This window comes from Cervus canadensis, chromosome 5 (genome assembly GCF_019320065.1).
Source record: "Cervus canadensis isolate Bull #8, Minnesota chromosome 5, ASM1932006v1, whole genome shotgun sequence".
NCBI classification, from domain to species: Eukaryota; Metazoa; Chordata; class Mammalia; order Artiodactyla; family Cervidae; genus Cervus; species Cervus canadensis.
The window spans coordinates 67,332,856-68,431,027 of record NC_057390.1 but is presented as its reverse complement, the minus strand read 5'-3'; the positions used below and the strand labels follow the sequence as shown (position 1 = coordinate 68,431,027).

The 1,098,172-nt window shown below is 42.6% G+C and overlaps 11 protein-coding genes, 8 long non-coding RNA genes, 2 other non-coding genes and 2 pseudogenes across 35 annotated transcripts; 14 read left to right on the top strand and 9 right to left on the bottom strand.

The window, feature by feature from the left end:
* The first annotated feature begins 8,373 nt into the window (after positions 1–8,373).
* Positions 8,374–47,318, top strand: C5H2orf16 (chromosome 5 C2orf16 homolog). The gene is made up of 15 exons (XM_043470355.1): positions 8,374–8,517; positions 27,607–27,703; positions 28,314–28,368; positions 28,581–28,676; positions 29,061–30,886; positions 31,895–32,633; positions 33,177–37,223; positions 37,302–37,374; positions 37,519–38,866; positions 39,032–39,205; positions 39,464–39,751; positions 40,328–40,699; positions 41,201–41,275; positions 41,387–46,722; positions 47,172–47,318. Exons 1-15 carry the CDS (start codon positions 8,374–8,376, stop codon positions 47,316–47,318), a joined length of 14,817 nt encoding a protein of 4,938 aa, XP_043326290.1.
* ZNF512 (zinc finger protein 512) lies at positions 47,134–75,746 on the top strand. 4 transcript variants are annotated; one of them, XM_043469064.1, is made up of 14 exons: positions 47,134–47,347; positions 47,868–47,926; positions 56,183–56,367; positions 57,311–57,406; positions 57,688–57,771; positions 58,430–58,554; positions 59,053–59,139; positions 59,539–59,637; positions 60,228–60,395; positions 63,178–63,372; positions 66,529–66,630; positions 67,507–67,569; positions 69,037–69,135; positions 73,786–75,746. In XM_043469064.1, the coding sequence occupies exons 1-14, from the start codon at positions 47,318–47,320 to the stop codon at positions 74,077–74,079; spliced, it is 1,686 nt and encodes a 561-aa protein (XP_043324999.1). In that variant the 5' UTR covers positions 47,134–47,317; the 3' UTR covers positions 74,080–75,746. The 4 variants fall into 4 exon arrangements, with proteins under 4 accessions (XP_043324999.1, XP_043324998.1, XP_043325000.1 ...); XM_043469063.1 differs by having other exon boundaries at positions 47,137–47,347; positions 56,180–56,367; XM_043469066.1 differs by having other exon boundaries at positions 47,264–47,347; positions 56,281–56,367.
* A 4,461-nt stretch (positions 75,747–80,207) lies between these two features.
* On the bottom strand, positions 80,208–83,501 carry CCDC121 (coiled-coil domain containing 121). The gene is made up of 2 exons (XM_043469057.1): positions 82,818–83,501; positions 80,208–82,004 (listed from the first exon to the last, which is right to left on the bottom strand). The coding sequence occupies exons 1-2, from the start codon at positions 83,459–83,461 to the stop codon at positions 81,050–81,052; spliced, it is 1,599 nt and encodes a 532-aa protein (XP_043324992.1). The 5' UTR covers positions 83,462–83,501; the 3' UTR covers positions 80,208–81,049.
* On the top strand, positions 83,500–109,698 carry GPN1 (GPN-loop GTPase 1). Of its 2 annotated transcripts, none has more exons than XM_043469061.1 (14): positions 83,500–83,648; positions 84,323–84,416; positions 92,235–92,274; positions 93,073–93,139; positions 94,015–94,052; positions 97,336–97,414; positions 97,625–97,719; positions 98,665–98,710; positions 99,567–99,713; positions 100,483–100,565; positions 101,804–101,843; positions 102,743–102,833; positions 106,093–106,200; positions 108,089–109,698. In XM_043469061.1, exons 1-14 carry the CDS (start codon positions 83,538–83,540, stop codon positions 108,172–108,174), a joined length of 1,125 nt encoding a protein of 374 aa, XP_043324996.1. In that variant the 5' UTR covers positions 83,500–83,537; the 3' UTR covers positions 108,175–109,698. The 2 variants fall into 2 exon arrangements, with proteins under 2 accessions (XP_043324996.1, XP_043324997.1); XM_043469062.1 differs by lacking the exon at positions 83,500–83,648 and adding an exon at positions 83,680–84,235.
* On the top strand, positions 94,889–94,995 carry LOC122442832. Its single transcript, XR_006269806.1, has one exon. It is a non-coding gene; the product is annotated as a U6 spliceosomal RNA (small nuclear RNA).
* Positions 109,699–111,159: 1,461 nt separating the features above from the next.
* Positions 111,160–122,512, bottom strand: SUPT7L (SPT7 like, STAGA complex subunit gamma). 3 transcript variants are annotated; one of them, XM_043469059.1, is made up of 6 exons: positions 122,376–122,512; positions 120,410–120,508; positions 119,639–120,256; positions 115,770–116,094; positions 114,582–114,819; positions 111,160–111,837 (listed from the first exon to the last, which is right to left on the bottom strand). In XM_043469059.1, exons 3-6 carry the CDS (start codon positions 120,049–120,051, stop codon positions 111,575–111,577), a joined length of 1,239 nt encoding a protein of 412 aa, XP_043324994.1. In that variant the 5' UTR covers positions 120,052–120,256; positions 120,410–120,508; positions 122,376–122,512; the 3' UTR covers positions 111,160–111,574. The 3 variants fall into 3 exon arrangements, with proteins under 3 accessions (XP_043324994.1, XP_043324993.1, XP_043324995.1); XM_043469058.1 differs by lacking the exon at positions 120,410–120,508; XM_043469060.1 differs by lacking the exon at positions 120,410–120,508 and having other exon boundaries at positions 122,359–122,487.
* A 339-nt stretch (positions 122,513–122,851) lies between these two features.
* On the top strand, positions 122,852–144,635 carry LOC122441927 (solute carrier family 4 member 1 adaptor protein). The gene is made up of 14 exons (XM_043469056.1): positions 122,852–123,555; positions 123,787–123,982; positions 125,777–125,899; positions 126,746–126,806; positions 127,138–127,277; positions 132,423–132,583; positions 133,671–133,740; positions 134,112–134,298; positions 137,494–137,605; positions 138,261–138,498; positions 140,284–140,370; positions 141,046–141,113; positions 142,648–142,717; positions 144,298–144,635. Exons 1-14 carry the CDS (start codon positions 122,896–122,898, stop codon positions 144,345–144,347), a joined length of 2,223 nt encoding a protein of 740 aa, XP_043324991.1. The 5' UTR covers positions 122,852–122,895; the 3' UTR covers positions 144,348–144,635.
* Positions 144,636–154,097: 9,462 nt separating this feature from the next.
* On the bottom strand, positions 154,098–160,152 carry LOC122441926. Its single transcript, XR_006269507.1, has 3 exons — positions 160,090–160,152; positions 159,640–159,852; positions 154,098–154,184 (listed from the first exon to the last, which is right to left on the bottom strand). It is a non-coding gene; the product is annotated as an uncharacterized LOC122441926 (long non-coding RNA).
* A 28,217-nt stretch (positions 160,153–188,369) lies between these two features.
* RBKS (ribokinase) lies at positions 188,370–316,715 on the bottom strand. 3 transcript variants are annotated; one of them, XM_043469054.1, is made up of 8 exons: positions 316,569–316,685; positions 286,057–286,189; positions 273,803–273,866; positions 272,799–272,861; positions 269,435–269,599; positions 261,786–261,877; positions 256,464–256,652; positions 188,370–188,577 (listed from the first exon to the last, which is right to left on the bottom strand). In XM_043469054.1, exons 1-8 carry the CDS (start codon positions 316,661–316,663, stop codon positions 188,557–188,559), a joined length of 822 nt encoding a protein of 273 aa, XP_043324989.1. In that variant the 5' UTR covers positions 316,664–316,685; the 3' UTR covers positions 188,370–188,556. The 3 variants fall into 3 exon arrangements, with proteins under 3 accessions (XP_043324989.1, XP_043324987.1, XP_043324988.1); XM_043469052.1 differs by lacking the exon at positions 188,370–188,577 and adding an exon at positions 221,372–221,673 and having other exon boundaries at positions 316,569–316,715; XM_043469053.1 differs by lacking the exon at positions 188,370–188,577 and adding an exon at positions 240,701–241,956.
* On the top strand, positions 192,906–196,532 carry LOC122441925. The gene is made up of 2 exons (XR_006269506.1): positions 192,906–193,101; positions 195,039–196,532. It is a non-coding gene; the product is annotated as an uncharacterized LOC122441925 (long non-coding RNA).
* On the top strand, positions 211,056–219,252 carry MRPL33 (mitochondrial ribosomal protein L33). Its single transcript, XM_043469055.1, has 4 exons — positions 211,056–211,184; positions 212,049–212,067; positions 213,706–213,812; positions 218,952–219,252. Exons 1-4 carry the CDS (start codon positions 211,163–211,165, stop codon positions 218,999–219,001), a joined length of 198 nt encoding a protein of 65 aa, XP_043324990.1. The 5' UTR covers positions 211,056–211,162; the 3' UTR covers positions 219,002–219,252.
* Positions 316,716–317,038: 323 nt separating the features above from the next.
* BABAM2 (BRISC and BRCA1 A complex member 2) lies at positions 317,039–716,518 on the top strand. 3 transcript variants are annotated; one of them, XM_043469049.1, is made up of 13 exons: positions 317,039–317,165; positions 320,506–320,657; positions 362,186–362,262; positions 399,082–399,176; positions 435,921–436,115; positions 452,849–452,923; positions 527,450–527,559; positions 618,232–618,331; positions 622,248–622,318; positions 625,043–625,125; positions 679,632–679,785; positions 713,309–713,364; positions 715,825–716,518. In XM_043469049.1, exons 2-13 carry the CDS (start codon positions 320,530–320,532, stop codon positions 715,902–715,904), a joined length of 1,224 nt encoding a protein of 407 aa, XP_043324984.1. In that variant the 5' UTR covers positions 317,039–317,165; positions 320,506–320,529; the 3' UTR covers positions 715,905–716,518. The 3 variants fall into 3 exon arrangements, with proteins under 3 accessions (XP_043324984.1, XP_043324986.1, XP_043324985.1); XM_043469050.1 differs by lacking the exon at positions 317,039–317,165 and adding an exon at positions 317,637–317,661; XM_043469051.1 differs by lacking the exon at positions 713,309–713,364.
* Positions 358,801–358,940, bottom strand: LOC122442774. The gene has a single exon (XR_006269762.1). It is a non-coding gene; the product is annotated as a small nucleolar RNA SNORA70 (small nucleolar RNA).
* LOC122441922 lies at positions 504,639–510,034 on the top strand (annotated as a pseudogene).
* LOC122441924 lies at positions 711,711–713,738 on the bottom strand. Of its 2 annotated transcripts, none has more exons than XR_006269505.1 (4): positions 713,612–713,738; positions 713,427–713,505; positions 712,314–712,471; positions 711,711–711,806 (listed from the first exon to the last, which is right to left on the bottom strand). It is a non-coding gene; the product is annotated as an uncharacterized LOC122441924 (long non-coding RNA). The 2 variants fall into 2 exon arrangements; XR_006269504.1 differs by having other exon boundaries at positions 712,314–712,468.
* A 23,139-nt stretch (positions 716,519–739,657) lies between the features above and the next one.
* Positions 739,658–745,284, top strand: LOC122442494 (annotated as a pseudogene). The gene is made up of 3 exons (XR_006269655.1): positions 739,658–739,756; positions 741,081–741,223; positions 744,325–745,284. The product of XR_006269655.1 is annotated as a 60S ribosomal protein L13-like (transcript).
* Positions 745,285–753,221: 7,937 nt separating this feature from the next.
* On the top strand, positions 753,222–757,069 carry LOC122441918. Its single transcript, XR_006269502.1, has 4 exons — positions 753,222–753,350; positions 753,911–754,021; positions 754,576–754,698; positions 756,708–757,069. It is a non-coding gene; the product is annotated as an uncharacterized LOC122441918 (long non-coding RNA).
* Positions 757,070–768,312: 11,243 nt separating this feature from the next.
* On the top strand, positions 768,313–791,923 carry FOSL2 (FOS like 2, AP-1 transcription factor subunit). The gene is made up of 4 exons (XM_043469048.1): positions 768,313–769,204; positions 778,959–779,210; positions 784,135–784,242; positions 786,590–791,923. The coding sequence occupies exons 1-4, from the start codon at positions 769,103–769,105 to the stop codon at positions 787,109–787,111; spliced, it is 984 nt and encodes a 327-aa protein (XP_043324983.1). The 5' UTR covers positions 768,313–769,102; the 3' UTR covers positions 787,112–791,923.
* Positions 791,924–866,271: 74,348 nt separating this feature from the next.
* On the top strand, positions 866,272–996,664 carry PLB1 (phospholipase B1). Of its 3 annotated transcripts, none has more exons than XM_043469045.1 (60): positions 866,272–866,401; positions 875,974–876,121; positions 877,063–877,248; positions 896,376–896,437; positions 897,709–897,790; positions 898,979–899,028; positions 902,620–902,660; positions 903,235–903,278; positions 907,237–907,327; positions 907,683–907,734; positions 908,061–908,147; positions 913,920–913,982; positions 914,725–914,804; positions 915,745–915,820; positions 916,769–916,873; positions 917,912–917,968; positions 922,999–923,070; positions 923,865–923,939; positions 926,186–926,249; positions 932,652–932,710; positions 934,236–934,309; positions 935,985–936,028; positions 939,460–939,568; positions 940,841–940,892; positions 941,214–941,294; positions 942,434–942,499; positions 942,833–942,933; positions 944,923–945,004; positions 947,874–947,978; positions 948,082–948,177; positions 948,406–948,477; positions 949,542–949,580; positions 950,155–950,215; positions 951,044–951,102; positions 952,054–952,127; positions 956,184–956,227; positions 956,670–956,778; positions 958,305–958,356; positions 958,743–958,823; positions 959,382–959,447; positions 960,395–960,495; positions 961,410–961,491; positions 962,124–962,228; positions 963,223–963,318; positions 963,869–963,940; positions 970,243–970,308; positions 973,902–973,962; positions 974,513–974,571; positions 976,377–976,444; positions 976,691–976,734; positions 976,951–977,050; positions 981,107–981,158; positions 982,291–982,371; positions 983,905–983,970; positions 984,528–984,622; positions 985,814–985,895; positions 986,752–986,850; positions 987,577–987,672; positions 994,700–994,774; positions 996,276–996,664. In XM_043469045.1, exons 3-60 carry the CDS (start codon positions 877,194–877,196, stop codon positions 996,477–996,479), a joined length of 4,386 nt encoding a protein of 1,461 aa, XP_043324980.1. In that variant the 5' UTR covers positions 866,272–866,401; positions 875,974–876,121; positions 877,063–877,193; the 3' UTR covers positions 996,480–996,664. The 3 variants fall into 3 exon arrangements, with proteins under 3 accessions (XP_043324980.1, XP_043324979.1, XP_043324981.1); XM_043469046.1 differs by lacking the exon at positions 866,272–866,401 and adding an exon at positions 869,915–869,986; XM_043469044.1 differs by lacking the exons at positions 866,272–866,401; positions 875,974–876,121 and adding an exon at positions 869,873–869,986.
* Positions 944,460–949,575, bottom strand: LOC122441914. The gene is made up of 5 exons (XR_006269499.1): positions 949,462–949,575; positions 948,368–948,412; positions 948,106–948,162; positions 947,068–947,277; positions 944,460–945,036 (listed from the first exon to the last, which is right to left on the bottom strand). It is a non-coding gene; the product is annotated as an uncharacterized LOC122441914 (long non-coding RNA).
* On the bottom strand, positions 968,773–977,329 carry LOC122441915. Its single transcript, XR_006269500.1, has 4 exons — positions 977,195–977,329; positions 976,921–977,091; positions 969,251–969,329; positions 968,773–968,840 (listed from the first exon to the last, which is right to left on the bottom strand). It is a non-coding gene; the product is annotated as an uncharacterized LOC122441915 (long non-coding RNA).
* Positions 987,862–1,024,631, bottom strand: LOC122441913. The gene is made up of 3 exons (XR_006269498.1): positions 1,023,942–1,024,631; positions 989,303–989,416; positions 987,862–988,149 (listed from the first exon to the last, which is right to left on the bottom strand). It is a non-coding gene; the product is annotated as an uncharacterized LOC122441913 (long non-coding RNA).
* On the top strand, positions 1,002,105–1,008,880 carry LOC122441916. The gene is made up of 3 exons (XR_006269501.1): positions 1,002,105–1,002,518; positions 1,004,767–1,004,934; positions 1,008,769–1,008,880. It is a non-coding gene; the product is annotated as an uncharacterized LOC122441916 (long non-coding RNA).
* Positions 1,024,632–1,098,172: the final 73,541 nt, after the last annotated feature.

Sequence of the window (1,098,172 nt, the reverse complement as noted above, 5' to 3'; positions counted from 1 at the left end):
ATGCTGGGTAAATACTTCTCTCCTCTTGGCCTCATGAGCAGGGTCAGGTCAGAGACGATACCCAGCTTTCCAGGACTGGAGGAGGCAAAGCCAACATGTGCAGTAGGTCTCCTCCCACATGTGGAATGGATAGAGTGCAGGGTCAGATTTCCCCAAGGCTGAATGCAGGACTACTCTGGAAGTCCAGAAAGTTTTCCTCTTTGTGTTTTTAGTTTACTTGCCAAGTACTTGGATGGTGCAAAGACAGCAAGTGAATTCATTACATGTGCAGTTGCATGTGACACGTGTTATGAACAAGGTGACCACAACTCACCTTGGGAAACTTTAGTGGCTTGGCTATGCTCTGGCATTGTAGAGCAGACAAAGATGACTAAGATCTGATCCCTACCCTGTAGGAACTCACAAGCATATATGAGCAATTCCAGTATAGGGCAGAGATCACTGAAGTGGATTAGAATACCGGGCTAGGTACAGAGAACTGCCGGAATTATTCTGAGGAGATTACAGAGTAGGGCAAGAGTCAGGGACAATTTTGAAAGAAGATTGGGGTGGGGTGAGGGAACATTCAGAGAAAACCTAGGAATGTCTGGAAACTTGCATGGGTGTGTGGATCCAGCATCAGAGAGTCAGGTCATTGCCAGTGGAACCTGAGTTCTAGGAAGAGCTAAAGAGATTCAAAGATCTTTCTTAGAACTATCCAGAAACAAAAGATAAGATGATAATTTTTACCACTGTATTTAGAAAAAGCAAATATCTGAGGTCATGAACAGCTGGAGAGTAATCTATAATAACACAAGGCAGTGATCTATCCTGAAATGACTAAAAAAGTCTATCCCAGAAGACTGGGTTGGATTGTGGAAGATGATGGAAACAATTTCCTGCTACATCCATTTGCTAGATCAAAAGTAAGAGGTGAAGAGGCAAAATATATCTGGACATTGCATATACTTCATATTTAATATATTTAAAAATAGAACTCATGCTTAACATATTTTAAGTCAACTATACCTCAATAAAACTAAATTTTTAAAAAAGAAACAAGAATGTAAACTATCAAAAAATAAAGTCCATCACAAGGCCAGAAGAGGTAAGGGGGACATGACAAGTTAATACAATATAATGCCTTGGTTGTACCCTGGGCAGAAAAGGGCCATTAGTGGAAAAACTGATGAAATTCAAATGATGTTTGGAGTTTAGTTTATAGTGAAGGTACCAAATCACATAGATTTTTTTAATGTACCAAAGTTCGATGAGATGTTAACATTCAATGAAACAGGATAAATGCCATATAAGAACTCACTGTGCTATCTTTGCAACTTTTCTGTAAATTTAAAATTTCCAAAATAAAGTGTTTTTTCTTTTAAGGTCAAATTTATTGTCATAAAATTATTTGTAATATATTATTATTCTTTTCTGTGTTGTTTATATGTTTTAAATATAGCAGGGGGTGTATACATGTCAATCCCAAACTCCCACTCCATCCCTCCTGTTCTCCCTCCCCCAGAAACCACAAGTCTGTTCTCTATATCTGTAAGTCTGTTTCTGTTTCATAGAAAGTCCATTTGTATCATATTTTATTAATAGATGCCACATATAAATGAAGTAACAAGTAACATATTCAGATTTTGGTTTATTTTATATTCAATATTACAACACGGGATATAGAAATGTTGAAAGTAAAAGAGTGGATGAAAATATACCATGCAAATATCAACCAAAATAAAATTACTATAGCAATATTATTACCAGACTCAATAACTTAAGGCAAAAAGCATTACTAGAAGTAGAGGGTCTTCATAGTGGTAAAATAATTCACCATGAATAAGTTACAATTTTAAATAACAATTAAAAAATATTTAAAGCAAAAACTATAGTACTCAAAAAAAGTACAGTACTCCAAAAAAGTACAGTACAACAGAGGATGAGATGGTTGGATGGCATCACCAACTCAATGGACGAGTTTGAGCAAGCTCCAGGAGTTGGTGATGGACAGGGAAACCTGGTGTGCTGCAGTCCATGGGGCCACAAAGAGTCAAACATGACTGAGCGACTGAACTGAACAGTACTCAAAGGAAAAATAGATTCACAGTCAAAACGAGAAATCGCACACATTTGTCTCAGTTGTTATTCACTCACTAAGTCGTGTCTGACCCTTTGCGACCCCATAGACTATAGCCCGCCAGGCTCCTCTGTCCATGAGATTTCCCAGGCAAGAATACTAGAGTGGGTTGCCATTCCCTTCTCCAGGGGATCTTGATGACCCAGAGACTAAACCCATGTCTCCTGCATTGGCGGGGTGATTTTTACCCCTAAGCCACGAGGGAAGCCCCTTGTTTCAGTAGGTGGTGGAAAATAGCAGCCAAAAGTTTAGGAATAATATGGATTTGAACATTAAGATTAGCAGAACTGACCAAATGGACATAGAGGGACACTGTCCTCACCACCTCCCACCCCCCACCTTGTCCCATATGCAGAAGAGGAAGCTCTAAAGAGACACTATTTTTAACACTTGAAGAATATATCTTATCTTTCAGCACACATAGAATTTTTAAAATTGACCATAAACTGGGAATAAAGTCTTAAAACATTTCAAAGGATTGCAATTAAAGTGCATATTCTGACCACAATGAGACTGTTAGATAACCAGAAAATTCCCCTTTGTTTAGAAATGTTTAAATGAACTACTAAATAGTCCATGGATGAAATAAGAAATCATGATGGAAATTAGAAAATAGTTAGAACAGGATGATAATAAAAATTCTATATATCATAACTTGTGGCATGAAGCTAAAGTAGTAAGTAGGAGGAAATTTATATCTTCAAATGCACAATTAGAGAAAAGGGGCTAAAAGTGAATGATCGAGTCATTTATCTTAAGAAGCAAGTTAGAAAAAAAAATCCAGCAAAATAAATTCAAGGAACAAAGAAGTAATTATGTCAGTTATATCTTAATAAGGCTGGGGGGGTGGCAGAAAGTAGAAGTAAGGAAATAATAATGACAAAAGCACAAAATACTGAAATAGAATACAAACATTCAGAAGAGTTGGTTCTTTGAAGAGATTACTTGACAAATTTCTAGCAAGATAGATACAGGAAAAGGAAGAGGGGGAGAGATAGGAGGTACAAATAACCAATATCAGAAACACAAAAGAAACAGTACTATATTTGAATAGCTGTATGTCAATACATTTGAAAGAGTAAATTAAATAGAAAAATCGCTAGAAAATACAGCTATGGTTTTTCCAGTAGTCATGTATGGATGTGAAAGTTGGACTATAAAGAAAGTTGAGCGCCAGATAATTGATGCTTCTGAACTGTGGTGTTGGAGAAGACTCTTGAGAGCCCCTTGGACTACAAGGAGATCCAACCTGTCAGTCCTAAAGAAAATCAGTCCTGAATATTCACTGGAAGGACTGATGCTGAAGCTGAAACTCCAATACTTTGGTCACCTGATGTGAAGAACTGACTCAATGGAAAAGAGCTTGATGCTGGGAAAGACTGAAGGCGGGAAGAGAAGGGGATGACAGAGGATGAGATGATTGGATGGCATCACCAACACATGGACATGAGTTTGAGTAGGTTCTGGGAGTTGGTGATGGACAGGGAAGCCTGGCATGCTGAAGTCCATGGGGTCGCAAAGAGTCGGACACAACTGGGCAACTGAACTGAACTGAACAGCTCTCCAAAGCTCAGTCAAAAAAAAAAAAATCCCCAAACAAATTCTCAGTTGTATTATAACCTTCAAATAAATTGAATCTGTGGTCAAAAATCCTCACCCACAGAAAACTCCAGGCTTGTATGGCTTTGCTGCCTAGTTGTACAATCACTGAAGTATCAAATAGTTCCATCTCATACAAACTCTTTCAGAGTGTAAAGAAAAAGGAAACATTTCCTAACTCATAAGTCTAGCATAACCTTGATATCAAAAGCCTGACAAAGACAGAACAAGAGAAGAAAATCACAGGCTGGCCTCATCCTTGTAAACAGGTCACAAAAATCCTAAACAAATTCAATTGGAATGTAGCAGTACATTTAATGACAATTCTCAATTTACTTAAGAAGACGTGTTTACAAATTAGTAATTATTAGTAATCAGAAAAATTTAAGTTATAACCACTATGAAATATCATTACCATATATACCTAAATGGCCAAAACTAAACAGTCTGACAGTTACAAAGAGTCAGACACGACTGAGCAACTGAACTGAGCTGAAACAGCCTGACTGACAATCCCATGGACAGAAAGCCTGGTGGGCTACAGTCCACAGTATCGCAAAGAGATGAACATGATTGAGCAGGAGACAAAACAAAACAAAAACAGCCTGACAATACCACATGTTGTCATGAAAAAGAAAGCAAGAAGAACTGCCACTCACCACTGGTGGAATTATTAATTTATATAACCACTTAGGAAAGACAGTTTGGCACTGTCTTCAAGGTTGAGTTATACCTACACTATAACCTAGCAATATCATTCCTAGATCGATACTTTGATCAGAGATCCTCAAAGTATAGTTCTTGGACCAACATCATCAATATCACCTGGAAACTTATTAGAAATGCCAAATTCCTGGGTTCCAGTCCAACTTAATCAGCAATCAGCATCCTGCAATCTGTGGTTTAACAAGCCCTCCAGATGACTCTGATACATGTTAAACCACTGCCATAGAGAAATAGAAATATATGTTCACTAAGACACATGGACCAGAGAAGGCAATGGCAACCACTCCAGTACTCTTGCCTGGAAAATCCCATGGACAGAGGAGCCTGGTAGGCTGCAGTCCATGGGGTCCCTAAGAGTTGGACATGACTGAGCAACTTCACTTTCATTTTTCACTTTCATGCATTGGAGAAGGAAATGGCAACCCACTCCAGTGTTCTTGCCTGGAAAATCCCAGGGACGGGGGAGCCTGGTGGGCTGCCGTCTATGGGGTCGCACAGAGTTGGACATGATTGAAGCGATTTAGCAGCAGCAGCAGCAAGACACATGGACAAGGATGTTTTTAATAGCATTGTTGATAATGGCCAAAATGGAAAACAAGCCAAATGTCCATCAACATTAAAATGGATTAAAAAATTATGGAATAGCTATATACTGCTACATATATTAGCTATATAATGCAATGCAATAATAATGTGAATGAATCTCAGCTTTACAAAATAGCATGAATGACTCAAAATGGTGAGTGAATATTTAAGACACAAAAATATATTTTAATAGAAATATATTTATATAGAAAAAGTTCTTGTTGAGATATACACATGTGTTAAGACCCCGAAACTGTACCTTCACCCCTAATCTTTTTTTTAGAAATGCAGTACCTGTCACGTAATGTGTGCTCTTATGACAGGCTTCATTCCTTATAATCTTTATGGTGACTGCAGAGTATTTCATAATACGGATATATCACATTTACTTAACCAGGTCCTTGTTGATGGGCTTTTCAAGAATATTATTTTGGCTGCCTCAATAGACTGAAAGTTCTATGAGGTGAGAGTCCATGTCTGTCTTCTTTTAAGACAGGGCCTACTATTCAACAGTTATTGCATTGTTTTTCCAAATGAATTTTCCTATAAGAAAAAAAATGCCCTGGCCAGTTTTATTTATCTTTGTTATCTACTAGACCATTCAGGTATGACCTAAATCAAATCCCTTATAATTATACAGTGGAAGTGAGAAATAGATTAAAGTGACTAGATCTGATAGACAGAGTGCCTGATGAACTTTGGATGGAGGTTCGTGACATTGTACAGGAGACAGGGATCAAGACCATCCCCAAGAAAAAGAAATGCAGAAAAGTAAAATGTCTGTCTGAGGAGGCCTTATAAATAGCTGTGAAAAGAAGAGAAGCGAAAAGCAAAGTGAAAAAGGAAAGGTATACCCATTTCAATGCAGAGTTCCAAAGAATAGCAAGGAGAGATAAGAAAGCCTTCCTCAGGGATCAATGCAAAGAAATAGAGGAAAACAATAGAATGGGAAAGACTGGAGATCTCTTCAAGAAAATTAGAGATACTAAGGGAACATTTCATGCAAAGATGGGTTCAATAAAGGACAGACATGGTATGGACCTAACAGAAGCAGAAGATATTAAGACAAGGTGGCAGGAATACACAGAACTACACAAAACAGATCTTCATGACCCAGATAATCATGATGGTGTGATCACTCACCTAGAGCCAGACATCCTGGAGTGTGAAGTCAAGTGGGCCTTAGGAAGCATCACTAGGAACAAAGCTAGTGGAGGTAATGGAATTCCCGTTGAGCTATTTCAAATCCTAAAAGATGATGCTGTGAAAGTGCTGCACTCAATATGTCAGCAAATTTGGAAAACTCAGCAGTGGCCACAGAACTGGAAAAGGTCAGTTTTCATTCAAATCCCAAAGAAAGACAATGCCAAAGAATGCTCAAACTACTGCACAATTGAACTCATTTCACATGCTAGTAAAGTAATGCTCAAAATTCTCCAAGCCAGGCTTCAGCAATACATGAACTGTGAACTTCCAGATGTTCAAGCTGGATTTGGAAAAGGCAGAAGAACCAGAGATCAAATTGCTAACATCCGCTGGATCATCGAAAAAGCAACGGAGTTCCAGAAGAACATCTATTTCTGCTTTATTGACTATGCCAAAGCCTTTGACTGTGTGGATCACAATAAACTGTGGAAAATTCTGAAACAGATGAGGATACCAGACCGCCTGACCTGCCTCTTGAGAAACCTGTATGCATGTCAGGAAGCAACAATTAGAATTGGACATAGAACAGCAGACTGGTTCCAAATAGGAAAAGGAGTACATCAAGGCTGTATATTATCACCCTGCTTATTTAACTTATATGCAGAGTACATCATGAGAAACACTGGGCTGGAGGAAGCACAAGCTGGAATCAAGACTGCTGGGAGAAATATCAATAACCTCAGATATGCAGATGACACCACCCTTATGGCAGAAAGTGAGGAAGAACTAAAGAGCCTCTTGATGAAAGTGCAAGAGGAGAGTGAAAAAGTTGGCTTAAAGCTCCACATTCAGAAAACTAAGACCATGGCATCCGGTCCCATCACTTCATGGCAAATAGATGGGGAAACAGTGGAAACAGTGGCTGACTTTATTTTTCTGGGCTCCAAAATCACTGCAGGTGATGACTGCAGCCATGAAATTAAAAGATGCTTACTCCTTGGAAGGAAAGTTATGACCAAATTAGACAGCATATTAAAAAGCAGAAACATTATTTTGTCAACAAAGGTCCATCTGGTCAAGGCTATGGTTTTTCCAGGGGTCATGTATGGATTTGAGAGTTGGATTATATAAAGAAAGCTGAGCACTGAAGAATCGATGCTTTTGAACTGTGGTGTTGGAGAAGACTCTTGAGAGTCCCTTGGACTGCAAGGAGATCCACCCAGTCCATCCTACAGGAGATCAGTCCTGGGTGTTCATTGGAAGGACTGATGTTGAAGGTGAAACTCCAATACTTTGGCCACCTGATGCAAAGATCTGACTCATTTGAAAAGACCCTGATGCTGGGAAAGATTGAGAGCGGGAGAAGAAGGGGATGACAGAGCATGAGATGACTGGATGGCATCACCGACTCAATGGACATGAGTTTGGGTAAACACCAGGAGTTGGTGACGGACAGGGAGACCTGGAGTGCTGCAGTTCATGCAAAGAGTCGGACACGACTGAGCGACTGAACTGAACTGAACTGAATAGCATGGGTTGATTCCTTGTAAATTTTGTTTTCAGTGAATTAGCTCTAGAAAATCCAGTCAGTTCTGGATGTGATGACAAAATGGAAGTTCTAGACTTGGAAAATGTTACAGACTTAGAGTAGAGTGATCCTCTAAGTTCATTTAATTTCTCTATGTGATATCTTTTCTCTGTCTCAATGCAATAACAACTAGGAAATGTGTCAAGCATCGGATTAGGAAACCATATATCACACATTTTCTGAGAGTACCTACTTAAAGTATTCTAGCTTTCTTAAATGTGCTTGACCCTGTATTCTAACGTCTGGTTTGAAACATTTGGCACCATACCTGGACTTCTAGGGAGTAACTGGCTCCAGAGAAGACACTTACAGGGAAGGGCATGCCATTTGGAAGGCTTGCTCTTTTGAAACCTTGCCACCATATTCTCTGGTCTATAACAAATGGTCCAGTCCAATTCTAGAAGAATCATAAAGGAGCTTCCTTGAGCACTGGCTGTCAGAGCAGGGCACAGAGGCAGCTGCAGAAAAGGGCAGCAGGTGTGTGACTCAGAGAAGGGACTCAAGCAGCAAGCACATTGGCTGGACTCTTGGGATGCCCATTGTGACGTCATATGGAGTTACAGCCTTGAAGGATAAAACTGTTTGGCTGATACGGGCATGGGGTTGAGTGATGGCTCCGATTTGGGGGCTCACCATCCCACTGCCACCATATGTCAGCCTTCTACTATTATTTGGTTCCCTTGTCTGGGGGCTTTGGATGCTGTTTTCTGGGAAACAGAATAGGGAACAGGTGGCAGCCAAGACATGCTCGGAGGTACGTGATGCAACAATCTCTTGAAACTATCTGCTCCTTGCCTCTGCTCCTGGAGACATAGAAATTCCTAATCTTGGCCTGTGGGAGGAACTGACAGTGGAAAGAGGGGAGTTGAGATAGTGCCTATGGATGTCTTCCTATAAGTCACTCTCAGTCCTTTTCCTTTCAATTCATTTCAACAAACCTTGAGCACCTATTATATATGGCAGCATACTGGGAATTGAAGAAGAATAAAACACCATCTCCACCTTTTCAAGGTGTAGTGGGGGAGACAGTCAGACATATATACATATAGCCCAAGGAAAGAGAAAGGGATGAGTTAATAGATGTATAAATATTGCTAAAGAGATGAGAGGTAAAGAGTATTGTAAGATCTATAAAATATCTTTGGGGGGAGCTTAGGTTTGAGTTGTGCTTCAGAGGAAGGATAGGATTTTAAAAGTGGGTAGGATGGGGAGAGGAGGGTAATGGATGGCTTTCTGGACAGAAGGAATTGATTGGGGGAAAGCAAGGGAAGCAGAAGAGTGTTGGCAGTGTTTTGAAGAGAGGTGAAGACACCTACCTGAATGGAGTGTAGAAGTGTAGAGAACGGTTTGGGGAAAACTGAGAAGAAAAGAGGTTAGAAAGAGGAAAGAGGTTAGAAGTCCCCTTGTAGAGGGATTCAAATGCCAGACGAATAGTTGGCATAAATACTACTCTGTCTGCAATTGAAAGATATTAAAGATTTTAAAGCCAGGTGAAAGTGTGCTTAGATCTGTGCCATCTAAAGATCTGTGCTATCTAAACAGAATTTAAACTTAAAAAAATTTAAGCTTTTTCCCTCAGACTTATCACCTGGGAGTCTAATTAAAAAGCAGATTCTGATTCAGTAGTCAGGGGAAGGGATCGACAGTCTGCAATTCTAAGGAGCTCCCAGGTGATGCTACTGCTGTTAAACTGAGCACCATACGTTGGGTTTTCTGTTCATATTTGTACTTGTTTGGTGTTTTGTTTTGTTTTGGTTTTTGGCCACGTTGCCTGGCAGAAATCTTAGTTCCATGAGCAGGGATTGAACCCTGGGCCGTGGCACCGAGTCCTAACCACTGGACTGCCAGAGAAGTCCCAAGTACCATACTTTGGATGTGAGGCTTTACATACCTCCAGGGAGTGCTTCCCTAGTGGCTCAGCTGATAAAGAATCCACCTGCAATGCGGGAGACCTGGGTTCGATTGCTGGGTTGGGAAGATCCCCTGGAGAAGGGAATGGCTACCCGCTCCAGTAGAATTGCCTGGAGAGTTCTAGGGACAGAGGAGCCTGGTGGGTTACGGTCCGGGGGGTCCCAAAGAGTTGGACAGACTGAAGTGACTTAGCACAGCACAGTGAGTGTCTACGGTAGTTCTCTGGCTTGGTTAAACCAATAGAGGCTACGTTAAAAATGTAGTGAGGAGAGAAAAGGAGGTGAAAGAGTCAGAGCAGCGAGATGGGAAACAGGACCTTGATTCACTCCCCCAGCGTTTATCACCTGCCACCAACACCATGTACAAGGCATTCCTCTGGGAACCACGGATGAAGTTAATGGAAGGAACGAAAATCTGCCCTCTGGGCTGTAAAAGGAAAAGGGCCTCGGGTGAAAATTTGGATGTAGGAAGCAAGGCAGAAAGAGTGAAGGGGGAAATTCCAATGGTTAGAACTCTGAGCTTCCACTGAAGGGAGCATGAGTTTGAGCCCTGGTTGAAGAACTAAGATCCTGTCACACTATGTGACCAAAAAAAGGACAAAGAAAGAAAGTAAAGAGACTGAGTCTTTTTTCCTGATTGGACCTTAAATACAAACAGTTGACTATAAACATTATCATCATTTTCCTATGAGGACTATATTCATCTTTGTATCCTCTATGCCTGGTATACTACCTTTCATGTAGTAAGCACTCCACGTAGGTTTGTGAAATGAAAGAATGGCTTCTCAGTTTTAACCCTGAATGATTGAAAAGATGGCATTTTAAACAACACAGGAAACATCTGACAAAAGTTACAAGTGTGGCAGGAGGCAGAAAATGTATGTAATGTGGAGATATTAATCAAGCTTCTCAAATTAATAGTCTAGACTTGGGCTATCCAGTCTAACATCTGTTGGCTACATGTGGCCATTTAAATTTAAATTGACCAAAATTAAATAAAATTTAAAATTTGGTTCCTTAATTGCACTACCTACATTCAAGTGTTCAGATAGGATGATTTCCATCATCATAGAATATTCTGTTGGGTGGCATTAACCTAAACTTTAAATCTTGGAGATAGATAGTGGCTGTCTATGTATTTGGACACAAAATCCTTTTATTTTTTTTTCCTCAGAAACATTTCTCAAGTGTGGCAATCCAGATTCAGTGTCAATGTTTTAACTACAATTCCTCTTGAACTGTTTTCAGTCTCTAAGTGGTTTCCTACAAATGTTTTCCAGCCTAAGAGCATAGACCCTGGCTCTACAAAACAACACGAGAGCACACACAAAACCTCCCAAAGCTGATTGTGCCACTCCACTAAAAGTAACTCAAGAAACTGATAGGGACTTCCCTGGCAGTCCAGAGGTTAAGACTGTGCACTTCTAGTGCAAGGGGTACATATTTGATCCCTGGTTGGGGAGCTAAGATCCCACATGTCTCCTGGCATGGCCAAAAACAAACAAAAAGAAACTAACAAAAATTTCTCAGCATCCCACTGCCTGCAGCAGCATTTCTTAAACTTTTTTACTTTCAAACTTCTTTGCCAAAATTTGTCAATCACCTTAAGAATTTAAAAATTGTTTCATCACTTTTTCATAATATTTAAGCGATTTGGGATAAATAATATTTCATTTTAAAACACTGTGTTTTCTTAAAATTGCAAAGTTCATTTTAATATCATCTGTTATAGATAAATGTTCACCTTTTCTCATGTAACAAGTGATGCATGACATTTAATTGACTTTAACTTAACAGATATGAACCCCCCCTCCACATTTAGGTATGAAAAATGGTAGATGTATTTCTTTGTCTACATCAAATATAATCCAGCTTAAACTTCCTATCACCTAGGTTGGCACAAAGTCTAGTATCTGTTTTTCTTCCCCAATCTGTGTGCCATATGAGAACCCTGGAGTGGGTGCAATTTATCCAAAATACCAGAGGGCAGGTCCTTAGCTATGGAAACAGCTGTTGCTTTTCTTCTTTGCCATCTTAAGGCAAAAATTGCAGTTGTGTGCCAAGCTTGATCACAGAGACCTTTGCCAAAGACCCCAGTCCACTATATCTGAGCTCTTAAGAGCAAGAGGAATAAATTGCATCAGGCTGAGGGCCTCACTGCCCAGCAAACCTGTAGTGTCCCTGTTGTTTCCCAGTTTCAGTGAGTCAGCTCATCTCTTCTTAACTCCAGAAGCACCAAACACTAGACCTCTGGCACAATTCAACTTAAAATCCTCCACAGACCTAGTTTTATATGAGGGTTATCTCACATATTGAGATATATCATACACTGGAAGTTCCAACCAATCTTTTCAGCACCCAAAAACTAGCTCCCTACTCTGGATTAGGAGAAACAAGACTGTAAGAACACATTCCTGGCTACCTTTTTCGGTGAGGGGAAACATTAGTTTCTCTCAACAGAAGAATGCAGCAATAAACACAAAGTGGAGTATAACTTATTCCATGCTGCTCTTCTACATAAAAAAAAATTCTCACTACGTATTTATGTAAGAAGAAGCTATTTTTTTCAACAATCCTACTTTTTATTCAGATACACAGGTTCCCCTTGACTTTTACCACAATAAAAAAATTAAAACAAAGAAAAGTAGAGTGAGTCTATGAAACCTTTTATAAGCCAAAATGACACAAAGAGAAGAGATTACCTTAGCACATATCTTTCTAATGGATACATAGAATAAATTGAGATAAAGCGCAGATGCTCACAGACACATTTCAAAGCTATGACGGCCTGATGATGAGATGCTGAGTGTAGTTCTCAGGGAAGCTGTGTGGCAGGGCCATTCTTGCTGCTGGAGTGCGTGCTGCTTCTACAATAACTCGCCACAAAATGAATGTTGAATGATTTTTGCCTTTGTTTCCCCTATAAAAATAAAAATCCTCTGTAGATTTCTTTCAGTTAGCAAAAACATACTAATAAAGGTCTTTCTTAAAATGGAAGCAGCATAAGACAAATTTTCAAAAAGTGGAGGATACTTGTAGTTACATGCAGTAAAATGCACAGATACTAAGTGTACCGCTTGATGAATTTTGATAAATTCATACACCCATTAACTAACACCCCAGTCAAGGTACAGCAAGCATTGCCATAATCCTGGAAAGTTCCCTCATGTTTCTTTTCTACTCAAAGGAAACATCATTTCTGATTTATATCATCATGGATTAGTTTTGCCTATTCTTGAAACATGTTTAAATACACAATGTTTTAATATACAATGTATATTCTTTACTATCTGGCTTCTTTTTGCTGAGCATATTTTTGAGGTTCATGTATGTTGTCAACAATAAATTCTGAAGTGCCATTATGTCATGCTTATTAGTTTGGGGACCTAGTGTATATTGAAATATAGAATGATATTTAACTACCTGTTGGCATAAAAAATAGACCAAAAAATTTCATTCCATGATCCAGTGGCTATAATTCTTGCATCTTGCATTTCAAAAAGCCAGTTGTTATTTTATACTTAAAAATTAATATCTATATGAGAAAGTGAGGTTTCAGGATGTTCATTGCAAATAACACATTGTTGATATGGAACCCCATTTCCAGTAGAAGACAAATTGCTTGGGCAAGTGGTAATATGTTTAATTTTAGTAGATGATGCTGAACAGTTTTCTAAAGTGATTATATCCATTTACACTCCCACAAGTAGGGTACGAGTGTTTCAGTTTCTCCACATTCTTGCCAGTACTTGTATCTAAGTTCAGTTACTCTAACGAGTGTGTTTGGTATTGCATTGTGGTTTAATGAGCATTTCCCTAATGATTAATGATATGGAACAACTTCTCAGGTTTTTTGGTCTTTTGGAAATCCTGTTGTGAACTGTCTGCTCAATTCCTTTGCCAATTTGTAAGGATTGGGTTGTCAGCCTTTTAAATCCTTATTGATTTTTAGGAATTCTTTAATTATGCATATGAGTCTTTTGTCAGTTATTGGTATTAAAAACAAATCCTCATTCTGTGGCTTACCTTTTCACTCACAGTGGTGTGTTAATAAACAGAAGTTCTTAATTTTAATGAAATCTAATTTATCAATTTTGGGTTTATGTTTAATGATTTTTCTGTTTTTTCCCAGTGTGAAAATATTTGCCTATTGCTAGGCTATGATGATACTCTTTTATGTTTCTTCTAAAAAGCTTTTTTATTCCTTTCACATTTAGATCTATGATCCATCTCAAATTACTTTTTCTGTATGATGTAAGGTAGCGATAAAAGTTCTTTTTTGTTCTACACAGATATCCAATTCCTCCAGTAGGGCAGGGACTCAGTGCAATTTAGTTGCTCAGTTGTGTCTGACTCTTTGTGACCCCATGGACTGCAGCATGCCAGGTTTCCCAGTCCATCACCAGCTCCTGGAGCTCACTCAAAGTAGGGCAGGGATGAGTGTGAAATAAATGAGGCACTCAACTTGGGGACAACATTTAAGGTCACCATAAAACTTTGTGATTAAGATAATATTTAATGCAATATTGTTTAAAAAAGACAAACTTAATGTGGAAAATCTATGATGAACAAAACATTAGAATTTTAAAACTGACTCTGCACTTACATGACCATACATCACCACCTCACTCTAAAATCCTGGGCCTTTCTTCCAACACCATTTATTGAAATAGCCATCATTTTCTCATTGACTTGCATTGGTGACCCTGTCATAAATTAGGTAATTACATATAAGTGTGGTTCTGTTTCAAGAGTCTCCTCTTTGTCACACTGGTTTATTTTCTATGCTTGCACTGACAACTGTTCTTAAATATATAATTATTTTGTAGATAGTCTTGAAATCTGGTCTAGTAAATATTCCAACTCTGACCTTCAAAATTGCCTTAGCTATTCTAGGTCATTGAACAAATTTTAAAATCATTCTGTTAATTGTCTCATAAAGACATTCAGGATTTTGATTGAAATTGCATTGGATTTGTAGTTCAGATTAAGGATAACTGACTTCCTAAAAATAATGAGTCATCTGACCTATGAATGTATTTGTGTCTCCATTCATTTAGGTCTTCTTATTTCTTCCAAAAATACTTAGTTTTCAATAAAGAGGGTTTTTAAAAATTACAGTAAGTGATTGTTTTTCATTTTTATTAGGAAACTTTTCAAACAAATCAACAGCATACAGAAGTATATAGTGAATCTTCATGAACCCATCACCCAGGTTCAATTCTCGTAATAATTTAATTATTAATAATTAACCACATAATTTTGTAGCAAATCTCAGATAATATAATTTCATTAATAATTAAATATGAGTATCTAAAAATTAAGTGTTCTCTGAAAATAATAATAATATCATTATTATGCCTAAAATTTTAATAACAACTCTTGAATACCACCAAATATCATCAGTATTCAAATTCCAATTGTCTCATAAATGATATAAATTATTGTTTACAGTCTGTTTAACTCAAGATCAAATAAGGTCCACATATTGAGATTGATTGGTGTGTTTCTTAAGTTCTTTCTAATTTGTATTAATAGATTCTCCACCTCTATATTTTTCTTTGCATTATTTTTTTTCTTTCCATTTTTGTATTAAAGAAAGATTGGTTGGTGGTTTCTTACATTCTTTCTAATTTGTAGATTCCCCACCTCCGTGATTTTCTTTCTTTCCATTTTTGTATTAAAGAAAGGGATTGTTTATCTTCTAGAGTTTTTCAAGCAGAATTTTGCTTATTAAATGCTCCAGTTGTCATTTATCATGTTTTTTTGTCTTCTGTGTTTCCTATAAATGAGGAAGTTGGATCTAAGTCTTATCAGAATTAGGTTTGTTTTTGGGGGGCAAGATTATTTCATAGACGATGGTGGTTATCAGGAGGTTCAGAGCGTTTGGTTTGGTATAGTATAACTGTCATCTTCTAAATGATGCCAATGCTTGGAAATAAGTAGATGTTTTTATATTGATCTTCTACTCAGTGAAGTGAAAGTCGCTCGCTCAATCGTGTCTGACTCTTTGCGACCCCATGGACTATACAGTCCACGGAACTCTCTAGGCCAGAATACTGGAGTGGGTAGCCTTTCCCTTCTCCAGGGGATCTTCCCAACCCACGGATTGAACCCAGGTCTCCCCCATTGGAGGTGGATTTTTTACCAGCTGAGCCACAAGGGAAGACCAAGAATACTGGAGTGGGTAGCCTATCCCTTCTCCAGGGCATCTTCCCGACCCAGGAATCGAACTGGGGTCTCCTGCATTGCAGGTGGATTCTTTACCAACTGAGCTATCAGGGAAGCCCCCTTATGCTCAGAGACTTTGCTAAATTTGCTTATCACTCCTTGAAACTTATCTATAGATTCTTGTTTGAAAAGTATATTGTGATATTCTACACAACCATATTGTTTGAGAGTGATAATTTTATTTCTTCCTTTTCAATCCTATGCCTTTTATTTCTTTTCCTTGCTCTTTTTGCACTGACTAGAACTTCAAGTACATTGTTCAACAGAAGTGATGCTAGTGGAAATCTTTATCTCCTTTTTATATATTTAAAAAATATATCTGCGTATCTATTTCTTTGGCTGCATCAACCAGAATCTTGGGCAGAATCTTCTGTTGCAGCACACTTAGTTGCTCTACGGCATATGGGATCTTCATTCCCTGACCAGGAATCAAACTCTCATCCCCCAAATTGCAAGGCAAATTTTTAATCACTGGAGCACCAGAGAAGTCCCTTCTTTTTTGTTTTTAATACAGAAGGAGGTTTTCCTTACCTCATCCTTCATGTATATTGTTTGCTATGTGATTTTTGCAAATGTTCTTCATTAGATTAAGAAAGCTTTCTTTTATTTCTAGTTTGCTAAGGATTTTAGCATGAATGGGTATTGAATTTTATCAGGGTTTTTTCTGCCTCTATTGAGATGCTCAGATGCCTTTTCTTGTTTATTCTACTAATGTGCTGCATTACAATTAATGTCTAAAATATTAAACTACCTGTGAATTCCTGGAATAAATATGACATGTTTGTGATGTTGTTCATGATCTTTTTTATGTATTAATAGTTTGCTGATATGTCATTTAGAGTTTTTACATCTGTATTTTTAAAAGTATCTTAGAAAACATTTGCATTTTTTTGCACTTGTAATGATGAAAATGATTGACCTATAATTTTCCTTTCTAGTACTATCTTTATCAGATTTTAGAATCAAGGTTATTCTAGGCCCCTACAATAAAGGGAGAAGTAATCCCTTTTTCTTTCTCATTAACATAGCCAAAGCATTTCTATCACTCAGGAAATTCCAAGGGTTTTTGGACCTTTGGGCCAGGAACCCAAGACAAACACCAAATATATTCTTTATTATTACACACGACACTGCTGTGTGCCGTGCTTAGTTGCTTAGTCGTGTCTGACTCTTTGCGATCCCATGGACTGTAGCCCACCAGGGTCTTCTGTCCATGGAGATTTTCCAGGCAAGTATACTGTAGTCGGTTGCCATGCCCTCCTTCAGGGGATCTTCCCAACCCAGGGATTGCAGGCAGATTCTTTACCATCTGAGCCACACACAACACATGCACACCTGAACACATATGTGAAAGCACGAGAGAGAACTGGCTTACATAATCATACAGGCTGACAAACCCAATATTCTTATGGCAGGTTGAAAACTCAGGGTTTCTATTTTTCAATCTTAAGGCAGAATTCCTTCCTCTTCAGGAAACATACCTCATTCTCTGCTCTAAGGCCATCAACTAATTGGATGATGCCCACCTGCATTATGTAGGGTAATTTCTTTTACTTAAAGTCGACTGATTTTAGATGTTAATCATATCTTAAAAATACTTCTCCAGCAACATCTAGACTAGTGTTTGGTTATAACCAGGGGCACCATTGCCTAGCATATAAAATTAACCATCACGACGTAAAATTAACATAAAACTAATCATCACAACCTTTTTTTTTTGAAGAATGTTATAGTTTTGGCTCTGCGATCTAAGTCTTTGACACATTTTTAGTTAATTTTTGTAAATAGAATAAAGGGTTCAACTTCATTCTTTTTATTTTTGTCTGTGCTGGATCTTCCTTGCTGTGTGGTCTTTTCTCTAGATGCAGTGAGCAGAGGCTACTCTCTAGTTGTGATGTGTGGGCTTCTCATTGTAGTGGTTTCTCTTGTTGCAGAGCCAGGCTTTAGGGCACGTAGGTTCAGAGTTGTGGTTCCCAGGCTCGAAAGGACAGGCTCAATAGTTGTGGTGCATGGGCTTAGTTGCTCCACGCCATGTGGGATCCTCCCACATCAAGGATTGAACTTGTGCCTTCTGCAATGGCAGGCAGATTCTTTACCACTAAGCCACCAGGGACGCTCCACCCACCCCCACAACTTCATTCTTTTCTATATGTTTATTCAGATGTCCCAGCACCATTTGTTGAAAGACTGGTCATTCCCTATTGAATGGTCTTGGTATCCTTATAGAAAATCAATTGGTTGCAAATATGAGAGTTTATTTCTAGACTCTCAGTTCTAGTCCATTAATCTATATATCCATCCTTATATTAGTACCAAACTGTTTTTGACTACTGTAGCTTTGTTGAAAGTTTTAAAATCAGGAAGTGAGAGTAGTTCAACTTGTTTTTCTTTTTCAGGATTGTCTTGGCTATTTAGGGTCCCTTGTAATTTCATATGGATTTTAGGATCAGCTTTGCCATTTCTGCCAAAATGAGAAATAAGAGGCATCAAAATTGGAAAGGAAAAAGTAACTGGGATTTTGATAGGATTATACTGAATCTGTAAATTGCTTAGGAGTATTGCCATCTTAACAAAATTAAATCTTCCCATCCATTATTAAGGCTGGACTGCAAGGAGATCCAACCAGTCCATCCTAAAGGAGATCAGTCCTGGTTGTTCATTGGAAGGACTGATGTTGAAGCTTAAACTCCAATACTTTGGCCACCTGATGCGAAGAGCTGACTCATTTGAAAAGACCCTGATGCTGGGAAAGATTGAGGGCAGGAGGAGAAGGGGATGACAGAGGATGAGATGTTTGGATGGCATCACTGACTGGATGGACATGGGTTTGGGTGAACTCCTGGAGTTGGTGATGGACAGGGAGGCCTGGCGTGCTGCGCGGTTCATGGGGTTGCAAAGAGTTGGACACAACTGAGCGACTGAACTGAACTTTCCATTTAAGTCTTCTTTAACGTCTTCAACAATGCTTTGTAGTTTTCAGTATGTAAAACTTACATCCCCTTGGTTAAATTCATTTCTACATAGACAAATACTGTATGATATCATTTATGTGGAATCTAAAAAATAATACAAACAAATGTATATATAAAACAGTGTCACAGATATAGAAAAAAACAGTCATTACCAAAGGGGAGAGGGAAGGGGGAACAAATTAGGGGTATGGGATTAAGAAATACAAATTACTATGTACAGAATAAGATATATATATATATCATATAGTAATATTTTATATTACTATGTATAGAATATATACATTGTGCATAAGGAATTATAACCATTATCTTGTAATAACTTTTAATGGAGTATAATCTGTAAAAATACTGAATCACTATATGCTGTACACCAGAAACTAATATTATATTACAAATCAACTATACTCCAGTAAAAAAAATTAAGTATTTTATTTTTTAATTAAAAAACTTTTATTCTTTATGATACTAAAAATGGAATTATATTCATTTTCTTTCCACATTGTTCACTGTATGTAGAAATACAACTTATTGTTGTGTGTCAGTGTTGTATCTTTTAACTTTTAGAGGTAAATTTATTTGTTAGCTCTAATAATTTTTTGTGTATATGTGTTCTTTAGGATTTTCTGTCAGTAAGGTTATATCATCTGTGGACAGAGATAATTTTACTTTTTCCTTTCCAATTTGGGTGTCTTTTATTTCTCTTTCTTACCTAATTGCTCTGGTTAGAACTTCCAGTACAATGTTATGAAGAAGTAGTGAAAGTGGGCATCCCTTTTTTAAATTGAATTATAATTGATTTACAATGTTGTGTTAGTTTGAGAATGTCTCTTTTTCATATTTAATTTTTAAAAATGTATTTGTTTTTTTATTTGAAGGATAATGCTTTACAGAATTTTGTTTTCTGCCAAATGGATAGTTTCATTGAGTAGAAAGGTCTGAGTAGTTATTTTCTTTTAGCATACTGAGGATGTCATTCCACTGTTTTCTGGATTCCATTATTTCTAAAAAGATATAAACTATTAATCTTATTGCTCCTTTGAATGTTATGAGTCCTTCATCTTTGGCTCTTTTAAAAATTCAGCAACTTTGGTTTTCAGCACTTTCTAATGTACTTAAGTTTGGCTTTTCTTTGTCGTTACATTGCTCATAACACTTCTTGCATTTATAGCTTGAATCTCAGGCTTTCTCAGTTTTGGAAAGTTCCCAGGGATAAACTTTCCCCCTAATACATGCTTTAGTTTTTAGAGCAGTTTTTAGGTTCACAGCAAAACTGAGCAGTAAGTACAGAGAATCCCCATATATCCACTACACTATTAAATTTCTCAAATATTTCTCTATTCTCTCTCTTTCTCTTCTGGAATGTCTATCACTTTGTCCTTCACATTTCTTGGTTCTTATATCTTTTTTCTCTTTTTTTCCTCACCATGCTTCAGTATGAATATTGCCTTCAGACTTCTCTTCAGTTAGTTGTGTCTAATCTGCTGTTACACCCATTTTAAGTTCTTTATTGTTGTTCTAGAATTTCCATCAGAATTATTAAAATAGATTCTAGTTCTTGGTTAAGATTCTCCATCTTGTCACTTAATTTCGTGAAGACATAAAGCATATGTATTTTAAACACCATGCCTTTTTAACAACATCTGGATTGCCTGAGAATTTGTTTGTAGTGCTTGTGTTTGTCTCTTAGTTTTCAATCATTCAGTCTTATCTTCAAGTATACATGGCAATTTTTAGTTGAATAATAGATATTTTAAAAGTAAAATTTAAGAGATAATTCAAAGCTCTGGATAAATTACTTTCCTCTAAACAGTAGAATTGTTTTTGCTTCTGGAAGTCATCTAGAGTAAGGAAAGATGATCTTAATCCAATCAAGGGTTAGATTCATTGAAGGCTGAGCTTCAGTTTTAGAGACTAGTTTATTTCAGGTTTATTATCAAGATATGGCCATTTGGAGATACCAACTAAAAGCCTGGAATTTCTATTAAGGCCCCTCCTTCTTGGTCCCTGAAGTCAGTTTTTGTCCATTAGCCATATAAAACTACTGAATGTTCTGCTTAGACTTTTATACATAATTTAAAAAATAATTTTATTTATTTATTTTTGGCTGTGCTGGATCTTTGTTGCTGCATGGGCTTTTCTGTAGTTGTGGTGAGTAGGGGCTACTCTCTAGTTGCAGTGCAAGGGCTTCTCACTGCCGTGGCTTCTCTTCTTGCAGACAGAGTATAGGCTCTAGGGCACTCCAGCTTCATAGTTGGGGCACATGGGCTCAGTAGTTGTGGCTCCCGGGCTCTAGAGCACAGGCTCAATAGTTGTGGCCCATGAGCTTAGTTGCTCTGTGGTTTGTGGATTCTTCCCAGAACAGGGATCAAACCTGTATCTCTTGTATTGACAGGTGGATTCTTTACCACTGAGCCACCAGGGAAGCCCTTGCTTAGAGTGAACATCAACATTTTAGGAGTCAGTGAACTAAAATGGACTGGAATGGGTGAATTTAATTCAGATGACCATTATACCTACTACTGTGGGCAAGAATCCCTTAGAAGAAATGGAATAGCCCTCATAGTCAAAGAGTCTGAAATGCAGTACTTGGGTGCAATCTCAAAAATGACAGAATGATCTCAGTTCATTTCCCAGGCAAACCATTCAATATCACAGTAATCCAAGTCTATGCCCCAACCACTAATGCTGAAGAAGCCAAAGTTGAATGGTTCTATGAAGACCTACAAGACCTTCTAGAACTAACACCAAAAAAAGACATCCTTTTCATCATAGGGGACTGGAATGCAAAAGTAGGAAGTCAAGAGATACCTGGAGTAACAGGCAAGTTTGTCCTTAGAGTACAAAATGAAGCAGGGCAAAGGCTAACAGAGTTTTGCCAAGAGAATGCACTGGTCATAGCAAACACACTCTTCCAACAACAAAAGAGACAACTCTAAATATGGACATCACAAGATGGTCAATACGGAAATCAGACTGGTTATATTCTTTGCAACCAAAGATGGAGAAGCTCTATACGGTCAATAAAAATAAGACCAGGAGCTGACTGTGATTCAGATCATGAACTCATTATTGCAAAATTCAGACTTAAATTGAAGAAAGTAGGGAAAAGCACTAGGCCATTCTGGTATGACCTAAATCAAATCCCTTACACTTACAGAGTGGAAGTGACAAATAGATTCAAGGAATTAGATCTGATAGAGTGGCAGAAGAACCATGGACAGAGGTGTGTAACATTGTACAGGAGGTGATAATCAAAACCATCCCCAAGAAAAAGAAATGCAAAAAGGCAAAATGGTTATCTGAGGAGGCCTTACAAATAACTAAGAAAAGAAGAGAAGCTAAAAGCAAAGGAGAAAAGGAAAGATATGCCCATCTGAATGCAGAGTTTCAAATAATAACAGGGAGAGATAAGAAAGCCTTCTTAAGTGAACAATGCAAAGAAACAGGAAAACAATATAATGGGAAAGACTAGATATCTCTTCAAGAAAATCAGAGATACCAAGGGAACATTTCATGCAAAGATGGACACAATAAAGGGCAAAAATGGTATGGACCTAACAGAAGCATAAGATATTAAGAAGACGTGTAAGAACACACAGAACTATACAAAAAAGATCTTCATGACCCAGATAACCACAATGGTGTCATCACTCACCTAGAGCCAGACATCCTGGAGTGTGAACTCAAGTGGGCCTTAGGAAGTAGCACTAGAAACAAACCTAGTGGAGGTGATGGAATCCCAGCTGAACTATTGAAAATCCTAAAAGATGATGGTTTTAGAGTGCTGCACTCAATATGCAAGCAAATTTGGAAAACTCAGCCACAAGAGGCCACAAGACTGGAAAAGGTCAGTTTTCATTCCAATCCTAAAGAAGGGCAAAGCCAAAGAATGTTCAAACTACTGCATAATGCTCTCATTTCTCATGCTAGTAAAGTAATGCTCAAAATTCTCCAAGCTAGGCTTCAACAGAATGTGAACTGAGAACTTCAAGGTGTACAAGCTGGATTTAGAAAAGGCAGAGGAACCAGAGATCAAATTGCCAACATCTGTTGGATCATCGAAAAAGCAAGAGTTCCAGAAATCTACTTCTGCTTCATTGACTATGCTAAAGCCTTTGACTAAGTGGATCACAAGAAACTGTGGGAAATTCTTCAAGAGATGGGAATACCACATCACCTTACCTGCCTCCTGAGAAACCTGTATGTAGGTCAAGAAGCAACAGTTAGAACTGACCATGGAACAATTGACTGGTTCCAAATTGGGAAAGGTGTATTTCAAGGATGTATTTTGTCACCCTGCTTATTTAACCTATATGTAGAGTAAGTATACCATGTAAAATGCCAGGCTGCATGAAACAAAACCTGAAATCATAACTGTGGGGAGAAATACCAATAACCTCAGATATGCAGATGACACCACCCTTATGGCAGAAAGCAAAGAGGAACTAAAGAGCCTCTTGATGAAGGTGAAAGAGGAGAGTAAAAAAAGCTGGTTTAAAACTTGATAGTAAAAAACTAATATCATGGCATCTGGTCCCATCACTTCATGGCAAATAGATGGGGAAACAATGGAAACAGTGACAGACTTTATTTTCTTGGGCTCCAAAATCACTGCAGATGCTGACTGCAGCCATGAAATTAAGAGACACTTGCTCCTTGGAAGAAAAGCTATGACAAACCTAAACAGCATATTAAAAAGCAGGCACATTACTTTACCAACAAATGTCTATCCAGTCAAAGCTATGGTTTCTTCAGTAGTCATGTATGGATAAGAGAGTTGGACCATAAAGAAGGCTGCGCACCGAAGAATTGATGCTTTTGAACTGTGGTGTTGGAGAAGACTCTTGAGAATCCCTTGGAATGCAGAGATCAAACCGGTCCATCCTAAAGGAAATCAGTCCTGAATAGTCATTGGAAGGACTGATGCTGAAGCTGAAGCTCCAATACTTGGCCACCTGATGCAAAAAGCTGACTTATTAGAAAAGACTCTGATGCTGGAAAAGATTGAAGGCAGGAAGAGAAGGGGATGACAGAGAACAAGATGGTTGGATGGCACCACCAACTCAATGGACATGGTGAGTTGGTGAAGGACTGGCATGCTGCAGTCTATGGGGTCGCAAAGAGTTGGACACGACTGAGTGACTCAACAACAACAACAACAATAGTCATGGTAGTTGTTTGAGGTTTAGGATGAAGATCTTTCTCAGAGAGTATCTCATCTGTTTTAGACTATGGTGCCATCAATCCAGGATGACTTCAAAATCATGGTTTGGGGACCATGCAGATGATGTGAACTTGAGCTGCAAATTACACAAAAGTTCATGACAGAGGATGAGATGGCTGGATGGCACCACCGACTCAATGGACATGGGTTTGCGTAGACTCCGGGAGTTGGTGATGGACAGTGAGGCCTGGCGTGCTGCGATTCATGGGGTCGCAAAGAGTCGGACATGACTGAGCAACTGAACTGAACTGAACAACCTGTAGTTACAACTTCTCAGATACTTCCTTCCAGTCCTCTTAACTTCTCAGGGTCAAGGCAACTTTCCCTTCAGGCCTCTGAGGTTAGAAGTGGCAGATTTGTCATTTTGTTGTCCCAGTTGGATATGGTAGTCTTCTATGGATTTTTCCCCCCCATTCTGGTATTTTCTTTAAGACGTTATTCTGTGCCCTAGGTCACAATGGTTTTCTCCAACATTTTTTTTTAAATTTTCTAGTCTACCTTTCACATTTTAGTTTTTAATACATTTAGAGTACATCTCTATATGCAGTATTAGAAAGTGATCCAATTTTATTTTTCTGTTTATATTGAGCCAATTTTCTCATCACTATCTGTTAAAGAATCTTTTTCCCATTCATTTGTAGAATTCCTTTTTTTCATATTAAGTAGCCATATATATAGGAGTCCCTTTTGAGTTCTCTATTCTGTTCTATTGGCTTACTTGTTCTTGTTTCTATTACTATATATTGTAGTGTGTCTTAGCTTTTGGTACAGCAAGTCCTTTCTTTGCTCTTCTTTTCAAGGTTGATTTAGCTGTAAATAGACCTTTATTTAGCCATACAAATTATAGATATTTTTTACAAGTCCTTGAAATAGTCCAACTGAAATTTGAATTGGGAATGTATTAAGTATAATTTAATTGGGGGAGTACTGACATCTTTATAATCTTAAATTATTCCAGCCAGAGCCTAGAATGTCTCTTCATTTATTCAGACTGTGCTCTATGTCCTTTAATAGAGCTCTAATAATCTTTTACATGATGCTGTTCTGTCTTTTTAGTTAATATCTTGGTATTGGTCATTTTATTGCTATTGTGAAAAATATCTCTCATTATTTAAAATTACATTTGTCTAGATTTTTTGCTACAGTAGAGAAATGCATTTATAAGACATTTATAAGTTGTGCTTGTATTCAGAAACCTTTGGTGAGTTCTTTCATTAGCTCTGATGGAGAATGTCTTTGATTATCATTTCAATTGCTTTCATGCTTACTGTCCTACTCGATCTATTTTTTCCCCAATTTTGATGTTATATTTTTTCTAAGAAGTTAACCATTTCACTAGGTGTTTCACATTTATTATTACAGTTATTCAAATTATTTTTCTTTTCTCTTTTCTTCTACTTCAATTTTCAAGGAGCTTTATATTTACTTTTGCCTTTTACCCAGGCCCACTTTTATTTTCAGTTTGAGGGCTCCTGACTACACAGGGCATATAAATTAGAATTTCAAATCAGTATGAGGGTAGATTCTTGGTTAAAAATTTCAAAGAAGGCTTTTTCCCCACCCAGAGTTCAAGCTTCCTTGTCTGGCAATATATATTTTTTTAATTTTCTTTTTTTGTCTGTACTGGGTTTCTGTTGCTGCTCGGGTTTTCTCTACTTGCAGTGAGTGGGGGCTACTCTCTAATTGTGGTGCAATGGCTTCTCAATGTGGTGCCTTCTCTTGTTGGGGGAGATGGAGTTCTAGGCATACAGGCTTCAGCAGTCGTGGCACTTGGGCCTAGTTTCCCTGAGGCATGTGGAATCTTTCCTTACCAAGGATTGAACTGCATTTTTTGAGGAAGGACTTCCTGCATTGCAAGGCAGATCCTTAACCACTGGACCACCAGGGAAGCCCTGGTGGCATTTTTTTCTAGCTACCTTTTTACCAAGTGTGTAGTAATTTGTGAATCCTGGCTTTTTTTCCCTGGGGTCTCATTTAAATACCACTTCACACAGGCCTTGTCTTTGTCCCCACCTTGCTGTTCCCTCAGTGGCTGACACTGCAAATGACCGAGAGCATTTAAGTATTAACAAGTTTCCATTCTTGTTTCTCAGTTTTCTCCTGATTTTTGGCCTGGAGATTTCCCTTACTTTCTTGTAAGGAGCTACATTCTGCATTTAAAAAGATGTTTGTTGTATTTTATTCAGCATTACCAAGTGTTTCATAATGGGAGATTATTTTAGGTCTATAATACATGGAGATCATTTTGAGATAAAAATAGAGAAAGGTTATATGTAAATATATCAACTTGTATTTCAACATTAATTTTCCTTTTGCTTATTTTTTAATCAACAGTCCATTATGGATGTAAATAACATATCATGAAGTATAAAATCAATTTTAAACTGTCTAAAAGTAAAAACTACCACTGCATCTAGGACTATTCTACTGAGTAATAAACTGAGTTTCTTCATTATCAGCATATTCATGAATTCCCAACTAATTGTTGTAGGCTCTTTTAATACACTTTCAGAGACTGATAACCTAATTTAAAGAAAAGAAAAAAAAATGTTTAGTTGAAATTGTAACAATGTCACTTCTGCCTTCAAAAGCACCTGGAACACCCTTGCAGAAATATTAGGAGTTTATTACCTACTGGATGGGAAATTCTGACCTGCAGGATGAAATGAAAATCCCATATAATCTGGCTTCCCACCTATTTTTTCAGCTTCATCTTTCACTACTTAGCAAAGATGCATCTGACAGGGACTTCCCTGGTGGTCCAGGAATTAAGAATCTGCCTGCCAATGCAGGGGACACAGGTTCGATCTCTGGTCAGGGAAGATACAATATGCCGTGGGGCAACTAAGCACATGTGCCACAACTCCTGAGCTCCTGCTCTAGAGCCAACGAGACACAACTAGAGAGAGAGGGTAGACCTCACTCTTCACAACTAGAGAAGGCCTGAGCACAGCAACAAACACCCACCACAGCCGAAAATTAACTTATTTAAAAAAAGTACCTGACAATTGTGATGCTCAGTGATAGTCCTGCTTGCCTGGATGGCTCTTTCTTCACCTAAAAACCTTCTGTTGATTCTTCAAACTCCAGTTCAAATGGTAACATCTTTGAGTAATTCTTCCTTTCTCTCCCAGGCAGTTAATCACTATCCTTTTTATGCCCTCACATTTCTATTTATGTTACAGCATTTACCCCATGGTATTGTAACTTACCTGTTTAGACTTCTCTTTTCCCTACTATAAGTTCCTATTGTAACTTACCTGTTTAGACTTCTCTTTTCCCTACTATAAGTTCCTAGAACACAGGAATCATATTTATCTCTACAGTTCCAGCACCCCACACATCACATTGAACATAGTAAGTACTCAATAAATGATTCAGTATTAAATGAATGAAGTAACTGTTGCTGTCTTTATGAATGCCAATTGTTTATATTTATGTCTATCAATAAAGTCTCTAACCTAGAGCATTACTTGATTTTATCTGTTCTTTTTGTGCCTTTCTAGGCTTCAAAGCAGCATATATTGAAAAAGATCCAGAAATTCACAGGTCAGAAAGATCTTTTATTCTTCAGTTCAAGACTAATGACAAATCAACTGCAGGGTCTGCTTTAAGACTTTAACCTGTAATAGCAGGTAGAAGGAAGAAGGTTGAAAAGATTGTGTTATTGGAAGAAATATGCCTACTCTTTCTAGCAACTACACTTCTGAAGAAATGTAAATGGCTTCATAATTCTTTTCATGAATGAAAAGAATCATGAATTCTTTCATCTCTATCCTCATACTTTCTTTCCTAATCTCCTTTTGTGCAAAGCTTATTTAAAGTATCAGGAAAGAAACTCTGTGAGAGGGGGTAACTGTGAAGAGTTTGGTCCAGGAAGTTTTGATACCTTTTTTCTCTACCATAGAGACTGGATAATACATATCTTTTCCTCCAAAGATATGTATTTCTCTGTTTTCCCCACTTCTCCTTACCATGATTATTCCTGCTGCTTCCAATGGCTTACAGTGACTACATGGTGAAGACAGCATACTGTAGCTTAAAAGAGAAACAAACAAAAGGAGACATTGGTTAAATCTGAGCTCTTCCACTAATTAGCCTTTTGATCTTAGGCATGGTTTTGTCTTTGTTTCCTTATTTGCAAAATGAGGGGATTGAACTAAGGTAAGGCCAAGAGTCATAATTCTAACAGATTCTTCACCTCTACTCCCAGATCCACAGTTGGAAAAAAATCTCAGGATGAGTTGCATTGAAGCTAACCTGAAACAGTGAGTAAAATCAATCTTCTCTGTGCCTATTTTTTCTCTCTTCAGCTTACCCTACTGATAAATCCTGTGACAGTCAGGAGTAAGATACCTGGGATTCTGTTTCACTTTCCTCACTATGATAGCTGTCTCCTTTCTAAGTCTCTTTTTTCATTGTTCTCTTACCAGTATATTAATATCACTTCAATTACACTAACACACTCTGCTGCACCCAGTTTTTCAGAACTCCCTGTGGGATGGACCCAGGAATATGTACTCTGGTCAATGGACAGGAGTCTTCAACAGATCTTCCAACACCTGGAAAGTACAAGGTCAGGTGGTTTCTGAGTGGAGGTTGAAAGTGGTAGAGCTTTTAAGAGGGAGGAAGGAAGGGAGTGAAGGAAGGAGGGAGGGAGGGAGAGAGGGAAGGAGGAAAAGAGAGGGGGAGGGAGAAGAAAGATGGTTAGTTTTCGTAGTGGGGCAAAGTTTAAGAACCACTGGTTTGTGAATCATTTCTGATTGGAATGGGGACAAATGCCTCCCTTTTTCCTGGTGGAGGAATTCTTTCCATAAATAAGCAATTAATGTTGGGGAAAGCCACCTTTTTTGTTTTCCCTCAGTCCAAAATATTTTGCATTCAAAATGGCCATTGTCTTTCCATTTTCCTACTTTTTCCTGTTTCAAAACAAATGGGAACTTTTCTCTTTATTTCTTAGATCAAGTCTTATGGAATTGGGTTTGCCTGAACCACAGGATATGATTTCTTCTTCCACCTCCTCTGTTTTTGTGGCTCAGGAGCCTGTTCTACCCTGTTGTGACTGTAAGAATGCAGAACATTCTACTGACAGTAGTATCTCCTCTGGATCATCCTACAGCTCGAGCCTGTCTCACCTTCCTGTCTTTTCTGAAGAAACAACTTGGCAATTCCGGAGCCGTAGTTTACCTATTTTACCCCAAAATCAACCTCCTGTGTTCAGGAACCAAGGCAGATCTCTGCCTTCTTTTAGGCTTTCAGAGCTTGGGAAATCAGAATTTTTTCAGAATTTGGAAACTCTTTCATCCTTAAGCCATCAAAGCACTTTTATCAACTCTCTTTTTGAATCCCCAGATCTCCACAGACAAGGAGAAAAAACAAAGGATAAGAGAAGGAGTGAGAGTGATTTGACATCAGATTATAAGCCAAATATTATCTTCAAAGAGAGACCACTATTGTCAGGGTCAACTCCAATCCAGCTCTCTCCTTTGGCTAGGTGGGAGTTAGAGGGACATATGGCTTGGAAGGTTTGTACTTTGCGGGAACAAACAGTGCCTCTGCCTGTGAGGGAATCATGGGCAATGCTGAATTATTTAATTGAGGTGCAAGGAGGAGTCCCTGAACCAGAGAAACCCCAAATCCAGCTATCTATGCCCATTCATCAAAGCACTGAGCAAAATATCAACAATGAATCCCCAGACCTTCCATCTCTTCAGCTCCAGGGGAACACTGGAGTGGAATCTGGATTAAATAGAACAGAAACAAGAATTTCTCAGACTCTTATCCCAGGTAAGCAGTCACAACCTGGATATGGCCCGCAAATCCTTGCATCCAGGCCATTAATGACATCAATAGATATTCTACCTCCCAAAAGCTTAGGAGCTGACATCACTCAAGAGGAAATGACTTTACTGAAGAAGGACCCAAAACATGTGCTAGAGCTTAATATAAAGCAGAGGGTCTTAGGTCTTCCAGAAAAAAGGATACAGCAGCAACAGACCCAGGTGCCTAATATGGAGCTGACCCCACAGCGACCATACCAAGTCACAGATAGTGTAAAAGTTACTCCACTGGCATTACTTCAAGTCATGGATTCAATGGGGATGATTCCAGATTCACATTCAGAAGTGATAGAATCTGTGGGTTTGTTCCAATGGCCATCAAATGAAGTTGTAAAACCAATGGAAGCCATGGAAACAGTGCATGTAAACCAAAAACCATCATATCAAGTCATTAAATCAGTGGAGGTAACCCCAAGACCTCAGCAGCAGGTTATGGAATCAAGAAAGATAACTTCAAGACCGCTGAATCAAGTCATAGATAATGTGAAGGTAACTCCGATAGCATTGCTTCAAGTCATGGATTCTATGGGGATGATTAAAAAATCACATCCACCTATCATACAGTCAATGGGAATGACCCCAACAATGCGATATCAAGTTGTGGAGTCAGTAAAAAGGAGTACATTGTTGGACCATCAAGTCATACAATCAGGAAAGATGAGTCCAAGACTACGACATGCAGTCATAGAAACTGTGGAAATAACCCCAAGGCCACATAAAGTTATGCAATTAGTTGATGTAACATCAAGGCCACAAAGTCAAGTCACAGAATCACTGAAGATTACTCCAGGGCCAGTATGTCAAAATATGAAATCACTTGAAATGATCCCCAGGCCACTGCATCAAGTGATGGATTACATGAAAGTGACTCCAGTAGCACTATTACAAGCTATGGACTTTATGGGGATAATTCCACCAACAAAGTCACATGTTATAGAATCTGGGGGTTTGATCCCAGATACACAGTCTCAAATTGCAAATATAACCCAAAGGGCAATTCAATCAGATGGTTTGACTTCAAGCTCTCTTACTACTATTGGTACACTTGGAGTGGTAGAATCTGTGGGCTTACCTCCAAAGCCACCACATAAAGTCATGGTATCAGGAGGAGTGATCCCAATATCTCAAGCCAACTCCAGGAGTCTGGAATTGACTCCTGGGTCATGTATTCAAATGCCAGACTTTAAGGGAATGACTCCACAACCGTATTATCGAGGCACAGAATCTATGGCATTAATACCAGGGCCATCTCATCAAGTCACGGAGTCTTCAAGGTTGACCCCATGGCATCAAATTCTGGAGTATTCCGAGATGAGTCCAAGGCAAAGTCATCATGTCATAGAAACTATGGAGTTGACCTCTGACTCCTGGCTAAAAATGGAGAAATCTGCAGAGGTGACACATTCACATCATCAAATGATGGAATCTTTAGGGACAATCCCAAGGTCACTGGGTAGAGGTACAAAATCTATGGGAAAGAGCCAAAAGCCACTGCCTCAAGTCACAGAATCTGCAGAAATGTCTACTACATCAGTTCAAGATGTGAACTATAGAGAGATGAAATCAATCCCACAACTTAAGGTTATGGGTTCTATGACATTATCCCCAAGATTGCAAAATTTGAAGTCTGGGAAACTGGTTTTAGCACCAGAGTCACAAAATATGAAATCTGTAGACATAACCACAGGTTCAGTCCCAGAATTGGGAAATTACAGACAGCCAGTCTCAACTGTGAACTCTATAGAATTGGCCACAGAACCACAACAGCAGAGTGTAAAACCTGAGGAGTTGGCCACCACACCACAGGGGCAAAATGAGAAATCTGTGCAGTCAGCCCCAGGGGCTCAGCTTCATGGTGCGAAATCTATCCAACTGATGCTGGGACCCCAACAACAAAGTAAAAAATCTACTGGGTTAGTTCCAGCACCACAGTTGCAAAGTAGGAAATCTATAGATTTGGTCCCCAGTTCACAGTTGCAATGTATGGAATGTGGTCATTTGGCTCTACCATCAGAGTTTCCAGGTATAAAAACTGTGGAATTGTCTCCAAGAATAGTACAAAAAGATGTGAAACCTATGGAGTTGGCCCCAAAGTCATGGTCACAAGATATAAGATCCGAGGAGACAGCCCCAATACCATTGCTTGAAGATGTAAAAACTCCTCAAATGGTAGAAAGCACAAGACTGACTCCTAAGACACAGGTAGAAAGTATGAAAAATGAGGAACTGATCCCAAGAGCACACATTCAAGCAGTAAACTCTGTAGAGGTAGACTCCAGACCAAATCATCAAGTCACAGAACCTGAAGGACTGATCTCATGGTATCAAGCTTCAGAATCTTTAGGGATGATCTCAGAACCAGGATATTCAGAAACAGAAGCAAAGCTAACCTCTGACACTGGTCACCATGCGAAAGAGTCTATGGGGTTGATACAATCATCTTTAGGAAGTACCCCCAGGTCATTGAGCCAAGCATCTATGCAGATGAACTCAATGTCATTCAGGGGCACTCTTGAGCCAATGTTCCAAAGTGTGAGAGCCATGGACGAAACTCCAGTGTCAGAGCACACTACACAAGAATCTCTGGAGTTGGTACCAGGATCAGAGATGCAAGGTATGAAATCAAAGATGTTGACCCCAGAGCCTCAAGATACGAAGTTTGTTCATCCGAATCTAGGACCATATTCAGAGGTTATGAACTATGAGGAACTTATCTCAGAACCACGATTTCAAAATGTGAAATCTGTGTCATTGACCTCAGAACCACAGTCCACAAGTATAAAACCTGAGGAGTTGACTCTAGGGCCATTAAGGCATGATGATAATTTTGTGGATTTACATATACCACTGGAAGAATCTAGTAGGTTAATTCCTGAGTCACAGTTACAACATGTTGAATCAAGGAAAGTGACTGTGGAACTGCATTTACAAGAACTGAAATCTGTGGGTCTACCTTCCAGACCAAGGCATCAAGACATAGCACTTACAGAGTTAGCTGCTGAGAGCTGGCCACAAGAGGAGGAATCTGTAGTCTTGAAACCTGGTGGTGTGATGCCCAGGCTGTGTTTTCAAAAATTTTCAGAGTTGACTCCAGGTCAAGATCGTGAAGACACAGAAACTGTAAGACTGATTTCTGAGGCTTTGCCCCAAGTTAATTTGCCCCAATTAGTGCAAAAACCAACAGATCAAGTTATAGAATCTGCAAGAATGACTCCTCTAAGGCCACATCTTCAAGATACAGAATCATCAGAGATATCCCTAAGGTCAGAATATGCAAACACAGAAAATGTGGGGTTAGCAGCATTTCCAGTTGAAAACATCCAGGAGGTAATACCAGTACAACCAAATTCAGAAAAAGAATCTCTGGAGTTGACTTTAGAACCAAGGATGCAATATGAGATATCACAGCCACTACTGCAAAATTTGAAATATGTGAAGTTAACCTCCGAGTCATCCCCATTAGTGGTGGAATCTAAACAGTTTGTTACAGGACCAAAACCACAAGTTACCGAGTTGACTCCAGAGCCACAGTTCCAGGAAGTAACATCCAGGCAGTTGGAATCAGAGCCAAAACTACAAGACATGAAATATGTTAATTTAATTCAACAGTCAACTACTACCAAAATGGTAGAATCAGAGAAGCCAATACAAGAGCCAGTGCTACAAAGTATGACACCAGAGGAACTGACTCAGGAGGTACAGCTCCAAGGTGTGTCCCTGGGACCAGAGTTGCATAGTGTAAGATTTTCAGAGTTATCTCCCGAGCCACCACTTCAAGGAGAAAGACTTTTAGATTTAATCTCAGGGTCTCCACATCACAGTGTGACATCTGATGAATTGACCCCAGGTTCCCCAATGCAAGAAATAAAATTGTCAGATTGTATCCCAGGACCAAAGCATCAAAGTGTTGTATCTATACAGTTGATGGCAAAACCACAAACTCAAAGTACAAAATTCGCGGAACTAAGCTCAGGACCATGCTTACAAGGTGTCAGATTTTCTGATTTGACTCCAGACCCACAGCATCAAGGTTTTGAACATGTGCAGTTAATGCCAGGAACACAGCTTCAAGATACAAAGCCTGTAGGATTTGTAACAGAGTCATCTTTGCAGTTAAGTCAAGGGCTCCCAGTTGAAAATATGAAATCTATTCTGTCTATTGATGGGTCACAGTTTCACAGCATGAAATCAGTGAAACTGACCTCAGAACTACAATTTCAAGATATGAAATCTGAGGAACTGAACCTAGGGTCAAGGCAGCAAGATGTCAAATTTTCTGAATTGACCTCAGGACCAAAGCTTCAAGGTGTCAAATTTGGGAAGCAAATCCCGGAATCACCGTTTCATAGTGTGACTTCCATGGAGACAACTCTAGAGTTAGGGCTTCAAGATTCTAAATCAGCAAAGATGTCTCCAGGGCTTCAAGGTGTGAAACAGGTGGGGCCATGGCTACAAGATGTCAAATTTTGTGACCTAACATCAGGAGTTCAGTCTCAAGGTGTGAAATCCTCTGAATTAAACTCAGGGCCACAACTACAATATGTGAAGATTTTTGAGTTAACTCCAGAACCAAAGGTGCAAGGAGAAAGATCTATGAAGTTGGCCTCAGGACCTGAACAGCAAGGGGTTAAGCCTGAGATGTTAGGACCAAAGCCACTGTTCCAAGGCATAAAATGTGAAGCAGCAGACCAAATGTCAAGCTTTGAAGGTGACATTTCTTATAAATTAGTTTCAGAGCCACAGAGACCAGATGTAAAATCTATGGAGGTGTCTCCTAGACTCCAGTTGCCAAGTGTAAACTATTCTGAGTTGGCAAGAAGACCACTGTTACAAGTTATGAAATCTTCTGGATTGACCCAAAGACCACAGATGCAAGATGTAAAACCTGCAGTGAGGACCCCAATCTCAAAGGTTGAAGGTTTACAATCTGAGGCACTAATGCCAGAGCCACAGCTGGAAGATACAAAATCTGTGAAGTTAACCCCAGGACCACATTTAGGAAGTATGAAATCCATTCAGTTAACATCAAAGCCACAACTGGGAAATGTTAAATCTATGGTGTTAACCCCTGGGTCAGAGGGGGAAGATGTGAAACCGGTAGAGGTGACCCCAGGCTCAAAACTTCATGGTTTAATATCTGAGTTGCTGTCCTCAGAGTTGGAGTTGAAAGATGTGAACTCTGCAGTCTTAACTCCAGGACAACATCCAAGAGGTATGAAATCTACATTGCTAACCCCAAGTCCACAGCTGGAAGATAAAAAATCTGTGGAGATAACCTCAGGACCACTGAGAGAAGATGTCAAATCTGTGAAACTCACCTCAGATTCCAAGCTTCAAGGTGTGAAATCTGATGTGTTGGCACTGTCCTTAAGAAATCAAGGATTAAAAACTGTGACGTTCATCCCAAGAACGCAACTGCAAGATGTGAAAGCTATGGAATTGAAACTTGGGCCAAGGATGCAAGATGAGAATTCTGTGTTTTTGGCACCATGGTCATTGCTCCAAGGGCCTCAACTGCAAGGTATGAAACCTCGGGAATTGACTGCAAAGCCCCAAATGCAAGATGTGGAAATTTTGCAGCTAACCCCATGTCCAAAGCTTCAAAGTTTAACACCTGTAGAGGAGATTCCAGATCAAGAGCTGCAATTTGCAAAACCTATGAAGTTGACCCCAAGGCTAAAGAAGCAGGTAGTAAAATCTGTGAATGCGAGCAGAAGACAAAAGTTTCAAGGAGTAAAATCTGTGGATTTAGCCCCAAAGCAACAGTTTCAAGAGACGGCACTTGTGAACTTAACTCCTGGGCCAAAACAGGTTAGTGAGATATCTGTAATCTCACCAGAGCAGCAATGTGTGAATTCAGAGTCACTGAAGAGAGGGTCTAAGTCAGAAGATGGGATGTCTTGGGAGTTAATTCCAGAGCTAAAATTTAAAGATGGAAAATTAGTAGATCTCAACTTTGAATTACAGTTGAAAGGTAGGGAATCATCTGAATTGACTCCAGAATCAAATATTCAAGGTGTAAAATCTAAAAAGTTAAAACTTGAACCACAGTTGCAAAGTATGAAGTCTTCCAAGCTGACCCCAGGACCACAGTTACACCAAGTAAAATCCTCAAAGTCAACTTCAGAGCCACAGCTTCAAGATGTGAAAACTGCTAAGTTTAAACAAGAGCCACAACCTGAGAGTATGAAACATATTCAGTGGATACCAGGATGTGAGTTCCAAGACGTGAAATCTGCAGGGTTAAGTCTTAAGTCACAACCTCAAGGAGGCAAATTTGTAGAGTTGAAATCTTCAACACAGTTAAGAGATGCGAAGTCATCTGAATTGCATCTGGGGCCAAAAATTCAAGGTACAGCATATTTGAAGTTCGACCTTGGGCCACAGTTGAGAAGGGTGAAAACTCCTGAGTTGTCCCCAGGACCACAGTTGCAAGAAGGAAAAGTTTTGGCATCAACCTCAGGGCCACAGTTTCAAGGTATGAAAATTGTGGAGTTAAACCAAAAGCCACAGTTTGGAAGTACGAAAACTGTTCAGTGGATGCCTGCACCAGTGTTTCAAGGTGTGAAATCTCTGCTAAATCTTGAGTTGCAACCTCAGTGTGTCAAACCGACAGAGTTGATACAGTTGAGAGATATGAAATCATCTGTATTGACCCCAAGGCCAAAGCTTCAAGATGTACAATCTTTGACATCACTCCAAGAGTCTCAGGCTCAAGGTCTCAATGTGAAACCCTGTCTACAGTTTAGCAGTATGAAATCATGTGACCTGACTCCCAAGTCAAAGCTCTGTGATATAAAATCTATGATGTTCAAATCTAGGCTTAATTTGCAAGATGGCAAATCTCCTATGTTGACCCCAGGACCATGGCTTCAAGAAGTGAAACCATTACAGGCAGCCCCAGGAACACAGCTTCAAGGTGTGAAGTCTCCACTGCTTACACAAGAGCCACAGTTTCCTGAGATGAAATCTGAGGTATTAAGCCAAGGGTCACAATTACAAAGTGATAAAACCATAGAGTTGAACTCCCCACTACACTTGAAAAGTATGAAGTCATCTGAGTTGACTCTTCAGCCAAAGCTTCAGGGTGTGAAATCTGAGGATTTCAACACTGGGCCACAGTGTCAAGGTCTAAAATCTTCTAAGCCACCGTTTGAGACAAAGTCCCAAGATAAGAAAGTTACTGAACTAATCCCTGGCTTACAGTTGCAAGGTACAATGTTTTCTAAACTGACTGTGGGAACAAAGACTCAAGGTGTCAAATATACAGATTTTGACCCTGGGTCATTGTTAAAAGGTGTAAACTCTTCTGGGTGGACCTCAAAGGCCAAACTTCAAGATGTAAAACATAAAGAATTTAGCCCCTGTCCCCAGTTGCAAGTTCTGAAATCTTCTGAGCTGATCCCGGCATCAAAGCTTCAAAATGTGAAATTGGTGGTCAACTCTGAGTCACAATTTCAAGGAGAGAAATCTTCTCAATTAATCTCAGACTCAAAGTTACAAGATGTGGAATCTGCAAAGTCCAAATCTGGGCCACCATCGCAAGGTGTGAAATCTGAGTTGACACTGGGGTCAAAGCTTCAAAAAGTGAAATCAGTGGAACTCAAGTCAGGTCCACAGTTGCAAGATATAAAATCTTCCAAGTGGATCACGGGTATAAAGCTTCAACGTGTAAAATCTATGAATTTCAGGTCTGGATCAAACTTGCAAGGTGTGAAATTGTCTGAAGATATCCCAAGGGAGAAGCTTCAAGGTGTGAAGTCTGTAGACCTGAAACCTAGTCCAAAGTTACAAGGTGCAAAACCTGATTTGACAAGGAAGATTCCAGTTGTGAGATCAGTAGAGTCAGACTCAGGCCAACACTTACAAGATATGAAATGTTCTGAACTGATCATGGGTATAAAGCTTCAACATGTAAAATCTAAAGGGTTAAGTTCTAGACCACACTTTCAAGGTATGAAATCTTCTGAAGCGGTCTTAGGGACAACGCTTCAGGAAGTGAAATCGATGTTCAACTCTGAACCACAGATACAAAGTAAAAAATGTTCTGAATTGACTCAAGGGACAAAGCTTCAAGATGAAAACTCCTTAGAGCTCAATCATGGACTGAAGTTACAATGTGGGAAATCTGATTTAACCCAGAAGAGGGAACTTCAAGGTGTGAAATCAGTGGAGTTCAACCCTCAACCACAGAGACAGGGTGATAAATCTGATTTGAGGCTAGGGTGGAGGCTTCAAGATTTGAAATCTGTTGTTCCACCTCTGCAAGGTATGACATCCTCAGAGTTAACACCAAAGACAAAGCCTCAAAGTGGAGAATCTATGGAATTCATCACCAGGCCAATGTGGCAAGATATGAAACCTTTTGAATTGACTCTTGGTACAAAGGTACAAGATGTGAAATCTTTGGGGTTCAACTCAGCTCCACAGTTACAAGATAGAAAATTATCTATGCTGACATCAAAGGCATACCTTCAAGGTGTGAAATCTATGGAATTCAACCCTGTGGCAGAGTTGCAAGGTGCAAAATCTTCTGGGCCTATAAAGCTTCAGTTGATGAACTCTACAGAAGTCAATCCTGGCCTAGAATTTCAGGTTGCAAAATCCTGTAAGTTGGCCTTGGAATCAAAGATTCACAGTGGGATATCGTCTAAGAGCAATGCTAGAAAGCAAAAGCAAGATGAGAAATCGTGTAAGTTGAATCCATGGCAAGAGCTTCAAAGTGTAAAAGTCATGGTGTTCAGTCCTAGGACACATTCACAACATATAAAATCTTCAGAATCATGCAAAGGGACTAAGTTTCAAAATGTGAAGTCTTTGGAATTCAATCCTGACCAACAACTGCAAGATATGAAATCTTCTGATTTGAGTCTGGGAACAAATCACCAAGGTATTCAATCTTTAGAGTTCAATCCTGGACCACAGCTGCAAGAGGTAAAATCTGAGTTGAGCTCAGAAATGAAGCTTCCAGATGAGAAATTGCTGGAATTTAACCATGAGCCTAAATTACAAGGTGGGAAATGCTCTGAACTGAAGCCAGGGCCACAACTTCAATGGGTGAATTACACACCATTCAACACTGGGTCACAAGTGCAAGATACAAAATCTTCAGAGTTGAATCCCAGTACGGAGCATCAAGGTAGAAAATCTAAGGTGCTCTGCGTTGGGCCAGATTTGCAAGGTGTGAATTCTTCTGCATTCATTTCAGAACCAAAACTTAAGTGTGTAAATCCACCTGGATGCCAGCCTGGGTCACATTTGCAAGGTACAAGCTCTTCTGAATTAACTTCAGTTTCAAAATTTCAAGGTATGGAGTCTTCTAAGTTAAATTCAGGGACAGAGCTTCAAAGTGAGGCATCTATGGTGTTCAACCCTGGACCACATTGCCAAGGTCTGAAAGGAGCAAAATCATCTACGTTGACTTCAGGGAAAAAATGTCAACATATGGGATCTGAGGTGAGACTAAGCACAGAGAATCAGTGTGAGACATTTATGGTGTTCAACCCTGGACCACACTGCCAAGGTTTGAAATCTGAATTGAGGCCAGAATCAAAGTTTCTAAGTGTAACACCCACAGAATGCAACCCTGGGCCACAGATGCAGTGTGCAAAGTCTTCTAAGTTGAATCCAGAGCCAAAATCACAATGTTTAAATTCTATGGGTTGCAAATGTGGGCCACCCTTGCAAGATATAAAATCCCTTGAGTTGACTTCAGGGGAAAAATGTCAATATATGGGAACTGAAGTGAATCCAGGCACAGAGAATCAATGTGAGACATCTATGGGGTTCAATCCTGGACCACACTGCCAAGGTCTGAAATCTGAATTGAGTCCAGAGTCAAAGTTTCTCAGTGTAGCACCCACAGAATGCAACCCTGGGCCATGGATGCAGTGTGCAAAGTCTTTTGAATTGAATCCAGTACCAAAATTACAATGTTTAAATTCTATGGGTTGCAAATGTGGGCCACCCTTGCAAGGTATAAAATCCCCTGAGTTGACTTCAGGGGAAAAATGTCAAAATATGGGGTCTGAAGTGAAACCATGTATAGGGAATCAATGTGAGACATCTATGGTGTTCAATCCTGGACCATACTGCCAAGGTTTGAAATCTAAATTGAGTCCAGAGTCAAAGTTTCTAAGTGTAACACCCACAGAATGCAACCCTGAGCCACAGATGCAGGGTGCAAAGTCTTCTAAGTTGAATCCAGAGCCAAAATCACAATGTTTAAATTCTATGGGTTGCAAACGTGGGGCATCTTTGCAAGGTATAGAATCCATTGAGTCAACTTCAAGGAAAAAATGTCAAAATATGGGATCTGAAGTGAAGTCATGTACAGGGAATCAATGTGAGACATCTACGGTGTTCAACCCTAGGCCACACTGCCTAGGTCTGAAATCCGAATTGATTTCAGGGTCAAAGTTTCTAAGTGTAACACCCACAGAATGCAACCTTGGCCCACAGACACAGTGTGAAAATTCTTCTGAGCTGAATCCAGAGCCAAAATTACAATGTGTAGATTCTATGAAGTGCAAATGTGGGCCACACTTGCAAGGTATAAAATCTCCTGAGTTAACTTCAGGGACAAAATGTAAAGGTAGGAAATCTTCTGATTTTAATCCGGGGCCAGAACTTCAAGGTATAAAATCTGTTATGTTCAACCCTGTGCACAATTTACAAGACATAAAATGTGAATTTACTCCAGGGACAAAGTCTCAAGGTAGAACCTCAACAAAGTTCAACTCTGACCCACAGCAGCAAGGTGTGAATTCTACTGGGTTGAATTCAGGGTTAGAACTTCAATACTTAAGTTCTGTAAAGTCTAATCCAGGGCCACAGATGCATGGTATGAAACCCTCTGAAATGAACCCTGGGCCAGAATCTCATGGTACAAAATCTATGTTGTTCAACCTGGAATCACACTTGCAAGAAGCAAAATCTCCTGAGTTAACTTCAGGGACAAAGTTTCCAAAAGTCCAATTTTTGGTTAACCATGCTGGGTCAGAGCAACAAGTTGTGCAGTCTGTGTTCACTTTGGGCCCTCAGTTAAATGTTATGAAACCTATGTTATTTTTACCAGAGCAACTGTTTGAAGATATAAAATCTATGAAGATGAACAAAGAGCCACTGCTTTGTGGTACCAATTCTACAAAACTGATTTCAGACTCTGAGCTGCAGAATTTGAAATGGAACGTGTTTGCTCTAGAGCCATGCTTTCAAAAAGTGAAATCTATGGAGTTAAACTCTGGGCCACATCCTCAAGGTATGAATTGTGAGGAGTTGCCCTCACACCTCAGGCAGCATAGTATAAGATCTGTGGTGTTTGCACCAGAGCCATGTTTTCAAGATGGGAAGCCTCTGGAGTTGAAACCAGAGATACAACCTCAAGATGTGAATTCTAATAAATTGATTTCTTGCTTCAGGCAGAAGTCTGTAGTATCTGTATCAGTGCCATGTTCTCAAGATGTGAAATCTATGAAGTCAAACCTACTGCCCCAATCTCAAAGTATGAACTTTTTAGGATCATCATCATGTCTCAGGTCACAATGTGTTAAATCTGAGATCTCTGCACCAGAACCATGTCTTCAAAATATGAAATCTGTAGAGTTGACACCAGGGTCTCAAGAGCAAGGCATGAATTGCCAAGAGCTCACTTTAGGATTGCAAGGTGTCAAATCAGGAATCTCGGCACCAGAGTCAACTAAGAACTTCATACCAGGACCAATGTTGACTAGTGTCAAATTTTCAAATTTGTCTCCAGAATCACAGCAACAAGGTGTGAAACATTTGGAGTTTACTCCAGAACCAAAGTTGCAAAGCACAAGGCATGCAAAATCATCTTCACTGTCTCTGCAACAAGCTATAAAATCTGTGGAGTTAGCATCAGAGTCACTGTTTCAAAGACCAAAATCTGAGGATCTAACTCCAAGAACAAGCTCTCAAATGACAGGCTCCTCTGAAATCATCCCTAGGCCAGGGCATCAGTTTGTAGAACATGCAGAGATGATTCCAAAGCCAATGCATCGAGTCCCTAAATCTGTTAGTTTGACTTCAATACCAATTTATCAAGTTATAGATTCTTCAAAAATGCCACAAAGTTTGGCACATCAAGACACAGAAACTGTAGAGAAATCTGTGAAGATGACCCAAAAACCAAAAGGAAAAGCCATGAAAGCTTCAGGAATGCCTCTGAAACTAAATCTTCAAGTACCAGAATTTGTTGATCTGACTCCAGTGCTAAGGAATCAAGGTTTAAAATCCTTAGAATTAACACCAAAGAAAAGCCACCAAATCCTGGAAACTCTGGAGTTGCTCTCTCAGTCAGGGTCCCAAGTTAAGGAGTCACATACAGGGCAGCTGCAGCAAGTTGTGGAATCTGAAGGGATGACTTCAGGACCCAAGAATCACATTACAGAAACTATGGGGTTGACCTTCAAGACAAAGCTGCAAGGGGAGGAATTTCTTGGAAGGAGTCCAAAACCAATAAGTAAAACCACTGATGCAGAGAGATATTCAAGGCCCTACCCTCAAGCCCAGGAATCTGTGGAGGTGATCTCCGAGCAAAAACTGCCAAGGGGAGAGTCTATAGCATTGATTACAAGGACATTTCAAGATGTCCCAGAATCTTCAGAGATGTCAGAAGGGATACAATATCAAGTTCCTGGGTCTATGGGTTTGACCTGTAAGCAATTCCTAAAGGCGAAGCAAATAGGTCAAGTTGCAGGACACACAGCATCTGCAGAGGTCACCACTGAGACATGGGAACAAGGGGAGGGAAAAATGAAGCTAACCCAGTCACAGAATCAAAGTATGAAATACTTAGAAACAGCCCCAGGACTACTGGGTCAAATTACAGAATTCATGAGGATTAGTCCAAAGCCATTAGAACAAGTCACAAACTCTACAAAGACACAGCTTCAAGTTGCTCAAGCAATAGGGGTAAAGCCAGTAGCTCCCATCAGAGTTGCTACACCTGTGAACGTGACTCCTGGGCCACCATATCAAGTTGTGAAGTCTGTAAAGTTAACATCATGGCCAAACTCTCAAATGGTAGACTGTGTTGAGTTGACTTCAAAACCACAAGATGTGAGACCTTCAACCTCAGGCCTAAGTTTGCAAAATGCAAAATTTAAGAAATTAAGCACAGAATCAAAGTACCAAACTTTGAAAAGAATGGATTTGACAGGGTTTCAAATTGTAAAGACTGTGGGGCCACCACTTCAAATTGTAAAATCTGAGGAATTAGCACCAGGGCCAATTCCCCAGATTGCAGAACCAATAGGAGTGGGGCTTAAGGCAACAAATTACTTGGATTTATTCCCAAGGCTACATCTTCAAGAACCAGTAGAATCTGTAGAATTAACATCAAGGCCAAATACTGAAGTGAAATCTGCAGAATTAACCACACAGCCAACATGTACACTCAAGACACCTACAGTGTTAAATCATAAACAAGGGCTTCGGGCTGTGAAATCTACAGGGGTAAAAACAGGACCTCCTCAAGTCATGGAATCTGAGGATTTGAATCTAAATGAGGTGTGTCAGAATAAGGACTTTGAGGAGGGATCATCAGAAGAAGATTTACAAATAGGGAATTATTTCTCTAGGTTTCTACACAACTCTTCAGACTCACTCAGCTCAAGTTCTGTCAGAACATCTGAATTAGATTTTTGGGATTCTAAGATGCCGCAAGTATCAAGTGTATTGGATATAAAAAACCTTGTGACAGATATTTTGCAACCTGAGGAGTCTTTTATAGACCTTGATATGATACAATCTTCAACTTTTTCCTTATCCCTTCATAACCAATCCCCTGATGAGACAGTTATTCCTGTAAAAAACTCAAATTCTGAGATGTCAGGAGTGGATGTCATACCTAATGAAAGGACTAAGAGGAAACATGTGGAGGAGTCAGAAAGCTCACTCCAGAGACCCTCACAACATTCACCACAAGACTGGATATCACCACCTAGGTTTTTCCAGGCAGAGTCAGGGGCTCAAAGAGCCCTTTCCTGGCCTGTCCTGGGCAGGCAACGGAATGTCTGGGAGAGTCGCTCCTCGAGGCCACGACTAGCTAGAAAATATCTCTCCAATATGCTAATGCTGGGGAATGTCTTGGGGACCACTATGGAAAGGAAGCTTTCTTCTCCAACATCTTTAACAGAAAGAGCCACTGAAGATACCTGTCAATCTATTCAGAATTTATTTGGGGTTCCAGCTGAATTGATGACATCTTCTGAGAGATTATTTGAAAAGGGTCAAGGTACTATTTCTCAGCCTTCAGTGGTCAAAAACTACATTCAGAGACATACTTCATGCCATGGTCATGGAAAAAAAACACCCTTAAGGATGTGGACACGTAGTTCCATGCCCTCCATAATACAGCACTACTCTGGGAGTAGAACGAGAATAAAGAAAACAAACTCAAAACCCTGCAATATATCCCAGGAAGTCATTCAGTACGTGCCTGTTTCATGCACAGGGAGTCAGCCTCCTGCCCCAGCAAAGTCAGAGTCTTCCCTCAACATATTTTTTGCCAGGAGAGATTCTGTTCCAATGGAAGAGACTGAGAACTCACAGAGTGATTCACAGACAAGGATTTTTGAGTCCCAACACTCCCTCAAGCCAAGTTATCTTTCCCAGGCCAAGACTGACTTCTCAGAACAGTTCCAGCTGCTACAAGATTTACAGCTAAAAATAGCAGCAAAACTGTTGAGGAGTCAAATACCCCCCAATGTACCTCCACCTTTAGCTTCAGGTCTGGTCCTAAAATATCCTATCTGCCTACAGTGTGGCCGATGTTCAGGATTTAATTGCTGTCATAAATTACAGGCTGCTTTTGGGCCTCACCTTCTTATCTATCCACAGCTTCACCTTGTAAGCACTCCTGAAGGCCATGGAGAGATTAGGTTACATCTTGGTTTTAGGTTGCGAACTGGTAAAAGACCCCAGCTCCCAAAGTATCACAGAAGAGACAGACCAGTCACGCCAAGGAGCCTTAGATCAACATCATTAAGGAAAGCCAAAGGTTACACACGAGCTTCCAAGAGTCCTACTTCTACAATAGATTTCCAGTCTGGGTCTTCCCAGTCTCCTTCTCCTATAGAAGTCCACATCAGGCGAAGGCAATATGACAGCTCTAGCCTAATAGAAAAGACAGAAATTAGAGAGCCTGGACACTATGAGTTCACTCAAGTTCACTCACTATCAGAGAGTGACTCTGAAAGCAATCAGGATGAAAAATGGGCTAAAGTGAGAACCAAAAAGACTCATGATTCAAAATATCCAATGAAAACAATCCCCAAGGGAGTTAGATCACAAAATACAAAGTTCTACACAAATGGTAGAGCTATAATACAGAGTTCCTCCAGGGAATTACCAAACCAGTTAAGAAGGAAGAGGAGTGGAGCATCTCAGACAACGACCGCCTCTTTAAAAAGACAACCTAAGAAATCCTCCCATCCAAAATTTATTCAACTGCTTTTTCAGGGCCTAAAGCAGGCAATTCAAACAGCCCACAGAATTATGGCTTTGGCTGGGCAGAAGCCTGAGGACACAGCAAGGTCAGACTATTTCTGGTCAAGCAAAACCTACCTTCCAAAACAAAAAGCCAGAGACTATTGCTTAACAAGAGACAGCAAAAGACACAGGATGCCAATTCTCAAGCTAAGGCAATCAGAGTCAGTCACCAAGCAGGAGAGCACACGGTGGGAAGAAACAGACCAATTCAGACCAGCTCAACAACCAAAAAGGGATAGCTCTTTCCAACTCAGACCTAAGCAATTACCCAAGCCCACAGTTTCCCAAAGAAGTACCACTCTCAAAAACACCTCAACTAGCCAGTGTTTGGGTCCTGTTCAAAATGACAGTAGTAGCAGAGCTAAGAAAAACTTTAACAGAAATGAAATCTCTAACCAGGAGTCCAAGAACTTCAAACCAGGAATCAGAGTTCATGCTGGAGGGAGACTCTTACAACCTGGTTCTCTTATGAAGAGGACCTCACACAGTCACCTTAAAGGGAAACCCACACACAAGGAACGAAACCATCAGAGCTTCGGCTTCAGTAGGGAAAGAACCCCATGTTACTCTTCTGGAAGGAGCCAATACAGTCCCTCTGAGAGGGGCCAGCACAGTATCTCTGAGAGGAGCCATAGAAGTGCCTCTGAGAGAAGCCACCGCAGTGCCTCTGAAAGGAGCCACCGAAGTGCCTCTGGGAGAAGCCATCGAAGTGCCTCTGAGAGGAGCCATCAAAGTCCTTCTCAGAGGAGCCATCAAAGTGCCTCTGAGAGAAGTCATCGCAGTGCCTCTGAGAGAAGCCATCGAAGCGCCTCAGAGAGAAGCCATCGCAGGGCCTCAGAGAGAAGCCATCGCAGCGCCTCTGAGAGGAGCCATCCAAGCCCTTCTCAGAGGAGCCATCACAGTCTCTCTGAGAGGAGCTATCGAGGTCCCTCTGAGAGGAGATGTCGCAGTCCCTCTGAGAGGAGATGTCGCAGTCCCTCTGAGAGAAGGTGTCGCAGTCCCTCTGAGAGGAGCAATCGCAGTCTCTTTGAGAAAATTCGTCGCAGTTCCTCTGAGAGGAGAGAACACAGTGCTTCTGAGAGAAGACAGCACAAGCCCTCTGACGGGAGCGGACAAAGTCCCTCTGAGAGGAGCCACAACAATCCCCTCAAGGAGAGACTCAAACACAGCTCCCCTAGGGAGAGGCCCAGACATGGTTTGAGTAAAGATTTCAAGAGTAACTCTAACACGTCTCCTGGAGACCACACCAAAAATCCCCAAAGGAGGGCAAGTTTGGAGGCCTGACGCTAGTAGATGGAAGAGACCCGCCCCCGTTATTCATTGCCTAGCTCAAGTCTCCCCTGAGCGGCCCTGGCTTCTTTCCTACTCGGCCAAGGCCTCCACTTCCTAAGCCCTCAGCAATGAAAGAGCTTCTTCGTCTCTCTACCTGGGGGGAGGGAGAGCGGGAATGGGTCTGTCATTTCCCTAAGATAAATAAAGGGCAATAATTGACCTTCCTGTGCATCAAGAAAGACCACTCTTCTCGCGGGGTGGAGCCTGGGGGCGCCGGAAGGGCAGGAGAGGTTGTGCAAACCGTGGGAACGAAAGGGAGGGGCTCACAGGCCAAAGTTGACGCTCCAAACCCCACCCCCAGTTTCCCGGGTCCCACCGCGCACTGCCGGGGCGGGGGTCTCAGAGGAAAGGGGGGCTAGTCACGTGACTCGCCCCTGCCGCAGCCCCCTCGGAAGCTGCTAGGCGGAAGTAGACGTTCGCCACCGGGCTCGCGGACCCGACTCTACATCCGGGAGCGGAGAGGAGAGCGGAAGTGGCGTTGGTCTGGCCGGAGCCCTTGGGTGAATTTGTTGGGCGTGGAGAGGGAGTGATGTCTTCCAGACTCGGTGCAGTGCCCGCTGTGAGTTTCTCGGTTTGACCGTTACGCTTTAGGGGTAGCGCTGTCGAGCGCGCCACACGCGGTGCCTCGCTTTTGTCCCCAGCTCAGAGTCGGTTTTCTCAGAGCTCAGCGTAGGCCCCACCCTTCTAGGTCAGATCTGTGAGCCCCCGTATTTCCCCCCCACTTTCTGCTGCCCGTTCCCCACCCCCTTGGACTAAGTTCCTCATCAGATTACCGTTAGTCTCTATTCCTTTTACATCCCTGATGTCTCCCATATCCTTTGTCCTGTCTTTCCGTCTCCCGTTTAGAGTCTTTCTTGGACCAGGGCTTTGAGAATGGAAGAGATGAAGGCTCTGGTGGTGTCACCTACCTTGACCCCGTAGGTAGAGCGGCGCACTTTCCCTAAAAAGTCTTGCCTTGTTCAGTGTTCAGTAGTAGCCCTGGGAGAGCTTCAGTTCTTGGCGCAGGGGGATTCATCTTTTTGTGGTCAAGTTTCAGAGGTCCCTAGCATACACTCACTCATGTGCTTACCATTTGCTAGACCCCGGGACCCACACCCTTTAAGCAGCAGAGGAGCACGAGGATCGTGGGAGCTAAGAAGTAAGTGAGGTTTTCTGCAGTCCATTTATAATTGTGTCACCAGTGTTGTCCAGTAGAACGTCCTGTGATGATAAAAATATTCTACGTCCACACTGTCAAGTGTGATAGCCACTAGCTACGTATCCTTTTTGAGCGCTGGAAATGTGAATAGTAGCAGTGAGGAACTGAATTTTAAATTGTATGTTGATTAACTTAAATTTAAATAGCCACCTGTGGCTAGTGGCCATCTGATTAGACAGTGCAGGTCTAATCTTGGTGTGGGGGAGGAAAACGTCCCTTGCAAAAAAAAAGTACGGATTATAATAAAAATGGAATGTGTGACTGTGTAGCCCTGCATTTCTTTAGACATCGTATAGGTACTCAAGAATACATTGATGAACTTGGGAAGGACTGATGAAAATGACTAAGAAGTACTTATATTTTCAAACTACTTGGCTTCAAGGCTGGTTTATTATATTGTATATTGAATGCGCTAAGCTTTTCCATATTCGTTAATACCAAAAAAAATTCTTGTTCAGGAGATATTCAGAAAGGATTAATTCCTTCATATAACATTTACTAGATACCTGCTTTATGTCAGTTGTGTGATAGGTTAGATATACAGACATGAAAAACACAAGATCAACACAATACTGAGTAATGAAATATTTTTATTTCAAGAATTATATATAGTCTTTTGGGAAGGGGAGTGATGTTTGGAAGGGAAGGGTTGCTGGTGCAAATCACTCCTAAACAGACTTGAAAGTCAGGGAATAATGCATTTAACCATAAGGAAAAGGATTTTTTTGTTTGTTTTTCAGAAGAAATAACAGAATGTGAATTTGTAAAAGGTTTTAATGGAATAGCAAATGGGTAATTGTTAGGAAATGTAAAGGCTTATGGGCTCTCATCCATTGATAATCAGAATCATTGGGCATCAGAATCCCTATTTTTAACTGGCCTAGGATATTGTGAAGTTTGAGAATCACTGGTGAGAATTGAGACTAGAAGAGTAAAGGATGAAAACGTGGAAAAGATCAGTGTTTAAGGTTTGGGTAGAATAAAAAAAGGCTGCAGATGATACTGAGATGAACTTAAAATATTTTTCTAATAAAATATAACTATTTTCACCTAGAGAATGAACTAGGGGCTCTTAAAAGTTCTTGGTAGATCAGAAAGGAGTTGAAAATAGGTTAAACTTCTCATCTTCATGATAAGAAGCCAAGACTAAACAACAAATTATTTTAAAGTCACTACCATTATGATAGTCATTGTTGAAGCCAAAAGCTATTTCTTGTCATATTTATGGAAAGAAAGAGAGTGAGTGAGTGAGTGAAAGTCACTCAGTTGTGTCCGACTCTTTGAGACCCCATGGACAGTAGCCTACCAGACTCCTCTGTCCATGGAATTCTTCATGCGAACACTGGACTGGCCTGGGTTGCCATTTCCTTCTCCAGGGGATCTTCCAGACCCAGGATCAAACCCGGGTCTCCTGCATTGTAGACAGATTATTTACTGACTGAGCCACCACAGAAGCCCCAGGATAAAGAAGTTTGATATTAATCTGGTTTTTAATAAATAATAAAAAAATAAATGAACCCTGAGTTGATAGGTACTGTAAAATACTTGAGAATTGTTTTTGTTGAGTGCTTTAAAAATAAGAAACCTGGAGAGAGAATTCCCTGTCCACAATGACTTAATCCTCAAGTTAATCATGCTGACATATAAACTAGTTGATTTTTCACTATACACATGCTTATTCATGAGCAGGGAGCTGGGTATGTCTGAGTCCAACATTGACTGTATAGAAATTCCTATGAGGATGTTACCTAAGAGGAGTCAATTGGGACTTGACTCTTTATAGCCTGTTGATACTATCAGGTCTTTCTGGTAGAGATTATTCCCATTGTTTGGTATGGTGGGTTTTGGCCCTAGAGGACTGCCTGTTCCCATTAAATTATTTTTATACCTTCACTGAGGTATAATTGAAGTGCAGTTGGCTGCATATATTGAAAGTATAGGGTACCTTCAGCTTTGACATAATGTAAGTACCCATGAAACTGTCACCACAATCAAGATAAGTTTCCCTGTCTCCCATAAGTTTTCTCATGTCCCTTTGCAATTCATTCCTCCCTTCACGCCTGTTGCCAGACACCCACTGACCTGTTTTCTGTCACTGTACAGTGGTTTGCATGTTCTAGGATTTTATATAAATGAAATCAGACACTATGTCCTCTTTTTGCATTCTTTCTTTCACTCAGAATAATGATTTTGAGTGAAAAATAGTTTTTATTGCTAAAAAGAATTCCATTATGGATATACCATAGTTTGTTTAGCCATCTACCTGAGAGATGTTTGCATTATTTTCAGTATGAGGGTGTTAGAATAAAACTGCCATGAACATTATGTGCAAGTTATCTGTGTGGAAAAATATTTTTGTTCTCTTGATAAATACTTAACACAATATATATTTATAAGATGGTACTTACCATCTTAGACTGATTAGCTCATATGTCAGGAGTATGTTTAAGTTTTTAAGAAATTATTTTGCAAGTCGGTGGTATGATTTTACATTCCTACCAGCAGTGTATGAAAGTAAGTCTCTAATTTTAGCAACTTTAATGGTGTGTAGTGGTGTTTCATTTTGGTTTTAATTAGCATTTTCCTGATGAATAATGATGTAAAACATCTGTTTATGTGTTTTATTGGTCATTCATATATCTTCTTTTGTCAAATGTGTGTTCATGTCTTTTGCCACCAAAAAAAAAAAGTTTTGTCTCACTATTAAATTTTTTTTGAATACAGTTCCTTTGTTACATATATCTTGACTATTTCCTCAAGTCAGTGGTTTGCATTTCATTTTCCTAATGGTATCTTTTGAAGAGCAAAAGTTTTAAATTTATCATTAAAAATAAAAAGAATTTTATCATTTTTTTCCTTTTATGTTTTGTGCTTTTTGTGTTTTATTTAAGGAAACTTTGCCATCTCTAATTGCAAAGATTTTTTTCCTGCGTTTTCTTCCAGATGTTTTATAGGTTTTGCATTCAGGTCTGTGGCTCATTTAGAGTTAATTTTTATGCATGGTGTGTTATAAAGATCAGTATTAATTCCTTATATATCTAGTTGTTGAAAAGACTTTCCTTTCCCTATTCAATTGCCTTTGCACCTTTGTCCAAAATCAGTTAAATGTACATAGGTGTGGGTTTCCTTGGTGCCTCAGTGGTAAAGAATCCACCTGCCCATGCAGGAGACATGAATTCCATCCCTAAGTCAGGAAGATCCCCTGGAGAAGGAAATGGCAACCCATTACAGTATTCTTGGCTGTAAAACACCATGGGCAGAGTTGCCTCGTGGGCTACAGTCCATGGGGTCACAAAAGGAGCCGGACACGACTTAGTGACTAAACAACAGCATATATAGGTGTGGGTCTGTTTCTGAACTCCTGTTATCCTATTCCATTGATGTATATGTTTGTCTTTTTGCTAATACTGAACTGTCTTGACACTGTGGCATTAGAGTAAGTCTTGAAATCAGTTGTCATGTACTTTCTTGTTTTTTCAAGATTGTTTCAGCTGTTATGTTTTCTTTGTTTTTTAATATAAATTCTACAGTTTGTCATCTCTATAAAAAGAAGCTAAAATAAAAATAAAAAAGGAAGCATGCTGGAGTATTGATTGGTACATATATTGAATCTGTAGGTAGATTTAGGGAGAACTGCCATTTTTAACAGTGTTGCATTTTCTGATTTATAAGCATATTTTCCATTTGTTTTGGTCTTCATTTTTTCTTACCATTGTGTTGTAGTGTTCATTGTAAAAGTCTTGGATGGCTTTTTTTAAAATTTTAATTCGAGGCTAATTATAATGTTGTGGTGGTCTTGGATGGCTTTTGTTAGATTTGTTTTTAGGTTCCTAGATTTGTTGTAGATTCCTGTGTTTTTTGTTATTGTCAATGCTATTATTTTTATAAGTCTATTTTCTAGTTGCTTGTTGCTAGCAGCTACGAATAAGTTGAACTTTTGTACTTTAACCTTGTATCCTGCCACTTGCTAAATTTGTTTTTAATTCTAGTAATTATTTCATATATTTCCTTAGATTGTCTTTGTAAACTGCGAAAAATCTGTTAAAAAAATCTGCAAATCAGTTCAGTTGCTCAGTCGTGTCAAGACTCTTTGTGACCTCATGGAATGTAGCGCACCAGGCCTCCCTGTCCATCACCAACTCCTGGAGTTTATTCAAACTCATGTCCATTAAGTTGGTGATGCCATCCAACCATCTCATCCTCTGTTGTCCCCTTCTCCTCCTGCCTTAAATCTTTCCCAGCGTCAGGGTCTTTTCAAATGAGTCAGTTCTCATCAGTTGGCTAAGATTTGTAGAATTGTCTGCTTTTCTTTTTCTGTCAGTTTTATTTTGTATACTCTGAGCCTCTGTTGTTAGACATGTGCAATGAGTAATTATGTCTTCCTGATGATATTTTTATTATGAAGTGTTTCTTTTTATATCTGGTAATACTCTTTGTCGTGAAGTCTATTTTATCTGATAGTAAAATAACTACTCCAGCCTTACGGTGTTTGCTAATGGCATAGTATAATTGTTTTATACCTTTACTTCCAATCCACATATGTCGTTTATGTTTAAAGTGTGCCTCTTGTGGACAGCCTATATTAAAATACTTTTTTATTTACTCTCTCAATGTCTGACTTTGACCTGGAGTAATTAGGCCATAAACATTTAAATTAATTATTGACATGATTGGATTTAAGTTTGCCATTTAATTATTTGTTCTCTCTACCTTGTTTTGTTTATTCCTATATACCTTCTTTTGGATTATTTAAATGTTTAGTGTTCTATTTTATTTTATTTAATTTTTACTCTCCCTCCCCCCTGCCTTTTTTTTGGTGGGGGAGAGGTTTGGTAATGGTTGCTTTCAGAATTAACAAATATACATACCTATCATTTCATCATCTACTTAAAGTTAATATCCAACCACTTTGCTTAAATGTAGAAGCCTTACAACCATATAAATTGCTTTAACTGCCTATTGCTGACTATTAAATTATAGCTGTTGTATATGTTATATCTACATTTACCTTACTAGATAATGTTAAAATTTTGCTTTAAACAGTTTTTAGTATTTATCCACCTATTTACCATTTCTCTTACTCTTTCTTCATTATTAAAAATCCAAATTTCCCTCTAGTGTCATTTTTTCCTTCAGTTGAAATTATTTCCCTTTGCATTTTTCACAGAGCAGTTCTGCTGGTGACAAATTTTCTTAGTTTTTGTTCTTCTTAAGGGTATTTTTCACTGAATGTGGAATTTCAGGTTGATAAATCTTTTCTCTCAGGATCTTAAAGATGATGTTGTGCTGTCTTCTGTCCTTGGTTTCTGTTGAGAAAATCATCATTTGAATCATTGTTCTCTGTATGTAATATGTCATTTTTTTTCTAGCTGCTTTCTGGATTTTTTAAATCTTCAGTTTTAAACAGTTTTATTAAGATATATCTAGGTGTTTTTTTTTTTTTTAATTTATCCTATTGAGTGTTTAATTTACAGCTCTGTGAATCTGTGAATTTTAAGTCTTTCATTAAATTTGGGGGATTTTTTCCACTGTTACCTTTTTAAAAATATTTTTTCTTAGTCTCTGTCTCTCTTTCCTCTTCTGTGATTACAACTATATCTAGGTTAGATCTTTTGATATGGATCCACAGGTTGTTGAGGCTCTGTGGACTGTTCTTCAGTCTTTTTCCCTCTTTCTTCTTCAGATTGGTTAATTTCTCCTGATCTGTCTTAAGTTCATAGATTCTTTCCTCTGTCATCTCCCTTTTGTTACTAGTCCATCCAGTGAGTTTTTTATTTTATTTGTTATTTTTCAGTTCTTAAATTTCATTTGGTTCTTTTTTATGATTTTTATTTTTCTGCTGATGATTCCTGCATTTTCCTTTATTTCAAGTGTGTTTTCCTTTCATGAAGTGTAGTTATAATAGCTGCTTTAAAGACTTTGATAGTTCCATCATCTGCATCATCGTGGAATTGACATCTGTTTATCTGTCCTTTAAGAATTGCTTGCATTTTACTGGTTCTTTGTATGCTGCATAATTTTGGATTTTTATTTTCAAGATTGTGAATGTTATTTGTGTAGACTGTGGGTCTTTTTAGAATCTTCCGGGGATCATTGCTGCTTTTATTTCTGTTTAGGTTCAGACCATAAATTCTGTTCTGCTTTCTGAAGGCATTGGTTCAGTCTTAGTTCCTTTCTTTGAGTCTTTTTTATGATGGTTTAGAGCTTAGGGGTTAGTTTTAGACGTTTTCAGGTTTTTCAAATCCTGTTTTCAGTTTTCCAATCTTCTAATACATTGGTTTGGATCTGTTTCACACTGATAACTTAGGGGTTAGTCTGAGACTTGTGTGCTTTGTTCAAATCTTATTACATTTTTCAAAGCCTTTGCTAAGCTGGTTTGACTATGTTCCATACATACATAACTCAGGTTAAGCAGTGATTTGTGTGGATTTGTACACAGAATTAGGAGATTACCTTCTTTGCCTGCTTCTACTCTGTGATTCACTCACGTTCTCTAGTATATAGAGACCCCTTTTCATGGATTCTAAGGCCAAAAAGTTTCTACTGGAATTTAAGCTGTCCTTGCTGGTCTGCACGTGGAGCCCATCATGTTGCAAAGCCACTTGTGAGAGGGGGAAAAAAACTAGAAAGCATACCCTGTGTAACTCACTTCTACCAGTTTTAACTCTACTGCACAATCCACCTACTTTTGTTTACTTTTTGAGGTCCAGAGTTTTTCGTTGTAATCAGCAGGAAGAATGGGCTATAGTGGGTGTATGCCACTATGCAAAAGCGGGACATTTCTATATTAAAGCTGTAATATTGGACCTCATGTACAGAGAGCTGAAAATCATTTTTCCCTTTTAGTAGCATACTGACATTGTAAGCCTCTGTTATTTTTCAATCTCCATGTCTGTCCCCTTCCTCCCAGAGACAGCCATACTAACAAGTTTGGTATTTGTCCTTAAATAGTTGAGTCCTTGTAAAATAGCTAGTGCTATTTGTGTATTTGTTAATTTACTGAGTTGACATTGTACTATAGATCTGTTCTGTTTCTTTTTTTTATTCCACAATATGCCTTTTAGTTATGTTCAAAGATGTGTAGAGATGGTTTATTGCTTCTAACAACTACATAGTATTCTGTAGTAAGCATGTATCACATTTTACTTTTTCCCCCCTAAGAATGGTCACCAGTGTTACTTCTAACTCCCTGCTACCACAGACCTCTATGTGTAATTCTTACCAACTCTGCCTCTAAAGTATTGTCTTGAGTTTTTTGGTTTGTCATCTCTACTGCGAAACTTTAGTTCAAGCTTAAGCTTTTGTCATCTCTTACCCATACTGTTGCAACAAACTGCTAACTCTTCTCTTTTCATTCACTCATCCTCTGTGGGTCATTTTTTGTACCATCCAGAGTGGCCTTTCTAAATCACACATCTAAGGTAGGTCTCACACAGTTGGTTGGAAAGGGGATGTCTCAGAGATCCTGGACTAGGCAGTTTGAGAACTGCTACTCTACCACACTTTGAGCCACCTAGAAGATACTGTGTTGCTACTCAGTAATGTTTGTTAACTGCATAAGTGACTGGTCTTAGATTTGGAAATTTGGATGTAGCTGTATACCAGATTTCTGGCCAGTGTAACTCAGATAAGATAGCACCCTTCCTTTAGCTATGAAATCTTAAGTATCATGTTGCTTAAGTAAGACAGGGTGTCCTGACATCAAGGTTTAGGGCTGAGGCTAAGGGAAAAGGAAGATGGATCAGACTAGAGCTTACAAACTGTTCTTTTCCTTCTTTATTCTAAGGGGTACTATTTGGTTACTGTCCCTCTGCCAGAGAAATAGAGAAGCCTGGATATACGTTCTTATAGATCAGGAGATCTTCTGAAGGGTCATCAAACACCCTGTTACTTTTACTACTTTCTTTTCTTTGATGAATTTAGGAAAGAATACCTATTTTGGCTATAAAGTGATGATTTATGGAGAGTGCTTATTCTTTCTGATTATAGCAAAGTGTAATAACAATTTTATGTATTGTATCAGGTCAACTATTTTAATTGTTAGAAAATTACAATCTAAATTGTTTTTATTATCAGGCTTCTTAGTTTTTTTGCACAGGTAACCAACTTGGTTATCTTCTTAGGATATAATATAGTTAATAGGAACTTTATCCCAGACCCTTCTTTGTGGTATTTCTCTTTGTGTCATGTTAGTAGCAGGACCCAATGCTCCATAAAGGATAATAGTTTCCAGTACACTATCCCTCACGATGACTCCTTAAGCGGCTCATCATCTGCTTCTTCATGTGAACCAGTGAGTGATTTTCCAGCATCTTTCCGAAAATCTACCTACTGGATGAAAAGGAGAAGGATCAAGTCAGCTGCTGCTTCCCATGTAGAAGGTATCAGTATTATTATTTTATTCTATCTTATTCCAAAGACAGAGAACTCTCTACTTAATATTTTGAGGTGGTGGTTTAGTCGCTAAGTCATGTCTGACTCTTTGTGACCCTATGGATTGTAGACCAGACTCCTCTGTCCATGGGATTTCCCAGGCAAGAATACTGGAGTGGATTGGCATGTCTTTCTCCAATATTTTGAGGTAGCTATTGTAAATGACTTTTAAAGTGTTAAGTACCACTTACGTGTTTCTTATTAGTGATTGAATTTTTTTTTTTTTTGGCTGTGCTAGGCAGCTTGTGGTATCTTAGTTCCCCAACACGGGATTAAACCTGGGACCCAGCAGTGAAAGCAGTCCTAACCACTGGACAGCCAGGGAACTCCCTTGAAATTTTTTAAGGTGTTAGGCTGTCACACACTATTAGTTTCATGAACTGTTCCTCTATTTTACTGAGTGAAAGTCTGCAGATCTTATTTCTCTAGGCTATACTGGTATTACCTTTCCTTTTCACATGAATTGAACTTTTTTTTCCATTGTTCTAGTTTCATCCTCTGTTGAAGGTTTAGGGACTGGTGGTAAAAGGGCTGTTCTAAGTAGAATTTTCTTAGTGGTTATAGCCTGAGGGGTTCTTAGGAGCCCTTTATCTTGGACAGTTAGCCTCAAATCAGGATCAAACAAATCACACTGCCTAAAGGACCTTATTAGTCATAGGGAACAATTAATCACTTGGAATGGAGAACAATACAGAAGGAAAAGGGGAGGTTGAGTCAATTAATAGAAGGTTATATCAACTTCCCTAAAAAACTTATGAACACTTCATGAGGCCTCGCTTGCTGATGATCTTTTTCCTTTCATGATCTTGTGATAGATGATTTAGAGGCAGGCCCAGATGTTCATATATAAACCATACTAAGATTTTGTTTTGTTTTCTTGTGTTATTTCAGGGTCAGGTGGAGTATCAACCAAAGGAAAAAGGAAACCGAGCCAGGAAGAAGATAAAGACTATCGAGAATTTCCTCAGAAGAAGCATAAGCTTTATGGTAAGGGAGTAACTTCGCTAATTCTTTTTCCCTGGGTGCCTAGGTTTTGTTTTTTGAAGGTGAAAGGAACCTTAGAAAGCACTTTTGAGCCCTTTGAATTTTTTGGCAAGGAATGGCCTCCAACCTGCCTTATTTTTTACCCTTTTCTTCTCTCCTGACTTAAGGGAGTCAGTTGGTTGAGGGAGTGGGGCACAGCGTGTTGAGGAGGGAAGAGATTTTTGGTGGTAGCGCAGGATCAGCAGAGGTGATGTGTCAGGCTTCAAGTTTCTGTTTTGCGTCAGGGAGGAAGCAGCGGCCTAAAGCTCAGCCTAATCCCAAAGCCCAGACTCGCCGTATTCGGAAGGAACCACCAGCTTATGCAGCAGGTATGCTTTCAGAAGCTTTGTGAGATCTAGTTCTCTCATTCTGTCTTTGTTGTTGTTGCTGTTGGTAAAGGAATGATGTACCAAAGCATTTCTTTAGGAGGCACTTATTAGGGACATAGGTTTGAAGATAAGTCATGTTTGTTCAAGTTTTGGCTCTTTGTTAGTTCTTTGACCTGCCTCTTAATTTCTGCAAACTTCAGTTTCCTAGTCTCTAAATAGGAATAATAAAGCAGTCAGAATTGTTGTGAAAATTAAATGGGATAAAAACATTCACCAATCTCTGGCACATACAACCACTTAGCAAACTGGTTGTTACATATCTCAGTTACATATCCCATTCTTACATGCTGCTATGAAAAATGTTACTCATTGTCACTTATATAGGTCAGTAAAACTGGGGAAAAAATTATTGTCCATTTCTATAAGCCACTGGGCTTGGGAGTGGTTCTTGGATGGTTTTTGTCATGGGAATTGAGTGGGAGTTTCAGAAACTCTTCACTGTCTGAAAAAATTTATTTCTAGAAGTTATATACAGCAAGAGTCTTTCCCCCAGGAAGAGAAAAAGCCACTTTATGATACTTTTCCTAAAGTCTGAGATTGTGCTTTTTGTATCTGGAGAATACCGCAAATTTTAAGTGTTCCTTTCTCTCCTTTGTAGGCAGTTTAGAGGAGCAGTGGTACTTAGAAATTGTGGATAAAGGCAGTGTCTCCTGTCCTACCTGCCAGGCAGTGGGGAGAAAGACCATAGAGGGCTTAAAGAAACACATGGAAAACTGCAAACAGGTTAGATAATTTGTGGCATTTCATAACTCTTATAAATTTTTACCCAAACTTGAGACCTCCGGCACTGTGTTGGATATGCTGATTATTGTGGAGAAGAGGCAGCATTGTGTCATAGAGAGTCTGACAGACTTGGGTTTGAATCGTCATTCAGCCACTTACTTGTTGGGTCATTTAGTTTTTCATTTGTGGACCTCAATTTTCACACTTACAAAGTAGCAATTATTACTACCTGTGTAACCCATGAGGATAAAAAAGTGCCTGTCCCATTTCTTGACAAATACTGGCACTCAGTAAATGGTAGTTCTTATTATTTTAAAAATGCGTAGCCTTTACCTCTTTGCCCTTGAGGACATGACAGTGAATTATGGGGGATTTTGAGATTCATTATTATTGTATAATTTGGGAAATGAAGATACAGATGAGAGCATTTTCATAGGACTTTGTGACATCCTATTTCTTTGTTGAACAGTTTGGCTGAGCAGCATTTTTCCCTTGTAGGAAAAGCTTACTTGTCGTCATTGTGGGAAACAGCTTCGTTCATTACCAGGGTTGAAGTATCACGTCATGGCAAATCATAATACCTTGGTAAGAGCATCTTCTGTCCCTCATGAGCGTGTGATATTTGAATATCTTTACTTGGATGAGTGTAGATACCTCAGTGGAGATGGCTAAAGCTCTGGGACTTCATAGGGATGTAAGGAAGAAGAGATCATTTTGATAGAAGAGTTACACACAATGAAATGTGGATACGGAAGTATTTGAGGTATTTGTGTGTTTAGGTTAGCCCAAAGGTTCATATCCTGAGAGGCAGAGACTTTGAACTCTTAGTTCCTTTACATTCACTTTACTGTTCAGGAGAAGATAAAGCCAGGAGTCAGATAACTTAGATTTCGTGATCATCAGCTTAGGTTCTAGTCCAGGCCTTGATTCTCATGGAATTTTTTTCTGTGAATCAGCTGGCTGTTTGTTTCTCTTGTTTTCAAGCCCATTTTAAAGGCTGGAGATGAAATAGATGAACCCAGTGAGAGGGAACGTCTCCGAACAGTTCTGAAGAGACTGGGAAAGCTGAGATGCATGCGTGAGGTAAGAGCCCAAAGACAGAAACTCCATTTGCCTAGAGCCTCAGGTCAATGTCTTTCTGTTACTTCCTCCCATCTCTCCTTCTCCCTTACAGACCTGGTTTTGTGTCATCTTCCAGCATCAGAGTAACTTCTGATTTTCAAGGTCTCCTGAACTCATTAACAGTTCTTTATTTTCTTTCTCATCTCCAGAAATGTGTGCTTCTCCCTTTTCCCTTTGTTTGAAGGAGTTTCTTTGTCATCCTTTCTTTTGTGTGATAAAGAGGATCATAGTAACCTCATATTGAGGAACTTTGATATTGCTGGGTATTTGGTGTTGGAATGGAGCTGATTCATAGATCAAGGAGGAAGCTCTGACACAGAGGAGGTATACAGTTCTAGTTTGTTGAATGCTGACTAAACTGGTTGAATTTCATGCTTGGTGGTAGAAAGGATAGCACTTGGGCCAGGGAAAAGGAAGGGTTGTGCCAATGGGAAATGTTGAAGAGGGTCTAGTAATATCAGAGTGTCTAGTTGTGTGATATGGCTCTTTAGAAATTAGAGGTTATATCAAAATATGTAAGATTAAAATATAGGCCTTTCTCCTGTGTTCAGAGTTGCTCTAGTAGCTTCACCAGCGTCATGGGATATCTGTACCATATGAGAAAATGTGGCAAAGGGGCTGCTGAGCTGGAGAAGATGACCCTGAAATGTAACCACTGTGGAAAGCCGTATAGATCGAAGACTGGACTTGCGTATCACCTGAGGTCAGAGCATGGTCCTGTGAGTACTGATTACTTTCCAGACCCTGTTTGGGGGTCTATTCTGTGGTGACTGCTTTGCGACTACATGTTCTGTACATCCTTGGTTCCTCATTTGTAGTTCCTTTTATTCTGAATGTTTTTGTTCTCTTTTTCCTTGTTTCTGTGCTCTTCTTTCTGCTGTTTGATCACTATTAGAGAAATCAAAGTTTATTGTGTAGTCTGGGTCTAAGTAAACTCAATACTTTATTTTTAAAGCATAAGGCATTCTCCCTTAGCTAGAAATTTTATGGGACTCTATCCAGCTGGTTCGGTCCCTCTATTCCAGTTTTCTTGTCCTGACTTTTTCTTTTCCTCATTACATTTCTAGGCTCTCCCACCTCATGTTTTTTTTTAGCACTAAGTTTCAAGGTATAGTTTAGATATGGTCATTAATATTCACCCTTTTTAGTGTATATTATAAGAGTTTGAGAAAAACATATGTAACTACTACCATAATCAAGATATAGAACAATTTAATCATTCCCCCCGAATTCTTTTGTGTCCCTTTGTAGTCAGTTGTTCTTCCCACTCCCAGCTGGCTCACCACTGATACATTTCATGTCCTTATAGTTTTGCCTTTTTTGGAATGTTATATAAATGAAGTTGTACAGTATGTACCTTTTTGAGTCTGACTTCTTCCACTAAGCATAATACATTTGAAACTTGTCCATGTCTTACATGTATCATTAGTTTATTCCTTTTTGTTTCTGTCTAGAATTCCATTCTGTCTAGGATGTTTCACAAGTTGTTTATCCATTCACCAGTTGAAGAGCATTTGAGTTGTTTCTAGTTTTTGGCAATCAGGAATAAGCTGCTGTAAATATTTACATAAAGGTTTTTGCATGAAAATAAGTTTTAATTTCTCTTGGGTAAATAAATACTTAGGAATGGGATTGCTAGGTCATGTGATAAATGTATGTTTACCTTTTTAAGAAACGGCCAAACTTTTCCAAAGCAGCTGAGCCATTTTCTCACCAGCAGAGGATGAGAATTTTAGTTGCTTTGCATGTTTATCAACTCCTGGCTATTGTCAGGTTCATTTTTGAAATCCATTCTAATAAATATATAGTGGTATTTTACTGCTGTTTTAAATTTGCACTTCCCTAATGACTAGTGATGTTGACTGTCTTTTCATGTGCTTATTGGGAATGTCAGTCTTTAGTGAAATTTCTTCTTTAGTGAAGAGTATTGAAATCCTTTGTTCATTTTATTGTTGGAGTATTTGTTGTTTTACTAATAAGTTTTAGGGCTTCCCTGGTGGCTCAGAAAGTAAAGAATGCACCTGCAATGTGGGAGTCCTGTGTTTGATCCCTGTGTTGGGAAGATCCCCTAGAGGAGGGCATGGCAACCCACTCCAGTATTCTTGCCTGGCTTCCCTGATAGCTCAGTTGGTAAAGAATGCACCTGCAATGCAGGAGACCCCAGTTCGATTCCTGGGTCAGGAAGATCTGCTGGAGAAGCGATAGGCTACCCACTCCAGTATTCTTGGGCTTCCCTTGTGGCTCAGCTGATAAAGAATCCACCTGCAATGGGGGAGACCTAACCTGGGTTCAATCCCTGGGTTGGGAAGAGCCCCTGGAGAAGGGAACAGCTTCCCACTCCAGTATTCTGGCCTGGAGATTTCTGTGGACTGTATAGTCCATGGGGTCACAAAGAGTCGAACAAAATTGAGTCACTTTCATTAAGTTTTAAATAATATTTTGAATTTTTTTTAATATATTCTGGACACAAGTCTTTAAGCAGATACATGTTTTACAAATATTTTCTTCTGGTCTTAGTTTGTCTTTGCATTTTTTTATAGTGTTTTTCAAAGGGAAGAATTCTTAATTTTCATAAAGTTCAGTTTGTCTTTTTTCTCCCTTCATGGATAATGCTTTTGTTTTTATAGCTATGATATTTTTGCTCAGTATGATGTATAATTTTCTTTTGCTGCATTAAAACAATCATCATAAAATTAATGGCTTAAACAACATAAATGTATTATCTCACAGTTTATTAGGCCAGAAGTTCAGGCTCAGCTGGTTCTCCTGCGTAGAACCTCGTCAGACTGGGCTCAGTGTTAGTAGGACTGTTCCTTTATGGAGGTTCGAGGGGCGGATCTGTTTGCAGGCTCATTAAGCCCAATCAAGAATTCAGTTCCATGCAGGTATAGGACCTTATTTCTTTGCTTGCTGGGAGATGTGCTCAGCTTCTGAAGGCCACCTGCAACCTTTGGCTCATGGACTCATTCGTGTTTGAGTCAGCAAGAGTATTGAGTCTCTCTCACCTTGGGAATCTTTCCTGTCTCTTTTTTTCTGTCACACCTGTCTTACTTAAAGTCAGCTGACTGTGGACACAAATTAGATTTACCTTAAAATTAAACCTAGGTTAATGTTTGATTGACTTAACTGATGACAGTAGCCTAACGAAGTGGACCCATCAGAACCCATCATGCCCAGGATCATAAGAATGTTCTCCCTAGGTTTCTCCTAGAATTTTTATACTTTTTATGGTTTATATCTAGGGCTATGATGCATGTTTATTTCTTTTTATATGGGTATGTCTTGACTTTTAACCACTTGTTACAATATAACAGATTTTATCCTGCTAAGAAGCTTTTTTACCAGTAAAATATGCAGTAATATGGTGGAGCTTGATACTAGTGGTTAGCAAGCTAGTAAAGAGCTATTTTGATTTTTAGGGCAGGAAGGACAGCCTTTAATCACTGGCTCTAATGGAAACCATTTCTCAGGCCTGTGTTTTACTATGTCTTATTCTTGCAGATATCCTTCTTTCCAGAGTCAGGACAGCCAGAGTGCTTGAAGGACATGAGCTTGGAGTCGAAGAGTGGAGGCCGAGTTCAAAGACGTTCTGCCAAGATAGCTGTATACCACCTGCAGGAACTGGCCTCTGCTGAACTGGCCAAGGAATGGCCTAAGAGAAAGGTGCTTCAGGATCTGGTACCTGATGATCGGAAGGTGAGGCAGAAACTTGTATCAGTTTTGAACTGTTAGGTCTGATATTGTGCTTACTACACGCAGAAAGGTAAACACATATGAAATTACATGACAAACAGTATTTTTCTCCTTTATCCTCGGAGATGGAGTACATATGATCCAGCTTCAGTGTTTGAATTCATGTAGGTCCTAGAGTGACAGTCTTTTTCAGAAGTTCTTTAAGGAGCCCTCTTAATTTTAGACTACTTCCAGGGGAACCTGAATTCCCAGATTTTTGTTTGGTCTTTGCCCAGTGTGTTTTTACTTTGTTAGTTCATATGTAGTAGTTTAATATTTAGTTTAGGTAAGAACTCCTCTTATTTGTTTCAATTTGTTTTTATAGCAGTAGACTTCCTCTTCCCACCTTCTTTCTTTTCCCAAATAAAAGCTTATGCAAAACACCATTTTATATACTAAAAAGGGAGTTGCACTGACTGGGGGTAGTGAGCCCAAAACTGAAAGAAAAAAAATCTTAAAAGCAGCAAAGCAACTGGATATGTACAAGAGAACTCCCACAGAACTATCAGTTGACTTTTCAGCAGAAACTTTGCAGGCCAGAACGGGGTGACATAATATATTTAAAACCATGAAAAAACCTACAACCAAGTACCCTACCCAGCAAGGCTGTCATTCAGCTTTGAAGGATAGAGAAAAGATTTTACAAGACAAGTAAAAGCTACAGGAGTTCAGCACCACTAAATCAGCTTTATAAGAAATGTTAAAGGGACTTATGGATATATGAAAGAAAAAGATATAGAATATGTCTAAAACATTTGATGGGGGTAGAATAAAAATGCAGGGTTGTTAGAAAGCCTTCATACTTAAGAGAACAGCAAGTATATATGTATATGTGGCTTGCTGTTGGGTTTTCTCTGGTGGCTCAGATGGTAAAGAATCTGCCTTGAGTGCAGGAGACCTGGGCTTGATCCCTGGATTGGGAATAGCCCCTGGTGAACAGAATGGCTACACACTCCAGTATTCTTTCCTGAAGAATTCCATGAACAGAGGATCCTGGCTTGCTATAGTCCATGGGGTCCCAAGAGTCAGACACGACTGAGCAACTAACACTTTCACTTCCAAGGGTTGCTGTATGTAAACCTCTTGGTAACCACAAACCAAAAATCTGCAATAGATAAACATGAAAAAAGAGAAATGAATCCAAAACTGTCACTAAAGATAGTCATCAAATCACAAGGGAAGAGAGGAAAAGAAGAAGAAGGAACAAAGAAGAATAGATAACCTGAGAACAGTTAACTAAACACAGGAAGCACATATCTGTCAATAATTACTTTAGATATACATGGACTAAATATTTCAATCAAAAGACAAGGTTACTGAAGAATGGATATGAAAATAAGATCTGTATATATGCTGTCTAAAAGAGACTCATTTCAGATCTGACTGGCTGAAAGTGAGGGGATGAAAAAAGGTATTCCATGCAAATGGAAACAGAAAGAAAGTTGTTCAATACTTATATCAGACAAAATAGAACTTAAAGACTATAACAAGAAACAAAGTACATGACATAATGATAAAGGAGTCAATCCAACAAGAAGACATAACAATCTCAAATATATATTCACTCAGGGTGCTCATGCTCGGTTGTATCCGACTCTTTGCAACCCTTTGGACTATAGCCCACCACACTCCTCTGTCCATGGGATTTTCCAGGCAGGAATACTGTAGTGGATTGCCGTTCCTCCTCCAGGGGATCTTCCTGACCCAGGGATCGAACCTGCATCTCCTGCACTGCAGGCAGGTCCTTTATCCGCTGGGCCAGCGGGGAAACCTATTAAACACATGAAATGTAAAAATAATGTGTCTTATGTGGCTTTAGGATGGAATATATATATTTACTATATAAAGTCCATGTGGTATAATGTGTCATTTAAGGCGAGTTTTCCTTATTGATTTTTTTGTCTGGATGATCTGTCTGTTGATGTAAATGGGGTGTTAAAATCCCGTGCTGGTATTGTGTTACTGTTCTCCATTTTTGTTTGTTAAATACATAAAGCAAATATTAACAACCAGTTCTGTACTCTGATTTATCAAAGTTTCTTTAGTTTACCTTCCTTACTTCCCCCATTACCTCTCCAGACTTGATTCTGTCTTTCTATCTCAGAGAATTAGCTTCCTTTCAGATACTTTCATTTTTCAAGTAGGAGGATTCTTTACTCACCAGAAATGCAACTGTCTGTTACCAGTGGTGAACTTTGTAAGAACTATCTCTGCAGATGTTAAAACTTTTTTCTGGAAACTAGTTAACAGGACTTCTCTGATGGTCCAGGGGTTAAAACTGTGTTCCCAATACAGGGGGTTTGAGTTCGATCCCTAGTTGGGGAAATAAGATTCCGCATGGCTGAAAGCATGGTCAAAAAAAAAAAGTCACTGGAAACCAATTACAGTTGTAAGAAAAGACCAACTGGTGTCAAAACGTGTGAAAGAAAGTTCTGGGAATAATTCTAATTTTGTAGTATAAGGAAATAATAGGTGTTCTATACTCTGAGTCTTCTCACATTCTTTCAGGTTGAACCTTAGTTTTTTGGTGTTAGAATTTTTTGAATATCAAAAATTAACATGATTTCATTGAAGAAAAATGATAAATGCAGATAAGCAGGAATAAAATGAAAACCACTCAAAATTCTAGCACCCAGATAATACTGCTGTTAACATTTTGATTTCTATCTTTTGACCTTTATACATCATATTTATATATATTTATATGTTATATATGTATAAATATATAATATTTATATATAATATTTCTTGAGTATAATGTATACATATATATAGAAAGGACATATCTGTATTGCTTTCTCTCTCTTTTGTAACAAATATTTTTACTGTGTAATGCTCTGTCACTAGCTTTTTTATTTTCAACTTTAGCTGAAATGTTATATCTGAAAGTCTCCTGTCTTCTGTTAAAAGTCAAACTGTTTTAAGACAAAACAGTAGGCAATGTTTTGAAACAAACAATATGTTTTAGGAACTTAAAAGGATCTTACATGTTTTTTGTGTATGAAAATATACTTCTGTAAATCCAGAATTACATGACCTGAAGAGTTCACATAATTCTCTTACATGGGATATTTTGGTTGACAGTTAAGTTCCTCCAATAAAATGTTTCCTGTCTTATAGTTAAAATATACTCGTCCTGGGCTCCCGACCTTCAGCCAAGAAGTACTACACAAATGGAAGTCAGATATCAAGAAGTATCATCGCATCCAGTGTCCTAACCAGGTGGTTCTTTCTCATTCATCTAGTCATTAAATGTTAATCAAGTATCTGCTGTTGTTTCAGTTATTTATTCCTTTGTGACAAAGCACGTGAATCTTAAAGAGTTAAAACATTGATTACTTTATTAACAGTTCTATAAATCACCAATTCTATCCACACTCAAAGTGCAGTTGTATTAATACATGGCATCAGCTGGAATCATTTATGGGTTGCTTTCAGCTGGAAGTTCTGAGTGTTGAATGGCTTCTAAGCAGCCACTTCAGCTGGGATATTGGCTGCCCATATGCACTCTCTATCTTGCATTGTAGTTGGATTACCAGCAGGATGCATGGTGACTGAATTCTCAAGAAGAGTATTCTAAGAACATAAAGCAAAAACTCAGATCTCTTAGGCCTAGCTTCAGAATTTGTTAAGCATCATTTTCATAGCATGCTGTTTGTCAAAGGAATCACAGGACTTACCCAGTTTCAAAGGGAGAGTGTATGACTCATTTCCTGATTGGAAAAGTGGCATAGACTTTCCCACCATCGTTAATCAACTGCAATTGTATATGCAGTGCTTTGGGGAGGAGTAGATATACAAGAGACATTTATACTAGAGAAAGTTGATTTTTGCAAAACCTGAGCATACAATTTCTTATGTTTTTCTAAGTATCGGAAAAGCACAGGGAAGAGAATGTTTTAAGCTTCATTAAGCAGCTTGCTTATCTCTTTTTCTTTTACCTCTTGTTCTCTGGCTTGCATATGTTTCTGTGTGGTTGTGATGCAATTTATTTGACCTCTTCCTCCCGGGGGCAGAGTGGGTTAATGTGAATGGCCAGATTGCTAAGAAAACGATGCTATTTGGTGTCATCTTCATATGCTTTCTTCTCTGTTACAGGGTTGTGAGGCTGTCTACAGTAGTGTATCTGGTCTTAAAGCTCACCTGGGCTCTTGTACATTGGTTTGTAACATTCTGAACTATTTATCTGAACATGACCTCTAAAATAGTCTGACATGGAAGAGAATTCAGATTGAGTGAACAGCTACTTATCCTGTTGTCTGTTATCTTCAAAGACTGGTTTAGTTTTTTTGTGTGTCCCAAAAATTCTTGGTTTGTTACTAGGTGGGATACCAAGGCATGCCAAAGATGCAGAATAGCCCAAAATAGCCATAAGTCATATCAGGGAAAAACATTTGGAGAAAAATACATAGTTCTCAGTGCCTGTCAGGGATTTAACTTTTTCTGCTTGAGCCTATGCTACACTGGGCCTGTCCTGCTTTACTGGATCTTCAGCTTCCTAGAATCAACTTAACATGTGTTTATCTAGATGGGTGACAATCTCCAGAGCCATCTGAACTATACCGTCTTCTGGGGATGGGAGATGGGATCCCTGGATGTCAGGTTCACAGCCATTCACCTCACTGAATCTTTTCCATGTTGACCCAAGGGCCCTATAGCCCACCAGCCCTGGGATTGCTGCCACTTTCTGTTCCTGTTCAGTATCTGCTCACACAAAATGAACACCATGGAAACCTGAAGCCTTAGGAGGGGAGAGAAGTCTTAATTCAAGGCAACAAGGGAGTGGTAGGCTCCCAAAACCGACCTGTGCAGGAATGCTTAGGGGTTTGTCATCTTGATCCTAGTTTGAGTCATTCAGCTAGGTCTTATTGAGGGTGATCTTCTAATTCTGAATTCCCAAGGCATTCTTTACAGCATTGGATGATTCTAGTGGGAAGAATTACATGTTGGTTCCTCATTGAACTTAAGGAGTTTGATCATTTAGGGGGAGAAACCTGGAAGGAAGTGGAAGACATAGGGAAGATAGAACAATGTGACATGTTACATAACAAAATTGGGGACCTTCAGATTGTGTTGGGGTCTTAGTGGGGGCAGTGTTTGGTATAGAATTACATTAGAATAGATGTATTATGGTGATAATATACCCAAATGAGTTTTCCTAAATATATTGCTGTGCTTCACTTTGCTGAAGTCATATTTCCTCTTTTCATCTCTAATAGTCCCTACCCATTGCCCAGGTAGCACATGTGGCTTGTTGGAAGGGTAGCATTAACTATTTAACATGTAATGGTGCACTTTAACTTTTACCTGGGATGTTGTCTTCTCCATACTTTGAGGCAGGGAGGGTCTCTGCTGGCACTAACTTACTTATCTGCTGAATTAGCAGTTTACTTGTGCTGTAACCATTATTTGTGGGTATGACTTAGGATAGGCTTAAAGTGCTGGGTGGTGATTTGCGTTCAAACAATAAATTGTATTTTTTCAATATTGTAAATATATGTATGTGTATATGGGTGTGTATACACACACACACACATAGATAACATAGATACATACATTACTGTTTGAGATTTTCCTAAATTTGCTCCTAAATTGACCAATCATGCTTTTTTTCTTTTTTGAAAATAGGGAACATTTGTGGCTGGAAAATACAAGTGTCTTCTCTGTCAGAAAGAATTTGTGTCAGAGAGTGGTGTCAAGTATCACATCAACTCTGTCCATGCTGAGGTGAGGTTCCTTCTTTCCCACAACTTCATAATCTTATGGACCCCATGACTGTGCCACAAGGGTACATGGATTTTGTGCTTCTTACTATGGGCTGGGACTGTCAAGAAAAACTAAAGGGTCTACTGGACTCATTAGAGTTAAACAACTTCCTTAAATCAGATGTAGACTAGTATTTTTCTGTGAAAGCATTTGGGCTTCCTTGGTAGCTCAGCTGGTAAAGAATCTGCCTGCAATGCAGGAGACCCTGGTTCAACTCCTGGGTTAGGAAGATCTCCTGGATAAGGGAGTGGCAACCCATCCCAGTATTTTTGGGCTTCCCTGGTGGCTGAGACAGTAAAGTATCTGTTTGCAATGTGGGAGACCTGGGTTTGATCCCTGGGTTGGAAAGATCCCTTGGAGAAGGGAATGGCTACTGACTCCAGTGTTCTAGCCTGGAGAATTTGATGGACAGAGCAGCCTGGCATGCTACAGTCCATGTGGTCACCAAGAGTTGGACATGACTGAGTGACTTTTACTCACTCATTCATGAAAGCATTTGAAATAACTGTGGCTATGAGCATCCCTGATTATTCTAATTAACTTGTATGCACGGGCTCAGTCATGTCTGACTCTGTTGTGAGCTCATGGAGTGAGGCCTACCAGGCTTCTCTGTCCATGGGATTTTCCAGGCAAGAATACTGGAGTGGTTGCCATTTCCTTCTCCAGGGGATCTACCCGACACAGGGATTGAACCCATGTCTCCTGTGTCTTCTGCTTTACCACTGAGCCACGTGGGAAGCCTTCTGATTTCCTGAAGTCTAGTTAAACTAGGCATTTGACAACCAGGTTGCATTTACACCTTTGGAATTCTTGTTTCACAGCAATGTCTATACTCCTGTTTTCTGGTATTCCAACATCTTTGAGCAACCTGTTTTGAATATTGTTGAAATACTGCATAGAAACAATGTAAAAGATGTTATTGAGAGAACTGAGGTAATTTGAATACTAACTACTACAAAGTGATAGTAATAAGTCAATGTTAATATTCCAAAATGTGATAACTGTATTGTAGTTATGCAGGGAATGCCCTTGTTCTTAGGCAGATACATGACGTTTTTAGGAATGAAGTACCATGTCGGTAACTAAACTGAAGATGGTTCAGAGGAGGGAACAAAGGGAGAGTTGGAGGGAGGGAAGGAAGGGAAGAGAGATTAACAGAGCTCAGTCTCGGTGTTCATTGAACTATTGTAACTTTTGTGGAAAGTTTGTAAATTTTCAAAATTAAAATATTAAAAGTTGAAAATGCTTTAAGTTCAGAAGATCAAGAGTTTTCTCTTGGGGAAGGTTTTTAGGAGTCCAGATGAACAGAGAATTTGTTTGCTGTAGAATTAAATCCCTTATTGCAAAAGCTCAGGGAGTAGAGTGTGCATTCTCTTGGCATATTTTACTGCAGAAACTGTTGTTGCCTGCTGGGGAAAAATAGCAAGCCCCTGCAGCAGTTCTCTGCCCTCAGATGTAATAGTTCTTAGCCATGTGAGGTTCAATTCAGTTCAGTTCAGTCGCTCAGTCGTGTCCGACTCTTTGCGACCCCATGAACCGCAGCATGCCAGGCCTCCTTGTCCATCACCAACTCCCAGAGTCCACCCAAACCCATGTCCATTGAGTCAGTGATGCCATCCAACCATCTTATCCTCTGTGGTCCCCTTCTCCTCCTGCTCTCAATCTTCCCCGGCATCAGGGTCTTTTCAAATGAGTCAGCTCTTCTCATCAGGTGTCCAAAATATTGGAGTTTCAGCTTCAAAATCAGTCCTTCCAGTGAACACCCAGGACTGATCTCTTGTAGGATGGACTGTTTGGATCTCCTCGCAGTCCAAGGGACTCTCAAGAGTCTTCTCCAGCACCACAGTTCAAAAGCATCAATTCTTCTGCACTCAGCTTTCTTTATAGTCCGACTCTCAGATCCATACATGACCACTGGAAAAACCATAGCCTTGACTAGACAGACCTTTGTTGGCAAAGTAATGTCTCTGCTTTTTAATATGCTGTCTAGGTTGGTTATAACTTTCCTTCCAAGGAGTAAGCGTCTTTTAATTTCATGGCTGCAATTATCATCTGCAGTGATTCTGGAGCCCAGAAAAATAAAGTCAGCCACTGTTTCCCCATCTATTTGCCATGAATAGTGATGGAACTGGATGCCATGATCTTAGTTTCCTGAATGTTGATCTTTAAGCCAACTTTTTCACTCTCCTCTTTCACTTTCATCAAGAGTCTCTTTAGTTCTTCTTCACTTTCTGCCATAAGGGTGGTGTTATCTGCATATCTGAGGTTATTGATATTTCTCCCAGCAGTCTTGATTCCAGCTTGTGCTTCCTCCAGCCCAGCATTTCTCATGATGTACTATTGCATATAAGTTAAATAAGCAGGGTGACAATATACAGCCTTGAGGTACTCCTTTCCCTATTTGGAACAAGTCTGTTGTTCCATGTCCAGTTCTAACTGTTGCTTCCTGACCTGCATACTGGTTTCTCATCTGTTATTCTCACTGGCATTCCCATCTGTTTCAGAATTTTCCACAGTTTATTGTGATCCACACAGTCAAAGGCTTTGGCCTAGTCAATAAAGCAGAAATAGATGTTTTTCTGGCTTCAGTTAGTGTCATCTGTTGTGGTTGCTGTTGCTTTACTGGTTGAAGCTTTGGGAATCCCTTTCCTCATCTGAGATTTCTTCAGGAAGGCCAGTCCTTATTTTCTTTTTTAATAATATTATAACTTTTTATGCTACAGGAAGTGTTTGAAAGATAATTATCTCCTAACAAAATATGGTTTTGTGTAGTTCACTTGTTTCTACAGTTTCTTCCTCAAAAGTTGGAACCAACAAATTTCACTTAGTCTTGGACTTGCTCCCAAGCATTTGTTCAATGATTTATGATGGTATTTATGAACTCTGTACTGTGGTAAACGTGTTTACCTTGTTCCTACCATTTTGCCTCACTTTCTTAGGCTACATTTTTTTAAACAGACATTCAGAAACAGTGTAAGTGGACAGAGTAGTGTAATGAACAGCTTTCACAGTCCTCTGTGTGGCCAATCTTGTGTCACTGATAATTGCATCCACTTTCCTTGTCCTTTTAAGGCTTATTTTAAAGCAAATTCCACATCACATATTAGCTGTCAATACTTCTTTCAACCTGTGTCTAGAAATATGAGGACTTTTAAAAATACATAACTGCAACCATCATCACACGTTAAAATTTAACAAAGGTTCCTTCATATCATCATATATGTACTCAATATTTATACTTCCCTGTCTCATCATTTTATTTCAGATTTGGTTTATTCCAATCAAAATCTAAAACCGGACTTCCCTGGTGGTCCAGTGGTTAAGACTCTGTGCTTCCACTGCAGGAGGAAAAAAAAAGGAAGTAAATGAATGAATTAATTAAAATAAAAAAGACAAATGCAATATATGGACCTTTGTTTTAGATTTTTTTTTTTTGCCTCACCACATGGCATGGGGAATCTTAGTTCTCCGAACAGGGAACCAGTGCCCTTTGCATTGTGAGTGCCGAGTCTTAACCACTGTACTGCTAGGGAAATCCTTCTGTTTGTTTTAATCTAGAGCAGTGCTATCTAATAAAAATATAATGTGAGCCACATGTGTAATCCCAAGTTTTCTACTAACTGCATTTTTAAAAAGTATAAAGAAAACTGGTGAAATTGACTTTTAATACTGTATTTTATTTAAACACAATATATCTAAAATACTATCTTTTTAACATGGTAGTCAATATGGAATTATTAATGAGATACTTTACATTTTTTTTCTTTTTTTTTTTTTTACATTTTTTTTCACAGAAAGTCTTTGAAATTTACTGTGTGTTTTACATAGAAAGCATATCTCAATTTGGATTAAGCACATTTCAAGAGCTTATTAATGACACATGGCTAGTGACAATCTCATCAGGCAATGCAGATGTTTCTTTTCCCCTATTATTTAAGAAACCAAGCCCTTGGTCACTTATGTTTACTCACGTTCTGGACTTGGCTGTTTGCATTCCTATAGCAGTGATTCTCTATTCTGCTATTTCCTATAAATTGGTAGTTAGAGCTAGAAGACTGAGCAGATTTCTTGATTTAAGTTGACATTTTTTTACTGAATTTATTTCTGTGTTTTGTTTTGTTTTTTTTCTTTTGGAGGAATACTTCTTCATTGGGTGCCAGTTCCTCCAGCCCTTAATTTTTTAAACTGAGACTCAGAGAGGTTAAGTAGTTTTCTGATGGTCACATGGTTCGAAACAGAGCTGAGATTTATACTTAGGTGGTCTGACTGCAAAATTAAAAATTGAAATAAAAATCTCCTATGGCCAAATGTTTTATGTTTCATGAGGAGATCTTCAAAAGGATAGGAATGGGTGGGATGATGCTAAGTAGTCAGACTTTGTAGATCCCTTACAGTAGTACCTGAAGTCATGTCTTATACAAGAAATGCTTGTAATGACTGCTTTGTACTGAATTTCTCCAGTTTATAAGACACAGTTCTAAGCTCTGGTTTCATATCTGTTGCCTCCTTACTGTGTTCTGCCCTAATCCTACCTTAAAAAACAAAGTCTTCCATACCGCTTCCTCGGGCACTGTATTTTGACTGGATGGTGTTTCTGTTTTGCCTCTGTAGGACTGGTTTGTTGTCACTCCGACAAGCAAAAGCTTTGAGAAGCTGATGAAGATGAAACAGCGACAGCAAGAAGAAGAGAAGCGGAGGCAGCAGCATGGGAGCCAATGGTCTCTAAGGCGGCGGCAGCAGCCTGGCATTGAGCTTCCTGAGACAGAGCCAAGTCTTAGAGTAGGGAAGGATCAGAGGAGGAATCATGAGGAACAGCTAGTGGCAACATCCGGTAAAGAACCAGAGCAGGAGCCAGTGCCATCACAGTTTCAGAAAGTCAAGTCCCCAAAGACAAATCACAAATGAGGAAAGAAATAGGCAGGCAGTGTGAAAGCACTCCTGGGAGAGTGGATGGGAGGCTGTGGTCACAGGGACCTGTGTGGAGAGGCCTGAGTCACGGGGGCTGAGTGAAGAGAAATCTACTCTTTCAGCTGTTTGTGTAATGCTGTGACACTCTCAGCTCCTTCCTCCTGTGTAAATTTCACTGTTTTCCCTACTGATTCTTGTGAACCCTCCACTACCCCCACCCCATCTCCTTTTTGGTAGATTTTCGTGCTATTCTCATTGGAGTCCCCCTGTTTTTCTCTCATCGTGCCCAAAGAGCTCCCCCTTAAGGTCCACTGTAGGCCCTCTTGCCCTGTACAAGACTAAGAAGTCTGTTTGATTATCCTTTCCATACTGGGGTATAGAATGTTCTTGGAAGCGCCATTGATTTCGTAGTTGCTCCATCATCTATCTTATAAAATGATTCCAAACGAACTTTTTAAAACCATACTGATTTGATGATTTTGTATTTGTGGTATAACAAGCCTAGAACCTAGAACTGTTGTCGCTCCTTTAATAAGGGTCCCCTGTCTGCTTGGGTGACAGAATATATGGAGGCTGTTTGTTGTCTCATTATGGTTTTAGGATTGAAAGTGAGAAAATACTTAGAATAATAAAACTAGACCCTCTGGATGCAGGTTTTCCTGGGAAATACTTCGTCCCAGGTGGCAGTAAGTAACTAGATGCACAGGCATTATATGCAACCTTAGGAGGAATATGTCTCACATAAAATGACTGGAAAGAAGAAGGCAGCAGAAATAAATACCACCTCAAATCAACTTTCCTGCAGTTTATTTTGTTCCTGCAGTTTTGAGGATTGAGAAGTAATACCCTTTTTCCTCTGATATTTGATACAGAACCCTAATATTGCTGGTACTGCCATGAAGATTGGTAGCCAGGGTGCACATTCCTTCTCCCCTGGACTTGACCTGATGGTTAGTCTGCACTCTGTTAAGTCCTCGTATCTCCCTTTAGCCAAAGTCTGTCTCTGAATTTTCTGAGAATGTTGTTCTCTACCCTTTTTTAGATGTTGTGTTCTGTCCTCTTTATAACCTGAGACTTTGACACCAAGTGTAGATACTTATCTGGAGTTGGAAAGAAAAGTTCTTTTTCTGATACTCATGCCTAGCTGATAGTATCTGTTAGACTGTTTCTCCTTGAGGCTGGCTTTCCCTGGAGCATTGATTAGAGCAGCTCTGTTATTGTATTTCTGAATTCTCTTCCCCTTTTCCATAAATATTGGTCTTCTATATTCTTGCCAGTTTTTGTGGCTTATGCCACATAAAAAGCCAGAGACCCTTAACCCTGATGTGGACCAATACTGCCTTTTCAAAATCTAAAAGGCTGTTACCACTATTAACTGTTCTCCATGCTCCTCCATATAGCCTTAAAATGTGGGCTTTTGTGAAGACCACTTTGACACATAGGAGCATTGAAACCTGGTTGGGATACTGCCAGAACAGGTAGTTTTGAAATGAAGGACGTGGTCTATCCACTCGACATTGTCATTGGCAGTTGCTCTCTTAAAGCCCTTTCCATTCATGAGGATTGTCAGGGAGGAAAATGGAGAAGCTCTGTTAATTTCTGGTGAGTAAGATTTGGGGAATGTTTGGCAATGGCAAGAAAAATAAATTACTGTGTTAGAATGATGTTTTCCATTGTTCATTGACTCCAATGTGCTACCTGTCTCTTTGCTGACACTCTATGTGAAAGGAGGGAAATGATGACTAGAGATGGGAATGAGTTTTGAAGAAGTAACATACAGTTGTCTCAGTAGTTGCTTGGGTCCAAAATTATGCTGGTTCAAATGAATCTACTCATACCTTGCTTTATTGCTCTTCCCTTTAGAGATACTGATTTTGATTTGAAGTACGTACAATTGTTGCTTTAGACACAGTGATATTGCACACTTTAAATCAACTACAATGTAGTGTAGTCTACATTGTATACCTTTTATATGCACTGTTCAGTTCAGTTGCTCAGTAGTGTCCGACTCTTTGCGACCCTGTGAACTGCAACACGGCAGGCCTCCCTGTCCATCACCGGCTCCCAGAGTCCACCCAAACCCACGTCCATTGAGTCGGTGATGCCATCCAGTCATCTCATCCTCTGTCGTCCCCTTCTCCTCCTGCCCTCAATCTTTCCCAGCATCAGGGTCTTTTCAAATGAGTCAGCTCTTTGCATGAGGTGGCCAAAGTATTGGAGTTTCAGCTTCAACATCAGTCCTTCCAGTGAACACCCAGGACTGATCTCCTATAGGATGGACTGGTTGGATCTCCTTGCAGTCCAAGGGACTCTCAAAAGTCTTCTCCAACACCACAGTTCAAAAGCATCAATTCTTCTGTGCTCAGCCTTCTTTATAGTCCAACTCTCACATCCGTACATGACCACTGGAAAAACCATAGCCTTGACTAGACAGACCTTTGTTGACAAAGTAATGTCTCTGCTTTTTAATATGCTGTCTAGGTTGGTTATAACTTTCCTTCCAAGGAGTAAGCGTCTTTTAATTTAATGGCTGCAATTATCTGCAGTGATTTTGGAGCCCAGAAAAATAAAGTCAGCCACTGTTTCCACTGTTTCCCCTTCTATTTGCCATGAAGTGATGGGACCAGATGCCATGATCTTAGTTTTCTGAATGTGGAGCTTTAACCCAACTTTTACACTCTCTTTCACTTTCATCAAGAGACTCTTTAGTTCTTCACTTTCTGCCATAGGATGGTGTCATCTGCATATCTGAGGTTATTGATATTTCTCCCAGCAATCTTGAGTCCAACTTGTGCTTCATCCAGCCCAGCGTTTCTCATGATGTACTCTGCGTATAAGTTAAATAAGTAGGGTGACAATATACAGCCTTGACATACTCCTTTTTCTATTTGGAACCAGTCTGTTGTTCCATGTCCAGTTCTAACTGTTGCTTCCTGACCTGCATACAGATTTCTCAGGAGGCAGGTCAGGTGGTCTGGTGTTCCCATCTGTTTCAGAATTTTCCACAGTTTATTGTGATCCACACAGTCAAAGGCTTTGGCATAGTCAATAAAGCAGAAGTAGATGTTTTTCTGGAACTCTCTTGCTTTTTCAATATGCACTGGGAAACTGGAAAATTCATGTGACTCGCTTTATTGTGAATTTCACATTGCAGTAGTATGTGCCCAAGCCCCCAATAATAGATGTGTGCCTGTAATTGGTTTGAGATTAAACTTGTCCAGTCTCATCCCGGGCCCTCACAGGGGATCCTTTTATTTTTGCTATCTGAGCCATGCATCAACAGGACACAATAGAGAGGATTCTAATCATTACTGAGTGTTTAAGTTTTTAAACCAAATTCATTAGAATACATTTTCCTGAAGTTGGACTGTATCAGGTCCAGCTAGATTTTGGAGTAGTGTGAACTCCCTGCACTTGGGAACAGACATCGGTACAATTAATTTATGAACAACTTGGCAAGATCTCTTAAAATTGAAGATCTGCCCTGCGACTCAGCACACCCTAGGGCTATATAGATTCCTCCTGCTCAGGGGTTCCAGTAGACATCTACAAGAATGATATTTCAGTCTAAAAATAATGATACTGCAATCTTATTCCCAATTTATATTGGAAGCATCCTTATACCAGACTACTGACTGTCCAGCAAAATTGGACAGGGTTGCAGAGTTACAGAGTTGTAGGACAAATGACTACACTTCCCAGGGCTCCACCCAATCCCCCTATAGTGATGGAGTAACCAGCTAACCTCTCCAGTGGAATGTGAGTAGAAATGTGTCAGTTCTGTGCCAGAACTTTTAAGAGGGTGAGTGTGCTTCCATGCTTACTTTCCCCTTCTGGTAGATGCGTATGATATGGCATCTCTAGGGCCTGGTAGAGCATAGCATGGAAGATGTTTGATTCCCTCAATCACCTCAAGAAAGACTATTTGCCCTTCAGGATGATCTCAGATGGGTAAAAAATAAGTGTTCTTTGAGACATGATACAGTCTGTTCTGTTAGTGAGCCTAGTCTCCTGTGTAACCTATCTGTCCCCTCCCACTAAGAGTCAGTTCCCCTCTATGCCTTCTGTTCACTCCCATGTTTGCCTTTCCATTCTGAACAGTCCTCATCTCTTGCCTTTTCAAGAGCTTCCTTACTGGATTCCTTCTTTTCACTGCCTTGGTATACTCCACATAGAACTGTGCTGAGTTTTTTATACTATAAATCAGACTTTATTCATTTGCTCAAAGCCTAATGATTTCCCAGTGCAAGTAGAATAAAATTCATCCCCCTTTGTCCTACAAGGCCTCCTTGCTCTCACCGTTAACCTTTTTAACCTCCTTGGTTTTTAACCTTTTTAACCTCCACTCTTTTTTTGTCCTGTCCCCAACTATACTTAGCCACATTGACTTTTGTTCCTTAATCCTCCCAAACTCCTTCCCATCTTGGGGCCTTTGCATTCTCTGTTCCCACTGTCTAGAATGTCTTTTTCCCTAGTTGTTGTACTGCAGGCTTCATTTTATCACTTAAGTCTTAACCTAAATATCACCTCTGATACTTTCTTTTATGGTCTTTTCTGTCTAACACACTTTCTGTAACATCATCCTCTTTCCTTTCCAGCATAGGGAAGCAGACAAAAAGTAGACTGAAATCCTAGTTGGCCAACCTACTGCTGGCTTGCTGCTAAGAATTTCTAAGGGCTTTTATCAGATGACCTACCCCTTAAAATTCTTCAAGTCCTCAGAGGCCTCACTCCCAACAGAGAAAGCCAGAAGTACTACACCAGACCAGATCCCGTTATCTGGGATGAGAGAAATTAAAAATAAACTGAGACAGGATGGAAATTATTCACTCCTGAATTAGATCATCAGGATAGCACTGGCAGGAGGGGGAATTAACAGAATAATAAGAGTCTCCATCCCTCCTGCATTCCAACTCATTATCCTTAGTTATATATTTTCCTGTTGTTTTTGCATCCATAGAGAATAAAGGTTTCAAATGTGTTTTGGATACCACGTTTTAAAACAAGCTCTATTTTCAGCTCCACTGACAAACTCTTTAGGTTTCTGTGTGCTACCTAACAATTTGTACACTAAAACTGCATTTTTATATACACTAGTATGAGGAAGACATTCAGAGTTGGTAAGAAGTGAGAAAAGATATGAAGTAGAAGGTATATTACATTGGAACAATAATAAAATCACTGGGTATTATAATCTTTTTTTATTTTCAATAAAAAATTAGGAACCAAGACATTACACATTTAACAGCAAGTTGTTAAAGCTAGAAGTAAAGGCACATGGAGGCAGAATCCTTTTCTGAATCTTAAGTACAAGAATTCATTTTACATATGAATGAAACAAAACTGGGAAAATCATTCTGAAGTTTTTCATCACTCACAGTTTCTTAAAAACATAAAGCTGATTCTATTTTTTCATCAGGGAGTGATATTAAAATATGAAGCTATATTTCTGTACCAGGATTCAGCATTCAAAGAAATCCCTGATTTGATCATTAGTATGTCCTAAGTGCCAAAAATGTAACTATCCTAAAAGTCTAGATTAATTTAAAATACTATTCCTAGTTCAATTGAAGGGGCGTAGATGTAGGATACACATGACCTAAAGCTAAAGTGCTCTTTCTATTGAAACTTCAGTCATCTTTGTAATCTTAGAATTAGGATGTTGCTAGGGAACAAGATGGCAAAAGATCTTCAAAAAGTTCTCCAGATATATGATCACTTTCTTTTGATACATTTTTCTAAAACAGGCAGAAGCATTCAGTCATCTCACTCAGGTTAGTGGTATTTCTCCACAGAAAACTTACTAGCTATACTGTGCCTTCTACCCTTCCTTCACAGAGTTTGAAAGTGTAAGTGTTAGTCGCTTAGTCCTGACTCTTTGTGACTCCATGGATTGTAGCCTGCCAGGCTCCTCTGTTCATGGAATACTCCAGGCAAGAATACTGGAGTGGGTTGCAATGCCCTTCTCCAGGGGATCTTCCCAACCCAGAAATTGAACCCGGGTCTCCCGCATTGCAGGCAGATTCTTTACCGTCTGAACCACCTTCATAAAGAATCTGCTTGCAATGCAGGAGACCCAGGTTCAATCCCTGGGTCAGGAAGATACCCTGGAGAAGGGAATGGCTACCCAATCCTTGCCTGGAGAATTTCATGGACAGAGGAGCCTGGTGGGCTACAGTCCATGGGGTCACAAAGTGTCAGACACGACTGGGCAACTAACATCACAGTTTACTCAAAATTGTATGGGCTGAGCATCAGATAGCAGGTCATCCTGTTTACACTTGCTGTTACTAATCTTTCAATCATGAGAAAACTACAGAAGCAGCTACTTGATCACCAGCACAGACTTTATAAAGAAGTTTGAAAACACTGCACATGTGTGCTAAGGTGGCCAAAGAAGGGAGGATACATGGACATTGGTTGTTTACAGAGCTTGATCACCAGCACAGACTTTATAAAGAAGTTTGAAAACACTGCACATGTGTGCTAAGGTGGCCAAAGAAGGGAGGATACATGGACATTGGTTGTTTACAGAGCACAAAGCAGAATCTAACAATCTGAAATGCTATTCCTCAGGAGTTTCTTTTTCTGTAAAGAAACCTAACTTAGCTAGGTGGAACACACCACACAACTGTTTTTCTGTCACTTTCTCAAGGTGTTTTCTTGAGGTGGTTTCACAGGTGAATTTTTGGCAAATGGTACTGGGTTATCTGGAGGTATGAGGAACAGCCCAGTTATTACCAGGAGCTAATTAAAAAAAAAAAAAAACACCTAACTTAATGGGAAGCCAGTGCTACCAATAATCTAGCAGTACTGGTTGAGAAAAACACCTACTCCTTCACATTAACACATTATAATGGGTATTTTATCATAGCAATCTGATATCTCAAAGCCTTCCTAACCAGGGTTATGTTATATAGCACCTAAGAACCCTTGCTCCAGTCTAGACTTAGTGTTATTTTAGAAATTACTTTGGATGCACCTTTGATTTGGTGCCTAGGGCAGGGTTCCTTGTGGCCTTCGGAGAACCCTGTCCATTTGGGCACCGATTACGCCTTTCTTGCAGCTGTTGCCTCCCTCGCCTTAAGCACTCCACGTACCAGTGCTCCTGTTGCAGCAGCTGCTGCTTCTTTTTTAATTGGCTGTGAGTACCCTCCAACTGATGGCATTTCTGAACTAACTCCGGCAGTTCCTTCTGTAACTGTTGGTGCTGTCTGTTGATGTTACTGTGGAACTCGGAAACGTGCTGCTTTGCTGCCTTCTCCAATGCCTGGTTCTTGCTTTTCAGCTCCTTTGTTAACTTCTTTCCCGACTCCCTTGCCTCTAGCTCACTCAGCTGTGCCTCCAGTAATGCTTTGTCCTGGAAGAACTGGACGAGCATCGCCTGTTTCTTTGCAGCTGTCTTAACGTGGGTCTTCTTTATCTCCTGCTGAAGTTTCTCAATTTCTCTGTCCTGTTTTTCCTTTATCACTGAAATGTCCCTCATTGCCTCCAACTGCTTATTCAAATTGGATAGGGTGTTTTCCTTCTCCAAGAGCTCTCTTTTAAGCGCTGAATTTTTGTTCGCATATTTGGAGGTTAATTCTTGTTTTCTTTGTTCAATCTTCACGCTTTGTTGTAGATAGTAGTTCCACAGCTTCTCGGTTCTCTGTCTAGACTCCTCCGTTTGCTTGGTCAGGTATTCCTGAAAGAACTGGTTTTCCTTCTGTATGTGATCTTTTTCCTCCAGTAGCTGCCGGGTTTCCACCACTAAGGGTTCTAGCCGAATTTGAGTTTCTTTGATTTCCTTGTCCAGCTTCATCATTTCCATTACTGCTCTTCCCTTAAACCTTTTCTCGACCTTTGTTAGTTTCTCTGGCTTGAGAAAAGTATGTATGAAATTAACATCTGGTTGAAGGGAGTTACTGGTGTCCTCAGCCAACCTGAAAGAAGAACAAGTGAGACATTTGCTCATGTTTTTCATGAGAAATTAGAAAATAATTTTAAAAATGCACACTTGTACTGTAATTCATATATCAAGTATTTGGGAGGACAAATCAATGTCCCTCACACAAGGTAAGGGGGTAGGAGTGGTGGGGGGAGAGTGGTAGAACTAGGGGTAAAGACAAGGGAGTGAAATTTACAAGTGACATGTCTTCGCTGCAACCCTGAGAGGTAGTATCTCCAGCTTAAAGAGGGGAAAACAGGTTCAGAGAATTGAAGTAACTTCACCACAATGTACACCCCCAGAAATTCCTAGTTTCTCCAAACTAGGCTCTATGTATCTCCGGGCGGCCCAGCAACTCTGGGGCTTGGATCCTTCCAGGGTCCGGAGTCCTGCAGTCCTAAGCCGCTTAACGTCCTCAGCTGATGGCCAAGCCTCAGTTCAGTTCAGTTCAGTCGCTCAGTCCTGTCGGACTCTTTGCGACCCCATGGACTGCAGCACGCCAGGCCTCCCTGTCCATCATCAACTCCAGGAGTTTACTGAAACTCATGTCGATTGGGTCGGTGATGCCATCCAACCTCTGTCGTCCCCTTCTCCTCCTGACTTCAGAAGTTAACTCCAGGAATGTACAATGTACAACAGAGCCTGGGTGTAAAACCCACATCTCACAGCTTACTGAACACTAGAGTCACTCCAAAGGGCCATTGGAGCCAACCGGGTGATTGGGAGGAGCACATGCCTCAGCTTTTAGCTTCAGCTTTCCGGGTGCCAAGGGCTCTAGGGTGGAGGGAGGTGCCCCTTCAGTACCTACTTGACAAACTCGTCAGCCGACTGTTTTTCCCCGATGTCACGGTTCTGTCCCTTTCGGGAGACCACCAGGGAGCGAGAGCTACTTTTGGGGGCTGGCAACACTCGGAAATAGCGTGTCATTACGGGGGTTATCCCCAGTTTCTCTGAACTAGGCTCTGCGGATCTCGGCGTGGCCCAGCAACTCTGGGTCTCGCATCCCGTCAGGGTTCCCTGTCGTGCAGTCCTAAGCCGCCTAACATCCTCGGCTGACGGAACAGCTCTGACGGCCGGTTCTCCAGAGGCTCGGTTCCCCGCTCCCCGGGGGCTGACAGGAAAACGCACTTTCTTCACTAACGTAGCGCGGGAATACCTGGTCGTCCCTGGGGTCCCCGGGGTCCCTGGTGGACCCTGGGGTCCCTGATCGTCCTGCCCGCCCGGGATCCAGAGCTTTGACCTTCCCAGGCCCTGCCCGACGACCGTGAGCAGCTCTTTGGTTGGCCTTTTCCAGCCGTCCTCCCAGTGCCTCCACTTCCCTGACGGGGTCCCTAGTTGGGCCCCCATCCGGATCACAACGGACAGAAAAAGGTGCACGTCTCGCCCCTTGGCCCTGCCCTTACTGGCCGGTTGGGTTGGATTCGATTTGGTTTTGTTCGGTTCTAGTCTCATTCAGAATCCGGAAAGTCGCGGGTGTCTCTCTGGCAAGTAGCATCTCTATGGTCTAGTGGGCGGAGCCAGGAGCAAGATGGCCGCGCCCGCAGCTGCCACGGAATCTCAAGCTTCAGGAGGTCCCCAGTCCCCAGCGTGTCTGTTGGTTTTGGGAATGGCGGGGTCTGGGAAAACCACCTTTGTACAGGTGACCTACATGGCGCGGGCGTAGTCGGGGCGCGCGACAAGTTGTCTGTGGTGGGAGTAAGGCCAGGGGAAAAAGTGAGGAGGTATCTCTGGGGAGTTGGAGGGAACCGGCGCCTGCTTTCAGGGACACACCGGCAACTCCGGTTCCTTTCTCCGCGAAGCCTTCTCAGATCCTAACCTGGGTTCATTTAGACTCTTCTACGCACCATCAGTGCCGATTTGGTACGACCGTAGTTGGTATAGAAGTTGTCATGTTGCCAACTCCACAAGGCAGAGGCTTAAAGGAATTCTGGCGGTTAATAGAGTGCTAGGTTTCTGAAGTGTAGATTTCTAAAGAATTCTTTCTGGGATGCCTGCCATGTTTCAGGCACTGGGGATACAGCAGAAATGACAAAGTTCCCGCTTAGGTGGAGCTAATATTTTGGCGGGGAGATAGAAACCCCGCCCCCGCGCCAAGTTAAGTGATGGAGAGTAGAGGAGACTCTTGGATGTGCGACGAAGAAAGGTAGCATTTCAGCTGAGAGTGAATGTTGTAGGTGGAGATCAGAGACGAATAAGGTAGAGGGAAATGGAAGTACAATTCTTCTGGTAAGTTGGATAAAGGGGAGGAAGTTCACTCTTGTCCCTGTGTCCTGCTCTTGGTCTCAGTCCATCCCTCTCTCCATGTCATTGCAGAGGCTCACAGGATATCTGCATAGTCAAGGGTGTCCACCTTATGTGATCAACTTGGACCCAGCTGTGCATGAAGTTCCCTTTCCTGCCAATATTGGTGAGTAAACTCTGCCAGAACTTGTGTAAAGTTTCCTAGAGAATGGGAAGCTGTCAACCTATCCTACCCGTCTTCAATACTTATATTTTTAATGTTTTCTAAACTGCCTGATTTCATTTCCCTTAGATTTGCTAGTATCCTGAAACAGCCTTCTTCCTATTTCCCATTTTTTTCTTTGTTTACTCCCTCCCCTTCCTTGTTATTGTTGTTCAGTCCTTCAGTTGCTCAGTCATGTCCAACTCTTTTAGACCCATAGACTGCAGCACGCCAGGCTTTCCTGTCCTTCACCGTCTACTGGAGTTTGCTCAAATTCATATCCGTTGAATTGGTGATGCCTTCCAACCATCTCACCCTCTGTTGTCCCCTTCTCCTCCTGCCTTCAATCTTTCCCAGCATCAGGGTCTTCTCAAATGAGTTGGCTCTTCCCATCAGGTGGCCAAAGTACTGGAGTTTCAGCTTCAGCATCAGTCCTTCCAGTGAATATTCAGGGTTGATTTCCTCTAGGGTTGACTGGTTTGATCTCCTTTCTGTCCAAGGGACTCTCAAGAATCTTCTCCAGCACCAGGTTTGAAAGCATCAATTCTTTGGTGCTTAGCCTTCTCTGTGGTCCAACTCTCACATCCGTACATGACTACTGGAAAAATCATAGCTTTGACTATACACACCTTTGTCTGCAAAGTAATGCCTCTGCTTTTCAATGTGTTGTCTAGGTTTATCATGGCTTTTCTTCCAGGGAGCAAGTGTCTTTTAATTTCATGACTGCAGCCATCATCTGCAGTGATTTTGGAGCCCAAGAAAATAAAGTTTGTCACTGTTTCTATTGTTTCCCCATGTATTTGCTGTGAAGTGATGGGACCAGATGCCATTAGTTTTTGAATGTTGAGTTTTAAGCCAGCCTTTTCATTGTCCTCTTTCACCTTCATCAAGAGACTCTTTAGTTCCTCTTTGCTTTCTGCCATTAGAGTGGTGTCATCTGCATATCTGAGGTTATTAATATTTCTTCCAGCAATCTTGATTCCAGCTTGAGCTTCATCCAGCCCAGCATTTCTCATGATGTACTCTGCATATAAGTTAAATAAGCAGGGTGACAATATACAGCCTTGATGTACTCCTTTCCCAATTTGAAACCAGTCTATTGTCCCATGTTCAGGGCTAACTGTTGCTTCTTGACCTGCATACAGGTTTCTCAGGAGGCAGGTAAAGTGGTCTGGTATTCCCATCTCTTTAAGAATTTTCCAGTTTGTTGTGATTCACACAGTCAAAGGTTTTAGCATAGTCAATGAAGCAGAAGTAGGTGTTTTTCTGGAGTTCCCTTACTTTTGCTATGATCCAATGGATGTTGGCAATTTGATTCTGGTTCCTCTGCCTTTTCTAAATCTAGCTTGTCCATCTTGAAGTTCTTGGTTCACATACTGTTGAAGCCTAGCTTGAAGCCTTGCTTGTGTGTGAAATCAGTGCAATTGTGTGGTAGTTTGAACATTCTTTGGCATTTCCCTTCTCTTTGGGATTGGAATGCACACTGACCTTTTCCAGTCCTGTGGCCACTGCTGAATTTTCCAAATTTGCTGGCATATTGAGTGCAGCACTTTAACAGCAACATCTTTTAGGGTTTTCAGTAGCTCAGCTGGAATTCCATCACCTCCACTAGCTTTGTTTGTAGTAATACTTCCTAAGGCCCACTTGACTTCACATTCCAGGATGTCTGGCTCTAGGTGAATGATCACACCATTGTGGTTATCCAGGTCAAAACTTTTTTGTACAGTTCTGTGTATTCTTGCCACCTCTTCTTAATATCTTCTGCTTCTGTTAGGCCCATGCTGTTTCTGTCCTTTATTGTGCCCATCTTTGCATGAAAAGTTCCTTTGGTATCTCTGATTTTCTTGAAGAGATCTCTGGTCTTTCCCATTCTATTATTTTCTTCTATTTCTTTGCATTGACTTAAGAAGGTTTTCTTATCTCTCCTTGTTATTATTTGGAACTTGCCCATTCAGATGGGCATATCTTTCCTTTTCTCCTTTGCCTTTTGTGTCTCTTCTTTTCTCAGCTATTTGTAAGGCCTCCTCAGACCACCATTTTGCCTTTTTGCATTTCTTGGGGATGGTTTTGATTACTGCCTCCTGTACAATGTCACAAACTTCTGTCCATAGTTCTTCTGGCACTCTATCAGATCTAATCCCTTGAATCTATTTGTCACTTCCACTGTATGAGTGTAAGGGATTTGATTTAGGTCATACCTGAATGGCCTAGTGCTTTTCCCTACTTTCTTTAAGTCTGAATTTTGCAATAAGGAGTTCATGATCTGAGCCACAGTTGGCTCCTGGTCTTGTTTTTATTGACTGTACAGAACTTCTCCATCTTTGCCATTATGTTTGTGAAGAACATAATCAATCTGATTTTGGTATTGACCATCTGGTGATGTCCGTGTTTACAGTTATCTCTTGTGTTGTTGGAAGAGTGTGTTTGCTATGACCAGTGCGTTCTCTTGGCAAAACTCTATTAGCCTTTGCCCTGCTTCATTTTGTACTCCAAGGTCAGGCTTGCCTGATACTCCAGGTATCTCTTGACTTCCTACTTTTGCATTCCAGTCCCCTATAATGAAAAGGACATTTGTGTGTGTGTGTGTGTGTGTGTGTTAGTTCTGGAAGGTCTTGTGTGTCTTCATAGAACCATTCAACTTGGACTTCTTCAACATTAGTGGTTGGGGCATAGACTTGGATTACTGTGATATTGAATGGTTTGCCTTGGAAATGAACAGAGATCATTCTGTCATTTTTGAGAATACATTCAAGTACTGCATTTTGTACTCTTGTTGACTATGAGGGCTACTCCACTTCTTTAAGGGATTCTTGCCCACAGTAGTAGATATAATGGTCATCTGAATTAAATTCGCCCATTCCGGTCCATTTTAGTTCACTGATTCCTAAAATATTGATGTTCACTCTTGCCATCTCATGTTTGACCACTTACTATTTACCTTGATTCATGGATCTAACATTCCAGGTTCCTGTGCAATATTGTTCTTTACAGCATTGGACTTTACTTTCACCACCAGACATATCCGTAGCTGGGTTTCGTTTCCTCTTTGACTCAGCCTCTTCATTCCTTCTAGAGCTGTTTCTTGACTCTTTTCCAGTAGCATATTGGAAGTTCATCTGACCTGGGAAGTTCATCTTTCAGTGTCATATCTTTTTGCCTTTTCACATTGTTCATGGGGTTCTCAAGGCAAGAATGCTGAAGTGGTTTGCCATTCCCTTGTCCAGTGGACCATGATTTGTCAGAACTTTCCACCATGACCCGTCCATATTGGGTGACCCTACACGGCATGACTGATAGATTCATTGAGTTAAAGAAGGCTGTGGCCTGTGTGATCATTTTGGTTACTTTTCTGTGACTGTGGTTTTCGTTCTGTCTGCCCTCTGATGGATGAGTATAAGAGGCCTGTGTAAGCTTCCTGATGGGAGGAACTGGCTGTGGGGAAAACTAGGTCTTGCTCTGGTGGGCAAGGCCATGCTCAATAAATCTTGAATCCAATTTTCTGCTGATGGATGGGGCTGTGCTCCTTCCCTGTAGTTTGGCCTGAGGCAGCCCAATCTTAGAGGCTACAGACTCTATGGTTCAGTTCAGTTCAGTTGCTCAGTCGTGTCTGACTCTTTGCGACCCCATGAATCGCAGCACTCCAGGCCTCCCTGTCCATCACAAACTCCCAGAGTTTACTCAAACTCATGCCTATTGAGTCGGTGATGCCATCCAGCCATCTTATCCTCTGTCGTCCCCTTCTCCTCCTTCCCCCAATCCCTCCCAGCATCAGGGTCTTTTCCAATGAGTCAGCTCTTCGCATGAGGTGGCCAAAGTATTGGAGTTTCAGCTTCAGCATCAGTCCTTCCAATGAACACCCACGACTGATCTCCTGTAGGATGGACTGGTTGGATCTCCTTGCAGTCCAAGGGACTCTCAAGAGTCTTCTCCAACACCATAGTTCAAAAACATCAATTTTTCGGCGCTCATCTTTCTTTCTTTCTTTTTTTTTTTTGCTCATCTTTCTTCACAGTCCAACTCTCACATCCATACATGACCACTGGAAAAACAATAGCCTTGACTAGACGGACCTTTGTTGGCAAAGTAATGTCTCTGCTTTTTAATATGCTGTCTAGGTTGGTTATAACTTTCCTTCCAAGGAGTAAGCATCTTTTAATTTCATGGCTGCAATCATCTGCAGTGATTTTGGAGCCCCCAAAAATAAAGTCTGACACTGTTTCCACTGTCTCCCCATCTATTTCCCATGAGGTAATGGGACCAGATGCCATGATCTTAGTTTTCTGAATGTTAAGCTTTAGGCCAACTTTTTCACTCTCCTCTTTCACTTTCATCAAGAGGCTCTTTAGCTCTTCTTCACTTTCTGCCATAAGGGTGGTGTCATCTGCATATCTGAGGTTATTGATATTTCTCCTGGCAATCCTGATTCCAGCTTGTGCTTCTTCCAGCCCAGCGTTTCTCATGATGTACTCTGCATAAAAGTTAAATAAGCAGGGTGACAATATACAGCCTTGATGTACTCCTTTTCATATTTGGAACCAGTCTGTTGTTCCATGTCCAGTTCTAACTGTTGCTTCCTGACCTGCATACAGGTTTCTCAAGAGGCAGGTCAGGTGGTCTGGTATTTCCATCTCTTTCAGAATTTTCCACAGTTTATTTTGATCCACAGAGTCAAAGGCTTTGGCGTAGTCAATAAAGCGGAAATAGATGTTTTTCTGGAACTCTCTAGCTTTTTCGATGATCCAGCGGATATTGGCAACTTAATCTCTGGTTCCTCTGCCTTTTCTAAAACCAGCTTGAACATCTGGAAGTTCTCGGTTCACATATTGCTGAAGCCTGGCTTGGAGAATTTTGAGCATTACTTTACTAGCGTGTGAGATGAGTGCAATTGTGCGGTAGTTTGAGCATTCTTTGGGATTGCCTTTCTTTGGGACTGGAATGAAAACTGACCTTTTCCAGTCCTGGGGCCACTGCTGAGTTTTCCAAATTTGCTGGCATATTGAGTGCAGCACTTTCACAGCATCATCTTTCTGGATTTGAAATAGCTCAACTGGAATTCCATCACATCCACTAGCTTTGTTCCTAGTGATGCTTTCTAAGGCCCACTTGACTTCACATTCCAGGATGTCTGGCTCTAGGTGAGTGATCACACCACTGTAATTATTTGATTCTATGACAGGGCTATAGATTTCCTTTTTTCCTTACCACTACTATTCTCTCTACCTCTTTTTGACCCGAGGGTGTCAGAGTATGGCTGTTTGGAAAAATGAAGTGACAGAAAGTCAATCCTCTGTCTTCTAAGACATAAACCCTTCAGCAGGCTCTGATACATAAACCTTGTGTATGTAGTTTCTTGTCTTCAAGTTTAGAGCATGAGGGTTTGGTGCATAGTCTGCTTACTGATCTGTAGCCATCTTGCAAAGTTACATGGGAAAATGTGTGTGTATATGCTGGTGTGCATTGTCATGGTAAGAGGTTCCCTCCCTGATCACACTCTGTGAGGATAAAAAAGATTAAGAATGGGTGAGAGCCAGTGTCCTGATACTTGATAGGATCTAGGCCTCCTGATTTTCAGACTATTCCTTGGTATTAGTCTTTTCTCCCCTGGTCTCTTTTTAATCTCATTAAGATTGTACTCCAAACATACTAATTAAGGAAGACCTGGTATTAAGAAGCAGAAATCATTATGGGAACAATTTTGGAGAAAAAATACTTCCATCTTTTCACTTAAAGACTCAGTTCAGTTCAGTCACTCAGTCATGTCCAACTCTTTGCGACCCCATGGACTGCAGCTTGCCAGGCTTCCCTGTCCGTCACTAACTCCCCGAGCTTGCTCAAACTCATGTCCATTGAGTCAGTGATGCCATCCAACCATCTCATCCTCTGTCGTCCCCTTCTCCTCCTGCCTTCAATCTTTCCCAGCATCAAGGTCTTTTCCAGTGAGTTGGCTCTTCCCATCAGGTGGCCAAAGTTTTGCCGTTTCAGCTTCAGCATCATTCCTTCCAGTGAACACCCAGGACTGATCTACTGTAGGATGGACTGGTTGGATCTCGTCGCAGTCCAAGGGACTCTCAAGAGGCTTCTCCAATACCACAGTTCAAAAGCATCAATCTTTGGCACTCAGCTTTCCTTATGGTCCAACTGTCACATCCATACATGACTACTGGGAAAACCATAGCTTTGACTAGATGGACCTTGTTGGCAAAGTAATGTCTCTGCTTTTTAATATGCTCTCTAGGTTGGTCATAGCTTTTCTTCCAAGGAGCAGTAGTTGATGGGGTAGGTCTACCAACTGCTGCTTAGGTTTAGTTAGATATTACTGGATAGATCAATTTCCTTTTTATTTTGAATTCCATCCAAATACATTTTTTTCTAGTTCTGTTGAGATATAATTGACATACATCATTGTATATGATTAAATTGTATAACATAATGGTTTGATTTAGAAATTCAGGAAGTGATTATCATAGTAAGTTTCAGTTCAGTTCAGTTGTTCAGTCATGTCCAACTCTTTGCGACCACATAAACTGCAGCACGCCAGGCCTCCCTGTCCATCACCAATTCCCGGAGGCTACTCAAAATCATGTCCATTGAGTCAGTGATGGCATCCAACCATCTCATCCTCTGTCGTCCCCTTCTCCTCCTGTCCTTAATCTTTCCCAGCATCAGGGTAGTGAACATCTATCATCTCATATGATATAAAATTAAAGGAATGCAAAATCTTTTTCCCCTTGTTATGAGAACTCTTAATAGCTTTCATATGTAACATATAGCAGTGCTCGTTATGATTATAATATTGTATATTACATCCCTAGTATTTATTGGTGTTGGCATTGGAAGTTAGTACCTTTTGCCTACCTTCGTCCAATTGTTGCCTCCCTCTGTACCCACTTCTGGTAACTACAGATCCAGTCTGCTTTTTCTGTGTGTTTATTTGTCTTGCAGTGTAAGTGACCTGCCAAAGTATTATCATTAGTTCCTGGTACACAACATACTAATTTGAAATATCTGTAAACATTTCAAAATGATCGCTGTGACAAATTGAGTTAATATCTGTCACCATACAACAGTATTATATTATTATTGACTATATTCCCCACACTGTACATTTCACCCCCATGACTCATTTGTTTTGTAACTGAAAGTTTGTACTTTTTAATCTTCATCACTTATTTCTCTCCCTGACATCCACTCCCCAAGTTAATGCCTTTATAAAAGTATTATCGGCTTTAACTTAGTTACTAGTAAGTGAGGAGTAAGAAATAAGCCTTTTTTCTTGATTTAACTCCCTTTTTCTATATATATGGTCACTGAGAAAGTATTTAAGTTGTATAGAACTTTTCTTTTCATCTCAGACCATCCCTACTGTAACTGGAGAACTCCTAGCCTAAACTTCTTCTTCGGTTACTTGGCAGTTATCCTTGGCCATAAGGAAGTAAACCAGTGTGAAACTGGAGAAATTATTAACAGACAGTGCTGAGCATAGAAGCTTCAAAAGCTGGTTTCAGTTTCTTGTCGGGAGGGAAGATACTTCCAGGGTACCTTTTCTCCTCCTAGTCTGTTCCTGAACTTGCTTCTTTTGCTGTCACAGTTCAGTGATCTTAGCTTGAAAATTTATGAAACAGATTTGAAAAGTGACTTGGATGCTAAGAGAGAAACTGATTTGTTTCCTCAGAGGAAGCAGAGATGACTTGAGAGGTCAATTGGCTTAGATATTATAGACAGTCTGAAATTGTATTGTTTCTTATGTGTTAAATTCTATTTCTTTTTTTTTTTCCCCTGCAGACATTCGTGACACTGTGAAGTATAAAGAAGTCATGAAACAGTATCCTTTTCCACATCTACTTTGTTTTTGGCTCATCCCTGGTTAGTTACTGTCTGTATTGTGTAGCTTTGAAAAAATATCTGTGCCTTTCCTTGTGAATTATACTAGCAAAAACATTTGATAGCTTTCAAGTGACTTTATAAAGAGGAGGGATGATGAATGTGAGGAGAGGCACTGTAGGTGATTAGACATCCTATTTCAGCTTGTGAGTTCCATTTTCTGCCTTTGTCCCAAAGTGCAGGATGTTGTGATTAGCACGGAGGATGAGAGGCTAGCTGGTGGTGTGCCTGGGTCCACAAGGTAGTATTACCTGGGTGGATAAAGCTATTGGTCACCATCTCTTTAGACTGGGAAACTCAAAGGTTAGTAAGATCAACTCTAAGTTTTGGGTTGGTCAACTCTTAGTACATTGCCCATAAAATGTGTACTTTCCCTTTAGGTCCTACTGAGTAGGAAGACTGACTCCAGTCCTCAGGTGACTTGATGAGTGAGAATCGGAGCAAGGAGTGGTACATAGATGATCTTCATGGCTAATGCTCTCAGGCTATCAATGCCTGAAATATCTGTCCATTCCATTTGGCCCCATTTTACGTGGCTGTTTTTAAACAATAAATGAATGAGGTAGATATAAATAATGAATGTTTCCCCATGAGGTTAAGATTGTATGGTACATTCTAGTCAATGGAACACTAATGTTATGCTGGGTTTTTGTGTGTGTGTGTGAGGGATTGTCAAGATAATAAACTTTATCATCTAAATTGATCTATAAGCAATTTAAATCCTTAACTTAATGTCTAGGTATGGACTTGGACCTAATGGTGGCATAGTGACCTCACTCAATCTCTTTGCTACCAGATTTGATCAGGTATATCTGTCTCTATTTACATAGACATGGCTGTGTTAAAACTTGTGACTCTTAAATGCCTTGGCTTGATCACATCGGGAAAGAAGGGCAATCCATCTGGATGTCCATATAGAACATAAGGAGGCATTTTGGTAGACAGAGAAGTAGGCAATGTGAGGATGATCAACACGGTGAGAGACTTCACACTGAATGTTTGTGGCAGCCAACACAGCAGACACCTAAGAGACTTGAGTTCTCTTGCTATCTCTCTTTTTTTTTTTTTTTTGGCCATGTGTCTTGCAGGATCTTAGTTCCCCAGCCAAGGATTGAATCCTGGGTCTTTGGCATTGAAAACACGAGAGTCCTAACCACTGGACCGCCATGGAATCCCCCCGGGTTCTATTCTTGATCTGTTGTTGGCATGCAGTTTTACTCTGAGGGTGGGTTGGAGGGATGGGGAGTGGGAAGGTCTGCCAGGCAGAGAATGGAATGATTATGGGGCTTTTCACTTCCAGTAGATAGTTGTCATCTATGAGGTTTTCTCTGTCACATTCCACTTCCTTAAGAGTTTTGCATCACTATTTTTTTTTTAACCCTGGTTTCACCCAGTGAGACAAGCTGTTAACATTTTACCAAAGCACCAAGAAAGAGACTTGGGAGCGACAGATCAAGTCTTCAGCTGCTTAGGCCCTTGCCCTGTGCTCCAGGGGGTTGTGCTGCTGCAGGTGTGGCTTTGCTTCTGTAGTTCCATGAGCATATTAGCTGGTGTCCTCAGATGGAGAACATAGAGATTCAGTTTTGAATGGTGCCTGTGAGGTGGGCCACTCTGGACAGGGCCCTGCAATTTTTTTTTGTTGAACCTGGATCCTGTTGTAATTGACATCTTTCCCTTTTAGGTGATGAAATTTATTGAGAAGGCCCAGAACATGTCTAAGTAAGTGATTTCAGTCTAATGCCTATTTATTACTCTGCAATAGACGTGTTTCTAGGTGTTTTGAAAGATTTTGGGATACTCTCAAGTTTTGAAAGAGTGAAGTTTGAGATGAAACCATGACAAGTGAAAAAATTGTGGGCAAGAAGACAAGTCATTGAGATGCTCCACAATGTGGAGCTCGGTTTAATAGAATCGCACCCCCAATCATTTTGGAATATGGTTCTGGCTTCTTAGGAGGTATCTTTAGAATTTGAGTCAACTCACTTGTTCAATTGCCTTCTCTTACTTATTGGCATTAAAGTCTCTGAGATACCTTTCTAATCCTTATTTAAAGTAATATAATTCACATGATTCAGAGAGACTATTTTTTAATTTAAAAAGTATTAAAACATAAAATAGAGTAATATTCTTATTATCATTGTCTATGATTAACTTGTTAAATTTTTAATAGGTTTGCTTTTTTAAAAGAAAGGAAGATAATTTATTGTTTTTGTAAAAAGTGTATAGACATTACTGTGAATATTTCCTACCATTCATAGATTTAAAATAGGAAGCTATCATCCTTCTTATCATTAGAAATAACAATCATTATTATCATTATTGCTACTATGAGGATATAGTAGCAGTGATTTATCATCCCAGGTGTTTCTGTTTATATGTACATAGATAGAAGGATGGCTGGATAAGGTGTTTTTACAAAAAAAGGATCATATAGGAGTAGTTTTTTATTTTTATTTTATTTACTTTTTTTTAGGAGTAGTTTTTTTAAAGTAACAGCTTTATTACAGTATGAATTCACAGACCGTAAAGTGCACTCTTTAAAAGTGTACAGCTTAGTGCTCGCTTCGGCAGCACATATACTAAAATTGGAACGATACAGAGAAGATTAGCATGGCCCCTGCGCAAGGATGACACGCAAATTCGTGAAGCGTTCCATATTTTTATAAATGTTAAAAAAAAAAGTGTACAGCTTAGTGGTTTTTGGTATATTCACACATTTGTGCATTGATCATAATCACCTGATTTCAGAACATTTTCATCTCCAAAAGAACCCCATTCTCATTAGCATTCATTCTATTCCCTGTTCCTCCAAGCTCCTGGTGGCTGCAGGCACCATTTTACAACATACATGCATTGAGGGTTCCATTTTCTATACATACTTATCAGTACTTATTACTGTTTTTGATTAGAGCCATCTTAGTGGGTACGAAGTGGTGTCACATTGTGTTTATGATATATATTTCCTAAATGATTAATGATGTTGAGCATCTTTTAGTGTACTTCTTAGCTATTGGTATATATTTGGAGAAATGTCTATTCGAATTTTTTGCTTTTGTTTTTTTAAATAAGTTTCCAGTATGCATTATAATTTAACATCTGTATACACTGCAGAGTGATCACCCCCAAAGGCCAGCTATCATCTGTCCCCATACAGTTGATCCCTTTCACCTCTGTGACCCACCCACAACTCCTTTCCCCTCTGGTAACCACTGATTTGTTCTCTGTATCTGTGAACTTGCTTTTGGTTGGTTTTCTTTTCTCTTTGTTTCATTCTCTTTTTCCCAGATTATTCCACCTATGAGTGAAATTGTACAGTACTTGTCTTTTTGCTTCTGATTTGTTTTACTTAGCGTCATCCATGTTGTCACAAATGGCAAGATTTCATTCTTTTTGTATGGCTAAATAGTTTTCTACTATGTGTATACCACGTCTTCTGTATCCATCCATCCATCGGTGAACACTTAAGTTGCTTCTGGGTGTTGGGTGTAGTACGTAGTGCTGCAATGAACATATGGGTGTGTATATTTTTTCTAATTAGTGTTTTTATATTCTTTGGGTAAATACCCAGAAGTGGAATCACTGAATCATATATGGTAGCTCTACCCTTCAATTTTTGAGGAATCTTCCTACTGTTTTTCATAGTGGCTGTACCAGTTTATACTCTCACTAACAGTGTACGAGTGTTTCTTTTTCTGTACATCTGCGTCAACACTTGTTATTTGTTATGTATTTGATAAGAGCCATTCTAACAAGTGTGAGGTGACATTTCACTGTGGTTTTGATTTGCATTTCCTTAGTAATTAGTGATGTTGAACATCTTTTCATGTGCCTATTGACCATCTGTGTAGCTTCTTTGGAGAAATGTCTACATATTATATCCTCTCTCATTTATAAATCATGTTGTTCGTGAATTGTATGTGTTCTTTATGTATTTTGGATACCAATCCCTAATCAGACATGATTTGCAAACATTTTCTGCTGTTCAGTAGGTTGCCTTTGGGTTTTTTTTTAGCCATGCCCAGTGACTTGTGGGATCTTAGTTCCCTAGCCAGGTATTGAACCCTGGGCCACCACAGTGAAAGCGCCAAGTCCTAACCACTGGACCACCAGGGAATCCCCACCTTTTAGTTTCGATGATGTTTTCCTTTGCTGTGCAGAAGCTTTTTCATTTGATGTAGTCTCATCTTTTATTTTTGCTTTTGATTTCCTTGCTTTTGGTGTCCGATCCCCATCACTAAGACAGATGGCACTGAGGCTACTTCCTCTGTTTTCTTTCAGGTGTTACATTCAAGTCTTTCATCCATTTTGAGTTCATTTTTGTATGTGGAGTCGTCTGGTTTCATTCTCTTGCATATGACTGATTTTCCCAGCACCATTTCTTGAAGAGACTTCCCTTTCTCCATTGTATGTTCTTGGCTCCTTTGTTGTCAGTTAATTGTCCATATATGAGTGAATCTTTGTTCTTTTTTATAAACAGCTTTGTTGAGATATAGTTCATGTGCCATACACTTTACCCATTTTAATTGTGCAATTCTGTGGCTTTTATGGTAGTTATAGAATTGTACAGCCATCACCACAAGTTTAGAACATTGCATCCCCTCAAGAGGAGACCCTCTTCTTTAGTTACCACCTTCTTCTTTTTCTCTTCCTCCCTTCCCTCCGTTTTCCTCCAACCCCACTGCTAAGTAAACAGGTTTCCCAAGAGATTTACATACTGGTTTTGGTTATCTCTCATTTTTAATGCAGTGTGTTTCTAAAACTGTCAGTTTCCTCTGTGACTGCAGCACTGATGTATTGCTGCTCCTGCCAATGAACCTGAATACTGGACACTGATCAAAGCCTGGGGGAATGTGGTCTTCACTTTAATGGCAATGGGAAGACGTGAGACTTGGCATGGGAGGTTATTTCTTGTCTTAAATGCCCAGATGTTAATGTTTTGTGGTCTGGAATATCTTTCAGAATGCACAAATAAAAACTTCTTTTATGATCTTTTTTGACACAGGTATGTCTTAATTGACACACCTGGACAGATTGAGGTATTCACATGGTCAGCTTCTGGGACAATTATCACTGAGGCCCTGGTAAGTATTTTAGGACTTGTTACTGAGGGTTAAGTAGAGAGCCAGACAAGAGAAACTTCATATTTCTGCCTGGGAACTTATGTGGGATAGAGTCATAGAGCTCTGCACACCCTCCTATAGTGGTTCTTCCTCTCCACAGAGGGTAGGAGAAGAGTTTGGGGACAGGTCAAGGACCTTTTGACTAAAGCTGTGATTATTCTGTGGCTTTAGGCATCCTCGTTTCCAACGATTGTCATTTATGTAATGGACACATCTCGAAGTACCAACCCAGTGACCTTCATGTCCAATATGCTCTATGCCTGCAGGTAATGCATTATTGTTGGGCATAGTATTGTGTCAAGAAGTGAAGTCTCCACTTGTTCTTTTCCTTCATTTTTGAGTCCTGAGTGCTTCCCTCTCAGTTTGTGCTGCCCACACCCTCTTTAGTGGCTCTGGATTGGTGAGGGAAGAAAAGCACATATGCCTTGGCATCAGCCCCTGGTGGTCTTTCCCCTTTGCTTATTACAGAATAGGTGATGAATGAAAATGCACCTTCTGGTAGATGCATTGCCCCAGTTGAATGAAATCCAATTCTGAATAGAATAGAGGCTCTGATCTAAATGCTTTTTCTTTTTCTTTTTTTTTTCATGCTAGGAAAAATGAGATGATAACATGAGGAGAGACTGAATTAAAGATTCATCCATGACTCTGCATGCACATATTTTCTCAAGTGTGGTGCTATTAGGAGAGGAAGGGCATCTCCTACTAGGCTATGTTAGTGTGTTAGACCTAGGAGCAAGGTGGGCCATTATTAACACTGAGTTTAATTTTAGGCATTTGCAAAAAGCAAGCACTCCAGTTTGTCTCTTCTGATGTGACCAGGGATGTTCCTTCCTGTTAAACACAAGAAATCCTGGTCCAAATAGAAATCTGATGTTTGATAGCATGATTTTGTCTTCATAGTAACTGTTTAATAAACAGTTAATTTGGTGAAAACACACACACACACACACACACACATAAACATACCCAGGATCAGTACCAAAGCATTATTACTCCAAGAATAGGAGAGAGTGTGTATGTGTGTTATTTGCTTAGTGGTAGTGGTTTCCTGCTTGGGATGGGAACACACGTGAGTGCTGTGTGAAAATGGATACCTGTATTTAGAGTCTGAACCCCTCTCCCTTTTAATTACTCAGTTCCATTGGATTAATAATGCAAGCAGGAGCTTAAGTGCTTTTACTAATAATGCCTTCATATTTGATTTTCAGCATCTTATACAAAACCAAGCTGCCTTTTATTGTGGTCATGAATAAAGTAAGTGGAGTCTTCTTCCTGTCTTGCCTGAATATTTCTTTTCATTAGAACCTTGTGTTAGAAGTTTGGTTAGGTGAGAGGGATGATTTCAGATGCTGGAGAGCAGATTTAAGCTAACTGAAAGCAAAGTTGTGAGCACTTCTCAGAAATGGACTCAATTAAATTGAATGAATATATGTCACTGATTCTTCTCCAAAGTTAATTTAGGCTAAATAGAGTAGCTCCTGGTCCACAGCATATGGGTTGTCCCTCAAGATCAGGACTGTGTAAATGGTGGAGGGCCTGCCAGTCTATGGGGAGTGGCAGTTAAAACAAAACCAAAACTTCTCTGTGGTTGGTTGTTGGCCAGAATGCAAGAGACTGTGTACTTGACTTTGGAGCCTGGAAAATGTTGGCCTCCACTGTGGCCATGGTCACTTGGCAGTGGATAGTGAAGGGTCTGTTTTAACCTGGAATATACAGATCTTCATTTAATTATTTATACTGCACAGCAGTCTTGGCTCTTTGTGGCTTGTTTCAGTGGAGGAGGAAATGGGGGAAGCAGAGAAGGAAAATATATGAATGATTGCTGTTTGTTGTCACCACTTAATTAAAAGAAATTGGGAGGAGGAACTTCCCTGATGGTCCAGTGGTTAAGACTCCACACTTCCACTGCAGGGGTCATGGGTTCAATCCCTGGTCAGGGAACTAAGATCCACATGCTGTGGGATGTGGCCAAAAGTTTTAAAATTGTTTAAATTAAAAATAAATAAATAAAAATTTTAATTAAAAAATTAGTTTAAAAAAATAAAAATTCCCATTGTTTGGGGTCTGACCTCATCTCTGGTTGCTGATAATTGTCTTCTCTCTGGTACAGACTGACATCATTGACCACAGCTTTGCAGTGGAATGGATGCAGGATTTTGAGGCTTTCCAAGATGCCTTGAATCAAGAGACTACATATGTCAGTAACCTGACTCGTTCAATGAGCCTGGTGTTAGATGAGTTTTACAGCTCACTCAGGGTAAACTTTCTCTCTTGCTTATGCTGTCCATCTCTCCAGTTAATCTATTAATCCAGAGGGCTGGCTTTGAACATATCTTTGGAGAGGAAGTTCATTCCTTTACGAAAAGTAATTTGTAAGGCATTACTTATTAAAAACTGGAGATTTAAAAGATAAATATGATAGAGACCCTACTTTCAGAGAGTTTATCATCTAGTTAGGAAAGAACGCTAAACACAGAGTTGAAATACAATGTATTGTAATTTATATTTTGATATATTAGGAAAGATTAAAAGTTGGCCTGATAGTGGTTAGGTGGTAGATCACTTTTGAAATGAGGGATTTTGGAGGATATAGCACATATAGGTGTGCTTTGAAGGAAGGGTAAGATTTGTGTAAGGAAAAGAGGGTGTGGGTAGCAAGGAGTATATTCACTGTCCAAGCAAAAACATTGAGATACTAATTTTTATAGAGAACAGACTGTGGTTTGATGTGATAGGGAACAGATGAAAAGAACTGCTGCTTGTTTGGTCCTCATTTTCTTTTTCACTTCTCTACTTTCCATGGACTTATTACCATGACTTTTAAACTTAAAAAATTAAAAAATTTTTATTTCCATGACTTTTGAGTAAGCATGCTGTTCTGTATTGTTTTAGCATCATTCTTTACCAGGGACTTCTTAACTTCCAAACTTCTTCTATGAAGATTTTATGAAATTTGAACCAAATAATGTACACTGTTTAAAAATATGCAGTTGTTTCCTCAGTGGCATTAATGATGCTTTTGGCAGGTGGTGGGTGTGTCTGCTGTTCTGGGTACAGGATTAGAAGAACTCTTCGTGCAAGTTTCCAGTGCCACAGAAGAATATGAAAGGTGAGGATAAAAGAACATTTTATTGATGACATTCTTAGTTACTCACAATTCTGATATGACAGCAGTTTTGTTAGGCAAAATGTTTCGGTTTTCATGTTTGTATTATATTTTCCATGTAGATGTGTACCGGGTCTCATCACATTTAGGGTTAACAAGTACCCATTAGTTTAAAAAAAAACAAAAAAACCCACAATAATATAAAATCTTCACTTTATTGAATGATGAAGAACAGGAGTCATCAGGTATTGTAAAAGTCAGATATTAAATATTTTTGGCTTTGTGGACTGTAATAACTCTTATCATTGTGGTGCAAAAGCACCTATACACAATTCCTAAACAATTGGGTGTGGCTGTGTTCCAATAAGACTTTATTTATAAAAATAGACAGTGGGCTGGATTTGGCCTGTTTGCTACATTTGTTGACCCCCGATTAAGAACATAGACTTTGGAGTCAGATAGACATGAGTTAGACTTCTTTTTCCTTTGTTTAATAAGTGAGTAACTGTAGCATTTATTGTTAAGGTTGGTCATTGTGAGGATTATTTGAGATTATTTGAGATGATATACCTAAAGCACGTAGCGTAATTGCTGACACAATGAAAGCATGTTTCTTTATAAATGATTGTTATAACTGTTGTTGTGGTTAATACTGGAGTTCCATTTATCTAAAGGAAAGTGGAGTCAGAGCACCCATACACTTCCCTTAGGTCCGATAGCTGGCTGCTTTCTAGCAAGCTTCATACTTAGTACGATCCTAGTAGCCACATTATTATTTTCAGACATTATTTTTTGTTCATCAGACAAGGATTGTGGGTTTTTTGTGGGTTTTTTTTGCGAGTGTTATCAAAGTCTCAGGATAGACTCTTTTCTGTATCCTTTGTTGCCCAGATGAATGACATAATTTATATACTGGGCTTCCTGAGTAGGCCTAGCTTCTTTTACTCATGATTTAAACATCTTTTATTCATGTTCATCCAAGTGTATGATGAACTCATCAGTCATGGTCTCTCCAGAGTTGATCTTCCCAGCTCAGCAGTCAGTCTTTTGTCTCTGCTGGTTTCAGGGTGGGGGGCATGTACCTTGCTTTTAATTCCTTAGGGATAGAGTCTTAGTGACTAAGATTTGTTACATCTGATGTTTGGTGACATAAGATCTTTTGTTATCATCAAAATACTAGGAAAATAGAAGTAACATGATAAATTATTAATCAAAGGGATTTAGAGTGTTTCTCTTTCCAGAGAGTATCGTCCCGAATATGAACGTCTGAAGAAATCACTGGTAAGATAAGAGGCTGTTTGTGTTTTAGGGCTACTAAAAAACAGTCTCAAACTATGTCCTAATCCTTCTATTGTAAGTTATTTTGTTTTGGTTTATCCTTTAGATACTTGTAATGGCTTTCCTTGTAGCTCAGCTGGTAAGGAATCCGCCTACAATGCAGGAGACTTGGGTTCGATCTCTGGGTTGGGAAGATCCCCTGGAGAAGGGAAAGGCTACCCACTCCAGTGTTGTGGCCTGGAGAATTCCATGGACTACAGTCCATGGGGTCGCAAAGAATCAGACAGGACTGAGCGACTTTCACTTTCACTTAGATACTTGTGAAGGATACATGTATCTTTTAGATATAATGTATCCTTTAGATACTTGTTAATTTGATCTATAAATTTGTATGTATGCTGTCTGGATGCAGAAAGACCTCTTTTTTTCTTCTCTAAATTTGAAGTAATAAAAATCAGGTTTATCCTGTTATATGTGCTGAGCCCTTCTAGTGCTACACCTCCACCCTGACTCCAAGGTCCATTTAAAGGCTGTTGTAGAATTTTGTTTAAGAACAGAGAGGCAGTTCATAACTCTTACCCCAAATGATCAGGTGTCCTGTCCCCATTGGCTCCATTGGACATCTTATGATTCAGCCTTCCTGCTATGTATACTTGAGGGTTCTTTTGAAGATTCTGTGTCTAGTTTCTGAAACCTCTAATACAGTCTGCAGAGCCCTTTGGAATGAATTTATGCTAATATGGGCCCACATTGATTAGTGTTTCTGTCATCATTCATCCCTTACCTCCCTCATTGTTTAAGTAGCCTCTAGTATTTGTATAATTTGTCATTTCCATTAGAAGTCTGGCATCTAACTTGGGCCTTCTTTTTTAATATAATGACATATTTTTCTATGTATATAGGCCAGTGCACAGAGCCAGCAGCAGAAAGAACAACTGGAACGCCTCCAGAAAGATATGGGCTCTGTAGCCTTGGACACAGGAATTGCCGCAGGTACTGGAGGGTCTTCTGGTGTTAGGAACTAAAAGAAGGGTACAGTTATCTCCCCTTAGTAGTTAGGTGTTTGGATTTAAGGGAGAGAAAGAGAAAAGGATAAAGTAAATGTGGTATTTTATATCTGTCAATCAATTTAGATAAATCCTAGATCCAACAAGTAATTGGCCACCCATGTTTCCCAACTGAGCTTTTTTAACCTTTTAGGCTCCTGAAGAGGGAGTGGTGGTGACATCCCATGGCCTTAGGTTACATGGCTTGATGTTAGGTTCTCCTAGAGACCATTCCCTAACAAGCTGAATCCTCTGCTCAGGACTCAAACCCACTTGATTAGACTTTCTCCTGATTATTGGAGCTCAGCCCTTACTTAGTTTCCCTGTGTAGGGAGCTTACTTCTATTAGTATATTCAGTTTTCCATTTTTTTCTCCTATTTTTCTTTTAAAATTAATTTATTTTAATTGGAGGCTAATTACTTTACAATATTGTAGTGGTTTTTGCCATACATTAACACGAATCAGCCATGGGCGCACATGTGTTCCCCATCCAGAACCCCCCCTCCCACTTCCTTCCCCATTCCATCCCCCAGGGTCATCCCAGTGCACCAGCCCTGAGCACCCTGTCTCATACATCGAACCTGGTCCAGTGATCCACTTCACATATGATAATATACATGTTTCAACCCTACTCTCTCAAATCATCCCATCCTCGTCTTCTCCCAGAGTCCAAAAGACTGTTCTTTACTCCTGTGTATCTTTTGCTGTCTCACATATAGGGTCATCATTACCATCTTTCTAAACTCCATATATATGCGTTAGTATACAGTGTTTGTGTTTTTCTTTCTGACTTACTTCACTCTGTATAGTAGGCTGCAGTTTCATCCACCTCATTAGAACTGATTCAAATGCATTCTTTTTAATGGCTGAGTAATATTCCATCATGTATATGTACCACAGCTTTGTTATCCATTCATCTGCTGATGTACATCTAGGTTGCTTCCATGTCCTGGCTATTGTAAACAGTGCTACGATGAACATTGGAGTACACGTCTCTCTTTTAATTCTGGTTTCCTTGGTGTGTATACCCAGAAGTAGGATTGTTGGGTCATATGGCAGTTCTATTTCCAGTTTTTTAAGGAATCTCCATACTGTTCTCCATAGTTGGCTGTACTAGTTTGCTTTCCCACCAACAGTGTAAGAGGGTTCCTTTTTCTCCACACCCTCTCCAGCATTTATTGCTTGTAGACTTTTTGATAGCAGCCATCCTGACTGGTGTGAGATGGTACCTCATTGTGGTTTTGATTTGCATTTCTCTGATAATGAGTGATGTTGAGCATCTTTTCAGTGTTTGTTAGCCATCTGTATGTCTTCTTTGGAGAAATGTCTGTTTAGTTCTTTGGCCCATTTTTTGATTGGGTCGTTTATTTTTCTGGAATTGAGCTGCAGGAGCTGCTTGTATATTTTTGAGATTAATTCTTTGTCAGTTGCTTCATTTGCTATTATTTTCTCCCATTTTGAAGGCTGTCTTTTCACCTTGCTTATAGTTTCCTTTGTTGTGCAAAAGCTTTTAAGTTTAATTAGGTCCCATTTGTTTTTCTTTGCTTTTATTTCCATTACTCTGGGAGGTGGGTCATAGATTTATGTGTGATTTATGTCAAAGAGTGTTTTGCCTATGTTTTCCTCTAGAAGTTTTATAGATTTATGGTCTTACGTTTAGATCTTTAATCCATTTTGAGTTTATTTTTGTGTATGGTGTTAGAAAGTGTTCTATTTTCATTCTTTTTCAAGTGGTTGACCAGTTTCCCCAGCACCACTTGTTAAAGAGATTGTCTTTTCTCCATTGTATATTCTTGCCTCCTTTGTCAAAGATAAGGTGTCCATAGGTGTGTGGATTTATCTCTGGGCTTTCTATTTTGTTCCATTGATCTATATTTCTGACTTTGTGCCAGTACCATACTCTCTTGATGACTTTAGCTTTGTAGTATAGTCTGAAGTCAGGCAGGTTGATTCCTCCAGTTCCATTCTTCTTTCTCAAGATTGCTTTGGCTATTCGAGGCTGTTTTTATTTCCATTACAAATTGTGAAATTATTCGTTCTAGTTCTGTGAAAAATACCGTTGGTAGCTTGATAGGGATTGCATTGAATCTATAGATTGCTTTGGGTAGTATACTCATTTTCACTGTATTGATTCTTCCTAGTCATGAACACAGTATTTTTCTCCATCTATTTGTGTCATCTTTGATTTCTTTCATCAGTGTTTTACAGTTTTCTCTATATAGGTCTTTTGTTTCTTTAGGTAGATTTATTCCTAAGTATTTTATTCCTTTTGTTGCAATGGTGATTGGAATTGTTTCCTTAATTTCTCTGTTTTCTCATTGTTAATGTATAGGAATGCAAGGGATTTCTGTATGTTAATTTAATATCCTGCAACTTTACTATATTCATTGATTAGCTCTAGTAATCTTCTGGTGGAGTCTTTAGGGTTTTCTATGTAGAGGATCATGTCATCTACAAACAGTGAGAATTTTACTTCTTCTTTTCCAATCTGGATTCCTTTTATTTCTTTTTCTTCTCTGATTGCTGTGGCTAAAACTTCCAAAACTATGTTAAATAGTAGTGGTGAGAGTGGGCACCTTTGTCTTGTTCCTGACTTTAGGGGAAATGCTTTCAATTTTTCACCATTGAGGATAATGTTTGCTGTGGGTTTATCATTCATACATGGCTTTTATTATGTTGAGGTATGTTCCTTCTATGCCTGCTTTCTGGAGGGTCTTTATCATAAATTCTCCTTTTCTTGAAAAATACTCAGCTCCTCTGTCATTTCACCCTCTATTCTCTTCAGACCCTCTCTGAACTTAAATTTCCATCAGGAAGTTTCCTGAACACTTCACACTTTTATGCTGGACTTACCAGCACACTGGGTCTGCTCACATGTCTTTAGCCTTCATAGGAAAAACCATAGCTGCTTTCAAGCTAAGAGCTAGTAAAAACAAATGACATTACTACTAAGACAAGCTTCTTGAGAGTTGAGTTTTTCCTCAACTTAAAAATGAGACCTCTTGGATTACTGGCACTTTGTGAAATAAACTAGTATAGAAATGTTTAATGGTGTGAATAGTACATTTAAAAGAGAGAAGATCCTGGATTTTATCATGATCACTTTATCCTGCCAATTTTTAATCATAGTTACTTACTGATTCAAAATTACCCTTTTGAGGAGGCCTGTGTTCCTGATATGCTGCTGATAGTATTTTACATGCAGGGAGCTCATCTCCTGTGCTGGACCCTTCTGATTTGATCCTGACTCGGGGAACCTTGGATGAAGAGGATGAGGAAGCAGACAGTGATACTGATGATATTGACCACAGAGGTGAGAGGTGGCTGAGGTGACTCATGAAAACAGAACAACTGCTTATCCTCTCATTGTTTGCCTGGGAGCTTTCTGTTATTGAGAGACTTTAACCATGCAGCCAGTAATAGGGGGGAGAAGAAATGGTAAAGGATATAGCACCAGGAAGGAGTTCCATACATTGAGAGTTCCTGGCCTTCCACAAGAATGGTTAGTACTGAGCTTGATTATGGCCTTTTCTTAGTCTTGTGTCTTCTCATCTTTAGGTCCTAAATCAATTTTGAGGAACCCAGGATTGTTTATTATAATTGTTTTAAGAATACAGGAGGCCTTAGTGAACCTAAACTAGTCAGAAGGGACTGTAACATTGAGGAGAGAATGGCTTTGGAAACCCTAAAGGGTTTTATGTGGCATAGTTTTATGGACTGTGGACAGAATCTATTTCTTGAAACAACCCTTTTAGGTCCTTGCTGTGCTCAAGGGTAAACCTCTATTTCAGTGTGCTGGATGCTAACATGTAAATTGCCTCATTTAATAATATTTATTGAGGTATAATTTACAAACAATAAATCCCACCCCTTTAAAGTGTATAGTTCAGTTCAGTTCAGTTCAGTCAGTTGTGTCCAACTCTTTGCAACCCCATGGACTGCAGCACGCCAGGCTTCCCTGTTCATCACTGCCAGAGCTTGCTCAAACTCATGTCCATTGAGTCAGTGATGCCATCCAACCATCTCATCCTCTGTTGTCCCCTTCTCCTCCTGCCTTCAGTCTTCCGCAGCATCAGGGTCTTTTCCAATGAGTCCATTCTTCGTATCAGATGGCCAAAGTATTGGAGCTTCAGCTTCAGCATCTGTCCTTCCAATGAATATTCAGGGTTGATTTCCTTTAGGATTGACTGGTTTGATCTCCTTGCAATCCAAGGGACTCTCAAGAGTCTTCTCTAACACCACAAGTGTATAGTTAGATGAATTTTAATACATATAGTCTTGCAGTAATTACCATCATAAGCAAGGAATAGAACACTTCCATCACCCTAAAATTTTGCTCATGCCCATTTTTATTTAGTTCCTTCCCCTACACCAGTTCCTGGCAACCACTTATCTGATTTTTGTGCCTATGATTTTGCTTTTTCCAGAATGTCATGTAAGTGGAATCACATATTTAACTTGACTTTTTTCATAGTGTAATGCTTTTGTGATCCTTCCATGTTATTGCATGTGTAATATGTTTTTTTAAAATTGCTTAGTAATATTCCATTATGTGAATGTGCCTTTGTTTATCCATTCACAAGCCAATTGACATTTGGGTTGTTGCCAGGTTTAAGCTGTGGTAAAATAAATTGCTATAAAGATTGGTTAATAGGTTTTTGTGTGGACACAGGTTTTCATTTCTCTCAGTTAAAAATATGTAGGAGTGGGACCTCATTTTAGTTACTTTATGAGGGAAGCATCTCCCCACCTACTGGTCAGAGAAATTGTACATTTTGGGCAACATGGTAAATAGAACCTGCTTCTAGGAAATACTTCCTTATTGGGAGAAGTGAACATGTAGTGTCTTAGAAAGCATACAGTTGACTCTTGAACAACTCAGGGACTGGGGTACCTATTATCCTTGGTACAGTTTTTTTTCCCCCCTTGGTACAGTTTTAACAGTCCTCATATAACCAACTTAGAGTTGGCCCTCTGATTCTGTGGTTCTGCATTTGTCGATTTCATCAACCATGGATTATATAATACTGTATGTTGTATTTACTACTGAAAAAAGTTAGTGTGTAAGGCGACTCACCCAGTTCAAGCCCATGTTGTTCAAGGTTACATGTACTATTTCTTATGGATGAGAGACAGTGGCTCTAATCCACCTGTCTAATGGGTAGAGTTTGAAAATAACTCAACTTCTTTTTTCCTTACAGTTACAGAGGAAAGCCGCGAAGAGCCAGCATTCCAGAACTTTATGCAAGAATCAATGGCACAGTACTGGAAGAAAAACAACAAATAGTTTCTAAAGTTCAAAATTTTGGAACTCTGTGTGAAGGACTATCTTTATCTCTGACTGGGGGCTACAATCTATAAAGGATGGTTTTGTTCAGAATAGCAGTTTGTCTTACTAGTGAAACTTTCTGACTCCGATGAAGCCAGGAATAGATTATTTGGACCTGCTGATTACCATTGGCCTTCCCCTTGGATTTATGCAAGGAAGCATATTCTGTTTTTGGACACTGATATCCCTTTGAGCCTAAAACCGTAAGTTGTTATCATTTGAGCTCACATACTTTTGCTACTGATGGATGAAACAGAGAACTTAGTAGGCTGTATCTCTAGCCTCTACTTCCCGAGCACTTGCCTTTGAACTTGCACCATGAGTTCCCTTCCTTTTTAGTAGAAAGGGCGAGAGGAAACAGGAGCTTGTCCAGAATAACAGTGGAGTCTCCTTGGCAACCAGTCAATGTTGGTATGAAATGTGCCTCCCACTGGGGAGCTCATTATAGAACATCAGGTTCACTGAAGAAAGTGGGCAACATGTAGTTATTAAGAATTCTACTTTAGATGCTGGCTTGGATAAAGAGTTTTTAATTTTCACTTTGTTGTAAGCCTGCTTGTCATCATTTCAAGTAAGAAAATCATCACAAATAGTCACTTCAGTTTAGAAGAGAGATTTAAAGCCACATGATGTTTATTAAAGTTCTGTGTACACACCACACCTAATAGCGAGGTATGAAGCCAGGCCCTGTTTGTATTGTACTTTAATGAAGTGTGTCCTTCCTTAGTGATTTACTCAAAGGACATGGATTTGGGTCAGGTGCACATTCTACGCATAATAGCCCTGGTAAGGGTTTGCTTTGCCTCCACATTCTTCACAGTATCTTAAAACATAATATTATTTCTCTTAAGAAATTTTATTCCTGCCTAACCTGTATTTCAGTTCAATGGTTCTCAAAGTGTGGTCTCTGGAACAGAAGCATCAGCATCATCTGGGAAGTTACCAGAAACGGGACATTCAAGACCAAAATCAGAAACTGGGGGTGGGGCGTGGGGCCTAGCAGTCTGTTTTAAAACGGCCTCCAGGGGATTCTGATGCATCCCAAGTTCAGAACAGTGCTCTAACTCAACAGCCTATGGCATAATTCCAGACCAGGTGAATCTCAGGTATCAATGCTCCTATGACTTGCTTTATCAGAGTACCCGAACCTTGGCCATCTAGTGCCTATTCTCCAATTTAAACCTTCTAAAAATAAAAATATTTTGTTTTACATGAAGTATTAATTTCAATACTGTGTAACTAATGGGAACCACTGGTCTAAAAACTTGAACTTGTTCTTTAAGAGGGAACCACTTGCACAGCAAACCTCTGCATACCTGTTTTTCTCCCTAGTGCCTTTGAATACTTTTTCATTAAAGAGGAAATCATCTGGCCTAAGCTATAAGCTCCATAATGGCAGAGACAGTCTTACTCATCTGTGTATCCTTTGCAAAGGACCCAGTACATAACGGGTACTCAATAAATGTTTGCTAAGTGAACCAACTAAATACTAAATGGCTACTTTCTGGAAACTGACCACCAGATGTATACTTTCATCAGTAAATAAGGGGAAGTGAAGTGAAGTAAAAGTTGCTCAGTCATGTCTGAGTCTTTGCGACCCCATGGACTACAGTCCATGGAGTTCTCCAGGTCAGAATACTGGAGTGGGTAGCCTTTCCCTTCTCCAGGGGATCCTCCCAACCCAGGGATTGAACCCAGGTCTCCCGCATTGCAGGCAGATTCTTTACCAGCTGAGCCACAAAGGAAGCAAATAAGGGGAAATGAAGCTAAACCTGGAACAGGAAAGGTTTAAACATGCCAAGGATGTCCAATTAGCAAACTTATAAATGCTTTGGCAACAGTTTAAATCATAACCTTATTTTGTTGCTGTTGCATTCATATTTATTCCCAATACCTGAGACATTTAAGGCACTCAGTGATATAGGCCTTGATTTCTAGTCTACTAAGAGTGTTCTAAATTTCACAAGACTTGTATTCTGCACCCCCAAACCAAACATCAGAAGTACTTAACTTGCACACATTTGGTAATTACTCCTGATTATTCCAGTGCTACATCAAGTACTTAATAAATAATGATTGACACTATCAGATGCCAAGTAGGGCAGATACTGTGATGGATGAGTAACAGCAGTCAAGTTGTTCAGGACATGATGTAAAGCAGAAAGGTGTATATTGTTAGCCTTTTAGAGGCTGCCCATCCAGTAGAAGCACAATGTGCAGGTGTAGAATTCTGGTAAAGGAATGGACCACTGTCCTCTGATGGCCAAGCAGATGCAACAAATGAAATAGGCACAAGTCTGTCTATGGACAGGTCCTGTTTGCTTCATTCACAAAGTGAAAGTGTTAGTCCCTCAGTCATGTCCCAACTTTTTGTGACCCCATGGACTGTAGCCTGCCAGTCTCCTCTGTCCATGGGATTTTCCAGGCAAGAATATTGGAGCAGGTTGCCATTCCCTTCTCCAGGGGATCTTCCTGACCCAGTGATCGAACCCAGGTCTCCTGCATTGCAGGCAGACTGATGAGCCATCAGTTAGTTTCATCATTCAAAGAGAAAATGAAAGGAGCAACTGAAAAATGTGCATGCTGAAAATACTGGGTTGCCCTCGTTTGGGTTTTTGTATAGAATATGGAAAAGCCTGAATGAACTTTTTTGGCCAACCCAATGTTAAAAATCTGACTGGAAATAAAGAGGATTGGAATACCTGGACTAAGTCTAGAGAAGGAAGAAGAAAAATATATGGTTGAGATAGGAGAGGGCTATTTAGATAAGCAAAAAGGCTGTTCACAGACTGTTCTGATTTCATAGGAGATTCTGTGGGCAGCAGAAACAGTTCGAAAAAAAAGACTACTGATAGATAAGCTGTGCAATGTTGAGCTATTTCCATTGGATTCCCAATGACTTGAACCAAAAATGAAGCAAGTTAAAAGAAAAAAATTGACATCTGATATCAGCATATATGTGAGTCTGTTCAAGCACAGCTGTGAAGCTTAATAACGTCTTCATCTTCATAATATCCCTGCAGTGTAGGCCAGACCCAGTGTGATTCTTAGTGTGCAAGAGAAACAGCTTGAGAGAAGCTAAGTCACTTGACACAAGGTAAAGACAAGTCAGGGACACTGTTTTGGTCTCTGGATCACCATCCCGGTATGATATCTGTGAAAGGTGGCTTGGTTGTGGAAAACAACAAAAACTGGATGCAAAAGGTAAAAGTAAACTTATTTGGTTAAATCCAGCTCCACTGATATCAGGAAAACCCATTGTGTTTAAGAGTTTAATCACTATTTGTGGAAACAAATAAGAATTCACCAGAGTTTCTGTTAGGTCTTTTAAGTCTGGAGAGGTCTCCCTCTTTGCCTTTTATATTTTCCTCATCCTCTTTTTGCAGCGTTGGTTGAAAACAGGGGAGGAGCCCATGAGGCTGTCAGTGGAATGGGAGCCGTAGCTGCTGTCTGAGTCATCAGGGCTTTGGGGGATCCCAGCTTCACTCATGCCTGACATCGGCTCCTCAAAAACATCACTGCCCAGCACGCCGTGCCCAGAGACGTTGCCTTCTTCACTTTCTTGAGGCTCCATTTTCACGTGGGCCAAGTTCCAAAAAGGGGAAGCATTTACCTCTGTACCTGGGGATGGAAAAGAACACAGAACTAACTAGCAGCAAGAAAGGCTGGAACAAAGCAGGTGGCATACACCACCCAGGGCTGGCTGATGGCCTTTGAACTCAGTTTTCATTCTGATTCACTACTTGCCTAGAGAATATGGTGGTTATTCTCTGCTCAAAAAGTTACCAACTCAAAATATCTTCTTTTCCACTTCCTCCCCTTCCTTTACCTCACCTCATCCATCTCCATTTCCCCTAAACCAGGGAAAGTAAAGCTATGCAGGTGGAAATAGTCACGGTTCAAAGGCAGGCACAACCATGGGTTCTTGGGCAAGTGTTACATTTGCCTGTCCTTTTATGGGGCTGTCTTGTTTTTCTGCCTTGTGTTTGGGTCCCTGGTTCTCTCTCACATTATGAAGTTAGTGATCACTACAAAACGGTGGCAGCAGTTCCCAGACTGCTGAAAAGAGACATGACCCTGATGTCTGAAAATTTCTTTCTGGCTCTCCTGCCTCTGTGTCTTCTAGCAAAGCTGTTCTGTGGTTATTACATCTTCCATAGTGAAAGGCTCTCTGCCCAGTACTTTGAAAATGTGCCCTAATTCTGTTTAGGCCACACTGGAGGACTGGCTGTTTGCATCATTAGTTCATTGATGACATAATTTATATTTCTAAAGAACTGGGACTTCCCTAGAAGTCCAGTGGTTAAGACTACCACTGCAGGGGGCTCAGGTTTGCTCCCTGATTGGGGAACTAAAATCCCACATGCTGTGTGGTGCAGCCAATAAATAAATAAATATATTGTAAAGAACTGAGCCTCTAGAATTATTTGCAGCCTTTTTGACTTAGGGATCATTGAGCCTTCTGGTTCTGAAGGGAATCACAGAGAAGAAGCAGCCAGCTGCCTATAATTGAGTTGCCCTATTTTAATCCTTTCAGGTTCAATTTTGTTGGTACTACTGTGGCCAAGGAACCCCAACTATTCAAACATCCTTGAGCAATTAACATTACTCCACCTGTCTGGAAGTTGCCTTAATTAACCCAGCACAAGCATTGGGAAAGACCAGAATACCGAGAACAGGAAGCCATCTGTCCACCTAGCTGGGTCGGCTGAATTAATTGTCATCAAGAGAGTAACAGCAAATTTGGAAAACTCAGCAGTAGCCACAAGACTGGAAAAGGTCAGTTTTCATCCCAATCTCAAAGAAAGGCAATTCCAAAGAATGTTCAAACTGCTGCACAATTGCACTCATCTTACATGCTAGCAAAGTAATGCTCAAAAATCTCCAAGCCAGGCTTCAACACTATGTGAACCATGAACTTCCAGATGTTCAAGCTAGATTTAGAAAAGGCAGAGGAACCAGAGATCAAATTGCCAACATTCGTTGGCTCACTGAAAAAACAAGAGAGTTCCAGAAAAACATCTACTTCTGCTTTATTGACTACACCAAAGCCTTTGACTGTGTAGATCACAACAAACTGTGGAAAATGCTTAGAGATGGGAATACCAGATTACCTGACCTGTCTCCTGAGAAATCTGTATGCCGGTCAGGAAGCAACAGTTAGAACTGAACATAGAACAACAGACTGGTTCCAAATTGGGATAGGAGTATGTCAGGGTTGTATATTGTCACCCTGCTTATTTAACTTACATGCAGAGTATATCATGAGAAATGCTGGGCTGGAGGAAGCACAAGCTGGAATCAAGACTGCCAGGAGAAATATCAATAACCTCAGATATGCAGATAACACCACCCTTATGGCAGAAAGCGAAGAAGAACTAAACAGCCTCTTGATGAAAGTGAAACACAGTGAAAAAGTTGGCTTAAAACTCAACATTCAGAAAACTAAGATCATGGCATCTGGTCCCATCACTTCATGGCAAATAGATGGGGAAACAGTGGAAATAGTGGCTGACTTTATTTTTTTGGGCTCCGAAATCACTGCAGATGGTGACTGCAGTCATGAAATTAAAAGACACTTGCTCTTTGGAAGGCAAGTTATGACCAACCTAGATAGCATATTAAAAAGCAGAGACATTACTTTGCTGACAAAGGTCCATCTAGTCAAAGCTATGGTTTTTTCAGTAGTCATGTATGGATGTGAGAATTGGACTATAAAGAAAGCTGAGCGCTGAAGAATTGATGCTTTTGAACTGTGGTACTGGAGAAGGCTCTTGACAGTCCCTTGGACTGCAAGGAGATCCAACCAGTCCATCCTGAAAGAAATCAGTCCTGAATATTCACTGGAAGGACTGATGCTGAAGCTGATACTCCAATACTTTGGCCACCTGATGTGAAGAATGGACTCATTGGAAAAGACCCTGATGCTGCAAAAGATTGAAGGCAGGAGGAGAAGGGGATGACAGAGGATGAGATGGTTGGATGGCCTCACTGACTCAATGGACATGAGTCTAAGCAACCTCCGGGAGTTGGTGATAGGGAAGCCTGGCATGCTGCAGTCCATGAGGTGCAAAGAGTTGGACACGACTGAGTGACTGAACTGAAGAGAGTAATATTGCATCTACATCCTAACTAGGAATAATTTCAAAGAATGTCTGTAAAGCTGTGTTAGTTCCCTCTTCACCAATTAGGAAGAGAATGTTGGTATCTCCAGATCAGTGAAGCTATATTTCTTTTTAGACTTTCCATTCCCCTGCCCATCCCTACTTTTGCTCTTCCATCTCCAGACTTTGAGTCTAAAATGCAAGAAGTACTGAGGCTGGCACATCTCTCAGAATCAAGATGGGTAGGTTGTTCTCTCTTACTTGAAGCCTGTGGTGAAGCCTCGACCTCCAGGTTAGATGGGAAGCGCTCGCTCTGAGCCCCAAGGACTCCCATGGGCAGCGACTGGTCTCCAGAAGCAAGGTCGGCCTCCAGTTCTTCACTGACAGGGAAGGTGATGTCGCTCACAGGTTCCTCCTTGATCTTGACAGGCTTCGTGTCCTCTGTGGCCTTCTCAGGATTGACGATCCTCTCATACTCTTCAGAGAGCTGCTTACTAATCTGTTGGCAACCAAGAGTCAATTTTCCAAAGGAATGTTAAAAGCAAGTTGGATAGTCAGCTTGTGGCATCCAGTGGAAACAGAATATGAATACAAATAAAGCATCACTGCTAATGGGAGGAATTTGAGTTTGAAATTTATAAATGACAGGGACATGTAAAGAAAATTTGTTTGGCAGAGAACGTGTATGTAATTAATTAAAAGGTACATAAAGGTAAAATATTTAGATGTATTATATTGGCAGAGAATGTGTATGTGATTGATTAAAAGGTACATAAAGGTAAAATATTTAGATGTATTATATCAGATCTGGGATGAAAGGTGACATTTTTGGCTATAAAAACTAACATTTGACATAAATACAATGGGTGGCTAATGAGCACTGTAGACATCTGGATCACTTAGCAAAGCCGATTGGGTGTTATGAATTCCTTATATTTCAGATTTGGGGAAACCAAAACAGTGAACAAAATGCTTAAGGCCACAAGGGAGGGAGAGATTAGATAGTTCTGGTTTTAACAAAAAACGGTGTCTCCCCCACCACACTCTACCTTTGAAGGCAGTGTCATCTCACTGTTTTGCTCCTGGTTCATAACACTTAATGCCATCTGAAATGATTCTGATCATTGTTTACCTGTTTTTGTCTCTCTCTCAACAAGAATGCAAGCTCAAGGAACTTGTCCTAATCAACTGCTGAATTCCACAATAGGCACTCCACAAATATGTGTTGAATAAAAGCAGGCTAGCCACCTGCTATAATTTCACTGCCTGAAGAAGAACCCTGGGTCTGACCAGGTCAGTGTGGGTCACAGCCGGGGCCAAGAGGAAAGCCAAGTTAAGCTCACTCTATTCCAGTCCCCGCTCTCTGCACCCTAGGGCAAGTGTTAGGGATCCTGCCTGAACATCCCCAGATCACACATCCTTGTGCATCCCTCCTCAGGATCCTCTCACCTGCAGCATGTAACTGTGATAGTCCTTGATGCGGTGCTGCCAGAATTTCTGGAGGGAGAGCACGCTGCCGATGCCCACTTCATGGAACACCTGCTCCATCACGTCGGGGAAGGGAGTCTGCCCCAGCCGGGCTTCCTGATCCACAGCAAAGCGCAGCAGCTTAGTGAACTTCAGGCAGTACTCGTGTGCCACATCAGTCAGGGTCTCCAGGACGCTCTCATTAGCACACTCAAAGCCCGCGTGGGCCAGGATTGTGGCCACTGCCTGGTAGAGGAGCTGTCGGCAGGAGTGCCAGCTGAGTTCAGTCACAGGCTCCCCTTTCCCCCTGAAAGTGGAGACATGATGAGTGTCATTGGTTCTCTTGCAAAGGGGTGACCTGTTCTGTCTTCCTAGGTGGTTTACAATCCTAATTAAACATCTGGCTCAGTTTTCCAGGAGAATTTTAGGCAGGTTACATAGCCTAGTTTTACCTTGCTGCCATTTCAGGGCATGTCTCAATGACCCACAGTCATATCCCTGAGCGGTTCCAATTACATAAAGCTTGCATAGGTTATATGTGTTTATAGTAAACATTATAAAAGGGTATCTACTGAAAAGTAAGTTCCCATCTTCTTCTATCAACTGCTGATTTTGATCACTTTTTCTGATTAAGAGCATAGCTCAATGGTGCACATTTTCAGCATAGTATAGGTTCCTCACATGCTGGGCAATATATGGACCTCTAGAATTTAACTACAACAAACCGTTTGTAAAATAGGAAAGCAATTCAATTTTATAAAAGCAGTTTAAAACATATATTGCAAAAAAAACCACATATATTGCTTACAACTGACAGAGGATGAGATGGTTGGATGGCATTACCGACTCAAAGGACATAAGTTTGAGCAAACTCCGGGAGATAGTGAAGGACAGGGAAGCATGGCTTACTGCAGCATGGGTCGCAAAGCGTCAGACATGACTGACAGACTGAACAACAATTGCTTACAAAGCATTTTTATCCTACTTTATGCTGTGAAATTGGTAGGGGTCCATATTATTATTCCTATTTGGCAGGTGAAGAAATTGAAGTTCAGAGGGGGTGGTTTGCCAAATGTTTTTTGGTAATATAAAGTAACAGAGCTTATGACTCTAGATCCTGTGTTCTTCATAATACTCTGTTTTGCACCTAATCATTGTGGCAAAAATCCTATCTTTCTAAAACAAAACAAAAAAACTTCAAAAGCTGTCTGATTTCCTAAAAGTAACTTTTAATGAGCTCCTAGTAATTTACCTGGTCTCCTGAAATTTCCTATCTTCTGCCTTCCCCTGACAAAGGAAGTAAATAGATAAAAATAAAATAGGGTATAGAAAATGACTCTTCCCTGTCCACACTTGACATTTGTCACCCCGTCCTTGCTGTAGAGAGTGCCTGAGGAACTATTCACCCACGCTGCTATTATCTGCTCATTAGCAACTACTGCAATTCACCTACTAATTGGAAAATAAGAAAACCAACTGTCAAGTAATTTTTCATTTACTGTTTATATCATCATTTCCCATGGCCAGTCTCTCTGGATCAAAAGCTAAAGACTTCAGATGTGCCTAATAAACAGAGCTAAATCAATTCTGTTTTACTTAATACATGGACCCATTTCAAAGGAAAATAATTCTTCCTGCAGCCCCAGAACTGATGCAAATTATTTTTGTTACAGTCTCTTAAATATATATAAAATAAACTATGTGTAAATATCTGATGTTCACAGAATCTTCCTAACAATTAAAATAATTAGAAAACTGACACAAAACTACAAATTCTAAATAACAGCATCAATTTAACATGAGGGACAGTATTATTTTGTTAAAGCTAAGTTGCTCTCAAAATGTAAAGTTGGTACTGATTGCTACAGAGTAAGTGTTCTGAAGTTGGGCACATCTATACCAATATGTGCCAAGCATGTAATGACACATTTCTCATTCCCTTTTTCACTATTCCAGTATCTTCAAAACTTCCAATTAGATAACGCACCATGATATCATCTCGCCTTAATATGGCCCAACTGCAAACCTTACATAATAAGTCTATTTTTCTTCTTTTTTCATTAGTTTGGGACAATTAAAATAGTAGCAACATCATCAACAGGCAGATGCAATAGGTGATGTACAACACAATTAGTTATGAAGCATTTTTATCAAACATTTAATCTGAATCTTATCTTGAGAAAATAATCAGCAAATCCAGTCTGATTTGGAACAGACAAATGACCTGAACTCTTAAAAAAGATTAATATCATGTATTATAAAAGGGGAAAGTTATTCTAGCTTAAGACACTAAAGAGGCAGAGAAAGACAAATACTGTATGATATCATTTATACAGAAAACAAACTAGTGAACACAACAAAAAATAAGTAGACTCACAGATATTGAGAACACACTAGTGGTTAACAGTGAGGAGAGGGAAGGATGGGGCAAGATGGGGTAGATTAAAAGGTACAAACTACTATGTATAAAATAAATAAGCTACAAGGATATATTGTACAGCACAGGAAATATACCCAATATTTTATAATAACTTTAAAAGGAGTATAATCTATACAAATATTGAATTACAGTGTTGTACACCTGAAACTAATATTGTAAATCAACTATACCTCAAAAAAAAAAAAAAAAGACACTAAAGAGGTATAACAAGGAAATGGAATACATGGTCTGTATTAGGTCCAAGACTAGGGAAAAACATACCTAATAAAAGATATTTCTGGGACAACTGGAAAAATCTGAATACAGATGTATTAAATGATAGTACTTAATTTGTGTTCACTTTGATGTGATACTAGTTATTGGGATTATGTAGAAAATTTATTTTTAGGCTAAGATGAAGAATTTAGGGGTGAAATATGTGATATCTACAACTCTAAAAGATATGGCAAAAAAAAAACCTGTATGTGTATATGTATACATAAATATTTGTATATTTGTGAGTAAATGTGTGCATACACACTTATACATATGTGAGAGAAAGTAAATGTAGTAAAATATTAACAATTGTTGCATTCAGGTGAAGGGTATTTGGGTTTTTGTCATTCTATTATTTAAAATTTTCTGTAGGTCTGACGAATTTCAAAATGAAAAGAAAAAAGTACTTATTTGGCATCAAATGCAAACTTTCATACTGAAATCCAGTAGTAGCACTAGCTTTTAAGGCAATCACTCAGTGGATCTGGAGCAGGGTTTCTCAAATTGAAATATATGTATGAATCTCTGGAGATCTTGTTAAAATGAAAATTCTGACTCAGGAGGTCTGGGTGAGTCTGAGACTCTGCATTTCTAACAACCTCCCAGGTGATATTGATGTTGCTGATCTCAGATCAGATTTTGAGCAGCAAGGATCAGGAACATTGTTACACTATTATTTCTTGAACTGTGTTATCAAAATGAAAATACACCATTAAAAAATTCTTGTATAGAACTCATGGATTCCTAATAGTAAGAGAATAAGTCCATAAACCTCATCTTGAGGACAATGAGCTAAACCCACAGTATGTCTTTTTTTTTTTTTGTATGTCTTTTAATTAACAAGAAAAACTAGATTTGGAGGACTATGAGACCACGGCCTGTTTTACAAACCAGTGTAGTACTCTGCTCCTGGTAAAGTGCTTGGCATATATTAGGGACTCAATAAATATTTGTTGCATCAGAAAATAAAAAAATACAGACTCTGGAATTGTAAGGACATGGTTAACTCTTAGACTTTCCACTAATTACCTGAACAACTCTGGCCCAGTCATTTACTCTCATCTTCAGTTTCCTCCTGGAAATGTGGTGACATGCTTAACAGGGCTGTTGGGATGATTTTTTGAGAAAAGTAACATAGAGCAAAGCCTTGCCTTACCGATAAAAGTCACTCTCTGGGTCACTGTGCCGGACCTGGAATGGTGCATTGGGATTCTTACAATCTAAAGGAAGGAGATCATCAGGAAGAGGAGGTGACCCAGGGCAGGATGGAAGAGGTTCACTCTCTTCAGTCTTTACACCTTCTGTCTGTTGCTGATTCTGGGCCTGTGCTGTGGCAATGAGGTTACGCAGACGTCGGTTGTGCTGGATCAGCTGAATGGTGTGGATGGTGAGGCTGCAGGGCTCTGAGGGGATGTCCAGCATAGTGGGGGGCTTGGGCTTGTTGGCTGAGGGTTGGTGCAGAGGCGGGTCATGGACTTCTACCAGTCGGAACTCCCGAGGGAGCAAGTCAAAAGAACTTCTGTTGGTCTGGCTTGATGAGATTGGTATCTCTCCCCAGTATCTCAACATTTTGGAATTACAAAGGAAGAGCTCCCAAGTTAAATGTGGATGGTATCCTAAAGGCAGTGTTTTAAAATCTCTAGCAACTGCAGGTTAAGGGCTTCTGTAGTGAAGAATACGAGGTCTAGCCAGGTATTGACATAAAAACTAGGCAGTTCAAGACCACTTAGAAAAAGTCAGTGTCAGCAACACTGTTGGACCAAGGACGTTCTTCCTGAAGAAATTAAGAGAAATATAACTGTTAATATCACAGTCATACACTGTGATAATTCCTACTGGACTGAACCACAAGGTAGAGTCTGGGTCTTTAGTAGACTAATAGCTGCAAGAGTATATAAGGCTATAGTGTCCATATTTTCCAACTCACCCCACTAACTTATTACCAATCCTGAATGATTTGCAAGGCAAGACACTTAAATGAGACTTGGGATATTTCTCAGAGTATCTTGACACATATCTCCTAGATCTGCAGGAGAAAAAGGAGTAGAGTTAAAGATAGGAAAAGGTTCTTCTTCTTTTTCTTCTTTTGCCATGCCATGCAGCCTGTGGGATCTTAGTGCCAAGTCCTAACCACTGGACTGCCAGGGAACTCCTGAGGTGGTTATTAATCTGTGAATGCTTCCCAGGTGGACTAGTGATAAAGAACCTGCCTGCCAATGCAGGAGTAAGAGACATGAGCTCAATTCCTGGGTCAGGAAGATCCCCTGGAGAAGGAAATGGCAACCCACTCCAGTATTCTTGCCTGAAGAATCCCATGGACAGAAGAGCCTGAGGGACTACCATCCAAAGGGTCGCAAAGAGTCAGACACCACTGAAGTGACTTAGCATGCATGCATACATGCCAAGCATGGGAACCTTTAACTAATCCTGGTGGGAAAATTTATGAACCGCTATCCTAAACAGTCTTATGCATTCAACTTCTGACACTCATAGGAAAGAATCTCAGCTATCTGCTATCTCTTAAATAATATCCCTTCCTTTAGTCTTTCCTTGTATCAAATCTACTCCCTACAGTGATGCTGTGCTGTGCTTAAATGCTCAGTCGTGTCCAATTCTTTGTGACCCCATGGACTGCAGCCTGCCAGGGTCCTCTGTCCTTGGGATTCTCCAGGCAAGAATACTGGAGTGGGTTGCCATGCCCTCCTCCACGGGATCTTCCCAACCCAGGGATTGAACCCAGGTCTCCCGCATTGCAGGCAAATTCTTTACCAACTGAGTCACCAGGGAAGCCCAAGAATACTGGAGTACCCTATCCCTTGGCCAGGGGATCTTCCCAACCTAGGAATTGAACCCTTGTCTCCTGCACTGCAGACAGATTCTTTACCACAGCTGAGCTACCAGGGAAGCCTCTATAGTGAGGCTAGACTTAATATTTTAGACTTAGACCTAATGACTTCCCATTGCCTACTGGAAAAACGTCAGTCAAAAATTTTTGATTTACCATTTAACACCAGTTACAGTCCAGCTTCAACTCACCTTTCCAGATTCATTGCCCATATGTCTCTTCAAATTCAATAAATATTTATCAAATGCCAAGTGTCATGTGAGGAGATGAAGACTAATTCAAGGTTCTTACCCTGAGGTGAGGGAGAAACACATGAAAAGAATGCTTCAACATTAAAGTGTGTGGTCAGTGCTGTTCTAGAGACACAGACCAAGTTCAGCGAGAAAACACAAAGGAGGAAATGCCATGCATTTCCACAGCTTAATGACGTGATCTCTGCAGGCAATGCCTTGCTACCCGCCACATCCCTGGCAGACTTGTGTTCATCCTTAAGTATGATTTAAGTCATCACCCTCTATCACCTCCCCAACACATCTCCCATTGTTAAGTCTCACAGCACTTCGTATGTCTCCATCACAGCATTTATCCCTGTATTTAAACTAGTACTTGTTTCAATTTTATTCTTCCATCTGTCTCTTACAGCTGTGATCTTGGAGTCTAAGATTTGAGTGTCTACTATACATGCCAGGCTTTGCCTCTACTGTTAATTCAATTCTCCCAACCTTTCTGTAAGTAGATATCATTTTTTTAAAAAAAGTAGATACTATTATTACCCCACACTTCAGACATGGAAGCTGAGACCTTCTGTCTTGCCTAATGTCAGAAACAGCTGAGAGGGAAGATGGAGATGGTCAGGCTCCAGGGTCTGCACACTTAATTACACTATGCTGCCTCAATTGGTTTCAAAAGAATAAAAGAACGAACGAATACATGAATGAACCAAGTGACAACAAAAATCGCCCTCTCCCCTAAATTGATCCAAAGGAGCAGGAAGGACAGGCATCAAGCACAAGCAATGCCCACATCCCTACCAGGGCTCCTCTCTCACCATCAGCAGACTCGGGCGCCAGTCACAGTGCCCTGGGGTCGTTTAATGCTGGGGCAGCCCAGACACAGGGAGATCTGGACCCGGACCGAGGCAAGGAGGCTCCACTATAGACTGCCACTTCGCAGGTACTGGACTGGGCGGCTCATCGTTTCCGAGAGGCCTGAGACAAAGTTCGTATCAGGTCCGGAAGGCTGGTGTGTTGACCGGCGGTTCAAGGCTGCCGGAAGCGCTTCTTCTCAATTAGGCTCTGCTGCAGGAAGTCATTACGACCCGGTTGCAACCTCTAAAGATGTCCCCATTCTGACAGTACCTGGACCGCCTTTTTCTGTTTTCCTCTTACTACAACTTCCAGGGATAACTCGATTCTTCATAAAGCTCTGGGTCGTAAAGGATCAACTCCACTATCGCTGCTAGAGAAGCGGCTGGGGGGCTGGAGAGAGGGAGACGTGGAGAGGAATGTAGAGACCCGAGGAGGGCGAGGTTTCCCAGGGACAGATTTTGAGGCTGCTCCCGATTGAGGATGGCTGATAGTCCCTCTCAGTCCGAGCCGCTGCCTTTGCCGGAACTCAATGACGACTTCAAGAAGCCAGCCCTGCCGGTGCCCCCGGTGGCGCAGAGTAAGGCCCAGGCCAACAATCCTCCAAACCCGGAGGAGGTGAAGGAAAGGCCCACGGCGCTGCCGGACTCTGATTCCGGGGAGCCTGATGTCCCGCCGGCCCTGCCGGACAGCGGGGAGACTAGGGGTCCAGCGGAGGAGCAGCCGCGGCCCCACACGGCGGCTCCTTCCCCTGGCGGCCCGGCCCGGGCGCCCCCTTACCGAGAGCCGCCGTGGGGCGGCCCCACCACGGCCCCCTACAGCCTCGAGACACTAAAAGGAGGCACCATCCTGGGCACCCGGAACTTGAAAGGACTGAGTTGCTGCCTTTTCGGGAGGCTGCCTAGCTGTGACGTGTGCCTGGAGCATCCTTCGGTGTCTCGCTACCACGCCGTGCTGCAGCACAGAGTGTCCGGCCTCGATGCAGAAGGCGACGGCCACGGGCCTGGCTTCTATCTCTACGATTTGGGAAGCACCCACGGCACTTTCCTTAACAAAACCCGCATCCCACCCCGCACCTATTGTCGGGTCCACGTCGGACATGTTCTTCGGTTTGGAGGCAGCACCCGGCTCTTTCTTCTTCAGGTAAGTAGAAAACCCTAGAATTGAAATCTCTAGAATTGAAAAAAACCCTACAATTGAAATCACCCGGCTGCGTTCCTGAGCTCCTTGTTTTCCCTGAGAAAGGAGATTGTCCTTTATGAAAGTGCGGGAATCTGGCTCCTCATCTCCAGACGTCTGTACGCATTGCTTTGTTTCTGAAAGTGACTTTAGCCATCCTAAACTCTAAAAGAATTCTTTCGCTTGATTCATCAGGGACCAGAGGAAGATCGAGAGGCAGAATCCGAGTTGACAGTAACGCAACTGAAGGAATTGCGCAAGCAGCAACAAATGATGTTGGAAAAGAAGATGCTGGGAGAAGACTCAGATGAAGAATTGGAAATGGATACCGCTGAAAGAAAGAGAAATACTAGTAGTCAGGACGATGAAATGGGCTGCACCTGGGGAATGGGTAAGGCATTAAAACTGCTGCCAGAGGTTAATAAATTCGTTTCTATTGGTACAGTTAATTTTTAAAAATCATACAGCTTTCGTGACTCTTTGAGAAAGATAGGGCAAATACAGTTTGCACATAGATTACCAAAACTTAGATTTATTAACTTTTCTGATGCCAAAAAACTGAATTATGGGCCCAATTGATTTATCTTCTTGTGTTTTACATTGCACTCCCTTGTTCAAAAGTCTTAGTGTATGGAGAAGGAAGTGGCAACCCACTCCAGTGTTCTTGCCTGGAGAATCCCAGGGACAGGGGAGTCTGGTGGGCTGCCGGCTATGGGGTCACACAGAGTCAGACACGACTGAAGTAACTTAGCAGCAGCAGCAGCTTTTGTTCTATCATGTACAGAAAACAGTAATGGCATCATTGAATATATTTTTTTCAGAACCATATGTCTGTAACATTAATACTTCCTTTTAAGACAAATATAAATTCAAAAGATTTTATTTAGAGAAACTGTTCTAACTAAAATTGTTTTCCTTCACGCTGAGTTAATATTTAGATTCATAATTGTTGAGAGAAAAGAATTCACTGTAAAATAATGCCAACCTATATAATGCTGTAATAAATTATTTTATACTTAAAAAAAAGTCTTAGCATATAGTTTAACAATTAAAATTTATTTCATTAATTAAGTACTGACTATCACTAGAGGGAGTGAAATAAAATGGAATATTATCTAATGTAGGAGTTCTGTCAAATTTTTTGTACTTTGTGTAAACACCCTGAAGTGTGAAATATCTAATCGGAGGGATAAATTGAATTTTCTGTAACACGAGACATTTTGGTGGATAGATATTCAGGGGTGGAGTCTGAAAAGCTGGATGACTTTAACTGTGTTGTGGGGAAGACAGATAAATCTTATGAAATTACTTGTGGTAAGTGCCAAACAAAAGCTGGAAACCACTAGTATGCTGGAGTGAGGGTTCAGAGAAGGGAGCAGCCCCTGACACCTAGACCTGCACTATCCAGTATGGTCATCATCAGCCACACTGGGCACTTACGGGGTGGCTAGTCCAAACTCACAAGTGCCGTAAAGGTAAAATACACACTGGGTTTCAAAGACTTAGCGTGAAAAAAGAATGTAAAATATCCATAATGCTTTTATTTTGATTACATGGTAATTTCACCTGTTTCTCTTACGTTTTTAATGCAGCTACTAGAAAATGTAAGATTGCATATATGGCTTTCATTATAATGCCTGTTGGGTAGCACTGACAGAACTTTGGGACAGTGTATTAGTTTATAAACAGAAGGGTTTTAAGCTGGAACTTGAAGGAAAGGAAAATAAGCCCTTAGGAAACTGAGCATTGGGACGGTGTCCAGGGCAGGGATTGATGATTTTTAAGGAAGTACTGAGTAGATCAGTCTGTTGGTGGACATGATAAGTATTGGGAAATTATATTGAAGACAAAGTATAAGACCTGGCTGTGAGAGAATGAGAATGTGGGACTGAGGAGTTTAGATTTTTCTTTTTTTACATAGAGAATGTGGTAGGCAGTCTTGCTTTTAAAATACATATAGTGATGGAGAAAAAAGTAAGGTGCCATGAAAACAAGTTTTAACTTGTCACCCAATGTAGAAACCCGAAGATGTTCAGACTGATGGTTTTGTGCTTGTTCTTCCCCACCCCCACCTTTCTTTTCATCGCTGGTAACTGTATCTTTGTGCAGCCTAAAAGGATAGTGAGTGCCATTCAGATAGTCTCTTATGTCTGATTGGCATTGCTTTCTTTCCTGTATCCTGTAGGAGAAGATGCTGTAGAGGATGAGGCTGAAGAGAACCCCATTGTCTTAGAGTTTCAACAGGAAAGAGAGGCTTTTTATATAAAGGATCCAAAAAAGGCTCTCCAAGGTTTTTTTGACCGAGAAGGTATGTATACAGATTCTGACCCTGCTGGTAAAAATGTATCCACAAGAGGGTGCTTTTCTAGATCTTCAAGTACTTAGAAATGCTGTATTTTATCTAATGTCCTCCTTGTTCAGTTCTTGCCTGTGTGGTCAGTTGCTTCAGGTTTGTTTTGGAAATTGTAAAAATTCTGTTAGTCTTTTTTCACATCTTGGAAAAAGGAAGTACTTTTTTCCAACTCATCTCATCCTTCTCAGAAGATACAGGATGGGGTGGTTGGGAGACTGACCCAATTTATTACAATTTCTTTGTTTCTAATTCCCCTGATCTTTGTCATTCTTAACATGGATTTACACTTTCTGTGATTTAAAGAATGTTTCCATTAAAAAAATAATTAAAGCTGGAATAAAGCATTTGAGATAATAATTACAAAAAGAATGTTTCTGCAGAGAATTGTTTCAGTGGATATGCTTTTAGAGAACATTTATATGTATGTGTGTGTATGAATATAAATATATACATATGAACTGTTGGCATTCTTCACTTAATAGTTACACTTCTAAAAACTAAGCAACTGTGACAAATTAACATCAAGTCTACAACTTACAAGTGTGAGAGCTTCTGTTTCGTGGACAAACCTGTGTGTGGAGACTCGATTGTTTTGAGTTTGTAGTTCTCTGTCTCAAGCTCGTCTTAATTATATTATCAGATAATAATTCCTAGTAATAGGAAGTGAAATGCTTTGAAATTTAGTGTTCAGTGTGGTTTGAGACTTTGTATTCTTATTCAACCTCTGCTCTCTTTTCCCTTTGTATCAACTTGTAATTTTCAGATGCTATTAAAATTGTTTTGCCTTTCTTCCTCCCACAGGAGAAGAATTAGAATATGAATTTGATGAACAGGGTCATAGCACTTGGCTCTGCAGGGTGAGGTATGTTCTTTTCTCAGTAACATCCATTTCTGGAAAGTGGCTAATTTCAAGTTTAATTTATGGTTACAAACAACAACCCAAAAGGCAATTTTAGTCTTTTTGAGACTATTCGTGAATTTGGGGATTGATAGTTTAGTAACACATTGGGGTTATAGAGGGATGGGTAAAAGGTGTAAGGAAAAGAATTGAAATTCACCCTTGGCAAGATAGAACAAAATGAACTGAGATTAAAAAGCTATCTCAAAAATATGACTGTTATCATAAAATATTAATGTTTTTCATGAGACTTGGAGCTTAGTTCTGTGCTTAAATCCCTCCCATACCAATGCAGATTACCTGTGGATGATTCAACTGGAAAACAGCTAGTGGCAGAGGCCATTCACTCAGGAAAGAAAAAAGAAGCAATGATTCAGTGCTCACTGGAAGCTTGTCGAATCCTCGATACTTTGGGATTGCTGCGGCAGGAGGCGGGTGAGTATGCGGGGACTCCTTTTCCCTTTTAAAAAAAAAGATGGATAGAAGGAAGGAAAATTTAACACATAAAGTAATAAAACCTCTTTTTAGGGGAAAAGTGTAAATTGTACAGAATTCTATGAAATGAGAAGAAAAACATTCTCTATGTCTTTAACCAAAGGTAACCTTTGTTTTGGAGAAGGAAGTGGCAACCCACTCCAGTACTCTTGCCTGGAGAATTCTGTGGAGAGAGGAGCCTGGTGGGCTGCTGTCTATGGGGTTGCACAGAGTCAGACACGACTGAAGCGACTTGGCGGCAGCAGCAACAGCAATCTTTTTTAATTTATATTCTCCCAGACATTACCTGTAGACGTGTTCAGAACTAAAACCTTTAACAAAATACAAACACTCATAGCAAATGCATTTATGTTTATATTCTTGTGACTTTAAAAAAATTTTATTTATTTTTGGCTGCACTGGGCCTTTGTTGCTATGTGTGGGCTTTCTCTAGTTGCAGAGAGTAGGGGCTACTCTCTGGTTACAGTGTGCGGGCGTCTCATTGCGGTGGCTTCTCTTTTTTGCGGAGCCCCGGCTGTAGACTGCTGGCTCAGTAGTTGTGGCACCTGGGCTTAGTTGCTCCATGGCATGTGGGATCTTCCAGGACCAGGGATCAAACCGGTGTCCCCTGCATTGCAAGGCGGATTCTTAACCACTGAACCCCCAGGGAAGCCCCTTTTGTGACTTTTTAACATAAGAATGTATCATGGATAGTTTTTATATTGTTGTGTTAAATTTACCTTATTTTGGTAATTTATCATTGCATTAAATTTACCTTATTTTTTAAAAAACTGGGTATGTAATTTTTTTTTATTCTGAAGTTACTTTTTATTATTGCAAAGTAATTACATATACTTTAAAACTACCAAAGTCTTATAGCAGAATATACCTGTTCTTGTCCTGCCCGTCTCCAGTCTTCGACTCTAGAAGGTCTTTAACTCTTTCAATTATTTTTTCTAGCATTTAAATATATCCATATGTCTAATCCAATATCTTATAATAACCTGTAAGGGAATATAACCTGCAAAACAAAAATGAATTACTATGCTGTATACCTAAAACTAATGCAGTATTATAAATCAGCTATACTTCAATTAAAAAAACATTTAAAAAATTTCATATTTCTAAAAAACATGAGCATGCTATTATATTTTTAGTCATGTAAACATTGACTATAACAAGTATTTAATGTTTACAAGGTTATGTTTATGCAAATATTAATCACAATTGAGCAGTTTTATTTTGTCGTTTTTCCTGGAGTTAATAATTGCGTTTGTGTGTCATGTGTTTGATTTTTTTGGTACCTCTTTCTCATTCTTCCCACACATTTCAATAACCTTCTAGTGTGTTTTTCCATATGGTCAATTACGTTAAGTAATTTATCAGTCCTGATTTTTGGGGAGACATTTCTCCTGAAGAGCACTCTTCTTTTAAGGATGCCTGCTGCAGAACAGTAATCTAGGGCTTCATTTGCTATCTTCTTTGAGATTTCCTTTCTTTTTCTCTAGGGTTGGATTTTCTGTTTCATGATTCTCATATTTCTTGGTTTATTCATTTGTTTTAGTGAAACACATCTTTCTGTAGTTTTGGCAGGTTAGGAAGCTGGTACCAACAATAAGGGCATGGATGGTAATAATCTTCAGTGGAGTTCACATCTTTCATTTTTCTTGCTCTATTGTTGTTTTGGTGGACATCCTCTAGTAGATTCCTAAGAAAGGACAGATAGCAAGTCAACTTTATTAAACTCTCCATTCTGAACATAAAATTATTCTGACTTTACTTTTGGTTAATAGTTTGGCTGGGAATAGAACTCTAAATTGGAAGTAATTTTCCTTTACAACTTGGAGGGCATTGCTCTTATATGACATCCAGCACTGCTGTTGAAGTCCTAAACTATTCAGGTTACTGATCTAATATATGTTATCTTTTTTCCCATCCTCTCACTAGAAGTTTGTAGGAGTTTCCCTTTGTTCTTAAAGTTCTGAAACTTAACTATGATGTACCTTTCTGTGGGTTTATTTTTATCCATTTCCCTGGGTACTTGTTGGATCTGTTTGACGTGGAAATCTGGACAGTTCAGGAACATTTTGGGAATTGTGCCATTCCCTCATTTTATCTTTCTGTTTTTTCTGTTCTCCGGAATTTTGTTTGTTAGATAGTGAACCTCTTGGGCTGGTTGTCTATGTTTCTTTTTTCCCTTCTCTATCCTGTTTCTGTGTCTCTTTTGTTCTTTCTGGGATATTTCTATAACTTTCTTTTTGTATTTTGCTATCAAGATTTCAATTTCCAAAGCTCATTTTGTTCTTTGGATATTCATTTTTAAAACGTAATAAGCCATTGTTGTTCATGGATTATTAACATATCATCTCTCTGCTAATCTCTTTTCTCCAGGTTGTTTTTTCTGTTTATTTGATGTCTATTCTGCATGGTAGAGGTCTTTCTCAGGTGTCATGTAGTTCTTAGTTGTAAAAACTACTCAGGGACAAAAAAGGTGATGAGCAGCTTGGAATATATAGATGGGGCTATTTAAGTTTGAGGAACACTATAGAAGGATGTGGGTGGGCATTTTGCAGGGGAGTTCCTCATGTAAGTATCTTTAGATTTTCCTTTTTCTGCTGGCAAGATTCCCCAAAGAGTACTCCTCAGTCTCCTGCATGAAGGGAGAGGACTGGCTGCCAGCATTCCTGGACCTATGTGGTAGAGATAGCTAAGAATGTTCTCAAATTTAGCCATTTTCAGGACAGTGCTAGTTTTTGAACACAGTACCCATGCCCTCAACTATACTAGTCAGTCCATAGTTCAAAGACTTTCTATCTTAAACGCTGGGTTTTTCCTGGGGATGGGAAGGAGGTGAGTAGGTGGGGTGGATGATCTGTTTCTCTGTCAGCTTTTACTCAGGCCTCTCTATTTTGTCACTGCTATCCAGCCCCAGTTCTAGATCCTTTTGAGGATTCTGTAGTATAATCAGATCAGTTCTGTTTCCCCCCCTGTTGGGTTAGGATCCTTTTTTTTTTTTTTTTTTTAGTTTTGCTAAGTTAGTTTCCACTCATCTGTCTGCTTTCTAATTTCCAAAAATTTGGTGTTGTTGCTGTCCCCATTCCTATTCGTCCTGTCTTTGTAGATTAGTGTTTTTTAAAAAAAGATCTCTTTGGTGCAGTCTTAGTGGGGTGTGGGGAGAGAATGAAGTTAGATATGTGTGTTCAGTATACCATCTCAACTTGGAAATTACCAGGTTTATTATTAATAAGGACTGTTTTGTTTGCAAATAATAGAAACCTAATGAAAACTCACATGGGGAAAAGGTTATTGGCTGCAGAAGCTGGAAAGAATAGCGCACAGGATTGAAGAAAGAACTGCATGAACCAGGACTGCAAGTTCTGGAAGCAAAACTTAGTGCTGTAAAACCAGAACTCGGTATCCTGAGGACACATGCAACCTGTATATGTGTATCTATATTTCTGTCTCATGAGTGCATGGTTTTATTTTGCAGAGATTCTAACCCCATAAGGAAAAGCTGGATGCTTACAGCCTGTCTGTAATAACTTCATTGGAAAGAGAGCCTCTTTTTCTCCTATATCTAAATATAACTCTGGGGGAAAGATTCTCGTGAATCTGGTGTGGTCACATGAATACCTAATCTAGATGGAATGGGAGAAGAATTTTCTAGAGAAAAGAGGGCACTTTTACCACACCCAGGGGAGTAAGATAGGATAGATAGAAACATAATGGCTACCATAGTTCCCTGCTGATGGACTTTCTAGATTTTCATTGTTACAATGTTGCATTGATAAATATGTTATAAATTCCTTATAAATAGAATTGCTGGATTAATTGCATCTTTAATGTTGATGGATGTTGTAAGATTGACCATCAAAAACATTGTGTCAGTGTGCATTCCCACCAACTGTTTGAGAGTCCTTTCCCCATATCCTTACCAAGTGAAAGTGTCAGTTGCTCAGTGGTGTTTGACTATTTGTGACCTGGTGGACTGTAGCCCACCAGGTTCCTCTGTCCATGGTATTCTCCAGGCAGGAATACTGGAGCAGGTTGCCATTTCCTTAGATATTATTAATCTTTGTATGTTCTTTCTAATCTAATATATGCTTCCCTTGTGGCTCAGCTGGTAAAGAGTCTGCCTGCAATGCGGGAGATCTGGGTTCAATCCCTGGGTTGGGAAGATCCCCTGGAGAAGGGAAAGGCTACCCACTCCAGTGTTCTGGCCTGGAGAATTCCATGGGCTGTATAGTCCATGGGCTTGTGAAGAGTTGGACACGACTGAGTGACTTTCACTTTCAGTCTAATATATATGAAGTGGTATCTCATTATTTTAGTTGGTGTTTTTTAATTATTAAAAAATGTTTGACATCTTTTTAAATGTTTGTTGGCCATTTGTATTTCTTTTCTGTGAACTGCTTTGATTATTTTTAAGATTTTCTTTTGGATTATTGGCCCTTTCCTCATTTATTTTTTTCCTTTATCACTAATTGATTTTTGAGAGCTTTTGCTCATTAAATAAATTAGCTCTTCCTTTGTTTTAACTTTTGTATTGTGGTAAAACATACACATCCTAAAATTTACCTTTGTAAGCATTTTTATGTATACAGTTCGGTGGCATTAAATGCATTCATGTTGTGTAACCATCACTACTATCCATCGCAGAACTTTTTCTTCATCTCATACTGAAACCTTGTGCCCATTAAATAGTAACTTCCTATTCTTCCTCCCTCCAGCACCTGGTAACCAGTGTTCCACTTTGTCTTTATGAATTTGACTAGTTTATGTACCTCGTGTAAGTGGAATCATGCAATATGTGCCCTTTTGTGTCTGGTTCATCTCGTTTTTAATAATGTCTCCAAGGTTTTCTAATTTAAATGTCGCTATGTCGTGTTGGATCTTTTGAGACCCCCATGGGCTGTAGCCCTCTAGGCTTCTCTGTCCATGGGATTTTCTGAGCATGAATACTGCCCTTTGTTTTTATATGTATTTTGGCAGCTTGTTGAGTCCTTTCTTTTAATAATTGGTGGTGGTGTTTTAAGCTGCTTGCCTACTTGCCTTCTTTCTTTTTATTTTATTTTTCTAATTTTATTGTATTTTATCTACCTCTAGTATCTCGGAAAAGGAAAGCCAAGAACTGGGAAGATGAAGACTTTTATGACAGTGATGATGACACGTTTCTTGATCGGACTGGCCTGGTTGAAAAGAAGCGTCTGAATCGAATGAAGAAGGCTGGGAAGATTGACGAGAAGCCAGAGACCTTTGAATCACTGGCAAGTTTTAGTTGTAGGAGTAGCTGTGGTAGTATTATAAATAATGTATTATTTATGTTTGTTTTTTAATTTTTAAAGCAGTAGCATTGAAATCTGGTAGTGAAGTATAATTTTTGTGATCTGTAAGTTTGATGGTAATAAACAACCATCTAGTCTTATCCAAGTTGGAAAAAAGTTTGGCTTGTTGCTAGAAGCTGCATCTACCTCTAGGTGGGTAGTGATCCATTAATGAGCATTCTTTGGATATGATCTTACCATATCTTTGGATATGATCTTTTGAAAAAGAAAAGGAAAAAGTTCCAAATAGTGACGTTCTGAGGTGCAATTGACCTTGGCTTTTGGTAGTCAAGAATTGTGAAAGGAATTTTTGAGGAGTATAGTTCCGGTAATATAGGCACACCTCAAAGACATTGTGGGTTCAATTCCAGACCACTGCAATAAAGTGAATATTGTAATAAAGTGAGTCACATGAATTTTTTGGTTTCCTGGTGCATATAAAAGGTATATTCACACTATACTGTAGTCTCTTAAGTGTGCAGTAGTACTATCTTTAAAAATATGTATATATTTTAAAAATACTTTATTGCTAAAAAATGCTAACCATCATTCTATCAATGCAGAGTTGTGACAAATCTCTAATTTACAATATCTGCAAGTTGCAAGTAAAGTGAAGCTCCATAAAATGAGCTATGCCTATAGTCTTAAACAGTGTGTCCTTCATGAAATTATCATAAGATGGCCTGCATTTTCACTATATTAATTAGTATTCAGTTTAAAACATTACTCAGTGTCTAGCTTTTTGATTGATCAATGAAAACAAATGCCTTGGGTTCTTTTGAGTAAAATAAAGTCTGTGTTTTGTACATTCTTTCTATTTAATTCTTGGTTCTTTAATTCAGAAATAAATTCAATTAGAATTAAATAAATGAAAAATGTTAACTCCATGAGGAGCAGATTTAAATGCACTTCTGAATTAATCCTCTTAAAACTTGTCACAATAATGAAAATAAGAGGAAGAAGAAAAGGAAAGCTACCATATTTTGAAAGATATAAAACATATGCTAACCCTGGTAATTTGGTGTTATAGGTTGCGAAGTTAAATGATGCTGAAAAGGAACTCTCTGAAATTTCTGAGAGACTGAAAGCCTCCAGTAAAGGTAAGGGAGTGACTCATTAAACAAATATTTATTGAGTGTCTACTGTGTGTAGTGCACTTTGCTAGGTACTAAAGCTGTATTGGTTAGTAAGATAGATATGGAGCCTTTCTAAGGAGCAACATATAATTTTAGAACTACAAAGAACATTATAAATTATTTGTTTCAACCTTTTTATTTAATAGATGAGGAGAATGAAGCCCGTTGAGGCACAGTGACATTCTAAGATCTGGTACAACCAGTTTCCTTATTCCTAATATCAGTATCTTCCTCTGTCCAGCTTCAAGTTAGTGACTTTTCTATGGAAACTTGGGCCGAATTTTAAAATATTTTCAGCCATCTTTCTGAATACGTATTATCCCTTTCTTGGACAGCTCTGTCAGAGTCACCATCTCAGGACTCTTTAGATGCATTCATGTCAGAAATGAAGTCAGGGAGTGCATTAGATGGTGTGTCCCGGAAGAAACTTCACCTGAGAACTTTTGAACTGAGAAAAGAACAGCAGAGACTTAAAGGGTTGATAAAGATTGTAAAGCCAGCAGAGATTCCAGAACTAAAAAAGTAAGTGAGTCTTAATTATACTTGTAAGTTTAAATAAGCATGTTTACATAGATAACATTCTGAATTATATCTTTGTTTCTTAGCTAATCACTTTGGACTAGAAATAGAATATAAGAAACTCTTTAAAGCACAAAAGGCAGTGGTTTTGAAATGGGTAAAAAAACATTTCATTTGTGAAATAGAAACTGCTAGAAGATTTTTAAAGAAAACATATTGATTCCTGTTTCATTGGAGGGCTCTAAATTTTTACTTAATCTTTTAGTGCAGAGTAAACTTCTTTAAAAAGCAGAGACATTACTTTGCCAACAAAGGTCCATCTAGTCAAGGCTATGGTTTTTCCAGTAGTCATGTATGGATGTAAGAGTTGGACTATAAAGAAAGCTGAGCACCGAAGAATTGATGCCTTTGAACTGTGGTGTTGGAGGAGACTCTTGAGAGTCCCTTGGACTGCAAGGAGATCCAACCAGTCCGTCCTAAAGGAGATCAGTCCTGGGTATTCATTGGAAGGACTGATACTGAATCTGAAAGTGCAATACTTTGGCCACCTGATGTGAAGAGCTGACTCATTGGAAAAGACCCTGATGCCTGGAAAGATTGAGGGCAGGAGGAGAAGAGGACGACAGAGGATGAGATGGTTGGATGGCATCACCGACTCAATGGACATGGGTTTGGATAAACTCCGGCAGTTGGTGATGGACAGGGAGGCCTGGCGTGCTGCGGTGTATGGGGTCGCAGAGTCGGACACGACTGAGCGACTGAACTGAACTGAACTGAAACTTCTTTAAAAAACAACATGCACAAAAGGCTAATTTCCCTAATATATAAGGACCTATCCACCAAAGAGATAAATGGGCAAAGGGTATCAACTGAAAGTCTACTGAAAAAGAAATACAGATAACTCTCAACTATATAAAAAGAGAAATAAAATTACTATACTTATAATAAGAAAAATACAAACACTACAATGTATTACCATTCTTATCTATGATTTTAAAACCAGAGATGAAAAGATATGAGTAGATTGTCATTTTAATGCCCATATCTGTCATTCTCAAGAACAAATTGATAACCCTTTAGTGTATTTAAATATTTTTAAAAAATGGAATCTGTTCCTTTAAAGGGGGGAAAAAGCACAATCCCCTGAAGTTGATTTTATTGTTAACTTTGGTTTCAGGGCAATTATTGGACACAAGTGATATTTGAATTACATTATTGATAGGTGGTAGATTAGCACTAGAGTTAGACTTTCTAGGTTTCATTCTCAACTCTGTCAAATACTTTTTGGGAATTTTTTTTTTTTTATACAAAGCATCATTTTGTTTATAAAGTAGATTTGGAGTCTATCAGTAGTTTAGCTTGACAGTCGGTCATAAATTGTACATAAATGTTCTTTTTTTAAAACTTTTTTATTTGGAGGATAATTGCTTTAGAGTATACTTTTTGGGAATTTTAAGGCAAGTTATATACCTTCTTTGATCCTTACTTTCCTCTTCTGTAAATTAGAAGAAATGATGTTGCAAAGATTAACTGAAAAGCACTTAACAATGTGCTGGCATATATATATTGTCATCTTGTCATAATTTTTACTGTCGCTGATATACTTAGCAACTATTTGTGGAATTGTTTTTGTGGAACAAAGGTAAAAACTCAGGAACCGTAGTCCAGAGCAAACAAATTAACAGTGAGTTTCAATTCCAATTCTGTAATCCTTTAATCTGCTAAGTCAGCTCTGCAAAGTAGTCCAAGCTAGAAGACACACATCAGCTTCCTCCAGAACCTCCCCTCCTGCTGTCTATGTGTCTTCAGAGTTTCTCCTCCCTTTCTTACTTTAGAAAGTAAAGTGAGAAAAAACTGCTTTAGAAAGCATCTGGCCTTCAGATGCTGTGTATCTTCTCCCTTCTATTCTCACTTGAGGGTTGAACTTCTAAACTTCCTACCTAATTCCATTCCTCCTCCACCCACAAGCAACTCTTGATTGTGGTCCCATCTTCTACTTTTTCATCTCCTTTGGGAGTCTTTGCATGTCCTCCAGGCCAGCCAGGCTATTTAATGGCGCTGAGAAATACCTATGTTGCTCTTGCCTTTGCTTTTCTGTGCTTCCTGACGCTTGTGGGGAGGGGATGTGAGGGATGTTTGACAAAGCATCTTTAAGGGCAGGCAGGCAGGATTTCCTCTGGTGGCCTTCTCAAGGCAGTGGGTCTGTCTCAGTAGAGAAAGGGGGAGAGTACCTCTGAGCGGGGAAGACTAGGTAAAAGAAGGCAGGATTGGAAGTGGGGCTTCAGTCGAGCAGAGTAATCAGTTTCTTGTATGAGTCCCTGTGAACCAAGGGTGCCAGTGCTGTCCTCATGTTCCAGAATGCAGGGTTGTTCTCTCGTCATGCAAAGAAAACATAGGGCTTTCTTCCCTCTGTCTCCTCATGCTATCTTATTTCTGCCTACTCTCTGAGTGACTTGTCAACTCAACTGCTATCCTTTTTGTTTTCCTTTGTTCTTTTTTCCTTGCATCTTTTCTAATTTTTACAGTCTCTTCTTTTTGCTCTTCCTTAGCTTTACCCTCAGGTGCTTAGCTTTTAAAACTATATTCAGCCAGTGATAACATTGACAGCTCACCAACTGTGGGGTCTCTCATTAAGTCTTTGTCAGGATATCCTGCCTCCCACCCCCTACACACATACTTTTTTTTTTTTTAAACTTCTGTGCTTAGAGCTGTTGTGTGTGGTTATGATAAGTGTGGCCTCCAGGTAAGTAAGGTATTGAGTACTTTTGAGAGGTTGGTGGAAAGTAGGGCTTTACACCATGGATCCATCTCCTGCCACTTAGTGGGAATGGGTCATGTCTATGTGTCCTGTCATGTTACGAATAAGTAACATACAGGCAGTACCCAGGTCAGTGTCGTTTGTCAGTACCTGTGTACTGTACGTATCGTTTTATGAATGTGAAGTCAGATGGCATGTTGTAAATTAAGCACCTTGTAAATGACTGGACTGCAGTAGCAGCCTCATCTGACCCTAAATAGCTCTGTGTCTGTGTTGTCCATTCAAATTCTGCTGGCCTGAATCCCTCTTCATTGGTGTATGCGTAACTGTTTACTTTATGGAAAGTTTTGTTTCACCAAAAGTTTCTTTCTCATGGTATTTTTAGATAAAACCTTGACCTCACTGGGATATATATATATTTAATTATTCTTTCTTCCTAGAACTGAAAGTCAGGCAACAGATGGAGAAAACAAAGCTAAAAAGCTCACATTGCCTCTCTTTGGTGCCATGAAAGGAGGAAGCAAATTCAAATTAAAAACGGGAACAGTAGGGGTAAGTTGTAGGTCAAGGTCTTAAACTTTTAGCTCTTGAGTTATCCTGAGTGAATTTTTCTCTTTTCTTTTCAAAACTCAGTGACTCATTGCACAGTAATGTAAAAAGAGGCTGTGGACTTGGTACAATCACATCTTTTCCAGGATGTGGTTCTTGGATTTTTCTCTTCAGCCTGGGGTTATCAAGAATTGATGAATCGGGAATTCCCTGGTGGTCCAGTGGTTAAGACTGCGCTTCCAGTGCAGGGGGTGTGGGTTCGATCCCTGGTTGTGATCTAATATCCTACAGGCTGCTCAGCTGAAAAGAAAAAAGAATTGATGAATTGATTCATGCCAGTTTGCATGTAGCTAATTTATGAATTAGAATACCAGTTTATTAATTTGTGATCAGTGTTGCATTTAAGAAAGGGTCTCCTGTGGTTTTTTTTTTTTCCCTGGTGGATAGATGTTAAAATATTCAGACTCAGCTAACACTTGTTAGTAACATAATCTATACACTTGGTTCTGCTATATGGTTTTTCTTCCTTCATTTAATCCTTCCATGACTTTATGAGACCTTCCCTGGTGGCTCATATGGTAGAGGATCCCCTGCTAATGCAGGAGACATGAGTCATACTGTAAAGCTGCTTGTTCATGGATTTTTTTCCCCCTCATAGAAGTTACCCCCTAAGCGTCCAGAACTCCCTCCAACTCTAATGAGAATGAAGGATGAGCCTGAAGTAGAGGAGGAGGAAGAGGAGGAGGAAGAGGAAGAGGAGAAAGAAAAGGAGGAGCATGAAAAGAAAACGGAGGCTGGGAGCAGTAGGCTGCAGCAGGAGACAGAGCCAGAAGAAGCAGCGCAGGAGACGAGTCCTCCCATAGACTTCACATGTTCTAAAGAAACAAAAAACCATGGTAATGTCTTCTCTCTCCTTCTTATGCTGTGCAGTGGGCATTCATCATGCATAGGTTTGAAAAAGCAAAGCCAGTTCTTGCTTATGCATTTTGACTTTGTGACACTTTGTGATAATGTGATACAACTGACTCAAACATACCTTCCTGGTCTTTCTTTGATTGCCAGTTATTATTTATTCTCACTGCAAAATAAGGGCAAGTATTTCCAGTGTGTTCCAGAATTACTGAAAGTTGAAAGCTGTGGAATCTGAAACCTCAACGGCTGTGGAACAGTCCTGAGCTGCTGCCTCTCTGTGACTGGAGGCCGGTGGAACAGGGTGGATGACGGGGCCTGACCAGATGGTCTCAGGGAAAGCCTTCCCTTAGTCATTTTTCCCCCACAGAGGCTAAACGTAATTGTATCTGCAGCTTGCACTTCTTAGGAAGCATCATACCTCATTCATCTTTTTGTCACAGTACCTGGCCGAGAACCTGGCATGTAGTTTTCACCTACCTCAGCAAAGGGCTAATGAAAAATGTAAAAGAGGAAATTGATTGGTTTTTAAATATTAAGTATAATTTCTTCTGCTTATAAAAGGAATTTATGTTCATTTTAGAAACTTTGGATCATACATTAAAGTCCAAAGAAGAAAAGAGGAATCTGCTACCCCTAGATATTATTATTTTTTTAGTAGCCCCTTAACCCTTGTCAGCTGCAGGGGTTATTTTCCTGCTGGTTTGTTGAACTGCTTTGCAAGATTAAGACTGTAGAGAAAATAGGGAACATTAGGAAAAACATAAAACATCGGCAGTAAGCATGTGTGGAAATGTGTGCATATGGACTTCCAAAACAAACCAGGCATGTCTATGTGAAAACACGGAGCCTGCCTGGTATTTTTAAGTTACTTTCAGCTGTTTTAGGCACAGAAAAGTTACTGTTTCCTCATCTATGAGAAGTAAATCTTTTGTTTTTGCATTTTTCGTTGTTACTGGCACAATGCTTAGCCTTTTCAAAAAAGGCAGTTATACATACTTTTTTTAGCATCTAGTCTTTGATGCATTCATTATAAGGATGATACATAAACAGCATTATAGGGGATCAGTAAGTATTGTGGTTTTTGTTTGATTGTTTGTCTAAGGGCCCAAAGCAAATGTGTGTTTCTAAAAATAGCCAATTAAAAAATTTGGCTTATAAGATACATTAATTAGTAAATGCAACTGATTAGGGGTTACTCCAGGCATTCATTTATTTTTAAATTTACTTATTTATAAAACAACATTGGGATCATATTGTACATGCTATTTTATAATCTGTTTTTTCCTATGCCTTAAAAAAATATTCTTTTAAGTGTGGTTTTAATAAGGGGCAAAGTGGTCTATCACATGAGTGTGCCATAATTCATTTAATCAACTCTATTTTATTATGCATGTATATTTTTATTAATTTTTGCTATTATAAACATGCTTGTATGTAATAAACCTTGGTGCTCATCTTTGATTATTTTATTTGAATATATTCCTTGAAGTAGAATTTTTGGTTAAGGAATATGTCCTTTTTTCAGGCTTTCAGTAAGTATTGCTAAAAAGTTTTACTTCAGAGATGGCCAGTTTTTGAAGTAGAAAATTGGTGGTTCTCTGTTAGACATCTGGAGGCACGTTTATCGAAAACCTAATTAAGCTTATTGAAGCTAATGATAGTAAAACTGGATGATTACGTATGTACTTAGCTTTTCTTGCCTTTTTTTTTCCTTGGGTCCCCACCGCAAATTAAGTTAATACAGTATGCTTTGGTTCTGCATTCTATAGAAAACATGTCTCAACTCAGCCAAGTGGAACAGAATAAAGATTACCAAGAGATTAGTGAAGCAGCTGCGTCGTGTGAGGAGCCCTCAGGCAAGTAGAACAGTGACTCCTCTGCTGCTTCTCACACAGGCAGCCAGCCGGTGTCAGAGAGGGGATGGGAGCTGAGCTGCGGGGTGCAGACCGGGGGTCGATGCTGCTGCCAGGGCCAGGGACAGAGTCGGAATATATGAGAGGTGTCTGTTTGGTGCCATCTCATTTGTCCTTCTTTTCCTCCTCTGCCTCCTGCGGGTCCCCCAGGAGGTTCCCCCCCAACCTCCAAAGCACCCTAATACCTTCGTTTTCCTCTGGCTCTGCAGAGCCCTCTACAATTTTACCTCTTCCAGAGTTGAGTATGTGCCTATCATGAGGGTAATTCCAACATTATTAAATTGGTTGAAAGATTGGCTTATTAAAAGGACTGTTTTTTTTTTTCCTGGTTTTTTACTGCTTTAACTATAATGATTAAATTGTAAAATAGTAGAGTCACCCCATTTTCCTTTACCTTTTCAAAAGATGTGATTAAATTCAAGCTTAGGATTTGAAAACTAAGGTTATTAATGAAGGGACAGCTCTCTCTTTATGTAGTCTTTACAGTAGTCAGAGATTTTGAGAATTAGATTGTGATGTTTTCTTCAATAATTAGAATACTGTTTAAGGAGGAATTTTTCTTTTTTATTTTTCTGACATAGCCATTGCCTCTTTTTTTTTTTCTTTCTCATAAATTAGCATCAAAGAATGAGAATGAGAAAAGCAGAGATGAATTCAAGAAAAAGAAAGCTCCTGGTCCAGGAAAAGTAAGTATTTTAGTCATAATCTTCACTTCTGAAAGTAAAAATGAATCCCTTTGTCATGAGCCATATCCAGAAGAGTGAATCCAGGGGCTGTCTTAGAAGAATTCCCAGATGTCTACTACTATCTCTTCTAGAAATCTGGGCTCTTTTATTTTTATTTTTGAATTTTTATTTTTTTAACCTGTGGTGGAAATCTTTGTATTAATATATTCAGTGCACTGAGAGCTTCCTACTGTGTGAAGTGAAGTGAAATAAAAGTTGCTCAGTCATGTCCGACTCTTTGTGACCCCATGGACTGTCTATGGACTTCTCCAGGCCAGAATACTGGAGTGGAAAGCATTTCCCTTCTCCAGGGGATCTTCCCAACCCAGGGATTGAACCCAGATCTCCCGCATTGCAGGTGGATTCTTTACCAGCTGAGCCACAAGGGAAACCCAGGAACACTGGAGTGGGTAGCCTATCCCTTCTCTGGGGATCTTCCCGACCCAGGAATTGAACCAGGGTCTCCTGCATTGCCGGTGGATTCTTTACCAACTGAGCTATCAGGGAAGCCCTCCTACTGTGTGGGTGTACTCTATTGAACCAGTTCCCTACTGATGGACACTTGGGTTCTTTCTAGTCTTTCATTATAACAGTGCTATAGTGAATAACCTTAATGTATATATAATTGTGTTAGGATAATGTAGGTTCCCAGAAGTGGAATTGCTAGGTTGTGTCGGGAGGTCCACCCTCAGGCTGGGTAACTTCACAAGAGGCCTCACATGACCCAGCATGTGATGGAACTTACAACTGTGGTGTATTACATCATTCACATGGATACTAAGCACAACCAGCAAAGAGAAGAGGCACGTGGAGTGAAGTCTGGGAACCAGGTACAAACTTCTCAGGGTCCTTTTCCAGTGCAGCCACATAGGCTGTGCTTGCTTCCCTTCACAACAAGTGACAACTTGTGAAACCAGAGAGGCTCATTAGAGACTTAGTCCCCGGGATTAGTACTGGAGACTGATCACATAGCAATCCTGCCTGGCATCTACCCAAATTCCATTGTCCTAGAAGGAAAGCAGGTGTTCAGCATAAACCACATTGTTTTTCTAGTTTTGGCTCAGTGGGCCACTCTTGTCAGGTAGGGTAGTGGGAACCCTCCTGAAATCCAAGTTCCCAGATGCCAGCCAACAAGTCTTTCACACAGGCCCTTCAAAGGGTAACAGTTAGGTTTCTTTGTGAACTTTTTTGCACCTGGATCAAAAGGCAGATGTCAAATTTTCCTCTCTGCGGTTATATCATTTAGAACTCACACCTGCAATGACTGCCTCTTTTAGAAAAAATGCCACTCTCACTGGCTGAAAATAAGCTTGTTGAAACTTTATGGGAAAAAAAAAATCAAGATTCAGAGAGAGAGTGATTCCCCATTTTTGGTTACTTATGTCAAGATCATTAGTGGAAACTGTTCTCTCAATTTTTGTTTGCTAACAAAGATAGGGACAGTGGTTCTTAGAGTTAAAATTCATTTGAATAAAATAACATCTTTTCTTTGCAGGTTCCACTGATACTTTCCTCCAAATATCCAGAAGATGACCCAGATTACTGTGTGTGGGTCCCACCTGAAGGTAGATGGTTTTTACTTTTCTTTTACTATAAGATTTATTTATTTAAGGTTTCAAATAGGTAATATGTACTGAAGTATAAGAACTTTTTACAAGAGTATATAGTAGAAAAGTCTCCCATCTGGAGGAATAGGTAGATATTTGATGATACTAGGAAATTATTGTTAATTTTTTTGAAAGTATGAGTGATATTGAGTTTTTTTTTTAGAGAAAGTCCTTATCTTCCAGGAATATTGTATTGTATAGAGGTGTTTGCAAATGAAATGATAGCTGGGACTTGCTTAAAATAATCCCGTGGTGGAGGATGAGGGAAGATAGAGGAGGGGCAATAGATAAAGCAGGATACCACATACTGATAATTGTTGAAGCTGAGTTCTGGGTACATGGAAGTTCATTATATTTTCTCTTTACTTTTACGTATGTTTTAAATTTTCTGTAAAGTGGCGCAAAAAAAAAAAGTTTTCTAGCTGTGCTTAAGCTACTCAGTTTTTTTTCTTTAAAGACAACCAAATATCAGTTTCTTATCACTTCTTATATGCATTATATAAAATGCCTTTGAAAGCAATAAAATTTCATTACTTTTTTTTTAATGTAAATGGAAATATACCCTATACCTTACTGTTTTGCACTTAATAGTATATGGAAATCCTTCCATAGCTGTTTACAGATTTCTTTTCTTTTTTTTATGGTAACATAGTTTTTTTTTTTTTTTACATAGTTCTTTTTTATGGTATGGATATATCTTTACGTATTTAACCAGTTCTCTCAATGTATATTTGCTGTGTTTCTAGTCTTGTGCCATTACAAACAAGTCTACAATAAGTAATTTCTAATAAGTATAATTTTGCAAGTGTAGATGTGCACTTGTAGAAAACAAATTCATAAAAGTCAACATATTGGAGCAGAGGCTATGAACATTTTTAAGATAGTATAAATTGCATTCTGTAGGGATTGTACTAGTTTATGTTCATACATACACCCTTAAGGCAATATAGGGCTTCCCTGATAGCTTAGTTGGTAAAGAATCCTGCAATAAAGGAGACCCCGGTTCGATTCCTGGGTTGGGAAGATCCTCTGGAGAAGGGATAGGCTACCCACTCCAGTATTCTTGGGCTTCCCTTGTGGCTCAGCTGGTAAAGAATCTGCCTGCAATGTGGGAGACCTGGATTCGATCCCTGGGTTGGGAAGATCCCTTGGAGAAAGAAAAGGCTACCCATTCAAGTATTCTGGCCTGGAGAATTCCATGGACTGTATGGAGTCCCAAAGAGTTGGACACGACTCAGTGACTTTCACTTAAGGCAATATATGAGATACTTGTTTCTCCATGTACTTACCACAAATTGCTTTTTCTGTGGATTGGGTTTCTAATATGTTAGCAGTTAATAGAAATGTAGGTACTAAAATGCTTGCTTTTTATTTGCTAGTAAATGTTAGAGTAGTGGTGAAAAGACTGTAGTTTGAAATTATATACAAAAGGTCATGTTTGTTTTACTTTTTGGCCCACTGATGACTGGATATCTTTTCCCTCCTGACTTGGAAATGTGAATGTCTATTTTTCTTTGTTTCTTTTTATGCTGATATAGGCCAAAGTGGAGATGGCAGGACCCATCTTAATGACAAGTATGGGTATTGATTGCTTCTGAATCTTGAAGGAAGACCTTGTGGACCATGTGACATGGGGTATTTAGGATAATATATCAAGTTGAATGTCCGGAGAAGGAATTCAGATGCTCATTTGTAAAATCTGGTGACTGGCATTTTCTTCTGTACTCATAGCTTCCTAAATTTACCTACCTATCTGATTCTCTTGAATTTGATATTTATGTTTAAAAGTGTTTGTGTATGTATGTAAAAAGGAACCATATATTTTGAGAATTAGTAAAGTGAGAGACATGAGTCTATTAAAGTAAGAAACTGAAAATGTCTCATGTTTATTTAAGGCCACAATGTCTTTCTTAAGCTTTAGGGACTATGGTTTTACTGAGCAATAGGGTACTTTTGTCAGGTGGGCTCTAGGATTCACTGATAATTGCCTCCTCAAGTAAGTGCCGTAATAGGAGGTCATGCCAGAGCATAACCCTGAGTTCTGTGTCATTCGTGGAACTAAGAATAGATACACAGTGGGGGTTTCCTACTCCCTCCCACTGTAAGCTTCCTGCCAAGTTTGAGGACAAACCCTGGCCTACCAGGACACAATTCAGGAACATATAACACACCTCATGCACTCAGGCACCAATGCTGATAGAAACTCAGCCCTTTGAATATCCTGGATTCTGACCAATTGGGTTAGTCACTCCTCCTGTGGAAAGGTGCAAATAAGGTCACAGAATGAAAAGCTGGATGTCTTCTGCCCACTGTGGGGCTTCTCACCTCTGTAATGAGGGGAATCAAAGTTCCTTCCTCTCTGCAAACATGAAGAAATGCAGGACTATGTCTATTTCCACTCCACTTCCCATGATTAGTGCCTCTTTTCCACAGGAAAGGAAAGCCTAAGAGTGGAAGCAAGGTGGAAAACCTGTGGATTAGGCTGGAGGCAGACATAGTAAGCAGGCAGGAGAAAGGCTGTGGCCCAGCGAGAGGGAGTGGATTCTACGGGATGATGAGGTGGGCAGGAAGCGGTAATGAGAAACTTCAGTTACCCTGACAGATGTCTGGCCTGCTAAAAATAAGTCTGACTTCTCAGAAAACAATACCAATATTGGCATTAAGAGAAACTACTATTTTGAACTTCATTTAGACGAACAGATAAGAACTTGATGTAAGGAGTGACTGGAATTTGGGGGCAGAGTGGCCATGCCACTGTAGATCTAAACAGTGGACTGATCCGGATCACTGATCTTCAAAGGTAAAACTCTTTATTTAAACAAAATTGCATGTGGAATCCTAATACTTGAACAGGTGAAAATATACCTAACTCTGGTTGAGTTGAAGGCATCAGGATTGGATGTACACACATACACACACCTGCATGCCTGTCTTCCCCTCCTCACTCTACTCTCGCAGTGACCTTAAGGAATCCTAGGTGCTGCACAGAGCACAGTCTGCTTTCGGAAGGCAGATTTCTAAATGTTCTGGGAATGGTAGGTATGGTCCTGTGTCTGGAGAGCATGAGAGCAAGTAGGACTCCACTGGCCAAAATAAAATATAAACATGTAACTTGTACAGTTAACATCAGTGTTCAAAAGACCTGCACATGGATCTTAGCTTCTTTTTACCAAATAGGAGGCTTTGAGGACATGACTTATATGCCTTGAGCCTCGGTTCTGTCATGTTTGAAGCCGGGACAGTAATGCTTTTAGCTCTTTGGATATTCGAGTTTATTCTAGGATCAAATGAGACCATGTAGACAGATGTGCTTTACACAGTTTTGAAGATACTAGTAGCTGTTAATCACCACAAAAAAGATCATAACATCTGGGCTGACTTATCTGTGAGAGAGACTGGGTCATATCAGTGATTCACCACTGTAGTTGTATATTAGAATTACCTAGGGATATTTTACCCCACTCCAGTACTCTTGCCTGGAAAATCCCATGGATGGAGGAGCCCGGTAGGCTGCGGTCCATGGGGTCACTAAGAGTCCGACATGACTGAGTGACTTTACTTTCACTTTTCACTTTCACACATTGGAGAAGGAAATGGCAACCCACTCCAGTGTTCTTGCCTGGAGAATCCCAGGGACGGGGAAGCCTGGTGGGCTGCCATCTATGGGATCACACAGAGTCAGACATGACTGAAGTGACTTAGCAGCAGCAGCAGGGATATTTTAAAAGTTTTTGATTCCAATACTTGGATTCCATGTCAGATCAATCTAATCAGAATCTTTGGGCTTCCCAGGTGGTCCAGTGACTAGGCCACTGCACTTCTGCTGCAGGGGACACGAGTTCAATCGGGAACTGAGATCCCACATGCTGTGTGGTGTGGCCACAAATAAACAAATCAGAATCTCTGGGTCAATCCCTTTTAAAAGCAGTCCAGGTGATTTTAATGTGCAACCATAGTGGAGAACCTCTGAAGCAGAGTTGGCAGACTTTTTTTTTTTTTAAATTAATGGCCAGGTATTTTAGACTTGCATGCCATACAATCTGTTGTGTACTCAGCTCTGCTGTTGGAGTGCAAATGGCATAGACAGTATACAATGAATGAGTGTGACTGTGTTCCAATAAATATTTACTCATAAAAACAGGTGGCAGGCCAGGCTCGGCCCAACCTCAGCTCTGGGCTAATTCACTTTTCAGGGTCTCATCATATTGAAGATGTTCCTTACAACTTCTTTAGGATATTTGAAAAGTTTCTAATCAAAAGGCTAATTACCCACTCCTGTACTATATGGGTTGTAGTTTTTTGGTTACCAGAAATCAAAGTGATCCAGTGTCCTTTTCACAAAAATGGAGAGCAAGGTTATTAGACAATACAAAAAATATTGTTAATACCAAGAATTCAACAGGTTATCTGTGAGCAGGGTGTCCCTGGTCTATTCTCTTGGCTTTCTCAGGAATTCTGCATTATATCTGCCTCTGAATTTAAAGAACAATGGGAAGCCACTGGGGTGTCAGTGATAGTGAAATGGTCAGATTTGGGTCTTTAAAAGAACACTCAAGCTACCGGTTGGAGGAAGGATGGAAGAGGAAAGAGAATACAGGAAGACCAGTCAGGAGTCTGCTGCAGAGATCCAGCTAAAAGACGATGGTAACTTGAATTAAGTGGAGATCAAGATGCAGAGACAGAAAGGGGTCCTTGCAACTATTTAACAAGTAAGATGGCTGAGACTGAGTGATGGATTGTCTGGGAGTGAAGGGGAAGGAGGCTGGAGGGTAATTCCTCAGTCACTGGCTTGTACATTTGAATGGCTGATGCTGTTTGCTGAGATGAGGGGACACTGGAGCAGGACCTGCTGGAGGTGGAGTATATCATAGATATCATCTGGACAAGTTGAACTTGATGTCCCTTTAAGACATCTAATTAAAGATGTCGAGAAAGCAGCTGGATAAAGAGGTCTGGATTTCAGAAGAGGGCTTGAGAACAATTTCAGTCTTCACCAGCTAAGCCTAAGATTCAGACCAGGTGGCAGGCAGAAATTTTGCAAGCAGACTCGAGTCTTGGACAACTGGTCTCCAAATCTTTGGTACTGGGAACAGTTTTTCTTGGCTACCGGTACTCATTTATTTGGGGAAAAAGTAAGTGCTACAGTGAGCAACATTCTGTAAAGAAAAGGTCAGTGGTGTGAATTTAAACAGAATCTCTGTCTGCTTTCAGACATTTCTAAGGATTTTGCAAAGTACCTGGTATATGCAATAAATTTTTGTTGAGTGCCTGCTCTCAAAATTTTCCCTGGAATTGTCCCAATCTAGGATAGGAAGTATGAAGTCCCATTATTTCCCTGTAGCCCATTATAAGCCTTTACCCATTACTGCTTCACTGGAACTGGAAGGGGTTAACTATGTGGGAAATAATGACACAATTCCTATCTATTGAACTTTGAAGTCATCACCACAGCCTGGGGATCTGTTGCTTTACCATTGAAATGCTGCCACCTCCCGGATAGGGTGTGACAAGTGACCAGCAGCTGTGGACGGCTTCCTGAGAACGGGAGCCAGGGGGAAGCCTGCCAGCCCTGTGGCAATCAAAAGCAGGAACCCAAACCCCTGTTGAGGCTGAGTTCCCATGCAAGGTTCGGTCCACCCCTGTTTGGACCCAGCAGGTTTGATGAACTGCTGGGAAATGATGTAAAACTCTCCTTGACCTTTTTGGAGGGTGGGTCACAGCATCAAGCTGGTATGGCGTCTTCTAGTGACAGGCTGCTCTTTGATCCTGAGATTCCTCACTTGATGTGGGCGTTGAGAACCATTTTTCAAGATTTCTTCTCAGCAATCTGAGAGGACTTTGTGCTGCTTTGTTTTAGAGGTTTGGCGCAAGCACAGTCCAGGATGGGACTGAGAGAGACTTCTATTATAGGGTAGACCAGAAGTTTTTACCCCCAAAGAGGACCCAGCATGGATGACAGGTTTGAGAGCTCAGCATGTGATGGGAACAGTGGTTCCCACTGAGTGTAACTCCACCTTCTTTGCCCCCCAAATCAATCTATTTCAAGTCTTCATAGAATTTGTTACTCATTTTAATGAGATATCAATAAAATTGATAGTATGACTTTGAACAGATTTCTATTTGGAAAATGTGAAAAGATTTAAGAATAACTCCTTTTAAACTTAGTCCACATCCTTGGTTCTGACTGTAGTAATTGCCAATTTGATATGGAATTTTAAGTGTAGCATTTAGAGTCCTCATTTATCCTTAAAAGTAAGAGTCTATTTACTTCCTGCAGAGGACAATTTTTCTTGCCATCTAACCTGTGAAAGAGCATCTTATAAATCAATGTGTATATCTTATATGTCTTGAGGAAGCATTTCCGCAGGCTTCGTAAACCTTTAGTTGAAAAGGATTCTATAACCATTGTGTCTCAATGTTTGTAGTAGGAGGTAGTATAACATGAAACATATATCTCTTGAGGTCTTTGTCTGAAACCAAATACTATGATTTTGTTTTGCTCAGCCATTTAAAGTACCTTCTTTTTTTCCCTTTTAGCATTAAAAAAAGATGGACCCCAGGTCAATCTTTTTTTTTTTTTTCCCAAGTCAATCTTAAAAATTTCTCCATGTAGGGCTTTTAGGATTCATTCCTCTGTATCGCCCACTGCCCTGACCCAAGCTTCACTTCCCTTATGATTCCTCCCAGATTTCCCTTCCTTTAGTCTGTGCCTCATCCAGCTCTTGTCCACACCTCTGAGCTCTCCTAAAGAGAGAAAAACCCCAAAGAACTTCTTGGGCAGTACATCACTGAGCAGAATCCTTGTCTCTGAAACCTCAAAAGCCTCTCCATTATCCAAATTCATTTGAGGCTTTAGAATCTGTATCATAGGGTTCCTGTAATTTTTTTTTTATCATAACTCATTCCCATATGCTCTTGTCCCTTCCCTTTCTGCCACCCAACCACCTGTAGTAACCATAGATTTGCCCTGAACAGAACTTTTCCTTTTACTTCTTCCCATATTGTCCATCAAGCCTGCTGTACATGGCCTTTAGCCTCAGTTTCCTTGTTTATTAAATAGAGAAAATATGAGCTACCTCAGAGTATTGTTGTGGAGATTAAATAACTGAGCTGTCTATAAAAACTTTAGCCAATCTTGATACATAATCAGCTCCCCAAAATGTGGTCCTCTTGGGCTTTCCAGGTGGCGCTAGTGGTAAAGAACCCGCCTGCCAGTGCAGGGGACGCTAGAGACTGGGGTTCCATCCCTGGGTCGGAAAGATCCCTTGGAGGAGGCCATGGCAACCCACTCCAGTATTCTTGCCTGGAGAATCCCATGGACAGAGGAGCCTGGTGGGCTACAGTCCATGAGGTCACAAAGAATTGGACATGACTGAAGCAACTGGGCATGCGGCATGCGTGGTCCTCCTGGCTTGTGTCCACTGGGTAAAGTCCTACTCATTTTTCAGAAGTTCAGCCTGAGTCTAACTGTCTTCAGGAAACCTTGATCATCCTGGTTGTCACTAAAGCCCCCTTTCCCCAGCAGCCCTGCAGCACTTTATTTCTGCTTCTGTGATGGCTCTTGCTTGGATGGCCTGACAGCTGTTAATTATGTGTGTGCTTGGGCATTCTTTGCTCACTCCTTCTAGTTTTCGTTTACGTTTGTAAGTGTTACAAGTTGAGGACAGGAACTATCTTATTTTGTACCCCACCTGCACCTCATGGAACTTACCAGTTCACAAAATAGGTGCTCAGCTAACTTGCTTTACATGACTGAGGGGTGGAGGGCAAGTTCAAGGCCTGGCCCTTCCTACCATTGGGTTTTCCAGGCAGAGAAGGGGCCTTAGAACTCTTTGTTTCCAGAACTTTTCCAGACAAGCTGGATAATCTCAGCACCTACCATTTTAGCAGCGTTAACGCAGGCAGAGGCCTGGATTCCTGTCCTACTTGGGGCAAAATCAGGCAGAACTACCCCTTCCCATCAAAGAGCTCTGGGTTACAACAGCTGGCTTTAATTTGGGCTCTAAGTCCTCTGCTGGCCCTGGAAAATCTTGATCTGGAGGGTTGGCTCTGGTTTCCTCTGGCTGTCACGCACAGCCCTTCAAAAGTCAATGCAGCTATGTCAGGGAGTGACCACAAGAGGGCAGTAAAGCTCCATCACTATACAGGAGTTGGATGCCAGAAGACAAACGTTTCTAAGCAGAAGAAAGAAGATCCTGAACTCTTTCACAATCAGGATTCTGAAAGACTTCAGGGCAGCAAGCTGGTTCAGGTCACCAGAGGCTTCCCAGGCCTAAGACCCAGAAGCAGCAAATTAGGGACACTGACAAGCTCCCCAAATCTCTTCCCAGCCTGTTGTTTCTGGTGCTTCGTTTCACCTGGAGAAAGTCATCCTCCAGTCTTAATGCAAATATTCTATGGAGGAGCTTGCTGCTGCTGCTGCTATCAGTCTTAGAGGTAAAAAGAGGAGATATTATCACCTTTTGTCTAAGGAAACTGAGGCTCAGAAAATGAAGCGACTTGCTCAAAGGCATGCCAAGTTCATGGTGGAACCATAATTCCAGATTCTTTGCTCATTCCTTCTAGTTTTCAGTTGTTTGTGTTTGTAAGGTTTGTGAGTTTCTCGAGCAAAGACTACAGCTCATTTGTCTTTTTGTCTCTGCATGCTGCTCCCTTAACCTTTAGGACTGTGAATGGGTGTGCTGTATAAGACTCTGTCCCTTATGAGTTGGATTCCATGACCTCTCTTATCCCCTCTGTTTTAGTAATTCTGTGATTTGGAGGCACAGCCCTAACAACGACAGTGGTGGCCCTGAGTGATCCTACTGGCTGAACATTTCAACAAGGGCAGCCACTTGGCTGCCAGCCTGTGACAATCCATCATTAGTAATGCAGGGAGGGCGGAGGACAGTTGGACAGTTTCTCGAAGTGTGCACCAGCATCGCTGGCATTATGAAAGTTGACTTTGGGGGAGGAGAATGAACATGTTTAATTTTAGCAGTTGTGAATATAAATACATGCATTATTACTTATACATACACACACGTATGTAATGTTGCATAGAATGAGGTCAACTTTTAAGGTGAGTTTATTTAAAGAAGGACATTAAGTAACAGTGTGGTGGAATGAAACAGGTATACCAATGAGTGAAGTTCAAGGAACTGTGGTGGGACTACCTGGTGGTCCAGTAGCTAAGACTGCGCTCCCAGTGCAGGGGGTCCAGGTTTGATCCCCGGTCAGGGAATCCAGACTACAACTAAGATCCCATATGCCGCAGCTAAAAGATTCTGCCTGCTGCAATGAAGACTGAAGATCCCACATGCTGCAACTAAGACCTGGCGCAGCCAAATAAATAAATACATTTTGAAAAAAGGGACTTTGATGAGGTGGGAAGATACTGTAATCACAAAATTATTTCACATTTGGCTCTGTGACCCTTAAGCCATGAAGCCCTAAGTTGCTGACCTTAAACAAGTCTTGGTTTTCTCATCCGTAAAGTCAGAGAAGAATTATTGCCCTCCTTAACTCAAATGAGAACAAATGAGAGCACAGTGAAGTCTGGAAAAGTGTCCAGTGGTGCTGTATCACGATTCCCGCTTCCACCCAGCTCTCCCTGGGACCTCCTCTTTACCACCACAGAGGGGGCCCCTCAACTAGCATCCGCTTCCCAGATCCCAAGGACCGAGTCCAGTTCTGCTTGTTGTTCACACCTGGGCCTGCCATTCTGAGGAGGAGGAGGAAGGAGGGGCTGGAGAAATCCTGGAATCAATCAGGGAACAAGTCCCAACACGTCACTGTTTGCTTTGTCATCCTGATTCAATGACCTCATACAAGGAAGGGAGGGAGCAGAAGGAGCTGTTCTCTCCCAGATACCTAAGGAGGCTTCTGACATCTCCTGTTTTCCTTGTCATGAGAAGAGCAGGCGCCAGGCTGCGATTTTTAAGGTCTGAGCTAATGCTGGAAGCAAAGGAGAACAGCACCTCCCATAAACTGGCCAGACTCTGCTTCTTGGGAGCTGCTTGGAGTAGAGGGGCAGAGGTGGCTGTGATGGGCATTGGAATCCAGGCTGTTGCCCCTGCTCCCCAGAGGGCTCAAGAATACACAGCCTTGTCCTCGGGTTCTGAGCAATCTCAGCGCTATTTGGGTGAACCCTAAGGATTTGCAGTTAGCTGTCCCTGAGGCTAGGGCAGCTCCTGGACTGGTTATTCATCTGGTCTCCAAGGGGCAGCCCCTAGAGTTGACAGAGGCTTCGGTGACCCCAGTGTCATCATTCTCATGTACCCTGCACCTTCACGTACAGTATCCAGTGAATACTTTCTGAGCATCTACCGTGTACCAGGCCTTTTGGGGAAATGAAACAGCCGTGTGCATCCAAAGGCTACATGGGACCTTAGACTCACCTTCTTACCATGGAGATTGCTGCTGTTGTCCTTACCGTCTTCTCTGGTGGCTCAGACAGTTAACAATTTGCCTGCAATGTAGGAGACCCGGGTTCAATCCCTGCATTAGGAAGACCTCTTGGAGAAGGGAAACGCAACTCACTCCAGTATTTTCGCCTGGAGAATTCCACAATGGAGGAGCCTGGTGGGCTATAGTCCATGGGGTCGAAAAGAATCAGACACGCCTGAGTGACTAACACACACACACCCCCATCTCTTCTGCTATCCTGAACTTAATTAATATTTAAATGAATTATCTTGTCAGCCAAACAAACTGCATTTGTAAGGTGTTTATTTCCAAGTTTTTTGTAATCAAACATTTATGTAACTGCAAATAAGTGCTTCTGATCAACACAAGATAACATTATGACACCGAGTATCTAGTCACACAAAAGCAAAGAAATTCAGCATTTTTGCTATCCTGTTTATCCTGGTTTGGCTTTTTAAAACTTGAAAGGTAGCTGGCAGTCCACCTGGGGAATCAGTTCAAGGTTTTTGAGGCAGTGACATCTCAGCTGGGTTTAGAAAAATAAGCATGCTTTCACAAGCAGGAAGAAAGAGGTCCCTGCAGGCAGAGGGCACAGAGCAATCCAGGTGCTGGGCCCAGCAGCTCCATCCCTGGGCTGGTCAAGGGGATCAAGCTGTGGCTTGAACTCAGTGGGGGGAAGCTGCAGTTTGGGATGGAGCTGATGAGGGTGGAGATGGGAACCAGGGATCTTACAGTTGAGTCTACTCATGTGATGGTCCTGGAGAAACCGAGGCAGGAAATCCTCGGTAGGATTTCCTGGCAGTTTTCCTAGGCAGGAGTCCCTTTGGTTCCCAAGGGCAGGAAGGAAAAAGACAGCAGAGGCCAAGCCAAAACTCTGCCCCAGAGCTGGCCGGAACCCCATCTCCCACCCTGGCTGCCCCGCCTCTTAACTCCCAGAGCAAACCATTTTTCTGTGATTTTTTGGCTCATCTCTTAAATGTTCCAGAGTCAGAACAGGCTGTGCCATGGTTGAACAAACCTGTTGAACAAATAAACAAGGCAGGCTGTGGTGCTGGGAAAGCACCAGACGTGGGCCCCCAACCAGACCCATGGGTTCCGGTAAGTCTGTCCCAAGCCTGGGCCTCAGCTTCTTCCTTCAACCATGAGAGGTAGGAGCCTGGCAGTTTGAGGGGGTCCCTCCTAGCTCTGTGATATAAGCAAGTTGCCCACAGAGAGGAAAACTCCAGAGCTGCCAGTTCAAAAGAAGCCTCCTTTCTTCTCACTACCCAATGCAGCTAAGGGCAGAGAGAGGGGAGATTACCTCATGGCAAATATTGAAACCAAAGGACATCCGTTCACTCATTCATTCATCAAACACTAACCGAGTGTCCAATCTGCTGGGTGCTGTGCTGCCCCTTCCCCCCAGGAACATACAAGGAGTTATAAATGCTCCAGCTGAGGAGACAGGGTCACAGTTCTTGTGTGTAACTAGTTCCCACCACCTCAGGGCCTTTGCTCCTGCTGTCCCCATCCCCTAGACCACCAACCCCTCCTTCCTCCTTCTCCAGGCTCAGCTTCAATGGCATTTCCACTGCCTACCCTCCCGGTGGTAGGGCTTCCCCATTTCTCCCTGTCTCTCCAGCCACACTGCATCACCCTCATAGAATCTATGGCAGTTTGTAATTGCATGTCTGCCCTTCATTTAGTCATTGATTTTTTTCACCTTTTTGACTTGAGTATGAGCTACCTGAGGGCAAGAATTCTGTTTGCATTTTTCACTTCTGGACACTTAGCAGCATATACTTGTAGAATTTGGCATGGGCTGGATTTTTTTACATGGACTACGCTATTTAGTCCTCTAGATAGCCCTAGGGGAGAGGCATTGCTATTCTCTATTTTGGAGTGAAGAGACAGATGTCCAGAGGATGTTAAGTATCTTGCAGTTGGCAGGGCTGAGTTTGGACCTTGTCTTTTAATTTTAATTCTATTTAATTGTTATATCTCTTTAGTTTTTTTATGATAAACATTTTAAGACTTTTTTGATGTGGACCATTTTTAAACTCTTTCTTGAATTTATCACAATATTGCTTCTTTTTTATGTTTTGTTTTTTGGCCTTGAGGCACATGGGATCTTAGCTCCCTGAGCAGGGATTGAACTCACACCCTAAGAAGGCAAAAGTCTTAACCACTGGACCACCAAGGAAATCCCTCAGTCATTTTGTAGAATGTCCTTTTGCTTGGGTTAATCTGATGTTTGTTAGTGATTGGATTAAAGGTAGGCATTTGTTGGCAGGAATCTCACAGAAGTGCTACTGTGCATCTCAGCGCATCATCTCAGGAGCCAGCGTGCTATCTGTGTGTCCCGGGAATGGTGATGTTAACTGCCGTCATTAGGGCCGGGAGGTGTTGGCTAGGTTTCTCTGTGGTAAAGTTACTATTTTTCGCTTTTTAATTAGTAAGTAATTTAAGAAGAGATACTTTAAGCCTGTGAATACTCTGCCCTCATCAAAATTTTCCATCTATTTTTTATTTATTTGGTTAGTTATTTGATTTTGGCTGTGCCGGGTCTTTGTTGCTAACGGGCTTTTCTCTAGATGCAGCGAGCGGTGGCTACTCTCTAGTTGCTGTGTGAGGGCTTCTCATTGCTGTGGCTTTTTGTGTTGCAGAGCACAGGTTTTAGGGAGCTCGGGCTTCAGTATTGTGGCATGTGGGCTCAGTAATTCCAGCTCCCTGGCTCTAAAGCACAAACACAGTAGTGGCACAGGGGCTTAGTTGCTCCACGGCATGTGGGATCTTCCCAGACCAAGGATCACACCCGTGTCTCCTGTATTGGCAGATGGATTTCTTCCCACTGAGCCACCGAGGAAGCCCCGAACTTTTCCACCTATTGATGATTGTTGACTGAATCAAGAATTAGTTGTAAAATCAAGATCCTGGCTCTGATTTTAAGGCTGCCTGTCTGTATTTCAGAATGATAGCATAGGATAGAAGGGAGGAGGAAGCAAGAGACAACATCTGACTCTGTAAACTGTTTCTGAGATGTCTGTCCTGGAAAATGGAAGGTGACTGAGAGTGACTTTCTAACCCTATTAAGAAAAAAACTGAGGGGGTGGAGGATTGGGAGCTTAGGATCAATACATGATCACTATTAATACTATGTATAAAATAGATAACTAATGAGAACCTACTGTATAGTGCAGGGAACTCTACTTAATGGTCTCTGGTGACTGGAACGGGAAGGAAGTCCAGAAGCGAGGGGGTGTATGTGGACGTACGGTTGATTCACTTTGCTCTACAGCAGAAAGTAACACAGCATTACAAAGCAACTATATTCTTATAAAAATTAATTTTAAAAAAAAGAAAAGGAAAAAAACGACCTGCAAAATCAGACTGGATTTTAAGCAATAAAAGCTTTTACTTCCTAATGGAATAAGAATTTCCCCTTATCTAGCACTAACTCCCAAACACCACACCAGCCATTTAGCAGACACAGTATTTTAGTGCTCGTAACCATTCTTCTTAAGAGTACTGTAATCTTCAATTTATAGTTGAAGAAACTGAGATCAGAAGGGAGGAGGTGTTTGCCTAAAGTTACACATCTAGGAGTGGAAGAGTGTGGATTCTGACTAAGATCCATTGGGCTTCACACTCTTACTCTTTTTAGAGGGAAGGAGCTTGGGGTCATGTCATGACTTTCAGCCTCAACACACATCCCGCCAGTGCCAGTTTTCAATGAATTCCCAGCTTAGGAGTGAGGTAATTCCCACTTTCCACGTGGATGTTAAGCCCTGGAGTCCTGCAAAGAGGCTGATGAGGTCCCAGTGCAGCGATCTGGCCCCAGCCAGCTGGTCCTTGACCCCCAGCAGTCCCCTGGCTGCAGTGTCCTGAGAGGACCTCCCTCAGCTCTGCTGCTGCCCCTGCGGCCCAGGTGGCAGGGCCATCCAGACATTGACTCAACAGTTCGCCTCGCCTGCCCAGCACGGCTGCATCTCCCGTGCTTAGAAAGGCAGGAAGCCGAACTCCGGTATTTTAGAAAGTCTTTTAACAATAAGCTTGATTAAAAGGGGATTTTCCAGTTAACCCTGGAGAATTTTAGCTAACCAATGACTTATTGTGTTCTAGTTCTTTGAAATGTGGTTATCTATGTTCATTGTGTATTTAGGGTAAATCTCATTTACCAGACGATTCAATTAAACAGGATTTCCCTCTTTAGGGAAATCCTAAAATTACTGTTTGGTATAAGCCACAGAACCAGAGAATAACCATGTTGAAAGGTTTTAGGGATCATTTAATAGGATTTTTTTTATTGTTCAGATGAGGAAACTGAGGCCCAGAGAGGACTATAACTTACCCAAGGTCACACGGTTTATTATTGACATAAGTATTAACTAGGAACCTCGCATCCAAAGTGCTTTCTGAAACATCAAAAATAATTACAAGGCAGGAAACCTTTATGTCTAGGGTTACCTGCAGGCTGAATTTATCTTGTAGCTGTGTCCTTTTTTTGTCCTGCACAGTGTGTTAAAAGTTGGGAAGCTTCCTGTAAAAATCCAAATTTGGTGTTTCTTTGGAAAAGCTGTACAATCTAGCCACACTGAGCCCAATGGTGATGAAGGGGGGCTGAGCTGCAGCAAGCCCTCTGGAGTGGGGTCATGGGATCTACATTCCTCCATACCCTGTCAGCTCACACCTGGGTAAGCTGACATTTCATGACCTGCTGGTCCCTCTAGGCATTGGGATTTGGGTTCTCTGCTTTCTGGTGGAAGGCACTCCTTAGTTAATTAAAATAAATAAATAAATAAATAAATAAAAGAGGGCTGGAGTGGCCAGACTGAAAAATAGGGGAGACAATGAGGAATCAGAAACACTTGTGTTACATGCCAGGGTGCAGTGCCAGGCATGGAGCTGGTCCCAGGCAAGCTCAGATCAGGGGCTAGAAAGAGCTCCAAGAGCTTCTCATTTAGGTGAAGAAGGTAAAAAGCTCAACAGCAATAGGAGGGACTTCCTTCAGGGTCCAGTGGCTAAGACTCTGTGCCTCCCAATGCAGGGGGCCCAGGTTCGATCTCTGGTTGAGGATCTAGGTCCCATATGCTGCAAAGGAGTTTGCATGCTGTAACTAAAGGTTTTGCACACTACAATGAAGATCGAAGATCCTGTGTGCCACAACTGAGACTCAGCACAACCCCCCCCCCAAAAAAAAATACATATATATATATATATATATATAGAAATAAACAGTAAAAGGAGATAAAGCACCTGGCAAGATAATATGTACTGGTAAAGTGAGTGGAACAGGAAAGATGTGCTAGAGTAGTTCAGATGGTCAGGGAAGTTCTAGTGGAGGTGGATCCTGACTCAGAAGTTGACTTATTTTAAAGAATGGAGACACTGTGGGCAGAACAACTAGCCAGGAAGCTGTTTCAGCCATCAGAGCCAAGAGCCAGGGTTAGGTGATTGGAGACAGAGAGGGAGGAAAGAGGTGGACGCCAGAGAGACACCAGCGGGGATGGACAGTATCGGATGCATGCATGGAGGAGAGGGAAAGAGAACAGTCAAAGCTGGTGGATCCTTTGTGCCTGTGTGACCAGGAGGAGGTCATGCCCCAAACAGAGAAGGGGAGCTGGGAGGAAAAGCTGGGTGGGAAATGATGACGAATTTATTTCTAGACATGTTGAGTTTGAGGTGATAATAGGGTCAGGCAGGTCCAGGTGAGGAATCAGAATGTAGACCCAGAACATGCCCCCAACCCCCAATAAGCACTTTACAATCCAGCCTCCCTTTGCCCATTTGGGAGTGAAATCCTTAAACATACAGATGCACTGATTAAATATAAGGAGGCCTACCATAGGGGAGGGGAACAGCAGAAGGGAGTGGTGAGCATGGTTGGGAGGAGATGAGTACTCAGGACCTCTGTGCTGGAGCTTTTAATCTGGGGTCTTGGGACACCTAGGGTCTCATGTATAGCCCTGTCCTTAGAGGCAGAACTGAAGTGTGTGTGTGTGTGTGTGTGTGTGTGTGTGTGTGTGTGTGTGTGTGTGTGTGTGTGTGTGTGTGTGTGTGTGTGTGTGTGTGTGTGTGTGTGTGTGTAGTGGAGGGGTGGGGGTGGGGGTTGCCTAAGGACATTTTTTGGAAAGAGGGTGCATAACTTTCATTAGATTCTCAAAGGGGACTTGTCTCTCTGGCAAAGTTGAAAACCACTGAAATGGAAGCCCCTGCAGTCCCCCTGGTGGATCTGGAACACAGTGGTGTCATTTATCCTGGTTCCTTGTCATTTTTTTCCCCCAGATCCTTGCCTAGAAGTATATTCTAGCTGGCCTCTCTCACCCGGAACAGGGGAAATGTCCCTCCTCCTTAAAGGCCTGTTTTTTGGGTTGGGCGTGGCTGAGTGAGTCCGCGAAGCCCCTGGGGTGCAGCGGAGAGGGGTCGAGGAGGCACAGCTTTCAGGGGACGGGAGGGGGAGGCTGCGGGGAGCCAGAGCGGATGTCACGGCTTACCTCAGAGCCCGAATTAGAAGGCTGAAAAAATCACAGCAGGAAATAACGTGGTGCCTAAAATAGAAGCATCAACTGGGAGAGAGGCCGGGAGTAGGTGGCATTTGAGGCTCCCGCCGCGTCCTCCCCAGCGGCTGCCTGACAAGCGCGTCGGAGGAGGAGGCGTGTGGATGAGCAATGGGGCCAGAAAAGGCCAGAAAGGCCGAGGCCGCGTTTCTGCTGGGGAGAAGGGAAGGAGGATCGGAAAACAGCCATAGTCTAAGGAGCAGAAGGGGCCCTGCTGTCCTGGTCATCTCCCCGGACCCCCCCCCCCCCCCCCCCCCCCCCCCCCCCCCCCCCCCCCCCCCCCCCCCCCCCCCCCCCCCCCCCCCCCCCCCCCCCCCCCCCCCCCCCCCCCCCCCCCCCCCCCCCCCCCCCCCCCCCCCCCCCCCCCCCCCCCAACCTTTCCAGTACCCTCTGTCCTTCCGCCAAAGTCCCCTCCAGGCTTGTCACCCACAGCAGCGCCTCCACTTCCACCCACTCCCACTGGCCCTGCCCCTCTGCTCCAAGCCTCTGGACTGCAAGGCCTTGGTCTCCAGACAGGAAGCTGCCCAGCGGTCCTCACTGCCTTCCTGGGCCATGTAATCAGAGGTCATTCTAGGAGCAGCAGCGCTCAAGGTCAGCCTCCCTCTGCCTGACTGTAGTAACCCCTCCACCACCCCCAGCCCAGCCCCTTCCCCTCCTCTATGAGACTGCCAGGGCCTGGTGCCTTGGGAAAGGCAGGGGTCCTTCACCTGGACTCTTGTCTCAGGAAGGATTGAGACCACACAAAACCTTTGCCTGCAGACCTGGGCTGTCCCTCCTTCCATGGCCATGTCTATAGAGAGGACTCTCAGAACTGTTCCCTGACTGTTGGTTCTCCCAGCTCATGCCTGCTCAGAGCAAACAGCCAGGAACAAAAACAGTAATGGCCACTACTTATAGAGCATTTATGTGTACATATTAACTCGCTTAATCCTCACAACTCCATGAAGTAGGTATTTTTATCGTTCCCATTTTAGGGATGATGAAACTGAGGTTAAGACTCTTTACTTCCACTGCAGGGGGCTTGGGTTTGATCCCTGGTCAGAGAAGTTCTACATGCTTTGAGGAATAGCCAAAGAAAAAAAAATTGTTTTAATTATGTAAAAAAAGAAAATGATGAATTAACTTGGCCATATTCACAGAGCTAGTCAGGGGAAGGGCCAGGCTTTGGGCCCAAGGGGTCTGACTGCAGGTCCTAACTGAATTTCACACAACATTGCCTCTCAGCTTAGTGCTGTTCTCTGCAGCTCTTTTTTCTAAAAAAGTAGATTTTGTTTTATTTTATTTTATTTTATTTTTTTTTCTGAAAATAAGCATAAGGTATTTGAGATTCTAAGCATGATGAGTGCTTGGAAATTTCAATTTTTAAAAAAATCAGATAGTTTTATTTTTACTTCTCTGGGTTGTTTTTCCCCCCAGCTGTTGCTCTTCTGAAAACAAGTGTTCTCATTTTTGCCAGTCTCGAGTGCTGAGCGTCCTCATCACCATCTGGAATGAAGGGGCATTCACTTGTGCTCAAGTGCACTGCCCACACACATACGTGCGCCACTCGCTCCCTCCCGAATCACGCCTTTGTGTTGCTCGGGGGTTAATGGCTGATGATTTGCCAAACAGAATTCTCAGGGAAGGTATGTGGCTAACGTGGCTTCACGCAGGCTTTGTTCCCTGGAGGCTGAGAGTTATTGGAATCGTGGTAAGAAACAGTGGCTAAGGTTGTGGGTAGGGGACTCAAAAAAATGTCAGAAGGAAATAATAATGTAGTTAACATTTATTCATGCTTACTAAATGCAAGGCTTTGTGCTAAACATTTTACAGGAATGATCTCATTTAAGTGACACAATAACCCTGTGACATTAGTAGTATCGTGACCATTTGACAGAAAATTTGAGGTCATGTAAGGCTTAAGGGCAGAGGTTCTGATGTACTGAACCAGCACTTACTGCCATGAAAACTTGCTGGTTTCTGCAAGGGTTTTTTTTTTTCTCTCTGATATGGAAATATCTTTGTCATCTGCTAATTATAAAAGTAATACATGCTCAGGACTTCCCTGGCAGTCCAGTGGTTAAGACTCTGTGCTTCCAATGCAAGGGGCAGGGATTTAATTCCTGTTGGGGAACTAACATCCCACATGCCATGTGGCTCAGCCAAGAAAATTTAAAAAAAAAGTAATACATGCTCATGGAAGAATTAAAACAACACAGAAGTGTATAAAGTAAAACAGTGAAGTCTTCCCCAATAATGCCCCTCTGTGTAGACTTTTAATGCACTTGCCCATTTTAAGATACCTGGTATCCCACCATTTTACTCCACAGTGGACAACTTTGCACAGTCAGTACACACTAGATGATTTCCTTAATTCTAGCAGGGGAATTGGTGAGTCAGAAGGTAGAAGCATTTACATTTTGGTCACTTGTTGAAATGGATGAAGTATTTTATTTTAAGCCATGGTATTAAATGGAGGGTAAAGAGGCAGTGAAAATAGGCCTTTGTTCTGCTGGCAATAGTTTAACTAGTACAATCTTTCTTTTTAAAGAAATTTTGTTTATTTATTTATTTGATTGTGCCAGGTCTTGGCCACACGTGGGATCTTTGATCTTTGTTGTGGCATGCAGACTCTTAGTTGTAGCATGTTGGGTCTAGTTCCCTGATTGACCCAGGGATTGAACTAAGGCCTGGGTCTTAGTTGAACTAGACCCTGGGTCTAGACTCAGGGATTGAACTAAGGCCCCCTTGTTGGGAGCATGGAGTCTTAGCTGTTGGACCACCAGGGAAGTCCCTAAGTAGTACAATCTTAAAGAAATTTGTTAACATATATTTAGAGACTTAAAAATGTTCACACTTTTTACTTTAGAGCAACTTATGGGAGTCTATTGAACTCAAGGAAATAAGTGAAAATAATATTTAGCATGATGATAGGCAAAATCTGGGTATGACTTAAATGTCCTTCAATAAAGGAATGGTTAAACAAGTCTTGAAAAGAATTATGACCATCTCCATGCTGGAATACTATATAGTCATTAAAAATGATGGTCTTGAAGACTCTCATAACATGGTGGAAATGCTGAGAAAGTAAAGTCAAGTGAAAAAGTAATATACAAAATTATATGCATGTATGGTTATAGTTGGAACCCCCCTTTAGCTCAGTTGTTAAAGAATCTGCCTGCAATACAGGAGACCTGGGTTTGATCCCTGGGTCAGGAAGGTCCCCTGGAAAAGGGAATGGCAACCCACTCCAGTATTCTTGCCTGGAGAATTCCATGGACAGACCATGGGGTTGCAAAGAGTTGGATGTGACTGAGCAACTTTCATTCATTCCATGGTTACAGTTGTACAAAAAGAAACAGTAAATAAATAGTAGCAAAATGATATCATTGGTATATTAGAGTGTTGGGATTAATGCGGTTTTTCTTTTTCATTCTTTTTGTAATACGGTTTATTTTTGTAGTAAATGTTATATTTGTTAAAAACTGCAGAATTGTTGGAAATTATCCAAAGACTTTGCTTCCTTTTTCCTCTATGGATTTGAGTTCTTATCTCTATAAATGAAGCAGTTAGACTGAAGTTGATGACTTCTAAGTCATCCCAGTCCTGTTATTGTATATTCTCTGATACAAGCAAGCAGTTCTTTCTGTTACAGATTCAAAGCCAAAAGTCAGTCTTCATACTGAAAGTGGACAGATCACACTGGAACCTATTTTGTGACCATGAGCTCAGGTTATGCTTACATGTGTCAAAGCCTCCTTATGAATTTGAAGAAGAAAACAGAATGTTGGTAAAATCTTCATAGATACATCTTTAGGCTCAGTGTTTCCCCCCAGAACATGGGGTGTTTGAGCAGTGACTGCCCAGCTTGTCCCAGTGTTGAGGGGCTGTGTCTTAGACCCGCTCTCTCCCTCATTCCCCCTGCTGTGGGTCTGTTACATTGGAGACCCAGTAGGATTTCACAGACCCTGGTAAACAATGGGAAATAAGTAAGGCTAGCAGTCAGGGGAGGCATGTTGAATTGAGCTGGAGAAATCCAGTTGATCTGGAGAAGTAAGTGTGTGTGTGTGTGTGTGTGTGTGTGGAGAAGTGTGTGTGTGTGTGTGTGTGTGAAGGGACAAGGCTGGAAGAATGCCACTCTGCTGGCACAGCCTTCGTCAGAGCCCTGAAAAGGGCTGAGTGGGCTCTGACTCAGCTCTGTGACTCACCCTCTGTACTGCGTCTCCATGCTCCATCCTCTAGACCATTTCAGCCCAGCCTCCAGTGGAGGAAGGTGAGATCTGGGCTGGCAGCTCCGGATGACTCATCCTGCTGAGCTGGAAGGAAGGGGCCACAGCCCCCTCTCCTACACCCCTCATCACCACCCTGCCTCCCCGGGGGTTCCCATGCAGGCCCAAACCCCATGTGTTATGGCTGCTCCACTAGAAGCCCCCATCGAGGCTCAACCCACCCACCCATTCACATACCTGCTCCCATACCATCATTTCCTTGGTCCCTTTCCCTAGTTGTCCCCTGTCCTTCCTGTGGGCATCTGAGGTCAGCTTATAGGGAGGCTTGTAAGCCTCTCTGGATTGCTTGTCATTCTGTTCTTTGCATCTCACAACTTCCCAGCTTACAAAATAGTTTTACATCCCTTTTCTCATTTGATTCTCTGAGACCCTAAGAAGCCTGGCAGGGCAGTAAATATCACCATTCTACAGGGAAGGACATGGAAGGTCACAGAAATGAAGGAAATATTTAAAGGAATTCATGAAGGGCATTGAGGTCTATGATGCAAGAGGCTTGCTGGGAAAGGGCAGAGCTGTTAGGGCAACTGCAAGGCTTTTGACTGGACAGTGAGCTGGGGAAGAGGGACAGTGCTGGCCACTATGTGACATGACAAGAAATGTGCCTGCCTGAGAGCAGAAAATGGGTGAGGTGTTTTGACTTTATCCCAAGACCAATGAGAGGTTCCAGTGAGAGGTTTTAAGTGGGGGGCCTGAGGGTGGCATGCCAAGGAGCCAGAAGGCTATTTCCATGGTTTAGATGAGAGTGGATGACCTACCTGTGAGCAGTGGCTCCTGGGATGATGTCAACCCTGAGAAAATTGTAATTTATTCCTGTAAAGAGGCCTGGAGCTCTCTGTAGGTGGTGACTGGATCCAAGCAGAGGGTGAGATGGCTGGGGAAGAGGGAGGGACACGGGGGACACCACACGTAAGAGCTGAGCCAGGGAAGGAGTGCTTTACCCTCTTTACCTGAACAAAGGCATGTGTGGCCCCTGCAACAACAACCTCTCTGGAAGAGGGCTCGTAATAAGTGAAAGTAGTGCCCACCATGACCTCCATCCATGTGGACAAGACCCTGTGAAGGAGACGGGCTAATGTCACCTCACAGAAGCAAGCATGAACACCTGAGGGAACCCCTTGCTCCCCCTACTGTCATGGTCCTTCTCCTCTTCTACCCAGCGCTGGGCTACGTGGGTCACCAACTGAGGACACAGTCTTGGCAGGCACCCAGCAAGTGGCCTCTCGGGAGAGTTCCTGGAACCTCCAGTGAGCTGTGGCTCCAGACTCTGGGAAGGGACTGGGCTTCCTGAGCCCTTTTACCCTCGGGCATTGGTGGAGGTGACAGGGTTTCCAGATAAAATAGGGAATGTCCAGTTAAATTTGCATTTCAGATCAACAACAACAACAAAAATTTATTTTTTAGCATAAGTATATCCCAAACATGAGATATACTTATATTTTTAAAGTATTTGATGTGTATCTGAAATTCAGGTCTGACTGGGTATCTGTCCTGTATTTTTATTTGCTAAATACAGGACAGACATCCATAGGGGTGCCTCACTGCCCCCTGCCTACCAGGGCCTCAGGGATTTTCCTTTGTCTGAGGTCACTAGAAGACCCAGCCTCTGCATCCCTCAGCCTGCCCTGGGACTTCATGTGGGGCTCAGGGTTGCCTGGGGAAACATGCCTGCCCTGATGGCCTCCCCCTTCTGGTTAACTAGCATCGAACCCAAGCTACTGTGACCTTCCACGTGTCCGTGGCTCCCCACCTGGATGGACAGCTTGCTGCCTCTGCTTGTGAGGCCTAACTAGTGAGGGGACCAGGGCTCTCCTCCGGCCATCAGCATCCCCCAAGGTGTTGGTCGCATCCAGGCCCAGTTGGTGGCCCCAGGAGCATGCCGCTCCCAGCCACCAGCAGCTTGCACAGTAGGGCCTGGGCTGAGGAATGGAGGAAAACGAAGGTGTAAGCTCTGCACTTGGGGGTAGTGTAGTGTGTGTTTGTTCAGAGGCCTACGTTAGAAAACAGCACAACCACACCTGGCCTGGCTTTACAGAGTTCAATGTGCTTTCCCATGTCTGAGCTCATTTGACCCTCACCAAGACACGGTCAGGGGAGCAGAGAGGGAGCTGCCTCCTCCTTTATGCATGAGTGACCTGGGGCTGGGAAAGGTTAGGTCTTTGCCCAGAGTCACCTATCCTAACACATGCGAGAGTGGCTGCTTCACCCTAGCACAGAGCAAAGTGCTACAGCTCAGAGGAGTTGGTGAGTTGGTGCTCTGGGCGAAGTTCCTTTGTTCCCACAGTAGGGGGCAGACCTGAGGCCTTGTATTGAGAACCAGGTGGACCAGGTGGACAAGTCCGCTGCCCTGCCCTGGCCGTAAGCAAAAAAGGCAGGCCTCCCCACCCCACACCCTGCCCTGCTCTCACTGGCAGAACTTGGAGAGCTTCCTCAGGATACATCTTATCTCCCTGCTTCTCCGACAGGAGAGGGGAACCGAGATCTTGGTGAGGACTTCCCTGGGACAGCAGGGCTGGGCGCTGAGTGCCCTGAGTGAGGATCTGACTCAGTCACAGCAGAGTCTTATTGAATGCTGAACAGACTTTGAAGGAGGAGGTCACAGTGAAGAGTGTGTACATGAGGAATTGTATATATCTACTCCACAGATATTTTCTGAGTATCCACTGTGTGCCAATCACCATTCTAGATATTGGAGATACTTAGTGAAAGTCACTCAATTGGGTCTAACTCTTTGCAGCCCCGTGGACTGTAGCCTGCTAGGCTCCTCTGTCCATGGGATTTCCCAGGCAAGAATACTGAAGTGGGTTGCCCCTGGAGAAGGATCTCCAGGGGATCTTCCCAACCCAGGGATCGAGCCCAGGTCTCTCACATTGCAGGCAGATTCTTTACCATTTCTTTACCAAGGAAGCCCTGGGGATGCTTAAGGATAGAACAAATATGCATACACTGATGCCTCACAGATTGCCCTCTCTTGCTTGTGAGCTATCTTGACCCCAGCTAACAGAATGTAAAATTCAGCCCCTTTACCAGTTTCTAGAAAAAAACTTTTTCCTCCAGATATGGGGGTGGGGTAGGGCATGTGTGTATGGGGTGGGGGTATTGTACTAAAGATTTATGGGGCCATGATGAGAGGTTGTCACCCCCTCACAGGCTCTCACTGTGAATTAATCCTCAGTGTAGGAGACCCTTCTCCCAAGTCCCCGTTTTGGCCCTGCAGCCATCCTGGGGGTGCACCTCCTTCCCTCTGCTCGGCCTCCCACCTCGATATCCCAGCCTAGCCCGGCTTTCTCCGGCAGTTTTCTCTTAGATGTCCACTCTTGGGAGGGAAGTCTTTTGAGTCATTCTGCTGTCACTGTTTGGTCTTAAAGGACACAGTCTCTTTCTGCAAGGTCCCTACTTTCTGACATGGGGATGCTGTCCCTATTCCATTTCTGCTTCTCAGAATTATTCCAGGGTGAAATGACCTTGTATCTGAAAAGAATTGTTCTCAGAACCCTCTAGCGCCGTAGGTCATGTCAACGAGAAACACATTTGACAGTGACTTGCTCTCAGTGTTAGGTCAGCCAACAGAAGAGCAAGCCCAGTGTGTTTACAGGAGGAAAGCGTGAGCTGAGCCCCTCTAGTCTGAATCGGATGTGATTCAGCATCTTATTCTCACACTTTTGTTAATAAAATAAAACAATAAACACACACTACCATCAAAAGAACATTGACAGCCTGTGTTTATGTGTTTATGTTGTGTCTGTCTCTAATGTAACCGCTATGTAGGTTTTTTAACAAAAACAGTGGGGGGGTATGTTAATTAAACCAAAGAGAGAGAGCCGTTCCTTTTACTGTGTCTTTCTTTCTTGCTCTTTCTCTTCCTTTTCTTTCTTTCTTATTTTTTTCTATCTACCTTGAAACAGAGATGTTGGCCCTTCCATTGATGTTGATTTTAGCCATCTCTGACAAGGCCAAAGCAGAGAAACTGGGTTCTGAGCATGTCTGTTTTCACTCTGCAAAGACTCCAACCAGAGTCAGGCAAATACTCTTTCCATCCGCTGTTCCCAGGGGCTTTCTTAGCTGCTCTACCCTCCCCTCCCTGGAAAGGACCTTCCTGTGAGATCTGGACACCTGAATATGGTGCCTAGGGCAAGAGATGTGTGAATGCGGAGAGCAAGGAGAGAGGAAAGGAATGGAAAAGAAGAGAAAAAAGGAACATTGAGAGAGACAAGAGAATTAGTGTAAGCTTTGTGAACTCAGTGACAAGAATGACAGACATGATGGCCATCTATCCCTTTTAATGAGAAGTTTGATCTTTTGGCTGAAAGTAATAGAAACACAGCTGTAATTAGCTTGGGCCCCAAAGGAGGAGGCGTTAGTTCACTTAAGCTGACTGTGGAGACTGTGGAGAGAGAAGAGTTGGGTTCATGGACGCCCTCAGGACTCACCCTCCTCTTTTGGGTGTTGGTTCCCCGAAGCTCTCAGGGCTGTGCCAGGGTAGAGAGAGCCCCTCCCACCAGCGCCAGCACTGACACAAACCCCTGAGACATCTTGGCAAACAGCAACATACCATTTTTCAGTCGTCAGATTTCAAAAATGTTCAACTCTGATACTCTCAACTATCAGTGAAGAACGGGGAAAATAGAGATGCTAACGCTCTGATATACTGCTGGAGGGGATGTAACTTGTTCCAGCCACTTTAGAGGGACAGTTGACCCTATTTATCCTCTTTTTTTTTTTTTTTTTTGGCCTTGCTCTGTGGCTTGTGGGATATTAGTTCCCTTACCAGGGATCAAACCCATACCCTAGGGTGGCGGGGTGGCGGGCAGTGAAAGTGCAGAGTCTTAACCACTGGAACACCAAGGAGCTCCCTCTGTTGTGATTTTAAAGGGCTTCCCTGGTGGTCCAGTGGTTATAAGACTCTGCTTCCACTGCAGGGGGCATGGGTTCAGTTCCTGGTTGGGGAAATTCGCATGCCTTGAAAGTGAAAGTTCCTCAGTCGAGTCCAAGTCTGAATCTTTGCAACCCTATGGACTGGGGCCTGCCAGGCTTCTCTGTCTGTGGAATTTTCCAGGCAAGAATACTGGAGTGGGTAGCCCTTCCCTTCTCCAGGGGATCTTCCTGACCCAGGAACTGAACCGGGGTCTCCTGCATTGCAGGCAGATTCTTTACCAGCAGAGCTACCACTGCAGCCAAAGGAAAAAAAAAAACAATTTGCAAACTATAAAAAAAATGTGAATATTATTACTCTGATGATGCCACTTCTCAAAATCCTGACCAGTAACTCTCACACGTGTACATAAGGAAATATAGGCAAGGGTGTTATTTGAAGTGTTGTGTGTAGCACAAAATTAGGAATAACTTAAAAGTCCATCTTTAAACTATAGTATCTTTTATACTCTGAAAACATGGAAATTTAAAAAGAATGAAATATACATTGACATAAACCCCTAAGATATCTTGGCAAATGAAGAAAATAATTTGCAGAATGATACATACAATATGGTGTCACTAAAGTATAAACAAAAACAAAAGTTTGAAGTAATAATAGGTATGTCTGTGTGTATGTTTATAATATATATTTCTAAATGTGCCCAAATGCATAGAGAAAGTTCTGGTGAGGGACTAAGATTAGGGGTGGGGGGGTCATAGGAGACTGTCAGGCTTGAATTTTTTCAGTGATAACAAATTATGTATTTAGACTTAATTTTTAAAACTTAAATGAAAAAGCTATGGAGGCATTCTGATTAGTTTAACTTTGGTCATATGACTATTTCTAGACCAAGCACTGTAGCTAGGGAGCCCCTAGGGTTCTATGACTAGCCCCAACTGGGTTACACACTCACCTCTGTGAACCTGGGAGCAACACATTTCATTGGCAGCTCTTTCCATAATTTCATGTTGGAATGGTGAAAGAGGAGTTCCCCTAAAGGAGGGAGGTGTTGTTCTAGACAGGCAACATAAGTCTCTATAGTGAAAGCTTTTGAGCCAGCATTGTTGTGGGTTTATGTAGGTGTCATCCAAGGCTGGTGGAGAAGGCAATGGCACCGCACTCCAGTACTCTTGCCTGGAGAATCCCATGAACGGAGGAGCCTGGGGGGCTGCAGTCCATGGGGTCACTAAGAGCCGGACACGACTGAGCAACTTCACTTTCACTTTTCACTTTCATGCATTGGAGAAGGAAATGGCAACCCACTCCAGTGTTCTTGCCTGGAGAATCCCAGGGATGGGAGAGCCTGGTGGGCTGCCGTCTATGGGATCTCACAGAGTCAGACACGACTGAATCAACTTAGCAGCAGCAGCAGCAGCATCCAAGGCTGAAATACTTCATCCAGTATATTTCTATGACAATACAGGATAAGGACTTGTTCTGCTCACTGGAAGTTCACCCATGGAAGTTCTGGGAATACAGTTGTTGTTCAGTTGCTTAGTTGTGTCTGACTCTTTGCGACCCCATGAACTGCAGCACACCAGGCTTCCTCGTCCTTCATTATCTCCTGGAGTTTGCTCAAACTCATGTCCATTGAATCGATGATGCCATCCAACCATCTTATCCTCTGTTGCTCCCTTCTCCTCCTGCCTTCAATCTTTCCCAGCATCAGGGTCTTTTCCAATAAGTTGGCTCTTTGTATCAGGTGGCCAAAGCATTTCTTGGTTTAGATATTAGTAGAATGGAGACAACACTACTATAGTCTATGATTATTTTCATAGTAATCTACAAATGGACAACTGCAAAGGCAGCTCCTCCCAATGCTCTCAGCAAGGGTAGAAGAGCAAAGGAAAAGGAAGACAAACCACCAGCTCGGGACTCCTCCCAAGGCCAGGGAGTTGCCGTGACACAGGCTGGGACAGTTTGACGATGATGTGGACTAGGTGTGGGGTTGTGCAGGGGGAATGTCTTCAACCCAGTTGCTCACACCCACTCATGACTAAGTGGCGATTTCTTTCCAGGCTACTAAGAGTTTGTAAATGCTTGTTTAGCCAGTATAATACCTCACAGTTCATCTATGGGAGATGGAGACACAGTGGAAGAGAAGGTGACAAAAAGGCCCAGGTCACCCAGGATGGGAGACCCTTGGAGGGGGAGTCACCTAACTCATCTAGATCCTTTCCTCCTCTGCAAAGTGACAGATCTCATAAACAGTCTCTCCGTGACCCCATGAACATGTTCCTTCACTATCCATTGCAAACATGGAGACATCAGCAACAACCATGATGAGGGTGTGGTTTTCGAAGAGAGCCCCCTGGAGAAGGAAGAGCAGAGTCCCAAGGATTGAACCCTGGCAGGTACCCCCAGCAGGAAGGGAGGCTCAATCCTGAGCCCCAGACCTGACTCTGGCCATTGTCACCCCCTCTGCAAGATAACTGGATCCTGCTGGGTCCTGCGCCCATCCCACCTCTCTACTCCCTGTGGGCTGAGGTCCTCCCTGGAAGGGCCCAACCAGCTGGAACCTCTCTTCCCAGGCCTGGCCTCCCAAGAGCATGATGGCGGAATGAGCTTCCTTTAGCCAGCTCCAGAGCATGCCTGCCCAGAACCTCGGTGTTCCAGACCATGTGGTTTTCCTGTTTATAGTCTCCCCTGCCAGGCATGCTGTTGAGTTCCCAGCATGCCTCTCACTTAAGCACACTTCCTGAATGGAGAAATAGGGGAGAAATAATATGGTCTTAAGACACAGCACTAAAGTATTATAATATTAGACATATACATAAATATATAAATCATATAACATTGTAATGTATATAGCATCCATATTCCTACTAATATCAGTTTATTTTAGGGGGTTGAGGCTTTACTATAGATACACAATTTGTATCTCTCTCTCTTTTTTTCTCACATAACACCAAATCACAAGCATTTTACCAGGCCATAAAAAAACTTGTGAAGGCATTTTAATTAAGGCCAGGAGAGGCCAACGTAGAAACGAGTATATAGTTGTAGGCAAAGGAGAAGGTGTGAGTGGAGAAAGAAAGCACAAAGATGCTACAAAATGAAGGAGTTCAGCCAGGGGTCCCAGTGGGGCCACGAGGGCGGAGGCTGAAGTGGCAAGGCTGGTGGTGTCCAGGATGAGGAGTTGGCTTGCCCCCAAGTTTGCTGACCGAAGTTTGATCCCAGGGTTGGGAAGACCCTCTGAAAAAGGGAATGATGGCAACCCCCTCCAGTATTCTTGCCTGGAGAATGCCATGAACAGAGAAGCCTAGTAGGCTATAGGCCACAGAGTCACAAAGAGTTGGACCCAACTGAAGTGACTTAGCACTTACTCACTGCTTTACTCTCACTCCTGTAGGTGCTCTAGTGACCCTCAGAGATCAGGCAGGAGTCTACACTGTTTAGGTTCTATGGATTTTTCTGGTTGGAGAAACTTGAGAATTTTAATTGTGGCAACCAAACCAATTTAGTTGCTGTACGTTGGGCTGAGTCTAGCTTGGCTCAGTTTTCCCTAAGGAACCAAGAGGAGCTAGAGCTGTGTATGTCTGGTAGAGATGAGAAACCCAAGCCAGATAGCCCACGGACTGTGCACATTCCAGGGTGGGTTTTCAGATACATTTCTTTCATTTCCCACCACCTTGTCCCCTCCCCAGCCTCGTCATCGCTGGCCACCTCAACTCACACAGCTGGGATTCTACCCTGGTGAACACCTCCATCTTTTGCTGTCATCTTTACCCAGCATTTCATTCTTTCATTGGAAATATTTAACAAGCATCTCCTTGGTGTCAGATATCATGTTATGCTGTTGTTATAAATCACACCCTTGTCCTCAAGAAGCTTCCATCTACCCAGCAGTCAGCTCAAGGGACCACAGAGATCACCAAACCTTTTGTCTGATTATCAGTCTTCTCCCCTCACCATGAACTGACGACAGTTTTGCACACTTCCCCAGAAAAATATGCACGTGCATAGATATGTGCATGCAACTGTGGGCAGCACCAACCTCCTGAGGCCCATTTATCATTTAAGGATCTATGTTCCCCAAGTTGCAAACAATTGATCTAATTTAACTGTCTCATTTTATAGATCAGGAAACTAAGACCTAGAGACAGAAATGACTTGTCCATAGTGGATTATGGGCTGAGTCAGCCCTGGAAGCCAAGTAACTGGCTCCCCAGACACTGCTCCACTGGGCTCCTCTGTCTTCCCTGTTGGCTGGAGGAACCAGGCTGGAGAGGGGACCTAGGCCAGTTCCCTTTTCAGCTGCCAAGACCAGGGTGTCCAGCCTACAGGCTCTGGCCTTCACCAGCCCTCTGACTCCTGGGGTATACGGGCTGGTGATCAGGAGCTCCCAGAACAGTCTCTCTAACCCTGACCACCCCAACAGGTTCCCCCAGACGTCAAGGGAAATGTGATAGAGGGAACAGGATGTGTTTTCCTGTAAAATCACTTGTCTCACAAGATGATTTGCATACTGGTGGGACACAAAAGTCAGTCCCTGCCCATTTCCTCCCTAGAGAAAAGTGTTCCCATCACAGCTTTCCCTTCAAGGGAGGAGACAGCTGTGTGGGCACAGCCCCAGGCCCCCGGGACGACTTCCTGATAGAAGGGAATCAGACATTAGTGAGGACTCCCGGAAGTAAGGAGGCGCCTTTATTTGACTTCTTCCCACTCCCAGGGCTTGGCTGGAAGGGGCTCATGGCTCCAACTCTGGGAATCAGCCTGCTTCTGTGATCCCTGGAGCACTGGGCATCCCACCTGGCTCTATATTTGTTGTTGTTGTTTAGTCGGTAAATTGTGGCCGACTGTTTGTGAGCCCATGGACTGTAACCCACCAGGCTCTTCTGTCCATGAGATTTCCCAGGCAATAATATGGATCTTTCCTCTTCCAGGGGGTCTTCCCCGCCCAGGGATCGAACCCATGTCTCTCGAGTCTCCTGCGTCTCCTACATTGGCAGGTGGACTCTTTACCACTGCACCACCTGGGAAGCCCTATATTATTATTGGAGTTAAATAACTGGAGGTTCCCTTGCTAAAAGAGAGGGTTGACGTGATGATAGGTGAAAAATAATAATAAATACTTAGTGTTTACTCTGTCAGACATTCCTCTAAGCATGTTACATGGACTGTAAATTCATTTAATCCTCACAAGGATCCATTGTCTGTATGAGAAATCAGAGTTCAGAGAGGTTAAGTACCTTGCACGCATTGCATTTAGTTGTCATATTCTCTTCCAGTTTGGAATAGTTTCTCAGCCCTTGTTTACCCTATAGTGGCTTTGTGAAATGCCCCTCAGTTCAGGTTTATCTGATGTCTGGCTGGCTGAGCTTGCGTGGTCCGTTTGGTGGGCGCTGAGGTCAGGTCCCGCAGCTGCAGAGGGGAGGAGCCCGGGCCGAGCACAACCTCCGGAAAGGGGCTCAGGGGAAGCTGGAGGAGGAACCTGGGCTGCTAGATTCCCCACTTGGCGGATTTACTGGGAAGTGCCCCGAGAACGGCAGAGGCTCTGTGGGGGCTTCTCCGTCACCCTTTCCCAGGAACAGCCAAGAGAGAACGCGAGGGTGTGTCTCGAGGCCAAGTGCTTCCCGTTGTGGCTTCACTGAGGGTTCCCGAGGCCTCGACCAGCCCGGCCCCGCCTGGGAAAGGCAGCAGAGAGAGACGTCGGGATGTCCGGGAAAGGGCAGGAGGGGGGAGACCAGCAGGCCCAGTGCTAGGAAGGAGCTGCCCCTTTCTGGGAAGGACTTTGATGCAAGAGCCCACCCCTTCACCCCTCCCTCCCCCGCGCCCTGCACTCCAGCTTCCGGCGGTCCCAGCCCGGTTCTCTGGAAGGCTTTGGGGGAGGAGGCTGCAGCCTGATTCTAATCAGAGGCTGGAAGTGGATATGGGAGGATGGAAGGCGGCTGGCTTCGCTTGGCCCTGAGCCTGTGTGTTCTTCAAGGACTCCCAGCGCAAGGCCCTGCCCACCTTTGCAAAAGGCCTTCTAGGAGCTCCATCAACAGGACTGAGGGGAGCAGAGTCTTTGATCCTGCCCCTCTGCTGCCCAGAAAAGTTCTGCCTCAGGCAGTAGTGGCTTGTTTGTTCCTTCATTCCTTCATTTTGTGGCTGAAGATCCGTGTTCCTCATCCTGACCTCACCCTCCTGGGGAAGAAGCTTGGTGGGCCTTCCAGGTGGCTGTCTGGGACTGGGCCTGCTTCTGTTGAGAACACAGGTCCTCGCTCAGCTACAGGGCCTTGGGTTCAGGCCACAGCCAGGGCTGAGCCAACCTCAGCTCAGTTTACAGTGTGGTAACAGTAACCCTGGGGAGGGCGGTGCCTTAGAGAGCCAACCAGAAGCAGAGCAGGGAGAGGAGGAAGGAAACTAATACAGAGTGAGCCCAGAGGCCAGCAGGCAAGTGGACATCACCTGAGTTCATGCATTGATCACCAGCAGGTATGTTCTGTTCTGCCCTCACCAGCTGTTGACAGTTGAACAAGTTCATGTGAAAAATCCAGACTTCTGATTTTTCTTGACAAATAGAAAGATCTGGCAACCCTGAGCCTGCCTTCTGCGTGGCAGCCATGGTAAATCAGGAAACTTGATTGCAGAAACTCTCTTCACTAGTCCCATTACCTGCCTGTTCCCCAAGGGCACCTGTGATCTCATTCGGCCCTTACCACCATCCTGGTGAGGCCAGAAGCATTAACTCCATTTTAAACATGAAGAAAGCGAGGGGAGACGTCGGTAGCCTCACCCGAGTCCTGGCCAGGGAGAGGCAGAGCTGGGCTTCTCATCCAGGTAATCCTCTCCAGGTCTGGGTTCTCTGCATGCCCCTCAGCTTTTCCCTGGTCAGAGAGCTGGTACTCCTAGTAGCAGCTGGGGAGACTGCAGATGCAGACAGCAAATGAAAACCCTCTGACTTTCCAGATCTGGGGCCTCCTAAGCCTCAGCAGAGTCCTGAGCTGGGTGAAGCAGCACTTAGCTGAGGCACTAGAGAGGCAACTCTTTACCCACACATGGAGCAGGAAGTGGCTGGTCATCGGTCCCACCTCCACAGACAGGCGAGAGGACCTGTGCACTTCTGGTCGGTCTAGGTGGTGTCTCCCTTCCTGGCTTCTCTCCCTTTGCTGGAAGCTGGCTCCTATGGCAGGATCTTGCTCCATTTAGCCTTTTTGCCACACATGGTGCAGGCCAGAACCATTGCTGGTTGCGAATCACAGCACAGTTCAGACCAGTAAGACTTCCTTGAGTGGAAGCCCTCTTTCTGGTCAGTTGTATATGCTCCTTCCTTCTGGAGAAGCTTGCTGACCCTTTTCCTGGAACGGTTTGTCCAGTGTTCCCTGGCAGTTTTTAGGAATGAATGGAGGAACAGTGCCTGAGGATGGCAGGGCATCGGAGGTGGAAGGGTAACTGCCTTATAAAAATAGCTCCACTGTGTATGGCACTCTATAAATCCATTCACATCCTTGTGTAGTATTTGGTTCTCACAACTTGGTGAGCGAGATAGAGTAACAATTGGCAAATAAGGCTCATCTAGGAAAGGGCACGGGATTCTGAGTTCCATTCTTAATCGTACAACTTACCTTGAGCAAGTTTATGCCTTCTCTTTCAGCTTTTATTTCCTCATTGACTAAAAAAGATAACAGTTTCTTTATAATGGGTGGTTTTTTGTTTTGTTTAATTAAAAAAGGTGATAATCTCTCCCAGCAAGGCTCCTCTGCTTTATAACTTCCGGGAGTATTGTTCACATGGACTACTATGGATCCCCTTGAAATTGTGCCACCCATGGAACGCCTCATGTGTGTGTCGTGATGTAATCTATGTGCTAGCACAAAGCCTGGGAGATAGTAGGTGACTAACAAATGCATGTTGAGTGGATGAACTAATTTACTCCATCAGAATGGATTTTGAGGGGAGCTCACAGGAAGAAGGAAGTAGTGCTGGCTCCCTGTGGCTGGTGTTGCATTTCCTGCCCATTTTTTCTGTGACTCTTGCCAAGTTGCCCTTTGTCCTAGGCCTCTGGGCTCTGAGCTGGCTCGAGGCACAGACTTATCTGTGGGGACTGGAGAGCTGGGTCTGGACTGGGTAATGACCAGCCTTCCGCTCACTTGAAGTTTCCGCTGGGGGGACTGGAAGCCACAGCATCCAGATGGCTAATTGCTTTGTGCCTGTTTCTGCAAATCACAGTGATTCACTGTCCCTGCTGAAAACACGCTCTCATTTCAAAGATTTAATGGTTTCCAAAATTAATTTAGCCTCATCTGTTATCCCCCTGCCCTTCTGCACTGTCCCCGCCCCCCCCCACCCCCCCCACCCAGTATCCTCCCCCATCCCAGGATGGAGTTTTCCGATCCAGAAAACCCGCTTTCACCCTGTAGGGCATAGTGGAGAGGGGTGGGGAAGGCAGGCCCCTTTCCAGGGTCACCTGAGCACATACTGAGTGCGGATTTTGGGGGGAAGAAGCCCTGGAGGGCAGGGCTAGTGTTAGGAACACACTTACCTCCCACCATCCTACATGCTTTTGACCACCCAGCTCACTGACTCTCCTAGATGAAGAACTCCAAGAAGCTCCCATTTGCACTGCTTTGCTTATAAGACTCCCAAAGATCATCTGTTTCTTTTTTTTTTCTTTCGCACGTGAGAGACATGGGCAGCTCTGTTTTAGGCAGCTCTTTATGGTTCCATGAGACCTTGGGGCCAGAGCTCTGGTTAAGAGGCCAGACTTTATGAAGTTTTCCTCCATCTGATTCTGAATTGTTTCTTGACCATCTTAAGACTTCTGTTCTTCCCTGTGATATAATCCTTCCCTCTGCACACTATTCATTTATTTAATAAACAGTTATTGAGCTTCTCTGTATATCAGGCATGTGCTAGGGATTGAGAACACAGTAACCAAAAACCTCCACAATCCTGGCCTTTCAGGATTAACTTCCAGTCTAGAGTAGAGAAAGGAAAGGCCTGAGGCCAGCAGGCTGATACATTCTGTGTTAGGGAACAGTGGTGGCTAAGTGAAGACCCCATCTGGAGGAGCCAGGAAAGACCACTGGATAAGGTCTTGCCTGAGCTGAGCCCTGAGTGATTAGAAGGAGTTATCCTGAAGAAGAAGGAGAAAAAGGGGAGGAGGAGAAGAGGATAGATGAGCAGTGTCCAGGTAGAGGAAATAGCATATGCAAAAGCCCAAGGCAGGAGAAACCGTGGTTCATTCTGAGGATCTGCACACCAGTGCAGCCTGACTGGTGGGAAGACAGGGAAAGCAGGAGTGGTGAGGAAGGTGGCTAGGACAAATGTGGAGCCAGAGCAACAAAGTCCTTTTAGCACTTTGTGGAGTCACTGTGGGGTTCTAAGCATGGTCCAGTGTGTGCTCTGGAGAAATCACTCTGGCTGCAGTGTGGAGAATGGATTGGATGGATAAGACTAGAAGTAGGAAGTCAGTCTGCAATGGCTGCATCTTCAAAGCATTCTGAGACCCCGGGTGAGATATTGCTAACCATATTTTATGATACATATCTAGAAAATATCTTTATGGATTTGTAAAATTCTCTCTGTAACTCTTTTGGATTTTGCTTCATATATTTCAAGACTGTGTTGTTGAAAACATTCAGATTCCCAGTTATTACATCTTCTTGGTAAATTGTTCCTTTTATCAGTATGAAATGTCCCACTTTTATCCTTATGATTTTTTTTACCTTAAATTCTATTCTGTTTCGTCTGTTAGTAAGAGAGTCATTGAATCAATCATGGTATACCTATGGCCAATAAAATCACAGAGAGAGGAATTCAGATATAACATGCCTCCTGATGAAAGTCTACAACACTGTCTATTAAGCATTCTGGCCAAAAGCTGAACCTGAATCAGATAAAAATTCTGTATCTTGTTACTGATTGACAGAAAGTACAGGGTACCAAAAAGATGTAAAGAATATACAAAAAGGCAATCAGCAAAATCCAGACCAAAATCCAGAAACTCTACAAAAAGGATACAATTCAATAGATATAATAGAGAAATAGAATTTTAAATGTATTTAACATATAATAAATATAATATTTAATATACATAATGTAAGTATATATGAAGAATAAAAAAGGAAGAACCTTACAAATTAAAAGAGACTTAAAAGATATATAGAACAAATACAACTTGAAAAAACTTGATAAAAACATTTTCAGTGTGCTAACAATAGCCAAGAAGTGGAAGCAACCCTAATACCCACTGACGGATGAATGAATAAACAAAATGTGGTATATACACAGAGTGGACTATGCACTGCCACAGCGTGGATGAACCTTGACGACATTAAGCTAAGTGAAGTAAGCCAGTCACAAATGGACAAATACTGTATGACTCCACTTATATGAAGTAATCAAAATAGTCAAATTCATAGAGACAGTAAGTAGACTGGTGGTTACCAGGGATTGGCTGTTGTATCATGGATACAGAATTTCAGTTTTGTGAGATGAAAGAGTTCTGGAAATCTGTTTATAATAAGGTGAATTTACTTGACGCTACTGAAATGTATGCTTAAAAATGACTAAGATAGTAAATTTTATGTTATGTATTTTTTTTAACCACCATTTTAAAAAAGAATAGGTTCAAGGCAAAAAAAAAAAATGTGTGATAACGACACTGGTTATTTTTAAAGAGAGTCTTTAGCTGTTCTGGACGTGTACTGAAATATTCACAGTGTAAATAATAAGGAATCTTGGACTTGCTTCAAAATAATCTAAGACAAAGACGGAGGAGTGAGTGGGGCTAGAGCTGAAATAACATTACTTACGTGCTGCTGATTATTGAAGCTTCTATAATGGGTATCGGGAGCATCATTATACTATTTTCTTTATTTTGCTTACGTTAGAACATTTCCATAATGTATTAGTCAGCTTTTCTGTGCTAACAATTCTTTAAATCTCATTAACAAAATTTAGGGAAGCACTAACTCTCTGGTGTGGACTCAAAGGACATTTTATATCCTAAACTGTCACAGTTTCTTTTTGTACAGGTTGGTAGTTCTTTTGATGATGCAATTTTCTCGAAAACTTTGCCTTTTTTTTTTTTTTTTAAAGAACTGTTTGATTTCAGTCAACTCTGTGTGTCCAACATTGTACCCATAATTCTTTTGGAGACTTGCCTATCTTTCTAGGCTTTGTTACAGATGATTTGAGTTAATCTGCTCCTGTGGAATGCTGTCCATACTCCCTTTTTTGATCCAACTGAAAGGATTTACTAGGGGCCATCTCATAATGGGCTTCCCTCATGGCTCAGATGGTAAAGAATCTGTCTGCAGGTTTGATCCCTGGATTGGGAAGATGCCCTGGAAAAGGGAATGGCTATCCACTCCAGTATTCTTGCCTCCACATGCCCAGGCTTTAGGTAATCAGTTCTTTTTGTCTCTTGACTTCAAAACTTGAAAATTTATTCTTGATATTCTCTTGATAATGTTTTTTGATGTTATCTCATTTCTGGAAAATTCTCACATATTCTTTGAAAAAAATTACTTTTTGTCACTCTTTTCACTTTCTTCCAGAATTCTTACTATTGGACTCTTGCCACTTCTTTCTTATCCCATCTTTTTATCTCTTTGATGTTTCTGGTTATGATCTAGAAAACAGTCCTTACTTACTTCTGTTTTCTAAATCACTGAAGTGTCACACCTCAGAATAGAGCTACAGAGTGTAAAACTGCTTAGCCACAGTCTAGAACTGGCCCCACAGTTAATGTGCATCCCACAGTTCATGTTTCAGTCATCTAACCCTCTTCGTTTCAGTTTGTCTGACTGTTTGGTGTATGGGACCAGGAGCACAGGGAACTGGCATCTTTGGCTTCTTCCTTTGCTGTCTATGTGAGTAAAACATTGTCTAAGTCTCAAGGTGGCTAATTACATCTTTACTGGTTAAATCAGTTAGGTCTTGACTTTGCTTTGCCTTGTATGCATGGACTTGACAGATACTATCTATTGATTTTCTCCATGATAATTGAGGTGTTAGTTCTCTTACATTTCCCCTTTCTCATATTCCCATATAAGTGTAGACATGATTTTAAAAATTAGTAGTCAAATGTGAAACCATACAACCATACAACCCTGGGACTTGACCCACATCCTGGGACACAGCAGAGCCTCCTTCATCCCTGTTGCAAATGCTTATCTTATGATTTTGTAAATATCATTTACTGCTGAAAAATAGTATTATATAATTATATTCCCTCTGACTTTGTGATTTTCTTGCAGTTAACACTTGTCACAGTTTTTATTTTGCTTAGTTTCTTTATAATAGCTATTGCTTATGTTCAAAATGTTCTTTCATTTCAGTTCAGTTCAGTCACTCAGTCATGTCCTACTCTTTGTGACCCCAAACACTGCAGCACGCCAGGCCTCCCTGCCCATCACCAACTCCCGGAGCTTGCTCAAACTCATTCCATTGAGTCGGTGAGGCCATCCAACCATCTCATCCTCTGTCATCCCCTTCTCCTCCCACCTTCAATCTTTCCCAGCATCAGGGTCTTTCAAATGACTTAATTCTTCCCATCAGGTGGCCAGAGTATTGGAGTTTCAGCTTCAGCATCAGTCCTTCCAGTGAATATTCAGGACTGATTTCCTTTAGGGTGGACTGGTTGGATCTCCTTGCTATCCAAGGGACTCTCAAGAGTCTTCTCCAACACCACAGTTCAAAAGCATCAATTCTTTGGCGCTCAACTTTTTTAGAGTCTAACTCTCACATCCATACATGACTACTGGAAAAACCATAGCTTTGACTAGATGGGCCTTTGTTGGCAAAGTACTGTCTCTGCTTTTTAATATGCTGTCTAGGTTGGTCATAACTTTCCTTCCAAGGAGCAAGCATCTTTTAATTTCATGGCTGCAGTCACCATCTGCAGTGATTTTGGAGCCCAAGAAAATAAAGTCTATCACTGTTTCCATGGTTTCCCCACCTATTTGCCGTGAAGTGATGGGACCAGATGTCATGATCTTAGTTTCCTGAATGTTGAATTTTAAACCAACTTTTTTACTCTCCTCTTTCACTTTCATCAAGAAGATCTTTAGCTCTTCCCTTTCTGCCATAAGGGTGGTGTCATCTGCATATCTGAGGTTATTGATATTTCTCCTGGCAGTCTTGATTCCAGCTTGTGCTTCCTCCAGCCCAGCGTTTCTCATGATGTACTCTGCATATAAGTTGAATAAACAGGGTGACAATATACAGCCTTGACCTACTCCTTTCCTAATTTGGAACCAGTCCGTTGTTCCATGTTCAGTTCTAACTGTTGCTTCCTGACCTGCATATAGATTTCTCAGGAGGCAGGTCAGGTGGTCTGGTATTCCCATCTCTTGAAGAATTTTCCACAGTTTGTTGTGATCCACAGTCAAAGGATTTGGCATAGTCACTAAGCAGAAGTAGATGTTTTTCTGGAACTCTCTTGCTTTTTTGATGACCCAACGTATGTTGGCAATTTGATCTCTGGTTCCTCAGTTCAGTTCAGTTCAGTCGCTCAGTCATGTCTGACTCTTTGCGACCCCATGAATTGCAGCACACCAGGCCTCCCTGTCCACCACCAGCTCCCGGAGTCTACCCAAACCCGTGTCAATCAAGTCAGTGATGGTATCCGGCCGTCTTATCCTCTGTTGTCCCCTTTTCCTCCTGCCCCCAATCCTTCCCAGTGTTAGGGTCTTTTCCATTGAGTCAACTCTTCACATGAGGTGGCCAAAGTATTGGAGTTTCAGCTTCAGCATCAATACTTCCAATGAATATTCAGGACTGATTTCCTTTAGGATGGACTGGTTGGATCTCCCTGCAGTCCAACGGACTCTCAAGAGTCTTCTCCAACACCACAGTTCAAAAGCATCAATTCTTTGGCGCTCAGCTTTCTTCACCATCCAACTTTCACATCCACACATGACTACTGGAAAAACCATAGCCTTGACTAGATGGACCTTTGTTGGCAAAGTAATGTCTCTGCTTTTAAATATGCTGTCTAGGTTGGTCATAACTTTCCTTCCAAGGAGTAAGCGTCTTTTAATTTCATGGTTGCAATCACCATCTGCAGTGATTTTGGAGCCCCAAAAAATAAAGTCTGAGACTGTTTCCACTGTTTCCCCATGTATTTCCCATGAAGTGATAGGACCAGATGCCATGATCTTAGTTTTCTGAATGTTAAGCTTTAAGCCAACTTTTTCACTCTCCTCCTTCACTTTCATCAAGAGGCTTTTTAGTTCCTCTTCACTTTCTGCCATAAGGGTGGTATCGTCTGCATATCTGAGGTTATTGACATTTCTCCCAGCAATCTTGATTCCAGCTTGTGCTTCATCCAGCCCAGAGTTTCTCATGATGTACTCTGGTTCCTCTGCCTTTACTAAATCTAGCTTGAACATCTGGAAGTTCACAGTTCACATACTGTTGAAGCCTGGCTTGTAGAATTTTGAGCATTATTTTGCTAGCATGTGAGATGAATGCAGTTGTGTGCTAGTTTGAGCATTCTTTGGCATTGCCTTTCTTTGGGATTGGAATGAAAACTGACCTTTTCCAGTCCTGTGGCCACTGCTGAGTTTTCCAAATTTGCTGGTATATTGAGTGCAGTACTTTCACAGCATCATCTTTTAGGATTTGAAATAACTCAACTGAAATTCCCTCACCTCCACTAGCTTTGTTTGTAGTGATGCTTCCTAAGCCCCACTTGACTTCTCATTCCAGGATGTCTGGCTCTAGGTGAGTGATGACTCCATCATGGTTATCTGGGTCATGAAGATCTTTTTTGTATAGTTCTTTTGTGTATTCTTGCCATCTCTTCTTAATATCTTCTGCTTCTATTAGGTCCATACCATTTCTGTCCTTTATTGTGCTCATCTTTGCATGAAATGTTCCCTTGGTATCTCTAATTTTCTTGAAGAGATCTCTAGTCTTTCCCAGTCTATTGTTTTCCTCTATTTCTTTGCATTGATTACTGAGGAAGGCTTTCTTATATCTCCATGCTGTTCTTTGGAACTCTGCATTCAAATGGGTATATCTTTCCTTTCCTCCTTTGCCTTTAGCTTCTCCTCTTATCTCAGCTATTTTAAGGTTTCCTCAGACAACCATTTTGCCTTTTTGCATTTCTTTTTCTTGGGGATTGTCTTGATCCCTGCCTCCTGTACAATGTCATGAACCTCAATCCATAGTTCTTCAGGCACTTTATCAGATCTAATCCCTTGAATCTATTTGTCATTTCCACTGTATAATCATAAGTGATTTGATTTAGGTCATACCTGAATAGTCTAGTGGTTTTCCCTACTTTCTTCAATTTAAGTCTGAATTTGGCAATAAGGAGTTCATGTTCTGAGCCACAGTCAGCTCCCAGTCTTGTTTTTGCTGACTGTATAGGGCTTCTCTATCTTTGGCTGCAAAGAATATAATCAGTCTGATTCAGTACTGAGGTGATGCCCCAGTGTAGAGTCTTCTTTTGTGTTGTTGGAAGAGGGTGTTTGCTGTGACCAGTGCGTTCTCTTGACAAAACTCTATTAACCTTTGCCCTGCTTCATTCTGTACTCCAAGGCCAAGTTTGCCCGTTACTCCAGGTATTTCTTGACTTCCTACTTTTGCATTCCAGTCCCCTATAATGAAAAGGACATCTTTTTTGGGTGTTAGTTCTAGAAGGTCTTGTAGGTCTTCATAGAACCATTCAACTTCAGCTCCTTCAGCATTACTGGTCAGGGCATAGACTTGGTTTACTGTGATATTGAATGGTTTGCCTTGGAAGTGAACAGAGATCATTCTGTCGTTTTTGAGATTGCATCCAAGTACTGCATTTCAGACTCTTTTGTTGACTATGATGGCTACTCCATTTCTTCTAAGGGATTCTTGCTGACAGTAGTAGATATAATGGTCATCTGAGTTAAATTCGCCCATTCCAGTCCATTTTAGTTCACTGATTCCTAAAATGTCAATGATCACTCTTGCCATCTCCTGTTTGACCACTTCCAATTTGCCTTGATTCATGTACCTAACATTCCAGGTTCCTATGTAATATTGCTCTTTACAGAATCAGACTTTACTTCCATTACCCGTGACATCTACAACTGGGTGTTGTTTTTGCTTTGGCTCCATCTCTTCATTCTTTCTGGAGTTATTTCTCCACTGATCTCCAGTAGCATATTGGGCACCTACCGACCTGGGGAGTTCATCTCTTAGTGTCCTATCTTTTTGCCTTTTCATACTGTCCACTGGAGAAGGGAATGGCAAACCACTTCAGTATTCTTGCCTTGAGAACCCCATGAACAGTATGAAAAAATGTTCTTTATGTATCTGTTAAATATCTAACAATGTTTTTCCCCTCAAATAATAAATGTATCAAATAATCTATCACTATTTTCTCTCCACTGCCCCACCCCTCAAATCCTCTGTTTTCCTGCTTCAGTTTGAATGGGTTTTTCTCTGTACCTGGGGCTCAGGTGTCATCTTAGGACTTCCTTTTATCAGTCTTCTCCTTTGAATTGTTCTTCTGTTTTCTGGAATTTCTTTGTTCCTCCTTCTTGGCTTAGTCTTGCATTTCACTGAATCACACCCTTCACTATCTTCCTAAGAAAAGGTATGTGGGAGGTAAAATTTTTGAGTTCTTACATATCTGAAAATATCCTTGTTCCACACTTACACATAGCCTTTATTTGGATAAGTATAGAATTCTAGGATTAAAATAGTTTTCACTCAGAACTTTGGGTTCCCAACACTACTGTCCTCCAGTATCTTGTACCACTGTTGAGGTATCTGATGCCCCAGCTCTTTACTCCTTCACATACGATGTGATTTTTCTCTCTAGAAGTTATGATTTCTTTCTTTTATCTGGGCATTCTGAAATTCAAGTTATTGCCTTGGTATTTTCCCTATATTCTACTGGACATTCAGTGGGTGTTTTCAATTTGGATGTTTATCTCTTTCACTAATGGGAAATTTTCTTACATTGTTATTATTTTTAAAATAACTTACTATTCTTTGCTTTCTCTTTCCTGAAACTGCATACAGATGTCAGAACTTGAATAATCCTCTAATACTCTTTCTCTCCTCATTTTCATCTGTCTTTCTATTCTACTTTCTAGGAGATATCTTCAAGTTTATTTTCCTACTCTTTTGTTTAATTTTTAGTTTTAGCTATCTGTTTAAAATTCCTAATTGCTCTTGCTCATTCTCTGATTATTCCTTTTTTTACACCATGGCTTTACCAGTGGCTCAGTGTTAAAGGATCTGTCTGCAGTGCAGGAGACCTGGAGACTTGGGTTTGATCCCTTGGAGGGGAAGATCCCCTGGAGGAGGAAATGGCAACTGATTCCAATATTTTTGCCTGGAAAATCCCATGGACAGAGGAGCCTGGCAGGCTACAGTTCATGGGGTCGCAAAAGAGTCGGCCACAACTGAACAACTCAACAATTCTTTTTCATGGATGTGTATCTTCTTTTAGCTGTCTGAGGTGACTAAATATATACATAAACTTTTATTTTTTATTTTTTTTATTAGTTGGAGGCTAATTACTTCACAACATTTCAGTGGGTTTTGTCATACATTGATATGAATCAGCCATAGATTTACACATATTCCCCATCCCAATCCCCCCTCCCACCTCCCTCTCACCCGATTCCTCTGGGTCTTCCAGTGCACCAGGCCCGAGCACTTGTCTCATGCATCCCACCTGGGCTGGTGATCTGTTTCACCATAGATAGTATACATGCTGTTCTTTTGAAATATCCCACCCTCACCTTCTCCCACAGAGTTCAAAAGTCTGTTCTGTATTTCTGTGTCTCTTTTTCTGTTTTGCATATAGGGTTATCGTTACCATCTTTCTAAATTCCATATATATGTGTTAGTATGCTGTAATGTTCTTTATCTTTCTGGCTTACTTCACTCTGTATAAGGGGCTCCAGTTTCATCCATCTCATTAGGACTGATTCAAATGAATTCTTTTTAACGGCTGAGTAATATTCCATGGTGTATATGTACCACAGCTTCCTTATCCATTCATCTGCTGATGGGCATCTAGGTTGCTTCCATGTCCTGGCTATTATAAACAGTGCTGCGATGAACATTGGGGTGCACGTGTCTCTTTCAGATCTGGTTTCCTCAGTGTGTATGCCCAGAAGTGGGATTGCTGGGTCGTATGGCAGTTCTATTTCCAGTTTTTTAAGAAATCTCCACACTGTTTTCCATAGCGGCTGTACTAGTTTGCATTCCCACCAACAGTGTAAGAGGGTTCCCTTTTCTCCACACCCTCTCCAGCATTTATTGCTTGTAGACTTTTGGATAGCAGCCATCCTGACTGGCGTGTAATGGTACCTCATTGTGGTTTTGATTTGCATTTCTCTAATAATGAGTGATGTTGAGCATCTTTTCATGTGTTTGTTAGCCATCTGTATGTCTTCTTTGGAGAAATGTCTGTTTAGTTCTTTGGCCCATTTTTTGATTGGGTCATTTATTTTTCTGGAGTTGAGCTGCAGGAGTTGCTTGTATATTTTTGAGATTAATCCTTTGTCTGTTTCTTCATTTGCTATTATTTTCTCCCATTCTGAGGGCTGTCTTTTCACCTTACTTATAGTTTCCTTTGTAGTGCAAAAGCTTTTAAGTTTCATTAGGTCCCATTTGTTTAGTTTTGCTTTTATTTCCAATATTCTGGGAGGTGAGTCATAGAGGATCCTGCTGTGATTCATGTCGGAGAGTGTTTTGCCTATGTTCTCCTCTAGGAGTTTTATAGTTTCTGGTCTTACATTTACATAAACTTTTAAAATTCAAAAATCATTTTCTTAAATTATCTCTATTTCTTCTGAGTTCCTTTTTTATTTTAATGTTTGTTTGCTTTAGTCTCTCTCATGTGGGATACTTTGTGTAGATTTCTGGTGATTTCAGGCTGTCCAGTCGTATGTAACAGTGAGCGTCAGTGTGATTGACAGCTGTGTGTGTGGGCAAGGATTTAACTGGTGGGCTTCATCCTCAGGCCATTTCATTGGGGAACCATGAAAAGCCAACACTTTGAGGATTTCTCTCGGGGGCAGATAAATTTTTTTCCGGTGAATCTTCTATCCCCGGGGACATATGCCTGAAAGTTCCTTTCGGGGAAGGAGTCTGGTGGAGGGCCCTACTATTATCATGTGAACTGACACTTAATCAGACATCTGCCCTTTTTCTTGCTGGAATCCCGGAATTTGGGGATGCTCTGATTCAATTTCTCTGGAGAAACCTCCACTCTCTGGTAGGGGCATGGTTCCTGACCGTGTGATGGAAGGGTATCTAGAGTTGTAATTTCTTCATAGATCTCTTCTAGCCAGTTCCCTAGAGTCTAATCCCATGATTCAAACTCGCTTCTTGCAGAACCTGCTGCCTCTAAGACCCCTACCTCTCTGGGGAGAGTCTGCTCACTCATCACCATCAGTTCCTCTCCAGGTCCTTTAAGTCTTAGTTTCCTCTATTCTGGCGACTCTGTTACCATTCTCCCAGCCACTTTTTTTCTTCTAAAAAATATTTATTTATTTGGCTGTCACGTGGCACACAAGATATTCTATCTTCATTTCAGCTGCAAGATCTTTAGTTAGGGCATATGGGATCTAATTCCCTGACCAGGGATCAAACCTGAGCCCCCCTGCATTGGAAGAGCAGAGTCCTAGCCATTGGACCAGCAGGGAAGTCCTTTCCAGCCCAAATTACTGAACTCAATCTTGTCCATCGATGTCCTCATTTCCACCCTCTGTATTCTCATGAGTCTTTACTTTAAAAAGAATTTTGTGGAGTCTGTGGAGGAAGAGGAGATAAAGATACATGATCAGTTTGTTATCTCTAACTGGAAGTTCATACCTACCTTAAAAAATGGTTTCAGATTATATAAATAGTACATACTTGGTAGAAAATTTGAAGCAAACTTGTATGATCCTACCATCCAGAAATAATCAATATTAACATTTTGGTGTATGGTACCTTTTTTTTTAAATAAACTTTTTGTTTTAAAATAGTTTTAGATTTACAGAAAAATTACGATGATGATACAGAGTTCTCATATACTCCTCACCCAGTTCCCTCTATTATTAACATCCTACATCAGTATGGCACATTTGTCATGATTAATGAATCAGTGTTGGTACACCATTATTGTTGTTCAGTCTCTCAGCTGTGTCTGACTCTTTGTGACCCCATGAATGACAGAGTCCAATCTTAATTCAGTTTTCTGTAGTTTTTCCTCCAATTTCCCTTTCCGGGATACTATGTTATCTAGTTGTCATGTCTCCTTAGGCTCCTCTCGACTGTGACAGTTTCTTGGAATTTTCTTGTTTTTGATGACTTTAACAGATTGACAGTCAGGTATTTTATAGAATGTCATTCAATTGGGATTTGTCTAATGTTTTTCTCATGATCTGACTGGGGTGTGGATTTTGGGGAGAGGAAGACCACTGTCATCATATCAAGAACACATATATCAACATGACTTCTCCATCTCCTTGAAGACAGAATATCTGTAATACACAAGTTATTTGGAATTCTTCTATATGGAGGTTCACCTTTTCTCCCTCATTTGTCTAATTATTCAATTTTTTATTTGTATTAGTGTACTCATGAATACTCATTTTATACTTTGGGTTATAATACAATAACACTTTATTTTCTTGTTCAAATTGTTACAGCTTTAGCCCTTAGGAGCTGTTTCAATTGGCTTCTGTATTCCTTTGTGTTCTCTAGCCACTCCAAACCCCATCATTGTGGAGTTTTGAGCTTTGTAAGATGCTCCTGGATCATTCTGTATATTTCCTGCCCCAATTCTAGATCAACCATTTCTTCAAGGTGACCTAGTCCGTTTATTGAAAAATGGTATTAGAAACCAAGTTCTGGGCAGTAGGTGTGCTTGTTGCTACTGGGATGTCATTGCTTCTCGATCCTCTAGACTAACACAGCAAGGAAATAGATGTGTGTGTACTAACCCATATATGTGTACATATATCTGTAAATATTTCCATATGTAACCATCTGTATTATATCAAGTTATACATGATTTCCCACTTATGTCTCTTAAGTCATTACCACATGGATCATTTTACCCTTCTCCTGTCTGTCTGTAAACACCTACTCCAACAATAAGAAACCTGGCTCTCACCATCTGCCATTCATTTACTTAATCATTCAATTCCAGTGTACAGGTGTTGTCAACCACCTGCTTTTTAAGTTAGGAACTTAATTATTCCCAAACTACTTATGTAACATGTCCAAGATTCCATAAAGGACTTTATGCACTCAGTCCTTGTAGTCCCTGATCTGCTGCCAGTCTTCAGTTTGCCAAACTAAAACGCCGATTCTCACACCAATGTACTCTCTAGGCTTGGGTTGACTGAGTTTTTTCTAGTCTCTCTCCAGCTGAAATGTCCTTCTGTAGGTCTGCTGACAGGAATGCATCATTTCAGACACTGCCTGAATAACAAACTTGTATTCTACCAGATCTATGCCTAAATGGTTGACCAGGTGGTATAAAAGGCAGAGCTTGCCTCTGCTGTGAGGAGAGGAGTACGTTCTCTACATTCTTCCTCACTGTAGACAAAGTTCTCAGAAGCCACTTGGGCCGCAATGAGAGATAGAAGTATCCCTTAAATGGTGTGTTCCCACATCACCACACACCACACTGCCTGAGGAAACACTGCTATAAATAGCACGTGGTCTCCTTACCAGTCGGCCACAGCCGGGTTAACCCAGACATGATGGAGACTTGGTAGGAAGAGGAAAAAGCAGAAAACTAGATAAAGCAAGAAGAGGGGAGGAAGAAGGATGATGTGGCAAGGGTGGTGATGATATTAATAATACATGTAATTAATGATTTTAGTAATCACTGATATTTGCAGAAATCTTCCATATGCATGGTCTCGTTTATTTAATTAAGTATAACAACTCGAGAAAGTAAATATTTAGTTCATTTTAAGCTATCTTATAGGCTAAATTGACTTTTGTGGGTTCTAAATTCAGAGTTCCTTGAGCCTGGAATCCAAGCTGGGCCAATGAGAGTTCGTCCTGGGACTGTTGCTATTAATAGAACTATTGGAAAATAACATGTTCTCTTTTCATTGGAATTATAAAATAAGCATGGGTGGGTGTTCAATATATCTAGTTATCTGTTTGTTTATTTATTTGTTTATATGCATAGAGGAAGATCTGAAGATAGTATCCCAAATGTTGACATCGATTCATTTTGAGGGGGTTAGGTAATTGGTGATATTTATGGTTTTTACATGTTCACGTATTATTTATATTTTCTATAAAGTAGCATATTACTTTATACTATCATAAATTTTTCTGTTGTAAATTATTGTTTTACATTTTATACTATATGTATGTTAAAATATATATCATAATATATTTATGTTTTCTTATTAATAGAGTAATTTTTATACTAATGTAAGACAGAAATCCTTTACCCCCATTTTTTAAGAATCATTTTGCACCTTCATAGCTGTTACTTTATTTTTTAAAAAAATGTTTATTTAGCTGCATCCAGTCTTATAGTTGTAGCATGTGGAATCTTTGTTGTGGCACATGGGCACTATAGTTGTGGTGCATAGGCAGGTTTAATTGCTCTGTTGCATGTGGAATGTGGGATGTTAGTTCCCAGACCTGGGATCGAAGCCGTGTCCCCTGCATTGCAAGGCAAATTCTTAACCACTGGACCACTAGGGAAGTCCCCATGTAACCTCTTGATGTCCATTGATTCCTTCCCTTGGTTACTGACTCAAGCCCAGTTCCCTATGCCTGGTAGGACATGCACCCTTAATCCCAGGATGATCCAGTTCCCTAGAATAACTTTTTCAAAATAAAGTTTTTTACCTTTTCAAAGTAAAGTATTTGTGAAAAATATTTTTCAAAATAAGAATATTTAGGAACTGGGAGGTTCTGTCGGTTTTGGCCACATTCCATCAGACACTGCTGCTGCTGCTGCGTCGCTTCAGTCGTGTCCAACTCTGTGCAAGCCCATAGACAGCAGCCCACCAGGCTCCCCCGTCCCTGGGGTTCTCCAGGCAAGAACACTGGAGTGGGTTGCCATTTCCTTCTCCAATGCATGAAAGTGAAAACTGAAAGTGAAGTCGCTCAGTCGTGTCTGACTCTTAGCGACCCCATAGACTGCAGCCTACCAGGCTCCTCCGTCCATGGGATTTTCCAGGCGAGAGTACTAGAGTGGGTTGCCATTGCCTTCTCCGCATCAGACACTAGGCTTCATCAAAGAGCAGAGTGGAAAGGTGGGTGAGGTTCTGGTGTCATGGAGGTGCTCCTGCTCCAAGCTGACAGTGGCAGGGGTGCCAGGGGTGGATGGGTCAGTTTCACTCGGTTTTGTAGTCATTTTAGAGGAAGCTCAGTTTTTTTTTATGTAGCCCTGCCAGAGGGAGGAACAAATCACAACCCCCAAACAAAAGAGAAGCAGCGCCAGTGGCCACGATCTTGCTGGGGTTCCCTCCTCCAGGTTTGTGAGAAATCTGGGAATTGTACGCAGACCTGCCCTCCCTGCCCATCACCCACTCAATCCAGCTCTCTCCCACTGTAGACACAGGCCCCACTCTCAAGTCCCCAAAGCACAGCTAAGGCCACTCTGCAATATTCAGAAAACTTCCCATAAACCCTGACGAGATGCCACTCATTCCATAAGAAAACCACCTTTTATAATTATGATGCAGAGCCTGTAGTTTCACATTGCTCTGCATTGCATTGTCTCTTTTCCAGAATAGGTTTACGTTTTATCCCTGCATAACCCAAAATCCTATTAAAATATTTGCCTAAAAACAAAAGGGATTATTCCCACAAGAACAGTTTGCTTCCCCCTCCACAGGAGATAGAGGAACTGGGATGAAAACCCAAACCCACACAGTTTAGACTAGCACTTTGTTCCCTTTTCTCATCATTGCAGTTTTCAAAAATACTAGAGACCACTTTCTTCTACACATTTCAGTATCTACCCATTTGGAAACAAAAGCCTGGGTCTAACAAGGGTCGGGGGCTTGGCTGGGGGGTGGGGTGGGTGTGGGTGGGGAGTGTGGATAAAGGGGTGAGGTGTGTGCTCTGGGATTGACTTTAGGAGGAGGGAGGGGGGTCAGGACACAGAAAGCGCCAGTTTCCCTTTGGCTTGGATTTTACATCTTGGCGTCAGAAGTAGGGAAAGAGAGATAGACAGCCATCACGGGCAGTTGACCTGACCACTGAGTGTTTATTTCGTCTTTAAAGGAGGCACCTGGAATAGATGACCTCTCAGGCTCCTTTCAGCTCCCGAGCTCTCTGGACCTCAGCCAGGTCAGTGAGGTAAGGGGCTTGCTACCCATGTGTAGGTCGCTACAGACCTTTTCCTGGATTGCAATCAGAGGCTGCCTGCCCACCTGCCAGAGAGCACTCATTCTCCTGATTCCAAGGGCGCCTACACCTCCCAGACTTCTTAGCTTGAGATAACAGCCTTTTGTCCTCTCAGTGACTCCACACCCATGGGGAGAGGGAATGAGGAAACCTTCGGGAGAGTGGGGGCTATCTGATGAAGGTAAGAGGTGGGAGGCTGCCCCGTTGCTTCTCGTGCCTTCCAGGTTCCCAAGGGCCCCCACCCAGCTCAGGAGGTGTTTCTGGGCTTGGCTTCCTGGCAGAGGAGGTTTGCAGGCACTGGGGGAACTGAGGAGGGTGGTGAAGGCCCTTGGCTCATAAATCTTCATCTTGGGGATTCATTAGGGATTTTTTCCAAGGACTCTTCCAGGGTGGAGGTGGGTGTCTTCTAATGGGTTCCCATCAGACTCAGGATCAGGTCCCAACTCCTCAGCCTGGCATCAGGATTCTGCAAAATCTTGCCTCAGCCTTCCTGCCAAACCCCTCTTCTGTTATTTTTCCCAGACCCACTGAGCTCTAGCAACATAGAACTACACTCTAGCAACATAGAACTACACTATTTCCCTGGACACATTATGCATGTTCACATCTCTGTGGCTACTTTGCATATTGTTTCCTCTGTCTGAAGTGCCCACTGACACTTCTCAAAGAACTCCTATTCATCCTTCAAGACCCTACTCATTGCTTCTTCAAAGCCTTACTTGACTCCTTACACAGGGTTGATTGCTCTGTGCTCCCAAGGGATAGGGTTCCTTTCCTGGCTCATCACCCAGTAGGGTAATTATTGGGATTTGCATGTTTATCTTCCTCCTAGTGGCTCCTCTAGGGCAGGGACCGTGTCATTTACTTTGGTAAACCAGTGCCAGGCTAATAATTCTTCAGGCAACATTTGTGTTAGAATGAACACCATTTCTGCTAGATTCATGGTATTTTGAGTAGCATTAAGAGAATGCTTCTGGGGACTTTCCTCATGGTCCAGCGGCTGGGACTCTGTCCTTCCAATGCAGGGGGCATAGGTTCAATTCCTGGTCAGGGAACCAGATCCTACATGTCGCAACTAAGATCTGGCGCAGCCAAATTAAATAAATAAACATAAAAAAAAAAAGAGAGAGAGAGAGCAAGAGAACACTTCTGTTACCATGGCCATTTCTTGGCCCACAATGCTATTTCTCCAGACAGAGGTCATATATCTGTGAGTCTATGTATTCACATAGCATCAGTACAGCACTCTTCAGGTAATTTTATATCTGATTTATTTATGCATTTACCTGATGGGTGGTTATTATAATTACCACCATAAGATGAAGAGACTGAGATGCCAAGAGATTAAGCAGCGTCATGTTCAATGTTACAGTCCGTGTATGGCAAAGCTGGAACTTGAACCCGGGTATTCTTACTGTAAGATCTCTGCCGACACCAGAGATTCTCAATAATCTTTGTATCAGCATCACCTGGGAACTGGTTAGACATGCCCATCATCGGGCCCCACCGCAGACCTACAGAATCAGAAACTTCTAGGGTGGGCTCAGCAATGCTTTAACCACCCGCAGGTGATTCTGTTCCGCACTCAGCTCCAAGAAACCAGGCCTACATCCTCAGAGCTACTCCAGTGGCTGCCCAGAGCCAGAGGAGGGCGCTCCAAGGCAAACTTTTACCCCTGAATAGTCATGGCTTCTGCCATAGAAACCCTGGGTAAAATGGAAGAAAACATGTCGACTGGGAGTTAGGAGCCAGAGTTCTAGTCCCACGGGTTCTGCAATTATTGACGGTGATTTTGAGCACCTCCCTGGGTCTCAGTTTTCACATCTGTAAAATGAGGATGTTGACTAAATGATCTCATCTCTAATTTCCCTTTACACTCTGTTATTCAGCTCTCCTTTGGACTATGCTGTCCATGGCAGGACTGGGATGAAGATGGAGTATGTGTGCTCATTTTTCATGAGTTTTCCCCGTACTTGGAAATTGATCATTTCCAAATTCCAGATCCTTGGGCCAGCTATCCTCTTATCATCTTCTTCTTTGGGGGCAGAAAATGGGAGCAAACATTTGAGTTGACTCATGAAACTTAATTAGGCAAAAGATAGAGAACTGTTTAATAATGTTGGATTGGACCCCCTCCGGTTGCCTGAGGCTCCTCATCTGAGCCTCTCCCCTGGTTCCTCTCCTGTTGCCTGCTTCCTCACTCTAACTGTGCCAGACGCTCTTGCTCACAGGACTGTCCCCTGTCCCTGTCCCCACTGTGAGCTCCTGTGTCCCCTGCCCCTCTCTGTGGGGTTGCCTGATTCAAGGCTCTTGATAAGTGCCCATCCTTCTGAGGAGGGGTGAAGGGTGATGTGTCAGGGTGACTCCCTAGGTGCACCAGCGAGGGGCTTGGTGACCAAATGGGGGAGCCCCATGAACACAATGAAGCCCTGTCCTCCTGTTTTTATGTAGACCCCATGGCTCTCCCAGGAGCACACCTGATAGTGGATGGTGTTGTGTTCATTGGTACCTGCTGGGGCCCAGCATTTAACCGGCAGCTGGAAAATCTCCTGTGTGCAGCAGGCTGAAAAGAAGGAAAAATGCCTCTTGCCCCTTTGAGATAATATAAGAAATTCAAGGTGAATAATTGCATAGTAAGAGTAGAGCCCTAAGGGACTTCCCTGGTGGTCCAGTGGTTAAGAATCTGCCATCCAACGCAAGGGACACGGCTTCGATCGAGGATGCCCCGGTGGAGGATGCCCTGGTCCCACATGCCTCAGGGCAACTAAGCCCACACACTGCAACTAAGACCCAACGCAACCAAAAAAAAAAAAAAAAAAGTAGAACCCCCCTGAATCAGAAAGGTGGATTGAAGAATTTTAATCTCTTAGGACCTGGGTGTCAGCAGGAAAACATGGCTGAGCTCTCAAGTCCTGAGGGGCTGTGAGTATGTGGGCCGTTCTAGAAGTCAGTTAAAGAAGATATTGCCTTCAGCAAAGTCACAGGTGCCAGATAAATAGCACAAGTGTCTGTTAAATCAGTGTCAGGCTCAGAGAGAGACTCAGCATGAGGTTTCCAGAGTCCAGGAAAAGCCTAAAAACTGCAGGACATCACGTGTTGCTGGCAGCCTTTGGGTTAAAAACCAAAAAAGGTGGTTCTTAAACAAGGTCCCAGAGAGAGCAGGAGCCAATATTGATCCTTCATCAGCTAAAGCTCAATGAGGCTGCCCTTCTCAGCTGCAAGTGACCCAGGAAGCTGGACTCCTCTTGGACTGAGCATCGGTGGAACTACACGTAAATAAAGAACATGTGTGTATTCCAAACTCATCAAATTGTGTACATTAAGTACCTTCAGCTTTTTGTGTGTCAGTCATACCTCAATAAAATGATTTTTTAAAAAGAATATGTATGTGGATTTGTGTGTAGTTCTAGCTTCTGTTGTTGTTCAGTCACTCAGCCTTGTCTGACTCTGCCACCCCATGGACTGCAGCACTCCAGGCTTCCCTATCCTTCACTGTCTCCCAGAGTTTGCTCAAACTCATGTCCATTGAGTCAATGATGCCATACAACCATCTCATCTGTCACCCCCTTCTCCTCCTGCCTTCAATATTTCCCAACATTAGGGTTTTTTCAAATGTTTTTTTGACTCTTCTAGGTTTTTTTTGACTCTTCTAGGGTTTTTTCGGCTCTTCGCATCAGATGGCCAAAGTATTGGAGCTTCAGCTTCAGCATCAGTCCTTCCAATGAGTATTCAGGGTTAATTTCCTTTAGGACTGACTGGTTTGATCACCTTTCTGTCCAAGGGACTCTCAAGAGTCTTCTCTAGCACCACAGTTCAGAAGCATCAATTTTCCAGTGCTCAGTTTTATGGTCCAAATCTCAATATACCCTTTAAATCAGCATACATTGTCAGTAGTTATTGATCTCCACTCAGTGCCCTGGAGTCCCATGTTCATAACTTCAGCTGATGGATGCTTTCTTTGTGCATCCTGGTCCCCCACAGTGGGCCTGGTAGTTGAGTTCAACCTGGAAACTGATGACCTGCCTTAGTGGACCTGAGACTTCTCAGTATTCCGGGGACTTGAAGGCTGGGGGAAGAGCCAGGCATTGGTTAGGCTTTCTGGGACTGCTCCAGAATGGGTCCCTCCCTTCCCCAGTCTGCTCCTGTCCAGCTCAGTCTAAAATTGGCCTGCTCTCCTGCAAGACTTGGATTAAGGGATTCTTCTGCACAGGTTCAGAATGGATTTCAACCTCACTCATTAGAATCTCCTAAGCATCCTACTCTCCATCTTAAATGACTTTACAGATCTCAGAGCACTCATTTCTGGTGTTGTCTTCCATTCAAATACTTCCCAAGTCCAAATACTTTGGTCCTTTGTTTCTGAGGTTGTGCAAGGAGAGAGGGGAGATGTGAGCTATAGACTGAGCAAGCTGATTCACTCTAGCTGTGGGCTCTTTGGCAAGTCATTTTGCTTCTCTGGGCCTCAATTTTATCATCTGTAAAATGGGAATGTTGATTCAGGTGCCCTCTGAGGTCTTCTGGCCCTAACATTCTGAGATTCTAGATCCCAGTTTGACCAAAAGAGAAGCTCAGAAGTCCTGTCCATCACCGCATGATGTCCAGGTGGAGGTAGAAAGGGCTGTGTGTAGTGTTAGGACAGCTGGGAGGACTCCGGGCCTGAAATGTGCTTTCCCTTCACGGACTTGGATTAGGAGTGCCTGTTGGGTGGGGCCTGGCTGGAAGGAGTGAGACAGTCTCTTCCAGACGTCCCTCTGCCTGAGTGGTTGCCTCACAGGCTGTTACGTAGCTCTCCCTACCACTTTCCAGGGTGGGGCGGGGAAGGGCAGCTGGGGAGCAACTGATGCAATAGGCAGGCTCAAGCCTGTGTTCTTCGACGACTAACTAAGCAAAAGTCGGCTGGCTGGGCTGGGCCGACCTGGGCAACAGCTTCAGGGCCCTACTCTTTGCAGAGTTTCAGCTTCCTCTTCTTTTCCTGAAATGGGGTTCATTCTCTGGTCACCAGAACCAGTAATTGACATTTTGTATTATACGTTTACTCGTGGACTCTTTAATCTTATAGCCTAAGAGAATATCCTTCCTTGCTAGGAATGGGGACATGCATGAGTACACATACACAGTGTAAGGACACACACACACGGTGTGGGGACATGTGTGAGTACACACACACACATATACAATGCGAGGACATGCATGAATATGCGCTTGCACACACACACAATGGGGTTCTCCAGAAGTAGGATAGCTGTTTTGAGAATCTGCTCCCACCAGACCATGCTTCCCACCAGCTCTTCCAGGAGGAAGAGGATCCAGTCAAAAGGATCAGAGAGCATCCGAAGATGGGGAAATTTCCTCTGTATAGCCAAAGCCTCCAAATATGCCCCAAGGGATGCCATTTCTATTCAAGGCCCATCTATCAAATATAAATGAGTCTCTGGGCTACTTTCCACCTCCCAGGGATCTGGATGCCCAGAACATAATAACTAATCTTTTAAGTTAGTGAGAGGGAAAAGAAAGGAAGTGCATCAAGTTCTCAACAAAAGGAAAATGGCTAAATATTGCACTCAAACTAGCTTGATAATGAGCAACTATGTCTCCATCATAAATTCCAAGGAACTTTGTCTTACTAAACCCATGCTTCAAGGCTCTGTATTCCTTGCAAAAGGCTCAAGAAGGAAAGTTGAAGTCCAGTTGGGCTCTACGTCCCTTGTAATTATCATAATTTACTTTGTACTTGCTGTGTTTCAGGTCCTACGCTAAATGATTTATGTGAATTATCACATTTCATTCTCACAAAAACCCTATGAGATAGGCTACTATAATCCCCATTTTACAGATGCAGAAACTGAGGCACAGAAGTTTAAGTAACTTGCCCAAGGACACAGGGCTAGTAAGTGGTAGAGTCAAGGTGTTAACCTGATTCTCCTGACTCCAGGGCCTAGGCTCATAACAGTCTGAAAAACCCACATGTACAAATAGAGAGTTTAAGTGGCATAGAATCCTTCAGATTACAAAAGGATTTGTCAGAATGTTCTCTAAATCACAAATTCCTCTATAGCTTTAGTCGATAAAGTCCATAATTTTATTTTCCAGAGTTTGTTTTATTTTTTTATCTGTCTTTATTTTTTTGGAAAGTTTGTTCCAAATTTTTAGGAATGTATTTTTTTCTTTTTTAAAAAGTTATTTTTATTTATGCTGGATCTTTGTTGCTGCACAGGCTTTTCTCTAGTTGCGGCAAGTGGGGGCTACTCTCTAATTGTGGTGTGCAGACTTCTCATTGCAGTGGCTTCTCTAGTTGTGCTCCCAGGCCCTAGAGTGCAGGCTCGGTAGTTGTGGTACATAGGTTTAGTTGCTCTGCAGCATGTGGAATCTTCCCAGATGGGGGATCGAATCCATGTTCCCTGCATTGGCAGGCAGATTCTTATCTACTGTACCACCAGGGGAGTCTAGGAACATATTTCTTAATCTAACACACAGACTTTTGCTCTTTGGGAAGTGTCACTCCTAGACTTTCATCAAATCAGTTCATTCTGTTAATAGTTAACAACTGACTTGCTGTCTTATTGGCACTGAATACATTTAGAAAGGAGCTTCGGGCAAGGTAGTTCTAATTTAAGTATGAATTGTATAATTATACATTTGTACATATTCACACATAATCAAATTTAATCAAAGGGACAGCCTGAAAGAGTGAAATTGGAGTGTTTTCATGGTAGAGCAGGAGTTGGGGGCTTTCTTCTTGATTCGGCCGTCATCTTGATTTATAGATGTTTTATCTCATTAACCTTAATGTCATGGAGCTAATTAGTAACTCTGAAAACTGCAAAACACACTTGAAGCACTCCTGTAGCTCTTTAACTTCACCATGCACCAGATTAAACTGGACTCAGTTATTCTGAATCACAGAAGACATCTTTCGAAAAGTTGTGCCTCCTTCATTTGGAATGGCTTACTGCCATGAAAATCAAGGTGGATGTGGATCCCAATTTTCCCTTTTGGCTGCACATCACGTTACATCAAAACTGTCTGAATCCATCAAATCTCTTGCCTCACAGAGAGACAGACACATGCAGATTGCTGTGATTACCTCTGTTTGGGTTAAGTAGTCCCAGGACCCTGTGGAGGGGCCTAAGGATCTCACTGCCTGCGTTCTGCCTGCTGGTGAGCATCAGGGCAGCCATGTGGGGACCCAGCGCTGTTCAGGAGGCTGCCATCTTCAGGATGCAGAAGGTCCCTTGGTCCTAAGAGTACTATGGGCATCCTTTTCCTTCTTTCCCTCTTCTCACCTCTGGACCAAGACCCCGATGCACAGGTAGTTACAGTCTTTCTTCCCTTCTGGCTTTCTATGGGAGGACTCTGGGCTGCTTGGCAAGTCCTCCCTGCCCACCCCCTCCCTTTTCTTATGGCTGAATTAGATGGTTGCTAGGATAGAGGATGGTAGACATCAAAGAGGCTAAATTAATCTACAAGATAAAGGGGAAAGCCATTCTCTGGAGAGAGAATGGGCTAGGTATGGCTGTTGAATGGGACTTTGGGTGAGAAAAATGGTCACTTCTCAGGAAACTTCTCAAAGGTTTCCATGATTTTTAAGGCATTTGGAGTTCAACTTATGTTTCTTTTGAATAGGATACCATGTAAAGATGGAACTACATAAGGAAGGAAGGGGGCTCAGGTTTATTCAAGTTACATTTCAAATAATTTTTTTTAAGAAAGGAAAGTGATTTTTCTAAGATGCTGACTTGCAGTGGGGTTTTCTGAATTTGCCTGGCCCTGGAACAGGACTGTGAATTGTAGGAGTAATAGAGAGCAACCTGTGATGACACATTATAAAGTGGGGAGCCTTGGATCTGTGCATGAAGCTGAGATTTCTCCTAGGAGGATTTCACATGAAGAATAAACTCCAATGCTGGAATAGGTGATAACAAGTGAATCTCTATTCTTGATTCAGTTTGAAAATGGACTAGATTGTTAACATACAGATGAATTTTTGTGTGGGCCCTTGTTCCTTAAGTGCCAAACTGATGTTCTAATGCCATTTGACATGTCTCCCAGCTGAGTGACTCAGCCCCGGCCTCATGGACCCTCCGCAGGCTCTCCCTCCCTCAGGGGTGCAGGTGTGTCCCCACCTCTGTCAGAGGCCAGGAAACTAACCACAATCTCCTGGCTAGAGACACAGGCTTCTGCCTTGGAGGCAAAACAGGGTGAAACACAGGCAGGCAGGATCCCAAACCACAGAAGCTCAAGTTAGGTCATCCTTGTGAACATGACAACTCGCTGTCTCTCTCGATCAACAAAAAAGAAACACAGACCCATTCAAAATGGCCCTAAAAGACTGAAAATTTGCATGACTATGGCAACTCGCCATTGAATGCTATTCCTAAACAACATGAAAAGTTAATTAGCCATTCTTTTCACTAGGCAAGAAAGGTGCAATGATACATTCACACAAGGACAGTGGAGTACAGGAGTTTAAATCACTTTTCTGGCAGCCAATGAGTACAGTGTCAGAGTTCATGATCCCTCCTTATATGCACCTGGCAACTTGGGGGATTGGGTGCTAGGCAGGGACCATCCTACCAGGAGATGCCAAGACATTCAGAGGATTGTTTTCCTCTGTGGGACCCGCCTCTCTGGAACACTTAGAAATTATGTTGAGGATTGGGTTGAAAGGGAGGAAGTCATGATGGAAAATTATTATTCTTTTGAAAACAGTTATTCATGGGGACTTCCCTGGTGGTCCAATGGCTAAGACTCCATGTTCCCAATGCAGGGGGGCCTGGGCTCGATCCCTGGTCAGGGAACTAGATCCCACATGCTGCAACTAAGACCCAGTGAAGCCAAATAAATAAATAAACTTTTTTTTAAAGAAAGGAAAATAGTTATTCATTGAAACTTTGCCATGACTAGTATGGCCATTACCGTAGTCATTTTACTTTACCTTAAACATGGACCCCAGTTCAAGACAGAGGTACATGAGCCCTAGGGAATGCACAGTTACTATTTACTCAATTCATTTGCAGGAATCAAGCAAATGAAATTGATGATTAAAATGACATTGCTTTAGAAGGCATTCTCTCATGTTCACGGTATATTTAAAATAATCATTAGGAAAAAGGTCATGGTGTTTTGAAGAATCTGTCAGAAATCTTCAGCCCAATTTGTTCCTAGGGCAGGTTGAGAATGGATTTCCTTTGGCTGGAATCCTAGCTTCTATTGTTAGGATGATACAGACATTTTGGATAATAGTACACATGGGAAAAACAAAGAGAAATACTTTCTCTTCTAGACTGACACCCTTGAAGACTACTTCAAATATGAATTATTGGTCTGTTCCTCTAAGGCTAGTTAATAACAAACACGTTTGTCCTTTGTAGGATCTACTATTTCCCCAACCCACAAAAGCCATACTGGTTGCCTTTGACTCTGGGGTAGGTCTTACTGACATCTATTTTAAACAGAGGAAAGAGGAGGTATACTAGAATTGTTGCTGAGTGTAATTAAATTCTACCCGCTATAAACATGTTGGAGTCAGCTTCATGGATTCCCTCCTCCAGACCAGAAGGTTATTTCTGGAGCTGGGGCTCCTTTGGCCACCCATACCCCACTAGTTGGCTCAGCCCCTGGTTCTTGTAGCAGACCTACTTGAGAAGACCAGTGTTATTTTTTGGCTGCAATTTCGTATAGCCTTTTCATCTTCACAGATGAGACAACTAAATACATTCTTGCCTCACATGGCCATGAGTTCTGCTCTGTGCCAGCATCAGGACCAATCTTGTCTTGGACAGAGGGCTAGAAAGACTTGGACCCTAGAAGTTGGCATCTAGTCATGGTGATTACTGGCTCCACTCTAGCCTCATACCTGGCCCCAGAGACTGGACTCTTAGCTCATCCACTCACTTGACAAATATTTATTGAGCTCTTATTATGTGCCAGGCTCACAAATATGGCAGTAACTGAAAGAAGTGAAAATCTCTGCCCTTCTCTAACTTAGACTCTGTTTTAAGGAGCCGAGCCTTGTCTTCCCATTCCTCTTTCAACCTTGATTCCCTAAGCAGTTAGTCACTTCTAGAACAATCTTTCTTGAACCTCAAGGTGCTTATGAATCACTTTGAGTTGCAGATTCTGATTCAGTGGGTCTAGGGTGGGGCCTGAGATTCTGAATTCCTCACAAGCTCCCAAATGATGCTGCTACAGCTGCTGGGGGTGTTGCCTGGATTACGCTATGAGTGGCATTGATGCACCATCGGTGAGTCTTTCAGAAACACAGAATCTAAAAAAAAAAAAATCTCAAGCCTTACTTTGGACCTCATGGCTGAGAATCTGCCTTTTGACAAGATCCCCAGGAGTTTCTCCCCACGGTCTAAAACAGTGATTCCCAAACCACATGAAACATCAGAAGCACCAGGTGAGAGTTACAAACCACCTGCAGGCCCCCATCCCCCACTGAGTTGTATTATTTGGTGCTGAACACCCCACATGATTCTGATGGATAGTAGGTTTGAAAACCTCAAAGAGCATTTTCGGAGGGCACTTTCCTATGCTCATGGGACCTCACAGCGAAAAAAGCCTTAGAGATGACCTGAGGATAATCATCTGAGATTGTGGTCTCCTCTGAAGTTACTGTCACACAAGTTCCAGGTAAGGAACTGAGGCCATGTCCTCGAGCAGGGCCCCTGGCTGGTACACGGTGGGGTCAGGCCTTACACCAAGTTCTCCTTCCACCGCAGCTGCCTCTCCTGCTGCTGTGATGCAAAACAGCTCCCACCACCCCCCCCACCAGATTGCTTCTCCTTGACCACACCCCAAATCTTCCTTTCCTCCCGCCAAGAGTTGCAGCCCATTACCTCCACACCCTCACACCCGCTTTATTTCAGCACCCACAGTTGCCACCCTCTCCCCACCTGTGTCACCAACCACGTATTTAACTGGTTGACTTTCCCCAAAGGCTGGTTCTGCCAGCCCTTTGATAACGTTGCAGCTCTTCTTGGGGAGGTGCAGTGTGTGGGTGGGAAGGGTGTTGTCTGCGGGCCTTCCATCCATCTCTCAGGAAGGCAATTAAGCTTCCTGCTCTTTGTCTTCAGTTCCAGCGCCTTTTTTGCTAAGTATTCTGCAACCTTCTGGAATGCAGGTGAGCACCTCCTCTCTCTACTGACAGCCCCAAGACTTCCTCATTCTTTCAAGCTGGCTATATTCTCCCCTCCCCTGCCTACACAGGTAGGTGCTGCTCACCGTCAAAGTTAAATGGACACACATGGACTTTATGGTCTACGCTAGGGGCCTTCACTTGGAGTCCACAAATCTACTTTAAAATTTTCAGTGTACACTAAAATCTCCTCAGTTCAGTTCAGTTCAGTTGCTCATTCGTGTCCGACTCTTTGCGACCCCATGAATCGCAGCATGCCAGGCCTCCCTGTCCATCACCAACTCCTGGAGTTCACTCAAACTCATGCCCATCGAGTCAGTGATGCCATCCAGCCATCTCATCCTCTGTCGCCCCCTTCTCCTCCTGCCCCCAATCCCTCCCAGCATCAGGGTCTTTTCCAATGAGTCAACTCTTCACATGAGGTGGCCAAAGTACTGGAGTTTCAGCTTCAGCATAAGTCCTTCCAATGGACACCCAGGACTGATCTCCTTTAAAATCTCCTAGAGAGTTTAAAATTCCAGACTGCACTGAGATCAATTAAATTAAAAACTCTGGGGGTGGGAGGCAGGCATCAGTTGCTGATAAATCTCCCCAGGCATTTCTAGTGTGCAGCCAAGGTTGAGAACTACTGGAAAGTCCAGGTAAAATTGTTTCTGGACAAGTATATGTCCATTTGGTGGAAAAACTAAGCCACAGCTTTTAGCAGATTCTTAAAGGCGCCAATGACACTCTTCTACTTCCCTTTCTCCCCTTTTCAAAAAAGGTGAGTTGACTGGAAGCAGGAAGAGCTTACCAGTTATTACAGAAACACCAAATACATGTGTTAACTAAATAAGCAGGTATTAACATGTAGGGCAGAGAAAGTGCCTATTGTTGCTTCACGAAGTGAAGGGGGCTTGCCAATGTTGTGTTTGGTGAGATGGGTTGGTCCCTGCCTCTCTCCCAGTTAACAGGAAAAAGGTGTGATTTCAGATGCTACCACTACAGAGATCTGATCACATCACTTAACTCCCCTGCTGCCCACAGAACCAAGGCCTCACCCCCACTACATCATCTTGGCTCCTTCCTTCCTGGTTACCTAGCCCCAGGGATCCCTTCTAGTCACCATGCTCATTTCTTCACACACTCTAGCCCCAGGAGGATGTGCACTGCTTATTTTATTTATTTATTTTTTTGACAAGCCTGTGCCTTTGCTTCTATTCCTCTCCTGGTTCCTCCCACTCTCCCTGTCTCAAGTGGACCTGGGAGGGGAAGTAGGATTGAAGAGACGGAGAATGGCTGAAGGCAGGGTTCCCTAGTACAGAAGATGCTCAGTTCATACTTGTCAAAGTTAGTGGGGCACCGCTTTGTGTTAAGAGCTCCTGCTGACAGGGAATGGAGGGTGCACAAGTGTGGGATTGGGAAGATATACAGAGACTCAGAAGCTCTGGCTCTCAAGGGACTTAGATGCCAGTAGGGAGGCAGACCAGTGATCCAAGGAGGGCAGAAAACATAACAAGTGCTCTTAGGGGAAACTGTGGAAGGTAGGATGGGAAATGGAGGGTCAGGAGAGACTTCCTTCAAAGAGTAACTGTTACTCTTCCAGGAAGGGCAGGCTCCATGGAAGAGAGATGGGGCTGAATTAGGAGAGTGAGGGCAGACTATAGAAGGCACTGAATGCCAACTTGAGGATATTCTCTGCACACAGATTGAACCTGGTTGGTGCCCCTAGGTCTTGCCAGCCTTTAGTCTTTCTCCCTCAAGAAGTTTTTGCTGTAATACTAAATTGTTGAGGTGGAGGACCCAATTTTGAAACTGTCCAATCTGCCAGGAGGTGCCTGAGTTGGTGAAGTGAAGGTGACTCACTCTCTGCTACCCCAGGGACTGTAGCCTGCCAGGCTCCTCTGTCCTTGGGATTTTCCAGGCAAGAATACTGGAGTGGGTAGCCATTTCCTTCTCCAGGGGATCTTCCCAACCTAGAGATCGAACCCAGGTCTCCCACATTGCAGATGGATTCTTTACCATCTGAGTCACTAGGGTAGTCCCTACAGATGTGAGAGCTGGACCATAAAGAAGGCTGAGTGCAGAAGAATTGATGCTTTAAAACTGGTGTTGGAGAAGCCTCTTGAGAGCCCCTTGGACTGCAAGGAGATCAAACCAGTCAATCCTAAAGGAAATCAGCCCAGAATATTCATTGGAAGGACTGATGCTGAAGCTGAAGCTCCAATACTTTGGCCACCTGATGTGAAGAGCTGACTCACTGGAAAAGACCCTGATGCTGGGAAGGATTGAGTTGGTGAGGGTAGAAACTATTTGCACCTTGTCCTGTAGTCTCCCTCCCTCAAATGCCCATGTGCCCAGGCCCCTGGGACAGCCAGGCAGCCAGGATTACTGACCCTGTAGACAAGAACAGTGGCTGTACTTCCCAACTGTAAGTCAGGCAGGATGTAGGTAGGACAGTGGGCTGAACAAATACGCAGTTAGGGACCTCTCAGCACAGCAGAGAGGGGAACAGCTGTGATCCTAGGTCCTCACGGCCGAATCCCAGTGCTAAGCAGTGTGGGGTTGACCAACACAATGCAGACACTGACTGAGGCCCTGCAAGAGCAGATATTCAATAGATGTTATTGTTTCCCTCCATCTATTTTTCTGGACTGAGAATCTAAGTTAAACAGCTCTACCTTCTCCCAGGTGCCAAAAGAGGATGAGTGCCCCTCCCCTAAGGATTATACGCTTTCCATTTGGGCTGCTAGGATGCTCTAATTGTTCTGCACTTTAATAAGGCACAGAGGGCTCATTATGTAAATTCAGACAAATATACACACACATCCCAGATCATAAATTACATCTATATTAATAAACATTTTAATTAACACTTACCAACTGCCAACAAAGTGTTAGGTGTAAATAACAGGTGGATGTAGGGTGAAGTAATAAGACTAGAAAGGCACTGCTTCTCTCTACTCCATACAAAAATTTCAACAAACTGTACATGCTCTTTTTAAAAGTAAGCTTATAAGTTTGCCTGAAGCCTGAAACAATCAACAGTATACAAATTCTTATCATTGTTTGCCATTTAAATGTAAGTATTAATAATTTAACATTTGTATGGTGTATCTCATTCCAGAGTCAATTCATTCATTCATTTATTCATTCATTCAACAGATATTTAATAGAGGCAGCAAGCATTGTTCCAGGCACCAGGATACAGAAGTGAGTAAAGAAGACAAAATTCCTGATCTTAAGATATTTACATTCTGGTGAACAAAGATAGACAATAAGGAAATTAACCAGTACACAAGTAATATTAAATGATAATAAGAACTATCAGAAAATATAAAAGTGGGTTAGAGTGAATAGGGAGTGTGTGCCTGTGTGTGCATGTGCTTGCCCATTGCTTTTTCACACAGAGTGGGCACAGAGGCCTCACAGATTAGGTGACATTTGAATGACAGGACTTGTTGATGGGCTGGATATAGGGTGTAATAGAAAGAGGTATCAAGTTGGCCGCCAGGGTTTCCATTTTAGCAACTGGAAAAGTGAAATTGCCACATACCGACATAGAGGAAGACTGTGGGGTGCAGTGCAATTTTGGGAATTTGATTTTGGATGTGTGATGTCAAGGAGGCAATTAAATGCACCAATCTGAAATTTGGAGAAAAGATTGGGACAGGAGACATAAATCTGAAAGTCTTCCGCTTGTAGATTTTTTAAAAAAAATATTTATTTGACTGTGTTGGGTCTTAGTTGCAGTATGCAGGATCTTTGTTGAATCATGTGGAATCTTTCATTATGGCCCACAGACTCTCTAGCTGTGGTGTGTGAGCTCAGTAGTTGCAGTACACAGGCTTAGTTACTCCACGGCATGTGGGATCTTAGTTCCCTGACCAGGGATCATACCCATGTCCCCTGAATGGCAAGGTAGATTCTTAACCACTGGACTGCCAGGTCCCAGCTTGTAGATTTTTAAAAACATAAGCCAGATGTGACCATCAAGGGAATTAGTGTGGACAGAGAAGAGATCCAAGAACTGGATCTGCCCTCATGACCTCATCACCTCCCAAAAGCCCCACTTGCAACCATCACGTTGGGGATTAGGTTTCAACATATGAATTTGGTGCAGGCGAGAGGATACACAAACATTCAGTCTTTGGCAGAAATTGTATAACTGTGGTCCTGATTTGATTCTGAAGTGCTGTTTCCTATCTCTGAGGAGGTGTAAGTTTTGAGTGGTCTTCTGCTGCATGCTGTTCCTGCTGCTGCCAATGTGCCCATAAAGCTCTCTCCTCCCTGGACCAGGCCTCTGCATGGTCAGACAGATTGGGAAGGAAGACAATGGAAGTATGACAAAAGACTGCAGGGCCTGTGGGTGGGATTTGAAACCTCAAACTGGAATCCAGAGCAATGGCACTGGAAGAGAATGTGGCCATTTCCATAATCCAGAGTTTCCATGACTTGTGGAGTCCAAGATTCTGAGGACATCCCTCAAGAGATGATGCTTCATTTTACACTGTGAGCTCTGAGACAGATTTCACTTAAATGAAAATTCTATGGCTTAAAATAAAACTTGAAATCCCCTAAAATCTAGTCCAGTGCTGTGCATCAAATGGTGACTTCCGTATATCACTTCCTTCCAAAAGAACTAGGGTACCTTGAAGAAATGGCTGATTCCATGTTTGGGCCAGGAAAAGTACAAGGTTAACCTGAGATAGTTGGTGACAGAAAGCAAGGAAGGAAATGCATTGAAAAAACACTGGACCAGCTTGAAGGAACTCCTAATGACCTCCTTTGGGAAACTTTGAACATCAAAAATAATAATAACCATGTTTGATTATAAAACAAGGAATAAAAATCCATTATAGTGATACTAAAAATTTAAAGAAAATTACACAAAGGGGAAAACGTCTTTGTCACCATTGGAAGTGATTCTTATGCTAATATCTTACTTGAATTTTAGTAATTAAAGAGAGAACAATTAGCATTTATCTTGCCTTTTTAGGAAGAATTATAATTCTGCCTCAATTGATTATAGAAAGCTTTTCTTTACAGAAGACAACTAACAAATGAATAAGGAATGAAATGTTAGAAAAATTACCACTGTGTACCCCAAAACATAATTCTTGAGTAAAAAAAAAGACCATCAATGAATGCTAAAACCATTGAGGAAAGGTTGATGGGGAGCAAGATATTTTCATATGCTGAAGTATCACCATACAGAAAACTGCAAAGAGAAACAAAATCTACTTTTACAATGAAAAGGAGGGAAAGGTTGTGATGTCTCCAATTTGCTTTTACACAGCTAGGCAAAAACTAACCAAATAATATATATATATATATAACATATATATATACACACATATATGACACCTATACATGTTATATATGCATATTAAAAATTCAATGTACATAGCAGAATCTTAGCATTTACTGCATTGGGTATACAGTTTGTTCATTATACTATCTTTTCTACTTTTTGATATATTCAAAATGGTTCTTCATAGAAAATTGGGGAAGGGGAAGAAATAGTGTATAGACTCTGGGCCTTACCTCTGGCATCCAGGCCTTTTAAAAGACCCAAGATGACTGATACACTCTCAGGAATGAGAATCACTGATTCAGTGTCCACATTGAGCCTGAAACTGAGGTCTGAAGAGTTGAAATGACTTTCCAAGGGACAGAATAAACACTAGAATTCATGTTCCTTGGCTTCCAGTCTTGTGTTTTTTCTTATAAATCTTCAAAAGGAATTTCCTAAATAAAAAAAATTATCCTCTTGAACACCTGAAGCTCTTGTTTGTCAGCAGCTGAACGACACAAGGTAAGGAAGGATTTGGTCACCTAGAGGGTGCTCATTTGTTGGAATCTAGTTATGGGAAAAAACCATCAGAGGTACCCAGGGCAAGGACAGTCCTAATTTTAAAAATTGAGTTGTATTGGATAACATTTTCTCTTTTTAATAATTTTATTACCTTCAGTGAGGATAATCCATGAGAATAAGTCTTTCACTTGTTTGTAATATTTAATATGTAGATAAAACCACAGATTAGAAAAAAAAAATCCTAAAATCCTGATTATTAGTTGGGAAATGAGGTTTTGGCTGAAGTACCTGGTGTTGCAGGTACTTGCAGGTTTCTTGCAGAGAGATGAAAATTGGAAGATGGTAAAGTGGTTAGGTCCCAATGTCTAGTGGGAAAGGCATGAGTCTTTGCAGTCAGACAAACTTTGGGTTCAGATTCTGACTTTGCTATTCACTAGTTTTGTGACATTAAGCAAACTATGTGACTGCTCTCAGTCTCAGTTATTTGCCCCCTATTGCCAGGTAGGTGCTTAGATACAGCAGTTAAGATGCTCAGGGCCCAGCCTTCCTAGAAATCCAACACATAATCAAGAATAGGGATATTCAGGTGGAGTTCTTAATTCTGGAGGGACTGAGAGTAGATGTTAACCAGATGGAGATGGAGTTGGGCTGGAGGGGGAAAACGAAGGCAACAATTGAAGGAAATAATGCAGAAGCCTGATAGCCTGGAGTGGGTGAGGAACATGCAGAGTTCCTGTAGCTTTAATGTAGTCGACTGCGATTATTTAGTGAAACATGTATGGAAAACATCTAACTCTGACCCAGAAGTAGGAGTTAGGGTCTGGGGCGCGAACCCCGAGCGATAACAAAGGTCTTCTCCCAAAATGAAAAGGACTCCACACCACAGCACCACATAAGAGACACCTGGACTGTAGAGACCACAAATAAGAGGCGGGCTCAGCCCTGAGGTTTATGTAGGGGGCGTGGCTGCGGAGAACTTCCGGACATCCTTTTCCGGAACAGGCCTGTGCCCCGGAAGCAGTTGTTTGTTGCGGGAACTTCGGGCCCGTTACCGAGTCTTCAGGGGTACTGTCGCCATGTTCCTGTCAGCGGTTACGTGTAAGTGGGGCTGGAGGCGGCGGCAGGGTCTGCAGCGCGGACGGGAGGTGGTGACAGGTGGGCCCTGGGACATTGCAGGGTGGAGTGCGCGCGCCGGTGGGGAAGCTGCCGCTGCGACTTCCCAGGCCTTCAGGACTACAGCACCCGGCATGCCCCGCGGCGCGCTCCCTGCGGGGTGAGTGGGTCTTGGGGGGTCTTCGGCGCAGATTTCGGGGCTGTTGCGGCTCATTCGGACGGTAGAGTCTGGCCGGCAGAAGTGGGGCTCTCCCTCGCCCTCTGTAGCGGTGTGTCAGCAGAATCGCTGGACGTTCTAACTGAGAAAACTTCAGAATTTTTAATTCACTCATTTCGAGTTCTCCAGGTGAGAAACAGTGATTGATCCTAGGTCGTACAGCGGGCTGGTAACGAAGCCCACTGGCTCCCAAGACTGTTCTGCGGTGCACCAGGCTGACTTCCCGGATGGATTTAATATTCTTTCTCCACCTGACGTGATGGTTGTTGAAGTTTGCATAGGTTAATTTACCAGAGAAAAGGCTTGTTCTAGTGCAAATATTTGCACCTTAGAAGAGGAGCAGATCTTACTTTGGGAAAATTTAAAAGGTAGTCAGTTCAACTGAAAAGAGATTGTGTAGAGCCTTCCGTCCAAAATTGTGGTGGTCCGATTGGATTTTTGAGAGGCTTCTATAAAATCCTAACGGGATCCCCAATAGCTTGGGAGTAGTTACTTGAGTGACAACTTATGACATATTTCATGATTTAAATATTTTTATTATAATCTTAAAATTTGAGCTTTATTTGAATTTTGCATAAACAAGATAATAGTTTTTTTTCTTTTCTATCCGACTTTTCCTGCCTATGAAAAAGTTGCCAAGAGCAAGTCAAAGTAAGTAGCAGTTTTTCTTTTTTTTTTTTAAAGCTTGTTTATGTTAGACTCATTAGTTCAGCTACTCTCAATGAATTCTTGTGTTAAATTAAGCATTTGGCTTCAGTTTTCTAAAGTCTGATTTGAGGATTACACTCGATGAATTGTTTTGGCCCCATGAACTGTTTCCGAAAATATTTTCCCTCCCTCCCAACTGATCTACTTAAGTGAGCTCTCAGTTAATTTACTTAAAAGTTGCTTTTGCTGTCTTGTTCCTAAAGAAATCATCAGGGTCCCCATGCTTTTTGGACTATGACTGCAGTTCTGTTTTCTCAAATTGAGGATCAGGGGCCATTTGTCTGGAGCTCACTACAGGAATATAGCAAAAAAAGCTGTGATTTGACTATCCACATAGTCAGTTTTGAGTTTTTTAATCTTTTGCATTCATGGTACAAGCATTTCAAAAATCTCAAAGGCTAAGGATTCCATGCTGTACCAGAGAGACTATTAATACCAAACTGGTATTTCAAAAATAAATTTTGTAGACAATAACTGAAGTAAGATTTTCTGTGTTAAAAATAGAAAAATTCTAAAACAGGCAGCATTTGGTTACAACCCAAGACACATAATCCTTAAAGCTAGGTTTTCTGGATTAAAGTTAATGAAAAACATGTATGTTAGTATTCTTCCCTCAATATCTTTTATTGCTTTATATATATCTTTTCACATAATCCAGTTACTTATTTTTTTTCTTCACATTCTGGGGGAATCTGCTGTGTCTTCAGTTTCTTTAGAGGTGCGCCCTACCTCTCATGTTCTTTGTGTCCTTCTGGTGCCATTTGTCACATGTCTTGCCTTACAGACCTTGTGTACACAACTCACCTTCCACACTGTTAGTGTTACTTCTCCAGGGTGCAGATGTAGACTTAGAGGGCCTTGCATATAGTGCTTTCCATAGGGCAAATACTTAATATTGTATCACTCTAATGCATGAAGCACTATGCTGAACATTGAAAGGGATGCAAAGATGTGTAATATATCTTAGGTGCTTCAAATTCTTTTTGGAATTAGAGGAGAACTCAAATAGCATGATCTACACAGGAAGATAAGACACCTGAAAAAGTAACAAATGTATGAGGTATTAAATGGTCCAGTGGGACAAAACGTGAACTTTGTGCTTTGGATGATTGTAACTTAAACTATGAAAGGAAACAAAGTTTTACACATTGTCAGTATGGAAGTTCCAATCCCTTTATTCTGTTGCTTCCTGATTTCACTCTTAACTGCTCATACATGAAAGATAAAGCTCTTCGGAGACAACTATCTTCCTGACTGGCCTACTAGGGTTACCAGTACTTGTGTATCTTCCTTGTCCTGATTTCTCCTCCTGAAATGTGGGGGTCTGAGTCTATTCCCACAATGCAGTTTGATTAGTCTTCTTGCTTTGGTTAGGTCATTTCCAAAGCACTCTGTGTATTGGAACAAATCCTGGGAATCAGAACCATTCTAAGACATAGACTGTCTTAGAACTGAACTTAAGGTTTAATTGATGTTCCCACAAGTAATACTACTGTATAGTGTTCTCAGAATGTGCCATCCCTCCTACGACTGATTTTAGTCTATTTCCTTAGCTTGTAACAACTTGCTTTTAAATCTTAGAACAATTCTGGTGAAAATGGTGAGCCAAGCTGGAACAGGTTTTTCCTTCAACACTAAGAGAAGCCGACTATGGGAGAAACTGACTCTACTGCATTATGATCCAGTAGGTAAGATTCCAGAAAAGTTGCTCCATAATAAATTCAAGGCCTGTTGCCCTTTTCAGATGACATTGAACAAAGGCAGTTTTGTGGCCCCTTTGTCACTATAGCATTCATTCCTAGTGTATATTGAAAGTTTACTTTGGTGCTAGTTACTATCCCAGGTGCTGGGATAGTCATGGACATAAGATAGACTCACTGCCTTCAGTCTTGGCGATCAAAGTCTGGTTTTGGAAGGGAGAGGAAGGAAGACGACAATTAATGCTCAGTGCCATGTGAGGAAACAAGCAGGATGCTGAGATACAGGATAGACTTGCAAGGAGGTAGATCCCATCTTTATTCTTTAGGTAGGATAGTTCAGGGAATGTCTCTCCAGTAAGAGATAACTGAAGATTTGAAGGTGAAAATCCAGATATGTAAATAGAATAGGCAATACTGTTTGGGAAACAGAAAGAGAAGTATGTCAAGGTTGAGTTGAATTATAAGACACTTGGTTGTTGATTAGAGTTGGAATTGGTGCTAGAATCTTATTTCTTCAAATTAATCCATTAAATAATGAAATATAGGCAGTTAATATCATAATCCCTCAGGGAGGAAATGGCAACCCACTCCAGTATTCTTGCCTGGAGAATCCCATGGACAGAGGAGCCTGGCAGGCTTTAGTCCCTGGGGTCGCAAAGAGTCAGACATGACTGAAGTGTCTTAGCATGCATGCAGCGTCGTAATCAGTTATTTCGTTACTTAAGAACAAGGCCTGATAGACTCACTTCTGGCCAAGATGGAGCAATGGGACTGAATTTACCTTCCCTCCTGAAACAACAACAGAAGGACAATATAGGCAACAGAAGGCAGTGACCCTTGAGAGAAAGGAAACGAGTACTTGTGAATAACCAGACAAAATGGAAAATTCTGTCTTCTTTGTTTACTTGCCTAAGTCTTCAGATATATGAATGCATCGCAACACAAGCACCCATACTCTTCAGGCAATCTGAACCCCATTTTATAGATGATGAGCTTGATGCCAAGGATTTTAGTTAAGGACACATAACTAAAATATGTGACAGAATAAAGATTTGAATTTAGGACTGTCTGACTCCAAAACCTAGGCCCTGAGGTCACTCTACGTATGACCCTCTAATGGAGAGAGGAGGCTAAAACTCACTTATTAGTGTGTGAGCTCTGGTTGGGCACTAGTACGAATCTGGCTGACAGCCACCTTAATAACTGCTTTCAGAATTTGCAAAGAAGATCTTACAAACTGTTCATTATGCTGAATTCATCAAAATAAAAAATAATATCACCTTCAAAAAAATCAGGGCTGTACCAGTGTAAAGAGGCATTTAAAGAGGGCTCTGAGAGGGACTTCCCTGCTAGTCCAGAGGTTGAGACTGTGCTTCCACTGCAGGAGTGAAAGTGAAAGTGAGAGTCGCTAAGTTGTGTCCGACTCTGCAACCCCATGTACTATATAGTCCATGGAATTCTCCAGGCCAGAATACTGGAGTAGGTAGCCTTTCCCTTCTTCAGGGGATCTTCTCAACCAGGGGTTGAACCCAGATCTCCCGCATTGCAGGTGGATTCTTTACCAGCTGAGCCACAATGGAAACCCAAGAATACTGGAGTGGCTAGCATGGGTTTAATTCCTAGTTGGGAAACTAAGATCCTGCATGCCATGTGGCCAAAAAAAAATGGTATGCGTTCCATTCTTTAACAGAAATAAAATTTCCTGCTGTTTTTATGATGTGAAACTTTCTGGTCATTCTTTAATAAAAAGGGAATTCTAGGTTTGTCCCTGATGATTAGGAGTCTGAATTTCAGGATGATATATCTCAAATGATGAAAAATTATTAGAATGATAAGGTATATGTCTTAGTCTGGGTTGATATAACGAAGTACCACAGACTAGATGACTTATAAACAACACAGTTTTATTTCTCACAGTTCTGGGACCTGGAAAATCCAAGATCAAGGTGCCAGCATGGTGACTTGCCGGTGAGGGCCCTCTTCCTGGTTTATAGGAGGGGGTTCTTGCTGTGTTCTCACTTGGTGGAGGGGCAGGCAACCTCTGTGGGGTATCTTTTATGAGGATTCATCCCATTCACAAAGGCTCCACCCTCGTGACCAAAACACCTCTTCAAGGCCCAACCTCCTAATACGATCATCTTTACGGGTTAGGATTTCAACATAAATTTGGGGTACACAAACTTTCAGACCAATAGCAATATGATATTAGATTGATGTGGTGGTTTTCTCTCTGATTTCTTTGTATCAGCTGGTGAAAACCCAGAGTGATGAACTTTACAATAAAGTGGTTTTCTAGCATTTTAGCTCCTTTAGAGCTTTTTTAGGAACTTGTACAACGTTAATAAATGTTGATTGAATAACCTTCTGTGAGATTTTAAGTGTGAAAATGTACTGGAATTTTCAGTCTTAGTATGGAGGTATTAGGAACTTTCTGTTAGATTGATTTTACAGTTTGAGATCGGGAAAGGATACAACCATAAACAGTTCTAACCATGAGTTGAAAGTGGAAGAAAATATTCATATATAAATTTCAGACAAACGATTAAAGCTTTTCTGAGAAGGGATTGTTGGTTCCTTGACAACACAACTTTGTCTCTTCTGAAGAAAAGAATGTTCTGGGATAGCTGACTGCTTGGCTTTCTGCCCACCTACTGAATGCCCTGTGGGCTTGCATGATGTTTGCCTTGCGGCCTGCCCCATCACCCAGGGTACCAAATAGCTTGGCAGTTGTCCTAGCATGTTTTACTGCAGTGAGAAAATGGTTTAAGGGTTTGGTTTAAGGGTAATGTTTTGCTTGTCTGCTTTACAAAGAAAATCAGGCAAGGAAACATGGAAAAATTCCCAACTATGTGAGTACTTCAGGGTATACTCTATGGCTAGAACCAGCCTGTGTCGTTTCAGACTTCTTTTCCTCATATGAAACTAGATGCAAATTTCCCAGGAGGAAGGATTAAAGGTTGAGGCATAAGTGTATTAAACTTTGTTAAATATATGAAGGTTTATTATAAAGAAAATGAAAACTTGTCAGTTTTAATTCCTTGGATGACTAAACAAGACAATATAGGCTTTAATTGAAGCAGAATAGGTTTAGGTTAGATGTAGGGCAAGAACTTGACAGATTCATTCTTCTGTGAATTAAGCAGCAAATATTTTGACAGAAAATTAATTTATGTTTATGACTGTGGATAGCAGCATGTCATTTGAACTCAGCTAACACATAGGGAGTGTTTGCTCTCTGGCAGCCCTGTGAGGGAGATGGAGTTATCCCTCTCATGGGGAAGAAAACTGAAGGAAGAGTATTTTGAGAAATTTGCCCAAGAACTTACAGTAGATAAATGGTGGAGGCAAGGCTTGAACCCAGTCTTTCTGATTCCAGGCCCCCTATTTTTTCTATTACATGGAGCCAATTTAGTCTATTTTTTTCCTTTTTTAATCAGGACATTCCCCTGCGATCAGCACTGTTGTTCTTACCTCCTGCCACCATTTGTCTAAACTAGATGCTCTTCCCTGTTAGTTCATCCAAATGCTTGAGAGCCTAAACTTGACCCTGTTTGTGAGATTCTTGCCTCACCATTCCAGTCCCTTTTAGTCTTTAGGTTCCTGTGGGGCTTACTGGATGTTCCTACAGGTACCTCATGGTATATTGGTACTAAATCAGGGACTCTTCTTACACTTTCATAAATTCCACATTGCCTAGCACAGTTCTATGAACTTTTGAATTAAGGGAATGAATGCAGCAAGTATATCAATTTTCATTGATATGGTCTTCATCAGTTATTCCTATCCAGGGTCACTTGAATAATCTCCTGACCAGTTATCCATGAGACAGGTTCTTTTTTTAATCCATTTTTTAGTTCCATGTGGAAAAACATGGAAATACTTCTTGCAGTGAATAACATTGATGGAAAGTTGTTTGGGTTCTTTACTACTGTCTTACAATGCTTTGTAGTCTTCCTTTGAATTTGAAGGAGCACTGGTCCTACTTATGTTTAATACTAGATCTTTTGAAATATATTAAAAATATTCCTATGTACAAAGTAATAAAATACGTTATTAAATTTACAGATAAGTTTCTGTTGACTGGTTAATGGTTATTCTAGCTGCCATCAGAATCATCCTGAGTTTTAAAATATACAGACTTCCAGTCCCACTCTAGTTCTATAGAAGTAGAATTAGGGTAGAGATGGAGGTAAAAGTAGGAATGTATTTAAATAAGCTCCCTATCTAACTGTTGATAATAGACTGTTTGGGGATCTCACAGGGTATCCATATTAATTATCAAAGAATAACAAAAAACAAAGCTAAAATTTCTTGTGTGGTAGGGACAAGTGAGTTGCTGTCATGTCATACATAGTCTTTGGAGTTCCTGGATCTTCCTTGGTGCACTGTTCTTGTTTTTTTGCAAAGAAGAATTCAGGTGGGGTGGTTGTGTGTGTGTGTGAGAGAGAGAGAGAGAGATGTGATGTTAGTGGAATGCTATATAGGGCATTACAGGAACTATCAAAACCTTATTGCTTAGCATCTAGTCTCTAATCTTTCATCCAGGCAGTGAGCACTTTTGTTTGGTGTGTTTCAGAGAACTATACTCTGTTATGATATTCATAATAATAAGATTTGGGTTATAATAGTAAATCTGTACTTGGGTATATGAAACCATTTCTGGAAAGTACAAGGTTTAATGTGTATTTACTCTTTCAGCCAGGCTTCCTTTTCTTCTGTGGTCTGCTCAGTTTTTCCATTCTTTTTCTGGAGTCCAGCTTTTTCCTACAATCTGTCCTTGCTTTACCTCATACAAGAGTGGGCATTAGCTGAGTGAAGACATTTTTTTTGCCTGTAATTTTTTTTTTTTAATTTGAATATTTCACATTGGTTAAATGTGACTTTGTGGGGTATCAGGGATGCCACAGGTTGGCTGATGGGCCTTCCCTGTTTTCCTTACCATTTTTTTCCAGTCCTGTCTGGTCTCTGGGATCAGTGAACTGAGTTTGCAAGTCAGCTCCATCCTCATGACAAAGGAAAGTAAAAGAAGAGAAAGGAGAGGGCTCATGGTCTGATGTGTATTTTTATTAAAAAATGCTGATGATACTTTTTAGTTTTCTGCTACAATCCTTTTCTCTCCTCCTACAGTGAAAAAAAAAGTCCTCTTTGTGGAACAGAAAAAAATACGCTCCCTCTAAACAATGGATTGAAAATGAATTTGATTTATAAATGAGAAGATCGAGGGTGGGATACTGATTCAGAAATTCTGCAGCGTGTAATAAAAGAAGAGGAAATAGCACGGAATCACTGCCTCCTGTGATTTGAAGGCCATTGTGAAGGAAAACAATGCAGTGAAAACAAGTTCTTCATATTAGGACATATACCATTGCATCACATTTATTTATCTTTCTGGATATTTTTATAGCCCTTAATAAAATATATTAAAATAGCCTGTGCTATTGTCTCTTGGTGATGTTTTCCCCCACTATTTGAAATTTTAAAACTACAGTACTAAAAAATAACCATTGTTTCATATAAGAAAAGAAAATTTTCCATAGTGAGATTTGTGCAAGAGTTTCCAGTCTGCCCTCACTTGTACTTCATAGAAAAGGCAGGGTCATGGTCCAGAGAGATCTTGAAAGAACTCCTGTGCGATAACACGGATGGCAAAGGGAGCAGGAATGAAAGGAGGAAGCCAGCCTCTTAATACAGAAGAAACCAAGAGAACTTCTATTTTTGATCTGTGCTTATAGAATTAGAAAAATGCCATTGGTCCACACTCTCAAACTCAGGTCACCAAAGCAGTATCTAGGATTTTCTAGGAACAGTTTGGACTACTTCTAGAATTTTTTTTTTTTAATAAGAGGTGCTATAGTGTATTTCCATAAAGCTCATGGCTCAGCTCCTGGGGCAGTGGTTACTACACAGCCAACCAGCTTGGAAGTTCCACTGATTATCCCAAATGTACAGGTAGGACTCCTGCCCTACCCAGATCTGTATGCTTTCCCACCCAAGCTATTGTTTACCACAAGTTTTCAAAATTGCTCATTTCTCTCCCTGTCAAATTTCTTGTTGAAGGTAAGGATCAGCTCATATTTTGAGCTCTGCTGGTATGTATCCTATAGCATTTAAAGCATTTACAGGGGAGAAGGATGGAGTGTCCACCATGACCACAAACATTAAGAAACCCATGCTGTTGTTTATAATAGCCAGGGCATGGAAACAACCTAGATGTCCATCAGCAGACGAATGGATAAGAAAGCTGTGGTACATATACACTATGGAGTATTACTCAGCCATTAAGAAGAATTTGAATCAGTTCTAATGAGATGGATGAAACTGGAGCCCATTATACAGAGTGAAGTAAGCCAGAAAGATAAAGACCAATACAGTATACTAATGCATATATATGGAATTTAAAAAGATGGTAACGATAACCCTATATGCAAAACAGAAAAGGAGACACAGATGTACAGAACAGATTTTTAGACTCTGTGGGAGAAGGCGAGGGTGGGATGTTCTGAGAGAACAGCATTGAAACAAGTATACTATCAAGGTTGAAACATCACCAGCCCAGGTTGGATACATGAGACCGGTGCTCAGGGCTCAGGGCTCAGGGCTCGTGCACTGGGAAGACCCAGAGGGATGGGATGGAGAGGGAGGTGGGAGGGGGGATCGGGATGGGGAACACATGTAAATCCATGGCTGATTCATGTCAATGTATGGGAAAAACCACTACAATATTGTAAAGTAATTAACCTCCAACGAATAATAATAAATAGAAAAAAAAAAAAAAGAAACTTGTGCTGTTCCTGAGTAACAGGTGTTCCCTCCCTGTGGCCCAGTCTTGTCTCCTGAGGAAATGTGAGCGCGCCTCTCTGGAAATGGAATTAGACAGTTGTTGAGTCTTAGAGGCTTGCGGCATTAGTCAGTCAGCTATTTTTCTGGCATCTTTTGTTAAAGCTCTAATTGAAAGCAATAATAGGTGAGATCTTAGCTATTTTTAGATTGAAACTCTACATTGTGGTATTGGGTTACAAGAAAAATCCTTCACTTGATTCTACCTAAACCTAGTGTAAAGGGGCTGTGACATGCCGGAATCACTTAAAAAAAAAAAAAACCCAACTTAAAATCTGGCTTAGCAAATGACTTGTCTATTTAGCACATAGGCTAAAAGTGGCCCACAGGTGGTGTTTACAATGTTAAAAAACTCAGTTGCTGATACTTAAATGTTGAAAGATTTCAATAAACGTGTAAACTTCTGGCTTCTCTGACAACACTCAAGGCAAAGCTGAATATCAGCTGCCCTTCTTAGGAACTGCTTGTGTGGCCCAAGTCATCTTTCCCTTATTTAACATTCTCTGCTCTGATTAGACACTGTTGCTTGCAAATTCTGCTGTTTGGTGTACATAACAGTATTCATGATGTGTTGGCAGTAGAGTTTGCTGGTTCCTGAATGGTGGGGTTGTTTGTACAGGTCTTTGTTGTAGTATCCTTAATTCTGTCTAGTTGACTTTTGCATGAAAAGCAAAGAAATCATTATAAAGAAATAATTGAAGGCTTGAGGATGACTTGGTAAATGAACATAGTATTTGCAAAGAAAGGAGGTGACATTTTATAGTAAGCTGCTAGTTAACAGTGACCATCCCTAAGTACATGTTATTTCTAGGTATATTTACTTTGGAGTTAATAGCAATCAAAATAGATCAAGGGGTAGGTCTTTTTTGTATGGATAAGATGACTGTGTTCCTGTGACCTGGACACTGACCGCTGCGATGAAATTAGATCTCTTGAGCATTTCTTCCAAGGACAGATTCGAGTAGTAAGCCAGGTAGAAGGCCAAAGCTCCCACAAAACTGTCACCAGCACCCTGTAATTCAAAGCACATTTGTAGAGATAAGCATATAGTCATTTGTTGCCCAGTCTGTGTTTTCAAAATATTTAAATATACTTTTTTTCTTTTCTTTTCTTTTTTTTTTTTATTAGTTGGAGGCTAATTACTTCACAACGTAAATATACTTTTAACTTTAGTTTTAGGTTTACAGAAAACGCACAAGGATAGTAGAGATTCCGCATCGCACATAGCCAATTCTGTAAACATCTTACATCACTAGGGTACATTTGCCACCACTAATTAAATAACAGTGTTAATAGTATTAACTAAACTCCATTCTTCATTCTGGCTTCCCTGATGGCTCAGTGGGTAAAGAATTGCCTGAAATGCAGGAGACAGAAGAGATGTGGGTTTGATCCTTGGATGGGGAAGATTCCCTGGAGGAGGATATGTTAATCTTCTCCAATCCTTGCCTGAAAAAATCTCATGGACGGAGGAGCCTGGTAGGCTACAGCCCAAAGGCTCATAAAGAGTCAGACATGACTGAGTGAACACACATACACAGCCATACTGCATTTGGATTTCATTAGTTTTGCTTAGTGTCTTTTTTCTGTTCCAAGATCTCATCCAGGATACCTGAATTACATTTCACTGTCATATCTCCTGAAAGTCCTATAGGTTGTGACAGTTTCTTAGACATTCTTTGTTTTTGATGACCTTGATAGTTTTGAGGACTGGTTGAGTATTTTGTAGAATGTACCTCCATTGGGATTTGTGTCTGTTTTTCTCAAGATTAGACTGTGTTTATGGTTGTAGGGAGGAAGACCACAGAGGTGAAGTGTCATTCTCATCAGAGCATAACAAGGGTACATACTGTCAACATGACTTACCACTGTGTTGATCACGATCGCTTGGCTAAGGTAGTCTTTGTCAGCTGTCTCCACTCTAAAGTTACTTTGGTCCCACTTATCACACTGTGTTCTTTGGAAGCACATCACTAAGTGTAATCCATACTTAAGGGGTGGGGAGTTATGCTCTACCTTCTTGGGGGTTGAGTATCTCCATAAATTATTTGGAACTCTTCTCTATGGCAGATATGTTTCTTTCCCCTCATTTATTTATTTAACTGTTTATTTATATATCAGTATGAACTCAGGGATATTTATTTCACTCCTTGGGCTATAATCCAACACTGCACTATTTTGTTGCTCAAGTTGTTCCAGCTTTGACCATTGGGAGTTCTTTCATCTGGCACTTGTGTCCTTCTGATAAACTCGCATTATTTTGTTTTTTGAGTGCTTTCCTTATTCTCTGACATTATAAGATGCTCCAAGCTCATCTTGTATATTCTCTGCCCTAACGTTCGAATTAGCTGTTTCTCCATTAAAAATTCATCAAGTGGTGAAAGGCATTCAGATGTTATTTTCAAACTAAATGTAGGGACATATAAGGCTTATTCCATTTTCCCTGAATTTCCAAAGGCCTACATTGGTGAAGGCCATATAGGAACTCATGGAAACAAAAACCACCAAAGAAAGTCTGTTGACCTCGCCTTCAGATTGGGCAATACTTAGTCATGTGTTCATCCAACAAATGTGTTTAAAATAAATCTGATGACACAATTTCACTTGAAAAATCACTCTGGTATTTAACAGCTTTCAGGGTCCAGTTTTCCCCAGTTTGTTGCTTCCTTAGTCCCAAGGGCTTTCATAAAAAATCTTGAGGCTCTACTCGAGCCTTTATAAAGAGCCTTGGTATGCAGTACTGTTTCAGTTGCAGTTTAAGTATTTAATGAGCTATGTGCCTAGAACAGTGATGGGTATTTGAAAAACAGTAAAAAAAAGAAAAAAGAAGAAAAACAGTAAAATCCATTGTGGATTAAACGCTAATATGGCAGTACTTTACATATACTGTTGAACTACAAGGAAGGGTTTGAGGAAAGCCTGCTTAAGGGGCGTCCTTATGAAATGGGACAGATTTATAGGGAGAAGGAAGGCCTTAGAACAAAGATATAGGAGGCGGAAGGAACTGAGTGAGCTCATGAGACAGTGAATGGCTTTAAGGAGAATGACATTTCCCCTTGTTTACTCAGATAAGCCTGCAATATTAAACTTGCCAAGGAGTCATAGTAACACAGGTGTGAATTCAACACTTTCCTTCCTCCCATAAATGTTTTCTGAGTACCGAAAATATGTCAAGCACTGTGCTAGGTGCCTTAAAATTGTTTATTAGTGTTTCCTAATGGAAACAATGGAAAAAGAGACAGACATGCCCTCCCTGAGTTTGGAGCACAGCAGTGTGACAATAGGTCTGAAGCAGAGAAATTAGGAGCTAGGTCGAGGGTGTATTATGAAAACATGGGAAATACTACAACATATGAAGAGTTATGGCAAACCCTTTTTTTTTTTTGGCAAACTTAAGATTTCACATCTTCATTCCTCCTTATATCATACACAAAGTTAAACTCCTGGTAGGTTAAAGGCTTGAATGTAAAAAAATAAAACTAATATAATATGAAAATTTAGATGAATATTTGAATAATTCCAGGCAAGGAAACCATAAGCAAGTCACTAAACCCAAAAACCATGATGAAAAAAAAGAATAGATTTAATTTATAAAAATTAAAAAAAAAAAAATATATGTCCAAAGACACTGTAAATAAAGTTAAATGAGGGACTTCCCTGGTTGTTCAGTGACTAAGACTCTGTGCTTCCTCTGCAGGAGGCCCAGGTTCAAGCCCTGGTAGGGGAACCAAGAACCCACATGCTGCGTTGCTCAGGCAAAAAAAAAAAAAAAAAAGCCAAATGAAAAAGTACAAATTTGGTGAAAATTCTAGTATATATGACATGTTCCTAATATTCAAAAAACACCTTCAAATTACTGGGAAAAAGACAAATCCAGGATAAAAATGGGCAAAAGATATAGGTTTGCAACTTCAGAAAAGGAAAAGTAAATTGCCAATAAACAAGAAAAGATGCCACGTTATCAGCTATTAAAGAAAATTCAAATCAATATTTTTTACCCATCAGACTGACACAAGAATAAGATTGACAGCAAAAGCAGCAAGATGAAGATAGAGAGGACAATGATACTCTCATATAATAAATTTGTTGGTTGGAATGGAGAAGAGCAATACAGTATTTGTTAAAAAATGTGTATGTCTTTTGATCAGTGGTCTTGCTTCTGGAAATCTACAGAAGTGAAAGCTCTTATATATTGGGATATATGCTCAAAGATGTTTACCGCTGCATTGTTTCTAAAGACAAAATACTAGAAATAACGTGATCTTCTATCAAACAGGAGAATGGATGAATAAACTTATACTTTTGTATTACAGAAAAAATATGCAGCTGTTAATAAGGAAAGGTTAGCAGTATATGTACATACCTGGAGAAATGTCCACTACTTGAGGCAAAAAAGATTTCAATATCACAATCCCATGGCGGGTTGGTGGGAGAAAAAAGAAAAACACCTGTGCCTAGAGTATGTATGCATTTTTTTAAAAAAGAATACAGAAAAAATCAAGAAGGGTATGTATTAAATTGTTAAAATTTATTTTTCTTATCTGCAAAGAATGGCAAATTCTTCTTTTTCCTATCTACCTTTATATTATTGTTTAACCTTGTTATTTAAGCTTACTATTTTAAGCTTGTAATACTTTTCCAAAAAAATTTAAGGCAATAAGCATATTTAATGAGAAGTTAAGTCATGCCTCTGTGCCTTGCTCATTTTTAACTTGCAGCCTAACCAGAGCAGAGGCACAGGGCTGACAGGAAACATTCTAGCACCAATGAAGACATTAGTCTTACATACTCCTGTCAGCTAATAGGGCATTTGACTGCAAAGGAGATGTTTAAGGAAGTTTAAAAAATACTGTACCTATATCTGAAAAGACTCTACTAGATCACTTAAATATTTTCCCACTATAGCGAAAGTCATGGAAACACAGTGCTTGGTAGAACTGTGTGTGCCAGAAGCATTATTTCGGCACCAACAATTTTTACAGCTTGATTTACATTTATTCTCAGTGCTGTACAGTGTGTTGGTAGACAGCAAAGGCAAATCTTTTCTGTATTAAAAAAAAGGGATTTTTTTTTTTTTTGCAAAGAAAACTGTAGGCTAGATGAAAGAAAACCAAAGTCTAGATGACTTCACTGGAGAATTCTAGCAAGTGTTTAAGCAAGAAACAATACTAATTCTACATAAATTCTTTCAGAAAATAGAAGAGACAAGGGAACACTTCCCAAGTCATTTTATAAGGCCAGCATTACTGTGGTACCAAATTCAGACAATGACATTACAAGGAAAAGCAAAACAAAACAACAGATCAGTTTCTCTCATGAATATAGGTGTATAAACCTTAAAAATTTTAGCAAATTGAATCTATATCATGACCAAGTAGGGTTTATCCCAGGAATGCAAGACTGGTTTAACATTTTTAAAAAAGGAATTCACTATATTAAAAACCTAAAAACATTGTATATTACTTATACTCAAAAAAAAATAGAAGCAGAAAAAGCATTTGATAAAATTCTACATTCATTCATGATAAAAATTCAGTTTGGAATAAAGGTATAACTCGATCTTCTTGCTAAAGAACATTTATGAAAAATCTATAGTTAACATCATTCTTAATGAGAAAGACTGAGAGCTTCCCCCTCTAATACTGAAAATAATTCAAGGATTTGTTCTCACTGTTTCTGTTCAGCATCATACTGGATTTCCTTGCCAGTGTAATCAAAAAGGAAAAGCAGGAAAAGGTATACAGATTTGAAAGGAAGAAGTAAAACTCTTACTATGCAGATGGCATAATCACCTATGTAGAAAATCCTAAGACATCTAAAAAAGTTACTAGAAATAGTGGCTTTAGCAAGGTAACCAATATTAAATCAATTTTATTTCTGTGTACCAGCAATTATTAATAATAATCATAAGAAATTAAAATTATCAAAGCAATAGCATTTGCAGTAGCATAAAAAATATGTTGTCAGTTCTCCCGAAACTGATCTACAGATTCAATGCCATTTCAATAAAAACCCTAGCCTGCAATTTTTAGAAACTGGCAAACTGAGTCTAAAATTTACATGGAAGTGCAAAGGACCTAGAATAGACAAAACAATTTTGAAAAAAGTAGAACAAAGTTGGAGGATGTCAACTATCTGATTTCAAGAGTTACCATAAGTTATAGTAATCACAGATATTGATGTAAGGATAGACATGTAGATCAGTTGAACAGAAAAGAGAATATAGAAATAGACCCACAGATATATATGGTCAACCTATTTTTGACAAGGTAATTCAATGGATGAAAGGACAGTCTTTTCAACAAATGGTGCTGGAACAAATGGGAATCTATATGCAAAACATAAAACTTTATCTCACACCATACACAAAAACCAACTTCAAATGAGTCAGAGACCTAAATGCGAGAGTTAAAATGACACAATATCCAGAAGAAGAAAATATAGGAGAAAATCTTTGTAACCTTGTATTAGGCAGATTTCATAGGACACCAAAAGCATGAAATATAAAAAAAAAAAAAAGATAAACTGGACTTTGTCAAAGTTAAAAGTTTTTGCCCTTCAAAAGAATATCAAAAGGCAAGCCACAAACTGGGAGAAAATATTTGCAAATCATGTGATAAAGAACTCATAACTCAGTAATAAAACTCAATATGACAAGCCAATAAAAATGAGCAAAAGATTTGAACAGAGGTGTCTTCAAAGAAGACATATAGATGGCAAAAAAAGTATGTATAAAAATTCTAGACATTATTAGACACCAAGGAAATCCAAATTAAAAACAATGAGATAATACTACATATTCATTAGAAAGGAAAAGATTAAAAAGACTAAAATACTGACTTTTGGTGTAGATTTGGAACAATCTCATTCATCATTTGTGGGAATGCAAAATGACACAGACACTTTGGAAAATAGTTTGGCAGTTTCTTATGTAACATACACTTACCATATAACCCAGCAGTTCTCCTCTTAGATATTTACCCAAGAGAAGTGAAAACATATATCTCCATAGAGACCTATATGTGCTGTTTATAGCAGCATTATTTATAATTGCACCAAACTGGAAACAATACAGATGTCCTTGAAACTGATGAATGGGTAAACAAACTGTAGTATATCCAATATAATAATAAAATACTACTTAGCAATGAAAGGAAATGAACTGCTAATACAACATCATGAATGAATCTCAAAAGTATTATGCTTAGTGAAAGAAGCCAGTCAAAAGACTACATACCATATTGTATAATTTCATTGATATGAAATTCTAGAAAAGGCCTAAGTATTGAGATAGAAAGTAGGCCAGGGGCTGGAGAATATCAACTGCAAAGGGACTGCACAGAGAGCTTCCTAGAGTGATAAAGTTCTATATTATGATCATATTGGTAAATGATTATATACATTTGTCAAAACTCATTGAATCATAAACTTAAAATGGGTGAAATCTTATTACATACTGAAATGATATCTCCATAAAGCTGATTTTTTAAAAATAAAGACTGGGATAGGGTGGGGGCATTCAGACATGCAGGGTCATAAATTCTGAAAACCTTAACTTTCTTAAGCACACTGGGCTTACTATTGATTTACTCTAAAGTGCATGGTTGGGATAATTACTGAGATGGTATGACTGGCACATAGGAACCTATCTGTTTTTATATTGAGAGCCCTAATTCTATCACTGTTCTTCCATTACAGATGTCTCTCTTTCTTTTGACAGCGTGGGCTTTGAAGTTAGATAGATTTGTGTTTAAATCTTGGCTTTAAACTTAGTATTTTGGGGACATTGGGAAAATTAAATTCTCTGTGACTTAGTTTTCTTATAAATAAAATGAAACTATTAGCATCTTCCTCATGGGGATTTTGGGAATCTGTCATGCCCTGCTGCTCAGTATTCTTACCCAAAGTCATCGAATATAACTCTTAACTAGTTCACATACCTTTCCACCTTACTCCCTTGACCTCCCTTGCGCTTCTGCACACTCTACCCACGGACTGGGCATATTAATTCCACTTTGGGTTCTTTCCCTGCCCTTCCCCCATCCTCAACATTTCTGCTGAGTCCCCCTTTCTCTGTGTTTAGTCTGAAAGACATTGATTGTGCCTTCTCTCACCTGTCTGTGGAACCCCTTTCCTTCCTTTTTCAAAAAGGCCTCCCAGAGTACCCCATTTTGCCACAGCTATTCAAAACACTTCAGTCACCTATGTGTTAAGCTTAAAAGTGCCATAAACGTTTTCTACTTCCTGTTCACCTTTGCAGATATTGAGGTGTAGACTAAATGTTCAAGTTCACATAAAAAAGAGATCCGCTTGCAAGTAGGTTGACCTAAAAAATGGAGAAGTAATTTATCTAACGTGTGGATTCCAAACATAGATAAGTTGCTAACAATTACTTTAAAATTTATTGAGGGAGGACTTCCCTGGTGGTCCAGTGGTTAAGAATCCATCTGCCAATACAGGGGACATGGGCTTGACCTGTGGTCCAGGAAGATCCCACATGTCGCTATGGAACAAGTAAATCTGTGCGCTGCAACTGCTGAGCCCATGTGCTGCAACTCCTGAAGCCTGTGCAGCCTAGAGCCTGTGCTCCACAAGGAAGAGTAGCCCTTGCTCGCTGCAACTAGAGAAAGCCTGAGTGCAGTGGTGAAGACCCAGCACAGCCAAAAAGAAATAAATAAAAAATTTATTAATAATCCATAAATCTAGACTGATATTAAATAAAGGGAAAAAATCCTGGACAAAACTCATCCTTAAAGTAGAATGCCAGCTAGTAAATACAGAAATCTGAAAAATCACCATTTTGAACCCAGAGTAATAACAGCTAATTCAGGGAAAAATCATCAATAGATACATTAAAACTGCTGAATAAAGGTCTGATGAAGGCAGAATATTAACAAGTTTCAAAGTCTCTCCCCACAGATTACCTATTAATTACAAAAGGGAAAAAGAGTAACTACATGGAGCACCTTGACCAAGTGATTGACGTACCAGTAAAGAGAGAAACTGACATCACACGCTCCCTGATGTGGGGCCTTGAAAAGGAAATACGGTCACTTGTGTAGTATTCCTGCCCCAAGTGCATAACCTAACTTGGGTTATGGGGAAGCACCAGACAAACCTAAACTGAAAAAAATTCTATAAACAATGAGGTTGTGCTTTTCAAAAAAGATCAATATCAAGAAAGGCAAAGGCTAAGGACCTGTTTCATAGTAAAGGAGACGAAAGCAACATGACAATTCAGTGAGATACATAATCTTGGACTGGCTCCTGAACAAAAAATTTATAAAGAACATTATTGTGCTGTGCATGGAAGATAAGATTATCTTAGTGTTAAGTTTCCTGAATTCAGTAATTACATTGTAGTTTTTTTATGTCCTTGTTCTCAGGCGATATATCCTGAAGTATTAAGAGGTAAAGAGTCACCATGTCTGCAACTTACTCTCAAACTGTTCATCAAAAGAAAAAGTATCTATGTATTTTGAGAGACAGCAATAAAACAAATTAGCAAATTTGTTAGCATTGTAAAAATGTTAATAATTGGTAAAACCATGAAGAGTATATGGGAGTATTGCAATTTTTCTGTTCTTTTAAAAATTAAAATTTTTGTTAAGTTTTTAATAAAAGAAATTTTACTAAAGAAGTTTAAAAAAATCAATGTCAGTCACTCTTGAACTTTTAAATGGTCCAATTTCAGCCTCTGAATGATTTCCCTCTTTTTCTAAATTCAATCAAGTGGACATCTGAGACAAGCTGGGGAGAGCTGAATTGAGAAAACCTCCTTCCTGCAGTTGGGAATATCCCATCTCATTAGGCAATTTCCTTTGCAACTGAGGACTAGGCAGTGACCCCCTCCTGCAAGTCCAGGGGACTGGAAGGAAGGTTTTCTGGCTGTGACACTGACTGCAGAGAAACTGAATTCTGGGATGTCATTGTAATGGTGTCCAGTGCTCCATGCCAGTAACACAACTGGTTTTCAACCAGGAGCTTTGATTGAGGCAATTCCATGTGTCAAAACTCCTCTGAGAGGCCAGAAATCTTATCTGGTTCTTTCCTATCAGCTGACTCCCCAGAGTTACACAATCCTTAAAAGTAGTATGTGCTCAATTAATGACTGCTGATGGGCCAACTCTCAGCTCCCTGGTATCCACCTTCTCACCAGAAAAGAGGTGGTGGGAGTCCAGGGTGGTGGTGGACTACATTCTTCTTCACAAAGAAGGCAGCCATCTGGCCTCATTCCAAAAACAGTACAAGAAAGCAGGGAGGCTCCTGGCTGACAGGGGGCCGTCAGCTCAAAGACGTGAAGGCCAGTAAATACTATCTTAGAAGTCACATTGCATCAAACTGGAAAAACTCTGAAATTTAAGCATGAAGGGGTGGGACAGTACTGCTTACGTAGAAGAGTGTTAGGGAAAGGAAGGGAGTGAACTTCTATTGTCTGCTCTGCATCCATCAGGAGGCTGCAAATCTGGGTACTTTGATACACATGAGACTGACCTCATTTCATCTTACAATGTCGTCCCCTCTCCGCCCCCCACACACTCCAAACCAAGCTGAAAAGAGTCTCCCTCCCTTTCGAATATTTATTTGGCCACACAGGTCTTAGTGTGGCACTCGGGATCTTTAGTTGTGACATGTCAGCTCTAGTTTCCCAACCAAGGATTGAACCCGGACCCTCTGCCTCTGCATTGGGAGTGTGGAGTCTTGGCCACTGGACCACCAGAGAAGTTCCTCCCTCCCTTCTGATGTATTTGTTTGTACTTCTTTAGGACACTTAAAACACTGTAGTGACTATCTGGTGTACAGGCCTAGAGTCTAGGACAACGTAAAACTCCTTGAGGGCAGAGACCGTATCTCCGCCCCCTCTGTCTCTTCGACTTCCTCACTCAGTGCTGACTGGGTGAGCTGACCTGACTCTCGGTCCTAGCTTCACTGTGTTTTTCGCTCCTGGTGCTCTCTTCCAAGGGGGCCAGATGTCCCTCACTGAACTATGTGTGACTTTGTTTTGTATCGGTGAAAATGGAGGTTAGGTTGCCACAGCCCAGTTACTTGATAGTCTCATTGTTGAATCTATTTATACCACAAGGCTTTCAAGTGCCAATAAATTACTCGGCTGTTGATTCACATCTTCAGTATAACTATTTTTATACATTGGTATAATTTTTTTTTTAATGGAAAGTGCTTTAAAAGTAGAAGCTGTATTGTATCACTGTGATTTTCCTGTAAGTAACGTTCTTTCCAATCAATCATTCTTGGAATAATGGAATAGTTCTCATTGATACAACATGATGGTTTTAACCTTTTACTGAAAATTATTTTTGTGCCAAAAGGGGTGATGGCATAATTCATCTATCTTCAATAAAAGTACCCATGTGGCTACTATTCATTGTCTTCTCAACAATAACTTCCTCTTAAGGAAGAGCCACCCTTAGAGAATGGATGTGGCATTCTGAAAGTCCTGCTCTCCCGAGGGCCTGCCTCTCCTGGATTCTGAGGGGTGCTGCTCTGAGGGACCTGGGAGACGCTGGAGTATCCATGAAGTGGAAGGAGCAAGACACGCCTGTGGAGAACCTGAGGCCTCCAGGGGTGTGGAGGGTGGGAGGGCAAGGCACTCTGCAGGGCTGGTGGGGTAGAGATGACACTCATGAGCAGCTGATGACAGGAACCCCAAGGGGAGAATCTGAGAGGTGGGTGGGTGCTCCTAAGGACAGCACCCAGAGGTGGCTTGGGGAGGGGGCAGCCTCTGGCACCAGGACTGGACGTGATGTGGCCCTGGGGAGGCTGGTGGCTCTTCTCCCTTATTCTCCCTTTCAGACCATCCTCTCCGTCCGCCTGCCCCCACTCCCCATTCCCTCCCACTGCCCCTTGCCTGCCTGAGTCCTGGACTATGACCCTGGTCTGTTCCTGCACTGAGCTTACCGGCTCAGTCTCTCAGGGCTCTGCTGTCTGACAAGAGACACAGTGATAAACCTCACAGGTATTGATGGGGCTGCCGGGTCTGATACAAGGCGGTTCTGCATGAGGGTGCCCAGGTGACAGGGTGACCCTGGGTCTGCAGGCCATGCTCAGCACTCCGAGCGTGCCCATTCAGAGGCACCTTCTGATTTGCACAAAGTACCTCAGGGGTTGGCAGCAAGCCTGGGGGATCCTTATTTTAAAACAGAGGAAACTAGGATTTAAGGAGGTTAAGTAACTTGCCCACGGTAGGAATAAAGGAGGTAGATGGCAGTAAAGGCTGTACCAAGGGCATCTGGGTGGAAATCTAGCGGCAGAGCAGGTGGATAAGCTATTTTGGGAGTGAGATTAGGCTTCTGGCTACTGCTGAATTTTTCCTGTTTCCCCAGGGGAAGGACATGTTTTCTGTAGTGATGAAGAATGCCAGGGATGAGTGAAGACCATGAATCTTTAATGATGTCCCTCTGGAGGGGGTCCCATTTCTCTCTGCATGTTTGAAGCAGGAGCAGAGAAGAGTATGGGAATCAGAGTTGCCCTGAGCAGGTGTGGTGGAAGAGGGCGGGTCCAAAGGGAGCAGAGATTTCAGGAAAGAACAACCAGATAAATAATCAGTCTAGCCTGGGTAAGGAAGGAAGAGGTCAGGAGGGGTCAAAAGGTCAGAAGAAAAGAGGTAACTAAGGAATGTGAGAACTAGTGTAGGAGAAGAAGGGTGAGAGCTGGTTGTGGGATGTGAGGTTTATTCCCACAGAACTGAAGCGGTGCCAGGTATTAACCATTTCCTGGGAGTCGTCATGGGAGTGGGAGGCTGGAGTGGAGGTGAAGAGTCCCTGGAGGTGAGGGCATCTAGGAACTATGGGACTTGGTGATGGTTCATCCTCATGGTACTGGAGTCATCTTATGTTGGTAGCATTGCAGGGGTGGGAGAGGGATGGAGAGAGAAATGGTGATATGGATGCCAGCATCTTAGATAAACAAGAGAATGACCAGGAAAAGAGGTCCGGGCTTTGTAACTGAATTGCATGAGCCTCGAAGATGCAGGAATCGTTACAGGAGGGGAGAGAAGGGGTGGCTGGAAGCCGCAAGAATGTGCCTTAGGACCAGGAGCAGCTTTCACCTACAGGGGCTGTGTGGGGAGTTAAGGATGTGAAAGAGCTTACTTATGAAGAACAGGACAGCCAGAGGTTTAGGGGGCAGAGAAGCACAGAGCAGTAAGGCACTCTCTTGGGGCCCTGTGGCTCTCTGACCCTCCTTTGTCTCTGCCCTGGGTCTGTCTTCCCCCTCCTGCACCATGGCTGTTGGTATTCTCTCAGGTTCTGTCCTTCACCCACTGCCTTTCTCTTCCCCCTAATATCCTGGGTGTGTCAAATACTGTGCTGTTATGGTTTCGACTGCTATGAATCTGAGGAGTCCTCAGTCATTACATTTAGCCCAGATTCTCTTCTGTCTTCAGGCTTGTGTATCTTACCTACCTGTGAGTCAGCTCAACCAGCCTCATGTCTCTGGCAGTCGATTCTAACTCCACATGCCCGCATCGAACTCCTAATCCTAACTAAACATGAGCCTTTTCTTATCTTTTCAGTTTGTGGCACTTCCACCCTAAAAATCTTGGGGGTCTTCTAGATAGTCACCAGCTGCCAAGTTTAAATTCTAAATATTTCTCTAATCTGTCCCCTCATCTCATCCCTACTCCATCCCTATCGCATGCTCACATAACCACCAGAGGACCAGGTTCACTTCCTTAGCTATTTGCCTTGTCTCTGATCTGGCCCTTTCCACTCCATCCTCCATACTGCAGTACATCGGGCCACCTCACTTCCAGCTTAAATCCCTTTGAACATTTCTCGTCTTTCTTAGGATAATGTTTTAACTCCTTAGCGTGGCACATGAGGCTCCCCCTGCCTACCTCCCCAGTTTCATCTCTTACTTTTTCCGACTCACACATGTGACCTTGGGTCTTCATTCATGGAGATGTCTCTGCTTGACCTCATTCCTACACTAACTCCAACTCCTCTAAGACTCAACTCGGGTATGAACTTAGTCATCACATATTTACTGACTGGTACCATATTCAAAGCACTGCGTTTTCCCTGATCCCACAAGTCTGGGTTACGTACCCTCCTAGACACCCCCGCCCTCCTCTGTGGTTTTCATCACTTCCATACCCTCGGACTAGTGCAAGGCCAGGCTCACTGCTGAAATATGTGCTGAATCAAGGACTGTCAGGAGGCTGGGTGCTGAGTGATTAGGTGAGGAGCACGTGCTGTCTCAAGATTGCCCTGTAGGAGGGATGACAATGAGACAGACCTGTGAAAGTCCTGGTTTGCCAACTTCCAGTTAATAGAAAAATGGAAGAGTTGTAAGGTGTGATGGGTATTAAATGTGGCTAGGAAAAAAAAAAAACTATGTGGTGAAAATACCCAAGGTAAGAACTTGTCAGGCGCCTACAGCAGAACCTAGATGATCTTGCAAGAATGATGTCATCACGAGGGTTCATTCGTTAGGAATCTGTACCCACACGGGATGATTCATCACCCAAACTGCAGAGGGACCCTAACAGTTAAAGTCCTTGCATTCCTGCCCAATGTGTTAACACATTCCATCGGACAAGCAGATAGCACTTTCCTTTCTTCTCAGAACCTCTCCCTATACAAAGCTATTCAAAGCCTACACTGTGGACCTGAATTCCTCAGCCAGGCTCGTGGTTTTTGAGGCCAGGGAAAAGGCAAATGGGATGACGCATGACTAAATCCCAAGTCAAGGCGCTACTTCTTCATAAAAACAGAATATTGCAAGGGGCTCAGGAAAGGGACAGAGGACAATGGAAACGCACCAGGTTCCCTGCTCCATTCCACCCCTGTGCAGGCAGGGCTGCTGACGTGGCACTGAGGTGGCACTGAGGGGCTCACCCTCAGGCTAGCTTGGTGGCAAGTCCTACTTTGCTCTTGCCTCCAGGTTCCAAGAATGGGGCTTCTGCCTCATTCCTGTGTGCTGGAGGTTTAGGCATGAGCATCTGGTTAAACCTGGGAGAAGAAATGTCATCCTTTGTCCTTAAAGGGCTAGTCATGGATGGGCAGGAGACCCGGTGTCATGCACTTTGGTCTTGGCTTTGAAGGAACACAGAGGGAACACACACATAGGATTAAATCCCACCTTCTTCCCTCTATGTTACCTCTGTCATCATTGGGGAATGGTAAACCTACAGTGAAGTCCCTCTGTACACAGCTGGGAAAAATGTGTTTCTCAAGTGGAAACATGTTTTCTCAAGTGGGACAATGCGGTAGACGGTGTGGAGTCAGACAGACCTGACCTGAAGCCCTGATTTCACCACTTTGGCGAGTGACTCAACCTCTCTTGTAAACACTGAACTGGATAACATATGTGAAAAGGTCTGGTATGGTGCCTGGAGCACAGAAAGTGCTCACCAAGGTGGGGGGTACTGGATGGTACCATCTCAGAGGCCCTTTAACTTGCTAGCGTTTGGGGAAATGAAAGCCTGTGATCTAAGTTGGAGGGTTCGAAGGGACAAAGGTCATGTTCCTGTGGATCCCATGGCTGGGGGTTTCTGCTGTGCCTGGCATTATGTCCCCAGCTCCGAGCAGAAGAGGGCCTCCAGGAATGCTCCAAGAATCAGGGAAGGCAGAGGAGGCAGAAGCATGTCCTGCAGCTTTTAATTACAAGGAGGCCAGGCTCCAGAGAGTTCTAGCAGTGACTATCCATGTGTGCTGGGGTCTCTGAAATCCATTTCTCTGTTGGGGCAAGGGAGATCTTTATGAGGCCTTTATAGAGTTTGTGAGCAGAGACTAAAGAATGTAAAGTGAGAAGCAGAGGGGTCAGTGCAAGACTGGGGAACCTGGTAAATCTCCTGCTTTCATTTGATGAAGGAACAGGGAGAACAGTGAGCAAGGGTTCTGGGAGAGGCTAGAGCTGGGAGGGGCTGGAGGACAGCCCGGGACGGAGGGAGCTGCTGCACAGAAATCTGTGCATCTCCACCTGCGCTGCTGCTCTGATGGAGGAGCTGCCTGCGTCCCCGCCAGCCGGTCACTGGGCAGAGGGCTCCTGCCAGCGAGAGGAGGTGGTGGCAGAGCCCCGAGGGTGGCAGGCAGGCTGCATGGATAGTTGTGGGGACAGTATGACTCAGGACAGTCCTCAAGCTGTGCTGGAACCTGATGTCAGGGCCTCTCCTGGTTAGTGATGGACACTGGGTCACCTGGTCCACCTTCTCTGTGTGACTGACCTTACCACTCCAAATGTGAGCGGAAAGAGAAAGGCCCTGTTAGACTCTTCATTCCCTCCAGGGCATGCATTCTTAATGGAGGGTGAAAATTCATTCTTGTATGCGTGGGAGAACCACAGTATGTAAACAGACATACACACATACATATATGTATATATATTATATATACACACATATTTATTTATGTATATATATATATGCATACACAGAGAGAGAAAAAATATGAATGAGTATCTGTGGTGTTAAAATTTCATGGGAGGAGATGACAATTAGGGAAAAAAATCTCTTAGGCTCCTTGGGGTGGTGGGTGATGATTAATGATTAAAAAAAAAACAACACATGTTTGAGATACACCAAAGTAGCGCCTCTTACCGCAGAGAACTGCCAGTGGCCAGTCATATGCTTCTGGTGCATTAAGGAGCCCTAACCAGCAGCCTCCAAACTGCAAGGCTTGCTAGGCAGGTGTTGGTAACTCCCTGGTTTCTTTCCACTGAGCCAGAAATTCCTCCATCTCCCAGCCAGTTCCTTTCCTGTTTACCTCATTTGACAGTCTCCATGGCCACCAGTGAGCCAAGGGCAAGCCCCAAACCCTGGAGCGAGGACTTTCACAAGGAGATTAGAACTAGTGTGGCCTGGCCTATCTTGCCAAGGCAGGAAAAGGGCAAATGTTCTTTCCTGGGCAGACAAAACTGAAGCCTAGACGATAAACATACCACAAGATATGATGCTGCTTATACAAGAGCCCCATTTCATAGCTTGAATCTGAGTATTCCTGTCTTCTCTTATCAACACATATTCCCATCATCAGGATGAGATCACATCCTTTCCAACTTCACCTTCCAGCCTTCCCTAACCAGATCAGCTTAGGGCATCATGATGGACAGTGAGAATTCAGTTTTCTTACCATTATTGTGTAGATGCTGCTGATTTTTATTCTAAATATATCTTAGGGAACATGGACTAATTATTCTGTCATAACTGTTTTTTGACTTTGGTTTCAACTACTAGTCACCTTAATTTATTACATTTAAATTTCAGTTAGTTGGCTGAGATAATCTGCTTTTAAAATAGTGTGATTAAAAGAAAGCAAATATTTTCTGCCTTAATGTATTTCAGATGATCACTATTTCATATTTATCAAGTAGGAAGCCACATGCAGCAAAGTTTTGATGTGATTTTTATTTCTGTCTTAAATAGACACAGCATTTTCCTTGGCTCCACAATTTATTAGCAATTTGACTTAAAAAAAAAAAAAGCTTGGTTGCGATGTAATTCATATTCCAAATAATCTGTCCATTTAAAGTACACAGTTCAGTGTTCTGACTATTCAGTTCAGTGTTCAGTATTTTCACAGGGTTGAGCAACCATTAGCACAGTCTAATTTTAGGAAATTTCATCCCCCCCTAAAAGAAACTCTGGACTCATTAGCAGTCACCCCTCACTCCTCCCTACTCCCCCCAGACCTAGGAACCACTAATGTACTTTCTGTCTCCACAGATTTATTTAATAGGCACACATTTGGAGCAAAATCATTTCCTATTCTAATTTCATAATTAACCAACAGCTTATTTTCCCATAATTAACCAATAATTTAATCATAATTAACCAATTGGATTCCTATAGAATCTCTTGACTTTAGCTGCCACTGTGTGTGAAAAGGAAAGCTGATGTTGGCCTAGTGGGAATTGTTCCGTGTCACTAAAACTGAATTCTCAGTAAGCACTAAGGCCACAGATTTAGCTTTCTTCCTGCCCAGATATGGTCCCTCAGGAGTCTATAAAGTTTTCAAGTTAAGTTATAAACACACCAGGAGCTTGGTGTTTATGAATTCCTATGGTGAAGCTGTTTGTAAGTGCTAACCTCGGAGGGAAAATCCGCCCACACACTCCTCAAGCACAGACACATTAACGGGTCTGTTTTAAAATCTTGGTTGCTCTAGATTTGGTTTGCTGGAGGGAGTTTCTCTTTGGCCCTCTTGTAGCAGTGGACACTTAGCTTCCTTTTTGAAGGTCATGATTCCCTTGCACAGGGCTGATGTGGGTGGTTTCAGCATAGACCCTTTCCCTGCTAGTGTGTGACACGTTCTGGCATGAGTGTGCAGTGCCCACATACATCGTCCATCTATACTCACCATCACTCATCACGGAGCTTTCCATAGAAAATAGCATGTCTGAAAATGAATATATTTTCCTTGCCCCCTGTAGCCACTAGTCAGGCAATAGTTTCCCTCTCTTAACACCAAATAAATCGGTGGGTTGCAATGGCAGAATCTTAGACATATCTACCAAGGTGATGAATCGGTCATAATATGAACAAAAAGGTGGATCTGGCCAAACGAATGATAACTACAGGCCTTTCCCCAACTCTTTGCCCTGACATAACACCAGGACTACCAGAATCCTGTCTGCAAAATGATGTGGCTTTTGCATTTTCATAGTACTTTCTGGTTTCCAGCGCATATTTGTAGTTGTGACTCACTTTGAATCTCATTACAATCCTGTGAAGTAGGTAGGGTGGGCCTTTCATTTTCCAGATGAGAAACCAAGTGTTAAGAAGTTGCTCAAGGTCAAATGGCTAGGTGGCAGACCTGGAATGTTTCAGTGGAAGACCAGTCTCTATTAAAGCAGTCCCCTGGAGAGGCATACATGTACTCCAGCCTTGCTCAGAAAGGTTTTGAAACCCGTTCTTTGGAAGGTCTTAAAAAAGCAGTAGCACATCTTTGAATATCCTCAATAAAGGCAATAGTTCATCCTAAAAAACTAGGATTGCCTTGCTAAATGCAGATTGTTGAGCTCCACCCCCAAGGTTTCTGATCCATTAAACTTGCCCCAGGATATGTGTTTCTTGGAGAAGGAAATGGCAACCCACTCCAGTATTCTCACCTGGAGAATCCCATGGACAAAGAAGCCTGGTGGGCTACAGTCTATAGGGTCACCAAAAGTCAGACATGACTGAAATGCATGCATGCATGCATGTGTTTCTTATGAGTTCCCAGGTGATGCTAATGTTACTGGTCCAGGGCCACACTTTGTGAATCACTATCCTCAGGAATTTATTTCTGGCAAGAGTAAATCATTTAGAATCAAGCCTAGCAATTAAGGTGGGGGATCAAGCTAGGAAGTTCCACCAATGTCCAGAAACAATGGGCAACTGTAAAGAACAACACTGGCTGTAAGGGAAATCTGAATAGAGAGCTCCAAAAGGTGCTGAATAACGGCCACTCATTGGATAAGTGGATGTATGCTAAAGAATAGTTCTCCAAAGTGTCAGGAATACCTTGTGCAGTCGTATATGTCTGAAATGTGCATTATCAACCTTTTATTTTCCAGCTTTAGGAAAATAAAAGAAACCATGGACGTAATACCCACATTAGAAAGAATCCATATTAAGGAAGAATTAATAGCTATCTACAGCAGCTGAACTAGTCAGACTGGTAGAGTGGGGTCCTTTCTGTGCTGAAAATGTGATGGGTGTGGAAGATGAGGGGAGGAAAACGTTGAGTATTCCTACCCTGACTTTTCTGTTGAGATCAGGATGGAAAAAGTGAAAAGATCTAATTTTGGATGCCAGAGATAAACAAGCAACATTTTATGGGGAAAAAAAAATACCAGCAGAAAAGAAAAACGAACTGCATTAGGTACTTAAGCTGGGAGTCAATCCTTCATGTCACAGTAGGGAAGAAAGAGGTGGAGAACTGCCTAAATATTGCTTCTAATTTTATTTTCAATTCTACATTACATTAAACTCTCCGTGTACTCGTCTTTAATTTACAGCAACTGCTGACACAAATTGGTGTGCCTTCTCTTCTTTGACATCAGTATTTCTCTTGAATTATGCATTTCCATCTGGAATAAGGTTTATGGGGCTGAAGGCTTCTTTCATTTAGATGGATGAAAAAAGAGAGGGATCAATGGGGGGTCGACTGCAAAATCTAAGTAAGGTGGGGCCAGATATGTTCAAGGCAGCATGTCACTCTCCCCAAAGATTGTAAGTGGTATTAAAAAATGACTCTGGTCTTTCAACCTTCAACATATTGATTAAAATTCAACTACTAGAGAATAAGAAAAACTCTACCAACCTTCATCCCAGAACTGCCAGATTCTTTATTTATTGGTACCCTACTAATATTTAATAATAATTTGTAAGAGTAGGGTGATCATAATAACGGCATCATTTTGATCTGATCTAAAATTGAGTCAGGGACTTCTGTGGTGGTCCAGTGGCTAAGACTCCATGCTCCCAATGCACGGGGCCCGGGTTCAATCCCTGGTCAGGGAACTAGATCCCACATGCTGCAACTAAGTGTCTTAGCCTATTCAGGGGCAGGGGCAGGGGCATGGCCAGCACGTGCCCAGCATGCTAAGCCACACAGAATGGCCTGTGGAGACTGAAATTGATTAAAAACCCCATTCTGCCCCAAATGTCTGTGGTGTATTAATTTATGCTATAATTTAAAGAATTCCACTATTAACGAGAGAGAAGTAAAATCCTGAATATGAGCTAAAACTGGAATAAAAAAGGCCCATTCTTCAGGCACTATTAATGGAAGCTTTGTATATACATAACTTTATATATTGATGAATAAATGGCACTGACAACTAAAATGTCTGTTCATCATTCACTGGGTTCTAAAGACTGCCCTGGCCTTCTGTGGTCAGTGATCTTTTTCCTTTGTCACTCCACCATTCTAGACAGAACAGTTAATCCAATATGATTTAGTATCTCAGAGAAGATTCTTCTACAATATTTTCTGCCAAATGTTCCTCTTCTAACAGCTGCTTTTTTATTTCAGTGAAAGCTACTTGAAATAAAATCATTGTTCTCTGTGAAAACTGCATGCTAAATAATATAGAGCTACCAGATTATTAAACAGCAAAGGCATCTGATAATATTAGCACCAACCACAGGTCCCACTTCTGCTGATGCACAACATTTTGAGTAATTAGTCATTGCACAATATTGTATTTATATCCTTTTTTTTTTGCTTGAGCTGTTAGGCCACAAAATCAGCAGGCAGTTGCTGTTATAAAAGGGTTCTCTGGGTTATTTATAATATTTCTGCTTCCTTACAGTTACTGCTTCACTCTTGGGTCTTGGGCCAGGTCTACACTGTGAAGGAACTGAGCAATTGTTCTGTGACTCTAACTGCTGAAAGCTGGTGTAGGTGATTCACAGTGCACTGTGTGTGCCTTGGCTGGAATACCTGGTATTTTTGTCTGCACAACCCGGATTCATCACATACTGGCTGATGTGTCACTTCATCAGCGGGGAGACTGTGTAGTTTCATGAAGGCTGTGTCTTTATCAGGCGTCAGCTATTGTCTAGGGCACCAGTGGTAGGGCGAGATAGGTGAACTAGCATTCTGTTGCAAAAGAGTTTCCTTCAAATGTTATTTACTTTAAATGAAGGATAAGTTTCTCTTCCAAATGTTTCTCTGTTGCATAGACCAGTGATTCCCCCAAATGGTGGCAGGCAGCCAGGCATACCCAATAGAAGGGCACAGAGGAATCAACAGAGAATTTAATTTTCTTTTTTTTGTAAATGACACAGGCGTCTTCCTGTGCCATCTGCAGAGAATCACTGATGATATGAACTATTTCTAATGGGAGGAGGTCTGAGCCTTAGGTGAGTCTGGGCTGAACAAAATGCTGAGGACCAGAGACCAGTAGAATGATCTATTTGTTCTGACGATGAAATAGGCATTTTACATAGCCCCCACCCTGCCACCCCCATTCGTAAAAAAAAGCAGATAAACTACCATTATGTCCTCTGAATTCTTAAGGGCTCTCAAACCCATGTCTCCACATCCCTCGTTGCCGTGTTGCCAATCTAGGCTGCCATAATCTCTCAGATCATGCAACACTCTTTGGATGGTTTTCCCTGCCTCCACTCTTGTAATCTCCAATTTAGTCTTCACTCAACAGCCACGTTAATCTTTTTATAAAGTACAAATCTGATAAAATCTATCCCTTGCTTAACCTCTTTTCAATGACTCCCACTGCCTGCCAGAGAAAGTGCAAATTCCCAGGAGTGGCAAACCAAGCCCTTCACGACCCATCCCCATTCCAGATGTGCATGTGTACATGTGTGCTCAGTCATGCCTAACTCTTTGTGACCCCAGGGACTGTAACCTGCCAGACTCCTCTGTCCATGGGATTCTCCAGGCAAGAATACTAGAGCGAGTTGCCATCTCCTCCTACAGAGGATCTTTCCAACCCAGGGATCAAACCCGCGTCTCTTGTGTCTCCTGCATTGGCAGGCAGATTCTTTACCCCTGCACCATCTGGGAAGCCCCGTCTTCCAGCTGTATCTCATCCTTTCCCACTTTTCTTGTACTTTGACCTCTTTACAATCAGAACTACTTGAAAAAGCACAAGCAGGACCTGTTCTCTTGCTTCTGGGCCTTTTCATGAGCTGTTGCTATAGATTTTAAAGGAAATTAGGAGGGGGAAAGCAAGAGTGACTAGTTACCCCTTTAACCTCTGTCCCACTGTAGTACATTTACTCACCCCCCTGCCACACACACATACAAACACATGGCATTCATGCAACTCATCATTCACATGGAGCACACATCATCAACACTGAAAATACACAAAGTAGGCATATCACTAACCTAACACACTTACACTTTATAACACACTTATACACAAAGGGCAGACGAATGTTCAGCAAGCTGTGCCCCACACAGCTGTTTTCTCACTTCTGTGTCCCCCTGTCAGCAAACATGGGCACCGAGGGCAGTGGGTTCCAACTCATTGGGCTCTGCGGTTTGGCTCCAAGTGGGTTTTTCAGCTCCTTATTCCAAGCCTACCCAAGAAGTGTCCTCACACAATGGAAACCTCTTAGGAGACCTACAGTACAGTCCTGGGAGCTCTGGTCCTGGGGACACTACTGCAGCATCCTAGGAAGATGAGCAAACAGCAGACTGCCAGTCACTGCTGTGCCCTCACACTGATGCCCAGGACACTGAAGGAGCAGGGAGAAGCAGGCATAGGAAGCTAAGAAGACTTAATCATGGATGGATAAGCAAGCTCCCACAACCCCATCCTATCCTTTCTTACTGGGAGAGGGACTGTTTCCTGTCCCTTCTGTTAGGGGCCTACTGGATTTAGATTTTGCTCTCCTGACTTTTGCTAAGGCTATAACAGTTTTTTTCCCACTATGTCCTACTTCCACACCCTTGCCCCTATTATCCCCTACCACTGCTCTTCTTTAGTCTCTGGCCATTATGGCTTCTGAAGCAGGGCCAGGGGAGACACTTGGGAGCACCTAAGATGTCCAGCTCTAGGCACATGTACCAATACATGCAAGTCCAGTTCTGGCCATGGGATGGTACTTTAGAAAAATGGAAAACAAACAAACAAACAAAAAACAGCCTTGTATCTGGCCCTGGTTCAATTCTTCAAAGTGAAGATGACATTTCTGGTAAGCAGTTACAATTAGATTTTTAGAACCCTGGGTTTTCAAATGATCACATGCAGGATTAAGAAAAATAATTTAAAATGTTTAATTCTGCCTGATTAGCTAGTAAATGAGGTGATCTGCTGATGTGGAAATAATGTAATAGAGTTAATAAGGCTCCCCGGCATGACAGATGTCTTGTGCCTTGTCGATCAGTCTCCTCAGCAATTACCTTGTCCTCTGTCCTTTTTTTCTTCATTTTTTTTTAAGTCAGTGAACTTCATTTTGTCATCTTCATCTTTTCTGGCAGCCAGAGTCGGCAGAGTTTGCACAGACATCATGCCCATATATTAGTATCATTCCTAAGGTGAAGATGGCTATCTCAGAGCTCATTTAGATGTAGGTTTTCTTTCTTCTATGATGCTGATTTCAGAGATGTCATTTAGCCTCTGTAAGTTTTTTCTGGGGGGACCTGGCCTTTCTATGACTGAAGGTAAAACAATCAAAGGGTATGTTTTAAAATGGGAAACTGGGTAATTATTTTGTTTGCAAATCATTAAAAAAGAGCATTTGTACCTGAGGTTGAGTCTCTCCCTTGGCGTACTCAATGTAGCACTGAAGTACTGTAAGGCATCCTGTAGCTTCTAGTACCCCGAGAACACGGAGGGTCAGCAAGGCTGCCTGCGTGCATGCTGAGTCGCTTCAGTCACGTCCAACCCTTTGCGACCCTATGGGCTATATAGCCCGCCAGGGACCTCTGTCTATGGGATTCTCAGGCAAGAATACTGGAATGGGTTGCCATGCCCTCCTTCAGGGGATCTTCTTGACCCAGGGATCAAACTCACATCTCTTATGTCTCCTGCCTTGGCAGACAGCTTCTTTACCCTGAGCGCCATCTGGGAAGCCACTCAGTGAGGCTAAGTGACTCTTACTAGTTACTTTCCCAGTAGGAACTGGAACTCTTTCCTTATTTCAGGAGGACCGAGCATTATATTAAGCACTGGGGTTGTCCAAAAAGAACTCTCTGAGCTGGACCTTGGGGATGGGTAGGTGTTTGCCAGGCAGGGAAGGAGTAGTGCTTTTTCTTTCCTTAAACGGGAGGACTAGTTTGGGGGGAAATTAAAGAAGAAGAATTGTATTTTCCTTAGCCTTGATAGTTAGCAGTTAGTAAAGAAGTTACTTAAAATAGTTTAATGAAAGATGTTTTGGTTACAGACTCTAGGAGTGGTACACATTTCCTCCTTGATCATTCAAAGACAAGAATGAATGAAGTGATCTGGGTCTGAAGCTTGGATATCTGGCCTGGCATCATCCTGCCACATGGCTACCTGTGCAATCCAGCTTCTTGTCCTGTACAGGAAGATGCTGGAGTTGAATGGCAGTGGGACCTCTGCCTTTCCCAACATTTCTGGGTTTCTCTCCAACAGTGTACAGAGCCAAGGTCATAACTACCCTGTGTAATGGTGAGTAATGCAAGCTCCTGGTATGTGCCACTGGTTACCCACCCCCACACACCCTAAAAAAAAAGAGATCCAGGTAAAGTGAACATTTAGGCACATAGGGACCTACTAATAAGCACTAAGGATGTACTGAGCTCTTACATGAGCCAGGCCCTGTTCTTAGGACTCTATGTGGGTAATTGCATTTAAGTGAGGTTGCACTGTTCCACACAAAGCAGGTGGTGCTTTGGCAAGATCTGGAACTTTCTGAAAAACTAGAGACATGGAGCAATTTTCAGAAGCCTCTATCATGACAAATACAAGGAGACCATGCTGGAATGCCAAGAAGAAGAGACTGGACACTAGGTAGACTGCTACCAAATCAAGAGGGTGTGGTAGAGAGTACATGGATGTCAGACAGATGGGCAGGCAGACCTAGAATCATTTCCTGACTCTTTCAACTTATAAGCTGGATGATTCTGGGCAAGTTGTTTACCTTTGGGAGTATAAGTTTCTCCTCTCTAAAGTGGGCATTAGCCCATCTTGCAGGGTTGTTCTCAACATGTGAGAAAATGCACAAGGAGTACAGCACAATGCCTGGCCTAAAGTAGTACTCTGCTTTTCATTATTAGTCAAAGGATCCTTGTGTTCCCAAGAATCTGTATCAACCAAGGAATTTCAGAGGTTGAAGACACCTCAAAGATTGCCCACTCCAAACACATCATGTTTGGATGCACCACCTGAACCCCAAACATAGTGAGTCATTTCCCCAAACTGTCTGCTAGTTACTGGTTAAATGAGGATGAGAACCCAAGACTTCACCTGCCTCTAGCTGCTGGGACCAGTGATTCCAGTTAACCCATAGGCAATCCTCTTGAGAAATTTCATTAAAAAGGTGTTTTACACTGACCCTAAATTTAGGGTTAGTTAGTTTGCTTCAGCTTATTTTTTCCTCAGAGAACAGCTGACCTGTTGAGATTCACTCTCGGTCACCTCTGAAGCATGCTCATTTGGTTTCTTGTGCCAATTGACTTGGGTCAGTTCAGTTCAGTTCAGTTCAGTCGCTCAGCCGTGTCCAGCTCTTTGCGACCCCATGAACCGCAGCACGTCAGGCCTCCCTGTCCATCAGCAACTCCTGGAGTTTACCCAAACTCATGTCCATTGAGTTGGTGATGCCATCCAACCATCTCATCCTCTGTTGTCCCCTTCTCCTGCCTTCAATCTTTCCCAACATTAGGGTCTTTTCAAATAAGTCAGCTCTTTCCATCAGGTGGCCAAAATACTGGAGTTTCAGCTTCAACATCAGTCCTCCCAATGAACACCCAGGACTTATTTCCTTTAGGATGGACTGGTTGGATCTCCCTGCAGTCCAAGGGACTCTCAAGAGTCTTCTCCAACACCACAGTCCAAAAGCATCAATTCTTTGGTGCTCAGCTTTCTTTATAGTCCAACTCTCATATCCATACATGACTACTGGAAAAACCATAGACTTGACTAGATGGACCTTTGTTGACCTTTGTAATGTCTCTGCTTTTTAATATGCTGTCTAGGTTGGTCATAACTTTCTTTCCAAGGAGTATGCGTCTTTTAATTTCATGGCTGCAGTCACCATCTGCAGTGATTTTGGAGCCCTCAAAAATACAGTCAGCCATTGTTTCCCCATCTGTTTGCATGAAGTGATGGGACTGGATGCCATGATCTTAGTTTTCTGAATGTGGAGCTTTAAGCCAAGTTTTTCACTCTCCTCTTTCACTTTCATCAAGAGGCTCTTTAGTTCTTCTTCACTTTCTGCCATAAGGGTGGTGTCATCTGTATATCTGAGGTTATTGATATTTCTCCTGGCAATCTTGATTCTAGCTTGTGCTTCATCCAAGCCAGCATTTCTCATGATGTACTCTGCATAGAAGTTAAATAAGCAGGGTGACAATACACAGCCTTGACGTACTCCTTTTCCTATTTGGAACCAGTCTGTTGTTCCATGTCCAGTTCTAGCTATTGCTTCCTGACCTGCATACAGGTTTCTCAAGAGGCAGGTCAAGTGGTCTGGTATTCCCATCTCTTTCAGAATTTTCCACAGTTTATTGTGGTCCACACAGTCAATGGGTCACCATAACATAAAACCACAGTCTAGGTGGTTTAAACAACAGAAGTGTATTCCCCACAGTTCTGGAGGCTAGAAGTCCAAGATCAAGGTGCCAGGAGGTAAGTTTCATTCTGAGGCCTCTTTTCCTGGCTGGTAGGAGGCTGCCACTTGCTATGTGCTCACATGACCGCTGTGAATGCACACACAGGAGAGTGAGCTCTCTGGTGTCTCTTCTTATAAGGGCACTAATCCTACTGGGATCAGGGCCCCACCCTTATAATCTCATTTAATCTTAATTGCCTCCTTATAGGCTCTATCTCTAAATGTAGTCACTTTGGGGGCAAGGGCTTCAACATATAAATTTTGGAGGGAGCACAGTTCAGTCCAAAGGCTTGTATTACATATGCTCCTCCATCCCTCATGAACCCTTCCATTTAGGTTGGTTTCTTTCTTTCTTTCTTTTTTTGCCCTACCATGGCGGCATGTGGGATCTTAGTTCCCCAACGAGAGGTTTGAACCAGTGCCCCTTGCACTGAAAGTGTGGAGTCTTAACCATTGGACCACCAGGGAAGTCCCTCAGGTCTGTTCCAAATAGGAGGTACATGAACAGTGAAGTCCATGAACTAGTAAGTACCTCAACCTAAGGCATCTCCTATGGCCTAGCCCCTTTTACAGCTCCTCCAGGTTATCCATTAGCCAAAGATCAAGAGATGTGGTAAAGCCAAAGTCTGGATCATTCATTCTGCTATCAATTGTGAGAATGAGGGTTAAAGAGTTAAACTGAGATATATAAGCAGACTCATTCAGAAAGAAAACCTGAACATGAGTGAAGTTTCTCTGAATATCTGCTGTGCATTTGAGTGACAAACAGACACAGTGCAGCTCTGACATTTATTCTGATATTTCCAAAGGAAACTGTATAAAATAACATGTTTTTGAGGGAAATTGTTTCTTTAGAAAGATTAAGGAAAAACCTGTCAAAAGTGTGTAGTGAAATATCCAGATTTATGGAGGCTCAAGTACGATGGATCTGAAGGACATGCAAATCTACGTGTCCATATATAATCAGGACTGTCCATTCAGAGGTCATCCGAAATCAAACGGCTACTCAACCTACACATATAGAGACTTGGGAATGCATGAGAGGTTCCTTGTGAGACTGGGAGTGAACTGTGGTCCCTTTGTGAGAACAATGCCCAGTTTGCGCTTTGAGAAATATTACCTATCTTACTTGCTAGATGTGGCTCCAGATAGTTTTTTTGCTATGTCTGAAAGTCGTATTTACTCCAAATTTCAAAGTAATACATTAAAAATACAGGTTTATGGAAAAATGCAAACAAGTAAGAAGGATGTGGAGCAGAACACAGAAGTCCTCGTTTATAACACTTTCCTATCCTCCAGTTTATTCCCTTTTCCATGAGTAATGGAAAACAGTTTGGTGTTTTATCTTTTTTATTTTTATATTTCTTTTAAATTATACTTACGGATAGCTAGAGTTATTTTTAAATCAATGGCACCATACTATACCATTTGCCCTTCTTCTACTTATGATTATGTAGACCTGTCTAGTCAATTTTTTGGTTATAACAAACAAAGCTAAAATAAACATTCTAGGACAAATATTTATATATGTGATCAATTCTGTAGGACAGATTCTTAGAAGGAAATATACTGGGTTAAAGGCAAAACATGTTTTAAAAATTGCTATTGTCAAATTGCCTTCCAAAAACATTCTGTGAATTTATACTCCCACCAGAATTACATGAGAGCATGTGTTTTCCAATTTATTTGGATTTTGACATTAGCTATTTTTTATTTTTTGTGACCTAATGGGCAGTGAAGGGAATCTCACTATTATTTTGATTTGCATATTCCTGATTTCTTGTGGGGTTGAACAGTGTCTAATTTCTTTATCTTTTATATGTCTTCTTAAGTGAATTGCCTATTTACATTATTCTAAAGAAATGTTTGATTTTTTTGAGTTGTAGAGCCATCCCATAATAACACATTCACATTTGCTGTTAACAGATATTCAAAATTATGCATAGAAATATCTGGATGGATTTATACTAAAATGTTAACAGTGATTACATCTAAGTGGTAGGATCATGAATATCAGACTTTCTTTTTTATACCTTTCTATGTTGTTTGTTCTTTTCTCCTCTTGAACACTAAGCATGTATTAATTTCAGAAAGTGGAAAAAAAATAGTGTGATTGAGGGGGCAAAGGTGATAAAGGCTCTCAAGGAAATTCTAAAAGAGCATTTCCCAAGGTACTCTGAGTATTGGCAGTATCAACATAGATGTAATTCTCCTAAGGTCAAAATTTGAAAGAAACAACAGTCACTTCTTAAATAATAAATTGATAGTTAAAGTTAGCCTTATTATTTTATAGTTACCTCTTTAGCACCCAAGATCCTGTCATTCAGGATGTCATTCATTCATTACCTACCATATTTTATGGCCCAACCCTTTCTGAAGTATTGGCAATCAACAGTGAGGGGCACGCAAACATTTTGGCTATAACAGAAGTTTCTGGACAGAAATGTGCAAAGTCTCTATTGAAGGACAAAATGGCTACTAAGCTTCAAAGACCCCTCAGAAACTCTACCAGTTATTAACAAGTGCAAAGAATGTACATGTTGATCAGAAAGAAGGAGGCGGGAGAAAGAAAGGTTTGCTAGGGAAACACAGTTTAAGGAGTATCACAAAAACTACCACTGGCGGGGCCACATGAGACCTGGTGAGTCCCCAGTCCTCTCAGGAAGACTGTGGCTCTGGAGGAAACAGTACCTAAATCTGCTGGAGTTGAGAAACACCTCTTGATAGCACCTAAATTCAGTGGTCCTAATGTATGGATGTGAGAGTTGGACTGTCAAGAAAGCTGAGTGCCGAAAAGTTGATGCTTTTGAACTGTGGTGTTGGAGAAGACTCTTGAGAGTCCCTTGGACTGCAAGGAGATCCAACCAGTCCATCCTAAAGGAGATCAGTCCTGGGTGTTCATTGGACGGACTGATGTTGAAGCTGAAACTCCAATACTTTGGCCACCTCATGCGAAGAGTTGACTCATTGGAAAAGACCCTGATGCTGGGAGGGATTGAGGGCAGGAGGAGAAGGGGATGGCAGAGGATGAGATGGCTGGATGGCATCACCAACTCGATGGACATGAGTTTGAGTAAACTCCGGGAGTTGGTGATGGACAGGGAGGCTTGGCGTGTTGCGATTCACGGGGTCGCAAAGAGTCGGACACGACTGAGTGACTGAACTGAATTATATCTGACAAATGGCCAGGTGGCTGGGGATGGGAAGTGGGTGGAGGTTGGGGGCAAGGTCACACCAAGATGGAAATAATGATCTTTCCATTGTTGGATTATCAAAGACTGAACTACCATTCTGGATGATATCTCAGAAGTGGGTCAATGGGAACCTATGCTTGAGAGCTGAATAAGCCTGTGCTTGGATGGCTGAAGGCCAGACCCCAGGGTGAGGGCAATATACCAAGGAGGTTACCTTAGAAAGCTGTGGGTAGCTCACCAGCCCCAACAACCTCCCTACCCTCATGAGCTGGCTTCCAGATCAACTTTAACAGAAACAGTTCCACTTCCTACTGGTACAGTCTCCAGTTTGGAGCTGATTCTCCAGCCCTGTATTGTCCCTTGGGGATATCCTAGTTGGGCTGATGCTGTCTAATGCCTCATCAACAACCGTGAATACTACAGGACTCAAATGGATAGAAAGAAAGAGGAATTAAAAATAGGGAAGAGGAATCCCTCATCTCACTGGCTTCTGATTTTTCTCAGCTTACTTATATACCCTGAATTATGATGATTTATTACAAAGTGAGTGATTATTGAGAAGACAGATTTAGCCTTTGGGCTGAATTCTTGAAATTAAGAGTGTCAATATAGCTTCTAGGACTTAACCATTTACACGTGGAAACTTGTAAATCAAGAATTTTACAGAGTCGACAGACGGTCACAATAATCCGACAGTATCACCATGCTTATCTGTGTCTAACTCTGACAGTGCGGCGAATGTTCAGTGCCGTCATGAACACAAGAAAGCAAGCCCCTGACCTTCAGGTTGGAAGGACCTGAGCGAGGACATGAGTGCAGAGATGGGAAACGAGACACATCTGTCATGTCTTCCAAACTGAGCTGAGGACATCTGCAGCTATTGCCACCCTCTCACTCTAGTACAACAGGAAAAACAGATTAAAAATAGAAGCGATACATCCAACTATTAACACTGAGGCAAAACCGAACATAGCAGCCTGCAGAGGCCTGGTGTAGAGGGGGCGATGGCTCCTTCTAGGGCTGGCTGGCTCCACTGGACAACGTGCCTACTAACTAAAGGGGTTTCCACCATCCATGCCATTCCTGATGTACTGAATTCCCCCCAAGCTTTACTGAGATATGACTGGAAAATAAAAAAGGTGGCTATATTTAGGTTGCACAGCAGGATTTTTTGCTAAGGTGTAGTGGATGAGGAGGAGGAGAAAAGAGAGAAGGTTATAAACCACCTGAGAGCCAGTAATACCTTCCTGACAGGAAAGTGAAGGAGCCCATTTGTTCAGAAGAAAATGCCTCCCTAGGAGTTCCTCACCTCACCAGGTGAATTAGCTCCTCTTTACGAGGCTTATGAAGAAGCTCAACAGTTGAGTGCAGAACAAGCAAGCGTTTTAATAATGAGAGTGCTGGATGAGAGGAGAAAGACAGCGTACAAAAGCTTGAGGGAGATTCTACGCCCAGAAAATAACTACCCTTGTTTCCTGTGGTACCTCCGTTGCTCAGGGTTGGGGAGAGGGATGTTGAGTGCCCATTCAGTAGATTTAGTAGAGCAATTAAGTGAAAGATTCTTTATTACAAGAGTATCCATTAGTGAAGTGGCTTTTTGTTATTTTTGTCTGTTCTTTGTTTTCTCAATTGAGAGAGAAATACACATACCATGAAATTCACCCTTAAAAAGTGCAGAATTCAGTGATTTTGAGCATATCCACATGGTTGTGCAACCATCAGCACTATCTAGTTCCAGGACATTTTTATCACCCCCAAGAGGAACCCCTATACCCAATAGCAGTCACTCCCCTTTCTCTCCTTTCTCCACCCTCTGGTAACTGTCAATCCACTTTCTGTTTCAATAGATAAATGTACTCTGGATATCTCATATAAATTGAAGTGAATTTATATGAAGGCTACAATATGTAGCCTATTATGCCTACCTTCTTTCACTTACTATAACGTTTCAGATGTTTATCCATGCCATAGCATGTATCAGGATTCCTTTCTTTGGCTGAACAATATCCTATCATATGTGTCTACCACAATTTGTTTATCCATTTATATCAGTTGATGAAATTTGGTTTGTTTCCAATTTTGGTCTGTTATGAATAATGCTGTGTGAACACTTGTGGATAAGGTTCTGTGTAATATAAATTTTTATCTCTTTTGGCTATATACCTGGAAGGAGAATTGCTGAGTCTGTTGTAATTCTAAATTTAACTTTCTGAAGCACTTCCATAGAGTTTTCCAAAGTGGCTACATCATCTTGCATTCCTGTCAGCAATGTTTGAGGCTTCTGATTTCTCACATCTTAGTCCACAGTTGCTATTATCTGTTTTTGATTATGGCCATCCTAGTGAGTGTGAAATGGTACCTCATTGTGTTTTGCCATTAAAAAAAAATCCAAGCCATCCATATACATAGTGGATGTACACTAAAAGACAAAGCTTAAAGTGTAAATGCCCCATTCCACTCCCATTTCTATGAAGCAAATACTTTAAATTCTTTTATTGCTTTCCTCTGTTTTTATCTTCTATTTCTTGGAGTGTTTATACTGTTTTTTTTTAATCTGTTTTAGATATTATCAGTTGAATTCTAGCTAAGGAAGATGAGCATTTAGTTCTCTTATCTTCCCTGATATGCACGCAAATACACACTCACTTTATCTTTCCATTTTCATGATATGATTATAATCTCCATGTTTGGTTAATTAATTATTGTTTCACCCTCAAATTCTGCAAGAGAGCTAAAAATCTCTGGGCATATTCAAATACATGGGATAGCTGGATGTTCCACTATTTCTTTCTTTTTCTTTTTTCTTTTTTGTTTCTGGAAGACATTCCTTCTGGAATGGAAGAGGCTGCCAAGCTCCTGCTCTAATCTGGACTGACTGAGGATGGGGTTTCTGCATAGCTATTGTCCTGGAACTTTCCTTCATTGTCACTGACTTCTCTCTCTCTCTCTTTTTTTAATTAGATTGTTTTTTTAATTGAAGGATAATTGCTTTACAGAATTTTGTTGTTTTCTGTCAAACCTCAACATGAGTCAGCCATAGGTATATCCCCTCCCTTTTGAAACTGCCTTCCACCTCCCTCCCCATCCCACCCCTCTAGATTGATACAGAGCCCCTGTTTGAGTTTTCTGAGGCATACAGCAAATTCCTGTTGGCTCTCTATTTTACATATGGTAATGTAAGTTTCCATGTTACTCTCTCCATACATCTCACCCTCTCTTCCCCTCTCTCCATGTTCATAAGTCTGTTCTCTATGTCTGTTTCTCCATTGCTGCCCTGCAAATAAATTCTTCAGTACCAAGTTGCATCACCTGTTTCCTGGATCCTACATCTTCCTCAGTCTTAGTTTTATCCCAGTTTACAACAGCATATCTTTCAGTATCTTTATTCTTCTGTCCCTCCATTAACTGTCTTCCTTTGTGTTTAATAGATATTTTCTAGTGTACCATTTTAACTATCTTGATTTTTTCTTTTGTTATTCTTAGTAATTGTAATTAGTTGGTGATTCCAATTAACACCTTAACTTAACCTAGTTTAGATTAATACTAACTTAATTTTAAGAGCATACAAAGTTGTTTATGGATACTTTCATGTTACCATGATAGTGCTGAGTGGTTGTAACACAGCATGGATGCATATGGCATATAAAGCCTAAAACTCTGGCCCTTCACAGAAAAAACTTGTCAATCCTGATCTAACACCCTGATCTTCCTGATCCCATCTTCTCTCTCCTTTCTGATCCCATCACTGTCTCTCACCTTTCCTGAACCTTAAAAATTAACTGCAGGAGCTCAGAAACCAAATGAAAAGGCACAAGACAGTATCAATGAAGTGTGAAAACCTCCTTGGTGCACACGGCTGTATGTAAGATGCTCAAAGTTATAATCCATCCTGATCTGTGAAAGCCAGTCCTTCAACATGAAATAACTCAGCATTATTACTATTGATTCCAATTTGAACATTTCCAAGGCTAGTTTCTCCAATCAGTCCTATACCCAAGCAGTGCATTTCCACATGAATGTTCTGTGGTGGGCACAGGTGGCTTTCTCTGATCAATATCCACTTCCCATCCTCTGAAAAGAGCTCTTTGATTTCTATTTGACATCGAGGATGGGATCATGATGTGAGACACAGTGTGGGAAGGGGGCTGCCAGGGGCTACCACCCGGAGGGTGCCAGTCTGAGCTCAAAGCCCACCACAAGGCAAGCAGTGCTGACAGGGCGAGGGTGAACAAGTGAGTCCTGAGGACACGGTTTAGTCTCTGCATTCTCCCGTACCTTCGAACGTTCTACTTATGTGCACCAGGTACATCCCTTGTTCTGGGTTAAGTCATTTGAGTTGTGTTTCTGGTTGGTACTCATGAGCAAAAGGAGTTGTGACTGACACAGATGTTGAGCAGAGGCTGAGCCACTTCTCGGCAGCCACAGAGGTCCGACAGCTTCACAAGGACCCTTCGTTTTATTTTCAGCAAAAGAGAACAAACTCTTCTGCTCTAGTTCAGGACCTGGAATAGTTTTAGTCTAATGGAGGACTGAGTTCAGAAATAATAAGGAGTCTTTCAAATCAAGTTACTGTCTTTCTTGACAAAGCAGAAAAACTAGTGGTTTCAGAAATAAGTAAATATGATGAGAATAACACTGCCAAGTATAGTTTATCAAATTCCTAATAAAGCACATTTTAAAAAGCATTCAGGATGTAATTTTATGTAAGAAGTAATTTCATGTAAGAAGAAGTACTCCTTGCACTTATGTATTTCAATGTATATTTGTGTCTAAAACTTTATCAAATGCCCATAGGCTTCTTTTTTGATAAATAAGCCACATTTTATAGTCTTTCCTAAGCAATGAAATAAACAAACATACTGTCTAAATATAATAAAATGTACAATATATAATACAATAAATTAAATATATATTATCTAGTATATATATATATAAAATATAATAGTAACTAGTGCTCTTTGCTATTTCATTCTAGGCAAGAGGCTTGTAAGATCTAGCAGTGTGCTTATTGTTTAAAAATCTCGGCCCATGAGGGCAGAGACTTTGTCTTGTACATCACTATACATATGCACCTAACACATGACTGGCATATAGCAGGCATTCAATCAAGGCTTATTTAATGAATGAATGAATAAAGGTAATATGGGTATAATTTTACTGATTCCAGTTTTATGGAGGAAACTGATTCAGAGAGGCTAAGGGGACTTGTATAAAGTCCCACAGTGGGCTAGAGAGGGTTAAGATACAGTTCTCCAGCCTGATTGATTGTTCTTCTCTTCCAACATATTACCTCTTAGAGCCTCTACCACATGATCCAAAAATTCAGGTGCAGTATCTTAGTTACTAAATGATGATTTTCAAAGGCCAAAAGGATTCTGAAATTGAAAAACCTACCGTAGTATCCACGGCCTTGACTTTCTCCGTGGGAATGTGCTTTGGGACAGGTTCTGTCTGTGACAGCATCACACATCCTTCAGCACCTAAGGTGATGATTACGACCTGGCAGCCTCTTTCCAGGAGCACCAACGCAGCCTTCCCAGCTTCTGTGGGGCTGCCGACCTCAAGGCCGGTCAGAATCTCAGCCTGAAATACACAAAAGAGAAAAGAAACTGTTGAGAATAAGTGACTGGGTCCACTTCTAGATTAGATCTGTTTTTCTAGGAGATGTCTCCCTTCTTTTTCATAACAACCAAGGCCATGGCAAACATTGGTGGATACTGGCTCAGGAAAATAAATGAAATAATAACAGTGACAACAAAAAAGCTATAAAAGATGTTCCTGGGACAACTGGGAAAATTGGAATGTGGCCTGAATATTAGATGATAGTATAGAATTACTGATAATTTTCCTAGATGTGATAATGGTATTGTGGTTCCTCTTAGGAGATGTAAGCGGAAGTGTTCAGGGTTGAGGGATCATGTCTGCAGCTTACTCTCAAATAATTCAACCAAAACAAAAATAAATACACACAGGGGAGAGGGGAAGCCAATGCAGCAAAATGGTAACAACTGCTTAGGTAGAGAGGATATGAGTATTCATTGCCCATTCAGCTTTTCCTTATTTATGATGATTTCCATAATAGTTAGGGGAAGCAAAGAGAATTTCACAAAAGAAAGAAGGGAAGGGGGAAGGGAGGAAAAGAAGGAAGCAAGGGGCCACTGCCAGTGATTTTTGATGTAAATCATACCCATAACTTTCACACCTAAATCCTTTTAGTCCTCTCTTGGGCCATAATGCCTTTTTCATATTGCTAGTTTGCAGACCATTCATTTCTTCTGTTTGTTTTGCTTGAGAAGATGGAAGCAGAGCAGGAGAGACTCTGATATATAGCAGAAAAAGCAATGTGCTGACATTCAGAGACCTCCACTGCTCACTCACTCTGGAAACTTCTCCAAGTCACAAAAAATCTGTAAAATGTTGGGCTTGGACAGGATCAGTAGCTTCTCCCAGAATATAAACAAGTCTCTAGCTGAAGTAGGGGTGAAGGGCTGCAGTCCTGCTTCCCTGCCCGCTAGGTACCCAGCCAGCATCTCCAGGGAACCTTTATGGTTTTGAGATAAGCAGCTGAATATACACTGGACTAGGTGAATCATGTGATGCTTTTTGACTTAAAACGTTTATAACCAGATTCTGTCTTTTCTGTTACAGTTTAATCATATGCTATCTTAAGAGTGGGTTTGTCCCTTCCTGTACTTGCTCCAAACATGCCTAGATTAACCCTTCTTGTTGCCTATAAGTCATCTCCGTGTCTGCTCATTCTTGGTGTCAGTTTTCCCAGGAGCATGGGTTTCACTAACCTCACCATGTACCCTGCAACCCGATCTTTTCCATAGACCCTTTCAGTCTGAGTTGGTTATACTGTGAGACCACTTTCTTTTTTCTTTTTATATAAAAGAAGGTTTGCATTGACCTTCATTACTGGGATCACTTATGTACGTTGAGCTGGATGGTTCATTTTCAGAAACATTGACTTCTTATGGTTTTTAAAAACCTTTTAAACAGCTGTTCTTTAATGGAAAAATCTTGAACATGAAAAATAATGCATAAACACTCATGTACTTACCACCTACCTTTAATAAATTTTACTTTATTGTACTTTATTTGCTTCTAATATTTTTCTTTAAAAAAGTTAAATGATATCTTCCACATATATTATTTAGCAATGTACGTTTCCTCTTAACATTTTAAAATTTGTGTTGATATGTATAGCTTAAAAAAAAACTGCTCTGTATTCCATACTGCAAATATGCTACAGTTTAAACAAAATCTCTTCTCTTTTTCATGGACACTTTGATTTTTTTCCATTTTCCCCCTTTACAAGCAATGACGTATCAGATATTCTTGATATTTATATGTAATCTTTTTTCCTCTAGCTGTTTAAAAATATTTTTATCTTTATTAAACCCCTTGATTTTATACAGTTTCACTAAAATGTACATTAGTAGAAAGTTATATTTATTTATTTTATATGGTGCTGTTAATACACTTTTGATGTTTTGAGGGCTCATGTCTTTTCTCAATTCTAGAAAACACCCTACAGTTTTTCCTCTAATAGAGTTTATCTTCAGTTCCATTCTCATCTTCCTTCAGTCCAGTTTGACACATGTTGAAGCCTCTCAAGCTGTCCTTCATTTCTCTAATTTCCTCTTTAATAGTTAACTATTTTTCTTTCTGTACTATTTTCTAGGAGAATTGAGTTTTCTTCCTCCAGGTGAACTGATCAAGATTTTCTTTTAGTTTGCAAATTCTTCATCCCAGTTTAATGTTTATCTTTCTGTGAGTGTTTAAAAATTTTTTTCAATGACTATTTTTTCATTTTCAAGACTTCTGATTGGTTGGTTTTCATATTCACATACCATCGGTTCAATTCTGTTTTTCTTTCACAATTTCTTCTTTTTAAAAAATTTTTAATTGGAGGATGATTGCTTTATAGTGCTGTGCTGCTTTCTGCCAACAACAGTGTGAATCAGCTCTAAGTATACATTATGTTCCCTCCCTCTTGAACCTCCCTTCCACCCCACCTTTCTAGGCTGTCATAGAGAGCCAGGTTGAGCTTCCTGTGTTCTCCTTTTTTAATGAATGAGAATCTTTTTTTTTTTTTCCCATTGAATGAGAATCTTGATCATACTTATTTTAAAGTCTTTTTTGCATTGTTTTATTATTTGAATTTCATCTTGGGCAAATTCCTCTTCAGACTGTTGATTCTGCTGGATCTCTCGCAGCAGTACATTTCTTCATCTGCAGGCTCACTGCTCTCAGTGAGGTGGAGAGTCTGCAGATTTCACTCGCACCAGGTTTATCCCTGCCTTTCTAGTGATTTAATGGCTGCATTCACTAGGTCCCCAGGGGTCTCTAAACCAGAGCGACATGTTACATTGACAACAGGGAGTTCCTCTTCTGGGGTTCTTAGCCATACTGTACCACCTGTCCAGTCTCTACGTCATCAGTTGGCTTGGTTTTCTTTCTGAATCTGAGGCAGTTTCTCTGTTCTCCTATCTCCACATGTTGGGAGCCTTCTATATGTTCTCGGCATAGCATCTTCCACCACTCTTTTTCCTTAGCAGGGAAGCCTTAGCCCAGCCTTCTGGTTTCCAGCCATGGGCACTGCTCCATGCTCCCATGAGTGGCACTCTTTCAGTGCCCATTACCCATCCAGCAACCAATGCCAGCTTCTGGGGCTGGAGTACAGCATACCCAGGGCTAAATGCTTTGTGATTCTGTTCCATTTCTGATCTGTAGAGTTATTTATCTTGTTTTTGAGCTTGTAAGTATGTTTTCATTGTCTTTTTATATTTATGAATCAGTGGTTTGTGTGTGGTGCACAAGGCATATCTTAGAGCATGAATTTACATTGTTATCATGATTAGAAGTCATCCATGAGAATGTTAAGTTTAAAATTTTTTTTTATTCCATTAAGTTTTTGAGGTCAGTTTCCTTAAAGACCAGAGTTCAATTTATTTGTTCATTCATTCAATAAGGATTTACTAGGTGCCAACTATGTTCCAAATATAATATAAAAGGTGATAATTTCCAAAGATAACTATCAATATATTATCACATTGTACATGCTCTTTTCACACTGTGACAATGACAGTCTTCCATTGAGAGGGTACCAGGGTGTACTTTCCTATGTCAATCATTAGAATGGGCTAGAAGAGATGCTGTGTGACTTACAAAAGTCACATAAAGCTACCATGTCTTCTGCCAGGCTCTCGCGCTCTCTCCTCACCTTTCCTTAGGAGATTGGATCTAGTGAGAACCTAACTTCCATATTGTGAGGAAGCCCAGGCCACAAGGAGAAGCCAAGTGTAAGTGTTCTGGCCAACAGCCAGCATGTGAGTGAAAGAAGCTTTAGATGATTCCAGCCCTCAGTCTTTGAGTCTTCTAGCTGAGACCCCCAGATATCGCAGAGGAGAAACGAACCATGCTGTGTCCTGTCTCAATTCCTGATGCACAGAAACCATGATGGACCATAAATAGTTACTGTTGTTGTAAGCCACTGGATTTGGGGGTAATTGATTATGCAGCAATGATAGCCATTGGGATACAACAGTGAATAAGAGATGTCCATGCCCTTCCAGGAGAAGATGGAGGTATTGAATAAGCAATCCGAGCTGTGATGAGTGTTTGAAGTATAAACAGTGATGCTCTCTAAGTGTCTAACAGGGAAATCTAAACCAGTTTGGCAGTTGAGGGTAGTCTAACATCTTATTGTGAAATGGCCACTATCTCCCACAGTTTCTTTCTCCCCGCACAATGCTTGGCTGTGATGGTTGCTCAAAAATATTGCATAACCTATTGTGGCTTCTTAAAATTATCCTCCTTGTGGCAGTCCTCTTTCTTGGTTTCCTTTATGTTCTGAGAGATGAACTTAACCAAAAGGCAGATCAGGAAATCCTAAAAACCTTCATTTGGCCTTTGTACCAAGTGGAAAACTACTTTTATAGTTTATTAATTATAAACTGTCTTTCTCTGTATGTTGCATTGTATGATACGTCTTGCCTCGCAATGGTGGGATGAGTGCTGGTCTAACACTGTCTGGTCGATAAAAGGGAAAACATGGAAATTTTTTCCCTAAAATACTTCAGAATGAGTGGCATGATATGAATCTATATAGACATTTTATGCAGATATATACATTATGACCCTCAGACAGACTGAGAGGGTGGTTTCCCAATAGAGTGGCCACCAAGGGCTTCCCATGGCATCAATGGAGAGCCTGTGTCTGTCTACCAGTGCAGTTACAGGGTCTTCACAACAAAAGGTAGCAGATGCTCCAGGGTTATATGTTAATTATTAATAGCACTGCTTGATAAAATATAGGACTCACAGTTAAACTTGAATTTCAGGTAAACAACAAATAATTTTATAGTATGTTTAGTATATTATTTCTTGTTTATCTGAAATTCAAGTTTAACTGGGTGTCATATTTTTGTTTGCTCTCTCTGGCAGTTCTAATGGTAATTAGTCCATAGATTATGGAATGATTAAATAAGAAAACAGAACATGGGTATGACTCAGGGAATCCTTTTTCTTCTAGGACTCACTACTTTCCTTTTTTCTACATCCCAGTCAACCAAAAAAAATCTGTTTTCATTATGCCCAAGAATTCATATGCAATAAATTTCATGTGGTTAGTCCTGGATTCTTTGCTTTATCCACATACATGAAAGTCTTTTGGTCTCTTAAGGAATGAGCACAACCTTCTATCCTTACCTCACTTTCATTGCAGCAGAACACATCTGAGAGGGTGTAGAATTCGGGGTCCAGGTCAGCAATGGCAGGCGCTGGATTGAACAATGTTTTCACTACAAAGGAGTGAAAAGGGAGTTCTGTGGTTATTGTTTTTAACATGGTGCATTTGTGAACATTCAGTAAGGGAAACCCCCATGTACAACCATTTTCCCCAGCAGATTAAAAAATCAGCTTAGTTATAGATGTAGAAAAGTTTGGAATCTCAATCTCCGTGATAGCCTAGTATCAATTCCTTCTTATGTCCATTTGGTCTGCTTTTTACTTTACAACATTTCAGCCCCAAGGACAAGCATCAGTATTTACAACTAATGTGGTAACAAAGTTTTGGCAAAGAGCAAGAAGAACATTAAAGAAGAATTTGAATGATGTGACATGAAAGCACACGTGTAAATGTGAACATGCAGGCTGGTGAACATTTTTGAAGATTACTTTAAGCACTTAGTTGCAAGGCTAGTTCATAAATCCATTTTCTAGGAAAAAAATAAAGACATGATAGAAAAGAAACAATGAAGAGCTCAAAAATTTCCTGGTAAGGATAGTAAGGAGAAGGGTCATGTACATAAGCATGTTTTGAGCACCTATTTTTTAAAATACCTTATGAATATATTTCACATATGCAACCATGCACATTCACACAAAAGCTTACAATCTTAGCTTCTACGGGCAATCTGGGAACATAAGGTAAAGATTGATAAAGGAGGAGAAATTCAATCAGAGGCTGAGAGCTAGCTCAGAATAGGAGACTATAAGAGGAGAATGGATGGGGACAGCAGAAAGAGGAAAAATGAGAATATCACAGCGATCACAGTGTCAGAAGAAGTACATTTTTCAGAGGAGGAAAGTGAGCCTCAGAGAGATGAAGTCAGCCTGAGGACACACACTGGGAGATGGTTAAGCAGGGTCTCTACCCAGGGTCCTCTAGTTTGAAGTCTAGGGTTTAGTCATCTCTCAAGTGGTTGCCTCTCTGGGACAGGACTCTGTCCATAGCAACACAAGCCCCTCCATGCCAGTGTACAGTATTTAACAGTAGTCTTTGTTGTGGAACTCTGTAAACATTTAAAAAAAGTATTTAAAAATTACATTCACAGGAAGTTCTCCTTCTGTGAAAACACTCATGTATACACCAGAATACCTGACTAGATTGGTCGGTCTTTTTTTTAAACTTATTTTTAATTGGAGGATAGTTGCTTTACAGTGTTGTGTTGTTTTCTTGGTTGGTCGTCTTTTCCTTACCCACGTCCACTGACTTATGTGTTTAGTCACTCTAATTTACTATAAACCCGCAGAGTAAACTACTCTAGCTGCAGTCCTCAGAGACTCTTCTAGAACAGTGGTTCACAAACTTGGCTGCATATCAGCCTCACTGGGAGAGCTTATAAAATGCCCGATTTCTAGGCTCCACCTCAAACCCACTGAATCAGAATCTCCGGGGGTGAGGTCAGTGAGTGTGCACAGTAACAAGTTCTGCAAGTGGCTCTCCCATGGTTAGTTTGGTGCTGATCCATCCACGTTACTGGGGAAGATGTGTATCCGTACGTCCACTCCTGCCTGGGGAAGCGAGCTGGTGTATGGCTGCACCTTCTTTGGTCTTACTCAACATTTTGGTTTGGTCGGTGGATGTTGACCAGCGGTTTGTAGGCCAACGCTATTCCCACATTTTCATTATTTTAGAATCTAGAATGTCCACCCACAGAAATTCTATGGTATATTTTTGGCTGCTCATATTTTTGCACAGGGCTATTGCGAAGCTTAAATTAGAAAATGGATGTAAAAGCCCTGTGTAAACTGTAAATTGTTGTACAAAAGTAAAGGATTATTACTGTTATTATATTGTCCTTTAGCCATAGCCTCATACCCCCGCCTGTCCACCCATCTTGTCTGCTTTCTGTTGGACTTTGGATCCTGGCAAAAATCTCTCTCATTGGTTTTCCCACCTCAGCAAGGTCTCAGAGATGTCAATTATGCATAAAGGCCATCATTGCCCAGCATTCTAAAACACTCATTTAGTTCTTAGGTTTTCAAAACAAATATGTTGTTCCCTATTTTCCGCAGGCATAGAGTTGAAACACCATTGTTCACCCTATCCGATCCTCAATTCTGCACCCAGCAGCTCTGAGCGCAGGTTAGAGCCAGCTGTCAGGCAGGATGGAACAACTGGACAGAGTCATTTTTCTTATAAAAGTTCCATTTTATTGCAAAAGAGCCTCGATCTAGCAATTCCTTTTCTAAACCTGTCCTACACACACATACCCAGGCCTGCAAAGATAAGGTACAGTAGTGTTCAATGAGCTCTGCTTATAACAGAAAAAAACAAAAGAAACTAAGTATCTATCAGACTAGATAAAAAATTATGACAAATACTCCCTGCTACTACTCAAAAAAATGAAGCAGATCTCTGTTTTGTCATAGAAAGGCTTCTATAATTTATAAGTTAAAAAAAGTATTATAGTAAAGTCTGTGGTAAGATCCCCCTCTTTTTTTAAACAAAAGAAATAAAATATAATTCTATGTGTGTTTATATTCATACATCTATACAGAAGAGAAAAAAGTCTGAGAGATTACTCACTAAATTAATAAGTGATTAGTTACAAAAGGCTGAGAATAAATCTGACCACAGATTAGCTGCCATGCAGCTAATATATATATACACCATGCAAAGACATAATTCTTAAAATATATATAACATCTCACATCAAAAAACAAGTACATTCTGAGTGAAATGATATAATGTCTTGGCTTCATTTCAAAATAATTCAAGGGTATAAGTGAAACTAGATTGGCCAAGTGTTGATAATTGTTGAAGCTAGTATATATGGGTTTACCATGATATACTCACATATATTTTAACTTTTTCACCATAAAAAAACAAATTTTAAAGAAACAGTTACATTGAATTTTAAGCAATAATTGCTGGACTGAGAAACTCTGCAATTTAATTTGACTGTAAATACTATATAAAAACCAGTCAAATCTTATTTGCCTATATCTTACTAAGCGGAAGCATTCTTACCAAAAGAAATTGAATACATAGGATTAGAGTCCAACTAATAACTAAATTTAGGAGAAAAGTGAAAATACCATAAAGAAAGGATCCTTTTTGGCTCATGCTACCATAAATAAGCTTGGATACTTTACCATGATGAAAAAAATGAAGAATCAGTAGATGGAGCTCATCAAAGAAGAATGCAAATTTGTAATAGTCAAGATGGGAAAAAAAATGATGTCATCCTGGAACCATGTGAAACTAGAGAACACAGGATGTGCAATGCCATGGAGTAACTTGGAGCTGCAGAGGTGACAGACGGTACCAACAGTAATTATTATTCATTACCACATACAGTGGACTAAACTCCCGATTGTCTTAGCCTGTCGATGGCTGGCACAATAATATCAGTGAGGAACTGGTGAGGCCCAGGGAGGCAACTGTACAGGCAAAGACAGGAAAACGAAGCTGACTCTCAATGATGTCAGCATGAAAGGCAGAGGCTGGATAGTTAAGAAGGCCCTAAGAGCGAGCTCAGGGAAACAGGAGAAGACATCACCCTAAGTAAAGAAACCATGGGAGAGCTGGGCTGCCCAAAACACTGGCTAGGCAGTCTCTCACTCTCGAGTGTCTTCTCTGTGACTTGAGCAACAAAAACACCCAAAGCTTGGGCGATGTGCTGAACCATGTCATCAGAGTCGAGGTGGCCAGCCAAGAAGCCTGGTCTGCTAAATGGAAAAGGGCTAAAGTGGCATTAAAAGATATTTTGTATCCTACCTAGAATTTAATTTCTTGGCGATCTTACAATTTCAATTATTTATAATTGTTCCTGTAATGTTCCATTTGCTTTAAAATGGATATAAAGGCCAGAACCAACATGCATAATTTCATCACAAGCAGCTGCAGCGCCAGCTCTGCCGTGGGCCTCCCTCACAACACTGCGGCCTAGACAGGAGAGGGCTGTGGAGGGATCTCAAGTCATTTTTGACATTGCAGGTGTTGCGTAAGACCAATTCTTTCATTTTGGTAAATTCTGAGACAGTATATTCAAAGATGGAGGGGGGACTTTCTTCTCTGTATTTTAACACCTGATATATAATCCAATTATACAATGTGTTTAAGTCAAACCTCACTGCTTGTAGAGATAAGGGAGTTGTTAAATAAACCCATGGCAATGGGTTTACTGTCATCAATGGATGACGACCATGATTTTACCATCTTTCTTGTAGATGGAATAATGCTGATCAGCACCTATGCCAGCCCTGGGCAATGGACAGGACACTCAGTGCTCAACAGACCTTCATGCTCTGCCTGCTCTGCTCTGTGACCAGCCCACTCTCACATTACATTAAAGGAATGTGAGGGCTCTCAGTCCGATTCCCATGTTTCACAGAAGAAGCTGAGGCCCAGTGCGAGGGACTGAAGTACTTGCACGAGGTCCTCCATTTGGTAAGTGATTCGATTCTGAATTCAGAGCCATACTTCATGACTCCCAAACCAGTGCTACTTCTATTGTACTATACACTTCTCTCAGGTGAGAATGAAGACACATTAAATTCAAACACACACACACCCACACCACTCATAGTATAGAATCTAAGCCATGTCTGACTGATAAGTACCAAATGGGGACCAACTGGATACTAGACAAAGGCACATGTGTGCGCGGTTGCTTGTGTATGTGTTTTATGTGGGCAGGTAGGGGACACACTGCCGAAAACACTGTAGGGTCTTGTCTCTGTGACTTAAGCAGTAATAACACTGAAAGCTTAGGCTACATGTTGGAGAGTATTACAATTCATTGGTTTCACTTTTCTAGAGATACTTCTCATAAAGGCTCAGTTCCTTGAAATCAATGGGACGCGACAGTTTCTTTATTTAAAGTTTGCCCTGTAATAGCCAGGACGTGGAAGCAACCTAGATGCCCATCAGCAGAAGAATGGATAAGAAAGCTATGGTACATATACACAATGGAATATTACTCAGCCATTAAAAAGAATACATATGAATCAGTTCTAATGAGATGGATAAAACTGGAGCCCATTATACAGAGTGAAGTAAGCCAGAAAGATAAAGACCAATACAGTATACTAATGCATATATATGGAATTTAGAAAGATGGTAACAATAACCCTATATGCAAGACAGAAAAAGAGAAACAGATGTATAGAACAGACTTTTGGACTCTATGGGAGAAGGCGAGGGTGGGATGATCTGAGAGAACAGCATTGAAACATGTATATTATCAAGGGTGAAACAGATCGCCAGTCCAGGTTGGATGCATGAGACAAGTGCTCGGGGCTGGTACACTGGGATGACCCAGAGGGATGGGATGGGGAGGGAGGTGGGAGGGGGGTTCAGGATGGGGAACACGTGTAAATCCATGGCTGATTCATGTCAATGTATGGCAAAAACCACTACAATTTTGTAAAGTAATTAGCCTCCAACTAATAAAAATAAATAAAAAAAAATAATAAAGTTTGCCCTAGGACACAAAACTTGGGTCTTGGAGTCTGGAATTATGGTTTCTACAGTGACCTTGGTTGAGCTAATTACTTAACCTCTCCGAGTCTATCTTCTCCTCTTTAATCTCGGAGAATAATGTGTGCCTTACTTTGTCATAAGGCTTTTCTGAGGATCAAATATGTATGAAAGTGCTTTCTAAACTGTAAAGTACATATAGGTACAGGTATTACTAGTCCCAGTATTACAATATAAGAAAGATCATGCAGAATTTAATGAGGCATGCTGGCTCTCAGGAAAAATGTGAAGTAGACTAGGTGGGCTGTAGCTCTCCATCACCTACTCCCACCCATTCCTGATGCCCCAGGTCCTCCAGCTCCTCAACAGAAAAATTGCCTGGCAGATAACAGAGGAAACATTGCTGGACCCCAACCAAATGACCGCCCAGGTCAGGCTGCCTGCCCATCCAGATAACTCTAGCCTCACCTGTGAAAGGTTAGCTCTTCAACTGTGGTTGCTGTACCTTTCTCTCCTTCACAAGCTGGGTAGGTAACAGGCTATTAGACTAGGACAGAAGAAGAGTCATCTCTGAGAAGCAAGGGATAGCAGGAAAAAAAGAGAAGTTACATGAGAACATGCTTTGACCTACACAAGGAAAGATAGGAGCTTGAATGAAGTGGCTCGTTGTACGCACATCACCTGATTACGATGAGTGCAGTGTGGAGAATGCTCACCATAAGCCTTGGACTTTATCTGTGACGCCCTGAGAAAATGTAACCAAATGAGTTTTGGCTTAAAATTCTTTCTGACAGCTTTGAGTCCATTAGAAATACGTTAAATGTCAGTGAGAATTTGCCACAGCATGTTGTCTTGCCAAGAGGAAATTTGTTAAATCAGGACATACATTTTAAAATTCTCCACAAAATCATTTCGGTAACTTATTTTCCATTTATTGCTATGTAGAACACTTACACTTTGAGAGAAAGCACTTATTATAAACACAACACACACTTTTCTCTTCTTTTTTTCCTTTTTGTCTTGATGAGAAAGTTGGATCTGGAAAAGTCAGTGTGGTTCTCTCCCTATTTTCTTCTTAGTATAAGTCACAAAACTATGGCCACAATATCAAGAAGAAGTCACTGTCTTAGATAAGTGGCTACTTTTTATTTTGATTTTTTTCACCAAAAGGTGCTGAGATCAGGATATTATCCTAATTTTAATTTAAAAAAAGAAGTGAAAGAGAGAAGAAAATTGGTGTCTACTGAGAAGTACTACACCAAACTTGGCATCCTATTTTATTTCATTCTTAGAACAATTCTGTAGGGGAGTATGTCTATATGCATTTAACAGATATGGCTCAAAAAAATCAGATAATTCTGCTAAGACTATAAAGCTAACAAGGAACAGAAATGGGATTCTAACTCAGATGATTTCCTATTAGTCAGTGGTAAAAAAAAAAAGAAGCAAACAAACTCTTTAGATTTTTTTCAAGTTTGTTATATGTTGGGGGTGAGAGAAGGGGAGTGGGTGAGAGAACAGATGAATCAAGATTAACCACGAGTTGACAACTGTTGAAGCTGCATGATGGGTTTCCTTATAGAATTCTGCCTGCTTTTTTGTGTTTGAAAACTTCCAAAGAGTAAGATAAAACAAAACAAAAAGAGCTACTTAAAGGACACTGACAACATAGAAAATATTACATATAAATAATCTTTTGTTGTTTTTAGAAAAGATGATAAAGTTTTACAAAAAGGAGGAAGATTTAATCTTCAGTCCTTGAGATGTTTATCCAAGTGTACCTGGGCAGTGATTATCCATGACCTACAGCCTAAACTCTTCTTCTCAGAATGGAACTCATTCTACTACGTAGGGTATATCTTGGACAAGGGGCTCTTTCAGAGATTCCAGTTACTACTTGAATTATTTCTGCTAACTAGACTGGAGATTTATATTTCAGAATATCAGAAATGCTACTCATGTTATTTTCCCCCTCCCCATTTGTAAGGTTTTCTAACATTATTGAGAATTACAAGAAGACAGTGAATCTCAGAATGGGAGAAAATATTTTACTGCAGAAAAATATGGCATTGCTTAACTTGAAAGGTTAACTTTCACTGAGACAGTGATAAAAGCTTTTATAGAAAGGACAAATGTGTAAAATTACCTCCATTGCTGTGGGCTATTCTCAGGGCTTCCAAAGAAGTTGCAGGAGTTACTTCTAGCTGGCAGATCATTACTTTGGCTCTGCTAATGGCACTGGCTGCTTTCCTCAGGTCTTCTGTATTCAAAAGTAAATTTGCTCCAGCTACTATAACGATGATATTCTGGCCTATAAAGAATTTCTAGATGTTTATATTAAAAATCAAGCAAAATCAAGCAACAACATCCTGCAGTGTTACATTCACCCTTAGAAAATCATTATATACAAAAATGTGTTATAAGTATGAATTTTAATATTTCTAAGACATTCAGGTTAAATTTTGTATTCCCCATGGATAGTCTTTTATATCTCTGTAGGAATCATATTATTCTGATAATCATGAGCAAAATCTCAAAAAAAAAAAAGATTTCCCTTTCAGTTTCTTATGTACACAGAATGTTAGCTGATAAATTATATATAACATACTTAAAATAGTTTCTCTTATGGGAAATGGCTGATACAATGTATATGGTAAAGATTCTGAATCCTAAATGACAGATGTCATAACGATGAGTATAAACAGGAAGAAGCTTGCTTAATGCTAAAAACTAATGCTCTCTAGTATGCAGTCAGTTCACATGTATGTCTCAGGGTATTCTGAAAAGTGATTTCTGTAAATCAAAACACATTTTATAATACTGAACAGATAAAGTCTGTACTAGGTAAGTAGGGAGACAGTGATATCTGGCCTGTACTGTGCTAGGTCAAACAGAAGCAGGACTGAGGAATCTTGCATGCTCATCACTTGGAGCCACTCTCTACAGTCCAACCCAAGTCGGGGAGGGGTGGTGGTGCATTTTCTCTGTCAGGTGAACTCTCCAGAGCAGTGCTGTCCCTTAGGGTAGTCATGAGTACAAGCCACATGTGGTGACTGAGCCCTTGAAATGTGGCTTGTCCCAACTGAGATGAGCTTCAGTTGCACAATACATAGCAGATTTCAAAGACTGAGTAGTAAGAAAAGAAGGTAACATATCTCATTAATTTTAAAGAACATTTTGATTGCATGTTGAAAGGATAATATTTTGGATTAAGTCAATATATTAAGATTAATTTTACCTGGTCCTTTTTACTTTTTAAAATGTGACTATAAAGGTGGCTCAGTGGTAAAAAGTCTGCCTGCCAATGTAGAAGATGTGGCTTCGATCCCTGGGTCAGGAAGATCCCTGGGAGGAGGAAATGTCAACCCACTCCAGTATTCTTGCCTGGGAAATCCCACGGACAGAAGAACCTGGCGGGCTACAGTCTATGGGGTCACAAAGAGTCAGACAAAGAGTCAGACTTAGCGACTAAACAACAACAAAGGAAAATGTAAATTTATGGATATCATTTGCATTATAGTCTATAGGACAGCCTGACTCAGAGGGATGGGCTGTAGCACTCTTCTGTGCTCTAGGCTGTTTGTGCTAATTGTGTATAGACATGACCTAAAATCTCTTCCGACTACAGAACACGTGCTAGTCTGTCATCTTACCACAGGTATGTGTGTTGACCAAGGAAGACTTGATAACATGGGGATGGTTCAGGGTAAACCCAATCTCAGTACTGGAAAAATTCAAAGTACCTGCATCCTGGAAGACAGCATACCTCCTCTCCCCTCTCCTCCAGTGGCTTCATTCTCTCGGCCACAGTCCACTGCTGCTCTGTGTTGCTGACGGGTTTGGCCTGGCTTTGGCTGATGTGCAACAAAGCCCGAGCCTATAGCTGTCTGGTGGACACTGTCATATGGCTAGCTCACTCATACCTCAAATTTAACTTGTCAGAACCACTACTCACCCCTCCACTTAAAGATGCTGCTTGTGGCCTCTCTGGGTATCTGTGTTAGCTCTTACCCCATATGCTGTAAACCAGACTAAGTCTACTGTAATAGGCAGCCCATACACAATATTAAACTATATCTTTGCATGGAAAACGTGGTATTGTGTCACCCAGATAAGGAAGAAACAGAACTTGATGATATCCCTGGAAACCGCCCCCCCCCCACTACTGAAAAAGAGGATTCAGACAGGGAATGAGCTGTTGTTGGCAGTGATAATTACATAAGATATGGCTTAAAGTAATGGACACAGACTGTTGTTAGAATGAAAACTTTGGTCTACTGTTTTTAAGTGGAATATATTTTTGGGGGGTTGTTACTGCAACTTCGAGATCACTAAAGTAGACTAAAAATACCATAATTTCTGTGATAAATGATTTTGTGAAACTGCATTATAAATAAAAGACATATTGGGATAGTTCAGTTCAGTCAAATCCTAATTTAATATAGTATACTCTGACTCCTCACAGTGCAGTAGGTTCTTCTGTCCTAGGAGCTCCATGAAATGCTTGGCCCTTCTGAACATTGTGTGTGTGTGTATGTGCCCAGTCATGTCTGACTCTCTGTGACCCTATGGACTGTAGCCTGCCAGGCTCCTCTGTCCATGGAATTTTCCAGGCAAGAATACTGGAGTAGGTTGCCATTTCCTACTCTGGGAGATCTTCCCGACCCAGGGATCGAACCCTTGTCTCCTGCATTGGCAGGTGGATTCTTTACCACTAGCACCATTCAGAGGGTGGTGGGAAGCCCTCTGAAGATTAACTCTGATTTAAAAAAATCTTATGTAGGTGTTTTTATACTTCAAATAGTTGGCAGAAATTCTAAAAACTTTCCTTGAGGGTAAAGAGAAGTTACTGGTTTTTTTGCGGCATGCGGGATCTTTGTTCCCCAACCAGGAATTGAACCTGCACCCTCTGCAGTGTAAGCATGGATTCTTAACCACTGGACCATCAGGGAAGTCCTGGAAAGTTACTGTTTTTAAAAGACACATTTCAGCTATTGTAAGGTCCTGTGACAGATATCGTTGTATATATAGACTTTTGAGATTTGATTGCTGTTTAAAGAGTAGACGAAATTGAACACTAACAACAAGTTATAAGCAATTGGTTGCTGCCATTTGCTCAGTAAATATTCTATAAATATGATTCATCAACTTTCCTTTGCACCTATCTATTTACATGTATTTACTTATAACTGAAGTGACAGATGAATACTTAACTACTTTTAGAGACAAATATCAATTCTGGGTTCACATGAAGGGTAATGGGATGCTACAGAATATAAGTATAATTTTGAGGCAACTATATCACTTCATTTGTATTGGACGGACAGTTTTGTATTTGAGCGATCAACTTGGGAAGTATAAATAAAGGGAAACATATATATTTACATTGGAAAGACCATACATTAGGCCTTGGAGTGGTGGGTATGGTAAGAGATCCACAGGAATAGAGTAAAAAATGGATGTTTCTGCTCTAGTTCTAGAAACGATACTCCAATGTGCAAAACATATACCTTCATTATCGACAATGATAGAAGCAGCTCCTGTCGCAGCATCTTTAGTCTGATATGTAAATTCTAAAAGAAAAAAGAAATCATCACGTATGTACAGCCTGGCAGGGATAATCTATTTTTTAACAATTTCAATGCAACACTAATCCTTGGAAAAACTTTTTAACCTTTAACCATCTGGAATGATAAAAAAGAAATAAGTAATTAGTGCTAATTTATACCCATCACCTACACAATGAGGAACACACAAGTCTTCACACTTAGTTGTGCCTTTTTTCTACATTAGTGGCAGCCCAGCAAACCACCCCCGCTTCCAATTCCTTCAGATTATTCACATTTGTACATGTGCATTTTCCTAGACCACCATATTTCTTTTCTTCAGTGAAAGAAATGACAGACTTGAGATGAAAGACTAAAGGTCAAACTCATAAAATGAACTTGTTTGATTCTCTTCATTTTCATAAGCTTTGCATCTCATCAAGGATTATGGTCTGGCGTGTAAATGGAAATGTTGATCAGGCAGCCTTTGGCAGCAGCAAAGAGCCCTGAACTGGAGCCAAAGACCTGCATTCTAGTCCTAGCTCTGGCTCCAGCTTAGCTGTGTGCTCTTGGACACATTCAGAACCAATCTGGCCTTCAGTTTTCTCTCTTGTAAAATGATGGTATCAGCATCAGTGGTTTCTCAGATCATTTCCAGCTATGACATTCAATGACTTTTCTTAAAATATCTTCTGTGAATGCAGCACCTGTTTTCTCTTGTCACCTACTTTTGAAACATTTCTATGAGATGAAGGTTTGTAACCTCCTACCATTTTATTCCCATCTGGAGAAATGTATATGAAAGAAGTAACCAAAGGGTAGTCAAGCAAGACTAGACAAAGCTGAGCATAAAAATTCTCTGGCCACCAGGGGAGGATCTAATAACTCTAATCTACATTCGACTTTTCTTATAACCAGATTCCAGAAGAAAGTTATAAAAACTAACTTTAAGAAAGACGAAATTTTACCTGTAGAAATATCATTCTGTTTTAAGTTTTCTATATAATCATTGCCAAAGGAATCTTTGCCAACCTGTACCAAAGAAATGATGAACATTAGATGTTTTACACTTAGTAAAATGCTACAATGTAGTTTTTAGAATACTTAGCATTTTAAAAGGGCATATCTGCACGGTACTTTATAAACATTAACTAATTAATCTTCTTAATGTAAGATGCTAGACTTGATTTCAACCCAAAGAATTTTTATATATTAATGTTCCATTTATATCCTGCCTAAAATGTGAAGCATTTAATGACTGTCACAAGTTCCATAGCTTCATTCTCACTTTGATCTGTTCACACGAAAATTCCTATTGTGACAGAGCTGTCCACCATCAACAATCCTCAATATTTATGAAGAATCTCAGTTATTCATACTATATATCTGTACTATCTATAGTATATACTGATATACTATAAATCACTATACATGAAGACAACTTTGGAATGACCTGCCTGGTGTTTTAGAATCTTCTTTATCTTCTCCTCTGATCCTGACATGGGGGGCAAAGAGGAGGGAATTTAAAAAGCCCTAGCTAACTTGGATAAGTTGGTACAGTTGAATTCTGTTGTTTAGCATCCTAGCATGCATTCTGGGAATGATACTTCTGTTTTTCCTTTGGACTCTTCTAGTCATAGACAAAATGAGTAAGGTGGCCTATTTGTTACAATTAGTCAATCTGTATTGACACATCATTATCACTTTAACTCCACAGCTTACATTCCGGTCCACTTGGGTATTGTACAATCTTTGGGTTTTGACAAGTGTATGACATGTACCCACCATTATAGTCTCATACAGAATTTGTTGTTGTTCAGTCACTAAGTTGTGTCCAGCTCTGTGCAACCCCATGGATTGTATCACACCAGGCTCTTCCGTCCTCCACTATTTCCTGGAATTTGTTCAAATTCATGTCCACAGAGTCAGTGATGCTATCTAACGATCTCATCTTCTGTCACCCTCTTCTCTTTTTGCCTTTAGGCTTTCCCAGCATCAGGGTCTTTTCCAATGAGTACACTCTTGCTCTTTGCATCAGAATATATATATAAAGCTATATACCTTATTCCTTTCATAAGAACAATATAGTCAACTGGGAGCATATCTATGCCTAGGTTCCAATGTTTATTGTATTGAAATGTGGACAAAAAGCAATGGAGATCTGAGTCCTATTTAAAAAGGACTTAAAAAGTCCTTTTATTTGTGCATTGCAGAGTTGCACAGATGACTTGTGCAATGTTTTGTTGTTGTTGTTCAGTTGCTAAGTCATGTCTGACTCTTTGTGACCCCATGGACTGCAGATGCCAAGCGCCTTTGGCCTCCATCATCTCCCAGACTTTGCCCCAATTCATGTCTGTTGAGTTGGTGATGCTATCTAACCATCTTATCCTCTGCTGCCCCCTTCTCCTTTTGCCTTCAGTCTTTCCCAGCATGAAGGTCTTTTCCAGTGAGTCAGCTCTTTGCATCAGGTGGCCATAAAAGAATGCCATCTTCCCTATTTCCTCTCCCACAAAATGTCTTACACATTCATTTATTCTTCTGAATTTACTTTAAAAAAGGATGAGAGAAATGAACATCTCCCAATCTCCTTTGTTTACTTCTGACTCAAACGTAAGCCTCCTCCCCAGCAACTGGAAGTTGATAACCATAAGACCACTGACAAAATGTGGTCCACTGGAGAAGGCAATGGCAAACCACTTCAGTATTCTTGCCTTGAGAACCCCATGAACAGGCAAAAAGATATGACACTGAAAAGATGAACTCCCCAGGTCGGTAGGTGCCCAATATACTACTGGAGAAGAGTGAAGAAATGACTCCAGAAAGAATGAAGAGATGGAGCCAAAGCAAAAACAATGCCCAGTTGTGGATGTGACTGGTGATGGAAGTAAAGTCAGATGCTGTAAAGAACAATATTGCATAGGAACCTGAAATGTTAGGTCCATGAATCAAGGTAAATTGGAAATGGTCAAACAGGAGATGGCAAGAGTGAACATTAACGTTTTAGGAATCAGTGAACTAAAATGGACTAGAATGAGTGAATTTAACTCAGATGACCATTATATCTACTATTGTGGGCAAGAATCCCTTAGAAGAAATGGAGTAGCCCTCATAGTCAACAAAAGAGTCTGAAATGCAGTACTTGGGTGCAACCCCCAATACGATAGAATGATCTCTGTTTATTTCCAAGGCAAACACCATTCAATATCACAGTAATCCAAGTCTATGCCCCAACCGGTAATGCTGAAAAAGTTGAAGTTAAACGGTTCTATGAAGACCTATAAGACCTTCTAGAACTAACACCCAAAAAAGATGCCCTTGACATTATAGGGGTCTGGAATGCAAAAGCAGGAAGTCAAGAGATACCTGGAGTAACAGGCAAGTTTGACCTTGGAGTACAAAATAAAGCAGGGCAAAGGCTAACAGAGTTTTGCCAAGAGAACTTATTGGTCATAGCAAACACCCTCTTCCAACAACACAAGAGAGAACTCTACACATGGACATAACCAGATGGTCAATACCGAATCAGATTGATTATATTCTTTGCAGCCAAAGATGGAGAAGCTCCATACAGTCAGAAGAAACAACAGCAGGAGCTGACTGTGGCTCAGATCATGAACTTCTTATTACCAAATTCAGACTTAAATTAAAGAAAGTGGGGAAAACTACTAGACTATTCAGGTGTGACCTTAATCAAATCCCTTACGATTATACAGTGGAAGTGACAAATAGATTCAAGGGATTGGATCTGATAGACAGAATGCCTGAAGAACTATGGACAGAGGTTCATGACATTGTACAGGAGACAGTGATCAAGACCATCCCCAAGGAAAAGAAATGCAAAAAGGCAAAATGGTTGTCTGAGGAAGCCTTAAAATAGCTAAGATAAGAGGAGAAGCTAAAGGCAAAGGAGGAAAGGAAAGATATACCTATTTGAATGCAGAGTTCCAAAGAACAGCATGGAGATATAAGAAAGCCTTCCTCAGTAATCAATGCAAAGAAATAGAGGAAAACAATAGACTGGGAAAGACTAGAGATCTCTTCAAGAAAATTAGAGATACCAAGGGAACATTTCATGCAAAGATGAGCACAATAAAGGACAGAAATGGTATGGACCTAATAGAAGCAGAAGATATTAAGAAGAGATGCTAAGAATACACAAAGAACTATACAAAAAAGATCTTCATGACCCAGATAACCATGATGGAGTCATCACTCACCTAGAGCCAGACATCCTGGAATGAGAAGTCAAGTGGGGCTTAGGAAGCATCACTACAAACAAAGCTAGTGGAGGTTATGGAATTTCAGTTGAGCTATTTCAGATCCTAAAAGGTGATGATGTTAAAGTGCTGCACTCAATATGTCAGCAAATTTGGAAAACTCAGCAGCGGCCACAGGACTGGAAAAGATCAGTTTTCATTTGTCATTTTGGCAATGCCAAAGAATGTTCAAACTACTGCACAATTGCACTCATCTCACACTCTAGCAAACTAATGCTTTAAAATTCTCCAAGCCAGGCTTCAACAGTATGTGAACCACAAACTTCCAGATGTTCAAGCTGGATTTAGAAAAGGCAGAGGAATCAGAGGTCAAATTGCCAACATCTGTTGGATCATAAAAAAAGCAAGAGAGTTCCGGAAGAACATCTATTTCTGCTTTATTGACTATGCCAAAGCCTTTGATTGTGTGGATTACAACAAACTGTAGAAAATTCTTTAAGAGATGGGAATACCAGGCCTCCTTACCTGCCTCCTGAGAAATCTGTATGCAGCTCAAGAAGAAACAATTAGACCCAGACATGGAACAACAGACTGGTTCCAAATTGGGAAAGGAATACATCAAGGCTGTATATTGTCACCCTGCTTATTTAACTTATGTGCACAGTAGATCATGCAAAATGTTGGGCTGGATGAAGTACAACCTGGAATCAAGAGTGCTGGGAGAAATATGAATAACATCAGATATGCAGATGACACCACCTTTATGGGAGAAAGTGAAGAACTGAAGAACCTCTTGGCGAAAGTGAGAGTGAGAGAGTTGGCTTAAAACTCAACATTCAGAAAACTAAGATCATGGCATCTGGTCCCATCACTTCATGGCAAATAGATGGGGAAACAATGGAAACAATGACAGACTTTATTTTTTGGGGCTCCAAAATCACTGCAGATGATGACTGCAGCCATGAAGTTAAAGGACTCTTGCTACTTGGGAAAAAAACTGTGACCAACCTAGACAGCATATTTAAAGGCAGAGACATCACTTTGCCCACAAAGGTCCGTCTAGTCAAAGCTATGGTTTTTCCAGTAGTCATGTATGGATGTAAGAGTTGGACGGTGAAGAAAGCTGAGCCCCGAAGAATTGATGCTTTTGAACTGTGGTGTTGGAGAAGACTCTTGGGCATCCCTTGGACTGCAAGGAGATCAAACCAGTCAATCCTAAAGGAAATGAATCCTGAGTATTCATTGGAAGGACTGATGCTGAAGCTAAAACTTCAATACTTCGGCCACCTGATGTGAAGAACTGACTCATTGGAAAAGACCCTGATCCTGGGAAAAATTAAAGGCAGGAGGAGAAGGGGATGACAGAGGATGAGGTGGTTGGATGGCATCACCGACTGGATGGACCTGAGTTTGAGTAAACTCTGGGAGTTGGTGATGAACAGAACAGCTTGGTGTGCTGCAGTCCACAGGGTCACAAAGAATCAGACATGACTGAGTGACTGAACTGAACTAAACTGAACCAGAAGTCGGAGGAATAGAAGCCAAGTAAAGGAGTCATTTGGGCTACTCTGGTAGCTCAGACAGTAAAGCGTCTACCTACAATGCGGGAGACCTGGGTTCGATCCCTGGGTCGGGAAGATCCCCTGGAGAAGGAAATGGCAACCCACTCCAGTACTCTTGCCTGGAAAATCCCATGGACTGAGGATCCTGGTAGTCTACAGTCCATGGGGTCGCAAAGAGTCGGACATGACTGAGTGACTTCACTTTCACTTTCAAAGGAGTCATTCATTGCCCATCACTGACAGCTAAGTGAAAGTACCTTGAAAACCACCGTGAATGCTACAAGGGCAAGACCCCTGGAATAATGACAGTTACAAAGGAATCCTCATGGGCATTGTTGGAAGCTTTCCCATTTTCCCTTCACACTTTGGCTGTCAAATGTGTGAAAACTTTAAATGTGGCCATGAGGCAAAATGGCGCTTGTGAGAATCAGTGCATCTGGAACTGAATTTCAGTTCTGCTATTATCCTAATTAAAATGCTTTACAGTTTGCTGTAAACTGTTCCACCTGACCCAGGCTGTAGGGTGGGACTTGTATGAGTTATCTCAGGCAGGTAGGAAGCCAAGATTTCTCAGCCTGAGGATGCCCAGGTTATACCCCAGACCAATTAAACCAGCCCCTGTGGCCGGTGGGACAGTGGCAAGGTCCCCAGGTGATTACAATGTGTGGCCTCCAGTCAAGGCTGCTGGTTGCATTGTTAGAGCTGGGAGAGTGTCTGGAAAGCTGTGTCTGAGTGGAAGTGAAGAGCGGGAGCATAGTCCTGCTTGGTTTCCATTGGGAGGTCAGCTCAGTGGGAGTCTGAAGGGACCTGCAGAATCTGCTGGGGGCAAGGGGCCCATCAGGGTCCAACACTGGCATTAAGGTACTGTAAAATCCGAAAGCTTTCTTTGGCTTGTGTTTGTTGACTCCAGACTGATTTTGACATGGCCCAGGCTTGCTTCCCCTTGCTTATATTCCTCCGAAACTCACAGTTGGCAAAATAGTAGGATTTCTGTTTTTCAGAGTGGTTAGTAGAGGCACTCCTAACTTGAATGGTCAGTGTTTGTGTTAAAAACATGCTGTGAGTACAATATATTTATGCCTATTTCCTTGCCTTCTACTTACAAGAACTCAGAAGTCCTTTCGTCTCTCCTCTACCTAATCAAACCTCACCTGTTTTTCAAGCATCAACTTAAGGCTTACCTTCTCGATTCTAGCCCTTGTTATTCCTTTCATTTCCAGAACTCCTACAGCATTCCTCATGGATACCATATAATTAAACACTTAATTGAATACCATCTTATCATGTTTGCCCAGTCCTAAAGTCTCATCTTCCTAAAAGCTTACTGGAGACTCTAGCTTAGCATATATTTATCCCTCCCCCAGTCCTGTGCACTAAAGGTGTTCTGTAAGTATTTGATTGTCTTAATTGCTTGTCTGTTCATTTTCCTTGAATCTAGCTTATCATTCTTAAAAGGGACATGACTTACAGGCATCCAGACTATGCTGATTATGGCTACAGGAAGCTTCTAGCCAAGGTTTTTCTTTGAACAGCCTTCTTGAAGGCACCCTCACATTCTTTTGGTTGCAGCAGTGAAATACTTTCAGGAAGAAAGATTCTGGGAAAACCACATAGTCTGAGGTAGCCTGTGTCAGGCTGTTGCAGGTGAAAGAAGCCAAGTCAGCAGCAACTAGGGACAACCACTCACACATAAGCCAAGGTAACTTACGGAACCCAGGTGCTCTTCAGGAAATCCCAGGTTTCAGCCCTACCTGAACATTGTAGAATGGAACTTTCTGCAATCATGAAATGTTCTATATCTGTGCTGCCCAATACAGACACTTGAAAATGTAGCCAGCATGACTGAGGAACTCATTTTTTTTCTTTATTTTTAATTGAAGGATAATTACAATGTTGTGTTGGTTTCTGCCATACATCAAAATGGATCAGCTATAGGTATACATATGTCCAATCCTCTGGAGCCTCCCTGCTACCTCCCTCCCCATCCCACCCCACTAGGTTGTCACAGAGCCCTGTCTGAGTTCCCTGGGTCATACTGCCAATTCCCACTGGCTATCTATTTTACAAATGTTACTGTATATGCTTCCATGCTACCTCCATTTGTTCCACCCCCTCCTTCCCACCCTCTGTCCCCCTGTGTCCAGAAGTCTATTCTCTTATGTTTGCATCTCCATTGCTGCCTTGCAGATAGGTTCATCAGTATCATCTTTCTAGATTCCATACATAAGTGTTAATATATGATATTTATTTTTCTCTTTCTGATGAAGAACTCAATTTTTAATTTCACTTGAATTACGTTGAGATATAAATAGCCAAATGTGGCCAGTGGCTAGTGTATTGGACAGTGCGGCTGTGGAGGGATGTGAATTAGGATCATGGAAAAGTAAAGGGCTGGATGGTGTTGGGAACAAGAGCAGTTCTTCATGCTGAGGGCACTGAGGTGCTTCATTCACTCCGAGGACTGGAAATATCTCTCTGCATTGAGGGAGGGCCACTTAGCGGCTTCCACAGTCCATAGCTATATGACCAGTGATGAGGAGAGTAACTGCGGTTAGTGCGGTCATGATAACCAACACTGTCAAATGGGTGAGGAATGATGGGCTGCTTAGAATCCTTGAATGGCAGAAAATATCTAGTAATTGCACCCATCAACATATACTTGAGGTAAATGAAACAGGGGACCAAGATAGCATACCCAGGGACACATGAAATGATATATACTGCTAAAAAAATGATCACATGTATTAAAACAGGTTCCTGAGTTTCAAAGTTAGAATACATGAAGATACAATTAACAGTAAATCTAAGTTGAACATAATTTAATCTTTGTGATTCAAGAGATTTTGTGGCTTTTCAGTGCCTGAGGGTCACAATGAACAGCATGTTGAAGAGACTATAAGCTGCATTTGTTGTCACATAACAAAACTCAGCAGTTGCTTTTTTTTGGAGGAAAACCCTCATAGTAATTTTGTAACTTGTCATTTGTGGCTTTATCATAAAAGATGAAAGAAGAATACATAAAATTCCAGTTTATGCTGTCTGGTTGTTTAAATCCTAGATAAATGGGTGTTTACCCTTACTGAATGATGGCTTTTAACATGCAAAGTTAATGTTTCAATCTACATTATCAGGCCTGCTTATCTGAGAGTGGTGGTGGGTTTGTGATAATCCAACTGTTTCTTCCATTCTTCCTATATGAGTCATGTTGGTTAGGGTCATAGGATCCTAGTGTTTGAACATGCATTTCTATCAATACAGCCAACTAATTTTAGCCAGTTGTCTTTCAACAGAGTTCAGAAAAGAGATTTCACTTCATTATGTATATTATCTATAAAGGCCTGGTGACTTAGGTTTTGATCTTTGAAGATTAAAATCTCAGTGCACAATCAGTGGATTGTCCCACAGTAATCTAACATAGAGGGCTTCTCAGGTGACACTAGTGGTAAAGAACCCGCCTGCCAATGCAGAAGACTTATATAAGAGACTTAGGTTTGATCCCTGGGTCAGAAGATCCCCTGGAGGAGGGCATGGCTACCCACTCCAGTATTCTTGCCTAGAGAATCCCATGGACAGAGGAGACTGGTGGGCTACAGTCCATAGGGTCGCAAAGAGCTGGACATAACTGAAGCAACTTAGCACACGATCTAACATTTAGAAGGGTACTTTTATGGCTAACGTGATGGATACATTGCTTTTCAAGTTTTTTATGGTCAAGGATCAGGTTTCTGTTTTTTTTTTTCCTTTTTTTCATTTTCTATACATTATGAACTAATAATTTTTAAAATATAACAGTAAAATAAAAATACGAGTCATATAAAATACAAGGCCTAATTTATTACTGTTATATTCAATAGCTATAACGGTACCTTCAGATTGCTGAAAATGCTCCTAACTGCTTACTCTCAAGTTTCTGTACTGTCCTAATCAGTGACAGGTTGCCCTGAGGACCAGATTTTGAGTAGAACTGCTCTAACTTACTGCCTCTGTCACAGACCTTTATGCCTTTAAAAAATAAAAAATTTTTATATTTGAGCACAGTGATTAAAAAATGTTGGGTTAGTTTCAGGTGTACATCAAAGCGTTCAGTGTATACACATACATGTATCTATTCAAATTCTTTTCCCATTTAGGTTATTACAGAATACTGAGCAGAGTTCTCTGTGCTGTGCAGTAGGTCCTTGTTGGTTATCTATTTTAAATATAGTAGTGTGCATATGAATCTGACCATCCTTAAGAGAAAATAGATTATTGATAGTTATATGACAGTTTATATGACTTATATGACAGTTTAGACTATCCCATTGTGTGAAGGAGGCGAGACCAGGTAATTTGTGAAGGTCCTCCCTGTTTGCTGATTTGCTGCGTGGGTTGTCAGGGTCCACACCTGCTCATGGCTTCTTTCTACCCTTGGGAAGCAAGGACCCTGGGCTCATGCTGGGTCATTGAACCTTGAGCTGTTTATCCTACCATGGTCCTCCTGAGCTGCTGGTTTTTGATGTTTAGACATAACTTCCTTCTAACATTTGGCTTCAGTGGAATGGAGGAAGAGGAAATACTTAAATCAGGTGAGGTCCGATGCAATGTGTCCTAACAGGCTTTTTGCCCTGACAAGTAGACCTTCATTTTCTATATCTGCCTGAATTTTTAATGTCAAAACATCACCTCCAATTATCCTTGGACCATGACCTTGGCCATGACTCAGTTGAGTACTGACTGCACAACTCTTAACTTGTGGAAGTCTTTCATTACACATGTATCACTGTACCCATGTTGATGGATTCTTGTTTAGCCGCCCTCATCACAACTGACAGACATTTCTCCTGAGTTCAGTGTAAGCTGTACCTGTGTCATCAAACAGTGTTCCTTCGTCAGAACTCGAATCTGAGCTTGTTGCAAGGCCGTAGTAGAGAGGTTAATGTTGCTAAGAAAGCCATAGAACATTTTCTACCTGTTTTTCTTTTGCTTCATCTGTTCATTTTTATCTTGAGTAATTTAATGATTTTGGTTTTCTACTTGGAATTTGTTATCTTTAAGAAACTGCTATAAGGCAGTTAGGTTAATTTGCTCAATAAAAATATACCTCACAATTGAATGAAATATTATGATTAATGGTTAACAATAACTCTTATTACAAAGGATATTTTATTTTTATTTTTAAGAAGCCTAAGAATACGATGCAATTTGTTTAAGCTTAAATAAATCTACATCTAAAGGTCCCTCAGGGTTTCTAAGCAAAGTAAACTTGTACAGGTTTTAGATGAGGCCATGTTTCCATGTCCTTTCAGTACAGACAATCAGGGTAAATTTCACTGTGGGGCTAAACAACAGACGACTAGATCAGGCACTGTAGACATAAAGAACTTTCAGAATGGTACAGGTGCTCACATAACCATCACACACAGACCAGAATAAAACAAACAGCACCACTGTTTAATCAACCTTCTTACTGGAGCATTTCCCAAAATACAGCCCTCTGTCTTCCATTCTGCTCACCTCCACTCCTATGGTTTAATGATTCATTTCCAAAGTTCCATTCCACAATTCAAATGTTTCTATTTTGCATTTCTCTTTGCCTTAAGTTCAACAGACCTAAAATAAAACCAACCTCAAAATCTTTGAGTTGGATGAGATTGCAGGGGACATCCATTTTTTACTTTAATGGGCTACAGGAATAGCTTTTATAAAGCCTCCAACAGGGGGTTCTCTAAACTCTCCTTTCATATCTCCAACTCTAGGGGACTCCCCTCTGCCCAGGGTACCCATTTTTGGTAACTTTCTTCCAATACCAGTACTAATTCTCTGTCCAGGTTTCCCAGCCAGGAAATGATACCATCCTCTTTTCACTTCCCAAGCCCCACTTAAATCCTACACCATCTGATTGTTCCCCAAACCCCCAATTCTAATCAGGTATAGGATGGGTCAGGCCTAATACTTTTAATCAGCTCCTTCTCCCAGTCCCATAATTCTTAGCACATAATAGGTCATCAATAATTAATTACTAATTGATATTTTAAAAATATTAAAGAGCTCAGCCTTAGCAAGTGAAGGTTTCTTAATTTGAATTTTGTGCTTCATGTGATGTTTTTGACCAAATAGCCAGGTAAGAATTATATCATCAATTAGAATAAAGATATAGTTCCTTAGCAGATGAAGTGATAATTGTATACTTTATACATCATTTAAAGACTCCTGTGGAGAGAAAAGTGCTGTATACAATGGGAAATGACATTTCAGAGAAATTTTGGTAAAATCTACCCAGCTCACAGGAGAGAGATTATTCTTTTAAATTTCTCCTGTTTTTCTTATCCTCTACTGTGCAGACCCTAGCTAGCTTTCCTAAAGCAAATAAATGACTTTTCCCGTTATACCAATAATGCTAGCTAGCATCTTAAAATTTCATTAAAGATGCAAAAATGGAAACTTTGGCAGCCAATTTTGTTTTATTTTTAATAATTTCAGTAGAATGGCTAGAAACAGGATTTCCATATTTTACATGTCTTTTCTTAATATACCTGAAAACAGAACTAAAGATCAGTATGTGCAGTTCATTAAGGCCCAGATTCCATTCTGATCTGAGATATAGCATTAGAAGAAAACAGCTTAGAGGTGAGGAAACCACCAGTTATTAGACCAAGTTTCCAAAAGCCATGCTGCTGGAGTGAAACTTGCTAAAAACAAGATGATTCATGCCGTTGTTTAGAAGCTGGACCACAGGAACCCAACAGAGTAGGCTAATTCCCCTCACTTCTCACATTCCAGTTATAAACTTGTTAAATTCAGGGAATGCAGCATTAAGTTATTTGAGGATTGCTACTTCCCAGAGGATTCAGTGGGTAGAAACTAATACAAAGGACAAGGAAGATTACTCTCTCCTATTTAAATCTTTAAAAACAATGAGCCTCTCAAAGGCCCATACAGCTACTTAAACATGCATGTACATGTACGTGTTTATAGCAGCACTGTTCACAACAGCCAAAAGGTGGGAACAGCCCATCAACAGATACATGGATAAACAGACTGGTATATACAATGGAATATTATTCAGCCACAAAAGGAATAAAAGTACTGATACATGTTATAAGGTAGATGAACCTTGAAAACATTATGCTCAGTAAAAGAAGCCAGACACAAAATGTCACATATCATATGATTCCATTTATAGGAAATATCCAGAATAGATAAATCCATAGAGACAGAAGGCAGACTGGTGGTTGCCAGGGGCTGAGGGGAGGGGGAATGGGGAGAAACTGCTTAATGGGTAAGAAGTTTTACTTTGAAATGATGGAAATGTTCTGGAACTAGATAGATATGGTGGTTGTATAACACTGTGAATATACTAAATGCCACTGAATTGCTCATTTTAAATAGTTTATAAAAAAAACGAGCTCATGTCTTAACCAGGTTCTTGCCTCTAGAACCCTCTTCACTGTACTTTATGCTTACCTTGCATACCATGGATGTCTTTGCTCCAAGCCTAGCAGCTTGGACACACTGGTTGGCACCTTTCCCTCCAAAGCCAATAAAAAACTTATGTCCATGGATGGTTTCTCCAGTTTTTGGCAGACGAGAAGTAAGGCTATAATTTAAAAGAAAAAGAGGGGAAAAAAGCACATTGGTAACTGCAGTCAATTTGAGTTTTTCAGAAGACAGAGGGAAGTTTATCTGATGGAGCCCTGGTCTTAGCAGCCAGAACTGCAAACAGGAGCAAAAAAAATTCTCTTTTCCTTGAAGATAATATTCAGTAGTTTGTATCACTATCAAGAAGTCATCTGTTTGACAAAATTCCTCGCTCTCAAACTGCTGTAGCTCTACTTCAGGGCACAACTCTTAAGAGTCTGTACTGCCTCAGGGTTGTTATGGGTGCCTCTGTTTTCCTTCTCGTGGACCTCTAAGAGGGAAGTAACTTCATATTCCCCCTTCCCAGTGCCCAACACAGAACTTTATTCACAGTGGGACTTAATAAATGGGACCAAGTTAATGTGTTCTGTACAGGTTTATCTAGTCACTTACAAGAAGGAGGAAGTGTGCTATAATTCTGGTAACCATGTGCAGGACCTAAGGAGAAGAGGGAAGTTGCAAATCCAGGCAGGGAAGAATCTTATTTGTTTCCTTGGGGGTGGGGTGGAAGTAGGGTATTTAGATGGCAGGATTAGGTTTTAGTCCTAGTCCATCTTGTATACCATCCATTTCATGCACTGACTCAAAAAGAGCATTAATCAAAAAAAAAAAAAAAAAAAAAAAAAAAAAAAAAAAAAAAAAAAAAAAAAAAAAAGAAGGATTCTAAAGATCTTAGTTTAAAATTTTTACTATAGAAAATTCCAAACATAAAACTATAGAAAATGTTATAATGACTTCCCCTAGCCCCATGTACCTATCACCCAGATTCAATTATTGTCAACTCAAAGCCAATCTTCTTTCAGTTTGTACCTTCTCTGACGTCTCCAAGTGCTAAGGAGTTTTACTGACATGTTACTGCCTAGTGAGGATGGTATTAAGTGAGGCAGAAAGCGTAAAAGACTTTCTCTAGGATAACATTAAAGATGTAAGATGTGAGGAAACAGTACCTTTGAAGAATAGACAACTTTAAAAGGAGAAAGAGTTCTGGGTATAGGGACAAGTAGAGAAGATAGACTCCAGTGGCATGAGGACTGCTCAGCTGGCCACAAAGAAGTGGGCCAAGGGCTGTGCGCGTGTGTGCTAGGTCGCTTTAGTCATGTCCAACTCTTTGCGACCCTACAGACCGTAGCCCACCAGGCTCCTTTGTCCATGGGGTTCTCCAGGCAAGAATATTGGAGTGGGTTGCCATGCTCTCTTCCAGGGGATCTTCCCAACCCAGGGATTGAACCTGGGTCTCCTACATTAGCAGGTGAATCCTTTACTACTAGGGCCTGGAGCCAGTGGGGAGAGAGAGCAGGCATTAACTAGGTTTAGACAAGAAAGAAAGGCCAAGAGATAAGTCCACAATAAGTCAACTGAGAACCTACTCTGCTTTAGCAGGTTAGAAATTTATATTCATTTCCCACATAGGCTGCAAGCTAACAGAAGACAGTATCTTACTGTATTAGAGTAACAGAACAGTGCAGTTCCTCCAGGTCCCTAACAGCCTATTTGCAATGGGATGACATATGACTGATGCCAGGAACACATGATCATGTCAATAAAAACCAAGTTTGACCCATGAACCTCCCTTATGAAGTTATAAAAGTCTCAATAAATTGGGCTAAAACATTGCTTGGTTCCCTAGCAATGCCCTGTCAAATATGGTTATTTGAGATTCAAAAGAGACTCATCAATAATTTGAAAACATCCCACTCTACTCCTCCCCTTTTCAATTCTATTTTTATCTTGGACTCTAAATGCATTTATAGTACCGATGGAAAAAATATACATCTACAAGGTTCACTTCTGAAAAAGGTACTCAATCAAGAGAAAAATGCTCTTAATGTAATGTTATTATCCTGTCATTTAATTTAGCAATGACAAGTGATGATGAGAGTTTGATTTGCATCAGAAATCTTAAGCACTTTAGGATTCTGTTATGAACAGGCAATGATGAGTAATCTGTGTGATTGAGTAACTGTGTGAATTCTTGGCTTATTGATGCTGCTACAAACAACATTCATAACAACCTTAAAAAGAAAAAAGTATCCAATGTGGCTAAAAACAGGCCGAAATAACTTAATTAGTAAGACTGTCACTAAAGAAACTTATGACTTCCACTATATTTATACTTAGATCTGGGTCACAATTCACTGGTTTGAATTAAGTGTATTTTTTATTATCAACTGTGGGAAATCATGAAAAACATATCACCAGATTATTATTGGGATGTACGTGTTTGTGGGGGAGGAGTGAAGTCAACGGTACAGCGTGTATGTGTTTGACGTGGGAGCAGATGGCTGAGATTTAAACTTATTTCTAAACAACTTATACTAACACAAGCACTGTACTGATTTAGCCATCACTTAAATTTCTCACTCCTTTGGAATGCTACTATTTTCTTTTCTGCCTGCATCTCTGTTCTACTCTTATCTCTTCCTCCCCTCAGTTGTCACCTTTTCCAGCACGAGGACAGGGACCAATGTCTGTACCATCTTATCCCCATTTGCTGACTGGATGAACCTTTGTAAGAGTCTCCTCTTGTCTCCGAAGGGCAGCAGAATATGCCACCCCAAAATACAACTGTAGGAGTTGAGGACATGCCACTGCAAAATGTGCTGCTTTGGCATGTTATCTGGAGTTGTGGGCACTTGAAAACCAGCAGATGCAGGGAGAGGTTTGCCCTGAACTCCCTTATCTGCCTATAGGAACTCAGCTGCCATCAACCCCCTTCCTGGAGTTTGATCAACCAGACGGGATGGACTCTTGTCACAGGAAAGGAGAAGTCAATACCATGCCTAGAGAGCCTTTCTCACAGACTGTCACACCTCCCATCTATTTTTCTAAGGACCATCGGTTCATTTCAGTTCAGTTGCTCAGTTGTGTCCGAATCTTTGTGACCCCATGAACTGCAGCACGCCAGGCCTCCCTGTCCATCACCAACTCCCGGAGTTTACTCAAACCCATGTCCATTGAGTCGGTGATGCCATCCAACCATCTCATCCTCCGTCGTCCCCTCTCCTCCTGCCCTCAATCTTTTTTTTTTTTTTTTTTTTTTTTTCTCCTGCCCTCAATCTTTCCCAGCATCAGGGTCTTTTCAAATGAGTCAGATCTTCGCATCAGGTGGCTAAAGTATTGGAGTTTCAGCTTCGACATCAGTCCTTCCAATGAACACCCAGGACTGCCATCAGTCTGTCCTAAAAATCATTTACTCTCCCCTAAGGGTTCTACCAGGCTTTCCAGGTAACTCAGTGGTAAAGAATACACCTGTCAATGCAGGAGACGTGGGTTTGATCCCTGGTCCATGAAGATCCCCTGGAGGAGGAAATGGCAACCCACTTCAGCATTCTTGCCTGGAAAATTCCATGGACAGAGGAGCCTGGTGGGCTACAGTCCATGGGGTCGCAAAAGAGTCAGACATGATGTAGAGACTAAAAACAATGAAGAGACCTACCACTCCCCTCTCCCTTCCCTATTAAGATGTTATTTAATCCCAAATTCTAAGTCACCTTGTAGATTCATTTCTTCCCCTGGATATCTCCCATGTATATCTGAGGGATACATGTTACTGAATTTCTGTTTTCCTCTTGCTAATCTGTCTTTCACTACAGGGGTCTCAGTCAAGAACTGAGAAAGGTAGAGGGAAGGTGAGTATTTCCTCACCTACATCTCTTTTCCATGTCTCCCTTGTATGGCATCCTTTGTTTCTTCTTATTTGAAGATGTGGAGGTGTTGACGAATGGGGAAGAGGAGGCTGGGATGACTGTTCAATTGTCTGGCAATAACAATTCCATGTTTTACAAGACCTTGTCCACTGCATTCCCAATATCGGCAGCATTCCTTTTCTATTAATATGAGCAAGAACTGTAACTATCATTCTTACATTCAGACATTAATTCAACAAATGTTAAATCAGTGTTTTCCAATGAACTTCCTACAGGGCAAAATCAGCTTGCTGACAAGATAAAATCTAACCATGATGCAAATAACAGAGGAGTGAAAAAAACATGTTACAGAATAAGATTAGTATAACCTGATTCATGTTTCTTAAAAGGAAAAAGATAATATGTATATATCCTCATATGATATGCAAATGTATAGAAAATGAAATGTTAATGACAGATATCCATGAGAAAGACGGGAGTGGGGAGCAAAAGTACACGGAACTGTATGTACCAAGAATATCTTTGTGTTTTGAGGGAAGCCACTTGTAACTATTTCAGATTTATCTGGCCTCCCTGCATCCCAGCACCAGTTGCCTGTAGCTGGCTTCTTGCAGGTGCAACCTAACAGAACCTTGCCTTGGGCGACCCCCTCACCATTTCAGGGTTTCTGTTTCTGTTTCTGTTCTGGGCTGTCCTGCAGGACAGAGAAATCTGTTAAAATACATCAAGTATCTTGGTATAGACGCTTCTGCTTCTTGGCTTTACTTTCTCTGGCTCTTGCTTCCTGGATTATAGTCCAGCATAGAGGACATGCACTCAAGCCTTTGTTTTATCGATCTGCTTTCTGCTGAACCCAGATTAAGGCAGTTTATTGCTGATTTATTATTTTTTTTAAAAGTGAATGAGTTAAAGAGTGGAAAGTGGACTGGAGAGCAACTAGAAACTTAATTACAAATGGGCAGAAGACTTTCTGAATTAAAGATCCTAATTTACTTTGAATTAGGTTTTTCTATCTTTTTCTTTTCTTTATTAAAGCCATGAAATTAAGGTCAGGTTCATGAAAGAACCTGCACAAAGTACTGTCCTCTGTATGAAAGCATCACCATGATTCTTCCCAATTCTAACATGAGCTCTCAGTAGGGTGTCAAAGACTGTACTCAAATAAGTACTCAAAGGAAAAAAAAAAAAAAGGGAAGTAGTACTGGTAGAAATATGGGCATCCCAGGTTGCTCAGTGGTAAATAATCTGCCTGCCAATGTAGGAGACTGGGGTTCAATTCCTGGGTGGGGAACATTCTCTGGAGGAGGAAATGGCAACCCACTCCGGTATTCTTGCCTAGAGAATTCCATGGGCAGAGCAGCCTGGCAGGCTACAGTCCACAGAGTCACAGAGTTGAACACCACTGAGCACACACTGGCAGAAATACCCTGTTGCTACCATTTAAAATTTTAAATAGTACAAATTTCTGAATGAAGGAGAAAACCAGTTATAAGAAATATATTTGAATTTAAAACAAATTTGTAGCTTTAAAGTGTCATGATATTTCAAAGTTGGACAGAAGGAACAACCAATAAATGTTTAGAGGTGGCCCCCCAGTCTCCTGGGCCATGAGAGGCCATGCAGTTAGAGCTTAGTTGTACAAGGCAGGCGTGAGCCACTTACAGACTTGCATTACCTTTGACAGCTTTTCCCTCTTTGAACCAGATTCTTCTCTTGCAAAACAGGTTTAATAATACTTGTCAACTCCTTAAATGCCTGGGTTTTGTACTCTGAGTTATTTCACTGACAGGTATTATCAGAACAACTTATCAATTGCTTTTAACTTCTTGACAATGACGTCCCTGTTAAAGATTCTCACAGATGATTCATACTGAAGGAAGGAATGACCTGGTGAAACAGGGATGAGAAGCCTTTTGACCAAAGAGGTCACACTGATATTGACTCCAGCCAAAAGTCAAAGGATGTGTTGCTTTTTGGCTTTTGAATTCCATCCTTTCTTCTTTTAGGCTGCAAGCTTCTGATACATGGTACACCCCTGTAACAGGGGATTGTACCATTCGTTTTTACCCAGTTAACATTCATTATGCTCATTTATTATTCCTACAGCCTGTATTTTTCACCCATATCTATTCTTCTCAGCATTTGTGTATGTCACATTTACAAGCATAAGAATAATTCCCAAACCAAGCTGGTGACAGCTATTTCTACCCTTGTAAAAAGAACTTAGCCTCGAAACTAAAACTTCATTTTGTGGAGCCTAACCTTACATTTGCAGACATACACTTAAGATTTATTTAAAGAAATGAAACATGAATTAGGCTTTAAATGCATCTTAACTGATTTCCATTTCTAACTCTTTTCCTGGCTAAACAAGCCTGTGGCTAAAAAGTCATTTTGTCTGAAGATACAGCTACTCTTGAATTTATAGAATAGATAAACAATATTCTAGTCAGAAGTGGCCAGCGTTTCAGCGTGTCATATACTTGACCCTTATTTATTTAAATTTTGCTTATGTGTGAAAAAGCATGCTATGTAGGCACTGGAAGAGCCAGTAAAGCTTTAGCATGTCATGGTCTTCTTCCATGTTATGGTCTTCCATGGCATTTCATTCACTACTCTGCTCAAATGTTACCTCCTCGGAGAGGCCTTCCCAGACCACGTTACAGGTGAGATACCTGTACCTAACTGAATTTTTGTGAAGTATTCATTCATTCATTCTGACAAGAAGCACTGAGTATGTGAACCAGATCCAGGCTTTTAATTACTCATAATTGTGTTAGTTCTCTGTGTACCAATCCCCCTTGGGGTGAGGTGATGAGAGAAACCTTTAAATAATGAATTTTGGGAGCTGATGCAGGACAACCGCCACAGCTGCTGCTCCTCCTGCCGTCTAGGGTGGGATGGGCAGAGAGCGAGGGTGGGAGGGAGGGATGGGGAAGAAGAACATGACCTACTGACCTCTGCTCTGCAGTGTAAACCAATCCTCTTAGGGGAAAGGAAGGGTAGGCCTCTAGGTTTATAACCCCTAGAATGTAAATAAATGTATCCAAGGAAAAGTCTAAATATCTCCAGAGGTCTCTGACTTTTAGGCTTTGTTTGGCATTCAAAAACATTCTTTAATCCAAGTGCCAACAGACTTTCTCAGAAAGTCCTGATCGCACAGCAACGTGAAAACATTTATGGAGAACTGCTTCCCAACAATTTTCTTCATAGCAACACCATTGCCCAACATTACAGCACTCACTTCTCTCCTCTTGCCCTAGTTTCTTCTGAATTCATTGTACTCTGTTTCTTCTTCACTATACTTCCCTGGTGGCTCAGTGGTAAAAGAATCCGTGTGCCAGTGCAGGAGACACAGAAGACCTGAGTTCAGTCCCTGGGTTGGGAAGACACTCTGGAGAAGGAAATGGCAACCCACTCCAGTATTCTTGCCTGGAGAATTCCATGGACAGAGGAGCCTGGTGGGCTATAGCCCATGGGGTCACAAAGAGTCGGACACGATTGAGGGAGTAACAGTGATGTGTTATTGACTCTCTTTTTCTATTTTTTAAGAAGTGACTGATCTAGGGTTTACAATATGCACTTTAACTTGGTTTATTTCCCAATGTTACTACTTTACTTATAAATGTAATTTACAGTAGTATTCTTCCATTTCCCCTTCTTAACCTTTGTGCTATTATTGGCATACATTTTACTTTGACATGATATAAATCTTACAATATTGTGTTATTTTTATTTAAATTGTCAACTGCCTTTTAAAGAAATTAAGAAATGAAGAAAATAACTCATTGCACTTACCCAAAGATTTACCACTTCTGGGGCTTTTCATGCCTTTGAGTGCATCTGAATTTCCATCCAGTATTATTTTAGTTTCCCCTAAAGAACTTCCTTCAGTATTTACTGTAGTGCAGGTTTCTAGTAAGAAATTCTCTTGACTATTGTTTTTGTATTTATTTCCCCATCATATTTGAAGGATATAGGATTTTATGTTGACAGTTTATTTTTCCAGTACTTGAAAGATTTCTTTTTTTTTTTTTCCCCCCCTGGTTTGCATTGTTTCCCACAAGAAGTCTGCAATCAATTTTTGTTCCCGTTATGTAATGTGTATTTTTCTCTTTGGATACTTTTAGGAGTTTCTGTTTATAATTGGTTTGCAGGAATTTGATTACAGTGTCCTTTGCTATGGTTTATATTGTTTATTCTTCTTGGGGTTCATTGAAATTCTTAGATCTATGTGTTTATATTTTTTATAACATTTGAAAAAAATTCAGTCATTATTTCTTCAAATATTTTTGTGCCTCTCCCACTGTTTTTCTTCTTAGATTCCATTTACATACATGATACACTGCTTGTCTCACATCATAGAAGCTTTGTTCATTCTGCTCAGTCATTTTTTTCCCTCTGTGCTTCAGTTTCAGTTCAGTTCAGTTTAGTCGGTCAGTTGTGTCCGACTCTTTGCCACCCCATGAATCGCAGCACTCCAGGCCTCCCTGTCCATCACCAACTCCCGGAGTTTACTCAAACTCATGTCCATCGAGTTGGTGATGCCATCCAGCCATCTCATCCTCTGCCGTCCCCTTCTCCTCCTGCCCCCAATCCCTCCCAGCTTCAGGGTCTTTTCCAATGAGTCAACTCTGCATGAGGTGGCCAAAGTATTGGAGTTTCAGCTTCAACGTCAGTCCTTCCAATGAACACCCAGGACTGATCTCCTTTAGGATGGACTGGTTGGATCTGCTTGCAGTCCAAGGGACTCTCAAGAGTCTTCTCCAACACCACAGTTCAAAAGCATCAATTTTTCGGTGCTCAGTTCTCTTCACAGTCCAACTCTCACATCCATACATGACCACTGGAAAAACCATAGCCTTGACTAGACAGACCTTTGTTGACAAAGTAATGTCTCTGCTTTTTAATATGCTATCTAGGTTGGTCATAACTTTCCTTCCAAGGAGTAAGTGTCTTTTAATTTCATGGCTGCAATCACCATCTGCAGTGATTTTGCAGCCCAGAAAAATAAAGTCAGCCACTGTTTCCACTGTTTCCCCATGTATTTCCTATGAAGTGATGGGACCAGATGCCATGATCTTAGTTTTCTGAATGTTGAGCTTTAAGCCAACTTTTTCACTCTCCTCTTTCACTTTCACCAAGAGGCTTTTTAGTTCCTCTTCACTTTCTGCCATAAGGGTGGTGTCATCTGCATATCTGAGATGCAGATAAATAACCTCAGATATGCAGATACTTCAGTTTAGATAATCTCTATTCTGTCTTTGAGCACAGTGATCTGTTCATAAACCCCTCCAGTGAATTTTTCATTTCAGATATTACATCTTTCATTTCTTAAACCTCCATTTGCTTTCTTGATACATCTTCCACTTTTCTCCTCAGTATATTCATGTTCCTCTTTAAATCACTGAGCATATTTATAAGGGCTCTTTTAAAATCCCTTTCTGCTAATTCCATTATCCTTGTTGTTTCTGTGTTGGTTTTGACTTTTATTTCTTGGTTATTGATAACATTTTCTTGATCTTGCACATGTACAGTAACTTTTGAGTGAATGGTGAACATTGCAACTATTATGTCAATGAGTATCTTAATTTTGTTGTATTTTCCCAAAGGGTTGAACTTTGTTTTTTCAGGCAGCTAAGTTGTGAGTCTGTTTGATCCTTTGAGGATTGTTTTTAAGAGTTGTTACAGTGAGTATAGAGTAGCCTTTACTTCAGGACAAGTTTACCCCTTTTCCTAAATCCAATAAATGGTCCTTATTGGGTCTCTACTGAATGCTCCAGGGGTTCAACAATGTCTCTGGCTGGACAGAACTCAACACCTCCCATTCCTATATAATCTCTGGGACATGTTCAGTTTAGAGCTCTCCAGTAGGAGCCCAGTTTTGTGGCATTTCTTTTTTTTTAAACATTTATTTGGCTGTGCCAGGTTTTAGTTGTGGCACACAGCATCCTTAGTTGGGGCATGTGGGATCTAGTTCCCTGACTGGGGATCAAACCTGGGCTCCCTGCATTGGGAGTACAGTGTCTTAGCCACTGGACCAACAAGGAAGTCCCCAGTTTTGTGGAGTTTCTATGTATGTCCATTGAGGATTTAGTAATAGAATCTAAGGGACTCCGATGCAGATTTCTGGACCTTTCTCTGGTTAGTTTCCTCCTTCCCAGTATGTGTTGCCATAAATTCTAGCCACTGTAGTCTTCCTAAATTATAAACTCGGTTTTCTCAGCTCATGAGAAAATGCTACCATGCTTTCCTTGAACTCCTTCTCTTTGTGCCATGGTCGGTAACATGCTTCCGGGGCTCATTCTATTTGTTTCATTAGTCTTCTGGATAATACTCCTGTTTGTCCAGTATCAGAAACAGTTGCTTCATATGTTATGTCCCATTTTCTAGTAGTTTACAGTGGTAAGATAAAGTCTAGTATTATTTATTCTAATACAGCCAGAAGTAAGTATTTTTGAACGAATGGTCTGTACCGTAAAAGCTGCTTAGATAGTTCTTCCAATGTAAATTGAGTCCTCTTCCAATAGAGGACTGAGTACAGAAGGCACCAGGAGAGGCATATAGGTCAAAGATTAAAAACTTTAAAGTACCAGCTAATGTCAACTATTCCTTCTGAATATATATATATACATACATATGTATACATACACATATACATACACACATACATACATACGTACATACATATATATAGGTATATATATATATACACACATATATATGGCTTGCCAGGTGGCGCTAGTGGTAAAGAACCCACCTGCGAATGCCGGAGACATAAGAGATGCAGGCTTGATCCTCGGGTTGGGAAGATCCCCTGGAGGAAGGGACGGCAACCCACTCCAGTATTGTTGCCTGGAGAACCCCTTGGACAGAGGAGCCTGGTGGGCTACAGTCCAGAGTTGCAAAGAGTTGGACACTACTAATGTGACTGAGCACACAAACAGACACACATACACTTACATACCTCCTTACTCCCAGCTAAGAAAAGTCCTGGAGAAAGAAGAAAAGCTTGGATAGGTAGGTGCAGAATGAGCTAATTTTTGAACTACAAGTTGCAAGAGGAGAGGGCAGGAGAAATACATATATGTGTTTATGAGAGATCAGTAAGGGGGGACTGGACAAGACAGGATAGCAGAAAGGTATGTAGGATGAGGAAAGAAATACTGAGGCCAAAGCATTTATCAAAGTTCCTGATGAAAATGTTTTAATTCTTTGAAGAAGACAAGCAAAGTATGATAGTGACAAATAACTATAAAATCAATATTTTATTTTCTATTTTTCCAATTAATTATAGTACATTTTAAATTTCAAAATGACTTCTGTCACCACCATTGTAATTATCTGTAGGCTACTTCTTGCCATCTGCTGGTGTGTATGCTAAGTCACTTCATTCATGTCTGACTCTTTGTGAGTCTATGGACTGTGGCTCTCCAGGCTTCTCTGTCCATGGGATTCTCCGAGCAAGAATACTGGAGTGGGTTGCCATTTCCTTTTCCAGGGCATCTTCCCAACCCAGGGATTGAACCCATGTGTCCTGGGGCTCCTGCATTGAAGGCAGGTTCTTTACTGCTAAGCCACACATTCTTTACCGTCTCCTATGACTCCTGCATTGGCAGGTGGGTTCTTTACCACATGTGCCACCCGGGAAGTCCAGCTGTTAGGTGGATGAGCCTAAATTATAATTCTGGACTTAGAAATCCACTGCCATGGTCTTTAAACCACTCAATACTACTTTTTTTGACAATCAACTTTCAATTTTTTTAAATGAAAACTTAAAAAAAACCTACTCTCTTAGCAATATAGTATTATTTACTATAGTCACCTTGTTACACTACATCCTTACAATTTTTTTATAATGGGAAGTTTGTTCCTTTAGAGCCCATCCCATTTTGCTCACCTCTGAACCCCACCTCTGGCAACCAATAGCCAATTCTTTGTATTTATGAGCTTAGTTTTTAAATTGAAAAAATTTTTTACAGATCCCACATATAAGTGATATCAAAAGGTATTTGTCTGACTTATTTCACTTAGCATAATGGCATCCAGGTCTATTTATATTGTTGCAAATTTTAATTTTTTTCTTATGGCTGAATAATAATTCCATTGTATATATGTATAACCACATTTTCTTTAACTGTTCATACATCAATGGGCCCTTAGGTTGTTAGTTCTATTTTTAATTTTTTGAGGAACCTCCATTCTGTTTTTCAGAGTGGCTGCACCAATTTACATTCCCACCAACAGTGCACAATGGTTCCCTTTTCTCCAATGCTTATTTCTTGTCTTTTTGATAATGGCCACTCTAACAGGTGTGAGATGATAATATATTGTGCTTTTGATTTGCATTTTCTTCACGATTAGTGATCATCATTAGTGACTGAGCATCTTTTCATGTACCTGTGGATCATCTATAGGTCTTTGGAAAAATGTCTATTCAGAACTTCTGCCCATTTTTTAGTTATGTGTGTGTATATATATATATATATGCTATTGAATTGTGTGAGTTCTTTATATATTTTAGATATTTTTCCTCAATTTTGACTATAATACTGGACCTTCAGTAGCTATAACAGATATTTTTAACATTTTTATGAACATAGAAAACAGCAAGTTCTGTATTCAAAGAGACCTGTAGTTCATTGCATTCCTCTACTCCCTTTGACTGTGGCACCAAGTGATATTACACAGGAGAGCAGTGGCCTCCACACAATGTCATGATAGATAAGTGTTCATGTGGCTGCAGGACCTTTGCTGCGTCATGGGGGATCTTTCTGCTGTGCTGCACAGACTCTCCAGTTGTGAAACATGGGCTTAGTAGTTGCGGTGTGCAGGCTTAGTTGCTTCATGGAATGTGGAATCCTAGTTCCCTAACTAACCAGGAATCGAACCTGCACTCCCTGCATTGCAGGGCAGACTCTTTATTTTTTTATTAGTTGGAGGCTAATTACTTCACAACATTTCAGTGGGTTTTGTCATACATTGATATGAGTCAGCCATAGATTTACATGTATTCCCCATCCCGATCCCCCCTCCCACCTCCCTCTCCACCCGATTCCTCTGATTCTTTTTTATTTTTTTTATTTTTTTATTAGTTGGAGGCTAATTACTTCACAACATTTCAGTGGGTTTTGTCATACATTGATATGAGTCAGCCATAGATTTACACGTATTCCCCATCCCGATCCCCCCTCCCACCTCCCTCTCCACCCGATTCCTCTGATTCTTAACCAATGGATCACAAGAGAAGTCCTGATAAATGTTCATTCTTAAAATTTAACTTGTATTTTGAATCTCTTTGCATACCCTATTCCCTATGGTTGGAAATTTCTTTCCCCTGCTTCTTTTTGGAGCCAGTCTATATGCGTCCCTTAAAATTCAATTCAGTTATTACTCCCTCTTGGAGTCTGAATGTAACTGTGTGGGTTAGCTGCCCTGCCTCCACTCTCTAGCAGTCTATGCCTGCTATCTCTCATAGACTGTATCCCATCTGCTTCTGTATCACCCTGCCTAAGACTTTGCCCATACACACCAAGTGTCCAACAAACAGCTGTTAAGATATATGTACATCAATAGTGCCAGATACCATTTCTTGTTCTTTTTAAAAAATATTTATTTATTTGGCTGTGCTAGGTCTTAGTTGTGGCATGCACGGTCTTTGATCTTAATTGCAGCATGTGGGATCTTTGTTCCCTGACCAGGGATGGAACTGGGCCCCCTGAACTGGCAGCATGGAGTCTTAGCCACTGGACCACCAGGGAAGTCCTCAGATACCATTCTTTGAGTGCTTATAAGACAAATAGTGCACTAAGCATCTTATGACTGCTAAGTCACTTAATCCTTACAATAACCCCAAGACAAGGTTATTATTTTCATCTCCATTTCACAGATGAGAAGAATGAGAATTAGATTAAAAAACATACCCAAGTTCACCCAGTAAAAGACGGCAGAGCCAGAATTCAAACCAAGGTTGGTCTGACTCCAAAACCCATATAAGATATTATGTACAAATGTATTCAGTGTCCCTTGGAATTATTTATATTTCATGTTTTTATAATTTCTCACATAATTTTTGGTAGCTGTACTTTTGAAGAACATTGGAATTTTGCAAGCTGAACCAAGACGGTAAGGTGGGAAAACCAAATAATGGTGTTCTTTTCCTTAGAGTTCAGAAAGAATTAAGTTGATGGATCAAAGAAGAAATCCAGTGATATTTAGGAAGTAATGGATACTAAGTTATAACAACAACAAAAAGTTACAAGCATACCTCAGAGATATTTCTGATTCAGATCCCAACCAGCACAATAAAACAAATATTTCAATAAAATGAGTCACATGAATTTTTATTTCCCAGTGCATGTAAGTTACCTTTATATTATACTGTAGTCTATTAATGTGCAATAGCATTACATCTAAAAAAAACAGCATACCTACCTTAGTTAAAAATACTTCATTGCTAAAAAATGCTAACCATCATCTGAGCCTTCAGCGAGTCATAAGCTTTTAGCTGGTAGAGTGTCCTGTCTCGATGTTGATGGCTGCTGACTGATCAGGGTGAGATAGCTGTGGCAATTTCTTAAACTAGGACAACAATAAAGTTTGCCACATCAATTGACTCTTCCTTTCATGAACGATTTCTCTTTACAGTGTGCAGTGCTGTCTGATAGCATTTTACCTTCAGCAGAACTTCTTTCAAGTTTTGAGTCAATCCTTTCAAACCCTGCTGCTACTTTACCAACTAAGTTTATATAATATTCTAACCCCTTTGTTATTGTTTAAACAATCTTCATAGCATCTTTACCAGGAGTAGATTCCATCTCATGAAACCACTTTCTTTGCTCATCCACAAGCAGCAGCTCCTCATCTGTTCAAATTTTGTCATGAGATTGCAGCAATTCAGTCATATTTCAGGCTCCATTTCTAATTCTAGTTCTTTTTCTATTTCTACCACATCTGCATTGAAGTCTTAAACCCTCAAAGTCATTCGTTAGGTTTGGAATCAACTTCTTCCAAACTCCTGTTAATATTAATATTTTGACCTCTTCCTATGAATCACAAATGTTCTTAACAGCATCTAGAATGGTGAATCCTTTCCAGAAGATTTTAAATTAACTCTGCCCAAATTCATCAGAGGAGTCACTCTGGCAGGTTTAGCCTCATGGAATGTATTACTTAAATAATAAGATGTCAAAGTTGAGATTACTCCTTGATTCATGAGCTGCAGAATGGATGCTGTGTTAGCAGGCATCTCGAAACATTAATCTCTTTGTAAACAACATTAACCTCAGTGTACATATTCATCAGAGCTCTTGGGTGACCAGGTACACTGTCAATGAACACTAATATTTTGAAAGGATTTTTTCTTTTTTTTTTCCCCCTGAGCAGTAGGTCTCAATAGTGAGCTTAAATAAATGTTGCAAACAGATGTGCTGATATCCAGGCTTTGTTGTTCCATTTACAGAGCACAGGCAGAGTAGATTTAGCCTAATTCTTAAAAGACCTAGGATTTTCAGAACGGTACATGAGCACTGGCTTCAACTTTGAGTGGCCAGATGCATTAGCCCCTAACAAGAAAGTCAGCCTGCCCTTTGAAGCCAGGCATTGACTTCTCTCTAGCTATGCAAGTGCTAGATGGTATCTTCTAATATGCAGCTCCTTTGTCTGCACTGACAGTCTTCTGTTTAGTGTAGCCACCTTCTTATGATCTTAGCTAGATCTTCTGGATAACCTGCTGCAGCTTCTACATCAGCACTGGCTGCTTCACCTTGCACTTTGATGTTATGGAGATGGCTTCTTTCCTTAAATATCATGAACCAACCTCTCTGCTGGCTTCAAACGTTCCTTCTGCAGCTTCCTCACCTATCTCAGCCTTCACAGGATTGAAAAGATTAGGGCCTTGCTCTGGATTAGGTTTTGGTTTAAGGAAATATTGTAATTGGTTTGATCTTCCATCCAGACCACTAAAATTTTCTCCATATCAGCAATAAGACTGTTTTGCTTTCTTACTATTTTATGTGTTCACAGAGTGAACTTTTAATTTCCTTCAAGAACTCTTCCTTGGCAGTCAAAACTTGGGTAACTCTTTGACACAAGAGGACCATCTTTCAACCTCTCTCTGCTTTAGTCATGCCTTCCTCACTGAGCTTAATCATTTCCAGCTTTTGATTGGAGCCTGAAATATGAGAGAGAGGTGTGCGACCCTTTCACTTGAACACTTGGAGGCCACTATAGGGTTATTAACTGGCCTAATTTCAATATTGTTGGTTGTCTCAGGAAACAGGGAGGTGTGAGGAGAGGGAGAGAGACGGGGCAATGGCTGGTCAGTGGAGCAGTCAGAACACACAAAACATTTATCAAGTTTGAAGTCTTATATGGACATGATTCAGCAGCTAAAAACAATTACAATAGCAACATCAAAGATCCCTGATCACAGATCACAGTAACAAATACAACAATAGTGAAAAAGTTTGGAATACTGTAAGAGTTACGAAAATGTGACACAGAGACATGAAGTGTGCACATGCTGTTGAAAAAACGGCATTGACAGACTCTCTCCATGCAAGGTTGGTATAAAATTTCCATTTGTGAAAAACATATCTGTGAAGCACAATAAAATGATGTTATACCTGTACTGAAGAACTGCTTATAATCTTTATCAAGCCTGAAGGACTTTAGAGTTGAATTTCTTTAAGAGTTTTGGCAGAGTACAGTTGACCCTTGAACAACTAGCTTGAATTGTGTTGGTCCACTTATAGTCAGATTTTTTTTCACTAAATACGCACTATTGTGCCACATGACCTGTGGCTGGTTGAATCCACATATGTGGAACCATAGATATGGGCGGGGGGCGGTGACTTAACCCCTGCATTATTCAAGAGTCAACTGTACTTATTTGCAAACAGGTAACTGAAAATTTGGATTTGTTATTTCTCACTTGAAAAATGAAGATTTCTAATTTAGAAAAAATCAATATTATTGCTATCACAGTCTATGGATTATATAGCATTTTAAACCAGCGGTAAAGCTCCAGATGTAAAATATAATATGTAAGGTTCTTAAAAACTACTGCACAAGTTACTTTCTGCAATATTATGGAAGAATTGCATTCGAAAAAAATTTTGGCCACAGAGGAAAAGCCAGTATCTAAAATGTGATATATTTGGGAAACAAACTAAAAACAAAACAAAACACCTCCAAGCCCCAAAACACCCAAACCCCAAACAAAACCCCCAAGTTTTGTTTAGAAAGCAGATCGACCATATACATACAAAGATCATTTATACCTGCCTGCCTTCTGCAGATATACAAGAAATGCCCCAAGTCAAGCTAGTATTATAAAAACTGTGAAGAAAGTAAAGTAAGATAGATGGAGATATTTAAAGTGCTCACATGAAGATTTTAAGAAGATAATCAGTTGTCATAAGAACTTTGCACAATTCAAAGAAATCCTCCCCATGACCTTTGTTGTATGACCTTATTATACAACAAAAGGGTAACTCATCACCATGTGGAGAATACTAACAAGTGTTTGAAATTATATCCAATGAGGCAGATTTTGAGGTAGTATTCTTGCGTGGGAAATCTCATGGACAGAGAAGTTGGCGGGCCACAGTCCACGGGGTCACAAAAGAGGTGGACATGACTGAGCAACTGCACATAATTATGGAAGAAATACATTGGAATCATCTCAGACCTGTTTGGGATACTCAGTTCAACTGTCAGCACACATTAATTATGGTACTATATTCCAGGCTCTGTCTGGAGGTTCTGGGGACATCCACACCCTGTCCTCACCGAGCTTACAGTCCAGTGCTAACACTGTAAGCTCACTGTCACAATGGAGGAAGATCCAGCCACTTAACTAGGAGGTAACTATCCTTAGCAGAACTCATGTAATTCAAGAACTGGTATCCATTTTGTCACTGTTCTGTGACACAGTGTGTCAGGAGTTAACATTCTGTATTATCATAGCTGAGAGACTGTATAACCAGGTATTTGCTGTTGTTTAGTTGTTAGGTTGTGTCTGACTCTTTGTGACCCCATGGACTGCAGCACGCCAGGCTCCTCTGTCCATGAGATTTCCCATAACCATGTATGGTGCCACTTAAAAACTGATGTGCTCATCTGTACCAAGGATGACTCCCCAGGGTCAGGAATAACTCTACTCCCATTCTCTCAAAGGGTAATTTCTCCAAAAAATTGAGTGTGTTTTGCCACATTCACATGACTTCACAGTGCCTGGTTTTATTGATTAACCACTAATCTTTACCTTGGTGGCACATTAAAAATCTATGGTGGCAGGATGGGAGGGAGAAGGGAGGCTCAAGAGGGAGGGGACATATATATAATTATGGCTGATTCACGTTATTGTATAGCAGAAACCAACACAACATTGTAAAGCAGTTATCTTCCAATTAAAAAATAAAAACATATTTTTTCTCTCTGCAAAAAAAAAAAAAAGAAGAAGAAGATAACTGGGCTTTCCTAGTAGTTCAGACAGTAAAGCATCCCCTTGCAATGCAGGAGACCTGGGTTCGATCCCTGGGTCGGGAAGATCCCCTGGAGAAGGAAATGGCAACCCACTCAAGTATTCTTATCTGGAGAATCCCCATGGACAGAGGAACCTGGTGGGCTACAATCCATGGGGTCACAAAGATAATTGTAAAGGTGAATACTTTAGTTATTAAATACTTCTCTATCTTTATTGATCACATTAAAAAAAATCTATGGGAGGAATTTATTTAAAAAATATTGATGACTGGGCCCTATCCCTGGAAGTCTAGTTTAATTGATTCTAAGGGCAGCCAGTGTTGAGATCTTTTTCTTCTTCATTTCCATAGTGTCTTATGCTAGTCAATTTGACTTATGGAGTCAATTTTTTAGCTCTACTTTCACTTTTACTCTGTTAGTTCCTTTGCTAGAGAAAGAACTCTCTTTCATACTAGACTCCTCACAACTTTTTTTCCCCTCTGAACACTCTCATTTAAAATCTCAAAGGGAGGGCAACAGAATAATGGACAAGACACATGGAGAGGCAATTCTTGAAAGAAGAAATACAAACCAACAAACATCTGAGAAAAAACTCAATCTCACTAGTAGTAAAACAAGAGAACATTTATCACCTTTCAAACCAGCAGTGTGTTGGTTAGTTTTCTAGGAAATAGGTGTTTCTCACATTGCTGGTGGGAGTGTATTTCAGAACACTTTTTATGAAGGCAAATTGGAAATATATTATACAAAAATGTTATTTCCCTTGATCTAGAGATTCTGTATCAAGGAATTTTCCTAAGGAAAAGGAAACAAGTCCAAAAGATAAGAGTTCAAAGAAATTTATCAAAGCAAACAGATCAACTTACAGATATAAATTTAGGACACTCTATCTTCAAATATTACAGTGGTGAAACCATGCTGTTGCTTAGCGTGGGGTTAGTGGAGAAGATGTGAGGTTTACTGAGCTCATCTGCTCATCTGCTGCACAGACACCCCCTCCCCCACCAGGCGTACACTTGTAACATGTATGCATGCACAAGGGAGATACATAATTGCATAAGAGGACATAAAAGAGGGATCACTAGGCAGGACCTGCCTCTTGAGAAACCTGTTTGCAGGTCAGAAAGCAACAGTTACAACAGGACATGGAACAACAGACTGGTTCCAAATAGGAAAAGGAGTACGTCAAGGCTGTATATTGTCACCCTGCTTATTTAACTTATATGCAGAGTACATCATGAGAAACGCTGGGCTGGATGAAGCACAAGTTGGAATCAAGATTGCCGGGAGAAATATCAATAACCTCAGATATGCAGATAACTACCAACTGTGAAGAGAAAGTGAAGAAGAACTAAAGTGCCTCTTGATGAAAGTCAAAGAGGAGAGTAAAAAAGTTGGCTTAAAGCTCAACATTCAGAAAACTAAGATCATGGCATCTGGTCCCATCACTTCATGGAAAATAGATGGGGAAATAGTGGAAGCAGTGGCTGACTCTATTTTTATGGGCTCCAAAATTGCTGCAGATGGTGATTGCAGCCATGAAATTAAAAGACGCTTAGTACTTGGAAGGAAAGTTATGGCCAACCTAGACAGCATATTAAAAAGCAGAGACATTACTTTGTCAACAAAGGTCCGTCTAGTCAAGGCTATGGTTTTTCCAGTGGTCATGTATGGATGTGAGAGTTGGACTATAAAGAAAGCTGAGTGCTGAAGAATTGATGCTTTTGAACTGTGGTGTTGGAGAAGACTCTTGAGAGTCCCTTGGACTGCAAGGAGATCCAATCAGTCCATCCTAAAAGAGATCAGTCCTGGGTGTTCATTGGAAGGACTGATGTTGAAGCTGAAACTCCAATACTTTGGCCACTTGATGGGAAGAGCTGACTCATCTGAAAAGACCCTGATGCTGGGAAAGATTGAGGGCAGGAGGAGAAGGGGACGACAGAGGATGAGATGGTTGGATGGCATCACCGACTCAATGGACATGGGTTTGGGTGGACTCCGGGAGTTGGTGATGGACAGGGAGGCCTGGAGTGCTGCAGCTCATGGGGTTCCAAAGAGTTGGACACTACTGAGCAACTGAACTGAACTGAACTAGGTAGGAGCTAAAAAAATAACAGACAAAAGAAAAAAATCTTACCCAGGTTTTATAAACTGGAATAGAAAAAGGAGGCTTAAACAGATAAGATGAAAAATAGGCAGTTTAAAAAGAAATGGAAGATAGGAAAGGAAAAGTACAACTGCTACGGAAAATAATATGATGGTTTCTCAAAAAATTAAACAGAATTACCATATGATCTAGCACTTCCAGGTACGTACCCAAAAGAACTGAAAACAAGGACTTGGAACAGATATTATACAGCCATGTTTCATAGTAGTATTATTTACAGTAGCAAAACTGGAAGCAATGCAGTGTCCATCGATGGATGAATGGATAGACAAAATGTGGTGTCTACACACTGGAATAGTATTCAGCCTTACAAAGGAAGGAAATTCTGATACATGCTAAAACATAGATAAACTTTAAAGATACCATGCTAAGTGAAATGCTAAGTGAAATAAGTCAGTCACAAAATGACAAATACTGTATGATTCCACTTACATGAGGTACAAAGAAAAGTCAAATTCATAAAGAAAAGTAGAATGGTGGTTGCCAGGGGCTGATGGGGGAGGGGTGATGGAGTTATTATTTAAATGAGGTCAAAGTTTAGGTTTGGGAAAATGAACAGTTTTTAATTATGGACCTTCTGAGTGAGTGGTTCTCAACCCTGATACATATTAAAATTATCAGAAAGTAATACAAAAAACCCCAAGGGGGATGCTCTGTCTAGCTGGAGGAAATCAACCAAGTAGGGCGGGTCAATTTTTAAACCATTTTAAAATTTTCCCTGCTGCGGCTAGGATGACAAAGACTGCTGTAGGCCAGAGGAAATAAAATATTGTGATTTTTCTATAACTTAAAAAAATAAGTCCTGGAGGTGGATGGTGATGATAGTTGAATGTACTTGATACCACTGAACTGTACACTTAAAGTGGTTAAAATAATTTTATGTCTAGGGTATTTTATCATAATTTAAAAAATCTGAAGGAAAAAAAACCCTCTAAAGGACAATATTAAGCCTTTTGATACAGGTAATTGCATTATTTGCTTTTTCTTCCTTGCAAGGAAACTGTTCCCTAGTAGCATTTTGAATTCCTTCTTATCTCTTGCAAATATATGTCAAACTGCTGAAATGCTACTCTAACCTTCACAATAATGTGTTAGTATCTGAGAGTCAAGAGAGGTAAATTTTAATCCGGACTCCAACCTTTACGGGTTGAAGCCAGATCACTGAAGTCTTCCCAAGTCTTGTTTCCAATAATTAAAATGAACAGGGTGGCAGACAAAAAAGAACTGGACTCAAAGTCTCTAGTTTCATGGTATTTAAGTTTCCAAACCACACTTTTGCTACATTACATATATCTTTGTTACATGGGTAGTTGAGGTTGTATAGTTTCTGTGTTTTTAAAAGTATTGGTATATTTACTATCTTAGTTTTATTATCTCCAATAAGCAGTTGTGAATTTCCTGAGCCAACTTTGTTATTAATTTCCCATTATAATTATAAAAGCACATCAGTGTTTTTTCTTAAATCTCAAAGTCAAATTTAGGATTCACTCCCTTCCACCCCCCGCCCCGCCCCCCCCAACTCCCCACCACCAGGAGATTTGACTGCTTTATAGTTACTTGATAACACTTATTTTTATTTTTTAAGGAGTAGAATCTTTTTCCCTGCTAAAAAGCATGAAACATGGAATTCTTTCGTTCCACCAAGTGCGATTCTTTCTAAGAACTCTACTTTCCAGGTCTTGTCAGTGTGGGAAAGCTAACAGGGCTTGCTCATAAAGGAACAGAGAGCAGAAGCTTGACTCATGCCCATTTTACTTAACAGATGTTTTGAAATCTTTTACTCCCTAAAGCTGAGCACTGAAAAATTGATGCTTTTGAACTGTGGTGTTGGAGAAGACTCTTGAGAGTCCCTTGGACTGCAAAGAGATCCAACCAGTCCATCCTAAAGGAGACCAGTCATGGGTGTTCATTGGAAGGACTGATGCTGAAGCTGAAACTCTAATACTTTGGCCACCTCATGCGAAGAGTTGACTCATTGGAAAAGACCCTGATGCTGGGAGGGATTAGGGGCGGGAGGAGAAGGGGATGACAGAGGATGAGATGGCTGGATGGCATCACCGACTCGATGGACATGAGTTTGAGTAAACTCTGGGAGTTGGTGAGGGACAGGGAGGCCTGGTGTGCTGCGATTTATGGGGTTGCAAAGAGTCGGACCCGACTGAGCGACTGAACTAACCTGAACTAAATTCAACTCCCCAAATATTTAACTTTTTTCCTCTTCTTTACTTTTCACTACTGTCTTAGTTAAGGTCCCTATCAACTTTTGTGAAGACCACTGCTTTCCCTTGGGTCTGTCTTCAAGGACAATATCTTTGATGACTTCCAAACATTGCCTTCTTTTACATCTGCCTTTGGCACTGAGAGCTATGGCACTGAGCAAGCTAAGTGAAATGCAAACCTGACTGTGTCGTTTCTATACTTTGAATCCTTCCCTGGCTCTCAGAGCCTACAAAGTAAGACCCAAGCACCTTAGCATGGCTGATGGGGCCTTTCACTGAAACCTTTTATGTGATGCTCAGTGTACAGTGAACAGCTAGTGGTTGCTGTCCCCGGCACAGCCATGCATGCCCACAGCCATGACTTCACTCCTGTGTGATCATCCCAACTGGCGAGGATGTTCTCCCTTTTCAAGAGGTGGCTGGGGAGGCATCTTATCCAGGAACATTCCTTTGTGCTCCCACAGAACCTGCAGGTACTGAGCATATCACACTACAATGATCTGCCTCTGTGTCTGCCTACTTCTTTGGTCTTCAAGTTCCTCAGGAACTTGTTACACTGTGGCCATATTTCACCAATTGCAGTATCCCCAGCACTTAGCTCAGTCTCAGCATTTTAACATTAGACATAAGTAATCACAACACTGGAGCACACTCATCACAAAGCCCACCTCATCGTGCTCTCCCCACCGTGCCGACACTAGGGCGTGAAGAGCTGGCCAAGGAATGGATCGCTAAGTGAAAGTCGCTTAGTTGTGTCCGACTCTTTGCGACCTCATGGACTATACAGTCCATGGAATTCTCTTGGCCAGAATACTGGAGTGGGTAGCCTTTTCATTCTCCAGGGGAATCTTCCCATCCCAGGGATCGAATCCAGATCTCCTGCATTGCAGGTGGATTCATTACCAGCTGAGCCACAAGGGAAGCCCAAGAATACTGAGGTGGGTAGCCTGTCCCTTCTCCCTGGGATCTTCCCGTCCCAGGAATCAAACCAGGGTCTCCTGCATTGCAAGCAGATTCTTTAACAACTGAGCTACCAGGGAAATCCTAAAGTATAATAATACCAAGCAATAGGTGCTCTTTGTCACACACAATTTACCTTTTAACATGTATTTTCTTTGAAGGGACCAAAATTCACAAATTTCCCATGCATAATTGCTTTTGAATTTAGAGAATTCAGTTGACAGAAACATGTTCAATGAAATATTAACTGAAAAACTGATTTGTAACTGATAAGCAACTTTCAAGGCCAATTTAAGGAGCAGAAAGAATAATGATTATATGATATTCTTCTCATATTGGGAATGCATGATACTTCTTGGACCAGCATTACTTTGGCTTTTACTTTCCTGAAAATGTGACTGCTAGGGAGATCTTTCTGTTCTAAATACAACAACTCAAGAAGCTTTTGTGGAAGGCAGGTTGCTGCAGCTGCTGCTGCTAAGTCGCTTCAGTAGTGTCCGACTCTGTGCAACCCCATAGGCGGCAGCCCACCAGGCTCCCCTGTCCCTGGGATTCTCCAGGCAAGAACACTGGAGTGGGAAGGTAGGTTAGAAGGTACTATAATTCGCCAAACACATATAACCTTTTCTAGGTATAATATAAAATTTTGGTCTTTTTTTTTTTGTAATCGAGGTCCAGCATTTCATTCACTTTGGATCTAAAGAGCTTCTAAATTCACTTCTGCCACCATCCAATTAAAATCTTTTGAGAATTAAGCAATCATTTCCTGACTTGCCAAGGATTAAATTTGGATGCTTGGTTGAACATGAGCCTTATCTCTCCAGCCATCACTTTTAATTGGAGCATGTAAAAGGATAACATAGGGTTTTAGTTGACATCATAGTCTATTACCATGGAAATGTAAACATGGATTTGTATTAAACTTGTCTCCAAGCAAGTTTTAGGGGTACAGAGAGACTGGGAGACAGGAGATAAATTATGTAAAACAGATCCTCTGAATGTTGGAGTGCCCCAGGAGCACAGACCGGGGTGATTTCATCTTGTCTCATGGCTTTAAATACCATCTATACACTGATGACTCTCAAATTTATATCTCCAGCTCGATCTTTCCTCTGAACTTGAAACTCATATATCTGTCTTCTTGACCGCTTCAGCTGGATGTCTGACAGGCCCCTCAAGTCTCACACATCCGGCCTGAGCTGCTAATACTGCCCTCTCCCTATGCAATTTGCTCTATCACCATCTCAGCACATGTCAGTTTCCCCTTCCACTTGCAGAGGGCATAGAACTGGGGTAATCCTTGACCTGTCTTGTATTCCTCCACAAATCCTGTCAGCTCTACCTTTAAAATATAATCAGAAGATGCTCACTTCTCCCTACTTGCACTGTTCAAACTACCGTCATTTCTTGCCTGGACTATTGTTAATTAACTCTGAACTGGTCTCCCTGTTTCTGTTCTTATGGGTCATATCATGTCACTTGTCTGCTCAAACCCTCCAATGGCTTTTCGTTTCATCCAGGGTAGGAACCACTGGCCTTTAACCATCAATTATCTTCTCCTCTCCCTTATTTTCTTCTTCAGCTACACTGGACTCCTGGTAGTTCACTGATCCTACGAAGTGTGCTTCTGCCTCTGGGCCTTTTCATATCCTCTTCTTCTGGTGATTTGTATGGCTTGCCTCCTTTCTTTCGGTAGGCCTTTACTCAAATCACTTTCTCGTTGAGGCTGTCTGTGGCTAATGATCTAAAATTACTATTTCCACCCCTGTTTCATGCTTTATTTTCCTCCTTAGCATTTCTGTAACAGGCTGTGAATTTTACATATTTCTACCGATATTGTTTGTTTCTGCCACTAGAATGTAAGCTCCAAGTGGCAGGGACCTTTGGCTGTGTTTTTCATTGCTGTATCCTCTGCCCTTAGGGAAGTGCAGAGGCACATGGTATAAAACCAATAAATATTCACTGAGTGAATAATTTAAAAAATGGGTGATACATGTCATAAGAAATAAAGACTAGTGAAGCATGATTAACTAGTGTCTAAAAAAATTCATCTGTTATTGGGTTTTCATGGGAATCTGTCTTTGGAGGAGCTCTGACTTAATTTTCCACAAGAACAGACTTGATTTCTCTTATCTTTGCAATTTGGAACTTCAGAGATGATTGTTCAAGAAGGAAGAGAATAATTAAATAAATACAGGTGGGTAGTAAATAATGTTCATTGTTTGCCATGTTGGATGAGCTAATGATTTTTAAAAATTATTAGCACACAGAGCTTACTATTCATAGTGGACTGAAATTAGAAATGAAAAAAGCTGCTCAATGATTGCATTAGCTGTGTCTGGCACACAGTAATGCAATATATAAAGTGAGTTAGACTTGGATACTATCCAAGAGGGCTTAGTTACTGAAGTAGTTTCATTTCTAAAGTGATTCTACAGTACAGGCATGGGTGTCCAGGTTGGTTATGGTTAAGCTTAGACAGAAACTAAGAAATAGTAATGGAGATCCTATCTTTAGACCTGAAAATGATAAATCTTTAGTTGTTATTCCTTGCCAACTTACAAAGTAAACACTTAATGAATGCAGAGACTATAAGCCCTTAAATGAACTGTAGATGAAAAGGGCAATAAATATGTGCCAGAGTTAGCGATACAATGATATAATGGAAAGATAAAGGTTGAGAAACCTGGGTTCCCACTGACTGGCTCTATGATTTGGGGTGAGTCACCTAACCTCTCTTAATTACCTCATCTGTAAAATGTGGAGGATGGACTGATAGGCTTCAGTGGTCCTCCAAGCTCTAAGTATTATAAGATTTTTTGACTTTAACCACTGTGGTAGGCAGAACTTTGCCCCACCCCCACCTCAAGAATGTCTACATCCTAATCCCCAGGACTTGTGAATATGTTATATTATATGGCAAGGGGGAATTAAGGCTGCTAATAAGCTACCTTAAAATAAGGAGATTATTCTGAATTACCCATTTGGGCCCAATGAAATCACAAGGGTACTTAAAATGCAGAAGATGGAGGCAGAAGAGTGAGTGTGAGAGTGAAGCTATGTGAGAAGGACTTCACCAACCATTACTGGATTTGAACATGGATGGGGAAACAATGGAAACAGTGGGAGACTTTTATTTTTGGGGGCTCCAAAATCACTGCAGATGGTGACTGCAGCCATGAAATTAAAAGACGTTTGCTCCTTGGAAGAAAAACTATGACCACCAGCCTAGACAGCATATTAAAAAGCAGAGACATTACTTTGCCAACAAAGGTCCGTCTGGTCAAAGCTATGGTTTTTCCAGTAGTCATATATGGATGTGAGAGCTGGACTATAAAGAAAGCTGAGTGCTGAAGAATTGATGCTTTTGAACTGTGGTGTTGGAGAAGACTCTTGAGAGTCTTCAAGGAGACCCAACCAGTCAATCCTAAAGGAAATCAGTCCTGAATATTCACTGGAATGACTGATGCTGAAGCTGAAACTCCAATGCTCTGGCTACCTGATGCGAAGAACTGACTCATTGGAAAAGACCCTAATGCTGGGTAAGGTTGAAGGCAGGAGGAGAAAGGGACGACAGAGGATGAGATGGCTGGATGGCATCACCAACTCAATGGACAAGGTTTGGGAGTTGGTGATGGACAGGAAAGCCTGGTGTGCTGCAGTCCATGGGGTCACAAAGAGTCAGACACGACTGAGTGACTGAGCCAGTCGCTGAACTGAAGAGGCCATAAGCCAGAATGTGAGCAGTCTCTAGAAGCCAGAAAAGGCAAGAAAACAGATTTCCCTTAGAGCCTCCAGAAAGGAATGCAGTTTTACAAAAGACTTGATTTTAGCCCAGTTAGACCTGTATCAGACTTCTGGACTTTCAGAATTATCAGTATTCAATTTGTATTGTTTAGGCCATTAGGTTTTTGGTAATTTGTTATGGAAGAGATAGGAAAATAATACAAGCAAAGTTGGACCCAAGTTTATTACAGACGCAGGCTTTTAAATAAAAATCCTATACTGAGGTATTCTGTAAAGATCTTCAGAGGTAGCAATAATCAGAAACCATGGGAAGCTTGTTAGAAAAATTGTGGGAGAGTGTATGTGTATGTGCATGTGCACACTCGTGCTAAGTCACTTGAGTCGTGTCAGACATTTTGTGACCCCATGGACTATAGCCGGCAGGCTTCTCTGTCCATGGGTTTCTCCATCCATGGGCTTCTCCAGGCAAGAATACTGGAGTGGGTGGCCATGCCCTCCTCCAGAGGATCTTCCTGACCCAGGGACTGAACCCTCATCTCTTACATCTCTTGCACTGGAAGGCAGGTTCTTTACCACCAGCACCAACTGGGAAATTTACTAGTGATTCATGTGAAGACTAGAAATCTGGGTATCTTATAAAGAAAAGAAAACGTCAAGAGAAGAGAGATCAAAGATTTTCCACAATGTAAGAGTTTCTTCTCTGGATCTCACTGTACTCATCTATAAGTACAGTGAAGGACTGGGATAAATAATCTCTAAATTTCTCTAGCTCTGAAATGAGCTTTTAAATCCTGACAGATGCTAACATGGGCATTTGAGACCCTCCCCTCCCCAAAGTTTGAAGAGTATTCATTTTAGAAAGTAACTATAATTATGTTTAATGTGTAATAGTCAAGCTTCACAGAAAGTTCTACTTAGTTTAATAAGGAGGGGGCTCTGAATTCTAACCCTGACATTCTTATTCAGGTTGAGTGCATGGGGAAATTGTTCAGCTTTCCTTCTCTTCTGTTACTTCCCCTATAGAAGTATGGTAAAATTTTAGCTAGATGGATTTTCTAAAGAATGAATTATTTCAGATGTCTCAAAGTTTAGTCCTTTATGTACTAACTACATTTTAAATATATTTGATGGAACTATATCTAAAGTAAAACTCATTCCCCATTTTTATATACAATTTAATGATTACCATATTCCCTTCTCTTGAAGAGTCATGACTAATAACATCAATCACTAGAGTGAGCTGTCGGACAGCAATGCTCTAGACAGCAGTTGGCAAACTATGGCCTGCAGGCTGTTTGTAAGATGTAGTTTTTTATATTCTGTACATGTTAAAAATAAGGTGGGGGGGGGAATATGTGACCTTAGACCCTATGTGGCTCAAAAAGTCTAAAATAAATATTATCTGGCTCTTTGGAGAAAGGTTTGCTGACTCCAGCTCTAGAGAAAGATGTGTAGGCCTCTTCATCAAATGTCCAAAACTAGACTGAACTTTGTTATGTCACTAAACAAAGTACATTCATCTTGGCACAAGGTAGCTCAAGTATTCGTGGAAAAATAAAGGCTCTGGGCAGTTTTTTTTTTCTTTTTTTTGGATGAGCTGCACAACTTGTGGGATGTTTAGTTCCTGAACAAGGACTCCAACCCCAGGCCCACATCAGTGAAAGTGCAAGAGTTCTGTCCACTGGAGTGCCAGAGAATTCTCCAGGATCTTGGCATTTAAAATTCTTCTGTTGCTTGTTACACGCTCCTCACTTTCAGGGTTTTTTTGTAATTTCTACCTGCCCCTTGCAGTCTCTTCCCCTCTCTAATCTCAGTCTGGAAATTTGATAACCTAGTTTATAAACATTATTAACAATGGAAGATTTAGTCCGTTATGTGAAGACCCTAAAACTAGTTTTTAAGTAGATCACAGGTGGTTTAGTGCAGGGATTTGGTGACTAATTTTGCTGGTCCCAAGGTCTTTTTATTTATTTCCAGGTTCTCAGCTGTCCTTTGAAAAGGCAAGGTGGCAGGACAGATAAGGTCTTACTGTAGTGTGATCATTTTTTATTTTTATAATATAAAAATAGCAGTATATCTGAAAAGCCACTCACCAAAAAATTAAACTCAAGCAATCTAAATGGTAGGATTTTCTTGGAACATGTTTTTTTTTTCTTTAAAATAAATAAACATTACTTTTACAATCAAAAAGGCGATTTCACTTAAAAAAAAATAGCTATCTTGGAAAGATCTCTCCATCCAATCTCACTGCCCTAACTCAACTATTTTCATCTAGCATATTTTGTTTATTCAATCACTTTTTAAAATGGTTGTATATACTGGGTTTTTAACTTGATTCACATTTGGTTTGCCATAGCTAACCTATGGTTACTCTAATACTGAAAAATAAGCTGTAAATATGAAATGCAAGAAAGCTGACAATCAATATGGTGAAAGATGACCGCCTAAAATTTTGGCGTCAGCTCCACCCATTTTCTACACATTCACACGTATAACACCCAACCTGGATAGTGTTACAGCTCAAAACACCTTCCTCCATTTAGTGTTGCAAACAACCCTGTTAAGTGGGCACATTCTCAGAGGTAAAATGACTCGGCTAAAGTCACTCGGCTAGCCAGGGAACAGGTTTAGCATCCTAGTGAAGAAAACAGGAGCAGGTCTTTGGAGGCGCTGCTAGTTAAAGGGGAGCTTTCACTACACGCTGGCTTTTATGTTCCCTCATCTGACAATGACCTTTACAAACTCAAACCTGCCTCTTCTACCCTATCGAGGCACGCGCAGCGGGCTGGGGAAATCTGTGGGTTAGTCGCCCAGTTGTGTCCGAGTCTTTGTGACCCCATAGACCGTAGCTCGCCAGGCTCCTCTGTCTATGCAATTCTCCAGGCAAGAATACTGGAGTGGGTAGCCATTCCCTTCTCCTGGGGAATCTTCCCGATCCAGGGATCGAATCCGGGTCTCCCGCACTGCGGGCAGATTCTTTACAGACTGAGTAGCTCACATCCAGACTCAACACTCCATCCCCAAAGCCCTAGGGCCAAGGCAGAGAGAAGAGAGCACAGTCCGCCCCTCGCTGGAGGCGCAGCCTCTGCACGATGGCCCCGAACTAACCTGACCAGGTCGGTCATGCAGGAGCCCACCACCACCACCGCCGCCTCCGCCACCTCCTCCTGCCACTGCCTCCCAGGGTCCCCAGACGCGGCCATTGCTCAGAGTCGGCAGTGTCCAACCTGGAGGCTGCCCTTTAACCTTTGCCCCACCCCGTAACCAGAGACGCTGCTCCCACGTTCCCTAACGACGCGGGCCTTCCGGACGCCCGGGTGGGTCGCCCACCTGGATGCCCGAAATAACCCCATTCACCAACTGTCCCTAGTTCCTCCAGGAATTGTCTTCCTGCACAGCCTCTCGTAGCAGAGGCATCCTACGAGTTCCACACTCCGCGCAGCTCGCCGCGCACGAGGTAGGCGCGGAGGCAGGAACTTTCAGGCACTCGGGGGACGCCCTTCCGAGCGCCCGGCCTGGCGCGGCCGGGGACGCGCACGCCGCCCGGCTCCAGGGCCGCCGAGGGGGCGGGGCGGGGCGGGACGTCCGGGGACGCGCACGCATCCGGCCCGCGGTGCGCGCGCAGGTTGGTGCGTCGGTCGGGGGCGCGCTCGGGTAACCTGTACCCCACGTAGTCGCCGGTTACCGATCCGACTTAAGTTCCAGGTACCTGGACTGGGGCTGGTGCGGGGAGGTTGGATCCCGAGTTGCACAGGTGGCGCTGAGGACCGTGGTTTTACATATGCCCAGGGCTCGCCTTCTCTTCTATAGAGAAGGCCCCTGTCCCAAAGATGCCCTACTCATTCCCGTCACGCTGGTCCCCTCAAGAACGAGCCCCCAAGGCCAGAGGCTGCTCTCTCTCCACACCTAGCCCGCCCCCGGTCCCTGATTAAGCTCAAGACTCTTTGCTTTTTCCTTGCTGATTAGGAGATCATACAGTTTGGGAGAAGGTGTCCCCTTTTAGAGCGGGGTGGTCATTCTTTGGGTTCGAGCTGGTTGTTTTTCTTGAATGCTGCCCCTTGGAGAAATTACTTCCCTTGTGTACTTCCCTCGTGCGCCGTATGACGTCGACGTGACGCAGCAGGACGCCACCCCTTTCCGTTCCATGACGTAAGCTGGGCACGTGTTTCCGTGTTTGTCATCCCATCTTAATTGCGAGAAGGTAGATGATGCTTTAGACGTGTTTGTATTCCCCAGACTGCCCATCGAAATACCTCATGTGACCCTATCTTGAGGCAGCAAAGCTCTGTAAATTGTAAAGCTCTGTAAATTGTATTTCTGCATTTCCTTCTGTATGTTACACGTCAAAATCAGGAAATAGAAATTTCGCAACTAGCTTTCAAGGGAAACGGGCCACAGTAAAATTTTGCCTATCTGGGATCGATTATTGTGCTTTTTTTGTGTAAAAAATACTACTGGGAGATCATCCCCCATCTGTGTACCCCGCTCAGAAGCCAAAGAACTGTCATTTTTAGCTATTCGGTGACCTCCGATTTTGGAGTCAGGTTTTCCCCCCACCCTCTCTTGTCTAGAGAAGTCACAGCAGCTGTGCTTGTAACATTTTAATGCTGCATAAAATCTTGCACTGTCAAAAGATAGTATTATGGCTGTTCAGGAAACAAAGACAAATTCATTCCTTCAGGTGTCATTCTAAGGTCATGACAGTTGCTGAATTGGATGGGGTGTTGTCACCTTAAGTATAGTTTGGTTTCTGGAGCAGGTTTGTTCCCCCTAGCATTTTACCTAGTGAATCACTTAGGCCAGCTTCAGCAGTAGGCCAACATTAGTCTAATTTGTTTCTAGTTGTCAAGCAACCATTAGTCTGAATTCATGACTTTTTTGTTCATTTTACTAGATGTATGCTTTAAAAAAAACAAATTCACTTTGATGCTTTTCTCTTTGGTGTTTATTTGAGAAGAAGATAGGCATAGTGGACTTTGAGGGAGATCTGGATTTGAATTCCAATGCTTCTGCTTGCTAGGTTTGTGACTTTGAGTAAGTTACTTAGTCTTGCTCAACATTAGTTTTCTTATCTTTGAAATGGGAACAATAATATTAAACAGAGGACGAGGTAGTTGTTGAGAAGTAAATGAAATTGAAGCTAGAGATGGGTAATATAGTGCCTGATATTCAGTAGATTTCGAGAATGTATTGGTTCTGTTTCCGTTTTTCATAGAAATGAGAGATGAAATAATAATAGGTATTGTGGGAAAATACATGGAAGAATAATTTTGTAGTGTAGGTAAGGTCCTTTTGCTTTTTTCCAAAATGAGTATTTCTGTTTTGCATATGATCTAGATAAGCATCCTTTCAAGAACTGTGACATCAATGAGCAGAAATAAAAGTGGAAATGTTGCAGAAATAGGAAAAAAATAAGACTTCAGTGATAATATGGTCTAGTATACTGTTCAAAGACAAATTATAAAAGTTATCTATGTCATTTGTAAAATGGGAATTCTAATATATGGCTTACCATCCAGAATTGTGGAGGTCAAGTGCACTAATGTTTATGGAAGCTCTTTATGATAAAGTATTATAAATGTACTTGATTTTTATGACTGATAATACAGTGCACTAGATGTTTATTCTTATTTTGTGATGACATATTGGAATGGTGGTGGGAAGCCATCTGTTAAGTGGTTAGGGGAGGACCTTGTTTTATATTTGTAGAAAAGATGATTTGAATACTAAAGTATAAAGCTTTTTCTACTTCAGAGGTACTTTTGGGTGTCAGCAGTATGTAGGGTCACAGTGGGTTTTTTTTTGTTATTATTTGTTTTTATGATTGTTATTTATTTTTTTGCCCTTTATTACTACTCTGAAATGTTTAAAATGAGTACAAGTTTTCAGCATTTAGCAGGGAGCTGTAAATCCTCATATGGCATAGTATATGAAAACCAGAATGAGCACATCATTTACTTGCAATTGTAACTTGCAGGAAATTAATTTGCTTTTGATGTGGGATTATCCTTTCAGATTGAGGAAGAAAATGATCATTTAAATTGACTTATTCACCTCTGAAAGTGGAGGCTTTCATTTAGAAATCTATTAAGAGGAATTCATGTATTCCCTCCTCCAGCCCCATGGGTTTCCAAGTAATTTAGAGATGATTTATTGGTTTTACTTTTGTATTTTCAAGTTTAAGAATTTCTTAGTGCCTTAGAATCAAAAACTTTTGGATCTATGATAGTTTGTGCTGCTTAGTATCTGGATAGGTGTGTGTTTTCATGATTTAATGGTTACATAGATTTTTGCTACATCTCAGATATGCTATTTTCTACCAGATTTTTTGAGGGCATAATATCTTTTCTTCATACCCAAATATTTCTCTAGCTCTTGTCTCCTTATTCATCTTTATTAAAAGATGCTTCTTGGTGCTTATGGTGTATTAGGTGCTTCTGTTAAACACTGGTGAGTCAAGACAGTTCTGCAGGGAAGAGATCAGTAAGCAGGTAATTATACTGTGGAGGGGAAATAAGAAAGAGGTGTGCCAGTAAATACACCTACAAGTAAATAACTTGTAAGTAATAATTGCAAGTAGGTTTGCTTCTTCTGAAATTTTGCAGTTTTATCAATCCAGTTCTTACTCTTTGTGGGGACAAGGTGGGGGGGACTCCTAACCTAGCAGTGTGTGTGTTTTGTGTGTCGGGGGAGAGGATTGTCAGTAAACCCTTCTTGAGAAGGAAGGACCTGCCAGTTGTAAGACAGAGTAGGACAGCTTTTAAGTAGAGTGTGGCAGCATAGAAACTGGCTTTGAAAAGGGGGAGGCAATTAGATTTCAAGGGGTTGCTGCTCCTCCTGAAAAGTCTGTGTCTTGAGTAGGTGAGCAATAGTGAGATAGGCTTTTGGAGGGTCACTGCAAGAGGCTGCCATAAGACAGGAGATGAGGTATCAAGCAGGAGACACTTCTGTGTACTGCACCAGTTTCCAGGAAGATTGTTATATCTAACAATTTGGATATTCTGATTTGGATATTCTGATCATCATTCTTTCCTTCTTCTTTCAGTGGTGATTTGCAAGGCAAGTTAAAATGTCTCCAGAAGTGGCCTTGAACCGAATTTCTCCAATGCTCTCTCCGTTCATATCTAGCGTGGTCCGTAATGGGAAAGTGGGACTGGATGCTACAAACTGTTTGAGGATAACTGACTTGAAATCGGGGTATGTACCAGAACCAATTCATCCATTTCCTCATAACAGACCTTTCTCACCAGGCTTGTTAAAGTCGAACACCACAGAAATTCATCAAGTCATGCCCTTATCATGTGTTAAATTGGTTTTGTCCAGTTCTTGACATTTTATGTTTCAGGTTATTTACTTGTGCTGTGGGCCATTGCTTCATGATCAGAATGGTGTGTGTGTGTGTGTGTGTGTGTATGTGTATGATTAAGGCATACCTCTTTGTTAACAGTGTGCTAGTGGTTTTTAGCTAGTGTGTTTTTCATCATTGACTTGTTTTCTTGTTCTGTGTTCTGCAATTCAGTATGCACTGTAAGAGTTGGGATTTGAGATTGTGAATCTGACATTATTTGATAGTCTCTCCTAATAGGAAAATTATAATTGCTAGCCCAAAATGAGTCATTTTTCACAATTAAGTTGAAACAGTAATATTTCATACCTAAAAATGTTGCATTAAAAAAACTCAATTTTTTATTTTGAAATAGATTTACTTAAAGAATAATTACAAAAATGCTACAGAAAATTAATGCTGTTACATGCTGATAATTGTTCTTTAAGTCTTATTTGAATTTTACCAGTTTTCCTGTTAATGTCCTTTTTTAGTCCAGAATCCAATCCATGATACAGATTGCATTTAGTTGTCATGTCTACTTTATCTTCCAAATCTGTGACAGTTTCTTGTCTTTCATTGTCTTCAGTGGTTTTGAAGCTTTTAAAGGTAGCATTGGTTAGTTACTTTGTAAAATATTGCTCAATATGGGTTTGTCTAATGTTTTCCCTTTATCAGAGTGAGAAATACTCACTCTGATACCCGCCCTCGGTGTTACAGAAGGGATGTATAATTTTCAGTACATCATTAAGATTGTGTGTATCAGGTTTTGCCACTGTGAAACTGATTTTCCCTTTGTGATTAGTAAGTACATTGTGCAGTGTGTTTGACATTGTGCAGATGTTCTGTTTCTCATCTTACTTTTGTCCGTTAATTTCAACCTCCATTAATGGTTCTTGCCTGCAATAATTGTTACTGTGGTTCTTGGATAAGAGTGATTTTTAATTTCCCTTTTCCTCCTACACTTAGTCATTTAATTCTTCTATAAAGAAGCATTACCCCTTCCCTGCCAATTATTTATTTGTTTATTTATATCAGTATGAATTTTGAGGCATTTATTTTATTTGAGTTATAATCCTTAATGAACTGTGTTCATTTATTTTATTTTTTTGCTCAGTTGTTCTAGCCTTTATCATTGGGAGCTCTGTCAAGTTGTCTTTTGAGCATATCCCTATCATTTTTCGAACATTTTCTTTCTAGAGATACTACATTCTTGATTAGTTCTTCTTTTAAAAGCTCTTTTATTTTTACTTTCTACAAATCTTGCTATTTTCTGACTAAGCTGAAGACCTGGATAAAACTGGTAAGATAGAGAAGACTAGGTTAGTTGGACATTTCGTTGGAATGGTAGGATGCTTTTTAAGTAATCATTGGGTATGGGTTTCTATTTGAGGTGATGAAAATGTTCTAAAATTAGTGGTAATGGTTACACGACTCTCTAAATATACTAAAAATGACTTATTTGTGCACCTGTAAAGGTGAATTTTATGGTTTGTGAATTCTCTCTCATTAAAGTTGTCACTAAAAAGACAAACCTGTGTACCCAGGTTATTTACTGGCTTGAATGGACAGGACATGGAAAAAGATCTTCCTTCTCCAGTTTGTCACAAATACTCTCCTCAGAGATATTGAAGACATGACAGGACTGATGGCAGAGGACTGGGAACTGGTTTATGTAAGGTGATATAAACACATAAACCTGAACTTCTTACTCTTTTGTTGGTATCCTGAGAGAACAGTTGGATTCATCCAGATAAAGTCACTTTACTTCTTCTTTGTAGACTCCCTCTTTGGTGCTCCCAAATTCCTGAATGTTTAGTTGAGTGTTCAGGTGCAGATAGTGGGTCTGATGATTAATTTGAAATGAATCGACTAGACCTGGCCCTGTCTGGACTAACTCTGTGAAAAATACTGGAAAGGGTGTTTAATGACTTTTAGTATTTATGGAGTTTACTTTAGATTTAGAAAAGAAATAAAATTATCTCTACCTACATTAACAAACCCGCTACAGATAAAATGATGTGAAAAGCCTCATTAATCTAGAGCATTATTGATGCCTTTTATGTAGTATTTAACTGAAAGATTCATGAAAGTTCTTTTGAAGCTCATTAACAATTCTTTCCTCAGTGTTTCAACCAAAGTATGAATTCCAGAAGTTTCTATAGCAAAACAATGACAGAGTTAGAGAAAATAATTTTTTTTTTTTGGTGTGTTGCTTTTAGCTTTTCCCTTTCTTTTAGACCAGCAGCCATCTGGTGGCTCAAACAAACGGTAGAGAATCTACCTGCAATGCAGGTGATCTGGGTTCAATCCTTGTGTTTGGAAGATCCCCTGGAAAAGAAGATAGCTACTCCCTCCAGTATTCTTGCCTGGAGAATTCCATAGACAGAGGAGCCTGGAGGGCTAGAGTCCATGGGGTCACAAAGAGTCGGACATGACTGAGTGACAGACAGTTTCACTTTTCAGTCCGTTATGAGAATTGGGATCCATGTTTGGAATTTCTCTTAACTCAAATGTTTAAAATGAGGAGACTGATTTTTATAGATCACAGGAGCCAGTATTGTTACCATATATAGCTACTTGTCCTTGAAGAGATGAGGTACCAGGGTTTCTGTATTCTAGGTATGATTCACAGAAGGACTAGATAGGCAAGAACCTATGCAAAGTAAGTTATTTTTTTTTAAATAGCAATTCACTTTTATTTCTCTTATGGCAACTAAATCTCTCTACCTTATGTAAGATTACGTGTGTTTCCAAACTCCATTGCTAGGCTGTCAGTGTCAAGGAGAGGATTCTTGTTTAAAATATTTTTATGCCTCTGTATAAAAACAAAAAATATTTTTATGCCTTGAGAAACCTGTATGCAGGTCAGGAAGTAACAGTTAGAACTGGACATGGAGCAACAGACTGGTTCCAAATAGGAAAAGGAGTACGTCAAGGCTGTGTATTGTCACCCTGCTTATTTAACTTATATGCAGAGTACATCATGAGAAACCCTGGGCTGGAGGAAGCATAAGCTGGAATCAGGATTGCCAGGAGAAATATCAATAACCTCAGATATGCAGATGACACCACCCTTATGGCAGAAAGTGAGGAAGAACTAGAGAGCCTCTTGATGAAAGTGAAGGAGGAGAGTGAAAAAGTTGGCTTAAAGCTCAACATTCAGAAAACTAAGATCATGGCATCCGGTCCCATCACTTCACGGCATATAGATGGGGAAACAGTGGACACAGTGGCTGACTTGATTTTTGGGGGGCTCCAAAATCACTGCAGATGGTGACTGCAGCCATGAAATGAAAACACGCTTACTACTTGGAAGGAAAGTTATGACCAACCTAGACAGCATATTAAAAAGCAGAGACATTACTTTGTCAACAAAGGTCTGTCTAGTCAAGGCTATGGTTTTTCCAGTGGTCATGTATGGATGTGAGAGTTGGACTATAAAGAAAGCTGAGCACAGAAGAATTGATGCTTTTGAACTGTGGTGTTGGAGAAGACTCTTGAGAGTCCCTTGGATTGCAAGGAGATCCAACCAGTCCATCCTACAGGAGGTCAGTCCTGGGTGTTCATTGGAAGGACTGATGTTGAAGCTGAAACTCCAATACTTTGGCCACCTGATGGAAAGAGCTGACTCATCTGAAAAGACCCTGATGCTGGGAAAGATTGAGGGCAGGAGAAAGGGACGACAGAGGATGAGATGGTTGGATGGCATCACCGACTCAATGGACATGGGTTTGGGTGGACTCCGGGAGTTGGTGATGGACAGGGAGGCCTGGAGTGCTGCAGTTCATGGGGTTGCGAAGAGTCAGACACAACTGAACGACTGAACTGAACTGAACTGAATGCCTCTGTAAGTTCTACCATGGTGTCTTTCTAATGTAGTAAGTAAAGGTTGAATGAATGAATGCATTAGCTGTTTTCCCAGAGAAGTTGCTCAGTTTGGGGATCAGAGTAGTTTGGACTTGGGATTCAGAACATGTTCATTGGTCTGAGAGTTGATCGCTTAAATTCTGTTATGCATAATCCTTTTAAATGACATTCCCTGACAAATGAGTTGGTTTTAGAGATTACGGTCAAGTGTGTTACAGTACTGGGCTTACTCTTCTAGGTGAAATTTATATTGAGACCTGGAGGGGCTGAATTTTTAATGTTAGGGAATTATTCCATGAGCCTACTGAACGTTTATTAGCTCTCTACCCTATGTTAATTTGATCACAAGCATGTGTTATTTGTAAGATGCCATATTTTGTCTTTTTTTAGTGATTTACTAATCTCGAAGATGTCTAAGTGTTCCACATCCTGGAATGATTCCTGAGAGGAAAGCAGGGGAGGACTCACTGCAACCTGTGGCAGCTGAGCCTTAATATCTTTTTTCAGCACATCACAGTGACTCAACCTTACTGGCACATGGCTGTGTTTGGGGCATCTGCTATGACATCTCATCCACCCACAACTACCTGTTGCATTTTTTGGGTCCATGTTCTGAATTTCATTACTTAGTTAAAAATAGATACTCAGTGTAGTTGATTACTAAATGGAACAGTTTTGAAAGATGAGTGCTGTCGGCTTTGAAGACTCATCTCAAATTGGCTGCTTTAGTCTCTGGCTGGCAGGCTGAGCCTCTGTCTTCAGCCTCGTGTCTAGAAGGGAGTTGCTGCCCTGAGAAAATGTTAGTTGCTCAGTCGTGTCTAACTCTTTGCGACCTCCAGGTTCCTCTGTCTATGGAATTCTCCAGGCAAGAATACTGAAGTGGGTAGCCATTCCCTCCTCCAGGGGATCTTGCCAACCCAGGGATTGAACCCAGTTCTCCTGCATTGCAGGCAGATTCTTTACCATCTGAGCCACCAGGGAAGCATCCCTGAGAGGCAATAGTTTAATTTTGAAGATGGGCAACTTTTAACAATTTAACTATCTAGCTGTTTACTTGGTCTTTCCATTTTACTTTTTCATACTCTTCTGTGATCTTTTTCCTTTTTCCCTGAGCATATTTTTATACTTTATTCATCATGTGTAAATGTATCCCTAAATAATATGTAGTATTGTTTTACATGTTTAAAAAGTTTATGCAAATGATACCATACTGGACGTATTCTTCTGCAACTTGCTTGTTTTGCTTAGTATTAAATTCATCAGATTTATTGATAATTATATTTAATGGTTCTCATTCTTTCATTGCACTGCTGTATCATATTCCATTATCTGAATATGCCTCCCATTTTTAAATTCACTCTCATGCTGACTGACTTGTATGTTATTTTAAATTTCTTTTGACAAAGCAAGCCGCCACGAACATTGTCCCACCTTTGCTCAAGAAGATATTTTGAGATGATTTTCTGGGGCAAAGGTTTTTGAATTGGGTATGTTTACCCATTTTTGGTTGTAAAATCAGTGGAATGAGTCACCCCAACATTTGAAAACTGAATGAGAAGAGAATGGAACTATCAGAATGTGTCACACTTAATAAGAATAAGCTCCTTTTTGTGAATTTTCCTTTGAGTTGTATGCTTGAACTGGGTCACAGTATAAAATGTGTGTGATGATCAAAAAAGTTTGAAAGCTACCCCTTTAGGGTATTCCTAGAAATGGAATTGCCAACTTTTAGGGTGTATGGTATTTTATTCCATTAGATATTGCCGATTGTATCAATTTCCTTCCACCAGAAATGAATGAGAGTTCTCGTTTTTCTATAGCCTTCACAATGCTCTGTGTTGTCAGACTTAATTTTTTGTGAAGCTGATGGATGTGAAGTGGTATCTCACTATGCTTTTAGTTTGTATTTCCCTGATTACTAATGTAGTGAAGAATCTTTTCCTTGATTTCTTCTTTTGGGAATACCTTTGCTCATCTTTTGGACTTCCCTGGTGGCTCAGATGGTAAAGAATTTTCCTGTCTGGGAGACCTGGGTTCGATCCCTGGGTTGGGAAGATCCCCTGGAGAAGGGAATGGTTACCCACTCCAGTATTCTGACCTGGAGAATTACATGGACAGAGGAGCCTGACAGGCTACAGTCCATGGGATCAAAAAGAGTAAGACACGACTGAGCGACTTTCACTTGCCCATCTTTTAAGTGGATTGTTTATATGTGTGTGTGAGTGTTTGTGTGTGTGTGTGTGTGTATACAGAGATCTTAAAATGTTGTTTATGTAGTTTGGATACTAATCTTTCAGCAGTTACATATATTACAATCTCCATTTAGTCTGTGGTTTACGTTCTTAATTTGGTACTACTGATATCTAGCAGTTTTAATTTAATGAAGTCATTCATCAACATTTTCCTTTTTAGATTTGTTCTCTTTGTGTGTGTGTATGTATTTGTAAGAGAGAGAAAAGAACCATTTCAGGAAATTCTGTCCTACTCAAAAGTTATATGTCTTTCTCTCAGAATTTTAAAGTTTTCCTTTTTGGGTCTTTAAACAGGAATTTATTTTTCTATAAAATACGTTGTAAGATAGGACTATAGTTTTTTTCCACTAATGGATAATCGGTTGTCCCAGCATCGTTTATTGACAAGCTCATCCTTTGCTTGTGGCTCTGTAATGCCGTGTCTCTTACTTTGTCAAGTGTACAGTGCACATGGATCTATTTCTAGGCTTCCTGTTCTGATCAGTCAACCTCCTTGTCCTTGTGCTATATTAACTATTACAACTTTATAGTATGTTGTGATAGCTGGTAGGAAAATTTCTCCTTATCCATCTGTTCTGATTCTTAACACTTGTCTTGCTTAACCATATATCCTAAATACTTTGTTTTATAACCTCATTTATTTTGTTTGTTTTTTGGCCACGCCATGTGGTTTGCAGGATCTTAGTAACCCAATCAGTGATTGAACCCAGGGCCATGGCAGTGAAAGTACTGGGTCCTAACCTCTGGAACTCCAGGGAAGTCCTTCATTGAAATGGTTGCATATGTAAAGAATCTGCCTGCAATGTGGAAGACCTGGGTTCAATCCCTGGGTCAGGAAGATCCCCTGGAGAAGAAAATGGCAACCCACTCCAGTATTCTGGTTTGGAGAATTCCATGAACAGAGGAGCCTGACAGGCTACAGTCCAAGGGGTCTCAAAGAGTTAGACATGACTGAGTGACTTTCACTTTCACTTTTTACTTTCATACTGTTCTTTAAGGATATACCGTAATTCACTGAACAAAACTCCTTCTTTTTGACTCACTGAGAAAGGAAAGGAAACTGACTTGGTGAGGGGCTAATTGAGAATTGACCATCAGGAAAGCTGTCTCTGAGGAAATGACATTTAAGGTGAATCATGAAAGATGCGAATAATTCAATGTGAAGAGCTGGGGAAGTTGTTGTAAAAGGGAAATATCATGTTCAGAGACAGGAGAAAGCTTCCATGTTCAAGGATCTGCAAGGCCACTGTGGTTGGACTATAGGGAGGGAGTGTGAGAGGGAAATAACGTGAGATTCTAAAGATAGTCAGGGGCTAGATTATGCAGAGTCTGGTGGGCTAAATTTGGGAACTTAGATTTTAAGCAGAGTGACATGATTTATTTATATTAAAAATATTACTGGTTGTTATATGGAAAATGGTTTGTGCGGGATAAGGTAGACTAGTTAGCTGTCCATTACAATAGACCAGGTGAGAGATAATAGAGTCTTGGAATATGGTGGTGCCAATGGAGATGGAAAGAAGTCAATGTATTTATAAGTTATTTAGAAGGTAAAATCAAGAGTATGTTGAATTTGGGTTTTGAGAGAGTCAGGAATGACTTCTTTGTTAGCTTGAGTGGGTAGGGTAGGTGGTCATGCCATCTGCTGACATGGGGAGGTGAGAAGATGGATGGAGGAACTGCTGTAATCTGGATTGATTGTTGTCTAGGTCTGCCAGGCAGCTCTCATTGTATCATGTATCATTCCCTTTACCTCTTTCCTGTGTTGAATCTCATATCTTACTTTCTTGTTTTACCCTCTAGCTTTGTTGGAGCAAGTACTCCAGTAGCATCCTAAGAAAGGGAGAAGAGGAGGTTCCTTTTTGAGTTCTTGAAAGTCTGGGAATGTCTTTATTCTACTTTAAACTTAATTTGGACAAGTACAAAAGTGTAGGTTGCAAGTTGAAATTTGGGAGCCTTGATCTGTAGTCTTGGGGACTTCTAACACATATTGTAATTTTATGGATGGAGTATTCTCTTTTCTGCAGGGATAGTAATTGTAGTTTTTTTTTGTTCAGTTGAGGTATAATTGACTAAATGTTTAAAAAACACTTCTTCTTTACCTTATAGTATCCCTGTTTTCTCTTTCATCTTGGTGGCTCTCCTTAAACTGATGATTCTTGGCTGTCCGTGTCTATTAAAGAGTGAGATTCTGAAATGTGAAACTGAAGCTCTTTGGGCATAGGTGGGCTTGTCAACTGCTGAGCCTCACTACAGTGTTACCAGGCAGTGTGGTGTTGTGGTTTATATTTATCTCCTATAAATTTGGTCTTCATCCACAGTTTGAGGCTCATAGCTCCCCAATTCCTTGGAGTTTCCTGAATGATAAGAGCAATGAGATAATATTTGGTCTCTTGTCCTCAGTTCCTGAACCTGCTTCAGGGAGGGTGATTATTCGTTCCCACTCAAGGTTGGGAGCTGGCCCCTTAGATCGTAGTTTTACAATACTGAGTATTCCTGCTATATAATTTTGAGTATACCTCTTCAGGAATATGGTCAATTTCTCTTCTTCACATCTGTTTTTGTATCTGTGAATAAAAGTGTGTGTTTTCTTCATTTTGTTCCTGCACATTTACTGTTAACTTATTCCTAGGTTGTTTATTCTTTGTGTGCTATCAGATAGAAATTCTTAGTGGTTTATTGGCATATATGAAAGCTATTACAGAAGTTAAAGTGGAATCAGGAGATGTATTGAAAAATTTAGTAATTCAGAAATCTATTATCAGAATACTGAAGAATGCTTAGGGGGAATTTGGAGAAAGGAAACATACCCATGACTGGAAGAGCTGAAGCATGTCTGGGGAGTGGGGCTGGGTGGGCACAAGTCAGAAGTCAGGGTGGTGGGACTGGAACCCTCTGAGCCATCTTTAGAGGTGTTGGGTAGCAGCATCATATAGTGGTGAGTATGCAGGCTTTTCAGCTGGTGAGGTCTGAGTTTGAATCCTGACTTTACCACTTAGCAGCTTGTGACCTTTGGCAATTTACATACCCTTTGCATGCTTTTTCTTACATAGGGATGATGGTAATAATTATCTTATTATGTACTTATGAGAAGCTTTGTTGAGCCCGAAGGTGCTGCTATGGGTTCCAGTGGGGCCGATGTGAACATTGTTGGCTGGGCAAATGGAGCTCCTGAAATGCCAGACTACATGGGTGATTGGCTTGAGGGCATCTACTGCCTCGCTACTGATAGGAATGCTGTGTGGAAGAACTTGATCCTCAGTTTGGGACTTTTTGATGTGGGAGTGTGGCTCGCCAGGAGTTTGAGTGACATTGATCTAATGGCACCTCAGTTTGGGGTGTGGCCAGAAAGGCACATAGAACCTCTGTGCTGCACTCGAACCTTCTAAAAACAGAGCCTCCATTCTGTGAGTGTCACAAGAACTTGCCCAGAGGGACAGCTTTCCTCCTCTGCCTGATGTCCTTTCTCTGCAGAGTCTCCTCAGAACCCCATTCCCTGGTCAGCAGTCAGGTTTCAGCTATAGAGTTGTTTTCTGTAAAGTTCTGTACATGGTTGCTAAGTTTCTGTAGGGAATTATCTTTGTTCCTGTCCTGTGGAATGACCTAATGGTATTTTAACAAATACTTGAGATAAAGACTACTCATAAAGATAAAAAGTGGTTATAGAGATGAAATGAGATAACTTATGTAAAGCACCTAGAGTAACTTGGTCATAGTGCTCAATAAATGGTAGCAACTGTTATATTACTATTGTTATGTTACATATATATATATATTTATCACCATTTATATGTATATATTTTCATAGTTTATATATTATATATATTTATTGTTTCACTGTATTATTGTCGTTTGGTAGTTGGTAGAGTCACATTGGCATTCCAGAATCAGGGACTGTGTGAAGAGTGAGTGTCCATGTGAGTGGTATAAAGGAGCTGTCTAATAAAACCCAGGTGATTTGAGCAAGCTAAGAACTCACACATGTATAACAGAGATCAGAAATCATAGAGCAGAAAAGCACAGGAAGGCCAGAGACTTTTGTTTCTAGGGTAACTTTCTATCTTGTTTTTTGGAGATCTATGGAGGGAGGAAAAAGTGTGGCTAACTGAGACCCAGCAGGGGGATATATTATTCATTTGGAACATTTGATTATGTTGAAGAATAAATGGGTGTGAAGATACAAGCTTTCTTTTTTTAAGCAGATGGAACCTAACAGTTTTAAACAGCTATTAGAGGCTGAACCGTTGCTTGCCCTGAGCAGAGACAGCAACAGTTTTTAGCAGAGGGTTAATAAGCCTGCCTGGCAAGGCCTGCTAAGATGGTGTGCAGGCTAGATTAGGGAGCTCTGTTGGAGGGTGGAGAGTTAGTGTGGGCAGTGGGTGGGTGGGGTTGTGGATATTAGAGCAGATCTTTGGCTAGGGTTCAGGGTGCTTATCTAGGTACCGAAGCATCTAGAAACCTAGGGAACAGTGCATGGTATTGATGTTTTGAGTGCTGTCACCATGTTCAGGTCATCCTCTAGGAGTTAGTCCTTGAGCTTTTTTAACCATTGGAAGCACAGGCTCTTCATCCTCCTCTGCCCCAGCCCCATACTCTTTACTTGTCTTAGACCCTTGTCCTGAGCAGTCTTCTTCTGATTATAATAGTATAATACAGTAATATAAATATGTTAATGAAACAGTTAATGGGTCCTTTTAACGTTTCAAAGGGCTGTCATTTATTTTATATTTTGTACTTAGGATTTTTGGGGGAAAAGTCAGAGTGGTGATATTGTCTTTGACCCAGTGAACTCTGCCATCACTAGCCTTGGGAACTTTTGCTAGGATTCCACAGTCTTTCCACAGAGTCTGGGGTGGTGAGTGCTAGGATGAATCTGAGTCTGGAGTTTTAGATGGTTGTCAGTCTTGGGCTTTTCGTGCCTTATAGTGACTTCATTTCAGGATGGCTTCATTTGGGGAAGGGGAATAAGTAGAGGGAAGTAGCCAATTTAATGTGCGAAGGAAAGAACAGAAGATTCATTTAGTCAGTTCCTGGCTCTACTTTGCATTGTTCAAGGGAACAAAAAAATCACTCCTACCCTTATTTTTGTCCTCTCTGTTCTGTGCAATTTTAAGGTAGTATTTTTTGACTAGTTTTTGTTTAATTAAAATGAAAAATTTGTAAGTTGCTTGATTACAGTGAGGCTCTTCCAATACATGATAATAGGCACATCAGTTTGTTTCAGAGCTCCAATTAACTGTTCCTATGCTATCACTTATAAAGGACCCCTTATATCCATGTAACACAGCCCCCTTTTTAAGCTTCCATGTTGTTTGAATTATCTTGCCTTTTGATGCCATGGTCTTGAGAAATAATTTTGTAATTTTCCTTTCCAGGGCCACATTTCCTGAGTCATTTAGTTATCTTTCTAATGGCATGTTATGAAAGTTGTTTTTCCCATTGACCTTGCTTCTCTTGACTTTTTGAAAAATGTATCCCTTTTGTTTTCTGAAAAGGTTTTTTATCTCAACCTTTGCTCTTGCCAACTTATTGATAAGAGATCTTGAATCAAGTGGAAGTTTTGGGAACCATTTTGATGTTCTACCATTAAGTAGATATACTGCCCTCAGAAAAATTGCTTGTTTCATCTGTAGACACATTTGTAGCCTCCTAAGACTTCTTCAGTTAAAAAGGATTATTTAAAAAATTTTCTGTTTCAGTAAAGTATTAACATGAAGGTTCAATTGGGGACTTAGCACATACTTTGTTTTTAATGTGGTGAAATATACATAACATACATTTGCCATTTTCACCATTTTTAAGTGTACAGTTCAGTGTCATTACATACTTTCACATTAAACAAGAGCTCCCCATTCCTTCCTTCCCTCAGCCTTGGCAGTCACCATTTTATTTTTTGTCTTTGAATCTTAGCACTTGAAGTACCTCATGTAAGTGAACTCAGGAAGAATCTGTCTTTTTGTATCTGGCTTATGTCACTTAGCATAATATCTTCAAATTTTATCCATGTCATACTATGTGTCAAATTTTTCTTTTCTTTTTCTGTTTTTTGGCTGCACCTTGAGGATCTTAGTTCTGTGGTTAGGGATAGAACCTGGGCCCTTAGCAGTGAGAGTGCAGAGTCCTTACCAGGGAATTCCCAAAATTTTCTTCATTTTTAAGACTGAATAATATTTCATTGCATGTATATGCCACATTTTGTTTATCTATTCTTTGATAGGTGGCCATTTAGGTTGCGTCTGCCTTTTGGCTGTTGTGAGTAATGCTGCTATAAACATGGGAGTACAAGCACCTGTTTGAGTCCCTGTTTTCAGTTTGGGAATACCCCCAGAAGTGGAAGTTCTGGATCACATGATAATTTATGTTGTCTCCATGCTGTTTTCCATAGTGTGCTTTCTGTTCAGTCACTCAGTCGTGTCTGACTCTTTACGATCCCATGGACTGTAACCTTCCAGGCTTCTCTGCCCATGGAATTTTCCAGGGAAAGAATAGTGGAGTGGGGCACCATTTCTTACTCCAGAGGATCTTCCCGACCCAGGGATCAAATGGGCATCTCTTGTGTCTCCTGCAATGGCAGGTGAATTCTTTACCGCTAGTGTCACCTGACTTTTCCACAGTGGCTGCTGCCCTTTACATTGCCCCTAGCAATGCACAGGATTCTAGTTTTTCCACACCCTCACCAACACTTGTTGTTTTTTTTTTTAAAAATTGTTTTTAAATAATATCCAAATGTATATGAAGTGGTATCTCATTATGGTTTTGATTTGCGTCTCCCCAGTGATGTTGAGTATCTTTTCATATGCTTATTGGCTGTTTTATATATCTTCTTTGGAGACATGTCTGTTCAAGTCCTTTGCCTATTTTCATTGATGTTGTCTAGGAGTTTTTTATGTATTCTAGATATCAAATTCCTTACCTTCTCCCACTCCACGGGTTGCCTTTTCACTCGGTTGACAGTATCCTTTGATGCATAAAGTTTTTACTTTTGTTGAAGTTGACCTTATCTGTTTTTTTCTTTTGTTGCCTGTCCTTTTGGTGTAATATCCAGGAATTTTTTTTTTTCTCTTTTAAACCAAGAAGTTATTGCAGAATCCAATGTCATGAAGCGTTCCCCCTGTGTTTTCTTCTAAGAGCTTTATCATCTTAGCTCTTGTAATTAGGTCTTTGATCCATTTTGACTTTTGAATTAAATATTTTAGGGTATGGTGTAAGATTAGGGTTCAACTTATGTTTTTTTTTTTGCCCATGCATATCCAGTTTTCCCAGTGCTGTTTGTTGAAAAGACAATCTTTTCCCCATTAAGTGCTTTTGGTACTATTGTTGAAAATCATTTGATTATATATTCAAGGGATTATTTCTGGGCTCTTTATTCTATTTAGTTGGTCTGTATGTCTATCTTTATGCCAGTACCACACTCTTGAGTATTATAGCTTTGTATTAAGTTTTGAAGTTGGAAAGTATGAGACCTTCAACTTTGTTCTCCTTTTTCAGGATTGTGTTGGGTGTTCGTGAATCCCTTGAGTTCCCATTTGAGTTTTAGGATAGCATTTTCTATTTCTGCAAAAAATGTCATTGAGATTTTGATAGAGATTGCATTGAATCTATAGATTGCTTTGGGTAATACCAATATTTTAACAATAGTAAGTCTTCAGTGAACATAGAATGCCTTTCTGTTTATCGGTGCCTTTAATCTCTCTCAGAAATGTTTTTTAGTTTTGAGTATTCAAGTCTTTTGCACCTTGGTTAAGTTTATTCCTAAGTATTTTATTCTTTTTGATACTGTTGTAAATGGGATTGTTTTTGTAATTTCCTTTCCAGATTATTTATTGTTAATATATGGAACTGTAACTGAATTTTGTGTGTTAATTATGTATTCTGCAACTTTAATTAATTTATTTATTAGTTCTAACAGCTTTTTTCTGGTGGAATCTTTAGGGTTTTCTAAATGTATGACCTTGTCATGTGCAAACAGAGGTATTTGCTTCTTTCTCAGTATGGATGCCTTTTATTTCTCTTTCTTGCCTAAGTGCTCTAGTTAGGACTTCCAGTACTATTTTGAATAGCCGTGGTGAAAGCAGGCATCCTTGTCTTGTTCCTGACCTTAGAGAAAAGGCTATCAGTCTTTCACCATTTTTTTTTTCCCCTTCAATTTATGCTTTGATTCAAGCCTTTGGCTGAGAAGGCAAAGTAAATTAAGTACTGTGAGGAAAGCTACAACAGTACTGAAGTTGTGAACTTATTCTTGAACTGTAAATTCTTATGAAACTAGCTTCTGTAAAGGAGCCTGCCACAAGATTTATTATTAGCTAGAATAATAGCAAGGGGAACACCCTCATAATTTTACAAATAGCTGAGGTTCTTAAAACTCAAAGAGGCTTTTTTTACCTTTTCATTCTGTGCAAGCATGTAGATTTGTGTCCACACTGTATTTTTAGCTTTATGGTGTAAATGTGTCTGAGTACATACTGTTCTGTGTAGGACTGAGGGATACAGTCAGGAAAAATAGAGGAGATCAACGTGTTGACAATTTGGGCTGTATAAGAGTGGCTTTTAGTGGACTTAGGTCTATAAAATAGTCACAACAATAGTAGCAACAATAGTAGCAATAATCCTGGCTAGGCAAATTAGGTATATAACCTCCTGCAACATCACATCACTGCATAAGGTGTAGATATTAGCATCCTCTTGTTACAGGTGAGGAAGCAGTCCTGAGAGGTCAAGGTGAGGGTCTCAGGCTGTTACATGGCAGAACCATGATTTGAAACTAAGTCTCTGATTTCATAGCCCTTTTGCTTTCCCCTGAATTTATTGTTTTTGTTTGATTTTAGTTCTGCCACATATCTTAAGTATGATTCTTTGTGGTCCCAAGAAAGTACCAGGTAATAAATGAAGGTACTGCATATATTTTCTTTGGTTGGTTAATTTGAACTCCGAGGTGATGTCACTTGTCTAGCCTTCTCCTTTCTTAGCTCTGTCTGTCTGTGCTTGCTTCTCTTTAAAGGCTGGAGAAGGCTGTGCTGAAATTGAATCAGGCCTTTGTGTCAGCGCCTCTTTAGAGGGAATGGAGAGCCATTTATCAATACACCTGCTTCTACCTAGAATAGAAGCCTTTTAATTGAGAATTAGTGACCTAGAAAATTCCTTGTTATTATTCCTTGTTATTATTACTGTATTAGTGTAGGCCAGGCTGGCATTGGTTAACTCAAGCAAGTTTATATTGAGCATATGCATGCTAAGTCCCTTCATCTGTGTCTGACTCTGTGTGACCCTATGGATTATAGCCCGCCAGGCTCCTCTGTCCATGGAATTTCTCAGGCAAGAATACTGGAATGGATTGCCGTTTCTTTCTCCAGGGGATCTTCCCAACCCAGGAATTGAACCCTTGTGTCTTGCGTCTCCTGTGGTGACAGGTGGGTCTTTGCCACTAGTGCCACCTAGGAAGCCCCAAAGTGTTAGTCGCTCAGTCGTGTCTGACTCTGCCACCTCATAGACTATAGCCCACTAGGCTCCTCTGTCCATGGGATTCTCCAGGCAAGAATACTAGAGTGGGTAGCCATTCTTTTCTCCAGGGGATCTTCCTCACCCAGGGATCAAACCCGGGGCTCCTGCATTACAGGCAGATTCTTTACCATCTGAGCCACCAGGGAAGCCCTCTTATACTGAGCAGTAAGGACAGTAATATGATAAGAGCTGTTACCATTAATAATGCTATCATTATAAGTGCTTTGAAAGATATTATCACATTTGATCCTTATAATAATCTCTTAAGGCAAATGAGGTAACTGAGATTCAAGTAAGTTAAGTGACTTGTTCAGGGTCATCTAGCTAGATGATACCATCAAAAGCAGGTCTTGCCTGTTTTTCTCCATTACAGGATCTGGCTTTTTGCTAATTTCAAGCACACACACACACACACACACACACACACACACACACACACACATACACACACTCACACACATATACTTGAAATAAATATATGTACACACACATGTATTTGTTGCCTCAGAGAAGGCAGGCTTCTCATCTGGCATCACAGTTATGTCCTCAGTGCCTAGAATAGGACCCAGCCCAGCAGAGGAGCATTAAGTATAAAGCTGGGAATCTGAGAGTAGAGTTCATGGTTCCAGGTTCAGAGCCATATCACAGTTGTCTCCTGGGGTAAACAAAGTAAGTCATTAGGACCTTGAGGTTCTAATGATCCATGAGGGCATCATGGATCAAAAAAGTGGCTAGTTGTTGCTACTGCTCGCTTCCCCTGGACATTAAAGTTTTAAGCTCATTGATTTAAAAAAACTTTTATTGAAGTATAGAATACATTCAGAAGACTACACTTAATCAAATGTGAATATAACTGAATTTTCACAAACTGAACACATTTGTATAATCAGCACCCCCTGAAACGGAACATTACCAGCTCTTTATACGTCCTCCTGGCATTCTTCCTTCCCCATCACACACACAACTACTATCTTGCCCTCTAAAAGCATAGATTAGTTTTGCTTTTTAAAAAAAATTTTTTTTTGGTATAAGTAGGATTTATATTCCACAAGGCACCATTTTGTGTCTGGTTTCTTTTGTTCAATGTTATGTTTGTAAGGTTCTACATTGTGGTGGATATATTGATTCTCCTGGCTGAGCAAGGAGTATTCCATTATTTGAACACATCAGTTATCTCTTTGACTGTTGGAGGATATTTGGGTAGCGCCTGGTTTCTGTATTTTTAAAAAAAGGATTATTTAATTTTTGGCTCTGCTGGGTCTTCCTTGCGACATGGACTTTTCTCTAGTTCAGTGACTGGGGGTGCTGACTAGTTGCTGTATATGGGCTTCTCTTTGCAGTGGCCTCTCCTGTTGTGGAGCACAGGCTGTAGCGCTAGTGGACCTCAGTAGTTGTGGCTCCCAGTCTCCAGAGCACAGGTTCAGTAGTTGTGGCGCTCAGGCTTAGTTGCTCCACTGCATGTGGGATCTTCCCGAACCAGGAATTGAACTGTGTCTCCTGCATTGGCAGGAGGATTCTTTACCACCATGCCACCAGGGAAGCTCCTAGTTTTTGTCTTTTGTGAATAGTGCTGATGTAGACATTGGGGCTTCCCTGGTGGCTCAGAGGGTAAAGCGTCTGCCTGCAATGCGGGAAACTTGGGCTCGATTCCTGGGTCGGGAAGATCCCCTGGAGAAGGAAATAGCAACCCACTCCAATCCCCTTGCCAGGAAAATCCCATGGACGGAGAAGCCTGGTAGGCTACAGTCCATGGGGTCGCAAAGAGTCAGACACGACTGAGCAACTTCACTTTCAGACATTCTGGTATATGTCTTTCGGTGAATGTATATAAACATGTTTGAATCCTCCAGATTTTAAATTAAGAACTGTTCATTAAGTAGAATAGATATTTAAAAATGATTTCCATTTCATATTGTATCTAAGTAAGGGAGGAGGTTATGGAGGGAAAAAAGAAGGGCTGGAAAGGAGGCAGAAGGACAGTATGGGGAGATAAAATTGGGAGAGGCAAAGATCAGAGAGAAGAAAGGGTAAAGAAAGCCAGAGGCCAGTATCCAGACACTGAGAGGGGCTTCTATGTACGGGGAGCCACTGAAACAGACCCCTGACCCAACCGTGAGCATGGACTTCAAGGTTACTTTACTTCTTATTTTTTTCAAGGAAATTTAAAAAAAAAAGCTTTTTAAATTATTTTTATTTGTAGGATAATTGGTTTATAATATTGTGTTGGTTTGCCATACATCAATATGAATCAGCCATAGGTATACTTATGCCCCCTTCCTCTTGAAATACATCTTTTTAGTCTCATCAACTCTTCTCAGAGGCTCTTTGATTTCCAGTCTGCCCATTTCCCTCCATCTACATTGTCAGCATCAACTCTTATCTAACTAGTCTCTTTATAAGTGCTCTAGGTCGTCTCTGTAATTCTCATCAATTTATTTTAAGTTAAAAATAAAAAATAGATGCTGTGACTCATTCAGAATTATTGAACAGCTTCCCTTTGCTCTTAGAATAAAATCTCCAAATGCTCATTGATTTGCCATGTGGTTGGGCGCCTCTCCCCTGTTCTGCCTTGTCTTATGTTGCTTTCCTCCTAGTTCCCTTCCCTGAGCTTCACTGACCTCTCTGTTCCCAGAAGGCCTCAGACCCTTTTCTAGGTGGGACTTTTGCTCACCTTCTTCCTTCTTCTGGATCATTCTTTCCCATTACCAATTGTCTGATTTTTGTAATGCTTCAGATTTATCTTGAGTACAGCTTCTTTTAGTTTCAGAGGAGTCCCCCAGCCCCTATCTGAATTAGATCTCCTGACTGTGTTCTTCTGTAACATGTTATTTTAGCACTTACTGCCATTTGAAATTATGTGCACAGCTGATTATTTAATGCTGTGTCTTGCCAGACTTTTAGCGCTATGAGGGCAGGCACCATGCCTGTTTTGTTCAAAACTTAAAACCCTGCAGATGGCACAAAGTAGGCACTCGGTAAATACTTGTTGAAGCTCTAAGTAACTGTGCTGTGAGCGGAGTCATCTCAGTGGCTCACCTCTGGGAAGTATTGCCTGTACTGCCAAAGTGCCACTAGAGGAATGTTGGTCAGGACCGAATGCCAAGTAGGTTAAGTGTCAGTCTACAGCATAACAGGTACTGTATGACTGTGTTACACCTGCGTGCGTGTGTAAACAGGTACTATATGACTGTGTATACTGGCATGCATGTGTGCGTCCTAAGTTGCTCAGTTGTGTCCAACTCTGTTCGACCCTGTAGTCGAACTGGTGTAGTCCACCAGGTTCCTCAGTCCATGCAATTCTCCAGGCAAGAGTGTACTGACATGGGTTGCCACGCCCTCTCCAGGGGATCTTCTTGACCCAGGCATTGAACCTGGGTCTCCTGCATTGCAGCCAGATTCTTTACTGCTGAGCCCTCAGGGAAGCCCATATGTATACCTCTGAATTTCTAAGTGTACAGAGGAAGATTTGGAAGCATATTAAACAAACTTTTTTCAGTGTTTAACTTAGGAAAGGGAAGGAGTGTGAGCAGTGAAAGGATTCTTGGTACCTTCATTTCCATATTATTGTAGTTTTTTTTTTAATAGTAAAAGATTTTTACTTGTGTTTATTTTGAAAAAGGTAGATTTGGCTTAAGAACAGTTTCTGCTGTAGGAGCCCAGTGGGATGAGACAGTAGCAGGAGGTATTTGTCTCAGTATTAGGAGAAAAGACAGACATTGGGATAGAAGATAGAAGAAATGGAACTTGAGGAAGAATGAAATTCCAGAAAAAGCGTATTTTTCACTTTGTGCTTTTCCTGGTGTAGGTTTATCATCAGGATTCATTGTCTGGGTATATATTTTATATTGTAATAATGACAGAACTTTGAATAGTATTCCTGGAAATAACATAAAATTTGTTTTATTGTGAATTGAACAGTGGATTTAGAGCTCTAAGTAGACAATATCTTTCTGTATATCTGCCTGTCTGTCTTTTACCATAAAGAAATGGGTGATAAATGTATTTAGCATTTGTGAATAGTACAAAGCTCTTGTTTCATTGGCTTTCTTTGTCTTCAGTAAATCCATGAGGAATGTTTTTGTAATCATACGTTAAAATTTATGCATATATATATTTAAAAACATGTGAGGACATAAGTCTCAGAGAGGTTAAGCAACTCATCCAGGGTTACTTAGCTGATAAGTGGTGGAGGATAGAACTGGATCCCAGGTCTTCTTTATCAGATGTTATTTATTTTTCAGGAAAGCATTGGCCAGAAAAAGATAAGAATCACTTATTAATATAGTATGCTGTGGAATGGGTGTTTAGGCCATCTACATTTGTGAAACATCTTTATATATGACACTAACAAAACCCATTTACTGGATAGATTTTAGAAATTGTTAGACAGTTGAGACTAAAACTTAAACATCAGAAAGAGGTCAGTATTTGAAGTTATTTAGAAAAGGCTATCTGAAATAATATTTTCTAGGCAATAAGTTACTACAAATGAGCTAGTTCTCAGCATTTAAATAATTTGACAAGAGTTTGTAGATGTCTACAAATCAAAAAGACTGTGGGGAGAGAATACAATTTTATAGTTGTAACTGGAGCAGAAATTAAAAATGTGTAGTTTTTTTTATTAAGACTGTCACTGATTCATTCTTTAACCTAAATCTCAGACTCTTTTGTAGTTCTTTTTTCTTTTTTTTGCTTTTTCCCATTATTCAGGTTATTGAACAGTTGGAAGCTTAAGTGATATTGCACATCTTAACTAAAAGTATGTAATTATTGGCATTCTGGAATAATTTCTTGTAGTACAGCCTTGTATATTTATTCAACTTTTCCTCAGAGTAGTATTGATCATATTTTTTATAATAAAAATATCTTTGGGAATTTTTTGTTATTGGCAGGTTTTTATAAGTACAGCTGTTCCCCTCCTCTCCTCACTTTATCCACGGGAGATACGTTCTAGAAACCCCCAGTGATGCCTGAAACTACAGATAGTATTGAACTCTACATATATGGTTTTCTTTCTCTACACACATATTTATGATAAAGTTTAATTTATAAATTAGTCACAATAAGAGGTTAACAACAATAATAAAATAGACCAGTTAGACAATGGGGCTTCCCGGGTAGCTGAAACCGTAAAGAATCTGCCTGCAATGCAGGAGACCTGGGTTGAATCCCTGGGCCTGGAATATCCCCTGGAGAAGGGCATGGCAGCCTACTCCAGTATTTTTGCCTGGAGAATTCCATGGACAGAGGAGCCTGGTCCTATAGTCCACGGACTCACAGAGTCAAACACGATTGCGCGACTAACAAACATACACAATTATAAAATATACTGTAAAAAGTTGATGCTTTTGAACTGTGGTGTTGGAGAAAGACTCTTGAGAGTTCCTTGGACTGCGAGGAGATCCAACCTGTCCATCCTAAAGGAAATGGGTCCTGAATATTCATTGGAAGGACTGATGCTCAAGCTGAAGCTCCCAATACTGTGGCCACCTGATGTGAAGAACTGACTCATTTGAAAAGACGCTGATACTGGGAAAGGTTGAAGGTGGAAGGAGAAGGGGACAACAGAGGATAAGATGGTTGGATGCTATCCCTGACTCAATGGACTTGAGTTTGAGTAAACTCTGGGAGTTGGTGATGGACAGGGAGGCCTGGAGTGCAGTCCATGGGGTCGCAAAGAGTCGGACATGACTGAGTGACTGAACTGAACTGAACTGAAAGTTAAGTGACTGCAGTGTCTCTCTCAGGATTTATTGTGACCACCCTTTTTCTTCTTAGGATGATGTGAGATGATAAAATGCCTGCATGACTTAGGTGAATTGAGGTGAATGACGTGGGAATTGTGACTTGGTGTTAGCTACTCACGACTTGACCATTTGTCAGAAGGAGGATCATCTGCTTTGAGTGATCCTGGATCATTGAATCCCGACGATGTCAGTGACTGGATGTCAGGAGCAGACTGCATTGATGGTTGGGGATTCCTTATGGGATGGCTAAAAATTTCATCCTGCTACTCAGAAAGGACATGAAACTTAAAACTTATGACTTGTATATTTTTGGAATTTCCCATTAATTCCTTTGGACTTTGACCATTGGTAACTGAAATCTTGGAAAGGGGAACTGCATTTAAGGGGGGACTTGTTGTTATTGTTGTTTAGTCGCTAAGTCATGGCTGACTCTTCTGTGACTCCGTGGACTGTAGCCCACCAGGCTCCTCTGTCAATGGGATTTCCTAGACAAGAATACTGGAGCGGATTGTCATTTCGTTCTCCATTAAGAGAGACTATATATGTATTATATCCATCTTTGTACTTATTTGTGTAAGAACTAAAAGAACATGTACGTCAGAAAAGAGTTCTGGGGACCAAAATAGTTCAAATAGAGAATTGAGAGTCTAGGTAGATTGACAGAATTGGAGATATCAGATCTTTAATCATGAGTACAGGATGCAGCAGGCTACTACTTCAGGTGTGGAGGCCTAGGATTTAGACTTGAGTGATAACTTTCTTTAGACTTTCTAAAACATTGTGACTTGCTGCCACAGATTCTGCTAGCAGTCATATTATAAGATTGGGTGATCCCCTTCAAACTGGATCTCAAATTACTTAATATCTTTTTAAAAGGAATGAATCCAAGAACATGTTGGAACTACATTTGGATACAAACGAAGTAGTGTTACAAATTCTGAGCAGTCAGATAGATAATCTGATGATAAATTATAAGCAGTGAGCTATATTGATATTACTGGCAATTTAGCAGGGATATCAAAAGAACACTTGGCAAGGAATAAATTAATAGTGTTTGTTACTATAGTGGGAAAACCAAAGTGAGTGGAGGGACTGGGGGACTTCAAAGTAAAGCAGTTTATCTATATAATCAAAGACCTTCGGCATTTAAATAAAGGATATTTAGCTAAATGTTTCTCAGTTGTCTTTGGTGACTAGAGTTTTAAAAAAGCTTCTAGTCTGTCACCAAGTCCTACTTTTATAAAATATAATAAAAAGGAATTAGTCAAAAAATGAAATTAAAAAAGACACATGAAATGCAAGGCCTGGCTTTTTTAATGTTAAACTCACCAGACTTAAAACTGCACTTTTAAATTGCTATAAAAATTTCCAAATTCTTACTCTCAGTATCTGTTCTTGTCTCATCATGTATTAGTAATGGTTTGTAGTCTAGTACTGGTCCGTGGGCCTCACTTTGAGTATCACTGTTCAGGGGGTTTCTGCATTCTAACAGTTTAAGAGCTGGCCTTTTCAGAATTCTGAGTGGTGAGACAGTGGTATACTAGTGATAAGTAATTGCTAGCTACACATGGGATAATCTGAGGTAATTTTTTTCCTTTTTAAACAAATACAGTAGAAAAATATGGTAGAAGGTTGTAAGAATGCAGACTTCTCTCAAAATTACTAAAGTTTTCAATTAGTGGGTCAGTGAAAACTGAGAGCATCCTTACTTTATTTATGCTTTCTGCATATAGACCAAAGAAGCATGACTTTTGAGTAAGGAGAGAATGTTTACAATACAGTTCTTTTTTGGGAGACCTTCTTACTTTGTTCCTGTACATTTTAAAGATAACTTTTTTTTTTTTTGCTTTTTGCCTGTTAAAGCTATGTATAGATTTATATTTTCTAAGTTGGTAAACATCTTAACACTATGTCAGTGACTTGGGTGGTAATTCAGTTTTTCTCTCCTTGTAACTGATGAAGGTTTTTATTGACTGGGCTAGGCACATTTAGTCAATTTTTATTATACTGTTTTTTGTTAAAATGTTAACATTTGCCATTTCAAGTTTGTTTAATGTAGTTCATGGTAGAATTCGTTTCTTTATAAAAACTTAATATAGTTGTAAAGAGAAAAGCAAATATCATATATTAATGCATATATGTGGAATCTAGAAAAATGGTACAGATGAAAGTATTTGCAGGGCAGAAATAGAGATGCAGATGTGGAAAGCGGTCGGGTGGACACGGAGGGGAGGAGAGGGAAATGAACTGGGAGGTTGGGGTTGATGCCTGTGCACTGCCCTGTGTAAAACAGATGGCTGGTGGGACCCCGCCGAACAGCACAGGGAGCTGAGCTATAGCAGAGCCGTGCTCTGTAATGACCGTGATGGTTGGTATAGCGGGCAGGGAGGGAGGTCTAATAGGGAGGGGCTGTGTGTATACATGTAGCTGATTCACTTTGTTGTACGGCAGAAACTTACATAATGTTGTAAAGCAACTATATTCCCCCCACTCCCTGCCAAAAAAAAAAAAACAACAACTTAATAAAGAACTGGTGTTGGCTTTTGAAGTCATATTATAGTTTAACATTACCTTAATCTAGTCTGGAGTTAACAGAATTTCAGGATTGGAGGCATTAAACCCTAACAGCCGCCATGTGATCTATTAGCCCCTTGTGATGCTTCCTTGCTAAATACCTAGTTCTCCAGTCACAGGGAAACTTGAGTCCCAAGGCCACTCATTGGGCACCTGGGCTGTTAGAAAGTGCTTTTGTGTCACTTCTGCTTATTGACACAGTAAGGAACAAACTTAATCAGTCCTCCATGTGACGGCACTTTGAATAAAGGAAGGCAGCTGTCATGTTTTGTATTTTTCTCTTCTGTAGACTGGCATATAGCCTTTGCTTATACCATATGATTTGTGTCCTTTTACCATTCTTGTTGGCTTTTCTGAAAGTGATCCAGTTGATCTCTCTGCTTCTTAAAGTGTAACACCTAGAACTGAGCGACTTGTTTGATGGATAGCTTTGACTGTTGTGTAGTATAGTACTGTTGTCTTCATTTTTCTGGAAGGTACATTCTTGGAGGTTGTTTTGGACAGAGCTTTGGTAGCAAACCATTTGGTAGGTTGTAATCCATTGGTATGTTATAAAATCATGTTAGTGGGTCTCGATCCACATTTTAAAAAATATCAAATAATATAGAGTTGAATAAAAAATTTCAGTGCATTTCATGTAGTATTATAGCTAAGTATTATAAAAAAAGTTTCAATTTATGTAGACACATACACACTCTTGTGTACTCTTGTATGTGTACATAAATACTCAGCACATGTGTGTGTACTGGGTGGTGGTATAAAGTGGTGACATGTAAGTTTCTTACTGTGCGTCAGAAACGTGTGAATGTCTCTGGTCTTGACTTGAGGCTTTCTTCCTTGCCTCTCTCTGAGGGCTGCTTCCGGTCTCTTCTGGCTCTGCCACCACGTAGATCTTCCAGCTGATACTCTTTGTTCTACCATGGGACCTGCTGTGCAACCCGAGGCGCATCCTGGGCTCCATTTGAATTGGCCCCTGGAGAAATAATTTCCCTGCTCTGATTCAGTCTCTGCACAGTGGGACTACTTCTGATAACTTTTGTCTGTAGACTAAAGAAGGCGTAGTAATGAGGGGGTACACTGAAGGTTTTTTTGGTGGTTGCTTTAAATTCTAAAAATTATTGCTCAAGTGAAATTAAGGCTTTAATGAAAATAATGTTTGAGATAGTCTTTCCTTCTCCATATTTTTGATTTTGCAGTTGTGCAAAACAGTTTTGCAGTACTTCTAACTGTGAGTACTTACTCTGTGCCAGAATCTAAGTACTTTATCTGTATCATGTCAATGGATCCTCATAACAACTCCATGGAGTGACTATCATCCCCATTTTACAGATGAGGAAATTGAGGAAGAGACAGACTATTTAACTCACACAAGGATTTACAATTCATGGTGTTTAACTTATATCCCAGCTGGCAATCTAAGGAAAAAATCCTCTAAAACAACCTAACAATGTAAAATACATGGATGGTGTGTTTATCCCATTGTGCTGTAGTTCTTGATAAACTTATATTAATATTACTAAATCTTTTCATAATCACTTAGAAGAATTTGAGAATTAAAATTTTTTTTTCTTTCATCTTTAGAAAGCACCTCTCACCAACAGTAGTGGGAATCCTTTAATGACACTGCAGTCTGTTAATTCTCCTGCTTCCCTTCTTCTCTGCTCTCCCATTCTATCCTCCATTTTTATCTCTACCTTGTTATCTGTCTCCACTGCAGTTCACTCTTCTACTTTTTGCTTGTTTTTTTTCTCTCTCTGTCCTCCTCTGTCCCTTGCCAGTTTCCTGTCTGTTCTTTTCTGTACCTTCCCTTTGCATTGTTCATGTTCACTCAGATTTATTAATTTTTTTTATTAGAAAAGCATATATTGAGCAGCTAGTAAGTGTGAACCACTGTGGAGATACAAACATAAATAAAACGAGTATCATGAAAAATCAGTAAGAGAAAGATCAAGGCTCTGCTAGTTCATTCCCTTGAGAATCTGAACCACTGGAGCCTGCCAAGATAAACACTCTGCAGTCCTTTCTTGTAAGGAGCAGGAATTGAGATTGAGATCTAGATACATAGGATATAAATGATATAGAATATAAAGCGGAGTTCCGAGAATAGGGAATGCATCCATTTAGGTCATGTTTGGGGTCAAGGATTGAAAATGGTGGCATAAAACTGTTATAGGAATATTTTTATTGAACAAATTAAAAGTGTTTAGTGTAAAAATTGCTTTTTCTAAATTTATGTTGTGTAATACATTAAATGTAGAGGAGTAGTATGTAAGTTGGCCTTGTCCCTGGGGATTTCTTATGCAATTTTCTTTTTTTTTTTTTTTAGTGTAAGAATTAACGGCTTTCCCACAGTTGGAATAAGAATCTGTTCAGGATGTTTATGTAACTTATTTTGACTTTGATATGACCTTGGAGTGTGCTTGTCATCTCTGGCTCCACTTGCTCACCTGTACTATATATGCAGTAGTTATCAGGTACCTCCTGTGTGTTGTCAGGTATGCTGCTGAGCACTAAGGGATCAAAGGTTTAATGTACTCTAGTTCATCATAGAGCTTTTATTCTAGCAGACTGTGTCTTTGGTTTTGCCCTTTTAAGGACACTTGCTGGTAGGTATTTTTCCTTCCTCTGTCTTGATCAGACCCAACTTATTCTTTGAGGCCAGTTATATTCCAGTGAACCTTCTTTGATTACTTCTGTTGTACATGGTTTCTCTGCTCCCTCAGCTTCTATTGTGTTTATTTTCTTTAACCACTAATTTGGTAATTAATCATGTTAATTGCTTTGTGACTTGTATCTATTGTTGTCTTAGTTGTTATTTAAGTTGTGCCTTGTTTGACTTTCACAGATTTGATTTTTGTCTTCTGATTACAGTTCGGGTTCTTGAGGAGAGAGACTCCTTTCTGTAACTTACAGCAGTGATCTTGTTCAATCATGCACCTCAAATAATTTGATTATGAACCCCTAATACGTGCAAGTTTATTTAATTATAAAGCATGCTTGTATAGTATAAAGCAAATATAAAAAGAATGATATATCCACTACTATATATAAAATAGATGATCAACAAGACCTACTATATAGCACAGGGAACTCTACTCTGTATTCTGTAATAACCTCTGTGGGAAAGAATCTAAAAAAGAATACTTGAAACTAACAATACACTGTAAATCAACTATACTCCAATATAAAGTAAAAATTATAAAATGGAATAAACATTACTGTAAATATAATTTATATAATTGAAAAATTATTTTTGGCTGTGCTGTGCAAAATGCAGGATCTTAGTTTCCCTACTAGGGGTGAAACCTGCGCCCCCTTGCAGCAGAAGCATGGTCTTAACCACTGGACCAAGAGGAAAGTCCCAGGTGTAGCACTTTATATTCATGTTCAACAAATACTTATAATTTGATTTGGAGTAAAGAAACATGTATTCCCAGTTACAAATTTTTAGAAAACTTTCTGGCTCCATAAGAGTTAAGAAAAATTCAATTAAGGAGGAGATGAAGATTATGAACATAAACTATTTCAAAATGACTTGGTATCATGGAAAGGAAAATGTGAAGTTGCATATGCAGGTGGCCGTGGTGATCCACTGGCAATAGAAAATCCAGCTCAGGTTCCTGTGATCATACTGAGCCTAGACATGGTACACATTCATAGCAGTGGTCAAACTGAGTGTGCATTGTAGTCTCCTGGAGGGCTTTGTTAAACCATAGATGGCTTAAAACATATTCTTGCAACTTAATGAATATTAAAACATGAACGTCTTGAGTTACCACTACCCATATCAAGAAATAAAATGTTTGGCAATGCCCCAGAAACTCCTTATGTGCCTCTTCCCAGTCACCACCCCATTCTTCCCTCATTTGTAGACCACTGTTCTGACTTTTGTAGTCATCGCTTTCCACTTTCTTTGTACTATTTTTATCAGTATACAAACACTATAGTTTTTTTCTCTGATTTTGACCTTCATTTTTTTTAAAGTAATATATTTATTTATTTATTTATTTTTATTAGTTGGAGGCTAATTACTTTACAATATTGTAGTGGTTTTTGCCATACATTGACATGAATCAGCCATGGATTTACATGTGTTACCCATCCCGATCCCCCTCCCACCTCCCTCCCCATCCCATCCCTCTGGGTCTTCCCAGTGCACCAGCCCTGAGCACTTGTCTTATGCATCCAACCTGGGCTGGTGATCTGTTTCACCCTTGATAGTATACTTGTTTCAATGCTATTCTCTCAGATCATCCCACCCTCCCCTTCTCCCATAGAGTGCAAAAGTCTGTTCTATGCATCCGTGTCTCTTTTTCTGTTTTGCACATAGGGTTATCGTTACCATCTTTCTAAATTCCATATATATGCGTTAGTATACTGTATTGGTCTTTATCTTTCTGGCTTACTTCACTCTGTATAATGGGCTCCAGTTTCATCCATCTCATTAGAACTGATTCAAATGAATTCTTTTTAATGGCTGAGTAATATTCCATTGTGTATATGTACCACAGCTTCCTTTTCCATTTGTCTGCTGATGGGCATCTAGGTTGCTTCCATGTCCTGGCTATTATAAACAGTGCTGCGATGAACATTGGGGTACACGTGTCTCTTTCAGATCTGGTTTCCTCAGTGTGTATGCCCAGAAGTGGGATTGCTGGGTCATATGGCAGTTCTATTTCCAGTTTTTTAAGGAATCTCCACACTGTTCTCCATAGTGGCTGTACTAGTTTGCATTCCCACCAACAGTGTAAGAGTACCTCATTGAGGTTTTGATTTGCATTTCTCTGATAATGAGTGATGTTGAGCATCTTTTCATGTGTTTGTTAGCCATATGTATGTCTTCTTTAGAGAAATGTCTGTTTAGGTCTTTGGCCCATTTTTTGATTGGATCATTTATTTTTCTGGAATTGAGGAGTTGCTTGTATATATTTGTTCTGTATAGTTGCTCTGCAGGAGTTGCTTGTATATGTTTGAGATTAATCCTTCGTCTGTTTCTTCATTTGCTATTATTTTCTCCCATTCTGAAGGCTGTCTTTTCACCTTGCTTATAGTTTCCTTTGTTGTGCAAAAGCCAGCAATCTATAGATTCAATGCAATCCCTATCAAGCTACCAACAGTATTCTTCACAGAACTAGAACAAATAATTTCACAATTTGTATGGGAATACAAAAAACCTCGAATAGCCAAAGCAGTCTTGAGAAAGAAGAATGGAACTGGAGGAATCAACCTGCCTGACTTCAGGCTCTACTACAAAGTCACAGTCATCAAGACAGTATGGTACTGGCACAAAGACAGAAATATAGATCAATGGAACAAAATAGAAAGCCCAGAGATAAATCCACGTACCTACAGACACCTTATCTTCGACAAAGGAGGCAAGGATATACAATGGAAAAAAAGACAACCTCTTTAACAAGTGGTGCTGGGCAAACTAGTCAACCACTTGTAAAAGAATGAAACTAGAACACTTTCTAACACCATACACAAAAATAAACTCAAAATGGATTAAATATCTAAATGTAAGACCAGAAACTATAAAACTCCTAGAGGAGAACATAAATCACACTCTCTGACCTAAATCACAGCAAGATCCTCTATGACCCACCTCCCAGAATATTGGAAGTAAAAGCAAAAATAAACAAATGGGACCTAATTAAACTTAAAAGCTTTTGATTTTGAACTTCAAATAAATGGAAACACACAGTATGTATTCTCTCTTTAAGCAATATGTTTGTGAGGTTTATCCACCTTGTTGCATGTAGGTATGGTTTATTTATTTTATTGCTATACAATATTTCTTTGAGAAAAAAAATTTCTTTTGATGATCACATCCTAATTTATCTTCCTAGCTTCTTGAGCTTCCCTGTTAGCTCAACTGGTAAAGAATCTGCCTGCAATGCAGGAAATCCTAGTTCGATTCCTGGGTCGGGAAGATTCCCCTGGAGAAGGTATAGGCTACCCGCTCCAGTATTCCTGCCTGTAGAATCCCATGGACAGAGGAGCCGGGTGAGCTACAGTACATGGGGTCACAAAGACTTGTACATGACTGAGTGACTAAGCACATCCTGTAGCTAATAGGCATTTATATGGTTGTTCAGTTTGAAATTCTAGTTTAGTTGTTCAGTTTGGGGCTATTTTCAAAGATTGCTGCTGTTATTGACATAATATTCTTTGGTGAGGGCTTACCTGGTGGCCCAATGGTAAAGAATCTACCTGCCAGTGTAGGAGATATAGGTTCAATCCTTGAGTTGGGAAGATCCCCTAGAGAAGGAAATGGCAACCCACTTCAGTATTCTTGCCTGGGAAATCCCATGGACAGAGGAGCCTGGTGGGCTACAGTCCATGGTGTCACAGAAGAGTTGGACACAACTTAGTGACTGAACAACAAATTCTTTGGTGAAGTATATGTACATATATCAATTGGGATCATTTTAGGAGTAAAATTGCTAGATCACAGGGTTGTATATATATTTAGCTTTAATAAATACTGTCCAGTGGGTTTTTAAAGTGGCTGTACCAATTTATACTTCTGCCAGCAGAGTATAAGAGTTCTCGTTTGTCTTCATCCTTGTCAGTACTTGGTTGAGATTTTAATTTTAACTACCCTGATGGGTGTGTTGTGGTAGCTTATTGTGGGTTTAAGTTGTTATTTTCCTGGTGACTAATTGAGTTAAGCACATTTTCATATGTTTATTGACCATTTGGATCCCCTTTTATGAAGTGCCCCTTTGGATCTGCTAACTTAGTTGCCTTTTTCTTACCGACTATACAGGAGTTCTTTATTTATTCTGCATATGAGCTTTAATCAATTTTGTATGTTGTATCATTTCCCACTCTGAGGGTTGTCTTTCACTGCCTTATGTGTGTGCTAAGTCGCTTCAGTCATGTCCAATTCTTTGAGACCTTATGGACTGTAACCCACCAGACTCCTCTGTCCATGGGATTCTCTAGGCAAGAATACTGGAGTGGGTTGCCATGCCCTCCTCCAGGGGCTCTTCCAGACCCAGGGATTGAACCCACATCTCTTATGTCTCCTGCATTGTCAGGCAGGTTCTTTATCACTCACACCACCTTCACTCCCTTAATGGTATTTTTTGATGAACAGATCTGTAATAATATTAATGTGATCCTATTTACCCATCTTTTCCTTTATAGTTAGTGCTTTTGGGGAACTTTTGTTCACCCCAAGTTCTTTTTTTAAAGGTTTTGATTTTGTATTGGAACATAGCTGGTTAACAATGTTGTAATAGTTTCAGATGGACAGCAAAGGAACTCAGCCATGCATATACATGTATCCATTCTCCCCCAAACTCCCCTCCTATCCAGGCTGCCAGGTGACATTGAGCCAAGTTCCCTGTGCTTTAGAGTAGGTCCTTGTTTGTTCACCCCAAGTTCTTGAAGATATTCTTCCATTATCTCCCTCCATCCCAGGTTGTCTTCTAAAAATATTTTTCTTTTTTCTCTTTTTTTACATTCAGAGCTTCAATCCACTTGGACTTGATTTTTGTGGAATGTTATGAGGGTAGGCATTGGGTTTCATATTTTTCACTATAAGTATCAATATGTCCAGCTGACCCAGCATCATTTATTGAAAACAATTTTTTTCCCTCACTTCTGTGTAGAGCTACCTTTGTCAGAAATCAAGTGTTCAGGTATGTGAGGGTCTTTCTCTGGACTCTCTCTTCTGTTTCTCTGTTCCTTTTGCCTATCTTTGTACCAATATCAGTACTTTCATGTTTTATAATAATTTTTGTTAGCCAATAGAGCAGGTTCTCCTACGAGTTTTTTTCTTATAGTGGTAAAATATCACACAAACTTTACCATTTTAATCACTTTAAGTTTACGTTCAGTAGCATTAAGTATATTCATGTTATTGTGCAGTCATTGTCAGCATCTATCTCTGTAACTTTTTCATCTAGCAAAATTGCAACTCTGTACTCAGTAAACACTCTTTCCCTTCTTCTCTAAGCCCCTGGCAGCCATCATTCTCTTTTTGGTCTCTTTGAATTTGACTACTCTGTGTACCACATAGTTGGAATCATATAGTATTTGACCTTTTGTGGCTGGCTTGTTTACTTACTGTTGCATTTTCAAGGTTAATCCATATTGTAGCATGTGTCAAAATTTCTTTCTTAAGGCTACTGAATAACATTCCATTATGTGTGTAGACTACATTTTGTTTATCCATTCATCAGTTGATGGACCCTTGGATTGTTTCCACCTTTTGGCTATTATAAATAACTCTTTCAAGTTTTTCTTCATCAAGAGAATCTGGTCTATTCTTAGTTCTTAATATTCCATTTACATTTTAGATTCTGCCATTCAGGTTCCAGATCAACTTAAGAACTGTTGTCTTTTCATTGTGTTTCTTTTAATTTGTGAACATGGTATCTATGTTCTTTTTTTGGTTTTATTTTCTTCTTAGTAATAGCTTTTCTATATAGTGCTCTTGTGCACCTTTTGTGACATTTATTTCTATATATTTGATTGTTTGATGTTTTTAATAGCATCTTTCTAAAAGCTTTTGTTTTTTAACTGTTGATGGTATATCGATATACATATACAGTATACAGTTGATTTTGTGTGTGTTCTTTGTCTAGCAGCTTTGCTAAACTTGAATGTCATTTCCAGTGATAGATGTGAAGATTTTAAAATGCTTTCTACATAAGGTCATATTACCTACAAATGAGTATAGTTTTATTTCTTCCTTTCCAATGTTTATACCCTTATTTCCTCATACTTCAAACTTTGTACTAGCCAGGATTTCCATTTCAATATTAAGTAAAAGTGGTAACAAAGGATATCCTTGTTTCATTCTCTGTCTCAGAGGGAAAAATTTAACATTTTGTTACTAGCATGATGTTGCTGTAAGTTTTTTATAGATGGCCTTTACCATATTAAGGAAGTTTCTTTTTTATCCTTGTTTTCAAAGAGTGTGAAAAAAATCATGAATGGATATTTAATTTTATCAAACACTTATCCGGAACTTATTAAGATAATCCTCTTAATTTTCTTTTCTGTTCTGTTAACAGAGTGAATTAAATGCATATATTAGAAAAGAAGAAAGGTTGAACAGTAATGAGCTAAGCGTCTATCTCAAAAAGTTAAAGGATTTCCCCTTGCCTACTTAACTGTTAAAAATAGTATTTGAGCCCATTATTCCTACTGAAACGATATTATAATGTAAACCACGTTTTTGCTATAGAACACCTACTAAGATTTAAAAATATTTCCCACTCTAAAGTAGAGTTGAAACCTCTCACTTGTAAATGGAGATACAGCGGAGAAACTGAGAATAACAGTTGATGCCACATGAACTGGCAAACATGTGTTTTTGAATATTTTAATTTTATAATTTTTAAAACATTCTGGGCTGAGTCACTTATTTTGGTAATGGCATTTTGAATTCCTATGCTATGAATTAAATCCCTCACTTTCTAGTAGGGTTCAGAAATAGATTTTAGACTTTAGAGATGTAGAGGATGTACTTGGTATATTAGGAACATCATATGTCATCAAGCGGGTAGTTCCAGTCACCTGGATAATCATCTGAAACATCTACCTCAGTGTGATTTTGCTGCTTTCTTTTACCAGTTTTAATCCATGAGTCTTCTTGTAGAAAGGCCTAAGACTTGCTCTAGTGGGTTTTGATGTAGTCAACTAGTTGCACCATAATTTCCTTCCAAGACTGAAGGTGAAAGATTCTGTGAATCAGAAGTTCAGATACCTCCACAGATAAAATGCCCATTTTATAGATTATTTAGATAGCTGTTAAGATATCCTACTTCAGCCTTCTAGCTTCTTTACTGCTGAATTTCAGTCTGGAAACCATGATAATTTTGAAAGTGCTTTAGTCTGAGTGGAATTTTTGATGTTAGAGTTAATTCAGAGAAAATTAACTCTGTAAAATGAAACTGTGCTGAATATCAACTCACAATAATTCACTCTAATTTATGACTTAATAGTTATTTAAAATGCAGTTATTGGTCTCTGAGCCTGTTTTTGCTTCATACTCACCTGGCATTTTAGGTTGCCAAAGCTGAAGACTTCCTTCTTAGCTGATGTTAAATATTGTTGGTTAAGCACACACGTCATTATCAAGAAAACAGGAAGCTATGTAGGAGAACATGCCAAATGGTGAATTAATAGAGTAAAGGAAACTGACGTTTACTCAGGGAAGGAACCCTAGACTCATCTGCTTTGTTCTTTTTAGGTGGCTTGAAGAATAGAAATGGTTTGTCATTACTTTTTTCCAGAAAGTATGTCAAATAATAGGTTTAGCTTTAAACTGGAAAGCATATATTTTGCATTGTCTTAAAAATGCTGATGTCTTAAAGATTGTAGAATATCTTCATTTAACTTTGTTAAATCAAGATTAATTCTTGGCTGTTACTCAGATCGTGTAAAGTGTTGTGAAATTGCCTATCTTTTCTTCTTTATAGTGAAACTCTCCTAATTTGAGTATGATCTCAGTAATTAGGAACTCAAGTAATGATTTGAAAAGGATTCAAATCTAAATTTACATTTCACTATTATTTAAAGACTTTGCTGAATAAATCAAGAGTGTCAACACTGCAGCACAGATTTAATCAAATACATTTGTTGAGAAGAGTTACAATTCACATTTTTCACTAATTCTGATGGTTTTCTCTTTAATTATTGAGAGATGATTTAGTTTGGTGGTTAAGAAAATGGGCCTCAAAAAAGAAAAGAAAATGGGCCTTGGAGCTAGACATCCTGGGCTTGGATCCCAGCTCTGTCACTTACTAGCAAATTACATAGCTTCCATTTGCCTCAGTTTCCTCATCTGTAAAATGGAGACAATAATAGTACCTATTGCTGAAGGTTGCTGTGGGCTTAAATAGTTTAATTAAAGAACTTAGTGACCTTTGCACAGTAAACGCCCAATAAATGTTAGCTGCTATTGTTATTATTTATTTTGAAAATAGAGTAATTTTAGGTTATGACTTTAAATTCTGAGTTGCATGGACAATTCTTCAAAGGGAGGACCTTCCACAAATAGTCACTTTTAACTTTCTCAGAGGTGAGGATGAGAACGGCTTCCCAATTCTAGTTAAATCCTCGGTTCTTGCAGGAAAAAAGCACTAGACTGGGAATCAAGTTTTATGCAAACCTTTCATTCAGCAAACCTTTACCTCCGTGCATAGTTGTTGGACTCTCCGTGTCCTGGACATAAGTGCTGCTGGATTCTGAAGATTAGAGATGATTTAAAGATGCTTAGGTCAGGGAGACTAAGATGGACTAGAGTGCCTTGGAAGTGGTTTCCAATCTGTTGTCGTCTATAAAATGATAATTTTTGAGTTTAGTTGATGATTTCAGTCATCAGTGCTGGGTTTGTAGCACTGTGCTGGATTGTTGTACTAAGACATTTTGAAAATGGTAAACCAGTTCTTGGCACCAAGAATCTTAGAACTGGTAGGAAAAACAAACCACAGTTAGAAAATAGATCAAAGATAATATTGAGAGTCATGTGATTAGATGGGAAATAGGAGATTGTAGGGATGATAGTTTGAGAAGGTTATTATGCTTAGCATTTTATAACGTCAGTGGTTAGCTCCAAGTTCTTAATAAGGTACCAGAGTAAACTGCCTATTTGATGTTAACTTGAGAGGAACCTTCTCTTTCTCAGAGTACATCATGAGGAATGTTGGGCTGGAAGAAGCACAAGCTGGAATCAAGATTGCCAGGAAAAATATCATTAACCTTAGATATGTAGATGACACCACCCTTATGGCAGAAAGTGAAGAAGAACTAAAGAGCCTCTTGATGAAAGTGAAAGAGGAGAGTGAAACAGTTGGCTTAAAGCTCAACATTCAGAAAACTAAGATCATGGCATCCGGTCCCATCACTTCACGGCATATAGATGGGGAAACAGTGGACACAGTGGCTGACTTGGTTTTTGGGGGGCTCCAAAATCACTGCAGATGGTGACTGCAGCCATGAAATTAAAAGATACTTGCTTCTTGGAGGGAAAGTTATGACTAACCTAGATAGCATATTAAAAAGCAGAGACATGTTGGCTTTGTCAACAAAAGTCCGTCTAGTCAAGGCTGTGGTTTTTCCAGTAGTCATGTATGGATGTGAGAGTTGGATTATAGAGAAAGCTGAGTGCCAAAGAATTGATGCTTTTGAACTGTGGTGTTGGAAAGACTCTTGAGAGTCCCTTGGACTGCAAGGAGATCCAACCAGTCCATCCTAAAGGAAATCAGTCCTGAATATTCATTGGAAGGACTGATGTTGAAGCTGAAGCTCCAATACTTTGGCTACCTCATGCGAAGAGCTGACTCATTTGAAAAGACCTTGATGCTGGGAAAGATTGAGGGCAGGAGGAGAAGGTGATGACAGAGGATGACATGGTTAGATGGCATCACTGACTCAATGAATGTGAGTTTGAGTAAACTTCGGGAGTTGGTGATGGACAGGGAGGCCTGGCATGCTGCAGTCCATGGGGTTGCAAAGAGTTGGATACGACTGAGCGACCAAACTGAACTGAACTGAAGCGTCACTTGGGAATTCCTACATGCACAACCTTTCTAAAAGGGAGCTCAACACCCTTTGTTTTCTTACCTGTTAGACTTTAAAATAGTGAATCTCCAGTATAATGAGGTAATTAGAATTTAGTGGAAGGTACATTTTTAGAGCATGGTTCATCCCCAGACCCTTTATATGTTATGATGGTAAGATGATATCTTTTTGTTCTTGTCATTGCTGTATTCCCAGCATCTAGCGCAATGCTTGATGTGTAGTCAACACTCAAGAAATATAGTTGAGAGGGAATCCCTCAATGGTCCAGTGGTTAGGCCTCTATACTTTCATTGCTGAGGGCCTGGGTTCAGTTCCTGGTCAGAGAACTAAGATCCCATGAGCCTCCACTTGGTGTGGCCGAAAATGAATAAAAAGTAAGAAAACAAAAATATAGTTGAAAGGCAAATTTGAAGTTACATTTGAATCGTCAGCAATTTCTAAGTCATCAAAAATTACTTTATTATTAAAAGATATTGGTCTTTTTAAATTTTAGATCTAACTATGTTAGGGCAAGTTGCCATTATGCAAATATAATTTTAATGAAGTTAGTAGCTTCTTACTTACTAGCTTTTTCATACTTGGGTCAGGAAATGCCTTTTTAGGAGTACTTGCCCTACACAAGGACTAATACTGCATTCTCTGTTACTGCATTTGACTACAACTTCATGGAAGACCTTACACCAGAGTTGCCCTTCCAAGCCATTCCTAAACCCTGACATGTGAGAAACTGTGAGAGATAATAAATATTAGAAATGTCATGTTTTGTGATGGCATAATATAAAGAGTTTCATACATCTCATTTGAAGACTGTTCATCAGTAAATCACCCTGTCGTATTTCCTTTTGAAAAGGAGTGAAGCACTTTAGAAGAAAAAGATAAATGAAGCCATCATAACCAAGTTTCCTGAGTCAAAATGTAAAAGAATATGTTTAGCTTTAAAATATTTAATTGTAGAATGGTTCATGTTCATTATTAATCAAAACAATGCAGAAGGTCATTGAAGAAAGTTCTAAGGATCACCCTAAATCCTACTACATTTTGGTGATGCTCTTTTTGAAATCTGTTTTTGTACATAGACATAAGCACACTTAGATCTTTCTTTTCTTTTTTTTTGACAGGAAATAGCATTTATTGGTGAGCGTGATTAAGGAGGGAACAGAGCTGATGCTCATGAGTGCAGGGCCCTCCATTTGTCCAGGGGACCACGATTAGGGATGTATTTGACCCCACAGCCGTCCGGGATGAGTCGCTTTTCTGCCACCATGTTCTCAGATTCATCCGCATTGAACTTGGTAAATCCCCACTTCTTGGAGATGTGGATCTTCTGACAGCCAGGGAACTTGAACTTGGCCCGGCGGAGGGCTTCAATCACATGCTCCTTGTTCTGCAGCTTGGTGCAGATGGACATTATGACCTGGCCAATGTGGACCCTGGCCACTGTGCCCTGGGGCTTTCCAAAGGCACCGCGCATACCTGTCTGGAGTCTAGATTGAGAAACAGCAGGCCAGTCATGAATGCCCACTAGGAAGAGTTGTCTCCAAGGTCCCTTAGGGCTCCCTGTACAGGCAACAGGTTGCATACACTACCAAGGAGGCTGCTGTTTGCAGCCATTGCACACAGATCTTTCTTTTCCATACGTGGAACCTTTCTTTTTATCTGTGTTTTTCAGTATTTTTTAACCCAAACCTTTTTTTTTATTAATTGAAAAACTATTGGCCTCCTTGAGTATGATTTGAAATTTCACAGTAAATTAAATAACATGACCAAAACCAGTTTTAGACTGAGGTAATTTAAAAAGGGGAAACAGTTTAATCTTAAACGAACCATTAGGTAAGATGACATTGGCTTGTTTCCCATCAAGCTGTTTATCCTAAGAAATATGGAAGACCGCATAACAAGATATTTTAAGTAATTTGCTTAACGTTTCCTTGGAGGAGGAGCTGAGTGCTGTTTAGGAGGGGGAGGCAGCTTAGCCTTTCTTCTCTGCTCCTTGAACAGCTTGGTTCTTGGCCCCAAATTTGTGTATACCTCTCAGCCAGACTGAAGCCCTGCAGTTAACTGGAGACTAGCTGATGTAACCCATGTATAGTCCTGCTTGAGGACTGTTACCCCTGCCATCATCCCCACTTCAAGTAAGTGATCTTTCCAACATCAGACAGGGCTCTTTTTTGATGAGTTTTTCTTCGATCTTCTTTTTTGTGTGTGTGCAGCTTTAGTGGCTCTTTTAGATTGTCTGGCCCTCCCACAGACCTGCCTCTGTTTCCAGGAAGAATTGGCTGTCAGCTGACTTTCAGCTCTTGACTTCCCTTCTCCCTCAGCTTGCTTCTCTCCTAGTTGTCCCTGTTGAGTAAATCCTCTTATCTCCATCGCCCCTGCTGTTTCCCCAGCCCAAGGGCCCAGCATCTTTCTTGCCTGTAATGGATTCTTCTTTGGTTTCCTGGTTTCTGGTTCACCTTTTCATAGTCCCCTTTTCCATATAGTGTACTGGATAATCTTTTAAAAACTTAGACTCAGATAACAATACTCTTCCTAAAACCCTCCTTTGTACTCAGAATAAAATCTGAATTAATCGCCACCACTTCCGTGGCTCTGCGTGGTCTGTCCCTTGTGTATCTCTTGTCCTGATCTTTTGCTGTTCTGATCTCCTGCAGTCACTCTGCTCTAGCTGCACTGCCCAGACTTAGCAAGATTCCTTCCCGCAGAAATACCCAAGTTGTTCCTGCCTTCACGCCTTTGCACCAGCGGTTTCCTCTGCCTGGAATGCTCTTCACCAGAACTGTGCATAGTTGGCCCCTTTGCGTTATTCAGGTTTCGGATTTCACCACCTCCAAGGGTCGTTTCCAGTCTTCCAGCATCGTGTGGCTCCCGTTTTATTGCAGCTCACTGTTTTATTTTCTTCATCACATTTAGCAATCTTAAACTATCTTTGTACATTTGTCTCTCTCTCTCTCTCTTTTTAATCATTTTTCCTTCCCTTGCCAGAATGTAAGTATCATGAGACTGTAGCTCTTGTCTATCTTGTCCACCCTGTATTCCTAAGACGTGGAACAATGTTCAGTCAGTCTTATCTAAGTGAAAAGAATCAGTGAGTGAATCAATCCGATGGAGAAATGTATTTTTTCTGCCCTGAGGTGGCTGGAACCAGCCATTCAAGTAGAAAGGGAGGAAGGTGAAAGGGCAGAGCACAAAGACACTTTCCTAGTCCTGGTTTAAGCATAAAGTGAATAATATAGAGTATGGCACCACAGTGACTGTAATTATTTCAAAATTTAATTCACATTGTAGAAGGATGAGTTTATTCAAATTAGAATCAGATTAATCTTGAGGATTTCCTGTACTATTAATAACTTCAGTCATTAAGTGATGTAGGTGATTTGATCTTCAGGCCTCCAAAGACACTTGATTGTATGCTTATTTGTTAAATTATTTAAAAACATGGTTGAATATAATGTAAGAGAAAAAAATTCTTAGTGTTGCTTGTAGAGTAATTTCTGTCATTAGATTATACTTCATATTTTATAATGTTAGTGTTTAAGTGTTTTCCATGAGTGTTTTCAAAGAACTACTATGTTGTAGGCTAGAAAAGATACTATAAGAGAGATATTTTAGTACCTTCAATAAAATGTGCCCCAAAGAATTTTTTATGTTGAAAGGTAAAGGAGACTGTGATCTTAAAACTTGTAAAAAAAAATTAAAGTAAGTTACTCTGTAATTATTAGTGCAGCTTTGTTGTTTAGTTTATAAGCTAATGTTTTTATTGGCCCCTAAGGATAAAGAGGAATACTCGACCTGGTGTGCGTACTCAGTCACTCAGTCTGGTTTATGCTAAATACATTAAAATTTGTCTACTTTTCTCTTTCACATTCACAGAGTTTTGGGAAAAAGTAATAGTAAATCTAATATGAGCTCTGAGTTAGTGTTTTTAGAGTCAGCACTTCTCAAATTTAGTTTCAAATGCCGGTTGCCTTTCACAGTGGCCATCTAGGGAAGTGGTACGTTTGTTCCAACAGTGCTTCCTTTCCTTAAACCACTTATGCAGGTTCTTTTTCAGAAATGTTTCATAGGCAGTTTTAGAGTTATGAAAAAATTTAGCCTTCTTACTGTACCAATGAAAAGCTTTGCTTATTTTTTTGACTAAACGAAGACATACAACTTCCTCAACTGACTTCATATTAATATTTTATTAATTTATGAAGCCAATATTGCTGTTACACAGTTGAAGTTATGACTCAGAAGATCATGAGAGATAGCTTACAAAGTAAATCTGTGTAAAGAACAAAGAACATTGTATAACTTTACGAAGTAATAGATTTAAAAAAAAACAACAAGCTGTTGAGACCTGGGTGACTAACTCACCCCCCCTCCCTTTTAAATTTGCATTTTATCTGAAACTGAGTGCAGAGCATTGTGCTCTGCTACAGATGTAAGTTATGGGGTGCCAAATCTAGAGGAAGCGCCTTGTTTTCAGGGAAAGAGAGAAAACCATCTGGTACCAGAAAAAGGCCAAAAGTGGGCTCTTTTTAGTACTAACTGAGTGAAAACTAAGAGTCTATATATAAAATATGACCATAAAACTGTGCTTCTTTTACAATTCTTGGCATCAAAGACTATAGACCTGTTTTGGATCATGTACCTGTTTTCAAAGTTGAGATACACTTCTTTGAGAGAAGTAGCTGAAGCAATGTTGGTATTTAATGTTAGAAGGCATATAGGTTTTATTGTGAGATAAATGAATTATTTCTTTGAGCACAGGTCTTATTTTGTCTTAGCCTCCATGACCATTAAGCACTTTTATTTTGGTCTATAAGTCAGTGTTTTAATCTTTGGTCTGTAAGGTTACTTTTAATTAACTTTATTAAATATAAATATGTGGGGTTTTGAGAAATGCTTTTCTTTTCTTTCTTTTTTAAAAAGCTGCACGTCATTGACTCCTGGACCCAACTGTGACCGATTTAAGTTGCATATACCATATGCTGGAGAGACATTAAAATGTAAGTAAATGATGACTGTTTTACTGAAAATGTAGATTACAGTGCTAGCTATTGGACTTTGTGCTTTAGTGTTTTTATTTCTGGCTTTTAAATGTTATCTCATAAGATATCAATCAGATATCTTATGGATTTACCACTTTTTGAAAATTTGTCTTTCAGTCCTAGTTCTAGTCAAAGTAAGACAGTTGGCAGACAGTAAGTTGTGGTCCAGTAGACATGCACGTGTTTTATCTTTTATAGCAAAGATCAGAAATATAAATGACTATAAGGCCAGACTGGTAACATGAATGAGGGACATAGGCTAGGGGTGACAAATTGGAGCACTCAACCCAGTTTTGAGTGGTTACCCTTACTGATTTATTGAGAAAAGGTGGAAATCTGTATTTTTATTTGAATTCTCTCAGTTTTAGACATTGGCCACTTCTTGAAAATTACAGTGTGAGCCAGCATTAGGTAGGCCAAACCAAATGTGTGTATGGGCTGCCTTGAGCTCTTGAAACTCTGGTTTGTGACCTTGGTGAATAATATGCAAGACCTCCTGTTGGATTTAGTCCACCATCTGCAGCACTTGCCTAGGTTGCGTCAGCACTTCTCTGCCGTAATCACCAGGACTAAAGCTGTAGCCTGTGATGATGGAGATGATGATCGCTTTGGTTGGTTAGTATCAGTACTCTCATCAGAAATTTTCCCTTGAACTGAACAGGGTATGAAAGTCTGACTTTTCTTACAAAGAGGAATAAAGAACAAAGATATTGAAGGTGGGACAGATGGGTAAGCAGTACCTTTCAGACCATGGATTGTGTGTTTTGCCATTTTAGGCCAGAAAAGGCCACATCTTAATATTTGTAGAATCACTCTATATTAATTTACCGATTGCAACATGAACTGAAAAATTTGTGACGTGCTGACCTGTTAACCTTTTATTGTTAGTTCATTCTCTAGAAACCATTAAAATAGAAAAGAATTTCACCTGACTGAGATAGTAGGACATATCGGATTGCTACTTTTTTGGGGAAAAATATTATTAAGTAAATTTGAAAGAAATGGTCAAAGTAAATCATTCACATGGGGAAAAATGTAAGTAGTTCAGACATTTTCTAATATATGAAAGCAGTGGTCCTCTGTCCCATTTCTCTCCAATCCTAGACCTATGTCTCAAAGGAACCACTTAAAACCTTAAAAAAAAATGGTTTCAGTGTCCAGTTCTCCTGGGGATGACCTCCATATACCTAAGCAATACGCTCATGCCTCTCTTTCTTGGCTTACTAGTTTTAGATGTTGCTGCCTTTTGACTTCCTGCACTGATGCATGAGGTATCAGCCTGTTTTCATTGTACCGGTTCTCTCTCTTGTCATCTTCATCTTATAAAGTTGCATTGTTGTAATTATATCACCAGTATTGGTTCCTGTATTGGGAAACAAGGGAACAGTGAGAGACTTTATTTTCTTGGGCTCCAAAATCACTGCAGATGGTGACTGCAGCCATGAAATTAAAAGATGCTTGCTCCTTGGAAGAAAGGCTTATGACCAACCTAGACAGCATATTAAAAAGCAGAGACATTACTTTGCAAATGCAGGTCTGTCTAGTCAAAGCTGTGGTTTTTCTTGTAGTCATGTATGGATGTGAGAGTTGGACTATAAAGAAAGCTTTCACCGAAGAATGGATGCGTTTGAACTGTGCTGTTGGAGAAGACTCTTGAGAGTCCCTTGGACTGCAAGGAGATCCAACCAGTCCATCCTAGAGGAAATCAGTCCTGAATATTCATTGGAAGGACTGATACTGACGCTGAAACTGCAATACTTTGGCCACCTCATGTGAAGAACTGACTCATTGGAAAAGACCCTGATGCTGGGAAAGACTGAAAGCAGAAGAGGGTGACAGAGGATGAGATGGTTGGGTGGCATCACTGACTCAATGGACATGAGTTTGAGTAAACTCCGGGAGTTGGTGATGGACAGGGAAGCCTGGCATGCTGCAATCCATGGGGTCTCAAAGAGTCAGACACGACTGAGAGACTGAATTGAACTGATTGGTTACCCTGTAGCTTCAGTTTTTTTTTTTTTTTTGAAAGATTATTTGATGTGGACCACTTTTAAAGTCTTTTTAAAGTCTACAGTTTTGCTTCTCTTTTTTTTATGTTTTGATTTTTTGGTCCCAAGGCATGTGGGATCTTAGTTCCCCGACCATGGGTGGAACCCCCACTCCTTGCATTGGAAGGCAAAGTCCTAACCATTGGACTGCCAGGGAAGTTCCTTTTTTTTTTTTTCCAAAGACTCATTTAAAGCATTGTATTGTATAGTTGAATGAACAGCTCCTAAAAATTCTTAGTAAGTGCCTGGCACACAGTTACCGCTGTTGTTTCTTAAGCAAAATTTCTGTGCAATAATGATGCTCACTTAGTGTGCTTTTCTTTAGTTTCACATTAGCCTAAAGAATCCCGTGGACAGAGGAGCCTGGTGGGCTATGGTCCATAGGGTCGTGCAGAGGCTGATACGGCTGAAGCAACTTAGCATGCTTGCATGCATTGGAGAAGGAACTGGCGACCCACTCCAGTATTCTTGCCTGGAGAATCCCAGGGACAGAGGAGCCTGGTGGGCTGCCGTCTATGGGGTCGCACAGAGCCGGACTTAGCAGCAGCAGCAGCAGCAGCAGCCAGAGACGGTGTCTTTTGGCTCCTCACTTTGTAAGATGATGATATTAACCCCTGTCCTCCTTCACCTCCCAATTTTTGTCTTCTATTATTTTCCTTTTGCATTGTCAAAGTTGATAACTTATTGTCTGTTCTAAATCTGTAATTGCCGTCTGTGCTTTGTCTGTAAATTGCTTGACTGATTACCTTACAGGCCTGCTCCTGCAGTTATCACTGTAGGATTCACCTTTATTCTCTTGGGTTTGACCTTGCTTTAAAAAATTACCTGAAAAACTCTCAAATTGATACCCTTTGAGGTGCCTCAGTGCTTCAATATGGAGGCCAAACTAAAACCTCTTTAGATTTCCAGATGGAAATTGTTTTTTAATATCTGTTGACATTAAAATATGATAGTCATCAAAATAAATGAAACCAACTGCATAAATTTTGAAACAAGTTACTGCTCTCTGATAGTATGAACTAGAAAAATTTATATAAATAAAATCAAAACAGATGAACAAACCCTTCAAATACCTAGTTAAAATTCAAGTAAAGATCCATTGAACTTATTGGACTGGTGTTTTGTGACTCTGCCCACCTAATATCAGTGATTGTATAGCAAGGTTATTTTGCTTTCCTTAATTTGCGCAACTTTTAGGCCATGGCAATTAAAGTTTCTCTCTTTGTCACTGTACTTATTTAAATTATTTCAAAATTAAATCTCTTTACAGTATTTTATACAGTTTATCCCTTGGTATCGACAGGATTGGTTCCAGAAGCCCCTGAAGATACCAAAATCCATGGATACTCAAGTCCCTTAGATAAAATGACATGGTACATTCGGTCCTCCATACTCGTGGGTTGCACATGAATATGGAGGGCTGACAGTAAACGTTTCTAAGCGGAGTTTGTTGAATCATGATGCATCAGTGGTAGTGGTAATGTAAACAGCTTCTTTATCTAACAGTTCTCATTGAAAACTTGTGGTATGTGATTTAAACTATACTTTTAACTAAGGCTGAATCAAAGTATTTGGAGTTTACTTATTACATAACTTTAAACTCAGCAAAGTTAGAGATGGAGACCTTTTTGTCTATTTTATTAAATTATATCTTCAGTCCCTAGCACTGTAAAGATACTCAGTTAGATATTTATTGAAGGAATGTGATGAATGCATGAATGAATTTTTGAATCTTAGTGTTCAGATTTTTGTTGGTTGAAGTATGGTGTAGTAAAGAATGTGACATTCTGTTACTTGTATCAGCCTTTTGCCAACAGAAATTCAATCTTTAGAAGTTATTTATTACACAAGGAATTTGTAATTGGAACATTGCTCTTAACAATTCAGAAAACAGGAAGGACATACAGTATTTTTCAGATTTGGAATCTGTTTCCATTTTCTTTATATATTTTACTGTGCCTTCTTAAAGCAGATTAATGAAAATAATATGTGACTAAATTTTATATTTTGGAATGTTTTATGTACTAGGAAATAGTTCTTCTATAAATGTTTCATCTGGAATAAAGGAAGCTGAATAAAGGAAGCTTTGCAGTTAATAATAGTGAAAATGAAAGACTAAGGAGAGGGCATATTTCTACCTGTAAATTTATGAATTGATTCCTAAGAATTATCCACATGTATAATGAAGTAACAGACATTAAAAAAAAAAACACAGAAGATTATCGTGCACTAGGAATGATGTTTCCTCAGCTCTTTTTAATGTGAAGAGAAAACTGTTGGGCATTGAAAGAGGTGCCAATTTGTGTAAGATTCTCATAGAAAATATCAAAGGATATCTGAATTGAAGAGAAGTCCCTTGAACTGCATGATTGTAAAAGAAATAACTAGTCCTTACTTAAAGAGGATTGGAAAAGTGACTCTTCAGTGATCAAATTGATTTAAATAAAACAAATATTAAGGTCTAGGATAGTGCCACTGAAATGACTCAAAAGTTACAGCAAAATTCACAGAGGAAGATGAGAGTCATGTATTCATATTTGTAATAACTGTCATGTTCTATAACACTTAACTCTTGAAGAAATTATTGTGTTTGTGCTTTGGTGTATCCTATTTAAATGGGGTGATAGTGAGGCTATTTTGATCATTTTATTTCCAGTCTGTATCTCATATTTTATTTCCAGTCTGTACCTGGCATTTAGAGGGGCTAAATACATGTTTGTGAAATGAATGAACCATACTCATTCTTTGGATATAACACTGATGAGGTTTGATGGAGTGGCAGAATCCTGCAATACTCTCAATTTTATAGGTTTTTTGAACAGCACTATTTTATAACTATAAAGAGAGATAATGGAAATATTTTAAGTTTTATAAAGCAAATCTGTGACTAGTAAATCTAAAGATTTCCTAACATTGGTTTCAAATATGAAATTATCTTTTGGTTTAAAATTGCTATTTTTTCATACTGACAGTTTGTTTTAATCAGGGACTGTTTGGTTATAAAAACCCATTGGAACAAACATAAACTAAGGAGTTTGTTTGTTTGTCTTTATAAGGAATTAAGTAAATTCCATGGTGCCCAAGGGCAGGAAGTATAACCAGGCCTTGTAGGGACTGGAAGGATGGTGGGCACGATAGTAACCAGTCAGTATCTGTGTTCTTGAGTGTCTTTGTCCTTTAGCATATTTTCTTGTCATCATATTCACTTTATTCTTTTTTAAAAAAATTTATTTATTTTTAATTGGAGGATAATTGCTTTCTAATGTGTTGGTTTCTGCCATACATCAACATGAATCATCCATAGGTATACATATGTCCCCACTTTACTCTTTTTCCACCAAATTTCTGTTTCTCCTCACAGGGAGTAGAAATGACTTCCTGTGCCCCCCTAGGACATGGTGACTAAGCTCATGGCCAGCAGAGACAGCCTATGGTCTAAATTCCTGGGAGAGAGGGTCTAATTGGCATCTTGGGTTGGGTATTCACTTGTGATTCAGTCGTATGGTCAAGAGTTCTGGTTAATGTCTTGGCTTGGGTACTAGAGGCCAATTTAACACAAAGTGAGCATGGGCTGGGCAGGTACCCAGGAACCTATCTATCACACTGTTTCAGGAGTTCTTTCTAAAGAGCTTCCAAGTGAAACTAGAGACATTCTCCCTTTGTCTTTAGCAACAGAAGCAATGCCATTGTTTATCATCCGAGAGGAATGATGAATATTTCAAAGCCATTTGTGACAGAGTCAAGAAGTCATGCCAAAAAATTTATCTCCAAAGGTTTTGAAGTTGAAAGACTTTCCCAGAGGAAAAGCTTTTTTTCCACAGGAAGAAGTGAAAAAAAAAAAAAAAGATAATGATTTGAATAATATATTATCTCTTCCGTGTCTTCAGAGGAACAGTATAAAATTACTGTTCATTTCCAAAGCTTTGATACTACATCACTAAATTTAAATTTATTTTTGAAAATTATTACAACAAAAAGAAATCAATCTCAGAGCTCCTATTTCAGTAGAATGTACCATTTAATTTAACAATGGTCAGACACATACAAAACTTTTTATAGGCAAATTGCAAATAGTGTTCCAGAATTTCTGCTTTACTGAATCTTGAAATTCAGCTTCATTTTTGATTCTGTCTCAAGTAGTTTGGCTGCTTTATGTGTGTGTGTGTATGTGCTTCTTTCATCTCAGGTCTATTATACATTACTTTGTCTTAGCCAGTCAGCATAGTAAACTCAGAAGACTCTCTTCCTCCTCTTTGTCCTCTAAGACTTCACTTTATGTAGTACTGTGTAGAGACACTCAAGGTCTTCATACTGATGACCATCTAACAGAAACTAAACCCCAAACTGGTTGCATCAGAAGGTCTCAGTGGTGTTGTGAAGAAGTTTGTTGTATCAGCTGAAGGAGATACTAAGGTTCTGTTGATATATCTAAAAGAATCTTGCACTTTCCTTAGATTTGTTCTCATACCTTGTATTTTGAACTTTGGTACATCCAAAGGTTGGCTGCTGTGGCTACAACTGTTGGCAGTTTTGTTGGGATGAGAGTGTTATTTTGTGAAAAATTTCTTGTATTGTTTACAATAAATAATCTGTTTGGGAAATGTTAACCACGTAATCTTTCCCCTCTTCCCTTCAATATTTTAGCAGCCGAATCCCACAGCCCAACATTCAAGGCTGTCACAATCTGCCCTTCCAGCCCCTCCATGGGCTCCCTTGTTGGACCTCAGCTGATGACAGTCCAAGTCAAAAGCCTGTACAAATGATTTGCTTGTTATCCTTCTCAGATATCCTGCCTGTCCTCTTTCTGCTTTTGTTCACACTGTTTAGTCTTCAGTGCTTATACTTAATTGTTCTGTTGTGTCCAACTCTGCGACCCCATGGACTGTAGCCTGCCAAGCTCCTCTGTCCATGGGATTCTCCAGGCAAGAACACTGGAGTGTCTTGCCATGCCCTCCTCTAGGGGATCTTTCCAACTCACGGTTCAAACCCAGGTCTCCCACATTGCAGGTGGATTCTTTACCGTCTAAGCCACCAGGGAAGCCCTTTAGTCTTCAGTAGGGCTTCCCTGATAGCTCAGTTGGTAAAGAATCTGCCTGCAATGCAGGAAACCCTGGTTCAGTTCCTGGGTTGGGAAGATCCCCTGGAGAAGGGATAGGCTACCCACTTCAGATAGGCTTCCCTTGTGGCTCAGCTGGTAAAGACTCCACCTGCAGTGTGGGAGACCTGGGTTCGATCCCTGGGTTGGGAAGATCCCCTGGAGAAGGGAAAGGCTACCCACTCCAGTATTCTGGACTGGAGAATTCCACGGACTGTATAGTCCATGGGGTCCCAAAAAGTCAGACATGACTGGGCAACTTTTACTTTCACTTTCAGGATGGACCAAAGAAATAGTAAAATGGCCTGACAGTTCTGTGACATATTTGGTTCTTCACTCGCGCTCACCAGCCTGCCTCTCCAGTGGTTGCCCTCTCTACGAGGCTCCTCGGCCAGCACTGTTCTTGTCTTCAGGATCACCTGCAAGGAGAGGAGGAGTGAACCAGTTTTACTAGGACTTGTAACAGTTGCGCTAAGTAAAAAGTTGGATGTGCAGTCCAGGGATTTAGTTTGGCATCATGCTGAGAAGCATTATAATTTTCCTTGGTAGCATAGTTCATTTTACTTTATTTTTATCTTTTTAAAAGATTCATTTACTTAAGGATTATTATTATCTAGCATTCAAGGTATTTTTAGCGACTAATTAGGGAGGCAGGTCACCTTTGATTTAGTGACTGTTCTAAAAAATGCTCATTGAAAGGCAAGTAAAAAGTGCTAATTTTGTGGATTAGACATTAACGCTCCCTTAAACTTTGAGGATTCCTTTGTCTTGGTATTTCAGAATGTTTTTTCCTTGGAATTCATGGAATGTTAGAAGAATTTTTAAGAATAGCAACTGTTAAAATTTTGTAAAGTGAACTTAGTTATAGCTAACTGTATATGTTTAAATCTGGTTTTGATGCTAATTATTATTTATTAAAAATGATACAATTGTTGAAAGTGACTTATTGAGCATATATTTTATAGAGTATTAGACTTATTTTTATACATCTTCTCATTTAATCACACAGTAACTTTGGGATAGAAATTTATATCCCGCATTTTTGTATTAACTTTATAGAGGTATAATTTATATAAAACAAAATACCCATTTTAATGTACAATTCCATACATTTTGGCAGTTATAAATAGCTATTTAACTACACTACAAAGTGTAGAAGATTTTCATCCTCCAAAGATAATAGAACATTTTCTTTCCTCCCTAAGTCAGTCCCTTTCACCATCATCCCCCAACCCATGATCTTTATCTTCTCTCTGAAATTGTAAAACAATTCTTCCTAATTTAGAATTTCATATAAATGGAATCATATACTATGTAGTTTTTGGTGTATGGCTTCTTTTATTCAGCCTAATGTTTTTGAGATTCATCCATATTATTCCTTATATCAGTACTTTGTTCCTTTTATTGCCAAATGATAGAACATTGTATGGATATACCACAGTTTTTTTTTTTTTTTAATCATTCATCAGTTAAAGGTTATTTGAGTTATTTCTAGTTTTTGGCTAATTTTCATAAAGGTGCTATTAAATTTTTGTTCACATCTTTTTGTGGAGATATGTTTTTTCATTTTTTTGGGTAAATATCTAGGAGTGGTATTGCTGTATTGTGAACTCTGTTAATGGTTAAACTGTTTTCTAAAGTGATTATACTATTTTGCATTCTACTTATGAGCAATTTGCAAGAATATTTCATAGTCACACCAACATTTGATATTATTGGTCTTTTAAATCATATCCATTCTAGTGGATGTGTAGTAGTGTCTCATTGTGGTTTTGATTTGCATTCTCATGTGCATATTGGCTATTCATATGTCTTTTCTTAACTGTTTAAATGTTTTGCTCAATGTTTTGATTGGATTGTTGGTCTTTTTGTTGAGTTATATGTTCTTTATATAGTCTGGAAAGAAGTTGTTTGTCAGCTTGTCAATATTTTCTAATAGTATGTGGCTTCTCTTTTCATTGTTTTTAATGGTATCTTTTTAAGAGCAAAAGTTTTTAACTTTGATGAAGTCCAATTGAGCAGTTTTTATCTTTTATTGTTTATGCTTTTGACTTCTTGTTTAAGCAGTCTTTGTCTACCTGAGGTTCTTAAAGATTTTCTCCTAGAAGTTTGATACCTTTATCTTTAACATTTTGATCCATTTTGGGTTAACTTTGACCACATCTGTGTTAACCAAGTGTGGGCCCATTTTTGGAGTTTACGTTGTATCCCACTTATTATGTCTGTTCTTATGTGACTATAACACTGCCTTGATTGTAACAGCCTTGTAGTAAATCTTTAAATCAGGTACAGGAAGTCCTACTACTTCTACTATTTCTGTTTCCATAGAAATTTCAGAAGCAGTTTGTCAGGTGTCTATAGAAATCCTGCTGAGACTGCATTGAATCTGGAGGTTGATTTCTGGACCTTAATAACATTGAGTCTTCCAATGGATGAAAATGATAGCCTCTTCATTTATTTAGGTCTTCTTTAATTTCTTTAAGTATTTTATAGTTTTTGTGAACAGGTCTTATACAAATTTTGTTAAATAAATCTCTGAATATTTCATATTTTGATGTTAATTTGTAGTACAAATATTTAACTTTCTTTTTCTCTTTATTGCTCATCTATTGAAAATACAATCCCCCCATGTTTCTTTTTCTTATTTTAGTGCATTGACTATAATTTTGTACATGTTGTTGGATTCAAGTGATGAGAGCATATATTCTTGCCATGTCCAGATTTTAGGGGAAAGTGTAAAGTCTTTCCCCCTTAAGTATAATGTTGGCTATATATTTTTCATAGATACCCTTTATCAGTTTGAGAAGTTCCTTTCTATTCCTAATTAATTGAGAGGTTTTTGTTTTAAAACAAAAAATGGATATTGTATTTTGGCAAATACTTTCTTCTTGAGATGATCATGTGATTTAAAAAAATTTTACTAACATGGTGATTAACTTTTGAATATTCAGCTTATCTTGCATCTCTGATATAAACTCCAATTGGTCATGATGTATTAGCCTTTTAATATGTTGTTAATTCAACTTGCTAAAACTGTTTAGAATTTTGCATTTATGTTCATGGATGATACTGGTTTGTAGTTTCTTTTATACTTTTTACTGGTTTTAGCATCATAGCAAAACTGATTTCAGAATAGAATGAATTGTGAAAGAATCATGAAGGAAAATTGTGAACCATTTTCCTCAGTATTTGGGAATGGTTTCTGAAGAATTCATATTATTTCTTCCTTAAATGTTTGATGGGATCCTCCAGTGAAACTGCTTTCAAGTACAGATTAAATTTCCTTAATAGATAAAGGCTTAGGTCATCTACTACTTTTCAAGTGTCAGTAGTTTGTATCTTTAAAGAAATTTGTCTGTTTCAAACAAGTTGATGAATTTATTGACATAATTTTTAAAATAATATTCTTTTTAAAAAAATATGTAAAGTCTGCAGTGATGTCACATCTGTTTGTCCTGATGTTGGTGACTTGTTTCTTCTTTTTTTTTAACCAGTCTGGCTGACTTTTTAATTTTCTCTTTTCAAAGAAACAGCTTTTGACTTCATTCATCTTCTCTGTTATATTTCTGTTTTCTATTTTATTGATTTCTATTCTGATCTTTAATATTTCTTTCTTCTCTTTGAGTTTTCTTGCTCTTCTTTTTTTAGTTTGTTAAGTAGAAGCTGAGGTTACTGATTTGAGGTCTCTCTTTTCTACTATCAGTATTTAATGCTATAAATTACTACCTAAGTACTGCTTTAGCCTTGTCTCAGAAATCTGGATATGTTATGTTTTCATTTTAGTTCATCATATTTTCTTATTTCCTTTTTGATTTCTTTTTTGACCCATGGGTTATTTAGAAACATATCATTTAGTTTCCAGAATTTTCTCGATTTTTCAGATATCTTTCTTTTAGTGATTTTTGAATTTAGTTCCACTATGGTCAGAGAACATACTTTGTATGATTTACATCCTTTTAAAATTGTTGTGACTTGTTTTATGGGTTATGATTTGGACTGTCTAGGTAAATGTGTAGTGTTCTTGTGAGGATACAAAGTTGGTGTCAATTCAATACATGCTTACCTTAATTATCTTTGGGCAATTTCCCCCCACTCCCCTTTTTGGCAAGCTTATGGCTCTGGCAATAGTGTCTTAATATCAGAAAAGAGGGACTTGAAGTTTTTCAGAGTAGATAAAGCAGAGACTTTAAAATTCTGGTCTGACCTAAGAATTAAAGGAAGCCAGCTAGAACCTTACATGGAACAACAGTGGCAGATTTTATTTTCTTGGGGTCCAAAATCACTGTGGACATTGGCTGCAACCATGAAATTAAAATACGCTTGCCCCTTGGAAGAAAAGCTATGACAAATCTGGACAGTGTATTAAAAAAGAAGAGGCATCACTTTGCTGACAAAGGTCTGTATAGTCAAAGCTATGATTTTTCCAGTAGTCATGTATGAATGTGAGAGTTGGACCGTAAAAGAAGCCTGAGCCCTGAAGAATTAATGCTTTGGAATTGTGGTGCAGGAGAAGACTCTTGAGAGCCTCTTGGACAGCACAGAGGTAAAACCAGTCAATCCTAAAGGAAATCAACCCTGACTATTCATTGGAAGGACTGATGCTAAAACTGAAGCTCCAGTACTTTGGCCACCTGATGTGAAGAGCCAACTCATTTGAAAAGACCCTGATGCTGGGAATGATTGAGGGCAGAAGGAGAAAGACGCAACAGAAGATGAGATGGTTGTATGGCATCACTGACTCAGTGGACATGAGTTTGAGCAAAGTCCAGGAGATAGTGAAGGACAGGGAAGCCTGGCATGCTGCAGTCCATGGGATTGCAGGGTCAGACATGACTGAGCAACTGAACAAGAAGTCACATTCTTAATGGAAATGTATGGAGGGCCCGCATGTGCTTCTGTTTGTTTTGAACTAGTCCTTTTTCTTCATAATTTTGATCCTTAAGTACATTCAACTGCTCTCACCTCTAGGATATTTCTGCAGAAGGTAGTATAAGACCTTTTGGGACATTTGATGGGCATTCCAGATGGCATAGGTACTCCAGATCACTGTAGGTTACATGGCAGGATTTGTGTGTTAGTCACTCAGTCATGTCCGACTCTTTGTGACCCCATGGACTCTCTTAGGTGGTATTTTCTGCTTGCTGACCTCCATTGATTTTCATTGGGTCATTAGTCTATTTTAGAGGAAATAATTGAGATTTCATATTTCTGTTAGGTAGAAAGTTAGACATGAGCAACAAGGGTTGGCTTAGCTGGAAAGGATGCAAGCTGATTTCTAAACCCCACCCCAGACACACCCAGGAGAGCTCACAGATATGCTACAAAAATAGCCACAGAGACTTGCAACTCCTGCATTTGCTCCCTAGGCATGCAGTGGATACAAACTAACCACAGGGGTTTCTCCAACTTGGTCACATGTGCCCTTGATATACAGCTATATCCTCAAGTAACCTTAGGCAGCCTGGAGCCCATTAAAGGTTCATAAATATTCTATACATACATACATCTGGTTATAATAGACTGAATTACCGGAAAGCCATATGCAGTAGAACCTATTGTTATTAACTTGCAACTGTCAATCAAAACTCTCAGTCCAGGCCCACCTGGATGAATATGTAAAAGCCCTAATTTGCATGTGTCCAGACACAGCCCTTCCCTGATTGGCATTGAGCATATGGCTATTTGTATTCCCTTTCCTGATTGGCAGTAGGTACAGGCTCTGTTTTGCACAGGGCCAGAACCAAGAGTTGAAGTATAAAAAGGGAAGCCAAGAGGGATCTTGGCTTCTCCTTTGGGGTTTGCCTGCTCCCATGTCAGGAGTGTATTATCTACTGTCAGTTTAATAAAAGTTCTGTCTACTTGAGCTGTAACTGAATTGTAACTAGTCTGTTGTTTCAAATCCTTGCTACTGCTGCAAGAGCCTAGAAATCCTGCCTAGTTGAACTGTAATTAGACCTTCTGCCATACCAAATCTTTGTTACAACAAGACAAGAACCAAGGCAGAGAAATAAACCAACCTGACATTTCCATTCTCCCAAAGGATATGAACCATGTCTAAATTTCCTAGTATGTGACATCATTTATATTAACTTGTATGTGTTGGTTCTTAATAATCAGTCTCTATATACTTCTTTGTGTGGTAGATATGACTCTTCTGTTTCTACTGAATTAAAAAGTGAGACTTCTGTCTGATATAAGCAGCCTAACTCTTCATAGAACAGCCCTTTTAATACTTTTCCCAGGTTGCTGTCAAACTTCAAATTTATTGAAAGCCTTCTTCACATTTCCAGAATCAAGCAAAATCTTTTGATTCTTCTACAGGTTCTATATCAGTATATAAAAAAGAAAACCAGCAGTGACTTTATCCTTCCCATTTCCCTTTTGATGCCATTCATGTTAATATCATTAGTAACCACCCCACCAGAAACAAATAAATAAAATTCTTGTTTTTTTCTGCTTTTGGCTACAGGCGAGGTTGTAAAAAGAAGAGAACAAAATGTTTTAGTATGTTCATGTCTTTAGTGATGGGGAATTAGAACCATTAAAAAAAAATAAACAAGTTAACCAAAAATATGGCAAAATAGGAAGGTAGATGCAGGAGGATTTAGGAAGTTCCAGAGCGTTTTACAGATATGGGATTTCAGGTGAAGACCACATACATCTAACTTTTTGGGGAGATGAAGGGACACAGGAAGAGAGTTAGCTTGAGGAGAAAGAGAAAGGAATTTTAAAAAAGTTTTCATGCAGTCTGAATAAAATTTATAGTTTCTCCCTCCCTGGGCCTTAGAAATTAGACTCTTTTCCCTGTTACTGTCACTCTGTATGAGAAACCCTGTTTGATAGTGGTGCTGTAAACCTGAATTGATGTGGCTGCATTCAGTGTATAGAAAAGTTCTAACTCCATCTCTAGTTAGTTCTTCCTTTGTACTTACGCCTAAACCCCTTCATCTGGAGAAGTGCCAATTTACCACTAAATTTAAATAAATAAGAACATTTCTCATCAATAGGGGTGGCAAATTTAGCCCCTCTTTAGAGCACTGAGCAATTTATGACCATATGTTAAATACCATAAAACAGCTTTAAAGACTTGGTCCCTGGCCATTGCCAGATTGTACCGTAGGAGTAGGCAGCATTGCGAGGGACTGGGAATGTTTCCTCCGGCCCTTGGAGGCCTCAGTAACTCACTGATGTCACAGCCAGAGAGGCCTGTTTTCAAACATTCCCTTTATAAAGGTGAAATACTAAAAGATTCCATTTTGGCATTTGGGTGCAAAGAAGGCAAGGCTTCTTTTTTAATTTTTAAGGGTTGAAATTAGTATGGAAAGTGTTGTGTGGGAGAATGAGTAACTTGGCAGCAGTGAGTCCAGAAGGCAAGTCTAGGAATAGGTAATAGATATCCTACTCATTCTTTTTCTTGGAGCATGAACTGGACTTTTATAAGGCGTAAGCAAACCAAATATCACGTTTCTCAATCGTTTTCTTTTTGCCAACTTTTATGGAATTAATATTAACGTTAAAAACAATTTTGAAAATTTCGTCCTATAGGGCTGCCAGTTACAAGGATTTATTTTCTTCCAGGAGTATGACTCATTATTTGGTGAACTCCAAATATTAGTTTTTATTCTTACCATCATCACAGCCTGTGAATCATTTATGGCATTCTGTGGGCTCATGGCTGAGAAAACGAAGGTGTGTGCCAGCAAGCATGTGATTTTTTGGTCAAGTAAGTGCCATAGGATCTTTGATGGACTTCTGACACGTGAGGAAACCTCTGGTTCAGGCAGGGGGCACTTACTGTTACTAAATAGGAATGGGCCTCAAGATGCTTTGTCCAAGATCTTTCTGACTATTCTATCTGATGGAACTCTTCCTACAAAGGAAGATGATGAAACTGGGTGTCAAAGGTCTGGGAATACTAGCCTTCTTAAATGTGTCAGTGCCAGCCCAAGGGCTGACTTCCTGTCAGTTCCTGTGTGGTTTGCACTACATCCTCTTTGCCCCAGATCAGTGTTTTAGGTCATCTGTCATAACTGCTATTCTGTGAATTCTTGGCAATCTGATCTCAGTCTGCAGAAGGCAGCTGGCACCCTTCTCTAGGAAGTGCAACAAGAGAGCTCCCATCTCCCTCTTCCTCAGGCCAGGAAGTACACTATTGTTATCCATCAGTGCTTTCTTCCTTTGAAAGAACAAAAATCTTTCAAACTTTGGCAGTTCCTAAAAGTGCTGGGTAGCAGTTTGAAATGACCCTTTCCATTTTGTTGGTCTAGGGCAAAAACGAGTGATCTTTGACATCACTAGTAAATCTTGTCTGGTTTGTCCCTGATGCACGTATATGCATTAGTGGAAGTTTCCCCCGCATTGTGATTGAAGTCATGCTTAAGTCTTCAGAGTCACATCAGAGTGCTTTGTTTTATTTTGGGCTTTGATATTCAAGGCTCTTTTGACTTAGGCCCTTTGACTTAGACTATGTTGTTGCCCAGTTATTTATTCTCTGTGTGTCTTAACAGTGGGAATTTTAAATTCCTGTTACCAGCATTCATTAAAGACTATTCACCTTGGATATGACTTCAGTATTTGCATTGGATTTTCACTCTTTGAAATAAGTGATAATTTAAAGCACATTTCTTCACTATTGAATGTAAAGACAAATGTCATCGTAGTTGTCCTGATTTGTCATGCCATAGTTTGGCATTTGTCATGCCAAACATGACATAGTTCATGTCATACCATGAACTATATTGTGGATCTTAGAATAGTTTTCTTCCTTTCTCATGACTCAGAGGTCACATTTGGGCAACTTGATTTTATTCAGATAGAATAGGAGTTACCTTTAGCCCAGTTCATCTAAAAAACTTGTTTATAAGGGAATACAAACCCATGGGTGAGTTATTTTAAGTTGCATCCTTCAGTCTGTCTTGGCACACATCATTTCTACTTCTGACTCTTCTTCCTTTCATCTTATGAAAGCCCCATCTTCTGTAAAGTTTCAACATCACTAGTGTAGCTCTTGGTTTCTTTTGTGTCCTTCTTCTTAAGATGGGTGAGGGGAAAGGGAAGATAAATTGTGCTTCTTTACAGAAAAAAGGTGAACTTTCTGAAGGTGGATTTTATGTTATATTTATGGACATTGGGCAGTATCATCATATAAAGAGCCCGAATCCTACTAATGCACTAAGAACAGCATGAAGGAAGAAATTCGGATTTCAAGACATGAGGGAATTTGTTAGTCAGATTATTTATATCCAATCAAATCTGTGGTTCCTGAAATAATACACTGTAAAACTCTAGGGGTGGTATCCCTGAGATCTCTAAGGTCTGTATACCCCACACAGTAGCTGATAAAGAAGTACATGTTTATTAAATGAGACCAGAGCACTAAAAGAATTATTCATGTGGAAAGTCTCAATTGGAAGGATATTAAATTTCAGAGGGACTTTGAGTAGGGTGCGGGTTATCTAAAGATATTTGAGAAAGAGCATCATGGTTTCTGCATTGAAGACAGGGAAAGAGAGCTCTGAAAGTTTATATAAATCTACCAGGTTGACATGCATATTTAGAAAGAAACAGGAAAAAGACTCACAAAGGCAGTTTTGCCAACACTTGGCTACAACAGGACTAAATGACTTAACTTTGTAAGAACAACTCTTAATCAATGAACTCTTATTTTAAAATGATAAGTATAGTATATTGGGAAGGAAAGAATAAATTGAATTTGTCCTGAGGGTAGCATCCCTTTTGATTCTATCTTCAGGATGGATTGGAGAAGCAGATCATGAAATGATTAGTGAGACATTAAATACGTTGCTTGACAGTATGCCTAAAGCCTGTCATGATGAAGGATGAATGCTCCTTATTGTTGAAACCAGACAATTTGGTCATCCTAATGTAGAGCAAATTGCAAAATGGTTTCTTTTGCGGTTAATTTTTTATTGTTCTTATTTTCCTGTTTCTCCTTTTTCTATTTTTCTGAGTATAATTTCACTACTCTTTGGTAAGACAAGTTCCAGGCAGTCGTCCTCAGATATCAGACCGTTTACCTGCTTTCTCAGGGTTGGCCATCTCCTGTAGAAAGGAGAGGTAAGGATCCATGAATCTCAAAGCACTTCTGCCCATCCACTCATCCAGTCATTAGTGAGCATCTCCTCAATCCAAATTCTGAAGCCCAATACTTGAGGGCCTCCGCTGTTTGGCACCATCATAACGTTGTTCACATTTCTCTTTGCCCACTTTTAAACTCTGAATAAGACTGCTTGAACAATCTGTCCCTAACCTTCATTTTCATCTCTTATCTGCCCTCTCCCTTCTGAACATCTCTTTCTTACCAGTGTAGTCTACTTGCTATCCCCTGGGCACATAATTTGCTTTCTGCCCCCAAGTTTCGCTCATTCTCTTACCTTTGTCAAATTTCCCTGTTTATTGAAGCCTACTGTGGACAGCCCTCTGCAGACATTTTAAGAGAGATTTGATTAGACTGAGCATGATTTTAAACTGAAGCAAAGCAGGCAGTGGAGCGGGAGGCTGTGGCCGGTTGTCTGTAGATGGCCATGGCAGTGTCCCCTGCTCTGCCTGCTCTTCTGTACTCAGTGAGACCTTGCCGCCTCTCCTTCGAGAGTTGGAGTGTAATTTTCCTCCCCTTGAATCTGTATGGGCTTGTGACTGTTTTGATCAACAGGGTATGATGCAGATAATGGTGTTTGACCTCTGAGACTGGGTCATCAAAGATAATTGAGTTTTTATCTTGTTAGCAGGGACATTTGTGCTTGGCGCTTTCAGCCACTGCATGAGAAGTCTGACTGCTTTGAAGTTGCCGTGCTGTCTGGTAGCCAGGCCACCTGGAGTGTTCATATGTAGGCACTGCAGTTGGCTGTTCTTGCCTTGGGATTATCCCAGCCCAGATATTGGACCCTTCAAACTAATCTGTCCACTAGCTGAGTACCACTTAGTGATATCAGTCAATGCTGTGAAGAGTAAAAGAATCACTCACCTGCATTCTACCCAGATTTCTTTCTTGCTTTCTCTCTCTCTATTTTTTTTTTCTCTCATTGTTGCTGTTTTGGCTGTGCTTTGTGGCTTGTGGGATCTTAGTTCCCCAACCAGAGATTGAACCCGCGCCCTTGGCAGGGAGAGTGTGGAGTCCTAATCAGTGGACTCCCAGGGCGTTTCCTCTTCCCAGGTTTCTAACCCACAGAGTCTGTGAGCACAATAAGAAGGTTGTTGTTTGAAGCCTCTGAGTTTTGGGGCAGTTCGTTAGGTAGCTTTAGTAATTAGAATACAGACACTGATGAACAAGAGTGGATTAAGAGCCTGTAGGAGGGCGGCAGAGATGGGACCCAGGGCAGAGACCAGAGGTGAGGTCTGCAGAGGGAAGAGGAGAAGACAAAAGGATTAGGAGAGAAATGGGAAATTACTTCTCATTTTATATTGGAGTATAGTTGATTAACAATGCTGTGATAGTTTCAGGTGGACTGAATCAGTGATTCAGTTCTATTCTTTTTTGAATTCTTTTCTCATTTCAATTGTTACCTAACACTGAGCAGAGTTCCCTGTGCTGTACATCGGTCCTTGTGGACCCATTTGTTTTAAACATATCGGTGTGTACATGTCAATCCCAAACTCCCTAACTCTCTCTCTCCCCTTCCCCCCAACCATAAATTCATTTTCTAAATCTGTGAGTCTGTTTCTGTTTTGTAAATAGGTTCATTTGTATCATTTCTGTTTATATTCCTTATATAAACAATATCACAAGATATAAGTGACTAGAGTCAGTATGACAGTCTTTGGGTCTACCCATGTTGCTGCAAATGGCATTGTTTCCTTCTTTTTAATGGCTGAATAATATTCCACAGTATATATATATACCACATCTTCTTTATCCATTCCTCTGTGAATGGACATTTAGGTTAATTCCATGTCTTGGCTGTTTTAAACAGCACTGCAGTGAACATTGGAGTGCATGTACCCTTTTGGATGTTTTTCTCCAGATGTGTGCCCAGGAGTGGGATTGCAGGATCGTATGGTGTGTCTCTTTTTCATTTTCTGAGGAACCTGTATACTGTTTTCCATAGTGGCTCCACCGGTTTACATTCCCACCAACAGTGCAGGAGGATTCCCTTCTCTCCACACCCTTTCCAGCGATTACTGTTTGTGGAGTTTTTGATGATGGCTGTTTTGACTGGTGTGAGGTGATATCTTATTATAGTTTTGATTTGAAATTTCTCAGATAATTAGTGATGTTGAAAATTTTTTCCTGTGCCTCTTCGCTATCTGTGTGTCTTCTTTGGAGAAATGTCTGTTTAGGTCTTCTGCCCATTATTTGATTGGGTTGTTTGTTTTGATGGTATTAAGCCGCATAGAAATGGGTGAATTTTGAGGGAAAAAGGTGGGGAATTCACATCGATGATCTATTATTATTAATTATATATGTATATATATTAAATATATCTTTGAATTATTTATTTTCATGTTTGGGTGAGTTTGGAGTTGAGATCATCTTTCAAGAAGCAGAAGGTCTGGAGAGGGCCTGGCTGCTTGATGGAGAGTATTGAAGACAGTACAGATAACCTGCTGTCAGGTCTTGCCTTTGACAGATACTCTGGTGAAGAAAGACAGAAGCTTGGTATTTAGTCATTATGGTGTGCTTTCCTCAAGTGCATACTGTCGGCGTGAAGTACTTGGAACCCTCAAAAGTACAGGAGACCCTCCCCAGAGGGGTGCCTTGGACCTCCGTGGCTGTGTGGGAGTTCTGAACCTCAGCATGGCTCTTCTGGATTTCCAATAACACACAGCTGCCTGTGGTTTTGGGGAATGAAAAGGATCCTACCTTTGCCTGGGAACATTGTTTTTAAGTAGCAGCTTTCTTCAGAGAAAAGGGGAACACACCTCCAGTTTTAGGTAAGGACCTTCAGAGGGCTTTTGTCCACATTGAAGACTCAGCATATGTTATGAATTGAGTGTTGGCATTGCTTTCATAAAAGAATTGTTTTCTGTATCCATCCAGCAGTCTGGCCGCCAGCCACATGCAAGTCAGTTTATTTCTGTGAAGTATTACATGCTCCCTGTCTAAGTGGACTCTTCAGAGTCTGGGAATCTGAAAGTTTTAGGTAGCTTTCCATTTAGTAAAATATTTAATTCGTAGTTGGAATTTTTTTAATACTGTTGTAAGGAGAGAGATGCTATAGCCTCCTTGAAATACTATTACTGGATAAAAGAGTGCTACTTTTGTGACAAAGTAACCATGATGTATCAATCCTTTGCTTCATGTATTATTGTCAGGATAGAATTTGCCCCTGTGTTATAAAGGACTCTACTATGTTTCACTTGGTCTCTGTTAGGTGCTTTTAGATTTCACTATTTCTTCTCCCCTCCTCCCGCCCCCCCGCCCCCCTTACTGTGTTGAAGTGACCTTGGCACTTCTGAGATGTTGTGACTTGTTTTTGTGTACCTCTCCAACCCTTCCCTGAAAATGGCAGGGCATGTAAATAACTTGATTTTACAGATCCTGCTTGATCTGTTTCTTTCTGATTTGCGAAATTTTCCTGTCTGGTGCTTGACTGTCTCCGTCCTTTGTTATTATCAGTTTGAATTTAAATTATCAAATAGAAAACTTGTTATGATACCATCGCTTTTAAAAAACTGTTATTTTCTGTTGCTTTATTTTTCAGTTTTCTTTTTTTTCAGGGGGTATTTTGTTTGAATGTTGGCTAGAGCTTTAACTGTTCTTTGATAGTGGTTTTATTTTTATGAATTTTATCATTCCTTGCTTTCTGTAAAGCATTTTCTTTTATCTACTTTTGAAGAATTTTATTTAATCTGTTCATCTTTATTGTTCAGCATTCTAAATTTTCATTCATTTGGATAGATTCCCCCCCCCCGCCCCCCGCCACTTTAGCGTCCATGGATTACACAACTTGCTTTTGTTCATTGTTAGACTTGTTTGACTCTTGTCGTGTGTGAACTCAAAAGGATCCTTCACTATTTATTTATTTATTTATTTTTAGCATCTTTTTGGTCCAGCTGCTGGGCATTTCAGAGTTATTTGACAGTGAGAAGTATTCTGTTTTTTTGTTCTCATGAATTCCACAGGCTAGTCCTTGGTTTTCACAGTTTCTGAAAATTTATGAGTGGGCTTTTGCACGATCTTCCAAGCCCTGTTTTGTGGGAGCTGAAGCACGGGGCCTGGACTGAAATTGTTCTTTGTATGCTTGTTTGATTCTGCCGCTGGTGCTCTGGTTTATGCCAGTGGGTGCAGTCAGCAGAAGACACATTGCTAAACAGTGAACTCAGAATTGAAAGAAAGATTGGTGTGGTTTTTTTCTCCCCATCTAGCGTTCTGTGGTCATTTCTCCTGATTTTTTGGCAAGTGTTATTTGCCTTTGTCAAGCTGTGGCCACATCAGCCTTAAATTTCTGCTTCATATAATTCAGCTAGGAATTAGAAAGAAGTATTTGCAATTGTGTAGCATTCCATGTTTTTCGAAGTATTTATACTTAAATGATCTCACTCTAATTGCCCGACAGCTCTCAGAGGGCCAGTGGCTCTGCTTCTTCAGATACAAGAGCGGACTTACAGAGTCTAAGTGACAAGGTCAGATAATTGGGAAGTCAGGGACCCAAATCCAAGACTTCTGAGTACAAGCCTGACGCTTTTCCTGCGGTTACCATGCTAGGAAAGAATTACTGTCCTTATTACCATACACTCATAATTGGCTTTTCAATTAGGATCAGATAAAGGCAAATCAGCATGGTGAGAAAGTCATGCAGGAAATAAGGACAAGCAGTGGCATTGCTGAATAGGAAGTAAACACAGCATCGAACACTCATGCCTTCTGTCATACATCAGCTGGGAAAGGTGTGGTGGTCGATTTGACTAATACCTGATTGGGAAACTAACTGACATGCTTCCACTTTTGTGTGGATCTCTCTTGGACACTTGGAGAGTAATAGCTCATGGCTGGATATATTTGTTTTGTTTGTTTCTGAAGGCAGAAATCACAAGCAGAAGTTGCTGAAAACAGAATGAGAAGTTAATCAGGTTTGTGAGAGATAAAGGCTTAGTGTCACCCCCGAGATGTAGAGAATAGTCTGAAATGCTGATTTTACTGTGTGTGTCTTTAAGCCTGTGATCTTCACTTATCTTATAGACCTTGACCTAGCAACATAGCTTTATGATTCAGATCTATTATCTGGCCTAATACATCTTTCATTGTCTTAATTATATCTTTGTGATATAATAAAATCTGTTGTTTAATTTGCAGTCAGATCATAAATTAAACATCAATTTTGAGCAACTTTTCAAAATCACTTGGATGGTTTCTCTTTAATGTGGGAAAGATGAGGGAAGAAAATTTAAAGGTCAAGATAACTTAAAGTCAAGATAATAAAATGGATCAGTTATGTAGAGCCAAACTCTTTGGGTATTTTTGAATGAAAGAATTGGCTTTTCATTTAAAAATGTACTTAATGTTTATTTAGAAATGAAATTATCAAAAGATTTTGACCTTAGCATAAGCTTTAAATATAAAATACTCAGTTTTATTTTATGAAACAAAAGGAATCTTAAAGAAATTAGATATGATCAAAAGCAAATTTAATTAAAATAGAATATTCTACCCTCAACCTATTAGTCTTGCTGTAATTCCTCTTATGAGACACATTGATTTGTTAGATCTTATGTCATCCTAATAATTAACTGAAGTAAAAGAATTTTATTTTTAGAGCTGTAGACTCTTTGATGTCGTGTAATCCACTACCAGTTGTAGCAATTTCTTTGGTAAGTGGATATATAGCTACTGTAATCAATGGGAATCTTATCATTCATAAGACAGCATTGCAGAGTGCTCTTCAAAAAATATTTTTTGTCCCAGAGACAAAACAACTTTATTTCCTCATCTGTATGACAGCTTCATGGTACTAAAAGGAATGCTTAGTGGAATTCTTGTTTGAATTAATTAGCCAAACCAAGATTCTTTTTATAGTGGTGATCTTTTTTGGAAAATGGAATTGCTGGAATTACTAGAATTACCAAATAATTATTAGGGTTGAGAAATGGTGGGTAATAAGCAGACTACAGATGAGGAAAATCATGGACCCAGTATTTAAAGAAAAAAGAGAGATATATTCTTAAAATGACAGATTAATTTTTGTGTTGATGCTGGTTAAGCTTCAAGAACTGATTGTTTTTTTATTTACTTTTTAATTTTTGAGCTGATTGTTAAGCAAATGGTTTGAGAGCATTTAAAACATGTTACGTGTTTAGTAGCTGGCATAGGTTTACTTAGAAACAAGTTATGCCAAACTAACATTTCTTATTTTTGATATATCAGCTGACCTAGGAAATAATTTCAGCAGAAAGTCTGACCACATCTCTTGATGTTCTTTTGGATACATATGTTAATAAACCAAAAAATGGTTAAGGAGATTTTCAGTAATATGTATAATCATTGAAAAGTCTCTAAATGAAATACTCTAGGGTTGTATTTTTGACTGTGTTTTAAGATTTTTATGAACTATATGGAACTTGTGGAGAATACAAGTTTAAAGAGGCTAATACAATCTTTCATTACCAGGCAATATTTAGATTTCCTTGAGTCAATGTATACACACAGATACACACATACATATGTAAACAAATGTGTTTGTGTGTTCACAGTTTGTTTGGATAGTGAGAGTGTATGCATTGCAATAATAGGCTGATGCGTTATTTACAGTCATCTCATCTCCCATCCTTCCTTCTTTCTCTTGTTTTTCCTTTTTCTCTTCATGGTCTTTTATGTCCTGTTCTCTTTTCTCCTCTTCCTCCTTCTTCAGTTTTCTTTCTCTCTTTGTTTTTCAGTCTATTTGTGAAGAAACTGGGGCATTTGTCCTACAGAGTTTTCCCCCATCTGAATTTTGATGATTTCATGTGATTTAGCATGTTCCTTCACTGTTGTGTATCTTGTATGATATTGGTTATCAAAATGAGTAGTTTCCTTTGCATTTTTCAAAGATAATGTGATTGTTTTAGTGTTTCATTGTTAACTCGTGGTTAACAGGTTATTGGAGTTTCCCAGATGGCACAGTGGTAATCTGCCTGCCAATACATGAGACACAGGTGTGATCACTGGGTCGGAAAGATCCCCTGGAGGAGGAAATGGCAAACTCTTCCATGTTTCTGCCTGGGAAATCCCATGGACAGAGGAGCCTGGAAGGTTACAGTCTGTGGAGTCACAAAGAGTCGGACACGACTGAGCACATGGGACTGACTGACTTAGTTGGTTATTAATGTGTTTCAGCCCAGTACGTTTATTGTTGTTGATGCTTGAAGCGACCCATCTTTGGCTAGTGAGAGCCTCTTTGTGATGTTCCTGAGTCTTTTCAGTATGACTCCAAAAGCTTTGATAGCTTTCTTGCTTGCTGGCATGACCAGATGTTCCAGGCTCATCTTGTACTTTTTTTTGCCCTGGGCCTCCAGCTAGCCTTTTCACTCTTTCTCTCCTTCCAGGGAACAACTGGGAAAGGAGTTCTTTGTGGGAAATTGTTGCACTTTGCAAAGTTGTGTGTCTGTCTCTAGTAAGTTGATGAGCCAGATTCTCTCAGGTCTCAACCTACACTTTGGTTTGATTAAGTTGGTAGAGGTAGCTTTAATGTGTGAACCATTCTTCTCTATTTGAAGTAGCTTGGTTTGTTTGTTTAGCCTTCTGTTCTGTTTTTTGCCTTTGGGTACAGGGATTCTACATTCCTTTTCTGGTTGTGGATTAGAAGTGGAAGGACTGAAGCCCAGTCTCATGACACTAAACTGTAGGGGCTCAGACAGAGACCTGAGCAAAAAACTGTCAGCGAAATGGTTATGGAAACTCCCACCCAGTCATGGTTAAACATTTCATTTTTCCAGGAGGAACGTACCTTTCTTTGAACAGCCACATGTTCTGCCTTAAGTTTGGATACTTAGAACAGCGGAGCCTGAGACAGGATTTGGGTACAAATAGTTTATTTGGAAGGTGATCCCTGGAAACATAGTGAGCGAGTAGGGAAGAGAGACAAGGGAGGCAGAAAAGCCAAAAAAAGGTGTATAAATGAGTGCGTTATTGCTGTGGGCAAATGGGGTTAAACCATACTTCCTGTGTTCCAACTGTAGAACTCTTCCATACTGTCCCAAGGAAAGGGCAAGGAATGTTTATATATCCATCTCATCCTTTAGTCTTAGTGTCATTCACTTTCACTTTTTGTAGCCTTTTTGTTTTTTGTTTTGTTTTTTGGCCAGGCTCTCTTTTAGGCCAGAGAATGCCCTTAGGGAAATAGGTGAGGTTACTTAAGCTGGGTGGCTGTTAGTTTAGTTTAGTGTGTGTGTGTGTGTGTGTGTGTGTGTGTGTGTAGGGGGTGTGTAGCAGAATTAGGAGGTGAGGTAGGGGAATGGGAGTGGGGTCTGGGGCAGGGAGGTTGGTTTGCTCCCCAGTGACCATTTGGCAGTATCTGGAGATACTTTTGATGGTCACAGCCAAGGGCAGAGGAGAGTACTGCTGGCTGGTATTTAGTGGGTGGAGGCCAGGGATATTGCTAAACATCCCTCTTTTAGGGTGGCCTTGGACAGCAAAGTATGGAGCCCCAGATGTCAATGGGACTGAGGTTAAGAAGCTCAGGTGGAATCCAGAGCTGCAGTGAGTGCTGCGCTGGGGGAACCAGGGGGTGTGTTGGGAGCCCTGGAGGTGTCTGCTACATTTCTTTACATGTGCTTTGGGTTTCCTGCGACTCTGCTTTTTGCTCATGATGTTCCCTTCATAGATTCATTTTTAAATCTTTTTCACTCTTTAATTTTTTGGTATATATTCTGTGTTATTTCACTTTTTATAAGAGAATATATTAATGTATTTTGTAATTTTTTTTTCCTTTAGAGCCATTTTTGTTATCTAACACACAGCTCAAGTGCCACTTCTTTGATGAAGCCATCTCTTACATTCCTTACTAATTACTCCATTTTCAGAATTTCCATGGCATGTTATTTGTCTGTTTACTGTGACACTAATCTGTTTTAACCTTATACCATTTTTTGTGTCAAATTTTTATTTTTAAAAATAACATCTATAAAAATTTGGAAGAACTGTACGATGAATATCTGTAAACTCTTTATCTAATTTGTCAGTTGTCAACATTTTACCATATTTATTTCTCTCCTTACTCACACACATGTGCAGATGTATGAAGCTATAGATTTTATTTATATCTATATGTCTTCATTATTTGTAGAATCATTTTAAAGTAAGTTGCAGACATTTTGATATTTCACACGTACTACTTCAGTATATATCTCTGATGAAAAGGACATTTTTCTTCTACAGAATCTCCTGCCATTATCACACGCAAGAAATTTAACATTGATGCAATGATATTATCTAATATGTGGCGTATATTTATATTTTCAGTTGTCTGATGATGTCCTTTAAGCTTTTTTCTGCTGATCTGTGGTCCAAGGAAGAATCATCACTGTCCTTACTGCTCATCTCTCTGTTATTTTCTTTAATCTTGAAGTGTTCTCTAACCTTTGTTTGTTATTGTTTTCTTTTTTTGTTCATGATATCTATGGTTTTGAAGATTCTAGGCTGGTTGTGGGTTTGTCTGGTTGTTTTTCTTCATGACTGCATTTAGCTTAAACATGTTTGTCAAACTGTCTAAACAAGTGATGTTATGTCCTCAGTGTGGTCTTCATAAGGTCCATGTTGCCTGTTCCATTGTTGGTGTTGCTAAGCTTGACCACATGGTTAAATTAAGGTAGTATCTGCCAGGCTTCTCTGTTATAAAGATAGCCTTTTTTCTATTGTAGTTTATTAGTATCCATGGGGGTGATGTTCGAAACTATCTGGTTCCTCAACAAGATTTTGTAAAATGGTTTTAGTGTCTATTGGCTAATCCTATACTGAATCAATAATTTGTCAGTGTTTATAGTTATTTTCGTATCTCCTAGATTGCAAGCTTTATTGAAATAGAATTTCTTGATTCTTTTTTCTGTTACTGACATGACTTAGAGTATTGTATATGGTTAATATTTTTTGAGATATTGAGTGAATTAATAAGTCAAGATTATCTCTCTAGAAAATGAGAAAAAAATTCTTTTTTCATTTTGCCAGTTCAACCTAAATCTTTACAGTATGTAACTACTTCAGTGGTTACATACTCTTTTTGTTGAGCTTCTTCAAGTATAGAATAATCACTTACTGTTTTGTTTGGTATTGCTTCACATTTCAGGATTTTTTCTATAGTGTCCTCCAAATGACAGTGTCTCTTATTCTTCTCTGTAAGTGCAAAGTTACTTACTCTGTACTTCTAAATTAACCTTTTTATCCACCCAAATATGATATTTAGTTCACAGAAAGTGAAATGTAAATGCATAGCAGTTTAGAGGCTATACCTAAATTAATTAACATCAGTTTTTCACTGTTTCATGACAGTCATCATTACTGACTGTTTAAAAATTATATTTGATTCCTAACTACTTTTAAAAACTATAAAATAATCATAGAAAGGTTGAGAAAGCTTACTTTCTTTGTATGGTGTCAGATACATTGTAGTCATTAAAAAAGAATTGGTAATAAATTATATTAATGAAACATTTTGTGAATATGCATTAGAAAATTATTACAACTAAAATTGTCTGCAGTAGAATATTTATTACTCAATAAGTAATGCTAATTCACAGCATTTGGCTTAAGATATTGTTATTTTATGTACTGAAATAAGAACACAGAAATTCAAGGGTAAAGGTTCATTTAAAGCATATTATAGCATCTGAAGATGGGACATTATACCCCTAATTACCCTAAGTTTCTAAGAATCAGCAACATAGCAAATTCCCTTTGATATACCTAAGAATTACGTAGCTTAGGCTTAATTTCCTGAGGACTGTCTCTTATTGTACACCAACCACTGAAACAACTGGCATATTTTATCTGAAGAAGAGGTCATTTGCAGATAGATGATTTAGGGACTGCCATGTAGAATAATGCTTAGGGTAGGATTTCCATGAATAGGTAAAAGTGATATACAGGCATATATATTTTTCCTATGTAAGAACGTACTTTATCCATCAACTAATAACTGTCCAGCAACAGAATATGCTGCTTATGAAGTTGTGAGCACATTTTACCTGAAAGTGGCCATGGAAGGTTGACCTCCCCTTCTTTCTTTCCTTTCATTCCCTTTGTTCTCTTCTTTCCTTTTATTTGTTCCTCTAGCTCTGTGCTGCTCAGTGTGGTTACTGCTAGCCACATATGGCTGTGGAGCACTTGAAATAAGAATAATCTGAATTTGAGGTGTGATGTAAACATGACACATCAGATTCTGAAATCTTAATAAAATAATATAAAAATCTCACTAATTACCTTTATATTGATTATGCATTGAAATGATACCATTTTGTATCTGTTGGCTAAATAAATATGTTAAAATTAATTAAGTTTACTTAATTATTTTATTTATGATTATTTATTAAATATTTATTTCTTAAGATTAATGATCAATTACAGATAAGAAGACGTAAATGTATTCCACCCTATCTCTCTCAGTGGTTGCAATTAAAAAGTCTAGAATACCTAAAGAATGTAAATAGCAACTACTTGAGGACTCAGAAAAATAAATAATAGATACTAAGAAGAGAGATAAGAGCTTAAAGAATGGCCCATATAGAGGTAAGAGGTGAATTTCCTGCCCCCCATCCTATCTTTCTTCCTTTCCCTGGATCCTGGAACCGTGCAGGGTGTAGACAGAAGAAGTTTCAAGGAAAACCCTTTCTCTTGGGTCAGAAGATCAAAAGGATTGAGCGGGGCTTAGGATGGAGCTTTTTTTAAACTGCTGGCCCTAATCAGGTAATGAAACTGGACTTCTGCAGCAGCCTGGATAACTCTTTTCTTTTGTTCTTTCATCTGTAGGTGGACATAGACTTAGAAAGTGCACTTGGGGAGGCTATAATTCCTACTTTCTATCATAAGACCAGGAAAACATACCCCTAGGAGCCAGAGAGTATAGAGAGAAATCGTGAAGCAGAGGGAGCTGGAGAAAAGCACCCTTTAGTTTGTGTGTGGAATCTCAGACTTACCCTCGGGCTGCCCGTGTGTGGACTGGACAAAACCAATAGGGCAAGGTCTTTGAGAACTGGACTGTAGTGTAGCCTCTTGCCCAGGTCCTCAACTGGTTTCTGGGTAATAAACACTTGGGGAAAACCAAGATAGCATTAAAAGGCTTTGAAAACTATACTGACATTTGAATCAAGCCCACAGAATGTAGTTCTGCACTTTTAGCCTGAACCTAACTTTTTATCAACTCAGTTGACAACTTAAATGAACAAATTCCTCAAAAGGCTTAAATTATTGAAATTCACTCAGGAAGAGGTAGATAATCTGAATAATCTGATATCTATTAAAACAATTGAATTCATAGTTTATAAAAGAAATATTTCAAAAGTAAAACTCCAGGTCCAGATTGTCTCAGGAGAATTCTACTAAACATTTAAGGAAGAAATAGCACCAGTTCTACACAGTCTCTTTCAGAAACTGAAATGGACACAGTTTACCAACTGATTTTATAAGGCCACATTTTCCTGATAGCAAAACCAGTCAGAGAAAGTACAGGAAAAATAAAACATACTATAAACCAGTATCCATCATTTGAAGAGAGAAACAACTCTTCAAAAAAGTTACCAGCACCTTGAATCTGTTCTGTTCTGTTCAGTTGCTCAGTCATGTCCAACTCCATGTTGTGACCCCATGGACTGCAACATACCAGGCTTCTCTGTTCTTCACTATCTCCCAGAGCTTGCTGAAACTCATGTCCATTTAGTCAGTGATCTAGTGGGAAAAAAATGTATCACTACCAGGTGGGTTTTATCCTAGAAATAGATAACAGGTTCAACATTTGAAAATCAATGTTACTTCAGTTGTTTACAGACTAATATAAGCTGTATGAGCATACCAATAGATGCAGAAAAAAGCTTGAACAAAATTAAAAATCTCTTAATGATAAACCTAAAAATAGTATGATGGACTGTAAACTAGAGAGCTAAATCTGACAAGATTGAAGTGGAATAGGGGTAAATTTAAAATCCTGAAATGGCTTCTGAAAATCAGGTGTCCAAATTAAGACCAAGTCTTAGCATTAGTGTATATGTAAAAGTTTGGGGGCTTTTTTAGTTGACAGGAAGCATAACATGAGTTAACATTGATATGGCTACCAAAAAAGCTACTTCAATATGTAATCATATTTGTTAGTACAAGTTTAGTATCTAAAATGAAGGCATGGATTTTTATTTGTTCATTTTTTTTTACTTGATCTGTGTTCTTTAGAGCACACCTGAAATCTTGTGTTTGGTTCTGGGTATTACCCTCAAAGAGGACTGTAGACAAACTGTACACATGCAGAGAAGAGAGAGGAAATGGTAATAAAGGAAATGGAGACCAAGTCATAAGAAAAGTAGTGCAAGAAGCTGGGATATTTAGCCTGGTTACGAGATGACTCTTGGTAGGGTTGAAAGAGAGGTCATAAGAACTGCCTGTGAATAATTGAAGGACTATGATATTAAAGTGAACCTATACTTGTTCCATAAATTCCTAAGAACCAGTGGATGAAGTTTTCAGAGAAAGATAAAATTTTCAGAGAAAGATAGGTTAAATTTCAGTGTAAGGAAACACTATATCAGGAGTTAGAACTAACTCTTGGAAATGAATTACTTCTCCAAAATCTTTGGTAAAACTATTGCCTAAACCTACCTTTCCAATGAAAATCTCCTTCAACCTGGCATTTCCACAAGACTCTTGTCTGACCCTTACTTCCTATAGTTGAGAGTTTCAGTAAATAGTCATTTTATGTAGCCTCTGAAAAGAATATTTCTTCCATCACTGGTGGGCTTCCCTGGACACCAGTCATTTGCCATTTGAATTGTTTCTTTGAAACGATGTTTTCCTGGCAGTTATTTCAGCTTTAAGGTAGACGAAGTAGCATGATACTATTCATTGATGAAAATCAGGAAGGGAGCTTGGCACAAGCTGCATTCCTTCTGTAACTGGGGAGGAGGACAAGTGGCCTACTCTGCAGCTCTGGTGACTGGGCCTTCCTGAGATGGTGCTCGTACGTTCCAAAGAGTGTCAGCTGCCAAGACACAAGAATGTAGACAAAAACTTTCTTGCTTCTATTGTGCTTTTTATGAAGAATTGTAGACATATATTTTCAAAGAAAAGAATTTCTGCCCCATTGGTCCTACAGTTGTAGTGTGTGAATTTTCAGCGAATCATGAAAAGTAAGACTTAAAACAGCCCCATTTTGTTGTTAGGTGTTTGTTGTACTAGCCATTCTAGGAGTTTTGTTTCTTTACTTACCTTTTTTTTAAACCTCACCTTATATCGCCTCTGATTCTATTTTTATTTCTTTGTTCTCTTGCCTGCTCTTCCTTTTTATGAAAAGTTGGAGCAAGCAGTATCCAAGGGATCTGTCCTCTGAGTTCCTATCATCTTGTCCAGGGTGAAATAAAGGAAACACGTTGTTATTGCTCTTCTCCGTGATTTGTGTTGGTCTTTTCTCCACCATCTCTGTCTTGAGGTCAGGGACTGTGTTTTCTACTTCCTGTATATCTCCCCAGGTGTCCAATATGTGCATCTGTGCATGGTGGGTTTTTAATAAATGTTCTTGACTGATTTACTGACTATTCTTCCTAGCAAGGAAACAATGCTGCATTTTATTCCAAAGAGGCTATACAGTATTAAAGTAAAGTATTTTAGGAGTTCTTTGAGGTTGAAGGTAGAGTTTGAGAAATTCTGAAGTGTTTAAGAGTGTGAGATTCTGGAAGACTTTTAAATTTATTTTTTGTTTTGAAAATTACTTGTATAATATTTTTTACTCTGTGTAGTATGGTAATGTCTCTCTCTCTAAAAGGATTGTTACAGTTGAGGATGTAATCATTGGTATACATGGTTTCCTTAAAAAATTTTTTTGTATATTTAAATAATTTTGGCAGCTTAAAAAAATTTTTTTTTAGATTAAAAAAATTAACACCCCCCAGAACTCTCTTTTAAAAAAAACCCATTGGGAAACTTCTTGAAAAATAAAGATCTTTGTAAGTATTCATCTTATAAAAACATTATTTGCTTTTAAAAAGGACTCATTGCAGAGTTTTTTTTTTTTTAAATGGAAAACTCTACAATTGCATTTTCAAGATGATTTTATTTATAAAAAGTAATTTACTCATAACCATTGAGTAAACACCTTCTAATTTATTTGTGTTTAAGTTTGGATTAAAGTGAGGTGAATTTTTGCATCAGAGTAAAAAATTCAACAACAATGGCTTTATTGAAATATAATTCACATACCATGCAATTCACTGTTTGAAGTGTATAGTTTAGTGGTTTTTAATATATTCATGAAGTTGTGCAATTATCAAGACTAATTCCAGAACATTTTCATCTCTACAGAAAGAATCTTTGAAATCATTAGCAGTTAACTCCCTATTCTGTCCTTTTCAGGCCCCTGGCAACCATGGATCTACTTTCTGTCTCTATGGATTTCTATATTCTAGACATTTCATAGAAGGGGAATAATACAGTAATAATATAATATATGGTCTTTGGTGTCCAGCTGTTTTCACTTAGCATAAAGTTTTCAGGGTTTATCTACATTGTAGCATGTATCAGTATCTTTTTTTATACTTGAGTAATATTCTATGTATATACCATATTTTGTTTATCCCTTTATCAGATGAATGTTGGATTGTTTCTGCTTTTTGGCTATTGTGAATAATACGGCTACAAATATTCATGTGAAAGTTTTTGTGTGGGCATGTATTTTCATTTTTCTTAGGTATATACCTAGGAGGAGCCATGACTTAACTCTAGCATTCTGAGGACTTGCCAAACTATTTTCCAAAGTGATGGCACCATTTTATATTCTCACCATCAATAAATGAAGGTTCTGATTTCTCCACAACCTCACCAACACTTATTATGTTCTCTTTCTTTCTCTCTCATTTTTTTCTTTAGTCTCAACCTTATGAGTATCAAATTATGAAAAACTCTTTTTACCCCATTGAGTTGTCCTGGCACCCTTGTCAAAAATCAGTTGACTATAAACAGAAGATTTATTTTCAGACTCTGAGTTCTATTCCATTTATCTGTATGTCTGTCTTTATGTTGTTGCCACACTGTCTTAATTACTGTGCATTTCTAATCAGTTTTGAAATTGGGAAGTGTGAGGGTTTCAACTTTGCTCTTTTTCAGGATTACTTTCTGTTCATACAGAATCCCTTACGTTTCCATATGATTTTTAGGAGTGGTTTGTCAGTTTGTGCCCCGAGAGGAAAAAGCCAGCAGGATTGCTTTAAATCTGTACCTTAATTTAGGCAGTATTGCTATCTCAACAATATTGTCTTCTGATCCATGTACATGAGATGTTCATCTCCCATATATGTAGGCTTTCTTAAAGTCTTTCAACAATGTTTCGTAGTTTTCAGAGTACAAGTCTTCACACTTCTTTTGTTAAGTTTATTCCTAAGTATTTTATTCTTCTTGATATAGTTGTAAATATTCTTAACTTCATGTTTGGATTGTTTGTTGGTAGTGTATAGAAAAGCAATTGATTTTATACATCCATCTTGTATTCTTGGAACCTTGCAAAACTTGTTTATTAGTTCTCATTGTGTGTATGCATGTGTGAATTCCTTAGGCTTTTCTTTATGCAAGATCATGTCATCTGTGGATAGAGATAAGTTTGCTTTTTCTTTCCAATATAGATGCCACTCATTTCTTTTTCTTGCCTAATTGCCCTGGCTAGAACCTCCAGTACAGTGTTGAATAGAATTGGCAAGAGTAGATATCCTTGGATCAGATTCCTAGTGTTTAGTGGTTTGGAAATATGTATTACTGACAATGCTCCTTTGAGAACTTGAAAATCCAGCTTTGTGTCCTCCTGTAGTAACAAAAGTAACAAAATTTCTTCTATTGGAATTTAGCATGCTATTTATTTTTTGAGCATCAAGGCACAATAGATTCTAGCATGGCTTTCCCCAAAACTTCAATGCCTCTGTTTTATTAACTTATGAGTATAGTTGAGTAAGAATGAATAATTAGAACGTTTATATTATCTTTGCCTCTTAGTCTTAGCTTGGGGTAATGCTTTATAGTTAGCACATTTGAAGGAGGTTTATAATTTGTAATAGATATAGTTAAAAACCGGAGATGGTAATAGGGTGAAGGAAAGGTAGTGATTTTATTGCTTTTGATAATTTAACTCTACACCAAACTTCTGATGAGTGTATTTCCTTGTTTAGATTTATTCACTACAGAAAGTGGTAAAAGTAACTCTTCTATACTTTATTCCTTACTCTAGATTTTGTCAGTACTTAGATATCCAATTCAGAAAATAGAATTTCTTTCATATATTGAACATTTCTTGAATATATTCTCTATGTATTGTATTTTGCCCTGTCAAACACATGAAGTCAGTATAAGAGCATGTTTATTCTCTGACTGCGTGTAAGATATGATATGTAGGAAGATCAAGTATATGTACTTACTTTGTACTGCTGTGTATTTGTGCTTCAGTGTATCTGTTCTGTCCCTCTTACTAAATGTGAGCTCCTTGAGGTTAACCATCTTTGTATCGACATGATGTATATCATAATGCCTCACATATACCATGTGTTTATTATGAATTTGTAAAATGAATGGAGCCACTTAAGTGTAAGCCTCCAGTTAAGTATTCTCACTCAATGGCATAACTGATCAGTATTGTTGAATTTCACAAATAACAAGGATCCGTGTTTCCTGGATTTATTAGGAAAGGCTTCATACAAGAGAAGGTAATTAAAGGGGCTCACACAGGATGAATAAGAACTGAGCAAAGAGAAAGAGCATTTCAACTAGGTGTCATAGTTTGGAGGTCAGTGAGTAGATTATGTTGGTTGGAATAGAAAATTAGTATTGGCTTTTAGATATCTAAAGAAAAGGGTGGATAAATAAGGAACATTGTGTTTTGGAGGCCTTAAATTCCATTTTGAAAAGTTTAATGTTACTGTGTTAGAGAATCATTTGAAATTTTTGGAGGCACAGCAGTACTTTAAGAAGATTTGCTTTATGATAGTATGTGGTATGGGTTGGAGGTATTGGGAGAGCACTTAGGAGGGTATGGTAATAATTCTTCTAGTCTGTTGCTTTTTTAAGAACAGAGTTCTTCATTTGCTTTTTCATGCTCAGCATAGTGCCTAGATGAGAGTTCAAATATCTGTTCTTTGGATGCACAAACATATGGACTAAGTCATCTCAGCCTGGGTTGAGCAGTTAGCAGTAGGAAATAGTATATGAGAAGCACTTTGGGGGAAGAATTGAGATGCCTTGTTTTCTAAGAGTATAAGGATGTGGGTCAGGTCAAAGATGACATTGAAGTTTCAGTCTGGGTGATTAAGGAGTAGCAGTGCCATCCTTAGAAATAGGGAAGTCAGTTAGGGGAAGAGAGGAGTGAGAAAAGTGACAGTCATGTACGTGTTTTTAGACTTGGTTGAGTTTGAAGGTGAAATCTATAGTACACAGGATTAGTTAGGCTCAAATGAAAACTGAAGTCTGAATGTTTAAATTTAGACGTCACTACCAAGATATTATTGTTTGAGCAGTTAAAATGATTGGACTGATATAACACTATGTGTGTACCTGGGTGCAGCGGTTGTGTGCATATATACAAGTAGATACAGTCTTAAACACTAGAACCCAATATGTGTATGAGAGGGTGGATATGCTTATCTGTTAGTGGAATGATGAGGACTGATTCTTTGTGTGAGCAGAGGGGAAAGAAAAGGAAGTTAAAGAAGGAGAAAGGGGAGGAACAAAGAGGTAGAACTTATAGGACCAATTTGCCAAGGAGTTTTTGTCTTATGCTTGAATATAATACTAGTAATAACAGCAGTAATACTCCTGTGTGACTTGTTGAGTGCTTCCAGTATGCTAGACATCTGGCTAGACATGCTATCTTTTTTACCCTCATAACAAACTTGTGATGTCAGTACTGCTATATCTCCTTTTTAACTAATGAGGAATCTGAATACTGAAAAAGTTAAAACTTGCCCAAATGACTTGAACTAATAAATAATTAGGAAATCTTGTGAATATAAACCTGACTTTTTGGTTTCTGAGCCAAAGGTTCTTTCTATTATACCAAAGGTTTGTATGCTTAATTTCTTCAAGGCCAGGACTTTATCTTTAGAAAATCAGCCCTTGATAAAGGCTTATTAATTAGCAGGCAGTGATTGGACAGTCATGTTTGCTATTAACAAAATCTGCGTGTGCTGTGGATGTAGTTGTTTCTACTTTTCTACCTTGGTATTTGTATTTATGTGCTTCTCAGGTAGCACTAGTGGTAAAGAACCTGCCTGGGGATCAACGCAGGAGACAGCGGCAGGTTTGATCCCAGGGTTGGGAAGATCTTCCTGGAGGAGGGCGAGCCAGCCCTCTCCAGGATAGTGTATCAGGAGGTAGCACTTTTGACTGCATGTTGTGAATGTTAATTTAAAACAAGGTATCAGTTCTTTTTGTTTCTGAATGAAAGTGCTTTTCAGTATTTTTGTTAGAAGTTTTTCTGATGCACTGCTCCGATCATTCATATGTTTGCAAGGAAATAAGAACTGACATTTTCTGTATTACAGGGGATATAATTTTCAATGCCCAGTACCCAGAGCTGCCTCCCGATTTTATCTTTGGAGAAGATGCTGAGTTCCTGCCAGACCCCTCAGCTCTGCATGTGAGTACTACAGGCGTGTTCTGTGTTCGGATGATCTTTATTTGTTGAAAGGAAAATAAAGTTGCCTAGTCTTTAACAGATACATTTGCTGAACACATAGATTTTTTTTCCACCCCTTTTTTTCCCCTCTATCCTGTGAAATAAGTAAACTCGTTTTGTGCCAAAATTGTTTAAATAAAATTTTTTTGTTTTTCTTCATTGCAGCTTTATTTACTTGCAGACTATTTTGAATTAAAGAAAGTCTCTAGCCTTTTGGTTAAAATATTGTTGCTTCAGCTTAAGGAGACGTGTTGAAAACATTTTCTTTGTTTTAACTTAATATTTCATGCCTGCAATCAATTTTCTAATGTTTACTAACACTTCATCACAGGACTTGTTAGGGGAGTGTTTCTCGGCTTTTCATGAGGCCTTTTTTTTGCATAGAAGTGAAAGTGGCAAATTTGGACTTGTATGCGCATTATCTCAGTCTTATTATCAGAATGGTAAAGACCAGATTAAGTGTTCTTTATTAAGCAAGACCAAAAACTTTGTAATTGAAGTAAAATATTTCTGGATTTAAAGCAGAGAAAGGGGTGGTAGAATTGATACTTGTCGGAGCACATGCGGTTTGTATAAAAAGTGTGCTTTTCATGGCTGGTAGAGAAAAACATATGCCATTTTGTTTAAAAGGTCTGACCAGACAAAATGTCTATTTCTTTTCTTTCCCAAGTTTTGATTTTGCTATGATGCTTGTACCATAAGAAGCTCTATTGTTGTTCAAAAACTTTGTTCTTAGTTGTGTTTCTTGTAAAACTTTTTGCCGCATTGAAGTTTTGTAATTAAAAGTTTGAGAATTTGCTTTGAAATCTTGTCCTCCCTCCCTTTTTTAAAAAGGGAAGTATTAAACAGGAAGTATTAACCCAAACTTAAAGAATTGTCTTAAATTTTGGAACACAACTGTAAAAATACAGTTGACAAGAGTAGAATGGATTTGTTACAAAATTTCTAATATTTACACATAAACTGCTACTTTAGGTGATTTTTTTTTTTAATTGTAGTTTATCTGTTCAATGTTATGTGGCAGCCTGGATGGGAGAGAAGTTTGGGGGAGAATGGATATTGCTGCCCACCCGAAGCAAACATCACTTTGTTAACTAGCTATACTCCAGTATAAAGTAAAAAATTTAAGAAAAAAAGAGAAAAGAAATGCCAAAAAAAATTTAATTGAAGCTTTGAAAAAAGAATTTAGTTTAAGTTTGGACCCTTTAAATGCTTCCCTGATAGCTCAGTTGGTAAAGAATCCGCCTGCAATTCAGGAGACCCTGGTTCCATTCCTGGGTTGGGAAGATCTGTTAGAGAAGGGATAGGCTACCCACTCCAGTATTCTTGGGCTTCCCTTGTAGCTCAGCTGGTAAAGAATCCGCCTGCAATGTGGGAGACCTGGGTTCGATCCCTGGGTTGGGAAGATGCCCTGGAGAAGGGAAAGGCTACCCACTCCAGTATTCTGGCCTGGAGAAATCCATGGTCTCTATAGTCTATGGGGTCGCAAAGAGTCGGTCAAGACTGAGCGATTTTCACTTCCCTTTAAATGCTTTGTATTACAAATTCACCCCATGTTGAAGCTGAAGGCCTTACCTGAAGAAAATAAGGCAGAAGTACCCCTATAAATCTCTCCTGTATTAAACCTGCCCAGTGGAAGGTAGCATATGCTAAATGCCAAAGTTATATAACAGGCTAAGTGCTCCAGAAGTTTAAGGATACTTGTCAGAAAAGGCTTTGTTGTGGAGGTGAGATTTGTATCAATATTTGCAGAATACAGTGAAAGTGGGGGCAGTATGTTGGAGAGTGTTTCAAGGGGAGGGAATGACATAAACAAATGATAGGTATAATATATTGTAGAATAAGGTGCTTGACAGGTTTGCTGAAGAGTAAGTTAATATAAGGAAGGGCTAGAAAAGGTTAAAAAGATAAAGTGGGGTGAGATTGTGGAATGCGTTGAATTCTAGGTTAAGCGTCACTGAAGGAAATGAAGCATGGAGAATTGTCTAACAGTAGTGTGGTTAATATAGTAGATTATAAGAAATTGAGGAAGAGAATTGAGAACTGTTGTAGAGATCTAGGTGGAGGTGGGAAAGGGGCTTTAAGCTAAGATGAAGCAAGAGGAAACTGATGGAAACAATAAGAAATACATGTTTACAATTTATTTTTTTGGAATTGCCTTTAAAATTTGCAAGGCACATCTTCAATATTGGCAAGGATTGTGAGTGTATTAGACCTTATCTTTCTATTTATTTATTTATATACTTATTTATTTGTTTTGACTAGAGTGTGGACTTTAAAAGCTGTAAAGGGCTTTAAGTTTTATCTTATTACACTTTTTGGTTTTATATTCAGGAAATTGACCTAGATTTATATTGTTGTGTTGGAGTTTATATTATAACTTCACTTATCTGATGTTTAGTTTTGAGTGGAGTTACCATTAAATGTTTTTGAGAAATTAGCTACAGAAGAACAGCCCAAAAAATCAAAGCACTATGTCTAAAAGAAAGATCACACATCTAGGGGAACACCTGTCTTTAGCTATAGTTAATCTCAGACCTCAAGCAGTCTACCCAGTGCTGCTTCATTAGACTAGTGAGTGAGCTGGGAAAGCCTAGAGAAACAACTGGATACAACCTTCGCTAGTTGGGTAAAGTCTACACAGCTCTGGAGGGTACCCTGTATCTTTCCAAACAGTACTTTGAAGTAGCTTATAGGATACCCAGAAGGTTAATAAAAATATATGAGGTGGTTATATATATTTAAATATCTTCTTTGGAGAAATGTCTATTCAAATCCTTTGTCCATATTTAAGTTGGGTTATTTGTCTTTTTATTGCACTTTTTCACCATTTGATAAATTTGGGGCTATTTATTAGGTATCTATTTCTGCTCAGGTGACCAAATGCCCTTGTTCAGGAGAGAGGGATTTTCTGGGATTTTTATGTTCACTGTTAAGATGGGACAGTCCTGGGGGAACTGGGATACATGATCACCATGTTTATTCACTGGACCGGAAGCTTCTTGAGAGAATAGAGTTTGTTTTGTTTCCTGCTGTATCCTAGCATCTACAAGAGTGCCGGGTGCATTGAGATTAGATGAACAGTTTGCATTCAAGGTTCTGTATTCCTTAAGGGACTTGTTGGTTTCCAAGACTGAAATGCTTTAAATGAAAAATTCAAACTAGAAGAAAAATTCAAGTTTTGAGAAATTTGGGGGATAAAAATCAGTTAACAGAAACTCTGAAGCAGTGATTTTTCAGCCTTGCTTTTGCAACACCCTGTGGTGTGTTCAACTGCCTCAGAAGGTATTGTGAAATTCTTTCCCCTCAAAGTAACAGTGATAATTCACTTTAATTTAAAATAAAATTGCATAAAGGAGGAAGGGTGGATCATACGCTTAAATGAGAAGAATGTGTTGCAATTATCGTGTGTTAGAAACCACTGATATCTGACTTCCTAATTTAAAGAAGGTGATGATCTTGTGTTTGGGACAAGCGTCTTCAGGGTAGGGAACCTAATGCTACCACAGGTAGTAGCTACTGTTGTGTAATTCCTTTGCTGACTTCGCACTTGTGTAATTCCTTCACTGTTCTGCTCACATGGAATGTGAGTGTATAAAGAGTATTGTACTAGCATCTTGTGTCTCCTCCCCTGCTCTTCTCTGTGCTGGAAGACATCTTTTGAATGTGTCCATTCAAAACAGTCCATACCTGGTGTACATAAAAAGTATTTGAAATACATGTGAAGAAAGCACTAAGCTGAGATGGACCGCATGGCCTATTATTGAAAAATGCCATCCAGGTGTGTGGTGCTCCCGCTCCTGGACACGTCCATTGCCATGGCCACTAATGCATTATAAAATAGGATGCTCTGCATTTTTCAAATATCTGTTTAATGTTTCATTGGAGACCTATAAAAGAGTCATCTTTCACCCTGAAGCTGGACATAATGCTGAAAACAAGTAAGTGAACAGAATTGCAGCCTTGGGTGATATGAACAGGAATAGAGGTGTATGCACAGGGTGCTATGGGACATGTCGAGGAGAAGTTTATCGGATCCATGGATAGTTAAGTGTCAGTGACTTAAAAACATATTATTTGGTTGTTTATGCTCTCTTCTTCTAGAAGGTTCATCGTTCCCTTCTAGAAGGTTCATCATATCATAGGCAGATATGCATTGATGGATCACCTTAATCTGGACAGGGACTCTGCTGGGTTGAGGCTGACTTATGGCTCTTGTCAGGATGTGTCTACCTCTGGTTTGCTATTGCTCTTGAGGTAGAGCTCTTCAGGATTTTTAACCGAGAATCTGGCATGGTCAATATTCCTAGACCCTTCAAAATGCTTGGGCCAATAAAGTATTTTAAAATATACTGACATGTTATTTGGACTTCCTGATAGCTCGCTCAGTTGGTAAAGAATCCGCCTGTCATGCAGGAGACCCCAGTTCAATTTCTGGGTCAGGAAGATCCGCTGGAGAAGGGATAAGCTACCCACTCTAGTATTCTTGGGCTTCCCTTGTGGCTCAGCGGGTAAAGAATCTGTCTGCAATGCGGGAGACTTGGGTTTGATCCCTGGGTTGGGAAGATCCCTTGGAGAAGGGAAAGGCTACCCATTATCAAATTATTCCAGTACCCACATGGCATGGATCTTAAATTTATTTAAATTGGAGGATAATTGCTTTAAAATGTTGTGTTGGCTTCTCCTAAACATCAACATGGATCAGTCATAAGTACACCCATGTCCCCTCCCTCTTGAACTTCCCTCCCACCCTCTAGGTTGCACACAGCACCAGTTGAGCTCCCTGAGTCCTACAGCAAGTTCCCACTGGCTATCTATTTTACATACGATAATACATGTTTCAGTGCTACTCTCTCAGTTCATCCTTCCCTCTCCTTCCATGGCAGTGTCCACAAGTGTGTTCTCTATGTCTGTGTCATTATTGCTGCCCTACAAATAGGTTTATCAGTACCATTTTTCTAGATTCCATATGTATCTGTTAATATACCGTACTTACTTTTCTCTTTCTAACTTACTTCACTCTGGAAACAGGCTCTAGGTTCATCCACTTCACTAGAACGGGACTAAAATTTGTTCCTTTCTTTGACTGAATAATATTCCATTGTCCATGTGTACCACAACTTTTTTATCCATTCATCTGTTGATGGACATCTAGGTTGCTTCAACATACTGACTATTGTAAATGCTCACAGCATGGATCTTTGTCCTGACAGATCTCATATTCTAAATTTTGCTTTGTAAGACTGCTGATAACTCTGCTCTGCTTTTCAGAAGTAGTTGCTTAAATTTTAGCTTCTTGCCCTGGGCTGCCCAGAACTTATCAGATGTCTTGAGGGGAACTGGCTGCATGTTTGAGGTCTCTCAGGACTCTTCTGATGATTTTTCGGAGTCCAGCAGCAGCTTTGTGCTGTGCAAAACTTGGTTTATCAGCTTGCCTCCTGTGCCCAGAGTTTGTAAATATCCCAGAGATACCTTTCTCTAATGCTTTCTCCTCTGAATTCTCAGCCCCACCAGTTTTCATTGCTTCAGCAGATGTTGAATACCTTCAGATATCTGGCTTTCTGGTTGTTTTTTTTGAGAATGCTGGTTTATACAAAGTCATTCCATTCTGTCTGGAAGCAAAAGACAGTTATCCTACATATCATTTTGTCCTTTACTTTCGAAGCAAAACTAAAAATCTTTAGTGGACTGTAAATACCCCTTACTTTGTTGGTAAGAATACAGAATTTAAAAATTATTATTCATAATAAAAATAATAAAATTTTCAGTAACATTAAAAAATTAATAAAATGTTAAAAACAATGTACTTTTTTGTTTCTTATGAAAACCTAGATTTTAAATTCCAATAGATTTTCCTAAGGTGGAAAGAAGTAAGGGTAAACATTATATAGAAATGGTATCTATGGTTCTCTTGGGTTATTCAGCTTGGATTCAAAGGGTACATCAATGTATGGTTTCAAGTGAATATGAGAAAATTACCAGAAATTTCAGTGCGAACTTGGTTTATATGCTCATGAGTTAAAAACTCTATATTTACACCATTATCTATTTTTACTTACCAGCCATGGAAGCATTTTAGGAGGTATGAAGATACTGTTATTCTTTGTAAAATGTACTTCCTAAGGGGAGATAGTAGAAAGGTCCCCAGTCTAAAAATGACAGTTTATATAAGTTCATCTATTTTTTTCCAAAGGTGTTGCTACTATAACAATTGTGTATTAAAGAGAGGAGTATTAATATACACACATATGCATACACACACAATTTTGAAGGCATGTGTTATAAACAAGGCTTTTAAAGCACAGTTGTAGAAAAACAGAACATCTTGAAAGTATAAACAAGGTACATTTAAAATGTTCACTCTCATAAGACAAATGAAAAAAAGGCAAACCAAGTTATTTTTTGAAATCCAATGGCAAATATAACATTTAGCAGATGTTGCCAGTTTTGATTTACTCAATTGAATTTGTAAAAATGCTTTTAGGAAAATGAGGTACTGAATTGAATACGAAGCATTTCCGTTCAAAAATTGCTTACTCAGAGGATTATTTAATGATCGGTTTTGAAGATTATTCATTGTCTTTGGTTGGTCGGTCATCTCTCTTCATCATCCTCTTTTTTTTTAAATTCACTCTTTTATATATAATTTTATTTATTTTTTTACTTTTGGCCATGCTGGATCCTCACTGCTGAATGGGCTTTTCTCTAGTTGGGTTGAGCAGGAGCTGTTTTCTAGCTGCGGTGCATGGCCTTCTCATTGCAGTGGCTTCTCTTCTTGGGGAGCACAGGCTCTAGGGCACATGAGCTTCAGTAGCTGTGGCACATGGGCTCAGTAATTGTGGTCTGGGCTCTAGAGGACAGGTTCAGTAGTGTGCCGCACAAGCTAAGTAGACTCATGGTATGTGAAGTCTTCCCAGATCAGGGATCAAACCTGTGTTTCTTGCATTGGCAGGCAGATCCTTTACCACTGAGCCACCGGGGAAGCTCCACCATCCTCTCCTTATCATTTTCTTTCTCTTCAGCACTCTCCTCAGAGAATTGGATTTTTAAATTAAAATAATGTATTTTTTTTATTATTAATGACAGATTGTATAGAATACAGATAAGTACCAAGAAAACACACCCGTAATCACACAGTTAAGAGATGAGTATTAAAATGTTAATTATTTTAGTGTATTTACTCCCAGTATCTGTCTCTGTCACATGCATACATGTCCTTTGTATGAATAACTTTTCAGCCGTTATTTTTTTTAACTTACATATTACTGAAAGCATTTTTCCTTTGATGTTATGAATTCATCTGAAACACCTTTTAAAATTGACTTCTATTCTTCTTCCCTGATGGTTAGTGCCTCCCCAGGAAAATAGACATGAAAGTCACTCAGTCGTATCCGACTCTTTGCGACCCCACGGACTATATAGTCCATGGCATTCTCCAGGCCAGAATCCTGGAGTGGCTAGCTTTTCTTTTCTTCAGGGGATCTTCCCAGCCAGGAATCGGGAAAAAAAAAAGGTATATCTAAAACCAGTCCTGTTTCTTTATTTTTAAGTTTGTTTTTCATCAGAAACAATGAGCTTCACTTAAGTGAAATGGGAATAATCTGATTTCTTAAAACCTAATAGTTGATGATGGTAATAACTTTAAAAAGTTTTTTACTTCATCATTATAAATCTAATTTCTGTGAACAGGGATTCCACACATACTCCTCTTAAGAAAATAAAGGTAAAAAAAAAAAAAAAAAAGAAAATAAGAGGTAAAATTGAGGTTTTAGTGAAGTAACATCCATATTGTTTTTGGCTAGTTTGTATACAGCATTGAGTAGAGATGGACAACTCCACCTTTTAAGAGGACTTTGGTTTAACTGGAGAAACAGGGCTTAAGCATAAAAAGAGAAATATTGTAGCATATTGCAGTGCATTGTCTTAACACTTTATGTATACTTCTGCAGCACTACTATTTGTCTAGTAGCTGTTTGTTTACATTTTTGTCTTCTCTGACATTCTGAGAGCACCTTGAAGGCTGAAGTACACACTACTAAGTGTTCTTTTAAAACTACTAAGTTCTTTTTTTTTTTTTAATGAATGAATATGTTAAGTACCACATTAATGGTGCAGGAGTTCTGATGAAGTAGTGGTTATTGTGCCTTGATGGTCGTATGAGGTTTTATGGGGAAAGGAAGGGTTTTACCTGGGTCTTTAAATAGGGGTAGGTTTAGAAAATGAACAGAAGGGATGGTGCTGTAATCAGGAAGAGAAAGCTACAGAGAAGTATCTCAAACCGAGGACAGCATGTTAGAAGCATTGAGCAAAACAGTTTTCTTTTCTTTTTTAAACTATTTTCTTTAAAATTGGAGCAGAGTTAATTTACAGTGTTGTTAATTTACAGTGTTGTTAATTTCAGGTGTACATCAAAGTGATTCAGTTTGATAGTAAGATATTCAGTATAGTTCCCTATGCTGTATACAGTAGGTCCTTGTTTATCTGCTTGATATTATCGTTCAGTTCAGTTCAGTCACTCAGTCGTGTCTGACTCTTTGCGACCCCATGAACCGCAGCATGCCAGGCCTCCCTCTCTATCACCAATTCCTGGAGTTTACCCAAACTCATGTCTGTTGAGACAGTGATGCCATCCAGCCATCTCATCCTCTGTTGTCCCCTCCTCCTCCTGCCCCCAATCCCTCACAGCATCAGGGTCTTTTCCAGTGAGGCAACTCTTCACATGAGGTGGCCAAAGTATTGGAGTTTCAGCTTCAACATCAGTCCTTCCAATGAACACCCAGAACTGATCTCCTTTAGGATGGACTGGTTGGATCTCCTTGCAGTCCAAGGGACTCTGAAGGGTCTTCTCCAACACCACAGTTCAAAAGCATCAATTTTTCAGCACTCAGCTTTCTTTATAGTCCAACTCTCACATCCTTACATGACTACTGGAAAAACCATTGCCTTGACTAGATGGACATTTGTTGGCAAAGTAATATCTCTGCTTTTTAATATGCTATCTATGTTGATCATAACTTTACTTCCAAGTAGTAAGCGTCTTTTCATTTCATGGCTGCAGTCACCATCTGCAGTGATTTTGGAGCCCAAAAACATAAAGTCAGCCACTGTTTCCACTGTTTCCCCATCTATTTCCCATGAAGTGATGGGACCGGATGCCATGATCTTAGTTTTCTGAATGTGGAGCTTTAAGCCAACTTTTTCACTCTCCTCTTTCACTTTCATCAAGAGGCTTTTTAGTTCCTCTTCACTTTCTGCCATAACGGTGGTGTCATCTGCGTATCTGAGGTTATTGATATTTCTCCCGGCAATCTTGATTCCAGCTTGTGCTTCATCCAGCCCAGCGTTTCTCATGATGTACTCTGCATATAAGTTAAATAAGCAGGGTGACAATATACAGCCTTGACGTACTCCTTTTCCTATTCGGAACCAGTCTGTTGTTCCATGTCCAGTTCTAACTGTTGCTTCCTGACCTGCATATAAGTTTCTTAAGAGGCAGGTCAGGTGGTCTGGTAATCCCAAACTTCTAATTTATCCCCCTCCCCACCCCCACTGCCACTGCCCTCTTTGATAACCGTGTTTGCTTTCTATGCCTGTGAAACTGTTTCTGTTTCATAAATAAGTTCATTTCTATCACTTTTCAGATTCCACATATAAGTGATGTCATATGATATTTTCTTTCTCTGCCTGATTTACTTCACTTGGTATGATAATCTCTAGGTCCATTTATGTTGCAAATGGCATTATTTTGTTCTTTTTTTTAATGGCTGAGTAATGTTCCACTGTAATATATGTACCATATCTTTTTTATTCATTCAACTGTTGATGAATTTTTAGGTTGCTTCCATGTCTTGGATATTGTAAATAATGCTATGATAAATATTGGAGTGCCTATATCTTTTCAAATTAGAGTTTCCTCCAGTTATTTGCTCAGGAATCGTATGGTAACTCTATTTTTAATTTTAAAGGCATCTGCATACTGTTCTCCATAGTGGCTGCACCAGTTTACTTTCCCACTGACATAGTAGGAGGGTTCCTTTTTCTTCACACCCTCTCTGGCATTTATTATTTATAGACTTTTTAATGATGGCCATTCTGACTGGTGTGAGATGGTACTTCATTGTAGTTTTGTTATGTGTTTCTGTAATAATTAGCAGTATTGAGCATCTTCTCATGTGTTTATTGGCCATCTGTATGTCTTTGAAGGAATGTCTATATCGGTCTACCCATTTCTTGATTGGGTTTTTTTTTTTAATATTAAGCTCTATGAGCTATTTGAATATTCTGGAGATTAATTGCTTGTCAGTGCATTGTTTGCAAATATTTTCTCCCACTCAGTATGTTGTCTTTTTTTTGTGTGTGTATTCAAACCAGTTTTCTCAGAGTGGAATTTGCATAGGTTAAGAGTAGAAAATTATAGAAGTAGATGGAGGCAAAATTGTTAGGAGTTTAGAATACAAAAGATTATTCATTATAGATTTAGGGTGTGATTTTAAGCAACTACTGCAGCCTTAGGTTTTAATTTGTTTTCCTTTTTTAAAAAAAAAATATGGTTTACCAAGACATTTTTGAGATGTTCGTGATTTGAAGATTTCTCTTCCCCTGTGGTCTTAAGAATTACACACATTTTTTATGCTTTTCTTTTTTAGCTACCTGTTGGGAGGGTACACTTCTGGAAATAGTTATGAAATTAATATGCATATGTTAGTTTTTCAGAGGAGTCAGATTTTATTCTACATTTTTAAAGAAAAATGTGCACTTGATTATTGATTATGTTCCCTCATAATCTCTAAATTGATTATTTCACATTTTCTACTTGTTTCAAAGGCTAGTCTACAACTAACTTGCTTTGTGTCCTTTTGGTATACAGGGCCTTATGGGTGAAGGGCTATTTATTTTTTAATAAACTTTTAGTTTTAGAACTTTTAGTTTTAGATTTATACAGTTATTGAAAAGATAGTAAGAGTGTTCTGGTGTACCCCTCATTGTTTTGCCTATCACTAACTTGTTACATTACTATGATACATTTGTACAATTATGAACCAATATTGATTCATCATTATTAACCGAAGTCCAAACTTTATTCAGATTTCCTTAGTTTTCCCCTGATGCCCTTTTTCTGTCTAGAATCTCATCCATGATAACACATTGCATTTAGTTCTCTTGTCTATTTAGGTTCCTGTAGTTGGGACAGTTCCTCAGACTTCCCTTGTTTTTGATGACCTTGATAGTTTTGAGCAGTACTGGCAAGATATTTCATAGACTGTCTCTCAACTGGGATTTGTCTAATATTTTTCTCATGGTTAGATCACAGTTATGGTCTTTTGGTAGGAAGACCTCAGAGCTAAAGTGCTATTTTCATCACATCATGTTTAGGGTGAAAGAAAGAAAGTGAAAGAAAGTGAAGTCACTCAGTCGTGTCCGACTCTTTGAGACCCCATGGACTGTAGCCTACCAGGCTCTTCCATCCATGGGATTTTCCAGGCAAGAATACAGAAGTGGGTTGCCATTTCCTTCTCGAGGAGATCTTCCCGACCCAGGGACTGAACCCAGGTCTCCTGCGTTGTAGGCAGACACTTTACCGTCTGAGGCACCAGGGAAGTCTACATACTATCAATATGACTTATCACTGTTGATACTGACCTTGATCACTTGACTTGAGAGAGTGTTTGTCAGGTTTCTTTACTGTACTGTACTGTAAAGTTACTCTTTTCTCATCCTTTCTGTATTGCCCTTCTTAGAAAGGAGTTACTGTGTATAGGCCACACTTAAAGATTTAAGAGAGATGGTACCTCTTCAAGAGCAGAATACCTGCATAAATTTTTTGTAATTCTTCTGCATGGGAGATTTGTGTGTTCTCCCATGTCACTTATTTATATCAGTATGGGCTGATAGGTATTTATTTTATACTTTGGGTTACAATACACTACTGTATTATTTATTTTGTTGCTAAAATTGCTCCAGCTTTGGCCATTGGAAGCTATTCAGTTGGCTCCTATCTTCATTTGACATGCCCCCATTATTTTAGATTTGTTTGATGGAGCACTTTCTTGCTTTATAGGACTACAAGATACTTATCTAGTTCCTGCTTTAGCCTTAGAATCAACCATTTCCCTAGGAAGGCCTGGTTCTTTTTATTTTATTGGAGAAAGGTATTGGAAACCAAGATCTGAGTGCTAAGTGTGCTTGTTGCTACTGGGGTGTCCCCTTTTGGGTCCTCTCAGCTTATAGAGCAAGGAAATATGTATATCTTGAAATATATGTATATATTAGTCATTTGTATCTATATTAAGTGAAGCGTGGTTTGTATATATTAGCCATTTGTATCTATATTAAGTGAAACATGATTTTATTACTGATGTCTTCAACTTTAATTCACTACCACATGGATCATTCTAGTCTCTGAAAAGTGTTATTTCAAGATACTGTTTTTGTGTGTCCTGATCTCTGCTCTATTGAAATACTATTTCCAGCTGCTTATTTGTCAGTTAATTTCTTCTACAAGCATGTATTGAGTCTGTAGTATATTTAAGCCTTTGTATTAAGTATTAGGAATATAAAGATGGATGATTTAGTCCCGGTTTCTTCAGTATATGTTTATCCAGTACCTCTCTTGTCAGCACCTGTACTCCATGCTGACAGTTCAGTAGCAGAAGAAATCTGACTGTAGATTATTATGATATAAGGTAGAAAGATAATAATAAAATTCAGATGGAGAAATGCTTCAAGAAGGGAAATCACAAGATGAATTTTATCAATTAGATTCTGGTAGCATTCGAGTGACAGAAAATGTAACTTAACTGGCTTAAGTAAAAAGAGGATTTATTGGCTCAAATAACAGAAAAGACCAGGGTAGAGCTAGCTGGGGACATGACTGATTTTAGGGTCAAATACTTAGTAGCATCAGGGCTTTGTTCTACCTCCTCCTCTTCTGTCATTGTTCTCAGGTTCTTCATAGCATCTCCTTATAGCTCTAGGTCAACATCACAATACCAGAATAAGAGAAGATCTGACATCATGACATCATGAACAAAAAGTCTTAGAATTGAGACTTGTTAGTCTTGGTTAGCCTCACTTGGGTCATCATATCCATGAACATTGTTGCTCTGGGGGCTAGAATGTGCTGGTCAGCTTAGCTTTATATATGTGTTCCCTTCCTTTCATAGGTGCTGGTTTTATGATTATTAATCGAGTTATACATTTTTGTTTTGTGACCTTGTCTATGTATATGTTTTATAATAAACCATTAAAAAATTGAATTCATCATTCAAAAAATTAGCATAATTCCTCAGATTCAGAAAGTCCAGTTGATTCTAAGAAGGTAATATAAAGAAAAACACTTCTAGATTCATGATGACAAAATTACAGATAACTAGGCAATTAGAAAAACCTAAGAATAGCTAGAGAAAACAAAAGCGTGACTGGGAAGACCCACAGGGGTCGGGTAGAGAGGGAGGTGGGAGGGGGATCGGGATGGGGAATACATGTAAATCCATGGCTGATTCATGTCAATGTATGACAAAAACCACTACAATATTGTGAAGTAATTAGCCTCCAACTAATAAAAATAAATGAAAAAAAAAAAAAAGACTGTTAGCTGACTTCTTATGGCAATATGGATGATAGAAGACAGTTAAGCAGTATCTTTAATGCAGTTAAACAAAACCACAGTCATTTAAAATTTGTTGCTAGCAAATATATCCTTCAAGAATTTAAGTGAAATAATTACATTTTTAGGTAACAAAAACAGAGAGTTCATCATCAGCAAACCTTTACTAATTCTTCAGGGAGAAGAAAGGTTTCATTTGGACGATTAGAGATTTATTAGGAAGATTAGGATATATTCCTTCAGAAAGGAATGAAGAGCAATAAAATATGATGAAGGGGGATAGCAGTAAAAAGAGCATAAAATTACACATCATCCAGAAGGTATTTCAGTTGCAGTTGTCTTTTAAATTTTGGTGGATGTTAGGACTTATGTTCACAATAGACTTCATGTGTGCATGCCAAGTCACTTCAGTTGTGTCTGACTGTTTGCAACCCTATGGACTGTGGCCCACGAGGCTCCTCTGTCCAAGGAATTCTCCAGGCAAGAATACTGGAGTGGGTTGCCATTTCCTTCTCCACACTTCATGAAGGCAAATATTAAAATTAAATGAGTTTTTCTTGGTATTTGCTAATTTGGGAATGAGGACGTGGATGTATGTAGGGTGAGAAAAAAAATGGCATTAAAGCTTGCCTTTACAAGTGGTTGGCTTAATATTGCCATCCTTCTTGCCATCCTTCTTGTGTAATACTGTGATTCTTTCATGGGGACCACTGGAAATATACTGAGCCTCCTATCTCCTAAAGAGTCTACCTTAGTCTATGTTAGAGCCAGGGCACCAGTGGTTTTAGAAAGCTCATATTCGTGTACAACCAGAGCTGAAAACTAAGGTTACTGAAAATGAATATGACTGAAACAGATCTGAATTCTAGTTTCAGCTTCGTTGATTACTATGTGGACTATACTGACCAGGGTACTAAACATCTATGTGTTTATTTATTAGTAAAACTACTAATATTAGTACCTATCTCACAAGGCTGTTGTGAAGAATAAAGAAAGTAACATTTGAATGGAAAAATGGAAATTAAAATAGAGGTGTAGAAACCAAAATGACCAAGGGCAACATATAATCTTAACTATAGAAGGTTTAGCAGATGTTTGTGTTTTCAGAGAAGCCCTCTGGTTTCCCCGTATAACTCAAAGCAGTTAATTTTGATCTTTGAGTTTGCATTTTCATTCATATCGAAGTGAGGTTTTGTACTTATTGAACGTCTTTAGGTTTGGGATTATTTTACTATACTTGGGTTATCTGCGGGGATGAGAACATTAAAAAGGGAAACAGTATTATAAATTTGAAACTTAATTCTAATGTATGCTTTCTCCAACATTTTTAAAAAGAAAAAAAAAAACTTTAGCCATTTAAAAACATTTTTTGGATAAATTATCTGTATCCGGCTGAGAATTTTATGCCAAACTGCAGCCCCCACATAAGCTTGGAAGAGCCAAGATAATTTAAAGCTGCAAAGTAAAGTGCCAGCACAACCTTTACACTGGTCTGATGTAATCATTTAACCATAGAATGATTTGTAGCCTTGATTTGACAATGACTCAGTAGACCTTGTATACATTTTAAAATGTTTTTAAGTTGTTGGGATTATGAAAATACCATAGGAGCACAGTATTGTCATAAGTAAAACACTTAGCATTTTTAATGAAGCTTCTTGAATATGTTTCAAGAACATTTGTGAAGAAGCCAGATTGAAAAGTAGAAAGTCTGGATTATAATAGATTTTTAAAAGAAGGTCAGCTCATTACTTACAGTATCTAAAATATAGCATACCAGAAGTGATCAGTCACATTTTTAAATCAAAGGAGTTCTTTAGAAGATTTGAAAAAATTAATTGGTAAGAATAGTGATTAGTATAACCCTTGTATATAATTTATATGTTTAAAGGTACATTTTAAAAGGATTTACTTCTTTTATTACTTTGGAGATGTTTGCAAGATTAACATGAACTTTTAGCACAGCCAGATTCTATGAGAATTATTTTAAAAATGTAAAAATTTGTCCTAATGAAGTTTGATTTAATGTAAAAACTAGTATATTATTTTTGTGTTATTATATGAAAAGTGTATGTTAACCATTTGTTTTACTTTCAACCTCTACCTAGGTAATACTGCTCCTAAAACCAAATTCACTAAATCCACCCATATTAGATTTAAAGCATTTTAGGGTCAGAAAAATATGAAAAACTGTTTGGAACATTTAAGTTTATATGTTTGTCTTGATAGATGAATAGAACTGACTAGAAATAATTTTGGTATTAGGTGTAGATTTATGTTATAAATGTTTCTTTTGAATTTCATAGTGAATGTATCATAGGCACCCTTAATTATATTCTTACCGAATCAGAAAATCTGTAATAGTAATTTTCAGACTTTTAGGACTAAAAATAAACACTTGAAATATACCCATTAACCTAGTAACTTTAACTTCCTGAAGAGAGCCAAGGATACATTTCTCAGTTTTTGTTGGTACTTTTTGTACATTTTTATTTATGACTATTAAAATTGTGATCTAAAATTTTGTGCTGTTTTGCAACATGTCCTGTGAGAATTCTTTTCTAAGACAGTAATGCAGTGTAAAATGTTAATAACATTTAAGGTAAAGGATGAATGAAGATTTTGAAAACTGAGAAACTCTTTTAACTGGATTAAAAAATTAAGATTACTGAAAAAGCTTCTTTAACTTTTAGTATGAATTTTTAACTAGCGATTTTTAGAGATCAAAGAATAATCTTAGATATAATTTTTAGAAATCAAAGCAAAACAAAATTCTAACTATAGAATTGCTTTATTTTAAAAATTGCTTTATTTTCAAAAATTTTATTGTGGAAAATTCCAAGTATATACAAAAGTAGAAAGTATTATATAGTAAATCCTCATGGGTCTGTCACCCAGCTTCAATAATGGTCAGCTCATGATCAGTCTTGTTTTATCTGTACCCTCATCCACTTACTCCCTAACATATTATATTGAAGCAAATTCTGTACATTTTATCATTTCATCTGTGAATATTTTGGTATGTTACTAAAAATGATAAAGAATCTTTTAAAATGCATAACCAAAATATCATTATCTTGTCTAAAAAAAAAAAAAAACAGTAATTCTGTAGCATCATGAAATAACCAGTGTTCAAATTTCAAATTGAATCAAAATCTATGCATTGTAATTGTTACAGTTTAAAAATATCTTCTAACTTGTCAGTTTTCTCCATCTTTCCCCCCTATTTGCAGTTTATGATTGAAGAAGCATATCTACTTGTCTTATAAAATTACCACAGACTAGATTCTGTTGATTATATTCCCATGGCGCAGTTTAACATGTTCCTCTGCATTTCCTATGAATTGGTAGGTGGAAGTATGTCCCAGATTTTGTGCACCTTCAACCACCTGGTACATAGTCACAAACCAAAAATAACCCCACCCTCCCAGAGAAAGAGGTTCTGAATTTTCTGATAGGGACTACATGCTATATTTTATATATGAGCTATAGAAGCATCTTTAGTTTTTATTTAGATAATTGTGTATAATGTATGACTGAAGATTAAAATTTACAATGACACTGGATATAGCAAAATGAGACAAATGTTTGTATAGTAGATAGAAAAGAACTATCAAAAGAAACTGAAGGATTATTAAGGTAAAGTATCCTGGATGCATTCATTTTAAGGACAGCCTGTTCACTTAAAAACCTCTAATGATATCACTGTTTTTTAAAAACAAACTGGCAGTATAATATGCTCTCATAAAAATGACCTTGATTCATCAGGAAAGGTGAATTATATTTAATATGGCTTATTTTAAAGAATAACCACAACTAGAGAGTCAACAGTTTGGCATTTAAAGGACTGAAGAATTACCATAGCTGTAAAATATGGTGTTGTGGTTAATCTGCAATTCCTGTTAATAATATATGTAAATATGTACATTTCAAAGATAGGAGTCATATATAAAAATTACAAAAATTCTGCTTTATCAAGAATAACTGGGAAGTATGTGTATTGGTTAATTAAATATTCATACTCATAAAAGTTTACTGTGGATGTTATATATAGATCACCAGTTCTTTTAAAATAATTGATTTTTGATAAAAATACTCTTTACCCTTAAAGTAAAAGATAATTTGATCTTTTTTTGATGATTCAGAAGCTTTTAAGGGACTGTTTATAGCATCAGAATTATTATTAAGCTTGATTGTCATATTGTAGCTGCATCGTAGAGTTGATTAATGCAGATTTCTAAAGTAATTTTAATTACCCGAGCATTATCACTGGATTCAGAAAGCCCAAATGGGCTTTGCGTCTGTGGTGTTCACAGAGAGTCACGTAGAGAGACTTATAGGAACCAGTGTGCATGCATTTGTATGTATGGCTGCATATGTAGATGTTTACACATGTGCACATGTGTACATATTACTCTTAAATTTATAATCTATATTGTTAAACACATAACGCATATATACTGACTTGTGACATGTGTAGCCATTACCAGTGCTGAGGAAATTGCAAATTGAAGGAATTTGATCAAAATTTACCAAGAGGAAATTGGCTCCAAGGCATAATGATTTTGGCTGGAGGAGAGAGTGATCCTGGCACAGTACGCTCTCTGTTTCCTTGTGAGGGCTCCAAGATGATAAGAATTAGCTACATAGAGGCAGATGCTTGGTAGTTTTCTGGAAGCACGATTATAAGGTTTATGAAAAACAGGAAAATCAACATCTCATGCAGGTTTTTTTGAACGGAAAACTGATTTAATGTGCTATTTTGTACCCCTTAGACCTTGTCTGTTGAACCACGATAATTTGATTTTTTTTTTTTTTTTTTTCTTTTTGATAATTTGATTTTTAAAATAATTTTTTATACTTATTTTGAGTGTGCTAGCTGTTCGAGAGAAATTGTGTCTTAAAAATGCTTTTAAGATAGTATTTTTCAGATTGTTCAAACTTTTAATGATTGATAACTGTAATTAGTCATATTGCAATATTGTATTTTCAGAATTGCTGTCCCATTTCCTTTTGTCTACTTTTTCTCATAACCACAGATTAACTTGGCTCCCAAGAGCCAGTATCTCCATTGACCCTGCAAAATTTTCAGATCCTTTAATATATTTAACTTAGTTTATAATGAATTGAATAGTAGGTGATCATTTGACAAATAATTTTGAGTGCCCACATTGAATAGCCCATGATGTCTAGCATGCCTTTTGCACACAGATGAGTAAGATACTGTCCCTATTCTTGGGTAGTTTATGGTCTTATGGAAGAAAAGTAATATGAAAAAACTGTATCACCCATTCTTCATGAACATTAGTGGGTGCACTTGAATAGGAGAACTTTCTTTTCATCTTCAGTTTTCAGTGTCTGAGAAACTTTAGCCATTTCTTTTACGTTTTGCTTATGTGACACCAATAAACACCTTATGTATCTACTGTGAGTGAAGGGACTAAGGAAGGAACTAAAAATTAATCTTAGTAAATTCCCTAGACTCTGAATTTAGGTGTTGCAAACTCAGATGCCTAGAGGAGCCAGCCAAGCAATGCAAATGAGTGAGAAAGGTCAGTATATAGCGGTTGTAATTGGTGGTGATTGTGTCCTGCAGAAATGTGTATGCTTTGTCTAAAGATTTTCAAATAGGAATTTTGTGTAGGTCAAAGAAAACGTGTCTGCAGGCTGAAGCCGCAAATTTGCAGTCCCTCTGTAATTCCTTAATAAAAATGAAACCAAAAAAATTTGAGAGAAAAGATGTGGTTTAAAATTAAACACAAATAGGGATTTTCCTGGCAGTCCAGAGGTCAAGACTCCTCACTTTCTCTACAGGGGATAAGGGTTTGATCCCTTGCCCTTGCAAGTGGCAAGATCCTACTTGCCACGGTGTAGCCAAAAAAAAAAAAAAAAAAATACACACACAAATAAATACTTCCAATTTAAGAATGATCACACCATTTAGTAAGCTATTTGGTGCTGTCTTTCTGGGTCTTCAGTTCAGTCAATCAGTCGTGTCCGACTCTTTGCGACCCCATGAATCGCAGCATGCCAGGCCTCCCTGTCCATCACCAACTCCCGGAGTTTACTCAGACTCATGCCCATCGAGTCGGTGATGCCATCCAGCCATCTCATCCTCTGTTGTCCCCTTCTCCTCCTGCCCCCAATCCCTCCCAGCATCAGGGTCTTTTCCAATGAATCAACTCTTCGCATGAGGTGGCCAAAGTATTGGAGTTTCAGCTTCAGCCTCAGTCCTTCCAATGAACACCCAGGACTGATCTCCTTTAGGATGGACTGGTTGGATCTCTTTGCAGTCCAAGGGACTCTGAGGGTCTTCTCCAACACCACAGTTCAAAAGCATCAATTTTTTGGTGCTCAGCTTTCTTCACAGTCCAACTCTCACATCCATACATGACCACTGGAAAAACCATAGCCTTGACCAGACAGACCTTTGTTGGCAAAGTAATGTCTCTGCTTTTTAATATGCTGTCTAGATTGGCCATAACTTTCCTTCCAAGTAGTAAGCGTCTTTTAATTTCATGGCTGCAGTCACCATCTGCAGTGATTTTGGAGCCCAAAAAGTTCCACTGTTTCCCCATCTATTTTCCATGAGGTGATGGGACCAGATGCCATGATCTTAGTTTTCTGAATGTTGAGCTTTAAGCTAACTTTTTCACTCTCCTCTTTACTTTCTGCCATAAGGGTGGTGTCATCTGCATATCTGAGGTTATTGATATTTCTCCCGGCAATCTTGATTCCAGCTTGTGCTTCTTCCAGCCCAGCATTTCTCATGATGTACTCTGCATAGAAGTTAAATAAGCAGGGTAACAATATACAGCCTTGACATACTCCTTTTCCTATTTGGAACCAGTCTGTTGTGCCATGTCCAGTTCTAACTGTTGCTTCCTGACCTGCATACAGGTTTCTCAAGAGGCAGGTCAGGTGGTCTGGTATTCCCATCTCTTTCAGAATCTTCCACAGTTTATTGTGATCCACACAGTCAAAGGCTTTGGCATAGTCAATAAAGCAGAAATAGATGTTTTTCTGGAACTCTCTTGCTTTTTCAATGATCCAGAGGATATTGGCAATTTGATTTCTGCTTCCTCTGCCTTTTCTAAAACCAGCTTGAACATCTGGAAGTTCTCGGCTCACGTATTGCTGAAGCCTGGCTTGGAAAATTCTGAGCATTACTTTACTAGTGTGTGAGATGAGTGCAATTGTGCGGTAGTTTGAGCATTCTTTGGGATTGCCTTTCTTAGGGATTCGAATGAAAACTGACCTTTTCCAGTCCTGTGGCCACTGCTGTTTTCTGAATTTGCTGGCATATTGAGTGCAGCACTTTCACAGCATCATCTTTTAGGATTTGAAATAGCTTAACTGGAATTCCATCACATCCACTAGCTTTGTTCGTAGTGATGCTTTCTAAGGCCTACTTGACTTCACATTCCAGGATGTCTGGCTCTAGGTGAGTGATCACACCATCGTGATTATCTGGGTTGTGAAGATCTTTTTTGTACAGTTCTTCTGTGTATTCTTGCCACCTCTTCTTAATATCTTCTGCTTCTGTTAGGTCCATACCATTTCTGTCCTTTATTGAACCCATCTTTGCATGACATGTTCCCTTGGTATCTCTAATTTTCTTGAAGAGATCTCTAGTCTTTCCCATTCTATTGTTTTCCTCTATTTCTTTGCATTGATCACTGAGGAAGGGTTTCTTATCTCTCCTGGCTATTCTTTGGAACTCTGCATTCAAATGGGAATATCTTTCTTTTTCTCCTTTGCTTTTCGCTTCTCTTTGTTTCACAGCTATTTGTAAGGCCTCCTCAGACAACCATTTTGCCTTTTTGCATTTCTTTTCCATGGGGATGGTCTTGATCCCTGTCTCCTGTACAATGTCACGAACCTCCATCCATCGTTCATCAGGCTCTCTGTCTATCAGATCTAGTCCCTTAAATCTATTTCTCACTTCCACTGTATAGTCATAAGGGATTTGATTTACATCATACCTGAATGGTCTAGTGGTTGTCCCTACTTTCTTCAGTTTAAGTCTGAATTTGGCAATAAGGAGTTCATGATCTGAGCCACAGTCAGCTCCCGGTCTTGTTTTTGCTGACTGTATAGGGCTTCTCCATCTTGGGCTGCAAAGAATATAATCAGTCTGATTTTGGTGTTGACCATCTGGTGATGTCCATGTGTAAAGTCTTCTCTTGTGTTGTTGGAAGAGGGTGTTTGTTATGACCAGTGTGTTCTCTTGGCAAAACTATTAGCCTTTGCCGTGCTTCATTCCGTACTCCAAGGCCAAATTTGCCTCTTACTCCAGGTGTTTCTTGACTTCCTACTTTTGCATTCCAGTCCCCTATAATGAAAAGGACATCTTTTTTGGGTGTTAGTTCTAAAAGGTCTTGTAGGTCTTCATAGAACCATTCAACTTCAGCTTCTTCAGCATTACTGGTTGGGGCATAGGCTTGGATTACCATGATATTGAATGGTTTGCCTTGGAAGTGAACAGAGATCATTCTGTCATTTTTGAGATTGCATCCAAGTACTGCATTTCAAACTCTTTTGTTGACTATGATGGCTACTCCATTTCTTCTAAGGGATTCCTGCCCACAGTAGTAGATACAATGGTCATCTGAGTTAAATTCACCCGTTCCAGTTCATTTTAGTTCACTGATTCCTAGAATGTCAACATTCACTCTTGACATCTCCTGTTTGACCACTTCCAATTTGTCTTGATTCATGGACCTAACATTCCTGGTTCCTATGCAATATTGCTCTTTACAGCGTTGGACCTTGCTTCTATCACCAGTCCAATCCACAACTATGTATTGTTTTTGCTTTGGCTCCATCCCTCCATTCTTTCTGGAGTTATTTCTCCACTGATCTCCAATAGCATATTGGGTACCTACCAACCTGGGGAGTTCCTCTTTCAGTATTCTATAATTTTGCCTTCTCATACTGTTCATGGGGTTCTCAAGGCAAGAATACTGAAGTGGTTTGCCATTCCCTTCTCCAGTGGACCACATTCTGTCAGACCTCTCCACCATGACCCAACCGTCTTGTATGGCCCCACACGGCATGGCTTAGTTTCACTGAGTTAGACAAGACTATGGTCCATGTGATCAGATTGGCTAGTTTTCTGTGATTATGGTTTTAGTGTGTCTGCCCTCTGATGCCCTTCTGGGGCATAGATGATGGTAAAGAATGCACCTGCAATGCGGGAGACCTGGGTTTGATCTCTGGATTGGGAAGATCCCCTGTGAAGGGCATGGCAACACACTCCAGTATTCTTGCCTGGAGGATCCCATGGACAGAGGAGTCTGGTGGGCTACAATCCATGGGGTTGCAAAGCGTCAGACACGACTAAGCACAGCACACAGGTGGCATTAAATTAGGGATAATGGGTTCTCAGGAGGAGCCTGGAAGATAGAAATCTAGGCAGATGAGGGGGATTGAGTTTGTAGGAATTCACAAGAGTGATGTTGGTTCTCCATTGTTAGAGATTTTCCTTTCTGGATATGGATAGCCCTGGATTTCAAATGTTAGTTATTGTTAAAAATAGGTCACCGGTGTGAAGACACATTCTCTTATTCCTGGGACATGTTCAGGGCAACTCGAATGGAAAGTTCTAGTGGATGGCGCCTTTAGCCATCATTTAAACGGTGGATCTTATGTGAAGGATCAGTGAGTTTATATGAAATTATTTGGGTCTTTGAGCACAATAAGAAAATTTGTCAGAAAGATGATCTAACTTCCTGGGTTTCTGCCTTGCTATCAGGATCCCTGAACATGACTCCAAAAATTACAAAACAGATTCTCTAGGGCCATGAAGTGGGTGTCCCTCCAGGCTTACTGAATCAGTGTCTTTAAGTGTGTTATTGTTTTTCAGTCACTAAGTTGTGTCTGACTCTTTGTGACTCCATGGGCTGCAGCATGCCAGGCTCCTCTGTCCTCCACTGTTTCCTGCAGTTTGCTCAAATTCATGTCTGTTGAGTTGGTGGTGTTACTTAACCATCTCATCCTCTGCTGCCCAGAGTGCAGGATCGGAGTCTGTCTTTTTAATAGACACTTCTACCGTTTTTCTGGTGACAGACAGGATGGGAACTACAGCTGTAGGTAGAAAAGGTTTCATATATTGCTGAGAATACCAGATTTCTTTGGTCAATGAAGATTGTATACTGACAGACCTTTATTAAAGAATTTTTTAAAAAAGTGGTGTTTATTGATAGAAAGAACCCCATTCTGTCTGATAAAGTGTGTTGATGGTAATAGATATTGGTGGCTCAGGTTATAAGGGCATTGTTAAGGTGCTTGAGGCACATTGTTGGCAGGGTATGTATTTGTAATTATTTACTCTGAGACCCAGGGAAGATTGTTTGGGTGGTACAATTTGAGATAAATACTTCTCTTTAGTTGACTGTGAGGAGCACCACAGTTTTGAAAGAAGTGGTTAGAAAAATGGCCTTGGGGACTGGAGAAGGATGTTGAGTTTAAGGAAGTAAAAATTGATGAAACTGAGTAATAATCACTGTGTATTGCTGAGTTGACAAATGGCTTGGGGCCTTCACTGTGGCTGCTATTGTGGGGGCCTATTTTCAATCTCTGGAGAGAATTTGTGCAAAAGATGTAAAGGCTTATTAGTCAGAGCTGCACACTTCAAGCTTGGCATGGAACCAGCATTCATAAGACACCTAGTACAGTGTGTCCATGCTGATTGTTTCACTCAAGTGGAGGAAAGGTAAAAATACCTCCTGTTTACAGGACCACGAAGCCAGTAAAGGCCTCTCTGAGCTCATGTTAACGAAGGACTGGGCTGCTGCTTGTTGTATACGTTCCCAAGACACATGTCACTAATCAAAATGTGCTTATCTGGTCTGAAACAGTTGTTCACTTTTCTCCCTTGCAACCTTCAACAGCGCTATGAATTTTTCGGAAATCTCACTTTATTACTCACTGAATCAAATACCTTACTGGTATTTGAAAAGCTCTGGGATCGGGAACATCTCCGATACCTATTTCAGATTCATTTTAACTTAACATGTATTGAATGAGCTGTAATATATAGCAGTAGAGTCTTCCATCTTTCCTTCCTTCCTTTTAATTTACTTTTTCCTTAAGGGAAATTATTTTAATCATTGTTGGGTTTGTGGAAATAGATTAATCCTCTGTGTAGATTTTCCTGCAGTAATGTAAGAAGCTTTCTTTTTTCTCTGGCAGAAAACATAAGGACCCATGTCAGATGTATACTTTAGATTAAAGGGCTCTCAAATAATGATCAGAGTTTATGAATGTTTCCCTCTGTTCTTTGTCTTAGTGAGGTGAAATAGTGACATGGTGTATCAGTACTCTTTTATTTCTTCTCTCCCTCTCCTTTTCCTCCTCCTCCCTCATTTTCTTCCAACAGAAAACCTGATTCAAATTAGCCTAAACAATAAAGGGAGAGCTCATTGACTTACAGAACTTAGAAGACCAGACGTGGGCTTCAGATAAGGCTTGGTCCAGTAGCTATAATAATGTCATTTAAGGATCTAGTTTCCATTTCTTTTCTTCTCTGCTCTGCCTTCCACTGTGCTGACTTTATTCTTACTCTCCATGTTTATTCTTACTCTCCATACTTGACCCAGCAGCTCAGGTCTCTTCCTTAGTGAATATAAAATTGTTACTCCAGTTCAAACTTTGTATTCTCCTATCATGGGAAGAAAGAATACTTTTATTTCTCAGAAGTCCCAGCTGATGTCTTCATTTTTCTCATTGCACTTGATCAGATGTGTGCACACAGCTGAATTTCCTCAGTGCATAGGAAATGTTGATGGGTTTAGGCAGTCAGGACCATGGAGCTTGAAGTAGAAGTTCTAACTCAAAACACATGCCTGAGAGTGAGGAGGTGTGGTTTCCCAAGGAAATTTGGGTTTGTCTTAACCAGAAGAAGGGAAATGGATGTTGGAAATCAAACAATAGATGTCTACTAAATGTGGGTTTTGGCCAAGGACTTTATATGGACCTGGGCTGAGGTAGAATTTTTAGGGGGAAGGATAGACATTGAATGCTTTTACTATCTCCTGTGTTACACTTTTTGGGTATCTTTTCCTTTAGTTGATGGTCTGCTTTACACTGCTTTTTCTTCCTTGCTCTTATCTTAGTTGCCTGTGGCTGGTGTAACAGGAGGAGCTTGAAGAAGAGCCTTCTTTTCAGTGGGCGTTTCCCCTGATTATTTATATGCAAACTGTGTTACTAGGACTTTGGTTGCTTCAAGGCAGCTGGCCAGAAAGGCCCAAGACTGAGATTTTGGCTAAGAGGATGAAGGTCTGTCAAATACTGCCGGTCTGGAATTAAGTCCAGGGAGTTCGCTATGGTGAGGAGAAGCAGTTGTATAGTATAAATTATTGTAGCCCAGGGGCCAAGTCTAGCTAAGAAATCATTGATAGGGCAGGGGTCAGAAACCAGGTGTCAGAGCTTGCAGGTGTTTGTCTGGTTAAAAATAACAACTTGGTTGAAGCTGTTTGTTTTCTTGTCTTGTTCCATATGGCTCATTCCTATAGGTCTCTTTGTGATTATCATAGTTGCAAAGAAATGAGAATCTACCCTGAGGTCTGATCCTGACTTAAGTGGAGAAGAGATTATTGTCTTGACAGGGGAGACTGGGTAGGATTCCTGTGGTGGTGTGACTCACCTATGGCTATAAAACACTCAGTGCCAACAAAGGATGCTAAGCTTGAATCATCTTCTTCCATTATTTAAATAATTTGCTCCAAGTTTAAAATCTCTGTGCAGAAATTGGGATTCTTCATCTTTTACGTTTAAAATACTCCTGAAGACATTTTTCTAATGAAAAGTGAAATCCTAACAAAGTGTTTGCTTTAACTAAATGGATTGCAGTTAATTTCTTGTAAAGAAACACAGAAGCACACTTTAACTTAAAATAAGCTCACACTGTTGTTACTTGTAGTACAGCCAGGAAAACCAGAAACAAGCTGTTTCCTTCAAAATCACATCCCTGGATGATATTCGAGCAACCTGGACAATTTAAATGCATCCCCAGGAAAAACAATTTGAGTCAAGTTGGAAATCATATTTGCTAATTTCCTTTCTGTCATGGCAATGTTGCCTTTTATTCTCAGAGTCAGAGTAGGCTTGATTGAGAAGGTGTGTGGCATTAGCGACTCAGGTGAATAGCAACATTCACTTCAGAGCCACAGCCAATCTGGGGTCATGAAAAAGTTTCTTTTTTGTTTTTTTTTTTTTTAATTGGGGTTTTGGTGAACTGGATACATGTACAGCCTAGAGGAATTTAAATTTCTTTGAAACACTTTGCTGACCAGACAGAAGGATTTCTAAATGTTTAGGGATCACTAGTCAAATTTTAGTCTACACTGACATTTTGTTCAAATATTGAACTTAATAATATCATTTATTCATGCTTTTTTAAATTTGTTTGAGAAACAGTAGGTATAAAACTTAAGCATTTTGGCCCCCAATAGATTTGATTTTGTATTTAAAAGATAGCAGCTTAAAGTTGTGTGTGTAGAGACAATATCTTAGGGAAGAAGAGTGGATTTTGTCATTATTAAATTCAGCAGTCAGTGATTTTAGGGTCTCCAGTCTTAGTTCTTTTATATTCATTTTGGAAAAGATGCTGGTCTGTGCTCTAAGTGGTTGTACTGTTAAGAAAGGCTTAGAAAGGTTCTAGGGAGCCTCTTTTGTTTTCAACTTTGTTCCACTTGCAGCAGGGTTTCCAAGATAGAAAAGAAGCTGCTCTTTACTTTCTTCCTCTTGATAGACAAGAAATGCTGGGTCAACAGATGTGGTTTGAGATTCCTTTCTCCCCCTGCTCTCTCCCACTCTAGGTTGCTCCCATCTCTCCGTCCCAGTTCCAAGGAAACAGAACTTAGAAATGTGCCAGGTGATCCTAGAGACCTATTTGAAGTGGCAGTTCAGCGTGTCCTGGGGTTGCATGCTGGTCACTTTCTTTTTTAGAGGAGCTGAAAGGTCATTTGTAAGCAACTTCTCATGAGCAAGAAGCGATATTACAGGTTGTTTTTTTTTTTTTTTTTTTTTTTGAGTTTTCTAAATGGAGCTAAAGTTCTATTTTTGAGATGTGCTGTGCTGTGCTTAGTCACTCAGTTATGTCCGACTCTGCGACCCCATGAACTATAGCCTGCCAGGCCCCTCTGTCCATGGGGATTCTCCAGGGAAGAATACTGGAGTGGGTTGCCTTGCCCTCCTCCAGGGGATCTTCTCATCCCAGGGACCGAACCCAGGTCTCCTGCATTGCAGGCAGATTCTTTACTCTCTGAGCCATGAGGGAAGCCTGTATTTTTGAGATACTTTTGTATATTTTAGATTAAAAGCATGCTGGCCTGTGGAAGAAAGCAAACATGTATGTCAGTTCCAATGAGTCTGCTGAGCATAAAACAGTGATGGTAGAGAAATTCTGGTGTGATGTACCAGTAGGTGGTAGATATTTGAAGATTCCCCAGAACTCCTCTGTTATTTGGAAGTTTTGCTTACCTAGCAATTGTTGGTGAGGCTGCCCACTGAAAGGCATTTAAAAAAATTCAGATTTAGAATTTATTTTCCTTTTCTCATTTGCAAACCTGTTGGTTCTTTCATAAAATCATGCAGGAGAGTGATTTTTCAGAAACCAAGATATTTGTATATTTTGCCCAACACATTACCTTTGTCCTTCTCAAAGATGTTTATCTGTCATGTTCTATATTGGCATAGGGTTAGTATCACATTACTACTGGTATCCAGAAGATTTAAGCCAGGGAATGGACTGCTGTCTTTTTTATTTCTCCTGCAAGGCAATAAATCAGACCTTTTAGAAAAGCCTAGGTCACAAAAAATCCAGGGAAGTTAGTTGTTGATTGAGAGGGAGGTCAGAACCTTGGAGAGCTCTAGAGAGAGCAGGGACAGAATGCAGCGGAACCTGCCATGGCTGGCCCCAAGCAGACTAGGTTTTTTTGAGAAGATTGTAGTTCCACTTTGTTTATTGTTAAGATATGTATGATTTAAAGAGATAAATCCCTTTTACTCCCAAGCTATGAGCGCGCTCTCTCTCTCTCTCTCTCTCTCTCTCTATATATATATATATATATACACACACACACATATATATATAATCTATAATTTCATGACATGGGGCTACAGCCTTATAAACCAGAGAAAATGCTTTTCTGCAGCACATCTGGAAGATCCTCCAGGCCATTGTATAATTTCAGATTCCTCCTGGGAGGGCCTCTGGTATCATGATGAAGATGGTCACAAATAGGAAGGATAAAAGAAGCGTAAGATTTCAGTGAAGTGTTTACTACTTACTAGACTAGATCCATTTCCCAAAAAATAAATTTTTTTTTCAAATGACATGTTAGGTAAAACTTCAACACAACCCAAACTCAAAGCAAACCAAAACAACCAACCAAACAAAACCAAAAGCAGAATGACAGTGGTGTTCTGGTTAAAGCAGGTTGAGAGGCTGGGGTGCCCTCTACTAGGTTTACTCCTGGCTCCAGCAGTAGCGAACACAGGCTGCAAATTGCCACATTTGACCAGAATACTTCAGTTTACTTCTCAGGCATAGTTCTTAAGCAAGTGTGAGAATTTAACTTAACTGTACTTCTAGGAATATTTTTTACTAGCCCGTATTAATCCCAAAAATGGCCGTATGTTGGTCGTCGTCTTAGCTATTCATTTGGATGTCACAGATTTGCATCTCTTTCTAATTAGCTTCTGTGCTTCCAAGAACCCACTGAGTTTTCAAGACGGTAATTAACAACAACTTCAAAGAACATGGCAACATTCTCAAATCTTAGATTCAATAGGCTCTGCTTACAAGAATGAAGAGAATTATTAGACTATTTGAAAATAAAGCCATTGAGGATTATAAAACTACCCTAATTAATTTTTTGCCATACCAATATTTATTTCTGTGAGTACTCTATAAATTGTAGAGGTCTCAGTGTGGCTCCATCTGGGGGATAAGAATAGTCTTTCTGGAGAATGGAGGGATCTGATAATATAGGTTGTGAGGAAGACTTACCTTTATTCTTTATACTCTTATGCTATCAGAAAAAATGCTGTTTCTCTTACCATATGTATATTACTGTTTCAATGAAACATTAGTTTATGAAAAAGAAGAAATCAATAAAATCACATTTATTTGCTAATTAGTAAGGTTATATACTTTTTACACATTGTTTTTTAACTTTTTATTAAGATATAATTGACATACAACATTTAGTTTTAGGTATATAACATATTGATTTATGTATATATTGTGAAATGAATACCACAATAAATTTAACTTTCATCACCATACAGTTATAGATTTCTTTTTCTTGTGATGAGACCCTTTAAGATTTACTCTCTTAGCAGCTTTCAAATATATGGTACAGTATTATATGTTGTGTACAGTACTAGATAGTTGTACATAATTTTGTTATGTTTCAGATAATTTTAAAGAAGTGTTTCTAATTTATATCTATACTTTATCCTCTTATTAATTAACAGTTTTTATTATAAGCATTTTTTAAAAGAAATTTTTTCCCCCATATAAGATTTTTTTCTCCTTCCTTGTTAGTCAGTGATGGTCCCGGGGCTCATTTGCTAATTTGCTTATTTCTCTTCTTCATCTCCCCAGTGCTGTGAATCTAGTATATTGTTTCCCAACTCTTTGTATATTTGTATCATTGTGAGTGAATTTTCTTTAGTATGACTGAGAAGCCTTGTTTTGAGTAAGTGAGATGTGATTTGGGGGTGAAGTGAGTTAGGCATTTGCAAGAATTATAATCTGCTGTGTTCTCACATAAGGAAGCTCACAAAAGCAGCTGAGGATTGGTTGTGCTTTTTCAAGTCTGCAGGGCCATTGATTTGAGAGTATAACATGTGTGGTAGATTGTATTGATGAGAGAGACCTGGGAAGGTTGAGGGTCACACAAACAGGAGCATCCCTCAAGTCAGGCAGCCTATAGAGTGAGCCAGAGTGGGGAATCCAGAATTACTGCTAGATGGGACAGGTTGTGACTACAAAGAGGCAGATGCCAATTCTTCGGTTAGAAACTGATATTTTAGTGAATATCATGTCACTGAGGGTTGGCAGGTTTACATTCTACACTCTCAGTTGTCTACACTTGAGTATCATCAGAGTTGTTCAACCTCTTTAGGTAACCAGCATTTAAAAAGCACTGGCATGATATCTTCCCTGAACTGCTTCATATGTGTTTGGTGAGAAGGAATAAAGTTTCATGATAGTAGTTCATTTTTTCACTTTTCTCTGTTTTCTCTTATTATACTTTTATCACTTTCTCCTAATGCATTTTTACTCCTTCCTATGTTGATATATTACATGTCCCATGCCTACTCTTCTTGACCATCCTCTTTTAAGATTTCCTCTTTCATATATCACCAAAAATAAGTAAAATAAGAACCTTGTGCATAGAGAGAGAAACTTTTCTCTTTTTCATAAAGAGTCTTCTTAATTTATGCTCCCTCACCCTTTCCTTGAAGAAGTTTTGGGCATTTTTCTCTATCTCCTTCTCAAGAGGGTGGAAAACCCCAACGTCCTGCATTGTTAGACCTGTTTTTAAAATACGCTTCAGTCTTAGAAAGTAACCAAAATCTTGTGTATCTTCTATGTTCTCCCCTTCTAGGCCAAGTAATTCAGAGCACAAATGACTTCATATGTAAAAGTGGTCATGCAGCAGCAGTAGAGGAATTTTTATCCCAGTGAACATATCGCTGCTTTCCTTGTTTTTCAACTAAGTTGTTTTCCAGTGAAGTGCGCTTTGAATGGCCAGAGAGGTCAAATGCATTTCCATGTATTGGGAGGTTGTATTTAATGGAAAGGGACTGCTTGGCATGTCTTTACTATGCATTTAATAATTAGATTGAATCACTTGAAATGAATTCAAATTGGTAAGAGGTATTTGCCAGCTTATATGCTTTCATAATTTAAAAAATTTTTATAGATATAGGCTGTAACTTGCCAGATAGCTAAAGAGAAATGATAGAATTAACGGTTTAAAATGAGAGACTTCCCTGGTGGTCCAGTGGTTAACCATTTGCCTTCCAGTGCAGGGGACACTGGTTTAATCCCTTCTAGTGCAGAGGACACTGGTTTAATCCCTGAACTAAGATCCCACATGCCACGGGGCAGCTAAGCCTGTGTGCTATAGCTGCTGGGCCCACACGCTGCAGCTACTGAAGCCTGAGCGCCTGGAGCCCGTGCCCAGCCGCACGAGAAGCCACTGCAACGAGAGCATGTGGCACCACAGCCAGAGTAGCCCCTGCTCGCCGCAACTAGAGAAAGGCTGCTCGTGCGGCAAAGAACAAAGACCCAGTGCAGCCAAAAATAAGTAAATAAATAAGGTAAATAAAGAGTTTAAACTGAGGCAACTGAAGCTTTTTCTTTTTGTATTGGAAGAAGGACTTGAATACTTGACTGAGAAAGGGAAGATTGTGTATTTTTTCTGTATATCAGTGTTTAATGATGATTTCTGAAGGAAATGCATAGCCAGCTATATAATGATCATTTTGAGTTTTATACTGTGTTGTTATATCCTGTTGATACTTTAAATGTGGTCTTGAGTGCCTCGAAAGGACCTCAGGCTCCTGAGATTCAGACGTTTGCCAGTGAGGAGTTTACGCTCTTTTTGTTCAGTCACTTCATAGCAAGGGCTGTCTGTGACTCACTGCAGAATGCTGAAGCTCCTGCTTTTCCCTCTGTTCATGGAGTCTTTACTTGGATATCCCTGAAGACCTATCTTTCCTATAAGTGAAAGAGCATTTAGTGACCTCTCCATTGTCATTTATTCCCTAAGTCAACGCACTCTTTGGGGCAAAATCATTATTATCCTTTTAAAGGATGTATTTCTTTAGCTTCTGTTTGTTTTCTTTTGATAGAAGACTTCTCTGGTGAGATTGGTCATGGTATTAATGAATGTGATTTTTTGGTGTTACATAAATGAAATGTGTTAACATTCGGAATATCTCCATAACTCAGTGAATCGGTATTTTCTAAATGACCAATGAATGATGGTGCAAAGTCATACATGAGTAAAAGTTTGATTTAAAGTACAGGATAGACAAATGGAATTTAGGGTAAGAGTGTGAAATATTTATCAATATAACTTTAGCCTACTGTTTAACACAGGGAATTGCATTCAGTATCCTGTAATAAACCATAATGGAAGAGAAAAAAAGTAGTTTTAGATTCCACATTACAACTAACCTTTAAGAAACCACCACTTGTTGAGTTTTGGTGTAGTATCAAAGAAGAACATCCAGAATTATTTGGAAAGGCTGTGGAACTACTCTTCTTTTTTCGAAGTACATATTTGAATGAGGCTGGATTTTCTTCATATACTTCAGCCAAAACAACATATTGCAACATTGAATGTAAAAGCACATTTGAGAATCCAGCTCTTTAATTAAATCAGACATTAAAGAACCTGTGCTGTAGTGCTTAAGCAGGGACTTGGAGCCAAATTGCTTAAGTTCAAAACTCAGCTTTATTATTTTAATAGCTCTGTGACCTTGGACAAGATACCAAACTACTTTTGGCCTCAGTTTCTCATCTGAATAAAATGCTATAGTAATGTAACTTGTAGGTTGTCTTAAGGATTAATTTGAATATATGAAAAGTTCTTAGAATTTATATAGTACTCAGCAGGCTATATAATTATCACGTTTTGAGCATTTGTGATGTATTGGTGTTTTCCTTTATAGATGCCAGATTTCTAAATTTCTGGAAATTCAGTGTTTTGTGGTATATACATGGTCTATCATCAGTAAAGTCCCTGATACCCTTAACTTTTCTACACCATTCCCCCCCCCCGCCCCCCGCCAAAGTCAGTGGTTCTCAACCTTTGCTGCATTTTAGAATCACCTGGGGAGCTTAAACAAACAGACTGTCTGTGCAGATTGACTCAGTTAAACCAAAATCTGGAGGTGGGAATAGGGACCAAACATAGTATTTCTCACTCTTGAAACCTGAATATTCAGATCCTCTGCCCTGAGATTCTGTCTTTCCCTCCATGCTCTCAAATAATTTATTTATCACAGCTGATTTCTCTCTCATCTTTTGTATCACTGCACTTGGAGGGGCGGTAGGTGTTCTCCTTGCTCGATGCTGCTGCCAAGGAAATCATCGTTCCCTTTTCCCTGACACCCCATCCCCAGCCTTGAAACTTAGCCCATCAGACAGTAGAACACACCCCTCCCTCCTTGTTGTTATCTAGAGACATCCTTTGAAGATTTTAGCGCATGGCTCACAGTTATTTTCTCAGCACTGTTGATTGCTCTTTTTGTGATTGCAGGTGATTTAATATTCACATAAACGCTTTAATATTCACATAAACGCTCCTTCCCACATGTGGGCCTCTCAGTCCCTGACTTCCTTTCCTGCAGGATCTTGTCCTCCCTCCACCTCCCTCAGCCAGACACATGTTCAGCCAGGCCTTGTCAGTACCCATTACAGATCAAACATCCCGTTCTCTGACCACACCTCCTGTCTTTTAGAATTCATTCTTTTTAGAATTTCAATGGCAACAATTCTTCAGCTCACCACGACCATTGGTCCTTTCATTTTTCCACTAACTCTTACTTCTCTTATGAACTTACTTTGCTTTTTCCTGGCTTAGGGTGTCCATGTCCATAATTACAATCATTCTTCTGCAAGCCCTCAAAGATCTCTTGCCCTTCTTTCTTTGTATTGTACTTACCTGGCAAAATCCCAACCTTTGTTAAATCTAAATTCCTCCCACTCTACATTGCACCCAGGTGAGGGAATTTATGCTGATTGGTCTCACTTAAAAATCATACCTCAAAAAAAAAAAAAAAAAAAAAAATCATACCTCAAGCTCAGTGGGGCTTTTAGTGCTGTCTGGAATTCCTCCTCCATTTCCCCAGTTCATTCATTGTTTATTGTTCTAAATGACTATTGCACACTCTTTTCTCAAACTTCCTGTATCCCCTCCTTCTTCCTCACTCTCAGCTGATGGCCTTGTTTCAAGGAGAAAATGTAAACTCTTAGAAGAGAATCATCACAAGCTTCTATCGCCGCATAGAACAACTTGCCTACATTTGTAATCCTAAACTGGCCTTTTCTCTTATACCTACAGATGGATTCTCTGTGCTCCTTTCTAAGGCATCCCTCTTGGAGATCCCATTCTGCCTACCTAATTGTTACCTTCCCTGATGGTGTTCTGTGCCCACTTCCCTTTTCAGCAACATGTTCCCCCCTCTCTATGGGATATTCCCTCAGACTATAAACATCTGAGCAAAACTTTCTCTTCCCCTCTGGTTACCAGTTTGTGTTGTCTGTATCACATTTCTAATTTCTTTCTACTCATTCTCTCTTAAAGCCTCTACAGTCAAGCTTCTACTTCACCAAGATAGCCCTTGTGGAGCGCACTACTGACCTGTGTGTCCACACACCCAGCCGTCAGTTCCTAGGCCTTCTCTTACTCAGCAACACCATTTGGCACAGCTGATCACTTCTCTTTTTTGAAGCTCTTCCTTCACCAGTTTTCTCAGTAGCATTTATTACCATCTGATTTTGTTGATTATTTATTTTGGTCAATGAAACTGTAAGCTCCTTCAGCAAGGACTTGGTTTATTCCTGTCACTGCCTGGAACAATGCTTGATACAGAATAGGTACTTGATAAGTATTTGTTGAATGAATGACTGTGAGCTTAAAAGCAGCTATATACTTGTCAGATCTTTCCCATCTCCTTTCCTGGTCAGGCCTTTTCTCTGGACCTCGCATTTCCTAATTGTATTTTCTGCCATCTCTACTCCATTCCTATCTTTTTCAGGCTGAACCACCACCATTGTGCTTACATGTCTGTGGGGCTCTAATGTTTACAGAGCATTCATTTATATCTGGTATTATAGATGCAGATGGTCTGTGGATTTGAGTTGAATGACATTAGCTTTTAATGCTGAATTTAGGTGCAGATGGAAGAAATTAAAATTATGAAAGAATAAGAAACAAGTCTTTAAGGCTAAAAATTATGGTCTTCTTAGGATGTTTTGTTTTCTTGTTTTGTTACTACGCTACTTTACACTTTACTGTTTCTGCCTGCCCATAGTGGAATTCTCCTTGATTGTCTGCAAGAATTTTTAGAAAGCAGGAAAAATCAACAAGTTCAAGAGGCCCTTCTGACTTCAGCTCCGAGCTTATCATTAATTAAGAGTAGTTTCTTAATTAGATTATTATTAATCTAATAATTTAGATTAATTAAGAGATCTCTCTAATTAAGAGAGATCTGTTTCTCTCTTAGATTATTTGTGGGAATATAAATTGGTGCAGCTTCTATGGAAAACAGTATGGAGGTTCCTTAAAAAAACGAAAACTAGAGTGGCCACATGCCCAGCAATCTCACTCCTGGGCATATATCCAGAAAAACTCTAATTGGAAAAGATTCATGCTCGCCAATGTTCATAGTAGCACTGTTTATAATAGCCAAGACATGGAAGCAACCTAAGTATCCATTTGCAGATGAATGCTAAAGAAGATGTGGTACATACATACAATGGAATATTACTCAGCCATAGAAAGAAGGAAATAATGCTATTTGCAGCTACTTGGAGGTTAGAGATATCTTATCATACTAAGTGAAGTAAATCAGAAAGAGAAAGACAAATACCCTATGATATCACTTATATGTGAAATCTAAAATATGATAAAAAGGAACTTATTTACAAAACAGAAGCAGACTCACAAACTTAGAAAACAAACATGGTTGCTAAGGGGGAAGGGTGGGGGAGGGGAAATTAGGAGTTTGAGATTAGCAGATACAAACTACTCTATATAAGATAGAGATGCAACCAAATCCTACTCTATAGCAAGGGAACTGTATTCTCCATCCTATAATAAACCACAATATGAAAAAGAATATATATATATACATATATATCTGTGTGTATAATTGCATCACTTTGCTGTACCCCAGAAACTAACAAAACACTGTAAATCAACTATACTTCAATTAAAAAAAAAGTAGTCTATTTCTCTTAGATTTTCATCCGTCTTTCCCTCTATATTGATGAGCCAATGTGATACTGGATTTGTGTGAGAACTCATTTGTTACTGGGCTTTTCTTTTTGGCTTCTACAGAACCTTGCCTCCTGGAATCCATCAAACCCTGAATGTCTCTTACTGGTGGTGAAGGAACTTGTGCAACAGTATCACCAGTTTCAGTGCAGCCGCCTCCGTGAGAGCTCCCGCCTCATGTTCGAATACCAGACGTTACTGGAAGAGCCACAGTATGGAGGGAACATGGAGATTTATGCCGGGAAAAAGAACAACTGGGTAAGGTTTTTCGAGAAAGGGAGAAAAAGGTCACTTTATCTGTAATAGAATAAAATAATCAATTCCAACATTCATTTATAATAAACCCTGGCCATTTCCTTAGATAAACATGATTGAGGATGCCCGGATATTCTCTCAGTCTCACACCCGCAGCCCCTGACTTCTGAGTGTCTGCAGCTGGGAATATGAGTCTCCAAATTTTACAGGCTTCCCAGGCGATATCTTTGAGAAACCACATAAACATTAAGGTCTCTTCAAAACTCTGAATTATGAGAAAGTATGTGATATCTCAGTCAGACGAGAGAGGTCAGTAACTCCGGAGGTAACTAGCTTATGTGGAGCCTTTTATAATTTCTTTTACATTGTGTGATCCTTTAAAGACACAAGCCAGAGTGTATCACTCCTCTGCCCAGAACTTTCATATCCCTCTCTTTTTCTCTCACAGTAAAAGCCACCGTCTTTCCAGGGGTATAGAAGAGCTCAGCCTGATTCCCGTCACCGCCATCCTCCATCCATCGTTCCTGCTCTCTCTTCATCTCCTGCTTTCCTATCTAAAAATAATGATCTCAGCCACACTAGCGCCTCTGTGTACTGTAGACACACCAGACATGCCCCTGCCCTTGGGTCTGTGCATAGCTTTCCTGTCATCTGGCTTGTTTCCCCTGTATAATCACAAAGCTAATGCCCTTCCTCCTCAAAGATTTTACTCATATGTGACTTTCTTAGAAATGGCTGTATTAACACCCCCAATTTTTTTAAACAACTTCTTTTGAGGTATTATTTTGATATCATATATCCACCTGTTTTAAGTGTAAAGCAAGTTGAACAACCATCATCAATCCAGTTTTCGAATGGTTCCATCATCCCAGTGATATCCCTCAATGCCCATTTATAGTTAATTTTATTCCCACGCCCAGTTTTGGGCAACCACTAATTGAGTTTCTGTCAATAGATTTTCTTTTCTGAACATTTCATGTACTTGCATACTTGGGAAATACTGTGGGTTTGGTTTCAGACCACTGCAAATAAGCAAATATCAAAATAAAGTGAGTTGCATGAATTTTTTGGTTTCCTGATACATATGAGTTATGTTTACACTACACTGTAGTCTATTAAATGTGCACTAGCATCATGTCTATAAAAAACTTTTGATATATTCTGCTTAAGTCCAACGTACACACAGGGGAGGCATTACATAAGAGTGTGAATCCCACCAGAGATCACATCGGGAGCCTACCACACTTATTATGTTTGTTGTTTGTCTCCCCGCAATGGAATGTAAAATTCCACAAAAGCAGAGATATTTGTTCACTGGAAATATCGTAAATACTTAGAACAGTGCCTGGCATATTGTTTACATTCCATAAACATTTGTTGAGTGAATGAATGAATGAATGAATGAATGAGTAAACTCTAGTTTATTTAAGCACAGAGTAAGTTTAGGTTCCCTTCTCTGTGTTAAGCCTTTCAGATTTCTCTCAGTCTTTCTTTTCTTAGGTTAAACATACCTCTCCCATCTTGCTCTTCAGCTCTTTCTCAAAGGACATGTTTTCCAAGGTCTTACATGTGATTAATGCCCTTGAATCAGTGAGACTAAAATTTATCCTTGTTACAAATCATCTTGTTTGTTCAGTTCAAGGTTTTTTTTTTTTTGTTTGTCTGTTATTTTGTAAATTTATTTTGTTTATTTTATTGTGGTAAAAGACACGTAAAATTAAATTTGTCATCTTAACCCTTTGTAAGTATACAGTGAAGTAGTATTAAGTTTGTTCACATTGTTGTGCAGTCACTCTCTAGAGCTTTTCCATCTTGTAGAACTGAAACTCTGGACCAATTTAAATACTAACTCCATTTCCCTCCAGCCCTTGGCAGCTACCTTTCTACTTCCCGTCTGTATGATTTTGACTCCTTTAGACACCTCATATAAGTGGAATCATCTGGCATTTGTCTTTTTGTGATTGGCTTATTTTGCTTAGCATACTCTCTTTGAGGTTCATTGATGTTGTAGCATGTGACAGGATTTCTCACCTTTTTAAGACTGCTTGGTATTCCAGTGTATACTTTTGCCACATTTTGTGTATCCATTCATCCGTCAGTCAGCATTTGTGTTGCTTTCACCTCCTGGCTATTGTGAATAATGCTGACTACACCTGAGTATATATAAAGATACTACTTTGAATTCTTTTGAATACATCCCCCAGAGTAGGATTGCTGGATCATATTGCTAATTCTGTTTTAAATTTTTTTTTTTTTTTTTGAGAAATCTCTGTACTGTTTTCCATAGTGGCTGCACCATTTCATATTTCTACAAGTAGTGCAGAGTTCAAGGTTTTAAACTATTATTTTGAAACTTTATTCCTATGGATAGTAAGGAAAACTTCACTGAACTTACTTAGTTTATCCTCTAATCCAAGCATTTCTCTTATTAAACAATCAATTTAGTTGTCCTTTCAAAAGAGTTATTAGGTTAATTTGGCATGACTTCTTGATGAACCTGTTTGTGTTGTCTTTAGTACTGATAGATTCCTTTAAAGACAGGAATCACTGTCAAACTAATTGGTCTTTAGTTTTTAGGATTTTCCTTCCTACCTAATTCCCCCTTTTAATATTAAGGCTGACTTTAAATTTATCCAGTTTTATGGTGCCATTTCTGATCTAAGAATTTTTGAAATTATGTTCATTGGCCCAGCTAATACTTGAGTTGTAGTTCTTCTGAGTGTAGGAGTATAGTTAGATAGTTTGAATTTATAGTATATTTAAAACTTTCAATTTAATGTTACTGATAATCCATTCTTTACTTATAAAACCTACTACTGCTATGTTTACCCCCAGTTTATTTTCATATGCTGTTGAGTAGTTTGTAAGCATCAGGGCAATGATTATGGACTGAGGGGAAGTAAAGAAACTGAGAACCTTGTAACAAGACAAGGTGGACAATTAGAGGTTAAGCTTACAGCAGACCAACCCAAGGAGGAGATCAACAGAAGTAGGAGCTGAGACACTGGAAGTAAAAATACAGGTATATGAGTTAGTTCCTGGTCCAAAAACAGAACATAAAGGTGAGTCTTGCAGGATGAAACACATTGGATCTTGATGTGCTGCTTCAGGAATATGTTAAAGGACAACTTGCTACTGGAATTCAAATACACCCCAAGAATTTGGTTGACAAACATGGGACCCTAGCAGAAAGAAAGGAGTTTGATTTTGAGGTGAGATCTTTTGAATCAAAGGCTGTATTAGTTTCCTACTGTTGCTGTAACAGATTACCACGACCTTGGTAGCTTAAAACAACACAGATATATTACCTTATGGTTCTGGTGGTCAGAAGTCCAAGGTGGGGCTCCCTGGGCTAAAATCAAGTTGTTGGCCAGGCTGCACTTCTTCTAGGGGCTCTGTTTCAGGGCTGAAGAAACCAAAGAAATGGGCAGATGTGCTTCAGAGGTATTATCTTTGAGAAATGGAGAAGCAGAAAGATCCTCAGGGCTGTAGAAAGTAAAAACATTCTGGAGATTTTTAAAAGAAATTGCACTCAGGTCTTTAATGGATGGTTTAAATAAGAATGCAATAGTCAGTTGGAAGAATAGTTAGGTAACTAAGAAACAGTTATGGCAAACTTATTTTATCCTTTTAAGGAAGGTGTATATTATTAGATTGTCTCATTTTCAGTAAAGCATTCAGTCATTCTCTCTTAGTATTCTACTTTGTGCTGCTTTCTTAGTTGTCTGAGTCTCTGGAAGAGCTACATCTAAGAGATTGGATGTACATCTAGTTTGCCATCAGATGTCTTGTGAAATGTCACAGAGCTGCTCCTTTGATCCTATTTTGTTCATTCTTTTATTAGGTAATTGAAAGGCATGCTTTTCAGTTTTTCTGATAACACAGAGCTTGGAACGATAATTATTTTGAAAGACTACAGAATCAGTATTTTAAATTATATTTACATGCTCTGGAATGCTGCACCATACCCGTAAGATGTAATTCAACAGGGCTAAGCCAGTGTACAACTGATATAGAAAGTCTACTATGCTGCTAATGATTCGAGTTAAAAAAAAAGTAGTCCTGGCTTTGGCTCTTGAAGGTGTTAAAATCCAGTTAAGAAGACTCAGCACGTATTTGTAAAAAATGAAATAGCAACACTAAATAGATTGCCTCAAATGGAATGAACAGCCTGTATATGAATTCAGAAGAAGACCCAATCACTGAGAAATGAAGTAACTATGGAGCCTTCACTGGTGAACCGGAACTGACCTAGGCCCTAAAGGAAGGTGGAGATAAGTAGCACTATAGGTAGAGGAGGTCAGTGGGTTATATGGTTGCAGAAAAACTTTAGAGGGAAATTCCCCAGCATTCAGCGATTAGGACTTCCAATGCAGGGGGTCCAGGTTCTCTCTGGTTGGGGAACTAAGATCCTGCAAGCCATGTGGTGCAGCCCCCAAAAAAGAAAGAAAAACTTATAGGCATAGCATATGTGGGAGACAAGAATTATAAGTATTCATATGACTGGTTTATAGATCAGTAAATCACATCTATTACATCTTATTGTAGCAAGAAAACATTTTAATATGAAATAAATTGATATAGGAAATAAAATATGAAAACCAATATATTCTTTTAATAAAATAGAGTAAGAATCAATATGTTCTTCCTGGGCTGAATGTGAATCCATGTATTGTGGTTCTCCTGATCCTACTAGTCCACCTGATAAATGTTTTCTGTAAGGAACCTAAGACTGTGCATAATGATTGAAGACCTTTGGATGACAACATCCTGTGTTCATTTGAGAGGATGGTGGCTTTCTATTCCCCTTTCTGTTTCCACCTTTGCCATTACTGAAGTTTTCTTTCTAGAACGTATGTTTGCTTTCTTAACCTTCCGTTTCTGCTCTTAAAATCCTGAGATGCCTCTTCCGTTTTACCATCAGTTGGCAAAAGGAAAAATTTAAAAACCATGTAGAAGAGAGAGTGAAGGCTCTCATCTCCTGTCAGCCTTCTGACAAGCATGTTAACTTGAAATACAGTGCTTCTCCATGTCACTGCAGACACTCTTCTTTTTTCTCCTCAGTTTCCAGTTAGAAGATTTCAGCAAGTGCACATTTGAAAGTAAACACTAAAAAAAAAAAAAAAAAACAAAAACACAAACTCTTTATTAATTCTTTGCCATGGTCTTTTTATGAAGCCATCTCTCTTATTGCTTTGTCCATCTCCTTTAATGAGTAGAGTTTTTAATGAGTAGAGTTTTGAACACTGTTTTCTTAGTCTGTGTTGGTTTTATAATTTTTAATAAATGCCAATTTTTTTTTAAATTGAGAGAAACACAGATACATTGGGATGCAAGGTTACCTGTTCAGAATGAACAATTCTAATATTCCTGCATGATCAGAGTAATTTTAAGAAGATATAGTAAATAGTTACAGATTCACAAGAAGTTGCAAAATAGTACAGAGAGGTCTTGTATACCCTTCACCTGGTTTCCCCCAGTGGTTATGTTTTATATAACCAAGAAATTGACATTGATAAAATATATGTGTATGCCATTTTATCACATGAGTAATTTCCTATAACTACCACTGTAGTCAAGATACAGATTACCACAAAGACGTCCCTCCTGCTATTTGAGCAGTTATTTTTAAGATTAGAATTTTAATTTTAATGAATGTCCTAATGTAAGCTATAGATGCTAATATTATATATACTGTTTTGATACAATATATCAACATAAAGGTACATTATAAGTTTTCTCAATGGACAAAATTTAAGGTCTCACTTTATACTGTAAATAATCAACTGCTTTCCTGCTTGAGTCAGTAGTATCTAAAGAACCAATGTCAGTTAATAGTAACAATAGTAACAGTAAGCAAATTTGTGAATTTTTCTTTGGCTTTTGTTTTAATTCCCAGAGCTCAAAGTTAGTTTATCATCCCTAATATTTTGATCAAAGGCATTTTTCTTTCCTGCTATGAAAAGAATGTTTTGAGATGTTCTAAAACCACATATTTTCACATATTTTCCATATTAAAGATCACCAGTGGGTAATCTGTGAGATAAAACATTTTTTTAGCAACTGATTTTTTTCCTTTTGTGGGAATTTTCTTAATAATGATATATGATGGAGACTGAAACAATTACCCCCCCCCCTTTTTTTTTGCTGTACCTGGCCACAAATCCCAGTAAGATTTTAAGAATTTATGGCTTATAAATTAAACTCTGGCAACATTTAAAAATACCATGCAGAGAAGAAAGGAGCCATTTCATGATAGCTCCTCATCTGAATTAATGACATGCTTTTGTCATCCCAGCTTGCTGTGACATTATGTTTGAAGGAAAGTATATGAGCAGTGTTAAAAGATAAACTGAGATATACTAAAATTTTTAAGAGTTTATTTGAGCAAATGTTGATGCAGCGTGGTTAGGAGCATTCTGCTCCTTAGAGTTATGGGCTAGGGATTTACAGAGAGGACTTGGAAGAAAAGCAAGTCTGTTGTTTGGCTAGAGCTTGAAGTGGTTGCATTATTTGGGAAAGACTAGTCGGCTGTTTGTGACTGGCTGTTCTTCTTAATCTTAAGGCATTTACAGGAACTGATTCTGGTTTAGGTTTCCATTTGCCTAAGTTGGCTACCAAGGCATTAGAGTCATCTCATCCTTATGGTCTCCTTGTTTGATTAATTTTATAACAGGGTGGTTCAAGTGTAAGCTCCTTTAGGGCAGAGGCTTCAACAATACGTGAACAGTGAACTTTCAGATGTTCAAGCTGGATTTAGAAAAGGCAGAGGAACAAGAGATCAAATTGCCAACTCCATTGGATCATAGAAAAAGCAAGAGAATTCCAGAAAAACATCTTACTTCTGCTTCATTGACTATTCTAAAGCCTTTGACTCTGTGGATCACAACAAACTGTGTCATATACTAGTCATATAACATACGTGTGGCTACTGAGCACTTGAAATGTGGCTGGTCTGAACTGAGATGTATGCAAATGTGAAATACACAGCAGAGTTCAGGAAACTGGCACAGAAAGTGGTCTCATTAATAATTTTTCATGTTGATTATATGCAGAAATGATAGTATTCTGGATATACTGGGGTATATTATTGAAATTAATTTCACCTTTTTTTTTAACCTTTTTAAATATGGCTATTAGAAAATGTTAAATAATGTCAAATTGCATAGAAAGATCAGAATAGCTGGAGGGTCTGGGAGAGGGTGACCCTTTCACTGCTGGCCACGATGATGGAGTAGATATTTTGGTGACACCATTCTGCCACATGGAGCAGGGGATACAGGGGGCTTCTCATCATCTCTGTTTAATTTATGCCACTTGGGAGTTAAACTCTGAGGCATTTCACCTGTGGCAGGGATAAACTTGTGGTTGCTCCTTTGGAAAAATGTGTAGCATGGTAGTGAAATCTATTAGAGTCACTTACAATTGTCCAGGTTTGTTTGTTTTTGTTTTTAACCGCATGGAACTATTAGACGTTGAACATTATTTAAAGTAATAGAACCAATGACAGGGGCTCTCACATTTTTCTTGTTTGTGTAATGGAATTTGTTATATTGGATTTTGACCTGTATGTCACTAAGAGTACTTAGGATCTTGTCACAACAGTTTATTTCTCAGGTTTTTACTTTATTCACTAAAAGTACTTGTGTGTGTGTATGGGTGTATATGTTTGGGCCTAAATTGCTTTATATCTCAAGATGTTTAAAGTGAATATGATAGGTGACTACTGATCTTTAAAAGGACCTTTATTATTATTATTTTTTTTAATGTAAGTATCAGTAGAAAATTCCAACTTTCCTTTAGCAGCAGGGCCCATCAAGTAGAAAAAACCTGGTTTTACAGAAACATGAAGCACAGAGGAAATCTTTGCCTGCACCTCGCAGAGCAACATATGAGGAAGGACTGGAATTGGGTCACCTCACTTGTATTTGTGAGGCCACTTGTTGGTTCTGAAGTCTTGGGTGCTTTGCCGCATTTTTGGTGGTACTTAGCTGTTGGGGGCACCCCTTCCACAATTTCCTCAGCATGAGGAGAAGGTGTGAGTATCTTTAAAGGACTGATTGAGTCCAGTTTTTAAAGGTTTCTCTCTACATATAAAAGGAAAAAGATGAAGAATCTCGTATTTGAAGTGTTCTCTAAGACTTTTTTAGGGCTTTGGGGAAGTGTATGTATAACTGTACCCTACCTCTCCCAAAGAGTTGCCTGCTCTTCAATGCTTTTCAATGAATTTGTGGTAACAGTAACTTTTTCATTGTAAAAACTGTGGAAATAGTGTTGATTAGATCAGGAGGCACCTGAGTCAAGCAGAGTTCTCATCTAGGAGTTTGGAGTTAGTTGTGAGAGTAAGATTGGTCTTGTTAATAGTAGCTGGTCTGTAACATGTGTATCTGGGACCTTTTTTCCCCTCAAATTATCTAGTCAAAAGAATCAGAAGGTGGTAAATAGAGAGTAAGATGAAACACAGAGAGCAGAGATAAAAGACAGAAGGTCCTGGGGGCATTAGAGTTCTTTGAACTGAGGCTGGGCTGCTTTTAAAATCTTAGATTTCCTGAGATACCGCCTATCTTTAAAATAAATTATCTTTTATTTGCCCAGTTTAGTTTGAATTAGAATTCTCTCACCTGAAACTAAGAGTCCTAACTTAGTTACCTCCAATGCATCCTGTAAATATCTCCCTCCAGGCATTCCTTTGTAATATTTTGTCTGTCTGTCAAGATAGACTTTAAGCTCTGTGAATACACAGACTGTATTTTGTTGATCTTAACATCTCTATTATCCAGCCTGGTACTTGGCATGGTGGGTGCTCAATAAATGCTTGTTGAATATATGTATGAGTGCATGATTATGAGCATCTCATTATACATACTTCTAGCTTTATTTTTCAAATCTCTTAAATTTTTTTGAGTGGGTAATATATTCTAGTGTTCAGAAATCAAAATGTACATAGTAAAAAGTCTCCCTCCCATCATTGTCTTGTGTCCACCCAAATCAAACCTCCTTCCTTTCTTTCTCCTACCCGAAAAAGCGCTGGTGTAGCTTTTATCTAGTGTAGTTTTTCAGGGTTTCTTTATGCACATACAAGCAAATACAAATACACACATACACACACACACATACATATATGCATGTGTGCATGCTAAGTTGCTTCAGTCATGTCTGACTCTGTGCGACCCTGTGGACTAGCCTGCCAGGCTCCTGTGTCCATGGGATTCTCCAGGCAGGAATACTGGAGTAGGTTTCTTTGCCTTCCTCCAGGGGATCGTCCCGACCCAGGGATCAAACTTGCATCTCTCCTGTCTCCTGCATTGGCAGATGGGCTCTTTACCACTCGTGGCACCTGGGAAGCCCCTATAGACATAGATAGTGCCCCCTTTTTATGCAAATGGTAACATATATTATATACTCTGTTTTGCAGCTTACTTCTGACTTTATATAGTTCAGATCTTTTATCCATATAAGCATTCCTTTAAAAAAATTGATTGTATATCATTACACTGAATAATTGAACTGTAATTTATTTAGTATGAATTTTATTGTTGGGCATTAAAGTTGTTTTAAATCTTTCCCTGTTACAAATAACACTGTGGTAAATAATCTTGTGCATGTGACTTTGTCTGTGTTCCAGTATGTCTATAAGATAAATAACTAGAAATGGAATTGCTGGAATAAAGATTATATGTGTTTATAATTTTATCACCAGAATGCCCTCAGAATGTTTATACCAATTTATTAACCCAGCAGCAACATATGAGAGTGATTGTTTCTCCACAGCATTGCCAGTCGTAAATTAAACTTATTTATAGATTTCTGTCATGTTCCGCTTTGCATAATGGCCAGGTAGCTCCTGTTAGACTAACCCATCCACAGATATAAAGCCATGTGCCTTAAGGCGCTGGAGAGTGATCAAAAGGAGGCAGATATTAGATGGGAGGTTGATACTTAGAAGGGAAAGCAGAGCTTATGGGATAAAATCTAAATGTGAAAGAAAGCAGGAAAATATTTGGTTAAATAATGCCCAGATATTTTCAGATAGAATGGAAAACATGCATTTACAGACTTAAGAATCTCAACACACCCCAACCAAGACAAATGCAGGGAAAAAACAAGGCACGTCATAGTCAAAATACTGAAAACCAGACATAAAGAGAGAATCTTCACCACCACAGAAAGGAACACTTTACATGTAGGTGAAAGTTACCTACATGTCACCACTTACTTTTCATTAAAAACAGTGGAGGTCAGAAGACAGTGCAGTGCTATCAGATTTCTCCCAGTCTGTTTGGTGAAAAATGATGCTCAATTTAGTTTTAATTTGTATTTCTTTTGATATGAATGAGGTTAAGCATTTTTTCATATGCTTAAGAGTCTCTTGTATTTCTTTTCTGTTTATCCTTTCTTTTTGTTCTCTTGGGTTTTTAATCTCTTCATTAAAATCATTGCTGTTTGCGATGGAATTGCAAATATACTTCCCTCAATTTGCCAGTTATCTTTTAACTTTGCTGATGGTGGTTTTTATCATCCCAACAATTTTTATGATCAGGTAGTCAAGTTTGTCTATCTTTTCTTTTATGGCTTTTGAATTATAAAGTCATTCTCTGCTGCAAGGTTTTATAAAGACATTTGTCAGTGTTTTCTTCTACATGGTTTCAGTTTTTACACTGAAATCCTTAGTCCACTTGGAGTTTTTCCTTATAGATGATGTGAAATATGGGTCTAAGTCTTATTTATTTCTAGATGGCTACCCAGTTGTCCCACATTATCACCCAGGCACTAAATCTTCTGGACTGATTTCCTGTTCCATTACTATGTCTGCTGATGTAACAGCAGACTATCCTGCTATAATTACTGTGTGTTTATATGATGCTTTGCTGTTTGGTATAGCTAGCCTCCTTTCATTGCTTTTCTTCTTCACAGTTTTCCTGGCTGGTATTTTGTCTTTTCTTCAGAATAGACGACGTTTATCAGTTCCTGGCTGGTATTGATTGTTCATTTTTCCACATGGTCTTTTGACTCAACTTTTTAAAGTTCCCTCAAGTAATGAGCCCCAAAGCCTGGACAGGGGCTTCAGGCCAGGTCTTCCTGAATATGCTCTCAGAGCACTCTGCCCTTTTATGGATATTATTTTTTGGAGATTTTAATTTATAGGAGTATTATTTTATTTTGGATTAATGACTGACTCACTCACTAGAATATAAGCTCCAGGAGGGCAAGGATCATATTTCTTTTACTCATTGTATTTGCAGTGCCTTGTATAAGGCCTTGCACATGTGAGGCTCTTAATCCACAGTAATGAATGGATGAATAACTTTTGAATCTTGAGGTTGAGTTTTGACTCTCTGTTACACTCTCAATGACTTCAGGCAGGCTTCTTGACTGTTCTAAGCCTTGGTTTTCTCATTTCTAAAGTAGATGTAAATGAATTATACCTACTGAACTGGGCTTTGGGAATAATTAAATGATATATCTTAGAAAACAGTTTTGTGAAGTGTGAGATGTTCTAATTAGACTAACTTTGGCTTCCCTTCTCACCTGTGGTAGATAATTACGTGTTTAACAAGGAACAATCTCTAGATTTAGGCTGTTGGTTCTGAGGCCATTTGAAGATTCATCTTTACCAAGCTGTCACCCAGCTGAAGTTAGTCACTCTTGAGTATTTCTTAGCTTTTAGCCACCTAAGCATTAAGACAGTCAATTTCAGATGACAGCTTGTTTGTTGACAGCAGACTGTCTCTAAGAAAGGAAGTACAATTTCACTTTGCAGAGCAACCATATTTTGGAATCCATTCTGCACAAGATGTCTACCTGCCACTTCTGAAAGGAAAAGAGAACTACGACACAGCTGCTGTTACCAGAAGAAAAGCTTAAACCTAATAAACTGCCAAAACTCAGCGTTGTTAGTTTAACTTACTTGCCAATGTACTATAACTTGAAGAAAAGGGAGGATGTGTGTATTTATTGCTAATGCTGGGGAAATTGCCATTAAAGCAGTTGGCAGAACGGCTGACATTTTAACGGTCGTAGGTCAGATCATCTTCTGCGTCTATCAAAGAGAAGATTTGACCAAGGATTGACAAAAAGGAAATCAGATGATTCTGTTGACTTGGCTGCATCTAAATGTCTCCTTTTCGGCTTACAGGAAAGATTGCTATGGAAGCAGTCTTTGATGTTGCAACAGAGTGGCTGTAAATTGCTTGAATAACTGTTGGAACTTCAAATATAAAAACACAGGAAGAGTCACTGTCTGAGGTCGAATGTGAGGAGGAGTTTTCACTTGTGTTATGCTCCTCATGTAATGTTTAGGGCTCAAATTTTACACTAAGATATGTTTTCAATCACTGTTTACTCAGTTTCACAAAAAAGGGTTCACTTACAGGTTGTAAGGAAAATCCGTGGCAACTGAAAACTGAATTCTAGAATCTTAGTCTCCAATGTTTCTAACGCTATTAGAAACAAGTGCAAAATTTTCTTTGTTCTCTCAAAGGTAAAATAAAGAATGTATAGTAGGCTTGAAAGTTAGAGATCATAAAGCACTTTTTATGGTTTCCAAAAAGTTCAAATTCTTTTCACACTCTTAAGCTTTTTTTATTATTAATTTAGTTATTTAAATCAGCCCATTTCTGATAAACCAATTAATATTAATCCTGAGATCAACATTTCTTTTATTATGAATTTAGCGTATAAATCAGTCTTTTGCCACCAAACATAAATTTATATTAGTTCTAGGATCAACATTTTGAGAAGGGATAAAGTAGGGATCGTCTGAGCATTTTTAAAAGAATGTTGGTCAAAAATAGCCAGTAGAATAAAAATACATTGTGCAAGCTAAAATAGGGCAAAACAGCTAAAATGCAGCCCATGGACTAAAATAACTGGCAGTTCAAATGAGTCCAAGGGCTAAATATGTGAATATCTTCCGATTACCTTATATGTAGAGAGTTTTTAATTTTTTAAATTGCACATTTCACTTCTTTTGTTGTTGTTTTCAAAAATACTATAAGAGCCATTGAGTCTAACAAACTAAAAGGTCGGAGTTTGTTAACTTTAACATTTTAACCTACAGGTTGACATTTTTAGGCTAGTAGGTAGAAATGGCTATTTATTGATTGGTAGGGAGTTTATCTAGTAGGCATTTAATGTTCACTCATTTTATGTGTGATTCTTGCACAGCCTACAGGGGTTTAGCAGTGGTGCACACTGGGGAAGTTTCTAGGAGACCTGAGATCAGTGTTAGTGCTTATTTGTGCCAGAGACACTGACCTTGTTGCTGTTTCTTGAACATCCAGGTGGACTCCTGCATCAAGCCTTTTTATGCTTGTTCTCTTTACCTGAGATATTTCCACCCATGTTTCATATGGTTTACTTCCTCATCTCTTTCACATCTTTGATCAGTTGTTATCTTGTCAGATGCCTCTATGAAGAAGCTAAATCCCTACCATCTAAGACTTTTGAGCCAAGGAGAAACGTAATCTGATGAACGTTGAAAGGATCTCTCTTCCTGTGGTGATGGGAATCAGTTGCACATGAGCAATGGCTGAAGCGTTTAGGTGTGGCTGCAGTCATCCAGGCTGGAGATAACAATGGCTTGGGTCAGATGGCTATGGAGATGGTGGAATGTGGCCAGACTGAGGATATAAATTGACAGTAGAGTCAGCAGGATTTGCTGCCACTTGGAATGTGGAAGAGAGAGAAACATAAGAGTAAAGGGTGATGCTGAAGTTTTTTGGCTTGAGAGATAGAAAGAATGAAATTGCTGTTCTCTGAAATGAGGAATGAATATCAAAGGGAAAGTACAAAATCAAGATTTGGGTTTTTGTTGTCATAGCTGGATAAATGAAACTTGAAGTAGAAAAAGATTTGAGATGGAGATAAAATATTTGAGAACCATCCCAGCATAAAATCAGGAACCTGGATGGAGTCACCTGGGGAGTGTAAAGAAAAGAGGTCTTGGGGAGAAGCGCTGGTACACAGCAGTGTTAAGAGGTTGGGGAGACCAGAGGGAGGGCCAGTGAAATAAAAAGCTCAAATAGACTGGCTCTTGGAAATCAAGTAGAGAAGGTTCCAGGAAAAAGAGTGATCAGCTATGCTGGAATGCTGCTGATAGAACAGCAAGAAGATAAAGACTGAGAAAGGACATTAGATTTGGCAATGGTGTGGTCACTGGTGACCTTCGTGAGCTGTTTTGGGAGAGGGATGTGGTGGCAGGGCTGACTTAAGAGGCTTTTGGAGAGAAAAATAAAAGAGAAAATGTAGACCTCAAATATAGACTAATCTCTAGAGAAGACAATTTTGTATAGTAGAACAGAGAAATGAGATGGGACCTAAAGAGGGTATGAAGTCAAGAAAGACCTGTCAAATGATGTTTGCACGCTGATGGGAGTGAGTGGGTAAAGAGGAAAAAATAGAGTTTACAGAAGATGGAAAAGGGGGCCCATTGCTGGGAACCTGTATTCTTTGATGAGTCTTCCTCCCTCTTTAGCACTATATGCATCACTCATGGGAGACTTTTCTGTTCTTTCCAAAATCTTACTGGGATGGATTACGCTCTTATGTGTTAGTTGCTCTGTCGTGTCCAATTCTGCGATCCCATGGACTGTAGCCTGCCAGGCTCCTCTGTCCGTGGAATTCTACAGGCAAGAATACTGGAATGGGTTGCCATTTCCTTCTCCAGGGGATCTTCCCAACCCAGGGATGGAACCCAGGTCTCCTGCATTGCTGGCAGACTCTTTACCCTCTGAGTCTGCAAGAAAGCCCCATATTCCCCTCTTGTAAGTTCCTATATAATTCTGTTTCTCCCATACATACCCCTTTCAAAGTATGACCTCTTGTACTCACACTTTACAGGGTATGTTAGTCCTCTAGCAGCCTCATAGAACACTAAAACCACACTTTCTAATAATCTGGGACTATAACAGAAGGTAAGAATTTTATTAGACTCTTTCACAGACCTTCTCCTCCCGTCCATCATGGCGAGCTGTTTATAGATCCTTAAGTGGCTCTCAGCTGTTCTCTTAAGTGTTCGGTTGTGAGTAACCTGTGCGATTGGGGTTCCATCCTGTGTCAAAGATGATTCTGAGGTTTCTGGCTTGAAAAACCGGAAGAATGGAATTAGCATTTACTGAAAAGAGGAACAAATATCAAAGGAAGAGCACAGCTGCTGAGTCCTAAGGAGTAGCATCATTTCTTACCATTGGCATTCCTGGTGGCATGATGACTTCTGGGACCTCAGCATTGATTCTGGCCATTTGGTTCTCTGTTTTCTGCCTTTTCTGTCATGGGATTAGGCTTGTGGGGTTGAAGAAATACTCTGTCCTTAGCCAGAGATTGATGTTAGTTAAAAAATGTTGCATGCAGTAAAACAAACAACACACAACTATGTGGATGGTAGCTATCATTTTTATCTTTTGAGCTCAAGGTTTATATTTCTGTTTGCATTTTCAAGGTTTTAGGTCACAGTTAGGGCCAGGACCTTGAATCCAGTCACTTGGGTGTTTGTAGAAAGGAGTGGTGACTCTTGTGAAATCTTATATAAGAGGTGTGCATACATCCTTAAGTGTGTTCATCCACCCATCCATAAAAAATATTTATAAATGCTTGCTATATTTAAAGATGTGTTAGGGAGTTTGAAGTGCTTGTTTTGTCAGGAGGGAAGAGGTAGAGATTCAGGGAGCTCTTTAATGGTCATAATATGAAAAAGGCAGAGACCACTCTTTAGAGTAGTTCTAGCTCATCCCGAGAGTTCTTTGTTCAAACAGCACATCGTAAGAAAACCCATGGTATCATAAGAAAATCCCAAGCTGCGCTGCAGGCTTTGCTGCCAGAGAGGCTGAAAGATCTAGAACCTTACTAGCTCACACCCCTCTTTGTTGCCTTTGCAGAAGTTTCTTAGAACCCTGAGGTGTCTGCATAGCACAGGTGGAAAAACCCCTCCTTCTAGACCATGACAGAGTTGTTTTTCTTTTTTTTTTTATGTCATTCCTTAGTCTTTCCCATCATAAAAAATACAATAAATTATGATGATTTGCCATTGTAAATTGAGAGGGAAACTTTTTTCTTTTACATGAGTTTTCTGTTTCAGAAAAAAAAAATAGAAGTTATTATTTAACTTGGTTAAATGTTTTAAATCACAAAACCTCTGTACATCTTTCCTATAGAGACTAGTTCATAGAACTGCTAAAAAATTTTAGTTGATGATAATGATATTAACAGATCATCAGGAGTTTAGAGTCTTATTTGGGATACCTGCTGATATACTCCTTTATATATGTGGATAGAAGTTTGACCTTTGTTCTTACTTCCAGATGTAGTATAAAGGATGGTGATTTATGTCAGTAGCCCATGGGTTATAAATATTAGTGAAATGATCTGAATGCTTTAGTAAAATCAGATGAATTGAATGGGCAGGTCTGTGCCTATTGTTTGGATTAAAAAAAATCACACATTCATGTCTTCTTTTCATACTGTTAAAAAACAGGTAATACTACTGCATTATAGTTCTAGTGCACATTTAAAATGCAGATTAAGAATTCTAATTGTATTTTTTAGTAACTAATAATTTAATAATGCTTTTTGATCCTCCCCTACTTTTTCAACTTTCTTTTCTTGCTTGATGTTAGGAAACCCAAATTGAAGATGCCTACAGTTCAAATAGGTTGAACTTGTGGCCTTGGCTGTAATTGTCACTTCATAATCTATTTTTTATTTTAATCTTATTATTAAACCTTTTTTATTTCTTGCAGACTGGTGAATTTTCAGCTCGTTTCCTTTTGAAGTTGCCAGTGGATTTCAGCAATATTCCCACGTACCTGCTCAAGGTAAAAATGTATGATTATCACTATGAGAATTCAGTTGAACTTTTTAAGTCATTATTTAACTTTGAATATTTGTATAGTTTGCCAGCATTTTGTTTAGGTGATGAATTCTATTAAAAATTTTATTGCATGAAGATCCAGTGAGTTAGTTACCTAAGAGCTAAAATCGTAGCCCTAAAAATAATTTCAAAATGGACTTTCCTTATAAGATAAAATTAGTATAAACAAATTAAACCTTGGGAAAAAGACTGCCTTTGGTTAATGATCTTTTGGGGATGAGAGACTCTCTTAAAAATTACCTTAATATTCATTTGTCTTTAAGTAGGATTGCATGTTAACTATTTTGTACTACAGGGCATTTCATTTTCTTTATGTATGTTAGCACTTGATCTCAGGCATCTTCAAAGTTGGACTGCCCTGGAGAGATCTAGAATTGAATTAGGCCAGTGTATATGGTACTTTAAAATACAATGAGGGCAGGGGATGGCTTGGGAGCCGCTACTTTGGGAAGGGGTCTGCAAAATGCTTTATAGAGGAGAGGTGGAACCCAAATCCACATCAGGCTGTGATTGTTGTTGTTTAGTAGCTCAGTCGTGTCCGACTCTTTGCGGCACCATGAACTGTAGCCCACCAGACTACTCTGTCCATGGGATTCTCCAGGCAAGAATACTGGGGTGGGTTGCCATTTCTTTCTCCAGGGGATCTTACCAACCCACGCATCGAACTTGGATCTCCTGCACTGGCAGGTGGATTCTTTACCACTGAGCCAGCAGGGAAGTCAGGTGAAAGAAACTAAATGGACCAGTGAACTGGCAAGTTCTGAACAGGAACCCTTGAGACAGGGGCTTAAGTTTACTGTGGATGTGGTTTTGGGTATGGCCTCAGCCATATTTAGCCTGTGGTGATATAACTTTGCTGTGATGTAAGAAAAATTTCTGCCTTCCAAATTTGATGTTATTCAGAGAGTTAATCGTATTTATTACAGTCTAGAGAGAAGACAAAATCCTCGTGCAGGTATTCCTGTGTATTATTGTAGTCGTAAATAACATGAGATTATTCTTGATAGTGATTGGAATTAAAGTATATGACAGAATATAAACTATAGACCATAGGAAAGATTAGGACTTTTTTTTTTTTTAGCATTCTACCCATGGGATTTATTACCTTTCTTCTCCCTAAGTAAAACATGGGATTTTTGTGCCTCATTAAACTTTCATTTTTAATTTCTAGTTGACTGTTTTCCCACTCTGTATCCAAGAGTTGTGAAATCCAAGTGAGAATGAAAGTTAGCAATTTATATTAGTTTCTCTATACTCCTGTTGTGGAAAATATACATATTAGACCTGTAATTACCAAGCATAATTAATTTGGTTTCAACAGTTACTGTGCTCTATTAGAATAACAAAGTCTCCTTGGAGACTCTTACATAACAGACTCACTGACTTCCATATGTTCGGTTAAAACTCTATTTCTGCTAATTTAAAACAGAATTTAATAGTATATGAGAGAATTATTATTCACATAGTCACTTTAATCCATAATTTATAGTTACAGTGTCTTTGTTTTGATCTGTTGGGCCTTATCAGTTTGAATGGTTATCCTGTTTATTTGAACTTAGTGTTGCTCTGTTCATGTTCTTGAAGGCCAAAGGCAAAAAAAAAAAAACACTTCTTGGATCATAATCTATGTAATTTTTTTCCCTCTTCAAAATCAAATTTCTGTATTTTCTGTTCTAAGAATTCTATCTTTATATTGTTATGCCCTTACTTTCCTCGCCAGTCAGATAGGAAAAAGGTAGAACCTATTTGGCAAAATTGGAAAGTGTTTTTTATTTCCTCTCCCAAAGTACAATGAAGTACTTTTTCTACTCTTAAGTAAAACGCCTACCTTGCAACACTAATGTCTTTTTGTCTTTTAGTTCCTGCAAAGAGGGTAAAACAACAGGACAAAAAATATCAGTGTAGGCAGGTTCATTTTTTGCCATACCCTCTCCAGCATTTATTATTTGTAGACTTTTTGATGATGGCCATTCTGATTGTTGTGAGGTGATACCTTATTGTAGTTTTGACTTGCATTTCTCTAATAGTTAGCAGTGTTGAGCATCTTGTCATGTACCTGTTGGCCATCTGTATGTATTCTTTGGAGAAATGTCTATTTAGATCTTCTGCCCCTTCTATTTAGGTCTTTTTTATTTTATTTTTTTATTGAGTTGTATGAACTATTTGTATGGTTTTTTTCTTTTTTTTTTTTTTTTGATATGGGGTTATATAAGCTGTTTGTATATTTTGGATATTAACCCCTTATTGGTTATATCATTTGAAAATATTTTCTCCCATTTAGTCGATTACCTTTTCATTTTGTCAATGGTTTCCTTTGCTGTACGTAAGCTTTTAAATTGAATTAGGTCCTGTTGATTTATTTTTCCTTTCATTTTCTTCACTTTAGGAGACAGATCCAAAAAATATTGCTGTGATTTATGTTAAAGAGTGTTCTGTCTATGTTTTCTTGTAGGATTTTTATGATTTCAGAGCTTACATTTAGGTCTTTAATTCATTTTGAGTTTATATTTGTATATGTGAGAAAATGTTCATATTTCATTCTTTTACAAGTAGCTGTCCAATTTTCCAAGCACAGTTTATTAAAGAGACTGTCTTTTCTTCATTGTATATTCTTGCCTCCTTTGTCATAGATTAATTGACCTTAAGTATGTGGGTTTATTTCTGGTCTTTGTTCTGTTCCATTGATCTATACGTCTGTTTTTGTGTCAGTACCATACTGTTTTGATTACTGTAGGTTTGTAGTGTAGTCTGAAGTCAGGGCATGTGATCCCTCCAGCTTTGTCCCTCAAGATTGTTTTGGCTATTTGAGGTCTTTTGTGTTTTCATACAAATTTTAGAATTCTTTGTTCTAGTTATGTGGGAAAATGCTATTGATATTTTGATGGGGGTTGTAGTGAATCTGTAGGTTGCCTTGTGTTGTATGATCAAGAATTAATGATATTAATTCTTCCAGTGTATGAACATTTTATATCTTTCCATCTGTTGTGTCGTCGTCAGTGTCTTTCATCAGCGACTTATGGTTTTCTGAATAAAGGTGTTTTACTTCCTTAGGTAAGTTTATACTGAGTTATCTTATTTTTTTTGATGTGATTATAAATGCAATTGTTGTCTTAATTTCTTTTTCTGGTAGTTCTTTGTTAGTGTGTAGAAATGCAATGGATTTCTGTATATGAATTTTGTGTTCTGCATCTTTAGTGAATTCATTGATGAGCTCTAGTAGTCTTTTTCTGGCATCTTTAGGATTTTCTACGTATATTATCATGTCATCTGCAAACAGTGACAGTTTTACTTATTCCCAATTTGGATTCCTTTTATTTATTTTTCTTAGCTGATTGCTATGACTAGGACTTCCAGTACTGTGTTGAATAAAGTTGGTAAGAGTGGGATGCTGTCATTCTTTTATATAGTAGGGGGAAAGAGGTAATAGCATGATCATTTAAAAAATGTGTGTATGACAGTCAAATTTTGTGACTTGTCATCAAAGACTGAATTTTAGTAAATTTGCGTTTTAAAATTCCTCACTCTTCTTACCTTCCCTTAGGAAGAGGGGAGGATTTTGCATTCTGTGCAGCCAAAAAAAGAGAATTAGGCTGATTAATCTCCCTGGATTTTTTTTTTTTTTTGGATAGATGAATACTTGCTTTGTTCTTTATTATGCAGAATTGTTTGAAAGTCCATATAGTTTTACATATTTACTAGGAAGGAAACTGATAACTTCCCCTAAATAGTTTCTTTTCAAAAATATAGCAAGCTTGTTAGGGTGATATATAATATATTGATTATAGTTGTTTCTCAGAAAGCTTAAAATAGCAAATATTAAAAAGTCCCCTGATCCTGGTAAATGAATTTAAATTGAATGAATTTTTATTTAGTGAAAATAAATTTTATCCTTATAAAATTTTTTCTCTGAACCATCCATTAGATGATGCTTCAAAGTTTGAAACTTTTTAGTTTATGAAATTTTTTGGATCCAATAAAGTCACACTTAATAAGCAGCTTTTATAAATAAAGACTGCTTTAATTCATTCCTGTGAAATCTGGTCTTAAAACAGTTGTCTGGTGCTTGAAAGACCATAAAGAATTCACAGGAAACCCTCATCTTATCTGAAAGGAAATAGTTTCTGTCTAATCAAATAGGAGTAGGCATACTTTTATAAAAGTAGGAATGTGTACCTGGAAGAAAGTGCCATAAAAGTAGGGTGCTGTTTATTCCAGTAATAAGTCTGATTTATCGTTGCTAAAATTGAGCCAAATTTGCATTTGAGACTTAATCATGTGGAAAGTAGTGAGATGGTCTAGAAATAGCCTGCAGGATATTTCCCCTTATTCCTTCATTAAGTAGGAGACAAATGACTGCTTTTAGTTCATTGTCCTTGTCCCATGTCCCTTCTGTAGAGAATCAGGGCTTAGAGAAAAGCATACTCTAGATCAGGGGCTCTAGATGTCTGCACTAGAGGGCACGATAGTAAAATTTTAGGCTTGCGGGCCCTGTGGTCCTATCACCACTACTTGACTCTGTTGTCACAGCGTGAAAGCAGCTATGACAGTATCTAAATGAATGATTATGTCTGGGTCCCAATAAAACTTTATAAAAAACCAGACATTAGATTGGCTTTAGATTGTGGGCAGTTGTTTGCCAGTCCCCTTTCCTAAATTATAGGACGGAAAGTGGGAGAAATATTGCTTCACATTATCATCATAGAAAGATGAGAAGAAAAAGATTTGGTTCACAGAGTTCAAGTTGTTTTTTAATACTGTGGTCTGTTTGTTTTTATTTAACTAGTACCTTGAACTTGGTTGTAGTCTCCCTCCCTCTTTTCTTCTTCCTCTCTTCCTTTCCTTCCTTATTTTCTTCCTTCCTTTATTCCACCTTCTCTCTTACATTTAAACAGTCTGTTAGCAGCATATAATTTACTAAGTTCTCTTCCAAGTCTTAGTTCCCCTAACTGTTATAATGTGGTCAGGCTATTGCATACCATATTGGGTTGTTGGGAATATCAGTGAGACGATGAAGATGGTAGTACTTAATACACTTCTGAGGTTGGAGTAAGTGCAGAATAGAAATGGTTTTGATTTTATTTAGTCATTAATTTATATTTCTAAGTATTGAATTTATTGTGGTCTAGGAAGAAAGTAAGCATTTCATTGAAATTAAGATAGAGTTATAGCTACTGCTTCTTTTTTCTTCTGTCCTGTTTTCCCCCCATCTAGAATTCAAAACCCAAATTTTCACTTGCCAAACCCAAATTTTCACTTGTCCCAAATTTTTATATATAATTTATGGTAATCTGAACATAGTATTTTTCCCTACAGAAAATGAAGAATAGTCACAGGCAGCTTCTGTGAAATTTCTCCTTTTGGTTTTGTTTTATTGTTTTACTGTTTTCTTTTGCTTTTATTTTTTTATGGTATGCTCTTGTTTTTTCCTCTAAATTATAATTTTATAGTGGAGCTGTGTCTCAGATCACTATTAGTTGACCAGCTTTGTTGCCTTGTCCCCATATATCTTGTTAGTTCTTCAAGTAGAGTGTATTCTATTACATACAATGCTTTAGTATCATGAATTAGTTCATGCATGATTGATAAATAGTGAAAGTATACCAGTATAAGGCAGAAGTTGCCATGGTTTATAGTTAATAGGTTGACCACCAAATAGCAGCTGAGTGAAAGTTCACTAGTGCAGATGAATTTAGCAAGCTGTGAAGGGTTCTTGTATGGCACACAATGTCCATTCACTTCATTCCTTCTACTTGGCTCAGTCTTGCTGTACATTCCGTTTTAAGTATTTATTGCATAGCTTCTTCCCAACTTTGTGGAAAAGAAACAAACATAAGACAATAAGCCAGAGCTCTTTCTCTCTGGCATCATTACATTTTGTCCAAAACCTGCTTCTCTGCTGTAACTTCTAATGGTGATGTCCCTCTATGCTTTCCTGTAACTCATCTGTTTCAGACTTTCCTTGTCACCCCTTTCATTAAGTTATCTTCAGCTTTTTAAAAGTCCTATACTTAGTATAATAATTCTTTGTTTATTACAACTATAGCATGTCATTTTAGGTATATTAGTAGTTTCACTGGATATACTTTGGTTTTTGTTAATGCTATAGTTACAGAGTTGTACAGGCAACTGTAAGGTAAAGTCTAGACTTGCCATAGTTTTCTCATAAGCCTCTTATTTTTAATGTGTGATTTATTAGAATGCAGTTTTTTAAAGGAATGCATTTTTTCACTTTCTAGCAGAAGAACTTATATTCAAACAGCCAGAGATTCTGTTCTTTTGTAGACTAGGCATCTTTTGTCCTTTCTACTTATATGTCATACGTTTTTAAATCCTTCTCTATCCTTGTATTTCTCTTCAGTAGGTATTCCAGATTGCTGGCATCTCTCTTAAACTGCGGTGCCCAGAAATATGCACAAAGCTTCAGATAGGTTTGATCAGGGCAATGTTCATTAGAACTCTGATCATCACCATTAGTATTTATCGAGCTTGTGAAGAAAAACTAAACCTCCTTGTTTTACGAATCCTGTTTTATGTAGTTGGTTTTTTAAGGCAAAGCATAGATGAATCCCTTAATATTGATTCCCTTTTTTTTTTATCCCCCAGCTCGTTTATGGGGGAGGTATTGCCACCTATAATTCAGAAAGGAAAGTGTGGGTTGAAACCAGATAGTTCAGTGAGGGTAGCAAGAATTGTAGGATATGATCATTATAGGTTGACTGTTTTTTTTCTTGGAGCTATTTTCTCAGTGGTGACATTTCCCCTACTCACGTCATAAGTTACTGCCTGGCACTTGACATGGGTAGTGTCAGTTTATCACTGTCATCTGTTACTGTTAATCTGTTTTCATCAATCAGTGGACGTACAATTCAAATAAAAGTAAAATCTGGTTTGGTGTGTAGGATGATTGCATAGACAATAGTAATGCAAGTCATACTAAATTAAGTACCATAAGAGAAGTACAAAGTTCTTCAGTGGATTGGTAAGAGATTACATCTAGGTAGAAAAGACCTTTATAAGGGATGTAATATTTGAGATGGGCCTGAAAGATTTGTTTTGATAGAGAAAGTATGAGCATGGTTTTAGGTGGCAAGGAAAGAACATTTGGAGACTATGAACAGTTTAGTTTGCTTAAATCACAGACTATGTGTACAGACTAGTGAGAAATAAGAAAGGAAAGGCATTTTAAATATACATAATGATATATAGAGAGTCTTAAATATTCAACCACAGAGTTTAGTGATTGTTTTGAGTAGTACTATGATTGGGATTGTATTCAGGAAGAGAAATCTGCCAGGAAACAGTATATAAAATGACTGGGGAGCAGGAAGAGGGAAATGAGGCTGGTGGGCAGGTTTCAAGGAATGTAGAGCTGAATATTATGGCTCAAGGTGACCATGTTTCAGACTTGATGAAGTTTTCATACATGTAGGTGGTGTGCTTACTCACCTAACTCAATGATCAACCTGAGAAAGTGGAGGAGAGGAAACGGTATAGTCGGAACCTTCTAGTCAATGCTATCCAAAGTATATGTTTTTACTCATGAAGAAATAAGTACAGAATTGATAAGTCTTTAGAAGCATTTGAAGCAATTTGACAGAATAATCATATGTCTGTTGACTGTAATGATAAAAATATTGGGTTTGCATTTTGATGTTTAAAATTTTTTTCTCTTTATAATAACTCATTTTTAATGTATTTTATGAAGCCATCAATCTGTGAAGGATTAGAAAAAAAAAAAAAACCAACAACAGTAGCATCTCCTTCATCGTAGATATTTTGAGAAGTACTGTACTGACTCATACCTTGTCTTCTAGGACCCTGGCTGCCCTTGCCTCCCTTATCCTGAGACACAGCAATCTCTTAAGTATCCTTGGGGGTTTTCAGTTTTGTTCTTTTTTGCTGAGCTGGGTGTTGTATTCACTGTTAGACAATGTTCCAGTCTCCTCTTTTTCTTTATAAATGAACCACTAGGATTTGGAGTAGGAAAAGGAAACTTCAGCCCTTGATTAGGATGGCATCTAATACAGAACTGGTGGAGAGGGATTTTGTTTTTTTCTTTTATAAAATAGTTTAAAACAAATTTTAACAGCACACTTATATTTTGATCTTAGTTTCATTACAAAATAATGTCACAGTGATATTTGCCCTCTTTCTACTATTTTTTTGAAGATCCCATTCCTTTCTTGAATCCATTTACTGTAGTTTTTTTTTTTTTTTTACATGATGACCATATTGTTGAAATGGGTGACACCCAGAAACAAGGTTGGTGTCCTTCTTTGTTCCAAGGGTGCTTATAAAAAGCTTTGGCTCCCTTGAAGCAGGATGGACAATAATTTAGGTTTTTCACACTTTGTGCTAACTCTGGAAAAGTAGTCTCTAATGCTTTGAATGTCTGTTCAGTATGTGGCTACTTCATGAAAATAGTCTTTAACATAAAATCCTGGAATATTGATGGTGACAGTATTCTTAGTCTCTATTGCATAGCCTAGTACTCCGCAAAAGTGTGGTCCCCAGACCCCTGGTGTCACCAAGACCATTTTAGAGGGTCCATGAAGTAAAAACTATGTTCAAAATAAAATTAAGAATTTATTTACCTCAAGATTGAGTAGTGAAGTTTTCTAGAGGCTACATGGTGTGGTAACATGTAATCATCATTCTGATGGGCAGTGATGTGTTGGCTTATGTGTTCTTGTATTTTAAAAATTTTTCAGTGTTTACCAAAACATATTCAAGAAGAAATGGATAGCTTGAATAGTCTTATGTCTGTCATAGTTAAATGGCTAAATACCTTCCTGTAAAGGAAAGTATAGGCACATGATGCCTTCATTGGTAAGGTTCATCAGTTATTTAAGGAAAAATAATACATGAATTCTCACATTCTTTTGGAAAATTGGAAAAGAGAGAATGCTTTCTGACTGATTTTGTGAGGATAGCATTACCTGATAACAAAAATTAAACAAAGATATTACAAGAAAAGAAAAATACAAATGAATGTCTCTCATGAATATAGATGTAAAATTCAAAATAAAATTTTGTATTGTATTGAAATTCAGTACAGTAATATATAAAAAAAGGTAACATATATCATGACCAAATGGAGTTTATCCCAGGGGTGCAAGATAGGCTGCATGTTTAAAAAACCAACAATGTGATTCACTGTATTACCAAACTGAAAAAGAAAGACTGTATGATCATCTTAATAGACACAGAAAGAACATTTGGTAGAACCAAACATCCATTCCTGATAAAAGTCTCCAGATAGAAGCCCAGGACTAAAAAGGGACTTTGTCATCTGGTAACTTGTATCTCTGAAAAGTCTATAGTTAATAATATACTTAATGGTGGAAAAGACCACTGTTTTTCCTCTAAGGTTAATAGCAAGGCAAGGATGTTTGCTTTCACCAATACTGTTCAGTGCTGGAGTTTCTAGCCAGTGCAATAAGGCAAGAAAAAGGAATAAAAGGCACACAGAGTAGAAAGGAAAAAGCAACTGTTTTTATGCACAGAGGATATGATTATTATGTAGAAAAACCTAAGGAATCTACAAAAATGTTTCTAGAACTAATACATGAATTTTGTCATGTTGCAAGATACAGGATAAATATATAAAAATTAATTATAGCACTTTCACTTTTTTCCCCCTAACAATGAATAATTTGATATTAAAACTAAAGCTGAGAGAAGCTAACTGGGTTATGCAGGTTACCTTTATCTATATGTGGCAGAGCACAGAGTTTCAGTTCAGGTTTGTCTCACTTGAAAACCTAGGCTCTTTCCACTATGAGAGATTGTTGTGCAAGCTCGTGGTAGAGCAGGCCTGTTTCTTGGCACAAAGGGGAGGAACTTTATTGTTACACATTCATAGGTCAACATAGGTCTGTCTAGCCTCTGATATAGTAGAACAGGCACAAAAGGGAGGAAATTTATTGTTACATATTTGTAGATCAGCATAGTTCTGTCCTGCCTCTGATACAGTAGAATTATGAAAATACTTCTATTTTTGACAGGAACTTTTGGGGGCAAATACATTCCACCTCCACCCCTCTCTAAAAAGTTACTTTAGCAAGTCACTTGGCCGTGAATGGAACTTGCTTCAGTCTTGCTTATCCTGTGGTCACATGGGTCCTGCTTTGTAGACTGGTAGAGTCATCTAGCCTTGTTTCATTTGAAATCTATTATAGCCTGTCCAGGAAACTTTATTAGCACCTCTAAACAATTACGTCATTAAAAAGCAAGACTTACGAGCCCTGTTAAGGCTGCATAAAATTTGTTTTCCATCCTGAATATAGTTAAGCAAGTTCCCACAGTAATTTTAGAATGATTCAGTCTTTTCTAGGTTCCATAACTGATGTTGCAAAAAAATTGGAAATCAATATGAGGCTATTCTTTTTCAGTTTTTCAGTCATTTTGAATGATTACAATACTCTACTGTTTAGTTGACAGTTGATCTCTTTTAGGAAATTTGTCACAATCCCACCTGCTGAGGATTAACAGGCACAGAGCTGAGATTTTATGCTAGAACATTCAGACAGTCCATAATCTCAGTTAAAAAAAATTTATACCTGAAATTCAACTTATTTACCTTGTTAGCACACTATCAGCTATTTAATTATTAGACAATAACACAACAGTTCAAGGCAGTTTAATTTTAGTGAATAATGTGGCATAAAGCTCCCTAAAATTCAAATCTACAAAGCAAGAGTGCTATCTGATTTACAATGTGAGGTCTGAACCTGCTACCACCATTACATCTCATTCAGAAATTCCATCCATGCCTCTTTTATGCTATGTATTAAAATTTTAAGGAAAAAAAGATAATAGATTCACATTAAGGGTTTTCCCATTCATGATCCTGTCACACAGCTCTTGCTTCTCACCCGCAGGTTTTACAGTTGGCAGGCAGGTCTTAATACTGTGGGAACTCTGCTCATGAGATCCTGGCCATGATGAGAGTCACCTCTTGGATCTGATTCTCATTTAATTGTTTCTTTCTTTTCTAAGCCTAAGTAGTCTGGTTCTTCCCTTGCTTAGATATGGGATGTAAGGAAACTATATCTGCACACATGCTCTGTTTGGAGGGGCTCTTGGGATAGCTGACAAAGTTCTATTTTTTGACCTGGGAGGTTCTTTTGAGGGTGTTTGTCTTTTAGTAATTCACTGAGCTATAGATATTTTTGTGTGTCAGTTTCTGTACTTGTAGTTATATTTTTCAATAAGAAAGGTAAAAAAAAAAAACCAAAACCAAAAAAATTGAATGTAGAGGGTTTTAAGGAATTATATTCTAACTCCATTTGTCATGGCTAGTCTTTTGCTAAGAAACTCAGGGCTATAAAATCTATTATAAGAAAATCTGCTTCAGAGTCATTCTCAGAAAGGGGTCCATCCATTCAACAAATATCATTGAATTGTTACTGTATTAGGCTCCATACTTGATACTGAGGATATGTATGGGGAAACCTTAATAAATATGATCTGTGTCCTCACTGTGCTTTCTAATCGTATCAGTGATACCACAGGTTAAGAGGCTTTTTATTCTTTGGTATACTGTTTGGGAATATTGTCATAAAGATTTATATTTATATCTGAAGTAATTCTTCCTGGTAGACATTTATCCCATAGGTAGTATAGTGGTTATTTACTATTGCATAATAAATTATTCCAAAACTTAATGCCTCGAAACAGTGAACATTCATATGTCATAGTTCCCCTGGGTTAGGAATTTGGAGTGACTTAGCTGTGAGTTTCCAGCTCAGAGTCTTTCATATGGTGGCTGTCAGGATGTTGGCAGTGATGTAGTCATCTGAAGGTTTATCTCGACCTGAAGCATCCATTTCCAAGATGGCTCACTCACAGGACTGTTGGCAGGAGAGCGTAATTCCTCATTTAGACGGGCTTCTCTATAGGCTGCTTGAGTGTCCTCACAACATGGCACCAGACTTCCTCCAGGGCAAGCAATCTGAGAGAGTAAGAAGGAAGCTTCAGCCCCAGTGTCTAAAGTCGCACAGTGTCTCCTTCGTTCACTTCGTTAGAAGTGGCTTAAGTCCAGCCCACAAAAAGAGGACTTTCTGGTAGTACAGTAGCTAAGACTTGGCACCCCTGATGCAGGGGCCCTGAGGTTCAATCCCTGGCCAGGGAACTAGATCCCACATGCCGCTGCTAAGAGTTTGCATGCTGCAACTAAAGATCCCCCTTGCTGCAACTGAGACCCTGCACAGCCAAATAAATAAATACATATATTTTTTAAAAGATTTATTGGAGATGGCACATGGAGGCCAGAAGCATAGGTTAGAGGAGACAGCAAATGTCTAGATACGTGATACAGTGGTAGTGGTACCTAGGAAGGAAAGGATCATGTTTGTGAGCTTAAGCTCTTTATGGCAGAATTAGTATTCTCTTTATATTTCTCTGCATTCTAGGGTACTATCCTGAACACATTATATACTCAGGAAGAATTTGCTTTAAAAAATGTATGTGTTTGTGTATATCTCACACGCTAGTAAAGTAATGCTCAAAATTCTCCAAACCAGGCTTCAGCAATACGTGAACTGTGAACTTCCAGATGTTCAAGCTGGTTTTAGAAAAGGCAGAGAAACCAGAGGTCAAATTGCCAATATCTGCTGGATTGTTGAAAAAGCAAAAGAGTTCCAGAAAAACATCTATTTCTGCTTTACTGACTATGCCAAAGCCTTTGACTGTGTGGATCACAATAAACTGTGGAAGATTCTGAAAGAGATGGGAATACCAGACCACCTGACCTGCCTCTTGAGAAACCTGTATGCAGGTCAGGAAGCAACAGTTAGAACTGGACATGGAACAACAGACTGGTTCCAAATAGGAAAAGGAGTATGTCAAGGCTGTATATTGTCACTGTGCTTATTTAACTTCTATGCAGAGTACATCATGAGAAATGCTGGGCTGGAAGAAGCACAAGCTGGAATCAAGATTGCCGGGAGAAATATCAATAACCTCAGATATGCAGATGACACCACCCTTACAGAAGGAAGTGAAGAAGAACTAAAGAGCCTCTTGATGAAAGTGAAAGAGGAGAGTGAAAAAGTTGGCTTAAAGCTCCACATTCAGAAAACTAAGATCATGGCATCCGGTCCCATCACTTCATGGCAAATAGATGGGGAAAGTGGAAACAGTGGCTGACTTTATTTTTTTGGGCTCCAAAATCACTGCAGATGGTGACTGCAGCCATGAAATGAAAAGACGCTTACTCCTTGGAAGGAAAGTTATGACCAACCTAGGCAGCATATTAAAAAGCAGAGACATTGCTTTGTCAACAAAGGTCTGTTTAGTCAAGGCTATGGTTTTTCCAGTAGTCATGTATGGATGTGAGAGTTGGACTATAAAGAAAACTGAGCGTCAAAGAATTGATGCTTTTGAAGTGTGCTGTTGGAGAAGACTCTTGAGAGTCCCTTGGACTGCAAGGAGATCCAACCAGTCCATCCTGAAGGTGATCAGTCCTGGGTGTTCATTGGAAGGACTGATGTTGAAGCTGAAACTCCAATAACTTTGGCCACCTGATGTGAAGAGTTGACTCATTTGAAAAGACCCTGATGCTGGAAAAGATTGAAGGCAGGAGGAGAAGGGGACAACAGAGGATGAGATGGTTAGATGGCATCACTGACTCAGTGGACATTAGTTTGGGTAAACTCTGGGAGTTGGTGATGGATAGGGAGGCCTGGCATGCTGCGGTTCATGGGGTTGCAAAGAGTTGGACGTGACTGAACTGAACTGATATAGTATCTGTAGGATGACAACATGACAATGTAGATGATTTCTTTTATTATTTTAGCAAACTCCGCTTTTTCTGCTGATTAAAAAAAACACATTATCCTCATTATAGCAATTAAAATCTTAAATCTGAAGAAAATATGGAAAAGGATATATAAGTCTAGAACTCATTTTATTTTTATTTGGTATATATATTTTACTTGGTGTGATGAGACTAGTCTAATAAAGGATAGAAACAGACTTCTGATTATGTAATAGCCTACAATTATTTTTATGGCTATTGCATTCCAGTCTTCTTATGCAATATTTACAATGTACATGTGTAACAAGGGCACAATACAAGTTCTGACAATCTTAACCATAAATCAGAATCGAGTCACGCAATGTAACATCTGTGAACTTGCTTGGCTGATGCAGACAACCTTTGTTAAGAGTACATAAAATTCTGAGTTTACAACTCTGTAGTAGATTTGAGGTTTTAAGCTCTAAAATTTAATTACCCTTCCCACCCTATAATTAATTCTGCCAAGACATTTTGATATTGGTTTAATTGTGAAGATGGGGGAAACTCATATATTACAGTTTGAAAAAAAATGAAATGTTTTAAATATTCTATGAATGTGATGAGAATTTCAGCAGATTATGGCTACAAAAGATTATGATTCAGCCTGAAAACATAACCTATGGAAAATCATCAACTGTGCAGAATGAGCTCTTCCAGATGACAGATCTTACTAGGAAAACCTGCCAATAAAAGAGAGAACGCTAGAAGAAAAAGAATCCTGTTGACTTTCAACATATGGCCTCGACACTGACATTCTTATAGCTTTTAGTGAATAGCAACCCAAAATAACTGGGTTGATAAAAACCAAAAAAATTAAAAAAAAAGAATGCATGAATTAAAAAAAAATCTGCTCTGATTTTTTTCTTTACTTTTAGTTCAGAGGACTTAAAAAAATTTTTTTTAATCTTATATTGGAGTATATTTGATTAACAGTGTTGTGTTAGGTGTACAACAGAGTGATTCAGTTATACATATACATGTATCTATTCTTTTTCAAATTCTTTTCTTAGGTTATTTTAGAGTATTAAGCAGAGTTTCCTGTACCATACAGTAGGTCCTTGTTGTTTATGTTTAAAATATAGCAATGTGTACATGTCCATCTCAAACTCCCTATCTATCCCTCCCCCTTCCCCTGGTAATACATGAAGGTGATGGAGTGGTACATCTTCCTTATAATTTCACCTTTCAGGATAATAGTGACTCGTAGCAAACTGAAAATAAAAGACAAATATCCATATACATTTAGGCATTAGTGAGAAAAACTGAATCATCTCATATTATCCTCTCTATTGGTTCTCTCAGCTATATACTCCTTGCATTGGTCTCTTTCTTTCCCACTCTTTTTTCCAAGGATCCTGCGTTTTACCCTTTTTTTGGTTCAGCCTTTTGAACTACTTAAAAAGAAGTGGGCCACTAAAGATGATTAGTTTACTTCCTTGGAACTATGAAGATTATACAGTGTGTCTCAAAGTTTTGTGATTGTTGACTTGTGTATTTATTTTCACTTTCATTCAATATTGAGTACCTACTGTGTGCCAACCACTGTAACAGAGAAATCTATAGTTTATAGGCTAAATCCTGTCTGATAATGGGTCAAAGAGTTAGTTACAGCAAGTTAAGCATAGAGATCAAGTATACCTCTGATATTTCCTTCCCTGAAATAGAATGGACTCAGATTATTCCCTCTAGAGCGCTCTTAGTTCCTTCTCAATTCCATTAAGGTTGTCCCACTACCATGGGGATTGTGGTGCTAATTTAGAGCAAGCAGTATAGGCACCTGGAGAATCCCAGGGATAGGGGAGCCTGGTGGGCTGCAGTCTGTGGGGTCGCACAGAGTAGGACACGACTGAAGCGATTTAGCAGCAGCAGCAGCTGCAGATTAACTGCCAGGTAACTGCAAAGCAGTGCTTAAATTAACACGCAAGACACACAGAAGTCTCAGTGTTCCACGTCTGTTGCTTACTAGTTGTGTACTTTGGTACATACAGAGTTGCAGCCTACTTCCAAGAGTGGCTCTGAAGAGTAAATGAGTTGATATCTGTCACTGGTTAGTTCAGGGCCTACCACAGAGCCCTCTAGGAATGTTACTTACTATCATTACTCCTATTGTGACTGGTATAAAAACTAATTCTTAAAATAACAGGGCAAATATTTACTTACGACTGTGATTTACAAACAAATCCAAGGCTAGATGTTACATTGAATATATGCAAAAGAGTTAGACCTACTTTAAGGTACAGTTTCAAATAGTTTCATTAAACCTAACTGTAATCAAAGTACTTTTTCATTCTAGTTTTCTTTATAGTTTTAAGAAAATCTTTTAATTCACACAAATCTTTCTGGTTTCTTTTTATGCCTGCTCTGGAGATGCAGAAATTACCTCTTTATGCCTGCTCTGGAGATGCAGAAAGCTTACCCCTTTATTAGCTAACCTAAAAGTTTATGTCCACAGTAGCCCCTATTCTAATACCCCATGCCTGTCTCTTTTTTCTGTGGAGAGAAAATACTTTGTCATCTCTTACTTCCCATGAAGCCATACCCTGGCTTTCTTCATAAATCCCCGGGGAAGTATTAATTGGTTAGTAAAAAAAGAAAACTGAAACACTAGATCACATAGGAAGCATTGTCCTGTCTTATCCCCAGTTCCAGGAAAAGCTCACTTACTGCTGTGGTCTCTGAAGTACTTTTCTTGTTAATCTTAAATTGTTAACAACTTGATTTTGCCCTGGCAAACGTATTTTCTTAAAGAGTTTATGCATTTCTCTCTTTAAGTGGATATTAAAACCATCATAAGAAAGCAGTGTTTCAAATGTAAAGTTCATTGGGCTTTACTCTCAAATAAAAGTGATACTCCAAGTGTATGCATTTTAGTTTTTGTAAGTTAAACCTTAAAAAAAAGATGCTAAATTACAGATAAATCCTGGGCAGGAGCTCAAGTCTATAGAGCTCAAGCCTGTAGTCAGATAGTCTGTGTGTGAACTACAACCACACAGCCACCACTTACTATGTTACCTTGGTGAGTTGCTCAAAGCCACTAAGCTTCAGTTCCCTTAATTATAAAATAATAATATCTGTCCCTAACAGGTGACATCTCTCTAATGTCACCTATTAGCTCCCCCTTGACTTTCTGTGCCCCATCTCAGTCACAGCCTTCTTCCTCACATCAAGGATAAGCACTACTCTGAGTTTTAGGAAAAACCATTGAGATTCTTTATGGTTTCATTAACCAAGTGTGTAGCCTTCAACTATGTAGTGAAAAGTGAAAGTCGCTAAGTGGTGTATGACTCTTTGACTCCATGGACTGTAGCCTGCCAGGCTCCTCTGTCCATGGGGATTCTCCAGGCCAGAATACTGGAATGGGTAGCCATTCCCTTCTCCAGGGGATCTTACCTACTCAGGTATTGAATCCAGGTCTCCCTTCTGCATTGCAGGTTGATTCTTTACCATCTGAGCCACCAGGGAAGCCCAAGAATGCTGGAGTGGGTAGTCTATCCCATATCCAGGGAATCTTCCCGATCTAGGAATTGAACTGGTGTTTCCTGCATTGCAGGTGGATTCTTTACCTGCTGAGCTACCAAGAAAGCCCCATCCTTCAACTATAGTTGTGTCTTATCTGTTGTTTTAAATTTGATGTGTCTTCATGTACCCCAGTGTTCATTGCAGCAACATTTACAATAACTAGGACATGGAAGCAATCTAGATGTTCCTTCAGCAGACGAATGGATAAGAAAGTTGTGGTACATATACAGAATGGAATATTGCTCAGCTAAAAAAAGAATGCATTTGAGTCAGTTCTAATGAGGTGGATGAAACTGGAGCCTATTATTCAGAATGAAGTAAGTCAGAAAGAGAAACACTAATACAGTATATTAACACATATATATGGAATTTAGAAAGACGGTAGTGATGACCCTATATTCAAGACAGTGAAAGAGACACAGATGTAAAGAACAGACTTTTGGACTATGTGGGAGAAGGCGAGGATGTGACAATATGAGAGAATAGCCTTGAAATATGTATATTACCATATGTAAAATAGATGACTGGTGCAAGTTCAATGCATGAAGCAGGGCACTCAAAGCTGTTGCTCTGGGACAACCCAGAGGGATGTGGTGGGGAGGAAGGTGGGAGGGGGGTTCAGGATGGTAGGGGGGACACCTGTATTCATGTCGATATATGGCAAAATCACCACAAAATTGTAAAGTAATTAAAATAAATTAATTAATTTAAAAATTTGATGTCTTTTAAGTCTTCTTCTTGGAGAAGGCAATGGCACCCCACTCCAGTACTCTTGCCCGGAAAATCCCATGGACAGAGGAGCCTGGCAGGCTGCAGTCCATGGGGTCTCGAAGAGTCGGACATGGCTGAGCGACTTCACTTTCACTTTTCACTTTCATGCATTGGAGAAGGAAATGGCAACCCACTCCAGTGTTCTTGCCTGGAGAATCCCAGGGACGGGGTTGCACAGAGTCGGACACAACTGAAGTGACAGCAGCAGTAGTAGTAGTAGTAAGTCGTCGTCTTCTTTTTTTTTCTTTTGGTCTATGGGTTCCTCCTTTATTCCTTTCCTTTCATCTTTTCCCCCTTGCACAACACAGGTCACTTACATTTAGAGTTGCCCACAGTCTAGATTTTGCTGATTGCAGACTCATTGTCTGTGAAGTGTGTTCCTATGTGTTTCCCTCAAACTGGCAGGTAAATCAAAAGGCTTAATCAGATCTGGGCTTAATTCCTTTGGCAGAACTATAGGTGGTGGTGTGTTCTTTTCTCAAGAGGTACATAAATGTCATTCTTTTTGTGATGGTAGCAACCATTGGTGCTTAATGCTTAGATCCATTAATTCATAGGGAGTTGCAAAATGGTGGTGCTGTGATTTTATCATTGTCTTTCTGTGAATTAGCTGGAATAATTGAATAAGGAGATACTTCCTCTCATCTGCTATTTGGTTACCCAACGATTGAGTTCATATGGGAAAGGCTGGTCCAAAACCACTGAATCCTAACCCCTCCCCCCATTTTTGTTTCTATAATGCAAATCTGTTTCTTTGAATTTAATTCTTAGTCCCTTCATATCAATTTACATAATGATTAAATTCCCGAAAAGTAGTTTAAATTTTCTCATATATGTTACAGTACTTTGAAGGGGAAAACAGCTTGGGTTTAGTTTCTTTGGTAAAACTAGAGGTGTTTTTGCCTTTTCCTTGAACAGTGAAGACAATTTGTGGGAAATGGACTATGTTGAAAACTTATTTATGCAACACAGTGATTTATAATGTTCAGTTTTGCTCACTCTCAGCCCTGACGCCCCCTGTAAACTTGGCGGTGTCGTCCCACTGTGTTGCGTCCGATGTCGCTCTCTGTGGAGCCAGCGGCCATGCTGGTCACCTTTGCTTTGTCTTCATTGCATCTGAGGACCACCTGCCCCCCTAGTTTTATTCAGTGGTGATAACCCTTTGCTGCTTCTTATCTGGCCGTGATTTCTCTTGGAAGTGTAACACTCCCCCACCCACTAAACCACAAATGAATTCAGAGGATAATCTTGGAATTTTCTTTCAGCTAGAAAGTTGCATATGTGGTGTTTCTGTTGGGGCTGAAGCTGGTGGAGCTGATAGAGACCAGATCTTGAATGTGGTAGAGAGCAGACTGCGTTTCGTCAGTTTTACTTTTCAAAATATTTGAAGTGGTGTGTAAGGAAATAAGAATCATTTGTTACGACAGCTTTGCTCTTGTGACAGGAGCCATGACAACAGAGTCCTTCTCTGACCCTGAACTCAGTTCCTACCTAAGATTTAGGATTGCGAAAGTGTATCCTAACAAAGAGCTAGTTATGGATTTAGGAAGATGCTTGAAGTGGGTGAAATGTCCACTTGACCTTCAGATTCTCCCTAATTCAGTTAGGAAAAGTTGATGGTGTGCTGTGCTTTGATGTCTCCCCTTGTTACTGTCTATTGATGTGAAGCTCAAGTTCAGAACACTTTTTGGTTGTTCAGCTTAACATCTCTTAGGGCCGTACCAAGTTCTCTCTAATCTCTGGTCGAAAATCAGATGCTACTGGTATCACTTATATTTCTTTATTCAACAGATTTACAGAGTGCCTTATTTCTGAAAGAAGGGGCTAGGACCAATGCTTATGAGGCAGGAGCAAAATTTTGTACTTGCTTTGTAGATTTGTGTGTGTATCTATAAATAAAACAGGATATTGACTCCCTCAACCCTTCCTAAGAGTGTCATTATACTATTGGTAAATCAATAGACCCATTTCGCTCTCTCTGGACTTTCACATTCTCTCTTCTTTACTACTCTCCATGGCTTTAGTACAGGTAGGGGAAGATGAAAAGTGTGCAGTATTTATTGGAGGGAATGGTCATCCAAGCAGATGAGGACCAGTGGATGGCACTTGTTTATCATCCATAGACATCTGAATCCATAGATTCAGATAAATTTGGATTTTCAAACTCTTATTTGAAATGTAGACTTTCTTTGAGAATAGTGAACTTTATACTCTTAGTGTACATTTAACCTAAATAGTTATTTGAGATCATGCTTCTGCCAAAAATCTTTGGGAATTGGGGGGATTGCTACAGACCAGGAATAGGAGGGTTTTTTTTTTTTTTTTTTAAGAAGCTCCCATAGGGCATGCCTAAGGTAGTCACAGACTTTCCCAGTTCATGGACCATCAAGACCGCATCTGTGTTGAACTTTGAAGATTTTCTATACTACTTAGTTAAGAAGTCAGCTGTTGTCTTTGCCTCCTTCCAGTTTTAATACAAAGTAGACCTAGTACAGCTAATACAAGTTCTGACAAGCAAGCTTTTTTCTTGATCACAATGGAAACTATTTGAATCTAGTAGAGTATTCTGGGACATACAATTGTCTGGACTGGACCACACCTCTGGTCCAAAAAAGCTGAGAGGGCTGTTTTTTTAATTTCTTCTTTAAAAAAAAAAATAATAACTTGGCCTTCAGGCTCCTAACAAGTTAGTGAGGGAGCTGTATAACTGTGGGGCCCCATCTCTATAGTAAGCAGTGGCTCCCTAGTTCATAATGGCATTCCCTTCTAGGCAAGGACAACTGATATTTACATAAGAAAGGATGAAAGTACAATCATCCCTCAGAATCCGTGGGGGATTTGTTTCAGGACCCCCAAGGTTACCCTAATCCCTGGGTGCTCAAATTCTTTATATTGATATAAAGTGGCACAGTATTTAAATACAACCTGTACACACGTTTTAGTGTACTTTAAATCATCTGTAGATTACTTATAATACCTAATTCAATGTAAGTTCTGTGCAAATCATTGTAAATACAGTGTAAACACTATGAAATCAGCTGCAGGGCAAATTCAAGTTTTGCATTTTAGAGCTTTCTAGAATTGTTTTTCCCCAAATATTTTTGGTTTGTGGTTGGTTGAATCTGTGGATCCAGAACCCTTGGATACAAGGGCCAACTGTAAGGTTAAGTTTGAAAAAGCATTGCATCTTCTTCTTACCATTTCAAATTAGAGCTACCTTAAAAACTAAGTATGTATGTGTGTGTGTGTGTGTGTATGCACCTACCATCCCAGCTTTTTCCTCAGGTCCATCACTTGCATTTGTTCACAAGTCTTTGTGTTCTTTAGTTTTTGATAGATATGGAAAATCACTTTATTTGTTCAAATGCAGTGTTTGTATACAGCGTTTGCTGTTGTAGTTCAGTTGCTGCAGTTACTGTAGTAGCCAGCTAATCAAATAGAGTGCTCTGTGGCCTGTGATTCCTATAACACTAATAAAATCTTTATTTTCCCTTCATTTGAATAAGACTGTCTACTTCCATATTGTCTCATGGATTTTTCCTCATTTGCTGTATATATTTTATAAATTACATATTATGGATTATTACATTTAATTAAAATATTGAGGTAGAAAATTTCATCCCTGTTTTTTATAAAATTTTATATTTGAAATGTTTATGGAGATAACACCTGTTTTAGTAATTTAACATACAGTTTATTTGGAGGTCATTTCAATCCTAGATGACCACTTAACATTTTTAATAAAGAATCTTATCACTTCATTTTTTATGCTGTATATCTGTACCATGAGCTCGCAAAAGATAGATTCAGTACCTTATTTATCTTTGTATCATCAGTACCTAATTTAGATGATCAGCAGTGTTTTTCACCTTGACATATTCTTTCATTAATTGTAAATTGGTAGTGGGAGTAAATGACTGAGAAGATCTATAAGTATTCTCTCAAACACTATTATCTTTCATTTTCAGAACCTGAGCAAACCTTTCAGCCTTTAGGTTTTAGAGACAAACACTAAAATTGCCCAGAGTTTTGTCTACTTACTGACAATAGAATTAAATATAATTAATGGGGTGGAGAGACTAGTTAATTATAAAAGTACAAAAATGTTTGTAATACAAAGCTTAACTTTCTGTATTTGAATATCTTCTTACAGCATATATAAGTAAACTTTTTGCTCTTTAAGGACTAGATCCGTAAGAGAAGACTGCTGCTCTTTGTTCCTATGTTTTATGAATTTAAAATACTTTTATAGAGTATTAAGATGCTATTAAAATTGTATTGTAGTAACTTCGGGCTTTTATGCTGTGGTGTAATTATCCTTGATTACAGACTTCACATGAGGTAGTGTATGGAAGAGCTGTTTATCTCACAAACATTTTCACATAAGATTCTAGAATTTACATTCTAAGAATAAAGGCTCTTCTTTTTGAGGTAATTTAAACCTAAATGAATATTATTTCAGAGAAAGATGAACTTTATTTTAAAAAAGGACAACTGTCTTTGGTTTTGAAGTACAAATATTCTTTAGCATGGATAGTTCTGAACACCCAGAATGCTCCCAATGTCTAATTTGATCATATCGCTTCAATTCTTTTCCTAACCTCCCTCCCCTTCTTTAATCCCATCCCGAAGAAGATGCTTAGGAAATAGAACAAAGGCACCAGATACTGTTGTCAGACTTCCTTCCTTTACTTCACTAGAGTTTCAGTATCTTGAGAAGGAAGGACTGCATTAAGTGCAGTTTTCATCAGATTATTTGTTGTTCAGTTGCTCAGTATTGTCTGACTCTTTGCACGGAGCCCATGGACTGCAGCATGCCAGGCTTCCCTGTCCTTCACCATCTTCCGGAGCTTGCTCAAACTCATGTCCATTGAGCCGGTGATGCCATCCAACCATCTCATCCTCTGTCGTCCCCTTCTCCTCCTGCCTTCAATCTTTCCCAGCATCAGGGTTACATCAAGTGGCCAAAGTGTTGGAGCTTCAGCATCAGTCTTTCCAATGAATATTAAGGACTGATTTCCTTTAGGATTGACTGGTTTGATCTCCTTGCTGTCCAAGGGACTCTCGAGTCTTCTCCAACACCACAGTTCAAAAGCATGAATTCTTTGGTGCTCAGTTTTCTTTATAGTCCAACTCTCACATCCACACACAACAACTGGAAAAACCATAGCTTTGTCTATACAGACCTTTGTCGGCAAAGTAATGTCTCTGCTTTTTAATATGCTGTCTAGGTTTGTCATAGCTTTTCTTCCAAGGAGCAAGCGTCTTTTAATTTCATGGCTGTAGTCACCATCTGCAGTGATTTTGGAGCCCCCAAAAATAAAATCTCTCACTGTTTCCATTGTTTCCCCATCTGTTTGCCATGAAGTGATGGGACTGAATGCCATGATCTTAGTTTTTTAAATGTTGAGTTTTAAGCCACCTTTTTCACTCTCCTGTTTCACTTCCATAAGAGGCTCTTTAGTTCCTCTTCACTTTCTGCCACAAAGATGGTGTCATCTGCACATCTGAGGTTATTGATGTTTCTCCTGGCAATCTTGATTCCAGCTTGTGCTTCATCCAGCCTGGCATTTCATATGAGGTTCTGCATATAAGTTAAATAAGCAGGTGGCAGTGTACAGCCTTGACGTACTCCTTTCCCAATTTGGAACCAGTCCATTGTTCCATGTCAAGTTCTAACTATTGCTTCTTGACCTTCCATTATTATGTCAAGACAATTCAATACTAGTAGTGAGAAAGCAAGGATGACTACTAGGTATCTGGCTTGGGTAACTGGGTAGATAGTGGTGCCTTTTATATAGATGAGGAGGATGGGGAGGGAGAGGGGTACAAGTTTGGGGTGAGGTGAAGAGGTTGAGGGGTTGACTAAGAATTCCAGTTTTGACATGTTAATTTGGAGCTGCCTAGTGGAACATTTGGGCTTCCCAAGTGGTGCAGTGGTAAAGAATCCACCTACTGATCCTACCAATGCAGGAGACCCAAGAGATGCAGCTTCCATCCCTGGGTTGGGAAGATCCCCTGCAGTAGGAAATGGCAACCCACTCCAGTATTCTTGCCTGGAAAATTCCATGAATAGAAGAGCCTGGTGGCTTACAGTCCAGGGGGTTGCAAAGAGTTGGACATGACTGCGTGACCGAGCACACACACACAGTAGACATTTAGGTAGAGATATTCAGTAGATCGGATCTGTAAGTTAAGTCTGGAGTTTGGAAGAGAGGTTGAAGAGGAAATGTAAACTTGGAAGTATTGCCCAGATGTATTGGTAATTTGGATTGTTAAAATAAAATTCCTTTCCAAATCTCTTGATACTTGAAAAAATAAAACAACTTGCAAGTTTTTAGCACAGAGACATTGCTTAGACACATTGGAATGCCTGGGGTCATCTGAAGAGAAAGTACAGAGACTGAATAGTCCAAGCCCTGAGGATTATTTAGAGGTCTTGCAGAGGAGAAGCAATCAGTAAAGGAGACTGACAAGGGTGGTTAATAAAATGGTAGAAAACCCAGGAGAGAGTGGCGATGCAGAAGCCGAGAGAGGAGATTGCCCAGAAGAAAGCGCGGTCAACTGTGTCTATTGCTGCTGAGCACTGACTGAAAGGAAGATAATGTTAAAATATGGTGGCTACGTTGCTTGTTCTTCATTTATTCATTTGTTCACTTTTTATTCACAAACAAATGATTTTCAACTCAGATCTTAAAGTTATTAATATTTGCAACTTGAACCAGTTTTTCATCTCTTATTTTTGTGTCAAACATACAAATTGATATATACTCTCAAATAAATTGGGGAATATTGATCTCAATTTCTCTAGCAAATTATCAATACTTTCTAAGTAATAGAAATTTATAGAAGAGGAAAATGACAATAAAAGCCATTACTCAAAAAGGCATCAGGCATGCCAAAGTGGCCTCAAAATATTTCAGGGTGCTGGATAATTGAGAAAGGTGATAGGGGAAAGGATATAAAAGGGTGGAGGATACACAGGCACTTCTTTTGTATTTTATGTTTCTTTATCTGCATAATTGATAAACTGGTGTTAATTATATCTGTCTGGACTATTTCATTAAAGGGGAAAAAAACTTTTACACACATGTCTAGAGAAAGTCTTCAGAATTTGATGATGACTTCAGTGACAGTGTTTCTTCATTTTCTTTTTTGTTGTCATAAAAATAAGGCAGGAATTAGAAAAAAGGTAAATAAAAGCTTTTTGCTTCCTTTATTAGTAAATATAGCTTACTAAAGAAAAGTTTTATGATTGCGTATTGAATTGCAGTACAATTTTATTTATGTAAACTTTGTTTAGTATAGTAGGTACATTATTTCACTGTTGATAAGTATGACCAATGTATTTGTTTGTTATTTTTAACAGGATAAAACCACAAAAAAGTTCAATAATGTGTACATGGGAGAGATCCAGGAAATCTGAGTAACTCTCATTGTATATGTTTATAAATAAAATTTTGAGCTCAAGATCCTGGGTCAAGTATCTTTCCTTCATAATTCTTTTCATGGGAAATTCAGAGTCTAATTGCATTATTTGGATTTACAGTGCTTATTAAGGAATATGGTTCTCTGTAAATGTAAGCACCCCCTTTAATTTGCAGTAAAGATGGATGGATTTAATTTTATTGATTGAAACAGTGTCAAAGACATTAGAAGATAAAATACTTTACATTTTTGTTCTCAGATGGACCCTTTTGAAGAAAGCAGAATTATCCTAATGTTTTGTTTACAATGGCATAAACAGTGAAAATTATTTTCTACTGTTCTACAAGTATACTATGCAAAGATCAGTCATGAATCTGGGCTCATAGTTAACTATGTACTAGAGGTATATTTCTATGGATTTACTGAACATTTATTTGCGTAATAAGTTCTTAAATAAGGAACTACAGGAACTCATTTTTTAAGGAACCCTTCAGCAGTCCTTTTATAAAATGAGTAATTTTTTATAAGTACCAATTTTTAGGTTGGATTTTTCAAAATAGTTAACATTGGATGCCCTGTATCCTATTTGTCCTTAATTAATCATGTTTTCTGGGGAAGTTAAGAAACCTCTCTGAGTTTCAACCTTCTTATTTTTAATTCCAGAATTTGACTAGATAATCTCTGAGGTTCATGCTTAAAATTCTATGATGGTCATTTAAAAATAACTGTGTCATACAGCATTTAAAAAATTATTAAGGGAGGTGGGAGTGGGGATCGGGATGGGGAATACATGTAAATCCATGGCTGATTCATGTCAATGTATGACAAAAACCACTACAATATTGTAAAGTAATTAGCCTCCAACTAATAAAAATAAATGAAAAAAAAAAAATAGATAACCAACAACAACAACAACAAAAATTATTAAGGGCCTGTATCTTCTTAAATGAAAGCAATATTGGAACACTGGGGGAAAAGTGAGTGTGATCTCAGTTATGTAGGTGGACAGTTACATAGTCTGTCTATTGGGCAGACTACTTGGATGAGGCAGAAAAATCCGTAAACTACCTGCCTTGCCTAAGAGGAAAAAAAATCTCCAGAACTAGTGGAAGAGATGGTACTGCTTATAGATGAGCTACCTATCAGCTGATGGTTTTTTAAAAGATTGTGGTAAGATATATATGACAAAATTTGCCATCTTAATCATTTTTAAGTAGTATAGAGTTCAGTGGGTTAAATGCATTCACATTGTTGTACAGCTATCACCGCTATCCATCTTCATAACTCTTTTCAGGTTGTAAAAATGACTCTCTATGCTCACTAAACAATAACTTCCCATTCTCCCATCCCTTCAGCCCCTGGAAATCATGGTCACGCTTTCTGTCTCCATGATTTTGACGACTCTAAGTATCTCATATAAATAGAATCATAGAGTGTTTGTCTTTTGTTAACTTGCTGATTTTGCTTAGCATAATGTCCTCAGAGTTCATCTGTGTTGTAGCATAGTGCAGAATTTTGTTCTTCTTAAAGGCTGAGTAATATTCCAGCATATATATATATGTGTGTGTGTGTGTGTGTGTGTGTCTGTGTTTGTGTATACACTATATTTTGCTTATCTGTTCATCTTTCAATGTACACTTTGGTTGCTTCCACATTTTAGCTATTGTGAATAATGCTGCTGTGAAAATAAGTGTACAAATATCTCTTCAAGACCTTGCTTTCAGTTCTTTTGGGTATATACCAGAAGTGAAATTGCTGGATCATTCAGTAATTCTATGTTTAATTTTTTGAGGAACTGTCATACTGTTTTCCACAGCAGCTTTACCATTTTACGTTCCTACCAACAGTGCACAGAGTTTCAGTTTCTCCACATCCTTGCTAATACCTGTTCTCTGTGTTTTTGAGAGTAGCCATCCTAATGTGGGTGAGGTGGTGTCTTATTGTTTTGATTGGCAATTTCCGTTATGATAAGTGATACTGGACATCTTTTGATGTGCTGATTGATCTTTCATATGTCTTCTTTGGAGAAATGTCTGTGTAAGTCCTTTGTCCATTTTTGAGTCAGGTTATTTTGTTTTTTTGATGTTGAGTTTCAGGCATTCTCTCTATATTCTAGACATTAACCCCTTATCAAATGTATGCTTTGTGAACATTTCTTCCCTTTCTGTGGGTTGCCTTGTTATTCAGTTGATACTTACTTTTGATGCACAAAGTTTAAAAAATTCCTTATGGAATCAGATTTGCCTGTTGTTTTTTGTTATCTGTGCTTTTGGTATCATATTCAAGAAACCATTACCAAAGCTAGTGTGAAGCTTTTGTCCTGTGTTTTCTTCTAAGAATTTACATTTAGGTTAATTTTTTGAGTTAATTTTTGTATATGGTGTTACATAAGGGTGCAACTTCATTCTTTTTCATATGGATATTCCATTTTTCCAGCACTTTCTGTGGTAATGGTTATGAATAACAGTAAACAAAACAAAAGTGATCCTGTTATCAGAGACCAATCCATGCCCTTGATTTTCAGTGCCCTGTAGACCACATTGTTTAGAGCATGGTTCAAATAAAAGAAAATTGCTTTTAAAGCCTTGTAAAATTACCTTGACATTCTCATTTTTAGTAGCCCTCAACAAGCATATCAATTTCATTATTTCAGTGAATTCCCTGGTTGATTAGCTGGTGACTTGATTTAGTAAACATTTGTCAGAATATGTCTTCCCTGGAGATATACTAAGCTTGGAGTATGTAAGGCATCTTTTCCTCATCCAACAGTGTTAAGTTAGGAAAGTGTTGTGGTAATATTATGAGTACAATTGTCTAAGAACATTAAGAACCTTAGTCTGGATCTTTTGTAACCATAAAAGGCAATGTGTCATGCTTTCCTGTTTTGCATGGATGAGAAGGGAGTAAAAAAACACCAAAAGAATTTTTATTGCATAGAAATATTTCCTTCCTAGCAAGGAGTATGTGAAGCAATAATGAGCCTAAAAAACAATCTTATATATTAATAGTAAGGGGGGAGACAGGCAGGGAAACACAGTGCAGCCATATAGACTCGAGGGCTGATCATGAAACTGCTGGTTCCAGCCAGGGGCCCTTCTCCCTCCCTGCACAGCACTTTGCTTTAATGTGCATCTTCTCACAGCCCTCTTAAGATGGGCTGGATAAGCCGTAGCTTCCTCTGTCTGGAAGAGGAACTTGTCAGAGTCTGTGGTGCAGATAATTGATGAAGACAGGCTAGAACCACACTTCCCTAATTGCCAATCTGTGGCTAAGACCAGAGGAGTGTCCTTTGTGTTGAGAAGTTGTTTTCCATGATGCAGATTGCTCAGTACAGAAGATGGCATTTTTAGTGTATCCAGTGGTAACTTGACCATCATAGACCGTCCCCACAAAATACCATCAGTCCACCTGAACTGCGGGTTTTTTGAGCACAGCTTGACGTGGTCATCACACCTCAGCACATCTTAAGAACACACATTTTCCACCAGACTGATTCACACTGGGCCCTTCTCACATTGTTAATGACATACTGCTCACATTTCTTTTACTACCATTTCCTTCATCTCATTCCTAAAAGAACTTAGGTTGCTGAATCAAAATGACTGTGAATCTCTATTTACACCAAATTAGAAGAGGCCAATGGCTTCCTGAGTTTGTTTCAGACCCATCGCCTTTCGGTAGACCAAATCTGCTTCGTTCTCTGGGTGTGGAAATGATACAGCTACTGAAAAGGCACAGGAATTAGTTCTGTCAGGTACTCTCCTAAAGATGTGTTTATGTGCAGTTGATTTTTTTAAACAATTCTGTACTGTGTATAAGAATTAAGGTAATAATACCTTAATATATGTTCTTACATATTGTTGTTGTTTAGTTGCTAAGTTGTATCCAACTCTTGTGACCCTACCGACTGTAGCCTGCTAGGCTCCTTCTGTCCATGGGATTTCCCAGGCAAGAATACTGGAGTGGGTTGTCAGTTCCTTCTCCAGGGGATCTTCCTGACTCAAGGATCAAACCCATGTCTCCTGCATTGGCTGACAGGTTCTTTACCACTGAGCTACCAGGGAAGCCTCTCTTATATAATAATAATAAATATGTCCTGTATTTTTTTAGTAATGAGTTATAGCAACAAAGTGAAGATAATCTAAAATTATTTATTTTCTTCTGAGATGAGGAAACAAATCTTGAGGCTAAACAGAGCTGCCTAACATTTTGTTGGTGTGACTGTGATGTGTCCTTGGGACATGACTGTGGAGGAGAAAATAAAAACCAAGCCATTCACTCTGATACCAGTGATTTGAAAGTGGAGAGCAGTTGTTCTTCAGCATAATGTATTTTTCTGTTTTAGGTTAGAAGTGTCACATTCCCTGGGAAGACACTACAGTGCATTCTTAGTGCAGTGCAACAGTGTGAATTCTCTGATGTGGTTGAGAATTGGTATTGTATAGCTTTAAAAGACATGTTTTAAAGATAAAAGAATGAGGAACAGAAATGTGGGAAGAAGGAATACTTTATACCATCTTAATTCTGTTAGTGGTTAAGAACAGCAATGGCCCAGTTACCCCTGGGTTCCAGTCTCATCTTTATCACTGACTCTGACCATGGGCAAGGTATTTGACTTATTTATGCATTTGTATCCTCTTCTCTAAAATGAATGTAATGTCTATCTCATAGTCCAGTTGTAAGGAACAACAGACTGGTTCCAAATAGGAAAAGGAGTACATCAAGGCTGTGTATTGTCACCCTGCTTATTTAACTTATATACATCATGAGAAACGCTGGGCTGGATGAAGCACAAGCTGGAATCAAGATTGCCGGAAATATCAATAACCTCTGATATTAACACCACCCTCATGGCAGAAAGTGAAGAAGAACTGAAGAGCCTTTTGATGAAAGTGAAAGAGGAGAGTGAAAAAGTTGGCTTAAAGCTCCACATTCAGAAAACTAAGATCATGGCATCCGGTCCCATCACTTCATGGCAAATAGATGGGGAAACAGTGGAAACAGTGGCTGACTTGATTTTTGGGGGGCTCCAAAATCACTGCAGATGGTGCTTGCAGCCATGAAATTAAAAGACGCTTACTCCTTGGAAGGAAAGTTATGACCAACCTAGACAGCATATTAAAAAGCAGAGACATTACTTTGTTAACAAAGGTCTGTTTAGTCAAGGCTATGGTTTTTCCAGTAGTCATGTATGGATGTGAGAGTTGGACTATAAAGAAAGCTGAGTGCTGAAGAATTGATGCTTTTGAAGTGTGCTGTTGGAGAAGACTCTTGAGAGTCCCTTGGACTGCAAGGAGATCCAACCAGTCCATTCTAAAGCAGATCAGTCCTGGGTGTTCATTGGAAGGACTGATGTTGAAGCTGAAACTCTAATACTTTGGCCACCTGATGTGAAGAGCTGATTCATTTGAAAAGATCCTGATGCTGGGAAAGATTGAAGGCAGGAGGAGAAGGGGATAACAGAGGATGAGATGGTTGGATGGCATCATTGACTCAATGGACATGGGTTTGGGTGGACTCCGGGAGTTGGTAATGGACAGGGAGGCCTAGCATGCTGTGGTTCATAGGGTTGCAAAGAGTCAGACACGACTGAGTGACTGAACTGAACTGAACTGAACTGAAGGATAAAGTTAGATAACTCATGTCCACTTCATTATAGTCTCTTGCATGTTACTCCTCAGAAAATTATTCTTAAGTCATTTCTTCACTCCTTTATGTAGTTTCCCTTCTATTCTTAGCTTCTCTTATAGCTCAGGTGATAAAGAATCTTTCTGCAGTGCAGGAGACCCGGGTTCAATCCCTGAGTCAGGAAGATCCCCTGGAGAAAGGAATGACAACCCACTCCAGTATCCTTGCCTGGAAAATACCATGGACAGAGGAGCCTGGTGAGCTGCAGTCCATGGGGTTGCAAAGAGTCGAGCACGACTGAGTGAATAACACTCTCCTCCTATTCTAAGTGAAAATTGATTCTTTCCTCTTCTGTGGAGGTCTCATTTCCCCCCCTTACCTTGACTTGTTGAAGAAGTATTAAAATGCAATCCTTTATCAACCTGTACCGTTCTCTTCAAGTAATCATGCTAAGTCTGTCCCCCTAGGACTCATTTCTACCTTTTTAGGCAACCTCAGTACCTGGGTCATGTCTTTCCTCCATCCTCTGCCATCCTCCTTACCAACTTTGGATGTGAGATGGTGATCCACTCATCATTCTTCACCCTGCTAGAGTCTTTCCACCTTCATCTCTGCTTCCACTGCCCCTTTTTGCTGTGCCCTATACTCATCATTGCTTCTCTGCTTCTAAGGTTCTCTCCTCTGTTTGCAGAGTCTTGAGCTACTGCCTCTTCCATCCAGGTCTTTGCCTTGAGCCATTCACTCCCTGTTGTTGATTAGTTGCTACGTCATGTCCAACTCTTTTGCAACCCAGTGGATGGAAGCCCATCAATCTCCTCTGTCCATGGAATTTCCCAGGCAAGAACAATGGAGTGGGTTGCCATTTCCTTGGGGATCTTCTTGACCCAGAGATCGAACCCACGTTTCCTGCTTGACAGGCTGTTTCTTTACCACTGAGCCACCTGAGAAGCCCACTCACTCCTAGACGCTGCTAATCCCCTACCCTTCCTGGCCCCTAAAACCTGCTTCGCCACCACCTCCTGCTTCACTACCACTTCACTATCACCTTGCCATGCGCTTGGTCTGCTGTGTGCCTTTTCCCTTTTTGCAATCTGATGGTAGAATATTATAGGAGAAATTTCCAGAACCATGCTGATTTGGTCCACTACCAATTTGTGATTCAAATTTCACTTTGGGCCCTTTTGGTGGCTCAAAAATTTCTTATCAATTCTTTAGCATATTTTCTGCAATGACTAAAAATATATATTCCATTTTCTCTGTGCTTCCAGTTCTAAATAACCATCCTTCCCCTTGGGAAATGATTTTACCTGTTACTTCATGAGATTACTGATGTTTCTTGCTACTAATGCATGTACGGTCATGATCCCTGGAAAACTCATAACAAAATGTTACCCAGCAGCATTGTGTCTCTGAGGTCTGATTGAACCTTTAACCAGGTATCTTAACTCTTGCCTTTGTCTTAGCTTTAGAAAGTGGCCATCTTTGACATAGATGATGTTTTCTTCCTTGTATATGTGTGTTCAGTAATTTGATAATCTGTATTTATTGAGTGCACTGTCCTACATTAGGTAGTAAGAGATGGTAAAAAGAGAGTAAAACATGCAGTTTTTACACTTGTGCTAACACTTAGAGAAGGTCTAAAGACAGAAAAGTCACAGGAACTACCAAATTGATTAGAATAAGGGTCTGAAAAGGCCTCTGAAGGGGTGTTAAGAGGGAACTCAGAGCTGGGCTTGGAAAAGAGATGTGTCATTTGATGAGATGGTCTTGCAGAGGACATCTCAGGGATGTGAGTGGCATTCTTGGCTGGAACAGCCTGAGAGCAGGCCTCGACTCTGTTGAGAGATGCACACAGATAGGCATTTCTCTAGCAGACAACATAAACATAAACCCTTGTAGAAGCTTATACATAGAATGTACCCGTCATTTTTTTGTGGGTGTGTTGAATTGTATTTGAAAGTAGAACTTGGAAGGGCTCCATAACCTAGGCAGTTCCTTTCCTCCTTTCTAGAGTTATAGGTCTTGAGGGAGCCGAAGGATATGTGGAGGGGAGGATGTTCATTTTGGTTGTGTACCTTGGGTATCTCCATTTCAGGTGGTTTCCTGAAGAGAGAGTGTTGATACCTTTTCATGTGCTGTTGACATTTTAGTCTGTTGCTGAGGAGAATAATCCTAGAGATTTAATCCATTGGAGGAATCCAGGAAGCCTAAGTGGTAGACTCTGACAGCTGGTCTAGACCGGTAGTTTAGGGACCATAGTCCATGAAAACAAGGCCTAAGAATCCCTTCTTCCTTCTCGTAGTCTGTTAGGAAACCATGATAAAGAAAGAAACCCAAGGTTAACTTTAAGTGCCCCCATTTTTGACACTTTCACAGTCCTGTGTAATTTATTTTAAAAGATAGAATATGTATTCAGGCATTGCTGGTGTCGTTTTACTTAGTGTAGTGTTAGAAGCACACCAGACTAATCTCTTTTTTATTTTTGTTTAAAAAAAGAAAAAGAAGGTTGCTCTTACAGAATGAAGAGTAATAAATAGTACTAGGACCAATAAAAGGAAGGCATTTCCAGTCCATTTTTACAAGAAATAACACTTTCAACCTTTCCACTTTGTGCATTTCCCAACTTGAATACTGCTCTTAAATGTCATTTATAATCAGATATAACATAGGGAATGTTTTAAATACCACATTTCAGTTGGAGATGAATAGAACATAACTTGTATTGTGTTAACAAATACATAAGTTGCTCTAAGGTGCATATTAAGCTTTAATGGGCAAAGAGATAAATATTTTGTGTCTGTTACTGTTTAACTCAAGTAACAGTAAATCTCTAAAGTCTACCAAAACATGAAATTATTGCACAATGCATGGTATGAATGTATTCTTCAGAAGTGATTTATGCATCTGACTTTTATGGCACTGAATTTCAAAACCTCATAAAGAAGTCCTTTAGAGAAATGTCATGCTGACCTGTGTTGAGGGAGAGGTAAGATTTCCCTGTGTGATCAGCTTCATACCAACTTCACTTTCAGAATTATAGATGTAGTTGAAAAGTTACATATTGCTGATATTCAATAAGTATTTGTTAAATGAGTGAATTACTTGAGTCATGTATTAATGATCTCTCTAAAATTTGAGCTTTTTAGCCCCAATAACTGAAAGTTTATTTCTCATATATCACATTATCATTCTTTCCTTCCTGTTGGGCAAACCGAAGAGAATCTTAGTGTTTTTGGGACTTTGCCTCAGGATCATCACAAACTACTTGTATGTACTTTAAAAATTCATATCATAGCATCTTTAATATATGGCAGTTTTAATATTTTGGCATCTCCTAGACATTGACTTATCAGGGAAAATTATGTCTTTATTTTACTTTAAATGAAGTACTGTTTTCAGAGATGATTTCCTTAAATCCATCTGCACTGAAAAAATGTAATTGATCTGACATTTTGTAAAGGTTTCATTGAATTATATTCTTGTCTTATGCTGTGCAAGGATACGTACGTATACATTTTCAGCTAAGATTGGCTTTAGGATGTGTTAAGGAAAAAAGATAACAGTACATATTTTATGATCAATATATTTTAATTAGTCAGTTTTCAAATGAGCTTGTCCATCTGTAAATTGTAGATAGGATATGCCCAACTGCAGAAAAAAATGATTTAGAACTTAGACAAATAGAAGAAAGAATTTTGGATATATCTGTGTGAAGCTCATATCCAAGAATAGGCTGGTTTGTGTATGACCCAGTGTTCTAACACATTGACACAGCCCTCAGTACAAGGAAAAACTTGACTTGGGCTTTAAAACACAAATACTCTTTGAGTTCATAAAACAGTTTTCTTCCCCACCCCCACTTCCTAACTAAATTAATTTAATTATTTATTAACCACTGTGAGTAAATTTGGACCCCAGAGTAAACATGCCTCCATTTTTGACGAGCTTACATTTTTACTTTACCAGTGGAAGGGTTTATCAATGAATACTTGTTTAATACATGTGGACACCTGTTTCAGGGTTAACAGTTTTTTTCTTAAAGTTTAGTATGGCATGTAAGTTCCTTTTGTGATTGATTGAGGTTTTTTTTTTTTTTTTTTCTTGCATGAAGGAAAGCAAATGTTTAAATATGCTTTCAAGGGCCTTATCTATTTTTCTAATCCTGTGATTTTATAATTTTACTACTGTAAAACTTCTTAGAAATAGTAAAACAAGTACTGTGGCAGAGATGTATTTTTTTCCTCTTCAAATGAATGATTTCAAAAAGTTCTTAGGACAAGCACAAAAATGCACCTGTAAGTCTCAAATAAATTGCATTTTCCTTGATTCCAACATGGTTTCTTGAATTGTTTCTAATGGCTTGTTACATCTTCAAAATATCTGTGTAGTCAGCCTACCCTCCAAATTGTTGTTGTTCAGTTGCTTAGTCATGTCCAGCTCCTTGCAGCCCAGTGGACTGCAGCACGCCAGGCTTCCCTGTCCCTCACTATCTCCTGGAGTTTACTCATACTCATGTCCATTGAGTTGATGATGCCATCCAACTATCTGATCCCCTGTTGTCCCCTTCCCCTCCTTCTCCAAATTAGGAGAAAACAAATGTTGATTTGGTTTTCTTCTGCTCTGCCACCATACTTCAGCAACCTTTTGATATATTTTTGTTTCAAGAATGCAAAATTAATTTTAATATCAATTTAAGCAGATCTTCTCTGCAAATTAGCAGAGAAGCAACCCTACTGTTTAAACAAAACAAAAAAGTTTACTCATGTAATTCATCATAGTATAGTTGCCTGTTCATTTTTTCCTTCTTCAGTGTTTATAAACAGGAGGTGACTGTGTAGGCAGTTGGGACCCTTTTGGCCTGGAGACGCTTATCTTTCTAGGAAATTGTCTTACATTTTTCCTTTGAAAATGTACTCCATTTCATTTTCTTTGTTCTCTTTCTCTAGAACTCCAGTTTATTGGAAATTAGACTTCTGGATTATATTTCTTTCCTTTTTTTTTTTTTGATTATGCGTCTCCTGATTCTCTTTGCTTTTTTTCATTCTACTTTCTGGAAGTTTTTTTTTCTTTTTTTTGTCTTTATCTTCAGTTTTTCCATTGATATTTTAAACTTTGCTATCATATCTTTAGGATATTAATTCTGTGTTTTTTTAAATTTCAGTTTTTCTCTGAGTTCTTTCTTGTTTATGTTGGAAGCTTTCCTTGAAAAACTGGTAGTTCTTTTATACTCAAGAATGAGACATTAAAAGTCTAAACAGAAGCTATGTGTTGCAGTGGGTTGGGGGGAGAAGAGAGATTGACTTTGTGTTTGTGGGTGTGTAGGGAATGCTTGTTAATTGAGGGCTCAGCTGTGGAAAAGATCAGACAGTAAGCACTCTTTTTCACTGGGAGATACTCAGTGGCCAGTAAACTGTTACTGCTGTTGCTTCTGGAGGAATTTTTAACTTCTCTAGAGGGTAAAATTTTGTCTCCTGCCTGGAGACAGAGGAGAGGTGTGAGAACATAGAGATATGACTGCTGACATTCTAGGAATGAATTTCTGGTCAGAGTTTGAACAGCCTAAGACCCATCCTTAGCACAAGAAAAATGCTGGACAGACAGATTTTTGTGAACCCATCAAAGAACCAAGGTCACAAAGCAAATGACCACCCCCAAATCTGGAAAGAGTCAGAGTCCTTCAATAGATAAGAACATAAGCATTCCCTTATCTGAGGTAGAAGTCACCATATGGTGGTAGGACAATGGAACTAGAAATTTTGATGAATTGCTGGAAGTCGAGGCTGTTGAGAACCTGATGTTTCTGGGGCCCACAGCCATAAAAGGACTATGTTCCTCTTTTGCAATCCTATACTTAGAAGATTGTCCCCTTGTGTTTTCTCTTAGCTTGTTCTCATCTAGATGTTTAGGATCATAAATGGCTAGTATTCCACTGAAACTTGTCATTTGGGTGCATTAAGTGGTGACAAGCATAGTTCTTTATACCTGGACCCCAGTGATGGCCCTAAAGCTCTCTTAGGATCCCCTCCCAAGCGCCAGGGCTTTAAGTTGAACTGCTCTGGAGCTGCACATGTGGAAGAAGATGGCCTGTGAACTCCTGCAATTATTCTTTCTCCCAGGTGAGGACATTTTTCAGGGCAGGGTGACTATTGAATTCCCAAGAGATTCTGTGCTCTTTGATGACAGTGGTGCTCAACCCTGGCTACATTTGAAGAGCTTTCACAACTCCTAATTGCTTAGATCACACCCAAGACCAATTAAATCAGAATCTCTGGGGAGGGGTCCCAGACACCTATAGTTTTTTAAACTCTTCAGATGATTTCAAAGTCTCTGCTCTGAAGGACAAATTAAATCTTTTCATTTCTAAGTAGCCCTCTGTATCTTCAGAGACAACCTGGAAAAATAATCTCTGACTGACTGTATCTCAGTACACACCTGGTAGGATTCTGTAGCCTCTTTATACCCTGTGACTGACAGGCCACACTCATTGTGTGTTTGTGTGTGTCTATCTGCCTCAATGTGACAAATCTTAGGTAGTAAGAGGAAAGACAGCCTCTTCTGTTTTATTATTGTATCCCAAGTGTCCAAAATCACTGCAGATGGTGATTGCAGCCATGAAATTAAAAGACGCTTACTCCTTGGAAGGAAAGTTATGACCAACCTAGACAGCATATTAAAAGGCAGAGACATTGCTCTGTCAACAAAGGACCGTCTAGTCAAGGCTATGGTTTTTCCAGTGGTCATGTATGGATGTGAGAGTTGGACTGTAAAGAAAGCTGAGTGCCTAAGAATTGATGCCTTTGAAGTGTGCTGTTGGAGAAGACTCTTGCGAGTCCCTTGGAGACTGATTGCAAGGAGATCCAACCAGTCCATCCTAAAGGAGATCAGTCCTGGGTATTCATTTGGAAGGACTGATCTTGAAGCTGAAATTCCAAAACTTTGGCCACCTGATGTGAAGAGCTGATTCATTTGAAAAGACCCCGATGCTGGGAAAGATTGAGGGCAGGAGGAGAAGGGGATGACAGAGGATAAGGTGGTTGGATGGCATCCCCGACTCAATGGACATGGGTTTGGGTGGACTCTGGGAGTTGGTGATGGAGAGGGAGGCCTGGTGTGCTGCAGTTCATGGGGTTGCAAAGAATCGGACGCGACTGAGCGACTGAACTGAACTGAAGTGTCTAGAACAGTCCCTGTCCTAATAGGTTATCAAAGATATTCATAAAATTAATGAATTCAGCTTTTTCTCTTTAACTAAAAGGGGGAAAGACTGTTAAATGGTCAAAACATCATTCCATAGTCTTGATTGTTAAGGGCTGTACCAGCTTGGATTGTGTGGCATTCAGTGAGGAAAAGACCTTTCCTTTTCCTGTGATTTGTGTTTTGAATACCCATGGTTTGCACAGGGCTGTGGTGGCTGTGATAAAACACACACCTTTGACACTGTGCCTCGGAAGAACTAAAACTCAGAGAGCCAAACCTTTAGAGAAATAACAAACATCTCAATACAAAAGTGAAAATCACTGTGAGCTAGATTCATTTTTCCATTTAACATGTGGGTTTTGACCATCCCTATCTTGTAGTCATTGTTCTAACTATAGGAGGCCCTGAGGTGAGTTTAACAAATTCCCTGATATTGGTCAGTAATTTAAAATTTTAACTTTAGGGCCTGGTTTTCATTCTTTTAACAGTCAGATTTTGGACCAGAACCCAAATAATGGATTTCTGGCTCTTATAATAGATGATGAAATCTGTAATTGCACTTGTAGTTTATAGTAAACAATCTGATGAGAAAAAAAGTGGATATTTTTATTATCCTTATTTTACAGATGAGGAAACACTTTAAAAAATTTATTTATTTATTTATTTTTGACTGTGCTGCGTCTTCATTTCTGTGAGGGCTTTCTCTACTTCTGGGGAGTGGGGGCTACTCTCTCTATAAGTAGGCTTCTCATTGTGGTGACTTCTCTTGTTGTGGTGCAGTGGCTCTAGGTGTGTGGGTTTTAGGAATTGAAGTTCCTGTGATCTTAGAGCACAGTCTCAGTAGTTGTGGCTTATGGGCTTAGTTGCTCCAAGGCATATGGGATCCTCCTGAATTAGGGATCGAACCTGTGTCTCCTGCATTGGTAGGCAGATTCTTTATCACTGAGCCACCAGGGAAGCCCAAGATGAAGAAACACTTTTAATGTACTTTGAGTAACTTGCCCAGGTTCGTAACCAGTAGTAGGACAGCTGGGATTTCAATCTAGGTCCTCCTGTATCTTCAAATATTCACAGTAAGAAGCTTAGTATTTTGCTTGTTACATTATGGCAGATTGGATTAATTTTGTACTTAGTGCAATGAAGTTACATACTGTTAAAAATTTTGTTACAATAAATTAGTTTCAATGCCATTAATATTTGTTTTGAAATCACCTAGAAGCTATCCCTGTTAAGCTCTGTGTTGTTTTTGTGCACGTGTGCATACATGTGTGCGTGTGTTTAATGAGTTAATGTTATTTTACAGGAAGATGTGACCTTTTGAAGGTGCCTTCAGATGAGCTGGCAGAGCCACTCATTACACTTAGGAAGGGTTTTTCAGTCTCCAGTGTTCAAATAATCTTGGAATAATTTTTACCTGTCTTTGTTAACAGGGATTATGCTTATAACTTCTTAACTCCTAATACACGATTAAAAGGTACTAATCAAGAGATGGCCAAATGACAAAGAGGTTGTATCTGGCACAAAGAACTTAGGTCACTGGGAAAAGTAAATTACTTCTTCCAATTTCTATTCTGGCTGTTGTTTTCATGTCCTCATTGTCTTTCCCGAAGATTTCACCTATCAGAATATTTAGTTTTGGACTTAGATAGAAATGCTTCTAGCTCAGGGCGCCTCCAAGGGGGTTGTATTTCTTTAAGATCTCTATTCTTTAAGATAGATGTATCTTCTGGTTTATCTCTGGAAGATATTCATGTGTAAGTTATACATACAGCCAAACAAAGGACCCATGGCCAAGTAGAGTGATTTTGTTTCTGGAATTGGAGGGCAAGGGTAAAAGCCCAGACTTGCCATTTGCTGTAAGTGCAACCTTGAGCAAATTGCTTAGCTTTCTGAACCTGTTTTCTTACCATGAAGATTAGGATTGTACAATTTGTGTTTCTGTTTTCCTGGGTTTTGGGAGAATCAAGTGAGACGTGTGTAAACACACATTCTTAACTACCAAGTGCTGTGTAAATGATGTACTTCATTGTTTAAAATCTACCATGGTGATCATGTAATTTTCCTCACTCTTGAGCCTTAATAAAATATTTTCCTCCTGATACTACCTTTATAATTTCAGTTTTTCAATTTCACGTAAAGATATGAAAGTAGTCAATTTGTTTTCACGTAAGTTCTGCTCTCCATCAGTACTTCTTGTTTTCCAGTCCTAAAACAATTAAAATGCAGTCAAATGTCAGTTAAAACCTTGTTTTGATTAAAAATGGTGTAAAAAATGCTATTTTCTTTAATAGGGTTTTTCTTTTTTTAATCAAATGAATACATGATACTTAGGTGTTACTTGCCCAGAGTTCGAGTGTTTTCTGTTGAACTTGCCTGGGAAAGTAGGGGTGCCCGTCCTGGTAGGGGTGGGGTTGGGGTAGGGCCAGGGAGACTAGAGTGTGCCTTGGATGATTGTAGGGATGGGAAGTAGTAGAGTTTCATTGCTGTTTATGGTGTGAATGGAGCAGTTTTGTTTCTCAGAGTCAGGGAAGCATGTGTAAAGATACAAACAGTAAGTAAATACAAATCTCTGATGTTTAACATCATCCTGAATTGCCTCCTTGTCTCTGAAAGATAAATTATTAGGACTAGGGAATATGGAGTTAAAGTGAAATATGGCTTAGTTTTCTCCTTATGCACCTTGGGAAAATAATTTTGTCAATAAAGCTTTAGTCGCTCAGTCATGTCTGACTCTTTGTGACCCCATGGACTGTGGCCCACCAGGCTCCTCTGTCCATGGGGATTCTCCAGGCCAGAGTACTGGAGTGGGCTGCCATGCCCTTCTCCAGGGAATCTTCCCAACCCAGGGATCGAACCCGGGTCTCCTGCACTGCAGGTGGATTCTTTACCGTCTGAGCCACCAGGGAAGCCCGAGAATACTGGAGTGGGTGGCCCATCCCTTCTCGGGGGGACTTCCTGACCCAGGAATCGAACGGGGGTCTCCTGCATTGCAGGTGGATTCTTTACCAGCTAAGCTACCCTGGAAGCCCCAATAAAGGTGTACAATATGCTTATATAATAATTTCTCTAATTGTCTTACACGTAAAATTTAGCAACCATTCTCTGAATTTGCCATTTTCAATCTATGCGTTGCTAAAATCAGCTGTAAATTTCAGCCCATCAGTGTAGTTCAGTAAAACTGGTTATTATAAGGCCAGAATAACTCTACCAAAACCTACTAGGATACTGCAAGAATAGAAAATTATAAACTGTTATCTATCATGTGTGAGAACACAGAAAGCTTTAATGAAATATTAGCAAATAGAATGAAATATTATATTTAAAATGATAATAATACATCATGACCAAGTAGAATTTTTCCCTGTAATACAAGGTTGATTTAACTTTCAAAAAACAATGTAATTAACTATGTTAACAAAGAATAAAAATCATATGATCACTTCAGTAGAAACAGGAAACACATTTGACAAAATTCAATACCCCTTCATAATGAAAGAAAAGGAAAACTTAGTGAACTATAAGTATTAATAGAAGGTAACATCTTCAGTCTGATTCAGGGCATCTATAGGAAAACCATAAGTAACATCATACTTAATGATGAAATGTTGAAGATACTAAGATCAGGAAAAACACAAGGATGTCTGCTTTCACTACTTGCATTCAACATTGTATGAGATGTGCTAATCTGTGCAATAAGTCAAGAAAAGTAAGAGGCACAATGACTGAAAAAGAAGAAGCAAACGTGTATTTGCAAACATTACAATTGTGTGTGTAGAAAATCCAATAAAATCTACAAAAAGGCAATACCTTTACAAAGGGTGAATTTAGCAAGAGCATAAGATACAAGGTTAATATTAGAAATTATTATATTTAAATACACTAAGAGAAGAACTAGAAAATGTAATTAACAACAATATCATTTAAAGTAGCATCAAAAACATAAAATAGTTAGCAATAAGCTTAATTAAAAATGTAGAAGATCTCTACACTGACATCTATAGGATGTTACTGAGGTAACTTATAGACCTAAAAAAATGGAAAGATAAAACATGAGGTAGAGCCCAGGAATCTTGAATATACCCCACGATGCCTTGAAACAGGGGCCTGGGGGAAAAATAGGTTAGAATGGGTTCCTGAAACTCCCATAGTACTCTGTACCTAAGCAATCAATCTTAATTATTCTATGCAGTCTCCCTCAGTCCCTCCCTCCCTCCCTCCATCCTTTCTTCCCTTTTTTACACACACCCCACCCCCCCCCCCCCACACTATCGTACCTTAATTACTTGTACTTATTTCTGCCACCCTCAGTGGACTATGAACCCTTATAGGTTCAGGATCACAGGATCATATCTTCTTTGTCTTCATATTTTCAACATTGGGCTTAGTCTCTCTGGCACGTGTTCCCTGAGTAAGCTGTGCAAAATACATTTTGCTGGTGTCATCTTCAGGCCATTCTTTTTGGTTTCCACTGAAGTATAAAATGGCAACTTTTGAGGAACTTAGTTTAAGATGTGAGTTGTCCCTGTTGTGTTTAGTCTCACTGAATTTTAATCATTAACAAATCTTTGGGCTATTTTGATCCAGATTTGAAGAGTAATCTTTTTATCCGTTGTCTATATATACTTTACCATCACAAAACTCTCATAAAGAGTGTTTTATGTGTTAATCCCAACAATTTCCATGTGGTAGATAGGACATATACTATTTTTCTTTTTTTTTTTCCCACTCTCAGGAGGAAATTGAGCCAGGAGGTAAGCAGCTTGCACTGGGTCTTGTGGCTAGTACCTAGTAATGCTGGGAGGGCTGAACCCATTTCTTTTTTTAAAATAATTTTTGACCGCACTGCAGAGGCATGGGGAACTTCCCTAACCAGGGATCAAACCCATGCCCCATGCAGTGAAAGCATGGAGTCTTAACCACTGAATCATCAGGGAAGTCCCTGAACTCATATCTTTTTATTTCAAATTCACTTTTCTTTACTCCACCATATCACTAACCACCATCTTAGTTGAGCCATTTGCTCCTTTTGAAGAAGACAGCATGTCAGTAACATGGTGTCAGCACTCGGCTTCCTTTATTCTCTGCATAACCATACCTTGCTTTGGGCAAGAGCCAGCTATTGTGCATACTTGTAATGACAATAAATATAGAACATTAATTTCCTTGTGGTTTCTTTTCAATATTTAACATATCCTTAATTTAGTTTTTTTGTGATTTAACCATTCCTTTGTTTATTTACTTGTTCATTCTTTTATCCATCCAGCAAATGTTTATTGACCATCTACTGTGTTTTTCAGGTGTTGAATAAAACTGGGGCTGAGCCCTCAAAGTGTTCACAGTTAGTGGAGAAACAGATATAGAAATCAATTACTATAATCATTAAGAGAGAAAAGCAGACTATCTTATGAAATATTTGAACCAGTCTGAGAATCAAACATTAATACTGCTATTAGAGATTGACAGCATGAATCTTTGGCAAACCAGGGGGTGGGAGGGCTAACTTACGAAATATGATAACCATAACTTAAGAATATGATAACCATATTCTTATCTGCCCTGAGCCAGGTTGAGGAACACATTGAAATGTCCAGTAGTGTTTTCTGGCCTGTTCAGGGCAGGCCCAGGTTAGATCACCAGAACATTGAGCTGTCCCTTCTCAAATTTAATTTAAAAGTTTTAAATCAGATTTGAGAAAGTTTTCTATAAAAAAAATTAAAAGCAACACAAATTATCTATCTTTATGTAGAAAAAGAAATGACAACATTATATTTAAATTCGGTGTTAACATCTGTAATGAGGATAATTTAAGGTCTGTACAGTAAATGCTTTGTTAATTCAGAGACCTAATTTTTAGTCTTGGTCATAACTATGCCTGGCCCAGTTAGGTGCTCAGTTAAATCTTCATTAAATTTCAATAAATTTAGAGGCATTAAGAAGATCTAAATATAGGTAGAAAGAGAAGATTGTGTTAGTCACATAATATAGTTTTTAAGATACTCCTCTTGGTCTGACGTAAGTATTCAGTTTTTTAAAAAATAATAGGCTTTAAGCTTTCTTACAAATGAAGAATCTGATGAATATTTGGTTACAAGTTAAGTGTAGGTTAAGTCATATAATCACAGAATGTTAAGAGTAGAAGAGCTTTAGAAATCATCTAGTCCAATTTTAAAATTAATGTAAATAAATAGGTTCTGAGTCATTTACATGACTCAGAAATTGAAATACATAAACAGGTATACATTGATTAAAAAACTCACTGCCATCCCATTTTCCTGTGCTCCATTCACCTTCCAGTTCCCTATAGATAATCACTTTTATTACTTATTCTTATATATCATGGACGAGAGGAACCTGGCAGGCTATGGTCCATAAAGTCGAGAAGAGTCGTGCACGGCTGAAGCGACTTGGCACAGCGCAGCACGCACACGTTTCCTTCCAGGATGTCTTTATACTAGTACACGCGTGTGCATACATGCAGTCTTATTTATCCTCCTCCTACAGAAGGTGTCATACTACATACACTACTCTGCCTTTCAGGGTTTTTTTTCCCTTAACAAATGTATTTTGGCAGTCTTTTTATGCTGCCATATAGCCCCCCGTTTCTGTGTTTTTCACAAATGCCTAGTAGTTTATCATGTGAATGTATCATGGCTTCTTTAATCATCCGCTGGAGACACCTGATTGTTTTCAAACTTTGGCTATTGTAAATAAAGCTGCAGGTGAATAACTTTGTATCTGTGTTATTTCCTGTGTTTGCTGGTATATTTTTAGGCCAAATTCCCAGAAGTAGGATTGCCAGGTCAAAGGATAAATGCATTTGTTATTTTGGTCGGCAATGGCGAGTTTCCTCCATAGCAGTCACTCCATTAGGAGTGACAGAGTGAGGCCATTTCTCCAGGAGATCTTTCTAGACCAAGTTTTGGTCAGGTGCATGTCTTCCATGCTCCCATGATACCTTTTGCCTCCCGTAGCAAAGCCTTTATCACATGGGCTGTAATTGTTGATTTATTTACCTGTCTTCCTGACTACATGTTCATTACAATAGTTTTGATACTTAACACAGCACAGAGCCTGATGCAGAGTTGAAACTCAATAAATACTGGTTGAATGGATGAGTGGAAACAAGTTCAGTCTTTTGATTCATGGTTCTCCTTCCTTCCTACTTTCATTTTCTCTCCTTCCTCCCTCTTCTTGACCACATGAAATCAGGCAGGACCCACATCATACACCGAAAAATCTGGGACTGGCTGGGGAGATCAGTGGGGAGATGGGAACAGGAGGCAAAGCTTTGTATCCAACCCTGCCCTAATTGGATTTTCATAATTTATTCTCCTGAGTTGGTAGTTATGGTTGTGATACCTTAAAATGGTCTTTCATTGCCTTATTAAGCAATGTGTATACATTGTATATGCTGTATATCTTCCCAGGATTCATTTTTCTTGGACCACTTTTTAAATTAAATTCTGTTGATTGACTCTTTTTCTTTATATGCTATGGGTAGTAACCTTACATCGCATGCATCACATCTCACCAGTTTACTCTCTCTGTCTTTTAGATACTAATATCATATTGCATTATATTGGTATGTTTGATATTTGATATATTTAGGGGAATAGATATTTTTATCATGGAAAGTAGCTTGTCTGTGATAACATTTTACTTTTGGGGGAGCAGTTTTAAAGTTGTCTCTCTTCCATAGTTGGAATAAATATGCTATTCTGGTTTCTTTTGCATATATTTTCGCTCTTTAGCTTACATGTATGAATGAGCTTAAGGCTCTAAGTTAGTTCTTTGCATTTGGGTTCACTTCCCAGTTGCTCAGTAGCACCTTTTCCTCTCATAGGATTGCTTTAGCCTGATCACTGTTTATGAATTCTATTCTGAGTTTTTTCTGCTTCAGCTAATACCCTGTCTTTCTTTAAGAAATAATTTTCCTTTTGTAACAATTTAAATAGTTTGAAACCACTATCGTAACTTCAGTGTTTTTCTTTTGGTGTTTTTCCAACTTTTCAGACAGATGTGTTTTAGTACCAATATCAAATTCTGTAAAATCAGTATTTTATTTAATCTACATAATAATTTGGGGAATGTTGTCATCTTTACTATATTTAGTTTTCCCAGCATGGAGCAAATTATATTTCTCCATTTATCCATCGTTCTTTAAATCAGCTATTAGACCTTATGTCATTTTGAATAAGATGTCTCTAATTTTCTGATTTAAATTAATACCCACTTACTGAATTTTTTGTCATTGTTACGAATGGGGTCTCTTCCACTGCATTTTCTAGCTGTGGCCCTTGTCACTTAGGCCCATAGTGGTTTCAAATGGCTTTTTATCCTGCAGTTTTGCTGAAGTCGTTACTTTAAATAATGACTTAGTTTTTTTTTTTTAATTTTAAATATTTTTAAATATTTTTGTGGGCTTTTTTGTTCTGATTTTTGGTTTTTGGCCGTGCCACACAGCATGTGGGAATTGTCTGACCAGGGGTCAAACCTGAACCACCTGCACTGGAAGCATGGCGTCTTAACCCCTGGGCTGCCAGGGAAGGCCCAGCTTATTTTAAATGACTAGTTATTTTAAATTGATTTTAGTAAGTTGTATAATCATGTAATTTCATAACATGATGTTGAACTATGTCGTATATAAAACATTTTTTCTTACCTTTCTATGTTTGTACTTTTGAATCGTTTCCCTAATACCTAATGGCTCATTCAGTGAAGTAACTATTAATATCTTCGATTCCCTAAGAACTAGGAAATAGGGGAATCAAATTACCCTGTGAAAGCTATAGCCAGCACATAAACAGATGAAGATATTAACATGAGATATTCTCTTTGGGAGGTGAAATGGACCCCCAGGTGAGTGATATTACACCTGTTTGAATGTGATCATGTATCTGGAGAGAGAGTATATCAAATGAAAACTAAGGAAAGAACAGGAAAAAAAGATTGTTATAGAGTCAATTTGGTAGTAACTGTTCCAGTGTTATCCAAGATATAGGAATAGGTGAATTTTGAATAATCTGAAAGTTGCAGGATAAAAAGCTGTTTGAAACTACTACAGACCTATGTGCCATGGGTCACAGCTAGAAAATGCACTGGAAGAGACCCCATTTAGAGTTGGATGCAGAAGGATGTTGCTCATAGTCTAAGCACTCCTAGTATCCCATTGGCCCCACTGACAAGATTATTCCTAGGGTGAGCTTGATGCATCAGGCTTTATTAAAATGCAGTTCCTCTAACTCACCTGGGTTGCCTGGCAGCCCACATGGGTCTGCCTCATGCAAAGAGCATGCCGTGATAAAGGGGCTTGAAATATTCCATTCCCCTTGACTAATTTATCGTTACAAAGTGATGGACTGGCATTATGGGGAAAGAACACACTAACCATGTGAACTTGGAATATTTTAGTACCTAATTTCCCATGGTAAACTAACAAGTTAGCATTCTGTTTGTATGTCAACTACCCTTTGGCCATGGCCATGCAGTTGGTGTGCAAACAGAATTGAGTTTCTGAGCTCAGAAGGCTCAAAAAGAATATAAATGTGCTCCTGAGGTCTCTTGGAGAGAGCCTGACAACCTGGCTGTTTTGTTTGCATTGGCAAAAGGCTGAGAATGAGTATTTTAGTTTTCTATGAGCACTTGCTGCGGTGATGCTGTGATTCTTACCATTTCTCCTTTTCATGTGACAAATTTTAATATTTTCTTTGTGTCCAGTCATGCAAGTGTAAACTTGTGCTTGTTCATAGTGGAAAATTATTTTAGTGTTGTCTTATATTTTATTTATTAAGATTTTTATTTAGTTATTAGAGCCATACTCATAAAAAACTATTGTGACTGTCTTGTCTGTTTATGGGAAATAAAACTATATTTGCTTTTATTTCATAATGTATATAAATGTTGAATCACTATATTATGAACAAATGTAATATATGTTAGTTACACATCAATTAAAAAATTATATTTGCTTTGTGAAGTAGATTGAAAAGCATAACATTCTTGTCTATTTTTGGGAAATTTAGAAGCATTCTACACCAAACTGATTGGCCAGAGGCAATTTTTAAAATGGTAGTTCCTAATAACATTTCTTTTTTTGTAACTTGTTCTTTACCGTTTGCTGTTTCTGGGTACTTCTTTTTTGTTCTCCAGTTATTTTGAATTTTTATCCATTTCTATTTAACTGCTAAATTTATTAGCAGATAACTAAAATTTATATTGCCCCAATTAAAAAAAATACTATTTTCTAACATGTAGCCTTGATTTAATAAAATGATTTTTCTCTGGATTAATGTTATGTTTGCTTGTTATATTTTTTTCTGCTCTTGGTTTTATTTTTCCTTTTCTGACTTTAATTTGATATTCTTTTTTCTTTTCCTAAATTCTTTTAGACAGGTTCTTATTTGTTTTTATTTCTTTCCTTGGCAGTCTATACAGTTGGAAAATCTTTTAAGAGGCCTGATTTTCCTTAAGATGGCTACCTGACTTTTGAAAGTTCTATGAATTGAAATGCTCTATGGTATACATGTAGGGCCATTCCTGCAGCCACTGGTAAATCATTTGAGAATTGCCTTCTTAGTCTTCACAGTCAAATGATTTTATTACCTTTTATTTGAATAGAGATAGGAAGCACAAACAAGAAGGCACTGGAGAGGAGGCTATAACTGGAAAAGAGAAAATATTATCTGGTTTGTTTTTTTTTTTAATGCCGCAGAGAGAAAACAGCCAGGAAGTGAGCTGTCAGATGAAAGGGCAGATGAAGGCTGCTGGTCCACGAAGGTGTAACCCTGAATTCAAAGTCAAGGGGCTGCCCCTTGGCCAAGCCAAGCAGGAAGTGGCTTTAACATCATCAGTTGTGGGGCCATTCGTTTATCATGGTTAGCAGGGACCAAACTAGAAACTGATGCTGCACAGACAGGCCAGAATTTGCCAACAAAGAGTTTATACAAAGAGAAGGCAACTGACAGGTATCATTTGCAGGTGCACGAGCCAGGATCAGAGTGTGCAGATAGCAGGAAACAGGTGGGCCAGGTGTTCCAAGGTGATCTGGGATAACAGTGACAATGATGTGGCCACAGTGATGGCCACCCTTTATTCATGGTGTAACTGATACTGTAGTTTTATATAACTACTCCCATTTTACAGTTGAGGAAACAGAGGCTTATCCAGGTTTTAAATAACTTACTCAGCCAAGTGGACATAGCGAGCAACCAGGGGAGAGCCTGATTCTCACTAGCTTGTCTAATCTGGAAGCCTGTACTCTTTCTACCTTTATCACATGGTCAGGAATCTAACATACACAGACACATTCACACATGATTCAAATGACTGACACAACAGGGTTACAGCTGCTGAACCTAGAATGGAGTTTATATGTTTTTCCAAGTGTGGTTTTTCCATACTTAGTGTATGTCAACAAGAGCTGGCAGGTACGTGTTGGCAGGTGGAGTGAGGCAAGGTCTCCTGAATTCCTGCCACTGAGATTACAGTTCTAATGCCCTCTGCCTGCTTCTCTCCCCTGTGCCGTAAGTGAGAAAGTGTAAGTTTACAGATCAGAGTGAGGGCTGAGATAGTCTGTCTTCCCAGGCTGTGAATGAAAGGGCTTTGCCTTCAGTTGCCCTGCTTCCCAGTCTTTGTGTGTGAGGAACCTGCAGGCCCCTTGGTTTGCCCCACTTCATAAGTTGCAGCCTGTGTAGGCAGCCAGCCGGGTTGGGAGAAAATATTTGTTTATATTTATTTTTGTCTCACCTTCCTAGAATTTCTACTGTTTGTGCATATTTTAAGATATTTATAATGTATCAGCATAGCAGTCCATGTATATTGCTTATCAGTAAATACATAGAAGATACATTGATCTTAAGATCTTTGATCTTCAGCCCAAACTTTAAAAAAAAATTTATTGAAGTATAGATTACAATGTATAAATTACAATGTTGTAACTACTGCTGTACTGCAAAGTGACAGTTTATACACACACACACACACATACACATACACAGAGGTTTCCTTGGTAGCTCAGATAGTTAAGAATCTATCTGCAATGCAGAAGGCCCAGGTTTGATCCCTGGGTTGGGAAGATCCCCTGGAGAAGGGAATGTCTTCCTAGTCTAGTATTCTTGCCTGGAAAATTCCATGGACAGAGTCTGGTGGGCTACAGTCTGTTGGGTTGCAAAGAGTTGGACACAACTGAGCAACTAACACACATACACATATATACATAAACACACATCTCTTTTTCATAATCTTTTTCATTGTGGTTTATCACAGGATATTGAATATAGTTCCCTGGGCTATACAGGTTATCCGTTCTATATATTGTTTTTAATCTATTCTATATGTAATAGTTTGTATCTGCTGATTGCAAACTCCCAGTCTATGCCTCCCACCCACCGCACCCCGAGCTTGGGAGCCACAAGTCTGCTCTCTATGTCTGTGAGTCTGTTTCTTTTTTGTAGATAAGTTCCTTTGTATCATATTTTAGATCCCACATATAAGTGACATCTTTTGATATTTGTCTTTCTCTTTCTGATTTATTTCTCTTAGTATGATAATCTCTGGTTGCAACCATGTTACTGCAAATGGCATTATTTCATTCTTTTTTATGGCTGAGTAATATTCCATTGAATACCACATCTTTAGCCATTCGTTTGTAAATGGACATTTAGGTTGTTTCCATGTATTGGCTATTGTGAATAGTGCTGCTATAAACCTGGGGGTGCGTATATCTTTTTAAATTAAAGTTTTGTCTGGATATATGCCCAGGAGTGAAATTGTTGAATCATATGGCAATTCTGTTTTTAGTTTTCTGAGGAACCTTCATACTATTTTCCATAGTAGCTGCACCAACTTACATTCCCACCAGCATTATAGGAGGGTTCCCTTTTCTTCATGCCCTCTCCAGCATTTGTCATTTGTTGACTCTTTAATGATGTCCATTTTGACCTGTGTGAGGTGGTACCTCATTGTAGTTTTGATTTGCATCTCTCAAGTAATTAGCAGCGTTGAGCATCTTTTCACATGCCTACTGACCATCTGTATTTCTTCTTTGGAGAACTGTGTCTTTAGGTCTTCTGCCCATTTTTTTATTGGGTTATTTGTTTTTTGTTGTTGAATTGTATGAGCTGTTTGTAAATTTTAGAAATTAAGCCCTTGTTGGTCACATCATTTGCAAATGTTTTCTTCCATTCTGTAGGTTGTCTTTTATTTTGTTTCTGGTTTTATTTGCTGTGCAAAAGCTTATAAATTTGACTAGGTTCAATTTGTTTATTTTTGGTTTTATTTCTGTTGCCTTGGAAGACTGACCTAAGAAAACATTGGTATGATTTATGTCAGAGAATGTTTTGCTTATGTTCTCTTATAGGAATTTTATGGTGTCACATCTTATGTTTAAGTCTTTAAACTATTTTGAGTTTATTTTGTGTATGATGAGAGGGTGTGTTCTAATTTGATTTACCTGTGGCTGTCCAGCTTTCCCAGCATCACTTGCTGAAGAGACTGTCTTTTTCCCACTGTGTATTCTTGCCTCCTTTTTCAAAGGTTATTGACTATAGGTGTGTGGGTTTATGTCTGGAAACCAAATATTTTAAATTGACATTTTTAACTTAATGCTTTTAAATGTTTGGAAGTCAGTATTCTAGAGCAGTAGACCCCAAACCTGATGAGCGGTTCAAGCTCTTGATAAGTTGAAAAAAAAATCCATATTTCCTTGGCCCAGATACGTATACTGAATCATCATGGCCAGGGGTAGGGTCCAATAATGTGCTTTTAAATAAGGACCAGGGTTGGAACCACTGCTCTAGAATATGGTTCCTGAAAACTATCTTATTGCTTATAGTTGCTGGGAAAAAATCTTAGTGCCAATGGTATCAAATAGACAGTTGGAAACCTGTAGTGCTTTGAAGAGTATTTATGAATAGGCTTACTTGTTGTTTGTTTTCCCCTGTGGCAAGGTAAGCTCCAAGAGGTGGCCATTACCTAGTCTGTTCCCCACTTGTTCCTAGGACAGTGCCTGACATGTAGAAGTGATCAGCAGTAAATATTTGTTGAGTAAATAATGAGACCCTCTCCCTACTGGAGTCAGTGTGTGTCCCCTCTTTTTTCAAGTACCAAAGAAAGAACTGAAGTAATCTGATAAAGTCCTTGGTTATTCCACTCTTATTGCAGTGTTTTAATGTTCAAAAATTATGTAAATTCTCATATTTTATTACATTTTAATGCCATCAAAGATAGTAGTGGAGGTTGGAAGGTGACATAGAGATCTGCTTTGATTTCATTTCTCATTTCAAATCCCTGTGTCTTTAAGGAAAGGGCTAAGCTACAACTTGGTCATTCTCCAGATCCAAGAGGAAATGGATTGTAGCAGTTGTGCCTTTGTAGAGCAGATGTTTTGGTTGGAAAGACTGTCAGCCATCTGACTCATAATAAATCCTCAATTCCAGTAAATTCCCAGTGTTCAGTTACAGTAGGTAGGATGCAAGAAAACAATGTCTTCCACTTTGGGAACTTTGAGCTTATTTCACATATTACCACTGCCCCCTGTGCATTATTGTGTATGAAAGGATGAAATACTAGGGGAGGTTAACAGCAATTCCAGGAATAGACTCAGTTGGTGTTTGTAACAGAGACCATTGGAGGTAAACCAAAGCCACGGACTTGCCTGACATAATACTAATGATGAGAAACATAATAGCATTGAGTCTTCTTACATATTCCCCTATTAAAATCATTTCTAAATTATGCTGATTTGAATAATATATAAACAGGCCTATAGTTTCCTATTGTCTTATAGGGAGGATTCCCTTTTATTTTTTTCTCCATAAAACTTTGAAAGTAAGTATATGATTACTTACATGTTATCTTGAATTTTAGAAATTTGTTTTTATGGGGAAATCTACTCATACATATAAGCTTCTCAAAATTCTGCCAAGACCTATATCCAGTGTTTTATATGGATAAATAAAGATTACAGAAATGATATTAAACATGTCACATTTTGTATTATGAGCTTGGTGGAGGGAATTCATTATTGATGGAGTAAATTGGCATCTCATTGTCCTCCCTCTTCTTTTATGTAGCAGTCAGTTTCTTTTTAACCATCACTAAAATGAGCGAGGGAAATGGCAACCCACTCCAGTATTCTTGCTTGGAGAATCCCATGGACAGAGGACCCCGACAGTCCACGGGGTCGCAAAGAGTTGGACACAACTGAGCGACTTCACTTTCAAAATGAGCAGAATACCATAATATTCACAGAGATAAATGAGGAATTCAATGTCCCATTGCTTCCTCAGAGAATGACAGTCCAAGCGAGAGCACCATTGCTCTAGTCAGGAGCTTGACTCTGATTTCTGAGAGCTCCTTCTTTTTTTTCCTTAATACTTATTTATTTATTTTGGCTGTACTGGTCTTAGTTCCAGCTCGTGGGATCTTCATTGCAACATGGGGGCTTCTTAGTTGCTGGGCATGCAAACTTCTTTGTTGCGGCATGCATGTGGTATCTAGTTCCTTGACCAGGAATTGAACCTGAGCTCCCTGTAACAAGCGACCAGCATCTTACCCTCTGGACCATCAGCGAAGCCCTCTGAGTGCTTCTTAGGTGACCTCTTCTACCAAGTGAAACAACAAAAGTTTGGAAGGAAGCAGTTCACTTGTCCAGAACTCCTGGCATTTCCTGGGTTGGTCTTTGGCTTTTTTCTTATCTAGTATAACATTATTTAGAAGTAATACTATTTTCTTTATACTCCTTTTGCTCTTTCCATTTTTAGCTGATTAAGTGGTCATTGTATACTCAGAAACCTCATTTAACACAGTATGTTAAGTGCTCATTTTTTTGGTCTTTATATTCTAAGGCACATTTGTACATCTTTAGAATTGCTGTCTCATCTCTTCAATGACAGAAAAGGTAAAGAAAACCGTGTTCCTGAATTCACCCACTGATAAAAGCTGAGATGTGGGAGAGTCATAGCCGGAGGCAAGAGGAAGACGATTCTGACTGCGACATAAAGGGGAGAAAGCAGAAGTGGTTAGTTCCGTGAGAACATGTCTTATTACTCTTGTCTCTCCCATGGTGAATCACATGATGCCTTGCACGTAGCAGGCTACTGGATTGTAGTGGAAAAAGCATGGGCTATGAGTGAGAGAAACCTGAATTTATTTTCTGATGCTCCATTTATTAGTAGAAGATTTTGGACATTTTGCTTAATCTCTTGGAGAAATTTTTAGATCTGCAAAATAGAGATGACAATATCTATCTTGAAGGTTGTTGACAGTGTAAGTTTAGGTATGATGTGTGGTACCCAGACAGAAATCAGCCTTATTAAACTATTTTCTGTAAGAAACTGGGACTACTTTAGGTGTCAGATCTTGACTCCAGGATCAGGTGGAGGTCAGACATTCCTGGTAGATAATTATAACCAAACCTGGTGAAATTCCTTAATTTGGGGGAAAATGGCAGTATTTGGAGAAATTATTTAACTGTGTTGTGATTTGAGAATTATATATATTTTATTATGCAGTTAAGCATAAACATGTACTTTGGGTTTCTAATTTAAGATTCCAACTCCTCTCCTCCTTTTTCTTCCTAAGAGAACAGTATTGTATCTTTGTATGGTCTGGTCTTGATTTTTATCATCTATTAATTCTTTCCTTTTTTATATTTGGAACAATATCAAATTCATACTAAAAATGTAAGAACGTACAAAGCATTTTTTTTTAACCATTTGAGAGTAAGTTGCAGTGTGATGCTCTTGACCTTCATATACTGTAGCATATTTCTTATAAATAAGAACACTTTCCTGCACAATTCTAGTATAGATATAAAAATCGAGAAATTAACATTGTTGTAGTACTACCATCCAAATGTAAGACCTTATTCAAATTTTGCCATTTGTCCCACTGATTTCCTAATGGAGAGAAGAATTCCATTTAGAATCATGGATTCTATTCTTTTGTTATGGCTCTTCAATTTTTAATAGTTCCTCAGTTTTTCCTTGCCATTCACAAGCTTTTTGAAGATTATAGACCAGTTTTTTAAAATGTATGAATATGGGTTGTCCGATGTTCCTCCATGATTGGATTCCATGTATGCATCTGTGGCAGGAATAGCATGGAAGTGGTGCTGTGTTCTCACTGCACCTCAAGTGGCACATCTGATCTGTTTACTGATTGATATGATCACTTTGATGACTTGTTTAAATTGGTGTTTGTAAGGCTCTCTACAGCAGAGTTGCTTTTTTTTAAAAATGTAATCAATAAGTATCTTGTGGGGTGGTCCTTTGAAACTATACAAATATGTTTTTCATCTAACTTTCTTTACAACAGTATGGACCCATGATTTCCTGTTCGAGTTAATGGACTATATAGTCAGTTAGCGTTGTTGTTTATTTTGATGCTCAGTATTATTTCTATATCTAATCTGTGTGTATTAACCAGCCATGTTCATACTGATACCTCCATTTCCAATTTAATATGCTGAATTTGTTTATACATATTTATATATTTCTTCTTTGAAAGCGATAAATCCCATTATCCATAATATATTTTGTATATACTTCCCATTATCTATAATATATTATAGCTATATTACATTGGTTATATATGTAACCAATATGTAACCAATTGGTTACATATGTTCCAGTATTTCTGCTGTCCCTCCATCATGTGGGCACCTTCTGCCCTCCACTTGGGCTCAGACATCCTGCACCAAATTGCCTTTCTTTGGGGACATCCTTCTTGTTCTGCTCTGGCCCACTGTAGAGCTCCCCCTGCCTACATTTATTCTTGCCCTGCAAGCTGCTAGAATATTCTTTGTAGAGCAATCTGATCACATCATTACTTTGTTTGTAATCCATTATTGCCTTGCCCTTAAAAGAGCAAACTCCTTGGTTGTGTTGCTGCCTGAGAACTGGAGAAGGTCGTTGCTTCGGGGCTGCAGCTCTTCCAGCTGCCTGACAATGTCATCTCATTTAGTAGAACAGCCACTGCCCCTGCACAACAACTGTGAGAAAGGTGAACAGTCTCTGCCACTGCCTGCCAGCCTCAACAGTTCCTGGGTGGAGCTCCCCTGAATAGCAGCAATGGCAATGATAATGGCAATGGGAAGAATGGGGGGCTGGAGCACATATCCTCCTCATCACAGTGGGGACATGGAAAAGATTCTTTTGGATGCACAGCATGAATCCAGACAGAGCAGTTCCAGAGGCAGTTTTCATTGCAACAGCCCTTCCCCACAAGAAGATGGGCAGGTCATGTTTGATGTGGAAATGCACACCAGCAAGGACCATAGCTCTCAGTCAGAAGAAATTGCAGAAGGAGAGAAAGAAGTGGATGCTCTGAAGAAAAGCATAGACTGGGTGTCCGACTGGTCCAGTAGACCTGAAAACATTCTACCCAAGGAGTTCCACTTCAGGCACCCTAAACATACCAGTTCCTTAAGCATGAGTTAAAGTAGAGCCATGAAGAAAGGGGGGATCTTCTCCGCAGAATTTCTTAAGGTATTTGTTCCATCTCTCTTCCTCTCCCATGTTTTGGCTTTGGGGCTAGGCATCTGCATTGGAAAAGGACTGAGCACACCTTCTGCCAGCACCTACTGAGGGAAGAGAGGAGCCCTCAGGCCAGCAGCATGTGACTTGTGAAGTGGTGTCTTGTCACAGTAATTCATTTGAACTTGAGACCATTGTAAGCATGACCCAACCTCCACCCTCTTTTAACATATCCAAGTTCCAGTAATTCTCAAATCCAGTATTTTATTCCAACTCTGTTGAGGCATTTTACTAAGCTCATTCCCTTTTTGGCCTGTAAAACACTTTAGAATTTTCTAATAAGAGTTTACTCTTGTTTAGAAATTTGCAAGGGCTTCTTTTCCACAGACGCCACCAGCAGATGGTAATTTTGTCAAGAATGCCATTGTCTCCGTTCAGTACCACCAGACCTGGAACTGTACCCTTCATGGTATAAATCTTACTCTTGCAAGATAACTCCTACCGGTCTCTTCAAACTAGACCAGGTTGCAAATAATATGAAAGCTTTGTTGTTTTGGTTCTCAAGACAAAGGCAAGCTTCCCTAAACTTGAATTTATAGTTATGAAAAAAGAAAACAAAAACAAAACAGACAAAATATGACACAAGGAAAAAAAATATCCTGGGCAATAAAGTTATTTAAAAAAAAAAAAGCAACTCCTTGGCTGAAATGCATTGAAGTTGTTTGTGGTCAGGCCCTTAAACTTGTCCCGGGACTTTCCTGTGGGCCAGTGGTCCAGTGGCTAAGACTCCGCAGTCCCAATGCAGGGGGCCCAGGTTCCATCCCTGGTCAGGGAACTAGATCTCACATGACACAACTAAATATCCCACATGCTGCAACTAAACCACATCCCTGGTGCAGCCACATATTTATATATAGACTTGTTCAGCTTCATCTGTCACCCCTCCTCACTAGTGTCCATTGTTTCAGCCTTTCTGAACCCTACCCTGGGTGTGCCATATGCCTCTGTACCCCCATATCTTTCCACGTGCTCTTCTTTCTTCTTTCACTTCCTTGTACTTTCTATTCCTTCAGAGCACTGTGATTCCTTCCAACTAAAAGCATTATCTCCTTGATGTTGTTTAGTCACTAAGTCGTGTCTGACTCTTTTGCGACTATAGTCAGCCAGGCTTCCCTGTCTGTGGGATCTCCCAGGCAAGAATACTGGAGTGGGTGGCAGTTTCCTTTTCCAGAGGATCTTCCCGACATAGGGATCGAACCCGCATCTCCTGCTTGACAGGGGGATTCTTTACCACTGAGTCACCTGGGAAGCTCAACATTATCTCCTGAAAAAGCTTCATGTGACAGCCAGTTTTGCCCTTTCTTTAACACCTCTCCTTTTTTCTGTCAGAGGTTCACACCTGTATTATAATATATCTTTATTCTAACAGTTTTAATCAAATGGTTATTATTTTTTTATTGTTTATTTAGTTTTCCTACTTGTCTGTGAAGATTTTGAGGGTGTGTATTCCTAGCACCTTCTGGGTAGTGCCTCACACATAGTAGGGCATTAATAACATGTTTATAGGGGTGAATGAATGAATGAGTCTTGAGGTCAGCATCAAAGGTATAATCAGTATAGAAGGAGAATGGAATTAATTGAAGGCAGAAGAAAATAAAAGAAATCTGTAATATATTTTGCCCATGGTGCATAGGCTATAGTAGGTCCAGTCATGGTTTATCTTGGGGAGAAGCCCAGTTTAGTTTGCTGAGGCATTGGGAAGGTGTTCTGTCTGCTCTTGTATTTTTTTTTTTTTTTAATAGTTTGCTTGTTTGTTTTTTAACATAGTTCATGAAACCTGTTTTGGATTATTGTGCAGGTTTTCTTGTACACTTAACCAACATTTGATTCTATAATTAACAGACCCAAGAGAACCTGGAACTTAAAGGGTTCAACCTAATCTGCTTAATTACATTCTTTCATGCTTATTTGATATTAATATAAACTTTTTTTTAGTAAGTTTAATCCACATTCCAATGTGAACCAGAAATGTTAAGCTGTTAATAGCTTCCCTGGAGAATTGCAACTTGCTTGGATGCTTCAGTACTTTCATCATCATTTATGCATCGTGAAATGTCACAATTTCTCTTCATAAGCACAAAACTGCAAATGTTCATCAATTGGTCTATCTTCAACCTGTTATTAGCTTAGAAATGAAGTATTCTTCACTAACCCAAGCCAGTGATAAAGTCTAGCTCAAATTTTAGTTGATCTAAATCTAGTCATCAGCACTTCTATAATTAGTCAAGTTCTAAATAACAAAGCCACCTACTCAATAGTTATGCTAAGTACAACATTGAGTTTTTCATTTTGGGAACTTTTTAGTATAATAATATATTCTTCATATGAAAATTTCCACTCTTCATAACTTCCTCCTCTTTTGGGGTCTTAACATTTTCTTTTTGATTCACACAGACCTCATTTAGTAAGTGGCACAGTTTTGGAAGCAGATTTGGATATAGTAGATTGATGTAGTGAAAAGAAGCATTGATGCAAGAGTCAGCAGTCATGAGTTTTGGTTTCAACCCTGTGACTAATCAACTCTGCACATCAGACAAATCACTTCCCTTATCTCAGTTTCTCCATCTATAAATCTACGAAGTGTGGGTGTTGGGATCAGTGGCTACAAACTTTATTTTTAATATAATAGAAACCTTCTTACAAGTGAAATCTTTCTCCCAGTGCCCAGTATACAAAACACAGTCATAGTTGCTCTTAAGACACTTACTCGTAGGTACACATGATCCCAAGTGTTTCCCAGAGCACAGGGTAACAACCCCTGGCCCAGATCTCTAAAGGGTCTGTGTTTTTTTCTTTTTTTTTTTTTAACATTCTCTGATTTTATTTACCCTTCACTCGTGTCCTTTCACCTTTGGCACGTTACCAGTATCATTGACCCAAAGGGGATAGTGGCCACAATACCAGCTCTCTTGACCTGGCCCCTTTCTCTGGCTCCTCCATAGCTTATGGATGTGGCCAGTTAGAAGAATGTTTGAGAAATATCTTATTGTACTTTTCACCTTCTACCACAGTTCTTTCCTCCATTTAACTCTGAGTTTTTGGAATATGCCACAGAGACTTATTTTTAAATCCTAAACTTTGTCTAAGATACCTTCCACACTCTTCCACAGTCCTATGCAACATCACAGTTCCTCTGTGTTCTCCTGTTCAATCACAGGATGAATATCTCAGTCCATTGCTTTTCAGTTCTCTATTTTTGAACCTGTTTTCTCTTCCTTAAGTGTCAGTTCTCTAAGTCAGTGCTTCTCAGACTTTAATGTTCTAGAGATCATCTAGGCCTTTGTTAAAAGTGTCCCCAAGGTGAAGCTGATGCTGTTGGTCTAATTAGTGAGGCTCCACCCAAATAGGCTTCAGCTGCTGGCTCTTCAGGAAGGTAATGCCACACCTGCATTTGGGATCTGGTACTGGTTCTCTGTCTCTAGGCGTTTTGAACGAGATAACCTGGAATACGGAGGTGGTAGAACTGTTTTCCTGGGAAAACACCAGGACTTGCTGTTTAGCATCTTGCAGGCTGGGAAAGTCAGAGCTCTTTTTCCTGTCTTTTACTACTGGTAAAAGTTTTGCATTTTTCCATTTAGGATGCTCATTACTCTCCTGCTTTATCTCCTTATAAAAGTCTAATGTCAGAAAAAGTCTGATGAATTCACTCTTAACACATAGAAGAACTGATGAGTTTTTCAGCCTTACCTTATAATGATTAATCATGTCCTATCTTACTGGATCTCTTATTGAAGAAGGAAGAAAAAAAAAAAAAGCTTCTCATCTTCATGTTTTTACATATGAAGTTGGGAGACGTATTCTTGCCATTTTTTCCCTTATTGTTTCCATCCAAATGTCTTGCACATGGTAGGTAAATCATAAATGAGTACTGACTTAGTGATAGCACATGGTGTGTTATTTGGAAGTTGATTAGAAATGGCAAAAAGATTGCTCTTGCCTTTTTTTCTTGTAGGGTTTGATCTCTCAGTCAAGTGTTAGAACTTGAATTTTCCTATTATTCTAGAGGATGACCTGAATCCAAGGATAATGGCTCATTCTGCCCAAAGTTACACTTACTGATTTATATTGGAAGGTCAAATTAATAAGAAGCATAGATCTCTGCTATTTCTGCAAGGGAAGTCTGCTTGTGGAACCCATTTTTGGATCAGTAGTTTCCTGACAAGCATATGTAGTCATTTTTTTTCATATACATATTCATGCATTTGTTCATCAAATATTTACTGGGTGCCTATTTTTGTGGTAGGCACCATACTAGGCACTGGGAATACAACAGTGAGTACAACACTGCCCTTAAGGAAGTTAGCCAGATACATGATAAGAGCACACATGTAAGTAACTTTAAAACACAGACAAAACAATCAAATGTTACCATATGAAGGGTGTAGCTAAATATCTGTAGGATCCCGGTGGAGAAACCATTACATCAGAGGGCAGGACCAGGAAGTCTTGTGAGAGGACATGACAGTGACTTTAGAGAGCAGGTAGAATTGGGAGATTTGGGGTTGAGGGATGCAGGGTTAGAAGAAGGCATTCAGGATTGAGTGGCAGGATGGAGTGTGGGCAGCTGCTGTAGTTAGGGTGTGTCAGTGACATAGTGTGGAAATGAGGTTGGAAAGATATCTTGTAGAGGCTGGAATGCCAGGGGGCACTTTTGAGTCTGAGAGAAAGATGCAGTATATACTTCTCGGAGCTCTTTTCCACTCTGAAATCATTCATCCAGCCAGTTCCAGAGGGATAGGGCTCCAAGTCACTAGATTTTTTCAGAGCTCCTAGCTGCCCTTTAGTTTCTGAAGATAACATCAATATGCAAACCAGAAGATCTCATTATGATACTTTAAGGAGAGAGTGTCCAGTAGGTTCCATTTTCTGTTCTTGCACCTGTGGTTTTTGATCGTCGCCAGCTAATGAGGGTGCGGTACCAGGTGGCTGAAATCATGTGGAAGTAACCAATTGCCTAGTTGCCATGGGCACCAAACAGTTTGTGTAAGAGACTGGCTGGGTGGGTGGGTGGGTGCAAAGGTGTTATGCGCTTCTAGGGTGCCTTTCCCTTCTGTCCTCACTCACAGAACCTCCCAGGAAGAATCTCTAAGCCCCATAACTCAAAGCCACCTAAACAAGAAGAGGAAAGGGTGGAGCTTTAACAGTAGGAAAAATAGCATGGTAATGGATATGATCTCAGACCAGGAGTCAGGGAGGAAGGAATAAGAGAAATGAAACAGCGTTTAACGAGACCCTTCTTCATGCCTGGTTCTGTGCTCAGCTACTTTCATACACTTTTGCCAAAGCCATGAGAACCTGTTGCTTCCTGTAATGCCCACGTTTAGCACGTCTTGCTGAAAAAATACAAACACGTGCAAACTCTTAGCAATTTTTATTTTTATTTCTGTAGCTAAAAGATCACCATTTTTGTGCCAGTTGTTAAGTTGTGTGATAAACTTGCAAAGCAGTGTATGTGTTCAAATAGCCAGCCATTATGGTTTAATAGCCATTAGCGTTGGCTCCTCTGATACATTTTCCTTCATTGGTTGAGGTTAGGGAGGCTACAGAACAGCGAGGGCAGGATGTTCCATCCAAGGCTTGGGGTGGGTTACTCTGCTGTTTCAGATCTTCCCGGATGAGAAGCAGTAAGTGCAGGGAAATAGCCTCATTGCAGCCCCAGCCTGGTGCTGAGGCAGATTGCTCCAGTAAAGCTTTCTTCTGGCACTTGCAGAGACTTGCCATGCCTCTCAGTGTTAAAAGCCCTTTCCAGGTTCTGATTAGAGCCTGGCATTTAATAGTATGCGACAAGCATTTAGATAACCCAGGGATGAAAGTCTCTTTTTAGCACTTAATTCTGTAAATTTCCATTTGCCATGGTTATCATCTGTATGAGTCAGTTTAATCATTTACAAGAGAAAATGTTGGTTGTACATGAAGGAAAACTACCTCAAACCAGCTGAAGCACGTAGGCAATTTATTGGCTTTCCAAAGTCGGAAAAAGGTTGAAGGCAAACAACAGGAGGAGCAGGACACAGCTGGACCAAGCACATGGGTGTGCGTCCTGCCAAGACTCTCTTCTCTCTCAGCTCTGCTTCTCTTGGTTGTCATTGTTACTGTTCAGTCACTAAGTCCATGTCCGACCCATGGACTGCAGCACGCCAAGTCTCCCTGTCCCTCACTGTCTCCCAGAGTTTGCCCAAGTTCATGTCTGTTGAGTTGGTGATGCCATCCAACTATCTCATCCTCTGTTGCCCTCTTCTCCTTTTGCCTTCTCTAGGGTGAGGGCTTTGTTCTCTCACAATGGCCTGGCCTCTTTTGCGGATGGGGAACATGGCTACTGACAGTTTCTTTTGCCTCTGCAAAAGGACTAGGTCACTCTTCTAGGGACCCATCAGCTCTTCCCAGGGGGTTGGAACTGGTATCTCTGCCAGGTACTGTAAGGATTGGGGTCTAGGCGTGGGGACTAGATGAGAAAGGGGCTTCCCAGGAGAAGAGAAGGTGTCAGCCAAGTAGTATCACAGATGTCTACTGTATTAGCTTTCATTTCAAATCTGTGTTTTCTATCCTTTACAAAGAGCTGTATGAACTCCTATGTAAAAGCTTTTCTACCTTTTTGTTAAGTCTTGGAGACATACTGAGGATGTGGTAAATGGTGTTCGTATTTGTTCCATATGTGCTTGAGGAAAACTCACTATTGTTTTAACTTGTTTTGTTGGGCTCCTGAACAGTCTGGCACAAGGTTTGTATCAGTAGGTGTGCGTAAAATCACAACTCAGATGTCTGAGGATGTGGTTTGGTACAATTTGTAAAACAGTTGCAGAAACTGATGCTTATATAAATAAGTTTAGTTTCTTATCAAACTCATTAAGAACACATTGTTAGAGTAATAGGGGAAACCCCCCACTCCAGGTTCTTTCTCTAAAAACGGTGAGGAGAGAAGGTAGTGGAAGCCAGGAAATATTCTGTGCTTCTAATGAGGACCCTGTCTGTATTGCAACTCCCCACCTGCTCTCCTGTCCCCCTAGCCTCCAGCTTTCTAGAGAAAAGGCTCCAGTTCACACACCGTTTAGTCAGAACGTTGGTGTTCTCAAGACTGTGTCTGTTAGGTATAATAACTGTTGAGACAGTAGTTGACCAGTGAAATCTTGATTATGATTATTTTGGAAGAGCCAGGAATTCTTTTTTCCCCAAAGTTATTTGTACAACATATGTTTCAATTTAGTTTTATAAACAGAAGCTATAACCAACATATTAGGGGTGAGTACAGCTTCACAAGCAGATTCCTGCATAAATGAGGGCAGTGAAATGGTTTCTGTTTATGAAAATAATAAGCAAGATATAAATTAGAAAAATGCTAGCCCCATACTATGTCATGACATCTCATAGTAATGAACTCAAGATGTCACTTTCAGAAAACACGGGTGGGTGACAACAGCTCCATCCTGGTGTCTCGGACTCCCCCTCTTAGAGCTGCTGTTTCAGGAATATGGCACTTATCCTTTCCTGACCTGATGATCAGCTCCTCTTATTTCCACTGAGTGTACTTAGTTAATCATGTGCTGTGCTGTGATATGCTTAGTTGCTCAGTTGTGTCCAACTCTTTGTGATGCCATGGACTGTAACTGGTCAGGCTCCTCTGTCCATGGGGATTCTCCAGGCAAGAATACTGGAGCGAGTTGCCATGCCCTCCTCCAGGGGATCTTCCCAACTCAGGGACCGAATCCAGGTCTCCCACATTGCAGGTAGATTCTTTACTGTCTGAGCCACCAGGAAAGCCCTAGTTAATCATAGAATGTGCCTAATTGTACATACAATTGAAGGAAGGTTGATATTATGTCTTAGAACCCCACAGCCCTCATTGGTGTTCTCAGAGAAGCCATCCTTCTTTCAATGAGTCTGTGTAAAGATGTCAAATAAATACATTTTGTTTGGCGTGGTGATCTTTATAGCTTTTAGTCTTTGTACTCTTAGAATTTTAAATTTCTTGCTCCACAGTTTCTAAAAGTAAACATTAAAACACATAAAGCATATATTCTTTTCAATTTGCTTTGAATACCCATTGATGCAGTCAGGATAGTCTTCTTGGGATAAAAAGAGAATAGGGAATGGTTCCTTAAGTTTCTCATGGTTGTTTGAAGCATACAGGATTTAGACACTAAATGGAGGATGAGTACATGTACAGTAGATCTCTGCTACCTTTTCTGCATGTGGGTTTCCACGTTTTTTACATTTTTCTCTGAGTGCTGATACTTTCTTCTTTGTGCCCAACAGTATGCCAATGGGTATAGCATTGTGGCTAAGAGTCTGGGTTCTGAGTCAACATCAGTTCAGTTCAGTTCAGTCGCTCAGTTGTGTCCGACTCTTTGCGACCCCATGATTCGCAGCACGCCAGGCCTCCCCGTCCATCACCAACTCCTGGAGTTTACTCAAACTCATGTCCATCGAGTCGGTGATGCCATCCAGCGATCTCATCCTCTGTCGTCCCCTTCTCATGACTTCAAAATGCATTTTCACAATTTAATCACTTTCAGCCTCGGTTTCTCCATCTGCAAATGTGTAATAATGGTATCTACCTTATAAGGTTGTCATGGCGATTATATGAGAGAATGCATATAAAGCACTAAGCAAAGCGATGTTGAGTAAACACTTAATAAATGTCAGCTATGGTTATTAGACATAATAGGAAATAGATCTCTACCCTGACCTCAAGAAATTCACAGTCTATTTGGAATATAAACTATACACTGCTTAAATAGCACGAGGAATTCATAAGGCAACACGTAAAAACTACTTAGAGTAGACATAGATCACAATGCAGTTGAAGGGAATCTTAATGAAGCAAGTGAATTTACAGAGTTAACTTAAAATCACACCAGTTAAGGAAAGGAGAGAGAGAGCATTTTTAAATTATACTTTATTTTTTTATTGAAATATAGTTGAGATACAATATTATGTTAGCATCAGGTGTACTGCATAGTGATTTGACATCTGCATACATTAAGAAATTATCACCATGATCAGGCTAGTAACCAACTGTCCCCATACTAAGTTATTACAGTATTATTGACCATATTCCTTATTCTATATATTATATCCCTATGACTTACTTATTTTATAACTGGAGTTTTGTACCTCTTAATCCTCTTCACCTATTCTGCCCTTCCCAACCATCACAAGAGAAAGAACTATTTTTTTTCTTTCTGGCTGCATGGCATGGCATGTGGGATCTTAGTTCCTCAACCAGAGATTGAACCTGTGCCCTCTGGATTGGAAGTGTGGAGTCTTAACTCCACTAGACCAGGGAAGTCCTGAGAAAATGCTTTTTTATAAGGGGAATGGCAAGTGCAAAAGCGTTAGTCAGGAAAACATATGAGAAATAGCCCAGTTTTTCTGGACTAAGCAGAGAGAAACATTTTATTCTCATTTTCATTTGGTGAAACCAGATCTGAAGTAACTGTCTTAAAACTATCGTCACATGATGTATCAATACATTGAAGTCACTATTAGCCAAGAACTCAGTATGTGGTGAGATAAGCTGTAACTAGGCTTTCAGAATCCCGACCTCAGTGCTGCAAGCCCTGCTGCATGGAACAGAGGGGCCCGGGGCCGGGAGCCAACTAGCAGGCCAAAGGGCCCAGTATGGCACCCATTGATTCCTTACCCTTGTATCCATTTTGCTTTCTGACTGAACTGCCTTTCCTTGCACTTATATATTTCCCAGCACTTTGATAAAGAGGAAATGACCTGATTTCCAAAATGAGCAGTGTCATTATTGGACAGAGACTTCTTAGCAGTGAGACCGAGGTCTTCCCTTCAGTTCAGTCGCTCAGTCGGGTCCGACTCTTTGCGACCCCATGAACCGCAGCACACCAGGCCTCCCTCTCCATCACCAACTCCCAGAGTCCACCCAAACCCATGTCCATTGAGTTGGTGATGCCATCCAACCATCTCATCCTCTGTCGTCCCTTTCTCCTGCTGTCCTCAATCTTTCCCAGCATCGGGGTCTTTTCAAATGAGTCAGTTCTTCGCATCAGGTGGTGAAAGTATTCGAATTTCAACTTCAACATCAGTCCTTCCAATGAACACCCAGGACTAATCTCCTTTAGGATGGACTGGTTGGATCTCCTTGCAATCAGTCTCCAAGGGACTCTCAAGAGTCTTCTCCAACACCACAGTTCAAAAGCATCAATTCTTAGGCACTCAGCTTTCTTTATAGTCCAACTCTCACATCCATACATGACCACTGGAAAAACCATAGCCTTGACTAGACAGACCTTTGTTGACAAAGTGATGTCTCTGCTTTTTAATATGCTGTCTAGGTTGGTCATAACTTTCCTTCCAAGGAGTTAGCGTGGTCTTCCCTTAGGTACATAGTTTTTCTTATTCTTCCATATTTCTTTTGCTGTTGTTCAGTCGCTCAGTCATGTCCGACTCTTTGCAACCCCATGGACTGCAGCACGCCAGGCTTCCCTGTCCTTCACCATCTCCCAGAGCTTACTGAAACTCATGTCCATTGAGTTGATGATATCATCCAACCATCTCGTCCTCTGTTGTCCCCTTCTCCTGCCTTCAATCTTTCTCAGCATTAGGGTCTTTTCCAGTGAGTCAGCTCTTTGCATCAGGTGACCAAAGTATTAGAGCTTCAGCCTCAGCATCAGTCCTTCCAATGAATATTCAGGATTGATTTCCTTTAGGATTGACTGGTTTGATTTCCTTGCAGTCCAAGGGACTCTCAATAGTCTTCTCCAACACTACATTTCAGAAACATCAATTCTTCAGCTCTCAGTCTTCTTTATGGTCCAAACTGTCACATCTGTACGTGACTACTGGAAAAACCATAGTTTTAACTATATGTACCTTGATCAGTAAAGTCGTCTCTGCTTTTTAATATGCTGTCTAGGTTGGTCATAGCTTTTCTTCCAAGGAGCAAGCGTCTTTTAATTTCATGGCTACAGTCACTATCTGCAGTGATTTTGGAGCCCAGGAAAATAAAGTCTGTCACTGTTTCCATTGTTTCCCCATGTATTTGCCATGAGATGATGGGACCAGATGCCATGATCTTAATTTTTTGAACGTTCAGTTTTAAGCCAGCTTTTTCACCCTCCTCTTTCACCTTCATCAAGAGGCTTGTTAGTTGCTCTTTGCTTTCTGCCATAAGGGTAGTGTCATCAGCATATCTGAGGTTATTGATTTTTCCCCCGGCAATCTTGATTTCAGCTTGTGTTTCATCCAGCCCAGCATTTCACATGATGTACTCTGCATATAAGTTAAATAAGCAGGGTGACAATATTTCTTTTGCTTAATGTGACTGCATTGCATCTTAGTTGTGGCAGACGGGCTCTTTCTTCCATCATGCATGATCTTTTGTTGCTTTGCACCAACTCTCTATTTGAGGTGCATAGACTCTCTAGTTGCAACCCCTGGGCTCAGTTGCCCTGGAGCATGTGGGATCTTAGTTCCCTGACCAGGAATTGAACCTGTACCCCCTTCATTGGAAGACAGAGTCTTAACTCCTAGACCACTAGGGAAGTCCCTTGTTGTCATGTCTTAATGCTAGTAGAATCCAATTCAAATTTTAACTGGGGTTGCTCATACTGATATGTAACAGTGAGTCTAGAGGACATGTTATTGTAAATCTCCTGTCTCAAGTAATGAGAGGCCACTGCTGAGTCTCTATAAGCTGTCTTGACCACTCTTGAAACTTCTGTTCCCTCCTCACTCTTAATCCTTTTCTCCAGCTTTAATTTTCCTCTATAGTATTTGTAACATACTATATATTTTACTTACTTTGTTCCATGCTTGTTAAATGAATGGTAGCATCATGAGAGTCTCATTCTCTTGAAAAAACTTGACTTGTAAAAACCTAAATATATGTAATCTGATGACAAATCTATACTGTCAAAATTCTGGGGCCTCTAGAGTACAAACTTCATTTAGTATATTTTAAAATAAGGTTCTGTTTTGGAAATTTTTAATTTGCTTATATCATTTAAAAAACGCATACCTTTTGTATATGAGTTGCTTACTTAGATGTAGTTTTCAGTCACCCTAGGAATCATGATTAATCCTGGGTCTTATTTAATATAATTTTAAATATAACTCAAAATAGTTCTTACTCTGTTTTTGACAGACAGGATAATAGCTTCTTTATAGTCTTTATGTCCACAAACTGGTTTTACTAGTAATGGTTATAGTTTTGTTGTAAAACTTTCTGAGTTGAGAAATGCAGTTTTTTTTTTACAGTCTTCCTATGTGACATGTGGTTTGTAATATATATTGTCCAGCTAATATTTTCTGTCAGCAACTAGTTAATTGATGGTTTGATCCTACATATAGGATCAACATATAGGGACTTGTTTAATGACTGCTTTCCTCATTTGGAAAATTAGCATATCAAAAAGGTACAGCATAATGATAAATTGTACTTGTGTCTACTTTCATTTCCAAGGCTAATTATTCTCTCTTTTATACCCTTTTGATATTGCAATGAGCCCCAATGAAGAAAAGGTGTATAAATAAACCATTATAACCTAAGCAGAGTGTTAACTTTTATTGGTCAGTATATCCTTCGCTTATATATGGTTTAGATTTGAGTTTTCTATGATAAAATCTGAACTAGTTGTAGATTTAAGGCACAGAAGAGATAAATATTGAGAATCTTTGTAACAGAAAGCGTTTTCTGTTTAACTCCATCATTTACTCACTCTTACAGTCATTCCTGTGCTAATTCAGTTTTTTTTCAACCAATTTGCTATATATTTACTATGTTCCAGACACTGGGGATACAAAAATGAACAGGAAAAACTCCCAGCCTGCAAGGAACTCACCATCTAGTGACTATTCACTGCAAGCCACAGGAAGCCCTTTCTGCTATAACCAAGTGCCATGCCAAATCCACTGATAATTCTCAGCAAAATATCACAGCCATGATTGCCTTGCCATATGCATATCAGTGCCTGACATGCTTTTGTAAAGGTGTGAGGCAGTATTTTTGTTTCAGCTTTAGCAGATTCGGCATTGCCCCCCAACCCCATTTTAGTCTGCTGCAGTTTCAAATGGCACAGATAGGAAGCCCTGAAAATGTATACTTGTACATTTTAAAATTTCCCCTACTACACTGTTACCACCCCCTGTTTTCCAAATGCTGCCATTAGTGGTTACAATAATCATCTGTAATGTTAGCTTCTAAGAACCATGGTACAAGAGCTTCTTTTATAATTTCCCAGATGGGAAGGAACACATGTACAGGCCTGTTAGAGCTGCAGAAACTGGAAGCAGCACTGTGTAGATTTGTATTTTTGGAACTCTTTGGGCTTATTTAAGCTCTCAAAGTCAAACTTACGTATCCATTAGATATCAAATACCAACTCGGGGAAAACTCATGTGCCACACACACCAAGGGGAATAAATCATATTAAAGAAGTTCATAAAAGGAACTTCTAGAAACAGCTATTTTCATACTCAGATTAATGTTTCATGTACTTTTTGCAGGATGCCAGATAATAAATGTTGATTATGTAAACCAGGGTCATTCCGGTTGTTTGGAGGACTGTCTCTGAGCATTTCTGTTCTTTGCTTAAATAGTAGTGAAATGCAAAGTTCAAAAAACAGGAAAGGGAAATAATTATAAGTTATTCATAGGCGTATGGAATGAAGCTGTTAATTAAAAGGATTTTTAGTGGCCCCCGTTTTTTTCAGTGTTTTTTTTAAATTTTAACAGAGTTCTGTGACTTGTAGTCAGAGACGTTTAACAAGGAAACTCAGTTGTTGGGCAAAGGTATCTGAAAGACAGTTTAATGTTAGTTCTTCTTTTACTATTTCTCTGAAGGTGACTACCCTAACTCCAAAGGGAACTACTTTTGCACTTAGATTATAAAATGAATTTGTCTCTCTGAATGTGAATTTTTTCAAGCTCAGCTTCACCCTTATTTTAGATATTTTATGAGTTTTAGAATCATATAATTACATAGTTTCTATTTGCTGAGGCTATAAGTATTTTTAAAATTTTCCATCCTTACTTTACAGAAAGGAGCATACAAAGTTGGATTCTTTCTCATCTATAAAAGAGTAAAAAGTGATAGATAAACTCAGACTCCCAATCTTGGCTTTCCTTTTAAAACCACTAGTTCTGGGGACTTTGGTTTACTGGGGAGGGGAGGTGGGGGAGAGGACAGGAGCCAGGAACCAGTACTTAGTTCTCAGACATCACTGGTGACAGCAGCTTTTATAAAATCACTAAGTGTGGAGGAAAAAGGCTAGGAATTAACATTAAATTGTTTATTGATTTATGTATTCAGCAGACATTGAGTGGTTTCTGTGTTCCAGGCACTGTACTACTTGTTCCTTTTACATACTTCCTCTGTCATTCCACCTAAAGATATAGTCCAGATATACATGCATTGCAAAATCTACATGTAAAAATAAAATTGTAACAGTGTTAGAGGAAAAACTAGGAAAATGGTTAAACAACCTCTGAGTTATTAGCCAGATTTAACCCTATAGCATTCTCAATTTTCTTCTGATGTCAGAAGAGCCCCCAGACAAAGTCAGAAGCCAAAAAGAGAAAATATTTGCATCCAACCTGGGCTGGTGATGAGACAGGTGCTCAGGGCTGATGCACTGGGAAGACCCAGAGGGATGGGATGGAGAGGGAGGCGGGAGGGGGGATTGGGCTGGGGAACACATGTAAATCCATGGCTGATTCATGTCAATGTATGGCAAAAACCACTACAATATTGTAAAGTAATTAGCCTCCAACTAATAAAAATAAATGGAAAAAAAAGAGAAAATATTTATAATACATGGGATAAACAAGGGTTAGTAAATGTAATAAACAATAACAACAAAAAAGTCCAAAAGCCTTTAAGCAAAATGGGCAAAAGATTTGATGGGAAGGTTTATAGGAGAAATGTAAATTATCTATAAACAAGTAAAAAAAAATTGCCCAGCTTCATTCATTGAATCTAAATTGAGGTACAGTTTTCCAGCTATCAGATTGCCAATGTCGAATGAAAGAGAAACAGCCAATATCATCCAGTTACTCAGGATGAAGAGAAAGAGGCTTTCTCATACTGATGCAAATTCATGGGCCCAAATGTGAATTGCTGCAGAAGTTTTAGAAAAACAATCTATTAAAATGTAAAATGTTTATAGCCTTTGACTCAGCAAGCTGAGTTTTAGTTATCTCCTAAGAAATATAAGTCCCACTACTAAAAGGTGTTTATCCAAAGATACTTATTGCAGCACTATCAAGTGGCTAAGAACTACAGGCAACCTGAATGTCTGTTGCTAGGGGAATGGTTAAATACAAAATAAATCCATGACGTGAAATACTATGTGACTATTTAGAAAGCAGTGGTAGAGTCCTGTGTATAATAGGACTCTTATTAGGGAAAACAGAACACACAGTTGAAGAGTTATTTTTATGCAAGTGTGTGTATGTTTTTATGATCATAGAAAAAGCTGTTTAAGGCCACATACACAGTTACTATTGGTTACCTTGAAAAGCAAGGATGGAAATGCCTTTTTATTTATTTATTTATTTTTGGAAATGCCTTTTTAAAACAACAACAACAACAAAAAAACCTTCAGTATCATTTGACTTGTTACAACAAGCCTGAATTTTGTAATGTAAAATGAAAAAACAATTGAGAAGTTAAAAAAGAGAGGAAGAAAAGAGAGGGGGAAGTGGCCAAAGAGACACGAGAAGACCAGGAACATATAGCTTCTTCGGAGCAAGAAGGAGTATTTTCAGAGGAGAGAGAATTCCATGTCAAATACTGTTTAGAGATCAAGTAAGATGGGGACCGAGAGGCATTTGTTGTCTTTAATGGCTGTCCTGGTAGGAATTAGGGTCAGAAGGCTACTAGAGCGGGCTAAGGGGAGGTTAAGAAGAGGAGAGGGAGTGAGACAGGGAGTGTGGACCAGTCTTTCAGCAGCAGTCTATGCAGTGGAGGGGAGATGTGAGAGAAAACCCAGGGAACTAAGCAGAAATCAGCATGATTTCTTTTCTTTCTTTTAAAAATTTTTATATTTTAAGGTAGGGGAGACTTCCGTTCCTTGTCTCTATGTATACTTGCCACAGTTTTGCATCCTGTAGACACAGTAGAAAGCAGAGCAAGGAGACCAAAGATGCTAGAGGTAAGCAGGTGAGTGTGAGGACCAGCTTCCAAAGATGCAGAAGAATTGGGCTGAGGCCTGTTTTAGACCAAAGGAAGGACATCATGTCTGAGATTCCCAAGTATCACAGGCAGTGGTTCTTAAAGTCTGGGTTGGGACTCTCCTAGGATGTCTGCTGAGAACGTGTGATCTGATTTAGAAATGTGGGTTGGCTCTTAGCAGTGCCTTAGTGTGAAAAATGTGCAATTCTATTAAGTTTCTTAAAAACTTGTATTTGACTTGGAGCCATTTGCGTGTGTGTGTGTGAGAGAGAGTCAGTCAGTCATGTTCGACTTTTTGCGACCCCATGGACTGTAGTCCAACATTCTCCATCCATGGGATTCTCCAGACAAGAATACTAGAGTGGGATCCCCTTCTTCAGGGGATCTTCCTGATTGAACCCGGGTCTCCTACATTGCAGGCAGATTCTTTACTGCCTGAGCCAACAGGGAAGCCTCTGTAGCCACTTACCAATCAGAAATAAATTAAGGGTTATTAAAATTTTTTATTCTCAAATTGAAATCACCATGCTATGAGAATTTATTCTAATTCAGTATTTGTTTCAGAAGTCTGCCAAATTCTCAGTGCTTGGCAGTGATTGTAAAGTACATTCACATAGTGGTAAGTCCCACAGTTTTAATTCAGGACAGTTTAATATATCATCAGTGTTGGCTTGAGTTGATTATGACATTTGATTGTTGCTATTCTTGTTTTTTAATTATAAATTACAATAAGTTTAGCTTTATCATTATCAGTTCAACCTCTCAATGTTTCTTTGTTTTTGTCTTATAATATTCTTATAACTAGACTTTTAAAATACATACGTCTTGTGGTTCACATATGAGTCATCCATGATCATTTTGTTTGAACAGGTATGTGTGTAACACCCTGCCATTTGCATGTACAGTGGCACACTTCATAGTAATATATTTCTTGGCAATGTTTACTATTTAAATATCTTACAGTATATTATCAAGATAGATATAATAAAATTCCTCGGGTATTTTAAGATTTTCTTACTGTCTGGTGATATAAATCATGTTTATAATGCATCTTCTTTCTAGGAAAAGTAAATTTTAAGCCATCTGTATGTACTATATAAATTGTAAGACATTGTATATCTTGCTAGCAGCATGTTTACTGTAACTTAACTACATTTTTGTCTAATCCTTTATTTTAACACCAGATTCACTTGTCCCTTCTTAGAATGTGGGAACAACTGAAAGATTTGTGGGGATCTTTTTATTATTATGGTGGAGTTTGAACAGAATGTTTGAAAGCTGTCACTATTAAAGAGTGACTAGATATGTGGCAAAGCATGTATGGAGTCTCAAAACTAGAATCCAGGTGACCCACACAGCCTCATTGCTGGCGGACAGTAAGCTGGTCACCAGAAAACTGTTATGAGAGCAAGTACTAATGACATTGTGTTTTTCACTAACTGTTTAAGGATGTGAATGAAGACCCAGGAGAAGATGTGGCCCTCCTTTCTGTCAGTTTTGAGGACACTGAAGCCACTCAGGTGTATCCGAAGCTGTACTTGTCACCCCGAATTGAACAGTAAGTGTTGGTGTCGTAATTTTATGTAGCCTGATGATTCCTCTTGTTAATGAGACGTGATTGCTACTTCTTTTGCCAGTCTTACATTCTTAAAATGGTTTCTCTTTATTGACTTTTGTTTTCTTAAAATGAATTGTATTCAGTGTTTAGATTCCAGATTAAATACAGACAGTATTTGCCATAGTGATCTTTGGATAAGACTTAGCTGTGCACTTTGTGATGTGAATACTGTGCCTGGGTCCAAAATTGTGACTCCTTACGAATGTCCCTGGGTATGTGTGGTTGGGCTTCCCCTGATGGCTCAGTGGTAAAGAGTCCGCCTGCCAAGTAGGGTTGGGAAGATCCCCTGGAGAAGGGAATGGCAACCCACTCCAGTATTCTTGCCTGGAGAATCCTGTGGACAGAGGAGCCTGGTGGGCTACAGTCCATGGGGTCGCAGAGACAGACACAACTGAAGTGACGTGACACGCGTGCACTGACTCGTGGAGAGCGGGAGCCATGCAGACATGGTGGGGGCGGATCTTTCAGCCAGGGGAGAGCATTCCAGACTGCAGGAGGGAGGCTGCTGGGGACTAGCAATCCCAACTCTGAGGCTGGTGGCGCCCCTATGAGCTCCTGAAGCCCTCCCCTGCGTCCCTAGCAGAGTGCACCCTGATAGTTAATGCATGCAGGTTAACCCACTGCCTCCCCTCCAGATAGCAACTCTGAGATGGGGCCCTGCTTGCCAAACTAATAGGTTAGCCCTATGTCCCCTGGCAGTTCATGGGGTCGCAAAGAGTCGGACACGACTGAGCAACTGAACTAAAATGATGTCCCCTAGGGCTTCCCTGGTGGCTCAGTTGGTAAAGAATCTGTCTGCAATGCAGGAGACCCGGGTTCAATCCCTGGGTCAGGAACCTCCCCTGGAGAAGGGACTGGCAACCCACTCCAGTATTCTTGCTTGGAGAATCCCATGGACAGAGGAGCCTGGCATGCTATAGTCCATGGTATCACAAAAGAGTCAGACATGACTTAGCAACTAAACAACAACATGTATGGTTACCTTAAAGAGGACTGCTGAACAGCACCCTACTCAATTTCTTGTGTATTCATAACTTTTCTCATTGTTTGTAAAAATGTAACCAGTATCCTGACAGTATTAACTTATTCAGAAGTTAGTGAAGGGAATATTAGAAGCAGGTAGCTTAAAAAGATGACATGTTTGAATTATTTTTTTGCATTTAAATAGTTCTGTATCACTTTACACAACATTCAGACTATGTGGTACCAGTAGTTTGATATTACGTTTGTGTTTTAACTCAGTAACTTTGTTCATCAGTAATGGATCTTATAAGCACTAGCCTCACAATGTGCTTATTGTTGGCTAAAATGCTTTACTAGCTTATTCTACTTCAAAGGAAGTTGAGGTTCATTGAAAATGGATTGTAAGCAGATTTGGTTGGGAACTTCTGACAGGACAGATTTTTCATCAGCAGAGAGAGTTTTTACAGACTCTGCTTGAAATGTATTATTAAAATTCTCTGTAAGTCATCTAGTCAGGGTTGGCTGATTTCTGTCTGAGATGTGGTCACCATCCACATTCATATACCAAGCTCTTTTCACCCCCCTTCTCCTTAGTTGCTCTTAATTCATGAATCATGGACATACCATCTTACTGATAGAAGGCATGGCTCTTTATACTCAAATATGGAAGATTATGAGCATTTATAACCCACAGGCATTCTCTCATCTATTTATATACCTCTGACAATACCTGGAACAGGATCTTAAAGTAGCAGTCACTCAATGAATCCTTTAATTTTTAATTGAAAATACTGAACCATAGCAGTAAGAGGCCAAAGGATATTGGAGAGGATACAGTGAAGTGGTAACAGGCAAGGAATCAAGCATATGTGATTTAAACCTGGATTCTGTCACTTACCAACTGGCAAAATAGTTAACATCTCTGAATTTGTTGCCTCATCCGTAAAATGGGGTAATCATACCTTTTTCATAGTTTTGTTTTGAGGATTATATTAAATACTGTTCATAAAGCATTAATTGCAATGCCTGTCACTATAGCAAGTTGGAGCCAGTAATGTTATTATTATTGATATAGTTTACAGGAGAAGAATGAGTGACTGAGTGAGTGGTTAGTAGGACAGATTGGGGCAGAAAAGGAGGGGATGAGTAAACATGTGAGCAAATACTAGTTCCGGAGTAGCCACTCAGTACATACAGAATGCATTAAACTAAGAAGGTATTTTGATGATGAGAAAAGAGAGTTGTAAAACAATCACAAGATACAGGTAATAAGAATATTATCAATTAAGCTGCAGCCACAAATTTGCCAGCATTTACTTTATTGTTCTTTGAAGTGACTGCTCGTAGTTTGCAAGTAAACTTGCTAGTAAAATATTTCTCACTCTAAAAATCAAAGATATGGTGGGAAAAATTATTAGTAAAGGGAATGTTTTAAAAGTGATTTCCTATTTCTAAAATCTAGCTTTCTACATCCCCCCGCCCCTTTTATGTCAAGAACTGGCCACAGCTTACTTTTCCAGATCAGTTTCCCCCATGTCATTTCTCCCCATGTATCCTGTCCTTCAGCTGGACTCCTTCACTTGAAGTTTTCTACATTCACACATACTCTCTTGCCTCTGTGCCTTTACTAAAATTGTTACCTCCATGTAAAATGCCCTTCTCTAATGCTGTCTTTGTGTTGAAATATTATACATTTTCTAAGACTTTTTTTTCAGATGCCATCTACCACCCATTTTCCCTGAGCAAAATTAATCTAGCCTTCCTCTGAGTTCTCACAACACTAAACTTCTATCACTGTTATAATCTGCACACCATAGATTTAGTTAGTGCTGTGCTTTTTTTTTTTTTCTTCATCTTTTATCTATATCACAAGCAACTCACGTGCAAGGAGCAAGTCTTTTCATTCCTTTAATGCTTTTACAAATGCAGTGCAGGGTAAATAATATCAAATAATAGTAAACAATTGACAGTGTTCTAGGGAAGTAAGTAATTTTCACAAGAAAATGTGAAAATGCATCATTGAGAGATTGTACGTTTTTACTGTTTGGTACAAGTTCCCTTAATAGAACTGCATGTGTAATAGCAAATAAAATGACTAAACGTTCTTATATCCTTGAGTAAAAGTTGTAAAAATGAGCTTTTAGAGAAAGGTTAAAATGGAAAGTGGTCGAATTGTGGTATGATCTTCTAAGGGCTTACATAGTTGCTAAAGTTATTCATATCTTTGCCTGACTCTTATGGAGTTCAGAGCATAGGAAAGAAGTAATGTCATTTCACTAAGGTCAAGGTCATAGGATAGATTTTAGGAACTGAGTGAAGAGAGGTTGATATTGTGTTAAGTTCTTGTTTCTGTGTTTCATACAATCCTGTCAACTTTTAACTGTTGAGGCACTGATTATAGAGTCAGACTTGGAGAGTTCTTTCAGGAGTCATGGGAAAAGCATCCTACGTGGACCCGCCCGAAGCCGATGCCAGACGCTTGCCCTAGCTCAGGCTTGCACACTTTTTGGCTTTTGCTGTGGCTCTTTCGAGGAAGTCCCAAGTCCCATGCACTGTATTTGACAGGCAGAAGCCCTAGAGATTGACAGCCTGATCCACAGTAGGTAAAAATTGATAAAAGACTTTACATGGCATGGAGCCTGGGAAATAACCCATTTTAGTCTGGCTGGTGTAATGTCTCTGCCCCAGCTAGTTCATGCAGTAGGCAAGGGCACTGTGCTCACATTAACTAGTCTCAAAAATAGGAAAAGGCTACTCTGGGGTCTTGTCATCACATACAGGAAGAGGGATAAATTTATTTTGCCCTAAAGATTTCTAGGGATATGGATACCAAATGCCCCCAAATTAGAGGCTCCCACAAAAGAGAACATCTGTCAGAGACACTGGGTAGAAAACTCCCAAGTGTATTATAATTTATGAAGCTCTGCAATGTGGTCTCACTTCAGAAATCTGTCCGGGCACAGTTGTCTGGTGTTTCTAGCAGTGCCGGGATGCATGACTGACTGAACGCCTGTATAGTGTTTAGATGCTTGTTGTTTCCTGGTCTCTCGCTGTGTTCTATATGTGGCTTGCAGAGTAAAAGGTTCTGAGAACTTTGTGTTCTCCAACAAGGGACTTTTATAAAATGCGCATGTTTCAGGGTCCATTCATTTGTTTTCAAAGGAACCCAAGTCAATCAATTGAATTAGACACTAAGTAATGTTCATTTAAATTAAAAAAAAAAAGTGGTAAGGTATGCAAGACAAGCTAATGGTTAGTTATGTAAAGTAGATTTTGGTTGAATAACAGGAGAAGGGGGGTGAAAAACTAGATTCCAAACCAGTTGCCTTTTTTTCCTGGCAGGAAAGCTGGAATCATAGGGTTATGTCATCCGAGCTGGCACGAATCCTTCCTTGCCTTCACCTCCGCCCCAGACTGTGGCAGTTCCAGCGGTGACACCAGAGGTCAAATGGCAGCAGAGACTGCACAGTTCTCTCCCCCAAAGGTGTGGGCCTGTCCTTGGCTGCAGCCGGTTAGTGGGAGTGGTTTGAAGAAAACCAGCTCGTCACTCCCTGTGCTGTTCCCACTCCGTGCATAAAAAGAGGACTTCAGCCCCTGAGGCGGACCAGGTGGCATCTTTCACAAGTACAGAATTTGTTTTTAGAACTTTGCGTTGTTGAGTTACAGTCCCGCCTTGGAAATAAATACTCAAAGCTTACCAGCCCAAAGACATTCGCCATTATTGAGGCCAGTGTGCCTGTGAATATCCATACATTCATTCTTTCAGGCAACAAAAACACATTGAAAATTGACCCAGTATAAGGTCTCTTGCTATATGCTTCAGAGAATATCAAGAAAAAAATGAGATGTGGCTTATGCCCTTAGTTTGTGTATAATCAGTAAGGGAGATCAGAACAAATATGGCAAGTTCCAACTTGTGTGTAGAAATAGCACAATAAGACTCGGCATGAGAAGCCCTCTGTTCCTCCACTTGCTAACTGGCAGTCTTGCCCAAGATACTTTAACCTTTTTGAGCCTCATTTCATCTTCTGTAAAGGGAGATACATCTTAAGCTTCAGTTTCATCCACTCCAAGGGGGTATGGAAATGCCTACTGTAGTGTTTGACTCATGGTTGATGTTCTGTTAGTGCTTCTTGAGTTATATAAACACCCAAGAAAAGACATTAACAACTGAAAGACTTCAGGGAAAGAGGAGATCACAGTTCCAATCAACTTGTTGAGGAGGGGACTTTGGAAAACTTTGGAAAGTATGGCTCTGCCAATACGACGTGGTTTTTCTAGAGATTAGATATGGTACTACTGTAGCAATAAAAATGTATTTGTTTAGTGTTTTGAAATATTCAAGTTGCTTTACAATTTACCATCCCATCTAATCTTCATGGTAATATTCTTGGCTTGCATTTTTTTTACCATCCCATCTAATCTTCATGGTAATATTCTTGGCTTGCATTTTTTTTAATTGAAGCATAATTGATTTGCAATGTGTTAATTTCTGCTATACAGCAAAGAGACACAGTTATATATACACACACACACATTCTTTTTTGTATTCTATTGTGTTTTACCATAGGATATTAAATATAGTTCCCTGTGCTATATAGTAGGACCTTGTTTTTTTCATCCATTCTGTATATAGTAGCTTATATCTGCTAACCCCAACTTCCCACTCCATCCTTCCCCCAATCTCCTCCCCTTTGGTGACCACAAGGCTGTTCTCTATGTCCATGAATCTGTTCTGTTTCATAGATAGTTTCATTTATGTCATATTTTAGATTCCATATGTAAGAGTTATCATATGGTATTTGTTTTTCTCTTTCTGACTTCGCTTAGTGTGGTAATCTCTAGTTGCAGCCATGTTGCTGCAAATGGCATTATTTCATTCTTTTTATAGCTGAATAGTATTCCATTGTATATATGTACCACGTCGTCTTCATCCACTCATCAGTAGATGGACATTTAGGTTGTTTTCAGGTCTTGGCCACTGTGAATAGTCTAGCATGAGTTTCATAATACATCTTTTCACCTCTAAAAGCTGGGTTTCTTAGATCCTTCCTGGTATCCTTCACTGTCTTTACTTCCTTTCCCAACACATTCAGTTCAGTTCAGTTCAGTCGTTGAGTCGTGTCCGACTCTTTGCGACCCCATGAATCGCAGCACGCCAGGCCTCCCTGTCCATCACAAGCTCCCGGAGTTTACTCAAACTCATGCCCATTGAGTCCATGATGCCATCCAGCCATCTCATCCTCTGTTATCCCCTTCTCCTCCTGCCCCCAATCCCTCCAGGCATCAGGGTCTTTTCCAGTGAGTCAGCTCTTCGCATGAGGTGGCCAAAGTATTGGACTTTCAGCTTCAGCATCAGTTCTTCCAATGAACACCCAGGACTTATCTCCTTCAGGATGGACTGGTTGGATCTCCTTTAAATTATGCTAAATTATGTTTCCCATGATTTCACCCTAGGCCTCTTTCATGGTTTCACCTCTTTGTGGACGACCCCCAAATCCCCATTTCGAATCCCAGCTTTTCTCCCTGTCTACAGGTCTGCTTTTCTAGCCACTTGATAGATTTTGTGTCTGTGTGTTCAGCTGACACCTCAAATTCAAAGTGTCTGAAATGAAACTCATCATTCCTCAAGTAGATGTTTCTGCTTTGCAGCCTTCTTTGTGTTCACAGCACTCTCATGGTCTTCAGTGCCCAGTGCTGCATCTCAAGATCAATAACCAGCCCATTGTTTTATACTAGAAACCCTCTCTCCGCAGTGTCTTTATTTTTGTCATTCTTCCTGTCATTTTAGTTCAGTTCTTCAATTGCCACGTCTCCTGATAGCCTTTTTTTTTTTTTTAACTTTCCCTGTTATTTCAGTTTATTTAGCAGAAAACTCTCATGTCTTCTTAAAGTAAGTTCTAGTCATATCATGTCCTTCCATGACTTCATCCACACCACCAGTGTCTCCCTGTTACCAACTGAATTAAGCACATCTCTCTCATCATCCAGAGTATTCTCTCTTTTAATCCTGTCTGGTCTTTCTACCCTGATCTGGCCTCTATGTATTTCCTGTTGTTCAGCCAAACTGGTTTTTTGTGTGTGATTTCCTGTGAACACAGTTTTTATTTTTTTCATTATTATACCTTTGCTTGGACTACTTGTTATACTTGAACATTAAATTTATTTCCCTCTCCCGTAGGGTCTGTCCTCTTAGACCTTCTCCCTCACCACCTGCTCTGTGGAGCTTTCGTGACCACCACCATCTGTGTCCCCAGCATGACTGTACTCTCCCCTCTTTGTGCCTCTGTTGTCATATTGTTTTCCTGGACTTTAAACCCCTTCTGGGTGGACTTCTTCATCCAACAGTTGAGGCCTGGTGAGCCACAGCCCACCTCCTGCCAAGCTGGTCCTGCCCTTGGTCCCCATGTGAGCTCAGCCACAATCCCCACCGATTAGACTCCCTGGTGGGGCAGAAAGCTCTGAACTCGTTATATCCCGTGCCTGTGAATGCAAGTGGTTTCCTTCATTGTTTCTTGTTGCTGTGCTTTGTGACCAGCCAGCAGGCTTGTTCCCCTTGTGGACCCTGGCTTCCTTTGGAGAGGTGGAATTTATTTCGTAGAGGGGCTTATCAGCTGAATCCTGGAAGTGGTGCATTTGCTTGTGATTACATATAATATATAAAGTATGAAGTGTTAGTCTCTCAGTCCTGCCTGACTCTGCGACCCCATGGACTGCAGCCCACCAGGCTCCTCTGTCCATGGGATTTTCCAGGCAAGGATACTGGAGTGGATTGCCATTTCCTTCTCCAGCGGATCTTCCCGACCCAGGGATTGAACCCAGGTCTCCTGCACTGCAGGCAGATTCTTTACCATCTGAACTATGAGGGAAGCCCATGTGATCGCATATGACCTGTCAACTCCTCATTCTGTGGCCTCTCCAACCTCCCCTTTCCCTGTCTTTTCTCCATGGTGTGCCTAGCAACAGACATAATCACTGGGAATATTTGGCTGGCCTGTAATCCACAAAGCCTGGGATAAACTGAAATTTGACCAAGGGCCTAGAGAAAAAGGGGATGAGGAGAACTGAATATTGACACTTAGAATTAGGGGTGAGAGTCAATGAGATTGTGGATATTAAATTCAGATAAACCAGATAAAATAAGTTAAAAGCAGTGAGCTAATTCAGTATTTTGTGAATTTTTATTTAAATTTGATACTGAATGCAACATCTTAACAGGATGGGAAATTTTCATTTTAGATGCTAAAAAGATTTTTTAGAATAATTGAGGAGGCGTGCGATTAAACACAAATAGATTTAAAAGAAATCTTGCCCTTTAACTTTTAAAACTGCATCGGTTGTCTCAAGAAATGGACCCCAAATCTCTTGGGGTGATTCTGTGTCAGGATTTAAGTAATAGAACATCATAGTAAACATGGTTTAATTTAGCCTTACTTATGTTTACTTGAGTCACAGAGATAATCCTGTAATAAATATTGTGCTGCTGGAGATTTTTTTTTTTTTGCCTTTGATAAATATATAGTCCTGAGTATGCTAAGACAACCAGCTGTCAGGAGATGCATATTTGGTTTTAGTGGAGCAAGCTATCTTCGCCTCTGGGGACTTGAGATGTTCGTTTTACTAGTCTGGGAGCAGGGCCAGAAGGGTTCTTCGTGACTTAGAATGGAATTCTGAAGAGTAAGTTCAGCAAGTTTTCATTAGCGAGTTTGGCCTTTTGTCTTGCCCGTGCCTCCCAAAAGATCAAGAGCTCAGCCTGCACTTTGAAACATTACAAAAAAGAACCAGAACAGAATTTAGTTCTGGGAGAAAAATCAATCAGTCCCCAAATACCATATTTATGGAAACATTCTGGTGCAGAACTCCCACCTCCCCAGCCACCCAAGTTAGTGATAGATTAATGTTTTTAATCTAGTTTTCTTTTCAGGCAAACAGTAGACTTCCAGAAAGAAGATGTGTATAAGTCTGTGAGCTTAAATCTCGCTGGTACATGGTTCTTAAACTCGTTTGACCTTTAAGCTCTTAGATTTGTTTTGTCTTTGGGCAGTTCTCTGCCTTGTTTCTATTAAATGCTTTTCTCTTCTCTATAGTGTAATGATTCTCTTACATTCTTACAACTTAGCTTGATATCTTTAAGCTATAAGATATAACTTAAGTGTCCTCACTTAAGAGCTGAGGCCAAGCACCTTTCCATTGAATAGGTCAAAGATTTTGTGCCGAGTTTTTTCTGTAATGAAAATGAGAAGGTGATGATTTTCTATTTAAATGTATATATCTCAACAGTGAAGCTCTGAGCACTGATCATTACATATAGTTCATTTATGTTTCACAAGTAGGAAAATATTCCTCAATGGAAGGTCTGAGATAAAGAGTGGGTGGTTCTTGAAAACATTAAGCGGTTTTATAGGCAGGAGCAGAGAAATTACGAAGCAGAAGAGAAAATGATCTAGAATGTTCCAGGACTGATGGAAAACACCAAGTAGAGGAAATACAAGGAATCTCAATAGCCTAAATAAAAAGAAATTGACATCCATACACATCATCTGAATAGCAAAGATGTAAAGTATCTGAAATCGACACATCATGTGTAAAGGAATCGCAGACTGACACAGACCTCTTTGAAAATCTTGGAGAGCCATGGACTTTATCCAGGGAAATATACAGGTGCAAGAAGTTCAAATGCAGTTTTGAGAATACCACACCTGCCCCTAAAATCAATTCATAAACTTTGTTTAAGGATCTTTGTTCTTGGTTTCATTTCTGCGTTATTAATTGCCTTCTACAGTACCTCATGCTGGAACAATCACTGAAGCTTCGAATTTAATATCTAGAGTATAAATCATCATCTGACATTACCCATTTCCCCTTCCTCAAAACCTGCTTTTTTTCTATGTTCTTATTTTCAGTAATGATTTAACTATCCTTCTGTTGATCTTAGCCATGAAACCTAGGCATCCTATTTTCGACCTTCCTCCCGCCATTGTTTCCTGAACTTAAAATCTAAGTTCATTCTCTTTTCTCATAAGCAATCACTCACCAGTTTTATCCAACTCGTTACTTTTCCCTGTATCGCCCAGGCATATTCCTTTTTTAAAAAAGAACTATCTATTCTACTTTATGCTCAAGTTCCAGCATTTTTTCCTTTATACTATCTTGAAGTCTGAACTCCTCCACGTCTGTTTCTTCTTATCCCATTGTTTCAGCTACCTTACCCTTTAATCCTTTTGGTCAAGAACTGAGTGGAAGTACAGTAGAAACCCGTGTGTAAAAAAGGTGGCATGAAGGTATGAAAAAGTTGATCATCAGTGCTATGAGACACTCATCCTCATTCTTTTCAAGTGTGAGGACCTGTTTTTAATGTTGAAACTTTTTATACAAGGTTGACTACAAAAAGTCAACAGAAGAAAATTTTTTAGTATGATGGAATTGTTGTGTATCATGATGGTGGTAATAGATATACAACTCTATGCTTTTATCAAAACTCAAGGAACTGTGTGTCACACAGAGTGGATTTTACTGTGGGTAAAAAAAAAATTTTTTAAATGTTTCACAGACCTGTGTAGAAAGTAGTAGTACTTTTTAGCATTCCACATTATTAGTGATGAATTAAATGCGTTTTCAGTGAACTTACATTTTATTAATCAGAAATAGGTTATATATATAATTGGAAATGGATATATATATATATATACACACACACACACACACTTGTTTGTGCTGTATATTTGTGGATAATATGTGTATATAGGTATGTGTATGCATATATGTATCAGTTCAGTTCAGTCACTCAGTCATGTTCGACTCTGTGACCCCATGGACTGCAGCACACCAGGCTTCCCTGTCCTTCACCATCTCCCAGAGCTTGCTCAAACTGATGTCTGTTGAGTGGGTGATGCCATCCAACCATCTCATCCTCTGTTGTCCCCTTCTCCTCCTGCCTTCAATCTTTCTCAGCATCAGAGTCTTTTCCAGTGAGTCAGTTCTTCGCATCAGGTGGCCAAAGTATTACAACTTAAGCTTCAGCATCAGTCCTTCGAATGAATATTCAGGGTGGATTTCCTTTAGGATTGACTGGTTTGATCTCCTTGCTATCCAAGGGACTCTCAAGAGTCTTCTCCAACACCACACTTCAAAAGCATCAATTCTTCAGCACTCAGCCTTCTTTATGGTCCAGCTCTCACATCCATACGTGACTACTGGAAAAACCATAGCTTTGACTAGATGAACCTTTGTCAGTAAAGTAATGTCTCTGCTTTTTAATATACTATCTAGGTTTGTCATAGCTTTTCTTCCAAGGAGCGAGCATCTTTTAGTATGTATATGTATATATACATTTGTGTATATATACATACATATACATATTTTTATACATGTGATATCACACACACAGCATTTACATAGCATTTAATTGGAAGTCAGACGCTTAGTGTTCAGTAAATTAGTAAACCTATAAGTCTAAGGTTGCATAGTGTCTTGAAGCCAAAAGATTGAAAAGCCTTGCTATAAGGGGTGTATAATGAATGACCATTTTTCTAAGAATTATGATGTTTATGCTTATCAATATTTGCTTTAGTAAGAGCACATTTTAACTTCCTTCTTGTTCTCAAAATAGCTAACATAATCACTATGTTAGGAAGCAGTTTTTAACCTTATTGTTTTGGCTCACAGTGGAAGGACAGATTCATGAAGACCCTGCCACTTGCATTTCTCTCTGCCCAACACTAGCACCTAGGTTTCTGAGTTTAGCTCACAGTGGAGAGAGAAGAGCTCCAGGAGCAAGGATCCAGGGGGCTGAGGCCTGACACTTTGGGGCTTTCCTCTGATGTTTGGGCCTTGATTTCCAGGAAACTCATATGGTTCACAGCACTTCTTTCCCAGGGCTTCCAGCTCTCAGATATTCCATTGGTTCTCATTTTTCTCAGTATGTTTCTATCTCCACAAGGATCCATGAATTAGTCTGTTGTTGTTTAGTCACTAAATTGTGTCTGATTCGTTGCTCCAGGGAATGTAGCTCTGTCCATAGGATTTCCCAGGCAAGAGTACCGGAGTGGGTTGCCATTTCCTTCTCTAGGGGATCAACTCAACCCAGGGATAGACCCAGGGAATAGACCAGGGATAGACCAGGGATAGACCCAGGAATAGCTCCAGGGAATGTAGCTCTGTCCATAGGATTTCCCAGGCAAGAGTACCGGAGTGGGTTGCCATTTCCTTCTCTAGGGGATCAACTCAACCCAGGGATAGACCCTGCATCTCTTGCATTGGCAGGCAGATTCTTATCATTGAGCCACCAGGGAAGCCAAATTGGTCTATGACGTTAATATGAATATAATAGCTTGTGGATGTGCATAGAGTGATGAGTCAGTTGGGTTTTAAAAATAAAGTCATTCTACCTCATCTTCTTCCTAAAAGTGTATATGGTTTGTTATGTCCACAACATGATTTCAAAGGGTAATTACTTAATACCAAAAGGTAATGGCATGGTTCTTGATTACAAGTGTTTGGTAGGAGTAGGTAATGACTAAAGCTCTTAATGTGTAAAATTAATGTATAAAGTGGAACCCCTATACTGTTGTTGGAGGAAAGGTTGAACACCAATGTTGTCAGATTTAACTGTGTGACCTTTTATTAAAGAACATGTAATTTGATCCTGGTATGTCTGATTTTGAGTCTCATAATACAGGGTTAATAATTATATTGAACGTTTTCTGCACTGGTTAAAATTCAGACATGCTGTCTTTCACTAGAAGCACTAATGACTTTAATGAATGGAGAAGTCTTTAGTTTAAAGCAAAACAAATGATGAGTTAACATAATATTGTAACTAGGACCATAATAGGGAATGGACATCCTGTCTGTGAACATTATCTTTATAGACAGCTTCAACACAATAGAGGTCATACCTGAAAAAGACTGAAATCTGCTACCTTGCCAAATTTCAGCTAAAACCAAGCCATTAATTTGAAGAATTTATACATCAGTGGAAAATTTATTTTACCAGCAACCTTTTTTTCTCTTACATCTAAAGAGCTTTGCTCTCCCGCTTTTTAATCCCTCCCATCCCTACTCCACCCCAGTCTTTGAAAAGGATGATGTAAGATTGGGTTATTTTGTGCCAAGTTTTCATCCTGAAACACGTTTTTATAATCGTGTTTCTCTGAGAAAAGTTTGTGACCAAATGGCAATAACGTTTCCATGTTTCCATTTCCTCCTCTGACCTGGTGCTTTTGTGCAAACTTCAGTTTTGTCAGAGTTTGACATGACCAGTATAATATGTATACTAGAGAAAACTACGTTGAAAGCTTTTGAGGATTTATTCGTTATACTCAATATGTATTGAGTATATGTGGTTCCTTGGGAAAAACATTCAATATATGTGGTTCCTTGGGAAAAAAAGATTATAGAGGGTATTATTATTTTTAAGTTTTAGATTCTTATGTTCATACAATTAAAAAACCCTTCAAAATATTTGTAGGTATAATTTGTTTTAGTGATTGGTTTCTGTTATTTCTATTCTATTAGTGACTCTTCATTTACTTTTTGCACACACTTTCTTAAGGACACAGATAAACTTTGGAACCCTGTTTTTTCTTGGTCAGTAGAGAATTTAACATTGAAGGTCCAGATGGTAGAAACAACTGAAATGGTTGTCAGTAGGAAAATGACTAAAAATACTTTGGTATAGAATGAAGCAGTAAAGAACCAGGTAGATTTCTGTTTACTCACATGGAAAGTTTTCTGAGTTAAAAAAGAAAAAGAGCAAATATCAGAAAGATGAGCAGAACCATGCGTTTTTATGTTTAAAAAAAGCTAAAAATCAAAATCATAGTGTATATTCTCTACAAGTGAGTGTGTATGTATGTGGGTGTGTATATGTGTACTGGATACTAATGGTACCTGATACTTAATGAGTACTTGGGTCACATGTTTTTAGTATGCTGTATCCATTAACTCACTCAGTCCTCACAACAGCCCTATAAAGTTGGTTACTACTGTTGCCCCGTCTTATAGATGATGAAGCTGAAATTCAGAAGGGGTCTCTTCAGTTCACTGCCTGTCTGCCTCCTATCCTCCCATAATCTCAGGAAGAAAGCCCATAGCTTTTTACTTGGTAACTTATTTAAAGTGTGTTTCTTCATTTGTAGCTTTGATCTTTTTCCTACTTTCCACTCCATACTCAGTACAGACAAATATTTCCTAGTCGGTCTTCAGTTTCCTTACACACTTTGTTGATCAGAGCAGTTTTGCATGTATACCTTTCTGGGCTGATTTTTATAGACTTTTTTGGAAGGATCCCCATTATTTTAGTTCCAAAGGCTAACATAGCTTGAAGACTAACTAGGTCCAAGGTCTGATTCTACCCTTTTGCCCAAATTCTCAATTCTCCATAAATGCAATTGAGCCAAGGCAGACTCCTCCTCTCTGCTTTCAATAGCCACTTCTCCTCTCTCCCGGCCCACCTACCTTTCCCATCAGGAGCAAGTCTTCAGTGAAACACCAAGGCAGAGCCCTGCTTGGCTATAAGACAGATGGCGGTTTTTGGCCTGACTGTAACTTTCTGGTTCTGTGAACCTAGTGTAAATTACACCTCTGTGACTCAGTTTCTTTATCTATAATCCTCATAGATTTTTGCTAAGATTGAATGAGAGAATGTATATAAATTGTTTTAATATAGTGCCTGGCATATTATAAACCCCAGATGCCTAGTAAGTTGCTATTCTATTATGACTGTCATCTCAATCAACGTCATCATCTTCCTCCTCTTGAAATACCTGGAGATCCCAATTTTTGAAAAATTCCACTCCAGATACTTCCCACCAGGACCATAGGTATTATCAGTCTCCTGAATTCATTTAGGATAGGCTGGTGGGGGAAATACAGGAATAGACATGAGAATATCATGGTAACTATGACAACTATGACCATCAGTGGGCCACCTCAGACTGCTGACAGGCTAGACCTATTGAGTAAATCTGGATACTGCTCAGCCTCTGAGATCTTCAGGCTGAAGTGGGCTTTCAGTCAGAACAAGAAGATCTGGGAAGTCTTCAGTACTCTAGTGAATCCATACTGATTTTGGCTTGGGTCTTAATCTTAAGAACTCTTACATGGATCAGATTTCCATCATTTTTAGGAATTTTAAGAAAGGTCAGTATGGGCTTTTCAGTTCAGTCCAGATTTAGAGGTGTTCAGGATTCCCAAAGAGAGTCCTGGAACTAAGAAAGTCTTCTTCTGAGTTGACCAGATTGTCTAGTCCTGAGTTGGGCTGGTTGCAGAATGAAGTGGGATCTGAATCTGCCTGTCATTTGGGCCTTTCTGGAGATCTGAAAGGAGGCTTTTGCACATAATCCCTGTTTCTCTGCATGATCACTGTTGCTTGCATACATGACAACTAGAAAGTTTCAGTTACTTGCAGAGTGAAAAGAGGACCTATCCGGACCCTGACCTTGGACTGACGAGTTCTGAACCCAAAGATTACAGTAGGCCTCAGGGCAGCTTTACCCTGTTAAGCCTGGCATGGAGCCTTTTACTACCACCAGTTCTTTGGAGCCCTGTCTGTCCTTTCTTGGAAATTAAAGTCGCTTCCTTCTTCATTTTAACAAGTCATTTTTTAACTTTTACATCATGGGCTTAACACTCTCATCAAACAGATTAAGAACTTTAAAAATATTATTTAGATTCTTTTGCCCCCTTCCTTTTTGTCTTTCATTTTTTAAAGAGAAAAGACAAGTGGTAACAAGTACATTTAAAAATTTTAATTAAAAAAAAAAAGTACATTAAAAATTGATTATTTTTCTCATTAGGAACTTCTTTTGGTAACATGACACATTTTCTCATGTGGATGTTATGCTTTGTTTTGTCGTGTGGTCCTGTCCTGTGCAGGGCAGGGCATTTAGCATCCTTAGCCCCACCTGCTGCTTGAATGACCCCTCAGATATTGAGACCACTTCATGGTGCATGTCCCCATGCATTTCCATATCCCCCTAAGAGGGTGCTGTCACCCCGGTTAAGAGGCAAAGTAATAACCTTTTCCCTTTGAGTTCCAGATTATAAAATGAGCACTTTGTAAGACTGTTTATTTGAGAACCTTAGTCCCATTCTTAGCAGAGATTTCTAGGAATCCCAGAAGTACTTTACTCTTACTCTGTGGTTGTCGAGCCTCTTACTTCCAGACCAGGATCTCATCTCTTGGGACATAGCATCCACAGAAATAGTGTCACATAGCTCAGGCTGGCACATTTCAGGTTTGGCCTTGCCCTTCTATGTTATGGCACCCTTCAATTGGGCTGCACGGAGACATCTGCTTTGGGGCCGCAGTAAGGGTATCATGACGTTTTAAGATTACTAATTTTTCCTAGTGTGACCAGCCCCTACTAATAAGTTACATTTCAAATTGTATGCGTATGTTGATTATTTGGACTCTGGGACATGCTTTGCCATGGAAACCATTCAGTACATAGTTAGGTTACCAAGGAAACTAGATTACTCAAGCCATAGTGCCTGCCGTGTAGAGCAGCACATTCAGAGGAATGGGGCCCAATCCTTTTATTCCTCTTCCGTGGCTGACACTTGTACAGCTTGCCTTGCTGGGCGGTGGCAGGGGGCCAGCAGTGATCCAGTCACAGCAGATTGGGCAGACTCAGTTCAGCCAGTACAAGTCTATATACCATCTTTCTAAATTCCATATATATGTATTAATATACTATATTGGTGTTTTTCTTTCTGACTTAGAAAGATGGTAATGATGACCATATATATGAGACAGCAAAAGAGACACAGATGTAAAGAACAGACTTTTGGACTTTGTGGGAGAAGGTGAGGGTGGGATGATTTGAGAGAATAGCATTGAAACATGTATATTATCATATGTGAAATAGATCGCCAGTCCAAGTTTGATGTGTGAGACAGGGTGCTCAGGGCTGATGCACTGGGTTGACCCTGAGGGACGGGATGGGGAGGGAGGTGGGGGGGGGGGGTTCAAGATGGGGAACACATGTACACCCATGGCTGATTCATGTCAATGTACGGCAAAAACCTCTACAATATTGTAAAGTAATTAGCCTCCAATTAAAATAAATAAATTAATTTTTTAAAAAGTCTATATACCAAGAGGCCTGCAAACAAAGCTCAGGCATAGCTTCTCTCTATAAAGTATAAACACAGGGCAAACCACAGCTGAGCTGTCACTTGGCCCTGGATTGTTGTCTGAAACAGTGGTAATCGCCTTTCCTTTATTCCCTGTGAAACCCCCTATGCATCCCAAAGCCAGGGCAACTGGAGCTGGAATGAACACAGAGCGAATGGGGTACTTTTTTTTCTTCCTTGTGTTATCAAGTGTCCTTGCAAGAAATTACTGTTTCTGAGCCTCCATGTGGGCCCTCTGTCACCCAAACAAAGCCAGCCAGCTCAAACCAGACAGGAGTCTGTGCACAAATGCTTATTAACCCACAATCTAGGTTCTTGAGTATTAACCACATTTCTCTGTTATTTGTCACTTATTCCAGTAAAGATAGGAACCGAGTGACCTCTAGACCCATTGTACTCTTCTGAAGACAGGGTGGTAAGAGTATTAGTGCTCTTCCTGTTTTTATTGCCTGATTTGAAATTAAGCTGAATTTGGCTTAAATGTTTATAGTGCCTGTTTATCACCTGCCCCGGCATGGTGGGTTAGAGCCGCCCTGCCGAGCAGCGAGTGTATAGTGCTCAGCCCTTCCGTGTTACTCTTTGGCCTCTACTTAGTGTCTTCTAGTCAGGGCGATGGCTGCCATCCTCCTGTCTTGTCATCACCCTTTGGGCCTTCCTCATTTTATAGTCTGTTATTTCTCATCTTTGTATGCTGTCTTACTCAAAATAGTTGCACTTTACATATATATTGCACTTCCGACTTTAGAAGTATATTCTCCACAGTTACCTTTGCAGGCTAGATAGGACACGCATGGCCATATCCGTTTTCCAGAGTTAAAGTCACGGCTCAGATACCTTAAAGGCCTTGCCCAGCTCTCACCCCCTTTCCCGACAGGTCTGGAGCTGGGCCTCAGGGCTTCCGAGACCCAGGTTCAGGCTCTTCCCACCGTGGCGCGCTGCGCACCTATGTGTTGCTGCTTCCTGCGGCCCTGCTTAGATGCTCAGTCGTCTCCGACTCTTTGCAACCTCATGGACTGTAGCCCGCCAGGCTCCTCTGTCCATGGAATTCTCCAGGCAAGAGTACTGGAGTGGGTTGCCATGCCCTCCTCCAGGGGATCTTCCCAACCCAGGGACTGAACCCAGGTCTCTCACATTGCAGGTGGATTCTCTACCGTCTGAGCCACCAGGAAAGCCCATGAATACTGGAGTGGGTAGCCGTGCTAACCATCCCTGGTAGAGAGCTAAACTTCCTTCTCCAGCTGCTCTAGACAGTTCTTGGCGCTTTGGCCCTGGTGTACCTCGTCAGCAAATTGGCAGTCTCAGACTGCCATGACTCCTGCCATGACTTATTTATTAGTGAATTGGTACCTTTGCATATTTTATAAAGTGAATTAATGCCTTCAGGTATTCATCTTGATGGTTAATAATCATATTTTGCTTTTATATAGTGTCTTTTCATCAGAAGCATATATTATCTTCCATTATGTAGGGGAGGTTAACTAGTTAGTTACTTGTCTAAAATCTTAATAATAAGAGCAGAAGAGGGGAAAAGGGAACTCATTTCTTTGAGAAGCTCATGTGAAACAGACGTTGAACTAGGAACTTTAAATATATGATTTCATTTCATCCTTGCAAAAGTTCTATGATGTTTCTCTAAGATGGTATAGAAAAACTCAAACGAACTTTTTGGCCAACCCAATATTTTACAGGTGAAGAAACTGTAGGTCAGACAAGCCAAGTAACTTACACTGCAGGGAAAAAGTAGGTGAAATATTGAAATCTGGCCTTCTCTGTTCTGAAACTCATGTTCAGTCTACTCTCCTGTATCCCTTCCTGTTGGGCGAAGGGCTCAGTTTGCGGGGCTTATAGTAACAAACAAAAAGGTGCCTGGGACACTGGGTGACACAGAGGGGGAGGAGGTAAGCTGGAGGACAGCTATTTCTTTTTCCTGATAACTCCCAGGAAAGAGCGAACTCACTCCTTTCCTTTTCCTCTGGAGATCGTGAATGTGTTGACAAATGTTCCAATTCAAGTTTGAGCTTGAACCAGATGGTAAAGAGTCCACCTGCAGTATAGGAGACCCAGGTTCAGTCCCTGGGTTGGGAAGATCCCCTGGAGGAGGGCATGGCTACTGTAGGGGAAGAGCAAATTAGCCAATATGGCTCTCTGGCACCACATCTTCTCGCCCCATGTTTTGTAAATAATGACTTTGCATGGTTATGCAACCGCTGAGATCATTTGTAGACCTATATAAGCACCACCTGAAAAGCTCTTGTGGCTGTGTCCACTGGGTCAACCACAAGAGAATACAGCATGTCTGCTGCTTGTCTGCCTTGCTGCTGTGGCAGCCAAGAGAGAATAAAACATGTTTGCAATTCCTACGACTCCTCACATCTTCTTCCAGCTTCCCCACTTGCTCCTTGCCTACCCTGGGCTCAGTGATCAGCGATGCAATTGGCATAGTTGGCAAGATACAACGAGACAGCTACCCACTCCAGTACTCTTGCCTGGAGAATCCCGTGGACAGAGGAGCCTGGCGGGCTACAGTCCATGGGGTCGCAAAGAGTTGGACATGACTGAGCAAGTAACACTTCCAAAGTAATCAGGAGCAATGAGTCAGTGTTTTAGGAGCTGTTCAAGGAGGGCCCATTCAGAAACATCACCCACGCCAAGCAGTTAGAAAGCTGCTTGGAAAGAGTGGTGCTTCTCTCCTAGAAAGGCAGTGAAACCTGGGAAGTAGAGGGCCAGCCTGGAAGGCAGGAGTACTGTGTTGTGGTTGTGTGACCCTAGGTTAGTAAGTCGCCTCACCCGGCTGGGTCCCAGTTCCCTTACCTGTGAAACGTGGGAACTGAACTTGATGGGCCTCCAGCAACTGCAGTTTTATTATCATAAACCTGTCTTTAGCATATTTGTAGGAAAAATCTTTAAAAAACAAGACTGAGAGAATGATGAAAACTTCTTGATACTCGGTGTCCTTGCCAATGACGGTTTTTCCTGGGGAAGCTGGTGTCAGTAGCTGCCTGGGGTCTGACTCTTTTTGCAGCAAATAGGGCACCACGGGAGGAAGTGCTGCAGTCAGACTTGTGGGTGAGACGGTTATTGATTAGTGAGTGACTGGGGACAGTGTTTAACATCTTCAAAGATACTTGTGATTTGAGATTTTGCTCTGTAGGTTTTGAAGAAAACATATCCCAGGTTTTGAAATTTCTCTTGGACACTGTTTACAGCTCTTCTCACTGACTCCAGATGACTTGTGATGCCCTTGTTTATGCCCACGTGCTCCAGGCAGATCAGCTGCTCTGGAGGTGTGGAATCATAAAGAAAGGAGGGTAATGGCATACTTGTTCACTGGACAGTCAAGTGCTCCTACAATAATTCTTAAATAGCTAAAGCTAATAGCTAATTACTTACATAATAAGTATGAAAACAAACTAAATTTAGAGCAAGATAGTTAAAAATACTTTGGTCCAATTTGATCTCTTAATAAACTACAAAAATTTTAACATTTGTGGTCTAAACTGCCTCTGGCTTTCTTTCCCTAAATAGAAAATTCAGTTCAAATCCTTTCTTGGAGAAAGACAGGAGAACTTCCAGAGCTTTCAGGGGACCTTCCCTCTTCCTTGAATCTAGCGTGGGCCTTTTATTGGTCTTGGCGAGGAGAGGGGACGTTGCAGGAGCTGAGTAGCAAGGAGGAGCTGGGAGGCTTCCCTCCTCTACCGTAAAGGTGTCTGCGGTGAGAGGTTGGGGAGGCAGGACTGGACAGAAGGAATTGCAGAGAACCAACAGCTGAAAGAGCCCAGGATGAATGATGCTGCCTGCCCCTTGTGGATTCATGCTGGAGTACCAACAGAAATACCGGTATTTTGATTTGTAAAAATAGTATGATACCAGAATACCAAAACTAGTAAAATTTCCCTTGCTGGAATAAGGAAGAGAAAACTTCACAGAAGAAGTGTGATTTGAGCCGAGCCTTAGACAGTCACCAACTACTAGGCCCTGAGCCCTAATAAAAGATCAGTTGATTTGGCTGGTGACGATAGGCTGGTGAGGATAATAAGAGTTCCACATAGTGTTAGTTGCTCTGTTGTGTCTGGCTCTTTGCAACCCCATGGACCATAGCCTGCCAGGCTTCTCTGTCCACGGACTTCTCCATGCAAGAATACTGGGGTGGGTTGCCATTCTCTTCTCCAGGGGATCTTCCCAACTGAGTTACATGCTATTCCTTGCAGGAGTTCAGTCTGTAATTTAGCTGGGGGGTCAGAGGAGGGAATGGTGTAGATAGTTCTTCTGTTCTTTAGTTCTGTTCTTCATTCAGCTGCATCTCTTCTACCCCTTCTCCTCTTTGTAATAAAAGCTTCCAGTAATCACTTGAGCAGTTCTGTGTGTTATTCTTAGTGGGTAACACTTTGATACATTAACACCTCATAACATTTCACATAGAGTTGTTTTTTTCTCCCCCGTGACTTTAGCATTTAAGAATGCAAAGACACATTAGGATTTTGGATCCTGTTTCTTGGATGCTTCTCTTTTCAGAGGCTTATTCACAAATGGCTTTTTTTTTTTTCTCATACTTTTTCTTTAATGGGCATTAAATTGGCCCATTGTTTGTCACACCTGTTCTCTGAGTTGCTAGTTGATGTATTTGAAAATGCAAAGCATGTAGCAATCACTTTTTCTATCTAAAGGCTTTTGTTCTGCTTTATTCTGTTCATATACAGGCGTATTTCTTGAGGCTGTGTTTTTGGAACAGCTTTTCAGTTTAGCTTCTTTTTGGTCAAGATTTTAGAAATTCTAGTCCAAATCTTAGTCACTTACATTGCTGTTTAATTGAAGCTGTGTTTTAAAAAAAAGTAATTCATTTATTTCACTTGGTTTTGCTGTCTCTGAGACCTCCAAGTCTTTGTTGAATGTGTTGAATCAAAATTTTGCTGTTTTATTAGATGGCTTTCTGGAACCCCAAAGAAGTGCTTTTCAAAAGTGTGACCAGAAGACTGTTCATGTGTAGGATAGATTTCCTGAACTCGTCCCAGAACTACCAAATTAGACTTTTGACGGCTCTGAAATTTAGGCTTTTAAAAGCTTCCTAGGTTGTGCTATGCACACAAAGTTTGGAAAGTTCTGCCTTGAGCATTTATTTATATATTATATTTGGGATTTATTACCTAATTGTCTTCAGGACATGCTTGAGTTAGGTTTGGACTTTCTTTCTGCGGATTCTCTTTGATTTGAATTTTGTGAAGCATACTCTTCAGAAAGAGTAGGGTCATACTTTCCCTGGTATTCAATAGCATTACAGAGAAAATCAGGCTCCAACAGTGTTATCTAAACCCAAGTCTTCATACCCTCTTAGGCTTCTTGTTTGTATGACGCTTTGATACATACAAGGGCAGCACACCTACACATGATGCTTGGAAAATCACCCTCCTGGGTCACAGAGGGCCACATAGCACCTTAGACATCAGACTATAGCTAGTCTAAACTCTGGAGCCTTGTAATAATAGTAATTAACATAATGATACTTTGTATTTCTCAAGTGTTTCTAAGCCAAAGGCCTTCAAGTGCCGTATTAAATATGGTATGTAACACCCGGGCAAGAGAACTCAGTGTTAAGTTTCTCATTTTATAGATTCAGAACCTAAAACTGAATGAGAAAGTTAAGCTTTGACACTTCGACACTTCTTTGGGATAATGACACATTCAGCATAGAGAAATGGGACTCTTTCCAAGAAAACGTTTGTGATTTGGGGGGAATTGGAGAGCAGTAGTGGTAGGCTATTTTGGTGTTCCAGAGTATATCCTAAGTGAGAAAACATTTTTTGGTTACTCTAATTAATGCCTTTAATAACTAGAGGTGTTTACCTGGAAAACACCATCATTTTATTAGAATTTCTGTGCATCTTATAAATCCCATGTTCCTTTGTGCTCCTTCGTCTGCCTTTCCTTTACTGAGTCTTCTTTATTTTCAATCATTTTTACAAGTCAAAATATTAAAGATAAATAAAACCTTCTAGAAAGGACCTTAAAGATCATATCATCAGGCCCCTTTGTTTTATAAGACAAGATACTTGAGACTAGAAAGGTTAAGTAAAAGACTCACCCAAAATGGCCCAGATAGTTTGGATATGAAAGATATGAACATTTAAATTCTATAGTCTTAACAAATCTCAGTAGTGCGCTACTACAGCATTCTCAGCTGTGTTCACCACGTTTTACATTAGACCCTCAGACTTTATTCATCTTACAGCTAAAAGTTTATACCCTTTTACCAGCCTCTCCCTCATGCCCCACCTCCAACAACTTTCCTTCTGTTTCCAGAGTTCTTACATTTGTGTGTTTTATTATATCTCTGTTCTCAAATGAGCTGGAATATGCATTAAGTGAACACAGTATAGGCTTGGGAGTTAGTCCAGGTCCTTCGGAGTCCCTGTGTAGTTATCACCATTTTTTCTTGCCATTTTTCTTTCTTTAATGTTCTTTTTTTAAGTTCACCTTTGGAGCCTGAGGTATTTCCTTGTTATTGCTACCTTTTACATGTTCTCCCATTTGCTTTTCCTGTGTTCTTCCCATCATCTCCCTTCTCTTTCTTCTGCTTTTGTGAACTAATAATACTGTTGCATCTTAAATAGTTAAATATCCCAGAAACATAAAACTAAGTTTTTTAAAAATCCTGAATATGTTTCTCATTTAGAAAAGGCAGACTTAATTAAAGAAAAGGTACTGAGAGACTTCTGGAATATTTGAGGTTTTTTTTCTTAAGCACTTTACAACTGTAGAAATAAATCATTCTTAATTATCTCAATCTTCAGCATTCTTTAGCTCAGCAACAAGTGTATGCATAACTAGTATTCCTCTTATGGGTTATTTCTGGTGACTTTTGCCTTACAAATAAAATGAAGAACAATTCCTAAGATAACAGATTAAGAATTTGAAGAAAAGATAGGAAATTTATTCATCAAATAGTTGATTGATAGAGAGGGATCATCTCCTTATAGCTAGAGTACAGTGTAAAAATCCCAATGCAGGCTAAGAATGCTGGTGATTTATGCAACAGAGTTCTTCATCTTCATACCCAGATGAATGAGCAAAGGTACACAGTAAAAGTACTTGGGAAAAATGGAAAGGGCCTTACAAAAGCCTTGAATTAGGAACTTCTTATTTGAAGCAGTTCAGCTCTGTAAATATTTATTGGGAATATGAGGAATAAATATTAGTGTACTAAAGTCCAGGTGCTGGAGATACTGAACTACAGGAAGAGAAGTAGGAACAGTGAGGGAACATAGTATTTATTCTTCCCTCTGGGAAAGGAAAATGGGCAGAAATACTAACCACATAATTTCCCATCTTGACCACCAGAGGGGGCTGTCAGCCATAGGCAGCTCAGTTGCTGTTGCATCATGCTTCCATTTGGAAAGCAATGGGGTAGAAGAAGTGTGAACTAATTGTTATATATGCGGATAATTCATATCATGGCCCCTGTGTTAGGCACAGTGTTTACCAGAATTTTCTACATCACTTTCCTGTTTTTACCTCCTGTACCTGAGAAAAAAATGAGAGTAATCTGATGTGATTTGTTTGTATAATAATGCTAGTTATTATTAACTCCTCTTTTTCTGAAGCTTATAAAGTTATTTGAGGGCACAAGTATGAATAGGTTTTTCTAAGTATATGTACCCACACTTAAGAGACAGCATGAGAAAATTTATGTCCTACTTTTTCTCCCTGTAATCTTGCTATCCTAGTTAGTTTTTAGTCTTCCTTCAAGATTCAGATTAAATGTCCTCTCTCCAGAGCCTTTCTTGGCACTATTCTGTATAACAGAGCTAAGTGCTCTCTTTCCTAGTCCTGCATGGCTTTTATGCTCAATCAGGGTTTTTAACCTCATTGAATTAAAATTTCTTCAGTTTATCTGTGTCACTAGTTGGAAGATCCTAGAGACTATGTAGTATTTATATTTCTGTTCCCACTGCTGTGTACAAAACCAAATACAAAACCTGGTGAGTATCAGGCACAGACTAAGTAAATTTTAAATATTTGTGAATTACAGTTCTACATAGACTATTTAAAGAATATTGTATTATATATTAGTAATTATGGATCCTTTCCCAGAATTATAAATAAACTATCAGGAGTCATCTTAAAAATAATTGATTTTAGAAGACTTTTAGAAAGTGGTATTTATCCTAAAAGGGAAGAGGTTATAGGATTAGCTTCACAGACCAGGCCCTATATATGGTTTATCTTTTCTTCCTGTAGTTTGCTCCCAATGCAGCAGATTTATGAAATTTTGAGACCTATGTGGAATTTTCATTTTGTGACTTGTTTGAAATGCATTTTTAAAATTACTTTGATTAGAGAGAAATAAGTATTTTCTTTAAATGATTTTAAGTAGTCCAGGGACATCTTTGAGTAGTAGGCCAAATTTGATTCAATATTATAAATTTTTAAGTGGAACTTAATGGGAAAATGTGATTCATTCCATTCAATTCAATTGATAGAAATCTTTTTCATAGCCAGCTTTTCTTTAAAGTGAATCATGTGTTTCTATTTAGAAAACAAATATATTGATGTATAATTTTTAGATTTCTGTAAGGATGAAAATAGTAAGTTCTTTGACTTAAAGAAAATTGTAAGACTTTTTTTTCTCATAGAAATAACATCCCAGTTACTTCCCTGCGTATGGAAAATTTCCATTTCTCTTATCTTGACTGGAGAAGTTTCTCCTGGGCAGTTTAGAACTCTGAAGAAGAGTATTTCATCATCTTAAATGAGCATTTATCAAGTGACTGCTATAGGAAGGTCATATTACAGTCTCTTGGAAAAACCCCATGATTTATCCAAAGGTGAGACTCCTGGCAACCCCCAGGAAAAGAGCCTTGCTCCCTGGACTCAGAGAAAGGGAGTGACTCTGAGTATTGAAGAGCCTGTTTTATTTTTAAATTAATTTTTATTGGAGTATAGTTGCTTTACAGTGTTGTTGAAGAACCTGTTTTAAGGACAAACTCTGATTTTGTTTTATTAATATACTGACCTGGCAAAGTTGGTTAGCCTATTTTTACACCCATAGCATATATGAAGCAACATACATGAAGGTAGGTAGGCTGATCTACATATACTTTTGGTAGCAGTAGCAAATACAGCTTTAAGAAAGCAGGGAAAAAAAAACAAAACCCAAATTACATTATATCAACTGACTTCTCCAGTGTTGGCTCTACATCATCAATAGAGTTTAATAGTGTAAAATTAACTCTGTTCAGCAGATTATTTAAGGACTTGAGTGGGGAGATCAGACAAGCCTGGGTTCTAATCTCAGATACATTCCCCCAGCCATTCAAGCTGAACTTTTCTTCTATGTTAGGACTATCATGAAAACAATTTAAAAACAAATTGGAAAGTTATCTGTCACAAGTATAACAATAATTGACATCATTTCTGCATAAATGATCAGAGGAACACTTAAGATCCCATTGTAAATAGATAAAGAATAATGCCCTTCAGTTTACAAGAGAGGAATAAGACAACTAACAAATATCAAACCATGTTCACTGTCATCTGATGATCCAGAAACTCAAAACAAAAACAGCACAATACTTGCATCAGGTTTAAGTTTGCAGGACAGTAAACCTATACAAACAAACTCAAAATGAAGAAGCTCACGTAGGGAGAAAAGACACAGACCTAGAGGAAAAACAAAAATGACTGCTTATATTATATAGCGTTCATCAGGAAAGTTTAAAAATGCTGATATACACACAGTTTTCTTAATAAGGTGGCTCCCACTTCATGCCTCACTATTGGTAGCAAAGGTGGTTTTGGTAAAGGACTCCCTGTCTCTATTCTGTATCTCTGTGCTACTACTGTTTCACCCCACTAAGAGGGTTTATCCCTTAGGACTAGAATAGTCACACTTAAATTTGTATTTTTCCATTTTTTAGACCTTTCTGGTCTGTCTCCTTTATTATTTAGAAGCCAATTCTTACTCTTTCATCATTACAAAAGAGGCAGTGAACTCAGCTTGAGACTTCCACCCTACTCTTGATCCTGCTTGCCTAAGGCAGCTTTCGCCTGCATTATTATTATTTATTATTGCATGATTGACACTGTGACTCTTTAGCTAGGGATTGTGGGAGGTTTTTTGAATAGAAAAGAAGTTAAAGTTGGCAGAATAGGAAATCTTTGTTTATTCTCATTAATGCCTTTGTCCTTTCTTTCTCTGTTTCAAGTTATCACCTGTGGTTTAAGCTATCTGGCAGCCTCAATTCTGCTTTTAGTTCATGCCTGGAAATTTTATTGGTATGGAAAGCATATTTTGGAGCTTTAAGTACCATCAACAAAGTTGTCTTTTCAGTTGAGTGGGTGAGAGAGAAAGCTTCTGTTTGATCTGAAGTTCCTATGTTCTGAGTGAATCGATTTCTGTCAAAGTATTTCAGGATCTTTTTGTTTATTTGAAGAAATGCTAAGTATAGCCCTTTATTCACGCAACCAGTTTTCTGAGAGCCTGTCACATACCAGGTGGGCTTCCCTAGTGGCTCAGTGGTAAATAATCCACCTGCCGAGCAGGGTACTCAGGTTCGATTCCTGGGTCAGGAGGAGGAATCGGCAACCCACTCCAATGTTCTTGCCTAGGAAATCTCATAGACAGAGGAGCCTCGTGGACTACAGTCCATGGGGTTGCAAAGAGTTGGACATGACTTAGTGACTAAACAGCAGTAGCCCACGCCAGGTACTTGACTAGCATTGTTTGGGTCGGGGTAGGGAGTTGTGAAATAGGATAAAGATGTCACTGCCTCAAGAATGACAGTCTCCTGGTAGAGACAAGCCCAGCAGTAACCAGCTGGAACAGTGTGGTCAGTCCTGTACTGGAGGTGGGCACGCAAAACCGCTGGAGCCCAGCCGGAAGAGCCGTGCACTTGGTCTTCGGGAGGCCCAAGGACTCACAGAAGGTATGGCTCCTGTCGTGGACATTGCAGGAAGAATAACAATTTTCCAGGAGGGGAAGGACAGCCAGAAGGAATGTGTGAACTAGTCCCAGGTGGGAGAATGTGCCTGGCATTTTCAGACACTGTCAGGGAACCACCATGGATGTTTAATCATGTGTCATCCTGGCCGTAGCTTAATCATGTGCCAGAATTTGGTTAGGTAATACATGTTCCCAACTAAAAGGTAATGATCCAGAAGGATTCTACATCCTCAAAAAAAAAAAAAGAAAAAAATCCAAATTATTCTTTTGTTCTGGGCTCTATGCACAGAGCTTACCATGTGTTCAGCAGGAGCCAATGCCCATCCAGGTCCCTCAGCCCCCTAGTCTGCTGGGTTAGTGTCTGTCTTCATACATTATGTTGCCAGCATTTCCCCGTTCACTTGGCCAGGGCCCTGAGCTGTGGAAGCAACAGTTTAAAGGAGCCCACACACGTGCCCTTGCGTGCTTAAGCACCACCCACACAGTCACACAAATATGCTTTTTGTATTCCTATTATTCCTAATAGAAAATTGAGCTCCCAGAAGGTACTTTCTAAGTATTTGGTGGCTTTTTTTTTTCCTTTTTCTTTTTTGGCACAAGCACTACATTTAGCACATGCAAATATCACATACACATTTATCCAGAGAACTGAATTAAGTGAACTGGGAAGGGACACAATTGTTTAAAAAAAATAAAAATAAAAACAGAGGTAGGTGGAACTTCAAAGGACTTCATAATGAATAGTGAGTGTGGGCAAGTGAGCAAAGGGTGTGATCTGGTGGCTATTAGTGACAGTGGTGAATAGGAGAGTTTGGAAAGTATAGGAACTTGTGGTCTAAGAGTTGTCAGAATCTGGTACATGAAAGATTTCTACTATCCATGCTTTTTTCCCCTTTAATTTAAGGCTATTTAGTCAAATTTCTGGAGACTACTACAAAGTTAAAACTATTAGTGTGGTTTTTCGTAAATTTATTAATGATGGCTTATGACTGTGGTGATCCCAGTTTTCAATTGTGAAGAGCCAGCTTTCCAACAGATTCCCATTAGAGGAAAGGCTCATAACTGAGGAATTAGTTAAACCAGCCAGACATTTTCAAGGAATTATGGGTAAGCAGTTTTCTTTTCAAGTGGTTTATAAAGCATCTGAAAAATGGCACTGTGGGGCAGAGGGCACATATCCAACCATTACCCTTCTGGGGGAAGGGACACTAGTTGGCACTTCTTGTCTTTAGTTGCCTGAACCCCAGGACTATTCTGTGACCCTTAGGGCTCTTGGGGTGACTTTAGGGCTTGGGGCTGGTGATGGAGGAAGCCAAAGATCTGCCTGCTTGAGCAGGTTTTAATAGTGCACATCACCCCAGAGTTTGTCATGGGGATGAGGACAAGAATTGGGTTGAGAGTAGGTGGAAAGTGGGAATTATATATTGGTTAGATAAGAATATGCCAATTTTAATTTTCCCCATTTTCAAAGAGTGTCTGGTATGATCCAGCCTCCCAGTGTCTCAAAGCTCCTTCTTCCTTTTATTCTGAAACTGTTTAGAACCCAGATTCTCCTTCCACTTTTCCAGCAAGGATCAGCCAGAGCTCTGTGGCAGACCTGTCCCGGATATTATCCTGAAGCCCCTTGAGCAGTGCTGAGCCCTGCATTCATAATGTAACAGGGAGCACAGTGGGTGTGTCCCTTCTGGCGCTTGTCCCCTCCAGCTCTTTTGTGGTCAAAGCATCCTGCACAGAAGTTGCTCAATGCCAGGCTGGCACAGCTGCAGCTCATTTAACCACTCATCTGTTGAGTGAAGGACTGTTTCCTTTCTACATTTTGGGTAAACAGGGATGAGATGGTTAATTGTTTAATCTAAAGCCAGAGATAGACTCTGGTGGATCTTGGACCAAACATTTGGACATCCTTTTGCTTGCTTTCAATTTCAAACATAATTCACTAGGTTATACTGTTTCCTGTCCCTTAATTAGCATAAGTTTAAATCTGAGCAATGGTAACCATCTCTTCAGATCAAATACTATCAAAAAATGAATACCAGTGGTTTCAAATAAAGCCTTTTGAATTTACACTCAAGTGGTTAGGTGATTGGCAGTTAGTTGTTGAAGCATAAAATTTAGAAATTTGAAATGTTGAACTTTTACTGTTTCATGCTGCCCTTAGGAGCTGGTAAGGGCAAGATGAAGACGGTACCACCTTTGGACTCTGAGTACAGGGCTCATACCTGGGCAGTAAAGATACAGGACGCTTGAAATGTACACCACTTTCTGCAGAGGGACACAATGAGAAACTAGAACTTGCATAGTGGTTAAAGTATGGACTCCAGAGTCAGAAGAACCTGGCTTTGAATCCCACCTTCGGTGCTTACTAGCTGGTAATACTGGACTAGTTCCTTAACCTGTCTATGAGTCAGTTTTGTCCCCAGTAAACTGGGCATAAGGACAGTTGTGGGGATTGAGTTCAAACACATAAAGCATGTAAAGTGTCTGGTATACACAACCACACACAGGACACACCCTTGCAGGAGACCTCTTCCTGCAGTGACCTCCTCTGTTACCAGCCTCTTTCCTAACTAAGCACTGTTATGCTCATTAATGCATTTCATTTTCCCCACCAACCAGCCAGGTAATCCTCTTCCTTCTGCAGCTAGAACAGTGTTAGCTGAACATTTGCATTTTGAAGCATCTTGACTGAATATGACACTGCATTGGTGACATTTTGATAGCTGTCACTGCATGGTTTAGTTCCAACATCTTTCAGCACATTCAGAAGCATCAACCTTTACATGTTGGGGCGTCTCCAGCAGCAATTATAGCCACAAATGAAGAAAAGCTATACATGTTCCCATAAAATATCGAGATTTGTGTCACAGGCCTCTGGTGACAAAGACTTGTTGAACTGCTAAGATGTCAGCTTTTTTTCCCCCTTCAGATAAAATTAAACTGTGGCGTAACCATCCACTCCGTTAGAATAAATTGGTTTTTCAATCACAGTTATATAGAAAATCAAAAGTGGTACCATATGTATGCATAAGCATTTTTTATTGTGTGTGGACAGATAGAGGGGGTGTCCCAAAGAAAAGATGTTGGAATTGTGTTTGAGGGCAGACTTCTGGCATGCCCCACCCTGCCCCCGACCCCTGTGAAATCCTTGCTGTTCCCTACACGCCTTCCCAGCCTCAGCTACTCTGCTTTCTCCATGACCTTCTGAATATGAAGCTCTGAGTGCTGGCACTTGTTCCAGCCAACTCAGTAGGTGGACTCTGGTAAGTTTTATAATTAGTTTTCTTAACAGCCCCAACTGGCCACTTTCAAAGTGATTCTGTTAAATGCAGCCTCTTATGTTGTATGGCATAAGTCAGTAGCTGGCTCTACCAGGAGACTTCAGAGATAATAGAAAGCTATATGCCTATGGGGAGAAAGAAAAAAAAAAAGAGTTTTTTTTTTTTTCTGGACTTGAGGCAGGTCAGAGCAAAAAGATATCTGGGGGAAGAAAAGTCCCGTATGACTTAGATAATCAAGGCACCATGGTTATCATGACTTAAAACTCCTTGTGTAAATAACACAGAGCCAGGGACAAAGGTCAAGGAAAGAAGCATAAGGCCGTCACCCCTGCCTGGTACTTAATAAAATGCCAGATTTAGACATTAATGCCATAATGAAAGAGAATCATAAAAAAAACAAACAAACCTGTGCTCACGAGGTGTTAGGAAGAGAAAAGGCAAGTAAATTGAATGTCAGTACAGGTTTTGACTGCAGCCAGAAAGAAAGATGAAGGGTGAGGCAAAGTCTGTCTACATCTTGACACGGTGTGCTGTTCAGAGTGAAACTTGTGTAAGATGGGCTGGGCTGACAGACTGGGTCAGAGGGTGCAGAAGTGGACCCACGTGGCCCAAGACACTGAGGTGAGGTGATCTACTGTCTTGAGGATGGGAATTAAAGCCACCCAACTCTCCTTGGGGGTGTTTCCCTCAGGGCACTCACTGCCCACTGAAAATTGCTAGTGTTCCCATCTAATTTCACCTCTCGGCCCACAGCTACTCACATCTACTCTGTTAGGGATGCAGAAACTAACAGGTGATCCTGGAGACTGGAGAAGAATCTGCCCAAGGATCTCTCTCCTTAATAGAAACTCCCAGACTCAGTGACTGATTGCAAGGGACACGTCTGGCACAAGGAAACAGATGCTTTCAGCATATTGTACTGAGTATCTTGGTACCAGGGACCATAGGGATGGGAAACAAATGCTGATCCCCTGCATGTGACATGTCTGGTGACTTTAATGGAAACAGTAAAAATGGAGTGTTGGGAGAAACCCGTACAAACAGAGCAAGGCAGTTCTGTACGTACCCGCGACTGGTGTTTGCCCTTCCCTCCTGTGTGCTTTTTGCCATGTCAAACACAACTAAAGGAGAGCTGCCCCCAGCCCCAGCCCTGACTGGAGACAGTGGAGTGTGTCCTAGCCTGGAGTAGGCCTCTTTCTAGGCCACTCTCTGGGCTGTCTGCACAGAGAAAACACAAATAGAAACCTCGGGCACGTAAGGACACACACAGGCCACAGATCCTGTCAAGGGGGCTCCATCGTGTTCCGAGTGAACAGATGTTTATTCCACAACATTCTCCTTGGGGTTTGTCCAATGCATTTAAAAAAAAAAAAAAAAGCAAAACAAAACAGTTTACACTAATTATTCCCTTTTGCTGCCTTTGCTTGTTTTGCTTTGCTCTTTTCTTTTTCCCATACGTTAAAAACTATTCGTGTGAGGAAAATCTGCCCAGCTGCTTGCTGGAACAGACCCTTCCATAGCTTAAACCAGGAACCCTTTGTTCTTGGATTGGAGTGGAGCTCAGATTGCCTTGTCACATGTGTCTTGGCGCTTCTTCCCTGAAGTTTATAGGCTTTTTAAAATCCATTTCCTTTTTACTCCAAAGATGATCAGCTTTCATAACTTCTCTTCAAGTGAATTAATCCAGAGCCCCTCATTGTTTTGGGTTTTCTTCTATGGTTCAGTCAGTATTTTACTCAGCAATCATGTATTAAGCACATCCTAAGTTTGGTGATTACCATACCACTATACTGGATATTAAAAGAGAAATTAAACACTTTTTGCTGTCACTAATTTGTTCATATCTTCACTTCATTATTCATTTCCTTTGTTCAAGAAATATTTTTTTCGTTCCTGCTGTGCACCAGGTCTGCACTGGGTGCAGAAGAATCAGTAATGAGGAAAACCAGGCTTGCTCCTTGCCTTCAAGGAATTTCCAGTGAGGTGGTGGAAAAAGACATGGAGAGAATTAATTGCAGTTCAGGGTGATACATGCTGTAATAGCAGGGTGTTCAGGGTTCTTGGAGGAGTGGGAAGAATGTAATGGGCTCTGCCTCAGGCATCAAAATAACTTCAGAGAGTACCTGATATGGGAGAGTATTGTAGACAGAGACAACAAGATATTCACAGTCAAGGAGGTATGAAAGAGTATGTTTGGAAAATGAACATTGGTTCAGTGGGGTCAGTATCTAGGGTGCAAAACCAGGAGATACAGGAGATGAAGCTGGAAAAGTAAGATAGGCATCCAGGTTGGTAAGGTCATTTTACATGCCACGTTTAGAAATCTATAATATGTTGTATAGAAAACGGGGGGAGGGAGCAGCAAAGGCTTTTAAGCAGAGAAAATACATACTCGTTGTCAGGGGCTGAATTGTGTTCTTTCCAAATTCATATATTGAAGCCCTAACCACCCCCCCACCCCATATGTCAGAATGTGACTATGTTTGGAAAGAGGATTTTTAAAGAGGTAATTAAGTTAAAACGAGGTCATCACTGTGAACCCCAGTCTGTATGGCTGGTGTCTTTATAAAAAGAGGAAGTTAGGGCACAGATACACACAGAGGGATGACTGTGTGAAGATGCAGGGGAAAGTAGGCCATCTACAAGCCTAAGACAGAGGCCTCAGAAAAAACCCTATCCTGCCAATATCTTGACCCTGGACTTCGAGTCTCCAGAATTATGAGAAAATAAAGTTCTGATTTTTAAACCAATGACTAGTGAAACACTTTCAAAGAGAATATTTAAGTAACTTAGCACAGGAAGATATTTTTGAGACTTCTTAAAGACTTCAGTAATATATTTATTTTTAAGTACAATTGGCCCTCCATATCCAATGGTTCTGCATCTGTGGATGTGGCCAATCAGGGATTGAAATACTCAGGAAAAAATCTCCAGAAAGTTCTGAAAAGTGAAACATGAATCTGTTGTATTCAGGCAACTATTTACACTGTGTTTAAACTATTTACATAAAATTTACATTGTATTAGGTATTATATGTAATCTAGAGATGATTTAAAGTATGGGGAGGATTGTGCCATAGTTTTTATACAAATATCACACCACTTTATAGCAGCCATAAGTTTTGGTATCTGCTGAGGTCCTTGAACCTACTTCTGACGATTGCTAGGGGACAACTATAATCTGTGTGTTTCCTGTTCAGTCGCTCAGTCGTGTCCGACTCTTTGCGACCCCATGAACCGCAGCACACCAGGCCTCCTCTCCATCACCAACTCCTGGAGTCCACCCAAACCTATGTCCATTGTGTCGGTGATGCCATCCAGCCATCTCATCCTCTGTCATCCCCTTCTCCTCCTGCCCTCAATCTTTCCCAGCATCAGGGTCTTTTCAAATGAGTCAGCTCTTTGCATCAGGTGCCCAAAGTATTGGAGTTTCAGCTTCAGCATCAGTCCCTCCAATGAACACCCAGGACTGATCTCCTTTAGGATGGACTGGTTGGATCTCCTTGCAGTCCAAGGGACTCTCAAGAGTCTTCTCCAACAGCACACTTCAAAAGCATCAGTTCTTCTGCACTCAGCCTTCTTTATAGTCCAACTCTCACATCCATACATGACTACTGGAAAAACCATAGCCTTGACTAGATGGACCTTTGTTGACAAAATAATGTCTCTGTTTTTTAATATGCTGTCTAGGTTGGTCATAACTTTCCTTCCAAGGAACAAGTGTCTTTTAATTTCATGGCTGCAGTCACCATCCGCAGTGATTTTGGAGTTCAGAAAAATAAAGTTAGCCACTGTTTCTACTGTTTCCCCATCTATTTGCCATGAAGTGATGGGACCAGATGCAATGATCTTAATGACAGGTTATTTTCACTATTTGTTAAAGCAGTGTAAGTCCTTCTGGTAGACAACATTTTGTTGGTTGAGATTTAGTTACTCTATATATTCCAAGGTAATTAACCTGTCGTACCTATAACAATAATGTTCACATATTGAGTGTTTTTCCTGTGCTGTCTTATTTAATCTGCATTTTTACCCTATAAGGTGGATGCCATTAATAGCTTTCTTATTACTGATGATGAAACAGAGTCTTAGAGAAGTACTTTTTTTCAAGACCATACCACTATTAAATGTCAGAACTAAATCATTTTATCTATCTAAGTAAATGAGAGTTTTCATTTATACTTGGAAAGACTTTTTTGGACCCCATCCAAGAGCTTTTTGTTACGGAAGAACTCAAGGAACCCAATGTAGTGCACTTTCACCTAAAAGGTGTCCTTGTGGTCTAAACTTGGAAGATACTTTTAAAGAAGATCCAGCACAGAGGTGAACCATTTTATTATAAAGGGTCAGAATTGTCTGCATTGAGTGGATTGAAAAAAATACATATTTTATCTCTTTGGCTATTATAAAAGTTTTATCCTTTGTACTAAATTAAGTAATTTAACCAGAATCTGATTTTGTTGGAAGACCATTATTCATATTTTGCATACTGTTGTCAGAGTATGTTTGATTCTTTTATGAGCCATGGCCTACTACTTCTAGAAGTCTGCACATGGCCTGGTTTGGTATCATGGGTGTTTGGTTCTGCTTTGTACAGGTAATAACCACTCCTAGTGGCCGTGAATTTTTCTCCTTTCCTTTATTCCAAATTCTACCCCATTTTTAGGTTTTGAAAGGTGGGACCATGCAGAAACTGAAATGGATTGATTTTATGACCCAAGGCCCTTTTTATTGTTTTTGCCCAATGCATTGTTGAAAGTTATCAGCATGTTTATAATTCTCAGAGGACAGGAAAATTAGTTCTGAACAAGATTGTAATCTCTGAAACTTGATTTTTAAATGGATTTGAAGGACCTGCCTAAAAATTGAATGGTTTCAAGTCAGACTGGAAATGCAGACAAGAAATTATTAGAATCTTCACACTTTTTCCCTTTGTCTTCTATCTGGGTGGGCACAGATCTGCTAACTTCTTCCATGATGTGAGATAGTTAGTCTCACTTCTCCCCAGATCAGTTACTTCAACTAAACTTTCAGAAAGACAGTGACAGTAGGAGTAAATGTTCAGTCTTATTATTTAGTCATCTATTGCTTTGATTCTAATACCCTGCTTTATTCCCCTCATGGTGTGGTGGGGCTTCTGAGCAAGCTGATACAAGATGTAGCTTACTTCTAATATGTGAGCTTCTGATTATCTTCCTGCTCACATTGAAGACCTGATAACTGAATTTTAGTATGAATTTATTTAAACCTTTGCTTCTTTTTAAACCCCAGGAAGGACTATGGGTTATTTTTTAAGAGCAGTTCTGAGCTCTGTATTGGAATTTTATTTCAAGCTGGGGTAACAACACTTGAAACCTATTACTTTAACTATTCTTATAGTTGTCTTTGGTTCAGGGAGAAAAATCACATATATTTTATGTGTATGATAAAAGACGTTTTTATTTTGCTCTAAATATGTCCAGTGTTGTTGGCATTGTTGCTTATTACCCTTTCTGGAAGATAACTTGAGAATATGTGTTGAAAACTTTTAAAAGGTTCATATCAATTGTTCAGGATTTCACTATGTTCATATAATTCTAACCTGGGTCTAATCTAACATGAGGGCTTTTTAGCTGTCATTTTTATGTTCTTTGTGACCTCTTCAAAGAAACAACCTAAATATCCAGTAATAAGGGACTAACCAAGTATATTGTGACATATCAGTGTAAAGAATCCTGTCATCCATTTGAAAAAATTTTAATGTCATGAAAATATATTTATAATACAGAGCATTCCAAAAGTCTTCAGTTCAGTTTTAAGCTTTAATAACCTTAGAAGTATAAATGCTTCAAATTTTCAAAAAGCATTCTTTGAAAGTTTAATTATGTAAATTTCTTTTACCCTGGTTTCACTTTGTGAATTTTGAGTCATTTAAATTTTTTTGATTTCAGGTAATATTTGTCAAAGAGACTAAAACAGAAAATTAAAATTAAAAATTTATCTGAAACTTTACAAGTAATGCATATTTTATAATCTTAAGTACAAAAATTATAAAACAAATATAAGTAGAAGTGATAATTTATTAAAGTAGACTTTTTAAACAATTAGTGCAGCTTGATTCCAAGTATTTAAAATATATATACTTGAATGTATTGGAAATAGAAAAGGAAGGCTATACATCAAAACTAATAGTAACTTTCTCTGGGATAGTAGGATAATGAATTGTTTTAATATTCCTTTTTGCTTTTCTCTATTTTTCAAGTTTTCTACAGTGAGCATGCATTACTTTTTTATTCAGAAAAATGTTACTTAAATACTTTAAAGAATAGAACTAATATTTTGACTTCTCTGAAACCCAAAGGTCATAGTTACTATATGTAAAAAGCCAGGAACTATTAATTCCATCCACCAATTGTCGTTAAAGTAATTAACTTAGCTATTAATTCTGAAAATAAAGAACAACTATAAAATATAAGAAAGATTTCTCCCTAAAATAGCTAAAAACTATGTTCCAAAGCTTTTTGTTTGATTGGAAGTATCATATTTTAAGATATTTTTAGATGTTAATGAACTACAACAGAATCATACAACTGAAAGTGGGAGATTAGAGGGCATTTTGGTTATTATTGTTTTGTATTTAATGATTCTAAGAGATTATACAAAGATTAATGAATAGAAGCTACAAAGGAAAAGAATTTAACTTTACAAGAAGAAATTCATTTCTCTCTCACATTTTTAAGACATTTTTTAAAGAAAAATCAAGCAGTATATCCATAAAATAAAATTAAAATTTAAAAAGTTTTAAGCAAAGAAAATGGTATAAAAGGATATACAATGCAAAAGACATTTTCTTCATTCCCATACTACCTAGACTTCCAGTTTCTCTCCCCATTGTAGCCAGTTATAAAACTGTGTTCTTCATGAGTATAAAAGTATGAAAGTATCTTTTCTGTCACTTGTATATCATACTATACGAAGTATGCTGCAACCTTCTTTTTTTTTTTTAAACTTCACAATATATCATGGAGATTATTCTGTATTAACCCAGGTGGGTCTATTGAATGTTTGTAACATAATAATTTATTTTACCAAATCCTTGCTGATGAACATAGCAGTTTTTGTTTTCATTTTTCAGCCTTTTGCTACTGTCCCTAACACTGAATATCTTTATACATACCTTGTAGAATACTGTTCTAGCAATCACATATATCAATGAGAGATGATGGTGGGATTCTCATATTCCTATAGTACTGCTAGTTTTGAAGACTTTTCCTGTATATCTTCTTTGCTTCATTTGTTTGCCTTTTGAAATGATTAGCTCTCCACTGCTGGAAGTGGGCCACCATCAGGTACATCCAAGGTTGCTATGGAGAGAGATCATTCATTTAATGGTTGGGAGTGCCCTCTGGTTAAGGAGTCAAGAAATGAGACAGTCAATTCATGTTTTCCTGTCTAATAGGTCTTCCCAAAGTAAAGGCTTCCCCCCTAGCCCCCGCAGTTGGTATTGTCTTACTGATAGCAACTGAAGGCAAAGGAGGGGGAATCTCATTGTCCTCTAATTGTTTTTCATGTTTCATGCCCTATACTCATTTTTAATTGGAATACTGTAGCTGAGAATTTCATTTATCCCTTGTTGGAGGCACTCTTAATTCCATATTGAAAGTGAAAGTGAAAGTCTCTCAGTTGTGTCCAACTCTTTGTGATCCTATGGACTATACAGTCCATGGAATTCTCCGGGCCAGAATACTGGAGTGGGTAGCCTATCCCTTCTCCAGGGGATCTTCCCAACCCAGGATCGAACCCAGGTCTCCTGCATTGCAGATGGATTCTTTACCAGCTGAGCCACAAGGAAAGCCCAAGAATAATAGAGTGGGTAGCCTATCCCTTCTCCAGTGGATCTTCCAGACCCAGGAATTGAGTCGGGGTCTCCTGCATTGCAAGCGGATTTTCTACTAACTGAGCTATCTATCAGGGAAGCCCTAATGCCATATTAATGAATAAATTATGTCATTGACACCAGGACTGACTCTTCTAGAATAGGTATAGCACTTGAAATGTTTAGTGATTTGTAGGAGACATGTCAAAGTTTGTAGATTGGGACCTTATTTTCCTCAGATTTTAAAGTTAATGTCTTTTCCTTCTCTTTAGCTAATTTGGAAACAATGGCTACTTGATTTCTTTGTGTGTAAATTTTAGAACAAAAGACTTTCTTGACATGTTGTAAGTTCTTTAGAGTTTAGTTCAGGGATGTGATCAAAAGGGAACAATAAAATCAGAGGAACTCAGGAAATGCAGCTGTACTAAAGGCTACCTACTTCTGCTGTGTTTTCTTTTCTTTTGAGGGGTGCATGTGTGTGTTTGCATTGTCCAGCATACCATCCTTAATAGAATTGACCAGTCCTTTTTTTCCTGGCATCTGATAGTATGATCAGATAAGTGTGTTTGTTCAGGGCTTTGAAGAACAACATCTACGATATTATGCATGGGTTTATCTCCCTATCCCTAGCTTGGACATTCATTGTGTTAATTTTTCTCATTGAAAAGCCAAGAATAGATTCTTGTGTGAGTTTGGAGGAGCTCCTCTGAATGGTTACAGAACAGGGACAATGCAGTTGTGTGTTTCACGCCTCTGCGTTTAGCCTCAGCATGCGTTCGCCCCAGCCCACCTTCCGTGCATTTGCTTCCCTGTCCTGCTTCTGGCTTCTCTGGATAAGAACACTGGAGTGGGTGGGGGCCAGGTCTCTGGGACCCTGCCTTGACATGTCTTTTTTTTTTCACCGGGACATTCTGGAATTGTTCTTTCCATCAGTTTATGGTTCCCTGCAAAGAAGACTTGTCTCGGCATGATGTGGCTGCTCTCAGAGTAGTGTGTGTGTGTGTGTGTGTGTGTGTGTGTAAGAGGGAGGGAGGGAGAGACAGGGAGATGAGGATGGGCAAAAGCATTCCTATATTCTCCTGTTGTGAATAGAAGAAATCAAATTTAGAATGTTGTCAACAAGCATACAAATATGCTTTCTGAGACTTGGCAATTTAATGCAACTTTTATGCATTGGAGAAGGAAATGGCAACCCACTCCAGTGTTCTTGCCTGGAGAATCCCAGGGATGGGGTTGCACAGAGTCGAACACGACTGAAGTGACTTAGCAGTAGTAGCAGTTAAGATCTAAAACCTCATGTATTAGTCAGCTCAGGCTGCCGTGACAAAACACCATAGACTGGGTGCCTTAAGCAACAGAGTTTTATTTCTCACAGTTCTGGAGACGAAGTCCAGGTTCGAGGTGCCGGTCTGCTTGGCTTCTGGTGAGGGCTCTGTTCCTGGCCTGCAGACAGCTGCCTTTTCACTGCCTTCCTCACAAGGCACAAAGAGCAGTCCCTCTGCTCTCTTCTAAGTGTGTTGATCGCATTGGTCCAGGGCTGTACCCTCATGACTTCTTCTCATCTAATTACCTCCCAAAGGCCCCGTCTCCAGGTCCCATCACACTGAGAGTTAGAGCTTCAGCTCATGACTTTGAGGAGAGCACAAACCTTCAGTCCTCGTCTAAGGAAGCCTTGGTGGGTGGGGTGCCCTGGCACAGGTCACCATCTGCTTTTGACAAGACCCTAATTGAGCAAAAGCTAACTAATAATAATACATAAATAAGTGACTCTTTACTTTCCCCACTTTGGTGTGTACAATTCACAGCTTGAATTCAAGCCTCTAGGCTTCATAAGACTTCAGGCAAGGACCAGGTGGGCTGCCCATATCCCTCAGGTCCACACAGGCCCAGGAAGGCATAAGAAGGGTTTTTGTTATTGTTAATTATCTGGGGTGTCCTAGGATTCAGAGCACCAGGAGGATGTGCTTTAAGTCATCAAAAGCAGCTATGGTGACCCAAGCCAGCTCCAGTGATCTGGCTCCCAGATTGTAGAGTGCAACAGGGGCGAGGCTTTGGATCACACTGAGTGTGGCTTTAATGTGTGCAGACTGATTTCATGCCAGGATCACAGCGTCCCTAATCTTTCCTTGCTGTTTTTAGATTTTTAACTCAGTCAAATCTAGTTGTTGGATTAACGTGATGTCATTTCTTTTTGATTTATCAATGCATCACTTGACAATGTACTGCCAAGAAATCAATGACAGTTCTGTATTGCCAATGAAAATTTCTGGCAGCTTAAAGCATTCTGTGGTACAGGTTGATACATGACCTTTGGTTTTGCAAGCCTTGGATATAATCCAGGAGAAAACAAAAAATGAAGATGAGATTGAGAAATCGAATTTCCAAAGTTTAAAGAATTAGGAGAATGAAGAAAAAGATTAACCATAAACTCCTTTAGTATATAGGAATTTGAGTAAAAAAAAATTAATTAAGGGGCAGAATACCTTGCTTGAAGTCATTAAAAGCAGCTAGGAATGCAGGGATCAAACCAGTCAATCCTAAAGGAAATCAACTCTGAATATTCGTTGAAAAGACTGATGCTGAAGCTGAAGCTCCAGTACTTTAGCCCACTGAAACAAAGAGGGGACTTATTGGAAAAGACCTCGATGCTGGGAAAGATTGAGAACGGGGCAACAGAGAATGAGATGGTTGGATGACATTACCGACTCAATGAACATGAGTTTGAGCAAAATCTGGGAGACAGTGAAGAGCAGGGAAGCCTGGCGCATTGCAGTCTGTGGGGCTGCAAAGAGTCACACATGACTTGGCTACTAAACAACCACAATCCCTTGCTTTAGAGTAGAATGGCACTTTCTAGCCAATTTATTTGTGAAGCACCTTTCACTAAGAAGTTTTGATTTTCCCATTAGTCTTTATAATAAAAGTCAGAAATATAATTTTGCATAGGACTGTGTTGTAAACACTTGGGATGGCCTATTCACCCATTCATTCACTCATTAAACAAATATTTATTGGACACTTACTGGCAGTGTTCCAGGCGCTTGCGGGTAGAGCAGTGAGCAGAAGAGATGAAGTTCCTGTCCTCATGGAGAGTACACTGTACCTGGCAGAGACAGACAACAAAGTAAACAAGAAATACGCAGAAAAATAAAACCGGGAAAAGGGGCAGGTGTGTGGATGGGGTAAGGGTGAGAGATGAAGTTGCTGTTTTGGATAGGGTGGTCAGGTAATGCCTCTCTGAGAAAGCAGCATTTGAGCAAAAAAAAATGCAAGAGTGAGCCATGCATAGATCTGGGTGAGGAACACTGTGGGGAGAAGAGTCAGCAAGCATGAAGGCCTGAGATGGGAGGCTGCTGAGAGTGATCCAGGATCAGCCAGGATTCCAGTGTGGCCAGGGCACAGCCTGGCAGTGGGGAAGATGAATGATGTGATCTGTCATTTTATCCAGATCACTCTGACTTCTGTCATGTGAATGGATGAAAGGGATCAGGGTAGAAGCCAGGAGACCAATTAAGAGGCTCCTGCAAGAATCCACGGGAGAGTTGATGGTAGGTTTGAGTGGAGTGATAGCAGCACAAGTGATGGTGAATGTCAGGTTTCTGAATATATTGAGGCAGTTGAGGGTTCGCTGATAGACTGGATGTGGAGTGAGAGTGGAATTATTGGAATTAGGGGTAATTTCAGGGTTTTTGTTTGGTTGGTTAGTTTTTATTGGTTTAATTTGAGAAATTAAATAGTCATTTACTGAAATCAAAAGCACTGTGGATAAGTGCAGATAGAGGAGAGAAGACCTAATCTGAGTCCTGGAGCTCCAGAATGAACCAACCCAGGGCAGAGGTGAAAGTCTAAGTCAGAGGTCAGCAGATTTTTTCTGGAAAGGGCCACATAGTCAAGAGTTTATGCTTTGTGGGCCAATAGTTCAGCTATGCCAGCATATCAAAAAAGCAACATAGAAAATGTATAAAGTAAGAAACAAGGCTGTGTTCAATAAAACTTTTCAAAGCTAGGCAGTGGGCTGCATTTATTCCATGGACCATAATTTGCACATCCCAGTGTTTGTCTCTATGCCAGGAGTTTCCCTTCTTTCTTTCATGCTTTCTTAGACTCTGAGACTTTCTTTTATTCCAGGAGTCCCTTTTAATTAGATAGCCATACTGTGTAATAGAGCCAGGATCTAACATTACACTTTACTGTTAAATTAGTCTGGCCTGATTCAGTCAAGAGAAATCCTAAATTCAGGATACTACTTTTAAGTTCTGTGCCTTATTATTTTTTAATTCACTTATATGAGGAGAATTACAAAAAAATTACTGATGACTTGATGATGGATAATCAGTAGAAGTCAATTACAGAGAAGGAGACAAATTTGCAGCAAGAAAGATTTAGGCTGTATATAAGTAATAATATTTTGATGGTAAAAGTTGTTAAATATTTTGCCCTATACAGTTCATGGGATAACTGTCTTAAAAGATGTCAGTGTTCTTTAGATTTTGCTTTTTAACATTATTTCTACAGTTTGAAGTAACCTATGTACATTTTATAGTCTGAGGACGAAGGCATAAAGCATGGCTTTGAGTTCTCTTTTTGACCATTGATAGTAATTAATCTGTTCAGTTAGTAATATGTGTTTAAGATTCCTTTGTGTCTTATTATGGCATGATCATTTCTTTTTAGTGCTGAATAATATTCTATTGTCTGGATGTACCACAATTTCATTTATCCATTCATCTACTGAAGGACGTCTTGGTTGCTTCCAAGTTTTGGCATATGAATAAATTTACTGTAAACATCCACATGTAGGTTTTGGTGTAGACCTAAGTTTTCAGCTCTTTTGGATAAATGTTAAGGCACACAATTGCTTTTGTTTGTTTTTTTAAACAAAAACTTTTTTTTGGTGTTTAAAGAAACTGTCAAACTGCCTCTCCCAAAGTGGCTGTACCATTTTGTATTCCTGCTAGCAATGAATGAGAGTTTCCATTGCTCTGCTTGCTTCACTAGCATTTGATGATGTTGATGTTCTTAGATTGGGGCATTCTAATAGGTGTGTAGTGGTGTCTCTTCCCCTGATGACATGTGACATGGAACATCTTTTCATATGCTTATTTTCCATCTGCTTATCTTCTTTGGTGTGGTGTCTGTTAAGGCCTTTGAACCATTTTTTAATTTGGGTTGTTTGTGTATTTATCTTGGTTGGTTGGTTGATTGGTTGGCTGACTGAGGAGGCAGAATTAAAAGTATATTTCCAAAGAATTGTCACTCATGTGTAAACAGTCCTAAAAACCATCTAAAGAAAGCAGAACTGTGGAGAGTCAGTGTCAGAAAGGATTTGGAGTGTTTGTCTTGAAGTTCCGGGTTCTTAACCTTTAAACAGAGGACCCAAGTTGGGGTGGGTGTGTCTGCTGTGAAATTATTGCAAAAACGACAAACTGATATGAACACTCACTGTTGTTTGTAGACTAAATAAATAATGTCTAACATCTGTATACCATTCCTTTAAAAATGAATGCAGACTCTGCTGTGATTAATAAATTGGAATTTTATTTTCAATTGTCACTGTATCGAGAGTTTCTTTTTATCATTACTACTGCACAGATTTTTGAAGTGTAACTGCTTTCTAATTGCGCAGATTCTTGAAGTATAACTGCTGCCATTTGATTAGGCCGAGAGAGATTTTAATGTGTTAAAATGCCCCTGGTGCCTGAAAAGTTTGAGAAACGCATTTCTAGTCCAACTGATCAACTTACAGCCTGGCACACTGAGATCCAGAGGAGTTACCTGACAGCCTTGCGGTAGTGGAGATTGTCAGTAAGAAACTAAGGACTAGATCCTGGTTCTTGGGTTCCAAAAGTGAGTTGTTTTTTTTTTTTAATAGGTCATATATGGTTCCCGTTAATCCAAAACATCCCTTTGAATCACACAATACACTTCTTACACTAATTACACTTCAATACACAATCACACAATACAGTTTACAATATTCTTCTCCCCTCAATATACTTCTCCCCTCAATATAAGTGAAGGTTGTATAATAATGAGGCATGAAGTAAGCAAGCCACAGCAACACAGCATGACACGTGACAGTGCCTGGGTTCACTTTAGAAAAGATGGGACATTTCTGCAGCTCAGCAGCCACCTTATCATGGAGCCAGTCACCAGTGCAGACAGCATCTAAGTAAGCCTGACAGGTGTTCACTCCCTTATCATTCTTAGGCAGATTCCGCAGACATACTGTCAAACCAGCCACACAGCTTTTGACATCACTGTTGGAGAGAAGGTGCTGCACAAAAATAAAGTGCATTGATCTGTTTGTGAAAGCTGAGAGCAGACACCAACATCTGTTAACCAAATGGTGGTGGTGTACAAAATGCGTCTCCTGTTTATGTTTGTGTGTGTATGTGTTTCTTTTTCCTATTTTTTTTTAGACAGGACTTATTTCCCTTGGAATACCTTCATATCAGAGAGCCACAAAGTAGTTATTTGACCACAGAGATACATATATAACGCTTCCCTCTGTGCTCTTATTCACACATAACTTAACTCCCAGTCTGTTGAATGACGAAGTTTGCTTTTGGACACAGGAGATAAGTGTGCACTTGCTTAGTTGGGTCCCCAACTCCTTTCCTGCTGTTAGCTTTCTTTTGTAAGTGAAATAAATTCCAGGCTATCTGTGAAGCTTAACCAAAGATTCAGGGCTATGACTTAAAAGGATTATCTGCCCTGCCTTCTATTCAACTCTCTCTCTTTCTCTCGAAGTAGTTTTACAATTTATGAAACAGTTACTGTGCACTGCCTTTACATATAGGACATATTTAATATTAAGTGCATCACTGGATGGTATGCACACACTACTTTGTGATGTGGTTTTAATTAAGTCACTTATTTTCTTAAGACTTTATCTTGATAATTTTCTTTCTTGGTTCATAATGAGATGGAAAATATTTCTGCCCCTACTGTCCTGAAACCTTTGTGCTCTTGTCTTATGTTTATTGAGACTGAAAATAATAAGTAAGGCTGTTTAAATCATGGGTGTCTGTAACCCATTTATGTTGAGAAATGGGTCTTTGAATAGATTAAAAAGAACGTAAAGGCAGGTGTAGAAGATGCTTGTCAACTGAAAAGACTCGCCCAGTTTGGAGTAGTGTTAATGCCTCAAAACCTCATTTCTTATCAGAACACAGTTATATTAGAACAAAACTCCAGAGATAAATTCATCTGTCTGCAGACAGAGCCATGCACCTGAGCCCCAGGTGGGTGTTTGTGTTTGGGTTTGTTTCTAGGTAGAATGATCTCATGTTCTGCCCTTACCGCAGGATTGTGCAACACATACACACCTGTGTTTTGATCTTTAAAATCTGTCGTGCTTACATGTCAAGCAATTGTAAATAACTTCATGGATGATCCAGAACACACACCTGCCAGAAACAGCAGTGGGCACAGTTTTGGAACTGGCTTAGACTCCTGTAATATTAAACTCAAGTTATATTGAAAATATATTGGGTCTGAAGTTCCAGTCTTCTGCCTGAGACTCTTGTCTTAATGCGTATTGGTCCACAAGTGACCCCCAGTGCAGGGGTCAGTGCATGAGGGATTTCCAGACACCCTTAAAGAGAGTGGGACAAACTACCTAGAAAGTAAGGCAAAATACCTGAATCACCACCTTTCTTTTATTTTCAGTATTTATCTTAAATACTTAAAGTATTTTTTGACCCTTTTAAATACATCTTTATTTTTAAATGTGACAGTTTAAAAATGTGCTAGTCGCTCAGTTGTGTCCAACTCTTTGCGACCCAATGGACTATAGTCCACCAGGCTCCTCCATGCATGGGATTCTCCAGGCAAGAATACTGGAGTAGGATGCCATTTCCTTCTCCAGGGGATCTTCCAGACCCAGGGATCAAACCCAGTTTCTCTCACATTGCAGGCAGACTCTTTACTGTCTGAGCCAGTTTAAAGTACTTCCAAAATGAGTTGGTATGATGTGAAATATCACTGGTTTCTTTCTTTAAAAACTGGTGTATACCCAAAGGTAGCATTTAGTGTGGGAAATGATAAAGAAGAGTGAAAGAGAGAAAGCTGAAGCCAGGGCTTCCTTCTTTAAAAGACAGTGACTCATGAATGCAAATTAACACGTTTCTGTCATATCTGCAAATCCGTGGTGAATTTCTACCTTAGCCTACCACCACGTTTTCATACTGTCCTTTCTGGGCGTCTGTCACTTTCTTCATCCTACCTCCACATTGACCTGTGTGACAGTGGCCTAACATCCCAGCCATTCAACTGGCTTGCCGCTTAAAAAACACTGTTGATACTATCTATGGTGAAACAGATCACCAGCCCAGGTTGGATGCATGAGACAAGGGCTCGGGCCTGGTGCACTGGGAAGACCCAGAGGGATGGGGTAGAGAGGGAGGTGGGAGGGGGGATCGGGGTGGGGAATACATATAAATCCATGGCTGATTCATGTCAATGTATGACAAAAACCACTACAATATTGTAAAGTAATTAGCTTCCAACTAATAAAAATAAATGAAAAAAATAAAAACCAAACCAAAACAAAACAAAACACTGTTGGTGACTTCCTTAAACTGTCCTGTATTCTTTGTGGCAAATAAGTTTGGAACTGACTTATTATGTGGGTTGGGGGGATCCTAGAGTTCAAGGGCTTGAAAACAAGTTGGTTACAACCTTAAACTATGCTCAGAAATAGTTACGGCCAGAATCCAGAGTTCAGTAGTGGGCCTGAAAACTCTGAAATAAATTAATGGATATTGGAGGGTAGGTTCGACCTGTATCTTGTAAACAAACAACTGCCTTTATCTTGTAAACAGACTCAATCAGATGCTAACAGCTATTTGTCAGAATGTACATACCAGAGACTGAAATGGAAAGTGGACAGAAGCCACCATGCAACTAGGCTTCCCCCGGCAACAGGCCCTGGGGCCCTTTTAGAACCGCCATCTAGGTATGGAGTGGGATGCTGTCTTCAGTGCTTTCCTTCCTTGTGAGCTCCCGAAGGACAAGAAAGCAAATCTACAGTTCCTTGAACCCCTTAGTCTGCAGGCTATGGTTGAACATAAGAAACACATATTTAATATTTGGTTTTTTTATCTGCTTAACTGTAAGGTAGTACTGAATACAGATAGGCTGGAGTTTTAGACAGGTTTTGTTTGCTGAATTTATGAGTTCCTTCATTAAAAAAAAAGATTTCCTATTTGCCTATCAATATTCTAAGCATTGTAGATTTATAAATAAGTATACATTATAGTTTTACTCCCAAGGGGCTTGCGATTTAGTTGGGCAGATAAGGCATATACAAGAAACAATTAAAGAATACAACAGCAAACATAACAATGTTGTGTGATGCAGTTAGAATAAATGTGCTGTTTGGATATTATAGGCAGTGAGAGCAAAAGGGAAGAGATCAGCATGGGCCAGAGTCTTCAGATCCTGGCACATGGATTGCACAGAAAATATTGATTGTGTGGAAGGACAGAAGATTGGAGATAGGCAGAACAGAACAAAAAAAAAGAAAAAATCTTTTCTTTGAAAAGGAGCTGTTTTTGTTACATACCATTTACAGTAGTATCAAAAATAGGGAGTACTCAGGGATAAATTTAACAACAAAAAAGGATAAAAATCTAGATGCTGAAAACTGTAAAGGAAAAGTTAAAGAAGACATAAATAAGTGAAAAATATATTATCCATAGGTCATAAGGTTCAGTATTAAGATGTCAGTTCTTACCCAAATTGATCTTTAAGATTCAAGGCAATCTCAAAAAAAATGTCAGCAGACTTTTTTTCACAGGAATTGACATCCTGACCCTAAAATATATAGTTAAATGCAAAAGACCAAGAGTAGTCATAACAATTTTTAAAAAGAGCAGAGTTGGAAGAAAGACTTACACTACCTGATTTCAAGACTGACTATAATGTTATAATTATCAAGGCAGAGTGACCTTGATATAAAGAGATAAAAGTAGATAAATGCAACAGAGTATTGAGTCCAGAACTAGATCTACATATACATGAACAATTGATTTTTGACAGAGGTGCCAAGGTGACTCAACAGGGAAAGGATAATCATTCAACAAATGATGCTGGAACAATTGGAGCCGTAAGCAAGATGATGAGCCTCAGTCCTTTCCCCATATCAAATACAGAATTAACTCAAAGTGGATTATAGACCTACATGAAGGAGCTAAAACTATAGAATATTTAGAAGAAAACACAGGAAAAAAATCTTAGTAACTTTGGGCTTAGAAGAGATTTCTTAAGGATGGTACACAAAAAGAAAAAAATATTAATAAGTTGGACTTCATCAAAATAATAATGTTTGCTCTTCAAAGGCACCATTAGAAAAACAAAATGGCGGGCCAATAGGCTGGAGAGAAAAAATATTCTTGTCAATGTGTACAAAGAACTGTTAGAATTTAAAAAGAAGAAGACAAACAGCTCGATAAAATATAGGCAAAAAAATATTTGAGCACATACACAGCCTCTAGGGAAAGATGAATTAAAACCACAATGAGATAACACTAAACAGCCCCTTTAACCGTGGAAATTAAAAACACCAGCCAAACCAAGTGTTGGCAAGATAGAGAGAAACTGGAACTTTCATGGGAATATAAAATAGTACATCTACTTCGCAGAGCAGTTTGGCACTGTCTTGCAAAGTAAAGCATACACCTGCCAAATGACCCACTCATTCTACTATCAGTACTTAGCAAAAGAAACAAAAGCATATGTCCACAGAAATGTTTGCACATGAATTTTCATAGCAGCTTTGTTTTCAGTAGCTAATAGGTGGAAACAATTCAAGTGTCCATGCAATGGGTGGTTGGATAAATATATATTGTGGTATGTCTATACAGTGGAATATTACTCAGCATTAAAAAATGAATGTACTATTGAAACATCCAACCATTCTGAGTGGGGAAAAAAAACTAGATAAAGAAGAGTACATATTATATGATTACATTTATATAAAGATCTGGAGAACACAAACAAGTCAACAGTGACAAAGCTAATCAGTGGTTGCCTGGGGATAGGAGTGATGTAGTTACAGGAGGGAGAGATTACAAAAGCAGGAGGAAGCTTTAAGGGAATATGAATGTGTTCATTATCTTGATGGTGATGATAGTTTCTTGGGTGTAGTGTATACTTATGTCAAAAGTCTCTTAACATTGTATGTTTTGAAAACGTGTAGTTTATTTTATGTCAGTTTTTCCTCAAAGCTGTAGGAAAAAAAATATTGATTGCTTAATATGATCATTTTCATCTAACTGATGATATCAGTCGAAGAGATATTTCCGACAGGAGCAAAGTGTCCCCCTGATGTTGGCAGGAGATTATACGTGATGCCGGGTAGAGAAGCTGAAGCATCGCAACTTGTGGGTCTCTATCTCCTGTCTGTTTCCTCATGTGTGAAATGAGAAGAGTAATAATATCTGTCCAGCCTGCCTCCCAGAATTGATACGAGAATCCTGTGACCATTTTAAAAAACTGTAAAATAGCATAAAACTGCAAGGGGTTATTGCTACTTCTGTTGTATCTCGCCTGGGATCTCATTGTCGGCATATTCATTGCTCAGGAAAATCCAAGGTATGTCACCCTTGCAGTTTACAAGAAGGAAGAGAAGGCTATGTCATGATCACGTCTATGTAGAAACAGATGATGTGCCTTAACTTATGACATGATTGCCATGGACACCCCACCCTGCTCCTTCGGAAGCAGCGCTCTCTCTTCCCTTTTTCCTCTTCCCTCCTCTGCTTCCTCATTTTGCTTCATTCACTTAGTCAGCAGATAATCTCTGAGCACCTGCCAGGTGTCAGGTCTTGTAGGCAATAGAAATAAAACAAGGAAGAAAACAGATGAGTCAGTGCCTTTGAGAAACTGCCCTTCTAGTGTGTGGGGGGAGAGTAGAGGGTATGCAGTTTGATATATATTATGAGGGGGAAGAAAGGGGTACTGTGGAGCACTTGAGAGGACCCCCTAACCCAGACTTGGGGTGTCTGGGGAAGGAGATGTTTAAGTTGAGACCTGAGGATAAGTAAGGGTCAGCCATGCAAAGAATGGGAGAGAGAGTTCCACCCAAAAGGAGCAGCATGTGCAGAGGCATGGAAGAAAGCTTAGTATGACTGGAGATGAGAGTGGAAGGCAGGTGGGTGAGATGAAGATGCTTTCTGGGGTTTGTGGAAAGAGCAGGGGAGCCATGGGTCAGCTTGCCCGCTCTCTGGCTCCTGCTTGGTGGTCCTCAAGATTAAGAAGGTTGCTAGACAAGATTTTCTTGGATAGAACTAAGCTTATGGTGACCAAACTGACCTTTTTTTTCCCAAACTGACTTTGTTTACATTGTTTTCTGCCAAGAAAACAGAAACTTCTGCGAGTAAGCAGTGACTATCACTTATGCTGGTTAGTAAAACCATACTTCTCATTGTCTCCCTCACAACGTGTGATATGTTTGCGACATAGACATTTTAGAGGGGAATCCTATACCAGAGAGAAAATTGTGCTCTAGCAGGAACAACTAGAAAGATTTGAGTACAAGGAAAGCTCTGAAGTTAAATGCAAAGAGTTTATTTTTTAACAGTAGAATAATTAGTTTCTGTTTCCCCTTTTCACAAATGTCACATTGGCACTTCTAAACACCTTGGGAGAAAGGCATGCTAACTTTTGCAAGTTGCAGCTTGCTGTTAAGAATGCATCTTCAGTTTTTGCTTATTGGTACTTGCATTGGTCTTCCCTTTATCTTTTTACTTTATCATTTTATATTTGTTTGGACAAGGTTTCTTCTCTACTTTTCAGATTCCTTAGTCTCTTCCAGATAATAATACAGACAACCTTTATAGGATTTTCCCTAGCTGTCAGGGTAGTTTATTTATTTTTATATCCATGACATAAGAATTCCAAAGGGCAGAGGGCATGGACGTTATGAAGCAAATTCCTGGATTCAAACTGCAGCAACTGAGCAAAATGCATCCTTTTTGGTCGGCGGCGGGGTGGGGGCTGTGTCTTAGAAGGCCAGAGCCTCTAGTGCACTAGTGTATCCTGGTTGAACAAAATAATGTTGTCCTCTGTTTACATTATGTGTGTGTGTGTGTGTATGTGAACAGCCTGTGTGTGTAACAGTGGCTCCCATTGGACATAAGGTCTCAGTCAGTGTATTTGACAAAAGACCATTAGTCAACTTACTAGCAGAAACGAGTGTGCCAGGTGAGAGTAACACATTTTCCACTCAAAATAGTTAAAAATTCAAGTCTGTTTAATACAGAAGTAGCTTTGGGCAAGTCTAACACACACATAAAATATTAGCTTGAACAAGTAAAGACAGAATCCCATCCCAGAGGCACTGGAGTTGTAACTAGTGCCAACAAGTTTGAAGGTGTTGCCCTGTGAGCCGCCATACTTTAGAAGTAAGCATCAGCTTCCACCATAGTGAGCAGAGTGCTTCTCACAATTGTGCATAATTAATCCAAAGTTAAAGACTTTTCCACAAAAACAATTTTACTTTTTTTTTTTTTTTTAAGTTAAGCCTGGCGTTTGCAACCAGGGACTCAGCAACAGTGCCCACTCCGCCATTCACTTGGACTGTGTCTGTGAGCCTGTCCCTCACCCTTTTTTTAACCTCAGTTCCTTCATCTCTGAATTGGCACACTGGTTGACCAATGAAAATGTCAGCTCCAGGAGGACTTGAGCCTTTATTTCCTGCTCCTCAGGAACAACATTATGGGTAGAGGCAAAACATATTCTTTTGAGTCGCACTGACTCTTGGCTTAAAGCTTCATGCATGTGTGTCCTTGACCAGTTTATTTAGCCTCTGTGAGGTTACTGCTTTATCTTATAATACTTTACTTACTAGGCTGAAAGAAGAAGTCAAAGAAATAGTGTGTGTGAAATCAAAGATCAGAAGACTTGTATGCTTTTCAAGTGCTCAGAATGTGCCTTCCTCCCTTTTACAAGCCCCACAGATACTCGCAATGGAAAATGGGCATGGCATATTAGAATGCTTAGAATGTTTCCTCTTTACAGTTATCTACATGTCCTACTCTTTAACCTAGATGGGAGATGAAGATGGTAAAAGAGATTAGCTAGATAATTGCTGTTTTTGTTAGAAGGAATCAGGAAATTATGTCTACTGCAGCCATGGTTGAGAGCTCTTGTAACCACACCTGATTCCACATCTGAATCATTTGGGGAACTTTCTGACACAAAATACACGTCCCTGCTTCTGTTTCTCCTGGTATGCAAGATTAAGTACCTAAATAACTCTGACCAAAAACTCTGGAAATGAAATAAAATAAAAACTGAAAGAAAGTTCCATAGCTTCAAAGGCCAGAAATAATATTTAAGCAGAAATCCAGTGGAATAGGTTAGCACTCAAGTCAGCTTTCAGTCCAGGGACATCTACTTAACTGTGATGCCTTTGGGCTTGTGTTCTGGTAACTTGGTGGATGTGGGGCTTCCCAGGTGGCGCAGTGGTAAAGAATTCACCTGCCAATGCAGGAGACACAGGTTTGATCCCTGGGTTGGGAAGATCCCCTGGAGTGAAAAATGGCAACCTGCTTCAGTGTTCTTGCCTGGAAAATCCCATGGACAGAGGAGCCTGACGGGCTACAGTCCATGGGTTCACAAAGAGTCGGATACGACTGAGCATGTGCACACACACACACACACAACTTGTTGGATGTAGGGGACAGGAGCCAAATCCAAGGTTTTGTCCAAGGTAAGGAGTCTAGTAAGAGGGACCTGAACAAAATTGGGGCCCCAAAGTACAAAACCCTCCATATAAGGCAAAATGAGAAAGAAATCTGTAATACAGAAGGGGACAACAAGGAAACATGTCTACCATGACCTTGGGATTGGGTAGAAGGGAACACAAGCTCTTTCCTGAGAATTTACAACTTCAGGCAGCCTTCAGGCAGGTTTGCACCTGCGTTTACACTGTTAAAGGGTCTGAAAGCCTTTAGTGAAAGCCTTTCCTTTAACATAGTATTTGGTTGTTGGTACTCAAGCTGCCTTCCTGCTCCACATCCAAAGCACCTGCCCCTCCTTACCTTCTTGCCTTTAGCTCCAGTGACTAAATACCGGGAGACTGAGTCTTTTTTGTCCTTCAGATATTGGAGTTTTTAGTTGGTTGTAGTATTCGTCATTAATATCAGTCTTACCTCAGGCCTTTAGGTAAGCAGAGATCCCCCTGTGATATCCACAGTCTTTGGTCTTTACCTGCAAGATGCAACTGGGAAGGGGGAAAGAGAAAGGAAGAGGTTTTTTTTATGCCTTAACTGTATTAAAAATCATTTCTGATTGTAATAAATCCCCCAAAATAAGCAACCCTAAAGCAGGCCCTTTGTGGGCTTTAGGAAGCCAGGGGGTGTGGATTAAGAGTGTGGTCATTTTGGCAGCAGGACAGAGAGGGGAGGGTTTCGACTGTAGCAAGATCCCCTAAGGCAGCCAATGGAGGGTAGTGGGTGGCGGGGCCTTAGGTCCTCCAGGGCCACTCCCACTAAACAGCCTGGAAAGGCAGGCTCAGGAGTGCTTGCTGGTTAGGTGTGGTTATTAAAAACTAGAATTTGGGGTTTGCTGGGTCTAGCTTGTGTACCTGTTCCCATGGTTCCGACCCAGCATATCTTTTTAGAGTCTTTGCGATTCTTGGATTCGTTTTTTTTTTTTTTTTTAAATAATAATGCAGTGCTAATCTCTTTGCTGGGTCAGCATTGAGGAGAGACAATTGATTTTGGAAGCATCGTGCCAGTTGGTGTAATCCCAGGAGCAAAGCGGCATGTGCTACATTACATGCTGAATTGACTTCTTGGCCGACGCACAGCCTCTGCTCTTGCATTACGTGCTTGTAGCAAGTTGTGTGTTTTACGTGTGTGTTCTTGGCCAGGCTGGCACGGTTAGTGCCACCCAGCTCTTCCTGTTCCCAGCCTGTGTTTGCTGCTCGGGCAGCTGTGGGTTTTTCTAGCAGATTGCAGTCTTTATTTCTCAATGTAAAAGTTTAACAAATGATTTTGTCCACTCCTATACACCCAGCTCCTAAAATTGTGTTTGGCAAATAGTGAGCACTCAATAAATTCTCTGAATGAATTTTTATTTTTGTGTCGATAGCAGTTAAAGTACAGAGGATAAAACGGAGACTAGGTATGAGCTAAGGAGATTAGGGACGAGTGACCTAAGGCAGGATTGGAGAAGAGCTCAGGAGCTGTGTTGTCCCATTAGTTGGCAGTAAAGCAGATGAGGAATGGAGAACCAGCTAGAGTGCTGGGTCACATTGGCAGATTGGGTTCTGGGAAGGTTAACAATGTGTTTCTGGCCATAATTTAGGAGCCACGGTGAGGCATAGAACAAAACACCTGGACAGTAAGACAAAGTTAGTGTTCTGTAATTGACATTAAAGCAGGGCATGGGTAGAGCTGGTCTGTCCCCAACATCCTGTTATTTTGTAAAGTAAATATTAGGAAACCCCTTTCCATTTTGTGCATGTTAATGAAAATGAACTGTTAATCACAGTTAGCACTGCTCTCTTCTCTACTAAATGTGTGAAATGTGACTTTTAGGGAAATATGCGTTCTCTTCTTGTTTATCTTCTTCATGGTTGATTTAGAATCTACTTTCTGAATAACCTTCCTGTCTGCTAGACTACTGACAGTGCACAGCACTTAAAGGAAAAGGCAGGACAAAAGACTGTGGTCTTTGCACTAAATTCCTTTCTCTCATCAGTCACTGATGAGTCTTCTATGTTCATTTTTCACGGATCATCGTTCAGTGTTTGCCTCTCGCTAAGTCCCAAGTGTCTCTCCACTGAATGTTTTTGTATGTTATTACTGTCTACTAATGAAAGGCTAAAAAGGCTAATTTGTTAGAGAAGTGAATGAAATATAAAGTAATCTAGATATATTAACCCTCTTCTTCATTCCCTGTTAATAAAAGCAGTGTATCATTGCAGGTGGAAAAAAGGACCATCAACTATCCGTTTGTAACCATACTCTGCACACTCTCAGTTGGCCAGAAGGGTCAAGTGTATATTAGTAGGCAGCTGTGAGTTTGCCGAAGCAATTAATTGGACTTGTCATCTATAAATAATAGTTTAAATAACTTCCTCTTCTTGCTCACTTGACTGAAACAGCCATTCAAATTCAAATCATCAATGACCTTTCCAAAAATAGACTAGAACTACAAGGTTTGGCTGTTTTATTAAAAACTCTATTCAGTACTCTGTGATGGCCTACATAGGAAAAGAATCTTAAAAGAGAAAAAAGGAGTGGATATATGTATATGTGTAACTGATTCACTTTGCTGTACACTTGAAAATAATACAGCGTTGTAAATCCACTATACTCTAGTTAAAAAAAAAAAGACTCTAGGCTATTTATAAGTTTACCAGGTTTTTTGGATTTTGTTTATTGATGGGGTGGGGGTCTGGTAAATTTCACTAATAACCAAAGAGTTGTAGCCTGTGTAGAAAACAAACTATGGTTACCAAAGAGGAAAGAAAACAAACTATGGTTACCAAAGGGGGTCGTGGGGGCAGGGGGAGGAGAGATAAATTAGGAATTTATCTAATTCCTGGTAATTGTGGGATTAACAATACACACCACTAAATATAAAATAGATAAAATAACAAGGACTATAGCGTAGGAAACCATATTTAATAGCCCATGATAAACCATGATGGAAAAGAATATGAAAACAGACACATATATATGTAACTGAATCACTTTGCTGGACAACTGAAACTAACACAATATTTCAACTGCAGTACAGTTTTTTTTCTAAGTAGGAAAAAAATAGAAAAAACAGAATTATGTCCTGAGTTCTATTTTTTTAAAAAAGCAGTATAATATTCTATATTTAAAAGGCTTTTTGTTGTTGTTATTAAGGATTTAACTGTAAGGAAAGGAATCCTAGTATTATATGACGAGGATAGCAGAAATAAACAAGATGCCAGATTTTAGAGATGAATCTGAATTTCATATTCCTTGGTTATAGTATCACATAATGATTGTTTTTACCCAAAAATACCATATGGCTAATATGGACCCAATCTTCTCGACATTTGTTTGCTGCTCTATACACACATTTTCATTTATATTTATTTTTTATATATGAGGCTTTGAGGATGCCGAGAGAGATGATACTTTGGAGGAAGTCAGTGCCCACTCAGAGAGGCTGTGGTGTCAGCCTGGGTGTTACATGGTGCTCTAAATCTCAGGATGTGTAAGGAGTAACCTTCAGCTTGTGGCTTTCATTGTCACCAAGGGACAGACCGTTGTAAAGTTTGCTTAAAAGTTCTTCTGTTGTGTATAGGTGGGTTTTTAATATGAAGGGAAGGAAGGGAAAAACAACCACCATGACCCAACTCTCGAGATTTGGCCCTACCAGGAATTTCATCTCCATTTTGTAGCCTCATCTGACCCTCTCCAGCTTCTTGCCAGGGATTTCTTAAGTCTCAAGACACACGAAGATCCTGGCTGGCAAGAAGCTGCAGTGCATCAGCAGGGACAGGTTGCAAAATGAAGACAAAGCCTCTGGCAAGACACGAGGGAGCGGTGGAGGCCTGGCTGCAGAATGGAGATGAAGTCTGGGTGGTGAAAGATCACCGTGGTCACCACATACACGCAGAGACGGGCTGTTCCTCCCTCAGGGGAGTCATGTGGGGTGAGCCACTGGGAAGGTTGGCCAGGCCAGCAATTGGGAACAGCAGGCCAGGGGCATCCTTTGCCAGAGGAATTTAAAAGCTTTAGAACTGAGGGTGCTCCCGGGTCTCAGGACTGTCTCTGGGTGCAGTTCACTCCTCCATGCTGATAAGGAGTGTGCAACTGTTTGGAAAAGCACTGCAGGGTCAGAGAAGGAAAATAAATCTTAGAGAAGATACCAGAAAGGTTTGGTTAAATACTGCTTAATGGAGTACAACTTGTGACCAGGGTGCTCACCGTGTTCCCAATATTGGATTACTTTAACCCTGCTCTGTTAGTTGTCCTCAACTTTGACCTTCCTCTCCCCTTCCTTGGCTCCTACCCCACCCATGTGTCCCCTGCTTCCTGTTGCCTCCCCTCCCTCTTCCTCTCTTTCCTTCTCCCTCCTTTTCCCCTCTTCTTTCTCCTCAGATTTAAGAAGTGACTCTTCTCTCAATAGCTTTATCAAGAACTGCTTATATTCTTACAGTGTTAAGAAGTTCCTCGGAGGATAGAAAATTGTGCTTTAATTCCAGCATCTAGTTGCTTCAGAAACAGCAAGGTGAATTGGACTTGCCAAAGCTGAGCTTAATGTTATTGTTCTGGTTAATGTGATGGGAACAGGTTAGCTGGAGGCTTTTGTTAATTTAATACATGCAGCTAGGGAAAGAAGAGAAGACATGGCATTATTTAACTTGTCCACATGTCCGAAAGAATATCTTCAAATGTTCAAAAGAAAAAAATTGAACCTTTGAGTACAAATCATCAGAAAAACCTCTCATCCTTTCTTTACAGGTAATTTTTAAAATAAGAGAAAATCCAAGCCAAAAAAAAAAAAGAGACTTAATAAAAATCTTCAGTAAGTAGTACAAAATACAGCCTGTAAACACAATTTAGGGCTTCCCAGGTGGCTCAGATGGTAAAGAATCCACCTGCAATGTGGGAGACCTGGGTTCGATCCCCGGGTCGGAAAGATCCCCTGGAGGAGGGCATGGCAACCCACTCCAGTATTCTTGCCTGTGAGAATCCCCATGGACAGAGGAGCCTGGCAGGCTGCAGTCCATGGTGTCGCAAAGAGCTGGACACAACTGAGTGACTAAACACACAACACAACAGGCAAACACAATACAGATGTGTGTTTTTAGCACTTCAAACATGGGGGGGGGCGGATTCTTCTTTTACTACTGTTGATTATGGCAAAGCATTGGCAGGTATTTTGTACTTTAACCTCTGGAGAAAGAATACATTCTTACTGCTAAATCTTTGTGGGACACGTCCTGCCTTGTGTATGGGTAGTCATGTCTCAAAATTAACCCATTCCAGAATTAGAAAAGTCAAAATGAAGTGTCAGAGTGAGCTAAGGTGGCAGGTTGTACTTGAAGTTTTGTAATGAATTCACTTGGTTTACTTCTCTTTTTTTAATTTATTTTTAATTGAAGGGTAATTACAATATTGTGGTTTCTACCATACATCAACATGGATCAGCTATAGGTATACATATGTCCCCTCCCTCTTGAGCCTCCGTTTCAACCTCCCACCCCATCCCACTCCTCTAGATTGTCACAGAGCACTGGTTTGAGTTCCCTGAGTCATGCAGCAAATTCCCACTGACTATTTTACATATGTTAGTGTTTATGTTTCCATGCTACTCTCTCCATTCATCCCACCCTCCTTCCTACCCCCAACCCTGTGTCCATAAACCTGTTGTCTATGTCTGGCATCTCTACCGCTGCCCTGCAAATAGGTTCCTCAGTACCATCTTTCTAGGTTTCATATATATGCGTTAATATACGATATGTATTTTTCTGACTTCACTCTGTATAATAGGCTCTAGGTTCATCCACCTCACTAGAACGGACTCAAATGTGTTCCTTTTATGACTGAGTAATATTCCATTGTATAAATGTACCATAGCTTCTTTATCCGTTCATCTGTCAGTAGACATCTAGGTTGCTTCCATGTCCTAGCTGTTGTAAATAGTGCTGCAGTGAACATTGGGGTACATGTGTCTTTTTCAATTATGTTTTTCTCAGGGTATATGCCCAGTAGTGGGACTGTCTCTGTGACTGTTTCTCCAGGGCTGCCTTTTATTTTAGGATCTTGGTTTCTCGTTTTACAACATCTGTCAGTTAATCCATTAAGAAAGGGGCTTAACTTGTAAAGGCTACTGTGAAACAATCTTGATCTACTGTAGCTGTTAAAAAGCAAGTAACAACATCAGTATTTTTCATTTGCTTAAAGTCTTTTATATTCAGATCCCCATCACTCCATAGCCCATTTCATTTTATTTGTCTGCATACTTCAATCAGTAATTTTAGGAAGAACTTCATAAATGATTATCACCTAACTTCTGCCAATGCTTTTTGTGTGTGGTGGTGGTGGTTTAGTCACCAAGTCATGTCCGACTCTTGCGATCCTATGGACTGTAGCCTGTCAGGCTCCTCTGTCTGTGATTTTCTAGGCAAGAATACTGGATTGGATTGCCATTTCCTTCTCCAGAGGATCTTCCTGATCCAGGAATTGAATCCGGGTGTCCTTCGTTGCAGGCAAATTCTTTACCGACTGAGCTGAGGGAAGCCACTTTTGTATGTGGGTATGAGTATCTGTCGGAGAAGGCAATGGCACCCAACCCCAGTACTCTTGCCTGGAAAATCCCACGGATGGAGGAGCCTGGTAGGCTGCGGTCCATGGGGTCGCTAAGAGTTGGACATGACTGAGTGACTTCACTTTCACTTTTCACTTTCATGCACTGGAGAAGGAGATGGCAACCCACTCCAATGTTCTTGCCTGGAGAATCCCAGAGACAGGGGAGCCTGGTGGGCTGCCGTCTATGGGGTCACACAGAGTCGGACACGACTGAAGTGACTTAGCAGCAGCAGCAGCAGCAGCATGAGTATCTATGGAACCTTGGGGTGGAAAGTTGAATTCGTCCTACTGCTAGGTTAATACAAGTACATACCATGACCACCAGTCTGTTCAAGGGTTACTTATTTTCTCTGTTTACTTCTTACCCTCATCTCCATTCAATTCTCATTCCCACGAATAATGTACTTGATATACCCTTAAAATATATATTCTGTTGTTTTGTGGACTTTACAGAAGTGATGTTTTTCATTCATATAGGTGATTACTAAAGTTCATATTCTATTTCTTACATTTGCTAGGCTTTATTCTTTTAAGATCTTTCCTTTATATCTAGGTTGTTGAACTTGATTGCCATTTGGGGTTCCATATCAGGCATCCATCACATTTTCCTTTTCATCCCCATAGTGACAAACAGCTAAGTTGCCTCGGTGTGCTGTGTGCGGTGAACATTCTTACAACTAGGCCAGGTCGCTCTCCCTCTAGGACTGTGCCATGTTAGAATCTCGTCAGCAGTCCCAGAGATGCTTGTGGTCCCACAACCTCACCAACACTTTGTATTATACAAATTTATAGTTTTTGCCAATCTTTATGGCATCTTGCTTTAATCTGTATTTCTCTGATTATTAGTAGACTGTTCATCACTTTGTTTGCTCTTACACATTTAAGTTTCCCCATCTGTGAATTGCCTGTTCATATTTTTGCCGATTTTTACATTATTTCTTATTGATTCACTGGAGTTCATTCCATATCTTAGCTGTTAATCCCTGTTATAATCTTTGCCATTATCTTCTCTCTGTATGTTACCTATCTGTTCATTTTTTCTGTTGTGCCCATCTTTGAATGGATATCATTGTTGATTGTATTTAAATGTTTATAGCTTTCCAGGAAAAGTATAATTTTGTATTTGCATTGAACTAGAGATTGGCAATAAATGATATAAAAATTGTGATGTTTAGGCCATGACCTTAGAGAATTCAAGAAGCAGCCTGATCTCTGGGATGAGAAGCAGTGTGCAGAATGTATTCCCTGGGAACTTACAGGGAAGCTGTGGACCAGGACTCCATTGCGTGCTCAGTCACTTTAGTTGTATCTGACTCTGTGAACCCATGGACTGTAGCCCGCCAGGTTCCTCTGTCTGTGGGATTTTCCTGGCAAGAATAGTGGAGTGGATTGCCAGGCTCTCCTCCAGTGGATCTTCCCGACTCAGAGATCGAACATGCGTCTCCTGAATTTCAGGTAGATTCTTCACCGCTGGCTAAGCCACCAGGGAAGCCCCAAGACGCCATTAGACAGATGGAATTAAGGAATATTAGAAAGGTCAGCAATGGAGAGTAACCAGAATTGCTGACATCTTTTCTGAGTCTTCATTTTTCATCTGGATTCTTGATAATGATGATGATGAAGATGATGCTGATCCATGAGATGATGATCGGGGTCTGAGATCCCACCACTGCTCCACTTGCCCAGCTGCTCTTGTTGCCAAACCAGTGCTTTGGCACGTTTCTCAATTGAGAGGAAGGGACATCTTTTTGTCATTTATCTTTCGGGGAGGGGTATATCTTTTTAAAAATCTCTATAAAGATTCCTTATATGACTGCAGCAGTCCTGATTAGGTGGCAGTGCTATGATTTGACTGCAGCCCTACCTAACTACAAACCTTTGTGACTTTGTCACAATTTACTACTGTTACAACAACTACCCCTATTACTACTACAGTTACTAGGGGAGAGAGGGAATATAGCATCTGATAGTCCTTGAGTGCTTGCCGTGTGCCAAACACGGCATTCAGTGATGTACACATATTATTTTATTTCATCTTCACGGTCTCCCTGTGAGGTGAGTACTGACACTAGCTATCTCACTGGCAGTATGGGAATTGAAGCCAGTCTTTCTCACTCCAGATCTGAGGGCTCACCCAGTATGGTAGTAGCTCCTCTGAACACTCAAGGATGAAGTTATCTCAGAAAACAAAATTGCTGCACTATTAGAAATCAAACAACAACAAATTTTTTAAAGCAACAAACTTGACCAGGGGATAGCATTAGTTCAGTGCTCTGTCAATAAATGTTTCACTTAATTTATACACACAGCCATCTTGAATGCTGACACTTGAGGAAAAAAATATCAGGTTAAAGTAGAGGACACAGTAAAAATAGATAAAGATTATTGTGAAAACTCTGATGGTGAATTTGGGATATTTCCAAGAGAGTTTAAGTTTGGTGCTATAGGCTGCCTATTAATCAGGTCTAATTCTTCTCCTTTTCCTTAATATGAGTAAATGTCTAGTTCACTGCTAAATCCTGGTAGGTTCTCTGTGATTTAGGTCTTTGGTTTCCGCTGTGTTTTCATTTCTGTTTTGTTCCTTTGCTTTACAAAGGGAACAAACAAAGAGAATACGTTTTTCTTGAGCAATTCATTAAGCATTGTGAGTGAGAGGGGAGGTGTTAAAGGCTGTGTGTGTGTGTGTGTGTGTGTGTGTGTGTGTGTGTACACACCTATATGAATGGAACAGCCCACCGGTAGTAGATTTCACTGAGCTCTGATAGAAGATCCCTGCCTGCAGGTAGTTAGCTCCAGGTACCCATCTCCAGAGTTCATACTGCCCAGTTGCAATGAGAACAGACTTAGGGTGGGACAGAGGGAGCCCGGCCCAAGATGTTGTGTCTGTAGCCGGCCGTGTATATTTATGGAACATTTCCTAACAGGGTGTTGCTATTTGAAAATAGAAAAGCTTACTTGTTGAGTTTGGTTTGTAAGTACTGTAGGACAGTGGTTTTGAAACTTTTAACTTTTTTTTTTTTTTAAGTTAACAAATACCTCCTTTTCCAACCCCCATATTTACAACTTAGAATCAGGACCCAGCCTGGTGGAACCCTGTTTACTCAGTCTTTGGTATGTCCGAAAAGGGGCCCCTGAGGCACTGCCTTCTAGACAAATTCTTCTTTTTGTACCTTTCCCACAATTTTGGTTTCCCTTTTTTTTTTTCTTTTCCTTTGCATACCTGCCTGAGTGTTCACCCTCTTCTCCTATTCTTCAGACCAGTATGGGAGTTCCTAAGCAGCCCCAGGAACTTGAGTCCCTTGGACTGCAAGGAGATCAAACCAGTCTATCCTAAAGGAAATCAGTCCTGAACATTCATTGGAAGGACTGATGCTGAAACTCCAATACTTCGGCCACCTGATGTGAAGAACTGATTCACTGGAAAACACCTTGATGCTGGGAAAGACTGAAGGCAGGAGAACAGTCGACAGAGGATGAGATGGTTGGATGGCATCACCAACTCAATGGACGTGAGTTTGAGCAAGCTCCAGGAGTTGGTGATGGACACGGAAGCCTGGCGTGCTGCAGTTCATGGTCTCGCAAAGAGTCAGACAAAACTGAGTGACCGATCTGACTGACTGAAGCAGCCCTATGCTATTAACAGTTTAATCCTGTGTTTAGATAGGATTTGACAAATCTACCAGGTGAGCAGGGGCTCTTGAGGAAACAAGTGGGGTGATGTGATAGTGATCTCTAACAAAGTGTTAGATGGGCTGATTGATAGGTGTTAGGTGATTGACTGATGATAGGTTTCACCTGCCTTTCTCTTGGTCACCTTTCTCTGCTGGAAGGTCAGAAGCACAGACAGGTGATTCTAGTTATAATGCTGCCTCCACCGGCTCTGTGATCTCAGGCAAGCCTTTTTACATGTCTGGGTCTCAGTTTCCTAAAATGTACAAGGAGGCTAAATTAGGTCTGAAGGTCCATGAGAAGTTATTTTCAGTAATAACTTAGGATATTCTTGGCTAGCTGAGTTGGTCATAGTTGCTGTCATGCCCATTCCCAAAGCTCAGAGATCCTTTACTGGATAAATATGAGCCCCCGGGCTGCATGTGTCCATAGCAGGAATCAACAGCTCACTCTGTGGATTCTTCCACTTGAGACTGGAGGTGGAGTTGGGTGAGGATTGCTTTGTTTATCTCTGAGGCAGTGTTTCCTGTCATGGCTGCATTGGGTGGAGAAGGTTCTGACTACCTATTAGATATCTGCCTAGGATTGGCATCCCACAAATTGGGGGTGGGGACTTGGCCAATAACAGAAACTTTGGACTTTAACCTGATCTTCAGATTCCCCATAAAAGGTGTGGCCTGGAGGAAAAGGGTTACCTTGATAAGGAACAGAAAAGATTTTGAAGTTTCTACACATTGACTTTTGAGCATTGCCAACTGAGAGTAGGGAAAGGCTGCCAGATTAGTAGATGATGTGTGTGCTATAATTGTGTTGTTATTGTTGTCACATCATTCATTCATTCATTCAACATTCATTCATTCAACATACATTCACTGAACAGCCATGTGGCAGAACTTGTCTGGCTCTCTAGTCCTAAGGGCCAGTTCTGAGAACTGTTTTTACTTATACACATTTGCTCTGCAGTTACGGTTTCCTGCCATTAGGAAGTAGTGAATTTTTTTTTTTATACTACATAATCCAGTCTCAGGAATTGAGATATTAGACATAGTTTACTTGAGATAGGGATTCTAGTATGATTTTCCTTTTTAGAAATAAAATTATTCCATAAAATAAGCAACTTTAAATTCACTTTGCCAACAAAGCTATGATTTTTCCAGTAGTCATGTACGGATGTGACAGCTGGACCACAAAAACTGAAAAATTGATGCTTTCAAAGTGCGTTGCTGAAGACTCTTAAGAGTCCCCTGGACAGCAAGGAGATCAAACCAGTCAATCCTAAAGGAAATCAACCCTGAATATTCATTGCTGAAGCTGAAGCTCCAATACTTTGTGGCCACTTGATGTGAAGAGCGTACTCATTGGAAAAGACCCTCATGCTGGGAAAGGTTGAGGGCAGGTGGAGAAGAGGGCGACAGAGGATGAGATGATTGGATGGCATCATCGATTCAATGGAGATGAGTTTGAGCAAACTCCAGGAGATAGTGAGGAACAGGGAAGCCTGGCATGCTGCAGGCCATGGAGTTGCAAAGAGTTGGACACAGCTGAGCTACTGAACAACACCAGCAAACTCTAAGGCTTGATGTCTATATTTTAAAGTCATTGGTATGGAGAGAAAGCAGAAGTCTTAAGTATAATTATGTAGTTTGTTCACATACCTTTAACTTCTCTAATTGTTAACCCTGTGGTTCCGTTTCCCTGGTGTCTAGAAGAGGAACTATTTATTCTTTTCTTGCACCTCCTTTCTTAAATGTAGAAATCCCTGGACTCATTGGCTCTGTGGGTTTGAGTACTGCTGTTCCATCTCTACAACATTATTAGCCTCTTGACAAAGAAAAGCCTGCAGGGCGAGCAGAGCTAGAGGAGCTCCTCTCTTCTCTGATTCTCCTCCCTGCTTCCTGCCTTTTATTAGTTTATAAGGTATTTGGTACCTCTGCCCACAATGCAGAAAACCTGGGTTCGATCCCTGGGTCAGGAACATCCTCTGGAGGAGGAAATGGCAACCCACTCCAGTATTCTTGCCTGGAGAATTCCATGGACAGAGGAGCCTGGTGGGCTACAGTTAATGGGATCGCAAAGAGTCGGACAAGACTGAATGACTAATACACATGTGTCTAGGATGGAGCCAGGTCCTACAGCTCTAAAGATAAGTAAAATGTGTTTTCCATTCCTGAGCTGCTCACAGTCTGCGAGGAAGAACAACATAGGAAATAGTAAATTATGCTATACCATAGAATGTACTTGTGGTTTTTTTAACTTACATTTTTTTAGTTAGAAAAACTTTATTGTTAAAATTGTTCTTTTTTGTTGTTGCTTTTAACTTTTTATTGAAATGCAGCTGATTTACAATGTTGTGTTAGTTTCAAGTGCACAGCAGAGTTTTTCAGTTATACATATATATGTATGTGTATATATATATATATACACACATGTACATACATTCTTTTTTAGATTCTTTTCCATTTTGAGTTATTGCAAGATACTGAGTATGGTTCTCTATACTATATGGTAGGTCCTTGCTGATTATCTATTTTATATATCATAGTGTATATATTTTAATCCCAAACTCCTAATTTTAGAGTACTTTTAATGCATGTAAAGAATTACCATAGCACTTGGCATTATGGTGCTACTCAAAATATTTAGCAACCAATATAGCTCTGGCATTGATCAATCAGAATTCATGGAGCTCCATCCTCAGAATGGAGCCAGCTGGTGCTGTTGCTGTGGTGTGTACAGGCTGAATATCTGTGATGCCTGGCACACACAAACTAGGATTGTGGTGCACTGACTGATCAAATCCAGTCTTTATCCCCTTTCCCTAGTAGAAAGTGCTGTGTTTGCATTATGAACGAAGTATACTAGAATAGGAGAGAGTGCTGGTGATGTCCTGAAAGACCAAGGAGTAGGACTTTCACCAAGGTATGACAGTGGTTGAGCTGGGTATTAAAGAGGGCCTTGAAGCATGCCCAGTGGCAAAGGTGGTAGCAGGAGATAGTATTTCACCTTGAAGGCTCAAGAAAAGAGAAAGATATCAATAGCATGTGCTCCAGTGACTTTGTTTTCAAAGAAAAAAGGAAGTATTTTGTTTTTCCCTTAAGAGAGAGTTATAAAATGCAAGAGAAAGGAAAAGCAAGGGCAGTCGAGATTTCCTCCTCCTAATACTTAATGCCAGTAGATGCTCCTGGATTAGATGTTCCTTGAAACTGAAGTACAGTAGCAGAGCTTAGTCAATGAGTACTTTTGGCCAGCCCCTTGCAAATGAATCTCCAGAAGGAAAGAAAAAAGGACTTCCTCAGAGCAGATCCCTTGAAAAGATTATATTTCTTTAAAACAGAACATTTAAAACATTTAAACAGAACACTCAACAGAGATTTTGGAACAGAGGTATAAAGTGGTTTCATCTCAGCATTAACTGTTAATTTCTGATGCAAATGAAGACAGAGGTAAAGACAATTCAGATATTTTAAATCTGTTTTCAGAATGTGGTTTATATGATTTGGTTTGCCAAGTTTACTGTGATAGTTTTCTTGGCTCAATAATAAAATTAATTCTCATTCCCTATAAATGGGGCTAATAACTGTCTCATGTTGTTATGAGGATTAAATGAGGATTATATATGTATATAGATATACATACATATATATAATGCTTAACAGACTGTAGACATTTAGTAAATGTTGGCTGTTGTTGTTATATTGTTGTTACAGTGGTTTGTATATTTAACAGTAATTTATTAAGCTCTCTTTAGTTTGTGACAGAGTTAAGTGTAGATTTTCTTATAAGAATGTACCATTTAATTTTCAAATATTCCATATATTTGAGTAAAAGAATAAACAGTCTACTCTTCTGTCAATCCAAGACTGGTCAGTGTTTGGTCCTTACTCTTCCACTCCTTTCCTTTGCACCTGTCCTCTTTTTCTTCCTTTCTCCTTCCTCTTCATTTCCCTGTTTTTTGGTCACAGCCCAGCTTCCCAAGTGGCGCTAGTGATAAAGACCCTGCCTGCTAATACAGGAGATGAGGGCTCAATCCCTGGGTTGGGAATCTCCTGGAGAAGGAAATGGCAACTCACTCCAGTATTCTTGCCTGGAGAATCCCACGGACAGAGGAGCCTGGCAAACTGTGGGCGGGCTATGGTCCATAGGGTCACAAAGAGTCGAACAGTACTTAGCAGGCACACACACCAACTTAGGTGAGCCAATTTCTACCCTTCCACTCTCATGGGAATTTCCTCTTCTCCTCTTCCTTCATTTTATTTTTTCAGTTTTTCATAGTTCCCATAATTGTATTTTAGGCTTTCTCTTTAATTTCTTTGTTTCCTTAGAGAACGTCTAGATGGCCCAGCAACCTCAGGACAGTCACTCCTCATGGTTTGCTCTTTTCTTTCTGAGCCCAAAACGACCATGATCATGACTAAGCCATCTGAGAGACACCTGAATCCAAAGTAATAATAATATAAAATTAGTGACATTAATGTCTAAAAGCCTTGATGGTGCCCAGAATTCCTTAATAGAATCTCTTCTAAAATTTCCATTTCTGTACTCATTTTCTTCTAATTAAACCTTCTTTCCCTCAAATGACAGTATGAAGAAAAATTAAAAGCTCCAAATTAATTTTTGTTTAATTGCCACATTTCAAAAGAATTCACTTCTATTATTTTCTCAATGCAAATTTACAGTATTTCTGCTACTTTATGAATTTTAAAAAGCTTTAGTGGATTGGCCTGAGTCTAACCTCCTTTATAACATTCTTTCTGAAGGAAGATGCATTCCCCAAACTCCTCACAAACAAGCCAAGTTTAGGAAACCACTTTGTTGGTAATTTGTGCCCTCCCTGAACTAAATCTTCCAACTTGTAGAGGATTGCAGTTCTGTCAGGTATTGTAGAGAACCAAATCAGCCTGGAAGTGTATTACTTGGTTCATCCTCCTTGGAAAGAAACCCATCTAATTAGAACTGCCATGACAACTCTTGTTTTCATGTGGTAAAATAGACTTACTGACCTGAGGTCAAGGTTGTTGGAGCAAAGGTACATGATGGTGACAGAAACCATCATTCATGATCTTAGAGTATTGGCTCCATTTCTCTCCTAGCTGCTTTTCTAATTTTTGCCCCTAATAAGCATTTATTAAGCACCTGTGGTATGGGGCGTTTATATAAGCCCATGAAATATCTACCATAACGAGAAAGAAACAGTGTAAAACCCTTTCACAGATACAGAATGAAATCCAAATATCTTACCATCACCTTCATAATCTGCTCTCTGCCAGCACATTTGACCTTCTCCCATCTACCCCTGTGCCTTCCGCTTTGTCCTCACTTGTTGACCTCTTTCTCTGCTTCAGGCCTGCCAGGCTTCTTACCTGCCGTTTGAGCTTTTGCACTTACTCTTGCCTCTGTCAAAGGGACTTTCCCCCTAGAGGTTTACTTGCTTGACTCCATGTTAACGTTTGAGTGTCAATTTAAATTTATTTCCTCAGAAAGCCTTTTCTTGATCACACTGAAGTTGCCCCCCACATAAATAGTTATGCTCTTTAACATGATGATATTTTCTTTCTTAGTGCTTTCTGTTCTTTTCAATTACTCTATTATCATTATTGTATTGTTTGTCTCTTATTAGAATGTAAACACTGTAAAGGAAACAACAGTATTTGTCGTGTTCCCTGCCATGTGTGTTAATATTTGTTGAATGAGTGAATGAAGAGGAGGGTGATTGAGTTTCATGGGGGTCAAGAAAGGCTCCGTGGATTGGCCCTTAATTGTTTCGGAAAAGGTGATAAGTATGATTGGGCAGAAATAGTGGCCAGAAAGCATTTTATGTGTGAGGAATGATCCATACGAGTAAGTGCTGTGTGGAGGTCAAAAATCATTTGTTCGGTAAGAGCATTTTTGAGTGTCCAGATCAACTGTGGTGAAGGGACCTCTTAGAGAGTGAGTGTGAAGGAAGCTGGATCAATGAAATTCAGAAATAAGGAAGTAGTTCAGATTTGACTGAGAAACACAGGGACTCATTCCAGATTCAAGAAAATAAACAGCAGACCTACAGTAGAAAAAGCAGAAAGCCTTACATGCTTAAGCAAATCTCTGTTTGAAGAAACATGTCTAAAGTTGTACAGCCTCCGAGGAGAGAGGAGGTGGGGCGAGTGAGACTAGTGACCTAGAAAGTTTACAAAGAACCTTTAATTGCTCTTTCCTCCAGGATAAACTGAGTTTTAAAGTTCATTAAAAGCATGATTTTTCAAACATTTGACAGTGGATACCCACGAAATGAATTTATTTTTTAGCTTGGTTTGAATGTTGATTCTCTTTCCTATGAAAGAAATAATTAAACTAGTACAGAAGTAGTAGAACTAAATGACAGTAAAAAATAACATTTAAAACTGTGCCTGAGGCACAAGATTCTTTACTTTTCACAGTAACCCTGTGAGCTTTATTATTACACACGTTTCACAAATGAGCAAAACTGAGGCTTGTGTGCATGCGTGCTCAGTTGCTTCAGTCATGTCCGACTCTTTGCAACCTCATGGACTGTAGCCCTCCAGGCTCCAGTGTCCATGGGATTCTCCAGGCAAGAACACTGGGGTGGGTTGCCATGCCCTGCTCCAGGGGATCTTCCCAATACAGGAATCGAACCTGCATCCCCCGCGACTCCTGCATTGCAGGCGGATTTTTTACCTAACTGAGCCACCCGGGAAGTCCAAAACTGAGGCTTAGAGAAATGTTAAACAACTTGCCCTAAGGTCAGTATACTAAATGGATATTGGATTTCAAATCCATCAGTTTCAGATCAAGGACTCAACCTCCTCATTTTTCTGGCTCATTTACACTTGAAGCTAATTTTTTAAAAAGTTTTTATTTCATGTTATGTATGTGTCTCCATGCTTTTATTTGGAATGCCAACTTTCCTACTAAAAATAAATTACTTCTTTTTAGCCTGCAGATACATACTGCTTGCCTACTATAGTCATGGTATTAAATAACATATTAACATTCATTGAAAAATCACCTAGCCAGTTATATATTGTATTACTTCAGAGAAAATTAAGTTCATTGAATTCATATTTTCCTCCTCAAAAATTCTCTTTGTATGTATAATAGTATATCTAGTATAAACATAAGAATTGAAAGCATAATTTATATAGTTTGGGAATAGAGTTTCTTATGTTGATATCTAAAAAGTGAAAATAAGTTACTAGAGTGAAGAACTGCCTCATACCATTTACCCATTTTCACCACTCGTTTATATTTTGCCCCATTTGCCTTACTATTCTGTGTATTTGTATTTGTGTATTATGATTATCTTTTAACACAGCCATCTGAGAGTAGGCTGGGGACATGGACATTACCCTAAACACTTCCGAAGGCATTTCCTGAGAACATGGGCCTTCTCTTTCATAGCCACAGTGCAGTTATCAAGTCAGGAAGTGTATCACTAACACAGCACTATTATCTAATCCCCAGCCTGTGTTCTAATTTTGTCAGTTGTTTCCCATAATATCCCTTTTAGCTATTTTTTACCCGGGTCCAGGATCACATGTTGCCTTTAGTTGCCATGTCTCTCTATTTTCCTTTAGTCTGGAATGGTTTCTCAGTCTGTCTTTATCTTCCTTGACCTTGACAGCTTTGAAGAGTAGAGGCCAGATAGTTTGTTCCTCAGTTTGGATCCATTTGGTACTTCCTCCTGATTGGATTCAGATTATGACATTTGACTACAGACACAATAAGTGTCCTGAGTACATCATTCCGAGATGCACGTGATGTCATACGTGATATCCTTTTGTCTCAGGATTGGTGATGTTAGCTTTGATCATTTGGTTAAGGCAATGTCTACAAGATTTCTTTACTGTAACATTACAAATTTTCTCTCTATGACTAGTAAGAAATTTATAGAGACCAGTGTAAAGACTATGTAAGTGTCCTCATCAGACTTTAACTCATTAGTTTTAACATCCATTGATGACTGATGATTTTTCTAGCTTCGTATTTCCTTTTACATTTATTAGTTGGCCTTCTACTGAAAAGATGAGTTTTTCTTATCTATTTATTTATCTATTTATCTATCAGTATAGGACTTAGCGATTCTCTTTTATTCAGTGGAATATGCACCGCTATTATTATCTTGTTGCATAAGGAAAGATAAATTCATCTCATTGTATTTGCTTTAAAAAACAGTTGTATTTGGAGTTCTGTATTAGATTTCTACAGCTACTATAACAAATTGCCCCAACTTTAGGAGCTTAAAACAACATAAATATATTATAGTTCTGTAGGTCTCAAGTCCAGTACAGTTGTCACTGGGCTAAAATCAAGGTGTTAGCAGGCTCTAGTGGAAAACCTATTCCCTGGCTCCCTTGGATTGTTGGTGGAATCCAGTGCCTTGCAGTCACAGAACTGACATCCTGTCCTTGCTGGAGGTCAGCGGAGGGCCTCTCCCAGCTTTTCAGGGCTGCCTGCATCCACTGGCTCCTGGCCTTCTTCCTCCATCTTCAAAAACAGCAGATCCAGTCCCTCTCACACTTCACATCTTTTCTGTCTCTTCATCTGTTGTCACATCTCTCTTACCTACTCTTTTGTTGCCTCTTCCACTTTTAAGGACTCCTGTGATCAGATTGGGCCCACTCAGGCAACCCAGGATAGTTGTATCAAAGTCCTTAACCTTTATTACATTGCAGGGTCTCTTTTGCCATGTAAGGTAACATGTTTGCAGGTTCTGGCAGTTAAGGCTTGAACATCTTTGTGGAGCCATTATTCTGCCCACCACAAATGCTTATTCTTGTTCAAGGCTTATGCTGGAGGCTTCTATTTAATCAGACAAAACATCAGGCAGAGGCTTGCAAGCAAATAAACTGTTCAATAAGAGACTGAACAAAGTCTGAACTTTTGTTAACTGAACTTTTAGTTAAAAGTATAGGCTTGTAGGCTACTCTGGTGGCTCAGCAGTAAAGAATCTGCCTGCAATGCAGGAGATGCAGGATCCCTGGAGGAGGGCATGGTAACTCACTCCAGTATTCTAATTGGGAAATCCCATGGACAGAGGAGCTTGATGGACTACAGTCCTTAGTGTCGCCAAGAGTCAGACACGACTGAAGCGACTGAGCATGCACACATGCACGATAGACTTGTAGTAGTAATAGTCCAAAGTGGAAGCTGAGAAGAATATTTAGTAGCAACAGGGCCTCAACCACAGCACTTGGAAGGTTGGACAGACCACTGAGGAGCCAAGCGAGCATGTGGGGCTTCGTGTCCAAGTGACCCTGTTGCAAAATAAAGTCATGATGCTGCTGGCTGCAGGGAGTTCAGGTGCACCCAGGCTGGTGAGCAGAATCAATTGGACAGTTGTGGCTCAGGGTTTCTGTTTCCTGGATTTAGGACCTGCCCTCTTTACAGCATCTAGACCATCTGTTTATGAATGATGTGCTTTCCTTAGCTAGTCACTATTTCATAATTTGGTGCTAGGAAAGTTTGGGCATTAAGATTGGATCTTCCAGGTGTTATAGGACTTCTTATAAAGCTTTCCTTAATGAGATACTCCCAGCTTTTTGAATCCAAATATCTACCTGTCAGTCTGTAGAGTAGAATGATGGAACCAAAAGAGATCTGAGAACGAGTTGGCTTCATCCTTGTGCATATAAGGAAACTGGACAGTAGAAGAGTTAAGTGATTGCTAAGGCCTCAGTACCAGATGGTCTGTGGCAGGAAGTAAGGTGTTGGGCAGTGGTGAAATTGTGTGGCTTCAGGAATTAAATGGCCCAGCTCAATCCAGTGTCTGTGATTTACTGGATGAGTTAATTGAGTCAGTTACTTAACCTGCCAAGCCTTACTGTTTATCTGTAAAATATTATCAACCTTATAGGGCTTTTGTAAGGAGTAAATAAACATAATAAATGAGAATTCTCAATACAATGCCTGGCTCACAGAAAGTGTTCAATATGTGTTAGGCATTACGACTGCTCTTCTAAATAGTGGTAGGAATCAGATCAATAATATGGAGTCCCAAAGTCCTTGGGAATTTTAGGTTCGCAACCCCAGAACCAAACAATGAACTACTCTGCACACCCCTCAGGAGCTCCATCCGTTGGGTCCCTGCCTTTTTCCTTTTCACCCTTACCTGTCCAAGTTTAGTACCTTCTCTTCTTTGCATTCACTTCTTTTTATATCCTGGTCCCCGTTACCCTCACAGGTAATAAATGATGATTGTAACTTTCCAGTAGCACCAAAGAACCAAGTATACAGGGCGAAATGTCATAGCTGTGTCCTACTGCAGCTCCCCCTTGGTGTGCAGGTTGTTTTGCAGCATCATCTCCTCAGTCCCACGGGGGAATTGGAATAGAACCCCTCTCCACTTGGATTTCCGTCAGGTGATCTGGAACTTCTAACCTCTTACCACCTCTACCCTGCTTCTCCCCCACCCACTTCCTCCACTTATTTCTTTTTCCCTGTCTGTCTCCACACAGACACACGGAGGTCCAAGGCCGGTCTCTCAGACACCCAGGCAGACCTTGTTTTCTCTGATTCTCTCCCCCTTCTGCTTCTGTTTCTCTTCCTTCCCTTCTGGCGGATGTGCTCTAGCCGTCTTCTTCCCTGGACTGGGGGCTCATCTGACCTGGGCGGGACCACCCACTTCCTTAGGACAGTCAATGAGCCTCAAGTCTCCACCTCAGTGAAAGGAGGGGAAATACAGATTTACTGGGAAGTGCAAAGTAGGTCGATTTCGTGTTTTCACAGTGTTGTCCCTGCTAGTTCATTTGGGGTTTTTGTAGTTATTGCCGTTGCTTGTGGAGAAGGAAATGGCAACCCACTCCAGTATTCTTGCCTGGAGAATCCCGTGGACAGAGAAGCCTGGTGGGCTGCTGTCCATGGGGTCGCACAGAGTCAGACAGAACTGAAGCGACTTAGCATGCATGCATGCATTGGAGAAGGAAATGGCAACCCACTCCAGTATTCTTGCCTGGGGAATCCCAGGGACGGGGGAGCCTGGTAGGCTGCCGTCTGTGGGGTCGCACAGAGTCAGACACGACTGAAGCGACTTAGCAGCAGCAGCAGCAGCAGCAGCAGCTGTTGCTTTAGTCACGTGGATGGTTTGACATCTTACAGGCTGGTCTGCAGCTTGCTTTTTTCCCTTTAACAACACATCATGGCCAATGTTCTCACTCAGGACCTTCTCGTGGTGGCGCGGTACTGCGTCGGAAGAGTTCACTCTAATGTATTCAACTCTGCAGTTGACAGATAACTTCGGTTGTTTGAAATTTGTTGTTTACGTCTGTGATTCGGTCCTACCCATATGAAGCCGTCATTTCTTCTCTAGGAGTTGGCTTCAGTCCCCCCCACCCCCTCCCCCACCCCACTCCCTGCTTCTGAGGAGGCCCCAGTCTCTCAGAATACGCCCACTGCATGTGTCGAGTCTGAAGGACATGGTGTGTTTGCTGCTCAGGCAGCAAGCATGGCTGTAGCTTAGTAGTTTGGGGATGTGATGTGAGTTGAGCGCATGGGCTCCCCTGGTTCTGAAATGACCTTGACCCCATTCAGGGAGAAAATACTCAGAAGAGACAGTTGTGCCGAATTTGTCATCACCAATACTGAGAAGCAGTCTCGGTCTGACTGGGAAAGAGAGGTGCTGCTGGGAACCCAGCCCCCTCACAAGGGGCTGGAAGCTCTGAGATGGACCACTGAGCCCTGCATGCTCAGAACTTGCCAGGTGGCCCCGAAGCTGTGGATCCCTCCCTGCCTTTCTCCTTGAAGACTATAAATATCCACATAGATTTCTATGGGATATTATTCTTGGAGAGTACTTAGGACTCCTGAGAATTAAATCATGTCCTAAACTGAATTCTTACACTGAGCAGTCCATTCGGCATCTTCTGTGTGACTCTGGGTGACACTGATGCCCCGCATGCAATATTGACACATTCACTACTGCAGGGTCAGGATTCAATAGCTATGGTTCAGCCACACAGCTTGTTAAGTAAGTCATTTTGACAGTCCCCTGTATGCTCTTAATATTCCTCTGTTAGTAAATTTTGAGTGTTTGATTTTAAAGATTTAAGAGAACAGTAGTAATAAAAATTCTGAAGCAACCAAGAAAGTGAATTGCAAAGAAGTTAATGATAGGCCAACTTCAATTATATTTGACCAATTAAATTAGCATCATCCTTGTCTACCTTTTCCAGAACTGGTTTCCTTCCTCACACAACCTTTCTGCTTCTGTTGCATCTTGTGCCACTGGGATAAAGAAAGCAAACACATCTCCTTCTGGAGTTATCACGTTTCCCCCAGACAGATTTCCCTGAGCTGCCTGGACCATGGGCTCTCCCAGGCTGCCTGCTGCTCCTCCTCAGGCCTGCCTGGCAGCCTTTGTCTGGGAGTGTGTAGACCAGTGTTTATTGTCGTGGCTGATTTGAATTATCTATTGCAGAGAATTGGATAAAAATAGGATTTAAACCAACGGAGGTATTTTTAAAGCAAAAGATGCAGGTAAATAAATTAAGATATTCAGAAACAGGCTCCAGTTTTGCACAGATGGGTGTTAACAGAACTGAACTCCTACTTCCTTCATTAGTTAGTAAACAGTTTATTTAGTAAGATAAAATGTGTTTTTAAATGATAGGAATCTACTCAATACTTGTTTTTGTTAAAGTTCTGACTACGCCGATAGCCTCCTCAGTCCCTCACCTCTTTAAGTTCCCAAGAAAGGACTTTCCCAAGAGAAAGGACTTTCTCGTTATCTTTTCCTCAGTTTCCTCTCCCTAGTGTCTCCAGAAAATGGGTCCTCTGGCTTTCCGGGTGCGTTTTGGAGTACAGGGCCTGGAGGGCTGGCAGTCCCGTGGAAGGGAGCAGTGTTCCCACCCAGCATCCGTGCCGTGTTTTAGTAGGATGATAGCATCCCGCATCCATGTGTGTAGGCATGTCCTGGGGCAGTAGCTGGCACCAGGGCCTGGCACCTCCGCGGCAGCAGCGCAACGTGGAGCAGAGGTGGGGCTGCTGAGCAGCACCTGCCGGCGGCGCCCCCTTCCCTCCGCTGCCTTGCGTCAGTCACATGCTCTGTCCCGTTGGGCAGCCAGGGGTGCGTGGCAGGGCAGAGGGGCTGGGAGAAGGGCAGGACGATCAGTGGGCAGCTGGAATGACATGGATGATTTGGCTCTTAAAGGGGTAATTAGGGCCAGACTGAACATTGCCAAAATTGGGAGACTGGCAGTTTCACCTGTTAGCTAAGAAGATCTTTATCTCCTAAGGATAAAGGACTCCTCCTTCTGTATGTTTGACATGTGATTCTTATGCTGGTGCGAGGGCGGTTGAGAACCTATCCTATTCATTCACATCAGAACCAGCTACAGGATCTGCTTTTTCAAATCACACATTTTCCTAAGGTTCTAATATGCTGCTCTACAACAGGGATGTATGTGTTAGTTGCGTTAGTCATTTAGTCGTGTCCAACTCTTTATGACCCCATGGACTGTAGCCCCCAGGCTCCTCTGTCCATGGGAATTCCCAGGCAAGAATACTGGGGTGGGTTGCCATTTCCTTCTTCAGGGGATCTTCCTGACCCAGGGATTGAACCAGGCTCTCCTGAGTTGCAGGCAGATCTTTACCATCTGAGCTACCAGGGAAGCCCAGAACAGGGATGGGCAGAGATTTCTCTTCTCCCCAGAAGAATCTCTGGAGGGTATCACATCACTTGGGTATAGTGGGGCATATGAAGGTGGACAGTCACTCCCTAGTGGCTTGTCTGTGGATGGCTCATGTCGAATATGCTAGAGATAATGTTCAAGAACAGACGAACTTCCAACATTAACCAGAATCGCATGCAACTGTTGGCCAGCTATGGTTACACATCAGTGATGACACATATATCCTGAGGACAGGGGATAGTGACTTCCCAATGTTTGGAGATTGTGGCACCTTACTGTTGTCTCTAAATGGCTTGGGTGTTGGGCACATGTTTTTAATTGTTTTTTTTTTTAAACCACTTTAACTTTACATAAGCCCTTTTGTGATAAGTGCAGGTATCATGAGAGCCTGACCTGAGAATTGCTATTGCCTGTAAGCTGAATGTGAATTTTCAATGTCTGCATGCGAATTCAACCCAAACTTTACTCAGCTTGCTAAAATTTGGGGTACTTCGTGCTCCAACCAGTGGTATTTGGAGTGGCTGCCCCCCTTGTAACGGCAGAAGGATGCCTGAATAATGCTTGAGGGCTCTGCTGACAACCCTGAGCTCTCACAAAACTTTGAAGGTTTGGCCCACATACCATCAAGAAGCCAACATCCCGATCCTAAGTACAGGCCTTGCCTAAGGTTAACAGTAAGACCAACATTTTGTTGCTTCATTTTCCTATTAAGCTCCAGATCGCTGATTGAAGCAGAATTCCAATGTATTGACACACCACCACATTGTTAACACGACAGGGAGGATTTGATTATGGGAGAACAAGTCCAAAAACGGTAAACTGGCAAAAAAAAAAAAAAGAGAAAGAAAAAAAGACTCTGGGGCCTTGCTTCTCAAGGCAGCTTTTGTGGTTGCATTCCTTTATTTGATGTGGTTCCCTCCTTCTCCTGTGCCAAACGGTGCAATATGGGAAAAATGATGAAGCTGCAAAAAGGGCGGGATGGCAGGGGGCAGGGGAGATAGGGAGTGAACCATTTAGTAACAGGAGAAAGAAAACAGAGCTTAGGGATCAAAGACAGAAATACCTGTCTCTCCAAGCAGGAAGCAGAAAGAAACACAGGAGTCCTTTCCCCGTGCTCAGGGAAAGGCTGAGACGCTGTCAGCTGGCGCCTTTCAGGCCAACCCCGGCGGGCACAGTAGACAGGGTGGCCATGAGCTGCCTGCAGGTGAGAAGAATCAGCTTGAGAAAGTCAAGGCTGAGCATGCTGTGCCTGCATTACCAAGAACTGCAGGGTTAACCTGGGAGGGCCCCAGGGAAGAAGGGTGGGGACCAGAGGTTGCCTCCCATCAGCAGATTATGGGAATCAACACGTTTTAACACCAGCCACCCTCAGAGGCCAATCCTCGGACAGCATTAGAATCTAGATGAGGAAAAAGCTTCCGTGCAGAATCAGAATTTTATTTATTTACAATTTTCAGGCTGGGCAGCCTTTCTGTTGTGTGGTTTGTGACTTCCCAAAGTGACATTTTCTGAGTTTTAAAATTATCTCTCTTTGCACTGTGAAAAGAGCATCTATGATTCATCTTAATATTTCTGAGGATCAGTCACCAACGAACAGCTAGTATTTCGGGTAGGAGGAAGGCTTTTGTAGGCAGCTTTTTCACCTAGCATAGAAGTAAAAGCACCAGAATATGCCTCAAGCGTCATTTGAGATCATATAAATAGCTCTCTCTTGCAGTTCTAATCCAATATCATTATGAGAACTCCCACAGTCCACGAGTTGCCTAATGTTCACCTCACCCTTGCCTGAAAAAGGCTAATGCTTGTGGTTTACCTGCTGATTGAATATAGTTTCTGAAAATGCTTGTGGTTTACCTGCTGATCGAATATAGTTTCTGAGAGGTTTGACCAAAGGATCTGCTTTTCATTTTGGCTGATCTAATCTAGGTCTTTTGGCCTGTATTTATTCCTGGATATTTTCCTCAGCTTCAGCATCTGTAGAACTGTCAAGTGATCCTTTAATCCTAGTTCAGGAGTCAGCAAACTACAGCAGACCTGGCCGTATCTGGCCTGCAGCCTGTTTTGTATGGCCCGGGAGCTCCAAATGATTTGTACATTTTTTAAATGATTAGAAAAACATTTAAAGAATAGTATTTTATAACTTGTAAAAATTATGTGAAATTCACATTTAAGCATCCATAAATAAAATTTTACGGGAACACAGCCGCGCACACTTATTTACATATTTCGTCTGACTCTCTTCCTGCTACAGCATCAGACTTGAATAGTTTTGACAGAAATCTTAGGGCTGCAAGGCCAATGCTATTTACTGCCTGTCCCATTGCTGAGAAAGTTTGCCAATCCCTGTCCTCGACCCTTAAAACCTCCTTTTTCACAGTGACTATTTCAGAAAAGATAGGTACATTTACAGACTTCTCATGTCCATTTTAGAAATTAAACTCTCGTCTTTCTTTATTCTTTCAACCTTAATGCCACAAATATTTATTGAGTGCATACAATGGATGTGGTCTTATTCTTATTTCTGGTGTCTTAGCAGTAAACAAAACAAATAATCCCCATTCTGGAGGAGTTTACATTCTAGTGGAGGGTAATGAGGGGAGATGGTAAACAAATACAATATGCAAAGTGTTTTATGGAGCTCTGTGCTGTAAACAAAGTAAAACAAAGAAGAGGGGTTACTGGAAAAGGAGGTGGATTGTTTTAAATAGGTTGTTGAGGAAGCTTTACTGAGAAGGCAGTGTTTTAGTAAGACCTGAAACAGGTGAGGAAGCCCCGCAAACAGCTGGGAAGAGAGCTGCAAGGCAGAGGGGACAGTGGAAGAACTGAGGCATGTGTGCTGAGGTGGAACAACACTTGCATATCCAAGGAGGCAAGAATCCAGACGAGAAGCTGTGCTAGATTGGACTGAGTCTAAGGAGCCGATCGGTTAGAGCTAGCATGTGCTGACATGGGAGAGCAGGAGCAGTAGGTTTTGCAGGCAGTTTGCTGATGAGCAGGTTAAGTTTGAGGTACATTTTATACACCCAAGTAGAGGTGATGAGTAGGCAGTTGGCTCTATGAGTCCTGAGTTCAGTGAAGGTCTAGCAACGGTATAAATTTAGAAGTTGTGGGTATAAAAGAGCTATGTTAAGCAATGAAGCTGGCTGAGATTCAGGCTCAAACCCCAGACTCTTCCTTCTCTTCAGGACATCTCTCACTGTAAAACTACACAGAACTTCTTTTTAAACCTTGAATTTTCTTTTCCATCAAGTTCACCATTGGCATGCCTCAGGATGGACATCAGAGCTTCTTATCCCCTCTCCGGGCAGGTGCCCTTTGATCAGTGGATATCCCAGGCAGCCTGAAGAATGAAACAGGCTCTTCTCATTGGGGCAGAAAACTGCTTGGTGTGGTCCAGACCCCACAGCCTGCTGTCCTTAGAGTTCCTAGTCTTTGATCACGTGCCTTACCTTGTGTAGAATCTGTTTCCTCCTTCCTTCCATCTGCAGTCTCGATTTGACAGCTCTTTGCTTTGCCTTTTGGTTACCTGCATGTGACTGGACTTCATTTTGCCCATGTACGCACTTAGCTGTAATTACCTTTTTCTAGTTGTTTCCATAAATGTCTGTTCTCCCATTCTAGACTTTGAGTCCTTGAGAGCACATCCATGTGTTCTTCTTCTCCTCTTGTCCACACTGCCTTTCAAATAGTGACGTCATGCCTTGGGGATGGAAGGCAAATTTGCTTTTTCCACACGCCTTCCCATCCTCATCCCTGTTGTGCATCCTTGGGAGGTACAGGGCAGGGTGTGAGGACCACCTGCACCTGATCCACTGGGAACCAGGTCAGCTTAATCAGTCACCTTCTCTGTGGGTGGGCCTTGGGTGTCTGAGTTATTAACAGGCTCCTTAGATCATACTTATGCAATCATGAAAAGAGTGCAGAGGAAAGATTCCAAACCCACTTTGACTATTGCCAGCCTTAAACCTTGGACAGATTATCCATCTCAAGCCTCTGTCTTAGCATCTCTACAGTGAGTTAACACTTGTTACCTACTATGTAGTGCTCACTCAGTTGTGTCCAACTCTTTCACAGTCCCATGGACTGTAGCTCACAGGCTCCTCTGTTCATGGAATTTTCCAGGCATGAATACTGAAGCAGGTTGCCATTTCTTACTCCAGGGGATCTTCCCAACCCAGGGATTGAATCTGTGTTTCTTATGTCTCCTACATTGGCAGGCGGGTTCTTTACCACTAGCGCCACCTGGGAAGCCCCACCTACTATGTATGACTGTTGTAAAAACCCAAATGAGGGGCACTTTGGAAACAAATTATAAAGTGCTGTGTACTAGTAGCCTGACTAACTGCATCTTCTGGTATCCTTTCAATCTTGGTGTGTGAAAGCCAGGCTCCAGCTCCAACAGGTTAGCTCTTGGAGCGCAGAGACCAGTGCTGTGTGTGTGAAGTCATTTATGCTGTTTATAGGCTTATAGCATGTGTGCCTAGTCGTTCAGTCATGTCCAACTTTTTGCACCTCTTTGGGCTGTAGCCCACCAGGCTCCTCCAATCATGGGGATTCTCTAGGCAAGAATACCGGAGTGGGTTGCCATTTCCTCCTCCGGGGGATCTTCCTGACCCAGGGGTCCAACCTGGGTCTCCTGCATTGCAGGTGGATTCTTTACCATCTGAACCACCTGGGAGGCCCATTCATAGGCCTGAACCTTCAGTGAATACCGACAAACAGGAATCAAGTGGATAAGTTTCTCTACCCTGATCAGACAGATGGTAGTTTTTTCCTCTTCTTTTGTCCATGATTAAAACCTGTGTACAGTGAGGAGGAGAGAGTTACAAAAATGCTTGTGGGTTTAGTCTAGGGTAACTATTATATGCATTGATTTTTTTCCAGCTTTATTGAAGTATAATTGACAAATTAAAATGTAAGATATTTACAGTGTACAATGTAATGATTTGATATATTTGATATGTATTGATTTTTCTCAGTAAGTATGTTTCAAAAGTAACTCATAGGAAGAACAACCTCTACCTGTGTAGTAGCAGAACAGTAAAGTCATTCATTGGAGTCTCAATGTTGTAAATAACAAATTCACTCATTCCTAATGACTAGGGTTTGAGAAATTGTGATGGAATCATACTGCAGGTAACAGGCCAGGGATCAAGATACAGTAAGAGGGAAAAAAGTTTTTCCTTCCCTTTGCCTGTTCATGTCTTGCGTGGCCAGGCATCATTATAAGTAGTTCATACCAGATCTTAATAGAACATCTGCTAAGTTCATTGTTGTTTTCCAGGGCTTACTTTAAATGCTTTTCCACATGCTAACAAAATCCTGATGGTGGACATCTGTTAAGATTGTCCCTTAAAGGCTTTTCTGAGATGTTAACAAACTTAAACACATTTCTGAACAAAAACTTGGTTAGTGTTCATGTCATTAGACAGACTGTGTTTGCAATTAAAATATTCTCATCTTTTGTATTTCTTGAAGTATAAAGTTTCCTTGCTTGCATTTCCCCTCCTCTCTCCTGGAAGGTGCCCATCAAGTCTTCTGGCCTTCAGAGTTTCTAACAGTTCATTTGATGTTGAAAACATCCCTAACCGCTTCAACTTCAGGTACCTACATAAGTTTAATGAGTGTTCCTGGCACTGGCTCAGGGCTCAGTCAGCCCAGGCATCTGCCTGAAGACACCCAGGCCGGAAGGAACCTGATGGACCTGGCACACATGGAACTGGATGTCAGGCCTGCAGATCAGGATTCAGTAGTCACAGAAGTGATCAGTGAAGACCTAAGAGTGGTAGACTGAGGTCAGAGAGACCTAGATTTAGATGCCAAAATGGCCATCCTCTCCAGTATTCTTGCCTAGAAAATTCCATGGACAGAGGAGAGGAGCCTGGTGGGCTACAGTCCATGGGGTCGCAAGGAGTCAGACAAAACTAAAGCAACTTAGCATGCACATACTGCCATTTTACCACCTGTATGACTTCAAGGAGGGTTATGTGGCTTCTCTAAGCTCTAGCCTTCTCATCTGTAAAACAGGACAGCACCTCTCTTGTAGATTGATGAGAAGAAGAAATGATATCATTCATGTAAAGCACTCAGTATAGTGCCTAATATTACACATAAAGCTTCATAAATGGAACTGTTATTCACCACTCCATTCTGTGGAGAATTCATTTTACCAACTAAACCCCCGATATTGCCTTTTAAATTCTCTTCTTTTATACTGCGACTAAGCAAAGAATGTGTATGTGCTTTTTCGCTCTGCCATGTGTGACTCTTTGTGACCCTATGGACTGTAGCCCTTCAGGCTCCTCTGTAAATGGGGATTCTCCAGGCAAGAATACTGGAGTGGGTTTCCATGCCCTCCTCCAGGGGATCTTCCCAACCCAGGAATCAAACCCAGGTCTAGTAAAGACTACCTGATTCAAATTTGATCATTATAGTATGCCTACACCTTTTAAAATTACTCTATTTAATAACTCTATAACCTTCTAGGTAATTTAACTTAGCAATTTCAACTTCTTTAGACTTTGCTCCAAATAGGAACGTTTTCTGAGTGTTTAATCCTACTCACCCTGTCTCAGAACATTTCCATTTTTATATGTCCCTTAAAAAATGGGAAACAACAAATGGAAAACAACAAATGGAATAATAAGACCTGATTTTATGCCATGAGGTATGTTTGGTGGAACTTTTTGATCAGGTACACAAATGGAATACAGCCAGGCCCACATCCGTGTCTCAGTGAACCTCTCATCCAGTGTGACTCCCTGGATTTTCTCCTACTTATAAACTTAACTTGTCATTCTGATCTTTTATTTTCCTGTTATATTATTTTATTCCCCTGTTATAGTCATTGAGATTTTCAGTATTTTGAATTAAACTCTGATTTTGTTTAACTGAGGGGTGGAGAGGCTCTTAAGTAAGGGCCTTTAAGTAAGATTCAAAGCTGAATCTATAAAATGAGACAGTGGCTAACAACAGCTGTAGAAAATGCTTTACTAAGAAACAGAAAATCCAGTTAGGAAAACAACAACAACAACAAAAACCCAGACTCTTTGCTTAGTGTAGTATTTGTACTTTTGGAAACTACATATGATTTTTCTTTATCCTACCCAGTTAATATCTGGTGACATGATATCTTAAGAAAAAGTGGGATAACAAGGTGATGAATTTCATGGATGAAGGTTTTCTAAGGATAATTTCAGCCACTTCTGCTACTGTTTCAGTATATAGGTAGGGATTAGTAGAGATTAGAGTTTTAGAAATTCCACACCATCCTTCTTATGAAAAAATTTCTAAAGAAGGGCACAGGCTTTGGAACCAGAGAGACTCGGATTCAAACCCTGCAACTTACTTGCTGCATAATCTTGGACAAGATACTTAGACTCTTAGAATCTCAGTTTCCTGATCTGTAAGTTGGGCTAATTAGATCTACCTGGCAGAATTCTTGGGCAGTTTCGAGCTAATGAAACATTTAGTAGAGTGCCTGGCAAAAGTGGATACTCAATAAATAACAGTGACTTTTGTTTTATTGTAATGGCTTTCCTGGCAGGCTACCAAGAAACATACTCTCTCATTATAGAGTGCCCTAGATTCTTGAGGTCCCTGGCATTTCTCTACCTTGAAAGGAGTTAACAGTGGTGCCTGAGTCTTGTATTCAGAATGGAAAACTCAAGTCCAGAAAGAGATTTAGGCATATAGTTCATGTTTATTGGATTGAATTGAAGGCTCACCTTTCTTTAGGATTTCTCTTAACTTGGAGGCCAGTGGCGGCTGGGTCCTTCTATCATCCTTGAAGTTCTCCATTTTCATGCTTCACCCTCACACTCCCCTGAACCTTACTGTGGAGGAGGCAACCAGGTCAACTTCCTGTCCCTCAGAACCGGGTTCAAAGGCAAAAATGAGACCCCAAGACCGCTTCACGCATCCCTGACCATGACTTGACATAACCCTGGACGTGAAATACTCACATAAGAGGCATTTTAGCATAACATCTCTCTTGGAGTGTGTGGTGCTATTTTCATATTAGTGTAACTCTAATTGTTACTTTAACCCTTGAGAGAGATGGGTCTTTTTGAGAGTAGTAGTATCCCCACTGTACTCAGGGGAAAGTGAAGAAGGACCAAAGAGAGCAGATTTGATAGAAGCAAGAACTGCAGTTGAAAATCAGTGGCCCTTCTGGTTTTCTCCAGTGCTAAATCACGTTTTCTTCATTTTTATTTGGCCAATAAGGTAAGGCCCCACAGGAAGAGGGGGGAGTTACTATTTCATAATGGGTTAAAACCCATTATCCCAAGTCAAGCTTGCAGACAGGCTGATTGCCTGCCTTTTTCCAGGTCAGAATGCCCCAAAATATTTCCTTATGCTATCGACTGTAGCCAAGTCAAGTCTTCAATATTAGAGACATTTTGAATATTTGCAGACAGAGCAAGGTCCACAGAGGCTCAGTTAGCTGTATTTGCATGGAAACAATAATATTAGTACATAGACAGTTCTTGTATTTGACTTTTAGAACCCAAGGAGGACAGACTTGGAATTGTTTTTCTGGCTACCTTTGGGTCTGTTCACCTCCACCGCTGGAAAGGTTTCTCCAGCTCTGGCCTTGTCCTTCTCATTTCTATCCATGGACTCAGTTTCAATTCTAAGAATAATCAGCTAGTTTCATGTTTCATTGCAGCCCATAAGGAGATAGAAGATGCTTTCTCATCAAAGCAGCCCTTTTCACCCTCTCCTCTCAAGTTCAGCCTGAGACCCTGCCACACCAATTCAGTTTCTCCATCTTTTAACCCAGCTTTCTCCCTGAACCGCTCCAGAGATCAGAAGAGTCTACAGCCCCAGTGGTCCCTTTCATCTCCCCGTCACCCTGTCCCCAGCCCCTACTCAGCCATGGAGTGGGTTAGCGAGGCCCGGCTTTTCGCCAGCCAGCCCTGCATTCCTGAGAAGAGCTGAGTGAGGCTGGGCATGCCTGCAGAGAGAGAGTTTTCTCTTGTACACGCTCAGCACGGTATTTTTTGATTCATGAATATTAAAGGACTTGAGATCACAAGGCCTTACCTCCTCCATCTTGCACCCTTTGAAAACATAATAGCTCTTTTATTTCATGGCACTTGACTTTGTTTATTCAGCACGATCAGGGCAGCATTCAGGCTATAGCAAGCCTGTTAAATATTTACCCATGAGGCGGATATTTATACATGAATCAGCAGCACTTATCAGCATGCAATGCTGGAAGTCAGGTTCAGAACTCTCACAGGCTGAAAAACTACTGAGTTAAATAAAGAGTGCGGCAAGTGTCCGTTAAGAAATCAGCTCTCATTTAAAGCAATCCTTTGTAGTATCTGAAGTGCTTCACACATTGAAGCTTCCTTCCCCTGCACAGCTAAGTCATTCACAGTTGAACATGACAGTGGTTGGTGCATCACATCCGAGATGCAGTGAATCTGGTTGTTTGACCATCTGGGTGTGAAGACAGTCAGGAGGAATGCTTGCCCTGCTGCCATGTGGAAGTTGTAAAAGGAGATGAGCTGTGCATCACTGTGCTTCCGTGGTGGTCTGAGTGCTTCTAGAAGTCCTTTGCTGCTGCTATAACCTCATTGAAATCCTGACCCTGCTCACTGGTAGTCATCCCCAGTGTGTCTTTCCATTCTTGCAGCCCTTTCAAGATTATACTCCACCCCTGCTGGGGTGGCATAGTGGTAAAGAACCTACCTGCTAATGCAGAAGATGTAAGAGACATGGGTTTGATCCTTAGGTCGGAAAGATCCACTGGAGGAGGGCAGGGCAACCCACTCCAGTATTCTTGCCTAGGAAATCCCATGGACAGAGTAGCCTGGCAGGCTACAGTTCATGGGGTGGCGAAGAGTCAGACACAACTGAAGTGACTTAGCACACACACCCCCTCCCCAGGGAGGTGCATAATTCAGCAGTCGCAGCAGCCTGGACACCAGCAACAGGCTTCCCTGAATTCAGATCCCAGCTGTACTATTTCCCGGTTGTGTGACTGCAGGGAAGTTTCTTCTGCTCTCTGAGCCTCAATTTCTTCACTTGTAAAATCACAGGGATGATTTCCACCTCGTTGAGTTGTAGAGAGAGTTCAATTAGATAATGGGAAAGCACCTAGCGACCAGGGTTAGTTCTTGATAATCACAGAAGCAGGGTGCGGAGAGATGGCCCTGGCAGCCGAGCAGCCGGCCTTCGGGTTTCTCCAGACCTCTGCTTCTTGCTGTTATTATAGGTAATTTTTGTTTAATGGCTGTATCTCAGAAGTAGAGAGGGAGATTCAAGTTGACTTTTCACACACAGTTTTTACTCATTGTATTCAATATAGTGAATGATTTAAAACTTATTCTGTAGTATTTTATACAGCTCAAAGTCCATTGCTATCAATTCCAGGGAACTGTCCAAATCATTTTGGGGGGTGCGGTTTATTATGCTAAAGATTGTTTCTCTAAGTAACCTATGAGAAACCTGGATCTTAGTATTCTGTTATGCAGATATTTCACCAAAAACCACAGGCTATAGATACTGGATTTGTTCTCGTAATGTAAAATTTTCTTCTTAATCAGTTTTCCATCCTGATGGAACCATTAGACCCTTGGAGTGAGATGCGCACCCTCTGTGTACTTTTGCATACATAAGAGGAAACAGAAAGCCTTCCTCTAGTTCACAGAAAGTCACAGGAATTTTCCTAGCTTTCTTCCTAGCTTTCTCGTCTAGTGTCTACTCTGAGAGTAGCAAATGGAAGTGATGTTCTTGCTAATTCTGTGTAGTTGCAGGGTGTACGTGATTCATTAATGTCATACTTAGTCAAACACTGTCTCAGAATCTTCTCAGTTGTCAGAGTTGTGTGTTTTACTTATCTTCTGAGTAGGGTAAGGAAACAGCGAATCTTTCCACTCTGTATTGAGTTACTCGCATCACCTGGAATTTTGTTTCTTGGGATTTCTCATTCCCATAAATAAACATAATATTCATTTTTACCTAAAAAAATTAATTTCAGAAATCTGTAGTCAACAGAGAGACAGACTGGTCCTGGAGTCCTTTGGCTAGTTACAGATATTGTTCCTTGTACCACAAACTCTGTCTGTGTGTGTGTGTGTGTGTGTGTGTGTGCGCGCGCGCGCACGCGCGCTCAGTCACTTCAGTCGTGTCTGACTCTTTATGACCCTGTGGATGGTAGCCCACCAGACTCCTCTGTCCTTGGGATTTTCCAGGCAAGAATGCTGGAGTGGGTTGCCATTTCCTCCTCCAGGGTTCTTCCTGACCCAGGTATCAAACACGCATCTCCTGCACTGCAGACTGATTCTTTACCACTGAGCCAGCAGGGAAGACCACAAACTCTAGACTGAGTCTCTCTGCTCTAAACTATTTGAGAATGATTTTCCAGACTGTTATTGTGAAATGTTTTGTTTCCATTTACAGTCTCATTACGGTGGGGACTTGGATAATGAATAATCACAGCATTAAGGGATTGAGGGGTCTTTTTATATCCTTTTTGTCTTAAAGAAATGGTTTAAGGGGGTTATAGAAATATATACATTAAAATAAAATTCAAGTAAGAAAAATAAATTAGGACCAAAGAAGAGTAGGAAAAAAGATGAAATCAAGATTAAGGATGATATAAAAAATGCATGCTATAAGGTTCTGAACGATTTTCTTAATAATTCTATGCCAGTTAATTTAAGCTGAAAAGAGAATCTCCAGGAAAGTTCTGGAAACTGTCTCGAGATCAGCAGTGTGTCTTAGTGCTTGGATTGATGATTTTTTACTGTCCCTTCTTGTTTAGATGAATCGAATATCAGTGTTGACTGTGATTAGTTGCACACTTTCTACCCATATTGGCCCACAGACTCCGGACCAGTATTTCAGAAAATGCTTAACTGCTTAACACCATTTAAAAATTGAGAGCTTAAATCATCTGGATTTCTGGCTTCAGTTGCAAAATTAGGATCTGATAAGACCAGGCGTGTGTTCCTACGTATTAGAAACCAGCTGAGGCTGAGCAGTGGGAGCCCTTCCCATTGTGTGCAAAATCTCCAGTCGCTACCTGGTTCTCTGCATTTATTTACAAAACCTGCCTGGGCTGCCTAACCCCCAGGAGACTGCATCCCCTTCTCTCAACACCTGCTTCACATGGCTCAGTGGTAAAGAATCTACCTGTAATGCAGGAGACGTGAGTTCGATCCCTTGGTTGGGAAGATCCCCTGGAGAAGGAAATGGCAACCCACTCCAGTATACTTGCCTGGAAAACCCCATGGCCAGAGGAGCCTGGCAGGCTACAATCCATGGGGGTGCAAAAGAGTCAGACACGACTGAGTGACTTTTTCTCACTTCACTCACAAGAAAGAGAAAACTAAATTCCAAAGAGGCTGCTCAAGGCAGCCAAGCTAGTGAGCTGCAGAACTAGTCCCTTTGGTTCTCTATCACACCGGCACATCAATTCAGCATTTAATGAATGATATATCTTTGCTTGGCTCAATTATGAATTGGGCATAATCAAGAGTATAAAAGTCTGTGTTTCAGTAACAGGTGTAACCCATTCGTGTTGGTAAGACATTTACCTGTGCCAGTCAAAATTTGCTTATCTGTTCTTTTGTGATAGGATCATGAGTTGTCATTTATCGTTAGTTGTTAGTTATGTGTAATGTGAACATGCTGCTGTAACAAAATGGATTAAAATATAGAAATGGAATCATAAAGTGAAGCACCTAGTTTCACCATCATTGATTCAGGCAGTTGGTGGGCAGACTTGGACAAGAGAAACCAAGTGTGTTGGGAATGTCTCGTAAGTTGCTTGAGCCCTAAGAGATGTATCCACTATACTCTTGTCCTTTCAGTGCACTTGGCGGCTCCTCGGCTCTTCACATCCCGGCTTTTCCAGGAGGAGGCTGTCTCATTGATTATGTTCCCCAAGTGTGCCACCTGCTCACCAACAAGGTAAAAGCAAGTCCCCTGCCTCCCCAGCCTTGTAAGGCTCCTTCATCCAGTGTCATTTTCCCAGCATCATGGTGCAAGACACCATCCTCTCCACCCCATCTTAGTTTCAACCTCGATCTGACATGGCCTTTCCTGCTATGAATTAGATTTCATCAGTTTCTCTCCCACTTTGTTTGCCCTCCTTCCTTTTCTAAGGATTCTGACCTCCCTGTTCCAGTCTTATCTTCATCTTTTTTTAAAATTGGAGGATAATTGCTTTACAATGTGTTGTTTTCTACCATACAAAAACTTGAATCAGCCATAAGTATATGTATGTCCCCTCCCTCAAGAACCTCCCTCCCACCTCCCCCACTAACTCACCCCTCTGGGTTGTCATAGGCACTGGGTTAAGCTACCTGTGTTATACGCAATTTCCCACTAGCTATCTGTTTTACATGTGGTAATGCACATGTTTCGATGCTACTCTCTCAATTGGCCCCCCTCTCCTCTCACTGTGTCCACAAGTCTGTTCTCTATGTCTCTGTCTCTATTCCTGCCCTGCAAATAGGTACCATTTTTCTAGATTTCATATATATGCATTAATATGCAATACTTGTTTTTCTGACTTACTTTACTTTGTATAACAGGCTCTAGGTTCTTCTACTTTACTAGAACTGACTCAAATGTGTTCCTTTTTATGGCTGAGTAATATTCCATTGTATATGTATACTACAACTTCTTTATCCATTCACCTGTTGATGGACATCTAGGTTGCTTCCATGTCTTGGCTATTCTAAATAGTACTGCAGTGAACATTGGGGTACATGTGTCTTTTTCAATTATGGTTTTCTCAGGGTATCTGCCCATTAGTGGGGATGCTGGATCATATGGTAATTTTATTCCTAGTTTTTTAAGGAATCTCCATACTGTTCTTCATGGTGGCAGTATCAATTTACATTCCCACCAACAGTGCAAAAAGGGTTCTCTTTTCTTCATACCCTCTCCAGCATTTACTATTTGTGGATTTTTTTTTTTTTTTTTGATGATGGCCATTCTAACCGGTGTGAGGTGATACCTTATTGTAGTTTTGATTTGCATTTCTCCAATAATGAGTGATGTTGAGCATTTTTTAATGTGTTCATCGGCCATCTGTATGTCTTCTCTGAAGAAATGTCTGCTTAGGTTCTTCATCTTTTAAACTTTTATCTTCTCATTCTTGAATTTCCATTATGTCCTAAGTTTTTGCTTCTTCTTATGGTTTAAACCTTCTTATGGCTTAAAAATTTTGAACTCTTTCATTTCCCAATTATTATGTGTGTATGTGTTTGCCACTAGTTAATATCACAGTGATTCTGTCGAGCGGCTCTCATCTCTTTCTGCTTTTCTGTACAGCATGTTTTAATAGTTGGTTCCTGATTCTTCCTGTCATGCCCAGGAACAGTTTGCCAAAGTCCTGCTTGTTGGGACAGGATTTCCAGGTTAGCTTGGCTTATAGCCAGATTATAGCGAGATTATTTAAAGCTTTTCCTTAGCTGCGTTAGTGAGCCTTTACACTGGCAAGTAACTAAACTTACACTATTGGGTCTTATCAGGTATTTCTGCAAGTATAGAATATACTTGTTAATGTCCAGCCAGTTTATTTAGCTAAAAACTCGAGCTATTAGTCCACAGACAATACTGACTTTCTTTCTTCTCCCACATGGACTTAGTTTGCTTAATTCCGCAAATCCTATTTTCTTTGCTTCTGTTGACTTGTTCACAATGGCTTGGAAAATAAATCTTTTGTTTGTCTCTTTCATTCAAAAGATAGCTCATCTCTGTATAGAAAATACTTTAGAAATATAATAATATTTCAAAGTCTTCAGTATTATTTTTTAAATGTCAAAGGAACTAAAATCTGGCAACTCTGCAGTCTGTGGGCTTGGCACAGATTCTAGGGTGTTTAACTCTCATGGCGTGGTTGCTGTTCATTGGACCAGATTCCCCCAGCCCCTGCCCTCCCACAAAACTGATCGGAGGACAGCATTCTTACTTACAGTGTAGGTTTTACACTGCCTTCAAATCTGTGTCCCAGTATTATAGAGAAAAATCCAAATTTGGTCTTCCAGAACTGAGAAGAAAAGCCTTTTTAAAGCTCTCCAATTGAGATTAATTTCTAGTCATACATTCTCCTCAAAAAAAATTGTAATACCATTTTCCCAGAAATACAAGAATCAGTCAGTTTTTCTTATCTGGTTCCCTTTCATTAATTTCACTTGTGTTTCGAAATTGATGTTCTTCTGCTTGCTACAAATGAGGACAGTATGGGCTGCTTTTAGAAACAATCTCTTCAAATGAATTTCCATAATTGCATTGGAATCTATCTTTATAGCCAGTTTTGTTGTGGGTTTCTGTTAAAATGGTTTTCTGTTTTTAAAATCAAGTATACAGAACTGTTTTCATCCCCTTTTTAAACAAAGCCACTTAAGCAAACTTATCATCTGTTTTTCTTTCCCCAAAATAACATTTCTGATCCTGCCTTAAGCCCGCAAAGCAAGCACTGTTTTTATAAGTTGACATAAAACCCCTATTATATAAATAGAATTGTTTTACTTTTAAAGGGTACAAATGGCTATCAGTACCAATTGTGTCAAGGTTATTTCAAGCACTTTATCTTGAGCTTTTGTTATGCATGGAGACTCAGTGTGGCTACAGCCAATATAAACTATTTGGGGGGTCTTTTTCTCCCACTGTTTCTTTCAGCCATTATAAAGACATTTTATAAGAAATGTATTTCTGCATTAGAAACTGATGGGTAAATGACTAACTTTCAGATGCCTAGCTTAATGAGTTCACGATTTTTTTTATAGAAACTGTCACTTGGTGTTAAGAAGGAAATATAAAAAGGCAAAATAAAATCGCCTGTTGTAACACTCCTTATTCTGAATGTTACAAACCTAAAAAGAAATAATTGAGCATTACTGTCCTTTTCAATAGGATTTGTAGTTCAAGATAACCAAATAGACCCATTTGATGAGAGGAAACTCTTCTTTATGGAGGATGCCAGCTGTTAAATGAGATAGAATGAGAAAATACAAACATACCATTTTTCAGGCCTCAGTTGAAGTAATTGATTCAGACAAGGATCTCCAACAGATACTAAAACCACTAAGGAACTTGATCTTCCCATGCTTCGAGGAGTGTACCCCTGGATTATTCACTCCGGCAAAAGGGAACCATTCCCTTACAGTACTGTGGTTTGGCTGACATCACCTTAACCAGTGATCAAACTCAGTATCACCTAGGAAGTTTTCTTGCCAAAAGTGTTTAACCTGGATCTAATCACACCTTTAGCTCTAACTTCCAATTCATAGGAAATGGAGAAGGTAGAGAAAAAAGGAAGGAAACCATCGGAGAGCCTAGAATGCAGGATAAGACAGCCCAATCTCTGAAAAGTCAGCATTAGGCTCTCACACTCACATCCCAGGAGCTACTATTATTCTATAGTAAAAGACTTTCTAGATTAAATGCCTGATCCCTGTTTATATCCTTGCTTTTTTCCAAACGTATTTTGGGGACAGTTGGGAAGTTTGGAAAATTGTCAGGGTACTAAATAAATTCAGAGAATGAATTACTAAATTTTGTTGAGTGTGATAACAGTATTGTGATTGTGTAGGAAACTGTCTTGTTTTTCAGAGATGCATGCTGAAGTGTTCAGGGGCACACTGTCATGATGTCTCTAATTTCCTCTGAAACATTTCAGCAAGATTGATTGACAGGTTGATAGATAGGTAGATGGCTAGATAAAGCAACTAGACAAAATATTCACAGTTATTGAAGATAGGTGTGGGAATACGGGTGTTCATTTTACTATTCTACTTCTGTGAATCTTGGAAATTTTACGTGATAAAGCATTTAATAATTCCCTACTGTACTCAGCTGTGGGTTTGTATTCCAGGTGCAGTATGTGATTCAAGGCTATCACAAAAGAAGAGAGTATATTGCTGCCTTCCTCAGCCACTTTGGCACGTAAGTTCTTCATTAAGACCTTAAATCAGTGATGCCCTCACATCCTAGTGACCCTAAGGGGAGGGCTCAGTGAAGAAAATAGCACTTAGTTCTTCTATATGATACCTTTCAGTGCTATTTTGGTTCTTCCTGGTGTGTTACTCATACTAACGCTCCCAGAAAGACACTTTTTTCAGCATTGTTTGGCAAATAGAGTCAACTGTCTTCCCTGGAGCAGCCACATAACTAGCCCCAAACACCACAGTAAAAGTGGTTGTCACACCTGCTGCTTCTTGTGCTCTTTACAGTCTACACAGCACTTTCACCTCCTTCATCTCATAGTGGTCATGAGGTGAGCCAGGTGGGCATTCCTGGCACATTCTACGAAAGAAAGCCTACAAAACTTGACCAGTTCAGTCACCTGTGGAATTCTCAGAGAGAACTGGGGCAAGAACCCTGTTCCTCAGAACTCAGGTCTCCTGACAGGACTCCCACTCCCCACAGGGCCACAGAGATTTGGGAAGGAAATCTGACTTTAGACCCCAGCGCCATGACTCACACTTGGGATTAGTATGTTGGAAGAAGGCCCTGCGAGGGAGGAGGGCAGTGTGTAGCTGCAGTTCCAGGGTGGGCGTCTCCTCTGACCACCCACCCTATACTCTGGCCCTTTCCTTCATGTGGCCCCTGCTGGCTGCTCTGCAGCTGTTTCCTTAATGGTGGCAGAGCCCTTATCAACCTCCCACTCAGGGCTTAGCTTGGGGGGTGGTGGGTGGTTGCATTTTCCTCACAGTCTCTTTAAAAGGTGGAGCACACTCTGCCTATGCACTAAGCATTTTAGTGCTCTCGTTACCTCCCACCTCATTCCAGAGAAGGTGTGTATATTAAAATTTTAAATTAGTAACTGAAGAAATTAAGATAAAAGGAAAGAGAAGATGAAATAAAAAATAAGGTTGGGATATAATTTTACAAATGTGGCATAATTAAAAGAAAATTTCTGACTCCTCAAGACAATTTTAAGAAATGTTCTCATTATCCATTGTGGAATTTCTCATATCGCCAAAATAGAGTAACAATATCTAAACAGCATAACTGTTAATGAGTCATGAGTCTCTTAACACTTAAGGTATTTTTCAGCTTTCTTTATGAGCATTTTGAGAAAGTACTTATGATATGAACAGTGCTTAATAAATAACTCTGTTAGTCTTCTCATTTTTGAGTAAGATTATTTTTTGTGTATGTTACTGGAAATGAAGATGTTAGCCCAGTGACCTGCAAAGCAGGGTGTGTGTACCTCAGGGGCATGTGCCTCCCCTCACTTCATTGGTATTCAAGAAAAGGGTGAAAAATTGCATTTACACTTGTTAACAATTGTTTTTAAATCTCATTCTATATGTGTACATTTTTGTGTTTTATTACACATATAATATAGTAGTAGTTGTCTACAACTACAAAATCATATACAAATACTACTATATACTGTACTATATGCATAATGAGAAGGATTCTGTCAGTGCTTGTTTTTGCTTATGGGGTGCAGGGTCTAAAAAGTTTAGATATCAGTGTTGTAATATTGAGTAAATTACATACCCATAAAAGAAATACAAACTGTTGAATAAAGTTGTTGACTTGTCAGCAGACTTTAATGATGTGTCAACAGTCTTTGAGCAAATCATTCAACCTTCGGTGCTTCAGTTCCTTTACCTTCACAGTGGGGTCACCTGTTGCTTCCTACTTAAACCTAGAGGCCATCAGTATTAATGGTCTGTTTAGCCTGACTCAGCCAGGGAGAACGCATTTCTAAGGACAGCAAAGGTCTCCTTATATGGATGAGAGAGAAAGTTATACTTGTCCTCTCTGTGTGGTTAATATTGGTACATTATGGTGGTGTCGCCCCCTGTACACTCAGCTCCAGAGGGAAATGGGGGAGAGGAGCCCATCAGAATTCAGTCTAGGCCCTTCTGTGTTCAGGGACTGTTCTCCTTTGACACAGGAGGTGTGCATCTCCCATCTGAACCCCACGTCCACCCTGCTAACGTTGCTACTTTGTCTTGAGCCCAGTGGGGAAGATCAGGGGACACAAGAGAAAGGATGCCAAGTACTTTGGAAGATAGTCATCTATAATCCTGAACTTAGTCATACTGTCATTGCTTGTGACTGTTCAGTACCTGAATGAAAGTGAGACTGGACAATCACTGTATAGACCTGGGGTCTTTGCTGCCCTGACTTCTTCATTTGTCCTTTTGCTCATCACTAGTGAGTAACATTTGCATAGTATTTTGTGGATTGTTATTGTTGTTCTGTCACTAAGTCATGTCCAGCTCTCTGCAACCCCATGATCTGTAGCATGCCAGGCTTCCCTGTCCTTCATCATCTCCTGGAGTTTGCTCAAACTCATGTCCACTGAGTCAGTGATACCATCTAACCATTTTATGGGTGGCCTTACTTGTTTTTCACAACTCCATGATGAAATTTGCACATGTGATTGTATTTGTTTTACAGATAAGGAAACTGAGGCTCCACAGGCTAAGTGATTTGCCAGAGGTCATAATAGATAGTAAAGCTGTAACTCAAACCTAGATGCTTTCATTCCAAATCCCACATCCTTCCTGTGGTAACACTCACTTGTTTTAAATGTATCTCGGATTCAATAACCTTGCTTTATGAATACATTCTCTACTTGGTTCCATCTCTTTGATACCTTGTTTTTATGAGAGTTTTTTGTCTGTGTGTGTTTTTATTACTTAGGGGTGTCGTGGAATATGATGCAGAAGGCTTTACAAAACTCACTCTGTTGCTGATGTGGAAAGATTTTTGTTTCCTTGTACACAGTGAGTATACTTTTGCTATTAGCATGTCAACATACATTTTTGAATGCACTAAACCACATGTAATAATGAATATAACAGCCTTTAGTGTCCTGACTTGGTTCATTTTACTTTAGCATAAGCATATTTACTGCATGATCTCAACCAGGTATAATTTGCTACTTGGGGGATGTTTGGTAATGTCTGGAAACATTTTTGTTTGTCATGATGGTTAGGGGACCAGGGGTGGCTTTGTTGTTACTGGCATCAGTGGGTAGAGGTCAGAGATGCTGTTAAACATCCTACAGTGCATAGGGCAGGTCCCTAAAGCAAAAAGTTATTGAGTCTACAGTGTCAGTAGTGCTGAATTTAAGAAACCCTATGCTAGAGAGGGATCTTCCCCAGTGGCGCTAGTGGTAAAGAACCCACCTGTTAATGCAGGAGACGTAAGAGACGCAGGTTTGATCCCTGGATCAGGAAGATGCCCTGGAGGAGGGCATGGCCATGCACTCCAGTATTCTTGCCTGGACAATCTCCTGAACAGAGGAACCTGGTGGGCTACAGTCCATAGGGTTGCAAAGAATCAGACACGACTGAAGCAACTTAGCATGCATGCATCCTAAAGAGATTTCTAAGTATCTTTCCAGATTCAGACCTCAAAACTTTCAAGATTACTCAAAGTGTAGTGCCTTGATCATTTGGTTATCATTCTTACTTTTTAAGGCAGGGGTTCCCAACCTCCAATCCATGGACCAATCCCTCCTGTTAGATCAGTGATGACATTAGATTAGAAATACAGCACACAATAAATGTAATGCACTTGAATCATCCCCAAACCATCTCCTCCCTGCCCCCAGTCCATGGAAAAATTGCCTTCCATGAAACTGGCCCCTGGTGCCAAAAACGTTGAGGACTGCTGGCTTAAGGTGCTTCCCAATAATAACTGCCTTGCCAGGCAGTGCTTCATATGGAGCTTCTACTCCATATAACTAGTCTTACATGGGAGCATCATTTCAAATGCATCTGAAAAGTGCAAGCATATTGTCTACATATGCACAGAAAAGCAGAGTTGGAGAGGTGAAGGTTTTCATCTTGGGTGTGCCTCCAACTAATTATATGACCTTGTTCAGATTGCTGGGACAAGCCTCCCCCTGCTTTAGTCTCCTCTTATGTCACTGGGGATCGGGTTGTTAAGTCCTGTAGAGACATCAGCAGACGGAGCTTATCCTGCCATACAGGACCAGGTGGGAGAGGAAGTCCCAGTCAAGGCCTCCTGGCACTCTTCTCTTTGCTCACCATCTCTGTGGCCCTACCCAGCTGAGCTGTATACTAGTGCGTCCAGCTCTCACTTTTGATTCTGACCTTATGTATCACAGCTTTGGTTTTCTGTTCTGAGTGTTAATTCCTTTCTGAGATCTCACTTCCTATTTGCCATGTCTGCTTTGCCCCACCATCTTGATCCTGTGATTCTGTGATTCTGTTTCTAGCTTGGTAATCTGACCCCAGGTCCTGAGTGTATGCTTGGTTTGTCTTTCATGACCCTGGACAGCTGCCTGGGAGATTAGTCTGGTGTGTTTCCTCTAGGCCGGCTCAGCAAGAGGGGTCTGTAACCTGCCACGAATGGTGGTGGCTGTGGGCAGAGGCATCCCAGAGGAGCTGTGAGAGAAGGACACAGAAGGAAGGACACATGGAGAGACAGTTAGAAACAGTAAATTAGATGACTGCTTCAACCAGTTTTTTCATCCCAAAGTGGCATGAAATCTCAACAGTCTTTCTGGAAACTTACTTTGGTCTCCTGGCCATGATTCCACTTTCAAAAAAGATGTTGTTCAGTTGCTAAGTTGTATGTATCCAACTCTTTGCAAGCCAGGCTTCCCTGTCCTTCACAGTCTTCCAGAGTTTGCCCAGACTCATGTCCACTGAGTCTTTGATGCCATCCAACCATCTTATCCTCTGTTGCCTCCTTCTCCACCTGCCTTCATGCTTTCCCAGCATCAGTCTTTCCCAGTAAGTCAGCTCTTCCCACCAGGTGACCAAAGTATTAGAGCTTTAGCTTCAGCATCAGTCCTTTCAGTGAATATTCAGGGTTGATTTCCTTTAGGATTGACTGATTTGATCTCCTTGTAGTCCAAGGGACTCTGAAGAATCTTCTCCAGCACCAAAGTTCGAAAGTATAAATTCTTTGGCACTCAGCGTTCTTTATGGTCCAACTCTCACATCTATACATGACTACTGGAAAAATCATAGCTTTAACTATACAGACTTTTGTCAACAAAGTGATGTCTCTGCTTTTTAACATGCTCTCTAGGTTTGTCATAGCTTTTCTTCCAAGGAGCATCATCAAAAAAGATGATGTCAGGTCATATCAGATATATGGAAAAAATAAATCCTTGGCACTGATCTTTCTCGCTGTTTTTTCCACATGGGACTCAAGGATGGCTGCTGTGGTGCTGCTGGCAGGAGAGGTGTTCAGAGATAAAAGAGCGTCCACCTCTCAGTTCCTGTTAGCTGTCTGCTCAGTATGCTCAGTGTTAAGCAATTCTTGTTCCTTAGGAAGGTCTGTTCCCCAAAGAATATTTTCTGCATGGAACAGTGTCCAGTATTTCTTACAGCTCCTTCTCTACCTTCCTTTGTCAGACGTGCAGAACTAAGTCCCAGAGTCATATTTTCAAAGTTACAGTTTCATTTAGTTTTGATTACTTCTTCAGAAACAGAACCCCCAGACACTCATTAGAGCAGGTACAGGGACCTCGAGGTTTGTTTAATTAACTCTTTCCAAAGTGTTTCCTCAGGCTGTTACTCCTTTCTTTCCCAGCCCATGTGCTCCCTGTTCTTAGCATCATGGCCACATTCTTGGCTCTTTGGCAGATAAGATCTTATGCAGACAAGGGACAAGATCTTATGCAGAATCAAGGGACTTTGATGCTATTTACTACTCCATCATTAACTCACAGCCTGTCTTTAAATAAATTATTTCCACCCTTTTTTCTTCTTATATCTAAAATGTAGGGCTTGCTACATCATCAGAGTGAAACTTGGTTGTTCAGTCGCTAAGTCCTGTCCTACTCTTTGTGACCCTATGGACTGCAGCACACCAAGCTTGATTAGGTAATGCATTTTATTCAGTCATACTGTTAAGCATCTTCTTTGGGAAACACCTACTTGCTAGGTTATAACCCACAAGGGACCACTTGTTGTTTTTGTTCTTGCCATGAAGATGGGAGTTGAATATGGAGTGGCAGAGACTTAATGCTAGAACATTGCAGTGAATTATTCTGAGACCCCAAGAACATGAAAAAGAAAGAAGTGCCTAGAGATGGAGCCAGTTTTCTGTGGCTGGCCCACTACTCCTTGGAGATTGAAGAGCTGGCAGGACATGAAATAATGTCTCTGATCTCCCCCACCCTCTGATCTGCCCAGGCCTGGGAAGAAGACTTTTGAGAGGATAGGTGCTGGCAGTAATTCTGAGCCTTTTGGATGCTACAGGAAAGAGGCACTGTTCTCTTGAGGCCAGTGGCTCTGACCTCAGACTTTGCCAGGGTGCAGAAGCAAAAATGCCCTAGGGGAAAACATTGTACACATTCTGGGATCTCTCAGGAGACACTGCAACTTCCTGGCATTCTGGTGGTTCCAGGAGTGGGAGCTGTGGCCATAATTATGGCCAGGGAGTATTTTTATCCATTTATTCCTTCTTTCCTTCCTTCATCTAGATCAGTATATCACAAGATTTGGAACCACACAAGAGCAAGTACTTGCTCTCATTCAGACACTGTTTTCAGAATGGTTTCCTGGTCACCATCTAAGAATAATCTGTAGTGGTTAAATAAGTAATTCTGTATTTGTCAAGCTGTTTGTACCTCTGGAGGTAGATGCTGTCTTTAAACCAGCAGCTTTTCAGAATGCTGGGTGACAAGGGAACCAGAGACCAAGGCATAGTAATGCAGAACAAAAGTAACCACTGGGGAAAATTGACTCTTTCTTGGGCCCCTGTGAGCCACACTAGACGGAGGGCAGCTGCCTAAGGTCACAGGGTTGCTGCTTGGAAGCAGAGGGTATTAAGATTGTAACAGAATGAGAAGCTGTCTTTTCCCATTACCTGTAATCCCTGTAAATGACCCTTTGAGTCATTCAGCTTGGACCACAGGCCTTCTCTCCCCGGCAAAATACCTGTTAGACCAAATCTGACTGAGGTGTTCGATTTCGTTTCTCCTCTATGCCTAACCCAATCAGTTTAGCCCAATGCAACTGAGTTCTGCGTCTATGGAGAACCTGCTGCGTGCTCAGTATTGTGCTGTGTCCCAGAAGATATAAGTAAGTAACTCAGGCTTGACCTTAAGACAGTTGGAGTCTACACAAGGGTTGACTGCCTACAACCTATGGGCCAAACTCTACCCTCAGTCTATTTTTATATCGCCCTCGAGCTGAGAATGCTTTTTATGTTTTTAAAGGGTTGTTGAGGAGGGATGAGAAGAATATGCAACAAAAATGATAAAGTCTCAAATATTTACCCTTTGACTCTTTACAAACTTTGCCAACCCCTGACCTAGTTAATGAGACAAGAGATCAGATAAAGGTGAAGTATACTGATATGTATTTTTTAAAAGCAAATATTTTGTGAGCTTCTTTACTATATACAAGGCACAAAGTGATATGTAGCCCAGAGAAAACTTCATGTGTTTTATAGATGAGAGAATCAGAAAGACACCCTCCGTAATGGAGTCTAATGAGAGAAAGAGACAATAAAGAAGTAAACTAACAAATATATGTTACAAATGGTGATAAATACCATAACGGAGCAAAACAGAGGGCTTTGAAAGAGCCTAAAAGGGGAGCTGTTGTTAGGATGGTCAGGGAAGCCTTCTCATAGGAGGTGACAATTCAACCAAGACCTTGATGAGCAGTTACTCAGATTCAGGGAGATTTCAGGGGCAGGGAATGTCCTTCCACAAAGCGCTACAAAAGGCAGTAAAGAATTCTGCATGCACCCAAGCGGCTGGAGCACAGTGAGCAAGGAGAGAGTCATACAAGAGAGGTTAGAAAGAGAGTCAGGGCCAGGTACGAGTGCCTCACAGGCTGTATGTATCAGGATTGAGGGGCAGATGCTTGAAAAACAATGGTTTAAGCAAAATAGAAGTTTATTTCTTTCTTGGATATGAAGTCCAGGGCCAAAATGACAAATCCAAAGGACACATGGGACCAAAATTCTTCAGGCTTTATCCTCTATCATCCTTCGGTGTGGTTTCCTTGCTTAAAGTCCAAAACAGCTGTTGGAACTCTAACCGTCACATCCTTTATCCAAGTAACAGAATAGATAAATGATGGAAAGAGGGTGCAGATCTTCTTGTTTACTGAGACTTAGTTCGTATGGCCTCAGCATGTGTCCTTGGGCAGACTGGAAATGTCGTTCTTTTTCTGGGGCAACAAATGCCCAGCTAAAAATCAGAGTTCTTTTAACTTGAGTGAGAAAGAGAGAATGACCATTGAGTAAGCAACTGCTGGTCTCTTTCAATCCAAGGAGGGGACTTTAGATAAAGGTCAAATTTCCGTCAGAAGACAGATGGCATATCACACAGGTGGTGGTGGTTTAGCTGCTAAGTCATGTCCCACTCTTGCGACCTCATGTACTGTAGCCCACCAGGCTCCTCGTCCATGGGGATTCTCCAGGCAAGAATACTGGAGGGGGTTGCCATTTCCTTCTCCAGGGGATCTTCGCAACCCAGGAATTGAACCCAGGTCTCCTGCATTGCAGGCAGATTCTTTACTGACAAGCTCTGAGAGAAGCCCCATTACATATCAGGGGTACCTAGGGAGAATTCAGTAGAATCAAAAGGGCTTATTAGCAGCAGCAGCAGGGAGTCATGACCTTCCCTAGGACCCCTGGGGTGAGAGGAGAGTGTGGGTACCAGAAGCTGGAAAGAACTATAGTTGTTGCTGTAGGAAAGGTTTTTCTGGCAGGAACTGGGGACGGCCTTTCATTGAGAAATGTTGATACTACTAACAAATGCAAGAAGGATTATTTCTACTTTCAGTTCTGTCTGTTTTGTTCTTAGGTACATGTCCATTCATAATTGTTTCATCCTCCAACGTTTTGACCTTTTATCATTATGGAAAATTCCTCTTTGTCTCTAGTGATATTTCAGAACTTAAAGTCTATTTCATCTGATATTAAGAACCTGTTCTAGCTCTATTTTGTTTATTGTTTGCTTGGTATACCTTTTCCAGCTCACTGCTTTCAGCCTTTTTTTTTTTTCCTAAATGCCTTTAAATCTAAAGTGTGTCTCATAGATAGCATATGTTTGGGTTTTGCTTTTGTATGCATTTAAAGAAACTCTGCTCTTTTATTAAGATAGCTTACTCCATTGACATTTTATGTAATTGTTGGTACGGTTGGATTGGGGTCTGCCATTTTGATATGTTTTCTGTTTGTCTCATTCTTTTTTTGTTCCTCTTTTACTGCCTCATTTGTGTCAAGCAGAATTTTTTAGTGTACAGTTTTGATTCTTTGTTGATATTTGAGCTACTGTTTTGTTGTTATTTTCTTAGCAGTCTTTTCTGGATATCACAGTATGCATCTTTAGCAGACCCAGTCTACTTCAAGATTAATGATGACTTGATTCTGGTGAAATATAACAATTTTGCCCCTCTGCCTCCCCCTTTTTTGTGCTCTTATCGTCATATATGTTATATTGATATGTGTCATTATGTAAATAAACAGTACAGCTTTTTGTATTATTGCTATAATCGTATATTTTTCAAAAGAAATTAAAAGAAGGTAATAATTTTCTTTGTATTTTGCTCTGTCCATTATTTAAGGTATGTCTTAGTAGGACCTTGTTACTCCATTTCATAGTTGTAGTGGAGGCAGAGGGAAGTGGAAGGGTTTATTTTCTCTAGCAGATGATGAGTTTTTACTATGATTTTTTCCTTTATTTTAAATAATTAAAAGTTAACACAGTTTTCTTAATATACTTTTGGTATTTGTTTTTATCTGTCTCTTTCCATTCATTCATTACTTTTAAGCTTACTTTTAACTGTTCAGAAAACAGTTATTTTACTTTATAAAGAGCTTAGTTTCTGGTAAAGTTTTTTTTTTTATTTTTAAAGCTAGAGGAGATTGACATCTGCAGACTAATTTTGCTAGTCATTTAAATAATTCTTTCCTCATAGGCCTGTAATCAAGGCCAATAAGCTAGAAATCAGGACAGCTTTTGAAATTTTAAGTAAAAATCAGAGGCTTCTGTTTATTGTTGCAAATGCCCCTTCCAAGCTCTGATTGTGTCAGGCTCTGTGATTGCTGGTCTAACCAAGGAAATTATTTACATTGATGTATCACTGTCTTTTCACCACTCAAGGCAGAGCTATTAAAGTGACAGCTACTCATCTCCTGAGCAAAGTGGTGTGAACTCATCTCTTTGTCACAGAAACAAAGTCTTGTAGAATATTTAGCAGCAGCAAACAAGATAGCTACTAGATAATTTTGTAAAACCACAACTGTGCGGTTTCCCAAACCTACTTACTTTTTTAATACAGATCACATTTTTATATAAATAAGCAGATTTGAAGAGTAAATCAGTCAACAAAGTGATTAAAACTAGGAATGATATGCATGAGAATTCATTTCATACCAGATTTGTGAAAAGTGTAATATAATTTCAGAATTAATATACTTAGCTCAGATCAGGCATATATCAAACTTTATGATTTAATTTTATCATTTTGGTAGAAATAATAACTAACAAAGCAATAAGAACTAAAATTGATTATGAACAAAAGGTGAAACAAATCAATTCTCTGTACTGTTCAAAATGATTTAAAAATACAGAAAAAGATAAAAGAAAATCTACTTTCTAATGCAAAATGCCTTTTTGCTTTGATTAAGAGAACTATGGGTCTTTTAGATACTTTAAACATGTGGGTTAATTTTTATCCTGGACTTCTTTGAAAGTGGTTAGCTCTGCTGGGCAAAGTGGTTTTCGTCTTTTGATTACACATACAAACACACCCTATTCAAGGTTTACAGCTCAAATAACTCCAATCCTTTAGAAACCACTGTCACTATTTTGATTCAAATTGAAACTTCTGTTTCATGTTGAGAGTCTACTTCCAGAAAGTCTTTTTTTGTAATTTCTGACACTGATCTGAGAATTCATTTCATTAATTTTCGTCAGGAATATTCTCTTCTATCTAATACCTTGTGAGACTTTTTCAGTGACTTTAAAGGACTTCTTGTAAGGAAAGAGGTTGTGAATATCAGATCAGTTCAGTTCAGTCACTCAGTCGTGTCCGACTCTTTGTGACCCCATGGACTGCAGCACATCAGGCCTCCCTGTCCATCACCAACTCCGGGAGTTTACTCAGACTCATGTCCATTGAGTCAGTGATGCCATCCAACCATCTCATCCTCTGTCGTCCCCTTCTCCTGCCTTCAATCTTTCCCATCATCAGGGTCTTTTCCAATGAGTCAGTTCTTTGCATCAGGTGGCCAAAGTATTGGAGTTTCAGCTTCAACATCAGTCCTTCCAATGAATATTCAGGACTGGATTTCCTCTAGGATGGACTGGTTGGATGTCCTTGCTGTCCAAGGAGCTCTCAAGAGTCTTCTTCAACACCACAGTTCAAAAGCATCAATTCTTCGGCACTCAGCTTTCTTTATAGTCCAACTCTCACATCCATACATGACGACTGGAAAAACCATAGCTTTGACTGACGGACCTTTGTTAGCAAAGTAATGTCTCTGCTTTTTAACAAGCTATCTAAGTTGGTCATAGCTTTTCTTTCAAGGAACAAGCGTCTTTTAATTCCACACGATTCCAAATACCTTCTTATATATGTTATAGGATTCTTTTCAACTGTAATTATTGGATTAGCGCAATTGCTAAAATGAGTTTATCTGATTTAAGAAAGGTCATGAAAACTCAGTGTTTTTAACTTAAAAATGTTTGTAGCTGCTTTGAAATTAACAAATTATAACACAACAAGGCACCTAACTCAATGAAAGAAAGGATGCTTTTTACGGAGAGTAACTTTTATAGTATCAATCTCATTTAGTGTAACCTTTCCTTAGAATTAATTTTGAGGTATTATTGAAATATGGGCATTATTTTGGTGTAAAACTTTTGGTATTGTTTAAGATAATAGTTATGGTAACAGTAGGTAGCAGATATTAACTCTATACCATGCTCCAGACATTGTTCTCAGGATTGTGCATGTATATATATATGTGTGTGTATATATATTTATATATGTGTATATATATATATATAGTTATTCTTCCTCATCATCCTTCTGAGGATAATTACTAGTAGTTCCCCATTTTACAAATGACAAATCTGTGACACAGAAAGAATAAATATATTCACTGTGACAGAGTTGGGATTTAAATCCATGAACCGATTCCAGTGCTTATATGAAAATGAACTGCATTTCTACAATGGCTTCATGTCATTGGTTGGCAGTGTCCCCATGAATGTGATGAATGTTGCAAGCCTTTGGAGTTTCACAGAGAACTGTGAGTCCCAGGAACTAAAGTAAAGGGTCAGTGTCCATCCATGCAGTGGGAGATAGGCATATAGTGTCTCATCTCCCAGGAACGTGGGTGAACATCTCACCAATGACGTTACTGATATGTAAGCAGTGGGGTATGAAACTGGTGTTGCTCCTCAGTGGTAGTAACAGTTTGTCCAGCTTTGATTCCCTGTCGAGTGGCACAGATATATTGGCTCAAGAAGGGTTTCACTCTGTGGCCATAGGAAGAGAAAAATAAGTGGTTTAATTAAGGAATTATCAGCTCCTGCAGCCACTATTAAAAACAGTATGGAAGTGCCTTAAAAAACTAAAAATAAAATTACCATATGATCCAGTAATCCCCCTACAGGGCATATAGCCAGAAAAGATAAAACCTCTTAATTCCAAAAGACATAATACATGCACCCCAATGTTCATAACAGTACTATTTACGGTAACCAAGACATGGAGGCAACCTAGGTATCTGTCAGCAGATGAGTAGATAAAGAAGATATGGTATACATACACAATAGAATATTACTCAGCTGTAGTATAGAATGAAATATTGTCATTTGCAGCAACATGGATAGACATAGAGATGATCAAACTAAGTAAAGTCAGACAAAGACAAATATATCACTTATTCATGAAATGTAAAAAAATAATACAAATGAATATATTTAGAAACAGAAACTCACACATAGAAAGCAAACTTATGGTTATCGAAGCAGAAAGGGGGAGGGAGATAAATTAAGAGTATGGGATTAACAGAGACACACTATTATATATAAAATAGATAAACAAGGGTTTTTACTGTGTAGCACAGGGAATTCAAAATCTTGTAATAACTTATAACGGAGAAGAGTGTCAACAGAATGTGTGTGTGTGTTTATCTGAATCACTTTGCTATATACCTGAAACTAATACAGTATTGTAAATCAACTATAGTTTAATTTTTTAATAATAAAGATTGGGAAAAAAACAAACAAAAACGAACAAAAAAGAATTACCAGTTCCCGGCCTGAGTTTGAGTAAACTCCGGGAGCTGGTGATGGACAGGGAGGCCTGGCGTGCTGCGATTCATGGGGTCGCAAAGAGTCGGACACGACTGAGCGACTGAACTGAACTGAACTGAGTTGTTAAAAACTAGATTTAAGCTCTTTAGACATAGTGAATGTGGTCAGTTATAATGGTTCATTATATAAAGACTATGCAAACCTACAGAATCAAATGTTATGTGAGCCAAATAGACAACATAGATGGAGTAACCAGGTTCTAAGACAAGAGGGTGTGGTAGGAACTGTGGCAAGCTGCAGACTCCTTTACATGATTTTTAAAATTTTTAATATATAGAGTACAATCATTTCTGTGGGCTTGATCTATCCTGAAAGTCTATGAAACTTAAAAAAAAATTTTTTAATATTTTTTATTATTAAAAAAATTCAAACAAAACACAAAAAGGAGAGAAAAATATAATGAACCCGCAGTATCCATCATCCATATCGCAACTTTGTCTACCTTATTTCTTTTTTTAAAATTTTCTGAAATATTTTGAAGCATATGTGAAATATGATCTCACCTATAATTCAACATTTATCTCTAGCAGATAAGAAATTTTTCAAAAAAGATGTAACCAAAATAACATTACATCTAAAATTCTTTAATATTATCTAATAGCCAGTCTATGTTCAAATTTTTCTATTTATCTCAGACATGTTTCTTTTTTGTTTTTTGTTCTTTTCTTTACAGTTCGTTTTGTTCAAAGCAGGATCCAAATAAGTCAAGACCCGTAAATCTTGAAAAATCTTTTTTTAGAGATGTGGGCCCAAATAATGGGTATCACTACCCATTTTCCTTGCCCTAAATTTAGTTTAAAAAGCTAAGGAGTGAAATCATTGAAGACATCACTTCACCCATGGGCCCACAGAAGACAGCTTCTCACATTAGTCTACTACCTTCCAGTTTCAAAAGTGCTTTTAATCATCTTGTTTACAATATGAGCTATCTATCTCTATGCCAGTTTTGGATAGGATTCCTAGCACTTGAATGAATGGTTAGAGGTCATCTTGCCTAGGGATTTTTAATTTTTTTTTATGCCAAAGACTCCTTTGGTGAACCCTATGGATTCATTCTTCAGTGTTTTAAAATGCATAAAATAAAGTATATAGTATACTACAAGGAAGCCAATTAAAATGCTGTTACCACACCTTTAAAAAATAATAACAGAGATATAATTCTTTTTAAATACCTTAAATAACCATATCCATGGCAAATCTAATAATCACTGCAATTTTGAAGTAGTGACGAACATAGACTATTTTGAAAATATGAGCAACAACCACAATGTGATATAAAAATACCTGTGATTTTTCTTGATACCAAAGTCGGGGTACTGCTAACTGCTACAGATGGTTGCCTGCATTCATAATTAGAAGAAATGCTAAAGTTCAGTTAAAAGTAGTGAATGTAAAGATACACATTTTTCCCATGCAAGTTCCAAGATGCCCTGAATTTTATCCAAGGACCTTTGTGGAAGGGAAGGAAGAGAAGGGGGTTTCATGGACCTCAGATTAAAAATCTGAAAACCTTCTGTAGGATGGAGTAGGATGGATTAAGAATCTGAAAACCTTCTGTAGGAGTAGGATGCGGCTCAGTGGCTGACTTGGGGCCATGCATGATGTTAGGGGAGGAATAGGACTAGAAACCAGGTTTCCTAAATCCAATTGTTTTTCCTATGTTTGAATGGCTCAGTTCCAAGATACTAAGATAGGTGAGCACTTTTATAACAGTATGTGTTCAGTATTGTACTGCTTATATCTTAACACCAGCCTGAAGAACTAAATAATGTTCAGCATAAGGAAAATGCCAAATAATAATGTTCATATTTGAGGTTTAATGGCTTTTTCATTTACATATTGTATACTTCCTAACTGTACAACTTTCATAAGTCAGTGAGGCAGATTTTACCATGAGGATAGCAAGAAGTTACTGAAGGGACTTCCCTGGTGGTCCAATCTGCCTTCCAGTGCTTTTGACCCCTGGTTGGGGAGTTAAGATCCCACAGGCCATGGCCCAACTGAGCCTGCGCGCCAGAACTAGAGGGAGTCTGAACACCATAATGAAAGATCCTGCATGACGTGACTAAGACCCCAAACCAAAAATAAATAAATAAATATATTTTCTAAAGTCATTTAGTTTTTTTAAAAAAAGTCACTGAAGAATGCCTAGTAGAGAAGAGACAAATATTTGCTTTTTATAAAAACAGATTATTCTCGTATATAGAAGATGATTTGAGACATGAACCAGGAAATCGGAAAGATAGATTAGGCAAAAGATGATTAGACCAGAACTAGAGTAGTCATGATAGAGATGAAGGGAAAGAAGATATTTCCAGAAATATTTTGGAAATAAAACTGGCAACACTGAGTAATTGATCCCAGTGAAGGACTGAGAAGAAGTAGGATGATTCCCAGCTTTCTTCCATAAGCGTCTGTTAGCCGATGATGCCAATCACTTGAAGCAGAGGTTATGGTGAGGAGGAGCAGATTTGGAAATGCTGAGCCCAGTTTGGGATATGTTGAGTTTTATGAGCCACTGGATATCCAGGTGAAGAATCAATGAATGAACATTTATATAAAATGAATGTGTGGTGGAATTCTCACGGGCTTCACCTGGAGTCCATCCCAAGCTAGAAACCCCTGGTCATCCCCAGTCTGGACGATTCAGAACTGTTTGGCCTGACTGAACCCTTAACAAAAGGATTCAGTCCTACGTGACACTGACAGAGTTTTGGTTTGAAACTTGAAACCTTGTTGGTAACTTTTCCTCCCATAGTGGTGGTCCAGATTCTTGACATGGCCTGGTGTGGAATGTACTGTAAGAGGCTTTAGGGAATGACTTCTGAACTGAGAATGACCTTTGGGTAAATTTAAACCCTTGTGTTCAGATAGGTGAAGTGAATGTCAAGACACAATTAAAAGGACAAATACCGTGTGATTCTACTTGTATGAGGTACCTACAGTAGTCAAGTTCACAGACCGAAAGCGGAATAGAAGTTACCAGGGAAGAGGGTGACGGGGAGTGGGGAATTGTTGTTTAACAGGTAGAGAGGTTCAGTTTGGGAAGATGAGAAAAGTCCTGGAGATGGATGGTGGTGCTGTTTGCCCAGCACTGTCAGTGTACTTAAAGCCACTGAACTGTACATTCAAAAATGGCTGAAATGGTAAGTTTTATGTTTTACCACAATTTGAAAAATGAAGAAATAAAAAAAAACCAATTCATTAGTAGGTAGGCATCTTATTGACCACATGTCTTCGGTCTTAGTCGACCTGGTATTTTTTTTCTCTTCAATTCATTCTCAGAGGTTACTGAGATGATAAGAAGTGCCTTCTGGTGATAGGTGATGATGATAGTGATCATGATGATGCCATTGTCTTACTAATGCATAAATAATATCAGTTATTGAATGCTCATTAAGGGCAAAGTACTATGCTTTGCCCTTAAATGTACTTAACATTCCTAATTCCATGTAATTCTCTCAATAGCCTTATAAGATGGCTACTTATCCCCATTCTACACTAAAGAAAACTGAAGCACCTAGAAATAAAGTAACTTGCCAGGGTCACATAGCTAGTAGTTGAAGGGAACAGCATTTGAACTAAAACCTTTCCAGAACTCTTGTTCTCCACGTTCACTGAAGCTTCCCAGCCCATGTACTGGGACACACTCCTGGGGTGGGGACAAGCTCCAGGTAGGCTGCTGATCATTTCAGTCCTTGGAAATGAGAACTGGGCTCAGGACTGGCTTCTGTAGTTAGTGATCTCTGCCTGCCTCACATATTTTTCCTGTTGTGCCATAAAATCATAGCACTTTCTGAGTTCAGTTCAGTTCAGTTGCTCAGTTGTGTCTGACTCTTTGCGACCCCTTGTACCACAGCATGCCAGGCCTCCCTGTCCATCACCAACTCCCGGAGTCCACCCAAACTCATGTCCATTGAGTCGGTGATGCCATCCACCCATCTCATTCTCTGTCGTCCGCTTCTCCTCCTGCCCTCAATCTTTCCCAGCATCAGGGTCTTTTACAGTGAGTCAGCTCTTCGCATCAGGTGGCCAAAGTATTGGAGTTTCAGCTTCAACATCAGTCCTTCCAATGAACACCCAGGACTGATCTCCTTTAGGATGAACTGGTTGGATCTCCTTGTAGTCCAAGGGACTCTGAAGGGTCTTCTCCAACACCACAGTTCAAAAGCATCAATTCTTTGACGCTCAGCTTTGTTTATAGTCCAACTCTCACATCCATACATGACCACTGGAAAAACCATAGCCTTGACCAGACGGACCTTTGTTGGCAAAGTAATGTCTCTGCTTTTTAATATGCTGTCTAGGTTGGTCATAACTTTCCTTCCAAGGAGTAAGCGTCTTTTAATTTCATGGCTGCAATCACCATCTGCAGTGATTTTGGAGCCCAAGAAAATAAAGTCAGCCACTGCTTCCACTGTTTCCCCATCTGTTTTCCATGAAGTGAGAGGACTGGATGCCATGATCTTAGTTTTCTGAATGTTGAGCTTTAAGCCAACTTTTTCACTCTCCTCTTACTTTCATCAAGAGCTCTTTAGTTCATCTTCATTTTCTGCCATAAGGGTGGTATCATCTGCATATCTGAGGTTATTGATATTTCTCCCGGCAATCTGGATTCCAGCTTGTGCTTCTTCCAGCCCAGCGTTTCTCATGATGTACTCTGCATATAAGTTAAATAAGCAGGGTGACAATATACAGCCTTGACGTACTCCTTTTCCTATTCGGAACCAGTCTGTTGTTCCATGTCCAGTTCTAACTGTTGCTTCCTGACCTGCATAAGGGTTTCTCAAGAGGCAGGTCAGGTGGTCTGGTATTCCCATCTCTTTCAGAATTTTCCACAGTTTATTGTGATCCATACAGTCAAAGGCTTTGGCATAGTCAATAAAGCAGAAATAGATGTTTTTCTGGAGCTCTGTTGCTTTTTCAATGATCCAGCGGATGTTGGCAATTTGATCTCTGGTTCCTCTGCCTTTTCTAAAACCAGTTTGAACATCTGGAAGCTCACATTCTGTCACAGTGTGGTCCACTGGAGAATGGAATGGCAAACCACTTCAGTATTCTTGCCTTGAGAACCCCATGAACAGTATGAAAAGGCAAAAAGATAGGACACTAAAAGATGAACTCCCCAGGTTGTTAGGTGCCCAATATGCTACTGGAGATCAGTGGAGAAATAACTCCAGAAAGAATAAAGGGATGGCGCCAAAGCAAAAACAACACCCAGTTGTGGATGTGACTGGTGATAGAAGAAGCAAGGTCTGATGCTGTAAAGAGCAATATCACATAGGAACCTGGATTGTTAGGTTCCATGAGTAAAGGCATATTGGAAGTGGTCAAACAGGAGATTGCAAGAGTGAACATCGACATTCTAGGAATCAGCGAACTAAAATGGACTGGAATGGGTGAATTTAACTCAGATGACCATTATATCTACTATTGTGGGCAAGAATCCCTTAGAAGAAATGGAGTAGCCATCATAGTCAACAGAAGAGTCCGAAATGCAGTACTTGGATGCAATCTCAAAAATGACAGAATGATCTCTGTCCGTTTCCAAGGCAAGCCATTCAATATCATGGTAATCCTTGCCCATGCCGTGACCAGTAATGCTGAAGAAGCTGAAGTTGAATGGTTCTATGAAGACCTACGAGACCTTTTAGAACTAACACCCAAAAAAGATGTTCTTTTCATTATAGGGAACTGGAATGCAAAAGTAGGAAGTCAAGAAACACCTGGAGTAACAGGTAAATTTGGCCTTGGAGTACAGAATGAAGCAGGGCAAAGGCTAATAGAGTTTTGCCAAGAGAATGCACTGGTCATAGCAAACACCCTCTTCCAACAACACAAGAGAAGACTCTACACATGGACATCACTAGATGGCCAACACCGAAATAAGATTGATTATATTCTTTGCAACCAAATATGGAGAAACTCTGTACAGTCAGCAAAAACAAGACTGGGAGCTGACTGGCTCAGATAATGAACTCCTTATTGCCAAATTCAAACTTTCTAAGTACATGCTATCATTTGAACGAGGTTGGGGAGCACAGTATATAAACCATATAACACTATGTATGCAACATAATACTATATTATTGCCTCTTCTATAACAATCAAAAGACTCTATGTATGTGATCAAGAGTCCCTACCCTAGTGTACATGAGGGTTTGAGTTCTGAGTCTTAGTTCTTTTCTGTAAATGAGTTACTTATCCCTGCGTTACTTCTGATGCTCCCAACTATGAATCTGTCTCTTTGTACTGAGTCTTTTGAACTCTCCCAAGTGTTGAAAAGGTGGATTAAGAATTCCCTGTCTCTAGGGAGACCATAGTACCCACCAGTGATCAGCACTTTGCATATAGGGGAGCCTAGTGAAGATAATTACAAAAGTGAATCTCTCCACGAGGCCAGGGAATTAGCAACTACATTCACATTTAAAATGCCATGCACCCAGCAATCTCTGACCTAAACCCTTGTCTGCACTCAGTTTGTTTCCCAATAAAGATACAAATTTAGTTCTGTGCATGTTTCCAGTTCGTCTGTCAGGTTAGGTCTTATTTAGCTTTACAGACCCTAACATTTGTAGAAATGGAGTTTGTCTTTTTATGTCCTCCCAGGTGGCAGCTGCGTTTAACTCCGTGAACATTTAAGCATATTCTTCGTGACAGGCACCATACTGAATACTAAAGATAGAGGGCTGAAGGGGACATGTTCATTTTCCAAAGGAACTCATAGTCTGCTATACTCAGATTCCCTGAGGCTTTCCCCAATGAACACTCTTCTTTTTTTAAAGTCTCTTAGGCTATGCTAATATTTCTTATTTTTCCATTTGGCTGTAGCATGGAAACCTCATGTGTTTTGTAAACTGTCTCCTATGTCAGACAAATTAAAAGAATTTGCAAAGTTTATGCTTCAGTTCATGTTTGGTTGAGACCTCAGAAATGAACTGTGGTCTCAGCAAAGCATCTCCCAATGGCATAGCCTTTGTTTTATGTTGAGAGAATGGAAAGGACCAAACCTTCTGTTCACACCGTTCCACCGCAGTCAGTCAATGACAAGCTAGAAGCCATTTCGATTGGGACAGTGCTGGAACACTGTATTTACAAGAAAATGAAAACATGCACACTTGGCCTTCAACCAAGAGGACAGAATACTTCAAAAGGCCCATTCTTCTGGGAGGTGAACAGCCCAAGATTGCAGGCTTAGTGGACTCCACAGAGAGTAAACAAAAAGAGACTATACACTCTAAGGTTCAAAGACAGTTTATTCCACATCATTCACTGTTTCCATTATTGTCGAGATGGTGGAAGCTGCAGAAAACCAACACAATCAGAAAGAACTGCTTCTTGATTTCAGCTTTTCAAATTTAATTCTTGTAACAACTAGAAAGTCCTTTGAGACAACCCTGGTTTTACTTTGGTACCCTGACAGCATTTGTGTTTTAAACTGCTTAAAACCCAGAGGAAGTCTTGACTGGTGGTTATAGAGCAGATATGGGAGTAAAGACCTCAGCTGCTATTTCTAATCTCCTTTTGTCTGGTTGAGTGAGTTAGGTCAGCCTCAGTTTCCCCATATAAAGTAATCATTTAATTAAATCAGTCGGTGTTCTGAAACATTGTAATAAGCTAAGGGGCAGAAAATTGAAAAGCAAGGGTAGCAGTTCCAGTGGTTCCCCCCTCCATGATTCCTGGGTATTTCCAATTTGGAGAGACAGGAAGGAGGTAAGACCTTGTCCAGAATTCTCTGGCATGTGCAGACTTATACTAAGACACACACACTGGTATACACAAATACACACCCCAGTGATAACACTCAGCAGACTTCATCCTTCTGGAACTAAGGCTTTGAGAAAAACAAAAGTAACTGTCACACCCACACACACAAAATAGGGATCCTCTCTAAGAATGTCCCTTAAATTTTGTATTTTATTGTTTGATTAGGCAATATATATTCACCTAGTTTTTTAAAAAGGCACACTATGAAAAATCTCACCCTCCTCAATCCACCCTATTTGTTGTCTTGTCACTTTTATTAGTTTTTAAATTCAGGCTTGCATAGTTTCTTTATGTGAATAAAATAAAAATGAGTATATATTGTTGATTTTTTTTCTTTATTACATGAGAAGCAGTGTATCTCACACTCAGTCTGCACCTGGAACAAGGAGGACCTTTATCTTATTATCACAAAGGTGTAGTCCTTAACAGCCCCTCAGTCCTGGTCACTAAGTTAACACAAAGACTCAGCGCCCACAGCTTTCCAGCACTTATAAATGTAGATGGGATTTGTATAATGCTTTGTCATTGACAAGTTGTTATTAGAAATGAGTCTTCAATATCCTGTGTAAAACTTTTCAGTGTTTCAGAGTACTTTCCTATTTATCATCTTGTGTAATTTGTTTCTGCCAAAACCCTATGAGGTTTTAGGGCAGGTACTGTCCTTGTTTTTAAGGTGAAGAAACCAAGGGCAAAGGATGTTCCCTGGGGCACACACCTGGGTCTAAGGGCCATCCTCTGTACCTAACACCATTTTATTTGGCTGCTTTCTGAAAACAAGGGAGAAACTGCCTTCTTCCTTTTGTTTAATACTTCTCCACATTTACCATACTGTCTTTCACAGTTTTGTAAGCCTTTTTCTTTTGAGGTAATTATATAATACCTGTGAGGATAGCACATAACACAGAGGGATCCCAGGTTCCCTTCACCCAGTTTCCTCCTTGAAAAACTGTGGTGCATTATCAGCAACCAGGATATTGACATTGACACAACCAAGACGCAGAAAGTCTCCATCACCCCATGGATCCCTGGAGCCATTTTATGGGCATACCTCCCTTATTCCTTCCTCACCCCTAGCCCTGACCTGACCCCTTCTGACACACATACACACACTCTAATCTGTTTTAATGGAGGTTGTATTAGTCAGGAAAGCCTTACAGATATAACAAGCAACCCCTGTCTCTGTGGCTAACAGTAAAGGTTTATTTTTTGTGATATCACTTCACCCATGGTATTTGGGCAGTTTGGGTAGGGCTCTGCTGCTTGCAGGCATCCCAGGGCCTGGGTGTTTCTACTCAGTAGCTCCACCGTCCCTTGTGGCCTCAGCACCCTCCACTGCATCTTCTGCCTCGGGCCAGCACGTCCAGGGGTGTAGGACCAGGTCGAGAAGGGGCATTTATCCCTCCCGTCCACAGTCCATAGGTCAGAATTCAGTCATGTGGCTTCACCTCATTGCAGAAAGGCCGAGAAATTTTGTTTGGTTTTGCCCAGGAAGAAGAGTGTTTGAGGCACACGTGTACAAGAGTAGTCACCGTGGCATTGTTAGCTGTGGTATCAACTAATGAGAGAGTGGATGTTCACTGATAGGGGAGTGGATAAATAATGTTAAACTCACCCCACAGAATATTACGCAGTTGTGGAAATGACAAAACCGTATCTGCACACAATGAAGATGAAATCTTAGAAACTCAATGTTGACTCAAAGAAGCCAGTTACAGGAGACACCCGAGGTGACAGAATTTATATATAAAAAGCTCAAAAATAAGCAGAACCAGACACTATATTATTTAGGGATAGGGAAATAGGCAGTAAAATCATGTTTTTAAAAAACAAAGGAGGGACTTCCCTAGAGGTCCAGTGGCTAAGATTCTGTGCTTCCAGTGCAGGGGTCCCAGGTTCAATCCCTTATCAGGGAACTAGATCCCACATGCCATGCCGCATCTAAGACCTGGCACAGTCAAATAAATAAATAAATATAAATATTTTTTAGAAAGGAATGACAGTGGACTGTGATTATCTCTGGGCAGAGGCAGGGGGTTGAGTGGAGAGGGAGCACACAAAGGGCTTCCAGCTGTAGGTTGTGTCTTTGTTCAGAGAGGGAGTGTGGATTCATGCATGTTCTGTTTTTCCATATGTTGTATGTGCATTACAAGTATTATTTGATATGTATCAGATATTACACAGTAAGTTTAAAAATGAACTGAAACACTATCATTAGTAGCAATACAAATAAAACTTTATTAGTTCTAAGAATGTGACAAGGAACAGACGCATCACTTGAAAAGGTGACATAGTAATTGGTGTTCCTTATGCAGTGAAAGCGACCCACTTTGGGGCTGGGTCCACCTGAGATCACGAACGTTGCTGGCCCTGTGGTCAGGGTCGGAGATCAGCCCCCGTGCCCTGGTCAGAATCCTTGCTGGTTCTCCTGTGTGGCTCAGTCATCATCACACTCTCAACATGTCACGTCACTTGATGTGTACTGTGGCAATTATTCCTTGCAGAGAAACCCTGCAAAGCTGTATTGTGATCCTTCGCCATGAAAGGCAAGCTCTGTGTATCTAAATTTCCTAACAACTGTCCCTTTAAAAGTATCTCCTGCCTACAAAGATGCAACTGAATCCCTCATCTCAGCAAACAAAAGCTGAGGCTTGTAACAAGCAGGAGTCATTGCTAGACAGTTATCACCACAGGTAAAGGCCCAACTTCCAGGGCAACCAAATGACTTAATAAACACGTCAAATCTCCTTTATCGTTAAGTGAAAAACCCAAAGAAGCAGCATGGTAACAGTCGCCAGCCAGGATCCATCTCTTATCGAGCTGCTGGCAAACTGTCTTGTAAATAATCAATCCAGCTCTCTGGGTTCCTGTTTTCTCCACCCCTCTCCCTTCCCCCTTCTCCTCCTTCTTCCAAGTTTCAGCCTCTGCTGTCTCCACCCTCTGTAGGCTCCACCTTCTGTAGAGGACTCTGCTCTCTGCACCCAGAATGAGTCAGCATATGGATACATACCCACGTTTTCAGGGAAATGGACTGAGGTTATCAAAAAATGCAATCCCTCTAACCATAGATAAAAATCAAGGCATTTACAGCAGCCTGGAGAGTGAGTCCAGCAGCTGCCCGCACACTGGAACGGACAGTACATCTCCTTTGGGAAATACCTCCCTGGGGAGTGACTTTTGGTCTCCTGGGTAAAATGTTCACTTGTCAGACAGCAAGCCCTTTGTAAAAGGGAAACAGACTCCGTCAAAACTGGGTGGCGATGAGATAAAGACAGGCCACTCCTGTTTGAATGTTTGTCCTGTTGGTGGGGATTTTGTTTAACAAGGTGCCTACCTTATCTGTCTTCTTTAAGATTTATAGCTTCAGAGCCCATAAAAGGGAGGCCACAGATATGACCATGGGCTGTAGAAAGATTAAAAACAAACCTAGGCTATTCAATAAAAATAATCTTGAGATATTTTGGATTTTCTTCTTTTTTTCCCACTGAAGATCACATCAGAGGCTCTAACAGTACTTGACTAATAGTACTTAGCAGCACTTGGCTAATATACATATTATGAAAATGCTGGAAGGAATATTGCCTTGGCACTGTTTATAGCACGTGTGCTATTTTCCTCTACTCTGCCCTGGAAAAATGGGGTTAAGCCCACTATTCAATTAAAAATTAGTTTTTGAAACCCCATCTTGGACCATGCAGTTTATCAAGTACACAAATAAGATATGATCCTTCCCTCAAAGGAACTTAGAATTAAAAATTCGCCAACGTATCCTGCTGTTCCAGAAAATGATGTGAGAATTGTCTCTTAAGAAAGGACCAGATCTAGGAACAAGCCTTTTTAGTGCTGATGTCTGACACCTGTGTTACCCATTTGCGGACTTTGTGTTTTGAAGAGCATTTCGGCTACTGCTGCTGTTGGTCATGGATCTGATTGAACCTACACTGGAAACCACCTTCATCTTCTCATTCCTGAACCACGAATCCTGTTCTCCCAGATGGCGAGTTCTTTCTCCAGTCTCCTGATAACTACCCTGCTGTTTCTATGGAAGAGAAAGTATCTGGACCCTCAATCCACATCACATGGATAGTTGTCATGGACCACTCGTTCTGAGACAGTCACTGTGCAAGATAGTTTACATGCATTGTCTCCTAATCCTTACAACAATCCTGCCAGATAAAATTCATGATTGCCATTCCCCGAATGGAAAGGTAGAAAGCAGAGAGGGTTACTAACGTACCTAAGATCCCATGGGTGGTAAATGCAGAATGATTAGATCAGGTTCCAGATGTTTAAATTCAAACTCTGTTCCCTTTCAGCTCTACCTTGCCTTATCTTACTCACTCAATGATGTAATGCTATTATTTCTTGATTATTGCTGTATGCTGTTGCCCTGTTTCCATGGGATGCAGGCATCAGGTATGCAGTGGGTACATGAACACCAAGTTGACATATACAGAGTATGTGCCAGAGCCTTGGAGACAAAAAAGGATGCAGAGTGTCTTATTTGGGTTTCCTGATATAGAAGATAGCCGTCCGCAGACATACAGCTAAAGTTCAGTGGAATGCTTTACTCGTCTAACAGTGTTGAAGATAAAAGGAGGCAGCTGTGTCACATGTATGCAATTCTTCAGGAGAATACAGACCCAGTCTTTTTCACCTCTCGTCCAAATAGAAGGGGTTTTTGTAAATGCTGTGGTGGTTGGCTGTGTTTGATTTGGTTGGGCCTCATACTGGACCAGAGCCACCAGGGCCACTTCCTGCTGCACGAGGGACATTGTTCCTTCAAGGTCTCACCCACCTGGGGAGTGAACCAACGTAACCTCCCCTCCTCACCACTTGGGCCCTCACAGGCACGACTGTGCCTCCAGCTGCAGTGATGTGACTCAGCTACAGTCTTCAAATAGTTCCTGGTGTTCTCGTTCAAAGAAAGAGATTCTAAGAGAGTGACCTGTCAACGTACTGTGAAGGAAGCAAGGCTCTTCAAGATCCATGCCACCCTTCCCCCACCTTTTATTGAGGTATATTTGACAAGTGAAAATTGAGGTGTATCTGACAAGTAAAAATTGTATATATTTAAGGTACACAACTAGATGTTTTGATATATGTATATACTGTGAAATGATTGCCACCATCAAGTTAATTCACATATCCAAAACCTCAGATAGTCACCTTTTTTTTTTCCTTTTCTTATTTTTGTATGTGGTGATAACATTTAAGATCTACTCTTTTAGCAGATTTCAGGTATACAATACAGTGTTGTTAACTATAGTCACTATGCTATACATTAGATTTTCAGAACTTACTCATTTGGTATAACTGAAACTTGGTATCCTTGGACAACATCTCCCCATTTCCTCCTCCCCCACAACCTCTAGCAACCACCGTTCTACTCTCTGTTTCTATGAATTTGACTGTTTCAGATTCCACATAGAAGTAAGATCATACAGTATTTGTCTTTCTGTGTCTGACTTATTTCACTCAACATAGTGTCCTCCAGGTTTACCCATTTTGTCACAGATGGTAAGATTTCCTTCTTTTTAAGGCTGAAGAATATTCCATTGCCTGTGTAAGCCATGTTTTGCTGATCCTTTCATCTGTTGATGGGCATGTAGGTTGTTTTCATATCTTGGCTGTTGTGACTACTATGACTGTAGGAACACAGATGTCTCTTCAAGATACTGGTTTCATTTCCTTGGATATATACCTGGAAGTGAGATCACTGGAGTATATGGTAGTTCTATTTTTTATTTTTTGAGAAATCTCTATATTATTTTTCATAATTTTGGAACTAGTTTACATTCCCATCAGTAGTTCCCTTTTCTCCACATCCTTGCTAACATTTGTTATCTTTTGTCTTTTTGCTAAGAGCCATTACTTTCTGTGAGGTGATAACTCACTGTGGTTCTGATGATTATAATCTTGAGCACCAGTTGGCTATTTGTATGTCTACTCTTGAGAAATGTCATTTCAGGTCCTTTGCCTGATTTTTATTGAGTTATTTGGGTTTTTGTGCTACTGAGTATGAGTTTTGTAAATATTTTGGATATTAACCACTTATCAGATAAATGGTGTACAAATACCTTCTTCCATTCCATAGGTTGCCCTTTCACTCTGTTGATTGTTTCCTTTACTGTGCAGTAACTTTTTAGTTTGATACAATCCCTTTTGTTACCTGTGCTTTTGGTATTATATCCAAAAAAACTTTTACCCAGACAAATGTCAAGAAACTTTTTCCTCTCTGTTTTCTTCTAGTGGTTTTATAGCTTTGGATCTTATGTTCAAGTATTCAATCCATTTTGAGTTGATTTTTATATGGTGTGACCTAAGTGTCCAGTTTCATTCCTCTGCATATGGCTGCCCAGTTTTCTGAGCACCATTCATTGAAGAGACTATTCTTTCTCCATTGTGTGTTCTTAGTAACCTTGTCAAAGATAACTTGACTGTAATTGAATAGATTTATTTCTGGGCTCTCTATTCTTCTTTGGTCCATATGTCTGTTTTTAATGCCAGTACCATACTGTTTTGATTAGTGTAGTTGTGTGATATATTTTGTAATCAAGAAGTATGATGCCTCTGGGTCTGTTCTTCTGGCTCAAGATTGCTTTGGCTATTTGGGGTCTTTTGTGGTTTCATATGAATTTTAGAATTTTTAAAATAGTAAAAATTACCATTGGGATTTTGATAGAAATTGCATTGTATCTGTAGATTGCTTTGGGAGTATGGTAAATATCTATGTATTTTACAGTAAGTGTTCCATTAACAAATAGAGAGTTAAGGAATCTCATAATATGGGGTAAGATTTTAGATACATACAGAAGCATGTATCACCTCTATATTCATCTTTTATTGAGTCATTAGTTAAAAGGGACAAGGCCAACCAAGGAGTTTAACTGTACAATGTAATATTAGAAGACTATGCCTATCCCTTTGAAATTGGTAAGTTTAGAATGGATTTTCTAGATTCACAGATATGTGCTTAAGCTTGGTAATTGCCCTCAGCTTATGAAATTTATGCTAATTGGTAACATTTATTAATTTCAAATTATTCATGAAATAATATTCTAGGCACATGGTAGATTTTAGAGATGGTTTCTACTCTCAATGGTATTAACTGTTGGTCGGCATGTTTGTAGAAAATATAGATAGAATGGGTACAATTACCCTTTAAGAGGAAAGGAGAAAGGAGAATTATGTTAGCTGGTAGAGAATTGAGAGAATTCTTTTGGGAAAGCATCCAAGAGGTCTTAGGTTTCTACTGTGAAGGTGGGGTATGGTAAATAGAAGATAAGAGATTCTTTCTAGTGTTTAGACCAGTTTAACTATTCACAAAAACATCAGTGGAGGTCTATGACCCAACTGTGTTCAGAGGTGTAATTCAGGAAGCCTAATAGAAATCAAAACTCGTGGTAAAGTTGTATCATGGATAAATGAAACATTGAATTTTTTGCTTTGGTTTGGAATTCTGTCAGTTTGGCCTAGTAAATATGGCAGTTTCATGGGAAAATCATTGTTAAGGCAAAATCTCTTAAAACCTGTAGCTTCAGGGAGGGAAACAGAATGTAGGATGAACCCCATATAGTAAAAGGGGCAACCAGTTCCTTGGACAAAGGCAGAACAGTCCAGTTGAAGACGTGGTTTGATAACGAGTTTGTGTTTGCTCCAGAGGATGGGGGCGGGGGGTGGGGGGTGAAGCAGAAAGCTGAGAATTGGACAAAAGTTTATTCAGTTTGGTTTAGATTCAGTAATCACACAAAGTAAGAGCTTCCCAGATGGCGCTAGTGGTAAAGAACATGCCTGCCAATGCAGGAGGCATGGGTTGGGGAGATCCCCTGGAGGAGGGCATAGCAACCCACTCCACTATTCCTGCCTGGAGAATCCCATGGATAAAGGAGCCTGGCGGGCTACAGTCCATAGGGTCGCAAAGAGTCAGACACAACTGAAGTGACTTAGCACATGCACGCGGGCGGGCACACACACACACACACACACACACACACACACACACACACACACACACAAAGTAAACCAATAGTCCCCAAGTCTCTCCTGTGTCAGGAAACAAGATGGCGCCAGACTGTGCCTGCTAGCAAGTGGTTCCGTGTCTATCAGGGAACTCTGTGAAACCAAGAAAGCCCACAGCAGGGTAGGAATTTCCAGAGTTCTGTGGAACTGGAGAAAGTTCTGAGGAAGCTGGGGAAGGCTTCACAAAGACCCCGCGTGGACTAGGAACTGACAGGGCTGACGTAGCAGAGGGAGGGATGAGCGATAGGAGATAGGGAGGCCGGGGCCCAGCGGCACCCGTGCTCACTCAGAGCCGGGAGAGTGCAAAGCTGCCTGACACACAGGTGGTCTTCACAGCCACTGCTGCCAGCCAGTCTTCTGGAATCCACAGGACCCTTTACTCTGACTGGTGAAGACACAAGATAGGAGCTAAGACAGGCACATGGAGCTGATAGATGGCATCCCCGGCTAGGAGACAGTTTTTACCAGATTTCCTGCATTAAACAGCTTCTGCCCCACCCAGCATTTAATGGCAGGACCAGACTCCCATGAACTGAGGCTCCAGACCTTGGAATGGAGGGTAATTTCTCCTCTTCTGTTACCCACTATATCCACTTGGACTGCACAGGGTTCCAGACCCAACCCTACGTCAGGACCCCTCAAAGTCTTGAAAAAGTCTGACACCTGAACACCTACCTCCCTGCCTCTGTCCTCTCCTCAACCCGCCCACCCCCCCTTGTTACTGAATCAGAATCCAGAATTGGTGAGGGGGAGATGCTGAACTTACATATTTTTATTTTAATTTTTTTTAATTTTTTTTTATTAGTTGGAGGCTAATTACTTCACAACATTTCAGTGGGTTTTGTCATACATTGATATGAATCAGCCATAGAGTTACACGTATTCCCCATCCCGATCCCCCCCTCCCACCTCCCTCTCCACCCGATTCCTCTGGGTCTTCCCAGTGCACCAGGCCCGAGCACTTGTCTCATGCATCCCACCTGGGCTGGTGATCTGTTTCACCATAGATAATATACATGCTGTTCTTTAGAAACATCCCACCCTCACCTTCTCCCACAGAGTTCAAAAGTCTGTTCTGTACTGTGTCTCTTTTTCTGTTTTGCATATAGGGTTATCATTTCCATCTTTCTAAATTCCATATATATGTGTTAGTATGCTGTAATGTTCTTTATCTTTCTGGCTTACTTCACTCTGTATAATGGGCTCCAGTTTCATCCATCTCATTAGAACTGATTCAAATGAATTCTTTTTAACGGCTGAGTAATATTCCATGGTGTATATGTACCACAGCTTCCTTATCCATTCATCTGCTGATGGGCATCTAGGTTGCTTCCATGTCCTGGCTATTATAAACAGTGCTGCGATGAACATTGGGGTGCACGTGTCTCTTTCAGATCTGGTTTCCTCAGTGTGTATGCCCAGAAGTGGGATTGCTGGGTCATATGGCAGTTCTATTTCCAGTTTTTTAAGAATCTCCACACTGTTCTCCATAGCGGCTGTACTAGTTTGCATTCCCACCAACAGTGTAAGAGGGTTCCCTTTTCTCCACACCCTCTCCAGCATTTATTGCTTGTAGACTTTTGGATAGCAGCCATCCTGACTGGCGTGTAATGGTACCTCATTGTGGTTTTGATTTGCATTTCTCTATAATGAGTGATGTTGAGCATCTTTTCATGTGTTTGTTAGCCATCTGTATGTCTTCTTTGGAGAAATGTCTGTTTAATTCTTTGGCCCATTTTTTGATTGGGTCATTTATTTTTCTGGAATTGAGCTTCAGGAGTTGCTTGTATATTTTTGAGATTAATCCTTTGTCTGTTTCTTCATTTGCTATTATTTTCTCCCAATCTGAGGGCTGTCTTTTCACCTTACTTATAGTTTCCTTTGTAGTGCAAAAGCTTTTAAGTTTCATTAGGTCCCATTTGTTTAGTTTTGCTTTTATTTCCAATATTCTGGGAGGTGGGTCATAGAGGATCTTGCTGTGATTTATGTCGGAGAGTGTTTTGCCTATGTTCTCCTCTAGGAGTTTTATAGTTTCTGGTCTTACAATTAGATCTTTAATCCATTTTGAGTTTATTTTTGTGTATGGTGTTAGAAAGTGTTCTAGTTTCATTCTTTTACAAGTGGTTGACCAGTTTTCCCAGCACCACTTGTTAAAGAGGTTGTCTTTTTTCCATTGTATATCCTTGCCTCCTTTGTCAAAGATAAGGTGTCCATAGGTTCGTGGATTTATCTCTGGGCTTTCTATTCTGTTCCATTGATCTATATTTCTGTCTTTGTGCCAGTACCATACTGTCTTGATGACTGTGGCTTTGTAGTAGAGTCTGAAGTCAGGCAGGTTGATTCCTCCAGTTCCATTCTTCTTTCTCAAGATTACTTTGGCTATTCGAGGTTTTTTGTATTTCCATACAAATTGTGAAATTATTTGTTCTAGTTCTGTGAAAAATACCGTTGGTAGCTTGATAGGGATTGCATTGAATCTATAGATAGCCATTTTGACAATATTGATTCTTCCAATCCATGAACACGGTATGTTTCTCCATCTGTTTGTGTCCTCTTTGATTTCTTTCATCAGTGTTTTATAGTTTTCTATATATAGGTCTTTTGTTTCTTTAGGTAGATATACTCCTAAGTATTTTATTCTTTTTGTTGCAATGGTGAATGGTATTGTTTCCTTAATTTCTCTTTCTGTTTTTTCATTGTTAGTATATAGGAATGCAAGGGATTTCTGTGTGTTAATTTTATATCCTGCAACTTTACTATATTCATTGATTAGCTCTAGTAATTTTCTGGAAGAGTCTTTAGGGTTTTCTATGTAGAGGATCATGTCATCTGCAAACAGCGAGAGTTTCACTTCTTCTTTTCCTATCTGGATTCCTTTTACTTCTTTTTCTGCTCTGATTGCTGTGGCCAAAACTTCCAAAACTATGTTGAATAGTAGTGGTGAGAGTGAAGCACCCTTTGTCTTGTTCCTCCCTGATTTCAGGGGAAATGCTTTCAATTTTTCACACCATTGGGGTGATGCTTGCTGTGGGTTTGTCATATATAGCTTTTAATTATGTTGACGGTTCGTCCTCCCTATTCCTGCTTTCTGGAGAGTTTTAATCATAAATGGGTGTTGAATTTTGTCAAAGGCTTTCTCTGCATCTATTGAGATAATCATATGGTTTTTATCTTTCAATTTGTTAATGTGTATTACATTGATTGATTTGCAAATATTAAAGAATACTTGCATTCCTGGGATAAAGCCCACTTGGTCATGGTGTATGATTTTTTTTATATGTTGTTGGATCGTTTGCTAGAATTTTTGTTAAAAATCAAAAATATGTATAGAAATGAATGAAAATGAAAACACAACAACCCAAAACCTATGGGACACTGTAAAAGCAGTGCTAAGGGGAAGGTTCATAGCATTACAGGCTTACATCAAGAAACAAGAAAAAAAGCCAAATAAATAACCTAACTCTACACCTAAAGCAATTAGAGAAGGAACAAATGAAGAACCCCAGGGTTAGCAGAAGGAAAGAAATCTTAAAAATTAGGGCAGAAATAAATGCAATAGAAACTAAAGAGACCATAGCAAAAATCAACAAAGCTAAAAGCTGGTTTTTTGAAAAAATAAACAAAATTGACAAACCATTAGCAAGACTCATTAAGAAACAAAGAGAGAAGAACCAAATTAACAAAATTAGAAATGAAAATGGAGAGATCACAACAGACAACACTGAAATACAAAGGATCATAAGAGACTACTACCAGCAGCTCTATGCCAATAAAATGGACAACTTGGATGAAATGGACAACTTCTTAGAAAAGTATAACTTTCCAAAACTGAACCAGGAAGAAATAGAAGATCTTAACAGACCCATCACAAGCAAGGAAATCGAAACTATAATCAAAAATCTTCCAGCAAACAAAAGCCCAGGACCAGATGGCTTCACAGCTGAATTCTACCAAAAATTTAGAGAAGAGCTAACACCTATCTTACTCAAACTCTTCCAGAAAATTGCAGATGAAGGTAAACTTCCAAACTCATTCTATGAGACCACCATCACCCTAATTCCAAAACCAGACAAAGATGCCACAAAAAAAGAAAACTACAGGCCAATATCACTGATGAACATAGATGCAAACTTACATATTTTTAAAAAACTTTATGGTAAGCCTGAGGCATAGCTGGTCTTGAGAACCACACACATCGTAGAAGGAACCCTCACCTCACAGTCAGGAAACCTGGGTTGCATCTCCAACCTCACCTATACACTGGCCCTGAGACTGTTTCCTCATCTATAAAATGGTATTGTTGCTTATCCTGCCTACTTCACAGGGGTTTTGTGTGGATTAAATCACATGATAGCCAACTGGAAGCCCTCCTGTGCTCTAGAAATGCAGGTGCTCCTTAGCCCTTTTTGCCCCACCCCTGCCTCCACCCCAGTTTACAGCCAGTCACCTCACTCCTGGATTGTTTCTGGGCTAGCTGGTTGGTTTGTCGTGCTTGCGCCCTGCCACCAAGTTAATCCTCTTGAAACACCGCTTCTATTGTGTTTCTCTTCTGCTCAGCGTCACCTCTCTCAGGACACAGGCTCCCTGTTCCCACTGCGCTTTCTCTCTCTTTCCCACCTTTGGCATCTTTGCTGTCAGTCCTTGACCTCCATATATTTCTTGCATCATTTCTGAAAACCTGTCTCCAGTTTTTCTAATCTGATCACCTCCATCTCAATCTGAATAACATAATTATGAGACTTTAACATATATTATACTGAATGATTCTTTCATTGTTGTGTGTATTTGCTTCATTATTCTGGTTAGTTTGCTTGCCAAGGTCCCAGACTACTAGGGCTGGTTGATCTTTTAAATGATATTATTCTTATGTGCAGTGCCCCCCACGGTGATAGGCACTTGGCAGGAGCCCAGCAGCCCCAGGCCGAGCTGGGAAGCACAGCGGCCAGAGCACGCTGACCTGTCTGTAAAGCCCTTTCCTTTATACTTGTCTTTTCATCTCACCACCCTGAGAGGTAGATAGTTATGCTCCCCATTTTACAAGTGAGGAAAGAGAGGCTTGGGAAGGTTAAGTAACATCAAAATTGCAGGAAAAAAAGGGAGGCGAGGGGACTCTGTGTCCTGAGGAGAACCAGTGGCTGGAGCCCATGGTAGGGTGCAGATGTGAGTGACAGCTCCTGCAGGTAGTGCTCAGGCCGCAGCAGGTGCCCAGGGCTGAGACTGAATTAGTGAAGAGACATAGCAGAAGGGACCAAACCTGACAGGCTGCAGTGGGTGCCCGTGTAGGGGGCAGCTGCTCCCCTGGGGTGAAGATCAGGCCAGGGTGACCCCAGCTGGCCTCCTGGGGACAGGTCAGGTGATCGGGAGATGGGAAGGATTTAATGTGACTCGGCCTCTGCCCAGGTAGGAGCCAGGCAGTGGGCTTTGTAGGTCATTTCCTGGGGAATTTTCAGATGGACCAATGGTTTCATCTTCCTATTCTAAAGCACCCTGGTACCCTGTGTAATTATCCAATTGTGGCCAAGTGGTCTGATATCTTAAAGGAGAAGCTAAAACAGCAGTGGAAACTTACCAGGTTTTGAGACATCAGTAATTCCATTCCTGAGTAAACAATGATGAGAAAGAAACCCTTCCAGTCTTCTCTGGCTTCAGCCAGAGTATAGTTTAACAGTGCTTTGATATTTCCAGATTGCTCCCTGACTTATGAAGGTGTAAGCTCCTTGCAGGTAACATGCTTCTGCCCCAGGTTGAATTCCTTGCACGTATTGCCTAAGTGGGACAGGCCTAGGGTGGGGCGGCTGAGAGCTGGCAATGCCAGGCCCACAAATGCAGGCAAGCAACCGAGAGGCCAGCAGGCAGGCCTGAGGGCTGGACAGCTATCCAGCAAGTGGGTGGAGTACTGAAGCTTAGTTGTGTGGCTGAAGAACCCAGGGTGTGGCAAAGAAATCGACTACTGGAACAGTAAAAATGAATGCTTAATACCCATGCATTTATTAGCGTGGCTGGGTATTTTGTCAAATGTGTCATACATTCACAGTTTAGGATTTTAGAATAAACAAGATTATTGATATTTCTCCTTCAAAAGCCGATAAGCACTCCTTACTAAAAGTTCAGAGTCTTTGATTAATCTTCAACTTGAAATATTAAAAATCTAGTTTTCATAAGCTATTAGAAATATTTTTCAAAGGAGTCCTTCCCCCATCCTGCAGCCCAAAGCCCTGCCCACATCAAAGATTAGGAGTAAACCATATTTTCTGTAAACCATCTGATGAGATTCAACTCCCTTCCTCAAGTCTACCAAATTTTGATCTTTAAAAAAATACAAAAACAAAGGGGGCTAATGTGACAGTAAGATTTATACCTTCACAAGTAAATATTACAGTTTGGCTGGGTAGCTTGTGGAAGCTTGTCAGGTCACAGTGACTCACTTGCATAGATGAAGTTATTTTTAGAGATGTAATTTGTACTGTTTAGAAAAGAATAAAGAGATGGTAAAAGGCTAGATTGCTCATTATAGTTTACAGAGCTCATGAACCCAGCATCCATGCGAAAGATGACTAAGCAACGGGTCGGTTGGTACTTTCTCTCAGAATTTTACAGACATGAGTCACCCACTTGAGATTGCAGACACAGCACCGAGGTACCTGTGACTCAGCTCCCATTAGGACGAGCACTCGAATTCAATTCTGATACACTTTGGTAGTTAAGGACTGAGGAAATTACATAGCAAAGCAAAATATGCCTTTCTAGCACGCAGCCATCGGATGTTTTTAACAAGGATTGATTTATCTTCAGCTCTGGCCTTTGAAAGACTGTGGTTTGTGCTGGGTGATCTGCCCGTTTTATCTGCTGCTCTCCATAGCAGTGCCACCTGACCCTAGGGTATCCTCACCCTTTCTGCACTTAGCTGTCCAGCATTCAGGCCCACTTCCTTTAACCAAATGTGTGTGTGTGTGTGTGTGTGTATACGAAAGATCTTCAGCCTAACATGGACATTCTAGTTTTCTTAAGCTGGGAGAAATAGCTTTCAAAGACTTGCTTCCCCCACACTGTGCCCAGGTCAGGGAGTAGAAGAAATAAAAAGGTATTTTCTTAGGGTATTTTTGTATGTTTTTTAAAAAGCCATATACACAAACCTGAGCTTCCCTGGTGGCTCAGATGGTAAAGTGTCTGCCTACAATGTGGGAGACCTGGGTTCAATCCCTGGGTCAGGAAGATCTCCTGGAGAAGGAAATGGCAACCCACTCCAGTATTCTTGCCTGGAAAATCCCATGGACGGAGGAACCTGATAGGCTACAGTCCATGGGGTTGCAAAGAGTCAGACACGACTGAGCGACTTCACTTTTATACACAAACCTACACATCCACATGTGTGGTCACGGATCAATAAGGACCATCTGTGTACGTAAGCAGACTTTCCGAAGTGAATGCGTTATTCTCTCTTCAGGGCTGCTGCTTTGTTCTCAGTCACAGGGCTCTGCTGGCCCCAAGGTGCAGCCTCACACTAGGATTGCCCCCTGGTCATCAGCACACCCGCCTTATGCAGCCCCTTTGGAGTTAAGCCCTCAGAACTTGACCCTCTGTTCAAACACACAGAAAATGGTCCTTTGCAGCTTGTAGACATATCAATAGACTATTCATAACCAACAAAGAATATTATGCTTATTACTTTTATAAAAGAAACATGAACATGGTTACAAAAGCACATACTCCAGAAAGAAATGCAGTGAAAAGTGAAAGTACTCTGCCTCACACCACTCATGGACAGTCACTGTGAACCACTTCTGTCACCTGGCAGTTACTTCTGAAACCATCGTATTCCTCAGCTGCTGTGCCTGTAGCACTATTACTAAGAGCGTCAGGCCATGCAGAGGCTACGAACTGGGTCCTGTTGTCAGAGAGAAAAGCCTTGTGTCCATTCAAGTCAACTCAGCAGACATTTGGGGATCTCCTATGGACTGAGCCCTCTGTCAGGAGGGGTGGTCACAGAAATGGGTAGGAGTTTGCAGATGTGCAAATACATGAATACAACCACTGTGCAAAAATGCTATAACACAGTTGTAAAATACAAGTGTATAAAACCCCTTCTGTGGGATTTTATAGAAGCATCCTAGAGCTGGGTCTTTAAGTGCTTAATAGAAACATACTGTGGAGAGAATCAGGTGAGGATGCCCCAGGGAGAGTAGCATACTCGTGGACTGATGTGGTACATTCAGAAGACTGGGAGTAATTCATAAACTTGAGTGTTTAGAATGTGTGAGTTAAGGGGGTGTTGGGAGATGAGGCAGGAAAGAAATGTGCCTGATGAGGAAGAGCCTTGCACATGAGGAATTCAAAGAATATCCTATTCCTGATGGAGAGTCTAGGAAGAATTTTAAACAGAGCTGTGCTGTGATCTCACTCACTTATGCCACAGGTCTGATGGCAGAGTAGAATATGAGTTCTAGTGGGAAGAAACCCAGGGTAGGAAAACCCTTTGGGATAATAGTCCAGGCAAGACAATATAAGGCACGAAACAGTGGCATTAGGGAGGGGGAAGAAAGGACAGATTCTGGAACTACTTCAGAGATGGTAGAACTGCTTCTCCAGCAGACCTTCGTGAACACTCAGACTTTGGAAGCGAGGGGAAGTGGCAGATGGCTGTGTGATTCATGATGGGGAAAGCTGAGTAGAGAGTGAAGGGTCCCAGAGTTGAGGGGAAAGACTGTGAGCTTGAACTTGTTGAGTTTGAGGTGTTTAGGTGGTAAGGAGGTGAAGTCAGTAAGTAATCAGCAATGTAAGGCTGAAGTTTGGGAACAGCCCTCCTAGTTGATAAAGATCTGTGATCCATGTAGCACAGGACAGGGGGAATGGCCGAAGGACGAGCCTGTAACAGGAGAGGAAAACAACTGTGGGGAAGTCAGCAGCAGAGTGGCAGTCAGGAGACTCAGGTGGAGACAAAGAAGCAGTGGTGAGATAAAATGAGAACCAGGGGAGAGCGGCCCTAGGAAAGCAGGAGGTGCAGATGAGGTTGTAGTGAAAAACATTCACTTTGGTAATTAACATGGACAGTGTCCGAGTGGGAAAAGCAGTTGGAAGAAATGTCCATGTGTTAGAGTTGGCAGAAGCCAGGTGTGAATGGGTTACAAAATTAATTGACAATGAAGAAGGTGGACCAGTCCGCTTTATGGGGGTTTAGAGAATGAAAAGAAGAGCAGATGGCAAGTAGCTAGTAGGGGTGGTGGTCACGAGGGGTCCTTGTGGGAAGAGGAGGTTCTTTAGCATGATGAGAAGGAACCAGTGGAGGAGAGATTGTAATTTAGAGGGAAAAGAGAGGGATCTTTGAAAGAGCAAAATCCTAGAGGTGGTGATTTAAGAGTATAGAACCTGGAACATGGGTCAAGGAAAGAGCTATGGACAAGAAGGAACTCCACCACCTCTGAGGCAATAGGAAAGGATACAGATATTGGAGTTAATTCATCCCTCTATCACCAGCACCCAGCAGTGCCTGGAGTATAGTCAGCACTCAAAAATATCTCTGAATCAGTGAATTTTTAAGTTGTAGTATTTTAGAAGTTATTATTTTGTGGCTCAGCATGAATAGATGATGAGGAGGTTGGGGGTGTGGCCACAGGGAAATGGGTGCTAGGTAGGATGCCTTGTTAGATGCTGATGTTACACTGGCTGGTTACAGAAACCCGAGTGGAAAGGAGGACTTGAGGCCAGTGTAGACATTTCTCAAGAAGTTAGTGTGTAACCAGGAGACTGAGTAGATAACACACAGTGAGAATCAACAGAAATGCTCTAGCCAAATGATAGAAGCTTCAAATAGGGTTGCTTTTCTTAGAGGCAAGATTGAGTGTGTAGGCAAGTCTGGGAAAACAAGTGGCTTCTACTCAAGGGAGTGGCTAAGGGGGAAAGCTAGGTTTCACTTGGGACAAAGAGGTGGCAGGAACATTCTGGGAAGAAAGTGAGAAGGCTTGTCTTAGAGTCAGAGCAGAGGTAACGGTGTGATACAGTGGGTATTTGTCCTGAGAGGATCCAGAGTGACAGACAACATCAGGAAGAGATGGGAGGATGGATTTTTTTTTTTTTCCCAACAAAAGATGAGCGTCACTGTAAGTGAGAGACTAATTAGCTAGGGAGGTAGTGGGTTGCAAGGCAGTCCGAGCAGCCGGGAAAGTCGTGGTGGAGAACTTGACACTGTCTGCAAGTCTGCAGACCCTCAGAGGGCCACAGTTAGTTGGTGGTCAGATGGTCCAGGATGCCACCTCCACGAGCACACGTGTTCTAGGAGAGCTCCTCTGGAGGCCTGGACTGTCCCTGCTCCAAAAACACGTCAGGCACGCCTCATGGCCTCTCTGACCCGAGGCTTGAAGTACAGTCTGCAGCTGATTACTTGACCATGAAGAGGCATGAAGACATTGCGAGTAAACAGAAACTTTTATAGCTGTTTGACATTGCTACGGCATCTGGGCATGATTGTGTTTCTAGTCATTCAGTTTTATTTTGTCAGTCTATGACAGATTGGAATTTAAAACAAAACAAAGTAGGATGTCCCTGGTGGCCTAATGGCTGGGAATCCACTTGCCAATGCAGGCCATTATGCACATGATCCATCTCTCATACCAAGTCATAACTGATTTTTAAATAGTTAAAACCCTATAGGTCTTTCTATGCTGTGCTAGAAGGTGCCTCAACTCTCACTAGTCAAGAATCCCATGGTTAGGAATGCTCATGACCACTATCTTTGAGTTTCAGACAAGCAACTGTCTTCTCATTTGTACAAGTCTTAAAACTTTGGAGCTCTTTAAACCGAATACATGCACATATATACCTCCATGTACTTAGATATGCGTGTGTGTGTGTTGTTGTTTAGCTTACTCAGTTATGCCCGACTCTTTGCAATCCCATAGACTGAAGCCCACCAGGTTCCTCTGTCCCTGGGATTTCCCAGGCAAGAATACAGGAATGGGTTGCCATTTCCTTCTCCAGGGGATCTTCCTGACCCAGGGATCAAACCTACGTCTCCTACATTACAGGCGGATTCTTTGCCACTGAGCCACCAGGAAAACCCATATGTGTGTGTACACACATATAAAAGATGATGACATCTCTTGGTGAAGAATTCCTTCGGACCTGAGGTTCCCACACCTCTCCTATAGATCCAAATTGGTGCCTACTCAGGGCACCCCTTTGCAGACTCTAGTTTAATCTAAGGGTAAGTGATGACTTAGCAAGTTGAACATCAAAAGACTCAAACCTGTTTTTCCATGCAGCCAATTAATATACCTAAATTATATTAACCTTTTGGCTTATGGAAACAAAGAGAATTCCATCACCAAGAGCACTGATAAGGGGTAAGAGAAAGGGTGGGGCTGGATAGAATAGATACTGTGAGAGCAGCAGGCAGGCTGAACGAGAAGGGGTTAGCTGTTGAGCCCAGATCAGGTTCTATTAAGGTGTGCCCTGGTTTAAAGTACTTTATTTTAAAGCCCTTTGGATCTTCCCTCTCTTTTTTATTCTTAATCTGATTCTTTACATCTGTCTTTTCAATGCTGTTGTGTATATGAACTTCAACTTCTATATTCAAACCTTAGTCTTAACTGAAGCCTGATGGGCTGTACCACACACACCCTCTTAAGAAGGGCAAGCTGTGTAGGCCTTTCCTGAGCTGCTCCACCAACATTTAAAAGTTATGTTTTTATCCAGGAGACAGTGGTTAGTCCCTATCGGCTGAAACAAGGTGGGAGAATTAAGGTAATCAAGCTGGCTCCAGTGTGTAGGACAGACAGAGAAGCAGTTCTTGGAGGCAGAGAAAGCTTATTGAATTACTTCAGGTGTGAATTGATTAGTATTTGGAGCTGACCTAAAATGGTTGGCATAGGAAGCCAACCGTTGGCAGTTGTTCTTAGGTTTAAACAAAAGTATATTCAGTTGCATAAAGTGCATTTTAAAAAATACCCATTCACACTTCTGTTTATCGTGATGGAAGTAGATGGGCTTCCCACCTTACCAAGTAGGACAGGGCCTTGTGGACTCTCCTCTCCAGGATGTGCTACCAACAGTGAGCCTTTCGGAGATGCAGACAGCAGGATGAAGAGTCAATGTGACTCAAAGGTCCTGAGCTTGGCTGAATACTAGACCCAGCCTGTGTGGATGAGCAAACTTACGGCTTTTATTTCATACATGTGGTATGATTCTTCCCCTGTTGATAGTAGGACATCCTGATGATGTCAGAACCATGGGTTTAAAATCTGAAGACTTGAATCCAAGGTCCAGCTCTGTCACATAACCGTAATTTTAAACGAGCTTCTTTCTGTTCCTGAGTTTCAGTGTTCTTACCTGTGAATGGGATAATATGCCACCTTGAACATCACAGATGAGATATGAAAACTTTTAAGCCAAAAAAATGTATGTTATGACATTCGCCAGGCCTCTGGTCTGGAATTATCAGATTGCACAGGTGAGCAGTCAGAAGGATACGGAGATTTTGAAGACATCAGAGGGTAGTGAGATGGAGCTTTCTGGGACTTTCAAAAGGAGGAAAGCTCAGGGCCAACCCTTCAAGGTTAACTATCCCTCACCTGAGCTTTGTGGGGAGCTGTTACACAAATGGAGAAAGGAAACGGTAACTGTTTTAAAAGGAAGGGAAGTACAGATTGATCCAGTGTCATGGAAACTATGAGAGAAGAACAGAAGTGAGCACCAGGGTCTAAGGCCATTAAAACCCCATAGATATGACCGTAAAATATTTTCCCAATCCAAAAGAAAGAAAACAAGGAAATTGAAACATCAAAAATAAAAATCCTTAAAAGCCTGAGCTCATTGAACCCAGAGGAATAACTCGTGAGGTCTGGAAGGCAGGCACATTCTGTTCTTCCTCTTGGTCTATGAGGACCGTGAGAGTCAGTCGCACTTTCTGATTCACGGCCAGAAAACGTGCCTGCCCATAGCAACCTCTGGCTGAGATGGCAGATAAGCCAAAGTGTCCCTGAGTAGAAACTCCTTCCAGAATGTCAGAAACAAGCAGTAAGTTTAATTTGTAGCACTTGTGATAGAACACGGACTCCAGTCCCAGACGGGCCAGGGCTCACCCTGGCACCATCTCTTCTTCCTGGCTTCACGAAGGTTCTTGGGCTTGCCACAAGGCATGGGTTTCCTCCCTAGTGAAAAGGGACAAGAGAACCATGTGGCAGGAAGCACCCAGAACATTGTAGGTATTCAGCAAATGCTTGTTTCCTTCCCTTTTCTTAGCATTAAAAAAAAGTACTTATTAGAACAGAACACAAAAATAACCACCATGCCTAACTTTTCTCTAGTAAGAGATTTTTCATACTTGGGTTAAGGGAGAACCCAAAGTCATACTGTGGACTTCCCTGGTGGCTCAGTAGTGAAGAATCCACCTGCCAATGCAGGAGACGCGGGTTCAATCCCTGGATCGGGAAGATCCCCTGGAGAAGGAAATGGCAACCCACTCTAGTATTCTTGCCTGGGAGATCCCATGAACAGAGGAGCCTGGCGGACTACAGTCCATGGGGTCGCAAAAGAGTCAGACAGGATTCAGTGACTAAACAACAGCAACAGCAAAGTCATACTGTAAAAGCGGCTTTGGTAGCTGTGGTTTACGTTGTTCCTGTAGGGAGATTTGCTGAGTCACAAGAGGCTTGCTGGATCGGGGGTCAGGACCCTGGGGTTCTCTGTCAGCTGCCCAGGCAGCTCACTACTCTACACCACAGGCTTTTCAGTTAAATGGATAGATGACTTCCAAGGCCTCTTTCTGAACTGTGGTTTAGTGAGTTTGTCCTCTGTTGTGACAAGACATGGAGATCTTTAAGCACCTCAACTGCCCGTAGCTCAGCTCTTCCCTGAAAGCACATCTGTCAAAAACACAGCTGAAAGAAAGGGAGTAGACTAAAGAGGTATTGCAAAGTTTATGTATTTCACTCACAGGGACTTCAGGCCTGACTCTTACACCTGCTGTTAAGCTTGGTGCACTAGTTCCCTGATCCGTAGCAGCTTAACTGCTCAGAGAAGGTCTATGGTCTCTAGGTACAGCATAACCTATAGCCTGAGCTGGGTGGTGGGGGTGGAGGGAACTAAGAAACTATAGACAGCAGAATGCTAGACACTTAGGCACACACACCTCATTTGGCCTGGGTTGTCATGACTGTATGGCCCACTCTGAGAGCTAATATTCATAACTGTGATTTAAGTCATTTAAAGGGGGATAGGGAAGAAGTAAATGTGAAGGCTGCTTTGGAAAGATTTCAATAAAAAGCAATAGAAAGGGGAAAAAAAGTTTTGGAGCATGCAAGAAAGAGCTCTCAGTTATTGGGCACAAGCCTGCTCCTCTTAGGAAAACCTTTGCTTGAAAAAGATTTTATTCCTTTACGTTTGAATGTACAAGTCAAGCAGCTAACTTAAGTCAAAGGCTTGCCTCAACATGCTCACCTTGTGTTTATATATGTGTTCTCTATAATTCAAGTTAGGAGAATATGACAGTTTAAAAACATCATTTTAGACAGCTGTCATACTTTCATCTGAAATGAAATTTCTAAATGGAGTTGCTATCAAGGAAGAACGTGAATTAGTTTCGATTTTTCCCACTGTATCCCCCTCCCATTCTCACAGAAGAAATAATAACTAAGGAGATGGCCAAAGAAACAACTAAACAAAAACTTGGATAGTTCATGAACCACATAGCAATCTTTAAATATACAAAGATTGATTACGTTTCTGATCTTTTTTTAATCCAAGCATAATGGAAAACTGTCTGAGTTTTCAACAGGCTTCCTCTCTGTTCAAATGTTTTATTGTCTTTGGTCAGCTCTTGCTGCAAAACCCCATTTGACCTTATATTATCCAGAGCTGTGTTTTTTGTTTTTTCAATTTGAAGGAAGAAGATTGTAGAATTAAAAATGGGGAGTTCTCAAGGACTGTGAATTTGCCCCACATAAAATGATGGGCAGAACTAAGTTGGAAGCTTAATTGAAAGAACCTGGCTACTTTAATCTGTGGGTTGTATTTTCTCAGCTGGAAGTCAGGTTGGAGAAAGAAATTAGGTAGACTCGGGTTTGTTTTAATTTCTTCTAAGAGAAAAGTGCGTAATAATAGTTATCATTATGAATATCTGCTAGATGCCAAGTATTCTTTTACATGTATTCATTGTGTCTTATAAATCACCCAACAGCCTCCCATTTTAAAGATGAGAAAACCTAGACTCAGAGAATTTAGCAAATTGCACAAGGTCACCCAGGTCATAACTGGTCAAGTAGGAATCAAGCCTGGATCTGCCAAATTCCTAAGATCATATTCTCTCCACTATACCTACTTGTTCTTACATTCCCTTAGGCTCCAAGCTTTATTTATTGAGCACTTTCTATGCACCAGATGCTGTACCACATGCTTTATTTTCAACCTGGAGGTTCGAGTTTTTCCAGTTTTACAATGAGGAAGAAGCTCAGAGAGGTCAGTGAATCTACCAACGCTATATGATCACTAAGTGGAACTTGGTCACCATGTGTTCTTCACCTGACCCTTCAGCCTCACCGAGATAAGCTCTTTCCTGTTCATCTCACCAGACGGAACTGAACCTAAAACAACCAAAGAATGGAGTGACTTATCTCTGAACATTTCCACAACCACCTAATCTAGCGGGTCAGACATTTTCCTGTAATTTTGATACCCCAGCCCAGTATAAATCTGGAGTGGAGAATGCTTGGAAAGTGTAATACACAAAAAATAAGTTCTTGCAGCTTTCTGCATGGGAGAATGACAGGGTGGCCAGGGTTCTAACACTGTCTTGTAAGGAAACATACAGTCACCCTTGAGGGTTCTGGTTTCCTAGCGCTGCCACATATTTGACCTAAACTATTTCCCATCCCAGTCTTACACCCAGTCCCAAATCTCAGGCTCTGCTGTAGAATTGTCCTCATAGGAAGTTAGAGTTGTTTGAGAGAAAACAGAAGATTTCTATAAGCTGATGACAGCCCATTGCCAAGCTTACCACTCAGAGCCTCCCTCTGACCATAATGGACACACTAGTAAGTCTTAAGAGATATTTTGTAAAGTGGAATTGGTTCCCGAACTGAGAAGTGAATGACTGCACTCCTCTAATAATAAATAATAAATTATTTGTGATCTGTGCATGTGTACCTTCTAAAATGTTCTTCTTTCTAGAAGATTTCTACCATTTGAGGGTATTTAAATTACAGGAAAATTTCTGACCAGAGTGGGTGGTGTGGGATATCTTCTCCAGAAATGTTCAAGGATCTCGCTGCTCATGGAAGAAAGTCCACACTGCTTTGCTTTGTGCTCATGATTCTCCACAGTTTGGCGTATTTGTCCAAAGTCCCCCTGCACCAGCGTTGTATCCTCTGGCCAGTGCTCCCTCTGCCCTGATCACCCGCATCCCTTCACCCTCCTCTGCTCTGACTGCTTGATGCTGTTCCTTCTGCCTGGAATCCCCTCACCTTTCTCCCTCCCTTCCCTGTCACAAGCCTCCCACTGCAACTGCCTGTCCAAATCCTAGTGGTCTTTCGAGGTCCTGCTTATCCAACAAACCTTCTAGAAGCCCTTGGATTATCTTTCCACCCCACACCCAGGCAGTTACTACCTCTATTATAACCCATGGTCGTTTTCCTGCCTGAGAACAGTGATGGTCGGGGGCGGGGGTGGGGGGCGGGGGAGGACCAGGCTATACTCAACTTGGCCCCCTAGAGCTAGCTCATAGTAGATTCTCCAGGAATGCTTCTCAAATTGGAAACTTGTTGCCATTTTCTCTAGCATATAAAGCTCATAACCAGACCCTTTCAAAAATAAAAATAACTAGTTTCAGGTTTTTTTTCTTCTTAAAGCCTAGTTAGTCATCCTTCACTTTGGAGTAGTTGCATTATTTGCAAATTTGTGCCTGGCAGGATGTTCTAATTTTTCAAGACTGGAATTTAAACTGACCAGTGTCAGTCCTCCTCCTTTTCAGAATTTGTCTTATTCCTTCTAATCATCTGTCTTTGGTAAATCATCCATGATTTTTTGAAATTAGAAGCTTATGACTCTTTAAAGACTTTGCCCAGCTTTTAAATGCCAAGGATTTTGCATTTGAATATATTTTAACTTATTTAAGGATTTTTCTAATCAAATTCTTCCTTAATTTAGCCAGATTTCTGTTTTAATCCTCCCAGGCCAGGAGTTTATTTACTGTGACTACATTCTTTTAAAAATAAAAGTTTAAACAGTATTAAATTATGTTGGACTATAAAGAAAGCTGAGCACCGAAGAATTGATGCTTTTGAACTGTGGTGTTGGAGAAGACTTGAGAATCCCTTGGACAGCAAGGAGATCCAACCAGTCCATCTTAAAGGAGATCAGTCCTCGGAGTTCATTGGAAGGACTGATACTGAAGCTGAAACTCCAATACTTTGGCCACATGATGCGAAAAGCTGACTCATTTGAAAAGACCCTGATCCTGGGAAAGATTGAGGGCAGGAGGAGAAGGGGACGACAGAGGATGAGATGGTTGGATGGCATCACCAACTCAATGGACATGAGTTTGGGTAGGCTCCAGGAGTTGGGTGTTGAACAGGGAGGCCTGGCGTGCTGCAGCTCATGGGGTTACAAAGAGTCGGACAGGACTGAGCGACTGAACTGAAATGCTATTTATGATTTTTCTCTGCATCTCTTAAAAACATGCTTCCTTTTTTACATCTCGTGCCGTTGACCTCTCCTCACTTTTATGGTCTCTGCCAGGCAGAGTTCCTAGACATACATCAACTACCTGCTGTGTGTCTAGCCCAGTGTTCACATGTGAAGAATATAGAATTACAACGGGAACACTTCACTGTTAGCAGTTCAGCCAAGACTATATCATGGGGACACGTCACTTAGTGACAGAGTGGGCAAGAGAGGCTTCCTGGAAGAAGGCCGCAGAAGCAAGAGCAGCTTATATGGACTGAAGCAGAAGCCAAGCCTGAGGAAATGCCAGGATCCAAATGAGGTGCATCCTCGGGGGACACGGAAACCAGAGGACATCACAGGAAGCGCACAGTGTCGCGCCTACCATTCATTTCCAGGAAGCGTGGGTCCTCAGGTCTAGCCTGGGACCTGCAACATGGGATGTGCTCACTCCATGTGTGCTAGATGAGGGAATGGATGAACCAGGAAAAGCAGGCAGAGAAACACTGGGGTAAGGAGGGTCTCCCATGCGGGGAACCCCTCGGTCCTGGCCTTGGCCATTGGCATTCTCCTTTTCTCCTGGGGAGGACAGCCCTGATGTGTACTTGTTTGGGAGTACAAGTTGAAAGCATGCAGAGTTCTAGGACAGAGGCATTTCCGACAAACTGAGTCGTGACGAGAGGAAAACCTGGGGAAGGAAGGTTCCTCCAGGGAGGGAGAGCAGCTTGGCCATGAGCTTCCAAGGGCAGCATCGGCTTCCTTCATCTTTGCGTCCCCTGTTGCTCTCCACGTGTGCAACGGTAAGGGCAGTGGGGAGAAAGTGGGATTGGTGAAATAGGACAGGTTATAGCTTCTCTGAATTGAATGTATGCAATATGAAAAGAGTCAAATAAAAATGGAAAATTGATGACTTCTCTGGTGATCCAGAGGTTAAGACTCCATGCTCTCAATGCAGGGGTACCCAGTTCGATCCCTGGGTAGGGAACTAGATCCCGCATGCCCCAACTAAGAGTTCACATGCTGCAGCTAAGACCTGGCAATTTTTTTTTTTTTAAAGAAAATTGTTAGGTCTGCACAACATCAAAGCTTTATTGACTTTTTCCCTCTTTACGGAATATCCCCCAGACTCTGGTTCTGAATCAGCCCTTAACTTTCTGGATCCAACTCAAAATCCATCTCTTCTGCAAAGCTTCCACCTCAAGCAGTGTCCCCTCCCTCAGCATGGACACCATGTCCGCACCTCCGCTGTCACCCCACGTGAGCTGTGGGAACTTCTCCTCTTCCCCTGTGCCTGCTCAGGGCCCAGACACCTTCATTCTTCCCAGCACTCCGCCTTCCACTCAGCAAATCTGGGAGCAAAGGAGCAGCTCAGTGGACCAGCTGACTGTGCCAGCCTGACAGTGTTCTTATGAAAGAATGTCCCTCTTCTCCAGTGCCTCTGTAAGCTGTATTCCAGGTTTTCCACACCATTTTCTTCTATGTTATTTTATTTTTCTTTACAACTTTGGTGTCTTATTTTTCCCTGGAGACCATTCAACTTTCTAAACCCTCTTAGTTTTATAAATGCTCCCATTTAAAAAAATAATATTTCTTTGAATATATATACAAGGATCATAGTAATAAAACACCACCGACTTCAGAAATAGAACACAGTGCCATTATCTTAGAAGCCCTAAGCATGTGCCCCTCAGAAGTAACCACTCCCCTGAATTTTATGTTTATGTGATACTTCTATCACGTAACATATACCCATAAACAATATGTCATTATTTTTTCTTGTTTTTGAAATTTGTACAAATGGAATCATATTGATTGTTTTGTGCTGCTCTGAATATCAATGTCTGTCTGCTTTTTTGAAAAACTTTTAAAAATCATAAATATTTAAAGCTTCAGTTCAGTTCAGTCACTCAGTCGTGCCCAACTCTTTGCGACCCCATGAATCGCAGCACGCCAGGCCTCCCTGTCCATCACCCACTCCCGGAGTTTACTCAAACTCATGCCCATCGAGTCGGTGATGCCATCCAGCCATCTCATCCTCTGTCATCCCCTTCTCCTCCTGCCCCCAATCCCTCCCACAGCATCAGGGTCTTTTCAAATGAGTCAACTCTTCGCGTGAGGTGGCCAAAGTATTGGAGTTTCAGCTTCAACATCAGTCCCTCCAATGAACACCCAGGACTGATCTCCTTTAGGATGGACTGGTTGGATCTCCTTGCAGTCCAAGGGACTCTCAAGAGTCTTCTCCAACACACAGTTCAAAAGCATCAATTCTTCGGCGCTCAGCTTTCTTCACAGTCCAACTCTCACATCCATAAATGACCACTGGAAAAACCATAGCCTTGACCAGACGGACCTTTGTTGGCAAAGTAGTGTCTCTGCTTTTTAATATGCTGTCTAGGTTGGTCATAACTTTCCTTCCAAGGAGCAAGCGTCTTTTAATTTCATGGCTGCAATCACCATCTGCAGTGATTTTGGAGCCCAAAAAAATAAAGTTTGACTTTAGTATATAAAAAGTACCAAAACAAATACCATGTACCCACCTTGCTGCTGCTGCTAAGTCGCTTCAGTCGTGTCCGACTCTGTGCAACCCCATAGACAGCAGCCCACCAGGCTCCCCTGTCCCTGGGATTCTCCAGGCAAGAACACTGGAGTGGGTTGCCATTTCCTTCTCCAATAAGCCAAATCTTAATATTTTGCTCTAATTGCTTCTGCTAATTTGGTTATGTCCCCCTGAGTACCCCTCCATGATGCATTCCTATCCCTCTCTCCTTTCCCATTACCCCCAGAGGGAACTTCTTTCCTTAATCTGGTGTTTATCATTCCTGTGCACGTATTTATACTTCTACTACATAGGCATTCATAAGCAGTGTGTAATAATGTATGCATGTTTTTGGACTTTGTAAGTATATACTGAACACTGCTCATCTATAACTTGCTTTTTCCACTGAACATTATGTTCTTGAGGTTCATCTGTGTTGGTACATGTAGGCCTAACTCATTTGTTTGAACTGCTGTAAGGTATTCCATTGAGGAATGTACCACAGTCTCCTGTTGATGGACACTTTAAGATGTTTCCAATTTTTGTTATCACAAACAGTGCTACAGCAAACCTTCTCCTACCTTCTTATGCACTTGTGGCAGTATTTTAGGAGTGGTAATGCTGAGTTATGAAGTCTATACATCTTCACTTTTACAGTACAGGAGGTTATAGAAATTTATATTCTCATTGTCAGTGATGAGAAATTCCAGTGTTCCACATCTTTGACAATACTTGGGGATTGTTGGTGTTTTTAATTTTTGCCAGTCTAATACATATTAAATGGAATCTCCTTGAGGTTTATAATTTTGCATTTCCCTTAAATGCTCCTTTAGTTCAACAAGCATTTATTGAGTGTCTCTCCTGTGTTATGTCAAGCCCTGTGCCAAGTGCTAAGAATATAAAATAACTAATTCATGACCCCTACCCCTGGAAGCACTCAGCTTCTGTAGTAATTCCCAGCTGGGGAGGCATATCAGAGACACTTCAGGTGCACTTTCAGGAACCAGAGGTCTGAGATGGGGCCCAAGGGTTAATTCCTTGGTGATGCAGATGCTGACTTCTAGTTGAGACCCTCTGAGCTCATGGCAGGAGAAGCTTAGCTGATATGGTTCAGCCTGGGTTCATTTATGGGGCCAGGTGGGAGAACCTGGTTCTTCCTGGGCCTACACTATGGCATCCCTTTCACAGTGAGATTCTTCTGGAGTTTTGTGTGAATGACTCATTGGGGGTCAGAATTATTAATTTGTCTCTAGAAAGTACCTCAAAAGCAAATGCTAAACAAAATGTAAGCAGGAACCAGATTTCCTATAACTTCACCTACCTGGAAGGAAACAAACAACCGCAGGTGGAAGAGGAGGAAGAGATAGTATCTGAACTCCAAACAGTGACTGAACCAGAGCTCACACGGCATCAGTTCACATCATACAGCCCCTGCTCCACACCAGGTTCCCAGCCTACGGATAGAGAATCAAGCACGCTGACTCTTCAGGAGCTGAGACACAGGCTGGATGAAGTAGACAAAAGGCAAAGAGAAGAGGCAAGAGAGAGAGACCATACTGAGGCCAGGCTGGCCGTGGTGAGAAGTGGCAAAGGAGCTGGCTAGGGAAAGGCACAGAAATAAATAAAGTTTGTGGTCAGGGGGCGAACAGCACATACATGCCAGTAGCACTGGGGAAACTTCAGCACCACCTCAAAGGCATGTCAGCTCTTTAACTGAATGGTTTTGGGGGTCTGGCTTGTGGTAGAAGGCATTTGTGAAAGAGCAAGTAAAGTCTTCTCTTTTTTAACTTTTTATTTTATGTGGGAATACAGTTGATGAACAATGTTGTGTTAGCCTCAGGTGGACAGCAAAGTGATTCAGTTATATCAGTACATATACATACATCTATTCTTTCTCAAATTCTTTTCCTGTGTTGGTTGTTACATAATATTCAGCAGAGTTCCCTGTCTATACAGTGGGTTTTTGCTGGTAACCCATTTTATTTATTTATTTATTTATTTGGTTACCCATTTTAAATATAGCAGTGTGTACAGGTCAATCCCCAATTCCCTAACTATCCCTTCCCCCCCTTGTAACCATCAATTCGTTCTCTAAGTTTGTGAATCTGTTTCTGTTTTGTAAATAAACTCATTTGTATCATTTCTTTTTAGAGGTGAAATCTTATTAACACTTGAGACTCTTATGTATAATGATCTTTTCCTGTGTTGTTTGTCATCAAGAAAAGGCTAAATTCTTTTCAGTATGTTATTTTTACTGAGATGTAAAGGTCTGTACAAAGTTTAGAAAGAGATCCATCAAAATAGTTAAACACTGTGAAAATTTATGCTATAGTTAGAAATTTCACATATATAGAAGTATATAAAACTAGACTGAAAGTAAAATACAAAGTAAGGAAAAGGATGAGTCGGAGGAAAGAATGAATGTTTATTTACTACCTGTTCTGTTTTTGTTCAGTTCTTTCAACAATGCTATAAGAATTATTACCCTCATTTTTCAGGTGAGAAAAGTCAAGATTCAAAGAGATGAAATATTTTGCCTATGGTCTCACCACTAATAAATGAATAGGGCTCGGAATTGAAGCCCATTTTTATCAGACTCCAAAGGCTATGTATACCTTTTCCATCATATCATGCGGTCACCTCGCATGCTAGGATTTTTAGCATTTACAGCAAAATCCAAGAAACTTCAGGCTTTAGTTTGTTAGTATTACTACAACCCCAAAGGTCATCTGTTTACATGATCAAATCACAAAAAAAAGTGAAAAATTAAAACCAGTGTATTAAAATGTGGTTAATATTTGGTCTTCTTGGTCACTTAAATGTAAGGCAATGATGATAAAAAGAGACTCCATTTGATTTTTAATGCCTTGAGTAGGGACACTTCTGAATTGGAAAACTTGTCTTTTCTGTATCTTATAGGTGAGTATTTTGGATATGTGGTATTTAGCTTTCTAGTGGTTGGAATCCATGTGTCTCAGAGGTTTAGTGTGTAGTTAGTAAGATCAGGGGTGGTCAGTCAATAAGTGGCAACTTCCCTAATTGGTTGTGTGCCCACTGTGGGGGCAGCCTGAGAATGAGACGTGTATAAACTGCTCATAAGAAGAATTGACCTCAGATGGAATCATCATCGGAAGCGGAGTTTACAGCCAGTCAGCATGGGGTTAAAACTAGCTCCTATTGAGGCTTCGAGGAACTGGAGGGGCCTAAGAGGACTGGAAATCAGAACATAACCATAGCCACCACATAGTGAATCCACGAAGCATCTTTCCTACTAGCCCAAGCACACAAGAATATAGAGCTGGGAAGGTTTGGAGGAATGAAATAATGGCTGACTTGTGAATAATGATGAAAATATTTGATGATGCGACTTCCAGGGAAGCAATTATGGTTAACCCCTCATTTGTCTGGCATTTTCAAGGGTTGAACTGTCCCACATAACTGAATTTTCCAGACAGCTAAAACTTTCCTATTTATGTGCCTTGAATGTTTTTAACCATGCTTGATGGAAATATTTCTGAAATAGATTATACAATTATCCTGCCTTCTTGAACAGAAGCTGCAAGGAATAACATTTCCTTTAGTTTTCTTGCACTGCAGGTCCAAGAAGACCTAATTAAAAGAGGTTGAAATAGTTAGGTCTTGTAATCGTCTGACATAACAAGGAATCCAGAGGTGGGTGGTACCAGAAAGAGATGAATTCGACAGCTTAGTGATGTCAGGCTGACTTTCCGCTCATGGTCACGAGATGAGTGCCAGCTCCAAGCCTCAAGATCTCACGTGATAAGATCTAGGCAAAAATGAAATGGGGGCTTCTCCAGATGTGTCTTAAATTAGGAAAATATTTCTCAGAGACCCCTGGCCGACTTCCGCTCGGGTCCCATTGGCAGAACTGAGTCACATTTCTTTGCCTTGGTTTTACAGAAGGTTGAGGGAGTGAATGCTCTCTGACTATGGGAGGAGGTGTCTAAACATACAAAAAAAGATGGAGAATGGCTGTTGGTTAGGCAACCAAGAGTGTTGGCCCCGTTACCAAGATTGGGAGTGAACATCACTATGTATGGTAATAGCTTGAGGGCCCGATCAAGCTCTTTGTTCCTACACTGAATCGCGCCCCCCCCCCCCCACTGGGATGCTTTGTGATTTCCTAAGTCTGCTCTTATTTATTATTCTCTCGGTGCTTTGTGCCAGACTGCTAGTTATCACTATTTGCTGTTAATGTCCCTTATTCTAATCTTGCCATAATTAGATTTTTTTTCTTTTTCCTGGAAAAACCATATGATCAAACTTGTTAGAACAAAGCCTGAAATGTTGAGTATCTGGCAGCTGCCCTGTGGATCAGATACACAATGTGGAGTTTTTCTTTTGGCCATTCAGTGTCATTTTTCCATTGTTGAGGTCTGAGGCTGAGAAGTGAAGTTTCTCGAGAGTCTTGTGAACTTAGATAAAACTAATGAAGTCTTCTTCTGGTGCAAGGACGAGCACTTAGGAGCAGTTAAGCATATTTACTAGAGAAGATAAAACCATCAGAACTTCAGCATGGTTTGGAGAGAGGCGGCAAAGTTTCTCGGCGCCTCTCAAAGCTGCATGGCGGGCAGTTCTCTGGGACTGTGACCAGTGGAACCTGTCACTGCTGTGACTGTCCAGCGTGAGGCAAGCTGGTGCAGAACTTAATTATTCCTGCTTTCTGCCAGGGCGTCAGAGCCCTGTGAGCAACTCCTGTGAAGTGTCCGGGTTAAGCAGAATTAGCAGTGTTTGTGACTCGTTTCAACAAGTTCTTGAAGAAAATAATGCTTAGGAAATGGCTATTGAAAATCATACTGAACAAGGAGGGGACCATTTCTTCTGTGGCTCGAGAGCTGGGCAAAATTCAGTCTCTGAATCCAGAAAGAAGGAAATAGGAAGCACTTGTGAAAACAATGCTGACAATGAGTAACTGAATCCAATGGAATGATTCTACTCTGGGAATCAAACCTGAGCTAGTAGAGGAGTTGGATTCTAAGGAAGCAGATGTTCAGATGCTCAGATTTAACATGGCTGAGACGACGAGCCCAAACTGCCTGGAAGCTAGAAGTTTCTTAAAGTGATTTAGCTGTTTGAAGGCTCAGCAGTCATCATTTTAATGTGCCAGAAAAATCACGATGTAGCCTGTAGGCAAAATGTAAAATGTCAGAAGCATTTGGGGATAAGGAAAACAAATTTTGTTTTGTTTTTTTTTTTAATTCTAACTAACGTACCATTCAAATCATTATTATAAGAAAAATGCAAAGTATTTCTCATAGGTATTTTAGTTATTAACTCCTTCTTAGAACATTTTTAAAGAAGTCATCCTTCTACTGACTACTGACTGATCCAGGCAGGATACGCCCTTGTTAAACTGAACAAGATAAATTTTTTAAATTTTATTTTCTCATATGTGAATTAATGTGTGGATTACCAGTTTTTATCTTTGAAGGACTCTGACCAGTCCTACCCCTTCTAATGATGTAGCCACTGTGTTCAAATTTTAGTATTTACTCCAGCTACACTTTTTAAGAAAAATCTCCATGGCAAAATAATCATGTAATCAAATACTTTTGGGGAGATCTTGGTACATATCAACTAACAGGTTTTTTAAAATCATATAACTCACTTATTTAGGTAAATAAAATTTTGTTTGTATTTTGAATTGGTCCTGGTCTTAATTGGGCATTTTGGGGGTTAGAGTGGATGTTTCAGGACTAGGTGGGAAAATCATTTTTCAGCCTATCAAAATACCAGCGACTCATTTTCTATAAAACAAAATAACAGGAACAAAAAATAGAATGCATTTCAAAGCCCCAGAAAGCTGGTAGCTTAAGAGTCATGAAGCTTCTGATATTATCTATATTGCCTGGATACTGAATGATGACTGTACTTACTTTGAATTGGTAAATTATTGCCATTGAATTTTATTATTGAAAATTACTGCTGTTTTGAAGGGAAACTTGCATGTTAAATACTTTGCACCAATGCTATAGCTATTGCTTTGAAGATTAATCTGAATCTCATTTTATGTATGAAACATATAAAATATAAACATAGTTGAAGTCAAATTAAAATATATGTGAATAGGCATTTTTTTCTAAAATTAATCAGAGGAAATGAAATGAGTAATCAGAAGACAGATAAACAGCTTTGGAAAACGACATTTATTCCAAATGACTGAAGATATTTCATATCAAACTCTGTAAGATGAAGGGATTCAAATAGGTTTTCTGAATCCAAGTGCTTATCATGTGAATTAGTCTGTTTTTCATGTTTTGTATTATTGCTATATGTTACCAAATTTTTGCTTTGGCACAAACAAACATGTATTGAAACTGCATTGAGGCACTTGGAAAATGTGACTAAAGAGTGGACATTCAAAATCTTGCCACTTTTCTTTGGTGTGGGGTGATTCATCTGTAGAAACCCCCTGCAGCACTGAGTCAGAGTCAGATATACTCAGAGGTCTAAGAGGCCTTACCAACTGGACAGTTTTTTGTTTTTTAAGTTTGCTGCAAGCCTAACTTCCTTCAAAAAATCATTTTGGGTACTTGGTGGGCCTATTCCAAGTCAAAGGTCACCCTAACTGACTTTGTGATACATGTATAGCTATCTAGTAGTCTTTTTCTTTCCTGTATTTGCCTCATGGAGCCAAAAGGATGAACCCTGTACGTCCTTCACAGTGGAGACTTTAGCTTACTAAGTTGTAATTTTGACATAGTGAGCAGTAAACCCAAGAGCAAAAGGCAACCTGAGCCAGTGGAAGGAGCTTAGGATTTAAATTACAGGACTAGATTTGAGTCCTGCCTCTGTGTAGCTATGGTATGAACAAGTTAATAAACCTTTTGGAGTCTCAAGTATGTCATTTATTAAATGCAGCTGGTGAAAATAATGTCTGCTTCAAGGAATTATAGGTATCAAATTAGATAAAGTATACAGAAGTACTCTGTAAAGCTAGAAAAGTCTATATACATTTTTCTTGTTATTATTTATTTAAACTAATGTGCCTATTCTGTGTCCTCGGAGTAACATTTACAGAAATACACATTATATGCCTTGAGGAATTTGACAGCGAAACAGTCTGTGTTTTTAGTGATAGTTTGCCTGAACTGAGAATAGGAAGTCATTTTATTTTTAAAAATGGAGTTAAAGGATCCCAAAATGAACATAAAGCACATAATATTTATAAATAGCAAATATTAAAATCAGTATATACTATAACAGTAGACATATGTAGTCCCTGTGGCATTCCATTAAGCAGCTCGTACTGATTGAGGAGATATATATGGTAACATATACGGAAAAACGTAAAACTGCTCAGTATCAAAATTCACTGCTAGATTGAAAATAAAGTGATATACTTTGTTTTTTCTGGTGGCCCAGTTGCCATCTCCTGTAAAAAAGAAAGATCATCACTTGCCCTCTTGATCCCCTTTCCAAATCCATTCTTTAAGAACAGTCTTCTTCAAATTCTGGACGAGAAAGACACTGCCCAGCCTTTGATAAGTTTATGATATAATAGATACTTAAAAGAGATATACAACTAAGATAAGAAGATATACAACTTCTCTGTGAATACTGGACTGGGTAATAAGTGCCACAGCAGTTCAGGCGGCTGGGGTTGCCCAGCTTCTGAGACCATTTCCTAGTACTCTTTTCAGCACCTACTTACACATCATGCCTCATATTGGTTAAATTTTTATTTATGGGTGATTTGCCTCTCTACCTGAATCATAAACTCCTTGGAGGCAGGGAAGATACCTTGTCTTGGATTGGCCAAAAAGTTTGGAAAACCCAAATGAACTTTTTGGGCAACCCAATATTTCTTGGGTTCTCTCTCCATACCTGTTACCTAAACGTCAACCAGTGTTTATGGTTTAAGTAGAATCTTGTACCCACCATTTGAATTTAGCCAAAAATGTGTATTAAGATGCATTTAAGCTCTAACTTTCTTTTCCTTTCTTCTGTCTTTACAGTTGACCTGCCCCTGTTTTTCCCTCGAGATCAGCCAACTCTCACATTCCAGTCTGTCTATCACTTTACCAACAGTGGACAGCTTTATTCCCAGGCCCAGAAGAACTACCCATACAGCCCCCGATGGGATGGAAATGAAATGGCCAAAAGAGCAAAGTAAGTGAATCATTGTTTTTGTTGTTGTTTTATTTGGCTGTGTTGGGTCTTAGTTGCAGCACGAGGGATCTTCGTTGCATCTTGCAGGATCTTCCCTTGCGGTGTATGGATTCTCTAGTTGTGGCATGCAGGCTCAGTAGTTGCAAAGGCGCTTGGGCTTAGTTGCTCCACAGCATGTAGGATCCTAGTTCCCCAACCGGGGATTGAACCTTCTTCCCCTGCATTGCAGTGCGGATTCTTAACCCCTGGGCCACCAGGGAAGTCCCCTGAATCAATTGTTATTTCTTGCAAATAGGTAACACATTGTTTATCTAGTCCAGGAGTTGGCAAGCTACTGCCCTGTGCCTGTTTTTATAAATAAAGTTTTATTGAACCATAGCCATACCCGTTTTTAAACTTATCTTCTGTGGCTGCTTTCATGCAACAACGGCAGGAGGAGTAGTTGAAACAGACCACATATGGCCTGGAAAGCCAAAAGTAATTGCTATTTGGCCCATTATAGAAAAAGTTAGCCAACTGCTTGTCTAGCCTCATCAGGTAGATTGCCTTTTTTTTTTTTAATGGGTTACAGGATATCTCTGAAATCTACCTTTCTATTTAGATTAGATTCTATTTACTAGATGGGAGTTGGAGTTATGGATAAACAGTGTCTATGATGAAAATATCGACAGCTGCTTTCACATTTTTTAAAATGGGAAATTTCAGTAAACAAATAGAATTCTGGTCTTGTTAGTCAACATGTGGATCCAGTACCTAGTTTTTCATATGGAACTGTAGTGCCTTTGAAGGAACAGAGTGAGTTATATTCCTCATTGCATCTCTGCAGCCATTGCCCAGAGTAGGGCCTGCATCATCTTTGAATAAATGGCTATACAAATAACTTAGAACTATTAATATCCTTAGGGAAATAAGTTGGGAATTTGAGGTTGAAGTTAGCTGGAATTTGGAATTTAGAGATATAACTATTGCACTTGAAACTCTCTGTAGAAAGTGTTCCCCAGTCATATGGAATAGGTAAATATAAATTCAGAGTGTTTTTTATAGGTAAGACTTCAGTATCTGGAGCACCAGTCTTCATGAACCATGAAGCAACAGTGAGTGGGTCAATGTCATAGTTTCCAAAAATAAATTATAGAGTGGCAGGTGGTTATTATTTTATCATACGGCTGTATGCTCACACCTGTGATTCCAGCTAAAGGATGATCAGATCCAAAGAATTACAGAGATGAAGAATATCGATTCAGCATCCTCTTCATTGTTCATCCAATATTTATTGAGCATCTCCCATATTGCAGGCAGTGTGCCCAAGGCTGGGGATACAGTGATAAACAAATCAGAAATTTTCCATGTCGTCATGGAATTTATAGCCCAGCAGGAGAGATCAAAGCCTTTATGATATCAAACTTGTGATGGTTTTTTAATGTGTCTACTAGTAAAACCTGGTCTTCCCAGACCTAGAACGCTCTTGATTGGTAAGGCTTCTTGCTCTTTTCTTCCCCTCTGTGGAGAAGGCAATGGCACCCCACTCCAGTACACTTGTCTGGAAAATCCCATGGATGGAGGACCCTGGTGGGCTGCAGTCCATGGGGCCGCTATGAGTCAGACACGACTGAGTGACTTCACTTTCACTTTTCACTTTCACGCATTGGAGAAGGAAATGGCAACCCACTCCAGTGTTCTTGCCTGGAGAATCCCAGGGATGGGAAAGCCTGGTGGGCTGCCGTCTATGGGGTAGCAAGAGTCGGACACGACTGAAGTGACTTAGCAGCAGCAGTGGATTCTCTTTCGGTCCCCAAGTGCCCCCGGCATCTCCTATACTTTCAGTAGTACAAGGCTTTCACTCACAGCAGAGTTGGGACTCTTTTAAATAATGACAGGACAACTTTCTCTAGAAACCCAGATTGCCTCAGATTCATATGTGGAATCCAGAGCTGTTGTTATCTGAACCTTCAGTGTGCCCTTCCTCACTGTGTTTTTCCTTTTTGTCCACAATGCCCAAGTCTGGAGTTCTATTTAAGGAAAAAACAAACATGCACAAAGGTAACTAATGACGATGAGTAAGACTTACTTATCTTGAAATAAACTTGAAAAGGGGGATTATGAAATAAGTTTTATGTTCGAGGAATTGCAGTTTAGTTTTCTGGGCTTTCCCTGGGTCTACACAGGATCTGCCCTTAAAAGATGGGCTGTTATTTGTGGTATGTGCTGTGCAGTCTAAACTAGACGTGTTTTTGTGGTTTCCATGGCAAAGTTATCTCCGCGTGTATGTATGCACATATGCATGTGTATACCCATAGACACACATGCTTTTTCAGTAAACATTTTAGCATGTATGAATTGAGTCTTTAAGGAGTTACAAACCAAAGCCTATGATTTCAGTGTAGGCATATCATAAGTGAAGCCTGTTTATCTTAACAGATTGGTTTAGAATTGCAAGAGACATTTGCTTTACGTTACCACCAGCCTAAAGAAAACATCTGAAGTAATGTTAAAAAAAAAAATCTGCCTTCTACTATAGTGAAGATGGATCCATTTTAAGTGTAATAAAAGAGAAAGCCAGCAGCTCATGCTATAAAGAAGTAGTTTAAAAACTCCCTTCTTAAACTGACCCAAGTAACTTCTCTGAGCTGTGTCAGAAGTCCAGGTAGTGGATAAGCACAACCAGAGAACTGTCCTGCAGTACAGACTAGAGATTGGGGGAGAAGGTGAAGAGACAGGACAGAAAGAGACAGAGGCCAACTGCAGCATTCTTTACACTCCCTGCTTCTTTGTCCTGTGAAAATACTGTATGCACACAGTGTGCACAAGGCTGTAATTCACTTGAAGAGCTCTGCCCAGGACATCAACACTCTCGTGGTTTATGAACAGCACTACAGCCCTTGGAGTGGAGTCAGCTGTTTATTCCCTCCCATAGAGCAAAATTCTAAACATGTGAACTCAGAAAGGCCACTTTCTGGCACTGACCAGGGCTTCTCCTGTGACTTGTACTTCTTGCTCATGGCTGTCCAGCAAATTCTGTCCTCACAAGTGAATCCCTTCTGCTGGTGAGCACAGGCTTTGGGGTCATGTGCATGCCAGTTCTCATCACATGTTCTAATCTGTAAGCTCTGTCGCCTTGGGCAGGGCTATTAATCTTCCCAAACTTCTTTCTATAAAACAATACTGTACTCCTCCCTATGATAGGCTTGAGGTGAAGGGTCAGTCAGGGGGTGGACATGGGAAAGACCTTTGGTTGGATTTAGCTTCTGCTTTGACTTATGGTGCCTTTGCCTGCTGCTTTCCTCCTACTCTCTTTCTGCTCCTGCAAATCTCCCCTTCCTTCCGCAGTCTTCCTTATGGTTTTCCATCCATATTAACTTACAGGCAGTTCTTTCACCTCTCTCCAGTTTTGGTTGACTATTGGTCATAGACTGCTTTGAAATCTCTTTTGTATTGTTCTTTGCTTTTTCACATTTTTGTATACATCTCATTTCTTTCATAAACCGGTGAGTCCTTTGAAGCCAAGGGTTTTGCATATTTCTTTTAAAGATATCTTTATCATTTAAATGTGTTTATTGTAGCATAATTTAGGTACACTTATAGTTTACATAAGAAAGTGAGGTCGCTCAGTTGTGTCCGACTCTTTGTGACCCCATGGACTGCAGCCTACCAGGCTCCTCAGTCCATGGGATTTTCCAGGCAAGAATAATGGAGTGGGTTGCCATTTCCTTCTCCAGGGGATCTTCCCGATCCAGGGATCGAACCCGGGTCTCCCACATTGTAGGTAGACGATTTTACTGTCTGAGCCATGAAGTAGACAGATTCAAATATAACTTTTGATGGAGTTTTGACAGAGTTACCTTCTACTCCTTTCCAGTTAGTCTTCTCACCCCCAAAACAATGCTTTTTTCTATCACCATGTCTTAGTTTTTCCTCTTCTAGATACTTCTTATAAATGGAATAATACAGATTGTACTCTTTCATATCTTTTGTGTTCAACATAATTAATTTTAGACTTATCTGTTATGGTATGATATTTCTGTTACATTATTCCTTCTTTTTTTCTGCTGAGTAATATTTTATTATCTGAATATACTATAATGTACTAATCCATTCATCTGCATATGTGTGTTTAAGTTGTTTCCAGTTTGGGGATTTTTATGAATACAGCTGCTATGAACTTTCTTACATAAGTTTTTAATAGGCATGCTTTCAATTCTGTGGGTCGATAATTGGGAGTGGGAATGTTTGTATGATTAACTTTGTAAGAAACTGACCACCTTTTTCATAATCACTGTACCAGTTTGTACTCTCACCATTAACATGTCAGGTTCCAGTTGTTGCATATCCTCTCCAACACTTGGTATTGTCAGTCTTTGTAATTTTAGCTATTCTAGAGGGAGTGAAGGGGTATCACATTGAGCTTTTAATTCTGACATCCTAATGATTACTGGTAAGCATATTTTCATGTGCTTATTGGTATAAGCATTTGTTCAAATTTTGTGTATTTTTAATCAGGTTGTTGGGCTGTTTATTTTTAAGTTTTAAGAATTCTTTATATATTTGTCAGAAATATGTGTTACAAATATTTTCTCCCAATCCGTGGCTTGCTTTTTCATTCTCTTAACAGTATCTTTTGATGAGCAGAAAATTTTTAATGAAATCTATTTTATCAGTGTTTTGTTTTTATGTTAATATTTTTGTATCCTCATAATTATTTGCCTTCCACAGATGCATGAATAGATTCTCCTCTGTCTTTCTCTAAAGCTTTGGTTTTGGTTTGACATTGAGGTCAAATTCAAATGAATCCATCTCAAATTCATTTTGGGGTATGGTATGAGGTAGAAGCTGAAGTTAATTTTTTTTGTTTATATGTCTCCAGGTATTTAAGTTGTTGAAAAAACTTTTATTTTCCCCATGGAATTACCTTCATGCCTTTATCAAAATAAATAGACCATATATGAGTGGATATATTTCTGGATATTCTAGTCTACCTAGTTTTCTGTTTATATACGAATAGTTCTTAAAGTCAGGAAATGTAAATTCTCCAACTTTATTCTTTTTAAATATTGTTTTGGCTGTTTTAAGTCCTTTGTATTCCTGTATAAATTTTAGAATCAGTTTGCCAATTCCAACCCCAACCTTCAAAAAAGGCCTGCTGAGATTTTGATTGAGATGGCATTGAATCTGTAGCTCAACGAAGAACTGACTAACATTTTAACAATACTGAGTTTTCCAATCAACAACATGATTTTTGTTTAGATTTTCTATATTTTATCTCAGATATGTCTTAAGATTTCATGTGGAACTGTTGTATATTTTTAGTGGTTTTGCTTTTATTGTGAATGATAGTTTTTCAGATTTCATTTTCCAGTTGTTGCAAGTATTAGGAATATAAATGACTTTTCTATATTGACTTTGCTCAATTTATAATCCTACCAAGTTCTAGTAGCTTTTTTGTAGATTTCTTAGGATTTTTTACATACACAGTCATATCATCTGTTAACAGCTTTACTTCTTTCTTTCCAGTGTTTATAATCTATATGTTTTTTTGTTTCTTTCCTTTTTTTTTTTTTTTTTAACCTTCTGTACTGACTGGGACCTCCAGTTCATTGTTGTACACAAGTGCTGTGGGCAGACATTTGGCTTTATATATCACCTTAAGGTTAATGTTAGCATTAGGTTTTACTTAGATGTCTTTAGTAAATTAAAGAAATTCCCCTATATTCCTGCTTTGCTAAGAGATTTTTATCATGGCTGAGTATTAAATTCTGTAGAATGCTTTCTGGTATCTATTGACATGATCCTGTGTTTTTTCTTTTTTATGTTAAAATGGAGAATTACATTCATTAGTTTTTGACTGTTAGACCAACCTTGCATTCCAGCAATAAATAAACCCTTCTGAGTCATGAAATTTTATCCTTTTTTATATTATTCAATTCAATTTGCTAAAATTGTATTGAGAATTTTATATCTACGTTCTTGAGTCATAATGGTCAGAAGTTACTTTTCTTGTATTGTCCTTATTAGACATTTATAGTAGCACTAAACTGGTTTCATAAAATGAATTGGCAAGTTTTCCTTCCTCCTTTGTTTTCTGAAAGTTTGTGTAGGTTTTACATTATTTTTTTCCTCAATGTTTGGTGGAGTCTATTTGTGGAAAAAAATTAAATGTCTGTACTACATATAGGGATATTCAGATTTTTACAATTTCTTCTTCCATTAGTTTTAGCAAGTTGTGGGTTATTTTTTAAAGAAATTTATCCATCATATTTAAGTTGTTGAATTGATTGGCATAAAATTGTTTATGGTATTGTCTTACTTTCCTTTTAATATCTGTAGGATGTAGTGATATAACTTCTTTGATTCCTTATAGTGAAAACTTGTATCTTTATCCTCTTCCCTGCTTTTCTTTAAAAAAAATCTAGTTAGGGGTTTATCAGTTTTTCTAATCTTTTCAAAGAAGCAACCTTTTACTTTGTTGCTTTGTTTCCCGTGGTTTGTTTTCCGTTTTGTTCATTTATGCTTTTATCTTTATTATTTCCTTTGGCTTATTTTCAGTTTAATTTCTTCTTTTTCAGTTTTCTCAAAACGGAAGTTTAGATCATTAATTTTAATCCTTTCTTCCTTTTTAATATAAGCCTTTAAAGCTATAAATTTCTGCCTAAGGTTTGTTTTTTGTTTTAGCTGTCTCTCTCAAATTTTGATATGTTGTTTTTCTTAGTCATTTTGTTAGAAAATTTTTTAAATTTCCTTTGTGATTTCTTTTTGAACCACGAGTTATTTATAATTGTGCTGCTTGAATTTCAAGTGTTTGGGGACTTTTCTAGATGTTTTATTGTTACTGATATCTAATTTCTATTTTGGTCAATTATAATCTGTATGGCTTTAACCCTTTGAACTGAACTGAATCCTTTGAAATCTGTTGAGATTTGTTTTATGACTCAACATGTAGTCTATCTTGATAAACAGTTCATGTGAACTTGAAAAAAATGTATGTCCTACAATTTTGAGTATAGTGTTTTGTATACATATTAGTTACTTGTTAGTATTATTCAGTCTTCTATATCCTATTTTTTGTGTGTTTATTATTATATCAGTTACTGAAAGGAGGTGTTAAAATTCCACCTATGATTTTGGATACGTTTATTTCTCCTTTTAGTTTTGTCATTTTTTTGCTTTTTGCATTCTGAAGTTTTGTTATTTATGTACATACATATTTAGAATTGTTACATCTTCTTGATCAATTGACCCTTCTATGATTATGAAATAACTCATGCTGTTTCTGATAATACTCCTTCACTTGAATTCTGCTGTGTCTAATATGAATATAGTTTTACCAGCATTCTTGTACTTATTTTTTGCACAGTATATCTTTTTTCATCCTTGTTCTTTCATCCTGTGTGTGCCTTTATATGTCAAGAAAACCTTTTATAGGTTGTTTTTTTTAATCTAGTTTGATAATCTCTGCCTTTTAATTGGAGTATTTCATTCATTTACATTTCATATTATTAATGAGCTGGTTGCATATAAGTCTGCCTTCTTACTATTTGTTGTTTAATTTCCCCTGTTCTTTATTCCTTTGTTGTTCCCTTCCAAATCTTTAATTTATTTTATTTGAATATTTTTTAGTATACCATTCTGTCTTCTCCTTGGTCTTTAAGTTATAGCTCTATGTACCATATTTTAGTTTTTAACACACTAAAATACATTCTTAATTCATATCAGTCTATGATGAATTAATACTATAACATTTCAAGTATAATGTAGAAACCTGCTGCTGCTGCTAAGTCACTTCAGTCGTGTCTGACTCTGTGTGACCCCATAGACGGCAGCCCACTAGGCTCCTCTGTCCCTGGGATTCTCCAGGCAAGAATACTGGAGTGCATTGCCATTTCCTTCTCCAATGCAAGAAAGTGAAAAGTGAAAGTGAAGTCGCTCAGTCGTGCCCGACTCTTAGCGACCCCATAGACTGCAGCCTACCAGGCTCCTCCATCCATGGAATTTTCCAGGCAAGAATACTGGAGTGGGGTGCCATTGCCTTCTCCAATGTAGAAATCTAAAACAGTATAATTCTCTTTATACTTCCTGCTGTCCTCTGATATATCTTCATATATCATGAATCCCACAATATATTGTTATTACTTTGGCTTTAAATAGTCAGTTGACTTTTAAAGAATTTTAGAAAAGAAAGAAAGGTTATGCTCCACTTTATTTGGTAATTTCCAAATAAAGGTAATGGAAAATATATTTCCCCTCCAAAAAGAAAAAAAAAAAACCACTTATTTTTAAATGTCTTCTTTGGAACAGGCCATATGAGAACCATGTCCAGCCTATATGCAGAGGACATTGAGACTCTCAGTCACCAAGAAAAGATACACCTGCATGACATCCAGGCACCTCTGCCTGCCCTGTGGACTTTGCCATTTATCATGCACCCTCACATACTTTCTTGAAATCATCACTGTAGTCCTATGAGGAGTTTAGTAAAGAAATTCTCACCACCCTTCATACATATAAAAAACCTGAGGCTCAGAGAGACTCAGTGACTTTCTTAAGGGCACGCAGGTAGCTTCTAGTGGAGTCAGGACTCAATATAGGGCCTCTGACTTTCTGTACATCCACACCTAGGCAGATAGATAAAGTTTTCCATTCTCTTTACCACTTCTGAGCCTCATTTCCCAGAGGCCTGGTATTTGAGTAACATAAATGTAGAGAAGAAATACATGTGGCCTTTAAGAGCACTGACCCTAAAGTCAAGAGAGAGTTGGGTGTAAACCTATCTCTGCTACTTACTAGCTGTGTGACTTTAGGCAAATTCATAATCTGAGTCTGTCTCCTTATCTATAAGGTAGGGAAGCTAGTTTAGAATATCAAGTCAGTTCAGTTCAGTCACTAAGTCGTGTGTGACTCTTTGCGACCCGATGGACTGCAGCACACCAGGCTTTCCTGTCCATCACCAACTCCCAGAGTTTACCCAAACTTATGTCCATTGAGTCGGTGATGCCATCCAACCATCTCATCCTCTGTCATCCCCTTCTCCTCCCGCCTTCAATCTTTCTCAGCATCAGGGTCTTTTCTAATGAGTCAGTTGTTCCCATCAGGTGGCCAAAGTATTGGAGTTTCAGCTTCAACATCAGTCCTTCCAATGAACACCCAGGACTGACCTCCTGTAGGATGGACTGGTTGGATCTCCTTGCAATCCAAGGGACTCTCAAGAGTCTTCTCCAACACCACAGTTCAAAAGCATCAATTCTTCGGCACTCAGCTTTCTTTATAGTCCAACTCTAACATCCATACATGACCACTGGAAAAACGGTAACGTTAACTAGATTGACCTTGTTGGCAAAGTAATGTCTCTGCTTTTTAATATGCTGTCTAGTTTGGTCATAACTTTTCTTCCAAGGAGCAAGCATCTTTTAATTTCATGGCTGCAGTCACCATCTGCAGTGATTTTGGAGCCCCCAAAAATCTGTCACTGTTTCCATTGTTTCCCCATCTATTTGCCATGAAGTGATGGGACCAGATGCCATGATCTTAGTTTTCTGAATGTTGAGTTTAAAGCCAACTTTTTCACTCTCCCCTTTCACTTTCATCTAGAGGCTCTTTAGTTCTTCACTTTCTGCCCTAAGTGTGGTGTCATCTGCATATCTGAGTTTATTAATATTTCAAGTAGGGTATGTGATTTTCTATTGTTGATGAATAGCAGAAATTTAACATCTTAAAACAACACAAATTGTTATCTCATACTTTCTGTAGATCAAGAGTCCAACACAGCCTTCCTCACTTCTCTGTTCAGGGTCCCGAAAGATTAAAGTCAAGGTGTTGACTCAGGCTGTTACCATATCTGAGGCTCAGGGCCTCTTCCAAAGTCATTCAGATTGTTGGCAGAATTCATATCCTTGTGGTTGTAGTACTGAGGTCCCTGTTTTCTTGCTGAGTGTCAGCTAGAGGCTGTTCCCTGTCATGTGGGCCCCTCCATTGTCAAGCTTTTAGTGGTACCTGAAATCTTCATATTTCCAATTTCTGACTGTGTCACTGACATCTAGACTCAGATTTAAAGGGTTTATTTGATTAGTCCAGGCTTACCAGTTAATACCCCTTCCTTCAAGTCATCAATCCATTCCATGTAACATAAACCACTTGTGTGTGTGTTTGCTCTGTTGCTCAGTCATGTCTGACTCTTTGCAACCCCATAGACTATAGCCAGCCAGACTCTGTCCATGAAATTTTCTAGGCAAGAATACTGGAGCAGGTTGCCACTTTCCTGTTCCAAGGGATCTTCCTGGGATCAAACCCACATCTCTTACATTTCCTGCATTAGTAACCCACTGACAAGAATGAAATCCATCATTTTCACAGTCCTGGGGCTTATACAGGGAGTATATACCACGGAGTGAGGACATAGGAGCTATCTTAGAATTCTGCCACTACACAGGTAATACAGGTGAATTGTCTAGCATAGGATATGGCATGTTGTGAGCATTCAGTAGATGTTAGCTATCAATGTCATCATCCCTGGAGGAAAAACAGAGATTTTTTATTAGAAGGTAGCAGAGTCAGCATTGCTATCTACACATGTGACCGTGTAAAACAGTCCCTCACCTCAGTGACTTCACCAGAGGTTCTTCAGTTCTAAGCTGCCCCATTCATGGTTGCTACCCTCTGTGGTTGTGTCTTCTTGTTGCCAGTATAGCTGGTTTGAAAAGTGGAAAAACTCCAGCCTTCAATTGTTTAATCTACACAAAACCAACAATCACTGAAAAAAAGTTGAACCCACTAGTTACCTACCTTGGTATCTTGTACATAGCTTTAGTTCTCTCTAGAGGAATGAACCAGGTAACTTTTATAATCCTTCCTAGCTTGATAAAAATATGAATAGATGGCATGAGTTTTCCCTGAGTTTCATTGTATAAAACCTTAAGTTGATTCTAGAGGTCTGAGTAGGTTCTTAGAATAGAATTTAACCTCCAAACCACCTACTGCAATGGCTTGTCACACATTAAATCCATCATATAAATGGAATATTTTAAAAAATAACTTCTCAGTCAACACATGGGAGTAATTCATTGTGAACCATCTAAAACATCTTGTTGTTTTCCCCTTGCCTCCAGGTCAGAAAGAGATGTTATTTTCTTATTTAGAAACTTATCCAAAGCAGTCTATATTTCCCCATATGTGGCTTTTCACCATGCATACTTCTATTATTTGTCATTCCTTGATTGTCCTTGCAGAATAACTTTCTCTTTCAAGAATTTTTAAAATTGTACATTCTGGACTACTTCAGTTATTTTTCTTCATTAATACCTTAGTATTCCCAAAGACACTGTTTTCTTTAGACTTCTCATTAGCGGCCAAATGCTTCAATCCAGTCTTACACATTCGTCTTCTAAGTCAAACAGATAAAGACAGATCTCCTCTCCTCAAGAGAGAGGGGTTAGATGTCCCCTCATCTGATATAGCCCCCCATCCATCCCTTACTGTGGCCTCTGGGCCCCTCTGGGATGCCATGGAGCACAGCATGGAAGTCCCAATCCTAAGAGGGTTCTTCACAGTATGGTTTCAGGACCCCTGAGGCCTGAGAATTCCTTGGAGACCAGGGTAGGGCTGGTGATGGGGAGGGGATGATCATGAAGTATAAGTGGTTATAATGTGAGCCTATTTATGTGTTTGTTTCTCCAGAAATTACTCACTTGCGCCTTCTGGTAATATTTAGCTGTGGCATCAGGCGTCTCTCTCGGCCCCTGTGCTTGGCCAGCTGACCACAGGGAGTCCTGGTTGAACCAGCTTTGGGGCCCAGGTAGCCAGTCATCACTCAATGTTAGGGAAAACCCTGATGGGGACTTCACAGCACTCTCCTGGGACCACTGCCCCTCCCCTCTCCAATTTATGGTTATATTTTTGGGACTCCCATCTGGCATCCAAGGGTAGGGGTTGACCAGGAAGGTAAGAATTGCGGCCACTATGACTGCATACCCCCACAGCCCTTCTGAGGTGGGTGGTGTAGCTGCAGAACTGAGCCACTCTGGGCATGAAGCTCCCTGGGCAGAAGGGAGAACCCCATGCTGGGCAAAAGCAACCAAGCTTAGGCTCCCAGGAAGCTTAGCCACAGGGGCCCATCGGGGCTCAGACCTCAGTGGCAGAGCCTGCAAGCCCAACTGCTGCTGTGATTCATGTGTTTTCTGTTTTCTTTCTTTTTTTTTTTTCCTTTGAGTTTCCTAGGAATAGTTCCCTTTAAAAACTCCCAACCTCATCTCAGCTGAACTCCCCTCAAGAGAGAAGAGGGAATTTTTCAGGTCCAGGCTAGCCTAGCTTGGGGGATGAGAGCACCTGTTGAGGACAAGAGAAGAACCAGTGATGGTGCCTGCAGAGGAACTTGTCGAGGACCCCAAACCTTCCTTTCCTCCAACATGCCCTGGGTTCCTGCGTGCACATGCTTACCATCCCCCAGGTTTAGAGATAGAGAGCATGTACATGCATGCTCAGTCATGTCCAAATCTTTGCAACCCCACGGACTATAGCCCATCAGACTCCTCTCTTCATGGGATTTCCCAGGGAAGAATACTGGAGTGGTTGCCATTTCTTCCTCCAGGGGATCTTCCCAACCCAGGAATCGAACCTGGGTCTCCTGCAGAAGCTGTGTGAAATTATTGCATCCTTGAACTTGCACAGAGATTCATTTTGAAAAGTATCTTCAGGGGACTCAGTTTGTTTTTCCTCTGAGAAGAGAGAGCAACAGAGATGGGAGGAATCCAAATGTGCCTGGCGTCCAGGCCTCCTCTCCAAATTGCGTAGGTCAGAGAGAACATGTTATTTATTAGAACCTGACATCTGTTGCTGTGAAATGATAAGCTCCATTAAAAAGCCTGGCCATCAATTACTGCTAATACAGCCCTCATCCTGGAGTAGGCTGCTCACCATTCTTCCAGCCTGCACAGACCAGGCTGTACCAGGCACGGAGCGTTCACAGCCCCAAGCAGCCTCCCCACTCCTTCCACACGACCCCGCAGGCCATCTCTTCCAGGTCCTCCATCTGTGTTCCTGGCTTCCTTTGATTCCACTCTTTGGCCACTCTGTTTTGGGGACTGAACCCCCTGTCCAGGCTGCTTTCTTATTGGAAAACAGGGTGAGGCTTTACCCTCTGGTCTCAGTCATGCAAGCCTGAGTCACACAAGAAGCTGCAGGTGGGAGGGTAACAGAGTGATCAGCAGGTCTAATTGGAGGAATTCACCTAGTTGTCCTGTTGTGAAAGCTACTGATCAGCTCAGGCTTGGATTCTGATTATCCCTCCCAGATGGGAAAACGTTCATGTATAACCAAGTACAGCTACTTCCTTGTTTGTGAGTTATACTCCTACATTTTCTTAGAAAAATAGACAGATGTCTTACAGAGTCAGAAAGGAAAGAGTCAGGGAGTTGGTTTGGGATTTTTATAGTGTACCAAAGTAGAAACACATACTTACGGAATTAAAGTTGCCTTTGAATGGATGGAAGGAAAACCGTAAGTAACGAAAATGCAAAAAATAATGGCCTGGGAGTTAAGAGACCTGGGTTTCATCTGGACACCATTATTAATTTCCTGTGTGAACTTGGAAAGGACACTTCACATTTCTGGGCCTCAGGACCCTCATCTGAAAGTATTGGGCGAGTAGCCAGTGATCACCAAGCTCCAACTTATTTCTGGAATTGTAAATGAAAATTATGTTTAAGGTAATTTTACATACTTTTTTATTCTTGTTGAAAAAATTCCATCTCTGTTGCCAGAGGTCAGGCACAAATTGAAAACACTGCTAAATGGAATTAAGTACACTACGTACGTGATGCTTTTTTGTACAACCCGTATCTAATATTTATAGAACACTTCAGCTGTGGAACGTGCACACAGATGCCCTGAACACACACACCCAGTAAAATAATTCTCGATGTAATACTTTTTCAGATGTCAAGTTAAAACAGCTTCTTGGGAATTAGGCTTGACTGTTCAGATGTGCATGTTGGTTTCTGACAGGTGCTGTTGGGGCTGCTCAGGGCTGTCACGTGTGATATGGAGTCCAGCCAAGACAAGAGGGCCAAGCCTCACGGTTCTATCACTTCTCATTAAGGCATGAATTTTAGAGAAGGGGGAAAGCATCAAAGAACAGCCATCCAATCTGCACATCATTAGTGACAAGCAGAGGCCTTTTTCCTGCAGAAATGAGATTCTGTCTTGTTTGTTGTCAGCTTCCTCAGCACAGGGGCCACCTGTGAACATGAGCTAGATTCATGACTTGTTAAAAATCACAGCTTTATAGAGGTGAGCAAAAACAGGGCACAGATACTGGGGTAGTTACCACTATGCCAGTGACCTCCCAAATCCACAGCCAGTAACAGAGCTGGGTTAGGTGCCCAAGCAGGATTGCATCTGGGAAGGTAAGTTTGTCAGTAGTGGCCAGTCTCAGGCTGTGGAACATGGAAGGGACATCAGGGATCATCCAGTACAGCCAAGGTTGAGTGTGGTCAGCATTTGCCATTGTGGTGGAGATTAAATGGAGTGATTGGTATATTTAAAACCCTCAGCACAGTGATTGGCATAGATTTAACACTTCATTTTCATTTTCTGGAAGAACTTGTTCAGGGCCATACAGTACAGAGATTAGAACCCTGTGTCCCTGATCACTGGTCCAGGGCCAGCCCAAGCCATCTCTGACCTCCCCCCATTTCTCTGCCCGTTTCTTGCTCCCTTGCTCACAGGAGCAGCACAGTGGAGTCAGGGGCTGAAGGGTAGCATGCCTGCATTCATGTGCCCGTCACCTTCCCATGGGGTGACCTGGAATGGGAACCTTCTTCCTAGCGTCTCACCTTGGAGGCTGAGGGCTTCTGTGGCAATGGAGGCAGCCCGAGGTATTCTTGAGCAGAAACAGCTCTTCTGAGAGTGTGGAGACCTGGCACTGAGTACCTTTAAGGGAAGGTAAACATTTCTGTGGCTTGACTTATTACTATAACCAATGGGCCAACGAAGAAAAGGGGTGTCGTAGCAGAGCAGGCCAAAGGAAGGACACTGCTTCACAGCTGCCTGCAAACCAGCAGGAAGGCTGCACATTGAGAAAAGGACAAAAAATTCCAGTGACTCCTATCTTCCCAGACAGACAGAACCTCTGGCACTTAGTCATGCCTAATGGAAAATGGAAGCCGAGAAAGCAGAAGTGAGCCTGGAGTGATCTCAGGTAGTCCTTAATCCAGAGTCACTTCTGAGGAGAAAAAATGGTTTGCTTCCTTGTGTGCCCTGGCTGATCAGGGCTAAGTTGCCAGGTAGAGATGCCATGGTGTGGAAAGAACAGGCTTTAGAGCAACTATAATTGTAAGAATCAAATGCAACAATGGCTTCTGCAGTGAAGTTATTGCTTGTATTGCTAGTAAGTCATTCAGTAAATAGTTAAGAGCTATATACAGTACAGTTGACCCTCAAACAATGCACAGGTCAACTTATAGTCGACTCTCTGTATCCAGAGTTTCTCTGCATCCACGGATTCAACCAACCACAGACTGTAATATTTACAGTTGAAAAATATCCATGGTTAAGTGAACCCTCACAGTTTAAACCTGTATACTTCAAGGGTCAACTGTATATACAGAATATGTGCAAGGTACTGGGGACAACACACACACACATGCACAAGGTTGCTGCCCTCCTCCAGGTGCTGAAACTCATCCACCTGTTGTGTAGAATCCCAACTACAAAGCTTGCTGATTGATTTTTGGAACGGTCCATCACTGGGTGAGATTCCATTCCAGAGATGGGGCATCCATGGCGTTAATTCCTCAGTATATTGAGTACAAGTCAGAATTGCAAAGCAGGAGGCTCTGTAGCTCTTCTAAAACTCAAATTTAGAAAACCAAAATTTTCCATTATTGATCATTTGGGGGATCAAATAACCCTTAAACTGTCATTATTTGAGTTGCCAAAAAAGTGAAATTAATGGGAACATATATGTAAAGGCAAGATTATATTGTTTCTTTGTCAGAATAGGTGATAATGGATCATTCAGTCAGTCCTGATCATCTTATAGATGATGATAATAATAAATATACATCAAGTACACCAGCACAGCTGTTAACAGCTTATGTATTGATATTTTAACACTGTGACTCTCACAACAACCCTGTGAGACAGGTAGTGCCATTACACCATTTTATACATGGTAAAGCTGAGGCCCCGCAAAGTGAAATGGCTTGTCCACTAGGTCATAGTGTGACTTAGTGTAGGATCTGAGGATATAGTTTGGGTTTCCCAACTTTTAGACTGATATTCTGCTATTATAATGCCCTGCCACTCTTCCACAAACTGATTGCCCGAGGTATCCTCAAATTGCCAGACAGCTGAGCTCAGCTGTCTGTTTGGAACTGCAGAGCTTCGATGCTCGCTCAGGTTTGGTGAGCCATAGTATGGATCTGTAGTGGCAGACATTTAGGTTAGGTTCTGTCCAGATCACCAGCCCTCTTCCCATTTGTTTATTCATTCAGCAAACATTTATTGAATTCAAAGTAGGTGTCAGGCACTATGTTAAGTGATGCTTGGGATGCAGTCTGCCTTCACTGGACGAACTTTCTGAGATGAAAGTTCTACATAAATGACTTATCAGGCAGCAGCCTGTGCAATGTGCAGGTGAAACACAGTTGGGAGTCCAGAGGAAGGAGATGGTATCTGTCTCCTGAGATTGAAGTGGCTGGCACTGGAGGTCAGAGGTTGGACAGGAACTGATGTGCAGAGATGGAGGGAGGATGCTTCTGCCAGATGCTCAGAGGCCGGGGAGCACAGGGGTTCCCGGTAGGCCAGTCTGCTTTGAGGAGGGCTGCAGTAGCTGAGGCAGGAAAAAAAGAAAGAAGAGAGGCAGATAGCAGAGTTCTGCAAGGTGGAGAGAATATGTGCTCTGGGCTGACCCAACCAGGATTCAATTCCTGATTCTGCCACTTTCTATTGAGCATTTTGTTACCTCTGTGGATATTGGTTTTCTCATCTGTACAGGAGGGTGACAGTCCTGTTTCACAGGCGGCCGTGGATGTTTTTTGGTTTTTGTTTTATTTTGGGGTCTTCATTGCTGTGTGTGGGCTTTCCCTAGTTGTGGTGAATGGGGGCTACTCTTCTTTGTGGTGCATGGGCTTCTCATTGCGGTGGCATCTCTTGTTGCAGAGCACAGGCTCTTAGCACATAGGCTTCAGTACTTGTGGCATGCGGGCTTAGTTGCTCTGTGGCATGTGGACTCGTCCCAAAGCAGGGATTAAATCTGTGTCCCCTGCTCTGGCAGGTGGATGCTCAATCACTGGACCACCAGGGAAGTCACTGTGGATATAAAATGGGAAAATGATTGTAAAATGTCTGGGTTATTGTGTGCAATTAATGATAACTTGTTATTAACTGCTATGCTAAGACACTTGATTCTCTTTTCTGTAGGCAATAAGGTTTTCCTTAAATCAGCAAATTACATACTGATACGGTGACCTGCCTTGGCATAGGATCACAATAGATCCTCCTTGCCTTGGAAATAATAAGGAAAGCAGTAAAAACTGAGATCTGTGGTCACACATGTCCATTCCTATAAAGGAATCCTTGTCTTGGGCCCTTTTACCTTTCCTTTGCCACCTCAATGCCGAAAGACCCAGTCTTACTCTCCAAGTTAGGGGCTCCAGTTATAGCAATTGAAAATACAAGTTGCCCAGGGTAAATTTGAATTCTATAGAAACAACAAATAACTTAGTATAAGTATATCCTTTGCAATATTTAGGATATACTTATACTAAAATGTTATTTGAAGTGTACTTGAAATTTAAATTGATGTGGGCATCCTTTGTGAAGGGACAGCTCAAGAATCAATTGAACAGTCTGTCCACTGACTTGGGGAGGAGAACTCACCCATTTCCTAATCCTCTCCCTCTGGTAATAAAGGCTCAGCAAGACTTTGGCCGTGCCTTCAAATCATTTCCTGGGTAGAGACAGTAAATGCTGACAGGTCCTGCTGTGTGTCTTTGGGGTGGGAGCAGAGGTGGGGGGCGGGGTGTGGGATGTCTTGTACCAGCCTTCACATCTCCCCAGCCCTCTTTCTTCTGAACATTCTCATAGACAGTTGGCAGAATAAAGACAGCCTTTGTGGTCTAGTAACTTGTCTCGTGAAATAAGGGCAAGCCCTCTTCACAAAGGTTCTTCTAGGAACATTGCAAAAGTGGGGACTGTAGCTGCTCCTGTGATGTGAGTAACTTGAAACAGCCAGAGCAGGCGTGATGATAACTGACTGGATGCTCCTTACTCTGGGAAGTCTAGGGACTGCAGAACTGGAGCTCGGAGGATGATCCAGCTGCCTTACTGCAGGTGAAATAAAGAAGACCCAGGGAAGGGAGGTGCTTTGCCCAGGGTCACACAGCTATCCAGAATTGGAGTCTGAACTTCAGTCTGGGTCTGCTGCCTTGCATTCTTTTGTAATAATTCAGGGGGTCTGAAAATTTCCCACACACTTGTTTGGTGGACTTGGCAACATTTTCTCTGGATGACTTGATAACTCTCATCTCCAGATATCAACTGAATCGCGTGTCCTTCAGCACTGCCATGCTCAGCTTCATTCTTGCCACCCTTAAGAGCAAGATTACTACTGATAGAGAGCTCATGGCACTTTCTAGACCAGCTTGATCTTGGCCTGCCCCAACAGTGCCTCCTTGCTGATCCCTTTGCCCCACCCTGACCAAGTGTTCTGTGGTTGAGATGGAAAAATCCACCTCAAAGCAGAAGGCTTTTAACCTCGGTTTCAGAGGAGTAATTTCTCCACCTAACAGGAGGTGAAAATTAAAATAAAGCAGGGTGTAGGTTGGAGCAGTACAGCACTCCTGGGCTTAAGAGTGCCTTTGACCTGTCCCCCCAAGACTGGAATGATGATCTGGCTGCCAGAGAGTTCTTAGAGGATGCCTTCTGTTCAGTGGTGTCACTGGCGAGATGGTATTAGCCCTAAGACCAGCTTTATCTGCACACTCTGAAAGCGGACCTGACGGTGCAGGCAGAGCCAGCCCACGTGGAAGCCTGGAGCGGTGATCATGGGATCTTCCACTCTTTATTTTCTTGTTCTTGCCACAACCTGTCATGAGACCAAGAAAACTTGTTTTGAAAATGCTTGACAGCCAAAACAACCTGTTCTCAGCCCCGGACGAGAGGGTTTGTCCTCTCTGACCATTTCTGTACTGTTTGATGTTTGACTGGCTGCTGACTGGAAAAAATGAAGTTTCTGTTTTCTTCTCATATTGTTCACAGACCAGGGCCGGCAGCTTGCCAGGTCCTTGTTTCCCGTTTTATTCCCCAGCCCTTCACCAAAGAGATTTTAAGACAGTGCCTGAGTTTAAGTGATGAATGTGAACATTAGCAACATAAACTTATGAGGATTTAACCTCATAAGAGCTTGCTTTAACCTCAAGCAGAGCTTGAAATGTGGGTTGTCTTTCCCAGTCCCATTAGATTTCAACCTGTGATTTTCCACTTGTGTTTGTCCTCTTTCCTGAAGTTGAGTGTGTGAGTCAGAATCTCCAGTTATCCCAGTGGCTACTTTGGGCTTCTGCATCGATGGCTCTGAGACAGCAACGTCTCTTCTCCTCCCAGGGGTCTTGGTCTTAGATGGTCTTGGGTGGGTCCTGTGAGTGGGAAGGAACCACTTCACTTCTATTCTGCAAATAGAGGGGTTGGACTGGATAAAGTATTGGCAAACAATTTGTTGTTGTTTAGTCGCCAAGTCATATCCGTCTTCTTTTGCGACCCCATGAACTATAGCCCGCCAGACTCCTCTGTCCATGGGATTTCCCAGGCAAAAATACTGGAGTGGATTGCCATTTCCTTCTCCAGGGGATCTTCTCGACCCAGGGATCGAACCCGAGTCTCCTGTATTGACAGGCGGATTCTTTACCACTGAGCCACCTGGGAAGCCCTTGACAAACAATAGCCAGAGGGCAAATTTTACCAACTGCTTGTTTTCATAAATAAAGTTTTATTGGAACATAGCCCCACCCATTTATCTTCATGTTGCTCATGGCAGCTATCACTCCAAGGGCAGAGTTGAATTGTAGACAGGATATATGGTCAGCAAAGCTGAAAATACTTGCTATCTGGCCCTTTACAGAGAAACTTGCTGATCCCTGGATTAGTTGACATTTAGGGTTGTCTAATCCAACTTTTTATGACTTTTGAACTCATAGCAGTTTTTTTTTTTCTTTTATAGCAAGAACTCCTGAAGTAACTAATAAGGGGCTAACTAGAAGGGACCTCTCTCTTCCCTGCAGTAGTTACAATGCAAAAGGTTGGGACTTATTTTGCTATGTCTTTAGTTTATTTTGCTGTATGTCTGTATTTGTTTATTGGTCTGGCATCTTTGGTGTCCATCAATTTTGGTAAAAAGACACCAAAGCTGGGTAGGTCTGATTGCCTCCAGTGGCATGGTTCAAGGTGGGACACCCATCTGTACCCACATGGAAGAAAATGAGGATTTGTTTGCTTGATAACTATGGCAGGAAAGGGAGCCAGTACTGCCTTGAGAACCTGTGTGGCTGCCCAGACCCACCCCACCTGCTGTTTGTGTTTGCCTGTCTGAGTCTGAGCACTGAGAGTGGTAAGCTCTGAGCACTGAGCTCAAAGTGGTAAGGTAGGTTGGTGGCCATGGCTAGAAAAACAGGAAGAAGCCTTGAAAAATGCAGAGACTAGGGAAGAACTAATCTTTTTAATCTTCTTCCTTGGTGCCAGTTCAAACAAGAGGCCAACACAAAATTTGCATCCCAGTGACATACATTCCATACCCACATTCCCAGTGCATAACAGAGGATCCCAGGCAAAGAGCTGCATGGTCCTCCTGTCAGGCCACCTTAGCCTGTAAAGAACTTTTGTCCGAACTAGAAAAAAGTGCCCCTTTGGGTTGGTGCGGGCTTGGCTAACAGCTTTGAGTAAGAAAACCTTGCCCCTTTCTCTTGGCATATAGCCCTGGGTAAACTAGCAAGTGGGCAGGGGCTGGATTTCAGCCTCCACTTGCTCCCTTGGCCAAACTTCTTTTGCAGGACAGACACTGCACTGCCTAATGCAGGAGCCACTCCTGCCAACTGGCATCACTGAAGTCTAGGTGGGGTGGGGGTAGGGGGGTTCCTCTCACAGGGGCTTGCTGGCCAAAAAACAGGTCAACTCTGCTTGACTTTGGTTTTTGAGACCACAGCAGCGTGGGCTGGTCCCCTGCATGTCCATTAATACCCACTCGCTCAGCAGTGCTATGGAGCAGGGTGGCCGAGAGCCTCGGATCTGGGAGCACAGGGACATGGTCCCCCCACAGCTGCACCGGGGACCCCGATCTGGTCAAGGTGCTTACTTTGGAGAGCCCACGGCCTGGCTCTTCTTTGCCAACTTCTGACCTAAAACTGGCTCAGCTCAAGGAATGCACACAATTTTCCACAGTTACATCTCAGAGGTAATACGCTGGCAGCACAAAGAAATGTGCTAAGAGGGCCAGAACAGACGAGCTCACGGCAGTAAGAACTGACCTCACCCCCTGGGCTCTGGGTTACATGTAGCCCAGGGTGCACAGTGACGACATTGCACCAGGCCACCCTCCTCTGCAGGGCGTGTTGTTGGCGTGGTTTGAGAAGGCTGTTATGCACTCCTCGTGGGTGAGACAACTTTGCGGTGAGATCTGGTTTCCACCTCTCAGCTCACGTTGGAAATTGTATTGGGCCAGCCATGTGGGCAAATTTTGAAAGATCCCTAACCTACCCTTTTCATTTTGCATCTGTCAGCAGTTCCCAGCAGATAGTTCAAGGCCAGAGGATTGGGAAGAAAGCCTGGGAGCCCAGAGTAGCCAAAGACCCAATATCTACTTCCGGTCCCCTTTCTTGGTTCTTAAAAGGCTCCTGGGAATAAGAAGGAATGTAGTTTGTCGCTGTTCTGAGCCCCTAACCAGTGTGGAGTGCTGTGCTAAGAAACAGAGTCCTGTGGACCAGAGCGCTTCTCTCTGTGTACTGGAAAGATACAATGGAGGGGAAAATGGGTGGAGTGTGGGCATTAGTGCTGCTGCACCCCGTGGGGAAGATGATGGGAGCCCATGAAGTTGGCACTGGAGAGTAGCCCTGTACCCTAGTTTCGGACCAGAGCCTCAGGGTTGAAAAGAAGGAAACCTCCCAGTTAGGAAATGTTCCCAATTTAAAATTTTTACTTTTCCAAGTCACCGGACGCATGATGATGCCCAACACTTTTAGCTGCAGGTGTTATGACCAGAGATGGGGTGGGGAGCAGCACTCAGCAGGGCCCTTCTAGTGGAACATGGGTTCCCCAGAGCCATGCTCATCCCTCTCCAAGCCTGTGGCCACGGAGGGCCCCTGGAGCTGGCAGTGTGCTGCCACAGGGCCCTGGCTCATGTCTGAACCTCACTCTGCCTTTGCCACGCACCTGACCCTGGGTAGGTTATCTGCCATCTCCCAGCCTGCCTCTTCATGTGCACAGTGGGAGCAGAGCAAAATTATCTATTTCATACACATGACTGTTGCTTGGATTAAAATGGGGTTATTTTTAAAAGCACAGTATAAACTGTAAAATACTAAGGGTCGAGTTAGTTCATTTACTTCTCCAGTAACTATTAAATGCCTACTAGGAGCAGGCACTTTCAGGCAGTGCCCCAGGTATTCCAGGCCCTCCCGTAAACATGAACTGTTCAACACATGTGTGGTAAAATCAAGTGAAACGGGAGTTCCTCAGCTAGGTGATGGGAGGGGAAGGTGGGAGGAAAGGAAACTACTCGGGTGTGAGTTCTGACCGTGTGCCTGGCACTGTTGCTTAAGTTTCTCTCTGGGGTCATCAGAGAGAAACACGCAGAGACTCAGAGAGGTCTCCGAGACACACAGCCACCAAGTGACTGACCCACGTTAGAATTCAGTTCCCAGTGATCCCAGATGTTCCCTTGCTGCAGAAGGATACAAGCAGATCCCCTCTCTAGCCCACTTTTCTCCTCCCAAGCTTCCCCCAGATCAATGAGCCAGGCCAAGTCCAAGCCAAAAACGACCACCCCCACCACATTCTAGGCCAGTATAAGTTGGGATCATGTGAAATCAGGGCAAATTGAGGCTCTATCACCACAAGCCAAATCTCTGTTCACAAGGGCGCAGGTTTTAGGAAAACAACGGCCTTCGATGCATGCTCGGAATTCCTTCCATGGCAAGCCACTGTGAGAAAAATCTCACCCAAACAATGCACTCTTGGCCGCCAAGGGAGGGCGGCTGTCTTTTCAGGCATAAAGCTACCAGCAAGGACCCAGAAGTCACCCCAGGGAGCTGTTGGTTTCCCCAGAAGATCTAGCTGTTTGAAATCAACTTAGCAAGGGATTCCATTCACCCCTCTGCCCCACCTCCCAGTGCTGAGGCTTTTCTTGCCTCTAAGTCCTGGGAGAGCAGGAGGGTCATGGAGCTCGTCGTCCTCATGTGGGTTTTCAGTTGAGCAGTCGATGAATCCTTTTCTCAAGTGTAGCACCGAATGTTTATTCTGAAAAAGGATTTTAAAGAAAAAAGAACTAAAGAGATCATTGTCTGGCTTGGTCTCCAAAAACCAGTCCAGATATTGTCTAGATTTAAGATGATCGATTTAGGAAAGAAGATTATTCATTCATTGTCATTCAGTCATTCAACAGAAGTTTAGGGTATTTCTGGGTCAGTGAGGTGCACCCCCCAGAAATGAACACAGGAAGCCTCCCATGTCTACACCATAGGGGGAAACATCTAAAGAACTGCGTTTAAAGATGGACTGACCCAAGGCTCCAGCTGGAGGAGGGTGTGACAACCCACTCCAGTATTCCTGCTGGGAAATCCCAAGGACAGAGGAGCCTGGCGGGCTACAGTTCATAGGGTTGCATAGAGTCAGAGACGACTTAACAACTTAGCACACACAACTCCAGAGCCAGCAAAATCCAGGGAATTCCTGCCCAGGAAGTCAGCCTGGCCCTGGAACTCAGAGCACATGGGGGAGGCCTCGACTGACCTCCACCATTCAGTTCACAAGGCCTCCCTGAACCTTGGTAACACTGAGCCACCAAGCTCCACCCATGGGTGACTATAGAAGTAGACAACATGTGTACAAGGGACAGCAGCCAGCAACCCCAGACAATTTAGTTGGAATTGTTTTGTTCCAGAAGGCGAAAGTAGACTCCGTGGGTGGGGGTTCCCAGGGGACAAATTCCAGTTCAGGAGAAGGAAGACCATCATAACTGTTCAGTGCTGCAGGCTCTGCGGAGGGCCTGATGCTTATGCCAGACCTTGAGGGTGGTTACGTTTTCAGTAGATATGGAGGCCCTCAAAAAGTGTTGCATGGTTCAGGAAAGTACCCTTCACCTGCAAAGCAAAGGGACTCCTACTTAGCTGGCTCCCAGAATTGCCAAGGGGAATTAATTATTGTTTGTGAAACACTTTAAGATTCTCCGATGAAAGACCTTGTATAAATGCAAATTATTATTATTGTCATTAAAAGTGCTAGACAGACGTCTGGCCTGCTGGATAATACGCTGGCATAGTTCTGAGCAGCAAAGAAAGTCAGTTCCAGGCAGCAAGTTTGCTCTAGTTGCTCCGGAGGAATAGCAGGAAGAAACAGTGGGCGGAGGAGGGCTCAGCCCCTGACTGTGAAGTGAAACCACCCAGCTCCCACCCAGGCTGAACAGGCAGCAGTCTGTCTGGGAGTCCAGGCCTCTGTGTCTCCTGAGGGTCAGGCCTTGCTCAGATCTTCCCCTTGCCCCCTGTAGGAAACAGCCCTTGTTGAGTACAAGAGCTCACCATGAGTGAGTGAATGTCTGGTTGTCTGCTAGTCTGACGGATGAATGCTGGCCTCCATTCTTGGAGTCCTAAGTCAGATCTGGAGACAAAAGAGAGATAGATAGAAACCTCTTGTCATGCCTTTGATGGTGCTTATTAAGTCTCTTGAGGGAACCCCTTTAGCAAAGCCCAGGGAGAGATCATTTATTAAATTACTACTTCCACTAAAGAAACTGTCTCTGCCTAAAGTGCTTGGATTGATACCAAAGCAATAATAATAATAATGGATAATAGTACAGTCGGCCCTTCATATCTGTGGGTTCCACATCCAGAAAATATTTCAAAAATATTTGGAGGAAAAAACTCCAAAAAGTTCAAAAAGCAAAGTTTGAATTTGCCAAGCACTAGCAACTATGTACATAGCATTTATATTAGTATTTACATTGTATTAGGCATTTAAGTAATCTACAGGTGATTTAAAGTATATGGGAATATGTCCATCATAAGTTATAAGCAAATTCAGTCAAATCTCCACATTTGTAACATTCCATATCCACATATTCAACCAGTGGAGGATAGGAAACCAGAGTTGGTTGAATCCAAGGCTGCAGAATCCAAAGATACAGAGGGCCAACTAGTATACCACTTTATATATGGGACTTGAGCATCCTTGAATTTTAGTATCTGAGAGGGTCCTGGAACCAGCTTCCTGTGGCAGGTTCCAGGGGATGACTGTATGTTAGACCTGGAAGTAAACGCAGAGGCCATCCCCTCACTTTCCAGATGAGGCATCTGGGACACAGAGAAGTGAAGTGGCTCATCCACGATCACATAGCAAGAGCCAGGATCACAACTCATGTTTAATTATGTCAGGGTAATAATCCCTCCCACTGTATATAGCATTTTACAGACACATCACTTCTGAACAGCTCTGGGGAGTTTTCAGAAGCCCACAGACGTTACTGTTAAAGGAATCTTCTGGTACCTTTGCTCTTCTGGGGCTCATTATTTGGAGAACATTTCTGGTGCCTCCTGCGTGCCCTTATGGGGATTGCAGGTGCCCTTCCTTCTCCAGACACTCAGACTAGGCCTCATTCTTCCATAGGATGTCTTGATACTTCCAGGAACCAGATGGGCAAGTGAGCGAGAGGTCCAGTTCCTCCCTTCCGTCCCTTGTTATCACAGTCATAATTCTACTGGAAAGTCACCCAATGCAAGTTCCTAGATGAGAGCTAAGGATACCAGTCACCACCTCTGGACAAACAGACTTACAGGATGGAGGAAACAGACATAGGTGTAATGGGAGTTACCAGTAAGTAGCTCTCAGCATTCATTACTGGGCCATTGGCAATTCCAGTATTATGGAGTTTTAATGAAGGAGAATAAAAGATCCTAAAATGATGTTTGGGAGGGGAGGATCACCAAATCAAAGAAATTTAGAAATCATCTCACCCACGCCTTCATTGTGTGGATGAGGAAACAGAGTCGTGAGTCAGCGTCACACAGCAGATGCAGACGTGGAGGCCTCGACTCTGCGCTTAGCCACCAGCACTCTTTCCACTGGAAATCCTGGCGGTGTGCAAAGTATGTGCACTCTGGAGTCGAGCAGCATTGCCACCTGTTAGCGATGTGATCTTAGAAAATTACTTGACTTCTCTGAATCATAGACTTCTCATTGGCAAAAATAAAGATATAGGCGTCCCCCTCTTTTGGAAAAGTTCACGTTATGCCACTTCGCTTTTACAAAAGGCCTACATTAGTGCCTGTTTTCAGTGACCCAAAGACATCCAAAGAGGATTTTCACTTTTCTTTTTTTTTTTAAAGGCAAAAATAGCTTTCATTGTTTGTTTTGTGGCAAGCCCTTGTAGAGGCAGCGTACACCCCGAGCAGCCGGAGTGGCACCGCCAACCCCATTCCCCAGGAACCATGCTCACATCTCAGCATCAAGCCACCAGAGCTCACTTTCTGGAATTGCTGCTTTTCTATCTGTGAGCCCAGGTGTCTGGGAATATCATTTTAGCTGCTGGGCCAGGGGATTAGCTTGAAAAGAAGACGGACCATAGCCCTCCTTGCTGTCCCTCCCCCAGATCTTCAAGATGTATCTGTGAGCACCCACCTAAGAGGGCAAACACCCAGAGTGTTGTCCAATGACCAAGAGGTGCATTCAAAAGCCAGTAGACAGGGGCCCGGGAGGCTATGGAAGACAGAGCTTTGGCCTCTAGATGCTGAGAGTCTAGTGGGAGAAACCAAATTTACAACCAGGCAAACAACACTTAGCCCCAGAGAGACTCTCTGGAGAGGAGGAGAATAATTTATGCTCCAAGGAGTTGATATCCTACGTGTTCTCTGTCCTTCAGGGGTCCAGTACTCTCCTGGTCAGCTCCACCAGGACCCTGGGCACTTCCTCTCTGTGGGCAGTTCTTTGGTTTTTCCCCTCTTGCTGACTAAGGGGGAGAGGGTTGTCTGTGATCTTGACGGTGACTCACTGCCATCAGACAGGCAGCTGGCTTCCCCTCAGCAGTCCAGCACAGGTGAGCTGCATGAGTAGCCCTCCTCCCGACAGGCCCTGTGGACAATCCCAGCACCCTCCACAGGCATCTGCCTGGCCATCAGCAGGGCCACTGCTGGGCTCCTGCCCATACAACCCTGGACAGAGTGAGCAGACAACTTGAGATGCCCATTGCCATGGCACCTACCACCTGAGATATGTCAGATGTAGGTGCAAATAGGGTGACAGGGTGGACACAGAGTAGCTCCGCTCTGGGGTCCCAGGCCTCAGGAGGCACCACATTCCTTAGCCCACTATCTGGCCTAAGCTTAGCGCAGCCAGGTGCCCTGGGTCATCACAGCCCACCCGCCCCCACCTCCAGGGTAGAGGGGGGCCAGCCTTTCTCTGTGGCCACACTGTCGGCTGCTCCTCCCAGTGTCTCATCAGGCAGTTCACAGTAGAAAGAGCATCAGCCTGAGAGTAAGGAGATAGGGAGGACAGGCTCAGATTCTACCTACTAGCTCTGGAGTCTCAGGGCAGCCCCTTGGGACAGCCATTCATTCATTCATTCATTCCTGCCTGTGAGGCCTGTGGATGGTGAGCACCACAGTGCACTAAGGATGAACCATCACCCAATTCTGCCTTCAAGGGGCTTCAGAGAAGAGCTCAGCTTTGTGAGAGGGGACTATTAACTTCTCCAGCTCTTAGTTTTCCCTTCCCCGTAATGGTTGGAGTATACAGCCGCTGAGGTTTCTGTTATAAAATTTTATCATTCTAAAGTACATCTTTAAATAAACCACGTGTTTATTACATCGTTTGAGAAATGTTTGTTGAGCTGCAGTGTGTCAGCACTAGACTCGAAGCTGGGCTGCAGAGAGGGATGAATATGTGCAATGGAGCTTGCAGTTAAGGAGCTTCTGATCAGACGTGGCAGGGTGAATAGACAGATGTGGGCAGAGCTAGAGCCCAGGGGAGGAAAGCAGCCCTGTGGCTGGGAGAGCCCAGGAGGACTTCCCTGCCCACCCCCCTCATCTTGCCAGCTGGCCGTCTCATGGCCTCCTCCTCAGACCCTGCACCAGGGGATGCCGAGGGAGCAGAGGCACCTACAGTCCACCCTCACCCCCACTCCTGGGCAAGGACTGGCCCTGCAGTTGCAGAAGCTGGCTGCATGCTGCTTTAGCCCCAGAGGAACTGGCTAGGCTCCAGAAGGCCTCCTCGGAGAGTCTCAGATGGAGGGAGAACCACTAGGTAATTTTGATCATTTCAGTACCCATTGACAAATACCCTATGATTTAGAAGGAGCCAGATTTCATCCCAATACTTTGATGTCTAGAAATGGATTCCAGTTGGTTGTTTGTCCTCCTAAAGCAGCATTTTATTTAATTCAACACATACTGAGACTACAGCCAGCTTTCTCATGGGCGAGGAGCCCGAGCTGTATAAGACAGAGTCTAGACACCAATCTAAACATCTCAAACTCAAGGCAGACCATGACTGGGCCTGAGGTTGGAGGTCAGGGTGCCATGGAACCCGGCAGAGGGGAGATTGATTCCAGCTGAGGGCGAGGGCCTCTGCCTGAGGCTGCGAGTGTGTTCTCAGTGTGATATCAAGCCTTTTGCAGCTCGTGGGTTAGTTTCCTTGTTTTGCGAGCTTAGATTCCTTAAAAACAAACCAGCCCTGCCCGAGGATTGGCACCTCAAGGGAGACTGTGTACATGAACCAGTTATAACCACTTGTTTGTTCCTAAAGCCCACACCAGCAATCCAGGCTGGCCTGGCAGGGCACAGCTACAGAATAAGCTCCCATCGTGCCAGGCATTTGCTCACCAGGGCGCCCAGAGTCGGGTGGGCCGTCTTCACAGGGGCTTTTGGAGGGCTTGGGGTGATGGGCATTGAGGCAGAACCAGGTCTCTTTGTGGAGATCCTATTATGAGGATGACCCCTTTGCCACGGGAGAGTAACCCCCGATGAGTCAGTCTTTACCATGGCCATTCAGGACAATGAGGACAAGGCAAGACCACAAGGATGATTAGTGGGACTTGTCTTACACTATTTACAGGACCGCTTTGATTTTCAGACCACAGTCAGCTTGCATATGACTGATTAAAAACATGTGCCAGTTGAAGTCACAGCTGCAGAAGAAAACTGGAAAAAAGAAAGGAGCCTTAGATGTTTAGGAACTCGCCTCTATTTGCAAAAATGAATTCTGACTTGATTTGTGTGTCCTTGATTTCCTGACAGTGAGGTTCATGTCCCCAAACCGCTTCTCCCACCCTGTCCCACCCACCCCCAAACTGGCCTGACTCGAGCAAACATCGTAAGGCTCATCTTATGATTGCCCAAAGAAAAGCATTTGGGAATTCCAGAGAGAGACCTCAGAGTCCTGTTTCGGAAGAGAGCAGCTGTTTAGGCTTCTGCAGAATCAAAGGTCCCAAGTAAATGAAGTTAAAGGCAGCAAGATCCCAGGGGCTACTCCGTCAGGTCGGGCTCCCATGGGAAGACGAGCTCTGGTGGCACTGGGGTCAGCGGCTCTCACCTGCAAAATGGGACCATGACTCCTGCCGCACGCGGCAGTATCATGAGCGGCACCTGCGCAATGTTCCATCTGCTTTCTGGGCTTCCTTCCTCTTTCCCCGGAGTCTCCAACCTCTTGGGACTTTTTATTCTCTGTTTTTTGTTTTCATTTTCTTAAAGTGGTACTGATTCTAATGTTTAGATGTTGATTTCACAGATTTTTGTCCTTTTGAAAAGGTCCATTGAATAAATCAAGGCTTATAAATACCAGCAGGGAAAACCCCTTTTGGTGAGAAAGGCTCCTAATTGCCTTCATCTCAAGGCCTCTGAGGATTCCTCTCACGGCTTCCCTGTCCCTACTCTCCTTAGTGCCCCCAGAGCCCCTGCCCAGGAGCACCTAGATGATGGATTTTCCAGGCATTGTTACCTCTGACAACTTAGCTTGAGCTCCCTGACTCTGGACCTCTGCTCAGTGGGAGGGCAGACATGGCTGAGAGAAACGAGCCTCCCTCCTTCTCACCACTGCCTGTGATTCCCGGAACATGTGTTCGGAGATCTGCCATGTTTGCAAAAAAGCATCCCAGATAATGACGAGCACTGCCTCCCCCAGCACAAGTCCTTCCAGTGCCTCGAGGCGTGGGCTTGGCTGGTGCCTTGATTTAACCAGTGAAGAGTCAAGACACAAAGAGGTTAAGTGGCTTGCTCAAAGTCATGTGGATTTCTCAGAACCATAACTGGGTGGCACCTAGAGATGACCAAGTATCCATCTGCCTTTTGGAGGTGAGGAGCCGGGCCTCGACTAGAGCCCGTGACTTCTGCCTCGTGGCTCAGGGCTCTTTCTGCTCTCCCTGCTGTCTCTCCTTTTCAGTACTTGTCCTGGACAGAGAAAGGTCTGTTCGAGGACTGGGCCAATTGTGACACCCCCACTTCTGGTTATCAGAGCCATGTGATTATCTGAAACATCTGTCAGGCCCACAGCCCATCTTCCCCCAACCACGCTCTTGACCAGAGCTGCACACAAGAGCACACCTAGAACTCAGGCAAAAGCCAGCCAGGGGCGCAGGTGCCTCCCACTGCAGAGCCCATCCTTAGATACCATGAGTCCACCTCCAGTGGCTCTGGGCTGCATTTCAAGAGGTTCACAGTTTCCTGACAACTTTGGCTGGTTATCAAGTCCTGAGACCAACCATCTCTGTGCCTCCAACTGCGAGCACGTATGATCTATGAAAAGTGATCCAAGAAGGCCCAGAGGAAAGGATGATCTGGGACCTTTCCATCCACACAGGGTTTTTCTCTTTTTCTCTTTTGCAGCCACACATGCCCTGGCTGTCCCAGGGACTCAGTCTTTCCCCCTCAGACCCAACTGGGTCCCCATGGTAACAGTTGACATCTATTGATCAAGTAGTATGCCAGGCATCAGGCCAAGTGCTTACTTGGAGCATCTCATTTAATCCTCATGAGGATTACTCTTTAAGGTAGGCGTTATGGCTCCCCTCTTATAGTCAAAGAAATTAAAGCTGAAGAGGTGAGTCACTTGAACAGGTGGGACAGCCAGTAAGGAGCAGGGCCAAGCCTTGAGCCCAGGCGTGGCTGGCTCCAGAACACACACTGCCTATCCTGCACAGCCTCCAGCCTGCGGGGCCTTGGAGATCATCAAGCACAGCTCCCTGCCTTGAAGATGAGGGATCTGGTGCCCAGAAGGGAAGTTACTCCTGGATCCCAGGCCCAGAAAAGCAGACCCACTGAGCTCCCCAGCGCCCTGATTCCTGACCTCGGGGTCTGTCTGCTCTGCCCTCCTGGCAGTGCCTATGAGCTGAGGCCAGGAGCCAATCCTGCTTCTGATTCATGGAAAACCTACCAGACCTCGGCCTGGAGTCAGTTCTTTAAGTTTTATTCTGTTGATCTGAGACTCTGTGATTAGACTAAGTTGTGATTTTATAAAACCCAGAGTGAAGGGACTGAGATCAGTGAAAAGGATCAGAACCTGATGTTGTCCTCAGGCATATTTAGCTCTAATCTGGTCTAAAAATAATTTCCCTTCCAGTGTGAGTAGAATGAGGAGCTTGACTGACTCAAGGCCTCTATCCTGCAGGCCCTTTTGACCAGAGAAGGGGGACGTGAGAAGACCTTCCCCTCACCACCCCTGTAACACGCTTACACTTTTAAAGCTTACCATTTACTTTGTCTTTGGGTCAAAGAGTTTTTTTAAAGGTGTAGGCTAGTGCCATTGGCAAGTGATATATTCTGAGCAGCTCTCCACTTTCTCTGATAAAAAAACTGAAATAAATGAAAACAGTGCTTCAAAAAAAATCTATAAATGGCTGGGAGCCAGTTGTCATTTTCCCCTTCCTCCCCCCTTCCCCAAGCTGACTTTGTGCGGCTCCGCGTTGAGAAGTGCTCACTGACAGCAGCTGGTAGCATCATGCCTTTAAATAGCACTGCTCCGTACTGCTTCCCCTTGGCGTCACACAGTTTGCCCTGGCAGGGAAAGCCCAGGACAGAACAGGAAACTTCAGAATTTTCTGAAGAAGGAAAGAGCTTGCTGTAAAGCTTGCTCCCTCTTGCCAAGACCTTTCCGTCGAAGGAGCTTGCACTGGTGTGGCCCCTTCCCCCAGAATTTTCCAAGGAAAAAACTGAGCTGAGGAGATTCGCTGCATCAGTTTCGCCCCATGTGACACCGGGCATGAGGAGAGAGCCCGGGGCCCCGTTTCAGCAGCAGTCAGTCCCACTCCCTCATCGGGCATCTACTGTGGGGCCAACCGCCTCTCCCCTTAGTGTCCTCACCTGGGACCTAAGACAGGGGCGCCGCCCCACCCGTTGCTCGGACTCCGAGATGTCCTTTGGGCAGGAAGGCAAATGCAGCGGAGGTTGGCAGCAGCCCATCGGTGCCGGACCCCCTGAAGAAGGGCCACCAGGCCCCCCTCCAGCAAACACAAATCCTGCTGGGGAAATAGCAGCACGTGAAACACCGGGAAGGAATGAACAGCCCTCACGACCCGTGGCGGCAGCCTGTCAACAAGCTTCCTTCCCACATGTGGTCCTGTGAGAGCATCACGTCAGGGCAGGCCTGTCGTCCCTTCTCGCCCTGGGGAAGCAGAACTCAGGGCATCTCTTGCCTGGTCCGCCTGGCTCTCCGTCTGGGGCAGCTCCTGCCTCATCGCAGTTCTCCTCCCCATGAGGACGATTGCAGGCAAGGGCTCCAAGGTTCTGCGTCTCAGAAAAGGTGGAGGATTGGCTGGAACAGGGATGGTGGAGGGCATTGATCCTTCTCACTGACAGTCGGCATAGGTTGAAGTTTGAGAACGGACGACACTTTTGCAGTTTTCTTCCTCAAAATCTAAATGTCACATCTGCCTGCTTTCTGGGCTTGCTCTCTTTCACCCCAAAAAGCATGCAAGGGACCTGCTTCAACTGCTCTCGCAAACTGGTGGTTGTCAGTTACCTTAGTTACAGCCATGAAGTCCTCGCCGGGCACTCTGTACAGGCCAGGCCTGTGGGGTCACCGAGAAGGAGACTCGCTCCCTCCTTTCCACGGCTAGCAGTGCCGCCCAGAAGAAGCACAGAGAGTGCATTCAGGGAGAGAACCTTCTGGTGACCAGGGAAGGCTTGATGGGGGCAAGGGCGTTTGGCCTGAGCATGACTAAAGGCCCGAGGTGGTAATGGCACGTGTGAGGAAGAGCAGGTGGCCAGACGGGAGGAAGTGGGAGTGGAGGCTGGCGTCTGGACCGTGCGTGGGCCTCAGGGAGCTTATGACACCCCCGATTGCTCTCTTCTCACAGGTGGACATCCCCTCATTGCCTCTCACGGCTTCAGCATGTCTGCCATCTGCCTTTAAGTGAGCACCCTGACTCGTAATGTGCTTCTGATCTCCTGTGACATCACAGTGAGGAGACTCACCTGCAGGTTTTCTGGGAGAGGATCTTCAGCTTTCTTAGCTTCTCAGTGGTGGAGGGCAGGGCATGATCCCAAAATGAGACTGAGGAAAAGTGCAGATGGTGACAATCATGGCTGCAGGTTTGGGCAGATGAAGGGTCTTGTTTGGGGTAGGGACACAGACCCACGCTCAAAGAGAGTTCATTTACCTGCAACAGGAAGATGAAGCCTTACATCCCAGGAAGAAACAGCAGTGTTGTAAAAGGTAACAAGGCAGGGAGCCCAGGGTGTGGGGACACCAGGGAGGAAGAGAAAGAAGCAGCAGGATGAATTCGCTGCAGAGGTTTAGGGAGAAGTGGAAAGTGAGGGTTCTGTTACAGAAGTACCAGGCCCCGATGCACTTTCAAATGCGTAATAGCGATGAACACATCCATGTGGCATGCACTGGCTTGGATGAATGATAGACGTTCAGGTCATGATGTCCTGGTTGGAAATGTGAGACAGGCCATTTGGGAGAGGACTGGAGACCCAGATTCCAGGGGCGGGGGGAGGTGTTCTCTGCTGGGGGTGTTTCAAGCCTGAGAGGAAGCGAGGGGAGTGGAGAGCAGGACTGAAAGAGGCCAAGGAGAGATGTCACCTGGGGGTGAGGAGGAGCAGGGAGAGAAGGGAGGGAGCAGGTCTGGGTGTGTAATGTCCGGGCAGTAGCTTCCAGATGCAGGAACCACTGCAGAGAGGCTGCAGAGACTAGGACTGAAAAATCTAAGCAAATCCCTGAACTGTGAAAGAGGTCCTCCCATGACCTGGCTTTGCGGGGAGGGGATCAGGCAGGTGTCATCACTGATGCTCTGTGTGGCTAACTCATGGTAACCCCGGGGCTGCTGAGTGTGTGGGACTCCTCGCCCGACATCGAACCACCCGTTTGAGCTTCTTGACTCCTGAGCAGTTCTCTGCTCTTTTCTCACGGGTGGACGTCACCTCGTTGCCTCTCACAGCTTCAGCACGCCTGCCATCTACCTTTAAGTGAATGCCCTGACTCTTAATGTGCTTCTGATCTCCTGGGGGCCTGGAGCATCAAGCTTACTAGGACTGTATCCTAATTATTAATAACATAGACTTGGGTAGGGTACCTGAGGCCTTTGTGGTACCGATGGTGACGGGTCATCTAGCTCATGTCACAGGTCCGGGTGAGCCACTGCTGGACAAGTCAGCTGCTCCGATCTCACCGGCATCGGGGGCAAGGGAGGGAGGACCGGGAGGCGCACAGGGTGCCCACCCCAACCTCTCCGTCTTGTTGCCTTCCACTTCCCACCACGCCCTTTCTCTTCTGGAAGAGTGTTTAGTTCCCAGCTCACGAGCAGCAGTCCCATGCTCCGCAGGCCTCTGATCCTGCTGTGTCTTTCGCCTGGAACATGTGTAAAATGCCTGCTTCACCTCCTCCTCCGTTGATTGCCCCAGGCTGGTGCCTCATGGCACCTCTGTAAGTGCCCTCGCCACAGCAGTTGGTATTTCTTCTGTGTCTGCTGCTCCTCGAAGCTGATCTCATCCGCATGGGGTGCCATGTCTGGGGCATCTCCCAACCCCTGACACCTCAGACAGTGCCGGGCACAGCCTCCTGCTATTGAATGGAGAGTCTGCTTCTACAGGTTCGAATCTGGGTGCCTGAAGAACCAAATGGTCTGCCCCAGATCCTGTCGCTAGTCTGAGAAGGCTCTCCTGACACCCAGCCTGGTTTTCTTTCCAGTAGATCAAACCATGAGTATGTTTGCAAATAAATGGAGACCATGGATCACTTTGAAATTCATCGTATTAGGCCTTGCTTATCTATACACAGGAGACCTGGGTTTGATCCCTGGGTCAGGAAGATCCCCTGGAGAAGGAAATGACAACCCACTCTGGTATTCTTGCTTGGGAAATCCCATGGATAGAGGAGCCTGGTGGGATACAGTCTACAGGGTCGCAAAGAGTCAGACACAACTGAGCAACCAGCACTTTTTCCTTTTCTTTGTCTGTATGAAGTTGAAGATCCAATTGAGTGAAAAGTACAACCCTGTTGATATTTCAGATCACGAAAATGACTGGTTGCTTGGCTTGGTCACTCTCTGGCTTGTAGCTTGGACCCTTGGTTTTGACCTGGGAAAGGGCAGACAGAACCTGAGTACTGATGTCTAATGGGAATTGGCAGCCAGGAAGTTCTGAATACAGGCCCTTTAAGCATCCATGAGAGAGAGCACAGCAGTGAACTGCATGGACCTCTCTTGGAAAAATCCAGAAGGCTTTGCATCAGCAGAGAAGGAAAATCCAGCCCAAGATGCATGAACAATAAATAACAACTGTTCTGAGTTAGGTTGAAAGCTCTGAGTTGCACTTTTTTTTCAAGTTGTTTGTGCTAACCACAATTTTTTTTCTCCCCTTTTCCCACCAGGGCTTATTTCAAAACCTTTGTCCCTCAGTTCCAGGAGGCAGCGTTTGCCAATGGAAAGCTCTAGGAAACACCAGTCTTGAGAGGTAGCCAGCCAGACTTCTCTGTCCACATGCGTGTCAGCACATATGACTGCTTCCTGGAAGCCATTGGAATGTCTTCATGGCAGCGTTTCGCTCACACAGCAGCTTTGCTCCCCGACTGGAACCCAGACTTGAGCTGGCTGGAGGGAACCTGGGTCCCAGAGCCCCCCCGCCTCTGGTGGCTCCCTCTTTGTTTCCTGCAGTATATTTCTTAGTTGAAAGAAATAAAGTCACAAATCATGATGCCGTATTTTTCCAGGGAAAGTAAGACATCCTAAATGCACACACCCTGATTCCAAAGCCTTTGTCTCTGAGACCTCTTTGTAAGTTTTCAGATTAAACACACCTTTGCTTTTCTCTTTCCCCCGAAACTAGTGCCTGTGTGTTTCACACCCCAGTGTTTCTCATTTTGGACAGTCCTCCACTTGTAAAGGTGCTGCCTGAATGAGTCTGACCAGCTGGCAGGGTTTCAGCCACTTCCCAGCTGGGCCCAAGACCGGTGCTCAGGAACAACTAGGTTCCAGCACCAGCCTCACTTCCAGGCCCTTGTGTGTACTCCATGTACAAAGCCCATCCTGACCCAGAAGGCAGTCATTAAAGTCATTAAAGCTTGTTGAATGCCTCAAGAAATTTATCTCTCTTCTCCCGCCCCTCCTCCCGATGCCATTGGGAGAGTTGTTTGGACTTATGAAGCACTGTGTGAATTATACCTGGAAGACACAGGTAGGGTCCCATGGGCGAACCCTGGGTTCAGGCCTGCCAGCTCCACTGCCACCCAGGAACAGGGCTGGGGAAGGTACCCTGAGCAAGCTCCATCTTCCCTAAATTTGTGGATTAGCAGAGCTGGGCGGGGTTTCAGAAGTCATCTGTTTCCACCCCCAAATCCCTCTCCCCTGCTACTCCCTTTCGGGTCAGAAGTGAGAACCAAGGCCCACAAGCTAAAGGAATACTCCCAGTAAATTAGGGCAAACCTGGGAGCTGGGAGCCTTACATGGCTTCCCTCAGCTTACACCCAGGCTGACCACGGCCAGCTTGTCCACTTGACAAGGTCTAGTTTAGTTTAGCAGGGTTCCACCCTGAGGGCTTTCAGCCCCGGAAGTGGGACCCTGGCATGGAGGCGAGAGAAACAAGCTGACCTGTGTGGCCTGGGCTCCTTTCTTCGACTCACCTGCCTCCCACCCCCTAAGGGCCTGCACAGGTGGAACCCGGCCCCTCACTGTCCCCTCAGCTCCTCTTGTGGCTCCTGGAGCCCATGTCAACCTGAAAGGGAGCCAGCTGAGGACCCTTGTGGGGGCAAGTGAGAGAAACCCCTCCTTCCGGTGTTCTCCAGCACTTGAGAATATTCTCAGGAGGCAGGGGAACTGCTAAAAGAGACCTCTCAGCTTGGCTTCCAGCTGAAGGGCTGCCCTCCTCTGGGATATTTCACCACGTGAGTACTTCACCTTGAAGCCTTGGGAATTCCTGTGACAGAGAACAGTCCGGTGTCCCGTGTCCGCACCCCAGCTCTGCCATCAGCCAGCTGCATGACCCTGAGTAAGTCCCTTCTCTGTGTAGTCAAAACCACCCCAGGAGCTTTTTAAAGAACCATTGCCCAGGGCCCCACTGCCAGCCTGCTGAATCACATCTTGTTAGCTGAGGCTTGGGTGTCTGGATTTTGATAAAACTCCCCAGGTGATTCTGTTGAGCGGGTGGTCATGACCACACTGGAGTCTCTCCTCACCAGCTGCCTGCCTCCTCTACGTCAGGCCAAGCCCCACTCTCCTGCTCCATGACATGGTCACTTAGGATGGAGGGGGATGGATTGGGCTTGATGCCCACGGAACCAAGAGTAGACTGAGTCAGACTTTGTTTCAGACCCAATAGGGGTTTCCAGCTTGAGTTCTAGCAGGGGCTGGTTGGTGGTTATGAGATGGGTGCGATCACATGGCCTGGACCCTTGGCATTTCAAATAGCCAGTCAGTAGTGGCAGCAGCCAGTCCTGGGCAGTGCAACTCAGGAGTGGCCTTCCCTGCCCTTGCCAACCTCTAGGGGTCCAGACGGCTCAGGCTGGCCAGATCGTCCATGGTAGCCCACACATCGGTGAAGCACGTCCGGCCAACCAGAAGTGCTATCTGTGCTTTATCTCAGCACATCTCTACAGCAGACCTGTGAAATAAGCAAGTGAGGAGGGTTGCCCTTGTTCCACAGATGAGGAAACAAGATCAGAGAGGTTAACTGAGTTACCCGTGATCACCAGCTAGTCAGTGCTAGTCAGGGCTCAGCCCATGCTCCAGATCCAGTGCCGCTTCTCACTTTTGTCTGTAACTCTAGGAAACAAGGGCTTCCCGGTGGCTCAGCGATAAAGGATCTGCCTGCAGTGCAAGAGATGCAAGAGACTCAGGTTCAATCCCTGGGTCGGGAAGATCCCCTGGAGTAGGAAATGGCAACCCACTCCAGCATTCTTGCCTGGAGAATCCCATGGACAGAGGAACTTGGTGGGCTACAGTCCATGGGATCGCAGAGTCAGACATGACTGACCAGCTAAACACACATGCACACTAATAAACAGATTTTTCCCCCACTGAAGGATGATGTACTATGTGTAGCTTTGTGAGTGTGGAGATGATACGACTTTTGAGAAGATTTTCAGCCCCAATAGCACAGAGGGGTTTGGGCTGCTTTTCTTAGGGGCAGCCAAACTACAGAAGGTGACAACAGCCACTTCATAGTTCAAATGCCAGGGACTCAGAACCAGTATTTGTGAGATTTTTATCTCCACCCCCAACAGCAACAGAAGCAAGTGGCACTTGTAAATGGGCGACAGTCGCCTCTGTGTTTTTTAAACACTTCTTGCTGGTTCGGCCCATCGCTGCATTGTATCTGCACACAGAGTGCAGCCCAGGACTAATTAGTAAATGGCTATAAAATGCTTTGAAGATGAAAAGTGCCATATATGAGAGCACATTATTATTACCTCGTAAATCCTGTCTCCAGCTTACTCAGCCCTTGTAATTTCAGTTGCATCCTTAAGCTCCGCACAGACAAGGAAAAGGTGTTATGAGTGTTTGCTGCTAATAACTGGATCAGGGCATCTCCTGGGGTGCCAGGGAGGAGGCACAAGAGACTGGAGAAGCAAGTGTTCATCCTTCTCCCAGCCGTTCAGCTTCCTGAGGACCCATCACCAACAGAGAGATGGTGCCTCGTTAGAGAGAGAGCGATGGGGCCCATTTACTCCTCAGGATGAACTGGAAAGTGGGTGAGCTTTAGGAGGAGAGAGACTTACATTTGAATCCTGGCTCTGCCCACTGAGTCACTAGCAAATATATAACAAGCTGTTCTTCAGCAGTTTAAAAAAGAAGACGAGGGTTGGGGGAGGAGGAGCCTCGTTTGTATCATTTGCTGCTTTTCATGGTGTGAATGCTCCCATAATGACCGATTCCAAGCTCCCAGCATAAGGTCACTAGACGCAGGCTTGGGGAGAACACGGAGAGCCACGTGGTGGAAGCCTGTTGGAGTGAGCAGGCTCCAGTGTGTATCTTAAATCTCGCTGAGTTTTATTATCCTCATCTGTAAAATGGGAATAAATACCATCTGCCTCCCGGAGTGGTGAGAATTAAATAAGAAAAGTACATGAAGCTCCAAGTAAGGAGCTTGGTACACAGAAATGTTTGCTAAACCATGGCTGTTACAGAGCAGAAAAAGGATTTTTTGATGTTGACTTTGGCCTTTTCCTAATAAGTCAGAATGCCCTTATTTGAAAGTCCTGCTTGGACTTACCTGGCAGTCCAGTGGTTAAGACTCCATGCTTCCACTGCAGGAGGCATGGGTTTGATCCCTGATGGGGGGACTAAGATCCTGAATGCTGTTCAGTGTGGAGACCCAAAAAAAAGTTTTGCCAGTGAATGTGGCGTTTGGAAGAGTGACCCTGTCTTTACGACTAGGGAGAGAAGATGATGTCATCCTGATTTTAATAAATGAGGGATTAGATGTATCCATGAACGTTCCCTCCTCCCTTGCCCCCACACTAGTCTTGCTTTAACTCAGCAGGTCCCCAGGTGCTCGAAGTGACCTGGTTTATTGCCCCCACCTCCGATGGGCAGGAGAATCAGAACAGCACAAGCCACGTTTGCTTCTGACTCAGTTTCAGTTCCTGACAGCTACAGGTCTTTGTTTTGGAGTCACAGCCTAGCCAGAGAAACGACCACACTCGGTTGGCCTCTTGCTTGGGCCTATAAATAGAAAGAGCCCAGACTCTGCCCCAGTTCATGGGGACTGGCCTGTCCCACAGTTCTTAACGTGAATGTTAAAACAGCATCTAATGGTAAGGTGACATCGAATTCTCTCAATGGCATCGTCTTAATTCACTGGTGCTTTTAAAAATGAAAACAAGAGAAGAAACATCCCCTTTATGTATCTTTGGTGCTTATGTGCAGTGGCAGGAGAATAAAAGCCAAGAGAGTAGACCAGGTATGTAATAGTCACAGTGTACTGAGTGGCGGTCACTCTGATCACTGCCCTTAAGGAGCTATGAGTGATAATTCCATACTAGCTGCTTTTCTTTCTTTCTTTTTTACAAATATTTATTTATTTACTTGGCTGCTCTGGGTCTTAAGTTGTGACACATAGGATATTTGATCTTAGTTGCAGTATCCAGGATCTTTAGCTGTGGCATGTGGGATCTAGTTCCCTAGTCAGGAATGGAACCCAGGCTGCCTGCACTGGGAGCTTGGAGTCTTAGCCACTGGACCACCAGGGAAGTCCCACTAGCTGCTTATCTAATCCTCGCAACAACTAAGCGAGGTAGGTGTTATGATCCCCATCTTATAGAGAAACTAAGCCTCAAAGAAGTTAAATAACTTACCCACAGACAGGAAACTGGCACATTTCCTTATTAATCCATCATTTCTAACTTTCCCTCCCTAACCCTCATTCTCTCCCTTTCCATCCCCTTCCTGATTACACAAAGGAAGTGAACTCAGATCTCTGTTTCTACTTCCTTTTTCCAGCTTCCCCAAATGAAGAGAGATTTATTGAGCATCTACTGTGTGTATAGCTCTGTATAAGACATTCATATACCTGTTTTTGCTATTTTTCCCAGGAGGAAGAGGGACTTGGGTGGTTGGGACTGGTCAGGGTCAGATGCCCAAGGCTGCTGGTTCCAAGGTCAGGCTTCACACAGTGGTTCTGTGTGTCTGTGCCCCAAGTAAGATGCTCTGCAGCAGTCTTTGTAAACATGGATGGGTCTATCTATGTGGCTACCTAAATATAAATACCAGTTGATTTTCAGATGGTTGAGCCAGGGTCAGCCTACAGTTTAAAAAAGAAAGTCTGACTTCAAAGCTTGTGCCATATTCTCAGGTTAAAGTCCAACACACACTTGGTTGAAATAATGGCCTCATATCTGGGAAAAACAAGATGAAAATAGTTGTTGTAATCATTAAGGAAAATTACCAAGGTATTACCAAAGACAGCAGGATCCATGACTGACTCCAGGTTAAATATGAAATAACTCCAAGGGTTATTTCCTAACATAACTCATGTTTTCTTCCTCAGGGTTTCCACATTGGCTCCTTCATTCTTCTCTGATTCCCTGAGAAGAACCACACTTTACAAGCCTGCAAGGTCATAGTTGGGGTCACGATGAATTATGACTAATGATGGCAATAAAAGTAGCCCCACAGGCCCCAGGAGTGGCCAGATGGCCCTCCCTGCCCTGGGTCAGCTGCCTTGATACCATCTTGGGATGAGCCAGATGGTGTGGGACACACTTGTTCCTGCAGAGCACAGCCCACCACCCCCTTTTTTAAAGCCCCCAGAGGGCAGAGTCCCTCTACAAAGGTCTCCTCATTCCAGGTTCTCTTAGAAAATGCCCTTGGAACCGGTTTAGAAGCCACTCAAGAAAATTCATTACTTTTGATTCCATGACCACATTTCTGCCACAAAATGAAACTCCCCAGCTCCTGGAGACCTGTGGCTGTTTGGGTAGGTGCCAACAGCGTAGAAGCTAGGAGGGTACCAGGTATCTCTAGAAATAAGGTGGTGGGTGGCTCTTAATAGTGACACCATGAGTGATATTCCAGGCCCTTGTTCTGGGTCCTTCGCATCCATTGCCTTCTTGGTCCTCTGACCCTTCAGAGCACTAGGACAGGCCACTGCTGCAGAGAGAATCAAAGGGAGGGGTCAGGGCTCTGCTGGCAATTCCTGAGAAGGTCAAGATCATTTGAGGAAGGCAGCGTCTCCTACCTCCCCAGGGGAAATTTTGAATGACACGGATCATGCGGGTGCATGAGTTAAGTAGGTTCTTGGAGGGGTTTTCCCTTGGATTTATTTCATAGCCCAGCTGGAGGCTGGTGTCGTGCCATGCCTGGGAACACGAGGACTGGGGCAGGGGTCGCTGACAGGCCAGACTGCCCTGAGAGGAGACGCAGTTCACCTGGAAGTGTGTGCACACCCACACATGCACACAGCCGGGGATTCAGCTGACCTGACCCTGCTTACCCTGTCTCAGTGGTCACTCCTGGGACTTAGCGTAGGCCCAGGTCGGGGCAGACGCCTCATCCCGACTCCACGCCATGGTGCTCGGCCTGTTCTGGCCAGCAGGTTGCACAACCCAGCCATCTCCCTACTTTCCACCTGCACCGACACCCCAAGCTACCCCCAGGCCACCCCGTCGCCTCACCTGCTGTCACCCTAGCCTCCCAGAGCTGGTGACACGCCCCCCCCCACCTCGCCCACTCCAGCTGTTGGCCTGTCAGCAGCCGGCAGCCACCGGGCAGCGACCCCTTCCAGAACTCTCCCCAGGCTGGAGCCTCATGTGGGTGAAACAAGCCCTGGGCTAATTGGCTTGTTGTTGGAGTTGAGGCCGTGGGCTCTGGAGCCAGCTGGCCTGAGTCAAATGCCGCCTCCACCACTTTCTGGAGGCGTGGACTTGAGTAAGCCGCTTGACCTCAGTTTCCTACCCTGCGAAATGGGGCAACTGCCTGTATCCTGGGCCTGGCAGCGGACTTGGTGAATCCAGCCATGAGGGATGGTGAGACCATCGCTGGCAGAGTCAATGTCCAGACAAGGCTGTCTTTGGTATTAGCGCATTTTTGGTCTGACGCAGGCTGTCCCTCGCCTTCTTCTTAATTGCTTCCTTTCCTTTAACATCCCTGCCCTTGAGCATCACCTGACCAAAAAAAAAAAAAAAAAAAATCCTTTTCTGCCCCTGCCGTCCAGTCTCATAGATGTGGCTCCTTCCTAGAACATCTGGGAACCCGTGCTGCCAGCCTCCTGCAGTCCCACGGGCCCACAGCCGCCTCCTCCCCTCCTGGGGTCCCTAGCAAGCCTGTGCTGAGTGAACTTGGGCTCCCCAACTTGTCACTTCTGTCAAGCTCCTAAGACCCCCTTATTTCAGAAAGTTTTGCTTATTCCACTGCATTTCTTAAGTAATCATTTGAAACCAATGACTTACATACTTGCTTACATTCCAGTGAACACCGGAGACTGGAAGTTACCTCACTGAATGGGCACGTTTCCAGTCAAAACTAGAACACTTTACTAGCTGGGGTTCCTGCTTGCTGGTAAACAAGCAGTAGGTATTAGCTTTCCTTAAAATCTTGTCAATGGTGGACCTCTTTCCTGCCTTTCGGACCCCCAGTTGGAAAGCCTGGTCTGGCTGGGCCAGGCCCAGGGGCTAAATGAAGAAACAGAAGGACACCCAGTGTAACCATCACAGCTCCCTCTCTAGTACCCCCTTCTCCTCTCTCTCACATGTGAGCCACCTGGGTCTTGACAGGCCGCCCAGAGAGTGAAAAGCAGGTTTCTGGGGCTGGAGACAGTAACGTCATCCAGAAACCTTGAGGAGAGTCCCACACCCATGGAAGGGTGGCCAGCCCTGCAGAGGCTGTAGGAAGAGATGCCAGGGCCATCCTGGAGCTGAAAGACGGAGAGTTCAAGGAGGACACAGGTGATCCCAGGCTGTCAGTTTAGGATAAACGGATGTGAAGTAGAACAGAAATCAGTGCCCAGCCAGGTAGCCCTCCATCCCTTCCACACTTGTTTATTGAGTACTTTCTATGGGCCCAGATGTGGGAGTTGCTTCCCCAGAAAGTAGTTATTGAATTCCGTCTGTCAGCACCCCGCCCCTGATCCTGGCACTGAGGCTGTACTGATGATAAAACCAGCCGTGCCCCAGAAGAGCCAGGAGGATAAGGCAAGTACCAAAGGTCAGTCTAGTCAAAGCTATGGTTCTTCCAGTAGTCATGTATGGATGTGAGAGTTGGACCATAAAGAAGGCTGAGCACCAAAGAATGAATGTGAGAGTTGGACCATAAAGAAGGCTGAGCACTGAAGAATTGATACTTTTGAACTGTGGTTTTGGAGAAGACTCTTGAGAGTCCCTTGGACTGCAAAGAGTTCAAACCAGTCAATCCTAAAGGAAATCAATCCTGAATATTCATTGGAAGGACTGATGCTGAAGCCGAAGCTCCAATACTTTGGCCACCTGATGCGAGGAGCTGACTCATTGGAAAAGACCTTGATGCTGGGAAAGACTGAAAGCAGGAGGAGAAGGGGATGACAGAGGATGAGATGGTTGGATGGCATCACCGACTTGATGGACATGAGTTTGAGCAAGCTCCAGGAGATGGTGAAGCACAGGCGAGCTTGGCATGCTGCAGTCCATGGGGTCACAAAGAGTTGGATACGACTGAGTGACTGAACAGCAGCAACTCCTCCCCTCACCCCCCACTGCTGACAGGGGAGACAGTGATGAGCTGTGTGGTGAAAGCAGAGTCACACTGCTTAGGTCCAGGCCATGCACATCAGGGAGGGCTTCCTGGAAGAGGGGCCAGCTGTGCACACATTCAGCCTCTTGGCCCCACCAATACTTTATCCCTTTACCTCACGGTGATGTTCCATCCTCCTGGCAGGCTCTGCAAAGGGGCTAAGGAGCATGTGATGCTTCGTTTGGATGCATATTCAGTTATTGCTTGAGCATGTATTTGTTGCCCAGGCACTGTTCAAGAACAGCAGTGCATAGAGCGTAACAGTCCCTGCCCTCGTGGAGCTTCCACTGTGGGGAGGGCACGAACAGGATACGGAGGAAATGGTGCACATGGTAGACGACAAGAGAGGAGGAAAATAAAGCAGGGAGGGGTAGGAGTACGCTTTTAACCAGGGTGGTCAGGGAAGGCCTCACTGAGGAGGTGGCATTTGATCCAAGACCTAAAGGAGGAAAGCGAAAGGGGCAGGACATGGCCCTCCAACTTCCTTTCCCGGAACCTGCCCCATCCCCAAGGCCTGGTATGGACTTGCCTCGGGTCCCCTGGGAACCCATCCAGAAATTCAGTGCTGGAACCGAGAACATCCAGGGGTGGCAGGCAAAGAGCAGTGAAGCCCTCGAGTCTCCCTGGGACACAGGAGGTTTGGGCAGTGAGGAGAGACCCAGAGCCCAGCCCTTCCCGTGTTTCTCACACCCTCAGCCCCTCTCTCTGCCTCTACTCCTGCCACCTGGTGGGAAAGGCAGGTGGCAGGGGGCCCTACCAGGACAACGGGCAACTTTATTGTTTTCTGAGGGCCATCAAGATCATCGGGGCTAATGCTAACACAGGTGGGCAACCTGAGGAGCAGGGACCCAGCATGAAGCTAAAGCCCAATTTGACTCCCGTGATTTTTCACCTTCCTCTTGGACTCGGCTGAGGCAGGGGCCAAGCAGGCTCTTCCCCAGTATCAGGGGGCCAGCATGAGGATGAGGAGGGAAGGAAGATGCCCTGAAGGAAGGTGGGAAGGTTCTGATCTGCAGGGGGCCTTCCCCTGTCAGGACCACCTTGAACGGGAAGGTGGAGGAGGTCAAAGTGCAGCACCACCCCCACCTCCCCGCCCACAGCTACTCTGCAAATCCTAGGGGCAGTGGTCCAGTAGAAGCACCTTTTTCCAATTTGCCCTCAGACCCTGTAGAGACCTCCTGCAGTCCTAATGTAGGTCAGCTGGCCTATTTTGGAAGGGCTCCCTGGCCAGCCGAGGCTGGAGCTGCAGCTTGCTATTGGAGAGCCCGTGGGCCTGGGGGAGGCCAGAGGGGACAGTGATGGCTGGAATGCTGGCCCGGCCCTGGGCTGGTCACCTTTTTCCTCCTGTCCCGCCTGGGAGCCACGACGCTGCGTCTGTTTTGGGTACTGTTTCCTCACATGGTGTCCATTCCCATCCAGGCTGGACGTATCTGCTTCAGGCTCCTGTCTCTTCTTGTCTCAGCCCCTGGCCCACCTAGAGCCCCACCAGAGCCACCCTTACCCCACAGGTGGGGCTGCCACACCTGTCCACTGGTAGGCCAGGGCCCGGTCCTCAGGGTACCTGGCCTGACTCTGCAACCCTGGAGACTACCCATGCTGACTGGAGCCCTGGGGCTGGCGAGGCCACACACACAGGGCCAGATCTGACCTCCCTCTGCCTTGTGGTCTGCATGATGTCGGCAAGACTGTCCCCTTGAGTCCGGGTGTTGGTGTCCACCCCCCTTCCTTACAGGATGCCCTGAGCGGTGGACCTTGTCCCCCCACCCCACCTCCGTCTCCATTATGAGGTTCAGAGCCGTCTGACGGTGACCTAAGTCTGGGGAAGGAAGCTTCGTGTTTGGCGTCTCCTTTCTTCCAGGGGCTCAAAGCATTTTTATAAGCATTAATCTCCTTAATCCACACCGGCTGTTGTCTTGTTTGCTCTTTGTGTTTTATTGTTAGCTGACGTGTTGTGTTTAACCCTTGAGCAGCCAGCAAGGGGGAATTCCCCAAGCCCAAGGTGGTGCAAGCACAGGACGCCTCCTGACCAGCACGGCTGGGACCCTGGGGCCAGGTCCCACCCCGACTGCTGGGCAACGCCTTCTCCCATACCTGCCTTCGGCTGGTCATCTGCCTTCAGGATCCATCTGGGCAGTGGGGAAGGTGTCCCTGTGAGGCCACTGTTGGACGAGCTGTGAGGTGGGGACCCCAGTGGCCAAGACGTGTGGGAAAGAGCACTGGAAGGGGAGGCAGGAAGCCTAAGCTCCACCAGCCGCTGCTGTGTGACCTTGGGCCAGTCAGTTCACCACTGAACGTGGTTTTTTTGAGATATACAACAGGGGTAATGAGACTCTGTGAGTATCGAGTTGGAGTAAATGCTACAGCTCTGGGAGAACGTCCAGGGCAGGGCACCCCTTCTTTGGGATAGGTGTTGATTGAGATGATCCCGTGAGGATGTCAGTCCAGAATCCCACTTGGATTCTAAGATGAAAGGAGCTTTTTCTGTTCTCCCCACACCACCCTAAGCCTGTGTCCCGGGGCCCAAGTGACCAGAGCAGAGGGCAGTGAGGATAGGGAGGGAGATGTGTCAGAAATCAGCCTCAGGTGCCCCCAGATAGATGGCCTGACCTAACGGGGATCCTTCCACTGCTGTGCGCCACAGGCAGCTTCTATGGTTCACAGCTCTTAGACAATAGGTGAGCCCATGGCGTGAGGGTGAAGCCAGCCCCTCCAGTGTCTGTCAGTGTCCGTCAGGGCAGGGCCACGCTATTGGGCTGTGTGGTTTGCTGGCGTGCTGCTGGCTTGCCCAGAGGAAAGGATGCATTCCCGGCTTACAGTTTGGGGTCTGTTTACTGTGTCTCACTCCCGTGGGTGCTGAGCCTGCACAAGGGGATTGCTGTTGTTTAGTCACTAAGTCATGTCCGACTCTTTGTGAACCCTTGGAACTGGAACCTGCCAGGCTCCCCTGTCCCTGGACTTTCCCAGGCAAGAATACTGGAGTGGGTTGCCATGTCCTTCTCCAGGGGATCTTCCCAAGCCAGGGATCCCACCCGTGTCTCTTGTCTCGGCAGGCGGATTCTTTACCACCGAGCCACCTGGGAAGCCCCGCACGGAGGGGTGCTTTACTCAAATTCACACAGAGGTGCCCAGTGCCTGGTGGAGGCCCCGCCTGACTGGGCACTCTCCAGGGCAGGCCGTGGTGTGCGGTCCAGTTGGGCAGGAGGGAGTGCCCAGGCACCCTTCATGTTTGGCTCCACACGTTGCCCACCCTGACCATGGCCCAGAGCCACCGGGGAGCCACCACAGAGCAGTGGAAAGCATTCCAGCATTTCCTCCTAAATAGACCAGCACAATAACAATACACCTTCCCCAGTCCTTCGTCTGCCACTCTAAACTCCCCTAAGCACTGAAAACCCAAGTTTGTTTTTTTTTATAGCTTATTTGGCGTAAGAATCTGGCCTGATCAAACATGAGACTACCTATAATTTTTCCCACTTAGGGTGAATAGCCATGGGCGTTAATGAAGAAACAGCAATGTGTTTCATCACGGGGTGCTGCCCAGACCTCGCTGCATTAGATGAGGTATATTACCTTCCTAAAAATGCAATAATGTATAAATTCTGAAGCACAAGTGACCAAAAGTTCTAGATAAGAAATTCCAGATCCATAATAACCAGCACTTGGTGGGCCTTTGAACAAGCTCTGGAGGGTGGTGAAGGGCAGGGAAGCCTGGCATGTTGCAGTCCATGGGGTCGCAAAGAGTCGAACACGGCTGAGTGACTGAGCAACAAAGTGTAGGCCTTGCCATTGCCCAGACACTGTGCGGAGAACTTCACTCATACAATCCTAACAACTCAACTTATGTCCATTTTGCAGATGAAGAAACTGAAGCCTGAGAAGCTCTGTAATGTTCATATAGTTAACCGAGGGTGGTGCCAGGATTTGAATCCTGCTATTAACCCTCCACTGTAAAGATGAGGAGATTGTGGTCCAGAAGGAAGAGGGATGGGCTTGAGGTCATCCAGGGAGTCCTGGGTGGAGCTGGAGCCCCGCCACCTCCACAGCCGTGCCTGCTCCTGCTGATGGGGGCTGGCTGGTTGGGGGAGGTGAGTCCCCCAGCAGTTGCTCAGGGGCTCACAGGCTGCTCAGGCTGGGTTTGCCCAGCCCATCCGGGAGAGTTTAAAATAGAAGACATTCCCGTGGAAAGTTGGAAGATTCCACTGGATTGAAACCAGATGATGCTGTGGAAACAGACCCCATCAGCAGGCGCAGAGTCTGGGCCTGCGCTGAGCCCCATGCCTGTTCTCAGCCCAGGGCAGGGAGAGAAACTGCCCTGGGGCTTCAGAGAGGTCAACGACACAGGACACTGGACAGGACAAGCTCTGGCTGATGGGCAGGGGCAGGAGACCCTCTTGCCAGCAGAGAAGTGTCCCTAACACTTTCACCTGCTCCATCTGTTTTCCAGTTTCTGAAGATGGACAGAGACTCTAACAAAGAGCATTTCCCCATTGCCGCATGCTTCCAGTCATTTCTTTACTCCACCTACTTGTTCTCCTGCAAATTCAGTCCTTTATTTGTACACCCTCAGTCATGCTGCAAACCTACGGGACTTCCCTGGTGTGATGGCTGCATGTGAAGCAGAACACAGTGCTGCCCTTCAGAAAGCCCCAGACGCACTGAATAGTCATCTGAACAGGGCTGGGGGGTTGAGGCTGCGGGCACAGGAGCAACTTCAGGGAGGGCTTCTCAGAGGAGGTGATGAACAGGAACCCTGAGGCAGGGAGAAGTCACGTCTTCCTGGGACCAGGCTATTCTAGGAAGGCTTGTCTCCTGGCAGTGGCCACATGAAAGCAGCCTGAGCAGTTTCCACAACAATCCCTAGGTCATACTCCTTCTAGGAGCAGCAGACTGATTTCTCAGACATAGAAATTAGAGCTGGAGATTGTCATTCAGCACACAGGTCACATCATGGGTCACCTCAGCTCAGTGATCTCTCCCTGAAGAACAGAGCTAGGAGCTGGACTACAGAGGTGACAAGGGCAGGCGCTGACCCAAAGGAGACTGATGTGGAAACTGCTCAGGTCACTTCCACGTGGCCCCTGCCAGGAGACGAGAAGTACTTATTGGTAATAACATGATGTCTAGGATTATTTCCAAATATTTTTAAAAAGTGGAGTGGGAAGTAGAGATTAGAAAATGTTGATGGGTATTGAAGCTGAACGGTGGACTGATGGAGGGGGTAGGGGTGTGGGTCATGATACTTTTTCCTTCTTTTGAGTGTGTTTGGACTTTTTCATGATTTTTAGTTACGAGTAGAGAGAAAGTTTGTGAGTCTTTAGAGCACTGACCCCATAGCGCAACTGGAGCCAGGCAGATAAGACCTCAGTCATCCCACCTTGGAAGCAGATGGGATGGGGGATCCTCTGGAACTAGAGGGTGACTACATAGGCCCAGAGGGGCCTCGGGCTCAGATGATGACACCCCAAGTTGCCAAGAAACATCACCCCCACTCTCTCTAATCCCTCATCCAACCAGGCACTGGCCCTTCTTGAAAGTGAAAAAGTGTCATCGCTCAGTCGTGTCCGACTCTTTTGCAACCCCATGGACTATAGCCCTCCAGGCCCCTCTGTCCATGGAATTCTCCAGGCAAGAATACTGGAGTGAGTTGCTATTTCCTTCTCCAAGGTATCTTTCTGGTCCAGGGATTGAACCCGGGTCTCCTGCATTGCAGGCAGACTCTTTACCATCTGAGCCACCAGGGAAGTCCTTCTTACTCTACCTTCAAAACTGAAGGTTCCTAGGCACGGGGTTCCCCCGGGCTTGGTGCTCTTTGAGAGCAGAGCTCTAGCCAATGACTTCCAGAGAAATCGAGGGGCTGATCACCGGTGTCTGACCCTCACCATCCTGGCCACCTGCAGAGGTCATTGTGGCCACCACAGCCACTACACACGAGGTGGCCTGAGAGCCTGTGGTGGCCACATCTCTGTCCCTGTGTCACCCAAGCTTGGCCTTTAAGTGGGCCTCACCCAGCTCACTCTGGGGACAGCTGCCATGACCTGGGGACCTTGCTCCTCCTGAGTTCCAGAGCCAGGGCCACAGCAGGGCAGCTGGATGGCAGGTTGGTATGGAAAAATGCTGCCCACCCCTCAGACAGGCCCTCATTAATTACCATGGCAGCAAGGAGAGCGAGGAGCCTTCTAAGGACCAAAGGAGGCAAACCTGCTTCCCCCTGGGGCCCGGCTGCCAGGCCAAGTCTGGATAATTGGAAAAGCCTTCCCGCTGAGTCCGTCAATCTTTACCCAGATGCTTAATGAAGAAAACGGCTTTTTCATGCTTCTCGGGCCCCCACACACAGCCTGGGCCGGCCCCACAGGGCCATGCAGGCCTCACAACTTGACTTTCCCAGGCCCCTCCCACCCAGAGCAGGGCCCAGGAGGCAGCTTCTCAGTCACGAATCAGCCTGTGAGGCCGGCTCTGAGCCTGGGCCTCCTGCCAGGAGCGTGAGCCAGGGAGAGCTGGGCTCAGACACCGGCCCAGTGCCTTCGCTCAGGGCTCACTGCCCTTGGCCCTGCCCCATCCCTACCTCCCAGTCACCCTTGGGCCCGGCAGACCAGCCCAGGGTCCTGCCTGCTCTGGGGCCCCAGAGAGCAGCTCCTGTTGATGGAGGAGCAGACGATGGGCTGACGAGAGGAGAGGGTGGCCGAGGGCAGAGAGCGGAGAGGAGCTGCCCAGGACTGTAGCTGTAGAATTATCACCCCCTCCCATCCTCGGGTGCAGGAGAGCCCTCCCCACCCCAACCAGGAGCTGCCGGCAGGGTGGGCAGGCAGGCAGTTATGGCTGCCTAAGAGTGATTCGTGATGACCAGCAATGATCTGGGAACAGACTCCGAGGGGCCTGGAGGCCCTGCAGCCAACCCAGCCTGTAGCGTGGACGCGCCTGCTCCAGCTGAGCTCTGGGAGCCCAGGCCAAGGACAGAGGCGCCCCGCCTGGTTTCCTCTCAGGCTCTCCCGGAGACCACCCACGTGGGCGCTATCTGCTCCCATCATTGTCCAGATCTCCAGCTCAGCCCACAGACCCAGCAGTCTCTGAGTGGCTCAGGGTTTCCATTCGCTCCCGGACAGCTTAGTCCCAACAGCTGACCCAGGAAGGCATCTGGGCCACAGGGAGTAAGGCGGGAGGTTGACACAGAGCTGAGGGGGGTGGCCCAGCCCTGGAGAAGCTCCCACCTGGACTGGCCATTGACCCCGAGGACACAAGCTTCTGTGAAGAGCCTAGGCTGCACCAGGGTGGGGTCTGTCCCCTAGCATCTGCTCTGCCGGCTCAGTCCTTCATCTCTCTCCCCAAAGGCACCCCCTTCCCACGCCCAGGTTCTGTCTTAATGGGACAATTTGTACCATCAACCTTGACTGAGGCTGCAGCCCTCTTGAGAATGCACTTTGCCTCCTCTGTTCCCTTCACAGGCCCCTGGCTCCCTTTCATCCCTCCCTCGGCATACCCAGCCCAGCTTTCTGGAATGGGGTTTCTGCTTCAGGTCAAAGTTATTGGAGCTCTGTGGTCAGGACCACAGTCCTATAGTCTTGACTGTCCCAGATTTGAATCTCAGCTCTGCCATTTCCTAGCTGGGTGACCTGGAGCAAGAGACTAAAGCTCATTCTCCTCTTCTATAAAAGAAGCAGTAGCCACTTTGCAGGGTTTTTAAAAAATGTTTATGTACTTATTTATTTTTGGCTGTACTGTGTCTTCATTGCTATGTGGCCTTTTCTCTAGTTGCAAAGAGCTGGGGCTACTCTCTAGTTGCGATGCGCGGGCTTCTCATTGTGGTGGCTTCTCTTGTTGCAGAGCACAGGCTCCAAGGTGAGTGGGCTTCAGTAGCTGTAGCACAAGAGCTCAGTAGTTGCAGATCCTGGGCTCTAGAGCACAGGCTTAGGAACTGGTGGCTCACAGGCTTAGTTGTTCCCGCGGCATGTGGGATCTTCCCGGATCAGGGATTGAACCTGTGTCTCCTGTGTTGGCAGGTGGATTCTTGACCACTGAGCTACCAGAGAAGCCCCTGCAGGTTGTTTTTAAACCATGGGTCGATGAGACAAGCATGTGACATGCTGAGTGTGGGGCTAGGCCCACAGTCACGCAGTGATCATGAACACTGTGGCGGTGCTGGCCCATGCCCTGTCATTATGTCTGCAAAAAGTGCAGGTTCCCCAAGGACAGGAACCAGGTCTTTTTGTCTCTGTGTCCTCTCCCCTTCATTCATTCCCTGAAGCACCCTGTGGAGTGAGCAGGACAGGCACAGGATGGAGGCCCAGTAAGGATTTGGATCAAGTAGAAGGAAATAAGGCCCCCTGGGAAGGTGGAAGGGCCATCACACTCTCCAGCAGTGGACAGGCCTGAACTGAGCTGACTCTGGGTTGCTCTGGCCACCCCCGGCCCCATTCTGAAGTCCAAGCTCTTTCTGAGGAGGCCCTGCTCGGCCAGGACCCCTCCCACCTCGGTACAGGTGTCCCTGGAAAGGAACTGGTCTTGTGCTGGGAGTCCTGGAGACCTCTGCTTCTCTAGAAGATACCATCAGGGCTCATTTCTATGCAGCAGACATTCTTGAACACTAACTGTGTGCCAGTCCCATGGCTCACTGGGGCCTTGGGCAAGTCGCAAACCTCTCTGAGCTTTAGGTCTGTCTTCTGTCACTGAGCACTCTATAAACTACCTACTTCAAAGGGCGGTTAGAACATTACTTGAGATAATAGAGCACAAGAGCCTGGGAGAAGGTGGATGTTCAACAAACGTAAGCTGCCCCTTCCCTGTCCCCCAGCCCTGGCATCCTCCAGACTTTGTGGGGTTGGCAGGGGGCAGGGAGGGGTTTGTGGCCTGGTTTGAGGAAGGGGAGGGGTCCTCTGTGGATCGTGTCTGTGGAGCCTGGTTCTGTCACCTGGGACCCTGGAAGTCCCAGCCCTTCCTGACCAGCCTCGGGGTCCCCAGCTCCTGCCCTGAGCCTGATTCCCACATGTAGAGAGCTCTGTCCAAGCCTGTACCAACCCAGGTTCTCAGAGCTAGAAAACCCCCTTTGGCCATCCCAGGTCAGCCTGGGGACGCCTGGGCTGGGGATGCCTTCAGCTGCCCTCTCTGAACCTTCAAAGGACCATGAAGGCCCCATTTCCCAGGACCAGTGAGATTTTGAGCAGTAAAGTCTCTTCTGGTTTATCTGGAGGAAGGAAGATGACGTCATGAGGTAAACCGCACAGCCTGAAACCACGAGGCTGGGTGCCCCAGTGATGTTTGCTTTTTAGCAAAAGTTACTCATGTGCACAGAGGGACAGAGAGCTTGGGCCATTCTGGTCAGAGGAGAGCCGGGAAAACAGAGGGAGATTTCCAAACATGGAACCACAAAAAAGGAGAGGGCTCCCAGACAGGACAGACGTCAGAGGCCAGGAAGGGTGGCTTCCTGGGGTGCTGCGGGCAGGGGCCCAGGGTGGGGCATCTCCTTGGCACCTGAGGCACCAAGGATCATGTTTACTGTGGTGGATATAAAGAGTAATAATGATAATAATATTGACAGTAAGGGCCATTTATGTGGGTCCCTGACCCTGTTACCTCCTCAACAGCACCCCCTGAGATTGCACCCCGTGAGGTCGGCATGATCCCCATGCAGAGATGAGGGAAAGGGGCTGGTGGGCCTCTGCTGTGTGCTTCCAACCTTAAAACAACAAGTCTGTTTCCTTCCCAAGGCCTGGGTGGAAGGCTCCCAGGTCCAAGCCCCAACCCCCTCCTAGTTACTAGGTTACCCTTGTAGGCTCAGTTTGTTCATTTGTTCCATGTCCTGCCTCATAAGCTAAGAGGTTTCCTAACATGAACCCCACTCTTCAGTCTCATTCCATTCCTTTCTCTATCCTTTGAGCAGCTTTCTCTGGAGAAATTGACTCTGAAGGGTAAGCCTGGGCACTGTCCTGATGGGCTGGTGAGTCAGGAGTGGAGGGGGGTACCCTCTGTGTAGGAGGAAACGTGGACAACTTGTGTGAGGACAGAAAGCTGTCTGGGGAGGCCAGAAGGGGCTTCCACACCCCCTCTCCAGGGCTGCAGGAGTTGGGGAGGCAGTGCCTAAAGGGAATTTGTGGGGTCTGGGTGAGTGTGGGTGGGAGTGTAGGGGTAAGTGTGATGCCCTCAGGGATAGGTGAGATCCTTGATCCTATGGCGTGCACTGACCTGCCCCAGGTCCAGTCCCTCTACCTCGGGGAGGGCCCGTTGCTCCAGCTTTGACCTACTCTGAGAGCTGCAGGGGCCGCTGTGTGGGGCGGGAGATGGGAGGGCTCGGTGCAAAGAGTTAGCCAAGATGTCTTCACTGAACTCAGAGCTGTTTGGGTTGAGGCTTACCCTTTTCAGATCCTTTTCTTATAATGCAAATACACAATGGGAGAGAGAGCACTTCATCAACCTTAAAGGTCAGAGTGCATAAGGATGTAGCGACACCCAGCAGGAGCTGTCTTTTTATAGAGGAGAAAACTGAGAGCAGAGAGGGGACAGGATTTCTCCACAAGCACACGCTTAGCTCTCAAGAGCCCAGGAGCCAGAACACAGTTCCACCCCCCTGCCCTCTACTCGCCAAGGGACTTTCCCTCCCTGGCACAGGTGTTACCATCCCAGTATAAAATACCCATCAGATTCTTTCCAAGGCACCCCCAGCTTTGTGCAGAGAGCAAGCTTGGGATTGAGGAGCCCTGGCATGATGATGTGGAACTGGGGGAGGGTCCTGGGGGGGTCCAGGGCCCAGGGGAGGCTGCCAGAAACAGACTTAGCCTCCCTTGCCATTTTCCCAGGGCCAAGTCAGCACCTTAAGTGTGAGGATTAGTCATAAGCAACTGCTTCACCTCAAAAGTCGTAGTTCACTGGGTTGGTGTCACAGTGATGCTTCTGTGACTCACGGCCCGAGGCGACTCGAGGGCCAGAGGGATGGCCAGAGATCCCGATGGGCCAGCCAGATGCTCTGGGTTCTCGCCTGCCTGTAGCCACCTCGCTTGGCAGCTGGGGCTTTAAGGAAAAAGAACCACCAGCAGTGGAAGGTGGGCCAAGAGGCAGGCGACTGGGATCCAGCCCTCCATCTGCCGGGGCTTAGTAGTGGGCCTACAGAGTTCTCTTCCCTTCCCCAGGATCAGTTTGCTTGTCTGTACAATGAGAGGGCGGATTAGATGGTCTCTGGGATTCTTCCCAGTTCTGAGAACCCAGCAGTTCTCCGGGAGGAGAGGGTAGTGTGGTCTTGAGGCCTGGGCCCCAAAGCTATCAGAGCTTGGCGTCCTCTCACCCTGCTCCCATGCCATCCGGGTTCTCCTGGGACCAGGCCACCGACTCTTGGAGCTCACCCCTGTGCTGGCTTCTCTGTGGGAAGAGCCTCGGTGTGTCTCAGCTGAAAGGCCTCTCAGATTCCTGAATCCCACTGTCTCCTAGATGGGCAGAGTGAGGCCAAGAGAGGGTAAGGAGCTTATCCAATATCATGAGCAAGCCAGGAACCAGCTTCCCATAGCACCAGCTGCCTTGTGTTTGCACCTGAAGGAACCCTCTCATGGGAGAGCTGGAAGTAGCCAGATTCCTTAGCAGTCCTCCCTTCAGCACCACCTCCACCAGCATTGCCAGCATGGGCTCTGACCCTCCAGCACCATCACCCCTCCCCCATTCTGCTCCCCTTCCTCCATCTCTGTGCTTATGTGCTCTTCTCGCTCATTCTCAGAGGCAGGCTAGTGCCTGTAGGAAGGAAGATGCAGATCCAGGCAACCTTGAACTGGGGTCAGCTTTCATTCTCACTGTGCTTTAGTCCCTTGACTGTGAAATGGGAATGCTAGAAATGTCTTCTCAGAGGGTTGTTGGGAAGCTTAAATAAGTCAATACCATAAGGTGCTTAGAACAGGGCCTGGCATTTACGCAGGGACTGCTACCATCCATTCATTCATTCACTCAGTCTGTCCTGACTGTTTCCAAATAGGTTAGAGATGACTCACAATGGAAAATACAGGCAGAAGAGGCCTTTAAAGTCTGGTTTAAAGGAATCCAGGGCTGAGGTAGAAGAAGAGAGAGTTGTCCCAGAACTGCCGGCTGAGTGGCTGTGGCCTCAGAACATAGCTTCCAGGCTGGCTTGTCCTAAAGGTGATGCTCTTGGTGCCAGGCTCTCTTTATCTGATAAAGGGAAGCACACCAGCTTTTCAGGAGAAAGAAGATTTTTCTGGTTCGACGTTTTAAATGGCAATGTCTGGGGCAGAGATTCTCCCCGGCCTTCCCGCGCCACTTTTTGAATCCACCCCTGAGAAACTCGGGGCTTCTCTTCATGCCATTCCACTCCCCACCTTCGGAAGCTGGGGAACTCGGGGCCCAGGACCGCTGCCCTAAAGCAAAGCCCTCGGCTGTCTCAGGAGCAGAGCTAGCAGCTCCGAGAGAAGCCAAGTCAGTGAGACCCGAAGGGCCTTCCCTCTGAGGCAGAGCGGTCCCTCCCACGGGCCGCTTTCCCAGCAGCCGGAGCAGCCAGTGCCCCGGGGAAGGGGGCCTGGGAACGGTCACCGAGAAATCCCAGAGCTGCCCACACACTTCCCCTTCTCTCAAATGCCAGGAGGCAAGGGGAAGGTGAGCGGGGCGCTCCATACTGAGTCACTGGAAAGACTGGGGGACCCAGTGGGCAAGGGTCTCATGGCATCTCCTCCAGGACCCCTGACAAGGAGTGCAGTCCTGGGTGTGGCCCAAAACCACCTGCACAGAGCTAGGTAGCACCAGGGGATGGAACCTTCCAAGCCTCCCTCTCCCCCACCCCGTCTGGCCCCTCCACATGTACACACACACATTATGGGGACAATGGGAACTGCCCTCCAGTCCCATGCAAAAGTCCTTTGCAAAAGACTTGTGGGGCCCCCAGCTCTCACCCACCTCTTGACTGAAGGAGTGCCCCCTTCCTAAGCCAGGTCCCAGGGGTGTTTTCCTAGCATCTCATGGGCTTCCGTACTCAGCTGCGAGCCTCTGTGCAGTGGGAGGAATCCCCCCTGCTTGCTTTCCTCCCAGAGAGCCTGTTGGAGCCCAGCACAAAATGTACCAGCTCCTGGGGGCCCAAGTGCAGCCGACCCCCATCCCAGTTCCCCTGAGCCAGCTGTAGGGAGCAGGGAAGCCAGCCCAGCAGCTGGCCTGGCAGCTCTCCCTCCTGGAGTGGTTGGGGAAATGCCTTTGGTACCAGGATGTAACCATCAGGACGTAATGATTTGCCCACATCAAGGTCTGTCCGTGCATCAGTCACAAAAACAGTTTGTCTGTAGGGGTTTTTGAAGGCCAACACTAGACATGAGTGTGAGGGAAGTCCCAGCTGGTCCTTGGTCCCCTCCTATGGTTTATAGCTGGTATCAAAAGGCAGAGCTCAAGAGCTTCCCTTGTGGCTCAGTCGGTAAAGAATCCAAGGGGGGATCGGGATGGGGAATACAAGTAAATCCATGGCTGATTCATGTCAATGTATGACAAAAACCACTACAATATTGTAAAGTAATTAGCCTCCAACTAATAAAAATAAATGAAAAAAAAAAAAGAATCCACCTGCAATGCAGGAGCCCTGGGTTTGATCCCTGGGTTGGAAAGATCCCCTGGAGAAGGGAATGGCAGCCACCATCCCCCACCCGCTTCCCTAGGAGAACCCTCTGCCCCAACCAAAGGCCTCTGGTCTCTTCTGGCTCTAGCCTCTCCTTCTCCTGGCTGGGCCTCCACTCCCTCCCCTCAAGGCGCAGCCCAAGCCCCACCTCCTCCAAGAGGCTTTGTCTGATGAAAACACCCAATGAAATCTTGGCATTCACCTGTTGGGAAAGAGCCCAGTTTTGGAGTCAGAAAGGTCTGGGTTAGCATCTAAGCTCCATTCTCTTTCACTGGTAGGAAGTTTCCATCTCCCACTCAGGAAGTGGGAACAAGCCCACCCTGGGAGTACAGAGGCTGAGAAGCATCTGTTGTTTTGGCCTTCCCAGGGTCCATTCCTCTTTCTTTTGGTGATATCATGGACTTGCACTTGGATGTGTGGTCCAGGTAGGGCTTACCTTACTTCCTGGTTCCCATGTGAACACATGAGAATGAGGATAGTCCATTGCCCTGGCCACAGAGATAGGTTCCCAGGGGATGGACATGCGACTCACCCCAGGCCAGTGGGAATCTTACTTGAAAATTTAGCTGGAATCACTGAGATTTCATTTCCACCAAAGTTCTAGGCTTAGAGAAGGAAAACTGGAGCCCTTAGCCGTTGTTACGGGTTGAAATGAGTCCCTCAAAAAGATATGCTCAAGTCCTAGCTGCCTCTAAAGGTGATCCCGTTTGGGTAGAGGGTCTTTGCAGGTGTAAGCAAGTTAAGATAAAGCCATACTGGATGAGGTTAGACTCTAATCTAATGACTGGTATCTTAATTATTGTTGTTGTTGTTTAGTCACTAAGTTGTGTCCAACTCTTTGCAACCCCATAGACTGTAGCCTGCCAGGTTCCTCTGTCCATGGGATTCTCCAGGCAAGAATACTGGAGTGGGTTGCCATTTCCTTCTCCAGGGATCGAACCTGTCTCCTGCATTGGCAAGTGGATTCTTTACCACTGAGCTCCCAGGGAACCCAGTATCTTTATAAGAAGAGGGAAATTTAGAAGTGGAGATACACAGGGAGAAGACCCCATGACAACAGAGACAGCAATGTGAGTGATGCAGCTACAAGCCAAGGAGCACCAAGCCGTGCCAGTAGCCACCCGCGGCTGGAAGAGAGGCCTGGGCCAGTTTTCCTCTCAGCACCTCCAGGAGGGACAGACCTCGCCAACACTGTGGCTTCAGACTTCTGGCCTCCACAACTGTGGGAGAATGCATTTCCGTGTGTTAAGCCACCCAAGTTTGTGGTGATTTGTTACAGCAGCCACAGGAAACTAATACAGGCCCAGAGGAGAGACTGAGCCTGAGACCGAAGCCAACACTAGAAACGGGGCCACAAACGCACACTCTTGGCGCCAGCACCACACTCGCATCCAACAGGGGCTGAAGCAAGAGGTTTACCGGACTTTTCAGTCATGCGAGCCAATACATTCCCTGTTTTACGTAAAGCTGCTTCAGCTGAATTTGTGTGTCGTTCAACCGAGAGAGGCCTGGCTATTACAGAGAGGGTGGAGGTAAAATGCACAGCTCAGTGCCTGGCCCATAGGAAGCTCTGTGTGGTCACTGTTACTGCTGTTGTTGTTTCTATTCCCGACTAGACGGAGCTCTCTTTAGAGCAAGGGTCACATCTCTCCTCGGCGTCACTGGCCGGGTTCCCCGGAAGCAGGCTCTGACACAGTCAGCAAGCAGGACGTTTCTTAGGGAGGGGCCTTGGGATTAACCCCAAGGGGTCAAGGGGGCAAGCAAGCAGGACTGGGCAGAGGGAAGCCGAGCAGCCTCAGCCAGCCCTGTGCGGGTCCTGGAACCAGAGCTGCTCTCCAGAGTCATTCCGAAGGGTCCTTTATACTCTCGAATGCATCTGGCATGAATCTGTGCAGCCCTGGGAAACATCAGCTCTTGGGAGAGGCGGATCCCTGGAGCTGAGGCCATGCCTGAAGGGCCAGATGGCTGGCCAGCCCCCTTGGGAACCTGGGCAACAAGTCCTCACCAAAGGGGACCCAGCTGGGCCATTATGATGCCCACCACACTTGGGGCATAACTCGGAGCCTGGCACCCAGTAGCTAATTGTTGTGGAAAACATTCCTTCATTCACTCAAACCCAAGGTTGACAGGGCAAAATCAGGTGTCCTGGTGGTCTGACATGGAGTCCTTGGCAGAGGGGTCCTGGTGGTGGTTGGGTCTGATGGAAGCACCATGAGGAAGCTGGCGAGGATGTGGTCAGGGTGATGTGACCGGGATTGGTGGTAGGGCCTTGCCTGGCACAAAGTAGGTCAAGTGAGTACTGAGGGATCAGGGTGCTGAGGCAACGTTTCCCTTGCTTAGAGCTTTAGGCTCCTGGGGCTGTAACACGCCGCTTCCTTTTCTGTGTTGATTTCTGTATGTTAGGGTGGAGTCTGGAGGCCGGCTAAGTCTTTAGAGTTTTCTTTCTTGCGTCTCTCCTGCCTCCACAGGCACTCTTCTTATAGCTGGGGTGTTCCCCAATCTCAGCCCGCAAGGGTGGCCTCCTGCAAGGGCTCCACGGGCCTAGGGCCTCGGGATCCGTGCTGGCGGGGTCGGGCCCTCCTGAGAAGCCAGGCGCTCCTTATCAGATGAGAAATTAAGAGTCAGAGAGAGGAAGCTTGTTGTTCAAAGTAACAGTCGGTGGTTGAGTCAGGAAGCAGGACCCACTTCTCCCTGCTTGGCCTTCCTCGTGCGCAGCGCAAACCGCAGCTCTAGCCACAGCCCTCCATCTAAGGAGCGTCCAGCTCCTCTGCCTGCAGCTCCTCCTTGCAGAGGGCTGCCTCCTTGGCCTGGCGATCGGGGGCAGGGGCTGCCAGCTGCACATGCCACGGAGATTAGCCCGGGGCCTGGGCTGAGGATCAAGAGGGTGTCCGGCCTCCCAGGGCTTCTCCAGGAAGTGGGGAGCAGCCAAAACGCCCTCCCGGGCCACCTTGTCCTGCCCTGCCCCCTTCTCCTGTCACAGGTGAATGGAAAGTCTTGAGGTAAGATCTTCCTGAGGCGACACAGTAAGGGGTTGAACTCAGTGGTCGTCCTGTTTTCTCGATAGTTACTCACCTCCCCACGTTTCCGTAGAGCCCTTAACCCTGTGCTGTGTGCCAAGTCGCTTAAGTTGCGTCCGACTCTTTGCGACTTTATGGACTGTAGCCCTCCATGTTCCTCTGTCCATGGGATTCTCCAGGCAAGAATACTGGAGTGGGTCACCATGCCCTCCTCCAGGGGATCTTCCCGACCCAGGGACTGAACCCATGTCTCTTCTGTCTCCAGCATTGGCAGGCAAGTTCTTTACCACTAGCGCCAGCTCATCTTATTTCCAAGTGGTCTTAACAGAGAACAATGCAATAATACACCAACTGGAACAAACACCCCTGAAGGGTGGGTCACCAACAGGGAAGGATGTTGGTGATGGGAAAGGCAAACCCCTTCACCTGTGGGCCGTCCCTGGCTTAGGTGACCTAGGCTGCTGTCTAAGAAAGGTAGCTATACTAGATGAAGGGCATTTTGCTCTGTGAGCACCTGGCTGACTTGGATGTGCAGAGAATGGTCTAGAAGGAGTCAGGCAGGAGGGGATGGGGAAGTTGGGCTGCCTGACAGAGGAAGAAAACCTGAGAGGGCACATAGGGAGGGGAAGGTGGGGGGACGGAACAGAGGGGCAGAGCCCGGGAGAAGCTGACCCTGGGACTCTGGGGCCCTGCAGGGAGAGGCAGATGGAAAGTCTTGTGACTGGAGAGCATTTGAAGAGCTGGAGGGTGCAGTGTGCATTTAGGAGTTCTTTGCTTCTCTGTCCTCCCAGTCCATTGCACAGTGAAGACCTCTGGCTCTGGGTGTGGGAGAGCTGGCTTTTGATGGAGAGGAAGGGACAGATTGCCTGGGCTGTCACAGGGTGCCACACACAGAAACTCAGAGGCTGAGGGGCCCTGAACCTAGGTGCTCCCAGTCTCACCCCACTGGGTGATCTGCAGACATCCTGGGGAGGGCCCTGGACTCCTTAGAGCCTGCTGTGGGGTCTCTCGCTGATTCTTGGAGACCTCCGGGGCTGGGGAGACCCCAGCTGGCTCTGTTACAACTGCATTTTTTGATTTGTTCTTCTTCACACCTCTCTGTGGGAGGTAACGTTCTACCCATTTTCCAGCAGAGACACCTGGGGCCCAGAAAGTTTCAGTAACCCCCACCTGACCACACTCCTGGTCGATGGCTGAGCTCGCCCCACCTCTCCAAACACTCATGCTCTGCACATGGAGGGGACTGAAGCTCAGGCCCCGGGCTCCATAGATGGGATCCAAATCCTGCTCTGACCTGACCAGCTCTGGTGCTTTAGGTAAATCAGACTCTCTGAGTTTCGGTTTCTTCATCTGTCAAGTGTGGCTCTGATTCAGGCACGCGGTAGATACTGAATGAGTATTAATACCACCATCACTATTACTCAGCAGCCAGAGCCCGGGATGGAAGCCCTCCCCTGGGGAGAAGCTCATCCTGCTGAGTGGCGGGGGTGGGGGGGGGGGTCCCATCCTCACTACCGCCTTTCTTCTCCCTCCCAGCTCTGCAAGAAAGACAAGCCTCCAAGTTCATCCTGGTGTTTCCGGCATGTCCTGTCCCTTGAGAAGTGAGGGTCCTACCCAGGGGAGAGGTGTCCCTAGCCATGACCCTGGGAAAGGCCTGTGACCACGCAGAGTCCAGGAGGGGCCTTTGGGACGAGGAGCGTGGTTGGAAATGGGCGGGGTGGAGGCGTGTGGTGGCGGCCGGTCTCTTGGTTCCCAGCTTAAATGGAGAACTGCAGAGACCACCCACTGAACCACAAGCCAAGGGCCTCTACCTTCCCTGCCTCTCTGTGCTCACCTGCTACAGAGTTCCCTGCGTCTGGATCCCATTCCTGGATCCTAGGCCTGATGGATTAGGCCTCTGGACTAGAAAACCTGCTCTCGATACCCGCCACCCCCCCTTTCCTCCATCTGCACTGCAGGAATCCGGGCCCTCTCTCTTCCCCTTTCTGCCTGGGGATCTGCTCAGCCTCTGAGCAACCACCAAACCTGCAGTGCTAGGTGCTCCTGGGCTCAGAGCAGGGCAAGATTCAGTGGCCTGTGGTTGTAGCACTGGTGCCCTGTCCCAACTTCAGGAGGCATCATTGCCCATTTTCCAGATGAGACCCAAGATTGCCCAGGTCCATGGAACTTGCCATCGAGCTGCTGGGATTTGAGTCTAGGGACCGGCTGATGTTGACGGCTGCCAGAAGGATCTGGAAACGAGAAAGGGAAATGGAGGATGGAGTAGCGGTGGAGAAAAATACCCAGTTCTGCCTATAAGTAGAACATGTCAATCACGTTTTGTGGGCACTATCTGCAAAAGCCTTTTAGCATCTACTTGAAGATGTTTAATTACTTAGTACAAACAATAATAAGAACAGTGGTTCTGTTGGGCTTTCTTTGTGCCAGGCAAGTCTATTAACTCATTGAACTGAATCGATCCTCACGTTGAGATTAGAAATGTCACCCCTCCCTCGGCAACAGTTCTGACCTCTGCCTGCTCTGATGCCTGGTCTCACAGAGCAGGCCGTCAGCACCCCTCTCTCACCTCCCCACCTGAGCCCAGGAGAGGACAGGACAGTACTCCTCCAGCATGGTGTGTGTTGAGCCATTTCACCCTTTTTAGAAAGAAAAAGAAGTCACCTTCCCCTTGGGGGTCTTCTCAGCAAGCCAGGCTCCCTGCCCCTCCCCGCTGTTGCAATCTCACTAGCTTCCAGGTCATGACCCCACTGGCCTGGGCTCTGACTCTGCCAGTTTCTTGGCCTCCACTTGGGGAGATTTCAACAGCCAAGTGGGCAGTCTGTCCAGATCCTTGCCTCACAGTTTCTTGACCTTTCCAAACCCCATGACTTACAGCTTTTCTGCAGCAAGTCACCCCCTGGGCAAAATGTGAGACTTGACTCCACCGGGAAGGGCTCCATTCTTTAAATTCCGCTTTAGAACTCTCTGCAGCTTTCTGTGCATCTCTCTCCTGTGCCTTCCAGGGAGCACCCCCTCCACCCGCTTTTCTCTCACTTGCCTGCTGTCCTTTCCTCCCTACCTGCATCCTGTTTCCACTCCACCAGGACATCTAACAAGACAAGAAAGAAAGGGGCTTTCCCGGCCGTGAGCCCTCGGAGGAGGCCTTTTGGCCGCAGCCAGGCGCCCAGCTGGAATGGCATGATCCTGAAGCCCCATTTCCACACGGACTGGCAGCGGCGCGTGGCCACGTGGTTCAACCAGCCGGCTCGCAAGATCCGTAGATGCAAGGCCCAGCAAGCCAAGGTGCGCCGCATTGCCCGGCGCCCCGCGTCCGGTCCTCTCTGGCCAGTGGTGAGATGCCCGATGATCAGGTACCATGCGAAGGTTCGCGCCGGCAGGGAGCTTCAGCCTGGAGAAGCTTAGGGTGGCAGGCATCCACAAAAAGGTGGCCCGGATCATTGGGATCTCGGTGGACCCGAGGCACCGGAACAAGTGCACAGAAGTCCCTGCAGGCCAATGTGCAGCGGCTCAAGGAGTACCACTCCAAGCTTATCCTGTTCCCCAGGAAGCCCTTGGCCCCCAAGAAGGGAGACAGCTCTGCTGAAGAGCTCAAACTGGCCACTCAGCTCACCGGACCTGTTATGCCCATACGGAACATATGGGTCTATAAGAAGGAGAAAGCCAGAGTCATCACAGAGGAGGAGAAGAACTTTAAGGCATTTGCTAGTCTCCGCATGGCCCGCGCCAACGCCAGCTCTTTGGCATCCAGACAAAAAGGGCCAAGGAAGCCGCAGAACAGGATGTTGAAAAGAAAAAATAAAGTGCTGTTGGCAACTTATGATAAACCTGCAGTGTCCATGTGACCTTCATTGTGTAAGGAGCCAGGGATTGGGGGGACCTCCTCGAGGGGGACCTGAGGTGTGTCTGACCTTTGTCACAACAGAGCTGAGGGAAGCAGCTTTGGTACCTGGGAGGCTTGTGCTTAGTGAGTGTTCTTGTCTGGACCCTCCAGCCCAGGAGGTGCTGTGTGTTCCTGTTACTATTAAAATACTATTTTCTCATCTGAAAAAAAAAAAAAAGAAAGGGAACACCAGGCTCTTCTCACTTATGAATATTGGATACATAATTCCTAAATATTAACACACTGAATCAAGCATTATATTCTAAAAAGCACATCCCGACCAAATAGACTTTATTCTAACCACAGAGAAAGAGATGTGGTTTTAATACTGCTAAATTTGATACTATAACTCATATTAATATATCAAAAGAGGAAAAACAACTTGACCATTTAGATGAATGCCAAAAAAATCTACTTAATAAAACTCAATACCCATACCTGCTTTAAAAAAAATAATAAACTCCTAATAAAATTGAAATAGAAGGATACTTCTTTAATGTGGTTTTAAAATATCTATGTCAAACCAATAGAGCCATGTGTGATGCTAAAGCATCAGGGATATCGCTTATTAAAGCAGACATAAGAAGAGGGTGCCAGATTTCCCCCGTTCTTTGACATTATTCTGGAATAGACAATCAATGCTATTGGTTAGAGGCAATTGCCTAGAGGCAGTGATACCCTGGTAGCAAGAAGCCATCAAGAGCCCACTTCTTAGTTTTAAAATATCATTCTCCACTAGAAGGAATCAGAGCTAATAGCCGATCCCAGGGCTAAAACAGGAAAAATACAAAATGAGTTTAAAATACCTTTTTGTGCCAGAAACTAAGGAAACAGTCCAAAAATAATGGGGACATGTCAAGATGACATCGGAATCTCCCTGAAGGCTAAATTTTAAACAATCTGAGCATCAAAATAAATAGTGATGGTAACAGATTACAACCTTTGGATTAAAATAAGAATCTGTGCATCTCTAATGATATAAATGAATAAATGGTGGAGAAAAGAAAACTTTTCCTTACAGTAGAATGCCAACTAATATGTGTAGAATGAGTGATGGAAATAGATCTTCTCCACTTGGCAACCATCAGCCTTGTGGTTGAACAAGGCTGGAGTCATCAAAGGTCAGTGGAGATTTGAAGAGAAATGGGATATTAGGGTAGTCTTGGAGTACCTCCCCACCATATATGTATCAAAGACAAAGATGATGAGTTTACTATGGAGAAACCCGGCAGGCACCAGCCTGACCTGTGATCAAGGTTAGCATCACTGTTGGTGGGCCAGGTCAGTAACGTATGCCCAGATGTGATGCCCTGAGATGAGCACATTATCATTTCTGTGGGATTCTTGCCAAGAATGCATGTCCTGAGGGTGGACATGAGGAAATACAGGACAGATCTGCCCTGGGGGACATACTATAGACTGAATGGCCAGTACTCTTTAAGACTATCAGGGTCATGATAGACAGAAAGATCAGCTTGCTTCAGGATTGAAGGAAACTAATGAGGCATGATAACTAAATGCCAGTCAGACGTGGACACTGGGCCAGAAAGGCAAATGAGGCATTGCTGGATCAGTTGGAGAGATCCATCCAAGTCCATGGATTAAGGGATGGCATTAAACTAATTTTGATTTCCTAATTTGGAGGGGTGAATGATAGTAACATGGAGTAGGAAATGGCAACCCACTCGAGTATTCTTGCCTGGAAAACTCCATGGACAGAGGAGCCTGGCAGGCTATAGCCCAGGCTATAGCTCTGTGTTGCAGAGGCAGACACAACTAAGCAACTGAGCACACGCAAGGGATAGTAACAAGGAGAGGGTGTTGTTTGGGGGAAGTACAAACTGGAGTATTTGGGGTCGTGCGGCATTCTGTCTACAAGTTTTTATCAAGTGGTTCAGGAGGGGAAAAAGGCAGATCTATATGTATGTCAGAAGAGAGAGAGAAACACAAATAGAAATTGCACAATTGTGGTCAATGTTTATCAGAGGATCTGGGGGAAGGGGATATAGAAGTTCTTTGCATTGTTCTTGAAAAGTTTCTATAGGTTTGAAGTTATTTCAAAGTAGTAATAAATGATCAGTGAATAAACCTCAACACCGGTCATGGGGCAGACAGCTCTCACATGGCTCTGCTGACAGGTGCTGCCGCAAGTGTGTGGTACTTGATACTCGGGCACTTTTGTGTCCAGTTAACTGCCCCTTTCATTCCTGACACAGAATCTCCAAACTTTTGCCAGTGACTCAAGCCCGTATCTGTCCCTTTCTCCCTCCCATTTTGTCAGATAACTTATTTTTCAGAGAAACTATAGGACATCATGAAGAGTGGCTACTAATTTCCCTAACCTTATCTCGGTATCCTTCCCATTTATTCTCAACACACTGCAACATGGTTCATCTAACTTTGAGATGGGCTTCCCTGATAGTTCAGTTGGTAAAGAATCCGCCTGCAATGCAAAAGTTCCCGGTCTGATTCCTGGGTGGGGAAGATCCGCAGAGAAGGGATAGGCTACCCTCTCCAGTGTTCTTGGGCTTCCTTTGTGGCTCAGCTGGTAAAGAATCTGCCTGCAATGCGGGAGACCTGGGTTTGATCCCTGGGTTGGGAAGATCCCCTGGATGAAGGGAAGATCCCCTGGAGAAGGGAATGGCTGCCCACCCCAGTATTCTGGCCTGGAGAATTCCATGGACTACAGTTCATGGGGTCACAAAGAGTCGAACATGACTGAACAACTTTTAAATTTTATTTTATTATAACCTTGAGACAGAGTGTAAAAGCCCCCACAGATCTGTGATTCATTAACCACAGAAACCCCTCCCGGAGGCCTCCACCCTCAGGGTCTGAACTGGATGGGCCGCCCTCCATGCCTGCCACACAGCTGTCACCTGAGATGTCTCTTCACCGCTCATTCCATTCCTGGGTTCCTAGCTCTTCCCCTTTCCACTTTGTTAGGGAAGCAACTCAAATAACAGCTTCCAGTGAAAGAATTCACAGGAGGTAAACTTTTTTGAGATTTTCCATGTCTGAAGATCATGCATAGCTAGTTTTTGTATATATATTTCTACCCTCACACTTAGTTTAACCAAGTATTCATTAAAGACTGTTTTTCTTCATAATTTTAAAAATACAGCTTCCTTGTCTTTTTTTCTTTCAAAATTGCTCTTAAGAAGTCTGATTTCATTCTGATTCCTGATCCTCTTCATGTGACCTGCTTTCTTTCCATCCTGGAAGTTTTTGATTCTTTTATTTCTCTCCGTTCTGAAACTTGACAGTGATGGTCCTTGGTGTAGGTCTTTTTTCAGCTATTGTGTTAGGCGTTTGGTAGCTCCTTTCATATTGGTCACCTATGTCATTTTGTTGATTGTTTCTCCCCTCAAATTTCTCCATTATCTTTTTCTGAGATTATTTACAAGCAGATGTTGAAACTCTTGGATCCATTCTCTAATTCTCCATCTTGTACTTGTCCCCTTTTCTAATATTTTGCCCTTTTACTCAATTTTCTGGGAAAGTTTCTTGACTTTATCTTCTGACTTTTTCTATTAGATTTTTAAAAAAGGTTTTCTATCACATTAATTTCAAAGCTCCTCATTAATTTTCCAGTGTCACCTTTTAAACTGTCACCTTGCTCTTATTTCATGGATGCTTCTCCCATTTCTTTGAATACTATAGGTTATTTTAAAGAGGTTTGTTCTGCCCCCTGATTGGTTAGTTGGAGGCAGAGGAGGCTAGGAATGCTGTGTTTGAGGCTCCCAGCCAGAGCCTCTATCCTGAGGCCTTTCACTTTGACAGTCACCTGGACCCCTTCTAATACCTTCCCTTCACAAAACCCACCCATCTTATGCCCATTTCCTTAGCAGCCTTCTGCCACGTCTCAAGAAGACACCCAGGGAAAGAATCTTACAACCCTGGGAGTAGGTGCCTCAGCCTGCCTCCTCTCCATCTATGTCAGAGCTCTACTGGAATTGAAGGTTTCATAGGAATTTCTGGTGACAGAAGAATCAGTGAAGGAACAACATTGGGTGAGAAGGGCCTCCTGGTTCCCTCTCTATGGTACAAGTAAGCTCCCTCTCTCCTTGGGGAAATGGTCTCAGGGGATGGTGGTGTGAAGGAACTGGCTTGAACCAGCTTAAGAGAACCAACTGTCAGGGTTTTGAGAGATGAGTGAGCTGATTGATGTTACAGCAGTAGCTTGAAGTCAGCGATAGTATTTATACCACTGAAATTGGCAAACGCTACATGTCAATCTTTTTGCTTTTTTTTTTGGCTTTGTTTTTTGAAAGGTTGTTATTAAACATTTAGAATACGTCTCTGAATATCAGTATCGCTCATTCAGTGCTCTGCTTCCTAGGGAGTGGAGCTGAGGAGCAAGACAAGGACCAGGAGTTGTGCAGCCCCGATGGGGCTTCATGCTCTGAGGCTGGGTTTGCTGTGGAATACCTCTTTAGCATGCCACCTTAAAGCACTGATTTTATTCCATGTACTTGGAATCATGGCTCTTTCTGCAAATGAGTGCAACCTGTCTTCAAACTACCAGCTCTGGGATACTTAAAAAAAAAAAAATTACCATATCCATATAGCAGGGCACCAGGGAGCCAGTCACAAGCACCAGGGGCTCCTGATTGTTTCCAGGAAGCAAATGGGCTTCCCCCAGAAAAGGCAGATGGGTGTGGGGCTCTCTAGTCCAATGAGTCCTCGATAGACTGACAGCCCAGAACCACCCACCTCATCAGTCATAGAGCGTCGTGCTTCTTCCCCTTCTTGAATGCCCTTGGAGAGACAGCTTGGAAGGTTGGACTCGCGTTGGTTTACTGGAACTGGATATGATCCCACCCTCCAGGTGACAAGAGGAATTTGGGGAGCTTCTGAGCCCAGCACCCAAAGCAGTGAGCTGCCCTGGGTCTCGTTTCCACTTCCCGGTCCCATTGTGCTCTCTGCTTTCATGGTCCTCCTTCCAGTCCCCTCAGTGCCAGCTTCTGCCACCCAGCCAGACTGGAGATGGGCTGCCCTGAGGGAAGAATTAGAGGAACAAGTGAGGAAGTACCTCACCTACCCTGTGGGCCCTGGCTGGCTGGTCCAAAGGAAGATGCTCAAGTGTACCCTGGGGGCTGAGGATGTAAGAGCCAGGGTGGCAACAGATTCTAGGAACTTTGGGCCAGCTCTTCCCTTTCCTACCCTGCTCTGACTTCACTTCTCTCTGTGCCTTGGTTTTCCCAAATGTGAAATGGGACTAATCACCCTCAAAATATCCCTGCAAGGTACTAATTACCATTTGTAAGAGACTTTGAGATCTTTGGATGGACTATAACAGTACTAATAATGGATAATAATACTCTGCTCTTCTCTGGGGCCTTTCATCCATGGATCTCAAAGCCTTTTACAAACCTTAATTAATTCTCACTACATCCCAGTGCAGGAGGCTGATGGTCATTAGCCCGATTTTTACTGGTGGGGAAACTGAGAGAAGCCCAGAGGTTGGCTTAAGGCCACACAATAAGTCTGCAGCCCTGTGAGGGCTAGAACTCACAGCCCCTGACCCGCACGAGAGATCACATGATGTAGGCTCCAGCCTAACCTGGCAGTAAGGCTGATGGAGCAGCAACAGAGCCTCCTGCCTGCCAGAGCCCTGGAGTGGCTGCCAAGGGGAATCTGCACCACTGAACTCTCAGAGGACTTGGGCAAATAGGAGGAGGCCCATAGGCATGGGTTTTGCTAGCTGGTCTAGAGATTTGGGGAGAGAAGTAACATTGATAGGGTGCCCCATGTGTGCCAAGCCCCTGTTTAAGGCACTTGTGTCATCTGGTTACATCCCACCTGTGATACGCATAGTGTTCCCATATCGTTCCTGTATCACAGGTGAGAAAACTGGCTTGTTGAAGAGGCCACCATTTATGCTCACCCATGTTGGACCAAACAACGTGTTTGTGGTGCCTTCATTGTCATACATATGGGCCACAAGTCATCCGGGTAGCGTGAAGCATAATTAGGCATCATTTTAGAGATGGGGAAACTGAGGTACCCAGAAGAAAAGTGACTCGTTCAAGGGTGTGACCTTGGACAGGTCCTGTTCTTCCACAACCTCTCCCTCCCTCCCAGGTCCTCAGAGTCCCCTAGCCCTGACTCCCTCTTAACCCCAGCTGGCCGGCAAGGCTATGTGAGATCATGGCAGGAAAGGCTTTGAAGTGCTCTGAGGCAGCACCCAGGTCCTCCCAGGGGCAGATGAAAAGCCTCCTCCCCTGGGTTCTTTCTCATCCCACAGGAAAGCTCCAGAAGATGGAAATGGCACAGTCACGAGGCTGACCAGGGATCACTTGGGGACAGTGGCCCGTGGGCTTCCCTCCAGACCTCTAGAGTGCACCCGCATGTCATGCCTGGGGGATCCTCTGGGGAGGACCGGGCTTCCTGGGACAGAGGGCTGAGGGTGTCCCTCCCGTCTGGAACAGAGTAGGGAGAGTCTGAGCTGAGGGCATGTGACCGGGCAGTTCCTGCCCCTCTTTGGGGCCCTGGTCTCCCAGGGAGTTAATCTAGAGGACCTCTGAGGTCGCTTCTGGCTCTGATGATCCCTGACACCCTAACTTGGATCCATGCTCCCCAGAATCCTGTTTGTTAATGATTACCCCACAGGAACCCAGAGAATTCGTTAGCGAGCAGATTCCTCCAATATGACAGTGGTGGAAGCTTTACGTCCGAGCAGGGTGTCTGGGGAAAGATTGAGGGCAGGAGGAGAAAGGGATAACAGAGGATGAGACAGTGGATGGCATCACCGACTCAATGGACATGAGTTTGAGCAAGCTTCAAGGGTTGGTGATGGACACGGAAGCCTGGCGTGCTGCAGTCCATGGGGTTGCAAAGAGTTGGACACGACTGAGCGACTGAACTGAGGGTGTCTGGAGACCTGGCTCTAGCCCCCCACAAACAAGCTGTGTGGTCTGGACAAGGGTTTTCCTGATCCTTGCCTCAGCTTCCCTGTTGGTAAAAACAGCAGTGGGGGATGCCTGAGGGGCCTTTGAAACTGGAGGAAAGAAATAGAGATGGCGAGATGAGTCTCTGTCTGGGGTGGGGACGTGGGGGGCAGGGCACGCAGGGAACACAATTCTCACTGAGTAAAATGGGTTGGAGGCGGGGGCAGGGTGGGAAGAGAGCCTTGGAGTGATATTTGGCAGCTGGAAGGGGGTGGAATGAAGCTCGAGCAGTGGTGTTGTTGCCCACTGCCTGCTTAATCTTGATAGAAATTCTGCCTAATATTTATTTATGCAGCCTTTCATCCAACTTAACAAAATGCTTTCTCCCATGTTGTCTCTTTCTATTGCCCTCCCCATCTGTGGGAGAGGTCTATGAGCACTCCCAATCTACAGATGAGGAAACTGAGGCTCAGAAAGATGAAGTCATCTCAAGGACACCTAGGTAGTAAGGAGCAGACCCAGGCTTCTAGCCCCGGTCTGTCCCTGAGACATGCTTCTCTAGCAAGTTCCATACCACAGGGTCCCTTCTGGAACGAGTGCAAGGCAGCCTTGACCTGGGTTGAGGGCCTTGATGGCAGAGTCCCCTCATGGGGCCCTTTTCCTCCTCCTGAGGCTCCTTGGGGGTGGTGGTTGGGTGGGGGGGTGCTGGCCCTGAGGGAGGAATCTCAGATGGTGAGTCCAGGGTGCGGCCAGCAGTGGGCGGGAGGCACTGGAAGCTGCTGCTAGCTGGGCTGGGTGGGGCAGGGCGGGCACGGGAACAGTGTGACCTGGACGGTGTGACCTGTGATAATTGAGAGCTGCAAGCAGTGGCTGCGATGGAGGCAGGGAGGCCCCCCTGTGCTTGGGGGTGGCCTCACCATCAAGACTGGGGCCTCTGTGCCTCCCGCCTGCTGGTTCCCCCTCACTACAGCTTGGCCGCTTCTAGGAGACGATGCTGTCTCTCCCACCAGCAGGTCCTCCCCTGGGAGCCTGCTCAGACCTGCCTTCCTCACAAAGCTCGGTAGCAACTCCCTGGGGCAGAAAATGTCTCTTCTGAAAGCAAGACAAGAGTTTAATTAAGCTCTAAATGCGCACAGTTGAGCCTGAAATTAGGGTGGTGTTGGGAGGGGGAGAAGGCAATCGAGGACGGGCGGGGGGTGGGGGGGGCTTCGACCCAATTCTGGCCCAGCTGAGCCAAACAAGCCTGCAAGCAAACATTTACAGAGCCTGTGGGCGCGGTTACAAAGCCTCTCTGACCTGGAGAGGGGAGAATGCCATGTTTCCTCTTGTGTTTGGGGTAAGTCTGTGGAGGATTTGGAAAGTGGGAGAAGGAGCAGGGAAGTGAAGCGACACCAACCTCTGAGAGCAGATCCTAAGGCTCTAGGGACACGCGAGGGTGCCGGGGGCAGGGGTGGGGGGACACTGGGGGGTCCTGTGAGACTGCAGGTGGGCCAGTGGGAGCCCTCCCCACACCCAAGGCCAGCTGGGCTCTGGGTGAGCCCAGCCAACCGCACGCACAGGTGTGCCAGGGCTGGGGCTCCTGCCCAGCACCCCGCTTGGCTCACCCAGGTGTGCAAAGCTCATTCTGCTCCCTAAGAAGGCAGGGAGCAGCTAGCCAGGTGCCCGAACGGCTGGGCTCCCAGCTGGAGGACAAAGCCGCTGACACTGGGTTTGCCATGGCTGCAGGCCTTGGGGCCAGTCAGGAGCTTTGAGGGGAGCAGAGGCTTCAGCCTCCTCTCTCTCCTGTCCCCAGCTCTCCCCGGGTTGTTGCTCAGACAGTCAAACCACAGCCTCCCCCTCTACCTGGCAATTAATCCTGCTGTGCCCTGCAACCTGGGTTGGGTCTTACTCTGCCAGGGACTGAAGCAAAAAGAGACGGGCCGCTGGGCGTGTTATCGCTTGTCTCCGGGGCAGAGAGGCGGTTGCGACAGAGCCCCTGCGTGCATGTGGACATGCCTGCATGGAGCGGTGAGGGAACAGGCTGTCCTCGGGGGGCTCCCTGGCCCCCCTTCCCTGTGTGTGTGACAGGGAACCCAAGGGCAGACCCCACTTGATTGACACAAAAGCTGCTCTCACAGAAGCCGTCCCCCCTACCCCGGACAGGTCATCTGATCAGTTAGCAGAGATGCTGTAAGTTCTTTGATTTAAGGGACCCTCTGCTGAAGACACCAAAGTGGGGGTCTTTGCCGGGGCCGTAGGAAGCACCAGCCAGGGTTCAGCCACTAAGCGGCCCCCATTGGCTGTTCCTAACTTGGGCCTGATGCCCTGATGGCTTCCCCGTCCCAGGGCAGATGGGGAAATCCTGGCACAGGCTTTCTGTCACTGAGTCACAGGTGTCCTGGAGGTATGATGACCGCTGGGCACAGGGTCAGGAGAGGCCCCGAGGTTCATCCAAGGAAGCCTCTCTCACCCATCTGTGCTTATCTCCCCTTGACAACATCTCTGCCCCTTATCCTGTGGCTGCTGTGACAAATTACCACAAACAAGCTGGCCTAAAATGACAGAAATTTACTCTCCCACAGTTCTGGAGGCCGGACGCCTAAACTCAAGGTGTGGACAGGACCTCTTTCAGCCCCTGGCAGCTGTGGCGTTTTGTAGCCTTAGCACATCTGTCTCCACGGTCTTCACATGGGCAGCTCCACAAGGTGTGTGACCTCCCTCAGCTTCATTCTTATAAAGACATTTGTCACTGGATTTAGGGTCCATCCAGATAATCTAGGATGACCTCCCCTGCTGAAATCCTTAATTTCATGACACCTGCATAAACCCTTTTTTCCAAATAACACATTCCTAGGTTCTGGGGATTGGAACATGGACTTACCTTCTGGGAGCCATCTGTTACCCCACCCGGTGGTCAGTTAGCATGAGTTGGACCCCTCCAATGATGGGAAGCTTGCTACCTTATGGGTTGACTCAGTTCATGCCTAGACAGGTCGAATTATTTTAAAGTTCTTCCTTGGGTGGAGCTGAAATTCCACTCAACAAGAACCTCTACCCACTGGCCCTGGTTCTATCCTTCAGAGCATATATAATATACCTAAATAAATAAACTCTATTCCCACTGCCCAATGCCCTTGATTACAATGCAAAAACAAAATTCAAAAAAGATGACCCAGCTTAATCCTGGAGTCAGAGACAGAGCACAGACCCTGGGGTCAAGAGACCTTAACTCACCAAAAGTTCTCTCCCTAGAATCTTGTGCCTCAGTTTCCTCACCATAATGCCAAGAGGCTGGTTGAATCACTCTTCCCAGGGGATGCTTTTGGAAAATGCATCCTGGATATTCATAATTTGTACTGGCCTACAAAAGCCTCTGAGAAGCCCTGACTAGAGAAGCCCACTGAATTCAGTCTTTTCCAGTCTTATTTGGAAATGGAGTCATTTTATTGACTACCATCTTTTTTTTATCACCCTGCAGAACTTCTTTGCTGCTTTGCAAGGAGAATCGGTCTCTGTGATGCCTGGGTGTCCTTTTCAGCTTTCACAGTCTATTAAGGTCAAACCAAATAGTTGAGTTCAAGTTCACTGTCTTTGGTTCCCATCCCTAGAGTTGTTGACAGGCATTTTGCTGGAGGTGACACACGGTCCATTACAAGCTGAGAGTCAAGGATCTGGAAAATGAGAAGCCCCTCCCCCAAGCCACAGACAGCCTGGGTGAGGATGTGGGTGGGGGCCTCCTCCCAGGGGCCGTGGGCCTGCTGGGGTTGCCCTGAGGGAGGAAGCCAGGAAGGAAGGAGCATTTCCGCTGTTCTGCCCTCACAGGACCTCCTCTTCACATCCCCGGGGTCCAGACTTCTCTTCTGCCTCAGACTCCACCTACTCAATCCTCCTTCATTAGGTAAAGCTACCTCTGAGCCTGGAGGCTTTCCAGGTGGCGCTAGTGGTAAAGAACTTGCCGGCCAATGCAGGAGACCTGAGAGATGTGGGTTCAATCTCTGGGTCAGAAAGATCCCCTAGAGGAGGGCATGGCAACCCACTCCACTATTCTTGCCTGGAGAATCCCATGAACTGAGGAGCATGGCGGGCTACAGTCCACAGCGTTGCAAAGAGTCAGATATGACTGAAGCGATTTAGCATGCACCTCTGAACCTGGCTCTTCCCAAGCTTTCTGCTGAGGGTCCCAGTGAAATCCCTCTTACATTTGCTGGGGGGAGGGGGTAGTAGGAATATCCCAGAGAAGCTGGATCTTCTGAAATGAGAGCAAGAAGAAACCTAGACCTCCCAAGGGAAAGGCAGGGCTGGTGGGGGAAGAGAAGGGCCTGCAGGTGTGTCCCAAGGAGAAAGGGGAGAGAACCTGAGGATGGGATGGAGGGGGTGTGGGGCTCCTACCCTGGGCCCAAGAGAAGGATGGAAACATCGAAATGACAGCTAAACCGAAGATGACGATTGACTGAGACGGCTACCAGGTTTATTTCTCTGCCCCAAGTGAGATTACAGCGAGGCTATTACCCTCCCCCAGCAGGGGCAACCCAGCTCAGATCCACCTCGTATTGTATGGAGTCCCTGTGGCCTGACGGTTTCATCTGCAGATACAGGTTCACCATGCTCTCAGACACAGCTCCGGGGTTACTTACTGAGCACCAATATATCAGGGGCTATGCTAGCTGCTTTTACGTGTATACTATTTCATCCTTGCAACCCTTAATATTTGCAGTTGAGCAGACCAAGACAGAGGTTTAGTATCTTGCCGAAAGTCGAGAGGAGAAGCGAGGAATAAGACCAGCTCTGGCTCCCAATCCACCCCACAGCTTTTGACGGTACTGAGTGATGCACCCCTGGATCCCGATGGTGTGGGCAGTTCTCCCGTAGGTCTGGCCCGAGTCTCTCCTACTCTCATCTGAATTGGATCAGATGGAAGGACCATGTCAGTAGGTCGGTTTTGCTCCCAACCCAGCCTCAAGAGACATCACCCATCCCTTGGTACAGGTGGTAGCCTTCCAGTTACTGGGGTGGGGAATGTTTGCCTTCTGTTAATGAAAAGAAATAGATGTGATAATAAATAAATGCCCAACCCAGTGCAGCAATCGATGTCCCTAACAATGAGGCTCTGTGTTTGCTCTCGGCTGTGGGTTATGTTCATTGGCCACAATTACTGCTCAGGAGCCCCTGGGCACATCATCCCAGGTGGGGCTCCAGGCGTACTTCCCAGGGGAGGGAACAAACCTTCCTGCCTTCAGCTACCAGAATTCATCCCACAACGTGAGGTTCCTACAGGCCTACTTCCAGGCACCCCAGGCCAGAGTGAGGGGAAACATGCCAGGTTCACAGTGGAAACAGTGCCTTACCTTTTGCATCAGGAAATGAGTCTGGTCCCAGCACTGCCTCTGCTGCCCTGGGTGACCTGAGACCAGCCTAGTTCCTTCTCTGAGCCTCAGTTTCCTCATCTGTAAAATGGGGTAGGGGTAGAGTAGTAATACATGATCTCTCATGTTCCTTCTAGCTCTGACTTTACAGGACCCTGTAGCCATGGCTTCTCCCAGAGCTGCTTTATGAATTAAGCATATGGGCCCCTAGCTGGTGCCCCTTGGGGCTCTAAGAACCCAAACTCTTCCCCTGTTAGGAGGCCGGATGTCCATTCCTGCCTCAGCTTCCCTCAATCCTTTTCTTTCCCCCTTTCTCTAGCTGTCATGGGTCTGGAACCCCCCCAGTTTGCAAGGCATTTTTCAGAAACATTATCCCATTTGAGCCTCACCCCAACCTCATGAGTTTGGCAGAGAAAGGGATGCAGTGCTTTCAGCCCAACCAGGTGTCAGGCCCCTCCCTTGATGCTGCAAGGAATCTTCCCCCATAGCTACAGAAATCCTTTTGGGAATAAGCACAATATAAGTAAATAGACAGTGGGTGGATATTTAGATGAATGCATATGTGCGTGATCCTTACCACACCCTGAGGTCTTGGTGTTATGATGGTCCCCACATTACAAGGGAGGAAAGTAAGGCTTGGAGGGGTTCAGCAACTGCCCTGGGTCCCTTGGCTCTCAGGCAGCAAAGTGAGGATTGGAACCCAGACCTCTCTGATCTAAGCCCACAGCCCTTTCTGAGCACCTACGTGGGCACAAATCAGCCTTCTCCACCCCACTTTGCAAACGAGTGAATTTGGTGTCTAGAGATGATGTGATCTTGTCAAGGGTTTGCAGCTCCGAGTAGCAGAACCAGGATGCCTTGTCTTTTGCCTACAAACTGAGGGCTGTTTCTGGAAATATCTCAGTTGCCTCCAAAGAAAAATCAGTGGTGTCCCTTCCTCCCTCCCTTTCTGCCTCCCTTCCTTCCCGGAACATCTCTTATCTCTCAAGTGTTTCCTTGTCTGAGGCAGGGAATCACGTGATGTGCTCACTGTGCAGATAACAGGGCCACCACCCCCTGGGCTCGGCGTGGCTTCAGGGGTGCGGGTCCCCATGGCAGCCCATGTGCTCTGTGGCCCACATCAGCTGATCCACAGGGGTGCTGGGTGGGGTGTACGACATCCAGGGGGCTCTCAGTAGAGGTAGCGCCTGCACCCTCTCTGTGTGTCATTCTTGGGGTACCCTCGAAACTGTACATGGCTGCCCTCCCCAGGTGAGCATACCCTGGATGACTGGAGTGTTGGGGACTTGAGCATTGAACACGGACGCGGCTCTCCCAGACCCTTGCCCTCTGTGGTCCCCCCACTTCTCTCCTCTGGGTCTCCAGTCTGGGCTCTTCTCACTCCCTCCCACCCTCTACCATGGTGACTGGCTTAACGCTAGATTTTTGTCTTCTGGCTGCAGCCATGATGTGTATCTCTGAGTAATGCAAACACAAACAACACTTCTCCCTGAGGGGAGCATTCAAACTTGTTTGGAAAACTCAGGCTTAAGGCCACAGTTCACACCGTGTCTTCTAAGAAATTATCAGTGGAGGAGTGGTGTGTGCTTCAGACCGCTCTCCCTCTCACGTGTATATCACAGTTCTGGTCTCTGTACCACTTATATGCCCGTGTGTGCGTGCACATGTATGTAGGGTTAGCATTTTAGGGTAAATTCATGGATGTATAAAACATACATCCAGAGGGAGGGGACATGTGTATACCGTGGCTTATTCGTGTTGATGTGTAACAGAGGCCAACACAATATTGTAGAGCAGTTGTCCTCCAATAATTGTATTTTGTTCTATACTGCCTCATATTGTACAATTATAATCTTTGATAATTATTAGTTACTCAAGAGTTATGTTTTATGAATAATGTTCAATTGTCATCACCAACAGAATGATACTCAGAAAACAAAAACATCCAGCCAAGTACACAAATTGTGTGCAAATTCACTGAGTTTTTACAAAGGGAACACACAACACACTTGTAAGCCTAACGTAGCCAAGAAACAGGACTCAGCCCATACGCCCCTACAGTTTGCCTGACCTGCAATGACTTCTAAATTCATTTTGCCTTTAAAAATTATATAATAGAACAACACAATCAGTATCACTTTCTATCTGATATCTTCAACATTATATTTGCTAATTTTGTATATGTGTCTAGTATACATATACACACATATACATATACTTGTGTTTATCCACACATACACAGGTATGTGTATGGGAAAAAAATACATCTTTTCTGCCTCTTTTCTTGCTTAAATATTCTAAATCAAGATGCAAACATTATGTCGTTTAATCCCTATGTTCTTCAGCATGCATCTAGAAAATATGGCTATTATCTTATATGAATGAATACCATTATCCCATCTAACAACAAAAAAAAATTTCTGGGCATCACCTCTGATCCCATCCATACTAAAATTTCCCAAACTGTGTGTTTACAAAAGAAAGTCACAGATACAGATATATATCTGACCCTATCACTGTGCCTGCTTCCTTTCCTCCCTCTTCAAGTTGCAAAATATTAGCACTGCCTTTGAAATGAAATCCAAATCCCTCTAGTATGAGCCAGATTTCCAAGTCTGGCTCAGTATTCACAGAATGGTGAGGGTCAGCCAATTCAGACTCCCTTCTGCTTTCTGAATCCCCTTATAACACTCACCAGAGTCTGGCCTCTTTTTGAACATCTTCCCACACTTCTCATGATATTGACTGGCAGGGCTGCCTTCCTTAGGCTAAGGTCAACTCTGCCTCTCCCAGTACCAGCATCCACCCTTTGCCCTAGCCTCATCCTTTGGAGCCATACCAAATAGACCTAGCTTTTTTCCCACAGGGAGTGCCTTCAGATATTTGGAAATCACTCAAAACAATTCTCTCCTCACCAACCCCCCATGCTATAAATTTTAGAATGTTCCCTGGTCTCAGTCAACCCCATCACTTGATTCTTGCCCCTGCATATGCATACTTTCCTGAACTTGGGCTTTTCCTAACACTGTCTACTCTGCAACCTCCCCCACCTTCACCTGTAAGCATCTCATCAGACTCTTGAGGCCAATGTCAGTGCCACTGCCTTCAGAAAGCCTTTTCTAAGGTGTTCCACCTGATATGTTCTCACCCTCTGCATCAGCCAGAGAATCCTGGTGGTTGCCTTGTGGTGTTTATTGTGCTCTGGCTTGTTTTAAAGTTGTTTGAGAATCTTTTTCATGCCTCACCAGATTCCAGATACTTTGAAGACAGCCACTTCCTTACCTGACATTGCTTATTTCTGAAATGTCTAGAAACAGTAAGAGCTAATAGTAGGTGTTCTTTAGGTGCTCACTGGTGGGCTCTTTTACTTGAAACTGACAGATTTGTTGTTGTTCAGTTGCTAAGACATGTCTGACTCTTTGCGACCCTGTGGACTGCAGCACCCCAGGATTCCCTGTCCTTCACTATCTCAAACTCACATTCATTGAGTTGGTGATGCCATTTAACTATCTCATCCTCTGTCATCCCCTTCTCCTCATGTGTTCAATCTTTCCCAGCATCAGGGTCTTTTCTAATGAGTCAGTTCTTCGCATCAGGTGGCCAAAGTATTGGAGCATCAGCTTCAGCATCAGTCCTTCTGATGAATATTCAGGATTGATTTCCTTTATGTTTGACTGGTATGATCTCCTTACTGTCTGAGGGACTCTCAAAAGTCTTTTCCAGCACCACGGAAACTGACAGATACTCAACTGAAATTGACTCCAATGGAAAAGGGAATCTCTTGTAAAATGGAAAGTCTAGGAGCAACCATTCTAAGCTTGCCAGTGTCCAGGAGGTGCAACAGAGTCATCAGAAGCCTGTTGTTCTCTGTTGAAAAGAGAGAACATCTTTCCCAAAGGTTTCAGTCAAAGCCTCAGGTCTGCCTCTTAGAAGCAAGTCTTGTGTCATGAACACAACCCTGAACTGGTCGGTAACTGAGGCCAGGGAAATGGATGTTCTGTTTGATTAGGACCGCATCATGTGTCCTTATGTCCATCCCTGCAGCCCAAGGGTCAGTATCAATGGGGAAGTGGAGGTTCTCCCAAAGGAAAATCAGGGTGTTCCTACTAGAAAGGGAAGTGGGTGCTAGGCTGCCACTCAACAGAGATTCATGAGCACTGGAAGGAGACCTGCGACAAGCAATGAGGTCTCCTGCTCTTGGTTGTTCTATGAGCTCCTTTTGTATCCCCTGTGGCCCCGTGTGTGGAGGAGAAAAGCAAAGGCCAGGCACATGGGAGTCTGAAGACCTGGGTAAACTGTGCTCTGCCTGCACGGTAGGTGTGGCCTTGAGCCCATGGCTTACCTTTCCTGAACCTCAGTTTCTCTGTTTGGAAAATAGGCCAATAACACAGGTCCTAGCTACTGCATACCCAGGTAGGCAGAGATGATTTGTCATGATTCCATTTCAAGCTAGGGGAAGATTCATTGACCCCTCCCGTAACAAGAGTCTGGGGCCTAAGTCAGTTTAGTTAAGTCACTCAGTCATGTCCAGCTCTTTGCAACCCCATGGACTGTAGCACACCAGGCTTCCCCGTCCATCACCAACTCCCAGAGCTTACTCAAACTTGTGTCCATAGAGTCGGTGATGCCATCCAACCATGTCATCCTCTGTCATCCCCTTCTCCTCCCACCTTCAATATTTCCCAGAATCAGGGTCTTTTCCAATGAGTCAGTTCTTTGCATCAGGTAGCCAAAGTTTTGGAGTTTCAGCTTCAACATCAGTCCTTCCAATGAATATTCAGGACTGATTTTCTTTAGGATGAACTGGTTGGATCTCCTTGCTATCCAAGGGACTCTCAAGAGTCTTCTCCAATACCACAGTTCAAAAGCATCAATTCTGTGGTGCTCAGCTTTCTTTATAGTCCAACTCTCACATTCATACATGGCTACTGAAAAAACCATAGCTATGACTAGACAGGCCTGAATGCTCGTGTTCAAATCCCAACTCTGTTTCTCTTTTGCTCTGGAATCTTGAGAGAGTTTACCTCTCTTGACTTCAGTTTCCCTCATCTGTTGAATGGGGATAATTGTAACTAACTCATAGAGTTGTTGTGAATATTAACTCAGTTAATATATATGACAATTAAAACACTGTCTGGTATGGGGAAGCCCTATAAAAGGTTTTTATAGGTGTCACTATTGTTGTTGCTTCCTGCCCAAATTATTGTGTGTTACTCTCTATTTTTCTCAGCTAGATTGTGAGCTGCCTGGGGGCAGGGTCCATCTAGGTTCCAGACTTCTCCTACTCCTCCTTCCTCAGGAAGTGCTCAGCAAATCCTGGGGGCAGGCTGATGGACAGCTATGAGAGCCCGGCAGGTCTTGGACTCTGACCACATTAGAAGTGGAGGGAACCTGCCTGGAGCCTCTGGCCTGGGGTGGAGCAGGAGGGGGAAAGCTCATGCTGGAGTCTGAAGAACCCCCTGGGTTTCTGTAGTCCTCAGGAGAGAGCGGATAGGTGTTTCTGTGTGAGACTTGAAGATGCCTGGCAGGAGACTTGTCTTGGATGGAGGAGTGGTGGGGAAAGTGTCTCCCACTTTAGGGCTTCTCTGTATCCCTTGCCCTATGACAGGGCTTGCGTTCAGTCCAGCCTCTTGGTGGCAGATGAGGAAGCAGAGGCCTGGAGATGTCAAGGGACTTGGTCCAGGTCACACAGCCAGCCATAGCAGGGCCAGCCTTGGACCGCTGTTTCTCAACTCAAAGCCCAATCTGAGCTCCTCTCCTTGTGCGGATCTTGGACCCAGAAGAGGAAGCTAAGGAAACTGTCCTGTTCTTCCTCTCCAGACCCAACAAACATTCCTACCAGGGGTCACTTCTGTTCTGACTCATAAAGATATTTCTGAATAATCACACTGGTCACCTTATCTCTGGAATGTATCCTGCTTAAACACACACACACACACACACAACTGGGGAAGTACCTTCTTCCTGCCTGAGTCTTCTAAGGCAGTCACTACTGAGAGTCTCTCAGGGGCCACGAGCTGAACTGGGACCAGAAAGGCCTCATTTGCATATGCTTTCTGAGAAGTCTTGCACAAACTTCAGTATAATGCTAAATGTGGTCTAAGTCAATCAAAAGGATTTGCTGTTGTTTGTGTTCTTTAAATTGGAGGTAACCTACAGTAGAGGGCCCTAAGCTGAGGGCAGAGCTTGATGAGTCTGTCACATGTATGCAGATGTAACCACCACCCAGATGCAGAATATTCTGTTTTAATATTAATGTTAGGATGGCCTCTAGAGCAATAGTTTTTGGACTCCCTTGCTTTCACATCTCCTCCTTGGTGTGCATCCCATACGTGAAATGGAACTCATGGTGGGTAAGGGCACGTGTCACGTCTCAGAATACTTCAGCTGGGTGGGCCCCTCTTGGAATGTAAAGGAGTTGTGTAAGGCCACAGGGAGGAGTCAAACTGCTTATTCCCCCTGCTCTTTCTTCCAGATGCTGATCCCTTTTGATCCATGGTTCCCAGCCTTTCTTTCTGCCCCCACACCTGAGGGATACAACACATTCCCTTGGGATTAGTGGCTGAGTGTATCCCTGAGGTTTAAAGGGAGGGGAGGTGCAGCTTGAAAAGCTGTGTGGGTTATTCTGATGTTTACCCCGACTCGGGGTGAGATGTGAGAGTCACTGATGGACTGTATTTCCCCCCATCCTGAAATGCCACCTGTGAGAAGATACATCTGGCTTTAACAGCATCTGTGCTGGTTTTTCCTTACTTGCTGAACGTGTCTTTCCCACCCCCACCAGATCTACTGTTCACCCTTCCTTGCCCTTCTCTGCACCCTGGGAGGCTGACAGGGGTGTGAGAGATGGGCTTGTGATCTTGTCGCCATCCTCTTCAGGGCTCTCTCTGGCAGGGGCTGCTTCTCTTTATCCTGCTGGATGGCCGCCTTCCATGGTCCCAGTGTGCACAAGGCTCTTAATAACTCTGTTTTCTTCCCTTTTCAACCCTGGGGGTGGTCAATAGTTTCCACCACCTGTTACCAGGCCTGGGGTGCAACAAGGTCCCTTGTCACTCTCTTCGCCCTGCTCACACCTCTTTATGGAAATGTTCTATTAAAGCCTCTTCCTTTGAACCATCTGGGCTGAAGTCTGTTTCCTGATGGACTCCTGACTGATCCAGAGATCTTGGGACAAACAGAAATGCTTCCAGGTTAGTCACTGATTATAACTTGCACCTGACTTTCAGAAATGTTCAAAATGTATGGTTTACAATAGAGAAAAGATGGCAGATTCACTCAGGCATGGTGGATAGAGGACCATTTATCATTAAGTCATGGACTTTGCTTCTGACCTGACAAGGCTGGGAGCACAGGTAACAGGCGAGCACTGAATGTAAAGGCAGGTGAGAAGGGTTTGCGTTCAGACTCTGGTTGGGAAATCTTGAGGAGGTTGCCTTGCCACTGTGTTCCTCAGCCTCCTCTTTGCCAATCCAGAGTGACCCTGATTGTTGTCACATCCCTGGAAGGGATGTTGTATGAGGAGAAACGAGACCATGTATGTGAAAGGGCTTCATGAACTGTCCAGCACTCAGACAGGAGGGCCAGTACAGTCCAGCCAGGCAGTCATTTTGGTCAGGAGTCAGACATCAGACTGGGAGGGACAGAGGAGGAAACACCTCACTTTAGTGCAGGGAGGTCCCAAGACCTGGAGAGGCAATGAGAAGGCAGCCCAAGTTACCTTTTTCTCCCCATCTCATTTTATGATCTCTTCTTCTGGCACTTGACATGACCTTTCCTTCACCTGAGTGATAGTGGTGGGCAGAGAATTAAGGAGAACCTCTAAGCGTAGGACAGAGTCACGCACAAGATGAAGTCCATGCTTTCTGGGGACCAGTAAGAGAGAAACAAAGACATTCCGGTAGGAGGCAGGTCATGCATGTCCTGTGTAAGAGGAGGAGCCTGGTGTCATAGAGGATCAGCCGCACTTCCAGCTGGGTCACTAACCCTCTAACTAATTCTCCTGGGCAAGTTACTTCATCTCGTTTTCTTGATCTGCAACCAGGGAATAATACCCACCTCAAACTTTTGTTGGGAGGATTGCATGAGACAATCCCTTAAAGTATTCCGCCTGGTAAGTGTTCAATAAAGATTGGCCCCTATTCTTCTTAGTATCTTATTCCAGAGAGTCAGAGAATCCTTTGTTACTGGGTGATCCTGGAATGATTCCCCACGGAGGGGGCCATGAACTGGGCTTGAAGGCTAAATTCTCGGTTTGGCATTCAGTTAGTCGGAGGCACCAGCTGCACCAGTTGGTCGGTCCCGCAGCATCAGGGCGCTGCTCTGTGCCTGGCGCTCAGGGACTGAGAGGTGAAGGCCGGCTGCAGATCGCGGGCCTCCCGGCGGGCAGAGGGAGCCAGCACAAATTCTGGAGCCGGGAAGGCCAGGATCAAAGCGCTTCGAGGCAGGCCGGGGCGCACCAAAGGGAGGCTAGCGACTTACATCAGCACAGATTCCGTGATGCTCTGCAGACGTCTCGGGGTTGCTGGGCTTTACGGGAACCCACAAGAAAGGAAAAGGCTGGGGAGCAGGCAGGGCGGGGGCGGGCGAGGGCGCGAGGGTGCGCTCGCCCGCCCGCGCGCTCCCGGCGGCGCCTGCCCCGGCCTGGACGCGCCTGGGACGGCGGAGGCCACGGAGGAAGCATAGGCTCCCTTTCCCCCTCCTTCTTTCCCCCCGAATTACTGGAAGGACTGTGTGGGAGAGACCCAGAAGCACTCGGATTTTCAAGCGCAGGGTGGGGGAGGGCCGGGTAGCCGCTGCCGCTCAAAGAAAAACTAAAAGTGCGTCTGTGAGCGCCGCTTGGACACGCGGCTGCTCCCAGGAGGGCGCTGGACGCCCGGACCGCGCCTGACTTTGTAGCCCCACCTAGCAGCTCGCCGGGGCGGCCGAGGACCGTGCGGTGCGGGAGGCGACGAAGGGGCGAGTCAGAAAGTGTCACGATTTCTTCACCTGCGCTCCCCCCACACCGTCCCCACCCCCAGTTTTCTGGGTTTTGCCGCTGCCGCTGGGGAAAGGGCTGAACGGTTTTGCGTCAAAGGACTGCATTTACTCAGTCCTGCTGGGAGAGGAGCGTAAACACAACCCAGGCAGGCAGGACACAGGATTAAAAAAAAAAGAGATGGCAAAAACGCCAAGCCCCGCGCTGGGTGCGCGCATCCATCTGCCTCGCACTTCTCGCCCCGACCCGCGGAGTTGCGGACGCTGCGCTGCAGGGCAGCGAGGGAGGTGCGAGGAGCTCAGCCAGCCTCGCCTCTCCACGCGCGTCCTTGGGGATGGAGCCGAGGACAGAATGTGTTTTATAGTTGTAAACAATGACCCCGAGTATTGTTTAGGATTACCGTATCTTGGGGCCATTGGGGCGGCCAGATGCCGCCAGCCGTCCCGGAAACGCCAGCGCTTTATATAGAGCCACGGGAAAGCTTTGAGTTCCCGGCTGGGTTCTATTTTTCTTTCCTAGCAACACCCCCACTTTACAGATAAAGAGACTGAGGGCCGAAACTGTGATGTGTTACAGTGCACAACGCTTCACAGCCTTCACGCATCTTCCCGCTGGTACATTAAGAGCTGGGTACGAGACTAAGGCAAAGCGTGGAGCAGAATTCGATTTCCTTGACTCCTAGTACAGTGCTCCTCCGGATCATCATCTCTGCAGAAGGACTGAAGTTCCAGAACTGACAAGGGCCTTAGAAGGTCATGTCTCAATCCCTTCGTTTTACAGAAAGAAACTGAAGCCCAGAGAGGTTAAGGGACTCGCCCAAAGTCTCACAGCTCGTAAGCAGCACAGCCCTGGCGTTCACACTCCAGGGCCTGTGCTCTTTACCCCGCACCTCGCCCCGCCCCGCCCAGTGAGGCGGGGGAAGCTAGGAATCCGGACTACCTACTGCCTGAACTTCGCTCCAAAACAGCTGAAGACAACGTTGGGGCACGCCCTCTCTCGGGCCTCCCTCTTCCCTGGTTTTTTTTTTCTTTCAAATTCATAACAGTCGAGGTTGCTTATAATGCCCGATTACTCCTATTAGATGAGTCCTAATTGCCCAGCATAGAGGGCGGCCGGAATGTCTTGACTGGTTAATTTCGTCTTCAAGGCTACTCCTAACAAATTAATTGCAGGGCCGAAAAGGGGAGGGGGGAGGGAAGCAGTGGGCAGCCAGCCGCGGAAGGGAAAATAGGCAGGCCGGTCCCGCCCGGCGGCGTTGCGCCCCGCCAAGGCCCGGCCGCAGGGAGGCGCGGATACCCAGGGCGCCCAGGGCGCCCGCTGCTCCGGGTGGCGCCGCGAAGGGCGCCGACGACCGTGCACGGCCGCGCCCTCCCTGCGAGCGGCTCTGCGCGCCCGGCTCCCGGCCTCGCGGTGGCGCCGCACTGAACCGCCCGTCTAGCTCTTCAGGACTGTGATTATTTTCTGAAACCCGGCGCCGAGGCCCGCGCGGCGGCTCTCAGGGGCCCCGCCCCGCGCCCCTTCCCCGGGCGGTGGAGAAGGTGGGGAGGCCGTGGCGCTCTCGGGAGCCGGCGAGGGAATCCCTCTCCCTCCACGTCACCCGAAAGCGAGGAAACCCGCACTCGCGTCCTCTAACGCAAATGACCATCTTTGGCAACGTGCGCCAGTGGAACAGACCAAGGGCACGTGGCCCGGGGGGGTGGGGATGGGCCAGGCTGTCTCGGCTCCCCCAAACCGCGCCAGCGGTCCGCTCCCACCCCCGCCACCGCCTTCCTTCCTCGCACGGGGTGTGCGGCTGGCGTCAGCGCGGCCAGGAGCCGGGGCAGATAGGGGAGCGCTGCGCCCGCCTCCTCCCGCGCGTCTTCCTCCTCCTCCCCCTCCTCCTCGGCCTTCTCCCCCCGCCTCCCCGCGCGCTCCTCCCTGCAAGGTGGAGTCGGGTTGACGTGAGGTACAGGGGCTGGAGAATAAAGAGTGTGGAGTTGAAATCGTGCCATTGTAGTGACTCATCTCGGGCAGAGCGCTGGGGCTCCGAGCAAACCAGCGAGCAAGCGAGCGGTGCTCGGCGGGGACCGAGAGAGGGAGAGAGAGAGGCGCGGACGGGCGAGGCTGGCCCGTCCGGGAGCGGGCGCCCGGGAAGGGGTGTAGGTCCGGGCGCCGGAGCCGCGGCACCGCGTCCCTCTCCACGCCGGCTCAGCTGGATCCTCGCGGGCCGGGCGCAGGCTGCCTTCTCCTAGTCAAGTGTCCGAGCCGCTCCAAACTCCGCCGGCGAGTCGGCCACAGGAAGTTTATTCTCAGCTCCTTTTCTAAAAGGAGGAAATAGAAGTTTCTCCAAGCGGGCTGCCTTTCTTTCTGCCTTTTTTTTTTTTCTTTCTTTTCTGCCCTGACATCGGGGGTCCCCAGACCTGGCAGGGTTGACCCGCCGGGTTGACTCCCATTCTTTTTTAATTACCGATTTTTGATTGAGCCGGCGGTCCAGGCTGGGCTCCGATTGCGCGCGGGGGCGGGAGGGCGCGCGCAGGGGAGGGACCGAGGGACGCGCGGACTTTTTAGAGGGAGGGACTGGGTGGACAACTGGTCCCGCGGCGCTCGCAGAGCAGGAAAGAAGTGGTGTAGCGCTCGGCGCTCAGGGGGCCCTGTTCCCGGGGTGTCTCCGCCTAGGGGGACAAGCCCGAGGCGCGGCCAGCAGAGAGCCAGCGCACAGCAGCCGGTGCGCGGCCGCGGCGAGGGCGGGGGAAGAAAAACACCCTGTTTCCTCTCGGGCCCCCACCGCGGATCATGTACCAGGATTATCCCGGGAACTTTGACACCTCGTCCCGGGGCAGCAGCGGCTCTCCTGCGCACGCCGAGTCCTACTCCAGCGGCGGCGGCGGCCAGCAGGTAGGTGCGGGCCCCGGGTGCACCTGGCGGCGCGGGTGGACCCCCGCCTTCCTCTCGCCGCCACTGCCTCTTTTGCTTTCTTTGACCTTTCTCGGTTTGGCGAGAAAATTCCTACGGGCCACCATTGTAAGTTCTGAATTCTCATCTCCTGCCCACACCTCCTTTCACCCCCTCTATCCTCGCCAACACTTTTTTTTTTTAACTGGAGCGGCGAGTGGGCTGAAAGAGCCTACAAACCCTGTCCTTCACACTACATCGTATCCAGACAAGCTCCTGGAATTGCAGGTCCCGTTTCGAGAAGCCTGTACCTCCCTCCTCTCCCAGGAATTCATCTCCATTCCCCTCTATCTCCTTGGTGGACTGCCCCCCCACCCCCGCCAATTTTTCACGCACGGGCCCCTTCCGACATCTAGGGAACTTATTCCTGCGTAAAAGCCCTCTCCTTCTTCCCCCACCCCGACCCCGCACCTTCTCCCGCCGTTGGTCTTAGTTAATTTCGGAAAGAGGTTGGGGACTCGGAAACTGGTTGGACTCCTTCAAGTGATCCAGAGTGAGGGCGAGAGTTGTCACTCAGGGAATCAGGTGCGAAGGTCAGAAAGGAGGAGGTCAGCCTTGATTGGCTCTGGCTGCGTGCGCCTATGTACCCTGCGCCCATCCACCTCCTGTTAGGGTCGGACTAGGAGCCTAAACTGCCACCCAAAGGGGCACCTTGGGGTCTGGGGAGTACCTGGGGCCAGGACGGCTGCAGAGAGAAGGGAAGCTGGAGAGACCTCCTCTAGGCTCCTGAATGGTTCTGGAAGCCGAGAAATAACTTGTTTCTAAAGCAGGCGGACTGGTTTGCACTGGAGGGGTTGTGCCTGCCATCTCTGTCTGTAACTACCGGAAAGGTGCTGCTAGGTTGGTGGTGCTGGTGGGCTGCCTGCCCTCTGCAACAGCCACCCCCAACCCCACCCACCCACCCACCCACCCAGAGGCTTGTGAGGGAGCTGACTTAACAAACAAGGCTGCTAGAGCCTGAAGCCCGTCTTGGTCAGGATCTGCCGAGTCTCTAGCCCAGTTGACTGCAGCAAGAGTTACTCTGGTTAGGCGGTGGCCTTGGCGTCTATAAGCCAGCCAACCAGGAAGGGCTGGGGTGGGCTTCCAGGGAGGAGGGACCCTGATGGAGAATAAAATGGAAACGTGGCTCTCTTTAGTAACTGAGGAGGGATCTCTTATTCCAAAGTGGTTCCCCATACCTGGTGGATCCTCAGAATGGCTTTTCCGTGTCTTCTCTCTACCTGCCCTGGTATCCCCATAAGCACCCACTGGAGAGAGCCTTGTCAGTGCATTGAGGGTACAGTCAGTGCATGCACCCTTAATAATGAACACTAAGGTGATGAGTTTCAAATCTTGTCCCAAAGTGATTTTGTTTGCTTTCCAGCCCCATTGGTGGTTTCTGTTGAATCCAGCCATCATTAGGCAATGGGTTGGAGTCATTTGAAATCCATTCCCTCATTCTCCAGTTCAACAGCCCCAAAATGTCCCTCTCTGCCTCTCCAAATCAGGAAGGAATCTTTTGATTTCTCATCCGCTCCTTTGGCTGCCGTTTCTGTGGCAGTCGTCACTGAAATGTTACAACCTTGCAGCCGGGCTTTGCTCAGACCCTGGGGCCTGGATGGGAAGTCAGACCGGACATCAGTGCCCCGATTGAATAATCTGTGTCACTAGGGCTTTGAGCCCAGGATGTGAGTGGAGGCAATTCCCTGTTTTGGAAGAAAATCAGACAGGAAACCAGAGCTAGGAAGAAGGAAGAGAACTCAGTCCAGCAGAGTGTAATGGGGCCTCATTACTGAAGCAAAAAGCAGCTGTTGGCTAATTCCTAGCGTGCTGTAACACATGAGGATTTTGCAATTAGTAATAACTGGTGCACGGGGTTCTTGCGTATGTGCCTGTCCATTCGGCCCAGCAGCTCAAGCAAGGCGCCTTTAAACCAGAGGGATTGGTAAGGTAATGCCGCTTTGGGCAAGTTTCTCAGCCTGTCCACTCCTGAGGGAGGAGGTGGCGAGAGGACGGGAGAGGGTTTTTCCATCATCCCTGTAACTGGGAGCAGAGCTGTTCTGTGGTCCTAAGAGCTGACGTGAGAAGCTTTTGTTACTTCACATGTCTGTGGCCCCACCCGGGCTCAAGGTAACTTTATTGCATACCAGATAAAACCTGTAATCACTTTATTTCTCTTAGCTTCCTTTATGGAGAGACTTTCCTGGCAGTTGGTGATGGGCCTTCCTCCTTTTGTGGCAGCTCAGTGTAAGAGCTCTGGTTTTACCTTGGGCAAGTGAATATTATTTTTTTCTCCTCTCTTTGTTTTTGTGGGGTCTAATATTCCTTAGAAATTTGTTGCTGTTTACTCAGCCTAGTACTTTCTTCTCACTTCATGAAGCTTGGTCTTAACACATGGCCGTGAGTTTCAGTGACTTGAGGGGGGCGGCAGATAACTCTTTGTTAAAACCTCTGTTCTTGTATGTGGCAGGAACTTGAAGCATGAAAAATATTTCCTGTTCCAGTTATAGTTTTAATCTCAGACGTTGGTCACTGGTGATTTGATTTGCCCCTAATAGTTGCACCCCCACCCCCACCCCCGGCTTTTTCTTTTTATTGTTGTTTTCTCTCTTTCCTAACTTTCCTAGGAAAACACCTCCCAGATATATGCCCTGGCTGACTGCTCGACTCACGGTTTCAGGCCCTGAACATTACGCAATCCAGCCAGTTACACAAACATAGGTCATTTCATAACTTGTTTTCATCAGCTTGGCCCCCTTTTAATGAAAAAACAAAACAAAAACAAGACCCAGAACTTTTCCAAGGCTGCCATTTGTCTGTTTCTCAGATAACTTGTGAAAATAAATCAAAAGGGACAGTTCCTTTTTGGAAACAAGGAATACCAGACTAACTCTCTTCTTTGGCAACCATTCTTTTCCAAGAGACAGACAGACACACATACATGCACACACACACACACACACAAAATTCCCCAGAGTGAACTTTTGCCAACTGTACCAGGCTGGGACATTCCTCACATCAAAGAACTTTTACCAGAAATGACTGTGTCAGCCCCAATCATGCCTCTCTAGTGCCCCCTACGGGACATTCTTAGAAGAACTATCTGGGGAATGTATTTTTCCAGCCCCACAGAGTGTTAACTTGGTGAGTTTTCCGAATTCTTAGGACTTTTTTTTTTTTTCTTTTTAATTCAGGACAAATAAATGCCATATATTTAACAGTGGTTAACTAGGAGTTGCTTGACTCCAAAATGCAGTTTCTTTTCTAATTTTATTTTGTTCTAAATAAAGCGTGGTTGAAAAAGGAGTGCTTTTTTCTTTCTATTTTTATATCTGTCCATTGCCAGCACAATGTCTTCAAATTCTGTAGGCTTGTTTTCTTGATATTGTTTGTAGTAGGACACTGGAAATTGTTTGAGGAGATGGTCTTCAGAATTGGTGGGATGGTGGGAGCTGTATATTAAGGGTATGGTGCCCTTTTTATTTTTTTGCCTTGATCTCACAGATGTTGTAGATTAGGATCAGACAAAATGTTATCCCAGGAATTTGTCTGTTCCGCTGATTCTTGCTGGTGGAAGTCAGTGTCACTGGTTCGTCAAAGTGAGTGGGGTGAAGCGGCAGTCACGTCTTGTCTGAGTGGCAGTTGAATTTTCCTATCCAACCCCCTCAGTGCATTTCCATTGCTTTATTTCTGCCTGCCTCATTATTCAAGGTGAGTGTAGAGTTAGGAGCCTCTGTTTTTTTTTTTCCTGTCTTAATACAAACACACCAGAACTTACACATCCAAATCAGCTGTTGTCCCCTTCATAATCGTTCCTTTAGGAGACTAAATTCTTGTTTGGATGCTGTGGCTATTAGTCAGACTCAGAAAGATTTTACTTTGGCTTCAGCAAATTCTTTTGAAAACCCTCCCTCCTAACATATTTTTGTCTTTTGAGGGTGAATTTAATATTTGGAAGTTATCAAAAGATCTGGCATAGAAGGAACCAAGGGTGATGTGTGAGGTCTGGGTGATCTGGCAGGGTCCGAAGCAGGATGTGACCCCAAATCCTGCTGGTCTCCATCTCAAGAGTCTTCCTGGGAGAGCAGTCGCCAAGACAAGGCACACCAAAGCAGGCACCTCTGCCACCTAGACCTTTCGATTCCGCCCCCCCCAACCCCCACCCCTGGCCTGTTACAGAGGAATAAAGGCACTGATTTTGAGAATTCAGGAGGCTAGGTTTCTCGTCTATCCATTGAAAGAAAGAAAAAGAATTAGTGTTTTGTGACTACATCTCTTCCATGCTGTGTGGCATCTTTTGTGGCCACAGCATTTCAAAATGACAGCAGCTGCCCTGATGGAGGCAAATAAATCTGTTCCCATCCCCAGTTGGTAACTCTGTCCCTCTTGGACTCACTGGGCCAGAGAGGGAAAGTGTAAGAGTCGTCTTATCCAATGCCATCTCACCCCCATCATGGGGCAATGACTTGGCTGTGCTCACCTGCTGTGGTTGTAGAGAGGATGAGATGGCCTGCCCTTCCGAAGGAGTGCAGAGCTGTCTTAGGATTGGTGGGGGTACAGAGTGGGGGTCTACAGAAGGGTGGAGGGAATTCCCTCTTGCTTTGGAGTGGAATTTCTGTCCAAAATGGCCCTGGAAGGAAAGACATCAGGGAACCTGGTAGACAACTCGGTATTGATCACCTTCTTTTCCTTGCTTTTTTCTTTTCTTTGCTGTCCTTCACCCTAGCAGTTAGGTGAAGGAGGATAATGTGATTCGTTCAAGTGAACCTGGCAGGAGGCAGATCACTTGGAAAATGGGTGGGGGGGGAATTATGAGTTATTGAGGACCATTTCCATGATGACATTAGTACTGATCCTCAGGAATGAAAGGTCAAAGGTCAAGGTGATGTCGCATATAAAATCTATGAAAATTGGTCAAATTCCACAGAGAAGCCTTTGGAGAACACCCCACATTTAGTAAAAGTACAGAGCATTTGAGTCAAACTGAACCTCAACAAGTTTATTCCGGGGCATTTGAGGCAGCATTCGCCCTGCCCTCTCCTCTTCTCCCAAGCGAGTCTCCTGGATGTTGGAATTTTCCTTTTCCTGTGTTGGGAAACAGAAAAAGGGGTTCTTAAGAGAGAGAACCCAGTCTCTTCTCAGACATGTATAATCATTTCTACCTGTTGAGGCAGGTCCCAGGTATTCAGGGTTTTGATGACTTGAGTGCTTGGTGGCCCAGTCAAGAGTCAACCTGGTGGAGAAATGCCTGGCTGAGGGGATGGATCCTGAACACCAACTCTGATTCCATCTTAAATGCCACTTCTGGGCCCCTCACCCCAGGAGTTTCTGCGATAGGCCCTGCCACATCCATGTCTGCAGGAAAGCAAACCCTACTTCCTAGATCTTTCTGAACCTGAGGCCCTATAAAGTTCAGAAAGGTCATTTCCCCAAGTTAGCAACTTCTGGACTGTAGGGACCTCTCTGATCTGATGAAGCTGGGTAACACTAAAGGCCCCGTGTTCTGAGCTTTCTCATAGGCAGCAGGAGGATACACATACTTACTGAGTGGCCCCAAGGCTCCCTTAAATTCAGGTTGCTTCAGGATAAGGAGGTTCTGCTGCCCAAAGACCGGCATCAAGGCTTGTAACCTCAACATTCGGCTTCAGGTTCTGGAGATTCACGCTGTCTAGTGAGAGTCCATTGTTTGACTCCCTGGGTTAGAAGAATGGTTCTGCTTTTTTGCTTTCTCATTTCCTCTCTTAATTCTTTTCCCCTCAACCTGAGCTTATGAGATGAGAATAATCTTCTAGGACAGAGGTCGCCAAACTATGGCCCAAGTATTTTTGTAAATAGGGCTTAAGAGAGCACAGGCACGCCTATTTGTTTACATCTCGTCTGCGGCTGTACTCACGCTACAGTGCCCAAGTTGAGTAGCTGCAACAGAGACCTTATGGCCTGCAGAGTCTAAAATATTTACTATCTGGCCTTTTACAGCAAAAGTTTGCCAAACTGCCAAAGGAGGTTGGGGGGAGGGGGGCAATTTGTCCTTTTATAGGCATTCTTGCCCACCCAGAAGTCAACAGGATGACACAGTTAAATAAAGCATTTGGAGGCTCTGCCAGACTGGAATACCACATAGCCATCCAGCACCTTCCATGCTGTCCTTAGAGGAGGCGTTTCCAAGGGAGTGGAGAGCCCCAGGGGGGTCAAGTGAGGGCCGTGGGTTCCCTCCACTAGCCCCCCACCCCCAGCACACCAACATTCCTGTTGGTGCTACAACAGGGATCAAACCACCCTATACCTACAGCTGAGAAGCCCCATCTTGGTTTCTGTTCAGTGTTAACTCATTGGTAGAGAACTGTAATTTCTCCCTAACATGACATGTGACTGATTCTTGGGTCCTTGGGAGAGAAAAATGCCAGGCTAACTCCTGGGACCACAAACTCTGAGGCTCACCTCTTCACTCCAACCCGTGTCACTTTCTGGAAAATACTTTCAGAGTTGACACAAAACACAAATCTGCCAGATCTCACTTAAAAACTTTTGTGTGTGTCTCAGAGAGCCTTCTGCTGGAGACAAAAGACTTCTTTAGCAGAGCCTCAGTCCCCTCTGGGGCTGGGACATTGTTTTCCTTGCAGTTCAGAAGCAGTGTGTTACCCAGATGCCTTTTCCTCCCTCTGAAACGAGTTGTACATGCATTTAGAGGCAGTTATTACCTACTGCCTTGTTTTTATTGCGTCTTGTTTTGTCTAGACCAAGCTACTGCTGCAGGGAATCTGGCTGATGGCCGGGCACGGCCTTCTGTAGACCTGCCATCACAGAGAGAGTGGACCGGAGGACCCCCTGAGAGGGGCTGAGAGTCTGCCACTTAGTCCTAAGCAGAATTAGTCTTTTCAGCTTTGCTTCAGGCTTTTGGCTTTCCTCCCCTCGCCTGAAATGGGAGCTCTTTTGTTTGTTGGAATGAGGAGTCAACTTCTTGGGTGCTCTCCTGAGAGGAAAGCTGACAGCCACCCACCCCTTCAAGGAAGGATATTAAACTGTCCTATTAGATGCCTTGGATGTCTTTCAAACCCAGAACCTGACTCGGGGAGAGAAACAAGAAAAATGTTGGGTGCTTCCCATGAATGAGAAGCTGGCAGTTCTGCCAGGAGCAACCCCTTCCCACAGACACTTCCAATGACAATGCATGTGGTGGTGGTGATGGTGATGGTGGCCATGATGGTCGTCGTCGTTGTGATGATGATGATAGCACCTTCCATTTATTTGGAGCATCATTTCTCAACCCTGACTGCACATTAGAACCTCCTTAGTTTTGTTTTGTTTTTTTAAAACACCTTATCAGAACCCCACCTGAAAACAGTGGTTTTAGAACTCTAATGGTAAGCCTGGCTCCTGCATTGGTATTTTTGAAAAGCTCCTCAGAATATTCTAATATTGCAGCCAGGGTTGAGCACCACTGGTGTGCTTTCATAGCCTGTGATTACAAGTAGCTCCTTATTTAATCCTTGTGATAGTGCAAAGAGTTTGGTGTTACTGTTCCCCTTTCCAGACAGGGAAACTGAGTCCCCAGTGATTCACCAAGGTCTCACATCCAGGCCTCCTGACTCAGATGACCTCCCAGCCTCCCTCCCAATTCAGCATCCAAAGAGAGACATCGCTGCCTGGGCTTTAGTGCTTCTGCACACACTTAGCTGCTCATGTGTTCCCAATGCCCTCTTCCTTATGGCCAGCCCTGGTTGTCTGTTTTTCCTTCTTGAAGATCATTTCCCACTTGGATCCTTCCATGTTCACTGCACCCAGCCCTCCTTCACACACACCACACATACTCAGATACACCTGCTACTTTTCAGTCAGCTCCTGATAAAAAGCCCAGTTGTTTTTGCCTTGGGACATGACTCAGAATCCATTCATTGCACTGGGCAGCTCTCATTGCCTCCCAGAATCCATTGTGCTGGCAACTTCACAGAATCCCAGAATCCATTTCATCCAGGTTAGTCTGGAAGGTGAGGCAGCCCCATCCCACCACCTAGATTGGGGTCAGGCAGGGGAGTGAGCAAGGAAGAGTCCCCAGCTCCCTGAGCTGCAATGAAGTACTCTAAGCTTCACTTTATTTACACAGAGGAACACAGATGTCATCACCAGGGGCAAAGACCATGGCAGAGTCAGCTGCCACTGCTGCTGATACTTCTAATCTTGGTTAGGCTGCAAGAGCAGGGATGCTATAGCATCCGTGCTAATGTCAGTGGGCTTTCATCTGGGGTCAAACAGACCTGTGGGGCCTCCTGGGTGAGGGAGGGAAGGTCTGTAGGGACCCTGGGTGGGAATGACCCTGATGCTCTGTCCGGGTGCATTGGGGGTGGATACCAGCACTTGGGGCTGGATTTCAAGACTGGAAAAACAATTCTACAATGTGTTGCATTGTGTGGGAGAGACCTGGCCTCTCTGTCAGACCGAACTGGGTTTGAATCCTGACCCCACTGCTTATTAGAACGTGGCTTTGGATAAGTTACTTAATCTCTCTAAGCCTAAATTTCTGCCTCTAAAATGGAGATAATGGTAGTTCTTACCTCAGAGGGAGAATTAATGGGATAATCTAGGTTAAACACTACTGTGGCGCCTGTCATTTAGTAAGTGCTCAGTAAGTGTTAGTTATTACTGTTGTCATCATTTCATCCCCCAAGTTAGGGAAGAAAGGATGTGCAGAACCTTTTTGTGGGAACAGGAATCATCTGAGGCTTAGGATTCCAGGAGGGGGGCTCTCCCTTGAAAATCTGGAAGTTGAGGTGGGGGGGGGGGTCTTCCCCTTCTCCCTCCTCCTCGCTTTCTAGTAGCTGCCCTGAAGGAAGGTCAGGCCCAGCTGCTGAGGAGCATGGCCCATTTTAGCTTTGGTACTCTGTCATCATGTTATATTTTAAATAGACTGCTTCCTGCAGCATGTTCCACAGGGCTCTGCAACGTGGTCTGGGCATAAATTAAGTGACAGGGAGAAAACTCAGATCTAGCAGCACCAAAGTTTCCCATAGGCACGCCTGTGAGCTCAGATAGATAGATACATGAATGGGTAGAGAGAGACGCAGTGTCTCTCAAGATGCAGGTGAAGGTCAAGGAGGGCAAGGACAGCAAGGGGAAGTCTGGCAGCAAAGGCTACCACTTTCAGTCTTATGGGTCAGGGGACATCTTTTCATGGCCCTGTTTCATGTGACCCTAATGGGATCACAGCCCCATGATGAAACTGTTTGGAAAGTAACAGAAGCAGACATGATAAGCTTCCTGGTGATCTTTGTTGCTGTAGAGCAGTTGGTCTGCAAGTCTCCTCGAAGCATCCTAAGCTGGTACCTGGGGAATAAGAGCAAGTGACCCAGAGGCTCAGGTGGCCAAGATGGGAGGCCTGCTTTCCTGCAGATGGGGGCGTAGCTGGCCTGGAGGGTTTCAGAGAGGGCCTGCTGGGATGTGAGCTGCTGAGGACCACATCTGTCCTGGCAGCCATTGGGGATATGACCACATCTTTCCTGAGCCGGTGGGGGGATGGAGTTTCCAGGACCTCAGTCAGGGAGTGGATCTGACGTGGAAGAGTTAAGATCCCCTTGATTCTTGGATGTGCAGGAAGCCCGCCCAGTTATCCTGACCTCGGCACTCCAGGCACTGACCCTACTTTCTGCTGGTTTTGGCCTCCTATCTCGGCTTGGCCTGTTTTGCAGTATTTGTTGGCTCAGTCCTGTCTTCCTCTTCATTTCAGAAATTCCGGGTAGATATGCCTGGCTCAGGCAGCGCCTTCATCCCTACCATCAACGCCATCACGACCAGCCAGGATCTGCAGTGGATGGTGCAGCCCACGGTGATCACTTCCATGTCCAGCCCATACCCCCGCTCGCACCCCTACAGCCCGCTGCCGGGCCTGGCCTCTGTCCCCGGGCACATGGCCCTCCCGAGACCCGGCGTGATCAAGACCATTGGCACCACGGTGGGCCGCAGGAGGAGAGATGAGCAGGTACAGTTCCGTTCGGGAGCCACATTAGTGGCTTTATAATGCAGAGTGTTTTCCTGCAGACTGGTGAGGAGCAGGGTGTGTGTTCTGGGAGCACTGGGGAGATGAAGGAACTCAGGACCCTCATCCTTGGAGGCAGAGCATGCGACCTGAGAGTCAGGCATCTTGCCCATGTCCCTTAGAATCTCTGAGTCTCAGTTTCCTCAGCTGCAAAATGGGGATGGTGTTTTGCCAGCCAGGACTTGCTGCCACTGGAATGAGATCATGGTGGGAAAGCACATGGTGAATGATGAGGTGTCAGCACATGGGTAGGACTGTTAGGACCTGCCTACAGCAGTATCCTCTGATCCTTGGCAGAGGGACCGTGGGACAAGTAGCTGATGAACCCTGGCTGGGAGCTTTTGTGGGCTTCTCCCTTAAGTGTCTCCTAGTATCTAACATGGGCAAGAACCCAGCTGTCCTAGAGGGGCCCCCCTGCAGGCCAGTACTGCCCATGGTGTGTCCATCACCCCTCCATGTCCCAGGCCTCCAACTCGAGGCTGGAGCCCATTTCAAGTGCCTGGGATACACATTCCGGAAGTGCATATGGGACCCTGGGGTCTTTGGAGTCTGCGCAGCTCCTTAAGCTCCAGGCACATGCGGGGGAGTGGGGGTCAGACAACAGCAGCCTTTTTTCCCCTCAAGCGGCTTAGCTTTGAGCAGGAGCCAACCTGGCTGGGAGGGATGCCAGAAAGGGGCGGGGCCTATGCTCTCTAGATAGCATCTGCCCAAGACTCCAAAGGCCCGTCATCTGTATTAACAGAGAGCAGGGCAGTGATGGCCCCTGGCTTCCCAAAAGAGAAATCAGAGTCGTGCATAATTCTAGAAAGGAGGGAATGAGCCTTGTAAGAGCCCTACCTGTCCCCCTTCACAGATGACACAGCCAAACAGCTACCTGGGGCTACTTGGCCAGTGAGTGGGGAAGTGTGGTCTAGAACCAGGCCTCTGGGGTTCCACCCCTCTCCAGTGCTCTTTCTACAATACCATGCCACTGTGAGTCCAAGGAAGGGAAATTCTTTAGTGGCAGAATCCCTTTTTCAACTGAAATGTTAGATTGGAGAAATACTTCGATTACAGCTTTGGAACCCCTTCCCATTTCAGCCACTGTCCACCTCCACTGTGGGATCCCCAGGCCTACAGTTTTCCAATACAAGGACCTTTCAGACGTGGTGCCCAGTGGATAACTGTGGATCCAGTGCCACTACTCCCCTTGCATGTGTGCTAAGTCACTTCAGTTGTGTCTGATTCTTTGCGACCCTATGGACTATAGCCCGCTAGGCTCCTCTGTCCATGGAATTCTCTAGGCAAGAATACTGGAGTGGGTTGCCATGCACTTCTCCAGGAGATCTTCCCCACCCAGGGATCAAACCCAGGTCTCTTATGTTTCCTGCATTGGCTGGCAGGTTCTTTACCGCTAGTGCCACCTGGGAAGCCCACCACTAGTCCCCAGGACACTTAGAATTACAAGGATCACTGCTTTGAGGAACCAGACGCTTTCACACGAGTCCCGTTCCTCTGAGGACAAAGCTGGGCCTTGTATCCACTACTTGTTGGCTTGTTCTCTTAATGGCAGGACCCTGTGCAGGGGCAACATGGGGAGATGTGTGTAATAGACACTAACACACAGTTCCCAGGTCCTGTTGGGCTTTTGCTCCTGGGGCAAGTGGCCAACATCCCCCCACACTGCTGCTTCCATACTTGTAGTTATAAATATGCAGTAGCAGCAATCCCAGTGTCCTCTATAAGTGTGCTTCCTTCAGGGAGCTCAGGGTACCAAGCTTTATACTCACTGGTGATCTGGATTCTCCTGGTATGTAAAGGACCCCTTATCCTTTACAAGCTAGTCTTGTGAGGGACTACCAGGTTAGCGGGACAGCCAAGCAAGATGTGCTAAATACTCTTCATTCTTTTGTCCAACTCTTTGCGACCCCATGGACTGTGGCCTGCCAGGCTCCTGTGTCCATGGAATTCTCTAGGCAAGAACACTGGTGTGGGTAAGCCATTCCATTCTCCAAGGGATCTTCCCAACCCAGGGATCCAACCCGGGTCTCCTGCTTTGCAGGCAGATTCTTTACCATCTGAGCTACCAGGGAAGTCCTTTTTCTGGACCCAGGTCACACCAAATTTGCAAGATTAGAGAGGAAGAGACTTTGGAGACTGGCTTTTCTAAATTTCCCTCTGCACCCATTTTACAGATGAGGAAACTGAGGCCTAGAAAGAAGGGCCTTGCCCAGGCTCAAGCAGTGAGTGGCAGCAGAGCCAGGACTGGAATCCACTCCCTTTCCAGGACTGGCATCCACTCCCTTTGACCTTCAGCTTTGTGATTTTTCCCATCACACCACCCAGGCGTGCCCTTGGAGACTTTCCTTCCATTTTTGAGAGAGAAGGAGAGCCAGGAACATTTTATCCCATGTCAATTAGGAGTTCAGACCATCATTTGGCAGCTTGGAGGAAGCCTAGGCAGCAGCATCCTAGAACTTGGCTCTTTGGGTTCCTAGCTCTAGGGTCTTTTCTCTGAGGCTCACTTCCGCCTTCCCAGCCTCCCCCAGGGGGCAGAGGCTGTTATGGCGCTGGCCTGGTGCCTCACTGCCCTCCTCCAGGGCCTGCCCCAGAGGCTCCCTCTGAGGCCAGCAGTGGCAGGGAAGGGAGGGTGTGTGTGGCTTGTGGGTGGCTACGTGGTGGTGTGACACACTCATGCTGTAACCATATTGTCACCACCCCTGAACACTTCCTATGCCAGGAGCTCCCACAAGTTGCCCTGTACCTCACCAGACAGGAGAGAAACTTCTAAGGCACTGGGGAGGCCAGAACCTGTCCAGGGGGGATGGAGGCAGAAGTGGATCAGGACCAGCTCTCTGTCTTGTCTGCCCCTCATCAGTGAGGGAGTGGGGTGCTAGCGGGGTGCTACCAGGAGCCCTGGTAGCCTTTTGATGCTGAGCCCTGAACCTGGGGCTATAACAGGGCCATCAGGCTCTCTCGGTCCCTCTTGGCTCAGGCTGAGATGGATTTTGGAGTGGCAGGTATTCAGGGCCTTGGCCAAGTGGCCTTTTGTGACCTCAGCCTGTGATCCTCTGGGATCCCACAGAGAATAGGGTGCCCCAGTCTGTGTTCTCTGGGTGTCTGGTTGATTTGCTGCTCAGTGAGTGCAGCAAGGGTATCAGAGAGGAGACCTCTGGACTGCGTCGTCGTCTTTCCAGCACTTTCTGGTTTAGAGAGGACTCTCACACTGCGTCTCATCTGATCCCTGCAGAAACTTCGTGGGAGGCAGGGCAGGTCCTATTAACCCCACTTTCCAAGTGAGGATCTGAGGCTCGGAGGATCAGTAATCTGTCTGGGTCCTCCCAGAAGTGCCACATCTGCATTTGGCCCTGAGCCACCTGACACATCTCAGGAGAGAGACCATGGAGCCATCAGCTTTCCCGGGAAGGCGGAGCAGGGGCTTGAGGAGGGAAGTGGAGCCAGGATCCAGTGTGGGCTCAAAGACCCGGCCTTTGTAAGAGGGTTGAAGACTAACAGGAATGTAATGTTACCAGCTGGATGGGCTCAGGTCAGTGCGCCCCATGTGGAGGCCGCTGCAAGGACAGATGATGCTAGGGAGGGACACGGTGATGCTATGCCCTGCTCTACAGGCAGCTTCCTGGGGACTCTGGCCTGGGCACAGCCCACGGAGTGGCTCCCTCACGTGCAACCTGGCTGGAGGTCCAGACAGCATCCCTCAGTGGGGGTGGCTTCTCTCTCAAACCCTCCAAAAATGGCTTTGGCCTTTTCCCTACATGTCCCTTGAGGGGAGGACTTGGGCCTTACTGCCCCCAGAATCTTCTAAGCCACCAGTTCATCACTTGGCACCTAGGTGGTGTGCTGTCAGGGTCTGATCACTGAAGGAGGGGGTCTTTCCTTTTGAATTCCTTCCTGCCTTGGCCCACAGCCATCTCCTCACATCACCTCTGGAAGGGCTGTATGGTAAACAGAGTATCAGCCCTGCTGGTGGAGCAGAGTTCTTGCCCTCTGGCCTGAGCTGCAGGCCCCTAACCAGCTTCCCGGTGAGCAGCTAGGTCATAAGCTCTGCAGGCGGATTTTTGTTCATTTGGTTCGCTGACACATCTCTAACCTCTCAAACCATGCATGGCATGTTGAAGGGCTGGCTGGTTGAATGAGTAGGTGTGGTGGGCAGCAGGGTTTTAACCTGCCCCAGGGCTCCTCCTCCTTTTTCCCCATCCTGCCCAATCCAGCACTGTGCCAGGCACACTGGTGAGTCCTCTGGGTTGAACTGCGAGCAGCCAGCACTTGAGGGCTGGCAGAGGGATTTGGGAATGGGGTGGCTCTTCCTCCCGCCCTCTGGCAAGAGAACATGACCACCCCCCCTACCCCGCCACCCCGGGTGGTTCTTACTCTGGGCCCAGCTACATAATCAAGTGGGGATAATGAGGCTTGCAGAGCAGGCAGAGTGTTGGGGAGGAGTAATTAGGCCGAGTTGGGAGGAAGCTGCTTAAGTGGGTGGGGCCAGGCCTGGCACGAGGGGACTCTCTGGGGAACGGTCCCCGCTCATTCTCTCAGCTCTTGGCACTGAATCAGGGCCGACATGACACATGCTGCCATCATGCCTGGGCTGGTGAGTCTCTGACCCATGGCTACCCTGCTCTCCCTTCAAACATGTGACATCACCTTCTGGGGGCTGGGGTTTAGTTCTGAGTGCTCCCGTGACCCCCAGGCACCCAAACTGGGGTGAGGTACATGTTCTGGGGCCCCTGCGCCACGTTCCTTTTGCCTTCCTCCTTTGCCGCCCGGTCCCAGAAGGGCTTCTTCCCCTACTTACAATCCGGTTAAAAGCGGAAAACCTTGGTGAGTCACGCTCCCGAGCCTAACCGTGATCCTTGGCTCTGGCCTCTAGCTGTCCCCTGAAGAGGAGGAGAAGCGTCGAATTCGGAGGGAGAGGAACAAGCTGGCTGCGGCCAAGTGCCGGAACCGCCGCCGGGAGCTGACGGAGAAGCTGCAGGCGGTGAGGAGCCCTGCGTGGGGTGGGCGCGCTCCTGGGTGGGCTGGAGCTGGGACCCCAGGGCTCCCGGACCTCTCCCTGCCCTCCCTCACCCCTAGTGACTGACAGGAGGGTTAGTGTGGGCAGAAGCATTCCTTCTTCTGAGCACATGGGTCAGCCCTGCCCTGATTTGAAGGAGGGGGGATGGGGAGAAGGGAGCTGGCCTTTATCACCCAGCCTGGACCCAGAGAGAACTGGACGAGCTTCTTGGGCCTGGCACCCTGTCAACCTCAGCACCCGAAGGATCCTGTGCTGAGACCTGCTGGGGCTCCTGGGCAAGGGATGGCAGAGGGTGTCGCCGTTGCCCGCCAGGACACAGGCAGGCCCAGGCCTGCCCACTCCAGGGTTCTTCTTCCCAGGCTCCAGCCGCCCCCATGCCTGCCTGCCTGCCGCCAGCAGGAATGGGCCCAGCCTGTCTTCAGCCATCTGGTTCTCTGGGCTTCTCTACCTCTGCAGGGTCTTGGCGCTCCCTGGGTCTCATGGGGATGGATCATAGCCAGCTGAGTTGTACTATCTTGGGGTTTTCTCATATCCTCCGTGGGCGGGAGGGTTCCCCACCTCTGCTCTGAGCCCGAAGCTGTCACCTCATTGGTACCTCATTCTGCCCTGTGAGTCATTCTCCCCCGCTGCCTAATTGCCCCCACCTGGGGGCCCTCAGCCCTGCCCTTCCCTCCCCAAACCTTGACCTGACCGACATCACGTAACTCCCTCCAGGAGGGGCCATGTGGAGGAAACCCAGAGCCAGGACTGACTCTTCCTGGGTGGAATGTTTTCCAAGTAAGGAGATGAGGTGGACTGTGTCAGCGGTCCTTGCACTGAGCAGCCAGGTTGGAGCTCTGGAAACTGCAGTGGCCTTGCACATCCTATTATTTTATTTAATCCTCCCAGCTACCATTCCCCTGCTTCCACTTCCCTTTGTCCATCCCGGAGCCCTCGTTCGTGGGCCTTAAATGTGTACTGGGTGAATTCTGTGATGCCCGTAGTAGTGTCCTGTGGAGGTGTTAGAGGTGGCAGGAGAAGTGGGAGCTCTCCGATGCCAGGTGGGGCGGATCCATTAGTGATCAGCACTCCCCGGGAGACACCCCCAGAGAGCCCTCCCCACTGCTAACCTTTCGAGGATCCATATCCCCGTGGGTCTACCCCCAGGTGCTTCTGCCACCAGCCCCAGAATAGCCTGCCCCCCGAGGCCCCTTGGTTTTCCTCCCCTCTCTCCCCTTGAAGCCTCACACCCTACACCCCCGCCTCCCCACGACCCAGCCACGCAGGCCCCTGAGCCACATCCTGCACAGGAAGCCTCTCAGAAGCTCATGACGTTCATCAGACCCTTGAGACAGATGGAAAGTTTTTTTCACTCCGGAATATGCTGTACTCTGCTTAGCGAAGCTCTGGCCCATGTCATCTCGTTCTCAAACAGGAATCTGTGTTCGGGAAAAGTGGGGAGGAGGCTGGTGACACGTACCTCTCCATAAATTCCGTGACGACCTCCCCACCCCCTGCCACCACATGCATCTGTTGCTTCTCTGGCTTTGTGTGAAAGGAGGGGCTGAGGTCCTTGCAGAGGGTCCCTGCTGGCCTTATTTGCCCACTCAGGCTGGTCTCATCTGTTGAAGCATGGGGGCTGAACTGAATGTTCTCCTGGGGTTCTGTGAGTCCTGAAGCATAGGCTTTCTACTTAAAGCAAAAAAAGGGAAGAGGGGCAGGGAAGATCCAGTGGGATGGGTTGAGCGCTTCCTACAAGCCAGCTACTCCTAGGCCTGTGGGTGCAGGCAAATATCCAGTCATGCGGCTCAGAGTTCAGTGTCAATATGTCCATGGCGAGCTGGAGGGGCTTGAGGAGGCATGGGGGGAGAGGAGTGCAGCTGCCTGCTCTGCTCCCTTCCCCCAAGAGGTCTCACTATTACTCACCCCCTTGGGGTACCGGGGGCAGTCCTGACAGAAAAGCATAGTAGCACGTGGACTCTGCAATCAGATACATTGGAGTCAGATCCAGGCTACCCTATCTGCTTGCTCTGTGCCATTGGGCAAATGATTAAACCTCTTGGAAACTCAGTTTCATATCAGCACTCAGTCATGGCCACTACAAGGGTTGATTCGCCCTTCCTCCAAGCTGACTTACCTCTCCTCTCAATCTGGAGTTCTGGAAACAGAAGGAATCCTGAACATGCAGGTGGCCCAGAAGCAGTCGGGTGTGAGCTCGCTAGCTTCATGGTCAGCCCTCTGAGGACCGTGTTTGGTTTTCCCTCTCTCACCCAGATTTGACACCCCCTGGCCCATCCCCTACCATCCCTCACAGAGCCCTCTTCCCCTACAGGAGACGGAGGAGCTGGAGGAGGAGAAGTCAGGCCTGCAGAAGGAGATCGCTGAGCTGCAGAAAGAGAAAGAGAAGCTGGAGTTCATGCTGGTGGCCCATGGGCCCGTGTGCAAGATCAGTCCCGAGGAACGCCGGTCCCCGCCAGCCTCCGGGCTGCAGTCCCTGCGCGGCGGGGCCAGTGGAGGGGTCGGCGCCGTGGTGGTGAAACAGGAGCCCCTGGAAGAGGACAGCCCCTCGTCCTCATCAGCGGGGCTGGACAAGGCCCAGCGCTCCGTGATCAAGCCCATCAGCATTGCTGGGGGCTTCTATGGCGAGGAGCCCCTGCACACCCCCATCGTGGTGACCTCCACTCCTGCCATCACTCCGGGCACCTCGAACCTCGTCTTCACCTACCCCAGCGTGCTGGAGCAGGAGTCGCCAGCATCGCCTTCTGAGTCCTGCTCCAAGGCTCACCGCCGAAGCAGTAGCAGTGGGGACCAGTCATCAGACTCCTTGAACTCCCCTACTCTGCTGGCTCTGTAACCCAGCTCCCAGGGGCAGGGGTGGGGATCCTCGTCACTGCCTCCTGCCCAGGGACCAGCACCTTCCAGCACTCCAGGGCCATGAGGGGAAGAGGGGGACCCTGCCAGAGAGCTTCCTGGCCCTGAGGAGACCCAGGTGGGATTTGGTGGTGAGTCGCCAGAGGACTTGGATGAGCTCTTGGATGTCACAGGACCTCCTCCTCCCTCGTCCGTCTCGCAAAGCAAATCCTGTTTCTTGAAAAACATTGGAGAACTTGGTTTGATGGACTCGGGCATCTCCCTGGCTTCTGAAGAGCTTGAAGCTGGTGTGGACCTTTCCTGTCCCTTGGTTCCGACGTGTCTCTGGAGTGATGGCGTCCTTCCCGCCCCACCAAGCATGCTCAGTGCCTTTTTGGTTTCACCTTTCCTCTGTTTGCCCCTTCCTTCCCCCAGTGTCAATTTCACTTCCTCTTAGTTTTTTATCGAATTTGCCATGACATTTCATCTGGGTGGTCTGAATAGTAAAGCTCTTCATTTCTGAAGAGGGGGCAGCAGGGTGACTCTTTGGCTGGGGCTGACTTGTCCAGAAGGGGACAGTCCATGTGCAATACAGAACCTTCCCTCCTCTGACACTTCTGGTCCACCACCATCTCCGGAACTGCCAGCAGGGCTCCTTGAGCTCTCCAGGAGAGGCCACCATCGCTAGGAGGTTTGGAGGACCCTTCCTCCCCATCCTCGGAGACGGCTTTTGGAGGAGCAGCTTGGCCAGAAGACAGGGTGTGAGTGAGACAGCTGGGGCACGGATTGGGTTTGCCAAATGCCTAATTACCAGGCCGGGAATGGCCAGGAATAGTGCCAATGAACTACACGTTGTGTCCCAGCCAGCCTCTCTTCACCCGTGTCTTGAGTAGGACGTCTCTTGTAATTACCGCCTCGTCATTCTGCCCCGGACCCTTCTCTCCTTCCTTCCTCGGAGCCACACATCACTCCAAGTCCTTGCCGGCTCCACCCTCCCCCAGCCTGCCTCTCAGGGCGACGCCACCCGTGGAGGTTTAATGAGCGTGGGCCCTCCCCAAGCCTCAAAATCACCTCTGCTGTGGATGGAGAGGCCGGGGGAGGAAGGAGGGAGGCAGTCGGAGTGGCGTTTGCCTCGCAGCAGCCCCAGCGCCTGCTTCTCGCCTCTCACCGAGGTGCTGGGCCGTGCTACCCTCTGTGGTCATCTGCTACCTGATGGATCTCGCGCTTTTTCTCTTACACTCCCCTGCCCCCTCACCCCAGTGTGCTCCCCAGGTCCACCAGCCGGCTGTGAACAGCTGGCCCAGAGCTGTTGCTGTGGCTTGCAGCTTACGCACCATTCCCCAGGGGCTGCTGAAATCAGAGATGAATCCCACTGCAAGAGAGCTGCCCCTTCCCGTGGGGTGGGGGATGGGGAAAAGGGGTCCTCCAGTCCCCGGGAGCACAGCTCCGCAGAGCTCCGCGGAGTCCCCGCCTGCCACCCCTTGGAGCCTTTTTTTTCTCCCCAAGGCTGGTCTTCCAGCTTTGGCCTCTGCTGGGCTAGTGCTCTGAGGGAGGCCCCGCTATTGTGATTCAGCTCTAGAGATCATTGTATGATAATTTAAAACTATATAGATATTATTTAAATCAACCCAGTGGGGGTTAAATCTCAAAGTTGGACTTGGGAGAGAGAGAGAGAGAAAAAGCGATGACAGGGTTGCTCACCTGTTCCCTTCACAGACCCAGGTCTGGCACGCCGGCTGGTATTTAATGTTCATTACTCGTTTGCCATGCCCTAGACACACAGAATGGAACAGCCCAATGCCTAAAATACACAGCCCACTATGCCTGGGAGTGATGTGTGGAGGGGTAGGGCTTGCAAAGAGAGGAGACTAAAAGAAACAGGATTTTTTCCCAAAATGCTTTAAATATGTTATTTCCCACATTCCTTGGCTGTGACGCTGCCCCCCAGGTCCCCAGAGGTTCTGGGAGGGGCACTCCTAATAAGATGGGGCCTTTGGGTTTCTGGCTTCAGATTAATCAAGGACACAGAAGTCAGCTAGGAGTAGCAGGAGACAGGCAAAAAGAACTGGGGTGAACTCAGCTCTGAAAGACTTAATCATCTCAAGTGGTATTTGTGGCCAACTGGGAGCTATTTACTTCTTTTTGAATATATGTATTATATATTTCTTAAATGAAGCTGCTCTCTGGTGTTTTGTTTCTAAAGTCCCTTTGTGCCCCGCTTTGCACAGCCCTGATCCCAAGGCAGGCCCCGGCATGTGACTTGGGGCCAGGCTGGACATTCCTGAGATGGAGTCTGGCTTTAGTTCAGATTTCAAACTGCATTGGCTTTGGGACCAGCAGAAAGCAAGAAACCAGCCGACTTGCAGGACTTCGAGGCCTCTGAGCTGTGTTTCTATTCAGGACCCTCTAACTTTTTTCTCGGAGGTGGTTTGGCTTCCCCAAAGCCAGAGGTTATTTGGAGAAGACTGAATATTCACTCGTAACTCACAGGCATATCCTCAGTCACTGCCTTCTGGCTGGTTCTCTAAAGCTGCTGCCAGACACCAGGCCTGCTGCTTCCTCCTCCTTCCTTTCTCCTCCTCATCAGGAGCAGTGGCAGGGGGAGCCTTTGGACTTGGGCAGGGAACCCCGTGCACCCCTGTGTCCCCAGCCGTGAGGCAACTGGTGTGGACTCCAGTTGGGCTGCAGGCAGCTCTGGGACAGCATAGGGCAGGCACTCCTTGACAGGCTGGTGTGAAACACACAGTCCCCTTGGCCACCTGGCCGCCTCTTGGGAATAGCCCTCTTCCTGTTGAGTGGATGGGGACAGCTGCTGACACAGGACAGAGAGGCGATCCCAGGTGAAGCTTAGGCAATTACCAGAGCCAACTCAAAGCAGAGAATTCACCGGGGAAGTTTTCAGGAAGAAATAATTGTTCTGCCTGTGAGACTGGCCAGGTGTCTTCACTGTGGCCCATCACACAAGCATCTCAAAGCCAGGAAACATCAGAGGCTACTGGTTCCCTTTCTCAGGCTTTGGGGAAGGGATCTCCTCTCTGTTCCCACTAGGCTCCATTTTAAGGTTGAGCTCAACTTACAGGCATTGGGACTTTTCTCCCCTTTCCTTGATGGACCAACAGTACTTGCAATCTCACCTTGTAACTTTTAGGTTGATTTCCTCCCTTGATCAGACATCCATGTGGCCTCTTGAAGAAGGAAAAGAATAGCACCTACTATGTGCCAGGCACTGTTAGGCACTTTTATATATATATACTCTCTTTAGGGTGAGACTACGTGATGAGGACTTCCCTTATTAAAGGCCCACCACTAATGGATCAACAAAAACACTTGGAGGTGAGAAGGTCTTTCTCCAAAGATCCAAGGCAAGATTGCCTTCAGTCTGAGGTTTGTTCTTAAAGACCCACCCCCTACAATATCCTCCCACCTCTGAATTTGTTTTCCCTGTGATGTGCTCCTTTGCACTCATCAGATGGTTAACCTGAGTCCTTATAGAATTTGTGGACCAATAGGATATGTGGTGTGTGTAACTTTCTTTTAAAAACTTAAGTAAAGTGGTCTTGCTACTTTCTGCTTGTTGAGTCTTCTTGGCATTCAATCTTAAAAGCCAGCATCTCACTATTTATTGATGGGTTGTGTGTATGTGTGCGTGCGTGCGTGTGTGTGTGTATACATTTCTAGGTGTGCCCATGGTCCTCCTGCACCTTTTAAAAAGGAAACCCAGTCACCTCACTACCTATTTGACATCTTCTCATGCTTCTAGTATATTGGTTGTACATCAACAAAGGGTTTTAATTTTCTAATGCTGACATGTTCAGGAGGAGCTGGGTCAAATTTTGAGCAGGGCATGGGAAGGGAAGGGGGAGAAGTAATTGACATTTATTTTATTATTTATTTTAAATGTTTACATCTTTGTAGCCTGAATAGAAACAGATAGCATTAAAATGCTCAGTTCCTCTCTCCCTCTCTTTCTTCTTTATAATTTTTTTAAATTTAGGCTAATGATGCTTTGTTGTTTCTAAAATGATTTGTGACTTGTGCTGTATAAACTGTATGAAAAAAGGTTCTGTTTTTAAAGATGGTGTGTCATTCCCTCTGGGGACAGTGGTCACCAAGAACTCTACGTTAGAAGAGAACACAAGGAAAGATCCTGCTCTGTTCCTCAAAAATTATTTTCTGTGTATGATTAAAAGTTTATTCCATTTATTTTAGTTTGTGGTTACTTGATGTCGAGGAAGAAAAAATTTCACGTTTGTATAAAGAATAGGTATCAGGGTGTCTTTTCTGAAGTGAAAGATGTATATATAGTATTTTGGTATATTGTGGCAAATCAAAAGCTTTGTGCATCTGTATTTGAGGTATGTTGATGATGTGGAATAAAGACTGCTCTAAGATTCTGGAGGTTAAAAAAAAAAAAAGTTGTACAAGATTCCTACAGCTTGATGGGGAATTTAATTATCTTTCTGAGCACCTTGTCTTTTTTTTTTTTTTTTTTTAAGTATTGGTGAAATGGTCCCATTGGAAAGGCTTCTAAATAGGCCTCTCCAGGCAGGACTATGAGCTCAAAAATCTTTGTATAGTTTTGAAATTTGAGGAGTAGCTCAGCTCTGAAGCATCTCTGGTGGTGTTTTGTTGTTGTTCTGTTTTGTTATTTTACTGTATTACAAGCCTACAGTATTTGCACTAAAGAAAGCTTGTTAGAAAAAGCTTGCTGCTATGGAAGAAAGAACATATTACAACTTTTTTTCCTTTTTTTTTTGTTAGCTTTTTCACTTTCCATTGAGTAGCTTTTTGTAGAATAAAATGAATTAAGATTGAAGAGCCTCTGATGGTTGGTTTATTCTGTCTTCCTATCTTTCCTGTCACTTCTCTTTTTTCCTTCTAGGCTTTTCTACCTTTGGCTCCGTGGGCAGAGTTGGTCTTTTTACTGGGAATGGGGAAGCAGGGAACAACTCCCTGGGAATCTCTTTTGGCAGAATTAGAAGGTGAGCTGCTGGGGGTGGGGCTGCTTAGACCTTCCCCACCTCCTTTCTCATGCTTCTTTCTCTTTACCCTCTCCAATCCCTCCCAGTCCTATTTCCCACTTCTTAGGGCCTGATTCTCAGCTAGCTGCCAAGTACTACTAAGTGCTAGCCACTAACAGTTCACAGGGCTGTCCCTTCCTGGGGGCACTTTGGATTTTGTTTCAATAAAATTGACTCTGGAGACTTGAGAATTTTCAAAAAGCCAATTTAAGGTATTGCTCAGAAGGTCCAGGTGGTTGCATGAGGTCATGTGCGGGCCTCTGGAAACAACCAAGGCATGTACATAAGTGGGACGATCACATCTCCGGACGTCCTTTTTGAACAGACACAGGTTGGTGTGTGTGGAACACTGAGAAGTGTCAGCCAAACCCTGCTGCCCAGGAAGCCGGGGGTAAATGGGAGTGTCCGTCCTGGGTGCTCTTCCCCTGCGGTGTAAAGGCTAGGGAGGCACATGTGTCAGTGGTCAGCAGTCAGGATGGTCGGCAGCAGCTGAGCGTTAGGTACTGAGTTAACACCACTCACTCCTAATCTGCGGAAGAGGAGCCCAGAGTGAAGGCCTCGTTCCTTGGAGGACCCAAGAGCTCTGGACTGTGAGAGTTACAGGCACTTTGAATCCTAGCCCTGCCCCTCTACTCGTAATCTCTCTGAGCCAGAGTTTCCTCTCTGTAAAGAGGGAGGGTAATGATAGTGCTGTGGGAACCCCCATGTTTTATCTCCTTTCCCTTTTGAGAAGGCCTGGGGTATGAGGGAACCGGACATTCAAAGCTCTTGGCACTGGGCCTCCTAGCAACAACTTCTGCCTGAGCAGACAACACAGGCCGTGGTACCCGGGGCGTCTCAGTGGTACCTGCATTTTTCTGAGCAGTTGACATGGCTCTTTTCGGTGTAAGTGTCGAGGAAGGAGATGCTGGGAATGTTCACATTGGCTTCAGTTGGCTTTGCCGGTTATGCTGTCCTGAGAGAAGCATATGTCTCTGCTTGCCTCTCATGCCTAGGCGCTTCTGTCACATTTTTCATCTTCCAGGAACACTTCGAAATCTCCTTCGTTTGTTTGAATTCCCACCTCTTCGCCCACATGGCAATTAGAGAGGTTGGTGATTGCCAGGTGCTTATTAAGTGGAGTCATAAGTAGTCCTGCTTCTTTGGGCAGCTGTAAATGCCTTAAAAGCATGCAGAGAGCTTTTTAGTTTTTTTTTTTTAATTGAGAAAAACAATAAGGGGCCACCTCCACTGGGTTTTAACAGAGTCTGTCGGGGAATTCTGCAATTCCAGCTGAGTCTAGGTCTTGGTCCAAACTGGTTCAGTGATCTGGGTTGATGGTAAATGCTGTCAATTACTTTTCTAACAAAGTTGGAGTTCTTCAGACTGAGTGGGGTTCTCTCCCAGGAAAGACGTCTTGGTGAGAAGCTCCCAGGGCCGTCTCCTATGCTGGACCTAGAGTTTCCCAAATGGATGCTTGTCACTGGGCTTTCTTTGTTCACTGGACTGCTGCTGGGTAAGGGAACAGGAATTTCCCCTGGAGTTGCTATTTTCCAAGGCTGTCAGCAATGTTTGTTTCTTGGGCTAGTGAATGAGACGGTATATGTGAAGGCACAAGGAAAGGTATGACGTGCTAAAAAAGGGAAAAAAAAAAAGGAGACTTGGTTATAAAGTTGACTGATGCAACTTGATTACAGCATAGCCCCTGGGTTTTGGGCTCCGAGGTGTGTTTGGAATGAAAAGGTGTGATTTCCCCTTGGGTCCTGTGTGTTTAAAGGATGGATGGGTACTTGTTCGTGGGCAGCCCAACCCTGCTGGCCCAGGGCCCACCAGGCCTGAAGGTCGAGGAGTGCTGACGGCCTTCCCACCCCACCAGCCTCGCACCTGCCCTTGTTCTCGAGTCTGTTCCTTCCCTGACACAACAAAAGGACTGTTTCCTGAGAAGCTGTGAGCTGTTAGGACAAGTCCACCCGCCCTTCTTCACAACTGGTCTTCGCCTTTTCGGGCCCTGCCTGGAGTGGAGAGAAACTATGACCCCCGACTCTGCCCTCTGGGATGGGATTGTCCTCCTTCCTCCCCACCGGCCCCACTGGACAGACAGATGGACCAGGAGAGCATCTGGGGCACCATCTCAGGCTGTGAGCTGTTGTCTCTGGGAAGTTCCCCCTGGTTTAAAGGAAAAAATAAAACCTGCTCCAGGCTCCACCTCTGGAACTATCAAATCCTTAATCAAACTAAACACCTTCAGAAGTCCTTGTTAAGGACTCAGCCAGTGAAGTAAAAAACCAAAATACACACACTCAGCTGGTTGGTAATAGTGCTCAGCTGAGTGTCTCTGAGGACACTTGGAGGTCATGCTTATACATGGGGGGACTCCAGTCTTGATCCAAAGGTGCAGTACAAGGGGCTATGGGACCTTGACTCTGGGGCTGCCCTAGAATATAGCACTGTTGTGCCCTTCAGGACATTTAGAGATGATTCAGTGTTTAGGTATGCAAATTTTTTTAATTGAGGTAAAATCCACAAAACCATAAAAGCCAACCATTTTATGAACATCTCTGGCAGTCCAGTGGTTGAAATTTCCAATGCTGGGGGTGCAGTTTGGATCCCTGGTCAGGGTGCTAGGATCCCACATGCCTCCTAGCCAAAAAAAAAAAGCAAACAAACATAAAACAGAAGCAGTATTTTTAACAAATTCAGTATTTAGACTTAAGAAAAAAATGGTCCACATCAAAAAATCTTTTAAAAACTAACCATTTAAAAGTGAACAATTCAGTGACATTTAGTACCGTCACAGTGTTGTGCAATGACCATTTCTGTCTAGGTCTAAAACATTTTCATCACTGTGAGAGGAAGCCCTGACGCATTACACAGTTACTCCCCGCCCCGCTGCCTCCAGCCCCTGGCAACCACCCATCTGCCTACTGTCTCTATGGATTTATATTGAAGTAGAACTTCTGAGAATCCCAATGACTCTATTTTTTGAACTAAAAAACAATCGTGAGACCTTAGCATGGAAAATAATATCAATGAATAGTGATGTAGTTTCCTTCTTATTTTAGCACTTTGTAGATTTTATATGCTTTCACATACCCGATCTCGTTCAGAAGCCTAAGAGACAAATGCTGCTGAACACGTTGGAAATTATCAGCTCCAGGAGAAATTCCTTTTCCCTTATGCAGTGGTGTGTCTGGTACGCTGGCAAATACAGTCACCACCTTGATCTACTGCATGAGGCATGCATTTGTTTCTCAAGGAAAGATGGAAAAAATCTGAAAAGACAGATTTTGTTCATGGATAAAAACAGGCACCTCTTTTTGTGTTGTAAGCATAGGAAAACCACATTTAAATTAACTTAAAAATTAATGTTGATGGAAACTGTCACCATCATATTCTTATAGGTATGATGGAGAAAATATTCATTCAAAATTATTTTTGTGTTCCTACCAAGTCCATGACACCATGCAGACACCACTAGGGATGAAGTCGTATAAGACTATACAGATGTTATATAAGGTGTCTCTTTGCCTCACAGTCAAGTGTTTTCATTTGAAATAACAATTACTATGAAGAGGTTTCCCTCAAGGAGGTTGCAATATGATGGGAGGACAGGGACAGGAAAGACATATTCACAGTAGAATATGATAAGTGGCTCAGCTTGTGGCTGGTGGGGGTTTCAGAGAAGATTCTGCAGTGGAAGGGTCCCTGGGCTGGGAGGGGAGTGGGGTCTGTATGGACAGAGTAGAGGGTGGGCATGCTGGGCAGGGAAGAGTCTGAGCAAAGACCTGTGCAGAAGGAAAGCATGGGGCGACCTTGGGAACCAGGAAGGAGTACCCAGCATCTGGAGCATGGGCAGGTTTGGGGGATGCTGGAAATTTAACCTGAGATCTTAAGAGCCTCAATGACAGGCCTGAGTCTTGCTGTCAGTTGGTCATTCAGCCCAACATAGTGCCTGTTTTTGCCAGGCTGTCCTCTGTGCTTTGGAGGCAGAGGTGATAAGCAATCACATGCATACACACACACACACACACACACACACACACACAGGTGATAAGTACTCACATGCACACACACCCACACGCATACACACCAGCCATTGTCTAATGGAGCAGTCTGATCACATAATTACAAGGTCAGTGAGTGCCTCAAAGTCATATAAGCTATTTTGGCTGCAGATTATCACTGGGACTTTCCCTAATCTGGGGGGCTTTTCCAGAACTAGCCCCACTTAAGCTGGGACTCCAAAAGTCAGCAGAAATGAGACCTTTGTTTTGAGGTATTGGGAGCTGTAGACGAAGGATCGGTGGATGCGGCTACAGTCACTCTAGGAAGATTAAGGTAGGTGTCCAGGGTGGTGGGGGTGGGGCAGAGAGAGGCCAGGGGCTGGGAGCTCTTGAGAAGGTTCTGCCCACAGTCCAGGAGAGAGCCTGCCTGTCTCCCGTCTGCCCTCCTTCACCTGCTTTAACAGAGAAGGGGTCCTCCTGCTCCCCAAAACTCATTCCTCCCACCTTCTTCTCAGGGATCCTCTTCAAGCAGCTTCTTCCTCTTCTTATTCCATCACTGACCTCTAACTCTCTAAGGGTCCTTTCCTTTAAATGAGGTCAAGTCTCGCCCATTTTAAACATAAGAATCCTTCATGACTCCACCCCTAGGTCAGCTCCAGAGGAGTTATCTCTACGTGCTGGGCCCACTTCCTCACCTCCCACTCTTCCTTCAACCCACTCAAGTCTGCCTCCACCTCCACTGTCCTGAGGCTACTTCCTTGTGACCAAATCCTACAGACTTGTCTCAGCCTGCATCTTCCTTGACTGTAGCATCACTGATGGCTCTGCTCACTGCTCCTTCCTTGCAGTGCCATTTTCTTTGACTGCCTTCTTCCTGTCCTCATCTTTCCCTCACCACCACCAACTCCTGTCTTACCTCCTAAGTGTGTTTCAGATCTGAGTATTCTATCCAGCTCTACTGTTACCGTCCTTGTATGAGCCTCTGTCACCCCTCACCCAGACAACTCCAATCCCCACCTGCAGCCAGAACATCAGCATTGTGTCTGCAGGTTTTGGGTCCCAATCACTAAACTGAAGCTATAATTCTCCCACTTGACCCCTGTCTTAGAGGTATATCAATTAGGATTACATTCAGCTGCCAGTGACAGAAAACCCAAATAAGCAGAACTGTGAATACACAGAGCTTCTTTCTCTCCCTTAAAAGTCTGGAGCCAGAAGCTTGAGGGCTGGTCTGGCGGTTTCAGGAGGTTGTCAGGGTCCAGGATCTTCTTTTCTGTCTGTTCCCAAGATATGCCTCTAATTTCCATGATCTACATTCTGGCAAACTCTAGCCATCATATTTGCTTTCCAAGAAACAGTCTGGCAGAATGGGAGAGGGGCTTCCCCTTCCCTCTTTTATTTCAACTCCCATTTTACAGAGACTTTCCTGAAAGTCCTTTTGACATTTCTGCTTATATTTTGCTAGCTAGAACATATACACATGGTCAGAGCTAGCTGCAAGGGAGTCTGGGAAATGTAATCTTAAATACAGCCTTAGTGGTGTACAGCCTTAGGGTGTAAAACTGAGGGTTGTGTTATTGAGGCAAAAAGGGAAGAATGGGCCCTGGAGTAACCAAAGAGCAGTTTCTGCCATAGTCACTCCAAAATTCACATGCCCCCTTTCTCGTACATCAAATTCATTCCTCTCCTCCCTGGGAGAGATGACCCCAAAGCCTCATGCAGATCAAGAATCAGTAGGCTATGTGCAACCCTTTTCATGGGCTCTACATGGTCTGAGCACATAGAAATGAAAACACTCCACCCCATGCTTACTATGGCAGGTGGAATAGGAGCAGGATAACTGCAGTGAGGGCTCCGATTCAGAGAAAAGAAGCATGGGAACACATCTGGCACTGGTTCCTGACAACGATCAGATACTCATGGGCTGGAGGAGGGAGCCCCGCCTACCCCAGCAGTGGAGCTTTGTCCATTGTCCATGTCCCTGGGCTTTTCCTTCTGGGAGGCTCTTATCCCCCATGGCTACACCTGAAACAGGCATTGGTGAGCGGGGCCCCTGGGAGCTTCAGAGTGTTCACCTCTACTTCCTGCTGCTGCAGACTGTGGATCCCAGTGATTGTATTAGGAAATAATGGTCATAGTCAATACTTTTTATTGTTTGTTCAGTGCATTAAAAAAAAAAAAAGCTTAGCAGGCTTTCAATCTATCTGCTTCTGATCAGTTTCTTATATAAAATCCACAACTACAGACCTAGTGCAGCCATCATTCTAACACTGCAGGGGAACCAGGGGGTCTTGAGAAAGCTAAATTCAAACTTCCCCTGTGCCTAACCATACTGCAGTTTACTTTGATGTGAAGACCTTTGGAGTGATGTGTAAGGACATCTCCTCCCAGAGCTCCCCTCCCTCCCTTTGCTGTCCGGGACTTCAACTGGAGGATGGACAATGATGATACACACCTGACTTCCTCCCACACTTACCTCCTCTCTCACTTCCCCCCCGCCAACCTCCAGACCTGAGATCAGGGCTCTCCCATCTGTTCTCCTCTTTAGATAAAGCTCTAGGGTCAGTTCTGTCCTGCTAGCTTCTTGATATATTACAGAGAAAGTTAAAGACATCCAGAACATCCTTTTTCTTAATAAAGACTGTCTTTTAAGACCATTGTCTGGCTGAGGAATCTGATTTTGAATGTCTGCAACTCAATACTCCTTATCCCCTTCTCTGAATATTTTTTTTTCTTTGATCACTCTAACACTGCTTTCAAGGCAAGCAGACCAATGCACTGACCAGGAAGGTCACATACACAGAAATGCAAAAGAGAAATGTAAGTGATCCTATTTTTCAAAATAGGATCCTGCTTACATCATTCAAGACTTCCTGTTTTACTGAGGGTAAGTCCAAAATGTGTAAGAGTGTTTCATGGGGTTTGATTCCTGCTACCTCCCCAGCTTCATCTGGTCAAACTTCCAGCCTCACATTTTCACAAGAACCACACTGGACTTTTCTCAGTTCCTTCAGCACATATTGCTGAGAACCTTCATAATAACTTTAGTGTAGTCTGGAAAACTTTGCCTCTCTCACTGACCATCTCCTGTTCATTCATTCCTCAGGTTTCAATTTAAAGTCTCTGCCATGGCATCCCTTAGAGTACCTTGCACCTTTGGGACTATTTAACTAACTTTTTTGAATAACACATGATGTATCTCTGCTTCCCATTGGAAATCAGCTGCAGGGGGAGGCAAGAATGACCTCTCTTCTGTCTGCCTGGCACATCATTAGGTCATCATAATCTCTAATCTACATTAGAAAAATGAGTTTCTAAAATGTAAATCTGCTTGAATTCCTTCTCTTTTCACTCAGGTTAAAGTCAGTCTCCTTTATGCAGCTTCCAAAGCAAGGTGTGATCTGGCCCCATCTTTTCTCACTTGTCTCCCTCTCCCCTTCCACATTCATCTAGATTGAAACACTCTTCAGGGTATTGTAGGGGCTGAACTTTTGCCTACAAGTCTTCAGGTAAATTATGCCTAATTCCTGGTATAAACGACTCTCATCCTCTGGCTCCTAGCTGAGAGAGCTGCACTGATGGATGGATAAACGTGTCATTCATCCTGTTCTAGGTGCCAGAAACGGTGCTAAGTGCAAAGGAAACAGCATGAACAAGGCAGACAGCATCCCCAGTCTATCTGCCCTGGATAACCTCACCCTGAGGCTGTTACCTGTCTTTCCTGTGGGCTCCCCTGGCTCTCTGAAAAACGTCTAGCAGTGCCTCATCACACTGTTGCAATGATTGCAACCTGTTTATCTCCCCTGCCAGCCCAGAAGCTATTTTTTGAATGAATCTAGGAAGCATCAAAGTCCTCTTCTGCGGGTAGTTACAAGAAATAGGAAATGGCATAGAACAGATGAGCTGGGTCACAGACACTGTGGGCCAGGGTGCAAGGCAGCACGGACCAGGGGGAGCAAGGATAGACACAAAGGAAACAGAAATGGCCCTTGCTCTTCCTCCTTTCTTAGGGAGTTACAGAAAGTGTGGTCCAAGAAAGGTGTTAGGAGTCAGACACAAAAGGTCACATACTGTATGATTCTGTTTCTTCCATTACTGGAATAGGTATACCCAGAGAGGCTGAACGTGGGTTGGTGGTGGCCAGGGGCTGGGGAGAGAGAGGATGGGGAATGACAGGTACAGGGTTTTCTTCTGGGGGCAGGAAAACGTTTTAGAACCAGGGAGAGGTGGTGGACCACGACACTGTGAACTGTGATAAATGCTGCTGAACCGTACACTTTATTTTATTTTATTTATTTTTTGATGGTACTGTTAATGGAATTGTTTTCTTTTTTTTTTTTTTAATATATTTTTTATTAGTTGGAGGCTAATTACTTTACAATATTGTAGTGGTTTTTGCCATACATTGACATGAATCAGCCATGGATTTACATGTGTTCCCCATCCTGATCCCCCCTCCCGCCTCCCTCCCCATCCCATCCCTCTGGGTCTTCCCAGTGCACCAGCCCCAAGCACTTGTCTCATGCATCCAACCTGGGCTGGTGATCTGTTTCACCCTTAATAATATACATGTTTCGATGCTTTTCTCTCAGAACATCCCACCCTCGCCGTCCCCCCACAGAGTCCAAGAGTCTGTTCTGTACATCTGTGTCTCTTTTCCTGTTTTGCATATAGGGTTATCATTACCATCTTTCTAAATTCCATATATATGCATTAGTATACTGTATTGGTCTTTATCTTTCTGGCTTACTTCACTCTGTATAATGAGCTCCAATTTCATCCATCTTATTAGAACTGATTCAAATGAATTCTTTTTAATGGCTGAGTAATATTCCATGGTGTATACATACAACAGCTTCCTTACACTTTAAAAATGGTTGATTTTATTACGTGAATTTCACCTAAAGAGGAGGAAGGAAGGAAGGAAGGACTTGGAAGCTGGAGGAGGGGAGAGAGAATTTCTTTGCCAGTCCCTGATGAAATCACAGCGACTCCTGGGACTCTGGGGCTTGGTCAGCTTTGACAGGAGAGTCTCCTAGGGTGTCTGGTTCTTCTCCAGGTACAGGTAAGCCTGGAACACCAGGACACTGGCCCCTATGCACCCGGGCATTGGCAAGAGCATCACAGTCTTCTCAGACGCAGGGACTAGAGCAACAGGCCTTCCTGGATGCAGAAGAGAATGCTCGGCACACGTGTGCACCAAGAACTAGGTCTCGAAAGCCAACAGTGAATAAGTGTTTGTGAGCGTGTGTGATCAGTGTGTCCAGCTGAGGGGCAGCATGGTCAAAGGGCAACCACCTAAAGGGCCACTGCTTTCGAGTCCTTCCTCTGTCAGTGAGTGACTATGTGATCGTAAGCAAGTTACTTTTCATTTCTGAATAAAAATGAAAGCCACAGCCATTGCTACGGAATGAGAAATGGTACAGTCACTTTGGAAGACAGCTTGGCAGTTTCTTATAAAACTAAGCATACTCTTAAAATTTTTTTCTTATTTTATTGAAGTATAGTTGATTTACAAGGTTGTGTTAGTTTCTGGTGTATAGCAAAGTGCCCCAGTTTTTTATATATATATAATAGCTTGTATTTGGTAATCCCAAACTCCCACTCCATCCGTCCCCCTTACTCCATCCCCTTTGGCAACCACAAGTCTGTTCTCTATATCTCTATATCTGTGAGTCTGTTTCTGTTTCATAGATAAGTTCATTTGTGTCATATTTTAGATTCCACATATAAGTGATAGCATATGATATTTGTCTTTTTGACTTCACTTAGTATGATAATCTCTAGGTCCATACATGCTGCTGCAAACAGCTTTATTTCATTCTCTTTATGGCTGAGTAGTAGTCCATTATACACACACACACACACACACACCACATCTTCTTTATCCATTCATATGTCCATGGACATTTTGGTTGTTTCCAACACATACATATCTATCAATAGTTACCTTAAATGTCAATGAACTAAATAATCCAATTAAAAGACAGAATGGCAGGTTGGATAAAAAACAAGGGCCTACATTAAACATACTCTTTATGAACCCACAGTGGTGCTTCTAGGTATTTTCCCAAGTGAGTTGAAAAGTTATATCCATGCAAAAACCTGAGCATGGATGTTTACAGCAGCTTTATTCATAACTGCCAAAACTTGGAAGCAACCAAGATGCCCTTCAGGAGGTGGATGAAGAAAGAAACTCTGGTTTCCATTCAGAAAATGGAATATTATTCAGTGGTAGAAATAAATGAGTGATTAAGCCACAAAAAGACATGTGCAGGGTATTGTGTAGACATAGAAGATGTGCTTTTATTTGATGAGCTTGCTCTGTAAAGGGTATGTGTAATAAGCTCTTGGAAAGAAGATTTGCTTTAAACCAAGGGCAGTGGCCTTTCTTGGACTTGTGGGAACAGCAGCAGGTGTGTGGGTTGTGGAGGTGCCAGAGCTCTCACTTCCTCTTCATGTTCTCAGGAGTCCTGGTGGCGACCTGGGTCATCCCCACCCACACTCTGCATACCAAGCCCAGGGTCCAGCCCTCAAACAGCAGTGAGATGGAGCATAAAGGAACCGGGGTGGCCCTTCTGGATTTTTCACACTCAAGATGGAGCCAAGAGCTGACCCTGAGGGATCTAGCACTGGGGTTAGCAGGCATTCAAGGCTTTAAAGTCCTATTGGGTGGCTCATTAGCTGTGTGAATTTGGATGAGTTACTTAACCTTCCTGATCTTCCCTTTTCTTATTTGCAAGATGAGGATAACCCTCCAGAGGATTATTGGAAGGATTATGTGATATAACATACTTAAGGTGACTCAAACCCAGTAAGCTCTGCATAATGATTTACGCCATTGTCATGCTGCCATCCTTCCTTCTTACAACACGAGGGAGGTGCAACCCAGAGAGTGGAAGCAGCTGGTTCATGGCTACACAGCTGGCTCACGGCTGGCTGGAGCTTCCTCTGAAATCATTTCCCCCGCTGCCTTGGTCGGGCCTTTTCTGAGAATCCCTAACAGATAGTATGAATTGATAGCCTGCATTTCACATCATCGTCAGCCCCCTGTGCCCATCAGACAATGGAATTACAAAACCATAGGCTGCTACTTTTTTCCAGCTCTTCCACTAGTTTGCAAACTGGGATGGTTTGTTTGAGTTCCTTTGTGCTGAGCTCCACCCTCTTCATGGAGCCAGCCTCCCTGTGGGAGACAGCAGAGCTCCAAGGAGCATACACCTCTCCCTCTGCAAGAGCTCTGTTAGCATTCCAGAGCCCCTGGCCTGCTCATCCTGCAGCAAGACCCAGTGCCAGACACCATACCCCCACCCCTCCTGAGTGGACCCAGACTCATCAGCATTTCCCTGACTTTGTGACACCTTATCCCTTCCTTGAAAGTGCTGCCTGACATACAGATCTTTTGTACAATTAAAATGAATTGAAAGTATGTTATTCTCTTTGGAACATTTCACAACAGCCCTGGAGATAATGAAAGACATGTTGGTGTTGGGAAATAGAAGCAGGAGTTCTAGCTCCATAAAGCTGTCTCTGACACTCCAAAGCCAGACATTTGGTGACCAGCAGTGTCTGCCCTGGGCACATCTCCCTGTGGAAGTCTCTGCTACTCTGGACCCCTCCTGTAACGGAGCGCCTGCCCACATAACTACTATCTCAGAAGCCATCATTCTTTCCCCTTCCCTGTGCCACAGGCCCTGCTGCTCAGACCACCCCAAGGGCTGGAGGAGCAGGTGTGAGCAGGTTAGGGCCATAGCCAAGAAATACATGTAGCCTTTAGAAGCTGGAAAAGACAAGGAGATGGATTCTTTTCTGGAGCCTCTGATAGAAATCTTGATTTTCGTCCAATGGGATATCTGATCTACAGAGTAAGATAATAAATATTTTAACATGTTATTGACCAGAGATGTATTAATATGTCTTTTGTTCAGTTCAGTTCAGTTGCTCAGTCATGTCTGACTCTTTGCGACCCCATGAACTGCAGCACGCCAGGCCTCCCTGTCCATCACCAGCTCCCGGAGTTTACCCAAACTCATGTCCATTGAGTCGGTCATCCCCTTCTCCTCCTGCCCCCAATCCCTTCCAGCATCAGAGTCTTTTCAAATGAGTCAGCTCTTTGCATCAGGTGGCCAAAGTATTGGAGTTTCAGCTTCAACATCAGTCCTTCCAATGAACATCAGGACTGATCTCCTTTAGGATGTACTGGTTGGATCTCCTTGCAGTCCAAGAGACTCTTAAGTGTCTTCTCCAATACAAAACACTTCAAAAGCATCAATTTTTCAGCACTCAGCTTTCTTTCGAGCCCAACTCTCATATCCATACATGACTACTGGAAAAAGCATAGCCTTGACTAGATGGACCCTTGTTGGCAAAGTAATGTCTCTGCTTTTTAATATGCTGTCTAGGTTGGTCATACCATTTCTGTCCTTTATTGAACCCATCTTTGCATGAAATGTTCCCTTGGTATCTCTAATTTCTTGAAGAGATCTCTAGTCTTTCCCATTCTGTTGTTTTCATTTATTTCTTTGCATTGATCGCTGAGGAAGGCTTTCTTATCTCTCCTTGCTATTCTTTGGAACTCTGCATTCAAATGGGAATATCTTTCCCTTTCTCCTTTGCTTTTCACTTCTCTTCTTTTCACAGCTATTTGTCAGGCCTTCTCAGACAACCGTTTTGCTTTTTTGCATTTCTTTTCCATGGGGATGGTCTCGATCCCTGTCTCCTGTACAACGTCACGAACCTACATCCACAGTTCATCAGGCACTCTGTCTATCAGATCTAGTCCCTTAAATCTATTTCTCACTTCCACTGTATAGTCATAAGGGATTTGACTTAGGTCATACCTGAATGGTCTAGTGGTTTTCCCTATTCTTCAATTTAAGTCTGAATTTGACAATGAGGAGTTCATGATCTGAGCCACAGTCAGCTCCCGGTCTTGTTTTTGCTGACTGTATAGAGCTTCTCCATCTTTGGCTGCAGAGAATGTAATCAATCTGATTTTGGTGTTGACCATCTGGTGATGTCCATGTGTAGATTCTTCTCTTGTGTTTTTGGAAGAGGGTGTTTGCTATGACCAGTGCGTTCTCTTGGCAAAACTCTATTAGCCTTTGCCCTGCTTCATTCCGTACTCCAAGGTCAAATTTGCCTGTTACTCCAGGTGTTTCTTGACTTCCTACTTTTGCATTCCAGTCCCCTATAATGAAAAGGACATCTTTTTTGGGGTGTTAGTTCTAAAAGGTCTTGTAGGTCATCATATAATCATTCAACTTCAGCTTCCTCAGCATTACTGAAGTTCATTCCAATCCCAAAGAAAGGCAATCCCAAAGAAGGCTCAAACTACCACACAATTGCACTCATCTCACATGCTAGTAAAGTAATGCTCAAAATGCTCCAAGCCAGGCTTCAGCAATACGTGAACCATGAACTTTCAGATGTTCAAGCTGGTTTTAGAAAAGGCAGAGGAACCAGAGATCAAATTGCCAACATCTGCTGGATCATCGAAAAAGCAAGAGAATTCCAGAAGAACATCTATTTCTGCTTTATTCACTATGCCAAAGCCTTTGACTGTGTGGATCACAATAAACTGTGGAAAATTCTGAAAGAGATGGGAATACCAGACCACATGTCCTGCCTCTTGAAAACCTATATGCAGGTCAGGAAGCAACAGTTAGAACTGGACATGCAACAACAGACTGGTTCCAAATTGGGAAAGGAGTACGTCAAGGCTGTATATTGTCACCCTGCTTATTTAACTTATATGCAGAGTACATCATGAGAAATGCTAGGCTGGAAGAAGCACAAGCTAGAATCAAGATTGCTGGGAGAAATATCAATAACCTCAGATATGCAGATGATACCACCCTTATGGCAGAAAGTGAAGAGGAACTAAAAAGCCTCTTGATGAAAGTGAAAGAGGAGAGTGAAAAAGTTGGCTTAAAGCTCAACATTCAGAAAACTAAGATCATGGCCTCTGGTCCCATCACTTCATGGCAAATAAATGGGGAAACAGTGGAAACTGTCAGACTTTATTTTTTTGGATTCCAAAATCACTGCAGATGGTGATTGCAGCCATGAAATTAAAAGACGCTTACTCCTTGGAAGGAAAGTTATGGCCAACCTAGACAGCATATTAAAAAGCAGAGACATTACTTTGCCAACAAATGTCTGTCTAGTCAAGGCTATGGTTTTTCCAGTGGTCATGTATGGATATGAGAGTTGGACTGTGAAGGAAGCTGATCGCCGAAAAATTGATGCTTTTGAACTGTGGTGTTGGGGAAGACTCTTGAGAGTCCCTTGGACTGCAAGGAGATCCATCCAGTCCATCCTAAAGGAGATCAGTCCTGGGTGTTCATTGGAAGGACTGACACTGAAGCTGAAACTCCAATACTTTGACCACCTCATGCAAAGAGTTGACTCATTGGAAAACACCCTGATGCTGGAAAGGATTAGGGGCAGCAGCAGAGGGGGACGACAGAGGATGAGATGGCTGGATGGCAGCACCGACTCGATGGACATGAGTTTGAGTAAACTCCGGGAGTTGGTGATGGACAGGGAGGCCTGGCGTGCTGCAATTCATGGAGTCGCAAAGAGTCGGACACAACTGAGCAACTGAACTGAACTGAACTAGGCTGGTCATAGCTTTTCTTCCAAGAAACAAGAGTCTTAATTTCATGGCTGCAGTCACCATCTGCAGTGATTTTGGAGCCCCAAAAAATAAAGTCAGCCACTGTCTCCACTGTTTCCCCATCTATTTGCCATGAAGTGATGGGACCAGATGCCATGATCTTAGTTTTCTGAATGTTGAGCTTTAAGCCAACTTTTTCGCTCTCCTCTTTCACTTTCATCAAGAGGCTTTTTAGTTCCTCTTCACTTTCTGCCATAAGGGTGGTATCATCTGCATATCTGAGGTTATTGATATTTCTCCCAGCAATCTTGATTCCAGCTTGTGCTTCTTCCAGCCCAGCATTTCTCATGATGTACTCTGCGTATAAGTTAAATAAGCAGCGTGACAATATACACCTTTGACGTACTCCTTTCCCAATTTGGAACCAGTCTGTTGTTGCATGTCCAGTTCTAACTGTTGCTTCTTGACCTGCATACAGGTTTCTCAAGAGGCAGGTCAGGTGGTCTGGTATTCCCATCTCTTTCAGAATTTTCCACAGTTTATTGTGATCCACACAGTCAAAGGCTTTGGCATAGTGAATAAAGCAGAAATAGATGTTTTTCTGGAATTCTCTTGCTTTTTCGATGATCCAGCAGATGTTGGCAATTTGATCTCTGGTTCCTTTGCCTTTTCTAAAATCAGCTTGAACATCTGAAAATTCATGGTTCACATATAGTTGAAGCCTGGCTTGGAGAATTTTGAGCATTACTTTACTAGCATGTGAGATGAGTGCAGTTATGTGGTAGTTTGAGCCTTCTTTGGGATTGCCTTTCTTTGGGATTGAAATGAAAACTGCCCTTTTCCAGTCCTGTGGCCACTGCTGAGTTTTCCAAATTTGCTGGCATATTGAGTGCAACACTTTCACAGCATCATCTTTTAGGATTTGAAATAGCTCAACTGCAATTCCATCACCTCCAATAGCTTTGTTTGTAGTGATGCTTCCTAAGGCCCACTTGACTTCACATTCCATGATGTCTGGCTCTAGGTGAGTGATCACACCATCATGATTATCTGGGTCGTGAAGATCTTTTTCATACAGTTCTTCTGTGTATTCTTGCCACCTCTTATGTCTTTTGTTACCTGAACGTTATTGACCAGAGTGTTTCAATATTCACCTACATAACAATTCGCTGGCCACAGGCATTTTTTTCTGCAAAAATACCCCAGTCGATAATGTGTTAAGCCAGAATATTTGAGATGATTTGTTGCAGCAGCAAGTGAACTGTGAATTTGCTCAGTCATGTCCGACTCTTTGAGATCCCATGGATTGGATTATAGCCTACAAGGCTCCTCCATCCATGGAATTTTCCAGGCAAGAGTACTGGAGTACTTTCTCCTTCTCCGGGGGATCTTCCCGACCCAGGGATCAGACCCAAGTCTCCTGCACTGCAGGCAGACACTTTACTGTCTGAGCCACAAGGGAAGCCCAGTTACAGCAGCAGTAGGAAACTAATACGGTGGGTGTACAGCTGAGATAAGCAATAATACTTATGGCAGTAATTAGTGTTTATTGAGAGTTTATAATATGCCAGACATTATTCTTCTGCTTTGGATAGTGTATTAGTGGGCTAGGGCTGCCATAACAAAATACCACAGACATTTGTTTTCCTAGGTTTCTGGAGGATAGATGTCCAAGATCAGTGTGCCCACAGGGTTTATTTCTCCTGTGGCCTCTTTCCTTTTGCCATCTCTTCACTTGGTCTTTTCTCTGTGTGCCCATTTCTTTGTCTTTTCTTCTTCCCACAAGGACACCAGTTGCATTGCATTAGGGCCCCACCCTAGTGGCCTCATCTTAATGTCATCACCCCTTATAGGGCCTGTCTCCAAATAAATTCTGAGGTACTGGGGGGTTAGGGCTTCAGTGTGTGAATTTAATGGGGAACACAATTCTACTTATAATATGTGGATTATCTCATTCAATTCCCAAGTAACCCATGTGTTAGAACCCTTATTATCATAATTTTACAGATAAGGAAATAGGCTCAGAGTGGTTAAGTTGCTTCCTCAAATTTACACAGCAAATAAATAGCAAGGCCAGGTCTGAGAATGATCAGTTCATATCCTTTGCTCTTTGTTTCTATGAGAGAAATGTCTGCCGTTTGGGGTTTGCAGGTGCATGGGGGCTAAGGAAACATTGATTGATGAAGGAATGAGTGGGAGTCACTCCCACGACTTCTAGAAGAACACCGGCCAGGCTGGGCTGAGCCTGAAGGCAGCTTATGCCCCATTTCCACAGGTTGTCAGGGAGTGCTTCCAGGGGAAAACCAAAAACCATGCAGGAGGTGGGTGGCCAGTAGGGGTGATGAGGTAGGAAACGTTGCCTGCTATTCCCCAAATAAGCACACTCCTCAGAGGTTTTCTGGATGAGGGAGTGGTCTGGTTTCTCTTAACCCTCAAAGAGCTGTGGCAGACAGTTTTGTAGCTTGAGGTATCCCAAGGACAGCACTGGGATGCTAGTGTCAAATCCCTTCACATCTAACTCCAGATTTCAGGTACTCGGATGTCCCAAGAGAGCTCCTCTTCAATATGGACAATCCCGGCCAGCTGCAAAGGAGGGAGGGACAGTGACACGGCCAGCTGTCTCTTGGACACAGGTGGCTGGCCAACACCCAGGGCCGAGGCTGGACTTGCCTTGACCTGGCCTGACCGCTCATTTTGGTCACTGTGGCAAAGGAGACAGCTGCCCATGAGGGCCAGGCAGGTCTTTGGCTGGTCACCCAAATCAATGGGAATGTCCCAGTTACCTCTTGGGACTACAGAGAACAATGGCCTCGGAGTGCTCAGCCCTCAGAGCATGGAGCTCCAGCAGACCCTTCCCCAGTCAGACTCTCAGCTTGCTGTGGTCCAGAGCCCACCATGCAGCCCACCACACAGCCTACCATCCCTGCTCTTGACACCTTCTCTCCATTCTATCCTAGTCTGTAACAGCAGGAGGTAGAGACACTCTGCAACAACTTTATCGTGATCCAATACGGAACTCACAGAGGGTCGCTCAGTCTTGTCTGACTCTTTGTGACCCCACGGACTGTGGCCTTCCAGGCTCCTTTGTCCATGAAATTCTCTAGGCCAGAATCCTGAAGTGGGTAGCCATTCCTTTCTCCAGGGGATCTTCCCAACAAAGGGATTGAACCCAGATCTCACGCATTGTAGGCAGATTCTTTACTGTCTGAGTCACCATGGAAGCCCCATAGAGGGGAATTTGAGGCCCAAATGGTCAAATAGAAGCTGATATGGCTCCCATTTCATCCTAGGCTCTTGGTGTAGAATAAATATCATGTAGCCTTGTTCTTCCCACTCACCATGACAAGAGTTGAATTTCCTATATAACATTCCCAGTGTAGAATGATTACCCAGCCTTTGCTTGAACTCCTTCAGTGATGGGGAGCTTACCTCTTTGTAAAGCAGCTGATCACACCCCCCCACTAGGCTGGAGAGTTCATCTTCATACTGATCCTTCCCTATATTGTGTCCCATCTGCTTGCTGCTGCTTCCACCCATTGTTCCCACCGAAGATGGCCATTCCCTGTTCCTCACAGCTCTTCAAAGAACGTCATGGGGTTGAGCAGGAGGAAGGAGGTTCAGCCTTGTCAATCCTCAGGCAAGGTTTGCCCTGAGTCTCAGGCACACTACAGAATGACTTTACTTTTTTGACCTTCTCGATGAACTGGCACTGCTGCCAAGGGCAGAAGCGTGGTGGGCCTCTAGGCCCTTTGGACCACAGATACACAGCCGTGCTGGCTGGGAAGGCCTCAGCCCACTGTCTGAGTTCTGGTGGGGCTTTTCTGGGTCCCTAGGGCCTGTAGTGAGGGACATGACATCCCAGAGACAACGATGACCTTGGAATTTGACCACCTGGGTCCCTGTCCTGGATTTACTGCTTTCTAGTTGGTATCCTTTAAGCTTCTCGCTTAAACTCTGAACTTTAGTTTCCTCCTCTGTAAAATGGGGAAATATTGTTTTGTTATGAGAATCAAGTGACACCACATGTGGGAAAAAGGTTTATCAACCAAAACAGGCTCTGCCAATGAGTAACCAGTTCTAGCCATTAGCAAAGGGGCTTGTGGGGCTTGGAGATTTCTCTGGTCTGGGCCTTCCTGGGAGGGTGAATGTCTGAAGCAGAGTTGGTTTAAACAGGACTTTAAACTCCTCCTCAAGCCCTGTGGCTGGTCCTTTGGCACCCTCAGGGCCTCCCTGTGGCAAGGCAAGATGACAGAGTTCCATGCCTGTGTCTTCAGGGGAGATTCTGGCCCAGGTGCCTCAGCCCTGCTTTGGAGACCTGGATAAAGCAGGTAAACCTCACCAAGTCAGGGTTTGGAGTGGGGGCAAGGTGGGAGGTACTAGGCAGGGCCCCCTCACCCCCAGCTATCAGGTGGTTCTCCTCTCTTCTCAGGAGACCCCAGGGCTGCCTGCCCAGAGCCACACATGCATGGCCTCTGCCCATCATGGCCCACCATCCCTCCCTGCCCAGCCTTTAATATGCTCAGTCGCTTCAGTTGTGTCCAACTGTATGGACTGTACCCTGCCAGGCTCCTCTGACCATGCGATTCTCCAGGCAAGAATATTGGAGTGGATTGCCACACCCTTCTCGGCCTTTAACATAGACACAGGTTAATTCTCATTCCCCAGTGGAAGGGTTTACTGAGGGAAGCAATTGAGGAGTGGGTGTGGGGCCCAGCCTGACGATAGTGGAGGAGCATAAAGTGACGGGATCTCATCTAATCCCACCCCTCAATGGACAGATGGGGCCCTGGGAGGGGAGGGCTGCCCCAGCCCAGTACAAGGGGGCTAGTTTGCTGTGCGTCCCAAGCCCGGGTTCTTTCCTGGCCACTTCCCTGGCCGTCTGCAGACTCCAGGCCTCCAGGCTGGCTTCTGGCAGCCCTGAGCCCTGTGACGGGGCAGAGATGGCAGCTGCCCTCACCCTGCTGATGTCACAGGAGCAGGAGGCCAGGAGCCTCCACAAATAGCAGCATGTCACCACCCGCCTAACCCCAATCCGGTTTATCCTGAGTTAGCAGAAGCACCTGTGGGACGGACTCCCCAGGCGGGGCCGGCTGGGCGGCTCCGTCCTTCCTCATGTCACATGCCACAAACGTGGGGGGTGGGGGGCGTGGGGAGGGGAGCTAGGTCTGGATCATCCGGGGCTGTGAGATGATGTGGGTCTGGTTGGGGGCAGGGGGCAGGCAACTTGTCTCAGTGGGGCACATCCCCGCCCCACAATGGCAGTGTCCATCCAGGGGGCTGAGGGCAGTGCGGGCAGGGCCAGTCCCCTGGTTGGTTCCAGATACAGGGTAGATGCTGGGCTGTGCCCGTGGCCTCCCCTCTCTGCCTGCTCATCCACTCAGCTTGGGCTTCCCTGCTATAAAGCAGGAACAAGTCCCATCCCTTACCTGCCTGGGGGGACATTGAACTGGAGTGAGATAATGTCTGCACAGCTCAGCCATCCACCAAGGAAGGCAGCCTGTAAACACGAATCTATTTTTACTGCCTAGAGCTCTGCCTGGCTCCTTCTGGGGGCCCCTGCTGCTGCCTGGCCCCCTGGAGACAGACACGAGAGCTGGGCCTGTGTGCAGGCCCTTCAGGCCCGTCCTAGGCATGGCAGTGGCAGAGGCAGCTCCGAGCGAGCGCCCAGCCCCTAGCTTTCTGGGCCCCCTGGCTCTGGGACTGGATTAACTCCTCACAGGCCATTGTTCAGGGTTCAAGGAGCCGCTCGCTCCTGGTATTCTGGTTCCACCAGGAGTCTGGGCGGACAGGCGTGGCCAGGGCCTAATGAGTAGGGTGTGCCCCGAGGAGTTGTTAGGAACAGGGTGACAGCTGTGGGCAGGTCCCCGCCCTCGGCTGGTGGGCGGACCGGCTTGCACAATAGTCACCTGGGCTGGGGGCACCGCATGGCATCCTGGCCAAGTGTTTATTTTTAAAAAACAAATACTCAGCTTTGGTGGTGGGGCGGAGAATGTTTCTAAATATTTAAAGGACATCATGCCAACACTTTTTAAACCCCCAAATCTATTGTATTAGGAAAGCTGATGCGAGTTTATAAAATTGCTCCCAACTACAAACTCTGGGAGATACTGAAAGACAGAGAAGCCTGACGTGCTGCAGTCCATGGGGTCACAAAGCGTCAGACACGACTTAGCGACTGAACAACAACAAAGAGGGTAGAAGGCCAGACCTATATCTGGGTTATTATCTCCTTCAGCTTACCCCTTCCCCACCAACTTTAAAAGGAAAGGATTTCTGCAATCACTAGGCAATTGTGGGCAGGTGGGTCTCACACCGTGGCCATCATCCACGCCTGTGTCAGGATGGGTTTCCTGGTCTCAGTCCTCTGCAGGCAAACATAACTGCCTGCTGTCGTTTCCTGGGATGAAAATGCTGGTAGGAGGGTGGGTTCCTGGCCTGCCTGTTTTCATGGTAGAATTGTCACCTAGACCTCCAGCAGCTCATGGAGTTTGGAATGAAATCAGTCCTCCAAGTAATAACCAAGTGGAAGTGGACTCAAAATGCTGAGTGTTTGTGTGTCTTCGGGGGACTGTTTCTCTGTTTTCCAAAGCAGGTCTCCTGCCCGGCAGCAAAGGTTAGTCTGTCTGTTGCGTACGTGGGAGAGGGCCTGTTGAGACAATGTTGAAGTATGTGTGTGTGTGGTGTGGAGTCTTGCATCCTGGGTCCTGCTGTCGTCTGGGAGGCTTCTAGCTTAGAAATGGGACTGTGGAATCCAAGGGCTCAGTGGGAAATGCTGTGGGGAAGACAAGGGCAGGCAGGCCTGAGAAGAACACGGTGGTGGTAGCAACGTGTTTTGGAAGCTTTCCGCAGCTGCTGCTGGGTCTAGCAATAGGGCAGACCCTGGAGACACCAGAATTTCTGTGGGGTGGGGCTCAAAATAGAGACCGTTCCTCTAGAATCTCTTTCTAGGATCGTAAGCACTAGGGCCCCAGCGAGGACATCTGCTACAATCCACCAGTCAGCCATTTCTGTCCTCAAGCAGCTTAGTCGTGCACCACGGCAGACTCTGAGAAGACAATGAGATGAGTGAGCCTGGGGTGATCTCCAGTCAGCCCAACTTCTGTCTCACTCTAGCCTGGATCTCTCTGCTGAGCCCCAGACCGTGTGGACCGCCCACCTGACACTACTCATCCAGTCTTCACGGGACTGCAGGGCGAACACCATGGTCTCTGCTAGGAAAACCCAGGAGATTAAAAAACGCAAACCTCATCTCTCCCACCTCCCCACCCCCCCAGGTCCCTGTGTTCCAAACAGTGGCTCCTTCAGCCTTGTGGGATAAACTAAGCTCATTCTTCCATTCACCTCTGCAACACACTATAACTTATATCCTTCCCTCCAGTTTTTCCAATTGATTTCAGAAAAATTTATATCCCACCTCCCTTCTTCTGGGGAGCATTCTTCAGCCAAACCCTTAAACTCTATCTCAGTGGAGGGGGTTTCTATCACCAGCAAGGGTAGAGGGTCACTGGAAAGAACTAGAAGTTGTTAAAGCAGATGACAGCCACTGGGGAGGGAGGAGGTCAGAGTAGAGCATCTAGAAGTATCTTCAGTCTTACAAATAAGACGGTTCTATGTTGTGATGGAGGGATTGAGGTAAGGAGGTGCAGGGGCAATGACTAATTTAGTAGGAGACCTTGAACAAATCCACTCCCCATTCTGAGCTTTCATTTCCCCACTGACAAAATGGGAATGATGAGTTCCATCTCTCAGGGTATATGATATACCCCTTATGAGTTTTAACACAGACCTGACCATGCTTGCTAAATGCCAGCTCTCCTTCCCATTTTCATAAGGCAGCAGTCTGCTCCAAAGGCCAGGGGAGTCTAGAAAGTGCCCCCAGAGCATTGACATCCCCCAGGGCACTCTTGGGAGATTGAGGAGGTAGAGGGACCAACCAGCAGGGGTGACAGGGATTCTGAAAACTGGGAATCAAGACATTGCCAGTACCATGGCTGTCATGCTGGTCTCTTAATTAGCCTGCATTAATGAACAGCATGATTCATGATTTGCTGCTTCTCAACGATGCCCTTTCTGTTTGTCTTCCTCCCACCTTAGCCCAACAGCTGTTGCCACCCCAATTCCACCGTCCACATCACCCATCAGCCATGTCAGGGAGGTGGGGTCTGTTCTCCTTGGTCCCCTGGGCCTCTGGCTCTGCCCCTGTCTGGTTCTTGGACCGGCTGAGCCAGAGAGGAGTCCCAGCCAGTGCTGAGGAACTTTGTGTAGGAGGTCTTGAGCGAGTCCCTCCAACACAGGTGACAGATGACAGACTTGGCAGAAGCCGCACAGGGTGTTATAGGTGGAGTTCAGGCTAGCGGACTGAGGCCTCCCGGTGCAGGGATTCCACTTCCTCTCCTCAACCTCCTCCCTTCCTTCAGCCCCGCACACACAACTGAGGCAGGGCCTTGCCCTTCTCGTACATGCAGACCTCTAGGGGACTGGCAGTGCCCAGTTCTCAGAAAATGCATTCATGAGAGAGGTCTCCTGAACTTTCCAGCTCCATCTATCTCTGTCCTCTGGGGTGCCAAGATGGGCTGAGACCTGGGAACTTGAAAGAGTCTGCCATGTTCCTCAGTTTGGAGCAGGGCAGCCTGACAGAGAGGACTCGCATCCTTCTCAGTGCCCACTTACTTGTCCACGGCCATCCGCAGCAGCTTCCATGCCCCTGAGTTACCTTGCCTTCTATTTCAAGGACTACATAAATATTATGAAATTAACTTGCTTGTGTTTGACCCCTCATGAGTAACGTTTGTTAGGCTGGATGTGGTAGAATGTTTAGTTTTTTAAAATCGTGCTGTGCTGTGGTCAGTTGCTTCAGTGGTGTCCGACTCTTTGTGACCCCATGGACCATAGCCCACCAAGTTCCTCTGTCCAGGGGATTTCCCAGGCAAGAGTAGTGGAGTGGGTTGCTATGCTCTCCTCCAGGGATCTTCCTGACCCAGGGATCAAACCCAAGTCTCCTGTCTCCAACATTGCAGACAGATTCTTTACCACTGATCTACCGGGGAAGCCTTAAATTGTGGTGCAGTACATATTATATCAAATATACCGTCGTAACCATTTCTAGGTGTACATTTCAGTAATGGCAAGGATTTTCACATTGTTTGCAACCAATCTCCAGACCTTTTTTTTTTTTTTTTTGTAAGACTAAAATTCTAGACCTATTAAACTAAAACTCTAGACCTATTAAATTGTAGAAAGTAGGGAAAATACTAGACTATTCAGGTATGACCTGAATCAAATCCTTTATGATTATACACTGAAAGTGACAAAGAGATTCAAGGGATTAGATCTGACAGACAGAGTGCCTGAAGAACTATGGATGTTTATGACATTGTATAGGAGGCAGTGATCAAGACCATCCCCAAGAAAAAGAAATGCAAAGAGGCAAAATGGTTGTCTGAGGAGGCCTTACAAATAGCTAAGAAAAGAAAAGACGTGAAACGCAAAGGAGAAAAGGAAAGATATACCCACTTGAATGCAGAGTTCCAAAGAATAGCAAGGAAAGATAAGAAAGCCCTCCTCAGTGATCAATGCAAAGAAACAGAGAAAAACAATAGAATGGGAAAGACTAGAGGTCTCTTCAAGAAAATTAGAAATACTAGTGGAACATTTCATGCAAAATGGGAACAATAAAGGATAGAAATGGTATGGACATAACAGAAGCAGACGGTATTAAGAGGTGGCAAGAATACACAGAAGAACTGTATGAAAAAGATCTTCATGACCCAGATAACCATGATGGTGTGATCACTCACCTAGAACCAGACATCCTGGAATGTGAAGTCAAGTGGGCCTTAGGAATCACTATGAACAAAGCTAGTGGAGGTGATAGAATTCCAGTTGGGCTATTTCAAATCCTAAAAGATGATGTTGTAAAAGTGCTGCACTCAATAGGCCAGCAAATTTGGAAAACTCAGCAGTGGCCACAGGACTGGAAAAGGGCAGTTTTCATTCCAATCCCAAAGAAGGCAATCCCAAAGAATGTTCAAACCACCTCACAACTGCACTCGTCTCACACACTAGTAAAGTAATGTTCAAAATTCTCCAAGCCAGGCTTCAACAGTACGTGAACCGTGAATTTTCAGATGTTCAAGCTGGTTTTAGAAAAGGCAGAGAAACCAGAGATCAAATTGCCAGCATCCGTTGGATCATAGAAAAAACAAGAGAGTTCCCGAAAAACAACTACTTCTGCTTTGTTGACTACACCAAAGCCTTTGTGTGGATCACAATAAACTATGGAAAATTCTTAAAGAGATTGGAATACCGGACCACCTGACCTGCCTCCTGAGAAATCTGTATGTAGGTCAGGAAGCAACAGTTAGAACTGGACATGGAACAACAGACTGGTTCCAAATCGGGAGAGGAGTACGTCAAGGCTGTATATTGTTACCCTGCTTATTTAGCTGATATACAGAGTACATCATGAGAAATGCAGACTGGATGAAGCACAAGCTGGAATCAAGATTGCCAGGAGAAATATCAGTAACCTCAGATATACAGATGACTCTACCCTTATGGCAGAAAGTGAAGAAGAACTAAAGAGCCTCTTGATGAGAGTGAAAGAGGAGAGTGAAAAAGTTGGCTTAAAACTCAACATTCAGGAAACTAAGATCATGGCATCTGGTCCCATCACTTCATGGCAAATAGATGGGGAAACAGTGGAAACAACTCACTTTATTTTTTGGGCTCCAAAATCACTGCACGTGGTGACTACAGCCATGAAATTAAAAGACACATACTCCTTGGAAGAAAAGTTATGACCAACATAGACAGCATATTAAAAAGCAGAGACATTACTTTGCCAACAAATGTCTGTCTAGTCAAGGCTATGGTTTTTCCAGTAGTCACATATGGATGTGAGAGTTGGACTATAAAGAAAGCTGAGCGCTGAAGAACTGATGCTTTTGAACTGTGGTGTTGGAGAAGACTCTTGAGAGTCCCTTGGACTGCAAGGAGATCCAACCAGTCCATCCTAAAGGAGATCAGTCCTGGGTGTTCATTGGAAGGACTGATGCCGAAGCTGAAACTCCAATAATTTGGCCACCTCCTCCGAAGAGTTGACTCATTGGAAAAGACCCTGATGCTGGGAGGGATTGGGGGCAGGAGGAGAAGGGGACGACAGAGGATGAGATGGTTGGATAGTATTACCAACACAATGGATATGAGTTTGAATAAGCTCCGGGAGTTGGTGATGGACAGGGAAGCCTGGTGCGCAGCAGTCCATGAGGTCATAAAGAATCAGACATGACTGAGCGACTGAACTGATTAAACCCATTTCCCCCCATTTCTCCTCTACAAAGCCTCTGACAGCCGTCTTGTTCTTTCATTGAGGTACACTAGATATGGTGAGATAGACTTATGTGTAAAACCCATGTATTTTGACATATCTGTATGTGTGTAAACATGTCTCCAAACAAGATGCAGTGTCTTTTTATCACCTCACAAACTGGCGTTATTTTCCTTTCCTTTTCCTTTTTTTAAAAAATTTAGTTTAGTAAAGCTAAAGCTAACCAAAAAAACAGTTCATCTATTTCTCCCCGCTGTCCCCCTTTCCTGCCTCTGGCAACCACCAATCTGTTCTCTTTATCTGTTAGCATGGTTTTTAAATTAAAAAAAATTTTTTTAGATTCTTCATATAATCCTTCTTTTAAAAAACAGTTTTATTAACTATAATCATATCACCATGTTGTACATTAGGTCTCCAGCGCATTTCTGTCAATCCCCACCTGATTTCTATCATCATAGATCAGTTTTGCTTGTTCTAGAACTTCTTGTAAATGACATTATACTATATGTATTTTCTTGTGCTGACATTTCTTTCAGCATCATATTGTTGAGATTCACCTATGTCATATCTATCAGTATAGGCACACCTACAGAGACACTGTAGGTTCAATTCCACTGCAATAAAGCAAATATTTTTGTACTTAATTCTTTGTCTGATCTGATCTTTTAAAAAGACTCCTTTATCTTGTTAGTTTGGTGACTTTAAAAAAACTTTTTATTTTATATTGGATATATCCAATTAACAGTGTTGTAACAGCCCCTGGTGCTAAAGCAAATATTTCAATAAAGCAAGTCACAAACAATTTTTGGTTTATAGGATAAAGTTACATTTATGCTATACTGTAGTCCATTAGGTGTGCAATAGCATTATGTCTTAAAAAACAATGTACATATTTTAGAGAATACGTCATTGCTAAAAAATGCTACCCATCATCTGACAATACAAGGTTGCCACAAACCTTCAGTCTGTTTAAAAAAAAAAAAGACAGTATCTTCAAAGCGCAGTAAAGTAACGCACAATAAAGTGAACTGCAGTAAGACGACACATGGCTATGGCTTGTTCATTTCTATTGCTGAGTCGTATTTCAGGGCACAGAGATACCACAGTTAGCTTATTTACCCACATATGGATGGACATTTGGGCTATTTCCAGTTCTTGTTGTTATGAGTAAAACTGCTGTGAACACTTTTGGACAAGTGTTTGGTGACTATATGTTTTTATTTCTCTTGGGCATATGCTTGGGAATGGAATTGGTGAATCACAGGGCAGATGTATATTTATCTTTATAGGAAACTGTCAAACAGTTTTCCAAAATAGACCATTTTACAGCCCCACTAACAATGTCTGAGTCCCAGTTGCTCCATGTCCTTGCCAACATTTAGTATTGTTGGTCATTTTAGGTGTAGCTATTCAGTAGGTGTAAAATGTGATTGTATGGTGGTTTAATTTGCGTCTCTTGATTAACTCAATGATGTTGAGCAATCTTTAATTGTTTATTGGCCAGTCTTCTTTTGTGACATGTCTGGTCAAGTTTTGTGCTTTCTTTTATCTAATATTTCTTTATTTGAGGGGAAGTTCCTTTTTATTGGAGCTTCCCAGGTGGCACTATTGGTAAAGAACCTGCCTGCCAACACAGAAGATGTAGGAGATGTGGGTTCAATCCCTGGGTTGGGAAGATCTTCTGGAGAAGGGCATGACAACCTACTCCAATATTCTTGCCTGGAGAATCCCATGGAGAGAGGAGCCTGGGGTCATGGGGTCGCAAAGAGTGGGACATGACTGAAGTGATATTGATCTGTTGGTATTCTGTATATATTCTGGATACCAAAACTTTGTCAAATATATGTTTAGTGAATATTTCTTTGTTAGACTGGCCTGCCGATTTTTGTGACAATGTCTTTTGATTTTTAAAGAAAATTTTGATGAGGTCTAATATATAAATCTTTCTTTAAAAAAATGGTTTGTGCTTTTCATGACCTGTTTAATAAAACTGTCTTCTGCAAGGTCATGAACATTTTCTGCTCTGTTTTCTTTTGGAAGTTTTATGGTTTTAGGTTGCCTGTTTAGGTCTATAATCCATCTTAGCATAGTTTTTGAATATGATGTAAGGGTCAATATTCATTATTAAGTATATGAATATACAGTTATTCTACCACCATGTGAAATTAAAGACTTTTCTTCCCCATTGAATTACCTTGGGGTTTTTTGCTGATTTGCTGATGATCAGTTGACTGTATGTGTGTGGATATAGTTCTGAACTCCATTCCTTTGATCCTGTTGTCTATTCTTATGCCAAGACCCACCATCTTGATTACTAGAGCTTTAAACCAGCTCTAGTAATCAATCAAGTCCTAAACCAGGTAGCAAGAATCCTCCATGGGGCAGCATAGTTTTGAAATATGAACCCATTCCCTCAAGTATGTGTCCTCTGCCCTTTTCACCACAGTTCTGTGCTGATTGCCAAGGGGAAGTGAGCACAATCCTAAGAGCAGTCAAAAAAGGGAGACTTCCTGGCTTTGGTTTTGAAAGCCCAAGTCCTCTGAGGACTAGAGACAAAACATTTGGGGAACACAGGGTGATAAAAAGTGGCTCATCCATCCACTTCTAGTTAACAATTCTTCTAAGATGAGAGAACCCACCCTAGGCTTAGTGGAAGGAATCAGAACAACCATGCACCCCTGCATTGGAGTTAGGATCTCAGGGAGGCAGGGGAACCCTTGCAGAACACCCCCTGTCTCTGATGGCCCAGGGAAGCAGAATGAATCCTGGACCCTCACTGTGGCCCTGGGGAAGAGCTATGCCCTGAACAGCCTATGGATCAGAACAATGGCCATCCTAGCAGAGGGATGAAAAGTTACCCTAGTGCCTTGGTTCCCTATCTGTCCTGACCCTAAGATGGGAGAAGGAATCATGAATTAACTGTGATTAATGTCCTGCCACTCTGGTAGCAAGGGGTCTAAGCTGAGTCATAAGGAAGTAAAGCAAGTAATATACTGAAGCACATGAGTTTATTACTTAAGGTTTATCCTGCTTTAAATGGAACTTCTAACAATCCACGTTTAAATAACTGAGGCTAATGATAATAAAGAGTGAAGGTGGAGGAGAGGAGCCCTCCTTTCTGCTGGGAGAGGGACTGGCAAAGAGAATTCAGGGGCACACTGGCCAGTTCATTTGCCTGCCTCACTAATGTTTTAGCTCCTGGATCTAGGATCTCAAGATGCTGTGAAACAACTCATCCTATGTTCTTCTGAGATCTAGTGCCTTCTCTGTTCTGAAATGCCTTATTAAAATCCCTCCACCTAAAAAAAAAAAAAAAAAAAAATCCCTCCACCTGATGCATTGATTTTGTCTTGAGCAATTCAAAAGACATCAGAGTGGGTCCCATGTGACACCTCAAGATCCTCGTGGGGCAAAGCTTGGAGGTGAGTCCCATTTCCTACACGAAGGGACCACCTGGGGAACCGAGGCTCAGAGTGAGGATACCATCTTGTCCTGGCTGCAGAGAACATCGACGTGGGTCTGTCTCATGCTTCACAGTCCTGGTGCTGTTGTCCATGCCGTCCATGTCGACTGCGCCCGTGTTAGGAATGGGGAAACTGATGCTTCAGCTCTATTTATCAAGTGCAGGAAATCTAGTTTGCATGTTGTTTTGCTTATAGTAGTATGTTCAGCTTGTACTTTAACTCCAAGAATGTAAAGCAAACATTTCAGAACACGTTGAATTAACACCTCCCCTTTGCTGAGATACCATTTCCACCAAACGTCCAGAAATGGGACATGTGGATAATGGAAAACAGACCAAAAATATTTGCTTGACTGGCACTGTGGATTAGGGTGTAAGGAGAGTGTAAACACACACACCCACTCCACGTACGCACCCTGCAGGTTGAGCCCTGGATTAAGGTCCTTTCAAAGCAGCCAAGGCTAGGCTGCCAAGTTCAGGGTTGCCTGGGGCCTGGCTGTTCTGGGGTGAGGCTGGGGTGCTTGGGTCAAAGAAACACAGCGTCTTGGAATCCAGCAAGAGCCCCTGCACCCACTGCCCAGAGAGGGGTGGGGGCTGTCAACCCGTGTTGAGAAGACTACCATCACCCAAAGGTTGGCAGACAGCCTGGGGGAAGGTGGAAAGGACTTCTAGCTTGTTGCTGACTGGCTTTTCTAGCTTCCATCTAGAGTCTTGTGGCCCCTTCCACCAGCAGGACTCCTGGCGCATGTCTAAGTAGCCCGGCTCAAGGGAGCATTGAACTCATTCACCCTCCCAGCAGTTGGGCCATGACGCGCATGGGCCTCTTACTCATCCTGAAGTCATCAGTCATGTTTCCAGGAGTATGAGTAATTCAGGGAGGGAGGGGGAGGGGAGAGGACTCGCGATTGTGGGGGTGGGATGATGTTGAAGAGGCAACGTGGCCCAGAATGAGCCCTCATCCCTCTTAATCCAAAGCTGGAAATGTTACTTGTTTTGAAAAGTAATGCATCCTTAATCTGCTGCAACGTGTGGGGGGTGTGTGTGTGTGTGTGTGTGTGTGTGTGTGTTTAATGCTGGCAGTTTAAGGAAATTGGAACCCAAAGCAATATGGACTTCTCCCTTCATTCCTAGGAAGCTGAGAAAGTGGTAGCCCAGAGGAGCGTTGCCAGTAGGATACCTCTAGGACTTATTGATAAAATATGAACTCGCATTGTTCTAACACATTATCCCATGTGTCTCTCTGAGGGGAATGTAAGCTCAGAAAGTCTCGTGAATTGCCCACCACTGGAGACTATCAGAGCTGGGAATAGAACCTGGGTCCCCACACTAGTCCAGTACTCACCTCTCTGGACTGTGAGGTCTGGTCTATGCAAGCCCCTGGACTTGTTTTCTCTGCCTGACCAGCTTCTATAGCTGGGTCAGCCTGGACCCGATGACTGTCTCCACTCTTTTCTACATCACACTCTCACAGAGGTCCTGGCAGTGGGTACTGCTGATGAGGTTCAAGTCCAGATTGTTTTTCCCTCTTCCTGCATTGGGGTCTGGCTGCTCCAGAAGTGTGGAACCTCTCCTGAGGCAGTAACAAGTGGAAAAGTCAGGAGTCTACCTGTGGGATGGAGAGTTGGTGAGCTGGTCAGCCTGGACTGTAAGAGGTGCCCAAGGAAGGGTCCTTCTGGCCCAAACCTGAGAAGTCAAGTATGGCGGTCAGGCATTTGGGCTATGGATTGGCTGAGGAAACTGATGTCTTAACCCTGTATCTGAGTTTCTTACGTTTCCTGGCACAGTCCTCTCCCGGGAGTGAGACTGGATGGAATACATGAAATACATCCTTAATACCCTGGAAGAGGAAATCCTGCAGAAGATACACCTGGAAAAGGCACTCCTACTAGGTGAGCGGGCTTCCCAGGTGGACTAGTGGTAAAGAACCTGCCTGCAAATGTAGAAGACGTAAAGAACCAGGGTTCAATCCCTGGGTTAGGAAGATCCCTGGAGCAGGGCATGGAAACCCACTCCAGTATTCTTGCCTGGAGAATCCCATGGACAGAGGAGCCTGGCAAGCTACAGTCCATGGGGTTACAAAGAGTCAGACATGACTGAAGCAACTTAGCACACATGTACTTGGTGAGTACTTACCGTGTTCCCAGACATTGCGCTCTGTTTCACATGTATTATCTTTTTGGATCTTCACAAAAACTCCCTGTGAGACAGGCAGTAAGATCCTCATTATACTGTGAAGAAGCAGAGGCATCAGAGCCTATGTAGCTTGAGCTACATCACCCAACTAGTAAGTGAGGGAGGCAAAATTTGAATTCCGATCTGACAGTTCAGTGCCTATTCCATAGAGTCATCCTGCCTTAGAAAGTCTACAACAGCACAGGAAATACATCCTAAACCACCTCGTCTCAGGGGCTAACCTCAGATGGCAATCAAAGAGAAAGCTGTTGTCACAGGAGAACGCCTTCTTGAGACCAAAGCCTCTTATCAGCTGAATTGTGTTCCTCTCAAATTCATAACTCCAGGAGACAGTGAAGGACAGGGAAGTCTGGCGTGCTGCAGTCCATGGTGTCACAAAGAGTCAGACACAACTTGGCAACTGAACAACAACAAGATTCGTAAATGTTGAACTCCTAATATGATTGAATTTGGAGACAGGATCTTTAAATAGGTAGTTAAGTTAAAATGAGGTCATATGGGTGGGCTTCCATCAATGTGACCAGTGTCTTTATAAAAAGAGGAGGTCGGGACACAGACACACACATAGGGAAGATCATGTGAAGTCATAGGGAGAAGGCGGCTGTCTGCAAGCCAAGGAAAGAGGCTTCAAAAGAAACCAGCCTGCAGACCCGTTGGTCTTAGACTTCCTGCCTCGAGAATCGTGGGAAAATAAATTTCTGTTTAATCTGCTTCATCTATGACACTTGGTTATGGCAGCCCCAGTAAATTAATTCAGAACCTCCTTTAAAATTCACCTCTGTGTTCTCTGCACACGGTAGGCACAGCATCCATGTTGGCTGATGGGCAGGGGGGAAGAAATGCCGCTCCAATAGGCAGAGAGATTCAAATTTTGACTTTTGCAACCAGCCTCTATCCTTCTGTTGTAACTTCCTGTTTCTGAAGAACAGATTTTTACAGATCCCAGAGGGCATCCAGTAAACCCAGCAGTGATTACCAAATAATTCTGGTTTTGATGAGCTCAGTGGGTATGAATCAGAAGCAGACAGAGTAGCGTTTCCCTTGAAATACACTCAAGGTTAAATGTTAGAGGGAGAAACAAAAATATGTTTGGGAATTTGTTGCCGGCCAGGAAATATGGGCAGTGTTGGCACCCCAGGCCAGGTGGAAAAGGTCTTTCCTTCCTTCCGTGCAGAACAGAAGCCACCATGGGCCCGGGCGAGGCCTGATGCTGATGTTGTTGTTCATGCCAGGGCCTGTCCTCGTGGTGCTCACCCGGGTCTCCTTTTTGAAAAAGGAAATTCCAGGTTAAGAGTCCCTCATGCAAGCCCCATCATCTTGTTAGGCTGTGGCCTAGAGCAGTGGTCCCTAACATTTTTGGCACCAGGGACTTATTTCGTGGAATACAATTTTTCCATGGATTGGGGGATAGGGATGGTTTTGGGATGATTCAAGCCCATTGCATTTATTGTGCACTTTATTACGGGCTTCCCTGGTGGCTCAGTTGGTAAAGAATTCGCCTGCAGTGCAGGAGACCGCCTGCAACACAGGAGACGATGGTTCGATCCTCTGGGACAGGAAGATCCCCTGGAGAAAGAAATGGCTAGCCACTCCAGTGTTCTTGCCTGGGAAATCCCATGGACAGAGGAACTGGTGGGCTATGGTCTATGGGGCCGCAAGGGTTCGACTCAACTGAGAAACTAAACTACCACCTACTTATTTCTATTATTATTACATTGGCTCCACCTCAGATCAACAGACAGGTTCTGGAAGTTGGGGACCCCTGACTAGAGGATAACCTGGCTCCAGCTCCCCCAGGAGAGAGGTGTAGAGGTTTGGGACAGGGAGGCAGTATGGGGTCCTCACAGCTAGGAGCCCCCCAGGCCCTGACTTGGGGAGCCAGGGCTCTGGGTCCTGTGATGGGATCAGAAGGAGCACGGGTGAGAAGGTTGAGGCAGGGAGTTTGAGGCAGGAAGGTTCACATCATTGTGAAGCCTGGCTGTTGTTAAGAGCAGCCTATGAAGCTTCTGTACCTGGGGAGGAGCTGTGAAAAATCATGGAAAGTGAGTTCAAGCAGGAGGTCCTAGGAAGGCCTCATGGTAGTCGGGTTTGGAAGCAGGGCTTGAGTGAAAGCTTCTGGTTTCTCAAAGCAGTGATCCTTGTAATTCTAAGTGTCCTGGGGACTAGTGGCAGGCTTCCCAGGAGGTGCTAGTGGTAAAGAACCTGCCAGCCAATGCAGGAGACATAAGAGACGTGGGTTCGATCCCTGGGTTGGGAAGATCCCCCGGAGAGGGAAATGGCAACCCACTCTGGTATTCTTGCCTGGGAAATCCCATGGGCAGAGAAGCCTAGTGGGCGGCAGTCCATAGAGGTGCAAAGAGTCGGACATGATTTAAAGTGAGATTTAGCATGCATGATTTAGCACGCAAGAGCTCAGAAGGCCTGGCTTCTGATTTTGGTTCTGCCACTTATTGGCTGTGGGATGTGGGCAAGCTTCAACACCTGTGGCACCTCAGACCTTATATCCATCCACAGGGGAAATTGGATCTACCTGTGAGGGCCACTGAGGGTGGCAGGGGGTGATGTGTGATGAAACCTCCAATGCAGGCCTGACCCCGTGAGAGCACCCTACTGAGGCCAGTCTCTCTTCTGGGCAAGCCGGTCACCCATCTATCAGAGTCACTTGCCCGTATTAGACATGGGGTCTCCTCTCCCAAGAGGGGGCCTGATCCATGCTCTCCTGGGTTTACACCTTCCAAGGACCTTGATGCCTAGAAAGAGCATCTCAGCTCCTTCAGGATCAGCTGTGCTTAGGTCTTCAAACTGATTCTCAGCACTGTCCCCTGCACCCTTCTCAGGAACTACATACAGTTCCCCAAACCTCCCCCACCCTGCAACCTCCGTGCCTTCCAGCACGGTGCTCCTTCCTCTGCCTGTAACTCCCTTCCCCCTCCCTCTGTCTGTCTGGCGACTGACACTACTCCTCCCACACCACGTCTCCTCCCCACCCTCCCCTTCCCTCCTGGGGGGCAGTCTTTCCTGCCACTCCCTCAATGCCGCCAGGCTCCTGCCCTCCGGCCCCATCTCCCTCTGCCCCTGCACACCCATGCTCTGCAGTGGAACCTCTTTCCTTCCAGGCCACCAGCTCCCAGTGTCTTGTCAGTTCTCACTCCCACCCGGGTGCCTAGTGCAGTGTCTAAAACAGGATAACAGCTCCATCAATGTGTATTGAAAGACTTAATGACTTACTAAATGAATGACTTCTCCTGGGTATGGGGGCCAGACTTATGAATGAGTCACAGGGCCTTGCCCCCACCCACTGACCTGGGTTTAGCACTCCCCATGATAACATCACTAGTTACCCTTAATTCTCAGAATCACCCATGCCTTCTTTCTTCTCCTTTTGGTCCTGTCATCCCCCTCCTCTTCCTTCCTTCCTCCTCTGGGGCAGCATGTCTAAATAAGGCGATGCTCTTCCTGGGGTCGGCTGTGTACAATCATGTCTTTTGTGCAGTTACTCTCTGGGATAATTGTGAGATAGCCATGAGTTTGATCCCTGGGTGAGAAGGTGGGATGCATGACACAGAGACCCTGCAGGAAATGTGGGACATGGTGATCAAGTTAACTGAGTAGGAACCTGGGAGGACGTGGGTAGGGAAAGGAAGAGCATGTCTGATGAGACCTGAACCAAGAAGAATGGGCACAGGGTGAGGGAATCTGGCAGGTTTGGGCCCCTTAAAGCCTCCATTTTCCAAGGAATTCCTGGTTCTGGTTTGGGTGGCTGGGGCGGTGGCGGGGGGGGGGGGGACCACTCTCACCCAAACACTCATGTCTGGCAGCCTTCAGGCCCTTGGGGATGCAGTCGTCCTCCCCTGACCCAACTCAGATGATCAGGCAGGAGCCCAGAGGTTTTTGTCCTGGACATGAGCCCTAGCCAAACCCAGGGGACACCCTGCCTCTTTCCTCTCATTTCCTCTCCTTTTCCCCAAGATGCCCCCCAACTTCATTAAATTTCATGGAGGTGTTTCAGACATGTTATGAGGCTTGGCCTTGCAGAGGGTGCCTCTAAGTCACTGCCATTTTCCAGTTGTATACTTTGTCATGAGAATGAAAAAATAAATTAGCACCCTGCTTCTGGAACATTGATGTTTACAGGATCATGAAGGAGCAGACAGGCTATCTGTGATTCTTAAAAAAGAATGCCCCATGATCTGAATGGAAGGCAGCTCCTGAGGCTGGCGAAAAATAATATTATAATGAATAAAAGGAGTGCTACTTCATGTCCCTGGTGGAAAATGTATGGCATGAACTGACCTAAAAAAGTTGGTTTGTACATAAGTAAAAGTAAATTAACCCAAGGAGAGAGAAATCAAAGGAGGCTTCTCCGTAGGGTCTTAATGGGCAGAGGGGCACTGGTTGGCCACACTTCTCCAATCATCTCATCTATTTCCTCACTAGCTGGTGAGCCCTATATAAGGCTTTATAAGCCCAGTGGCGTTACGTAGCATTCCTCTCTCTCAATCCTGAGGGCCTAGCACAGGTTCTGGCACACTAAGTAGGGTGATCATACAGTCTATCATCCAAAGCAGGACACCTCAAGAGGGAAAGGAGGCCATTAATCATTATGTCAGGACAACAGTTATAATCTGGGACTAATGCATGAATGAATGCATGAGTGAATGAACAAATGATGCTTTAAAAGGTTGAGGCTGTTGGCACTGAGGCAGCCATGGCTTCCTACATCCCCTGATGTCACTGTCAAATAGAAAATTCATCCGCATGTACCATAGGTACCATCACATGTCTTATGGTCCATCTTTGTTCTTTTGCAGACAAGGACTCCGGCTAAAGAGAGAGAAGCTGGGCTGGAACTGAGGAGCCCTGCTGGTGCTTCCCAGAGTCTCCTCCACCAAGGGCACTGTGTCCTCAGATGCCAGGCACTGAACTAGGTGCTCTGTGTTCTTACTGCATTTAATCCTCCCACCACCCTTGTGAAATAACTGCTCTTATAACCTTTGGTAGGTGAGTCAACTGAGGCTTAGAGAAGTTAATTAATGTGCCCAATGTCACACATCAACCAATATCAGAGCTGCAACCCAGGCCCAAGTCTGTTGGAAGTCAAAGCATGTGGTTTTAACAGTCCCCAACCTTGCTTTTGTGTGGCCTTCTCTCTCCTGCTTGGGGCCCCAGTAATATTGGGTTCATCAAGGAGAGGGGTCATGGGGGTTGGGGGCTGGAGAGAAGAACAGGAATGGAGAGTTTGCCTCCCTGGAGGCTGATCCTGTGTCCAGTTGTGGGTTGGATGGGGCAGTGGCCAGGTCAGGATGGTGAGCAGCAGGCTCTTGGCAGGTTATATGCCTTCCAGGCTCTCCAAGGGAGTGGATGCCCAGACCCAAGTGTTGTGTCTGAGTCTGCACTATGGGGAGGGTGGGTTAAGGAAGAGAAAGCAGGCCCCTCCTACCTCCTGCCAGCCCCCTCCCCCACTTCACCCCTGCAGGGATGTGGGGTTTCCTTTGACCCGGCCTGGCCATTTTTCCAGAATGGCCATCTGAAACCCAGCCCCAGACCACTGGGGGAGACCCAGTGGTCTGAGGCCTCCAGCTGGGGTGGACCGTGCCACACCCTGGGGAGAGAGGCTAACAGGGACTTCGTCAGGCTGAAGTGGAGGAGGGGAGGCAGAGTGGGCAGGGCTCAGCACTCCACTGGGTAGACAGGGGCAGTGAGAGGGGTGGGCCAGGCTGGGTGCAAGCCAGGAAGGGTTCGACTAGGGCTCTGCTGGGCACTCGCCCCAACCTGCACGTCTCTGCCTGAGACTCTGCAGAGAGGTCTTGGCCCGGGCTGCCAGTCTGGCCCATCCTGGAGACTGCCCTCCAAGCACAGCTAACTGGCGCCCTCTAGTGTCCACCTCTCTGGGCCCAGTTGCCCCCTCTTGGAAACCACACATCACACACAGCTCCCCTGAGCCCGTCCCCCAACAATCCCCCCAAACCTATCATGTGTCTTCCAAACCAGGACACCTCTGAGAGTGAGAGGGGGGCTCTGAGGATAACGAGGCTGAGACAACAGACATAAAATGGCACTGTCCCCAAAACAGGGCATCTGATCCCCTCCAACCCAGGTCAGAAGCAACACCCGCCCCCACCCCCATTTTTGTGGCTACCAGAACCATCTCTGGGAGGTATCCCATCAAGGAAATGAGAACCTCATCAGCACGAGGCCTGGGAGAGCAGGTGATCAAGGAATGTGGGATCAATACACAAGTACCAGCTGCATGGGTGGTGGTCACCTATTGGTCTAGCTTGCCCAGTTCCAGCTGGGCGGCAAGGGAAGCTGCATCCGAAGCTCCTTGTGATGTGGGAAGGAGGACCTGATTCTGGAGTCCAGTGCAAAGCAGGAGGGCAGTGGGTCATGAAGCCGATAGACTGACCGAAACCTCAGCCTATGAATAACTGAGACATCCCTGCTCCTGCCATTTTGGGTCTTGCTGGGGCATCTGGAGAGAAAACCACCACTCCACCAAGAGAAGGACATGTTGACATGGCATCTCTTCTGGCTAGTTTTCAGGTGGGTCCTCCGTCTCCCCGCCCACCCCTTTTGGGTGGCGTTCGCCATGACCACATCTCTGCAGGGCATGCTCCATGCCCTCAGTGATGAACACAGGCCAGTGTGTGGGCCGCCACCTCTCCCCGCCCCAGTCGTCCCCCTCCATTTCCTCGTCATTGCCTTGTGGCTTCTGGAACAAGGCTTCAGGGTGGTGATAACTGCTGACTCCCTGGGGCTCCCTGATGTGGGCTGATGTAAGGTGGCTGGCATCCGTGACCTCTGCACCCCGTGGGGCCCAGCAGTGGGGCTGCCTCCTACCCTGGGGAGCCAGCCGTGAAGCCCAGGCACCAGAGCCTGGGCAGAAGGACCAAACAGGCTTGGGAGAGCAGGGGAGAGGAGGCGTCTCAGGACTGGGGGGTGGGATGGGAGCGAGGGGTCTCCACAGGCGAATCTGGGGCAGGGGGGCACAGTGCTGACTTGGGCTCAGCCTGGGGACCCCCAGGGGAGGGCTCTGGGGTGGCAATCTGTGTGTGTACATTTTGAAGACACTCAGGTGTGACTTTGGCGAAGTCAGGCAGCTTTGGAGGCAGGGCAGATGTCGTTCTGGAGAATTCCTTGGCATAGGGATGACAGGGCAGGTCTGGTGCCTTGTGTGGGAAAGGGAAGAAAGCTTTCAGTTGGGTTTTTGTGTTCCTCAAACCAGTCTGCCCACATCCTTGGCATCTGTGCCCCGGGAAGGATCTGTTCGCAGCCCTGCATGTCTGGGCCTGAGGGGCAGAGCGCCTACGTGAGGCCTGCGGTCTCTCCAGCCTCTCCCCCAGGGGTCTCGGCTACTGCTGGAGGGGAGGGCGCCTCCAGCTCTGCCCGTGCTCCTCCTGCTCCTCACTCCCTCCTCCCCCACCCCACCCCCCCAGCCAGCGGGCTCTGCTCTCTGTGCCCCCTTTTCTCTCCTGGGGTGTTGGCTCTAACATAAGGATTTCTTCTCCTACCACATGCAGGGCTCTGCACGACCAGCAACACACAGACATTGGGGCTGGAACAAAAAACCCAGGGTGTGAGATCAGACTCTGCCATTTACCAGCTATGTGGCCTGGGGTAAGAGAAACTTTTTGAACCTCAGTCATCTCTTCTGTAAACGGGGGATAATAGCACTTGATGGTCCTTATCTCATGGGGCTGTCATGAGGCTCAAATGCATGATGCATGAACACTGTGCAAAGGGCTCCACCCACGGGAGGGATTATTATTACTGTTTTCATACCACACAGGAGACCCAAACAGAACACTCATCCAAGGCTGGAAACACGTGCTGAGGGCTGTGCCTTGACTCATTCCTCACTGTCTAGTGAGCCTAGGCCCTGTTCTAGGCACACGGGCTGCATAAACAGATATGAGCACTCACCATCCTAGAGCTCACATCGTAAAGGAGGAACTCCCCCACACTCCCCTCTGCTCGGCTCACCCTCTGACCCATCTCCTGCATCTGCAGACCTAGCCTGAGAAGTCAGGAAACATCCATCAGGCTTCTAGGAACTCTCTTCCTAAAGACCTCGCAGTCACCCAGGAGCCTGACAGAAGTCCTTGAGTGGAAAAACAAGGTCATTCTGATACTTGCTGGAACATTCAGAGCAGTGTAGCAAGAAGAGAGCACAATCATTAAGTCTAATCGCCCATTTTACAGTTGAGGAAATTGGGGTCCAGAAAAGTTTAACTGCCTTGCCCTGGGTTATGCAGCTGGTTACCCGATTACTCAATCAGTCAACAAACATTTATTGAGCTCCCACTCTGTGCCATCCACCAGGCACCAGGGACAAGGCTCTGCCTTAGTTTTGGCCTGTGTAAGCAAATAAGCTAATTTCAGGTGGTAAGGAGGGTTGGGCAGAAAACCAGGCCTCCAGATAGGGAGGCGGGGTGACTAGGGTTTGGGGAGGTCAGGGGAGGCCTCGTGAGGGGTGACATTTAACCTGAGGAATCAAGTAGAGGGCTTGAAGGAATCCCCTCTCCACACTTCCAAGGCAAAGGAGCGCCTCTCCATCCCCGCCCCTGGGAAAAAGAAATGGCATCGGAAAAGAAGATGGGGCTCTGAGCCCTCCTGCTGGTGAACATATGTCTCTGAGCCTACAGCTGAGTCACTGTGTGTGAGGAGCGAGGTGGTAGCCCTCTCTGGTACCCAGATCTCAGGGTGTCTGGAGCTGCTGGTTTTTTTTTTTTTTAAATAGACTTTCTTTTTTTTTTTAGAGTTTGAGCTTCACAGCAAAATAGAGCAGAAAGTACAGAGAATTCCCATATGCCCATGGTCCCATATATAACCCCACCCCACACACGCACTGCCTTCCCACCATCCATATCCCCCACCAGTGAGGTCCATCTGTCATAATCCATGAACCTGCACTGACATGTCATTATCACCCAGAGTCCCTTTTAGGTTTCCCTTTTAGGGTTCACTCTGGATGTTGTACACTCAACGGGTTTTGACACTTGTATCCATCATAATAGCAGCACACAGAATAGCTGCACTGTCCTAAAAATACCTTGGGCTCTACGGATTTGTCCTGCCCTCCTTCCTAACTCCTGGCAACCACTGAGCTTTTTACTATCTCTGTCGTTTTGCTTTATCCAGGAAGTCATAGGGCTGGAATTGTATAGTATGTAGCCTTTTGAGCTTGGCTTCTTTCTTAGTCACCTGCATTTAAATTCCTCTGTGTCTTTTCATGACATGATAGCTCATTTCTTCTTTTTTTTTTTTAGAAATTTATTTTAATTTTTGGTTGCACTGGGTCTTTGTTGCTGTGTGGGCTTTCTCTAGTTGCGGTACCCAGACTTCTCACTGTGGTGGCTCCTCTTGTTGCAGAGGCGGTCTTAGTCGTTGGGGTGCCTGGGTTTCATTGCCCTGGGGCAGGTGGAATCTTCCCAGACCAGGGATCAATCCTGTGTTCCTGGCATTGGCAGGCAGATTCTTAACCACTGGCCCATCCGGGAAGTCCTCATTTCTTCTTAATGCTGACTGAAGTTCTGTCTGGGTATAGGGGCTGTCTTTGTTTTGGTTTTGGTTTTTATCTAGCTTTTCCTGCAGTGGTTTCAGCTTGCAAACCTTTCCTTCCCTGGTGATGAGGCTGAAGCAGGCATGCTGCTGCCTGGTGCTTGTGGCAGGTCTATCTGGAAAGGATGAGGTGTCTCTCTGGGCCCCAAGGCTGCACCACCCCTGGTTCCCAACAGGTGGCCACACCACCCTGCCCTGACCAGCTTCTAGCTGGCAGTGACTGAGGGCAAGGGCATCTTGGGAGACTGCGTGAGGGAGCCAGATAGAAGTGGTGGCTCTCCCCATCGGCCACTTCTCTCTCCCTCTCCCCAGGCAGCTCAGGTGACCAAGCTACATTTCTTGGTTTGGAGCAGCAGGAGGACCTGGAGCATTTTGCCATCCCTGTTCTTCAAGGAAAGGCACAATACTGTCTTCTAGAAGACTGTAAACTACCACTGTTCTCACAATGGGATCTGATTCCAAGGTGGTAATTCCCTGTGCAAATAACCCCATTGCATAGGGAGAGCTTCCCTGGGGTAAAGAGCAAGGATGCTGGCACAGTCTGCTCTTGGAGCTGGCAGCCTAAAGGTGGAAATATTTCTGGAAAAACAGGCTACTCCTTTTGTCAGCAAGATTGAACCACAATTGAGAATGAACACAGACAATGTGGTATCTAATACATACAGTTCGGTTCAGTTGCTCAGTGGTGTCCAACTCTTTGCAACCCCATGGACCACAGCACGCCAGGCCTCCCTGTCCATCACCAGCTCCCGGAGTTTACCCAAACTCATGTCCATTGAGCCGGTGATACCATCCAACCATCTCATCCTCTGTTGTCCCTTTCTCCTCCTGCCCTCAATCTTTCCCAGCAACAGGGTCTTTTCAAACGAGTCAGCTGTTCGCATCAAGTGGCCAAAGTATTGGAGTTTCAGCTTCAGCATCAGCCCTTCCAATGAATATTCAGGACTGATTTCCTTTAGGATGGACTGGTTGGATCTCCTTGCAGTCCAAGGGACTCTCAAGAGTCTTCTCCAATACACAACACTTCAAAATCATCAATTATTCAGCACTCAGCTTTCTTTAGAGTCCAACTCTCACATCCATACATGACTACTGGAAAAATCATAGCCTTGAGTAGATGGACATTTGTTGGCAAAGTAACGTCTCAGCTTTACTGCTGTTAATATGCTGTCTAGGTTGGTCATAACTTTCCTTCCAAGGAGTATGCGTCTTTTAATTTCATAGCTGCAGTCACCATCTGCAGTGATTTTGGAGCCCAAAAAAATAAAGTCTGGCACTGTTTCCACTGTTTCTCCATCTATTTGCCATGAAGTGATGGGACCAGATGCCATGATCTTAGTTTTCTGAATGTTGAGTTTTAAGCCAACTTTTTCACTCTCCTCTTTCACTTTCATCATGAGGCTCTTTAATTCTTCTTCACTTTCTGCCTTAAGAGTGGTGTCATCTGCCTATCTGAGGTTATTGATATTTCTCTCAGCAATCTTGATTCCAGCTTGTGCTTCATCCAGCCCAGTGTTTCTCATGATGTACTCTGCATATAAGTTAAATAAGCAGGGTGACAATATACAGCCTTGATGTACTCTTTTCCCGATTTGGAACCAGTCTGTTGTTCCATGTCCAGTTCTAACTGTTGCTTCATGACTTGCATATAGGTCATGCATGTATGACCTGCATACAGGTTTCTCAAGAGGCAGGTCAGGTGGTCTGGTATTCCCATCTCTTTCAGAATTTTCAACATTTTATTGTGATTCACACAGTCAAAGGCTTTGGCATAGTCAATAAAGCAGAAGTAGATGTTTTTCTGGAACTCTCTTGCTTTTTCGATGATCCAACAGATGCTGGCAATTTGATCTCTGGTTTCCCTGCCTTTTCTAAAACTAGCTTGAACCTCTGAAAGTTCATGGTTCACATATTGCTGAATCCTGGCTTGCAGAATTTTGAGCATTACCTTACTAGCATGTGAGATGAGTGCCATTGTGTGGTAGTTTGAGCATTATTTGGCATTGCCTTTCTTTGGGATTGGAATGAAAACTGACCTTTTCCAGACCTGTGGCCACTGCTGAGTTTTCCAAATTTGCTGGCATATTGAGTGCAGCACTTTCACAGCATCATCTTTTAGGATTTGAAATAGCGCAACTGGAATTCCATCACCACCACTAGCTTTGTTCATAGTGATGCTTCCTAAGGCCCACTTGACTTCATATTCCATGATGTCTGACTGTAGGTGAGTGATCACACCATCATGGTTATCTGGGTCATGAGGATCTTTTTTGCATAGTTCCTCTGTGTATTCTTGTCACCTGTTCTTAATATCTTCTGCTTCTGTTAGGACCATTTCTGTCCTTTATTGTGCCCATCTTTGCATGAAATGTTCCCTTGGTATCTCTAATCATCTTGAAGGAATCTCTAAGTCTTTCCCATTCTATTATTTTCCTCTATTTCTTTACACTGATCACTGAGGAAGGCTTTCTTATCTCTCCTGGCTATTCTTTGGAACTCTACATTGAAATGGGTATATCTTTCCTTCTTTCCTTTGCTTTTTGCTTCTCTTCTTTTCACAGCTATTTGTAAGGCCTCCTCAGACAGCCATTTTGCTTTTTTGCATTTCTTTCTTGGGGATGGACTTGATCCCTGTCTCCTGTATAATGTCATGAACCTCCGTCCATAGTTCATCAGGCACTCTGTCTATCAGATCTAGTCCCTTAAATCTATTTCTCACTTATACTGTATAGTCATAAGGGATTTGACTTAGGTCATACCTGAATGGTCTAGCGGTTTTCCCCACTTTCTTTAATTTAAGTAGGAATTTGGCAGTAAGGATTTCATGATCTGAGCCACAGTCACAATACATCAGTGAAATATTATTCAGCCTTCTAAAAGAAGGAAATTCTGATAAATGTTATGATACAAATGAAACTTAAAAACATTTTGTCACATGGAATAAGCCAGACACCAAAGGACAAATATTGTTTCATTCCAAATAGGAAAAGGAGTACATCAAGGCTGTATATTGTTACCCTGCTTATTTAACTTATATGCAGAGTACATCATGAGAAACACTGGGCTGGATGAAGCAGAAGCTGGAATCAAGATTGCTGGGAGAAATATCAATAACCTCAGATAGGCAGATAACACCACCCTTATGGCAGAAAGTGAAGAACTAAAGAGCCTCATGATGAAAGTGAAAGAAGAGAGTGAAAAAGTTGGCTTAAAACTCAACATTCAGAAAACTAAGATCATGGCGTCCGGTCCCATCACTTCATGGCAAATAGACGGGGAAACAGTGGCAGACTTTATTTTTGGGGACTCCAAAATCACTGCAGATGGTGACTGCAGCCATGAAATGAAAAGATTCTTGTTCCTTGGAAGAAAAGCTATGACCAACCTAGACAGCATATTTGAAAAGACCCTGATGTTGGGAAAGATTGAAGGCAGGAGGAGAAGGGGATGACAGAGGATGAGATGGTTGGATGGCATTACCGACTCAATGGACATGGGTTTGGGTAAATTCTGGGAGTTGGTGATGGACAGGGAAGCCTGGCGTGCTGCAGTCCATGGGGTTGCAAAGAGTTGGACATGACTGAGCGACTGAACTGAACTGAACTGAGCTACTTACATGACGTACCTGGAATAGTTAAATCCATAGAGATAGAAAGTAGGACGGTGGTTGCCACGGGCTGGGGAGGGGGACAGAGCTTCAGTTAGGGATGATGAAAAGTTCTGGAGGTGAATGGTGGTGATGGCTGCACTATCTTGTGAGTGTACTTATTGCCACTGAACTGTACACATAAAAATGATTAAAGTGGTGCCTTTTATGTCAGATATATTTTACTACCATAAAAAAGCTTTGTAAAAAAAGATTGAACCGAGATCGTGAAATCATAATGTGCACAGCTTCCATCATGTTCTTCTCCCGCGGTTCACATTCCCTCCCCCCCACCCCTCCATGACAATCCAACATGGAGCCCTACTGCTCTCAGCCAGCACTTCAAGAATGGAGCTATCAGAGCCTCGAATGAACTCTGAACTTCAGCTGAAAGGACCCGGGTTGAACCTAATGGCCGAGTCCCTGCTGCCTCAGGCATAAAATAGGGAAAGAATACTTGCCCTTTCCTACATTACAGAACTGTCACAGAATCAGTGAGGTTACGTATGTGAAAGCACTTGTAAACTCTGAAGTCCTCTGAACAGATAAGGAATCATTAGCAATATCATCCTTATTGCTTGCCTCGGTCGTTGGCTCCATTTGGGGACATCTCTGATTGTTGGAAAGGTCACGCAGAATTGTGAAGTAGCAAAGGTTGCTCTTGCTGTCACCCTCCTCTTATGTATGTCTTAGGATGTCCCTCTCCATTTAACAACTTCGTCTTCCCTTCCGACCCCTTGATACTGTGAGCGATGCTAACCTCCTGCCTATATCTTGTCTCTTGAGAATTGTGCAAGGGAAACACACTTCTCCGGTGTGTTTCCTTTGCTCTCACACTTCTGTCGTACTTACAGCACTCCTGACACCAGATGTGTGGGGCTTGTCCCCACCACCTGACATCAAGTAAATTTGTGACACCAACTGGTTGTCCTACATGGAATTTCATCCAGTTCTGACACTGTCTGCCTGGAGATAACATCAGATGACACAGGTTAGGGCTTAGTCCCACAAGGTTGCCCCCTTCTACCCCACTTTCTTTTTTCCTTCCTCCCTCCCACCCCATTCTCTCTCCCCTTCTCTCTCTCTTTCTTTCTTTTTCTCTCTCTTTCTGTCTTTCTCTCTCTTTCTCTTTCTCTCTCTCTCCAAGCAGCATGCAGGATCTGTTCCCTAACCAGGGTTCAAACCCATGCCCTCTGTTATGGAAACATGGAGTCTTAACCACTGGACCTCCAGGGAAGTTCCTTCTACCTCACTATATATTTTTTAAATTTTTAATTTTTTAGACTTAAAAAAGATATGATTGTGCTGATCTTCATTGCTGCATGTGGGCTTTCTCTAGTTGCAGCAAATGGGGGCTTCTCATTGCAATGGTTTCTTTTGTTGTGAGCACAGGCTCTAGGGTGCTCAGGCTTTAGTAGTTGCAGCTCTGGGGCTCTAGCGTGTGGGCTCAGGAGTTGTGGCTCATGGGCTTAGTTGCCTCACGGCATGTGGGATCCTCCTGGGCCCGGGATCAAACCTGTGTCCCCTGCATTTACCATCCCCTGCATTGGAAAGTGGATTCTTTAGCACTGAGCCACCAGGGAAGTCTCTCCCACTTCACTTTAGATGCCAGTTTGCAAATCCAGGTTGCCACCTATGCTGCTGACTGATTGACTATAAATCGAAGGAGGTTCAACTAATTTGCTACTGTGGCTCATAGACCACAGGAACAGTTTCTTTACTATTTACTAGTTTATTGTGCATGTGTGTTCAGTCATGTCTGACTCTTTGTGACTCCATGGACTGTAGCCTGCCAGGCTCCTCTGTCCATGGAATTCTCCAGGCAAGAATACTGGAATGGGTTGCCATTTCCTTCTCCAGGGGATCTTCCAGACCCAGGGATCAAACCCGAGTTTCTGGTGTCTCCTGGGTTGGCAGGTGGATTCTTTACCACTAGTACAGCTGGGTGATCATCAACTCCATTTCCCTTCTTCTCTCTCTGGAGAATATGAGGTGGGGCTGAAAATCCCAAGTTTCTGATTGTGGCTTGGTCTTTCCAGAGACCAGCCCCCACCCAAGAACCTACCAAGAGCCACCTTATTACAGCAAAGGCATTGCTATCCACCCAGGAAATTCCAAAGGATTTAGGCATTCTGTGTCAGAAACCGGGGTCAGAGACCAAATATTAGAACAAAAGACGCTCCTAGTGCTCTTATCATGTGGGGAATTATAAGGGTTTTAAGACTCTGTGCCAGGAACTGGGAAACGCATAAATATTTTTTCTCTTACCTCACCGGATTCAGAATACCACCTCCTCCAGAAAGCCTCTCCAGATACTTCTGATCTCTCCCTCATCTGAGTCAGATGGGGGTTGGGGAGTTGTGTGAGGCAATGAATGTATCAATGAAATTAATAGAGCCCTAGGTTGAATTCTGCCACCTTCACTTACTACACATGTGACCTTGGCAAACTACCTTTCTGAGCCTCAATATCTCTCTGTAAATTAGTGGCAATACATGATTTAACAGGCTAGTAATAAAGATTAAATGATATAACCAATAGTGATAGAATATGAAGAATGCTCAGTTAATAATAGTTTCCTTCGTTTAAACTCTCATAACTCTTTATCTGAACTTTCAGTCTTGTGTTGTAGGTATTTGTGTCATTCATTCATTCAACAAATGTTTAAATAATTATGAAGCCAAAACGTATTATGAAGAAAAGTGAAAAAGGAGGCTGGTTAGGAAAGACTTCACTGATAAAGCATCATTTAGGCAGAAAATTGAGGGAGTGGATCCTGAAAATACCAGAGAAGGAGATTGGGGCAAGAGCAAAGTCCCTGAGACAGCAACATGCTGGTGTGTTTGAAGATTGAAGGCAGGAGGAGAAGGGGGCAACAGAAGATGAGATGGTTGGATGGCATCACCAGCTCAATGGACATGAGTTTGAGTAAGCTCCTGGAGTTGGTGATGGACAGAGAGGCCTGGTGTGCTGCAGTCCATGGGATCGCAAAGAGTCTGACATGACTGAGTGACTGAACTGAAGGAAGCCAAGGTGGCCAGATCAGGGTGAGCAAGAGAGGGAGGGAGGAGGAGCAGGGACCACATCACGTGAGGTCTTTGTAGACTGTGGCAAGGACTCTTTTTGTTCGCTGGTAAGATAGGAAGTCAGCAGAGAGTGATGAGCGGAAGAGTGAAAGAACTGACATAGGCTTTACCCTTTGGGGGGACTTCCCTGGTATTCCAATAGTTAAGACTTCTCCTTCCAGTGCAGGGGGTACAGATTCAATCCCTGGTCAGGGAGCTAAGATCCCAAGTGCTTCATGGCCAAAAGCCAAAGCATAAAACAATACTATAACAAGTTCAATCAAGACTTTTAAAATGATCCACATAAAAAAAAATCTTAAAAAAAAAATTCTTTTGATTGCTATGTCCTATGCCATTGACTGCATGGTAGCAAGAGTAGAAATAGATTGATTGGCAGGTTAGTGCAGTAACCCAGGCAGGATATGCTAGTGGCTTGGACCGGAAAGGCAAATGGAGGTAGAAAGAATGGTCAGATTCTGAATATATATTGATTTGAAAGGAGAGCCAAGATTACTTTCTGGGGAGTAAGAGAAAGACTTAACCCTAGTATTTTTGCCTGGGGAACTGTGAAGATGGAGTTTTCATCATCAAAATAAGGAACCTACAGGGAAAAGCAGATTTGGGTGGGGCAAATTGGAAATTACAAATTTGATTTTGTATTCATCCAGTTATTACTATTTGCCATGGTCTTAATTTGTTTCTAATCCACATTTCCTTATATTACTTTCCTTCAGCCTGAGAACTTCACTTAGCATTTTCTGTAGTGAAGATCTGCTAATGGTGATATTTTTAAGTTTATCTTTAACTAGAGATATCTATTTTAACTTCAGTTTTGAAGAATATTTTTGCTGGGGTAGAATTCTGGGTCAAAAATGTTTACTTTCAGTACTTTAGAGATGTTTCTCCATTGTTTCCGCTCCCCACTACCTTTTCCAGTTTTATTAAGGTCAGTCCAGTTCAGTTCATTTCAGTTGCTCAGTTATGTCCAACTCTTTGTGACCCCATGGACTGCAGCATGCCAGGCTTCCCCTGTCCATCACCAACTCCTGGAGTTTACTCAAACTCATGCCTATTGAGTCACTGGTGCCATCCAACCATCTCATCTTCTGTCATCCCCTTCTCCCACCTTCAGTCTTTCCCAGCAGCAGGGTCTTTTCCAATGAGTCAGTTCTTCACATCAGGTGGCCAAAGTATTGGAGTTTCAGCTTCAGCATCAGTCCTTCCAAGGAATAGTCAGGACTGATTTCCTTTAGGATGGACTGGTTGGATCTTCTTGCAGTCCAAGGGACTCTCAAGAGCCTTCTCTAACACCACACTTCAAAAGCATCAATTCTTCAGTGCTCAGCTTTCTTTATAGTCCAACTCTCACATCCATACATGACTACTGGAGAAACCATAGCTTTGACTAGATGGGCATTTGTTGGCAAATTAATGTCTCTGCTTTTTAATATGCTATCTAGGTTGGTTATAGCTTTTCTTCCAAGGAACAAGAGTTTTTTAATTTCATGGCTGCAGTCACCATCTGCAGTGATTTTGGAACTCCAAAAATAAAGTCTGACACTGTTTCCACTGTTTCCCCATCTATCTGCCATGAACTGATGGGACCAGATGCCATGATTTTAGTTTTCTGAATGTTGAGTTTTAAGCCAACTTTTTCACTCTTCTCTTTCACTTTCATCAAGAGGCTCTTTAGTTCTTCTTCACTTTCTGCCATAAGGGTGGTGTCATCTGCAAATTTGAGGTTATTGATATTTCTCCCGGCAATCTTAATTCCAGCTTGTGCTTCATCCAGGCCAGCATTTCTCATGATGTACTCTGCATATAAGTTAAACAAGCAGAGTGACAATATACAGACTTGACCTACTCCTTTTCTGATTTGGAACCAGTCTGTTGTTCCATGTCCAGTTCTAATGGTTGCTTCCTGACCTGCATACAGATTTCTCAGGAGGCAGGACAGGTGGTCTGGTATTCCCACCTCTTTAAGAATTTTCCACAGTTTATTGTGATCCACACAGTCAAAGGCTTTGGCATAGCCAATAAAGCAAATGTAGTTGTTTTTCTGGAACTCTCTTGCTTTTTTGATGATCCAATGGATATTGGCAATTTGATCTCTGGTTCCTCTGCCTTTTCTAAATCCAGTTTGAACATCTGGAAGTTCACGGTTCACATAATGTTGAAGCCTGGCTTGGAGAATTTTGAGCATTGCTTTGCTAGCATGTGAGATGAGTGCAATTGTGTGGTAGTTTGAACATTCTTTGGCATTAGGGTAGAGCTGATAAAATTATAAGATATCTAAAGTACATAACACAATGATTTGATATGATATTTATTAAGGTATAACTGATAAAATGATAGGATATCTGAAGTACATAACAGTGGTTTGATATATGACCCATGGTGAAAGGTTGCCCCCATCTAAGTTGATTAGGACATCCATCACCTCATATATTTATCTTTTTTGGGGGCTGGGGTGAGAACATTTTAATTTTCCTCTCTTAGAAAATTTCAATTATACAATACAATGTTGTCACCTTTAGTCATCATGTTATACTGTAGACTGTCAGTCCTTATTTGTTTTATACCTGAAAGTTTGTACACTTTTACCCACTTCTGCCTGTTTCTCTGACCTATAGTCCCTGAAAACCACTCTTCTGATCTGTCTCTATGAGTTTGACCCCTGTCCCCTTTATTTAAGATTCCACATATAAGTGTAAGTGATACCATAAAGTATTTGTCTTTGTCTGACTTATTTCACTTAGCACATTTCCCTCCAGGTTCATCCATGTTGTTGCAAATGACAGGATTTCCTTTTTTTTTTTTTTTTTTTTTAAGGTTTAACAGTATTCTGTTGTACCACATTTTCTTTATCAATTAATATTTTGAAAGGTACTTCAGTTGTTTCCATATCTTGGCTATTGTAAATAATGCTGCAATGAACATGGGGTACAGATATCTCTTTGAGATAATGGTTTTACTTCCTTTGGATATATATCAAGAAGTGGGATTGCTGGACCATATGGTAGTTCTGTTTTTATTTTCTTGGGGAGCCTCCATACTATAGTGACTGTACCAGTATACATTCCCACCGACAATGTACAAGGGTTCCCCTTCCTTCACATCCTTACCACATTCTTCTCTCTTTTTTTTTTTTTCATAATTTCCCTGATGATTAGTGATGCTGAGCACCTTTGCATGTTGACAATCTGCATATCTTCTTTGGAAAAATATCTATTCAGGTTATTTGTTCATTTTATTTATTTATTTAATTTTATTTTTTATTTATTTTTATTGTTTTTTTATTTTTATTTTTTCATTTATTTTTATTAGTTGGAGGCTAATTACTTTACAATATTGTAGTGTTTTTTTGCCATACATTGACATGAATCAGCCATGGATTTACATGTGTTACCCATCCCGATCCCCCTCCCACCTCCCTCCCCATCCCATCCCTCTGGGTCTTCCCAGTGCACCAGTCCTGAGCACTTGTCTCATGCATCCAACCTGGGCTGGCGATCTGTTTCACACTTGATAGTATACTTGTTTTAATGCTATTCTCTCAGAACATCCCACCCTTGTCTTCTCCCACAGAGTCCAAAAGTCTGTTCTGTACTTCTGTGTCTCTTTTTCTGTTTTGCATATAGGGTTATCATTACCATCTTTTTAAATTCCACATATATGCGTCAGTATACTGTATTGGTGTTTATCTTTCTGGCTTACTCCACTCTATATAATGGGCTCCAGTTTCATCCATCTCATTAGAACTGATTCAAATGTATTCTTTTTAATGGCTGAGTAATATTCCATTGTGTATATGTACCATACCTTCCTTATCCATTCATCTGCTGATGGGCATCTAGGTTGCTTCCATGTCCTGGCTATTATAAACAGTGCTGCGATGAACATTGGGGTGCATGTATCTCTTTCAGATCTGGTTTCCTCAGTGTGTATGGAGTATATCTACCTAAAGAAACGAAAGGCCTATGTATAGAAAACTATAAAACACCGATGAAAGAAATCAAAGAGGCCACAGATAGATGGAGAAATATACCGTGTTCATGGATTGGAAGAATCAATATTATGAAAATGAGTATACTACCCAAAGGAATCTATAAATTCAATGCAATCCCTATCAAGCTACAAACAGTATTTTTCACAGAACTAGAACAAATAATTTCACAATTTGTATGGAAATACAAAAAACCTCGAATAGCCAAAGTAATCTTGAGAAAGAAGAATGGAACTGGAGGAATCATCCTGCCTGACTTCAGACTCTACTACAAAGCCACAGTCATCAAGACAGTATGGTACTGGCACAAAGACAGAAATATAGATCAATGGAACAGAATAGAAAGCCCAGAGATAAATCCACGAACCTATGGACACCTTATCTTTGAGAAAGGAGGCAAGGATATACAATGGAAAAAAGACAACCTCTTTAACAAGTGGTGCTGGGAAAACTGGTCAACCACTTGTAAAAGAATGAAACTAGAACACTTTCTAACACCATACACAAAAATATTTGTTCATTTTAAAATTGGGTTACATGGTCTTTTGCTATTGAGTTGTACAATTTTTTTTTTGGTATATTTTGGATATGAACCCCTTTTTGAATATTGGTGTCCATTATTTCTGATGTGAAGTTAGGGTCATTTGAGTTGTTTTTCCCTCTATATGGGGTTCCCTTGTGGCTCAGCTGGTAAAGAATCTGCCTGCAATGTGGGAGACCTGGGTTCAATCCCTGAGTTGGGAAGATCCCCTGGAGAAGGGAATGGCTATCCACTCCAGTATTCTGGCCTGGAGAATTCCATGGACTGTGTAGTCCATGAGGTCGCAAAGAGTTGGACACAACTTTCTCTTTCCCTTCTATATGTAAAACATCTGTTTCCTCTGGTTACTTTCAAATTTTTCTCTTATCTTTGATTTTTTTTTAATTATTATTTTTTTTTTCCAGTGGGTTTTGTCATACATTGATATGAATCAGCCATGGATTTACATGTATTCCCAATCCCGATCCCCCCTCCCACCTCCCTCTCCACCCGATTCCTCTGGGTCTTCCCAGTGCACCAGGCCGGAGCACTTGTCTCATGCATCCCACCTGGGCTGGTGATCTGTTTCACCATAGATAGTATACATGCTGTTCTTTTGAAACATCCCACCCTCACCTTCTCCCACAGAGTTCAAATGTCTGTTCTGTATTTCTGTGTCTCTTTTTCTGTTTTGCATATAGGGTTATTGTTACCATCTTTCTAGATTCCATATATATGTGTTAGTATGCTGTAATGTTCTTTATCTTTCTGGCTTACTTCACTCTGTATAATGGGCTCCAGCTTCATCCATCTCATTAGGACTGGTTCAAATGAATTCTTTTTAATGGCTGAGTAATATTCCATGGTGTATATGGACCACAGCTTCCTTATCCATTCATCTGCTGATGGGCATCTAGGTTGCTTCCATGTCCTGGCTATTATAAACAGTGCTGCGATGAACATTGGGGTGCACGTGTCTCTTTCAGATCTGGTTTCCTCGGTGTGTATGCCCAGAAGTGGGATTGCTGGGTCACATGGCAGTTCTATTTCCAGTTTTTTAAGAAATCTCCACACTGTTTTCCATAGTGGCTGTACTAGTTTGCATTCCCACCAACAGTGTAAGAGGGTTCCCTTTTCTCCACACCCTCTCCAGCATTTATTGCTTGTAGACTTTTGGATAGCAGCCATCCTGACTGGCGTGTAATGGTACCTCATTGTGGTTTTGATTTGCATTTCTCTATTTTTAGCAATTTAACTACAATGTGCCTTGGGGAAATTTTCTTTGTATTTGTCTTGTTTGGGGTATACTGGTCTTCTTGAATTTGTAATTGTATATCTTTCACTTTGAGGGAATTTTGGCTATTTCTTAATTCTTTTTTTTTCTGTCCTGTAGTCTCTCCCCTTTTCTTCTGCGATTCCAGTTACATGTGTTAAACATTTTGATAGTGTTTCTTATGCTTTGAGGTGCTGTTCATTTTTTTCAACTTTTTTTTCCTCCTTGTCTTCAGATTGGATGCTTTCTACTGATCTAACATCAAGGTCATTGATTCTTTCCTCTGTTATCTCCATTCTGTTGTTAAGCCTAGCCAGTGAATTTTTTATCTCAAATATTACCTTTCTCAGTTCTAGAGTTCCCATTTAGCTTTTTAAAAATAGAGTTTATTTTCCCCCCAAGGTTTTCTATCTCTTCATTTGTTACAAACACATAACCACTTACCTCATGAAGTATAGTTATAACAGTTTATTTTAAAATTATGATCTGTTGATTCTAACGTGTGGGTCATCTCAGTTTTCACTGATTATCTTTTGAGTATAGGTCACATTTTCCACATTCCTCATGCATTGAGTAATTTGGGGATATCCTGGACTTGTGATTAAGTCATACGACTCTGAATTCTGTTGTACAACTCCCCCCCAAATGCTGGACTTTTTGTTTGCTTTAGCAGGCAATCTACTTGATTGTATTATCAGACTATAAACTGTCTCTTAGGCCACAGTTCAAATCTCAGTTCTTTTATTCTTATCTGGGCCTCTTAAGCCTGCCTCATATATTACATTTCAGGAATTGTCCAGAGATCTGGACAGAGCTTATACATAAAAATGTATGGTTTTTCATCTCTGGGTCTCTTTTCTTGAATTCCTCCCCTCATTTTCTATAGACTATGGCTGCCTTAAATTCTCTCCTTTGAATTATCAGGCCAGAAGGACTGCAGGTTTTCTATTATTTTAGCTGCCCTGTGTGACTCTACTGTGGCCTGCTTCAGGCTAAAAACCATTTAAAAAATAAACAAAAGGAAACATGCCCTATGCATTCTCTTTTTCCAAATGTTGATTCCTCTCCAGAAACTGCTTGCTTTTGTTCACTCTCCAGGGTAATTGGTAGTTTCTAAGAGTTCATAGCTGCTCTCTGCAGGAGTCTATCTCCTATGAGCTTAACTGAACTATCCTGGAAACAGAACTGCTAACATTTTTGGTTTGGACACATTAAGTTGCAGAAGTCCATTAGACATCCAAGTGGAGGTGTTCACTATCCAGTTAGAAATGCACCTGGAGTTTCTGGAGAGAAATTATTCAACATTTGAATGGATGTAGCTGGTGTATAGTTATAGGTGTAGGAAAATCAACCAAGATGTGAATATACCTGTAGAAGAGGGAACCAAACCCCATTGTATTCCAGGGCTTAACGATCAGTATGATGAGGAAGAATTAGCAAAGAAAATCAAGAAAGAGTGGACAACAAAGGAAGAAAAAAACCAAGACAGTGTTATCGTGAAGTCCAAGTGAACAAAAAATTTCTAAAAAAAAAAGGCCAGGCAGTCACATGTATCCAATACTGCTGAGAGATTAAAATGAATAGTAAAAACTGACTTCTGGGGGACTTCCCTGGTGGTCCAGTGGTTAAGACTCCACATTCCCAATGCAAGGGACGTGGGTTGGATCCCTGGTTGGGGAACTAAGATCTCGCATGCTGTGTGGTATGGCCAAACAAATAAATAAAAACTGGCTTCTGGATTTAGCAACAGGAAGGTCGTTGGTAAACCTAAAATAATTGTGCTGTTCAAGTGCAGTCAGTTCGGTTTAGTTCAGTCGCTCAGTCGTGTCTGAGTCTTTGTGACCCCATGGACTGCAGCATACCAAGCCTCCCTGTCCATCACCAACTCCAGGAGCTTATTCAGACTCATGTCCATTGAGTTGGTGATGCCATCCAACCATCTCATCCTCTGCCATCCCCTTCTTCCACCTTCAATCTTTCCCAGCAACAGAATCTTTTCAAATGAGTCAGCTCTTCACATCAGGTGGCCAAAATATTGGAGTTTCAGCTTCAACATCAGTCCTTCCAATGAATATTCAGGACTGATTTCCTTTAGGATGGACTGGTTGGATCTCCTTGCAGTCCAAGGGACTCCCAGGAGTCTTCTCCAACACCACAGTTCAAAAACTGTGGAGTCAGAACTCACTGAAATAAAGTGAGGAATTGAAGTCCAGGAGAAAGGAGAAATCTAGCAGGGAATTTTACCATCAAAGAAGGAAGAAAGATGTGATTGAAACCGAAAGGGGTTGTGTGACATCAAGAAGTTTTGCTTTGCTTTTTGACATCAGGAAAAATTAAACCATCTTAGTTTGCTAAAGTAGAAAGTAGTTGAGAGGAAATAACTGGTGTGTTGAAAGAGAGAGGACAGGCTTCTGTGCACAAGTGGGGAGTTGGTCTTAGATAAAATCGTGAGCAGCTCTTTCAGAGCAGCCAGAGGCAAGAAAGGAAGCTGTTAGATGTCGGATGTGATGGGGGTGGGAAGGTCTATTACGAGAGGACCCAGAAGAGGGAGAAGTAGAAAGAGGCAGCACACCAAAAAGAAACCCCCTTCACTTCTTAAACCAGTTTGTGTCAGATTTTGTGTTGCTTAGGATCAAAATTATCCTAAATGATAAATATACTTCTTATGAATCTTTCAAAAATGAATTTTCATAGACCAGAGCATTACCATTTATAAAAAATGACCGCAAGGGACTTCACCACTGGTCTAGTGGCTAAGAGTCCACACTCCCAATGCAGGGGGCCTGAGTTTGATTTCTGGACAGGAAACTAGATCCCACATGCTCCAACTAAGAATTCACATGCTGCAACTGAAGACCCTGCATGCTACAACTAAGACCTAGTACAGTCAAATAAATATCTATATATCTATATCTATAAAGAAATGACTACAAAGTAATAAACTTTCTTATTAATGGGCAGATCAGAAGTTCTGAGTCCAAATGGGTATTTACCATGCTTTCATTTACTTCTGGGAACCAGTTCCAAAGAATGTCACACCTCAAAATATCTTTGGACTCGATTCTGTTTTGAATTCCTTTAAAAATCTGTTACATGTTTTGAGTACTCTCAAAGATGACAGATTTGGTCTTTTGTTGGTAGATTTGGTGTTGGAAATATACATAAGCTATTTGGAGTTGAGTCTGGCAAAAACCTTTTTATTTTTAAAGTTTTTAAAAAAATTTTGGCCATACCACACAGCATGTAGGATCTTAGTCCCTTGACCAGGGGTTGAACCTTTGCACCCTGCACTGGAGACCTTCCCAGGTGGCACTAATGGTAAAAAACAAACAAACAAACAAACAAAAAAGCCCTGCCTGTCAATGCAGGAGACATAACAGATGTGGGTTTGATCCCGGAAAGAACCCCTGGAGGAGTGCATGACAACCCACTCCAGTATTCTTGCCTGGAGAATTACCATGGACAGAGGAGCCTGGTGGACTACAGTCCATAGGGTTGAAAAGAGTTAGACAGGACTGAAGTGACTTAGCACACACACCCTTAACCCTGCATTGGAAGTGCAGAGTCTTAATCAGTGGACCTCCAGTGGAGTTCCTGGCAAATAACTTTTTAGATCAAAACTTGTTCCATGGAAAGTCCAGTACAACCTGGAGCCTGAGTATGGGAAAGAAAAGTCACTATCCAGAGCTTGTCCTTTTGGAGTCAAAAAGTCATCTCAAATCCTTCTTGGTTAGCCTGACCATTCAACCCTGTGGATTATTTTCTTCAGGCATCATATGGCTGATGGCAAGGAAAATAGCCAATGTGGACTTCATTTCTGATGTGCAGGAAGTTAAATTTTCTGCTTTGAGACAGGATTATCCTCAGATGTGTGTGAGGCAAGAGAGCCACAGAAGGGTCTCCTCTTCTCATTTATCTTTCACAGGGAGTCTGCATCTTTCTTACTTTTTCACTTTCTCCCTCTCTTCCTCACCCCTTTCTCATTCTCATGCCCCCTCTCCCCTTTGTTATTGAAATATAATTGACATACAGCAATGTAAGTACCAGGTGTACAACATTGTGATTGATATTAATTATCACAACAGTAGGTCCAGTTACCATATGTCAGCATTCAAAGATATTACAATATTATTGACTATATTCCCTGAGCTGTTCATTTCATCTCTATGACTCATTTATTTTATAACTGGAAGTTTGTACCTTCTAATCACCCTCACCTGTTTCACCCATTCCCACCTATTCCTCTCTGCTCTAGCAACCACCTGTTTGTTTTCTGTCTCTATGAGTCTTGTTTTGTCTATTCATTTGTTTGGTTTTTAGATTCTACATATAAGTGAACTCATACAGTGTGTATCTTTCTATGTCTGATTTATTTGACTTAACATAATACCCTCCAGGTCCATCCACATTGTTGCAAATGGCAAAATTTTATTTTTTGTGCCTGAATAATATCCCATTGTGTATATACACCACATCTTCATTATCCATTCATCTATCAACTGACCCTTAGGTTGCTTTCATATCTTGGTTATTATAAATAATGCTAGTATGAACATTGGGTACACATAACTTTTCAAACTAGGGTCTTTGTTTTCTTTGGAAAAATACCTACAAGTGGAATTGTTGGGAAAAGTTGGCTTAAATCTTAACATTCAGAAAACTAAAATCATGGCATCTGGTCCTATCACCTCATGGGAAATAGATGGGGAGACAGTGGAAACAGTGTCAGACTTTATTTTTTGGGGCTCCAAAATCACTGCAGATGGTGACTCTAGCCATGAAATTAAAAGACGCTTACTCCTTGGAAGGAAAGTTATGACCAACCTAGATAGCATATTAAAAAGCAGAGACATTACTTTGCCAACAAATGCCCATCTAGTCAAAGCTATGGTTTCTCCAGTAGTCATGTATGGATGTGAGAGTTGGACTCTAAAGAAAGCTGAGCACCGAAAAATTGATGCTTTTGAACTGTGGTGTTGGGGAAGACTCTTGAGAGTCCCTTGGACTGCAAGGAGATCCAACCAGTCCATCCTAAAGGAGATCAGTCCTGGGAGTTCATTGGAAGGACTGATGCCAAAGCTGAAACTCCAATACTTTGGCTACCTCATGCGAAGAGTTGACTCATTGGAAAAGACCCTGATGCTGGGAGGGATTGGGGGCAGGAGGAGAAGGGGACAACAGAGGATGAGATGGTTAGATGGCATCACCAACTCGATGGGCATGAGTCTGAGTAAACTCGGGGAGTTTGTGATAGATAGGGAGACCTGGCGTGGTGCGATTCATGGGGTTGCAAAGAGTCGGACATGACTGAGCAACTGAACTGAACTGAACTGATAATAGTTCTATTTTTAATTTTTTGAGGAACCTCCATACAGTTTTCCATAGTGGCTGTACCAATTTACATTCCTACCAGCAGTGCACAAGTGTTCCGTTTTCTCTGCATCTTTGCCAATACTTGTTATTTTTATTTGTTTGTTTTTGATAATAACCGTTCTAACAGATGTGAGATGATATCTCATTGTGGTTTTGATTTGCATTTGCCTAGTGATTAGTGATGTTGAGCATCTTTGCAAATATCTGTTGGTCATCTGTATGTCTTCTTTGAAGAAATATCTACATATTCAGATCCTCTGCCCATCTTTTAATCCAATTGTTTTGCTTTTTTGAGTTGTATGAGCTTTTTGTATATTTTGGATATTAACCCCTTATCAGATATATAATTTGCAAATATTTTCTTTCACTACATAGACTGCCTTTTTGTTTTGTTGGTGGTTTCCTTTGCTGTGCAAAAGCTGTTAGTTTGATATGGTCCCATTTGTTTATTTTTGCTTTTGTTTCACTTGCCTGCTGTGACTGATGTCAAAGGGTGTACTTCATATGTTTTTTCCTAGGAGCTTTATAGTTTGAGGTCTTACATTTAAGTTTCTAATCCATTTTGAGTTTATTTTTGTATATGGTGTGAGAAAGTAGTCCAGTAGGATTCTTTTGCATGTAGCTGTCTAGTTTTCCAAACATCACTTATTGAAGACTCTATCTTTTCTCTATCATATATTCTTGCATCCTTTGTCTTAGATTAACTGATCATGTAAGTGTGGGCTTACTTCTGGGCTCTCTATTTTGCTCCAGAGATCTATGTGTCTGTTTTTGTACCAGTACCATACTGTTCTGATTACTATAACTTCATAGTATAGTTTGAAATCAGGGAGAATGATACCTCCAGCTTTTTCTTCTTTCTCAAGACTGTTATGGCTATTTGAGGTCTTTTGTGTTTCCATACAGATTTTAGAGTTATTTGTTCTAATTTTGTAAAAAATGCCATTAGACTTTTGATAAGGATTCCATTGAATCTGTATATTACCTTGGATGATGTGGTCATTTTCACAATATTAATTCTTCCAATCTGTGAGCATGGTATATTTTTTTATTTGTTTGTGTCATCTTCAATTTCTTTCATCAGTGTCTTAGAGTTTTTTTGAATACAGCTCTTTTACCTCCTTGGTTAGATTTATTCCTAGGTGTTTTATTCTTCTTGATGGAATTGTTAAATGTGATTGCTTTCTTAATTTCTCTTTTTGATACCTCATTGTTAGAGTATAGAAACACAACACCTTTATATATATTAATTTTGTATCCTGCAACTTTATTGAATTCATTTATTCATTTAAGCTAATAATTTTTTTGTGGTGTCTTTAGGATACCCTGAATATTCATTGGAAGGACTGATGCTGAAGCTGAAAGTCCAATACTTTGGTCACCTGATGCAAAGAACTGACCCATTGGAAAAGACCCTGATGCTGGGAAAGATTGAAGGCTGGAGGAGAAGGGGACGACAGAGGATGAGACGGTTGGATGACATCACTGTCTCAATAGGCATCAGTTTGAGTAAACTCTGGGAGTTGGTGAAGGACAGGGAGGACTGGCGTGCTGCAGTCCATGGGGTTGCAAAGAGTTGGACACAACTAAGTGATTGAAATGAACTGAACTTAGGATATCATGTCGTTTGCAAACAGTGACAGTTTTACTTCCTCCTTTTCAATTTTGATTATTTTATATCTTTTTCTATCTGGTTACTGTGGCCAGGACTTCCAATACTATGTTGAATAAAGGTAGTGAGAATGGACATCCTTGTTTTGTTCTTGATCTTAGAGGATATGCTTTCAGCTTTTCACCATTGAGTATGATGTTAGTGGTGGGGTTCTTATGCTGTGCTGCATTCAGTCATATCTGACTCTTTGTGACCCCATGTACTGTAGCCCACCAGGCTTCTCTGTCCACGAAATTTTCCCGGCAAAATTACCTGATCCTACTCCAGGAGATCTTCCCAACCCAGCGATCAAACCCGCATCTCTTGTGTCTCCTTCATTGGCAGGTGGATTCTTTGTTTTTCTAATTTCTCTAGGTGTAAGGTGAGATGGTTTATTTGAGATTTTATTTGCTGTTGTAGGCCTGAATCACTATAAGCTTCTCTCTTAGAATTGCTTTTCCTACTTATCATAGATTTTGGATCATTGTGCTTCCATTTCCACTTGTCTCCAGATTTTTTTTTTTAATTTTCTTTTTGATATTTTCAGTGACCCATTGGTTGTTTAGTAGCATGTTGTTTAACCTCCACATGTTTCTGTTTTTTTGCAGTTTCTTTCTTGTAGTTGATTTCTAATCTCATTTCACTGTGGTCAGAAAAGATGCTTGATATGATTTCAGTCTTCTTAAACTTATTGAGACTTGTTTTGTGGCTTAATAGGTGATCTTTCCTGGAGAACATTCAATGTGCACTTGAAAAGAATATGTATTCTTCTGCTTTTGAATGAATGTTTTACATCAGAAGTCCTATATGTATTTAATCTGTCTGATCTGTGTCATTTAAGATCAGAGTTTTCTTTGATTATCTGTCTGAATGATTTGTCTGTTGATGTCAGTGGGATGTTAAAGTCCCCTACTGTTACTGTCTTACTGTTAGTTACTTCCTTTATGTCTGTTGATATTTGTTTTATGTGTTTAGATACTTCAGGGTTGGGTGTGTATATATTTATAATTGCTATATCTTTTTGTTGGATTGATCACTTGATCATTATGTAATATCCTTCTTTGTCTTATTACAGTCTTTGTCTTAAGTCCCATCTTTTATGATTGTATTGACACTGCAACTTTCTTTTTGTTTCCATTTACATGGAATATCTTTTTTTCATCCTCTTACACTCAGCTTGTGTGTACCTTTAGATCTGAAGTGAGTCTTTTATAGGCAATGTACATATAGGTCTTTTTTTTAAAATTCAATCAGCCACTCTATGTGTTTTGATTGAAACATGTAGTTTATTTACATTTAAAGTAATTATTGATAGTTAGGTCCTTATTACTGTTTGTTCATTGCTTTCTGTTGTTTTTATAGTTCTTTGTTGTTCTTTTCTTCTTTTGCTCTCTTCTCTTGAGATTTGATGGCTATCTTTAGTGTTATTTTTAATTTCTTTCTCTTTTTTGCATGTATATATTATAGATTTTTGGTTTGTGCTTGCCATGAGATTTATAATAGCTCTAACTGTGTATAAAAGCCATATAACATATATACATTATTATTTTAAGTTGATGGTCTCTTAAATTTGTACACATTCTAAAAACCCTGCATTTTTATTCTCCTTGCCACATTTAATGTTTCTGATATCATATTTTACATCTTTCTGTTTTGTGTATCCCTTAACTACTTATTGGGAATACAGATGATTTTTACTACATCTGTCTTTTAATGTTCCTTCTAGCTTTATAAGTAGTTGATCTACTACTTTTACTATGTATTTACAGTTGCCAGTGGTATTTCAGTCATTATATTCTTCAGTTCTGATTGATTCTTCTATATATTTTGTAACTCTTTGTTAAACTTCACACTATGTTCATCCATTCTTCTCCTGAATTCATGGAGCATCTTTATGATCATTAACTTGAACTCTTCATCAGGTAGATTACTTATCTACACTTTGCTTAGTTCTTCTTCTGGGATTTTATCTTGTTCCTTCATTTGGAACATATCCCTGTTACCTCATGTTGATTTTCTGTTTTCATTTGTATGTACTAGGTAAGTTGGTTACATTTCACAATTTTGAATAAGTGGCCTTATGTAGGAAACATCCTCTGGGATCCACCAGCATACTTCCTTTTGGTCACCAGAGTTATATGCTCTAGGGGTGCCTATGTGCTGCATGAATCCTCCTGTTGTAGCATGTTGACTACCATGGCGCACTGGTAGATGGGGCTAGTCACCATCCCTGTTGGCTGTCAGGCCCTACTTTGTATAGAGGCTGCTGGCTGCTACCTGGAGGGTGGCCTCAGGACTGGTGCCAAATGACTGGTGAGTGGTAAGACCCTGATGCTAATAGGTTAGAGAGTGGATTCCAAAATGGCATGTGCCAGCACCAGTGTATTTGTGATAGAATGAGCTCCCCAAAATGCTGCCACCAGCATCTTTGTCTTCAGCGGGAGTCCCATTTCCTTCTGCCTCTCTGGAGAGGCTCTCCAAGATCAGCAAGTGGATTTGACCCCAAGTTCCTTTCAGATTACTGCCTCTGTGCTTGATCTCAGAGCAGGTGAGATTTTGAGATTTTGTAAGAAACAGAAGCAGAGTCTCTGTTTCTTACAGTTCTCTGACTCTCCTGTGTGCAAAACCCCCTGACCTTCAACACCAGATGTTCAGGGGATACATCTTCCCATTGCAGGACCCCTAGGATTCAGGAGCCCCATGTATGGCTCAGACCCCTCATTCTTTAGGAGGAATCTCTGCAACCATGATTATCTCTCATTTGCGGGTCACCTACACAGGAGTATGGGTCTTGACTACACTATACCTCTCCCTTCATAACTATCTTTTGTAGTTTCTTCTTTACACCTTTGGTTGTGAAAAATCCTTTCTGCTAGTCTCGGTCATCCTCATCACCCTGTAAACAGTTGGAATTCTGGTGTGCCTGTCAGAGGAGGAGCTCAGGGTCTTCCTATTCTGCAGTCTTAACCATAAACCCAAGTCTGCATCCTTAGCTAAAACAAAGTCACGAGTAGGCATTTGGACTGTTAATTTTTTTTTGGAAAACTTTGTATTCCCCAAGGAAAACTACTTATTGGTCTTCCCTGGTAGCTCAGACAGTAAAGAATTCACCTGCCATGCAGGAGACCCAGGTTTGATCCCTGGGTCGGGAAGATCCCTGGAGGAGGAAATGGCAATTCACTCCAGTATTCTTGCCTTGGAAATCCCATGGACAGAGGAACCTGGTGGGCTACAGTCCATAGGGTCGCAAAGAGTCCGACACGACCGAGTGACTAAGCACACACACAAGGAAACTACTTAGGCAGTGTTTGAAAGTGTGAAATACAAACTAGAATAGGGGTCAGAAGCTACTGGCTCACTTTTGACTCTTGCATTTATTAGCCCTGCAACTTTGGATGATAAACTCACGGGGGCCCTAATTTCTCCATCTGTAAATAGCGGTGATTCATATTCAGCCCAAGAAGATTAAAAGAGGAAAGGTTTATGAAAGCACCTAGCAACATGCAATAAAGGAGTCATCTTGCTCAAGTTCAGATCCTGGCTCTATTGTACTAGCTATGTGACTTCAGGCAAGTTACTTAGCTACTCTGCCTCAATTTCTGGGTAAACATACGTAATAATAATACCCACCTCACAGATTTTATATCAATCAGAGTTTAGTGCAGAAAACAGTAGACAAACAGTTTCTGCCTTCCTTCTGTATTCCAAAATTCCTTCTAATTGGTGGAACCTGTTTCATATCAGGGGCCTCAGCTGCAAGCTCCTTTCCAGCCTCTGCAGTCGGAAGGTACACAGAAGGAGGATGCTGTGGGGGCTACGGAAGCCAGTGCACACACACCTCCCGAGTTACCATGAGGATGAAGTGAAATGATGTGTATGAGGGCTTGGTAAGTGTTCAATAAACATTAGCCATGGTTATTTTTAGCATATAGATAATGCTTGAAATCTATTTGTTTATTCATTTGTAATAGATCAGAATATAATCTATTCTATTTACACAAAGAGCAACTATCTACCTCCATGTATTATGGACCCAGGTTTTCCCATAGCAAACTGAAGGTCCGAGTTTCCCTATTTTAATCAATATTATTCAGGCTTTAGACACTGGTGTCTACTGTGGACCATTGCTTCCCTTCTTTGAGAAAACTACTGAATGATTTGAAATAATGTGTGTAGAATGTAAAATGTTCTCAATATCTTTGGAGAGATACTTAAGAAACTATGACAGTAGTTTCAGTGGTGTGTGCAGAGCTGGGGGTGGGGACTGGTTGCATGTGGAAAAGAAGGGGGAGATTTGCATTTCACTTTCAGTGAGAAGAGTTGACATTGTCTCGTTCCTTTGAATTTTGTGATATGTTCATATATTACCTATTCCAAAAGTTATAGAAAAGGTAAGTCTTTGAAGCATTTTCTGATTTATTATTGGCATTCCACTTCAGAACAAAGCATCCTAGGATCAAGCTACTTGAGTCATAGCATTCTGGTTTTTAATGCCCATTTAGGGGACGCATCACAAATCGGCTGCCTGCAGTACGGGAGACCAGGGTTCGATCCCTCGGTACGGAAGATCCCCTGGAGAAGGAAAAGGCAACCCACTCCAGTGTTCTTGCCTGGAGAATTCCATGGACAGCCAGGCTATGGTCCATGGGGTCACGAAGAGTTGGACACAACTAAGCACACATCAAAATCATGTGTTGGCCTAACACATGCACACATAAAAATCAGGGTGGGTAGAAATGGATTATTTACAGAAGTTCCAGTGTGAAAGGCAAAAAGCAGTGTATAATTCTGTCCCAACTCCAGTTCTTGTGAAATGGTGTCTAAACAATCTGCTCCAGCCCTTAGGTAAGTCCGAAAGGGTACATGTGTTCTCCAATTCTGATGGCCAGGTACCTTCCAGCAGGTCACTGAGGACTAGCTGCTCCTAGGAGGCAGCTCCTGCAAGGAGAATAGCTCAGCATAGACCACACCATTGTGCTTCTGCTTTCCCCACCCCCGCCCCCCCACTTTGGTCAATTCCTTCAGTCTGCAGATAATAGTAAAGGAACGTATTTAACAGATTACGTAATTCAGGAAATGGGGAAGGGATACGGATTATGCAGCTAGTTCCTTGCCGTAACTCGGGCACTTAGGCAATCTTGGGTGAAAGGTATCAAGGAGCTGAGGTGGAAGGGTCAAAGGAACAGACCTGGTCATGGGGCAGACTCCAGAGGCTCAGTGGCTGTAGAAGTTTCTGGCTTAATCCCAGGGTGAATTAAGGCATGTGATCAATGAAATTACCAAGACAGTAGACATGTCATCATGGAGAGGTATTTCTCCAAGTGGCAGGATACTCAGGGGAACAATTTCATCTGAGAAGACTGACACCATCTTCCTGACGAAAGTCTGGGATCGGCCAGTGCAATCTGCCGCTGCCTCCTTGACTTGCATACAGTTGTTAGCATAACTGACGCCATCTTTGACCCTTACAGTTTCTCCTGTCCTTTGGCTGACCCTAGCCAGGACTGTGCTGTGTGGTGAATCACTCTTCTGTCATCAAGGGCTTTGTAGTTAATAGATATTGCTTAATAATGATTAGGACTGGGTAGCCACTGTGCTCTGTTAGTCCCCAAACAATGATAAAGACATTTGGTGACGTATTCCTGGTGCTCATGTGACTTGGTACCCATCATAGGAACATGCGTCCCATTTTCAAGCTCCTACCCTCACACCTTGCAGTCTTCTTGCAGTCCTTGCATCTCCATTGGACTGCAAAGGGATCCAACCAGTCCATCCTAAAGGAAATCAGTCCTGAATATTCATTGGAAGGACTGATGCTGAAGCTGAAACTCCAATAGTTTGGTCACCTGATGTGAAGAATTGACTCATTGGAAAAGACCCTGATGCTGGGAAAGATTGAAGGCGGGAGGAGAAGGGGACAACAGAGAGTCAATGAGATGGTTGGATGGTGTCACTGACACCATGAGTTTAAGTAGGCTCTGGGAGTTGGTGATAGACAGGGAAGCCTGGTGTGCTTCAGTTCATGGGGTCGCAAGAAATTGGACACAACTGAGCAACTGAACTGAACTGAACCCCCACACCCCAGGTCAACTATAAAGTTGTCCCAATGGTGCTTTGGCAACACAAAGTATAGCTGCAAGTGATTCTAGATCATTGCCTGCCTGATCAGATCCCACCCTGTGAGTAGGTTACCCTGCAACAAACTAATCCATGGATTATATGGAGCTGCCGGTCTCAATTTTCAGTCTCCAGATGCCGTATCAGTTTGGTGGGCACTTTTGTTCCCTCTGTCCTCCAACAACTGGGAACAGAGCCCATCAAAGTTTGGTCCAGGAGGTTGGCTTTTATTCACCAATTTCACATTATAAATCAACACACGCACACATATGATATGTGCACTTACCCATTATTGAAACTAAACTTTAAAGAAATAGTTTGTACTAAGTTGTGATGCACTCTTTTTTTTTAAAGTGCTGGTTACAACCAATCAAATTGATTTCATAACCCACAGATGGGTTCCAACTTGTAGTTTGGAAAACACCACCCTAACTACATAAGCTAATCTGTTCTGGGTCTCTCTGGTTCTCAAGGGTGGGGAGCCACACAAACATCCCGAGTCTCTTACACAACCTATTATCTCAGCATATCTATCCATTCCCCACAATTTGCATATACAAACTTCAGAGTGCACTTATGTAAATGCACACTTTGTCCTCCTTGACCTAACCTCAAATAGCCTCACTTTCCTGACACCGAAGCCACAGTGCTGAGTTCACCTCTTTATTCCTTGCGTCTGTCCTTTGAACCCAGCACTCCACCTTTTCCACTCAATCCCCATGGGAGGTCCTGGAAGGTAAAATATTTGAGTCACAGAATGTCAAGGATGAAAGAGACCTTGAGAATCATGTAATACAACCACTTCTTTGATGCATCTTGGTAGTCTCCAGTCTCTGCTTGCATTCCTCCAAGGACAGCAAGCTCACTACTGCCAGGGACAGCCCCTTCCCTCCTTGAACAATTAGTTAAACCAAAATCTGTTTTCCTATGCTTCCATTTATTACTTTTTGTGTCAAAATTAGTCTTCTTGAAACAGTGCCTGGCACATAGTGATAAATATTTGTTACTAGTATGACAAACCTAGACAGTGTGCTAAAAAGGAAAGACGTCACTTTGCCGACAAATGTCCGTATAGTCAGGGCTATGGTCTTTCCAGTAGTCACGTACGGTTGTAAGAGCTGGACCATAAAGAAGGCAGAGCACCGAAGAATTGATGATTTCGAACTGTGGTGCTGGAGAAGACTCTTGAGAGTCCCTTGGACAGCAAAGAGATCAAACCAGTCCATCTCAAAGGAAATCAACACTGAACACTCTTTAGAAGGACTGATGCTGAAGCTGAAGCTCCAATACTTTGGTCACCTGATGCAGACAGCCAACTCATTGGAAAAGACCCTGATGCTGGGAAAAATAGAAGGCAGAAAAGGAGAAGAGGGTGACAGAAGTTGAGATGGCTGGATGGCATCGCTGATACAATGGCCATGAACTTGGGCAAACTCCAGGAGACAGTGAGGGACAGAGAAACCTGGTGTGTGGCAGTCCACTGGGTCGTGAAGAGTCAGACATGACTAGATGACCAAACAACTGTATAACTAGCAGGGGCTGGTTACTGCTGTAAACAGTAATGACTAATCTGTAACCTTTTCTCACACAACTTCTCTTCACGTGTTCAAAGGAAGGCATTGCATTGCCCGAGTCTTCTCTTTTCTCTGCTAAACACCCACAATTCCATCAGTCCTTGCTGTAGTGTGCCTTCCTGCCCTTTCCCATCCAGTTCACTGTCCTCCTGATGCAGGTGGGTCTCTGACAGGTTGATACTTCCTCTGAAAACACCAGCCTCCAGAATTGGCCCCAGGCTTCCCCGGTGGCTAAGAATCTGCCTGCCAATGCAGGAGACATGGAGGAGATGTGGGTTCGATTCCTGGGTTGGAAAGATCCCCTGGGAGAGGAAATGGCAACGCGCTACAGTATTCTTGCCTGGAAAATTCCATGGACGGAGGAGTCTGGCAGGCTGTGGTCCATGGGATCTCAGAGTTGGACACAACTGAACACACATGCACTCCCTGTGTGGGGCACCAGGGCAAAGAACAGAGACTTGCACCTCCTGTGACCTGAGAGCTTGGTGGCTAATTATGCTGCCCAGGATTAATTAATAGCCCACATCAGAGCAGAGAGAAGCCTGCACCCGCAAATAATGGAGAAGCAGGAGAGATGGCATTGCTCCCTCCAGAGCAATGGCCTTGGGGGAAATGTACCAGCTGCTCTCCTGGAAGGAATGAAGCCTGCAGGCATGTAGTGAGCCCATCCAAGAAGAATTAAACATCCCATGGCCGCACCAGGGAGTCGGTGTGATCGAGTGGTGGGGCTATGATGATCTTTGGAGGAAGCACTTAACCTGCTCCAGCCAGTTATCACCATGCAGGAATGTAGGCCCTCGTGTTTCAAGATCACCCACCTTTTCTAAAAAGCCAGAAATATGAAGTTTTAAAATAGACTCATCCCACTTGAAAAAGTCAGCTAGTTCCAATTTTTTCCCCCCAAATATGGTGTAAGGCAAAAATGTCCAGGCTAGACCAAATGCTGTGACCTCAGCTCTCCTGTTGGACTTCTGTTCTCTACCTGCAGAGCAGAGGGCCTTGGAGGGAGAGGCTGGGACTCAGTGGAGCCTGCTGACTTCCAGGCTGGAGCCACCCTCCTCTTGCTTTCTCTCCAGACAGTTTTCGAGCCACGTGGCAGCCAGGGCCAAACCTGGAAAAACAGCTCTCTTATCTGAGCAGCCGGAGGGAGCTTGCCTGAGTCTCACATGAGTGTTTTCTGGGCAGGTGGAGAGGGCAATTAAGCCTGCCATACGGGGTGGAGGAAGGTTTTAAATGGAATCCACCCCCTCCTCTTGCAAGAGGTGGGAACGCTACCACCTGGTCAACATTACCTGCTCCGTGGGGCTGAGTATCAGGCTTTCCTCAGCCCCTGGCTTCCTGAGTGACCTCATCTCTCCTTCCTTGTCACTGCAAAGCAATGAACATAAAAATGCTTTTCTGTGTTTTCAGATATAAAGCATGCAAGACAGGGTTGAAATGTAATCGGTTTTCCTGAAATTTTTTATTCGTTATGGGATCCACAGAACCATAGATTTTTAGGGCAAAAGGGAGCCTTTCAACTGGTGAGCTGGCCAGATGGGATAAACTAAAGCAGAGCGTCATTTGCCTAACGTCTTGCTGTTGGTTCACTAGTTCCTTTATTTCATGTCATCCACCCTGTGCTTTGAAAGAATGAACCCCAGTTTCCCCTCACCCCATCCCACCACTCACAGCTGGCCTGGTCAACTCACCGTTGCCATAGTATCATATCTTGTGCAGAGTATAAAATTTGGACAAAATATAAAAAATTTTAAGATACAATTTTATTTTAAAAAGTTAGTAAAATAATTAACAAAGCCTTTATTTATATGTAACACATGAAAGGATGTGTTCACCGATTGCATGATTTGAAACCTGGCAGGCCAAGTGAATGATAAACTGTTAATACCACTCCCATGTGGTGTAACAACTTCAGTGAGTAAACAAAAACTACTACCAGACACTGTCAGAATTGGTTTTAATTTGCATGAGCTTAAAATGTGCAGGTTTCCAATATTCATGTTTCACATAAAATGAAGTCCCTGGTACTCCGCTAAACAGGTTTTATTGTTTTCCCGACTGATGAAGCCTGCTCTGATCTGAGAGCTCTTGGTGATGAAGGAGACATTGTTGGCTCCCTTCCCAACAACTATTCCTGCTTTCTACCTCGTGAGAAGAATCCCACTTTTGCTTAGATATTGATCAACAATATGTTCAGAGAAGGTGGTACCAACCCTAAGAGATGACTCGTGCTTGCTCTAGGCCAGACATGGTAATACCATCTCCCTTGCCAATGACTGATCCAGTTCTGCCCCTGAGGAGGAGTCAGCTGGAGACCTCTGGGAACAATTTCCTCTGACAAAAACCAGACATACACCACAAGAGCTATGTTTATGTTCTGCCTTTGGACATTGTTATATAAACATGACAAGCTTGGAGATGTGGCAGCCATTTTGCAACCATGAGGGAAAGCAAAAGAGACTCGTAGAGAGCTCCTATTTGCCAGGCTGAAACATGTGTTTTATGGTAACAATAAAGGGACAGGTAAGAAAAGGGAATAGACACAGAAATGTGAGGCATATAGGGCCAGACCTCCCAGCAAGTCAAGACCAAAGCTGAAGTGACAATGGGCTCCCCCTCTTAGCCCTGGAAAGAAAGGAGCTCTTTCTCCTGCACCAGGGACATGAAAGAAACATATGTACTTGGAATGGGAGCAAAGGGTTCTCAGAAGGTATGGGACACCCAGAGTGTCCTGTGCACCCTGAGGGGAGTGTGTGGAATACTCCCGCATGTGTCACATGCAAGGGGGCTCCAGAGAGGACTTGAGAGTCCTTGTGCCCCATACGTATGTATGGAGTTGCGTGATAATGTGGAAAATCTTCTCCCCTGGAAATGAAGCCATTTATCAATTCACTCAGTCATTTTATTAATTTACAAAATGCTGACTTTGGGCCATACTCTGTATTGCTTCTTTGTGGGATGCAAAAAAGGAGAACATAGCCTTGCTGCCTTTTTGGCATTTGCTATCCTGCACAGAGAGACAGATTATGCTTGCAAATTCGGAATCAAAAATAGGACAAATCAAATAGCAGATGAAGGGCCCAGGCAACCAGGGCTTGAGGGTTGCCCTGGGGAATGGTCTCTGGAAACTGGGTAGTCAGGAAGGGCTTCGTGGTGGAAAGGACAAGAAGAGGAAGGAATCTGATGATGCAGGTTTGGGATCTGGAAGACAGGGAGAATGGAGATTCACAGAGTTTGCGGTGTCAGAAGGAGGCTTCATCTTACTTCTTGGCACCAGTGGGAGAAATTTAAATTCTAGATCTTAATCTACATCCTAATTTGTGGTTTAATTCATGTCAATACATCTTCACTGAGCAGCTACTGTGTGCCAGCACGTGCTGGCAATTGGGGCCAAAGAGAGGCATATCCCTCCAGGAGTTCTTTGTCTATGATGAGACAAAGACAGGGGTGAAGTGCTATTCTAGGAGAGACACAGGATGCCACCAGGCCTGGCCAGAGGAGGGACACCAAGGAGGGCAGAGGGGATGGCAAGGTGGTTTTTCAGGGGCACAGATGGAAATTTATCTTGGGGCTCCAGGGAATCTGCTAGGCTGGGGGTTGGGCTGCCAGTCTGCTGATGAACCCATCCCCCACTTTACGGTTCAGTCCCCAAGGCCAAGAGCTCACCCTGTCTATTTGTGCGATGGTACCCCCGGTCCATCTGATCATTTTGGTCTCTTATCCCAGTTGTTGTTCAGTTTCTAAGTCGTGTCCATCACACCGGTTTCCCTATCCTTCACTATCTCCCTGAGTTTGCTCAAATTCATGTCCATTGAGTCAGTGATACCATCCAACCATCTCATCCTCTGTTGTCCTCTTCTCTTGCCCTCAGTCTTTCCCAGCATCAGGATCTTTTTCAATTAGTCAGTTATTTGAAACGGGGGGCAAAAGTATTGGAGCCTCGACTTCAGCACCAGTCCTTCCAATGAATACTCAGGTTTGATTTTCTTTAGGATTGACTTGTTTGATTTTGCTGTCCAAGGGACTCTCAAGAGTCTTCTTGAACACCACAGTTCGAAAGCATCAATTCTTTGGTGCTCAGCCTCCTTTATGATCCAACTCTCACATCCATATATGACTACTGGGAAAATGATAGCTTTGACTATAAGGACCTTTGTCAGCAAAGTGATGTCTCTGCTCTTAGGAAGGGGGTTGAACAAGGAAAGACTCTGCTTTGCCACACTGAGCAGATTCTCTTTGCCTTGAGTTATATGGATGTCTGTAAGTTGACACCTGTTGTCCGGGGGTGAGGAAGGATGTGACAGTACAGTGTGGACCCGTCCTACACACATAGTTCTCTGTAGGCAGAGCTTGAAGACTGCTGGGAGGAGATGGGCAGCTGTGAGCTGTCTTGAGGGCTTGCTTCCTGCTCATGGAGGGGGGACCATCAACACTAACATTTCTACTGAAAGTGACTCTGTCTGAGGTCACCTGGTGGCAGAGAGTACCAGGGGCCTTGGGAAGGAAACCCCTTGAGTGTGGTGCTCCATTGGCACAGCGCAAAGACACGAGGCCATGTGGAGTGGCCGAGCTGGTGAGGCAGGAGCCCCTGGGGCACAGCTTCTTCTTTGGCCCTTGTTAGGGGTCTTTTCTGCTCAACTAGGCCTATTCATGCCCAAGGTCACTGTGTTGAAGGGACAAGAGAAACAGGGAGGTGGCAAAAGTAGTCTAGTACATTGGGATGTGGTGTGAGACCAGATGGGGAGGTAATTTCGGGATGAAAAGGCAGCTGCTGGCCTCTGTTGGTTTGGGGGCATCTCCAACCATAGGAAACCTTTGTCCTTCCCAGGTTGCGTCCTTACTGGTCCATCCTCATTTCCATTCAACAAATGGAATGGGTCCTTTTGTGTAGGACCCACAGGGGCGCAGAAGCAGTTTCTGTTTTAGGGAAGTTTGTCACCTATAATAGAGGGCCAAATTGGGTGAGACCCCAGATGTTCCAGAGCTTCAAAGCAGGGTGAGATCACAGCTGGTAGGAGGGGAATGGAAACAAGCCCCAGTAGTTAGCTTTCCTGAGTCTCCGCCAGGAACCACATGCTGCCCTGAGCACCTCGTACACCTGGCCTCCTTTCATCCTTGCTTCACTGAGGGGTGGATCAGCCCTTGCTTTTATAGAGTGGAAAACAGGCTCAGGAGACATGAAGTGACTTGCCCAGGGGCAAAGAGCTTCAAAGTGGCCAAGCAGAGATTAAGGTCAGAGGTCTCTGGCTCCAAAGTGCATAGTCATGTACATTTGCTTGGCTGCCAGATGAGACAGATGGGGTTTGAGGTGAATCCAGAGGGGAAAGAACTTGTTAGATGGAAAGAGGAGGAAGGTAGTTCAGGCTGAAGTTACAGCCTGATAAGAGGTGTGGAGGCAGCCTGGTATCAGTGATGTGTGGTTTGCTCAAAGGGAGTCTTTCAGGGCAAGGAAGGAAGGGAAGGTTTCGACTCATCATGGAGGATATTGAGGGCCCAGGCCAGGGGCCAGAGGAGGCCTAGTGGAGGGAAGAGCCTCAGTGATGGAGAGAAGTGATGACAGAGAAGGCTGAGGACTTTTTGCCACCTCCCTGTTCCTCCTGTTCCTCCAACACAGTGACTTGGAGCAGGAATAGGCCTGGCTGAGCAGGGAAGACCCTTAACAAGGAAGGGTTGTTAAGAACCTTGGTTGAGGAGGAAGGAGGGCAGCTGGGCATGTGGGCTGGAGGGGAGGGGACAATGGAAGGAGTCGCCTTCCTTGTGTGGGCAGTGGAACTTCTCGGAGAAGAGTGCCCAGAACACTGCTGTCTTGGGCTGAAGGTGCAGTGGGGAGACCCCAGGGAGGAGCCTAGCAGCACCCACCACCCTGGGGAGGAGAGCAAGAGGCCTGGCACAAGGCAGGTGAGCAGAAGGAGAAGGGGCTTGTGATTGGTCAAGGTGAGAAAGGAACCCACTGTTGGCTGGGTTGGGGGCATGAGAAAGGGCCGGGGTCTGGTGAGAGCCACAGTCAGTTCTAGAATATTCTCCTACAGTCCCAGACCTGGCTGTGACATGCCATGAGTCTGTGAGTTCATGTATCTTGATCAGGGCTGAAGTCACTCTTGGAGGAGCAGGTCCCTGTGGGGTGATACCTGCGTTCACAGGTCCCATGAGGCATTTGACCCATGGTGCTGGCTCTGCCCTGGGGCAAGGTCTGTGCCCTGGACCCAGACAGAAGCAGCCATGCCCACATGTCCCCATCTCTGGGGATCCCCGCCCTGCCAGACCTGTCAGCCAACCTTTTATCAGTCTGCTCATGGCTCACCTCCATGCCTTTGCCCAAGTTCTTCCAATGAGTACACATCCCTTCTTCCAGACCTGGGTCAAGGTTTGCCCACTCCAAGCAGCTTTCCCGCATGGACCCAGCCCTTATTTTCTGCTCAGAGGTTCCATGTCCACCTACAGACTCTTTCCTCAAACTTACACAGTCTCTAGGCTTTATTTTTGTGTATGTTCATTGTATCTCCCCAAAGAGATGATAAGATCATTGAGGGTAGGGATCACATCTTATATCTTTTCTGTCTCCCACATAATACCTACACTTGGCTCATGGAAGGCCCAGCACTCACGGAATGTCAGATGAATGGGAATTCCCTTCTACCCACATGTAGGTCTTGCACCTTTAGGAATGTAACCCTAAAACATACCCAGAGGATGCAGTAAGATGCAGGTGGGGAGCAGGGCCAGGCAGGAGCCAAGGCATGCCTCCATCGTGATGTTTCTCTGGAATGATGCTCAGCTGGGAGGGACCTTGTTGATGATCCAAACTTCTTCCTCCACTGACTGGTAAATGGAAGTCTCAGGTGGGGGCATAGTTGCCCCCAGGGGCACAGAGCTGAGCTGAGGCTCCAAGGCAAACCATGAAAACCAGCAACAATGCCCTCTGCTAAAACCCAGTTTCCCAGGTCTCAGATCCTTGGCTTCTCAGCAGCATCCCCATGCTTCTCTCTGACACAAACCTTCTACTTCTTTGGCCAGTTTTTCTCTGGCTAATCTTTAAATAATTTGCAGTCTAATGATTAGGACTAGGATGCAGTCCTTGGAGTTTTCTCTTTTCTCCCTCCATCCTCTCTCCCTAGGCAGACTCATCCCACATCTGGAACAGCCACCTGACTCCCACATGACTCTGGTTCAAAATTCTCTGCAGAGTTTTCGATCCATTCATCTGCTGCCCCTCTCGCATCTCCTGAGTGTCCAGAGTGACACTTCTGAAGACTTCTGAAGTCTTCCCTCAGCATTCTTCCAAACCCTTCCTCCCTGCCCCGTGGTCCCTACTCAGCGTGTGAACCACTGTCTGGCTCAGTTGCCCAGGCCAGAAATGGAGACAGTTTTCCTCCCCTCTTGTGCATAATCCGTAGGTTTGACTTCCTGAGCATCTCTACATCCCCACCACTGTCAGTCTGCTTCAGACCTCCTCCACCTCCTGCCCAAATGCTGACAGCCTCCTGACTGGTCTCCCTATGGTCCCTAGTCCACTCAGCCATCAGTCCACTTTTAAAAACATCAGGTAGATTCTGTCACTTTCCCATTTCGATCCTTCATTGGCTCCTGGTCTCTCTTGGGCTAAAGGCCCAGGTGTGACTGAGGCCTATGAGGCTTGAATAGCCCTTCCTACCTCCCCTGCCTCCGTCTCCCTTCTCTCCGCATTGCAGTCACCCTGGCTTTTCCCAGGATCCTGCTAATCACAGAGTCTTGAAATGAGCCCAGGAAAGATCCCCTGGGCACACGTTTCCATAACCTCCTCTTACATGCATTTGTAAAACAAATTCATGTTTCCCTCTGTAGCTGCCTAGAATCTAAGCTCCATGAGGTCAGGGGCCTCCCAGGGCAGACAGAAGTAGCTCAGGATCCATGTGTTGGCTCTTAGGTCTCTCTCAGGGATGATGTGCCGGGGTTCTGCTCACCGAGCTGTGGGCAGATGCGTGCCATCCTGTGCTGGGTAAGGTGTGAGCACCTGGGCTGGGGACAGGGGATGCGGAGAGGGCTTGGAGTACAAGCTCCAGGGAGGAGATGGCCACAGGGGAAAAGGCATGCCGACTAAGGGACTTGGCCTTGAATTTGGGGAAGAATTGCTTTGTTTCCTGGCAATATGTGATGGGAGGAAGGATAAGCCTCTTGATCACAAGGTGGGCAGTTCTTGTTTTCTCCTTAAATCATTAGCACACACTGGAGACTCATGAGGTGATTTAGGGTCCAGAATTAATGGAACTCAGCAATAAATGATACGTTGGGACTGAGGAGATGAAGTTTTTAAGAATAATTCTTGGGTCTGTCCACAACCACTGTTGCCATTTGCTGTAGGAATGCAAATGAATGTGGGAAAATCATACATTCAGTTCTAAGTTTCTTGAGTTTGAGGTCCTATGAAACATCACAGTGGAGATACTGAGTCAACGAATCCATGAGTTCATGGGATTTGAAGGTTGAAAGAGAGGACTGGCTGGGAATTGAAACGTAAGAGTTACCAATGCATAGATTTTAAATGAAGCCATGAGTTGGGGTGGGGGGTGTACATGAGATCACCTTAGGAGACAGGGAAAGAGACAGAGGAGGGCCCAGGCCAGCATCCTGAGAAGCCAGCAAAGGAAGCTGAAAAAGAACAGCTGGAGAGAAGAAACCAGGAAACTAGAAGCATGGGGGTCATTTTCTGAGAAGAGGGGTAGCAGTCAGGGAAGGAACAAACTGGAATGAACAAAAGTAAGGCAGTGCTGTGTCTAGGGTTTTGAGGACAGGCCTTTGGGGCAGAAGAATCAGTATTAAAAATCGGGCCTCATCACCTGTATTCTGTGTGATCTTGGGCAGGTTTCTAAACCTTTCTGTGGTTTATCAGAGTCTGTTTTCAGATATGTTACAGTATGAAAATGTACAAGGCTTAGAATGAAGAAAATCAGTAATTTGAAAATTCCTTTTTCTCAGGCTTTCTCTTTGGGTTAGAACCAATTATAAAACCCTCCAGTTATAAACAAGGTCCTTCTAGAATCAGAGAAATAAGAACAGGCTGGCCTGTCTCTATCAACAGTGCCCTGAAGAGAGGCACACAGGTACTCCCTGGAAAACAGAGTTTGTGGTGACAAAGGTCCTCAGAGCTAAGCCTGATCCAGGCCTGTCTGTCCTGGTAGGGGGAACTCAGCACGGATCTGCCCAGCAGGCCCCCTGCATCAGCGCCCTGGGACAGAAGGGACCCCACCCCGCCTGGGTCACTTGCACAGCCCTCACCCCGGGTGATGCTCATCAAAGGTAAACAGGGAGCCAGCCAAGCGGACACACTCGTGTATCATCATCATTACCGAAGCTATTAACACTGCACACGGTGTGTGTGGGGGTGGCTGGCGGCCCAGCCCCACAGCAAGCTGGTGATGCCAGACGGCAGCCATCCCCGGTCCCACAGCCAAAGGCCCAGAGGCCCCCTCCTGGATCAGCAGCGTGGATCAAAGACGTTGACAGCTGGTAAGCTGCCCTGATTCGGTGGTAGACAGGCTCTCTTCCTCCTTTGGCTCCGTGGTCTGGGAGACACCCTCCCGGCTGGAGGTCTGCTCTAAACACAGGCCAGGGAGGCAAGTGGGGTCAGGCCATGATGACTGGGGCTGCGGGAGCCAGGAGCCTCCTAGCGTGGCCTTAAGCACGTGAGATTCCCAGGAAAAACCAGGAGACTTTGGTTATATACCCTTTGGATTTGAAGGACAGATCATAACTCTCCGAGGATGCAAGAAGGATCAAATAAGAGAAAGCTTAGCCACACAGCACAATTCTATGTGTCCCCCTAGCCCCACCCCGCAGTGGGCAGAATACTCTCACCACCACTTCTCTCCCCCAGGGCATTCCCCGACTCCTGCCCCAGGGACCTTGGCTCTAGAAGCTCCCAAGAAGAGCTTCTCCTGTGTTCTAGTGCCTACTGGCTATGCTGGCCAGCCTGTCTCCACAGGAAACCCCTTCCCAGAAAGCCCAGAGGTGTGGGCCCAGGGTTTTAGTTGGTATCTGCTAGTACAAGGTCTGTGCCGAGTCTCTCTGACTTGAACTTGGCCATTCCTGGACTGTGGAAGAGAGGGCAAGTGCCCTGGGCTCTACCCTGAGTAGCTGAGCAACTGGGCAAGTTCCTAATCCTCTTTGGGTTTTCATTTCTTATCAGTAAAACTGGCCTAAAATTTCCATTGCTGCAAGTGTTCTGGGGTGACTCAGCCCTGCAAGATGAGTGGGAAAGAGCCCTGGACTTGAAACAGGGACTACAAGACCTCGCTCCCAGTCACAGACCGGCCCTGCTGCTTTCTTTGTGTCACTCTTCTCCACTGTACGGTGGGGGTGGAGGGGACTGACGAGATGGCTGCTGAGGTTTAGGTGCCCTCTGACCAGTTCTGACCTAATCCCTGCTGCTTTTCTGCCTCTGGGTGGGATCCTCCCTGGGAGGGGAAAGTATGTCACTAGCAGAGATGGAGCAGGGTATCCTTCTTTGGTCCGCTGGTCCTCCTGAGATGGAGCCGAGAAGGACAGCATCTCCCCTACAGGTTAGTGGGTGCCCCAGGCCTGGCCTGTGAGGCAGTCAGGCTGGGTGGTCTGCTCAGACTCAGTGCCCAGGAGGGAATGGTCACATGGCCAGACTCTCCCACCAAACTGGGTGCATGGGCCAGAGGCTGCCCTCCACCAACGCACCATCAAGAACCTTCCTGGGCTTCAGTGGGTTCATCTCTCAGTCATGCCAAGGAGAAACTAACAGACATGGAGGTAGAAGCCTTGGGTTAGAACCTCCTGTTTACAACTTACTGGTTGGGTGACTTTAGTCATGGCTTTTAACCTGCATGGATATAGCTGGTATTAAACAAGATAACATTCATTTATGAGTTGGATTAGAAGATGCCTGGCACCTAGTAGGTGTTTAGCAAATGCTGCTCAAGTCTTCACCTGGATCAGAACCTCCTGTTTACAACTTACTGGTTGGGTGACTTTAGTCGTGGCTTTTAACCTGCATGGATACAGCTGGTATTAAATGAGATAACATTCATTTATGAGTTGGATTAGAAGATGCCTGGCACCTAGCAGGTGTTTAGCAAATGCTGTTCAAGTCTTCACCTGGGTGTAGGTGCATAAGGTGTACAGATGTACAAAGGCATTGACGATCCCCCATACCCAGCCCTGCTTGGTGTGGCAAAGGTGGGGAGGGGGGAGGAGGGGAAGAGGTTTGGGAGCAGTCCTGGCTGATCATTTCAGGCTGCAGATTGCCCCATCTGCTCACTCAGTGTTGTGTGCGTACTTCCATCTTCCATGTGCTGGGAGGCATAGAGGTTGGGAAGAACTGGGGGTCCTGGGGGGCTCGGTGTCTGGAGATGGTGGATAAGAGAGGGGAGAGAGGGACAACAAGGTGTGTGACTTGAGGATGTCAGGGTTCATGCTGGGGGTGTCTCACACTCCCCATCTGTAAATGCTAGTCAGACGACGCCCTTCTCTGCAAAGGGCTGTGTGGGAGTGGGTACCCTGTATGCTTGAAGGAGGCAGCTCATCTCACCGCTTCCCTAGTTGCCATGCTCCTGTTTTTTATATTGCATGTAAGAATGGAATTCATGCCATCAATTTCACAGATCAGGAAACCAAGACAGGAAACCAGGAAGAGAAAAGGCCTGCAGGTGAACTGTAGCCCACACAGCCTGGAACTCAAGGACTGGGCGTCTCCAGACACTAGGATCTGGCCCTGTCCCATTTACTCCCTGACCTCAGAGGGAAATCCCAGAGTTTTTATCCAATATGTTCACGTGGGTCTCCTCTCTGGAGAGGCTGCCAGGTCAGTCTGACTTTGTCAGCATCCATAGCCTGTTCTGGTATCAAGCTGCATCCCCTGGACCTTTGGTTCATCCAGAACAGCAGAGATGAAGCCTGCTTATCCCTCAGTGCTAGGCACTGGGCAGGCCTGGCTCCACTAGAATCCATCATTGAACTTGATGCCCAAGTTCCTGTTTAATTTAGAATGTCCAAGGGTAAAACCAAGGCCAGGGTATTTTTTTTTTCTTTCTCTTTTTGGCTGCTCAGCATGTGGGATCTTAGTTCCCTGTCTGGGGATGGAACCCACTCTCCCTGCATTGGAAGAATGGGATCTTAACCACTGGACAACCAGGGAAGTCCCCCACAGGTATTTTTCTTAAAAAGCTCTCCAGGTGATTCCATTGTGCAGCCAGGCTTGAGAACCACAAGGTGGGAGAATAATGGTATGACCTGTGGGAAGACCATGGGCTGAGTGCCTCAATATTGCTTCTCCATTATTTTTCCCATCCTGCGACATGGTATTGGAATATCATGCCTCTTTCTCCTCAGTGTTCTATTCTAAAACAGAACGTGTATTCCCTTCATCTTTTCTGTTCTGCACTATTGAGCTGATCTTTTAATAGCAGTCTTGGTTTCTTTCCTTTTTATTATTTCATTCATTCATGTATTTGTCCAACATTGAATGAATGCCTGCTACAACATGCAATGTGCCAGCGGCTGGGGACATAGCAAAGGACAAAGAGGTCAGGTCTCATGAAGTGAAGTGTGCATTCTACTGGGATTTATCATCTTGTTCTTTTTCTTTTTATTAATAAGGCTGTGATACTTGAAAATCATATTTTTTTTCCTAGACCTCCATTGCTGGTCCCTTCTTCACTTTGTCTCTTACTGATTCACTTCTTAACTGAAATCTTATCTTTAGTACATTGATTGTAAGAAAATCCTCTGCCCCAGGCAAGCTAAATCTGTCAGTCACTCAAACTGGACAGTGTATTACTGGTGTGTGTGTTCATATAGGCTTGTGTTTTTTATCCACAGGAACACATGTGTGGGTAACATTCAGGTCTGGAGATGCCTAATCTAAGCCTCCTTTTACTTCTGTGACCAGGAAGGGCTAGGAGAACATAGGTTTGGTTAGACCAGTTGTCTCTTTGCCCTTGGAGAATATCCAACCAATGAATGAAGATTTGATGAGGGCCTTGTACGTGCAAGACATTGAGCTAGGTGTTCTACAGGGAGGGGTTCCAGGAATGCTAAGATGGCAGGAAGAGAAAGCCCCAACGTCTCCCTCAGGAAACCCACCAGGATCATGGGACTATTTCCATGCAGGACTGAGTGACACAAGGCTGTCATGGTGAAGGCCAGTAGGTGCTTCAGAAAAGCCAAAACATGGGGCAGACACTTCTCAGGACCTGACTGTCATCTGTGCAGATTATTCTGAAACTGACACTCCTGGTTCCACCCCTCCCACAGTTCTGGTGTGTACCCTTCCTCTTCCAGCTGTGGACCTTCTTTAGAACAGGCCCCAATGGCTACTTGTCCTAAATAACAGGCACACACTTCTACCTCATTGCCAGAGTGCACCTAGGAGCCAAAGACTAGATTTTCCTTTGTTGAAAGAAGAGAATAATTTTATTTACTCCTTGCTCACAGCCATCTAAAAGCTTGGTTTGTAATTTCTTCCCAAGGCCCAGATCTAATCACAAGTATGGTGGGCTTCCCAGGTGGTGCTATTGGTGAAAACCCACCTGCCAATATAGGAGAGGTAACAGACATGGGTTCGATCCCAGGGTCGGGAAGATCCTCTGGAGAAGAAAATGGCAACCCAGTACAGGATTCTTGCCTGGAGAATCCCACAGTCAGAGGAGCCTGATGGGCTACAGTCCATGGAGTCCCAGAGTTGCACATGACTGAACAACTTACTCACTTTCCATTATGGCTTCTAGCTCCTGGTGCATGGGAATCTGGGGTAGCTGTATCCTTCCCCAGAGGGAAAAACAAATCAGCTTTCTTTTTAGTGAAGTCTAGGGATTTCTTTGTGGATCTGATCAACTACTCTCTGAGGTAGTGGGTTTTTTTTTCTTTCTTTTTCACTGCGATCCATGTTTAGAAATACATATTGTAATATTGTATCACCAGGTTTAGTTGAAATTAAAGTTTCTTAGAACATTACTTATCCTTACTACATACAATGCACTCCATTACATTATATCCTTTTCAGTTTTTTTTTTAATGGGATTATCATCCACCAAATAAAATTCGTGGGATTATAATAGATTGTAACCTTTCAGTTTGAAAATACTCTTCTAAGGCCAGTGCCCCTTTAATCCACACAGGCCCTGTGGCCGAGGCTTGGTCTAGCGCCCCCTTGTGGATTCTTGGACAACAGCAAAGTGAAAGTGAAAGTGAAAGTTGCTCAGTCTTGCCGGACTCTTTTCAGGCCCCATGGACTATACAGTCCATGGAATTCTCCAGGCCAGAATACTGGAGTGGGTATCCTTTCTCTTCTCCAAGGGATCTTCCCACCCTAGGGATCAAACCCAGGTCTCCCACCTTACAGGTGGATTCTTTACCAACTGAGCCACAAGGGAAGCCCTTGGCTTTTTCAGCCCCAAGAACTAACAGCAAGCACATAGCTTTTTCAGTCACCAAAATGCCTTCTGACCAAGGCATGGACTGCCATCCCTGAAAGATTTGAATTCCTAGGGCTGTGCCTTTCCCTAAAGGAACATCTGCTGAATGTTGCTAAAATCTGATATGGAGCACCTTCCAATCTCTAGATGTCTACATGTCCTCATACGATATTTTAGTAGCAAAAATCAGAGAACAAGTTTATAAACTTTGGGAGTTTGGCAAGTCCTTTTTCTCTTGTTTTCACAACTGCTAACAGATCACAAAGGTCAATGGTGCTAATTAGACTAAGACGTGTGAAGAGCACCCCACAGAGGGGGACAAGTGTGCCCAAGAAATGCTATTCCCCCACTGCCACACAGGTGGTGAGAATTCCTGATGCACTGAGGACTCAAAGATTTTTTTTATCTAAGAGGTAATTCAGTATACAAAAATGCTTCACAAGGGTTCAAGATGATTTTTAAATCACTTCTCCATTTTTCTAAATGGGAAAGGGGTGAGAGATTGGTACATATGTCACTCCAGTTGGGCCATAATGGTCATGTAGAGAAGCAGTAAGAGATGGAAGGGGATACATGGACTCTGGGCTATTTCTGTCCATTTCTCATTGTGCTTGCCATCCCACCTGCAACTGACCTAAGCATGAGTGGGGACCTATGAACACTCATGCAGTCCAAGCAGGTTCAGGGGTGTTCCTCAAAGCTGCTAGTGGCCTGGAGCTGACTCCTGGACTCCAAACATCATCTTAGAATGGGAGCTTTGGGTCTCTCATTAAGCTTATGGGCAGATTGGTGAAGATAACAAGTGTCACGGACTTCCCCAGGCAGTCCAGTGGTTAAGACTCCATGCTTCCACTGCAGAGAGCATGGGTTTGATCCCTGGTCTGAGAACTTAGATGCCCCATGCTGGGCAATGAGGCCAAAAACTAAAAACAAGTTAAGAATAAAACAGAGAACAAGGGTCAGATGCTCAGAAGTATCTATGCTCAAATGACCCCTGCAGACTCATTTTGGGTTTACTACTTCTTCCTTCTCTGCCTGTGTGCCACCCTCTGCCAGGCTCCAGGACCAGTGGACCGCCAGCTGGTCAAGTTGAATCAGTGCCTCCGCACCCCTGGTGTGACCTGAGACCTTCGTGTCGCCCTGAGGCTGAGCCTTTGGTATGGCTAAACCTGTGGTCACCCACAAGCCACATTATTCTGAGTAGGTGAGAAAGGAAGACATCTTAATATCTGGAAGTCAGAAACAAAGGGGCCACCCACTTGGTCTTCACTTTATACTTAAGACAACTCAACTATGATTTTATGCAATTGAGAAAAATGTCAGCAGATCAAGACTTGAGCTGGATGATAGAAACCAGCTCCAGTCTCCTGGTTAGATCTCAGGAGCCAGGCTCTCGGCTTTGGTGCTGTTAGGGTGGCCGTAATGCAAGGATGATTTAAATACATCTGTTTTATTAACCATGGGCCATCATTCCTTGATACTTGTGGAAAAAATTTCAGCTTCACACTCAAGGCTATTTTGTCACCCACGCTTTAAATTCCAGCTCCATCTGCTCAACCTAGACCCAGGGCAGTATTCTGGCTTCATTTGCCCAAAGGAAGCTTCTGGTTCTATCCAATGAGCTCCATGGCTCATCTCTTGATTTACATCTGTCAATTCAACATGCAGCCAGTAAGTGTATGGCATGCACCTCAGCCCCACACTCCCGACCACCCATGGCTCTGGGGGTGGGGGTTCTGAGAAAGCCTCTCTGCACCGACCAAACCAGGGAGCCCGTCGGCACTCCTGAGACTCTGTGGGAACACATTGCACACTCAAAGACCTCATGTTTGGAGGTGGCCGTTTGGTTTACAAATGTTACAAGGTACTTTCAATCCTCTCATGGCTTTCCATAATTTACAGCAGAAAAACTGGGACTAACCTAAGGGATGACCCCAAGCTCTGACCCAGGATTCTAGCCCAACACCTTCCATTTCCAGTGCCTGGACACTAGCAATTTCTGGACCCTCACCATCCTGGAAGGCCACTTGAAGGGGGCTGTGTGGTCCTGGTCTTCTGGTGCCTTTGCCTAGAATGTGCCACCCATCTTTTACCCATCTACCTTGAGAAGTCTTCTGCCTAAATGTTAATATTTATCATTTATAGCTGGCCACGGCCCCTCTCAAAGGTGAAGACAATAAAATTTATGACCGGCGCTCTATCAGACAACAGAGGAGCATAAAAGCCGCAGGAAGAGTGAGAGCCCATTAGTCTGCAGACATCTGGAAGGTTCCGGCATGGGGCTGCTGCCCTGCGCGTTCCTCCTGGGGCTGCTACTGCTTCTGGGGCAAGGTAAGTCCACTTTTTCTCATTGGGCAACCAATGTCTCGGCCCTGCAGGTGTCCCATGTTGCTTCTGCTCGGAGCTTGGGAGAGGAGCAGGCAGGTTGCAAGGCAGAGGTTTGAGTGCCTCCAGCTGTGGGGAAGAGGCGGGTCTTGAAACAGGCGAGAAGGTGCAGGCGGGCTGCAGCCCTGTGGTGGAGAAGCAAGCAGTGGGGGAGTGGGGGTAGGGCCCCTGCTGCTCCTTCTCTGTGCTGTGTGGTCTTGGGCAGGTTCTACCTCTCTGGACCTTGATTCTTAACATGGAGATATTGATACCTCTGCTACCACTAATGGTAAGCCCATTTATATGATCGCATGGGCTTTGCTTGGTTTTTGTTTTTGTTTTTGTTTTGCTGAAAGGGGAGAGGGAGGCAGATTTGAGGATGATAAATCCTAAGGGATGGCCCCACGCTTTTTAGGGATACTGGCCCTGATTGAAACAAGAGGTCACCCAGCCAGGGCTCTGGACTCCTCAGAACTAATAGTTAGAAGACTGGGCCTCTGCCCCTCTTCTCCCCGCCCCTGGCTCTTCCTTTCTCCCTTTGTCCAGAAAGGCAAAATCTCTTAAATCTGAAGTAGGCCTTAAAGATGACTTTTTTACTCTCTCCAAATAAGAGGCCTGGGCCCAGAGTGGGAAAGCCCTGGAGCCCCCTGACGGAGAGAGGAGGTGGGGATAGAGGCCAGGGCCCGCTGGCGTCCAAGCCCTGCTTCTACTAATTACCTAGGACATGTCACCGCTTTCTCAGAGTCTCTGGGGTGGGAGGTAGGTATGGTGGTGGAAGATGGTGCCTGCTTAGCTCCCTGTATGGGAAGACTGCATTTTCCTGACTACTCCTGAGGCCTAGGAATCTTTACTGACCATTTGAATTCCTCTTTTGTGAAGTGCCTATTCTTGTGTGTTTCCCATCTTTTCCCCAAAGGTTTGTCCTTTTTCCTACTTTATTTTGTTTTAGTTTTTAATATGCACTGTGCACTTGCTGTTCATTTGGTATAACCAAAAATACCTTTTGCTCTGGGCACTTGTTTTTCCAGTCTCTTTGTAGAGACTTTAAGAGAGCAAAATTCTAAATTTAGGGGGAAGTAAATTCACCAGGAAACCCCAGAGGGAGACCACCCAAATGAGAACAATTGGAGGCATTTATTCTGAGGTTCTTCCCAGGTGGCACAGTGGTAAAAAATTCGCCTGCCAATGCAGGAGACGCCGAGAGATGCGGGTTCCATCCCTGGGTTGGGAAGATCCCCTGGCGAAGGAAATGGCAGCCCACTCCAGTATTCCTACCTGTAAAATCCCCTGGACAGAGAAGCCTGGCAGGATAAAGTCCATGGGGTCACAAAGAGTCTGAGCACATCAGTGTGTTACTCCAAAGTTGCTATGGCCAGGAGGCAGCTGCTATCATTTGCGTTGGGCAGAGATGCCTTCAAGGCAGGCAGAGGAGTGGGAAAGCTTGATGACCAAAAAGGAGAAGGTTTCAGGGGTGCTCTGATTGGTGGCAGTTGCCAGAGGGAAAATAGCTGCAGGTGGCTAACTGGAAGGCAGGCCCTAGGAAACATACTCAGCTTCTCTGGTTCATCCTGTGTTGGAGGCAGGGACAAAAGTAGGGGTAACATAGACAGGGACCAGGTCCTGACTGTTCTAGGCTGATTGCTACGGGAGTGGTGGGGGGGCTTCCTTGACTGTCTACTGCAGATGTGTGGGTCAAAGTTGTATTGTCATCTATGGTCTGGCCATTGTCTGTTTGTATATTACCTGTCCATTTCTAAAGTTTTTTAATCTTTTCTGGTTTGTGCTTTTTGTGTTGTCTTTAAGAACTTCTCTCTGGTCTCTGGGTTAAGAAGATATTATCCTATATTTCCTTCTAAAAATTTTATAAATTTGCTTTTTTCCATGGATCATTTCAAAGACATCTGGGATTGATTTTTGTGACTAATGTAAGAGGAGAACCATCTCCCCCCTCCCCGCCCCGCCTTTTTTTAAATGGCACAGACGTGTCCGACTCTGACTCTTTTTAACCCTGTGGTCTCTACAGTTCATGGAATTCTCCAGGCCAGAATACTGGAGTGGGTAGCCATTCCCTTCTCCAGGGGATCTTCCTGGCCCAGGAATTGAACCGGAGTCTCCTACATTGCAGGTGGATTCTTTACCAGCTCAGCTACCAGGAAAGCCCTAGTGGGTTTTTTTCCTTTCACACAATATCTGATTGTCTCAGCACCATTGAACAGTTGGCTGCATCCTCACCTCTGTTCACATATAAAGGATTCACAAGTGCCTGCATCTGTTTGAAATCTGTTTTGCTTTATTGGCTGCTTTGTCTATTTTTGTGCCAGGAGCACATTATCTTAATTCTATAGGTTTATAGTAAGCTTTATTATTGGGAAAAACAAGTCTATTTTTTCTTCTTCTTTAGAAGCGACTGGGCTTTGAACTTTCATATAAATTTTACTATTTGTCAATTTCTACCCCCAAAAAAACCTGTCAGACTTTTGATAGAAATTGCTTTTAATTCTATAAATCAAGTTTAGGGGAAAATAAATATCTTTACAATATTGAGTCTTCTTTAATGTCACTCAATGCTTCATAGTTTTCTTTGAGGTCTTGCATATGTCTTATTCAATTTTTTTCTTAGTTATGTGATTTTTTTTTTGGTATACGATAAATGGAATGTTGAATTATCATTTTGAAAATGTTATCAACATATAGAAATAAATTTTCATTTTGTACCCAATTAAACTCTTGGGCTTCCCTGGTAGTTCAGACAGTAAAGAGTCTGCCTGCATTGTGGGTTTGATCCCTGGGTTGGGAAGATCCCCTGGAGAAGGAAATGGCAACCCACTCCAGTATCCTTGCCTGGAAAATTCCATGGACGAGAAGCCTGGCGGGCTATAATCCATGGAGTCGCAAAGAATCAGACACAACTGAGCGACTTTACATGTACAAACTTAAAAATTTTAGTAAGTTATCTGGTATATTCTTTTGAATTTTCTGTACATGCAATCCTGCTAATGAGGACAGTTCGGTTGCTCTTTTTTCAACCTGTGTACCTTTTCTTTCTTTAGCCTTACTGTGCTGGCTGGTGCCTCCAACTACAATTTTTTCATAGCAGTGATGGTTGGGCTTTTCTGTAGGTATTCTTTACGAGACTAAGAAAGTTCTATTTTATTCCTAATTCGCTAAGAGGTTTTAAAAAAAATCATGTGTGGGTGTTGAATTTTATCTTATGCGTTTTTTGCACTTATTGAGATGATTGTATGATTTACTCTAATATGGTGAATAAGTTAATTGCCTTTGTATTATTTTGTTCATTTTTTCAGTCATTGCTTTTTGGATTTACCAAAGACCACACACTGCATTTATTTTCCTGCCTCTTTAATCCCTTTTAATCTAGAATAGTTCTTTAGCCTTTTTTCCTGCTTTCTTTTCTATTTTATATTTTTGTGTTATTGAAAAATTGAGGCTTGCTTTTTTTGTGCACTGCAGTTTGAATTTTTCCAAATTGTTTCTTTACTGCTACAGTCAGACTAAACTCTTCAGGTAGAAATACAGCATAGACTGCGTTTTGTCCTTGATGTGTAATATTTAGGGATACATGTGATATTAACAAATATTTTCATTGATGTTAAATTTGACAATTTGGTTAAGGTGGTATCTGCCAGATTTCTCCCTTGTAAAGGTACCTCCCCATGTGATTTATAATTTGTAGGGAGATACCAAGTGACTGTTCTTATAACTAATGGTTTTAGCATCCATTGATAATTTTTGCCTGAATTATTATCATGATGAGTGTAAGATGGTGACTTTAAAATGTCTGTTTCCTCTTCTATTGTTAGTTGGCATTCCTCTTTAACAAAATTCTCTTCTAAAAATACCCCATTCTTTTTAGATTTATCTTTCGTAAAAGATAAAATGGACTTATGGATTCTTTTTTTAATCAGTATGTTATAATCCAGCCTTGTGCTTATTCATTTTGATGCTCAAGTTTTTGGCCTGTGAGAGCCTCTCCAAGCTGACTTCTGTTTCCTTATCAATTTTTAAGCACTTTTAACTTGATGGAACAAGTTATTCAGACTAATCTATTTCCCCTATTTCAGCCTTGCAGTTAGCAATGCCTTTAAGATGCTAATTGATAGGGGGTTTTATTTAGAGCCAGGTGCTAGTGGTATTCATTGCTGCTGGAGCATCATTATGTCTAAGTTTTCTCAGCGGCAGAGCCAAGAAACATAGTTTTCTTTTTAAAAAGATGTGTTTATACAGATATCTCCACTTTTAGTTAGGTTAGGGTTTTATCTCCTTGTCCTGTTCCAGATTTGTATTTTCCTTATCCTGCAGTGCAAACCAGCTTTACAAAAACTCAATACATTTATTCATTTGTTAAATCCTACAGTACATACAATATTAAAATTACCACAATACTACACCACAAACAAATGAAGTTCAAAATCTTTGTTTTTTTTTGTCCTTAGACTGTCCTGTTCCACTCAGGGTATGTAATCAAAATATTTTGATCAAAATCACTTGTATTAACTCTTTTCTTCTCTCTGTGTGGTTATCTATTTGACATATAATTTTGTTTCTGTTTGTATTCAATTACAGGGTTTCTCCTGTTCTTGTTGATTTTACTTTTTTTTTCCAAGTTGGTTTTTTTTTTTTTTTTGATGAGGACTATTTTTAAAATCTTGAATTTGTTACAATATTTATTCTGTTTTATGTTTTGTTTTGCTTTTTTTTGGCCATGAGGCATATGGGATCTTAGCCTCCCGATCAGGGATTGAACACATACCCCCTGCACTGGAAGGCAAAATCTTAACCACTGGACCACCAGGGAAGCCCCTCACTTTATTTTTTGAATATATAAAACATTAACATGGTTCAAGAGTCAAAGCTATGTGAAAAGATATACTCAAAATTTCCATTCCTATCCCTAGTCTTTCCATCCCATTTCTACCTGTCCCTATAGGTAGCAGATTTAATTATTGTCATACCCTTTCTATGTTTCTATCCTTCTATGTATATGCTTTGCAAACATACATTATTTTTCTTCTTGCACAAAGATAAACTATTATAAATTTCTTTTTCATCCTGGGTTGTTTGTTTGTTTGTTTGTTTTTTTCATTTAACAGCATATCCTGAAATTACATTATATCTGTTCAGACATCTTTTTAACTTTTTTCCCAGCTGTAGGATATTCCATTATGTACCACGTGTATTCAGTCTCCCAACATGGGCGTTGGGTTGTTTCCAATATTCTGCTATTTTAGGTAATGCTGTCATGAACAATCATGTACATCTGTCTTTTTTTGTTTTTGGAGGTATAGCTTAAATTTAGGGTAAATTCCTAAAACTGGGATTTCTGGGTCAAAGGATAAGTACACAAATGGTTAGATATTACCAAAATTTCCCCCGGTCATAGGGACTATACCATTTTACATTCCCACTGGCTATATATATATATAAAAATATGAAAATGCCCACTTCTCCATAGCTTGACAATAGAGTATATTGTCAGGCCTTAGAATTCTTGAAATGTCACAGATGAGAAGTAATATTTCAGTTAAATTCTCTGATTGCAAAGGAAGATGTCTTTAAAAAAAAATCATATATTTTCAGGTGCCAAAAAGCAATGAAAGGGTAAGTTCCAAAAGTATCAACACTTTTCAAGTATCATGCTTGCATCATGTTTGATAATGTCCCATTGACCAAAGCAATTCATACAGCCAACCCCGGGTTTAAGGGGTAGAGAACTTAACCTCTTCTCTTACTGGAAGGAACAGCAACGTGATGTTGCCAAGTGACATACATTCAAGGATAGGAAGAATTTGTGATTGTTTTGCAGTCTACTTTACCTACTTCCTTGCTCTTGTTTTCTAGGATTTTCATAGCTATTTTTGCATGTTTATTTTTCTATATGAGTCTTAGAATCAATTCACCTAGCTTTAGAAAAAAGAAAGGTATTGCTGTTTTATTGAAATTGACTTAAATTTGTAAATAGAGGAAAATAGGCTTATTCAGAAGTGTTTTATCTTATGTTATTATAAATGTCTTCCATTATATTTGCTAACTGAGCCAGGCCATATACTGGTGTATATGAAGGTTTTTAATTTTTATGTTAATTTTATACTTTATATCTTGCTAAATCATTTTATTGTTTGAAATAGTTTTAACACTGATTCTCTAGAGTTTTCAAGGTTACTCTCACACTATCAACAAATAGCTTTCCTTTTTCTGACTTTACTTTTCTGATTGCATTGTCTGCTGCTCCAATACAGTGCTAAATAACAAGGGAGATAGTGGGAATTCTCACTTTGTTCCTGACTTTAGTAGAAAACAAATTTTCCTTGTTCAGTTGGGCTTTGGGAATTACACATACATATGGGCTTTGGGAATTACACATACATATACATAAATTATGTTTTGTGTGTTCACATTAAGGAAGTATCCACAAATTTCTGTTTTCTTGAGTGTGTTTATATTTATCAGAAATGAATGTTAAAGCTGTTGAAGGTCTTTTCAGCAGCTATGGAAACATCTTTTTCCTTTCAGATTTTTGAAAATTGGTTCCATTTTTCAAATTTAGTTTACATTTAGTTCTCTATCAAATTTGCAATGTCACTTTTAAAAATAATTTTGTATTCCTATAAATATCCTCAAATTTGTCTTTTATTTTTAAAAACAGCAGTTCTATAATTTTTGTCTATAATTTCAGTCTACAAAGTTTTTGATCTATTTTCTGCTTTGTTTTTTCTGCTAATACTTGTTCCTGGATATGTTGTTTGGTTACTTTTGAGTGTGTGATGCTTTAACTCCTTGAAAAACTAAGATTTGTTGAGGCCTGGGATGATGATGCCTGTCTTCAGAGACTATGAACATTATCTGTCAGGCACCTGGGGCACTACCATTATACCCTTCAAAATAAATTCATGGTGTGAGGTTAAGTAGAACAGCCAAGCCCCATGCTAAGCACCGTACATATATAACAACTTCCCTTTAAGAGGGGTGTACTATTCTCTTCGTTTTATAGATGAGAAAACTGAGACTCAGAAGTTAAATAACTTGCCCAAGTTCATCCAGCTAATAAGGACCGAAGCCAGAATTCAGTTCTGAGTCTGAGTCCACAGAAAAGGCCTTTCACCATCTTGCTGTGTCACAATAGAGCCCAACGGAGGGAAGAAGCAAACCAGAGCTTTTGTTCAAGCTTTAAAATGGACTCAACAAAACCCATATGAAAACAGATTCCTGTTCTGAAAGTTTCAATTTAGAAAAGTTTTGATTTAGAAAACTGAAACATCCTTATCTCAAAACTGCAATTTGCTAACGCAAGTTGGCAAGGAAGCCCTATGCCTAATAAAATACAATTTTCTCTAGAATTTCACTTTCCTGGCAGGGGTCAGAAGTTCTCCAGGAGACTGTCATACTAGTAAATGAAGGCTCTTGGCTTGGTAGCACACCCACGCCAGGCCTGTCACTGCAAAGCCAAAGATGGGAACTGGGAGAAGTCATTGTGAGAGGAAAGGAATGCCTCTTTTAGTATTAGAACAAATAAAGTTAGTCAATGTTTGTTTTACAAGGGCCTGCAGTCCTTCCTGCAGGTTACCAGCACAGTCTTCTAGAAATAGGCTCTTTCCAATGAACAGAAAGCAACCTTGGAGGACTTCTGGTTGGCCCAGATCCTTCCCGTTATTGATGGGGTGGGGTGGGGGGCAGGGGGACTTTCTCAGGTCACCCGTCTAGTTGGTGCGGAGCCATCCCTGGAGCTCTGGTGTCAAACTGTCTCTTCTACATCAGATGCCTGAATCCCTATTCCCCACCCCCACTTCAACTCTCTTGCCTCTGAATTCCTGCCCTGAGTAGTAGGCACAGGTATGGGATTTTCTCTGGGGGCTCAGGAGTCCTACTTTTCTGGAATGTCATCTGCACCTTGTAGATATTGAAGACTTTATTGTCACTCATCATTTTCATCTAGTTGCATTTTTGCTACTGTCAGTTAACTGTCTAAGCACCCTTCAAGAACCCAAGTAGGGCTGAACCTGGTTGGGAAATAAAAAACCAAATGTAAGGAAGCCTCTGGGGAGAGAACTGATCTGCATAAAATCACTGGAGAAGAATTAAGCTCCAAAATAGGTGCAAGTAGATGTAATAAAAGCAACAGGATTCAGAGAACTGAGAGATGAATGTGGGCTGGAGAAGTTTAATGTGGGAGTTGAAACTCAATTAAGTGCTGGGGCTGAGTGGGATTAACGTAAAGGCAGAGGAACAGAGAGGGCATCCAAGTGGGGGAAACAGCATACCCAAAGGCAGGGTCAGGGCTCAACGTGATGGGCTTGAGGAGCAGGGAGCTGGCCCGCCGACTGCAGTACAGGATTGGTGTCAGGGGAGGTGACGAGTTAGGTAAAGTGCGATTTTGAAATCTTTCAATTCAGTTCAGTCACTCAGTCTTGTCTGACTCTCTGCGACCCCATGGACTGCAGCACGCCAGGACTCCCTGCCCATCACCAACTCCCAGAGTTTATTCAAACTCATGTCCATCAAGTTGGTGATGTCATCCAACCACCTCATCCTCTGTTGTACCCTTCTTCTCCCACCTTCAATCTTTCCCAGCATCAGGGTCTTTTCAAATGAAATTTCAAATTTGAAATCCTTAGATGAGAACAATAGAGTATCAGAGTGTCTTAAGACTTAGAGACTTCTAAAATGATTTAATCCAAACCTGTTATTTTACATTTTAAAAAACTAAACCCTATATGTAAAATAGATAAATAACAAGGTCCTATGGTATACCATGAAGTAAAAATGTTAGTCACTCAGTAGTGTCTGACTCTTTGCAACCCCATGGACTGTAGCCATGGGCTCCTCTGTCCATGGAATTCTCCAAGCAAGAATACTGCCATTTCCTCCTCCAGGGGATATTCCCAACCTGGGGATCAAACCCAGGTCTCCTGAATTGTAGGCAGATTCTTTACCGTCTGAGCTGCCAGGGAAGCTTAGCAAACTATATTAAAATCATGTAATAAACCATGATGTGAAAGAATAGGAAAAAGTGTATATGTATATATCTATTTATATAACTGAATCACTTAGCTGTACACCAGAAGCTAACATAACACTGTAAATCAACTATAGTTCAATTAAAATTTAAAAACCCAAAAAACTAAGCCTTAGAGAGGTTAAGTGACTGGCTCAAGGTCATGTAATAAGCCTAAGGTTTGGATTTGCTGTATTGGGAAGTGAGAACTATTCAGTGTTCTTCAGCAGGGGAGTGGCCTAATGGAAGTGGTATTTTGGGCAGGATGAGTCTGCTGGCTTCAGACATAAAAGGTCATGAGCTGAAAGAGGCGACAGACTAGTGAGTCAGTGGGCTTGGCTCCTAGAAAGATGCCCCGCAGGGTGTTTGCTGGGCTCTGGGAAGGCCTGCTTTCCTCCTGGCTTAGGCAGCCATTTCCTCTTTACACTCCTGCGTCTCAGGGAGAAGCAGTGGTCCTCAGGCAATGCTCCCTTCTTCACACAAGCAGGTAGTTTTTCAGGGAACTCCAAGCCCTTCATAGATCCATGAGCTTGAGAATAAAGCAGCTTTCCAAATGGGAAAATTGCCTTGGGATTCCATGATTAGTGTTCAAGCAATTCACAAATGCTTTGACAATTTCTCCCTAAAGGCCTAAGGGTGGTGTGAGAAAGGCAAGAATTTTTCATCCCATTTTCCTGGTGGGAAACAGAGAACTGGGTTCGTGAAGGCCCAGGAGTCAGTGGGGATAGGTCCGAGGGGTCCCGAGTTTCCATCTGGGTCTTCAAGTCTAGACACTTCGATTCCAGGAATAGCCTCTTCGTGATGCCTTAGAGCATTTTTCCGGGATGAGTTAAATCACTAAGGTAAACTGCAGATGGTGATTGCAGCCATGAAATTAAAAGACGCTTACTCCTTGGAAGGAAAGTTATGACCAACCTAGACAGCATATTAAAAAGCAGAGACGTTACTTTGTCAACAAAGGCCTGTCTAGTCAAGGCTATGGTTTTTGCAGTAGTCATGTATGGATGTGAGAGTTGGACTGTAAAGAAAGCTGAGCACAGAAGAATTGACACCTTTGAACTGTGGTGTTGGAGAAGACTCTTGGGAGTCCCTTGGACTGCAAGGAGATCCGACCAGTCCATCCTAAAGGAGATCAGTCCTGGGTGTTCATTGGAAGGACTGATGTTGAAGCTGAAACTCCAATACTTTGGCCACCTGATGTGAAGAGCTGACTCATTTGAAAAGCCCCTGATGCTGGGAAAGATTGAGGGCAGGAGGAGAAGGGGACGACAGAGGATGAGATTGTTGGATGGCATCACCGACTCAACGGACATGGGTTTGGGTGGACTCCGTTAGTTGGTGATGGGCAGGGAGGCCTGGTGTGCTGTGGTTCATGGGGTCGCAAAGAGTTGGACATGACTGAGCAACTGAACTGAACTGAAACGTGATTTCTCTAGTTATATGAGGAAATCCCAAAGCATTGAGACTGGAAGGATCTGCACAATGGTCTATGCTTGGTCATCTCTCTGATATTGAAATTTGAATAATCATAGCTGCCAGTTACTGAATCTTTACCATGTGTCAGATGCTGCACTTCATGTTTACCTGTGTTTAATCCCGACAGCAACTCCATGAGGCAACTATTATCAACCTTACCTTAAAAGTGAGAAAATGGAGGTCTGGAGAGACTGACCAGACCAAGGGTGTCCAAGCTCCTAACACCTGTCTGATGTGTGTGCCACATGCCCACCTTGGTCCTCAGCCTCTGCCTGGACCAGGTGCCCTGAGTGGCCCATTCTTATTGAGGTAGCCCAAGCTATTCTACCAAGGGACAATCTGTCTCCACTGGTCCTGTCCTGGTTTAGGCGTCATGTGGAACAACACCATCCCCCTTGGTTTTCCAGTCCTTTCAGATACTGAAGGAAGTTCTCATATATCCCCCCTAAGCTTCCCATTTCTGGTCTTACCAAGTGTGATTTAAAATGATATCTGAGTATTCTTCAATGTGTCCTACCTGTTCTTTGATCTTCTTTCCTTCTTTCTTGTCTTCTTCAGATTAAATATTTCTGTTGTTTCAGTTGCCCCACGCTATCCTGCTCAGTGTTAGCTTGCTGACTATACAGTTTTGTTATTTTGGCATTAGATTATAGCATGCATCCTTGTCCTATGAAAGTCTAATATAAATAAGTGAATGGGCTTCCCTGGTGGTTCATACGGTGAAAAATCTGCCTGCAATGTGGGAGAAGGGAATGGCTAACCCCTCCAATATTCTTGCCTGGAGAATTCCATGGACAGAGGAGCCTGGTGGGCTACAAAAGTCCTCGGGGGCTGCAAAGAGTTCGACGCGACTAAACGGCTAATATTTAATCATTTCCCAGATAAAGGGAAAACCTCACACAAATACAGCTCCATTTGCTCCATTCAAACCTGCTCATGTTACATATATTTCAAACTCTACACTGTATTCTTTTTTAAAAAAAAATTGTTTATTTATTTGACTGTACCAGGTCTTAGTTGAAGCATGTGAGATCCAGTTCCCTGACCAGGGATCAAACCTGGGCCCCCTGCATTGAGAGCACAGTCTTAGCCACTGGACCACCAGAGAAGTCCCCTTTTTTATTTTTTTATATCAAGTTTGGTAAACTTTTTTTTCTGTAAAGGGTCAAATGGTAAACATTTGGTTTTGTGGATCATGTATGGTCTCTACCACAAGTTCTTATTTGTTCTACACCCCTTTAAAATGTAAATAACATTCTTGTCTAGTGAGCCATATAAAAATAAGCTGTGGGCAGATTTGATCTATGGGTCATAATTTGCTGACTTCTGTTCTATACAGACAATTTTATTTTGGATTTACCTCATATACTCTTTGTGTACTTCATTTCTTTTTATATTACCATGCTTCCACATGGAATCATCTTCCTTTTAGCGTTTTAAATTCATCATTCCACTGCCTTCTGGCCTCCACCATTTCCCATAAGTCAGCCGGTAACCATAATGTTGGTCTCCTATACGTGAAAAGTTGTTTTTCTTCTGTTGAGTTTTGTTTACCTTGGCTTTAATCTACATCTAGACACTCAGTTATTACAGTTGATGTGTCCAGGGAAAATTGTGTTTTTCTTACCTAAAGTGGTTTTTTTGTTTGCTTTTGTTTTTTCCCTGCTTCTTTGATCTGTGGCTCAATGTTCTTCATCAAACATGAAAACATTTCAGCCATTATCGCTTAATCTTTCTCTGCCTCCCTCTCTCTGTCTCTCTGGGACTCATTACCTGGTTATTTGTATGCTTGACAATATCCACACACTTCTGATGCTCTATTCATTTTTCCTCAATCTCTTTTCCTCTGTATTTTTCAGAAAGGTACTTTCTATTCTATTGATCTATCTTTAAGTTTACAGATTCTTTTTTTCTGCCATCTCAAGTCTGTTACTGAAACCATCTAGTAAATTCTTCAATTATTTTACTTTTCACTTTTGGACTTTTTTTTTTTAGCTTCTATTTGTTGAGTCTCTAAACTTTTTTTTTTCTTTAAAGAAGAAATTTTTCTTTAATTCTTTGAACATATATATAATAGCTACTTTGCAAACCTTGCCGGCAAAACTCAACATCTGGGTCCACTCAGAGCCAGTTTTCATTGGTTCCTGGACTAGTTTTTCATTGGCTAGTTTTCATTGAAAACTGGACATGTCTGATAAAATTTAGCATTCTGCTTTATTTTTCTGAGGATTGTTGGTTCATTTTTCAGTTTCTTGCCTCGACTTAAACTGCTTCCCTCACAGCGGACAGACAGAGATGTCTTTGCTCAGTTTTTTCTTTTCTTTTTTTTTTTTAACCTGGCATTCTAGGAATCACCCTGGGTTTGCATGGTTAATGATTTTGAAAAAGATAGTGGTGGCCAAAGACCTTGAGTTTCTAAGACTCCGTTTATCGTTCTGTGTGTAGGGTGGGGAAAGAACACAAATTTGCAGCCAATTCTTAAGTTTCTTTTCACTTAAATTTTACATGAGTTGTACAAGTTGTTCATATATTTTGGAAATTAAGCCCTTGCTGGTCACACCTTTTGCAAATATTTTGTCCCATTCTGTAGGTTGCCTTTTTGGTTTTTTGTTTTATAGTTTCCTTTGCTGTGCAGCTTGGACAGCAAAGAGATCCAACCAGTCCATCCTAAAGGAAATCAGTCCTGAATATTCATTGGAAGGACTGATGCTTAAGCTGAAATTCCATTACTTTGGCCACCTGATTCGAAGAACTGACTCACTGGAAAAGACCCTGATGCTGGGAAAGATTGAAGGTGGGAGGAGAAGGGGATGACAGAGGATGAGATGGTTGGATGGCATCACCGACTCTATGGACATGAGTCTGAGTAAGCTCTGGGAGTTGGTGATGGACAGGGAAGCCTGGCGTACTGCAGCCCATGGGGTTGCAAAGAGTCAGACACGACTGAGCGACTGAACTGAACTTGCTGTGCAAAAACTTGTAAATTTGATTCAGGTCCCATTTTGTTCAGTTTTATCTGTACTGCCTTGGGAGACTGACCTAAGAAAACATTAATATGATTCATGTCAGAGAATGTTTTTCCTATGCTCTCTTCTGGGAGTTTTGTGGTGTCATGTCTTATGACATCTTTATGTCATGTCTTTACATCTTTAAGCCTTTTTTTTTTCTTTATTGTAGTGGTTTTTGCCATACATTGACATGAATCAGCCATGGATTTACATGTGTTCCCCATCCCTATCCCCCCTCCCACCTCCCTCCTTTAAGCCATTTTATTTTTGTGTATGGTGAGAAGGATATTTTCTGACTTCATCAGTTTACATATAGCAGTCCGACTTATCCCACACCAGTTGCCAAAGAGACATTTTTCCATCATATATTCTTGCCTCCTTTGTCAAGGATTAATTGACTATATGTGTCTGGGTATATTTTGGGGCTCTCTATTCTGTTCCATTGATTTATATGTCTGTTTTTGTGCTGATACCATGTTATTTTGATTATTGTAGCTTTATGGTATTGTCTGAAGGAGGGTTATGCCCCCTGCTTTATTCTTTTACTTCAGGATTACTGTGGCAATTCTGGATCTTTTACAATTCCATGTCAATTTTAGAATTATTTGTGAAAAATGTCATGGGTAATTTGATAGGGATCACTTTGAGTCTGTAGGTTGTTTTGGGTAGTATCATCATTTTAACAATATTAATTCTTCCAATCCAAGGGCATGGGACAGCTTTCCATTTACTTGAATAATTTTCAGTTTCCTTTGTTAATGCTTTACAGTTCTCACAATATAAGTCTTTCACCTCCTTGGTCAATGTTTGTCCGACTCTTTGTGACCCCATGGACTGTAGCCTGCCAGGCTCCTCCATCCATGGAACTCTCCAGGCAAAAATACTGGAGTGGGTTGCCATTTCCTTCTTCACCTCCTTGGTCAAGTTTACCCCTAAGTATTTTTTAGTGCAATATTAAAAGGCTTTTTTTTTTTTTTTGTATCGGGTCTCTTTGATATTTCATTGTTAGTGTAAAGAATTGCAGCTGATTTTCATATGTTAATCTTGTATCCTACTGCCTTGAGAATTTATCAGTCTTGTAGTTTTTGTGTGGAGTCTTTAGGGTTTTCTATAAATAAAATCATTTCACCTGCAGTTAATGACAATTTTACCTCTTCCCTTCCAATTTGAATACCTTTTATTTCTTTTTCTTGTCTGATCTTTGTGACTAGGACTTCAAGCACTATGTTGAATAGAAGAGGTGGGAGTGGGCATCCTTGTCTTGTTCCAGATTTTAGCAGGAAGGCTTTCAGCTTTTCATTGTTGAGTATTATATTGACTGTGGGTTTGTTGTAAATAGCTTTTATTATGTTGAGATATATTTCCTTTATACCCACTTGTGGTAAGGGTTTTTATCATGAATGGATATTGAATTTTGTCAATGCTTCTTCTGCATCTATTGAGATGATCATGATGTTTTTGTCTTTTATGTGGTATATCACATTGATTGATTTGCATATATTAAACCATCCTAGTGAACTTGGGACAAATCCCATTTGGTTGTGGTGTATGATCTTTTTTATGTGCTGTTGAATTCAATTTGCTAATATTTTGTTTAGAATTTTTGCATCTATATTCATCAGAGATACTGGCCTGTAGATTTCTTTTTTGGTGGTGTCTTTGTCTGGTTTTGGTACCAGGGTAATGGTGCCTTCATAGAATGTCTTTGAGAATACTCCCTCCTCTTCAATTTTTTGGAAGAGTTTGAGAAATATTGGTATAAGTTCTTCATTGTATGTTTGGTAGAATTTACCTGTGAAGCCATCTGGTCCTGGACTTTTGTTTGCAGGCAGTTTTTTTCTTTATAGATTTTATTTCACCTCTAGTGATCTTTCAACTTACCTATTTCTTTTATTTTTTTTTTTCAAATTATCTATTGATTCAATTTTGGTGGGCAGTAAGTTTCTAGAAACTTGTCCATTTCTTCTAGGTTGTCAAATTTGATGGCATATGATTGTAACGTTTCCTTGTGTTTTTGGTATCTCTGCAGTATTGGTTGTTATGTCCCCTTTTTCATTTCTTATTTTGTTTATCTGGGTTCTCTTTTCTTCTTGGTGAGCCTGGCCAGATGTTTGTCAATCTTGTTTATCCTTTTAAAGAAACAGCTCTTGGTTTTATTGATTTTTTTTCTATTTTTTTAATCTCTATTTTATTTATTTCCTCTCTGGTCTTTATTATATCCTTCTTTTTGCCTAGAGTTTAGGTTTTGTCTGTTATTCTTTTTCTAACTCTTTTAAGTGATAGGTTAGGTTGTTCGAGATTTTTCTTGTTTTTGAGGAAGGCCTATATAGCTAGGAACCTCTCTCTAAGAAGTGTTTTTGCTGTATCCCGTAGATTTTGTATGGTTATGTCTCTGGATTGATAATGAAACACTTTTCAGCAAATTTAATGTATCTCAACATACACTTTGTATATTGTCCTTCACCTCTTCCTTTTTAGAACAGTGCCTCATGCCCTACATTCTCCTTCATTTCTCCATAAAACTTTACTTCATTGTTGAAGTGAAGTAGACACTGGGCTAGATCTTTTACTTACATTATTCAATTTTTTTAAATGTATGAACTATAGAGTACAGGTATATCCTTGGTCATAAAAAAAAATTTTTTTTTTAATTAAAGAAGACTTCTATTTACAGCAGAGACCAAAAGCTTTCTTTGAAGAGCAGTTTATACCCCACCCGCTCAGGCACGAAGCCTGAAAGACCAGGAGTTGTGCTGAGTGGGACATTTCTCAAAGATCAGGGGAGAGTTTCTCTAGCACCTGTATTCTTCTACTTGTGAAGGTGCTGGCAAAGCCCAGTGAGGAGCTGTGGCAGTAGCAAGCAGCCTGGTAATCTAGAGGTAGATCCAGGCTCCCACCTGGGATGCCTGGGGCTCAGGGCCATTGCTGATCACTAGAGATGTCATCTTCCCATTTCACTTTGGCCTCTTTTTAGTAGTGTCTAGATCAGACACTGGTTCTCATGTTGTTCTCATAACAATAGCCCATGGGCCAAATCCAGCCTTTACCTCTTTTTGTATGATCTGTGAGTTAAGAATGATATTTACATTTTTAGATTGATTTTTTTTTTCCATGTGAACTTCTGGTTATTCCAGCATTTGTTGAAAAGCTGTCTTTTCTCCCTTGTGTTGCCTTTGCACTCTTATCAGAGAGCAGTTGACTCTCTGTGGGTCTATGTCTAGGAACTCTCTCTTGTTCCATGGATCTATTTGTCTGTTCTGCCAATATCACCCTATAGCTTCATAAAGCTTTATATCACCCTAAAGCTTCATATAGGTAACTTTTGAAGTTGGGCAGCGTCAGTCCTCTGACTTTGTTCTTCTCCTTCAATATTCTGTTGGCCATTCTGGGTGTTTTGCCTCTCCATGTAAACTTTAAAATCAGTTTGTTGATACCCAGAAAGGTTTTTACATTTTTTTAATGGTTAAGAAAAAAAGATATTTCGTGGTACATGAAAATTATATGAAATTCAAATTTGTCTCTATAAAGTTAATTTGTTTACATATTATCTATTGTAGCTTTCACAATACAATCAGAGCTGAGTGTTTGTGGCAGAGACTGTATAGTCAGCAAAATCTAAAAGACTGACAATCTGGCCCTTTACCAGAAGTTGATTGAGCCCTGGTCTAGATCCTAGGCTGTGACTTACACTTAGTTTGGTTCTGAGCATGGCCTATGGGGCCAGACTCCCCGTTTTCAAATCCTTCCATCACCATTTGTTCACTGTGTTACCTTTAAAATGTCACTTACCCTTTCTGGGCCTGTTTCTTAACTGTAAGGTGGGGAGGATAGCATTTATCTCACAGAGTCATTGTGAAGATTAAATGAATTATTTCATGTAAGTGCTTAGAATAGGGCTGGGTACCTAGAAACTGTGTATACATATTGACTTCCATGCTTGTTTTTATCCTGGCTTAAAAAGAATATTACCAAAATGGTCTCAAATCTCTCCCCTGCTAATTCATCTACCCTACTACTTCCCAGAGTGATCATCATCTTAAAACACACCCTAATGCTCATCTCTTCAAAGACCTGCCACAGCTTCCTGTTGCCTGTGGAGTAGCCTGGTGTTCACAGCTCCACAGCCCAGCTGCCATCTGTTGGAGCAGCCTCATCTACCTTGCCCTCCGGTTATGATCCCTGTGCTCCAGCCCTTTCAAGCACTCTGTGTTTGTCCACATCTCAGCACCTTCCCATCCTGTGGTTCTTTCTGCTCAGAAATATTTCTTCCGGGAATTTCCAAAGGGTCACTGAGATCTGGGGGCAGGATACAACCCACATTTCTGTTACGACTTCCTACGTGGAAATCAATGCCAGATTGCACTGTAGGCATGAAATGGAAATACACTCTTGTCCCTCATGAAACTCCAGATAAATTCTTTCCAGGTTCAGGAAGAAAAACTGCAGAAGGCGGCTGGAGTGGAAAAGAAATCAAGTCCCCTCTCCCCGAATTAGGCCTCCCTTCGGCCTTGTCTGATGCTGTCTGGGGGTTCTCGCATGGCATGCCCATTCAAGGAATGTGCACCCTGGACAGAGAACTGGGTGGAGAGAAGCCAGAGAGAGCAAGGGAGCCAGACCTCTGATTACATATCAGTATCATAAATGTTTCTTGATGCTGTTGAAGTAAGCATCAAGATTATATATCAGTGTGAAAAAGAATGCTCAAGATACAGCATTAAAGGAGCTTGTAGGATACAAGATTGCATCCACACTGATTACAACTGAATGAAAAGTGAGACTGATCAGGAGCCTGATGGTGGACATGAGTGTGAGCACATGAAACTACTCTTGGCTATAGGGGTGCTGTCACCACGAGTGATTATTTTCATTCCTTCATTTAGAGTGCTGTTACTGTGCTATACCCTTATTTGTGTATTTAAAAAGCTAAAGGTTTGATGGGGAAACTCATTGGCTTATAAAGTGAATCTCTCATTATACATAAAATTTTTTAAAAACTAAGTTTTAAAAGACTGGCACGTAGTAAGCTGGGATGAGAACAGTGTCTTAGCAGTCTCTCCACCTGCCTTTTCTTCTTCTTCATTTCATGTTCAGTAAGATATCTGAAGACAGCCCTTGTCCAGCCACTGTGTACAGTCATGGCTATTGGGAATGCCACTATTAGCTCTTGTCTTAAGCTCACATCACCCTTCAGACTGTTCCAGAATGTCCTCCACCTTCCCTGATTCGTCCTGGATCCCCAAACAACAGCAGTTATTTGTCCAACATCACTCTCCCCTAGAGTTCTGCCCTTCACTAAGGAACCCACAAAGTGATCTGTGGTAATGTGTCCATGCAAGATATAGGGTTATTGCTAACCCCTCCCAGATGACACTTTTGCTTCTCAACCTAGGGATTCCACCTTAAAAGGCTGTATTAATGGATGTACAGGGTCCCAAACAATGAAGGTGATAGTTGGAGGGATGGAACCTGGACTTTCCTAACACAAGGGACATTAATGAGCAGGGCAAATAGGTAGGGCAGAGAGGAAAAGCACTAGAGCTGTGAATCAGCAGGGAGTTAATTCCAGATAAATAACCAGGACAGTTCTTGCTTTCTTTTAGGAATGACCCAGGCCCATACCTCCCCTGGAGAGAACACATTGGAAGAGCAGCTATGGCCAGAGGTAAGGGTTTTGTCCTCATGGGAGAGGTAGTGACTTCCCTTCTGAAGGGTGAGTCCAAGTCTTGATACAAGTTGACAGGCCCTTCCCTGAGGCCTTGAGGGTATAGGCTGGGTGAGCCGCTTCCCCAGGAACAGGCAGGTTACCTGGCAGAGTGGAGGCAGCATAACTGTAGCTCCTACAGCATTACTGTAGGAATTTGGGGCTCAAAATCTCTTCAGACTGAGCAGGTGATTCCCAGAAGTGCCCAGAAAGACTTATAAACAGCCTGGTTATCTCTGTGAACCTTGAAGCAGATGCTGTGAGTTATCCGAAGTCATTTGGGTGAGGTTTTCCCAGAACATCTACAAGATAAGAGTTGAGAGTAAATGCTTTATCTCTTACTGAAATCAGTAATTCATGAGAAATTAACTTGTGTCTCCTTGTGACAGATGTGCAACCAATTTACTGCACGTTTGCCCCCATTGGAATGTTTCCCCTTTTGCTCTCAGTTCTGGGGAGAATACATATGATCTCCTTTCCCAAAGTCCTCCACCTGATTCACAGAAGTGGAGGTTGCTCTGGATGTACATGGGCATCTGAGGCAGCCAAGTGGACTTGAGGACCAGCCCTCCCCCCGCCCCCACCTGCTTTCAGCAGCCCCTCTGGGCTTAGGACACATTCTGTTCCAGTGGGGACAGAAGAGTCTCCCAATTTCCACTTTATCCAATTCCCAGCTTTAAATAACATAATGCCCCGTATACCCACTTTTGTATAAGCAATCAAATTTAAAGAAGGAAAGTAGATGATATGAAAAATATAACATATAGAAGAGATTTAATTTTTTTTTTTAGTCTAGATATATTGGGTCTCTTCTTAGTGATTTCCTTTTTATTGTGATAAAATATACATAATATAAAATTGATCATTTTTGAGTGTACAGTTCAGTGACATTGAGTATATTCACATTATTGCGTACCTATCACCACTTTCTATCTCCAGAACTTTCTCACTATCACAAGAGTTGGTTTTTATTCTTTATCCTGCCTCCCTCTCTCTCCACCCCACTGTTCTGAGGCATCCTTACTTGCCACCTCTAAAATCGTTCTCAACAGGCATAAGTCTCCTTTTACTAAGTGAACTGGGTAAAGGGTTAATAGAACATGACTATGGACAATTGTTGCTTCTGGATTTTGAGCCTCATAGAATAAGTACATGGTCATCTCTACATCAAGCTTTTAAGACCTGTAACGTTTCCTTATAAGGCAGTTAGTATTTCTGACATTTGGTTTCAGGGGCAGAGCCTGAAGAGTTTTTCATTCTTTTGCAACCCAGAGAATGTGCCTTCTCCAGAATCCACAGTGCCTTCTAACTCAGGTACGTGACCCTGAGCCATGAGCCAGGAAGGCCAGCATCTTCTCTTTGATGTGGCTGTCAGAGGCTTGAACTCCACTTACTTGCACCTTTGGCTATTCACATCTTCCCTCTTCCCTGTCCTCAGCCCCTCTTCTTTTGATATCCTCAGTCACTTCTATGGAGGGACACAGCCCAACACACTGCTCAAGAGATAAAACCAACATGGCCCCATGGTGGTTTTACCTGGGTGAAAGTGACCCCTGGGAGCTCACCTCCAGGTGGGTGGACCATGTCACAGGAGCTGTGGGTTGGATGGATCTGTGCTACACACATACCTTCCCAATCCTGTAATGTAGCCACAGTGGCTGCTCTAGACATATTTTTTCCTATAATGGGTTAAGTTCATCTAATACCTGGATGCTATGAATGTTGCTGTTGAACTGATCCTCTTTTCCAGCTTTATCATGTTACATGGCTGCATTATGGACTGTGTTTAATGGCTTTATTTGTTTGCATTGTACTGGCTTATCAGGATTTCCAGTTAAGCATGCTATTCTTACTATTCTGTCATGTAAGAAGTGTGGTTGGAAAAAGAAATCAATGTGCTTCTTAGGAAGTGGCTTCTTTAGGAGGCTTACCCTTAATGCCCCCATAACATGACCAAGGAATATATCAGTGGTTTCTAAGGAAATTTAATTTTAAGGATGCTGGTGACCCAGGTAGGTCGTGGAGGCTTCCTGCAACTTGTGTCTGATATTTATGAGTGTTCACAGGCTGTTCACAGACCTGTTCTCTGGCAAGCCTCCAAGCCGACATGATCGCTTTTGAATCCAGATGGTTTTCATTTTACTGTGTTCCTCTCTTATTAATGGTGGCCGAGAAATGCAGAGTCAAGGGATAGAGGGAAGTGAGAGGCAGAAAGAGCGCCAGATGAGAAGGAAAGGTGGTCCGTGAGTAACCTTCCATGTAACACCTACTTGGAGATCCTGAGACCAGTCAGCAGTGTGGCCTCTAGCTGAGGACTGAACCTCTTTGGAGCAGGTTTAGGGCTTCCAGTGACTTCTTAGTCTTCAGATTCCCACTCCCATGGCCAACCTTGGGACATCCTTGGGGTGAGGGCCTTGGGTCTGCTTCTCCCATTTGGCATCCTGGGCCCACACTGTGAGAAATGTAGATCTAATCTTCTTACATGGGTTCTTGTCTTTGCAGTTCACTCTCTGAGACCTTCTGATATTAAATTTGTGGCAGCCATTGGCAATGTGAGTATAGCAAGGGGATGGAGGTTGGAGGCGGGGTTTGGGATGGGCATTCTTTGAATGAGCTCCTAGTAACCAGGAAGAATGTTTCACTTGGGGAGAGACAATATTTTCTGAACTGGAAAAATCCTAAAATATAGGGTTCTGAGTTGATGTTGTTGTTTTAAATTGAGTGCCTGACTCTCTTTACATTAGGATGAAGAAACTTTTGAACTTTCTCATGAGTAAATCAAACCTATTGATAAATAAGCCAAAGATCACACAGAATTTTAAAAGCAATCTCTTAAACTTTCTACTTATGAGATAAAGAAGAAAAATGTCCTTACCTGCTTGGCAAATTTTTAAAAATACACCCATCTTTGCTAATAAGTTTGAAGTGGTATGGTTTTATGTGGTCAGGAACTGAGAAAGGGAGCAATAAGGGAAGGATGGAAAGAGGAGAGAGGGATAAGCAGAAAGAGAGGAGGGTTGGAGAACAGAGCCAGTGTGATTTCCTGGTCAGTCCTGGCTTCTCGCAGGCCCACTCCCTGGTCTCAGCACTGCTGCCCCACAAGTCCTAGCAGTCCCAGCTGCATGGACCACTAGTCAGGTATTCTCAGCTCTGCCCTGTACCCCTCACACCTGAACCAGTACACTGCCGCCTCTCCCCTTCCATGTCTTCCTCCCATCTCTGCCTACCTTGTTTCCTTCCCCATGTCCTCTGTCGCCGCCGCCCTCTGCACCCCTGCAGCCTCAGCCCCTGCCCCTGGCCCGGGCTGCCTCCTTGCTGCAAACCCATCCCACTACCCTGCGCACAGCACCGGCCATAGGTGAAGACTTCACGTTAGAAAAACTGATCAGGGCCCAGTGAAATCTTCAGCCAGGGCTCCCACTCTTGTTCTTTGCTATTTGTGATGGTGGGGTTAAACCTGCATGTGTGACTGTGTGTGTGTGTATGAGCGTGCACGTGGATGAGGGTGAAGGCGGAGGTGTCCCAGGGGGAAGGATGTAAGGAGAGATGGGAATAACGAGAAGAGAGATTTTCTGTCACGAGGAGCACATTACCGCTGCCGAGCCTGTGTGTCCCTGCATGCTGATGGTGACATCGCAGAGCCAGGAGTGTGTGACACTGGCTGGAGGACTCGCGAATTCTCCTTCCTGAGGCAGGGAAATTCCCTGCAGGGAACTCTCCACTCCAAGCCAGGTTTCTAAAGTTAAACCAATCAGTGGTTTCCACTCTTTGGTCCTGGCTCTGAGAGAGTTCTTTGACTCATGAATTATGCAGCCTCACAGCTCCTGCTGTCACTCAGCTCACCCTCTCTCCTCCTGGGAGCCCAGGGTGCTGGGAGATGCTTTCAGTCCATGATGGTCTCCCAGCCCCCGATCATTATCCTCAAGCTGACGGCACCTCAACCTTCAGGATAAGCCCCAGGAGCACAGTTCTTAGGAGGCTGCCTGCCTCTGTCTGCCCTGAGAGTCAGCTCTCATGAACTCAGCCTGGTTTATGAAAGACATCAGGATAGGGAAAGATAATGGAAGATAGTGAAATGAAAAGGAAGGAAGGTGGAAAGCTGGTGCTTTTGTTCCAAGTTCCTGGAGCTTCCAAGGCCTAGCACTTACTTGTGACCAATGCTAGCACTTGTTTGTTTAATTGCTCTGGACTTCCTCTTTCTCACACAATGTTAAAGATCAGAGTCGTCAGAATTGTTTTCAAACTAACACTTGTGACAGACATTTATTATAAGGAAAAAATGAAAACACACGTAGATAGTATTAAAAAATGGAAGATCTCACTCATATCTCCTATTCTCTTGCCTCAACAGCCACATACATACTTCAATATATAGCGTGTGTGTGTGAGAGAGAGAAAATGTGTATGACCTAAATAGGGTTACACTGCAATATGCTATCTGTGACCTTTTATCCCTCTTAACTAAGAGTCACAGACATTTGCCATGCCAGGGAGGTTATAATCCACTCTATCAAATTCCTTGAAGCCAGGGATTGTGTCTCAGTTATGTGTCTCTAGGGCCAGGCCACAGAACATGCAGCCAGTGAAGAGCATGGGGGGAAAATGGCCAGCAGTTGGCAAAATGGCGGCAGAGGAGTTTGCTGGGTTTGTTCCAGCCTTCCCCTCTGTGACCTCTCCCTCAGCTCTCCCATACTCTCTCTACCTTGTTCCTCTCATCCTCTCCCTTCCTTCCCCTCAGCACCCCCATCCAGCTTTTCTGAGGAAAACCTCTACTGTCAGTCAGGTCCACTTTGGCCAGGCACAGGCTGACCCCTTTGCCTCAGCCCCAGAAGCAGGCCTCCCTCAGGACTTCACCTGACTTGTATTTGCATGTGGTTTTCTCTTTAATGTGTTACCTTCCCTCAGAAAACTTTTTCAAGCTCCCTCTTGTTGAAAAGAAGAAAGGACTCCCTCCCAGTCAGAGGAGAGTCAGCCTGCCATCCCCAGAGGGAGCCAGAGGTGTGGCCCATTTTTACAGACTGACTGGCTGTCTTTGAAGCTGGGTCCTTAAGGACAGGCAGGCCCTTTAAAGGGAAGCAACAGCAGGCTGGGAGTAAGGTAGTGAGGATACAGCATCACCTGTCATCACCACACCTGGAGACACTGTCTTCTAAGGAGTTTTGAGAGAGACAATTTGTGTCAGAACCTGTGAAAATACTACTATTGACAACAGCTAATATGTGCTGAGCATTTTCAGTGTTCTGGGCACAATTCCAAGCATCTCTATGCTTAGTCACTCAGTTGTGTCCGACTCTGTGTGACCTCATGGACTGTGCCAACCGGGATCCTCTGTCCATGGGATATTCCAGGCAAGAATACTGGAATGGGTTGCCATTTCCTCCTCCAGGGGATCTTCCCAACCCAAGGATCGAACCTGCGTCTCTTATGTCTCCTGCATTGACAGGCTGGTTCTTTACCACTAGCACCATCTGGGAAGCCCCCAAACATCCCTGGGACCTCACAAAAGACAAGATTCTCATGGTCTCACCTCAGCCCTACGACCAGGGAAACTCTCCAACTTAGTCCTGTGTGGTTCAGCTTTTACCAAAAGGACAATAAAACACTTACAGTGTTCATTCAAAAAATAGTATTGAGTGAGTATTTATTGAGTACTTATGACGCATCAGATGCTGTTCTGGGTCTGAGGAATATAATCAGAACGAAACAGAGGCAAATTGCTGCTCTCCTGGAATTTACATTCTAGGCAAGGGAGACAGACCACACACATTTTAGATTGTGTATTAGATTATCTAATTATTTTAGAGTATGGAAAGTCACAATGAAACAACCTATTGTGTTTCTATGAAGGATGTTAACATTCTACAGAGACACATTTAAGTCTAAGCTCTCCCACCCAGTTTTCTCATCTGAAGAAAACTTTTACACCTGTTATTCCCTGAGTTTGGGCCAGCAAACCTTGGAGAAAATCTAACATCCTTTCTTCCCTCCCTGGAAAATGAATGCAGGCAGGTCTGGCCATTTTCTGGATCCAGGGATTCCCTTTTGTTGGCGGGAGGGGGTGTATGGCAGGCAGCTGGAGTCTCCCCAGGACAGGCTCTGCCACCTTCCCTGGCTGGGCTGCTCACACCCCGTATCTTTTCCAGCCTCCAGACTCAGGGACGGACGACCTGGAGGAACAAGAATGGTAATTGTTCGGGAACGCCAGAGCAAGAGAGCTGAGCTGAGCCTCCAGGTTGATCAACTCTTGTCTCCCTGCTTCATTGGCGGGGAGACCTGAGGGCCAGGGAGGAGATGCTTGTTCCAGGCTCCCTTAGGGGCAGGCAGAAGAGTGGAGACCAGAACACAAATGCCTGCCTCTTTATCCAGTGCTCTGTGTGGGAATCCCCCTGGCTCCCTGGGGTGAATAAGGGAGGAATAGCGGGAAGGGCTGAATGAGGGGTTCTTGCTCTCTTCCTCCAGCCTCTGTGCTCTGCTCTGGGGGATGCAAGCAGAGTTGGACCAGGGTCAGGCTCATTCTACGTAGCAGTCTGTGTCCCCTTCCAACTTGAGACTGGACTAGAGGGGCAGGGAGGAGGGTCCAGAGCTGCTCACCCCATTTTGGCAACTCCATTGCTCTCTGAGGTGTGCCTCTGTCTCCAGGAAGGATAAATCCAGAATCAGAGCAATGCTGAGCTGATGCCTGTTGTGAAAGAGATCACAGCAGTTGAGGGCAAGCATTGGTAGGCGACAAACTCAGGCTGACGTTTTTATGTCTGCAGGACCGAAAAGCAGGAGCCGCAAACGTGCATGGGAGTGGTGACTGGTGAGTTCGGTGTTTTCATGGCCGGAATCCAGATTGTCCCTGTCCCCCCAACACAGCAGCCCTTTGGTGAAAGAAGAGGATGCGCCCTACTGGCCACATTGTGGCAGAGCCTGAGGAAAGGAGGAGGCATTCTGAGAGGACAGAGGGAGCCAGGGTGTGAAGAGTCACGTCCCTTGAAAGGAAGGCATGAGAGATGTCCGAGGGTCCCTGAGTGAGAAGACTCCAAGAGACATGGGGTTAAGGTTAAGGCATGTAGGAGAGGGGTCAGGGGTGCCTGGGCCAACATCCCGAGGCTTCTTCTCCCCCAGGACCCCAAACAGCACTTCGTCTGGGAAACTGTCGACCATTCACTGCCCCCACCGCCACACCCAGGAGAAGACCCAGCTCCAATTATCAGTTCATTTCATTTTGTAGTAACTCCCTTACTTACAAAATAGATATATCAATTGACTTCAGCAAAGTGAAATGAAAACTAACTGTAATCCCTCCATCTAGAGATAATCATTGGGCTTCCCTGGTGGCTCAGATGGTAAAGAATCTGCCTGCATTGCAGGAGATCTGGATTTGATCCCTGGGTCAGGAAGATCCCCTGGAGGAGGAAATAGCAACCTACTCCATTATTCTTGCCTTGAGAATTCCATGGACAGAGGAGACTGGCATCTACAGTCCATGGAGTCGCAAGGAGTCAGATAATCAGTATTAACATTTTGACCTTTTATATATGAACATGCTTAGGAATATGTTATATGTAGCATGTTGTTTTTTTTTTTCCCCCCACTTAATATCAGAGTTGCCTTGCAACTCGATTAAGTCATCCTGAAACCCCTGAGTGCCTTGACACCAGCTGAGTTAGCCTGGTGGATAGAGTCACCTATAGCTGGTGTTCACAAGCCAAGAGCAAGAATACCACTTTTCACTCCATAATTAGAGTGAAAAGACTCGGGTGGCAATACAAATGCCCTCCTGAGCTGACACTCGAGCAGAGCATAATAACAAGTGAAGTAACTGGTGCCCTGTCAGTTCAGCCCGTGAATGTCACCAAGGACCTGGGAATTATGAGGCTCCCTGCAAAGTGAGGGATAAATAAGACACTGGTCCTGCCATTTGCCCTTGCCATCCATCCGGGGAGGCAGAGGCCTGGTGTCCAACCCTCTAGGATCTGTTTGACAGGTGAGGGGACACTGGTGGCCAAAGTGGTGGTGGGGGGTCCTCTTGCAAAGGGTCAAGGGTTCAGAAGAAGCGTGCCCCTGTGACTTGGTGACTGTCTCAGCTCAGGCTAGGTTTAGCCCTGTTTACCTTTAACTGGTAGGAAAAAAGAAATGAAGTGTGTATTTGGGGGAGTCTAGGAAGATGGGAGAAGGAAATGGCAACCTATTCCAGTGTTCTTGCCTAGAGAATCCCAGGGATGGGGGAGCCTGGTGGGGTCCCACAGAGTCTATGGGGTCACATAGAGTTGGACATGACTGAAGCAACTTAGCAGCAGCAGCAGGAAGGTGGGAAAATCCCAAGGACGGAGGAGCCTGGTAGGCTGCAGTCCATGGGGTCGCGAAGAGTCGGACACAACTGAGCGACTTCACTTTCAATTTTCACTTTCATGCATTGGAGAAGGAAATGGCAATCCACTCCAGTGTTCTTGCCTGGAGAATCCCAGGGATGGCGGAGCCTGGTGGGCTGCCGTCTATGGGGTTGCACAGAGTCGGACATGAGTGAAGCAACTAAGCAGCAGCAGTAGCAGCAAGAAGATGGGATATAGTTTAGACCCTGAAACCATAAGCACAGCTATGGCTTTACCTGATTTCTCAGTCTGTCTCCATTTTGGGGGTCCCTGACCCACCTGGTAACAAGTCCTACTAGCCCCCCATTAAGTACAGCGTGGCCAGGAGCCCCACTGACCAGAGGAGCATCAGAAGGCAATCCACTCCAGTGTTCTTGCCTGGAGAATCCCAGGGATGGCGGAGCCTGGTGGGCTGCCGTCTATGGGGTTGCACAGAGTCGGACATGAGTGAAGCAACTAAGCAGTAGCAGCAAGAAGATGGGATATAGTTTAGACCCTGAAACCATAAGCACAGCTATGGCTTTACCTGATTTCTCAGTCTGTCTCCATTTTGGGGGTCCCTGACCCACCTGGTAACAAGTCCTACTAGCCCCCCATTAAGTACAGCGTGGCCAGGAGCCCCACTGACCAGAGGAGCATCAGAAGGCAGGGCGGTGAGGGCAGGGTGACCTGCGTGCCCTTAGGGACAGGACTCACCTCGAGCTGACAGTGAAGCCAGTCTACCTAAGAGGGATGGGCCAGGGAGGGGGGTGATATTGGGTAGTCAAGCCCGCAGAGGAGCAACTGGTCTTCCAGGAGAAAGTGCTACAAAGGCATCCAGGCCCGAGCTCAGCCCATCTGTCCTCCAACCCCAAAACCTTAGAGCCCTTCCAGTCTAGCTGTGTCCTTTCACCCATCACAGACATTGTGCCATTGTACAGATGGGAAAACTGAGTCTCAGGAAGGTAAACAGACCTTCACAGTTACACGGTCAATATGTGGCAGAGTCCCTAGGAACCCAGGTGGCCCAGCCCCACAGCCTGCGTCCTTTGTTCTGACTCCAGAGAGAGCTAACGAGGACAGAGCAGGTACACAGCAGCCCTCGAACAAAATAATGGGCAGATTTATGTGAAAAGATCGAGGGTCATGTTTGGTCACAAAGAAGCAGTGCTTTACAAATGCCCTTAATTTGATCTTCCTTGGTGGCTCAGCTGGTAAAGAATCCACCTGCAATGCAGGAGACCTGGGTTCGATCCCTGGGTTGGGAAGATCCCCTGGAGAAGGGAATGGCTACCCACTCCAGGATTCTGGCCTAAAGAATTCCATGGCCTGTATAGTCTATGGGGTCGCAGAGAGTCAGACATGATTGAGCGACTTTCATTCCCTCACTAACTTGGAGAGCCTTTCACTTTCAAAAATGTCACACCAGGCTGTTCTGTCATTCTTCCTCGCAGACCCCCTGATGTGAGGAAGAGAAAGTGCCCCATCGCCCACCCACTCACACGTGCGCACTCTCACACAGACACACCCACATGCCCACACTGTCCCTGTCAGCTCTGGGTTCCCACCACGCCTGGGGGATGGGCTCCGTCCACGGGTTGGTCAGGGCGCCATAAAGGAGGCTCCTGAGTTTGGGTTGAGGATGAAGATGTTGTGGCCCCAGGTGACTGAGGGGGCTGCCCAAGCGGACAAAGCCCAGTGGGCGACTCCCGCTCTCCTGCCCCTTCTCTCCCTGCTACCTGCACAGTGTCAGCTTCCTTCAACAGCAGCCCCTCTCAAGCTGTCTTTTGGATTCTGCTCCAGAAAGCCCCAGGCACTTGTGGATGGGGACAGTAGAAAGAGGGGCCGGGGAGGGGGCACCACTTCGCTGCCATGGCACTCTGCCCGTCTGCCGTCTCCGCTCTCGGGAGCAGACACAGCCTAACTGCTCCTGACAGCACTATTTTTAGCGGTCCTCCGGCTGTCAGCTCTGGGACGCGTCTTCCGTGTGCTCCCTGGAGCCTTCCTGTTCTGCTGTCACTCTCAGGAGGAGGGAGGGCAGGGAGGCAGCCTGCCGGGTCCCCCGTCCCAGCACACTTTGCCTAACGAGTACGCAGCACAGGACAGTGAAGAACTGTGGGATCTGAGTGCTCAGGCTCAGATCCCAGCCACCTCAGGCAGCTGGTGTAGCCTCCCCCAGCCTTGGCTCCTCTTTACACACACACCTCAGGGCTTGGCACTTGGCTGGCCTAGCACCTGATGGATGCTCCTTTTTCTCAACTCCGTTCACTTCTAAGGGCCTGCTACAAGGTGGACCTCACAGCCCAAGGCAGGTCATGCTTTGGGACAGGGGCAGTGACCCTGGCCCCTCACCCCAGAGTGGGTCAGTCTTTACAGGTGACCACTGGCTGCCGGGACCACAGCCTCACCCAGCTCTCTCTTTAGTCCTTTCAGAGGTTATCAGACACTTCAGCCCATCTGTTCTGAAGCCCATATGTGCCCTTGGGACGGGAGTGGTACGCCATGATGCTACTGAGTAAGCTCTTTTTCTGGCTCTTGGCAGGGCTGGGCATCCTGTTGTCCTGGGCATCCAGATGGGAGGATTTGATGGGTTTGGTGGGGGGAGGATAGTGGTGCTGGAAGAGTCAAAGAGGTTTTAAAAGAGAGATCTGTGTTAAGTCAAAGCCAAAATGTGTCTCCCGTGCTGACTTTAGTCTGTTGATGGGCCTAATAAAAAAAATCAGGTCAATGTCTGCCTTCTAGGACTCAGGAGGGGTGCAGTGCAGCCTCCTGCTCAGAGCCTTGTGCATAGGCTGGGGAAGCGGCAAGCTTTCAGCCCCTGACAAAGTTGTATTTAACTGACTTTTCTCTTGGCTCCCTTCCCTCTGCAGAGACTTGTGGATTCAGGCAAAAGACCTGGTGAGGAACATGAAAGAGAACCAGGTAAGAATCCATCCGACTCTGCTGGGGGCTGTTCTGTCTGCTGGGAGGCCATCAGACCAAAGACACCGTGCAGCTGAGGCCCTTAAGCCATCATGCCCTGAGCTTGGCAACTGGTGTGGCCTGGGCCCTTCAAGAACACCTCTGCCCCTGGTATCCTCTGGAGGCCAGTAGAACACAGGGCCTCTTCTCATATCCCTAGTATGGTCCTGCCAAAGTTGGCAGATGAACTAAATACCTGCAAAGAAAGAAGGTCTTTAGGCACCAGGTTTCCCTGCCATATCTTTTTCATGCTATCGTCCTTTCTTTCTTTTTTTTTTTTTTTACAGCAACTTGACTTTCAGAATGATTGGAAGCTCATCAATGTGTTCTTCAGTAATGCTAGTCAGTGTCACCTGTGTTCTTCCACCCAACAGGTAAACCACAGGCGGGAGGCAGAGGGATTGCAGATGCTGGGGTGGGTGCCGAGTGAGTGAACTAAACCTGACTGATCTACACCTGGCAGGCTGGGCCTGATGACACATATTTCCAAGTTAGGGCAGGCAGGTAGACAGACAGACAGATATCTAAGGGTCAAGGAACTATATCGAGGGACATGCACATATGCATGCTTAGTCACTCAGTCGTGTCCGACTCTTTGCGACTTCATAGACTGTGGCTGCCAGGCTCCTCTGTCCATGGGGATTCTCCAGGCAAGAATACTGGAGTGGTTGCCATGCCCTCCTCCGGGGAATCTTTCCAATCCAGGGATCAAAACCACATCTCCTGCACTGCAAGAGGATTCTTTACCACTGAGCTATGGGGGAATTTTTAACTTACCATCCTATCAGGAAAAGGAAACCATGATATAGATAAACTGAGCCAATGATCATTCTACAACTGAGGAAAATTCACTTTCTGATAAAAGATCATTTTGCCTCTTGTAGCTCCAATTTCATTTAAATGCTGACATCAGGAGTTAAAGCAGGATTTATACTTTTGGCATTGCCTCTTAACTAGTACACTGTGAACTCCAGTTTTAAAGGAAGGAAAGTTGTCGAGTTGTTCATATAGGTTGACTATATCATCAAGGCTCTTTGGCATTCCCAGGAATGGGATATGAAATATGTGACTTTTAAAATATTTTATGTAGGTAACTGACTGTGACTTATGTCTTTATTGAAGAGTGTCTAGGTTAGGATCAGTTGAAGGTGAGAGGGTGGCTTAGGCTATGGTAACATAAATGGCACACGGATGATTCTTCAGGAGCCTGCTTGCCTCCAAGATGGCCCCACCTCTTATGACAGTTCAATTACTTGCCCACTGTCCTTTCAGCCACCTTCCAGGGCCTCCACCAGGCAATAGCACAATCAAGGGTGAAGTTTCTTAAGGTGCTGTCCTCTTATTTTCTGTGCCCCTCTCCCAAACACACTCTTGCCTTCCTCCAAATGCCCCATGAATCCCGGCCTACCATCAAAACTCCACTTCCTTTAGTGATGTTGGACATGTAGATCTTGAAGCTTGTTCTACTTCTCTGCTGTTTTCTCCCATGGCAAGTGAAATTTACATTATCTGTTAATTCTTGGCACCACCCCCTTCACTTTAGCCATTACACAAACCAGCATGTACTCATGAATTTACACATTCACACATTGAATGCTCAAACAAGCGTTTAGGCATTGCTGTATTCCTCTGTATATCCACTCATGCATCCATTTATCCATCCATCAGTTATCTGTTCATGCAAAGCTTCATTCTTGCTTCTTGCATGCAGGCACATATTATGGTATTTATGATGAGTTTTTCATGCTAGCATTTGACTTTTTTAATATTTGAATGTATTCATTGGCACTCATTCTCATTCATGATTTCTTCCATACATTTTATCTTGGGTTCAAGCATTGCTGTGTGAATTCTTGCATTCTTTCATGTATTTATTCCTTCAATACATTACATTGATTCTTAAATATGTATATGACACATTCCTGTGTGCATGTGTCCATTTATATATTATTTACTTTTGTTAATTTATGACTACACAAGCAGTACACAGATGCTTTCTCCTTTTAAAAATGAAACATTACAGTTAAAGCTAAAATATTCTTTAGCCAACACCTCTGATCCTCTCACTTTTTTCTCCTAAATATTTTTGCACATTTGTAATTCCTAGTATTCCTTTATGTGTATGTATATGAGAGAAGTTTAACATAAATACTGTTATATTGTATGTACTATTGAACAATTTTTTTCACTAAATATTTTTGAGATGTAGTCATGTTGATACTTACAGATTAGATTTATTCCTTTAATTGCTAAATAATATCCCATAGTGTATAGTTACCAGATTTTATTTTGCTGTTTCTATATTGGTGACCATTTAGGTGTTTCTAGTTTTTCACTATTGTAAACAATCTTGTTCATTTACTTGAACATAGTGTTTTTCTAAATACAGTGATTATATTTCATTGTATTCAATTATAGTGTAATTATATTTCAAATTGTAGATTGAAGTATATTAGCAGGTCAAAAATCAGTTTACAAGATTATAACCAAAAATTATTGAAAATAGAATAGAATCAGCTATAAAATACTAGAGTTTATTGCACGTAGAAAGGTCAGTGTTGGCTTGTGATTATTTTTGTTTCATTTGTATATCGATCTGTATGTACTGGGTTGTGATGTGAAATATACCTCACACCATGGGTCATGATCAAGGCAGTTTGAAGAGAAGTGCCTTGAGTAGATTCTTAAACAGAGAATTGCTGGTCATCAGATACATACACTTTAAATCTTGAAGGACTACCTAATTGCCCTCCAAAGGAGCTAAATCCATTTATAGTCTAATATCCTGGGACCAATCCCAACATGTAAGGGACTTTTCCATACCACTAAGCAGTTCTCAGATACCAGCTGGATGTCCTACAATTCAACTCAATTCTACCTGGAGATAGCATCAGATCCCACAGGCTAAGGGCCCAGTCCTCCAAGACTGCCCCCCACCCCACATTTCAGATGCTAGTCCCAAGTCCAGGGTGTCATCTGAGCTTCTGCCCAACTGGCTATAGATTGGAGATTCCAACAAGCCCCTCCTTGAGTTCAGTTAGTTTCCTTGAGTGGCTCACAGAACCCAGGGAAACATTTTACTTATTAGGTTATTGGTTTATTATAAAAGGACATAACTCAGGATCAGCCAGATGGAAGAGATACCCAGGCAAGGTATGGGGAAAGAGCCAGGACCCTCCATGCCCTCTCCAGGCGGGCCACTCTCTGAGCACATCCAGTGGTCACCAACTGGGAAGCTCTCTGAACCTATCCTTTTGGGCTTTTATGGAAGCTTCATTATATAATACAATGATTGACTAAGTCATTGACCAATGGCAATTGATTCAACTTTCAGCCCCAGGTAGAGGGTGGGGTGGGGGAGGAAACTTAAGTTCCAACTCTCTAGCCACAGGGTTGATTCTCCTGGCAACCAGTCCCTGTCCTTAGGTGTAGTCCAAAAGTCACCTCATTAGCATAGCAAAACACACTTTTATGCTCTCATCACTTAGGAAATTCCAATGGTTTATAAACTCTGTGCCATAAAAAGGGACAAAGACCAAATATATACTCTGTATTATAAATCAAAATATCATATATTCTCACCAATGTCTGAGTGCACCCATTCTCTACAACCTTCCCAACACTGTTATCAAACCTAATGATTTTTTTTGTCAGTATGTGAAATTCCCTCAAGATCTAGTCATGTTGATACTTATGGATTAAGTTTATTCACACTTAGAACCTCACACTTTTAATTGACTGTAAACATATGACAAAAGTAATCATGCCTCACCTCTGATTTCTGAATGGCTATACACCAGTGACTTAATCTCTGTAAAGTGAGCTAGCTGTAGCAATGTTTACTAGCATTCACTTAAATTCCCAGTTCGTTGCATTTTTTCTTCTATCTTGATTTTTGTTTTGCACAAAGACCACCAAGGCTTTGGCACCTAGAATAAATCCTACCTCCACTGCCATTGCCCCTGAGGGACCTAGTGGCTCACAGGTCTGGCTCTCAGTCTCCTTGGCCTGGGTCGGCTGCTTCCTCCCTTCACTCCTCCAGTCTTGCTTCCGCAGCGCAGACTCACCCCTCACATCCTAGTCTTCCTGGTGGTGCCTCTGGCCACAGCTAACCGAGAACCCCCATCTGAGAAGCTCTTACACAGCAGTTTGCATCCCTGTGTCAGCCTGTTCTGAAGGTGGAATTCAGGGTCTTCTGGTATCAAAAGGTCACCAATGGAACTCTCAACACATGCCCAATTGGAGGTCTCAACCACTCTTGTTCAGTTGAAACTCGAGCCAGTGAACAGCTGACTCCAAATTCCTGAAAAACAACTTGGGCAAACATTTCATTGTTTATGCTTTGTCATGCTTGGAGGACATACAAGTTATTGTAAAAACAATTAAAGCGAGCTTGATCAGTGAAGGCAGGTTGCAGTTCATTATTTATTAAGCAAGTTATAATTTAATGTACCTAATAGATAACAACCCTTGGTTTCAAAAATACACTCGTTTATTCTTGCAGATGCCTTTAGAAATGGATGTCAACATTTTGGAGGGCACACACTGGCAGTATGACTCAAAAAATCTAAAAGTGTTTGTGCCTTTTGGCTGAATAATCTTACTTCTTGGAACGAATCCCAGGGAAATAATTTGTTAGAAAAAGTTGTCTGGTTGCAGGCACACGTTTGATAATAGAGCATTCTTCTGATTCTAGGGAAGTTCATTTGAAGAAATAGGGCTTCCCAAGTGGTGCTAGTGGTGAAGAACCCACCTGCCAATGCAGGAGACATAAGAGATATGGGGCTTGGTCCCTGGGTCAGGAAGATCCCCTGGAGGAGGGCATGGCAATCCAATCCAGTATCCTTGCTTGGAGAATCCCATAGACAGAGGAGCCTAATGGGCTACAGTCCCTAGGGTTGCAAAGAGTCTGACACACCTGAAGTGACTTGGCATGCGTGCATTTGAAGAAATAAGCTTTTTCCTGATTTCAACTTATGGAGGAGTTTATCATATGTGACCTCATAGGCAAGGCACATTTTATAAGAGTATCATGTTTTCCACTAAAGAACAGGGACAGTTGGTGCCCCAAGGGCAAACCATTCAGCACTTGGAAAGCCTGGGTGGGCCCCAGCTCACTCTGCAGCAATGAATAGGCACCTTGACCAAGAATTTTCTAAAGCAGGGTTTGCAGTCCAAGAAGAACCGTGCAGGGACTCCCGGAGGGAAGAGGGATGCCCTGAGTATGGTCCAGAGGGACAGCGAGGCCCTTTCTCGACAGACTTCCCATGCCTCTTTAGAAGGGAAAGTGTGATGCTGAATGTCATGCTCAAGAAAAGAAAAAATGAGACAGGAGGCTTTACTGCTGGCTGTGGCAGCAGCATGGGCAGGAGTGGCTTCCAGGGGATAGCCTCAAGTGGAAGCAGAGACACAGGAGTGGGGAGACTGCCCTCCACGCAGCCCCAGCCCGAGTGATTGACAGCTGTCTCCAGAGTCAGTGCCTGTGAGTGTGCTTTGTCTTCCTCTGAGCCACGTTGCCTCGGGGGGACATCAGGCTTGCAGGCAGCTGAGGAGTTTTTCTTGTTGAAAAGTTTACTTTTATTTTGTTTTTACACTGAGAACTGTAAACCGGGGCTGTTTTGTTTTGTTTTGTTTTGAGGTGCTCTCATTTGTTTATTTTCATTACATGAGAGGAATTGGGTGGGTAGGAGGTGTCTTTGAATAGTCAATGACAGGACTCCTTTTCTTGGGGCGGATGTGGCAGCGAGAGGTCTGCTAAGAGTGCCATGGAGAAGTTTGGAGTACCTTCCGAGTTCTTAAATGGACCTGATTTTCTTCAGGTCAAAGTGATTCCATCAGCCTTTGGGAGTAAGTCTGGTCTGTCCCACATGTCAGCTTTATAATTGCCTTGATCTTGGGTTTGCTCTTCCCTGACATGAAACTTCTCATTTGAGGAAGTTTACTTTTTTGTTGATGGGTGATGGGTTGGGGAAGTCAGAGAATGGTCTGTGGGAAACTGGGATCTAGACAGGGCCTTTGTCACTATCAGGTCCATCGAGGAGGGTGGGAGTGGCTGGGGAAAGGAAGAGACAGGCCGGCGTGAGCCTGGGCATCTTTGCCCATATCCCTCATCCCCACCCACACTTAGCACATTTCTCCTTCCACAGCAAAGACATGTGACGAGCAGCATGGACCAGCTGACTAGGATACTGGACTACCTGCACCAGGAGGTGAGTCTCCCCTAGGTCTGTGGGCCCAGGCACCCAGAACCCCATCACGGGCGCCTGCAGCAGCCAAGAGAAACTGCCCTTCTGCGGGTTGGTGGGGTTCTGGTTTCCTTTAAATGGCCTCCACTGGGATGGGGAAGCGGACTTCCAGGAGGGAGACCAAGACCCCAGAGAAAGGGAAGGCATTGGAGGAACCAGATTTCTTGCCCTTTTGATGAAAAACAGATCAGATATAGAACTCTTTACTCTTGCAAAGGATATTTCTGAGGGACCTCTGGAGAGGAGGAAGGATATAAGCCAGTTCTTCCCTGGGCTCTTGGTGTCCTGCTGTTTCCTGAGGACTGGCTCTGACTGAGTCCAGGGTGGTGATGGCGTGGAGGGGCCTTGAGAACCCACAAAGCTCCCCTAACTGACCAGTGAGAGCACTGCATGTCTTAGAAACCCCAGGGGAGCTCTGGGGGGAGAAGAGAGTCTACAGTCCTATTACCACCAGGTCTTGCTGCCCTGTCCATACTGTGGTGGGGAGGCGCCCTGCCCACCATGGGGGATAATGGCACAGGGGCAGGGCTAAAAGCCTTGAGCCAACCCCAACCAACCATCTCCCAAAGGGCCTACCTGTTTAACGAAGAGAGCCCATTGTGCTCAACCAGATCCCAAACTAGGCTCAAACCAAAGGTTCCAGAAAGGCCAGGGAGCCGTGACGCTGACTTTGCAACAGTTCATCTTTTCCTTTGTATCCCCCTAGGTCCCCAAAGCATTTGTGAACCTGGTAGATCTCTCCGAGGCTCTGAGGGGTTCACACTGGCATCAGAAGACTCTGCTTAGGTAAAAAGGGAAGTGGAGGGGGACTAGCATTTGCGGCTTGGTGCCACGTGCCAGGCACTGTGTGAGACACTTCACGTGCATTAACTGATCCAAGGGATGGAGTTGGAGAGGGGCTAGGGGACCTGTGTGTGATCACACAGCCAGTGGGGGCAGAGTCGGGTTGCAGGAGGGGCCTGAGTTAGAGGATGAAATACTCACTCTGACTGATGTGGTGCCAGGTGCCCTACCCCCACCAGAATGACTTGAGAGTTTAAAAAACAGCTTGAGCAAAACATCCAGAAGCCAAGAAGTGTTACTTCAGGACACTGGAGAGACAATTTAGCCTAAGTGGATTTTATTTTCACACAACTTGATCCCCATATATTTCTGAGACGTTTCGGAGAATTTAAACTTTTTGAACCCAAATCTTGAGGTTTCTGGCCTTGTATCCAGAAAAGATATCCTTGGTGATGTCCTTGGTGATGGACAGTGCTGCAGTCCATGGAGTCGCAGAGAGTCAGACACGACTGAGCGACTGAACCGAACCCAGAAAAGAAGTTCATGTGGATAAAGTCAGGACAGGGATGGCTGAAAGTGGTGGCAATGGAAAGGAGAGGAAAGGGGCATTTGAAGAGGAAGAAGGGAGAGGGGCTCAGAGTAGGGGAAGGAAGGAGAGGAGGTGGGCTTCTGGGGGAGAGGGGGAAGGGAGGCAGTGCATCAGGAGATTCAGGGATGAGTGTCTCTATAATGTACCCTTTTTCTCCCCAGTGTGTCCCTCCTGTCCTCCCTTTCTTCTTTCCTTCCTTCCTTCTTTCTCCTGAACCCTCTGAGACCCCCAACTTGTCCCTTCCCTGCTCTCTAAGCAGCTCCCAGTCCCCGCATCCCCATCTTTCCCCAAGGGGCTGCCTGGATGGTCCCAGCACTGCATCCACACTCACTTCGGGCTTGTTTTAACCTGCAGCCCCACGGCCCAGCCCTGCACGTGCTCAGGGGAGACCTCGCGGCTGTCCAGCGTTGTGACCCAGTGGGCTTATCAGGTGGGCTCACTCTGGGACACTGGCTGTTGGCTCACAGGGGAGGGTGGTCATGAGAACAGAGGTCCAGGAACAATTAGGGCGCCAGCTTGCTGAGGTGGGACCCCACCTGCTGAAGTCAGGACTAAGAGTTAGGAACAGAAGGCAGCAACTCCTCTTGGGTCACTTCTGGGTGGTGACGTGATTTTCCTGTATGTAAAGTGGGGACTACAGTACTGGTTGGTGGGAGGAGAGTAGATGGAAGTGTGAGAGTGGTGGTGGTACCTACCGTTAAAGATGCTGAAGAACTTTGTAGATCACTCAGAGATCGTTTGGTCATCATCACCGCTTATACTGTGGCTGCTGAGCTAGTTTGCCCAGATTAGGCTTGTACCCCAGACTATAGTCAGGGACAATAGCCCCTGAAGACGTGTATCTAGCTTACACATCTTACATGACAGTGTGGATGGCTCGGCAGAAGCCTTCATCCCCACCAGCAAACAGCACAGAGCACAGCTCCCACTGATACACGTTACCGCGATGATTTTTATCTAAGAAGAAATTTATACCTGTGAAGCTGTATGGCACTTAACTCACTCGGAAAGGGACAGTTTCTGACCGGGTCATAGCATATCCCTCCACAGAACTCAGCCCTTGAAGAGAGCGTGGGGGCCCTAGCTATGTGCTGGGCAGCTGTATACTTCTTGAGCTCTCAGAGAATATATTTCAGGTCTAACTCTGCTATTACCTGATGCTAGCACTTCAGAGGAGAATGAAAACCCAATTTAGTCAATCACAGGGCCCCAAAATATGAGATGAGAGGAGCTTCCAAACAGCATACAAATCAGACCAGCACGGGTGGGTCATTCTGACTGGGGCAGGGGTGAGGGAGTTGCTGGGAGCTCCTTGCTGGGAGGACAGGAGGACGGGAGGATGGGGCAGGCTGAGCCTTGACAGTGCTCCTTTCCTCAGGAGACTTGGGAACGCCTCCTGGCCTCCAGCAAGTACAACGAGCAGGAGTCCTTCGCGGTCGTCTTCCAGCCTTTCTTCTACGAGAGAGCCCTGCCACCACCCTCAGTGAGTGCGGCCCGGCCCACACCATCTCCCACCCCTGCCCTCTCCTCCACAGGAGCCCCAGCCCAGGACGTGCAATCTCAGGGGAAATGCTGCAGTTTTCTCTTATGCTCTGGGGCCCATCTCCCCGTGGGACTGGCTAACCCGGTGACGTGGGTTCCGAGAGGCAGAGCAGCCCGGAGGTAAAGAGCATGGACTTCACACAGACAGCTTCCAGCTCTGCAGTGGGCTGGCTGTGTGACCGTGGGCAAGTTGTCTGAACTCTTTGTGCTTTGGTTTCTCACCTGGGATGTGAGGGCCATTGTTAGTAGTCCCTCCTTTAGGGTGGATGAGTAAATACGTGTGAGGAACTTAGAACAGCGCCTGGTGTATGGAAGCCCTCCATATCTCTCAGCCATGGTGACTATTCAGGGTGGAATTTCCAGGCACTACGCCACACTCCTCTCTCTGCAGGCTCCTCCACACCCATCCTTACAAGGGAGGGTGATTCGAGTTGCTTCCTCACCCAGGTCACTGGACCAATGCCTCTCACCCCAGGAGGCCCACAACCACAAGCGCTGTGGTGGGTCCAGGCAGGCTCAGCTCAGCAAGGTCTCTGACGCCTCTGGGGCTTTAGCACTGAGCATCTGGGGCAGTTTTCCCTCCAGGCTCTTGGTTTCTGTTTCCCGGAGTCACTGTGATGTTTAAATAATGGTTTAGAAAGAGGAGGAGGAGGAATATTAGTTCCCATCCCCCCCCTACTCAGACCACACCTGAATCGCTTCCGAGCCATCTGCTCCTTCTGCTGTTTAGTTCAGTGTGTACAACCACACGATGACGAGTAGCAGCCAGGTGTGTAACCCGCCCCCCGAGGCCCTCACCTCCCAGCCCTGACCCCAGACAGCAGTCCTCTAAGTTCCCACCATTCTTAATGGGGAAGCATGAAGGATCGAGGCACATCAGGGCCCCCCATCTCTGCCAGGAGAGCTTCGAGAGTATGTGGCAGGGCTATCCCATCCCTCGGGGCACACAGGTTCTCTTCTTCACCTGGTTCTCTTTCAGGGGGAGCGGCCATTCCAGGATCCCACTGCTCTCGGCTTGACTCTCTGGAACAGCATGGTGAGTGGCTGGGGGTCCTGGGGCTGCACTGATAACCTGGGGTTTGTTCTGTGGAAGGAGGGGCAGGACTCTGCCGTCGCACCCAGCCTGCCCACTTGCTGCCGGAGGGGCTGCAGAAACAAGGAGGACTCCAGGATGATGGTGATTCTGGGCCACCAGGGGTCCCTCCCACACCTAGTGATGACCCAGCTGGGACCCCTGGGAGTTTCCCCTCCTCTTCCCATAGCTGGGCTGTAGCCCTGACAGTGAGCAGGGCTCCCTGGAAAGCCTCAGTTCTGCTCTTCCTGGAGGCAGGGACACTTCCCTGGCGTCTGTCCGGGAGGCTTCACTGGGAGTCATGCACTAGGGATCAGGCTCACGTAGCGAACGGGTCCCGGTTTCCCTCACTTCACACTTAAGGGCAGTCATGTGACTTCCAGTGCCCAGGGTGGTGCCTGGGGTGAGCGTAGACTCTAAAGTGATAAAGACCTGGGTTCAAAACTTTCACAGGCTGTGTGAACCTAGGGTCTCAGCTCCCTTTCTGCAAAACCCCTGAGCCGACACGTGGTGAGCGTGTGGCTCCCTCCCTCCCGGCCCACGGCTATTACTCACCACAGTGACCCTTCCTCCTCTGACTGGGACAGGCTTTCCCCAGACTCTGAAGTTTCCCCCTGGGCTGTCTGGGATTCATCAGTGGATGGCATGTTCTGTCAAGACTCTGAGCCTCTCCAGGACACCAGACAGAGACCTGATTTTGCCATTTACTTTTTCCCCCATCCAAGCTGTCTTATTTTTAGAATTCCCAAGACAGAAACTTGGTTTTCTTCTTTCTTGAATTAGAAAATTTTTTCTCTCCGTCTCCTCAACTGGGGTGCTGTGCTGAGTCCATGAGCAGCTGCAGTTGGGTATGTGGTAGCCGATGAGACAGGGAGGGCAGGGCTGGCCCAGGCAGCCCAGGTCCGTGGAGTCACACCAGCTTTCAGAAGAGGCATTTGATTTCTTTGGATGAGGACGCTTGTTAGTGGGCCTGACCCCTGGGCAAGATATTCCCCCGGAAATCCACTTTGCTGCTGATCTCCTGTGAAGGGCCGAGGAAAGGAGCCTGACCCACCCTGCACAGGCTGCCGTCCCCCACCCTCTCTCTGGGGGAGGAGAGCTGATGCTTTAAGCTCAGCCAAACCTCTCTCCTCCCCAGGAGCCCAGAGGGGAATAGAAGGTCTCGCATTCAAGACCAGGGACTGGGACCTAGTTGGTGCCCTAGGGGCTTTGAGGTGGAGGCGGCTTTCCTAGGTGGGCAGTTAGCTGCCCACCCCAGACAGCAGCCATTTCACAGCAAGAGGCCTCACGCTTCCTGGAGCTGAGTCGCTAGGAGAGAATTGTGTCACCAGGAAGGCCTATACCCTTCTTCCTCTAGGGTGAAATGACAGGCTATCCCACTGTCTCACTCCCAGAGCAAGCACAGCTGCCAGAACACACAGATAGTTCCTGCAGGCCCAGGGTAATTTATGAGAAATCAGGGTAGTAACGGGTTTCAGGAAAGGGCACCGGGTGACGAGCCAGAAAACCTAGGTTCGGGTCCAGCTGTGCTTTTGGTTGTTTCTTGAGGTGCATCACGTGGTCTTTCTGGGCCCCATTTTCTCTCCTGGCCAGCCTCAGAGGGCCTTGGAAAATACAGGAGCATTTCCCCCTGGGTTCCCTCCTATATCCTCCCAAGGACATGGGGCGACCACGAGTCTCCCTGCCTCCACCTCTGTGTGTCTCTGCCGTGTTGGGCTCCACTGAGACCATAGAGTTGTCAAAGCCACTTATGTCCAGCATGCCCAGATTTGCAGACCCACAGAGGCCCGAGAGAGGGCCACCCTCTTGCTTGGGGAGCAGAGAGGTGCCAGCAGAATTGCTGTGACCACAGGGGCCCGGATTCTATCACTTCTCTCCTCAGCCTCACCCCAGGACACAGCAGTGGGGCTGGCTGGGCGAACCACACAGTGTCTGCTCCCCTGGCTGAGCTTGGGATGGGTGTGAGCTCTGAGAGTTGGTAAAGGAAAACCCCACACACCTAGCACCATCCCCGCCGAATGAACCACTCAGATGGAAGTTGAGCTCCCGACACAAAGCAGAGGAGGATTTGTGTTTGGGATGTAATTCCAGGCCCTTCCTGCCTCCCCGGTAATTTCTGATAATTCTTATGCAACAGTAGCCTTGACGAGACCCACCTGTGGGGGTCAGTTGCCAGATCCAGTGGCCAAGGACCCCCACCTTATGCCAAGCCCTATGCTAGTGTTGGAATCTCAGGGCAGAGCAAGAAGGCTGGGGAATGGCTCCCAGTGGAGTGGGAATCTCAACAGCATGTCTAAGGTCATCCCCCTACCCCTCCCACACTCCAGTTCATCTTGGGGGCAGGGAAGCCATGCACACGAGATGCAAGCAATGAAAGCACTGAGAGGAGACCAAGAGCAAAGACCCACATCAGGGTCCCCAGAGTATGTGCGCGTGTGTGCAGCGTGGGGTGGTGGATGGAGGGACACACGAGTGTCCTTTTGATGGAGCAAGTCATTTTCCATCCTGAGGATGGAGGGTCAGAGCAGGTGTAAAGGGAATTAATGGCAGCAGGAAGGATGTAGGTGATAGATAAACAGACATTTAGGATAAGATTATTCATGCAAATGGGTTTATTGGGAAAAACCTATGAATCTTCCTTTGGAGCCCTTAAAAAAATTAGGCTCTGTGATATCCATTTGACTAAAATAATTGTGATGTGGTTTTCTCAATGTTTCTTTCCAGATTCTATCATTGATTAAATTCTTGAAAGATTGGAGGAATCAGGCCAGTTCGACATCAGGCCACAAAGCCAGGCCCACTAGACACTTCCTTTTAGAGCAGTCCTGAACCTTATGGGTGGGACTCCCTTACTTAGAAGTGTCCACCATCAGAATAAAACTGAAAGGAGCTGAGGAGCCCTGTTTTTCCTCCAGCCCCTGAGCAAAAGGTTGCCACTCCTTTGCCAAAAGGTTAATTACACCCTTTTATCTGACCTGGTCCGTTTGGGTGACAAGCCAATCCCAAGAAGGGTAAAGTTCTTTCCTGTTCCCTGGGCACAGATGCTGGGATAAGATACTGCTGAGGAGTCTAAAAGGCTCTTGCAAGATGGCAGAGCCCATGACTGAGCCAGACAGGGGGCCCATCGCATAGTCTACTGTCTCTTGTGTCCCTTATTGGGGTCCTTGGGAGGGGAAGGGAGTAGCAGGATGAAGTGCCCTAGGACCCCAGCCCCTGGGGGCAGCAGTGACAGCAGCAAACATGAGGTTTCCAAATAGTAGAAGTGCGGGCAAGAGAAAATCTATGATCTCTCAAAGCCACTGCGTTTTTCTCTTAAGTGTTTACAAATGTATGTATGTGTGTGTGTGCATTCTAAGTTGCTTCAGTCGTTTCTGACTCTTTGCGACCCTTTGGACTGTAGTCTGCCAGGTTCTCTGTCCATGGGATTCTCCAGGCAAGAATACTGGAGTGGGTTGCCATACCCTCTTTCAGAGAATCTTCCCGACCCAGGGATCTTGCCGACCCAGGAATCAAACCCATGTCTTTTACATCTACCTTCATTGGCAGGCAAGTTCTTTGCCACTCATGCCACCTGGGAAGTCCCTTACAAATGTATAATGAATATTTTAAAATAACAGAAGGAGCTTAAAATTTCTCCCCTTTGAATTCTCCAACCACCTTCATTTTCTCATCTTTTCTCCAATGAATTTCCCCGAGTGGATCTTCCGCTGCTCTCCCTGTGGATACACCACACGCTTTTTGCTATGTCACTTTCTGCTATGTTGTTAGATAGGCTTCGGTTATCATTTAAGTAACTGCCTCTATCAGCGCTGATACCACTATCACTGTTCCTGAAATGCAGACACTCTCTCTAGTTGTTAGCATGGGGCCGTGCTGCGCCCCATGCCCCCGCGCCTCTGTGTTCCAGGTAGAAACATGGGGCTTGCCAGGTGACCAAGGGTATCATTCATTCCCTGCTGATTTACACCATGTATTTGCCTTTCCTTCCTATTCCTATTCTCCTCTCAGAGGGAAACGTAATCAGGGAGCCAGGCAGAAGCAGGACAGCAAGGACAGGGGACAGGAAGTCAAGCAGAATAAATAACTGGCTGCTGGAAGGTCAAGAAGCCGGTAACTGCATGAGAGGGATTCGATTGGATCTGGACACCCAGGTCCTCATGTCAGTCCAGTCTCTCTGGTGTTCAGTTTCCCTGTCATAACAGTGGGCTGGGAATCGGCGGTCCCTCTCCTGCATTGGAACTCAAGTTCTTGTTTAGTCGCTCAGTCATGTCTGACTCTGCGACCCCATGGACTACAGCATGCCAGGCTTCCCTGTCCTTCACTATCTCCCTGAGTTTGCTCAGATTCATGTCCATTGAGTTGATGATGCCATCCAACCATCTCATCCTCTGTCACCCTCTTCTCCTCTTTCCCTCACTCTTTCCCAGCATCAGGGTCTTTTCTGATAAGTCAGCTCTTCGCATCAGGTGGCCAAAGTATTGGAGCTTCAGCATCAGTCCTTCCGATGAGTATTCAGCTTAAGATTGAATGGTTTGATCTCCTTGCTGTCGAAGGGACTCTCAAGAGTCTTCTCTAGCATCACAGTTTGAAATCATCGATTCTTTGGTGCTCTGCCTTCTTTATGGCTCAACTCTCACATCCATACGTGACTACTGGAAAAACCATAGCTTTGACTAGATGTGTTCAGTTCTCTCTGGTGTTCAGCTTCTCTGTAATAGGAGCAGTGGGCTAGGCATTGGTGGTTCCTCTCCTGCAGTGGAATTCAACTTGAGCCGGCATCAGAATCCCTGGAGGACTTGATAAAACAGAGGGAGCTGGGCCCCACCCCAGGGCTGGGGGCTGGAATTGGCATTTCTAATGTGTTCCCAGCTGATGCTGCCCATCCAGGGTCATACTCTGAGAAACACAGGGCGAATGAGCCTCTCTCAGTGGTACCCTAGGACGCTGCCACCTGTGTAAGACTTTGCTGTTCTAAATATTACCTTCTATTCCAGATGCAACCAGCAGGACAGAAAGATGAACCATTCAGTGCAAAAGAGAGAAGGCCTCTGAAATGTCCCTCTCAGGTAGGCAAGGACTGGAGGGGACGGAGGTGGGGGCGGGGGGAATCTCCTACTGAGTTGGGAAGAATGGTGGGTCACAAAGAAGTGGGCTTTGCTATGAAAGTGGGTCTTACCTGGATGAGACATTAGTCCCATTAGAGTCATGGGTCTGTTCTTCTGGGCCTGGGCATACCTAAGGTTTATACCTGTGGGTCAGGAGAACTGTTTTAATAGAACTCAGGCCCCTTCCATACCTATGCAGGGCATAGGAACAAAGCCTCAGCTTACCTGGCCCCAAATGCCAAGAAGGGTGTCTTAAATATGTGCCTAGTATATAGTAGGTGTAGAATTAATGTTGATGAATAAATTAATTTTGAAAACGACGACATAAATGAGTAGAATTCCTCTTATCACTTAATGCTGGTCAAATTTTTGGCTTTCTTGATGAATTGGTAAGTTTTTTGTTACTGGGCTATAAGAACTATGCAATTCATCCTATTTTCTCTTGGCCTTGGCTCTCAGGAAACTTTAAGTTCTCTTTTCATGGAAATATACCTACTGCGCCTTGTGGCATGAACCTCAGGTAGAGAGCAAGAGATGCTGACTGTGGCAAATGGGAAATTTCAAAGTGTTAATGAACTCCTGCAGGGAACTAGTGGGCAGTACAGAGAAGAAAAGCCAGAGAATGGTTTTCTCATCATTTCAAGGATGGTATGAATGTTTCAAATTGGCCAAAGGCATTGCTGGATGATAAGACCTGATGATTCAAGGATATGGATTCCTGGATCATGGTTACAATACATTATCTTTCTCTGCAGGAGAATCCCTATCTGTTCACCTACAGGAACAGCAACTATCTGCCCAGGATGCTAAAGCCCCAGGTGAAGACTGAGGTACGGAGAGGTGTTCTGTGATTGACAAACATGCAAATGAACCAGGGGTAGCCACTTGATGAGTCTTCGGAAGCTTCCAAGGGTTTCTTTAAGTCCTGGACCCCCGGGGGCAGGCTGGAGAGGATGAAGGAACACGTGTGTGGGTGTCCACTAGGTGCTTGAAGCAGGGCTGCCCTCCAACTCCATCTTTAGAATGATCTTGGCAACCAACATCCCATGGCTTCACTGGATATGCTGGGGGCTCAGTGCTGCCTGCTCCCTGTCTATTTTGACGTGAGGCAAGAATCTTTGTTTATGATTATGCTCAGTCATGTCCGACTCTTCGCGACCCTATGGACCATAGGCCACCAGGCTGCTCTGTCCATGGGATTTCCTAGGCAAGAATACAGGAGTGGGCTGCCATTTCCTCCTCCAGGGGATTTTCCCAATCCATGGATCGAACCCACGTCTCTTATGTCTCATGCATTGGCAGGCAGGCCCTTTACCCCTAGCACCACCTGGGAAGCCCTAAAAATCTTCAGGCCCTCCTCAAATCTCTGACAAGTCCTTTTAAACTCATCCCAGCCCTTAATCTGAAGAGAAAGTCAAGACAAGACAGAGAAACAGGGTGAAATCTGAAAGCAGTCAACGTGGAAGTCCTCAGCCATCAGCTGAGGACCCCTTAGGGGCCGCCTCACACTCACTCACGTCTCCCTTATGACTTATCTCATGTGTCTTTTTCTAATACTTCCTGTCGAGATTAGATAGGGCACTCCACAGTCCTCTGAGGACACAAGAAACACTTGAAGGTTGTCATCCTCCTCCTCAGAGGACCAGGGACCAATGTGGGTTGAGATGAATTCAGTCCTAGGACCACCCCTGCCTCCCTACTGGATAAAAGAGGGTGCAGTTTGCTCTGGGTGGTGAAGACAAAGCTGATGGACAGGGCCTGCATCGCAAAACCCGAGAGAGAACAGTGTGAAAGACTTGATTTATCAACTCATCCCACACTTTCTCACTAACATCACAGCAAAAAGGATATATCTAAGAGGCAATACGGCTCAGTGAGTTGAGCAAGTGTGCTCTGGGTTCAAATCTAGGCTCTTCCTATCACTGGCTCTGTGTCAGCAGGCAAAGTACTTAACATCTCTGTGCCTTGGTTTTTCAAATCTGAGAAATGATGAGAGTCATCATCCTACCTCATAGAAGTATTAAATGGTAAAAATTTATAAAGTATAATGCACATTTAACAGTATCTACTGGGCCACGAGTTTTATATAAGAGGGAGCAATACAGCCCTTCAGGATAAACTTACTGAATACCAGCTGTGTACCACTAGGATGCAGGCTTCGTGAGGGCAGGGGCTCAGGGCAGGTATCTCGTCACTGTTAGATGAGAAACTAAATGAGTAGGTGGATGGAGACCAGGCATAGAAGATGAAAATACAAATAATCTAGCGGGGTCGGCCAGCAGAGGCAGCACAATGTACCAAGTGCAGCGGGGTTTCCATGGGTATTCTGAGAACTCAGCTCAGAGCACATGATCGATAGGAGGGAGTCAAGAAGGCTTCCCCAAGGGTTCCCAGGACCTCAGCCTTGGGGGTGACTAAGGTGCAGCCAGGTAGGTGGGAGGGAGGGGGACAGGGAGAGGGAAGAGGAAAGAAAGAGCAGAGGTAGGTGTTTGAGCAAAGACATGGAGGGGACAGAGAGCTAGGCAGATGGTTTGGAATGTCAAGGGCCTCCTAGGCCATGCCAAGGACGATGGACTTTATACTGCTGTTAGGACAGAGTAGAAACATGCTTATTTAACCAACAAGCATTTACTGAGCTTCTACTATGCAGTGTTATAGGCTCTGGAAACACAATAATCAAAACAGACAAAAATTCCTGCTTTCACTGAGAATTTGGGCAAAGGAGTGATTTTTATGTTGAGAGAAAAAGAGTCCTCTGAATGGATTCAGAAAGCTAAGGAGGAAGCCCACAGGCCAGCAGCAATGATGCTGAAGAATACAGCCATATTTTAGAAAGAAGTGATGAAGCCTGAAATTAGGCTGAGGGCTGAGGGACTAGAGAAGAGGGGCAGGCCTGGGAGCAGCTGGAAGGGGTTTTGTGGACACTCGGTGTGAGTGTTGAAAGAGAGGGACAACTCCTAAAAGATGCCCAGGTTTCTGTATTAAGTAGTATCTCCCCAGTAGAGGCACATTTCTCACCCAGTTTCTTACGTGGCAAGAACCATTTCTTATTATTTCTCCACGTATCTCCTTTCAGGTGAGAGATGGAGCGGAAATCAGGTGCTCTGACAAGGATCCCTCTGACACGGTTCCCACTTCAGGTACACAGCTTAAGTCCAGTGATTTGTAAGCTCACGTGAGGTCTAAACCCATCACAGTAAGAGCAGCCTTAGGATGTCAACCCCCACAATCTGAGATATACCTGAGAGGTTTTCAAGGCCATCCAGTTCTGTCTGTGTACTTGTAAGTTCATGCCTGTATTTGATTATTCTTTAACAAAAATGTGATAACATTATCAGAAAGCATTTATTGAGCATTAACTGTGTGCTAGGCCATGCTCGCAAAAGGCCCAGTGTCGGGTGAGTGAGCTGATGTCATTGTCGCCGCTGGGAAGCCTCGATGAGGCAGATTTGTTCTGTGAAAAGCAGAACCACCTTTAAGCAGGAAGCAAAAAGCCCACACTCTGAGTAGAGCCGTATCAGGGTATACTCAAACACCACACAGCACAGGAAAGCACAGTCTTACACACGTGCCATTTTCACTACTTCTTGGTATTTTCAAAATAACTGTTGCTGGGTAATGAAAGTGAGACTCACGGAACGTTCTAGGCAGAGACCTTTCCTAAGAGGGGCTGCCTAAGGGCTGAACCTTTTCCTCCAAATGAGTCAGCCTGGGGGTGATAGCTGTGTGCACAGGACCGTGGAAGGTCCCAGGTAGGGGGGATGTGGTGGCCCACATGACTCAGAACCTCAGCCTAGGAGCATCTCTGCAACTGTGCAGTGGGTTCGCGTGCGTCCTGGGGAGTGACTCGTGTGTTCATTGATTCGTTCCCTTGTTCACTCGTCTATTAGATGATTGTTGAATGCCTCCTACGTGCCTTCCAGGATAGAAAGCAAAGTTTGGAGATGTCACGGTATGCAAATCTTTGTGGTCAGGTTGTCTCCTTTTGCTGAGTGTTAGTAGAACAAATAAGTGTCAGCTTGCCCTTCATGCCTGTCTTAGCTCTACACACTCTAATCAAGCCAAGTGACTGGCAAGTAAGTTAAAAATCTTCTCATGGAACACTTCAGTATGTAACTGGCTCTTGACTAAGTTGCAGGAGAATGGAATAGGTGATAAAAGTCTTGCACACACAGCGTCTTAATGCTTTTTCCCCATATTAGTGACAACCTCTTTCTGTTGGTTAGTTTGTTAGTAGAATTTTAGTAACAGAAACAAATTATTAGCTTCATATGTATGCGCTTCAGTAGCAAAAGCTCAAAGATGTATATGTATATTACATATGTGTGTATGTGTCTATACATATAAGTATACACACGTGTCTATACATATATGTGTGTATACATATGTGTGTTTGTACAAGGAGAGGGAGGGTGGTGTTTGTTTTAATAGCCATATTCTCTACAGTGAAATGATATCTATCCTCTTTTAATCTTATCATTCTAAAGGGATAATCTGTAAAGATTTTGCAATCTGTCCAGATTATGTTCCTATCACAAGAGTGAAAAGCAAGCAATCCATTAGAGCGTATCTGGACATCTGAAAGCCAAATGAAACAGGAACCTCTCCTTTATCCCCTGTCCCTGGAGATGGTCCTATTTATTGGCACTTGAAGATGTAAGCACAAGAAATCTCGAGACCTTGAGATATGAGATGCTCTGATGATAGTTGTTTGGATAAGCAGATGGACAGATACAGGCATCCTTGATCTAACCAAGTAGGCCTGGGAACAAAACACTGGCACTGTCCACCTGGGGGGCAGTACTCATGGGCTAATGCTGGGTTGGCCCCTCTGAGTACCCCCTCTAAAATGCGTCATTTTGAAAAATGGCCACAGCTAACTGGACAAAAATGAAAAACACATTTCATTACTGCACTTGATATCTGATTGGACATTTTAATCATACTTGTGGCTGTTAGGGCAGGAGAAAGACTTAGCACCGGGTCACACCATTATCACCCTTGATAATTGTCACATTTTTGGTGAGGTCATTCACCCTTCTGGAGACTCATGTTTACAATTTCTAATTGAGATGAAGGCATCTGATACGTACTTACAAGAGCAGATCATCTATCTTTACATCGCCAGTGACTCGGCACATAGTGGGAGCCTGATAAATGCTTGTTGAACTTATCTTTATTGCAGAGTATTTCTACTTCAGCAAATCAAAAATTCCCAGGGTTGAAAAAGATCCTAAAAACCCATTGCACCAAAGTGCCTTCCATTAAGACAATTTTTCACTGAGACTATCTTATCAAATAACTGTTTTACCTTCAGAGTTATTTTCAAAAACCTTTGTAGTCCCCTTTTCTAATGTTTCTCTCAAACCAATCCACCAATACACCCAGCTAATGAACAAGTGGTAATTTCAAAATAAGATACTGCCTTCATCAACAGGCCACAGCCCCTGGCCGCCCGGGTGCCTCACATCACTCCATCCGGAGCCCGTAGGTGATGAACCTCTTCCGCTGATCTGTGGGGTTTGGGATGAGATATGTAGAGCTGATGTAAGTAATTTTTATTGCCAGTTGCTATTTGGTAGCATGAATAAGTGAATGCATGCATGCACACTTCTAGTTTTTTCCTTCTGGTCAGTGGACTGTGGCTTGTGTTCATGCTCAGTAATGTCTGACTCTTCACGCCCCTATGGTTTTCAGTGCACACATAAAATGTATTGAATGCTACCTCCTGTGGGCTTTATAACTTCATAAGTACTTACATCATTTTGTATTACTTCATGGCCCTGTCCATAAGATCAGTGGGATAAGTTAAAAAAAAAAAAATACAATGGGCCTTGAGGATGACTTAAGGTTTTCCCAGTGGGAAAAGGAATAGCATTTTGTAAACAGAATACTGGCAATAAGGAGCCAGAGAGGGCACTGGCTGTCTATTGAAGCTGGCTATCTTGAAGTCAAGCTGCTAATTCCATGCAAAGGGGGAAAATTCATAGCATTTGAAAATAGAACAAAGTTAATTCTATGCCTCTGTCACCAATAGTATAAATTAGAACAACTCATTTCTAAGTCCCTGATGTCATTTATTTAAAATGAGTGATTCCAACGCTGATATTGAAAATGCCCAGGTTACAGCACTGTGACCACCAGGGGCTTCGCTTCATTGTGAGTCCGTGGCGAGCTGTCCAGTGTACATCCTATCCAGTGTATATCCTGAAGCTCTTTCTAGAGTCACCACATGCTCCTGAGTCTCGGGACCTAACTAGTCTGTGACTAGGAAGTCATGATGCCCCACAAGAAATAACAGCCTGCCTGTCCCCTGGTGGCACAGAGGTTAAAGCATCTGCCTGCAATGCGGGAGACCTGGGTTCGATCCCTGGGTTGGGAAGATCCCCTGGAGAAGGAAATGGCAACCCACTCTAGTATTCTTGCCTGGAACATTCCATGGACAGAGGAGCCTGGGGGCTACAGTCCACAAGATAGCAAAGAGTCGGACACGACTGAGCGACTTCACTTTGTCCCCTTTGCAGGACCCACCTACTGAACAAGTTCAAACTCACCCCAAGACACTTGGATGAATGTATTTCCCTTCCCTGCAGTTTCTATCATTTAGAGCTTTGAGAACTGTAAAGTCTCTGATACAGAGCCTCTTCCTTAGCCTTTAATTCAGCTGAACACATTTCTTGAGCTCCTATGTGCCAGTCACATTTTTCTTATATAAACTCATGCCAAAGCACTTCAAAGACAGAAACACAGACTAAGCTGGGCCAGCAGTTTACCACCACTGCAAAAGTCCTTATTTAAGTCCCTAAAACCTGAGAGCAAAGGGTTGGGCAGCTCTAGCTGACAATTGAGAGAAAGTTGGTTTTTCAGATTATGGCCCCAGGTAGTTTAAGAACTCCCAAACGTCAAAGCTTCTCCCTGCCATTCCTTTTTGTGTCCAGTGGGCAGTTTCCCCATTCTGTACTCTAGTCAACCATTTTCTGGTAATTCGTGATCTTTTATCATAGTTTAGATGGCCTTCTGATAAGAGGCCCCTTCTGTAAAAATTTTGATGAGTTAACAATATGTTTATCAACTTCTTTTGAGGTGATGGACAATCTGTACCAGATAATGTTTAGGCTAATCAGCCCACACAAATTTAATCTTATCTCTGCAGAGTTCTCTCCCTAAGGAGAGCAATTGCTAAAGTGCTTTGCTGTGGTTCCAGGCTGTGTCTTTATGATATATGATGATATTAACAAAACTCAAATCGAGGTTTCTGGAATAACAAACCAATGAAATGTGTGTGGGGTTCTATTTTAATAAGATCCCAGATGAGTCAAACTTCTTCCATCTCTATTTGGTTCTTTTGGTTTATTATCTCTTACAGGTCATTTCTTACAGAGTGACCAACAGGAAGCCACCCCTTCCAATATACATATCAAGCTATATACATGTATGCACACACACAAATGTGGACATACATGAGCATACATGTATGTGTGTGTTTCCTTTCTGCCTGCTACATTTGAGGCAGAAATGGCCAGCTTCAGCCACCCCTTTATAATACTGTAATGTGCTTTCAAAGCAAATCTCTCATCTCCTCAACATTTTACCAGCCCCAAAGATTTCCCCTAACCTTTGCACACTAGTTAGTGTTCCCAGAATTCACTGTATTACACATTATGGCAACAAGAATACGGTGATTGGCCATCATCATCAGAAGCTAAAATAAACCCTCTAGAGTTGAGGAGAAGAGGTCTTATTTTTCATTTTGTTGCCTTTTTTACCCAGAGCCTGATTTCTTTGAGAAGAGGTCATTTCAGAGTTCTCAGGCTCAGCCCCGTGGATGTGTGCTAATGTCTGCAGCTGGCTTTGTGATTTGATATTGTTCTTCTAACCACAGAGCCTTGGGCCCACCCCAGACCTACTAAATCAGAAACTCTGAGGGTGAGGACCAGCCATCTGTGTTTTAACAAGCTCTTCAGATGATTCTGATGCATGCTCAAATTTGAAGACCACTAATCTCTATATTTTGCATACACATATTCACAGCTATGCATGTTTTAGTTTGCATGCTGTCATAGGAAAGAAGCAGGGACTTTTACTCTTCCAATGAGAGCAAATTCTCAGTGGGAGCAACAGTTTCCCATAGGCGGACAGCATAGAAATCAGGTAGACAAGATGTCTCCATGGAGGGAGCGAGACCTGGAGATTGCTTTGAATATTGTTTCTGCTGAGTGTGAACGCAGCTTCCCATGCAGATGTGATCATACCACATGCTGATGAGTGAAGTAGACTCTGGGTAGTCAGGTGGTGTCGAAAGCATCTTTTTCTCTGTGTTTCACCGCCCTCATCATAGAGTGACTTGGTAAAGAAGGGCTGTTGAGAGAACCTCCTGGAAGATAGATTTTAGTTTCTTTACCTTAAGCAGTGGCTCACTGAAATGAAAGGTTTCTTTCCCTGTTGGAGTAGTGGGCCACTCCCTGGTATAAATGCTACATTAGACTTCTTCCAAGGCTGAAAGGTAATTGACCAGTTAGTGCAACATCACATAGCTAGAGACCATGGTAGGCACATCTGAGGATAGATGGAGCTGTGTCAAAGTCGGGGTGACTACGGGAGGAGGTACTCCAGGGAGGTGGGAGATATAAGGGGGAGTAGGAGGTGAGCTTGTGATTTGACGAATGAATAGACGAAAGGTGGTATACCCACACAATAGGATATTAGCCATAAGAAAGAATGGGGTAATTGCACCTGCTACAACATGGGGAACCTTGAAAACATCATGCCAAGTGAAGAGAGCCAGACACACAGGTCGCATTTTGTATGATTCCATTTATATGAAATATCCAGAACAGGTAAATCCATAGGCAGAAAGCAGACAGTGGCTGTCACAGGCTGGAGGGAGGGAAGAGTGACTGGCTTAGTGGGTACAGGTCTCCCTCGGAGGTGATGAAAATGTTTTGGAACTAGATAGAGGTCATGGTTGCATAGCACTGGGAATGTACTAAAGGCCACGGAATTGTTGACTTTAAAGTGGTTAATTTTATGTCATGTAATTTCACCTTGATTTTTTAAAAAATTGTTAATACTATAAAGGCATTTCCCTTTTCACTTCAGAAAAACTGAGCTGAATTTTTTCTAATGAAATATAAATATAAAATAAAATATATTTTATCCCAAATATCAACAGCTCCTAGCATAGATGAAGTATAGGTTTCACCTCCACCACAACCCCCTCCTCACTCCCAGATCAGGTCATCAGGGACTGTTTATGCCCTGAGGATAACTGCCCGCCTGTGGCATCAGGTTCACCCAACACCAGCAGATGCCCCTCTGAAAGTGAGGCCACCTTCCAGCTCCCCAGCGCTGTGCCCAGGCGCCCCAAGGAGGAGACTGGCAGTCAGGCTCCACAGCTGCTACTGCTGGGCTTTAGGACAAGGATGGGCTTTCAGTATCTTTGTCCAAATGGAATTTCCCTACTTTGTGTCAGTCTTCCTAGAACATTCTCCCCTGATTCAGAGGAGACAGGAAGCTGATCTCCTGTTCATCTTTGCATTCAGTTCACAGGCTTAAGTTGGCTGACATCAAGGTCATCGGAGCCCTGGGCGACTCACTCACGGTGAGTTATGGATGGAGGAAGGAAGGGCAGGAGAGGAGAAGATCTTGGTTAACAGGAGAATCTCACTTCGAGCCTGTAGAGCTGCCATCATCCGTGCAACCTCAGTCCCTCTCCACCTTCCTACCCACCCTGAAATCCAGCATTCCCTACTGGCGTCGAGTTTTCCACTGCCATTCTAGCCTCATCTTTCTTCTCCTAGCATTGGATTGAAAGAGAGAGCAGGAAGTGGGGGGCCCAGAGGGAGCCCCTGAGATAGAAGTGACCTAGCCCAGACCACACAGCCTGTCGGTGGTGGGGTGGAACAGTATGAGGTCTCCTACCCACAGTGTAGGGCCCCTTCAAATACCAGATGCTCTGCTCTGTCCATGTAGGAAAGCTAAGGGACCATGCCAAGGGCCATGTGATGATGCAACAGGAACCAGTACTAATGGAGGGGGTGAAAAGCCAGGGTCAGTGGAAGAGATGGAAATACTAAAGATGACCCAGCCTGTGTCTGCAACTGACCCGTGGTAACCTCCCATTCCCCACAAAGAGTGATCCAGAATAAGCAGAATCAAGTCCTTAGAGAGCTGGGGTGGGAGGTGGGGGTCCCTGCTTCTGGTCCACAGCAACTCATTACAGAGGAGTCCAGCTTCTGTTCCCTGGGTCAGTAAGGTCAAGGGCCTCCAGCTGAATTTTCCCATCCAACTACCAGCTGACACCTTTCATGTCTGTGGCTTGTTCACATTGATATGATCTCACTCAGTATACTCAACAAAATCCTGTGACGTATATCTCTCCTCAAACTTAAACTAACAAAGAAGGTGAAGCTGGCTGAGTCAAAGTGAGTACCACGGCCACAGAGCCTGTAAGTGCTGGATGAGGACAGAACTCTCAGGTCCTGACTCTGAGGCCAGAATCCTGTCCCAATCCCACAGCCCTCTTCTCCATGACCCTTCACTGACTCTTTACCCCAAAGGCAGGGACACCTTTCCTGGAGGTCAGCCTTCCCCCATTGACTGCCCGGGAGGTTAGCCTTCAGCACAACCTTGAAATGGCTCATCTCAGAAATAACAGGCTTCAGGCAAGGGACATGAACCTGCAGTGTGTCAGGTGGTGGTTTTAAAAGACTCTGCTCTTTCTTTAGCTGAGGAGTAGGTACATGGCATTTCGTTTTAATTTTTCACGTTGTACATATGTGAGATCTATTCATATCAAAGGAGTATAATACACTTCCTTTTATGATATAGTTCTCAGCTTTTAGAAAAATGGGGCCCTGCAATGAGTCCTTTGGAAAACCACACTGCCGTCTAATTTCCAGAGCACTTTTGCCAGCCTGGGGTCTGGGCAGGGTTTCCCAGGGTGGGTTCCAGGATTCCCATTGGGAGCTTGCACTCATTTCTGACAAGGCAGGATTCAGATCAAGACGTGGTGCTGTCAAGACTCTGGGTTCTAAAGGGCTTGGCGTTCTGGCCTGGCCAGGACAGGAACACAGAGCCTCTGATGAGCAGGCAAGAAAATCACCCCCATGTTGTTCTCTTTTCAGGCAGGTAACGGGGCCGGGTCCAAGCCTGGAAATGTCCTGGACGTCTTGACTCAGTATCGAGGTCTGTCCTGGAGGTGAGTACAGCCGTGGCGAGGTCCAGAGACGCCTCACCGTCACAGGACAGGGGAGGATCCCCCTGAGCAAGTAGAAAACAAGTTCTCTAGCAAAGAGATGAGTCACCTGGTACTTTTCCATGAGAAATTTCTAGGTTTAATTTAAGAAAGGTATTTATCAGCTTCCCCAAACCACTATTTTCCCCCAAAACAAGTCTGGACCTAAGCAGGAGGAGTTTAGGGGAGAACCTACTCAAACATTTGGGTTGGAAAAGTTTGGGCTTCCATTTCTTCCTCTGGGCAGTCGTCTCCAAAGGAGGCGGCAGCCTTCAGAACCACAGTTGTGTCTGAGTCCCACCTGCCTGCTCTGTGTGACCTTGGGCAAGTTATTCAACCTCTCTGGACTGGTCTCGTCTTTGATGCAGAGACAATAATACTGGCTTAGCACTGTCACAAAACTTGCATGCTAAGTCGCCTCAGTCATGTATGACTTTGTGCGATCTCATGGACTGTAACCCACCAGGCTCCTCTGCCCATGGATTCTCCAAGCAAGAATACTGGACTGAGTTGCCAGGCCCTTCTCCAGGGGCTCTCCCAACCCAGGGACCAAAACCACATCTCTTAAGTCTCCTGCATTGGCAGGCAGGTTCTTTAGCACAAGTGCCCAGGTCACGAGGCTTAGAAAGAATTTAAATGCCTAGCACAGTGCCTGACAGAAAGGAAGGTATAAATGGTAGCTGGGATCACTATTGAAGGGCCTTTATTTAACAGATGAGGAAGCATGGCTCAGAGAGGACAAGTAACCTGTCCAAGATCACACAGTCAGACAATAAAAGAGCAAAAAGTAGGGTAAATGGCTCCTGACCCCTAATCCAGCACCTCTCCTATCACGTGTATATATCTTGTGCATGCTGGTCCTGCTCCGCCTATAATCAAATCCAGGCACCACAGACTGTGGTGAGCAGCACTCCAGCTTCACCTTTGAAAGCCTGGCTCATGCCAACGTGACAGGGCAGGTTTGGTGTTTTCTCAGCCTTCAATCCATCATCTCTGGCACCAGCTTGGACCTGAGTGCTGAGTCCCTGGCCTCCTCCCTGATGATGCTCTGCAGAGTTAAACCCCAAATGTTTTGAGAACCTTTGAAATGTTCCCAGATATACTTGGCAGAGAAGGAGGAGATATGGAAAAGCAGGGAATCCAATCAACTCTGGAATGCTGTGTATTTTCATGCCTAGAAACCCATCCAACTTTGATTTCCTTGGAATTTTAGAAGTGGTTTGGAAGATGGGTTGCTCTCTAGAAGACACCCTTTAAGGACGGGTTTTCCCCAAGCCAAACAGGAAGAAAACCAGGGCAAACTTTCTTTTTTTTTTTTTTTTTTCTTTTTAATGAAGGGGCCCACTTAATTCCCTTGCCTCGAGGTTAAAGCTTAAACTTAAAAAACAAATAAATCAGCCCCACTGGTTTAAACCAGTTTTTTATTTAGACATTCTGGTTTGTGGGGCAAGTAGAGAGCAGTTGCTGTGTTCTGGTTTTTTTTTCAGTTTTTCTACAGAAATAATGAGGAAAGGGAAAGCCCCAAGCCCCCAGAGTGTTTCTCAGAAGGATAAAGGTGTGTCTTGGTGGTGTCTGGGGTGTTTCAGCGTCGCTGGCAGTTTTAACCTTCATTTTCTTTTTTGTCCCCACGACGACGCAGTGTGGGCGGCGACCAGAACCTCAGCAGCGTCATCACCCTACCCAGTGAGTACGCGCTCCCCTGGGGTTCGGGGCGGGCCCGCCGCAGCCCTGCGCGTTTCGGCAGCTCCCCCTGGCGGTGACCGCGGGCTTAGCAGAGAACCGGGCTGCAGAAGACAGCCGTGTTCGGCAGGGGGCGCTGCTTCCCCAAGACAGTCTCCTCGCTCTGCTTCTTGCGAGTAATTAAAGCATTGCGGATTTTTTCTTTAAAAAAAAAAAAAAGAGAAATTGTATTTGCCTGAGGAAGGAAGAGAGTAAGAGAAAAAGAATGTTCCATCCAGCTCTTAGTGCAAGTTATTATTAAGAAGTTATTGAAGAAGGAAGGAAAGGAAACCCCTTTCTGCTTTGCCTGTCATTCTGATCAGAGTACCTTTCTGGGAGGCGTTGACTTAAGCTTGGACTGCGTTAGGCACCACTGCGTACAAAGACGTTGAATTCCTGTGTGTCCAGTTTAGGAAAAGCTGCTATGGCAGCAGCAGATATGAAATTACCTTGTTCAGGCCATGCAAACACAGCCATATTTGGGGCGCAACATTTTCCTTAAATTGCTTCATCAACAACCTGTTTGGAATGATTTGTTTAAGCCTGATTACATTCTTTCAATGGTCTTATCTTATTCATCTTTTCATTCTCCTTAGTGCATACACAGTGCTCGTTCTTAAAGCACACATAAAATGTATGTTATTTTCCCTTAAAATCTGGCTAACAATTTTGCCAGAGAGAAATTTAATTGGTCCCATTCTTGTTTGCTTTTCTTATAATTATCCCTTTGTAATATATCTTTAGCAGTTAAGAAATTGTTTCAGCTCTAAGTCACCCAGACTTTGATGATAAAGATGGCGTGATTGCTACATGGGCAGAACTGGTCGGACTTCATGTGCTATCTGTTCTTGCTATTTGCAAATCCTGTTGAGTGTAAGTAGGTACAGTTCTGTGGCACAAGTACTCCTTGTCTTCTTTATTTCTAGGTCCACACAAAAGAGCTCTGAATAAACTCCACTATCGCTAGGAGATGGTTGGCGTTGCTTTTGTGAATGTAACTGACTGGGCTGTGAGCTGGGCTAGCATACACAACGGTTTGCTGGACTCTCTGATTGCCATGCAGTTGTGGTCAATAAAATGACTGGAAACCATCTGATTCAAGGTCTTCCACTAAAATGATTTGTGGAAAAATTGAGAAAAAGTCACCCCTTAGATGGATGCCCCTGCCACGCTTAGCTCAGCAGTGGAACATTGCCTATTCAGACTTCCTTACTAGAGTTGTGAAGACAGGTTGATGGTAGGGACCAGATAATCTATGTGGAAATAGTCATATAGCCATATGTTGGAAAACTTATGAAAACATAAGGTCAGAGCAGAAGCTCAGTTCAACTCCCTCTTCATTTTAATCCAGCAAATACTCCTGCGCTGGGTGCTTGCGAAACAGGACAATTAGACAAGGCCCCTGCCCTGATGACATTACTAATGTCTGTTTAGGGCCATGTCTCCTTAAAGACAGACCCGCATACCAATCATTATTGCCACGTACAAAGTTTAGGGGGAAATAAATAAGAAAGTTGTTAACCTTGCCTTTTGAAAGGGGGGCTTTAAGAACTGGAATTCATCAGATAAGGAAAGGGAATGGAACGTTCTTGGCAGAGGTAACTGCATGCCACAACAAGCGCTCACCCTGTCCAACGACTAGTGCCTTTCTGTGACATTCCTGATAATACCTAGGTAGCCAGAGATGGATTCTTCCAGTAATGAGGAGTCTAGGACAATCCCTTCCATTTTCGGATAGCTCTCTAGTGATTGCACAATGCTTCCTTCTATTGAGTAGAAGTCAGAATAGTTATCATCTGTTCGTACAATGTCCCCAGAGCCACAGGGAATGAGTTCAGTCCATCTGGGTTGCACAGGCCCTGCAGCAGTGCTTGGTTCCAGAGAGCACCCTGCTGGATGGCATGGTGCCTGAAAGTCCGGACTGATACATAGCCTGTTCCTTTCCCACATCCGAGAAGATTGTAGGTCTGGAAAAAATACCCTGTGTTAGAGCTGAAAGACTAGGTTTCTAGCTTAGGATTCTATTCTTAGTAACTGTATGACTTTTAACAGTTTTCCTAGCCTTTCTGAACTTTGAGTTATTCTTACTTGAGTCATAAACATTTATTGAGCACATGAGAGGCTCTGGGGTATATACAGACCCTGCTTGCAGGAATTCTCAGCCAAGTTGTGTGCAGGATGCAAAGTGAAAAGGGTAGATCCAGCATGGAAAAGGCATTAGAATGAGTGAGATTGAAAAGATCAACAAAATTGGCAGCAGGTAGACTGACCAGAGTAGAGGGGGGAATAGAGCCTGAAAATCAGAAATGAAAGAGGAGACGTTATTACTGAAATACAAAGGATTATGAGAGAATATTTTTAACAATTATATCCATACAATAGAATATTATTTGCCAATAAAAAGGAATGAAGTACAAATACCTGCTATAACATATATGGAAACTGATAACACAATAAGTGAAAGAAGCCAATCACAAAAGACATTGTATTCTATGGTTCCATTCTTATGAGTGTCCAGAGTAAGCAAACCTATAGAGACAGAAAGTAGATTAGTGGTTGCCATGAGGCTGGAAAGCTGAGCACTAAGGAATTGATGCTTTTGAACTGTGGTGTTGGAAAAGATTCTTGAGGGTCCCTTGGACTGCAAGGAGATCAAACCAGTCAATCCTAAAGGAAATCAGTCTTGAATATTCATGGGAAGGACTGATGCTGAAGCTGAAACTCCAATATTTTGGCCACCTGATGCCAAGAACAGACTCATTAGAAAAGACCCTGATGCTGGGAAAGATTGAAGGTGGGAGGAGAATGGGATGACAGAGGATGAGATGGTTGGATGGCATCACTGACTCAAGGGAAATGAGTTTGAGCAAGCTCCGGGAGTTGGTGAAGTACAGGGAAGCCTGGCTTGCTGCAGTCCATGGGGTTGCAAAGAGTCAGACATGACTGAGTGACTGAAATGAACTGATGGGGCTGGAAGAAATGGGGAATGACTGCTAGTGAATACCAAGTTTCTTTTTGGGGTGATGAAAATGTTCTCAAGTTTATAGGGGTATGGTTGCACAACTGTATGAGTGTACTAAAAGCTATTGAATTGTACTTTGGTGAATTTTATGTTATGTGAATTATATCTCAGCAAAGTGATTTTATATTTAGAGAAAAAGCAAAGTGCCGAGAGCAGCGCCTGAGCCAGACTGGCACTTATTCAGCACCAATTCATTGAGCCCATGTGGCTCAGCATCGCCCTTCTGGATATTTTCTTTGGGGGCCGAGTGAACTGTAAGAGTGAGACCTGGGGGGGGGGGGGGGCTCTGCTTTGTCGCCAACACCCCTTGGCACTTATCAAAGGAATTCAAAGATGGCTTTGGGGTACTGACATCACTTCCTTGTATTTACAGACATGCTCCGGGAATTCAACCCTTCCCTGAAGGGCTTCTCTGTTGGCAAGGGAAGAGAAAGCAGTGCTGGGGCCTACCTAAATCAGGCTGTGGCGGGAGCCCGAGCTGAGTGAGCAGGAAAATCTTGGGGGTGAACCCCAAGGGTCCCCTGGGGACCTGGTCGGGCCCTTGGCCTAGACCAGGGTGTATGGCTGAAGACTGAAGGGTTTGGTCCAGGGGAAGGATCTGAGGGTCAAAGACGGCTGGGTGGGCTCTCTTGGGGGGGTGTCCCTTGCTCTGGGGCACAAAAACCCACTAGCCCACCCCTAACCACACCCCCCAGGAACTAGTCACAACTGGTTCTGATTCCAGGTACAAGCTTTGAGCAAATTACTTTGCCTCATCTGTATTTCTTCTAGAATAATCACACACCTTACTTTACCATGTAGTTTCTAGGGATTCCTATGTTTTGGTTCCTAGATCCCCGCATATCATTCTCTCAACTCTCATGGCCACCCTGAGCATGAGCCCCCATCCCCACCCCCACCTGAGTAACTATTATTTATTCAGGACCGGAAAGGTGACAGATTATCCAAAGCAGAGATCATACAAAGCCTAATAGGCTTTATCATGAATTCTGTGACTTCCTTTTCCTTTTCATGGGGGAGGGGTGAAAGGCTACCACTTAATGGCTTAAAATTTGAGGCTTACCTTAATCTTGCTTTTTTCCAAGTATATGTCACCTGGTAGTATAAGAAGAGAGGCAGTTCTCAGAATGATTAGATCAGGAAGCCATCTAAGAATGAAGCCTAAGTTGAAAGCATGGAAGTAACCAAAGCAGAGTGTGATTCATATGGCCCTAGATTTCTTCCCTGCTTTCCCCCAGGCCCCAGGGCTCTTCCATGCGAGAAATCTATGTATCCAAGCATGTCCTGTGTTGTAGGGGAGAATTAAGGATTATTATTTCAGATTATGGTCATTATAGATGAAGGCACTGTAGCACCAAGAGATGAAGTGACCTGAACAAACGTATTATCTCGACCACACGGTCTCTCATCTTTGTGCCTCACAGGCTTTATTTCAAGTTCCGATAACAACCTGTCCTACTAGACAACAGTGTGCAGTTTAGAAAGTACCTTTGTTATCTCTCATATATCCTGTGTAGTAACTGTGAGATTGAAGAGAGGGTCAGACGCCCATGTTTCCTTGGTGATGCTGCTGAAGCTCAGAGAGGCCAAGTAATCACCCCAACACTCTGGTCCATAGAAAGAGCAGCAGCCCTGCTAATTTCAGAGCAATCGATAAGGAAACTGAGGCTCAAAGAGCAAAGTGTCCATCCCGGTAGTCTGATACCTAGCCTGCTCTGCTGGTCACGTGACTTTTTTCTTATGTCTGCCCTCAGGGATTTACCTGTTCAGGCCAGGAGGCTGGTGGACCTGATGAAGAATGATGTGGTAAATCTGGGGAAAGTGGCATCTGGGCCTACTTGAGGTAGGATAACCAGAGCAAGGAGTAGGTGGGAGGAATTATGGAGATGGAGAGTTTCGGCTCTGGGGGAGGACAGGGACACACAGGAATCCAGAGAGGCCACCTTTAAAAAAAAAAATGATTTAGCACCTGTGACCTCAGTACCCCCAAACCAAAGAAAAGAAATTAATGTTCCCATTAGACCTCCAGTGTGTCCAGACCCATCCCTGTAGTATTCAGCGCTTTGTATTTTCCTAGACTTGACTCTGGGGCAAGACATTTACTTGTTTGTTTCCCATTCATTTCAGAATATAAATTTTCAGGAAGACTGGAAGATAATAACCCTGTTTATAGGCGGCAATGACCTCTGTGATGTCTGTGATGACCCGGTAGGTCTCCAGGCCCTAACCCAAGATTCCCCCGGGGAAGAATTTTCACCCCGGGTCACTGGAACAGTGCAGCTGGGTTGGGACTTGGCTAGTGGTCAGGCATGGATCCAGCCTGGGCAATGTACTGGGGGCCAAGCAGTCACTGGAACACTGCTCTGTCCATAGGGAGCTCACACCTCCAGGGCAGGGGGACACAGACAGCTCACCTTCAGGTGTGATAGAGCTGTACCCAGAAGAGAAGCCTGGGGTCAGGAGTGCCATGGGATTTGGCCTGGGGCTGGGGGTGGCATCAGAGCTTTACAGAGAGCAGGAGAGTCTGGGTCGTGAACACAAGAAGCTTTGTCAGGCAGAAAGGGGACCAGCCGAGCAAAGTGGTGGGTCTGGCTGTGGCTTGAGAGCACCTGCCCCCCGAGACTCCTCAAGGCCTGCTTTCCTGGCATCAAAGTCACCAGAATCTGGGATTTTCAAGCTGTGTTGCGGAGGGCCCACAGTGGGGCCTGAGGGCCACTGGCTGCAGGGTGGAGCAAATGAGGAGGTGGGGCCATGGGTTCCTCCCTCACTTCCCCTGAAGCTTTGATCATTTGGTAGAACAGGGCTCTTGGCTAAATTTCATTCAGAGAAAGGGTTCCACTGCTTTTTTTTTAAAAAAAGTTTGATAACCATAAGATGAGGGGAAATCACCCTTAAAATGTTTTACCCTTGGGGAGGGGGAGGCAGGACCCTCTTCCCCTCTCCTTATCTCAAACGATACGGTTGAACTGTGAGTTCCCAGGCACGGGAGACTCCAGCAGAAGTGATCAGCCACTAGGATGTTCAAGCTGCAGGAGATCTTAGAGGCCCCCTACTCTAGCATTCAAAGGTGTGATGTGCTTTAGCTAAGGCCCTACCTCTAGTTGACACAAAGTGGGTCCAGAGCTTTCCATAGCAGAAGAAAGGGTGTTTCCCTGAGGGTCACAGCCTTAACAACCTTGAGGACTGTGAGGTTAGGGTGGAGGCTGGGGTCCCAAAAGACAGCTTGTGCTTCAGTGTTGCCCGTTCAGACTGAAAGGCAGGGAGGAGGGGACCCAGGAAAAGCCATGGTCCTTGTTACAGAGAGACTGGGTGGTGACTGGGGTTAAAGACATCGCCTCTCCCCGCAGGTCCGCTACTCTCCACAGAACTTCGTTGGCAACATTGGGCAGGCTCTGGACATCCTCCACGCTGAGGTACGAAGGCTGGACCACGTGTCCTCTGAGCCGCTCAGCCACGGGCCTCCTCCTTGGGCCTCTGGCTTCCTGCTGAGACCCTCCCACCTGATCCCCTTCTCCTGGAGACCAGCGCCGGTCATGCTGTCCGTCCTGGGCCCAGGAGCCTGAACACACGCGTGTTAACAGCAAGCAGCGGAAAGGAGGAGACAGGGATGATGGATGTGGGGGGGGGGTGCCCAGGTGAAAGGCCGCAGACCTGACACCCAGCAGGAGGCACGGGCCCCAGACCTGGGGGAGAGGCTGGCGCTGCCCAGCCTTGACCCTCTTGGGGACGATCTTGCCTTTGCTCAGGTGCCTCGGGCCTTTGTGAACCTGGTCAAGGTGCTAGAGATCATCAACCTGAGGCAGCTGTACCAGGATAAGAATGTCAGCTGCCCGAGGCTCATCCTCCGGTGAGTTGGGTGTTCTCCACCTGTTCCCTAAAGGGCCCATGGGACCCTTAGCAGACAGTGACTCTGGCTGGTGAGAAAAGCCAAGGGCAGGAGTGTGAAGAGTGCTGAGACCCCCTGGTCAAACCTGACAAAGCCTCCTGTAGGAGACCCCCCAGGGCATTGTGACCCCAGTCCAGGCTCCTATACCCTCAGAGGACATGCATTTGCCACCCAATGTACTTCTTTTGCCATGACAGCTCAGGACACTCTTCAGTCCTTCAGGGAAGTATAAAGCATGAAGGGTGAACGAGCCTTTGTGGGCCAGGCTCACTAGGGCCACATCTTTCTCAGTGTCCAGAACCTCCCCGCTCCCTCCCAGAGGCCCAGCTCCCGGATAGAGGAGCCTCTGTTCAGCATGGGTGCCCTGGGCTGAACATTCACAAAGGTACGGCTGTGGTCACTTTCTAGAAGACAGGGTGGTCAGGTCAGAATCAGCATGGTAGAGGACAAAGAACTCTTGCCTCGAGAGGCCACCTTCATCCCCAGCCTCCAGAGCTGAAGATGGCTCCCCTGCCCATGTTGCATGTGACCCTAGGGAATAAGACATCCTTCTGCCCCAAGCGTGAGCGGTCCCTGCCTGCAAGGTCTCCTCTGGTCTGTTAGCCCAGATCACAGTGGCTGTGCCCCCCACCCCCTTCTTCCCTCCCAAGCTCTATACAGGCCTCCACCATAGGCCTAAGCACATCATGTGGTAATGACCCTGAGTGCCTCTCCCCCCTCAGCCCTGAACTCTGTCTGAGTCACTGCCAGCGCAGAGTCAGGGCTCCGTGGTTGTTTGCTGAATGACTGAATGAATAATTCACAAGGGCCAGATCTGCTCTTGGAAATGAAGGGGTATCTTGGCTCTTCCCTGAGGATGCATGCCAAAGCGCCCCCGGGGGCCTAGACTGCATGGGTCCCCTGGGGAAGGCCCGAGGATGCTGTGAACAGTGGGAGGACGGCTGCCGGGTGACACATGCCTATTAGCGCAGCTGGTGTCAGGCGGGCTATTTTTGGCTGCTGACTCATCCCCTGGCTCCCACTTTCTCCAGTCACTGGGCCACATGGGGCGGGGGAGGGGATGGAGAGAGTTCAGCGTTTTTATTCCATTTCAGAGCACCTCACCTAAACGTGTCTGGCTGCCCATCACTACAAGGTTTCTAGACGATTAAAGCTGAAGGTTCAGAGTTGGCATTTGTCTGACCTGGAATGGCCAAGTTGCTGATGGCGGGATTAGGAAGGCTCAGGGTCACCTCATTCTGCCACCTGTCCACTGTCCTATCTCAGTGGCTGTGCTTTCCTTGGTGGTGCTGAATCTGCATTGAGCCATCCTCACTATTATTGTCTCCTGCCTATGGACCACAAACCCAGATTTGTGAGATGGCTAGTCAGGACAGAAGCAGCTTAAACAGGGGTTGAGAGCTCAGGTTGAGACCAGAGAGACTTGAGTTCAAGTCCTGGCTCCCACACTCAGCATCCACTTGAACTTGAGAAACTACTAAACCATGCAGAACCTTAGTTTACTCATCTATAAAATGGGGGCAATGAAAAGACAGCTTCTAGAATAGCTAAGAGGACTCAGCAAGTTAATAAAACTCTCAGCACAGTAAACATTCAGTATGTGTTATCATTATTGTTGTCACTTATTTAAAAGGAGGCATGCCTTATCTCTACTACACTGTTCTCAGACATTAATCTGGTAACTTGGCTTCATAAAAGTCACTCCTGCAGGTGTCAGAAGACATAACTATTTCATTTTCATGAGCAAATCCAGGTCTGGGAAATTTTCTTAGGTTTCAGCTGGTGCAGTTGGCAGGTTAGCCAGCCAGAGCTCCCCCCACCGCCCCCTGCTTAGCACAGGCATCTGGTACCTCTGAGTTAAATACATTCTGAATCTCAAGCCAGTGTTCCTGTGTCATGCTCTCAGACGGTGGTTCTGGTGGGTGAGCACCTCTGTGGTTTGGTCTGCAGGAGTCTGTGTCCCTGTGTCTTGAAGTATGATGATAATGCGACAGAACTTGCCTCCCTCGTCGAAGTGAATAAGCAGTATCAGGTAAGCTGGGAACTGCTGTGTGGTTCATGGTTCTGGTTAGAAAAGGAACAGACACTTTGATTATTTCAACCTCGACTGCGTGTGACATTACCACTGACCAGTTTGCAGATATAAAGACCGCCCCCCTCCCCCCCAAGGCAGCAGATTCAGTTTATTTGAATCAAGTTTTACAGAGCCAAGTCACTCAAGACACATGACCAAATCTCAGTTCCTGGCCTTATTCCAAAATAAGTATTTCCAATTGTCCATGGAGAATGGGTATGAGGTAGAATCTGGAGGATTCAGTGTGATAACACATACTCCCTCTGCCCTCCCTGCCCAGGGGGAGCAGGTGTTATTAGGTGTTACTGGGGTGCACAGGGAGAAAGCTGATGCTCTCCCAGCATCCTGTGGGCTGTCCCTTTGAGGCTTTTCTCCATCAAATCTTTGACCAGAGCAGCAGACTCTCTTGAGTTTTGTCCCAAATAATCATCCAATCACTTGAGAACAATGGTCACCTTCCAACTCTTCCAGAGTGGGTGGGATGCAGAGAGCTTCCAGGGTGGATCAATCCTTCAAGCCCATGGACACCTTGGAACAGAACCCCTCCTGGCAGCCTCTCTCAGAGCAGCCTTATCCATGAGTGGTGTCTGGGCTCAGGACAGTGACCTGTGTTCGTTCTTAGAGGCCATCGCCCGGCCCCGTGGGTGACTCCTCAGTGCACTTCCCTCTGTTCCTTTGTGTCTGCTGAGGAAGTCATGGCCCTCACCAGGCAAGGGAAGGCAGCCAAGGTTATGGCTGTGAAAGCAACCCTTTTGCAGGTGGGGTTTGGGTGCAGAGCACAAGTGCTTATGCAATTCTGGTTGGTTTCTTGTTTATCATTATATCAGATGTATTATTTTCTATAACTTGATCTATTTTTGGCTGTGCAGGGTCTTTGTTGCTGCACAGGATTTCCTCTAGTTGCGGAGGGCGGGGGCTACTCTCTAGTTGAGATGCTCTGGCTTCTCATTGCCGTGGCTTCTTTTGTTATGGAGCTTGGGCTCTAGGCACTCGGGCTTCAGTAGATGCGGCATAAGGGCTCAGTTGTGTGGTTCCCAGGCGCTAGACCAGCGGCTGAATAATTGTGGCACATGGGCTTAGTTGTCCCTTGTCATGTGGGATCTTCCTGGATCAGGGATGAAACCCGTGTCTCCTGCATTGGCAGGTGGATTCTTTACCACTGAGTCACCAGGGAAGCCCCAGATGTATTATTTAAGCAGACTATTTGGAAGAGCTAAGGTCAGAGGCCAAGCAACCAGAAATTGAAGTCATGGAGTTCTGGGGCCATGCCATAAGAATAAAATCAGGCCAAACAACTAGTTTGATGGAGTCCCCATAGACACCACTATTACTGCTGTTTCTAGAAACTAGATGCACCCTCAGCAAAATGGACTCTGTGCCATCCCTCCATCTTTCAATCTCTAGCTTCCAAACCAAAGCCTGAGGCAGGAGCCCCCACACATCTACTGGGGGACCCACGGGGGTGTGTGGGGGATGTTGGGAGAGACAGCATCTGGGCTTCTCACCTACAGTGTGAGGCGGGCTCTTCTTCACATGATGGAGTGGGTTCAGAGAACCAAAGAGAAGGAGAACGGTTCCCTTAAATGGTCTTCACAACCTCTCTAGATTAGCCAGCTATTCCCAGGTCTGCTTTTGGTGACCACTGAGATCCTGCTATAGCGTCCCAGACGAGCTCACAGCTTGGCCCCATGAGGCCATCATGTCCCCTCTCTGAATCCTCTGACTCTCTACTTCCTGTTCCCCTCTCCTTGAAGATGATCGTTGCTGTTAATTATTACCACCATGTGCCAGGCCTTCTCCACACTATTTACACCATTTCTGAAAAGTTGGGGTGGCGGGGGCGGGGGGACCTCCACTCTGAGCCATTGTGGCTGATTCACAGAGGCCCTAGCAGCATTTAAAAGAATTTAAGGGATGGTCCAGGCCTCAGTGAACATCCTCCACTTACAGATGAGGAAATAGAGGTCCAGAGGGGGAAAGCAGCTTGCTGAAAGTCACATAGCTAGTTAGTGGTATCGTACCTTCTGCCTGCCTCAAGGCTCTGTCTGTAACTGGAAGAGTCTCCCCCTGGAGGTCAGAGCTGACATATTCCCAGCCTGGGGACTGGCTGACTGTGGAAAACAGGTGTCCTGGTGTCTTCTGAAGTGACTGCACTAATGTTCCGGGTGTGGAAGCCTGACTTCCCCCTCCAGACCGGGTCCTGGCTCCGAATGATGGAAACGCAGCAAGCACTGAAATGGCAGAGTGTGGCAGAAGTGGGAGCCAGAATTAGGGTGACTGGTCCTTCTGGAACTGAGTCTAGGTATAAGCTATGATAGTAACAGCTCTGCTACCTCCTAGGTAGATCTGAGCACTTCAAGGGTGTGTGGAGAGGAACACTCATGCTCACACACACTGCATGCATGAGTGATACAGATGGACATTAAATGTGATTGTTAATTCACCTTTGATTTCCTGAACCAATGTAGGACAGAAATAAATGTAAGGATAATCCCCCAAAGTCATTAAATCAAATTCATACTCACTCTACCGCCACCCTAGTCTTTAATCAGAATCTTTAAAAGAGGATCAAACTGATGGACTTAGGTTTTTCGTTTTTCCCAACCTGGGTCAAATAGATGCAATGGCAGCTGAGGTTGGGGACAGGGCATGAGATGAAGTCTGATCTGCAACATAACTAGCTGGCTCCTGATCAGTAGGGATTTTGCTGCAGATTGATTTCACTCAAAGGTCAGATTGTGTTTAATTCTCTGGTGGAGAAAAAGTCCACACAAAGACCAGACAGGTGCAGAGAGCCCCCTGACCCCTGACTCCCTTCCTCCTGCAGGAGGGGACTCACCAGCTGGTCGAGAGTGGGCGTTACGACACCAGGGAAGATTTTACAGTGGTCGTGCAGCCGTTCTTCGAAAAAGTGGACATGCCCAAGACCCCGGTAAAGCCTCATGGATAAGTGGGAGCCACAGGTAGTGCCCAGCTTTTTCTGAACACCACTGGTGTTCCTATGACACGGCCCCTCTGTTCTGTCCTATGACCAGGAGGGGCAGCCTGACAACTCTTACTTTGCTCCTGACTGTTTTCACTTCAGTAGCAAGGCTCATGCCCACGCAGCCAGTGCCCTGTGGAACAACATGGTAAGATGACCGAGACAGGGAAAATTATGCTTCCTCTGATCATAAAAGATTCCAGAAAGTGTTCAGAGGACTTCAGAGACCCATCACTCAGGCTGTGAGATTCCCCACGCAGCACTGATGATAAATCCCAACCCCTCTGTCCCTCCCTCCCTTCCCCAGCCCTGCCTCCCGACTTTTCCAGTCTTGCCACCTGTTTATCACTCCCCGTCTTCCTGCTTCTTGGTTTAGTTGCAACCTGTCGGCCAGAAGACAAGACAGCATAATTTTGAAGACAAGATCAATATCACATGTCCAGACCAGGTAGAGTGAAGAGCACAGCCTTGCCAGGGGTCTACCTAAAGCCTCTTTTGCATCCTTTCGAAACTTTCATTCAGGTTTCTCAGTTCCCGTCATCCCAGGTTCCCATCCACACCCCCAGCTCTGTTCCCCTACCCTCCCAATCCATACTGCAGTTAACCATCCACAATGCCCCATCTGATTGGACTGTGAGGGGTGACAGCCAGTGGCCAGGAGGCCCTAGATCTCACCTCTGTCTCTCACTGTCCCCACGAGCCCTCGCACAAGTCTGCACCCAGGCCTCTTTCCAGCTGGGAGGAGGAGAGTGGTAGTACCATCCAGCCCTCATGTTGAATCTGAGGCTGGGAGGACATTAAGGGCAGGATGGGACATCTCCATGTAGTCCCCATGGCAGGATGAAAGAGTGAGGGGCTGAGAGCTGGAATAATATCTTCTAGGATGGAAGTGGGGGTGAGGGTGGGGAGGTCCACTGGAAGCCAGAGATAAGAAAGCAGACATTCACCAGGAAGGCAAAGCAGATCTCCCTGTTCACTCACAGATTGTCAGAAAGCTTCTTGGACCTTTGCAGCTGCTCCCTCACGTCTATCAGTTTCTTCCTCTGGATTCCCAGAGGGGTCCCAGGTTTGGGACAGGAACCTGAGTAGGGGCTTCAGGGGATGGAACCTCAAAGCGCTTGGCTTTTCTTGTCTGGGTGTGAGGCACCTAGGCTACTACAGGGCAGGAGTGGCCGGGGTGGGAAAGCAGGCTAGGCGTTCAGGACCTGGGCTCGTATTAGTAGACAGGGGGACCCTGTTAGAAAGGGGCAGGGTGGAGAAAGAGAGGTGACCTAGCCACCCCAGCCAGCTGGATAAGAGGCAAAGTGCAGAGGTGCTTGTTCCTGGGAGCCCTGCAGGGTTTATTGTGGTTGGTTAAGGGGGTTGCAAAGAAGGCTGGGTGCATCCTGGGAGGGGGCCCAGCGGTCACCCTGGAGGGCAGGGACTTGGGCACCTGGAAGGTATTTCTGCATGTGGGAGCAGAGCAGGAGGCAAGTTGACTTGCTGCGGTGGTTCGCCACCCTCTTCTCACAGGCCCGGCCATTTCTGAGCACCTACAAGAACCTCGTGCAGGTATGTACTTGTTGCTTCCTTCCAGCTCAGCCACCAGTGTAGTGGGCAGCCCCTAGCAGGCACCAGTTCTGCGAGGCAATGGGAATGTGGTGAGCATTCCTGATGGACAGTTGGGGGGTATTCACACTCTTCTATAAAGTCCATTCACCTATACCTTCAGACAGTGGGGAGGGCAAAGTACCCACTATTGGTAACAGTTCAGACAGGGGGCCAGCCGGTCAACTCTCAGCCTCTTTAGACATAAGAGAACCGTTCCCTTATAAATCTGCTGCAGAAGGCGGGGGGTGGCGGGGTGGGGGGTGGGGTGGGGAGGGTGTGTTTGCAGTGGGCTGGGCTTATCTTGTTGATGTCAATTTTGGCATTGGATGGTAGGGGTGGTGTGGGAGAACTAGGTTAACAGAGGGAGCCTGGCCTGACACTCAGAATCACCTGGGACACCTTCTTCAGATGTCCCACTAGGCCCTCCCCTGGGTGGGGCCCAGGAATCTGCATTTGTTAAAGTTCTTGGGTGAGTCTGATGCCCAGCCAGCTTCTCTGGCCCCTGGCAACCCTGGGATCTATTCTGCATTCCTAGGATCAGGGGAGCCAGCTGCTCTGCAGTGACAGAGCCCCTTCTGCTTCGCCACCCACCTCAGGTAAGCTCCCGCTGGCACACCAGGACCCTGGGCCCCTCTACAAGAACTCAGCGAATGGCCAGTGCTTGCTTCCCGTCTGGGTGGCTGCCTAGGAGAAGTCCCCCTCGTCTGTAGCAGAGTCTGACCCAGCAGAACCCAGAGCAGGCGGGGTCCCCCCTGTTCCTCCCGCTAACAGGAGCACATGTCGGGGAGCCACAGGAGAGCTGCCCTCAGTGGCCCGGCCTGGGGAGTGACCTCACCAAGGCCCAGAACCGGGGTGTACGGTGCCCACTAGGGAGTCGCCACAGGGAGCCAGCTCTGTGGGTCCCTCTGTGGCCCCAGGCTCTGCAGTCACTGCTGCCACCTGGAAAGTTCTCAGGAGTCTTCAGAAGACACCTGGGGGCAGGAAAAGGCCCAATGTGATTATTCCTCAGAGTCTTGGAAATCCAGAACCCAGCTCGAAAGGGGCCATGCATCAGACTGTGACCTCCTCTCTATGGGCCAGTGCCCATCTGGTCGTGTCCTCCAGTCACAGCTGGTATCCCATATGACTGCTGGCACCAAAGTGCTGGGATCCCATGGTGCCCAAGCATCCTGCCCTCCCCTTCCTCCTCCTACCCTCTCTTAACACCTCTCCCTCCCGGTAGGTCCAAGTTGATTGGTTGTGTCTCTGATGGGGAAGCTGTTTTCCCCTGCCCTCTGCCTCCACAGAACCACAAATGCTCAGTCCTACACGGCCCAAACACACACGCGGGTCATGTGCCTGCTCTTGCTGAAAGCAAGTAGCACTGGACTCTTATGGTAGCTTCCTCCCCACAGACTCACGTGTGTGTCTGTCTGTCTTTCCAGTGCACACCCTGAGACCTGCAGACATCCAAGTTGTGGCCGCTCTGGGGGATTCTCTGACCGTAAGGACTCTTGGGCCCCGTCCTTGCAGGGTGGGGGTAACTGTGTCAGCTCCAGGTCCCCGTCCTCCTAGCTCCAAGGTCTGTGCTCCTGGCCTCTGCGCTCTCCCACCCCTCTGTCCTGACTCCATCAGGCTGAGAGCAGGACGAGGGTTTGATTTTGCAGTTTCGTTCTCAGTCAGGTATGTAAGCGGGAATCCTTCAGGAGTGAGCTGAACTGCCTCAGGCACTAGAGGTTATGAACATTTAGCATCACCTTTTGAACAACTGTAAAAAATAATGTCATTTTTGACTCAAAAAATCTTCTAAACCTTCCGTGAGGGTGCTTTCCCCTTGGATTATACTTTACAAGCAGCTCCAACCCTCACATCTGTTTCCTCTTTGCATCCGCCGCAAAGCAGGAAAGACTCTGTAGTTATGGTAAGTTATGCTCTTAAGTTCCAAGAAATAGGGCCATGGTATCATCCCAGAGCACCACTTTCTGGCAGCACTTCTGAAGCCATGAGATTGCCTTACAGAATGTCCCCAAGGGAAAGAGAACTGTGAAATGCGTGAGAAATCTGTCCACTGCAGATCTGTAGGCTCTTTCTTCATGCACGTCAAGAACTTAGGAGTAGAATGCTGCTACTGGTGTTGAATCTCACATTCGTAAAGCACTTTAAAGGCTTCAAAACTGATTTTGCAATGACCCAATTTGGTCAAACAAAACAATCCTGTGAGATAAGCAGGGCATGGGCTCAGGTCTGTAAGGAAGCAGCTGAGATCTGGGGAAGGCACGAAGCTGGAAAAACAGCAAGCCCAGGAATTCTGACCCCCCCCCTCCGGGTGATGCTCTGCGCATGCTGCAATGCACGCACAGGGAACACCTTGAGAAGCCCTGCATGTACGCAGCCTCCCTTTTCTCTGACTTGCTGATTTTCCCATGGATTTTGATATTTGGATATGTTTTCAAAGGCCGGCAATGGAATTGGCTCCAAACCAGATGACCTTTCTGATGTCACCACTCAGTACCGGGGGCTGTCGTATAGGTAATGTTAACCCGTGACCCCCTCCCACCCCATGCTCACTGCTCCCCTCAACCTCAAGAGATGGAGCAGGGATGTGTCTCCTGTAAAATGCATAAATACCAAAGAGCAAGGACCAGGTCTGGAGGGGGCTTTCAGAAGGAAAACCTATCTTATTTCTGGAAAAATGGAACAATTTGATGAGTGGAGAGGATATTTTTCTTTGATAACTCTTTTCTTTTAATTGTGCAGAAGAAGCAAACCGAGGTTCTTATCAGACTTCTGGGTCAACAAATTCAACATGAAATGCACCAGAAAAGCACCAGATCTCTGAGTCTTCACCTGCCTGTTTGCATGTATATGTGCCCATGTGGTTGTTCCTATGTTTCTTGTTTACTGTCTGTCTGTGTTTGTTCATGTTGCTTATTCACGTTGTGTAGCCACACCTCTGCCTTTATGTATATGCATACATCTGTACAGAAAGTTCTGAAATGCGGCACCCACTTTAGGTGGAATCAGCCGAGACAAAAACCCCAACCAATAGGCATGCCAGGGCCCCTCACTTGTGCCTGCATAATGGGGGGAGTGGTAGAGGGGTGGTATGGGAAGCACAGGCTAAGCCTTATGCTCAGTTGGCAAGTGCCTGATGCTACAGGAATATAGAAGAGGGGATAATCAACCCTGCCAGCTGGGAGAGGAGGGCTTCCCAGAGAAGGTGGTACCCCGTTATGCCTTGACATGTTAGCGGTTTGGTAGGTGAGAAGAGTATTGCAGACAGGAAGTAGGATAGCTTAAGGCATGTCAGGAGAGTGGTTGCACGGGAGTATTTGTGTCTTTCTTTCCTAATAAAGTTCATGTTTATGAGCCCTTCGAAGTCATTGGTGACGAGCTCAGGACTCTGCCACGAGAGGGCAGAGCGCTGATGAAAAGTGGGGTAGCCCAGTGCTGCCCCTCCCTTTCCTGCAGAGAGAAACAAACGTGAAATGTTTCTTTCAAGGAAGCTGGAGGGAACGGTGTGTGGCTGATGACGGCCCTGAGGACCGTCCCAGAGAGAAAGTTCTTCCTGGATGAGGGGCATCCTCACTCAGCCAGGAGCCACCCACAGAGAGGACGCAGGTGTGGGTAGTGTGGGGACATCACCTAGCGAGAGCTGAGCGAAAGGCCTCCCAGTGCGAGGTCCCATACACTTTCAGGTGGGGGATCTCTGAGGAGCAAAGTCAAGGTTGCCTCTTGCCCACTGGGTCCCAAGTGTTACTGAGGCTGCAGGAGAAAGACAAACCAAACCAAAAGGAGGAGCAGGAAAGCGGAGGGTATTATAGTCGAAAAAACACGAGGTAGGGGCAGCTTTACTTGGTCTGAGCTAAAGAAGGAGGCAGTGTTGTCGCATCCTCGTGTGGGAAAACAGGTAAGACAGACAGGCCAGCCAGCAGTTGATGGGTGAGCTACCCCTGGTGTGGTCAGGGGAGCAAGGTGACCTACCTAACTTCACAGTTACTGCGCAGATTCCCAGCTTTCAGATACAGATAGGCCATCTTCTGCTGAACGTTTCTCTCTGCAACAGTGAAAAAAATCCAGCCACTGATGTTTCTTCCTATGAGTGAGGTCTAATAAGGCCTGATGTTTTAATCTGCTGGTTCTGTTTTCAAGGCCTCACATAGTCAATGGCTCCTGTCGCTTTAAACCCTTTATTCTAAGTGTTTCAAAGACCTACCCCAAAACCCACATGCGTTAAAAAAGTAGAGGTACTTGGTCAGAGTCTAAGAGATAGTTTGACTCTTCATAAAATGTGTAATGTTTCCCAAAGTGTGTTCCATAGAACACTAGCCCCAATCTTTGTTTTGGGGGAAATTTTTCCTACTATATCCTTCCTCTGGGAAATTCACATGCCTATAAGCGTATTAAAGGCTCTGAGAAGCCCGACAATGAAGAAATCTATTTAAATTCTGTCTGTTTAATCCAATATTTCCCTTAATCCCAGAACACTTTGTTTGTTCAGAGTACCTGTTAGCATCTCTTGGGAAATGTTTATGTAGTAGACCAAGCTGAGAAAAAGCAATTTTCTGAAGCCATTAAAGCTTCTGAATAGGAAAGTAATGATTCTAGGTAAACTAAGAATGCAATTTGAGCCTCTTTCTCCAAGGAAACAAAGTGGAGGGAGTGGACCTCACGGAGTCAGACTAGGGAGAAGAGTTCTTGGTAGATGGGTAGCTATAGCAGGCCTTGCAGGAAGAGGTTAGGCTGTGAACATTTCCAAGGCCCCTTGGCCTGTAAGAATCACATAGCAGTGAAAGGCCCCAGCTCTGGCTAGCTTACTAGTGTGCCAAATCTGGAGGTCTTTAGAGAATTGCCTTTCCTTCATTTGAAATGTTGGCTTGATTGCTCATTCAAAGGACCAAAATAAAATTTATTTATCAAAAAAAGCATTTCTTTGTCTTATTAATTAGGAGTTCAGTCTCACATTATTGAAACTCCTTTGATAAATGTTATCAAGCATCAGTTTTGCATTTCTCTGCATACTGTGAGTGACTCTGGAACAAAACCCATCCTTTGAGCTTATGGTGTAATATGAACTCCATTCATCTGAAGGGTCTTGTCTAAACTAGCTGTTTCATGTGGGTCTGTTTTCTTTCATGTTTCCCATAGTTCTGATCAAAACGAGGGTTTTCATATTTTTGTTTCTCCATATTTATTTGTATAATTCTCTCTTTTCTCCTGGAAAGGGGCTCTGAGAGGTTTCTGTAGCCTATTGTCTTAATCAGCTACCACACTTGTAGAACAAAGATAGTTTTAGATAAGAAATTGCAATAGAACATACTTGATGTGTATGCATTTATATATGTTTCTGTGTTTATAATTTTTTAGCTTTTATATGTTTCTAGAAGGAGGAAAGGAGGCAGGGTTAGAAGACAGTGATGGGAGGAGGTATAAGTCTTTGTCATTTCCTGCCAAGTGAAAAGTGTTATGATGAAGTGCTTTTGGTCCAAAGAAGGCAGGCTCAGGAAGCAGCTAAAGTAGTAGCTTCATGCAGAGTTGGGAAAAGATCAGAAGCTTTAGAAGCAGTGTCCAACCAAAGGCCATGTTCAGTTCAGACACTGAATGGGAGGTACGAGAGAGATACCTGAGTGAGAACAGAAGGGTAGAGTGTACCTGGCTGCTTTTTCTCTCCACCTTTTGAGGATCTTGACCCTTTTACTTAAGGCCTTGACCCCACCCTAGCGTAAAACAATCAATTTCATTCCAAGCCTTCTCTTGAATGAAGAACAGCCATAACTTTGATTCAAGGCCAGTCCTTCAGAAGTCTACACTGAATGCTAACACTGTATTCTCTGAAACCTCTTGGCCTGTAATAATATACGGGGATGGAGGAGGGAGTCACAGAAGAAAAATAACAGTAAATATAGTACATCTGAACAGTGGACTTCATTAAAACAGAAATACTTCTCCCCTTGCCTCCCACATATGTTCAGTTTAAATGCATGAAAGAAACTGAAACTTTGAGTGTGTCTTGAAGTTAGATTGAGGGCCATAAAACTAGATTATATGAAATTAGATCGGGTGTTGAAAGGCAGTGACAGGACATCCCCTGAACCTTCCAGTGGAATTTACCTGACCACTGGGCAGAGAAGAGCTTATCCATTTTCTAAAGGTTTCCAGTTCAAGCTGGTTTTTAGTTACCTTTATGGTTTTAAGTTTCCATAGAAAGTTGATTAACCCCTGTGTGCCTCAGCTTCCTACTCTGTAAAATGGAGATAATTCATCCACATCCCAAGCTTGTTTGGAGATATGAGATAACTAATGTAGAGCATGGCTGGGTGCATGGTATAGAATCAGCTAAGTATGCGCCCCCCTGACTTGCAGAAGGAAAAAACAGCCCTCAGATTTCACCTTCAAATCCTGGATTTGGAGGATCCAGCCTCTTGGGGAATTCACATTTTTTCAGAATCCCTCAAACACAAAGAGGTGGCTCTGGGGCATCTGACAGATGCTGATGGTGTGGGTGTCTTTAAAAGATGGGGGCCCTTTTCTATAAAGCCTGTACATTGATTCAGTCTCTCTCACTGACCTGCTCACTTTCTACAGCTCAGGAGGGGACAGCTCCCTGGAGAACGTGACCACCTTACCGAGTAAGTAACCACCAGGGTCTTGAGTCTGTCCACTGGGTCCATCTGATGCCCAGATTTCCTGAAAGTGCCTCTCGGCTAAGAAAGGGAGAAATGACATCTTCCTTTAGGGACTGCCATTGAAATGAGAGGAGAGACCTGTGGACAGGCCATTGAAGGGGATGGAAAAAACTAAGTTCAAGCCCTGGCCCTTCTGTATGCTGGCCAGGTGACCTGGCCCAAGTTACCAAACACCCTGAGCCTCAGATCTCTTCACCCAGCCCAAAGGGTATGGAGATAGATGAGCCAGTGAGTATGGCTGAAAGTATAAAGAAAGAAAAGAAAAGCTGAGGGGCTCTTGCTGCCTTGGCTCAGCCTGTCATCAAGTCTGAGGCCTCATCTCCTTTCTGGGGCATACTCCACCTCCCATCCTAAGCTGTGTCCTGTGCACCCCCTTCTCTTCCAGATATCCTTCGGAAGTTCAATGGGAATCTCACAGGCTATGCGGTGGGCACAGGAGATGCCAATGAGACAAATGCATTCCTCAATCAAGCTGTTCCTGGAGCTAAGGCTGAGTATGCATTTTTCGGGGGAGGGAGCTGTTGGGTAGGGAGTGGGAGGCACATCATTCCCTTTAAGGCTGTAATTCTGACCTCTGTGTACATAGGGGACCTTTATTTACAGCAATGATTTGAGAATCTCTTGGCCATTCTCTTCGCTGGTTGCCTCTGTGACTGCAGGGAGGCTGGATGGCTGGCTCTTGGACAGAGACCATGATCCTGGAGCCTGAACTTGGTCTTGCTTTCCTGTGCAGCATGTCCTAATCTTCCAACTACCTGACCCACCATATCCAGTTTTTAAAACTTACCATGGCATAATGGCATTCTCTCCAGTGCCTCATGAGTGGCAGTTGCCCCCATAGATCAGGGAGTATCAACCAAATGGATGGGTAATACAGAGTCTCCACATTAGAGGCTGCTTAAAGGAGCTGCTTAGAGGAGTAGCGAGTCATAGCCTGTCCTTATGCCCATTGTGGGGCTGCAGGAAATGCAGTTGAGAAGCTAGAGGCAGCTGGAGCCAACCACTCAGCCCCCCAAGCTGACCTCCAAGGAGACCCCTCCTCCCACACCCCTCTCCTAGAGGCTTCAGCCACCTGGGTCTCCTCACTCCTGGCCCAGCCTGGGAAGACCCTTCTTGGTAATAGAAACAGCCAAGATGGTGGTACACATGGACCCACCTCCAGGTGCCAGGAGACCTCTGGTCTGTGGCTCCATCTCACACTAAAATGGGGGCCAAACTAGTGAGGAGCTGAGGGTGCCTGAGGGATAGTCTTTCCGTGAATTATAAACCCAGGTATGTGTAGCATGTATGTTTAATGCCCCACCTCTTTCTATGCATGTGTGCTCAGTCACTTCAGTCGTGTCCTCCGGCTCTTTGCGACCCTATGGACTGTAGCCTGCCAGGCTCCCCTGTCCATGGGGTTCTTCAGGCAAGAATATTGGAGTGGGTTGCTATGACCTCTTTCTAAGAGAAGCATTTAGCTAAGTTGTGTCATTACCAAAAATGACACAACTAACATATACCGAAGAAAAATCACAGCCACTGGTGGGGGGAGGAGGGGAAGAAGCAGCTGTGTCAATATGAGACTTTTAACTATTATACTTGAGCATCAAATGCTCAGCTTCCTGGCAGCCAAGGTAAAAGAGGAAGCATGCAAAAACTTTCCTAGATCTAATTTCAGAGTCTATACCAGTCCTTTAAAGGAGATGAACAGTTTCCTGCACGGAATTGTTAAAGACACTTTGCATGTGGAGTCCTAGAAAGGAGACCATGCGTAACAAATATAATTGGCAGTATCCTTGACTATAGAGGCTGAGGACAAACACACAGCTAGTTCTGTGAAGGGTTATTTGTTGTAATAACTTCTCCAGAAGAGGCAAGTAGCTTCTTGTCCCTGAGCCTCAGGGTCTCTGCCAGCTCATGTTAGAGGGTGGGGGGTCAGGGGTGGGGTGAATGCCATGGAAGCCTCCAGTTCAGGCCATTTAGGGATGAAAGATTCAGGGGCTCTTCCTCAATGGGACTGATTTCCTCTCCTCCTCAGGGAACTTGTAAGCCAAGTCCAGACTCTGATACAGAAGATGAAATCCGACCATGTAAGTCAGATTTATGATTATCTTTAAATACTAGCTTGCTAGCCCAGTAAAATCCCCAAATGGAATTGTTGGCCATGAAAACAGTGAGCCCCCGGCCCCTAGAGACATTCAAGTGGCAGAGGGGGCAGCCCCTGTCGAAGGCCGCCTGGATGAGATTACGTCAACCAGAGGGAGGTTTGTCGCTGATCACAGTGACCCTGAAAGTCCTTCCTGATGCTAAGAATCTGTGGTCTATAAATAAATCTCTGAAGTGCTGTCAGCTCTGAGGTTCTGATCCTGTTATTTCAAAAGGGCAAGGAAGTTTTAGAGGTTTGAATGGATTTCCTAGAGCTGTGTTGTTTTTTGGTTTATTGGAAATCATCAAGCATTTTCCTCCCTCTGTACAGAGAGTAAATTTCCATGAGGACTGGAAGGTCATCACGGTGTTGATTGGAGGCAGTGATTTATGTGACTACTGCACGGACTCGGTAATGGCGGCTGGTCAGACCTACTCATTGCTCTTGACTTTGACCTGTGGGCCCTGGAGATCCTCTTTGAGAACAATCCCTAGAATTAACCTCAGGATTGTCCAAGGATACCTGTGTGTGTGTAAATGCACACACAGTTCACACACGTGCACATGTACACACACACACTTCTTTCCCCAGCCCCTCAAATTTCTGGCCCCACCTCCTTGTCCCAGGTAGTGAGAGTCAGCAGGTGGCAGATATACAGGGCTTCTGTTCCCCTCTCTTACAATTCCTGAAAGAAAGAGAAGAAACCGTAAACCCCAAGCAGTTAGAAGTGGGACTTGACACGTCCTACTCCTGAAGTAAAGCTCTAATTGAAGGTTGCAGTCTTCTGTCTGGCCCAGCAAGTCCCCAACTGTTCATCTCAGATTCTGACATCGTGAGCTGGTCACAGTTGGAGGCCAAGGGAGAACGAGTCCTTGGGGCTGGAGTCCTTGGGGGCCTGGGGGAGAACCCAGTTCTGCCCACTGCCCTCTCTCCCTAACCAGCGTCTCTTCTCTCTCCTGTCTCTTCCAGAATCTTTATTCTGCAGCCAACTTTTTTGACCATCTCCGCAATGCCTTGGACATCCTACATAGAGAGGTGGGTGGGGGCTCCCACAAACTGGACACTGCTTAAGCCTGGTGGGGAGAAGAGGGTAAAACACCCCTTCCCAAGGAGCTGGACAAGGACATGGGCTCCTGCCCCTTCCATAGTTTGGGGGTACCCCCAAGGAAGCCTCATGCTATTTGGGACCAGCTCCAAGGGTCTCAGGCTTTAAGGGGAAAGCATTGTGTGCACCAAGCATCCCTTCACCGGTACTGGCAACATTCTCTGGTGGTGGCAGCTGGGTGGCTCCCAGGCTGGGCACTGCACCCTGAGTGGCAGGAGTGTCTACGGCAGGCCCCTTTCTGGTCCTGCACCCAACGTGTTCTCTCCCTACCCCCTGGCATGGACAAGACTTTCTGGCTGCCTGGGAGGGGCGCTCAGACAGCCAGATGCTTCTCTGGTTTTGCCACAACCCTGAGCCTGCTCAGCAGAATTAGTTCAGGCCAGGCTGGAGGGAACCCATTAAGGGCTTATGTCCTGGCAAATGGGGCTACCTCACCAAATTCAAAGCTAAATGATAGCTGAACAGAGCTAAGTCGTATCTGATTCTTTTACGATCCATGGACTGTAGCCTGCCAGGCTCCTCTGTCCATGGGATTTCCCAGGCAAGAATGCTAGAGTGCGTTGCCATTTCCTTCTCCAAGGGATCTTCCCAACCCAGGAGTCAAACCCAGGTCTCCTGCGTTGAAGGCAGATTCATTATGAGCTGAACCCTCAGCATTTAGACCCAAGACTGCCATGTTGGCCCACTCTGGGAGGCCCATTCACACTGCTGCCCATGTGGGTGGCACAGACTGCAGGACTCTAGGTGCTCACCTTTTGCTGACACCTCCCAGAACTCCACTCAGGGACCCCGGAACCCGGTCCCACTTCTCAAGGTGCTAAGGCACCTGGTAAAAGAAGCTTCCCAGGCCCTCTCTCACCCAGAGCCTTGCACATAGGTACCCCGGGCGCTGGTCAACCTTGTAGACTTCATGAGCCCCAGTGTCATGCGGCAGGTGTTCTTGGGGAACCCCGACAAGTGTCCTGTGCATCAGGCCAGGTAGGCGGGTACTTGCTGATCTGGTTCACATGGTGGGGACTCCTCGGGGTCTCTGGGACTTTATCTGTCCGTGTGTGCATCTATAAAGGGGTCTGTGCCAGGATCACCTCCTTCTGGGAGGTCAAAGTCAGGGCCCCCACTTCCCTAACCTCAGGGTGCCAGTGAACCTCTGTGATGGGGGAAGTTGCTGGGCAGAGGTCAGGACTGGGACACACACTAGTGTTTGGGAGACAGTGCAGCCCAGCCGGTGAGAAGTGACATACAGGTGTGTCCACACATGGTGAAACCATAACAAAAGCAAAGCTTACTTACCTTTGTGGGGAAGAAGTGACCTGGGGAGGGACACGCAGAACTTCCAGTTGGGAGTGTTTTGTTTCTTAAGTGGGGTGAGAAGTACACGGGTGTGTGTTTTATTGTTCCTCCTGCCTTACACATCCATTTATTCGCTTAATAAATGCTTTTTAAAGTCTTACTGTGCACCAGGCTCTGTTTTGAGTAGAGAAATCTTTTTTAACATCCAGTAGATTTTATGAGTGTGAAATAATTCATCATAAAACAACAGGGAGCACAGCAGGGCACTAGTATGAACTCCAGAGGTGTCTGGGGACCTGAGCAACAGAGGCTCACAAAAGCGTGCATTTGTACTTGTTTTTAAACACTAAACATGGGTTTCTCATTGCCTAAATGCATTTGTTCAGTGTATTTTGTTGAAGGCCCAGGGCCTGTGGTCCAACACTTAGTACTCTGTTAATGTGAGAGGATGCCATCCACACATCCTCCCCTTGTGCATCCCTGGGTCAGGCCTGAAACCTGCCCCTGAGCATGTGTAGCAGAGCCACCAGTGAGCCATTCCCCCACCTCCACCCTGACAGCAGCTTTGGCTCTGGGTCTTTCTGTCCCCCCTCTTTTTGCAGCATTTTGTGCAATTGTGTTCTGACCCCGCGGGAGAGCTCCCAAGAGCTGGCCAAGTTGGAGTCCATCACCCGAGCCTACCAGGTAAGACCAAGAAGGTCTCTCCTCCGCCTCAATCAGCACGCCAGCCCAGAGCCCCCCTGGAGAGGCTCATGGGAAGGGAGGAGCTATTCAGAGTTTGAGAGGCAACATCACCATCCAGGCCACTTCCTGGCTGAGGTATCTCAGGCACCCCAGGCAGGTTCACAACGTCCTCATGGCTGAGCTGTCTTGCTGGCTCAGCCCCAACCCTTGGCCTGACAAAGGGGCTAGCCCTGGGTGCCCCATGGAACTGCCATTCCCTCCCCTGCCCCTAGATGCCCAGCTGCTCCTCCAACCCCCCATCTCTCCAATAGGCAGGCCAATGGGGGTGTTGCAGGTCCCAAGCCTAGGGGCCCTCTGGAGGTCTCTCCTAGGTTTCTGCTCCTTTTGGGACTTCTGGCTGGCCCTTCAGAACTTGAGGTTCACTTAAAACCAGAACCATAAGGAGACACAACCCATTTCTAATTCCCTGGAAAGAGATTTGTCATCAAGTGTGTTTGTGTTCTCAAGAGAAGAACTGAGTTAGCCCACCTGTTGAGGGAGATGGAGACAAGGTCACTGCCCATCACCCCCAGCCTTGCGCTAACGGGTACCTGGAGCGCCTGTGCTGAAGATGCCCACGGGTGTGTCCACAGAGCAGCATGCGCGAGCTGGTGGAGTCTGGTCGGTACGACACACGGGAGGACTTCTCTGTGGTTCTGCAGCCCTTCTTCTACAACATCCGGCTCCCTGTCCTGGCGGTAGGCTCCCTGCCCTCCCTGACAGGGCTCCCACAAAGAGGAGGAAATTCAAAGTGGAAATGTCAAGTGCTCCCATAGACTGGGAACAAATGGGGCGGATCCAGGCAGCTCTCTAGCTGCTGATCTGGTGGCTGGAGCCTCCTTGAACATCAGAGCTGTATTCAAGAGGCAGCCCGATGTTTGATGTTCTCATGACTGCTCATTGCAGCCTCCATTTTACTGAGTAGCTACTACATGCCAGGCACTGTGCATACCATACGTAAAATCTTCACAATTACCTTTTGAGGTGAGCTTTATCATCCCCGCATAAGAGAGGCTCAGAGACATGAAGACTCCTTCCTAAAGGCATGCAGGAAATAAGGGACAGAGGTGAGATTTGAACACGTCCAACTCCAGACCACTCACTTTCGGCCCCAAACCCAACACTGTGGTGATTGTTTCTCTCCCTGGCTCTGCTCTCCACCTGACTTCCATTCTGAGCAGAAGGGCTCTGTGAATGGGCCAGGGTGGGGACTTGGGTCTGTCCACCAGGGCCTCCATCCCAAGGGCCTGGTCTACCGGAAGAAGCTTTAAGCACCTAGACTTTGCCCAGGCCTGAAGCCCTATTCTCCCTACCAAGCTCACTGGGACCAACTGGTCAAAAATTGGGAAACAGCTGTTCCAGCTGGCTGGCTAAGACTTTCTCAGGGACTAGTATCTCATTCCCTCCTCCATGGCATGGGTTGCATAAATGCACCTGAAAATATATATCACACTTTTTAAATTAAATAATGGGAATTGTGAGATCCAGAAAGCAGGTTGGGGGTTTGGGGTCACTCAAGGTTGTTGATGTGTGGGACCACTCTGAGCTCTCTTAGGAAGCTGCAGGCTGGGAGCGCCCCCCAGAGGAGCAGGGTGTTGAGAGGTCCACTCCAGAGGGCAGGCCTGCCAGTGAGGCCCACTCTCCACCCTCTGCACCAACAGGATCTTAAGGATGTCTATTTCTCTCCTTCAGGATGGGCGCCCAGATGTGTCCTTCTTTGCCCCAGACTGCCTCCATCCAAGTCAGAAATTCCACTCCCAGCTCTCCAGGGCCCTTTGGGTCAACATGGTAAGATGAGTGGGGTTTCCTGGTTCTCTGGGGTTCTAGTCTAGAGCAAAGTACCAGGCCCTCCAGAATGGAGCTTGTTCTTGGCCTCCCTTTGCAAGCAAGGTGTGGAGGAGAGCAACTGGCGCCTCTGTAGAAACCGATGTAGAACGAAAAATACAGTCCTTAAGATTCCTGGATCAACTGCATCCTCTCTGATGGGCTTTGGACTGTGATGCAGGACTCTACATGAATACAAGGCAGAACCCTCATGTTTATTCAGTATTTTCTATGTGCCAACAACTCTGCTAGGCAGTTTAAGCCATGTTTATCTCATTTAAGCTTCTCAGCAGCCCTGCAAGACTTATAAGTTTACAAGGAAGCTGAATCCTGCAGAAGCTAAGAGACTTGCCCAGTATCCCACAGCTGGTGACTGGCAGAGCCAGGAGGAGAAGCCAACCCCCCTGAAATCAAATTCTGAGCGTTCCCCCACTGCAGGATGCCCTGCCAGGGAATGTTCACTTCAGCAGAGACAAATTAGTACACTCACGGCTCTCTTTTCTTCCCCCATCAGCTTGAACCACTGGGAAGGAAAACAGATACCCTAGATCTGACGGCAGACATACCCCTCTCCTGCCCTGCTCAGGTAATGCTGCTCTCTGGAAACCCAGGGCTCAGGCCCTGCCCGTCTCCCTTTATACCCACCCCAGCCCCCTGCACCCCTCGCACCAGCATTTCTCTGTCACCCATCTTGCCCCTTGCCTGGGAGCAGATGGATTCGGAGGATGGAGGGGAGTGGAGGAGAGTGGAGAGGGGAGAAGAGGGTACAGAAGCACCTCTGTCTTTGGGAGAAGGAGGTGGGAGAGGAGGCCTGAGCCCAGCAACAGGAGAGGAGCAGGACATGTATGGATTCTTCAGGAGGGGAGTTAAGAAGCCAGAGGTGGCCAGACTGAGCATTTCAGCAGAGACACGTGGGGCCAGTGGGAAGGTCCACCGGCAGGTTGGTGGCCTAGTGTGAAGCCAGCTGAGCTCAGAAGTTGCAATTAGTGGTCATGGAGTCTGGATCTGGAGTGTCTGGCAGGAAATAGGTCAAAGAGGAAAGCCCTAGAGCCACCTGGGGAAGGGACAGGCAGGACCGGCTTTGCGATAGTTGGAGTGAGGCTGGCCTGGGCTCATTTGAAGGAGGAAGATACTGTAAGTGGTTGTTAGACCTGATTTCAGGACTAGGAGTGGAGTAGGTACACATGCCCTTTGCCTTCAGCTCCCTCTTCAAGCCCCTGTCTTAGGGCTTTTTAACCAAATAAGGTTGAGGCCAGAGAGCCCTTGACAGCAATGAAAGGGGGACAGCCTGACCCAGTCTGGGAGGCCGGGTTTCCCGCCTGGGTCTGACTGCGTCACCCTTTCCCACCCTCCCAACTGAACAGGAGAGGACCTACATCTCCCCCATTTGTCTGCCGGGGGTCTAGAGGCAGTGGGCACCCTTCTCTGTCTGCTGCCTTCCCCACACCAGTCTCGGACCCAGGCTCAGCCTTGGATACCATCACAAGTCTCGAACCCAGGCCCAGCCTTGGGTACCATTAGCCTCACCAGGAGCGTGGGTTTAAGGGATGCAGAAGTAGAGGCAGTGGTCGTAGAGGGCCAAGTTGCTGGGTCCAGGGCTCGGGGCAAAGATGATGGTCAAATGATGTAACAATCAGTGCAGCGTGGATGCCTCCAGTCCAGATGGTCAGATGCGGGCTGAAGGGGTGGGGCAGAGGCCTAAAGGCCCTTCTGGACCGCGTGTAAATGCTTAAATTGCTAGATCCTGAGCTTGTCCAGTGCATTCTAGGGGTAGGGCCAGGCAACCTGGGTAGTAGAGGCATTTGGGGACTCAGAGTGGTGGCTATAAACCATATTGGGGGGAGGTATTTCAATATTTTAACAACCATATGGCTATACTGAACATCAGCCATGGGAAACCCTTTCCAATCTGCCAATTCTCCTTCTATTTAATAGTGAAAGTAATAACAACCCAGTCCAGGGAGCCATCCTGTGCTCTCTTTCTTTCTCACAAATATCTACTCTGTACCAGGTTGGAGCCTTAGGCTCTGGGTCAGGTAGAGCCCTGTCACCACCGGCCTCAAGGCCCCAGACCAGGCAAGGAGCCCCGAAAGGCTGCTGCCTCAGCCAGAATCTCAGGCCACTCCTGAGGTGGGCTCCGCTCCTCCTGGACTAGCGTGACTGAGCCGTTGGTGAGCAGAGGAGAGCAAATCCAGCCTCCTGGAACTGTAAAAGCCCCGCCTGGGAGAAGCGGTTGCCAGGCAACCCCAGAGCCCATTCCAAAAGATCCATCTGTTGGCCGGCCCAGCTTCAAGGCGCCAGGCACTGTGGAATCCTGCACTCCTCAGGTCCCATCTGCTCCCTGCAGTGTGCCATGGAGCTATATAAAAGTCCACCAGCATCTCAGTGTGAGCTGACAGGGGCCAGGCAGCCCATATTTTAATCCTAGCTGAGTCTAAACATAGACGCAACAGGCAGGACCCAGTGGGGAGGAGGGGCTGAGACAGATGCAAGCACCGGGGAGCTTCTTTCTCAACTTCCTGCCTGCCCCTCCCCCAGCTCCAGTCAAGGGCAAGTGCATTCTGCCCAGCCAGGTCAGGCGCTTAACTGTGCTCTGTGGATTTCTATTAGACTTTCAGGTTGGACATGTGATTTTTACGGCCAACTTTAGCTTATTTGCTCTGTGAACTGTGACTGTGGTCCCCTTACTGCCCCCAGCACCTCTCTGCCCACTCGTTCCCTAACCCAGGGCAGCTGCCTGTGGCCCCTCCTCAGACTTTGAAAAAATGGGCTCAAAGACCAGCAGAGTCCTTTTTCAGCTTTTATTTTTCTTGCCCTTGAAAAGCATTTGTCAGAGTTAACCACCTCCTCCATGAATTTATTCCTCCCTGCATTCGTGGATGGAAAACCACCTTGACTACTTTGCTTTTCTAGTTTCTGCCCCCTCCCATCTCCTTTAATGACCCCTCCTCCCTTCTCCCAGCCTCAAAAATGTGGACATTCTCCAACTTTCATAACTCAGCCCTCTTCTCTTTTCTCTTTCTCTACACTATCCTCACTCTGAGATTTGTCCCTTTCCAGGGTTTCCTGTTAAATTTCCTTGCCCAGGATCCCCCAACCTATATCTTCGTTTCTTATTTTTTTCTCCAAACTTGAGCTATATTTCTAACCCTTCAAAGGTCTTTCTCCCTTGGATGTAAAGTTTACCCAGAAGACAGATAAAATATATAATCAGAGTACCAACAAAATAGAAAGACATAGTAAGACAAACAAAGAATTTCAAGTGATACTTCATCATTCAGTCTTTCCTCTTGAGAAAAACTGAGATTTGTTGGATTCTCTTATACTTACTTTATTGTTTAGTGATATTTCTATTTCAGCATTATGTATGCAGGGCTATTCTCTTTTGAATGCTTTGGACTTCCAAATCTCCCAAATCTGCCCTGACCCCATCATCTCAAACTCAACATTCATTTAGAAAATAATTTTTGAGTAAGAATGTCAAATAGGACTGAAATCGATGTCTTCCCAGACTCCCTAATCCTGAAGACTTCCTCTGTCTGTCCATATTGTCGTGGTGGTCACAGTTCTGCAGGCGTGAAACGTCAGGCACCTCACCTGATAGAATCCTTCCTAGTCCTTCCTCTTCCCACTTCCACCAACCCAGTTCAGGTCCTCGTCACTTTGTGTGTTAAAAGTTACCTGCTCCTTTCCATCATAAAGCAACAGAGAATTTTATAGCCTTAGAATCTCAGTGGGGAGGGCTTTGGAGTCCTGTTGATGCAATCTCTCATATAATTGAATTATTCTACCACATCCTGCCAGGCTTCCCAGGTGGCACTAGTGGTAAAGAACCCACCTGCCAATGCAGGAGACATGAGAGATGTGGGTTCAATCCCTGGGTTGGGCAGATCCCCTGGAGGAGGGCATGGCAACCCACTCCAGTATTCTTGCCAGGAGAATCCCATGGACAGAGGAGCCTGGAGGGCTACAGTCCATAGGGTCGCCCAGTTGGACACACCTGAAGTGACTTAGCAAGTGTGTACCACATTTTCCCAAGGCAAGCAGAGGCTTATGGTCTCTACTTAAACCTCCACACTCTCAAGGCAGTACATTACTAACAGTCAAGTCGCTATCCATTAACAGGTTGTGGAATCAGCCTAGTAGGTCATGTTTGGGATGGGATGATGAGATGGGATAGAAATGTAATTGGATACTCCTATGTCCTCCTCTTCTTTACCACTACCACCCTTTCCTGGATCTTCTCTAATTTCCTCAACCATGTATGGCAGATAAGTATTCCAAACCCTGCCTCGTATAGTAGGTATGAGTCCTTGGAATGTGACCCCCACTTATGTCAGTGCCTGGACCTGACTATACCCACCTGGTTTGGTCCGAGCAGCACAGAATAGAAGACCACCAGCTCTCCTTCACTGTGGAAGTTTACACCTGTTAACACGGCCAGGACGCACATGCCCTTTTCCGGCAGCCACTGACTCACGTCGCTGACTCACAGCAGTGGCTGACCAGGCTCTGCCCCCGGGCAGGCTGCACCGTCTTTTCCCAGCTGTACCAAGGAGGATAGTTCCTTGTGCTGGCATTCAGTGGGCTTAGCTTTCTGCTTACTGGTGTTACCAGCCTAGCCTAGGAGAGCCAGCAGGCTAAGTGGACTCCCTTTCCCCTCTGCTGAGCTCCAGGCCTTTCACCCAGTCTGACTCATGTATGCACAATGTAGCCGACAATCAATAAAACAGGCCCCAGGCACTCGGGCCTCTTGCCTGGCCCTGTCCTGCACCTGTTCTCATTGTTTCTTCTCTGGCCTCACTTCCCACCAATTCTAGTGTCTCCCTGACCTCTGACCTCTTAGGTCAGTCTCTCCCCTTTGGCCCTTCCTTCTCCCCTTGGATCATGTGATGAAATAAACTCCCTGGCTTGACTTTCTGCACATCCAGAAGGGCAGGTGGAGTCTGCCCTCCGGTTCCTCTTATGCTAGCTACTCTGAGAAAAGCTCTGGCTTCCAGGCCCTGTGCTCAATCAGGGTCCTGGGAAGTGGGGGAAGAATAATGAGGAGTGACCTACCTCCCACTGAGTCTCATCTTTAAGGACCACACATCCCCAGATCTTGCAATCCTTCCTCAGCAATTACTACACTTACTGGACACACTGTTCTTTGACGCTTCGCTACCCAATACTTGTCATGTTTTCTACCTGACTGAATTGTATGCCCCTGGATCCTCCCTTCATCCAGCACCTAGAACTGAGCTCTGAACACATGGGGTTTTACAAAGGTGAGTCAGTTGTTTATAGGATGCTACATGCCCTCAGCTGCTAGGGAATCTCAGGGGACAGGGGACACTGAATAGCATTGGCCGGAGACAAGTCTTGTTAACCATGGTGACATGCCACTGTAAGGTCTCTCTCACCTTGCACTGTAGCAGATGGTCCAGGGCACACTTCCTGCCCTTGGCCCTGAGTGCTCCTCTGGCCCATGTTTCGGCTAGGAACACCTGGACTCAGAGCAAAGGAGAGGCGTGTCATGCCCCAGAGGGTAAGGTCTGTGCCGAGGGCTGGGGGTTTGGGTTTTGTGCATGTAGATTTCATCCTCCAAGCTAACCGCTGAGACCACCTGCTCATCCCTCTGTCTGGCCAGCAGGTCTTTTGCAGGCCTGACCCCAGTGTGTGCAGTGGAATGAGGGCATTGCTGGTCAGGAGGCCTGATGGGTCAGGCCCCACTCTGTCCTCAATGCTGCTCTCCACCGGGGGCAGGTCCCTGCTCCACCCTGCACCTCAGTGGCCCCTCATCTGTAAAGTGGGATCACTCAGGGTTGGAAACTCAGATGCAGTGCCAGGCTGGAACATGGCTGTGTGGGTGGGATGGACAAGAGACAGTGGTAGGGCAGAACTGAAGGGTACACACCTCTTGTGGCAGCATTCAGAGTTGTCGTCTTCTCTCCTCCTTTTAAAACACCTTTCATTGTGAAGTAATTAGCCTCCAACTAATAAAAATAAATGAAAAAAAAAAAAACAAACACCTTTCAGGCCAAAATAAAGCAGATGGGCAATAGGCTTTCAACCCCTGAAACAGATACCCAATGACGTCTCCTCCAACATTCTGGTTCTTCCTACTTACTCCCATATTATTCCCAGATTTTCAGACCATGGCCCTTCTACTCCACTGAGCATGACTTGTGAAGGTGTTGACAGCCCTGGGCTATCTGGGCTGATCTCTGTCTTACAAACTTTTTCTTGCTTCACTATCATTTCCACATTTTCTCATTACTTGCTTTCCCCTGCTACCTCTCTGTCTACTTCCTTCTTCCTTCTTTGACTAACTTATCACCCACAACTGAATAGACCTGGGTTCTTGACTGGGCATGTATGAAACCGATGGTGAAATAGATAGGTGAGCAGAGAATGAAGAGGCTATTTCATGAGAAAAAAATGCAACCAGCGTGTGTGAAACCAACCCGAAACAGGTAAGGGACATAACTCAGAGGAGGCAAAATCACAGCAACCGATGTTAAAATACACTAGTGATCGTAACATTTTTTGGAGACTAAGAGATCCCTGTAATATCAGTCTTTTGCCAGAGCAACAACAAAGGAGAGAAAGTCATTCTGATGATTAGGGAGATGTTCCATTGTCAGGGTGAAAAGAAAAGCCCAGAACCCTGAAAAGAACGTGGATGGAACCCTTTTTAGTCCTTTTATTGTGCATCCCTTGTCAAAGCTGTTATGTAAAACCCTCTAGGGAATGAATGAAATTATGTCTGTACGATTCTTTCTATTTAAATGCAGAAGAATCATGTTAAATGAACCTAGAGGACAGGATTGTTAGTACTTAATATTTCCTAAGCAGTCTTCCAGGCTGTCAGGTAACCTTTCCCTGTGGTTTCTTTTCCTCTCTTAGGTTGAGCCCCTCCTGCGAACCCCCCGGAACAGTAACTACACGTACCCCACCACGCCAGCCATTGAGGTAACCCCTGACACGTGTCTGCCTCTCTCAGAGACAAACCGTTTCCGCCCCCCGCCCCCAGCGACTCAGGGAGTGGTGCAGATTTCAGAGAGGTAGCTTAAGCAGAAACATACCTTCTTACCTACTGGAAATTGGAATGTGAAACAAAGGCTCCTGAACCACAGAGTCCCAGGATTGTCCTAACTTGTTCGCAAGTGTTTACCTGACGTCAGCAACCAACTAGAGGAAGTGCCTGTGGATCAGTCTTCTTTGACTTTTGCACAGACGTCATTTCTGATCAGGCAGCTCAGCCTTTCAAGAAGGGATGAGGGGGAGGCAGTGAGTATAATGCACATCAATTTCCTGTAAGGTGGGAGCTGAGTAGGAAGAGCCTCAATTCCAGGGGCTGGGCCCCCAGGAAGCTGATGTATATGCAGGTGGGTCTCCAGGGCTTGTCTGGTTCAGGTCAATCATTCTAGCTCTGAGGCTTTAGGGTCCATGGCTTTAGGGACAGTTGCTGCAAAGATGGCCTGGAAGATCCTGAACCACACCAGGCCTTGCGGGACAGGCCTGGTCCAGGCTACATCTGTCGGCCACCTGGACAGGGAATCAACCACCAGTGTCAGTTGAGCACCTATGGTTTGCTGAGTCTTGTGCTAGGGGCCAGAAGGGATTCAGTGTAGTGTCAGGCATAGTTCTGTCCTCGGGAGTTAGAGGTCATTCTAAACTGGGCACCTACTGTGTGTCGGGCACTGTTTGAAGAAGACAGAGCAGTAGAGCCGACAGATGGAGCCCATCCCTTTTACGGACCCTACAGTCTACTGAAGGAGGCATCCAATAGACAGCGAAGCATAGTCATGTCAGAGAGTAAGGACAGTCTTGAGAAAGTGTGATGGGATAAGGAAGGCACATTCTGATGAGCTGTGACCAGGACCAGTGATTGCAGAGGCTCAGAACTGGGGCTGAGGTGGGTGTATTTGAGGGGAGAAAGAAGTCAGCGTGGCTATGGGCGTGCGAATGAAGTGGAGAGTGGGGTCATGATAAGTGGGGTCATCAAGGGCATAATCATACAGAATCTGAACCCCTGAGAAAGAAGGTTGGACTTTGGTGGAGAGCTGTGGGAAGCTGTTGGAGGTTCTAGAAGAAAGTGATGTAATCTGGTTCACCTTTTTAAAAGAGCTCCCTGACTAGTGTGGAAAATGGATGGGGGAGTAGCAGGAGTGATTGAGGAAAGACCTTTTATAAACCAGCTGAAGCACTGAAACTAACTTACATGAAAATATTGAAGAACTGTCAGATGCTCAGCTCTGGGATACAGGCCACACCAGCTTCATGGCTGGAGTAATGCCACCGTTCAGCCTCTCTGAATTCTCTCAGCTCACATTAGCCCAACAAAGGCTTATTTCAGGCCAATTGTGGACCAAAATCCATTAGGACTGAAACGTCAGCTGCATCTTGTCAGTTAGGTATTTATTTATTTATCTGATGTGTGTATTTATTGGATGCCTAAATGATGCAGGTGCTGTGCTAAGCGCCAGATACACATACACTGATGAACAAAGTGGTTCTGGCCCATTGTCTTGGATCTTAGTCTCACATGCCTTCGCTTCTGTTGCTGGAAGAGTGAAAAACTCAGAAAGTGATTTAAAAAAAAAAAAACTTTGCTATTTAAATTAGCCAGACAAGCCACGTCAACATTACTTGAGAGCTGGTTAGAAATGCAGAGTCCTGGGTGGCACCCCAGTCCTGCTGACTCAGGACCTGCATTTCCTAAGACCTGCAGGCGATCTGGGTGCCCTGGCATAGGGTGCAGCCTATGCACCCTAAGCAGTTCTTCCCTTGGGACAGATGAACTTGCTCCAGTTCCAACCTGCGTCTGTTCGTCTGAAGGGGATGGACTTGTCTCTGGCTCATCAGTTCTCTGAGATGTTTCTAAAGCACTCATGGCTGTAGAATTATTTTAAATTGCATCTTCTCTGGATATTTGTCATCTACACACAAACATGTTCTTGATTTCAATAGAACCTCCACACGGAAGGAGGACTCCATCAATATGACTAACTGAGCAGTTCCTTGGAATAAACTCATTTACATCAGATTAAGCAAATAATATGTAAAGGCAGTTGCATTGTTGCTCCCTTGTGAGAGGAGTGTTTTAACAAGGTGTGTCTACGTCAGCCTCTGGTCAGATGAAAGAGACAAACTTCCAAAGGTTTGGCAACCACACACCTGGAAAATCAGTCAACTAGACAACACCTATGTGTGGGGCCCTACTGTGCACTCAGCACTGGGCTTGTCCCTCAAGCCTCTCTGGGGATGTGCAGTTGTCTGGGACACTAGGGAAGGATGTCTGTTTCTCTCTCAACTTCTGTGCCATCTGCTTCCTACCTCATCCCCTCCTCCAGCACTTGGAAAGTATGATCTGTATTCTAGAGTCAAGAGAACGTGACTAAAAGTACACAGGTCATGGGCTTCCCTGGTGGCTTCGTGGTAAAGAATCTGCCTGCCAATACAGGAGATGTGGGTTTGATCCCTGGGTGGGGAAGATCCCCTGGAGAAAGAAATGGCAACTCACTCCAGTATTCTTGCCTTGGAGATCCTATGGACAGAAGAGCCTGGTGGGCTATAGTCCATGGGGTTGCAAAAGAATTGGAAATGGCTTAGCGACTAAAACAGCAAACAAAAAAATCCAAGTTATAGACTTTAATTTATACATATGCAAGGAACTGGTTGGCTATTAAATACACAAAAAGACATACACACATTTGGAAATGATATGCAGAAACTAGAAACTTTGCATTTGTAAAAATTTCATATTGCTTTCCTAAAAATATTGTAATTATTATTTTGGTCCTAGCATTGTAATTAGTGTCCATTAGTTTCACGTTAAACACCACCACCTAAACCCATGTGGAACCCTGTGGTTGCCCTATGGCGAGGAGATCTAAGACAGGAGTTTGCAAACTCCATGCGATGATCACCTGGGGAGCAGCTAAAAGGTATCGAATACAGGTGCCACCCCAGACAAAGTCAGAATTCCTGGGGACGAGACCCAAGCACTGTTTGGTGCATGGGGAGGTGGCAAACACCCTTTTTCTCTTCTCCGATTCCCCTCTCACTCCATCTACAACCCACAGCTCTTTGCCTCACATGATCCTCTACAGTGACATAGTTTTAGCTAAGGAATTCTTGGTGGAGACTGGAACTAAGAAGGTTGAGGAGGCATTTGTGTTTATGTTGGTGCCTGTACAGAATCTTAGGATAAATTCTAGATTAGTGAAAGTGAATGTGTTAGTCGCCCAGTAGTGTCCGACTCTTTGCGACCCCATGGACTATAGCTCACCAGGCTCCTCTGACTGTGGGCTTCTCCAGGCAAGAATCCTGGAATGGGTTGTCATTCACTTCTCCAGGGGATCTTCCCTGGATTTAACATGAAAGAATCAATGACCTATATCCTGGATGCCAGTGTCTCTCAGCTGCCTCTGCCGGTTTTCATCAAGGCACCATGTTCAGGGAACAACTGTGTGCGGAGGAAGAATTCTTTAGCTAACTCTTGGGCTAACCTTCCTGCACCGTGAGTGTCTGCTGTTGTGTGTTTGCTTTTGTTGATTTAGAACTGGGGCAGTGACTTCCTGTGTACGGAGCAGAATCCTTCCAACAGTGTCCCCACGTCAGGTGAGTATAAACGTCATCATCCCCTTCAGTCAAGGACTAAGTGTCAGGTTGCTGGGAGAACCTACAAGTACATCTTGGAGCCTTGAGCAGGCCTCGCTGATTCCTGTGCACTGGAGACTTTGATCCTGGGAAGCCCATGACAAGCTGGCCTGCAGCACTGCTGGGCTCCCAGGTGCTCCACAAACCACACTTCTCATCTCAACTTATTCCTAATGGCAACCCCTCAGGCCTCCCTGCCTGGTGAGGTAGGTACAGTCAGGGATGGGGGTCCTCTCTGCCTGTGCTCCTGATCCCCACAGCTGGAACTTTCTTGGACCCCTCAAGAATGAATTGGGCTCCTCTCCATATGGCTAAGAGCCACCTAGCCCATTACCTTCAGCGCCTTGGTTGCTCTGGATGCATGGAAGAGACAAATTTTCTAAAGCCTTAAGCTGGAAATAAGTGTAATGGGGATGGATGGGATGAGAACGGAATCTCAGGCTTCTAGTCAGGTTAATAGTTTAAAAGGAAGACCTCTGCCAACCATCCATCTCTTTGCCTGTCTCCTTAGTCCATAAGCTCCGGCCAGCGGATATCAAAGTGGTGGCTGCTCTGGGTGACTCGCTGACTGTGAGTACTAAGTTGAGCCAGGAATCAACTCTTCTTCCACACTGGCTCTGCGTTCAGCATCTAGCTGACCCTGTCGAGAACCTACCTGTGTCTGGCACTGAAACACAGTCAGGCAGCCACGAGACATCACCAGGCAATCTAGAAGCCCTGCCCTCCACCCTTCCACAGCCCTGCTCAAACACCACCTCTTCCCATGAGGCTTCCCTCCAGCCCCAGATCAAAGCCATTCCATCCCTTCTTCCCCCCTGTTCCCAGGCATTTCATCTGTATGTGCTAAGGTACTTATCCAAGTCTGCCCGACATTCCTGGGGAACTTATCTCCCTCACTCCCTCACTCCTCAGGTGGTGGGTCTACCCACATACTGCCCAGCTCCCCTTCACCCCATTCAAAAATGTGTTCTTCAGGGCAGAAGGGACCCAATTCCTGCACATAGTATAGTTTCACTAAAGGAATTATATTGGCCAACCAAAGATTTCGCTATTGCTATGTGTGAGACAGTCTGCTAGCTTTTCAGAGGGAAAAAAAGTATGAGATGTAGTCTTAACCCTCTTGAAACTTGTCCAGCTGGGGAAATAAAAAACTTACACTGAAGGAGATACGTATCCAGATAGGTGACAAACAGGACTCTTGAAATCAGGTATTCATTTCTATAGAAAAACAACTTCCCCAGATGTGTATGAGTGCATCTTAATTTTCATACGAACATGGGGAAAGCTGTGGAAGGATACACATCAGGCTCTTAACCATTCATCAGCTCTGGTGGTATGTATATGTGGGTAAGGGGTGAGGAGGGATGTAGAACCTGTGGCAGGAGGCAAGGTTATTAAGAAAAGTGAAGTCGCTCAGTCGTGTCCGACTCTGCGACCCCATGGACTATAGGCTACTAGGCTTCTCCGTCCATGGGATTTTCCAGGCAAGAATACTGGAGTGAGTTGCCATTTCCTTCTCCAGGAGGTCTTACCAACTCAGGGATTGAACCCAGGTCTCCCACATTGTAGGAAGATGCTTTACCGTCTGAGCTACCAGGGAAGTAAAAGTAGGGGTAAATTATTAACTAAAAAGTCCTTGTATTATTTCACTGGTTCACTTACTTTTGTAAGTTTCAAAGAGGACTTTCTCTTTTTCCAGGGCCTTTAGGTAAAGCTTGATGAAGGAGGTAGAAGCTGACCAAAGTCTTAGGGAATGAACTGGAGACTTAAGGGCTAGAAAGGAGGAAGTTTAGCATTCTGGGAAGGGATGGAGTGGCTGTTAATAGGTTGCCCCGAGGTTCTCATGCTTCAGGTCAACTTGTTTAGACCTGAAGGTGTGTGGACAGGAAAGGAGGGAGTGAACAAGAAAGGAAAGTAGAAACCAGGTCGTGGTGAGCTCAGAATGTTGGTGAAGGGTCAGAGTCAGGGGAAGTGTGAAGAAGCAGGTGTGCTTGGAAGAGCAGGTGGGCAACCAAGTGAGAAGGGAAGAGACATTGGGAGCTGGGGTCAAATGGAGGCCAGAGCTGTCCACGGCGAGGAGATGAGAGTCTCACCGGCAAGTATGGCAGAGGGAACACAAAGGAAGGGTCAGAAGCCAGAGAAGTTGGGGAGGAAGAATCTTGCTTCTTCCATGACTTGGTTACTGGCTGTGTGTGGAAGGTTGGGGAGTCAGGACAACTCAGAGATTAAGCAGCCTGGAGAAAAACTGGTACCATTTTCAGAAAAGGTAAATCCAGGTCCCAGCTGCAACACCAGGGCCAGAGGGGCTCTCCCCAGTGCCCCCAGCCTGCCCCTGACCCAGCCCAGCTATATAGCCTTCTCTTTGCCTTTTTCAGACAGCAGTAGGAGCCCGACCCAGCAACTCCAGTGACCTCCCCACATCCTGGAGAGGACTCTCCTGGAGGTGAGGCTGTTCTCCTCTCATCTCTCTTGATGATGCTCCCCATAGAGGCATGGGTGGTATATTTCCCCATCACTTGTCAGAGATGAGGCCAGGTACTCATGACCCAGCACTGGAATGCAAGGCGATGCCTTGATGCTCATGCTGGTCCTAAGGGGGATGGGAATCCTGCCCTGGGGCACCCTCTCTGGTTCTGACTTAGAAACATGAAGACTGGCAATTTTAACAAATGTGCTTTCTCTTCCCCAGCATTGGAGGGGATGGCGACTTAGGGACCCACACCACACTGCCCAGTAAGTAGCAACACAGAGAAGCACCATCACTATGGCCATAACAACCCCTCGCTGTGGCCAGGACTCTCCCCTGAGCGAGGGAAGAGAAGGTTATCTGTAAGGAGGGGGAGTCAGCCCACCCTGAAAAGACAAGGAGCGTCCAGTCCACACCTGTGCCCCAACATTGTACATCCATCTCCCACTCACCTGTGCACTCTTCCATCTCCCCCTTCAAAGACATTCTGAAGAAGTTCAACCCCAACATCCTCGGCTTCTCCACCGGCACCCGGGAGGAGACGGCGGGACTGAACGTAGCCACGGAAGGGGCCAGGGCTCGGTGAGTAGATGTGGGTACCGGAGGGACAGAGGAGAGCGAGGCTGAGAGATGGCGAGGGGAGAAGGGTGGTGTGTGAGCAGCAGCAGTGGCTGTGCACAGAGCGCTTCTGCTCCCCAGCCCCGAGCTGCCCCTCACATGGATTACCTCCTGAAGTCCTCGCCCACTTTGAGATGAGGACCCAGAGGCATAAACCGTTTCCTGAACAGCCCAGGGTCATCAAGAGCAAGTGCCCAGGGAAACCAGGATCAAACAGCTGAATCAGAGCCTTCGCTCTGCCTGCTGCACTGTTAGCACCTCTCAGGGCAGTGGGAGGAAGCACTTGAGGGTGGCTGGGTGACAGGCAGGCAGCCGGGGCCCAGGATGCAGCCTGCTGACTTCAGCTGACCTCCCCACCCAGGGGAGGCTACAGTGGAATGTGTGGGTGACTCTCAGCGTCCTGGTAACGCACAGCAGGGCCCCACAGAGGGCCAACCTTCCTCTCTCTCTCTTCTCACCTCTGAGCCTCTAGTCTTGGATTCGGAAAAGGCTGTATTTGACACTAGGGAGTTAGGCGGTAGAGCCCCTAAAACACCGAGGCAGTCGTTTGTTTTCACTTGGATTTCTGTGGTTGACAACAACCCAGATAATTAAAGTTGAAATGCCTGACCGAGCTCATTGATTTTCTGCACGGAGTGTGCTGGGTCTTTGCTTTGTAGAAGGGTTGATGCAGTCACGTCACCAGGGAGACAGAACCGGCTTGACTCACTCTGTTTACAGGCAGCATTCCTTTCAGACACGGTAAGGAGGGCCCCACGCTCGCTAGGTTTGAGTCTCTGAGCCACAGGAAGCGATGTCAGTTCCTCAGCGTCATAAGCAGGAAGAACTCATTTTTCTGTGAAAAATTGGGCTGCCTGGGGCTGAAATATCAACATCTAGTTGCTGATATTGCCATTATTATTATTATGATCATTATGCTTTTATTAATATCATTATAGAGCTCAGGCTTCATTAACCAGGAATTGATTCTTTAGTCTGTTGATGTTCAAGCCCCCTTCCCCTTTCTTGCTTCACTTCTCTTAAACTGCCTTTTCTGTTTCATTGCTTCTTGCTGCCTCCGTGAGAATGTGGAGCGGCAGGGGAAGTGGCCGACACGTGCAGCTTCTTGTTAGGCTCTCAGAGGTCCCGTGTTAGGGGAAAGGACAGCAAGCCATTAGCCAGCTTAAGTAAGCAAGGATGGAGCACTGTTCTGTGAGCCTTCCTTATCTGCACTGTGGCACGTGGCATGGTGTGGAAAAGGATGAGTTCACCTAAAGAGAGAGATGAATGCCCCAGCAGGGCAACCAGGATAATGAGACCTGCGGTTAGATTATTTATGTCCAGCCCCCAGCCTTGCTGGCTGTGTGACCTTGGGCAAGTCACTTAGTATCGCTGAACCTGAGTTTCCTCATCTATAAGTGGAGATACTAATAGTACCTACTTCTTTGGCTGTCACAAAGATTCAATGAGACCAATAACCCACCTAGTTTATAATATGTATGCAAAAAGAAAAAAGTTGGTGGTCATTAGGGTATTTTGTTTCAAAGTTTCATTCAAGATCAAGCTTCCTTTCTATCAATCAATAAGCAAGAATTCACTGAGCACCTGGGAAGGACTGAGCCCCAAGGCTGTTACTAAAAGATAGAGAAGAATCAAGTGAACTAAATGTCTGCCCACAAAGAGCTTGCTGTCTAGTTAAGGAGCCTAAACCAATAGGAAATAATTTTGGGGGGAAGAAGTGTTGTTTCTGGCAATGTTGCAGACTGAAATGATTTTGTACTCAGAAAACAGAAAAGTGTAAAATGTGAACTGGGCAGTCTAGTTGCAGACAGGTACAGACCCAGAAGGGACCCCAGAAAACATCTAGTCCTGCCTCTTTGTATAAAGGTGAAAAAATTCAAGGTTAGCAGGGTTCCATAACTTGGGTGAGCTCCACAGCAAATTGGTAGCAGAGCTGGAAGGGGATCCCTGGTCCCATAGCTCCCAAAGCATGGCTCTGTACACCAAGACTGAAAAAGGAAAGGGAGGAGGTGTGGGTAAACAAACCCAGAGGGAGACTCCTAGGGGAGGTAGGGCTTGCTCTGAGCTTGAAGCATGGGAAGAATTTGGCTAGGGAGAGGGGAAAAGAGGGCATTCCTGGCTTCCGCTAGTGTTCTGGAGGGCTTATCACCCACAGATACCCATGTTCATATCTCGAACCTGTAAAAAGATTACAGAGACTTATGTGGTCATCTTTAATCAAGCCAGGCTTTATGACTTTCTGACATACCCATGATAGCAATAGCATATGAGATACGGTCCTGAGTGAATAAATGAGAAACATGGCAGAAATGGTACATACATACATGTATGCTTGGCCACATGCTCAGCTCATTGTGGACATGCAAATATTTAAAATGCCCATTCTGTACCAGTTCTTCTTATATGACTCCTTCCATGGAAGCCTCCATTTGCTGTATGCCTTCTGTTATGCATATCTGTTTTAAATAATTGCTTTATTGAGGTGTAATTGACCTAAGTACACTGTCCCAGTTCCCCGATGGCTCAGAGGGTAGAGAGTCTGCCTGCAATGCAGGAGACGTGGGTTCAATCCCGGGTCAGAAAGATCCCCTGGAGAAGGAAATGGCAACCCACTCCAGTATTCTTGCCTGGAAAATCCCATGGATGGAGGAGCCTAATGGGCTACAGTCCATAGGGTCACAGAGAGTGGGGCACAACTGAGTGACTAACACTTTCACAGTGCACATATTAAAAGGGTGCAATCTGATCAGTTTGTTATATACATATACCTATGAAACCATTACCTCAATCAAGATGATGAATATATCCATCACCTCCAAGTTTCCCTATGCTGCTTTATAATCAATCCCTCCCTCCTGCCCCTTCTGGTCTCTACCCCACTCACTTCCTGGGACCCGGGTAACCACTGACCTGCTTTCTTGTCACTATAGATTAGGTTTAATTTTCTAGAACTCTATAGAAACAGAGCCATAGATGATGTACTCTTTTCCCTTTTTTAAAAAAATATTTATTTATTTATTTGGCTGCACCAGGTCTTAGTTGTGACTCATGGGATCTTTGATCTTTATTGCAGCAGGCAGGATCATTAGTTGCGGCATACAAACTCTTAGTTGTGGCATGCAGGATCTAGTTTCCTGACCAGGGATCGAACCCCAGTCCCCTGCATTGGGAGCACAGAATCTTAGCCACTGGATCACCAGGGAAGTCCGTGTACTAGTTTCTTGTCTGACATCTTTCACCCAGCAAAATTATTTTGACATACATCCCTGTTGTTATGTGTATCGCTAGTTCATTCTCCTTGATTGCTGAGTAGGGTTCCTTTGGCATGCCTCTCTCTAACCCAGAAGCATTCATGGCACACATCTAGCGGTTGAAGTGAGGACTAGCCCTGTCGGTATTTGTCTCCCTCATCCTGTTTTGTTACCAGCGGGGAAAGTGAGGAGATGGGGAATGATTTGGAAATCCAAAGGAATGATAGAGAAGAAAAACAGAAGGATTAAAAGAAGAGAGACTGGGACTTAGAGGTAAGGGTTGAAGGAGTCATGAAGCCTGGAAGGGAGGAAGCTGAGGGATCATTTGGGGTGATGGCTTTTTTCAAATATACAAAAGGTTATTTTTAAGACAGGCAGCCAAATAAGAACTGAACAGGCTCAGCCTGCAATGAAAAGAGCTGGATGAAATATAAGGGAATGTCCCTGACGGGAAGGTTGAGCAGATCCCCACTGCCCACCCGCCACCCCCCCACCACCACCATTCCTGCTGCCGACGTGGTGGTGACATGCGTGTCAGCCCCATGGCAGAGTCAGGATTAACTGGGGCTCCAATGCCCACAGCAAATCTTTGATTGTTCACAGGTTGAGATTTCTTGAGAATTGAAAGCCTTTCAATACCTTCTGAAGGAATAGGTCTTTATATAACTTTTTTTTTCCCCTGAAACATCTCCTCACCAGGCCCAAATCCTACAGCTTGAGCCCTTGCTCGTGAACCAGCTCTAATGTTCCCTTCTCTTCTCCTGCCCAGGGACATGCCAGCCCAGGCCCGAGACCTCGTGGAGCGAATGAAAACCAGCCCTGTGAGTAGAGGCCCCGGGCCACCCTCTGTCTTTAGCTGGGGTGGGTGCAAGTGGCCCTGAATGAGCCCCCTTTGCGCTGCTGCAGTTCAATCTCTTGGCTCGTCTTTACAAGGGACCAGATGAGCAGGTCTTGCCACCAAGACGCCATCTCTGCTGCACCCCTTCCCCAGGTACCCTCCCCTCCAGGCCGGCTGCAGGAGGAGAGATGAGCAGAGAGCTGGTGGAGGTGGCAGGCCTTGGCCTTTGGCAGCTTTCCACTGCACCCAAGAGCTGGCTTCCCAAACCTATTATGTAAACTTTGGCTTCTAAAAATAGGCTTCTCATTCCAATCCTTCCTCCTTCCCGCTCACCCGGCCCCTCTAAACCTCCTCACCAGCACTTTTTCCAGTGCTTTGGGTTTATGCCTTGGAATTCACTGCCTGGCAGCACTCCTATTACAGGGCTGCTGAGTGGAAAGCAGGCTCCCTAGAACCTCTCCAGCCCCCTCCTCACCTCTCTGTCCAACCGGTCCCCTTCCCTAGCCCCAGGCAGCTCTGGGCTTTTGCTTCTAGTTGCGTCTTTTGCCCTGGGCTCCTTGGAAGGCCTTTGGATCACATTTTTTGTTCGATTGCTAAGTCGTGTCCGACTCTTTGCAACCCCATGGACTGCAGCACGATGAGGCTTCCCTGTCCTTCACCGTCCTGAGTGAAGGACAAAGTTTGCTCAAACTCACGTCCATTGAGTCAGTGATGCCATCCAACAATCTCTTCCTCTGTTGCCCCCTTCTCCTCATGCTCTCAATCTTTCCCAGCCTCAAAGTCTTTTCCAGTGAGTCGGCTCTTTAGTAGTATGTTAATACAAGCCACCTCCTCCTGGACTTCAGCTTTCTTAAGATCTCAAAGGGAAAAAAGTTCTCTGTACTGAGTGAGTAGACACACAGACACACGCACGCACACACACACACGCACACACACACACACATACAGTGGAATCCTTGACCAGCACCAAAGTGAGGACGAGGGAGCTCCACTTGCCATCGTCTCTCCACTGTGACACAGAGGATGAAAGGCACTAGGGGGAAAGGGTGTCTAGCACATGCATATGCTCCCCCACCCCCTCACCAAGGCCTAAGTGGGCTCTTCTGTCCCCTCAGGAAATCAACCTACAGAAAGACTGGAAGCTGATCACGCTCTTCATTGGGAGCAACGACTTGTGCCATTACTGTGACAATCAGGTAGGCCCCTGACCGGCCCCCTGGGGGATGGAACTGAGAAGGGAGCTGCTGGCCAAGGTCACTGTCTGGACCCAGGCTGGGACGTCCCTCGTGGGAGGCACCCTGGCCGGCTCTCCCAGGCACCTGAGTCTGCCCAGACAGCCCGGCTCACACACACCAGGACAGGCCAGCCATCCCCACTGCTGAGTGTCTGCTGCGTTGGTTCCCTGATTCCAGACGTGTCTGGACGTCCCCACTCTCAGGCACTGATGAGGTGGTCTCTCTTACACCCTTAATTACTATTCTCTGGTAGCCAGTATATAACCAGGGAGCCCACTCACCTGTTTGGAGTCTCTGCCCATTTTTTTTTGGTGTTTCTGCAGGGTGAGGAGGTTGCAGGGGGCGGCTGAAACAATGTCATAAATATGGCTGATACAGTTGAACCAATCCTGATCCCTGGCTCACTGCCCTTCAGGGACACCATGTGTAAACCACCTTCAGCCAGCCTGTGAACCCAACTCACTCCTAACCTTGTTTCTGTGGGGAAATACGTCCAGACTTACAAACTGTGGGAAGTAATAACTTCTGGAATTCATCTTGTTCTAAGTTGAGGATGAGCTATATTTTATTTGGCCAGGAAAAAAAAAAAAAAAGCAGCTGCCATAACTCAGAGGTTGTGCTAGAATGTTTGACAGTCACAGGCAGCAGGGAGAAGACATTTATCATTCCTTGTGGCTCAGAGAGACAGTCTCCAAATTCTAGATGAGAACCAGCCTCCCCCACACAGGGACCTCTCTTCCTCTCTGCCCAGACTAGAGGAAGAAGTAATCCAACCCCATGGGGTTTTAAATGTCATTGTGTCCTGCACTCCATGGGGTCCAGGAAGCCAGAAGTGACCCCAGAAGATCTGTCTTCATGCAAAGTCAGGTTTACCTTCCTGAGAGCAGCGTTTTGTGGAAATGACTTGGGATCACCACCAGGATTCAGGCCATGTTTTGGAAGGGGCTAAATCAGCCTCCAGTTGGGAGAGGGGCCAGAAGAGGAGACCCTCAAGCTGAGTTATAAGGGTAGAAGTGATGGGGAGGCAATGCAAAGGGTCCCAGGCAGGGGGGCCAGCACTGTCAAGATCTGGGTTAGAGACACCATGGAGCAGGGTGGGGTGGGGGCCGTTGATGGTACCTAGTAGGCATCAAGGGATGACTTTTCCTTTCCTTTTTTTTGGCCTTGCTGGGTCCTTGTCATGGTGTGTGTGTGCTCTTCATTGCAGGCTTCTCTGGTTGCAGCATGTAGGCTCCGTAGTTGCTGGGCACTGGTTTCTTGCTAGTTGCAGCATGTGGGCTTAGTTCCCTGACCAGGACTCAAACCCACATTCCCTGCATTGGCGTCCACTGACTACCAGAGAAGTTCCCAAGGGGTGACTTCTTACCAGAGACTGTGTCCATCAGAAAGGAGGGTTGGGCTTCCCATCTGGCTCAGGACCCTCCTGTGCTGGGCATCAGGCCACCTTCTCCCCCTCCTCCCAGGAGCTGAGCAGAGCCCCTTCCTTCTTCACAGGAGGCCCGCTCCGCTGAGGAGTATGTTAAGTACATCCGGCAGGCCCTGGACATCCTCTACAAGCAGGTAGGGAGGCACAGTGGCACGTTCCCGAGTCCTGTTTCCTGCCAGCAACCAGGCTGTCTGCTGGCTCACCGGGGGTCACTCCCTGAGTGCAGCTAGAGGACTTGTGTTCAGTGAGATGCACATAGATGTGTTCATAGATGCACACTGCACAGAGTCCCCCAGGAGCAGGTACCCAGATGGATGGGATGGTAGGGAGGCAGCTGCCAAGCTTCTCTGTGGGGTGGCATCTAACTGGATCTGACTGCCTTGGTTGGGTGGCAAAGAGCCTGCTTCTGGAGCCAGTTGGCCTGACTTATAGCTGGACACTGTGGCTTCCTAGCCATGTGACTTTGGGCAAGTTGACTTTGTCTCAGTTTCCTAATCTATAAAGTAGGGCCAATAAAGACCATTCCACAAGATAATATAAGGCATGTTCCCTCTCTGGACCTCAGTTTATTGATAAAATTGGGGAGGGGGAAGTAGACTTTAGATGATCCCTCAACCTCTTTCCAGCAGTAAGCTCTGCTCCCCCACAAGTGCCTGGGGACTACTGAAGCTCCCCCCTCCACTCTCCGCAGCTTCCACGGACTTTCATCAATGTGGTAGAGGTCATGGAGCTGGCTGACCTGCACCAGGGTCAAGATGGAAAATGTGTCATGCCACTGGCAGCCCAGTAAGTAGATGGACGTGGTCCCAAGGCGAGGGCACCTAGGGAGAATGGGGATCAGATGCCAGCGGGTGAGACCGAGACAGGCAGAGCCAGACAGTCCTGTCCAAGGGGCAAACATCAGCAATTAGCCAGGGGCTTGGAAAACCATTCTATAGTGTTGCTACCTTATTCAATGCCTACTGTACACAAGTTGCTTCATTTCTCTGGACCTCACTTTGCCCTTCTGGAAATGATCTGTGAGGGCTCCAGAATTTCTGTGATGCCAAACCCCAACTTCAGCAAGTTGTTCCATTTGAGAGGCAGCACGAGGCGACGAGCTTTCGAGACAGCTCTACTGGGCCTCACATCCTGGCTTTGCCATTGAGAAGCTGTGGGACCTTGTACAAACCACACGACCTCTCTGGGCCTCTTACTCCTCACATGTAAAAATCTCCTGGGGAAGTAGAGGTGACATCTAGGGGAAACACATGTAAAGTGCATGGTCCCCCTTGGGCAGGCACTCAGGAAATAGTAGCTATAATGTGCTTCTTAGGACTGGCCTTGAAAGCCAGGCTTAGAGCTAAGTTACATCATGCAAGAATCTCTGTTGGGCTGGAATTTGTTAAAGCTCAGCTCTGACCCTACAGGAAGTTGCCCTCTTTAAGGCCAGAGGGTTGCCCAGAGTTCCTGTGACGGTTGTTTTGGGGGAGGAGATTCTATAGGGTGGCTAAGCAGCCCTATCTGGGATCAAATGGATTTGTTGGGAAGGTGACCAGCTGGTTCCAATCTTGCCTGGAACCTGGTCCATGCGTGGAGCATCCAGTGCTGCCCAAGAGCATCTTCCTGCAGGAGCGTCCTCAGCAGCTGAAGGTAGAGAAGGGAGGCCTCGGGAACATGAAGAAAGGCTGGGCCACTTTGGGAGTCTTCCCAAAACCCCATCCCCCCTGGAGAAACTCCAGGAGCCACAGGCTAGGGAAAGAATAGTCAGGTGGCCAAGGAAACGGATGGCCTGTCCACAGGAGCCCCAGGCACTGTTGCCAACCCTTCTGCCTTCTCTCCTAATAAGCACCTTCTGGATCTCATGTCCCTGAGTCATGCTTCTCTGACCCAGGCCCAAGAGGCAGCAAGTCTGTGTTGTGGGGGGCACCTGTGTGTATGGAGGGGGTGGGGGCAGCCTCCCAGGGTCCCTGAGCCTCAGGACTCCTCACCCCACAGGAGCAACTGCACCTGCCTCCAAGGCTCCCAGGAGAACTTGCCAGAGATGCAAGAATTGAAGACAGTGAACTGGGACTTCCAGGTGACCCTGTCCCCCTTTCTCCCTCCCCACCCTCCTCTTTACTCCCGAAGCAAGGATTGGGAACTTAGGTGTTTGGCAGGGTTCTGCTGAGAGCAAGGCCACTTCCTAAAGGGAGATCACAGCCCCTGAAATGTGTGTCCAGGTAAATCAACATCAGGGGAGGGGAGTGAGAAGCTCAGAAGGGAAGCTGGGAGAAACCCCTCAACTCTCAGAGGCGGCATCACCCCTTTATCCCCCACACCCACCGCCCCCACCAGAGGAGAGATGGGCTGTGTTCACTGCCCTTGGGCTCCCTCCCTCCTTACTCTCTCATGTCTGTCTCTGCTCTTGCTGTCCTCTCCCCGGACCTGCCCGCCTGGGCCTTTCTGCAGCGCATCCATCTCACTCTCGGAATTTTGTCTTCTTATCTGAGAAGCTTCCCTTGACTAAGCTCCCTGCTGGCAACTTCAGTCAGCACTTCACTGACCCTTATGCCATACATGATTTTGACTTTTACATCTCACAGATGGATGACCAGCTCCTCGAGGGTGAGCACAGCTAGTCTATCCCTTTTACAGTCCACCTTTGGGCGCTTAAGCAATGCCAAGACTGTGGAAAATCATCCTAAGGTCTAAGGCATTTTGAGGAGCTGGTGTTGAAAAGTTCCCCATTGGGACTGGAGTCCTGTGTTCTAATCCACTTCTTCATGCAGTGAGAGCAGGGTGGTGTCCATGCCTGGTGCAGCCTAGGTGGATGCTTGTGCACTAGAGCAGCTCCTCTGGGTCTCCTGGCCCTGACACGACCCACCCGAGGCCTCAGGGACAGCCCATCTGTCCAGCCTCACTGTGGGACTGAACGCCTCTCTCCCCATCCCTAGAGTGCCCTGTCCACGCTCTCCTACCAGTACCTGCAGTGTGAGGACTTTGCCGTGGTTGTACAACCTTTCTTCCAAAACACTCTCGTCCCCCTGAACAAGGTGAGCAGCTGGGGGGCACGTGTATAGCGGCCATTATCTTGGGGTATGTATTTCCTTCTCCATATGGCCTTTTTTGGACCATCTCTCTCTAGGCGTGCTCCCAAGGAGCTGCTGTTTCTGCTTTTGTTCCTTCCCCCCTTTTGAGTATTACTTGAACTTAGATGTAGTTGGAAAGAAAATGTGAAAATTAACAGTGACCAAGCTCCCCAGGTATGGCCCTGATATTTGCCAGGTTGGAATAAAATGAAAGCTTCCCCAAAATATTCTTTTCAACTATTAGGGCAGGGATGCTGAAGGAAAAGTGATGGACTGTAGGTGGCTACGGGCTTCCGTGGTGGCTCAGAGGTAAAGAATCCGCCTGCCAATGCAGGAGACCTGGGTTCAATCCCTGGGTCAGAAAGAGCCCCTGAAGGAGGAAATGGCAACCCACTCCAGTATTCTTGCCTGGGAAATCCCATGCACAGAGGGGCCTGGTGGGCTACAACCCATGGGGTCCCAGAAGAGTCAGACACAACTTAGCCACAACAAACAATTAGATTGCTACAAATTTTTTAAAAATAAAAATTCCAAAACTAGGTAGTTTCTCCATCAATATCTGAGCCAGCTGGCAGCAGAAATGAAAGGATGGAAGGTGGAATGCCCAGGGTGCCACTGCCTGGGGCAGAGGGCTTGGGCAGGTAGCAGTGCTCTCAGCTCAGGAAGATAACCCCCTTCTTTTGGTCACAGAGAGGGGGCGCTGACCTCACCTTCTTCTCCGAGGACTGTTTCCACTTCTCAGAACGTGGGCACGCAGAGATGGCCATCGCTCTCTGGAATAACATGGTCAGTACCTAAGGGTCGAGTGGGCTTGGGTCACGGGTACAGCCGAGGACGCTCTTTCCCACAAAGAAAAACCTATTGGTTGATATGGCTCCTTTCTCCCCAGAGTTCAATATGGCAGCCCACGTATTTCTGTAATTTTTCAGTGCTGTTGGGGGATAACTTTGTCATCAGATAGACTAGATGAAAATATCAGCATCAACCCTTTACTGTGTGATCTTGGGCCATTGAGCCCACTCTGGCCATTTGTGGGCCTCCCAGGTGGTGTGAGTGGTAAAGAATCTGCCTGCCAATGCAGGAGACATGGGTTCAACCCCTGGGTCAGGAAGATCCTCTGAAGTAGGAAATGGCAACCCAGTCCAGTATTCTTGCTCAGAAAATTCCATGGACAGAGGAGCTTGGCAGGTTACAGTCCATGAGATCACAAAGAGTCGGACATGACTGAACGACTATGTACACACTGGCCATCCGTATCTGTATCTACAAAAACAACAAAAGTGACACAGATCTTAGAGATAACGTGTGTGCCACATCCAGCACAATAATCCCCATACTCCCTACTGTTATTTCTTTAAACATTAAAAAAGAGACGCTCAGCCAGTTTTCCCAGGCTGCCACCTAGTCTAGTCCTTTTTGGTGGGGGGAAAAGGGGACCTTACGAAATGAAGGTACAGCCCAGGGGCCACATCCCTGTGCCTTGCTCTGCCCTTTACAGCTGGCCACTCATGACTGGACAGTCAGCTATGTTTGCACAGAGCTTGACAAGTAACCCTGAGTGCTGTATCCTCTTGTGCAGAGCAAATGAAATGCCTTTCCAGTCCACTGGCTTCTTTTGATCTAGGCTCAGCGGGTAACCCAATCCCCACCCCAACCTGCATGTTCTCTCCTTTCTCCCATGGTGATTAAACCATCCACACGCCTGCTCCTTTCCCTGCAGCTTCAGGCCCACTGTGACTTTGCCAGGCACCACTATGCAAATATTCCCACACCTGTCAGCTCCGCCAGCGTGGCCAGTATCTTCCTCGGCTGACTCACAATATTGACTTTCTCCTTAGCTACACCACCTCCTCCTCCTCCTCCTCTCAGAACAGCATGTAAGGAGGTTTTTCTCCTTGGCCTACTTAATTGCAGGCTCAACCTCCCTCTGCTTGTGTTTTCCTGGTGTTTTCCTCCTGTTGACATCACAGTCTGCCCACTCCTGGAACTTTCGTCATCTCTGTCCGTCCAGGACCGGGAATTGCAATTAGAACACTTTGAGTTCTCTCCCAACCCTACTTCCACAGTGGATTTTTTAAACCAAAGTTAAAACAGTATAATTCCTGGGAGCAGTTGTGTTTCTCTTGATGATATTTTGCTTTGAAGTCCAGTTGTCTTTCAGTGACTGAGTCATTCAACTTCATGCTTTTAACCACCCTGCGCCTCTGCCCCAGTAAAGCCTGGATATCTCTGCATGGTTTCTTTTCTCCCCCTGCAACCCTGGGGGAATCCACGGATTCCAAGGAGGGGCAGGAATGCTAAGCCCTTGGCCTTTCCCTCCCAGTGTCCCCATCAGGGTATGGTTTTCCTACCTGGGGTATTTGGGGTCTCCTAGGATGGATGGCCATATTGATGACTTGAGCATTAGAGGACCCACCTGTCTCATTCTGCATGATTTAATGTGGTTCTGGCCTTTCTCTTCCAAAGCAGCTCGGTAGGTCTTCCCATTAAATGCTTCTGTTTCATAAAAGCAAGTGGAAGGGATTTAGATCTGAAAACAAAAGGCAAATGCTGCATGGAGACATATTATTACTACCACAAGACTGTTCATAGCTCCCCAGCCATACCCCAAATTTAAAAAACAACAGCAAACACAAAGCAAAACAAACCTAAAACAATCTACGAGTATGTTATCCTGTGCAATATGACTTGTGGGAATAATTACATAGTCCAGTGTTTTCCTCCAAAAGCATCTCAGATATAAACCTACAGCATTGTGCCAACTTCTCAGGTCATCTTCTTCCTGGAATTTCACCCCTAGAGTGACATACCAATAGTGACAAACCAATAGGACTGGAGAGGATCTTAGAGGTAGGTCAGCGAGCCAGAATGATCTGTAACTAAAATACAGAGACATGGAACAATTTTTGAAGGGTTAAACAGCCAGCAAGTGGCAGAACAAGGATTAGAACTCAGGTCTAATCACCAAGCATCCTGGCTACAGCACCAGCCTGATAAGCACATATGTAACCGGTGAATTCATGTCTCATAATTAGAGTCCTATGACATAGTGTCTGCAGGCTTTGGCTGATACCCCGGGTGCCCCACTGTGGCAACAGACGCTCTTGAAACTGTTCTATCTCATGCCCCTCCTCTAGGAACAGTTTTTGCCTCCTTTTTCAGAGACTTTCGCAAAGCCAGAAACTCCAACAGCACTAGGGCATGTTTTTCTCTTCCTTTTTCTTTTTTCTTCTTACCAACAGTCTCGCTGCCTCTTTTCTGATAACTATTCCTCCACTGCTGCCTGCTCCCTCTTTTGTGGAAATCTTAATCTCTTCTAACATTGACATCTCCCTGGGCATCTCCCCTAACACAAATCAGGAGACAATGCTAGCCTCCTAATTGGCGTCCCTATCTCCAAGGCTTATAGCTGTTAACACAGCTCTGGCTGTGTATTACAGTTATCTGGGGGCTCTTAAAAATAATGAATACCTACAACCACTTTGTATATCTACTAAAGCTGAACACACGTATTCCCTATGACCCAACAATTCTACTCCTATGTATATCCCCAACAGAAAGGTATACACTCATTTCACCAAAAGATGGACAAGAATTTTCATAGCAGCACTATTCATGACCCCCAAACAGGAAAACCCCCAAATGTCTACCAGTAGCAGAATGTGTAAACAAACAGCACATTCATGCAATAGAATAACCTCACAGCAATGAGACTAAAACTTTAACATACAACTATATATATAAATTTCAAAAACAAGCAGATATACACATGGTCTTATTGGGATGTGGATAGTGCTAGAAGAGAGCAGGAGGGAGCTTTTGAGTGTTGATTGTATTCTATTCCTTACCTGGATGCTGACTAAGTGAGTATGTTCATTTTGTCATAATTTATCAGTGACTCATTTTTTATATTTGTTTCTATATGTATGTTAGCTTCAGTGAAAAAGAAAACAGTGCCTGGGCCTGATCCCCAGAAATTCTGACTTTGTCTGGGGTAGCATCTAGATTCAATACCTTTTAGATGTTCCCCAAGTGATCATTGCATAGGGTTTGTGAACTACTGCCTTAGATCTCCTCTCCACAGGGCAACCACATGCTCTCCATAAATGAAATATGACCAAGTCACACCCCTGCTCTCAAATGTCCGAGGCTGGCCCCTCCCCGGGGAAGAAGGGCCAGGCACACCAGGCCTTCCGGGTCTCGGCCCCAACTAACCTCTCCAGCAGCCACTCCTACCAAGTGACCTGCGCTTGGCAATCCAGCAAGGAGTGAAGCTTCCTGCACCGCCCATGCTGTCTCCTGCCTCTGTGTGTTTGCCCTTGCTCATCCTGTTCTCTCTGGCTGCCCTTTCTGCCTCCTTCCCCCGGCTAGCCTTGACCCACCTCAACACTGGCACTGGCACTCAGGTGCCAGCTTCAACAAGAAGCCTTCTCCAAGTCCCCAGAGCAGGCTAGAGCCCCCTGGGACCCATCCTGTCTCAGTCCTGTCATTTGCCACATTGTTGTAGCCACCGTGTCTGTCCTTAGGAAAGGTGGGTTCTAGCAAATACAACTCCCTTTCCTGTGGGCTCCAGGTCTGTGTGACTCCAGTTCATCCATCCATCCACTAGACCACTCTTTCCTGAGCACCACGATGCCAGAGGGGCTGCCCCAGGTGCTGGGGAAAAGAGATGCCCTGCTCTTGGGGAGCTTCCAGTCTAGTGGGGAAAAGAGATGAAAAAAAAATAACAAGGTAATTTGTGACCACATTCAGGGCTTTTAAAAAATTAAAGCAGGGTGCTATGACAGAGAGAATGGTGGGGAGAGGGAGGCCTCACTGGAGAGTGACATGTGAACTGAGAACTGAATGTCAAGAGGCTGCCAGGCATGCTGAGGTCTCAGGCCAGGGTGTTCCAGGCAGAGGAAACTGGACCGGTGTGGGCCAAGAGTCAGGAATGAGCTTGAAGTGTGTGAGGAGCGTAAAGGCCAGTATGGCTGGAGGGAAGGAAGCAAGGTCAGAGAGGTGGACAAGAGCAAGGGCTGGGTCCTTGGATGGCTTTCAACAGGGGAGCCATGAGACCTGGTTTACCCTCTGGCTGCTACATAGAGATGGATAGGAGGGAAGCAAGAGAGGAACTCGACCATTAGGAAGCTGCTGAAAGTCCAGGAAGGTGAAGGTGGCGGAGACCACGGGATGGCAGCGGAGAAGGGAAGTCATTGGATCTGGGATGTGGTTTGGACTGGTTGGTGGTAGACGAGGAATAAGGGATGACTCTTCAGTTTGGGGTCAAGGAATCGGGGTGGACAGTTGAGGTGCATAGAGAGAAATACAGTTGGGAGGGGAAAATCAAAAGTTCGTATTTTGGACATGGTCACTGTGAGCTGCATTCCAGAAGTCCACCTGGAGGAATCAGGAAATGTGTTAAATGTATGATTCTGGAGTTCAGGGAGTCAGCAATGGAGATTTTGGAGGAGGGGAGAGAGAATGTGGGGATGATTAGCCTAGAAGTGCCATTCAAGGCCACAGAATTGACTGAGAGGCTCCTAGAAAAAGATTAGGGGAAAAAAGGCATAGGGCCAACCACCAAACCCTGGGGCTTTCTTCCAGCTTTTGGTCTAGCAACAGATGAGAAGGACAGAAGGAGGAGGGGGGAGGGAAATAACAGTGCTGTATCTTGGGAGCCAAGAGAAGTATTTTGAAAAGGAAGCATCAACTTTGACAAATTCTGCTGAAAAGTGAAGCAAGACAAAAAAGAAAGTGAGCACTGAATCCAGGAATATAGAGATCACTGGTGACCTTGACCAGAGCTTGAGTCAAGTGAGAGAGACAGATAGAGTGGAAGATTGAGAAGTGCAGTTCAGTTCAGTTACTCAGTCATGTCTGACTCTTTGCGACTCCATGGACTGCAGCACACCAGGCTTCCCTGTCCATCACCAACTCCTGGAGCTTACTCAAACTCATGTCCATTGAGTCGGTGATGCCATCCAACCATCTCATCCTCTGTTGTCCCCTTCTCCTCCCACCTTCAATTATTCCCAGTATCAGGGTCTTTTCCAATGAGTCAGTTCTTCGCATCAGATGGCCAAAATATTGGAATTCAGCATCAGTCCTTCCAATGAATATTCAGGACTGATTTCCTTTAGGATGGACTGGTTGGATCTTCTTGTTATCCAGGGGACTCTCAAGAGTCTTCTCCAACACCACAGTTCAAAAGCATCAATTCTTCAGTGCTTAGCTTTCTTTATAGTCCAACTCTCACATCCATACATGATTACTGGAAAAACCAAAGCTTTGACTAGATGTTCCTTTGTTGGGAAGTGCAACAGGGGCTAAAAACTACTCTTCTAGAACTATGAGGAATAAGAGTGAAGGCAGTCAAAAAAAAAAAAAAGGTGAAGGCAGCTGGTGGAGAGGTGGGAGGGGATTCAACCTGGGAGATAGAGGATACAGTAGATTGTGTACCAAGCCCAAGGAACCAGTAGAAACAGAGAAACGGATACAATCATCAAAACCATATGATTATCACCTTCCTCTACGCCAGTTAGTTCCTAGGTTCCTGGAATATCACTGGGAGTCAGCCAACCTGATCTGTAGCATCTGTTCTGTCTCTGGGTAGTTCTGTTACAATTGAAATAATGCTTTGTTACCTATATAAACCACCTCCTGCTCACACGTGTTTGATCTTCTCATTTGATGCTCACGACACCAGATGTGGAGTTGTCCAGTCACAGTTTAATGCCCCACCCCTAACCCTGGGGCAGTTCTGGAGTCCTCTTAGCCCCACACAGCATTATTAGCAGAGCCAGGACCCCAGCCAATGAGCCCACTGTGCTCTGTCCATTCACAGCAGCATCTCTCCCAGGACCAGAGCACCCTGTCCTCCTCTAATTGTTACTAACAAACAGGTACAAAAAGGCTTTAAGACAACAAAAAGCAAGGTCCTGGGCCAGGTGTGGTCATTAGCTGGCATCGTGAACTTGCACTTCCCTCCTGGGCAGTACCTGGATATCAGGGGCTGATGAGGTCAGGAACAGGCGGGGAGCAGATCACGGGATGGGTGGAGGTCAGATGTTCAGGATGGAGTCTGGATAGGTGAGTGCCAGGGATCCATCTCCTTGGTGCAGGCCACGTGTCACAGGGCAGGGTACTGGCTAAAGATGCTGGGGAGGAGGTTACAGCAGCCTCCAGCTCATTCTCAGAAGGTCCCAGGATCAAATGCATTAAGCTAAACCTGAACCATAATTGCTCCCCAGGAGGTTTCAAGTAAACCTTTTCATCTATACAAAAAACACACAAAAGTAGCTCAAGCAAGAAAGCTCCAATTTCTTAAGGATCAACAAGTCAAGCGTAGTAATGATGTCATGGTAACCAGTGCATTTTCAAAGTGTTCCTGAAATTGACTATCCCCAGACACTTCAAGAAGTTGGGAAATATGCTCATCACCATTTTGTAAAGTTGAAAATGCAGAGTATCTGCATTCACAGCCACCCACAGGGATGCAGGAGATGGAAGTCCTGAGCCCTGCCTCCCCCTACCCCGACTCATCATTCACTGAGGCCTCTGAACGGGTCAGACTCCCCTGGGTCTCAGTGTCCTTTGCAGTAAATCCCAGATACGAACTCGGGGTCCTTCTGCTCTGATGGCCTCTGATTTGCCAATCTCTGAGTCAGAAGTCAGGTCCAGCTCTGGCCTCAGGGTGGCAAATGTCGCCCGTGGGTCTTGCCCCTTTGCTGGTTTCAGCAAAAGCGGGAACCTGGTGTGAGATACTCCTCCCTCCAACAGCGGGGGAGTGCTCAGCCTGGGAGGAAATCAAGGTTTCCTTCTCTCTCTCCAGCTAGAACCCGTGGGCCATAAGACCACCTCCAACAACTTCACCTACAGCCGAACCAAGCTCAAGTGCCCCTCCGCTGTGAGTAAGATCCCTCCTGTCTGGTATGCAGCAGGTGTCTGAGCTGGGGGAGGAGGGCCCTGGCCACCTGGAGGCACCAAAGTCCCCTGGGAGGCTTTACCATCGGACACGGTCATTCACGACCACCCTTCTCAAATCTTACCTCCCCTGCCTGCCCCTGACATTTCTCAGGTCCTCAGGCGCTCAGCTGGGAGTGAGGCAAGGGAGAAAGCACAGGCTCACTGAAGCAGGACGAGGCCCAGGGGAGGCAGATGAGCAAACACTGGCCAGACCCTCATCACCCACCATGATTCCGGAGGGTCTGAGGCATCCTCTGCCTTAAACGTGCACCAAGGAGCCCTCCCGCACTAGGCATGCTCCTGGTACTGGGGGCTGCAAGGCAGAGAAATAAGACACCATGTCTCTGCTAGGTGCCTGCATCGTCTTTCTGGCTTGCCAGCACTCCCAGTGTCCAGGCCCAGACACCATCCCCCAGACCACTGACAAAGCCCCCCCTCCCTGGCTCTTCTCTGTCCATCCTGTAATCATTGCCAGACACAGACTGGCATACCTGGAAAGAATTCCAGTCTTCTCAAGACTACTTGAAACCTTTCCCTGGTCCCCATGTCCCACCGAAGAGAGTCCAGACTGGAGGCCCACCTCCCTGTATCACCTTAGACACATAACTCCGCTCCTGGAAAACGGAGCCACTTCCCAAACAAAACCCATGATGGCCCCCGTCTGTGCTTCCACTTCTGCCATCTGCTCCCCTGGAGGCTCATCCCTCATCTCCACCTGTGGAAAATGTTCACATTCTACAGGCCCAGGTGTTGCCCCTTCTCTGCTGTTGCTCACCCTATCTCCTCTACACTCCCACCCCAGTGTTGGTGTCTTTTCTCTGCCTGCCTCTCCCAAGTCCTGACCCAGGCCCTTTGGTGATGTGATTATTTCTAAACACTTCTGTCTCCCAACTGGACCATGAACAACATCACATCTCAACCCTCAGGCATTCTCTGAGCTCCCAGCACATGCCAGCATGCCATCAGCCTTCACTGGGGGAACAGAAAGGATCCAGGGAGGCAGGCCCTTTGCATTTTGGGTGCTTAGTCCACTACAGAACCAGCTGTCCTTCCACACCAACCTTCCCCATTCACAGGCACCCCTGGGATGGGAGGAGGGAAGTAGCTCTCCAGTGGAGGCCTAGAGGAAACAGAGGTAGGGGCTCTGCCAGCAACCCCAGGTCTCCCTTCCATGGGTCACCTATCACTTCCTGATCATTCAAAACTGAGTTGACAGGAAAGGAGGTGCTGGTGAGAAACCAAAAACCAAAACCAAAACGGTATCCATTTTGGATACCCCTCCTCATTCAAGGGGCTTGGGCTCAGTGTGGCTGAAGGAGCTTTACAAACAAGAGATAGGCTGTGGAAACAAGGCCATTGCTCCCTCACTGGGATGGGGACCACACAAGCCTCAGATGGGTGGTTTTCTGGTCCCTGACCCAGAACTCTCACCTCCTCCACAGGAGAACCCCTATCTCCGCACCCTGAAGAACAGTCAGCTGCTCCAAGAGCAGGCTGACGCAGAACCCCCAGTGCTCTCCTGGGCCATGCCAGTGGCGGCAGGAGGCGGCCTGGTGGTTGGTGTTGGTGCAGTGATGACCTGGAGAGCCCTAAGAGGTCGCCAGAAGGAAAACTCTCCCCTAAGTCTGAATACCATGAGCTTCTAGGCCTGCCAGCCTTGTGTGGGCTCTCATCCTGAACTCCCCAGCCCTCCACCTCAGTCCCCCTTTCCCCACTTCAGAGGCCACTCCAATGCCAGGACACAGGAGGACAAATGGATAGTCACGACTTCCTGGGGCCTGGGACCTATCCTCCTGGAATTGGTGCATTTGAATAAAGGCCAAAGCTGTTCTATTCTTGAGTTTGCCTGCTTGGAGCGCTCACCTTCCACCTGTTGCGTGCTGCAGGTGTGGGAGCTGGAAACTTTCGTGTCCTGTCTCAACCAGAACTGCCCAAGGGACGGCCAAACGAGCCTAGACCATCACCCTACAAGCCCATTCTCCATCACCAAAACCCTATTTCAAATGTGGGGAAAATGCCGGTCACCATGGCTGGAATTGGGGGACTTGCCGGCCACCACTGGGTACAATCCAACACACATCTGTTATGCACATTTCTGTACTCAGGGCAAGGTAGAGCACTGTAGTACCTCCAAGGTTGTGCATGTCACGGCCCAGCCCAGAGATGAACTCTTTTCAAAAGACAAGATGCTCTGTGACCATGTGATTCAGTCCTGGGCAGCAGTAGGTAAATGTGTCTGCTCTTGAGAATAGGAGTTCCTTGGGAAAGGTTTCCCAGAAGAAAGCAACTTTGAAATGTCATTTTACAAAAGGATTGGGACATGAACACGTCATATATCCTCAACCTGATTTTCTCGAGGTGCTACATTTAGGAAAGAATCCCTCTTTCTACACTACCAAGTTTATGAGAGAGCTAGACAGAGTCTGTTAACACAGCCTCCCTTCATTCAGCCCCTACCAGCAGCAAGGCCCTCAGCTGAATTCTTACAAAGATAAGCTCTTTTATTCAGCACAAAAACCCAGGGAGGGCATAATGAAAAACTCTGAAGACAGAACTAGTGATTGCACAACATTGTCAATGCACTAAATGCCACTGAATTGCTCACTTTAAACTGGCTAATGATATGTCATGGGAACTTTACCTCCATAAAAAACAAGCAAAAGTCCATTATCATCAGGATCTATGTACCTTTCTGATCACAAAGCCTGAGATGACAAAGAATATATCATCTGAATGTGTGGCTTTCATCAAACCCCATTACCAACCTGAGTCCCAGTTTCTTAGACATTTCATCTATACAATGGAAAAATGGAAATAAGAGTATTTTGCCTGTCTCCCAGTCTTGCTTTAAAAACAAACAGAAGCTGTATAAAAGTTCTCTGTTCCTCTAAAACACGGCACACATGAAAGTGGGTCATTTTCTCTTCTATGAAGAGTTGAGCTAGGGTCTAGATTATTGGGGTCTTAGAGGTTCAGAGATGGGTTTGGGGACCTGGGAGTAATGTGTGGATGAAGACTACTTGCCTTCCACTCATGGAGGTTCCTCATCTTGTTTCTCTTTAGCAAAAATGAATACTCTCTCCAGAGGACCTCCCAGTCCCAGTTTTCTAGTTTCAATTTCTGCTTCTAAACAAGAGGAAGCAGTATACCTGCCCCCACTTCTTCCCGTGGACAAAAAACAATGACTAAATAATCACACACCCTACAGAATGACCACATCTCAGCTTGTGTTCTTGGCTTAACAACCAAGATAACCCATGAGGTTGAAGAATTCAACATTTTTTTAATTCCCTAAGTTTCCATTTCAGTAGCTCCTACTTCAAAGAACCATGAAATTCATAAGTCTACCCTCACTTGGATTGGGATTGAAATTTATACTACCTGAGTAATCTAGGAGCCCCCAGTCTGAAAAATTTATGAAAGATGTGGTCCCACACGGGGAACCAAGGAACACTTTGGAGAAATAAAGGGAAACCCCCGCTGGAGGGACTCAGCCACAAACCCACCCACATTCCCACCAAACATATGCTAAAAAGCCAAAATTTAAAAATACAGGAGAGCACTTACTTGAACCCAGTGGTAGTATATATACACTGGAACATGCCCTTCTCCCCCAGGAAAATGTTCAGTCTAGTTAGGAAGTCAACCATGGCCACACCAGGAGCAAAGTCACCAAATCCTAAGAAAGCTACACTCTATGATACTTTCCATGGAGACTTTTTCATTCAAAAAAGATGGAATGAAAAGCATTAGTCCTTCAGTCATGTCTGACTCTTTGCAACCTTGTGGACTGAAGCCTGCCAGGCTCCTCAGTCCATGGAATTTCCCAGGCAAGAATACTGGAGTGGGTTGCCATTTCCTTCTCCAAGGGATCCTCCTAACCCAGGAATTGAACCCAGCATCAAAAAAGATCAGTGTGGATTACACTTGGTCAAAAGCCTTCATAAAGGATATGGAAATTTCAGTTCTGAAGGATGAAGAGATGCTTTGGTTAGAGGCTGAAAAGAATGGGGTCATGGAGACTGGAAAACTCCATTTAAGTAGAGAGATGAATGAGTATGGTGTGTATATAGGACAACAAGAAAGATGTTGTCCAGAAAATGAAGATGTTTGAGCCAGATATCGTCAGGTTAGGGGGGACACTATGGCAAGGACAAGGAATTAATATGATTATATTGTTATAACAGTTATAGTATCACGCTGTATTTGATTTGGGACTGAATGCTACTGGCAAAAGATTGGTACAAGAAAAATAATGCCAATAAAAGTTGACATACAGTGTTTACACTACAACAGACAAATGGTGCACAATTAAGCTTCCATATGCCTTTGATCATCCCCCCCTTTTTTTTAAACAGACGAGAAACTCAAGACTCAGAAAGTGTTAATTGGCCCAGAGTTATGGTTTCATTCCATAATGGAACATTCATCAAAATGAATACTGGTTTTCAGAGTAGGAGAATAACCCAAAAATACAACATAGATGATTCTAGCTGAAAATTGGGCTGAACTGCAAATAAATATGATATAAAATAAAATGTGATCTAGAAAAACAGGGATACATATTATCATCACAAGGCTGTGATGGCACCGTAAGTTTTTGTGCTTCCAATTGGTCTGAAGAATTCAGCCATCTCTAGCTAGTAAGCTTTTAAAAACTTACTATAGGACTTATCTGGTGGTACAGTGGATAAGAATCTGCCTGTCAATGTAGGGAATGGGTTCAATCCCTGATCCGGGAATATTCCACATGCCGCAGGACAGCTAAGCCGGTGCACCACAACTACTGAAGCCCACACGCTTACAGCCCATGCTCTACAACAAGAGAAGCCACTGCAATGCGAAGCTTGTGCATCACAACAAAGAGTAGCCCCCACTAGCCACAGCTAGAAAAAGCCTGCACACGGCAACACACACAGGCGCAGTGCGGCCAAAAAAAGGAAAGAAAAATTAACTATAGGGACTCAGATTTACTTTGCTAGGATGTATGTGGGGTTATAGCAGTTAGCGAATCTTTTAATTAGGAAAAAAAAAATGAAGAAACAATCCCAGTGAGAATTAGTAGACACAATATATGACAGGAAACATAGGATTAGAGTCACATTTTATGTAATAGTACTGAAGACAGACTATATACAAGGAGATTTCAGAAGATTAAAGAGAAAAGACACTTAAAACATGAGGTAAGAAAAAGGTAGTATTTTTTAATAAGGGCAGATTTATAAAAAAAAAACTAAGAACCAAATGGAAATTCTAAAAATAAAATATATTGTTATTAAAATAATCTTCATTAAATTTGTTCAAATAACAGATTAGAAATTCAATAAACCAACATGTCTGGTGTATTTACTGTGTATCAAGTACTGCTTTTAATAGTCTATATTACTCATTAATTCTCACAACAGCCCAATGAGATAGGTACAGTGGTTATCCCAATCTTCTAAGACAGAGAAACTGAAGCAGATTCACTGTCTTTTCAGTCTTTTTGTAAGAATTCAATTAGATGAAAACAATAGTTTAAAAAGTAGGTATTTAATAATGCACTCCCTTCCTATATCCATATGAAATCCAATAGATTCAATGGGGACTTGGTGAAACAACAATAAGGAAAATGTATTTGGTACCTTACAGTTTACAAAGCATTTTTTGTTGTTTTCATTTGATCCTCACCACAAACTTGAAAGCAAATTGCTGTATTGTTAAGAAAAAAATATCCCAAACTTAGAAGGCAGGCAAGAGAATGACCACATATCCTGTTAATGTCACTGTTGAACAAGCTCGCTAAAGAAATATTGTTATCTAAAATACACTTGTGTTTGACTTTTATATTTGATTTAGAGCCCAGATACTCTGAAATTATGTTAACTAATGTATTTCTGACTGATAAAAAAGATAAAATCAAGGTTATAGTTTTATCACCCTGTAGAACATTAACCAGTTTTCTATTAGCAACATATTTCAGCATTCCTTTGGCCAACTAACAAAGTAAATTTCCTTCCTGAAATTCTCCTTTAAACTAAACTTGACCATCATGATGATTCCCTCGTTGATAACTGAGTTAAACTCTAGACGGTGGGATGGCATCACCAAACTCAGTGTACATGAGTTTGAGCAAGCTCCGGGAGTTGGTGATGGCAGGGAAGCCTGGTGTGCTGCAATCCATGCAGTCCATGGGGTCACAAAGAGTCAGACACAACTGAGTGACCGAACTGAACTGAAAGTCTAGACATTTGTTCATCCTATATTCATATGAGAATTTTTTTTAACTTCTTGAAAATACTTTTTAAAATTCATAAGGGGAAAACTTTTTTAATTATGAGAAAATATATAAAATGATATATTATAAAAAACCTAGTAAGGTTGAACAAGTGGAAAGCAATGATCCATTCCCTAGGTGATGGTTCTCAAATAAACATTTGCAAATGTGTCTCTTTGGGGAGATGTGTACAAGAATATTTGTGGCAGTGTTGCTCATAAAAACAATAAAGCCAGACATGAGATGACTATCCATCAATAATGGGCTGGGAAAATAACTTATGGTATATTAATCTAAGTGAGTATTTATTCATCAGTGAAAGTAACTACAGCTGCATTCATCAGCTTGGGTGACTAACACATAACTGAGCAAAAAGAAAGTATGGCAAAGAACACATGTAATATGACTCCATTTAAACATGGAGATAGGCAGTAGAAGTAGTCAAGGAAATCAGTGTAACAATTATCAGAAAAATCAATAATGTTACTTCTGAGAGAAGGAGGGGTTGGCAATTGAGGAAGGATGTACAGAAGGCTCCTAAGACACTGGAATGGCAATTTCTAAATGTGGGTGGTAGTTTCCCAAGATCTTGATTACTGTTCTTATAATTGAATGTATATATACTTCTTTTTGTATATATACAGACTTTTTCTGTATGTGTAATTCATATTTTTTAAGTTAAAAGAATGAAGGAGGAAGATGTTTTTATAAAAGAACTAAGCTAAATTAAACTGCTTATTCATTCAATGACCAGTTGAAGGGGGTTTTTTTCCTGATTGCCACCTACAGAATTTGTGAGTATTCATTCCAAAGTCACTTGAGTGAAATAAATAGAATTCAAAGTTGACCCAGGCAAAGAAAAAGAGATCCCACATCCAGCTGGCAGGGAATCTGCCTACCCGCAGCAGATCAGTTTGAGGCCAGCTCCTGAGCAAGCATGGGCTTCCCTGGTGGCGCAGAGGTAAAGAATCTGTCTGCCAATGCAGTGGAGCAAGAGATGCAGGTTCGGTCCCTGCGTCAGGAAGATCCCCTGGAGTAGGAAATGGCAACCCACTCCAGTACTCTTGCCTGGGAAATCCCATGGACAGAGGAGCCTGGAGGCTACAGTCCGTGGGGTCTCAAGAGTCGGACCACGGCTGAGAGACAGCACACCTGAGCAGCGTGGCATTGCTGGGTGGCAGCAGGACTCACCAGGCTTCCGCGATAGGAGGCCACTCGTGTGTACCCGCTGTGTTCTATGCGAAATCCAGAAGACTTGTCGCTAGAAGCTTGTCCCACTGTTTGGCAGCTGGCACTGTGACACCCCGAGGGCCAAGGGAACATGGGCCTTCCTGGAGGCCCAGGGTCCACCCCTCCTGGGCCATGGCTGCATCTAGCAACAAAACTGCTGCCATCAGAACACTGTCGCCCAGTCCTGGGTGAGCAGGAGGTGAGGACAATGAGAGCAGCAGGAGAAAGCAGAGGCTTTTCCTGAGTACATTCACTCGGATGGTGTTTCAGTCGCTTGAATTCCATTCTTTACGATCAAATAAAGTTTCCAGCACATGCGGGCTCTGGGAGGAGGGGAGCTGGGGAGCAGACAGGAGTATAAAATGATTCCCATCCTGAACTATTAGGATTGACCTTCTTTCTTCAACTGCAATAAAGCAGGGATAACGTCTACCTTAAAAGGCTATTAGCAGATTAAATGAACAAAACACATGAAAAGGGGCTGACAGAGGAGGAGTTTGATCAATGGCAGCTGTCATTTTTCTCATCCCCTGCGTGCAAACTAGGCTGACAGCGTGTCCACGAGCCCTGCTCTCCTTACCCTCAGCCACTCTGCATTGTCCACTTGGGTTCTCAACCTAAGAATAAAATGATTGGCCGTCCAGCAAAAACTCAGCCTCCCCTGGTAACCTAGGAAGAGGCCTCTCCTCTGGATAGAACAACCAAGGCAGCAGCCGGGGTCTCCCACTCAGAGGTGAACAGGGCAGCTGCAAGTGCCTCTGATGGTTCCTTTCTGAGCATCAGTTAATTTAATTTGACTTGTCTGTCTTTGCTGATATCCCAAAAGGATATGAAAGAGGTTGACAGGACTGCCTCCTTCCAGCGTTATCATCTCGGTTCCTCTGACTTGGGGGATATCTCAGGGTCTAGGATGCAAAGGAGGGCAGGCTCACACCACCTGGTCCCCACATCACCTGGGAGGCAGCTGTTTCCTCTGCCCACTCCATCAGGGGACTCTGTCATGGAAGAAAGTCTGGTTTTAGTCGATTTCTATACCTGCCTAGGTTTAGAAGTGGAAAAGCTAGCCCCGCCTTAGACTACTTAGTGCTCTGTGCTCTCAAAAGCCAGACAGGACCTCCCTGCACCCCTGTTCCCCATTTGTGGGCAGAGGAACAGAGGAGGCCAAAGGGCATCAACCCCCTAGAGAGGAAGTGCCGGGCCTTGGAGTAGATTCGAGGATGCCCTGCCCACAAGGAGGCCTGCAGGGCAGGTTGGTTTTTTCCGCTTGCTGGAAAAATCACTCAGAGCATATCTCCCGCGCCCAGGAAATCAATGATAATGTCATTATTCATGGAGCCTCCATTTCAGCCTTTCTCTTGCAGATCTGTTTCTGTAACTCGTTCTACACAGGAAGGCACACGATCGGGATCTCCTTGGGTCTGAAATCCCCTGAGCAGACAAGGAAATAGTTCTCAACATTGGTCCCCAGAATAATTCACCTTCTAGAAGGTGGCATAGGGGCCTGTGACAGCAAGCCCTGTGCTGGCACATATCACAAGGCCGTTGTGAAAATTCGAGAGGGTCTGAGCGTTAAGCACAGAACACTCCTGGCGCGGAGTAAACACCCCATGAATTTAGCCACTATTAAGTGTTTTTCATAGGATGCACCTCAGGCTTCATATTTGATTGTTTTTGTCCCTCTGCCAAATGCTTATTTATGTATTCAGTCCTTTCCCCCTGAGATGATATTTATGTTGTTCCTATGACAGAAACACTTTTACCAATAGTTTTCATTCAGCCAGCCAGCCAGCCAGCCCATGGAACTGAGGCTCATAATCATGTGTCCTGTGTGGGCCATGAGTAAATCTCAGTGAGGAAGACAGGTCACCTCCAAGGTATTTACAGTCTGCTGAAGGCTTTGCCACACACTTTCAATTATGTACCTGCAAAAAATATTAGCACATGAACCACAATGAAGAGATGTTTATTTATAAGTTGTATTAGCCCACTAAGCTCCTCTGTCCACGAGATTCTCCAGGCAAGAATGCTGGAGTGGGTTGCCACGCCCTCCTCCAGGGGATCTTTCCAACCCTGGGATCAAACCCAAATCTCTTCTGTCTCCTATATATATATCAGGAGACAGATATATATATTAATACATCAGTTACAAAACACATAAAAATAGACATTTTCAAAGAACAAGGTAGTTAAGATTTGGAAGGAAGAGAGCATTTTGATTGAATATATTTCACTACTTTCAAAATCTTGGGGAAATTCCCTGGTAGTCCAGTGGTTAGGACTCCATACTTTTGCTGCCTAGGGCATGGGCTCAATCCCTGGTCAGGGAACTAAGACTCCACAAGCTGCATGATGCATCCAAAAAGTAAAATCTTGATTGAGAGCTTTGTGATATGACTATGCAAAGGTCTGGTTTTAGGTTAATTTTCTCTCTAAATTTGTCTTCAAAGGTAGTCATGGCTCAAAAATAAGAAGAGAGAGAAGAAAGAACTGACTGGAATAGGAGAGGCATCCTGTCTAGTCCTGCTCTTGGTTTCCTGTGTGTACATCACCTCTTCCCAGTCAGAACAGGACACACTGTTGCTTTCATTTGCTTCCCAGAGCTCGGCGCACAGAAGGTATTAAACATTTCTTGCCTCAATCCCCACTAATACTGGTTGTGCTCCGGGCAGGGCTGGGGGACACAATGGTCACCACCTTCCAGGGCCCAGGACTATGTGCAGGACTGCCCTGTGACTTCCATGATCCTTAGACACTTTGTCTTCATGGGTACCTTCTTCCATAAAAAAAAAAAAAATTAAATAATATATTTTACAAGTGTTTTGGCATAAAGACAAATATAATCCAGGCAGGATTTTAAAAAAGCATAACGTGGTCATGGCTGAAAAAAGATTCCTCACCAAGATGGATAGTTCCAAACAGAAGATGTACCTGGTTGGTTGTGCTAAGTCATGATCCTCATTCAATCGTATAAAGGTTTTTGTTAAATGTCACTCATGAAATACTCTTTTTCTTAAAGTTAATCTTTTTATTTTTTAGCAAACTAACTGAAAAGTGTCCCATTTTTCACAAATGGGCTCATACTCCCCGCTGAAGCCATTTTCAAGTTTTGAAGTTTGAAGTTTGCTTCCTAGATTTAATGTACACAGATACAAGAATTTATGGAGGAAGTTCATGATTGTCAGAAGCACAACCACATAAGCAATGCTTCCAAACATCTACTTTCCAAGTCAACTCCCAAAACCACCTTTGTTTTCATTTTGTTGACTTTTAAAAGTTTAGTTTATTGAATTATAGTTGATTTGGTGGTTCTAGTCGCTAAGTGTCTGACTCTTGAGACCCCATGGACTGTATCCTGCCAGACTCCTCTGTCCATGGGATTCTCCAGGCAAGAATACTGGAGTGGGTAGCTGTTCCCTTCTCCAGGGAATCTTCCCAACCCAGGAATCAAACCCGGGTCTCCTGCATTGCAGGCAGATGATTTACTGACTGAGCTATGAGGGAAGACCAATGTGTTGATTTCTGTTGTATAGCAGAGTGATTCTTTTTCATATTCTTTTCCATTATGGCTTATCACAAGATGTTGAATATAGTTCCCTGTGCTACACAGCAGGACCTTGTTTATTCATTATCTATATAATAGTTTGCATCTGTTAATCCCAAACTCCCAATCCTTCCCTCCCCACACCCTCCCTTTGCTTTTTTAATTATTATTATTTTGCTTTAGGCTGCTCTGGGTCTTCGTTGCTGTGTGTGGGCTTTCTCTAGTTATGACAAGTGAGGGCTACTCTCTAGCTGCACAGTGCTTTTCTTTGAGGTAGCTTCTCTTGTTGCAGAGCACAGGCTCTAGGGCATGCGGGCTTCAGTAGTTGTGGCCCATGGCCTTAGTAGTTGCAGCTTACGGGCTCTAGAGCTCAGGCTCAGTAGTTGTGACACACAGGCTTAGTTGCCCCAAAGTATGTGGGATCTTAGTTCCCAGATCAGGGATGGAACCTGTGTCCCCTGCACTGGCAGGTGGATTCTTAACCACTAGGTCACCAGGGAAGTCTCCCTATTTTTGTTTTTAAAGAGTACCTTTGCATATCACACTCTACAACTTACTTTCTGGAAGCAATTACTTCCTCTCCATTTCCATGAAGTGAGGTTGCTTTTTTTTTTTTTAATATATGCTAGGTGACATTATCAACAGCCAGTTGTCATCATTTCAGCAAGTTTGAAACAGTTGTCTATTGACTTTAAAAATGCATAATCCATCTTTAGTCTTGGTGGCTTTTACAAGCACATTGCCAAAATATTTACATGGTGACTCCCTATCTCCTTACAAAATGTTATAAGGATTCTATGACACTTAAAAACCTGGCTCTAGAAACAATAACCACATTGATAATATCCTATCTCTTCTCTATGCTTTTGGCTTTGCTGCGACAGTTTGCCAACAGTGATACAGTGAAAGAATTTTATTGATGGTGCTGTGTTTGTACTCTTACCCAGGAATCTTTTATTCTAGTCAAAGCAGTTAGCTCTATTAGTGAAGACGTTTCCACAATTTTTCCAAAATATTGGTTTTAGTAAAAAGTAATTTTCTATTGAGTATATATCTTCACTGGTACATTTTTCTTTTTTTAACGGTACACATAGAAAGAGAAAGAGCAACTGCGTATATATTTCTTAAGTGAAGTGATTCAACAAATACCATAGGCTAAGACATATTGCGTTTATCTATATTTTATCCAGATGCCCAATGCTTCATAATTTGTTCAAACACTTGGCAATATTTTCTGTGCATCTTCCAACAGTGAGGCCAGACAAGCATGTACCTATTCTTTTTGCAGTGTGTGGTTTCTCTTGTTTTATTTTAGTCATTATGGCATGTGGCTGTTTGCCTCAGCTAGTAAAAAAACTAGAAAAAGAAAGAAAGAAAAAGCCTCTAAACATTTACTGGTAAATTTAGTGAATTTTATAAGATGTTGAATTCAGAACACTATGATTTCAAACATCACTTTTATAAAGTATAGTGATTTGCTGACATGTTATCAAATGCTTAGTTTTTAAATGTCTTGTGAATCCATATGGCTTCATTTCATTAGTTTAGATCTGAATACACCATAATGCACTTAGGGAGGGGGTTATTATTACTAGGAAGAGGTGCTTATAAATTCATAGTCTAATAGACTTCTCGACTTCTTGATAATTTCAGTGTCAATGTTTTAGGGCGTGTGGTGGTTGTTTTTGTTTTGTTTTTGGAGGGTTTTTTATCTCCTGCGTCAGGTCTGCTTAGATCATGGTTTTTCTTTCACAATGTGGCTTTGAAAAGCGCTTACTCTCAGGGCTGTCAGCTCCGCCATTTTTCTTGTGGCTTTAATTTGTCTGACAGCTTGTTATCAGACAGCTTTCAGCTCTGGTTCTATTACTTTCTAACTCTATGACCTGGGAGGACAGTCATCACACCACGTTGGAAGTAGACAATTGAGCAAAGGACCACTTTCAACCCCTCTGTGTTGGGTTCACATTACCACCCCTGGGAAACCACTCATACTTGTGACACTTGCATGAGAACGCCAGGGTCAACCCACAGATAAGATACTAGGAAGGTCAGCTTCTTTCACTGATATCAGAATCACCTGGAGAAATTTTAAAATTTTTAAAATACAGATTACTGGGTTGCATCCCAGATCTTCAGAATCAAAGTTTCCAGGATGTATACAGAGAGCAATATGTATTTCAACAAACTCTCCAACTAAATTTGTTTTGCATTACTCTATCACCCCACTGCTTTATCTCCACCCTGAACTGTTCAGGGGCATACTAAAAATTGAGAATAAAAACTAATAGAAAAAAATTTAAGAAAAAATAATTGAGAATACATTATTTATTTTAGAAAACAACTGTGTGGTTGGTTTGTAAGATAGAAACATAATCACTTGCTGATACATTCTATCTTAGCATTCCTGATAGTTACCTAAATTACTCTTAGATTCAAACTTGAAATACAGTGCTCATTATTTTTTCAACTTTAAGCCTATATTGTTATTAAAGAGTCTAGCTTTTCCCCTCTCTCAAACTTGTATCCCTCTCCTTTTCCTGGCTCCCAAGTTTTACATAAATCATGTGGTCAAAGCCAGGTGCTTTATCTTTTAACATTGTATCCTTACAACAACTTCATGAGGGAGACACGATTCTCATTTTTAAAACGAGACTGGAAGCTGGACCCCAGTAAGAACCAATAACTCATCCACAGTTAAGAGGTTAGCAATTAGGCTTCCCTGGTAGCTCAGTGGTAAGAATCCACCTGCCTGTGCAGGAGACACGGGTCCAATCCCTGTCTGGGAAGATCCCACATGCCTCGGAATGACTAAGCCCATGTACCACAACTGTTGAGGCTGTCCTCTAGAGCTCAGGAACTAAAACAACTGCACCCATGTGCCACAACTAATGAAGCCCTTCTGCCCTAGAGCCTGAGATCTGCAACAAGAGAAGCCACCGCAATGGGAAGCTCGTGTACCACAAACTAGAGAAATAGCTCCCTGCTTGCTGCAACAAGAGAAAGCCCCAGCAGCCATGAAGACTCAGCACAACAAAAATAAATAAATAAAATTATTTTTTTTTTAAAAAGAGGTTAGCAAGTAACAGAACTTGAATTTGAAATCTGTCTAGCTTTGAAACCTGTGCTGTTGAAATTTTAAACACTAACAAGTGTTGATGAGGCTGTGGAAGAACTGGAATTCCCATACACTGCTGTTGGGCATGCAAAATCATACAATCACCTTGGAAAACAGTTTGGAAGTTTCTCCTAAGTTTAAAATGTACCCTTACCATATGACCCAGCAACATATTCCTGTGTTTTCCCCAAAGAAAAGAAATATACATCTATATAAAAAGTTGAACAAAAATGTTGATAGCAGTTTTTCTCATAAAAGTCCAACACTGGAAGCTCAAACTAATGACAGGAAAATGGAATGAACAAATTGGTATACCCATACAATTGAATACTACTCAGCAGTGAAAACTACCAAGCCTCACAACATGAATGGATCTCAAAAAGAAGCCAAATATGTAGGAAATACTCTTTGGAACTTCCCTGGTGGTTCAGACGGTAAAGCATCTGCCTGCAATGCAAGAGACTGGAGTTCAGTCCCTGGGTCAGGAAGATCCCCTGGAGAAGGAAATGGCAACCCACTCCAGTATTCTTGCCTGGAGAATCCCCTGGACTGTGGACCCTGGTGGGCTACAGCCCACTGGGTCACAAAGAGTTGGACACAACTGAACAACTAACACTTTCATATACTCTGTGTGAAATTCTGTTTATATGAAATTCTAGAAAAGGTAAAATAGATCTATAATGACAGGAAACAGACATGTGGACTCCCTCGGCTGGGGCAGTGAGTGCAAGAGGGCTTGAGAGAGGTAATTCTGGGTAGTGGGACTGCTTTATATCTTGATTGTGGTGGGGATGCATTTGTCAAAACTCATTAGATACACTGAAAATGGGTGCATTGTATCATTTATATTACACCTCAGTAAAGTAGATTTTTTAAAAAAAAGCAACAACTTCCTGTGCTCTTTCTACTGAACCACATTGCCTCTTTCTCTGACTCTACCATAAATCACACACTCTGCCCACCGGCCAAGTGAATGATGTAACATGCTGTGACATCTACAATGGAGGCCTGGGAGGCCACACAGCTGCCCCTGGTGACCGAGTGAGATTTTGGTGCAATATCATGTCCAAGTTCATTCCTTTACTGGGCTGTTTGAACTGAATTGAACTGAAATGTAGTTTTAGCCTGAGGCTCCATCCAGTGGCGGGAGTGGGGGGGTGAGGGGGGGCAGTTTTTGTTTTCCTTGTCATCTGTGCTGAGGAACAAAAAGGTAGGGTCTCCCTGGAAAATTCTCCACACAGGGCTGGAAGGACACCACCAAGGAGAGAAGTACTAACCATGCACCTCCCCTGGCACCACCAAGAAACCTAATGGGAGCCCAAGTCAGGAACAATGGCAAAGTTGTTGCCTACCCTGGCCTCCTTCTAAGTGTCTCCCACACTGAGGAGGGGCTCTGGAAGAAGGAGTGCATCTCCTCCAATCCCTGGAACTCAACATTTTTCAGTCACCCAGATGCAGCTTCATGTCACACCTTCTCCTTGACTCTTTTTCCAGCTTCTAACTGCCAGCACTACTACTCCCTGTCTAAGCTCTGAATTCGCTTATTACCTTGCCTGCATATGAACAGCTTAATTATACTGCGTATAAACCCAAAGCAATCTTGAGAAAGAAAAACAGAGCTGGAGGAATCAGGTTTCCTGACTTCAGACAATTCTACAAGTCTACAGTAATCAAAATAGTATGATACTGACACAAAAACAGAGATCTAGATCAATGGAACAGAATAGAAAGCCCAGAAATAAACCCATGCACCTATGATAAGTTTATCTATGGCAAAGGAGGCAAGAATATACAATGGAGAAAATACAGACTCTTCAATAAGTAGAGCTGGGAAAACTGGACAGCTACATACAAAAGAATGAAATTAGAATATTCTCTAACACCAAACACAAAAATAAACTCAAATAGACCAAAGACCTAAACAGAAGTCCAGATATTATAAAATTCTTAAAGGAAAACATGGGCAGAACACTCTTTGACAGAAATTGTAGCAATACCTTTTTTAATCTACCTCCTAGTGTAATGAAACTAAAAGCAAAAATAAATGGCACCTAATTAAACTTAAAAGCTTTTGCCAAACAAATGAAATCATAAATAAAATGAAAAGACAACTCACAAAATGGGAGAAAACATTTGCAAATGAAGCAACTGAAAAGGGGTTAATCTCCAAAATATGCAAATATCTTGTGCAGCTCTTTATCATAAAAACAAACAACCCAATCAAAAATGGGCAGATCTAAATAGACATTTCTCCAAAGAAGACATATAGATGGCCAGAAAGCACATGAAAAGATGCTCAACATCACTGATTATCAGACATAATGCAAATCAAAACTACAATGAAGTATTACCTCACACTGGTCGGAATGGCCATCATCAAAAGTCTACAAACAATACTGGAGAGGGTATGTAGAAAAGGGAATTCTCCTACGCTGTTGGGCGAGGTGTAAATGGGTGCAACAACTATGGAGAACTATATAAATGTTCCTTAAAAAACTAAAAATAGAACTGCCATATGATCCAGGAACCCATTCCTGAGCATATATCTGGAAAAAACCATAATCCAAAACGATATATGTGGGACTTCTTTGTGGTTCAGTGGTAGAGAATCCACTTGCTGGTGCATGAGACACAAGTTCAGTTCCTGATCCGGGAAGACCCCACATGCTGCAGGGCAGCTAAGCGCATGCGCCACAACTACTGGGCCTGCATTGTAAAGCCCGTGAGCTGCAACTGCTGAAGCCAGTGCACCGCAGAGCCCAAGCTCCACAACCAGGGAAACCACTGCCATGAAAGCCCATGCACCGCAATTGGAGAGCAACCCCCACTCTCTGCAACTAGAGGAAAGCCTTCACAGCAAGGAAGACCCAGCCCAGCCAAAAATAAATAAAATTATTTTTAAAAAGGTACATGTACTCCCCAGTGTTCATTGCAGCACTATTTACAATAGCCAAGATATAGAAGCAACCTAAATGTCCATTGACAGAGGAACAGATAAAGACAGATACATATATACAAAGGAATATTACTCAGCCACAAAATAAGATGAAATAATGCCAATTGCAGCAACATGGATGGAACTAGAGATTATCATACTAAGTGAAACAAGTCAGAGAAAGACAAATACCATATGATATCACTCATATGTGGAATCTAATTTTTAAAAATGATACAAATGAAGTTACTTACAAAACAGAAACAGATTTCAAAAACAAACCTATGGTTACCAAAGGGGAAACATGATATAGGGGATAAATTAGGAGTATGGGATTAACATACACACACTACTATATATAAAACAGATAACCAACAAGGACCTACTGTATAGCATAGGGAACTCTACTCAATATTATAAATAACCTATATGGGTAAAGAATCTGAAACAGAATGAATTTATGAATATGTATAACTGAAATACTTTGCTGTACATCTGAAACTAACACAATATTATAAATCAACTATACTCCAATAGAATTTTTAAGTAAATATTTAAAAACTACAAGATATCACTTTACATTTGTCCAGTTCAGTTCAGTCGCTCAGTCATGTCCGACTCTTTGCGACCCCATGGACTGCAGCACTCCAGGCCTCCCTGTCCATCACCAACTCCCAGAGTTTACTCAAACTCATGTCCATTGCGTCGGTGATGCCATCTAACCATCTCATCCTCTATTGTCCCTTTCTCCTCCCACTTTCAATCTTTCCCAGCATCAGCGTCTTTTCAAATGAGTCAGCACTTCGCATCAGGTGGCCAAAGTACTGGAGTTTCAGCTTCAGCATCAGTCCTTCCAATGAATATTCAGGACTGATTTCCTTTAGGATGGACTGGTTGGATCTCCTTGCTGTTGAAGGGACTCTCAAGAGTCCTCTCCAACAACAGTTCAAAAGCACCGATTCTTCGACACTCAGCTTTCTTTATAGTCCAACTCTCACATCCATACATGACTACTGGAAAAACCATAGCTTTGACTAGACGGACCTTTGTTGGCAGAGTACTGTCTCTGCTTTTTAATAAGCTGTCTAGGTTGGTCATAACTTTTTATATCTGTTAGGATGGCTATTATCAAAAAGACAACAGATAATAAGTGCTGGCCAGAACATGGAGAAAAAGGGAACATTTGTACATGGTTGGTGGGACTATAAACTGGTACAACCACTATGGAAAACGTTTTGGAGGTTCTTTAATAAACTAGAAATAGAACTACCATATTATCCAACATTCCCAAGGTGAATACATATCCAAAGGAAATGAAACTACAGTCTCAAAGAGATAGCTGCACTCCTGTATTTACTGAAACATTACTCATAGTAGCTACAGTATAGAAATAGCTTAAGTGCTGATTCATGGGTGAATGGATCAAGAAAATATGATATTAATATATATATACACACACATAGTGAATATTATTCAGCCTTAAAAGAATATCCTGTCATTTGCAACAACATGGATGAAATTGGGGAGATATTGTGCTAAGGATCAGTAAAATAAGTCAGACAAAGGCAAATACTGCATGGCATCACTTATACAGAGAGACTCTTGGAAAAAAAAATTTTAAATAACGTCAAACTATAGCAACAGAGAGTTGAAAAGTGATTGCCAAAATCAGGAGAAGTTGGCAAAAGGTTATAACACTTTCAGCTATAAAATGGAAAAGGACTGATGATCTAATATGTAGGATAGTGACTACAGTTCATAAGACTGTATTGTGTACTTGAAATTTGCTAAACAAGTAGAACTTAAATATTCTCACACACACACACACACAAAATGGTAACTATGTGAGGTGACAGTGTTAACACCATAGGGGGAATCCTTTCAAAATGCACATGTATATCAAATCACATTTTACACTTAAAACACTTTGCAGTTTTTGTCAATTATATCTCAATAAATCTGAAAAAAATTTAAATACTGTAACCATAAACCAACCAACTGCTCCCACAGATAGCTTCTCATTTAATTTCCCACAGATCAAATGGTTTATCTGTGTTTTGTGCCTACAACATCTCCATAAAATATCTCACCAGGTAGCTTAATGTAAGACTTCCTTGTTTCTTTTCCAGAACAATCACCTGAATTTTATTGACATAAACTAAATATAGATCGTTTTTGCCCTTTGTCAGCTGAGGTTATATTGCTAAGTCCTTCTATCCAGCAACCACTTGAAACAGCCTAGTGAATCAGAGGCCAGCCCAGGTTCAACCCTGGCAATAAATGAGTTTACTTGTATAACTCACATGTAACGGCTAGAAATGGATGGAAGTGCTCCTAGTTGGTGTTTTTACTATGACCCCAGTTGAGGTCTGCAATGCATTGATGTCTTGAATATACTGTGGCTTTTACCATGGCATATAGTGCCCCAAGCCTGGCTAGACTGAACTGGAGTAAATGCAAGTTGGTACTGAAAAGAGACAAAGGAGGGGATGGCTAGAGAACATGGATCCACAACAAGGCAAGGACAATATGAGCGGGCAAGTCAGAGACAAGCAAGGCATCCAAAGCTAAAGAGGTGAAGGACAGAACAGAAAGGAAGAGAATGAAGGGAGAACTGCATAGACACTTTGGGATGCAGTTCTCCCTTCATTCTCTTCCTTTCTGTTCTGTCCTTCACCTCTTTAGCTTTGGATGCCTTACTTGTCTCTGAGCATATCAAGAGGGGTTAGAATTGCCAGGTAACCTAAAAGACACGTGGTTAAATTTGAATTTCAGATAAGCAATAAATAGTGTTTTAGTATAAAGGTGTCCTAAGCAATATTTGGGACATACTAACACTGAAAAAAATTCATTATCTGAAATTCAAATTTAACTGGGCATCCTGCCATCTTAAATCTGTCAACCTTAGGAGGGGTAGATAATTAATTTCTCACCAAAGAAAATGTTTGTTTGAGAATCATACCTTGACAGAAAGCTCCCACCCCAACAGTGAGATACAAGTGTAGACACAGTGAAAATAGAGGAGAGAGCATTTGAAGGGAGCAAGCAGGACCATTAAGAAACTGAAGAGAGAACAGTAGAGGCAGGAAAAGAAAAGAAAAGAAGTGAGATTTAAGATGTAGAACAGGGGCAGAAAAGTGCAAGTGATGCCAGCCTTATAGGGTATTGAGTTACTTGCAGAGGGAAGCAATAAACCCAGGCTTCAGTTCTGAGCAAAGTAAGCTGACACTCTTCCAAACAGAGAGCCAGCAAAAAGAGTGAGGTCAAGTAGGACAGCCTGAGACCAAGAAGGGTAGCCTGCTGGCAGTGTATCCTGGACAAGCTATTTTACCTTGCTGAGTCTCATATTTCTCAGTTGTAAAATGAAGATTAAAACACAGGGTTTTAAACCCTAACTCAGGCACTTACGCTTTCTAAGTTGTTTCAGTCATGTCTGACTCTTTGTGACCCTATGGACTGAAGCTGCCAAGCTCCTCTGTCCAAGGGATTCTCCAGGCAAGAATACTGCAGTGGATAAGCATACCCTCCTCCAGGGGATCTTCCTACCCAGGCATTGAACCCGCATCTCTTTATGTCTCCTATATTGGTAGCTGGGTTCTTTCCCACTAGTGCCACCTGGGAAGCCCCCAAGCACTTGTACCACTATAGATTTATTTTACCTTTTCCAGAAATGTCATATAAATATAATCACAGAGAATACATTCATTGATGTCTGGCTTATGTTTTTCCTCAGTTCATCCATGCTGTTGTTATTTTTTATTTCTAAGTAGTATTTTTCTGAGTAGATATACCACAATTTATTTATCCCATTCACCTGTTATTGGATGCTTTGGTAGTTTCTGGTTTGGGATTACTGTGAACAAAACTATCAAGTACACGTCTTTGTGTACGTTTCATTTCTATCGGGTAAATATCTGTCAGTGCTAGATGGCTGCTGGGTCACATGATAAAGGTTGGTTTAACTTTAGAAGAAACTGTCAAACTTCTTTTCAAAGTGGTAGCACTATTTTTCATGCCCATCAGTAGCATATAAGGGTTCCATTTTTTCCACATCCTCACCAATGGTAGTTATTATTCATCATTTTAATTTCAAGAGCACAGTTTTAAAGTCAGACAAACTTTAGATTCTAGTTCTGCCACTTGCTACCCTCATAGCCTTGAATAAATCATTGGTCTCATTGGGTCTTGTTTTTAAAATGAGAATAATATTCATACAATGAAATTTTATGTGGCAAGTGAAAATGAAAACTATGTGTTCAGACATTTAGCACCTCTAATTACACTCATATTGCATTTACTCAGTATCAATTCTGAAGACTGGTTTGTCTGAGGTTTTAATTTCAGAGCTCTATCAAGATGTTTTTGTATAAAAATTACCTGAAATAAAGTGCAGCCTGATGCCATGAGCTCACCACAGTGATCAGACAGAGGTATTAGGTTTGCCTTCACACCAGCCCCCCAGGTATAAACGGGAGGAGATTATCCTCAAAATCAGGTGTAATGACACCCTTCTAGATCTTTCTCTCCAGCACTGGACAATAGGAAAATAATGGAACTTGGAGTCACTGGCCGATTTCTTAAACCTTCTGAGGCACAGACTCAGAAGGGTTTAACATGGAGCTTATGATTCTTTACAACATCATATTATTGTTGAAGATCAATATTTGACAAATTGTAAGTGCTATGCAAATGATAGTTTTACTTCCACTAGAGAGAGAGAGAAAAAAAAAAAAAAATCACATCCAGATAGGCACCTTTAAACTAATCAAATGGCAAATACAAATCCATCAACTCTTCTAGCCACACTGGAGATGGTGGATTTCTGTGCCAATGGGCAACAGAGGAAGATAACTACAGAGGGGCCAGTAACCCGGTATTCCTATTTGGCACCAGAGAGAGGGAAACTGGCCACTGGAAGCCAGACCAGAGAGAAGCAAAGGAGATACTGACCCTTGGCAATCTCAACTCAGTAGGGCTGGTGAGCTCCAGGAACCTCCATGTAAACAAGCTACCCAGTTGACTCTGGTATACAGGTCTGGAAACTGCAGATAATAGTTCTCAAAAGGTGGTCCTCTGAAAAATAACATCAGTATCACACGGGAACATACAAGAAATGCAAACTCTCAGGTTCTAGCCCATCAAAAATTCTGGGGGGGTGGACCCAGCAATCTGTGTTTTCAAAAGCCTTCCAGATAATTCTGATGAACATCCAAGTCTGAGAACCACTGTAGAAGATCAGTGACTATTGAAGTAAAGTGAAAGTTGCTCAGTCGTGCCTGACTCTTTGCGACCCCATGGACTACACAGTCCATGAATTCTCCAGGCCAGAATACTGGAGTAGGTAGCCGTTCCCTTCTCCAGGGGATCTTCCCAACCCAGGGATCGAACCCAGGTCTCCCACATTGCAGGCGGATTCTTTACCAGCTGAGCCATCAGGGAAGCCCAAGAATAATGGAGTGGGTAGCCTATCCCTTCTCCAGGGGATCTTCCTGACCCAGGAATTGAACTGGGGTCTCCTGTACTGCAGGCAAATTCTTTACCTGCTGAGTTACCAGGGAAGCCCATTGGGGCTTTCCAATACAGAGGGGCTGAGGCCAGAGCAGGAGGAGCAGCAAGGGAATAGATCCCATGAAGAAAAATCAGGAAGCATTGCTGGTTTCAGCCCAAATGGCTATGGTTACACATCGGACTCGGCTGATTCAAAGAAACAAAGACTGACTGCACTCTGCTCCACTCTGTCCCTCTGGGTCCTGCTCACTTGAGTGAAGAAGGTGGGCAGCTTCTGTCCTGGTAAGTATAGAAAGGCTAAAGTCCCTAGGCTTTGCAGATCTTTTCTTCTGAATTTCAGTATAGTTTGGCACATTGACTGAGACAGGCTGCCAATGCCCGTGCACAAGACCCCAAACACTAGCTTTAAACATGTTAGACTGTGATAACCAAGCTTTAAAAAGGCATTGAAAAAAAAAAAAGGACTGGAAGGAAACATGCTGAATTCGGGATGAAAGGGTAGGCTAATCTTAAAATTACAATTCTGATTTGTTCAGGTTTCTAACCCTAACCACCCTTCCCTACAGCACACTCAGGAGGAGGCAGAAGGCCAGGGCCCCAATATAGAAGCAGAAAGCATTGCAGGTGTGAACCACTGGCCCAGCTGAGCATGAGTTGGACTGAGTTTCCCAGTGTTCCAGGAGATGTTAACATGTGTGCCAAAGGAAAAACAAAAAAGGCTATAAAAGAAAAAAAAGTTTGGAAAACTCTGCTTTCTATAGCTCTCAGCTAGAAATTCACATTGCGTATTTGCACATTAAAGGTCCTGAGGACTCCTGTGGTACAGGAACCTATGCGGCTTCCTTTGATCCAGTATTTCCCATCATTACTGAGCACAGACCCTGCTGTCCGGACACACTCAGAAGCATCCTAGGAAACAGTGTTCTGGGGACCATCAGCTTGGGAAACAGCTCTACAAAAAACTGTCAGACATTCTTGCACTCCATCTCCTGCTTCTCTCACCACAGTCCACTGGCTGGCTTGCCTTCCACCATGGATTCAGACCAACCTAAGCACTTACACCTAGTTCTGTCTTGGACAGGAAGTCTAAAAGCAGCCTCTGCCTGGATAGTGTCTGTCTTGGTATTCTTGGTCTCTTGTGTAGACACTTTGATTTTCCAGACTGTTTGTTGCCAGACATGAATCATTGACAATTCTCCTTCAGAATTCTGGGCCTGGGTTCTGAAAACCCAGACTCTGGGCTTCACATGCCTCCTGCCTCAGCTCTTCCAGATCAGAGCCTGGCTGGCTCTTGCTGGGTGGCGCACCCTGCCTGCTGCTCCCCATATCAGCTATCTCCGGGCATGACCTTGGACCTGCTCAGTTCTATACCTGTGTCCTTCCCTCCAGAAGCATTCCTGTCCCTCCCCTGGGTTTTTCAGGTCCTGTTATTCAGATGCCAACTCAGCTCCCAGAGCACTTTGGGTAATTTTCAGGTGTTTTTCTAAAGAGTTGTATTTGGGGGTGATAAAATAAGGAATGACAGTTGCTGGTAGTAAATCTGCCAGGACTTGGGTGGAGCGCCCCCTCTGAAGATACTCTGTTGGCTAGCGACACTGTGCATCCACGGCAAGTGACCCCAAAAGCTCTGGAACTGGGGACAGACAATTTGCATTGTAGACCTAGAGCTGAGACCTTGAGCAAGTCCATTAACCTCTTTGAGCCTCAGTTTTCCCATCTATAAGATGAAATTAATAACACCCGTCCTGCCTGCTTTAAAAGAAGGCGTCAGGAGGAATAAGATGAATTAGTCTCATCGGCTAATTAGAAGTGACCATTGCCATAACAATGGAAGGTGTTATTACCAGTATTTTACAATTTAGCATCTTTCTGCCCACATCATAGGCTCAGGATACGAGCAAGGCCAAGGGGGCTGTTGCTTTTTTTTCCCCAAAGGTTGGCTTTATAAGCAGTTGTGAAGTGATACTGACATTGCTGACCATTTTCCCACGTCCCCTTCATTGAATTCAAAGGTTCAGTGAAGTGACAATTCAGCCTGCCGCTTTGACACAGAAGCATGGCCATAAACAAATGGGGTTGGTCACTGGACTCGGGAAGATTTGATTTCCCGCTCTGGCTGGATAAGCACCATGTCCCAGAGGAGAATAAATGTGCCCCTCTCCATGGAGCAGGCCCTCCCTGCTAGGATAAAACCACAGACTCACTGATGAGACTCAAGTAGAAAAGAGACCTATGGCTCCTTGGAGGAGACAGTGGAACAGGGGGTGATGACACTTGCTCCGGAATCAGGGGACATGGATTTGCATTCCAACTCTGCCACTTGGAGAAGGAAATGACAACCCACTCCAGTAATCTCGCCTGGAAAATCCCATGGACAGAACAGCCTGGAGGACTACAGTCCATGGGGTTGCAGAGAGTCAGACACGACTGAATGACTAAGCCCCTGACACTTACCAGCTCTGAGACCTCAGACATAGAGTGTAGTTTCTTTCACCCTTATACTTTTTTTTAAAGCAGGTAACAGTGCCTACCACATTGGTTGATATGACAACACCACGAAACTACCAGAGCGCTACATGAGGACAAGCTAGAGGCAGAGGAGGTTGAGATGATGGAGTTGGTGCTGGAGAGGCAGAAGAGGCAGTGGTAGAAGTGAAATGTTGGTGGGAGCAGAAGTGATGGTTGTTGTGTACAGCTGGATTGGATTCCAGAGGAGAACTGGGTGTGTACAAAATCTCCGGAAGTAATGTCTAGGCTAGAAAGAGAACCTCAAAGATCCTAGAACTCAGCCAAGACCCCTAACATGACCATGGGATTCTAGTGACCACCTCCCTGGAATCCAGGAAGGCTTTGGTCACAAGGGGTGCTCAGTGAGGCTGAGAACACAAACCTCTCCATCGTAGGGATGTTCGTGGGGGCCAGCAGTGTGAAGAGGGGAGATGCTTGCCTCCTCTTTCTGCCTGGTCCTGGGGCTAGACCACAGGGCTCAGCAAGTGGCAGACAAGGCTGGGAACTAGGTTCTTTTCGAATTCCAACCTATCGTCTTCTGCTTTCCAATGAAGATAACTTCAGCCTTTCTAACCACCTCTCAGTGAGGCCCAGGTGGGTATGTTAGATCAAATCAGTAAGTGACTGGCCAGCTTTTAGGAAGGATGAATATCTCTGCTCCAAGTGTGGCCCAAGGACCAAGAGGTTCAGCATCATTTAGGAGTATTAGAAATGCAGAGTCTCAGGCCCCACCTAGACCTACTGAATCAACATTCAAACTAGATTCTTGAGTGATTTTTTTTAGGAGGTGTCAGCTGAAGGCTTGCAAGGGTGTGTGTGTGTGTGTGTGGCGAATCTATTTCTTTGCATTTTGCAGCTTATAGAGGCTATCTGTATTCCTTGGCTCCAGACTCCTTGCTCCATCTTCAAAGATAGCAATACAAGACTCAAAAAAAATTTCAGAAGTGTTCATTTAGTGAGCTATGTCTGGACTTAAGTCCTTCCTCAGTCTCTGGTGTCCTTTTTCACAGTATTCAATTAAATATTCATTCCTGTTCATGCAACAGATACTCAAGTAGGCATCTACCTGGTACCAAGCATTTACCAGACTCTGGAGACAGGGTGGGAAACACCACCAGCATAGTACTGAAGAGCTCGTGGTGACATCTTCCAAAGGAATGGAAGCCAAGGCCATGGTCAAAGCCAGTCCTCCAGGGCAAAGGCTTCCCTGGCTGCATTCTGGGAGATGTCCAGAGCTCTGGACACTCACTATAACATATTCCCATGTGGACAGTTCACCTTGCTATGAACAGCAGAGCACAGGGCGTGTTTAGTAGGGACATACTGTACGCACATAGAACTGAATTGCTCAATTCCAGCTGATTGCCTCTCCTCCCCCAGCCTTCTTTCTCCTCCCCTTTGCTTTGTCCCCTCCTCCTCTCCTTTCTTCTCCTCCAGAATTGTCCTCCTAAAGGTTTCCTTTCATGTGATATTCCCCCCTACCTCTTCCAAAAATCTCCATGTTGCACTTTACCAATCTGTGTAGCAAAAACAGCTGGGGACCCAATGGCTCTCCAGAGTTTGTTTTAAGCCAAGAGGACACACACACACACGCCACAAACCCCTGACGCACAGCACTTAGGAACATTTCTATTTTGTAATGTGACTCTTCCTTTTGAAGGCTCTTCAGCTCAAATGCATGGTTGGGGCAAGCCAATCACCCGCCCACAGGCGCCAGGACGCTGGGGTGCCTCAGCCACCCGCTCCAGGAAGATTAGATGCAGCTGTAAGGCTCCGATATGCCAGGAGGCCTCGCGTCTCAATGACATTTTAAAGGGCCAAGGAACCACTCTGTTTTGACTAATAGCAGCAAATACAGCTCAAACTCAAGGGGAAACAGGGGGCACAGGTGGAACACAGAACAAGCAGGGCTGTTTGAAGAGAAATTCATTCCTACAGAGAATGAAGTATCGGGTTGTTCCAAAGCGGTGGCACAGAGCAGATGGCCTGTGCAAGTACCTGAGGCCACACTCCACCCTGGCTCTCTCACCAACATGCAACCGGAACTAGACTCTGTGTCCACAATCCACACTGTGGGTGAGGCCCAGACCCCAGCCTTCCCTGTAATTGTGATGGATATTGTGTGACTCCATGCCCAGAGGACCGAACTTGATCTCTAGGATAGAATATCCAGCATAGATTCTCTTTTAGGAAAGAAAGAAAGTTGCCTCTGGCTTTCCAAGGGAAAGAAATAGACTCTGTCTCCCCAACCTCCTGTTTACTGCAAAGCTGACGCAGACGTTAAATTGTGTTTATGCAAGGCACTCGCTCAGATTTGCAAAACATAGAGGGCTCAAGTCCCCTGTAGGGGATGCGGGCTGGGACGGGAGAGGAGGGAGCGCCTTGATGATGACCTGGGTACTTCACCCTTGTGACCTCCTTCACCCTCACGACTGTACTATTTGTGAGGTAGGCATGAGGAAACCCATTTTAGAGATGAGAAAACTGAACCTCAGCAGGATGAAGAGAAATTTCCTTGAAATACCCAGATTCCCAGAGCAAAACCAGGGTTCAGAGCTGTTTGGCCCAATTCCAAAATGCTATCCTCTGCAACCGTCTTGGTTCCTGCCAGAAGCCTCCCCCAGGGAGGACAGTGTGGGGAGGCAGGGGGTGCATGAGTGAAGGTAGACTTGTAATTAAAGCTCGGAAAATCCATGACCTCCTTGGAAACAATCTGATAACTCACCCCACGTTGTTTCCCAGCAATGGAATCTGGGCTCAGGCATCAACAGTCCCGCCTCCCCCTGCCCCCACACCTTTCCTGGTCTGAAGCCAATCCCGGCAGGCGTCCAGCCCTCTCAGCCCCCAGCCTTGGGCATTGACTTCACCTTTCCAGGCGCACATCTGTTGCAACAGACACCCACATGCCCACTTACCTTCTCGTCTCTAACCATCCAGTCACCAACTGAGTTCTTGCATAGCTCTGCTTCTAGGCCTGGAGCGCCCGCCTCCTCAGCTGGTCCCTGCTATGAGACCTTGCCCTGCCTCACCCAGCTCCAAACCTGAGGGGCTTTCAGGTGGCTACCCCCCAACCCTTGCTTCCTTCTCCCCATGACCAAGAGACTCCCCTCTCCGCATCCCACACTTGGGCTCTAGCAAGCCCTCATCATGTGTCAAAACCAGTTACTGATTTTGACCAGTAAGATTTTGGCCCCCTCCCTCAGAAACCAGCTCCGCAAATGAGTGCCAACTTCCTCTCCACTCCCACCGCTAAGATCCCCGAATTCCTTCCAGCCCTGCCCACCTGAGCCAGGACCTTCACAGGTGCAGACAGTAATGGTGATGTGCCTGCGAGGACTGGTGCGTTATTTAGCGTCAATGGGCAAAACATGGAGGCTGGAACTCTCACTGCCTGCCAGCAAACATGGAGTTGTGGGATTTAATTACAGCTCTGGGACAATTGATTTTTACCAACAACTTTTCATAAGATGATTTATTGATTTTAACATGACACATCCAACTCGGGCATGCCAGCCCCTGACCGCATGTAATATTGATATCCCATTCATCTTCCCGTCCCTGGAATGACAAAGCACCGGCAGGTAGAGATGTGAAACAGAAACCCGAAAGCCTAGAGACAGTGCTCGTGGTGTAACAGCCAACTGCACCCCTTCCAAGGGAAGGGATGCCCCACACTTCACCAGGGCAAGGAGCTGGAGGAGGATGGGTGACGAGAAGTGTGGGAGGTGCCAGGCACACTGTGAAATGTGGAGAATGCAAATTGCTCGCTGACAGTGTTTTCTCATGCAAGGCAGTTATGAAGGTTACTGCCAAGTAATAGGGCAGAAATCAATAACTAACAACCAGGCAACCTAGAATCTTTGGCCGGTACCCAAGAGCACAAGTGAAAGTGGCTGAGAGGCCAGCATCTGCTCTGGCCCGGCCCGCACATTAGGGCCTGGCATCCCTAACCAGGCTTGGCTGTCCCAGCGGCTGCCCACCCTCCTTCGCGATGGAGTCCCACCGGTTCCCTTACCTGTTATCCCTGGCTGCCAAGGTTCCTGCTTCAGGACGGACCTCCTCTTCCCAGGAAGCAGCATGTTCTGGACAGACACCTTAGTGGCTCTTCACAGCCAACACTCCAAACAGGCCAGGACACACCTCACTAGCCTGCCCACCACTCTCACTGTAGCCCAGAGAGCCTATCAGCTCTTGCGTCCAACCCTTTACACCTTTCACCTGAGCACCTACGAGAGCAGTGTTTCTCGGATTCATCTAAAATTCAGATTGCTGCTAATTCAGTTAGCCTGAGGGAGTCCCAGAATTTGCCTTTCTAACAACTCCCAGGTGATCCTGATGCTGCTGGTCCCAGGACCACCCTTGGAAAGCCAACCACTGAGTTAGAGGAAGCGTGAGTGTCCTCTGGACCAGTCTAAGGCACAGCAAGGGCTTCATGCATGCAAGTACGTGCTCAGTCACTTCAGTCGTTTCTGACTCTTTGCAAACCCGTTGGCAGTAGCCCACCAGGCTCCTCTGTCCATGGGATTCTCCAGGCAAGAATACTGGATCAGGTTGACATTCCCTCCTCCAGGGGATCTTCCTGACCCAGGGTGGATACTTTACCACTGTGCCCCTAGGGAAGCCCCAGCTAGGGGCTTCACTATCTTGCAAAACTTGTCCTGAGCCCATGATGAAACTAGACAGAAAAACACGTCAACAGCCCTACTTTCCTGCTGAATATAAGACTTCCTTCTCCCTAAGCGAGGCCTGGCTCTAATGTTGTCCTTGGGTTCCTGTTTGGGGGCAGTCAACAATTAAATGAGAACTTTATGGCACTTTAATAACACAGTGTGTGGGATGGGCCCCGAGATAAACTTTTACTAAAGTCCAGGCAGCTGCAGATTACAGGTCCAGGGCCTCCCACGAATTTACAAGGCTGGCAATGCACAGAGGCCAGACAGGCCTGGTGGGATGGCCCCGCCTGGGAAAGGCAGGCTCTGAGGTTCCTCTCTGGGCTCCCCTGGAGGTGCTTGCTTCCTTCTGAAGCTGGTCTCCAGGATTTCATTTATTTACAAAGCAAAGGAATGTGGAGCTGGTGCAGAGAGGTAGATGATTCAGCAGTCTCTCTGGCCTCCCCCTTCTAGGGAAGAGACGGCTGGGCTAGGAGTGAAGGAATGCATGCTCAGGCCTGCTGAGTCCTAACTGGAGCACTAACTGATCTGTGACCTCGAGCAGCGTCTCTACATCACTGAACAACTTATTTCTTCTGTCAAGGGGAAAAAAATGTCTTGTCTAACTCATAAGGTCATGGCAAATGCATAATGATGCTGTAGGACATTATTTATTTTCACTAGTATTATTGTTATTTTTCTTAGGCTCTAATTCATAAGGTCATGGCAAATGCATAATGCTACTCTAGGACATTATTTATTATCATTAGTATTATTGTTATTTTTTCTTAGGAGAGGATTATTTAATCCCAAAGCAGTTTCTTCCCTGTTTTGGGACACTTTCCTGGCCCCTCCCTCCTATAATATTTTTGCCAGTGGTATCTGTTTGTTCTGTCAAACACTTGTTGAGCCCCTCCTCCTTACCAAGCACTGCACCAAATACCAGAGCACAAAAATGAAGCAGACCAGATTCTCAGCCTTAAAGAGCTCTCAGCCTAGCAGGAGTAATAGCAAGTGTCAAATAATCCCATTCCAGTGAGACATGCTGATACCAAGGTATGCAGAGGACACTGAATCAGAGGTGAGGCCTAACATTCCTACCTAACATTTAGGCTTCCTTCTTCCTTGGTAACAAAACTCCCAGTTTTTAGTACACTATGCAGTCCCCCAAATAAAGATCATAGTTTCCATTCTCCCAGCAACTAGATTTGATAATATGACTAAGTTCCAGCCAATGAGATGTAATTGCAAATGGTATGGGGATACTTCTAGGAAATAGACAACAATTAGCATGTGCCCTTTCGCTATACCCCTTTCTTCATCCTGTTGCCTAGAATGCAAATGTGATGGTTGGAGCTCCAGCTGCAACTTAAACTCATGAGGACAGAGATGTCTTTGAGATGATAGAGCAGTGAACTAGAAGGGGTCTGGTTCCCTAACAGTTTTGTGTACCAGTCCTGGGCTGCCTGTCTCCAGAATTCATTCACATGAGAGAGAGTGAGTAAACTATTTCATTTTAAAGCCACTATCCATTTGGGCTTTCTGATACATGCAACTGAGCTTAATCCCAACTAATTCAAAGCTGGGTTGAATTAGTGGCCTGAGAACTTTTGACTTCATTATATAGGCAATAAAGAGCTACAGACAGTTTATAAGCTGTGGAGTAACTTGAGGTGGAAAGATAAAGGGAGAAGATAAAGAAATGACCCAAAATATAAAAAGACTATGGAAATTTATTTCTATTGATAGAAATGAGGAATTCTGATTTGAAGGGACGGTAGGTGAGCATGGTTTTAGACTTGTGGTCTTTGAGGTGACTAATGATTCCATGTTAAAGAATCCAAAAGGGAGCTGAGGTTGTAGATGCAAATCTTCAAAGAGAGGTAAGGACTGAGCTTACGAATTACTTGTATAAAAGAGCTGACATACTGCACCACGGATAAACTTTGAAAACATTGTGCTAAATGAGACAAGCCTGTCACAAATGGACAAATACTGTATGATTCCACTATGAAGAACCAAGAGTAATCAAATTCATAGAGACACAAAGTAGCATGGTGGTTGCCAGGGATTGGGAAGGTGAGAATCGGGAGTCAATGTTTAAAGGGGACAGAGTTTCAGTTTTACAAGGTGAAAAAGACTTCTGCAGACAGATGGTGGTGATGGTTGTACAATATGAACACACTTAACACCACTGAACTGAGCTCCCCTGGTGGCTCAGTGGTAAAGAATCTGACTGCCAATGCAGAAGACTTGGGTTCATTCCCTGGGTCAGGAAGATTCCCTGGAGAAGGAAATGGCAAACCACTTCAGTATTCTTGCCTGGAAAATCCCATGGACGGAGGAGTCTGGTGGGCTGCTGTCCATGGGGTTGCGAAGAGTCAGACATGACTGAGCGACTGAGCACGTATGTAATATAACTGAACTGCCCACCTAAAAATGGTCAGGAATGTAAATTAAAAAAAAATTTATATATATAAAGGAAATATCTACTGACTTTTAAAAGCAATAGTCCAACCCGAAGAGTAGGTGAAATTTCCTAGAAAAGTGAGATAAAAGCACTCACTTTTGAGGAACAGGAGAAGGAAGCTGATCTAAAGAGAGATAGTTGGTCTGAGAGATGGGAGGAGAGGGAGGAAAGGCGTTGCCTCACAAAAGGCAAAGAGGTAGAGAATTTGTGACATGATTCGAAAATTTTGGAAAGTGGCAATACCAGAGAGAAAGAGGTTGTTCAGCAAAATCTAAACAAATTGTTTTGGTAACAAAAGAGTTTGAGTTAGCATTGCAGGGAAGACTGAAACTGCTGGAGGTGCCAAACTAAATTGGATTTTTCAAAGCTGATCAAAGAAAATGTCATGTACAGCAAGACTGGGCTTGCATGAAGGGCAACCCAGGCACCCATTCCATTGTAATTATTTCCAAAGTAAAAGGGCTGCCTGCATGAAGTACAATGGAGAATCCACCCAATCAGAAGTCAGTTTCTGAGCCATGTTAGAGAAACCCGGGCTTCTGAGGTGGCTCAGTGGGTAAAGAGTCCACCTGCAATGCAGGAGACACAGATGTGGGTTCAACCCCTGGGAAGATCCCCTGGAGGAGGGCATGGCAACCCACTCCAGTATTATTGCCTGGAGGATCCCATGGACAGAAGCGCCTGGAGGTCTACTACAGTCTGTATGGTCGCAAAAACTAAAGTGACTGAACATGCACGCACACATGCTGAGAAACCTAGAAATGCAGGGTAAAATGTGCCAGCAGCATTCTGGGGGAAATGCCTAGGAGGAGGGAGAAAAATGGTCTCAGAGAGAAGAGAATTCTAGAAAAGTGTCTTCACTGTTCCTCCAATTTGAGTCAGTCAGGAGAGGTGACCTTTAACACTTGATCCATCTGTGATTGCTCTAAGAATTAACTGAGACCAATGGGAGAAAAAATGAAAAACCTTCGTTTAAGGCCTGGTAACAGAATTCCCCTTAGGGCAGAAACTGTCTTCCCACAAGATAGTACCTTTACTTTCAGATGGCAGGTGTGACTAGAGGCACAGGCTAGCTGGAGACAAACTTATGAGGGAGAAAGTTAAACCGGACTGCATGGGTGAAGGGATGGGAGTACAGAGTGGGGACCAGCAGGAGTATAGAGTCACCAAAGGACTTCTAACAATAGAGGCTCCTCATAATCCATTGTGTGCAACTCAGTAATGAAAATGCACTCCTTCTGTCTCCTCAAACTTTATTCAAGTAGGAAGGTTTGGGTAAAAAGTAAGGAACAAAGGATGAATTCCCTGTTGGTACAAACACTAGGGTAGCAATAAAGGGAAAGGCCTATTGCCAGAGCAGAGAACAAGAACTCATTGCAGACAGGAAGCTGGAACCAGAGGTCACCTTGAGAATGAGAGCAGGAAGTCCCCAGGCAACCTCTGGGGTAGATTACGGTGAGGGTCTGCCTTTGTGAACAGCTGTGCTGGGACTTGGGGCTAGTGGAATAGCCAGTCCATTTTATAGTATTATACCACTTGTATCCTTATTCCAGCTCCATCCTGTCTCCTTCAGTTCAACATTGTTGCTGTTCAGTCGCTCACCCCTGTGGGACTCTTGGCCCCATGGGTTGCAGCACTCCAGGCTTTCCTGTCCTTGGCTACTAATTCAACATAACAAGTTGCAAAGAGGAGGGGGTGGTTTACATCGTCACAGGAAACTGAGAGAGCAAAGAAAAGGAGAACTAAGGAAAGATCATCAGTTTTGATGACACTGGAAAGGAAATTTTCAGCAAGAGTAAGGTACCTGCCATGGTATGGATTGTGCACTGCACCAAGGCAGCCCATCTGCAAGGCACCCTCCCTTCCTAGTCCTCACGGAGTGGATATTCATGACAATTCTCCACCCAAAGGGAGAAAAGTATCTCAAGGAATGGGTTCCCCTTGCCACTCTTTTGTTGACTGTGCCACAAGTGAGGCTTGCAGGATCCTTGTTCTCCAGCCAGGAATCAAACCGGGGCCCGTGGCAGTGAAAGCACCAAGTCCTAACCACTGGACAACCAGGGAATTTCAGGGTCCCTTTTCTTAATCGGCACAGGTGCCTGATGGGCCAGCAGCAGCCTTGGTGGGGACAGAAGGTAGATGGCTCAAAGGTTATAAATGAATCACTAGTGAAGAAATGAAAGCCATGTATTCAGAACTCCTACATGGGGATATGTATTATTTATCTATAGCTGCATAACCAACTACTCCAAAATCCAGCAGCTTAAAACAACAGATATTTATCATCTCACAGTTGTGTGAGTCAGAAAGCCAGGAGAGGCTCAGCTGAGTGGTTCTGGCTCAGGGTCTCCCGTAAACCTGCAGTGAAGCTGTCGGCTGGAGCTGACGGATCCACTTGAGAGCTTTCTCGTGGGGAAGTTGGCGAGCTTCCGCTCTTCCAGTTGTTGAGCTGAGGGTCTCAGTTCCTCACCACACCACATGACTGTTTCCATAGCGTTGCCCACAACATGGCAGTTTGCTTCCTCCAATCTGAGTGATGCAAGAGAGAAGGATGATGGACAGAAGGGATGAGGAGAGGAGGGGAGGAGAGGGGACAGGAAGATGGGAGGAAAGTGTGGCTACATTTCTAATACAGAAACCATAGTCTTTTCATAACCTAATCTCAGAAGTGACATCCCATTCTTTTTGCTCTATTCTGTTCTTAGAACAGGTCAGTAAGTCCAGCCCTCATTCAAGGAGAGGAGAGTAACCTAGAGTGTGAATACTGGAGGATGGAGACCACTGGAGACATCTTAGGGGAGGCCTGTCAGGATATCAAGGCTCAATCACTATTTCAGAGAGAAAGCAAAATCTCTCATCCTGGGGGTGAGATAATTAAGAGACAAACAGAATTTGGAAAAAGTTCTAAGCTCACTCTCAGTGGAAACCAGATTGTGCTCCAAGTTAGTGACATGGACCCTGAGTTAAGCCTGATGGCAGAAATCTTTGCCACTGAGCTGCCCCTTGGAAGGGACTTGGTCACTAGCTTTACAGGGATTTAAGCTTCGGTACCCAAGCAAAGCTTTCTCTGCATCTACCTCTCATGGATGTGAAGAAAGTTGGTGAATGCCAACAAAGGTTTCTAATCAGGAGAAACAGCCCATGCAAACATCTACAGAGGCATTCAAGAAAAATAAAGCACCTCACAGGCCAGCTTTGATTCTGTTTTCCGTGTGGGCAGACCTGTTATACAGAAGCATGGAGGGAAGAAAAGGCTCATTAGATCTGCCAGTAACAGGCAACAACTGTTCCCTCACCTCCACTATCAGGGGCCCTGTCCAGGCCACCTAGAAGGCTGGGCTTGAGGCTGCCAACTATGCTGGAGAATAAAAGTCCTGTGTGGAGAGCAGCCTCTTGTCTCATCCTGACTCACACCCTCATGGAACTGTCTATGCTTTCTTTTAAACTTCTGGACACAGAGAAGCACAGGGATGAAAGAGAAGTCTTAACTTGGAACATACCATTAGATGACAGCCAGCTCTTCTGGATTCTCTTTTAGAAGTACCTGGAATTTCTGAACCACTCTGGAGTTGACTCAAATCACAAATATTTATTGACGACCTGTTAAACATGATGGGTCAGCTCCAGGCCATTGGCTGTCTCGGATGAAGTGGGTCAGGCACTAGGAGGTGGGTCAAACTGGTGGGCATGGTGGCCAGAATTTGTCATGTCAGCGTTTACAGTTTGGGGGTCAGTTCATTGAGGAAGGAGATGTGTGGTAACCATGAACCCAAACATCGAAGTCAAGGGCAGAGACAGGAGATCAAAGGCAAGACACACATAAGACAGAATCTAGGTAAGAGAGCCAAGGCTAACGATCAGCACTTCCAGGTGAACAGAGAAAACATGTATAGCTCTGGTCAGAGAGTAGAGGCCAGGAGCCAGCATCCTTTCCTGGAAACAGGCTCCCTTCTGCCATGTTCAGCATCCTATCCCTATCTGGCACAGTGATCCATTTAGATGCTCAGGCCAGGCAGGAGAACACGGAGGTGCGGTCATCTCTGTGTGTGTGCTTAGTCGCCCAGTCATATCTGGTCTTTTCGACCTCAGGTACTGTAGTTCACCAAGCTCCTCTGTCCATGGAATTCTCCAGGCAAGAATAGTGGAGTGTGTTGCCATTTCCTTCTCCAGGGAATCTTCCTGAGCCAGAGCTCGAACCCAGGTCTCCTGCATTGCAGACAGATTCTTTACCATCTGAGCCACTAGGGAAGCCCAGTCATCTCTGTAGATACCTATAAGTCAAGGTTTGGGGTCTAAGATGGGCATCAGGAAACAAGCAGGGAAAATTGTCCAGACCCAGCAGCTAGGAAAGGCAGCTCAGGATCCAGAATAGGTGGGTGGGGCCACCTAACAGCCAGATCAAGGTATGAATGCTGAGTCCAGGAAATTCTCAGGATTAATTATAGAATTAATTATTTTAAGCAGGATTCTGCTGGACTGAGGACTGAAGCCATGTCTGTCTTACTTATTGGGTATCACCAGGCTGGCACAGAGCCTGGCATGAAATACATGCTCAGTAAGTATGTGTGGAGGGAGCAACTGATCCCAGAGAAAAGAGGGATTTGTAAGGGTTGGAGCACAAGCCCAGGACCCAGAGAGTCCCCATAGTCAATGCAGAGGTAGAAAGGTTTTACTTCCAGGTTATAGGGACTCGGGTGAAGCCAAAGGAGCCCAAATTTCAGATTGAGAGCAAGGAATAAGGTGTCAATCTTCTATTTCATGTCCCTATCACCCTCCTGGCTGTCCTTCAGAATAGAGCAGAGGATTTAAATGACAACAGCCATTCACCTTTCCCAGAGCCCAATCTCCAGATAATGGCTCTCCATAGGCAGAAACCAGGCTAATAACTTCAACAAGAGACTGTGAAATATTCCCTATGCCCAAAACTAGGTTGGTGGCCTTGAGCAAGTCATTTAGCCTGTATCATAGCTTTAAACTCTTTCCTTATCTGTACTGAGCAGAAGCTTTTTAATTTGATGTAGTCCTGCTTGTCTATTTTTGCTTTTGTTGCCTTTGCTTTTGGTGTCAAACTTTAAAAATCATTGCCAAGAATAATGCCAAGGAACTCGATTTCTCTGAATTTTCTTCCTAGAGTTGTACAGTTTCAGTTCTTGTGTCCAAGTCTTTCATTCATTTTGACTTGATTTTTGTATATGATGGAAGATAATGGTCCAATTTCATTCTTTTGCATATGGTTGTCCATGTTTCCCCATTTATTTCAGAGACTATCCTTTCCCCATTGTGTATTCTTGGCCCCTTTTTTGAGAATTGATTGACCACATATACATGGTTTTCCTTCTAGGCTGTCTATACCTGTTTTTATTCCAGTACCACACTGTTTTGATCACTATAGTTTTGTAATATAGTTTGAAATCAGGAAGCGTGATGCCTCCAACTTAGCTCTCCTTTTCTCAAGACTGCTTTGACTATTTGGGGGTTTTGTGTTTGCATAGATTTTAAAATTATTTTTTTCTATTTATATGAAAAGTGCATTGGAATTTCTTTTTATTATTTGTTTATTTTTACTTGGAGGATAACTGCTTTACAATGCTGTGCTGGTTTCTGCTGTACAACAAGGTGAATGCCATAAGCATACATATATATCCTCCCTCTTGAGCCTCCCTCCCATCCCTCCCCCCACTGGAATTTCTATAGAGGCTGCATTGAATCTGTAGATTGCTTTGGGTAGTATGGACATTTTACCACCATTAGTCCTTTCAGTCCATGGGCACAGAATATCTACAGGAAGCCATCACAAAATAAAAAGGCAACCTATGGAATGGGAGAAAATATTCACAAACTACATGTCTGATAAGGGATTAATATCCAAAATATATAAGTAAATCATTTAACTCATCAAAAAAACAAATAATGACAAATAAAAAAGATCTGATTAGACATTTTTTCCCAAAGAAGACATATAAATGGCCAACAGGTACATGAAAACACACTCAACATCACTAGTCATCAGGAAAATGCAAATCAGGAAAAGAAAAAAAAAAAAAAACCACAATCATGTCACACCTGTTAGGATGGCTGTTATCAAAAAGACAATAATGCTGGCTAGGATGTGGAGAAAAGATAACACCTGAACACTGTTAGTGGAAATGTAAACTGGTACAGCCACAACAGAAAATAGTATGGCTGTTCCTCAAGAAATTAAAAATAGAACTACCATATGATCCAGCAATCCCACTTCTGGGTATATATACAAAGGAAATGAAACTATTGTCTCTAAGAGATATCTGTATTTTCATGTTCATGGCAGTAATATTCACAATAATCAAGGAATTGAAACAATATAGTGTCCATTGATGCATGAAAGCATCAAGAAAATGTGGTATAAAAATATAATGGAATATTATTCAGTCTTAAAAAAGGAAATCCTATCACTTGCAACAATGTTGGATGAAACTAGAGGAAATTATGCTACATGAAATAAGCCAGACAGAGAAAGACAAATACTGCATGGTATCACTTACATGTAGAATCTTAAAAATAAAAAACATTTTTTAAAAAGATCAAGCTCATAGAAACGGAGTAGAAAAACGGTTGTCAGGGCTGTGGGGGGAGAAATAGGGAGAAGTTGGTAAAATCGTACAAAGTTTTAGTTACAAGAGGAATACAGTCTGAGGCTCTACTGTATAAAACATGGTGATGGTAATTGATAACACTGTATTTGTGTAACTGAAATTTGCTAAGACAGTGTAGAACTTAAATGGTCTCAAACGCACATACAAAGGTAAGTATGTGAGGTAAAGGGTGTGGTAACTGGACAGGGCAAAGCGGAGGAAGCCTTTCACAATGCACACGTGTTTCAAATCATCACATTGTAATGTTACATATCTTACCATTTTGTAAATTATACCTCAATAAATCTGAAAAATGAAAGAAAAATTTTTTCCTCATCTGTAAAATTAGGGTATTCAACTAGAAGAAGACTCTGGTTTATTTTCTGATATTCTGTGATTCAGTTCTGGCTTTGAAGAGGACATAGGTCAGAACTGACCCACCATGAAAATACAGGGTGGCTCATCAGCTACTAATGAGAAAAGGAGTGGGTCTAGAGGAGACACCCGTACACACCCTCTGTGTTCCGTTTCCATGGAGTTTAGTTCTGGAACGCCGTGTCTGTGAGGAAGGTGAAGCATATTTCCTGTAGGCAGTTGCTTATGCTCCCTAAGCCCTCTGGGAAAGAGGCTGCATGACAAAGCTGAAAGCTTGTAGCCTTAAATATGAGAAGACCCGGATCCTGGTCCTGAACCAAGCGTGCGAGTCAGCAATTCACTCACCCTCTTTGGGTCCCCATTTGCTCATCTCTAATGGACAGAATGCCCACTCTGACAGCCTCACGAGACTGTGGAGAAAGTCCTCCCCCAAAAATTAAGTGCTAAAACAGACGTATTGTTAGGAGAGTCCTGTCAAATGGCTGGTTGGAAAGAATGAAGAATGTCGTCCACAGTTTGGAGACACAAAGGACTCCTTAAAGATTTGTACATTCTGGAAATTAAGATGAAGGCTGGACTTTGTGAGTCTGTCTGGTGAGAGGCAACGTGGCATAGCTGTCGAACCTGTAAAACTGGTGGATCTTGAGTCCAGCGTTGCCATTTATGAGCTGGGTGGCTGCAAAAGCCACCTTTTTTGAGTCTCAGTTTTCTCATCTATAAAATGGGTATAATCTTTGGCCCTGCCTATTTCCCAGAGTCATCCCTTGATCATATAAAATCATTGTTTCTAAAAATGTAGTTCACTAGAAAGGCCATCATGTGCTGGGCGTCAGTACTCCTGGGAGGGTCAGGCACTTAGCAGGAACTCTAAGTAATTACCCCAGCTGAGCACCCAGCAAGGCACATCCAGGCTATGGCATCGGCTTCGGCATGAGAGTAGATGGACAAGACAGACACTACACGAGACAGTTTGTGGGCAACTATGAGACTTCATCTGTGTCCAAAACTTTCCCCTCCTTCCTAGTCTAGAGACTTTCCCATTAGATTCACTCCTATGAAGCATACTCAGTTGAGAGAGAGCTCAGAGCCCAAGGGTGTCCAGGCAAAGGGCAAGTAGGGACAAGAATCCAACCTCATTTCCACCTGGCAGGGTCTGAGCCTGCCCAGAGGGAGGGACGTTTTTCTCTAATTCTCATGGACAGCCTGCCATATACACCAGTTCATCCATCCGCTGGAGGTTAGGAAACAAGTGATCAGGGTTTAAATGAACAAATATTCCCCTGAAATGTGAGTCACTCTTCCACTGCCTCCCTTTAGTAAACAGAACTCTGGAGAAATAAAATGCTAACTGGTGAATTCTGTGTGTGTGTGAGTGAGTGTGTGTGTGTGTGTGTGTGTGTGTGTGTGTGTATAAACCTTAGTCCTGGAGGGTATGGCAGGAGAGGGTTGTATAATGAGACCCACCCAGGAAACCTAGTGTTGGCCCTGGGAGCTGGTAGATGTGGGCCAACACAGGAGGAGTGAGCAGGACAACATGGTATCCCATCTGGGTTCCAGGATATAGCGGGTAGCTTGACCATCAGAAACTGGCTGACCTCAGATTCTTGCTGAAGATCAGTGCTTCCAGCTTGGGCTGTGGGGGAATAACCATAGTGCTTGATATTGCATGAGGGATCACAGGGCTCCACCCTCAGACCTCTCAGGCAAGCCCTTAGCCTTCCGCCAAAGTGCTTGCTAGAGTGCCTTCACCCCCTCTCCTCCTTTTGGCAACATGGTAGATCTTGAGCATAGCTAGGTAGCCTCAATCCAACAGGAAGAAACAGTCAAGGCCACTCCAAGGTCACTGCATCCACAAGGATTCCGGGGACTCCCATGCCCCTCCTTTCTCTCCAGATGAGACGTCTTATTGTCTGGGGCTCACCAGTCCTCCAGGGAGTTCTGGGAACTGGACTCTGGGCAAGACAATGAAGAGAGACAGTGGATTGTGCCATTGTGGGAAGGGAAGAACGTTTTCCTTCAGGGAGGGCAGCGTAATTGCCCGGGCGTAGCTCCCTATGAACCTTGGCAGTGCAACCTTGCAGCCAAGGGCACATTCATCTCATAGGCGTGTCTACCAGCTTTCCAGGCAAGCAGAAGGGCCACAGCAAAGGGCTTTCCTTCTGGTGGAATGAAGGCTCTAGCCTAACCCCTCCCCATGGAGTCCATCTTTCCTCACTTTGGAGTTGAGAAACTTATCCATGGAGAAAAGGAAAAGAAAAAGAAAAAGGACATATCTAAGGCAAATTGCACACCAGCCCCCAAAGCTCCAGTTTTGAGGAATGGGAAATAAAGGCTACTTATTATCAAAGACCTTATTGGTATGGATGAAGGCCTAGAAATAAACACTTCAAGACATTTATTTATTAATTTATTCTTGGCTACGCTGGGTCTCCATTGCTTTCTCTAGTTGCGTCAAGCCTGGGGCTACTCCCATTGCAGTGGCTATTCTTGTTGTGGAGCACAGGTTCAAGGCACACAGGCTTCAGTAGTTGTGGCCTGTGTGCTCAGTATTTGTGGCTCCTGGCCTCTAGAGCACCGGCTCAGTAGTTGTGACACATGGGTTTAGTGCTTTGCGGCATGTAGAATCTTCCTGGACCAAGGATCAAACCTGTGTCCCCTGAAATGGCAGGTAGATTCTTATCTACTATACCACCAGGGAAGATTCCTTCAATTTTGATGCAAAACTGATCCAAAGGCCAAAGAATCACCTCTTTTCACAAATGGATATTATATTAATACAATAATGCAGTTGATTCTTCTAGCTCTCATTTACAGCCCATTCACATTTCTCATACTGTTGTCTGTGCTTTTTGATATGTTTGAACATCCACAGAGCTTTAGAAGAAGCACTCAGCTATGTTCTCCCAGTTATGTCAGAGAGCAATGGGTTTTCTCTTTTTATCAGGCTTCCCCTTGGGGCTCTCATAATAGATCACTATGAAGCAGCCCACCCCTAAAGTTTGTGGGGCCCAGCACAAGAATACAAATAGAGCCCCATTTATGTAGATCTCCATTTATGTAGGTCTAATATTTAAAGGTTACAGATCAAGCTAACAAATAAATGTTATACCAAATGTTATACCAAAAAATGTTATACCATCCTAACCAGGGCTTCCCAGATAGCACTAGTGGTAAAGAACCTGCCTGCCAATGCAAGTAGACATAAGAGACTTGGGTTCAATCCCTGGGTTGGGAAGATCCCCTGGAGGAGGGCACAGCAACACACTCTAGTTTTTTTGCCTGGAGAATCCCATGGACAGAGGAGCCTTGAAGGCTGCAGTTCACAGGGTTGCATAGAGTCGGACACAACTAAAGTAACTTAGCACTCACGCACACCATCCTATCCTAATGAATACATGTTCACATTGACTTAGAAAGCCATTTTCACATTTAGAACTCTCTTCCTCCTCAGAATTCAGCTAAAAATGTAGAATTCACCCCCAAATGCTCACATCTGGGCTCATGGACATTTCTTCCCATCCCCCATCACTTGCCCATATCCCAGCCCATATACACAAGCTTCCTCTACACACCCCACTATCAGCCTCCCATATGCCACCCTTTGTACAGACTGGCCACATTGGCTGTGACCTCTGCTTTTGGTAGGAAGAACCTGGTAAAGAGACCTGAAGAAGGCTGGAAATAGGCTCGGGATCATTTAGGCAGCAAATTCTAGGTACCATAGAGAATCTCTAGGTAGCCAGAGAATGTTCTAGAAGAGGTAAATGGGCTCAAGACAGTCACATTTCCTTGTCCTACAGACTCCTTACCCATCTATACCTATAGAGGCATAGCTGAAAGAAAGTCATAGTGGAGGTCCTGTAAAGTCCGGGGTCCAGGGTGAGAGAGGGTATCTGAGGGCATTATTATTATGTAGAATCTGAATCCAGGAACTCAGTGCTCACCCAGATCACTCCCCGTGACTTTGGACAATCCCCTTCAACTCTCTGGGCCCAATTTCTTCGTTTATGGTTTGAACCAAGAATTTTTTCAATGCCTTTACAGACATCAAATCCTATGCATCCTCTCCAGATTAAATTCCAGTAACACATGTGGAGTACCTATCATGGGCCAGGTGAGTGCTTTTGTGTGCATGGTCTTATTTAATCCATGATTCCCTCACTGCACACCCACTTCCCAACCAGACAAATTTATGGAGCTGTGCCCAGGCCAAACATCCCAAAGACTTTCAGAGATGCCCACTAAAAATGATTCAATGCTAAGAGCATCCAGGAGGGAACAACTAAGATTCAAACAAACCCACAGTCCACCTACGGCAGCAACCACGAGGGGCTGGCAAAGAGGACACTATGAAACAGACCTGGAGGGAATGGGTTTCTGCTGCCTAGTCTACAGATGGAGAGCGAGCTGGTTAGGGCTGCAGGGCAGGCACAATTTCATACAAAAAGCAACTGAAAGTTCCTGGGTCATTCTATTTGTCTTTTTTTTTTACTTTTTGGTGGCGCCACAAGGCATAGTGGGATCTTATTTCGCTGACCAGGGATCACACCCACAACCCCTACACTGGAGGCACATTCTTAACCACTGGACCACCAGGAAAGTCCCTCTATTTGTTCTTAAAGGGAGAGGTCTGGGCCAGGCAAAGAGAACAGCAGTGGGAGAAGAGAAGCTAAGATCGGAAGAGACATCAAAGTCAGTTCTAGGTTTGTTGTGCTAAGACTTGAGGCAGGTCTGCAGACGTTTGGGGACAAGGCTTCCTATCCTTTTTCTCATTCCCTAAGATTCTCTAGCTTGTGAAACCATCTCTGCCTGAATACCCCAGTTCTTGAGGTCAAGTTGACTCATGTACTTATTCTCCTTGGTTAGCTGGCCCTCCTCAGGTCACGACCTACTATTTGACCTTGAGCCGGTATCTTCATTCTCCAGGCCTCAGTGTTCTCAATTGTAAAATGAGCCTTCCGAGGACTAAGAGAGATAGCACCTGTTTCGTGCCGGGCGTAGGATAAGCAGTCAGCAATTGTCAGATACTAGTGTTATTATCCATTCAAATGGAAGAGCAAGAAAAAGAGAGAAGCCAGTTTTGAGCCGGTCAGCCCTGCTGTGTCCCTGAAGGACAGTGGGCCCCTTATTCCCTGAGGACATTGCTCTTTGGCCTATCACATCAGATGCAGGACAGCTGGTAGTCACACAGCTGAGTCGGTCAGCCAAGCACACCGCACACCCGGGCCTTATCAAATATTGATGGAGTGTATAATGTCTTCTGAACACAATACACCTCTTCTGGAACGTGAGCCCAACCTTCTCTGACCCCAGAGGAGGGAGACAGCTTTCCATACCCCTTAAGCAGCTGTACATCTATGGAAACTTGCCCTCGTCAGAGGCAAATATCTCAGAGTGTGTTATCTTTTCTGTGGCAGGAGGAAAACTCCCACTGCCTACTTTCAGGATTTTCCTACTAGGCCAGCTCCCCAAGAAAGAAAGGGATGGAGATGAAAACTGATGTTGGAAGCATATCTTCTATGCCAAGCTCTGTACAGAGGGCAGTGCATCCATGGTCCAATTTAACCCCAGCAGGCCCCCTATAACATGGGTTTGTAGTTGAAGGCAGTGAGATGCAAGGCAACTCACTGGGTAGCTCAAGCAAGATCATGACATTTGTCCAGGGTGGAGCTGACATGTAGACTTGTGTCTAAAATCAGTGTGCTTCTGCTGAGAGTACTCAAAGTAAACCAGAAGTCAGGAAGTCCCCAGGATCCAGGTGGGTCTGTTCCTGGGACCACTGCTCGGGCTCAGGCATGCCTGTCTGTGCAACCTTCCTCGAAGGCTGATTACAGAGTAAAGCCAAGTCAAAACTCTAAGTTCTCTCTGTGCTTCCAATGCAGGACACGTGGGTTTGATCCCTGGGCTGGGAACTAAGAGCCCACTGTGAAGTGTGCCCAAAACAAAACAAAAAGACAAAACAACAACATCAACAACTCTAAGTTCTACAAACTAGTGCTTACCAGTAGGGAGAAGGAAGTGGGTAGGCACACTGTAGGAGTAAGAGGTACAAAGTTATTAGGCATAAAATAAACTACAGGGACTTCCCTAGTGATCCAGTGGTTAAGATTCCGTGCTTCCACTGCAGGGGGCAAGAGTTTGTCCCCTGGTCAGGGAGCTGAGATCCTGCATGCCATGCAGTGTGGTCAAAAATAAATAAAATAAACTACAAGGATATATTATACAACAAGGGGAATATAGCCAATATCGTATGATAACTATAACTTTTAAAAATTGTGAATCACTATATTATACACCTATAGCTTATATAATATTGTGCAACAATAAACATCTACTTCTGCTTTATTGACTATGCCAAAGCCTTTGACTGTGTGGATCACAATAAACTGTGGAAAATTCTTCAAGAGATGGGAATACCAGACCATCTGACCTGCCTCCTGAGAAATCTGTATGCAGGTCAGGAAGCAACAGTTGGAACTGGACATGGAACAACAGACTGGTTCCAAATAGGAAAAGGAGTACGTCAAGACTGTATATTGTCACCCTGCTTATTTAACTTATATGCAGAGTACATCATGAGACACGCTGGGCTGGATGAAACACAAGCTGGAATCAAGATTGCCAGGAGAAATATCAATAACCTCAGATTTGCAGATGACACCACCCTTATGGCAGAAAGCGAAGAAGAACTAGAGAGTCTCTTGATGAAAGTGAAAGAGGAGAGTGAAAATGTTGGCTTAAAACTCAACATTAAGAAAACTAAGATCATGACATCCAGTCCCATCACTTCATGGCGAATAGATGGGGAAACAATGGAAACAGTGATAGACTTTATTTTGAGGGATTCCAAAAATCATTGCAGATGGTGATTGCAGTCATGAAATTAAAAGCCACTTACTCCTTGGAAGGAAAGTTATAACCAACCTAAACAGCATATTAAAAAGCAGAGACATTACTTTGCTAACAAAGGTCCATCTAGTCAAACCTATAGTTTTTCCAGTAGTCATGTATGGATGTGAGAGTTGGACTATAAAGAAAGCTGAGTGCTGAAGAATTCATGCTTTTGAACTGTGGTGTTGGAGGAAACTCTTGAAAGTCCCTTGGACTGCAAGGAGATCCAACCAGTCCATCCTAAAGGAAATCAGTCCTGAATATTCATTGGAAGGACTGATGCTGAAGCTGAAACTCCAATACTTTGGCCACCTGATGTGAAGAACTGACTCACTGGAAAAGACCCTGATGCTGGGAAAGATTGAAGGTGGGAGGAGAAGGAGACAAAAGAAGATGAGATGGTTGGATGGCATCACCGACTCAATGGACATGAGTTGGAGTAGGCTCCAGGAGTTGGTGATGGACATGGAAACCTGGCGTGCTGCAGTCCATGGGGGTCGAAAAGAGTCAGACACGACTGAGTGACTGAACTGCAGCAACTATATTTCAATTAAAAGAAAAAAAAAAAAACAACGAAGTTCTATAGTTCCCTGTCAAGCAATCGCTGACCAGCTCATGTCCCCTGACCCTCTGAACCAAACCTTGTTTTCAGATTCTTTGTAAATAAAATTCCATCTATTCTTTTAAAATCCTCATTGATAGTAGATATTTACTAAGGTGTCCCCTGTGATGGGGCCCTGCATAGGTTGGGGCAGGATGGGATAAAGGTGTGGCACATCCATTTCTCAGCACAGCTTCAATCAGTATTTGCCCTCAAGTTATTTATAATCGACTTACAAGTCACAGGGACTGTGCTGATAATCAATGGTATTTATAAAATGTATGAGAATTTAGAAATTAACTCCATATTAGGGCACCACCAAAGGAAGATTACACGTCTCCTGGGATCTTCATGACATCCTGATGAAGTCATCGGTATTTTTATGAAAAAACCGAGTCAAAAAATGTTCAATGACTGTCCCAGAGGTAGTGCTGAGCCAGGACTGGAACCCCGGTCTTTTTTTTTCTTCCTTTCCTTTTTTTTTTCCTTTGCTGTGCCATGTGATATGTGGGATTTTGGTTCCCTGACCAGGGTTGGAACCCAGGTCCCCTGCAGTGGAAGCGTGGAGTCTTAATCACTGGACCACCAGGGAAGTCCCCCAAGTCTGTCTTACAAATGATATTTAATATGAACCATCATTGTAGAGGGCTTTCCTGGTGGCTCAGATGGTGAAGAATCTTCTTCCAATGCGGGAGACCTAGGTTCGATCCCTGGGCTGAGAAGATCCCCTGGAGGAGGGTATGGCAACCCACTCCAGTATTCTTGCCTGGAGAATCCCCATGGACAGAGGAGCCTGGTGGGCAGCAGTTGATGGTGTCGCAAAGAGTCCAACACTACTGAGCGACTAAGCACAGCATAGCACATCATTGTGGGAGCCAGCGATTTTAGAGATTAAATAAATAGTTGTTTTAAAAAAAAGACTGGAGCAGAACAGAGAAGTAAAGTGGAATGGCTTGACTCTGATCACACAGCTAGCCAGGATTTGAACCTAAGCAACCTAGCTGCAGCGTCTGGTACTTAACCATCATTTCTTCCTCTGTAACAACTTAATTTCTACACCAAGTTCCCTTCCACTGGGGAAGCAGAAACCTAAGTTCTGTCATTTTGTGATTTTTCTTCCCTTTTCTCTGAAGTGTGTGCAAGTTCTAGTGGCTGGGGGTGGGGCACGGGGGGGAGGGTAGGGTGGGGTTGGGGTTTGCCAAGTGCCAAAGGGGCATCTCATGCTGAGGTGGTCTGGGGTGGGCTGACCCCTCAGGGCCTCAGTCATCATGCCCCATGTGGGTAGCCCTCACTGTCCACTGTCCCCACCTCCAGAGGGGTGCCATGCTCAGGGCAGCAGACTCACTCCCCTGTTCTCTGCCACACTGGCCCTAGGAAGTTCTGTGAGGCAGGCCAAGGCTTGGTAGACCAAAGCTCACCACATGGCCATTCCCTCTGTGGTCTGGCGACCTCCCCAGGGCTCCCCTGCAGGGCGCCAACTGTCTCTCATCCTCCCCTTCTCTTGCCCCCCAACTTCCTTCTCTTGTGTTTCCCCCAGTCTTTCTGTCTACACCTGTAGCCCCCTCTGGTCTCCTAAAGGTAAATTTGTGGAGCCCCAAAGATGAGGGGGAAAAAAACCAAAACTTCCCTGGTAGCTCAGCTGGTAAAGAATCCGCCTGCAATGCAGGAGACCCCGGTTCAATTCCTGAGTCAGGTCGATCTGCTGAAGAAGGGGTAGACTATCCACTCGTATTCTTGGGCTTCCTTAGTAGCTCAGCTGGTAAAGAATCTGCCTGCAATACAGGAGACCTGGATTTGAGCCCTGGGTTGGGAAGGTCCCCTGGAGAAGGGAATGGCTACCCACTCCAGTATTCTGGCCTGGAGAATTCCATGGACCGTATAGTCCGTGGGGGTCATAAAGAGTCGGACACAACTGAGCAACTTTCACTTTCACTTTCAAAGATGGGAAGGGGCTTCCTAGGTGGCGCTAGTGGTAAAGAACCCACCTGCCAAAGCAGGAGACATAAGAGACAGGTTTGATCCCTGGATGGGGAACATCCCCTGTAGGAGGGCATGACAAACCATTCTAGTATTCTTGCCTAGAGAATTCCCATGGACAGAGGAGCTTGGTGGGCTAAAGTCCATGGGCTTGCAAAGAGTTGAACATGGCTGAGCAACTAAGCATAGCACACAGCACAGGTAATTATCTACATACATACACATATATATGGAGGAAGATCCAAGAGTGGATATAATAAGGCTTCACAGTCTAACATGTATTTGAGGGAGATCTTACAGCAGGTAAACATTGATCAACCAAGAAGAGAGAAAAGGCAAGTATTACTATTTCTACCCAGTCAACCCAGGGATAATAACACCACCCTTCGCAGCGCCAGAGGAATTGAGGGGAGAAGGTGGTGAGTTGTTTCCTTCACACTCAAATTACAGTAAAGGCGAGACAATTAACTTCATTCATTCTTTTTTTTTTTTTTTTTTTTGCGACCCCATGGACTAATGTAGCCCACCAGGCTCCTCCGTCCATGGGATTCTCCAGGCAAGAATACTGGAGTGGGTTGCCATTTCCTTCTCCAAACTTCATTCATTCTTGAGCACCTGCTATGTGCCTGGTACTAGTACCTAATACCAGCACCTGGTACTGGGGATTCAGCCAAGAACAAAACTAACACAAAAAATGTGCAGTAGGTACGGTGCCAGTAAAAGGCCACAAAGTCCAGCATTCCAGGTGGATGCCATGGCCATGCATCCTGAAGAGACAGCAGCTCCCAAGGTGAGGGGTGGACCTGAGGTCAGAGACAGAGGGCTCTTGGCAGAGAACCTGATCACAGTGAGCGCCCAGTAAATACAGCTACTGAGAGTCATTATGAGTCTTCCCCAGTCAGGAGCCATTGCTGTTTGGACTCCCGTGGGCATCTCCATCGTGGACATGGGGCCAGGCCAAGGAAGCCATGTGCTCTACATCAGGCTTGGTGACCCCGGGGACCAGTGTCTCCAGTGTTGGCAACACAGCCCCCAGATGTTGGCTCTGGCACAAGCACTCCAGGCCCCTGAGCCTAGAGAGAAACCTGCTTCCCAGCACGACTCCCACATTCCTTCTGGGTGGAATGCCTTTATATGGCCAAGTCCCATGGGCAGGGATTTAATTAACTCTTTACATGCCTTCACAAAACTCCGCATGGGAGAACAATTCCTCCTTTATCTACGGAAAACGCTGATGCCAAGGGAATGTTTATATTTGGTGATTCTCCAGTCTCCTCTTTATGAGATCCTGCAGTGCCAGGTAACCGGGTGGGGATCCGTCTGAGCACCTCAGGGGCAGGACTGAGTCATTCCTGAGGGAGTGGGAAGAGTTTGTTTAGTTGGTTTTGAGTTGGGCAAGAATGTTGCATGCCTACTGTGTGCAAAGCCTGGTGTGAGATATACCAAGTTAGAAAAGATGTAACTCTTGATACAAGAGAGTAAATACATAGTGGTGAAAAAAAGCAACAAGTAATCTGGGTTTCCCTGGTGGCTCAGACAGTAGAGAATCTGCCTGCAATGCAGGAAACACAGAAGACTCAAGTTCAGTTCCTGGGTCAGGAAGATTCCCTGAAGGAGGAAATGGCAACCCACTCTAGTATTCTTGCCTGGACAATCCCATGGACAGAGGAGCCTGGCGGGTTACAGTCCCTGGGTCACAAAGAGTTGGACACGACTGAGGGACTAACACTACTTACTACTACTAACCTGGAAGAAGCATGACCCCCCTAGACTATCCAGAGCTCAAAACCCTGAGTTTTAACACAGGGGTCTGACAGGAAAGGGGAAAGCCAAGGCATCTATTTGACCCTCCCCTCCCCCCACCCAAAGGGCCTGGATAACGTCAGTCTGAGAGAGAGGATCTCCGCTTATCTGTGACACACCCGCTGAACTGGCCTATGTAACCTGGCCGCCTTATCAGAAGCCCTGTCTCGCAAGGCCAGTGAGGGTCAGCACAGCAAGGAGGGTGGTGAGGTGGCTCCAGGTCCCCAAGAGGAAAATTGAAAAAGCTCAGGCTTCCACTAGACTGCAGAAGAGCCTTCTAGAAGGTCCTCTGGGCACCAGGCACTCCCTACATCAACCTACGGCGGGTGCGATTTCCATTCTGAACTCTCTGAAACCAGTGACCCATGTTCATATTATCTGTCCCCTGCCCTAAACCTCGGGGGGTTACGTCCTTACTGCCAAGCTCCTGTGTCAGCTGCTCAGCCCAGCATCCCAAACCCCAGCCCCCGTCATCAACAGCAGGGACCCTTCCAGCCTCTCCCCAGTAGTCAGGCTGCTCAGGCCACCTAGATCAGCCTCCTCTGCCTCCACCTGTTGAAATCCTGCCCCCTCCCTCAGGGTGACCTCAAATGCCCTTTCCCTCACAGAGGCTTCTCTGATTCCCCAACCCCCACTTTCTGCCTGCCATACCCCCAACTCCTGAAACGCCCCTGCATTTCATACCTGCCTGGTGTCGTGTGTCTCACTCCAGCCAGAACGGGCCTCTCTTACTTCATTAACCTGGCAGCTCCCTGAGATCAGCCTCCATCCTATCCCCTCCTTCTCCCTTCACCAGAGCCCCTTGCAGTAAAGGAGTTCTCTGTGCTCCTAGCCTCTCCATGATGTCTGGGACCCTGTTTCCCTGCACAAGCCTTGCCTGCTCCCCCTTACAAGGTGATGGTCAGGGCCGCTGGAAGCCCGCTGGGGAGATCATTTGTTGTTCGGCTTTGGCATTCATTCACATAGAATCAAATTGCTATGAGGTCCTAATGGACCCTTCCCACTCCTCCTTTTCTTGAAAGTCTTGGTCTAGTATTTGGATTTTTTTTTTTTTTTTGCTTTAATTTTTGTTGGAGCAGAGTTGGTTTCCAATGTTGTATTAGTTCCTGCTATACAAAAAAGTGAATCAGTTATACATATATATATATATATATATATCTCCACTCTTTTTTAGATTCTTTTTTTTTTTCCTGTATTCTTACCTGGGAAATCCCATGGACAGAGGAGCCTGGCGGGCTATAGGCCATGGGGTCGCAAAAGAGCCAGACACAACTTAGCAACTAAACAACAACAACATAAAAGCAGCCAGTCCCCAGCTCCAGCCCCACACCCTTTATGGAGCCTGTCTGATATAGCCTCTAATTCATGTGCCCTTCTTGTCAGCAGCCCACAGTGGTCACTTAATGTGAACGGCCTCAAACCATTAAGGATCTTGGAGGGTTCTGTCCTCAGCCAAACCCACAGCCCCGGAGGTCAGCATAGTCTCATCTTAAACTTCCCTAAGCTCTTCTCTTAGCACCTAATTCTGTACATATACATTACAGATATTCACTAAAGACATCCTGAATTTTGAATAACCCCCCAGGTGTGCAATTCTAAGATTATCTTGCCTTTCATTTACATCATGCACCAGGTAACCAGGACGTATTCCTGTGATGGAGTTCTGACCTTGCCACAGTCATAGGCCCCTTCTCTGCACTCAAGACCCAGCAATGCTACTTCTTGGCTGAGTGATTCTTGCTCTTTTTAGTGTCCTCCATCTATAAAATCAAACTAGTAATGCCTACTTCATAACATAGTTGTGAGGATTAAATAAGACTGTATGTGTTCATGCATGTTTTAAAAACAAAATGCTATCTAAATATAAAGTAATATAAATCCTACAAGATACTGAACCAGGTTTAAGATCTGATTCCAAAGTGGCCTAACCATTTAATTTGGACTAGCCATTTAATTTCTAGTCTCTTCCATCCTCATATGCACTCTCTCCCGTTGAAGGCCCCATGGTCCTCTTGACCTGCCTTTTCCCACCCCTCCCCACTCCCAGGCTCTAGGAATCAATTTCCTTCTCAGCCTTCATGGACTGGCTTAAAATCCTAATGACCACTCAGGTCAGGATTCTTTTTTCTAGGTCATCAGTTTAGATAATTTACATTCTCCTGCAACTGGCTTCATCCTGATTATACATCCACCTTCCTCTCTAGACCAAGGGTCAGCAGACTTTTTCTGTAAAAGTCCTGATGATAAATATCTTGGACTTTGTGGGTTATATGGTTGCAATGACCTGATTCTATAACTGTAGCCAGAAAGTCATCACAGATAATATATAACTGAATGGACTTGGCTGTGTTCTAAGTAAGCTTTATTTACAAAATAGGCACAAGGCCAGAATTGACCCAAGGGCCATAGTTTGCTCACCCTGCTCTACACTGCCAGCTTCCTAAAGTACTGACAAGCTTTTCCTCTTCTCTCTGCCTTCATGTGTAGCCTCAATGCCAAGCACAGAATTTAGCCCCGAGAGGTCTCAAATAATTCTTAAATGAATAAATAGCAGTAATAATAATAGCATCCTTTTACTGAAGCCTTATCAGGTGCAAAATACTTGGAACTTCGTAAGAAAAGTATAGGAGTTGCCCTGGTGGTTCAAGTGGTAAAGAATCTGCTTGCCATGCAGGAGACCTGGGCTCGATCCCTGGGTTGGAAAGATCCCCTGTAGAAGGGAATGGCAACCCACTCCAGTATTCCTGCCTGGAGAATTCCATGAACAGAGGAGTCTGGTGGGCTACAGTACATGGGGTCACGAAGAGTTGGACACAACTGAGCGACTAACAACAACAAAAAAAGGTATATGTTATTTCACTTTACAGATGAGGAAAATGGGAGCTGAAGGACTTTGCCTGCTGAGCTGGCAAGCAACAGAGAATCACACCCAGGTGTGTGCAAATCAAACCCGCCCATGCCATGCCACGTGTGTGTGCAAATGTTAACTGCATTGCATCTGAGTGGTGTGGTTGAACTAGGTGTCATCTAGTTTTTCTGGCAGAGTTAGCCAAAGAATCTTCAAATCCCAGCCTGACTTCCCGGGCAGTCTCAGGCTGCCGCTCTGTGGGGTGAACACCATCTGAGTTGTTCTGTCTCCTTCTCACTCGCCCAGGGCCAGTCCCTCCATCCTCTGGGGCATGTACAACTCAGCTGCAAGCACAGTGGGACCTCCCTGAGCATGAACACATCCTGCCTTGGCGGGGTGGGGGGGGGGGGGGGCTGGGTTGTTTGGTGCACCAAGAGCCTGGCCCCTCCCTCTGCCCATTCTCTCTCGGGAGCCCAGAGAGGGAGAACCATTGTGGCGTCCTCCCAGCTGCAAAAGTGGGACCACCATCCCAGACTCTCCAAGAGACAAAAGGAATTTATAGGAGGGGGAGAGAACAGGAGATGGGGGTTAAGGGCCAGATCTGAGTTCAGCTACCTAACTTTGTGTTCCCCAGGCCTGTCTCAAATCAGCTTAGAATCCCAGGCCTTAAAAGGACAAAGATAGATAGGGAAGAAGCCGATCATTTTTAAGTAAATGATCTCCACGGTGTTCCAAGGTTGAGAACAACATGAAGAATCCAGGTTGAAAGCAGGAGGTTTCTTCTGAAAGCAGAAGAATCCAGATTGAAGCTGATACTTGGAAGCACACAACAGAATTTAATCTCCACTTCCAGGAGCCGCTATAGCATTGGCTGAAGCAAATGAGAATGAGATTTTGGGAAAGCCCCTGAAGCAGTAGTCAGGTAGATTGGAGGAAACCAGTCAGGAAGCTGCCATCCCGGGGGGAGCTGTTCAGAAGCCCTGAAGCCGGGGATGCAGGGGGAACGAGGAAGTCCCGCCTGGTTCTTTGCTAGCACTGCCCAGGCTCTCCACCTTTTCCTTCTACTTCCTCTCATCTTTCATTCATTCGACAAATATCACTTGAGCCCTACTATGTGCAGACGTGTGATAAAGATGTATACACCTGTTCCGTTCTCTTCCCCATCTTTTCCCTTTTCTTTCCTCCCTTCTTCATGCCTCACAATCTCTCTTTCCTTGCTTCCCCGACATCCTCTTTCATGCTACTTTTCCAATTGGAATTCAGGAGTGAAAGCCTAACTCCTATCTTCTCACCAGAGGCAGGGGGCTGGCAGTCAGGGGGCTGCACAGATATCCTGGAGGGAGACTGTGCATAGGGGGCCCTCAGAGCTCAAAGTGAGCATCATTGTGGTCTGGAGACCAAAGAAATGCACCCAACCTTCCACCCATCCAGGCTAAACATATACACCACGCACCCTTACCCCATCATAAACCAGAAAAAGACAGAAGTACACTACCTCCTCCAAGGTGCACATCAGTGACCTCACTCCCTACAGTGGGGTCACAAAACTCAACTAGTCAGGGTCCAACCAAAAAACAGAAAGCACCAAATACGTCCCACAATGGGGATCTATTTAAGGCATGAGATTAGTTACAGGAGTGACAGAGGAGCTGGTAAGTCTATCAGGAGATGATGAGGCAACCCTGAGCAATTGGAAGCAACTATCACCCCCAAGGACCAGTGGGACGAGGAAAGAGAGAGCATTACCTGAGCCCAGGGACCTGCCAAAAACCAGAATAGTAGCAGGCCATCTGGCAGGTACCCAAGACCCCAAAAGAGTCACTGCCAACAATGCCCCAGCTTCCCACCAACAACCTGGTCAGAAACCACTGACACAAACCCTGTGGTGTCAGCCTCGCTGTGATTCAGAGCAAGCAAGAGATCTGGACGTTAATGGGCTCAGTTTGTTCACCTTTGCATGTTCCCTTACCATGTACCTGTGCTAGGCCTCCGGAGGCCCACCTGGCTTTGCCTTTGATCCACAAGTTTGGGTCCCAAGACTCGAAGAGAAGTCACTTTCATCCTGGAGGCCAGATATCATCTGGGCTCCATTTCCCCACACCCTTGGGTCTTGCCTTCTGGATGTTCGAACTCACTTGCTTCCATCACATCTCCCTTCCTTCCTTTCTCCTTCCCTCCTCCCTTCCTCCTATTCTGCCTCCATCTCTCTTCCTTCTTTCCAGTATCCCTCATTCACACATTTGGTGACAGGTGGCTCACCCTCTATGTGTCAGGCACTGTGTTAGGCACTGGCCACATGTTGGAGGATGAGAACTACTCCCTGCCCTCCAGGAATTCACAGTCAAGGGACAATTCCATCTATAACCCTCTGAAGCAAAGACAGGGCTGGTCAGTTCTGACTGGGAACTGGACAGGGAAGGCTCACAGAGGTGCTAATGTTTAAGCTGATTCTCGAAGAACATTTCACAGGTAAGTAACAAGAAGCAAGGCTTTCCAAGCAGAGGAAACAGCAGATTCAAGGATCTAGAAGCAAGAAAAGATTAAAATCCAGTGGGGCAGAGGATGTGATGGCGTGACAAAGGATGGGTAACATCTACGAGGCAAGGGCTCATTGCTGAATGGCCTTGTGGGCATACGTCTCCTGGGAGCTATCAAAGGATTTTAAACAAGAGAGGAAGCCTATGAGAACTGAACTCTAGAAAGAGTAATCTGGCTACAACATGGAGGAGGGACTGGGGTCAGACCTGAAGCTAGAAGACTGGGGAGAAAGCTGGTGTCCATGCAGGAGTCCAAGCAAGCCAGGCAAGGTAAAATCAGCATCTCTGGGAGAAATCCACAAGGACCTCATCATAGTCAAGGTCTGATTGTTTGAAAAGAAGGAAAAGAAAAGAGAAAGGAAGAAAAAGAAAACCTGCTTGGAGAAAGTCAAGCTTTTCTCCAGTAAATCAGTTGTCAGGGGCGCGGGTTGCTAAGCTACAGCCAGCTCTAAAAGGAGCTTTGGGGGAGGTGGGTGTCATCATTCAGGTTGCTCCCTCCCCCAGGCCCAGAGGAGGGGAAGGGGTCGCTCCACCTCCAGGAAGGACCCACAGGGTGCAAATGGCAGCAGCACAGCAGGGAGACGAGGCTGCAGGGCCTTGGCGGTGTCTGATGTTCAAGCTGGGTGTGCATCTCATCAGCTACTCACCACGGCTGCGGTGTGCAAAGCTCCGGGGCCAGTGAGCACAGCAATGCTTTGTTACGTAGGGTCAGGTCACAAGCTTCCATCTGTCTTTTAACCTGTTTCTAGGCCATGGAGGTATGGGTTTTTCTACATCCCTACTCTTGCAGGTTTGCCCTGTGCAATCAAAGAGACTTTCAAAAAAAAAAAAAAGTCAATTTAGTCATCCAAGGATTTAACTACTATCACCTGTAGCTTCTTAAAATTCAGAAGACGGGGGTGGAGAGAGTTGCATTGCAGCAAGAAAATCAGCAGTGGAGGCTCAGTTTACTTTCCAATGTCTTAAATTGATGGATTTTCCCCTGGAATTCAAACATGAAGCAACAAGGCCTGGGGTCTTATAGGGGGCTCCTCATGGGGTCTGGTCATACTGTGTGTGGCCAGGAGCTCCAGCTTCACATTCCTGAGACTTTGTTTCCCCATCCAGGCCCAGCACACATCAGCTTTGTGTTTATCAGGGTTTTTTATTATTATTTACTTATTTTTGGCTGTGCTGGATCTTCATTGCTATGCAGGCTACTCTCTAGTGGCGATGTTCGGGCTTATCATTGCGGTGGCTTCTCTGGTTGCAGAGATCGGACTCTAGGGCGCACAGGCTTCAGTAGTTGCAGTGCATGGGCTCTGCAGTTGGAGTTCCCAGGCTCTAGAGCACAGCCTCAGCAGTTTTGGCACACAGGCTTAGTTGCTCTTCGGCATGTGGGGTCTTCCTAGATCAGGAATCGAACCCATGTCTCCTGCATTAGTAGGCAGATTCTTTACCACTGAGCCACCAGGGAAGCCCCATCTTTGTGTTTATAATAGTCACTCGGAGACAAAGTACTCTTAAAGGTCAATCACATCCTACCTCCCTCCTTCTCTGATTTCCAGATGTCCTACGGCCTCTGCCACATCCCACTGGACCAAGTGCTCCTGGAGGTAACTGTTTAGGGAGCGAAGCCAGTGTAAGATGCCTCCCAAGATTTGGCCCTGAGAAGTAAGCACAGGGAAGTGACGGGGTACCCGGAAAGAGAGAAACCTGAGGAGCAAAAGACAGGAAACTGGAGTCTGTGGATGCGGTGATGGGGATTGATGACCGTTGATGGAACCAAGACCTGACTGAAAAGAGAAAGCCTGGCAGGAGAGGTGAACTGAATCACAGGGGCTGCAGCTGAAAAACAGCAAGCAGAAAATCTAGGCTGGAGATAGAGAAGCCGCTAGAGGAGATGACCAGGGCAGGGAGAACCTAGCAGAAGAAACTGATCATTGTCAGCCTCACCTGTTGAACTCCCTCCCACCTGTTGAGCGAAGACCATGCAGGGCCCAGTGGTGGCACAAGGCGAACGCTTCCTGAATCCTTTTAGATCTGCACAACCCAGGCCCCAGGGATTTTTGTCTGCCTCTCTTACCAAACATAACTTTCCCACTTACTATACTACCTAGGGGTCCCTGAGCAACTTACTTAACTTCACTGTGTTTCCTCATCAGTAAAATGGAAATCAAATCATCCCTACTCGACAGAGCTGTCATAAGGATTAAATATGTTAATATATGAGAGATGCTCAGAGTGATTACTCAATAAATATGAACTGTTAGGATTTATATCATTACTGTCATCATCTTCACTTTAGTGAAAAACGAATAGATTCTAAAACATGGATGGGGGTGGGAACCTCTCACCCTCTTTCTGTAACTAGGCAGAAAGAAGGCTGAGAAGGTCAAATACTTTCTGAGCCCACACAACAAAATGAGTGATGGAGCCAAGATCCAAACTCAGATCTGCTGGCTTTACACCTCAGGTTGCTTCCACTGTATTTGTTCATCTCTCTGGGTTCCTTGGATCCTTGATAATGATGGATGTGGGAAGCAGCCTGGGCTGGTGGGAACAGCACAGCCATGGAGTTGGACACCTGGATCCCATGTCTTACCTGTTAACTGGTGACCTGGGACATGGTACTTCTACCCTCTGGCCCTCAGCTTCCCCACATCAAATAATAAGACCACCTCGCCAGGGGTGTTGTAAGGACAGTGAGGCTATCAAGGTGAAGAGGACAACACAGAGCATTTACTTTTGATGACAAGACTGTCATCAAAAAGCATGAAATGATTCTGCTGCTTCTTCCCATTGCTTGTGGATCACTCGCTGCTGTTTCCTGGCTTTCTGTGTGCCCTGGGAAGTCATTTTTACCTCAATTTCTGAAATACCTTTGCTCACTCTTTGTTATTTTCTTTCCCTTTAGTTTCCACCTACTTCTAAGTTTCTAGTCCCTGTTTGCGGCTGGTGCTGGCACCTGAGCCTTTAGCTGGAGAACTGAAATACTGTTTCAGTCCAAGGACCCATTCCAAGCCAAATATGGGATTGGGTAGAGCTGGTTTTTGACTTCTCTGACTTTGTATGCACCCTCTCTTCCCAGCCCCTGGTACCAAGGCTCCCTAGGTTCCCTAGGTTTTCTCTTCCTCTAACCAAAACTGATCTCTGGACAGAATCTGAAATTCCTTCCCATTCATGTAAAAGTGACAGACAATCACTAGTACCTCTAAAGAATATATATATACACACACATATATATACACATATAATATATTATATATAATATTATATATATATTAAAGCAATGGCAACCCACTCCAGTACTCCCGCCTAGAGAATCCCGTGGACAGAGGAGGCTGGCTGGCTACAGTCCATGGAATCACAAAGAGTCAGACACAACTGAGCAACTAACACACACACATATTTGGCTGTGCTGGGTCCTTGTTGCTGTGTGGGCTTCCTCTAGTTTCACGTAGCAGGGGCTACTCTTTATTGCAGTGCATGGGCTTCTCAGTGCAGTGGCTTCTCTAGGCAGGTGGGCTTAGTAGTCGTGGCTGCCAGGCTTTAGTTGCTCCAAGGCATGTGGAATCCTGCCAGACCAGGAATCAAACCCATGTCCCTGCATTGGCAGGTGGCAGGTGGATTCTTATTCACTGTGCCACCAGGAAAGTCTGCAAGAGCATTTATATATTTTTAAATTTTTTTTTTTTGTCACTCTGCAAGGCATGTGGGATCTTAGTTCCCCAATTAGAGATCGAACCAAGGCCCCCAGCATTGGAAGCACAGAATTTTAACAGCTGGAAACCACCAGGAAGGTCCCAGCATTTATATTTTAATGAGAGTGAGAACCTTCTGCCAAGCACTGAAATCTCCCTGCAGAATTTCAGTTTGGTGTGTCTCCAAAGTGTAGGGCCTTCCCTATACCATGCAGGTGGTTGGGACTCACCTATGTATCATCCAGGCCCTTGCAGTCTTTCTGAAATGTTTCCTTGCTTTGGGATCAGTATGTCACACCTATGACAGCTCTTATCTTTCTATCTTAAAGAGCTCTGGGAATGTTAATTAATGCAAGACCTTCTGAAAAAGCAGAGTTGCAGGCAACAACCTCCAGCTACAACTGCAGTTCCTTTTATACTTATATCCTTTTATACTTATACTTTTAGACTTAAGTCTCCATTAAGAACAAAATTCAAGGTTTGCTAGCCCTTGTTCTAGCAAAGAAGTAACATGCCTCGAGTGTTTTGGACATGTTTGCGTTCCATTCCTAGCCGATTTCTAAAAAAGTATTTCATTATTATTATTCCATTTGTATCAGGTACCGATCTCAGTGTGCAGTTTCAAGTTCTAGCTCTGAATCCCAACTTCGTGACCTTGGGCAAGTCTTTTGAGCTTTCTGTCTCAATTTCTTCATCTATAAAGTGAGATAATATTATAGTACCTAATTCTGGGGATTGTTGTGAGCCTTAAATGAGATAATATCTGCCAAGTACCTACCCAGTGCCTGGTTCTTAGAGGCACTCAGTAGAAGTCAGTTCCTTTCTCTCTCCTTCCCCCACATCCCCGCTCATTTGCTCCAAAACACTGTAGGGGAGTAAACAGAACGATCCATTCAGGTTCATCCACACCATGAGTTCTGAAAGGACACACACTTGATTATTAAAAACCTCAGACACACATCCTTTTTGTTTAAAGGCTTTTCAAGAAGGAATTTGTTAGAAGTTTGAGATTAAAATATACACACTATTACATTATTGGAGAAGGAAATGGCAACCCACTGCAGTATTCTTGCCTGGAAAATTCCATGGACAGAGGAACCTGGCAGGTTACAGTCCATGGGATCGCAAAGAGTTGGCCACGCCTGAGCATATCAGCACATTATATATAAAACAGATAACCAACAAGGACCTATGGTATAGCACAGGGAACTATACTCATATCTTGTAATAACCCATAATTGAAAAGACTGTGAAAAAGAGTAAATATATGTATATATATATGTATATATAACTGAGTCACTTTGCTATACACTTGAAACTAAAACATTGTAAATCAACTATATTTCAATTTTTACAAATTAGGTGTTTTGTCCTTTTTTTCATTTTCTGCTTGTGCTAAGTCTTCACTGCAGTATGCAGGCTCCCCTTGTTGTGGAGCACAGGCTCTAGAGCATGAGGGCTCAATAGTTGCAACACGTGAGCTTAGTTGCCCTGTGGCATGTGGGATCTTAGTTGCCCCAACCAGGGCTCAAACCCCTATCCCCTGCATTGGAAGGCAGACTCTTAACCACTGACAACCGGGAAAGTCCCCCCCCAAAAAAATTTTTTAAGACTTTTCAAACACTCCCTTTTCACTTTTTCTACCTTTTCCTAGGAAAGAGAAGAGTAGAAAGTGAACTGAAGAGAAAGTTGTGGAAAGCTGTGTATGCTGATCATTAAGACACACCAAAATAAACAGATTGCTTCGAACAAAGAGATTATTTACAGTCTGCAAAGTAGAATTACCAACCTGGCCCAAGCTGCAATGTATTAGAAAGAAGCCAGCCAACTGTTTCCTCCTTTGGAAGCACTGTGGCAATTAAACTGTCAGCTGGTGTGGCTGGTATTCATCTGAAGGTTGCAATAACAAAATCTTGTCCAATTCGCTACAGCTTTCTTTAACCTGCTCCAGGTGCCTCCACTGTCCTAGATCCAGGTTGGTGGGGCAGGTGGATAACTGCAAATCACTAACATCTTTCTGATTTGGGATCAGAGCCAGGAGATCAAGGGCAGTGGTTAGATCTAAGAACAAATGTGAAGTTATATTCAGGAGACAAAGCTGGATGTTAAGAGACCAGGTCAGAAAATAGAATCACAAATTGTGGATGGATCCACCACGGGTGCTGGATAAATGGAACAGTCGGCATCAGTTGACCCAAATGTGCCAGGCATACAGCAGGAGCCAAGTGCCAACCATGGAAAATGAAAGGAGCAGACAGAAGAGAGCAGAGACCAGGAAATAGCCAAAGGTGTAAACAAGTAGAAGAACAGGTTAAGGTCAGAACTCTGTGATCCCACTGCTAAATCCAATAGTGAGTGACAGCGAGAACAGAGGCTAAGACCCAGGCTGAGGGCTGGTGCATTTCCACCAGAGCAGGACTGGAACACTCTGAGGGGAGGGACCCTCCTCTGCCTTGGACACTGCCTTGTGCTCAAAGCCTGGAGCAGAGTTCGGCAAACCCACAATAAGAAGTACAGAAATCCTGGCCATTGACCAAATCAGCAGAAGCCAATGAATGAGCAAAATGAGAAAGACTGGGAGGTCGACCAGACGGAAGGCACAGCATCTGAAATGGACCTTTCTCTACCTGCCTCGGAGCCCTGGTGTACAAGATCTTCAATGGGACACACCTCAGACCTTCCACTCTCTGCTTCCTTAGTTCCCTGTGGTTACCATAAGGAATTCTGACCAAGTTGGTGGCTTAAAACAGCAGAAAGTTGTTACTACATGGTTCTGGAGGCCAGAAGTCCAAAACTAATATCAATCTGTCAAAATCAAAGAGTTGGCGGGACCACACTCCCTCCAGAAACTCTAGGGGGAAATCTGCTCCTGGCTCTTCCAGGGTCTGGGGGCTGTCAACATTCCTTGTTTTATGGCTGCATTACTATAAGCTTTGCCTCTGGTTTCACATGGCTTTCTGTGTCAGTATGTCTGTTTCTATGTCTGTGTGTATATAAAATCTCTCTGCTTCTCTCTTATAGGGGCACTTACAGTACCATTAGGTTCCACTTGGATAGTCCAGGATAATCTTGCCAACTCAAGATCCTTCATTAAATCCCATCTGCCAAGACCACCCCTCCCCCTTCTCTTACAAGGTAACACTTGTAGATTCTAGGGATTAGGACCCAAAGTCTTTGAGAGACCATGATTTTGCCCACACAAGGCCTAGAGCATCAGTGATTTGGACAAGATTCCAGGTTCCCCCTCACTGGAGTGACTTTCCTGGGTGGCTCAGATGGTAAAGAGTCTCCCTGCAATGCAGGGGACCTGGGTTCAATCCCTGGGTTGGGAAGATCCCCTATAGAAGGGAGTATGAACCTACTCCAGTATTCTTGCCTGGAGAATCCCATGGACAGAGGAACCTGGCAGACTACAGTCCATCCCTGGAGTAGGTGGCAGGGCCAGCAGCAGAGCTGTCACCAGGGCAGAGATGAGATGAAGCAGGGCAGAGCAGGGATGCGTGGGAGGCTGGTACAGACCACATGGCAACGGGCAGGGTGACCTCAGTGAGGCCGCGGGGCAGAGTGGAGCTCAGCACCAGCGTCTGGGCAGGGGCGTGTTAATGGAAAAGGTATGAATCACTTGAACACCTGGCCTGGGGAAGGAAGAAACCAAAGCCTAGCTTGTTGCACTGCTTAGGTTCAGAGTCTTGGTGGATGGTACTGGGAGCCACAGGCCTGAGAGCCTCTGTCCAACCTCCCTGAACTGGGCCCAGCTGGTGAGTTCAATGAACAGGACCCAGTCCCTGGTGAGTTCACATCCTGCTGGTGGAGGCAGGCACAGCTCCAACTTCACAGGGCTGTCTTCCTCTGTGTTTCTTATAGGGATGCTTGGCCTTGAATTGAGGCCCACCTAGATAATCCTGATGATCTCATCTCTAAATCCTTAACTGGATTACATTTGCACGGATGCTTTTTCCAAATAAAGTCACACTCACAGTTTCCAGGATGTGGACATGTCTTTTAAGAACTTCCCTGCTGGCTCAGACAGTAAAGAATCTGCCTGCAATGCGGAAGACCTGGGTTCGATCGCTGGGTCAGGGAGGTCCTCTGGAGAAGGGAATGGCTACCCACTTCAGTATTCTTGCCTGGGAAATTCCACAGACCGAGGAGCCTGGTGGGGTACAGTCCATGGAGTCACAGTCGGACACAACTGAGCGACTAAGCACACTAAATACATTCAACTCCACTTTCCCTGTCAAAATTTACCTGTCCTGTGGTTCATCCCTTAAGTCCTAATGTGATGTTAAATATTTTGAGCAAAAATTGTTAATAATTTAACGCATTACCTCTCTACTTTATCAGAGAACTCCTAGAAACTTGATGTCTGTCAAGAGACAAGGGCTCTCTAGGAATTTCAAGCTCTCTGACAAAGATAGCTTTGGGGAGTGACTCTTTTATCAGCAGCCCTTTTATCAAATCACTGTTTACTGTGGATCTGCCCTGGTATCCCAATCACTGAAAATCTTGGGAGAGTTTGGAAATGCTGATTTCACCATTTCCTCTGCTAGCTTGCTAAATAATGTTTGCTTCTTTTTATTCCTAATCCTTCCCTTTCAAACCAGTAAATAGTAATCCTGCACGGTGCTAAGTAATTTACAAGTATCTTCTTTCATGCTCAGAACATCTCTAAGAGATCAGAACTATCAGTATTGCACAAGAACCTAGGCTCTCTCTTACCCCAAACCCATGATGTTAAAATTCTCAACAGGAAGTTCCTACAGACCTTAGAATGGTGTTGCTCTGGAAAATAGACTGTCAGAAGCATGATGGGAATAGTCATGGGAGCCATGGTGGAGGGTGCTGGCTCTGTTTCCAGGAAGTCAGGATGAAGGAGAGTGATGATAGACCCTTGGGGTCTGGAATGTGCATTTATTAGGACCACAGTGACTGAGAGACCCCTTATTTTTAGTAGTATGTAACCTCAAATTGGCCAAGTTGAGAGGCACAGATGTGTGTGTGAAAGGAACAAACTGAATCTTTCTGCATGTTTACTTGTGAGCATAGTGGGAGGGAAGAGTGAGAAAGAAAACAGATTTGAGAAAATAAGCAAGTTTAATTTCTGGTAAGATAGGATGCCTTTAATACCCATAAAGGTAGTAGGTAACGTTATTGTGTCACCCCAAGCAGGACGAGACTTTGCCCCAGTGATGGTCTATCAGACTAAGCTGCCTTACCTCTCAGGAAGGGGGAAAATAGCATTTATTTGAGCATGTAGATTTTTAGACCATTTTCCCAACATTATTTTACTTAATCCTAAAAATCATCCTCTGAGGAAGATGTTAACCACCCTCACTTTACAGACGGGGCACTCAGGCTCAGAGGGCCTTGATGGTTTGCCTGAGGTCACAGAGGACAAAGTCACTTGTGGACAAGGCAAAGTGAAATGTGGGCACACAGCTGGGCAAAGCAAAGCCATGACTCGCGCTTACATGTTCTAACTCCAGATTCAGAGTTCTGTCATGTATTGTAACTTTAAATTGAAGATAAACCCTGGCGATGCTCAGCTGCTTGTTTAGATGTGAAGGAGCCGCATGCCTCACGGGAAGGTGGAATTAGGAAACCTACAAAGACACAGTTAGTGTCCCCAACCTCACATGTCTCCTTGTCTCTTACCCAGACTTTGCCCACCTTTGCCTAGAAAACTCCTTGAACTTGAAGACTCACTTCAAATTGTCTCTTGAAAAGTTTCTAGATCCACCACCCTCTGGCTCCAGGTAGAACAACTATTCTTAGACCCATATAGATATGAGTTGTGTGAATAGAGCACTTTGAATATGCCTGCCTCTGCCAGTAAGATGTGAACTCACCAGGGACTTGGTCCTATTCGTTGTGGCCCAGCTGGGCCCAGTTTAGGGAGATTGGGCACAGGCTCTCAGGTCTGAGGCTCCCAATAGTTGTTGTTGCTGTTCAGTCATTAAGGCTCTCAGTACCGTCCACCTAGACTCTGAACCCAAGCAGTGCAATCAGCCAGGCCTTGGTCTCTTCCTTCCCTGGGCCAAGTGTTCTAGTGACACAAGCCTTTTCTAGAGGCTGTTAACATGCGCCTGCACTAGACCAGGACACTGGGACCCCTGCCTCAGACACTGGTGCTGAGCTCCACTCTGCCCCACGGTCTCACTGCCCGTTGTCACCCTGCCTATTGCCATATGGTCTGCACCAGCATCCCCCATGCTCCTGCTCTGCCCTGCTTCATCTCGCCTCTGCCTTGGTGACAGCTCTTCTCCCCTCCTGGCCTTGCCACCTACTGCTGGGAAAGAGAACCTGGAATCTTGTCCCAACCACTGACACCTCAGGCCCTGTGTGGGCAAAATCATGGCTCCCCAAAGACCTCAGGTCCTAATTCCTAGAACTGGCCATTGTTACCTTATAAGGAAAAAGGATCTTGGCAGAAGTGGTTTAATGAAGGGTCTTGAGCTGGTGAGACTATCGTGGATTATCCAAGTGGGACCTAATGGTATTTTAAGTGCCTCTATAAGAGAGAAGCACAGGGAGATTTCACACACAGAGAGAGACACACACATACACACACACACACACACACACACACATACATACACACACACACAGAGGGCCATGTGAAACCAGAGGCAAAGCTTAGAGTAATGCAGCCATAAACCAAGGAATGTCAACAGCCCCCAGAAGCTAGAAGAGACCAGGGACAGATTTTCCTCTAGAGCCTCTGGAAGCAGTGTGGTCCTGCCAACACCTTTATTTCAGCCCATCAGCTGCCTGCCTCCTCCAATTTCTTATGGCCCCTTTCTCTAAGAACCTAGAATGATAACCACCATTTATTGAGCACCTACTACATGCAAGGAAGTAAACCAGGGCTTTCCCATGGGCTGCATCACTAATCCATCCAATAGCCCTATGAGATGGGTATTGAGCCCAGAAGAAGTTAGGTTACTGGTCCAGGATCATTCAGCTACAAAATGCTGGTGCTGGAATCTATTGATAAACCCAGCTGTGTCTGACTTCAAAGCTTGTGGCCATAGCCCTGGTGCCTCACTGCCTGAATGGGGACCTTGTCTAGTTGACCTGTCATTCCTCTAGAAATCTACTAAGATCTCATATGAATAACAAGAACTGGGACTTCCCTCAGGGTTTAGCGGTTAAGATTCCGTATTACCAATGCAGGGGGCCCAGGTTCCATCCCTGGTCAGGGAACTAGATCCCTCATGCTGCAACTAAGAGCCTATATGTGGCAACTAAGATCCATCCCAGCTAAATAAACAAATAAACATAAATTTTAAAAAATAACAAGAGCTTAATATGTGCCAGGCATTGTGCTCAGGACTTTCCATACATCAATTTATTTTTGTCATCAAAGCAACTCCAGGAGGTAGGAGCCAGTAGTAACCCCTTCCACAGACAAGAAAGCTACCACTAGTGGTAGAGCCAACCCCAAGCCCTGGGTTTTCTGGGGGTCCTGGACCAGTGTTACTTCCTGTGATCCATTTTGCCTCCTGTTCACACTAGCACACAGGCTATAATTTGACTTGGATGCAGTTCAGACTTCTGAAAGGTTTCTCTGTTGTCCCAAGACTGGAGGACTTCCATCAAGTGTATGTGTGGAGCTTGCTTATTAGTTTCCAGAGTTCAAAACACCCACGGTGCCGAGAAGTATTCCACTGCCCAGACATTCACAAACACCCTGCCCACATTTTCAAAAGTGTCTCTACATAGTCCAATCCACCCTCCTCCCCCTTCTCATTAGAAAAATTGAGAAAAATATAGGGTATAATTAATAACAAAACCTGCAAAATATAAATTGTTGCAGCATTTGTCATTATAACAATGATCATACAAAAAATAGGAAAGAAAATGTTAAAGATTTCAGCAGATTTTGTATCCCAAGTCATTAAAGAAGAAAAAAAAAATCTTAATGGAGGCAGGTAGAGGGAAGAAAGCCAGGGAAGAGATACAATGAGACAGAAAGCAAGATTCTTTATATTCATAAACCCTGAATATCTGAATTGATTTACTTAGTATCAGTGGTAATTTGCATGCCCTCCTATGAAATGCTGAACAACTTAATTGAACCAGTAAGCCACACAAGATGGCCAACAGACAACAAATTCCTTTTGGAAGTGAATTAGGACTTCCTGCATCATTTTGGTTCTTTATGGGATTTGGGTAAAGAGAAGAGATGATTGGAAGGGAGAAAAAGCTTGCCCATTGCTGTCCACAGAAGTAGGATAATGAAACGAGAATAGGACCAAAGCAGAAAACCTAGTTTCAGTCTTAGCTCTGACACTCATTTGCTATGTGAACTTAGACAAAGCACTTGCCTTCTCTGGGCTTCAGTTGTTCACGTCCGCAGTTCATTTCCATGGTGCTTTCAAATTCCATAATGATATTTTTAAGTTATATAGAATCACAACCATATTTTTTTTGTTTTGCTCTGCTTTTGCTTTTCTTCTCACAGTTGCATAATCAAGTAAAAGACTGAGATGTGTTGCTGCTGAACACACACATTTATCCAGAGGGCAAAGCCACACAGACATTTGATTAAAAATCTTCTGACAAAAGCTGTGTCTCGCATCCAAATCCCAAGTTCAATAGAACTGCCTTGAGATGCCGGCCGGGGCAGCCTCTGCTAGGAGGAGGCCCATGAAGGCCTCTGAATTTCTTTCATTGCAACACTCCCAGAAAGTCCACCCTGTCATTAGCCTGCAAAGTAAACACCATCCTCTGCAAAAGCTCGGTCAGAGTCACCTAGAGTCAACCTCGCTCTTTTAAAAAGAGAGCTTTCACCATTCATCACTCCACCAGGCCCTGCTTTAAAACATGAAAACAAACATGGGACTCCCCTAGGAAATCACCCTGCCCTTTCATCCAAAATTACGGAAGGCTGTGGGTAGAACTCAGAATTATGTTTCATTGGTCCAGATCACAGTTTGTCTGGAAAGAAAAATCAACAGAGGGGAGAGAGAGGCAGGGTCCTGAGGCTGGGGTAAGAAAAGAGCCTTTCTGCTGTAATGCCATAGAGCTGTGCGTGGTATTAACACAGTTAGAACATTTTACCTAGAGTCTAGAATTTAGACCTATTAATAAGCATTTCTTTACATTGAGGAATTTTTACCATGTCATTTTGTTCTTGTTAATTCAGATTCTGCTTCATTACATTAAAGCTGCATCTTGTGTTATGTCTTGAATCCCCACTGAGTTAGCAAATTCTTCAAAGGCAAAGGAAGTTCCAATTCTTTGGTTTCCAAGCCCCGCAAAGAGCCCAGTGGTGTACTGAGCCGAGATAGGCAGATTGCCTGGGCCAGGGTATCAACTGCAGCTCTTCAACCTGCCCCCCAAGCCCTTCTGCCACCAGTTTATACCCATCCATTTCCGTGACTCACAACACACTTCTTCCTCCCCCAAGTCTGAGAAGACTAAGGAGGCCAAAGCGTTACGAGGTTCCTACACAGCCCGGATTAGCCTAAACTCCATCTTGGACTTTCTGAATAATGATTAATAATAATAATAGCTAACACTTATTGAGTACTTACTATGTGCGGGCATTGCCAGGTGATTTCTTTTGGCCACCCACTTCATGACAACCATATGAAATAGCTACTTTTATCATCACCATTTTACAGATGAAAAAACTGAGGCCCAAGATACACACCTAAGAAACAGTAGACCTGGGATGCAGATCAGGGTTGTCTGACTTGAATCCTGTGTTTTATCATCTCAGATATATTGCTTCCTAAACTGGTTTGTATATGACTTAAGAGGAGAGATTCTTTTTTTTCTTTTCCGAACAATCAAAGAACCAAGAGAAATTCTGAGCAGTAAATAGTAGACTCATGGTACATTCCTGATAACTGACTGATGGGAGACCCTTGCCCAGGGTAGTCAAATGCCAGAGACAAGAGTGACAGAAGGATATACAGGGATCCTGCAGAGAGTTTGGAGAACTGCTTAAAGTCAGGCCAATTTAGGGTATGGTAATGTAGGCACAGAGACCCCTTGTAGGCAATACCCGGAAATTTCCAGAAAGCTCTGAGAAGGAAGATGGCTTTCTTTCCTCTGAGAAAGACTCTCCAAGGAATAATGAGGCATCCAGATCTACAGCTAGGGCACAGGGTGGCTACTGAACCAAACCTAATTCACTGTCCCCATCCATTGGTGGTCAGTAAGGAGCCAGTGTTGATCTTTGCAAGCATCTGCTGATTGGCTATCCCAGCTGACATCCAGTTTAGAAAAAGGTAAGCACTCAACAGTTCCTATGCTTTGGGTGGTATGCAGAGGTTTTTTTTTTCCTTTTCATACACTAAAAATATGAACTTTAGTAGGAGACTTCCCTGGCAGTCCACAGGTTAGGACTCTGCACTTCCACGGCAAGGGGGCCAGGTTCAGACTCTGGTTAGGGAACTAAGATACCACAAGTTGTATGGTGTAGTTTAAAAAAAAAAAAATATATATATATATATATGTGTGTGTGTGTGTGTGTATGTGTGTGTGTGTGAAGGAAACATGTCATTTAAAGAGATTAGGATCTCAGATAGGTTCTAAAGGCCTTATTTTACCCATTGTTAATAGTACTGAGTTCAATGGTACATATCGGTTACAAAGAATCATGCTTGTATAAGAAAATGCAATCTCAGTTCTTTATCAGCCTTTCAGGATCCCCTAGCCCTTGGAGTAAGGATTCAGAACAGGAGCCCTTCATTGTTTACGACTGATTTCTAGTCAAGAGAGGCCAAATATGATTATGATACACTGAATGAATGAGGGTTTTACAGTGATTGAACAGACAGATCACAGGAGGCTTGGCTCCTCATGTGGTCACACAGCACATGGTAATATAGGTATGCCAAATTCACAAGGACCTGCCCCTTAGATACCATCCTCAGATTGGAAGCATTCACCTTACATAGATTCCACCTTTCTCTAGCCAGCATTGCGGTAGAGATGTTGATGTTGACTCATCATTTTGGAAACTAGCTAATTGGCTGCTAAACTACTTTAGTCCCCACTGCGAATTTTTAAGAAATAAAGTTCTTTACCACATCTCTTCTTAGCTATTTTTCTTCTCTGATGAGTAATTATAAATATCCTCTAGAATCTTCTCATTTGCCTTCTTAGAAGAAACTCAAAGAAACAAGACAGAAACCTGCTGGTTCAATCGTATATAAGTAGCCCAGGAAACATGTTTATGCAAAAGGAAGAATCACAAAGTTTAACATTAGAAAAAGTGGGAGAGAAAAAGCAGTACACATAGGAAGCACAAAATGAGATGATAGAAATAAATCCAAATATGTCAGTAACCACAATAAATATGAATGGACTAAACTGACCTATTAAAACTAGAGAAAGTATTAGATTGAAAAATATTATAAATCCAACTTATTTTAGAAGAGACTTATTAAACTGTAAGATGCAAAAGGACAGAAAAAAGCATGAAAGAATATAGAGCTGTCAAATACTCACCAAAAAAATAAGGTAATGTGGTTATTATATCAGACAAATGAGTTTAAAACAAAAAAGCATTACTAGGGAAAAAGTGAGTCACTACATTTTGATAAAAGGGTTAATTCATCAGGTAGGTGTAACAACTCTAAATGTATGTGTACTTAAAGTTGACCTAGGAGGAGTCATTTGAAATGTTCTTAAAGGATAAGGAGTTCACCAGAAAGTCAAAGGGAGAGGGCAGGGAGAAGAACATGCCAGACAGAGGAAACGTAAGGCACCAAAATCCAGAGAGGTAAGAAAATGTAGCATTGTATGGAGGTCTAAAGCACTGGATAATTACACTGATGAAATCTTTGTTTCTTTTACACTTTCATGTACCAGGAAGAACTAGACCAAGTTCCTCTTCAGCATAAAACCAAAGCCACTAGAAAAAGAGTATTTACTTACACAGGGCTGAGAGGACTGAGCTATGGTTTCATTTTCTCTGGCAAGTCCTGCACTGCAGATTTGCAAAATCCCAGAGTAATTCGCTCTGGTGATGTCATTTTCACCCTGAATGATGACACATCCTAAACAATCCTGTGGCTGATACCCTCTGGCTGTCAAGGAAAGGTCCAAACAAAACCAGCGGCATTGCTCAGCCTTAGATTGCCAGTAGGCCACCTTGGTTCCTCGCTTTCAAAATTACAATCTAACTTGTTACATGTAATAAAAAGAGGGTAAGAAAGGAGAAAGAAAAACAAGTGTGGAAACAATTTCATATTAATGTCATGACCTAACACATCCATCTGATCTCAGCTGGCAAAGAAAGCAGAAGATCCTGTCTGACAAAAAAGATCCGGGATAGTTGCACAATGGGGTTCTGAGCTAGGATCGTCTTTTATTTATTGTCAGTTTCTTTGTATATTGTCAGTCAATCGTGAGCAAAACACCTCAAAGATCAGCCCAAAAGTTTCAGTACATGAGGCACACTTGATGAGGAATTGCTTTTTAAAATTTCAGATGATTTAGATAATTTGTGGCCTTTGAATTTGGACTGATTTTTTGCTGATACTTTAAACAAAGAAATTATTTAATATGTGGTAGGAATTGGCACTTATCTGGCTCAGACGGTAAAGAATCTGGCTGCAATGTGGGAGACATGGGTTAAGTCCTTGGGTTGGGAAGATGCCCTTGAGAAGAGAATGGCTACCCATTATAGTATGGCTACCCATTAATGGCTACCCGTTGCCTGGAGAATTCCATGGACAGAGAAGAAAGGCGGGCCACAGTCCATGGTGTCACAAAAGAATCAGACATGACTGAGTGATTAACACTTCCAAATATATATATACCCATTTTTAACTTTGGTGATGAAAACTGGAAAATCAGAGGGGGAGGCAAGAGGGACGTGAGAAAGGATTGTTTCTTTTCCTGACTTCTTCTAAAATGTCCTTTTCTGCAAGGTAAATCTTGTTTTTCCTTTAATCATAGCAGAAAGCATTCCCCATATCAGAGAAAGTGAAGGGCAGGTCTTGAACTCTGTGCTCTATTTTCTCTCCAGCTATCCAGGTTTGTCCTCTGCCCTTCAAGGAGCTCTGTCCCTCTCTTCTCTTATTGATTCCTCCTTTCTTTGTACATTCCTCAGTTCCCTTCTTGCCCAACACAGAATGGCAGAACGTTTGCAACCTAGTACTTTATGTAGAGGCTGCTTTGTTTTATAAATTCAGCAAGTGTTTATCAAGCCCCTGCTGTCTGCCAGCACTGTTCTGGGTGCTGGAAATACCACAATGAACAAAGCAGAAGAAATCCTTTCTGTCACCAAGTTCCCTTAGGGGGCCACCAGGGAAGGTAGCGCCGAGGAAGTGCCCTCTGAGCTGACATCTGAATCATGGAAAGGAGTGAACCCAGGGGAACACACTTGGAAGAGGTTTCCAGCCAGAGGGACCAGATCCCCCCCAAAAAAACAGCTTTGAGAGGAGCATCAGTTCCATGCATTCCAGGAAAAGGAAGGAATTCCATGAGCTATTCCTGAGATCCAGTCACCCGCCCATGAAGGGCACTTGTAGCTGCTAGGTCACGGGACTAGAGCCTTGCCAAGAGAGGAAGACATGCTGCCTGCTCAAAGTGAGAAGTTCAGATTCTAAAGTGTGGCTTCTAATTCCATTCCGAGCTATGGAGTTAGAGGTTGGGGTGGGGGATCCTGTGCTTCCAGAAAAGCAGTGTGATAGCTGTTGGTGCTGGCAGAGTAGAAAGACTAAAGCCTGAGGAGCAGAGAGGGGAGGCCTGTGCGACAGTCCAGTCTCCCAGGGTGGTGGCAGAGAACAAGAGAAAGATGAGGGCTCTCTAAGAAAGGGAGAAGTGGGCACAGTATCTTCCAGAGAAAATGTATCAGTTTGGATGAGGAAGAATGGGGGTTAGAAATATGAAACAAGGGAAATTAGCTTAGGACATTCTGCTCACAGAGTTCCGGAGTCGGATTAAAAGCAGTCTCAAGAGAGAGCGCTAAACACCTGGGGGACCAACGGCCTGGAGCTAACACACAGATAGGCGTACTTACCTATACACTTACCTGACTCACACGTATAGTCACACGCTCGTGCAGCCATCACAGGTGCCTTTTCATTGTGTGCCAGCTTGAGGGAAATAAGCTCAAAATATTGGATTGGCCAAAGTTTTTGTTCAAGTTTTTGTATAACTTCTTATGGAAAAACTCAAATGAACTTTTCAACCATCTGAATACCTTTTATTATATAGAAGGCAGGAGGACCAGTTCATTCTTACAGACTTATCCTCAGTGCCTTTTAACCTTTGTTCCCCTTCAGTAAAAACATGGAAGTCACAAGCGTGGGTGTGTCCAGTTGGTAAGTCATGTCCAACTCTTTGGGACCCCGTGGACTGTAGCCACCAGACTTCTCTGTCCATGGGATTTTCCAGAGAAGAACACAGGAGTTGGTTGCCATGTCCTCCTCCAGGGGATCTTCCAGACCCCAGGATGGAACGTGCGTGTCTTACATCTCCTGCATTGGCAGGAGGGTTTTTTATCTGCTGAGACACATTGGAAGCCCAAATGTCACATATTACCTCTCAAAGCTATTTGAAACTTCAAAGTAAAAATAGTAACTAAAAACAAAGCAAGGTAATTTCAGAATGTTCCTTCAAGCTACATATGTCCCCTCTGCCCAGATTTTGGTCTGCACCTTTCTGATCTAGAGGCTTCCCTTCAGGATCTCTGCTGAGTTGTAGAGCCCGAAAGGGTGGCCACACCTGCACACCAGCCTCAGGCTGCATTCATTAACCCAAAAGAGAAAAGGAAAAGGCAACAACTTAGTGGACTGCCAAAACCTGTCTTTAAAAATGTGTAGACGGGTTGGGTCAGGGAAGGAGAAGGAGCCTGGAGTAAAGAGAGAGCTTACCTGGCTTCAGAGAGCAAAGCTAGGACCAGGAACTAAAAATTTCAGAAAAAAAAGTTTCGTATAAAAAAAAAAAGATCTCACTAAAGATGCTAAAGATCAGAACTTTCTGACAGTGGATGAACTGCAGGTGGGCTGGGTTGCAAGCAGGAGCCTGCCCTGGGTCTAAGGCCCCTTCCAACACTTTCGTTCCATGATTTGGTTTCTATCTAAACACCATGAGTGCAGCACTGAGTGAGGGTTTTCACAAAGATTTTTGTTTTCTTTCTCTTCAGGAATATTCGATTAAAAAGAAATATCAACTTCATTAGCCATTAGGGAAATACAAAGCAAAATCCCAATGAGACACCACTTATCACTCACTAGGATGGTTATAACAAAAAAGATAGACCCTAATGAATGTTGAGGAGGATTGAGTAGAAACCAGAACCTTCATGTATTGCTGGTGGTGATCTCAGAGAAATAGCAGTGGGTGGTCCTGAACATAGATCTTGGTTCCCTGCCCAGGACTTGAACCTGTATAGCCTGTATGGAAAGCCAAGAATCCTAGTAGCTAGACTACCAGGGGCTAGAAGCTAGAAGCAAAGTGGCCCTGGTCCTTGCCCCTGTTTGAAAGCAAGAATGTTTCAAGGAGGGAAAAACTGTTAAAACTATTGTTCAGTTGCTAAGTCGTGTCCAACTCTCTGTAACCCCATGGACTGCATCACACCAGGCCTTCCTATTCCTCACTATCTCCAGGAGTTTGCCCCAAGTTCATGTCCATTGAATCAGTGATGCCATCCAACCATCTCATCCTCTGTTGCCCTCTTCTCCTTCTGTCCTCAATCTTTCCCAGCATCAGGGTCTTTTCCAATGAATAAAAGCAGGTACAAAGTTTATTATTAGAGACAGAGCACAAGAAATGGGAGAGCATACAGAGAAACAGTTTATTTAAGACAGAAGCAAGGCAGAAAAACACACACTGAGAGAAAGGGTATGGGTGTCCTCTCTAATGAGGAGGAACACAGTAAAGAGGCAGTTAAATTATTTATATAAGGCAGTTCTTCTGGGTATTCGTTTACCTTCGGCTAATTATCTCACTTCTTTTTTCACACCTGAGTGGTCCTAGAATCCTCCCCAACATGCATGTGCAACTTTTTGCTAAGATGGATTCCACTGCAGAGGCCTGTGGGGGTATGTCCGTATTACTATGGGGTGGCACTCCCTACCTTTTTCACCCCCAAGGAGCCTTCCTGCACATATACAGACAGGGAAGTGTTCCTTGACCTTGGGAGTGGTCATCTCATCTCTTTACTCCAGCAGAGCTCAGCTCCTGCCATTAACTTTGTCCTTGGAGTGTCTGGGGAAAACTAAAGCTTCAGTTTTACTCCACTTAACAAATATCAGCTGTCGACCGAGAGGCCCATCTGTCTCCTACCTCAGTGGGAATGTAAGATGGTATAGCCTCTTTGGAGAACAGTCTGGCAATTCCTCAAAATGTTGAACATAGAGTTGTCATATGACTCAGCAATTTCATTCCTAGTTATATACTTAAGAGAAACGAAAACATAAGTCCACACAAAAACTTATACATGAATGTTCATAGCAGTATTACTCATAATAACTGAAAACAACTCAAATATACATTGGAAACAATTGAAATGTCCGTCAACTGATGAATGGCTAAATGAAGTGTGGTATATACATATAATGGAATATTATTCAGCAGCAAAAGGGAATGAAGTCTTGATACACGTTACAACATGGGTGAACCTTGAAAACACTGTAAGTGAGAGAAGCCAGTCATTAAAGACTACATATTATAGAATGCCAGCTATGTGAAACGTCCAGAATAGGCTCATCTATAGACACAGAAAACATAAGTAGATTAGTGGTTGTCCAGGTCTGGAGAGGGGAAGGAAGGGTGAAGAATGGAGGGAGAGGAGTTGGGGAGGAAATAGGAAGTGACTGCTGATGGCTACACAGTTTCCTTTTGGAATAATGAAAATACTCTAAAGTTGATTGTGATGATGGTTGAACCTCTATGCAAATAAAGAAACCAAAAAAAAAAAAAAAACCCTCACAGCTAATACAACATTGTAAATTAACTATTGTTGTTGTTTTTTGGTCGCTAAGTCATGACCAACTCTTTGCAACCACATGGACTGCAGCACACCAGGCTTCCCTGTCCTTCACCATCTTCCAGAATTTGCTCAAACTCATGTCTGTTGAGTCAGTCATGCCATCCAACCATCTCTTCCTCTGTCATCCTTGAACTCCTGCCTTCAATCTTTCCCAGCATCAGGGTCTTTTCCAAAGAATTGGCTATTCGCATCAGGTGCCAAAGTATAGGAGTTTCAGCATCAATCCTTCCAATGAATATTCAGGGTTGATTTCCTTTAGGATTGACTAGTATGATCTCTTTGCTGTCCAGGGGATTCTCAAGAGTCTTCTCCAGTACCACAGTTCAAAAGTATCAGTTCTTCGTGCTCAGCCTTCTTTATGGTCCAACTCTCACATCCATACATGACTACTGGAAAAACCATAGCTTTGACTATACAGATCTTTGTCAGCAAAGTAATGTCTCTGCATTTTAATACGCTGTCTAGGTTGATCATAGCTTTTCTTCCAAGGAGCAAGCTTTATACTTTATTTAAAAAATCACATGCCATTAAAGAAAGAAATTGATAAATTTTTAAAAAATTGACAAGTACACAATGAAAAAAATGTATAGTATGTGGATTATATTAATATCTCAATAAGACTGCTAAAAAAAAACAACAAAAACAGAATGCTGGCACCAAGTTCAGAATGCAAATTGATTAATACATTCCAGACCAGTTTAGATTTCACTGTCAATACATAGGGGCAGTGGGAGAGATAGAAAGAGAGGGATCAAGAGAGAAGGAAAAAAAGAAGGGGAAGAGGGTATAAAAGAAAAAGAAAAAAGAACTATTCTCACAGCACAATGGGAAGTAGATTTTTAGCATAAATATTATTTGTAATTTGCTAATTAAAGCAGGATCTCTATCATGTAAATACGTACTTCTGAATTCTGACACCAGAGGTGTTTTTAAGATGATTTATTCTGAATTTTCCCCTGAGACCCAAACAACAGAGCAGTCTGAGCTGCACCCAGTGTTTAGCGCGTGCGCGCGCACACACACAGACACAGACACAGACACAGACACAGACACACACACACACACACTAACTTGAGGAAAGGCCTCTGCCCCCGACTCCCCGAGATCCATCACTTCATGCTGGCTCAGCGCAACCCATGATGCTAAACATTTCTTCTTGAGATAACACCATCCTGAACTCACAGGACCAGTTCTGTACCTCTTTTGCTCTCTGTCTTCTAAATAAAAGGTTTGTGGGTTGTTACGCTGCCCGTATTAGAAATAAAAACTACTTTGGGGAGATTTGAGTGTCGGAAGCTCTTAGGTAAGAAAAGACAAATGAATTAAGTTGTCAAACCCTTCTTTTCAGAGTATGAATGCAATAGATCCTTGTATAATGAAGTATCATTATCCAGGGGTGCTGAGAATCCCTTTTCTTTCTTCTCTTTGTGTTCCATCTCATAGTCCTGGAGGTACTTGAGAACTATATGGCACTTGTAACAATTGTACAGGTGACTGAAGATATTTCACAGAGGCAAACCATTCATATTACTTTTAAAATGTAAATATGTAGACGTAGATGCATGAAACATAATATTGATTCTTTATACTGATAACTAGATGGATATTAAACACAAAGATTGCAATCATTTAAATTTATAAATATATTTAGTAAGATTTAATAAAATATTCAGTTAAATTTAAAAGTTCAACTATAGTTAAATAATTTCATTTAAAATGGTGTATTCATGTATTATTTTCACATTTTTACTTTAATTTTAACAGATAATACAAATAGTTTAAAGCAGTAACTTTTTGAAAATATTCTAAGTAATTATAATTTAAAATGTACATTCATTTTAACTTACATTTTGATAACATGTACTCAAATTTTAAACATTTTGAATGAGATTGCACTTTATTTTTAATTTATTATTACTGTCAGTTGAACACAAATTGCATGAAAATCTTTAAGAATATAATCGGGAATTCCCTCATGGTCTAATGATTAGGACTCTGAGTTTTCACTGCCCTAGGCCAGGGTTTAATCCCTGGTAAAGAGACTAAGATCTTGCAAGGCGTGCAACATGGCCTAAATAAATAAATAAACAAACAAATAAAATATGGCTCTATTTTTTATTTTTAAAACAAGAACATAGTAATTTTGCTGAAATCAAGAAAATGTTCTGAAATAAATGAATGATATATGGATTACTTATGTCTTTTGTCACTCTTACAAAATGTCACTAGCTCATCCAAACTCCTTTATTAAACTGTTCCCTCATAGCTCGGTTGGTAAAGAATCTGCCTGGAATGCAGGAGACCACGATTCGATTCCTGGGTCTGGAAGATCCCCTGGAGAAGGGATAGGCTACCCACTCCAATATTCTTGGGTTTCCCTTGTGGCTCAGCTGGTAAAGAATCTGCCTGCAATGTGAGAGACCTGGGTTTGATCCTGGGTTGGGAAGATCCCCTGGAGAAGGGAAAGGCTACTCACTCCAATATTCTGGCCTGGAGAATTCCATGGACTGTATAGAGTCAGACACGACTGAGCAACTTTCACTTTCACTTTACATGACAAAGCAGACAAACAACATACATTTTTTAAACACTCACATTTGAAAATTCCTCTAGGTACAATTCCCTGTAATGTACAGCCAGCAAAGCAACCATGACATTCCCTCATTTTCTTGGCTAAATTTAGAAGCAAATATTTTCAGAACATGAAATTAAATTACAAAGGTCATAGGACAAATGAATAATATGCCATGTGTGGTTAATTACACTTAGTTCTAAAGAACAAAGTCATCCTAGCCTCTATATAAAAATGGTGTATATAGTTATTTCATTTTGAAATGTCAAAGGGTTACTTGGTTTCAAGAGAAAAATGGATAAGCACAAAGATATTTATGTAATACTGGAGAAAATATTTCTTAAGAGAATGTAATATTTAATTCTTTATTGCTTTCTTTTGTCCTGTGGCTGGCTTATAAATATGCAATGCACAATTCTTTGTGCCACTGAAATTAAGGGTTCACAGTATTTTTAGTCTTTTCAGAGAAAAGAACCAAATAATTAAGATACAGAGAAGATATGATTGTTTCCCAGCAGTTACTAACTCTGATGAACCATTGTAGTCATAAGATACACAGAATTACATTTAATCTTTTTCCATGAGATAACCTGTACTTTTAACTTCAAACCAGATGCTGTTTTTATCTACCCTTAATACTTCAGACTTCAAAAGGAAAACATTTCTGAAATGCTTGAATCAAAGCCACTTGTCTGCCTAGTTTTTATTTCTACTGTAATTAAAGCAAGGAACTTAATTGTGAGTGAACTCATTCTAATACTCCAATAAGACAAAATAAGCAAGCCATATTGTTAATAGCAATGATGGAAGTGATAGCTCTGGGCAGTCTAGCAAATGCTTACCTGTGACTTGGGGTGTTCACCTAAAAAAAGACACACTGAGGTCAGCTCACTTTTTGGTTTTGAGGGTAATTTTGCTCTGCCATGTTCTGGGAGATCAGAGTTTTTCCCTCAATATTTTTTTTTCCTCTGTTGCCCTAGGACTTACGTTCTAGCTTATTCTGGTTGGTTTAACAAGCATCACTGGACCCTTATTGTCAGACACTGTGCTCAGTGTTAGGAATTCAAAGATAAAGACTACAGTCTTTGGGGTCAAGAAGCCCAACCTAGAGGATTCAGATAATGGGGATACTGTGTGATACGTTTTCTCTGGTAGAGGCATGAATGTATTCTAGCCCAACCTACAGATTTTGAGTCCAGAGGAGGGAATCATTAACTTCATCTGGATAACTCCTCTAGGGCTCATTCAAACTATAAAATGTATATGATTCTAGTTGATGTATATGACTGATGTGTATGTATAAGATTCTGGGTTTCTTACTATTTCAGCTGAGGCATTTAACAGACCTTCCCCAATGCTGATGCCAAAATTGGTCTTACAGCCTCTTCCAGGCTTCTCTTAATGTTTTCCTTATGTTATTAACTTATCTAAAACCCCACAGTTACTTTTTATCCAAGGAGGGCTGTTTTGAAAGTGCAGTACCCCTTCAGCCTGATTTGGTGAAGAATGACTTTGTCATCTTTCTCAATTTACTTTCCACAGACTCAAATTTTAAAAGACATTACTTGTCTTTAATCCTTTTGAAATGAATACAAGTCTGAGACTTAACTCCTCTCTTCTATTTTGGAAAAGAGAAGCCTTAAATTGGTTCTATCCTGTGATTTATTGGGCAGCTTCTTGCCAGTGTCTGAGGCTGGTCCCAGTCTCAGTCTCTTGGTTTGCATCATGCAAGCGCATAGGGTTTGCTGATTCAGGAATCTTTCTGTTCTTTGTAGCTCTTCTGCTGGCCACTTCTAAATAAGTAGAAGCTTATTGAGTTGTAAAACTCATGTTTTGTTTTTTTGCTTTTCTGAGGAGGTTTCAAGAAGACCCAAGAGATGAGTCTTGGGTCATGAATGAGATGAATTGTAGATCAGTGAATTTCAAATGGGAATAAGGAGGGATAAGAGTTTTTTCAAACCACACAGCACCCCTCTGCCCATCCCTGTCCACTGCCACATCCGAGAAGAGTGACTGCTGGAGAAAGTGATAATAGCAAATTAGAACCTGGAGGCCAAGTTCCCTTAACATTTCTGTCACCAGCTCCCCAGATGCTCTGTAATCCTGGTTTGCCTTCTGGTCAATATACTAATCTGTTCATCTCTGTATTTTGAATTTAAATAAATAAAAATTTTAAGTGAAATCTCAAAGAATGAAATATATATTGAAAAAGCTATCATAGAAAAAAAATATGTATTTCAACTGTCTACTATACTTAATCCCCAAAACAAATGGCAGAGTTGGTTGAATTGGGTTCATTCCGTAAGCCTCATTTCCCCCACAAAGAAGCAGACATTCAATTGTAGCTGGAGGATGCAGTTTCAAAATGATGCCCATTCATTTTCTGGGATGCAATTGAGGTGTGTTATCCAAACTCCAAGGGCATATCCCTTTACCCAAGGGATAGTAGAATGCTGACAGGGCCCAGCAGAGCCAGGCAGTTACAAACCCACAGGGGGTGAGGGTGTAGCTTGGAGACCCTCATGAGAAGTCTCAGAGAGCCTTTGAATTTGGTACTCTCTACCAGTTACCTGAGTTCATCTCATTCCTGGCCAAAGGCATTTTCTCCTTAGCTTTCTCTAAAAAGTCTCATCTTGCCCTGCCTCCCCCTCCACTTTAGTTCTAAAAATCCTTGCTCTCCCTAGTGTTCTAAGAGGCAACAGCTCTTGTCTGGCCCCTCCAATCCTTGTTCCTCTCTTGGACCTACCTATCTTTATGGCTTTGTTGCTGTTCAGTCGCTAAATCACACCCAACTCTTCGAGACCCCAAGTACTGCAGCACACCAGGCTTTCCTGTCCTTCACTATCTCCTGGAGTTTGCTCAAACTCTGTCTATTGAGTTTGTGATGCCATCCAAGCATTTATCCTCTGACACCCTCTTCTCGTCCTGTCCTCAATCTTTCCCAGCATCAGGATCCAATGAGTCAGCTCATCACATCAAGTGGCTGAATACCTTTATGGCTAGCAAAATCTAATGTATTTATTATCAGACCACTTACAGAAAAAAAAATATGTCAACACATGGTCTAAAGCAGCCATGGCTCCTCTGCAGGGGACGTGTCCAGCACCGTCACTCCTGACCTCTCATCTTTCCCTTGCTCAACATCCCCTCAGGAAGTCATATGAATTGTATTACTATTGAACTTGGGAGAAGGTACAGAGCTTAGGTCAGCCCTTATTTCCACAGAGCCAGCCTGTCACAGCAGGATAAATTCTGGTCTATTCTCTGCTATGCAGTACAGGGCCAACAATCACCCTGCTCTAGAACTTTGTCTCAGGATAGACTCCAACTAACCCAAGCTCATAGAGACTGCTATATAGCCAGAATTCAAATTTTTTCCATTTTAGTGATAAATGTAATCAGCTAGCCAATGACCCCTCACATCAGCAGATTGGGGCATTTGCTCCCTGTAATCAGGGAGCAGAGTGATTTAAATTCTGTATTTACAGCATCACAATTGAATAGGGAGAAGTAGGGAGATGATTTATCAAAGGATACATTTGCCACAGAGACAAAAGAGCTCATATTCTTGGGCCAAGGCCCATTCTCTCCCAAAGAGTATTTGGGAAGCTGTTACCAACTTTGGTTTCCTAGGCTTTGGTTTTCTATGCTATAGGCTGACAGCACCTCTGCGCACCACCTCTGTTCATCCAGGTTTTCTCCAAACCATCAATTAACTTTACACTTGTTAAATTAACAGTTACTTTCTGGTGCTTGCAAACCTGAGATTACCTCCTAGGTCTCCTTGGCTGAATTTATACGTGTTTCCAAAGTTTTCAGTTACATACTGATTATCTATCAGCTTACTTCAACTGACTTACCACAATCTCTGTGTGTGTGTGTATGTGTGTGTGTCTTACTCATTTAACTCCCAGAAGGAAAGCTCATTTCCTACTTCCAGGTTTCTTTGGAAGCCATTACTCCATTTACTGCCAACAAAGGCATTTTTGAGCTCTCTGGAAAGAAAGCTTTCAGTGTAATTGTTTTTATTATACTTTAAAACTTAACCACCTGAATTCAAGCATTTAAGCAGTTTTTGCTGATTTCATATTGTAATAACTTCTTACAATATGAGGTAATGATGACAAATACCTTGTAAAGCCTCTCAGTATAACTCATCTGGTTTTTAACCACTGTTAGTCTTATGCAATAAGCTCAGCACATCTTTAAGATCTCTGATTTGTTTCCAAAGAAGGTGGATAAAAATATTTGATTCTTGAGCAAAGAAAAGCTAGCTGGATGCCTTCTACAATCAGAATCAGTCTCAGATCAGAAGCATCTACCCCCTCTGTCTCCCTTTTTTTCCTCACCAAACATCTCTCCTGTGTGAGGCATAGTTTGGGGAACTGTAGCTGTAACAGTGAAAATATGACATGATAGATTATTCTTGACCTAATGGGTCTTGCATTCTAGTTGAGGGAGACAGACTATAAAAAAGAAAAAATAATAAACATGAAAAATAGCAGCACCTGGTAATTGCTACAGAAAACAAAACTGAATAATGTAATAGATGGAGGTCATCAGTTTAAGCTGAACAAAAAATAGGAGCCAATTAAAAGAAAATAAGGGTAAAGAACATTACCAGAGAGGAGACCTGGAATAGGCCTGAAAGGAGAAACAGGCTTGGTGAGTGAGGGAAGAGAAAGAAGGCTGGAGGGTGGCTGGTGAGGAGGAGAGTAGGAATAAGAGTAAGACTTCCATCTAGAGCACGGGATGGGGAATGTGTCAGGGGCAAATACCATGATAATTTCCTTATTTAGAGGGACTGTGGAAACTGTAACTGCCTTACCCTGCCTTATGTTTTCACTCCATCTTAAAAATATATAATAAGCAAAAGGTGGGCATATAATATGGGTTTGTTCAGTCTCCATAGCATTATCTTTGGCCAACTTCATCTGTGTAAGTCTTTGTAAGATTTATCAGGTGATACCCATGTTCCAAACAAATGAAATGATGTTTGAGAAGAGCAAAAGGGCAAGGATGTTAAAAATTCATCACCATGCCCCTCAAGATCTCAGAGGTCATAGGTGGTTAAAAGCCAAGTGCAGAAAAGTAAGGCCCAAGTAAATGACTTTCTATGAATTGTTTCACTAAATTTGATGAAATTATCCCTTTGCGGAGGAATGGAGGTATCAGGATTCTGGGTCTCAAAATGTGTCTTCCAGCTCCGTGGGACCAAGGAAAGGATAAGTCAGGCCTCAAAACGTATGTTGGCCCTGAAGTTTGCAGGTTTGTGAACTCATTGTTCTCAGTTCATTTGGGAGAGAGCTGGCTCTGGGGAACTGATTCACATTAATCAGAGTTATAATAGACTAATTAATAAAGTACAATGTCATTTATTCATTACCTACGAGAGTTATAACCACCAACTGAAATTCATATATTTGGTCAGCACACACTCTTTCTGGTAGAAAAATCTATTTAAGAAATCAAATTAAAGTCGGATGGCTAAAAGTTAAATATGGAAGCTGAACAAATTGAGTTGGATATTTGGAAAGGCAATATTCATTAAGCAGTGTTTTTTCTTTACAAGGACATACAGTCCTAGCTGGGCAAATGATCTACTGTTCAGCTGGACAGGGAAGGCCAGTGTTGGACAAACACTGGCAAGTTTTTACTCCCAGTCTCTCTGGTTTTCTAGAACTGGGGCATTGATTCCCAGAGGGTGGTCTGAAGGCCACCTATAGAAAATACTCCTTGGGTAGTTATTAAAAATGCATTTTGCAGCCCCTGTCCCACACTTCTGAATCAGAATCTATAGTCTTGGGCTGGGAATACTGATTTCAATTATTTTTCTGTGGAACTGGAAGCACACCAAAGTTTTTAAAACCACTGTTAGCTGCTAGGCTATACAGCCTTAGGCAAGTTAGTTACTTAACTTCTCCAAGACTTAGTTTATTTGTCTGTAGAACAGGGATAATAATAGGTCCTATCTTCCAGGGCTATTGCAGGGATCAAATGAGTCAAAACATGTAAACCCCTTAGAACAGTGTCTGGCACCTAGTAAGTGCTCGGTACCTGCTTCCTGTCATTATTATTACCACGATTATTGTCATCACCTTCATTGTCATTATTTGGTTTGCTACATTCTTGCTTGCTCACAGATCTCATTTTTTTTTAATTAAGCAAAGCCAAGTTTATTGGTTATTATAGGAAGGGAGACCATACCCTTGACAGAGTCTTAGAAACATCTCCTAGATTGTTTTTCAGTGATGACATTTCAGGATTTCTGCTTCTTAAAGGATGGAAAAAATGGTATTCTAAGCCATTTCTAACTCATGCATCAGGATGGATTTGTTTTCCGGAAAGTTTCTCATGGCATCCATAGTATTTGAATTTTGATCTCAGTTTATTTTGATCTCAGAATTTGGTACATCCTTGCCCCTGCTTTGAAAGTTAGGTTGCATCTTACTTGGGACTAAAAGTTATCTGCCCACTGGCAACAGCAACATATCAAGTTATTTAAAGTCATTTCTTTAAATGTTGTCACTTACATGAATTATCCTCATCTCTACACCTTTCTTTACAAAATGAACACAATGTAGAAATAGAGTTCTCTCATCTAGAAATTGTTGAGTGAAATCTCTTACAGTATGGAGGTCTTAAAAATCTAAAAACAGAATCTAAGAATAGAACTACCATATGACTGAGCAATTCTACTCCTGGGCATTTATCTGGAAAAGATGAAAGCTCTAATCTAAAAGGATACATGCACCCTAATGTTCATAGCAGCATTATTTATAATAGCCAAAACAAAGAAATAACCCAAATGCCCATCAACAGATGACTGGTTTAAGAAGATGCAGTATGTGTATGTGTACACACACACACACACACACACAATGGAATATTACTCAGCCATAAAAATAATGAACTATTGCCATTTGCAGCAACATGGTTGGACCTAGAGAATATCATTCTAATTGAAGTCAGACAGAGAAAGACAAATATTTGTATGATATCACTTTTATGTGGAATCTAAAAAATAATACAAATAAATCTATACAAAATAGAAACAGACTCACAGACATAGAAGTCTGTTTACCTTATGGTTACCAAAGGGGAAGGAGTGGGGGAAATAAACTCAGAGTATGGAATTAAGAAGACTACTACACATAAAATAGGTAAGCAACAAGGGTTTACTGTGTAACACAGGGAGCAATATTACAAGTGGCTTCCCTGGTGGCTCGGTGGTAAAGAACCTGCGTGCCAATTCAGGTAGACACAGGAGACACAGGTTCAACCCCTGGGTCAGGAAGATATTCTGGAGGAGGAAATGGCAACCCACTCGAGTATTCTTGCCTGGGAAATCCCATGGACAGGGAAGCCTTGTAGGCTACAGTCCATGGGGTCACAAAAGAGCTGGACTCGACTCAGCAACTAAACAACAACAACAGCAAAACTATAATGGAAAAATAACCTGAAAGAAGAAAACAATGTACATATACAAAACTGACTCCCTTAACTGTACACTTGAAACCAGCACAATACTGTAAATCAACTATACTTCACTTTAAAAAGATAAAATAGAGTTGTTGAAAAATGAATACATTTTTGCTAAAACAAAAGCTGAGTCTAACCTTGTGAAGAAAAAGGGACGGTGTACCCTGGGTTTAGACAGGGCTTAACTCCTCTGACTTCTTTATGTCCAATCTGCTTCCCAGGGCTGGGTCTCTCCCATTCTCATCAGTACGGATTCTTGTCCCTCCCTCTCACTTCTACTCACCAGTAAACTGTGAGCCTACACAACCCACTGGTCTGCAGTGGAGGGAACAGCCTGAGTTACTGATGACAAGCAGGGCTCAAACAGCTTGCTGAGAGCGAGCCATGCCTACCAGACACACAGTGCTCCACTTGGCTCTCCCCCATTTCACTCACGTGCTGGTTTCTGCTAAACATAGCCCAGTTCCCAGGTCACCAGCTGGCAAGGCTCTGAACTATTTTTAGCTGGGTCCAGGGCTCAGGGCACTAAATTGGGATAGGTAGCTGAGATACTGCTCTAGCTTTTAAAAATAATAACTTCTATTTTTCTCTCGTTACAATTTATCATGACTTCATTTTAGAGTTTTTGGAAAATATTGCTGAGGAAAAGGTGAGAACATTGAAAACTCATAGTAAAAAGAAAATTAAAATTTCCCTAATTTTAGGGCAATACTCTTCATTGAGGTGATGTATCTTTACATAGTAAAGCATATTAATCTTAAATGTACATATTGATACTTTATGTAAGTGTGTACCTCCTTAACCCAAACTCAGATCAACATTACAGATATTCCAGCATCCCAGAAAGTTCTCACTTGTTCCTCTGCAGTCAATATCCCTATGCCTCACACACCTATAATTCCTATTCTGACTTTTATCACTTTTGATTTATCTATTTTTGATTTTCATATAAATGGAATCATGTAGTATATACTTTTTTTTTTTTGGCCACACAGCACAGCTTATGCAATCTTAGTTCCCTGACCAGGGATTGAACCTGTACCCCCTGCATTGGAAGCACAGAGTCTTAACTACTGGACCACCAGGAAAGTCCCCATCATCATGGTTTTCTTTTACGTCTCTCTATATATATGAGAAGGGAATAGCAACCCACTCCAGTATTCTTGCCTGGAGAATTCCGTGGACAGAGGAGCCTGGCAGGCTATGGTCCATGGGTTCCAAAAAGTTGGACACGACTGAATGACGAACACACACACACACACACGTATAATTTTTACTTATTTATTTATTTATTTTTGGCTGTATTAAGTCTTCGTTGCTGCATGGACTTTTCTCTAGTTGCAGTGAGCAGGGGTCGGGAGGGGTGGTGGGGGCGGCGATCGTGGCCTACTCTCTAGTTGCAGTGTGTGGACTTCTCGTTGCGGTGGCTTCTCTTGTCATGGAGCATGGGCTCTAAGGTGCACAGTCTTCAGCAGCTTCGGCATGTGGGCTCAGCAGTTGTGGCTACCTGACTCTACAGCCCAGGCTCAATAGTTGTGGCACAGGGGCTTAGTTCCTTCGAAGCATGTGATATCTTCCCAGACCAAGGATCAAACCCGTGTCTCCTGCATTGGCTGGCAGATTCTTTGCCACTGAGCCACCAGGGAAGCCCTCATCATGGTTTTCATTTGCATTTCCCCAGTGACTAATGACACTGAGTACTTTTTCAGACACTTATTGGACATTTGAACAATCTCATCTGCAAAATGTTCAAATCTTCAGCCCATTTTAAAAACTGAGTTGATTGCCTTTTTTCTTATTGGTTAATAGGATTCAAGCTATTTATTGGATATCTATCTGTCTGTGTCTCTATCGATCTATCTTCTCTCGGTCTGTGATTTGCCCAGTCAGTTCAGTTCAGCTCAGTTGCTCAGTCATGTCTGACTCTTTGCGACCCCATGAACCACAGCATGCCAGGCCTCCCTGTCCATCACCAACTGCCCGAGTCTACCCAAACCCATGTCCAAGGAGTCGCTGATGCCATCCAACCATCTCATCCTCCGTTGTCCCCTTCTCCTCCTGCCCTCAATCTTTCCCAGCATCAGGGTCTTTTCCAATGAGTCAGCTCTTCGCATCAGGTGGCCAAAGTATTGGAGTTTCAGCTTCAACATCAGTCCTTCCAATGAACACTCAGGACTGATCTCCTTTAGGATGGACTGGTTGGATCTCCTTGCAGTCCAAGGGACTCTCAAGAGTCTTCTCCAATACCACAGTTCAAAAGCATCAATTCTTCAGTGCTCAGCTTTCTTTATAGTCCAACTCTCACATCCATACATGACTACTGGAAAAACCATAGCCTTGACTAGATGGACCTTTGTTGGCAAAGTAATGTCTCTGCTTTTTAATATGCTGTCTAGTTTGGTCATAAGTTGCCCTTTCACAAAACTTATTAATTTTAAGGAAGTCAAATTTATCAGTCTTTCCTTTTATGATTACCTTTTCCATATCCTGTTTAAGAAATATTTGACTGCCCTGCAGCCATGAAGATGTTCTCCCATGTTTTCTTCAGAAGCTTCATTGTTTTACCATTTAAGTCTATGGTTCAGCTGAAGTTAATTTTTTGTGTATAGTATGAAATAGAGGTCAAAGCTCATTTTTTTTTTCATAAGACTATCCAATTCCTACAGAATTGTTTACTGAAAAGGCCATTTCCACCACCACATATGTGTAAGTCTGTTTCTGGACTCTATTCTCTTATCTATTCTTGTACTAATGCCACATTATCTTAATTCCTGTAATTTTATATTAAATATTTTAGTTTGGTAGTGTGTGTGTGTGTTTATTCACTCAGCTGTGTCTGACTCTTTGTGAGCCCCCCAGACTGTAGCCCACCAGGCTCCTCTGTCCATGGGAGTCTCCAGGCAAGAATACTGAAGTGGTTTGCCATTCCCTTCTCTAGGGCATCTTCTTGACCCAGGGATCAAACCCAGGTCTCATGCATTGCAGGCAGATTCTTTACCATCTGAGCTACCAGTGAAGCTCTTGGTAGTATAATCCCCAGCTTAGTTCTTTCTCTTCAAGATTGTCCTATCTGTTTTAGATCCTTTGCATTTCTATATACATTTTAGAGACAGCTTGTCAATTTTAACCACCTCCTCCCACTCCAAAATAAAAAAAGTAATTGAGGTTCTGATTGAGTGCCTTGAATCTGTAATTAATTTGAAGAAGACCAATATCTTATTCTCATTTTCCCAATTCATGAACATAATACATAGATCCATTTATTTGGGTCTTTAATTCTATCCTACTTTTTTTTTTAACTTAGAAAAAGATTATGCATAGGGTTTTCCCTCTGTGGGTGTGTCTGTGTGTTTTGTTCTCTTTTGCTTTCCTTCTTACAGCTCAGACATCCATCAAGATGTACGCACACACAGAGTGTAATAAATAGTCACTGGAAGGTGACTTCCATGTTTCTTCTCATGCTCTGAGTAGTTAAAACATTATATTTACATATCTCATGGCTCAAGCAAAACCCATTCTATACAGGAATAGATGGAATTTCTTTTAAACTAAAAAACATTTTATTCATTCAAGCTACAGGAGAAAATTTGGTCTTAGCTACTAAAAAATGACAATTTTGTGGTGTTAAGTCAGATTCTTGGACCCTGAGTCCTCATTCATAAAAAAAGTAAGGACCAGGATATTAAAATTCTTCTAAGCTAAAACAGTCTACTATTTTACTCAATGGATACCTTTGGTAGAGACTAAATAGATGAGCTTAAATAAACAAAACATATTAGAACATAAAATACATATTTAAAGGAAAACACAGGATGAAGAAAATACATATACTCAATATATAGACTAAATAGGATCTTTCCATCCAAAATATATTGATAGAAATTGATACAAAATATAGATCCAAATATGTATGGTCAATACACAACAGTATTCCATAAGTAATTGAGAAAAATGAACCCAAAGTTTGCACACGCGTCACTATATGGAAAAATGGAGAGGCTTGTTAAAAATGCAAATTAAAATGGCATTCAGTTCAGTTCAGTTCAGTCACTCAGTCGTGTCCGACTTTGCAATCCCATGAATCGCGGCACACAGGCCTCCCTGTCCATCACCAACTCCTGCAGGTTACTCAAACTCATGTCCATCGAGTCAGTGATGCCATCCAACCATCTCATCTTCTGTCGTCCCTTTCTCCTCCTGCCCCCAATCCCTCCCAGCATCAGGGTCTTTTCCAATGAGTCAACTCTTGGCATGAGGTGGCCAAAGTACTGCAGTTTCATCTTCAGCATCAGCCCTTCCAATGAACACCCGGGACTGATCTCATTTAGGATGGACTGGTTGGATCTCCTTGCAATCCAAGGGACTCTCAAGAGTCTTCTCCAACACCACAGTTTAAAAGCATCAATTTTTCGGTGCTCAGTTTTCTTCACAGTCCATTAGTGTATCGCTATCTACCTATTATACTAGCAAAAATAAATGGAAGTTATAAAAATCCCAGTAACAGCTATACTATGGAAAATTAAGGTATTTATTGGGTACATAATATTTTGCTACTCAAAAATATCATTGTTTAATGATTTTCCTAGAGTTGGGCATTGTCACAGGACAAAATTTAATGAAGAGCAACCTGTGAATATGTATAAAAGAGCTGTAAAATTGTTTATCATTTTTACAGATAAAGGAAATTAAAATTTTAAGTTTTAAAAAATATCAATAATAGCATTTTATTAATAAAAGCTTGGGCACAGTCCAAATTTTTCAATGAGGAAAAAATTAAAAGAGGAAACAAAGTCTTTAAAAAAAAGATTTACTTATATCTCTGTTCAACAAATGTTTAAGTAACTTTTGGAGGAGATAGAAGATTTAAGAAAATCTTTAAGACTAAATCATTGGTCTCATCCTTTAAGGAACTCAAACTCAGGAAGACAGATGTAATAATTACAGGCAATGTTTCTTGAGGGCTTCCTATGTAGGAGGTACTATTTAAGCACTTTAGATATATTAACTCTCAATATTCAAAACAACCCTGTGAGGTGGATATTATTATTGTTCTGAAGCACAATGATGAAGTAACTTGCTCAAGGTCATGGCATTCTAGTTTAGGGAAGTATCATCCTTTATTTAATTAATCTGTAATCATTAGGCCCAGCTGTTAAGTAACAGGACTGGGATGAGGATGGAGGTTGGGTGGCTCCAGAAACTGATCTCTGAATTTCTGCATCAAATACCTTGGTATTTTTATACAGAAATAATAGGAGGTAAGTATCAGTAGGTACGAAGTGCCATGGAAGCATGAGGAATAAAACAGTGGACTCGGCAGGGGTGGAGGATGGAGAGTGGGGCCAAAGATGGGGGTAGGTCAGGGAGGAAAGTTTATGGAAAAGTAAGCAGAGGCAACATGGACAGTGCAAGACCAGCTCAGGTGTTTAGATTTTTATCCTGGAGATGTTGTGGCCTAACGGATGTGAGAGCATAGGTTGGAGGATGGGGAGACTGGCTGGGAGGTTTCTGTAACTGTCCCAGTGGAAGGAAAGGCACATCTGAACAGAAACAGAGGAAGGAAAAGAACCAACTGTCCAGTGTCGTGGACTCCACCAAAGCATAGAAGTGTGTTAATGGAATATAGAGGCTGGTGAGTAGGGAAAGGGGGCCAAAGAGCACAAAATGACATGTATGGTACTGATCCCTTCTGAAAATGTGTAGAGACATGGCCTGAACTCCAAGGGTACAAACAGAGGGAGAGGATGAGCCCAGACGGAGGGCTCAGCATTGTTCTGAACTAGGTTCTGTCTGAGTGTTACCTCATTCAGGGCTCCCAGCTCTGCCAGGAAGGTGTCAGCATTCCCATTTCACCATCAGGGGCATTGAGAGTTCCAGGGTTTAGGTGAGCTGCCTGGATGGTATGGCTTGTCCACAGTGGAGACACCGTGTGAGTGCCGGACTGTGAGATCCCAAGTGCCTGCTCTTGCTATCATGGAACCCTCCTCATTCCAGGAGAAAAGTTCATGATCTCTGAAGTTTGGGTCAGGACAATTGAGGGAGAAATTCAAACTAGGAAAACAAATGTGCGAGAGACTAGCTTGGAATCATCTTTGATTCATCACTCTCCTTCATCCCCCTGTAACATCCTGCTGTTAATTAACTTCTGTTAATCTCATCACCAAGGCAACTCTAGATGTTTCCTCTTCTCCACTCCCATCCCCTGCTCAGCCCAATCCTGCCCAGGCTCATCTACTTGAAAGGCATTGTATACTACTCTCTCTCTGATCAAACATTTTGAGAAGGAACTCTTCAAGACTTTCTAATGACACTGCTTCCTAGATGGTCTTCCTGTTTCCACTCTTATTTTCCCCACATTCTGAGGGATTAGGTTGTGTCTCTGTTCTCAGCCCTCCAGGACCTCCCATCACACTCAATATAATCCAGGGTCCCTGACAAGGCTCACTCTCTTGGGACCTTCTCTGCTTCTGACTCCTCCTTTCAACCTGTCAAGGCTGTTCTTTCTTCATCTATGCCATGCATGTTGCCACCTCAGAGCCTTTACATGGTACTTCTTTTTGTTAGAAGTAATCAACTCTTACCAACCCACCCTGAGATATTTACACAGACCTGCTCTCATTTTATTCAAATTGCTGCTCATTTATCACATTCTCAGAGATCCTCCCTGACCACCATCTCTAAAAAACCAGTTTTCTTTATCGCCAACCTCTTACCCTGCTTATGTTTCTTTATGGCTCCTGAGAGTGAAGTTGCTCAGTTGTGTCTGACTCTTTGCGACCCCATGGACTGTAGACTGCCAAGCTCTGCCATCCATGGGATTTTCCAGGCAAGAATCTTGGAGTGGGTTGCCATTTCCTTCTCCAGGGGATCTTCCTGACCCAGGGATTGAACCCGGGTCTCCCACACTGCAGGCAGACTCTTTACTGTCTGAGCCACCAGGGAATCCTTTTATAGCCCCTAGTACTACACATGTATGTGCATGCACACTCCACATCCTAGGAAACCAACCATTGTGCTTTGCCCAGGGGGTTCCTGGGCCAAGGCACCTTCAGTGTTAAACCCAGACAGTCCCAGGCAAATCAGGATGGATTGATCACCCTACACTTGCTCTACCAGAATATAAGCTTGACAAGGAAAAATTTTATTTTGTTCTCTGCTGGATCCCCAGCAGGTAACATTGTGCCTGGCACTGAGCAGGTGCTCAATAGTCATTGAAGGAGAATATATGAACAGTTTCCTGTTTCAAATAGCTCTAGGTTTAAACTTTTCTTCCCAGCATTCTAGTTCCTCCTAGACTGCTTACCTTAATCACTCCACTCTCTGTGGACACTCTCTGCCCCAGGCATTCCAGTCTCTTTATACTTCTGCAACCTCCACCAGAAATGATCCCTTCCCCTGAAGAACCCTCCCGTGGCTCTCCTATCTGAGCCAGCCTCTTTGATAATAAGATGCTTTGTCTTATTTTTTGCAATCTACGCCAGTGAAAAATGGAGGATGGATGCATGGGCCCTATCAGAACTTCCTAGGGCATTATTCCAAAATCTACTCCTCTCCTCCCAGTGCTGAGAATGATTAACAGATAGGACTTCCTAAGGGGAGGAATTTGAATTTGAAGTTTATTAGAATTTTAGTCTGTCCCTATGAGGATATTGAATACTCTGGGATGTCTCTGTTTTGTTGTACTCTTTTTCATCAATAAGAAATTATTGGTTTGCTGTTGTGTGGTGGTATTTCCAAGTGTTATGAATTACCCTAAGGTATTTGACTTTGGTCTTTTGCTTTTGGTTTGAGTATGGGAATGAATGGGCTTCCCTGGTGACTCAGGGGGTAAAGAATCCGCCTACAAGGCAGGAGACCCAGGTTTGATCCCTGAGTTGGGAAGATCCCCTGGAGGAGGGAATGGCTACCCACTCCAGTATTCTTGCCTGAGAATCTCCATGGACAGAGGAGCCTGGAGGGCTACAGTCTATAAGGTAGCAAAGAGTTTGACATGACTGAGCAACTAACACTTTCACTTTCAAGGGGAGGAGGGGAAATTAAACACTGGTATTTTCAAAAAGCTCCTGAGATGATTGACAACAAACCTACAGCACCTTGTGTGAAAGGCACTGATGTAAACCCCACAGCGCTTCACAACCCAGCTCCAGCCCCTCAGCTGCACCACTTGTATTATGGTCTTACCTGCCCTCTCCCGTTCTAAACAGCTCGGGATCTGAACCACATTCCTAAGACTGATCCTGGGGGCCTGGCGTAACATATGGACAAATCAGGGTTGCATATGTGGGACTCTTGGTCTGGCTTATGAGCCCTCTCAAGAGGATGAGGCGATCATTTCCTACCCTTCTCCAGCCATTGATGTGAATGGACCTCTCTTCCCTCTCTTTCTGGAAGTCTCTGCACTACTGAAAAACCACTCACCTTCTGCCCACTCACATCCTGCTCTGAGTGAACTATCCCTGCCATCAAAGCAGATTACAGCCAGTGCCAGGGCCCAGCCCCTCCTCACCTCCTCTTCTCACAACCCTGTCCCAGAACTGGTCTACCAAACCAGCCCTGACCTCTAAGCTGTACTGTGTGGTTGTTCCAGCCAGGTCTTAGACATCAGACCAAGATGGTGACTCAAGGTAAGCCAAAGTCTTTGAGCTTTCATTCCCACATCTATACAGGGAAACATACTGACCTCACAGGATTTTTAGGGGGATTAAGTGTGATGATGTCAGTAAAAATTCCCAGCACAGGGTAGGAACCACCTGCACCCACGCCCCTGGAAGCCTTTTTTTTCTGACAAAGGAGCAATGCCTGTCACCTGGGCATGGGGACACTGGTTCTCCCAGCCAGTTTGGGTTCTGTCCTAACATCACTACTAGAAGTACCCCAGTGTCACTAGAGTTTGGGATTACTCCAGCTTGCTCTCTGGATGGCTTGTTCAAACCTGCACTGCAGTACGAGAGGCTTCTTTTGAGCAACTAGAGGGTCATTCTTTGAGTTGGAGGCACTGTTACACCACACTTGGCAAAACAGAAAAGTGCTGTGCTGATGGCTGAGCAGGCTGTCCTGGAAGACCAGGGGATGAAAAAGAGGATTAGGATGGGGGTGGGGTGCAGGCTTCTAGGGATTCCAGTGCAGGAAAGAGGGGGGTGAAAAGAGCCTGTTCTTGCACAGCCTGGTAGCTTTCAAGTAAAAATCAGAGGGAAGGAGAGGGAGTGGGGAGGGAGGTGTGGGGCTGGAAGGAGTGTAGACGAAGAATCCTAAGTCTCCATTCAAGTCCTAGTTTTGCTAAATGCAATGCAGTCTTTCTAGATCTCAACTTCCTCAACCACAAACTGAGTGAGATTAAAACAATTGTATCTTTTTTAAAAAGTTCCCAGCACATACATGTTCATGCCCTTATTTTCTGTCTCCTGCCCTTACATTCTCTATCCTTTGGTTTGGAGCCAACTTCTCCTTAGTAACAGATCTCCAGAAGCCATGAACTATCCTCAGCATCCCACCACCACTTTATGAGATCAGAGGTATCAGAGCCTCCCTCACTCTCCATCTGCCACTCCAGCCTTTGTTTCACATTTGGGGCTCAGGTCTGCCTGTAAATTAGAACTAGAATTGCTTCATGCCTATTGCTTCAGATAGTGGAAAACACTGATAGATGTTTTCTTCCATGCCAAGTTAGAATCCTCAATGGCTTTTCCCATAAACTTTGTTATACGTAATTGGTGGTTGGAGTCCATATTACCATGGATACTCTTCTACAGTTACATGAAGGATTAAATTGATTTTGCAGATGGATCTGGGATTTAACCACCACTTGTACCACAGTCTCTGTGGGAAAATATATTCTGTGTTCCAAACAATTGACCTTTTGGAGTTGATCCAGTTCCTAAATTGGGGACAGCCTGTACCGTATTATGTTACATTTTGGGTTTCAGTTTTGTGTCCTAGAATCAAAGATTTGTTAGAGCTGGAAGAAGTTTTGGATATCTAATGGGGCTAATTTTGTGGGTAATGAAGCCAAGATTCAGAAAGATGGAGAGATTTGTTTAAGGTTATTCAGCTACTTTGGTCTCCCACCTTCAAACCAATGCCTTTCCCACTATCCAAATCATTTTGTGGTCATTTTCCCAAACAGCCATTAAACCACTTGAAAGTTGAGAAGATCATGCCTTCTTCAGTGCAGTATCAAATGTACCAAATAGTTCATAAATACTGAATGAATTCATCATTCACTTTGCTTTGGAGGTCTATTTGCTGTAAGATGTCTTCAAATAACAACATGAGGGCATTTGAATTAAGAATGTATTAATAGTAGACTAGATTTGGTTTAAATCAAGATAACTCAAAAATAACTTAAAAAAAAATCTCAAAACAAACAACCCTCAAAAATATTCTGTTTAACTAGTGTTTCCTATATAAAAGGGTCTATTTAGGGTTGGATATCACTCCAATAACTACTTTTCACAGCTCACAGGCACATCTGGTTTTAGTTTTAGGAGATACATGCCATTAATTTTAATGTGGTCTTAAGGGAGAGCCACTCATTTTATAACTACATTTAAAAACTTAATAACCCTTTGTTTTATTTATGAAAGCCAACTGAAACAGAGACTAACATCATTTGGATACACTAAATGAGGTGAGCTACCATCATTAGAAACAAAACATTTAAACTGTTTTATTTGAAACAATCTTTCCATTTGGTATACTTTTCCTCCAGCACACACAATGAGTTATTTCTTGAATACCCTTGAATGAGCAAGATGGGAGAGCCTGAAAGAGAAACTATCTTACATATGTAGACATTGTGGCTTTATTGTAACAAACTATGGCATGACCTAAATAGACAGCTGGTCCTGTAATCTAATTGCAAGAAGAAAAAAGAGCCACAGATCAACTCTTCAAATATTAAATAGCTATCGTTTGTGATTGTTGCCCAACCAACTTTGTCTTATAGTTAACTGTTCTATGCAGCCAGTTAACTCCTTCAATTCATAGGCATTTACTTTGTGATCACAAAAGATATACCAGAGAGTTACTTTAAGAGACAGCACTCCACAGAGAGAGAGAGAGAGAGAGAGTTAGAAGTCGGGAAGGGGAAGGTTTGAGACCAAGGGTGGGGGAAGAGGCATTTGGTTATACCTGGCTTTATAATTTGGGGGGCTAAAATGACTGAGGACATGCCTTATGACTTAAATGATCACTTTGGGGCTTGATTATTCTTTCAAATGTGTATTGAAATGAAACCAAAAGTAAATCCTAAGCAAAATTCTTGGTCCTGCCTGGGTGTACACCGAAGCTTGGCTCTGTACTGATAGAGGTAGCCTTCTACCGATGCGTGTGTCCTGGCCTGGTTTCTCAATATCCTTGAAGTAAGCTGACTACAAAAGCCTGTGATATTTGATTACAGAATGGCTGCCCTCAAGGTATGTCTAGTAAAATTTAGAACTTACTGCCATTTAAGACTTACTCAAGACTTAATTGAGAGGAATCATATTCATGGAAGAACAGCTTGATGCATGTCGATTCATTCATTTATAAGCTATCTTGGATTAGTCAAGGCAACAAAAGTCTATATGTCACTATCACAACCTTCATACTTCGCTACCTAAACCTACTCAGCTTCACACCCTATTGGCTATTGACCAATATCAAGAGGCATATAAAACATCCCTGTGAAAGTCTGTGCTGTGTTTACTAAAAGGAATCACTAGGCTACTGCTCACTGTGTTCCAAAGTGCCTTCTTTGAGGACAATCCACAGGGACATCTCTCTGGTCTCAGTACAGTGATAGTTGGGTTTCTCTGAGCACTGGTCTAGCCCAGGCAATTCTTGTCAGTAAGTATAAATAAGATCATGATTTTATTAAGACCCTAAATCATGATTCTCCAAGTCCTTTACAATCAGGAAGTCCAATTTCCCTCCACAGGCATTTCTGGAATTACCCAAGGATATTAACATGCATGTTGTTACTCCTAAGCCCAGTGGCATGGTGGTAAATGTTGAACAACTAGTTTTCTAGTGGAAAAAAGCTCTGGACTTATAGCATGCACTGATTTCCTTGGTGTAAATATTCCTCCCACCTTGGCCAACATAATGTCACTGAAAGTAGAGTTGGAAAGTGATGCATAATAGCGTTTCATTATATAGTATTCCCACCTTACAGATACATGTTAACAACCTTTAGACTATACAAAATAGTAAGATGTAGCAACATAAATAGAATGTGATGAATCATGAGTAATCATTACCTTTGTCTGTGCTATATTTATTGTAAGTCTATATAATTTACTTTTAAAATAGTGATTGTTTAACAACTGGCTTGCAAAATTCCCTGAAAGTTTAACAACTGGCTCTGACACACCACAGTCTAAAGCTCTACTGGGCTGGGAGTCTAGCTAATGGTTTGCCCTTTAGTCTGTTATTAATAGATCAACAATCCTGGTCTCACCAGGAGGAGGACCTTAGCCTCATCCTTTTTCTAAGTCTGGCCACATGTCCAGAAAGAAAGGCAGGCAGTTTCCTGCATGCAATCAGGACCACTATCTGCTAGTCCCCTGCTCTAAAATCTGCTGGTCTCCAGGTTCAGGTGCTCTTCAGAGCCCACCAAATATCGTTAGTGCTCCAACCAATGTCTCCTGTACCACTGGCAGCTTTCTTCTGTCTCTGCTTCTAAGCTGCTGACTTCCCTAACTGGCGATCCCATTCTGCCCACAGGTCACTGCTCGGACTCAGGCCAAGAAATTTGTCAGTGTCAGTATGTGCTAAGTGAGGCTTCTTTCTCTTTGGGACCTACCTACCCTTGATCCTCACAGTGGCTCCAACTGCCTCTATTGCTGCTGCTGCCTGTGGCACTCTCTTTTCTGGTCTCCAGATCTCTACCTCTTACCTCTTCCTCTGTCCTCAATGTCTTGCCTACATTTTAAGGTCTAAATTAACTTTGAAAACTGAGATTTACATCAATGTGGCATGAAAAATCACTTAACAAAGTAGGATGAAATGGAAGTGAAGCATGACCAGTTTTATAAAATAGGCATTCATCTATCTCTTCCCTGCTTTAGGAAAGTTCACTTTATGCAACTTTGACTTTATGGAAGACCTACATGAGTATCTTTTTCTGCTAACTGAAAGAAATCTAAAGAGGACTTTAATTTTTACAAAAATGTGAGAAGCAACAATAGTGTTTAGCCTTAGTTCTGCAGTGGGCTGTGACAGAGGCAGTGCTCACACCAAGCACCACCAAGCTCTTTCCCTAGGAACTATACTCAGCATCATCTCATAATCCGGCTGCCATAACTTTGAATTGTGTCTGTGAGCATCTGTGCTTTATCTGATTTATTTTGTGTGTCTGTTAGCAAGATATACCCTAGGGTAATTGCATAGGAATGCTCTACTTTCAGATAGCAGGGGAAACCCACTATATATGTGTATATAGTAAATATATTATATAAATAAGTATACATATATTCAGAAAGGCTTCCTAGGTGGTGCTAGTGATAAACACACACACACACACACACACACACACAAAAGAACCCATCTGCCAATGGAGGAGACATAAGAGATGAGGGTTCGATCCCTGGGTTGGGAAGATCCCCTGGAGGAGAGCATGGCAACCCACTCCAGTATTCTTGCCTGGAGAATCCCTATGGACAGAGGAGCCTGGTGGGCTACAGTCCATAGGGTTGCAAAGAGTTGGACATGACTGAAGTGACTGAGCACTCATGTGCATTCAGAAAGAAAACAGAAAAGTGGTTATCTACGGCTGGTGAAATTATAGGTGATTTTTATATTTTTTCTTTCTTTTCCAAATTTCCTTTGGCCTAAACTAACATGAGGCATAATGTAGTCTTTATTTACCTTATATGACATAGATATTCATATGATTTTCTTTTAAAAAAAATCAGTTTACAGTGAGCTGTCCCAAAAGCTGCAGAAGTATTTAGTAATATATAGTATATACACTAGTCAAACTTCAAAATCTTAAGAAGCCTGATTTTAATTCTCATGTAATATTTTTGGAGGCAGATCCCATAGGAAAGTTGGTTGGGCCACTAGTAACATAGCTCTTTCATTTTCATAATAGTCCCTTCTTACCCAGGATTCTAAGACACCAGAAAATCTGGTGAGGGCAGGGGTGAAGGGCCATCTTCCCATCTGTAGGCAGTACTCAGAACCACTCTCCAAGCCCTTCTGACTCCCAGAACTCTGCTGAGACTGGACTCTCTCTGCCCTACTCAACTTGCAGTGATTTTCTCTAAGGTGCTCGCTTTCTCTCTGTATAATTCAGTTTCCTTCGGGTGTTCCTTGTCTGTTAAATGTATCTGCATATATTGGACCCTAATTGAGGACAGAGAAGTTCTCTTTCATGGGGGTTCATTCAAAAAACTAAGATCATGACATCCTGTCCCATCACTTCATGGCAAATAGATGGGGAAAACAATGGAAACAGTGACAGATTTTATTTTCTTGGGCACCAAAATCACTGCAGATAGTGACTGCAGCCATGAAATTAAAAGACGTTTGCTCCTTGGAAGAAAAGCTATGACCAACCTAGACAGCATGTTAAAAAGCAGAGACATTACTTTGCCAACAAGTCCGTACAGTTAAAGCTACCGTTTTTCCAGGAGTCATGTATGGATGTGAGAGTTGGACCATAAAGAAGGCTGAGTGCTGAAGAATTGATGCTTTTGAACTGTGGTGTTGGGGAAGACTCGAGAGACCCTTGGACTGCGAGGAGATCCAACCAGTCAATCCTAAAGGAAATCAGGCCTGAATTTTCATTGGAAGGACTGATGTTGAAGCTGAAACTCCAATACTTTGGCCATCTGATGCAGAGAGTCGACTCATTGAAAAAGTCCCTGATGCTGAGAAAGATTGAAGGCAGGAGGAGAAGGGGATGACAGAGGATGAGATGGTTGGATGGCATCACTGATCCAGTAAACATGAGTTTGAGCAAGCTCTGGGAGATGATGAAGGACAGGGAAACCTGGCAAGCTGCAGTCCATGGGGTCACAAAGAGTCAAACACGACTGGGCGACTTAACAACAATGGGTCCCACGAAAAGTGGAGGATAAAAAGACACTTATTTAAGCGTTCTAAAGCACTGTTACTCGTAGAGGCTCATGGAGAGATCTGGGAAAGTGGCATCCAAGTCCATAAGCTGGTCTACTCAAATTCCAGATCCAGTTCAGCCAGAACACTTACTCCACTTGCTACTGACTGGTTGCAATTTTCCTTGGACACTAGAAAGCTTAGAACCATACTTGTGACCTATCCCTAGCAAACCAAAAGGACCTTACACGATGCATTTTGCATACAATACAGCTGGTTTTACCATTCTCTCTCCCTCAGTTTTCTTTTGTGCTATTATTCTCTATACTTATTTTAATTGATCCTATTGCTTGTATTTATATAAGCTACTTTAAATCCCTTCTTCTGGAATAAAACAGGTATAAATTAATGTTCGTTAATAAGAGTTTGATGAGGATCCATTCCTTCAGCAATAAGGATAATGAAATAAGAGTCAGCAGCAATAAGAGTCAATGAAAACTACTTCAGACAGAATCACCATAAATAGATTGTCACCTGGTCTGTGTTCACCATCAGTGTACATGCTAAATCTTGAGATGGAGAGAAAGCTAGACAAAATGGGATTAGGAAATCCTATCTCTATAAATCATCTGAACCATCATAAAATACTTGTTTGGACAATGCTTCACTCCCCCCCCCTCCCCCAAACCTATGATTTCTGTTCTCAAAGTTTATGATATAGCACACACACATTTTAAGAATCTCAGCTCACACACTGAGGGGGAGTATATCACAACTGTTGACAGTGCAGACGCTGCTGCTAGATGCCTGGGTTTGAATCCCAGATCTGCCACTGAATTGTGGCTAAGTACTGAACCATTCTGCGTTTCAATAAATCCTATCTACAAAGTAACGATAATAATAGTACCTACCTCATTGGGCTGGTGTAAGGATTAAATAACACATGTTCTATAACATTTAAAACTGTGCCAGAGCACATACAGGGATCTCAAAAATGTTAGTTATTATTCGTGATCTGAGAGTGGGGGGAGCACTGCCTTGAGCTTGAAACAGCATCTTAAGTTTCTGGATAAACACCTGAGGAATGATTAAAGACTTTGCCTCTGACCACTTCTGAGAACAGGTCAAAAACTCTGGTTTATCTAGATCTTTTGCGTGGCTACTCTTCCCCGTGCTTTTCTAGAGGCAGAATTACGCGATGGAAAGAAGAGGTGGGCAACCAACCTTTCTGAGCCTCAATGTTTCTTTGTCCTTCTCTTCTACATACCAGATGTGGCAGAAGCTGAAGGCACAAAGATAAACTGGGTTTACCGTGTAGCTCACAGTCGAGTGTAGTAGATAGATGCAAAGACAATCACACGGTAGAATGATTAAGCAATAAAGGTATTTTTCTTGTTGTTAAATGCACTGTGGAAAACAGTATCCACAGAATTTAAGACGTAAGGTATGTGAAAGAGATCTAAAGAAAGCAGACAGCGGGACCCATGTAAAATATTTTTATTGCTGACCTTCCTAAGGCCCACTTCAATTTATTTCATCCACGGACACTTGGCAACCAACCTTGTGGAACCGTTGGATCACAAAACCCTTTATTTGCAAAGTCAAACTTTTCCAGTAGAATAATCCCTTCTCGTTTTCCAAACGGACAAACCCAGCTTCAAACACGGGTAACAGCAGTCCACGTTTCCCGCTTACTGAAAACGAGGAATTGCTTGCCAAATCAGGGACTGAAACCAAGG

Excerpts from the sequence above, each read along its gene's own strand:
- LOC122441927 (XM_043469056.1), top strand. The coding sequence starts at position 122,896 with ATGGCTGATAGTCCCTCTCAGTCCGAGCCGCTGCCTTTGCCGGAACTC. Across the intron at positions 123,983-125,776 it reads GGGCTGCACCTGGGGAATGG|GAGAAGATGCTGTAGAGGAT; the intron begins GTAAGGCATTAA and ends TGTATCCTGTAG. Across the intron at positions 138,499-140,283 it reads TAAAGAAACAAAAAACCATG|AAAACATGTCTCAACTCAGC; the intron begins GTAATGTCTTCT and ends TGCATTCTATAG.
- FOSL2 (XM_043469048.1), top strand. The coding sequence starts at position 769,103 with ATGTACCAGGATTATCCCGGGAACTTTGACACCTCGTCCCGGGGCAGC. Across the intron at positions 779,211-784,134 it reads GCAGGAGGAGAGATGAGCAG|CTGTCCCCTGAAGAGGAGGA; the intron begins GTACAGTTCCGT and ends TCTGGCCTCTAG. Across the intron at positions 784,243-786,589 it reads TGACGGAGAAGCTGCAGGCG|GAGACGGAGGAGCTGGAGGA; the intron begins GTGAGGAGCCCT and ends CTTCCCCTACAG.
- SUPT7L (XM_043469059.1), bottom strand. The coding sequence starts at position 120,051 with ATGTTGAGATACTGGGGAGAGATACCAATCTCATCAAGCCAGACCAAC. Across the intron at positions 116,095-119,638 it reads CCAGAGAGTGACTTTTATCG|GGGGAAAGGGGAGCCTGTGA; the intron begins GTAAGGCAAGGC and ends CTCCACTTTCAG. Across the intron at positions 114,820-115,769 it reads ATCACAGTTACATGCTGCAG|ATTAGTAAGCAGCTCTCTGA; the intron begins GTGAGAGGATCC and ends GGTTGCCAACAG.
- MRPL33 (XM_043469055.1), top strand. The coding sequence starts at position 211,163 with ATGTTCCTGTCAGCGGTTACGT. Across the intron at positions 213,813-218,951 it reads ACTGCATTATGATCCAGTAG|TGAAAAAAAAAGTCCTCTTT; the intron begins GTAAGATTCCAG and ends CTCCTCCTACAG.
- CCDC121 (XM_043469057.1), bottom strand. The coding sequence starts at position 83,461 with ATGAGACTAGAACCGAACAAAACCAAATCGAATCCAACCCAACCGGCC. Across the intron at positions 82,005-82,817 it reads TCGGCTGACGAGTTTGTCAA|GTTGGCTGAGGACACCAGTA; the intron begins GTAGGTACTGAA and ends TTCTTCTTTCAG.
- RBKS (XM_043469052.1), bottom strand. The coding sequence starts at position 316,663 with ATGGCCGCGTCTGGGGACCCTGGGAGGCAGTGGCAGGAGGAGGTGGCG. Across the intron at positions 286,190-316,568 it reads TGCATGACCGACCTGGTCAG|CCTTACTTCTCGTCTGCCAA; the intron begins GTTAGTTCGGGG and ends TTTAAATTATAG. Across the intron at positions 256,653-261,785 it reads TCTGCTGCAATGAAAGTGAG|GCTGAGATTCTGACCGGCCT; the intron begins GTAAGGATAGAA and ends TGTGTATTTCAG.
- GPN1 (XM_043469061.1), top strand. The coding sequence starts at position 83,538 with ATGGCCGCGCCCGCAGCTGCCACGGAATCTCAAGCTTCAGGAGGTCCC. Across the intron at positions 100,566-101,803 it reads GCCACAGAAGAATATGAAAG|AGAGTATCGTCCCGAATATG; the intron begins GTGAGGATAAAA and ends TTCTCTTTCCAG. Across the intron at positions 102,834-106,092 it reads GGACACAGGAATTGCCGCAG|GGAGCTCATCTCCTGTGCTG; the intron begins GTACTGGAGGGT and ends TTTTACATGCAG.
- PLB1 (XM_043469045.1), top strand. The coding sequence starts at position 877,194 with ATGGGGCTGCTGCCCTGCGCGTTCCTCCTGGGGCTGCTACTGCTTCTG. Across the intron at positions 942,934-944,922 it reads TGCCCGAGGCTCATCCTCCG|GAGTCTGTGTCCCTGTGTCT; the intron begins GTGAGTTGGGTG and ends TTTGGTCTGCAG. Across the intron at positions 951,103-952,053 it reads CTCTGGGGGATTCTCTGACC|GCCGGCAATGGAATTGGCTC; the intron begins GTAAGGACTCTT and ends ATGTTTTCAAAG.
- C5H2orf16 (XM_043470355.1), top strand. The coding sequence starts at position 8,374 with ATGGCTCCGATTTGGGGGCTCACCATCCCACTGCCACCATATGTCAGC. Across the intron at positions 39,752-40,327 it reads TCCTGGACCACACTGCCAAG|GTCTGAAATCCGAATTGATT; the intron begins GTCTGAAATCTG and ends CACACTGCCTAG. Across the intron at positions 46,723-47,171 it reads CCAAAAATCCCCAAAGGAGG|CCCCCTCGGAAGCTGCTAGG; the intron begins GCAAGTTTGGAG and ends CCCCTGCCGCAG.
- BABAM2 (XM_043469049.1), top strand. The coding sequence starts at position 320,530 with ATGTCTCCAGAAGTGGCCTTGAACCGAATTTCTCCAATGCTCTCTCCG. Across the intron at positions 399,177-435,920 it reads CAGACCCCTCAGCTCTGCAT|AACCTTGCCTCCTGGAATCC; the intron begins GTGAGTACTACA and ends TGGCTTCTACAG. Across the intron at positions 527,560-618,231 it reads TTGTCACCCCGAATTGAACA|TGCACTTGGCGGCTCCTCGG; the intron begins GTAAGTGTTGGT and ends TTGTCCTTTCAG.
- ZNF512 (XM_043469063.1), top strand. The coding sequence starts at position 47,318 with ATGTCTTCCAGACTCGGTGCAGTGCCCGCT. Across the intron at positions 47,348-47,867 it reads GACTCGGTGCAGTGCCCGCT|ACCCCGGGACCCACACCCTT; the intron begins GTGAGTTTCTCG and ends ACCATTTGCTAG. Across the intron at positions 63,373-66,528 it reads TGGTACCTGATGATCGGAAG|TTAAAATATACTCGTCCTGG; the intron begins GTGAGGCAGAAA and ends CCTGTCTTATAG.